The sequence below is a fragment of the Lissotriton helveticus genome, chromosome 2_1, assembly GCF_964261635.1.
Source record: "Lissotriton helveticus chromosome 2_1, aLisHel1.1, whole genome shotgun sequence".
Lineage (NCBI taxonomy): Eukaryota > Metazoa > Chordata > Amphibia > Caudata > Salamandridae > Lissotriton > Lissotriton helveticus.
Window position 1 is genome coordinate 843,990,450 of NC_136059.1, and position 1,153,433 is coordinate 845,143,882.

Genomic DNA, 1,153,433 nt, shown 5'->3' on the forward strand with positions numbered 1-1,153,433 from the left:
GCACTTTACTATTAGTGAATTATATTGTTGATCTTTGTGGGGGTCTAAATCAATTCTTTCAATAAAGTTGAACTTGTAATAGTAGGAGATTCATGTATATGCAGAGACTGTAAAATTAGGGATCCAACATCAGATAAAAATGCTTATTTTTTGTTTGCAACTAAATGTATTATCTCACTTTTAGTGATTTCTCTTTCTCCTGGCCATTCTGCATTAGAGATGATTAAAGACTCAACTTTACTGCAAACGGTTGAATATATAGAATGCTACCTCATTACAGTATTATCCTCCATCAGTTTGATTGGCACACAGCTTCCATTTTAAGCGCTTTACCAATGTACAGGCAGCCCAGGGGTTTGGCCACTCTTTAAAGATGACGTTCTGCCGTTGTATCTGAATTAATCCTGCACACATCAGGCATGTATAGTAGTAGAATCACTTCCTGGGTAGTTTGGTATACTTGAATCATAATTCAGGGAATACGAACATTAAGACATTATAGAATGATAAGGAGGGGAGCTCAGACACCTATTAAGCCACTTTTTCCCCCATGGCTGAGTTGTCTGACCAGAGATCCTTATACGTCAGATTAGACTTAATGTTATCTCATTTTGGGATTTTGACATCTTCTATTCAAGTTTAACACCTACATTCCAAATCTGTTTGGAACAACATACTTCCTTATTCTCCTAGAGAGATCGTATGTTACATATGGCTGTGGAAACTATTGAGTGTGATTAACATTTATGCATTATATGAGTGTTCTGACTCCCGTCACCTGGTATGCTCTTGAATGTTTTAACCATGTATCCAGCACCTCTTCAATTTCGTATTTAGCTTTGCATCTTCTTTCTTGGTCTGTTGCCTACATCCTTGGTGAGCCGAGCTTCAGACACCTCTGCTCTGCTCTCACAGGGATGCATAAATGGAAGACTTCTCAGTCATCACAAACTAACACTAATCAATTGTGAATGAGAAGGTTGGAACTTAAACAATTCAATCAGTAGCCCCATGTATCGCACAATCACACAATCACATCTGATTTAACAACAGAAATGTACACTCCGCAAACAAAACTTTTCCTTATTTACAAAATCCTGTTGTATCTTGAGGGGTTCAGGAGCACATGTTGCTTTGGAGTCAACTAAATGTTATCACTAGGTATGCTGGTTATTTCATTTCTGTTGTTACCTAATATTTATGTAATCTATGTACCTCAATGCTGTTAGATACAATCTCACCAACATTCAGACCCCAAGCATGATCCCAAGCACTCCTAGGACACGCAAGATCATTTTCCCAAGCCAGGTAACACAGAACCACATCCTTGTTCAACTACATATGCATGCTGCAGATTGTAAACAATTTGAACAAGGTAAGAACAGGCATTGTGAGATAGAACTTGCAGTAGATGTGTGCTAAACCAATATCCATGTCAATCCTATAGTAAACCAGGGTCAGCTCTCACTGTTCAATGTCAATATGTGAGTTCTGGAAGACAAAATAAATGATATTAGTGTAATAATTTATCAGTAGGCAGATGATGCCCCCTCTTTCTTCAGGATCTTTAAATAAGGAATGTCATTGACCTGGATAAACTATGCCCTCCCAATTCCTCAATAGTAATTTTCCACAACAGATGTCTTACTTTTCTCTCCGGTATCTTCTCATTCTTACATCTAGGGCTGGGCTGTCCCTTTTCTTACAGCAAATCATCTCCCTTTCTCCTATATAGTACCAATACCACTGGCACCATTTAAAACTCTTCTCTGAATGTCAAAGTCACATTGTCAAAATGTACAAATCTACCTCTTACTATTGCACCATCCGCAGAAAATATTACATTTCACTCTTCCGTTTGACTCCCATGCGATAGTTCAGGCCAAGATTATCTTCAGACTTGACTAAGTCAACTCACTTTTGATAGGTATTCATGGTGGTTCTCTTGCTCTTGTGAAAGTATGTTCCACTCCACTTCACCTTATTGCTGGCCTTAGTGAATTCTGTATATAACTATGGGGGAATAGCCAAATAACCCACTGAGGCCTTGGTTAATTACTATAAGTAACACAAAGAAAGGGGCCCCTGAGGGATGGATTGTCGCTATTATTTAATCAACAACAGTATTTTATTTACTATAGGAATGTTACAGTAACTTCACTAATCAATTCAGAAAATTATGCCAAACGAACTGCTCAAAATAGCTCCAAATCTGGTTCTTATTCATATTTTTATTTTCTCTTATTGCTGAATAATATCAATGTTCACCATACTCCATAATACAGCAAATACAGAAAATATACACTCTTTTTTCAAGACAAATTGACGGCCCACTTCTTTTTTTGTATCTAGGATCCGTCTTAAAATGCGTCCACTTGTGTAAACAAATACCACCCAATCTAATGTCCCAGAAAAATCTAGTGTTATCCTTAGATTGGTGCCTTTTGTGGTTATTCTTTTCCATCTTTGGTGGGCTCCTTATGTAGAAAAAAGTTGACGTGTTTTGGTCTATTGAATTTCTGGCCTCCTTTGGACAATACAACCCGAGTGTTACCTTAAGTAAAACATAAAATACCCACTATTATTATGGGTATTTACTCAACATATATAGAGCCACAGTTACTCATAATTTTTGAAAATACAGTGAAGTGCCCAAAATATGTATTCTTATTAAAAAGGGTTCATCCATCCTGTGAGTGTAAAAAAACAACCATACTCTTATGTGCCCCTCGCAGTGTTAAAGATCCATATAGTTTTGTGCCAGTGATCCTGCTCTATGCGTATGTGGAATGAATCAATGGTTTACCAGACAATCCTTAGCTTGCAAAATGTCCCTCAAAACATGGATACCCTCCATCTTGAAGTGTCTGTACGTTAGAAAGTTGTTCAAATATTTTAGATTTATAACGGGACGCCAACCTTTGTCCTTCTTTTTGACTAGAAAGATGGTACTTGGAAAGCCTTTCGAAATCTCTGAAATAGGGATCTTTTTTAATGGCTCCCTTTTCTAACATTTGGGAAATCTTCAATTTTATTAGTTTTGAATTTTCCGGGTCTAAAGTCAACTCCCTTCGAAATCTTCCTCTGAAATGGTTGTTTCCAAAAATCTATCTTGAACCGCACTACTGTTTCCAAAACCATGGGGTCTTGAGTAATTCTTGACCAATTGTGTGCAAAACATTTCAGTCTTCCTGCCACCTTTAAGGGGAAGGAAGACTTCTGGCTTACCTTGGTAAGTTTGATTGGTGGATCTACCTCCGTGGGATCTTGAAACCCTCCCTCTTTAGGGGTAGAAGTTTGGGTTGGAGAAGTAGCCTCTTTTAAAACGGTGTGAGCCTCTTTCATCTTGGGGATAAAATTGGGACCTGTAGAAGTTTCGCCTGACAGACTGTCCCCTCCTGTCAGCCCTTCCAAAAACTGCACGGCCTACAAAAACTCTGCGCATGCTAGACTGGGCTCTACTGAAGGCGTTAAAGGTGGACACATACTTAACCAAGGAATTGAACAAAATTGTCATTCAATAGTAGACCCTTTGCATCGCACATGTCATCTCTTGTGGAAAGATCAGCGAGCTTAGGGTTCATTCTTAAAAGAACCTCAGTAATGAGGTTGGCATTGGCGTTTCCAACAAAGCAAATAGCTCATTGTGACCAACCTCTTAAAAGTTTAACATCGACTGGGGTATCGTTGATCCTTGCCTCTTCGGTCAGATCGAGAATCTTGGACAATGGCCCAAGAACGTCAAGTAGTTTGTCCTGGCATTGCTTCGGACATTTTTTTTTATCCTTTTTCTGGGATCCCTCCCAGATTTAAAGAGAAAGGTGATCAGTTTGGGATCCAAGTTAGGGCACTCGTTTTGCATAAGGTTGCATGTATCCCTATCTAGAGGTTTCCTCACTCTCTGACAAAGATATTTTCCGACGTGGTCCATTGGCAACCATTTGGGAATGCGAGGGTGGCGAATAGCAGTCGGATTAAACATTTCCCCACCAAGGGGTCTTTAACAATGGAGGATGAGGTGGAAGGCTGATTAAGGTACTCATCAAGATCCTCCAAAAACGAACTCATCCATTACTAAATCCTCATAGTCTGGGTATTCACAATGGGAGTGTAGAGAATCATCATAAAAGTCATTTGTACCGTAAAGGTTACCTTGATTTGTCATGCCGCTGTGGACAACTCTTCTCTCTGTCCCAAGATATTAGGATTTCTCCCTTGTGCTGCCATAGGCACCGCCATCTATTGTAGCGCGAGGGCTACCAATATCAAATGCACGGGTAAGTGCTTCATTCATATGTTTTCTTTCTGAGGAACGTTTTCCCTTTTTTTTTGGGCCTGATGTAGAGGGAGAGTCTCCATCCAAAAGAGAAAAAATAATCTCGACAGGGGATGCCCTCTTTCTTTTAGTTAAAGCGGCATCAACCGCTTCCCTGACGGAAGACTTAAGTTCTTCCCCAATGAGTCTCTTCAGGTTATCACCCAGTAGTTCTTTAGGGGACTGTGGTGGGTTGATAGTGTCAGGATTCATTTTATTCTCAAGATATAAGAGATGTAAATTGCCCTTTGTAAGGAGTACTCACAGTTGGTGGATGAATCACGCTTGAAAACAGCACACTGACTTAAAAACAAATATCCGCTTCCTCACAATAAAGGAGAATCATCCAAAGTTAAGATTTTGTATATTGTATGGCCACTGGGTGGCATTTGTGCTATTTGTATTGAAATAGTGGGAAGGAAAGAGGCTCCGGCTCGAACAGGCAGCGTTACGGACTCAAGAGAAGAGCCGTAACCTGACGCCGAGCCGGAGGGGAGCGATGTGATGTCAAGAAATGCATGAGGAATAATGGGACACTCCTGTGTGTTCTAGCAGGTTGCTGAGAGACGCGGGAGTCAAAGGACGCAAGCGCCGCTGATGGAGCGGTAATTTCTTCTGGTAATTTCTCAATGTAAAACCCTCATGCTACCTCTAATTTACCGCTCAAAAGGTGTTGGGCCCTTCACACCATGTATTACCTTCAGGAGAATTTAAATAAAGATGAACAGTCAAAAATGCAATTTATTATTCAAGCCAATAAAGAGAGTTGTTGAGTATTTTAAAGGGTTTTATTTTCTAGTCAAAAGTTGTTTTTCTCTGACCCTTTATTCATTAGTAAAATATCAATCAGGTTACAGAATTTGGAAAACAGGAAAAATAGTATTAATACAGGACATATTACAGTCTGCATATAAGCATCACACTTAGAAAAGCAAATGTGGCGCAAAATATCAGTCAAAATTCTTAAAGAGTTTCTAAGAAAAATAGTCTTGCAAAGCTAATCAATAATTAAATAGTTAGCAAAAATCTCCCATTAAGAGAAATAAATGCATAAGTCAAATACATCTTTTCAGACCTAATTAATTAGTCAAAGCATAAACTTAAAGTTTAGCATCTAAAGAGCCTTTCTATCTGTTGCTGCTCATGTGCATCTCTGTGTCTAAAGAGCAAAAAGGAGGGAGACAGCCCGCCCTTCACCAGACCTCAAAGGAATGTGGCCTGATGTGCCAAAATATGACGTGGAAGCAAGAAACCTCCCCCTGAATCTCTCGGACGCACCTCCCTTTCAGCAATCTCCGGGGATGTTTCTCGTACCTAACCCATAGAAGCCAGCTGAGCTGAGAAAAAGCCAGCCCCCATCCAGAGAGGACAGTATTTATACTCTAAACCTTGGCAGTCTACACAAAGATGTAGCATCTTAAGGAAAACTTGTACGTGATTGGTCAGTCATGATGGCATGAGTTCTCAATACCCTGACTCATTCTAAAATCCTGACTTTACCAGTTTTAACAAAAGAAGCATACATGAATAACTACATTTATAAACATTTGCAACATTTACTAGGAAAAATGTTTCATTCTAATTCTCCTTCCTTCCTTCCACAGCGTAGTCAGATGGACACTTTTAACTAACACTGGTACATTGGCAGAATCACAATAATGTACAGTTGAAGATGTCCTTCACTTCTTGTCATGAGGAAAGCTGCCACAGTCTGCGCATGCTCCCTTCTCATTAAATTGCAAGCCATAGCCTTGATGGATTCACAGGCAGCCATGTTTTGTGTAGGCCCCAAAAATAAAACAAACACAAAGATAATATTAATTTCATGTAAATCAGCCCATTATGTTTCCCTCCCTCATACTAATACCCCTTATAAATGTTTACCTAGCCGAGCTATTTGTGAAAAGCAGCTTTTCTATTATTTATGCCAACATGCAAAATAAATGTGAAATTTGCAACATAGCATTTTCATGCTTTAGTGTAAAATTTAAAAGCACACACAATTAATATAGTGCACACAGCAACATGCATTAGTGTTTTAGATAGCTTTTCATGCAAAAAGCATTTAGTCACCTGTGTAGTGTTTGTGCATTATTAATTCACACACATTATAAAAAGAGGTGTTATTAACTGAAAATATTTATCAAAATATGCAACAAGTCATAGTCTATTAAGACAGGAATAGTAAATTTAGATTGGCAAGGGATGAGCTGGGAAGAGAGAAACACATTCTATTAATCTTCAAAGCTAAAAAGGCCACTTTTCTCTACATTGCAAAAAAAAACACATGTTAATTCAGCAAAAGCATTTCAGACTGAATAGGCCTCACTTTCATGTTTTTCATGTGCCATGTTTTTAACTTGCACCAAAATGTGCATGGAAATTTAAATGCAGTCTGTCTGAAGCACAAAAAATAAAACAATGCCTGACTGCAGATGGAATCTGCTCCATCAATCCACCCTTCTGATGATTCAAATCATAATAAAATGATTTATAATTCATCACACATATTTCATTTCACAAGTGACAATATATATATATTTTTTTAATTGCAAAAGCTGAGCATATAACAATGTTACTTCTATTTCTAAGGCAAACACAAGTTTGGTCTGTAATCAGATCATATATAGCCAAGCTCAAATGTTTTAGTGCAGAAATCTGTAAGTAGCTTCTTGGAACAGTTAGTCTTCTTTAAAATAAGTAACTGAAATAATAAAAAGGAATTCAAAAGGACAGTTTCAGCATTTCTTTGCTCATTGTCATCAGCTTGGCATCAGTATGGCTCCTACTTTCCAATGCAAATTGGACTACTTAGGTGCTGAGAAACTCTGACAGAGCACCATCAATCCTTTGCACTTTTTCAACCAAGGCCTTTCACTCTTATTTTCACTTTGATCAGATTCAGATGTTTCACCCCAGCATCTCTCAGACCAAAGCTGTTGCACCATCCATTATGCAGATCTTGTGTAGCAGCTGCAATCTGGTGATAAACTGCACACTGTACATCAACCAGACCTACACAGCAATGGCTAGTGTTCTCATCAGTGTTTTCCACAAGTGCATTTGCATATGTCATTTCAAGCCACTTTGGTGATGCTGAAAAACAGTCTTTTGCTAAAGGTAACTCAGTGCTGCCATTGTGTTGCTTTATTATGCTTGACACTTCAGGCAGATAGCTACAATCCATTCCATGTCCAATCTGTTGTTCTGCACTCATTATCTTTAAGTCCACATTATGATCTGATTTCAGAGAAACTGGCAATCTATACCTGGGTATTAGTTTTTGCAATAACACATTTGTCACTTTGCAGTTGTTATTTTTTTCAAAAATAGTTCTGATACAACCCTGTTGTGCTGCTTCAAAAACATTTTCTTGAGCCTCTTTTAATTCAACTGTGAAGATTCCATTGAATGTATATGCTAACAGAACACAAATTTGTGCAACTGAATTAGCATTTCTCTCTCCCATGACAACAGTGACTCTCAATTGAGCAGATATACTGCATGTTAGGGTAAGGGCAATCAATTTCGAATTTTGGGCTGGGGTAACTACTGAAAGCCATAAAGCTTTGACAACATAATGTATAAGGAGCACAGCATGTGCTGCTTTTAATGTGTCACCTTTCAAACATGGGCAGTCCACAAAATGGACATTGTTGGGCTGACTCAGACGTTGATCCTTAAAGTCTGAATTTGGTGTTATGCATATTTTCATGATATTTAGACACTCCTATTCAATTTCATCATAATCCAATTCATTTGCTGACATTTCTGTGAAGTTTGGGTCAAAGGTCATTGGGCAATACATCACAGACCTTTGAATACAGTCATCTTTTTCAATAGGCAATGAAAGAGCGCAGCCCTCCCTCTCAGTGAAATTGGTGTATTTTCTTTCAAATAAACTTTCATTCCTAGTGCTGGGGCGCGACATTCTTTCTCTTTCAACTCTAGGAATGCGTTTGTGCAATTGTTGTCCAATGGAAGCAGATCAGATACACCCTTGTGTGTCAGCCTCAGTAAAGGCTTAGCCACTAGGGAAAGGTGTAGTAACCACTCTCTACAGCAGGTAACCATTCCCAAAAATGTCCTGACTTCTTTCTGAATTTGAGGTGGATTTTTCTTGGAAATCACTTCCTCTGTCTCTGGTGACACCTTTCTACCTCCCTTTCCAATTTTGTGTCCCAGGCATTCAGCTTGCTTTTGACAGTACTCCTGACTATTCTCATGCAATGGCACTGTGACATGAGCTTTGCAAAAATTAATAAGTGTAAGCCATTCTTCAGCACATAGAATGTAAAAAAATATATTGGCTGGATTCGGTACCACAGGACAACATGGAAAAAATATGATTTTAATCTCCTGCACTATTCTGTTCTTTTCATTTATTTTCTGTGTACCTGTGATCAGAAAGTTACACAAACTTCCAATCAATTCCATAAAAAATCCTTTTATTGGTCAAATTCCTGCAACTGATTGTGTTCCTGAATACATGTCATCTGGTTCTAATTTTAATAAGACATGTTCTGCACATTTTATTAATCTGGCATCCTTCTCTGTGAACTCACTTATTTCTGTGTTTATTATTTTTTCCAAAGCAGAAGGTAATTTTTCAACTGTCTTTTCTGAAAATAATGGTACAGCTGTCTCTTGTTGGGCCATCTTAAAATTTACATCCTCATCAGGAATCTGAAAAATAACATTATCTGGTGTACAGTAATCTGTGCTGCTTAATTTGCAAAATAATTGTTTTCCTGGTAGGCCTGAGTCACAGACAACAGTTTTGCAATTTTCCTCAAATGGGCCTAATTTTGGTGCAAATTCTTCTAACACTGGGTTTGTAATTTCTCTGTCTAAAACTCCTGCAACTAAATCTGGACTTTCCACTGCCTTCACAATGGAATTGGTAAATTCAGAATTGTGAGTGTTAAAACTCTCATTTGCAAACAAAGCAACCTGTTTGACTGGGTTCTCATTTTGTCTCTGGAAATAATTCACATTTGCTCTGGACACCTTATTTAAATTAATTTTAGCATTTTCCATATTTTGTGGGACCATCTGTGCTTGAAACATTCCTGCCATTGGTACCTGTTTCTGAACTGACATTTGCATTTGCTTAGCTGGCATATTTTGCACCTGCATTTCTCCATGTTTTTGTGCATCATGTTTAAATTTATTTTTCTTCTTCCAATGCTCAAATCTGTTATAAAGATGGCAAAAGGAAACATTTTCCAGCAGTACAACATTCATACCTGAATTTGCACTAACCAAAACACCTTTACTTCCATCCTGTGTTCTTTTAATCTGTACCCAATCAACATCCTTTGCTAGCACTCTGCCCTTTAGGAAATAAATCACTGCTATATTTTCCGCCATAACAACAGAAAATGATGGTGCATTCATGCAAACCCTTTTCACTGTCTCCTCACCTGGCCCTTGAACAACAACTTTTGGTTTAAACCACAATTTAATCAGCATGGCAATATAAAAGAACATTTCCAAATTAATGCACAACTCTTTCAATATTTCATCAAATCCATCAACTTGTGGGTACCACAGCATAAATGTGTCTCTCAATTGTGGGATTGTATTCAGAAATGCTGCAAGTTCACTTTTATTCTGTGGCATAGGAACATGCACTTCTCCCACCATTTCTCTCAATGAGTAAGCAAAAGCTTCTCCCTCATTCTGCTTATTATTTTCTCAACTAAATCTGGTGGCTTCTTCTCCTTATCCAGTTTCCTTGCTAGGTCTGGTGGTTTCTTTTTCTTCTCATGTTTTCTTGCCCACTTGTCTCCTAATTTCTCAAGCTCATTGCATTTAAAACCATATTTTATTTCTGCAATGTGCAAATGCATTCCTGAAGAACACATTTTCTCATTTGCTTCATCATCCATGTGTACCCTAAAACTTTTCTGAAATGGAAAACTTCCTGAAACATCAGTTTCATATTTTTGAGCCAAATCGGTCAGTCCATTGTGTGTAGTTAATGCACAGCCAGCTGTTTCCTTACTCAGGGAAATTAATTCCTTTTCCTGACACTGGTTCACATTTTCATTATTTAAACAGCAGGGACTGTTAATTTCTTCATGTTTCAATGTTGAATGTAAAACACTAAGCTGTTTCTCTTTTTCAGGGCCTGTGTTAATATGTTCCCCCGTGTTTTCTATCTTTTTAATCACTGCTGCTTCATCAAAGCAGGTTTGAAAAATCCCATTTTCAAATATATTTATTTTATTCTGGGCTGCAGATGTTGTAAATACCATTTTTCCCCTCACCTTTCAGTACTTGGGGTAATTTCTGTTCAATAATCTGTATATTCTGAGTTTCTGAAATAAACCCTGCCATAATCACTGATTCTGCAGCTCTTTGAACCTTTTCAGTAGGGACCATATTAATTGGGACAGTCATCATTTTTCTAGGCATTATCTGTGCATCTGCAGTTTGCAATTTTTGAACTGAATAAGTCATATTTGAAGCAGTAACACCTGGAGGTATCACTGTCAGTACTGAATCAACAGGTAATGGGTCAATATAAAATGTTTGCACAGTTTTCTCAATCTGTATTTCTCTCTGTTCAACAGAAGCAGTAGCCACTGTAGTATTTACTGGTACACTATTTTCAGTATTTTTCATGGGAACCACATAAAGTGGTGGACACTCGGTTAACAATGCATCCATTATTTCATCCCCAGAATTATTATTTATTTGAAGCTCTTTATCATTTATCTTAACCTTTTTATCCTCACTTGCTTTCTCTCTTGCTGTCTTTTCCCACCGGCTTAAAGCCTCAAATTGCGCAACTTTAGATGGTGTCTTTATTTCACATAAGACTTCCCTTAATTTGTCAATAATTTGCAATTCAAAAGTACCATCTTTTGGAAACCTCAAAGCACCCTCTTTTCAGTAATCTTGCACCATTGGTGAACCCACATACATGTATTTTGTCCCAAATTGGTAGACATAAAATGCACAGGTGTTCCTTCAGGAGCATCACCAATAAAAAACGAATGTTTCACTTTACCTCCTAACAGCTTCTTTAAACCTTCAAACATTTTCATTTTTGCAATAGTTCAATGCAATTTCTTTTCTCCAAAGCTGTCAGTCTCAATTTCAGTCAGTTTTACTCCTACCACTGACCCTCCACAAAATCTTACTGCAATATTTCTCTTAATCAATAACTCTGTTAGTAACAACATAAATACATTCGCTACTCTGTCTGTTGTGCTAAATAAAGGATAGATTTATATTCACTGCGAGTAACACATTCCGCTTACCCTTCACAAAGTAAGACTTTCCGTTTACTCTTCAAACACTACAGGTAAATCCCTTCCGCTTACCATTCACTCAAGCTCAGAAGAACCTGCTACTTCTTTGGACTTATCCTTCAGGATATATCTTAGGCCAAAGTTTCACCAGCGAACCCTTTTGCTGTCAATCAAGCTCAGAAGAACCTGCTACTCCTTTGGTGTGACCCTTTCTAGGTGATATCAGACCAAAGTTTCACCAGCGAACTCTTTGCTATCAATCACTCACACAGAAAATAGTTCCTAATTTAACACTGCCAGCCCTACCTAGCTTCTCAGTGTTATTCCAACCGACGAGTAACCTCAGTGCAGTGTGGCTTCCATTTACCACCCGCTATTCCTTCCCGGGATTCCACAGGTGTGCATACCTGCGTGTTCCAGACAACATAGAACAAGGCACTTACTTAACATGAAGAGTTAAAACATGTAATCAATAACCAAAAAATATGTCCTATGAAATTACCAATATAATCAATAACACCATCAATTCAAAATGAGCAAATTTCACAAACAATAAAAAAACTTAATATTTTCAACACTTCAAAAATACATGCTAGCATTTTAACAACATTTCACAACCCTATTGATACTCACACCACTTCTTGCATCACCTGCCAGTACTGCTTTGCCAGTCTTCAGGTTCTGAGCATTGGAGTCAGGAATCAGGACTTGGACATTTATCTAACTTGGGCATTTATTTTACTTCCTCTTAAGGTCAATGATCCATTAGTTGAATAGTTGATGGTGAAATCAATAATCACTAATCACCAAACTAATCAATAATGACCATCCGCTGCTTACCAAAAACTGATGGAGCGGTAATTTCTTCTGATAATTTCTCAATGTAAAACCCTCATGCTACCTCTAATTTACCGCTCAAAAGGTGTTGGGCCCTTCACACCATGTATTACCTTCAGGAGAATTTAAATAAAGATGAACAGTCAAAAATGCAATTTATTATTCAAGCCAATAAAGAGAGTTGTTGAGTATTTTAAAGGGTTTTATTTTCTAGTCAAAAGTTAAGTTTTTCTCTGACCCTTTATTCATTAGTAAAATATCAATCAGGTTACAGAATTTGGAAAACAGAAAAAATAGCATTAATACAGAACATATTACAGTCTGCATATAAGCATCACACTTAGAAAAGCAAATGTGGCGCAAAATATCAGTCAAAATTCTTAGAGTTTCTAAGAAAAATAGTCTTGCAAAGCTAATCAATAATTAAATAGTTAGCAAAAATCTCCCATTAAGAGAAATAAATGCATAAGTCAAATCTTTTCAGACCTAATTAATTAGTCAAAGCATAAACTTAAAGTTTAGCATCTAAATCTAAAGAGCCTTTCTATCTGTTGCTGCTCATGTGCATCTCTGTGTCTAAAGAGCAAAAAGGAGGGAGACAGCCCGCCCTTCACCAGACCTCAAAGGAATGTGGCCTGATGTGCCAAAATATGACGTGGAAGCAAGAAACCTCCCCCTGAATCTCCTCGGACGCACCTCCCCTTCAGCAATCTCCGGGGACGTTTCTCGTACCTAACCCATAGAAGCCAGCTGAGCTGAGGAAAAGCCAGCCCCCATCCAGAGAGGACAGTATTTATACTCTAAACCTTGGCAGTCTACACAAAGATGTAGCATCTTAAGGAAAACTTGTACGTGATTGGTCAGTCATGATGGCATGAGTTCTCAATACCCTGACTCATTCTAAAATCCTGACTTTACCAGTTTTAACAAAAGAAGCATACATGAATAACTACTTTTATAAACATTTGCAACATTTACTAGGAAAAATGTTTCATTCTAATTCTCCTTCCTTCCTTCCACAGCGTAGTCAGATGGAAACTTTTAACTAACCCTGGTACATTGGCAGAATCACAATAATGTACAGTTGAAGATGTCCTTCACTTCTTGTCATGAGGAAAGCTGCCACAGTCTGCGCATGCTCCCTTCTCATTAAATTGCAAGCCATAGCCTTGATGGATTCACAGGCAGCCATGTTTTGTGTAGGCCCCAAAAATAAAACAAACACAAAGATAATATTAATTTCATGTAAATCAGCCCATTATGTTTCCCTCCCTCATACTAATACCCCTTATAAATGTTTACCTAGCCGAGCTATTAGTGAAAAGCAGCTTTTCTATTATTTATGCCAACATGCAAAATAAATGTGAAATTTGCAACATAGCATTTTCATGCTTTAGTGTAAAATTTAAAAGCACACACAATTAATATAGTGCACACAGCAACATGCATTAGTGTTTTAGATAGCTTTTCATGCAAAAAGCATTTAGTCCCCTGTGTAGTGTTTGTGCATTATTAATTCACACACATTATAAAAAGAGGTGTTATTAACTGAAAATATTTATCAAAATATGCAACAAGTCATAGTCTATTAAGACAGGAATAGTAAATTTAGATTGGCAAGGGATGAGCTGGGAAGAGAGAAACACATTCTATTAATCTTCAAAGCTAAAAAGGCCACTTTTCTCTACATTGCAAAAAAACACATGTTAATTCAGCAAAAGCATTTCAGACTGAATAGGCCTCACTTTCATGTTTTTCATGTGCCATGTTTTTAACTTGCACCAAAATGTGCATGGAAATTTAAATGCAGTCTGTCTGAAGCACAAAAAATAAAACAATGCCTGACTGCAGATGAAATCTGCTCCATCAATCCACCCTTCTGATGATTCAAATCATAATAAAATGAATTATAATTCATCACACATATTTCATTTCACAAGTGACAATATATATATATTTTTTTAAATGCAAAAGCTGAGCATATAACAATGTTACTTCTATTTCTAAGGCAAACACAAGTTTGGTCTGTAATCAGACCATATATAGCCAAGCTCAAATGTTTTAGTGCAGAAATCTGTAAGTAGCTTCTTGGAACAGTTAGTCTTCTTTAAAATAGGTAACTGAAATAATAAAAAAGGAATTCAAAAGGACAGTTTCAGCATTTCTTTGCTCATTGTCATCAGCTTGGCATCAGTATGGCTCATACTTTCCATGCAAATTGGACTACTTAGGTGCTGAGAAACTCTGACAGAGCACCATCAATCCTTTGCACTTTTTCAACCAAGGCCTTTCACTCTTATTTTCACTTTGATCAGATTCAGATGTTTCACCACAGCATCTCTCAGACCAAAGCTGTTGCACCATCCATTATGCAGATCTTGTGTAGCAGCTGCAATCTGGTGAGAAACTGCACACTGTACATCAACCAGACCTACACAGCAATGGCTAGTGTTCTCATCAGTGTTTTTCACAAGTGCATTTACATATGTCATTTCAAGCCACTTTGGTGATGCTGAAAAACAGTCTTTTGCTAAAGGTAACTCAGTGCTGCCATTGTGTTGCTTTATTATGCTTGACACTTCAGGCAGATAGCTACAATCCATTCCATGTCCAATCTGTTGTTCTGCACTCATTATCTTTAAGTCCACATTATGATCTGATTTCAGAGAAACTGGCAATCTATACCTGGGCATTAGTTTTTGCAATAACACATTTGTCACTTTGCAGTTGTTATTTTTTTCAAAAATAGTTCTGATACAACCCTGTTGTGCTGCTTCAAAAACATTTTCTTGAGCCTCTTTTAATTCAACTGTGAAGATTCCATTGAATGTATATGCTAACAGAACACAAATTTGTGCAACTGAATTAGCATTTCTCTCTCCCATGACAACAGTGACTCTCAGTTGAGCAGATATACTGCATGTTAGGGTAAGGGCAATCAATTTCGAATTTTGGGCTGGGGTAACTACTGAAAGCCATAAAGCTTTGACAACATAATGTATAAGGAGCACAGCATGTGCTGCTTTTAATGTGTCACCTTTCAAACATGGGCAGTCCACAAAATGGACATTGTTGGGCTGACTCAGACGTTGATCCTTAACGTCTGAATTTGGCGTTATGCATATTTTCATGATATTTAGACACTCCTATTCAATTTCATCATAATCCAATTCATTAGCTGACATTTCTGTGAAGTGTGGGTCAAAGGTCATTGGGCAATACATCACAGACCTTTGAATACAGTCATCTTTTTCAATAGGCAATGAAAGAGCGCAGCCCTCCCTCTCAGTGCAAATTGGTGTATTTTCTTTCAAATAAACTTTCAATCCTAGTGCTGGGGCGCGACATTCTTTCTCTTTCAACTCTAGGAATGCTTTTGTGCAATTGTTGTCCAATGGAAGTGGATCAGATACACCCTTGTGTGTCAGCCTCAGTAAAGGCTTAGCCACTAGGGAAAGGTGCAGTAACCACTCTCTACAGCAGGTAACCATTCCCAAAAACGTCCTGACTTCTTTCTGAATTTGAGGTGGATTTTTCTTGGAAATCATTTCCTCTCTCTCTGGTGACACCTTTCTACCTCCCTTTCCAATTTTGTGTCCCAGACATTCAGCTTGCTTTTGACAGTACTCCTGACTATTCTCATGCAATGGCACTGTGACATGAGCTTTGCAAAAATTAATAAGTGTAAGCCATTCTTCAGCACATAGAATGTAAAAAAATATATTAGCTGGATTCGGTACCACAGGACAACATGGAAAAAATATGATTTTAATCTCCTGCACTATTCTGTTCTTTTCATTTATTTTCTGTGTACCTGTGATCAGAAAGTTACACAAACTTCCAATCAATTCCATAAAAAATCCTTTTATTGGTCAAATTCCTGCAACTGATTGTGTTCCTGAATACATGTCATCTGGTTCTAATTTTAATAAGACATGTTCTGCACATTTTATTAATCTGGCATCCTTCTCTGTGAACTCACTTATTTCTGTGTTTATTATTTTTTCCAAAGCAGAAGGTAATTTTTCAACTGTCTTTTCTGAAAATAATGGTACAGCTGTCTCTTGTTGGGCCATCTTAAAATTTACATCCTCATCAGGAATCTGAAAAATAACATTATCTGGTGTACAGTAATATGTGCTGCTTAATTTGCAAAATAATTGTTTTCCTGGTAGGCCTGAGTCACAGACAACAGTTTTGCAATTTTCCTCAAATGGGCCTAATTTTGGTGCAAATTCTTCTAACACTGGGTTTGTAATTTCTCTGTTTAAAACTCCTGCAACTAAATCTGGACTTTCCACTGCCTTCACAATGGAATTGGTAAATTCAGAGTGTTAAAACTCTCATTTGCAAACAAAGCAACCTGTTTGACTGGGTTCTCATTTTGTCTCTGGAAATAATTCACATTTGCTCTGGACACCATATTTTGTGGGACCATCTGTGCTTGAAACATTCCTTCCATTGGTACCTGTTTCTGAACTGACATTTGCATTTGCTTAGCTGGCATATTTTGCACCTGCATTTCTGTAGTAGGGGATCTCTGTGTATAGTCATAATCTAGTGAATAGTCCCGCCCATATGCGTGGACCCCGGAGCAATCAAAAATAATCTCTTACAGTGTCAAAAAATGCAGAAATGCATAGACACTTAAGAGAGAATTTAAAGACAGATAATGCAGCCAAAAAGGCTACACTGTCCAGTACTTCAACTAGAAATTCCACCACAAAATCCACAAAACAGCAAAGCCTGTACAGATTTCCCTTGCTTAACAGCAAAATCCCTCAGGAATGATAGAGAGAAGAACCTGGACAGACAAGCCCCATAGGCTGCCATTATGTGGCTTAAATAGGATACTGTGCCTTTAAGGAACCTTCCAGAACCTTCTCCCAGTATCCCAGAATGCATAGCAGGTCCAACTTAGTTTCAGTTCTTTTTTCCGGCTCCTGCAAGCAGGACCCTGGAGCATTGAGCTCTCCCTTTTCAAGGGTTTTGTTGGTGTTTTTACACTAAATTCGATTTTTGGTGCTTTCAAAGTACTTTAGTGACTTTCTTCTTGGATTCCTGCACTCTTTTATTGTCCATAATGCCAGCATTATTTGACAAATGCCCGGAGTGCTCCAGGAAGAAGGCCAAGTCAGACCCCCATGAGGTCTGTATCCTCTGCCTTCCCTCTTCCCACATCCCTGAGGAGTGTGTGATCTGTAGAGGCTTCTCTGGAAGGACCCTGAAGGACAGGCGTAAAATCAGACTTCAGGGACTTGAAGAAAGAAGATTGAAGGCACGAGGTGGGTCAGGAGGGGCTCCTTCTGCCCATGCTGAGGCCTCTGGGGGGCTCCCCAGGGGCAGGAAGTCCAGCCCGCGCCCAAGATCTCCGTCTGGGTCAGTTGCGCTGACCACGACGTCGAGGGGAAGGTCCACGGCCAGTTCCCGGTCTCCCCAGGGCTCTGGGTTGAGAAAACGTTGCCCGTCGACGTCGAGGGACGTGTTCCGGCCGCCGTCGAAGCCGGTGTCGATCTCGTCGGCGTCGAGTGGTCGACATCGGAGGACCCGGCGTCGGTGCTCGCCGCTGAGGCGACACCGCCGTTCGCCGTCGAGGACATCGTCGTCGAGGGGATCCTCGTCGTCGAGGCCGCCGTCGAGACGGAAGAAGTCTCCGGCGCGAAAGACGTCGATGTCGAGACATTCTAAGAGATCGACGTCGAAACGTTCCAAGGGGTCGACGTCGAGACGATCCAGGTCGACGTCGAGACGTCCGAAGAGGTCGAGGTCGCCGTCGAGGCACCATCGCCCGTCGTCCAGATTCCGTGGCTCGTCCATCTGGTCGGGGTCGACGTCGAGACGTCGACACCGTTCGACGTCGAGGAGTGAGAGGCGGTCGAGGCCGAAGGGCCGTTCGACGTCTAGGGACCCAGGCTCGCCGTCTGGGCACCGATCTTCGGCGTCAGGAGGTCGAAAAGACAGGCCCAGGACTGTGGGGGGCTCCCCACATTCTGGACAGGATGATGGCTCGCCGGGAACGGCGTATTCCGAGGTATATACCCCGAAGAAGCCTTCAGCGCCTCCTTCACTGCCTCCTTTGCCGAGGGGTCCGCCTCCGAAGGCTCCGACCCCCCCTGCATTGCCTGCTCGACCGGCTCCGCAGGCCCCGCTTCCAGTGACTCCCCCACCCCCGGTTCCACCGCGGGCGGTGTCGATGCCCAAGTTTCCGACGCCGCCGAAGAAGACTCCTAAGTCGAAGCCGAAGCCTCGGACTCCGGAACCGGGGAGGCCGGCGGACCGTCCCAGGCCCAAGAGATCGAGGTCTCGCTCAAGGAGACGGGACAAGTCCAGGAGTGGCCGCGAATCTTCATCAAGATCCAGGCATCGCCATAGGAGGCGTCGGTCCAGGTCACGCTCATCTGGGACCCGTTCTTACTCGCCCACGCTGTCTGATTCGCCGGAGACTAGGGTGTCCCCGATCGACGATATCGGCACATTCCAAGAGGTTCTCCTGCGTGGAGCGGCGAAGTTGGGGATCAAAGTTGAAGCGCCTACGCCTTCGACTTCTGTCATCTTTGAGACGTTACACAAGAAACACCTGTCTCGCCCCCTACTGCCTCTGGTGCCGGGGCTCCTCGAGCCGGCTGAACAGCTTTTCCTGACGCCGGCGGTTGTGAAGTCTGCGCCTTCCAGGCTCCTCAAGAAATACAGAGCTCCGGACTCGGACCCAGCCTTCTTGAGAAAGGACCCGGCGCCGGATTCGGTCATTGTGACGGCGGCCCGGAAGCTTCATGCCACCTCCCCTGCGTCCACGGTGCCTCCGGACAAGGAGAGCCGCTGGATCGACTCTGCTGGGCGAAAAGCGTGTGGTACATCCTCCTCGTCAATGAAGGCTGCCAGTGACTCGGCTTTGTTGGGACGATACGACCGTGCACTGTGGGACTCAATGGAGCAGTTTACGGACCTCGTTCCTCGAGACCGCAAAGAGGACTTCATGGAGATCGTCCAGGAGGGGATGCTGGTCTCTAACCAGGCCATTAGCGCCGCGGCGGATATTTCCTTGCTGTCTGCGCATGGATACTGCCACGGGATTAACCAGAGGCGCCATGCTTGGCTCCGGTTGACGTCTCTTAAGCCAGAAGCACAACAACGTGTGGCGAATCTCCCGTTTTCCGGAGATACCCTCTTCGGGAAACACGCGGATGACGAGATGGCCAGAATGAAGGCCGAGGCGGAGACCCTGACGGCGGTGGGCTTGGAGAAGCCCAAGGAGAAGAAACCCTACCGCCAGTTCCAACGGCGGTTCGGGTCGCAGGGTCGTGGAAGAGGGCAGTCTGCCGGACAACATCAGCAGCAGCAACAGCAGCAGCAGTACAGACGGCCCTTCCAGAAACGCCAGGGGGGTAGAGGTAGACAGCAGTCCTCTACCGCTTCCAAGGGCCCGGCCGGGCCTCGACCCTGAGCTGTTACTTCCCCCTCGTCCGTTACCCGCTCCGGTGGGGGGAAGCGTTAAATTTTTTCTGGCAGAGTGGAGAAAAATTACTCAGGACAAGTGGGTGCTGAATATTGTTTGCAATGGATACAGTCTGCGTTTCACCAGCCCTCCTCCATCGATTCCTCCCGTCAGCTCGCAGTATCAACTGCGCGAGCTTCAGGCGGAGGCAGACATTCTGCTAAGGAAAAGGGCGATAGAAGACGTACCTCTGTCTCAAAGAGGAAGAGGTCTTTACTCTCGGTTCTTTCTTGTCCGCAAGAAGGACAAAAACGAGTTCAGGCCCATTCTGGATTTGCGACAGGCAAACAAGTGGATTCGCAGAGAAAAGTTTCGCATGCTGTCGTTGCATCAAATCTACCCTCAGCTGCAACGAGGAGATTGGATGTGTGCCATAGATCTACAGGACGCATACTTCCACGTGCCCATTGCATGCAAACACAGGAAGTTTCTGCGTTTTCAAGTCGGCACCAATCACTATCAGTACACGGTGCTGCCCTTCGGACTGAAGTCTGCACCCAGGACATTCTCGAAATGCATGGCAGTGGTAGCGGCACACCTGCGGAAGAACAAGGTGTTTGTCTACCCGTACCTGGACGATTGGTTGATCAAGGCCTCCTCCTTCTCGGAAGCCCAAGCACACTTCCAGAAGACGTGCGTTCTCTTGAACAAGCTGGGGTTGCACATCAACATGTCCAAGTCGGTCCCGATTCCGGTCCAGTGCATCCAGTACTTGGGAGCCTCCATCAATACTCTGTCGGCAAGCGTGTCTCCTTCGGAAGAGCGACGTTTATCACTCCTTCGGAAGGCTCAGGCTCTCATGTCTACTCCGTCCACGACGGTGAGGACGGTGTCTTCTCTGCTGGGATCGATGGCCTCGTGTATCTTCCTGACGCCACATGCGCGGCTGCACATGAGACCGCTACAGGAGTGCTTGGAGGATCAATGGGACCAGAGGAGAGGATCTTGGGATGACAAGATACGACTGTCTCTGCATGCTCTTCAGTCTTTGAAGTGGTGGTGCTCGAAGGAGAATCTCCTCAGAGGGGTTCCCTTCCACAAGGACATTCCCACACAGACTATCGTGACGGATGCTTCTCTCCAGGGTTGGGGAGCGCACTCCGGAGACCTAAAAATTCAAGGGACGTGGTCCCAGATGGAGGCCACGTACCACATCAATTTCCTGGAACTTGGCACTGAAGGCTTTTCACCCGTCCTTTCAGACCAGCTCTCTGCTTGTTCAGACGGACAACACGACAACGATGTATTACCTCAACAAGCAGGGGGGCTCGAGATCGCGCACTCTGTCGCAGGAGGCGCAGGCGATCTGGCACTGGCTTCTGGCTCGAGGACTGTCTATAATGGCCACCCATCTGCCAGGTGTGCAGAATGTTCAGGCAGACGAACTGAGCAGACTCATTCAAGAAAACCACGAATGGGTCTTAAACGACGAAGTACTAGGAGAAGTCTTCGCAAGGTGGGGAACTCCAGACGTGGATCTGTTCGCCACCGCCGAAAACAGCAAATGCCGAGGCTTCGCCTCCAGGTACTACCAGCAGGGGACGCTGGGGAACGCGTTATGGATCAACTGGTCGAACAGCTTTCTGTACGCTTTTCCACCAATTCCCCTGATTCCGGCGGTTCTCATCAAGCTGTCCCAGTCCAGGGCGCGGATGATCCTGGTTGCCCCGGAATGGCCCAGACAGTGGTGGTTCACGGACCTGCTTCACCGCTCTCTCCTTCCTCACATGAAGCTGCCGTGCAGGCCGGACCTTCTCACGAAGTTCGGGGGGCGGATGGTACACCCCAACCTCTCGTCTTTGAGTTTGGCGGCATGGCTCCTGAAATAGTGCAATATGGCCATCTGAATCTCCCAGAAGATTGTATGGACATACTGAAGGAGGCTAAGCGACCTTCCACTAGGACTTCTTATGCTTACAAGTGGAAGAGGTTTTGCATCTGGTGCAAGTCTAAGAACTATGACCCTACGACATGCAAGGAAGATGTCATCCTTCCGTATCTGCTGCATCTGGCGCAGTCGGGCCTTAATGTCCATTCCATTAAGGTTCATCTGGCTGCTTTGACTGCCTACAGGAAAGGCCCTTCACAGACTTCCTTCTTCCAGATCCCTGTGATCAAAGATTTTTTGGAAGGCTTGAAGAAAGTGTTCCCTCCTGTCAGGCTTCCTTCGCCTTCGTGGGACTTGAATGTGGTGCTGTCCAGATTGATGAAGGAGCCTTTTGAACCCATTCATAAGGCTTCGTTGCAGCACCTGTCCTGGAAGGCGGCGTTCCTCGTGGCCATTACATCGGCCCGCAGGGTGAGTGAGATTCAGGCATTGTGTTGCCAAGAACCTTATACTGTGTTTCATGCTGCTAAGGTTGTTATGCGTACTCACCCTAAATTTCTTCCCAAGGTTGTTTCTGATTTTCATATCAATCAGACTATCACTTTGCCTACGTTCTTTCAGAATCCGTCATCTCCAGCGGAAAGGTCTTTACATTCCCTGGATGTGAGGAGGGTGCTGAAGTTTTATCTTGATAAGACTAAAGATATTCGTAGGTCAGACCAATTGTTCATTAATTATGGCTCAGTCAGGACAGGTCTTGCTACCTCCAAGCAGTCCATCTCGAGGTGGATTGTGTCCTGCATACAATTGTGTTACTGCAAAGCTAATAAGACCTTAGGGGGTAAGCCTATGGCTCATTCCACCAGAGGCAAAGCTGCTACGACAGCTATGCTTCGTAATGTTCCCTTTGCAGAGATCTGCAAGGCGGCCACTTGGAAGTCGGTCCATACCTTTGCTAAGCATTACTGCCTGGACACTGATGCCAGGGCAGACGCTCAGGTTGGGCAGGCTTCGCTGCGGAATTTGTTCGCACAATAGTGGCGTGATTTTCATATTCTCCACCGCCGCTTGATGTGGGGATGGGCTTGCCATTCTATTCACTAGATTATGACTATACACAGAGATCCCCTACTACAGAAGGAGTAGTTTCTGTCCTGTAACTCCAGTTCTGTAGTAGGGGTATCTCTGTTATAGTCATAAGCGCCCTCCCGCCTCCCCGGTGGAGATTTGTTCAGGTACATAATGCTACAGGTCTGGCGTTGTTTACGCCTTCAAAAAGAACTGAAACTAAGTTGGACCTGCTATGCATTCTGGGATACTGGGAGAAGGTTCTGGAAGGTTCCTTAAAGGCACAGTATCCTATTTAAGCCACATAATGGCAGCCTATGGGGCTTGTCTGTCCAGGTTCTTCTCTCTATCATTCCTGAGGGATTTTGCTGTTAAGCAAGGGAAATCTGTACAGGCTTTGCTGTTTTGTGGATTTTGTGGTGGAATTTCTAGTTGAAGTACTGGACAGTGTAGCCTTTTTGGCTGCATTATCTGTCTTTAAATTCTCTCTTAAGTGTCTATGCATTTCTGCATTTTTTGACACTGTAAGAGATTATTTTTGATTGCTCCGGGGTCCACGCATATGGGTGGGACTATTCACTAGATTATGACTATAACAGAGATACCCCTACTACAGAACTGGAGTTACAGGACAGAAACTACTCCTTCTCCATGTTTTTGTACATCATGTTTAAATTTATTTTTCTTCTTCCAGTGCTCAAATCTGTTATAAAAGATGGCAAAAGGACACATTTTCCAGCAGTACAACATCCATACCTGAATTTGCACTAACCAAAACACCTTTACTTCCATCCTGTGTTCTTTTAATCTGTACCCAATCAACATCCTTTGCTAGCACTCTGCCCTTTAGGAAATAAATCACTGCTATATTTTCCGCCATAACAACAGAAAATGATGGTGCATTCATGCAAACCCTTTTCACTGTCTCCTCACTTGGCCCTTGAACAACAACTTTTGGTTTAAACCACAATTTAATCAGCATGGCAATATAAAAGAACATTTCCAAATTAATGCACAACTCTTTCAATATTTCATCAAATCCTTCAACTTGTGGGTACCACAGCATAAATGTGTCTCTCAATTGTGGGATTGTATTCAGAAATGCTGCAAGTTCACTTTTATTCTGTGGCATAGGAACATGCACTTCTCCCACCATTTCTCTCAATGAGTAAGCAAAAGCTTCTCCCTCATTCTGCTTATTATTTTCTCAACTAAATCTGGTGGCTTCTTCTCCTTATCCAGTTTCCTTGCTAGGTCTGGTGGTTTCTTTTTCTTCTCATGTTTTCTTGCCCACTTGTCTCCTAATTTCTCAAGCTCATTGCATTTAAAACCATATTTTATTTCTGCAATGTGCAAATGCATTCCTGAAGAACACATTTTCTCATTTGCTTCATCATCCATGTGTACCCTAAAACTTTTCTGAAATGGAAAACTTCCTGAAACATCAGTTTCATATTTTTGAGCCAAATCTGTCAGTCCATTGTGTGTAGTTAATGCACAGCCAGCTGTTTCCTTACTCAGGGAAATTAATTCCTTTTCCTGACACTGGTTCACATTTTCATTATTTAAACAGCAGGGACTGTTAATTTCTTCATGTTTCAATGTTGAATGTAAAACACTAAGCTGTTTCTCTTTTTCAGGGCCTGTGTTAATATGTTCCCCCATGTTTTCTATCTTTTTAATCACTGCTGCTTCATCAAAGCAGGTTTGAAAAATCCCATTTTCAAATATATTTATTTTATTCTGGGCTGCAGATGTTGTAAATACCATTTTTCCCCTCACCTTTCAGTACTTTGGGTAATTTCTGTTCAATAATCTGTATATTCTGAGTTTCTGAAATAAACCCTGCCATAATCACTGATTCTGCAGCTCTTTGAACCTTTTCAGTAGGGACCATATTATTTGGGACAGTCATCATTTTTCTAGGCATTATCTGTGCATCTGCAGTTTGCAATTTTTGAACTGAATCAGTCATATTTGAAGCAGTAACACCTGGAGGTATCACTGTCAGTACTGAATCAACAGGTAATGGGTCAATATAAAATGTTTGCACAGTTTTCTCAATCTGTATTTCTCTCTGTTCAACAGAAGCAGTAGCCACTGTAGTATTTACTGGTACACTATTTTCAGTATTTTTCATGGGAACCACATAAAGTGGTGGACACTCGGTTAACAATGCATCCATTATTTCATCCCCTGAATTAGTATTTATTTGAAGCTCTTTATCATTTATCTTTACCTTTTTATCCTCACTTGCTTTCTCTCTTGCTGTCTTTTCCCACAGGCTTAAAGCCTCAAATTGCGCAGCTTTAGATGGTGTCTTTATTTCACATAAGACTTCCCTTAATTTGTCAATAATTTGCAATTCACAAGTACCATCTTTTGGAAACCTCAAAGCACCCTCTTTTTCAGCAATCTTGCACCATTGGTGAACCCACATACATGTATTTTGTCCCAAATTGGTAGACATAAAATGCACAGGTGTTCCTTCAGGAGCATCACCAATAAAAAACGAATGTTTCACTTTACCTCCTAACAGCTTCTTTAAACCTTCAAACATTTTCATTTTTGCAATAGTTCAATGCAATTTCTTTTCTCCAAAGCTGTCAGTCTCAATTTCAGTCAGTTTTACTCCTACCACTGACCCTCCACAAAATCTTACTGCAATATTTCTCTTAATCAATAACTCTGTTAGTAACAACATAAATACATTCGCTACTCTGTCTGTTGTGCTAAATAAAGGATAGATTTATATTCACTGCGAGTAAAACATTCCGCTTACCCTTCACAATGTAAGACTTTCCGTTTACTCTTCAAACACTACAGGTAAATCCCTTCCGCTTACAATTCACTCAAGCTCAGAAGAACCTGCTACTCCTTTGGACTTATCCTTCAGGATATATCTTAGGCCAAAGTTTCACCAGCGAACCCTTTTGCTGTCAATCAAGCTCAGAAGAACCTGCTACTCCTTTGGTGTGACCCTTTCTAGGTGATATCAGACCAAAGTTTCACCAGCGAACTCTTTGCCATAAATCACTCACACAGAAAATAGTCCCTAATTTAACACTGCCAGCCCTACCTAGCTTCTCAGTGTTATTCCAACCGACGAGTAACCTCAGTGCAGTGTGGCTTCCATTTACCACCCACTATTCCTTCCCGGGATTCCACAGGTGTGCATACCTGCGTGTTCCAGACAACATAGAACAAGGCACTTACTTAACATGAAGAGTTAAAACATGTAATCAATAACCAAAAAATATGTCCTATGAAATTACCAATATAATCAATAACACCATCAATTCAAAATGAGCACATTTTACAAACAATAAAAAAACTTAATATTTTCAACACTTCAAAAATACATGCTAGCATTTTAACAACATTTCACAACCCTATTGATACTCACACCACTTCTTGCATCACCTGCCAGTACTGCTTTGCCAGTCTTCAGGTTCTGAGCATTGGAGTCAGGAATCAGGACTTGGACATTTATCTAACTTGGGCATTTATTTTACTTCCTCTTAAGGTCAATGATCCATTAGTTGAATAGTTGATGGTGAAATCAATAATCACTAATCACCAAACTAATCAATAATGACCATCCGCTGCTTACCAAAAACTGATGGAGCGGTAATTTCTTCTGATAATTTCTCAATGTAAAACCCTCATGCTACCTCTAATTTACCGCTCAAAAGGTGTTGGGCCCTTCACACCATGTATTACCTTCAGGAGAATTTAAATAAAGATGAACAGTCAAAAATGCAATTTATTATTCAAGCCAATAAAGAGAGTTGTTGAGTATTTTAAAGGGTTTTATTTTCTAGTCAAAAGTTAAGTTTTTCTCTGACCCTTTATTCATTAGTAAAATATCAATCAGGTTACAGAATTTGGAAAACAGGAAAAATAGCATTAATACAGAACATATTACAGTCTGCATATAAGCATCACACTTAGAAAAGCAAATGTGGCGCAAAATATCAGTCAAAATTCTTAAAGAGTTTCTAAGAAAAATAGTCTTGCAAAGCTAATCAATAATTAAATAGTTAGCAAAAATCTCCCATTAAGAGAAATAAATGCATAAGTCAAATAAATCTTTTCAGACCTAATTAATTAGTCAAAGCATAAACTTAAAGTTTAGCATCTAAATCTAAAGAGCCTTTCTATCTGTTGCTGCTCATGTGCATCTCTGTGTCTAAAGAGCAAAAAGGAGGGAGACAGCCCGCCCTTCACCAGACCTCAAAGGAATGTGGCCTGATGTGCCAAAATATGATGTGGAAGCAAGAAACCTCCCCCTGAATCTCCTCGGACGCACCTCCCCTTCAGCAATCTCCGGGGACGTTTCTCGTACCTAACCCATAGAAGCCAGCTGAGCTGAGGAAAAGCCAGCCCCCAGCCAGAGAGGACAGTATTTATACTCTAAACCTTGGCAGTCTACACAAAGATGTAGCATCTTAAGGAAAACTTGTACGTGATTGGTCAGTCATGATGGCATGAGTTCTCAATACCCTGACTCATTCTAAAATCCTGACTTTACCAGTTTTAACAAAAGAAGCATACATGAATAACTACATTTATAAAAATTTGCAACATTTACTAGGAAAAATTTTTCATTCTAATTCTCCTTCCTTCCTTCCACAGCGTAGTCAGATGGACACTTTTAACTAACACTGGTACATTGGCAGAATCACAAGAATGTACAGTTGAAGATGTCCTTCACTTCTTGTCATGAGGAAAGCTGCCACAGTCTGTGCATGCTCCCTTCTCATTAAATTGCAAGCCATAGCCTTGGCTTCACAGGCAGCCATGTTTTGTGTAGGCCCCAAAAATAAAACAAACACAAAGATAATATTAATTTCATGTAAATCAGCCCATTATGTTTCCCTCCCTCATACTAATATCTCTTATAAATGTTTACCTAGCCGAGCTATTACTGAAAAGCAGCTTTTCTATTATTTATGCCAACATGCAAAATAAATGTGAAATTTGCAACATAGCATTTTCATGCTTTAGTGTAAAATGTAAAAGCACACACAATTAATATAGTGCACACAGCAACATGCATTAGTGTTTTAGATAGCTTTTCATGCAAAAAGCATTTAGTCCCCTGTGTAGTGTTTGTGCATTATTAATTCACATACATTATAAAAAGAGGTGTTATTAACTGAAAATATGTATCAAAATATGCAACAAGTCATAGTCTATTAAGACAGGAATAGTAAATTTAGATTGGCAAGGGATGAGCTGGGAAGAGAGAAACACATTCTATTAATCTTCAAAGCTAAAAAGGCCACTTTTCTCTACAGTGCAAAAAAAACACATGTTAATTCAGCAAAAGCATTTCAGACTGAATAGGCCTCACTTTCATGTTTTTCATGTGCCATGTTTTAACTTGCACCAAAATGTGCATGGAAATTTAAATGCAGTCTGTCTGAAGCACAAAAAATTAAACCATGCCTGACTGCAGATGAAATCTGCTCCATCCCCGCTTCTGTCAGTTTCCGTCAGTGAAAAAACGTACGCAAGGCTCTAAATTTGGTAAAAGAGATATATTCAATTACGTGCCGCAGAGCGGTAGAATTAACTTATTGGCAAACAAAGGCACTTACCTGCTCCTTTCAACGAACGCAGAGCGATCGGAGGGTGGAAGGGATCGAAACCTATTCCCTGCCATAAAATGAATAGGGGAAGAAGGTTGCTGAAAAGAAAAAGTCAGTAATAGAAATAAGGCAAAGTAGGGCGGTAGTCCTGTAGCTTATAGGAAACTAATACATCTGAATGCACAATAAAGTAGTACAAAGAATATTACATTAAAGAACAGTTATAGAAAGTAATGCCACTTAATGAAAAGAGTACTTAGCTGTGTCAGGAGCAGCGAACAAAAGAGGAAAATGGGAGTGTGCACTGTCTCCATATGATGTTGTTAATGTTCTATTTATTGTGATGTATTTAAATTCTTTAAAGGGCTGCGTGTTGGGCATCAAATAAAGTATTTGCATAATGGCAGCCTCCTGTCTTGTAATGAAATTTGAGCACACATGTCTATGTCTTAATAAATTCAACATTATTTTAACATTGAGGCTCCATTGGCTTCCTACTGGAGCATGCATCGCCTTCAGAACTATTAAGGTTCACAAATTGACTTACATACTTTGAAACTAAACTCTCTGCTTTGGGCAGGGCCGTATATAGCAACACCGAAGACATTCCTCATCTCACTGTTACCTTGTATAAGAAATCATTGCCTGACTCAGCATTCACAATCTGGAATCCTCCATTGCCCGTCCCTCAACATGTTCACTTTCAGGTGCTTGCCAGATACTCGCCTCTTCCTGCAGTACTACCCATTGTTGCCACACTGATTCTCCGCTTCATGATATTCACTGTGCATCGTTATCAGTAATACCGATTTACTAAAGTTCTCTCACTCCACTGATGTGTTTACAGCCTCCTTATTTTACCTTTAATGGAATGTGTTACTTATTATATATCACTTGGTTTCTCAAAAGTTAGGTAGCGCTATCAAAACTTTTCATAAAATAAATTGTAAATTACTTGTGTTCAAATCTCAACAATCTAATACAAGTAAGACTGTTCCTGTTTTTAAAACCAAGTCATAATCATATATTGCTGTTGAGTACTATTTTGCATGCTGTCAGTTGAATGTATATAGTTTCCTTCCTAAATGTAATCATCAGTATTTTGCAAATGTTGGACTCTGTTGTCAGTGGAAAGTCTATTTGATAACATTATTAGATTATGTTACATACAGTGAATGTAATTATACAATTTACTGCATAGATGTTTCCATGCCATATTACCGAGCATACTATGCTGTGTAATTTGGTCAAACCTCATTACATACTTTCAGTGGTCCGCTCTACGTACCAGAATTGTACTGTGACTTTATTTATTAGTGATCTTTATCTTAAAGTAAACTTTGGAACCAGGTATTATGTATTTTGCAGTGTAAGCATGTAATCACGATAATTATCTTAGGAAATCTTAGTGTGCACTCTGTAAATCCAGCAAGTAGTTACATGCTTCTTGCATTTTGGCTATGATTTGAATTTGAGGCACACGTCTCTCCATTTGAACAACAAATGAATGTCCTTCCTCATGATAGAGTGATGCCTTTAATCCAATCACCACATCATTGACCTTCCTTTACCTACCAACATACAAGAGTACTAGCTAGCGGGTCCCGTTCAGCTGTTTTTGTGGGGTATTGCAAAACCATTTTTCTTTAATTTTAAGATGTGTCATGGCTGAATGGTTTGCGTCATATTTAATAACACTTTTATTTCCATTTATGTATGCCTTTTATTATCCATATGATTTGGTGTTCTAGCATGAATGCTTTTCAAATGTTGTGTATTGCTTTTCTATTGATCCCAACTGCACCATTTGGATGCCAATCAATAAAGCATGGTTGAATGTGCGGTACTGAAGAAGGCAACGGTTACTAGTGGACGTGCTGAAATGTCAAGCTTGTATCCTAGAGTTTGAAACCATGTATATTGTAAGGCTATCATTTATGCTCTAAGTTAGTTATGTGATTGATAAATGAAATTGCTATTCTTCCTGGAATATTTGTACCCAGATCTCTTCCACATTGGTTCACATCACTGGTTGGAGACAATGAAACTAAATGAGCCCCTTTGTATTAGCTTTGAATACATGAATATAATCGTTTTTTAAATATAACAATTTTTATTAAATTGAAAGTACAGAGCCATCCTGGCAATATCATGTTACGCATCAAACATAATAAACCACAGTACATCAATGGTCATTTGCTACATAAGCCAGACACATAAAGATTATAGGTCAATCCGTCTGTGCATTGCCATATCTTCCATAGGTGACGTACAGATCCCTTCCTCCCCCCCCCCCATTTTTGTCCCACTTTCGTGGGCAGCCCCGCATTTTATAGACCTCCTTTTCTGCTATCATGCAGCGATCCATCTCTGCTACCCACCAAATCGTGGAAGTTTGTTAATCAGATCCCCAAAGCATAGCTACGGCCCTCTTCACTAATACGTACTCCAATGCCACCTATTGTTGCTCGCTGTCTGTTAAATCAGTGGGGTCCCATATATTTAATATTCCTAACTTTGGCGACAGTTGAATCTGTTTTCTCAAGGTATCTTTCATTTTCCGGGTCGAGTTATCCCATATAGGGCAAACTTCAGGGCATTTCCACAATATGTGATAAAAGGTGCCATCTTGTCCACGTCGCCTAAGTCAGAGTGGATCCGCTCGACTTCCTATCCTAGCTAGAAGCACCTCCGAAAGATAGGCCCTGTGCATGATTTTTAATTGGATGAGGCGAAAGCCATGATTTAATCGCTGTTTCCCTGGGGGACATTAATGCAGTTTGCCAGTCGTCTTGGTCCAGCGACCCCACATCTCTTTGCCATTGTTCCCAGAGGGTCATGAAGGAGTCGGGCATGTTGTTACAAAGCTTTTGGTACGTGTAGGAAACTGCCTTAGTCTGGAGTGGTTCTAGGAGTAAGCGGTCTTCCAAAGGGGAAGAGTCAGACAAGGAGGATACATCTCTAATGTTAGTGAGAAGGGCATGTCTAATCTGTAAATATCTAAAAATTTCACCTGGCGCAAGTGCGTGTTTGGCTTGGAGTTCTTTAAAGGTGAGAAGTTTGCCTTTATGTACTAAATCGCCAACTTTAGTGATACCAATAGTGTCCCACTTAACGAACTCTGTGTGATGGCAGGACAGACCCAATCTTTGAGAGGACCAGAGCGGAGTGGCTTTTGTAAGTTAAATATATGAATATAATTAAAGTACAGTGGTGTGGGTAAATTCTTGCAGCTGTTTTTTAGTATAGCAGTAAGTTAAATTGTTTCACTAGTGGTTTTGTTTAAATTGATGTAAAAATGTATAAGGGTGTGGTTGGAAATTCACTTCTTATTATATCTCACCCTTTAATGAGTGCACATTTATAGTGATCTAGTTATGCCACTGCACTTTTTTCAGTATTGTGTGTGATTTATCCTTTGTAGTATTTCTGTTTAGGGGCTTTACCACTTCGATTCAGGTTTAGACCATAAATATTTGTTAAAGTGCTTGTGATCCACGCCAGTATCAGATGACAAGATCGATTTCTCATATGCTCCAGCATCGGCTACCGTATCAACTACTTAACATTCAAAGAAATTCAGAATCCCTATGTGACCTCTAGCTTGTGTGCATATCTTATATACTTACCTTTGCTTAGTAATAGTCTTGTGTTAGGCCTCTTTTACTTCATGTGTTGATGTTCCTCACATTCCAAGTGAATAGTCCTCTCTTACGAGCACTAACATACAACGATGTGCTTATGCGTGCAGCAGAAAAGACAAAATCAGTGACTTCATCTTGCACAAGATCAGAGAAAAGGACAGCAGAGAGCATGACGTGTGCATCTGATGAATGAGATAGCGTTTGCATCTACTTGCTGTGGCTGCATATGGAATACGAAAATTACAATGCCTACAGGTGCAACATAAACACCAAAACATGAACCTTGTGATTGTTTATGTAAGTGTTTGGTATTCCTATTAAATCAGAATTAATAATTGTAGGATGTCTTCTTCGGATGTATTTTATCTATTACAGACATCACAACAATTACAGGCTCTACAGATCAGTCAACTCCTACAAAGTGCCTAGCACACTGAGAGAATGGGAGCATTTGGAGGCCGGGGTTTGTCATTTCCTCTGCTGGAGTTAAATCATAACAGGAACTATTTCAAATTAGAAAAAGAGGATTCGAAGACAGATACTGCAGTTCTTTATCATGAACTGCCATTCCCATTGAAACTGTGCCAACCTCCATTGCTGTCCAGCTGTCCATCGGAACATGCCTATATTTTACTTAAATTAATGAGCGTTCTGTTGTCAAGTTAGTGGAGGTGTATTGGCTGTCAGGTGAGGTTAATCTGTTTATGGACTCTGTTAAGGAATTCACTGTATCACAGTTTCCAGTAAGTCAAAGTCCTTCATAAGAATTATTTTTATTTTTTTATTTTTTTATTTTTTTATAAATACCTTTATTACCGAAAAAGTCATACAAATACAGACCTACAACCCCACAGGGCCGGTCAGCGATATTCCGCAACATAATTGAAAACAATACAAGGCTCAACATCCCCTAGAATCAATCGCAATGTTCACATGCCAAGTTACAGGGTTGGTGGCTGTAGGAGGATAAGAAAAAGGTATCATATTTTATATTTAAACAAACAACACAGAAACAGAGTCCGAGGTAAGATTGTTATCGAAGTGACTATCTCCACCAGCAGGGGGGGGGGAGATGGGGAGGGCCAGCCAATGTGGCTGGCCTAAAGAAGGATAAATCCGAAGGGGGTGGAAAGAAGGGCCAAGAGTGGACAAACAGACTGTGTGGTGTATGGGAAGGGTGCTCGGAATGCGAGGTCATGGAGACAAGGGGACAGCAACGGGGTCTACGGAAGGGGGAGTGCAAATCTCTCCTCGATACGCATTCCACTGACCCCATACCTTTCCCCACTTCCTAGGCCTACCACGGGCGACATATACCGTTTTCTCCCTAAACATACACCAATCCATGCATTCCATCCAAGCCGATGACGAGGGTGCCCTCTGGGACCCCCACAGTTGGGCTATGTCCCGCTTGGCGACCATGTGCATAAGAATTTTTAATATATGTTTTGATGCCTCCAGTTCACCGCACACAAAAACGTTCGGAGGAATCACAGACGCCCATAATATGATATTACTGTAAGAAGCCACCAAACTTAAAGGACACTGGACATTATCATATTCAGGATCATAAGGGTGGAGATGGAGCACTGTTAAGTAGGTTGGGATGATAATTTCTTGCTGATATTTACACTGCTCACATGTAGGCCACATCAGTCCAAAAAGGCAGCCCAGGTAGGACTGCAATAATTGTCAACAAAAAAAATTATCTGTCAATATGGTAGCGGGGCTGATTATGGCACATTTATTTAACAACATGTAGGAACGTGCAATAAAAGTACTCAGTAAAAGACTAAAAGAACAAGGAAATGTATCTGTTATGGTTCGCCCATTCACTTGCTATAATGCACATTTTAAGACTCTTGAAGCCATATGGGGAAAAGGTAGACTCAAGGATAATCATACAGAGCTGCAAAAAACTGGAGAACTTATGAAAAAAATATTCCAGCGAATGACATCTAACCGAATAAATGTAAGACACCAACAATCAGGCTAAACATTGTCCCAGATTCTACGATCATTTGTTACTCCAGGATGCTTGCTTCCTTGTCCATCTTTGGGAATGGTGGAGGCATTTAATACATTTTTCAATGAAAAGAATCAAGGACACTCAAGAATCAATAGGACATAAAAAGAGCTAAAGCACACCCATAGATACTGTGGCGATACTAATGCATCCTGAAAGGTGAGGTTGATGAGCCAGTTGGATAAACATGCTCTCTTTGATTTAGACCAAACACCAACAGAAACTAAGATACTTTTAACAACGATTAAAGCTACTTGCTATGATTATAAAGCAACATGTGTAGCCATTTTGATCAACCACTCCCTAGCGGAGTAATGCACACCACATTAAAACACTGGCTTTGATTCCATAAATAAAGAAGAAATGCTTGGATCCTTACATTTTGCAAAACCATCGTCAGAGAATGACGTCCTTAGGGGTATGTAATCTTTGAAAGAGTGGCCGAATTCCAGATAATGGCCTATCTATCTTGTCTTTGGAAGCTGGAAAGCGACCACATTGTACTGAGACAGTCTGGTCTCCCCTGATGTACTGGTTTCTTTGAATGCCGGAAGCATGGTTTTCTTATACTTATTGATTTGTCCACATCATTTGATACACTACCAGGGGCGGCTCCACCATTTGAGCAGAGGAGTGTCGCCCCACAAGCCCCAGACAAGAAAAATAAAACAGTATTAAAGTTTATTTATTGCTATTTTATTTTTCAGCAACCCGTCCTGAACTAAGTGTCAGGGTGGGGCCAGCGCTGCAGAGTGGCAGCAGCAGGGAGCTATGTGCTTTAAAATGTGCATGCTTCTTTGGGAGTCAGTCTTACGCCAGCCAGCCATGCGCATTTTAATGTTCTCTAACCTAGCTGTCTTAGACAGCTGGGTTACAGAAAGCACCGGCCTCCAGTGCTCTTAGGAGCACTGGGAGAGCCTGCTCTATCCAATCCTGGCACTGCTTTCATGCTGTGTAAGCTGGGCCAGGATTGGGTAGTGCAGTGTCCTGCACCGGGAGCTTCCTGGAAGACACCCGAGGGAGGAGGATGTTGCGCTGCAAGGAGGAAAGTGAATTTTTTTAGTGTGCCTCCTACCCCTCTCCCTCACCACACCACCCTCGGTACAAGCCAGCTGCCAATGCACTGGACTATAACATATTGCTTACCAGTCATAGGATGGAGGCAGCAGTATAGGATTTGGATTAGTTTTAAAACCTTTTTACTAAGGCAAACACAATGTGTTAAGCTATGTCCATTGCAGGGTCGGACTGGCCTATCAGGAGATTAGGCATTGCCTCAAGGGCTGGTCTCACTGGTAAGTGCATGGACTGTTTTCTAGGCTATTCTTGGGCCTGCTTTTGCTGTGGTGAGACAGCTTTTACTGTTGATTTCCCTGATATCACACTGCCTGCAGCAAGCACACATGCATGCCGTCTATATACTTTACAAAACCCTATACAGCGTTTCTTTACAAGTTCAAAACTGGCGCAGTTGCGGGGGAGTGGCCAACAGCATGGCTGGGTAACTGAGTTCTCCGCGATACCCGCCCGCCGTGAATAAAATCCTGACAATATCCTGAACCTCGAAGCCAGAAAATCATCTTCGTGCTGACCGGAAGGTGTGTGCAGGCTGAGGCACGCTGGGCGAGTGCCCCACGGGTGATTTCACACTGAACTGAGCTTTTGCTGTGCCGTGCTCGGGATGGCCTGCGGTGATTGACTGGACCTGAGGCAGCCCTTCGCGGTGAGGAGGAGGAGAAACACACTGCTGGGGTCACATTACAGCAGGGCACTGCACTTTGATCTCCGCTGCCCCCCACCGATACATCATAGCAATGGGCTGCCCTCGGGTCTACAAACACCAACAAAGAACCTCCAGTGCGCTTGGCGGCTGCTGAAACACCCGGCGGTCGAGTTTGCTGCCTGCGAGCAGAGAGGCACAGAGGAACCCTGGACGCCATCGGTGGCTACAACGCAAAATGGCGCCGGTCGGCGTCTCCAGAGGGTCGACGGCCTGAGGCGGCCGGGAGGGCTCGGAGGCGCCCCGGAATGAGAAGAGGGGACATCAGAGGTTGCGGTCTTGAGGGAGATAGGCAAGTGAACTCCTCCCCCAGACTGGCAGCAAGCAGTGGTAAGGCCTGACTGAATCCCTCGCGCAGCGCAGATCCCGCTGGGAGGACTCCCTCGATCCGACTCGCAGCGGCTGGAGTGGTAGCAGGAAGAGCCCTGTTCGTGGTATCCAGCATAGGGGAAGCAGTCTGGTGCGGTGAGGCGCCCAGCTGAGCCCTGATGACCAGTGGGTTCTCAAGGAAGCTCGGCTTTATGTCGGAGGACTTTGAAGGAGGTGGTCTGGAGGGTTGACGATGCCAAAAATAGGCCCCGCGGGAACAATCTGAGATTCATTGGATTTCCGGACCCGGGGTACTTTCTCCAGAAACTTCCGGATGCACAGTTTTCGACCTGTTTTGTCATAGAAAGGGCTTGCAGGATACCTAATGTCCGCCCAACACGGTGGCTCCCCCTTGGCCACTGATAGCCCATTTCATGAACTTTTCAGGACAGGGACCTAATAATCAGGGAGATGCGAGAGAGGGGGAGATCAAATACGAAAACACACAGGTGATGGTGTTCCCGGACTATTCGTGGGAGGTGCAGAAGTTATGATAAACCGTTGACCCTATAAAAGCAAAACTTAGAGCACCCGGGATTCAATGTATGTTGCTATTCCCAGCCAAACGTAGTCATTTTTCAAGGCACTACGCAGTTTTTCCAGACTCCAGACGAGGTGTCGTCATGGTTAGAGGAATGACCTCCACTGAGGCATGGCTCGCCCCGAGCTTCTGTTCTGTCTGCGGAAAAGAGGGTGGGCTCCAGTCAGGAGCAGCCTCAAGGAAAACATCGGAAACGAGTGCTAAAACACCAGATTGTCACTGTGGGAACACCAGGGAGGTCTCTGAGGCCCAGAGAAAGTAAGACCTGTATATCAGACTCAGACGATCACATCGTCCATGTACGCAAAGCACAAACTCTTCCGGGATCGAGCGACAATCCTAACACTGAAGTGTTAGTGAGAGGAGATTCAGCGGATGCGGACAGTGAGCTCCCACTTCTGGAGTATTCAGCGGTTGGAAGCTCCAGATCCAATGCTTCTGGGAGATAGTAGACAGCAACTGCAACCTCCCAGCAACGGCGATGAGGACTGAGAGACAGGGGGGTAGGACATTATTCTCGGTCACTCTTCTTGATAGCCCGCTACAGAAAATTCTGTGTTTTGCACTGTTAAATGCTGCACTGAAATGGCCGAATTTAGTTGAATCTTTTTTATTGAATTTTGGGGCATATTATCAAGGGGGTTTATCTCCACTTTTTTGGCTTTAAAAGCCAAGAAAGCGGAGATAAAATTATCTCCCTATTACCTAGCTGTCGCTAACACCAGTTAGCGACAGCTAGTAGGAGATAGCAACCATCTTGGGCCCCACTTTGCATGTCAGTGATATTTATCACTAATGACATGCAAAGTGGGCGTGCCAAGATGTTAGCGACTGGAAACAGTCGCTAACATCGCTATCTCCTATTACCAACCTATGGAGATATTCGCGCTAAGCGCGAATATCTCCAAAAGCTAACCTGCCCTGAGCAGTTCTTAGCCATGTTATCCAATGGGAGGTGGATAACATGGCTAAGAGCATTAGCTTTTCAGCGATATTCATGCATTGCGGCCGATTTTTATCGCATTTGCGATAAACCTTGGTAATACCAAGGTTTATTTGCGATAAAAATCGCCGCAGCTCAGCGGTAAATTTTTGTCTCTAACCAAGCAATAGCGATAATTATCGCTATTGCTTGGTAATATGCCCCTAAGTTTTTAACTATATCGCGCTAATTTGGCTGTGTTTTAAAACGTTGATCATTTGCACTGTTTTGAATTGTCCACCTCACCTTTCAGCCTGAATCCTCCCAAGTAATTGCTAGCAGCTTAGCTTAGTTTAGCGTTCGGCGCCTGCGGTACCCGGAAGTTAGACGGGACCGCACTGCACTGGGGTTGACGCTCTAGTCTTTCTGCCTACCACCACTATATCAATCACGCTGGTGCGTCCGCGCAGCGGGCTCGCCGCCGGTGCACCAAAGGCAAGCCCGTCTGCGCCCAGAGCACGACCAGCACCAGAACCCCTCGCCAAACTGGACTCCACTTATATATTATAGGCAAAAACTGCTTGACTTACGAGGAAGCACGTGTGCTTCTCACAATACGCTCCCTCAAAATGTTGCCGGGACAGAGGCTCGATGCACAAACTGTTTTTTTAGAATCAATCCCAAATCCTTCTCTGCCCCTACGTCTATAAACAAATCCGGGAACGGGTGAGATGTAAAGGAGCCTGCCACTGATAGAAACGATGAAAATGGAAGTAGAGATAAGGACGCGCACAGGACAAATAAGGACCCTAAGGCAACATCTATGGAGTAAGCCAAGTGCTTGCTGCTTAATGCCCGCTCTGTAGTCAAGCACAAACATAAGCTGGAAGACTTAATCCAACTCTCTACACCAGATCTAATTTTTGTAACTGAAACTTGGACAGATATCACATCAGCGTCAGACTGGAACGTTGCTATACCAGCAGGTTATGCCTTCTTCTCACAGGATAGAGTGATGGGAAAGGGGGGGGGGCAAAGTGATTATTTATCGCGATCATTTTAAAGTGCATGTGGAGATGATCTCTGCTCTGCCTGCAGAAGCATTACGTTTCTGCATAAAGTTAAACAACCTTCAGATTTTTCAGGGGATTCTGATTTATCGCCCAAAGCGGCTTTTTCCCAAGCCCTCCTGATGCTTTTGGAATCATACACTGACTCACTCCCTCACTATTCTTGGGGATTTCAACTACCATCTAGAATCTAAAAACAACACAGATACTACTAGGCTGCTAGACAATTTTGAGGCTTTTAGCCTCAACCAACTTATAACTGAACCCATTCATCAGGCAGGACACACGTTAGATGGGACTTTTACAAGCAACCCCGACATCACCCTGACTAGCCTGTTAGCCCTGCCATGGACAGACCACAAGGCCATATATTTCAACCTTAAAGCCGCGCAGTTGCACCTTAGTGCACAGGCTAAACCATCCAAGTAATTAATCAGGCGATCGGACAAACTCAAGGACGGCGACTTTGAGTCGGCCCTAGACTTTTTCCCTGCTATCCCAGAAATCGACAACTGGGCAGCTCTGCAGTTTAATGACTGGTTATTGTCAGCAGCTGATTGGGCTGCACCCAAGAAATTAGTAACAGTTAAAAGAGTCAAGACATCGTCATAGTGGTATACCCCAGAGCTCAAAAGCTTAAAGATTAGCTGCAGAAGAGCTGAGCGCCTCTGGAGACAAGATTATGATAATCAAAAGAAATCTATATATAATCTTACCATTTCACAATACAAGGACGCAATCACCGCCGCAAAAAAACTGTTTTTTTACAACAAAAATAAAGGAGACAGGCAACTCCACAAAGGAACTGTTTAAAATTGTTAATATACTAGCCAAACCTCAACAGGACCACGCTTTCAAGCCTGATCAAATCCTGTGCAATAGACTGGCCAGGTATTTTCAAGAGAAGGTGCAAGGAATCTATAACGACCTCCTAAGTGCCCCATGACCTCAGGCTACAGCAACATCTATGGCACGCCCCCATTGTAGGCTAACCTGCTTTCAGCCAATAAACAGTGTGGAAGTACAAAAACTTCTTCTTTAAAACTGGTGCACCTACTGATCCCTGTCCCTCTTCCATTATGCATCAAGCTGCCCATAAGATTTGCGAAAATCTCACTCCAACCCTGAACCAAGTCTTCGCTTCTGCCCCATTGCTGGCCTACTAATTGTGGACAAAGGTCTAGAGAAACAACTGAACACAGTGTTGACCGAATACCTGGATGTAAACAACCTGCTGGACACTTCTCAACATGGCTTCCGCTTATGCCATTCCATCGAATCTGCCGTACTCCTTGCCGCTGAAATGATCCGTAGGGTGGTGGATGAGGGAGGGAGGGCGGTCCTCGTGCTCCTTGATCTATCAGCCGCATTCGACACCGTGAACCATACTGTTCTGGTGCAGCGGCTGAGGGACATTGGGGTGGGGGGGGACGCCTGGCCCTCCTGTCCTCCTCCTTGGAGGCAAGAGAGCAGAGGCTGTTCTGGGATGGCATGAAGTCGGACAGTTTCCATCTTCCATGCGTTGTCCCACAGGGGTCCGCCCTTTCCCCGACCATGTTCAATCTTTATGTCACCCCTCTGGCCAATCTCGTCAGGAGGCGTGGCTCTGCTCTGGCGTCTTACCCTGAGGATTATCAACTTGTCATCTCTGTTACCAATCAGCCTGAGACCACAACAGCCAGGTTCCATGCTTGTCTCACTGAGATCATGGCCTGGATGAGTCAGAGTTATCTGAAAATAAACACAGATAAGACAGGTGATGGAGTTTGGGCTGGGCCAGCCCCTGCGGAACTGGTCCGGGTGGCCAACTGAAGCCGGAGAATGTCCCCGCCCAGTAGAGAAGGTCAGGAACTTAGGGATAATCTTTGATGATAAATTGAATTTTTTCCTCTTAAAAATCCTGACAATTTTTTTTCCATACATCTCTCAAGAGCTACAAAAGACAGTGATGGTAGCTCTTTTTTTTATCCAAACTGGATTATTGAAACGCGCTATTTTTGGGAATCGACAAATTCCAACTGCAAAAATTGCAATCCCTACAAAATGCTGCAGCGAGACTTCTACTGGGCATACCCAGAGGACAGCCAACCTCAGCTGGAATTAAATCACTTCATTGGCTGCCCATTAAACAGCATATAGAATTTAAATCCCTAAGCCTTGTGCATAAGGCAATTTATGGTGGCAGTGTGGAGGACTTTCAAAAACTATTTTCTCCGTACGTTCCCTCACGCGTTCTCAGATCGGCCAGTCTAGGTCTCATTAAAACTACAAAGATAAGACGGGCGAGATGGGGGGCAGAGCAATAACACATTGTGCGGCTAAGCTCTGGAACAAACTGCCTCTTCCTATGAAGCTTCAACCCAACCTTCAGCTTTTTAGGAAGAGTCTGAAAACCTGGCTGTTTATAGCCGCATAGGCCTTCAACTGTAGTGCACCCTTCCTGCCCACACGCCCCAGCGCCAAGACGCCACGGCAATCGAGTGCTATATAAGCATACAAACATAAACTTAAACATAAACAGGGGCCGGACGGCCGCCAGAGACAGTAAGAAACTCCCAGGGCCTGGCAGACATTTGGGAACTTAGGCCTGTAAAAGGAAGTTTACTGTGTGTTGATATTGCATTTTTGTTTGATTGATTGATTGAATTGGGGTAGGGAGAGGGTTACAGACCTCTTGGTGGTGTGCCTGTGCCAGAGTTGTCATTTTGACGAATTTGGGGGTACGTGAAGAGTGTAGGGAGGGGGGTACATTGTACACAGTCAAATGTTGTGGACTATGTTCTTTGGGAGGGGGAGGTTCTTTTCAGTTAGTTTACATGTATACCGAGATTGAGATACAATGACAATGTGTGGGCATTGCTCTGGGAGAGGGTAGGGTATGTGATATTTTGATAGTTTTCTTACAATGGCTGAGGGCGGATACACAGTAATGACTTGGAATGTCAACGGGTTAGGCCACAAAATTAAACTGGGTTTGATATCTAATTACCTTAAAGGCTCAAACCCAACATAATATTTTTACAAGAGATGCACCTAATGGGTTTGCACTGTTGTTCTTGGGTAGGGGGGCAATACACTACCTTGGCACACGCTAGCTTTACCAGAGGTTCGAGAGGAGTGGCAATTCTCATTAAAAAGTCACCCCCCTTCCGTGTCCCTCGACAATGGGTGGACCCAGATGGCACATATGTGGCGGTACTGGGCATTTGGAATCATAAACTGTTTTTACTCATTAGTGTCTATGCTCCCCCACGACTGCAGCAACGTACATTGGATAAATTGATGGAACTCCTCTTGCATTCTGGCCCCGCCGTGCACATTATAAGGGGGGACTTTAATGACGTGAGTGAACCCATGTTAGATTGCACTCAAACACGACCTGGGCCGCATGAACACACATCATTGACCAAGTTCCAAGCAACCCTTGGGCTACCTGACCTCTGGAGACGGTACCACCCGAGCGCACGTGCATTCTCTTATTTCTCCGGGGCTCACAGGGTGTTTCCAAGGCTGGACCACCTCTTTGCTCCAGCGGGGGAGATGGAATATTTAGCTAGGGGCATCTCGGATCACTCGCCGCTTCTAATAAAAGTGGAAGGGAGGAGGAGCAGCCAAGTAGCGACTTGGAGCCCAAATGCATAGGCCTTGAAAGATGAAGGGGTTGCTAAGGAACTCAGGGTAGAAACCGAGCTTTATTTTAAAGAAAACTACGGCTCAGTACAGTCGGTAGTCATTTTGTGGGAAGCATTCAAAGTGATGATATGGGATAGTGCCCAAAATATCATCGCCCATAAAAACAGCGAGAAACCCAAGAGATCGTGGCCTTGGAGCGCCGGCTGGTGAGTCTTGAAGGTAGTAGACCCTCCGTATTGAGTGATCATACCCTTTGCCAAATTGAAACAACTAAAAGGAAGTTCCAGGCGCTGGTCACTCAAGAGGCAAAGGCTCACCAATTGGCGGTCCAGCTCCTGCTATACGAGACTGGGGATAGGGCGGGTAAACAACTTGCCTGGATGGGCAGGAAGGAAATGGAGTCGAGATGGGTTATGTCCATTAAAGAACGAGGCCACATCTACACCACACCCCAAGACATTATGGGTGTTTTTACCCATTATTACACAGCACTGGATACAGCTAAACCTCAGGCGAGGTGGGCACAAATAACCAGATATCTAGACGAGATTGATCTTCCTGTACTCTCCCAGGAGGAGAGGAATAGGCCAGAGGAAGACCTAACTCTTGAAGAAGTAACAGAGGCCATTGGCCGCCTGAAGTTGGGGAAAACCCCGGGCCCGAATAGAATCATGGGAGAATTCTTTAAGCTACATTGTAACTTGCTGGCCCCACATTTACTAAAGATGATTAAGACTTCAAAAAAGCGTGGGACTCTCAAAAGACCTCCGACGGCTACTGTGGTGGTAATTCACAAGGCAGGGAAACCCCCGGACGACTGTGGGTCCTATCGACCTATATCGCTGCTTAATATAGAAACAAAGATCCTGGCCACTACCCTTGTGACGCGTCTTCTAACGGTTATCACCCCCTTGATACACAGAGATCAGTCTGGATTTATGCCAAAGCGAGCCACGCGCTACAACCTTCGGCACCTGGCTAATTGGATGAACACTGTTCGGAGCCGAGACAGTCCCCAGCTGCTCCTTTCCCTCGACGCTGAGAAGGCGTTCGATACCATCCGGATGTATGTCAATACATTGCATAGTAATACCACGCATGCCATTACAACACGGGTATTACTACGCAATGTCAATGACATTGCATGCCATTACATCGCAGCCCTGACGAAGCCCTGACAAAGTTCCATTCGGAACGAAATGTGTTGGCTGATGTCCAATTTTAAACTACTGCTACAATAAAGGATATTATTTGGATACATTTGGAGCTTACGGACTTCTTTCTGGTGCACCTTCCTTCTCTTTATGAACTCTCGTAAGTGATGTCTTATGTGAACTTAAGAGGTATAAGTTTCAATTTGCTGCTGATTGCTGCATATTATGGTTTTAGTATTATTGTGGGCCATAACTGTTGCATATGGAAGTGCATAACTGTATCATGCCATAGCGAACCAAAAGCTGTTAGAGTTGTTTGCCATTCGTGGGTTGTAAGATGATTGTGCGTGAGGGTGCAACTGTTTTCTGGCCTTTGTTGTAGGGATATGGATGGTGTGGTTATCTAGGAAAGAATATCCAATCTGTGTTATCCCAGTGCACTCTAAGGTATAATGCTTGCAGTGCAGTTAATTAAATGTTTAGGTTGGCGCTACATCTGTTACACGTCGTCAATCCGTGCCTGGAGACAACAAGAACATGGAGTGAGAAGGACCAATTCTCACAAAGATGTGCGCTCCGTAGCAGGAGGAACCTCTCGTTCCTTCAAGTTTCAAAATCAATAGTAGTCACAAATTAATGTATCACTTTTCCGATGATTCAAATATTTATTTTCATTATTCACATGTTCATAATGTGCATCTTATGATGTCATGATTTTATTTCATCATTGATTATTATTCCCAATCCTTCATAAACCCAATGCATTTCGGGTCAAACTCAAACGACCCTTCTTCAGGGGTCTGTAAAGGAAACATACAGGACCATGTTAATTACCCACATGTATTGTGCTATATCATACATCATAATGTAAAGAAAAACATGACCAAACAAGTCGAAATAATTCCTAGTGTGCTGAATTAGAAATTGTAAAAGACATGCTCTTTACAACCCTCGTGTGGAAACTCAACAAACTAACATTAAACCAAAAAGCGAGCTAAAACATTATCGTGAAGTCGAAGATTTACGAACAGCATGTGTTATGATTTAATCATGCTAGCGCCTTTCCCATTTCGGACCCAATATGTAACAGTAGCATGTAAACGTTTGTTTTCTATCTAGCACTTACCTAAAAGTCCTCTTTGGACTTGGTTCGATTTGATTATCGTATCCTCGCATTCACTGCCTATTTTGAAGCCGTCATACTCAGATCATGTGACTAGCGTCACGTGATGAGGTCCTTGTTTATGATTGGTTAAATGCCCATAGTAACCGTTGAACATGACTTCCTAGTCGTTCACGGAGACGGTTTGTTCCCGACTTTTAGGTAAGTGCTAGATGGAAAACAAACGTTTACATGCTACTGTTACATATTGGGTCCGAAATGGGAAAGGCGCTAGCATGATTAAATCATAACACATGCTGTTCGTAAATCTTCGACTTCACGATAATGTTTTAGCTCGCTTTTTGGTTTAATGTTAGTTTGTTGAGTTTCCACACGAGGGTTGTAAAGAGCATGTCTTTTACAATTTCTAATTCAGCACACTAGGAATTATTTCGACTTGTTTGGTCATGTTTTTCTTTACATTATGATGTATGATATAGCACAATACATGTGGGTAATTAACATGGTCCTGTATGTTTCCTTTACAGACCCCTGAAGAAGGGTCGTTTGATTTTGACCCGAAATGCATTGGGTTTATGAAGGATTGGGAATAATAATCAATGATGAAATAAAATCATGACATCATAAGATGCACATTATGAACATGTGAATAATGAAAATAAATATTTGACTCATCGGAAAAGTGATACATTAATTTGTGACTACTATTGATTTTGAAACTTGAAGGAACGAGAGGTTCCTCCTGCTACGGAGCGCACATCTTTGTGAGAATTGGTCCTTCACACCCCATGTTCTTGTTATCTAGGAAAGAGCCATGTTTCCAACTGTCTTTAAAAGAATTGTATATTCTCCTGGGTGCTTCTAATGTTGACTAGTTGTGATTTCCAAGACTTGGCGGCTTGTAAGGAGTAAGCAGTGCCTCCTGCAGATTTTTTATGGTAAGGTGCCATGATGATAAGTGGTGCAAGACTAGAGTGCAGTGTTCCGTTTTGTTTGTATAGCTTGAATTTAAGTTATAGGTGTAGCTGCCTTTCAAAAGCTCTCTGGGCAATGCAGAGTGCCTTTAACATTGCCCTGTTATGTTATGTTATGTTAAAAGGTTTTCTACGGCGCACGGTCACCAATTGGTTTCATGGCGCTCAGAGACAAAGCAGAAAAGAAAAGCAGAGGGGTTTAATCATGAGCTAGCTGGAAAAGATGGGTTTTAAGAAGTTTACAAAAACAAATGTAGTCTGGACACAGTCGAATAGCGGAGGGAAGGGAATTCCAGATGGAGGGGGCGAGAAAAGAAAAACAAGAGCCGCCATGTTTTTTCCGTTTAAACCTGGGAGTGATTAAAAGGTTGTGAGCAGAGGATCGAAGATTCCTGGAGGGAATGTGGCGCTTAAGGCTGAGTGAGGTGAAGGCTGGAACAAGACCAATGAGTGACTTGAAGACAGTACATCCCAGTTTGAAAATGCATCGTGAGTCTACCGGAAGCCAGTGCAATCTCTTCAGCAGGGGCGAGACATGTTGGTACTTAGGCTGTTGAAAGACCAGTCTGGCCGCCTGATTTTGCACCAGCTGGAGCCGACGAAGATGGTAGGCAGGAATCCCAACATATAGGGAGTTGGCATAGTCGATACGGGAGGTGACAAGGGCCATGATGACAAGTATAAGAGCCTCTGTGGTGAGGAACCTTCGAATTTTGCCAATTCTGCGCAGATGGTAAAAGCATGCAGAAGTGACGGCGTTGATTTGCGGTCTCATGGATAGATCACTTGAGATCATTACGCCGAGGCTCCTCACGGTATCGACGGAACATGGAGGGGGGGATGAGGGATTGGGGCCAGAAACTGGAATCCCAAGGATTGGAGGACCCTCCAGTCAGTACCAGCTCCGTCTTGCTGGGATTGAGCTTCAGCTGGCTGAAGTGCATCCACTCAGAGATGGTAAGCATAGTGGACTGAAAGTTGGTACAAGAGGCAGAAGAGGAATCGATGGGGAAGATTAACTGTAAGTCGTCCGCATAGTTGAAGATGGTTACTGGAGTGTGACGGAGGGAGGCTAGAAGAGGTTGCATATAGAGATTGAATAAGAGGGCCGAAAGAGCAGAACCCTGAGGGACACCACAGGAAAGTGAAGAGTAAGGAGCAGAGAAGGTGGATAGGTGAACCGATTGAGAACGTTGGTGTAAGAAGGAGCTGATCCAAGTTAAGGCCAGGCCCTGGATGCCTGCATTTCTGACACGGTCGATCAAGATAACGTGATCGACCGTGTCAAACGCTGCCGACAGGTCTAATAAGACAAGGGCTTGGGCGAGGTTCCTATCGGCGCCTTGTCTCAGCGCATCCATCACAGCCACGATGACAGCTTCGGTAGAATGGGCCGGTCTAAACCCGGCCTGTTGGTCATCGAGAAAGGAGGATTTTTCAATGAATGCGCTGAGGCATCGGGTGACATAAGTCTCCAAAACTTTCCCCAGATAGGGGAGGAGGGAGATAGGCCGATAGTTGCTCAGAACAGATGGATCAGCACCAGGCTTTTTAAGTATGGGCACAACGACAGCTAGTTTGAAAGCATCGGGGACAGAGCCTGTAGCGAGTGAGTCATTAAGGAGAGCCAGGGGGGGACCTGGACAGGCCAAAAAGGCAGCTTTTAGAATTTGAGGGGGGCAGCAGTCATTAGGGGAGCCAGAGCTGACCGCATGTAATAAGGAAGTGAATTCGGTCAGGGAGATGGGGGGGAATTCAGACAGACAGCAGGGATTCACGGGAGGTAAGGAGCAGACGCTGGAAGGAGAGGGGGAAGGAATATTGTTTTTGATGTTGGAAATTTTCTCGATAAAAAATGAATTAAGCGAATTGCAGAGAACTTGTGAAGGTTGGGGTTGCGCAGTGATACGGTCAGGCAGAGAGAGTTCTCCTACAATTGAAAAGGTATCCTTGGTTTTAGAAGCAGAACTAAATTTTCTGGGAAAAATAAGAGGTTTTAGCAGAGAGGATGGATTTTTTATACAATTTTAGTAGGTCGATGTAGGTGATTTTTAGTAGGGGATCGTAGTTGCGCCTCTAACGACGCTCAGTTTGTCTGAGAGTTCATTTGTTCTGTTTGAGTTGGTGAGTATACCAACGCTGCGCGTCGTGCGGGCGTTTGGTTTTAATGACTTTCATCGGGGCGACCACGTCGCTTGCCTGTGTCAGCCATTTATCGAGAACTGCTGTTTGGGTGCTTATTAGAGGAGGGTCACTGGGGATTGTATTGAGCAGAATAGAATGAAACTGAGCAATATCAGCTTGCTTCCAATTGCGTGCCCTGAAGTTAACAATGGGAGAAGGGCAAGTGGGTAAAGAAAGATTCAGTGAAAAAAAAATGAAAAAGTGGTCCGACCAAGTACAAGGATAAACTGAGGACGGAGAGATGTCAATGTTCGCCGTCCATACTTGGTCGAGAATGTGTCCTTTGATATGGGTAGCAGCTGAGATGTGCTGTTTGCAATTCAGGCCCTTCTAACTATAGGTAGCCAGTGGAGCCAGTGGAGCAATTGCAGAACAAGTGTCATGCGGACTCTAGGGTGAAGTTAGAGAAGCCTTACAACAGCACTTTGAATGAGTTGTATTGTGCATACAATGAATGCGGTGCACCAAAATATAGGCTGTTGGCATAGTCAAGCTTGGAGATTACAAGCGTGAGGATGGATTGCAGTTTGTGCTGGTGTGCAAGGTATGGGAAGATGCGACTTAGCGTTTTCATTGTGTAGAAGGCCCTCTCTGTGACATTTTTAGCTTGTGGTAACAATAAAACCTATGCATCCCAGGTTACTCACAGGTTTCTAAATTCTCTCTTGAAGTTGTTGGAGGGGCTTCAAATTCCTTAGGCCATATGGCAGTAGACTGGTAGTTTCGCCATTGTCTGCCTGCCATAATCTCCGTCACTGCGGTATTGAGCTTCAGATAGTTATTCATCATCCAATTGTTTATGGAGCAAAGGCAATCATCGAGTTGTGAATTTTGGCAGTCTCTGAGGTAATCTATTTTTAAAATGATTTTGGTGCCATCTGCACAGTTGTAAAAGGTGGGGCTGTTTTACCAGAGATGGTAAGGGGCTTAAGTAAATATTGAATCATAGAGGGGATATGATGTACCCCTAAGGATCCTCAGTGTTGTATGTGAGGAGGTGATATGAAAGGTGGTAGGTAGACAACACTGTGTATGTGAGGTAGAAAGCAATCCATTTTAAATAATTTTCACAGATACTGTGAAGTCCTTGCAGTAATGCGTGGTGGTGGAGGTCACTATCAAATGGAGCTGATAGATCAAGAAGTAAAAAGGCAGCTACTCCATTTTTGTCCACTATGTGTTTTCTATCATCCCAAATGGATATGATGCCAGACTATGTGCCTTTGCCTGGAATGAAACGGAACTGTTGGTATGACAGAAAGCCATCATTTTCAGAAAAGTTTGAGAATTGAGTAAACATAGCTCTCTCCGAATATCTTCCTAAGAATGGGGTCCTTTTGATATGGGACTGTAGCTTACTCGGTCAGATGGGTTAAGGTTTTTCTATTCGAGCAAAGGTCTGATGTATGAGGTTTCAAGCCCAGGTGGAAATTAACCTAGTTCCAGGGACATGTTGAGTAGGCATCTGGCTACCTCTCCTGCACAGGTTGAGCAAAGGATATCTTTAAGGTTGTTGGTGGTACTGGGTCTGAAGGTTATGCCGATGGTCTGGCTGCAATGATAATATTGGGGCAATCTTTTTGTGACAGGGTTGTGAAGGTATGCATTGATGGATGATTAGTGGGGTCTCTTTCTGCGGTGGCTAGGTCATGTGGTGTCTGCATTCTCTTTCAGGTAATTTTCAATCTTTGGAATTTTTTAGATCAATTTATTGGAGATTTTGTCACAAAAGTCTTGTGATCATGGTATTTCTGTATTTAGGATTGCAGATTTGTTTGTGGTTCTGATGGCACTTTGTTATTGCGCCTTAGTGTGCTTTTGCCTGCTTCATCTCCTGATTGTCTCAATTTTTGTTGCAGTATATTGAGTTGTGTTTACATTCTGTTGATGTTGTCATTAAACCATGTGGTGTTGTCTTTGCGCAAAACCCTGTATGTGTTTTTTGTTCTTATCGGTATGTGCAGTGCACTGGTAACCCAGTTGTAGAAGGTGTAAACGTTTTTTGGCTGCATGTTTGAGATTTTGCCAAGGTGGCTGTTGAGTTGCTGCATGTTAGGTGTTCTCATTGTCTGTAAGAGCGTTTGTCATAGGTTTTTGTTGTCTTCAAAGGTGATGATGTTTTTGTCTTTCCAGCTTACGGGGTAGCAGTCTGCAACTCTAGCTTTCTTAAGGGGGAAATATGACATCTAGCATGTTTTCTGCGCAAGGAGTTGGGCCAGAAATTATTTGTTGTAGGGTGAAAGATTGGTTGTGACAGCTGTGGTTATATTCTTTTTGTCAACCCAAATGTTGCTATCTCCTAAAATGTATAGGTGAGGGAGGTCCAGATGGATGTTGATTATTGGATCAAGTAGGATATCTTTAAAGTTTGTATTGATGTGTGGTGGTCTAAAGATTAACAGGAATCAATAAGTAATAGCTGGAGTGGGGGGACATCTTATCATCAAGTATTCACAGACGTCTATGGTGAGGTTTTCAGTAATTGTTATTTATGGGTTTTTTTTATGGGTGACAGCCAGGCCTCCTCCAAGGTTGCCAATAAGATTTTTTTGGGTGATGTGAGAATCAGGAGGGATGGAACGCGGGTGCAGATTCTTTGCTGAGCCATGCTTCTGAAATGAAGCTGAAGTCTGGTTGTTGGTTCTGAGAGTAGGTGGAAGAAGTTAGTGACTTGTGTTCATGGATCTTCCATAGAAAATAAGGCATTTTAGTAGTTTTGCTTCTTTCTTATCCCTGTATTAAGGTTAGATGTGGAGGGGCATATGTTATTTTGATGTGGGTGATTTGACTCACATTGGGATAGACTGTTGCTCAATCCATAATGGGGATTTGCTCAGGAACTGCTCCTTCGGGTCAGGTAGGGAATCTCACATAAAGCAAAGCCCTTGATGATTATCCTTTTGAATGCTTTGGTTTGCGTCTCTACCTGGTTAATTCATGCTTTTGTGTAGATACATTTCTTGTTCTTGGGAATATGTCAGTCTGTCCTGCAGTGTCCAACCTATAGAACTAGCAGTTATGTGTACTTAAGGTTGTTTTAAACCTTTTTCCTCCTTACTTTCTAGGCAGCATCTTCAAGAGGGCATCTCCTGTTCCACAGTTGCAGGAAGAAGAAGAATGGCTTTACTCAGTCCCCCTGAGAAAAGAGATGGAGTGATGCTTGGGATGAGGCCTGTTCCTCATTTTGTAGTAACTCTGATCAAAAATGTAATGTTGAACAGAGATTTAACCAGCAATGAAGGAACAAGCTACAGCAAATTGCACATGTGCAATGTGGGAAACTGGGTTACTGGTTGACTGCCCCCTGGCCAACCAGCAACCACAATCCTTGTCAGGTTAACCTGTGCTCAATCCCCTGGTAGCGCGACAGAGCAATCAGGCTTAACTTAGAGGCAATGTGTAAAGTATGTGTGCAACACATCAAACAGTAACACAATAAAAACACCAAACAAAAAGAAAACCACAAGTTAGAAATAATTTTCTTTTAAATGTTATAAATAAAACAAACTAAAATTACAAAAATCCAATCAGTAGAACCGGAGTGATGACTTTTTAAAGAATAAAATGGAAAACGGTGCCTAAAAGCACAAAGCGGGTATGTGGTTTCACTGCACTGGGTCAAATTCAAAAGTTTAGGCCAATCACAATGCAGCACAGGTCGGACACAGTCCCAGGTTAGTCCTACTTAAGGTGTACCTTCTCAGGTTTTGTGCCAAAAGTCCCATTCGCGCTGGAGAGGGTTGGAAGGAGAGCATTGCGGGAGGCAGTTGTGGCCTGAAGAGTAGGCAGGGCATTGCAGGAGGGTGCTTAGCGTAGGCAGCCCTCATGGGCGGCCAATACTGCTGTGCGAAGAGATGGACTGGCGGAGGCTCAAGCTTCCTGGCAGAATATCCACAAGTCCAAAAGTGTACTGAAGATTTGGGGGTCTATTCATCATAAGGTTGTGTCTCTTTGGCACCACGCAACGGTGTCAGTGATTTCATCAATCCAGAGCACGAAGATCGTTGCATTACTCTGTCCCAGGTAGACCCTCCATGGGTAGTGTGTGGGTGTTTCCAAGCAACACCCATGGATTTTGGCACATTCCAGATTTTCCATTACTGGTAGACTTGGGAATGCATAAAAATGCTATGCATCCCCAGGGGAGGCATAACGAGGAGAAATATCTAAATAGAGTAACTAAATAGCTGTAGCACACAGAAAGCGGGACATACCTCAAAGGATTGTTTTTGTGCACACAATCTTGCTTACAATGCAGGCACCCTTCCATCATGGTGCAAGGATGCCTGCATTGGCGCTAGGCACCACATTGTGCGCCAGACCTGGGAAAAGACAGGAAAATGCTGTATTCTGTTAAATACAACACATCCCTGCCCTTTCCCTGTCAGGGAGCACAGCACAGCAAAGTAGCTTGCTGTGCTGCAAGACTTTTTAATAAATACCCCCCTAGTGTCTGAGGTCCTCTTGTTATACCCTGGTTCTGGAAGGTGGGGGAAGATCTTGACAGTATCTTAGAAGTGCATGGAACCTCCTGCCTCCCCTGTCCCCGAACTAGCTGTAGTAACAATGTGGGGTCATTCGGCCCTATGTGTGAAGGCAGGCCACAGGCCAATCAGTTGCAAGTGGAGCTGTGTTTAGCTCCGCCCAGCTTCGCCCCTCCCCCAAAATTTGCCAGCAGGTGGCCCAATCAAGCACACCTAATCTCACTATTGTGTGACTGTGTGGGAGGAATTCACAAATCTGACAATCACACCCATGCATGTGACTCAAGAGAGGCTACAAGGCCAAAAGGGCCAAGGGCAAGAAAATGCCAACTTTCTAAAAGTGTAATTTCAAAATTGGAATGACAAATCCAACCTTAACCATTAAAGAAGGTTTATCATTAGAATTTCACAGACACCAAACATGAGTTAGCCACTAGCTCCAATTTTGGAGATTACAGTTTATTATATGTAATAAGGAATCTCCAATGTTAATCTATGGGATGGGTAGGCCTCACAGTAGTGAAATACGGATCTAGGAGTTTTTCACTACCAGGACGTAGAAAACATTTTAAAAAGTGCATGTCCCCTATGGGCAACTTTAGGGGTGACAGGTGTGATAAAAATAAGGCAGTTAAAGGCTTGGCAAGGATGTTTAAATTGCAAGTCGACATAGCAGTTTAAAACTGCATTCGGGCTTCAGGGGCAGGCCTGGGACATGGTGCAACTTAAGTGGGTAGCACAATAAGTGCAGCAGGCACCATGGTAGCATTTAATTTACAGGCCCTGGGTATATGGTATACCACTCTACAAGGGACTTGCAAGTAAATGAAATATGCCAATTGGGTATAAATCAATTACACCATGTTTAGGGGAGTGAGCACAAGCACTTTAGCAGTGGCAAAGTGCACAAGGCCAACAAAATCAAATTCAGCAAAAAACAGTGGCGGGTAAAAGGGAAGAGGTTTGGGGTTGACCCTGCAGAGAGGGTTAGGTTCAACATGCAACTAGTGCAGGATGCGCCGTCTTGTGTGACTGTCCTTTTCTATACAGTATGAACGCTATTGAATTAGTGGGAGGCACATGAATAGGGACCTTCCATGAGTATTACAGCAAAGAGGAAGAAGATGAATTATACACAAGGGATAGTCTCCAAATTCCTACCCAGCACCAGAGATGATAACCCTTAATGATAATGTTGCATGGAGTTTCATCAGTTGGAATGAAACCAGGTTCCAGCAACAGGTAGTAAACATAGATATCTTAGAACTTCTAAGGGGTTTTCACTCATCCTGTTCTAGAATACTTAGTGTACTGAAGAAAATAATGTTCCTGAATACTTGGTTTACAGTAGAAGTGAAAATTAAGAAGAGAAGGCAAGGGCTATTTGTAGTCTGTTGACTGCCATAAAACTAATATCTAGCCTGCTCACTATAATTAATCTCAGTACAACACAGACTCACCAGAGGTTACAATTGGCTTGGCTAGCCTCTTCCTGACCCACCAAAAATCAGCTTGCGACCCACTATTTTTTATTCCAAGCATATCCAAAAAAACAAAAAAAAACAAATGGCACCACGTAAACATGGTTGGCGTATGCTTGCATTAACATTTTTAAATTAAATTTAAAAATAGCCATCAAAAACCTCATGGGTGCTTGCAAGCGGATAGGTAGATTTGAAACTGTCATTGAAACCCATTTTAGTTTCAAAGCACATCACAGGAAAATAGGATTCTTATTGACACAAAGAAAATGTACTATTGGATTTGCCTTACTGTAACCTGAAGATATAAACCCAACGGGATGACTAAAAATAAAAATGGATAAAGACTGAAAACAATAAGCATTGCCAAAGTGAAGTACATGGCCCATTAGCCCAGCATTAAGGAACACTTTTTAGGCAGATGTGCACATGTGAAACAATTCAGTTACTGACATTGCCAAAGAGCCAATGGATGAGGTAGGCTGGCCCATTGGCCCTTGCTATATACAGTGGTGGGTGGAAGCAAATTTTGGATGACAGTTGAAAAGATCAATAGTTGAAGACACTGAGCCAAAGAGGCTCTAATTATTAATATATGCATGCATATTTTTTTACTACATCAATATAACACATAGATAAAGCTGTCTCTAGGCCAGACTTAAAAAGGGCTAACTCTTTACAATTAGGTTGAGTCTCACTTCATGGCATGACTTATGCTGATACTATGGTAATATTTGTCAGAGCATCAACTGGCCTGCCAAACACTTTAAATAGAGTCTTAGTACATGGAGAGCATAATCATTTCTGGTAAACTAGAGTAAAATGAAATCATAATTTTCTGTAAAGTGCACAACCCTGTAAATGGTATTAGAAAGCAAATAACTTGGCTCAAGAAAAACAAGTATGTAGGTCTCACGGCTGATGATACACTCCCAATGAAAATATGAACATGAAAAAAGTAAAAGAATGCTCTATTGGTGGGAGGAGCTTTATGCCAATCTGATACCCAATATGGAGGATATAACGCCTCCTCTATATTAAAAGCACAAAAAGAAAGGTTGTCCCACTGCTAACGTATGGGGCATTAATCGGCTTCCTTATTGAAGATTTTCTATTGATTCAATAGAAGACATAATCTTGAGCGGATGGTACTACTTAATGAAAGATTATCAAATTAGAATTTAAGAAACTCAGCCTGATGTCCAGCTCAAATACATTAATTTGTCATGTTATTAATGTTTCTCCGGCTGTGGCCGCAGAAGGCACCTTAATGAGTAAGGTTTTGACTAAATTATGTCATCAGGGGTCTGCTTTCAAAGATGTGCATATTCTATTTTCCAGGAAGAGGATTAAAGTATGTCAGTGTGATTTTCAAAAGCTGATAAACAGGCAAGTTCAAATATCTGTACGCCGGTCAGATGAGAACTTGATATTTGGAAAGCATTTTACATTATGTATACCAAAGACTGCATCACAGGTGAAACACCAGTATACGTTTATATTCCCCCACAAACAAATTGTACATCTACATATGAGTACTAAAGCACGCTTAACTTGGAATGGCATACACGGTGTGGAAATCAGTTGTTATACTATTGCTCAAAAGGAAACAAAATAGAGACAATGTTGCATATACTACTGGCATATCCATCTCATAAGAAAATTAGGACTGTTTATTTAGCTAAATGTATGCAATCGACTACTGAATTTGATAACAATATGGTTGCAAAAATATTATTGAATGCTGATGAAAAGGAAAGGATTTACACGTGTTCTTATGATGCTTTTATTTTAGAATGAATCTTCGTATAGAGTCTTCAGGAATTGTAATACTATTTTTTATACTTTTATTTAATACTGCATATCATAAAACATTTTAGTTAACTATTTCCACAACTACTGAAATCTTAGCAAGCTTCATGCATATACATTCACTATAAATGTCAAAGAATTTATCTCCCATTTCCCCACAGAAACTTGTAACACTTTATGATTGTAACGTACTTGTCACTGTATGGTTTATATAAACGTAAAACAAACTAGTATTGAAATAAAAATATTAATCTCAGTGCCCAATAGGTAAGCAAGGTAAATGATCACTTGCATAAATGTTTGGAAATGCTCGTCATTAGTACCATGGGGAAATATTGGGGTGGAGGAGCGGGCTCAATTTAGTAGAACAGTAGACGGATCAGATGCTATGCATCATACCATGTTAGTTAAGTAAAGATGGATTGAAACACCAAATTCATTATAAACCCAAAAAACATTTGCACTAGTACTGCTTTTATTCCTGCATTTTGGGTGCATCTGGGACAGATCTTAAGACTGGGCAAACCCCTTTTCGTTTTGGATAGTTAAAAACAAAGTGACCCTCATTTGCAGATCGTGGAAACCTGGAAATGTTTGACATGCAACCTGCAAGTTCATTGATAGGTAGTGAACCACATGTGCTTGCTCCTTGTATTTTTTATGGTAAACTTTGGGCTAACATAAAGGTAAAAGATAAACACATGAACACCCCTGCTCTACTATTTGCAATGTGTTATTGCTCCTTTGACACTGCTTTCGATGCGATGCCAGCACCAACATGTTGCCTGCATCATTCTCACAATCTTGTCCTCCTCATTTCTTCTCTTGTGGCCTCACATTTCTATCTCACCTATCCTCATCCCAAGCCGTAAAACATTTTAAACAACATTTGCTATATTTGCCTATGTTTCATGGGGCTATAGTTCAGACTGAAGAAAGGGGAGAGGCAGTCCCTTGAGGTACTTGGAAAGTGATACATAGAACTTTGAAAAGGAGATCTTTGAGCCATATGCAATCATGGGACTTAGCTAAAGTTTGCAGAGATGGAGTCATGGCCAGTTTGTAGATGAGAGAATTCAGATCTTCCACAGCTAGGTGGGTAGGAAATCATGATTTTATTAAAGACACGGAGGCTGATATTATGCATATCTCTTTAATTGCCAACTCACAGCAGCAACTACAAAACAATGTAAGAACTTAGAATATGAATTAATAAGAGTTCTAAAGGCTATTTAGTACCCTGTGAGGCAGCCCTCTTCCTTCTTTGTTGATGCAAACAACTTCAATAATGAAAACATGCTGAACTTATTAAAATCCAACAAGGCACTCCAAAGTGCTGCAAACCCAAGAATACTCCAAATTTCTTCCTTATTACTTCTTTTAATCTCCTCCTGAAAGAAAAAACGTAAACAAATTATAGGGCGGGATAATATCAGCCTCCATGTCTTTAAAAAAATCATGATTTTTCTACCCACCTAGCTGTGGAAAATCTGAATTTTATGGCCAGGCACGGAGGCCAATATTATGAATGTTCAAAGCCTTGCCATAATATTCCTAACTGAAGATTCCACAGACTTAAAATAGAACTTTTTAAAAACTGAATCTGAAGACCAATCTGCAGCAGCTAAAATCCCATTTTGCCTACTACCCAGAAGAAGAGCTTTCGACACTATAGCACCCCTTGAGGAATGGGCCCCAAATTTACTCAAATCTATTCTTGGTTTTCCCATAACTTTTCTGACCCAACGAGATAAAGTAAGGGTGGAAACAGCTCTATGTGGATGTCTATAAGAAATTAACAACTGAGAATCCAAATTGTTCCTCACACTCTCAGTCTTCTCTCATACTCACAAATACACCTCACAACACAGATTCATCTAAATTCGGATAGAAAATAGTTCTAGACATAGTCGTAGTTCTGTCATGTATTCCTATAGGTTCTGAATCGATCCCCCTATTCCTGACCATATTCTAGTTAAACAAACCAACAAGTTAACTAGCAGTCAGCCCATGAGGCAGAAAACCCCCATGATGCAGATACCGTTATCTGACGCAGTCACACTACGGCACAGGAACGTGTTATCTGATTAGGTCATAACGCTTGCGATCTAATTAGACAAGCGATATTCCTCCAGCCCCTGATAAGGCATACGGAGTTCTCATAACAAATCAAACCTATGACAACCTGGGCAAAACCCTGCGGCCATTGTTTTGATTTCACCGAGAACTTTAGTAAAAGAATGTGCTAACGAGCAAATCGTATGACATCTTTATTGACGTATCTATGTCCATCCTTACGTCAATCTCGGCACCTTAAAGGTATAAATATTACCGATCTTGCCATATGCAAACACACGCGTGGTGACGAGACGGAGCAGCCATACTTGCCGAAGCCAAGAGCAGAGCAGACCCCGCTGGCAGCAGCCCCGCCTTCCTGACGCGCTGAGAGAAGCTGCTTTCTCCTGCCGAGAATCCAGCACCGGCGTTTCCGGGTAGCCCTCGCAGGCAGCCTGGAATATCGAGACCAGAGAGAGAGATACCATTCCTCATTCATCCTAACTTCCAGGTACAGAACTGAATAACCCCTCACAGAGAATTCTTTAGTTATTCACTTGGCAAAAACAAACTTAACTTAAACTGTAACTATCTATTCCCGCCCTCGTATTAGACTTAGGTCAGGTACACGGGGTAGGCGTATCTAGAAACACCAGTTGAGTACGTTTAGTCAAATGTGTATGTGTATGTAATATATTTTATTCATTTTAAAACATCTTATGGCTTAGAAACCATATCAATGTTTTTACAGTATTATTTTATACTATTGCTCTTAATGTATGCACTTTACTTAACTATAAGTATTGCAACAATATCGATCCATTTCTCTTGTATGAGAAAAGAGACTGATCAATAAATAACACCTTTTTATTGAACACGCCCGTCTCTTCCTTTTCTCTACATTCTGATGAGACTAAGAATGCACGTACTGACTGAGTAAAATAATTTGCCTTTTGTTCACACGACTCTCGAGATTGACTCTTGATTAGGGGAGAGCAAAGTTGTCATGTTCTATGGTTGTCAGAAACTAAATCCCTTCTTGTCTAATCAGGGAAGTTAAGTCCTCCTTGAACATTCGAGAAAGTTTCTAGCGAACTCTGAGCTAAGCTGGCAAACCCAAAACTTTAAGTCTAGTATCGACAGTAGTAGACCTAGTTAACGTCTGGCCTAGGCCTTTACTGCTGTAGGTATTATTCCAATGCGCAGAGCCTATTGGGAAGATAGGAACTACACTACATGGCGCCCAACGCGTTTGGAAAGGGCGATAAAACTAACGTAAGACATTTAGAGTAACTCAGTCGTGCTTTCTCACTCAGACCCCTTTTCCCAAAATACTCCAAAGACGTCTGGAGTGGGTGAAAGGTTATATCCGCCAGACCTCGCAGGAGGGAACTCCTATGTATGGTTCTTGGTATAGTCAACGTTGAAGGATAAACAGTTCCAAAATATTGTGCATCTAATCTTTGTTTCCATAAGAAACCTGATCTGCAAACAAACAAAATAACCATCCTGTCGGTAAAATGGCAGACAGTTATGAAGAAAGAGAGGCAGTTAGATTAGCAGCTGACATAGCAGAAGCTGATACTGCACTACAAAATGCAGACCCGGAGATAATACTCATCCCGGTAATTAAAAGAAAATCAATAACCTTAAAACTTATAGAAAATGGACTGACACCTAGAGGTGGTACAGTCATATTCGTAATTGAAGCACACGAATATCGGCAGACAGAGGTATACTATTCATGGATACATTTTCCAGCAGCAAATGCTGTAACAAAGTACTTCCACTATTACAAAATAGAGGAACCTCCTAATGAGTACACTCCTTTCGAGGAGGTGGAAGTACCACTCAAATTCCAAGAGCATTTGCTCTTATTTGATGGCGCCCTAAAACATAATAATCACATCACCAGGCTCGGTCCTTTAGGTAGACCAGGAGCAACGTGGCCGGTCCTAGCCGGATACACACCACATCCAGACATCGATGGGATGTCTGCACCAAACCTTTTAACACAGCTAAAACAATTAATAAAAATTCATAGACAATTAGTTCAGTATGTGATGCGGACTTCAACAATTCAGCCAGCGATTAAACTTCCACAGCTGACCCCTCACCAGGGGAACACAAATAAAATTACACCACAGAACATCCAATCCTGCCTAGGTAAAGTACCGGCTAAACGGGAACAAATACCATTCTGGTTGGCACAGAAAATTACCCAAATAGAGGCGGTGTTTCCTGACACCACCCCGCTAGAAAAACACAGGATTCTGACTGTCTCCCAATGGGAATCGCACCACACATAGAGGACTGTGACACTTGGGGTACAGTCTTTGCTTCCATCTACACAAAAACGCACGGTGTTCCATCCATTTCGGTGATACCAGATGTGCTAAAACAAATTCAAGACGAATACGGTCCAGAACCTGCTTTAACTCTTGGTATGAAATTAATGAAAGACTTCAAGCAGGTCTCGGCTATATTATTAGCCAACATAAAAGGTGAAGCAGCAAACGTGGCGATCCGCCAGAGGTTAAAAGAGACAGATATAGCAGACGAACCAGCGGAAATTGCCAGAATCATAGAAAAATCCTATGAGGAACTAGGTAGAGATAGTTTAGGTGGAATACCAGTAAAACCACAACTGACTGAAAGTCCAGAAAAAATATTTTTTAATAATAATTCACCAAAAAAGAACTGGGATGGAAACAAACAATCCAATCCAAAAGAAAAGAAATTCCAGTCCCGAGGAAGGTCTCCTAGGCGAAGAGAAAAATCTCCGAACCAAAGACACAGGTCACCCCAGAGTGACCCCTCTGGGAAAAGATATAACCTTAGAAATAGGGATAATATAAAAAACCCTGATAGATATATCAAGACATTGATACACGTCCCTCTCAATCTTTTCAGACTTCCTCGCAGAAATCGGAAAGAAGAGGACGATCAGAACAAAGAGAAGAGCACGGCAAGTCCAAAGACAAGGAACCTGCTCAACTAAAAAAGAAATTACAATTTCCAAAAAAGAAGGTAGCCAGCATCAAGGTAGTTAACAATGCCGAGAATACTGAGGACACAACTGAAAAACGGAGAGTGGGCTCAGACAATGCTAGACAGCGCAGCAGAAGTGAGCATAGCTCGCAAAGTCCTTATGAATCATCTGGAGACAGTGGACACGAATGAATATCTTCAAGTGGAAACTGCAGACACCAGGGTTAGCAAACCTCACAAGATATACGAGATAACATTACGTATAGAGGGAGATAAGACTAGGAAAATAAGGGGACTATTTTGGGATAACCTCTCCAAGGGTTATGACATCCTTCTAGCTGAAAAAGACTGGCCACCAGAGTTTGTCAGGGAGTGCCCTCATGGCGAAGAAGTAATTATGCCTGCCTTCTCAAATCAAATTCCAATTCATAAAAAATACACACTTGCCAGAAAGTGGGCAGTGGCTCTAGCACCTGCTTTATATAAAAATCATGTAGGATGGGATGAGGACTCCCCTCCTCACAAAATCCAGTTAAAATCACAACCTACTGCACAAAGGCAGTACCCAATTAAGCAAGAAGCTAAAAAACAGGTAAATGAAATACTAGATCAGCTAGAATACCAGGGGGTGATTGAAACTTGCACCTCACAAATGAACAACCCTTTGTTTCCGGTCTCCAAACCAGACAATTCTTATCGTCTAGTTTTGGATTACCGACACCTTAACACATGTTGCAAAACTTTTGCAGTGCAAAACTCACACAGTGCTGCACTAATGAATAACATAGTGCGCAAAAAATACAAAACAACCTTAGACATCTCCAATGGATTCTTTTGTCAAAACATAACACCAGAGAGCAGATATTTAACTGCATTCTCAGTAAATGGCACTCAAAAACAATTCTGTCGGTTAGCCCAGGGGTACAAGAACAGTCCGGGGGTATTCTCAGCGAGAGTAACAGAATTACTTCATCTATATGATGATGAAGCATTATCTTATGTCGATGACATTTACTTAACAGATGATGACTTGGAGACTCACTTGAAAAGAGTGAACACCATAATACTTGGGTTCGCTGCAGAGGGTTACAAATTCAACTTTAAAAAATCCAGAATTGCCCATCTGACAGTCCTATTCTTAGGATATGAGTTATCAAGTGAAGGCAAAAGCCTGGCTGACAATTTCCTAGAGAAATGTGCCGTACTCCAAGCACCTAGAACACTAAAAAACTTACAGTCGATTCTAGGCTTCCTAAATTTCGGAAGAACATACATTGCAAATTACGCAGAAAGGGTCAAACCCCTTTATGATCTAATTAAACCAGATTTTAAAAGATCCAATTGGACTCAAATACACACAGAAATTTTGAGATCCTTACAAACAGACATGCTAATTAAAACAAAATTAGAAACACGTGATAACACACGCAATCTTGTGATTCGAGTCATCCCAGGGAGATGTGGATTCACATACCTGACCTCTAATGAGGGAGAAAAGGTACCAATTGCATTCAAATCACACTTGTACACAGAAGCTGAACAGAAATTCAGCAACAAAGAAAAAATTGTTCATGCAGTTCAAACCGCAATAGCTAGAGAAAAAGATCAAGCAGACGGTAGACATATCACAGTCAGAACAGCTGAATCAGCCTTTGAGGCATTAACAACACTGTGTAATTTACCAACAACAACATTGGATCCAGAATGGTTACAATGGGTGAATTCAATCACAACGGACAAAGTATACTACTACTTTGATCCAGAACTAGAAGAATTGAAAAATCTAGCATATGAAGAAACATATCCTCTGCCAATCGACATTCTGCCTTTACGACATTACGCCTGTGTAATCTATACAGACGGACATGCTCAACAGTCCGTTTGGGGAGAACAGGCATACAACCCCACATGTGAGATTACAAAAGAAGTGTGGCGCGGAGGTAAACTAAGACCTCTATTAACAAAAACACACTCAGTAGAAACTAATTCAGAACAACAAACTGAAATAATAGCATTGAAAATGGCGCTAGATAATGCGGATCGCGAATTCCCGACACTTATAGTGTCAGATTCATATTACTGCGTCAAATCATATAACAGCGATTTGCAGACATGGATTCAAAACGGTTACAAAGATGACACAGATGCACCAATAAAGCAGAAACTGCTCTGGGAACAAATAGCTCTTTTACAAAAAGAACTACTAAAGACTCACGTGACTCACTCACTGAGTCATCAGCGTGATGGCGTTCACGTTGTAGGGAATTCATTGGCTGAAACAGCCGCAGCGGCAGCCACTAAATCGGCTCCCGTAGTTCGAAAAAAGCGTACATTAAAATACATTGACGGTGAAACAGTGCTGGCGGTGAAAACGTCATCAAAAGGCGACTGCTCAGCGTTACCGATCAACTATCCACTCAATTATATATACATAATCGATGCAAACTCCGTCCCTTTTGCTCGAATCCCTGGAGTGGGGGATAGAGTGATTCCAAACATGGACAGGAGAAACTTGTTAATCGCAGACGCACACATGGGCGAGGGTCTCAGACACCTTAAACTAAAAGATTCTCTGGAAGAATTACAATCACGGTACTGGTGGCCAGGCATGAGCCTGCGTCATACCATGTTTGTAAAAAACTGCCCAAACTGCAACAGAGATCGCAGTGGGGAGAGAAACAGTTTAATACCTCGTCGTTCTACTCCAGGAAAAATCAGGAGTAAAAAGGAAGGGTTGCGATTAACATATACAGGCTAGTTCCACTTATAATGTAGATCACCAGCACTCGGCTGACGTCCGGACTGTTATACAAAGATTTGCGGGTCTAAATGGCATATACGCTAAGCGCATGCTACGTTTGACTATTGTTTTCACTCAAGCCCTCCAGCCTGGGGGGAAACATGGCCAAATGAGCATAGTCCAGCGGGAATCTTCTCACTTCCTTCCTGAGGGTACGGGACGGTGTAAAGAAAAAACCAAGGCATAAAGCAATCTATAACGGAAAGGATATTAGGTTCGGGAGCTGGGTGGGTCAAACATCTAATAAGTGTCCAACGTAGTCTCAATAACTTGCCAAGAAATTCTCTGAAGGGATTCAGTGCGTACAAATTAATATTTGGAACTAGGATGATGATCTCTGACATTGATAGTCAGACTTCAGTGGTGAAAGAAAAAACCTTTGATATCAAAGACCGTTTGGCTATTTTGCAGGACTTAAACAAAACAAGAAAAGACCTGAGCAACATAAAGTTGAAACAACAGCCAACAACCACTGAAGAACCACCACCTGTCCCAGCAAGACCTGTCTGGATTCCAAAAGTCGGGGATCTAGTCAGGGAAAAGATCGCGGTAAGGAAGGAATTTGGGCCTTCTTACAGAAAAGCAGTTCCTGTCTTGTCTGTCAACGGGACAAGATCAGTTGTACTACCGCCACTTGCTGGAAAAAAGGAGAACCGAGTTGTATCAATCGACCTGGTAAAACCACAACATGTGGCCGATAACAAACAGTAGGCCAAGTGGACTCCCAATAAGTAGCAGAACACCAAGGTTTGCTACCAGTACAGAGGTCCTAACAAAGAGGCTCATCACATTCGAAACGCCTACAGAAGAACAACAAGGACTATGCAGCAATGCAATAGAACTCAGACCTCTGAAAACCCAAATAAAAACATTTAGCAGAGACACACCAATCTATAATGAAGTAACAAGTGAAAATGCAAGAAACAGAAATCCTGAACCAATTGGAACAATTGACAGAACTGCATCCGGCTACTTCATAAACTTCGATGATTCCTCTGAAGGCTTCAGTGAATCAAAGACACAGCCATCATCAAAAACCTTTAAAGATAAAGCTAAGGAACTTTTGAAACAACTGAAAGAAACATATCTGATTTCTCCATGGATTGAATTTTGGGTGGGTTTTGGTGCATTTATCCTCATACTTTGGCTCATCATGGTACTTACTTTGGGACGCTTCATTGAGGGAAAATATGCTAAAATGGACACAGCAAGTCAGAAAATCAACTTGATCCTCAAACCACACACATCCTCACACGTCGAGAAAAGAGAACTTTCTTCAGCCAACTTCACAGCCAATCCGATACCGGGTGGGGTAGCCTGGGACAACACTGACTATGAAATTTATGGTCCGGTCTAGATCCTGAAATATCCACACCAAATTAAGATCTCATTGAGTGACTTTGCAAAACCAAACTCATTTGCTGATGATTGGGACTTCGAAAGCATTAATATTATGATGTCTGACTTAGTAATGTCTGCTAAATTTACCAAACATGATTATTTACAGGGTTCTACAAATTATGATAGTATGTATTGCTATAACCACTATGGTAACCAGTTTTTACATAGATCTGCACAACCTAGAAATGTTTTAAATTATAATCAATGGGAACATTGTGCATCACCTCCAAAAGGGAGCTCAAGAACCGTTTGACAAATATTCATATTTTTCAGGTTTTAACACAAGTAATGCTGAAACATTTTATTTTAAATTGTCAAACAAAACAGGGACCAAGACCATGATAACCAACACAAAATTGTTATATTCAGACTCATTCTTTGAAAAAATGAATACTTTTGGTTTTGAATATTGGGACAAAAATGTTGAATTGAAAAGTGTTTGGGGTACAAAAGAATGGCAAGTACAGGGTATAGAAGCTTTGTTTAGAGCCTGCATGATCCCAGAACAAATGATATTTTTAAATGACACTGTTCAACAAACCACCTGTCTTGGCCTAGCCAAAATCAAAGATTTAAATAAACCGTCTATTCCAAAGCCAACAATGTTTAGCAATAACTCTGATACAGATGAAGAGATAGACGTAAACCATATATTAAACCAAAACAGAACACATCCTGATTGGAAACAGTGGTTGATCTGGCCCACAGATACTAATAACTGTCAAGACAGATTCCTGAACAAAACACAGGGGTTCAAAATGACCAGGCCAGACCCTAGATATCCTCAAAGACATCACCCAGGGATAACAACCTACAGTGTGGGCAAATTATGCCTTCAATGGCTACAAACTTCCACACTGGCAGAAATTAAGCAACACCTAACTTTACTTACTGATGGTGCTGACTTGCGTGATTTCACTTTGGGACCACGCAAACAGCGTCAAAAGCGTTTCATAGCAGCCTCTGTATATGCAGCATACAATGAGGCCTGGAAGGTTACTCAAATTGAAACAGCAGAGAGAATACGGGAAATTGACCGTATTAATTTGGAAAAATCACTTTCTGTAGTGGACAATGGGTTAATGACTCTGTCCTCCAGAATTTTTTCTTTGGACAGCATTGTGTCTTCAGCAATCGACATATTATCGCAAGACTTACTGTTATTACAACACGGTCAGTCACAATTGCGTTCTATTGTACAGCTTGGCTGGACGTTACAAAATCTGCGTTCAGGCTATGTGCCTTGGCGTTTAATCAACACAACGTCACTATTCCAAATCTTTAACCTTACTGATAGACAAATCAGTATGGCACAAAAGGGTGCTGATTATACAATCTTGAGCATTGAAAAACTCGAAAGATTACCAGTGACAATGTCAGAACGACCTGTCAGTGAATGGATAATACATGGGATAATAAATATTCCAATCTCAACCTTCAGGTTTCAATACTGCCAAAAATATATACAGGCTGGCATGTACGAGAAATTGGGAAAGGGGTACCTTAAAACAACATGGAACCTGCCCTATTCACATGCATGTGTCAGTAATAAAGGACAGAAAGTGTTTCTTAGTGGCAACAATTGTGCGATGTCACTAAGTGGCACACTTCTGTGTGACGGAATTAGTTTGCATGGAGCCTGTGAAGGGAATTCATACAACCTTTCATGTCACCAGCAAGGCGCACCTGCAACAGAAATAGACCATTCTTTCAAAGACTCTATAATGGGAGTTACATTCTTTTTGTAGACCGTAGATGTTGTAGTCTTATGCCCGGGACTCCTTATCTAGTAACTACGACTGCGAAGGTCAAGTGCTGTGGACGCTCATTGTTCCCCAGCTCCTTCCCAGACAGGGAGGCAAGGGCATGGCCCGATTTGAAAATTACTTCTATTCGAATAGATACTTTAAGCAGAATGAAAACAGTGCTTCTTCAGACGCCTACCAGGCTCTCGTCATCAAAAGAAACGTATGATCTACAAGTCGCAAGGACGACTGCAGAGATACATACATTATTATCAACTAATTCCCCCGTACATTTAGCGGAAATCCTGAATGAAATCTTAAATATTTCTGATACCAATGGGGTCTCAAAGGTATTTAAGACAGTATTTTCGATGGCATTAACACCATTCAAAGCCATACTGGGTATTTTTCCAGATTTCGTCCATTCGATTTTTGGCGGACTTCCCCTGATCTTGGGACTAATTGCAGGAATCCTATTCTTAGTCCTTATTTTTCGTTATGGCAACCCATGTCACAGACAAAACTCTTGCGACAAGGGAAGAAACAATCCTAGCCATTGGATACCGGGACCGGATATCAAAAATCCTGGGACTCTCCCGGCTTAGAGACCTGAACATGACTTGGTTTCTATCATTTCGACCAATGTGGCAAAGATGTGTTTTACCTGTATTGAGGTGTCTGCTATGCGGAGAAGAATGCGTGTTAGACACCTGTCTGACGCTACAATCGGATGCGCCGATGGATGCAGAAACATTGTTGAGCCCGATCAAGGTTCATGCTTTGTGCTGCCCTCAAAGGCTACCAATCCTGATGACGGCATTCGTGGAAGCTTCACCACTACGATTGATGGGTAGTGAAGTTCAAGATGAAAGCAGCATCGAACAGGTACGACCTTCTGTCAGCAATGCGAATCAGAATGTCAATGGAGACAATCATGCACAAGAATGCATGATTACACCTATTTCCGAGTTAGTGGAACTTTCCCAGGAAGCTGTTGACAGTTTTTACGAAAGCCTAAATGATATGATGTTCTCACCCGAACAGAAATAGAGACTTTTGAACAAGCCCGCACACGGCGTTCCCTGAATTCAGCCTTCAACTTTAAATAATAAAGTCACATGAACTATTTTTCACTCCAGTTCACGGACAGCAACTCTTTCAGAAGCCCCAATTCATTTTTTCGGTTTTTCGGGACACTTATCTTCTGATTAAAGTAAGAAACTATTCCTAAAGAACTAAGATTTCTATTTTTTAGATACTTTATAGACTTTAGCTGCCCCCTGGTATGTTCATAAATATTTTATTCTGTGATGGAATGGTCTCGAATCTTTTTTCTGTATTTAAGAAACCATTTCATGTGTAATTCTCATATACCAAACGAGCAATAATGTATACAAATGCGATTACTTTGGCATTATTCTACAGCTTGAGTGCATACAATATATATGTCTGCAATTTTTCAGTATATTTGAAGAATTTCAAAATGCATTTATGTATTTTGGGGTGGTAAGGTATACACACTACTCTATAGTATGTTGTACTATGTTATACTATGCCTAGATTAGTAAATATGTCCATAGTTAGCGTGGAGTGGGTGTCATGTATTCCTATAGGTTCTGAATCGATCCCCCTATTCCTGACCCTATTCTAGTTAAACAAACCAACAAGTTAACTAGCAGTCAGCCCATGAGGCAGAAAACCCCCATGATGCAGATACCGTTATCTGACGCAGTCACACTTCGGCACAGGAACGTGTTATCTGATTAGGTCATAACGCTTGCGATCTAATTAGACAAGCGATATTCCTCCAGCCCCTGATAAGGCATACGGAGTTCTCATAACAAATCAAACCTATGACAACCTGGGCAAAACCCTGCGGCCATTGTTTTGATTTCACCGAGAACTTTAGTAAAAGAATGTGCTAACGAGCAAATCGTATGACATCTTTATTGACGTATCTATGTCCATCCTTACGTCAATCTCGGCACCTTAAACGTATAAATATTACCGATCTTGCCATATGCAAACACACGCGTGGTGACGAGACGGAGCAGCCATACTTGCCGAAGCCAAGAGCAGAGCAGACCCCGCTGGCAGCAGCCCCGCCTTCCTGACGCGCTGAGAGAAGCTGCTTTCTCCTGCCGAGAATCCAGCACCGGCGTTTCCGGGTAGCCCTCGCAGGCAGCCTGGAATATCGAGACCAGAGAGAGAGATACCATTCCTCATTCATCCTAACTTCCAGGTACAGAACTGAATAACCCCTCACAGAGAATTCTTTAGTTATTCACTTGGCAAAAACAAACTTAACTTAAACTGTAACTATCTATTCCCGCCCTCGTATTAGACTTAGGTCAGGTACATGGGGTAGGCGTATCTAGAAACACCAGTTGAGTACGTTTAGTCAAATGTATATGTGTATGTAATATATTTTATTCATTTTAAAACATCTTATGGCTTAGAAACCATATCAATGTTTTTACAGTATTATTTTATACTATTGCTCTTAATGTATGCACTTTACTTAACTATAAGTATTGCAATAATATCGATCCATTTCTCTTGTATGAGAAAAGAGACTGATCAATAAATAACACCTTTTTATTGAACACGCCCGTCTCTTCCTTTTCTCTACATTCTGATGAGACTAAGAATGCACGTACTGACTGAGTAAAATAATTTGCCTTTTGTTCACACGACTCTCGAGATTGACTCTTGATTAGGGGAGAGAAAAGTTGTCATGTTCTATGGTTGTCAGAAATTAAATCCCTTCTTGTCTAATCAGGGAAGTTAAGTCCTCCTTGAACATTCGAGAAAGTTTCTAGCGAACTCTGAGCTAAGCTGGCAAACCCAAAACTTTAAGTCTAGTATCGACAGTAGTAGACCTAGTTAACGTCTGGCCTAGGCCTTTACTGCTGTAGGTATTATTCCAATGCGCAGAGCCTATTGGGAAGATAGGAACTACACTACAGTTCTTCTGGTGACATAAAAACACACACCTTCAGGAACAAACCTGCCTGAAATATCCAGTGCCCTGACATCAGAAACGCTTCTAAACAAGCCAAGGCATAATAACATAACCAACTTCAAAGAAAGTTGCTTCAGATTCAAGAATTCATTCCCAGACCAACTGGCTAACTCCTTGAGAACAAGATCCAAATCCCACACAAATGAATACCTAGGAGCTGGGGGCACCTTAATTCTAATACTTCTCTAGAGTCTCTTCACAACTTCATGTTGTCCAACTGGCAAACTATCAATCAACTCATGCCCTGCCAAAGTAGCTGTTCTATCAACATTCACAGTACTATAAGATCTACCCTCAAGAAAGATTTCTGTTAAAAAATATTAACACCTCTACCGAAGGAGCTGTTACGGGATCCAGACTGCTCGAAGAACACCAACGAAACCATCTCCCCAGGCCAATTTGTACGCCGTGGACGTTCGTGGAGACCACGACTCCTTAATGAGTTTCAAAGTCTCCAATGATAATCCTGACACCTGCCAGATTCTCCCGAAATCAGCCATGCCATCAGCCTCAAATGCCCTTGCACAACTAACTCGTGATTCCTCCCCGACGCATCTGTTAATATATCTGGGAAGTCTGGAAGAAGAAGGGGGTCAGCAACCAACGTCTCCATCACATCCAGATACCAAACCTGAGCACTCCAAAAATGGAGTTCCCAAAACAATCTCCTATGCTTCCCTTCTCATCTTCAGAAGGACCCTTTGAATTAGCGCAAAAGGCGAGAAAGCATAACCCCTTAAATTGCCCCAAGGTTGCAAGAAAGCAACACTGCCACCGCTTGTGGATCCGGCCTCCAACTGAAGAACCTGAGAAGCTGAGCATTCACTCTGTTAGCAAAGACTGTCCACCTCAATCGAACCCCAAAATGAATCTATCATACATCCCTGTTCAGACCCCAATCGGTGAAACCCCCCAGCTGTCTTGAATCCCAGTCTGCCACAGTATTGCTCAGCCCGGTAAGTACTGAGTCTGAATCATGATATTCCTTCCTAGACAAAAATGCCCAAAATCCCTCGCCAGATCCGCTAGCACCTTTGAACGCGGACCTCCCAACTTGTTTACATCTCACCTTGGACACATTGTCCATTCTCATAAGGACACAACACTTGACATGGCTCTTCACAAAACTTTTCAATGCTAACGAATTTGCCAACAGTTCCAGATAATGTATGTGCATCTCTTTCTCCTGACCTTTCCATCTGACCCCTGTTGTCACCAAACCACACCTTGCTCCCCAACCTCTAAGACTGTCATCCAACTCTATGAACAAATCTGGAATCTCTCCGAAAATGGCCCTTCCATTCCAAGCCTCTAGATTTTCTTGCCACCATCCCAATTCCTCCCTTGTTTCTGAGTCCGTCTGAACTTTGCCTGAGTAACTCAATCCCCTGTTTAAATATATCGTCTTCAACCTCTGCAATGCCCGATAATGTAGGGGAGCAGGGAAGACAGCTTGAATTGAGGCAGAGAAGAGACTTAGGATCCTCGCAATCTGTCTCAGAGTTAACCACTCGCTTACCAAAGCTCTCCGCACTTCCTTGCAGATCTTTTTGACTTTGTCCATTGGCAACCTCAATATACAATCCAAGGTCCAAATCTGAAAACCTAAAACACTGTCTCCTGACTCAGAACCAAACATGACTTTTTCTTGTTCACTACAAATCCTAGGTCCTCTATCATTCGCACAACCAAAGTAGTAAGTTTGAGGGCTAGATCTTTGCTCTCTGCCATAATAAGAAAATTGTCTAGATAAACGATGGGCCTCACGCCTCTTGTGCGTAACCAAGCCACAGTTGGTCTCATTACTTTGGTAAAGCACCATGGTGCCAACGCTAAACCAAAAGGGAGGGTCTTGAATCTCCACATGGAACCCTTCCATTGGAAGTTTAGAAGATCTCTTTGACTCTGTCAAACTGGAACGGTTAGGAAAGCGTCTTTCAAGTCAAAGCTGGTCAACCAATCTCCTTTCCATAGGAGGTCTCTTAACATGTGAATTCCCTCTATTTTGAAATGTTTGTATTCCCCCCTCTCGTTCAATTCTTTTAGGTTTATGACAGGTCTCATACCCTTGTCTTTCTTTTCTGCAAGAAATATGTTGCTTACAAAACCTGCAGACTAATCGTCTGACCTTTCTATTGCACCCTTCTCTGCTAACTCTTGAACCTCCTTTTCTACAATCTCCTCTTACTTTTTAGAGAACCTCAACGGGGTTGGTTTTCTCTTCTGAACTGGAGTACTCACAAAGTCTATCTTGTAACCACTAACCGTCTGTAACACCCAAGGATCTGAAGTTATCTCCTTCCACCGGTCTTAAAAATGTGCGAGTGGTGGCCAAGATGGCGACCTAGTCGGACGTGGGTCTCTGCGGCTCCCCGTCCGAATCCCGCCGAAAGCCCCTATAATCAGCCTACGGCTCTCCAGCCCCCAGATTGTTCCTGGCATTGGTGTCTGGCACCAGCGGTGCTCCTCCGGGTGCCGTTGCGACACTTTCGGAACATGCGGCGGCTCCTTGCGGCGGGGACGCGTAATGGCGGCCATCTGAGGTAGCGGAACACATCGCTGGGCCCTCGCTGCCCCCCCGGCGCTTTGACACCTGACGCCGCTGTTGACACCAACCGGAGGGTCATCGACTAGTGCCCCACCGGGCAGGGAACCCCCCCACCTGCAGGCCCACCCCCCGTGACCCGGCCGGGTGACGCAAAAATCGTGGCCCCGGCTTCCGGGCCTAGGAGCGGCATTCCTGCCGGGGACGGACGCCCCGAGCGCGGCCCCGGTTGCTGGGTGCCGGAGCCTGGCCCCTGCTGATAGCGATCACCGGATGGTACCCCTGGTGGGGATTGGGGCAGCGAGGCCACAACCTCGGGAGGACGAGGCGACCCAGTGGTGAGCACGGGAGGGCCCGAATCTGGGGCCTGGCCGTGGGGAGCGCCGGAGCAGCGACATGGCTCCCTGCCAACGGGACGATCGGCTGGGGTCCATTGCAGCAGCTAAAGAGCACAACAACTCCCGATCCGGAGGCGTGGGACTGCTGCTCCACCGCGGGGCCCACCACCGCCGGCGACAGACAGAGGTGAGGCGGCACGACGGAGGTGGTGGCGATAGTGACTGGCGCTGTGTGTGCCCCAATGACTGAACACTGAGCACAGAGGTGAGGAGAGAAGAGGTGGGTGCTGCGGGGGGAACCCGGGGAGCACACTCGAGCTCCCGGAGCCCGGACCGGGTGGGTCCGGAGACGATGCCCTCTGACCTGAGTGGGGGAGGGGTGGCCCGGCTGTCGTGGGGCCACCTGTGACCCAGCAATCAAAGAGGGTGCCAGGCCTCTGGCCCGCACCACCCCACAAACGAGTCTACCCCCCCCTTTCCCCCCTTCCACAAGAATCCAGAGGCACACAAAGCTTACCAACTGGCTCTGGGGGTGCCTCCTGCTGCCCGCTGTCCTCGGTTGGTCCCGGCCTCCACCGGAGTGCGAGCACCCCCGGCCTGTCAGCGCCCTGAAGGATAGAACGCGGCCTGCAACCTCCTGGGACCCTGCGGGGCTACCGCGCTTCCCCCTGCGATATCCCTCTTTCAACGATGCAGCCTAAACCAGGCCCCTCTGAAGGCATAATATGGCGAGCCTTCGGGGGAAGAAGGTGCCCCAGACGCTCCCGGAGCTATTGGCCAAATCCCAACCCCGGCCCAGCAAGGACCCGCCATCTCCGAAAAACCTGTGGATGCCGCCGGAGCCGGCCAACGATCAAGTGCCCATCACCAGATCCTTTCTGGAATCATTGTTTAATTCCCTCAGGGAAGACTTTAAATCCCTGAAGCAAGATGTGGCGGGGGAGGTCCGAGAAATCCGACGGGAGGTGGAGGGCCTCGGAGAACGTGTGGTGGCCGTGGAGGAAGCCGACCAAACCAGAAGTGCTGAGATCGAGCAGCTTCAACAGGAGATCATACGACTCACCGATCAACAGGTGGATCTCCAGGCTCATGCAGAGGACCTTGAAAACCGCTCCCGTCGCAACAACATACGGGTTCGGGGAGTCCCTCCGAAAAAGGAAGGGTCAGACATCACCGGCTATCTGCAGGACCTTTTCCGCGACATTCTGGGTGTGCCTGCCGACTTCAACATCCGCATTGATCGCGCACATAGGGTAGGGCTTTCTCGGAGAGCATCAGCTCCGCCACCTGACATCCTGGCATTCCTCTGATTTCCCGCTCAAAGTAAGAATTCTCAGAGAAGCTCGACGCGCGCAGCCCCTCTACTTTAAAGGTGATCCTGTCGCCCTATATCAAGACTTATCGGCCATCACTCTGCAAAAACGGAAGGAGTTCAAAATGGCAACGGATTTCCTAAGGCAGCGAGAAATCCCGTACTCCTGGGGTCACCCGTTCAGACTGATCTTTAAATGGAACGGTACCTTGCACCAAATGCGCTCACTAAGAGACACTTGCACTCTTCTTGGCCTAGAACTGGACACGGACGAGACAGTAGTGAAGGAGCCGACGGGCCCGACCAGGGGAGGGTGGCAAACGGTACGCCGCAGGATATCCCCGTCACACCGCTTGAAACCCACCGCCTCGGTTGTCGCCAAGGAGAGAGCGACGGCGGTGGCCGAGGAGGCCCGAGAGACTTCCCCTCCTGAATGAATAAGACAGCCATTGGAGAGCCAGCTCTTGGCACGCACTTTGCTTGAATGGCGGGGGGGTGACGGGCGGGGGCCGCGATGGCCGCTATTGGAGATGACCCCATCTAGTAACTTTACCACAGCCCTGCAAGGACTGGCAGGGCTGGGACTATACTTTGTTCTGATTTGGGGGTTGTGGGGGAGGGAGGGAAAGGAGAGGGGATGCCATCCTGACATACATGTCGGGGCCCGGAGCAGAGGATACAAAGCTGAAGTTTGGGGTGTTGGGAACGGGAGGGGAGGGGCGGGTTCGTGGAGGGGGAGAGGGATGTTGTTTGTTCCGGGGGGGCTCGCCGGCTGGAGGAGGGAGTTCGGATCGGGATTGGGAATGTGGGTGGGACCCAGTGTGCCAGGGGACTGTTTGGGGCAACCTCGCCCCTCGCTTCTTCATGGGCCACACCAGGTGAGAAGGCCTCGCGTACATCAGGGTCTTTGTGCTCTCTCATCATGGAGTCTAGTTTGAAGGTACTCACCCTTAATGTCAAGGGCCTAAACAACCCGATCAAACGCAGGGCCGTGATCTCATACCTAGAGAACTCCGGGCCGACATATGCTTATTGCAAGAAACACACCTCTTACCTAAAGATTGGCATAGGATGCGCTTGCGCGCTTTCCCTCAACAGTTCTTCTCCTCGCTGCCGACAAAGAAAGCGGGGGTGGCTATTCTGGTCCCTAGGGGCTTCCGCGGCAGTGTGGGAGACAGGGTACGAGAGATTAAGGGCAGATTACTGACACACATCTTCCTGGTGGGGGGACAGTGCTTCACCATTGCCTCATTATACGCACCGAATTCCAGCCAGGAACCCTTCTTGAAACAAGCAGCCTCTGAGTCTCTTCAGCCCCTTAATTCGCCTCTGTTAATCGGGGGGGGTCTCAACCTAGTGATGAACTCACACATGGACAGATCAGGCCACCGATATGGGGACAGAGGTGCCATAACACCTGCTCGTAAAACTTGGCTACATGACGAGGGCTTGGTGGACCTATGGAGGTCCCTTCATCCCACCGCATCTCATTACACATTCTACTCCCACGTTCACCACACTTACGCCAGACTGGACCACTTCTTGGGCTCCTCTGAACTGCTCCCCATCCTTAAAGATATAACCATCACACCAGCGGCGCTCTCTGACCACGACGCTGTGGAATTCACCCTACAGGTCCCTAGGTCCACCTGCCCGGCTCATGGCGGCTGCGCGAGACCCTACTACACCGACCGGAGGTCACCACACAGTTGCACGCACGCCTCACCGACTATATAGCCACTAATGACATCCCTGGTACTCATGTGACTGCCCTGTGGGGGGCCTTGAAAGCGGTGGCCAGAGGCGAACTCATAGCCATCGCGGCGGCGGAGGCCAAAGACCGCAAAGAAAAGAGGAACGAGCTCACGGCTCAGGTCTCTGAACTCGAGAGGGTCCACAGCCGCACCGGCGCCCCACGAGTTTGGAGACAACTGAAGTCAGCCAGGGCCCAGCTGGCCAGCCTGGATACTGACCGGGCCGAATTCGCTGCCCTGCGCCTCCGTCACTCTTACGTCGGAGGTGATAAAACAGGCCGCTTGCTCGCCAGCGCCCTGAGAGCGAAAACCCAGCGATCCCAGATCTCTAATCTAACTGATGACTCCGGTCAGGACATCTCCGGCGAGTCCCAAATTGCGGAAGCATTTAGAACATTCTATGCCACTTTGTACAGGGCGGACTCTGTCTCGCCGGACGCGGTTGGTGAATATCTCGAGACCGCGAAGATCACAGAGCTGTCACAAGCCAACGCGGACTCCCTGGATGCCCCCATCCGCCTGGATGAAGTCCTAGCTGCCATCTCTCGCTTACGCCCTCTTAAATCCCCGGGACCAGACGGCTTTTCATCCGGGTTCTATAAAACCTTTAGCCACTTACTAGCCCCAATCCTCACCCGACTCTTCAATTCTTTCGAAGGGCCGAGCTCCATTTCCCCAGACATGCTAGCGGCCAAGATCATTGTGCTACCTAAACCGGGTAAAAAACCTACGAGCTGCTCCACGTTTCGCCCCATATCCCTGCTTAACCTCGATCTGAAGATCTTCACAGGGATCTTGGCCGCGCGCCTGGGCCCATGCCTGCCAGGCATTCTGGAGCCGGAACAGTCCGGCTTTGTCCCTAATCGCCAATGCAGCGACAACACTAAACGCATTCTACACCTCATTGATAAAGCCCACTACCAGAACTCAGACTCCGTATTATTGGCCATAGACGCGGAGAAAGCGTTTGATCGTGTAGACTGGTCCTACCTACAACAAGTCCTGCGGCGCTACCGGGTGGGAGACCGCTTCCAGGCCTGGATCGCGAGTTGTTACTACCGCCCACAGGCCGTGTCCGCATAGGAGGTCTACGCTCTGACCCCTTTGAGATTCAGCGAGGCACGAGGCAGGGGTGCCCCCTTTCGCCCCTCCTATTTGCCCTCTACGTAGAACCTCTAGCGCAAAAAATTTGTGACAACCCCAACATACACGGAATGACCTTTGGTCGGGAGCCCCACACAATAGGTTTATACGCAGACGACATCATTGCTGCCCTAGAGAGTCCGGACCGCTCTGTCCCTGCCTTTTTGACGGAACTGGAGGCCTTTGGAGCCGTCTCTGGCTTCAAAATCAACAGAGGGAAATCCCTCATATTGCCATTAGGCAGGAATGCCCAAGCGCACACTCCTCCGCCTGCGCACGGCGGGGGAATTCAGTCAACGACACAGCTTCCCTACCTAGGCGTCACCCTCACAGCATCCACGACCTCAATGCTGGCCCTCAACTACGTGACTTTGTCCTCTCGGATTCGATCCGACCTTGCACGCTGGGCCAAACAACCCCTTTCCCTACTGGGCCGTATCGCAGCGATTAAGATGACGACCTTGCCTGAAATCCTATACCTTTTTCAGACACTCCCGGTATTTCCCCCCTGCTGGCACCATTCGGGCTCTGCAGTCCGATATCCAACATTTCATTTGGGGGGGGCAAACGAGCGCGCATACACAAACACCTAGCATACAGAAGCCCGGATGAGGGCAGTTTGGGCATCCCCAATCTCTTGCAGTATTTTCAGGCAGCGCAGCTCCGCTATCTGGTGGAATGGTTCCGGCCGGAATCCGAAAAGTGCTGGTTGTTCCAGGACAGAGCCATGGCAGGTACCTCTCTTTGGAAAGTCCCATTTCTTCTTAGACAACACCGGCCACGCTACCTCCTGAAGTCTCCCATTACCCGCACTGTCCTGCAGGTCTGGAACACGGTGGTGGTCAAGAGAGGACTCACCACTTTCCCATCCCCTCTAACGCCTGTCCTGGACAACCCGGAGTTCCCGCCGGGCAACACCCCCGGGGCCTTCCCACAATGGCGCAACATCAGTAACTTCTCAACCGGTCATCTTTTCGACCTGAAAGGCTTTCTCACCCTCACAAACATTACCCTGGGCTATGATGTCGTCTCCCCCCCACTTATTTCAATATTTTCAGCTCCATCACTGGCTCACCCATGCAGAGGCCGCACCCTTGGTCGGCAGACCCATGACTACCTTTGAGAAGTGTCTGGTGACGAAAGACACTGACAAACACCTCATATCAGACCTCTACAAGATGCTCACTCCGTACCTCCCCCAAGGCAAATCGGCGGGCCAAAAGAGGTGGGAGGAAGAACTGGGAAGGGCCTTATCGCCCCAGGAATGGCGATCTGTATACTATAGGGCTGCCCACACCACACGCAACACGGCCTCTAGGGAGGCAGCGACGAAGCTGGCCATATACTGGCATCTCACGCCGGCCCGGCTCCACAAGGGTAACCCCGCGCGAAGCGCGTTGTGCTGGAGGGGGTGCGGAGAACAGGGCACCCTGACACACCTTCTCTGGGATTGTCGTGAGGTCCAGGACTGCTGGAAATCTGTCTTAGACGAGATTAACTCCACATTCGACACAGAAATCCCGAGGTTCCCAGCGTACACCCTCCTGGGCCTACCCAACGCACTCACTTTTCCCCTAAAATCCCAAAGGGGCCGTCAGATGGGGGTCGCCATGCAAGCCGCTACACAACACGTCCTGTCCCTGTGGGGTTCCACCACCAAACCCTCACATACAGGTTGGCTACATAAAATCTGGTTTGTCCTGGGCATGGAGCGCATTCACGCCACACTCACACATTCCACTGCCGCTTATCAGAAAGTGTGGCTTCCGTTACTCTCCCTTTTGTCCAAAGAATTCAATGAGATCACGTGCCCCAAGTACCTGCGCATTCTGCGACTCACTGAGACTGCGAAGGTCCCTGCAAACTCACCTGACTGATGATACCGTTCAACACAGGCCTATGACATTATAGGTCCCTTTGGTTCGGCACACTGGGTGGGGTGGGGGCGGGAAGGGGAGTTGGGGGGAGGGGAGGGGGCTACCGTTGGGGGTTTTTCTTACCATGACTTCCTTTTCAGGCTGATTGGAGTGTTTTAACTCCCTGCACTGCATAACGGACTCACTGCATACAGACAATCACACAAGGGACTGCTGCACACCGCATAACTCCTTGCCTGCTTGCTGCATGCGCCTGACATGTATTTCATGCAATGTTTTGTATATTGTTGCTACTGTAACCAATAAAACAAATTTAAAATTTAAAATGTGCGAGTCTGCCACCCAATTTTACCGAAATAGTAGAATGGTCTTTTTCCTCTTCTATCTCCACTAAGCCGTCCTCTTCCAAGTTGCCTCTGTGGGTAGAAGCTGGGTGTGAAGCCCACGAGGACTGAAAACATCCGGGTCTATATCCATGCGAGAATGAACTATAAGAACACCATAACCTCGGCCGGGGAATCGACCCTGCATTCTCCCAGCCGTTTCAAAAACTTTCTTAATATCATTTTGCACTTTCTGAATTGAATTAAATGCTCCCTTATAACGGGCCATTTCCGTCACAAATTCCTCCTCAAAAAGGAACCCCTTAGCCTCTTTACCTGACTCCTTTCCTGACAACTCTGACAGCTTTGGATCAATTTTCGTCAGTAGGCTCTTCCTACGCTCACAGCAGAGTGATGTGTTTGCATTCCCCAGCAAACACAATGCCGTCTGCACCATTGCCTCAACTCTAAGACATCAACTGATCCCTCTTGAAGATACGCCTCTTCACAGATGTCAAACGTTTTGGTTAGAGGTCCAAAAACATCAAGAAGGCGATTTTGACATCCCTTCAATCCTTTATCAAGACCCCTTCTTGGATCTCTTCCCAGCTTGTTCAGGAAAGACAACATTTTCGCATCCAGTTCTGGCGTGAAAGCCACCTTATTGGCAAGTGATGGCAACCTTGTACAGACCGCTTTTGCATTTCTCTCCTAATCCAAAACTCCACACACTCTGCAACATGCTTAATCGGAACCCATTGTGAAGATAAAGGGTGTTGAATAGTACTTGGGTGGAACATCAGATCGCCCAGGGGGTCCTTTACTTGATCCACATTCTCTCTCTTACCCCTCTCCTTTTTAACCTTTTTAGTCTCAATGACCTCATCATCTGATGAGTCAAACTCGGTAGAGCAAGAGATAACAATGTCCCCACCACTAGAGGACTCATCACAGGCAATCACTCTGTGATCCCCTTTTGTGGCCTTTATATCCTTTCCATACACCTCCTTTGAGGCAAGCCTTTCTTTGCCTTTCTGATGAACTGCCCCTTTTTCTTTGCCTGCTTTATCTTCAGACAAATGCTTTCTTTTCTGTGAAGCCTTTTTACCAATACCACTAACCGTCTGTATTTCCTCCACCGACCAGAATTGTTCCTCATCAACTTTTCTTGCAAATCTTCCTTCTAATCTATCCATACAATGATCTAATTTTTTACCGAACTGTGAAGACAGGACAGAAACAGCCTTATCCACACAGTCCTGGACTTTCCCTTCAACATCACCTTCAATACTCCTCTGTTTATCCATGTTATAAATCATATATTCACCACAAAAAATGACCTGTCAAACAAATTAATTCCTCACCTAAAGTGCCTAAACACAGTTGAAAAAAAAATATATCTGTCAATGTAATCTAATTCTTCACTAAAGTGTCAAAACACAGATAACAGCAGTTAAAATAGAACAAAGATACAAAAGTAACTTCCCTCAGCATAAAAACACAACTACCTTGAACTCTCACACAAAGGTAACTGACTCCCTCAGTGAAAAAACGATTCAGAACACATAAAACAGCCCAAAAGAGGTCTGCCCAAAAGACACCTATAACTCTATTGGATTTTCCCAATCCAATATGGCCGCCGTTTCACATGACGGCCTACGGTGGCCCCTGTGGCTCATTAAGAATGCAGCTAACATCTCTTGTGAGGTGAGTCTCACTTTGTTCACAAATTGCTTCTAATGTTTAAAATTAATAGTTTTAGGATTTAAATTAATCAAAACATGCCCCCAATCGAGAAACTCGAGCAAAAACAGAACAGAAGCGAGTTGCACAGCCCAAGATAGCGCGCAACTCGATCCATACACCAGAAGCGAGTCGCGCGGTTCAGAGGCAATGCGCGACTCTCCCGTATTGATGAAGTGAGTCACGCGACTCTCCACAAATGCCCGAATCGAGCCCTGCGCCTCAGAAACAGCGAGTGACTCGAGAAAATTAAACAACAACACCAACTGTCAGTTTGAGTCCGCACATGAAAACACAGTGGAGTCGAGCCTAATAAACAACAAGATCTAATAATCAGCCCAGCCCGGAATGAAACAAAGCCGGATAGTTAAAGATTATGCCATAAATTTAAATCAAAAACGGGGACAACGCTAAAAATGCCAAAAATAGAAATCGAAGCAGAACAGAAATTCCTCACTCATACAAGGTTTCCAAATCCACACCAGTCTCATTAACCAGCAAAATCCAATCATCGCACAAAACCTTAAACATCCTTTATCATAACAAATAAGATAACCTAAATGAGTGACTTATCTGTAGCTGTGAGCAGCAACAAGGAAGGAAGATGGCTGCATCATAAGGACCAAATACTCTTTAGAACTCTTATTCATTCCTATTCTAAGTTCTTACAATGTTTTGTAGTTGCTGCTGTGAGTTGGGAATTAAAGAGATATGCATAATATTGGCCTCCGTGCCTTGCCATAAAATCAAGTTAGTGAGACCAAAATAAATTGAATTTCGGTAGTCAAGACTTAGAGATGACTAGTAGCCTACAGTTTTCTGAAACCTCTAAACATGCAAAAGGTAAATTGTGACCCTTGTCAGTCTTCATGTTTAAGTCAATAATACTTGGTATTCTGGAATTTGCATTTTCAGACTTCCTAGTGTAGGTTTTGGACCAGAAGCCCCAACACAGATTGTGTTATTAGTTAAAAAGCTAGGACTAGTTAAGCCACGGCAAATTCAACACATCACACAACAAGTCACCAAAGGCCATGGACAGCTCCCCACACCTATGATAAGAGGAGCTTCAATGGGATTGGACCATAATTTGACCTTTCACCCTCTAACTGTGACTGCTATCACGGGGAAAAGCTGAACTCTGCCGTAGCTTGCCTGGATTGTCTGGATTACACGGGGAGAGTTTGAAGTTTGCCCGGTCTGCGAGGGCGGGACTGCGAGTCCCAGCAGGAGTAGCGCTTTGGACATCAGCGCACCTGCGACTCTTCCCGCCCTCTCTCCTCCTGTCTACATAATTCCACCCACATACGCGCACGCGGGACGTGCGCGGGCCGAAGCCAGGGGCGAAGCCCGGGCAAAGGGCGGGCCCTCTGTGGCCCTCCGAGGCCTGAGGAGCCTGGCCTGGGCCATATACCCTGCCCCAATCACACTAACCTACTGACAGTTGGACAACTGGACCCGTAAGCATAGGAGTAATATTTCGAAGTACATGTGTAAAAACCAATAGGGGTGTGTATATCTACCCATTGTTTGTTTCTGTTGGTTGCTTCAATATCTAACGATTTATACCCCATAGCTCTTTTTAGCTCTTTTAGTTTCCAGGGGTAGGTATTGACATGGAATGTCGAGAGACCAGAAGTATGGCTGCAGGGGGGGCAAAAAAGTTGACCGGCACTCTGGATGATTTCATAGTCCGTACCAATGCACTGATTGATGAAGGGATTGTATTAATGGACAGAAGGGTGTCCCAAGATTTGATTAAGGCTAAAAGATCTTCATTAGGCCTTATTGCTCAGGCACGAACGCCTGATATCAGGATTTGCCCTAACACCATTGCAAGGTTAGACAACGATGTGGATCATCATGCATTAAGTCCCTAACAGGGTCATGACGCCCCCCCTGGTTCGAACTCTTTGTCAGAGGGTCGCCTGGACAGTGATCTGGTTCCCACGAATGAGAATAACCGACCGACGACCTCTGATATCAACCAGAGAGGGCTGAAAGAGGGGGCAATTCCCAAACAAAGGGCCAGTAAATCGACCACCCACAAAGCTAGGAAAGCTAAAATTAATTCTAACCAGGTCACTCCCAGCTTACAGCCCGTGACTGTGAGTGGGGATTCGGCTGTAAGCATTGAAGATATAGGGGAAGTACAGCCAGTAACTGTTGCCCTATCATTGAGTCTCCCTGATGACACGATTGTAGATAGCAGTTTGGAGGAAATTTTGGGAGCAAGTGGGGAGGAGGATATATGGGTTGATACTCGTCAGGAAGGAGGTGGGGCAAGTCTGACAAGTAGTAATATCTTAGAAATTCTAAAAACCCTTCTTGAACCCATAGAGGCAAGGCTACGCTGTCTAGAAACAGTGCTGAAAAACATCCATAAGGACATAAGTGCCCCTAGTTTTAACCAGAATAACATGGCCTCCCACGTGACGACCACAGCACGTAAACAACCACCGGCCCCTAAAAATGTCGTCCTAAGTAAAAGCACTGTGTTAAAGAACCCGATTAACACCTCCAACTCAGGAGGAGAAAAAGTCAAGACCCCTGATCCTAATAAAACACCTACTCTTGTTAAGTCTAAAATAACCCCTCAAGTTAAATTTAAGGATTCTGCACCTTTGACTTCAAATCTGGATTCAGCCCCTATAGAAAAGGTGGAGCCTCGAAGAAACATTCACCTCCCCCCAGATGCCTGCCCTTATGTAGTGGTCCTGACTGGGGTAACGGAATTAACACCACCTTATGTGGAACCCTTTCAGGCATTAAAGAACAAGGTGTGCCACTGGTTATCCAACAACTATCCCCCACCCACGAATATGCCTAGTAACATCTTAATGGTGGAGAGAACCCCCTGGGTGGGTGGAAATAGAAAAAACCTACAAGGGGATTGCATTGTGGTAACCTTTGAAAACCCACAGGTGGTAGAGCATATTTGCAGAGGAACATCTCGCTATCAAGCTAACACTGTCACTGCCAGACCACTCTCTTATTTCTATTCGCCTGTGGAGCAAGTGGATAAAAGATGGAGTTGGCTAAGGGATCCGAATGACCAAAAGGGTAGGCGGAGGTTTAACCCCCCATGGGATAAGCAACCCTATGGATGGGGTGAGGGAGGCGAGGTTGGTTGGACCGTGGTCCAGAGAAGAAGAGGTAGATCCACTCAAGGTGGGTTTGGTGCAGGGATGCAAAATGGCCATTTTTACAGTTATCCCCAGACTGTTAATGGTCATGAAAACTATTTTAACATCTCCAAGGCCAATCGCTATGATTGTTTGTCCAACTTAGGCTGGGTTGATTGACAAACACAGGGCCGATCGCCTGGTTCGTTGGAAAACACCCACTCAACCCCTCCACAAAAGGCTAGTAGTCTTCAAAATGCCCAGGAGCCTAATATAGATGCGGGACCGTTAATCCCAATTATTATTCAGGGTGTTGAAGGTGGCGATTCAGTACCTGGAAAAAGGGACAAAGCTACAGGGCAAGGGGAGTTAATTGTGGCTACATGGAACATTGCTGGCCTCAGAAGTAAAGTTGATGACCCTATATGGAGGGACTTTATAGGCACCATGGATATAATATGTATACAGGAGACATGGGACACACAGAATATACTTACTGTAGATGGTTTTACCACTTTTTTCCTGCCCGCTATCGCCTCTGCACGAGGGCGAGCGCGGGGGGGTTTGGTCACCCTGGTATCTGCTAAAATTCCTGGTATGTATAAAGAAATAGTCACTGGTTGCCCCTACTGTCTTGCGGTTCAAATAATTCACAAGGGCCACCATAATGTCCTGGTAGTACATTTTTATAACTCTTTTGATAGGACTCATTCAACTAGTAATTTGATAATGTTAAACTCCTTTCTCCTAAAAATTAAAGAGTCCTTGGAGCCTGAATGTACCGTTATGTTAATGGGGGACTTTAATATTCATGGTTGTCAGGACAAATGCCCACCAAATGTTCTATTTGGTCCTCCTGATCAAGACGACATTCACTTTGAGCCTTCAGACCAGGGCATTTTACTGGAAACCATGTTGGCCGAAAATGGGTTAATGTTACCTACTGGGGGCGGTGAGGACATTCCTACATTTAAAGGACACGGTAGTGGGTCTGTAATAGATTTTATTTTTTTAAGTAGTAGTTGCGGTAGCCATATTATCAGTTATTCCGCTGTGCGGTCTCATTTCAGCGATCACAATCCAGTCCTGTTAAAGGTAAATGATGTAATCATAACTACGGAGAGTAGGCTGAACATGGTGGATAAATGCGACTTGCGGTTGACTGACCAAGCCTGCAGAATCAAATGGTGTAAGCTAGTCCCAGAGGAGTTCTTTTCAAACCTCTGCTGTAGTAGCCGGGAGGAACTCAAGCTCTGTTTGGATGCCCAGGCAGGGGACAAAGAAGTAGTGGAGGCGTACCAAAAGGTTTGCCTCGACATTGTACTTAATCTGACACGTCATGGCAAAGGCAAAGCGCCTGGAAAGGTAGGCTGGTTTGATAGGAATTGTTCAGCGGCTAACCGAAAACTTAAAGTGGCCCTTAAATGCAAACCAGTGGACAGATTGCTCGTGGCTGCCCTCAGGAAAGAATATAAGATAGTCGTTGAAAGGAGGCGGCGAGAGATCAGAGAGGATGCCTGGGCTGAGTTAACGTCAATTGACGTGTTGAAAAGTAGCGCCAAGTTCTGGGCTGTGGTCAACCAACCCTATTTTTCTGACTCCCGTAACAATGAACTGGACTGTGGAATACAAGAAGATAAATGGCACCTGCATTTCAAGTCAGTTTATGAACAAGAGAATTCGGGGACTGAGGCTTCGACCACCTTTTCCAGTCTACCATATACTTTAGTTGTGGATGAGGGCGAGGTGGTAGAAGCTATTGGCAAAATGACCAGCAATAAGGCTCCCGGGCCGGATGGAGTTCCCTCTGACCTTTTTAAAGCTAATACAGCATTTTGGTCCAAAGTATTAGCAAATGTTTTTAATAGAATCTCAAAAACAGGCATCCCGGAGACATGGTCCAAGTCGGTGATTGTCCCTATCTACAAAAAAGGTGATAGGGGTGACCTGGGCAATTACCGCCCAATCTCACTATTGATTCAGCTGTAAAGGTCCTAGGGAGAGTGGTTTTAAGTAAACTTACTGATTGGCTCGAGGACACTAATACCCTCTCGGCTTTACAGTATGGTTTTAGAAAGGGGCGAAGCACCATTGATCAAAGCCTAAATCTGCAATTGCTCATCGGGAAATACACAATAGCGAAGCCAGGAACACTGTACATCGCATTCATGGACCTATCCTCGGCATTTGATCGAGTAAATAGGTCCAAGTTATGGGGCCAGCTTCTTAGAATTGGAATAGATCCCAACATTGTGCATTTCTTAGCAGACCTCCATAGGGATCTTACAGCTACGGTGCGATACGATAGAAAGGGTAATTGCACGGGTGAGATTAGTATCACCAATGGGGTAAGGCAAGGATGTATTTTAGCTCCCTTGTTGTTCACAATATATATTAATGACTTGGGCGGCGTCCTGGGAGCAGCTTGTAAGGACATACCGAGGGCAGGAAAGTTTTCATTGCCTGCTTTATTATATGCGGATGATGCCGCTCTTTTAGCTCGCACCGCAGTGGGTCTCCAATGTCTGTTAAATTCATTTTATGTTTTTATGTCATCCCTTGATCTAAGTGTTAATTATGGTAAATCTCATGTTATGGTGGTGGGCCAGAAAGGCAGGGCCCGGAAAAAAAATGCAATGGCACTAGAATGCAATGGGCATAAACTGACAAGAGTCTCCTGATTTCCCTATTTGGGGGTTGTATTTGATGAATGTTCTACCTGGCACCCCCAATTGCTGGAGAAAAAAAATGCCCTGGCACGTTCTATCTCAGCAGTTTTGGGCTTCTCGCGTAAACTAGGGGTGAAACCCCTGGAGGCGGTATTAAAGGTATATGCTGCAAAATGTATAGCTATCGCCATGTATGGCGCAGACTTGTGGGGTTTCAGGACAGTCAAGATGCTCCAGATAACTGAGGATAATTTTCTCAAAACGATCCTTTCCTTGCCAAGATCTACGGCCGGCTTCATAGCACACCAGGAATGCGGCGTAGCTTATCTGGAGGATCGAATTGCCATGGCCCCCCTACTTAAGTGGATCTCAGTCTGGCTTAACCCGGAATTGGAAGTGAACCACGAAATTTTTAAGGACTGCCTTATCCTAGATCATTGGGACAAGATCCCCTGGTTGAAATACGTCCAACAATTATCTCTAAAGTTAGGCCGGCCAGAACTGTTTAACAAGCCATCCAATTTAGTGAAGGGTGACCTAAAGTGGGTCAAAAATACCTTTCTGTTGAACAGAGGGATGGATAGAGAAGGATGGGAGCTGTCAAAGCCATCCGTGAGAACTCACCAATTGATTGTATCTTCTGGGTGTGAACTGGAACTTTACCTAAAGGTTGTTAATAACACAAATCATAGATACCTTTTAACTAAGTTCCGGTTAGACAAAATCCACCTTCTGATTTCTGACCGCCCTGGTTGGACTAAGCCTCTTGACCTGGATTTGTGTAAATGTGATGGTTGTTCGATTATGGATACTGTTCACTTCCTGTTTTTCTGTGGTTACTTCATAGATATAGGAAAAAAGTTTATTATACCCCTATTAAAGGGGAAAGGATTTAAGCAAGTAAAGCCAGCCTTACTGTACCTCCAATTACTGTCTAACTTATGGGAAATTTGCAATGTAGCCAGATTTTTAACCATAGCAGTGAGACTTAGCAAAACGATTAATTGGACTTAGATGAATAACTATAAATGTTAATTTCTGCCTTTTGACTCAATTTTTAAAATGTTTATAATCCGTTTTAAAATAATGGAATGTTGTATATACCTCCTGTTTTAAAATTTGACACCATATTTCTGCACTTTCAAGTATCTTTTAAACTGGATATTTCCTCCTTTTTAAATTGCATTTCTATGTTATTATGTGGTCTGGTGTCTTTTGGACCTTCTTGCTTGTTTTTGTACTTTTGTGGTTTTTGAAACGAACCGAATAAAGTATTTCTTGACTTGACTTGACCTTTCACCCTTTTTTCCTACTCATCTCGCTATATCACTTTGTAAATGTAGGGGAGTCCTTGGGATGTCAGTGACAAAAGGAGCGTTAATGGCAATTGCGGACAGATACGCTTCTCTGCGTCTGCCATTCTGTCCGCAGGCTCTTAGTGCTTGGGTTGGGACCACTCACAAATGTGTTGTAAAAGGCACAGATGCAGTTCAGGAAATTTTTTTAACACATTGGAGGCTTTGGTCACTTCGTAGCCTAAGAATGCTGCCCACAGCCATTAATGAGAACAGTCTTGTTGTTCCTGACAAACTTAAACAGCAAAAAGATTCCATGTGCTGGGTAAAGGTGCAGTTAGAAATACCAGATTTATTATTTTTGCTTAATTTCCATATAACATGAACATAATACACAACATTTATACACCGAGGATGAAACAGATGGATAAGGAGGCAAATCAAAGACACTCAAGCTACGAAAGGTAATAAGGAAGAGCTTCAGAAAATATCTTTCACTGTTAGAAATAGATGTAATGATGAGACTGAATGGATGAGTACAGTTAGAAGTGCTTGTTAAGAGAGTGGATGAATAGTACAGTCTCCCAGTGGAAATGCATTAAAAAGAGGTGAGACCTGCACTTATGGCCAAAGTACTGGCGAGGCAAGGATGAAGCAGGATAGCCCGTGGAGACTGTACCCAGACTTCTCAAGTTTTCTTATAAGCATGAACAGCACATCTGATCCAGATGCTTTTTCTGAATTTAGACACGTGTTGTCCAAAAACCAGGACACACAGCAGATTGTAAAGAAAATAATCAGGATTGAATGAATTATACTACATTAAATCTGGAATATTTCAAGTTATGTTAGTGTCCCACCCAGTTATCGGATTGACAGAATGGGTGTGATAATCTAACATTCCTGGGTCACATGTAAATAAAATGGATAAGATGTAAGTGACTTATACAGCTTATTGAGGCACCACAATTCTTCCGATTTGGCTTTAACCTTCACCAGTGCACAGCAAGTAAACACTCGAGCCTATGTAAAGGTAAAATGGGATCAGCAAAACCAACAGAAGGCTAGGCAAATCATAGCAGTGTTTAAAGGAACAGAAGTCTTGAGAGGAAACTGGGCAAGCACAAAAACTGAAAAACAATGTGCTTCCCTCTTTTTAAGAATTGTCAGGCAAACTACTTCTAATGAATAAATCTCTCCCCTGAAGCGACACACGATGCTTTAAACATAATTTGCATCTCGATCGGTAGCCAGTGCAGTGTATTGAGGGCCTGTTTGGCAGATGAATATTTGGACAGACCGACGAGCAGTCTAGCAGTGGAATTCTGGAGAGCCTGTAGTTTTGTTATTAATGATTTATTTGCTTCAACTAGAATTCCATTACAATAATCAAGTTTAGACAACACTAAGGCTGCCACCACTGTTTTCTGCAATCCTGTCGGTATAAAGGGCAGTATTTTCTTCAGGATTTTCCAGATGTAATAGATGGAAGCAGTGAGTTTGTTTACGGAGTGATGGAAGGAAAGGGTGGTGTCTATAGTGACTCCGAGATTTTTTGCCTTATTAACTGGTGTTGGAAGGGTCCCCAGCTCTGCTGGCCACCATTCTAAGGACCAGAAGGAGGTAACTTTCCCAAAGAGAAGTACCTCCTTTTTATCCGAGTTCAACTTAAGGCAGTTCTCGGCCATCACATACGCTGACACATCTTATACACTCCTTAAAGTTCTGTGCTATTTTAGGATTGTCGCTTGAGGTTGATACAATAATCTGGGTATCATCCATGTATGACACCAATTCAAACATGTGGGATTTGATCAAACGTGCCAGAGGAGCAACATATAAATTAAAAAGGGTGGGGCTCAATGATGAGCCCTGTGGCACCCCACAAGAAAGCTGAAAACATTTAGATTTGTAGCCGCCTAATTCGACAAATTGTTCTTGGCTGAGCAGAAAGGATCTGAGAACTGCTAGCGTTGAATTTTCTACTCCAGCTTCCTAAAGCCGATGAATCAGAGTGCCGTGGTCCACCGTATCAAAGGCGGCTGATATATCTAATAGTACTAGGGCTGCCGATCCTCTGTTATCAACCGCCCATCTGACTTCCTCCGTTGCAGTGATCAAAGCCTGCTCAATGCTGTGTCAGGCTCTAAAGTCATATTGAGTAGGATCCAAAATGTGATTGTTCTCAATGAAAACTGTCAGTTCCTGATTCATATGTTTCTCTAATAATTTCGCCGGTAAGGGTAGCCAGGTAATAGGGCAATAGTTTCCGGCTTCTGTTTTATCCAGGTTTGATTTCTTTAACAGAGGTAGTATTGATGTTTTCTTCCACATTGAGGGGAAGGAACCTGTTTCTATGGCCAGATTGAGGACCTCCGTGAGTGGCGAAGCAATTGGCACTACTAATAGATGGGTTACTCGAGGAGGGCAGGGATCGAGGAGGGAGCCGGATTTTGTTGCTAATAGAAGCTCTGATGTTTGTTCATTAGAGAGTGGTTTGAAATTAGAGAAACAGGATTCGGTTAATTTGGTTACCGAAGTAGACTGGGCTGGGGTAGAGCATGTGATGACAGATTGGATAACCTGGGGATAAACTGGTCTTAAGACAAAGGTATCATAGATAGTGGAAACATTTGCTAGACCCTTTTGGTTGTGGGGATATATAGGGCTTGTAGGTACTCCAAGAATCTGAGGTACCCAAAGCTGCACCGTACAATGGTTTTTTGTTGTGTACAGAGTAGAGAACAATATATGTGGTGAAATTTGTAGAGTGAAAAAAAGGTATCAAGGTAACCCATGTATTACTGAAATGGGCACAAGATATGGAGTTAAGGATCAGTGGTTTGTTTGTACATCTCTGAATTTGTGGGTACCTGAGGATATGATTTTTGTATGTCTTCTTTCTTACACACTGGCTTACATTTGGAAAATCAATGTAAAAAGAGTTTCTCTTGGGTGATAAACAATATATGTCAAACTCCACTACATACATCTATACACAATCCCTAGAAGCATTCAAATTTACTAAATGTATTTAGAATTTAGGGCCCATAAATCAAGTATAAACACATGAACAAAAACGAATTCAAATATCACAAAAGTTATTTTATTAAAATCACAAATTCATAAAGATTAAAAAACTAATTTAGATAAATTAAAAAATGTGTATCACAAATTCATACATATGACAAACATAATGCTTAAAATATATGAGAGACAAGAAACAAGTGAAACATTAAGAAAACATCATGGCTCGGTTAGTTCGATTGAATTAATTATTTTTATCAGTTCTAATATGATTAGACTCAAATGTTCCACAAATTTGACCATACAAAAGAGGGCATTGACGCGTTTCGGTGGACTCAATCTATTTGTAAACCATCTTCTTCAGGAGATTAATTATTATTGTCTCTCCTAACTTTGGCACAATGTCATATATGCCTATTTAAAAAAAAAAAAGAAAGTAATAAAATATATCAAAAAACATAATACTAATCTATATAACATACATCAAAACAACATATGTGGCATTGAGTAAAAAAAAAACAACATTTTATCACCTGTACATATAAATAATGCTACAAAACATATATTTCTTGGACAATCCCTCTCAATGGTGTGATATTATAACTGTTTTAAGGGCCCAAAAAGATTATTCTTAAACACATTCAAACCACGGGGTATACATAACTACCATTTACTCTGCACACTTTCTTTTAAACAAGCACATTATGTTGGAAGATGTATATAATATATCTTTCCAACTAACATTTGTACAGTAAAAATATATGTACAACATGATCCCCATTTAAGAAATATAATATATTATTATGAGGGAATCAACCTAAACAGCCTTCTAAAAATTATATCCCACCCGACAGTCATCCTCATTCAACAAGGATATAATTATTAGGAGACTGTTTAGTTATAGAATAATATTATGTTGTTTGACATATTTTATTACTTTTTGTTTTTTTAAATAAGCATATATTACATTGTGCCAAAGTTAGGAGAGACAATAATAATTAATGTCCTGAAGAAGGTGGTTTACAAATAGATTAAGCCCACCGAAACGCGTCGATGCCCTCTTTTGTATGGATAAATTCAAGGAACATCTCAGTCTAATCATATTAGAAATGATTGACTCCAACAAAATTGATTCAATCGAACTAACCGAGCCATGGTGTTTTCTTAATGTTTCACTTGTTTCTTGTCTCTCGTATATTGAAAGCAATATGTTAGTCATATGTATGAATTTGTGATACACATTTTTTTAATTTGTCTAAATTTGGTTTTTAATCTTTATGAATTTGTGATTTTAATAAAAGATCTTTTGTGATATTTGAATTCGTTTTTAGGTCGAGCTAAAGCGCGCATGCGTAGCATGCGTCTAGCTCGACAACTATTGTTGTCAGTCTCCTGGGAAACTGAGACAGGGGATGGGCACGTGCGCCAATTTCTCCTCATGGGCACGCACGGCGCCGTGCACATCCCCTGCCTCAGATTCACAGCCTCGCTCAATCACACATAGCCGCACTCACGCATGCGTACACACACATGCGGGCACAATGCCTCGGGACACACGCACACATAGAGACCCCCCCGCCACCCCCCCCACGAGCACACACACACACACACACACACACACACACATACACACACACACACCCCCCCCCCCCCCCCACTCACCGCATCGGCACCTTTCCGGACTCTGCAGCCTCCACGTCACTGCTGCTCCTCTGGCCAGCCACTCCGGGGCGCGGGCTTCAGAAGACGGAAGTCCCGCCCCACAACAGGTTTCGGTTTCTTACACGCTACCATTGCGCGCTTTGCGACAGCTCATGCTCCTTCCAACCTTGTTGCATCTGCAGTTATTATCCTTGGTATTTTTTTCTGCTATTATTACACGCACATGTTTGTTGAACCTCTGATTCCCCCACCCTATTCACATGTAGGAAAATTCTTTAATAAATAATAAAAAAAATTACATCGAAAAAGATTCGGAACCAACGCCAATTTGAATGCATAAGGCCATTTTCGAACAATGCGTCATCTAACCACTTGTTGCAATTGCTCGGACATAGAAAATCGGCCCCATGTCAGAACGGTTTCCGGTAGTTCTACGGTGACCAGATGTTCGCAACTAAATCATCGGCAATGTTAATCGGTTTCGCTTCAGTTGTACATGAAAATACAAACCTGGTCTATTGGCTCTGACTTTGCGTGTCTCTATTCTGGGCTGCTACTGCCGCGTTGTTTAGGGAGACCTGCCAGACCAACTTGCATTCATTCCTACCAAGCCCTTTTAGGTATTTGCTAGAGATCTGGTCTTTGAGAGATGCAGAGTGCGTCAGTAGTATGTGAATGCTGCTCAGTGTGGGATTGTTGTCTGCTAGTATGTGATGAGCGTAAGAATTATTCAGTGCGTGACAGCTAGTCTGTAAGGCGGCTGAGAGTGCTTGTTATTTGAGTCAGGGAAATACATCTGTCTGTAGTTCTAGCCATGAGCCGCATAACTTATGTGGCATTCATGCATGGAATAGTCATGCTGAAAGTGGTGGCAGACCAGAAATCCTAAATCGGGGTACCGATCTATCACCTTTGGGGCCCAGACATCATTAGTATGTGAGCTAAGAGTCTATCAGTGGGGTATTTATTACTGGAGAAGGCTGAGACATTAGCTCAACAGGCCAAAACATGTCAGCCACAGTTTACAAAGCTTATGCACTCTCTTAATAGAGGCACACCCCTTAACACGCCTGAATGCACGTCTTCTTAATGTGAATCAGACACTGTTCTGTGATGGAAATCTCAGAACCAACTAGATAATCATTTCCCCATATAATCGACTGTGCGCTATATAAATAGCTACAAAACCACATCACTAAGAGGACCAGTCAATGAATTCCCACGTGAATAAAATAATTTAACTGTACTCTAAAAGATTTAGGTGTGGTGTTGTATGTAGCACATTATTGTGTGAATCTGACGGGTTCATCACTATTCATTTATTTTAAAACTTTAATTTATTTATTTGAGAGCTGTTATTAGCAGAACATGCAGCCATATAGCTGCATCACCGCATTTAATGTGCCACTCTATGGTGATGTTTTATGCTCTCCCGAGGACCCACGATGAGTTGAATTATAACATAAAAACAAGCAACAAAATAGAAGTTAGTACCCACGTGAATATAGGGCGTGACTATTGACTTTTAAGTTTTGCAACAGAAGTAGACCAGCATTTGCAATGCAATAGGTCTCGCAACTGCGAGTTTTGGAGCTATTGGTATTGTAAATGGCAATGCCTTTTATTTACGTGTTAGTTTTTAAAACATAAATGAAAGGCATTGTCATTTACTATGCCAATAGGTTAAACTCTTGCAAATGCGAGACCTATTGCATTGCAAATGCTTGTTGTTCTTGTGTTTATAATTGATTTATGGGCCCTAAATTCGAAATACATTTAGTAAATGTGAATGCTTCTAGGGATTGTGTATGGTTGTATGTAGTGGAGTTTGACATTTGTTATTTATCACCCGAGAAACTCTTTTTACATTGATTGTATTTGGTACCCTGTCTCTTGGGGAGTGGGGCCACTCCCTTCTTGTTTTACATTTGGAGAACACAAATGCAGAGCGGTCAAAATGGTAATAATAAATAATTACTATTCTATGCTCCCACATGTCTTCTGATAAAAATGGTCGCTGGTGTGGGGTAGGCCTAGTTCCCACGACAGGGAACGTCCCAAATTGCAGCATGGATATATAACATATTTCCACTCAAAAGTGAACCGTTTTTTGCATAGTGGGTAGCTGTGGGTTTTGGGCCCTGCCTCAGCCAGCACCTAGGGAACCCTAGCAAACCTGTACCCTTTATAAAACTAGACACCTAGGAGAATCCAGGATGGAGTGACTTGCGTGGCTATCACCAGATTGTTTTACCAAGAATCCCTCGCAAACTTTTACTAAAATAAACACATTTTCCTTACATTTCTGTGATGGAACGTTCTTGAATCTGCTGGGAGCCACAAACTTTACTCCACCCAGAATTCCTCTAATTCGTCCAATAAAAATGGTTATCTCACCTGTGTGGTAGGCCTAGTGCCAGCGAAAGGAAACCGCTCAAAATGCAACGTGGATACATCACATTTTTCCATTCAAAACTGACCCATTTTTTGTAAAGTGGGTAGCTGTGGATTTTGGGCCCTAGCTCAGCCGGCACCTAGGGAAACCTAGCAAATCTGTAAATTTTTTAAAACTAGACACCTAGGGGAATTAAGGATGGGGTGACTTGCACAGCTCTCACCAGGCTACTTTAGCCATAATCCATTGCCAACCTCAAACTTAGACAACAAAAAAAAGTTTACTCACATTTCGGTGGAGGAAAGTTCTGGAATCTGTGGGGAGCCACAGACTTCCTTCCACCCAGTCTTCCCCTAAGTCTTCTGGTAAAAATGGTACCTCACTTGTGTGGGTAGGCCTAGTGCCCGCGTAAGGAAAGGCCCCAAAATACACTGTGGCAACATAAACATTTCCTGTCACACAAATGATCTGTTTGGCAATGGGAGTAGCAGTGGTTTTTTTTGGCCAGGGATTGACGGCCACTAAGGGAACCCTACCAAACCCAGAAATGTCTGAAAAATAGACACCCAGGGGAGTCCAGGGTGGTATGTCTTGCATGGATCCCACAAGGTTTTCTTACCCATAGCACCTTGCAAACCTCAAATGTTGCCTACAATTGCACATTTTCCTTGCATTTCTGTGACGTAAACTTCCGGAATCCACAGAAACCCACAAACTTCCTACCGCCCAGCGTTCTCCCACTTGTCCCGATAACAATGCTACCTCAGTTGTGTGGCTGGACCCTACTGCACATGACGGGCAAGCAAAAAAAACTAAGTTCAGTGGGAGTTTTGCAGAATGACTCATTGACCGTGGTTTTATTTGATTTGCGCATGCGGCCGCTCTCAGCATGTGGACAGGTACTGAGGATGGCATGGAGCCATCCTCTGCACCGAAGGAGTTAACATGAGATAAGTTGAACCATTTGGTCTTTTGATGCTATGATTGTATTGTGTTTAACTCCATTTAAGTTACACTTCACTGCAGTTAAATATCAATTCAAAAAAATTATTTTACCAGGAGCCTATACAGTGTGAGTACATCAAATGTGCCATGTGAGGAGCACTTTAGGGTGGAGCAATGGATGTGGTAGGTCTAGTGAAGCTGCAATTATGCCATTACACCTTCAGCCTGAATGGAGATTGCCATATCATGTTTTTCCATGCATCATCACATCGGTGTCAACTAGTTTGATTGTAGAACTTTGTAAGAAAGTGAATTAACTTAGGTGGGTGGTATTTCACCACAAGTAATAAAGTCACCACCAACCTGTTTAGGTTAAACATGATACTTTAAAGCTGAGCACACCTCCTAGTAGTTATAGTACAGAGCAGAGAGGCTTAATTTAGAGAAAATGTGTGAAGCATTTAGAAGTACCAAAACAGTTAAAAAACCAAAACCAAACAAAATAAAAATCCAATTCCAATTTATGAACATAAGGAATAATTAAATTAATAAAATGACAACAATTCAGTATGGGGGACGAGAGATATGACTTTTGAGATTCAGGAGACAAAACACCAAGAAAAAGTAAATTGCCAATAGAAAGTATGGCCCATGAAGTGGGGGGCCAGAATCCTCCTGCGGGGCAAGTCAGCAGGCTGTACCCAGCAAAGAGGTCGAGTGAGGTCCCGCTGAAGCACGTGGTTTTGGTGGGAAAAACACTGAGTTTGAAAAGTCAAGTTTCATGCCCAAAGACATTCTGTCGCTGGCCTGATACATTTAGTGGCTTCACCCGATCAAAATTTCCCCTGTGTCTTTTTTGGAGCTCAGATACCTCAAGTGGGGAAAAGCATCAGGCCTTTTCTGGACCGGCTGAACCGGCTTGCCACAAAAGTGCGCAGAACTAAATTTTTTAGACAGCAAAAAGCTCTGAGTGAGACCAAACTGAATTTTTTGCCCAGCAAGGTCCCATCTCGGGCAACTGACTTGGGTGGTTGAACAGTCTTGGCCCTGTGCAGGCCTAGAAGGCCAGATTTTTTTTAAATACACATTTTTCAGAGATTTCACAATCAGCCCTCACTGACACTGCAAAGGCTCCAAAGGAAAGGTTGCCAATACCCTGAGGAAAGGACTTCGGGATCAGAACTCACTCCGAAGAGGCCACCTGCAGTGTTCAGTCCTCTTCAAGTTGCAACTGGTCACATCAGGAAAAATGACTCTTACAATTTTTGATGTGCCTGTAGCCACACATGAGGACAGCCAACTCACCCTTGGAGTACCTCTCTTTATCCTGGGTACAAGTGGGGTCAGGTCCAATGCTTCAGGTCTCTACAAGGATCTCAAGCATCAGGTGCAGTCCTTATGCTCTTCTTCCGCAGGCTCATAAAGTGTTCTCCTGAGCTGTGGGTGAGGTGCCACTTTTGTAGGATTTACTAGCCAGTGGGTTGTGGTGACTCCAGGACACTTCCTAACCAATGAAGAAAACCCTTCCACTTTTGTAGATCATCCTGTTTGCCTTACTGCAACTATCCCAAATTGCACCATTATAAGGGGAATGCAAGATGGTACAGACCTTTTGCCACTAAAGGGAGCCAGTGGACAGCCAGGAGACTGTTTAGGGTAATGAGCAGTCCCATCCCCAGCTACACGGAACTGGTTCTGAGACGCGCGTCACCTGCCACTGAGCTGGTGTTCAATCATTTACTGAGGTCCTAGGGATCAAATGCTTTCCTTCATCAGGTTTACTTTATACATGACTATGGATTAACAGGTCTCATCTTTGTCACTTTTAAGTAAAAAAGTCCTGAACGCCTTCAGGTGCTCTTCCTGGGCCGAAAGGTGTCACATACCTCACACGCAGCCCATCCTGCCTAACAGGCACAAGACACTGTCCTACTCTGGGACCAGGTTTCACATCTCATTAATGTAAAGCACTTGCCGGGACAGATGCTTACAGGCTAATACAAATTAGTCTCCGGGAGCTTCAGACAGGGCAAGGATAACCTTCCCTAAATATTTACTAGATTTCTAACATCACCAATGAATTGGGGTTTTAATAAATGTTAAAAATGAGTGGTTGTACCATTTCTCCTGCTTGCCCTACCCCCGAGGTAGCATAATTAGTATATTAATCTGTACTCTACTTTCCTCATTGGAAAGCCATAGCCTTCAGCAAAGCTTTTTGGAGCCTGTCATAAGTATATTCCAACATTATATTTTTACATGTCCCACTTTTAAATACTAAGCAACTTACCTTTTGGCCTATAATGGCTACTAAGTGGTGACTTACTAATATTTAAATTAAAGGTTTTTCCCCTGTCAAATGTGCTATTTTGACAGATCGGAATGGAGGTTTAAACTGCAGCATTCAGTCTACATTGGTAGGCTTGAAGCCATGTTTTCTTTGTCATACTAGTGAATGGCACAATAAGCGCTTCAGTCCACAGGTGACATTTAAATTTCCATACGACAGATGTGCTTGCTACACCACATACTACGGTCTTACTGGAACCTTAGGTATGCCAGTTAGGAGTCAGAAAGCTGTACCACACTTTAAGGATCACAGCACATACACTGGGCACTAAGCAGCAATGCCCCAGCTTGCAGAGCCTAAACACCAGCATTAAAATTAAGCAAATAAATTGGTGAGACCACAAAAAAGGGCCATTTGCTCACACGCTTTCTGCAAAAGATATGCTTTCTACGGACAGAATTATGTTGTTATAACAGAAAGAGTAGGCAGTGATACGAGAAAAAGCAAGGGAAGAACAAGTTCAAACAAACATGCTCTTAGTCCACACTTAGCCTCACCTGGCTGGTCAGCAGACTACATCCCAACTGCCAGTGTTTTCCGCTGATAGTGTCCAGTTCACCTTCTAAAATGTCTGTGTGAATCACAGCTGCCATTTCAAACTAAGAAAGCAGGACATGTGGTGGGTGGTTCATGCAAGGCAACAAATTCTTCCCCCAAACTCCTTTCACACCCATATGGTAGCTAATTTTAAAAATGGCATCCCAATGGAGGGAGGTTTAGTTGGGAAGACAGCAGTATTCATATTCAGGCCACGAAAAATCATTAAAGATTTTACTAGACCTGCAGACCGAGTAACTTGAATAATCTACTTGACCTAAATGTTGTGTGCACTTGACCCGTAAACTAGTCTCAAATTGTGTGATGATTGGAAAATATTTTATTTTACAGAGGCTTTTTCCTTCATTCTCACATATGAGTGCACCTTCAAATATGTGAGTTCAGCATTTCTGCTGTACAAAACTCTTGTTTGGTTATACAGACTAAAGATTAGCTCCATGCTCCATGTGTAATAAGAATCTAGCCCACATACAGGGTACATATGATCCCCGACTTGCCTCTCAGTTTCCAAGTAGCATTGCCATCAGGGCAGCAGTGTTTCTCAGTTCATGTTGAAACACTCACTTGCAATAAATATATAACTAAATAAGTATGATGATGTAGTGAACCATCATTTACAGATAGTAGATTGCCTAGAAATAGCCCAAAACCTTCCCACTACCTTGCAGCTTTACTGATAAACTATATAGATTATTAACACTGGGTGGAGCCAGCCCCCATCATGGCCGTTCGGAGCTGATGCTCCGTGGTGAACCCTTCTTCCAGTTTCCTGAGTGGCGTTCTGCCACACTGTTCTCCCACCCAAAACAATGATTCCGCCACCGGAATGCAGGTGGATCACCTGGAGAGCATTATCGCCCTTCTCAGATAGAGCATCGCTGAAATATCAGCTGTGACATCCCCGCCTGTGAATATTCTAAGATGGCGCCCAGGGAGCTGTGAGAACACGCCAGGTGCCGAGTGTAGTGCACCGTAATGCTGCCGACCTCCGTTCTTTCCTACAATCAATGCCCCCACCCCTCGGCCCTCATCTCGAAGAGCCTGCTGACCCTTCGCCCCATTGTGTAATTTCGTTTACCCGTTCTGCTTCTGAGGTCTGGTTGCGGCTGCGGAGGAACCATGTTCAGGGATGTGGAATTCCTATAGCCCGACGCCCAGGACATATTGTTTGGGGTCAAGGGCAACAAGTTTTAATGTGCATTTTGTCCTTGGGACAAGCAGGCCCAACCCCCTGCAGCACAAACCCTTTGGCTGCCAGTTTGCAGTACCACATTAAGGATCAGGGAAGGGCACTGCCTGCAGTTAAGTTAATATTTGTGCATATGTTAATGCTGTTTAAACTTGTATTTATGGTTAATTAATTGAGAGCCTTTGTTATTAGGCTGAGCGTTCTCTGTAAATGTAAGTTCTGTCTGCACTACTGACAGTGGTTCCAGTATAAAAATGTGGACACACGATTTCAAAGTTTAGCAATATGAGGCTATGCATAATGCTCCCAAAACGCTCTCTAATTAGATGCAAATATTTGCAGAAGCTTGAAAGCAAGATTAATGATTCTTTGCTTTCTATATAGAATGTTCCAAAAAAATGAAAGTAGGAAAACATTTTTTTTGCTAAACTACTGCAAAATTTCAGGTACCATTTATTTGCAGCATCATTTAGCAACGTGTGTTGATGCATGCTAGTATTTCCCCAAAATATTCATATTAGAATATCAGTGTAACCAGTTTCAATAAGATTTTGGAAAACATACAAATAAACAAGCACTGGCAAATCCAGTAAGTCTGAAATGGTGGTCTGTTTTTTAGTTTTGGGAATGCGTGACATGTTTTGGCATGGTTTTTGTAAAACCTTATTGATGTGAGAGCTTCCGGACCCTCACCATTATAATAAACATTGGCAAAAGCAAAACATGTTTTCGTTTCCAAAATGCACACACTGCCACATTAATTACTGGCACTGAACAAAACGACTGTGTCCCGATATGCTCCTTGTGAAAGAGCAGAATGCTGTCACTCACCATGAAGCCAGCCGATACAGAGAGAGAATTTTAATAAACACAAACGGTCATGGTTAACGCCAGACTAAATCAGGGGCCCAATTGTTAAAGAAAGTCTCAAAAGATCCCCCTTGGTATATGTCCTTGCATTAAAGGCAGCTATATGGCTTTCGTGAATTCACAAGAATTTACAGCAGTAGGGCAAGAAATAGTACTCCTAGAAAATATTTGTGAACTGCATTTTAGCATGAGCAAATATGCATGTGTGGATTTGCTTATGCGAAAACCTGAGTGTTGGCAAGTTTATTATCCCTCCAACCACTTTTTTCCTAACTCTGGAAGAAGGTTTACATCTGCCATTGTCAGGAGTAAATTTCCGACATTTCTCAGTATTGGAAAAGATTAGAGAAAAGTTGTTGAAAACCCTTAAAACATGCAAGTTAGTAGGTGTGCAGAGACTCAAAAGGACATTCCAACCCTGGAACTATTGTTTACCACTACCTTCAGTCCCAGCATGTAGATCTGCGGAAACGCAGCAACAAAAAGGGATTGCTAGTATTCAAACACTACTATGGTATGATCCCTGGCATAATTAGAGAGGCTATATAAGAGCTCTTATATAATGAGATTGCTGCCATAATTTGTCGCCGCACAACATGGCACCAAAGGGACAAGTGGATTTAGGAATCGACCTGCCCCATGGACTAGTAGATATTTTAATAAATTCAACACCCCTGCATGTTGGTACATGGATAGCGCTTGGGGAGAGATGAAATTGTGAGTCAGAAGTGAAGAGAGAACTGATTGTGCCCGATTGCGAAGAAACAGGAGCAGCCTGGTTGAGGCATGGAAAGATTCCCGCGGCTTTGGAGGTTAGACCGGGGCTAAAGAGGAGCCCTGAACAGGGTGAGGAGCCCGGTACGTGGGAGCCTCCACTCCCGCACAAAGTCTAACAGACAATAGTGTGGGCCCATCCCGCGCGGACGAAGGTGAGTGTGAGCCGCATGTTGCACACCATGCAGAGTCCATAAGGCGCCAGCTTAGAGAATAAAGAAGGGGATCCAGGCCCGTTTCAGCCCACACTGAAACGGGCACAAAATACCTGATCGGAGCGAGGGAATCCGGCAGGGGGGCCCAAGTAATAGAGGTCCTAAGTGGAGAAGCCAGTTGCCTCACCCTAAGATGTCACCTGGTCGTTACGCCCCTACAGTTCACAGGCCCAATTACAGCAAGTGAGGGGACAAAGCACTAAATTAAACGTAATGCAGACGCAATCTTAACCTGTCCCCACATGGAATCCAGCAAACCTTGGCACGGCGATAATACACATTAGATGTAGAGTAACTGGAAAAGGAAAAACTGCATGACCAGGGAGGAGTACAGCACTGAAGGGGAATAAACCTCTGATAATCTAAAAGGATGCAAGAGCCTCTCAGAGATACATAGATAGATCTCGTTGAGTGGGCTCAAAATTAAGACTTCAGGAAAACCAGGCCCGGCTTGTCTGACTCTAAAATGGTGCCCAGAACAAATCTACAATGTCGCGTTGGGGGGCTATAAAAGACTAAAGTCAGATGAGGACAAGGTCTTTAGGCACACCCCCTCTTCAGCTCCACATCCGCCAATGAGGTTTGAAGGCAAGAACGATGGGATGTCCCACAACCTGCCGACCCTGGAATCTGTCCCTTCCACCTCTCCTCTCACCATTTTCCTCTAGGGGCCAGCTGGAGAACGTAGCGGACAACACTTCTCACTAACACCAGGACCGGTGCCTTTCGATGGACCTTGGACGATGCCCCCTGGGCGGATACCGTAACTGTGTGTTCTTACCTCAAAGCCCGAGCAACCTTGGCTGATGCCCGGTGGAGCTGTCCCATGCAGCTATAGAGGAGTTTTTGGCTCTGGTTCACCTCTCGGCCAACACCTACCCAGCCGGATATCTGACATTGTTTTCCTCGTCGCCCGTTGTGTTTCCTTCTCTCCCCCGCATCTCATGTTCTTTTATTTTTTTCTATGTCTTTACTTGAAGCCTGCAATTGATGTAACTATGTAACTTCTAAAACTATGATCCTCATGTAAAGCGCTCTGATACCTCCGGGTCTAGCCAGCGCTATATAAAACTTTGCAAATAAAATTTAAATAAAAAATAAACAGTCTGTAAAAATTGGGTTTCAGAAAATATTATTTATCATTTGCACTTCACCAACTAGTGTTCTGAATTGTTTTTTCATCACACAGAAGTACAAAAAATGGGCTTTCACAACTACTGAAAAATATTTTTAATTGTTTGTACGGTTGACTTATTAGGTATTTAAATGTGTTAGGAAAACCCGATAACCTACAGCCTTTCATTTCACATTTTGTACAGCATGTCAGCCAGTTCACTTTACAAAATCCAACTCTATAGTCAGAGAAGGAGAAGAAATAGTAAACTGACTTCTGACGTCTGTCTCTGAACACAGAGTAAATGTGACTAGATAAAAACAAGATTTTAAAGGCATCTTTAGTGCTCCTTCACTTTCTGAATGAACAGAACATCTGTTCTTTGTCAACTCGTCAGAACGGGCGAGTAGATTCTAAAAATAGCTCAACCTGATCAAATCTAACTGGCCATAGAGAGTAGGCGAGTAGATTTTTTTAGGCCTGTACTTGCTGTGGTTTTGGTGAACTCTTCGGACCTTTTCCTGACACACCAGACTCAGAAAAGACTCAATAGTCACAGTCAACAAACAATATCAGAAGGGTGTAAAATCCTGGATATTGGCCCGGCCTGCCTTAATGAGGCTATATTTGTAGTTAGTTGTCCTTGGAAATGGGGAACCCCTCGCCCATTAAGTTCATGACTATGTACAGTGAGCCAAGGCAAGTTCAAAAATGTTTTTATCAATTGGAAAATTCCATTCGATCAGTTGTAGTAATCCATTTATATAACAGAAATCCAAGGTGATTCTTTTGAAATCAGCATCACTAGAACTAAACTTTACATGTTTAAATAGCCAACACATGCTTTCCCCCCTTGAGGCATACAAGCCAGGGGCTTTTTCAAGGCGTAATATTCAAACTGGCAGGTGTCACAGAATTTATAAGGGCGTTTGCGGCTGCTGTGAGTTGATGGCTGAAATATTGCCGGACAGCCTTGTCAGGCACGTTGAGCCTGCGCTCTATATTTCGGTCCCGAATTGCCCTCGGACCGGAATATAGAGAAGAGGCTTGACGTGCCCGACGAGGCTGTCCGGCAATATTTCAGCCATCAACTCACAGGAGCTGCAAACGCTGCTACCGATTCTGCGACACCTGCCAGTTTCTGGAGTCAGTTCAGGAGTCTGCAGAACATCCAGAACTCAGCAGCCAGAATCACTCTTAACCTCCCACTAAACCCACACATCTCACCTCAAGGAGCTGCACTGGCTACCCATTTACATATAAGCACATTTCAAACTCCTCACTCAAACTTTCAAGGCACTCTGGCCCAGGATAACTCAATAATACCATCTGCTATGACAAACCTTCCAGAAACCTCCCCTCAGCAGGAGTCTTATTTCTACACATCCCATGTATACGGAAAACCAGATCTGGTTGTTGAGCTTTCTCCTATATTGCTTCTAAAGCGTAAAATTAGGTGATGTTACACATCCAAGCTTCCACCTTACATCCCGAATTCCACCAGAAGCTGAAGACCTGCCTTATGGAGTAGTCACATTAGACACAGTTAACATCACACCTGCTCAGTGCTAGGATACCCTCCTGTGTGAGAGTGCGCTTCATACATCAAAATAACATGACCTGACCTGAGAGAAGGAAATGCACTTTGTGAAGCATTCAGTTCAGACTGGATCAAAAACCAACCATGGCTGGAGTATTCTGTAAGTCTAGTTGACTGCTTTGGTTTCCCACGTTGTGTGCCTGTTTGCCTCTGCGCCCCCATCCCTAATATGTGGCGGGCTTAGATGCAGTGAGTCTCTCATTTGCGTGGGGTCAATGAGGGAACGCCCTCTGAATATAGCGCTGGCTATATCTGTGTGCCAGCGCTATCAGTATTATAGAAAGAGATAAACAAGCATCTGCAGACTCTTCTGCAGCCAGGGTAGTCAGGGTAGAAGGCTACCTTTTTGACTGCAATTACAGGTTTTACACTTGTCAGGCATGAAAATACTCTTAGTAGTCAACCAATACTGATTTCTTTTTTCCAAATGTGTTGCTGTTTTTTAAAACTTTTATCATCAATTACAGTACACCACAAAAGAATGTCATGAAATTAGTTACAAAGTTCACAGTGTGCAAAGAAACCGGTGTTGGGCAAATTGCAAGGAGGAAGTAGCTAGTCTTCCTAGTGCAAAATGTCGAGGCTTAGGCGTGGTAACAGGGACTTCCTTAAACTAATACTACAATATGCTTGGGATCCACGTGATTGCATTGAAGCCTGGCCTGCTTGAAATTATAAGGGAGAGGCTGATGAGTATAACACTTTTATTATTTTATTTAATGCATTTTTATAAAGCGCAGACTTTACCCGAAGGTGTCAGAGCACTGTACAATAGAACCATGAGCAGAACTGATACAAAAATGGAACACACAAAAATAGCAGGGCATAGAATCAAAACAACTCCGGCAAAAGGAACACAATATCATACACAGCAAGCACAGAATGTACAAACAAAAATATAAATATATATGACAAATTTACAATGACTAAAGAACTTCCTGGCGAAAAATAGCAGGCCATAACTCTCGACGTGCACCATATGCCTGTTCGGAAGAAGATGATTTTAAACTAGGGCTTGCAGGCTACCTCCAGAATTTACGGGGTTAGGCTGAGGACTGGGAAGGGACAATGTAGGCCGTATGCGATAGGAAGTGGAAGCTCAGGACCACGGCTGTTGAGGACCCGCTGAGGAGTAGCACAGAGGGCTCAGTTCTGGAGAGTCTACTACTTGCTGGACCACCAGCAGATCGTGTGCAAAAAAAAAGGGCCTTCCCTCCAAACCCGCGGCTGGGGATTCCAAGACTCTGCCGCCGGTGCCAGTAACAAACATCACAAATCTCCCGCTCCTCCGCTAACAGTACGTGCAGGAAACTCTCCGCAGCGCAGGACGTACATACCTAGGACGTGCCGCCGCGTACTTGTCACGTGGTGTAAACGCAAGCGGCGTTGCTATGGGTCCTTCCTTTAATAGCCACAGTCGCTACCCAAGGTTCCCACAGCCTTGGATGTGTAACTTTCCTTGCACTCTTGCGCCCTCCTACTTGGTGTGGTTTGCAGGCTCAGCAGTGACGTCACTGATGTACGGTTGTTGCTGCTCTTGGTAAATTGTGACGTCAGGTTGTGGGGTGCACGGCGCCCCGCTCGCTGTTCCCATGGAGGTGTTCATTCCTTCCTTTCGGTACGAGGAGAGTGACCTGGAGCCCAAAGGGTACACGGTAAGGAGGAGCGGAGACGGGGTAGGGTTTCAGGGCACAGAAAGACCTTTAAGCGACCACCGTCGTCATTCGTGTGTGCACCACAAGCTCACGTATTGCATCACTACGAGTCTCCGATAGTGCAACTGAATGAAGCTGAAGCAGCATCATTGCATGATGCAGATAGCATCACTTAGAGTTGGGTCATGCAGGTTTGGGAGCATCAGTGCACGAGGCTGTGCTGCAGGATGGGATGAAGCTTTGTAGCATCCAATTATTGGCATGCCTGCGTGATATCTTTGATTGTTCTGTTTTGTGACTTCGCAAGATTTGCTTTACATGTATCCATGGCAGTCTGCCCTTCAAACATCAGCAACGCATGATGACAGTGAGCTTTGGCGCCACCGTGAGTGTGTGGCGACGAGGCTTTGAAACCCTGCATCAGTCATGACGGTATCATCATGATGTGACCATTAGAATTATGGTACGGCAATACAACTTTGACTATATAGCCTTTTATTATGGTAATTTTATACTGGTTTGTCTTTGAGGCTCTGTGTCGTTACACGTGCGACAATTAGGCAGTGAGATATCGTGATTTACTAACGATGAGGCTGACTTCCATCATGAATATTTGATAATGAGGCTTTTAGGGATGTGAACATTGTGTCGTTGGCTACAAATACTTGTTGCTAGGGGCAACACTTTTTAAAGGCGATCAGAGAATGAGAAATGTATTACTTTACTACTGGATTCCCATTCCTCTACCTATTACAACACTTTTTCGTTTACTTACTGCAACACATTTGTTGCTTTTACAAGGAGAAGGTAGAGAGGACGCATGTGAAACAGCTAATAAATCAATCCTCTTTTGTGGTGATGTGTTTATTTTTATCACTTTAGTTGAAGTCGCAGTTTTCAATTTTGTATCTGAAGGAACTTTTTACATTTTTAGTAGATGTGTCCAGTTGTGAACACAGTAAGGTAGGAATAAGTCCCACTGATGTTTTTACAGTAAATACCTCTACCTGTCCTAACATGTATCACATCTACCAGTGATTCGCATAAGCAAAAGATTCTCTCTTTTTCCATTCCACTCTCTTTTCTCTCTTTTTCCCAGACCCGCTTGAGTAGGTCATCCAGCCCAGATTTATTTATTTGCATTCTGGAAGTTATGTACTGATTTTTTAAAGTTATAAACATAGCAGCAAGAATACAAAGAAAACTGTCTTGCTTGTGTGACCTAATTGCGCATGGATTAGAGCTGAGCTACACATCTGCATGTCTCTTAAGCCTAGATCCTCGTTTTGTCCATTTTTCATTAAAACCATGCTTGCTGTTTCGCTGTGAACCATTAGAAACGTGCTTCCCAAACTTTTTTCGGAGCACAACCCTATTTTTAGAACTGCAAATTTTCGCGACCCACCTAGCTTTAATGGACATGAGGTGGGTGCGATTTTTGTATAATGTAATAGTAGACATGCTTTCAAAATGCTGTGAATTACCAATATAATATACTCTTCACAATGATTTGTGTTCCTCTCTAGCAGCAATTGTTTGTAAATCTCACGACGTTGACCATGCCCTTCAATATGTCGTTGATGGTCCATGATCAAGATATTGATCTGCCCATATGAGGGACAGGTGGTTGACTGCACCAGAGCTGGAACACTTTCCATAATGGAGTGCTGCCCTGTGGCATCTGTTCACTAACATCACAAGGCTTCTGAAAAATCTTAGTGTTGATACTAGTGATTTTAGCAAATTTGAAAAAACCTTTCAACGGTGTGTGAGGCCTCATATCCATTTTCGCATTAACCGCTTCCGTGCGGCGCGTTAGCCGCGCCCTGTGCTGGACATCCCAGAACAGGGCGCGGTGATGACGGAACGGTTCCGTCACCAGCATCGAAGGGGTTAAAATGTGGCCCAGTTTTTCATTGTGGCTGTCTGTTGGTCTTTCCCAGTATTTACACAGAATAAATTTAATTTATGTAAATCTTACTACCCCTGCCGAGGCGTTGAAATAGCATTTTAAATACCTCACTTTTTTTCTTTCATAGCACTACTCATCCCAGTACAGGCTGAAAGAGCGCTTTCGGTCACATGTACACATTACATATACAAAAAATCATATGAGTTTGTAAATCTATATACAGGATGTGTTATGTAAAACAGTGAGGGTTGCAGGGTGTAGAAGTTAGGGTTGGGCGGAAAATTCTGCTCTGACAGTGGAGTTTAGCCCACTCCGCGCAATGCGAGTATCGCAGAGTTCTGGCAAAACTCCACCAAGCACCGCGTGCTGCAGTTTTTTCATGCAAGCAAGAATTTGCGTCCCCTAGAGCTAGTTTCAAGTAATAGTACGCCACCTGGAGAGATTTTCTCAACATGGGCGGTCACGGCAGGTCGAGACCATTCGCTTTGAGAAAGTTGCACTTGAGTAGAAAATCTACTTGAGTGGCAGAAAAAAGCAGCACCCTCTGGCACCGTGCGTGGTGCTGCTCGCACTGATTTTAATGTGTAGAACAAGCTCCTGGCTCTAAAAATTAGTACGAGCAGCACAACATGCCAAATTCCGCCATCATTTTTATTCACTCAGATTTACTGGGAACACAAAGATCTCTGCAGAAGGTGCCTTAACCCCATACAATATTTTAAAATTCAGGTTTTGCAATTAATTAAGCAGAACAGATTTACTATCAGTTTTCTCCTTGAGGCAGAGTTAAAAAAAAAAAAATGTATGAGTTGAGGCCCAGATTTTTGCACTGGGGTTGCGTCACTTTTCTGGCACAACCCTGATGTAAAATATATTTTGGAATTTACAGTGCCATACAAATCGCATTTATGTATCTTTGTGAAAAAATAAAATATTAATAACGAACACAGGTAGCATGTTGCTATGCCTTGCATTACCTTATGTTAGGTGGACATTACATGGGTGGTGCTTGGGCGTTCCAGTGCATTCACCTAGGTATTTTAACGCAAACCCATATTTAAAAAAATTGTAAACATAGGTTTGCACCAAACTTGTGATTCTACCAGAGACTGACGTAACAAGGAGAATTAATTTCATTTCTCCTCATTATTACCAATTTGCATGTATGCTGCCTTCTGCAGCACACACACAAAGAGGAAATAGCCTCATAGGATAGTTTTGCATGGCTTTGTAAAACAAACGAAAACAAAATAAATATGCAAGGCAGCCCATTGCGCTGCCTTGCGTTACCATGCATTGGGTAGGCATTAAATGGGTGATCCATTGGCGTTCCCATAAGTCCACCCATGTACTTTGTGGTCAAATAATAAACACAGTCTTCTAAAGGCGGGCACACTAGCTTGCTTTAGATCAGCTCTTGAGTTCCACTTCCCTGTAAAAGGATTAAGGTTATTCCCAATTTATGTGGGGCGGCATTCCAGCTAGGCCCCACCAGTGAGTTCAAGGCTTAGAAGTTCCATGATGGTTTTGAGAAAGTCTAAGTGCCTCTGCACTGCAGTGTGTCAGCGAGAGAAAGCCCAGTATTGGCGGCCCAGTATTCAGTCTTATCCGCGCTCTCTGGAGTGGATGTTCAGAGAGCCCTGACACGCATCTGCGGCCTGGTGGTGAGCAACAGACTGGAGGCTACAGTAGAGGAAACAGGCGTCCACACTCTCTTATACCTACATGGTAAACCTCCCTGAATCTGGAGGCAGGTCTTGGGTCCTCCTGGATTGTTGAATCGTTGCTCTTGCTCCATGGGTAATGGCTTGCTTTTCCTTCAAAGCTGCACGCTGCTCCAAGGCGACAGCCCTCACACTTCACCATGGCCCTTCTCCTAGCATACAGGGTTTGTGACAGTGCACACAGGAAACCGGCCCCTTCAGGCTCACAGTATTGCAACAGGGCAACAACCCTCTTTGTGATAGATCAGTGCACCAGGGCGACAGCCTTCAATCATCACAACAGCCCCAACCAGGCACACGGAGGGCACGGGCAGCACACAGGTTTTCTGCATTTACTTTGTGCAAGTCAGCCACTAAATGGGCATCTCCTTATTTCTCCTCTTTCACATCAAAGGTCAATGTTTTGTCTTTTATTCTTGGCGCATGAGGGTAGAGTGCCACTGGCAGTCAGAAGCCATATGAAGGACAAGTGTTAATTGCATCCTATATATGGCCTAGATTCTTATTACTATATTCCAAGAAGGAGGGAGTGAGAAGTAATACAGGGTTCGCTCACCTTCCCAAACACCTAACCATACAAAAACAACAGGAGGGAACCCCTACTATGCTTAGCCTACCTCTCCATACCACCAGCCCAAGGGGATCAACCCTATGTTGTTAAAAGGACTCTCACCCACTGGAATGCCAAGTGGTATGCTTCATCATAGAATCCTCGTCCAAATACCTAGTGTACCTGGGCAGGCTCAACCTTGGTAGCCAAGGAAGCTCTTTGATTATTGGGTGGGTCCTAGATTTAAAATAGTCAGGGTGTCCTGAGTGTTAATTTTATTTTCAAAGGACACCATTATGGAGTTAACAGGTGGGAATGCACTAAGGAAACTAGTATCCTCTGTATCCCTGGGTCAGCATGTTTCAGTCATCACAACAAAGCTTCACCGGTCTAGTTGGCTTCCGACAGGACCTCACAAGGACCCCATTAGTATTCTATTTGTATGCTTTCAATTGGGAAAATTCCATTCACCATATTTATGCATGCCATGCATACCAACCCATTTAGCCCCGATGTGCGCATTTCTTTAGTAGCGTTCTATTTAGAGCCCCATGAGGGTAAGTAGGCAGGGGGACCTTGTAGTCAAACTTTCATCAAAGGCCTCTTCCTGGCCATGAACCAATTTGGCTATTCCTTCCCATGCATCCAAGATTCATATTATACAAGGTGCAACATCACAGCATATTGAAGCAAACACACAAGAGATTAGCCTAGGATCACAGAATTTGGTCCAGCTGACAAGCTGGTATTGATCCCAGGTTTTCTGCTTACACATCGTTCATTTCAGCCATTAGATAAACATCTCTTTATTTCTCCTGTGTTACTTCAAAGGTTAATGCTTTGTCTTTAAGTCGTGACATATGAGGTTGAAGCGTGGGTGGCAGACAGAAGCCACAACTGTGCACTTTTCACTTCAAATAAGGAATGCCTTGCATAATCCTGCTTGCTCCTCCATAACCCAAATATTTCGGTTTTGTGCAGAAGTAGCTAAATCTGCCACAGTCACATTCCAATAACTAAATATTGAAGAGCTGTTTTCCTTGAAAGGAAGACACATTGCTTTTTTGTAGCTCTGGAAATTTGAGAGCACTAAATATGGTTGTGTTAAATTTGACCAGGTTGTTACCCTGCCAAAGTATGGGTTGGTTTTGTTTTTTGCCCTTCTCACACCTACCTACTGCAGCGATGTTGCAAACTTTGCAGTGTACTGTGTTATAACACAGGGTCGCTTCGTTGTTACAATGTTCTTAGGTCTGAGAGATTGATGTACTTCAGAGTTATGCTATGTATGAAAATAAAGATCATCTGTGCTTAGCTAGGGCTGGCTCATTCAGGAAGAAGCTAAAGAAGTGAATTGGCAAGCCCACAGCAATAGTGTTACTGTAAACAAGTAGGTCAAGTAGGTGCACCATGTTAGCAGTGTAATATGTCTAGGATATGCAAGGGTCTTATTAGCATGCATTGTCTAATGTAGATTCTGATTACAGGCCATAGTTTGTGTTCTCTCTCGCTGTTCCTACATCTCCCCACTTGGATAGTTTTTCTATGCCAGCTAGTAGGAATTTCTTCTGAAAGCCAATATTTTCTTCAGAGTGATAGGTGGGACTGGAGTTGCATGTCCCTTTTTCTTGTGAGTTACCTTTGTCACCATTTCCTTCTCATACTTCGGTACTATATGGCTTACTCTTATTTTCATGTGGAGCTGATTCCTCTTACGTTGAAAATTTATGGTCCATTCTTTGTGTGGGCATTCTGGTGGTACATATTTACAGGGTACATTGTCAGGTTGTGCTGGTGAATTTGAGGGTGGTTTAGAAATAGTTATGCCAACAATAAGAACATGAGAGATTTCTGCCGCTACATGTGGAGGTGGCATTTTAGGTGTAGGTTGTAATTTGTAAAAATATAAACTCGGAGCCCTATTGCTGCCAGGGTTGCCATAAGCTTTTTCTTTCACTACTCTACAATTGCTTATTCTTGCAGGTTCTTTGTTCATCTCTTTTGCTGCATTCATCCTTGTTTTCTTATCTCCCTTTCTTCTTTCTTCCCTTTCTGTCTTTCTATCTGGCTTTGGGTCATGATCTGTTGGTGCCCCAATCTCCTAAAATGAGTGTAGGTGAGTAAGGCTGAGTAAGAATACTTTGCATAGGAGAGCAATCTCACCTCGGGAACGCTCAGGCAGCTAAATCAATCACATCTACATGGAAATTTGCTGCATATGGTATATCATGTCTGGTTGAGTGGCTGTAGGTGGAGTTAGTTGGTTCAACTGGGTAACAGAAGCTTTACACTGACAACAGGAACATTGTTTTATGTGTAGCTTACAAAAGTGAATCTTCTGCCTAAATCAGGAGGGATTGCATGTGTATTCATAATACACTCAAAAGTACTGCTGAAAGACTTGCTAAAGATATATGTGAGGTCTTAAGATGTGATGTCACTTCCTGTAAAGTCATGGCTTGTGATGCAACATGCAGTGTCATGCGCTGTGATGTCATTGTATACTGCCTAACTTGGTTAGTCATGCCACTTCTTTTTACAGGACTTGTGCCCTGTAAAAACTCTGCTTACTTTGCAGTTAGAGAAAGAAAAGTAGACAAGAGTGCTAAAAGATTAAGCAGCAATTTAGGAGAAGGCATATCCTGACATTTGACCTCTGTCTTTGAAGCACAGCAAATGTGACAAGATAAATACAAAATGTAAAGATGTCTTTATTTATTGCTGTTACGTGACCCACCAGTGGGTCGCGACAAGCAGCATGGGAAATGCTGCTCTAAAACATTGTATTAGACCCACCCTCATAGATCAGAAGTGAGGTGGTCTGAAATTCAGATGGTGGCAATGTGTTTACTTGGTCACCCCTCTGTACAAATGCATGCAGTGGGAAGAGATCATGTTTGAATTAAAGACCCATTGATTAATACTACCACCCAAGCTGGGAAACCCACCCTTTTGTACGATCCACCGAGTGCTGCCCTTTGTGCTGTGCCACAAACCCAGTGAACTTCAGTGAAAGGTTCATGCTGGGACAGCATAAATATGCCTGAGGGTCCTCATCACATTTTTATTTCAGGTTTTTCCTAAAGTGCCACAATGTCTTGCTTTGTGTCTTGACTTTGAGATGCTTTGCGCTACAACTCTGCATATTATTATTGTATATCCCTTGAGCCGGTATACAGTATCACGTACGTTAGTATGAATTCAGCACTTGCTTTTAAGACGTTATTTTACCTTCTGATTTAAGTGGTTGTTAGACTCGTTGTCTAATTCGTGAATAAAAAAAGTCCACAGTTTTATTAGGAGTCCACTGCTGAATGACAGGTTGCAAAGTATATCAGCTTCCTGGTCTTGATTCCACTTCATGTTTCTTCCCTACACCACTCTAAACTTCCTGTCTCTCTATCATTCTTGCAAATTCTTTTTTCATCAGGGATTTCTTTACCCCTCTTTCACTCCTTTTTGTATCTTTCTCTTTCTACGTTGTTCCTTTTAAGCTTTTTTTTTTCTTGCTCCAGAACAAAGTCTTGTGATGAAAAATAAGTCTCAGTCTCATTAAATCAGGGCCTGGCCCCACCAACTGCCCCTTCTGAAAGACAATTTAGTACTAGTTAACCAATTTATTGTCATAGGTCACAGTGGTAACCCATGTCAAGAATGTGGGCCATTTTTTGCCAACTGCAAGCAGTTCAGTCCTTCTGCCTTTCCTCTGTCACCACACATCATTCTCAATGTTACTCCTTCCAGTATTGGAACAACGTGCCACTACCTCATACAGGAAGTACAAATACTACAGTAGATTCCCCCCTTTGGTTGTTAACCTTTTGGATGTATAATTGTAACCTATGTACTACCATGAACAGCATCTTTAAAAAATATATATTTTTATGTTTTTTAACCACATCGCTGCTAGAGCGATCTTGCTGCTGTGCTGGACAGCAATAAAAACGGGTGTGGTCATGACGAGCTCAGCTCGTCATGAGCACAGGAGCACTGTACTGCATGACGAGCTGAGCTCGTCATGAGCATGGAAGGGGTTAAAACAATAACAACATCGCAGTAGTGTTTTCTTGTTTCTCTCATCAAGACATATTGTGTGCAATGGTCCATGGCTCTGCCTATTAAGTAGGTCAGCGCCTTTCCCCAAATGATTTCTTGAAGGCTTCCCATAGAGTAATCTTGGAATACACAGTACAAATCTAGTTCCTCTTGCAGGAAATCCTTGAATTTTAATCTAAGAACGACAAGGCGTTCAGATGCTACATGCCTTTAAAACTTAGCCCTGGTTGGTGTAAGTGCAATACCATGGGGGAGTGGTCAGAGAGGCACCTGGGAAGGATATTTACTGCTGCCGCTCACCCCAGTTTGACTGCTGACAGGAAAATATAGTCAGTACTAAAGTGTGTGCAGTAGGGAGTGGAATAATGATCATATGCCTTGTCACTTATATCACATGAATGCCATATGTCGCAGAGGTTCGTCTCTGGGGCTCAGTTTGATAGGCATGGGGCCCTCTGTGGGCTGGTAGAGCTATTTGTATCAAGTTTGGGATACATGTCTGTGTTAAACTCCCTCATTCTTGATCTGAAGGTGGTTAACTGCTCTGTGAAGGCCTGCAGGCTGCCGCCAACTAATTTGGGTGGCTTGTATATGCAAGCAGTCATCCAAGGTCAACCATCAGGTTGTCCTGAGACCATTGCAGATTGCCCTGTAGGATTATTATTTATTTAGGTAACAGACCGTGGGAAAGTTTCATGGCTCAAAAATGGCTACTCACCCAGACCCTTCAGTAAAAGGGAGAGATACACAACTGTGAAGCTGTCTTAACAAAGGTCCACATTTGGTGCTTAGCAGGTGCGTTTCTTGTTGCAGGAGTGTTTTTTTGTATATTGCAGCACTTCCACTTTTTAAAATTTGCCAGTAAGGCCATTTAAGTTTCAGAAAAAGATACCTAAGGACCTTTGTTGTGCCTCCTGCATCATGGAGGTTGTAACATGAGAATCCTACCGCCTGCTGCGTCTAACATTAAAAACGTAACAAATGGATAAAATCACTCTCCCCAACTACCCTCACCCATACCTCGACCCGTGATGTATATGTTGCCTTTTATAAATGTGAAATAACTCTTAGGGAGTTGGAGGGTCCACAAACTGACCTTGGCTCTATATTGTGCCTCTTGAAGAATGTTTGCCCGATCAGGCCAAAGAATAATACCGGTTAGTCAATCAAGTATTCAGGAGGATGTTATCGCCATGCTTCTCCTTCAGTGAAGGTCTTGCAGTTTTTATCCAAATTTTCTAAGCTCCAAGTCCCCTCCTTTAATTGTGCTATATTATGTTTTTTGGGTTTTATCTGGAATGAATTTCAGCCCAGATGATCATTCTTCATCATCTTCACTGCTGCTGATGGAATGGTTGTCAATTCCTTGCTCTTCCTATTATTCTCCTACCGCTCTCCTTTTTTGACACCACCTCCTTTCTCTGCATTGCACTGGTGCCTGCGGACCCAGATCTCCAGGCCTTCAGTGAGAGGGGATCCCCATTTTGGATCTGCTCCAGATACATGTCTTTCCTGTGGCTCAGTCCTTGCCTTCTTCCGGAGTTTCAATAAAAAAGGCATTCCCTGGGTGTTTGTTATCAACTGTAGTGAATAAAGTAACATTGCTCTAAGTTTTTTTGATGTCCATGAACACTTTTCATACCTGTTTTATGAGTGACGTATAGTTTGGTAATCCTTTGAGAACTAATTTGTAATTTACCTCTATTCCTGTGTTTTCTCAGGGTAGCACCCAGATCTAGGTAATTCAGAAATCATGTGGTTAATGTTCTGGAGGAGTGGCCTGAGGGGTTTTCTGAGTCACTGTCCTTTGAGCTCTTTCGATCTTGAATCTGGATGACTATCTCTCATACAGAATCTAGGATTTAAGCTATTTGGTCAAGATTTGTTCTAATCATCTGCCTTCTTCCGATCGATTCCCATTGCATCTGAGGGAAATTCTACATGAGCTTGACGTAGCAGCGAGGCCTTCTCCTCCACTCCTCCTGTCTTGCTTTCTAGTGCAGCATGCAGTGGTCTAAAATAAGCCCCTGTGGTGCTGGGGGGGTGGGGGTGCTGAGCTCCAGAGGGCCCCCTCAGCAAAGGTTTGTGGGCCAGGGACTTTGCAGGGGGGCCCCCTCAAGTTACCCCACTTGCAGCATAAGTATCACTGATAGACTGAAGGATCATTGCTGGGGATATCTCCTGTTCTTTGATGTTATGTGCCTGGTTTTGCTCCGCTAGAGAAGGATTTGAAATTTGTCTGTCATGCCCTGCCGGCTGCCCCTGCGCTCTTGTCCTCGATCTATTTGGCAGAAAAAAGAGGGATGGGGTACTCTCAGGAGGGTCTCAAGTGGGAGTTTTTGGTTAGAAAGGCCTGTCAGGCCATCCCCGGATTGTTTCATTGATTGAAGTGTCCCTGCGGTGCGGGCTCGTATTCCTAGTGGTCCATTCTGGAAGGTGAGGGAGTTTTTCCGCCGTCCTGTCAAAAGTACATGTCAGAAATGGCAGCCCACCCTCTTGTTCATTATCTGTGAATGGAGCTCTGCCTCAAAGGAGTGTGGGGATCGAGAAGGTGGTGGATGTGGGGGTTCGGTTATGGTGTCTGGTCACCCCTGCACTGTAGACAAGCCACAAATCGACTCCCCAAGGACATGACTTCAGTAGGGTTACTAGACCGGGATGGCAGTGAACTGCTCCCTCCACGCCTATGTTTTTGTTCTTGCTGTATGGAGACAGAGCGAAACTGGCTGACAAAATGAGGGCAGTTCTTGGTAATCCCTGTATTGTGTACTGGGATGAGCCACTCGTGCCGGCTGTACTGCTAATTAGGAGCTGGTTTATATTTCAGGTTTTTCCTCCATCCAGAATATATTTACCTGCTTGAAGGCCTGCAGTAAAACATAATATATGTATGTGTAATCAAGGTGCCAAGAAGTGGAATTTAGTACAGTAATCCTATGTTCCTATGTATAGCTACTTTCAGAATAGTTTTATATTTGAGATACTGGCTACGACACTTTTGAGCACGATATTTAATCCTTTCTATTCTGATATTATTTTAGTTAGTACATCATTCAGTATTTTAACTAACCAGAACACAAAAAAGAATGGATTTATTGCTATACATTTGTGATGAAGAAGGTGTCCGGAGGGCACATTATAGCGAGAGTGTTTTTTTACATGCACCTCTACAATCCTTTTGCTCTTTCAGTAAGCACACTGGTTTGCTATTTCACTTGAGGCGCCTTATGGGCTGATTTACAGTTCAGCAGATGGGTTACTCCATCACAAATGCAATGGATATCCCGTCTGCCATATTACAAGGGCTACTGGATATAATGCTCTTGTAGGGCAGAGTACTGGATATCCGTCATGTTTGTAACGGAGTAATCCGTCCACCGAATTCTAAATCAGGCTCTTAGTTCATCAAGTTAACCTTGCTTCCCCAGACTCATTGAAGCTGCCCCATTTACCCTTGCAACTCCTACAGTCTTTACATTCTGAAGCAACTCACTTTTTTGCAAATACACAGCTACTGCAGCTCTTGAGTTTTGGACCTCAACCGTCTAAAATTATACTCTTTTGATGAGCATCCCTTCTCTGCACATTTGAATCGCCCCTAGAAATCTGTCCACTCATATCTCACTTATCTATTTCCGTTAGTAAGGCTATTCACAATATTAACAAGAAACTTGCAAATGGGACACTTTTTGTCATATAGAAGATTAAACTAGTTCAGCCTTTATATACCACTGTACTGTAAATACAAATCACTGCTGAGTGGAGCCCGCTCAGTCTGGGAGGCCGCCAATGCCAAATACGTTGTACAGTTACTTTTTATCAGTTTTGCTGTAATCATCAGTGCTAGCGATGAGTGAGAGGCTGCAGCAAGGATGGAAGGAATGAGCTGTGCTTGTCACATCCACTTGATCGGCGAGACCATTGGCCAGGTACTGCAAGGCTTCATCTGAAACCTGGACTCAAATATAGTCTGAGGAAATTGAGTATGTGGGCTTGACTTTTTGCGCAAACTAAACCTGAGGTAAAGACCTATTGAACTGGGTTGCACTTCTAAACCTGTGAGGCTAACAGTGACATAATCTGTATCTGTCCATAATTCATGCAACTGCCACGGAATATTGGAGACGGTTGCTACTATTGCCAACTGGGTAGGGAGACAATACGAGGAGGGGTGGCTTTAGTGCTGACTGAAATCGCAACCAGGGATGCAACTGTGTGTTCGCTAATCTAATTGATCTGAATAGTATATAGTTCTGCATTGTGAAAAAGTAATTTCTTATATAAAAAGCAAGCACTGGGTTAGACATTTAAGTTATTGTGTGTGTTGGTTGACTGTTGACTTGTAAGCTGTTGCACTCTACACTACCTCTCTGGAAAACGTCTGACTGATTACACTTGTCACCTGAGAGTCTTACAGAAAGAGTTGTACTTGGCATGTATAGCCGAGCCATAACTGGATAGACCCTAGGGCACTAGTGGCAAACTAAATCTACTACCACGGTTGTGGCTCAGTAGCCCCTATCTGCTCTGTGGCACCTCCTACATGAGGTCTGATAACCACACAGTCCTGTCTTGACGACCATTCAGACTTCCCATTCGGTAGCACCTTCTCTGTCCACCCTTGGACCTTACTTATTCAGTCTTTGTGCAGATTCTATTTGGAACATCACCAGGCATTGCTGTAATTGCTGTGGGGATTCCTGCCAGTCCTCTTGTCTTCTACATCTGTTGCAGTCACCCTTTCTGCAACCTTTTCCCTAGTTTGACTTCTTGTTTCCTCCATCCTGACTAAGGCTTTCAGGAGACACATCATTTTCTTCATCAATCCCTTCACACTCTTCAATTCCTTCCGTCTCATATCTAAAGTTTGTCTGTGAGGGTGGCAGGGAACCTACATCCGTCATCCTGACGGACTACAGCCCACCATATTTAAAGATTGGCGATCTATGTGCCTTCAGAGGAACCGCTGTCAATGTCTTACTGAAATAATTGTATATTTGTTTTACATTTGCTATGTTTATTTTTGCATTTAGCCAGTTGCAGGAAAAGGAAGTTGAAGTAGCTGACTGCGTGGTAATAATGATTTTGGCCACACTTCAGGACGTCCAGATGAAATTGCTGAAAAGGCCATAATTGAAAGCAGCGTGTCTGCTTATATCCGGCTCTTGGGCACACTCCAGTCTTATCACTGTACTATATACTGCTTCCATTTCCCCAGCTTTCACTGCAGACTTCTCCCTTCATTACTAACTGGGATTTTTGAATTTCATTGCTGGGTGCTTGTCTTCAAACATAAATCTGTTAGACGAGGTCTTTTCGATTAGGAAATTCTCGCAAACGTTCTCTAGACAACTTTCATGTTCAATTTGATTCTCGCATTTAGAATGTGCCTAGTCCCCGCTTTGGTTTCTGTTCCGATTTCGTGGTGAGACCACATTAGAAGAAAATGGAGTCTGCACCGTTTGCCAAATTAAACTACATGGCAATATATTTAACTAGGCAATTCTATAGAGTACTGCGGCTTGATGACTGAATTGAAGCAAGTCTCTTTTATTACCTTTATTTATTAAGATTTTGTTTTGTGTGTCCCGAAATTAAAGCATTTGTAACAGGAACACTTCACGTAGTGCACAGTAATATAATTTGGCTGATTGCATACGCCATTGAAGATATACTTTAATAAGGGCCTCTAACAGTATTAGAACCTTACAGTGCATCACTCTTGTACCTACACATAAAGGTTGTTAGGCAATCCAAAGACGACTTATTCCCCATTTTAAAACCTCTGATTAGAACTCACCTGAGGATGAAATCGTGGTCAGTTAATCGTGCAGATTTATTGCAAAATAAACACACATATTAGGTACTCCAATTATATGAAGCCCCTAACCTTATTTGTCACTGGTTATCGGTTTAATAGTCCTTCTATATTCTCTTTAGCTCAGACGTATTGAATAGTTATATTTGTGTACACCCATAGTCTGAGTGAGCAAGAGCATCTACTAGAATTTTGCCCATCTGGCGTGACTAGCATCTCTTCAGTTTATGCATATCAGGACTTCTGGATGAACTCTAAGACTGAAATACGTTTCTTGTGTTTAATGTTCATTTTTTAAAACATTGTAAATGTTAACAATAATTTCAAATCATATGTAAATGCAATAGGATGCATGCTGCTCAAAAAGATAGTTTTCATTTTAAAGATTTTAATTAATCATAAAATAAACATTTGATTTCTTAGCATAAATGTTGGCTAACAAGTCAGTTAACAACAAAAACAAGTGAGTTGCATGCTAGCACATAGCTAGAGGATGCTTGATAAGGAAAGGTAAGAGGCTGATGGTGGAGTCAGTGCATCATGTGAAAAGGTACATATGTAGCTTGTGAGTAGTTGTATGGAGACCAGATTTGGGTGGAGCAGCATTAGTGAGTCTCGAGGTTAAGTAAATATTATTTTGGGACTGGCAGCAGTGGGGTTAGCCTGACTTTAGCTGAGAGAGAAGTCTAGAGTAGAGGATAAGGCACTTTTTCGTTCAATTTTGTTGACATAAAGAATGTAAACAGTACGCAGCCAGTAGCACTGTGTAGAAGGCTTGCTTAGTATATGGTGCACACTTATTCAAATTATGCACCTTGAACTAATCCAGACAACCCTTATGGTGATTCTAGTAGTCTTTGATAACCATAGAAAGCTCTCAAAGTGGTAGCCGTGGAGAGCAGCCCTCAGGCTTATCTTGGAGTGTAAAGTAGCTTGTTTTACCTCATTTAATCGACAGTGTCGATTAGATGAAAAAGAACCACACAGTGTGTTATGAAAATAATTCTATTTATTACACAACACAATCACTAACACATTGGTATATCTCCTACCCGGAGATATCAACAATACACACAAGAAGACTTCAAAATAATCAGGTAAGTAGCACAAATATACACTGGTCTCCAGGGGGAGACCAAACAATATACTAGGAAAGGATAATGCGAACTGCAAATGCGAACAGGACTTGGACCAGAAGACTAAGAGAAGCTGGTTACACAAGCAACCACCCATGGTTAGTACCCAGGAACCCCATGGAGGCTTTGTGCAGGGTGGGAAAACAGGGCGTGCTCAATGGAAGTTAATGGAGAGGTTGCAGTTGTAAAGATGAAGGACCCTTACCGGATGACCCTAAAGAAACCCTTTAGAAGACAGAAGGTTGGAGAGCCACCCCACCCCACCCGTAGGTGCCCTAGGAACCAGTTTACCTGCACCAGGGAAGCTGGTTGCATAGGGGTGAAGTGACGTCGGAACCTGCCATAGGCGACAATGGGAGACTTTGAAGAAGATGCCTCTGGAGAAGATTGTGAAGGAGTCCGGTGGAATCCAAGGGTGGATTTTTGAAGAAAGGGACCTGCAAGCAGAGGGGACAGAGTCTATGTCACTTGCAGCTGACCAGGAGGCATGGAAGCACAATGCCCACCGATGTTGGGAGGTTCAGAAGAGACAACGGTGACCTTGTCGCTGCAGCTGTGATGACCAGGCGACACTGAGAAAGAGCAGGAGCCATGCACAAGCTGTCCCATGTCAGATGTCGGTGTCAAGGTGGCCTGTGTCCAGCGGGTGTACCAACAAGTCTTGGTAGCCACAACTGGTGTGGAGAGCGAAAAGATGCTGACGTTGGGAGCAGAAAGGTCCAAAGAACTCCTCAAGTGCAGGAGAGTCGGAGCAGGCCCGAGGAAGCAGGGAAGCCCACTGCAGCAAGAGAAGACCCACAGGCCTAAGGCACAGGAGTCGCAAGAGAACCTCGAGCAGCTCACCAAAGAAGGAGGCCTATGGTTCAGAAGATGCAGTGATGACGTTGATCTTCCAGGGATGAGGTGCTGGAAGCTGAAGCTTCTTGAAGCCCGAAGATCTCTGGAGTGCAAAGCCAACAAGCCTTGGCAATTGCAAGTTGATGCAGTGCACAGGGGTTTGGTCCCAGTGGCTCCGACGAGGGATACTGTACTAAAATTTTGCAAAGAAGACAGGTCAGGCCTCTAGTGAGCTGCAAAACCACAACCTGTGTTGCTGGGTCTCGGGAAGTCCGTGAGACGTCCCGAGCGGCAGAGCGGTCATCTTCGATACGGTGCCTGGCGATTACTTTGGGTGTCCTTGATGCCCTATGGCCTTCTGGTGAACCTGGATGAAGCAAAGGCACAGACAACGCAGAAGACGACTTGAAGAACAGCGAGAACAGGAGCAGCAGTATTCTTCCTTGATGTAGTCTTGGTTACAGTCAAAGTCCAATGAAGTACAAGTGTCCAGAAGGTCGAAGACTGTCTTGGTTTCAGAGGTGAGTCTTGTTCCAATATAATTTTAAGGACCCACCCACAGGGGAGCCCTTAGGTACCCTAAAAAAAGGGTTGGAACGACTCTGAGGTCCCTCCCAGAGGAGGGGCAGGACAGAGGGGAGGATACTCCAGGTTCACGCCAAAGCGGGATCCAAGGGTTCCTGAACCCGCTGAAACCAGAATATGCAAAGAGGGCACCAAATGTGCCCTTCAAAGCCGTCTGGTGGCGCTACAAAGCGCCCCCAACCCATTACATTAAGTCCTGTCTGGGAGCTGGTCACACCTCCCTGTGACAAGAAACGTATTGTTCCATCTTCCCCCACTCTAACTCAACTCTGCGGCAGGAGGGTAGTATCATGTCTGTGGTCGGCAGCAGCACTAGCTTGCTGGCAGACCCTGAAAGGCTGTTACTGGGAGTAGCCCCCCAGTGAATTGGATCTAACTTCCAACTTCAGAATTGGTGTTGGGGCATGATTCCAACATGTTTGATACCATGTCTGCCACTATATAGTTAGACATCTCATAATGATTAATGTCCACTATATACCTTAAAGTGGCTGACTGCACTTTCAGAGCCTGGAGAATCAACTCCGGGGTTTGTAGGGGTGTCCTGCTCATGCAGGGGCACTCTCACACTTGTAACCAAGCACCCAACTCTCAGGACTGAAAAGCCAGCCATGCCATGGTGACGTATAGGTTCTAAATGCAGTGAGTTCCGATATAAGGAATCCTATATCTGTTGTGAGGGGTGCTGGCACCAACTCACATAGGCTACAATGGCAGTCCTGTAGTCACAGTTTAAGTGGACTCCCATGGGTGGCACAATACATGCTGCAGCCCATGGGTGTACCTATCCCAGGGGTACCTCAGTACCATATACTAGGGTCTTATAAGGGTACACCAGTAGCCAATTCTGGAGGTACCAAACTACTTACCGGAGTCAATTTATGGGAGAGAGCACATATGCTAGGGTCCCGGTTAGCAGGAACCAAGCAAACTAATTCAAAAACATACATACACCAGGCAAAAAGTGGGGGTTTCCATGAAAGCGGATCCTACTTTCCTAAACACTTGAATACATGAGTAGACCACATTCTACTTTTATACATCAAGTGGCAGTAACCACCTCAAGTTAAATCTGAGTAGCGTTAAGAAAGTCATTAAAATACAGCTCTGTGTAGGATGTGGGGACACATCATCATACTACAAGTGTATGACCTGAGATAAAACTCAAATAGAAGAACAACAAAAGATGGGGGAGTAGGAGGAGGTTGGGGCACATCATGGTAATAATGAGCAGGAAAGTTTTGCTGTTGGTGCAGACTTTCTTACAGTTCAATCTGCCAATCTGTTTAGCAACAGCCCACAGACCCAGCTACAACTCCAGTACAACACTGTATCTTCTGTCAGGCATTGACTGGACATCTTCATTGTAACAAAACCTCTTCTGGTAAATTTGATGCACTCTTACCTTTTTAGTGAGCATTTGAAATGTCATTTTAAAAAGAGAGTCAAAGTTGCAGTGTTGCACAATCTGGACTTTCATTTTTCAGAAGTCTACCAAACTAGGGATATTACATTCTGCTAAAATATTGTTGCTCCCATGCAGTAAGTCTGCTACATTGTTATCAGATGCAGCTAAGTTACATCTTCTGTAACTAAGCTAGAACAGAGGTCGGTGTGATGTAGAACAGAGTGAAAATTATGCAACCGTTTTTCTTTCCTGGTTAACTATAGCAGCCCCCAATCCCTGCCCAAAGACCAAAACTAACTTCATAAAGCATTTTGTTTAGATTTAGCTATATTCCCCAGGTATACAAATTAGTTATAGGAATGAATTACAAAATGTCTATGCTCCAAAATGTACTATTTTCTTACCCATTACCCCCAAACACCTAATAGGTTGGCGACAATGACTAGTTTTCTAATCACACCTTAGGACGCCTTAGCAAAGATATTGGAATAGTCCCCAGACAGGTCCCTACCGGGAACTGATTTATAATTCCTAGAGTCCACAAATAGACAGCAAGGTGTGTCGTAACATGAAGAAACAAGAACATCCAGAGTACAGGAAAACATGTGGCTGTTATTATAATATCCATATTTCACATGCACCTGTAAAATGTAATCCCGATTTCACTGGTCCCTGAAAAATGTGGATTGTTATACCACTAACTGTTGCAATAGAAGAACCCAAACATATATAACAAGTCAGTAAAATAAGGTGTCCCAATATCACATTATTAAAAGCAACTGTGCCATATAAAGACACAGATATCATTGCTTTGCGAAGGTCAGTTCATCTTATTGCCACAGTACACTGAAACAGACGTGAAAACCCTACTGCCTACATATTACATGTTACAGTGAACTTTGCACAGCTCTGCTCATAGCCAAAATGGGGCCCGTTATACTAACGTTTTTAGTGGTCGCACACCATGAGAATCACTAAATCAGTGAGTGTGCCACTAAAAGTTGTTACCTTTTATACTAAACCGATTTACTGAATCCCAAAAGTGCTTGCTATTCTGTAAATTAGTTTAGAAATCGTATTGCTATTTAGCAGCGCTGTGTTGTGGGCGTTTTTTTTCAAATAGTAATTTGGCAGCTTAATTCTGATCGCAAAACCATTGAAAAGATACTGAATTGTCAAAACAGGTGGTAACTCTTTCCTCTGCTTAATTTGTGCCAGTGGTTTCCAGTGCTCAGCACCTGCACGTATTTTACAGGGCCGGTGCTATAGCTAGCTATCTTTCATGCGGGCAGTGGCAGTGCAGTAATTTTCCAAATCTGAATGCACACCCGAGGTGTGCAGAGGTGACTGCAGTTGCGTGCAAGTCGCTGCCTTGGACAGCCTCTTGGGCACTCTTTTGTTGGTTGCTAAGCTGGATGAGACCGCTCGACTTCAGTGTGAATCTGCCAGTGAGTGCCTCTCTTTCAGCCTCTTCCAGTACCGAGCCTCGTTGGTCATCAAACAAAACATTTTTCTCAAATGCTTATTGTTGTTGACCATTCGAGACGCAGGGCTAGGAAAGAGAACAATTTTGTTTTCTCTACACAGGAGGGCCCCGTTGAAAAAAGGTCTGCACATTAAATGGGTGGTGTGTTTGTCAGCCAGCGCGGACTTTTGAATATTTTATTTTTAGGCCTCGCACCTAGCGTTGCACTGCGCAGCATTGCTCGTGCAGCGCGAGGCATTTAGGAGGTGAAAAACGGGGTTTGGTTAGCTGACTTAGGAATCGCACACGCTCGTGCATGTGCGTTTCCTTTTCAGCTCCTCTATTGGCTTTTGTGTGTGTCTTATTGTAAAAGACTGCACGCAATTGGCCAGCGGCGCGCGCATAGCTCCTCCCACGGCCTATTGGTGTCTATTACGCGCACCAAGCGCATAATAGACGCCAGTGCTGCGATTATACCAAAAGTAAAGGAATAGAAAAAAACATCTATTTCTTTACTTTTGGTATAATCGCGACACCGGCGCTTTACTTTTAACATTAAAAGTAAAGCGCGGGTGCCGGGATTATACCAAAGTTAAAGAAATAGACTTTTTTTCTATTTCTTTTCTTGTGGTATAATGGCGGCACACGCTCTGCAATCGGTCTTGCATTACTAAATGTTTGAGTTATTAGCATTGCATTACTATTAGCAACGCTAACAGCTCAAACTTTTAGTAATGCGAGGCCTATTGCATTGCAAATGCTTGTTTTATAGTGGTGCCGGTAGATATACTTCTATTTATATACAACGTTGTTTTAATAAACGCATTAGAGCAAAAACAAAAACTTTTTTTTCTGAGACGTTTCGTACTTTGCCAGGGAGTGTCTGGTGCCAGATAAATCAAATGTAAACTCCACATTCGGCAGCCTTGGTAGCAAGATTCTGTGATACATATCTGAGCCGCATAACTTATTTTTTCACAAATAAAGTACATGGGGAGGAGGCTCCCCTTCCCCTTTTGTCAATTTTGTGAAAGGTTTCTGGGTGAGTGGGTGGTAGTCCTGTGGTTCACTGCCAACACTCAAAGAAACTAAAAAAAAACATGATTTGTTTTAAGGCACCCCTGTTTAGTTTAAAGAAATCCGGCTCCTTTTTAGGTCGAGACTGGCGTAGGCTGCACGCATGCGCAGTCTCCCCAGCGAGACTTAATGTCTCAAAGTAGCGAGGGTAAACCCCGCCCCTCTTCTCCATTGGCTGGCCTCCTAAACGGTGGCCAGCCATTGGAGAAGAGGTCTCTGTGACGTTCTCTTTTCGCTGTAAGCCCAGTCCTTTTCGGATTGAGGGGTGTGTTTTTTCCGTTTCTTTCTCTCCTCTGCTCCAGCCAATGGAGAAGAGGGGAGAAAGAAAAAGACGCCCCCAGTCTGAAAAGGACGGGGCTTACAGACTCCTGCTGCCTGTCTGCCCGTCTTCCCATTTAAACCATTGCATGCAGTGAACTAAACAGTGCGGTGCTGTAAAACTAACACCTCTGCAAACATTGAGAGTATGAAAACAGACCTGTTGTGTCGTCATGCAGTGCATTTTTGCGTGTCCCTGTTTTGCCGCGTCTGCAACCGAAATATTCAATTTCCTTATTTTGCATTTTCGATGCAACATAATAGCCGTCTGCCGCTCCTGGCACGTTCCTACTGTAATTATATGGGTCACCTTTGCCAACATTTCAAGGAAGAAGGCCCTCCGAGCCGCATGCCTACTGTCGATACTTGCTTTCCATCCAAGCAGACCTTCTTTTCTCGAAGTACGTAGGAGGAGAGGTCTGAAACAGGCCGCGCACCACCATTCTCCTCTGTGCTTCGTGGCACTCCCAAACAAAGGGTTTAATCTCCCGAGCCCCACGTGTTGTTGCCCGTAAACTGTAATGACATGGTACAGTTACATTTCAAAATATCGTCCTCGTGCAAAAACGCAAAACAATAAAATAACAATTGCAAGCGTTAATTCCAGTCGTAGATTTAGGGAAAGTCTGTTTAGAGCGTCCCTAGGTTGCGTCACGTTACATATGCCCCTGGGGTGGTATCGAACGAATACTGGTGTGTGCAGCAATTTTCAGGAACACTTGCGGTAGGCAGCCATGTTAGGTGTACACAAACTGAATTCAACCCTTACTAGCGCGCTCTCAGATGGGAAATCTGGTGTACGCACCTGCTTTGTAACGGGAACTGTTGGGATTTATAGTCCCTAATTGCCTGTGTGACCGGATGCTGTCGTTGAGCTCGTGACGCATCCCTGCAGCGACCTCTGACGACCATCTTGGATTTGGAGCGAATAGGACCTGACCCCAGAGTTTGGACACCTCAGAGTGCGTGAAAAGGTGCGGCACCCGCGTGGACGGGGTCGGCAGAGACCCAACACGGAGGTGGGTGGTTATTTGGCCTATTAAATGCTAATATGCTTCTTCAAAACAGGTAGTACGACTAAACCGTCCCTTGGTTGCAGGGTGTAATCTCCGATGGTCAGTGCCTACTTCCCTGCACTGCCCTCTGACAGTGACCCTGTCATCCTGCGACCCCTCCCACTTTTCACTCGTGCATCATAGCTCCATCATTAAACGTTCATAAAGGAGGCACGTTCCATCTCTCTAGGAACTGAGGGATGTGTACAAGTCAGTGTAATAAACGTATACAAAGACATTTCTTCCAAGGTGCTGGTGGGTGTTTCCTCCACTCTTCAGTACCTTATTACAATTTGGGGACTGACACCGTGTGCAACCCAGTACCTCCTTGAAGTTATGAAAAGTACCACCCGCTAGTAAAACTGCTGTAGTTAAATCTTAGGAGGTGTGCCCGTTCTCTAAGGTTAGTCTTGCTGTTCAAGATATTTGGGCTGATATGTTGAAATGATGTACGTTTCTCCAATATGTCAGTCTCCTTCTGTATAAACTTTTGATCCACCAACCTGTCGAAGAATCCCTTCTGTCCAATAAGATTAAGGTGACCAGATTTTGAGGAGTTAAAACCGGGATTGCCCAGACAATAAAAGTAGGACTAGAGCATTTTAGCTTTGTCAATGTGATTGTTTTAGCCATGTTGTACAGTGTGGCTCTGTGTGTGTGTGTGTGTGTGTGGCTCTGTGTGTGTCTGTGGCTCTGTGTGTGTGTGGCTGTGTGTGTGTGTGTGTGTGGCTCTGTGTGTGTCTGTGGCTCTGTGTGTGTGTGGCTGTGTGTGTGTGTGTGTGGCTCTGTGTGTGTGTGTGTGTGGCTCTGTGTGTGTGTGTGGCTCTCTGTGTGTGTGTGGCTCTGTGTGTGTGTGGCTCTGAGTGTGGCTCTGTGTGAGTGTGGCTCTCTGTGTGTGGCTCTGTGTGTGTGTGTGGCTCTCTGTGTGTGGCTCTGTGTGTGTGTGTGGCTCTGTGTGTGTGTGTGGCTCTGTGTGTGTGTGGCTCTGTGTGTGTGTGGCTCTGTGTGTGTGTGGCACTGTGTGTGTGTGTGGCTCTGTGTGTGTGTGTGGCTCTGTGTGTGTGTGTGGCTCTGTGTGTGTGTGTGTGCGTCGGTGCAAATGCAATAGGTCTCACATTTGCGAGAGATTAAGCAATTGGCATTGTAAATGACAATGCCATTTATTTATCTGTTTTCAAAACCAACACATAAATACAAATTTTGTCATTTACAATGCCAGTAGCTCTAACTTTTCCAAAGGCGAGACCGTTGCATTGTAAATGCTTGTTTTATTATATTTTTTGTATTTAAAGGTAGTTTATTTCAGGTCAATCACAAACATTGTGGTCTGCTGCGCCTAGCTTAGCACCATGAGTGAATTGCAATTTGTAAACTACCATAAACAAAATGGAATCCACAAGGTGGAAGGTGGTTGTTACCACAATGGTGGGGAGCAACCAGTGTTGTTAAAATACCCCTCACACACCAACAGGCCCCTTGGTGTCATGCTTCATCATCGGGGTCTTCGCAAACCTTTACGGGATGCGGCGTGCTACGACTTCACGACTACGCAGGAGCACTTTAATTGTGAACTATGTGTTTGGTGTGTGTGGGTAAATAATGTGAGTGGTGAGGTGAAAATGAAAAAATTAAAAAATACCTGGCACGTGAGTACTGAAAATTTTTTTTATTAAGTCTCCGGCTGGTATTGTTAAAAGAGTGCTGGGATGGTTGTGGTCTACTAATTAGGGTAACCCAACCATGTCAGTGCGTCGACATGTTTCGGAGTTTGAAGAACTCCTTCTTCAGGACGAGGATGTGCACTACTTATCCCCACCTTACTCACATGTGTGTAGATTTTAAAGTGTGCTCTACAAAAATTAGATAAGGTGAAAATGTACCTATCTATGTTTAAAGTAAGGTCCGTTGCGCCCAATTGGCGATTAAAGACACTTATGAAAAGAGGTTACATGGCCTCATGAGCCACAGCGTGTTGGGGGGTCCGTTCTACCCGATATGGCAACGGTTACTCCCAGGGCTGTCTGGCTTCCTACCCCTCCACGCGTAAAGGTTTGCGAAGACCCCGATGATGAAGCATGACACCAAGGGGCCTGTTGGTGTGTGAGGGGTATTTTAACAACACTGGTTGCTCCCCACCATTGTGGTAACAACCACCTTCCACCTTGTGGATTCCATTTTGTTTATGATATTTGCTAGGGGAGACAGAATCCACTATTCCCTCTCCCTCCCTCTTATGTTAAGGATAATTTGTAAACTACTTCATACATTTTAATGAGGTAAGTTAGTTTTTTTGAACAACTATTAGTATGTGGGTCAGATCCTCCAAAACGTTCTCATTGCAAAATTATTTTTGGCAAACTGTGACCAGAAAGTATGTACCTCTGCCTTGTGACTTTGCCTCGCTCTACAAATGCAATCCCTAGCATCCTGGTTTTAAATACATATATATATATATATATATATTTTTTTTCCTTTCAAAGTACATGAGGAAAAAACGCTGCTACATGAGGTGAGACAATTTAAAGATGCTTATTATAAGCAGCATAAGGAAATAAACTCCGAGTTCTAAGAACATGTACACAGATCACTTGCCAAGCAAAAGTAACTTAGACGGAAACAGCAGCTGACTTTAGGGAACTGCTGGCAAGCACACTTTTCAGGTTTTTTTTAGAGAATTGTTGCATAAATGCTAACTGTAGTCCTATACATTGCCAGAGCTTCCTGTATTTTCGTGAATTATTTAAGTGTGAAATTTGTGCAATGCAGATGCCAAATACTATTCTGCTCCTTGTTTTGACACACACGTTTTGCATATTCAGTTGCTTGGAGGACCCAGGAAAATGTAAAGCATGCTGCTCATGCACAAATTAATTCAATCATTGTGCTTTAAGTTGAGTCACTGTTTTGAACATGTTGTAGATAAATATTCCAAGAGGTAGTGTACTACACCTCCTCTCCTGGGTATGAGAACAGGGAACACTTGAAATGATCTAGGTTTTCTGTGACGTGTTGAAGAAATTGAGTCAAAAAACGAAAGCTAACCCTTTTTGCTGGAGCTTGAAACAACAGTGTGAGGACTAAAGAGTCATCTGTTAGTTGATGACAAAGATTTACTGATCCTTGCTCTTTGGTTCCATGTTTTGCTATCAGGGTAAGATAGAAGATCAGTTTATCCTGAATTTATTTTCTTTGTTCTCATTGTGTTTGGCCGTAATGTTTATCAAACCATCACTGCCTGAATTGTTTTGTGAATCCAGTGGTATAGAAGCAGTCTTGCATTATTCCAAAATGGATCACAAATCAGTCAGTGTGAGTAAGAGGTTATTGTAATTAGATTGCCTGTATGGAATGTGTATTATCTTTAGAGGATGTTCTGCTCTAACATTTTCAAAATGTTACTGTCAACAGCCATAGTAGCCCTGGTAAAGCCAAGGTTTTCAGTAATGCATGGTAGCAATATTGATGTCAACATTTTTAATATCTGAACACCATGGTTTAGAATATAACAATGCCAAAACTATGACTCCAACAATAAACAGCAGTGCCATATATCTGATATAAAGTCTACAACATGCAGTTCCCAGCCACCCAAATCTAATGACTATGTAATTACATACCCAAATGTCTCTCGCTCATCCTGTCATCCTACCAACTCCCTACTTGTTGGTACAGCCGGAGCAGGTTCTAAATATAATCCCCGATATTCCGCCCACCTCCTCCAAATCTTGGAGTGTTTCTGGGGGCACTCCCTCGCCTTCAATATTGGTATCTCCATCTCCATACAGAAATTGAGTCCCCTCATCCACACCCCTACTAATGGCAGGAATGCCCTGGCGATATTGCGTTTCGCCAATGTAAGGCCAAGGAGCAGTAGATGGCGTTTGTATATGCTGTTCCCGATACCGTCGGTGATATGTAGCATGACCAGTTGTGGCGAATATGGAATGTCTCGTACCAATACCTCAGAAAGGCACATGACCACCCCCCGCCAGAACTTCGAGAGCGCTGTACATAGCCACATGGTATGTATGAGAGTGCCATCTTAAATTTTGCAGCGCAAGCATTGAGGAGAATCAACCAGTCCAGCCCGCCAGGGCCTGTGTGTAGTGAAATAGAACCTATAGAGGTATTTGAATTGTATGAGTGGTAGGCATGCCGCAATAGCCGCACCACATGGGGACTCCAGCGCATCGGCACAGTCATCATCATGGGGGCCTAGGTCTTTTTTGCCAGGTTTTGCGTGTTGTGTCGAGTGTGGTGGGGCTATTAGTCACGAGTGTTCGGTAAATCTTGGTAATCTTGTGGTTGCCCAGTTCCTCCATGAAATGGCGAAATTGGGGATATTTATAAAACTGCGAGTGAAGCACTGTTCTATTCTTTTTTAAGCTCCTGGAAGAACTTTAGAGTTTGAGCATGAAGAACATCCCCAACCGTATCCATGCCGACTGCTTTCCAGCCCCCAAAGTTAGACAACATTGATAGCTGAGGAAGGAGACCGTTGTGCCAGAGAGGTGTCTCCTTCGTCAGTCTGCCCCACCACCCAATGCGACGCAGTGATTGCCTCCAAGTCACAAACACTGTCCTAGTATCTGGCGGCAACATTTTAAGTGTCTGTCACGAATACACGACTGTGTGGAGTGACATAGTTTTCATCAACCAACGTCCGACCGCATATGCGGGATCTCATCTATCCCTGTACCACCAATCGTTGAGGATTAGACGGTGTGAAGCTGCATGTTCTGCCTGGACGTTGGGAGGTGCCATACCTCCACAATATGTAGACTGAAAGCAAGTTCTCATAGCCACCCAAGCTGAGCTCCCAAACCCAGAGGAATTGGCCAAGAATTGCTTTCATTTGTCGAAACCAGGTGGGCGGAATTGGATAGGGTGATTCTGAAGTTGGTTGTGGAGCAGTGGTGCGGGCGGACCGGAATAACAGGCGGTGAGGCCAGATATAGTGTGCTATGGTCAGCGGCTTTTATTGAAAGTTCAGGACAAAAGTCTTTTTGGATCGAAGTGTTGATGGGTGAGTCCCGGGTGGATGTGCAGGGCTGGGGTAACTGGGATGAGGGTCTGGCGCGGCGGGGTCGTCTGGAGGGGATCCTCTGCAGGGCCGATGTCGTCTTTTCCAAGGTAGGGCACTGGTACTCCTCGGAGGTATAGAAGGGAGAGAAGAGTACAGGGCGGTTAGTCCTGGGCAAAAAGGACCTCTGAGTACTTCCACCTACACCGGGTAGTGAGGGAATCAGAAAGCGAACGTGAGGAAGGGACGGTAGGGTAGGATGGGAAAAGGCAAGCAAGAGAGGGAACGGGAAGAGGGTGTTGCGTGTGGCGGGGCAACGGTGCTCGGGTCTTCTCTACAGTGCCAGTGATATAATTTAATATACAGTGCTTTCGTGCTCGTGAGGCTCTATTTACAGTATTTTACAGCTAAATACAGGGGAACACGGAGAAAGGGTAGAGTGTACTCACGTGCCCCGCCGCAACTCTCCTGCGAGTTGCGGCCGCTCTCCAGCCACCTCCTGAGGACGCCACCAGTCTTCGGTCCAGACGTCCTCCTCCTCGTCTCGGTTCTTCTGCTCCGCTCCGCTCGCTGTCAGTGGTTCTTCGCTTGCCGCTGCCTCCTGCCACGAGTCCGCTGCTTGGAACCCCTCTCCTTCCTTCCTGATGACTTTTCTGTGTTCCGGGCAGGTTTCCGAAAAAGCACTTCCAGGGTCAGAGGCGTTCGTTTCCGGTTCCTCAAAAGGCGCCTCACTTCCGGGGTCAAGGGAGATCGCTTCCGGTCCTTCGGGCTCGGCTGTTGTTGCTGGTTCCTGTAGGGGAAGAGAGAGAGAGGAGGAGTCCTGTTTGATAGGGACGCTGCATGACCGGTCGCGGAGGTCAGGGATCCCAGGCTCGGACGTCTCCCCGGGGAGGTAAGGGCTGCTTCTTCTCCACATTGATATAAAAGGCGAGGAAAGGAATCCATCTTAATTATGGTAACATCTGCAGAACGTGGAAAGTAGTAAGTGTGACCAGGAACGCACCTGTTGGTTGATCTGTACCCATAGCCGGGGCAAATTCTTATCCCATGAAGTGGCCTGGGAGGCCGTCAGAAACACCCCAAGATATTTAAACCTGTCTGGAGCCACCGTCACTTCGCGCGTCCACTCGCCAAATTGGCCTCCACCTCACAGTGGCCACAAAAAGGTCTTACAAGCGTTCATATAAAGACCAGGGGTCTCGCCGAAGACCTGCATAATCCTAAGTAGTCTCAGACCTGTTCTGTTAGGGTGTGTAAGGAAGAACAGGACATCATCTGCATATAGCGCTATGCGGTCCGAGACCTGACATGACCACTCAAAGCCACGGACCTGTGTGTCTGTCCTCACCCAGGCAGCAAGCGGCTCCATAGCCAGAGCAAAGAGGTAGGGAGAAAGGGGACAACCCGGATGGGTACCACGCCCAATAGAGTAGGCCTGCGAGGTCGAATGTGCTACACAGACGGACGCGGTACTGTCAGTGTAGAGAAGGTGGATATAGGTGAGGTGGCGGGGGTCAATGTTCAATCGACTCTAGTGCAAAAAAAAATATATCCAGCTACGCGAGTCGAAGGCCTTGTCAATGTCTGCAAGGAGGAGCACAGCCGATCCCTCTAGAAGGTCTACCATCGCAATGGCGTTATGGGCCCGACGAATATTGTGTCTTTTAGTGCGGCCTTTTTGTACCACTTTGTTCCCCATAAGTTGGCAGGGTATGCTCAGACGTGAGTCCCTTGCTCACTTTGCCACTGGATTCAAGCAAGCCGGGCTGAAGACGGCTGAAATGCCAGAAACCGGTCCTCGGAAGCTTATTTCCGGTCCAGGGAAGGCATGGCTTGGCAGTTCGGGCTGGACTGTTCCCATGAGCCACAGGGTCAGACTGATTTGCATATGGCCATGTCTGAACTGGGGTGGGAGAGTGGGCTAAAGAACGGTGATGGATTAAACCCAGATCTGTTGACTGGGTGTGAGTGTTTGATTGGATCAGATGCTCCGTCCATCACCACCCCTTTTTGTACCACTTTGTTCGCCATAAGTTGGCAGGGTATGCTCAGACGTGAGTCCCTTGCTCACTTTGCCACTGGATTCAAGCAAGCCGGGCTGAATACGGCTGAAATGCCAGAAACCGGTCCTCGGAAGCTTGTTTCCGGTCCAGGGAAGGCATGGCTTGGCAGTTCGGGCTGGACTGTTCCCATGAGGCACAGGGTCAGACTGATTTGCATATGGCTATGTCTGAACTGGGGTGGCAGAGTGGGCTAAAGAACGGTGATGGATTAAACCCAGATCTGTTGACTGGGTGTGAGTGTTTGATTAGTTCAGATGCTCCGTCCATCACCACCCCTTTTTGTACCACTTTTAGTGCGGCCTGGCATGAAGCCAGCTTGATCAGGGAGTATCAGATCCCTGATCTGTGGTACGATTCTGTTGCCGATAGCTTTGGCCTGGAGTTTAGCCTCTAAATTATGAAGAGATTTTGGGCGATATGAGGTGTGGAGTTCAGGGGGTCAGCCTGGCTTTAAAAAGACAACTATTTCTGCGTGTCGCCAATCCTGTGGAAGGCACCCTTTATCTACAGCAGCGTTAAGTGCAGCTAAATAGGGGGCTGTCAGTAAAGATTGGTACATTTTGTGGAATTCGCACGGGAAGTCATTCGGGCCTTGTGGTTTGTCCGAGCGCATGTCAGACAGGGTACTCTGAAGCTCCTTGATCATCAGTGGAGCGTCTAGTTCCTCTTGCACCGAGTCGGTCAGAGCCCACGGAGGCAAATCAATCAAGAACTGGTAGATGGTAGTCTCCGGCAAGGGTCGCCCTAGGAGCATAGAGGTCTGTGAAATAATCGTCGTAGCTCACCCCAATTTGTACAGGGTCCGTGAGTATCTCACCGGTGGGACCACGAATACCTGGGATGGCTACTGGACAAAGTGTCTGTTGGCAAAGTGTTTGTTAGCCTCGTCCAACAGTTCACTTGCATATAGTTGTAGCGCATGAAGCAATTGTTGGCGGGCCGCACTCCCCTCTTCCCCTTGACTCCTGCGGTCAAGGTCTATAAATTGGGCCTCTGTCTGTATCAGCTTCTCGCGGCGCTGTTTATGCTGTGCTGTGCAGTATGCAAAGTCTTCGCCCCTGAGAGTTATTTTCATATCTTCCCATAGGGTTTTGGCGGATTCTACCGTCCGTGTATTATAAGAGAAGTAGTCTGAGATGGCTGTATGAATATGGAGTCTGTATTGCTCATCCTGCAGGTGCCATGACGAGTGCCGCCATTGGAATAGGGAGCGCTTAGGGTTTAATCGCAGCCTCAGCAACACGGGGGAGTGATCGGAGAGGCCGCTAGGCAGAATATCTAATGTTTCAAGACTGTGGATGTGGGTTGCGGACATAAAAATGTAGTCAAGGTGGGAGAATGACTCCTGAACGCTGGAGAAGTATGTGAATTCTTGATCCATTGTGTGGAGTCGCCTCTAAGTGTCTACCCATCCCGTCCCCTGAACCAGTGACTGTAGCCTCGACTCCTGTGTTCCCACCAGCCGCCCTGTGCTGCGCCATCTATCGCTATGGGGGCATATCACATGATTCCAGTCTGTCCCCACGGTCTTCAGATCCGAGGGGATTTCCGTCCACAGTCTACCTATATTTGAACTTTATTTCCTTCGTTGGGGGGGGGGGGAAGTAGAACATCTTTACTGTTTAATAGATATGTCATGTGTAAAATGCTGGATGGGTCAGCGAATTAATCATAAACTGTGGCTCTTAAAAATGTGCCAAGGTCATTGGAACATTTTATGGTTAAAGAGCAGTTGCTGGCTCTCGTATCCCTTGAAACCTGAAATTACTATTGTAAAGCCATTACAGTAGTGGTTGCTTGAGGGTACATTTCCAGAATTAGAAAATATACATTTTGAAAGCATAGGAAAATACCATGTCTTGAGTGAACCCTCTCAGACCAGGAAAGATTGGAGACCGAGTTTGTGAAATAGTTTGGTCACTACCCTCCTTTTATGATTTTGTTTTCAGGGCAATTATATTTGTAGATGAATTGACCAGATCGCTGACTTTTACACTGATGCCTTGTCAGAATGCATGTGGTATGCCGTAGGGGCACAATTGCTGGTTGATGAGGAGAAGTTCAACTACAGATATTTGGAAGGCATAAAGGAAAGACCAGCTCAGCCAAAATCTGACATAGAGATTGTGTGTTAGTGCAGTTGTCCGCTTCATTTGTAACCTAAATGTTCAGTTGTGACAGAGGCAATATTTGGCCTGGAAATGACATACATGCATCATATTACACTTAGTAATAAACAATTACATTATATTAGCTGGTAGTAGTGCTGCTCATTAGCACCCATGCAGTGTACGATCTGCTTACTTGTTAGTATATTCAGGTAGCAAACCCGGGAAGAAGGTCTAGTTGCTTGTTGCCATATTGGCAGAATAATGGACTCCGTCTGAAGCTTGACCAGCACCTTCTTTTAAGACCCAGAGTTTGAGTCAGTGCTATCATTCACATAGTTGAACGGTCAGACCTTGGTGTCTGCTTGCTGCAACTGTCTTTTGTGAACATCCCATTTGATGTGACCAGGTTGCTGCCTACAAGGTAACCCACTGAGCCAAAGATTGTATGAAAGTTGTACTGCTTCAACAGCACGATCCATTACACAAGAAATATTTACTTGTTTATACAATTTAAAGCTCAGTGAAAAATGTCAGTCTTCATGATCAACGCTTATTCTTGAGCAGATCTATGACCGAGCTCTGTTTTCTGGGATGCTAATGATAGGGAATTTGAACCCAGACATTCTCAGGTAGGAGAGCAAGTACCACAAACCACGTGGAGTCTGGGATCATTGATGTCAAAGTATTTGATGGTTTGTGAGAAGGGTAGTATATTTTGAATAAGTGAACAAGTTGTAAAACCACTGAATGGCACAAATACATTTTGCTAGATTCCCTGCAAACTGCACTATGACAAAGAGGCAAACTAAGAAAATGGGATGATTTTATGTTTTCAAACTGCTGCTCCTCAGGCCCAGTTGTTCCTCTAACGAGTTGGGATTTACTGGGGAAGAAAATGCCTTAATGGCATTTCTTGAGTGGCAACTGAATGAGATTGATTATTCTGAACATGCAGTCACCAGAAAGCACGACAAATTACATGCCTTCTCTATGTGGTTTATAAAAGATGTAAACTATGGGCTGGATGACAAAGGTGCTACTCTGGTGAGCTCCATGGGCATGGTTGATGAGGCCAAAGATCATTCTCACAGTTCAAACAGAGTGTCATTGCAAATTTGATAAGGATGAAAGGCATCATCAAGAGGTTTAAGATTCACTGGAGTTTATGCTGATGAGATTTTAGTGGAACGCTTCCTGGAGTCTAATTTGCTTCTAGATGGCTTACAACCAGAAGCTCCCATTGGGCTTCGGGCTTCTGGTGAGGGTGTTTACGGACAAACTAGTGAAGGCTAAACTGGAATGTTTACCACGAGGAAGGACTGGTTGGTATTTATTAGATGGAACAACATTCTGCCTTATTCCTTGACTCAAGTCCAGTAATCCATTTCTATTCTTAGGTAGAAAGGTACTACAGACTTTAAGAATCCATTTAGGGAACCGTACACATGATCGTTTGACATCCAGCTAAACATAGGGAGAAAAAAATTCAAAGTGGAAAACCTATTTACTTACCCAAGCCAATGCTGCCTGTCCAGGCTTTTTTCAGATGAGGATGAGAGTATAGGTCAGAAAGATTTTTGACTCCGCTCTGATAAATAACCTTTTCCTTTTTCTAATAACTTTTTATATTCACTGAAAGAAACAAACGTTTGTGGAGTGATATGCTTGCCAGCACCCAGGTGCTTCACCCAACCCTCCCTAGGGGCCATCCCTGCAAGCTGCCAACTGGCAGCAGTCCCCCACTCCAGATTCTCCTTTTTACAAAACAATTTTGGTCCCCCAGGACTACCGTCCGAGAAAAAGGCCTGTGCTGACTCCTGCGAGAGTCACACAGTGGAACGTTTTTACTTTTTTTTTTTTAGGTCAGGAAGAGAGACCTCCCCCAAATGGTCTGGGGGGAGGGGCTGGGGGCGCTCTGATCGGTTCAACAACAGTAAGACTGCCTATGGGGACAAAAAGCCCTTGCCACTAATCAAAATGCTCTCTTTTTTTTAGTTTTCATTTTTTGATTTTAATTTACATTTTCTTTAATTTGCAGTCTCTAACTTTTTAACCTTAATTTATTATGGTCTAAACAGATTTACACCAAACAACAAAAAGAACACTTTCTGAGTATATGTATATCTTTCTGCTAAATTTGTTGTAATTATGTTCAGTAGTTATTTTTTCTGTCGTTATTTAACATTCCCTATGAAAATTGCCTGGGGGGGGAGAAAGTGTTTTCCCCCCACCCTGTTTTTCAGCCCCTGCTTGATGGACCACCCCCAAAGCTCTCCAGGAAGGAGCTTTTTTGGGAAAGTTTCATGAAGAGTCATCAAACACTGTCAAAAGGCAAAACTAAAACTGTTCTGGCAACTTTTATTTATTTTATTTATTTATTTTGAAGGTTTTATATAGCGCGAACATGACCCTTGCAGGTATCAGAGTGCTTTAAAAGGGAAAAAAGATGAACAAAAGAACACTGTATGTCAAAGTTATGTCCTGCTATACAAGTTATGAGAGTTAGATACATTGTTCATGTGAATTTACTCATGAGAAGAGATTTTACTTCTTTCTTGCAAGAGGCAGTAGAGGGTTTCAGTCTGGTTTCTGGGGGCAGTGCATTCCATATCCTAGGCACGATTCCAGAGAAGGCACGGTTGTATGTTTTTTTTTGTCAAATCATTGTGGTTTCAGAAGAAGATTGCTGGAACTTCTGGAGGATCTGTTGCCACATGAGAGCACCAGCTTCTGGGCCAGATAATAGAGTATTGTGATGTAAGGCTTTGTGAGTCATGCACGCGATTTTTAGTTGAACTCTTGCTTCAAATGGCAGCCAGTTAAGAGCTTTAAGGTCGGGGGAAATGTGGCAGTTTCTTTTTGAGCCCATGATGAGCCTGGCCGCTGAGTCAATTGAGAAGCTATTAGAGGGGCCGTTGTAGATCTGGGACGCCGCAAAGAGTTGCAATCTTATAGTCTTGTTTTGGGATTACTAGTGCTTGAACTGCCAGTTTGAAGTCATTTGCGAGAAGGAAGGGTTTTAATTTTCTCAACGTGTTCATGTGAATGTTTGCTCCTTTTGTTGCAGCACTGATATGTTTCTGCATGTTTAGATTCCTGGCAGGTCTTAATCTCAGCTATTTTCGTCGAGTCGATAATATAAGGTTGGCAGTTGAGCGCTGTTAGTTTTTTAAGCCATTCTTGTATGATGGTAGTTTGGTTGGGTGGAGTGATTAGGAGGAACTCGGTCTTGAAGGGGTTTAGTTTCAGGTGGTTTTCCGCCAGTCAAGTCAGAGTTTTTTTGTCGCGTTAAATTGAGCGATTTGATGTCCTCCAGAGAAGTGATATTTAAGTATAGTTGTGTATCGTCTGCATACATGTGATAGTGGATGTTTGGTGAGCGGTTCCATGAATTGGTTGAAACGGGTAGGTGAGTGGGATGAGCCCTTCGGGATTCCTAATGTGACTGGGACGGCCATGGATAAGGGTTGATTAACCTTAAATCTTTGGGATCTATTTTGGAGGAAAGAGGTGAACCAGTTTAGTACTGATCCTAATAAGCTCATTCTATATTTCAGGAGGTCTAGAAGATAGTCATGTTTGACGGTGTCAAACGCCGAAGATGGGTTGAGCAGGATTATCAGACAAGCTTTGATTTGGTCCAGAATTTTTAGTGCGTCATCTACTATGTGGGTCATGGCCAATTCAGTAATGCGCCCTGCACGAAAGCCGGATTGATATTGGTTGAGCAGGTTGAAATGGTCGATGTGGTTGCCCAGCTGCATGTGTACATATTTTTCTAAGAGTTTAGCCAGAGTTGGGATGTTGGGGATCAGGCGGTAATTTATTTAAGTCTGTGTGGTCAGCGGTTGGTTTCTTTAGGATGGGGGACACCTGCCCAGATTTAAGGTTTTCTGGAGTGATTCCTTGAAACAGACCGGTATTGATAATCTTGGTCCATAGTGTCATTTGCAGCGGTATGAACTCTTTTAGGTAATTTGCGGGAAGAGGATCGGTGAAGTGGGTAGAGAGGTTCAATGACGTGAGCGCTTTTAATATAGCATTGTCACTGTAAATTTTGAAGGAGGACCTTGGTTAACATGTCTGCTATTGTTTTACGCTCAATAAAAAAAAAAGTTTTGAAGGAGGATCAGGCAGCATTATTTTTGAGGGCGAACTTTGGTGTGCATACGTTAGGGGTTGCTAGAGAGGGAGATGAAGTGTCGTGGGTGTCAGTATGAGTGACTAAGGCCTTAAGTAGGTCCATCTTCATGTTTTCTGTCTTCTTAGTGAAGAAGGAGCCAAATTCTTCGCAACTTTGACTTACACTTTGCACTAGATATATTTTTTTACCTATATAATATATTATATAATCACTGACAAAAACAAAGGTTACAGGGACATTATAGTTAGGCTCAGATTTCACTTGTACAAAACCAGTGAAATTCAGCAGTTCTAGTTACCAGAGCTAACTATAACTTAGGCCCACGCAATGCACTGCTTATGACCTCACATATTACATTACTCAGGACATGGTCTGTGACATCTCAAATGGCAACACTGATTACATCATCCACAGTACCACTCACACATCCACTCACACAACTGCTCATTGACCCCCCTCACACCCATACAACCACTCACACACCCACTCACTGATCCATAGTCACTCACACGTCCACTCACACACCCATACAGCCACTCGCTTTCCATACATCTACTCACACAGCCACTCACTCACCCATATAGTCACTCACACAGCGACTCACTCATCCATACAGCTACTCACACACCCACTTATTCACCCATACAACTACTCAGACACCCATACTACCACCCACACATACAGCCACTAACATAGGCACTCACTCTCCAATACAGCCACTCACACAACCAGTCAGTTAACCAAACACCCACTGAAACAGCCACTCAGTCACCCATATAGACAATGGCACATAGTCTTGCACCGATACAGCCACTCAGACACCCACTCACACACCTATACAGCCACCCAGGCATCCACTCACGCACGGATACAGCCACTCACTCACCAATACAGACACTCACACACCCTCCCACTCACTCATTCATAAAGCCAGTCACACACCCATGCACTCACCCATAGAGCCACTCTTACACCCACTCACTCATCAATACTGCCAGTCACACAGTCACTCCCATACAGTTACTCACACAACCACGTATTCACCCATGCAGGCACTCACACGCCCACTTATTCACCCATACACCCACTCTCACACCTATACAGCCACTCGGACATCCACTTACCCACGAATACACACAGTCACACAGCCACTCCCATAAGATATGTTAGAAATAGTATCACTCATTAGTAGTACACAAAGTATAGTAATTTAACTTTTGTAGGACCTCAATATATATGTTTAACGCTCATAAACTTTTAGAAAATACACACAATTACTAGATGATGTCATCAGTGACATCATGAGTGATGTCAATGACCATGTCATGAGTGATGTAATATGCGAGGTCATACCTAGTGCATTGTAGGGGCAGGGGCGTAAGATATAGTTAGCTCAGGTAACTATACTTGCTTAATTTCGCTGGTTTTGTACATGTGAAATCTGACCCTAACTATAACATCCCTGTTGGTTTTTTGAGTGAATTTCAAAGGTTCTTAAAATTCTATTTCCTAACTATAATATCCCTGTATCATTTGTTTTTTTTCTGTAAATTTCTGCGCTCTTTTTATTTTATTTCGTAACTGTAACCAGTAACCTTTGAGAGTGACTGTGTGAGTGAGTGCATGAATGTCTCAATGGTTTTGTGAGTGTCTGGGTAGGCCTGGGAGTGGCTGCAAAAGTGTCTCATTGGGTGTGTGAGTGGGTGCATAACTGTCTAAGTGGGTCTGTGAGTGGATGGGTTTGCTTAAAAAAACAAAAATTAGGACATATTTTCTGAGTTCTCAAATAGCAAATAGTTTCAAAAGTGCTTTGTTGCTATGTCGGTTTTTTGATCACTTGACTGTATGTTACACTTAGGGGAGAGGATGTGGCATTACGGCCAAAGCTGCAGACTTTGCAACTGGGGAACCAGGTTCAAGTTTCAGCGTCAGCTTGACATTCTGTGATTCTGGGCAAATCACTTACTCTCTCGGTGCTTAAAACCAAAATGAATTTGTTCTTGTGTAATGTAACTGATGCTCATGTAAAGCACGCCAATACTTTCAGGTCAACTCTGCGCTATATAAAACTGCAAAAATCGATAGAAATTACGTATTTTGTACACTTCTGACGGTGGGCTATACTTGGGTACATGTGGGTGATATTTGTGCTACATTTGGGCTCTTTTTTCTTTTGCAGCCATCTTGGGAGACTTATTTGTTATGGAGTGCCCTAATTTCCTCATTTACTGCAGTATACTCAGTAGAAAATGCTTTCAGTTTTCCACTTCAGTTCCATCAAGATGGCGTTCAGATGTGCCACACTTTTGTCATCAATTCAGAATATTTTCAGAATGTTAACACTCTAGTTGCTCATTAGAATACTGTAGTAGAGCTGCTGATCTCTGGCAGTCTGCTGCTGGTGTTGAAAGTGCATGTTTCAGTCTGCATGTAAGAATGCTTTAATGAAATAGAAGAGGAAGATATTTAAGAACTCATAAAAAAAACCAGTCCTAATTTTTCTTTCTATAGCACAACCCATACTTTCTATGACAAAATAAATCTCCTCATTTGGTTCTTTTCTAAATTAAAAGTTTTAAGTTTTACTGGTTTGATTCAATCAAGATGGCTCAGGTGTGCCATACTTGAAAGATAGTGTCAATTTACAGAAAATATGCTATCATTTTAGCTTCTGGAGCACATTCCATAACCTCTCAAGGAAAATCATAGGAAAACTGTTTTCTCTCAAACATGATTAATGAACTCCCAGCAAAAGGATTTTTCGAGGGTTAAAATCACCTTAGAACACACCACAATTCCTAAAAGTTGTATGGTACCATCAACAAATGATCTATATGTAACTGAAATCTTTTATCACCCTTTATGCGTTCTCCTTTTTGTGACCCGCAAGACCTGTCATTCACTACAATGCATTTCAATGAGGTTCTATCTTGTATATTGATCCCAAGCTGGCTGCCAGCACTTCCTGGTTGAAGTGCTGACAGCCAATCAGATCTCTGCATGAGAGCTGTGCTTTGGCTCCACCCAGATATACAAATTTGTTTTTCCTTAAATATCTCCAAACTGCTGAACAGATTTACACCAAATTACAAAAATGGATCTTTCAGGACCAAGTTCTAGCTTTCTGCCAAAGTTAGTGTAATCCTGTTCAGCAGTTTAAGCGGTAGTCGTGTCTAAAATCTCTATGGGAATTAACATAGGAAATGCACTTTTTTTGACCCGCCCTTTTTGTCGGTCTCCGCTTAACGGATCACTTGGAAACTTACCATGCACAACTAGAATCGGGTCACTTTAAAAAAAAAAATTTGTGCAGATTCGTCAAACGGCACCAAAGTTATAAGCAAGTCAAAAAATTCTACTCCTATGGAAACTAGATCCTAACTATAACTACCTAATGGCGACCGCCAGTATGTTATTTTTTATATAGATAGATAGATAGATAGAATGATAGATAGATAGATATATAGATAGATAGATAGATTGAGTTTAAGAACTATTTTGTTTTTTGTTACATGGAAGCTTTTGTATTTTGCTAGACCTACTTTCATGTGAGAATACATTTTTAGTTGTTCCTCTTTTTTGAAAGATCAATAATAATATAGCTTGAACTTTACATGAAGCATGCTTTTCTGGAAGAGGTGTTATGACAGAAGGGTGTTCGCTTTAGGCAATAAAATGTAACCAATATGTTTATTCTGAATTACTTAAAACTGGATAAAATATGTTTTACTACCATCAGAAAATTATCTTTATACATTTATTTCATATTATAATTTAATGTTTTCCTATGTCACTTGAGAGAAGAACTGGTCACATATTTGATTTGCTGTTAGTGTAAGTAATGTAATTATTGAAGTTCATTAAAACTGACAAATTTAAACTGTCTCAAATATTGAACATGCTTTCAAAAGCTTTATGGTGTTTGCAGTAATACATGTTTAGTTATTCATTAAAGCCGTTTCTAGAGCACTAGTGTTATTCCTAACATTCGCTTTAAAATGTTAACAGTCCACCAGATGTGTGTGGACTGTGAAAATCAGTACTTCGAATTTGAAAATCAGTCTCAGCAGCAGCTTGTTGTGTTGTGTAGTTTCCACTCTACAGACTGAACTGCACATTTGTGGACAGCATAACTGTTGGGATGGTGCCCAACTGATTTCATGCACCCCATCAGAATATGTTGTCCTATAGGCCAGCTAGCTCACAGTGCCACCATAAGCCCCCCTAACCCTAGGCGAGTAGCAAATGGTTCTGGCAACCACTGAACATAACTACCCTGATCACCTAGAAATTGTGGTACCCGATCTAGAACCCTTTTGCTCAGTCACTCGTGCTTTCTTTCTCTTAGAGCAATATACAAGGAATACACAGTGGGACTTTTTAATATTTTTTGAACCAACGTGATTCTTGTATAAAATATATGTGCTGCAGTGATCATTAGACTTCCACCATCGTGCTAAAACTATGTATATATGCAAACATATAAAACAATATAGAAATCTGGCGTACCCCTGCTACGCGTCCCCTAACCTAAGGGTCAAAGACATGGGGGTGTTTTCTGCCAAGAATCCCAGTGGCGGATGATCTAACATCTGTAATCTGAATGGAAAGAATGTAGATCCCCGTCATGGAGGATGGGCTTGGCTCCCCACTCAGTGATATCAACAGTTTGCTGTGCCTAAGCATCAGCATGTAGAGACCTTGCCAATGACAGCAAAGCACTCATCTGCAAACACCCGGAAACTGATGTTTATTTATAACAAAAGGCATCCTTTGCTAGGGCCGAGATCTTGGTCAGACTACCATTGTTTAGGTGTTATACATAGCTCTGTCGCCATATGTATGAAACAAACTTTGTGCAATTTATGTATTCACCTTGTACATGATGTGGCAAGGAATCATGATCGTATTCTCGCAAAGTTGGTTTGTAAGCACGTATAGTTTCCTAAAAACTAATCTGTATTGTCAAGGTTGCAAATGTGATTGTGTGAGAATGAAGGCAACTTTAGGAAGAAACCAGTGGCCATTGGTCCATGTGGCTACTTTGTCTTGTATTATATATTTTTTTTGTTCTTCGTGGTTATTATTAACCTTTTGGTTTTAGTTAGGTTTTTAGGTGAGAGGAGTGACCCCTATTCGGCGAGGGTATACCACCCATAGGGGTGGTGTTTAAACATTATCTGTATCTGCTACTGCTCTTTTTTTCAGATTTTGCCTTCATGCTTAATCAAACCTTTGACATAGTCTAAAAGGAGATTTTAACCTAATTACCTACAAATTGACAGCCAGAGCACATTTTTTCCAGCCGATAAAATAGCCATTTTGCTAAGTACAATGCACCTAATGCTTATTGTTGCCAAAAATGAGGGTGACCAAAGGACTTCAATATACAATGACACCACTTTCCAGTCCGGGACGTTTCCTTTTACAGATCATTTTTTCAGGCCTACTGGTCCAATTAATCGAATTCAGCTGAACAAAAAGTACAACTCTCAGAATTCACTGATTTGTTACCTGAAGGTATAAATGATACTAGGAGAAAATACAGTGGCATAGGTCTTATGGTAAACCTACTCTTGACAGAATAAAGGATGTAATACAGAGATAAACTAAGTCTCTGAACAGGTGATAAGATAATTAAATTGCTTCTAAAGGCACATGAAGCGAACACAGCATCCTGAAATTTCTCTAGATGCTTGATAGCTGGTATTATTTCACATTTAATGGTTCATCTTCCTCCAAACTTCATACCAATGTTATACACACAAGTCTTTGCAGTATTTACATTTACCTACTGATCAGTGTTACCAGCTGCAAGTTTTCAATTCTGCACTTTTAGGAAATGGGTAAAATAGGGTTCTGTGACCTCAGCTGACATCCCCAGTCAGTCAGCTCGCCTCTAGGTGAATCTGGTAGCATATAACCACCAACTTGTTCCACGAAAACCTTGACAATCTTATTTTACATAAAGTATTGCCGAGACCAGGATATGAATAGGAGAGTGGGTAGGGAACAGCACTAGACACCATTGATCTATTTTAGATCACATATATTTTCAGTTCGTAACACAGACAGAATTACACGATTTATGGTCCGTTGTTGACAGCGGGATTGCAACATAAATCCTTGCCGCACAAGATAAATTCCTAGGACACCCCATATCTGCTACTGGGAGAGGATGTGGGACTATGGTCTGAGCTCCTCAACCCTGTGATCTGTTGCTTTCTGTGCAGGAAGAAGGTCCCCCAATGACTGCTCTACAGGTTTGACCCGGTCGCTTCTAGTGCTCCGCTCGCAGCAGTCCCAGGCCCACCGACACTGCCCCAATATCTTGTTGAAGGGTGGCCTTGGTGTCCGTGATAGCAGCCAACACCCTGTCCAGATGGGAATGTATCAAAGTATCCTCTGCCTCAATTTCCTCTCTGAGCTCAGACGGGGGTAGGGAGCAACCCCCCAGATCCTGGTTGCGCGGCCCCCTGTTTAGGCCTAAGTTTGCCCATGTTGGTGAATGACCGGGGTTGAATGTGCAGGCGTGCGCAGCCAGCTGCCAGTACAGTACCTTCTTGTTGTGGCTCGTTGCCAACAGAGGGGTCCCCAATAGGGCGCAAGGCACCCTGCTGCTCCAAGTCTGCAGGCAGAACTCCACCAAGAATGTAGCGCTGCATCCCCTCCACCAAGGATACTGTCTGGCCCCAAGGCAGCCCTGTCAACCAATGGGTCCACCTCTGTCCACTCAAGACCACAGCCTTCAGCTCTGCGCACTGTCCCTTTCCACTATATATCAGCACCAGGCAATGTATAAGCCACACCATCGAGCAGGCTACGTCCAACAGCTCATGGAGAGGACCCCCACCAGACTGCTCCAGGCTCCACTGGTGGGGATCAGCACCACTGCAGAAGGGTGTTGCAGGTGGCAGGGGCCAATCTCCAATGGCCCCAGGTGGGGACTGCAGACATCAATTATCTGCCAGCTGGCCCACCACAAACTAAATAATGCTTCTCCCAGTTACTGCCTACCACAGGTCGTGCATTGGCCGGGCCCCTGTGTCACTGTGTGGGGCTCCCAATTGAGCACAGCGCAAGGGAACAACCTGTTCGCCCCCGCCACTGTCACAGAGGAGACAGTGCGACCTCCCGGGCTGGAGACCAGCCCCGCAGGGAATCTCTGCACAGCGCCTGCACCCGGCTCCAGGGGTGCAAAACCGAAGCCTCACAGCAACTCCAGGAGGGCTCAGAATGGTGTAGGGCCCCACCCAAGGATGGCACCAGTGTTCGCAATCGGGGGGCCCACAGCGTCACCTCTAGGGTGACCAACTGGCATTGGTGCAAATTCAGGACGTGAGTGCAAAAATTCAGGAAAAGGGTCAAAATTCAGGACACAAATTCAGGACAAGGAGGTCAAAATTCAGGACAAAACTTCAGGACAATTGGATAAGTTTTACAGACACATCAGAGGTCGCGCAATAGTATATAAGTAAGCCCAGCCATATCCAAACATATTCAACCATTTGCAAACCTATCCATCATGTATCCTTCCATCTATCATTTCACTCATCCATCCCTTCATCCATTCTTTCACTCATCCATCCATTATCCATCCATCCACACTTTCACCCTATCAATCTGTACACTCATCCATCCACTCTTCTACCCATCCATCCATTCACTCATCCATCCAGCCATTTACCCTTTCACCCATCCAGCCATCCTTTCACTTACTCATCCATCCACACAGTCACTTATCCTACCCATCCACCCTTTCAGTCATCCATCCATCTTCCCATTCTCTCTCCATCGACCCTTTCACTTAGCAATGCTTCCTTCCATCCACCCACCCATCCACCTACTCATCCACTCATGATTCCATCCATTGACCCTATCACTCATCCATCCTTTCACTCATCCATTTATCCTTTCACTCCTTCACTCCTCTATTCATCCTTTTGTCCATCTACCCTCCCTTTCACTCATTCATCCATCCTTACAGCCACCCTTTCACTCATCCGTCCATCCATTCACCCTAGCACTTATCAATTCATCAATCCATCCATCATTTCACTCCTCCATCCATCCACTCACTCACCGTCCATCTTTTTACTCATCCATCCGTTCATTCATCTATCCACCCTTTTACCCATCTAGCTACACTTCCACCCTTACATCCAGCTATTTACCTTTTCTCTCTTCCATTCTTCCACTCACTCAATCCATCCATCCTCTCTCATTATCCATCTATTCAATCTTCCATTCATCCATTTACCCTTTCACTAATTCATCCAGCCATCCATCCATCCCTTCACTTACTCACTCGCCCACCTTTTCATAATAATTTTGAGCTGAGCCTTTTTGAGAAGAGGCCCATCAAAAACGTCACCCTCGCTGCAGGAGCCATTCCAGGACTGAGACAGGAGCCACCCAGGGCAGAGACAGGATCCACCACAGGAGGGGGACAGGAGCCATCACAGGCTGGGTGGGGGGAAGCAGGAGCCACCACATGGGGCGACAGCAGGGCTCGAGTCGGGGTACCACGTGGGTGGACGCCGCCCCCCCCGCCCTAAAGCTGGACTTCCAATTATGGCATTACTTGCCCGCACGGCCGCCCCGTCGATTTCCCTTTACCCAGTGATTTGCGAGATCCGTGCATTCATGGGTCTTGGGCTGAGGGGTCCCTTCTAAAGGGTGCCTCTCTCGCTTCCTGCGCGCCCCAGGGTCTGCAGTGGCCTGTGCTAGGCCCCTGTTTGTAATGATAACAGTCGGCGGTGGGGGGGGGGGGGGCGCAGTGATCTCCCTATGCGAAGCTGGTTGAGGTGGCTTTTAAAGTTTTCGAGTCAAGTTTGAAAATCAAGAAAACCAGTACTGGCTGACATCGCCCACATAACAGGGGAAAACTTGAGAGCCCAATAACTGGAGCAAATTAAAGCACACATTCACTCTTCGGCCTCTCTGGGGCGAGGGGAGGCAATGAGTCTGATGGTGCAAAGCCACCTTTTTTTACGTCACTTTCTGTTGTGACGTCACTTCCAGTGACACCACCTAACGTATAGCATCCCCCCACTTCTTTTTTTAGGACTTGTGCCCTGGGGGACAGGAGCCATCACTGGAGGGGGCGGGGCGCCAGGAGCCATCACAGGAGGGGGAACAGGATCCACCAGGGTGGGCACAGGGGTGGGCATGCAGTATTCTAGTATCATCTTGGTCTCTTCCAGGGCTCCTCACCCCCTCCTGGACAAGACAAGGAGAAGACAGGCTCTCTTTCCAAAATGTTAGTTTTGCCATCCCCCACTGTGATGTACAGTACTTAAAGGAGATACTCCTAGAGAACTGGTTTAACGGATTGTCCTCCATACTTTGTTAACCAGTGTGGGTGCGATTGTGCCATTTCTTTATTTTATAACATTGTAGACGGCATGTTTGAAGAATCGAGGTTTGTTTACAATGTAGTGACGGCAATCAAGCTCCGTGAAGAGAACCACGTGCTGCCTCGGTGTAATCGGAGCCGGTGCTAGGATGTTTGGGGCCCTGGGCAGAAAGGGAATGTGCAAGGCCCCTCTAAATTGCAGAGACATGATGCATTCAGGGCTGTTTCATCTGAATAGATGTCCCTGCTCCTGAAGCTGCAATCCCTCCCTCTCAGTCACCTTCAAGCACCTCTTAACAGCTCATCAAGGGCTGGAGGTGTGAGGGTTGCCATCCCGTTGTGCCTCTCCGATGCTGCTGGGTATCTGAGCTTTGGTACTGCATCGGAGTCTGTTACACCCGATCTCAACAGCATCGGAGTCAAGAAGGAAGGTGGGTGGAAGCTGTGCCGGCTTTAGGGTGGTGCGACCGGTTAAAATTACGGACAAATGGCATCCTTAAAGAATCCTTCATGGACAACGGACAGACGGACAAAATGACGGGCTGTCCGTGAAATTTACGGAGGGTTGGTCACCCTAGTCCTCTCACAGCGCCCCGGACTGCTACCACAGCCGCCATCCTCCGACCCTGACACGGGACCCGAATCAACTACAGCGGCGCGGGCTGTAAATCGCTCCAACTCTGCCAGCCGCCGCACTGCCTCCGATCAGGGCTGGAGCACGGCCCCTGGGTCCCTCTCGGCCCCTGGGCAGCGATCAAGAAGCCTGGCAGGGTGCCTCGTCCGCCATCTTGGGCTGCAGTCGCAGCTCTGTTCCATCAGACGCAACCGTCTGGCCAGGTAAGTTAGCAAAGGGCAGGCCCGGGTGATCTGCCAGCGCCGGTCTCAGCAGTCACTTATGCCACCATTCACTTGGATCACCGATAGCGCAGGATTTTTTGACGGGCCAGCGCGGAGCTGCGGGTCTAGGCGTCCGCCATTTTCGGCTCGTTATAGCCACGCCACCTGAAGAAGCACAAACTTTGGAATCAAAACATAACACAGTGGTTGGTTTTACTAATATATATTTATTTCTGCCCAAACAAACCCTTTTAAAGCAACATTAGGATAATTAAAGACTGTGAAAAAAACATAAGTTTCTAGTCTGTAGCATAGAGTTTGCGTACAGCTCTTTGATGGTAGTTCATAGCTCACTGAGCTAGATTACAATTGCAATTTATGAACTGCACAATAATGAAAGGATCTCTGTGACAAAAGCTGTAACCCACTGAGCTATGCACATTAAAAGCATTTCTGTGATCTGTGCGATATGTGTGTTTTGTAGCAGGCTTGTTAACCCTCTCGCAAATAGTCCTTCGACAAAACTCCTGATCCTTCTCCAGCAGGAATATTAATCACCAGAGCTATCGTGACACTTTTATTGTGGTTAAAGCAGATAACATTTCAAAACACAGGGAGGCTAGGAACAAAAGTGAATGCAGAGTGGATTATGCTGGCCTGCTGATATTGTTACTGGGGCGATATAACAGCACTGCTGCAAAATCAACCTCCAGTAACAAAACCGGCTCGCCCACTTTTCCAGCCTCCCGGGGAAACGCCCGATACGGCCAGTCCAGCCCTGCCTATTAACGCCCTGTGGTTCATATTGCTTCATAGCTTATTAATAGACTTTGAAGTCTAAGCTGGAACTCTTTTTCTCGAGATTGTGCACATTATGCTACTTTGTGTATCACACCCAGGTGACCACTTCCTGAGAACTCGAGCTTCGTGCTGCGCAGGCCACCGAAGGGTTCTCACACTTGATCTAACTAGAGTCGAGGAGGAGTGAACCAACAAAATAACAGAGGGGGCTGAGCCAAGTGTGTGGCTTGGCTCGAAGAGCCCATGCATAATCCTTTTAAAACGTTTAGCATGTACATCTTGTAACAAACACCAAATAAAAATATAATGAAGACTCCTAAAAAAAATATATATATATATGTTTCATTAACACGTCGTAGCATTTCAAATTTAGTATATCCGATTACAATACATATTGGCATTTATAAAAAGTGGCAGTTTTCAAGCATCAAGCAAACAAAAATATTTATGCCCCTCACGCCCCAACTGCACCTTGACGACAATGCTGTTAGTGAATTGAGAGGCAAGTCAGCTGTCATGTGCACCCTATATGTGCGGCAGGCGGGACCATGTCTCTTATGCGCACATGAATAGCTGGAGCAAGAGCACCTATTCGATGCAGGAGCAGCTGGGGCCGGAGTATGGGCAACACCCAGCCATGGACGGCCCACAGCTACGGCATGGGACGCCAGCCTCTGCTGCATTGAGTACAATTTTCGATTAGCGGCACCAAGCATTTCCATGTAGAGTATCAGAAAGTACACAGTATTACCGACTAGTGCCCATCGGTGGTGTAATGCACCTAGGTACTTACCGCTTGTAGTTGTCGCTCAGGTGCTGGAGGAGTAGTCTCAGACCAGCTGCATGCCTAGGCCTGGCTTTCTGCACCGCAAGGCAATGCCTAATTTGTGCCAGTGGTTTCCGGCGCTCGGCACGGCACTTAATTGTCAGCACCGGCTCTAGTGACCGTCTACCACATGACCACATGGTGGTGCTGTCTTTTCAATTTTGAGATAGACACAACAACCGTATTTATTAAGACCATATATATTGAAATGAATAGTACCAGCCTCTTGTGCCATTATTAAGCTTTGTGTGGCTTGAAATAGTCTGAACTGTCACACTTGTAAGAGTGTGATGGTTAGGTGTTATGTTGATACCATAATTGGCAGCGCTGGCAGGACATGTGTGTTGCAGGCTGCAGTGACCTTCTGAGAACAGCCCTGGTACTTAATTTTGTTACCAAATTAAGCACTGGTCCAAGGAGTAGAGGCCATGCCATGCGACTTGGCGATGAGGTGAGGCACGAGGAACGACTGTTAAGTTGAAAGGGAGTGGAGAGCAGGGCATGCCAATATAAGTTAACCAGGGAAGTCATTGGTAACACTTTTGTGCAATACTACTGATTGATGGCACTGTGAGCCAACACACTGCTGTTTTCCGCTGCTTTGAAAGCGTTATAACATTTGACATCACCCCTTAGGCTAGAGGTGGTGTTACATTTTATAATGTTTAAAAACCGCAGCAGTAGAGCGCACGTGTGAAGCGTTCCGTCAGCATGAGAAAGTAGCTGGTGTGATGGTACAGCTCTTTTGCACCCTCAGAATTGTCCTGCTAATTATGGAGAAGCTGTCTGCTCCTAGCCCAGGGTCTGATGCAGCCCTGTGGCTTGAATTCGAGAGCTGTTAAGCTAAACTTGGAGGACCCAATCAGAAGGAAGAGAGAAACAAGGGAAGATATTGGTGGATGGAAATAGGAACAGATGGAGAGAGACAGCATGGTCTCTAAGGGCTAGACCAGCTTTTAAGCGTGGGGAGTGCATACAGAAGACATTTGGGGACTGTATGAAAAAGAGCGTGACCTCCACTAAGTGGGTGAGAATGGTCACAAACGCAGATGGAGGGGATGGGGTGGAAGGTAATAGAGATGCATCTTTTATGCCCTTAATCATGTGACTTTTAAGGACAATACCTGGTTAGAAAACCAACAGCCTTGCCACCGGGGTGTCAGTATTTATACTCTCTATATACAGGGTCCTATACATAATACTCCGGGACACTGTCTTCTTTCAGGTTTCTCCATACGCCCGACTGAGATCTCACAAACGATTATGCTGCAGTTAGCGTTAAATTCATCCTCAAGCCTGTCAGAAACAGCATTGATGCCTTACCACGTCGCTGTAGGGCATCTGCAGAGTTCCTGCATTCTGTCTCCTTGTAGTGTTCATAAGGCTTAAGTCGGGAAATGGAAGTATATTGTTCCTGTTATGGTGTAGCTCTCTTCTGGTCACGACAGCTATATGAACTCTGTTGCGCAGATCATCCTCACCCAAGGTCACAAGTACCATTCAACCCAATTTACTTCTCTTCTCTTCCTTTTGTGGGTATCTGTATCACCTTGGTGGTGAGAGGACAGCATTCTCTTATGTTAAAACTTCTTGCCCTAAGAATGTTTTTTGAACTGCTCTCAGGTCTATTTCTTCATCTTCCTGATGTCGCCCAAATAACCCTGGCCGTACACACATTTTCGAGTCCCTCTACCTGGTTCTCTAGGCGCACAGTTGATGTTGATGCACAGGATGAAACATGGCGGTTCCTCTCAGGTTTATGTTCATCTGTTGCACCGTTTTGTAAACTTTTCCTATTTGGTACACGGAGGCCCCAGCCCATCACTTAACTTCCACAAGTTGCTGTTTGACAGATATACATTCTAGTCACAAGCAGTATGATTTTGTTCCATTATGGCCAGTTTACAATGTATCCTGCCTATAGAGCCAAAAGGGTCCTTTCAACTTTTGTGTGGGCTGAAAGAGCGAGTCTCCTCCTCCTCTGTCAGACACTTCAGGACTAAAGATGACCTGCCATATAAGAATTGATATACCGGCACATGTTGTTGAAAAGCTTTATTCGATTTTAGTGAGAATATAAAATCATAAAAGTATCAGCATCAATAATCAAACTTGTAAAAAACTGTACAATACAGGATAGGTATCATCGTATATAATGACTTTAAGAACATAGTAAAGTTTTCCTTTTTAAAAAGACACTTTTTAAAAAATTAGTCATAGTTGTCATGCAAAATTCATCATTTAAGAGCTGGAGATACAACAAAGCAATCCGACAATGTCGCCATGAGCCAAATTTTTTCAGAAGTGGTTTGATCCATCGGACTCTTTCATTATAATAAAAACCACAAAAGCAGATCACGTGCAGAGTAGATTGGACATATCTCCCATCGCACGGGCAGTTGATAAGTTTTTTAGACCAATCATTAGTTTGAGGGAAGGACACCAAGCGGAAAAAAATGTTGAATCTGAATCTGGTGAGTAGGTACCTATCGAAGCCCCTAGGGCACCAGATCAGATAAGACTGTATATTTACAGAAGTGAGCAAAGAATGGTGACGAAGAACCGAAACTTTGCTCAGTTCTGCCGCTAGCCTCAGGGATTCTAGATGAGCCCAACATTCTATCTTAAGAGCTGCCCTTTTAATCCTACATAGCCCCCTCGGTTCATTGTAATACTCGGGTGTACCCAAGTCAAGGCAAAACTTACAAATGTAAGTTAGCCAGGGTATTTTGTGAGAATTATCAAGGGCCATGACGTCGAATAAGATTTCTCTGTTTAGAACTAGCTCGTCTGTAGTCCAAACCCTGTGCCAGAGAAGTAATGGCTGCATCGCAATCAGGTCACTGATGTGACGAACCCCCCAGCTCAGCGTGACAATTATACACTGCAGTACTAGGTGGAACAGCTAAAATAAACCTTAAAAAAGCATTTTCTACATATTGTAAATCTCTAGAATCAAGAATGCCCCAGACGCCTGCCCCGTAAATCGCTGTACTTACACATTTGGCAGAATAAATGTTAAGTAAGATAGCTGGAGGTCTTTTACCCATTTTGCGCGAAAAGGCCATAAGAGCTGCAGTGGCCTTTTTAAACGAAAGGGTTCTGCTCTTAAGTGCTGGGCCCCAGTGTCCAGCAGCCTCCAGTACTACTCCCAAGTATGTGAAGGTTTTGGTAGTCAGCACTTTATCCCTACCAGCGAACAATTTGCAGGTTTTAGATCTACCTCTGGTACATACCATTGCAAAAGTTTTCTTTACATTTAGGGACAATCCCCTGTGATCCATAAAATTAATATGAGTCTAAGGCTAGCTGCAAACCCCTCTCAGTTCTTGCCATAATGACGGCGTCGTCCGCGTATAATAGGGACACTACCTGTTTAGAGTTGATTCTAGGAGAATCAATAACTTTAGACGCCAAAACCTCTTCGAGATCATTCGTATAAAGATTAAAAAAGAGGGGCGCAAGGACACACCCTTGTCTCACCCCTCGTTTCACATAAAAAGGTTTAGTACATTCACCATTGACACCGAATCTCACCCTAGCCCTAGCATATAATGGTCTTAAAAATATGATAATAGAGTTGTCTATTTTGAGTTTTTCCAGTACTTCCCACAGCCGATCGTGCCTAACACAATCGAACGCGGCACTGAGATCGACAAATGCCGCATACAGTTTTTCTGCCTTGGCCTGTACATATTTTCCTTGAAGGAGTGTGAAATTTAGAACCTGCTCGATGGTGCCCATCCCCTCTCGAAAACCATATTGGACCTGTGATAGAACTCCCACGTCTTCAACCCAAGATGATAATCGATTGAGGACGACCCTTCCCACAATCTTCATAAAGGAATCGAGAAGGGAGATGGGTCGATAGCACGAGGGACTCTGTCTGTCTCCCTTCTTGAAGATAGGGATGATGATGGAATCGCACCAGGTTTTGGGGAGACCCAGCACACCACTTGCCTCCATAACTCTTTTCAAGATAGGGGACCATAAGTCTACCGAATATTTAAACAGGTCAATAGGTACCCCATCAATTCCCGGGGCCTTACTTCCCTTACTCTGTTTTATAGCGGTGGTCATTTCATCGTTAGAGATTCCCAGATAAACTTGATCGGAGGTCCAAAATGCCTCTTTTTCAGAGCCCTCCAGATCAACTAGTTTTAGGGTCTCCCCTGGGTTGTAGACTTCCGAAAAGAAGTCAATCCAAGAAGATTCGCTAATGGCGACCTCGATCCTCGCGCTATTTATAGTATTAAAAAATGGTGCATTAACTGCACACCAAAATAGGGCGCTGTCCTTAGAATGGGCTGCATGAACCAAATTATTCCAGGCCTCCTGTTTAATGTTTTTCTTGCAGTTACTTCTGGACATTCAATAGTTTTTTCTGCAGATAGCCACCTCTACCGGGTTCCTAATCTTTTTATGTAAGGCTGCCTTCAAAAGGGAATGTGCTTTAGAGCAGGCTGCGTCAAACCATGAATTAGTCGATTTGCTATGAGAAGTATCTCGCCCGCTCCGAGACAAACTTTCTCTGATGTTATGAGAGATAGTGTTAAAAGCTTTCAGCACATCCTCACTAGAAGTCTCTTCATCTAGACACCTCTCAATATGAGCAAGAGAACCCCTGACAATCTTGTTATGCATGGACTCTGCATCATTACAACTCCATTTAATAGAGTACCCATTAGATCTAGGCATTTCGCAAGATTTCAACCATGACAATCTCTCTATCAAGGAATTATGTTGAACCTGTGGGCATCTGATATTAAAGGAAAGGGGAAGATGATCACTGAACCCAACCAAATGAGTGCGAAAATCAAAATACCATGAAGCATAACATTCAGATGCCACAATATAGTCAATGGTGGTACCATGGCCTCTCCCCACAAAGGTTGCACTAAAATCAACACAGGGAGTGCATAATCTGTTAACAAAATTTAAATTAAAAGATGCCAACAGTTCATTCAGTAAGTCCCCCCCATCCCGATGAAGAAAATGAGGGGTCAAGTCATCTACACCTATCCCCATAGGTCCACACCCCCCAGCTACAAAATCACACAAGTTGTGGTTAAGATCCCCCCCGCCAACAATAATACAATCCCTCCCATTTGGGGTAAGAATCCCCTGTAAAGCCTTGCTCAGTAAAAGAACCATATCGGTTAGTGAACATTTAAGTGGGTTGTTATAGATGTTAATCAAAGTAATATCAACCTTAGCACTCATCCGGATTGAAAGAATCTGGAAATAACTACCTTGGGTAACAAGCTTAGTTTTCACAGCACCCAGAAGATTTGAGATGTATATACACAACCCCCCGCAGTTTCTCCCACGTTTAGATGGAAGGGCCGGAACATGAAAAGTGCTGTACCCGTTAAGATGAACTGGTTCAGTTGACCAGGTTTCTTGGAAGCATAGTATACCAAATGCATTTACAAATTCAATCCAGGATAAGTCCAAAACCCTGTCCTTGATGCCCGCAATGTTCCAAAATAAGACGCTATAGTTGGGAGCCAATATTCTGTTACTACATGTTATCAAGGGCACAGTCGACTGCCTATCTGTATTAACTATGGGTACTTCCACTCTTACAGGGCCCAAGTTACACATATTGGCTCCAGTACCGAAATCATGTGTTTCTGGAGCTTCACAATCCAAAACAGTGAGGGGTACAAAGCCAGATACCATGCAAATTCCTGAAACATTCTGAGTGGTTAATTCATTACATTGACCTACTATGACATCAGGACCGTTATCAGAATATGAAGGCTTTGGAAAATGTCTCGGACAGGTCTGTACGAGTGATTTTCCGCTCAGTCAGTCCACACCCTCCAGGTTACACAGGCCATCGTACCGGTTATAGATAGGAATTTGGAACTGGTTCGATGGCCAAGGGACGGGTGGAGCATATGGGCTGTTAAGGAAAAGATTCCGATGATCTGGATAAGGCTGACGGATAGGGTAAACGGGGAATGCTGGCTGTGATGGAATTAGGGGTCTTGAGGCGTTATGAAGACCTTCTGAATGAGGATAACGCGGTCTGCTCGTATAGTTAAATTGTGGATTCCTTGATGGTCTAGTTGGTCTATCCACTTTAGCAAACCAAGAGCTAGGTTTCCTGACCGGACTTACCAACTCTCTAGGGTAGAAATAGGGCAGATCTCTAGGGACGATCGAGCTGCTGCCTGAAGAAGAAGACCAATTCAGGATATAACTAGCCGCCCTTTTGTCCCTAAAGCTGATTATAATAATATCCCCAGAAATATTTTTAATGCTAGGGCCCAGCCACGCAAGACGACGTACCATAAGGATTTTGCCGTTTAAGTGTGGGGGTAGAGGTCGGTTCTGTTTAAGCCAATAAATGGCTTTGTTCTTGAGTTGGGATTGATCTTCTTTCTTTCCCTGTTCTAGGACTGGAACAGCCGTCAGAATCACTACAAATGGGGCAGCCTCTGGGGGAAGATTTACTCTATATCTTTTGGGTATGTGAATCTTTGCTGGATCAGTCACAACCAAAGGCTTAGATGTGGCTCCTCCCAGGACCGAACTCCCCCTTGTTACACCATCTGTTTTGTTAGCTGTTTGACCGGAAGATAAGCCCGCAGATGCCACAATATTACTATGCTGTTTATCCAAGGGCCGAGAAGCAGTAGCCTTGGTGACATTACTATATGTAGGAACAGGGGATCTCACACTAGAACCCTTGGAGGGCATTACGGGCCCCCTAATAGTTTTCTCTATCTCCTCCAATTGCTCTGTTATCCTCTTTAACCTCTCGACCAGGGGCAAAGTGAAAGATCTAAACATTTTCTCGATGCCCCCCATGAAATCTAATCCCTGCTGCTCTATAACGGGGGAGGTATTCACTGTTGGAGGGGATGGAATAGGAAGAACCTGAGCTGACTTCTTAGAACAGAAGGAAAACACAGTTTTTTCCTTGACTTGGACAGAACCCTTTCTGCGCCTTTTATTTGGTGGAGGGCCAGGACGTCGGTGAGTATTCACAACGTCCGGCCAAACGATAGGCTTAAGTGGTGGCTCAGTTATTAATAACAGATCATCTTTCAAAAGTTCCACCTCATCATGGATACTAATTAATGAAGCGGAAAGGTTAGTGATAGGATTTAGGGCAGACAATGATTCCGGGGGAGTATCCCTGGCTTGGAATAGTAGGGGAATACTGGAATCCAACAGGTGCTCAGGACTCGTGGGGCCGTCTGCTTTATCAAAAATCGATGGTGATGTGGGCGTAGCAGAGCCCTGTGTGGATCTGTTATTTTTAATGTATTCAATCGATCGGCGCCTATTGGCGCGTCGCTCAGCTAAAACTAAATCCCTATCAGGGGACAAGGCCGTTCTAAAGACAAAATTATCCAGAGTACTTTGTTTTGCTCCCACCTCCTCAGATGGAATCAGGGCGGCTTGAGACATTTCCCGCGATAAGTTAATCAGAATGGCAGGGAAAACTCAGTGACACACTAACCCCGAATAGCCGATACCCTGACAATCGAAATATAAGATTACTACAAGGAAGGGAAACAAGAAAACAACAATACACCCCACAATACAGAGATGATAATGTGGTGCTAAGCCTCCTCTGGCCTCGGAGAGCCTCAGAGGGCCCGCCCTTTGCCCGCCCTTTGCCCGGGCTTAGCCCCGGGCGCTACCGCGCAGCGGTAACCTCTGACAGTTATGTAGAGCTAAGGCGGGGGGCGTGACCGGCAGGGAGAGCAGCCACAGGTGTACCGAGCAGGGACTCCTGGGAAGTTGAGTCCCTGCTGTACTACTCGCAGCCCTGCTGGTGTCAAAATTACAATGAGCTTCAGTCCCGCAAGCCCCTCTGCCTCACAGTTCCAAGTGGCGAAGCAGGACCCGCGGAGCGGGTCCGGCAAGACGTTAATCAAATCCTGAACACGAGGGCAAGCAGCGCTGTCTGCTTTCCGCTGGGCGTTCCTCTTCAATCGAGTTTCCCGCAGTCAGGTAGGACCAAGGAGATTATAACAGGGCGGGGGGCGTGACCGGCAGGGAGAGCAGCCACAGGTGTACCAAGCAGGGACTCCTGGGAAGTTGAGTCCCTGCTGTACTACTCGCAGCCCTGCCGGTGTTAAAATTACAATGAGCTTCAGTCCCGCAAGCCCCTCTGCCTCACAGTTCCAAGTGGCGAAGCAGGACCCGCGGAGCGAGTCCGGCAAGACGTTAAGCAAATCCTGAACACGAGGGCAAGCAGCGCGGTCCGCTTTCCGCAGGGCGTTCCTCTTCAATCGAGTTTCCCGCAGTCAGGTAGGACCAAGGAGATTATAACAGGGCGGGGGGCGTGACCGGCAGGGAGAGCAGCCACAGGTGTACCGAGCAGGGACTCCTGGCAAGTTGAGTCCCTGCTGTACTACTCGCAGCCCTGCCGGTGTCAAAATTACAATGAGCTTCAGTCCCGCAAGCCCCTCTGCCTCACAGTTCCAAGTGGCGAAGCAGGACCCGCGGAGCGGGTCGGGCAAGACGTTAAGCAAATCCTGAACACGAGGGCAAGCAGCGCGGTCCGCTTTCCGCAGGGCGTTCCTCTTTAATCGAGTTTCCCCGGCACATGAACCCCCTATTCCTCTCTCTGCAGTGCGGGTGGTGCCTCCATACGTGGCCAGCACTTCTTGCCAGTGTCACTGAAGCACAAAATATTGGCCTGGTACCAAGGGTAACCAGGACTCTAACGCGCAACAACAATGATTGAAATTCTCCAATATCAACGATCAGTATTATATTTTAACTCATCATTAAACAGATAGCATCACAAATGTATTTGTAAATTAATCAATATAATGTGAATATTAGACATTCCATCAAAAAACAAGAATTCTTCAATTGTACAATTCATTGATCACATAAAGTATTCATCACAGTTGTTTTAACCCAATGCATTTCGGGGCACGAGCCCCTTCGTCAGGGGTCTGTTAGGGAAACAAAGAAGAGAAAAAAGAAAGAAAGAAAACTAAGTTACTTCTAATGCTTAGGGGACTTTGACATTTCTACATGCCTAGTTACTTGTCCAATCTTACCGCAACTATGAAATCTCGAGTCCAATAGTGGATTGGGTAATTACGTTGCGCACACTTCTGAGTAATCTAAAGGGTAAGTGAATATATTAAAATAAAACATTGCCACTTGCACTATAAATGACACCAATGCCTATGTATATTAATACGGGCATGTTAGTTACCTGAATCCTTATGAGTACCAGCACTATAAATAAATAAAAAGTGTATGATGTTCAGAGTTAGTAAACACCACAAGAAACTAACTCAACCAATTTTTACCGATATAGAACTAAGCTCACCTGAAATACGATCGCTTGAGACAATCTATCCTGTAAAGTTTAAAAAAAGGGGGAGAAACTGAATAAACATTCAGTTGGCACGAAAATAGTTTGCTGACAGCTAGTATTTTGAAACATTTAAGGATGAAGTTTACCTGTAGTTAGTTCGAAAACGGTAAACTTGAATGTTGGGGTGCGAAACTCGGCTCACTGCAAAGAAAAGTAATCGAAACTTTCAAGAGCGGTTCTCGTCTGCTTAGACGTGGTCTAGTGATTCAGGTATACTCTGCACAACGGGGCTTACCGTTAGACCGAGTCGTCTCCCTTCAAATGCGATTCACTGCGGCGGCAACATTAATCGCGACTTGTCCTACTTCCATTATATTACTGCTGGAAGTTTAGAAACCAACGATTAGAGGAAGGACTCCTCTGCGATTAAGAAAAAACGGGCGCCATTGTTAAACGTGTCATTTCCACACTAATTTGGTATTAAAGCTATGCACTCGGGTTTTAGATTATTCGTATGGAGAAACTCTCAGAAATTAAGTTTACGAATATGGCAAATATTTATTTCCTTACCTGCCTATTTAAATTGATGCAAAAAATAAACTTTTGAATCCCTTTTAAGAAAAACAAGACAGGGAGAGTAAGTATAGAAAGATGACCCTCAAACATACAAATTCCAGATGAGGAAAAATTCCAGATGGGAAAAAATAAATAAGAAAAAAGCAAAATATTCGTAATAATTTCCTGCCTGTTTACAATCTTGTGCTAACTCAATTAGGACTCAATGTTTTATAAACATAGTATTGTTGGTGTGTATTCAAAGGTTAAGCTGGGAATACTGTTTATTTCCTGCCTATTTACAATCTTCAACAGTATCGATTTATACTCCGCATTGCATAAACAAAGAGTGTTTAATGTATATTCAAGTGCTGTGTTGGGGTATGTACATGTATACAGAAATAGTATCACCGCGATGTGGAATCCCTTATAGGTCCTATAGTTTAAATGTTTAAAGGAAACAACTCATTTCCATGTTTTCGTTGAGCCCATTCGGGGTCATGGTCTGTAATTTGCGAATCCAAAAGGCCTCCCTCTGGAGGAGGATCCTTGCGTTGTCTTGACCTAGGCGCTGTGGGATCAGTTCAATAATTTGGAATCTCAGTTGAGCCAGAGTATGTCTTGCATCAATCCAGTGCTTGGCCAACGGGGATGTGCAGTTTTTGTTGCGTATTCGACTTTTATGCTCTGATAATCGAACTTTCATTTTTCTGTCGGTTTTTCCGACGTACAGGAGTCCACATGGACATTTGATTGAATAAACTATATGCTCTGAATTGCAATTCGTTGTGTGCCTCAATTGTATTTTTTCACCAGTACGTGGATGTAGTAATGTGCTTCCTAGTATGGCGTTATTACAATTTTTACAATTGAAACATCTGGTTGTACCTTTGTATGCTTCATTTTGCTGTCTCACATCATTCGGAGGTTTGTTCAATAGTTCTTTCAAATTTTGCGCTCGTTTATAGGCAAACAGGGGTTTGTCAACAAACAATGTGCCGAAGTCTTTTTCCACTTGTAGGATTTCCCATCTTTTAAGGATTGCCCTTTTTACGTCCCTAGATGCTGTGGAGTATTTTGATACAAAGACCATCCTTTGTTTGACGTCTTTTGGTTTCTTTTGCAAAAGATCATTTCTTGAAATTGTTTTAATTTTGTCCAGATGGGCTTCCAACAATTTTCTAGGGTATCCCCTATCCAGGTATCTATGCTTTTGCTCTTCGAGACTTTTCACACATTGTGCTTCATCTGATGATATTCGTTTTATCCTCATGAACTGTGAGATGGGAAGGTTATTGATTAAAGAAGCCGGATGAAAGCTGCTATGCAGTAAAGCTGTATTTTTATCAGTCTCTTTTTTGTACAATGTTGTTTGAATGGAACCATCTGATAATTCTACCATCACATCCAGAAAAGGTAAAGATGTAGTGCTGATGTTGTGCGTGAATTGAATCCTCGGGTTAGCTAAGTTCAAACTCTCAATATTGTGCTGTAGTTCCAAAACTGGCCGTCTCCAAATCAAGAAGATGTCGTCAATGTAGCGCTTGTAATATACAAGGCCTTCTTGCCAGGTGCAGTCCTCGAGAACATAGTCCAACTCAAATTTTGCCATGAATATATTAGCATAAATACATGCTCCCGGAAATCCCATTGCTGTCCCTGTTAATTGAATATAGTAGTCATCGAACCATGAGAAATAACTGTTTTCTAGACAGAACTCTAACAGTTGCATGATCAGTAGCTTTTGCTCCTCAGGTTTATCTGTTCTTAACAGGGCCCATTCCATGGCTTCTAATCCTTGTTTATGAGGTATTGACGTATACAATGACGTTACGTCTATAGTACACATTGTCCATTCAGTACAATCATCAGTCGAGATGGTGGAAAGACTCCTAAGGAAGTCAGAAGTATCCTCCAAATATGTTGGCCATTGTTTAATGAATGGCTGCATCTGTGCATCAATGTATATTCCAAGATTTTCAAATATTGACGAGCAATTGGAGAGTTTCAATAATTGTTGTTGCGCGTTAGAGTCCTGGTTACCCTTGGTACCAGGCCAATATTTTGTTATTACGCAGTGAGCAGGCACTAATCTAACGCAGCACACATACCGCACAAATATTCAAACACTGACCAAACGAGTGCAGTCCCCGCACATATCCATTTTTTTAGTGTCACTGAAGCACCTTCATCTTCTTGGAAACATGCTCCTTCTGCTTAAGAGCTGCCCTCAACTGGGCCAGTAAAGGCCAGTGGGGGATCTCGCTCTCTACTATACTTTCATGTTGCGTCAGTGATCTCCACTCATGACGGACTCCACACCTGTATTGTCATCCTCTTGAGGCCCCCTACCACCAAGAGTGTCTGTTGATTCTGCCACTGCCTGTCTACCCCTCCGCCTCCACAGTGTACCAGCCGGGAACCACCACCACCAGTTTGGTAGGAGTTCACTCTCAAACTGTTTCTTCTCTTCCCCACCTAACCATGCCTGAGATTCTCTTAAAGGATGAAATCCTGATAGTTGCTCCTGTAATGGCTGGGTATTGCCATCTGGTTTCCTGAAATTAAGTGGAGAGCTGTGACGTTTTTTGGTCTTCAGAAACCAGAACTTGTTGGGGTTCCACTGCTTCTCAGCTGCTGCGCCCGGTGTTCAGGACACAAACACTAATGGAACACAAGGGGGCCTAATCTCGGCTCCTGGGCAGCTGAAGAGGCCGAAAAGCAGTAGCACCCTAAAGAGCTGGAGAGGCACCACCATCGCCACCTGTACTGCCAGTCATTACTTATTTGGGGATGCACTGTGTAGTGGTACTGTTTAGGTTTTGACTGGCCATGCGCTTTGCGCATGTGCCAAAAAAACCTCTTGAGTTGTGTGTGTGGGTCGGGATACGCCCCCTCCTCCGATTGGCTAGCTCCATAAATGGAGGCTAGCCATTGGACGAGGGGCCTGTCCGTCAATGCCGGACCAGATTCGGGGGCGTTCCCGAGATTCTTTGGCTTTTGCCGACGTCACGCGACGTCAGCCAAAAGCCGGGAACGCCCCCGAATCTGTCCCGGCATTGAGCCGGCACCCGCCTTCCGATGCAGCATTTTCATTGTTACTATAAGCTTGTTTATTTTATACGTTTTAGCGTTGTGGACATTAAAAAGGACTGAAATGATGTACATATATGTGAATATCCGTTTTAGAGTTAGGTCCTTTGCTGGATGTGTTTTATTTCATGGGAGTAAAGTATACCGAATTCACGCTGGTTTCTCTTTATTTTAATGAGGCGAAAACAGACTAATTTGTGCGGTGATAAATGTCCCAGCGGCGAGCATGCTACTTTTTTTTATTTAATGACAGCCTCATTAGATGAAGTTATTTATTTAGAGCTTCCCATGTGTTACCTATTATAGGGCACCGACCCCCACTGTGAAACCACTAACTCCACTTTCCGACCAGAAAAGTGCACCCGGGATCACAGCATCGCCTAATTGTGCACTTCCCGCGGCAGCGAAAGGCCACGAGGCAGCAATATTGTGCTACTGAACACTGCCTGACCCGCTGGGCATTGACAAACATTGCATGCGTATTAACACGAGGAATAAAAAGGTCTGCTTACTACAGAACAAAGGGAATATTTCAAGTAGATAAACTTCCAAATAAGGTAGGAATCGTAAGCTGATAGTTAAAAAAAATGTTTATGCTGTCGCACTTTGAAACTTCCTGCTCACCTTTTAATAAAATTTCGTAACGAACATCAGGCAAACAAAGGAACCGAGAGTGGATTTTAAGGCGTGCAGATTCAGAGTCAGAGTGCAGATTCAGAGTGCAGATTCAAGATTCAGAGTGCAGAGTGCAGATTCAGAGTGCAGAGTGCAGATTCAGAGTGCGAGTGCAGAGTGCGAGTGCAGAGTGCGAGTGCAGAGTGCAGAGTGCGAGTGCAGAGTGCAGACTGATAGTGCAGACTGATAGTGCAGACTGATAGTGCAGACTGAGAGTGCAGACTGAGAGTGCAGACTGAGAGTGCAGACTGAGAGTGCAGATTGAGAGTGCAGATTGCAGATTGAGAGTGCAGATTGAGAGTGCAGATTGCAGATTGAGAGTGCAGATTGAGAGTGCAGATTGCAGATTGCAGATTGAGAGTGCAGAGTGCAGATTGAGAGTGCAGATTGCAGATTGAGAGTGCAGAGTGCAGATTGAGAGTGCAGAGTGCAGATTGAGAGTGCAGAGTGCAGATTGAGAGTGCAGATTGAGAGTGCAGAGTGCAGATTGAGAGTGCAGATTGAGAGTGCAGATTGCAGATTGAGAGTGCAGAGTGCAGATTGAGAGTGCAGAGTGCAGATTGAGAGTGCAGAGTGCAGATTGAGAGTGCAGATTGAGAGTGCAGATTGAGAGTGCAGATTGAGAGTGCAGAGTGCAGATTCAGACTGCAGATTCAGACTGCAGATTCAGACTGCAGATTCAGACTGCAGATTCAGAGTGCAGATTCAGAGTGCAGATTCAGAGTGCAGATTCAGAGTGTAGAGTGCAGATTCAGAGTGCAGATTCAGAGTGCAGATTCAGAGTGCAGATTGAGAGTGCAGAGTGCAGATTGAGAGTGCAGAGTGCAGATTGAGAGTGCAGAGTGCAGATTGAGAGTGCAGAGTGCAGATTGAGAGTGCAGAGTGCAGATTGAGAGTGCAGAGTGCAGATTGAGAGTGCAGATTGAGAGTGCAGAGTGCAGATTGAGAGTGCAGATTGAGAGTGCAGATTGCAGATTGAGAGTGCAGAGTGCAGATTGAGAGTGCAGAGTGCAGATTGAGAGTGCAGAGTGCAGATTGAGAGTGCAGATTGAGAGTGCAGATTGAGAGTGCAGATTGAGAGTGCAGATTGAGAGTGCAGAGTGCAGATTCAGACTGCAGATTCAGACTGCAGATTCAGACTGCAGATTCAGACTGCAGATTCAGACTGCAGATTCAGACTGCAGATTCAGAGTGCAGATTCAGAGTGCAGATTCAGAGTGCAGATTCAGACTGCAGATTCAGAGTGTAGAGTGCAGATTCAGAGTGCAGATTCAGAGTGCAGATTCAGAGTGCAGATTGAGAGTGCAGAGTGCAGATTGAGAGTGCAGAGTGCAGATTGAGAGTGCAGAGTGCAGATTGAGAGTGCAGAGTGCAGATTGAGAGTGCAGAGTGCAGATTGAGAGTGCAGAGTGCAGATTGAGAGTGCAGATTGAGAGGGCAGATTGAGAGGGCAGATTGAGAGTGCAGACTGCAGATTCAGACTGCAGATTCAGAGTGCAGATTCAGAGTGCAGATTCAGAGTGCAGATTCAGAGTGCAGATTCAGAGTGCAGATTCAGAGTGCAGATTCAGAGTGCAGATTCAGAGTGCAGATTGAGAGTGCAGAGTGCAGATTGAGAGTGCAGATTGAGAGTGCAGATTGAGAGTGCAGAGTGCAGATTGAGAGTGCAGAGTGCAGATTGAGAGTGCAGAGTGCAGATTGAGAGTGCAGACTGCAGATTCAGAGTGCAGATTCAGAGTGCAGATTCAGAGTGCAGATTCAGAGTGCAGATTCAGAGTGCAGATTGAGAGTGCAGATTGAGAGTGCAGATTGAGAGTGCAGATTGAGAGTGCAGATTGAGAGTGCAGATTGAGAGTGCAGAGTGCAGATTGAGAGTGCAGAGTGCAGATTGAGAGTGCAGAGTGCAGATTGAGAGTGCAGACTGCAGATTCAGACTGCAGATTCAGAGTGCAGATTCAGAGTGCAGATTCAGAGTGCAGATTCAGAGTGCAGATTGAGAGTGCAGATTGAGAGTGCAGATTCAGAGTGCAGATTCAGAGTGCAGATTGAGAGTGCAGAGTGCAGATTGAGAGTGCAGATTCAGAGTGCAGAGTGCAGATTGAGAGGGCAGAGTGCAGATTGAGAGGGCAGATTGAGAGTGCAGATTGAGAGTGCAGACTGCAGATTCAGACTGCAGATTCAGAGTGCAGATTCAGAGTGCAGATTCAGAGTGCAGATTCAGAGTGCAGAGTGCAGATTCAGAGTGCAGATTCAGAGTGCAGATTCAGAGTGCAGATTGAGAGTGCAGAGTGCAGATTGAGAGTGCAGAGTGCAGATTGAGAGTGCAGATTGAGAGTGCAGAGTGCAGATTGAGAGTGCAGATTGAGAGTGCAGAGTGCAGATTGAGAGTGCAGATTGAGAGTGCAGATTGAGAGTGCAGATTGAGAGTGTAGAGTGAGAGTGTAGAGTGCAGATTCAGAGTGTAGAGTGCAGATTCAGAGTGTAGAGTGCAGATTCAGAGTGCAGATTCAGAGTGCAGATTCAGAGTGCAGAGTGGAGATTCAGAGTGCAGATTCAGAGTGCAGAGTGCAGATTCAGAGTGCAGAGTGCAGATTCAGAGTGCAGAGTGCAGATTCAGAGTGCAGAGTGCAGATTCAGAGTGCAGATTCAGAGTGCAGAGTGCAGATTCAGAGTGCAGATTCAGAGTGCAGATTCAGAGTGCAGATTCAGAGTGCAGAGTGCAGATTCAGAGTGCAGATTCAGAGTGCAGATTCAGAGTGCAGAGTGCAGATTCAGAGTGCAGAGTGCAGATTCAGAGTGCAGAGTGCAGATTCAGAGTGCAGAGTGGAGATTCAGAGTGCAGAGTGGAGATTCAGAGTGCAGAGTGGAGATTCAGAGTGCAGAGTGGAGATTCAGAGTGCAGAGTGCAGATTCAGAGTGCAGATTCAGAGTGCAGATTCAGAGTGCAGATTCAGAGTGCAGATTCAGAGTGCAGAGTGCAGATTCAGAGTGCAGATTCAGAGTGCAGATTCAGAGTGCAGAGTGCAGATTCAGAGTGCAGAGTGCAGATTCAGAGTGCAGAGTGCAGATTCAGAGTGCAGAGTGGAGATTCAGAGTGCAGAGTGGAGATTCAGAGTGCAGAGTGGAGATTCAGAGTGCAGAGTGGAGATTCAGAGTGCAGAGTGGAGATTCAGAGTGCAGATTCAGAGTGCAGATTCAGAGTGCAGATTCAGAGTGCAGATGCAGAGTGCAGATTCAGAGTGTAGAGTGCAGATGCAGAGTGCAGATGCAGAGTGCAGATGCAGAGTGCAGATTCAGAGTGGAGATTCAGAGTGGAGATTCAGAGTGCAGATTCAGAGTGCAGAGTGCAGATTCAGAGTGCAGATTCAGAGTGCAGAGTGCAGATTCAGAGTGCAGATTCAGAGTGCAGATTCAGAGTGCAGATTCAGAGTGCAGATTCAGAGTGCAGATTCAGATTCAGAGTGCAGATTCAGATTCAGAGTGCAGATTCAGAGTGCAGATTCAGAGTGTAGAGTGCAGATTCAGAGTGCAGATTCAGAGTGCAGATTCAGAGTGCAGATTGAGAGTGCAGAGTGCAGATTGAGAGTGCAGAGTGCAGATTGAGAGTGCAGAGTGCAGATTGAGAGTGCAGAGTGCAGATTGAGAGTGCAGAGTGCAGATTGAGAGTGCAGATTGAGAGTGCAGAGTGCAGATTGAGAGTGCAGATTGAGAGTGCAGATTGCAGATTGAGAGTGCAGAGTGCAGATTGAGAGTGCAGAGTGCAGATTGAGAGTGCAGAGTGCAGATTGAGAGTGCAGATTGAGAGTGCAGATTGAGAGTGCAGATTGAGAGTGCAGATTGAGAGTGCAGAGTGCAGATTCAGACTGCAGATTCAGACTGCAGATTCAGACTGCAGATTCAGACTGCAGATTCAGAGTGCAGATTCAGAGTGCAGATTCAGACTGCAGATTCAGAGTGTAGAGTGCAGATTCAGAGTGCAGATTCAGAGTGCAGATTCAGAGTGCAGATTGAGAGTGCAGAGTGCAGATTGAGAGTGCAGAGTGCAGATTGAGAGTGCAGAGTGCAGATTGAGAGTGCAGAGTGCAGATTGAGAGTGCAGAGTGCAGATTGAGAGTGCAGATTGAGAGGGCAGATTGAGAGGGCAGATTGAGAGTGCAGACTGCAGATTCAGACTGCAGATTCAGAGTGCAGATTCAGAGTGCAGATTCAGAGTGCAGATTCAGAGTGCAGATTCAGAGTGCAGATTCAGAGTGCAGATTCAGAGTGCAGATTCAGAGTGCAGATTCAGAGTGCAGATTGAGAGTGCAGAGTGCAGATTGAGAGTGCAGATTGAGAGTGCAGATTGAGAGTGCAGAGTGCAGATTGAGAGTGCAGAGTGCAGATTGAGAGTGCAGAGTGCAGATTGAGAGTGCAGACTGCAGATTCAGACTGCAGATTCAGAGTGCAGATTCAGAGTGCAGATTGAGAGTGCAGATTGAGAGTGCAGATTCAGAGTGCAGATTGAGAGTGCAGATTGAGAGTGCAGATTGAGAGTGCAGATTGAGAGTGCAGATTGAGAGTGCAGAGTGCAGATTGAGAGTGCAGAGTGCAGATTGAGAGTGCAGAGTGCAGATTGAGAGTGCAGACTGCAGATTCAGACTGCAGATTCAGAGTGCAGATTCAGAGTGCAGATTCAGAGTGCAGATTCAGAGTGCAGATTGAGAGTGCAGATTCAGAGTGCAGATTCAGAGTGCAGATTCAGAGTGCAGATTGAGAGTGCAGAGTGCAGATTGAGAGTGCAGATTGAGAGTGCAGAGTGCAGATTGAGAGGGCAGAGTGCAGATTGAGAGGGCAGATTGAGAGTGCAGATTGAGAGTGCAGACTGCAGATTCAGACTGCAGATTCAGAGTGCAGATTCAGAGTGCAGATTCAGAGTGCAGATTCAGAGTGCAGAGTGCAGATTCAGAGTGCAGATTCAGAGTGCAGATTCAGAGTGCAGATTGAGAGTGCAGAGTGCAGATTGAGAGTGCAGAGTGCAGATTGAGAGTGCAGATTGAGAGTGCAGAGTGCAGATTGAGAGTGCAGATTGAGAGTGCAGAGTGCAGATTGAGAGTGCAGATTGAGAGTGCAGATTGAGAGTGCAGATTGAGAGTGCAGATTGAGAGTGTAGAGTGAGAGTGTAGAGTGCAGATTCAGAGTGTAGAGTGCAGATTCAGAGTGTAGAGTGCAGATTCAGAGTGCAGATTCAGAGTGCAGATTCAGAGTGCAGAGTGGAGATTCAGAGTGCAGATTCAGAGTGCAGAGTGCAGATTCAGAGTGCAGAGTGCAGATTCAGAGTGCAGAGTGCAGATTCAGAGTGCAGAGTGCAGATTCAGAGTGCAGATTCAGAGTGCAGAGTGCAGATTCAGAGTGCAGATTCAGAGTGCAGATTCAGAGTGCAGATTCAGAGTGCAGAGTGCAGATTCAGAGTGCAGATTCAGAGTGCAGATTCAGAGTGCAGAGTGCAGATTCAGAGTGCAGAGTGCAGATTCAGAGTGCAGAGTGCAGATTCAGAGTGCAGAGTGGAGATTCAGAGTGCAGAGTGGAGATTCAGAGTGCAGAGTGGAGATTCAGAGTGCAGAGTGGAGATTCAGAGTGCAGAGTGGAGATTCAGAGTGCAGAGTGCAGATTCAGAGTGCAGATTCAGAGTGCAGATTCAGAGTGCAGATTCAGAGTGCAGATTCAGAGTGCAGAGTGCAGATTCAGAGTGCAGATTCAGAGTGCAGATTCAGAGTGCAGAGTGCAGATTCAGAGTGCAGAGTGCAGATTCAGAGTGCAGAGTGCAGATTCAGAGTGCAGAGTGGAGATTCAGAGTGCAGAGTGGAGATTCAGAGTGCAGAGTGGAGATTCAGAGTGCAGAGTGGAGATTCAGAGTGCAGAGTGGAGATTCAGAGTGGAGATTCAGAGTGCAGATTCAGAGTGCAGATTCAGAGTGCAGATGCAGAGTGCAGATTCAGAGTGTAGAGTGCAGATGCAGAGTGCAGATGCAGAGTGCAGATGCAGAGTGCAGATTCAGAGTGGAGATTCAGAGTGGAGATTCAGAGTGCAGATTCAGAGTGCAGAGTGCAGATTCAGAGTGCAGATTCAGAGTGCAGAGTGCAGATTCAGAGTGCAGATTCAGAGTGCAGATTCAGAGTGCAGATTCAGAGTGCAGATTCAGATTCAGAGTGCAGATTCAGATTCAGAGTGCAGATTCAGAGTGCAGATTCAGAGTGCAGATTCAGATTCAGAGTGCAGATTCAGAGTGCAGATTCAGATTCAGAGTGCAGATTCAGAGTGCAGATTCAGAGTGCAGATTCAGATTCAGAGTGCAGATTCAGAGTGCAGATTCAGATTCAGAGTGCAGATTCAGAGTGCAGAGTGCAGATTCAGAGTGCAGATTCAGAGTGCAGATTCAGAGTGCAGATTCAGAGTGCAGATTCAGAGTGCAGATTCAGATTCAGAGTGCAGATTCAGATTCAGAGTGCAGATTCAGATTCAGAGTGCAGATTCAGAGTGCAGATTCAGAGTGCAGATTCAGATTCAGAGTGCAGATTCAGAGTGCAGATTCAGATTCAGAGTGCAGATTCAGAGTGCAGATTCAGATTCAGAGTGCAGATTCAGAGTGCAGATTCAGATTCAGAGTGCAGATTCAGAGTGCAGATTCAGATTCAGAGTGCAGATGCAGAGTGCAGATGCAGAGTGCAGATTCAGAGTGCAGATTCAGAGTGCAGAGTGGAGATTCAGAGTTCAGAGTGCAGAGTGCAGATTCAGAGTGCAGATTCAAGATTCAGAGTGCAGATTCAGAGTGCAGATTCAGAGTGGAGATTCAGAGTGTAGAGTGCAGATGCAGAGTGCAGAGTGGAGATTCAGAGTGCAGAGTGGAGATTCAGAGTGCAGAGTGGAGATTCAGAGTGCAGAGTGGAGATTCAGAGTGCAGATTCAGAGTGCAGATTCAGAGTGCAGATTCAGAGTGCAGATGCAGAGTGCAGATTCAGAGTGTAGAGTGCAGATGCAGAGTGCAGATGCAGAGTGCAGATGCAGAGTGCAGAGGCAGAGTGCAGATTCAGAGTGGAGATTCAGAGTGGAGATTCAGAGTGCAGATTCAGAGTGCAGAGTGCAGATTCAGAGTGCAGATTCAGAGTGCAGAGTGCAGATTCAGAGTGCAGATTCAGAGTGCAGATTCAGAGTGCAGATTCAGAGTGCAGATTCAGAGTGCAGATTCAGATTCAGAGTGCAGATTCAGATTCAGAGTGCAGATTCAGATTCAGAGTGCAGATTCAGAGTGCAGATTCAGATTCAGAGTGCAGATTCAGAGTGCAGATTCAGATTCAGAGTGCAGATTCAGAGTGCAGATTCAGATTCAGAGTGCAGATTCAGAGTGCAGATTCAGATTCAGAGTGCAGATGCAGAGTGCAGATTCAGAGTGCAGATTCAGAGTGCAGAGTGGAGATTCAGAGTTCAGAGTGCAGAGTGCAGATTCAGAGTGCAGATTCAAGATTCAGAGTGCAGATTCAGAGTGCAGATTCAGAGTGCAGATTCAGAGTGTAGAGTGCAGATGCAGAGTGCAGATGCAGAGTGCAGATGCAGAGTGCAGAGGCAGAGTGCAGATTCAGAGTGGAGATTCAGAGTGGAGATTCAGAGTGGAGATTCAGAGTGCAGATTCAGAGTGCAGAGTGGAGATTCAGAGTGCAGATTCAGAGTGCAGAGTGGAGATTCAGAGTGCAGAGTGCAGATTCAGAGTGCAGAGTGGAGATTCAGAGTGGAGATTCAGAGTGGAGATTCAGAGTGGAGATTCAGAGTGGAGATTCAGAGTGGAGATTCAGAGTGCAGATTCAGAGTGCAGAGTGCAGATTCAGAGTGCAGATTCAGAGTGCAGAGTGCAGATTCAGAGTGCAGATTCAGAGTGCAGAGTGCAGATTCAGAGTGCAGAGTGCAGATTCAGAGTGCAGAGTGCAGATTCAGAGTGCAGATTCAGATTCAGAGTGCAGATTCAGATTCAGAGTGCAGATTCAGAGTGCAGATTCAGAGTGCAGATTCAGAGTGCAGATTCAGATTCAGAGTGCAGATTCAGAGTGCAGATGCAGAGTGCAGAGTGCAGATTCAGAGTGCAGATTCAGAGTGCAGATTCAGAGTGCAGATTCAGATTCAGAGTGCAGATTCAGAGTGCAGATTCAGATTCAGAGTGCAGATTCAGAGTGCAGAGTGCAGATTCAGAGTGCAGATTCAGAGTGCAGATTCAAGATTCAGAGTGCAGATTCAGAGTGCAGATTCAAGATTCAGAGTGCAGATTCAGAGTGCAGAGTGGAGATTCAGAGTTCAGAGTGCAGAGTGCAGATTCAGAGTGCAGATTTAAGATTCAGAGTGCAGATTCAGAGTGCAGAGTGGAGATTCAGAGTGCAGATGCAGAGTGGAGATTCAGAGTGCAGATTCAGAGTGCAGAGTGGAGATTCAGAGTTCAGAGTGCAGAGTGCAGATTCAGAGTGCAGATTCAAGATTCAGAGTGCAGATTCAGAGTGCAGAGTGCAGATTCAGAGTGCAGAGTGGAGATTCAGAGTGCAAAGTGCAGATTCAGAGTGCAGAGTGCAGATTCAGAGTGCAGATTCAGAGTGCAGAGTGCAGATTCAGAGTGCAGAGTGCAGATTCAGAGTGCAGAGTGCAGATTCAGAGTGCAGATTCAGCCCTGTGTGTGGTGAGGAGGGCCCCTCAGTGTTTCACATGCTTCTACGGAGGTTTAGGGACCTTGTTGCTTCACTGCTGATTGGGCTCTGAAACGACCATCCTGCCTAGTTACCTGTTGTGAATGGGTATAAACAATAAACGTCCGATTATGGTGCCGGTTGGACCTATCCCCCCCTCAAGAACACAAAGAACCTACTGACATTTTCTACCTGAAATAGACCATCTAATTTGGAAAGACCACCCTGTGTCCTTCCTGATTTTATTTTCACCCAGTCACTAATCTCAAACTTATACTCCTTTCTCTCCATGCTCACATTTGTCCCCTTGCCTCCTACACCATTTCAACCTTTCAGCCATGCATGGACCAATTTAGTACCAGGTAAGCGTCACACATCTATTGAAATGGGGGTCGCAGTGTGTAGGGATTGCAGTGTGTGGGGGGGTCGCAGTGTGTGGGGGGGCTCTGTGTGGGTGTGTGTGGAGGGCTCCGTGTGGGTGTGTGTGTGGGGGGGCTTTGTGTGGCTGTGTGTGTGGGGGGCTCTGTGTGGGTGTGTGTGTGGGGGGCTCTGTGTGTGTGTGTGGGGGGGCTCTGTGTGTGTGTGGGGGGCTCTCTGTGGGTGTTTGTGTGTGTCATTTGCGAGAGATAAAGCTAGTTGCATTGTAAATGACAATGCCATTTATTTATGTTTTAAAAAAACACATAAATAAAAATAATGTCAAGAGCAATGCCAATAGCTCTAACTTTAACAAAGGCAAAACCATTGCATTGTAAATGCTTGTTTTCTCATTACTATGGGATCCCTGAAAATCTCGTCAGAGCAAAAAACATGTTCCCGGACTGAAAAGAAGCTGTGGTACGATACATATGTAGGTGTAATTTCTACTATTGTTGAAATTCTGCTGTTTATATATGAACCGTCTCTTACTAGTGGAAAATAACTAGTAATAACTAAATACAGTCCTCACTTACCATTCCGTCCTTTGGAGTTAGCTCAGTTTAAGCCTTACTGCAATCTTTTTAATTGCCCCCTGATAAAATATCTTCGGTCAGAATCGCATGAATGACAATAATCCAGTTCATTCAGACAAAAATGTAAATTAAAAGAAATGTGTGCCTGAAAGGTCTCTATCATTTAATAACTCTGGACAACTAGACTTCATTGTCAGGTTAAATTGATGACCGTGGCTTGGAAACTATTGAGCCTGCCTTAATAAATGCAACAGTTGTTAATAATTTGGCTGCAAATGACCTTTAAGCGTCGACGTTTACCGAGTTGCTCCTTGGGGAGCAATTTAACTTCAAAGTGACAATCGGGAGCACTTGTTATCATTTAAATATTCTCACAACGTCAATAGCAGAATAACAAATTCCAGTTGGTTTTGTAAGCCCGAGTCACACACTGGAAAACCTGCCGAATAAATTACTTCACATTTGATTTATGTTGAGCAACAATTTTTACATTGGTTTTACAGGTCAAGGTGACATGCATTTCAAATGCATCCGAGAGCAAAGGTCACTCTTGACTGACATATCTGCTTACAACGGTTTTTAATTACCGTTTTAGAACTGCCTTGGAATACAGTCTTAGTCGCAACGAATTCACGAGACATTATCCAGGAAGAGCATATAACCTTAATCAGGGGACTAGAGGTGATCCTCGGGGCGGAGACTGCATTTACATTGTAAGGAGCGCGAGCTGTCGCATAAATACGATTATTGACAAACTGTTACCTGCTGCTCCATTTTGCCCTGCGAGGTATTGAAGAGGGCAGAACCTGCATGTCACAGAGTGTATAAGGCAGAGTGATTATGGATGCTTGGCCTCCTGGTACTATCTTCAGCTGACAATACAAAGAGCGCTAGTCCGCAGGGGCGGCTCCTCTGCTATGGCAGAGGAGCGTCGCCCCACTGCTTTTAACCACTTCTGTGCTCATGACGGCTCCACGCCTTCATGGGCCAAGGGCGGCGTTCGCTCATGACGGCGTGGAGCCGTCATGCAACTGCTGCTCAGCCCACGCGGCACTAATTACCCGCCTGTGCGGGCGACTTAGTGAGTGGGCGGGGTCATGATGGCTCCACGCCGTCATGAACACACGCCGCCCGTAACTCATGGCGGCGTGGGGCCGTCATAAGTAAGGGAGCACCACGCCCACCTCCTAGCCCCTCCCGCGCCGCGGCACAATTTGTGCTGTGGCGAAAAATGAAAAGCAGTGCACTGCAAAGGAAACATAAAATGATAATAACTTTGAGTTGTTATCATGTTATGTTTCCTGTTGCTTCGCAAGCAGGGCTGGGCAGGGGAGGAGTGGATTCCCCACTCCTAAGTGCGCAATGACTGTTTGGCCGACCCTCTCCGGCCGCTCAATCAGTCATGCGCACTTTCCCCATCCCAAATGCAGGCTGCATTACAGGCTGCTTGGAGAACATGCCCAGGCCCCCATTCCAGGGTTGAGCGTTGAACCAGGATGCTCAAAACCAATCACAGCGCTGCATTGTAGTGTTGTGATTGGTCAAGGGTGCCTTTTCTATGCATCCTGTGCCTAGGAGAGCAAAAGCAGAGACACTGGACTGGTGCAGCATGGTAAGTGTTTCTTTTATTATTATTTTTTTTCCGTCCCTTCCCCTCCGAGCGCACCTGGCCCTCCACCTGCGAACCATGCCGGCCACCAATGCTTGGATGAGCAAATGTACAGCTCGCACATAGGCGTTTCTTGGCGCTGTCTCTCTCGGTTTTTCTTAGACCATGTAACCTGTTTCACTTTTAGTTCGTTCATCTCCAACTAGACAGTGAATGTATTTCCACTGTGTTTGGAAATACCTTTATTTCTGGTTATATGTGAGCAGGAATGTGAGGTGTGGTGATCTGGTGAACTCCCTGCCATCGAAGATTCAGTGTCAGGTTCTGGTGTAATGAACCTACACGCTTTTCCTGTTCGTGAAAGTAACGTTGGTTCATCTTTACTGATATAAACCCGCAAAATGAAATGTAGCAAAACTTAAATGGGGTGAGAAGAGTGTGCAAGAGAAAACAAACTAAGAATGCAAAGGAGATGACAACAGATCATTGGGGAAGAATCATCTGTCTGAAACCGCCACAGTGGGAATCTAAGAAGACTTGACTATAGCTCCACACCCGTTCATGACTCAGTTTACCGGTTGCTAATACGATCTATCAGCAACAGGCGTGCGTGTGGGCCTGTACTTAGTTGTTTTATATTTTATACAGTGCGATGAGTTGCTGGGAGAGTCATTTGGTTTCCTTCAACCATTAGCTATAATTTCCCACCTGTTTCTTCTTTCCTGTAATATGATTGGTCAAGGTAAAGATGAGGAGTATCTGGGTGTTGTTCCCCCCCACAGAATTTGTGTGAAAAGCAAGCCTGCTTTTCAGGTCGAAGCCTACCAGACAGCGCTGGGGACATTCAGCAAGCTGACATAGGAATGCATTCCGCCCGTTGCTTACCGTTGTATTGTTTTGTGTAAAACTCCACAAGTATGGGAGAGATACCCTTCTAACAAAAAGGGATGTGGTCACATACCAATAAAAACAAAGAAGGATACCTTTTGTGTTTCACACTCTTACTGTCACCACTGTATATTCAAATACATCATCAAAGAGATAGCCAACACTCATTTCCATACACTCAACTCTCTTCACCCAGAACACTGCTTTGTAAGGGTATATGTCCTTTGTTAGTTCGCCAAAGATTTCATTCTAGGAGAGGGAGGGTATAGTTGTTCAATGGGATAAGTTGTCTTTGTTATTGGCACCAGATCCCTTGGTAGGATCACAAGCTTTCAATAATGTGTTTGAACAGTGCCTGGGAATATGTATTTCATTGACTATTAAGTTGTTTGAAAAGTGAACCTTTTGCCTCTTATTGGGAGATGAATGCCCTTTAAGTGGTAAACCAGCTTGAACACCTACCCCGCATGACCCAACTGCATGTGAAAGTGGTATCTTTACTTTTTGTTGGCCCCACTAACACGGTAATCTCACATGTCCTGAGATGCAGGCCTCTCCATTGCAAAGCTAAGGTCCAGTACCTGTCTGTGACCTGAAGGGGCCCCCAAGTGTGCCCTCTTTCATCAACAGGGGACTGCTGTCCATGTTCTAGGTTGCTGAAATGAAGCAGTGGCAGCAGTGTACCATTTCTGCTAACCTTTTTCCTATATCGTGGTGTGGTTTGATGACACCACTCGTGTTAAGTTCTGCTTAGATGTACCACCCAAACGCTTGTTGTCACATTCCGCATATGTGTCAGTGTGTGCATGCATGATGACCCATATATGGTGGTAAGACTATGGGTATTGAGAGTATGATGACTGGGGCTGTGAGATCGATTTTAGATTGGCCCTGGTTTAGAAAGGTGCAAGATACAGGCTTGCGTCAGCTTTCTCAGACATTAAATCCACATCCACTGTCTGTAAAGTGAGTATGAAGGTGGGGATACTCTGCAGAATACTCCGAGGTCTTTGTCACCAAAACACATACCTTAAAACCACTTTGCATGGTGAATTGTGCTATCAATGCTCTAGGACCGCTCAATGATTAACACCTTCGCTGCGGCGGCTATTCCGCCGCAGCGCTAAGGGGGCGGGGGCCGCGCGGCGCGCCCATGCTGGTGAAGGAACCGCTCCGTCACCAGCCTCGGTTGAGCTGTGCTCATGACGGAGCGGTTCCGTCATGGCCCCGCCCGCTCAATAGAACGCGCCGCGCAGGCGCGTCGGGCGGGCCATGGCGGAACCGCTCCTTCATCAGCACAGCGCCACCGCGGCTGATGACGGGGCGGTTCCTTCATCAGCATGGAAAAGGTTAAAGAAAATGTACTTTGTACATTTCTGCGTGGTCTCAGTACTCTGCCTCTACAGCCTCATTGTTGATCCCCTGTTTCAAACAGCTTGTCTCGGTGGTCACGTTTTTTCCACTGTGCTGCTATCTCCTTGAATGATCCCCTTTTTGAGGTTACGATGCACCATCCATCAATTTTTCCTTTCACAAAGTTTTAACCCATCTCTTTACTCACAAAGTTTAGTCCTTCTTGTGTTTAAGATCTAGTTCCAAGACTCCTGTGGATAACTGTGCGCCTCACAAGCTGGCTAATCAAAAGTTACAGAAAAGGGAGCAAAGTTTGTGAATCCAGAAAAAAGAACAAAGGATTTCTTGGGATGCAGGTATATTGACCATATTTATAATATTGGGAAATAGCGCTAATACTTTGTAATGGATTAACAAAAGCAGCTACATAAGTACAAAGAAGAGGATCGACAGAAGGGATAAGCAATGTCGGCACAGGTAAAGGGGTAGAGATTCAGGTTAAAATACAATTGAATATGTGGCAGAAGATGGTCACTTAGCCAAGGGGGAATTGGGAGCAGTTGATTGAGGAGCAAAAAATCAAAAACATTTTTGTTTTCACAAAATCGTCATCACCAGAGGAATGGAATATAATAAAGAATCAGGAGGTGGTGTGCAGGGCCGGCCTGGCCGTAGCGGGCACCGGGCAATTAGCAGAAAACCGGCACTGGCACAGAGCTCGGCGGCACCCCCCTCCCTGCGGAGGGAGGGGGGTTGGCCGAGCACTTTGCCAGGGCTGGTTTTGGTTCCCAGTCCGGCCCTGGTGGTGTGTGAGATGTCGAATTAGTGGTAAAATGAAACTTTAGGGGTTAAAGGAGACATTTTTTGAAAAGTTCACAAAGAGGCAAGTGCATGGCCGTATTGAGAAGTTTCAAGTTTAGGTAATTTCGTTTTCTACAAGAGATATGTTGCCAGTTGTAGGTGTATCTTATGCTGTTTTGAGGGCATGTTCATCCTGCCATGAAGCAACTTCACACTGATTTGAGTGAGGACTAGAAAAGGGTTTGCCTGCCTTCTTTTATATCTCAAAATGGCATTTTCTGCTTCACTGGTGGCCTTCTCATGCTGCTTTTGGTACAAATTTACAATGCTGCAAGAGTAATTGCTTGTGGTTTGTGTTATTTCATTGTTTCCTGTCACATGTTTTTGCAAACCTAATGTGTTTTAAAAAATATGTCCTTTTATCTGTCTGTGTGCAAAGTATTGGCATGTTCACTCTCTATGCCAGTATATCTAATATAGTCTGCACTCCGATCTCTTTGGAAGTATGGTTTTGTGCCGGTGCGAAAATACCCTGTAGATCAAGATACCTATGTAATTAAAACATGGTAAACAAACATGCTACTGTGCTAAAGAGTTTCTAATATAATTTTATGATTACTTAGATGGAACTGCATTTCAGATTGTAGCCCAGACAACATATTAACCCCTCGCATGCAACAGACGGCCATCGGCCGTCCGACGTCCCAGTGGGCGTGTGCGGAGGACAGCCGAGGGTCGTACGAACCCACCCACTCATTATTTCCCCAGCACCCCTGCCGAATTTGCGCCGCGGTCAAGGGGTTAATCAACAGTGGAAGACAAACACCATAATTTTGTGTCCACCCTGTTTGGGTATAAATCAATATTTTTGTAAAACTGTTTACTGAAATGGAAAGGTTTGTTTTTATCACTGTATGCATGTAATTCACACATTTACCAGCCCCTCCATCTGCATTTCGCATGCACATCTATCCATCCATCCCTCTACTAAGTTTCTCTGTTTCAGCATTGGTTGAGCTAGGTGGTGCTGGGGTGAGCGTGCATGTATGCTTCTAGTTTGGGCAACACACCTCATACAAGTAGGCAATGATATTTCGCAAAGTGTTTAGCACTCAAAAAATAAATACAAAAAGCTCCATTTGGGGTAGCGTTTTTGTGTACTGAACACTTTAAGTAGTATTATTTAGTATAATTTATAAATTGCTGTCCAGACCAGAGGTCTTTTCCATGCGTCATTGGCCCACTATATTGGATTGGTGGATGTTTATAATTGGCAGCATTTAAGTTGAAGTTACCTTAAGAAAACAGTTATGACACACTGGGACGTAAGCGAATGTGTGATTTAAAGATTTTAAGGCTGCTTCTTAGTGTAGAACTTGTGCATCGAAGTCTGCAGGTGTGATGGTCGGCATGTGCATAGGTGTCTAGTATTTTGGTCAGGGTCCATGAATGCCTGCAAATGTGTTGTTGTGGGTACATGCAGGCTGGGGATTGGCTAATTGGAAATAAAGCAAGGCCAGAAGAGCTGACCCTAAAAGTTTCATGAAGGCTTTTTGGGGGGGCGGGGGTTGTATGGGCCAGTTTTGTGACCCCAATGACTGTTTCTTAAAAAAGGCTTGTGCATTATTACTGTAAAAGAAGCTCCTCCAAAATGTTCACTGTACGAGCTGACTAACATGCTTTCCAATGCACAGATTACCACCATTTACCCTAATATTCCTTTGATGGTACCGCTCCGTGCTTTAAAACTAATCACATACGCAAATGTTCTTAAATAATTGTTGAAAAAAAGTCTTGACTCATGATTTGCGTATAGGAGCCACTTTTCCCCCAGTCCCGTCCCACCCTATGTTGAAACATGTCTGCATGTGCATTTCGCTCTATATGTGTTCTTTTGTGTGCCCAAGTTGCCTGTATGGTTTATGGATCAGCGTGCATGCACTATTCAAACTTAGTGGCTTAGTTCATGCTTGTTTCTTTTTACATGTTCTTGTAGCAACCAGAGCTCTTTTTTTCTAAAGATTTCCTGTTTAGTCCATTGTATTTTAATGTTTACTTACAAATATATATATTGTAGAATACATCCACTTTTTTTTCCCTTTTCGATGAGGGTCGTTTTAATCTGTACTCTGAAACTCTAAAGTAAATTGTGTCGGCACAGACAAACTCTTGGATGCTTGTTAGGTTTTATTCATTTGTGCATCACCAGATAAAGTCTAGCTTCCCGAAGTGAAGAAACACTACACCGTTACTAACGCACGAGTTGCTGCTGGGTGGTGTGTTACGGTGGCGTAGCAATACAACATCTAGTCAGTTTTGTCCTGAGTCCACGGAAACCAGACTTGAAATGAGAATTAATACTAGGAATGAAAAAGAACAACACAGTTTTGTTCTTTCAATTTCCTGTTGCAGTTTGATGATGATGGATTGATGTGCAAACCAATGGACACCCTCGTTTAGCACGTGGAGCTGGGAATAAATGGCAAAGTGGGCCCTGTGTTGTTGTGACGGGGTGATGGAGAAATTGTCCTCGCCTCACCTCGTCTAGCCCAGCCTGACATGTTAGATGGCAGCGTGACACCTGCGCAACACACCTCGTCGTCAGCCTGTAATGTTGATAAATGCCCATACTTACAAAATCCCTCAACGGGGCTTGAAGGCCGGCCCTGCCCACGCACATGTAGGTGAAAGACGGTGACACCTGGATGACCAGGGAAGCGCGCGAGGTGCCAAGAGCGTGAATCCGCCGGCCATTGGGAGGGAGTGAGGGGTGGCAAGCACGACCGACTACCATTTTGTGTGTAAAAGGCCGCTTTATTGAAACAGGTGCACATCACATATATATTAAAACTGGCTCACCGCCTTACAAAACTAAACACCTCTCTGAACATCGAGTTACCTGACCCCCTTTTGTTTATCCCCCCCCCACCCCTACGATCCCCACATGTTCAAATCCCCCACCCTATAACATAGCAATATATAAATCATTCCCTCCTTGGTATCCAATTTTCTCCCATCCCTCCTACTCCAAAAACCTCCCAAGACCTCCATTCCTATCTGTTCTTGCAACAGTAACCACTACCCTCTAATGTAACCCCCCAAACTGGTTACCCTTTCCCTGCTCCCGCTCCCCAACTCAACGACAAAATACCGAACTCCAGCCAAACTTGGCCAACATCCAAAACAACTCCGCCTGCACCTGTTCCAAGCGACAAAGTACAAATATCTTCCCCCAGTGCACCTGGCCCAATACCGCCTCCTAACACCCAAAACAAACCCCCCCCCCCAAAAAACGCCTCCCCAAAACTCCAAGAAACAGGGAGGGTGGGCGGGGACAAAAAACCCTAAGCTCTCCCCCCAGCCACCAGGTCGTAATACCTAAAATGGTGGCTGGGGGAGTGTCGCAAGCCCTTAAATACCTGGGCTGCCTTTGGGCTACCTCCTGCCAGATTGGGCTGCCTTTGGGCTATTCCCAGGCAGCCCAAAGTGCCAAAATGGCCGCGTACGGCTAGCCCCCCTCCCCCTCCCAAATTTGCCCGGGGGGCAGACCTCGCGGCTCGGCTGCCCCCCAAACCCCCCTTGGGAGGGAGTGAGGGGTGGCAAGCACGACCGACTACCATTTTGTGTGTAAAAGGCCGCTTTATTGAAACAGGTGCACATCACATATATATTAAAACTGGCTCACCGCCTTACAAAACTAAACACCTCTCTGAACATCGAGTTACCTGACCCCCTTTTGTTTATCCCCCCCCCACCCCTACGATCCCCACATGTTCAAATCCCCCACCCTATAACATAGCAATATATAAATCATTCCCTCCTTGGTATCCAATTTTCTCCCATCCCTCCTACTCCAAAAACCTCCCAAGACCTCCATTCCTATCTGTTCTTGCAACAGTAACCACTACCCTCTAATGTAACCCCCCAAACTGGTTACCCTTTCCCTGCTCCCGCTCCCCAACTCAACGACAAAATACCGAACTCCAGCCAAACTTGGCCAACATCCAAAACAACTCCGCCACCCAGGGGAAGGTGGAGGTTAGGCGATTACGCCGCCTCCCCCTTCCCCTGCCCCCCCCAAGTTACCGCAGGCGGGACCTCCCCCAATGCCTAGTCGCCCAACAAACCGGCCAACACCTCCCGAAGCTCAAACAGATACCAGGCCATCCCTTCCATAGAGAGGAACCCCATCCCCTCGACCCAATTCCAGCGCATCATACCTGAATTCCGTGCACCATGTCCCACGGAAACCCAAATGCCGACAACAAGCGCCCCATTACCCTGCAATGTCTCTGCGCTTTGTCCACCGCCTGCGGCAGAACTGCCCCTCCACACGCCCCCGCGGTACCACTCCGTCTAAACGCCACACATCCTGCCCAGCAACTCCGCCAATTCCCGGCGCATAGCCTGCAGCCCAAACTCCGCCCCTCTTGACCACAAAACCTCCCCCCAATGTAGATGAACCTGTCCCGACCGCAGAACCGACCCAAACTTGAAAGAGAAAAGACCGCTGCACCCCCAGGGGTGTGGAATCCCAAGCCCCCGCCCAGGGCTTATTGTTTGGGGTCAAATGCCCCAAACTTTCATGTGCCTTTGTCCTCGCGACAAGTAGGCCCAACCCCCCCGTGCACCAAACCCGTTACCGCCAGTTTGCAGTACCACATTAAGGATCAGGAAAGGCTACCGCCAGTAGTGTAGTGAATATGCGTGTATGCCTGCGTCAACGCAGTCCAAACTCGTATTTATGGTTCCTTACTTGCCAGCCCGTATTATTCGGGAGAGCGCTCTACGTAAGTGTACGTGCTGACCGCCAAGCTGACCGTGGTTCCAGTATGTATTGCATACGCACAGTTCCAAAGTGTAGCAACATGAGGCTATGCCCGATGCACACCGAATGCTCCCCGATTACATGCAAGTATTCGCCTACGCTTGAAAGCTATATTAATGTTCCTTTGCTTCCCCTATAAATTGTGACTAAAACCTTGAAAATAGGGAAATAACGTTTGCTAAACAACTGTCATTTCAATTACCAGCTCCATGCAGCATCCTCTAGCAAAATGTGATAAATGCAAGCTAGTAATTCCTTAAACATTCGCATTGGAAACATATCTGGACCCGTTCCATAAGACTATGGGCCAGAAAAATACACAGCCATGGCAAAGCCAGGAGGCCTGACAACGGTGGCCAGCTTTCCTGTGCCGACAATGCTATGACTTGTTCCGGCCTGGCTTTTGTCAAATTTTATTGATGAGAGAGCTGCCGGACCCTCCCCCTTACCACAAACTGTGGCAAAGCCAAAGTGTGTTTGATCCCAAAAGAGGCACACCCTGCCATATATGTACTGGCCCCGAACAAAAACACTTTGCGTACCGATATGCCCCTTGTGAAAGACCAAATGCTGTCACTCCATTGAAGCCGGCCGCCCCAGAGAGAGGGAATTTTAATAAACACAAAAGGTCCTGATCAATGCCCGACCGCTTAGGCGCCCAATCGTTAAAGTTTCAAAAATGCCTCTTGGTATATGGCTTTCGTGAATTTACCAGACTTTACATTAGCAGGGCAAGGACTTGTACTACCCCAAAATATACGTGAACTGCCTTTTAGCCTGAACAAAATGCAAGTGTATATGTGCTCATGTGCAAACCTGCATGTGTAAAAGTACCTTGTCCCTCCCCCTACCTTGTACCCTGCGAAAGGTTTACGTATGCCACCCTCCATCGTAAAGTTCCAACATGTCTCCTTATGGAAAAAATAGAGAAGATTTGTTGACAACCCCAAAACCTGCAAGTTAGCCGGTGTGCCCAGACGCAAGAGGGCATTCCCAGCCCGGACTACCGCTCACCAGCATCTTGAGTCCCCCATGTGGAGAAGCGGACGCGAGGCAGCCGAAAATGGTACTATTAGGCAAACCCTACTATGATATGTGCCCTGGCATAATCGGAGCGGCTATAGAAGAGCTCATATATCGAAATCACCATAACACTTAGTGGCAGCACCACATGGCACCAAAAAGTGGCCAGCGGATTTTGAAAACCGGACTAGTATATTCGTGAAGCAACTAGCCCCCTGGGCAAGTAGATATTCTAATAAATTCCACACCCCTGACCCTCACCCCACATCGCGCCTCACACCAGCCCCCAACTGTGCCCATATCGTCGTTAACACCCAGAGGACCATCCTCCCAAGCACCTGACGCCCCCCTGCCCCGTGCGCTTCTGCCCCTATCTGGAACTAGTGCGAGCCAACGTTCGCCGTCCACCACCTCTGCTGCAGTGTTCCCCTGGTAAGCATGCCGCCTTCGTCCGGGTCCCGCTCCATACCCAAAGGCCTCAACCCGCAACTCCAACGTGTCCCAACAGCACCTGAATGCCCAACATTTCCACTGTGTGCATTGCCACCACACCAGCAGCCCCACTCCGCTGCTACCCTTCCCTCAATAAATGGGCCTCCCTCGACCCAGAGTCCCGCTCCGTACCCAACAATTGAACGCGCCAGCCCGGTCCCGCCGTCTTCTCCCTCACCTCAGCAGCCCCCCACATGCTACCTTTCAACTGTGAAAAAGGGGGGCCTCCATCGCCGCCGAGTCCAGCTCAATACCCAAAATGGACAGTGCCGTGCCCGGCCCCACTGTCCTTTCCGGTGCCCATGGCACCCCCAAGGACCTCCATGCTCTCCTGAGACCTGTCCAGCCACCTGGCAGTCCGTGGAGTCAGGGGCCCCGCACCCAACCTCACGCAGCCCATGACCCTATTATCGCAGAGACCTCACAACAACCACCGAAAGATAAAACAGCAACACTCCCGATACCCCCCTGAACGACTGCCGAGCCTACAACCCCACACACTCTACCTGACCTAAGATTATTCCCCTTGACAACAAGTAACGGAAAACCACAACCATGATCTCCTGAGACCTGCCCAGCCGCCTGGCAGCCCGGGGCCCCGCCCCCAACCTCAAGCAGCCCATGACCATGCTTTATCCGCAACCCAGCGGTCGTTAACTGGACTCCCAGTAGGCCCCGTCGTCTGGGTGCACTGTAAGGAGCCGGAATCCGACTCTATGCCACACTTACCATGTGCGCACCCCGTCTTGCCCCGCGCAGGCCATGCAGTCAGGGACCCCGCTCCCCACCTCAAGATGACCATAGTATCGTAGAGACCACGCAACAACCCCCAAAAGGAGAAAACGGTCCACGCTCCCGATACACCCCTGAACGACCGCCGAGCCTACGACCCTAAACAATCCCCCGACCTCAGATAATTCCAAATGACAACAAGCAACGGAATACCCCAACCACGATCACCCAAGACCTGTCCAGCCACCTGGCAGTCCGTGGAGTCTGGGACCCCGCCCCCAACCTCAAGCAGCCCATGACCATGCCTTATCAACAACCCAGCGGCCGTTAACTGGACTCCCAGTAGGCCCCGTCGTCTGGGTGTACCGGACTGAGCCGGAAACCAACTCGATGCCACACTTACCACGTGCGCACCCCGTCTTGCCTTCCACAACCCAGCGGCCGTTAACTGGACTCCCAGTAGGCCCCGTCGTCTGGGTGTACCGGACTGAGCCGGAAACCAACTCGATGCCACGCTTACCACGTGCGCACCCCGTCATGCCTTCACCACCACTCCATGGCCGACCCACATACCGGCCACGCCCATGTTAGAGGATGCGACCCCGCCCTTCCTCCATCATGCAACCACCCCAATGGGGAAACACCATCCACCACACCCCTGGCCAATCCACCAAATGGGCCCGCCATACGGCCCCTCAAACCACCTCCTTGCCTCGTTCGCTCTACACCACGCCATGCGCTCCCAGGCCGACCGGAAAGTGGCCGCCCCCCGAAAACAACCACACCCCCTGGTCTACACTCCCCTCGTAACCCCCTGCAAGCACCCGTGGCCCCGGACTGGCTCCTGCACCGACCCCCCCTTTACAAGTTGCTTCGGTCGTGACTTTGACCGCCGTTATCACCATCTGGTCGTTGCATCTTCATTACCGGCTCATATGTCTCCCCAGAGGTGACCTGCTCAGGGAGTTCAGTTTGTACGACGTCAGTGAGTAGTTCAAAGGCAGTTTGCATATGTCCAGTCAGTCCCACCTGGCCAGCGGGTAAAAATTGATCGACCCCCCATCGTTTCATTTCCCCTACCGGCGTAAACAAAGAGCCGGACCGGCGTTGTCACAGATTAACCCTCTGCCGCCTCCGCGGCCTGGCTACGGTCAAATGTCCATGTAGTGCCTCATCCACCCTACCTCGCACCCAAAACAATACAGTCCTCCGCGCTTGTGCTCCCGTTCCGTTGCTGTTCCCCAAGCCGCAGGGGGCCTGTGGGTGGAGGGGCCAGCGAGCCCGCCCGGGGCCTACGCGAGCCAGCCGTGCCGTGATCCCTCGCCGACTCCGGGCCCGCCGCGGGAGGCACAGCCCTCCCTTCTCCTTGGTGCCGCCGGGCCGTTCCAAGCCCTACCAAGTCCGCCACCCCGCGCTGGCTCTCACCCTGCAAGTAAAAAAGGTACCTCTGGTGTGCTGGTTCCCTGCCACTGAGCACCCTGCACCCCAATATCCCGAGACTCGAACACATCCAACCCCCCCAGCCCTCCGACTCTAAAAAGACCGGGGAAACCCCCCCCCACGGGCCCCTCCTGACCCCCCTGCTAACCCCTACCCCCCCCAACTCCACATGCCTGCCTTCCTACCTGCCCCCCCCTTCAGCCCTGTCCCCCTGCCTGACAGGTGAGGGGCACTAATGCCACCTTCCAGCTTGCTGGCTGCCTTCATCCCCAGACCCCTCCCTACCCCCCACCGTATCTCCAGACGCCCCCTGCTGCCCCCCCCAGAGCCACCGCAGCTCCACATGCTTTCCCCCGTGAAGCTCCGCCCCCTTGCAGGGCCTCCCCATCACTCCCCTACACACACGAGCAGCCACGCGCCGATCCGCGCACCCCAAGCCCGCCTACAGCCTCCTCACTGCCCCAGAGCCCTCCAGAGCCTCCCGCCCCTCCCACTGCTGACACAGGCCCGTGCGGCGAGGCGCCGATGACAGCGCGCCTCGCCCGCTCTAAAAGCTACCCAACCCTGAGGCCCCCACCGGGGCCGCGCTCCTGACATCCGCGCGGCCCCTATCACCCACCTGCAGCTTTGCCGCTTCGCGGGCGAGCTGAAGCGCACCGCGGGGGGCGCGCCGACTCCGACACCCACGGGCTACCTAAGGCAAAAACGCGCAGACTACCACTAACCATGGGATCCATCCGCCCGCTTCAGGCAGCAGGCGGATGGCGCCCACGACAAAAAACCCTAAGCTCTCCCCCCAGCCACCAGGTCGTAATACCTAAAATGGTGGCTGGGGGAGTGTCGCAAGCCCTTAAATACCTGGGCTGCCTTTGGGCTACCTCCTGCCAGATTGGGCTGCCTTTGGGCTATTCCCAGGCAGCCCAAAGTGCCAAAATGGCCGCGTACGGCTAGCCCCCCTCCCCCTCCCAAATTTGCCCGGGGGGCAGACCTCGCGGCTCGGCTGCCCCCCAAACCCCCCTTGCAGGCCATGATAGAGTTGACAGACCCGCTTCTAACACCTGACGTGTAGTTGCCACATACTGTGACAACGTCCGTATTGTTTCTGTTTCAGAAGGGACAGTTAAGTAGTTTTTTTCTGTCATGTAGGCAAATTTAGATATGGGAACAAGTGTAGCACAGAAATGGTACCCTACGCACTTTCCCTCACTAGTGATCCACGGGCTGGTATGTGGCGTGAGGAATGCTGGGTAATCCCGCCACCGTGAGAGGACGTAGGCTGAGCCTGAAAGGGCGGAATAGTTTTGGGAGTTTCAGACCGGTGGCGTTTAGGCTCATAGCAGTCGAACACCCTTAAAGTGTGGAGTTTCCCACACACTGTGAAATAACATTCGACACGTTTGTGGAGCTGTTGGCTGTCGGTCGGTGCTGATTGCCACCCTTACCGTATGTCAATATGAAGAAACGGCTGAATTCCATACTCCCCTTGACCTCACTCATAGTCAATTGACTGTTGAAATGGATAGGTTATTTCAAGCCGTCTTCAGAAGCATTTATGACTTCATTCAGCCGCTTAATGTTGTGGAATAAATACATCTAATGTGTCCCATTTGTCTCATACATCACCACAAAGCGATAATTTTGATTGTGCGGTGAGCCAATCCATTAGCGGGCTGTGAGTGTTATTGAAAACAGAGAAACTGTTTATGGAAAGCAGTCAAGAATATAGCTTGCAACAGTGCTTTACCCGAAGGCTGCTGAAGTGGTGTACATCTTGGAAGGGCTGGCAACCTTTTTTCCCCAGTCTGCGAGTGTACATTGTGCACACGTCCGAATTATCAAAGTAAATGTGCAATGTGCATTTATTTAGTTTACCAGCACATAAAATGAATTGCATATGTACCAACCAGTCGTTTGCAAAATGTCTCTGGAGTGTAGCCTAAGGGTGTGACAGACGCAGACCCCAGCGACATCCTCTTTATATACCTATGCACCTGTAGTCAGGACCTCGCACGGGCGGAGGAGCAACAATGCAATTTATACCCATGTAGTCCTCAGCTAATGCCTTTCATACGTGTTGATCTACCACTGTTCCTTTCGATACTTTTAGACCTAGTGGTGACATGCTTCATCATCGGGGTCCACCCTGGTGACCTAGCGTCACCAGGATGTGCTTCGACACCTGTAATACAGTGGAGCGGGTTGTGACTGTAGGTGCAAAAAAAGTGTTAAAAATTGTCCTGGTTTAACTCAAAACAGAAATTTTATTTTAAAGTAACTGGACAATGTTAAAAAGCAGTGGCGAGATACTGGTAGGGAAGTTACGGCCAGTGTATCTCTATATGTGTATTTGTGGGTTGGTCCAACCACCACTAGGTTGGTGAGTGAGGGGTTTTATACAAAAGGATGATTTCTTTCCTTTTTGCCAACAAACCCACCCTGCAGAAAACCTTCAATTTCTCCTTTGGTGGTACTCCTCTTTTTGTTTGACTCAGTCCTTGACCAGGGGAATAGGAGTATTCTCCGTTCACTTTAGGTGAACACCATCCCTTGCTCTCTCAAAGTATTACATGATACTACATGTTTTATTACCTCAGCTTCATAGTGGTGACCGGTAGATGAACAGATTGAAGGAAAAGTGATCATAGAATCAGGAGGGGTGTGTAACCATGTCCCATTTTCTTCAGCACAACCCTTGTCTGATTCCGAGCTGATTGGGAGACTTTTCCATGGAAGGAATGCTACTTATTCACGCCCTTTACCACAGTGTTTATTTGGAGGGTAAAGGTGATGTTCGTTTAGAAGAGAATCCAATGTTCCTCTTTTGATGAGGTCGGTGGAGCTATTCCAATTGTAGTAAACCAGTCAGATGGTGTTGCATGAACAGGACTTGGGATCTAATATCATTAGAATCAGAAATACTAGTAAGCTGAGATTCTAAGACTCCTTCACCACCATTTGCTAGGCCTACAATTCTCTTGGGAATGTTCTTGAACAGAAAGCTGTCCTTTTGTGTGGTGGAATACATGGTCCAGGCACATGGAGATATTTGTGGTATTATCTGTTCTGTTTTTAAAGTGTAGTCCGATTTGAGTATTGCCAGGTTATATTTACAAGTTTAGCTTGTAATGCTGCCATGCTGCATATCCTGATGTTGAAACAAAGACAAACTAGGGAAGAGCATTGAATTGGGCCCACGTCACTGGGCATGTGGAAGATTTGTTTAATTAAATTCTAACTTTTTGCTGCGACCAGTAGGGAATGATCGATCCCATCGCAGTTCAGATCTGGAAATACCTGTCCAGAGTTCTTGCCTTTCCAAAAGTGTTATGTGGTCCACAATGTCATAGACAGTGAGCAGGTGACATAGAATCTGGTCAGGTTTCTTACCTTCATCCTTTGTTACGGCTAGTATGGTTTTGGCACTGCTTGTGGGACAGAACCCAGATACCTCGTTGTAGAAAAGGGGATTAAGTTCTATGTGCTCCTGAAGTTGCCTTGTTGCTTCCCTTTCATGATTTTGGTGAGGGAACGGCGGTGAAGAAGAGGCTGGCAGTTCTTTTTGGTCATACGGTATTTTTTCAGGAGAGGAGTGATGATGACATATCTCTGAGTGTTGTGATGAGTACCCAAAAGGAATGAGGAGTTGATCAGAGCACCTATCCATTTGCACGGGGTGAGCTGTTTGAGGTATGTGGTTGAGTGTGGAACAGATAGTGTGTCAGAAGCCTTTGGTTTGGGGCAGTTTGAGGATCTACGTAGATTCCAGAAGTTCGATTGAGGTCAAGGTGGATTGTAGGTACCTAGGTGAGATTTTCTAAGACAATCTTGTGATGGAATAAAGGATTTTGGCAATTGTAGATTCAAAGAAGATGAGTTTTTGGGTCTGTTGCTGAGATAATCATGGGTTGATTTTTAAGGCTGAGGTAGTAAATTCCTGGTAGATGTCCAAATTATTGTGGGTGATTGTGTACCTCACACATAAATTTGTCTCATTCTGTGGCTTTTATCTTTTTCAGATTGGGATTTATGATATTGTAGTTCCAGCGTCTGTTTGGTACGCCTCACTTCTGTGAGTTGCTTATCGACCCAGTTGTTGATGGTTTTGATGCCCGCTTTGGATTTTCTGGGTTTAGCAGGAGTTTGAGATCTTAAAGTTGTAGCTACTTTTGTTTGTGCACGGAGATATTCTGCAGACATAATATGAATGTTAGCATGATGCTGAACACCACTGTGTCTAACACATGCCACCGAAAGTCACTGGTATGTTTTATGACCATAATAAACCCAAAATTAGTCTTATATGGCAAATACTTCATAATTTGTTTACATTGTGATGCAGCGCCAGCATGCCATTTATGTGTAACTTGGCATGCGTGAGAGAGTGGACAGCTGTCCAATCCAGCCCATAAAAATGTTGACTGGATACCCAACATGTTATCACTGGCAGGGATTAATTTTCTGCACTGTGAACGAAAACAGATTGCTCCCGGCGTTATGCTTTAGTTGTTTCTAAACTAGTTCACTAGACAAGCAAGACTCAAATTAAAATAATCAGTTTTAGATTGCAGCATATCGCCATAAAAAAGTACATATGTCTAGCAAATGAGACCAAATGGAATTATGACAGGGTCAAATAAAAAAGTTATTAGATAAATGTTTCTTTTCTAAAATCAACACAAATGTTTAGAGAGCTCTTGAGTTCAGCACAGCATGTCCTACAAAGGTTCTCGCACTTGCCAGCTAGGATAGCATACTATCTCAGTTGGGGCAATTGCCTAGTTGTGGATAGCACTTCACGTCGGCCTCATCAGCCACGCTAAATGCAAAGGAAAGTTGCTAATTATTTCGTATTAGAAACTCAATTTTAATAGAAAGCATATATGCAAGTATCAAGCCATGCATTCTTTATCAGAGTCGGCAGTCAAGTAATAAAAGACACATATTACACTATCCACAAATCTGAGAACTCCAAACAAAAATAATAGTTCCAATCTCACCAACTATGATGGAGTGGCTTTATTTATGCTCGCCACTGTTTGCATGAAGGCCTTTTTGATGATGCATCTCCTATAATGTGATACTAAAACAAGCATTTACAATGCAATGGTCTCTGCATTTTTAAAGTTAGAGCTATTGGCATTGCTCATGACATTATTTTTATTTATGTTTTTAAAAAAAAAAACAAATAAATGGCATTGTCATTTACAATGCCAATAGCAGGGCAGGAGAGCAAGCAAAAGCAACGAGGGGGCAGGACAGCAAGCACAAGCAACAAGGGGGGGGAGGACAGCAAGCACGAGTAACGGGGGGCAGGGGAGCAAGCATAAGCAACGGCAGGACAGCAAGGGGAGCAGGACAGCGAGCACAAGCAATGGGGGCAGGGGAGCAAGCACAAGCAATGAGGGGGGGAGGACAGCAAGCACGAGCAACGAGGGGGGTGCAGGACAGCGAGCACAAGCAACGGGGGGCAGGGGAGCAAGCACAAGCAACGAGGGGGGAGGACAGCAAGCACGAGCAACGAGGGGGGGCAGGACAGCAAGCACGAGCAACGGGGAGGTGCAGGGGAGCAAACGCAAGCAACGGCAGGACAGCAAGGGGGCAGGACAGCGGGCATAAGCAACGAGGGCAGGGGAGAAAGCAACGAGGGGGGAGGACAGCAAGGGGGCAGGACAGCGAGCACAAGCATCGGGGGCAGGACAGCAAGCACAAGCAACGAGGGGGGGCAGGACAGCAAGCACAAGCAACGAGGGGGCAGGACAGCAAGCACAAGCAACGAGGGGTGGGCAGGACAGCAAGCACAAGAAACGAGGGGGGGGCAGGACAGCAAGCACAAGCAATGAGGGGGGGAGGACAGCAAGCACGAGCAACGAGGGGGGTAGGGGAGCAAGCACAAGCAACGAGTGCACAAAATAATAATAAAATAGGAAACAGGACATAAAAATACAGCCCATCAGACTTCCTTTATTAGATGTTTTCGTTCTGCTGGAATTTGACTGTCATCCAAAAGAGAGTCAATCCCAGACTTTCCACAAATTAAAAACGTCGATAAACATCCATTACTGGAATGACTCCTTCCGGGACCCGTGGCCTGAGATTAGGAGGCGGAGGCCAGGCCGCGCCTGACAACAATATCCAGCATTAATCCCACAATGGACGTGCCGTGACGTCAGCGCCTCCGCCTGATGCTCAAACGCGAGGCACATCTGGAAAGAAGTATCTCGGGCCTTTTTATTTATCCTTAAATAGGAATCTGTGTCCGACAACGCGGCTCCGACAAACACCCTCGAGCCTGTGAACGTCACCAGCAGATGCGGGCCTTCTTGGCCATAAAACAAGCACTGTGGGCCGAACTCTCAGACAGACCCCGAAGTTTGCAAGAGGAAAGAGTGCAGACGAGAAGTGTGGCTCCTAGAGGCATTACATATTAGACTAGGCCCACAGCATCCCCCGGCCCAGGATACAGGCCTCGGAGAGTCAGAACACTGTATTGTGTCAGTCTGTCAAAGACAGGCATACGATATACAATACTAAACATACACCACGTAATATTTAATGACATACCCCAATAAGAGACAAGCTAAAATTATTCCTAATAAAACTAAAAATAATCCACGCTGTTGACAAGATCGCTCAAGGAGACAAACGGCCTTTGATAAAGTGCTCGGGCTTGGTCCTCGGCCGCTCTAAAGTGCTGGCGCTCACAAGAAATGCATTGGTTGGGCTTGCAGTGAGCACAAGCAACAGGGGGGCAGGGGAGCAAGCACGAGCAACGAGGGGGGGAGGACAGCAAGCACGAGCAACGAGGGGAGGGCAGGACAGCAAGGGGGGCAGGACAGCGAGCACAAGCAACGGGGGGGCAGGGGAGCAAGCACAAGCACACAACGGGCGCTTCTTACCGTATGGGTTCCTGCTTTGCCCTGCTGCAGTCAAGCCTCCTCATCACGTGGACGAGTGACGAGCGACGAGCCAAGGGTCTGGGAGCAGAGTCTGCTCACGCTGCCTGCACGCGCCTGTCGGCCCTCTGATTGGTTAATAAGGAACACCAATCAGAGAGCTGACTTGAGCATGCAGGCAGTGTGATGAGGGGCGTGCTCTCTCCCGATGACTTCAGGGAGAGAAAGAAGAGAAAAAAACGCCCCCAAATCGGGAAAAGACGGAGCTTAAAGGGAGTGACGCCCCTCTCCTCTAATGGCTTGCCAGCATTTAAGAGGCCAGCCAATGGAGAAGAGGGGCGGGTTCAAGCCCCCATACTGGTAAACATTAAATCTCTGACCGAGACTGCGCAAGCGCAGCCAACGGTCCTCGGCCTAAAAAGGACAACAATAGAGCTTCTGAAAAGCTCTGAACAGTCAAACCACTATCTTTGTTCTTTGATCCTCCCAGGATTGCTTTCATTAATCTTGGCACGGGGGCTGAAGCTGAGAAATGAAAAGCATGTCAGGCAAGGCCAGTGAAGTTATGGACCACAGTCATGACAGCAGACAGTAATACCAGTTTCTACATTTTTAATAAAATGGATATATTTCATCTTTGTGTAGTTAGGAAAATCTTCATTTTAGGGCAAGCTCGCAGGCTTGTGGAGTGTCATTTGAAAGAATATTAGGTACCCTCATCCAGGCTTGAACAGTTCTTTTACAATAACATGCGCCAAGCATGTAACATCATTTGACCAATCTGCTGTTCTAAGAAAGTCCCACAATCTGACACCTGCTCAAAATGCCTTGGATGGCATAGGGCTTTTGGAGTAATGGACGCCACACTTGTGTAACCACCCAAATAAGTTGCCTATTGCATTGCTCCCCCCAGGCCAGGGGGGAGATACTAGGCCAAGAGATTTGAGGAATATTTGGTATTGTAATACCCTCAGATCTCTACATGACCTGCTGAGCCAGGCATGGTCTCGGTAATGCCATCTCCTGTTATACCAGAGCATAACTGCCCTAGTTTGGCCTTTGATGTCTGTGCTTTTCTTTGTATTGAAGGAGCTCTTGCCCATAGGTTTCAGCGGTTATAATATCATTTATCTATCATGAAGGCAAATGTAGGTATTAGAAGGAGGGGAACATATAGTGAGGATCTACATGGCAACTGGCTGAAGTAGTAGCAAAAACAAACAAGCATTGGCATAGCCAATAGGTCTCGCCTTTGGGACCTTATAAGTGTTTTGTTATCCAGCACAATATCCTTGGTGCAACGACATCAAGTGTTGTATGGGTAAACACGAAAAGGAACTCAACTAATCTGGGAGAATAAAGAAAGAGAGTCATCAAAAAGAAAACCTAAATTCCTATTGGAGGCCACTCGAGAAAGAGAAGAGACTAGGTCTACAATCCACAATTTTTTAGAGCAAATGCTTGGGCCTTTGCCTATGATCATAATCTCAATTGTATCATTGTTGGTTGTGAGTAAAATAAGTTGCATTCAACGGACCTCTGTAGAGAGGCAGAAAATCCGAATCGCATTAATACTTTCGCAGGTGTTTCAGGTTATTGGGTCTCTCAAGTAAAGCCTCCAACTCCTGCCTGATTCCGCCCAAAAAACTGTAGTCTAGGCAATAGTAATATCCAGATTGGACTACTGTAATGTTCTTTAATTGGGTGTTTCCCAAGCGCGGTTGAACAGGCTTCAGCGGATCTAAAGCGTGGCAGCTAGGATGTTGCTTGTACTTCCTAGACGCACTTCTAATAGCCCCGCATTGAAGAAACTGCATTGGCTGCTGGTGAAACAGAGAATTACCTTTAATGCTCTCTGCTATTTGCATAAGGCTCTTTCTCTTCAGGGTCCGGCCTATCTTTAGTCTTTGATCACTCCTTATCATCCAGAGCCAGAATTGGTGGTTGTGCTTTTAGACAGCTGACATCAAAAATCTGGAACTCGTTACCCTTGGAACTGCGACTAGCCCCCACTGAAAGGATCTTTAGGAAAAAGCTGAAAATGTGTCTTTTCATATCTGTTTAAGCTCCTCCCAGTTTAGTGTGCATCTTTTCTTTCCATAATTAGCATCCTAGCACTGGGACACTTCGTTGAAGTAGCCATTTGCTTTATAAGTGGTATTATTATTATTATACCATCACTGCTGAATTGAGGTGGACCAGAATACTAATGTTGCCGGCATGGTTCATAAAGGTAAGACCGAATGATTGAATGAGATTGGTTGAGGAGAAACATACACATTGAACATTGTGGGACTGAGGGAGTACCCTTGTGGGACGCCATGAGTGATAATCTTGGGTGAAGATCTATAAAGGGGACAAAAAGAAACTTGAGATCGATCTGTCAAATGAGAGGCAAGCACCCCATTGGCAGTATTGATTGTAGAGAGTCAGATAAGCGTAATTTGATGTGCCACTGTTTCATAGGAGGCCAGCAAATCGAGGAGGACCTGACCTGTAGGTCGGTGTCATGAGGATTCTGCGAGCAACTTGTGGCATGGCAGGTTGCATCTGGCTGCGGACTGCCACATATGGGCTTGCCTTTGGCCTGCCTTCAACACCAATGGTGGGTGCTTTGGAAATGTAGTAGTAGGGTGGGAGAAGGGCTCCCCCGTCCTCTTCTCTTCTCCCGTCTGCATGGAAGCACATATGCTCCCCTAGCCAAAAACGACACTGCTGTCACCAGCATGAGAGCAGCGTTGTGATTGGTCTTAGCGCTGTGGTTCGGTGCTCAGACAGGGACTGGGAGCCTGTGCATATTCACCACCTGGATGTGCAATACAGCTGGGTGGAGAACATGCTGAGGGCGCATGATGGTTTGACCAGCCAAAACAATGTGCACACTTAATTGCACATTATACCACTCCTCCTCCCTCTACGTGTGACACAACCCAGCCCCGCCCTGCTCTAACCTGGCTCGGGTTCCTAACAGAAAAATAAAATGATAATAACATAACTTTATTAATGCTATCATTTTATCATTTTAGTTTTCCTTTTACATTCAGTGGGGCAATGCTTCTCCTCCTTAGCGGAGAAGCTGCCGCTGTCGCCTTAGTGGAGAAGCCGCCGCTGTTCAGCAGGCCCACTTTGAAGACGTGCTGAAATGTGCCTTACGTAGCCCTTATGGGCTGACCACATGGCCTCTACACCGCTACCTAGTTCCTCGCAAGATGGAGGCTAAACAAACTAGAAAGTGGCATATGAAACCATGAGTGGTGGAGTAGCACAAATGAATACCCAGGTGATGAGTGCAGAGTTGGAGCTGGAGCTATTGGTCCGGCACTACTTTACAATCACAGAAGGTAGAGAGGAAAAAGAGATTTAAAAAAAAGAAGGTATTGTAATTTTGGAACATAGCTTTAAACTCTACACATAACAAAACCACATAAAAATTAAGAACAGTGGATTTTACACTGAAGTAATGGAAGCAATCGAATGAGCTTTAAAGAATTACGTCCGCTGGTAATTTTAGCACTCTGTTACATCCACACAAATCTTCCAGTTACCCCCGGTGTCCTTAAAACAGAACAGCTGAGAGAGAAAAGGGATCCTCCTGAGTGTTTCTGGAAGAAAAACTCACAAGATTATCAGTTGAGGGGTTCGAATTTTAACCCCTTGCATGCGTCGGACGGCCCCTGAACACAGATGCAGGAGCAAGCCAGTGTCCTGACACACAAAGCCGGTCTACAGACGTGGTCAGAACAGAATACTCTGCTCAAGAGACCTGCAAGTGCTGACAGGAATAATGTAATTGACTCTCAGCTCTGTCTGTAAAACTTAAGAACGGATTGGGTGCGAAGATACAGTGCATTCCAGACCATCTGACGTCAAGAAGGGAAATAAAGACCTAGCTCTTAAAAAACAAGCATTTGCAATGCAATAGGTCTCGCATTTACGCGTCTTAGCTATTGGCATTGTAAATGACAATACCTTTTATTTATGTTTTGAATACCAAAACATAAAAGGCATTGTCATTTACAATGCTAATAGCTGAAACTTGCGTAAATGTGAGACCTATTGCATTGTACAACAAGCATTTCTACTTACCAATAGACGTGAAATCGTACTTCGAATGGGACTGATGGCAACGGAGATGCCTTCTTCCGGTTCCGACGGCTATGGGAGGTTGTTGAAAAAAAGGTGTGGGGCTGCCTTTGGCTGCTTCTCCAGGGGAAAGTAAGGTGTATGGCCACTATGATAAAAGCATGCCGTGCTTGCAAAATAAATAGGCACATAATACATTTTAAAAGGGGCAAGTTCAGAAGAAAATAAAGGTGCATGGCCGCTTGAAAACAGACCGTGCAGTAAACTAAATAAATAGCTATTAAAGGCGCGTGGCCGCTCGAAAGCGGACCGTGTCGTTAATCAAATAAATAAATAAGCGCGACTGCAATAGTTGAAGTGGACCACACTGTAAACTAAATAAATCCATTAATATCATAAAAGCGGGCAGGTGCTGCAATGTCATGGGTGGAATATGGGAAGAGCATTAAAGAAGGATGTCAAGGGTGGAATAGGGGAAGAGCATTAAAGAAAATAGAGCTCACCAACTTATAAAGCAGACCATGTAACAGTACAAGGTCCAGTCGTTATGAACGGCAAATGCAGACAAGGCAAATGCAGACAAGGTAAATGCAGATAAGGAGAGACTAAGAAGCCTATTTACGAATCAGATGTCAGCATTTACAAAGGACAATGATACAACCCAATGACAAATATGGGCGGAGAGCGGGCAGGGCTTCCAGTGCATACAGCATGCCTCACAGAGCGGGCAGTGCATGTGCGCTGCCGCTAGGCTCGATCTAAAAAACTTTGACAAAGTCAATCGATCTCACATACAGAAGACGAATTGGCTTTGCCAATGCTTGCTTTATTTGTTTTTCACTTTGAGCACTGCTGTACACCCGAGCTAAATCAAAACTGACAAAGCCAATAGATCTTACATAAGTGAAACCTATTAGCATTGCCAATGCTTCTTCATCAAGAGTCCATGATGGTGCACATAGTTAAGGATGAGCTGTTGCCTCAGTACAAGTGAAATTCCCTAAAAAAGAGCTTCAAATTCTTTTTAAGGTCTTGTGACAAACCATTTTAATACAGGGACTATCAGCCATCCCCCTTCACCCATGTTTCATAAGGAGCACATCCTCATAAAAAGAAGTTCCCCTCAGAGGCAGGGACTACCATGACAATAGCATAGCTGCAGTTTAAACACTTTTCGTACATAGGATTTGTTTTTCTACAATGAAAAGCGAGTAGCACCAAGGAGAGATTTAAATCAATGTATTTTGCACATGTATGGTTCATTGCAGGAAAGATAGTACCTCTGCAGACGTCACACACATTCTGAGATGCAGACATTTGACATAAAACTGATTCTATTAACGTTTTTGAAACACATTACTGATTTGGGTGTTTCATTTTGCACAACAGACTCAGATTTTATTCTTCATGTCCGCAACCACACTACAAGCTCACAACACAAGCCCACTCAGATGCCAGAGCATCCTTCCATGCAAGCTACCTGCAAATCAGGGACTGCAGCAGGAGGGGCGGCAGTCAGTGCTTCATTTGAGCTGGTGGCTCCTGGTGCTTGACACCGGAACTTTATTGGCCACACCGGCGCTTGTGACAGTCTGCCACAAGGTGGCGCTATCTTGCTAATTTAGAGATGACCACAACAGCAGTTAATTATTAATTCATTATACATTAAAAATTACTGTTACCTACAAACCAAGCCATTCTTATAGCTTTGGGGGTCTGAAATAGTCCGAATTGTCACACTTGTAGGAAAGTGAAGGTTAGTAGTTGTGTGATTACTATTGTTGGTAGCAAAGCAAAGGCAATGTGTGGTGAAAGCTGCAGTGGCCTCCTGACCGAGAGCACTGGCACTTATTCTTTTTACAAACTAAGCACAGGCGGCAGTCCTTAGCAAGGGATATCTGTCGGAAAATATTATATCAAATAATTAAAGATTGAAATGCCAAAACGAGATGTAACTGCGTAAGATGCACTGAACTAAGAAAGCTACCTACCGGATTAATATCTAAGCCTTGATATAGAATGGCACCTGCCCTTATTCCCAATGGTGCTTATTTAATGCAGTCCCTCACTCCTGCCCCCTCCTTTCCTGTAATTTTGGCTGATCAAAAAAGCAAACACCTTGCAAAATGTATTAGAATGATGTGCTAAAATATGTAATATTAGCAGAATTAGGGGAGGAAAATACCCAATTTTTCACCTGCAAACTTAGGATAGGACAACCAACCAGGGCATGGGTATTAAGTTGGTGTGTTAGTACTACACCCCACTCTCCCGAGTTTCACCGAATTCCTAAGCAGGTCCTAATAATTCAAGCGTCAAATAGGTATGTATTCTGAACCCATCTCGAAAAAAGCATTTGCAATGCAATAGGTCTCGCATTTACAAAACTCTTACAACCAACAAACAAATGTTTTTTTTTATTATAAAAGTGCCCCAATGCCGCAATTTCACTTTAATTGCAGCTGCACCCCTTTCCTTAGATGAGGCTCATCAAAGAAAAGGGGCATGGCCGCCATTAAAGTGAAAGTGCGGCATGGGGTAGTTTGAAAACAAAAGTTAATAAAACTAAAAAAAAAACATTTTTAAAAAGCAACATGCGGCCGCATTTGGTGCCGCAAATAAACCAAAGCAAAAGACACACAGATGATGCTGTGCTATAAAAAAAGAAAATTAAAGCAATGGGGCGTGCATGTCCTATTTAAAACCCATTTAAGTAAATAGTGCTCGGGCTGTAATTAAAGCCTACTGAGTAACAACACATTTAACAGGGGGTATCCTCATGAGAGGTTACAAAATGAGACAAGGCAGTACTTAGAAGGGACGACTAAGCCTATTGACCAATGAAAAGCCACAGTTTCCAAAGGACGACACAAGCCAATGAAAAATATGCCAGAGCGTGGGCGGAGTTTCAAGTCCATACCTGAATACAGCATGCCTCGCAGAGCAGCGCATGCGCTGCCCAGGCTCGCTCTAAAAGAATAATCACTAACGTACCAGGAATCCAGTATAATTTTAGAGAGATGTTCTATCCTAGCAATTGCCTATACTAGCTGGTGTCCTAAGCATCACAGACAGTAGCAGATATTAGCTGTGCTATGCAAATGGACAAGCATCAGTAATCCTCACACATTTCAAGCAGGCATGAGACAACCACTTAAGTCGGTCACTAAACTTTCCATTGCGTTTCTACTTTAATTGGTAACAAACACCATCTAATGCATTTGGACTAAAGAAACCACTCAGTCATATATCAATTATATATAAGAATTACACTAGAACTCATCACAATGTAATGAATTGACAAAATAATAAACAGCAATTAAATGAAAAATTATCAGGTGGCAGATCTAAACACCACGTCAACTTATACCTTGAAAATTTTAAATGCATTAAAATGCATCCACATGGTAACTAGTTTAGGGGCATAAAATACACAAAACAAACAAGTCTACCTCCAACATAAATGAGCTTCCAAACGTTGTATCAATTGCGTGCACAACATTTTATCGGAAAAACGCAGTTAAAAACCTTAAACCATCTCATCTATTTCTCTATTGTCTTATCTATTTCTTATCTACTTATCTATTTCTCTTATGTTATCCTGGCACATTCTTCAGTGACTTGCAGAGAAGTGGCATGGAAGCAAAGCTCCAAACAAAAGGTGTTCTAATGAAGTGCATTTTCATTTTAAGGACAGTGCAGAAGGTGAGAAGTACATGAGGGTGACAGCTGAAAACACATGCACTCTTGTGGCTTGCTAAACCTAAAAGAATAAAGTAGTGATTGAAAAGCAAGAAGCGGAGGCATATAAGCCAGCCAATCAAAAGAGATGGTTAAGAAGATAAGCTCCATGAGAGGGACCGACACAAGATTGACAAACTGTGACACGAATAAGGTACCGGCATACGAGAGTCTGGGAAGCCAAATAATGTTTAGCATTGAGCAGCCTCCAAGCACCTGTATATTCTTGGTAAGTCCGCTGCAATATGCCTTTTGAAACCTGACAGACAGCTGTATTTTCTGTAACGCTCGATCTAATAAAAATGAGTTATTCAGGACAGGCTAGCCTTTGACTAGACCACAGAACTGATGGTAGAGAGTAAGAAACATCAGACAGGGGGATCCGGCCGCACATGTGACTTGATTCCTGCTTCACAATTCTGGGTTTTCATTTTTAATTGTGCAGCGCACTGAAGGAAACCGTGAGGCAGCGCATAGCACTATGTATTGAACGTGAAACGGGGACTGTTGGGTTTGAGGGAGATCGTAAAACACCTGAGGCAGAAAAATGTGTCAACAGGACCATTTCGTGGTAGGAAAAGTGAGTAGCGCTTGCATAGTATTATCATGATTTTTAACAGAAATGACAGCACACGATGACAGAATACAAGCAAAAGTCTCTGGGGTTAGGAACACACCTTGTCCCTCGTTTTGATGTACTTGTGCAGCACCCCGCAAAGCTCAGTGTAGCCTCCATACCACTCGAAGGCGCGTGTACCCCGGCGACGGAAAAATCGCTCCCAGTATTGGGCCGAGGCGAACTCCTGCGAGCTCCGTGGCAGCAACTCCATAGCGGGAAACACAGAAACGGGCAAGGGAGGCCAGCGAGTACATTTAATCACAAGCTAGCAACAAACAAGCAAACAAATCCCCCCGGCCCTCACTTACCTACCTCCGGCCGCTGGAACACGCTGTGACGCACACCGCAAGTCGGCCTGGAGCGCGCCTCGGCAGAGACGCGGGAGGACAGGAGCGTGACGCGCGTGAACGTGCACATTGACGTTCCCGCGCGTTCACGGACCTGAGTCGGCTCGTTCACAGGTCTGGAGCTGCTCGTTCACAGCTCTCACTCCCTTGGCAGGGAGGATAGTGACTATAGAACTCGCTGGCGGGAGCGCTTCGCGCTCCAACGCCAGGCGAGCCCTAATAAGGATGTAGGACGAAAGAGGCTTCCTGCTATCACAAATTCAAACAACTTATACAACTAGAACAGAACACTTTGCTTAAGAGTGTTGTAAAGACAAACAGAGCAACTGGGTATGTTCGAAGTTGAAGGAACTGATACAATTAAGCACCATCTCAGCTGACTTCAGTCAGTAGAGTCCTTGGATGTGACTTCTTCTCCTAGCAGGACTGATTGATCGCCTGTACTGGGTGCAGTACCTGTAACCAGGGTAAACAGTGGTTTGCTTCTGTACCCCCTACTGGATACATGGAACTGACATATCATGGCAATCAGCAGTCAACGACAGCCATAGGACACACCTTCATATTCAGAGAGCCACGATAAACACTTGTAGAGCAATACAATGAGGACATGCCACGGCTGAAAAGAAGAGATGTGCCTTCCATCGCTGCAACTGAATGTTGTAAAGCATTCATAATCTTGCCATTATTTAACTTGGTATCTTCGACTCATAATAACTGACTGATGTAAACTGTGCATGATCTGTCTCTTACTTGTCTTCCAACTATCAAACTTTTAAGCTCTGAAAACGAATATATGATAAGAGCGCCCCTCTTGGCATTCACAGACCTAAATGCTTTCCACAATGATATTGTTGCTGTTTAGTGTTCCTTACAACACACTTTCAGCCAATCGTTCCGTCCCGGTGTAGCATGCTACAGTGGCGGCTGCCGCATATCTAAAGTGGAGAGGCGGGGGCGTTAGGGGAATAATAAATAATTTTTTTTAACGTACGTGTCGACGCCGGCCGCCTTGGTGCTCTTCTCTGGCTCTCCTCCAGGCAGTCACTGGGGAACAGGCTCCCCACCCAATCCTGCTGCTGCTCTCATTCTTTCCTAGCACGAGAGCAGCACCAGGATTTGTCTGAGAGGCCTGGTTTGCCTCTCAGACAGTGCCTGGGAGTCTGTGCTGTTTCTCCTACCCGGCTGTGCAACACAGCTAGGTTGAAGACAACCTAAGTGCGCATGTCTGTTTGGCCGGCCCAAGACGGATGGCCAAGCCGACATGTGCACTTTACAGTAGCCATCACTCTTCCCCCTACCATGGTATGGGCTTGGCCTGCCCTACACTGGCTTCGGATCGGTCAGTCAGTCAGTCAGCGGAAAATAGAATTATTTTATTTTCGGTGACTGATTCTGACAAGCGGGGCGACGCTCCTCTGCCATTATGGAGATGCCTCCCCTTTGCGTGCTACACTTCTGATATTGTGCTTCGGGCACCTCATGGTGTGAACTAGTATTCTAATATAATATTCTTAAAATAAATATAAAAATTATATAACTCTAAATAAAGCTCTGTGTCGTACTGGTTGTTATGGAAATCTGGTATAGGTCCAGTCCTGAACATACATTGAACACCCACGCATGGCCTAGGTCCCCCATATCTAGGAAACGCATTTCAGTAATTGTCCTGTTTAATAAATATGTTGGTGGCTTTTTTTTTAAACATCGAATGGCCCCTGTTCTCAAGCAAGTCGTTTTTTAGCCTATTTTAGATAATTGAACGGGTGACAGACCTGCACGAAAAGGGCCTCGTGAAAACAACATTCTTTGCATTTTTTTGTTGAACAAGCGAAGAGAAAGACAAGCTTGGTCGTTATGTCTACTTGGAAGCAGTGAATTCTTCTAGGCTGCTTGAGTGTGGGAGGCGTAGGCACACAGCCTCTCGTACAGAACAGTGCGCAGTATATTCAGCTTGTGGTGAATAAAATGCAAAGTTGCGAGGCGCCACTGACACGGGCAGGTTGAGGCAAATTCAATCTCGGCTACTGGTTATCCAACTCGGCAGAGCTGCTCAATCCCAGCGGCAGAACACTCCCGATTATCGCTTTTAGCAGCAGGACTTGGATGTTAACGTCACATGTCTCAGATGAGTTTTTACAGCAGTTTCTAGATCGCTATATCAGTGACCTAAACTGCAAGGCACATGAACTTGCTGCGATGCCTGATCCCAGTTCAGCTCACCGAAAATCTCAGAAGTTAATTTTTCTCATAAAAGCATAAAGCAGGGCTGATAAAAAAAAAGGTTGCGTGCCCCGGGCCTTCTTTTAGTTATATCACAAAGGGACACTGCTTTGCTTCCGTAGTGTTCACGCCCAAGCAAGCCCCTCTGCCTCTTTGCGGGTGCCCGGACCCTGGAGATAAGGAGTGCAGAATAATCGAGTACAGTGGGGTGAGTGGGCTGCAATTATTCGTGGCTTGTCAGGAGACGCCCTTTAAGACCCCTGGTGATCCCAATCTGGGAGCCCCGCACAGTTCGGCGGAGTAAACCCCGCCACATCTGGCGCCGCGTCCCGAAATTGCATCAGTTTGTCATGGGCGCGGGGCCGGCCAGATCCGCACAATATCATTTGCTTGCAAATGGGCCTGGCCCCCGTAGGCCGCGATACATTCGGCGGTATCTTGCTTCTTGGCCTGTGATTTGTCATGTCGCTGTTGCTATCAGCGGCCAGTAATTTTAATAGATTCTGACGCTTTTCTTAGGGGAAGCCGAGAATGTGAACCGTGTAGATTGTGTGTGGTATCTGTGCCCGTCACCTTGTGTGGCACCGGCGCTGCTGGTGCTAGCCAAACAGCCTGCGCACAAAAGGAATGAATACCTGTGGTGAAACTTCTTCTCTTTCGTGTCCTTGTTTTGCAGCAAACCCATCTTATTTATTCACCCGACCAGGCCGTCTTTTTCAATTAGGCTCTGCTTCAATAAAGAAACAAAAGGAGTGCCTTATGTGTAAGTACTTCTTGCGAAAGAACACTTTTCTAAGTTTGCAGTGGGTAATTTTTGTTACTCGAATTTCGGCGCAATCGTTAGGAGCATTTTCTCTGTGGAGTACTAGAGTTTCTTGTTCGTTGTCTTGTATATTTAGCTGTGGCATGCTGACATCATTAGAACGTTAGACAGGGAAACGTTGGGAAGGAAGATGTGCCAATGAGTTCAGCGTTCATCTGGTATCTAGAGTGAATTGCAGGTGTTGATGCGTTTGAGTTCTAGCAAGGCCAACCCAGCCTTTCACGCTTCCAAGGTCGATACATTGGGTGCCATCCTATTTTGGTACATATTTGCAAAGCAACTGTATCTGAAGCCTTGTACAAACAACACCTTATTGCTATTGGACCCAGGAAGAAAGTTCGTCCCCTACTGTATTATAATGTTTTTTTATATACATGTTAGATGTTACAAAGAAATAAAATAAAGAAAGAAAGAGGGGACCAGTCATACACGCTTGTCACAATGATTACAGCACTTACAGAATAACAGATCACAATACGGTCATGTACACAAATTGGTGATATGGTGACAGCGAAACACAAAAAGTGACTAGAGCATGACATTGCCTCATTAACATGATACCACCATCAGCTCCATATTTGGGCGTGTTTCTTCTGTACCTCGTGAGCTTTTTACGCACGTTTCTCTTTCGCAGAGCAGAAGCCCATACACCGATCTATCCCCCTAACGTGGGATTGACTCTTATTTTCAATGCAGTGCATCGAGCTGAGAGGATTATTTTTTTTTTAAATGGCCAATTCTAGTCAGATTTTCACCTTAAAAGCCGAACTTTCCATATAGTGGGCTTCAAACCCCTTACTCAAAAGAGAATAAACATTTTCAGATGTGTGCCAGTTGCATCCATCTCCCTTGATGTGGTAGCATGTCCGTTGCACGCTCTTTTTTAACCACTACGGGGTAGAGTTAGACTGCCACAGCTCGCATACCAACAGTAGTCTTTTTTTTGTTACAAATAATTATTTCAGTCTGTTCTATAAAACGTAGTAGGTGAACAGTACCAAGTGTGTTACTAGGGTTAAACCATTAATTTCTGTGAAATAAAAAAAATTCAATGGCTGAATACCGAGCTTTCACTTGTCCTAGCGTAATCGTCTCCACACCCTGATTCTGGAAAGCAAACCCTCGATAACAGGATTCACGTAAAGATGGCTAAGGTATATGGAGGGTTTCTGCACCTGGGAGGTAGGCCTTCTTTGTTAGGACAGTGTGGGGGACATCTAGTGGACATGTGACACAGTAGCAGGGTTTTTACAAAGGCCAGATCTCACATATGAATGTATTACCGGCTGCATGATAATTCTCCTCTTTGACACAATTAAACAAAATACATTCAGTTGTTGAAGGAGAAAAAAAATTAGAGGGTTATCAAGGAATCCTAGCTGCATCAGTGGGTATCAATTTCACTGAATAAATCTGCTAAAATACAAATATAATTTATATAAAAGGTTATTCAGAGCAGCAGGATACATCAGTAAAAAGGGCAAATGCAAATTAAGTTTGGGTTAACACTAAATAAACAATAACGTTCTGACAAGCTGGGTATTCAAAAGATTCCACTGATCACTCTCTGCCCCTCTCTTGTGGATACCCATTTCCCACTTTTAATTCTATTCTTACAACACTGCAAATGCCCTAAACCTGAGGGTTTCCGTAGTTGTAGGTGGAATGTAGCATCAGAAAATACCCGAAATCCCGATCCCGTGATTTTGTATTTGGAAACTGTGTCACTAAATCAATTTTCATAAATCATAAACTTAATGTACAATTTCAGAACGTGTTGGTAATGAGCCCCTAAGGGAAATGCAGATTTGAACATGCAGCGCACAGTTTGTAGAAGTCAGTACGTTCCATTACTGATTGCCAGTAACACCAATCAATGAATAGTTATGGAGGGTAAAGAGCTGGTAAGAAAAACAGCACACTGCCTGGTTTAGACATGGGTGGAAAAACTACTCCTGTTAAAAAACGGCCTTTCGTCCCACCTGCCTGCCTTTTGTTTCCTCGGCCGCATTTAGAGGAAGGGTGAGCCCAGTTTTCCTGAGGGTGGCCCAGCTGCTGCAGGTGGAAATACTCTTTGGTGGACCCAGTGCGACTGGGACTGACAGCGGTGTGCCTGACCTATTCAGAGGGTACAGTTTAACGCCATTCCTCCTCGTGCCAATGTATCTAGAACCACCATGTTAAGCGTGGTGGTCTTGGACAGAAGACATCCACAGCCTACCTCACCTCTTCCCTCTCATGTGCTGGCAGAACATTCCCAATGCTTGTGCACATTCATTTTATTTTTTACCTAAGAAGGACCCCCACTTTGGCAGTCTGTCTTTATAAAATAGAAAATGCGAAAAGTTCCTCCTCGGCCATCACTGTTTTACCCCCATTGTAGGCGAGAGATGCATAGTGGAAAAAAGTGTTTAGGGCACTGACTGCGGTGAGAGAGTGCGTGCCCATTCTGCCTCAACTGTACGGTGGGTATGGAGATTAAAACTAAGGGATCACACAGAATACATCTAATTTAAACAATACATAAAGAAAATGGTGTTTTATGATTAGGTCGAAAATCATGAATTCCATCACAAAAAGCTGGGGACATTTAAAACGACCTTTTGGTGGCACTACGCAAACATGCAGACTTTCTTATGGAGTGTAAATGTCTGCTTTAATCAGAACGAGTCACACTCCTTAAACTTTAACCTGGAAAAATGCCTCATAACTATGTGAACTCCTTCCCATTGATACAGTCACTATTCCCCACCCATAAGCCCCCCTTTTCCCCTTGTCAAAACAATGTGCCGAAGCCTGAGTTGTCCTATAATTTTTGCTGTCCCTATCCTATCAGAGCTTCATGGTGCAACATTGGGTGGGGAACAATCTTTCCCCAAGAGCTAGCTCCCCCAACTTAGGAACCTACCAAACCCTTCTCTCACCCTCTACCTGCCCCAAACCGATCCGCCTCTATTCCATTTTAACTGCTATAAACTGGGACCGCGACATGACTGATGGGCACCGGCTTCGAGACCCCGGTTACGCGTACTCTGCACCAACTGCTCTGCAACCGTATACAACTGGTATGAGCATCGCAACATCGATAAACCATGGTAGTGCCACTCTGCTCCTGCTGGTACCTGTCTGGCCCTTCTGAGAGGTACTGGTGCTGCCATTCCAGTCATTGATGGACAGCCATCTCTCACATGAGATCTTTCTCCAAAGTTGCTGTGCCACTGCCTGCCTTTCATATTCCCAGGCAGTATTGGATATCATGCACCCTTCCCTCCCCCCTTCAACAGCACTGCCACCTCGGCTGACTGTTGAAGCCCAGGAAAGAGATTTCAAGCGCCCTTCATCTTGGATTGGGAAAATGTCCGAGGGCTATATGATCCTTCCCTTCTTTCTACGATGCACATAGTCATCGTGGCCTAATCCTTATCATTGCTGCCATCCAGTGGGCACTACTCTCTGTTCCCTATTAGTGTGGTCGACATTGTTGGACCCTAGTCATTACATAGGCGTGCTTTGCTCTCATGTTCTGTACTAAGGCGGTCAGACAATTGACTTTCGCTAAGGCTACAGAAAAAAACCCACTGCCTGCCCCTCCCATAATGGTGACATCAGAAATGACCCTAGATTCCATCATGGCGGAATCAAAAGCCATCCAGGTATTGATAGCCACAGAGGAACATTCCTTGACGGAGAAAAATAACACACTTAAACTGCTGAAGGGAGACGTGACTCTACTGTGGCAGCGGATGGATCCCATGGACAGGATAATAGATGACCTAGATCTGAAGTTGACGGAAACCATGACATGGAATATGGAACTGTGGCACACCCATAAGAAACTTGAGGACTTCTATCGTAGTTGCAGGAATAACATTCATATCTTTGGTGTCCCAGAGACTGTAGACACCGAATATGTTCCACTCTTCCTTCAAACTTTCAATCCAAATTTGGGTTTGTCCTCCCCTACCCATTGGACATCCAATGGGCTGATGGAACCATCACACACTATGTTACCACTTGATAGGCGCCTCACCTGATTATTGTGTCCGGCCTCCAACACCAGCAAGAGAGGGCAGTTCTCTCAGAGACCAGAAAACATGGCCTGTACCAGGTCAAAGGTTACAAAATTACTTTCTCAGCGGACCTTTCATATGAGAAACACATACTTAAGAAACGTTTCCTAGGCCTACGTCCCACACTTACAAAACTGAATTTACACCATAGTTTGTTGGAGCCGGCAATCATGATAGTCACTGTAAATGATATGACCAAAGAATTCCGCAATGTGGCGGAACTAGAACTCCGACTGGAAAGTGTGGAGACCCGACAACGGCACATGGACACTTTCCAACTTCAGTCTGGGACATCACAACCACTCCCTTCAAGTCTACCAATAGGAAAAGAGAGGCTGATGGAAACCACAGGCAGGAGAACCACTCCCCGAACAGAGACAAATCACAGACCTCCATATGCTGTGAACTGTGATTGAAAGGCACGCAATGTTACTTAGCCAGCTCCAGGGTTCATTATTCTACTTGAACTCTTTGGATTGTTGTGGACCTGCTCACTGTAACCTTCTTTTTGGGTGGCACTGTTTATAGGTGACGGTTACTACCCGCACAAAAGTTTACTTTGTTACCTTTTTGAAAGGCTCTTTGGGGCAAACGCTGTCTCGTCTGTATTGACTTGACTCTCTAGGTTATATAGCTCCTCAGCCCTACACTTCCTATATTATTGTTCTCTCTGGGTCAGATTCAGTTCCACCTCATTTGGTCCAGATGGAAAGTACAGCATGGCACAACATCCCACAGTGAACATGGCAAACCAGTCTATTAGATTAAACCTTATGACCCATTACATCAAACGTAAAAAGACTCAAACTTTTTTGGGTTGCAAGAAACCTGATAACGGCCTCATGGAGGAAATATATCGTAACTCTGCAGAATCTGGCAAATTAAAGCGGGACTGGGTCGGCAAGGTCCTGTTCTCCTGAAGTTCGGATGCGTCACCTGTCACAGAATAGAATCCAATGACAACTCCCAGGAAGAATGGAGTAGCCATGTTTCCCAAACAGTTGCCAGTGCAAGTCAAAAAACCTGGTCTCACAGGAATGGTCAATATGTTTTTGCCCGTAAAGGGTCTCTAGTTAGATTCTGATCCTTGGGTCTGTTTATGTCTCCACGGGATCTAAGCGGGCCTGGATTTTGATACTTAGCCGGTTTCTGACAGAATTTGGATCAACTAAAATAATTCAGGGGGTGACTGGAACCTAGTCATGGACTCTGTTGGGGATAAAACTGGACGACCTGATATTATAAGAGAAAATGACAGAGGCATTCTGTGTGATCTTATTATGGATCACTCACTTCATGACGTCTAGCATTTACTCCATCCTACAGATGAAGAGTATGCCTAACTCTCCCCAGCGTATGACTTGAAACCTAACAAATACTGTGGCTCTGTCAGAGATTGAACCCTATGAGATTAGAGTGGGTGCCATATCCGATCATGCTCCTGTTCTGCTTTCCCTGGACCTCCCAACCAACACTCCCCAGGGCCCGCACGTGGAGACTAAATAACATGTGACTCAAAACACCAGAAGGGAAGACTCATAGCCCTTTCTGATGGCCCTCTAGATCTTAATGTGCCTACAACTGAATCTTAAGCAATATGTGTTTATGGGGTGGAAGTCTTACTTGCGTGGGATGCTAATAAGAGATTCCAGCATGGCGATGTCTACCACAGAAACAAAGAAACTGACCTGAAGGCCCTACTGGACAGCTATCCTGTCCATGCTTCCCCAGATCACTTGAGAGCCTTGAGGTCTAAGAAGTTCGAATTCAACTGTGTCTATACTCTGGGGGCAGAGAAAGTTCTCTCTCGCATTAAACAGAACACTTATGAGACGGCGACAAAGTGGGGAAGATGTTGGCGATGCAACTGGAATGGAGAGAAGGCCAGTCCTCTATACCGGCCGTTCGTAAGGCCTCTGGTCAGAGTCTCACCAAACCCTTGGATATTATGTAAGAGTTTACTTCTTTCTACTTGCCGCTCTACACGTTGGAGTATCCCAAGGGCACGGCCCATGAAGATGCATTCATGTCACGAATCTGCTTGCCTACCCTTCCTGACCATTTTCAGGAGGAGCTGGAACAGGACCTAACTGAAGAGGAAGTTACAGAGGTAATAAAAGCTATGGGGAAACCGCCCTCAGAAGACTGTTTTCCTTTATAATTTTATGAAACCACACGGGTGCAAATAGTCCAGATTCTTACTTGGATGTTTCATGAGGACAAAGCCAAGGCTCTTTATGACCTAGATTAAATAGAGTGTATATCTCGCTCATCCTCAAACAGAGTAGAGACACACTATTTTGTGCGAGATAAGATTGTGGCCCTGTGGACTCTTACACAATGTAGTGTTGCTACCTCTAATTTTTGGCCTCTCTGTTCTTCTTTTCTGCCTTTTCCTCCTCTCGGTACTGTTGTACTTTACTGGTTACTTTTTATTCTTTAACCCCTTCGAGGCGGATGACGAGCTCAGCTCGTCATGAGTTACGCCTCTCGTACGCTCATGACGAGCTGAGCTCGTCATGCACCGCGGGTTTTTTACAAATGCAGCGCAGCGCGGAAATCTGCACCGCACGCATGCGGTTAACTCCCACGACTCACTGTTAAAGTAATTGTTTGCTTTACTCTTGTAGACTTGTGAAACTGAACAACTGTTTGCATTATCAGTATTTGGGTGCTCTCTGTGCTGTTATCTTTGATGTTTGATATGCTTCTCAAAATTATTTTTAAAAAAATACTGTCTCTTTCAAAAAGGAAGTAAAAGCGATTCTCATGGCAAGATTTACTTGACTAGTTTCTAAATAAATCTGGAGAGCAATAGTACCCTTACTACTATCCCATTCTTTTGTTAAGGGTCCATCTTATCACCCTAGTCTCTTTATCCTGCCCGGGACTTTATTAAATCGAGACGCTCCTGTTATATACTCGACGACTTTTCCTGTGTTTTTGTTCTGTTATCCCATACTTCTGTACTTTACGACTTTTCCGGTGTATTCGTATTGTTATCCCATGCTTGCTCTTTCCTTCATATTATTGCCTGTATAATGTTTCATGCTATTCGTTATGTATAATCAGCTTTGATCACTGGAAAGCGCTCTGATATCCGCAAGGCTCTTGTTCGCGCTCTATAAAACCTTCAAAATAAATGTAAACACAAAACTCTTCTAAACCCTTCCTGACTCCTACCCAACCAATTGGCTACACCGTTCTCCTACCATCCCATTCCAACTATCAGAAGGGTCTGAAGGTAGAACAGGACAAGCCCATCTCCCCCAAGGCACACCCATGGCAACCTTGAGCAGACACGACTGAGTCTAATAGTGTTTAGAAGGCTGCTTTAATGAGAACAGGTCACACTTCTGAAACTTTACCCTGACATAATGCCTCACAACTAAATTAATCTTGTATCAGCATTACTAATTCCCCCCCCCAATCATCCTTTCTCTTTCCCCTTGTCATGTCTCTGTCGAAACACCTAACAGGTTCCCCATCATCTCTGCCTGTTCCTATTCTCTCCCAAGGACTTTTTCTTCTCTGAACATTTAGAGCCTGACAGCTCAACACTGCATTATCCTTTTTCCAATCACAACTGGTTCACCTTTTTGGACGCCTAGCCAACCCTACCCTTCCATCATCCTTCTTCTTGCCCTAACTGCGCCACCCAGGAAACCCCTTATTAAGGTGTTTTCCTGCCCCACCCCCAGTGCCTTCTACACATCGATCAAGGTAAACCACTAATGCACGCCTTCTCTCTTAACAGTTTCACAACTTGCTCCCAAACATCAAGCATGCACAACTTATTACTTATTTCAGTGACTCCTATTCGCCATAAATATCTCGTAATGTTTGTACTTGATGTCCGTGTGACCCACCCTCTCCAGCACCACCGGCCCTACTGCCCCTTGCCAAGAACTTCATGGTGCCAACTCTGTTCGTACTATGCTGTCCTGAGCCAGTGGTGCCTCATCAGCTCTCTCAAATTTTCGTTCATCGTTTTAATTATCACCACCCCTGGCAGCTGCACCAAATCGTTCTCACCTAAATGCACAACTAGCCAATCTGACAACCCCTCCTATCCGGCAACTGGATCTAAATGGGCAATAACTGGCCCTTTCCTTCCTTTTCCTCACAACCTGCTCTCACCCTCTCCACACTTAACCCCAACTGTCTGCCAAAAGATCACTTCTCTCCTGGACAGGCTGCCCACTTAACGAATGAAAGCCTGGAAATCCACACCGTCATTCTTCTATCCTGTGGAACTGTTGCACAATCAGCATAGCAAACAAAAGAAATACATGTTAAGGCATTGCCCCACAAAGACCAATTTCCTATCCCCAATCCTACCACAGGCACTGGTACACTGGCCACCTCTACCAGTACATCATACTTTACCCTAAACAAAATCCAGGTAACTCGACCTAGGAGGTTCACCTCTTCTAAACAGAGAAATTCCAAACTAATTTAGTTGCAAATCCAGCTTTCCAAAGCCCATCCGCAATTCATTCACCCGCTGAAAACTTCTCAACATTACCGTGTTGCCAGTGTCTAAAAATCTCCACCTTCATCCCACCCCGCATCCTCATAAACTGCTCAAACTAAACGTATTGACGTTAGTCCTGTACTTCTTACATCCTTAAGACAACCTGTTTGCCCTTCCAATGATGAGAATGTGCTCCCTCTGTTGTACCTTCGTCAACAACACCCCTGCCTGCCCTGCCCTCTCTCGCAATTCTGACACCCTACACACACCCTAAACTTCTACACCTTGCACACATTAAACATCACTGCTACTCACTCACTTACTCTCACACACACACACACTCCCAAAACATACACACCTTGCACAAACCACACATCACTCCTACTCACGCACTCACTCACTTACACACACACTCCCAAAACATACACACCTTGCACAAACCACACATAACTGCTACTCAATCACTCACTCACTCGCACACAAACATCCCCAGAGCCCCCAACATATCCAGCAATAATTCAACTTTATGGGATTCCTCACTTTGCTCATCCCTCTTTTTTCACAGCCCTCTACATTCTATGCTCCCAGCTGACAGCTCATAATTCCTGAAAGAATTACCATAAAACGCCACCCTGCCATCTTCTTTTCTATGGTCACCGGTGATAAAACTTTTTGTTCCATAATCTGCCACAGAACATACAGAACATCTTCCCTCCTTCCTGCCCTTTCCCAACACACATTTCTGCTCCGTGATGCTCCATTTCCTAGTACCTCCTACGCCTGCCTGTGCACTCTCCACGTAGGTCTGCTAACAGCCTTTCTATTGGTTCCCGAATCCTCGCTCGCACAGCTCCAGTGATGCAGCTGGCATTCTTGTCTTCATCCGCTCCGCCTCCAGTGCCAGCCCACACAGCCTCTGCCACAGCGCACCCACGGGCTCCTTTTCTATCTCCGGCACACGCTACACTCGAAAAACAATGCTGTGTTAATCACCCAAATAGAAGCAACCTCCATAATCTAAACACCCTCTCATTCCCAGCTCTCTGCCTGCTAACTATCTCTACCACTTCCATGTTAAAATTCTTGCTTGCCAACACTGACCCCCACAGCATTAAAGTTACCTCCGAGGGTAAAAATGCCTGAAAAGTCTATGCTGCAAACCTTCACACTTTTTCCCCGTTACTGCTCCACATACCACCTCTCCTGCCAATGCAAATGAAAACCTCCTGACCCCACAGTGTCTGACTAAATGTGCACTCTCCACCGCACCTCGTCTCCCAGATCGTACATAACATACTTAATTAAAATGCCTAAAAAGTGCTCCCCGCACTTTCAAGTCTACTTTTACTGCAACATTCAACCCTACCATAGGATGTGAGTTTTCTGCGCCGGACATTGCAAGACTGGTTCTCCTGGAAAGTGTCATCCATGCTGTAACCACCCCACATGCAAAATGCAAGTATCCTAACAGACACTGCAAGTTCCTTAGTTCTAAATTTTCTACCGACACTCCATTGTCCATCAACTGAACAAAACCCCCAGTTTCTCGTTGGGCAATGCCACCTCCATTTTTGCTGAATGCAATTAGGGGTCTGGAAAAAAAAGTCCTACAAGTACTGGGCATTACCATTTTTTCGAATATCAGAGCACCCCTAGGTCACCAATCTACTGCAAAACTTCCAGGGTCTCCCCGTACGTTCCCAAAATCAACTTGGCTGTGAAAAAGAAATATAGATATGCGACCTTATCAGAACCTGACGCTTCTGTGAACACCCATTGCAGAAATGTGTTAAGCATCTCAGATTGCACATGACACTGAGCACGCCATCAGCAATTCTCAGGCAGTATGGGCCACTGGTGCTGGCCTCGTAGGCACCTCGTAGGCACCTTCAATTTCAACCACATATACTGATCTAGTTCACCCCATAGCACCTCCTCATCCTCTGACATCCTTGTCTTAAACTCCTCATCATAACTGACCCACGCCAATGTACCAAAATGTGCAAGCGCCTTCTGTATAACATGACATCATATTTTTTTTAAACATGCAGATCTTGATGATTCTCACAGTATGCACTTGCATACATAACAAACACCAGCGTCCAGTTTCTTATGACAATTGGCTTCTTCGGCCGACTTGCCAACTCCCATTTTTCCTCTTTGAACCTACCTTTGCCTTAACCATCCTGCGTAAAAGCCTGAAAACAACCACACACTCTCCTTTCCATATCTTTTCTTTTATAGCTGGTATTAAATGTTCCCACTGGCTTTGCCATTTTCTTCCCATGTCTGCTCACCGCTGGCCTTTTCCTACTCCTGTTTTGTTTCCTGTCCTCCCCTTGTGTCTGCTTTTGCCCCCCTCCCCCCCACGCTCTCCCCAGTCCATCCGTGGCAATCTACTGGCATTTCTATCCCCACATTGAATGTCCTTTCTCCCTCCTCATTCTTCCCTCACTTCCACTTTCTCCATGCCTTTGCCCACCTTGACTCCCTTCTCTGCATTCTAATCATAATCCGTTCTTGTCCCAGTTCTGTTGCCCCACACTGGTTCCTGGCTGCTCACTTTCACCCATACCCCCATTGTATGACTACTCCTGTGCCGCTGTCACAGCCCACCACAGACCCGTCCCTCTCTGCAGACTGATCTCAGTAGCAGCTGCTACTGAGCTGCTTCTTGTGTTCCAGAAATAAGGTCCTTGTGAGTGTGTGCACCCTGACTCGTCTTGGACCATCACAGACCTATAACGCCCTCTTTTAAACTCTACATCCCGCCCCACCCACCACCTCTGCCATTTCCCCCTTTCACTACTATCCCGCAGTCCTTGCACCCCTTCCTAGGCCTCCCCATCCCTGCCTTGCCGCCTCCCTTCTTCCCCCTGCAAACTTTTTTCCTGCCTGTTCAGGGTTTCCTAACCACTTGCCTCTCCTCCTTTACCCAGCAGGCCTTCACTCCTCCTCCTCCCTTACCCAGCAGGCCTTCACTCGTCCCTTACCCAGCAGGCCTTCACTCCTCCCTTACCCTGCATGCCGTCACTCCTCCCTAACCTAGCATGCCTTCACTACTCCCTTACTTCGCAGGCCTTCACTCCTCCCTTACCCTGCATGCCTTCACTCTTCCCTTACCCAGCAGGCCTTCACTCCTCCCTTACCCTGCATGCCGTCACTCCTCCCTAACCTAGCATGCCTTCACTACTCCCTTACTTCGCAGGCCTTCACTCCTCCCTTACCCTGCATGCCTTCACTCCTCCCTTACCCAGCAGGCCTTCACTCCTCCCTTACCCTGCATGCCGTCACTCCTCCCTAACCTAGCATGCCTTCACTACTCCCTTACTTAGCAGCCCTTCACTCCTCCCTTACCCAGCAGGCCTTCACTCCTCCCTTACCCAGCAGGCCTTCACTCCTCCCTTACCCTGCAGGCTTTCACTTCTCCCTTACCCAGCAGGCCTTCACTCCTCCCTTACCCAGCAGGCCTTCACTCCTCCCTTACCCAGCAGGCCTTCACTCCTCCCTTACCCAGCAGGCCTTCACTCCTCCCTTACCCTGCATGCCGTCACTCCTCCCTAACCTAGCATGCCTTCACTACTCCCTTACTTCGCACTTCACTACTCCCTTATCCAGCAGGCCTTCACTCCTCCCTTACCCTGCATGCCGTCACTCCTCCCTAACCTAGCATGCCTTCACTACTCCCTTACTTCGCACTTCACTACTCCCTTATCCAGCAGGCCTTCACTCCTCCCTTACCCTGCATGCCGTCACTCCTCCCTAACCTAGCATGCCTTCACTACTCCCTTACTTCGCAGGCCTTCACTCCTCCCTTACCCTGCATGCCTTCACTCCTCCCTTACCCAGCAGGCCTTCACCCCTCCCTTACCCTGCATGCCGTCACTCCTCCCTAACCTAGCATGCCTTCACTACTCCCTTACTTAGCAGGCCTTCACTCCTCCCTTACCCAGGAGGCCTTCACTCCTCCCTTACCCAGCAGGCCTTCACTCCTCCCTTACCCTGCATGCCGTCACTCCTCCCTAACCTAGCATGCCTTCACTACTCCCTTACTTCGCAGGCCTTCACTCCTCCCTTACCCTGCATGCCTTCACTCCTCCCTTACCCAGCAGGCCTTCACCCCTCCCTTACCCTGCATGCCGTCACTCCTCCCTAACCTAGCATGCCTTCACTACTCCCTTACTTAGCAGGCCTTCACTCCTCCCTTACCCAGGAGGCCTTCACTCCTCCCTTACCCAGCAGGCCTTCACTCCTCCCTTACCCTGCAGGCTTTCACTCCTCCCTTACCCAGCAGGCCTTCACTCCTCCCTTACCCAGCAGGCCTTCACTCCTCCCTTAACCTGCATGCCTTCACTCCTCCCTTACCCAGCAGGCCTTCACTCCTCCCTTACCCTGCATGCCGTCACTCCTCCCTAACCTAGCATGCCTTCACTACTCCCTTACTTCGCAGGCCTTCACTACTCCCTTATCCAGCAGGCCTTCACTCCTCCATCGCCCAGCAGGCCTTCACTCCTCCCTCGCCCAGCAGGCCTTCACTCCTCCCTCGCCCAGCAGGTCTTCACTCCTCCCTCACCCAGCAGGCCTTCTCTCCTTCTCACCCAGCAGACCTTCGCTCCTCCCTCGCCCAGCAGGCCTTCTCTCCTCCCTCACCCAGCAGGCCTTCGCTCCTCCCTCACCCAGCAGGCCTTCACCCCTCCCTCGCCCAGCAGGCCTTCACTCCTCCCTCGCCCAGCAGGCCTTCTCTCCTTCTCACCCAGCAGACCTTCGCTCCTCCCTCGCCCAGCAGGCCTTCTCTCCTCCCTCACCCAGCAGGCCTTCGCTCCTCCCTCGCCCAGCAGGCCTTCTCTCCTCCCTCGCCCAGCAGGCCTTCACTCCTCCCTCACCCAGCAGGCCTTCACTCCTCCCTCGCCCAGCAGTCCTTCACTCCTCCCTCGCCCAGCAGACCTTCTCTCCTCCCTCACCCAGCAGGCCTTCGCTCCTCCCTCACCCAGCAGGCCTTCACTCCTCCCTCGCCCAGCAGGCCTTCTCTCCTCCCTCACCCAGCAGGCCTTCACTCCTCCCTCACCCAGCAGGCCTTCTCTCCTTCTCACCCAGCAGACCTTCGCTCCTCCCTCGCCCAGCAGGCCTTCTCTCCTCCCTCACCCAGCAGGCCTTCGCTCCTCCCTCGCCCAGCAGGCCTTCTCTCCTCCCTCGCCCAGCAGGCCTTCGCTCCTCCCTCACCCAGCAGGCCTTCGCTCCTCCCTCACCCAGCAGGCCTTCACTCCTCCCTCGCCCAGCAGTCCTTCACTCCTCCCTCGCCCAGCAGGCCTTCACTCCTCCCTTGCCCAGCAGGCCTTCACTCCTCCCTTACCCAGCAGGCCTTCGCTCCTCCTACTCCCATTCCCCCTTGCCCCAGCCACCTGCTGCATGCCTGGTAAGGGCACCATCAGCTGGGCTGCCCCACCACTGCGCTCACAGTGCCAAGGCCTCCTATCTCCCCTGTAGCATGCTATGCTCTTGTTCCCTGCCCTCATCTGGCCAGATCTCGGCTAGGAGAGGCCTTCTCAAACCCCCTCTAGCCCCTCTCCTGCCCCAGCCAATCGGCTCCCGTTCTCCACTGCTGAGTCCAACTGCCCGAAGCACCGGGGGGGGGGAGGGGGACAGGACGTGAAGATATTCCCCCAGACACCCCTATTTGCAATCCCTCTTCCGACCTGCACATAAGGATTTCCATATTCAGAAACGTTTTCATCATCCATTTAAGGGCTGAAAATGGGGAAGAGCAAGTAGGCAGAGTGGAAGAATCAATACCTTTAATCAGTAATTACCCAATGGAGTATAGAATAAAAGGAGTTTACGCTTCCCTGCTGGTTTGATTTCGGTATTACGAGAGCAGGCATGACTTTAGGTCAGCGTAGAAGTGCCCTGGCCCTGACAGGGAGAATTAGAAAGCGCATTTTGACACGAGAAGCACACATCCTTCCTGGAAAAACTGGACATTTGTATATCTTGTTCATGCTCTGCTTCTCAGTGGGCGAAATTATTTTGCTGTTGACAACTCTGATCTTTGCATCATTTATTTTTCTCACCTGACTTCCCGCATTGATTAGCTGTGTGGTGTTCGCGCCCGCAGCGCCGCATCCCAGAATTTCTGCTGACATCAATTGATTTCTAAGGCGGTGTTAAAATGCTGATTTCATCCGAGAGACAATCAAAACCGTGTCAAGTAATCTGTTGCCAAAACTGTCAGATCATTGCCTCTTGTTATTTTTAACAGACTGGCTCTGATTAACAAGCATTCCTCTGACAGGAACACACACTTCCGGCCGCTGTCGGGCCGAGGAGCAGGCTTTTCAGCCCCCTCTGCTCTAGTACTAGTCTGGCCTCCATGCGAATGTGTTAATATTTAATTGTTGTTTTTTCCATCCTTGTACCTCTGTGGAATTCACGCGTTGCAAATGTTCAGACACCGACAGTTTATTCTGTTTATTTTTTCACCTCCCCCTGGGGACGGCGCTGGCTGTACATTGTCCCCGGGCTTCCCTACAGCAAGTTTCAGAGTTTGTGTGGTGGCTCCTGGTCCCAGTCTTCCCTTCACAGAAAACAGCTATTTCAAGTAAGTGCAGAAAATCTCAAGGACAATGCAAAACCCAGCCACACGCTACAGAGGCCTTATTCAGCAAGCATTTGCAATGCAATAGGTCTCGCCTTTATGAGAGTTTGAGCTATTGGCGTTGTAAATGACAATGTCTTTTATTAATGTGTTGTTTTTAAAACATTAAATAAAAGGAATTGTCATTTACGATGCCAATAGCTTAAACTCTCACAAATGCGAGACCTATTGCATTGCAAATGCGTGCTATACAATTTTTAAAAAGCGTTGGGAATGAGCATGTTCTACCTGCAAGGCAGTTTGAGAAAATAGTGCTCCGAGGCTGTAATTAAAGCCTACCATGCAACAACCCACGTAACGGGGGTTGCCATGGGAGGTTACAAAATGAGACAAGGCGGTACTAAGGAGGGACTACTAAGCCCTTTGACCAATGAACAGCCATAGTTTACAGTGGACAATGACATAAGCCAATGAAAAATGTGGGCGGAGAGTGGGTGGAGCTTCAAGTCCCTACCTCAATACAGCATGCCTCGACCTAAAAACGTGCTTTACAGTGGTGTAAAAACAGTGTTTTATACTAATGGGATTCATTTGGTGAAGTCACAGGAGTGACATCACAGGAATTTGTCACATATATCCACACACAACATACAATTAGTAGTATAACTTAAAAAAATATCCACGCCTAAATATTTCTGAACTGGTTATATCTTATTTATAATTTCATTGAATTATTACAATTATTTCAAATTTCCCACACAATCAAATTTGCTTCTGGAAACATCTTGTAAGAATGATAAAGGGACACAATTGGTGAAGTTATGGTGGTGCCTTTATCAGATAGCACCTCACCCAGAGTCATCCACATGCAAATGTCCTAAATTATAGTAATTTTTGGAGTGTGCACAGATGATACCACACTACCTTTGATTTTGTATGATGTTTGTTAGAGGTATACGTACGTAATACACATACACTCCAATGTCACAGACTTTGCACCCAAATATTGTCTAAGAAGCCTTTCATGGAAATATTGTGCAAGCACAAAAACACATAATAAACAAATTATTTACTTGAAGAGACAAACCTGAAGGATGATTGTAACTGTGAGTATACTTTAATAGTTTATCACAAGCAGTAGTAATATCCATCACTTCATTATCATGTCATAGGAAGATATTCCATTTGTTATGCACTAACATGCGAGGGGTAGCATAAGAAACGTACCACACTGTTTGAACATGGAGACATTCCATGGTTAGCCCTAAACCACCATATACCTCTGTTTATTATTGAGGAAGTAGGGAGAAGGCGGCAAAGAGTTGAAACTCAAGAGAGAAGACAGAGCTCATGAAGCTGTTCTTATTTACTCTGCACTGCTGCTTTCAAGGCCCCTGAAATTGGTAGCAGGGGAGATCTTGTTCTACAAAAGGGCGAGCAGCGGTAGCAGCTACCACCCCTAACTGACATTCATGTGCACCACAGCCGGCCTTGGCCAAGATAGCTACCTGGGCTTGGGTGGAGAGAGATTTGGTGCCCCAGCTGATGGAAGTGATTTAAAGGAGGCAGCAGGGTATCTCTTTTGTGTTCACTAGTCAGTACCAGGATGAGCAGGCACTAGCCCCTGAACACAAACATCACTGGATCTCGTCCAGTTCACCTAAATCTCCTATCCTTAGCTGTGTCACATAGATGAATGTTTTGTTGATGTGTGATAGCAGGGTCAGAGGGTGAAGGGAGGACAAGGAAGGGGGCTAAAGAGATGTTAAAAACATTGCCCGCGTATGATAATGAAGGACTAAAACCACTTTAACCTGGCAAATCAGACCGAAACAGAATAGGCAGAAACAAGGCTGGGGCGAGATGAGAAGGGCTTTGCAATTGGCAATAACCTTAATGCACACAGCCCCGTACGCCCTTCAGAAAATCGCCACCCTGGGCTTGGGCCCAGCTCACCCATGCTAAAGGCCGGCCCTGATGTATACACACCCTTAGAATGGCAGCAAGGTATTGAAGTACACTTGCTTTACGTTTCACAGTATCTCAGTAGCCCAGTGGATCCCAGGCAAGATGAAGGCCCGGCTGAGCTGTAGGTGTTTTATGTCTACCCTCTTGTACTGCAGTAGGAACTGTGATGCAGTGAAAGAGCTGTAGGCATGGGATTTATGTTTGTGCAAGTCCAGCTTGATGATCACTTGGAAAAGGTGCACTGCGGAGTCCTGGACAGCGATTGTGTTCTGTACTTGAGGCACGGACGAATATGCACTGAGAGAGGTGCAGGTCTGAGTTCAGTTTTGTACTAACCCAATATGTGTTAGGCCTCTACTGTCCAGGTGCACGCTATTGAAATGTTGTGTGCCTAGTATGATTATCAGACGGTTACTTTAAAAATACCTAACTTTGCTGTCAAAGACAGAAAAGTAAACACCATTCTACAGGATAAAATAAGCAGCAATTTGTAGAAAGACATAAGCTCACATTTGAACTCTGTCTTTGAACCCACAACAAATGGGACAATGTAAAGACCAAGAATTAAAGGCGTCGTTATTGCTTGTTCACTTTCTGAAGGAACAGAGCACGAAATAGCTCGCACTGATGTAAGTAAGTAGGTAAGTAGATTTCTTGAGACCTGTGGCAATATATGCAAGTCTCATCAGCTTAAAGATTATTTCCCCTCGAAATGTTGGGTGCCAGAGTCGCTCTCTTTCTGCACCGTTGGAGGCTAATAATATCAGATCGATGGTTGTTGCAAATGATTCAGGTATATAAGGTAGAGTTTTACTCTGATCTAATGCAGTTAATGCCTCCTCGTCAAGTGAGTTTCACTGTTATATAAAATAATTGATAGCTTAAGAAGTTAATGATTTACTTTACAAAGATACAATTTAGAAAGTACTCCTGCACACCTAGGGTTTACTCAGCAATCTCTTAAGTTTGCAAAGCGGACAAATGTTATTGCCCCGTCATAAACCTAAAACTATATTAAACAAGTTTTGTTATTTACATTCCTTTTAAAATGAAATGGATTCTTAAGGGATTCACTGATTAAGTGATTCCCTACAACCGGCAGATTGGTTGGGAAAGATACATTTAAAACATGCGTTTCTGGCAGCCCTAATTCATCCATCTCAAGCACATTTTCTACAATTCATTTTGGATGGAGAGATATTCCAGTCCAAATCACTGCCTTTCAGTCTCTTCTCAGCTCCTTGATATATTACCAAGATTTTCAAACGAATTGTTTTGCTGCCATTATTACATAGAATAAGATTATTGATAGAACTAGATGACATATATATGGCCAATCCCAAGCAGTTGTTACATATGCAAATACAATGGATAGTTTCCCTTCTGCAGGTGCTATGTTTTGTGATAAACCAAAAGAAATTGCCCTTGATTTCTTCCCAAATCATCCGTTTCTAGGTTTTACAATAGAATCCCAGAAGTCGGCTCTTTCTCCCATTCAAGAGAATCAGTTTAATAAAGAAAATGATGCGATCAATCTTAAAATTAAACGGGTTTGAAGGTTATCGAGGATATTTGGCCTTTTGTTGGATCCATTCAAGCAATCTTTTCTTCTCAGCTTTAATACTGAGCAATGCAGTACTGAAAAGCTCTTCATTTTTGCAGAGGTCTACCTTAGTCTGCATTCATTTCCCTATTACTAAAGCAGAGGGAGGAGATGAAGTGGTGTCTCTCCCAGATGGAGGCCTGGAATGGAAAATCAATTTTTGGCTTTGCCCCAGATCTTTTGGTAGAGTCATACACCAGCAAGATAAACTCGGGGGCAAGATGTGGACAGCTTTTCACAGGAAGAATGTGATCTTTAGAAGAAACATTCATTCATTGCTTAGAATTGCTCATTGGTTCCTTCACTGTATAATGTTTAGCTCCTTCCCGCATAAATTGATGCATTCTCATCTATATGGACAACATTTCTGCTGTCTGATATATAAACAAACTAGATTTGGATATGGAATCATATCCAAGGCCTTTAGGACAGTAAGGGCTGGCATCTGTGCGGGTGGGTGGGTGGACACGAGTGAGTCCAAATAAAATAAAAAATAAATAAATGAAACTCCCACCGAGACGCAATGGACATCTTTATCTTCTTTCTTCATCTGCAGCACGGCCACCAGGAAACTTCATTGACCAATCCTGGCACTGCTCTCATAACATGAGATGGCCGCGAATGGAGGAACTTGCCGGAGGAGCTCCAGGTTTGGTGGATTCAAATAGTTATAATAATCCCCGTTTAAACCAGCTCTCCGCACACTCCGAGCACCGGCCATACAATTTGTACAACCTGCACAACTTGCCCCAGGACCTTGATGCGCGCTGCTTCAAATGAAGGGACTCCGGTACGAGACATATCTTACCGGTCAGAGCGGTGTCCTGAGTCCACTCCCGTCATCGGACTCGCAATCGGACCCTCTGGAGGACCGTCGCCCCCGCAACAGAGTGCCGCACACGGACGCTACCGGCATCTCACATCAGAACAACACCGTCCATCGAATCGCCGTGGATCCCACCGCAACATAGAGACCTCCGGCAACCCACGAATACTTGGAGGGCTCCCCGGAGACGTTGGTGCCACAGCGGAATATAATTAAAGGAAACGGCGACGTCTCGGCACCAGCCTGAAGAGAGGGGTAACTCGCCGGGTGCCTAGATAAGAAGTTAAACAACGAAGCTTAATTGCAGCCTGCCTGACCTTAAAATGGCGACCGCTGCCGACGATCTGAACGAACTATGACAGACAGTGTTCAGATCTCAGTGCTCAGATCTCCGACAACAAAGTTGCTTAGCCTTTTTCCCTACAATTGTACAAAGTAATGTTAATGCCAGCTCTTATTGCCCCAGTTTAACCAGGATTGCTCCTTCTCAAATCCCCAACACATCTCCAAAATGGTAGCAATCTGGGAAAGGGCAATAGAAAGAGGACTAAGCAAGTAGAAACTAACAAGGACCTACAGCCATTTGGATCAACTTAGATCACCAAGACGGCAGCCATCTTGGAACGACTCAACATAACTGCAATTTCAAGGCAAAATACCATGGAATAGTACTTTTGCAATTCGCCCAAACCAATAATTTTATAAGTAAATTAAATCTAATCTTGAGGAAGACCGACAGGTAAAACAGCAAAACCTGCACACATCAGGAGACAACTAAGATACACATAAATACTGATTTCTAAAATGGCCGCCAAGTAGGAGCTCAGTCTAGGAGCTCCCGAGTTTGAGGATCACCAACTTGGTGTAAATCCTCTGATAAACCCGCCATCCACCCCACATCATCAGATATCCATGGAAGAACTACTACGACAGCAGATTTGCAGTTTTTGAAAACGCTTACCTGCACTGGGGACCGCCGCTGGAAGACCAGACCTGTGATACCGAATTCCCCCTCCGCTCCTTCAGTCGCCCACGGGAGCTATACCTTGAGGGGGATCGCAGAATTCTTTTTCATCATTCATCGTCAACCTACCGGGGGATCGAGGGTTGCGCTTGCCTGGACCTGCTCCCTAGCTGCCCGTCCTCCGTCTACGATGGATTGCTCTCCAGACACTGGACCCATGATGCGGTCCTCCTCGCCCCGACGCTATCACACATCCGTTCTTGCCGTGGAGGCCTGCACCAGGGGGTGAGTGCACCGGGCGCGGTGGTATTTCCCCGCCTGACAGATGAGCACTTCCCTTGCCGCTCCCTCACTGCCCAACCTCCGACTGTGCTGATTGCTCTCCAGAAGCTCGAGAAACGCGATGCCTGTCCTTGACGAGGTCCTCTCGCCGTGATGCTGCCGCACCTCCGTTTTCGCCGTTCCTGCCTGCCACAGGTGGTGGTATACACCCGCCTATGCTGATGATTGTTTTGGAGGATCTCACACTAAGTCCTGGCTGTTTTGAAAGACCGATATTGCTCCGCGGTCCGGCCCACCCCCATTGCTGACTATACTGTATGAGTGCAGTCTTCCGGTGAGTTTTTGAGCCCCCGACCCCACTCTGTATCTTGACTTTAGCCTCCAGGAGTGGAGTGCTGCTGCTGGAGTCGTGAAGATCCCCTGACCGGCCGGGTCGCTATCTCTTTCCTTGATGCGACGGAGGCTCACGGCTGAATGTCTATTTTGGACCTTCTTCACACATTAATTACAATATTCACTAAATTTTTCGTTTTTATCAACAATTCACCAGCCATTTTGTTCCTCTCCTCCGCCTTCCCGATGCCCTAGTTGATTCAATGGAAAGAAAAATAGGACTCGCTCCTATGCTCCACACAGGTGGCCATCTTGGAAGAGAACTCAGACTCAAATTGGGATTGACGCAGCCTCCCCCCCCCCCTTTCTAATATTGTGTGCAACTTAGTCCACGAACTTCCACTTAAGGTCTAACCTTACCCAGGCCACCGTTACCTTATCAGTTACATACTGTGATCTATGCCCCAGACTCCCACCCCCCTTGTTAACAGTGTGATACTCATTCCTCGAACTTGCACTTAAGGTCTGACCTTAACCAGGACACCGTTTATCTTGTCAGTTACATATTGTGATCGATGTTAATTTATCACTCCCTAATGCTAATTACTCCTAAGCTTCTCTCTGTCTCTTTTAACCTATCTCTTTGAAAGTATTCACTCTGCCACTTTATTTTATTTTATTGTATTGATTTGTATTCTAAGCTTCTCTCTGTCACATTTTATCTTTTCTCTATGATTTTAATCACTCTGCCACTTTATTTTATTTTCGTTTTTGAATGTAGGACTCTTTTTCCGGTTGGAACATCTCTAATGCTCTATGTTCAATCCTTGGAATCTTACACACTTTGAACTACCTCACTTTACCTCTACCTTGTACTACCTCACTTTACCTTCCTGTTTATATATATACCCTAATTAGTTATTCTTTTATTTAATCTCTGAATCCTACTTTTAAACAAACTTATATTAGCACCACAAGTCAGCCCTCTTCCCCTATTGCCCCCGAATTTCCACTATTGCTAATCACTCCTAAGCTTCTCTCTGTCACCCCTAATCTTTCTCTTAGATTCCAATCACTCTGCCACTTTATTTTATTTATTTTGAATTGTGTGACTACTATATCATGTTTGAAATCTACTGTGAACGGCTCTGATTATTATTCACTAATTACCTTGTGTGCTTTTTAGGTCTCGCCTGTCGATGCGCATGCGCATCGAGCAAGGCGAGAGTATTGCGAGTTATCCACTCTTTATCCACACTGCAAGGAATCGTGGCGATTCCTTGCAGTGCCCGTGACTTTTAAGGTCATTGCGCATGCGCATTAAGCTTATGCGCATGCGCATTGACCTTAAAAGTCACGGGCGCGTGCATGTCCGTCTTTGTTTACCCGCTCCGCCCCCTCCCGCCGTGTCGCCTTGCCTACTCTCTTCCACAGCCTCCCCCAGCTCCGCCCCCTCACTACTTGATTGCACGGCCGCTAGGCCGTGCCTCCCCTACTCTCCTCCCCCCTTCTCCTCTCCTCCCCTGCCTGCCTGCCGCTAGAAAGCAAACAAAATGTTAGCGGTAGCAAGCAGCAGTATTGCTCGATACCCCGACCTCTTCCGGTGAGAATATTAATGGTGTTATGCTTTGGCGACTTTAAGAACGGACACATCTTTCTTGTCGGATAATGATTTTGTCCCTTTGTTTATTATATATGTCGGAGTGTTCCCGGCTTCGAGTAAACAGCTGACACCTATCCTGAGCAGGCCCAGCTGTCCCGTCGGTGACCAGCCGTTACCATTCCTCAGTTTAGATTTCAAGTTTATTAAATAGAAGGCGCTCCCGTACTTTCCACCTCTCGAGTCCCAGCGCCGCCGCTGTCGCCGCGCAGCTCGTGTGCTGCCAGGTTCATTATCCCTTCGGCTCGATGCTTCCCACGTTTGATTGCAGCTCCCATGGAACGCGTTGGGCCCACTGGTGAAACCCGATCTCCCGCCTTCTCAGGAGCTTGTGTTCCAGCCGCGTCGTTTGTCCTCCCCTACTCTCCTCCCCCCTCCTCCTCTCCTCCCCTGCCTGCCTGCCGCTAGAAAGCAAACAAAATGTTAGCGGTAGCAAGCAGCAGTATTGCTCGATACCCCGACCTCTTCCGGTGAGAATATTAATGGTGTTATGCTTTGGCGACTTTAAGAACGGACACATCTTTCTTGTCGGATAATGATTTTGTCCCTTTGTTTATTATATATGTCGGAGTGTTCCCGGCTTCGAGTAAACAGCTGACACCTATCCTGAGCAGGCCCAGCTGTCCCGTCGGTGACCAGCCGTTACCATTCCTCAGGTTAGATTTCAAGTTTATTAAATAGAAGGCGCTCCCGTACTTTCCACCTCTCGAGTCCCAGCGCCGCCGCTGTCGCCGCGCAGCTCGTGTGCTGCCAGGTTCATTATCCCTTCGGCTCGATGCTTCCCACGTTTGATTGCAGCTCCCATGGAACGCGTTGGGCCCACTGGTGAAACCCGATCTCCCGCCTTCTCAGGAGCTTGTGTTCCAGCCGCGTCGTTTGTCCTCCCCTACTCTCCTCCCCCCTCCCCCCTCCTCCTCTCCTCCCCTGCCTGCCTGCCGCTAGAAAGCAAACAAAATGTTAGCGGTAGCAAGCAGCAGTATTGCTCGATACCCCGACCTCTTCCGGTGAGAATATTAATGGTGTTATGCTTTGGCGACTTTAAGAACGGACACATCTTTCTTGTCGGATAATGATTTTGTCCCTTTGTTTATTATATATGTCGGAGTGTTCCCGGCTTCGAGTAAACAGCTGACACCTATCCTGAGCAGGCCCAGCTGTCCCGTCGGTGACCAGCCGTTACCATTCCTCAGTTTAGATTTCAAGTTTATTAAATAGAAGGCGCTCCCGTACTTTCCACCTCTCGAGTCCCAGCGCCGCCGCTGTCGCCGCGCAGCTCGTGTGCTGCCAGGTTCATTATCCCTTCGGCTCGATGCTTCCCACGTTTGATTGCAGCTCCCATGGAACGCGTTGGGCCCACTGGTGAAACCCGATCTCCCGCCTTCTCAGGAGCTTGTGTTCCAGCTGCGTCGTTTGTCCTCCCCTACTCTCCTCCCCCCTCCTCCTCTCCTCCCCTGCCTGCCTGCCGCTAGAAAGCAAACAAAATGTTAGCGGTAGCAAGCAGCAGTATTGCTCGATACCCCGACCTCTTCCGGTGAGAATATTAATGGTGTTATGCTTTGGCGACTTTAAGAACGGACACATCTTTCTTGTCGGATAATGATTTTGTCCCTTTGTTTATTATATATGTCGGAGTGTTCCCGGCTTCGAGTAAACAGCTGACACCTATCCTGAGCAGGCCCAGCTGTCCCGTCGGTGACCAGCCGTTACCATTCCTCAGTTTAGATTTCAAGTTTATTAAATAGAAGGCGCTCCCGTACTTTCCACCTCTCGAGTCCCAGCGCCGCCGCTGTCGCCGCGCAGCTCGTGTGCTGCCAGGTTCATTATCCCTTCGGCTCGATGCTTCCCACGTTTGATTGCAGCTCCCATGGAACGCGTTGGGCCCACTGGTGAAACCCGATCTCCCGCCTTCTCAGGAGCTTGTGTTCCAGCCGCGTCGTTTGTCCTCCCCTACTCTCCTCCCCCCTCCTCCTCTCCTCCCCTGCCTGCCTGCCGCTAGAAAGCAAACAAAATGTTAGCGGTAGCAAGCAGCAGTATTGCTCGATACCCCGACCTCTTCCGGTGAGAATATTAATGGTGTTATGCTTTGGCGACTTTAAGAACGGACACATCTTTCTTGTCGGATAATGATTTTGTCCCTTTGTTTATTATATATGTCGGAGTGTTCCCGGCTTCGAGTAAACAGCTGACACCTATCCTGAGCAGGCCCAGCTGTCCCGTCGGTGACCAGCCGTTACCATTCCTCAGTTTAGATTTCAAGTTTATTAAATAGAAGGCGCTCCCGTACTTTCCACCTCTCGAGTCCCAGCGCCGCCGCTGTCGCCGCGCAGCTCGTGTGCTGCCAGGTTCATTATCCCTTCGGCTCGATGCTTCCCACGTTTGATTGCAGCTCCCATGGAACGCGTTGGGCCCACTGGTGAAACCCGATCTCCCGCCTTCTCAGGAGCTTGTGTTCCAGCCGCGTCGTTTGTATGGCCTTTCTCACTTTCACCGGCTAATGCTTTATTTATGTAGCGTGCTGTCAGCACTGGAGGCTGCAGCAGCCGGTTCCACGCGTTCTTGCAGCTTTTGTTAATGCAGGAGAGGTGATCGAGGCGCTGCGCATGTTCACCCTCTCACGTCCCCCTCGCCCCACAGACCCCAGCCAAGGGAGCTCCCAGTATAGAGCGGAGGGGCCCCTCAAATTCATCCTCTCCCCTCCCCCTCGCCTCACAGACCCCGGCCAAGGGAGCTCACATTGTAGAGCGGAGGGGCCCCTCATGTTTATCCTCTCACGTCACCCTCGCCTGTAAGACCCAGGCCAAGGGAGCTCCCAGTATAGAGCGGAGGGGCCCCTCATATTCATCTAATGAGAAATGATGATCGTTGTCTGAGAGAAAGCAATTGTTAAATTGTTGTAGACTCTAATGGCTTACAGCTGGGTATGTTTTCGAATTTGTTCTCGCTAGCCCAGGCTCATTTTTTGCCACCGTTACCAATCACAGTCAGACGGATGTGTTCTTTGTGCAGCCCAGTTACATACATAACAATAAATAATAGAAGGGTGTTGTTTTACATACATTCAGATCTGTGGCACTCACCCTCAACCCCTCACCCTCAAACCCTCACCCTCAAACCCTCACTCACCCTCAACCCCTCACCCTCAACCCCTCACTCACCCTCACTCTCACTCATCCTCACTCACCCTCAACCCCTCACCCACCCTCACCCTCACTCACCCTCAACCCCTCACCCTCACTCACTCACCCTCAACCCCTCACCCTCAACCCCTCACTCACCCTCACCCACCCTCAACCCCTCACTCACCCTCACTCACCCTCAACCCCTCACCCTCACTCACCCTCACTCACCCTCAACCCCTCACCCTCAACCCCTCACCCTCACTCACCCTCACTCACCCTCAACCCCTCACCCTCAACCCCTCACCCTCAAACCCTCACCCTCAAACCCTCACCCTCAACCCCTCACTCACCCTCACTCTCACTCATCCTCACTCACCCTCAACCCCTCACCCACCCTCACCCTCACTCACCCTCAACCCCTCACCCTCACTCACTCACCCTCAACCCCTCACTCACCCTCACTCTCACTCAGCCTCAACTACTCCCCCTCACTCACCCAAAACCCCTCACCCTCACTCACCCTCACCCTCACTCACCCTCAACACCTCACTCACCCTCACTCGCCCTCACCCACCCTCACCCTCACCCTCACTCACCCTCACTCTCAACACCTCACTCACCCTCACTCGCCCTCACCCTCACTCCCCCTCACTCGCCCTCACCCTCACTCACCCTCACTCACCCTCAACACCTCAACCTCACCCTCACTCACCCTCACTCACCCTCACTCACCCTCAACCCCTCACCCTCACTCACCCTCACTCACACTCAACCCCTCACTCACCCTCACCCTCACTCACCCTCACTCACCCTCACCCTCACTCACCCTCACTCGCCCTCACCCTCACTCACCCTCACTCACCCTCACTCACCCTCAACCCCTCACTCACCCTCACTCTCACTCATCCTCACTCACCCTCAACCCCTCACCCTCACTCACCCTCAACCCCTCACCCTAACTCACCCTCACCCTCACTCACCCTCAACCCCTCACTCACCCTCTCACCCTCAACCCCTCAACATCAACCCCTCACCCTCACTCACCCTCACCCTCACTCACCCTCACCCACCCTCACTCACCCTCACCCTCACTCACCCTCACCCACCCTCACCCTCACTCACCCTCACCCTCACTCACCCTCACTCACCCTCACCCTCACTCACTCTCACCCTCACTCACCCTCACTCTCACTCACCCTCACTCACCCTCACTCACCCTCGCTCTCACTCACCCTCAACCCCTCACCCTCACTCACCCTCAACCCCTCACTCACCCTCACTCACCCTCACCCACCCTCACCCTCACTCACCCTCACTCACCCTCAACCCCTCACCCTCACACAGTGCAATAGGTCTCGGAGCATTTGAGTTAGAGCTTTTAGAAATGTTTATGGCTTTTTTTTTTTATTCTTTAGCATTGGCTACAGGAAACAAAAATGCTAAAGATTTACACAAAAACCCATAAACAATTCTAAAAGCACTAACTCTAATGCTGCGAGACCTATTGCATTTCCAATGCTTGTTTAGATATCTACCTCACTTAGCTTTTATGCGGTCTTAAACGGCGGTCTAACAGCTCTAATTATTTACTCAGTAACGCTCTGTGTGCACACCTAGGAATCCTCATCATTTAACCCTTCTGAGGTCTTAATCATACTTTTAATCTTCAAATCACTCTTGCAGTATTATTGTTTTACGAAACGGTATATGCTTACTGAAATGTAAAATTTTGAATTTTGTATGCTATATCTTTTTGACTTTTTACTTCTTCCACTCCTCTCTTCCACTGTCTTCTATCCTTATAATCCCCTTCAATCCTACTCTCTGTCTTCCTCTTCCCCACACCCTTTTTCAATCTCTTTATCCCCAACCTTTCACTCCGCCATCCCCCCAAACGTAATCCCTGTCTACTGCCCTCCCACCTCTCCCATCTTCCCTCCTCTCTTACAGCCTCTCAATCCCACCAAGATTTTTGCTTGACCCTCACCCTCACGTTTTCTAGTCCCTATCTCTTTTGTTCTGTGATCTTTTAAAACTACGTTCTTTCACCTGCACTGTTTTTAAAAATCGATCTTACCTGAACTCAGTAGCGCCTGCCTAACGCGCCGAGCAGCCCTCCTGACTTCCCCTGATACAGCGGAACCTAGCGCTGACACAGGGAAAACACCCAAACCGCCATCGCGGCTCGAAGGCGTAGCCACGCCCATTACGAGGCCACGCCCACCCCCCACGCCACAAAATGTGTCGGCCATACCAGCGCAGCGGACGAGCGCTGCGGGAGCGCCTAAGACAAGCCCGCCTGCGCCCATCCGCGCACGGCCGGGCCCAGGGCCAGAACCCCTACCGTACCAAGCTTCCCCTAAGGTAAGCTATTCGCGCCGGGACCTCCTCAGTCTCAGACCCACTATTGACACCGCATGCAACTATGTTCATGATCTTGAAGGACCATTTACCAGCTGCACACGCTGCCGCCCAGCTCAGCTCAAACTTCCCAGCCGACCCACCATGCCCTCAGCTCTTAAATTGGCCACCTTGAACTGTCGCTCACTCCCTAGGCATGCACTGCTAATTAATCATCTAATAGAAGACCACGAGCTCGACATTCTGTTCCTCTCGGAAACGTGGCTTACTGATCATTCGGATTCAGACGTTGTTCTAGCTATCCCCCCGGGCTTCCTTATTCAGTCCCAACCTCGTCCATCTGGTAGAGGAGGAGGCTTGGCCATCATCCACCGGGACTATCTCCTCTGTAGAACCAACGACGCGCATATCCTGGATTCCGAAAGCCTTCATTTCACCATCCAGTTAGCACCGACTAACTCACTGTCAGGCCTCCTAGTTTATCGCCCCCCTGGCCATTCGGGCCCTTTCTCTAGCGCTCTCCTGGATGTTATAGCTGCTCAGGCCCACTCCACTACCAACTTCTTGATACTAGGGGACCTTAACATTCATTTCGACGACCCCCTAGACACAGGGGCAGCCGACTTGATTGCTGAACTGGCGGCCTACGGTCTCCACCTCTCAAATTCCGGAGCCACACACACTAAAGGTCATTTGCTTGACCCGGTGTTCACCAACATCCCTACCCTTCAAGCCAAAGAGTCCCTCCCCCTCCCATGGACGGACACTTCATGGTCCCTCTCCGCCTACCAGGAGCCTTCAAGAAACTCCACAAACCCACCACCTATACCAGGGACAGGGCATGGTCCAGACTCTCCACAGAGGATTGGACCAGAACCCTGAACTCTGCTACCCCTACCTCCTCGGAAGACCCGGTCACCGCAGACAGTAAATTCAGGGAGTGGATCGCCACGTCATTGGACTCCATCCTCCCTATAAAAACCCGTGAGGATAAAAATGGGAAACTAGCATCTGCCCCATGGTACACCCCGGAACTCCGGACTCTCCTCAAAAACTGCAAAAAAGCAGAGCGGCTATGGAGGAAAGACTGGCAGCACACCAGCAAGGAAGCCTATCAGAGGTCGGTGAGAATCTATAAATCAACCCTGAAACTCACTAAAGCCTCTCACTATGATACGAGAATAAAAAACTCCACCAACTCGGCAAGGGAATCCTTTCTCATTGCCAAAGAGCTATTGAAAATACCAGCTCCACCCTCCTTCAACTCACCCCCGGCAGACAGAAGTAACGAACTGGCTACCTACTTTAACGCTAAAAACGCCCGCATTCTAGTTTCCCTTCCCCCTCCCTGTCTGCCGAACCACATGGACAATGAGGCATCCACCAACCGCACAGGAAGCAGCTTGCTTCCTCAGCTGACTGCTTTTAGGGCAGTAACACGGAACGAGGTTGACACAACCATGGCCAAAATGAAAAGCGGTTCCCCTTTGGATCCCGCCCCCATCAGATTCCTTAAAACAGTAGCCCCTGTCATCGTGCCAACGATTACGGAGCTTATAAACATCTCGCTCTCTCAAGGCTTGGTCCCCCCCAGCTGGAAGAGTGCAGTAGTTAAGGCACTCCTAAAAAAAACCCAGCTGGACCCGGCCGACATGGCGAACTACCGGCCAATTTCACTCCTCCCTTGCATCAGCAAAATGGCCGAGAAACTGGTCAATGGGCAACTGTCACAGTTTCTAGAAGCAAATAACCTCTTACGGCAGTCCCAAACTGGGTTTCGCCCGGGCCATGGCACAGACACCGCCCTTCTCGCCGTCATCGAGGAGGCAAGGTGCATTCTGGATTCAGGAGGGTCAGTGGCAGTGATCCTCCTGGATCTCAGCGCAGCCTTCGACACAGTTAACCATCGTGTCTTACTCCATCGGCTGGCTGCGGCAGGGATCGCAGGTTCGGCGCTCACGTGGATAGAATCCTTCCTCTCAGGGCGCTCGTTCCAGGTATGGGACGGCAACTTCCACTCTGCCACAATCCCCGTCACAAGCGGAGTCCCCCAGGGGTCATCACTAAGCCCCACTCTATTTAATGCTTACATGGCCCCTCTCGAAGACGTGGTCACCCACTTCGGGATCAAAATAGTGAGCTACGCGGACGACACGCAACTGGTCGTCTCACTCTCCCAACTGGACAACTATCCAGACAATTTGCCGAACTGCCTCAAGGAAATTCACAACTGGATGTGCGAGTCATCGCTCAAACTAAACGGGTCAAAGACTGAAGTCATGCTTCTGGGCAAGCAATGGACCACCATCCCCCCATCGGTCTGGCCAGACGTGTTCGGGGAAATTCCCACCCCGAAACAAGAAATTAAGACCTTAGGAGTCTGGCTAGAACCCGAGCTGTCGATGAAAACCCAAGCATCCAAAACAGCAGGTACCTGCTTTGGTCTCATGCGCTCTATCCGCAGGATCCTCCCAATACTTCCGCCCCTATCCAGGAAACTCCTGGTCCAAGGTCTGATCCTTGCGCGGCTGGACTACAGCAACATGGTATATCTGGGAGCTCCAGAAGCTACCATGGCTAAACTCCAGCGCACGCAGAACGCAGCCGCCCGGTTACTTATGAACCTCCCTTCCAGAGTATCAGCCAAACCAGCAATTAAGGCCCTCCACTGGCTTCTAATACGTCAAAGGGTCGAATTCAAGGCCCTGTGCACTGCACACAAACTGTTTAATGGTCTTGGCCCTGCTATTCTGAGAGACCTGGTTACCCCTTACATGGCCCCCAGGTCCCTTCGCTCGGATAATGAGCGTCTGGCCAACGTCCCCAGATACAGGAAGACTCGTACCGGCGGCCGACGCTTTTCTGTTAAAGCATCTTCCGGGTGGAATTCACTTCCCCGCCCCCTGCTGCTGGAACCCAGTCATCTGATTTTCAGGGAAAAACTGAAAACGCTGCTATTCCCAAAATAAAGTCCCCTCCTTTTCTCCTCTGGTCTCCACAAATGTTATAGCGCGGGGATGCCTCCGGGTCACCAGGCGCTCTACAAATCGCTAAAATAAAATAAAAATAAATAAAACATGAGAGCAGCACCCTGATTGGAGGGAGCGGCCTCACTCGGCGCTCTGGAGGGCTGTCTTAAAACAACTGGGTTTGAGAGTGTAAAGTGCACATGTGTGGCTGGCCGTCACAAGACGGCTGGGCAAAAAGACATTCACACTTTAAACAGTGCATAGCAGCCCACCCTCCTTTTTGCTGCTGTCCTTCAGCTTCGGCCCTGCCCCCGTCCAGACGTTCTGTTTTGGGACCGTGGGATGAAAAACAAATGGTAACGATGTACCATTTTATTTTTCATCTCTGGGGTTTTGGAAGTAATTTAAGTGGGCGACGCTCCTCCGCTGCAACAGAGGAGCAGCCTCTGGTCTAGGAGATCTAGCTACAGTAGAGTATCTCCTGGGGCTTTCCAACTTGGTATAAGATTGAGGTTTCAGGTTTCTGCAGGAGAAGAGCAATTGGTCTCTACACCCCAAAATCACCCTTTTGGCTAGCTCCAGTGTAAACTCTTTCTAGATTTTCCAAAGATTCTTTCTTCTTTGCCCTTTTGGTCACAGATCCTCAGGGACAACCTTATGATTTGATTCTCCAAGGCCATCTAGATCTTATGGTATGGAAGATTTCAGGTCAGCTTTTCATGTCCCATGCCTTTCATCGGACGTTGGTTATCTATGATTCCTGGGCTCCTTTAACTCAATCAGCTTATAAATATGCCTGGGCAACTTGGGTTAGCTAGTGTGTGGAACTGGGGATAGATTATCATGATCAAGCCTCCTGTCTTGTAATGGAATGGATGACTTCTCCGTTAAAGTATCAAAAGTTTTGGATTCTATTAAAGACACAGAGGTGAAGATTATATCTCCTACCTCTCCCTTTTTTTTTTTTTTTTGCAAATCTGTTTTTATTCATTTTTTATATTTTTACAACAACATACTGCATATTTATATAGGCATTGCTGGGCATTCTATCTGTTACATGGGGTTCAGTACATATATATTTGTATACTCCTATCGCATTCACAAGGCAGTATGAATGCTGTTAAAACAAGACTTTTAGGTGCAGTTGCAATTCGTGCCCAATAGGTAGGCGAGGGGAAAAAAAAAAACTAAAAAAGGGTAGGCGGGGGGGGGGGGACAGAAGTCATGTCAATTACATATTGGTTTACATTTCTGATTGACCTTTTGGAGTATATATGCTATGACATGCCTACCTTTGCACACCTTTCCTGGAGCTAACCTACAGATAAAGTGGCTGTACCAGTACTCATAGCCGGTTAGGAGGCTGTAATAGATTCAAACAACACAAGATTTGCATAAACTAACAGCAAAAAAGAGAAAAAAGAAAGAAACGCGTGTAGCAATTGCTCTGCCCTCAACCCCTCCCTGTTTCCATGTGTAGCGTTTTATGTTTCTTACAGCCTGTAGCTACTAGCTGTCCCCCAGTTGCTAAAGTGTGCGGTTGTATACAGTCAGCGCGTATTTGCCAGTGAAAAGGTGTCATAGTGTATAAACTATCTCAGTTTGCATGTATGCTAGGTACCTATAGCCTGCGCATCGGAGGAGTCCCCGGTTGTCGTGCCTGTGTTTCATTGTAATTCAGTGTAGAGAGCATCCCAGCATGTTGCGATGGGAACCTTACGCAGCCCCAGGGTTTCTTCACGCCTGATGGCGAGGCTTTCCGCTTTGGCCCACGTGAGCATGGAGTTCCGCCAGGCCTCTATATTGGGAGAGTCTGGCGCTTTCCACCTTTACGTTATCAGCCTCTTGGCTACTATCATTCCCAAGTCTAAAAATCTGGATGTGACCTTCGTGCTGGGTGTCCTACGGAACTTTTGCAATAGATAGATTGGCCAATCGAAAAGCAGCTCCCGACTAGTACAAGTGTCCAGCATTGTGGCCACTTCGCGCCAGTACGTACCCACCCACCCGGGTGCAGCTCCAGAGCATGTGTACTAAATCAGTCTCCTACATCTCCCTTCATCTGCAGAGATGGTTATATTAACGGATCGCTACTGATTGGTGGCTTAGCTGTGAAGTCATCGAAACTATGTACTGCTGACCTTCATTTTGATGTATTGCAGTGAGTTTTCTTTCATCCATATTGTGTGTACTGTGTTTCTTTGCTGCTAGTGATTTACCATTAAAGACCAATTGTCATAATCTTCACTTCACTGTAATCGAATCTTAACTTTCTGTCACTTTCTAACTTTGGTGAGGAAGATTTTCGTTATTGATGCTTTTACTGCAGTACTCACTGCCCACCTAAACTGGGACATCTAAGAGTTCAATTTCTTTCAATATTTTGTAAATAACTCACAATTTGGAGTTGATGACTATTTGTTAACTGAAAGAAATGACTGAGAAGACAGGTTCACAAATCGCTTAAAATCATTATTTCAAATGGTATTAAAGATGCCTTTTTGTTTAAAGACTACTCAGGCAGAACTATTGGTGTGCTTGCACTGCTCCTGCACGCGTAATACTCCGGCGGACACAATAAATGCTACTGTCTCCAGGACAGTACCATCAAACAATTCATGAAAAACGCATTACAAAAGTCAAAGCTTGCAAAAATGGAAAATGCAAGATTGTGTTGAGGGCATGGATGATTCTGTGCTATTGCTGGTCATTCTGTGAGATACGCACAGGGTCTGTATGCAAGGGGTAAAGGCTCTGAGGACTGCAACCTCAGAATAGTTTGGGAGAAGGGCACTATGCTCTGACCAACCCAGTGGCTCTGATTTCTGGTAATACTGTTTTAAGTGTGAGGCAGATTCTGTTTAAAGACAGTGCAGGGAGTTTTGGAGGCAAAACTGGTTAGTGAAAGCAAAATGTATGAAAATCAACAGATCAAATCAATATTCCCTTTTTTCCATTAAATTTCCTAGATTTACCCCTTCTTGCCTAGCACACAGCCAGTTCACCTTGTACTGACGATTTGCTTCATTTTATGTTCTGATAGCTGTCTTTGTTACTAGAGCCCTTTGACTAAGTAGAGGATGCTTTTAAAGGAGCCTTATTTGTTGTACGCGGATCAATACATCTAGCCCTGGAATGTCACAGCAAGGTGTGTCTGTTACTCACCTTGTCATATTTGCAGGTTTTTATTACCGTATATCGCTACTGCTAAATTTGCACGTTACACATATGCTACCCGCATGTTTTTCTATTGTGGTTTATCTTCACAAGCTACACTTTTCACCCCCACCGTCTCCTGCACCCACATCTTTCCGCAGGATCACATTCCAGTCACATTTGCTGTCTTTGAGCTTTCTCTGAGGAGTGCTGTCAGACCTCTTTTGAGGGATCACTGGCCAGACTTGGGCAACGGGCACCAATTCAGAACTCAACAATCACAATAGATTCAAAGTCCAACTTAGTGCTGGTCTTTTATAAAATAAAGGATTTTTTAATTTCACAACAGTACTCAGTATTACACAATTTAATCCAGTCCAAACTAAGTCCACCACACATACATAACACCACACACATAAGACCACACATATCATACACACACCACACACACACACCATACACACACCACACACACACAAACCACACACACCTCACTCTCTTAACACCACAAACTCACCCCCCCAGGCTCACCCCCACAGACTCACCACCACACACTCACCACTACACACAAAACAACACACACAACAACACATCCCCAGCCGTCAATGAATGCTTTCACCAGGCACAACCATCAATGTACGCTTTCATCAAAAACAAACACAACCATGCATCAGTGCCGCTAAACACCCATGCACAAAACAAACAATGTCAGTGCAACTTTCACCAAACACACACACCAACAGCTGACAGTGCACCAGCCACTCTTTCAATTGGCACAATCATCAACAGCTGTCAGTGCACCCTTTCACCAATCACACGCATTACCATCCTGCTCTGTACGCTTGACAGCCACACTCAGTAACAGCTCTTATTGCACGCTACCACCAGTCATACACACCTCAAGCCACCACTACACGCTTCCACCAAACACACACACCAACAGCCATCACTGCACAATTCCTACAGGCACACACATCCACCACCCATCAATGCACACACCAATTGATAACGCATCCACCAATTAATATTGTACCTATCGCACTATGCTGCACTTTACCTTTTAAAGATAATGCGTTAAAGTGCAGCATGCCACCATTGATAACATTCCAATCCAACACACATATCTCCAACACACACCACATGCTTCCACTCCAAAACACATGCCTAAAACACATCGCCATGTACAATGCCATTATCTCTAACTCAAACAAACCCGAGCCCTAATGCATTCCTAATGCTTGTTTAAAAGAGCAATTACAAACATGGTGGTCTGCTGACCCCAGAAGGCCACCATTCCTGTCATTTGAACAGTTACCAATGGGTCACAAGCTGAGACCTGTAGCATTAATATTTATGAGGTAGGTCTACTTGCGACCCACTAGGAACCGCAACATGTGTCAAAGACACATTTGTACATTGGTGTTTGCAATTACCAAATAGCAATTCGCAAAAATGTGCTATTTGGTAATCACAAACTATTACCTCTGTACATGTATCCCCTAGGTCTCTGCCTTTTACTCTCTTTTGGGTTGTCTGTCTCTGTGAAAGTGGGTTAGGATAGATTTTATGTTCATATTAATCTCATCAGTCACAATATTGTTACATCAATCTGTTTTGAAACTGCTGAAATTAGCAGAAAATGTTGCACCTCAAAAAGCTACTAATGAAGCTTGTCAAGGAGGAGGTGCATACCTGCAATTTGGGTGCTAAGGAGGCACTCTCATTTTAAAAACTGCCTGAATTCAGTTCTTCTTCTAGATATATTTAGTATTTTGAAGCAAAAAAATAGATAACATCTGTATTTAATCGATGTCTAAACCTTCCCTAACTGTACCATGGTGGCTAACCATAGGTCACTGGGTTGTTTTAGAACCCACAGATCTGGGCTCTTGATTCTGAATCAGGGGCCTTATTATACATATGGTGCATTTTCCTTGATTGCGCCGGGCGCTCCTTTTAAAACGTGTGCCCTGTGCAATCAAGGAAAATGCGCTGTATTAGGGTGAATGCGCTGCCCTCAGGGCAGCTGCGAACTCACTCAGTCCTAGAGGCAGTGCCTTTATGTGAAAAACGTAACCGCAGCTTTGAAGCCGCTCTATGTTTTCACAGTGCTGGTGGCTACCCACCTGCACTTTTAAAGGGAATTCGAGATCCCCTTGCCTGCGGTGCACCCGCCTGCAAGAGGATGTCTGGAGGTCCTTGGAACCCCCTATTCCCCCACTAGAGGGCTGTAATCAGGGGGTGCACTGACAGTGTGCCACCCTATAGGTGGCACACTGTCATTTTGCCTCCTGACAGCTTCTTTGCCTCTGCGCCCACGTCTGTAATACGTCGCGCGAGCAGAGGAAAAGGGATTCCCTGATTTGCATGGGGCCACGCCCCATGCAAATGAGGAAACATACTTTTGCGGAAGCCCTGGCGCTGTATGTACGCCATCGCTTTCAGTATTACAGGAGGGACGCACAAGCGTCTGCTGCCCCTTCTGTAATACCAAAGTGCTCCGGGGGTATGCGCAAAGCGGGTGCAAACACCCGTTGCGCCCCCTCTGTATTTCTATAATACAGCCTCTGGTGCTTTACGAATCCGTTTATTATTATTATTATTATTATTATTATTATTATTTTAGAGTTTTCTATAGCGCGAACTTGAACCGATTAGGTTATCAGAGCGCTTTACATAGCACCAGTTTCGTTACATGTTAACACAGCAGTTTACATAGAATCAGTTACGTTGCACATTTCAGTAACTTGAACCGATTAGGTTATCAAAGCACTTTAAATAAGACAGCATTCGATGTCCAGTGCCCTCCTCCGCCGTGTAGCGGGGGACCACTTCCAGCCCTCCGAAGTCGTCGAGCTGTCGGGACTAGGCTCCTGGAATGTCCAGTGCCCTCCTCCGCCGTGTAGCGGGGGACCTCTTCCAGCCCTTCGAAATCGTCGAACTGTCGGGACTAGGCTCCTGGAATTTCAGCTGTCTCTTTACAACTACTTTGTTTGAAGTCATGACGGAGGTCTCAATCCCAGCAGCAACCAAGTGAGCTCTCTGTCTCCAAGTTTCTCTCCGCGCTTGATGATAGTCTAGTATTATGGATTTAGGTGGCTCGCACTGGTCATGTCACGTGACAAACTTCAGGAAACCTCGTTGTTTTGAAAATTTTTCTCAAGGCCATAAATTCCCCCAGCACAATTTTTCCATCTTAATTCTAATGCGTGGAAATAGCAGGATTGGTTAACCCTGTAAGTCCTGTGGAGGGAGGATGTGTGCTTTAATCCCCTCTATCTCCAAGGCAGATAGGGAATACAGAGCTGTTTTTTCCGTGCGGTGACCCAACTTGGGCGCCATTTGGGGGTCAGGCAGAATGATGTTCGTCTGGGTCCGTGTTGGTTCGGCTGCTTTTCCCATTTCTGACCTCGTTCTGGTCTTGGTGCTGGGTCCAGGGCGATGCGGGGGCCTCCGCCGTCCTTAGTGGGGATCTCGTAGGGCCCTCAGCAGGAGATTTCGCGCTAAATGGCAAAAGTCCGTCCTGTCCCGGGCGCCGCCATCTTAGGGTCAGGCAGCTGGGGGGAAACAGATGTCGCTGGGTGGCCTCCGCCCGCCGGCATGCGATACCTCCTCACCGCTATCGTGAACGGGAGCAGCCGTCTTTCTTCCGGTCCCAGCGGCTGGGTTCCAGCTTCCCCAGTGCTGCCGCCAGCCTCGAAGGGTCCCCTTACTGCCTGACGCCAGCCTCGACAGTCGCGGGCGCCATCTTGTCGCCTGCAGATCTCACGAGCAGGGAGAGAGGTAAGAACCCCAATTTTCGGCCCTTCTAGGCTCCGTCGACCCTCTTAAAAGGGGCACCGGACCTTCATGCGCAGACTGTGGCGCTGGATTCCAGGATTGCTGGCCAGGATCGATGTTTATGGAGGGCGACCGCGGAGGAGCTCCGGGGCTCGCCTCCCTCTACATGCTTAGCCCCGCCCCAAAAAAAAGGCGGTAATAAACTTAAATTGTTATTCAAGATGATGCCTCCCAACATCTGGAGAGTATTCATCATGTTAAAATGTACTGCTCAGTATAATTACAGGAAGATTAAACCATTAGATTTTTTTTTTTTTTTTTTAAGTAAACAAATATTCTTTAACATCGGTAATAAAAATGTTTCCAGTGCTAAAGTTTCAACGATATTTATTTGCGAAATGTTAAGAAATGTTGTATTAAAACGAAAAAAAAAAATAAGAAAAAAAAAATAGACTCCTTTTATTGTAGTTCCATCGCATATGCTGTGACAGTCCAATAAGGCACGCATTCGCAGTAGAGTTGGGCGACCAGGATGATTGGCTCTGGGTTCAGCTCTAGCGCCTCTTGAGCCCAAAACAAGCCGGGCTTGAACTGCCTGCCAGCCACGCTGGAATGCCATGCATCACGAATTAAAAACAAGCATTAGAAATGCAATCGGGCTCGGATTTATTTGAGTTTGAGCTAATGGCATTGTAAATGGTAATGTATTTTTGCTAAGTGTTATGGAGTGTGTTAATTTATTTTATTTTTTTATTTTAAAAGTTTTATATAGCGCGAACAAGATCTTTGCAGATAACAAGTAGTAGAACTATTACAAATATTACAGGTATGAGGTAGCATGGCATAATTGTACGTAGGTCATCAACAATGTAGATAACACAAAAATAGAACATAATACAGATATGAGTAAACATTTTAGACTAGTACAAATAAGAACCCATGTGCATAGGAATCAGATCGGTAATACTGATCGGATTGTATCTCAGACGTAATTGTTCAAGTGTATTTAGCCATAAGGATATTTTTGACTTCTTTCTTAAAAAGAAGGGAGGAGGAGATGAGCCTGGTTTCCGGAGGAAGTGCGTTCCAGATCCTGGGTGCCATTCCTGAGAAGGAGCGTTTGTATGTTTTTTCCTTCCGGAATCTTCGAGGTTTCAGCAGAAGATTGTTTGTACTTCTGGTGGTTCTGGAGCCGCCGGAGACTGTCAGTTTATGGGTGAGGTAGCTGGGTGATTTCAGGTGTATAGCCTTGTGCGTCATGCAGGCAATTTTCAGGTGTATTCTGGCTTCAAGAGGCAGCCAGTTCAAGGATTTAAAGTCAGGGGAGATATGCAAATGTTTTTTAGATCCAGTGAGGAGTCTTGCTGCTGCGTTTAGTGACGCTCTGAGGGGTGCAGTTGTAGTTAGGGGGAGGCCGCAGAGGGCCACGCTGCCGTAGTCTATGCGAGGGATGACTAGTGCTTGAACTGCTGATTGGAAGTCTTTTGCTGGGAGGAAGGGTTTAAGTTTCCTCAAGGTATTTATTTGGAAGTTCGCCCCTTTAGTTGCCTTGCTGATATGCTGCTGCATGTTGAGGTTGGTGTCAAGTGTTATGCCTAACGATTTTGCTGAGTCCACGATGGTCGGTTGGACATGGAGTGCTGTTAGGTGCTTAAGCCATGTTTGTGCGGAAGATATTTTCGTGGGGGGTGAGATTAGGAGGAACTCTGTTTTCATAGCATTGAGTTTGAGGTGGTTGTCAGCCAGCCAAGCTTGGGTGCTTCTGATCGTTGAGTTCAGACGCAAGATGTCTTTGGGGGATTGTAACTTGAGATATAGTTGAGTATCATCGGCGTACATGTGAACGTGTACATTGGATGATTGTAGCAGGGTGGTGAGAGGTTCCATAACTAGGTTGAACAGAGTAGGGGATAGACAGGAACCTTGTGGGACACCTAGCGATACCGGTACTGGGGAGGACATCATGTTTTTGCTCTTGAATTTCTGAGACCGGTTGTGTAGAAAGGAAGTGAACCAACGAAGAACAGTCCCAGAGAGGCCCATTCTTGTGTTTAAGAGTTCGAGTAGGTTCTCATGTTTCAGTGTGTCAAATGCTGAGGAGAGATCGAGGAGGATGAGGAGGCAGGTATCATTTTGATCTAGCATTTGGAGGGCGTCGTCAATTATGTGAGTCATAGCTGTTTCAGTGCTGTGCCCTGCTCGGAAGCCTGATTGATGAGGGTTGAGGAGATCAAACTGTTCTATGTGCTATGTAAGTTGTAGTTGAACGCATTTTTCTAAAAGTTTGGCGAGAGTGGGAATGTTGGTAATCGGACGGTAGTTGTTTAGATCAGTGGGGTCGGCTGTTGGTTTCTTCAGTAAAGGTGTGACTTGACCAACTTTGAGGGAGTCTGGGATGGTTCCTTGCTGAAGTGAGCTATTGATAATTTTAGTCCACAGTGGGAGGAGCAACGGAAAGAAGTCTTTTACGGCATTAGCAGGAAGAGGGTCATTGAGGTGATTGGATGGTTTTAGGGTGCTAAGTATTCTGTCAATTTCTTCTTCAGAGTAGGTGTCAAAGGATGACCATGTTGCATTGTTTTTTAGTTTATTAGGTGTTATGCAATTGGGTATTGAGTGAAGGCTTGCGTCATTGAGGAGGTCGCTCCTTATATTGTCAGTTTTTTTGTTAAAGAAAGCCGCGAAATCTTCACAGGAAGGAGTAGTGCTCATCATGTCGACGGCTGGGGGTTGTTCCTTAGCTTGAGATCGGATTAGCTCGAACAGTTTACTTGGACGGTTTATAGATTCTCGACTCATCAGTTTATATGTACCTGGAGGTAAGATTTATGGAAAAAGAACTCCAAATGTAGGAGGTACTGCCGCAATTAAAGGTTTGCACTGTTACTTCCCATCACAATGTGTCTGTCACCTGGGCTCATCTGGACTGCACAAACAGTACGGTTTTATGTATAGTGTGGAATGCACTTTGTAGAGCTCCACTCTGCTCTTTGAGTAGACCCATGCTATAGCAATGGCCTGAAATAAAAAAAATGAATACATTTAAAAATATAGTTCCAGTGAGGTGCTGCAAATTTAAGTGGCGATTGTGGCGGTTTCAATTACTAAGGTTTGGCATCATAAAAAGATAAATCTCTGGGAGGCTGCCGTTTGTGACTATATTCGGAAATAAGCGATTTCTATTTTTAACTAGAGCTTGTCAATTGTTAAGTAATTGTATGGCATACAGTCTAGTACTTGTCACTTGTGTTTTTCTGGTAAGTTATCTTTAGTGGGAAGTAGTTGCACAGATCTGTTGTGATAGGCACGAGATAAAAACTTGGGAACACGTGATAATAAAACTGGCCTAGCATGGTTTCTTGGAGGCGGGAGTTCGGGAGGAGGCAAGGGGCATGTTAAGAGGCTGACTGATAACTGAACACAAAGCCGGGACAGCCACTAACAATGAGTGACTGGTACGGAAAACCTCTGTAATAATACAGTTTGCCAAACAAATGCACTACACAACATTGTGTCCAGGCTATAAATTACTATTAAACTATGGTAATTTGACTTCACAGCACCCCCTCCGTGTAACAATAGGGTCAGAAGGCAATCAAATCTCTGCTCAGCTGATGACCTCACTTGACCTCCCCTTTCTCAGCCAGCCAGAGACAAATAATAGCCCTCGGTTACGGCCCGCTGATTTTCGGGGTAGAAAACATAGCCGCCCGTGCAATTTGGAGGCAGTTTATTTTGTTATAGTAGATAAAATGTGAATTAGACCACTAACGAATCATTAAAGGTTGGAGTTCAAGAACACATTGTCCCTGCTAAAACAACAGCTCATCTGTTAAACTCCCTTGTATGGGCGACGCACAGCAGGAAGTCTGTCTGCTCCCAGGTAATCTCTGGGACTGTGAAGGGCTTGTTTGATTTGCACACAGAGCAGCGTTTCATTAATTGAGGAAGTGCGCAGCTCAGTTAATAAAAGGCTACTCAACAGGAAATACTTGGCGCAAAACGTGAGAACCCTACAGCAGCTGTGAAAGAGGACGGAAAAGAGCACAGCTGTGTGACCAGTGTGACTTCACAGAGCACTGCTCATCTGCGCTCCTGTGGGACTGTTAAGTTACCATTCTCATAACAATCCCCTATATCTCCCCTCTACGTTTTCAGGTACTCCATTTTTAATGCACATTATTAAACGTTCTTTCTTGCACAGTTGCTGATACACGCGTATTATAACCCCTTTTGGAGCGTACTTACTCGTTCTCAGTGAACAAGGCAGTGCTTGAAATGGGCCGGTACTGTCCGGTACGGAGTACCAGCTTTTTTTTATTTTGAGAGGGGAAGTACCCGCACTTCTCAAGAGAAATGCTATACTTTTAATTGGAGAGTAGCAGCACTTCTGAGAAGCAAGCAGGTACTCTGGTACAGAGTACCTGCACTTCCATTTTTTTCATTTAAAGCACTGGAACAAGGTCAGCACTGATTTCCATTTGGTGGGTCTCTGACTAGAGTGGCACAGTGGGCGAAAAGCGATGGGTTGGAAAGTTGCCCGAGCAATTGCAGTGGGTAGACTATATACAAGAATTCATCCCGCCACCCCTTTATTTGAAAGGTTTTAAATAGCGCTGGCTAGACGGTTGTATCAGAGCGCTTTACATGTGTACAAACAAGATTACAGGACAGAGAAAGAGTAAGTAAAATCAAACTGTAATTATCCGAGGGTAATATACATGAAAAAGGCAGACATTGAGGTCTATTAAACAAAGTAACAGCAAAAAACAGATACATTTACCTTTGATGCTGGATTGTTAGTAGTGTGCCCAAAAACCGGAGCCTGGCGCAGCTTTCCAAGCCTAATACTGCCAATGCTTTTGAATTAAAAAACATACTTCCATGAGAGCAGAGTTACTATTCTTGTCACTATATTTATATGCTTCCGCTCCCCCAAAAAATAAACATGTTAAAAGCTCATAGTGAAATGGGAACCACAGGAAAAAGGGACACAAGCATAGCACACACGACTCAGGGACCCCAGACCCAACTACCAAGCCAAGAATGGCATACACAAAAATCCCACATGAAGCTACACTCCTGTCCATCCCACCAGGGCATGGTAGTTCTCCCTGTGTACACATGACAACGGTCATGAACAACACATCAGCTGGAGTCCCTGCCTTGAGGTCACTTATTTTAAATGTATTTTCACTGATTGCAATCTTATTTGTATCTGCTGTGAGGAACCTTAATTGTAGAGTTGTGAAATTGGTGCATGTAGCCAGGCCTTGCCTTTTACTGACTATTTTATAAAGTGACTAGTAACTCAGTGTACTAAGCCCAAGTAGCAAGTAGAGGTGCATGTGCCCGCAAATTAATAGGGAGAGCTGAGCCTAGCCATGGGTCAGGCTTGGTTCTAAGAGTCCAAGCACGAGGCAAGCCATAAAAATATTGGCATGTATATCGTGCAAAAATCAATGTAAAAATATGATACAGTCTCTTCAAAATTAAAAGTGTATTTCTTTAACATACTGAAGCATTTCACCTCAGTTCATCAGATTATATTATTGCATTATTGCATAGTAATGACTCGCCAATAATTAATTAAGAGGCAAGTCAGTAGTCATGTAAGCCCTAAATGTGGTCTAGATTCTTATAGATAGAGGAACAATATAGTCTATTAAATCAAACATGATAGGTGCTTAATCCAGCCCTCATTCTGAACTCAAGTATTAAAAATGCTCTCATATGTGATAATAAAAGAAAAGGAGGCTCTGTGAAATAAAATGTTTGCCTAGGATCATATAGTTTGGACAAGTAGGAAAGCCGGTATTGATTCCTAGTTATCTGGTTTAACATCTTGAAATTGAGACAGCACATGCATCTTTCTCTGCTGTTTTTAAATCAAAGGTCACTGTTTTGTTTTTTATTCTTGGTGTTGGATGCAACAATCTGACACAAACATGGCTGACCAGACTCCGACCCCCAGACCCAACTACCAACCCAAGAATGCATTGATTAAGGGTGTGTCACCCCAAATACACGCCCCCTGAAGCTACGGCCCTGGCTGCACTGTACAGCCCCTCTTAAAACAGTAAGTAGGAGAAACGGGCCTTTCCTTCCTGGGCCTCCTCTTAGCACCGCTGCCTGACTCTAGGTAAACTGGCCCATATGGAACTTGGCATACGACTGATATTGCCCAGCCCTTCTGGCCTTTCCTTCGCACCATCCAGTCGAGGAATAGCCTAATTCCTCAATAAGACAGTCTATTCAAGGTATGTTCTCTTCGCTGTATTAAGGGCCAACATATCGTAGATATGTTCCTTATTCCAACGTAACAACTATTTAATTATAATAAATAATTTAGCGCTTACTGCCACCATTGTATAGTTTCAGAAAACCCCAAGTTACTGCCACCTTACTCGGTAAAATTATTTTTAGCAATTTCTTAAGGATGGAAGCAACAGCCAGTCAACCTGCGGTATTGGATTCAACCACATTTACATGATCCCGAGTCCTATCTATCGGTGCACAAAACTACCGTGTCTTGGTGGGAGGAAAGAGCTCCCCAGAATCGTGTAAGACATTTATGACTGGAGTCTGCAACGCAAGAGCCTTTTCATATGCAATGATGGACTCGACATGATATAAATATCGAAGACGATTAACCTGAACGAAAATGCCTATATCTCCGTTTTCGATTCGTGCCTTGCGCGGTGTACGCCAGTAGGGGTCAGTGTGTGCACTTCGTGCTGCACCGGCAAGACTAGCTCCGGGGCTCGCGCGGCAATTCGAAGCCATTTACACCAAGACAAAAAGTGTGTCCTAGAAAGAAAAAAATAATATTAATAACTCAAGATACTTCATGTACACTGAAAGAAAAAATGGGGATATCATTTGAGTCCAGACACTGATCGTAAGTTATAACAAGTATGTTTTATAAACCCATCGCATTTGAAAAAAAGTCAAATTTTATTCCAGAAACACTTCAGATGTTATTTAAAAGAGGAAAAAGCCTGTCTTCTAATAATTATTGCCGTAGTTGGTTTCACTGGAGAGAAAGATTCCATCTAACAAAGGTTGAACCGCCGTATTACTCATTATGGAATTGAAACTTCAACCACCTCATAATTTGCCAGGGACGGTAGAACACAGGCTTTTATTTAAAAGTTCCCCTCTGAATTACTGAAGGCACATTTTCTTTGTGGTAGGAAATTTTAAACTGCTTCAGAAATAAAAAAAATACCACACCAAACTTATAGACGCATTTTGTGCTGGGATAATATTAGGTGCTGTGAAAGTTGTCTATTCCATCCAGGGGCGCAACTAGAACCAAACGCCGGTGGAGGCGGGGTGAAAGGTGGAAATTGGTGGGGCTACCATTTTGCACGCAGGGCACCAAGACCGCATTAGAATACATGTTTGGAAGGCCAATAGGTACGGGTTTAATGCATTAACACATGGAAAAGACATGTCCATGCCTGTTCTTTCCTGCAGTAGCACATTAGAGACAGATCTTTTGTCTCCGCCAATGCATTCTCCTGAGACACCAAGCACTGCTGGACCTCAGAGAGTGTCCATCAGACTCGCGAGCATCAGGTGCCTGCAATATGGTTGGTAGAAAGCGAGTCCTGTGCATGTCAGAAACCAAAGCTGAAGGCTTACTGGAAGAGTGTATTTTCTGATTAAACATAGCATGAACTGCATGGTAACAGCTTGCTTCCAGGGAAAAAGTACATGTGTGTGGGGGAATCTCCGGATGTTCCCAAAAATTACTCCCTCAGGTATTGAGAAGTAGACTTGAGGTGTGAAGAACAAACCTAGATAAAGAAAATCACGGGAGCTTCTTTCTAGCTGTCACAAAATGAGTTGGGCTCACCAACAGCTCAAAAGGAATGGGTATCCACAGAGAATAATCAGCTGGTTACCTGTTCACAATGTAAAAGCGTGCATGTGTTGTTATTTCTATAGCATGGACCTAACCAGAGAGCACCAGAGCGGTGCCCGTTAAGGGATGTGATGGAAAATGAGGCAAGATTGTATTCACCAAGTGGTGGCTTATATCTTTTTGTTACACAAACACCTATACTAGGATCTCACACCTTTACATTTTAGGCACATTGCGATTGTGTTTTCCCAGAACTGCAAGATTTTCAGTCAGTGCCAAGCTGGATTCAAATCAAGGTTGTCAGATTGACAGCTCAGCCTCTAGAACACATCCCCTTCCTTAGTTGATGACTAGAACTTTCAGAAAGCTTCAAACATTCAATTTCAACACTCATTGTGAACACATATCATATGTTGATGTTTTGACATAGTCATTAGGCTACATTCCTCATGCTGTCTTGTGAGTGGACCAAAGGCAAATTATTTTGGTAATTATGTTTTATATATGTGTAGCATCTAAATGAGTTGTCTCTTCTTTAAGGTTGAGGTTGATCTATTTGCATATACACAATTGTTTAAAGTTAAGTACAAACAGAGCATGCATAATGGGTTACTGTGCGTTCTGGTCCAATATTACCATTGAGGGGTTCTGGTGATATCTTTGAGTTTGTAGTTTGTAAATGTCACCAGTCTGAGATGCCAATGACAAGGTACTTGTTATGTGTTTTTTTTATATTAGAAGCTGTTTTACTCAAAGTGCAGCTAACAATGGGCATTGACTGGAATTAAATTGTTGAGGCTTTGTTTACCTGCGGCAAGACATTTGGCAGTGGCGAGGTCAGTGGATTTTTGTGATTCTATTGCTGCAGCGTTTGCAGCATAATTATGGATTTACTGAATTTGCCACATAGTTTCCGGTATATGCAGATTTCACCAAAAGTGTTGTTTCCTTCTCAAACAGATAAAATAATACCACCAGACGAAGTGCCCCATAATTAGCATTTTGTGTCACATGATTTCGATAACCTTGGTTCTCCAGCTGCATAATCCAAGTAGCCTGGACAATGTAAAACCTTTACAGTGGTGACAAAATATGTATTTCACACATATTTGTGAAACATTGTCCATATTTCACAGTTCCTTAAAAATATGCGAGTTTAACATCACTGCTATTTATGCAAAAAAACCACCAACACTTTAGATACTGGCATTTTTACTCGAATAATAATAATAAGTCCTATGTGTAAAGTGCGAACATATCACCCCCTTAAAGGGTTTCAAGGTGTTGGGGGCCCTCTGGAAGATTAAGTGAGCTTTTGCCCAGAGTCACATGATGCTGAGCTGAGCTGCCGCTGGCGCCCGGGGATCATACCATGAACCCAACACTTCTGGGTCAGTCACTCTGGCCGCTGCACTATACCTTACATTGAAGATATAATGACGTCTCAATAATTTCCATTGTACCCATCAGTGTGGAGCAGAGATTGTGGTAGGGATGATAATCTTTTTTAGTGTGTTTTTTTCTGTCGTCTAAGATCGTGATTAAATGGTTGATTAATGTTTTTTCAGTTTTTGGCCATGCAATACTACTTTAAAATGGCTAAACACTGCAGTGAGAGCAATGAGGCTATAATGTAAATTGCAAATATACAGCCAGTTCCCAATTTGTTAGCTCTAACTTAATTCAATAAAATACACACTTACATCTAACTTGCACTAAGCCACTGTTTATTTCTCTCTAAATGCAGGAAGGTTGGAAAACGATGCACAGATTTAAATGTGTGCATGCTGCAACATAAATACATGATGGGAAGTAGTCCTGGCAGCCATATTAGTGAGCTGAATCCGTGTAAAAATTGCAATAATTCTTGCTATGGTGAGCATAAGACACTTCTGCAGGATTACACTGAGATAGCCAGGGCCCAGAGTTAATGAGTGTGTGTAAGTGCGTAAGTAAGTGAGAGTGAGAGTCACTGAGTATTAGTATGTTTGTGTGTGAGTAACAGCAAGTGTAAGTGAGTTTGAGTGAGAATAAGCAAGTGAGAGTATGTGAGTTGTAGTGAATTAAGGAAAAGACACTAAGGCCCAGGTTATCAAAAAGGTTACACAATGCAGCGCAGAACCCAGAGTTGCTGCATTGCGTGAGAGGGAAAGAGCAGGAAAGCACCATAACTACAAAGAAGTGGCACCATCCTGCTCTCTCCCTAGCACTGGCACACAATGAGGCTACTGAGCCCCTTACACACTCCTTTGTGCCATAGTGCAAAGGTGTCTAGCATATGTTTTGTACTGGAAGGATGCCCTTTCCCCAAAATACTATGCTCTGACTAGCTTTTAAATTCTTTGTACTTCGGATTTGTTCTGTACAGTACAGTACGCTTTCAAGTGGCGTTTATTTTTTTACGCAAAGCACTGTATGCTGGTGTTAGTAGATAAGGTTTCATGTAAAAAACCATGGGTGGTTGCATGGGAAAGCCTGATTATGACCCATGGAATGCCCCCTTGACGCAGAGTGACAAAGCAGAGATTTGTACTGTTTTGTGTTACTTTCAGGCAACTTTCTGGTGCAAAACAGGATTTGCACTGGAAAATAAATAAAAAAATAACCTCACCCTTTGTGACGCAAACCCATTGCAAATAGTTTTTTAATCTGGGTCTAAATGTGAGTGGGAGTGAGAATGTTTTAGGCAAATTTTGAAAAAAGCAGGTAAACTCGTGGGCGGTATTGCACCTGACCAGTTTCAAAGATCACCAGCTGGCACCTGCGCCAATACTAACTGACGAGATGTGGCCTAACGGCCCGAACTGCCAACTTTGGAACTGGGGGACAAGGTTTGAATCTCAGCGTCCGCTCAACAATCCTGGGCAAATCACTTATTCTCCCCATGCCTAAAAAACACACTGATTGTGTGTAATGTAATTTGGTGCTCATGTAAAGCCCTCTCATGCCTTTGGTCTGCGTTTGCTATATTTAAAATTGTACAAATAAAAAATGACAGGTAGCCAGGAACATTTTACCCAGACGATTGAGACTGCTATCCACGGGCCCTCTTTGTTATTCATCTACCCCACCCCATCTCTATTTTGCCTACATCATTTTGCATGTTCCTATGTTTTAGTCAGCACTTGGCACTTTTAGAACCCAAACCACAAATTCCCCTATCCCCCTTGCTATTGACAAAAAGTTTGTACTGCTAGATGGTCATTACGTGAAAAAAAATAAAAAAGCATTTTCGTCACTTTTACCATTTATTTAGCACTTATTACCCCTCACAAGAGTAGTAAGCACTATATACATGCAATTACAAATCAACACAATTTGGGATTGCTGCCTTGTTTGCTTGGAAGCACAGGAAGATGGCAGAGATTGCCTTTAAAGTGCAGATGCAATACCGCATACGAGTGTTAATGGGCGGGCATTCTCTCTCTTTAAAACAAAGGGTGATCAGTAAAGCACACGGCCTTGCACAATTAGTACCCATACAGTGGGGTTTTTGTCCTGGATGCTGTGAATCACCTGTGACCCCCGCGCTCACCCCCCCATCGCCTCTTTTGAGCACACTGCAAGCACCAAGTTAAGCTGTCTGTCGGAGAATAAAAAGTTTATTCAGACACACTCTTCTCCAGCTGTACTTCACCTAGGGGGCTTTTCCTGGGACAGATACCCACACAGCTTCAGCCTGGGCTACGAAACATGACGGGGGAGCAGCCCTTTGAGCCTAATGGCCTTTGCATGCCTGCTTCCATCTAATCTGCTTCTTCATTTATTTATTTGTAGAGTTTTATATAGCGCTAGCTAGACCAGGAGGTATCAGAGAGCTTTACATAGATGGGGAGTAAATATACACTTCAACTAGTTGCATCAGTTGCAAGAGAACAAAGAAAACAACACAAGAACACAAGAAAGTGTATACACCGGGTGACTTTTAACATGGTTGAGCTGGGCCCAAGCTCAGGGCGCCAATTTTCTGAAGGGCGCATGGGGCTGTGTGCATTAAGGTTATGCCAACAGCAAAGCCCTTCTCATCTTGATCCAGCCTTGTTCCTGCATATTCTATTTTGGTCTGATTTGCCAGGTTAAAGTGGTTTTAGTCCTTCATCATAATACACGGGCAATGTTTTTAACATCCCTTTAGCCCCCTTCCTTGTCCTCCCTTCACCTTCTGACCCTGCTGGCACACATCAACAAAACAATCATCTACGTGACACAGCTAAGGGTGGGTGATTTGTGGGTGATTTAAGTGAACTGGATGAGATCCAGGGATGTTTGTGTTCAGGGGCTAGTCCCTGCTCATCCTGGTACTGACCAGTGAACACAAAACCGATCCCCTGCTGCCTCCTTTAAATCCCTTCCATCAGCCGGGGAGCCAAATCTCTCTCCACCCAAGCCCAGTCAGGGGCCTTGAAAGCAGCATTGTGAAACAGAATCAGAATCTCTGATTTAGGGCCCGTGGTTTCTTGCTCGTATGTTTTTGTTTGCAGGCTAGCTCCACCCAGGGGAGAACATTTCCCCCACCTCATGCTATTGGCTATTTGGACTATCATTCCACCTTGCAGGAAGTGCTTTCGTTGGAATGCATGAGGTACTTTTTTGGTCACAGAGCATGTGCTATGAGAAGTATTGTTTACAGTTCATTGGGCTTACTACCTGTCTGCAGCACACCATTATTAGTTTTCGTCGTCACCATTATTAGTTTTTTTTATCTCTCTCATTTTAAAACTTACGACTGCTTAGTTCCTGTAGGCTTCCCTTCCTTGCTGGAGCATGGACCGAGTACCTTTGTACTAACTCGTCTTCTGCAACCACGCTATTTTTATTTTATGAGTGTTTCGGTATTATTCCTGGATGTGCAATGTGCTTTCCTACTTTTAACACAGGCATAAAACTTTCTGTTTATGTTGCTTTCACCCTATCTGTTGTTTCTATTGACGCTTTAGTTATTTGCACCCACAACTGTACTACTTTATGCTACGCCACTCTACACCACTCCACTCTACTATTCTACACCACTCCACTGTATGCCACTCTACGCCACTCAACTGAAAGCCACTCTAATGTATTCCACTCCACTTTGCTCTACACCACTTCACTCTACGCCATTCTACTCTATGCCACTCCACCCATTGCCACTCTACACCACTCCACCCTGGGCCACTTAATTCTCTGCCTCCCCACTGCACGGCACCCCCCTCTACACTACTCCATGCTCAGCCACTTCTACACCACTCTACTCTATGCCACTCCACTCTACCTCACTCCATGCCACTGTATACTACTCCATTCTACTCTGATCTACGCCACTCCATACTACGCTACTCTACTCTACTCTACAGCAATCTACTCCAGTCTAAGCTAGTCCATGCCACTCTAGGCCATTCTGCTCTAGGCCACTCCACACAATGCCGCTGTCTGACACTCTGCACCACGCTACTCTATGCCACTCCATTTCACTGTACACCACTTTACGCTAAGCCACTCCACTCTACATCACTTTATGCTCCTCTACTCTTCGCCACTTTAATCTGGACTATACCACTCTATTCTACTTTACTTGGTGCCACTCCACTCTACGTTACTCCATTCTACTCTAACCCACTTCATGCCACTCCACTCAATGCCAAAATAAAGCACTCTATGCCACTCTATGCCACTGCACTCTATACAACTCTATGCCACTCCAATCTATGCCACTCTACTCTACATCTCTCCACTCTATGCCACTCCACTATACATCTCTCAACTCTATGCCATTCTACTCCATGCCATGCCACTCTACTCCTCACCCCCCCTCTCTGTCACCCCACTCAACCACCCCACTCGGCGCCACTCCACTCTACACCACTTTACTCTGTGCCACACCACTTCATTCTATGCCACCACTCCATTCTACTCCTCTTCACTCTACTCTATGCCAGGCCACTCCTCTCCAAGCCACTTTACTTCAAGCCACTATACTCAACACCACAGCACTCTACTCCACTCTACTTCACTCTGTGCCTCTCTACTCTACACACACACAAAAGTGATATAGGAATGTTTTGTTGCACACTTCTCTAATTTTAGCGGCATGTGCTAGATACGTAAAAACTGCCCTCACCCACAATTTGTGACATGCTTCGTCATAGGGCTTGCTGACTAGCACCCCTGCACAGACCAACTCCTTGGGTGGAGCAATGGGAAGGGAAAGGCAATACAAACATAAAGTTAAATTAAATTAAAGGGATCAAAAAATGATTGTGCAGATTGTGAAATCTAAAACTAGCTCAGATATATCCGCCGTTATGCTTTATTCCTGACCTACCCAGCCAGGATTATAATGAAAAAATAGGATGGTGGTATAAGGGATTATTAGTAGCCCTTCGTCCCTCCTAGTTACATGCTCGTCAACATGTTTCAGATGATTTATCGTAGCCCTAACGCAGGTCTATACAGCTTTCGTCAGGACCTATGATGCCATGTATTCTACTTCTTCCCTACCGTGATTCTGTAGGTGCGTGGTGTGTCCCCTAAGGTCTGGGGTTATTCCAGAAACACTGCGGAAATAGCTGTACCTCTCTACCTCTCTACCGTATGCCACTCCATTCTACTATAATGTAAATGTAAATGTCTTGGTATTTATAGAGCGCACTGTCACCAGACGGTCACCTTGCGGTGTCGCCTATTCGGCTTCCTGGCGCTGATACTCATACCGCTGTGGAACCCCTCCTGGCTTTCCCTGTGAAGTGTCCACTCCTGGGCACCCCCAGGGTGAAGCCAGGTATCCTTAGCGCTGTTGGGGCCGGTGTGGAGTAAGCAAGCTATTGCCCAGAGTTGCAGCCTGGGGCCCGTGATTAGAATAGGCACCGAGGCGAGAATTAACAGGTCCGAGGAAATTGAACCCGAGACCCCGCCGAGGCAGTAATCGAACCCTGGTCCCTGGCCAGAGCTCTACATCAGGGTCTGCCGCTCTAACCATTGAGCCACTCCACTCCACTCTACTCTACGCCACTCCACTCTATGTGACTGCAATCTATGCCACTCCACTTCCCTTAATGCCACTCTCCTCCATGCCACTCCACTCTCCCTTTATGCCATTCCACTCTACGCAACTTCGCTCTACCATATGCCACTCTGGCCTACTCCACTGCACTCTACACCACTCTACTCTACTTCACTCTACTCCACTCTTCTCCATATGCATGCCTGGGTTTTCGACGTTGGCACATTAAAGCCAGACTTGTTCGTTTTGCCAATGCTTAGTTATTCTTCTTGTTTCTTCGTGTTTTAAGCCTTTTTTTATTTTAGCAGTACTTTCTCATAATGCCCTGGGTGTCGCAATTAGAGTAAATGTTGTTGAGTTTCTCACAAGAAATCACAGAGTACATTTGCCAATTATACTGTATTTGAATGACTAAAGATAGAGAGCTACATTCTCAGATGATTTTTCGCACCAAAACTCAATTTAGGTATTAATAATTCTCACTTGGCACATGCAGTTATTGGCAGGAGTGGCTCCTCCATTGGGGCGGAGGAGCATCGCCTCACTGCCAAAAATGTCCACCAGGAAATCCCCAGAGATGAAAAATAAACTGGTAATATTACCATTTTATTTTGTAGCCACTCATCCTGAACCGACCGTCAGGACGGGACCAGGCCATTGCTGTAGCAGGGAGGAGTGGTGGGCTGGCTGTACACTTAGGTGTAATGTGTGCATTTCTCTTTGGCCGGCTGTCTTGCGACGGCCAGCCAGACATGTATATTTTAAACCTCTATAACCCAGCTGTCTTAAACATCTGGGTTAGAGAAAGCACAGGCCTCCGATGCTCTTGAGATCACTGAGAGAGGCCTCTCCCTCCAATCCCGTCTCTTCTCTCATGCTGGTTGCCAGCATGAGAGCAGCGACAGGATTGTTTAGGGGGAATTTGCGGGAGCCTGGAGTAGACAGAGCTGAACATGACCGGAGCGAGGAGGGCATCTGACGTCATGCAGCAAGCAAGGTAAGTGGTTATTTATTTTTATTCACACTCACCGCGCATGCGTGCATGCCTTGACCACACATTTGCCCCCCCCCCCCCCCCCCCCCCCCACTCTGCCTACTCGCCAGGCTCTGCTGGTTAACGGCATTGCGCCAACAGTTTGCACATGGGTTCTTATTCTGTAAAAGCATACATACTTACTCCTGTCAAAGGCAGGGGAAAATGTGTTTCAAGAGTGGGAACATTTGTGGTACATTTCCTTTAAATTAAATCCAACCTGCGAAAATGTTATCCATTTGATTGGATAACTACAACTATTGCAGTAAACATAAGACTTTTGAATCAAATATAGGAATAATGCTACAAGATCAAATTCCTAAGTTTGTCACAGAGCCCTTTGTGATTAGGTCCAAGGCGCAAAGTGTGTCGAGGATGAAGGCAGAGCCCAGTATCATTTGCCAACAAATTAATAATACTTCTGGTGGAATGAGCTGCATACAGAGGAGATGGAGCATCAGTAATCCCAGGATGGCACAGACTTACTTATAATAAGCAATTACGATTTGAGAAGGAATGAATAAAGTGGGGTTTCCCTGCAACTACTTCTGTAAATTATTTTGGTGCCACGATTTTGGAACAACATGTTCACACTTATCGCCTTCAACCTTTCAAATGGCATCATGTTGGAAGGCATATGAATTCTTCAAACCTAAATAGATAGAATCCTTTGCTTTCTAAGAATACCCCCGGCTTCGGGGATTCCCTGTGCGCTTTCCGCAGCACTACAGTCTTGGTACAATGTCTAGAGGCAGTGATGCCTGTTGATTATGATGAACCACAAGGGAGTGATGGGGAAATGATACCATGTTCATTGGCGAGTTACCGAGATTTTAGAGTCTGTTTTAAGTGGAAAATTTGGATTCCGTCTCTCTTATTCACTGCAAACTTTCAAAATAGTGAATGTTCGAAGCACTACTAGCCCATGTGTTTTTTAACGTGAAGAGTATTCTCTTGCACAAATGTGATGATAGGAGGGGGGAGATTGTTAGTGGTGATCCCTCCACAGCATATTAAAAAAAATAAAACCCAGTGTGTTGTACAGCACTTCTAGTCCATTATTCAATGAAACATGTCATTAGTAAAACACAGATCAATTGCAAATGGAGTCTAGGTATTTTCAATCTTAATGTTCTATAGCAAAAGGAGGTCAATCGTGCATTTAGGTGCTGTTGTGCTATGTTTTATGGAGTTCTCAGTTGCATACAGGCCTATTGGTGGTAAGACTCATCAGATAAAATATTTCTGTGGCTGTGGTCCAGGGAACAACCACATATTTTTTATTGTTTCAGTAAAATCAAGTTATTTTCCTGTTGTAAATTATGGCGAGGAGCATTCCACAATGTAGGTGCTAATGCGGAGACATTTAAATCTCTAAACCATTAAAAGACCTTCAACTACCAATCTCTCTAATAGCGAACATGGACCAGTGGTGTGAAGGGACTTATGGACTAGGCACAGGCCTTGAAGTTGGTTGGAAGAACGTGCTGCTATGAAAAAAATACTCATGTTTGATCTTCATTGTTGTTTATGATTCAGTATAACGTATTTCTGCTATCACACAGGTTGTCCAACTACCTGTTATGTATTTAATATTTTCCAATTCATTCATTGTTATTTTCAGATTTGTTGAAGTGTAAGCCAATGGAACTGTTGTCAGTGGCGGCTGTCGCCAATCAAAACTGGTAGGGCGGCGTGGGGGGTGTTCGGGAAATAACAAATATAAATAAAATCATTTACCTGCTGCGCCGCTGCTGGCTGCCTCGTTGCTCCTGCTTCTCTCCTTCCTGAAATGGATGGGCCTGAAGCACTGGCTTCCCACCCAATCCAGATGCTGCACAAGGCTATCCCTAGCATGAGAGCAGCGCCAGGATTGGCCTGAGAGGCCTGGTTTGCCGCTCGGACAGTGCCTGGGAGCCTGTGGCGTTTCTCCAACCCTGCTGTGGAACATAGCCGGTTTGGAGAAACATAAGTGCCCATGTCTGTTTGGCCGGCCAAACTGACATGCACACTTATAAGTGCACACTACTCCTCCCTGCAATGGCCCGGCCCGCCCCTCCCACTCCATCTGCTTTGGACTACAAACATAAGTAGCTCAGACAGAAATAAATAAAACAAGAACAATGTTTTATTTATCATCTCCTGGCAGTGGGGTGACGCTCCTCCGCCATTACGGAGGAGCCGCCCCTGACCATTGGTTTATAGATAGTATCTTATAGGGCATAACATTGTCCCATGTGTAAGCATTTTCGTTGTATTTCGGGGGAGCAAGCTTTATCCAGATTGTTGGGCACACTTTGTTGTGCTTTGGCACAATTTGATTGTGAGTACACGCACAGAGTTGTCAACGTGTACCAGAGAAGTGTTAGCATTTCAGAGAGATTTGACACTCCCAGCCATTGTGTTTCCAGAATTCGAGAGCTTCTTCTCCTTTAAGATAGATATTGCCGGAGAGGAAATAGGTATTTTAAATGTGACAGCAGGCCTTGTGCTTCATGCCTTGCACGGTGCAGTTCAGGACACTTGGTTTTGACTAAAGGTCGTTTGATTCACAGTGGTCGACCCAATGGTAACTGTTCCTTTGATTGATGTTTGTTCCAGTAAAAAGTTTTCTCTGTTCAAGTACCTTCTGTTGCACTAGATCAGTGGTTAACTTGTAAAAGAATAAGAGCCAGGGACCAAAGTTTTTCTCAGAATCCTGTCGCGACGCTGCCAAATATCGAGATTGCGGAATACCAAGGCTGCTATTTTTGATTCCACATCATTCCTCTTTCATCGACCACCCTACACTCCCTGCCCCTTTAGCTCACTCGTGCAGATTCTCTTTAACATTCCCTTTCTTTCTTTGTCACTCTTTTCCCTTTTCTCCTTCCTCTTTACTTTTTTCTGCATATCTCTCTATTGTTCTGGGTTGAAGTCTAATGAAACTATGTTCTGTCCGCAGTCAAATTTTGCTGGTCATTGTAATATGAACTAATAACTGAATTATCTAATGAGAGATTCTATAATGAGCACTGGCTAAAGTGTCATATGAAGTTTACAAAGAGCAACCTAACTGTAATAGCACTAAAAAAGGGATGGTCTCCGAGACTGTATTCTGGGTTTTAGGTAGGCAGTCTTCCAATTTATGCTTTTTTGTACTACCTTCTATGGTGCACGGTGGAAATTGTGGGTGCACTTCATTAAGAGTTATGGGTTCAGATACCTCCAGATTGCACACGCTGTCACGACCACTGTACCAGACCTCTCCTCCCTTCCAGAGGCCTCTCCCCTAGAGGATAGGCTACTTTCAGAGCCACTCCAGACAAAGGCAATATCGTGCACGTATCGTAAACTATGTAATAATATGCCTGACTCCTTCCAGACCGTGCGAGACAAGTGGCAGGTGGACGTGGGAGACTTAAATGACGAAGACTGGAGATCGGCACTAATGTCCCCTAGGGAAACGGCGATAAATCACCGCTTCAGATTGATCCAATTGAAAATTCTACACAGAACATACATGTCAGCCCCCCTCCTGGCCAAACCTGGAAGACGCCCTGATGAGATGTGTCTCCGCGGATGTGGCCGCCCTGGCACCTTTTACCACGTCCTCTGGAAATGTCCAAGTATCCAATGGTTCTGGGACAGAGCGGTTCGTAAAATGTCTGAGGCGTTAGGGAAACCTGTTCCTCTTTCCCCTAAGGAAGCGCTTCTTAATATATGGGGTGCTACAGACCTCACTGAGATTAAGCTCCAATGGGTGGCCCTGGGTTTCCTGCTGGTAAAATGTGCTGTGGCAATGCACTGGGGTTGCCCCCCAGAGGCCTCTCCTGGTGGGTTGTGTGGCGGAAATGGACAGGTGCATGTTGGCAGAAAAATCTATATTTAAAGTCAGAGGATGCCCCAAGAAGTGGGATAAAAAATGGGGACACTGGAATGTCTATAGAGGCGAGATCTGTGCCTCCCCCTCGGTTGAAATGGCAATGGACAGAGCTGGATCGAGACGATGTAATGATCTTTGAAGTGATTTTTCTGTGTATACATGATTTATTGATTATTGATTCTGTGTTTTTGCTGCCTAATTTGCTGGATGACGACTCTGATTTGTTTTTGTTTCTTCAATAAAATATTAAAAAAAGAGTTATGGGTGTATCAACCTCACCCATGGTATACAACTATATTACAATAATTACTGATCTACATCACAGTGGCCTCTTATAGCTGACCTGCTTGGATGATTACATAGAAATGCATCTATATGTGAGAGGACGAGGAGGTTTATGTCCCAGTATACAGTGTCCTCTAATCTTGAACCGTAAAACGAGGGGTATACTGTTCCACACGGACTATGGCAGACTTGCAGTGGAGTTTTTATGTAGTCACTGGGAGCATGAGCTCAGATCAGCCAGTGCCCTCACCCATCCATAAGTGGCATGCTTCATCATTGGGCTTGCTCCTTGTTGGGGTGGCACTGCAATGCCCAGTGGGCCCCATGAGAGAGCACTTTATCAGAGCTCTTTGGGTGACTGGGGGTTTGAGTGTGTTTCCTGTCATTGGAGAAGAAGATTGGAGAAATGTGAACAAAAATCAACTATAGACCTCGTGGGGCTATCAATTCAATAGGGTTCCGAGTCTATGTTGAGGTTAAAAGCAGAGTGAGAGACTATAAGACATAATGACCCTAGTCTCTTGAATGTAGAGGTATACTTAGAAATGTAAGATCAGATCAGTATATCTAGATCTTAGTCTGTGGTCGACATGTATCACACCTCAATTGTGTTGAAAAGTGATCACTTGGCATGTCATCAGGACCTATAATTGCTGTGGGGGTGTGACCAAGTACCAAAGATAGCGGACGCGTTTTGATCGAGCTCTGTGTCCCATCCCGCGATTATCCTGACCATCACTGCATCAAACCTGCATTTGCAAAGCTGCAGGGGCAACGAGCACAAAGGGGTACCCGGTGCGTCCAGCGGTGGGCTCCTCGAGGCTGTGGGCACTTCGGCGGCGGAGCTCACAGAGGTGCAGCCTTTCTCGTGCAGGAGCCCGGGAGCCAGCCACGCCTCTTCTGTGCGCTGGCCGGCGCTGCAGGCGTGGCATCTGAGTTTCTTGCTCCTTGGCGGTTGGGGCACGAAGCCTGCTGTAACCTGGGTGGTGCGTCTGTGCCCTGAATGAAGATTGGAGAGGCCTGGCGAACGGTCTTAAGCCTGCGACAGGGCTGCCACGCATCGGATGCCCAGAGTTGTGGCATGAGCGGGAGGACTGAGTTCGGGCTGCTGGTCCCTGGCACGATCGCGGTCCCCCACCGCTCAGAAGTGGAATCGCCCCGGTGGGCCCGCTGCACCCAGCACAACAAAACAGTTGCAGGCGAGCCTGGTGGGCGAGCGAGCGGCAGCCAGCTGGGGGAAGAGGGTCCGGGGTCGAGCGAGCCCAAGTCCCCTGAGCAAGTGCGCCGCAGCTGTGTTGACCTGGTGAGCCCCTAACTGCCTTGGGAGCCAAACGACTACTGGGCACAGCACGGGGATCGTATCGGGACCAAGCTGTCCCTCCCCCTACGGCATGTAAAACCTCTGCAACATCACAGACCTGGACGACCAGGGGTGGGGAGGCCTGGGGGCAATCAGGCCTAGACTCCCTTGGTGGGCACACCCCTGGCACAGCGCAGACGAGAAAGCACAATATCCCCATAACTGGGTCAGCACGGGGTCACATAGGACCCAGGCTGTTCCCTTTCCCCTCATTGACAGCCTTTGTAACACTTGAGGCACTACTGCAGCAGCGGCAAAACCCTGTTCCCTGAGTCCACTTTCCCTTTGTAGACACTCTGTGTGGAGGTTCTAGCCCAGTCTCTCGCGCTGGCTCCACCAATAGCGCCTGTGTCACAGGCCTACATCACAGGGTGTTGGGGCCGGACAGGGTGTTGATCGAGATCCCCTCCCTCTCCCCCCTCATGGAGCCCAGCTGCGGTCCGCGGCCTAGGGGGACAGGGTGGTCTCTGACCTGCTCAGACTCGCCTGCAGATCCGCTGTCCACAAGACGCAACCACTCGGGCCAGCGCGACAGCGCCCAAGGTACATGACTACATTCGCGAGTAACTCACAGGGCTGATAACAACTAAATCGCCTCCCCCTTTTCAGCCGCCACAGACACGAACAGCACACAAACTGCTCCCTATGCCCAATTCACAGAAGTTAGTTATGGGCCGGCTTCGCTCTGCCACTCATCAGGACATGCCGCCTCTTGGCACAAGCGGGGGTCATCCAGGAGTGTAGGAAAATCTCAGAAGCCCGGCCGCCCTGAACTCTCGGCTAAACTGGACTCAGTACTGGCAGCGGTGGAAAAGATTGGCGCGGCACTGGATCAGACCCGCACGTCCCTTGAGAACAGAATAGACAGCATCACATATGACTTTATGTTCTTACGGGCCGACGATCAGAAATTGGCAGAGTGTGTGCATGACACTGAGCTTAAATTTGCGGACCTACAACCCAAATCCCGCAACCACACTGTGACCCTACAGGATTGCAAGACGTATCTGCACCCTCAAAGAAAAGTTAGATGATGCGGAGGGTCATTCTCGCTGCAATAATGTGCGGGTAATTGGCCTGCCTGAGGGAATAGAGGGACAGGACCTGGTAGTTTACACGCATGACCTCAGCAGTGCTGCTCAACCTAATCAAAAACTCTGGGTATCTGAGCCGTACACACTCCGACCATAACCCTCAGGTCATGCTGCTTAGTTGGGAAGCGAGAACCCTACTGATCCCAACCTGGTGGCTCCAAACAGCAGCATTGGAGGATCAGGCTTTCCGCAGCTCCCTGGAAACTGCATTGCTTGATTATTTTGAGCACAATGCTGGCTCCATGGACTCCCCCTTGACAAAGTTGGAGGCCTTTAAGGTCACAACTAGGGGACACTGCCTGAGCCTTACATGGAGCATTTGTAAGCAACTGGACGCCTCTCTGACCGCTATTTAGCAGAAGCTCTTTCACTGGGAATCATTGTCTGGCACCCACTCGGAAGCCAAAAACACATTTAGAGACTATGCAAGCAGACCGGTTAGAACTCCTAGATAAGGTGCGCTGTCACAACTACTTAGCTCACTCAGCACATACCCACACAACGTCCAATAAGGCAGGTAAACTATTTGCATACCTATCTGGGGCAAAAGAGATACACACAACTGGAATTTCACACAGCCATGACTAGACATTACTCTATGCTTTACATTTCCAACTCTCATGGGGACTACCAACAATAGGCGCTGTTGATTTGCCTACTCTATCTCTTGACCAGCACCTAGCATTGGGCTCCCCTTTAACAGTATATGAAGTTCGGGAAGCGCTGTCGTCACTGGCAACGGGGAAAATACCGGGGCCAGACTGAATCCCCACAGAATTTTTAAAGACTTATGCATAAATCCTTGTGCCATGCCTGCATGCACTCTTTACCTCTGCAGTAGACAGCACTGCCCTGCCACCTTCTTTATGCATGGCTAATGTAGTCTCCTTATTGAAACCAGTCAAGGATCCCACAACCCCGGGGTCTTAAAGACCCCTAGCGATCCTAAACGCAGACTACAAAATATTGGCAAAGATCCTCACTAACTGGCCCGCACCCTACATTCCCTCCTTTGTGCACTCGGACCAGAATGGGTTCGGCCCGGCCCGGCCCGGCCCTAAATACAGCTATCTCCAATGGGACTATCTCCTTGTGACTTTACCTTGGTTCGGAATAGGCTCCTTCTTTCTTAGCATGGTCAGGCTGCTGTACAAGCACCCAACGGTCCGTGTTAAAACTGGGCCCTATATCTCGGACTCCATAAGTGTAGGTTGCGGGATCCGACAAGGCTGCCCGTTATCCCCCCTTCTTTTCTCCCTAGCAGTAGAGCCACTGGCGGCTTACATCCGCTCACGTGTGGACATGGATATATCTCTGGGAGACAACACACACACAATCTCTTTATATACTGACAACATTCTGCTGTATGCTAGAGACCTCCACTCCAACCCTCCCTCTTTAGACTTAAGACTTTCATTATTCGCCACGGCGTCAGGGCTACATGTCAATGCAACAAAGTCCATTCTTTTTCCTTTCTCTCTGGCTGCTCTAGTCCCGGGGTAGTGACACCTTCAGATATTTGGGGGATACGTATATACCGGAACAAAACCGACCAATTCGAGGGCAATGTCACCAGAGCCACCTCTGCTATTCAATCGCAGATGACCTTCTGGGAAACTCTCCCATTGGCTGTCTCTGGCAGGGTGGCCCTCCCAAAGATGGTGATCCTTCCTCGCCTTATTTACTATTTCACTACCCTACCTATCTTCATCGCTGGCCTCCTTAATACAACACTGGGAGGACGATCTGGGGTGTGCCCTCTCGGACAAGGAATGGACGGCCGTGTTAGAAGGTCCAACGCGCGTCCCTCGTAATCAGTGCTTTTGCCAGATTCAGTTCTTCATCCTACGCCGGACATACCTCACCCCAGCCCAGATTAATAAGTACTTTTGCCGCACTGACTCAGTCTTCCCCAGGTGCTGTTTACCCAACGCTGAACTACTGCACATGCTATGGCATTGCCCCACCCTGGGAGAGTTCTGGGCTGATATAGCAACCAACCTGGCCCGTTGCACTGGGCATGACCTCCCTTTTCATTGGGCGGTAGATATTTTGCACCTCTTTAAGAGGGGCAAGAAAAACAAGGCCACCTCCAGATTTCTAGACTTGGGCCTAGTTACAGTAAAGCGCCTAATCACCAAATGTTGGAAAAATCCGATGGCCCCACACGCAATAGCCTGACGCCGTTCATTGTTCAACTGGGTCAGGGCGGAAGGGGTGGCCCTGCGGAGGAAGGACCTGCTGGACTTCGCTATTTCCCCTAGCCAGTAGTTGGGGGGGGGCTATTGTGAAAGATCTACAGGGCCTAGATGCACCTGCAGGGGACTCCCGGGGGGATGGAAGACTAGGCGGTACAAATGTTGCAACCTGAAGTCGCTTCCGTGGAGGCACGGGTAGGGCAGAGTTCCACAATTACTGATCAGCCAGTTAATACATACGACTTTCAGCACCTACTATACAGATAGTTCTCCGATGTAATACACCACAGCAACAGCTCACAGTCGGTTATCCCTCCCCTCTATTGACTTATTTTGCCCTCATTTTGTTGAACCCTACTCCCACTGTTCAACTATTTGACATAACACGTATAGACCTTAGGAGCGTTAGATACCACATGGTCAAATCCAGTCATTGCCGTCACCGGCGTGCGACCCTGTGAGATAGGATCCTTGCTTTTCTCATGCACGCCACTGTTAGACCTGTCTGCCTTTGGGTAGTCCCTCCTATTAATTATTTATTTTGTCCCCTTTTTGCCCCTCATTCCCTTTCTATCTTTTTGTGTCCACTGGACTTTTTTTATAGAGTTTGCCTGGGGGATAGATACCCTTTTGCCCTCATAGTTTTTCACCTCAGGCCTAGGTGCCTTTTCTGACTGGGATTCACCCAGATCAACAAAATGGTGGATATTAACTGCCACAACTGTCATCCCCTAGAAAGCCCCATAGGTTAACATAGAGCCTTTCCAGAACCTTCTGGACTTTGCTGGACCTTCAGAGGGAGACCTATATAAGGCAGGATGCAAGGCAGCCATTTGGTGATGACCATAGAACCTGAGGAGTGAGGCTGTGACCTGGGGAGGGTGGCGCACAAGTAGTAATTAGTTACCTTTAAGGCTGACACTTTCCACTTGAGGACGCTCCCCCCTGAGTCCCTTTGACTGAGCCCCGGTGTGGTTCATTACCCCTGAGGGAAGTGGCCCTTCAAGCTCCTGCTGGCCCCCTCAGGTCCTTCCTGAACATTCATCTAACCCCCTTGATAAGGCTCCAAAAGACTGACTTACCAGCCTTGTGAGTAGCGCAGCGCGAATCCACGAGGGGCCCTGAGGAGCTGTAGTCGAGGAGGAGCCCCTGGGACTCCGCGCGGGTCTGAAGAGGTACATCGCCCCTGGAGAAGTGTTGTGAATAGCGCCAGCTGAGGCGGAAGACACCGCTCCCTCACGCATGTCCCAAGGCGCGGAGATCGTTATTAGGCGGCGCCGGGCGGAGACACTGCTCCTTCGTGCCTGTTCTTCAGCGCGGCTGCCCAAGGAGTGAGGTGGGAAGCGCAGGAGAAAGCGTGTGCAGCGGCGCCCAGCGGAGACACTGCTCCGTGACGCCTGTGTGGAGGTGCAGCTACCAAGAGGTGAGGTGGGCGGCGTAGGAGGCAGCGAGGGAGGCGGCGCCCGCGGGGACACCGCCCATCGCGCCTGAGAAGAAGCGCGACCACTCGTGTGGAGGGAGTGGACGCGAGTGGCAATTCCAGGCCACTGGTGCCTCGAGGAGGCCTTCCTTAGTTGTGGGGCTGCTGGGCATGTGGCCTGGCCTATGAAGGAGGCATCGACTTGAAGAGTGAAGCCCTGGCTGCTGTGGTTACCGCTTCTGGTCCCAAGTAAGGTGGAGAAGGGAGGGGCTGTTAATTCACTGGGCAACCCCCGTGTGTCACCAAGGAGGGGTGGTGCTCCATAGTCAGCCAGTATTTGGTTAACTGAGAAACTGAAGGAGAGGAGACTGAGACTAAGGTCTATTGACCCTGCAAAGTGAGGAAACGGTGTGAATAAAGAGGGCAACTGCCCAGTGACGTTTACTTTACTTTAACCCCTGTGTGCCGCCAAGAGTGGGAATTATGCTAAAGATCTGTATTCTCTTTCAGAAGCGGGAGGGGGGAAAGAAGCTCTGGGCTTGCTTGACCAAAAGTATTTAGGCTGTACAAATAAGCTGTGTTGTGCACTGAACCTGTCCATTGGAACCCTAAAATAGTCATCTGTTCTAAGGGAGGGAGTGTCACCCTTTGGGTGCCAAGGTGCCAATTTAAGTGTATAAGCCTGAAGGTTTTCAACTGAAGTGAATGTTTAATGTAACATCAAAAGTACAGTAATACGCTAAGTAAGGAGGAGAGGAAGAGTTTACATGATGAAGAAATGTGACCCTTAATTTGCATTGTAAAAGTGATTTTGAAACAACAAATGAACCTAAGAAAATAAGTAACTGACAACAAGAGAAAATATAAAGCTTTTTCTACTTTTATAAAAATTAAGGTGTAGTGTCATTTTTGGGATGGATGTGCGCTGAGTTACTGCTGGGTGGTGAGCAACCTTTACACATGTGCCTCTAATAACTGATTGTCTTGCCCTAGGCCAGGCTACCCTATGTGACCTGACAAATCTAGGTCCAACATATTGGTGTCTAGCGGTGGGATGTTGACTGTGGTTGCGACTACTCTGCCGTAACTAAGTGTAATCCACTAACCTACACCTGGAGTTTTCTCCTGGCGGACTTCCTAATTTTTTTTACTTTTGCTTTTTCCAAATTTATTCCTGGTGGTGGGGTGGAGGTAGCTTCAGGTTGCCCTTGTAACTCTATTCTTTTTGTGTGCTTGACCTTGAATTGCCTTTAGCAAAATGGAATTTGCACTGGAAGAACTGGACACTTATTCAGTGGCCCAGCTAAAAGACTTCTGTCAACAAATGGGAGTGTTCTTTAAGCGTGGTGCCAAGAAGGGGGAACTCCAGACCAGTTTGAGGGCTTGGGTGGAAGCGCGCAGAGAAGGGAATGAGGAGGATGAGGGGACAGACCGGGACACGGTCATAGAGGTAGAGGGATTATTCCACCCTGAGGTGGGAAACCTACTCCCAGGACCAATGACCTCCTCTAGGGGGGGCAGTAGTGTCTCCGGGGGAAGCTTGACCGAAGCGGAACTCACAGACAGGAGGGAAAAGAAGCAACTGAAATGGGAGTTGGCCAAGTTAGAACAGGGGAGGGAGGAACAGAGGATGACTCATGAGCTTAGACTAAAAGAGCTAGAACTCAAGGCTCTACAGTTAGGACTCGCCAACTCTCCAAATGGTGGCAGCGAAATCAGAGAACCAACCAGGGAGTCCAGACCCTACTTGCCTAAGGATATAGTTGCCAGCTATAGTCAGGGGGATGACATAGCCAAGTGGCTGGCTGCCTATGAGGTCTCCTTTAGAGCCCATGGGATCCAGGAAAAGCACTGGGGGGGTGGGTTGTATAAGTATATGCCTCCTACTGGTCGGGACACTTTGTTAGCCTTAAAACCGAAGGAGCAGACCAACTACCCCACCATGAAGTTAGCATTGATTAGGAAGTTTGGGCTAACCCCGGAAAAGTATCGCCAAAAGTTCAGGGGGAGCCACAAGTTAAGCACCCAGAACTGGGTGGATTTCCTGGATTATGCGAGGAAGGCATTGGAGGGCTGAGTACAGGGCAGTCAGGTGAAGGATTATGAGGGGTTGTATGATCTTTTTCTTAAAGAGCATCTACTCGAGAAATGTTTTCCCGAGCTGCGCCAACACCTGGTGGACACCAAGCTGACCAACTCCCGGAAGCTTGCAGAGGAGGCGGACATCTGGGCAAGTACCCGGGTGTCCTCAAAGGGGACTGGAGGGGATTCCCAAAAGGCCGGACAGGGCGCCCCTCAGAAGAAGGAGGGGGGGAGATAAAAAGCGGGAGTACTCTAAAGGTCCCCAAAACAGTTTCCAGGGAAAGGGAACAGGTTTCACCCCTAAGGCTAACCCGCCCAGAAACCCTCATCCTGGCCAAAGCCAGCAGCCAAGGGTTGTCCACTGTTTTGAGTGTGGTGGTGTTGGACATTATAAGGGAGATGTCAGATGCCCAAAGAGACCACCCCCTCCCACCGGAGGAAAAGCCCCGGGAGTAGCTAGTGTAGCGCTCGGGGAGGAGTTGCCCTAAGATAAGGGGGGTGAGTGGGCGGGTGTCACCTTAGTGTCCCTGGGAGAACGGGAGATGGTTCCTAAGATCCAGGTGCCCCCAAATACTACCAAGTATGGGCAGTGGATCACCATCAATGGCCAGAGAGGGGAGGCTCTGAGAGATACAGGAGCCAGTATGACTATGGTGAGAAGTCATCTGGTGTCTCCAGAGCAGGTGATTCCCAATGTACTCCACCCCGCCGCGATGGCTGACGGCAGAATGGGCCACTACCCCGTGGCCGAGGTTCCCTTTGAGTGGGAAGGGGTTGCAGGTTCACTTCGAGTTGCCGTAAGCCCTGCCGTGCCAGTTGATTGTCTGTTGGGGAATGACATGGAGCACAATGCTTGGAGAGAGGTGGAATACCGGACGCATTCAGAGATGCTAGGTACACCTGACTGGGCCTGTGTAAGCACAAGGTCTGCGACTGCCCGGAGAGGGAGTTCGCCTGGGTTGGAGCCTGGAACAATGGCCCAACCCGCTGCCAAAAAGGGACAGACCCGAAGACAGGAGAAGCCTGCTTTGGCTTCCACACCCCATGTGACAGATCGGCCACCTGCGGTGGTGGACCAGGAGTCCGTGGAGGGGGGAGTAGTTTCTCTGGAGGACCTGCCCATCCCTGCTGAGTGGCATGTGGAGGGAGGGCCTACCAGAGAAGAGTTCTGTAAGGGCCAGAAGGAGTGCCCTACCCTTGAGGGACTGAGGCGACAGGCTGAAGCCCAGGCAGCAGGGGACGTTGCGGGACACTACCACATTTACTGGGAGGATGGACTCCTCTACAGTGAACCCAAGGTACCCTCACCTGGTTCATCAAGGGCCATGGTAGTCCGGCAACGGTACCGAGCCTTTCTGCTGGAATTGGCTCATGAAATTCCCTTGGCAGGACACTTAGGTCAGGACAAGACCTTTGCTCGGCTTGTTCCCCACTTTTACTGGCCTCAGATGAAAGTGGCTTTTAACACCTGCTGTCGGACGTGTGTAACCTGCCAAGCCAGTGGGAAAACAGGGGTGAAGCTGAAAGCTCCCCTGGAACCACTTCCTGTCGTTAGTACCCCCTTTGAAAGGGTGGGCATCGACATTGTAGGGCCATTGGATCCACCAACAACAGCTGGTCACAGGTTCATCCTGGTTCTGGTGGATCATGCCACACGGTATCCAGAGGCAATTCCTCTGAGGACTGTCACTGCACCTGTGGTGGCTAGGGCCCTGATGGGGATCTTTACCCGAGTGGGTTTCCCCAAGGAAGTTATGTCCGACAGGGGGACCAACTTTATGTCAGCATACATGCGGGCAATGTGGAAGGAGTTTGAAGTGACCTACCGGTTCACCACTCCCTATCACCCCCAGTCCAATGGACTGGTAGAAAGGTTCAACAAGACCTTGAAGGGCATGATCAGAAGTCTGCCTGAAAGCCTGCGGAGGAAATGGGACGTCCTCCTACCCTGTTTGCTATTCTCCTACAGGGAAGTGCCACAGAAGGGAGTGGGCTTCAGCCCCTTTGAGCTTCTGTATGGGCACCCTGTACGCGGTCCTCTCAGCCTGGTGAAGGATGGATGGGAAAAGTCTCCCAGGAAACCCCCCCAGGATGTGGTGAGCTACATGCTGGCCTTCAGGAGCCAAATGGCGAAGTTGTGGAAGCAAGCTTCTGACAACTTGGAGGCCAGTCAGGCAGTAATGAAGGAGTGGTATGACCACAACGCTCACTCGGTGGTGATGGAGCCTGGAGAGCTAAGTGCCCTCCAGGATCGCTGGACAGGCCCCTTTGAGGTGTTAGAAAAGAAGGGTAAGGCCACATACCTGGTGGACCTTAAGACCCCTCGACAGCCCCTACGGGTGCTACATGCTAACCGACTCAAACCCCACCATGAGAGGCCCGAGGTCATCTTAATGATGGTGACTGATGGAGGAGAGGAAGCGGAAAGCGAACTTCTCCCAGACTTGTTCTCGTCTCAAGAAAAGGATGGGTCAGTGGAGGGAGTGATTCTCTCCCCATCCCTAACTCCTGAACAGCGGGAGGACTGCCGCCAGATACTGGAGCAGTATTCTACGTTGTTCTCCCTTGTCCCGGGAAGGACCCACCTGTGTACCCATGATGTGGACACAGGAGACAGCCCACCAGTGAAGTCAAAGACCTACCAGCTGTCAGACAAGGTGAAGGCTAGCATCCATGGAGAGGTTACCAAGATGCTGGAGCTAGGAGTTATAGAACCTTCCAGCAGCCCCTGGTCCAGTCCGGTGGTTCTAGTGCCAAAAGCCGCTCCACCAGGCACCACTCCAGAACTGAGGTTCTGTGTGGATTACCAGGGACTGAACTCAGTTACTAAAGCTGATGCTCATCCGATCCCTAGGGCGGATGAATTAATTGACCGGCTAGGAGCTGCCCAATATCTCAGTACCTTTGACCTCACTTCAGGGTACTGGCAGATCTCCTTGACAGATGGAGCAAAGGAAAGGTCAGCCTTCTCCACGCCTGAGGGACACTTCCAATTTTGTGTGATGCCCTTTGGGCTCAAGAATGCCCCTGCTACATTTCAGCGGCTGGTGAACCAAGTCCTCTCCGCAATGGAGGGTTTCTCCGCTGCCTACCTGGATGACATTGCTGTCTTCAGCAGCAGTTGGGAGGACCATTTGCAACATTTGCAAGCAGTTCTCCAGGCCCTGAAACAAGCTGGCTTGACAATCAAAGCCAGCAAATGTCAGATTGGGCAGGGGTCGGTTGTGTACCTTGGACACTTGGTGGGTAGGGGAACAGTGCAGCCCCTCCAGGCAAAGATTGAGGCAATCATGGCCTGTGAACCCCCCAAGACCCAGACTGAGGTCCGAGCTTTTCTGGCCCTCACCGGTTACTACCGTCGCTTTGTGAAGGGATATGGCACTATTGTAGCGCCCCTCACAGAGCTTACCTCAAAGAAACAACCTCGACGGGTAATTTGGACAGAGGCTTGTCAGCAAGCCTTTGAAAGGTTGAAGCAGGCAATGTGTGCATCACCGGTCCTGAGGGCCCCAGACTTCTCCAAGGAGTTCATTGTCCAGACAGATGCATCAGAACATGGCATTGGGGCAGTGTTATCGCAACTTAATGAAGAGGGTCTGGATCAGCCTGTAGTTTTCCTATCCAGGAGACTGCTTCCCCGGGAACAGAAGTGGAGTGCAATTGAGAGGGAGGCTTTTGCGGTGGTGTGGGCTCTGAAGAAGCTGCAGCCATACCTGTTTGGCTCGCACTTCCTGGTTCAGACTGACCACCGCCCCCTTCGTTGGCTGATGCAGATGAAGGGGGAAAATCCCAAGCTGTTGAGATGGTCCATTTTCCTACAGGGAATGGACTTCCGGGTGGAACATCGGCCTGGAGTGGACCACGCCAATGCAGACGGTCTCTCCAGGTATTTCCGCCTTAGTGATGAGGACTCCCAAGGGGTTGGGTAGCTCTCCCCACTTTCAGCTGGGGGGGACGCGTGTTAGACCTGTCTGCCTTTGGGTAGTCCCTCCTATTAATTATTTATTTTGTCCCCTTTTTGCCCCTCATTCCCTTTCTATCTTTTTGTGTCCACTGGACTATTTTTATGGAGTTGGCCTGGGGGATAGATGCCCTTTTGCCCTCATAGTTTTTCACCTCAGGCCTAGGTGCCTTTTCTGACTGGGATTCACCCAGATCAACAAAATGGTGGATATTAACTGCCACAACGGTCATCCCCTAGAAAGCCCCATAGGTTAACATAGAGCCTTTCCAGAACCTTCTGGACTTTGCTGGACCTTCAGAGGGAGACCTATATAAGGCAGGATGCAAGGCAGCCATTTGGTGATGACCATAGAACCTGAGGAGTGAGGCTGTGACCTGGGGAGGGTGGCGCACAAGTAGTAATTAGTTACCTTTAAGGCTGACACTTTCCACTTGAGGACGCTCCCCCCTGAGTCCCTTTGACTGAGCCCCGGTGTGGTTCATTACCCCTGAGGGAAGTGGCCCTTCAAGCTCCTGCTGTCCCCCCTCAGGTCCTTCCTGAACATTCATCTAACCCCCTTGATAAGGCTCCAAAAGACTGACTTACCAGCCTTGTGAGTAGCGCAGCGCGAATCCACGAGGGGCCCTGAGGAGCTGTAGTCGAGGAGGAGCCCCTGGGACTCCGCGCGGGTCTGAAGAGGTACATCGCCCCTGGAGAAGTGTTGTGAATAGCGCCAGCTGAGGCGGAAGACACCTCTCCCTTGCGCATGTCCCAAGGCTCGGAGATCGTGATTATGCGGCGCCGGGCGGAGACACTGCTCCTTCGCGCCTGTTCTCTAGCGCGGCTGCCCAAGGAGTGAGGTGGGAAGCGCTGGAGAAAGTGTGTGCAGCGGCGCCCAGCGGAGACACTGCTCCGTGGCGCCTGTGTGGAGGCGCGGCTACCAAGAGGTGAGGTGGGCGGCGTAGGAGGCAGCGAGGGAGGCGGCGCCCGCGGGGACACCGCCCATCGCGCCTGAGAAGAAGCGCGACCACTCGTGTGGAGGGAGTGGACGCGAGTGGCAATTCCAGGCCACTGGTGCTTCGAGGAGGCCTTCCTTAGTTGTGGGGCTGCTGGGCATGTGGCCTGGCCTATGAAGGAGGCATCAACTTGAAGAGTGAAGCCCTGGCTGCTGTGGTTACCGCTTCTGGTCCCAAGTAAGGTGGAGAAGGGAGGGGCTGTTAATTCACTGGGCAACCCCCGTGTGTCACCAAGGAGGGGTGGTGCTCCATAGTCAGCCAGTATTTGGTTAACTGAGAAACTGAAGGAGAGGAGACTGAGACTAAGGTCTATTGACCCTGCAAAGTGAGGAAACGGTGTGAATAAAGAGGGAAACTGCCCAGTGACGTTTACTTTAACCCCTGTGTGCCGCCAAGAGTGGGAATTATGCTAAAGATCTGTATTCTCTTTCAGAAGCGGGAGGGGGGAAAGAAGCTCTGGGCTTGCTTGACCAAAAGTATTTAGGCTGTACAAATAAGCTGTGTTGTGCACTGAACCTGTCCATTGGAACCCTAAAATAGTCATCTGTTCTAAGGGAGGGAGTGTCACCCTTTGGGTGCCAAGGTGCCAATTTAAGTGTATAAGCCTGAAGGTTTTCAACTGAAGTGAATGTTTAATGTAACATCAAAAGTACAGTAATAAGCTAAGTAAGGAGGAGAGGAAGAGTTTACATGATGAAGAAATGTGACCCTTAATTTGCATTGTAAAAGCGATTTTGAAACAACAAATGAACCTAAGAAAATAAGTAACTGACAACAAGAGAAAATATAAAGCTTTTTCTACTTTTATAAAAATTAAGGTGTAGTGTCATTTTTGGGATGGATGTGCGCTGAGTTACTGCTGGGTGGTGAGCAACCTTTACACATGTGCCTCTAATAACTGATTGTCTTGCCCTAGGCCAGGCTACCCTATGTGACCTGACAAATCTAGGTCCAACAGCCACATTAAACACATGCTAGTGCCACTGTACCAGCATCAGGAGGTCTCAAATGTATTTTAATATGTACGATGTCAAACAAATGTTGTTGCTTAAAATGAAATGGCAATAAAAATATTTAAACAAAATCAGGACCTATAATTGCTGTTCAGGAAGATATCTATCTCAGGGTAACAGCCTCGGAACGGATTGTTGAGACAGACCTCAGGAAAGACGTTCTTCCATCTAAGGCGTGAGTATGCTAAATGGCATTATCCCTAATACAACACTTAGAAGATACTTTATTAGAGTCCCAGCTAAAATAAGCTGTAAGAGGGTTATGGTCACTCAGAGGATACCAGACCACCTTGAAGTCTAGCAAACAATTATTCATAGACGTTGAAACAAAAACCTAATCAATAACACTGGTAGCACATCTACCTATAAAGGTAGGTACAAACACTCCAGTTTGAATCTCGGCCCCAGAATGAGAAAAAAAATATTAAACTCAGCCGTAATCAGGTTCATACGGGTCCCCTCGGAAGTGTGTGAAAAATGTGTAGCCTCCAAAGAAGAACGATCCATGGTACAATGCTGCGAAAAGCACCCTAGAAGACAGTTGCAAATTAAAAACGCCAGCCCAGACAATAAAAACGAATCTTTAAGGGTGACTTGGGCTAATTCACAAAAATGCTTTTAAGGATATGCGCATGATCTTGGCTGCCTAACTCTGGGACAGCATTGTAAATATCAATTACAAGTAAATGACGAAAATTAGGAAATGTCAACAAAAGAAGCTAAATCAGGTGAGCTGGTATGTAGCACTTTAATCTTGCAGCCTAGAGTCTGGGACACCAAAGTAAGAACACCACCTCTGGCCCTCCCATGAAGTGAACGAGTAGCTGAGACAAGACAAGAAGAATAACCATCAAGGGTAAAGTTAGTGTTGGTATCCCAAGTTTCCTGTTGCCGGAAAGGCCAGCAGTGTTCCAACTCTGGAGAGAAATAATGTCCACAGTGCTCGATCACAGCAAAGGATCATTCTGGCAGCCGAGCGCATCCTCACATAAAGTGGAGGGTAGTCAATCATTATCACACAGAGAGCTCAATGGGCCACATCTATTGTAGGTAGGTATACAGCTCTCACGAGTGGGCCTATAACTGGCATTTAAGGGAACAGTAGAGGGAACCTGTGCAGTGTTAGGCCCCAAGAGACAGAAAAGGGGGGTTATAAAAATAGCCCAAAGGAAGATGCCAACAGGAGAGTCAGTTCCAGGGTGAGGGGCGGGGGGTCTGCTCTTGACCCGGTCTTTGCCCAGGCGCGTCCCACACCACGGGATTCAATTTGCGCTTATGAGCACAGGGCTGATGAACTTCCCCTCCTCCTGGGAGCAATAACCTTGGTGGCTTCTGAGGGATGTAGTCCCACCCCAGCAGCAGCGGCAAAGCATCATGTATGTGTTTGCCCTCTTTAAAAAAAATGTAAGTTATGAATTTATTTTAAAGTGTATTGTTAGGACGTAGTGCTGAAAAAAATAGAGCTGATTTAAATAAATTAATGCAATTTAAAAATAATTTCTGTCTTTGTTTCACTATGCTGGCCCTAGACCAATGACAACTCAGCACATATTCAAGAGCTGTCATAACGTTATGTATCTATACATTTCAAATGACAGTGGAAACCATGAACATCAAGTTTATTTCATGTGTTTAATGGAAAGTGGCATCGAGCTAAAACTTAAAGTGGATTGATCCTTCATTTTTATTAATGGGGAACACAGTACAGTACCATTTTTAGGTTGAACTTTCGCGACCTGTTTATGTACTTTTACTATATACTCATTTGTGGGCTTAAAGCCCGTCCACTATGTTTCATTTGTTTGTTTCAGTGTCCTTTAAAAATCCTTGCTTGCTAATGGTCAATCCTTCCTCTTTGTCCCGCCTTTTTGTCTTTCATTTCTTCCCTCCGAGCAGGGGCCAAGTACTGTATCTTTATGGTTTGGTTGTTTATCTGTTTGTTTGGGGGACAATTTTTGTATATCTTTCCTGCTCATGTTACACCGTGGGTGCATGTCCAGCTTCAGCACCTGTATTTTATTGCATCTTCCCTCCCGCCCCTCCCCTGTTGTTGTTGCCAGCCTTCGCCCACCTCCCGCTCTGGTGTTTGTTTTTCAGGCAAGGAGTGATAAGTGACTTGCCCAGAATCACAGAACCTGGCAGCGGCAATGCCGTCCCTGCTTGATTTCCTTTGATGACGTTAGTCATTTATCTAACCTGTTTCATGTTTCATTGCCTCACAGTGAAAGTCATAAATAAAAAAGACGCATGAAAGTATATAGTAAATTAAGATAAAAAACCAGTGTATTTCCCATACCCGAAACGGCTACAAAATTCGCATTTGCAAAGGATCGAATCTCAACCAACCAGCCTGCTGCAGCTCTCCCTTGCTAAGGAGATTTTGCTAATGTTTGCAATGGGACTGTCTCTGCAGCTACCATTCTGAGGTGAGAACAACTTGGGAATTTTCATTTAATTCTGTTGATTTGAGGCCGAAAAGGGTCCTGATAGGGCCCTATAGAGTAATGGCTTGTAATTAACCTCTAAACGACTTCCGAGTCAGCGGCCTCTGTAACGATGCTGGATTATTCATTGTTATTCCTCTCGCCCATTTCTCCTCTGACTTAGATGTGGTTGTTGTTTCCTAGACCCACCTAAAATCGTGCTGGTCCGGGGAGAATTTTTTTTTAACCTTAGACAATTTACGTCAGAAAAAAAGACATGATCAACTGTGATTAGGTATACGTCCAAGCGGTCGTGGTGAAGAGGAGGGTTAGATGTTTGTGGCCTAACCTGCCATCCCTGGGCCCAATTCTTTCCCACTATGACAAGCCTGTTGACTTTTTGCCTTCCTGGTGGTTTTTGGTTTGGTCTGTTTTTTTTATTTTTTGCTATGTAGGTTTGGGTCTTGTTGTGTTTACAGTTTTTGGGCGTTCACCGTGCTGTTTCCTCCAGTACCGGGTAGTGGTTCAGTTTTTGGTACAGTCTATGAGCCACTGACTGACCCTTTCTGTGGCTGTGTAAAGTTGACCGTTTGGCACCACCAGTCCAGTTACTCATCGGTTCCTCATCCCCTACTCAATCTGTGTACCAAAATAATAGTCGTTCCGTGTGCCTAGAGCACCCATGTGCCCTTATCGGGTGACCCTATGCGTTCTAATTGCACCAGTGCAGAATTGTTGTTTATTAATAAAAATATAATGTAAAAATAAAAACATGAGAGCTGACAGTTGCAATAAGAGTCCTGTGGATTTGAAATGCAGATCTAAGCTTGACCTTTCCGCTGGTTTTCTTTGAACTCATGTTACAACATGAATCTCCAATGGGCATTTTTTTTAGGTCAAGCCTAGCGTAAACCGAGATTTCCCCCTTTCTTTGCTGTGAAACCCTTCTCTGCTGTCACTCACGGGCCAAATGCCACTGAGGATATATTTTAGTCATGAAAAATTGTCCCAATGCACCTGGCAATTTTTGGGAGGTTTCGCTGGGAGGTAAATGAAATGCTGGTGGGTTTTTTGGACCCGGCGCCAGGCTCTGAGGAAGCAGAAAGGCAGTTTTTAAGTTTCGCCTGGCGTCCACTGCGCAGCAGTGTTCTCGCAGGCAAAATCTTTTGTTTAGCAGTACGGGGCTTTGTCCCGCCTTTCTCTTCCATTGGCTAGCTCCATAAATGGAGGCTAGCCATTGGAAGACAGATGCGTCAGTTATTGTGGGAGCAGATTCATGGGCGTTCCGGTGATTTTTTCTCTCTCCGCCTCTTTTCGTACGTCTTGCGGTGGTGGGCGGTATGTTTTTTTGTTTTTGGTATTTCTCCGATGATGGTGCCCGGGCGGTAGCTTACTTGCGAAGCTCCGCATTGTTCCGTCTTAGTAAGGTTGTGCGTTTCTCAGCAGTTCCCGGGGGTTGGCGCACTTTGTAGCGCTCTGGTACGCTTGGTGCAGCTTCGAAGACGGGGCCCTACTAAACCTCACGCATCTAGCGTGAGTCGGCGTTCGGTGCGGACACTGTGAGCTCCGTAGTACGATGCTCACCCGGCTCTCGGAAGCAGCAGAACGTTGCGAACCAGCTCACAGCATACAATGAGGCGTACCAGCCTCGGGGCCACAGCAGAACATTGATTACAAAGGCGCTGCAGTCACCATGTGCTTTGAAGTCACGAGGAGACTGGGGGCTCAGGGTTCCACTTCCTCCTTTGGTTTCGGTAAACGCCTCATGAATGCTGTGAGCTGGTCACTTCGTTCCTGCAGCAGGGTTGGGCCAGCGCCGGTGTTTGCCTTCACCAAGTCTGTGTTGTCGTTCACGTTCAGATAGTGTGTTGACATTGCGTGAGCCCTGGGCACTTGCCGGCCCTAGAATACAGCACCGGGGTCAGGTTTTCACACCTCCCCTCCTGCCCCGGCCGAAACCACCAGGGCCGTGGGAGAGCAATGCAACAATTCCTCTAAGCTGGGCAGTCCAATAGATGATCTCAAACCTACAGAGTTTAATGTTCTTTGGCAAGGAAGAGAAATAGCTAGTTTAGGAGAGGATGTGACTTTACGGGCAGAGCTGCCGATTGTGGAGCTGGCTGGGGAACTACGGTAGAGTCTCCGCTTCAGCTCAACACCCTGTAATTCTAGGCGAATCACTTATTCTCCCCTTACCTAAAAAAGAAAACAAAATATTACGCCGTATAATGGAACTGGTGCTCGTGTAAAGCAGTTTTCAAGAGCACCCCTCGCACTCGAGTTAGGTCATGAAAGCATCCGGTCTTTCAATGAATATTGCGAGCTCCTCTTAGCTGATGGTATGCAGTGCCACGTAGCTGCCCTGAGGCTTATTCCTAGGAGTGTCTGTGGGGGCCCACGTGCAGTATGCGCATACTGGAGTAACACTGCGAGGAAGTTGTAGTTTTGTGGAAGCCTGCTCACTTTACAAACCCAAGGGCTGCAGTAGGGTATGGCGTCCATCTTGCTCCTGCTGGGTGTCCTTTCATGTGCCTGCCATACCTTCCAATAGCACTTTCTGCCTCAATATTGCACTTTTGATAGCGTCGCTCATTACAGATGCTGCGTTTTGTGTATTGAGACCTGCATAAATGTCACGATCTTAATCAACCATCCAATTTGATGGTTCTTTAGTTCATTGACCTTATTTAATGGAAAATTCGAGTTCCCCTGCAGTCTCGCCTATGTTAAAAATCGTGATCTGTAAGCTGTGTAAATACCTCTGCTGCAGCGTCATTACACAGTTTTGCTGGGGAAAATGTGACTGTGTTCTGCATTTGTAGTCCTTAACTCGGTTCTTCGAGTCATAATGGTGATATTCCAGTCATGTAAGCTTAAGTGCTTTCACTACATCCGACTGGCGCTATATAAAACTGCCAAAAAATAAATGAAATGTAGAGTATCCAGCACTACTCTTAAGTACGATAGCATAAGCCATAATGCAAGGAAAATGGCCTCCGAGCACCGTGAGTGGGCAGGCAAAACACCCACAATCGGATTGCAGTAGGTCCTCACACGCTCCCAGGCATTGGTGTTACAGCACCTGCTGCATCACCCGGAACCCCCAACCTCTCCTCCGACTGAGTGACCGCCGCAGAGCCTCGCCCCACCTGTGTGGGTGTGGCTGTGTGAGTGTGTGAGTGTGTGGCTCTGTGTGTGTGTGGCTCTGTGTGTGTGTGGCTCTGTGTGTGGGTGTGTGTGTGTGTGTGTGTGCGTGCGCAAATGCAATAGGTCTCACATTTGCGACAGATTAAACTATTGGCATTGTAAATGACAATACCATTTATTTATCTGTTTTCAAAACCAACACATAAATAAAAATGTTGTCATTTACAATGCCAATAGCTCTAACTTTTGCAAAGGCGAGACCGTTGCATTGTAAATGCTTGTTAAGGATATCTTGCCAGTTCACATGGGCGCCTCATACATAAATTCAGCTTTCTTGCGGGAAGGGGCTGCGACGCCACAAATAATTGCACGATGTTCATTTACTTGTTTAACATTATTGCTTCACTATTTAGCACATCTTTTTGACTTTTCTCTTCAGTTCCATGTAATATTCGTGTTTCCATTGACACTGTGTTTGTTCGTTTGCTTGGTGCTCGCTGGCTGCTTCTGTGCATGTGTGTGAACTGTCAAATCACTGTAGGGATGTGTGTCCAGCTTCTAATTGTACGATTGGCCTCATTTAAAGGAGCATGTACTACATACTATTTGCCATTATCAAAGTGCCGCCAATTGTATACTTCTTTAATTTATACTTCTTTAATTTACGACGGTCACTGTGTATGCTTAATTTGCATATCTTAAACTGATTTTCCCCATTGGTTACATACTCCCGCCTTCCGGCAAGTATATTTCGCATAATACCCACCGGTCAAGTGTTGTGTAACTTGCAGAAGCAGCATTTATGGTGCCTGGTGCCTAAGAGGCATCTGAGGTGCATTCTTTGGCTGAGAGGTGTTGATGTGAGAAAGGCTTAACTTCTTTCTCACGCTCCTGTGTGTTTTGTGCCCACACTTGTTTAAGAATTTTTGCTAATAACCGACTATCTCCTTTCCACTCTGGCACCGACAGTGCTACAATGCCAGAAGGCCAGGTTTTTCTCTGGTCTCTGTTATCATGTTTGATTCTTTGCAATGTGTCCCTCTATCCATCTTCTGCCTCACCATGCCTTGAGACAATAGTGATGTGCAGATTTGCAGAGAAGGGACATGTTTTCATTCATTGCCTTTAGTGTGTTTATAGGCTAAGCACCTGGCTCTTAGCCATTTGGCCTCATGAGTGTCTGTTAGCATGCCTTATTAGAGTGTGTTTTGTGGTCCATCACCATCCGAGCACTGTCTGGTAGTTAGTTTCTTTGCTTCTGAAATGAGTGGGCTAGTGTTGTTATGTTTGTTTGCAGGTTGTCCCTCCAACCGTCTCTAACCCCACGTGTGTTCTGATGCACAATACTGATGTGCAGATTTGAAATGAAGGGTATATTTTCACTTCCTTTTATCCATTTTACAGAGAAAGAATATAAAATGTTGGTGAATTGTCAAAGCAATATACTAGACGGTGAATTTTAGATATGTAAAAAGCAAATGATCTAATGTTGTTCACAGCTGCATTTCAAATGGCTAAGTCAAATTATAAAGGTTTTTTAAGATATCGAGCAGGACTGTGTACACCCATGAACCAGACGAGTGTAACGTGGCAAAAGCCTCTAATGAAACATGCGTATCAGAAAACATATCACAAACCCTAGCAACTTCCTTACATGCTAAACACATGGCCTCAATATACATCAATGTACATCTAATACATCCCCCATCCCTTGAATCCTGGAGTATCAGTTGGTAGGAATGTGGTGGGGGTCTTTGGGGGCGGGGGGGCTTGGAATACATCCCACCCAATGCATAATACATTCAAATTCATTACATGGAATGTGAGGGGGATGGGATCCATGGCCAAAAGATATAAGATCTATGCATATCTAAAGAGGAGACACGTACAGGTGGCCTTCTTGCAGGAGACTCACCTGCCTAGTGGCGAAGTGGATAAACTGGCAAGAGGTGGAGTGGCCGGATATATGCTACTACCTACTCTGCTTTTGCTAGGGGGGCATTGATATGGGTGAGACCAGGGGTCCCTTTCGAACACACCCGCACTAAAGTGGACAGCGAGTGTAGGTATGTCCTGGTGGCAGGGAGATTGGCTGGATGGGAGGTGATGTTTGGGAGTGTGTATGTGCCTAATGTAGATCAGGTGATATTCCTAACCGCCCTCTCATCTCTATTGACTAAATAGGGGGACATGCGGTCATTGGGGTGATTTCAATTGTGTGGTGGACACTGTGGCGGATAGGTCCCACTGCCCTCCCCTTCCTCAACCCCCTTGCCCCCCGGGTTCACAGACAAATCAGGTGGCAGCGGGGTTCCGAAATTGGATGGGTCACTGGGGTCTGGAAGATATCTGGAGAGTGCAACACGCGACGGATATGGAATATTAGTACTTCTCCCAAAGCACCAGGTACACACCAGACTAGATGCTTTTTTGTGCACACCAGACTTCAGCACATCTGTTACGCAATCGAAATACCAAGGTAGGACTCTTTCGGACCACAGTCAGTTGCTGCTGTTTTACCAACTGATTGGGAGATGGCCCGGATCCCATTGTGGCGCCTGAATCCACTTGCGCTGGAAGACAGGCCTTTCTGAGAATCTCAGCGAGCCCTTATTGAGACTTATTTCCCGATTAACGCTAAGTCCGCGTCCTCTGTGTTGATTGAATGGGAGGCATTCAAGGTGGTAGTGAGAGGCTACTGCTCTGGCCAATCCATAGGTGCTCAGCGGGAAATTGGGCAGGAACTGTTCGATATGGAGTCCCAGATTAGGTATTTGGACAATGTCCAGGATCAGGGAGTTTCTGTGCTGAGCTTTTACAAAAGGCCCACGCTAGCTATGGCGATGCACTGGAGAGTTTGCGGTGCCATAGTTATAGGGAATACCTAGACAGAGTGCAGAAAGAGAAGGGGAGGGCCGCCCTGTTATTGGCCTGGTTGATTAAACCTGAAGGTAGAGGGGCGCCAATTATGCAGGTCCAATCGGACGCCGGGGAATTGATCTATGACCCTGAGGCCATCAATGGCCTGTTCCGTACCTATTATTAGAAATGATATACCAGTCCTGGGCCAGTCCCGCGTGCGGAGATCCGGGACTTCATTGAAAATTTGCCATTAAAAGTGCTGGATGAGCAGGTGCAGGATGATCTGGGAGGGCCAGTGACTCTGCACGAGGTTCGGACTGCCATTTCAGCCATGGCGAGGGGGAAGACGCCGGGGCCTGCCAGCCTCTTGGTGGAATTCTTCATCGCCTATAAGGACCTTTTGGTGCCAAGACTAGTCAGACCCTTCAGGATTTCGGATTTGCAAAAAAATCGAGAAATCGGCAGCTTTGTAAAAAATGCTGCGATTTTTACAAAACTGCCCGTGAAATTTGGCAAATGTGTCTTTTTTGGTGGGGGGGTATTATTACTGTCATTTCCACCTTGGTAATGATAATGAGAAGAACCCTTAAAGCACCTCAAAAGAATATTTCAAGGCAAGACCTAATAATTGCAAGCAGCAAAGTAATCCTTACAGGAGCAGTGGCATTGTAACAAGGTAAAGGAAAATATGGTATGGTGTTGCTTGATAAATGCCTAAAGAGATAAAACATTTATATGCAAAAGTACAACTAAAACCAGCTAAGGAACAGTTTATTTATTCAACACATAAATGGCACTTGGAACCATGGCTTCTGCAGTGTTGCGTTTGGTGTGGTATAACTAGAATACTTGGCACTTTCCATGTGAGCATAGACCAGCAAAAGGGATCATGATCACATCAGAACCACTGGGCCAGCTGTTCCACCAGCCCTACACTAGGCCAACCAACCAAGTACTTCACCCATCCAAACTTTCCTTACATGTGATCATCCCGTTACATAGCATTCACAAGCAACCACTCCTGCGGCATTACAAATGCTGCTCAGATTTTCTAAATGAGTGACATTCTGAACTCTTCGCAAAAAAAACATGCCCACCCTTCTTTCTCTGACATGCCCAGAATCCCACTAAGTGAGAAAATGTGGAAGCCATGATTCAAACCATGGACTGCTGATTTGAAAGCCTGCAGGGTAGTTGCTAGACAGCAGTGCCACTCAAAAACATTGTAATGTCTACCCCCACAGCCTTCAACATTCATTGTTCAAGTTGGAAATATTGTGAAACTCTTGCTCGTTCTCCCCCTTGCTGTTCCATGTCCATGTTTTCTTACTCTTCTGTTCTCCCTTCCTCTCTCTCTCCCTCACTCACTCCTACTCTTTCTTCTGCTTACCTACCTCTTCTTTGCAGGTCTTGCTCGACAACAGTGCTGTCCCCAGACCTTACGTGATCAACCTAAACAGTTTCCAGGAGTACTACAAGGAGGTGAATCTGGCGTCCTTCATGTTCCACAGAAAAATGCATCTTCTTGTAGCTGCGATTATGTAATTGTTTATCCAGCTGCCTGAGTTTAGCTGCATTATGGCCGCCTAGAGAAGTCTCACGAGCACACTTAACTTTGAGTAGATGAAAAACGAGATGCTTTTCCCTCCTTTAGAACATATCCTCCCCTGAGAGTTTCCCAGCGCCAATGCCAGAGTCACAGTCACCCGAGGTAGTTATCACACAATCTCAATCGCACCAGGAAGTGTGTCTGTGGATGCATGCATGTATGTGAAACGTCACCCCAGTAAGGGGGTTAGGGCTAGGGAGGAGGAAAGTAGGTGACAAGCCTATCCAAAGCGGTGGGGGAGGTGCAGATGGGTGATGATTGAATTTGGGAGTTTTTTTCCATCATGACATGATTTGCTGGAGTGTGTATGGGGGGTGGGGGCTTAAGGGAGGTTATAGTGGCAACTGTCCTGTGATTGGTTGTGGCAAGTGAAGACTGTTTAAAGAGAATACATTTATAATTATTAGAGGCAGTGGTTTGCCTTAAATATTGAAATAAGTCCAACGTTACACTGCTGTTAAAAATGTTGAAAGAAAATGTACATTTTGATGACTGAACATGGATTTATTGGTTTTGTTGTGGGATTAATTGAGGCTGGTTGAACACATTGCTGTTTAGCAGCGAATTGGCTGTCTCCTACCTAAAATCACACATGAGAACAATCTTGAGGCTCGGTAGCTGTTGATGTCTTCTCGACACTGGAACAGGGATAGCTGCTGCTGCCTGCCAGAGACGGGTTTGCTGTTTGCTCGCTGCACACTGAGGTTGGGGACTTCTGTGTTTGCTCTTTCTGGCCTGATTTGGAGGTGATCTTTTTGGCCCCATTACTTAGAGGGCAGGAGTGCTTTCCCTAACTCGGTCTTTGTGTACGTGGCACCATTGCTTTTACCACTTGTATCCATTTGTACACATGGCTTCAAAGCACAGGAGTCCTCTCTGCCTACAGAATTCATTTCAGTTGTGCCTCTCCTGTCACTCTAAACTAGGGCTGCATATGCTGAAGTAACGGCCTGTGATAGAATTTGTTCCCAAAAAAGCTTGAAGGTACTATTATTGAATGTAAGATTGAGAAACATTGTAATATTACTTGGTAAACATGCAGGTTGTGGGTACATATGATAATCCAGTAGAACTTGGTAAATGTGAGTACCGTCTCAGGAACACTACTGGTAGGCAGACAGAGCTCACACAGACTCAGACACATGTCAGACTCCCCTTGACAGATAGGCATGGCAGGGGGCAGAATGGCACGCATGCACCTCTGAGGGCCCAGTAGGGCTGTTTACAAATCACTGGATATCCTTTTGAACAGGTACTTGCACTGCTGATGTCTGTGTGGTACTAATTCTTGTGTGTGGAGGAAGCACGCTCATACAGTACCACTTCTATTTGCGTGGGGAAGGGTGCATACATGGGCACTAGAACATCTGAGGGAGAAATACAGCTCCCTCCTACGAGGTTAGGACTACAGTTGTGCTTCTGTAGAGCTGCAGACACTTTAAACATGCCTATTTCAAAGTGAAATACTCTGCTAAAACCGTTTCCATTGATTTCAGGATGAAAATGAATGATCATGAGTAAAACACACAAAAATGGCACAAAATTTCCATGTTTGTGCTGCTAAACTTGCTAATCCATGCCGCAATATCCTGAGGGGTCTGACTAGTTACTCTCTATGCCGAGTCCCTACACTGTGGGGTCCTCCCCAAGACGACCCAGAATGCGCTGGTGATACCCCTCCCTAAGTCTAAAAAAGTGACCGCTCCAGTAACAGTACAGACCACTCTCCATGCTCAACCTCGATTTTAAAATTCTTAGTAAAATATTAGCACTGCGGCTAATCCCGCATATGCAAGATGTCATCCATGCAGACCAGAATGGGTTCATCTCCTCCCGTAACACCTCCTGTAAGCTGCGTAGGTTATACTATGTCCTGTTCCATGAAGAGTTACGGGCCGGGCCCTCGGTGGCTGCCTTGTCAGTCAATCTAGAAAAGGCCTTCGACACAGTAGGACAGGAGTATCTTTTTGAAACTATGCTACGGTTAGGCCTTGGGGAGAGATGGGTGTAGTGGGTCCGACTGTTGTATACATCGCCGACACCGCAGGTCCGAACCGGGAAGTCTGTGTCCTCTCAATATTGGATACAACGGGGTACTCGGCAGAGATCCCCCTCTCGCCCCTTTTATTTGCCCTGGCAATTGAACCGCTTGTGGTACTGATTTGGCAGGGAGGAGCAGCATGGGGATGACTTGCTGATCTACTTGGTAGAGGCGGTACCTGGCACCTCACCGGCCCCTACATTACTTGAGCGATTCGAGGCACTGTCGGGATTACGGGTGAATAAGAAAAAAGTCTACCTATTCCCCCTGTTGGGACTGGAACCTCAGCCGGGGATATTGCCAATCGACATTAATTGGGCTCCCCATTCCATCAAGTATTTGGGCATCCATCTTTTCCACTCTTTGGAAGGCCTACGGGAAGGGAATCTAGATAGGGCGCTGTGGTCGCTCCGGACCTGCGTACACTTCTGGCGCTCACTGCAATTGCTAGTCATGGCGAGAATCTCCCTCCTTAAGATGGTCATGCTGCCAAGACTACAATATTTTTTTGTTAATTTACCGACCCTGATGCCACGAGGGTGGTTCCGCCCCTTGAATGCCTTAGTGAGGGATCTGATATGGGGAGATGGCAGACGGAGGGTCTCTCTGCAAATGTTGCACCACCCAACGGCAGAAGGAGGCCTGGCCAGACTTTGAATTGTACATGTTGGCTGCCCAGCTGCAGTGGTTGGCACAATGAGTAGAGGGAGTGAATGAAGCAGGCACATGGCTGATAGAACCCAATGGTAAACCGGACGCGTTGTTGGCTAAACTACTGAGACCGGCAATTATTGTCCCGTATAAGTCGGTATTACAGCGTACAGCCATGCATACTTGGCAATGCTGTGTCCGCAAGTAGGGTGGGACTCTGTGGTATTCCGGTGGGATCTGGTGACAGTGTTCACGGCAGAACAATTGGAGTCTTGGACAGAGGTGAGCCTAGACACGGTGGGTGAATGCGGTCAAGACGGCTCAAAAGTCCAGTTTACGGACTTGATGGACAATTATGGCATTTCCCCTGGTCCGTTCCTGTAGTACGAAGCTTTGGTTCGCACCTTTGGACATCTATGGGATAGAAGTCGGGATGAACTAAAGACTCACCCAGTTCTGCACGTGCTGAACACTTTGGGCACTGCGGGTCACCAGGTGAAGTGGCATCATGAGGCCCTGGTCACCGCCTCTGTTCGCCCTATAGGGCTCTTCGAGGCAAATGGGAAAGGGCGAGAGATAGGGAGCTCTCTAATGGCGAATGGAGGAAAGTAATGAGGTCCCATAAGAAAATATCGAGGAATACCATGCTTAAATATACACAGTTCAATTACCTCCATATGGTATACATGACGCCTCACAGGCTCAATGTTGCGTATGGTGGCAAGTCGAGGAAATGCCTGAGGTGTGCTTATGTGGATGCTGGGTTTATACACATGACCTGGAGTTGTGGAGTAGTATAGGGGTACCGGGCGGAACATCCTGGATAAGATAAAGAAAGCACTGGGGAGGGAACTGGCGCTAACTATGGAAGTCTGTTGTTAGGGCTCTTCCTGCGCCCTCCCAAACGGAAGGTGGGCAACCAATTTATTGACCTAACCCTGGGCCTAGCTAAGAGACGGATAGCGCTGATGTGGAAATCCCCCGCTGGGCCACAGATGGCCGATTGGAACAGGGAGGTTATTGGTTGGGCAGGGGCGGAGGGCAGGGCCCTGAGTTGGGAAGAAGCGAGGGGCATCCGGAGATGACCAATAGCAGACTTATGGAAAGAAGTGATGGAGAACTCGGAAAACCCAGAGCGGGAGTGGACGACCGAGGGGGAGTTTGGGAGTGACAGTGAGTGACAAGTAAGTTCCCACGCTTACAATTTTAGACTCACAAGGACGGCGGAGTGCACGGTATATCCACAATGAGAAGGCAAACCAATGGTCCCAGTGAGGGGATGGACAGATGGTACATGTGAGAGTGGAGTGGGTGGATGGGGGAATGACGACTTCTGACTCTTCCCCGCCTCCCCCGGGAGAGCCCACACATTAAGCAGAATACAACATGTAATTGACAGGATCGCCGAATAACTCCTTAGAACCGGATGGTACTCTGCAGGCCAGATTTTATTAAGGTTCCTTTTTCCCCCTTTTTATCGGTTTCTTTCCTTCGTTTTTTTTTCTTAATGGTTGAATTATTAATGGTTATGTATATAAGAATGACATCAATGAGGACATTCCCTGAAGCCTGGGTAGTGACTCGAATTGCCTACTGAGACAAGGCAGGGAAGAGCAGTAGATGGTGGTTACGTAAATTGTAAATGTACTAAGATTGGGTGCTGGTGGACGTATAAAAAGCGGTAGACAGTAATCGAAAGTGCAAGATAAGTGACACAATGCCATACCCCAGAGCAGAGCCATATGTACCACTGTCTAAAAGTTAACAGAGAATAATACTGAAAAGTTTTGCAATATATTGCCTATGTAAATGTAACAAACATATAAAATGTCAATAAAAATGTTTTTTTTTTAAAACCCATCACCCACCCCCACCCCTAATGGCTTCTGACAGCCTCCTTCGTAAAACTCCAACATCTCTGCTCACATTTAATTTCCTATTCTGACCCCGGCTCCCAAGAACAGCTTATAACCAAACTTCATTTAAGCTGACCATTACCGTTTAGCTACTTCCCTCAATTCCCCGCACCCTCCACCATCTCATGACCTGATCTGCCCAACTAGTAACAAGACCAACTATGAATGCATCCCGTACCTAAGACTCCTCCAACCTGCCACCCCGAAAGAATACCCTTCTTCTTTGGGGAGGTTTTTTTGCTACACCCTCCAACTATTCCCCTTCCAACGCTTAACACCCAGCAATGCTGACTGTATCGCAGAATTCGATTAAATTCAGTTTCATACTCATAAAGGGCAAGTGCACTCTTTAATCCCTGAAATAATGCTGCTCTTCTAAACATATCACTGCATGCAGCTCCCTGCCTTCCTACCGTTCCCTCCAAAGGTCCCCATCTCTCTATTGACTTTCTGACATGCTCTATCAATAGCCGCCTGCTTAAATGCTCCTCTTCATACTTGTCTGGGAACCCAACCCAGTGCAAACAACCATAGCGCCAACTCATAAAGCCTTCATTGCATTGATGTCCCGTTTCTTATTCTATAAGACCAGCTCTTTAAGCCACACCAATTCTCTACCAAGTGAACGATCAGAACTTCGGGACAAATTCTTCCTTTAGACAGCTTCACAAGCGTCATCAATAACGCTCTCCCATTAGTAAATACCCTAAGACCAAAGAATTAATAATGCTATCTTTGCACCGCCAATAGTGGTTACAGAATATTGCCAAAGGACCTCCCCTGTGCCACTACACCTGCTGCACCGTTCAAATCCAGACCCTAGTTCCTGCAAGTTTAATTACACTTGTGACTACTTGTTTAGTAGTAAAAGATAGCAATAATTGGTGTTCAGTGGGTTTCCAAGACCTTTAGGCCCCTGTACCACTGCACCTGCTGTACCATTCAAATCATGACCCTAGTGCCTGCAAGGTAACTGCACCTGTGACTGCTTGTTTAGTCGTAAAAGATAGCAAAAAAAGGGCACGCAGGGCCAAGCCTAGCCCCCAGGCGGGCAGGAACAAAAAGTAATCAGGAAGGTAGGAAGACAGAAACTACCCTGCTCCTCCTCACTCATTTTACGTATAACGAAGACACCACTATCTGTGTAAGGACACGTTGCATCCTTGAGTGAATGTAGTGTTGCATAGCCACAAGAAGACGATCCCTCACTCCAAGCGTCTTGCAGGGACACGGTTCATTAAAGTGGGACCTTCGGTGATTCTTGCTCTTCCCAGAGGTGCAAGCAAGGTTGGCCCGCATAATAGGACATGGCCTGCTCCAGAGGCGCGGGTATCAAAGGTAAACGTCGTACTCTGGAAATAATGGTCCTCATTACCTGAAGCCAGTGCGTGAAATTGAAAAATAGAAGTGCAGGTACTCTGTAGCAGAGTACCTGCTTGTTTCTGAGAAATGTTGGTACTCTCCAATTAAAAGTATTACGTCGCTCTTGAGAAGTGCCGGTACTCCTCCTCTCAAAATGAAAAAGTGCCGGTACTCCATACCAGACAGTACCGGCCCATTTAAAGCACTGCCTAAAGCCATGATTGTTTTAAAAAAAAATACTTAACTTACAATTCCCATTTCCAAAACAAATCTTTCAGTTATATTTACAGTGGTATCTTAACCTCCATTTGGCATGGAAGTTACCTTCTGCGGTACACAGAGTGTGACTGAAGAGCCGCACTAAATATCCAGAGTCAAAGATGTATATGTATCAAAAAAATGAACTTCAGCAGTGTTTGAATAACAAATATTAAAGTATTTGAATATGGGGCATTCTTCTAAAACATTTAGTCTTATGTTGAGAAAAAGAATATAATTTATGTGGTTTTCTACTTGTGAACATTAATTAACAAATTGTCAATAACTAGTCTAATGCTGTGGCTGCAGTTGAAAAAAAACGTCACGGATATTCCATATTTTTTAAGAACTGTCTTTTTCTGATAATGTCTTGTTAGGCGCTGATTACAATAAGCAACATTTTAACACGTTCTAGAGGGATTTACGAAAGCACCCTCGATGCCTGTACACAAGGCTTCTCTTAAATAAATGAAAGATAGCATTTTGAGTCGTAATTATACCACTGCGGAGGGTTTCACAATCTAGTAACGACACTTAACTGTAAGGACAAGGTTATAATAATAACGCGTCCTAAGTTTTTACCTAAGATAGTTGCCATTACATATCAAGCAGATCATAACCCTACCAGCTTTCTTTCAGTAGTCTAATGCTGTAGAAAGGGCACTACACACATTAGACTTGACATGAACAGTGTAGTACTATGTACAAAAAAGATAAACTTTTAGAAGCACCACACAGTTAATTCTTTGTTGGACACTGACTGTAGGCTTTAGGCACACCAGTCACAAAGAGAACAATTGCAAGATTCATAGTACAGACCATTGATCACTGGAATGCTAAGGCAAACAAAACTTTGGAAGTGTGGCCCAGAGTTCATTTCACCTGGAAAAAAGGGACTACACTTGTGTTCAGAGCCAAGATATCACAACAGGGCATATGCAGGGAAGCTACTTGGTCTTTTGAATACACCTTTGTGAACCACTTCTGCGTAGACACAGAGACACGTGGCGTTGGGATAATCAATACTGAGACACTTGTTCTCTACTATTCCTTGTTTTAACCCAGCTCCAAAGGGAAGAAAACACCACTATTTAATTTGTGCACAGTGTCAGGGACTGTCCTGGATTGTGTGAGGAACACAGTCAGGGATTTGGGCAAGGACTGGTAACTGGGTAGAAAACGTACACAGAAAGAGGAGTATGGCGCTGCTCAGGATCATACAGGGAGTCAGAGGAGAAAAAGGGATCCAAAGGGGAAGCCTGTAGAAGTGAACAAGATGAGTAACACTCAGAAAGGAAGGTCACTCAAGAGGCAATTTAGCATTCAGACTAACTACACCCAGGACAGACGTGCAAGACATATATATTATACAACATTAACAATAAAGGGGAGGGTGGGGTAAAGCACTCGGGAGCTCCACACGGTAAGACTGAAGCTCAGTACGTTTCTCACCCACAATTGCTGTTACAGATACTGACTGCAAATACCCACATATAGGATTTGCATGCAAAGGCAGGGTCTGTGGAGCTATATACTTATGGTGGTGTTATAAATGCAACTTGAAGATTATACTCACAGCGAACAAGAAATACCACCTAGGTAGTCTGCTGTGCCCACGGATCCTGGCGATCAAACAGGAACACGCAAGGCAGTAACAGCAAGGGGGTAGAACTAAACACAAGCACAATAGACAAGGTGCGAGCAAGGAGGAGTGCTTATCAGGAAAGGAAGAAAATCACAGGGCGCACTTGGCAGAAAGCACGGAAAAGGTTAAATATGCCATTACAGACCAAAGAACAGAATTTTAGAGCAAGACTGAGGCTCTTCTACTAACTAAGGGAATGTTAGAAGGAATCATGGATAGTTTTAACGAAATTTACAGAATATATTTAAGAGTTTCTACTCTAGATCACTAAGCAGGAACATTTCTATTACTACTTTGAGTTAAGTTTTTTTACATCTCCATCGAAGTGGGATTTTATAAAGTATCTTCTTGTCCAATGGGCGGGATACTTCAGATTTCAACTTGTGCTGTAGAAAAAAGTATTTTGGTGCCCTCCAGTAAGGTGACAAATAATAGCAGTGTTCTCTTTATGTCAAAGTTCTGCTATTAAGGTAACGCACATAATATATTAGGTTTGGGGTTCTTGCAAGGCTCTAATTTTGGCTTTTTAAAACGGGTACATAGAGGGGCTGAAAGTAGGAGGTAAGCATTAGTTTCAGGCCTAGAATGCAAAGTGAGTTAGGGCACACCTTCAAACATATATGTTTAAGAGTTTTTGCCAACTTCTCCAGTCTCTACCCACGCCTTAAAAGGATGGTATTTACGCCTCACAAGAGCAGCGGTATAACCTTTTTCAGGGTGAGGAAAAAAGAAGGGCATGTAGGTAATGTAGCGAATGGCAGTAGCAGCAACTACCCAACAGGGTGGGCGGGTGGGAGGACGCAGGGAGCTAGGGGGGGCAATCACTTAGCTTAATACCGCCCGCCGCCGCCTCTGCTTCGCCCTCTCTGCTGCATTGAGATTGGTCTGAGTGCTATGATTCAGTGCTCAGAGAGGGGGTGGGAGGCTGTGCATGTTCTCCACACAGGCTGTAATACAGCCTAAGTGGAGAACATGCAAAGTGAGCATGACGGTTTAGCTGTCCCAAGACGGCCGGCCAAACCATAATGCGCACTTAAGGTGCTGCCCCTACTCCTCCCTATATGACACGGGGAGCTCGGCCCGCCCCACCGCTTCAACTGCAAGCTGAATACAAAAAAACAAAATGATACTCTCAGAACGTTATTATCATTTTGTTTTTTATATTCAGGTTGCAGTTGTAGCAGTGTGGTGACGCTCCTCCGCCTTAGCGGATGAGCCGCCGCTGGGAAATGGGGTTTCTCCATCGGAGAAAATATTTTATCTAGAATGAAAAGAGAAAAATAAAATGTGACTTTGCAATCGCTCAACAAATCTAATTCTGTATATTTGCTCAAGCTACAATGGAATTAATAAATGTTTGCCAGGAGTATGATTTCCAGAACTACTTATGCAAACTCTTGTGAATGATTAAACTGATAGGGAGCGAGGTATCCTCTGCGCACGGTTCTGTGATTAATATTTGAAGCAACAACAATATTGAGACTACATCTAAGGAAACTAAAACGATGACCGCCCCACGTTGTTAATTAACATCTGCACAAGTAAAATTCTAAAATAAAATTCAAAACCAAATCAGTTCCCTGAGCAAAAATATATGATCAGTTTACAAATCATCAGTCCATATACGACAATAATAACAGGTGTTCGTCTTTGGTCTTTTTTATACTTGAAACACAATTCTGTTCTTAGATGACACAGCCAACACGTGTTATGTCTATAGGCTAATACCCAAAGACTTCCTCAAGGTCTGAGCTGCTGTAGTATTCAAATTGCAAATTCACGAACAGTCTTCCATTAAAATTTGTAGACACAATATATCCAAAATCCAAGTATTGTAGCAAATGGTGATAACAAAGTCATTGGTCAGTAATACGGTTCTTGTTTAGAACATATCTAACATGCAGAATCCAGTTTTCACGGCGAGTAGTGCCGACACAGATTTTGTCGTGTAGCTACAAACTGATCATATATTTTTGCTCAGGGAACTGATTTGGTTTTTAACTCTTGTGAATACCTGAAAGTTGTAAATATGCACAACGAAAGATCTTATACCTATGGGTTCACTTTTGTGATATTCTTCTAGAGTAAGCCCATAATTGTTTCATGCTCTACATGGTAAACATAATTGTTTTTCGCTCATTTTTTAATGCTAATCTGTTTTTATAGTAGGGTCATGCGTCAAACTTGTTTTCTTAAATGATGCCTCAGAGAAATGCTAATTAAAGTTTATCAAAACAATTTCAAGTTGTTTTTTCTAGTACATTGTATTTTGAAAGTGGACAACCACCAATCTTTGCTTTGTATATGCTTAGTCAGGTGCATTTTGGAGTATCTTAATTACCAATGGAAGCACTGTCAGAAATGCAAGCTGAGTTTACAGCTCACTGCATTCCTTAGAACACTCACCCTGATATCAAAGGCTTAATTAGTAATGAACCACATATACAATTCAGAATAACCTACATATGGATACACAGCTTGTCTTCGTGTTAGGCAGTCCATGCTGTGATACTGCAAACTAGCAGCCTAAGGATGTGTGCTTCGGAAGTTGGTTCTGGCTTCAATATGTACTTCTGTATTTGCCTCACAATGTGAAATGCATTCAAAAATAACATTACTCAATCTCAGTGAAAAATCGGTTTATGAGTGTGAGTATAAAACTGTGAGTTGCAATTGAAAGGGAATATTCTATGGTGACAGTAGTAGACTTGATGCGGAACAAAGGCAACTTTCTCTACCTGTGCATCGGCATCTATTTTCCCCATTCCAACATCAGATGCTTTACAATCAGTATTTTCTATTTTTGCTAAATCCAGAATTGTAGCATATATGCCCATATTATAACCAGGTAATACTTCTTTTATTTTCCAGAAATATAAAATGGCCAGGGCGGTATGAAATAGTCACCGTTCCCTGCGCATGTGGTTTTCTCTGCAAACACAACACCTTTCCACAGAATGCTCTATTTGTGCCTTCTCTTGTTCTGTGTATTGAGACTTCAGTTTTTCACCTTACTTTGCCTTGGAGACCTTGACTGTAACAAGTAATTGCTTGAGCAAGTGTGCCTACCTGGAGGGAAGGAATCCGTGTGCTACAGGCATGCTGTGAGCAACTGCCCAGGCATTTACCCAGTTCAGAGGCCTGTCAAAAAGCGTCAGTTTCTGTCCGTTTGACGCCTTAACCAGTGAGCTGGGCTCTGTCTTAGTCATTCAGAAAGGGTAAAAGGGCAACTGCCCCCTTGAAAGTTTCAACTTTATGTTTTTTACGAAAGTGAACAACAGTCTGCCAAAAATATTAGGAAAAAGTATATCATCCACTTCTTTTTCTCTCCTTTAGTAAAATGTTAGATTTCATCATCACAAAAACGTAGCAAAGGCATTTGTCAACAAGGTTTATGTTGAAAATAGCTACTTAATGTGTGTAATTCCAAGCAACCTTTGTGTGATTTCTATTTATTTATTGATTTTAGCAACTCATTGACCAGATTCCATTTGAAAATTATTTTCTATGATACATTTGTGCGTTCGTGTTTGTTTGAGAGGCGAAACCCCTGTTTCGTGTTTGCAGGTCATACTGTTTTTATACCGTTTGTTTCTTGACCTTACAAAAGACAAGCAGAAGTATTAATTCGTTAACACAGTTTTTATTTATTTTGTCATTTTAATCATATTCTAATAAATGAATAGGGTCGTTATTTATGTATCTTCTTGTCTATTAAGCAAAAGAAACCAGTAAGAGCTTTGAAAGGTGTAAATCAATTGTATTCGTGGAAATGTCGTAAATTAAGGGTGCAGTTACATGACGACCTATTATGACTGTTTTTCAACCCTCCCCGAATGCTTTAAACGAATATATCCTTCTTGATTTAACAAGGCTGTGTAGGTTTTTTGAAAAAATGCTGCTGACCCTTGCAGAGGTAACAAACATTTGAATTCTTAGTTTGCCACTTTTTATCATCATGGTAAAGGTGTGGCTGCCCATGAACGCATCCAAGTCGATGAGACTTCTCCTAAATATTCTTGATTTTTCTGAAGCATTTATATATCTATCTTTATTCACTGAAAAAATCCCAAAGGTTTCAGGGACATTATTGGTAGGCTAAAATGTAACTTCTATAAAACCAGTGAAACTCAGCAGTTATTGTTAACTGAGCTAACTATAATTTACACCCCTGCAATGCACTGCTTATGACCTCACATATTACATCACTCATGAAATGTCAGTGACCTCAATGATGACAACTCAAATGACATCCCTAGTGATTCTGAGTGTTTCCTAAAAGTTTCTGAGTGTTAAACATATATACCAAGGTACCACAAAAGTTAAATTAGTATACTTTGTCTACTACTGAGTGATACTGTAGTGTAGTTCCTATATTCCCAATAGGCTCTGCGCATTGGAATAATAGATCCTATAGATGTGACGTAGGACTGAGGTCAGTAGGTCTCTATCGAATATACTAAACTTAATTGTGAGTGCCAGCTAGCTCAGAGGTCACTAGAAACGTTCTCGAATACACAAGAAGGGATTAGTTTCTGACAACCGCATAAACATGACAACTTTGTTTCCCTAGGGCTGGAAAATATCTTCAGAGCCGTGGAAACAATAGATTACTATTTTACACAGTCACTCATGCATGCTTTGTTTCTACAGAGTTGCAGAGAAATAGTGAGACGGGCTTTTTCAATAACAGGTTTATTGAACAGTCTTCTTTCTCATGCAAGAGAGGTGAACTGCTACAATCGTTAGACAGAATGCAAAGTATAATGCGTACAGCGAGAACAGTATTATAAAATAATACTGTAATAGCATTGTCTAGTGCTATGACATATAAAAATACATACATAAATAACACAGGCTAAAATACTCAACTGGTGCTTCTAAAATACTCCTATCCCAATGTACCTAACCTAGGTATAGTACGAGGGAAGAAGTAGGTGTTTGTCTTGTAGCATTGGTTTAGTTCTTTTTTTTTTTTTTTAAACTTGTTTTTATTGTTGCATTCGCAAGCATAAAGTTGGAGGAATCATCTGCTGGCGCGGCGTCAACATTCAGCCGTGGTCAGCCAATCACGCAACTTTTCTGCATATAAAACTAGGCAATGTGGCATTTCATCCACTGAACAACACAGGCTTTTCAAACTGGTAAGTGAGCAGGGATGCAGGCAGTGAACCCCACCTGGGGGGACAAAGAGGAACAGTAGTCGTAGAAGTCCCTGCTGTGGGGGTCGTTGGGACAGGGCCTGTGCAGGTCGCATAGTGGTGGTGTCGTGCAACTGGGGGGACAAACTGTGGGGGGAACATTTTGGCAATGGCAGGAGCGTAGCTAGAAGGGACGGGTGTCGGGCGATGGGCTACAGGGGGGATTCACAACATCCATTCACATTGTGGCAGTGCAGTCAGTAGGCGAGGTCGTCCCATGTGTGGGGCAGCATGGCGATCGGCATGGGGGAGGGGGGGGGTCGATGTCTCTAAGAGGGCGCGCGGCGTCGGGACCTGGCGCTGGCAGTACGGGAGTCAGCTAGGAGTCGTGGGTGCGCCCGGACGGGCGGACAATGGGGGGTAGGCGTGGATGGGGCATCAGCGCGCAGGGATTGCCGGAAGCTGTGGAGGAGCATGGCCCAGTCCATCGAAATGGGATGCTTACGCGCGCCCTTAGTTTCTTCCTCTCGGAGGGCATCTTCCTCGGCTGCCGCCCACTTACAAACCGCCCCGACCATGCCGCTATGGGGGGGCCCTCCGGGGATCGCCAATGCATAGCTATGCATCGTTTCGCCAAGAGTAGTGCTAAGGACACAAAGCGCCTGTGTGCTGGGGCCCGTTTGGTAATGTGAAAGATGCCCAGTGCACTAGCCTCCCAAGAGGTCAGGGTCGTGAGGCCTGTGAGTTCCGTCAGTGTGTCATGTACCGTCTGCCACAGGGAGTGGAGGTTGGGGCAGCTCCAAAACATGTGTCGAAAGTCCGCAGTGGAGGAATGACATCTAGGGCACAGGAATGTTGTCGTGGGGTAGAACTGTTGTAGTCGCGCTGGCGTGAGGTATGCCCTGTGTAGTATGTAATATTGAATGTTTTTGAAACGGGCGTTCCTAGAGACTCGTTTTGGGGCCTCGAGCGCCTTGGTCCACTCCGAGTCGTGTAAAGCACGTCCGAAATCTTCCTCCCACTTGGCCCGTAGGGTCGCCAGTGAGGCTTGCGAGAGTTCTTGGATCGATTTATAGAGCCAAGTGACTAAGTGTCGCCCTACACCCATGCGTAGGATAGTGTGTATGACTGGATGCGTGTCAGGTTCGCCGGACTGGAGATTGTGGTAAGGACGAAAGCCCTCAAGTAGCCGTCGGTGATTGAGGAATTGACCTGGGGGGAGTGCATACTCGGCGGCCAGTCGGCCGAACGACTTCAGCTGACCGTCCTCAAAGAGCGACTCCATGTCCGTGATGCCGCAGCGAGTCCACTCGGCTAACATAGGAGCCGAGAAATAGAGTTCCCGTCTGGGGCAGCCAACCAGCGGCAGCGACGGGGAGTACGGAACCCTTCTGGGGGAGATCCGATGGACCCGCATTATGCATTGACGCGCTATCACAACCTGAAGGGGATATGTACGCCGTGGTTTGGTGCCCGGAAGGAGAAGACGGAGAAGCTCCGGGTTTGTAATTCTACCAGTCGGGGTACAGGCTTCCTGGGTGTATCGGTCCGCCGTCCAATATGATAACCATTGGAGCTGCGCCGCTAGGAAATATGACTCGAAGGAGGGAGCCCCTAGCCCCCCTTGCGTCGTAGGGAGTTGGATGGTTTTCAGGGCCACTCTGTGCCGGCCCGAGCCCCAGACCAGGCTGCCCAGGAGGGAGTTGAGGTCTCGGAAGAAGGACTTCGGCGGTACCACCGGTAGGTTGGTGAAATGGTAGAGGAGCCGGGGGAGCATTACCATTTTGGCTAGTGCTATCCGTCCTATCGGGGCGAGCGGGAGCTTGGTCCAGAAGGCAACTGTCGGGTGAAGGTTAGCTAGCATCCTACGGTGATTCCCGTCATAGATGTCGGCCGGGGAGTGATACAGACGGACGCCGAGGTATCGGGGGGCCTCAGCGGACCATGCGAGCCTATGAGTCCCCAGTTGAATGTCTCGGGGTGGCAATTCGGGGTGAAAGGGGTAGATCATGGATTTGTCCCAATTCACTCGGAGTCCCGAGGCATCTGCAAATTCGGTAAGCGCCACTGCTATGGGAGCAAGATCAATATCAATGTCTCGGACATAGATGAGGAGGTCATCCGCGTACATCGAAACGCAGTGCGTGATGTCCGCGAGCGGGATGCCCCAGAGTACTCCCCCCTGCCGCAATCTGATCGCCAGCGGCTCGACGGCCAAGGCAAAGAGAAGAGGCGACAGGGGGCACCCCTGTCTAGTGCCCCGGCGGACCTCGAATGCGGGTGAAATGTATTTCCCAATTTTGACACGCGACGTCAGATCGGTGTACAAAAGGCGTGTATATGCTGTAAGCGTCGGGCCTATGTTGAGTCGGTGTATGACCGAAAAGAGGTATGGCCTGGTGAGGGTGTCGAACGCCTTCTCTAGATCTAAGATGAGGCAGGCGGCGCGAGGGAACTTGTCTCGCACCTGGTCCTGGACATGAAAGACCCGGCGGATGTTCTGTGAGGTATTTTTCCCCGGAACGAAGCCACATTGGTCAGGGTGGACCAGTGGGCATATGACCTGGGCGTACCTGTCAGCCAGGATCTTCCCAAGGATCTTGCAATCCGTAGAAAGAAGCGTGATGGGGCGATATGAACCCATGAGGTGTGGGTCTCTGTGAGGCTTTGGGAAGGTGACAATCACCGACTCTCGCAGTGAACAGGGGAGCACTCCTGCATCGAGTGCAGCTGTGAACACCTGGGCCAGGCGAGGGACCACTAGGGGGGAAAATGTCTGGTAGTATTCTAGTGGGAAGCCGTCCAGGCCCGGCGCCTTGTTGCGAGACAAGGCTCGTAGTGCCTGTGTGATATCTGAGGGTGCTATTTTAGCGTCAAGCGTACGCTTGTCGGCATCCGAGATCGTGGGTAACGACAGCGGGTCAAGGAAGTGGTCCACAAACGACAGAGAGGATTGTGTCGGGGCGCCGTACACCCGTGCATAATAGCAGTGGAACGCCAGGAGGATATCAGCTTGGGACTGTACTAGTATCCCTTCCGGGTTGACGATGTCTGTGATTGGTTTGTTCTCGGTGTCTTGCCTCGCCATCCAGGCCAGCAACGCACCCGTTTTGTCTCTGTCCTTGTGGACCCTGGCGGCATAGGCTCTAAAATTGTATTTCCTAAGATCGGCACAGGCCTCCTGGTATGTGGACTTCGCCTCAGCTATGTGTGCGGCGTGTTCTACCGAATCATCAGTCTGTTTAGTGAGTGTAGCTAGGCGCTGTTCCGTGGCTGTGAGTGTCTGTTCTAACGTGCGGCGGACCCCTGCGATCTGTTTGATGCATTCTCCCCGCTCCACCACCTTGAATGCATCCCATTCCACCAGTGCCGACGTCGCCGTGTTTGCATTGTGCGAAAAATATTCTTGTATACTGCGTTGGTGTGAGTCCCTGAACACCTGATCTGTCAAACAGTCCTTAGGAAGTCGCCAAGAGGGAACGGGTGGGTGCGGGGGACGCCAGGACAGGCGTAGTATGTGGGCGTCATGGTCTGAGACAACCCGACCCAGGTAGTCCAAAAAGATCAGTTTAGGGAGGATCGGTGCAGAGCATAAGAATCTGTCCAGCCGGACTCGGAGGTTGTGGGGTATCGAGTGGAAGGAGTATATGCGAGCCTGGGGATATAAGTGTCGCCAAGCATCAGTGAGTGCCCAGTGTGCCGTCCACGCTCTGAATAGTTCCGCTTGCCGGGGGATTGGAGAACGTGCAGGGGGGAGGTGTGAGCGGTCTAGCAAAGGGTCCATTGTGCAGTTGTAATCCCCCACAAGACCCAGGGGACGTCAGTGAACTGGGCTAACACTCCCGTGAGTTGATCCCAAAACTTATCTTGCTCTGTATTGGGGGCGTAAATGCTTCCTATAAGGATCCCCTGACCGTCCAGGAGACCCTCCAGTAGCGCATATCTGCCGTCTTTGTCCACCACCCGTCTAAGTTCTCGGAAAGGGGTCCCCGGCCTAACCCATATCAAGGCGCCGCGCGCAAACGCTGAATATGTCGTGGCACAAAGGGTCCCCCGCCATTTGGACTGTAACCGGCGTAATTCAGTAGCATTAATGTGAGTCTCTTGTAAGAGAGCAATATTAGTCGACATGCGCTTTATGTAGGAGTAGACAGAATATCGTTTGCTGGGTGTGTGAAGACCTCGTACATTGAGTGTGAGGATGCTAACATCCGGTCCTGGGGTCGTCATGACTATGGGATTGCGTGTGTGAATCTAGCCCCCTTGTAATCCCCAAGGGAGTGTGGTTGTGAGTCTCGTGTGTGCTCCTGCGTGCCTTGCTTCCATAGGTACAATGGGGGAACTGTCGGGAATAAACAGGTAAAACCAAAGATGGGAAACAGTCCCAAGGGACAAGGGATATATCACCGGGGGCGGCATATCCAAACCAAGAGTCCCACTAGGGAAGAGATTAAGCAAAGTTCAGCGGGGGCGGCGGCATGTGTTATCGCTGGGCTGTGCGCCGATCGGGCTTCTGTAGGAGAAGTATCGATCGCACGTGCACACACACATTCAATCAATCATGTAAGCATTGGCTCACAAACAACACAAAGAGCAATCAATGCAAGAGGATACAGCAGTAGGTAGGTCACTGTTCAGGAAGAGGCGCCAGGCTGTTCAATCAGGATAGCGTCCACCTCGTGCGCAACAAGAAGAGGGGAAGAGATCGGGCCAAACCCCGACATCGTTCCGTCGCTGTCTCGGTCCTTCTCAGGGGTGAATAGGTGCGGTTGGCGTTCAAGGTCCGGTGCCAGGGGGGAGAGGTGTAGATCTGTCACCGTCTTCAGTGCGTCTCGTCGCTCCTTCATGATTTGCGTGAGGTCGGGTGAGCCCAATGGGGAGGAGGCTTGACTTTTGGACGAGCCCGTCTGGGTGCGCTTCGTACCTCGTTTCCTCGGTCGACGCTGATCACTAGTATGTTCTCGTGGGGGCCTGGCTCGGGGGATCAGCGGGCAGTGGAATTCAGCCCAGTCCTGTGCCTCATCCGCGTTGGTGAAGAAGAGGGCCTTTCCTTTGTGTAGCACCTTGAGGCGAGCCGGGAACAGCAGGGTGTATTGAACATCGTTCGCATGGAGGCGCCTTTTAACGTCCAGAAAGGTGGATCTCTGTTGTTGGACCTCTCGGGCATAGTCCGGAAACACCATGACTCTCTGGTCTTCCACCTGCAAGGGGCCCGCTGCCCGGGCCGCTCGGAGCACCGCATCTCGGTCTCGGAAGTGTAGGAACTTGGCCAGCATGGGGCGTGGAGGGAGACCTGGTTTAGGCGCCCGGGCGGGGACCCTATGTGCCCTTTCGATGGAGAAGAACGCCAAACGCTCCGACTCGGGGGTGAAAGATCTGGTCCAAGACTCCATATAGGTCAAAGGATCTGAGTTCTCGATTCCCTCCGGTAGCCCCAGGACGCGAATGTTGCATCTCCTCGAGCATCCCTCTAAATCCACTGTACGTTCCTCGAGGGTCGCCACACGGCGCAAGATGTCCTGTATGTCCGTCGCTTGAGTCTTCACCTTGGGCTGCAACTCGGCTACAGCCTGCTCGCCCTCTTTCACTCTGTCCGCCAATTTACGATGGTCATCGCGGATCAGGCTGATGTCAGTCGTCAGGACTCCCAATCGTTCTTCCATCGAGAGTCTGGATAGTTCAATGGCTGCCAACACCTGATCCAGTTTCGCTGACAGCGTGGGGTCGGTGGGTGGGGTATTGATCTGTGTCCAGGCCCTTGTTTGTGGCATGTTCTCAGGGGCCGTTTCAGGGACGGCGGCCGCCTGCTGGCCTCTCGGTTTCCCCATGGGATCGACGGGATGGACCCTGCACCGCTGTGTAGTTAGAGGGGAAAGCCGGCGTCAGATAACAGGTCACTGGGGTGATAGTTGGCCTGTATGGACCAGTTATACAGTCTGCATTGGTGCGGGGGTGAGGCAGAGACTCCTACAGTGCTGTGATCACGGCCCCTCGGCGTGGCGGGCAGCAGAAGAGTCCGTTAGCAGCGGAGGCTGCGGGTACCCCCGGTGTGGTCAGGTGACTACGCAAGTACAACAGAAGACGCCTGGGGGATGAGGACCAGGAGGGCCCGGAACTGGAGCGGGCTGACGGTCTGTGGCGACTGGTGGCTCCGAGGGGGTGGCCAGGGGTGTGTATTTAACAGAAGAGCCGGACGGCGTATCCTCACGGCCAGTCCCGGTCGAGGTAGGGGTCCCCCCTGTGCTGCAGAGTCCCGTCCCCTCCGCAGGGTGAGCAGTGAGTCGATGGCGGGCCAGAGGACACGCTGGAGGGTCCAGGGGGTCCCGATGTGATGGAGGGCCCTTGGTGGTATCGAGGTACCACCCGGCTCGCCGCGGGACCCCGGGGGTCCGGAGACCGCGGTGGTGAGGTGGTGAGGGGGCCCCCGCGGTGGTGTCTGCAGGTGTACAGCGGCCGGCCGGTACACAGGCAGGGGGCCGGTCGCACCTCTCCCCCCCGAGGCAGAGAACAGTACCCGGCAGGGCTTGTGAGCGACGGGTTCCTGTGAGGCTGTGGCGGTGATGAGGAGTCCCTGTCGTGGCACGTCACCGCCGGGGGTTCGCTGCCGCCGTTTTTCTGAGGAGGCCCGCACCGGGCCTGGCATCCGGAAGCTCCACAGGTGCTGGAGAGTCCGGGCGCCGCGCTGGCGGTGCGGCTGGCAATGTCCCTCAGTCCTCGGCGGCCTGGCAGGCACCCGGCCGGGCGGGAGCGCTGGTGGGGTGAGGCTCCGGTTTGGTGGCCGCCATCTTGCGCGCCAAGACGCGCCCGCAGGGGTGAGCCCAGTGGCGAGTGTACCTCCGGGGGTCAGCCGTGTCGTCCGGTCAGGAGCTCCGCCACCCTGGTCTGTGTGGATGGTCCCCGGGTCTCCGATCCAGGAGCGAGGGTGCAACGGTGCCGAATTCAGGGGATCGGAGACGCGGCCGCCATCTTGCGGTTCCTTTCACCGCTCCGATAGAATCAGTGTCTCTCTTCGGTGCCGCGCTGGAGCGGCGGTTGCAATGCTCGAAAAGGATGCCCCCGGTGTGTTTGCAGCCGTCGGTAACTTTCTCCGTTGGCTGAGGCTCCCGGCGATTCCTGGAAACGGGCAGGATGCAAGCACGATCGCGGAGCCTCAGCAACACACAGCCGCCATCGTGGCTTGCTAAGCCACGCCCCCTTGTAGCATTGGTTTAGTTCTTGCCAAGAATTGCCAAAGGTTTCTCTAGGTTATAATCAGCTCCATACCTTAGAATGAAGGAGGTTGGTATCTCTGTCACGGACTCGATTTCCCAACACCCCGCAAGGGGAGTCAGAAACACTGGAGCTGGATTCCTGTCAGAGGAGGACAGCTTCTTGTCAGTGCGTCAGCTGGAGAGTCGGCTTCCTTCGGTACTTGCTGTAGCGAGATGAGTCGGACAAGTAGGTAGTCGAACTGCTCCGAACCACACCGTGCTTTTTTATAGCAAGTGAAGGTATATTTATACCTTGAAGGTGTTTAGGAATTCTAGCTTTGACGTAAAGTCAGGCATATGAACGTCATGGATGAACCCCTAAGGAATAGTTGTTCATGCATACTAATGGGTTTCTTGGAGAAATCAATATCCAGGCTAGGGGAAGTCCCTTCTGCTTAAGAGTCTGGTTTTCCAAGAAATCGTTGTGATGTTGATGGACGGATGGAAGTAGCCATGCCTGTATTTGGATAGCATGGGCTATGCCTAAATAAGGACGCAATTTCTATGCCTATATAAGGGCTATGTGAATTGTACCTATATAAAGACATGAATCGAGAAAATGCATACGGAATCTAAATCGCCACACAACAATACTATTTCTAACATATATAGTATGTGAGTGTGGGTATCTGTGTGTGAGTGGGTGTGTGAGGTATTGTTTGTTGAATAACTGGGAGTGGGAGTAGTTGTATGGATGAATATGTGTGAGTGTGAGTAGCTGTATAGATGAGTTGGGAAAGTGTGAGTCAGTGTATGGGTGAGTGGGTGACTGCTTCAGTAGGTGTATGGGTAAGTGAGTGACTGTGTCTGTGAGCGAGTGGGTGTGTGAGTGGCTCTGTGGACGAGTAAATGGGGGTTTGAGTGCTTATATGAATTGGTCATTTAGTGTATGAGAGGTTGTGTGGGTGTGTGAGTGGTTTTGTGGATGATGTCATCAGTGATGTTACTGACCATATCATGAGTGATGTAATATGTGGGTCATAAACAGTGCATTGCCAGAGCGTAAGTTATAGTTAGCTCAGCAAAGTTTAACTGCTGAATTTCACTTGATTCGTACAAGTGAAATTTGAGCCTGACTATAACAACCCCGTAACCTTTGTTTTTTTTTGTGACTTTCTAAGGTTTTTAAATTCTATTTTTTAACCATAACGTCCCTGTAACCTTTGTTTTTTTGCAGTGAATTTCAGTTTTTTTTATAATATTGTTTCCTAACTATAATGTCCCTGTAACCTTTGGTATTTTTAAGTGAATTTCGCAGGTTTTTTACTAATGTATTCCTAACTGTAACCTGTAAATTTTGAGAGTGGGTGTGTGAGTGAGTGCAGGAGTGTCTCAGTGGGTGTGTGAGTGAGTACGAGAGTTTTTCAATGGGTATGTGTGTCTGCGTGGGTCTGGGAGTGGCTGCATAAGTGTCTCACTTGTGTGAATGGGTATGGGTGTCGGTGTCAGTGGCTGTATGGGTCTGTGAATGGGTGCATGAGTGTCTGATTGGGTCTGTGAGTGGGTGTACATGTCTGGGTGGGTCTCTGAGTGGGTACATGAGTCTCAATGGGTGTGTGAGTGGCTGTATGGGCTACCTCCTTGAGTAAATGTGCAGTATGTATTCGGCACCAGAGCTGTATAATGGAGCATGAGAAAATCTCACCAGTGACCTTGGGTATGTTTTGGCAATGTGATTGTTCCTGGTGTGTCTTTATCCAGAAATATGTGATAACATGAATCCTCCTATAGAGAAGACAACAAGACTACAAAGAGGTCAATCTCCACCAAACCAGGATCTTTACTCTTAACTATATGCCGTAAGTGCTTTTTAGGTTTCGCGCTTGCTGTTGCAAAGCGAGACTATTGTAATCATTTCAGTCTTTTCCGCTTTCAAGGACTAGGAAGAGGAGACAACAGACTGTCACGCACACGCAGCCAGCCGGAATCGGATCAGGTCGCATGCGTGAACAGGCGCTCCGATTCCAGCCGGCTCTTCAGTCACCATGGATCACGCACGCACACAGAGACACACACACACACGAGTGCACACATACAGACACACACCACACCATACCTCCCCAGCCCCCCCCGCCTCCACACACACGAGCGCACACACACAAACAATTCCCCCCCCCGCCCACACACACACACACATACAGAGAGACCCCCCCAACTAACCCCACTCACTGCATCGCCGGACTCTGCATCCTCCGCGGGGCTCTCCCTCGGACATGGGAGCCCCACCTCACCACTCCTCTGGCCAGGCACTCCGTGTGCGCGTGCGCAGGCTTTTGAAGACGGAAGTCCCGCCGCAGACAAGGTTTCAGTTTCGCTCATCATCAAGCGTCTCTGTAGCTGCTGTGGGAGAATGCGGGCTCCGCCGGCGCGGGAAGGGTTAAGCGTGCTATCAGCGGCGCTGCCTGTGAGGCGTGTCTCCCTCACACACAAACACACGTCTCCAGTCTGCACCGAGGCTGGCCGAGCACTGCCCGGCGGCGGCGGGGAGGGAAAGTTCACCAAGGGCAGGAGGGAGAGGAGATACGAGGAGCGGGGCTGACACTGACAGGAGGAACCTCGAGTCCAGCAGCAGGAACAGGAGCAGCAGCAGGGACTGCAGTGCATCCCCCCGCCCCGCAGCAGGAACAAGGGCAGCAGGAGCCCCCACCTCCAAGGATAGCAGGAGTCCCCACCTCCGAGGATCCGGGACTGGAGAGCATCTGCCGCCCCTGCCTCCCGCGGCCTCTGGTAGAGCCCCCCCTCTCAGTGCTGGGGCGGGCAGAGTGGCAGGATGCCTGGAAGCGACACCGACATTGCCGTGGACCGGACCTACTCGGACCCCGAGAGGCACCAGCGCGCCAAAAGCAGGGTAAGCAGAGGAGCCGGGATTCGTGGCACTGAGGCGGGAGAAGTCCAAGCTGGAGCTGGGCGGGGGCTTCAGGGGTAGCCCTGTGTCCTTTGTGTGTGGCGAGGAGGCAGCTGGGTCCCGCCAGCACCGGGGGTCGGGGTAAATGATAAGGTTTTACCCCGGGGGCATTTGCAGTGTTCAGTCAGGGGGTAAGGCGCTCTGTGGAGTTGCGGTGTCCCCCCTGTATAAAGGCATCTCCCTGTGAGGCGCAATGCCCCTTCATACACAGAGCCTGCTGTACTTTGGTGGTATCTGGTTTGTGGGCGGTAGGGGATGTCTGTCAAGACCCTTTCTGAAGTCATGACTTGTTTTACTGAGGCTGGACTTTGTGATGTGCTGTGTCCTTCTAGTGCTCAGGTGTGCATGATGCATCCCTCTTCTTGAGCGGTAACCCACGCTGGCTGAGTGAGATCCGGTGTCCCTCGGTCTCGAACACATTTGTTACTTTCTGAGCGACATCTTTAGAGTAGGCGCTACCCCCACCCCCGTGATGGCATTCGCTGGGTGTGATGTCCTCCGGGGAGTTGCAGTCTCGCCTTCTGGTATCTTGGTGGATGTTACTCTGGGGAGGGCAGCCCCGGGCGAGGCTCTGAGCCCCGACAGGTTACTCTGGCGAGGGCTGGGTAGTGGGAGGGGCCAGTTTCCTCCACCTACCTGAACTCCGTTCTATATCGCCTGCTCTTGGTGTTTCTATGAAATCCATAGAATGGATTCGTCCATATATTGCTTAAAACAAGCCTTGGCCCGTTGTGCATGCTTCCAACTTGGCAGAAAAGTGAAATGAGGCACAGGGAGATACATTAACATGCTCAAGATTACATGTAGTAAAGTGCGTAGCCGGTATTAGAAATCACAAATACTGAGCCCAGATATTAATGCAAACAGGTCAGGTCAGGTCAGGTGGCATTATACTGAGCTGGACTGGACTACTGGGGAGATCAGAGTCTAGAGTAGAATTGACTATATCTAGGTGGGACGGTTATTGTGGCACGTAAGAGAGTATGATGGCGCACCTGCAATTCCATATTCACTGAAGCCATAAGACATTTGGGCCAGTGAAATGTATTCCTCCACGGAGGAGTGTGCAGCATCTCGGAGCAACCACCCCCTCACCCTCACACCTCAAACACCCTCACCTTCACACACCCTCACTCCCTCTCGCACTCACACACCCTCACTCACCCTTACACCCTCGCCCTTACACCCTCACATGCCCACACCCCCCCTCACCCTCACACACCCCCACACCCTCACACACCCTCGCCCCCCACACCCTCACACCCTCCCTCACACCCCCTCTCACCCTCACATACTGTCTCTCACCCTCACACACCGTCTCTCACCCTCACACACCGTCTCTCACCCTCACACACCGTCTCTCACCCTCACACACCCTCTCACCCTCACACACCCTCTCTCACCCTCACACACCCTCTCTCACCCTCACTCACACACCCTCACTCACTCACCCTCACTCACTCACCCTCACTCACTCACCCTCACTCACTCACCCTAACTCACCCTCACCAGCATAGCATCACAAAACATAGCATAGCATAACAAAAAAAAACACAGGATAGCAAAAGATAGCATATCCATTTTATTCCCAACTCTCCTTATTATTAAGCAACATCTGACAGTTTGCAAATCATCTTTATACACTAATTCAGAGTTTTCAAAAAAATGTATGCAACGCATTGTCATACACAATGCCAATAACTCAAACTTTAATGCTGCGAGACCTATTGCATTGTAAATGCTTGTTTGTTTGGTGGACATGTCCTCATATTCCTCGGCATCAAGAACTCCTCTCCAAAAATCGGTGGGAAATGCGCTGGGGGGGGCACCTGTTAAGCTGTTCATCATCCTGACAAAAGGCAGGAAGACCTTTGCATACTACTATGGAGGGCAGGGCCAAACAGGCAAAGTTTCAAAGTGATTAGCACATTTCTATACTTGTAGTCATTAAAAGGGAGAGCCATTGACTCTGCTGTCTCCAGGCAAATTTGTGAATGTTGGTGAAACGTTTTTTGAAAACATACATTCCCAGACCCACTCAGAGACTCATGCACCCACCCACCCACAGACCCACTCAGAGACTTAGACATCCACTCACAGACCCACTCCGAGACTCACACACCTACTCAGAGATCCACTCAGATACTCACACACCCACTCAGGGATGCACTCACATACTCATGCACCTACTCACAGACCCACTAAGAGACTTATGCACCCACTCAGAGACTGACGTACCCTCTCAGAGATCCACTCAGATACTCACGCACCCAATATGTACACTTAGAGATCCGCTCACACACTCAGGCACTCACACACCCACTGACAGACCCACTCACACTCTGATACACCCACTCACAGACACACTCAGTCACTCACTCAGACACTAATGCACCCACTCACAGACCCATACAGCCACTCACACACCCATTGAGACTCATGCACCCACTCACACATACACCCACTCACAGACCCAGGCACATATACCCATTCTCAGACCCATACATCCACTGACAGCCACTCAAAGACCCACGCAGAAGCTCATGCACTCACTCACAGACTCACACAATCACTCATGCACCCAGTCACAGACCCACTCAGACACTCATGCACCGAGTCAGGCTCATGCACTCACTCACCGACCCACTCCGACACTCATGCACCCACTCACACACCCATGCAGAGACTCATGCACCCACTCACACACCCATTCAGAGACTTACGCTCCCACTCACGGACCCACTCAGACTTACACAGACCCTCACAGACCCACTCAAAGACTCACATCCAGTCACAGACCTACTCACAGACTTATGCACACACACAGACCCACTTAGAGACTTACACGCTCACTCACCTACTCAGAGACTTATGCACCCACACACAGACCCACTCAGAGACTCATACACCCACTCGGAGATCCACTCAGAGACTCATGCACACAGTCACAGACCTCAGAGACTCATGCACCCACTCACAGACCCACTCAGACTAACCCTTCCACTCACAGACCTACTCAGAGACTCATGCACCCTTCCCAAATGACATTTAAAATGTATAGATAGAATGTGTAGAAATAGAATAAAGTATAGCATTATCTAGGTACCTTTGTCTTGTTTCCGCACTGCAGTCAAGTAAAGGAATAATGCACAAAGGGAGAAATTAGGGTTGTATATACATTGCTATGCTAAATACTTTATTTCTTCATGCATTACTCCATAATGGTTTTATGTGTTTCGTTTCAGATCCCTACATTAGAACCCATTCTAAAATATGCACCATTTAGTTGTGTACGGTGTTGTTTCATTTCTTAAAATTAGGTGCAGTAATTTCGTGTTTTATAAATTTTTCCGCAAGCAAAGCGTTTTTCTCTTAGTTTATCTTGTTTCACTGGATTTGTGCTTTTAAAACATTGTGATGCAGCTCTTGAAGACTTTTACTGCTTCGGTATCAGGCTGGCTATGCATCCATTTAAAATCACCCTCTAATCTACTTTTGAGACATTGAGATATTAAAACATTTTTCTCCATATTTATTTCCCACCCATTTACTCTTGGGTGCATTAAGTCTCCCTCTCCTTTATTTTTTACTTCATACTTCATGCAGACTACTCTGTTGTCCGTTTACATTGGGTGGTGTTTCCCTGTTATTGCTCTTTGTCTTACCAAATCGAAAGCCTGGAATGGTGTGCAGTATTTATTCACATCTGTCTGTCCTCACTGATTTATCTGTCCCTTCTGGTCGGTCAAGATAAGTCAGCTGGGTGAATCTTCCATAGGTGATGGAAGTCTGCGACCACTGCTGAAGGAGTCATACTTTGCCCTTTTAACTCCAGGTCTTGTTTGCACAAGTTTATTTCAAGAATGGTACATCATGAAGGTGACCATTTCCCTGCTCATATTCTTGCTTGCTGAATGCTTCCAAATGCAAATTAGATTTATTTTGTGTGAATCCTCGCCAGGTTTATAGCTCGAACTGGAGTCTTCCCCGTGGCCTGTTTGGTACACACATCATCAACCTTAGACACCATCCTAATTCCAAATCTTTAAATGCCTTAAAACCCTCTCCTGTGAATACAATTTTGTAATAGCATTGGTCCTTGTTCTCCCTCATATATGTGCCTTGCATAAAATTAACAAGGATTTGATGGTACTGAAATGAAATACCATCATTTTCAGAAATGGTTCCATAATCTTTCAGAATATATTGTTTAATTCCTGTTGCCAGTAGAGTGTAAAATACCTTCTTATTTAAGATACAATACCAGTTTAATTTCCAGTGAAGATAACGTAGGAGAAGGATTACCTGTAAAATCTCAATGTAATTGTATTGCCCATTCCCTGTGAGTGCATATTGTCTCATTGTTTATTGTTCTTTAAACCCCGATCCGGTAAGGAACACGAAGCAGGTGTTCCTGACTATGTTTTTATTTTCACTGACTCATGACTACTTCTATATTAATTCCTTGTTGTAACGAGAGCGAAAGCAGATCGAGCAAAATTCCTCCCCCAGTCAACACTGGCAGCCATTTGAAGTGGAGAAGAAAGTAATTTTTGGCGATCATTTTGAACAGTTCTGTCCTTACGGTGCCTTACGGACAAGATTTATTGATGATTTATTCGTTATCCGACAGGGAGATGTGCAGTCTGTGACTGAATTTGTGTCTAAGATCAATAGCAATAATTTCAACCTGCAATTTACCATGAATTACAGTGCCACTGCCATTGATTTTTGGGGATGTTAAACTGTTCCTGATGGGAGGATCCAGTGATCTATTTGTCAAGCTCCTGGTGTGCAGCAATAAAATGCATGCAGATCAAGGTACCGCTTAAGTCTTTATCTGAGAGATCAGAGGGGTTCCTTTTTTCAGGTTGAATCACATCTGCCCTTAGGAATCAAGTGCTGGATTTCAAGCCACGAAAGTATAAGACAGCCTTTCCTGTGCTTGTGAAGGAATCCATAGGGGAAACAGGTCTAAATTTAAACAATGAGTTGAACAACTCTAAATCCGACTAAAGGTCCATACCATTTATTCAGCTCCCTCAGCGGTGAGCGATAGTACTGGTGGAAGAGGTGTGGCGCCGCGGCCAGGGCGACTGACGCTGGAATCTGGGGACCATGGTTCGATCCCCGGCTCCGGCGGCAGGTAAGCCCAGCACCATGTGACTCTGGGCAATAGCTCGCTTAATCTTCCCGACGGCCCCCCAGCGCCTAGAGACCCTTACGGGTGATTGTGCGCTTTACAAATGTGGACTTTACTTTACTTTACTGCTAGAGAAGTACCATCTTCAAATGTCACATCAATGTGTAACACTGTTTCACTCAGTACACTTTTCATCTGAATTTGAAATAGGGCGTTTATGGCCTGGGCCAATGATATTATCTTATGTCTACTCAAACGTGTGTGCCCACAATACTACGTAGATTACTCTCAAAATAAGTGAAAATATTATTGATTGATTAACCTGTATGATTAAGAGTGAATTCTATAGGTGTAAGTTATTTTTATGTTTGAAGTGCAATGGCCATTCATGGTGAACTCATTGTATTCTATATATACACTAAGCGGCTTTCGGCTATTGGCTTGAGACAATGTCAGTCACATCTTGGATCAGCCCACACAAGTATTTTATACTCCTTTCTTTTGGCTGTTTGGGTGTACACTTCCAGTGCTACTGAATACATGAGGTGCTACTTTACTGCTGAAAATTACACTCTGTCACTCATTAGTTTCTTTATCTCATCCAAGCCTTGTAGAATAAATGTTTTATTGTTTTTGTCTGCACTCAATTTTGAACACTTTTTTTAGGCTTGTTAAGATTGCCACGATAGGGATCACAAAACACTGGCAACGCAAATCATTCATTTTTTATTTATTTTTTTACATTTTATTGGCATTTCACAATGAAGAACAATTAACATATCAGGAAGACATTTGGTAAAATATACATGGTATAGCATATCCTGGTACACATTTGTAGTGCATATTTTACATTCAACAGTAATTATCATCTTTTAATAATTAACTACGCATCTGCAGAGAATCCCACCACCCCCACAGCGTTCCTGTCCCAGCAAGTCAGTCACTATCTTCCGATGTAGATTCTTCCTGAGGGAGTTCGCAGATATTACCTCTGAATGCGTTCCACCTCCCCCACACCCGGGTGTGGGAGAGGTGGAACGCATGAGGGGAGCATTTTTTGGGGCATCCCCAGTGGATAAAAACTGATTTTTCAGTAATCATTGCACCGTCCATATCATGGCACCATTGTAGATAATTAGGGGTCATTCTTGAGCCCCATTTCTTCGCTATGTTGCGCTTCGCCGATGTCATGCCCAATGCTACCCAGTCTTCAGCTGCATGGTTGAGGTCTGTAGGTTCCCAGACGCTGAGCAAACATTTCTTCGGTTCCGGTGGGACCGTGATACCTGTAACCCAAGAGATCATGTGCATGATAGTCTCCCAGTAGGGAGTGATTGCCGGGCATTCCCAAATTATGTGCCAAAAAGTGCCTGGTGCACCACACTGCCGTAGGCAGAGCGGGGTGTCTGACCTACCTAATCTGTGTAGGAGCGGCCGTGTATAGTAAGTGTGATGCAGTATTTTTTTTTTATTAACTTTTTATTGAAAGAAAGAAAAACAAAATACAAGGCAAAAAGAAAACAGTGTACATGGACATGTGTTCACATAGGAGGACACCTAGGCACGATATTACACAACAGATCAATAATACATATTGTGGGGAGGGGGCCAGCGGGGAAACAAATTGAAGGATAACAAAAAAACACACAAGACATGGAATGCCGGATCAGGGGGACAGAGGGACTTCGGGGTTGTCCACAAACGGAGGCGCACATAAATTTCCACGGTACGCGTTCCATTGGCTCCAGATACTATTCCATTTTCTGGGTTTGCCCCGCGCCACATACCACAACCACGCTTACATAACCCGTCCGAGGAATAACCCATGCGAATCAAGTGCGGACCAGTGATATATACACGATGTAAGATCTTGAGCTGAACGAAACGGAGACGGGCAGGGATCGCGACTTCCTTAGGCGAGGATAATGCAGCTTGCCAATCCTCGTCGTCCAGCTCCAAACCATCGCCGGTCCAGACCTCCCTAAGATGCACTAACAGATCCACTCGGGTGTTGATCAACTTCTTATATATCAGGGAAATGGTACTATCGGGGACGTGGCCGTCAAGGAGCCTATCTTCAAGGGGGGAGGACTCGGGGACGACAGTACCTGCAGGGAGAACCGAACTCAAGGCATGGTGAATCTGTGTGTATCGGAAGAATTCCCTGTCACTCAATTCATATTCTGACTATAGTGCCGCAAAGGTCTTGATTTTGCCCTTGACCCAAAGATCGCCCACGCAGCTAATACCAAACATATCCCATTTTTCAAACCCTTTCGTCTTACAGAGACATCCCAACCTTTCAGAAGCATACAAGGGGGTCGCACGAGTCAATCGACCTTCCCAACCCACAGACTCATTCGCAGCATGCTACACTCGTACAGCAACCTTGGTAGGTCCAGATAAATCCTTGCCCGCCGCCTTGGAGTAGAGTGCCCTCCTGTAGTCCCCGCCCGGTAGCAAATGCTTATCCATCTCAAACGCCGGGTTAGGAGCAGGCGCGTATGTCGCGTGATTGATCGCACTCAGTTGCGAGGCCCAGTTGTAACGCCTAATATCCGGCATTGCTATACCCCCATCATACCAGGGAAGAGTGAGTTTAGCGAGGGAAATACGCGAACGTCCATCCCAAATTAACCGTCTCTGCAGGCTTTCAACCTCCCTAAAGTAGCTCGCCGGAATAATATCGAACGTATTCTGCAGCGCGTACAAAAACCTCGGCAGGGCCATCATTTTAAAAAGGGCAGCGCGCCCGAGCGGCGAAAGCGGCAACCCGCGCCAGCGCTCAACGTCAAGTCTCAATCGTTGAAGGGGGGGGGAGCAGATTATGCGCGTAGCGAGCCGCAGGGTCTAAAGTTATAAAGATCCCCAGGTATTTGAAGCCCGTCGTAGAGACCCGAATGGGGCATCTGCGAGGCAGGGGAGGGGGACCGCCCGAGAGCACGTATACACAGGATTTAGCCCAGTTGATAACAAGGCCCGAATTTTCCCCAAACGAAGTGAGCACATCGAACAAAACATTAAGAGACTTTCGAGGGGACGTAAGGTACAATAAAATATCATCCGCATAAAGCGAGACGCGATCCTCAAAGTCCGGGGACAACCGGATCCCCTTAAGCGAGGGCTCCCAGCGCAACCAGGCAGCCAGCGGCTCAAGGGCGAGAGCGAAAAGCAGTGGTGACATAGGGCAGCCCTGTTGCGTGCCCCTCCCGAGAACAAAAGACGCTGAGACCCGACCATTCACAACCACCTGCGCCAGCGGCTCCGCATACAAAAGTTTCACCCAGCCGATGAACCCGGGGCCGAATCCGAATTTCACAAGAGCGGCCCAGAGATAAGGCCACTCAAGAGTATCAAAGGCCATCGTGGCATCCAAAGAAGCCAAGATGGCCGGTTCATGGAGTGACGCCACCCTCGCGAGAACACCGTGCAAGCGCCGCAGGTTAAGCGCCGTATTGCGGTGCGGGATAAAGCCGGACTGATCCGGATGGACCAGGTCGCTGACAACATTCGTCAGGCGGTTAGCTAATACCTTAGCCAGAATTTTCGGTTCAGCGTTTAGAAGCGAGATCGGTCTATAAGAAGAACAGCGATCCCGTGCCTTCCCTTCCTTGTGGATCACTACGATAGTAGCGAGTCGCTGGTCACGTGTAAGGGAGCCAGAGTCACGGAACTCTAGAAACATATCACGAAGATATGGAGCCAGTGTGTCTGGGCACAGTTTATACAGTTCAATGGGCAGACCATTAGGGCCCAAGGCCTTACCAGAGCAGATTGAACGAATGGCAGTAGCCACTTCATCAGCCGACAGCACCGCGTCCATCAGGTCTCTGTCAGCCGCAGACAGGCAGGGCAAAGTAATATCGCGAAGCAACAAATGAGAGTCAGCCTCCGGTCTGTCAGAGACCGGAGCATACACGGTTCGGAAGTGTTCCGCAAAGCATTCAACAATCGCAGCCGGGTCAGTCACGCACACTCCATCAAGGTTCTCAATCACAGGGACTACACGACTCGCCCTCTCTTTCTTGTCCAGCCACGCAATCAATTTACCCGCTTTATCCCCAACATCATACAGTCTGCCCTGCTGTTCCCTGCCCATGACCTTCGCAGCATCATTTACCAGGGCCTTATAATCTAATTGTTTGAGGCTGAGGGAAGGAAGTTTGGCACGGGACACACCGCGCTCCAAGTCACTCTCCAGTGCGGTTATCTCCGCCTCCAGACGGACCACCTCTTCATGCTTACTTTTCTTGGCGGTGGCGATCAAAGATAGGGCCTGCCCACATCTCACAGTCTTAAACGCCTTCCACAACGACACAGAAGATGACACAGATCCCACATTTTCTACAAAATAATGATCAAGGGATTTCACCAATTTGGAACGGGTCTTGGGATTGCGAAGAAACCAGGGGTTGATAGGTGCGACCCGTCCCTCATTACTCAAGGCAGTATCCATGCTAAGCCAGACCGGGGAGTGGTCGGATATGCCCCGGGCGAGGTGCCTCACCTCCCCAACGGAGGAGGACAGCGCCGCCGGCAACAGAATATAGTCGAGTCTGGACATACTGCCATGGGCTCCAGAGTGAAAGGTGTATTGCGCCTGATTCGGGTGCAGCAACCTCCAACAGTCCACCAGACCAAGTGTCTCCAGGAACCCACGTAGCCAGGATTGTGACTTGGGTAGATCCCTGGGGGGGTAGCGATCTATGTCACCGGAAACTACCGAATTGAAGTCTCCGCCTATCACCAAAATACCCTCAGGGAGCCCCAGCACTACACGCCCAAGATCAGCAAAAGTCGAGGCCTGTAGACCCGGTGGAACATAGACAGTGACAAATGAGACCGTCCGCCCCTCCCACCTACCCGTGAGAGCGGCATAGCGCCCCCTATCATCAAGAAGCACAGCATCAATTGCCAAGGGGAGGGAGGACCTGACGGGGATACCCACACCTCTAGAACCAGAGGTGAAACCAGAATGTGCCACCAGACGATACCCTCTCCGATTCATGGCATGGCACGTGTTCCCAACCAGATGCGTTTCCTGCAACAACACAATATCGGGGGAGAGGCGCCGCAGAAGCTGCAACACCACACCCCGTTTTATCCTATCTCCCAACCCATTGACATTCCAACACATTAGTTTCAACCCACTAACCCCCATCCCAAAAAGATGTGCAGAGTCCACCCCACAACGAACAAAATGACCCAATCAAGCAGAAATACGATTCGGTGCCTTGAAAAAAAAACCACAAACACCCAAGAACCCCCCACCACCCCCCAATGAGAACCCGTTACAACGCCCCCCACCCTGCACCCCTGTGTTAGACTCAAAAGCCACCCCAACTTGCAGTGTGCCTGTCGCCCCATTATTAAACTAGTCTACGAAAAGAAACCCCTGAGGAGGAAAGAGTCCCACTCCCCCCGCCACCCCCGGGTACATAGCAATAGGACACAGTAATAGGAGAAACATGGAACCCAGCTGAATAGTACGTGAATGTTCAGAAATCAGGAAACATAATGTCACTCTCGTTCCGATACGCCGCCCTCGGCTCCACCCGGATGCCCGGTTGAGTCAGTCTGTTTGGGGAGGGTATCCAGCCAGTCACTAACTCCGTCAGGACGATCAAAGAAGAAAGTCCGGTCTTCATATTCGACACGCAGCCTGGTTGGAAAAAGCATTGCGTATTTCAGGCCCAAGTCTCTCAGCCTTCGTTTCACTCCCTGAAACTCCATCCTGTGTCTCTGAACAAGCTGCGTGAAGTCAGGGTAGAAACTCACCGTCGTATTCTCAAATTTGACGGGGCCACTTACTCTCGAGGCCTGAAGGATAGTGTCTCTGTCCCTAAAATTGAATATCCTGGCGATGATAGGTCTTGGCGTGGCACCCGACTTCGGCTTTCCGCCCGGCACTCGATGGGCACGCTCCACGGCAAAGAATTTACTCAGGCCTGTGGGGGCCAGATGATTCAAGACGATGTCCTCCACGAGCAGATCAGTTGCCGAGGCACCAGAGGACTCAGGGACCCCGACAAGGCGTATGTTGTTGCGCCAGGCCCTATTTTCAAAATCCTCCAGGCGATGGACCATGAGATCGTTGGAGGAGCGCAAACGTCCAACTTCCGTCTGCAGATCAGAGACATCGGTCGTGAGGCTAGAAGTCTTCAGGTCCAGAGACTTGACCCTTTCATTGGTCTTCGACAAATCAGCTCTGATCAAAGTAACATCAACTGCCACAGTGTCTATTTTGAGAGCGAGAGCCTCATATTGCTGACCAATGGAAGTCTGCATGTTGGCAATGGCGCCCATGACGTCCTGCAAGGTCAATTCGGCCATCGTAGGCGGATCGTCAGTGGGGCCCTCGAAAGCTCGACTGGCACCACCGGGGGACCCCTTGGGTTGGGTATAGCGATCCATGACGTTGTTTGAATCGGTCCCCCGCGTAGAGGCGTTTTAGTCTTCCGCTTCTCGTTGTCAGGCCTGGTGGTCATGTTGAATGGTGAGCCCCGAGGGAGCCCGCGAGACCTGGTGAAAATGGCCGCTCACCCACCGACTACCGCAAATAACGAAAGTGGGCCGAAAGGGCAGAAGCAGCAGCTCAGCCCAACACCCGGACCCTTAGAACAGTTGGCGTATAGCCAGGCAGCAAAGTTAGGCTGGACCCCGATGGAGGAGCGAGGCAGTCACGCAGTCGGAGAAGGCAACGGCTCAAAAACGAAACCGAAAGTCAACTCAGGGCAACAGGGGAAACCCCTCAGGCTGCTGTTGTTCAATTACTCCCCGGCGTCTTGGTGTGCCAGCTCCCGGTGTCGCCGTGGGGCGGGCCTCCAAAACTCCGGTCGGCATATCTGCGGTTCCCGAAGTCCAAATGAAATTTTGAAAACAGCTTAGGTATCAGCTGAGGTACATCTGCAAGAACCCGTAGTCAAAGTCAGGATATCGTTCAGGATATAAGCGGAGGGCAGCGAGGGACTCGGGAGCCCTGTGCCTACGCGGCCATCCTGGATGCGCGCGTAGCTCCTCGATGCAGTATTTTCAATTGAACTAGTTTTAGTCTACAAGGTATTGCCATGTCTCTTCGGGTTGCCAATGCCTCCTTCCAGTCTGCGTCATCTAATTGTCCCACGTCCACCTCCCAGCATTCCTTAAGGGTTGTTGAAGGGTCCGGCTGATTATTGACTATTTTGCTGTATGTTTGAGAGATGGCTTTTTTATGTAGTCGGTCCGTTAGAAGTCTGTCTTCTAATGGTGAGGCCTCTGGCAATTGTGTGCCTGGTGGGATTACTGCCATGAGAGCATGTCTGATCTGCATATATCTATAGGTTTCCAAACGTGCCAAACCATAGGTGACTTCCAGCTGTGCAAATGGGACCACCTCACCTTTTTTCCACAGATCTCCCACCCTTGAAATACCTATAAAATTCCATTGTCTGAGCCCGTTGGTGTTTCGCAGTTTCCTCAGTTTTTGGGTGTCCCATAATGGTGTAGCTTGTGTTAATGTTCCCTCCCAACCCAGTGCTCGCTGTGCCACGTGCCAGACATGGACTGTGTGTGCCGTTGGACCTGTGAGGGTCGTATTTCTGGATCTATTATGTAGTGCCCCCATAACAACCTCTGCTTCCAGGAGGTGCCTATCCATGCGGAAGGCTGGATCTTCCTGCAGTGCAAGAAGCCATTGATTGATCACTATGAGCTGTGATGCCCAATAGTACGTTTGTATATTAGGAAGGGCTATACCGCCATCATACCAGCTCTTCACTAGTTTCTGCATGGCTGTACGGGCAGACCTCCCATCCAATAACACATTGGTTACTTCAGTATTTATCATTGTAAAGCATTCGGGGGACCGGGAACGGAGGGTTTTGTAAGGCGTATAGGAATCTGGGCAGCGCCATCATTTTAAATACAGCTGCTCTGCCCAGCAGCGTAAGCGGCAATGATCGCCAGTGTTTGACATCCCGGCGGAACCGTGCTAGGGGCTTTTCAAGATTTTCTTCGGTGAAGTACGAGTTGTGATGTGTGACATACATGCCTAGGTATTTAAACCCTTTGTCAGCAATCTGGATGTCACATGAAGTATATAGAGAAGTGATTTTGCCCAGTTTATAGTATACCCAAGGCCCGTCCATAGGCAGCGCAAATATCCAGAAGGCAGTTAATAGAGCGTGAAGGGGGTGCCAGATAAAGTAGCACATCGTCTGCATATAGCAAGATGCGGTCTTCCCAGCCCATTGTCCATTTTAGCCCACGAACTACCGGATCCTGCCTTATCCATGCCGTCAATTGTTCCAGCATGATAGCAAATAGGAGTGTTGAGAGGGGACAGCCCTGTCCCGTTCCTTTTCCCAGAGGGAAATCCCCTGAGATGTGGCATTAGCCACAACCTGCGTTAGGGTTTTTCTATATAACAAGTGCACCCAATTGCAGAATTTGGGCCCAAAGCCCATATGGCTGAGGACCGCGAAGAGAAAGAGCCATTCGAACATATCGAATGCCATACTGGATTCTAGGGAGAGAATGACTGCGTCTTCTTCGATAGTAGACCTACTTGCCGGTATTACGGTTTGGCATAAAACCAGACTGGTCCGGGTGGATTACTGTTGTGAGGTATGGCTGCAGTCTCATGGCTAGTGTTTTAGCGAGTATTTTAGCTTCTGCATTTATTAAAGAGATCGGCCTGTAGGACATGCATTCTTCTGCTGGTTTGCTCGCTTATGGATTGCAACTATTGTTGCTAGGCGCTAATCTCTATGCAGCTCCCCGTTTGTAGACTGTCCTTGTACATGTTAAGTAGATGTGGTGTGAGCTGGACCGCTGCTTTTTTGTAGAGTTGAACTGGGATGCCATTATGCCCCAGGGCCTTTCCCGTATGCAGTGCCCCTATCGCTAAGGTGAGCTCATCCGTGGTCAGGTCTGCTTCCAGCACTTGAGCAGCGTCTCTAGATAGTGTAGGCATGTGAATGTGTGTTAGGAAGGCTAAATTGTCCTCTGCTGTATTTGTGGCTGTTCGCGTATAAATGTGCCTGTAATGAGCGGCTTGTGTGTCCACTATTTGCTGAGGATCAGAGGTCAGAGTCCCATTCTCTAATTTGAGTTGGGCCATCCAGCAGCTAAACCTTTCCTTTCTGTCCAGCCAGGCTAGGAGCTTGCCTGCTTTATCCCAGAGTTCATAGATCGTATGCTGCGTGTTGATGAATTTGGATTTAGTTTCCTCCCATGCAAAAGCCCTGTATTCCTGTTGTGCCAGATGTAACCTGTGTGCTTTCATCGTCAGTGTCTCTGGTGTGGTCTGCTTCTGCCTGTGTGACCCTTGTTCTAGACTCTCAATCTGGTGTCCCTTCAGGTTTTTGTGTCTTGCAACTAGTGAGATTGCCTGGCCACGTAATATAGTCTTAGAGGCCTCCCACAGCATCGTCGGAGAGGATACTGAATGCTTGTTCTCGGCAAAATATTGCTTTGTGGACGCCATCAGACCCTTCCCAATCTATCGATTCTTAAGATAACCGGGGGGCAGCGGGAACAGACGGCGTCTTATTGTGGTAGAAGATGTGTACGTGAGGTGCACTGGTGAGTGATCAGAAATGCCCCTGGGTATGTTTGTAATTTCAGATATCCGCTCCAGGCCCACAGCCAGAGCAAATATATAGTCCAGTCTGGAAAGACTGTTGTGGACCCCCGAGTGAAATGTATACTTTCGGTCTTGGGGGTGCTTGGCTCTCCAGACATCAATGAGACCAATAGCTTCGATAAAGTCCACTAATTTGAGATTTGCACTACTTGGCCTCTGGGGGTTGTCTGTCCAAGGATGCGTCTATTGTAGCATTAAAATCCCCTCCCACAATGAGCTCACCCGGCGGGAGCGACACAAAAAATTTCCCCAATGCCGGGTAGGTGGCTTGATGGAGCGTCGGTGGGATACAGACCGACGCTAGATTGTACGATCGCCCCTCCCATTGACAAGACAGTGCTGCAAATCGCCCATGATCATCTGTCCAGGAACCAATGAGTATCAGTGTAAAGCGTTTGTCAACCAATATCCTCACCCTGAGAACCAGAGGTAAACTCTGATTGCACTGCCATTTTATTGCCACATCTATCCAGGGCCTTACAAGCCGAGCCTGTCAAGTGCTATTCTTGTAGCAGTGCAACAGCCGTACCCTTGCGCTTAATATATTGGAGGACCAGTCCCCTCTTTATCATGTCGCCCAGCCCATTTACTTTCCAGGACAGTACCGTAAAAGGCGGCGGCATCCTTGTATCGTTCGGGGGTGGGTGGGTGGAACAACAGTGAGTGCAGTAGTGTGCGTCATATGTAATATTTTCTATGTAAGGGTGTAGAGGGCTCCGCATGAACCAGTATGTGTTGCCACCATGTATGCCATCCATTATAGGTCTGTGTTTCAATTATAAACCAAACAATAACCCCCAACGCAAATCATTCTTCCCTTCTAAACCAATGCTTGTTCCTAGTTACATCTAGGGAGGCATTGGGCAGGAAGCAAGGTGGGGGCCGGTAGGTTAAGAGAGCAAGAGAGAGACCTAGTGGAGAGAGAGAGAGACCAATAGAGAGCTCAAGCAAAGTGGGCATATGGGGAGTTAGAGGCGAGGTGGAGAAAGAAACAGAGACTGAGGGGAGAGTGAAGCAAAAGGAGTTATAACAGGAAAAGACAGGATTGATAGACAGGGTGGGCTATAATGGAGAGAGGGAGAATGAGGGTCCAAGATGTGGGGGAGGGGCAGAGTAGGAGTCAGCTAGAGACAAGCAGGAAAGCAGGGACTACTGACTTTGGAGACTGGGGAAGAGGAAGGGGCTCGAGCAGGGCCCGCAAGAAAGAGAACGAGGAAAGTACACACAGGGGAAAGAGGGAAGGTTGGAATGGAGAAACCAGATGTAAACAATCAAGAGGAAAGAGGAAGGACCATATACTTGCATTAGTGCTAAAAGTCAGATTGTGTAGAAACATACCAAAGGAGAAATATTTCTCTAATGTCAGCTATGGAAGAATACAGTGCCTTCAACCAAAACCTGGTCAGACCAAATACTTCAGGAGCGAGATAAAAATGTTTGGAGGGAAGCCATCAAGTGAGGAGCATGGAACTGAAATAGACAAGAAAGTCACGAGATCATGAGCATGGAGCATACTCGGATCCCATTCTCAGTACATGTAAAGTATGGGTAAATGCGTCTACCACAGACTGCAATAGCTGTCTATAAGGAATAGGCAAAAAGGATCAAATAAGTGTTAAACATCATATTTGTTCCAGGTTTAGTGGGAGAATGACGCTGGTTTAGGAAACACAGTTGAGAGTGCTTGTGTGCTTGCTCTGCTTAACTCCTTCCACACTGATGACGGAACCGCTCCGTCATCAGCCGCGGTAGCGCTGTGCTGATGACTGAGCGGTTCCGTCATGGCCCGCTCGGCGCGCCTGTGCGGCGCGTTCCATTGAGCGGGCGGGGCCATGACGGAACCGCTCCGTCATGAGCACAGCTCATCCGAGGCTGGTGACGGAGCGGTTCCGTCACCAGCATGGGCGCGCTGCGCGGCCCCCGCCCCCTTAGCGCTGCGGCGGAATAGCCGCCACAGCGAAGGTGTTAAACCATATGTTATTAATGAAAAATCTATAGCAATAGGAAATCTTAAGCAACTTCTTTGAGTGAAACAGGCTTCTGCCAATTACTTGCCAGCTTTCAGTGCTACCCTTAGAACTGAATGAGCATGAGTACATATCTTGTAGAAAGCAAATATCATTCATTACTTTATGCTTCTAAGCCAGAACTGCAATATGAATTCAGGAACAAAATGAATAACGTATCCATCATCATTCAAAAAATAGAATTTACATTAGCAGTTGCCCCCAGTTTAAGTGCATAAATGACTGTGTGCTTTCGGTTTCAAAGAACTAAGAAAAACAGAATACAATACACATGCTTGTATGTTCAGAAGTGGACATTAATTGATGTCACAAAAAATGAATCGTTCTTGATTTTTTTTGTATATATTTTTCTTGTCACTTGTAAATAGTCATGTGTGCCCTCACCCCTACACCCCTATTTGCACACGTTTTGAACACTGCGCCTTCATTCACTCAATTTCCTGGTACATTTATTGAAGAGATATTTGTTTAATGCAACAATTTGGTTTGTATTCTGTCTTTTGTAGAGCTTGATTAAGTGTACCACTGTATGTACTCCAGTTGATGATGATTTTTAATGTAAATTGTATTCATTGAATGTATTAATTAAATGATGGTTAATACTTAGGTATCTAAATACACACTGCAATTCTGGCTTTGTACATCAATGGCATACTCAAATTATTTAAAAAGTAACACATTTGTGATGCCCAGACTTATAGATCTTCAAATATCCCTCTCTAATAATTTCTTTATGCAGAAGCAAAATTACTATTATCCAAAATCCATTATACCAAAAACAGTTTTAACAATTTGCCAGTATACACTACCCTTGGTTCTTCAGCTAAACCCGTTTCACTGTTTGGCCCCTTTCACACAGATTTAATGAGATGATGCACAAGGGGGTTTTATAGGTACAAGTGACAAGTCTGTGTGTCCGACTGGTTTCAGGACCAGACCTTGTGTTTCATAAAATATGGTAAAGTCTATAGTTGTGTCTGAATTATGTATTATAAAATTTACAATAAAGGCAGTAGGCCTGACTTATTTATTTTGAGAATCATATGTTCAAGCTACTGGGCATTTAAGGGTAATTGTTATTACATTGTGTTAAAACCATTACACAGGTATTTTGTTAAAAGGAATCCCAATGATTACAGTAGTAGTTAAGTATCTTTTGTTGGTTACTTCCTTCAATAAATCCTGGAGGGAGTGTGACAGTCATCATCAAGAAAGCGTTATTCAATATGTCATTAGTTAAAAATATGCAATGAATTTTTTTTTATAAAAGTACTTTTTTTAGGAGAAATGCGCAGTCAGTGTGACAGTCCTTAGAGGATCTGTGAGGTGTAGTTGTATGCGAGAGCATTCTAATAAAAAACCTACAAAACTTTACATACACACACATATACAGAAGGTTAGTTGGACAGCCTTCTTATGTCTGTTTGAGTGTCATTCACATTATGATTCTCCCCATGACATCGTATTGCACGGGGCAGTGAGTTAGCACATTTCTGCCAATGGCTCTATTGCCCTGTGAGTTAGACTTTATGCCAGATGACGTGTACATCCTCCTGAAAATGAGTGCGTTTCAGTGTCTTGGGTGGTGGACCACTTAGTTTTCCATGCTTTCTCTTTATAGGTCCCCTTTAATGTCTTTCCATTTTCCTTTCCTTTTTTTATCCTTAGAGCGTCCCGCACCTACCCAAACATTCCTACCCGGTCCGCTTGCTTTGTGTTTTATTCTTTTAATTTATGCTGCATATGCTTATTGAGTGTGTGTGTCTGTTTTTTGGAAGTGTGTAAATGCAAGAATGAGTGTAAGTAGTAGTAAGTATTACTTTTATTTGATTTCGTTAAAAATCGTAAAGCATGAGAAAAACACATATTACATAATAATTAGCTAAGGTTAAAATCTATGAAATATAGACGAGTAAAACCAATGTCCTTTCGTAAGCTTTGGTCACTGCAACAGTTAAAACGATAGCAATGTAAGAAGTTCATTGCGGTTCGATATAAAAAGAGCAGTATTTGATACCTGTACAGAAAGGGAGTGACCAGTCAGTCATATGCCTTTGCTGTGTGGACTATTGTCTTTTTTGTCCAGTTCTTTGGCTGCTATTTTCCAAAAGGTGATGGCTCGACATGACAGCTGAATTGACAGTCCACCAAGGCATTGTATCACTGCAGCTCTGCACGATCTCAATTGGTGCTTCCTAAAAATTTCCCGAAGAACTGTTTTTCGATGTTCCAGTAGCGCGGGGCAGATGCATAAAAGGTGTAATAACGACTCTTCTCCTTGATCACACAGGCGACATTCTTTCATAGGCCATGTAGACTTCCATTTCAGGGTTAAATCCTTTATGGGGAACGAACCCAACCGCAACAGCGTCAAATAGTGCTTTTTGTGATGCGAGAAGTGTTCGGACAAGTACGATTGGGGTTTCAAAAACTGGTATGATTGAATCACTGCCCATGCGTGATTTTTCTTAGCAAAGGCAGTTTTGTCCATTAGTAGCGAAGTTCGCTTTATTGCGCTGTTCACCATATTTTTTAACCCGGAGTATGACGTTGTTGTATGCCATGCCTCTTCAAGATGTAAATCAGCGAGTGATTCTTTTAGGACTGCTGCAATGGAATTTTTTTGCCTCGCCTGATTTTCGATTTCTTCCCAACAGCAGTGGGCTAAAATGTCGTCTTCCGCTTGCCTCATCCTCCAATAGTATTTTACCATCGCCCCTTGTCTTGCTATTTTCTGATTTTTCAGCCCAAATTCCGATCGCACGTGTGCCTGAGAAATGTGTCGAGGAATTAAAAAAAGGCGCTTGAAAAAACTCGATTGGGCTAGATTTAAGGCGGCTGCATCTTTGGTATTAATAATTTCCGACCCATATGATATTGTGGGTAAAAATTTGGCTGCGATTATCTTAAGCAACTGGCCTGTTGGGCAACCTTTTAGCTTCTTCTGTAAAATTTTGAAAGCATACAGGAGTTGTTTTGCTTTGGTATTCCCTTGGTCCAAATGTAGCTTGTATTTAAGTGAGTGGTCAAGTTGGAACCCAAGGTATTTGTATGAGTCCACCTGGGATATTGGTTTTTCCTCCAGTTTCCAGGTGAATTTTCCTTTTGACCCTTTTTTGTGGTGACTGCTAAAGCATAATACCTTTGTTTTCTTAAGGTTTATTATTAATTGAGCAGAGGTGATATAAGATCCTAGTTGTGTCATTGAACGCTGCAGGCCTATTGGTGTTTGTGCTAGGAGCACAATATCATCTGCGTATTGAAGGCTCCTGATCGGTGTTTTGCCTAATTTTGGTGGGTCGATTTGCACTTGTTGGAGGCACTTCTCAAGATCAGCTGTGTAGATGTTGAATAAACAGGGGGCCAACACACACCCCTGTTTTAGACCGTTTGATGTTGGGATCTTGTTTGTTATGGTGCGGCCATCTCCTTTCCTTATCTGCACCCACGTATTTGAGTAAAGATTGATTATTGCCTCCAAAAGTTTGGGTGGTGCCCCCCAGGTTTTCATTTTGGCCCACAACTTCTTTCTCGGAACCTTGTCGAACGCTGCTTTAAGGTCGATAAAGCATGCGTACAAGGTTCGAGATTTTGCGTAGGCTTGATTAGCTAGTAATATCACAGCAGAAATATTGGTAAGGGTGCCCATTCCAGCCCGAAATCCAGTTTGGGTGTTCGGTATCAGGTTTATGCGTTTGACCCAATCCTCTAGATCTGCCAAGAGATTTGCAGCATATATCTTGGCCTCCACATCTTTTATTTAATTTTTCTTTATTATGTTTCGGAACTCCGAGGAGGTCCACATAAAGATCATTTACAATACATAATACATTCAATGCAGGACAGACATCTACAATGTTTACAAGACATAAAATACTCTGATTGGCCTCCACATTGATCAGTGCAAACAATCTATAGTTCGCAGGGTCTGCACGTGAACCCATTTTGTATAAAGGATTTAAAATACTTCCTCGCCAAGAGTCGGGGATCGAGCCAGTCGTTAATGCGTACGTAAACAATGGAGTAAGAATGCCAGTCCAAAATGGAGGGTCTTGCTGGAATAGTGCATTTGGCAGGCCATTAGGACCTGGTGCTCCCTCGGATCTTAAATTTTTTATAATTTTAAGAACCTGGTCTTGTGTAATCTGTAATGGAGGGTCTGAAGATTCTGACTTTTGTGTTTTATACATGGTTTCTGAAGTGGGAACTTCCTGCAAGAATGAGCGAGTGTGTGGATGAAAGGATGAGTGACAGTCCAAATGTGATGATTTGCGTGCCTAAACTCATGATTGACTGAAGAGGACGTTTATTAAAAGCCAGACCGGTTTTTGTTGCCAGTGCTTGTTTTACATTAGGTATTGCCTGTAATATGGTTTCCTGGCCTCAATTGCAGCGTTTACCAATCCTTTTTTTCCAGCTTTCAAAATGGCAGCCCCCTATTGCCAGCCTAGCACAGGCTTCGGGAAAAATAGAAGTGCAGGTACCCTGTAGCAGAGTACCTGCTTGTTTCTGAGAAGTGCCGGCACTCTCCAATTAAAGTATTACGTCGCTCTTGTGCGAGTTGGCAGTATAGCGACAGAGCACTGAACTGCGCAAACGAGGCTGCCGGAAGTTTAAACATCTTAGCATGTTGAGTGATACAGACATCCAGAACTCATGTAAAAGCTACTGTGCAAATTACCCCTGAAGTGTTCCCTGTCAGGCGGCAAGTACTTAGCTTAAAAATGGAGAGGAAGAAGGGCAACTCTGAAGGATTCTGTCAAGATTGAGACTTCAGTGTCATGTCTTCCATTTATAAAGACACCTAACCGTGTAGTTTGCAAGCGCCCACGAGCCAATCAGGTTAGTAACACATTGATAATAGTACAAATAGATTGTCTTCATCGGCAGGCAGACAAAGCGGCCCGACGGGTGTGTGCGATGATTTAAGCACTAGTGGCAAGATATAATGAAGTTGTATTCCATTAAGCACTTGTATACAGGAGAGCAAAATGTCATCACCTGAGCGCGGCCGCCTTTCCGCCATTCCGCCTCATCTGCTCCGTCAAACAGTTTTGCTCTGATCAATAAGCAGTTTTCTGTGGCCTTTCACTGCTGTCAGGTGTCATCGAGTGATGGGCGCGCGCGTCAGAAACTAGTAGCTTGACAGCTCTCAAGGGCCGCCCGCTTGAAGGGGTAAAATGGGAGAGTGGGATTGCTGAAAAGGAAGATGACAGGTGACATGTTCTGACTCCATGTGGGGTGCAGGCGCGCTTCTGTCAATATCTATAGACAAGGGGTCCTTCCGAAGGGTGTGTTTGTATCTGTGTTTTACACACACACAATGCTGCTCCTCTAATTGGAATACCCACATCACACAGTGCTTCATGTATGACATCTCTTTAGTTTATATTTTGCGTATTAAAGTAAAAGGGGTTTTATGTACTCCTCCTTTGTGTATTGAAAAAAATCCAAATGAAAGTGTTAAAATGCTGTAAATTTGATGCTGAGTGCTAAAAATTAAATTGGTGCCGTTACCTTGATTTGTGGGAGCAGCAGAAGAACAGCAAACGGAATCTGGTATGTAGGATTGGTGACAGAACTGGGATGTGTTGACAATGAGAGAGCATGCTTTAGTAGCAGAAAAGTCAAATTGATCTGCCACAGTGCAGCATAATGCGTTGTCTTTTATAAAAAACTACATTTTGAAAACATCAAGCATTGCCATTAAAATGTAGATTTTTGTTTGTGAACTAAAATATTTCATAATTTTTGTATTTGTTTGAAGTATACTAGTTTCTGTATTATTTCTGAGGTTCAAATCAAAGTAACTGTTTAGGTAGGGTTCCCCGCATCCAGTTGTGAAAGTCAAAAGGTTAAGAATTGTTGGTCTAAAACACTTATATGGGAACAAGGAAGGAAAGCGATACACGTTATTCTGTTTATAGGTTAACTTGTATATAACACCTTTTACAAACTATCTCGGTTTTGAGAATACAGAAAGTACTTATCTTCATTGTTTCAAAGACATAATTTTTTTTTTTGGAGAGGTTCTTTGCCTCACATGTCAGTAGATGCTCTCAGGTTTTCGTTTGGTGAGCCATCCTTGCTTGCAGTAAAACTGGTCTGTCAGTTCTTCCTTACATCTTAAGGGATCTATCATTTAATCATGAAGTACATGCATTATATTTTGATATTGCTAAACGGACAAAAATGTCACTGAAGCACCCATATCTCTCTCCACTTTCTTGATAACTCTCTAATAAAGGAACTTTTATGTAGACTGCGTGATGGAGCATATTAGCCCTGATGATTCCATACTTTGTGTTATGCTGTTCTCCTCCATCTCACATTTCATTTTTATTTGGTTGTACCTTCTCAGGTTTGTTATGCGCTTGATTTCTCACCAGTAGGACAATCCATCTCTAAATATATTATCCCCCTTGCATGTCACTTTTAAGCGGGTTGCACATCTACCAGGTAGCAGGGTCCATTGAAGCGGTGGAGTGTCGCCCCACTTAACAGCTCCCCAAAACTCCAGGAAAAATAAAATGGTAATGTATTACCGTTTTATTTTTCATCCCCATCCTAAGCCAAGCATTAGGGCGGGGTCTCTGCTGGGTGAAAGCAGCAGAGTCATGGGTAGGCTGTTTATGCACTTATGATTAAAGTGCACTTTAAATATCTCTAACCCAGCTGTTTAAAGACAGCTGGGTTAGAGTCAATGCAGCCTTCCAGGGAGCTGTGGAGAGCTGAGTGAGGCCACCCCCTCCAATCAGGATGCTGCTCTTACAGCATGAGAGCAGCGCCCTGATTTTTCAAGCGAGTTCCAGGCTCCAGCTTCCAGTTCCTGTGGAGTTCTGTAGCGGAGGACGTCACATTTGCCCGGTAAGTTTAAAAAAAAATAATAATTTCGCGCCCTCCCCTCTCCCCCCCCCCATTTCCCTGTAGATACCAGCCACTACTGCCAATAAGACGGAAGACGGTCCAAAAGGGGGTGGTGATGGACAGAGCATCTGAACCAATCAAACACTCACACCCAGTCAAAAGATCTGGGTTTGATCCATCACCGTTCTTTAGCCCACTCTGCCACCCCAGTTCAGACATGGCTATATGCAAATCAGTCTGACCCTGTGCCTCATGGGAGCAGTCCAAGCCATGCCTTGTCTGGACCGGCAACAAGCTTCCGAGGACCGGTTTCTGGCATTGCAGCCTTCTTTAGCCCGGCAGATCTTTTGACTGGGTGTGAGTGTTTGATTGGTTCAGATGCTCCGTCCATCACCACCCCTTTGGTACCGCTTTGGCCGCAATAAGTGTGGCAGGGTATGCTCAGACGTGAGTCCCTTGCTCACTTTGCCACTGGATTCAAGCAAGCCGGGCTGAAGACGGCTGTAATGCTAGAAACCGGTCCTCAGAAGCTTGTTTCCGGTCCAGGGAAGGCATGGCTTGGCAGTTCGGGCTGGACTGTTCCCATGAGGCACAGGGTCAGACTGATTTGCATATAGCCATGTCTGAACTGGGGTGGCAGAGTGGGCTAAAGAACGGTGATGGATCAAACCCAGATCTTTTGACTGGGTGTGAGTGTTTGATTGGTTCAGATGCTCCGTCCATCACCACCCCCTTTTGTACCACTTTGGCCGCCATAAGTGTGGCAGGGTATGCTTAGACGTGAGCCCCTTGCTCACTTTGCCACTGGATTCAAGCAAGCCGGGCTGAAGACGGCTGTAATGCCATAAACCGGTCCTCGGAAGCTTGTTTCCGGTCCAGGGAAGGCATGGCTTGGCAGTTCGGGCTGGACTGTTCCCATGAGGCACAGGGTCAGACTGATTTGCATATAGCCATGTCTGAACTGGGGTGGCAGAGTGGGCTAAAGAACGGTGATGGATCAAACCCAGATCTTTTGACTGGGTGTGAGTGTTTCATTGGTTCAGATGCTCCGTCCATCACCACCCCCTTTTGTACCAATAAGACGGAAGACATCACGTTTTCACAGAGGGAATAACTGTCTTAGCTAGAGTAGTCAGAAATGAATTTTCCCTTTGGGTTTATTAGTCAATATACCTCCTCAAAGTACCTCAGGAGCATATGTATAAAAAAACTATTATGCTTTATTCTTAAAAACTTCTCATCTATTTATACAAATGAATAAATATGTGCAAATAATTGTGTGATGAAACTACCCTCCTTTCAGAGCAGGGAATTTTTTTTGCTCAATGCAATAATCATAAACCTCGTTCTTATACAGTTTGGGCAAAATAACTATTCCCTTAATTTCCTTTTTCCACACAATTAGAAACAACAATTCAAAGTACAGTACACAGACATTCCATAAAAAAGACATAAAAATGGACGCATGAAAAAAACATAACCAGGGAGAATACATTAGTCAATCCTATTCGTCTTATATAGTCACTAATCAATTGTGGCCACTGATCAAGGTGCAAAGTATCATCCAACCATTATTATCTACAATGTCCCTCAATGCCTGATCGATTTAGTACCTACACATTTTTGCATCAACTCGTTTCGGTGGATTCCTGTTGTTCACAACCACCTTCTTCAGGATAAATCTAGGTCTCCCACCATTACAAAGTTAATTTGTTTTCCACTATAGCTGGGGCTCAAGCTTTTCCTATTTCTTAAAGTTTATGTTTTTGTCCCATATTACTGTGGACCTATGTTGTTTCTTTTAAATCCCATCCTTCTGTTGGTGAATTCATTCATAGGTATGCGGGGTTCAAATAGTATCCACTTTTCTTCCTGGTCAAATATTATATCACCCAATCACTTGTATTTACTCTTTATCCTGGCTCTTGGCTGATATCTTAGCTCGGCTTTCTTTTAAACGACAGAGTGGTACCTGACAACTATGGGGACTCGTGAATATTTCTCCTCACAGACGCATATAGGGACTCGTGAACGGCCTGCCACAACTCTCCTGTCTAGCTTTAAGTTCCTTGAGTGAGTTGCAGACTCAAATCTGTGAGGTAGTGAGTACCAGTGAAGAGGACTTAAAAAATGGAGCCATCAGAATAAGGAAGCTGCACAGGGTAATTTAGGTTTGTCATCAATTTCATGAGAACCACGTTTATAGTTGAAATCTATCCAGTTTTCTTTTATTGTTTGCAGTTTTATATAGCGCAAACTCGACCTGTAGGTATTGGAGTGCTTTACATGAGAAGCAGTTACATTGATTTGCCCAGGATGTTGGGACGCCAGACTCTAACCTGATTCCCCATCTCCATGGTTGGCAGCTCTGGCTGGTGGGCCACATCCTCTCCATCGTTGTGACCAGGGCCAACTTTAGTGCTGGTGGCGCCTAGTGCCACAATCTTTGTTGGAGCCCCCCTAAAACCTCCTTCTCCATGAATCCCCTCACTACCACAATCCACTAGTGTCTCCATATCTCCATAACATGGAGATATGGAGACACTAGTGGATGTCTCTCACATGCAGTTAATTTGTTTTATAGCGCTACTCATATCAGTTTAGGGTGTCGGAGCACTTTACCCCACACACACATTGTGCAGAGCAAATGAATCATACGTCTGCAAATCAGTCTATTGGAAATGTTACATAAGACAATGAAGATTACAAGGTGTAGGGGTTTCATATCACCGATACTAGTAGGCAGTATATTTTAAGAGTGTTTGGTCTGGTGAAGCACAGACTCAGGATTTAAAACGTACCACAGTGGTTGGATTTACTAATAAGAATGTATTTCTACCCAAATTAACCCTTTTTTAGCAACATTAGGCTAAAGAAAGACTGGTATAGGTCAGAATTTTATGTTTTTCCCCATTCAGTTTGCATACTGCTCTTTGATTACAATTCATAGCTCACTATACTATATTAGGGTTGTAACTTATGAACTTAACAAAAGGATCTCTGTGGCAAAAACTGTAGTATTCTATTGAGCAATCCACAAAAAAATACAGTTCTGTGATTTATGTGGTACACGTTCCTTCCAGCAGGCATATTAACTTTCTGCTCTACTTTATCATGAGTGGAAACTGCCACTAGCCAAAAGATCTTACTCCAGCAGAAACATTAATCACCAGAGTTATCTTGACATTTTTACTGTTACCTGAAAACTCCTGGACACGCAAGGAACTCTGCAGCAGGTGCTTTTTAAACCTGTGTTATTTCTAAACACGGGTAACCAAGAGGTTAGTGGCAGGTGCGGCTGCACTGGAGGCATCGCCCTAGAGTTTTCCCTGTTTGTGACAAAAGGAATTGCAGCTGGAGTTGATTTGGACTTGATAGAACTGTCTGCATTTTTCAGTTCTATTGACCATGGTCAAATTATAGGTTAGGGGATAATTGCAGGAACTGGAGGAAGAGTGTTGACTTTGATTCCTTTTCTACCTTAATGAAAGGTCTGTTCTTTCGCACTATCCAATTTACATCGAAATATCCATGGAAGTAAATACAGAGTTCCTTGAGGATTCTTTTTACACCCGTATTATTTGACATCCACACCGGGTCTTTAGTAACCCTTAACCAATTATTCACTTTTGAAATTTACACACATGCTAATGATGTACAAATTACCCTTAGACTTGCCTAATAATTCCAAATCAAAACTGGAACAACATTTTAATAATGTCTCTCGTGAATGAACGAGTTTTAATTTCCTGAATGTGATCATGGATAAAACCGAGGTTATAGTAATTGGAAGAAAAAAAAAGTCTTAGGCCTCATTTTGGCCTAAACAAGCGAAATGCAACCTCGGTGAGTAGATCATGACGACATTCTTGGCTTTATATTAATATTGCAAACTCACCAATAGTTAAACAAATCAGTGTCATGGCTGTGGAATTGTCATTGCTTTTCAAAAAGTTTCAAACATTCTCGGTAGTAACCAGGCAAGCATATAATTATTTTAAGATATGTCAATTTCCATATAAAGCAGCCTATTTGTCCAAACCTCTGTCCTTAGCAGAAACGTTGACTACATAAAATAACAGATAGATCTCGTCTCGGTTTAAAAAGAAAACCATGGGTGAAAGTATCTTGGTCTTTCTACTAACCTTGAAAAGTTAACCCCATGATTGCGCTAATTTAAAAAAACCACCTGTTTTACTGATTTGCAGTATGTCCATATGTTCTCCTGAGTAGGAAGATGTTTTCGGGTTTCGGTGCTCTTGATAAATTACCCAAAAATAAACAAATCTTGAGGATGGGGGGAGTATTACATGACACACATGCACCCTCTTAAAATAATTAAAGAACATCACTACTCTCATGTAACCTGTTCCCTGTAAACACTTACCTAGTGGATGATGAGTGTACAGTGTGTGACTTAAAAAGAACATGAATAGCAAAAGTGACCAAAAATTATTTTTAAAAGTTGCCAAAAAAGCCTTAAATGTGCCTGTCACACTAATTATATGTTCTGAAGTACTAAATAGTCTCCTTTTTAGGTCTGACGTTAACCAGGACCTTTTGATTTTACTAGAATTATGTATATTTTATTATTATATGGCTTTAAGCCAGGCCTTCTTCATCCATCAACCAATTATTGTCATTAACATTTGTCTTTTGCCCACTGTATCATAGAGCATGGGGCAGTTTGTCAGCTTGCTTCAGCCCCTGGCTAACTTTACAGTAAGTGACTGCATTCTGCTTTTTCACAAGGAGCACATCAACACACAAAGTAGTTTCCTTCACTGCCAGGGACTACAATTGCAGTGTTTGCTTTTTAAGACCAAAGTATTACTTTCCCTTTGAGCTCTTTTTTAGATAGGCATTGGTTTGGCAACTTCCCTAACAAACTTTTACAGGTGAGTAATCGCGTTTTATAAGAATCGTGATTGATTGATTGGTTGAAAAAACATATCAAAACAAAACCAGCATTGACAAAGCCAAAACACTTGCAGACAGTGCCAAACATATTGGCTTTGCTAATGCTTGATGCAAATTGTTTTTGTTTATAAAGCACTTGTTACCAAGCTTCTTTTTGCCTGCAGTTTCAAAATGCTGTACTTAACATTGGTTGTTGCCCAGCTCAATGATACTCAGTGTAATGGTGTTGATGGACAAAATGCTGAGTTAGTGGTGCCTGGATAGAAATCGCCAACCTGCTGGCCAAGCAGGATCACCACACGAGCGATTAATACACTGAGCTATCTTAAAACGGGTTGTCTTTCAAGGTAGGTCAGGCAAGTTATAGGAAAAAGTTAACAATGTTTGAATGTGATTCCTAAATTGTGGTGATTCATCTTAAAGCTGAGGTATAAAGTTATAATTTTGCAGCATCATACCCCACCCCCACAGGGATCAGCTATTCACCAGAGTGAGATACCACAGCAACATTTAAATTGTGCGTCTCGAAGACTTTCGATTTTGTTCCCCAGTCCCAAGACTCTCTCTCTGCAGCTTCCAAGGGCCATTTTTCTGCGGTCACAACTCCAACACACTCTTTGCTTTCACACAGAGACCGATGTTGCTATGAAGTTTCGGACATGTGCTCAAAATGTCTCTCTTGCTTGTGCTTCCTGAATAACTCCCAGCTCCTCGTCATTTGCTACTTTAACTACTCATGTGGCACCATGAGGATGCCACCTCTGCCGTCTGCGACATTTCTGGCCCTGCAGCTCACCCTCGCTGCACCTTCTTGGGTGCACTGGGGACAGTGCTGCTCCTCTTACCCCTACAGTCTTCACAGGCTTTCTCATTGCTTGTAGCCCAAACTGTAAACCCTACCTCAGATTCACCCCATTATCTCAGGGACATTTGTAAAGCCCACCACTATCACTAAGACCAACACTCCTAAGTCAGTGGAGCACTTGGTATGATCCTGAGGCGTGAAGCACATGACGTGCAGACAACTGCAGCTGAGGGCAAAATTGGCCAGCGAGGTGGTAGGATTCCGCTACTGAAGGTGGGATCTATGTAGATGTAGATTGCCTGCCCCTCGCTGCTGCACTTTTGTAAAGCCGCATGGTCTCAGGACTAACTGGTACATACAAAACTGGCCGTTCTGGAGCTGTAGCAAGGTTATGTATTCTCCGTCATCCTTTTATTATTGTTTATTATTCAAAAAAGGTGAGACGAGTGTTTATTCAAAATGAGGGCAGGTGTATTCGTTCTCGTTTCCAGGCCACCCCTCTTTCCCCTTTTCGTGTGCATTTGTGTAAGGGGCAGCATCTTGTAGCACTTTTGTGGATCATTTGTGGCTCATTCAAATTAGTGATTCTTTGCTGTCACTTCACAAGGCTTTTAAATGTGTTATCTGGAAGCTATTGCTGGGATAACTAGTGTTGATCATCTAGTTAAAAAAATATTTAGATCTCTTCATATTCATTCTTATAATGAAGAACGGTGTGAAACAAAACAAATGTAGGTGCACATGGAAGAAGACCGAGGAGTAAACACATCTCTTTACATTTGTTTAGGTTGTGTGCATTTCGACGACACTTAATAGCTCTCCAAAGTGATGCATTTTATATCCACAAAGTGCTAAATCATTTCCAATTTGGCTTAAGCCTGCTGCATTGTCATGATATAAGACTGATGAGAGCCTCCTCTACGTTAAAATGTTATTGGTAAGTTATATTTTTTAGATGCTGAAATCCAGCAGTGAGTCGTTTTGTTTTAGGTCACATAAGTGGAGCTTATCTGGACTGAAAAATGTAGGCACTTCGTTGCACCATATGATCTTGCTGTTCGACTGAGGTATTTGCTCTTGCAGTTCACTGTATATCACTAAGATGCATCTTTTTGTCAGGGGGGCGTCTGCCTTCCAAGCTTGCACCCCTGTAATATGAAGTTACATGTGCCCATTCACTTCCAATGAAAGACATATCGTTCTGCACATTGCCTGGCTCTTCAAACCCCTGCGGCTTATTAAGACCTCAGAGATACACGCCAGAATGCCAGTAATTGCTTTCTTGAATCTGCCTTTAATAATTACATTTAGTAAAGCTGTACCGAAAATTAGAAAGGCAGAGACTAATGGAAAACTAGATTTTTCACTGAATTAGAAAGCAAGCCAATCCATATATTGACAACATCTCAAGTTGAAAGAGATCAGGAAAACTGTTTTGGACTGTCTGTACAAGAAGGCAAACATATGGCTGATGCGCGGTGGCATCTGCATCGCATGGGGTCTCCTCGCTGGGAGTAGTCCATGTAAACATGTGACTTGAGAAGGAACACTACGAGTTTGGCTTGGCTGCGAACAGAACGAGGTACAACCAAGAGATGGACAATTTTGTCAATGAAGTTGTGAAAATAATTCACCTGATATGTTGGGGCTGAATAGAAACCATGCACTTTTAGTAAACATTTTCTTAGCCTGTCTCAGCATCTGTGTTTTACTCCTGTGAACTCTTCCCCACACTCCTATTCCATCTAGCAAATCCTTGTTTTTTTTAATTGTCCGATACGCCAAAGCATTCCTTCACATTCCTCTGCGTTGAAGGCAGTACAGTAGATCACGAGAAGTAATTTTACAGCATTCCAATGATATTAAGATTTTTTTTTTGCTCTTTAATTGTTTTTCTACAAAAGAAACTGCAACTCTTTTTTTGTTACAGTTCTGTATAGCACAAACTTGACCGAAGGTTTTGGAGCGTTTTACATGAGCACCAGTTGCATTACACAAGGTCACATGCGTTTTTCTTTTTTTAGGCATGGGGAGATTGTGATTTGTCCAGAACCACAGATGTTGAGCGGATGAGACTTAAACCTGGCTCCCCAGTTCCAAAGTCAGAAGCTCTGGCTATAACGCCACATTCTCTCCCCTACTCCTTCTTCCTTTCCCATTAGATACACTGTTCCCAGTTTAAATAGTGGTCATCAAAGTTATTTTTCCTTTTTAGGTCTGTCTTGATAGTAAAGGTGGAGTTATACCTATTGTTACCATTTTTTTTAAAATGTACACCCAGTGGACCTTGTCTCTGCCCAGAGGAGTATTTTTCTCTCACCTCATGCTGTTGGCTGTTTGATGTATCAATCTGTCTTTATCTGTTGCAATGCATGAGGGATTATTTTACACCTTAATGGTCTACAATGAAGAATCACACCATATATATATTTTTTTAATAACCCGTTTAATTAATTTTGTTAGAACAGCGTCATACAGAACCACCCACATCCATTCCCACTGCCAAATAATCCATTATTTTCCTGAAGAACATTCATAACCAGCTCTTGACCATCCGCCCAAGCATTTCCCTCCAAACCAGCTGGTTTGGGCTCCTACTCTCTGTAAGCACATACTTTATCCAGCATCATAATTGAGCATACTTTTGAGGGTACCCCTGCCAGTATTCATTGGTTTCTCCATGCTCATACATTGATCAACATCATGTCACCACTCCTCCAATGAAGCAGGATCTTCATCTTTCCATCTACAGGCCAATTCTCTTTTCGCAATTATCAACCCGAATCGGATTAAAGCCAATTCGTATCTATCAACATCTATGTTTGTTTTCATATATAGTATAATCAATTTGGAGTCCAGCTGTGACTTCCATCCCAGTACTGCCTCCCAATAAGGGACAATTCTACTACAATTCCATACTGTATGTTGTAAGTTATCGTCTTCTGAGGCACAGCAGAGGTAGGAGGGATTAGCCAACATGCCGACTTTCCACAATCTGCATCTTGTGAGGTAGACCCTATGTAGATACTTAAGACCTGATTCCAAATTTGGCTGTCCAACTGCCTGAAAACGGTGTCCGCGGCCTCCAGTAGCCCACAGAGCTGGTAGTCTTTAGACTGCTGTATTATGAGTTGACCGCTGGCCCGCAGTGCATCAAAGGAGTCTGCGTTATTATTTATTAGGGATCGGTATAGCTGAGTCTCTGTATGGTTCCCCAACTCACCCAGCATCAGTTTGGCTTGTAGGGAAGAGATCAGGGAAGGCTCCTCCGTTATAGCGAAGGAGTGTCACCCCACTGAAATGCCCCCAGAGATGAAAAATAAAATGATAATGAAGTTAATTCATTACCATTATATCTTTCGTGACCCTGTCCCGAATGGAGTGTCAGGATGAGGCGGGCCTACTGGTTAGCAGCAGGGAGGAGGGTGGGATGCCTTTGCACTTGTTTAAAGTGTGCATGTCTCTTTCAATCAATCAGGTGTTTGTTAAGCGCGACTACTCACCGGTAAGGGTCTCAAGGCGCTGGGGGAGAGGGTCACAGGTACCAGTCCATCAAGAAGGGGGTCTGTCGAAGAGCCAGGTTCTGAGGTTTCTTGCGAAGATGGGGAGCAATGTTGGCTGTCTGAGGTGGAGCGGAAGGTCGTTCCAGGCTCTGGCAGTGCGGAAAGAGAAGGAGCGGCCTCCAGATCTGGTCTTTCTGGTGCGGGGGACCACGGCGTAGAAGAGCTGGGCTGATTGTTGGGTCATTCGGGGTGCGTGCAATTTGAGTCGGCTGTTCAGGTATGCTGGTCCGATGTCGTGGAGGGCCTTGTGAGCATGGGTTAGCATCTTGACGGTGACTCTAGCTTCGATGGGGAGCCCATGGAGGTGTTGGGAGATGAGGCAGTGTCTTGGCAGGTTGAGGACCAGACTTGCTGCGGCGTTTTGGATGTTCTGTAGCTTGCGGGTGAGGTTTTTGTTTATTCCGACATAGACTGCGTTGCCGTAGTCGAGCCTGCTGGTGACCAGGGCATGAGTGACGGTTTTTCTGTGTTCGAGGAGGATCCATTTGAAGGTCTTACGTGGCGGAGGGTGTGGAAGAAGGAGGATGAGACGGAGTTGATCTGGCGGTCCATTTTGAGCTCTGAGTCCAGGATGTTTCCCAGGTTGCGTGCGTGGTCCGTGAGGGTGAGTAGGCTTCCGAGGGCGGGGGGCCGCCAGATGTCGTTCCAGGCGTCGGGCTTTGGTCCCATTATGAGTACTTCCGTTTTGTTGGTGTTTAGTTGTAGGCAGCTGTTTTTCATCCATTTGGCGACTGCTTCCATGCCTTCTCAAAAGTTGTGTCTGGCAGTGTTGGGTTTGTTGGATAGGGAGAGGATGAGTTGGGTGTCGTCTGCGTATGACACAATCTTGAGACCGTAGGTTCTGACGATGGGGGTGAGCGTAGCCATGTAGACGTTGATTTCAGAGTACAGGTTCCAGGTAGATTAGGCCTAGATGTCACCTTGGAGCATGCTTCCTGAGAACTGAGAACATTTTGTATCTTGATCATGGCTGTCCTCTAGACTATTTTTTCAGGCCTGGTTGTAACCTAATCTCATATCTTGGCCGAACAGTTAAGCAATTTTAAATTCTTTATAATACATTAAATATCTAATTGACAATAAAAAATTATTAACATTCAAGTTAAATTAGTTATAGTTTAATGAACTTCCCGCACTATTCCCCTACAAACCTAACAACCCAATACTTCATTATATATTACTAATACATTTTTAAAGAATTAAACATTTAAAATGACTAACGTTTATAAAACGTAATAACATTAATACTATCAATATTAGCAGTTAAAATGAATATATTAACTATTATATAGTCTTGTAAGGCCCTTGACTCCCACTACCAGAAAAAAAGGAAATGGGCTGTTACCATGCGGAAAGGCAGCCATCCCTCATTGCAAAAGCGTCCCAGGAACCAACTGGTAGGGGGTATGGGCAGGAAATCAGGTAAAGGCTCATTTGCAATGGACATTGATGGGAAGGGTAGTAATCCCCCTCTAGGTACAGTACCAACGGCTGCTAAGCTAATCTCCAATCCCCTAGATACTTCACTAGCTTCTCAGGCTTCTGTCTCCCTCAAACAATTCGAGGACCTGATCAAAGCTTTATTAGTCCCGCTCACCGACCAGGTCAAGGGTCTGGGGGCCAGACTGGATAAATTTGAGCAGTCCACCCTTGATAACTTTTATTCACTCAAAACGCTCATTAAACTTCAATCTAAATTCACCGATGACAACATGGGGGGACTAGGGGAAATCGCGCACCTGTAGATCCAGTGCAGGCCCCACTAATGGTAACATCTGCATTTACTGTTGCAGCACCTAAGGATCCGACTACCACTACTGAGGTCCTTACTACGACCCAACCGGGGCTTATTATACATACTGCCCAGGTTCATGCACGATCCCCTAAGACCTCTAAAGCTTTGAGCAAAAAACAACACAATGCCAAGCAACCAGCAGGTGGGGTTTTGGCTAAGCCTAGACATATGACTCAGGGAATCGACCAGGGCAAGAGAGCAGGGCCTGCTCCCTTAGTAAAACATAGTACGAGCCATCTAGGAGCAGGTCCACTAGCAGTTATTACCGGCCATGGCACTCGGCGGGACCCCAGTTCTACCCCCAGGCAGTACGGCCAGGACCGATCTGGGGTACAACAGGGTATTGACATGAAGATCCCCGTGGGCTGATCCCTGGAGTCTCAAAAGTGAGAGGGGCTACTAATATTATTGAAAAGCTGACTAGCTTGCCACCCCAACCTGCCACACCTACAGTAAATATTGCCAGGAGGGTCTCTGAGGGTGGGCAGCTTACCAACACTGTGGGTGATGGCCCACTTGTCCCGCTTGGGGGTGTTGTCGAATGCGAAGTTGAGTTCAGTCGCACCCCAGCTGTAACGGACCCAGACTTTAGGGTTTTCAGCTGGAATGTGGCTGGACTAGCTAGAAAGCTCGCTCTGCCTGATTGGAATGCCCTCGTGGAGGAGCACTCGATTTGCATCTTCCAGGAGACGTGGAGTAGGGAGCCCATCCACAAGGCTGGTTACTCCTCCCACTTCATTCCAGCTGTCTACCCAGAAGCAGGGAGAGGACGCCCCTCTGGCGGTCTTCTTATCTGGGTGGCTGCCTCACTCAACTGTAGGGTAGAGGTCCACCAGACCAATAGCCCCGACCTCCTTAATATCATACTGAAAGATGTCCGGGGTCGTCCCATCATGAATATTTTCAACATCTATGCACGGGGCACTAAGGGAGGTAGGCAGTCGCCCACAATCACCCTCTTAGAGGGCCTGTTAAGGACAACTCCCTATAAGTCATGCACCTTAGTTGCAGGTGATCTAAATTGTACGTTCAAGCCATTAGGCTCGGACGACACCTTGGATCTCGAGGAGGAGGACCAGAGAAGAGGGATCCCAGCTTTAGAATTAACCCCGATCAAGAGGTGGACCGAAGTGGCGCTTCAGATCAACACCCTTAGTGTGGAGTTCGATCTGAGGGCACTTAATGGGAGGTCGCGATCAGATAGGGTGGGTGTCCACACCTACAACAGGCCCAACCACACGTCGAGAATCGATTACATCTTGCTCGACGTGTGTTTATGGACCTCGGTGAAGGACATGGTAATCATTCCGTCCGTAGAGAGCGATCACAACTTGCTCTCGCTGACCTTAACTCCCTGGTGGTCAGTTAATAGAGGGGGTCCCTTGCCCATTGTCACTACCATCTCTGGGGACTCAACTGTCTCTCATTGCGGCAGGCGGTTGAAGTGGCCAAAGCTTAAGCTCTCCCTCGAGAAGGTCGAGGCAATAACGCTACTCCTGGCTGCAGCCCAATGTGATTTGGTTAATACAGAGGGAGGCCCGGTGGAGGTTTCAGGGAAATTCTGTGCCCTGACCAAGGCCATAAGCAATTTGTTTATTTTACCAACAAGACATAAGGGGGCTAAAACAAGGCCTTTGAGAAGACAGGGATGGTATACCCACAACTGCAGGCTAAGGAAGAAAATGTTGGTGGGTGCAGTCAAGTCAAAATCCCAAACTAGAATTAGGGAGGCCCGGAAGCTCTTCTCCCAGACTCTCCAAATAGCAAAAAAAGAATGGGAGGATAAGTTTTGGGAGGATCTATTAGCTGCCAGCAAAGGAAAAGATGCCAGGGGCTTCTGGAACCTGGTGGGTTCTAGGAGTCGACCCGATGACACACTGAGGACTTGTACCATCCCGTTCCAGACCTGGTCCAGTCATTTTGGGGCTTTATACTCCCCGGTAGAAGGGCCCCTTAATGAACCTTTTGTACCCTCCACCTTAGGTTGGAACGGAATTACTGATCCTTTCACTGTCCGGGAGGTAATACATGTAATAAAGTCCGTGGTACCCCTGAAAGCAGCCGGCCCAGATGGGCTTCCGGGGATTTACTTAGAGCATACCCAACCGAATGGGCCACCCTGATTTCCACCCTTCTGAATGCCATCATGGAAGGCGGACCTGTCCCAGAATCCTGGAAGGGGACGGAGGTGGTACCCATATTCAAAAAGGGATGTCGGGAGAACCCTGGGAACTACAGGCCAATAAGTCTGATTGACTCAACACAAAAAGTGGCCGGGAAGGTGATTCTAGGGAGGATCCTCCACTGGGTGGATGAAAACTACATCCTATCCGACTTTCAAGCAGGATTCCGCTCAGGAACGGGCACCATAGAACAAGTCTTTAGACTTATGCTTCTGCACTGGAAGGTGGTGGAACTGGGTAAGGGCAGTCTCTATTTGGCCTTCATCGATCTAAAGACTGCATTCGACCTTGTACCAAGGGAGGAACTTTGGAGGGTTCTCCAGGGCCTAGGGATCCCTCCCTACATTCTGTCGCTCCTGATACAACTTCACACTGACAACTTTGCCCAGGTGCGGTGGGGCCAGAGTGGGGAAACGACTGAAAGGATCCCGGTGTGTAGGGGTGTCCGCCAGGGTTGTGTGCTGGCCCCCACCCTATTTTCCCTGTATCTAAATGGTGTGGTAGAGCACCTGCTTCAAGAACCTGCGGATGCACCTTCGGATCCCCACATTATTGTTTGCGGACGATACCCTCCTCATCGCCAAGACTCCACAGGGCCTCCAGAAGCTTTTGACCCGATTCCAGGACTTCTGTTTGGCAAGGGGATTGGTGATCCATGTGGACAAAACAAAATATCTGATCATGCACCCACCAAGGAAGCTAGGACGCCCCCCAGCTTTGAACTCTATCCCGCTTGAGAACGTTTCCGAATGTGATTATCTGGGAATACGCCTGTGTGACGCTATGAGCTGGACGTCACACATCAACAAGATGGTTCTCAGCCACAAAAGGGTAGGGGGTGCGCTGCTAAAGGAGTATCATGCCTCATCCAAAGAGTCTGTGGCACCGGCAATAGAGATTTACAAAGCAAAAGGAGTCACCTCCGCACTTTATGGGGCGGAGTTATGGGGCTTTTTCAATCTGGAGTCCCTATCCAAGTCAGAGAGCAAATTTCTGAAAGACTTACTTGCTCTTCCCTTGAGTACTCCCACAGTCCCAGTTTGCTTAGACGTGGGTTGCAAGACAATCAAGGACCAGGCTTGTCTCCGGCCGTTGCTATTATGGGCTCGTTTGTGGAGGGTGCCAGAGTTAAAATCTTATGCTGACGGACTGTCTGAGGTGATGGAAATGGGTGGCTGGCACAAGATCAAGTGGCTGAGGGAGATGAAAAACCTTTTGGGGGAGTTGGGCTTGGGAGACTGTTGGACCACAAAATCTGCCCCACCCAAGGTTATCCTGAAAAAACTGTACTGGGACTGGGTCTCTTCCCAACTCATTGGTAACCCACATCACTGCAATTCGACCACAGCATTTCTTAGAATCAAGGACGTGGTTGCCTATGAACCCTACCTGGATTTGATCACCATGCCAGTTGATAGGGCTCTTTACATCAAGTTCAGAATAGGCACTCTCCCGATTGGGGACCTCATATCCCGATGGAAATCGCCAGTGCAGCTTTCGCCCTTTTGTGCTTACTGCCCTACAAGGCCTGAGACGGTGGCACATATCCTTTTTGAGTGTCCGGACTACATCCGCCCAAGGAGGCGCTGGCTCAAACCTCTATTTAAACGCCTTGGGACACGCGAACACTTGGTAGCGCTACGTATCTTGCTAACAGACACATCTCCTCTTATAGTTTGTGGCGTTTCTAAGTTTTTAAAATGGTCGTGGATACTTCGCAGAAACAGACTGTCTATCTCAATTTAATCTAGTTTTAACTAATTTATTTCATGCGTAAAATAGCATTTTTATCTTTCTTAACCAGTGAGACATTTGTACTGTTTATCTGCAGTTTTCTACTATTTTGTATTGCTTTTAAGATACAATTGTTTATCGAAATAAAGCTTTCCAACATATTAAATTAATATAAACTGATATTTGTTACTAAACTTTATAAAAGTAAACAATGTTAAATACAACAATAATCTTATAAACGATATTACATTCAAAAAAATCATTAGCCCTAATTACGATGGCGGTCGGTCGGATCGCTGACCGCCATCACATCGGGCAGGAGACCGTCCGACAATGAGTCACCCGTCCCACCCACCCTATTATGCTGAGACCACCAGCACGGCCACTGGAAAGTGCTTTTTTCTACTGCGGCTTGTGCTGCGGCCCAGGAAATGGGACCATTTTCATGTCAAATAATATTTTTAAGCGGATATTTTGATCTTTCGCCAATTTTGTTCTAGCTACTGACATGGAGAAGGAAGGGAAGTCCAGAGCCATCAACGACATCATGAGCTATGCACATTGCTCTGAAAGTGATATGTCTATCCATTAGCGAGTATAGAGACCGAAGGGCAGGAGAAATGAAAATCTGGATAATAAGGTTAAGAACTTGCCACACAGCTGCATTATAAATTCTCTGTAGCTATTGGTTCACTTGGAGGGATGCTCCAAAGTACATACAGTTGGCATATTCTATACATCATAGAGTGCTAGGTTGATGGCGGTTTGTCACCTTTAAAGGAAAGCTTGAGAAGGGAAAACTCGATAGAGGCTTTTCATCAATTAAAATGCTCCACAAACAACTTGATTCACTTGGGGAACATTCCTTACTTGGTGTGATCTGTTCTGAAGATGGGCCAAGCTCTTACAGCCAGATGATTGATTGGTATGCCCTTTACCAATCTAGAACCTTGGTTTTTAATGCCTTTCGTTTGAGGCGATTCAGTAGCATCCAGTGATTAACAGCTAGAAATCATAATCCAATGCCACAAGAATCAAGATGTAATGGTGTCTCAAGTCAAATTTACTTGTCATTGGCATAACTGTCGCAGTTGATATTAAAGGAAGCGATGAGTCTGCTGGAATTGACTTTTATGTTGATCAAACTACAATAATTAAAAAAGGTCTACAAAAAAGGAGGATTAGGTTCTTTTTAAATCATACTTTGTCAATTGGCAAAGAATGGGGTGGGAGGTGGATCCTTGGAGAGATCTGACCTTTGATTAGAAAAAGAGAGGATCAGAAATTATGCAATTACAGTATGATTGATCTGTTAGTGAGTCTGCAGGCAATCCACCAACGAACAGTACATTGTATTCCTCTAGAAGTGAGTCTCTGGAGCAAAGTGGAATGATGAATGATACCAGTGGCGGCTGGTGGAATTTGAAACTAGTGAGGCGTAAGAGCAATTAATGAACTTTGGTGCATATGTGAGCAAGCTGGAATTCGTTTTAGGAAAGCTTCACCCCCAGAGAACCTTTTTTTGAAAAATGGTGTAAAAAGGAGCATTTTCAAGCACAATTTCTCTTATAAATTAACCAAACCGCATATTTCTTATATGCATTCTTAATTTTGTTTTTAGTACTAGGTTTCTGGGCATTAAAATACCATCCAGCAAAGTGTCCTTGATTTAGCGTGACGCACATTTCATGAGGCTATTTGGTAGCTGTGTCCCATTTCTTTTACTACTACATATGGGATGACTCTTGCTACTCCAGAAGTGTTGATTTCTGCACCCAATAGTTAAATTTCCTGCCCCTCCAGCTGACGAGTCTTGCCCTCCAGATGTTCTGCTTTTTGCCTTTTGGGTGTAATGCTTTCTTTCTTTCCAGCCTTCTGCCCCTCCAGCTGTGCAGTTTTGGGCTTTTTGTCCATTCATTCGCTCTGACCTTTGACCTCCAAACGTGCTGTTGTCTGTCCCCACCACTGTCCAGATGTGCGGTCTCCCTTCTTCCCAGGTATTCTGCTTTCTACCCCTGCAGGTATCCTCTCTGCCCTCCAGGCGGTGAGTGCTTGTGGTCTGTCCCTTCCGCATTGCTGCAGTTTGAACCTCGAGTGAAATCTGCTCTCTTTACCTCCAACTGTGTCGCTTTATGCCCAAACCAAAGCGATCTAAATGAAGTTCAGGGAGTTCAACGCTCGCTGCTGATATCTGCTTTGCTCTATAGTTCCCCAGATTGCATTCAGGCAAGGCCACCTTAGCGGGATCGGTAATTTGGGTATATTAGCTCGGGCAGTAGTAGAACCTGATACTTAGAACTTTTAGAAACCACAGCAGTGGCGCGCAAAGCGCTAAAACAATGCACCATCTGACAGTGCGGCTTGTGAGCGTATCAATGTATTCAGCTTTAGACCTCTTTAAAATCCTTTCCTTTGGAGTTTTAAGCATGCACGCAAACTCGCAGCTCAACAGACCCATGCATTCTTGCTTGGAGTAAACAAGAATGTACTTTACCTGTGCGAACTTGGCAGCACATGCTATGCTCGCTTCCTGGATCCTTGCAGCTTGTGTACTCACCCGCCCAGCACCGGCTGCAAGTTAAGCTTGTTTGCAAACCTGCCTCGCTGCGAGCTCTGCTGTGTGCACAGGCGTTAAGTCATGTTGAGGACAATCTCTCCGTAATGCATGGTCACCCCGCAAGTCATTATGCACAATGCCAGTGGAAGGATGCACGACGCAAAGCCACGAGACACCTGCGCATGCCACGGTTATTTATCTCTCGTGCTTTGAGCACCGTCGAGCTGTGAAAGGGACAGCAATTGAAGGCATGCTTAAGAAATATTTACAGCAAAATGAGCACGCGCATCTCAGACTAAGTCTTTACATGTGCTGGGTGGGGGTGGTTGGGGGGGGAGGGCAAAGAAATGACAAGACACGAAAGGAATTAAAGGTTTGTTACCTGTGGGTGAAGGGAGGCAAACTGTTCAGAGGAGGAATCTGTTGGTGTTTGCGGTGAGATCCTGCTCATGTCACTGAGCAAAGTGCAGATCTGTTTGTCAGCGCCCGCCTCGACTGTGTTTATACTGGCTTGCATCATAAACAAGCTCATCTCCAGTCTCGGCCGGCATTATGGGCGGGTAAGGGGGTGGAAATGGGGTTGTCGCGCTACGGAGGGGATGGGGGGGAAGGCGGCAGAGGTCCCGCCGTCCTGCGTTTTGAATTCCTGCAGACAATGCTGGTCATCAGGAAGGCAGCCTCCCTGCCCTTCACCAATCACAACGCTGCAATGGCAGCGTTGTGATTGGTGAGGCCGCTGCCCCACCCGGGTCATTTTCTCTATGTATGCTGCAGCATACATAGAGAACAGGGAGAGTGGGCGGTCCTGCTCGAGGGCAGGGGGGAGTGGCTTGTCCACTGTTGTTCATACTGACTGACTGGGCGGCCTCAGGCTGCTCAAACAGTCAGTAAGAACAACAGTGGGCAAGCCACTCCCCCCTGCCCTCGAGCAGGACCGCCCACCCCCAACCAGGAACTTCTGCTTTCTCGCCGTGCGAGAAGGCTGAAACAAATGGTAGTTATTACCATTCATTTTTCTGCCTTCTCGCACGGCGAGAAAGCAGGGGGTCGGCGCCCAAACACCCCTATAGAGGAGCCGCCACTGAATGATACTGAAGAAGGCAAAAAGGTCCAATAGAAGAAATGCTGCTGCCTCATTTGAGTAGGCTGTAATATTCATGCTCCCACCAGGTCGGGGTCCTGTTTGGATGTCTCACAAAAGAGTTGTATTCTATAAACGCTGATAATTGTCTGTATACAGTTGCAGTTTATGCACAGGCAGGTTAATCAACATTCTATTTGTAACCACTGCATGCAAAAACGAATTTCATTTTAACGTGACTGCCAGGTAGAAGCGACATGCCTAGCACAGACTATGGCTGCGTCTTTAGGCTGTGGTGGTACCAGAATTGTGTGTGGTCAGATATCGAAACAAAACACTTTTAGGGCCAGATGTAGGTCGCCCATTACGGGTCGGTTACGGTCGAAATTACCGAATTTCGGCCGTTACCGACCGGTATTGGGCTTTTTAGAAGTAGGTGGCATTTTTGTAGGATTCTGTATTTTACCGAATCGGTAATTTAAGGATTCGGTAAAATACCGAATTCTTAACATACCGATTCGGTAAATTACCGAATCCAGGATGTAGGGAGCACTCAAGTTAGTGCATTCCTCAGTTAAGGATTCGTTATTTACCCCCAACTACAAGTTGGTGGTAAATAATAAAAACCTTTGAAAAAGCATTTTTTTTTGCTTTTCCAACAGTGCCATGTTGCAGACCTACATGCCTTTAGGGCATGTAGGTCTGCAACATGTGCACCCATACACAATTGAGGGGTGCAACAGGGTGTCAAAGTGACACCATTCAATGTTTTCCCCCTTTTACCGAATCGGTATTTACCGATTCGGTAATTGCCATTCATTCCTATGGGCCTGGAGGCCCATAGGAATGAATGGCAATTACCGAATCGGTAAATACCGATTCGGTAAATACCGAATTTTACAGATTCGGTAAAATTTACCGAAAAATTACCTACATACTATTTACCTGTTCTTAAATACCGAATCGGTAAAATTCGGTATTTAAGAATAGGTAAAAATAGGTAAATAGTATTTACCTACATCTGGCCCTAAGTGACTCTTTAAAGTGTAACTATGAATGTGCGCTGAAATGGTGATAGGGTTATTTCAGGGCAAGGTGGAAAGTAGTTCCAAAATTAGTAAGGTGGATACAATGTTCTCAAGTAGCAATTTTCAAGTGGGGATTGTGGTGGGCATGCCTGATACCATACCATCTCTCACTGTAACCTAGTTATAGCAGCCTGAGAAGTTGGTGCAAGAAATTGTTAATGCAGAGTTGAGGTGGTTAGAAGTGGCTGATTAGGGAACATCAAAGGGGTTTGTCATGGGTGAGGCTGCACTACATGGAAGTGTGAAACTAAGTAAATTAAACACTGTTTGTTACCTTTCCCGCCAGAGTCTGGATTGATAACAGCGTGGATCAGTTAGTCGCCCCAGTCAGAGCTAAGGATGAGAGAGGAATACCATACAGAAGAAAAGGAGGGAGCTAGATAATGCATCACTGGCACAAGAGTGAGGCTGCTGGCAGGGCCTACCAGCATAGACCTCTAAAATCACACCTGTGCCTCGATATCCAGCTAGTGGCCGCTACCCGCTCGTCCCCAGTGTAGTGCACTGCACATTTATAAAGTGTTTACATTGAAATATGCTCTCATGAAATAAAATAGTAATATAGCAGGCCTATGATTGTGCGCTTTACAAATGTGGACTTTATTATATGCGACTTCTATTTTATCCACGTGGAAGCACATAGTAGAGCCCCGTGGCCCGTCTCCCGTGTTTCCTTCATCGTTATCTCTGGACGGCCTGACTGCTTCTCACTATTCGTATTTGAATGGTCTTTTAATATTCTCTATTTAATTTTTGCATCTTTTGCCACGTGTGCGGGGAGAACCTTGAGTTTCAATTCAGTGGTGTAAACTCTATTTGCTGAAGACCCATTGGATGTACACGAGTCTAGCAAATCTTACCGTCTCAGGCAGAAAACCTATCACTTGTCTTATTTGTGTCCCCTATTTTTCTCGTTGAAAGTGAATATCTGCTTCAGATATCAATGTAGCGCAGTGAACACATTGTCTAGCAAATCTAACTACAAAACAGAAAGATGACCAGTAGAAACATGATCTCAGGCATGTTCAGAAAGTAAGTATTCGATTGCTGTGACATTCAAGGAAGACAGTCGTTTTAAAGAGTCACTGAATAACTCATAGTCTGTTATTGAAATTTGTGTCATTTACTTTTGAAAAACGATCTGTTATAAAAAGTAAAGCAAGAAAAACTGTGAAGCAAGTTTGAAGTCATCCTTTTGCAAGTCAACACCTTTTCTTGCGGCCATTGTTCCATTCCTAAAGCGCTAGAACAAATCACCTGATTATGATGTATAATGTAACCGAGAAGGGCTCTTTGTTCAGGAGACAAAAATCAATACAAAACCTCTTGAAACGGCTTTTTCCCCATGCCATGTCCGAGTGGAAGGGGTCGGGAAATGCTGATTCCACATTTAGAACGACGTTGATTCATACCGCAGCGCTGTCCGCTCCGGGCCCGTCCACACACCGCAGAGCCTGGCGCTGACACCGCGCGCACCTTTGGAAGAGGTCACAAGGTTATGTGCTTCCGGAGCATCGCTGCGTAATGGGAACTGGATTGAAGAATATATGTACTGCAGTCTCACTGGTGGAAGCATGTCTCGAAGTAAAAATATACTAATTTACCTCAGGAAGATGTCTCCTATTTCGTGCGATATTTGGAATCTTGTTTACCATCAGCGCTAAAGCGAAAACATCCATCTTGAACATGAAATATATTTGTCCGGTAAACTTGTATGATTTAATTATTTGTCCCGTGCAAGTGGTATACTTAATATGCATCGCATATATTGTTCATTTAGGATTACATTTTTTCTGCCTTGAAACAATCCATATTCAATGGTGATTTGTCATGTGCAGATCTGTTCCCGGAGTAGCATGTGCTGCGTGACATAGAAGTGCCGTTCAACATTCTGTAGTGTGTGCCTGGGTGATGTTTTTGTGTGGAGCAGTGGTTGCCTGCTTTTTAAGTCTTTGTCTTTGGTAACCGAAGTATTCCAATCACGTGGCAAGTTATACAAGCGGACCAGTACCTGCCCTTGAAAATAAATTAATGAATTTTTATTTCACTTTATCGTTCTTTCTCCTGGGCTAACAGGCCTTATGGGCAAGTAACCAAGTCATTAAACAGGATGCGGTGGAGAAGGATCTATTTTAATGGTGTGTGCAGTGAAACCTTAATTTCAGAGAGCAACGTGTAAATCAGCAAACAAAGCCCTTCAGTACGAGGATGCTTGAGGTACAGGAGCTCTCCCAGCACCTCTAGTTCCAGCTCCACCACCTGGGAAATAAAACCTGAAATCCTGTTTGTCAACAAAGCATAGTTCTGTCAGGAGCATAACAACTGAATAATGTTTACTCTTCGCTCAATATGTCAAACGATTGCTGCATTGATGGAATCCCTTAAAAATAAATGGAGACAACCGACTACAATTCACCTTGAGTGTCCAGCTTTTCAAGCACAGGGGGAACGAGTTCAGATAAATCTGTGGACAGAAACGGAAGAGGTTGTAGATTTTGAGTTTGACCCATCTATAGAGGATGATTCAGCGTATGCCACATTTAGAGAAGGTTTGTTAAAAGCACAGTTGTGGTTAAAAGACTGCGTGAAAGAGTGGATACGTAAGTGAGGAGTGGTTAGAGAAGACTGTAAGAAGACTATTAGGGGGTCAGAGAAATGACCAGGCATTACATAGATAAGGGTGTCAATGAGACAAGGGCATTGGGGGATGGGGAGTTCGGTTTAGGGAGCCAGTCTTTGAAGTTCAAAACAGAAGTCTGAAAAATAAGGCAACAAAAGTGAGTGCTGCATTATACATGATCCAAACATGTTTGCTTGGGCAGTTAATGAAGAAGTAAAACACTCTCTTCGGTGGATGAACATAGTGTTATGTTGAACAGAAGAGAGGGGCATGGAAGACAAGAATATTTCTGAATAAAGCAAGGCGACAGATCCTCTTTAGCAATGTGACTACAACATAAACATGCAAGGATGGAATTATGAGTTTCATCAGAGGAGTGGGGAAATGGAGAGTCAGGAAAAGCGGAATTGAATTAGTAGTTTTGTTGAGCATCCATAACAGTAAGTAATGACTAAGCTGCATACATACACTGCCATAGAATTAATGGCGGAAAGGGAGAGGGGGGTATTAACACATTTATAAAAGAGAGGGTACTGTGGGAACGTGCATACTCCAAGATGGAGTAGCAGTGGTACCAGATGGGAAAACCATTATTCTTGTTTGCTCAAACTCATAAAGTTTTTCCTTAAAATTGTCCTCACCTGAAATTCCAGCTATAGTTTGTTCTTGTTGCTCAACTGTCTCAAGGTAAGATCAAAGAACCTTTTTAGTCTGCCTTTTTCAAGACATTACCACCTAAGTCTATTCAGCTTTTCATCCTTTTAGGGTCATAAACTAATTACTAATTAGACTGAGGGATAACTTGTTCTCTTACTTAGAACAATTAAGAACCACATTAAGATCTGAAAAGTATATAAAAAGAATTATACCAAATTGGAATCCTCTACAGTATTATTAGAAACACACCGATAGTTGGACTAGTATTTTCCCATTGACAAGCTCTTCACTTTTACTGCTGTTTTGGCCGAACCTCTGCTTCATCTGTTCTAGTAATATACTCAGATCCTGAGATCCTGAAATGTGGTCACTAGTAGATTTTTTTGGGCCTACCAGATTCAATGTTACTGATGTTTAACCCCCCGCACACCTAGAAGGCCATTCAAATTAATTTAATTTTTGGATCCTAAACGGTGCTTTGTCTATGCAGTTGCCTTGCCCGTGCCCCAGTTCCATGGATGTTAAGAAATAAACAACAGCATGTAATAGTTGTTTTATACTAATGCTTATGTTTACATAGGTGTCTTTACAGTAGTGGGGCTGTTATCTGAAAAGAACCATAACAGAACTATGAAGTTACATGCTGAAGAAGAAAGAGGCCACGTGCTAATACCAGCCAGGTTGGCTACAAAGGAGCGAGTCCCCACTTGCCTAATTTACAAAGGAAAGTCATGCCTTCAAAGCTGAAAAGCTGTAGGTCTCCCGCACAGTGAAGGAATAACATCAAATGACAACAAAGAGTAGATTATTTATTTTACTTCTGTTTACAGGAAGGATGCCAATAAGTGCAACACTGTCACTGGCATGGAATGACCACACATGCTGAGCTGGTGACTAGAGCCTCCAGCTCAAGGTTGCCCTTGAATAGTTCTTTTGAGACTCAATGGTTCAAATATTGATTTTGTTGCTGTCAGGGTCACATAATTTTGTTTGTATGAATATCTGCAAGATTGCATAGAGTATATAAACATAGGGTAGATTTTTTGGAGCTAGATATCTAGGAACTGGAAAACGTGGTTGCAGGGAAAGTTCTCCATATCAATATCTCCCTCATTAACGTTTTTTAGTCAGAAAGTTCCCTTAAGCCACTTGACCAGAAGTTTGTCTTGTGAGGACACAAAATAACTAGTTTGCCCCATACTGCATAGCCATATCTTAGTGTCCAGTGTAGACCCAGCTTAATAGGTTTCCTGCGCTTTGGCAAGCCCCATACTACCCTAAAACCTGGGCCCTTTCAAGGTTTTTTCCTGTTTGGAGTCTTCCCATGTCTAAGAGTAGGGATATGTCTTAACTTGGTCTTCGGTTCTGGCTAGTTTTCTTGCTGAGAGTCCTGTCAGTTGCATGTCTGAGGTCAGGCATCCAATGCGGATAAATTAGATGTGCTAATGCATGAAATGCACTGCTATGAAATGATCTCCAAAACTGAAACAGTGACTGTGTGCTCTATTACAAGGCTTCAGGCTACTTAGACAAAGTTAGGTAGTTTTGCATAGGTAAAGTAGATCTTCAGAAAAGTCCTTGGGATCCATCCCTTTCCTGCTATGAGCGAAGTTAAGTTGCTGTGTTCCGAGTCCTAGGTACTGGTTAACTTGTTGGCAACAGACTCTGATCACACTGGCACCTACAATGAGAGCCAAGCCAGATCGTTCTGGTTTAGTCACTCTTGGAAGATTGAGTAAAATGTTAATCAGGAGTCCACTAAACCCTTAACTTTAATCCTGATATTCAAGGCCTATCCCACATAATGATGTCACTAGATATAGTTGCCTGCCAATCACATTACATTCACATTTTTAGGTCGAGCCTGGGCCAGCGCACATGCGCTGTTCTGCTAGACTTATTGTAGACGAGTAGCAAATAGAAGCCTCGCCACTCTCCTCCCATGTTTGCCATTGGCTTGTGTCATTGTCTGTCCTAAATGCTGGCTTCTGATTCATCAATAGGCTTGTTAGTCCGTCCTTTTACCGCCTCCTCTTCATTTGTCTCCTCCCATGGCGACTGGCCCCTTTACTTTGAGTGTTACACAGTACGTTTTATTTAGACTGTGAGCACTATTTACTTTAATGAGGTTCTCCTACTGCCTTGTTTACTTCCCCCTCCCTTAGTCCATGCCTTCTCCCCCGTGCCGTCGCTCGCATTCCCGTTGTCCGTGCCTTCTCACTTCCTAGCTGCCCGTTGTCTGTGCCTCCCCTCCCTTCCGTTGTCCATGAGAAGATTCCTGTCATCTTACAGTAATGGTTTTTGGGAGGAGGTTGAGTTATTCTTTGAACCATCAGGTAAAGTAAAAATGTCATCACTACATGCTAATCAGCTGCACACTTGAGAGGCGCTGCCAGTACACCCTGCGAGTGAGGCACTTCCAGGTACTTGGCTCCTTTAAGGAGTCGTGTCCGAGCAGGCAAGAGAACCGCGTTCTCACCCGCCTACGGACTGCCCTTTCTAGCGCTTAAACTTTAAAGCTCTTGTCAGCCAGGAGCTCTTGCCATCGCGAACATTCCACCAATATTCCTTGCTGTGAGGGAATACTTTGCAGGCTCGCTGCTTGCACGGAGTGTAATTTGTTTTTTTTAAAAAGAGCGCAATATTAATGTCCGGTCTGGCATTTTTCACTAAAGTTTCATCAGCAATTGACTGTTTTCCAGCTGTGATTCTCCAAATTCCAATTTCAACCCAACAGAAACGCGATTCTGGCCATCCCTTTTAAGGAAAAACTCAGATTTAAAGCACTACTCGTGAAAACGCTCTAATGTGACACCCCATGCCAGCACCCTTCTCCATACACAAGACACATTCCTTCCTTTTCATCCAGTGTGTTAGTGATTGTGTTCAGTTAAGGAGTGTGTCCTTTTTGGGGTGACTATGTGACAGGATACAGCACCCCCTTTCATCAGAGATCTGAAGCTAGACCCCAAAAAGCAACAGATGTAAATGCGTTTCAAGATCAAAATGGCATGAGCTCCGACAGAGCACATAGATGGATTTAGCGGATGTAAAGACAGGGAGCAAGTAGCACTAAAGGTGCTATATTAGGAGTGGAAATGTGTAGACTGGTGGGAGTGTGAGTCTCTTCTGCACAGGATGCTTTGCCAAAGGGTGTTTTTTTGTTAGAGATATGAATTATGCACACCTTGATAGCTCCAGGGCATCCTTCGGACATTGGATACACTTAAAATATATGACAGCTTTAAATTCTAGTACTTCTGAGAAGAACCAGTATGCTTCCTGGACCAAGCCCCCCTCCCAATCTCATGGTATGTTTTTGTCATATCCCTAGTGAGATCTGGAAGAGTCGGACCCCCTCATCACATTCTGCAGAGGCCCCATCATTTTCCATTACGTCACTGGAGGTATACTGTGATATCTGCATACAATAAGATGTGACAACAAGTTATCTTGCTTCTTTCTTCATTTTACATTCCTTTCCCCCACATATTGTTGTCACTAAGCGCCCCAAGGTGGATTTAGGACTTATGCACGCTATATTAGGACACCACTTGACGAAACATCATATTGTCCCTTCTCCTCAGTAACTTATTATTGATTTTTTGCTTTCTCTCAGCCTGCGTCCTTCTTTTCCCTGCGCGTTTTGACATGGCCTTATAGTCATATAAGCGCTATACAAGGGTGCGGCATGCTCCGTAGTGGGAGGAAGTTAAACATTAAAGTACATTCTGAGTGTAGTGATGGTAAATAATTTGAAACCCACCATGACTTCTTCAGAGTGGCAGATGCTTGCATGCAGGTCTCAGTACAGAACAAGCATTTGCAATGCAATAGGTCTAGCATTTGCAAGAGTTTTTTGCTATTGGCATTGTAAATGACAATGCCTTTTATTTATATGTTTTGAAAACCTGCAAGCAGTGCATAAACACACACTTTGTACTTGTAGTCGTTGCACACGAGAAGCAAGGCTGACAGTAACTGGGCCTCTTTTACTGCCCCCTTGCTTCTCGTAAGCAACGACTATATGTAGTGCGTGTTTACGTATTGCTTGCTGGTTCTCGAAAGACATAAATAAAATGCATTGTCATTTACAATGCCAATAGCTCAAACACTTGCAAATGCTTGTTTGTTGATTTCCACCTCTTCCACTTTATGATCATCACTTCCAGTTTATTACCAGTACTTCCTGTTTGATATCACCGCTTTTGCTTTGACCAAATACTTAAAAGAAATGTAAGTCCTATGGATGGCGGGATAATAGAAGGGATGTACTTTAGAAAGTCGATCGCTTCTGGGGCCTCCCTGGGGCCTATATTTTTATTAAAATTTGAAGTTCTTGGAGCTCCCATTTGCCTCGTATTGAGAATTGTTTCTCTCTACCTTTGTGCTTGTATATCGATCTATTGCCAAAGATAGACCAAAAAACATAATTGTATTAATGCTGTAAAGCCTATCATGTCTACTCTTTACCAGGGTTCTAATGTGGGGACACATGTTGCTATACTTATTTTTTACTAATAAACATTTACGATGCTAATGTGCTTCAATGTTGGTATCTCTAGTTGGTGGTTAAACAATAATGGGGTAACCCTGTGTCCCTCAGAACCTGGGTATGGGTAAGATGGCAGATATGTCACTTCTGACGTTTGACGTTTAGCTCAATTAACTGATTACAAAATGTCCTTACCACATCACTGTAAGGACATTGGCAGAGTAGGAATGGTATAGATTTTCCGCCAACTCACATAAGAAGTCCGTTGTAACTCAAAGCCGTGAAGTAATAATTCTCCAATGTTCCAGCCATTGTGTTTGGATAGTGACGGAGGGTCGAGAGGCACGGCCTTACCAATGGGAAAGAAATGAGGTAACGACCTCGGAGAATTAATAACCCTATGTGGATCACCTATCAAAGTGATCACGAGAATTTTGAACTTTGATTGCTCTACTGACATTGGAGAATTATTACAACGCAGCTTTGAGTTACTACGGACTTCTTATGTGAGTTGGCGGACGACCTGAAAGGTCTCTTTTAAGAATACTTGTCTTTATGGAATATAATACGCACCATTTTTGAAAGAAGTATTGATCCAGGTACTTCTGAGACCAACATAAGATTGGAGCATTTGACTATTGCCCTGAGGAAGCCCTATTCGGGGCGAAACGCATTGGCTGCACTCTGTGTATACCATTCCAACCATTCCATCACATATGGCCCTGTAGTGTGTTTATCTAGGTACCTATATTGATACTCCTATTTCTGACCCTTGTCCGGTTATTAATTCACTAATGTCCATACACCGGCACAGAAACCCGTTTTCAGATTAGGTCATAGCGCATGCTGTCACATTAAGCAAGCACTATCCCTTCAGCCCCCTAGAAAGCACACCGAGTTCTCAAAAACAAATCAAACCTCCAACAGACCTGGGAAATCCCCCGCAGCTATTGTTTTGATTTCGCTCGAGAACTCCTGCAAAGAATGTAAGAACGACCTCGCGGGTAACTGGGATATCGAGTACTGAGACAGAGATACCAACCCTCCAGCCTTCTAACTCCCAGGTACTGAACTGACTAACCCCTTACAGAGAATTCTTGAGTCAGATTCTTGGCGAAACAAACTTAACTAAAACTGCTACTTACTTACGCCCTCCCACGTATTAGGCTCAGGTCAGGTACACCGGGGTAGGCGTAGTTAGAAGCACCAGTTGAGAACGATTAGTCAATGTATATATGTATGTATATCTTTTATCCATTTTAAGTATCATATGGCTAAGAAACCATATAAATGTTTTTACAGTATTATTTTATAATCCTGTTTTTACTGTATGCACTTTACTTAACTATAAGTATTGCAATAATAGCGATTCATTTCTCTTGTATGAGAAAAGAGACTGATCAATAAATAACATCTTTTTATTGAAACACGCCCATCTCTTATTTCTCTACAAACTGGTAAAACTAAGAATGCACGTACTGACTGAGTAAAATAGTTGTCTTTTGTTTTCACACGACTCTAGAGATATACTCTTGATTAGGGGGGAGCAAAGTTGTCATGTTCTATGGTTGTCAGAAACTAAATCCCTTCTTGTCTATCCAGGGAGGTTAAACTCCTCCTTGCCTATTCGAGAAAGTTTCTAGTGAACTCTGAGCTAGCTGGCACACATAACTTTAAGTCTAATATCGTCAGTAGAAGACCTAGTTAACCACAGTCCTACGTCTATACTATTGAAGATATTATTCCAATGCGCAGAGCCTATTGGGATAATAGGAACTACACTACATGGCGCCCAACGGTTTGGATAGGCGATAAATCTAACGCAAGACATTAGAGTAACTCAGTCGTGCTTTTTCACACAGACCCTTTTTCCCATAAAACTCCAAAGACGTCTGAAGTGGGTGAAAGGTTAAAATCCGCCAAACTTAGTAGGAGGAGACTCCTATGTATGGTTTAGGTTTTTTCAACGTTAAAGGATACAGTGTTCCAAAATATTGTGCATCTAATCTTTGTTTCCGTGGAAACCTGATCTGCAACAAAAACCCTTCTTGACAGTAAAATGTCAGACAATGAAGAAGAAAGGGAGGCAGCTAGAGTAGCAGCTCAACTCCTAGCGGATGACACAAGTCTCCTGCAAACTGACCCGGGTGCAATACTCATCCCGGTCAGCATAAGAAAAACTATAACTTTAAAACTTATAGAAAATGGACTAACACCGAGAGGTGGTACAGTCATATTCGTAATTGAGGCACACGAATATCGGCAGACAGAGGTATTCTATTCATGGATAAATTTTCCAGCAGCAAACGCTGTAACAAAGGAGTTCCATTATTACAAGATAGAGGAACCTCCGGATGAGTACACCCCTTTCGAGGAGGTGGAAATACCACTCAAATACCAAGAGCACCTGCTCTGGTTTAAAGGCGCCCTAAAACATAATGATCACATCACCAGGCTCGGTCCACTAGGTAGACCAGGAGCAACGTGGCCGATTCTAGCCAGCTACACACCACATCCAGACATTGAAAAAATGTCAATACCAGAACTTTTAACGCAGGTAAAACAACTGATTAAAATACACAGACAGCTAGTCGAATATGTAATGCGGACTTCAACAGTCCAACCAGCTATTAAAATTCCACAGCTGACCCCTCATCAGGGGAACACAAATAAAATCACACCACAGAACATACAGTCCTGTCTAGGTAAAGTACCCATTAAAAGGGAACAAATTCCATTCTGGTTAGCACAGAAAATCACTCAAATAGAGGCGGTATTTCCAGATACCACACCTGTTGAGAAACACAGAATTCTGACTATCTGTCTTCCAATGGGGATCGCACCACATGTGGAGGACTGTGACACTTGGGGTACAGTCTTTGCTTCCATTTACACAAAAACACATGGTGTTCCGTCCATGGCGGTAATACCAGAGGTGCTAAAACAGATTCAAAATGAATACGGTCCGGAACCTGCTTTAACTCTGGGTATGAAATTACTGAAAGATTTTAAGCAGGTCTCGGCAATATTACTAGCAAACATAAAAGGGGAAGCATGTGGCGATCCGCCAAAGATTAAAGGAAACAGATATAGCAGGCCAACAATTTGAACTTGCCAGAATCATAGAAAAATCCTATGAAGAACTAGGAAGAGATAGTTTGGGTGGGAAACCAGTGAAACCCCAACTAATAGAAAATCCTGAAAAGGTATTTATTAAAAATAATCTAAACACTTCAAAAAAGAACTGGGATGGAAATAAACAATCCACTCCCAAAGAAAAAAGATTCCAGTCCAGAGGAAGGTCTCCTCGGTGGAGAGAAAGATCTCCGGACCAAGGACACAAGTCTCCCCAGAGGGAGCCCTCTGAGAAAAAAATACAACCTTAGAAATAGGGATAATTTGAAGAAACCTGATAGATATCAAGATATTGATACACGTCCCTCTCGATCTTTTCAGACTTCCTCGCAGAAATCGGAAAGAAGAGGACGGTCAGAACACAGGGAAGAGCACGTCAAGTCCAAAGACAAAGAACCTGCTCATCAAAGTAAAAAGTTACAATTTTCAAAGAAGAAGGTAGCCAGCATTAAAATAATCAAACATCCCGAGGATCCTGAGGACTCAGCTGAAAAACGGAGAGTGGGCCCAGACAAGGTTAGACAGCGCAGCAGAAGTGAGCATAGCTCGCAAGATCCTGATGAATCATCTGGAGACAGTGGACACGAATGAGTACATTCAGGTGGAAACTGCAGATACCAGAGTTAGCAAACCTCATAAAATATATGAAATAACCTTACGTATAGAGGGAGATAAGACTAGGAAAATAAGGGGTCTATTTTGGGATAATCTCTCCAAGGGCTATGACATCCTTCTAGCTGAAAAAGACTGGCCACCAGAGTTTGTCAGGGAGTGCCCTCATGGCGAAGAAATGATTATGCCTGCCTTCTCAAATCATATTCCAATTCATAAAAAATATACACTTGCAAGAAAGTGGGCAGTAGCCCAGGCTCCTGCACTATATAAAAATCATGTGGGATGGGATGAGGACTCTCCTTCTCACAAGATCCAGTTAAAATCTCAACCGACTGCACAGAGGCAGTACCCAATTAAGCAAGAAGCTAAAAAACAGGTCAGGGAGATCTTAGATCAACTTGAATACCAGGGGGTGATTGAAACATACACCTCACAAATGAACAATCCTTTGTTTCCTGTCTCCAAACCAGATGATTCATATCATCGAGGGTAACAGAGTTACTACAAATGTATGATGATGAGGCATTAAATTATGTCGATGACATCTATCTAACAGACGATGACTTGGATACTCACTTGAAAAGAGTGAACACCATAATACTTGGGTTCGCAGCAGAGGGTTACAAGTTCAACTTCAAGAAGTCAAGAATTGCCCATCTGACAGTCCTATTTTTAGGATATGAATTATCAAGTGAAGGCAAAAGCCTGGCTGACAATTTCCTAGAAATATGTGCTGTAATCCAAGCACCTAGGACACTGAGAAACTTGCAATCAATTCTAGGTTTCCTGAATTTCGGAAGAACTTACATTATAAACTATGCAGAGAGGGTTAAACCTCTCTATGATCTAATAAAACCAGATTTTAAAAGAATCAATTGGACTCAAAAACACACAGAAATTCTGAGATCTTTACAAACAGACATGTTAGTTAAAACAAAACTGCAAACATGCGATAACACACGCAACCTTGTGATTCGAGTCATCCCAGGAAGATGCGGATTCACATACCTATCCTCAAATGAGGGAGAAAAGGTACCAATAGCATACAAATCACATTTGTACACAGAAGCTGAAAAAACATTCAGCATTAAGGAAAACATTGTTCACGCGGTTCAAACAGCTGTAGCAAGAGAAAGGTACCATGCTGACGGCAGACAGATTACAGTCAGAACAGCAGAATCGGCCTTTGAGGCATTAACAAGCCCATGTAATTTACCTACAATGGCACTGAATCCAAAATGGATACAATGGGAAGATTCTCTTGCTACAGAGAGAGTGAAATACTATTTTGATCCAGAGATGACGAAATTAAAAAATCTAGAATATGAAAGAGAATATCCTCTGCCAATCGACATTCTGCCCATACAACAGTACGCCTGTGTAATACATACAGACGGACATGTTCAGCCCTCAGTTTGGGGAGAACAAGCTTATAACGCCACATGCGAGATTACAAAAGACGTGTGGCGCGGAGGTAAATTAGAAACAACTGTTTTCAAAAACACACTCAGTGGAAAATAATTCAGAACAACAAACTGAAATAATAGCATTAAAAATGGCGCTAGATAATGCGGATCGCAAATTCCCGACACTAATAGTGTGCGATTCATATTACTGCGTCAAATCGTACAATAACGACTTGCAGAAATGGGTTGAAAACGGGTACAAAGATGACACAGGTGCCACAATAAAGCAAAAATCGCTTTGGTAACAAATAGTTCTTTTAAAGAAAGAACTACCAAAGACTCACGTGATACACTCACTGAGTCATCAGCGTGATGGCGATCACGTTGCAGGGAATTCATTGGCTGAGACAGCCACAGCGGAAACAACCAAATCGGCTTCCGTAGCTACAAAAAAGCGATCAGTAAAATACATTGACGGGGAAACAATGCTGGCGGTAAAAACGTCATCAAAAGGCGACTGCTCAGCGCTACCCCTCATGTATCCACTCAATTATACATACATAATCGATGCAAACTCCGTTCCTTTTGCTCGAATCCCTGGAGTGGGGGATAGAGTGATTCCAAACATGGACAGGAGAGGCTTGTTAATAGCAGACGCACATATGGGTGAGGGTCTTAGGCACCTTACACTTAAGGATTCTCTAGAAGAATTACAATCAACATACAGGTGGCCAGGAATAAGCCTGCAACATCACATATTTGCAAAAAACTGTCCAGACTGCAACAGAGACCGCAGTGGTGACCGAGACGGTGTATTGCCATGGCGTTTCACCCAATAAGGATTAGGCTATCGACAGAAAATACCCAGTATGAATAATGCGTCATATTAACATGTAGAGACTATTTTCACTTATAATGTAGACCCCAGCTCTAAGCTGACGTCTGAACTGTTATAAAAAGATTTGCAAGTCTATAATGGCATATACGCAATTGGCATGCTACATTCTGACCAGGGTCCTGCTTTTAGCTCTCGAGCTTATAAGGCGGACATGGCCGGCATGGGCATAGCATTGCGGTACTCTTGTCACCTCCTTCCTGAGGGAAACGGGATGGTGTAAAGACAAAACCAGGGCATAGAGCAATCTATAACAGCAAAGGTATTCGGTTTGGGAGCTGGGTGGGTCAAACATTTAATAAGTGTCCAACGTAGTCTTAATAATCTGCCAAGAAATTCTCTGAGAGGTCTCAGTCCGTACGAACTATTGTTTGGGACTAGATTGTTAATCCAGGACCTTGATAGTCAAACTTCAGTGGTTAAAGAAAAATGCTTTGATATCAAAGATCGTTTGGCTATTTTACAGGACTTAAACGAAACAAGAAAAGACCTGAGCAACATAAAGTTGAAACAGCAGCCAATAACCACTGAAGAGAAACCACCTGTCCCAGCAAGGCCTGTCTGGATTCCAAAAATCGGGGATCTGGTCAGAGAGAAGATCGCGGTGAAGAAGGAATTTGGGCCTTCTTACAGAAAAGCAGTTCCTGTCTTGTCTGTCAACGGGACAAGATCAGTAGTACTACCGCCCCTTGCTGGTAAAAAGGAGAATCGAGTTGTATCCATCGACCTGGTTAAACCACAATCATGTGGCCGATAACAAGTAGTAGGCCAAGTGGACTCCCAAGAAGTAGTAGAACACCAAAGTTTGCTACAAACACAGAGGTTCAAACTGAAAGACTAATCACAATTGATAAACCTACAGTAAAACAACAAGGACTATGCAACAAAGCCATGGAACTTAAACCTCTTGAAACCCAAATTAAAATCTTAAATCAAGAAACACCAGTCTACAATGATGTAACCACAGACTATGCTAATGAAACGAAGAAAATTCCAAAAACGAAAAGGAATCCAGAAGCAATTGAAACAATTGACAGAACAGCATCAGGCTACTTCATCAACTTCGATGATTTTTCTGAAGATCTGAGTGAACCTGAGGAACAGCGGACAACAAAAACTTTTAGAGATAAAGCAAAGGAACTCTTTCATCAACTAAAAGAAACCTATCTGATTTCTCCATGGATTGAACTTTGGGTGGCACTAGGAGTATTCATCCTCCTACTTTGGCTCATCATGGTACTATGCTTGGGACATTTCATTGAGGGAAAATATGCTACAATGGACACAGCAAGTCAGAAAATCAACTTGGTCCTGAAACCACACAAGTCTTCACACATAGAGAAAAGAGAACTTTCTTCAGTAAACTTCACAGCCAATCCTATACCCGGTGGGGTAGCATGGGACAAAACTGATTACGAAATATATGGTCCGGTTTAAATCCTGAAGTATCCTCATCAATTCAAGATTTCTTTAAGTGACTTTGTAAAACCAAGCACATTTGCTGATGATTGGGACTTTGAAAGTATTAATGATATGATGTCTGATCTAGTAATGTCAGCTAAATTTACAGAACATGATTATTTGCAAGGTTCATCTAATTACGATCAAATGTTTTGTTATAACCATTATGGTAACCATTATCTGCATAAATCTACTCAACCTAGAAATGTTTTAAAATGTAACCAATGGGAACATTGTGCGACTCCACCAAAAGGCAGTTCAAAGACATTTTTTGATAAATATTCATACTTTTCAGGGTTCAACACAAGTAATGCTGAATCATTTTATTTCAAATTGTTAAATAAGACAGGAGTGAAAACCATGCTTACAAACACAAAATTGATATATTCAGACTTATTCTTTGAAAAAATGAATACATTCGGTTTTGATTTCTGGAACAATAACATTGAAACGAAAACGATCTGGGGCACAAAAGATTGGCAAGTGCAAGGTATAGAATCATTATTTAGAGCCTGCATGATCCCAGAACAAATTATATTTTTGAATGATACAATTCAACAGACATCCTGTCTTGGCCTAGCCAAAATTAAAGACTTAAATAAACCGTCTATTCCAAAACCAACACCTAACAGTAATAGCACTACGGAGGTTGGGATAGACGTATCCCATATTTTAAACCAAAACAGAACACATACTGATTGGAAACAATAGTTGATCTGGCCCACAGACACAAATAACTGTCAAGACAGATTCCTAAACAAAATACAGGGGTTCACATTGACCCGGCCAGACCCAAGATACTCCCAGAGACAACATCCAGGGATTGTAACCACTTACAGTGTGGGGAAACTCTGCCTTCAATGGCTACATACATCCACACTGTCAGAAATTAAGCAACACTTAACTTTACTTAAAGAAGGTGCTGACTTGCGTGATTTCATCATGGGACCACGCAAACAGCGTCAAAAACGTTTCATAGCGGCCTCTATATATGCAGCTTACAACGAAGCTTGGAAAGTAACTCAAATTGAGACAGCAGAAAAAATACGCGAAATTGACCGTGTTAATTTGGAAAAGTCACTTTCTGTTGTGGACAATGGGTTAATGACTCTGTCTTCCAGAATATATTCACTGGACAGTATTGTATCTTCTGCAATCGATATAATAGAACAAGACTTACTGATGTTGCAACACGGTCAGTCTCAATTACGTTCTAGTGTACAGCTTGGCTGGACGTTACAAAATCTGCGTTCAGGCTATGTGCCTTGGCGTTTAATCAACACAACGTCACTATTTAATATCTTTAACCTTACTGATAAACAAATCAGTTTGGCACAAAAGGGTGCTGACTATACAATTCTGAGCATTGAAAAACTTAAGAGATTACCATTGACAATGTCAGAACGACCTGTCATTGAATGGATAATACATGGGATAATAAATATACCGATAACAACTTTCCAGTTTTAATACTGCCAAAAATATATACAGGCAGACCAGTATGAAAGGTTGGGTAAAGGATACATTAAGTCCACATGGAACTTGCCCTATACACACACATGTGTCAGTAATAACGGACAGAGTGTATTTCTTAGTGGTAATAATTGTGAAAAATCACTAAGTGGCCTACTTCTGTGTCAGGGTATTAGTTTGCATGGGGCCTGTGAAGGGACTTCAAATAACCTTTCATGTCACCAGTTAGGCACACCTGCAACACAAATAGAACCATTCTTTAGAAGACTTTCGAACGGGAGTTACATTCTAATTGTAGATCACAGATGTTGTGGCTTGCTGCCAGGAAAACCTTATCTTGTAAGCGTGACATCCAGGGTCATGTGCTGTGAAAGAGTATTGTTCCCGAATGATGCTCCAGACAGGGAGGGAAGGTTATGGCCCAGTTTAAAAATCTCTTCTATTCGAATTGATACTTTAAGCAGAATGAAGACTGTGCTCCTACAGACGCCAACCCAGTTGACGTCATCAAAAGAAACGTATGATCTCCAAGTTGCAAGGACAACGGCAGAGATTCATTCAATGTTATCAACAAATTGCCCCCTACACTTCGCAGAAATACTGAACGAAATCTTAAATATTTCTGATACAAGTGGTATCGCAAGTGTATTTAAGACAGTTTTTTCAGGCGCTTTAACCCCATTCAAAGCGATTCTGGGTATCTTTCCAAATTTCGTCCATTCCATCTTTGGCGGACTTCCACTCCTGTTGGGACTCGTAGCAGGCATTTTATTCTTGCTACTCTTGCTTCGTTATGGCAAGCCATGTCACAGACAAGACTCCAGCAACAATGGAAGAAACGATCCTAGCTATCCGCTACCGGGACCGCATAACTAAAGTCCTTGGCTTAGCCCGGCTACGAGATCTAAATATGACCTGGTTTCTTTCATTCAGACCCATCTGGCAGAATTATGTTATGCCTGTATTAAGGTGCATGCTATGCGGCGAAGAATGCGTGTTGGACACCTGTCTTACACTACAATCAGACGTACCATTGGATGCAGATACTTTGTTGGGTCCAGTAAAGGCTCATGCATTGTGCTGTCCCCAGCGGCTACCTATCCTGATGACGGCATTCGTGGAGACTTCACCACTACGATTGAAGGGTAGTGAAGTACAAGATGAAAGCAGCATCAACCAGGTACGACCTTCTGTAAGCAGTTCTGATCAAACCATCATTGAAAGCAATCATGCGCATGACTGCATGGTAGCGACATTTTCGAACCTAGTCGAACTTTCACCAGAAGCTGTAGACTGTTTTTTCGAGAGTGTGTCTGAAATGATGTTTTCACCGGAACAGAGAGAATGATTTTCAACAAACTTGCACACGGCGTTCCCTGAACTCTGAATTTGGCCTTCAGTCTTTTGAAAACAAAGTGACTGTGAACTATTTTTTCTCTTCTCCCCTGAATAGCGAAAACTTTTTTCCAATTCCAAAATATTTACCTTTTTGGCACTTATCTTCTGCTTAAAGTAAAACTATTCTTAGAGAACAGAACTTCTATTCTTAGGAATACTAGAGAGATTACATTACCTCAACCTCTAGTTTATATGCAATTAATTGTGTTTATATGTGATGAGATGGTCTCGCAATTTTTTTCTGTATCAAGAGCCCTTTCATGTGTAATTTCGCAAATCATTCATGCTGATATAAAATATGCATCTCCTTATTGAATGATTATACTGCTTGAATGCATACAGTACCTATACTCATTTCGTGCATTTCGCATACACCATTTTTCAAATACAAAAAAAATAAATATGTTTTTGGGGTGGTTCGGTATACACATGCACTGTTAGTTATGTTTACTATTGCTTAGGTTAGTAAATATGTACATAAAATCGTGGAGTGGGTGTAGTGTGTTTATCTAGGTACCTATATTGATACTCCTATTTCTGACCCTTGTCCGGTTATTAATTCACTAATGTCCATACACCGGCACAGAAACCCGTTTTCAGATTAGGTCATAGCGCATGCTGTCACATTAAGCAAGCACTATCCCTTCAGCCCCCTAGAAAGCACACCGAGTTCTCAAAACAAATCAAACCTCCAACAGACCTGGGAAATCCCCCGCAGCTATTGTTTTGATTTCGCTCGAACTCCTGCAAAGAATGTAAGAACGACCAGTCCTTATGACATTCTTGCTGACGTCTTATGTCCATCCTTGCGTCAAACACTGCACCTTTCAGGTATAAATATACAGACGCTGCCCTAAGCTAAGACACGGTGGTGACGAGCTTGGAGCAGCGCTACTTGCCGGAGAGCCCAGCTGATGCAGAAAAGCCCACGGACGCTGCCCCTCCCTTTTGACGCGCTGAGAGAGACGCTGCCTTTTCTCCTGCCGAGAAATCCAGCCTCCGGTGTTTCCAGCCGCCCTCGCGGGTAACTGGGATATCGAGTCCTGAGACAGAGATACCAACTCTCCAGCCTTCTAAATCCCAGGTACTGAACTGACTAACCCCTTACAGAGAGTTCTTGAGTCAGATTCTTGGCGAAACAAACTTAACTAAAACTGCTACTTACTTACTCCCTCCCACGTATTAGGCTCAGGTCAGGTACACCGGGGTAGGCGTAGTTAGAAGCACCAGTTGAGAACGATTAGTCAATGTATATATGTATGTATATCTTTTATCCATTTTAAGTATCATATGGCTAAGAAACCATATAAATGCTTTTACAGTATTATTTTATAATCCTGTTTTTACTGTATGCACTTTACTTAACTATAAGTATTGCAATAATAGCGATTCATTTCTCTTGTATGAGAAAAGAGACTGATCAATAAATAACATCTTTTTATTGAAACACGCCCATCTCTTATTTCTCTACAAACTGGTGAAACTAAGAATGCACGTACTGACTGAGTAAAATAGTTGTCTTTTGTTTTCACACGACTCTAGAGATATACTCTTGATTAGGGGAGAGCAAAGTTGTCATGTTCTATGGTTGTCAGAAACTAAATCCCTTCTTGTCTATCCAGGGAGGTTAAACTCCTCCTTGCCTATTCGAGAAAGTTTCTAGTGAACTCTGAGCTAGCTGGCACACATAACTTTAAGTCTAATATCGTCAGTAGAAGACCTAGTTAACCACAGTCCTACGTCTATACTATTGAAGATATTATTCCAATGCGCAGAGCCTATTGGGATAATAGGAACAACACTACAGCCCAAGATTCCATTTAAGGATTAAATCTATCATCAGCTGAAGATTCCGGATCAATTTATCTATTGTGCATTTTGAAATCTTTATGTTGCCTCTCTGTGCATTTGGAAATGTTTATGTTGCCTCTCTGTGCTTTTTTAATTATGAAACCTCATTTCATTGACCAGGTAGTCCAATCGTATGTTGTTTCTGGAAATAATCAAATTTATCTTTAAAATCGATAATTGGTAACAAGATCCCCAACTGAAGTTCCATTTTCTATTTTCCTTTCAATGCAATTACAAAGTGTGTATCAGAAGGTAGGAAGATGACTTTTCGTGTGGCACAAAGTGTTAAACAATGAAAACAAACGGAATTGAAAGAAAAATCGGATTGCTATTAATCCTGCAAGAGGCGCAGTGGGACCTCGAAATCACTGTTAGCTCCCATATGTGGTTAGTGAGTTGGTGTGATGTCTTGTCTTGCATCAATAGTGATAGCATTGCACCATTTGAGGCACAGGGGAAAGTGGCAGTAAACTTGGATTGGTACTGTGCTGGCTTGGCACTAGCAGACGTTTAGGGGGCAGTAGTTATCAGCCAAGTCTGAAGGGGTGACCAGGGGGGCTTGCAGATTGCTTTTGTGTATAGGTGGAACATTCTGTCTGACTGTTGTGGTTAGTGCACGCTGTGAAGCGGAATTGCTCACTAGGCGTGCGCGGGCATTAGTGTCTATGGACTGATGGATTGAGTGCATTGGAAGGGACAGTATCTCTGTATTTAGGGCATGTGTTTCACGAAAGGGTCTAAATCGAAAGAACAGGGCCATAGACCCTTCATAGCAGTTCAGGCCTCCTACTCTTATGAGAGTAGTGAGTAAGGAGGTGGGTTTCTCCGAGAAAAAAGTAAAAGTCTATTTGAAAACAGCGCAAACATACATGTGGGAATCCCATGTATTGCTAAATTTGTGATATGGGTGGGTCATTGGTTCCTTAACATGGAAATACGAGAACCCCATGTACTGCAGCACTTAGCTTTAGGGATTATTCTTTATAAAACTTGAGATGTCGTGCTATGAAATCTCACCATGTTTGTCATCTCCTAGATATATACTATATTTTCCAGAATGTCTTACTAACATTCATCTGTTTCTCATTTTTTCAGTGCATGATTCACTTCATCTACACAAGTGTGTCATTTTTATTCCCTGCATCATGTTCTATTCACCAATGTGCCTTTTTCTTCCCCCAACACGTCTATATCAATCACGTGACTATGCCTCTAAACTCTCCAATGGCTGCTTCATATCTGCCTTAGAGTGGTGGCTCTGGGGAAGGACATGGCCTTTAGCCAGGCCCCAGGCTCAGCACCTCTGCAACCTTATTGTGCGCAACGTTTGGCTCTAATTTTTAAAAATACAGATATCTTTGCAGTGGATGTATATATAGAAGCAAGGTTGTATTCACAGTTGAGTTGCGGTGAGCAAATACACAAACAAAAAGCTATCATTTGCAGTTTTTGTGAAGTCATTCATTATGAAAAGGGTCATTTGATATCACCAGTGATCGCATTGATTATGTAGTGTGTGCAATGTACGAGGTCATGAGTGGGGCATTGGAGGGAGCTCGAAGGCGTAGCCCACTATAGGCGGCAAATTCTGGTGTTTTTTAGGGTTTGGCCAATGCCATAACTGTCCTTTATCTGAAGTCTTCCATGGTAATATGTATTGTTTTTAATGGCACACCTTATTTTTTTGATATTAGTGTAAGAAATGGATTATTTGGGGCAGGCGACTGCCCACCTCAAGGAGAAATCACAGCTCTTTTCAGAGAGAACCCTTAATGTAACTAAATTAATCTGAGCTCAACCCCCCGGTAGCAATGGCACAAAGCTGACCGACTCAATTTATGGCAATGTTGAAGGTATTTATGCAGTACTAAAACACTAATTAAGTCAAAATGCAAATCAATAAAAATATCAAACCGAATCAGAAAAGTAAAGTATATTTGAATAATCAACATGGCCCCAAATGACAAAGTCCAATAAGGGAATCCAGAGATATACATTTATAAAGTTTTAAGTAAAAATAGTGGCAAAAAGCACAAAGTGACAGTGATAATCAATGGCCCGGTAAAATGGGACATTGGTGCGATTTGAAGTTGGTCGCAATGGGTCATATTCTCCAATCAGGTTCATCCCTGTCAAAACGTTTACCTTCTGACTTCGGGCCTGATTCTGATAGTGGTGGCCGGAGTGCTGACAGGCCATCCGTGTTGGTCCGACTGCCGTATTTTAATACTGGCGGTTAGATCCACAAGACCGCCTACTCTGACAGGATCATAGATCCCAATGGTGTGGCGGTTGGAGCAGCGTTCCTAAATGGTGGCTGTGCCGAGGCAGGCACCGCCGTTGAGATTATGATATCCCTTTTTTGACAGCCTTTTCATGGCGGGAATCCCTCCATGAAAAGGTTGTCAGAAAGAGTACAAGGGGGCCCCAAAACAGGGCCCCGGCCGTCTTAGGCCAATGCAGAGTGCCCCAGGGGACACATGTAGTGCCCCCACTTACCTCCGTGCACCATGTGCCATGCACAACATGGTGCATGGCACACGGTGCACGGAGGTGCAGAAAGTGCTGCATCGTGGCTGTATCTGTTGCGGCCCATCTTAGTGGCTGAGCCATGCCGCCGCAGTGGAATCGCTGACTTTCTTACTGCCAGCCCGGTGGTCATATCCAAATACGGCGCTTGGATCACGCATGCTCGTCGGACAGTCTTTCTACTGCCGCAATAGCGGCCGGCGGTCTGACCACCTGGCATTGTGATGATTAGTCCCACTCAACGACAGAAGTACACTTCTGAGGCCCCGAGGATCTCAGGGTAGGGCGCTTAGAAACTTTCAGGCATTCGCCAAGGCCAACAGCAAATTCAAGAAAATATCCAGTTGCCACTTGTCAGCTGGGTATTTCCAGGAAACGGCATATTACAGTTTGTTGTTTCCCTGAAGCCAACTGACCCTTGGAATCCACATTTTTGTCCTGGTTACAAGAGGGGACAGGACCAGTCCTTCAGGGTTCATCTCAGGGCACACAAGCCCAAACTGCCATGTGTCAAGGCATTTTCAAGATGGCGAAAATCTTCGGCCGCACTAAAGTTGGGCCCAGCACAGACATTAGAGCAACAAGGTCTACAACTCCAGAGACTTTTATACTTTGACTATTATGTGCATATTTCTAGACCTCATTACTAAACATTATGGTTGCAAGAACAATGTTTTTGTATGAGATGCTTTTGAAAAAGTAATTAAATATTTTTGACATATTTGTAAACTAAATCTGGTATAATTTGTGCTAAACTCTCAAATACATGTTTGAGGTTTGTGGACTAAGCAGCTGGTTGACAGACCTTCTTTCATAAACATATGTATATAGGGCCGTGTGTGGCAGTGCGAGCATAGCAACCCTCACTGGGAATCGTGAAACACGTCTGCAAGTGTAAAATGACAACTCCGTCCCCTTAAAAATAAGTCTAGTTTTTTAGTTGCAAGATTTGTGGTATATGAACCGAATATGTGGATTTTGAGCCCCCGCTAATCATGATGACCAGAGTTCCGCTGACCATAATTTGGGCTCGCAGTAGGTGCAATTTGTAAAAAATGTTCTATTGTGGCACAATTCCCAGTGTGAACTGTGGGCATTGTTACTGGGTACAGGGCGTTGGTTAGGGACATACAGTGCTCCTAGAACTGGCATGGCATGACATGTCTTATGGCCGCTGCAGACATGGGTGCTGGGAATGCCATTGCCTCAGGCCATGATCTGTTCTGATTAACCAGAGGCCATTGTTATTTTTATTTATATAAGCCTCAGTCTTGTATGAATGTGACTTTATAAGGCAATTGTTGTGTGGGGTAACCCTTTCTACTGGCTTTCGAGGCTTCCATTGAAAACAAATAGGAGTTTTTGGTCGAGACATGATGATCTTTGCCTAGGATACTAAAGTGAAAATATGGCACTCCAAACATAAGGTAAATGGTGACATAACAATTTAATGTTTATAATACAGATTTCCAAATATAAAAGATTAATTAGAATATTCAATTACTCATATGTTGTGATGTCAGAATATGCTAACAGTTTTGAGTTTATTGATCAAGTAATCGTGTTCCATTCGGTTCTAGACATGTAACCTAAAAAAATCTTACACGTAAATGTAAAAAGTCACCATTGAATACAGAGAGGCAATATTTTGACCCTTACTTTATTTACCATGGATCTTCATCAGGACATGAAAGAAATGCCAGTGCATACTAAAGAATTAACACCGTTCACCCACATAGTCATACATATTCATAATGTATGTGAATTAGTTAATATCTTAGAAGTCTGTCCTGTAAAATGGAACACTTGGTAAACAGCAGACATACTTTGATTAAAGCAGGGTGAAATTAGTGGTACGGGACTCTACCTGCACAAAGTATTCAGTATTTTTAATCAAAGACAAATAAGGCTAAAAATCTGTCCTTCTTGTGTGTTAAGAAATTATTTTGACCCCAGTTGCTCAGAGCGCAAAACACTTACTAAGACAACGAAAGTATGCCACATACCTTTTCATTATGTGGCATACTTTCGTCACCATCTAGGGGAGTCTGCTTCTGAGCCATCGTCTGTGAAAAAGAGAATTAGTCTTGAAAAGTGATTCAATGCCCATTGGTGTCAGCGTAAGTGCGAGAGAGGGCATGACCATATCTATTGTAGGTAGGGCGATTGTTGCTGCAGAACGCCCGCTCTTGCGGCCTGCAGTGAGAGAGGGTTATGTGAAGCATTTACACCAGTGGTGGGGAGGCGTGCGGAAACGATGGACAGGGAAGTAAGACTCTGATATTACTGATGGTTGGGGGTAATGCAAAAGGGGGGGGAGAACAGAAACGGGGGCATTTTTATTAATTCAGTGATCAATATTAAGAATAGAAATGTGCATAATATTTTGCAGTGTGAATAACAAATTTACCGAGGTTTAAAGAGATTTAAATATGCGTGAGGATATCAAATCGAAAAAAAAACCTGAATCGTCAGACATTGAATTCTCATTAGTGGAGATAATGTTATGAACAGTCTTGTATGTGACTAATAATTTTGGCCACTCCCTTTCAATACTTCAAGCATAGTTTAAAATACCTGGGCATGGTTTGTCTAGCAACAGCAAAGTTTGGCCACGAGCCATAGGTGGGTACTCTGGAATATGCAGTAGACACAGGGCATGTATATACATTTCTTGAAAATACATTTGACTTCAAGTGGTCTTATGGATGTGTTTATTATGAGTCTTTTCGATAGGACATTGAGAATGTAACTGTTGAAATTGTATTTGTTTTAAAGCTGCACAATACCCTGCCAAGGAGTCCAAGTGCCCTTCCATTTGGTGATGAGGGGCCCATGAGTCTTCTTTATATCACAGATATTCATTGTCTTTGGGCTGAATGGAGCCCCCTGAAGAGTTGGGGTCCCTAGGAGGGATGCCCGTTTTGAACACTCCCCCGGGCTTAAGGGGCCTGTGTTACCCCCAGCCCATTTGAATGCGCTACTGGACTGGCACACGTTTCCAGGGGATAATGCTTTCCATACATCTTTTGCTAAAAGCAAAGATTCTGGCGAAGATACAACTGTCTGCCATTCAGGCACTCTGAAGTCTGCAGGCTGCCCACAGAGCCTGTCTGTGTTTCCAAGTATTCCTGGCCCTACAGGTCATTGTTGACTAAATCGTCAGATATAAATATCTCAGCCAATATAAATAACATTTAATATTTCTCTATCTTGGGTGTTTAGGAATGAGCGTTTTCACTATCTAGTTGAATGCTGTCTATTTTTATCAACCTTGAAAGAATGAAAGACTGTGTAAGCCCTACATTTACATGCACCGGTGACCAGTAGGTTCGACATGGGTGTCTGTAAGAGTTGACAATTATACTGGATTATCTCATCTCTTCTTCAGCTATCTTGTTTTTGTACCGGTCACCCGTGCCAGTTTTTCTTTGTATCATCTCTCTCACAAGCCCTCCATCTCTGGTACTGGTGCTTTGGGACAATCAGCTTGGTTTATGCCTCTTCACACATCTGATAGAGGCACGTTTGTTCTGCTATTACATCTTTTTATTGCATGTTCTTTATACTTCATTATGCAATGGTTGTAGTGGGAATACTTTTGCAAGTGGAGTTTTTATGCTCCTGAGTGATGGTGGCCGACTTTGACATTTCCCAAAAGCATTGGAGGTTTTTTTTGTGCTTTATTATCCACAACTCCGAGAGAGAATACAAGAAGAACTTATTGAGCGCATTGTTTATCTGCTGTTCGTTTTATTCTTCTGCATCTGCATTGCTAATTTTTAAAAGAATGCACTTAAAACAAATCTACTTCCAGAAACAACAAGGTGATTACTAAAATTCGCAAAACTGAAACAGAAAAGCCGTAAGATGCAGTTACACACGTGTCGTCTAGCAACAACATATATCTTCCTACTAATTGGTTTTGCACACTGTTCCTTGCTGCCTATTCTAGTTAGCTCTTACACGCTGCGCCTTACAAGCTTACATAATGCATTCCTGCTGTAGATTTCAGTGCTTCATATATACTCACATGCAGCTACGTTCATCAAATGTGTAGAATGTAGTTCACCCAAGGACAGAGCACCATTGCAGTGATAACATTCACTTAGCTGATGGATTGATGGAGACCACTAACCGCCAGAAATAAAAGCAGGACTCCAATAAGCAGCGGCACTGTATGATCAGCATATAGGCCTGAGTTATTAGAATTTTTCAGAAATTCAAGAACCATGTTACAATAGTTTATGTTGAGTTTGTCAACTTAAATGTGGCTCAAGCCACGAGGCAAAGTATCAATCACGGTGAATGACAATGTCAGTACATCATGCTCAAGATGTCGTTAAACCCATTTAGGCCATACTATTATCAAGAATTTGATCAGAAATGCTCTCTTCCTGAGTCTGGCTGTGTGCCACTTGTTACACATCATTACGATCAGCCACAGCATTTGAGATGACCGAAATGGTACCTTTTTGGGTCTTGCTAAATGCATGATGTTTCTGTATGTGCAACCATGCCTTCAATTTGATCTCACCATCTTGTATCCTGCGTTTTAATTCACCTGGGTATAAACCGATAATAAAATGGATTTGCATTAGTCTGCTACTGTGAATTATGAAGCTATGCAAGGTGTATATATATATATATATATATATATATATATATATATATATATATATATATATATATATATTTACCCTGTGTTTGTCTCATCTTTTATCTTCTTATTTGAACAGCCTTAAGAAAGTTCATTGTACATTTTGCTAGAGTGAAAAGTGTTTTGACTTAAAAATTTAATTAACGTGGTGCATGATTTTGAGAAAATCCCATCTGAATCAAAGAAGCAGTTATTTAAAAATACGTTTTTTTTAAATTCTTTTCATTATGTTGTTAAGTGTACTACAAACTCATATATGGGTTGCAGTAATCCTACCAACTTGGACAAAGGGTCACACACAGTGGAGCACCCAGCACCTTCGGGACTTCAGGACAATCATCTACTTGGGAAAAAAAATATTTTGGATAGCATTTGAAATCTTCAAAATAAATCGGCTTACAATAAAACAAATGACGCTGGGCAAGGCATAGAGGGAAAAAAACACAACATGGCAGAAAAAACAGAAATGTAAGGTACATCAGTCCATGGAAACAATAATAGTAGTGTGCATTACAAGGAAGCATCCTCGGGACAAGGAGAATCCTGGGGTCCCAAAGTTAGGAAACCTACTTGACAACAAAGTTACAATACTACATCCCCATTAAACAGAGCCAGGGGTCTCCCCAACAACCACAAGGCCCACAGAAAAGGAGAGACAACACCAAAATACGGCAAGACCCAGGGGCATCTAAGGGGAGATTCCCAAAATCGGCCCCCTCGCTGCACATGCTTCAGAGGCAGGTCAGCATGTGTCCGAAATGGGCTTGTCCACAGCTATAAGGCCACTGCAGTCCACATGGGGACACACCAACAGTATAGCATCCCATGCGGGTAGGATCGGCACTCTCCTCGCTCTCCTAGCCTCTTCTTTATAAATCGGCTCCCTTTCACAACTCCAAACACCATCTCTACACAGCTGGACCCCGGACGAATTTCCAACTCCTAGTCAGTTGTCTGTGGGCCAGGATCAAAGCCAAGTCCAGAAACCTGTCCGTGGTTTTTCTAGACACTGTCTGCTCTTGTAGGCCCAAAAGGCACAACTGGGAACCAAGCATGAAGTCCCTTTCCTTGGCCCCCCGAACCACCTGGAGTACCGCCGTCCAGTAGGGGAGCAAAAGGGAGCATGACCAGACAATGTGGAAGAAGCCAGCAACCTCCACAGCACCTCAAGGACATTCCAAAGACGCAGCAGGGAAGATGGCATGAATGCACCGGGAAGTCAAATAGGCCCGTTGTAAATAGAAAATGTAATACATTCGAAGCAGGTGTTTCTGGATACTTTAGGGCCAGATTGTAAGATCCTCCTCCAGGACTCGTCATTGATAGGCAACCCCTAGGCCCCCCTCCCATCGCAAATGAAGGGCAGTGAGAGCCGTTTGTGCCCCCTCTAACAAGGCCCTATAAAGCGGCATGACCACTTTCAACCACCCCTAAATAAGGAAAAGATGGCACAGACACTCATGCTCTGGGGGTTCCGCAACACCAGCGCCCCACCATTCGTGTACTTTATGAGTCAAGGCAACATGAAGTAAAAAATTACCCAGCAGGAGATCATAAAACTCCTGCAGGTTCGAGGAAGGACACAATTCCTGTCCTGCAAAAAGATCTCCCAGGACAGTGACCCCGGTTGCTGACCACTCGCTGAGTCCCGACCAACCCCTCAGGCGCCCTCAACGTCAAACCACCAGAGTGGTAAGTTCACGGGTATATGGGATCTGAGCCTGGGTCTGCCGCAAGGCACAAGCCCAGACACAGATCGCCGTCTTGATTAAGACATTGAAGATCTGAACACCCCAAGTAGGCGTCGTTTTCAGTCGGATACCAGCTAACAGATCTATAGATAGAGAGCCACCCTCACATATACCCATGACCTCCCACAGCTAGGACCTCCAACGAACAACCGACTGGAGCTGTGCTGCTAAATAATAGAACTCAAAATCGGATGCTGTTAGGCCACCCTCAGTCAATGGTAGGCGCAGTTTCCAAAGTGCTACGCGGCAACAAGACGTGCCCTAGTATAGTGACAGCAATAAGCCAAACTATTTCACCCCGCCCCCCCAAATATTGGCACAGCTCCAATGGAAGGACAACACAATGCCGCAACCCACCAATTCCTCAACAGAAATTCCCCTCATACAACAATCCCGGGGAGCGGTAGACAGCCACCCCAAATACTGAACCGTATGCTGCTCCCACCACAATGTCGGAGCTATGAGAACAGGTCCACTCTCAGGCATTTCACCCCATGGGGACAGACACAGGATTTATCCCAATTGGCCTCCAGTCCTCTGTAACCACCAAACTCTGACAGCGCCGCCACTTGTCCCCCGAGGTCATGGTCTTTTCCCCTCAAGTAAAGCAGCGTGTCATCTGAATACAGAGAAAGTATGTATAATTAGACGTAAGGCACAACCCCTGGTAATGAAGGCCCGACGGTTAACGCGAGCAAACGGCTCCATGGCCAGTGCAAACAGCAGTGGCGATAAGGGGCAAACCTGACGGGTGCCCCGCTCAACCGCAAATGCTTTTGAGATCAGGGAACCAGTACAGATCCTAGCTAAGGGCGCCTGTGTAGAGGAGCTTTGTCCACTTGACAAGGGGTAAACCCAGGACCAAGCCAAACAGGGTATCATAGAGAAACTGCCAACTGAGTGAGTCAAAGGTCTTCCTAATGTCTACCGGAATGACCAGCGCTCCTGCAGACAGCTGTTCCCGCCGGCTTAAGGCCAGAAACAATTTACGAATATTAGTCATAGTATTACATATGGGAATAAAGCCAACCTGGTCAGGATAAACCAGAGAACATATATGGGGGAGCAAACAGTTCGCCAAAATCTTACTCAAAATCTTGTAATGGGCATTGAGGATGGAGTGGGGACGGTAAGAATCAAGAAGGATGGGGTCCTTATCCTTCTTTGGATGCGACTCAACAGCAACCTCCCTCAGTGAGGACGGAAGAAATCCACATTGTGGAGAATCATTGAAAAGGGCCACAATCCCAGGGACGAGGTCAGCAGTGAACGCCACATAAAACTCTGTTTGAAAACCGTTGATGCCGGGCACCTTACCTCTTGCCATTTCCTTAATCACCCCACGTACCTCTGGCTCTGTGACATCCGTACTCCGGTGAGGACCATTAGAAAATGCCGACATGAATGATCAGAGTACGTCTTAGCTAAACACTCCACCCCAACTACACTGCAGTAGATCACCGTGCAAGTATAAAGTCTGTCAAGCCAAACCTCAAGATCATGCCGGCCAGATTGGTATTAGTATACATGTGCCTCCTGGTGTCTCACCCTTCAGCAGTCCAACAGGTCCCACTGTCCAGACCAGGAGCAGACGGACTCTGCCAGCCTGCCCACAGGGGCCGGTGCGATCTATCAAAACCCAAATCCACTATGGAGTTAAAGTCACCCCCACTACTCTCCAATAGGGACCATTAATGACAACAGAGGGGCCAAACAAGTGAGGAACAATGGCTGGTCCATGTTCGGAGCATAAACATTCAATAGCGCAATATCCTCATCATCTAAACATCCCAACACCAAAACAGAGCAACCTTCATGATTAATAACTTCTCTGTGCAACCGTAAGGTAACTCCTGGCCTGATCCAAATAATAGTGCCCTGTGAGAAAGCAAAGTAAGAAGTAACAGAGTTGACCCCACCAACGTCCCGAAGGGTTTGGCCCTCAACCTCTGTAAGATGGGTCTCCTGGAGGAATGTAAAATGCACTCCCCTGCTTTTCAAAAAAGACAGTACATTATAATGCTTTGAAGGGAAAAAGAGGTCTCGCACATTCCTGGCGAGCAATTTAACGTGTGTTATTATGAATAATGGGCCAAGAAAGGGAAGGGACCCCTGCGGAACCCACCATTATTTGCCCCTTACAACACCAGACGTGCCCCACTGAACCAGATACACAGTTCCACAGCTTCATATGCTCCACTGCCAACATCAGAGAAACAAATTGCAAAACAAAACACAATTCCATAAACCAACAAATCCTTCAACATCCCCCCAAGGATTGAGACATACAACCATCCTGTCCAAACAATACACCAGACAGGGCCCATTCAGGAGCCAACTGAGGACCAGAAGGCCAACTAAATCCATTACGAAAATCCCTATGTGGGGAAAGAGCCGCCAGCTAAAGGTGGTAAACCAAAGCTCAAGGAATAAAACAGATTAGTAGGACATTTCTGACAACCCCTCCACCCCCTGCCCAAACCCTCCCCCCCGACCACCTAAACAGGAGGGAAGAAATCTGCACAGGAGAAATAAGCCACTCAAGCAACCCCTCCACATAATACTATAAAGAAAGAATACAACGCATCCACAGGATGCCAGTGAGGTGCCTCAGAGCAAATCGCCCACGGACCCTGGGGTGAGCCCACTGGTAGAGCAGTGAAGTGGCTTTCTGGGAATGGGCATTGAGTGGAGCCTTCGCCAGCCCCCGAGAGAGGCAGCAGTTTCAACCTCCCTAGACTGCTCCAAGGCCACCTGCGTTTTAGTAGGGTGGGATGCCCGCCTGCATCAGGATGGTTGGAGCCTGGGACGCACAGGTTGTTTCAGTTCTGGCATCTCAGGTTGCACAGTGCCCTTGTCAAAAAGTTCCCCAGACTGAGGTCTTTGCACCGGTACCCTAAGTACTCCAAGGAAAAAGTACCTGAGAGGCCCCCTGGGGCTACCACCTCCTTGAACCAAGCTTCCAGAGACGCCAACAGGGAGTGACTCTCAACATGTTTAGGCAGCTTCACAATATAGACGTTTTTGCGATGGGCCCGCCCCTCCTGATTATCCAGACGAGCAATCAGGTGCCAGGTTTGTAACTCCAGAGCTGTGATGCGATGGTCCACAGACTTAACAGCTTGTGACTAAGTCTACACCGTACCTTCTAAGGTAGCAACCCTCATGGAGACCATCCGAGAATCCTCACGAATAAGGCCCAACTCCACAGACACAGAGTCTGTCTTGCCTTCCAGGCATTCCCCAGAGGTGTCAGTGTTTGTCAGAAATGTCTCAAATTCATCATCCTTGTGTGCCATATCCCCACCGCCAGTACCTGCTTGATCCCTTGATGGGGTACTCGTGGTTGGGTCATCTTAAGTTCTCTGTGTCCGCACCAAGATCACTCTAATTCAGGCCCAGGAAGTGCCGGAAAGCAGTGCAACTATACACCAGCACTCAGCCACAGGTCCAACCAGATGCACTCCAAGTGAGGACACCACCCCTATGGGCTAGTTATCCAGTGATGAAGCAGGCCAGGAAGACGCCAAAAGGGCCACAAATGGCAGCAGATATCACAGCTCCAGCCCCCAAGGTTACAAATGCAACCGGGCAACAGAAGCCTTCGTACAAGGTACCGTAAGGAATGAGCTGAAATTAGCAATGCTCTCCCAGCCAAGAGCAAGTCAATGAAGGGTGCACTCTATGGCTACACAAGCGACAGCACCCCTGATAACCCTTCACAGTCAGCGAGTCCCATAAGGGATGGGGAAGTGTGGCCTCCAGGTGACTAATAAGGCTACAACACCACTGTAGCAGTTGCCGCTCCTTCTTTCAGTGCGGCCGTCATGGGGCCCAGGTGCCCCTGACACAACTCACCTATACTTCCACGAGGGGTGAGGGGGAACCAACAGTACCCTGCTGAGCAGGAATACCAGGGCGTTCGCAGCCATGGCAATCACTGCAGGACCACCATGTTACCTGCAAAGGGCGGGCGCGAGCAAACACCTCAGCGTACCTGGCACTCCGAGGCTCCTGCAGGCAATGTTGTGGGGTCGCCAAATCCAGTAGTCCGCAAAGAGAACCAACCTCGGAAAGATCACCGCCACGGCGGTGTTTTTTTTATTTTTTATGCCCAATGTGGCTGCCGCTAACAAAGCGGGACCGCCATTTTGATAAAGTTCCCGACGTCACTGCCAATGTTTTGCTTCAGTCTTTTGCCTCGCTTCCTCAGTCCCGGCAGTGCCAGAGTTCTAGCCCAGGGCTCCGGCAGCCCGATAGAGCCTTCCGCAGTGGAGCGGGGAGAACATGGCAGACAGTCGTCACAGGCGGAACGTGGGTGGCGAGGAGCTCAGCTGTCTGTGAGCTTAGGTCATGGCAGCTCACTCCGCTTCCCAGGACAACCATCTGCTTCATGTATCTAGCTAATAAATGGGCAGTTTCTGCAACTGATTCGATGATATGCTTTTACTCTAAGGAAATAGTTGTGAAAGTATTGTATTCACATCTACTAATCATGTCATCAAAAAACTTTGCATCTCTTGCAGACATGGTACATGCAAAAAAAGTCTCCACTGTCAGGGCAGCCACATTACCAGGAATTTCAAGGCTCTAAACATAGATTTTTTGTGCTTTGCTCCAAGATTGTAGAATTTCGACGCAGCACTGACTATTTCATCTCATAATTTTGCTTCCTTGTGCCTTACAGTTGTGTGGCTGTGATATTAAGTGTTTCTTTCTAGTTTTGGTTAGCTAAAAAACATGAGTGACTGGAAGCGTATAACACAACAAGAAACCACCCTTGCTTTGCCAAATGGTGAACATGCAAAAAGCCAATCCTTCCTGGCCTTGCTGAAGGGCAGGAAGAAACGTGTCCGGTTCCCCACTTTTTCCCTGATTTTACTATGTTTCTAGTTAGGGTCAGATTTCACTCATACAAAACCAGTGAAAATCAGCAGTTATAGTTACCTGAGCTTACTATAACTTATGCCCCTGCAATGCACTGCTTATGACCTCACATATTACATCACTCATGACATGGTCAGTGACCTCACTGATGACATCTCAAATGACATCACTGATGACGCCATCCAATGAGAGTAAGTATTTTGTAAGTGTTTATGATTGTTAAACATATATCCTAATGCACTATTAAACTTAAAGTAGTATACTAGGTGTGCTACTAGGGAGTGATACTACTTTTTATATATATCATGTGAGTGGCTATGTGACTATATATCCTTGTGGATATGGTTGTGTGCGTGGCTGTATAAGTGGTTTTGTAAGTAGCAGTGTGGGTGAGTGGGATGCTATGTGAGTGGCTGTATTGGCGAGTGAGTAGATGTGTCCCTGGATGTATTGGTTGGTGAGTGATGGTGTAAGTGGCTCTATCAGTGTGTAAGTGGGTGTGCAGTGACTATCTGGGTGAGTGGATGTCTGAATTGCTACATGTTACTGAATGGGTGGGTTAGTGGCTGTTTGAGTAGGTGTTTAGTTTATGGACTTCATGTTTGAGTGACTGTATTGGACAGTGAGCGTCTGTGTGAATGGCTGTATGGGTGAGTACAGGAATGTGTAAGTGCTTGTATTGATATGTCAATGGGTATATACGTTGTTGTGTGAGTGAGTGTATGAGTGCTTCTATGGGTGAGTGAGTGGCTGCGTTGAGAGGCTGATTAGGTAAATATGTGGGTGTGTGAGTAGCTCTGTAGGTGAGTGTGGTTATGTGGCTGGCTGTTTTAGGTGAGTAACTGGTTGTATGAGTGGCTGTATGGGTAAGTGGTTGTGTGGGTGGTTGTACGAGTGAGTGAGTGGTTGTGTAAGTGACTCTATCGAGGAGTGAGTGGATGTGTGAGTACCGGTATAGGTCTGTGAATGGGTATGTCAGTTGATGTATGGCTGTGTGAGTGGGTGTGGAAGAGGTTGTATGGGGTGTGAGTAGGCGTGTGAGTGTTTCTGTGGACTGAAGAAACTACAGTTATCTAGTTGTCCTTCCTTAAGTGTAGGGGGGCAAAGCAATTAAAATAAATACATGCATGATAACGATTGGTGTCACTGAAAGCATTTGAAAAAGGCTTGGTAGGCGAAGCGCGTCATGCTGAGTGAAATACTTGCATTTTTAATCGTACAGAGAGGAATAAATGCAGTTTTTACCCCATGGAGTGCTCCGGTCTGTTCCTGGTGGAAGGAACTTTTGTTGCCTAATTAATTAGTGCAAGCCACATGCATGCCGGTGGCACCCGTATTTTAATAGTTCGGCAGGCATTGTGGCAATAATATGGATGATATATATACAGATATATTTACTAAAAAAACAAATACTACAGGGACCTTATTGTTTGGAAATAGAATTTTAAAACCTTAGAAAATTCACTGAAAAAAACAAAGGTTATAGTTAGGCTCACATCTCAGTCGTACAAAATCAGTGAAATTCAGCGGTTATACCTGAGCTAACTATAACTTATGCCCCTGCAATGAACTGGTTATGACTTCACATATTCCAGCACTTCGTGACATGGTCAGTGACATCATTGATGACATCACTAATGACATTTCAAATGACAGGAGTTTTAGCAGGAAAGAGAGAAAATGGTTTTGGCCAAAAGTGGAATAAGTCATTTCTCACTGTATTTTCTTTGCTTCATAACGAGAAGAGGGAGTGGAGAAATACGTGTTCTTAACTGTTCTTTAGAGTGAAAGAAGTGATTATGTTTGTCAAAATCCATTTATAGGAATGTTTATTACATAAGCAGGAAACAATGTGCAAAATCAGTGTCCTTTGTGTTTTGAAAGGCTGTGGATTAGCTGGGATTTAATATTAAATCATTGCTAATCCGAAATTATTCACAGGCTATATATATGTTCTACACATGATTTCACCTTCCATATTTCACAAATGCAAAAGCTTTCTTGAAACTGGATCAAAATATGATTGCTGGTATTACACAGTGCTTAAGGGTTGTTCCGGTGCTTGTTTCTTGTTTTTTTCTTTCACAAAGGAAGGTTTCCGTATTGTAGAGCACAATGCCTTTGTTAGTTACATTTTTTAAACATTAGTACATTTGCATGTATATACACCTGTCACTGTGGTGTAACTAAATAAAATATCTCTTACCAAAATAGCTGTGGTTACATATATATATATATGTGTGTGTGTGTGTATGTATAAATGTATGTATGTGTATGTGAACAAAGGGGTGCCCCTTGCTTGGAATGCACTCAATGACAGGCCGGACTTCTGTGTGTTGTAACAGTGTCCTTTATTTGCAGCAGGTCAGCATCTCAGTATGCATGTATATGTATTACCTACTGGCGGTCGCCAGTAGGTATATATAGTTAAGACCTAGTTACCATAGGAAATTCCGAACATTCTATTGGGTATAACTTTAGCGCCGATTGAGGGATCTGCCTGTAATTTTCCTTAAATTTGCCTCGCTCCGCTCCGCTCCTTCCCTGTAAGTTTCGGGGGGATTCGTTAAGCGGGGGCCGAGAAAAAAGGGGGGTCCCAAAACGTGTTTTCCCCATGTTAATTTCCATAAGGACATTCTGACAAGGCTACAGCTCGAACGGCTGAACGGAATTACACCAGATTTGGCAAAATGGTAGGGACTGGTATGCAGCAGTGCCTTTTGTATGTTTGGTGTAAATCCCTCAAGTAGTTCTTGAGAAAATAGAATTTGAAATTTTTCAAATGGCATTTTCTATGGGACCTTTAGACACGGCTACAGCTCGAACGGCTGAACGGAATTACACCAAACTTGGCAAAATGGTAGGGACAGGTATGCAGTAGTGCCTTTTCTATATTTGGTGAAAATCCCTCCAGTAGTTGTTGAGAATTTGAATTTGAGGAAATTATATATCTATATGCGCTCAACATTCTATTGGGAATAACTTTGGCGCCGATTGAGGAATCTGTATGTAATTTTCCAGAATTTTGGCCAGCTCCGCTCCTTCCCTGAAAGTTTCAGGGGGATTCGTCAAGCGGGGGCCGAAAGGGGGTACCAAAACGTGTTTTCCCCATGTTAATTTCCATAGGGACCTTTAGACACGGCTACAGCCCGAATGGCTGAATGGAATTACACCAAACTTGGCAAAATGGTAGGGCCTGGTATGCAGATGTGCCTTTGCTATGTTTGGTGAAAATCCCTCCAGTAGTTCTTGAGAAAATTGATTTTGAAATTTTTCAAAAGGCATTTTCTATGGGACCTTTAGACACTGCTACAGCCCGAACGGCTGAACGGAATTACACCAAACTTGGCAAAATGGTAGGGACAGGTATGCAGTAGTGCCTTTTCTATATTTGGTGAAAATCCCTCCTGTAGTTGTTGAGAAAATTGAATGTGAGCAAATTATATATCTATATGCGCTCACCGTACGCGTACCGTATGCGCGCGTACCCTTTCGTGCGCGAGTGAGTTTCTGATTGGCTGGCAGTCGACTGTCAACATTCCAAACTGTCCAAACCAGGAAGTGTTGGCCACCATCTTGTTTTTCAAGAGAACGGAGGCACAAGAGAGCCCAAAACAAGAGCGGAAAACACGAAAAGGGGGCAGGGTAGAGACCCCCCCATCCCTCTAGCCCTTCTCAGTGGGTCCAATAAGGACCCCCAAGGGCAAAAAAAAATAAAATTCAAAAAAATCACGGGGTACGCGTACGGTACCCGTACCGTGCGCGTTCCCCACGATTTAAAAAAATATATATATTTTTTTGCACTTGGTGGTCTTTCTGGGACCCCCTGAGAAGGGCTAGTGGGGTCAGGGGTCTCAACCCGCCCCCTTTTCGCGTTTTCAACTCTTGTTTTGTGCTCTCTTGTGCCTCACTTCTCCTGAGAAACAAGATGGCTGCTCAGGTGGTAACAGAAGGATAATAACATATATAAACGTTATCCGCTAATAGAATTAGCATTTACAAAACCTTTGAAATTTATTGAAAAAAAATATAGGTTTCACGCCTGATATAGTTAGGAAATAGCATTTAAAAAACCTTGCAAATTCACTTAAAAAACCATAGGTTTCAGGCCTTGTATAGTTAGGAATTAGCATTTGAAAAACCATTGAAATTGCTCCTATATGGTTAGTTGTACTAACTATATTTCGCGCACCCGCAATCCACTGCTGATGATGTCACATATTACATCATTCATGACATGGTCAGTGACATCACTGATGACATCACTGATGACATCTCAAATGACATTACTGATGACATCACTGATGACATCTCATTTGACATCACTGATCACATCACTGATGATATCATTCATGTGATAATACGATGCACCTCCTCACACTCTAATATAACCTTTGATACCCCCAGTGTTAAATACAGACTACCATTCTTGAAACCATTGACACACCAATACCAGTTACTACATACGCGCTCACTGATTCCTAGGTCTACACACACATTCACTCATTCACCCATAGAATCACTCATACATACAGTCACTCATCAATACAACACTATCATATGCACTCATACACCTATACAGAAACTCACACACTGCCACTCATCCATGGAGTTACTCACACACCTAGTCAGTCATGCAAAGAATCAATCACACTTCCATTTCCTCAACTATACAGTTATACACACAACACCTTACTTATTCAAACATATACTAACACATACTTACTCTCTTATACAATCACTGATACAAGTACACAATGATCCATACAGCCACTCGCACATTCACTGGCTCTCATGTATAGTCATTTATATATGCCAACTCTCACATGCACTGTGTTTTACATATGTACTTACTTGGACATGTAGCACTGAGATATCGATTGACTCACCAACACACCCATGCACACAGTCAACCGCCCATATAGCTGTTTCCACATGCACTCTTGAACTCATACACCTAGTGAATCAACTGCTCACACATCTATGCACAGAGTCACACACCTCCCAGCCAACCACACACACACTCAGTCTCCCATTCAAATACTTGGGCAACCAATCAATAACCCATATAGCCACTCATATAGCTACTGATCAACACATGCAGCAGCTTACACAACAACAGACATACTGATGCACACATTCAGACAGTTTAGTCACTAACCCATGCATTTAGTAAGACACATTTAATCACTCACTCATACAGTCAGTCACGCACCTACTAAATCCTTCATCCAGACACTTATACATCCACTCATTCTTCAATATGTAAAACATATTTAAACTTTACAGAAACACACAGTCACTGGATGATGTCATCAGTGATGTCATCAGTGATGTCAAATGAGATGGCATCAGTGATGTCATCAGTGATGTCATTTGAGATGTCATCAGTGATGTCATCAGTGATGTCACTGACCATGTCATGAATGATCCCCGATCGGCTTGGATGCCGAGTGGTGAAGTACCGACGGACAGAGCAGTGCTTCCCCTTTTCCTGAGCCGTGGCCAGGTGGGGTGAGGTTTTGTCCTCTTACGAGTACGTAATTTCATACGACTTGGAAGAGTGAAAAGAAACGACGTGGACCCCTAGTCAATTCAGGTGATGTCCGTATCAGTTCTGATTTTGAGCACTGATTTTGGTTTCTTTAATTATCATTTGCAGTAGCCATTACTAGACACGGTCCTGAAGAAAGCAATGACAACTTTGTCAAGAATTGCTGAAACATGTTGACCATATAAACCATCCAGACAGTCCTTATTATAGCGACTGGCAGTAACTACTTTTTAATAGTGGAGGCTTGGGTAGCACCAGAATAAAGTTATTAGTACCCTCTCATTCATTTTTAATCATAGTTTTCTTATTTTTCTCACACATATTTTTGAGCACTGCAACATCAGTCCCACATATCACATATGTGCTACGATTTTCTCAATTGAGTAAACAAGACCACAATACGACCTACTTGACCGGTTAAGGGTACCTTTATGTACATCTGGACCCTCCATCGCGATAGTATTGTGGCACTCCTGTTTTTGGTCTTGTTCGGAATCCCAAATGATGAAGGGCGGTTCCGTATGGTGACTGATGGGCATCCTTGGTTGACCACTACAGGTATGACCTTAGTCTGCCAACTCACATTCTTGAATGAACATCTGGAGTAGAAAGCGTGCACTGTTTTAGTTCTTTTTCTGGACCCTCTGACATATTTGTTGTTGAATGTACCTGGGGAACCTGTCAGAGCCTGGTCTTATAAAATCCCTTTTGGTCCATACTAACTGTGTTTACTTGATGTAATATGTGACATCATCAGCAGTGGATTGCGGGTGCGCGAAATATAGTTAGTACAACTAACTATATAGGAGCAATTTCAATGGTTTTTTAAATGCTAATTCCTAACTATATAAGGCCTGAAACCTATGGGTTTTTAAGTGAATATATATATATGTGTGTATATATATATTCACTGAAAAAACCATAGGTTTTACACACGTTATAGTTAGGAAATAGCATTTACAAAACCTATGAAATTCACTGAAAAAACCATAGGTTTGACACCAGTTATAGTTATCTGGAAATTTTACTCGCATAAAACCAATGAAATTCCCACGTTATAGTTAGTTGGACTCACTATAACTTGCGCGTGCAATGCACTGCTGATGACGTCACATATTACATCACTCATGACATGGTCAGTGACATCAGTCATGACATCACTGATGACACTATCCAGTGAATGTGTGTCTTTTTAAAAAATAAATATGTGTTATATATGTATATGTAAAAGTTGATGGAAGAATAAATGTTTAAATAAGTGATTACTTGGATGTTTAAAAAAAAAAATTTGATTGGTTAACTGGTTTATTAAGTGTATCTTAGTGAATACATATATTAGAGAGTAATGTTTAAATATTTAAATATATGTATTAGTGTTTCGCTTTGTGTATAAGTGGTTGCATGGGTTGGTGAGTAGCTACATGTGTATGTATATGGGTTATTACATGTTTTTCTTAGTATCAGTATGAGTGTTTGTATGGTTTGGTGGGGGTATTACCTAGCACATAGATGCATGAATGACTGACTCTCTCTTTGTATGTGTTTTGAAGACAGCATATGTGCAGGACTGTATGGGTGGAAGAGTGTGTATATGTGTGTGTTAGTGAGTGAATGACTGTCTCACTAGTGTCTTTATCAGTAACTACATATGTTTTAATCTAATATATGTGAATATTGATGTATATAAGTGAGTATATGTGAGAGAAAGAGATTGTAAGAGTTCCTGTTTAGATAAGTATGTGTTTCTATAAGTGATTGTTTAAGAGAGTAAGTATGTGTAAGTTTCCATAGAAGTAAGGTGGTTGTGTGTGTATAGCTGTATATGCAAATAAATGGATGTTCAATTGTTTATTTTCATGTGTGAATATGTGTGAGAGTATCTTTTGTATGACTGTCGGTGTGTAACAGGATGAATAGGTGTATCACTACATATCATGAGTGAGTATATGTACGAGTGACTATATAGAACTGTTGATCAATGAGTGGATGTGTATATAGATGGTGGAATTATTGAATTGGTTGTTGTAACTGGTATGGGTATCTCCATTTTTTTGAAAATTTTAGTTTCTATTTTTGAATATGTGTTTCAAGGGTTACATTACAGTGAAAAGAGGTCTGTCACTCTGTCACAAGGATGGTGTCATCAGTGATGTCATGACTGATGTCACTGACCATGTCATGAGTGATGTAATATGTGACGTCATCAGCAGTGCATTGCACACGCAAGTTATAGTGAGTCCAACTAACTATAACGTGGGAATTTCATTGGTTTTATGCGAGTAAAATTTCCAGATAACTATAACTGGTGTCAAACCTATGGTTTTTTCAGTGAATTTCATAGGTTTTGTAAATGCTATTTCCTAACTATAACGTGTGTAAAACCTATGGTTTTTTCAGTGAATTTCATAGGTTTTTTAAATGCTACTTCCTAACTAACGTGTTTAAAACCTATGGTTTTTTCAGTGAATATATATACATATATATATATATATATATATATAAAATTTCTATGGCAAAATGAAACCCCTCATTTTGTTCCTTTTCAAATTAAATGTATTAAGTGTTACCACGTTATTACAATCAAGATGACTTCAGGTGTGCCATACTTTTGTCATAAGTAAGACTGTTAGCGTTCTAGTTGTTCTTTAGAACACTCTGGGACATTCTGTCATTGGGCTATAGTTAGGCTACATCTGGCTGATATTTGGGCTACATTTGGGCTCTTTTGTCTCTGGTGGCCATCTTTGGGCTACATTGGGCTACATTTGGGCTCTAACATATATATAGCCCAATGTAGCCCAATATATATTTTTTCAAAGTTAATTTTCTCAGCAACTACTGAACAGATTTACACCATTCAAAGAAAAGCGTAATCTGCGACCCGGACTCTACCTTTCTACCAAATTTCTTATAAATCCATTCAGCCGTTCGAGCTGTAGCCGTGTCTAAACGTCCTATGGAAAATAACATGGGGAAAACACGTTTTGGGACCCCCCTTTTATCTCAGCCCCCACTTGACGAATCCCCCCCAAACTTTTAGGGAAGGAGCGGAGCGGAGCAGGCCATCTTCTTTGAGAAATTCGCAAAGATTCGTCCACCGGCGCCAACGTTATTCTCAATAGAATGTTGCGGATTTCCTATGGAAACTAGGTCCTAACTACTGTCATTGGGCTATAGTTGGGCTACATCTGGCTGATATTTCGGCTACATTTGGGCTCCTTTGTCTCTGATGGCCATCTTGGGAGACTGCATATCAGAATTTTTTTAATGAAATATAAGAGGATTTGAGAAGTCACTCAAAATGTGCCCTAATTTTTCCTTCTTCAGCACTAATCATCATTTCTATGGCAAAATGAACCCCCTCATTTTGTTCCTTTGCAAATTAAATGTTTTAAGTGTTAACACTTTATTCCAATCAAGATGACTTCAGGTGTGCCATACTTTTGTCATAAGTAAGACTGTTAGCGCTCTAGTTGTTCTTTAGAACACTCTGGGACATTCTGTCATTGGGCTATAGTTGGGCTACATCTGGCTGATATTTGGGCTACATTTGTTTTTTTTGTCTCTGGTGGCCATCTTTGGGCTACATTGGGCTACATTGGGCTACATTTGGGCTCTAACATATATATAGCCCAATGTAGCCCAATATATATTTTTTCAAAGTTAATTTTCGTAAAAACCACTGGAGCACATATCTGAGACATAGCAAAGGCACATCGGGCTACCAGTCCCTACAATTTTGCCAAGTTTGGTGGAAAACCATTCAGCCGTTCGGGCTAAAAGTGAGTCCAACCACCCTATGGAAATTAACATGGGGAAAACACGTTTTGGGACCCCCCTTTTATCTCCGCCCCCACTTGATGAATCCCCCCCAAACTTTCAGGGAAAGAGCAGAGCGGAGCAGGCCATCTTCTTTGAGAAATTCGCAAAGATTCGTCCACCAGCGCCAAAGTTATTCTCAATAGAATGTTGCGGATTTCCTATTGAAACTAGGTCCTAACTATAACTACCTACTGGCGACCGCCAGTAGGTAATATATATATATATGTGTGTGTATATATATATATATATATATATATATATATATATATGTGTATATATATATATGTGTGTATATGTATATGTGTATATATATATATATATATATATATATATATATATATATACATATACATATACATACATACTGAGATGCTGACCTGCTGCAAATAAAGGACACTGTTACAACACACAGAAGTCCGGCCTGTCATGAGTGCATTCCAAGCAAGTGGCACCCCTTTGTTCACATGCACATACATACATATATATATATATATATATATATATATATATATATATATATATATATATATGTGTTTAAATCAGTATTACGTGTAGCTTGTTCTTCCATAATCGTTTGCGATGCTCTGGGAACCAGCACGGCATTCTACTGTGTGCAATGGTCATGGCTGCACTCGACAAACTTTGACTGTTTAAAAATGTTAATGCAGTATTACTGCCTGTTTAGTTGTGAATTTTGCCCACTTAATCTCTCGCGCTCAGGAAACCAGAAGCAGGCGTTCTCCCGGCCTGTAGCACTAGGTAAGAGCGCGCCCCCTGTGTATTCAGTGATGACCCCTTCGAGAGCATGAGCAGGTCAGCGCAGTGGGTAGAATATCACGCACACCCTGGCATCATTGTAGCCAGTGGTAAGGGGGCACTGAAGCCCAGTGGCATTACCTGATTCTGATAAGTATACTGCAAAACACAAGTATGCGATAAAATATGTGTTTAGCTACATAATGCTTAAGAATGCAGTGCAAAAAAAGCTTTCCCTTTATCAGCAAGTCAAAAATATATGATAAAATATGTGTTTAGTACCATTGTTTTACTTTGTGCGGAAGGGTGACAAGATTTGGCAACCACAGACTATTGTCAAATTGAACCACATAGAACAAGCACGTTGTTCTTTAGACAGAAAGTGACACCGGTGAACAAGATAAGGGTGCTACTCCTGCCACAAAAATGTGAAATGTTTGAAAGGCCACAGTGACATCTAAAGGAACATTTCAGTATTTCTGAAGCGTAAACAGACCAACTGCTGGTAACTTTTCATTCAAGCTTTACTTCACCACTTTACCAGGGGAATGGTCCCCAGGGTACAAAATAGCCATAGGAGGGGGGCCCCGTGAACCTCCCTCCACCATTAACAACAGGGGGCTAAAAATTAGAGTAGCGCGGGAGCCCATGCATCTTTTTTTTCCAGCAGGAGCTGCTGATCCAGCCCGAATCACACTGGAAAAAAAATACTTTTTTGTCCCCCGCCTCACCCCCTCAAGAGGCTTCGAGGGTCAAGGTATCCCTACCCTGCCCCCCCCCCTTTTTTTTGTTGTTGTTAAATTTTGTTTTGGTGGACCTGGCTGAAGGCGAGTCCCAAGATGGCTGCTAACACTTCCTGGTTCTCTGAAGGAAAAAAAGGTTAAAGTGATGTTATAGTTAGGTATAGTAATAATATATTACTTTACAACAAGGGTGTGGAATTTAATAAAATATCTACTTGTTCATTGGGCAGGTTGCCTCATAAATCTACTCGCTTGTAACAAAATCCACTTGTCCCTTTTGTGCCATGTAATGCGGCGAAAAATTATGGCAGCAATCTCATTATATAAGAGCTCTGAAATAGCTTCTCTGATTAGCAATTCCCTTATGTTGCCACGTTTCCGCAGATCTGCATACTGGAGCCGAAGGTAGAGGTAAGCAATAGTTCCAGGATTAGAATGCCCTTTTGAGTCTGTGCAAACCTACTAACTTGCATGTTTTAAGGGTTTTCACCAACTTATCTCTAATCTTTTCCCAAAGAAAGGTTGGAAATTTACTCCTGACATTGGCAGACATAAAACTTCTTCCTGGGTTGGGGAAAAAAGTGGTTGGAGGGAAAGTGAACTTGCAAAACCTCAGATTTGCGTATGAGCAAATCTACACCTGCATATTTGCTCATGCAAAAATGCAGTTTACAAATATTTTCTAGGAGTACTATTTCGTGGCCTATTTCTGTAAAGTCCTGTAAATTCTTGAAAGTCGTATATCTGCACTTAATCCAAGGACATGGGTACACTTTATTTAATATTTGGGCCTCTAATTAGATCTGGTGTTAACCATGACCTTTTGTATTTATCGAAATGTTGTCTCTCTCTTTCTATCGGCTAGCTTCACTGTGAGTGACAACATTCTGTTCTTTCACAAGGAGCATATCGACACACAGTTGTTTTGTTCAGTGGCAGGAACTACTGTACTATGTGTGCTTTTTGAGACTAAAACAATTTTTGTTTTTGCCGATGTTTGGAATAATGGTGAGGGCCCGGCAGCTCCCACTCTAATAAGGTTTTACAAAAACCATGCCAAAACAAGTCAACCATTGACAAAACCAAAAGGCTGACCAACAATATCAGACCTACTGGCTTTACCAATGCTTGTTTCTTTTTATGTTTCCCATGATCTTATTAAAACTAGTTACACTGATTTTCCATTAAGAACATTTTTGGGAAATACTAGCGCAAATCAACACATTTTACTAAATGATGCTGCAAAGAAGTGGTACCTGCATTTTTTGAGTAGTTTAACACCTTCCACGCTGATGACGAGCTCAGCTCGTCATGAGCGTAACCTGCCGTGCGCTCATGACGAGCTGAGCTCGTCATGTAACGTGGTAATTTCAAAATTGCCGCGTACAGCCGGAAAAGCCGCCGCATCGATGCGGTTAACAAAATGTTTTTGCATTTTTTTTGTGAACATTTTATTTTGAAAGCAAAGAATCATCAGTCTTGCTTTCAGGCTTCTGCAAATATTTGCATCTAATCAGATCGCATTCTGAGAGCAGTATACATAGCCTCATATTGCTAAACATTGAAAATGTTTGTACACATTTTTATACTCTAAGCACTGTCAGTAGTGCAGTCTGAGCTTATATTTACATAGAGCGCTCAACCTAATAATAAAGCCTTTGCATTAATGAACCATAAATACAAGTTTGAACGGCATTAACACATGGCCGCAAATATTACATTAACTGCAGGCAATGCCTTTCCCTTATCCATATTGTGGTACTGTAAACTGGCAGCCAAAGGGTTTGTGCTTTAGGGGGTGGGGCCTACGTGTCCCAAGGACAAAATACACATGAAAACTGGTTGCCCCACATTCCTGTTACAATAAAGAAAACCTCAGAAATTCACAGAAAAAATAAATAAAGGTTAAAGAGACACAATAGTTAGATGAAAATGTCAGTTAACACATAACATTTTAAACAAAAAAAGCACTGAAATTCATCAGTTCTAATTTACTGAGCTAACTAGAATTGTGCCCCCACCATGCCCAGTGTTGTAATCAATGATGTATTTTGAAATTTTTTCAGTTATGTCATCAATGATGTAATTGAACTTGTCGTGAGTGATGCAATCTGTGAGGTCATAAGCAGAGCCAATTATAATTTACTGAGCGAACTCTAACGTGTGGCCCTGCTGTGCACTGCATATGACCTCACATACTACATCACTCATGACATTTTCAGTGGCATCATTAATTACATCAATCACTGGTGACATCATTCAGTGAATTTGACATAAGCTTACTCTGGTTTTTCTTTTTTTTTTGACAGTTCTGATTTGCATTAGCAAACGCAAAATGTTTTCTTTTGTTTTGCCAATGTGGTAGCAAAGCCAAATGATTAAACCTGTTGTTTTTGTCTGCTTATTATGTTCAGGAGGCGATTAGTTTATATTCACAAATTTCAGAGTATGTCTAGAAGAGTAACAATTACATGCAAAACTGCGGAGTACCTCCAGTGAAATGACTATAAAAGAATTGTCCTCTCTGACCTTTCTCTATCTCCCGACATATCTTCACCCTAACTCGCTATAGAATACCTGGTGGTAATACTGTCTTGTTCAAGATATTTTGGAAAAACTAATTCAATCCTTTCACAAGGCAACCTATTTTTTTTTTGCCTTGACTTGTCCTATATCTGTTAACTACATAAAAATATAAAAATGTTACTATTTTCCGTAAAATTTTACGACGTTACCAAATGTTTTTCAAGCTATGTTGGTGGCATTTGAAACGTGCACAATCTGCCATATGTATGGCTTCATGGCGCTATTGGCAGTCGTGCAGCTTTCAAACTTGGCTCTGAGGTTTCCATGCATTAGACATTTAATTTAATTTACGTAACGTGGATGAAACTGACACTGACGTGCAACTGATAAAATTGCCGAAAGGCCCACCATTACAGAGGAGCCATCTTTATCTTCCCTTGAGCATATTAAAAGCCACTTAAAGGCTCCATCCTCTGTTCAAGCTGCACTGGTCGCGAAAGGTGTTACCCCTCGTTGTTTCTGCTTGCTTAAATAATATTTGGACATCACGTAGCTTAGAGCAGCATATATAGACGTTTGGAGAATGTGAGGGGAGTTACAGTGCCCCGTTTCCTGCAATGGGAAGCTTGTTTTTTGTGAAATCAGAGCAAACATTTGAGTATGTAGCTAACTTGTTCATCTATGAAACAACTGCCCAAGGAAGAGGCGGGGGGGGGGGGGCTCAGCCTTATGTCATAGTTTCTATCATATCTACGGATTCAGATGTTTCATTAACTATGACAATATTAATTTAGTAAGCACGCTTTTTAGCGCCACTGATTTACACACATATATGTTTTAGTATTATCTGTTAAGGACAGGCTAGATAGTATTGTTACACGGGAGCACAATTCCCCTGCTCATTCTCATTTTTATTCTCCTTTCTTTCCTCTTTACTTTGGCAGTTTTGTCGAGGTGAACCAATTTCCTGCTATTGTTGTTGTTTCGGTGCCTGCAGTAGCTCAGTTTAATTAGTGCGGAACTGAACCCAATTTTGTAAATGCAAATGCGTGTCTGTGGGGAAGGCCCGTCACTCAGTCGCCTCACCCTGTGACACCAGGGCCCACGCCGACATCTTGAGTGCTGGGATCTCGGTAACTGGCCCTGCAATCAATGTCGAAATCTGAACCAGTGGACATGGTTTTTGAATGAAAAGGGCTGGTTGTACAATGCACCGCCTTCGAGGCACATGCTATTTACATGTCCGACGCCAGGGCTTGAGGCCAAATCAGATAATAAGCTACAAGCCTAAATAAAATCCTGTGTTAGATAGGATTAAAGATTGCCAACGCAATAGACTAGATGCTTCTTTGAACACTCCTGGGAGCAGATAATATGTCCTAATATACAGAATGATCCTACAGCGGAAATAACTTAAAGAGTGTGTGATTTTCGTTATGGAACATTGTTTTCCTGCTTCAGTAATATGTATGGGTATATGCACTGTAAACTTTGAAATCAGGAAAGCAAAAAGAAAGTATGCTTTTGTTTCCACCAAGGTGTGTGTCTGTGTTAGCCGCTTACACAGTGAGGGTAACACAATATGTTAATTTTTGATGCATCAGACACATGCATTCTGAAGGAAGCTAATGCAGCACACTGACCCCTGCCAGTATCTGTCTTGCTTGTCACTTCACTGGCTGTGGCCCACATACCACACCCAAGTGCCAGAGGGCATGCAGCTTTTCCAAAGAGTCTTGGATCAGGTTTTCATTGGCTGTTCTAATTCATGTAAAAGTAATTCCTTTGGGATCCTGGAAACATTTTGAAGAATCAGGATGACTCTTCCTAAGTGGCAGAGCTTTACAGGTGTAGACCTCCATCTTTATGCTTCTGGGGAAAGTGGTTTTGGTGTACAACAGCAGTGTCTCAGTTTCATTAGAGTTGCTAAATGGCTGTGTGTCCTGTCTTTAGAGATTTCAGAATGTGTACCGGACCACAGAAACTCCAATTTACCCATCTACTTTTTGGAGGGTAAATACTGTGGCTCAGAGACCATTATGTGCAATGCGAGTGGTAGGAAATATACATCAGTTTCACATGGCTCTTCAGTACTTGAAGGATGTGTTTCAAGTTGACTTCCCTGACACCTAGATCATGCTTCCCCATAGATGTCTTCCTTGTCGCGTAATCAAGGCAGATCCTGTGTTCGATTCTGCCTTCCCAAAGATCCAGAGTTATGCAGAGGTGTTGGCACTGGCAGTACCAAGCCTGTGTCCTTGCTCAGACTGCCCATCTAGCCATGGCCTAGGCTTTTCAAACCTAAAACTGATTACAGCATATTAAACTTATCACAAGAGCCCAATCAAACTTGTACTAAATGGCCCCCAACTCGGGGGGAAATTGCTCACATCAACGGTTTCCTCATTTACACCTGCCCTCCTCAGACAGGCAGTATAATTGACACTGTCAAGAGTTTTTGCCAATCATTGGGGCGTCAGACACTTTTGATGAATTATTTTGTGTGAGTAATGTATTCCAGTGGTTACACAGTTTGTGGTGGAACCAGGAGACCTGATTTCTAATCCCACCCCATCCATTTGACCACATTATGTGAATGTGGAAAATCACTCCATCTCCTCTTTCACCTTAAGTGAAATAGATATAAAATAGGTTGTATTAAAAAGCTGGTCAGTTATGTTTCTATTTAATCCAGTATATGCATACAGGTGAATTCTACCGGTATTCCCCCTGCAGAGAATAAATCCTAAATAGAACATGCTCTGTGGGTCGGTTATTTTCCCTTTTCAACCTTTATTCACTAAGGTTTGTATCTAATGATGGTTGTGGCAGGCTGGTGCACAGATACTATAATTTGCGAGTGCAGAGTCACACCAGTGATTAACAAGGTGTGGATTTGAACTTGTGAATGGATTCATTGCTAGGGTGGCACAATTTTCTATGAGAGTAAATCTGCTCGCAGTGGTTGATTGTGGCATTCTGGTGCTGGGCACATGACTAATCATCTGGACATCCACAAACTCTCATGATTGTGAGTAGTTCCACAGAGAAACAAAAATGAAAACTTTTTTTACACTTTATTTATTGTGGGCAGCATAAGAAAGTCATACGATTACACAGTGTTATCAGTCTATCGCAGTGGACAATTTCGGAGTACATTTGAAAACATTCAATATTTGTATGGGTAATTTCATGACAAGTTACAATGAGATTGCCCCAAATCGGTACAGCCATGTATCGTATGCAAACCAGATTGTTTCACTATTTAACCACCATTTTATTCAACACAGAGCATCGCCTTATCCCCGACAACGCAATGTAGCCACGTCCTTCATTCTGAACAAAAATAATAACTTAAACCATGTTTTTCTCTGCAGCGCTACCTTTGGTGAGACTCCAAATACTTTATCAATGCTGATTTATATGGTCCTGCTTTTTTCGCTGTCATTCCACATTTGCCCCGCGAGAAGTCCCTAGTTTACTGTCATTTTTTCCTAACTGTTCTTTACTTGAAGCTAATTTCTTTGTAGTTTATGTATTGGAGAGATTTTAAAATACTTAGCTGGCCGGATTGTGAATATCAATTAGATCACAGGGGGAATTCACATGTACAGCAAACGAAGTATCTATCACGCCTTTTTTTTTTTTTTACACAATTAACGATGCAACAGCCAATTTCATTTCACATTTACCTTCTGTCTGGCCATAGGAGCTCTTTGCTGTTTTGTTGCACACCTGTTTTTTGGCACTGACCCGGTGACCTTGGAGTCAAGGAAGTGTCACGTTAGAGGCCACTAATGAGAGCGTGCTGGTAGTTTCCCTGCTCTGGCCTTTCAACCTCGAGCAGGCTGCTGGCCGGAGCAGCAGCGCGAGCTGTCATACGCGTCATGCTAAGAAAACGGCCCTGCGCCACTTCCTCCCCCTAGTGACGAGGGAGCGCGCGCCCAGCTGAGGCTGGAGATGAATATGCAGGTTAGAGGGAAATTAACCTGCACTTGCACCCTTTGCATTCATTGCCTCGCAGAAGACACCCTGTACATCTTCCTGTTTTACCGCCTACGCCGTTTGAATAACTTTTTATGAAAAGAACTATAATAAAATGAGGACATATTGTGGTGGTTCAAAAGCAAAGGTCGTGCCCTGAGAGCAACCCCTTATTCCCATATTTGCTGAACATACTTGTTAAGCCAGAGTTTAGTCAGTCATCATTAATCAATGCTGTTCTCCTGGGCCTCCGGAGCCACTGTGGTTTTTCTGCATCATACGCCATTATTAAAGGGTCGAGAAACATGGTCACAAATGTAACATGGCAAAAAACGGAGGTTTGTGAATGAATGCTGAGGATAACTGTTGTTTTCTTCTTTTATGTTTCAGGTGTTTAAAATTGAGGTTCTTGTAAGTGGAAGGAAACATTTCGTCGAAAAAAGATACAGTGAATTTCACGCTCTTCATAAAAAGGTATGTTCGCCACAATCCGACGCCTGCCTTTGCATAGTCGTGTTGTTGTTTTTCACAACTTTTGTTTTTTTGTTTAAATTTCTTTTATTAGTTTTCAACATAGAGAAAGTGCGAACACGCCATTGTGCTCTGCAATCATCGGGGTGCAACCCAGCAGTCGTAGTGCTATTTTCGGCAATCAAGAACAGGATGAAAGAAAAAAGAAACATCCCCCCCTCCTCCCTGAAAAAAAATAAAATGCCCACCCCTATTAGATGGAAAGACAAGGAACAATCTAGGAAAGGATCGTAAATGGTGGAAGTGTTGGGGACATTATGTTTGGGGGGGTCTGCAAGTCTCAGTAGTCGTAGGTATTTGGGGCAGGTGAGGTCCATGAACTCAGATGTCAATAGCGTAAGAAAGGGAGCCCACAGGTCGTGAAAGGAGGCTACTGGATGAGTCAAAGAGAGAGAAATCTTTTCCATCCCCAAAATGGCCCACAACCTATGAAGCCATCCTAGGAGTAAAGCGAATTTGTATAAGTCTGATGTCAAGCTTGTGTCACTGTGTCGTGTGAGTAACCACTTCTCTAACGGGCTGAGATGCCACTCCGCACCCCCTCTCACATCACTATGGAGAACCCAATTTCGGGCCTAAAAATATTGATACCGCTCTGTTTCCGGGATGCCGTGTTCAGTACGGAGAGCAGTAAAGGAGCGGGGTCCCGAAAGATCAAAGAGATGACCTATGGAGCGACAGGCCTCTTTAGTCCAATGGTCAAACTCCCCAGGGTCAAGGCCTGGGGTGAAATCAGGATTTTGTTCTGTAGGCGTAATTGGGGACGGGAACGTTGGATGCCCCCTAGAAACTGCAGTCTTGTCCCAAGCTAACAAAGTAGGAGGTGTCACCACCAAGAGGCATAAAATGTGGGGTGGCCCCGTCCGAGAAAGGGAACCCCCCATAAAGGCTGGCCAGCAAGGGACCTATCCATAAACAACCAGTGCTTCTCAGATTCCAGGCGTGATCACTCCACCAGCGCCCTGCCAGTAAGCTAGAAGCTCAGGGAGTCCCAGGCCCCCCTTCAGTGGGTCCCGATAGGTAAGTTCCCGACGCAACCGAGCTCTCTGATCCCGCCAGATGAAGCTCTCAATTTCTCGTTGCAAGGAAAGCATGACTCCTGGTGGCGGATTCAGGGGGAGCATATAAAACAGGTAGAGAATTTGGGGCAGTATCACCATTTTCACCGCTGCTATACGGCCCAACCAGGAGAGAGAATGTGGTCTCCATTTTTTTGAGAGAGTCGCGGACGTGTCGCAGAATTATCGTGTAGTTCAACGTTCTGGTGGATTTAATAGTAGGGAATATCTGCAGCCCTAGATAGGAAATGGAGTCGTGGGCCCACTGGATCGGGTAGGAACACTGCAATAACCCCAGAATCTCAGACCCTAAGGACAGGTCTAGGGTTTGTGATTTCTGCACATTTATCTTAAAACCCGAGGCAAGTGCAAACCTGTCCAGTTCATCTAAGAAAGCTGGTAGAGATTCCCTAGGGTGCTCCAGCGCAGCCACCAAGTCATCTGCATATAAACAGAGCTTATGTTCCTACTCCCCCAAAACGTGCTCCCCTACTGGTGGGGTCATCTTGAACCCTTTGAGCCATGGGCTCCATATAGAGGGCGAACAGGAGCGTCGACAACGGGCACCCCTGCCTGGTCCCTCTACGTATGGGAAAGGCTGAAGAAGCCTTCCCATTCACCTGCACCATAGCCGTAGGAATCACGTAACTACCAAAAACCCAACCGATAAAGCGATCTAGGAGGCGGAAGTGGACTATAGTCGCCCAGAGATACGGCCAATGGACCCTATCAAACGCTTTTTCAGCGTCGACAGAGAAGATCATTCACTCCACTGGGAAGCGTTCCGGCCTATTCACCAAATGGAGAAGTCATTTGGTATTGTCGGAGCATTGGCATCCGGGGACAAACCCATACTGATCTGGGTCGATCAGCCTGAGAAGATGACGAGAAAGTCTGTCCGCCAGGATTCCGGTAAAAATCTTTAAGTCCACATTAAGAAGAGAAATAGGGCGGTAAGAACTGCAAAGGCGTTTATCCTTATCAGGTTTAGGGATGACCGTTATTAACGCTTCTATCATAGAGGGCGGAAAGGAGGAAGTCTGGGTAGACCCAATCATGTTAAAAACCTGTACTAGGAGTGGGGCTAATACCACACAAAACTTTTTATAAAAAAGGGAGGAGAACCCATCCGGGCCTGGCAACTTGTGTTTCAAATGGGAGATTGCTGAAATGACCTCCTCCAGTTGTATGGGGGCCTCAAGCTCTGCCGCCTGATTTGGTAAAAGTTTAGCTGTGGCAACACTGTGAAGGTAATGGGTTGGTCCGCTCTCAGGCAAGAATTGAGCCTCATATAAGGTCTTATAGAATTGTCGGAACGCATCTACGATCTCCAGGTCATCATCACAGTCCCTCCCTCGCTGATCCCGTATCTCAGTGACTCTGGACGCTTGTCATTGCGCCCGAAGCCGATTCGCGAGAAGACGCCCGCACCGATCACCAGGCGGAGGGCTGCGTACTCAGCCCGGTCAACATCTAGCCCTGCTAGCTGTTCCCTGGCTGCTTTAAGATTCTTCCAGACCCTGGGCGCCCCCGGTCCTTTGATGTATGCGCTCCAGCTCTGTCACTTCCCCCGTCAAGGGTTCTCTCTCCTGTCTTTGTAATCAGCCACCGCGAAGCCAAGAAGTTTTTCACAACTTTGAGGTGGAATATGCTTCTCTGAAGAAACTTTGTCAACTCAGGGCCAGATTCATCAAGCTTAAATCCGCTTGCAAAGGGCCAGATTCTGAGAATCTGGCCCTTTGCGAGCGGTATTTTTGCATTTGGGATGCATCATCCCAAATGCAAAAATCGCTAATTAAGAATTCGCTAAATTGCGATTATTTGCATTTAAGTAATCTCAAATTGAGATTCCTTAAATGCAATGCATGAAAGTGAAAAAAATAGCGAATTCGCTATTAGGGCACACAAATTACCATGAAGTACATCTTCGTGGTAATTTGCAAAAACTTTGAAAAATGCACTAAAGTGCATTTTTCAAAGTTTCATGTTGCGCACACACATGCCTAAGGGCATGTGTGTGCGCAACATATGTGCACACATCAATTTGAGGGGTGCAACAGGGTGTCCTTTGGACACCCCTGCACCCTTGAAATCGCAATCTCAATTTGCGAATCGCTAATTGCGATTAGCAAATTGAGATTGAGATTGAGATTCCTATGGGCCTCTAGGCCTATAGGAATGAATGGGGAGATATTCCTTAATTGCGACTCGCAATTTGCGAGTCGCAATTAAGGAATTATTAGAAATCGCTATTTTTGTAGTGATTTCTTGATGCATAGCATTTTGCTATTCCTTAATAGCGAATCGGTATTTTTCACTATTAAGGAATAGCAAAATGTGTTCTTGATGAATATGGGGGTAAATGCTAATGAATGTGCTCTGCCGCCAAGGTTATAACTTCACACAAATAGCACCAAAGTAGTTGATGTTTGCTAATGAATTTCAGATAACCGTTTCCCCCTTTAAATAACCAAGAGCCATTGCCTAGTAACTGTAGTCCCAATGTGGCCCACAGACACCCTACGCCCGATATCATTCATCCCTGTTAATCGATTATGTGAATGTAGTCTCATCGGATACTTGCAGAAGACTGCCTCTGCAACGCGTCATCAAATAATATTGGTCTGCGGAGTACCAGTTTGGCTCCGACTCTGCCCTTACTGGGCAGCTAAGCCCTGTTCCACTGCTGACACCGCTCCCTGTCTTATGATCCAGCGGCCTATAGAAAATATATCATAAACAACGCTACCCAACTTCATAACCTATAAACAAAATTCTATACCAAATATGGACCCATTTATAAACCTGACATATTTTGGGCCTACTGAATCAGGTGGTCAAATTAAATCTATATACAAATTATCTACATACTATATACATTTTATACATCTGCGGAAAGAATATTGTCATTAGAATAAAACTATACCATTTAAATGACCACCATTGGCGATGTGATCTAGCTAATAGTAACCTACACTCCTGAATAACCAAGACCAGCTTGTTTGTCAAAAGTAAGATTTTATTTACTAAATTATGGTATATAAGTTGATAATTTTATAAATGAATTTTATTTGTAATAAAGCAATCATGATTGTAAAGAAATATGAGAAAATACAATTTAAGCAAGTAAATCAAATTTAAAGTGAATATATAAAGTTTAGCATTTCTAAACCTAATTCCCTAACTGAGCTAAATAGATAGAAATTAAAGTAAAGTTCTTTGAGGATTCTTACGTGCTCCAAGTAAAGTCCATCAGCACTTCACCCTCATCGGAAAGTCAGAAAGCAGCAGCCAGCCCATCCCTAAGGGCATGACTTTTTATACCTTTCTATGCTAACTAAACTACGCAAAGGAAAGTTTTCAGAAATCTTCGACGTCCCATTGGCTGAGAGTGACAAGTGACATGTCACCCAGTTTTCAAAAAGTTCCATTAAATCACGTTTCATAGAGACCATTGTCTCTTCCACGTGAAGCCAGAAGCTTCCTGAGTTTGCAACAAATGTATTAAGTCATTCTCGCAGCGTCCATTGACTTTCATTATACTTCCGCGGATGCCAAGTTAAGGACTGACAAAATGTTCACTTTCGACCTTGGCCATGTCCGACAGAATGATGACAGCATTAGTTTTTGCTTTGTGAACGTAGCTTTTGACGAATTATTTATTTCAGAATGGGCGTCTCGTGACTTTCTGCAGAATAACATGTCAGCTCTTTTTCTGCGGCTCAAGTGACTAGGCCCAAAAGCAGGCAACTTATGATTTCTAATATAAAACAAACACAAGAAAAGTATTAATGTAAGAAATAATGTAGATTCTGTATCCACCCCAAGTTTTACTAATTAATTAACCCACCCGATTAATCAAAATGTTACCTAGCCATTGTAAACAAATAAAGCAGCGTTTATATCTACCAGTCTCCGTTTTTCCATGAGACCCATATGCACCTAGAATAGTAGAAATGACATCACACAGACAAGGAAAAGCAAAACAAGCACATGCTTCTTTTAAGTTTGCAGCAGTTAGTAATGACAAAAACGAAAACAATAAATTATTTTATTATTTTGCACGAACAAAAGATGCAACATTTATGCACGTTTATGAGCACACATGTTAGTCCCCCCACGTGTAAAGTTTAATCTAAGTTGTATTAGCACAACATATCACAAATCATTAATATTATTATTCATGTTATGGAAATGTGACTTCGCGAGTTTAAACAAAATTTTGTTTTCTATCTCGCTCCATCAACTCCCTCATCTGGTGATTAACAAATCACCACACCAGCACTCAAAATTTTGGTAAATTAAATTTCTAAGAAATCGATTCAAATTCATTTGTATCAGTAAACCTAAAAGTCTGTTTCTGCATAATCTTTGCAATTAACATGACGCTCTCTATGTAACTCCTGCAATTCGATCTCCCTTTCTTCTTCTTTTCTGAGTTTATAGATTCTTTTCTTTTCTTTCAACTGTTTCTTTCTTTTATGTAACAAACAACCTAATTTGGTCAAAATAAAAATGAATACTATTATAATCAAAGGTGCCAGAATCTTGCCAAGAATTGAACTTCCGATATTATGAAACCAGTTTTTAATTGCTTGAAACCTTTTTGAAAGTTTCCCTGTAAATTCTTCTTCTTCTAATGGAATTATCTCTGAATGCATTTGTGTAATATTCTTAATATACATTTCAATATTCTTACTCTCATCAGGTATATATGTACAGCAATGTTGAACATGTAAAATGCCACAGACTCCTCCCTCTTTTGCTAAGAGTATGTCCAAAGCAAGACGGTCTTGAATTACCATAGATCTAATTGCAATAACTTCAACATTCACTAATTGAAATCCATCAGCTGTGTCAGTTGATAATCTATCAACTATAGTGGACAATTTTCTGATTCTCCCTGCATTTAGGGTTATACCAACAAAAGGAATTACAGCTTGAAAAATATCTCCCAGAACTTCAGTAAAAGTTTCTCTTTTAGCTCTATTTACATAATTATGAATTTTAAACAATCCTTCTGAATCTCTGTCAACATGAAACACTTTAGGAAAAACAATTCCCACATAACAAGTTCCATACCAGTGGTCTGGAAGGTTGTAGTAGGCTTTGTCACCACAAACAAAATAAATCCCAGGAAAGATAGGATCCTTTCCACCTTTAAATCCCCAACCTCCCAAAATCTGATAAGTATCTTCACAGTTACTTGCACCTACAAAGTAATTATCAAAAAGTGTGTTATCTCTTCTAATGCAAAGTTTTCCACTAACAGGTTTGTCTATGTGAATTGCAATATTTTCAAGCATTTTGCCATTTAATTTCTCATCCTCTTTTTGCCAGAAGGCTGACTTAGTCTGCTTAACTAATTCATTTCTCTTAAAAATAACTCTTCTCTCCTCAACCATGTTCAAAAATTTCTTTCCTTCAGCACTTAATTTACATGTTAGATTATTCTTGTAAGCATACTCGTAAGTGAGTTCATTAGTAACAAGGAAAAATTCTCTCATTTGTTTTGCTTTCTTATGCTTATTTAAAGCGTTATCAATCTTAATATTAGCAAAAATTTCATCATAATTTGAATAATAATACTCTAAACGTCCAGTTTGATAAAATAAACTAGTTAATACACTACATGTTACAGCATAAGTGAGAGGAAGCATATTATATGTTACTCCCTCAGAAACAGAAGCAGGTAATTTAACACAGACATAGCAGTCTTTTGCATCCATTACCTTAACATATTCACTCAATAGCTTTGTGAAAGTATTACTTGAAAAATCTCCTATTGATTTATCTTGATGAAAGTTAGGCTGATGATCAATAACTTTTGTAGACGCACTATGTTTAGTTTGACTAACCAGAGCTTTGCTTGTTAAATTAACTTTGTGTAATTCTCTATTCATCTCTAAAGGAATAATCACAGCTAGAACCAACCAGAGCAGAACTAAAATGAGCAGACATACCAGAGTCATCTTACAGCATCTTTTAAAAACAGAACACTTTGAAGTACTCTCCTTAACATAAGGCATTCTTGGTTAATTTTAGCCTCAAAATTTAAAATAAATTTTAAAATTCTATATAAATTCTAAATTTATATACACCCCCCTTTTAAAATTTCTTTTTCTTTTTCTTTTTAAAATTCTAAACAAGATTTCTTCGACCTTATGTCATACATAAGTTTTCTTCAACTAAACAGTTTTTCTTCGACCTTGTGTCAACTAACAAATTTTCTTCAGCCTTTTGCCAATTAATATTTCTGTACTTCAATCATTGTCACTAATTTCTTGGATTTCGTTTTCTTCTTCACTACTATCATATATGTCAATAACAGGTGGAATTACTAAGTAAGTCCACTCAGGAGACTTGTATTTTTGATTTGGTCTTATTATTCTCTTCCCTTTTCTCGATATCACTTCAATTTTTCTTCCAACTCCAACTTCTTTTCCAGGACTCTTTTGACTACTGATTTCTTCAACTTGTTCTATTGGTTTCTTGATCAATCTGACTCTCAATCTTCCACCAGGCCAGTAGTCTGCTTTTCTCACGTACTTCTTCTTTGGTTCAGAATTATTTGATTCTGACTTCCAAGTCCTTTTCTTTCTGTTTTCACTTTCACCTTCCACGTCACTTTCTTCAGTTTCGTAGTCTGAAATTTCAATTGACTCAGGAACTTTTCTATTCGGCAATTTCACTCCTTCAGGAACTTCACTTTGTCTTCCATCACTGGTACTTGGTAATTCGTTCTCCTCCTCTTCCTCAATTACCTCTAACTTCCCAGATTTCGGATATTTGTTCCTTACTTCAGAGCTTGTTCTCTGCTTTTCGATACTCTCCTGGTCTGAAACTTCTTTTTGTTCAGCTTCTCTGTCTTCAATGGAGACAACCGAATCCTCAGTTATCTTTCCTTTTAACAGATTCTCTTCACCTTCAGAATCTATTTCAATTATTTCTAAGTCCTTTCTTGTTACATTTCCATTCACAGGCACAGTTTCCAGATGTCGACTTTCTTGTCGATCTTCAGAATCTGGAATTATTTCACTTTCTGTTTTGTCTTCTGCCTCAGAATCAGAATCTTCTGTGGTATCACTTTCAACATCAGAACTCTCAGGTGTTGGTACTGGAATAGTATGACTAGGATGTATCCAACGTTTCAATCCTCTGCACTTTACAGCATTAGTAGTAATCAAGATTATCTGCCTAGGTTTTTGCCATCTAGGAGCTAGACAATTCCTCCTCCGATGTACTTTCGTTCTGACCCAATCGCCAGGTCTCAGATCATGAGTCAAAACCTTTTCATTTGATTGTGCTTCAGTTCCCACCTGATTAGACACAGAAGTTACCATATCAGATAACCTTTTACAATAATCCAAAATTGCACTGTCATTTATGCTCAACAGTTTACCTACAGGTACAAATGCTTGCCTCATAACTCTTCCCATTAATATTTCATGAGGACTCAAACCTGTCTTTTTATCTGGTGTACTTCTTAATGACATCAAAACAAGTGGAAGAGCATCGGTCCACTTTATACCTGTCTCAAGACACATTTTTCCAATTCTGTTTTTGATTGTTCCATTTATTTGTTCAACTACTCCTGATGCCTCTGGTCTGTATGCACAGTGTATTTTCTGCTCAATGCTCAAAGCTTCGCAAATTAACTTCATCAGTTTGTTATCGAAATGGCTTCCTCCATCACTCTCAATAGTGACTGGAAAACCGTACCTTGGGATGATTTCTCTGAGCATTAGTTTTGCTACTGTAATTGAATCACAATGTCGTGTAGGGAAAGCCTCTACCCATCTTGAGAATAAGCATACAATTACAAGTACATATTTCAAACAATTGTGTAAGGGCATTTCGATGAAATCCATTTGTAACCTGGTAAAGGGACCACCTTCTCGACCAATTATTCCTGTCCCCACCACTGATTTTCTGTTTGGATTCATTTGTTGGCATGACAAACACCTTTGACAAAAAGATTCAGCAATAGTTCTAAACTTGGTATTGAACCATGTTTCTCTGAAAAGTCTGACCATCGAATCTCTTCCTAGATGTGCTGGACCGTGATATAATCTGGCCATGTCAGCAATCAAACAATTTGGTAAAACTACTCTGCCATCTTTGTAAACCCACACTCCATCTTCTTCACGTGGTCTACAATCTGATCTTAACCACAAGTCTTTTTCATCATCTTCTGCTTCGTTTTGTAAATCTCTAATCTCATGCCATGTCTCTACAACAGTTGTTAGCATTAATGAATTTGAATCAGTTTCTTTACTCCTCTCCCGATTGTATGAATAATTTTTCCTTGCGCAGTACTTTGCTGTTTCATCTGCGAAGGCATTTCCCTTGGAAATATAATCAGTTCCTCTAGTGTGCGCTGCACATTTAACAATGGCAATTTCTTTTGGTAATTGTATTGCTTCAATTAATCTCCTAATGAAAACTGCATTTTTAATTGGTGATCCTGTTGATGTCATGTATCCTCTCTGTGACCAGAGTTGTCCATAATCATACACAACTCCGTACCCATACTGACTATCAGTAATGATGGTAACTCTTATATCCTTTGATATTTCACATGCACGAATTAAAGCAATCAATTCAGCCACTTGTGCTGAACGAACTCCTTCAAGACATGATGCTTCTTCAACATCTACAACTGTACAAACTGAGTATGAAGCTTTCAAGACACCTCCTTCGGATCTTAGGCATGAGCCATCTACAAAGTAGACAAAATCCGATTCAGACAAAGGTCTGTCTTTGATGTCTTTTCTTGGTTTAGTGCAGAATTCCATGACATCTAAACATTCATGTTCTGTCTCAATGTCATCAACAATTTCAGAATCAGGCAGTAATGTAGAAGGATTCAGATTCAAACATCTTGAAATCGAAACATTATCTGCTCCCAGTATGATTTTCTCATACTTTGTCAATCTGCTGCTTGTTAAATGTTGAGTCTTACCTCTTGTCAGTAATATTTCAACTGAATGAGGCACAAAAACTTTTACAGGAAATCCCATTATAATCCCCTCGCTTTGTTCGAGACTGATACTTGTAGCTGCAACTGCTTTTAAGCAACCTGGTAATGCTTTTGCAATTGGATCAAGAACTGCAGAGAAGTATGCAATAGGTTTCTTTAAATTTCCATGTCTCTGAATTAACACAGATAATGCACATCCTTCTCTCTCACTGCAATACAGTTCAAAATCTTTCTCATAATTTGGCATACCTAAAGCAGGAGCTTGGCATAAGCTCTTTTTCAGGTTCTCAAAACATTCCATCTCAGCATCATTGAGAATAATTGGATCTTTTACATCTGACTTTGTCAGTCTTTGTAGTGGTTTTGCAATTACTGAAAATCCACTTATCCATTGTCGACAGTAACCTACCATTCCCAAGAACATTCTGACCTGTCTTTGTGTTCTAGGTGGTAACATTGCTTGAATCATTTTTATTCTCTCTATTGTTACTTGTCTTTTTCCCTTTGCAATTCTGTGACCAAGATATTTTACTTCTTGTTTGCAAAACTGTAGTTTTGCTGGGGACACTTTATGTCCTTCTTCTGCAAGGCGATTTAACAGGATTATTGTGTCTGTTACACAATTTTCTCTTGTCTTTGCAGCTATTAACAAATCATCAATATACTGCACTAGTGTAGACCTACCTGGTAAATCTAGGTCTTCTAATGATCTTTTTAACAGTTCGTTAAAGATTGAAGGACTTTCTGTATAGCCCTGAGGGATTCTTGACCATCCGAGGGTCTTACCTTGGAATCTGAAAGCAAATATTTCATAACTGTCTGGATGTAAGGGAACAGTAAAGAATGCATTGCAAAGGTCGATGACTGTATACCATTCAGCATCATGTGGAATCTGGAATAGAATTACTGCTGGATTTGGAACCACAGGACAACATGGAACGACAATTTGATTAACTTTTCTCAAATCTTGTACGATTCTAAATGTTCCGTTAGACTTTTTAACTCCCATAATCGGTGAATTACAAGAGCTACTCTTCATTTCCTTTAATACACCTTGCTTGATTAATTTTTCAATTATAGGTGTAATACCTTCAATTGTTTCTGTTTTCATCTTATATTGTGGAGTATTTGGAAATTCTATTCCCTGTTTCAATGTAATTTTTACTGGATCCACGTTTTTCATCAGACCCATTTCATTTCCAGTAAAATCCCATATTTCAGATTTCACTGTTTCTTTTAATTCTTCAGGTAAGTCTTTTTCTTCAAATGCAGGAAACAATTTTGTTTCTTCTGCTTCCATCATCATCATTGTCATTCTGTATAAACCATCTTCCTCCATAGTTTGTAATTCAACTCCATCAGGAGAACAATATATTCTACAATTCATTTTACATAGGATGTCTCTGCCTAATAGATTTACTGGACTACTATTACAAACCACAAATCTGTGTTTATCTCTGTAATTTCCAATTTCAACTGGTACTGGATCAGTTAAGTCTGTTTTAATTTGTTGATTACTTACTCCGACAACTTGGATGGTATCCCCAGAGAGAGGTAGGTTTTCAATTTCCACTGATCTAACAGTAGAACGGGTAGCACCAGTGTCCACTAGAAAAGTGATGTCTACATCATTAACTTTCCCGTTTACATAAGGACCAGACTGGTCAACCTCAAGAGTGGCTCCAACGACACACTCTTCCTCCTCTCTCGGGCACCGTCAGCAATAATCATCAGAATCACTGTCTTGACTTTCTGTTAATAAAAATTGTTGTGAAGCATTTTGTATTTGAACCCTTTGCTGTTTTTGCTGTTTTTGTGGTTTTATTACCTGTTCACTTCCCTGAAATCCCACGTTTGGATTATATTTTTGAACTCCCCCACAATTCGGAAAAGGTGGTAGTGGCAATTGGTCTTGACGATTATTCACCTGTTGTTGTTGCTGTTGCTGTAACTGTCGTTGAATATTAAATTCGTTTAACCCCTGTTGCATCTGTAGCTGTCGCTGCAGGTCAACACCATTCTGCATCTGTGGATTCAATAAGGGATTCTTTAAGTTTTTAGGAGGATGAGGACACTCGTCCCTCCAATGTCCAATTTCGCCACAATTAAAACAAGGTAATCTTTGCTTCAGCTCCTCAATCTTTGGGCTAAATTTCTTTGGGAAATTATTACCTTTAAACTTTCCTTGTATCTGGTTTGTATTTCCAGTTTGAACAAAATTAGTGTTCTTATTACCCATGCTGGCAATCTGTTGCTCAGCCACTTTTACCTGAGCCCACATTGCTTTCTCCTTCAGCTTCTTCTGTTTTACTTCTATTTCATCACTGCAATATTTTGCTTTTCTTAGAATATCATCTACAGATAGTGATTGCCATCCGACAATACTAGTTCTGATCATTTCTCCAATTTCAGGTTTTAGTCCATAAACAAATCTATAGACAAAATGACTCATGTCTTTTTCATCTAATTTTTCATAACCACTGTATTGTTTAAAGATTAACAGTAGTCTTTCATAAAAAGAATGAACTGATTCTTTTGTTTCCTGTTCTGTTCTTTCTATTTTAACCCAATCGACTTCTTTGGGTGGAATTTTGTTTTTCATCCAAACAATTACTTTCTCATAGAAATCCATTACAAGTGGATTTGGAGCACCTGTTTCTTTAATTCGTTCAGGTTCTGCTTTTGGCCAACTAATCGATATTTTGCATTCTGTCCAAAGATCAGATGGAACGACAATGTCAAAAAATCCATCTAAATCAATCCACAGAACTTTTGACACTTTGATAAACCTATCAACTTGCCTGTACCACTCAACTGGTTTTTCCCTCAGTTTTGGAAAGTCATTTGTGAATAATAGAATGTCCTGTCTCGACCACGGGATATGAACATATCCTCCACCTGCAACTTCTCTCATTGGAAATTGTTTTGACAATTTATCCAATCTTTCATCTTCCTTCTTTTTCGTCCATTTTACTCTCCATTTATTCAGTTCTCCTAGCTTTTTGATATAGACAATCAAATCTTTAATGTGAACTATTCTTCCCATTGAGTTCAAACTCTCAATGTCACTTTCTGAAAAGTCTAATCTGTAATGTTTTGCAAAATTCTTTTGTTTACTCACATCGATTTCAAGTTCTGCTGCTAGATCCTCTAGTTGATCATATTTATTTTTCGTTTTCCACTGTATGCTTTTACAAATGAACAGTAGTTCATCATCTCGATAGTAATTTAAACTATCTGGACCAATTGTTCCAATTATCAATTCTTCGATATTCGCTTTTAATTTGGCCACATCAAGTTTTGGTGTGGTTACCCTGACTTCAGGACTCCCTATATCTGATACAGCACCCATTGGTGTTTTTGGAGATAAGTCCTCATTAAAGGTTAAATCAGGCATTCTCGATTTAGAAGTGTTTATTTCAGATAAATCTGAATAAAATCTTTCAGCAGCCTTTTGAATTTCTGTATTTAAAGGAATAGTTAATCCAGTTTTGTTTGTTTCTCTTGGTTCAAATACGGGCTGAACAGGACCAATTGTTACTGGAACTGTCACAGCTTCCATGCCTTTTGTCATTCTTTTTATTAATTCTTCTTTTGATCTTATATATTCATTATAATCAACATCTTCAACATTTCTTGCCTCTCTTGTATAATCTTTTGGAGGTTCCCTTGCTCTTGGAGTCATTGTAAAATGTCTACCTTCATTTCGAACATTCTCGAATTCTGGTCTTCTAGGAGTTTCAGTGATTTCACAATTATTTGGATAAAGTTTAGGAGCTTCACTAATTGGAGGTGCACTCGGTGAAGTTTCAGTAGAAACCACCGGAGTAGACCATGATCTAGGAGGTCTCAAAGGCTGATTAGGCTGATTCTTTCTAGCAGTTGTATATATTTCTTCCATAACTGCATCCTCAGATTCACTTTCCATAGATTTCCCTGTAGGAGTACCCATTACCATTTCATGAATTAAATATAATCCTTCATTCATGTTTCCCTGTCTCCACATTCGCAATCTATCTTCATGAGTTTCTCTTTTCCAAGATGGATTTTTAGAAGGTCTTTTAATTCCACTAGCTTCTCTTTGTAACTGATACATCTCGTCTTCCCACTCAACTAAAGCTTCAAATTGAGTTGGTCTCGGTTTTGGAACGAGAGCATTCATTTTCTCGCGTAAGTTTCTTAAGACTCTTACATTAAATGAACCTTCATCAGGCCAAGTTAAAACGCCGTCGTTTTTAGTATAACGTTTCCAACTGTCGAACCATAAGACAGTATGATATCCATATTCACCTTCCATATACGCTGCAGGTGTTTTATATTTATGAAGTAGTTTACCACCTCGCGTTTCGATTTTCTTGTCAGGTGAAAATAAATTCTTGAACTTCTGAAATAATGTTGACTTTTTCTCAACATGTTTAAAATGATAACTCATTTTTAAGAGTTAAATCTAATTCACAAAATCGTTCGTAAAATATTTCCGGGATGTTCCGTAAAACAACCAATCCGTGCGCGAAACACACCAACAAGCCAATGACAGTTGAGCTACGTCACTTTTCTGCTCAACCAATAAATTTAGAGTTTTTCCGAACTACCAATCAGCTCACAGGCCGTCAGAGACTCAAGAGCCAATCAGAATATAGCTTGTGACGTAGGTCACCCAATCCCAGCGCGGCTCTGTGACGTACACAGCAGCTGCGGTTTCTCGTTTCTCACTCCTGGCGCTTACCCCTCCTTCACAAAATCTTTTCACAGCGCCATTTTAAGAACACTTTTCAGTGTAAATTAATTCTTAACAATGACTATAAAGACAACATCTGTTCGTTTCACTATTTAGGATAGTATACATACATTCAAGTATCCACACTTCGGAATAGACGGCGCTATTCACACTAAGGATAATATTCAATTGTCAGTAGAGTAACCTTACCCCACCCTTCTAACACGTATAATTATGAACTCGCTTTGCTCTGAACCCACCGCGAAGTGAAAGTTCTAAGAGTTCCACTTGAACATAAAATACAATTCAAACTCGCACTTTCACACTGAAATTTCCCTAATTTCAAGCACACATGAAATCCGTACAGGACTCTCACCTGTTTATAGAAATCATGCACCGTTAGCAAAATAACGACTTTATCCGTACAGGGCTCTCACCTGTTTATAGATATGAAGCATGTACCCGTACAGGACTCTAACCTGTTTATAGATAATCATGCACCGACGCTAATTTACCCTTCACTCGAGCTCGGATATAACTAATACTTTTATCACAGTGAGTTTTATGGAAGGCGCTTTGTCCCTATTCTCATGCTGCTCTAATTTCTTAGAAAACCCTTACTATACAAGATTCAGACCTAGCCCTAAAACTGTGCTGCTCGGCGACAACACTATGGTACACGGCGATACCTCTTGTGATACTCGGCGATATCACTACAAACAGAACAGATGGCTTGCGTGACTAATTTCTCGCCACACAATCTATACCGGTATAGCTTACAGATAGCACGAAAAACGAATTCAACATGTGTTAAAACATCGATCCTATTTCCATACCATAACGCTTTAGTAACCCTTAGCAACCAACATATTACCTTGGTTACCCCTTAGCAACCATCAATTTCTGCTACCAGAGAATTGATCCAGCGGCCTATAGAAAATATATCATAAACAACGCTACCCAACTTCATAACCTATAAACAAAATTCTATACCAAATATGGACCCATTTATAAACCTGACATATTTTGGGCCTACTGAATCAGGTGGTCAAATTAAATCTATATACAAATTATCTACATACTATATACATTTTATACATCTGCGGAAAGAATATTGTCATTAGAATAAAACTATACCATTTAAATGACCACCATTGGCGATGTGATCTAGCTAATAGTAACCTACACTCCTGAATAACCAAGACCAGCTTGTTTGTCAAAAGTAAGATTTTATTTACTAAATTATGGTATATAAGTTGATAATTTTATAAATGAATTTTATTTGTAATAAAGCAATCATGATTGTAAAGAAATATGAGAAAATACAATTTAAGCAAGTAAATCAAATTTAAAGTGAATATATAAAGTTTAGCATTTCTAAACCTAATTCCCTAACTGAGCTAAATAGATAGAAATTAAAGTAAAGTTCTTTGAGGATTCTTACGTGCTCCAAGTAAAGTCCATCAGCACTTCACCCTCATCGGAAAGTCAGAAAGCAGCAGCCAGCCCATCCCTAAGGGCATGACTTTTTATACCTTTCTATGCTAACTAAACTACGCAAAGGAAAGTTTTCAGAAATCTTCGACGTCCCATTGGCTGAGAGTGACAAGTGACATGTCACCCAGTTTTCAAAAAGTTCCATTAAATCACGTTTCATAGAGACCATTGTCTCTTCCACGTGAAGCCAGAAGCTTCCTGAGTTTGCAACAAATGTATTAAGTCATTCTCGCAGCGTCCATTGACTTTCATTATACTTCCGCGGATGCCAAGTTAAGGACTGACAAAATGTTCACTTTCGACCTTGGCCATGTCCGACAGAATGATGACAGCATTAGTTTTTGCTTTGTGAACGTAGCTTTTGACGAATTATTTATTTCAGAATGGGCGTCTCGTGACTTTCTGCAGAATAACATGTCAGCTCTTTTTCTGCGGCTCAAGTGACTAGGCCCAAAAGCAGGCAACTTATGATTTCTAATATAAAACAAACACAAGAAAAGTATTAATGTAAGAAATAATGTAGATTCTGTATCCACCCCAAGTTTTACTAATTAATTAACCCACCCGATTAATCAAAATGTTACCTAGCCATTGTAAACAAATAAAGCAGCGTTTATATCTACCAGTCTCCGTTTTTCCATGAGACCCATATGCACCTAGAATAGTAGAAATGACATCACACAGACAAGGAAAAGCAAAACAAGCACATGCTTCTTTTAAGTTTGCAGCAGTTAGTAATGACAAAAACGAAAACAATAAATTATTTTATTATTTTGCACGAACAAAAGATGCAACATTTATGCACGTTTATGAGCACACATGTTAGTCCCCCCACGTGTAAAGTTTAATCTAAGTTGTATTAGCACAACATATCACAAATCATTAATATTATTATTCATGTTATGGAAATGTGACTTCGCGAGTTTAAACAAAATTTTGTTTTCTATCTCGCTCCATCACTTATATGTCCAAAGATGAATCCTCCTGAATGCAGGACTTCTGTTTTCTGAGAGGCAGTGCTGTAGAACAAGATGGGTCAGTTTTGATTAATGGTGGGGTTTGGAAGGTGTCCATCTTTGTGTCACTACAATTTCACGAAAAAGAGGTTATGTGTTCATTGTTATGATTTGAGTTCATCATTTAGATTTGTCATATGGTTTTCATCCTTTTATCACTGTCATCGTTTCTGCTGTAGACTGAAAAATTAGCTATTGTATAAACTGTGCTTTTAGGGCAGATAAAACCTTAACTCTTACTTGCAGTATTAAAACCTTTACCCCTGAAACTATTGTTTGGCTAAGGTTCCTGTTCGCCTTCCAGTCATGAGTAGCGGTTCCTGCCTTCTGACAGACAGTACCATTAGAGAAGTGATTTACATCTCTGCACCTCTACAGGCTATTTAGTTGGATCTAGTGGCTCAGTGTACTAATATTTACACTCCAGGAATCTGTATTTCACCTTGTAGTCTCAGATTCGATTCCTGGTACGTCCAATCGGCTTTGCATTGCTCTGGAAGTTAATAAAAAGAGTACAATTTTTGTAGGTAGAAATAAATGTCCATTATCTGTCACTATCACCAAGAGGCCCCCTTGAAGGTCAAAGTGCAGAACAAATGTGCAGGTAAAATGGAATATATTCATTAATTTGGATGTTCTAGGAAGAAAAATCCCATCAAAGTGCTTTTATTGCATAACTATGTTCACTTCCCTTCGTCAGTGATTCCATCCTCTCCTGCTGCCCCTGCACAGTCATGGAAACAAATGCACATTCATCAGGTGGAATCCATCGCATGTAGAGAATATAGATATCTGTCTACTTCCTTGCTAGATGAAGCAAATTCCACCATGCTACTATATAGATGTCAAAACCAGTTCCCAAGAAGCACAACACCCAACCTTTCCCCAATTTTCTAAACAACCCCTGAAAGGTATGCATCCTCTAAAATATTACTCTGGATCTTTTGCCATATGTATTTAGAAATTGCACATGAAGCAAGTAAATAATTATTAAACATCAAGGACATAATCTCAGCAGATTATGCTTAGTTCTACAATAAAATCTTGAGCCACAAAACGTTGTTATAAACAAAAAAGACAACATTGTTTTCTAAAACATTAAAATAGTCGTCATTATGATTCTGCAAATTTCAAAATTCATTTTTATATGGGGAAGGCCCCTTTTACACCACACCTTTTTATATGTGGTAGTCTCAAACATGTTATCTGTCCACCTTTTTGGGTTTCGCCTGCCGAAAGGCTGCGCTCTGCGCAGCCTTTCAGCGCAGGTGAAATCCTATGTCGACACTAAGCAGTTCGGGAACGTCCCACGGCTCTCATTGGCTAGCTCCATAAATGGAGGCTAGCCATTGGGTGCCGGATCTGTCCGTCAAGGCCGGACCAGATTCGGGGGCGTTCCCGAGATTTTTTCCCAGGGCGGAGTTACGTTTTTTCCCGTTCCCTCCCCTTTCACTGAAAGTGAATTCAGATGCGCTGTCCATTCCCGCCCCCTCCGTGTGCCTTTCCGCCCCCCTCGCTGTCCTGTGCACGTTTCCCGCCGTCCGTGTCCTCTCCCGCCCCCTCCCGCCGTCCGTGTCCTCTCCCGCCCCCTCCCGCCGTCCGTGTCCTCTCCCGCCCCCTCCCGCCGTCCGTGTCCTCTCCCGCCCCCCTCCCGCCGTTCGTGTCCTCTCCCGCCCTCCTCCCGCCGCCCGTGTCCTCTCCCGCCCCCTGTGTCCTCGTAGGTGCTTGTTCTTTAGTGCCTACGAAGACACCCATCGTTGAAATGCTGGTGCGGTTTAGAAAACATGTTGATGAATGAATGATTGCAGAATGTACAAAGGCCGCAGGAAATCGGCAGACTTTCCTCGAGCTAGTCCAATAGGAGAGAGGGCACACACGTTAGAGGAAGATGGAAGATGGAAGAGACGTGTTTGCATTAAATGTCGACATTCTGGTGCAAAATTGACATCTTATGAAGTGCTGGGCCTGTGTACTTTTTATCATGCATATTCGTGATATTTGTATGGTTCGTGTTTCTTAAGATGTATATTTGTTTTTCCTTCGCGCTTGACTGCAGTGACGTCAGCCGGCTCTGATTCGCTGACCATATCACCTGATTTCCTGTAACCGTGACTACGGATTTCTCTCCTCCCCCGGCCCCCTCCCTATTCACCCCGCCCTGCCATGGCCTCATTCTGTGAGACAAAGGGAGGGGAGAGGTGGGGCCAGGAAAGAGCTTTAACGAAAACAAACCCCATGAAGGGAAAAAAAACACATAGCTGACACCGTGCAGCTGGCCCATCTGACCTTCCGTGGATTGCTTATTGTGCTAAACCTTCCCCTCGCCCCCTCTCATCCCTCCCCAGGGAAGGTGCCGCTGCCTGCCAGCAGCCTGGGAATAGCGCCCTTCGTGTGGGCTGGTCCTGATTGCGTTTCAAGGAGAGTGCGGCATGCGTCTGCATTTTTGTTGTATTTTAAGCAATACTAGGCAGCGGTCGAGGTGCATTTCATTTTGCAACACACTCAAGTCCCGTATAAGCACACATATGTGCCAGATAGTGGCGTGTGCTGCAGTGCACCCCCCCCCCCTGTTTTTTCTTATCGCACATACCACGCCCTGAGCACGCACTATGCCGTAGCTTTACAAATGGAGAATTATGTGTATGAAGAACGATTGATCGAGCGTTGGGGACCCTCGGCAGCGGATGTATATATGATCACACATTTTATATCATGGTTGCAAACATGCTATTAAACCCGAGTCGGGAGGGATACGACCGATTTTTGAAGCCAAACGTCTGTATTTTGGTGTCTCCCTCCTCAGATTGCTGCTGCTTCCATACAAGTCAATAAGGAAAATACATTCTCCCGATTATTGCGTTTCTTACTACGCTTTTCCTCTTCTAAAATGTTGGCATGTATGTGGTTTCATTCCTTGCTCGTTCAGTGTTTCGACCACTCTCATTGACATGGCCGAACAGGAGGTGATTAGATACACGTCGTTTCCTTTGAGGTTCACATTACAGCGACAGCGCGGCAGCTGCTGCTAATGCAACAAAGTGAAATGAATAAAGTCACTTACATCCTTTGCTTACTTTAGGCGTCCGTGTGCGCTGCTTTCTTTCTGTTAATTTAATGGTTTTATTTTTCTTTGCACGTGCAGTTTCAATGAGAGGTTTTTCCATTATGCAGCTGGTCCCCTGATTCTGGACTGAGGAGTAAATCGAGGCTTTGGACATCAAAGGTGCTAATTGGTGGATGGGTCAGTGATATTCTAGTTCCTAATCCTGCGTTCCTCCTGGGCAAGGTTAAGCTAATGGCAATGTAAATGACAATGCCCATTTATTTATCTGTTTTCAAAACCAACACATAAATACAAATTTTGTCATTTACAATGCCAATAGCTCAAACTTTTCCAAAGGCGAAACCATTGCATTGTAAATGCTTGTTTATACTTTTCCTGCTCTAGTTTGACCTACCTGGCTCATAAACCAACTGTTTCTTATTGGCACCTACTCCTTCCATTTGCTTGTCCTCCTATTCTTATGCCTGTACTGCACTAGTACTCCTGGTATTGTGCTCTTCACCTCTTCCTCCTCTTTTGCCCCCCCTCTCCCCTTCTCTTGCTGCACCACACAACCTCATATTTATCTTCCGGCTCCTCTTTTCTCGGTGCTGGTGGTGACCAAAATAACCATAAAGTAGTATTTCAAGGGATGTTTTTTTCCATTCGATTGCCAAATGCAATTTGCATTTAAATGTAAAAAATTAAATTTTCTGATCAAACAATGCTCTTGGTAAATATCAGACCTGTAACATCAAAGTTTTTTTACATGTATAGTTTGTTTCTTATGTTATTATTTCGATGTACCTTGAGTAGTGTGTGGAGTGTGTGGAGTATTGTAGGTCATGACTAATTATCAAACTCACTCATGGCTCATCGCTCTTACTCCCTCAACCATGGTAATTCTATCTTGTGCCTCCAGAAGTTTGAACTTTCAGGGTTCTAAACCTCTTCAGAGACACAATCCAAATGCATTGATGGTGTCAGTAAACTTGAACCAGGGACACTGCATTGCTTTAATCTTATTGAGTACCTGCTTTTTGATACACAGTCCTCGAACATTAATCGAGTCTAATAATCATTATCAGCCGATCCACCACCACAATACTGTGCTTTTAATTAATTTGAAAGCCTGTGCCCTTGCCTACAATATCTTTCTCTTTGAAACACCGAATGAGAGGTAGTTCGACTATACAGTAACTGCTTTGCCAACAAGGGCTTAATCCGCTGAGTCTTTAGACCCATTCCCTTAAATGGATGCTCAGTTTTAATTATAATGTATCCTAACATCCATGTTTGATATGTCTTGGACAGACCCTTCCTTGTTAAAATTTAAAAGTAACCTACACAATAAGTTACACCGTAAATCTGCATCCCAGTTTCAGTGCCCCCAACACTGCAATCATCACATCTCTCCATATCTATACAAGAAGGGAACACCAACATTGTCAGATATCTGGTTGGACATCATGGCCTCTGCTCTAAAACAGCAAGTCAGATAGCTAAAGAGACCATTGACAAAAACAAAAGGACCCATTGCCTAATGATTGTGAAAAAGACAGCACAGGGAACAAAAAGCAGATATCCTTTGCTAAAAAAAAATAGATTTAGCATGGTAAAATAGTAATTACCTACCTTAAGGTATCAGAAAGTTTGGACTCTATTAAAGGCACATAGGTAAGTATCAGGCTCATCTTTCTTCAATAAAAAACTTAAAAGCAGACTTGGGAACTATAAGGGTGTATATGTCACATGAACCACAGCAGTTTCCATAGTATTTTAAAAGCAAAACATCTGACTTGATACACCACTGTCCAGGCAAGTCCCATGCTTATTCTCACATCCTGTCCCTTGCCTCTCCTCTTTCGGCAGCTGTCAATTACTCAACCGTTTCCCATAAATACATCCTATCAATAATTTTAACTAACACTACGGCAACCAACTTGTGAAGGGGTACAGACACAACCACAAATTCCTTCATTGTAACTAAGGCGACAAGTTTTATGGCATTTATTTTTAAGGTCTTTCTGTCTGTAATGTATGCATATTTATATTTAGTAATGTTATCTGCCTTTGTTCACGGTTATTTTGTTTGCAGGGAAAAGAAGATGCTGCAGGTGATGTTTTTCCACATTGCATACTCAGTCCTGTCAAGCGTCACGCAATACGCGTGACGCCCACGCATTTCAGTGCGGTGATCCGCATCACCGCACTGAAATGAAATGTCACGCATTTACCGTGACCTGCCAGGCGAGCCAACCGGCACCTGTCACTGTGCCCGTGAACCGTGGCTCTCTGCTGCTCGAGGTACCGCCTGTGTCCCAAACAGTATTACAGCAGAGAGACTGCGCCGCAGCTCCCTGAGAGCCGGCGCTACAAATGTATCGAGTTGCACCACTGTCTGCCAGGAGAGCTGGGATCATTAAATCCGGATGTGCGCTACTCCCGCGTCACGTCCGGCCGCCAACAGGAAGTTGGTTGGCGCGCATCATGGCACGCACAGGCAGCAGCAGGCCGGGCTGGCAGCAGGAGCGGGGTCCCGACCCGTCCGGCCCCACCATGGAGGCTGGCTGGTTTTGAGTAAATCTGGGCGCAGCGCTGCCTGCAGTGTTCACACACAGAGATGTGTGGCTCAGCTGCAGTATATTTAAAATCAGTCACAACTGACCCCGGACTGTTCGGAGTTCGGCAGCGGAGACTTTTGTCATTGGACTGGTGGCGGGCGGCAAACATGAATTCCCGTGGCTCTCACGGCGGGCCTGATGCCGCAAGTTGAAGTAAGTGACTGTACTTTCTTGAGCGAAGTATTGTGCGTGTGAATTAAAAATGTTCATGAAAAAATTCATTTTCAGCAGCGTAAGATAATCAGGCATTTCTTCCTGCAGTCAGTAGCTGCTGCCGCCCGGCGGTCGTGTTAAAAGGTTGGCAGGTATAGAGACGTGTGAGTCTATATTTCCAGTTCAAGCACGAGTTAAAAACATTACATACTTGGGAAATGGCACTTGCAACATACTGGTTCGGTGACACTGCTTGTGGTCATGAAAAGGCTATATTAGTAGCATGGGCTTTGTACTTCCGTCCTCCCAATAGAAAATATGTCACGCAGAACCAGGGGCGGCTGGTGACATTTGAAAGTGGTGGGGCGTAAACTAATTTGCATATTGCACCGCAGCGAGCACAGCGAGCGAGCGCAGCGAGCGAGCCCGAACCACCTTGCATCCATCCATACATCATTCATGCATCCACCCATCCATCCACCCACCCATCCTGCATCCATACATCATTCATTCATCCACCCATCCATCCATCAATTCTGCATCCATCATTCATTCATGCATCCACCCATCCATCCATCCATCCTGCATCCATCATTCATTCATGCATCCACCCATCCATCCTGCATCCATTCCTGCATCCATTCACGCATCCATTCACCCATCCATTCATCCATCCATCCATCCTGCATCCATCATTCATGCATCCATCCTGCATCCATCATTCATTCATGCATCCACCCATCCACCATCCATCCTGCATCCATTCATCCATTCACCCATCCATTCATCCATCCATCCATCCTGCATCCATCATTCATTCATGCATCCACCCATCCATCCACCCATCCATCATCCACCATTCATTCATGCATCCACCCATCCACCCATCCTGCATCCATCATCCATCCATCCACCCATCCATCCTGCATCCTTTCCTGCATCCATTCACCCATCCATCCATCCATCCTGCATCCATCATTCATGCATCCACCCATCCATCCACCCATCCATCATCCACCATTCATTCATGCATCCACCCATCCTGCATCCATCATCCATCCATCCACCCATCCTGCATCCTTTCCTGCATCCATTCACCCATCCATCCATCCTGCATCCATCATTCATTCATGCATCCACCCATCTGTATGCGTGTAGTTACACGCATACAGATGGGTGACGTAAATGCTACTATTTCCTCAGAAACCCACATTCTTTTTCTGTTTTATTTTAAGTTCCGTGATTTATTGAAGCGTAAATCTTTGCTCAAACGGAGCCCTGTTTGTCTTGGTAAATCGGGCAGACTCCTGCTTATAAAGTCCAATAAGAGTAACAAGGTGAATGAATAAAATGGCTTTGACAAGAGTGTGAACATCCTTCCGACTACAGCGTGACAGTGATAACCGGCCTCAATTCATACGTCTGATTTCCACCTGAACTTCTTTTCTTGCTTTGCTCTCTGAAGCAGTTCACTGCCGACCACATTTTTAATCCCATTGAATGCTACTTTTCACGATGAAACAATAAGACTTCGAGTTTAAATATGTGCCAATTCTTCTGACACAAATCTATACATTCCCCTCCCATTTCACGATTATTTACAATAAGAGGCTCGAACCTGGTTTCCCAGCACCAAAGTCGGCCGCGCTAACCGTCAGGATTGGCTGGGGGGGCACCATGACTCCTCGCCCAGTCCCCCTGTGTAACCCCGGGGGCTGCGGCCCGCCCCCAGGTCCTCTCTCTAAGGGGAAATGCACAGGGAATCAATCTGCGCATGCGCGAACATGATTCTGCCCATGAATCAACTTGCGCAGATGCAGCAGGCCCATCCGCCCCCCCCCCCCCCGCACGGAAAAGTCGGGTGTCTCCCGGATTCCCGGGCGGCAGGTAGCGAGCAAGATTATTTCAGTATTTGTTGTATTTGTATTTTCGTGACGACGCGGTGGGTCCATGGGGCTTAGTGGGGCTACGCCCCAACGCCCCAATGGACGCACCGCGCCTGCGCAGAACATGTGAGAGTACGAGAGCATGACACAAGTGACCCGAGGCGAGGTTCCACGTGCTCCCTGGCGAATCTAGGTCAAGGGTCAAGGCTGGTGACGTGCCTTGCTTCCTTGTCACCCAGGGACCCACCTTGTACTGTCTAGGCTTAGCAGCCTTTTCATCGCTAGTTTCTCAAGGTTCAGGCATGCCTCTCCCGGGGCAATCACGCCCGCATAGTGTTACAATCTCGTAAAGTGCCACGGCGTGACGCAGCAAAAACAAGAAGATGCCCGCCGAGCTGTAAAGGTGAATCAGCAAAATAGTACGGAGATTCCTTTCTCTAAAAGGTCCAGGGAAGGAGCTGGTGCCGATTGCCACTAGATCCTGTCTAGTGGGTTTTGAAGAATCAGAAGTTTCCTTAATAATACATTAGGTGGTTAGTGACCATTTCATTTCAGATGTTTTTGAGCAAAGAGGCAAGTTTGAGAAGTTTTTCTCTCTACATGAAAGTCATTGCTTGGTTTAAAGTGTCGCACAGTCGGACTCTGGTTAGTGCCCTTCCATTTCTGGTGCTTTGCAGCAGCAGTGTTAAGCTAGAGTTTCTCATTGCTCAAATGGGTGTAATTTCTGATATGTAGATGTTTGCCTCGTCTTTATTGCTTTATTTGCTCACGAGAAAGTGTCACTCATAGTCTTTGAAATGTCACTCATAATTACACTCAAATTATGAAAATGTCACACATAGCAATCTGGAACCTTGGCAGCTATGCATACTTGCACTTGATTGTTAGATAGTTAAACATATTTTTAAGGGCATAAAATGAAGAAACACCATACTCGTACTCATCCGAAAACTCTAAAATATTAGTATATGTAATTGAAAAGTTTTTACAGTAATTGATGCTCTTTGTGATTTGTTCACGGAATGAAGACAACGGAAAATCTGCATTTCCAGATGATGGTAGTACATCAATGTGATTCAAGCAAAATTATACAATGTTGGCCATTCCTACTTCTGAGAAAGCCAGTATGTCATATCACTGGTCTTTCTTTGTGAAATATTGCACATTGTGTATTTGTTGAACTCTTCTTCAACAACATTCATGATGTCAGTGTTTAGCTTGAAAAAATCTGCACATTCCGTAGGGCATACGTATATATTATCACTGAACTGAATTGCACCAGATAACTTTGTATACATACATTTAAATGTACACCCTACTAGGCATTCCATACTAAAGTAAATTTGACTGATCATTTTAAAAAAAACTTTCATTTATGTTCCTTATAAACACACCCGAGCAAAGAACAACTTTCAATGAAGAGTTTGAAGTAATTGTGACATTTCATAACATTGAAAATAACAGGTGTTTGTTTCTATTACGTACCTCAGTGGTTCTTGTTGCATCTACCTAGTCAAGAATGAAATGCCAACTTTGCCATACTTGATTTAAATTGAATCTATCAGTTACATAAAGACGTTAAGAGCAAGTGCTTAACTTACACGTCCATTTGTCCGTGTGCGCGCTGCGTGTGCGCCGAAGTGACGCCGAAGTCACGCCAGAGTCCAGCCCGTCTGCGCCCGTCCGCGCTGAGGACGGGCTGGACGGCTGGTCATCGGGTCGCCCCGTAGAAAACTCTACGGTAGTCAGGTACTCAAGTTGTGAGCTGCTTAATTTAAAACCAGCTTGGCTCCCCTGTCATTTTAAAACGTCCCCGGAAGACCTCTGTTACCCTCTATGTTGCGGGTGTTCGCTTGAGGGCCCTGGAGGCCCCAGCCTTCTTTCGTTATCCCATCCATCGGGAGACTATATTAACAAAAGAGGCAGTATTGTGAGAGAAGACGGCTTCCTTATTAATGCCCGCTCGCTAATCAAGCATAATTTCGCTTTTAAAGAGTTTGTGCTGGACACAAAGCCCTCGTGGGTATTTGTCACCGAAACGTGGGCAAAGGATTCTTCTGGCCCAGATCTTATTGAGGCAGTTCCAGAGGGCTATATTTTGGCGCAGCTGGATAGAATAGGCAGGGTCGGAGGAGGGCTGGCTATCCTCTATAAAGATAGCCTTCACTGTCACAACTTACCTTTATCGGATCCTCAGGATAACTTCCAGGCCCTGTACTTCTCTCTAAAGGGCGTCTCTAACATCCCATTCAATGGGATCCTGATATATCGCCCCCCTGGCCCCAGAGCTGATTTTGGACAACAACTGCTGCACATCCTTGAACCCTATTTTGGCCGCGACCATCTAACGATCTTGGGTGATTTGAACTATCACTTAGAGAAGTTGGAGGCTAGTGACACTCTCTCCCTGCTGGATGCCTTGTCCGCCTGTGGGCTGAGTCAGCTTGTGAGAGGTGCCACCCATCAAGCGGGTCATACGCTTGATGGGATCTTCTCTAACGACGGCAGGTTGGTGGTAAAGGATCCCCTTCCCCTCTCGTGGTCGGATCACTTTGCTGTACCGATTGAGGTTACCGGTCTGACTGCTGTCAGGAATGAAAAGATCGAGAGCAAAATGGAATCACGGAGGAATTTTAAAAATATTTCTAATAGCTCCCTTGCCCCTTGGGTCTCTAGTATGTCCATCCCTCAAGAAGAAGACGTTCATCTGGCGGTTTCGCAGTTCGAAAAGGCCGTTATTAGGGCATTTGACGAACTGGCTCCTGCCCGGTTGCGTTACTCGGCGAGAAAAAAACCTTCGGCTCCGTGGTTCTCTGAACACCTAAGATCTCTTAGGCAGGGGGTCAGGAGACAGGAGCGTCTCTGGCATACCAGCTGGGATCTAAGGACAAAGAGGTGCATAAGGTCTTATTGAGGGGCTATAAGGCGGAGGTAATAAGGGTGAAACAGGAATATTTTACGGCTCTCACTGTTTCTCTCTCCTCCCCGAAAGAGCTCTTCAAGATTGTTGACTCTCTCACATCCCTTCAGATCCCGGACCCCGTCATTACTTCTCAGCATCTCTGCGACAGCATAGCTCTTTTCTTTCAGACCATGATCGCTGATATTTATTCAGCTTTAGAGCTGCAAAGGACCCTTATCACTGAGCCTTCTGTCCCCTTTGTCTCTGCGCCTGGTCCTGCTGAGAATTCCTCCTTGGGGCGCCTGGCCTTCTTTCCTCCTCTTTCTCTTCAGGAATTAGACAATCTACTGAATAAAACTAGGTCTGGCTCCCCATTAGATGCCTGTCCACTTAAGATCCTCAAGCAGTGCAGGGAATCTCTCCTGCCTCCTCTTCTTGAGATTATGAACAGGGCTATGAGGGACGGCATCTTTCCTCAGCAATGGAAGAGGGCAGTGGTAAAGCCACTGCTCAAGAAACCATCTCTCGACCCTGGGGTATTAAAGAACTTCCGCCCTATCTCACTGCTCCCTGCTCCTGCGAAGATGCTGGAAATCCATCTGAATAAGCATCTCGCAGGCTTCGTGGAAAGTTCAGGTCAGCTGAATTACTCGCAGCATGGTTTCAGGAGGGAACATAGCACCGAGTCTGCCGTCACCATAGTGCTGGACAATATCCGCACATGTGCTGATAAGGGCCTGACCACCGTCCTGATCCTGCTAGACCTCACGGCTGCCTTCGACACCCTTTCTCCCTCGGTTTTAACATCTCGCCTGAGGGAGATTGGGGTTGAGGGGCCTGCCCTGCGTTTGCTGACCTCCTTCCTCGACCAGAGAGAGCAGAGGGTGAAGTTGGGGGACTTCCTTTCTCCATCCCTGTCTGTGCATTGTGGGGTCCCTCAGGGGTCAGCATTAAGTCCGACCCTCTTTAACATCTATGTGACCCCACTTGCCAGACTGATAAGATCTTTCGGGATGGAGGTAGTCTCCTATGCCGACGACACCCAGATCCTCGTCTCTATCTCCCAGCCTGCCAGCTCGGCTGCCTCCAATTTTAGATCTTGTATGGAGGCAGTCGCTCAATGGATGATCTGCAATTCATTGAAACTAAATGGGGAGAAGACTGAGGTCATGGTGTTCGGAGGAAAGGAAGAGATATGGTCGGCGAGCTGGTGGCCGGACTCACTGGGAGCCTGTCCTGTTCCTGCCACATTGGCCAAAAATCTAGGTGTGCTGATTGACTCTACCCTCAGCATGCGTCAACAGGTTAATAGAACAGTCTCAACCTGCTGGGGCATAATCTATGTGCTGAGGACAATTAGACACTATCTCTCTCAGCAGGCGAGAAAACAAGTTGTGGTCGCACTTATTGGCTCCCGTCTGGACTACTGCAATGCGCTGTATGCGGGACTAAATAAGGGTCTGCTGCAGCGCTTGCAGGTGGTCCAGAACGCTGCGGCCAAATTTGTATTAGATCTGCCCAGACGTGCCTCGCCACCTCCGCCAGAAAATCGCTACACTGGCTTCCCATTGAAGATCGGATTCTTTTTAAAACTTTGTGTATGACCTACGGGGCCTTTGCTAGAGGCAGCTCTACTGGGATTGGATCTATCCTGTCCCTCTATAGCCCCTCTAGGAACCTGCGCTCTACCAACAAATTTTTGTTAACAGTTCCACGCATTCGTAGAGCTAAATGGGGCGGTAAAGCCTTTTCTACTTTGGCATCTAAGTGGTGGAATTCTCTTCCAGTGGAGCTCAAGTTCCTCCCCACCATGCAGTCATTTAGAAAGGCTCTAAAAACTCGGCTTTTCGCGAAGGCATATTTGTAGTTGTGTTCTGCCTTTATGTTTTGATCTGTTGTTAGGCGCCTTGATGCCTTCGGGTTTTGGTTGCGCTGTATAAATTTTATTTAATTTCCATTGTTAAAGATCTTGGACAATTTGGAAAGAGAGCCCAATCGGCTTAGTACACTCCCTGGATCAGAGCCTGTTCTGCTAATACCAGAGCCTCACCTTCAAGAGATAGATTTGAATCCCAGCAAGGCTGACTGCACATTTAAATATTTAAGTTTTATAAAAATGAGTAGCGTTCTTTTATATGGAGTGAAACAAGTTGCCACAAAAACCTTGATATGCATGTAAAATCAGCATCCTTTTTGTTATTTTTTAATGACAATTATGATTGTCATTTGTAAATATTATATGTAGATAGATCTTGCTCTCACCATCCATTCTGCGGTGAATGGTTGAGAGCTGTGACACATGCCGACTCAGCCCTTCCAGGCCGCCCTAAAATAATGTGCAGTAATGTAAGTTTAGACAAACCCACACCAACTTCCTACAAACCTTTGCAGTAGACATTCAAAGGCAGCAGAAAGGCCAGAGGGGCTGGGGCAGCGAGCATTGCAAAGGGTCCATGGCAATTTAGTTGCAACAATTTAAAACACGTCTTTTCTTTCAAAACTGGATGCTCTGAGGCCACTCAAAACACATCTTTTCATACAGCTTCACTCCATTTTAGGACTTGTCCTTTCAAGAAATGGATGCCACCTAGGGAAAAGAAATGCAGATGAACTCCATTACAAACATTAGGCTGAAATTACTTCCATTAACTTACCTTAGAGTGGTCCTCACACTTGTACAGATAATTCTTCCAATACTTTTTTTGAGTGCCTGCTGCTCATAATTAAGGGGCGTGTTTTAGAACAAGTCTGGGAAGCACATGCGCTGCTCTGCGAGGCATGGTGTATTCATATAGGGTCTTGAAGCTCCGCCCATATTTTTTATTGGCTTGTGTCATTGTCCACTGTAAACTGTGGCTGTTCATTGGCCAATAGGCGGAGTAGTCCCTCCTTAGTACCGCTTTGTCTCATATTGTAACCTCCCATGGCGACACCCCCTGTTATGTGTGTTGTTACTCAATAGGCATTAATTGCAGCCTCCGAGCACTAGTTTCTCAAATGTCGTTGTCCTGCCTGCTATGCAGGCAGGACACAATCTCTCCTAACGCTTTGTGTTTTATTTTTATAGCACAAGCACATTTGCAATGCAATAGGTCTCTCATTTGGGAGAGTTTAAGCTATTGGCATTGTAAATGATAATGCCTTTATTTATCTGTTTTTAAAAACAACACATAAATAAAAGGCATTGTCATTTACAATGCCAATAGCTCACACTCTCGTAACTGCGAGACGTATAGCATTGCAAATGCTTGTTTCAATATTTTTCTGTTTCTATACATAAATACACGCAGAGAAACAAATTGTTTTCCATCTGTATTTATGTGTAAAAATCTGTATAACCGAGAACCCGGGAGCCTTAATTGTTAGTGTGTCTCAGCAAGTTCTGGTTACCCTGTAACCCCGTAGTCAGCCACTTCATTGGCCAGTACCAGAAGATAATGCATCTAAATAATAAGCTCCCTAATGAGGCAGTACTTCCATGAATCCTTCAACAGATCCAGAAAAGTTTTGGATTGCCTATTACCCAAATAATATATGTACTGGACTGGAACACATTGTCCCTTCTCGATAGGAGACTACAACAGATTATGCCCCTTAACAGACATTTGAGAACCGCAGTTTGATACTATTTATAATTTACATTCCTCTTTGGCCCACTTGCCCACATTAACATTAGCTCAACAAAAAATTCTGTAGATTGTTCTGCTGGCATCATATTCTATCAGGTCTGATAGACCTGCTCCATGCCTCTTTGTGATTCAGTCACACTCAGAGTTAGCTTGTGGATCAGGTATTTTTTTTGTATGACTGCTATTCACCACTTCTTCTTTATAGATTCAGTGTATTGAAAAGGAGGCATATGATAGATGATGGTATGGCTACTGTGAATCCCTGCAAGTCCATATGCTAGGTTGGGCTCACACATGACTTCTTCCAGTTAATCAGAACTTCAGAACCTGAAAAAGGACAGGGGTCATGAGCACCTCTGTGCTCTGCAGCATGAAAATCATGTCTTCCAAATGATCAGGTACATGTCTCTGCCTTCAAACTCACCATTAGAAGATTCAGTAACTCGTTATAAAGCACTAAAGGATGGAGGGCAAACTGAAGTGCAGAGCTGGAAAGTTCCAGATTTGCTCTCTCTAGCAGAACTGTAGAAATCAACTGTGTAGAAAAAATGGGGTTGAACAGATACCTGTATATCTAATTTCTCCAACCAGTACTCAGATAAGAAGAGATTCTAAAGGGGGCGGTTCTGTATCTTAAAAGGTCCGAATAGAAACTATGCATTAAATTGTCTTAGGTTGATGACTAACCAGAGATCACAAGCCGTTGTGGAAGGAATAGGAGTTGGTAAAAAAAGGTCCTGTACACAAAGAACTGCAAAGCAATCAATAAGCCCTTCTTCACAATACTCAAGAAGCTTCATGAGCAAACCTTTTCTTGTCAAAAAGAGAGAAATCGAAAATGTTCAGGGAAAGTGGCAGAACTGACAAGGGGTTCAAAAAATCTGTTTGTTTGGAAGCATTCTATTGTCTTCAGCATTCACCCATAGTTGAGAATGTTATATCAGGTGTGTACAAATCATACCATCCTTCCATTGTTAGAGGGATTTGATCAAGTCATTACCTAAATTACTAAAAAGGGAGACCTTCCTGGCAGAATTGAGTAGAGTGGCATAGAGTGGAGTATGCATGGTGTGGTAGTGCATTGCCATTAAGATAACACATTTTCAATTGAACTGACCATTGTATTTGCACATTTTCAATTGAGATATTGCAGAAAAGTCTCATATCTTTGCTTCTCCTCGAAAACAACTCAGCCAGGCTGGGGAAATGTATTGATACCATTCGGACCAAATTTTCAAATACAACAAAAGCACCAATATTAATTATCAAGCCGTAGATCTTGGTCGGCAGAAGCACCCCTAAACATAAGAAATTACCATCACCCCACATCAATGTTAAATGAACAGAGTAGAAGCTTATAGACAGCCTCAAGTTACGTAACAAAAAATCTACCTCCCAGAAAGATCCAAAGGAAGTTGCTGTCCCTGAAGTTAACCTGTCACATTAAACCAGTAAGTTGCAAATCCTATTTCCGTACCCCACAAAGTCCCTCCCTGGTCCCAGTCACCCAACCGCCCCGGAAGTTTAAGCTTGAAAATAAAAAATCAGAAGTAGACTTTACAACGGAAAAGTTGGAAGGAACATTAAAGCTCCATATCAATTTTGTTCTATGATTGAAAGTTATCATTTTAAGTGATTTTATTATGTGATACATTCCTAAGTTTGATTTTAGGTTTCTCCATGTAATGCTTTTAAGTAATCGATCATGATTAAGGAACTAATTGCAGTGACCATTACATTTGAACAATGCTTGTTCCAATGACTGGTAATGAAATTTGATAGCGTTTGCTAGAGCAATAGGCTTTAAACTGGCAGTCTGCTTTAACAGGAAGCTATTACCAGCATCAAAGCCTATATTGACTTTAAATCTGGTCATAACGGGGCCTCCCTTTACTATTTCTTTTTACATTCTATTCTTGTTTCTCAGAGTCTTGAAGCCACTGTTGAAAATGATCACACCCCCTCCAAATTTATTGCAAATTTGCTTTTTCTGTGTGCGATATCGTTGTTTTCTCTGTTGTTGATCAGATGTTCTGAGATATTTTGATGGCTAGTCTATATGTTTGTTTCTTTCTAATTCTCTTTTGAAAATGTCTGGGTTTCAGCTTAGCTCTCATGCTCTCAGCCTGCTTATCTCCTTCCACCAACACAATATGGTCGCTCTTTTATGTTAGTGAGTCACATAATGCAGTGCCAGCCAGTGTAGATCAAAGTCATCTTCACATAATTTCCCCCCAAGGTGTCTCCCTTTCACCATGATGATGTGACGTACCCATGCAGTAATGAGACCCAAACATGGCTAATGTTCGAGCCTCTAGTCCTCTAATGCACCCTTGTGAACTGCTGGGCCTCTAGTTCATTCCGTGCCTTGGGTCTGGTCAGCACTTCCAACTTCTGACCGTCTGTCTGCCGCTTTCAACAGTTGCTGCCACCCCCGCCCACTCCCTTTTTGTTGTTAAACATACATCCCAACTGCACAAAGGCGTGGGTAATCACCTGTTTTACAAATTAATTTGCTTCCTTTACTAGATTTACTAACTGATTATGAAATTTGCATTTTTGTTACTGTTTGATTTTAAAGGGAATGCTCTGCACTTGCACTTTCATACGCTGATGCAAATTGTCTAAAAATATGTATGATGCTCTTTTGTTAGATCCACTTCTCTTTAAAATTATTGGGCACTATAAAAGGATGTAGCTCCGGATATTGCAATGTGCCGCTAATAGGGTAGAAAATCACCTATTTTCATATGAATTTGTCCCGTTTATAAATTTTAGAAATTGAATGATCTCAGAAGAAACTGTTTTAAATAGTTTATTTTAATTAATTGTAAGATTTTAATTAACTGTACAATGATAAAAAGAACTCAGTAACCCATGCACAGAGGCCTCCTGTCATATACTAGACATGCTCAGTGTGTGCAAGATTTTGAGCAGAGGGCATGGTTATATGCCAGAAATCATCCAGAATGTCTCTGTTATAAAAGTCTTACCCCTACATCATTTTACAGCTCTAATTCTGCAGTTCAGACGTAAAGCTAGGCTCAGCTACCATCTGAAAAGAGCAGATAGATGTAATGCTTGAATTAATCTCAGCCCCCCATAATTGCGTGGGGCTGCATCCCAGTCCATTGTTATTTTGCACACCATGCCACCTCAGTTTGGACCCAGCCATATGCAAATTAGTATCAACTCTGCTCCAAGGGGAATTGTACAGGCCGCCCTGCCAGGCCAGGTCCTTCCTGAACCGTAATACAAGCAAGCCAGGACCAATTTTGTATTTTAGAGCTCATAGGACTGGTATAGTTTGGTTCCGGTGACAGTGTGTCACCCTAACTGGGACGGGTATAACCAAACATGGGGACCATGCACACTGTGTCATTGGAAGCAAGCTATATCACTTTAGTTCACCTTAGAGACATACTCTAATGATATTGCTCAGCTGTATTTCAGACATAGCGTTCCTCACAATTACCATCTGTTATGCAGACCTATAATAAGATACGGTTATTGGTAAGGAAAATGCTTTCAAGTAAGCATGATGTGTAAAAAACAATATTTTTGTACGCAATAACCATTGCCTCAAACTGTACTGCCACTCTAGTAGCTTTCCTCTTGCTCATCGAGGGGATTCTTATGTTCTCCAGAGTTTCGTGTCAGCTGTCCAGGCTGACTAGCTTCATTTATCCATCCTTCAATTGAGTGTTACAGTAACCAGCAACTACTTAGAGGGCATTCCGGGGGAATTGGTCCAACATAAGTTGGAGTTGGTCCACTGTGGAAGACTACCTTTGTGGCAACAAATTTTATGTAGATATTAGCGATATATATATATATATATATATATATCGAATTTAAGACCATCCGTATTCAAACAATAATCATCCGGCACTCCAGGTAGAGTTTCAGACACTCTCACGCTTTTATTTTATATCGAGGTTAACATCAACGCGTTTCAACAGCCACTGCTGCCTTGTTCACGATGTTTGTAACACCATTTTTTCACATTAAAATACCAGACAGGTAACATCGAGAGGGGACAGTGTATGTCATGGAGAAAGGACTGAATTTTCACATTTGTGGCTGCCATGTTGGAACATGTTTTCTTACATTTATTTCAAAGACATAGCAGCCCATTATTTCAACATATTATGCTTTTACATTGATGTTTAAAGTGCATACTTCATAGCGGGAAGACTCATTCCTCACATTTTCAAAGCACTAATTCACATCTAAAAAGCCACATAAGCAAAGTTATTTACAATCAGCGCTCATCAGAAATATAAAGTGCAAGTGCATAATCACAATTCAGAAATTAGCAGCAATATATTATTTAGGCAAGTGCCTAATCAAATTGGGTTTGAATTTCTAAAAAAATAAGTGCAAGTGCTTTAGTGCAATGGTAAACATATTCTTTCCTCTTTTCATAATTATAATATTTCAATAGTTACTTCACTATAAAATTCGAATGGTAAATGAATACAATATTTCATATTTCATAAAAAATTACAATCATTTAAGAAAAAAGTATTTTCTCGAACTCATCATTTCATGTATTCATTAAAAAATAACATATAAACATTAAAAGAGGAATCTCAGTTTAAAGTGCACAATGTATGTATACTTTACCAAAATCCATTCTAAAGTGCAAGGGCTGATAAAAATTTAAACCCGAATCAATTCCTTAACGTCAGTCCTTACAATTCATAAGTCCCTCATCATTACTGTCTGTAAATTTTACATAAAAAATTATGGCTTTCATGGATTTTAAACTTCTGCAGATTTCAATTACTACTCTTCATTTCAATTTTCAAGACAGACATGTATATAAATCTTCCTCAACATTGAGTCCATATGGCTCCTTGCAGTTGAACTCCAGAATAAAATATGTTTCCAATTTCCGGAGCTCCCTTTCCCTGTCTCCACCTCTCTTTTTCTTCGGGACCTCTGCTATACAGGTATACTGTAAGCTCGTAGGGTTACTTTGATGATGGATCTCAAAATGTCGTGCAATAGGGTACGTCCTGTCTAGATTCACAATCGCACGCCTATGCTGGAGAATTCTTTGAGATACAGGGAGAATTGTGCTCCCTATATAAATTTTGGGACATGGGCATTAAATAAGCAACAAAATTAGACTTACAAGTTAAAGAGCTTCTAATGGTCACAGTCTTTTTAAAAAAGGTTTTAAATTCAGTGCGATTCATGCCATGCTGGCAAGCTTTACATTTCAAGCACTTTCTAAAACCCGGTTTCTGTGCCAACCAATTCGGGTGTCCCCCCTTCCTTTTTTCCTGAAATTCACTTTTTACAATAAAATCCTTCAAGGACTTAGATCTCTTATAGGTGATTTCAGGATGCCTCTTAAACTTAGGACCTAACACAGGATCACTTTTCACCAAGTGCCAATGACGATTCAGAATGGACCTGATCTCTTTATGTTTTACATTAAAGGTGGTTATGAATCTAGAAGAATCCAACTCATTCATGTCATTTTTCTGCTGTTGGCGTTTTTTTGTTTTAGATGGTTCGGCCAATATTTTTTGTCTTTCTAGACCTCTTGCCTTGGTTGATGCACCATTCAAAATTTCAGGCAAATAACCACTCTGTGTAAACCTTTCTGTCATTTCATTTTCTACTCTCTCGTAATCACCCTCATCGCTGCATGCTCGTTTTGCTCTGTAGTATTCACCAAACGGTATACTCCTTATTAACGCAGCCGGGTGAGCACTTGCCGCATGGAGAACTGAGTTCCCTGCTGTAGCTTTACCAAAGACAGATGTTTCAAGTTTACCATTGCAGGGCCTAATTCTGATGTCAAGAAAATCTATGGAGGTTTTACTGTAATGGCCCACAAATTCCAAATTCAGGGAATTATTGCTTAAATGTTTAATAAACAACTTGATCTCCGTCTCCGTGCCCTGCCACAGCACGAAGACATCATTGATGAAACAGACCCATAACAGGACATGTTCTGCCCATTGTTCCAGAGGACTGCCTCTGAGCACCTGTTCCTCCCATCTGCCAAGATGTAGATTGGCGTAACTTGGGGCGAAACAGGTGCCCATCGCAGTCCCCTGTTCCTGCAAATAGTAATCGTCACCAAAAAGAAAAATATTCTTAGTCAGGCACCATTCCATTAATTCTAGAATCATTTTGTTCTGGTTACTGAATCGTATTGGTCTTCTATTTAAAAAATATTCTGATGCTCTAAGGCCATCTCCATGTCTTATACTGGTATAAAGTGTAGATATATCAAGTGTCAACATTATCATACTTTCTTCATGCCAGCAAGTGTCAAAAATACATTTTAAAAAGTCAGTGGAGTTCTTAATGTACGATGGAAGTGTTTTCACGATTGGATTAAGGAAATAATCAATAAATCTCGATGCATTCTCGAAGAGGCTATCACAAGACGAGATAATCGGTCTCCCTGGTGGACTAGTGATGCTTTTATGCACCTTCGGGAGCATGTAGAAGACTGGGATTATCGGTTTTTCCTTCTTAATAAACTTGAATTCATTCCAGTTTAGTAAGCCTTCTTCTTTCCATGCTTCCAATCTTTTAAAGAATAGTTCCTTCACTTTTTCATACTCATTGATACTGATCTTGCTATACATTCACGATTGTTCAACTGGCTGAGGGCTTCTTTTTTGTATTGCTCCCTCCCCCATAGTACAATATTACCCCCCTTATCCGAGGGTTTAATTAATACTCCTTCCTCATCTTGTAATTTTTTCACGGTTTGATGAAAAAGAGCTCTTTTTGGGTCCATTTTATATTTATGTATGTATATATATATATATATATATATATATATATATATATATATATATATATATGAATTTTGATCTTAATTTCAAGGCCTATAAGATCCCTATTAGTGGATGGTATCAGTTTAACCGAGGAGAACAGATCCAACCTCAGCAATACCAACAATCTGCCCGAGGCTCTTCCTGCCAGAGACTGGATGGCATTAGTATGGAAAGTAAGGACGCCTGATCTAAATACTGGTTCAGTGCCCATGTTTCATGGCATACTACACACCCCCACTCGGGGTCAGTATGTTTTGCTTCAATTCCTGCAATATTCCATGAAAGCAATATTATAAACTCGTCCTGATGCCCTTTTATCTCAGTTTTATCTAATTATACGATGGAGTTTGAAATATCAGATAGATTTTTCCTCATTTTCTGTGATTTAGAAAAAATATACTCAGACGGAATAATCAATCAATCAATCAAAGTACTTTATTCGGTTATACATATAACCATAAAAGCGTATAACATAACATTTCATATACATCAACATTTTTACAAAAGATTTCTTAAATGAGACATGTTTTCCTTCTGAACAAACTGTTACAAAACATCCAAGATGATTGACTTGCGAAGTATAAAAATAAAAAACAAGCTAAAAACTGTTACAGCGAATAAAATTATATCTAAACTCTTTGGGTCTAAGAGGACTGGGTGATATAGGTTATAGTTCATTACATGTTAGGCACAAAATAGAGGGGTTCCTAAGGAGTAATGTCCATATCCATTCAATCCTACAAATCTAAACCAGAAAGTAAATCAAATCAGTTGGAAGTGGGAATGTTATAGCCACTCGATGCAAGGCCTCTACTGCCCATCGAGTAGTTACTCTCTGCATTTGATCTTAATGGGGGGGAAGTATGATGTACTAGGATAAAAGTCACGCAGTTCCCATATTACAATAGGGCCGTCTCCTATTTGTGGCTGCCAGGCTTGAAGATATGGGAGGACATGTTCATCCCTGAAATTTACTAATACCAAGTCTCCGGCTATATCCTTTGGGAGGGGTCCTAGCTAACCCACCCTTCTGACATTTAGTATTCTTCCATCGATGTTAGGTGGCAGGGATCTATTTTTTGTTAACCAGAACGATACCTTATTTTTTAGATCCTGTTGCCTTTCGGTTTTTCCATTTGTAAGTACAGGCACTCCCGAGAGGATGCACACAAATGGAGCGGCCTCCGGTGGTAAGTGTATATGGTTAATTTTTCTTGGTATATTGCCTTGGTTAGCAACTGTCCCCTCATGAAATGTAGGTTCTTTGTTCTGCCCATCTCTAGGAGCAGGGCTCGGTACTATTGCAGGTTTTAAGGTTGCTTTCTGAGTATTTCAAGATGACGTATGTAGGACTAGTGGTTGATTTTGGACAGTAATACTATGTGCAGTAGCTTTGGACGCTTCGGTGGCAGCTAGCGACTGTAATTGCTTGGATCCTACCATGAGTAGCGAGTTTGCCCTAGTCATTTCCTCTATACCCGTGAGCCTTTCCCCTAGGCTGTTTATTCTTTCTATCAGCGGGGATATTATAGATTTAACCAGGTGTTCGATCTGGACTAATAGAGTTGCCTGTGGAGAAAGTGCAGGAGTTTCCAATATTGATTGTGCCTTGGATGCTTTAGGGGTGGTGGTAATAGTCAAAGGGGGGCTTGAGTACAATTTTTGATGTTTTGCTGAACCCTCCGTATGTTTAGGCCCAATTCGCTTTCTTTTGTCAGAAGGGACCTGAGGGAGCACTATCGGTTGCGAGTTATCTTTAGCTGATAGTAAGAGGGGAGTACCCGGGAGTCTTTCGTTTAATTGGGATGGTGTACTAGACTGAGTAATTGTGTTTGCTGTAGGGCAGGTAGGAACGCTAAGTTGCCCACTTCCCGGTCCCACAGGAGCATACATGGTGTTACACATTTTGTTATTTCATGATCAATAGACGATGTTGCCCTATTGAAGTAGTGGTCCAATGTCTCCTTAAGCGAGTCCCTCTGGGAGGTAGTATTTTTGGGAACCCCTTTACAAGTCATGGTGTATCTGGCTTTTATATATTTAGTAGAAATGCAGCAACAAACACCTAAGATGTTCTTACTAGACAATGTAGAGTCCCTTAGGGAAGACCCGGACGAACATATAGATGGTCTCCGGTAGTTGATTTATTCTCCTTACCGTATTTTTTGGCAATGACAAGGGGGGTGGCCCGGCCTCCTCTGGCCCCTGACGGCCACAGACGGCCCGCCCTCTGCCCGGGCTCAGCCCGGCGCCGCCCGAGACAGGGCGTGCGCGACTTCCGGTCGTGTGGGCCGCTGGGAAATGTAGTCCGCCGTGCCACGATGTCCAGATGGTGGCAGGCGGCAGGAAAGCAGGAAGGCTGGTGGTCCCCGTAGAATCAGCGCGAAAAGGCTGCGGCGCTCCTAGCGCCCTCCGGCACTCCCAGGTCAGTGACGGTGTGTCCCCCGCTCCCCCGGGGCTCTCGCTGGACTTAAGAGCACCTCCGGGGGCGGGACAGGGCATGCGCGACTTCCGGTCGCGTGGGCCGCTGGGAAATGTAGTCCGCCGTGCCATGATGTCCAGATGGTGGCAGGCGGCAGGAAAGCAGGAAGGCTGGTGGTCCCCGTAGAATCAGTGCGGAAAGGTTGCGGCGCTCCTAGCGCCCTCCGGCACTCCTGGGTCAGTGACGGTGTGTCCCCCGCCCCCCCAGGGCTCTCGCTGGACTTAAGAGCACCTCCGGGGCGGGACAGAGTGTGCGCGACTTCCGGTCGCGTGGGCCGCTGGGAAATGTAGTCCGCCGTGCCACGATGTCCACATGGTGGCAGGCGGCAGGAAAGCAGGAAGGCTGGTGGTCCCCGTAGAATCAGCTTGGAAAGGCTGCAGCGCTCCTAGCGCCCTCCGGCACTCCCAGGTCAGTGACGGAATAATACTATCTTGACAATGTAGGTGCATTGGATCTAGGGTGGCAAATAATTCCCCCTGGATGTCTTCCAGCGGGGCCAAAGTTCTTTCAGTCAGTCAATATCTGATAAAGTAGCTGTTGTCCCTTGGGGCTAATGATTCAAGGGAGGTCCATTACAGGCTAGCAAAATCTTAGAGTTTTGATGTTCCTTTTATACATCTGGATTATTCAGCTTAAGGAGGATCTGCGGGCTGGTTGGGGGCGTGAACCTTAATTCGAATGAAATTAGCCCCTCTACTAAGCCATGATATATCAATTTCAAACCTATTGTATCACTTGATGATCAGGGGTGCCCAGTCGGGTAGCATGCACTATATCATCTCTAATAATAGATCTGCAGCTCCTAGTATGCCTCAGCCAATGAATGACTTTGTTACTCAGCGAATCATCCGACTCCCTTACTCCCGTGGGCAATTTTGTGACATTAAGCATAAATATATCATGATGTTTGGTATGGGGCCCATATTGCTCTCTAGAAGAAGTCTTCCTTTAATTATTTTGTAATGATGAGTTGCTTTGCTTTTGTTGTATATTTAAGTGTGCTACCCGCCTTGTATGTGCAGTAATCCCAATACTATCCTGAGAGCTCTTTCCAGGCATTGGGGTTTGTGTCTCTATGGTTCCCCTGATATTACAACTATTTAGGTGGGCCACATTTGCCTTGTAATATCCTGCTCTTCTGTAGTTTACTTATTTAAGGTTTCCAGGGGAGTTCTTCTCTTTATTCTATACAATATTTTATTTGACTGAAATAACACAATCTCACCGTTAGGAAATGTGTAATGACAATATAGAAAACATGGCTGTTTACCAGTATTTGAGGTAATTAGAAACAGATGTGTTTCTTTTTGAACGGGACAAGAAAAAAACAATGCACTCCAAGGAATTATTTTCCTTTGATTGCCTGGACGGTATCTAAGCTAGACTTGCAAAGACTACACTGGTTTGAGAGTGGATTCTTTTCCTTATCTGTTTGACCATTCTAGCTTGATTTATTCTCTCCTGTCAACAAATGTATATAAAAGCTTACTCCACTCATTCTTGTCATCTCACATAAGCCAAAACCTATTCATCCTAGAGAGGAAATCCCTGGAGAACTAAACAAAATAAGCCACAAACAATGAGTAATAGCCCTAAAGGAAAATAGGTATTGAAAATTGTACAGCTACAGATGATGGAACAAGTATGTTGATAATTCCAACCTAAAGAAAATAGAACATACAACAGAAAACAAGATATGCATAGCAAATAAAAAAAGATTGTGACGTTGTAAGAAAAGTGAAATAGCTATGCAGGGCTGTTTTGCTTACTCTGTAAGTGTGATAGTAATATCCTAAGAAAAATTGCAGCAGGTGCAGTATTCAGAAGAGCTCTGGGCAAACAACATTTGGGAGAACCTGGAAGAAGCGCAACAATGTTTCTTAAGACTGTATGTCTAGCTGTTATGCTAGAGATAAACTGCAGAATGAGTTGTGTTCCAAATGGTGCTTTTTGTAGATCCTCCCAGATAAGATGGGAAGAATGTCTTTGGGGGAGGCTGCCTGCAGGGCAACCCTAAAGGTCCTTTCCCCAACAAGCCAGACTGTGGTGGCAGAGTGTCAAGATGATCTGCCTTAACGAGATCTCAGACTGTAACAGGCCCCTTTCTGGAGGATGAACCAAACCCTTTTTGGTAAAAGGACTGGATGGTCAGGCACTAATCTGACCAACCTGTGGGCAGATGTCCTGGGGGCTATCTATGTTGGAACACTTCTTGGGCAGATACAGGACGCAGAGGAGTTGCTGAAACCCAGATCTGCTGATTTTCTCTTCTACCAGAAAGTGGCCAGTGTCTTGGGGTGGTCAACACTGTAAGGCAATCAACTCCGGTTCAACAGTAGTTAAGGTAAAAGGTTATTCAATATACAACCACTGAAATCTTACGCTTTCCAGGAGGGATTTCAAGAAATGGCCAAATTTTCATTAGGACGAGCCAAGATTGCATCCCATCCCCATTTATACTTATTTATGACAAAAGACATTCTGCTCTTCCACTGTTATACTAAGATTATTTCCGATTATGATTTTGTTTAATGATGCATGCTATATCCAGGCAAAGTTTTTGGAATAGTGGAAATCTCTATTAAAGGACGCTGTACTTTCAGTTACTGTTAGGTGGCATTCTTCATCATTGAGTTTGCTCCTAACCAACGGCACCTATCCTGGGTGAGCTCTTATGTTCGATTGCAAGAGCAGTTATGAACATATGGAAGTAATTTAGACTATGTGCACTGGTTAAAATTCTGTAATGGAAGGAGTATCAGAAAGATCTACTGTTGGATATTAGTGCCCTATGTGGTCTAAACTACAGTGACAACATGTTTCTGCCATGTAACATATGGCCAGGCACTGGACTTCGGAATTCATCAGGAAACAACGGTATTGGACCCCTAGGTCATCAAATTTACAGCCCTTATCTGTGGTCATGCCAAATTTTGACTGTACATCTTAGGTGATATTCTATGCTACTTGCTTTATGGGTACAGCAGGAAGGGGATTCTTCAGATCTACCATGTATTTAATGGTCAATCACTGTTGAACATTGTACTTATGCTCGGGAGACAGCGAGTGAGAGAATGCGAGGGAATGGTTATGTGGAGAGGAGATTGAGGGCTTTGAGTGTGTGTGTGTGTGTGAGGGGGTGGGGTGAGGAAGCCACATTGGCTTGAATTTGAGAGAAGAAGGTGAATATATTTTTTGTTGAATGACCAGGTGTTACTCCGCTTTTCACAAAGCCGACACCTGTTTGCAATTATCCTTATGTGACAGGTGATTAAACGTACAGGGTACGCATCCCAGCCTACCATGTATGTGTTGTCAATTTGCCAGGGTAATACTCACTTGGAGAATTTCCTGGACTTTGATGACCAGGATGGAGGCATTTTGTATGGCTATGTAAGATGGTTTAGGTTCCTGAAATAAACATTGCATATCAAACTAGGACAGAAGCCCAGCAATGTAAAGGTTAGCAGCAAACCCTTGCATACACTTCGGAATGGGTTAGTTAGCACATATATTACGTAAGCAGAAGTACAACAAGGCCACATAGAATAAAAGACAGAATGTTAGACCTGGACTCTTTTGGAGTGATTTCCCTTTTGCTTTTGCTTCAGACCTCCTGTTTAGGTCTCGCGACCTATCGATGCGCGCATGCGCATCGAGCGGAGCGAGAATTCAAGTAGCGAAAATCCTCATGAAACCACCAGCTTTTTGCTGGCGGTTTTCATCAAGTTCACGTGAACCACGTGATCAAACACGAACGCGCATCAGCCTCCCTCCCTCCTATCGGCCATACTTTCAGCTCCAGCACCTCCCCTCTCTCCTCCCCTCTCTCCCCGCACACAGCCTTCCTTGTATTTCTCCTCCCCCTCCCCAGCCAGCTTCCCCCAGGCCGTGTTCCCTCCCCTGCTACCCCATCCTCACTCATCCCTCGCACCCCCTCCTCCTTCAGGCCCCCACCATTTGCTTTTGCTTAAGGGAATCGCTTGTATCCCATCAATCACCCTCCCACGCCAGCAGCTCTTCCCGCTCCGCCCCCTGCTCTCCGCCCCCTGCTGCATCAAAGGCTTTTTTTTCCTACCGCCTCCGTCAGGCTTCATTCGCATAAAACATATGTCCGGGAGGTTTTGCGTGTGTTTACCATTGAATCCCAGCACTACACTCGCCAGGCACTGTCCTCGTATAATCAAACAACATTCGCACTGATACCCTGTCCTAAAACAGAAACAAAAGACTTCTGAAGCTACGATTCTGTGCCCCAGGGAAGCTGTAAAATCTGTAATGGGTGTCAATTGTGCATTGTTTCTACACGCAAGCTGGAAAACCTCGTGTAGGGCTTTCAGCTCGTCCGTGGTAATTGTGTAATATCGGCTCTTCGTCTGGAGACTGCTGGTATCGCGTCAATGCTGGGCTCACGTCAAAGGCGCTCAGAGCTCATTATGCTTGCAGAAGCGAATGGGTTAATTTTCTGAATATCGGCATTACGTCTATTTTCTCTTATGTGCACTCAATGCCGAACTGCTTAAGTGTCCGAAAGGTTATAAGCAGCACATTCCTAAATACATATGAAAATATTTAAATAGCATCACCTGTACGATAATTTATTAATTTTATTTTTAAAGTTTTTATATAGCGCTAGCTTGACCCGTAGGTATCAGAGCGCTTTACATACACACAATAAAAAAACGGAAGTCCTTTTTTTACCGTCTATTGTACCTGCACCCATTGTGTACTGAAACTTCTATCCCAAAATCTCTCCTACTCTGAAGGGGGTAAACCATGAGGTCAGAGCACACATTGTCATTTATTTGATTTTTTTTCTATCGTGCCTTCCTAGCTTCTATTTATGTCACCCCCCACTCTTTGTTGTTCCCCCTTAACGTTGTTGCCTTTAGTTGTTTTGTAGTTACCTGTAAAAATAAACAAGCATTGCCATTGCCAATAGGTCTCGCTTGTGGGACCTTATAAGTATTTAGTTTTGCAGCACAATGTCCTTGTTGCAACAAGGATATTGTGCTGCAAAACTAAATACTTATAAGGTCCCACAAGCGAGACCTATTGGCAATGCCAATGTTTGTTTTGACTATGTGCTGAACTTCGTTTTTGCTGGGTTTACAACTGGGCACTTTTCCACTGCTGACCAGTGCTAAAGTGCAAATGCTCCGTGTCTAAAATGTAATGCCGTTTGGTTTCTCAATGATTAGCATATTTGATTTACTAATAAGTACCTAGTACAATATACTACATGTGCCCAGGGATTGTAAATCTAATGCTACAAGTGGGCCCGCAGCTCTGATTGTGTCACCCACATGAGTAGCCTATAAAACATGTCTCAGGCCTGCCACTGCAGAGCCTCTTTTTGCAGTTGTAAAACTGCCATGTGGACCTGGCAAGTTCACCTACTTGCCAGGGGAAACAACCTTTACAACGCAACTTTTACAACGAACTACCATTACAACGAATTTTTTACAACGCAAAAAACATTACAACGCATGTATTTACAACGCATTTTTTTACAACGCAGGTACCTTTACAACGCATACCATTACAACGTAAGTATTGGTAAGTATATAATTATATTTTAAATTTTATATGTTTGGGTTTTTTTAAGGGGTATTTTTAGGGTTCAGGGTCAGTTTTCAGTTTTTGGGTAAAAGGGTATTTTTAGGGTTAAGGGTCAGTTTTCAGTTTTTGGGTAAAGGGGTATTTTTAGGGTTCAGGGTCAGTTTTCAGTTTTTGGGTAAAGGGGTATTTTTAGGGTTCAGGGTCAGTTTTCAGTTTTTGGGTAAAGGGGTATTTTTAGGGTTCAGGGTCAGTTTTCAGTTTTTGGGTAAAAGGGTATTTTTAGGGTTCAGGGTCAGTTTTCAGTTTTTGGGTAAAGGGGTATTTTTAAGGGTTCAGGGTCAGTTTTCAGTTTTTGGGTAAAGGGGTATTTTTAGGGTTCAGGGTCAGTTTTCAGTTTTTGTGTAAAGGGGTATTTTTAGGGTTCAGGGTCAGTTTTCAGTTTTTGGGTAAAGGGTTATTTTTAGGGTTCAGGGTCAGTTTTCAGTTTTTGGGTAAAGGGGTATTTTTAGAGTTTAGGGTCAGTTTTCAGTTTTTGGGTAAAAGGGTATTATTAGGGTTCAAGTTGTTTTCAGTTTTTGGGTAAAGGGGTATTTTTAGGGTTCAGGGTCAGTTTTCAGTTTTTGGGTAAAGGGTTATTTTTAGGGTTCAGGGTCAGTTTTCAGTTTTTGGGTAAAGGGGTATTTTTAGAGTTTAGGGTCAGTTTTCAGTTTTTGGGTAAAGGGGTATTTTTAGGGTTCAGGGTAAGTTTTGGGTTTTTGGGTAAAGGGGTATTTTTAGGGTTCAGGGTCAGTTTGGGGTTTTTGGGGTACAGGGGTATTTTTAGGGTTCAGGGTCAGTTTTGGGATACAGGGGTACAGGGTAAAAATAAAATAAAATTAAATTTAAATTAAATCAATTAAATGAAATTAAATGAAATTAAATAAAATTACATTAAATTAAATTAAAATAGATTATTTTTAATTATTTTAAATTAAAAAAATTAATATATACTTACCAATGCTTACGTTGTAATGGTATGCGTTGTAAAGGTACCTGCGTTGTAAATACATGCGTTGTAAATACATGCGTTGTAATAGTTTTTACGTTGTAAAAACTTCGTTGTAATGGTATGCGTTGTAAAAGTATGAGTTGTAACGTCATACATCCCCTGCCCAAACCTTCCCTTTTATTACATGTAAGGCACCCCTAAGGTAAGACCTAGGTTGCCCCATGGGCAGGATGCAGTGTATTTAAAAGGTAAGGCATATGCTCTTAAATTGTATATGTCCTTGTAGTGAAAAACTGCTAAATTCTTTTTCACTACAGCAAGGCCTATCTCTCCTGTAGGTTTGCATTGCAGCTGCCTTGTAACACTTTACACTAATGTAACTTCCAATTTGGAGCAGATAGAAAATTGGAGTTTGGTGTCTCTGGCCCCACAATTTAAAAACTCATCTTATAGTGAAGTTGGTTTTTAAATTGCAGGTCTGAAAATGCTACTTTTAGAATTTGGCATGTTCTTACTTAACCATTCGGTGCCTCTGCCTGTCCCTAGAATACACATCTGGGTTGGATGACAGTTGGGCTTTGTGAAAACCCTCTAGACAGAAAACAAAGGGAGCTGAGGTGTGCCCTGCATATCCTGATGACCCATCACCAGGCTGGTAAGCCTTCCTCAGCTAGAGTGGTGGAAGGAGTTGGCAATTGCACCTTGATAGGGCTGTGCCTATCCCGCACAAAGAGCTGCATACACCCCCAGTAGTGTGCTTGGAGCCAGGTGGGCAGGGTCATGTGCACTACAAAAACCTTTGTTTGAAGCCTCCCTACTTCAAAGGCTAAAATGGGTATAAGTACTCGACCCCTGAACACATCTGAACTGAGGACATTCTGCCAGGAAGAAGAGCTGTTGTTCTGCCAGGAGGGACTGCAACTTTGGTGTGTTGGCCTGCTGCTACTTGCCTCTGAGTGAGAGCACTGGACTTTACTATCTGCATCCTGCTCTCTAAGGTTCTCCAAGGGATTGACTGAGCTTTCCTCCTGTTGCTGAAGTCTCTGGGACATCAAAGACTTCACCTGCGTATTGCTACCAGCATCTGGGCTCCTCTGCTGTGAGCCCTGCCCTGCCAAGAGGTGCCAAATGCAGTTCTGGGCCCTTAGAGGTGAATTTGGTGCTGCAACCAAGAAACCGAAGCATCGACTCCAAAGCTTCATGTCGGAACCAGTGCATCGCTGCAAAACCGCTGCATCGCCGCTGCAAAACCGAAGCTGTGGACACCGCTTCCCAAGTGCGTGATTCAACAACCTAGACTTTCAACGCAGCCCTGACTTTGCTGCCACTTTATTTATTTAAGTCTGTTACACATTGCTGCGACTCCAACACAGCCACTGCCCTAAGTGGCTTTGACCGACACATCGCCTTCAGCCCAGCGGTTCATCGTCTTTGAATCGACGTATCACACTGTTGACATCAACACATCCTCGACACCGCACCTCTTTTAGGAACCGAGGCCTTGCACCAGCAACCGATACATCACCGCCTCTGCGCAACGCATCGTCTCTGGGCGTTAAAGCTTCAATGACCGCGCACCGCCTCAAGGAACCAACGCTTCAGCTGCATCGGCAATAGCTCACCACTTTTGCACCACGCACCATCTTAGATTTTCGACTCATCCAGGGTACTTTACGGGGTCTGCTTGATCCCTGTATCCGGCCCATGCTTTATTGCGGTCAGACTGAACATTTGGATGTGTCCTGGTCAATTTATGTTTTTTTTTTTTATTTATGCATTTTTATATAGCGCGGACTTTACCCGAAGGCGTCAGAGCGCTTCACAATTTGGAACAGAAATGAAACATAATGAGAAACATTACACAAGAACAGATTACAAAAGCATACGTTACGTTACATAAGGTAATAGTGACAATTGTGAGCAATCAAAATACATGAGGTAGTAAAAATTGTGAGCAACCAAAATACATGAGGTAGTAAAAAGTGCACAAGAGGAAAAAGTGACAGGTGTGCAGTTACAAGAGAAAACGAAGTATAATTTGAGGTATAATACTGCAATAGGTGCTAGACACACAGGCACAAAAACAAGCGTTACGTAGGCAAAGGTGGCACTTGTGCAAGTATCAAAGGTAAAAACATGTGAGAGGTAGACATGTGAGAGGTCAAGCACAACCAGATAGCTACATTTGGAGCTATGGACTTCTAAGCACTACATTTTGATTTAATCTTAACAATTGATATCTTGAGTTGTGTATGTTACATTTTTGTTGTTTTGGTTGTGTTTTAATCAGATACATATTGGCTACTTTCCAAAACTGGACAAATACTTAACAGATGTCCTCCTTAGTTTAGCCTGACTGCTCTGAGCCAAGCTACTAGAGGGTAAGCGCAGGTAAACGTTTAGTGTGTGCTGCACTTTACCTGCCTAGAGTGTGGATCCTTCTTAGACAGGGTGCATACCTCTGCCAACTAGCCCCAGAATATTTTTTTGTTTGTTGCTAAAGTAAAGATATAGCTACTTGAAATAAGGGTAAAAATAGAACCCCCAAAACGTTTGGGACCATGAAGCTGGAGATCTCTTCATAAACAATTTTCTACAGCTTAAACCTAAATACAAAACTACAGAAACTTGCATGCGCTAAACAAGTACACATATTAGTATTGTATTCAATTCGGAAACAAAAATTACAAAACTCAAAATGCAGAAATAGAAATTGTAATGGGAACGTCAAAGGTTTTCAAAGTTTGCTCTTATTTCTAAAAGATGAAGCAACATGCTAGATTGTACCATATTACTTTTTTTTGTTGCTTCTAATGAATATTCTCTTTTTGTCAGCTCCTACGAGTGTTTCATTTAGGGCCATCAATCATCCGCACTAGGTTCTCTTTGCTGTACTTGTTCTGTCTCCACAAATCAAGGTGAAGATGCCAACATCGTTTTTTTCCTCCATTTTTCAAATTCCTTCAAATTCACAGGCCATTAAAAATATTAAAGTTAACATTTAGCTTTTTTATGCATAGATACTTTAACAATCTGCTAATATTATTTAATTTTCAAACATTTGCTAATCCACTGAGTAGGCATTGCGGACCCCTAAACTACAGTAAAATGTGAAATAGAATTACAGCAATAATTAGCTGAACTGTTCTATGAAATATATCCATATACAAGCAATACAGACCTTAATCAGGCATAATTGATAGGAACTTGGATATTATAGTAGCTTAACACACTGTAAATTGTGAAACCCTACAAGAAGCCACAAATTATAGGAATTTTAATAAATAGCATGATTACCTAAGGTAATACCTTCAGTCACTACACAAAGTCACACAAAGGTAACTTAATTCCTGGTGTTTTTATTGGACTTTGACACCTTCTTTCTTGTCCTTAGTTCTCACAGGAACTATAACCCTTCAAAATAACTGAAAATTGTGCATCTGTCACTTAAGCGGAATTCGGTGTAGTATTTATTACCTCCTGGTGTCCTTTTGAAGTGATGCCACATTCTCTACACTTGGAGACACTTGCATTGCTTGTTGACATCCAGGCTGGGGGTGGGGGAGACATGTCACATGTGGCTGAGAAACAATAGACAGTGGGGATTTAGGAAGGAGGCAATGCTTAAATTAAGGGACATCACAGATGCTGCCTTTCCATAAGTACCAACATTTGTTCTCTTGGAAGCAGTTCGCGATGATTGTGCGCTCTGAAATTACTTGTTGAAGACGACTGTCCTGATTTGATAAGATTATTACAGCACGCAATTGGAATAATACTAAATTTACTTAAAGAATGGAAACGTGAGCTAGCAATTATCACATTTTACATGATAGTAAAAGCATGCTTTTTATTTTGGTAATGGAAAATGCACATTTATTTTCTGATTGCATATCCTGAACCTATTGTGATTTAAATATGAAGAGAAATTACCAGCTGTTCACAAATGTTTTCCAGTCTCATATCAGTTTTAGGAGTTTGTGTTAAAGGAACTTTTTGTTCAATGTTCTTCTCTTAGACATAGTTAAAAACGGAGTAGTGTGAATTGTACCTTCCCCTTTTCAGTTTTTAACCATATTTTTATTGCCATTTGACAATAATACATAAATGTGCATAGGAGCAATCCTGTACAGAGTGCAGTTAAGTACATGAATTCACCATTCATTAAACAGCTGTGTTGGTGCAGGAAAGAAACTATAATTAGTACAGTCGTAATACAGCGTGTTTGATAGCACTAATCATAATATAGAATCATTATATGGTAAGCAGTACATTGCTGGTGTTATCCACTATCATGTAGCTCATATTTAACCTATGTTAATGAACATCAGCATGATTAGTTAGTGTCCTGTCCACTTTTCTGTCCACTATCATGGACCGCTCTCTCTATGGATTCCCCAATGGGAGTTGTGGGACCTATTATAGAAACGCCATATTACATAAAAGGTGAATAACCTAAACTAGGTTAAAACCAAACAAAATAAAAAGTCCTAAATGCCTGAACCTTAATTAAGTATGCAATACCCCACAGTGGGCTCCCATCTCTGTGGTATCTAGGTCTTATGAACTAGTATACCGGTGGGGTCACAGGTCAATTCACACACCTGGTAGTTTGATCCTACCTTAAAGTTAATCAGCAGGGTAGGGCCTACCCTTAGGGGGAACAATCAGCCCTTTCCATTCTGGATCTTTGCATCCCAAATGGAAGGGGGATTCACCGTGCAACATCGAAGCCTCCAACGTTGTCTCTCTCTGATAAAAAAGATGATGTATTATTCCCCCCAAACCTCTTGAGGGCTGCCCTTGGGTCCACCACCCTGTGCGGTCTGGCTCCCTCCGTCTTCTCCAGGGTACTCTTCCCAGTAGTCCCAGGCCTACATAACTTCTGTCCAAAGACCCACCAGTGGGCGTCGTCTGATTCCTTGTTTATCATCTCTGATTAGAGCCCGAATCTCCTCCCTGGCCCACATGGCGACATCCCTCTCCCACATCACAACTGTTGGGCCATTCCTGGAATACCATTGTATTACTATCCAACTGTCGCCGATTGAAATGACCAGGCAAGAATGGTAAAGAACTCTCAATTGTATTTATTATTATTAATTTTCTTTTAGTCCATTCTGTTTCTTTCTCTCGTTTCCCTTTGGTTCTACACGTCCCGTTAGTCTTCCGGTTTGACTGCCCGTCTTCCTCCGTCCAGGGAATACAGACGTCCGTCGATGCCCCTGTGTGAGCCAATCTCTTTCCTGAGCGTGGCGGGATGATTCGCTGATTCGTTTGTCTCTTTGCTTCTCCTCGGACACTTCTTCTCGTCTTGGGACTTCTCGCTTTTCCAGGGGGTTGCTCCGCTTTTTTTCGCAGTCCTTTTCCTCTTTCTTTATCGTCTCTACTGTCTCGGGCATCCACACTCCTGCGTCTCTCTCCACCTCTCGACTCTCCTCCATGTGGGAAATGACGGCCTTCTCGTGGGTGGGGCCTGATAGAATCTGAGTCCCTTTAAAGGGGACCCGCTGATGCACCACAGGCTGATGTCTCCACTGGTGTTTTGATCCTCTGTCCAGTCTCTAGCATTCGCGGGCTGTGAAAACAGAAGATGGTCTACATGATGTGGAACAAACCGCCCCATGTCATCCTCTTTTGATTCCAAGTCAGAGGTACTCTCTCCGTGACACCATGTCCTTGACAACACCAAAGCCAGGTCCACAAATCTGGTGCTGTTTCCACATGCCTTTGGTCTGGGGAACAACCCTAAGCGGCACACCTCTGATGTGCACAAAAATATATGGTCTAACACCCTGTTGAGTGTGGTATGTACAGCGTCCCAGAATGGGTGTAAACCTGGGCAACTCCATTTCATATATCCAAAATCCGACCGGTGTCCTGTATCTGGGGCAAGCCCTGACTCTCCCCGTACACAAACTGTAATCTATGAGAGGTCAAGTGTGTTGTGTGTATGTAGTTAAACTGGACATGTTTTAGCCTTGTGCTTCTGGAAATACGCTTGGGATACGCCAAAACCTTTTCATTGTCTCCTGGTCCCCTATGCATATGTGGGCGTGTCAATCGAGTGGTAATGGAAAGGCACAGCACTTTGTACACTCCAATTCACTGCACTGCCAGTTTGTACTTTTACAGTAAACTAACACATTACACAATCTCAATATAGTCTCAGTTTTCCAAATCGTAGTTTTTGATAAAGTACTCTTAGGACCTCTAGGAAGTCCATATGCAGTTTCACAATACCTCCTCTGCAGGCGCAGTTTTCAGAATCTCTCCGCACTCCCAGTTTCACAATTCTAGTATATTCCTTGTTTGACAATCCTAGAATACCGCGACTGCCCCAAAAGCCAAAGGAGTGCAAGTTTCATATACTCTTTAAAATGGCCAATTCCTGGAGAGGCTTCTTAACTCTGAGCTGCTGACCAAACTCATTCTCCTTCGTGTGTTTATTTTCTTCTTCACGTGGACGTTCTCTCACTCACTGGACCATTCTTTCTATTACGAGGCTGTCCGACAACAGTAGTTGAGCCTCTGTGGGTGCTTATGATGCTGTTTCTCTGCACAGTGCTAGTGATCTTTTGGTGAGTAGACTACTGGACACCCATCTACCTGGGATTAGGTCTCCAGGACCATAAACATTGAATGGAAACTCACGAACAATAACATTTGTTAATATATTTTACAAGCAGTGATTGTTGTATTTCTCCATGAAAAACACAAATTACTATTTCTCATGATTAACTGTGGGGTGAAGGGGGAAAAGAGGACATAGCAGCTGTATAAAGGTGAAAAGAATTGTGAATGTTAGGCTTCAGAACCCCACTTTCACAAAAGGCCAAAGGAATAAACTATAAAGCGCCATCCTGTTACTCCAGAAAATACGAATTCCAGTGCAGTAGAAACCATTTGGTATTTTTATTTGCGGATTTGCATACATATCAGTTTAAGGCACATAGTGCACGAAATCTATGCCTATTTTGGAGAATAATGGCTAAATCTACATATTTCAAGAGCACTCGAGTATGAGGGGGTGTTGAAGAGGATATGTTCTTTAAAAAAAAAAAATAGTCATATCACCTCAAGCAAACACCCTCCTGATCTCAGATGCCCCTCGTGCTTGTATCGGAGTCTGTTTTGAATCAATGTCTGGGGCAAGATACCACCCGGCACCAGACATCAAGAGCTGACCAACAGGTATAATCATTGGACATCATGGTCTTCTGTTAGACACCAACAGATCCCAGAACTATCCAGACTCCGCCTGCCACTTATTCCAATTACTCTTATTGTCCAGCTACCTGAAGTATCTCACTGAGTTCCACTATTCCCTCCAAGTTGGGGATAGGGGCTGACACCACACTTTACATATCTCCCTCCTAGCCAAGAGGATCAAATAAAATATCACCGGTCTTAGAAGGTTCAAAGGCCCCCAAATACAGATCGATGCTGTACAGTACCGAACATATTTTAAGATGGATCTTAACTCCCCTTTCCATATCAATATGTCAGAAATTGGCTTACCCACATTCCTCCAGAAGCTTTCCAGGGCAGGAGAAGAGCTGGCAGACATATGAATATCATCCACCTCTCGAGCTTCACACCTCTTACATTTGGACTCATCATCTCCTCTTATCTTAGATAGCTTCGCCGGGGTCCAATAGACTCTATGTAGGGTAAAGAAGAGGTTTCTCCATAATGCAGCGGATTTAATCACAGAATTAAGCATGCTTATAGATACTTACCATGACTCTTCCAACTCCGCACTTGGCAAGCATCCTTCCGAGACCAGATGAGGGGGTCTCGTGCTTTCTTCTGCAGCTGCCACCAGACATCCATACCAACATGATACCTCCTTCCTTCTTGGTTTCGGACCCTGACGATCCATCTCCACAGAAATGGCTCCAGCATCTGACCACCCCTGATTTCTGAGCCACGCAGATATCTGATAGAACTTAAACCTGGGCGCAATGACCATATGTTCTTTTGTTTCAATGAATACTTTATGTTGATTGAATGGTGGATACTGTGGGCCTGCCCCTGGGGTTGAGTAGGTGCCACGCTCCGTGGATTCACATTGTAGTGACTGATGCCAATTCCAGGTAATTTATGAGAAAGAGATCAACTTCTCCCAGATAACTAGATGTTAGTTGTCCGAGTTGTGAATGAGATCTCTCAAGAAGTTTTCATCACCTAGTTGGAATTGATTATTCTGCTTAAATATATCAACTTTTATATATTTTGTTATATCCATATATTATACCTTTTTGTTTGTTGTGGATGGCCTACTCTGCAACCATTATTGTCTGCAGGCTGGGAGAGCGAACTGCAGTCATTTGTTTGGTACAGCGCCTTAAATTGTTTCTGTTTCAATCTGATTTTTATTGCTAATGCTGTGTTAGACATTGACATTACTTAAGAGATTTTTCATATATTTTGCTTTAAAGGTGGAAAGGGCCGCCCACGATCTAGATATTTGGAATGCCCCACTATTATTTTGTGCTTAGGAGAATGTTTTGTTCCTCTGACAAACTCTTTGCTCACCTGGGTTTGTAAGGGAGGTTTGCAGTGTATTCAGTGCCCTTTAGTATTGTTCTGCATCCGTGAAGTCTAGGCTGGGCAAGGAATGCTCGTCTGCAGCTGCGTCATAGTTACCTGTTTAGTGCCTTGTCCTGTGTCGATGTTGAGCCGGTGTTGTGCGCCAAACGTTAGTTGATATTTCATCGTAATAATAAATAAGCTGCATGAAAGCACACCTGCATGGAGGCAATATTCTCCTTTGAGGAATGCATGAAATAAATGTGTCGGATTTCGAGCAGGATTGCGCTAGTTTTTGACTGTAAATGTAACTGAAATGAGAGAAAGTTGAATTGTCGCTAGAGTAATAAAGTATTCTGGGTGGACAGGTGCAACATGTGAAATTTTGAACAAAATCTCGTGACACGTTGAAGGTGCTTGACACTGACCCTTTTTATAATTTATTATGGACTGTAGACATAACAGAAACGCTTCTGGATTCCCATAGGATCTGTTCAGGGTCCACTTTCATTGGTGACGTGTATGGTTTACACCTCCTAGAGTAGTTGAGTTATTCCCTCAGGCGATGCTTGGAAAAACCTTAAAGCAGTGTTGTGCGGAAGGAGAGGTAGGCATGCGCAACAGCACCAAACTTTACATAACACAGAGTATATCAAACTATTATTTCTTGTGAGTGGTTCGAACATTGACCATAACAACATTATCATAGGTTATGTGGGAGGGACTATTCACAAAACTGCCGATCCGCAGCTAAGCCGTTTATAAACAGTCTGAAACCTGCTCTCTCAAAATGTTCTTGATGACAGATTTATGGTACAAAGAGACAAAGAGAGTTCTGGCTTGTAATATATTTTTCTGTACATTTTTGTTTCTGTCTAAACGCTTTAAATCCGTAGCATACCAAGGTGTAGTGTTGTAGAGATGACAAGATACAGGTACGTAGTAAATTCTTTATTAAGTGTGAAACACCTGACACCAAAGGTACGTCTGACCGCAGTGCCAGAGGCGAGCAACTGTCATACCCAACTGTCAGCCTGCCGGTGATCAGGTAGAACACCCTGACGTCATAGTGCACCGGCAGGCAGCGCGTGCAGAGAACATGCTGCGCGTGCAATAAGAACAAAGCAACAGTTATATAAACACTACACATCTCCCTTCCTAAACAACTAGGAAGCCTATGGATAACATGAGTGGTTGCAGATGGGAAAAGAAGAACCCGCAGCTAATCACACACGTAATCTTGTAATTTAGCTGGAGGCTTAACTACTCTTCCATATCGGCTTACACTGGGTTCATCCTCACAACTGTCGTCCTGTGACGAGACATCTTCATAAACAGAATCTTCGGAATCTGACCCAATATCACTGTTGGTCAGACACCTGTACTTCTCTACTGTTACCTTGCTCTGCCCACTACTGCCGTCTTCCAACCGTGATGTACCTGAATTGTCCTCACTCTCAGAGAACACCTCGTATGTACCTAAAGATACAACGTTGGTACCCTCTGGTCGAGACTCCTCAGCTCCAACACGGTCCAGAATCCAATCGTAGTCCTGAGAACAGGAAACTTCATTTTCTTCCATAACAGATTCGTAATCACACTCTCCACCTCACTCCTTGCATAAGGACAAAGCAGAAAAATGCCATGACTTTCCATCGCTTAAGAGGGCTGAATTACAAAACACTTTTTTCACTTCCATTGGTTGAGAGTATTGATTTTTTCCCTTTCTGGTGATCTTTGCACTTTTAACCCTCACATAGTCGCCTTCCTTGATGTTAATTCTCTTACTAGCATGTTTACTGTCATAGTACTTTTTGCTAATTGCTTGCGACCTCTTTACATTCTCCTGTATTTCCTCCGGAGACCACATGACTCTTTCTGTTTTGGCCCAACTTATATTATCCTTTGTGATTGGTGTCCTTCCTCTCAAAAGTACAAAAGGACTGGTGCCAGTTGATACACAAGGTGTAACTCGGAATGACCAAAGATTCTTTATTATTTGCTTCCTCCATGACATCTTATTCTGGTTTGCCAGTTGGATTATTCCTTTAATTACCCGATTAAATCTTTCTACAGCACCATTACCAGCCGGATGGTACACAGATGTAGTGTTGTGCTCAATACCATGTTTCTTCAGAAACTCCTTGAATTCTTTAGAAATGAACTGTGGGCCGTTGTCCGATACAATGCATTTTGGCAGTCCCTCCCTTAGGAAAAGTTTGCGCAAAAACCCTATGACACTTCTTGCATCAGCTTCCTGCACCACTTCTACCTCTGGCCACTTTGAGAAATGGTCTACAAGAACAATCAGATACAACAGTTCATTTCTTTCTCTAATTGGACCACACAAATCTATACCCAGTCTGACCCATGGCATGTTAGAACAAGATAGTGGTTGAAGAGGTGGTCTCAAAGTTTGTTTTGTCTTATCAGAATTTTCACAGGCCGTACAATTTCTTACACTTCTTTCAATATCCAAGTCATACCCTGGCCACCAGTAAGAATTTCTTACTCTACTCTTGGTCTTACCAATTCCCAGGTGTCCTTCATGGCAAATGTCTAGGAGTTTTGGACGTAAATCCCTAGGCGGAATCATCTTCCCACTCCTTAAAATCAGATCACCTTCCACTGACAATTCATTCCTGAGCTCCCAAAAAGGACGTAATTGAGCTGGTATTTTCCTCCTGTCCGGCCAGCCCGCCCTTATGTATTCTTTCACCTCCAGTAAAGTTTCATCTTTTTCCATCATTTCTGCCTATTCCCCAACCGAAATACACAGCACCTCTTCCAGAATGTTTGCTATACAGAAAGTGTCTATACCTGAAACCTGTTCTTCATCATACGGTAGGGGCAAACGGCTTAGACAGTCCGCCACTTTGTTTCTCACCCCAGGAAGGTATTCAACCTCATAGTTATACTCTAACATTTTCATGGAAATCCTAGACAATCTGGGGGAAGCAACCTGGAGACCCTTTGTGGACAGCACCTTTACCAAAGGTTTGTGATCGCTTCTAAGGGTGATGTTATACCCCCAAATGTATTGTCTGAAATGGTTAAGTGCCCACGCACACGCTAGTGCCTCCCTCTCAATCACGGAATACCTCACCTCCGTAGGTGTGATTGACCGAGAGGCAAAAGCAACGGTAACTTCTTTACCTTCTCCATTGACCTGCGAGAGAACTGCACCCAACCCCTTGTTGCTAGCGTCAGTGGTAACAATGCTCTTCAGGGAGGGGTTAAACCCTTGAAGGGGTGGAGCACCACAAATGTCTTCCTTTATCTTTCTGAACGCCTCTTCACAAACTGCATTCCATTCAAATTTTATTCTTTTGCTTAATGAGTTCCCTTAAATGTAAGGTTTTTGAAGAAAAGTTCCTTACGAACTTAGCATAGAATTCAGATAAACCTAAGAAAGCTCTAACCTCATCTTTATTCTTGGGTGAAGGTGCATCCCTAATTGCTGCCAGCAGCTCTTCTTTTGGTCTTATACCATACCCATCAATTTCATGCCCTAAATAGGTGACCTTATTGGCAGCAAATTTGCATTTACGTAGATCTGCTGTTAGCCCATGATGTTCAAGCAACCCTAGGACCCTGTTTAGTTTTGCATCATGTTCACCTCTGCTTTTGCCTGTTACCATGATGTCGTCTTGGAAAATCAATAGATCTTTTTCACCTTTAAAGAGTTCACTCATCAATCTCTGAAACATGGCCGCAGCAGAGGACAGCCCAAAAGGTACTCTCTTGAATCTATAACACCCCAGCGGAGTCACAAATGTCGTAAGACTTCTGCTATCAGGATGCAATGCCACCTGGTGGTAAGCAGAGCTCAGGTCAATTGTAGAAAACCATTTAGCTCCATTTGTAAGGGACAGCATCTCGCTAATCTTTGGCAAAGGAAATTGATCTACCAAAATGTTTTTATTTAAATCGCGAAGATCAATGCATAGACGAAGCTTGCCATTAGACTTCCTCGTGACCACCAAAGGCGAAACCCACTCTGCCGATTCCACCGGTTCAATAATTCCCTCCCTCTGCAACTTTTTAAGTTCATTCTCCACCTCACCAATGATGGAAAATGGTATGTTCCTAGACTTGTGTATGCAGGGTATGGCGTCCTTCTTAAGTTTTATTTCATGGACGAAACCTCTAAGCTTTCCAATGTTCTCTGAAAATACCCCAGGAAACCTTTTCTTATAGAAATTGTTACAATCTTCTTCAGTATGTAAAATGAGGACGGGATCTGGACTGTTGGGATCTAGAATAATACCTAATTCTCCCTGATCCATCCAACCTAACACGGATGGACCCACCTTGGAGACATACAGTTTGCGAAATGCTTGACGAGATTTAAATATGAACTCGAGTTCCCTAAAACCTAACATTCCAATGGGTTGATAATTGAATGATTTGGGAAAAACATCTGGTTTCATCAATTTTTTCCCTATTACCGGTACAAATTTCTCCATCCATACTTCCTCATTCACTATGGTATATGGCGAGCCCGAATCTGCCACAATGGACACATCAACCCCCCCAATATTCATGTCACAGATAGGTTTCTTTTTTTTGTTTTGCTTGTCATCTACAATTAACACAAATAAGTTCATATCATCTTCATCTGAAGATGTAAATCTTTCTTCTTCCTCTGAAATTATCGCTTTTACATTTCTATTGTCCTTTAGTTTCTTAGGACACATTACACCAAAATGTCCTACCATACTGCAATTAGAACATTTTTGTCTCACTGCTGGGCAAGACCTGTCATTGGCTAGATGGTTTCTACTGCCGCATCTATAACATCTTCTCTCATCTGATAGTTTACTTTTATGGATAGTATCTTTACCTTTTTCGTATCCAGAACTAGGTTTTACATAGCTTTTCTTGGAACTTATGACTTTTGCTACAGTAGATTTATCCTCAACAGAGGACTTTTCCTCTAGTAATACTGCTCTTGCACATCTCCCTGTTAACTCTGTACACTTTACAATATCAACTACTTCTTCCAATGGCAATTCACCTTTAGCCCACAATTTTTCCTGTACATGTTTATTTGAGGATCTCATAACGACCTGGTCACGAATAAGTTCGTCATGTAATGCCCCAAATCTACAGGTAAGTGCCAAGTTTTTCAATGCAGCAACATAATCTTCAAAAGATTCTTCTTGTGTTTGCTTGCGTTGAAAAAATTTGAATCTGTTAACAGAAATGGAGATAGTAGGCTTGAAATACAAGGTCAAATCTTCTAATGCATTAACATAAACATCTCCAGGCCTAGCTTTTTTGTTAATCTTATTATATATTTTCATTGCTTTTGCTCCTAAACAGTGAAGTAGGATTCTCTTTTTCTTCTCCGGGGTTAAATCCTCTTCCCCCTCAAAAGTGGATAAATAATTTTCAAAATACTCCCTCCACTCCTCCCATTTGAGTGCATCATCCCCAGTAGATGGTATGAAAGGTTGTGGGGGTGATAGATTCCAAACATTACCTGTAGCCATTATATACGTCAAATACTCTTCAAAATAATAGATGAATAATATATATTAACAATTTTTTCAAACTGCACCAAACCTCAGGACACTTTAAAAATTAGAAGAGTGTATTTTCCATTCCACTTTTTTTAGAAAACCATACAGAGTTATTAAACAGTATTTTGTTGTCTGTTTATTTCCTTAAAAACAGAGTAAAGTCGATTTGTTATCCTCAAACTTAGATGTGCGTATCATCGGTAATGATAATACGCCACTAATCTTTGTGAAAGTAAATTTAATTCCTAAGAGAGTAATTCTCCTTTGAATCCGCTCCTCGACGCAAAGAAAACCTCTTCCTTATTCAATTAATAGGTGTGCGTATCACCAGCAGATGACACACACGATAACTTTTTTTTTTTTTAAATGGCCGCCGACGTAACCTCACGCTGCGTTCCATTGACGTCACAAACCAACCTGACAGGAATTCTCCTCAGGCTTTCCGTGTAGACGCGCAGGAGGGCGGAACTCGAATAGATTTCCACACACTGAGGCACTCCAAAACTCAAGCGTTATCTTCTGCCCCTCTTCCACGCCGACTCAGACTGTGTCACGCCGTTTAAGCAAGCGAAGGCAAACCATCTCCTCTCAAACCCTGCCCTTCAGTCTCAACAAATGGCATACGGCAAGCGGGTGTGGAACAAACAGGATCTTATCTCGCAGGCAGTGTACAACGGAAGCCACCGAGACACTCTCCAGTCCTTCAAACTTCCTCATTCACGCACAGGAAAAAACATCCAAAGGGTAATTTCGGCTCACCCATTAATATCCGCTGTGCTTCATCTTTCCATAGTCGGTGATTAGAATGAGGGAAAACAGATGTTGCTCTCGAGGACAGTAACGCTGCTATGCGTTTTACTACCCCTCATCAGTCTCACACGTCGGAAGATCAACAGCTCAATCTTCTTTTCCGCAAAGAAATACTTCCAAGGATGGAATTCCAACGATGAGATTGCAGACCAGAACGTACCCAACGCCGACTTCAAGTATTTTTCCTCGTGGGTTCCTTGTGGTGTCAGGCTCTCCGCCTCGTCGCCACTTGTAGAGATGACAAGATACAGGTACGTAGTAAATTCTTTATTAAGTGTGAAACACCTGACACCAAAGGTACGTCTGACCGCAGTGCTAGAGGCGAGCAACTGTCATACCCAACTGTCAGCCTGCCGGTGATCAGGTAGAACACCCTGACGTCATAGTGCACCGGCAGGCAGCGCGTGCAGAGAACATGCTGCGCGTGCAATAAGAACAAAGCAACAGTTATATAAATACTACAAGTGTGTGCCTGGAAAGCAAAGTATGTATATCGACTCGCACATTTCAAGCCCTTTAGCTACTCAAGCATCTAAGTTGTAGTTTATAGGAGTCCCCTTACCTAATGTGAAAGTAATCTCCGGGCCGCGGTTTTCACATTATTTTAAAAATTCTTGTACGCTTATTTAAAAATAACTATTTCACATTAATGTGCTGAATGTGTCGCCAATGTTGATGTTTTTGTATTTCATATGTTTTAAAAATTTTCATAGAGATTTTAGTCAGTTGGGTTAATATTTTGTATTCGTGCATACATGTTTGATATTTTGGATTAGACGTTTATAGTCTTTCAGTTTTCCTTTTTTTTATCCAATTTCTTCGACTAAATAGCATGACTGGATTTAAAATGTCATCTGGAATTGTTAGTCTATGTTATAAGCACGAAATTGGATTTAAGAGTGCCAGGTGTTTACAATTGCATATATGGAAGTTGTAAATTGTTTTACGTTTGTGTAGTTTGCCCATTGCCAACCCCACAGATACACGTGAGTTTGTGGGGATTCACAAACGTTTTCTCCAACCTAGAAATGCTAAGAGATTTTATCCAGGAGGGAACTGGACTAAATCCCTAAACCGGAATGGAAAGGGAGACGGAACACCTGCAAAATTCGCAGGGAATGAGTTTTCTTCATGAGAAAAACATGTTCTCGTGGAGAAAGTAAAAGAAAAAGAAAAACAATGTTAAGTTTAATCAGGAGAGCTGTCATAAATTTCACAGTATGGAAACACCAATATTTCATAAATTCATGAGACTTTTTAGTTAGTACTTATGGAAAGTTGTGACTGGTGCTAGTTCCCGTGTTTAATCCTATAAAGATTTGTGAATACCGAAAAAAGTATAACTTTGGACCTGCTGGAGCAGAACTCTCCACTTGTTAAAAAAATTTGTGTACTAGGATATATCCTCCGACCTTATGAAGACCAAGCATTGGCAAAGCCAATAGGTCTTGTAACAAGCAACATGGACAACGAGGGTTGTGAGGGTTACAAGCAACACAGACAACAGGGCATGGGAGGTTCAGAAGCAATACAGATGATGGGGAGCTGGGAGAGAAGAAGCAGCGTAGACAATAGGAAGGCGTAAAGTGGATGTGGAATGGAAGTTGCAACATGACAACTGGAGATGGAAGGGGTGAAGCAACATAGAGAAGTGGAGGTGGAAGGAAAGAAGCAACACAGACAACGGGATGGGAGATAAAAAGCAATGCAGACAGTGGGGGTGGATGGCAAGAAGCAAAACGACAGGGGAAGAAGAAAGAAAAATAGTACCTTAGTCGCAGCGTGAGCAGAGGAAAGACACAAATCTAATTGAAGTAAGCATTACTTGGTTAATGCTTCACACAAAAGAAAGGGAAGTGAAACTAGCACGCACCAAAATTATATCAGAACTGACCTGCAGATGCAGAAGGTAAACAAACCAGATTATTGCAAATTGCTGTTCTGTTTGTTCTCATGTTGTTGTTACAATGGAAGTGACTCATTAATGTTTTACATCCTATGATAAATGCCTATAATCTCACATTCTATTTATTACTTATTTAGCTGACTATAGACAGCTTCGCTCCAAAAGGTTCCGGCTCAATGCAGTTAGGAAGACTGATAGGGAAGTTGAGAACCAATGGTAAATTCAGAGAAGCGTTTTAGTGGAACATTCAGACTTTACCTGATGCAGCATAAGAATTGAGATAGAGCATGATTGCTTTACCGGATGAAGGAGGTGAGTTTTGCATCTTTGGCCATCAGTAGTCAGGCTTGAGTCAGACTAATGACTACAAAACGCTTGACAACACATCAAGAAGTTATGATACTAAGAACTAGGATTTTAGTGTAAAGGAACTAATGGCGCTCTGCAAAGTTTACGGAGGTCAATTGGACACATATCTTTTTGCTATGGTGCTAACAGGAAAGGGGCGACCCTACTAACCCCTTACTTTGTGGTGGACAACCAATCACATATAACAATTGCAACAGTCCCGTGCACACAAAGTCAAAAAATTGAACAGTGTATGTTTGTATTCAACACATAAAGATAATATTCGCTGTGATTTTTCTTGCTTCTTTTTAATGCGTGTTGGCACAGAGAGCAGCCAGCCGACACGTGTTTCGTCAGAGAAACATTGATCTCCGACTCTTCAGGGCCAGGTCGTGATAGACGGTATGTACAATCCCTGCACCGGTGATAATTCCAACCCGGTCGGGTTCAAAAGAAAATGAGGTAGTGGTCAAGAATAAAAACTCAGGCAATGTATTCAAAACTGTGTATGGATGTGCTATGTGGACTCAGGATAGCAGCGAAAATTGCAATCGGCATCCACGTCTACAAAGTAAAAGGAAAGGATAGTATTCGCTTAAATATATGCTGTGAAGCCCATGCGCCAATATAGGGTCATAAGGAACGGATAATTCCATACACAGGGCATTGTATGAGACCAAAGAAATCCAACATCGGTCCTCTCTGACACAAGTAAGTGTCAATCGAGTTATTATTCAGGCGTGGACCCCATGTCTTGGTGGTTGCAGAATCATGAATGAAACAGTGCAGAATGTAGTCAATTTACCACACTCTAAAGATAGCCCTATAATAGTGTTCAGTGTTAGCCATTTAATAACTATTTTCCTCTTTAAAAAATATATGTTACCATGCCAAATAAACGTTGCAAAAAATAAATTAAATAGAAAATACATCACTGGTATGTGCACAATGCTTAACTAATGGCATCTCTGGGTTCTGGTGACATTTACAAACTGTTTGGCCTTGTATTTTACTATCATTCCCAAGAGCCCCTTGATATGCGTTCTGGGACCATTATGTTGATAATAATTCACAGAAATTGAAGTATCCTTGTGAGGTTCATACTGCATAGTCATAGACTATACCATATTTGATGTTGGCCCCTCTATACAGTGGGCACGAAGCATTGCAGAAATATAGCAGGAGTCAAAGGAAGTGTTGGCGCTTTATACTCAAAAGGCCAATAAGACGACTCTGTCCATGTGATTCACAAAAGAAAACCTACACAAGATAAGAGTCAAAGTCCAAACCATGAACGTTTATTTAAAATTAAAAATCTTTATAGAAAGCAAAAAGAATAGTTAGGCAACTTAGTAAAGCAAGAGGATAACATAAGGTCAACCCCATATACGTATAGACTCAAATCACAAAGTGTCATAGGGACTGCACCGTGTAAAGGCAGGAAAAGTCTATAAAACATCTAAATACAAAGTCAGCAAGAGGACCAACAGGAAGTATGCCTCCAAAAGACACAAAACCAATCTGCATTCCAGAAATTGTTACATATTACAGGCTGCTTCAGAGACCTTCCAAAATCCTCTTTGCCCTACATATGAGGTGAAATGATATTACATGATTGAACAATGATCATATTAAAATGAATAGGCAAAAGGTTTTATCTAAAAGCAGGAACAACCTTGAATTCTGCAACATGTAAAATATCTCCGGTAGACAACCACTGAAGCACATTATTCGATACATTGGAAATAAACGACAGCATTGAACAGATACATTTTTTGTCTATTTTATTAAAAAGTAAGAACCAGAATGAGAGAGAAGTCATGCACTTAGTCTGCCGTTTCAAAAGCCATATTTCTTTAGCTGTCAGTGCAGCCAGACGAGTCCCAGTAAATTATTTTGGCGGCCTACTGATGCTAATTTAAATAAACGTAAGTGAACTTTAATCTTTATTGTTACATCGGATCTTACAGAAGTAATGGTACTCACTAACCCTGCACTACTTCATCAGCCTATCAAGTGCTAGCCCTTCCTCATTTTGAAAAATAAAATTTTTAAAGAAGAGCAAACCTCAAGCAACACTACACAAGACCAACATCAAATAGTATACCATGTGACCATTCTCAGTCTGTCACTTGAGAGCCCTCCATTGCACCTTTTCTTCTGCCTACCTACAATTAAACCCCAGGGGCTTAGATCAAACAAAACGAAGACTAACAAAGGCATTGAAGGCGAGAAGAAAAGGAGAGACAAATCACCTCAGTGTGGAAATAAAGTGCTACGAAGTGAACATAGGAAAAAAATATGGGAACTTCGGAGAAAGAAAATTGAGGCGGAGTGGTTGAAAATATTTAACATGCTCAAAGAAAAAGGCCAGTCTCGACTTTGGAGATACATCAGTAAACTAAGCCACAATGGCCAAAGTAAAGAAAATGGGGTGGCAGCAGCGGAGTGGGTCAAGTATGCACTACAATTGTACACAACAGATCTGGAAAGGAAGGTTAAGCAAGAACAACAAAATCTACTAGACAAAGAAGAAGAAGACACGTGCTCGATTATTAACACAAAAGAGATAATCATCCTGATCAAGAAAATGAGGTCAGACGGTGCACCGGGCCCCAATGGAGTGCCAGGGGCAGTATTCAAAGTGGCATACAGATTCTGGGCAGATCAGCTAACCCCCCTCTTCAAGCATGCCTTTGAAACGGCCCCCATTCCATCATCGTGGAAAGGTTCAATTCTATTTCCAATATACAAAAAAGGAGACCGCACAAAACCTGAAAATTATCGGCTAGTGGCCCTGTTAGATATCGAGGCAAAGGCATATGCTAGAGTGTTGCTGAAGGAACTGGAAAGCTGGGCAGAAGAGAACAACATGCTTCCTTTTTTCCAAACAGGATTCAGACCACAATGTTCCACAGTAGACCACATCATAGCACTGGGATACCTGTCCAGACGGGCGATCCAGCCCGCTCAACCTCCTTTGTTTTGCTGTTTTGTAGATTACAGTGCAGCATTCGACCGGGTAGACCGTGGCACACTATGGAGAAAACTTACCAACTGGGGTATACCCCAAAAGCTGCTAAAGGCAATAAGATCTCTATATGAAGGGACCTGGGTAAGGATCAAGACTAGTCAAACGTCACTGACCAACAAGGTCCACACCAACAGCGGCCTTAAACAAGGGTGCGTTCTTGCACCTCTCCTTTTCAACATCTATACATCCGACCTGGGTCAAGCACTGCAGGGGGCAAACTTAGTCATCCCGAAGATGGGGAACGTGAGGCTGCAAATTCTTAAATATGCCGACAACCTTGTAATCTTGGATCATACCAGGATTGGCTTGCAGAAAGCCTTAGATGCGCTATACAGCTTCAATCAAAAGAACAACCCACTGGTAAACCAGGACAAGACCAAAATCCTCATCTTTGGAAAGTACCATCGAAAAAAGACAGCTCAATGGCGCCTAGGATATCAGCAAATTAGATCTTGCAAAAATTACAACTACTTGGGTCTCAGGCTCACGGAAGGGGCAAAATCAACTGCTCATTTGAAATATCTAAGAAATAAAGGTGCTGAGATCATTTGCAGCTTGAGAAATCTCAATCGAAAATTACATAGCCCATTCACGGAACCCATCCTGAAAGTTTTAAAAGCAAAAACAGTGCCCTCAATTAATTACGGCCACCTAACCTTTCCCGGCGCCTTTGACAATTTCTACATGAGCTTTCAATGTTCCATATACAAGAAAGTGCTGGCAATCCCACGACAGGCCAGGAGAGCCAGAGTAAGGCTGGAGCTGGGACTTTCTCGCCCAGACATCTCTTGCCTGGGGGACACAATAAAATACTACATCAGCACTTTGAGAGCTCCAGCAACAGCCTTGAAAGCTCAAATTAAATCAATCTTTGAAGAAAATGGTTCACCATGGCAAGCACAATTGACAGGAGCCATTCAATCGCTAGAAATAGAGGAGCAAAGCCTGGTCAATATTAATATTTCAATTGCCGCATGGGAAAAAGCAGTGAACAGACAGGTGAAGCACATTTCATTTGCGAGAGATCTGGAAAGCCTGCATCACCATCCAAATCTTTCCACACCGGATGCCTCTTACAAAGTGGGAAAAGCACAGCCTTATTTTGAGCAAGCACTATCAGTTCAAGTTCGAAAAAAGATCACTTATATGAGGCTCTTGGCATTACCCATTGTGGAGTTCAATCAAAGTTGGGCCAGTGTGGACAAATTAATAGCATGCAGACTTTGTGACTACCATTATGAATCCTGGTATCATTTGCTGTGTTGCTGCCCAAAGCTAGCCAGGGAGAGGCATCGCTTGGTCATCCCAATCTGCAGAGCTCAGGGCCTCAAGCGATGCAGCGAAATCTCGGACTTGTGCTTTTCGTCCACAGAAAGTCAAACAGCAGCACGGCTGGGGAAATTTACAGACCTAATCCGTGCAGGACTGACCGCAAAGGCTGAGCCGCAGAAATAAATCTGTAGGACTGGAAGCAGGGGAGAGGTGGACAAACCTCTGTCTTAAAAATGAACGCTATTTGCACTAAAACAGTATTACTAGAACATGATACTGTAACAAATGTTTTAGGTCAAATTAGACTGTGGCAATAATCAGGGGTTTTAATCTATTTGGTTTTTAGATAATTATTTTAGAATGTTAGCATATTCTAATGATTTTAATTAATCGAACAATAAAAGCTTTTTTCACGTTTTTTCTTCTGCCTACACAAGGTATGTTCAACCAAGGGGGAAGAGTCAAAGCATGGTTTTCATCTGTTTGGTCTTATTAGTATGTAAGAGGTGGTCGCATGCCTTTATCACCAACCACTTCCCATCACAATAACAGCTAAACAACATTCAGAACCCTACCAACATCTCTATTAAACATACAGACCATTTCACGCTCTCACACTCAACTAACTTAAACTATCTGATAATAATTCCATTTATCACTTCATTCAAGGTACTCATTGAGTGCACCCTGTACTTCATGTTGATTATGCACACCTGCAGTCTGGAACACTACGACAGCTGCCAGAACCATTGCCACAAGCAACTGCAAAACCGTATTCATTCCAGAATCCTGGCTCATCCCTACCTTCTATGAATCTAACAAAACACAAAGTCGCATTGCTGTCATTCACATTTGGTCATTGTCCTGCTCACTAGTCAGCATATGGCTTTCAGCTTGTGTGAGCACCTTTCCTGTCACTTCCCACTATCATCAGCCAAACCATAACAAGAAGAAGAAAGAACTCATTAGCCAGAATATACAAAAACATACAATCTAAATATTGCAGGGTTGTGATTGAGATAACATAGGTGGTAACAAGCAAACCTGAGTGCAGGAGGACTTTTCTATACAATATTAATGTGCTGGAAACATCAGTAATTTGTTAATTAATCTCATATGATCACATATAATTGTGAAAACACTCTATACAAATATGGTAATTTCACACTCACTCACACCAACATAAACATAAGTTTACAAACAAGTGCTCCAAACGGCTATTTGACCTAAAACAGTGAATACTATACTATTTGTGAAGGATTATTCTGCTTCTCCTAGGGGTGAGATAATATAGTTGTGAATAGCCATAGAGCAGTATTATCCATTGAATAACGGTGGAAGGATAGAATCAGCAATCCTAGTTAAATAAATACATTCCTCTAATGCTCTGGTGGGTAGCACCGTGCAGCTTCACATTGACTTCGTCCCACCTTGGAAGTGATCTTGAAGGCATCACTCAGGTCACCATCACGTCACCGTCAATTCCTTTCTATCTGTGCCTTTGCACACAGATCTGGCGCTTGCAGCAGCTCTTTTCCTCACCAGTTGAGTTTTTTCTACAAATTCTACTTTTTACCAGTTGTCCAAGGAACTGTGTCCCCTCCTAAAAGTGGGAGGATTAAGCCTTGTGGAGACTGTTGCAGACAAATGTCTGTGATGGATCCCCATGATGTGTGCCTCTGATGTTTGCGTTTAGGGCATGACTCCAAGTCCTGGGAGGAGTGTTCCCATATGAATCTGAAGCAAAGCAAAGCTGTACATTGCCGAACATTGAAAGAAGTTATGCAAGTCCTGCTGCTGCTTGAAGTTGAGGGCGCGGGCCTGTTCCTTTTCTTGGGGCATTTCAGTAACCGGTCATGTTCCAAGTCTTCCAGTAAGTCAAAGATAAAGTGAAAGCACAAGAAGGCTAAGTGGAATTCATCCCAGTACTGCCATTATCAGTTTGAAAAGTCCCAAAGTTGGCAGGGGCCCTCTCTGTCTCGCTTCTGGTCCCCATCCAAGAGCCAATTCTGCAACTGATCCCCCATGAGCCCTGAGTTTCCAGGCCATCAACAACTTCACAATAGATTGATGGCATTATAGAGGCCATGTTGCGAATCTTTGGCATTCTTCCTGCTTCCTTTGATGCAGTTTGTGACCCCAAGGATCTGTGGATATCTCACGTTAGTTACTGCCGGTGGGGCCACCCTCTGTGCCGTCTGTACAGTCCAGCACCAAAATACACACTGGTCCCTTTGACATTGTTTCAGGTCCAAGGTTTCCGGAGCTGGAGGAAGTCCTTGTTGCTATAAACCTATCTAACGCTGAGCTGAATTCATCCCAGCCTGACTGTGATTGCGTCCAGATGCTGTACCGATGACCTGGTTCCAGTGTATTCCGACTCAGGCAGAATTGTGTGATGATGACAATTTGTGCTTGGACTTACAGGAGGCCAGTGGGCTGGACAATTCCCCAGAAATAAGGTTGTGTTCTCGCCCAGGCAATCAACAATATAACAGCCTTCTTTGCTGTCTTGATGAGCGGGGCAGCAGAGGTATTAGATCTACAGCTGCCAACTGAAGAAGTCAAACTAGTGTCATAAAAAAGTTTTACAACCAAGACAAACTTCCTTTGAGCCGTTACTTCCATTTAATGAAGCCCTTACTGATATCTTAATGGGGATGTGGTCTAAACCCTCTTCCTACCCGTTGGTAAGCAAGCAGGTGCCATGTGCCACAGGACAGTACCAGGCTACCATGACTTGTTGACACAGCACAGCCGCTGTAATCCTTACTCATTCCCGATGACTCCCACAGATACTCAAAACAAATAGAAACATTTGGGAAACTGATGTTTTCCTGGGGCAGCCTAGTGTGCTCAGTCAATGCCACCTGCTTGCTGGCGAGATATTCCCATGCTTTACGGGACTTGGTTGGAGAGATCTGGCTAGCAGCCCCCAAGAAATTTCAAACCAACCTGGTTCAAAATATACAGGATGTTCAAGATGTGACCAAATACACCATACTTTCAGGACTGGACACCACTGACTGTTTGGACAAAGCAATCCACTCTAGAATGGTATTGCGGCATCGCGCTTGGTTGAGATTCAAGGGCATTTTTGGTGATGTGTAGGTGTTGGACCTGGCATCATTGGGGTGAGTCTCCCTTCCAATTTGATGGATTGCCTCCACTGTTTTGATATGTTTTTGCTGGATTTATGCTGGATTTATGCTTTGGGCACTGTGCCACTGCTAATCAGTGCCACAGTGCAAGTGCTCCCTATGTTAATTTAATTTACTAGTTGGTTATTCCATGATTGGGTTATTTGATTTACCTGTCAGTCCCTAGTACAGTGCACCATGTGTGCCCAGGGCTTGTAAATCAAGTGCTGCTGGTGGGCTTGCAGCACTGGTTGTGCCACCCACAGAAGCAGCGGGTAAAATGTGTCTCAGGCCTGCCATTGCAAGGCCTGTGTGCAGTCTAGCACTGCCATGTCGACTTGGCCAAGTGCACCCACTTGCCAGTCCCTAAACCTTCCCTTTGCTTCATATTAGACCCCCCTATGATAGGCCCTAGGGCAGGGTGCATTGTAAGTATAAGGTAGGACATGCTCTGATGTGTGTAGCATGTTCTACTAATGAATTACAGCCATTTTAGTTTTTCACTATTGAAGGCTACCTGTTCTCATAGGCCAGAATGGGTAGTTAGATTATTACATCCTTATAATCCTAATTGATTCCGGGAACACAGTACAAATTTGAATTTAGTTTGCTTGAACTCAGAATAATAAAATACATATTTTAGTAAAGTTTATTTTAATATTCTGTGTTTGCAAATACCACTTTTAGAAAGTAGGTATTTGCTTGCCTAACCATTTGAGCCTGCCTCTGCTGGGGTGTGTATTCCTTGTCTGGGTTTGTGAGTGATAGGGCTGGGGGATTCCAGGAGACAGGCTGGGGCAGCCCAGTGGTGAATAAAGAGATCTGCATCTAGATAGGAAGGAGGATTTGCACCTGGGGCCTGAATAGGGCTGGGCCTTCCCTCTACAATGCTGGCTCCACCTCCTGTGGCTTGTCTTTTTTTTAAACATATTTTTATTGAATTTTCAGGTCCACACGTTCCATACATCGGCCTGCGGTTGCATAACAATTCCACCAATCGTCATGCAGTATTACTTATAACATGATTCAACAATTCCTATTCGTTGCTCTAGAAGAACATGCATGGGTTTCCACAGTAGTATACACAATTCACTTCCCGTACAACGTGAATGTTGGCATCTCAGACCATCTGTGAAATAACAAAATGAGTACATTCCACTTCTGTCCGCATCCCTGTATGTGGTTAAAACATTTCTCATCCTAACAATTAATATACAAACCCTCAACTATACTGTACCCTCCCCCTCCCTCACGTCCTGAGTCCATAGGAAGGCTCTCGTATCTGTCGGCAGCACTTACATAATCACATTCTACATCATACACATTTCGTATTGCCCTCTCTCCTGTACGTGTTCATCCAAGTCCCGGACTCATTCACTCCTTTGCGTGGTGTTAATAGTAGGAGTGAAATCTACAGCCAAGGACCTACACGCCTCCAGCATGACATCCCATTCCATCGCAATCGGGGTCTTTCTGAGCCCCCTTGCCTCCTCTCGTCGCAACGCAGCGCTCTCCGCACCTCCCGAGCGCACTAATTCAGTATGCCACGCATATGCTGTGGGCGGGGTTTTAGATTTCCACCGCATGGTAAAAGCTCGCACCGCCAATAGGAGCGCCAAGTTTATAAACCTATGTTGCACTTTATACTTAGAAGTGCCTGTTCTCAACCCCAGGATACATCCCTCGACTGTATTAGGTATTTCCCTGTGTGTGACTTTCGCTTTGTGGTGTCTGACCGAGTCCCAATACTCTACAATTCGTTGGCATGACCATATAGTGTGCACTAGGTCCGTACCCTCTAGCCTGCATCTGGGGCAGTGGTGTCGTGTGGTGGGGTATATCTTGTCCAGTTTGCTGGGTGTTAGGTACACCCTGTGTAAAATCGTAGTTTGAATATACTTGAACCGTGCGTTCCAAGGGGAAGGAGAAGGAACTTTGTAAGGACTTTCATCTACAGAATATTCTCCAAGGGCTTGAACTGTGCTTGCCTCCTGCTGAAGTCTCAGGGATAAAAGACTTCACCTCCAGCTCCCTCCTGAATTTCCATGCTGGGAATTCTGACTCCAGTCACTTGCGTGTCGCTGGGAGCTGGAAGCGCGACGCATCGAGAAGAAGCGTGTTGCCGCCGCAGCTGAAATCATCGCAACGCCGGAGAAGCGAGCCTTCGTTGCATCTCCCTGGAAGCGTGTGTTCATCGAAGCTGCCTGCTGTCGCATCACCGGAGAAGCGTGACGCCATCGAGAGAGTCGAGGCCTTTCTTGTTTGACACACAGGCCATGGCTTTCACTAATGCCTTGTGTGCTGTACATAGTGTAGTGTAGTTCCTATACCCCTTATAGGCTCTGCGCATTGGAATAATTTACACTATAGTTTTGACATAGGACTGAGGTCAATATGTCACTATCGAGTACATTAAACTTAATTACTTGTGTGTGCCACCTAGCTCAGAGTTCACTAGAAACTTCTCGAATGAACAAGAAGGGATTAGTCTCTGACAAATGCATAAACATGAAACTTTGTTTCCCTTTAGAATCGGAACAGTCTCAGAATCGTGGAAACAATAGATGACAGTTTCACTCAGTCAATCGGGCATGCTTAGTTTCTGCAGAGTTACACAGAAATAGATAGACAGGCGTTTCAATAAAGAGGGTTTATTGAACAGTCTTATTTCTCGTGCAAGAGATATGAACTGCTACAATTGTAAGACAGAATGCGAAGTATAATACGTACAGCGTTAGCAATAACATAAAATTATACTGCAATATCATGGTTTGTAGCTATGACATATATTCATAAAATACATACATAAATAAGACAGGCTAAAATCTGAATACTCGTCCGGTGCTTCTAGCTAGTTCTACCCCAGTGTACCTAACCTAAGTGTAGTACGGGGTAAGAAGTAGGTTCTGTTTTTCTATAGTATATATACGTATAGTTAGGATTGGTGTTGCCAAGATTTGCCTAAAGTCCCTCTAGGTTCTAGTCTGCTCCATACCTTAGAATGAGAGAGGTTGGAATCTCTTTCCGGGTCTCGATCTCTGACACCTTGCAAAGGGGAGTCAGAAACACTGGAGCTGGATTCTCTGCGAGGAGGTTGCCAGTTTCTGGTCAGTGCGTCAGGTGGGGACTCGAATTCCTTCCGAACTTGCCATGGCAAGCTGTGTAGCCGAGCCGTGCACGTATGCAGCCGTGACTTGCCATGGCAAGTGAAGGTATATTTATACCTTGAAGCTGTTTAGGAATGCCAGTATTGACGTAAAAGTCGGGCAGAGGAACGTCATGAGTGAACCCCTAAGGAATAGATGTTCATGCATAATAAATGAGTACTTGGAGAAATCAATAATCCAAGCAGGGGAAGTCCTAAAGGCTTAAGAGTCTGGTTTTCCAAGAACTCGTTGTGAAGTGGAGGGACGGATGTAGATGCCTGTATTTGGTTAGCATGGGTAATGCCTAAATAAGGGTTGGTATTCTGTGCCTAAATAAGGGCAATGTGAATTGTGCCTATATAAGGGCATACATCGGGAAACCTATATACAGCATCTAAATCGACACACAACAATAGAGGTACATTGGGCATTCAAGAAAGTATGTGCCCCCAGTATTGCACATAGGGAGTCCAACACACACTTCCATTTAGCCAGGTGTCATTGGCCACATAAAACATGGACAGTTAATGTCATAATTGTCATATCTGATAGCATATGATGTCATTGGTAGTGTTGTTTGTGATGTGATCCGTCAGAAAGGATAAGACCATTAGCAGTGCACTGTATGAGAATGCGGATTCTCAAAGCTTTAGTGGATAGATAATCATGATTTTATTAAAGACAAGGAGGCCAGCATTATTATGCTTAATGTCTTTTATTCACAACCTCTAAGAAGCAAAAAAAATGTGAAAATTGTTTGACTCGTAAAGTAAATCAGAACATTCAATCCATAAAAGACCACAACTTTCCGTCTTCTCCCTCTTTTGAGGCTGCTGTCTTTTCATTTAGTACACTCTTGTCTCTTGCTAAGTTGTTCCTAGGTTTTCTGCGAAAAAGGACAACGTTATATCTTTGATTTAGAAACTCTACTCATAGAAAATAATAAGAAAATATATATTTTTCCTTAATATTTTCCATATTAACATCCTCCATAGGAACCATTATACTCTAAGTGGAATTCTCATTCTTTTTTCCTTAAAATAGCTAATACCTTTCCTTCATCTGTTCAATCACTTCCTTAAATACCTGGGAAGAGTCGGAGGGATGATGCTAGCCTCTTTGTCTTTATTAAAATCACCATTTTCTATCTACTAAAACTTTGAGAATCATCATTTTGTGGCAAGACAGAAGGATACCATTATGCATGTTCAAAGCCTCTAAAAGCTAAACTTGCAACTTGCTAAATGGGATTAAAATAGAATTGCCTGAAAACCCCAGCATTCGACTAATCTGCTGCCTACGTTACTTCTTCCAAATGTGCCCCTGCTATAAAAACCCTTGAAACCTTTGCTCCTCTTACAGAATGAGATTTAAATCTATCAATGTCCACTCCAGACTCCTTCATAACTTCGTTCACCCATCTAGCTATAGTAACCTCTGATACCGCTTTAAAAGGTTTCAAATATGAAATGAATAACTGATTCACACCTTCCGTCCTAAACTTCTGCATCCTTGATTCATACTCCTTCACACAACCTACCACACAAAACTTTGGATAATTGTCAAATCTCAGATTAAAATGAACTCTGTCAGCGACCCTTCTGTTGAAGGCAGGTCACTCCCCATGCCGCACAGCTTCACCTGTTATGCCATGTCCCTTGCTCCTGACCCTCCCTTCTGCCACAAGTTAGAGGCCCTCCTCCACCTGCAGGCTGCCACCTGCGCCTCATCCCTGGTGGCCCAGTGGTGAGCCCTAGGTTCTGTCTGCTTGCTCTGTCCCTTTTCCTTTCCGTCTGTTTTTTTTACTTCTGTCAGCTGTTTTTAATCCTTTTTTGTGCTCCATTTTTCTTGCATTTGGTACTGTACTCTGTGCCCTTTTGTATTCTGTACTCCCGCCCGTTGTGCCCTTGTATTTTGTATTTTATTCCAGCCGTCCCACTTTCCACTTTCCCTTTCCCGCCGCTGTGTCCCCTGCGGCACCACTCCGCGCGCCCATTCGTCCCACTCCTGCCTCCCAGCTGCTCCTACTCCCACCTCCCCTTCTTATGGCGGCCGCTGCACGGTGAGGAGAGCGACCTTGACCCTGTTGAAGGCAGGTCGCTCCCCATGCCACACAGCTCCACCTGTTGTGCCGTGTCCCGTGCTCCTGACCCTCGCTGCTACCGCGAGTTTGAGGCCCTCCTCCACCCGCAGACTGCCGCCTGAGCCTCATCCCTGGTGGCCCAGTGGTGAGCCCTGAGTTCTGTCTGCTCGCTCTGTCCCTTTTGTCTGCTGTCTGTTTTTTACTTCTGTCAGCTGTTTTTATTCCTTTGTGCTCCGTTTTTCTTGTCTTTGGTACTGTACTCTGTGCCCTTTTATATTCTGTACTCCCGCCCGTTGGGCCCTTGTATTTTGTATTTTTATACCCACTTTCCGCTTTCCCTTTCCCGCCGCTGCGTCCTCTGCGGCCCTGCCCCCATGCGTCCATTCGTCCCGCCTCCCAGCTGCTCCTCTCTCCCACCTCCCCTTCTTATGTCGGCCGCTGAAGACGCGCCAAAGGCAAGCCCGTCTGCACCTGCACCTGGACCGCGCCCAGTGCCAGACCCCCTTTCCCCTGCGAACGCCACGACACCCGACGCTGCTACACCCTCCACGCACTCAACACCGGCCGATCGCACACCTGCATTCGGGCTACCCCAAAGCCGACCCATGGGCCCTTCTCCTGACGGAACTGCAGCTACACCAGCCTCCAAACCACCACCACGCCCACCGGGGTAGGCCGCAACAGCCTCTGATACCTTCGACTCAACACCCGCTCCGCCCGCAAACACGCCATCGAACTCTGGGACCTACTCGACTCCACCTCCCCAGAGGTCGTCTTCCTGACGGAGACCTGAATGAACCCTTCCTCGGCACCCGACATTGCCATAGCCATCCCTGACGGCTACAAGATCACCTGCAGGGATCGCACCAACAGAACAGGAGGAGGAATCGCCACCGTCCACAGAAACACCCTCAGGATCTCGACCAGCACTGACTACATGTTCTTCACCGCCGAACACCGACCCCAACACCACCCTCTGAGGAACCCTCAGAGGAACCCTCATCTACAGACCCCCCGGCCGCAGTACAGCAACTCCATCGCCGACCTCGTCAGCATACGTGCTCTCGCGTCCACGGACTACATCCTCCTCGGAGACCTAAACTTCAACCTCGAGAACAACGACAGCAACTCCAACACCCTGCTCAACAACCTCGCCAAACTCAGACTCCAACAGCTTGTCATGACCCCCACCCACTCAGCCGGACACCCACTCGACTCCATCTTCTCCGCCAGCAACCACGTCACCTTCAGCCACACCACCGAACACCACTGGACTGACCACCGCTGCGGCCACTTCACCTCCGAGAAGCCCACCACGCACCACCGCACACAACGGGCCCCCCACCGCAGCTAGAGCAAAGTCACCGAACACCAGCTAGTCACCACCCTCGCCCGAAACCCACCAACGAACACTACCGACACTGACTCCGCCGTCCTTATCCTCAGGCAATGGACCAACGACTGCGCCAACACTCTCACCCTGATCAAGAAACCCTCGAACAGACGCACCGACAGAAGAGCCATCTGGTTCACCGCTGACCTCCAGGTATCCAAGCAGGCCTGCTGTAGACTCAAGAAGAAATGGCACCACGAACAGACACTGGACAGCAACACAGCCTACAAAAGCACCATCCGCAGACGCCACCAACTCATCCGAACCGCCAAAAGGACCTCCTTCAAAGAGCGCATTAACAACAACACACACAACAGCAAAGAGCTCTTCATGAAGGAACTCTCCAACCCCAGCTCCAACAACATCCTGCCATCACAAGATCTCTGCGACTCTCTTGCCACCTTCTTCCACCGCAAGATCGCAGACATCCACGACAGCTTCAGCAACCAGGCCCCCCCGACAGACACAGACACAGACACCTCAGACTCACCGCTCCCCAGCCACATCGACACCCTGCTCTCCTGGACCCACGTCAACGACGAAGACACCATCAAAATCATGAACACCATCCACTCCGGTTCACCATCCACCCCCTGCCCGCACCACATCTTCAACAAAGCAAGCTCCACCATCGCACCCCATCTCAGCAATATCATCAACAGCTCCTTTGAGACCGCCACCTTCCCGGAGAGCTGGAAGCACGCCGAGATCAACGCCCTACTCAAGAACCCCAAAGCTGACCCCAAGGACCTTATGAACTTCCGGCCTATCTTCCTTCTCCCATTCCCGCCGAAAGTAATTGAGAAGATCGTCAACAGGCAACTGACCTCCTTCCTCAAAATTAACAACATCCGTCCCAATCCGGATTCCGCAGCAACCACAGCACCGAAACAGCCCTCATTGCTGCAACTGACGACATCAGGACCATGATGGATAATGGAGAAACCACGGCCCTCATCCGCCTGGACCTCTCGGCCGCCTTCGACACCTCTGTCACCACACCTTCCGCACACACCTCCACAATGCAGGGATCCGCCACAAAGCTCTGGACTGGACCGGACCACCTCCTTCCTCACCGGCAGAACCCAGAGTGTCCGCCTCCCCCCATTTTGCTCTAAAGACACCAACATCATCTACGTCGTACCCCAAGGATCGTCCCTCAGCGTGACACTCTTTAACATCTACATGACACCGCTCGCCAACATCGTCAGATCGCACGACCTCAACAACGTCTCATACGCCAACGACACCCAGCTGATCCTCTCCCTTACTAAGGCCCCCACCACCGCCAAATCCAACATCCATGAAGGAATGAAGGCCATCGCCAAATGGATGACGATCAGCCTCCTGACACTGAACTCAGACAAGAAGGTGGTCCTCATTATTGGATCCACCCCCTCCGCCTGGGATGACTTATGGTGGCTGGCCTCGCTACAAGCTGCACCAATGCCCACTAACCACGCATTCAACCTGGGAATCATCCTGGTCTCCGCATTGTCAATAACCCAGCAAGTGAACGCCGTCTCCTCCTCCTGCTTCAACACCCTCCGCATGCTCCGCAAGATCTACAGATGGATCCCCACCGGTACCAGAAGGACAGTCACCCAGGCCCTCGTCAGCAGCAGACTAGACTACGGAAAGGCCCCATATGCAGGAACCTCAGCCAAACTCCAGAAATGACTACAACGCATACTGAACGCCTCTGCACGCCTCATCCTCGACATCCACAGCCACATCGCAGCCCACCTGAGAGACCTACACTGGCTCCCCGTCAACAAGACGAATACCTTCAAACTCCTCACCCACGCTCACAAAGTTCTCCACAACACAGGACCAGCATACCTCAATGAACGACTCACCCCCTACACCCCGAACTGCCAGCTTCGCTCGCTGACCTCGCCCTCGCCACCGTCCCACGCATCCGCCTAGTGACCGCCGGCGGCAGATCGTTCTCTCACCTCACCGCTAAAACCTGGATCACCCGCCCCATCTGTCTACGACAGACCCAGGACCTGCTGGCCTTCAGGAGACTCCTCTAGACCTAACTGTTCAAGCAGTAGCAGCACCCTCCCACACAGCGCCTTGAAACCCTCATGGATAAGTAGTGCGCTTTACAAATGTACTGATTGATTAACTAATAGTCTTGGTACTTATTCATATTTCAAAAACACTCCATCAAAACACTCCATCTGGTTGTTAAAACCTACTTGTAATATATAATGCCTGAACACCTGACACCGTTCTAAAAGAAATTAAGCAAAGCAGAGTTGCTAACTTCCACGTCAACTCCTTTAAAGGTAAATACTTATTCATAGGCCATATTTCAGACAACTGTAAACCATACTTACATTCCAAACACTCCCATAACCTGATTTTGGAGGCATCTGCAAATGACTCCCTTTCAAAACTCTACAAACCAAATGGCTTTTCCTAATAGCCATACCATTCAACAAGCTAATTTTCTGAATATTTGTCATTATGCACTTCAAAACTGTATTCATTCCATTCTTTGTTACTCAGTCCAGGATTGGTATGTCCTAATACCCAATCATTCACAGGGACATCCTGCGTTCCAGTAATGCTACTGTGGGCACCTTTTCCCTGCGAGCCACTTTGGACTCCATACCCAGAAGCACCAGACCTCCACTTATATAGGTCTTTTCTTTCTAGGACACTTACCACCAGGGCTCCTATTTGCACTACTCTTCATCAGATAAGGACCACACTCCTCCTTTTCTTTACCCAAAACTCTTCTCTTCATAACATTTTTCAAGATAGATTTTACAGTTTCCTGACAGTTTTCTTAATTTCTTTCCTCAAAATTTTCCTCACTCAGTTCTCCTCATTATCGTCCAGCTCCTTGGCATTACCACTGGCAAATAATGTGCTGGCTAAAATACTTTGAAAAGAACTGATAAATTCCTTAAAACGAATCAAATTCCTCACCAACTCTCAGGTTCTGTAATGTAGAAGCTTTTCCCACTGAAATACACCTCAACTGTCACCTGAGGAAAAAAATGCGCTCATTGGCGCATTCCAACCGCTGTCAGAATAGCCCTTGTACTGAAAAAACAACTTGTGCAACAAATGGAAGGTATTTCCTCTAATTTCCCTGGCACTTCTTAAAACAAGCCCAATCTCCTCAAGAAACACACTCTATTGTGGTGCGTGCCCATTGCAAAGATTGCCACCCGCTCTTCTCTAACAGCTGAAGAATGTTCCTATTAAAATATGCCCTTATTTGTCAACGTGTTTATTTGAAGCGATTTGAAGCGCAAGACCTGCATTTTAAACACCACCCTCCTCTATCGTTCCCATAACAGAAAAATTAATATATCATCTCCAAAGGTATTTTGTTAACTTAATTTAATGTATACATATTTCTAAATCCCAACTATTTCTTACCTTTTATCGGAAATAACATGGCGAGAATAAAATTCGTTATTCTAAAAAATGTTCTCTTACCAAACTAGACACTTGAGTAATACCCAAACATACTCTCTCTCAAAGAACCCATAAATTGGATTGCTTGTCATATTTACTACCTTAAACACTCTCAATATAACACTCCTACTCTAAATAAATCAGGATATACTTACCTGCTCAGAAGAAGCAAACAAAAAGTAGAGAAGACTTATGGACTGAATTTTCTGATTTACTTTGATTGATACAATGTTCTTGTTTTGGAACTTTGAAGTTTTTTGCTGCTTGGAGGTAGTGAGTAAAATATATTTTGCATATGGTAGCTTCCTCTCTTGCCATAAAATGATGGTTGCGTATCTAACCATAACTGCTTTTTGCCATGCCTTTGCCTAAGGCACTTAAAAGCTTAACCTCACTATTGAGAGGAGGCGATAGCTGTTGACTATGCCCTTTGCACAGTATGTAGCCCTATGTAGGTATGCATTGGTCCAATGAGCAGGAAGTGCCTCATGAAGCAATTTTGGTGGCAAAAAATATGAAAACATATGAATTTTGCGAAATGTGATTCGTAAACTTTATTTCACAACTGTGACCATGAACTGGCTCTTGGTTCACAATCCCATCATAGTTACTTACCTTAAGGACCATTTGTTTGTAGCAATGCATTTTGCTTATACTGTACAGGACCAATAAAATTCAAAATGCTCTTTGGTGTATATGTGCAGCATTGGCAATAACAAAAAGAAAAAAGGTGTGATAATACAGCCACTTGTCATTTTACAGGTGCGTATATATGTCACAACATACTTGTCTATAAGCATGCATGCACATACAGAATGATGTAAACGGATATTCCTTAGAACAGTATTGCAGTGGAGCACCCGGAAGCCAGTGGCAGTTGACAAGCCCTACAAAAAATGCAACACTTATTAGTGCCTTTTTTTTAATGCCCATTAAGTTTTGGGAGTAACAGAGGAGTGGAAGGGGGAAGCAACGGAAGCAGGGTTGGAGTGCATAAAATAAAGTCAAATGGGGGAGGAGAGGAAAAACAATGGGAGAGAGCAACATGAAGCCTGGAGGTAGGATGTAGAAGCTCACCAGAGAGAGAGTAGAACATGAGTAAGAGAGCAATACAGAGCCTCCGGTGGGTATTTGGCAGGGGAGAAGCCCACAAGGAAGCCAGCTAAAAGTCACATGCACTGTTATGGAGTGCTTAGTGAAAAAGAAAAAAAATGCTCCAGGAGAGAGACATACACAATAAGATGAAGGAAAGCCATTGAATAAGAAACAAACAAGAGTGACAACAAAGCCAACTAGTTGAAGCAGTGGATACACTCTAAGTCCACTGTAATAGCCCACTAAAGGTCTTTTGTGTCACGATAACTGTCTCTGTCTGGTAGCCAAGACCTAAAAAAGGTATGCTTCCTGATAAAGTAGCTTGCTCAGATTCAGAGGTTGATCTGTGAACCAGTATGTGAATCCAATTGCCATATATCAAGTTTTCAAAAATCAGTACCCAGATTTTTGCCAAGTAAAAAATGACACAACAGTGGTTTCTGTTTTCATACGCGTTAAGTGTTGAACCATCCAGTTTTTTATTAATTGTCCTTTGCTAAATGTCTCCTTTCAGAATTTGAATGAGAAACGTATTTTACACACCGTCCTGGGGTGTCAAAACCGCCCACCCCTCACGCCCCCAATTTTAACAGCTATATTCTCCTCTTCTGTCAAAAGCTTATAATTAACATTATATGTGAATACAGTGTGGAAAAACAAACAGGAGCAAAGAGGACGAAAGATGGGTAAATAACAAAGGGAAATAAGGAGGGAGTATTTAACGGAAGGAATGGTCAAGGAAAGGAATGAATGAAGGAAGGACGGATGGTTGTATGAGTGGGTGGGTGGATGAATGAGTCAGTAGTTGTATGAGTGTGCGAAAAAATGAATGAATGGATAGGTGGATGGACACATGTGAGCCCTTATGCTCCTGAATGAGATCCAGGACCAGGACTTGAAGATTTATATCACTGAACACGAGAAGATTTCACAACCATCTTCAATTCGCAGAACCGGTCTTGGTAACAAGACTATTCCTGCAAACAATCCAATTTCTGCTCAAAGTCTTCTGCAAAGTCAAAGTCCAAATGAAAAATATAAAAAGTTGAAGATTGACTCCTCTTCAACCCGCCACTCTAGCTTGAACGAGGAGGCACAAGGGTGTCAAGATAAACATTGGGCTCCCTCGAAGTCCCTGATTTCTAAACTGATTCCTCAGCTGGTCCTGATGTGCTCTTGAGCAATGTTCCAAGTATCGCAGCATCGCAAAGCAGCCATCAAGAATTCAAGGAGCCATGCTGCAAATCTTTGGTGTGATTATGCCTCCCTTGAGTGGCTTTTGGCCCCACAAAGTTGCAAGGGACCCTATCAATACAATCAGCCACCTTGGTACAAGTTACTAGGCCTGTATCAACTCTGGTGCAGACTTCCACACCAATTCAAAGATCCATGCCAGTTCCCCCTAAAATGCCACCAGCATCAACTCCACCAGCACTGATGTATGGTCTGTTGCGCATGTGAAACATTGAACTAATTCTGGCCCAAGCCCAACCAATGTTACTCCGCAAGATCACTAACTAACTAATCATTATGCTGCCTGGCTGAAACGTAGTGCCTCTGGCACAGTGCAGATATCAGCAGAGGCTCCATTCTCTTTTTGATTTGACCAACCCTATACAAGAGAGACATTAGGTCCCCCAAGGCACTGGTGATGAGTAGTAGGAGGGTGATTGTTTTCCCCCCATTCCCCACTCCAATTTACTGATGATGCAAGTGAGCTAACCAACGGAAGAAAGTGCCTCATTTGCAATGGTGGCTGTTCTGAGAGAAGTCCTCTAAACAGGGCCTATGTTTTTGTAGCCCTTGCTACCTTGCTTACTGACACCTTGATGGTTACATAGTCCAAGCCTGGTTCTGGCCCTCATTTCAGTCATCTGATATCTCGCTTACATAGGGATGTACCTGGGGATTTGGACCTTGTAACACCCTACATTGAGGAGTCTAATTATGCGGAGCTCAACTAGTAAGGTTAGTTCTATTTTGTTCCCAACGTCTCTTCCAGCTGGGGAATTCAAAAGAACTGATGTTTCTGGCAAGCAAATGTTTTCTTCTGCAAGCCTAATACTTAAGTCCATAAATGAGATATGTTTACTGGGCAACTACATGCATGCTGAGATCTTGCCAGCTGTCCTGGAGGACCTCGGAGCTTCTCTGGCTCAGACAATACATGATGGATAGGATGTGATAAAGTACTTAATTCGTACTGGCCTGGACACTACTGACTTCTTTGGTAGGGCGGTTGACATCAGTGTCGCGCTTAGGGAGGGACGCATGGATGAAGTCGACCAGATTTTCTGCTGATGGGTAAACAGGGCAATAGAGCAGTGCAAAGCCTACGGCAAACCACACTGCGCCACCTGTCGATGGGCAGGAGAATTGCTGTTGATCTGGAGAATTTCCAGACTGGTGACCAGGGATATTTTAAATGTGAGGGATCTGCTGTTAGAGCATCCACCAGAAAGATTTACTGAAAGTAAGTATCCTGTTAGTCTCAAAAAAATTGTGCCGTCACACCGGGTCTAAAAACGAATCAACAGCAGCTAATATTAATACCTAGACAAAGTAATATAACTCCTGACGCGGGCAGTAGTATCATCCAAGAGTTTCCTTGTGTAAATACATGCACAGTTACTGCCAGCGAGGATCCTTCGGTATTTTGTTTAAGACATTGGCCCAATAGACCCCATATGCTCAGGGACTAACTGACATGTTCAAACGAATAGGACACTTTACTCCGCACGCTTTAACAACTTTTATAACGCAGGGCTTTACAACGCAATCCATTACAACACATTCCCCATCACCATGGTCGTAGGAAGTATGGGGGTCACGGGGGATATATCGCCCCCAGATTTTGGAGTGGGCGGGACAAGGGTGGGGGGGGACGAGGGGACAAACAAATGTCCCTATCACTTCCATGATTCGCAGGGCCATTAGCGTACAAAAACGCTACTTATTATGGCCCTGCCCTTGACCTGCTGACCTGCCTCCATTTATCAGTGTCCAATTTGCTGGTCACAGAATGAAGATAAGTCAGGAGGCCATCCACACCTTGAGCCCTTTTGTTTGTGCTAATTACTGCTGCTCTCGTTTTGCGTGTGGCAGGACAAAGTTAGAGTGGAGTTGAAAGCAGTGTTTGCTTGATTGCTGTCTGCATCCTGCCACCCTCAGCACACCCCCACCTGCAGCTTTGAACACTAGCCCTGAAGGGCATTGAGAAGGATCTAAAGAGGGAAGAGTCCCGTTCAGCCTGACACCTGCAGTCTAAAAAGTAGGCTCCCTGAAATACAACACTATCTAGGATCACACCTTTTGGTGAAACAGGGAAGCCGAGATTGGGCCCAAATTTGACATTTTTACTCGCACAATTCAGCTTCTAGAATTCGGCTTCGTGCAAAACTGGAGCCATATCATCTCCCAGCCATGATTCAGTTATGAAGAGTATAAGGTGTTGTGTCAGTGAGAAGGTCGTAGATATTACACGTAGGGCGATCCAGCATTTATTAGTAGGCAGTTTAGAGAATGTGCTATGGTGATAGTGTGACTGTTTTGTGGAAGAGTGAGTAGTATTTTGTAGGCTTGTAACAGGTGTGTCCTTAGTGCTGATATTAGCTGTTTGAGAAGAGCAATAGTGTAGCTGCTCTGTTTCGTGTTCCTCGTCCAGCGGGCTAAGAAGCTATTTTGATGGGTCTGCGTGTGTAGGTGGTGGAGATGGTGATTGAGAGTGAGTTGGTGAGCTGTGTTGTTTTTGTAGTGTAGTCTTGTTGTGCAGTAGACATGGAGAAGTAAAGTTGTGAGGGGTGGCATGTTGCTTGTTTTGTTTGCGTCTGTTTAGGGTGGAAGGTGTAGGAGTTAGAGGTGATGGTGCAGCATCCGGGTCATGTTGTAAGGTTCTAAATTGCCCAATGGATGAGAGGCAGTTAAAAGAGTTGCTGTGTGGGTGTTAGGTGTTGGGGAGGAGAGAAAGCTTGGCATTTGTGTTTGTTCATGGTGTGTATCATTTGTGTAATCAGGAAGGTGGGAATGGGTGAATGTTTGTAGTTTGTGATGGAAAATATTATGAAGTGTGTGTGAGAGATTTTGTTGTGCTGGTGTGTGTTATGTTTTGGTTTTGAGGAGTTGTGAAAGGAGGTGCTAATGTATCTGTTTTCTAAGAAGGATTTGTATATAAAGTATCTTTGGTGCGTGGAAGTTGTAAGGTAAAGGGGAAGTGATGTGTTTGTGAATACAGTATGTGGTGTGTAAGAGGGGATGAACTAGAGTTAAGAGTCTTTGATTTGATTGCTGAAAGGTAATAAGTGTGGTGCAGTGGTTGTGTTATTGTGGTAAAAAGAAAAGGAGGGTGTTGGTAGATGAAAAGCTGGAAGACTGAGTATAGGTGTGCTGGTGACAAAGAGGGGTCTGTTAGGAGTAATTAGAGCAGGGAGTGTGTGTCTGGATGGAATATTAATTACGTATGGCATTGATTTGGGTTGTGTTTGTGATGAGTGGATTGGTTAGTGGTATGGGATAGAGTGGTGTATTGTTTGTAAGTGATGGTGTAAATGTGTGGTAGCTGGAGTAGATGGTTGTATAGGTGTGGTTTATGGGGTTATGTTTTGGATGTTGAGACATTGAACTTTGTGTAGGGTTAGCTTGTAAATGGGTGGAGTACATTTGTTGTAAGTGTGTTAATCTGGTTGTGGATGGGGTAGGATGGGTGCGGGTGCATGTAAATATTGCATTTCTGGCCCTAAACCCGACCAGTCTTGAACAGGCTAAAACAGGCAGCTGCCCTTGTCCTCTTCACCCTTAGCCTTGACGCCTGGTTTGAGATTCCCTGAACCCTAAGCTTAAATTGCCCTAGTAATCAGGTGACCCCTTTGGCCAATGGGAACCCTTGTTCTAACCAGTCACAACACTAGCACTAAGCCCTAGAACTAATAGGGCACCAGCCTCTTACAATCAATCACATCCCTAGTCCCAGCAGCTAATCAGACTGAAACTCTTAAGTCCTACATCCAATAGAAACCCCAGTCCCAGCCCTGGAACCAGGAGTCAATCAGGAATGAAACCCTAAGACGTACATCCAACAGAAACTCTAGCCCCAGTCCTAGTACCGGCAGTCAATCAGGCACAAAACTCTAAGCCCTCTGTCCGATAGAAACCCTAATTCCAGCCCTAGTCCCAGCCTTAGTCCCAGCAGCCAGTCAGGCATGATATCCTAAGCCCTACGTGCAATAGAAAACCTAGCTCCAGGAACAATTACAAACCCTAAACCAACCCACCAATCAGAACACTAAGCCCTATGTCCTTTAAAAACAATGACCCAGGGTCCCATCAGAACCTTAGACCTATCAGGCAATCAGAACACTAACCCTAAGCCCAATAGAAACAACAGCCACAGCCACCAATCAGTGCACAAATGGGACATTCAGTAGTATCTTATATGAGGGGCATGTGACCTCAAACATAGGCGGCTGAGCAGAGGGCTGAGAGCTACTCCTCTATTTAGAATCTGCTTGGCGACAGACAGGCTCAACCCACGTTCTTCAGTGCTGCAGGTAAGGACCTAAACCAGGCCTCTAACAATAATGCTTTCCCCACACTTAAACAACGTACTCTCCTCGCCAAAAAATGAGAGTTACATGCACTTTCGCAAACACAGTTTAAACACTTGAGAACAGATTAGTGCTATCTCAGAGCAAGATGATACTCGAGCAAGGAATCAAAAATGCAGGATTCGTATCAATGCATCTGCATAAATCTGCACACATTTCACAATGTTACAGGGAAATACAGTGAGTGCAGTGCCAGCCCATAAGAGCGAGTGCAAAAGGTCCTAAATATCAAGATACAGTTTGACCATCACAGTGGTTAGATTGCATATTGTATTGTAGTCTATCAGATGTTTGTACTGGCAGCACATATATCGCAGACATAGAGTGCTTACTCTGATGTGTGAGTTTGGTTAGGGGAGGTCGATGGTTCAACATCGTCAACTTAAGCAGCATGGAATAAAAAGGTATATAGTGGGCCCCAGATATATTTGGGTCTCAAAGGGGGTTGTAGCTCCACATATATTCAACTTCTTGTGTTGCAGAGGGCAAAATCTCTTAGCTAATCTTTCGCCTTGAATCATAACTGATTCATCATAAACAGGAAGTCAATGAATATTCCAATTCACACACGCCCCTCCACGTGATATAGGAGTGGTAGATGTGCACCGGCCAGGGAAATGGGGTATGGCAGCTCAATGTGCAGGTTCACCCAGCTTTGCAAAGGGTTAAAAGCAGGGCCACTGGAATTATGCAGCAGGAAGGGGCCACATTATACGTCGGGGTTGAGTAAATTATTCGGCAAGAAAATGCAAATTATGCAGCATAATGCAGCACATTTTGTAATAGCATTACTTCATTATTTCCAAAATGTTTTAAACTTGGTAACAATATCTGGACATTAGTTGCATCTCTGTAGTACCAGTTTAGTACCCAAATATAGCACTAAGCAACAGAAAGGTGTCCCGTCCAGCTTTGCAAAGGTCCTTCCACTGCGTAGCAACACGTGTCACTGCATTTTTACTAACTTTTGAACCACTTGAGTTAGGAACAAATTGTTTTGGGTTAAAATTTGCAGATTTTACAGCAGATGATGGATTATGTGGCAAATCTATTAATCTGCAGCAGATGATGGATTGTGCGCCAAGTCTATAGTTATGCAAAAATTGCTGCAACCGCACAATCGCCTAATTTTAGTTGCCCTGGTTATAATGCTGTCCCCCCCAGAAATGTATTGTCTCCTATGCCCCTGCCCAGTACAACAACATTTACTATTCTAACTCCACCGGGGTGTTACTTTGGGGAATGGGTTGTAATGGTTTGCAGTGTAAAGCCCTGCATTGTAAAAGATTTTAAGGAGTGAAAAATGTGGGGTAATGGCATGCGTTGTAACGCATTCGTCATAAAGGCTGTTTACTGTTCAAACCAGAATCCTCAATCGCCTTCTCAATTTATTCCTTGGCTGACGTCCTGAGTTAGCCTGGTTACAACTTGTCCCAGTTCCCTTTCAAAGTCAGTGCCTTTCTTTGAGTCTATCCTTTTCTCTGTAATCCAGCCCACAATTTCCTAGCTGGCCTAATGAACCTTGCTGTCCTGATTGGATAAAGTTATCCTTATATTAAGAGCTTTACTAACCTATTTTGCCATTTGTGATTGTGGTTTATGATTATGATTGACCATCTTCTGCTGACCAACATTCCATAACTGTAGCTTTCTCTTTGCAATTATGAACATTGGTCACAATGGTACATTTGGATTGGCAATGTATGTTCTAAAGGGCCTCACCCAGACAATGTTAAAGGAACACTTCTCACTTTCTCAGAAGAAATACTAGTTTCTAGCCCGAAAGTGCTGCTTCAGTGAATAGAGTGGAAGGTTAGCTTTCCGTGAGTCTGGCCATGCTATGACAAAATATGCCAGATTTTACAGTCTTTTTCCAAGTCAGTTAGTCACTGCTTCCTACATGTATTTGCTAAATAAGCACATAATTAAAAAGCAGAGCACTCGTTAGTCATACTTGTGGAAGAGGATTTTGAGTGAGATTTTTTTAAGTATATCAACTATTTGGTGCTGTAGGTAATAAGAGAGCGAGATTGATTGTGTACGAGAGAGATATCTAGGTAACACCAGATTAGGTTTCTGAAACTAAAATAGTAAAGGGAGTTGATATTTAAATGGAGCAAAACCAGATAACACTGCCCTTTTTGCATCACATAAACACATCCCTTTTTGCATCACATGTATGTAATTACATTATATTACATTTTTTTTAATAATAGACACACAGAAGAAATGGTTTACCCAGAATCATGATTTTTTTTGTCAGGTGCGAAAAACTGGCACTAGTACCCAAGTCCCTGTAATGAAAAGTATGCAATAAAGTGATAGATTATTATCATCCCTAATTTTGAAGTTAGTATAAGTAAAGAGAAAGAGAAGGTAGGTCAGCTATTTGGGTGTATGGTACAGAATGGCTAAGCAAATGCCAACACTTTTTGGTCTACAGAAGAGAACACATTTGGAAAGAGTCATAATTGCAACAATAGTCTGAAAGATAGGCATTGGCTGTTACTCTTAAGAGGTTTGGGGTAGGAGCAACATTCAGTAAAATATATATATTTAAAATGGAGTAAATTAAATAGCTAACGGAATGAAGTATGGTGACTTTTGTTCTCTACATTTAATGGCCAAACAGGCAATGCTGTGCCCCGCTTGCTGTTCTCAGCTGTGGCTTCCCCTGGGCTAGACAGGTTTTAAAAGTTTGTAGGTGAAAGCCTCTTGTGGAGCATACCAAAAACTTACAGTGGGCTTAGAGCCCGCCCATTGCTTACCACTGGTTGGTTTTACTGTCACTCTCTTTTACGTGCTTCTTATCTGGTGCTTCCCTTCCTGCTTTCGTTAATTTCCCTCCCCTGGAACATATCCTCTTTGCCATCCTTTTGACTGGATTGCATGTATTCTTCTGCTGCTCACATTGAGGGAACTTCTTTTTTCTTCAGCACTCACTGAGTGGTCATGTTTTATAGCTCTCTCTTTCACATATTCTGCTTACATTCCAAACGTTCGCACTTCATAGGTGCTCCTTGTTGCTCCCTCAACCCCCCCACCCCCCACCCCCTTCCGAGCTCGTCCATTTCTTTCCCCACCCCCTCCCTGGCTTTTCTGTAATTGTTTCGTTCCTCTCTCTCGTGCCCAGCCACAAGAGGCTCCATTGCTCCCTCAACTCCTCACACTGCCTGTTGCTTCCTCCCCCTCGCCTCCTGTTCACATCCCCTGCAGTCCTTTAAGTTTTTTATTACATTTTTTTGTAGGACTCCGGCCACTACGCCTTACCAAAGTGTTTTCATTTAAGTCATATTTAATTTAGTATTTACTGATCTAAGTGTAACCACATTCTTGCAATTGCTAAATAAAACAAGCATTTGCAATGCAATCAGTCTCGCGTTTGGAACCTTATGTCTATTTAGCTATGCAGCACATTAGCCTGGGTTCTGAAACGTCTACTGTTCTTAACATGGAGGGAAAGTATGCACCAAACTGCGTGACACTCCAGGAATGGGAACACATGGTGAGAAATGTTGCCTTTCAGTGGGAAATTGTATAGTACAAAGCTCTATTTTTAATATAAAATCAGGGCCTTCGGTGGTCATATCACTTAAAAGACAAGATTTGAAAAAAATATTATTATCTACGGGTGCTCGTGGAAGACAATATCTATATACTGGAATCTAGAGAATGCTAAAGTGATTCTGGTATTTTACTGACCTCTGCTGGTCGTTTTCTATCAAGAAAGTTGAATAGAGGCAGTGGCCAGAAAAATTTAAAAAAGAAAGTCCCTCAGCAGAAAGTAATTCTGGTGTTTTACTGACCTCTACTGGTCGCTCTCTATCAAGACAGTTAATTAGAGGCAGTTGAACAGAAAGAAAAGTCCTTAAGTGGAAGCAGACATGTCCTAGGGCTGAACTCCAGAGCCCACAAAGTACATACACATATAAGTATATTGTAAGTATATACAAGAGGTCTCGAATGCTCGACCTAAAAAATGGTGCCTGTGTCATTTCGTAGGTGCATGCATGCATTGCAATACATTCTCTGCATGCGTCATCACTCAAGTGCAAGCCTGCGAAATGATGCAAGTGCGCCATTGTGTCTTTTTTTTCTTTACTTTTGGACGATGCTGTACAACATTGGCTTTGCCAATAGGTTGAAAAGACGAGATATTTCGGCGGTGCTAATACTTGCTAATATATTAAGTTTTAAGAAGGATGTTTGATGGCAGCAATAAGGATGTCTAGTATCGTAACAGAACACCGCAGAAAATGACACCAGCTTGTATGATATGACATCTTATATATCAACGTTGATGCTGCCACCATGTATTATAAGGATATTATATATTGTGCCTTTTCGGGGGAAAAACATGAAATTGTATTTGCAAAGTAACCAAAATAATATGTTAGAGAAAAATAAAGTAGAATAGGAAGGGGAAAACGGGGTCCCTGCGTGCGTGAATGTTTCGAGATGTGGGACAACATAAATATATATATAAACAAGGAATCTACTATGACACATTATGGCGCTAGTCCTGGGCACATTGGAGAGTCCCGCTTCGTCTAGGGTAAGAGCCACAAGGACAGCTACGGCAACTTTTTCCACATTCCAAGGTATTGGACAGGCTCTTTACCCATCGCATCCAGTCTCAGTAAGGTGCCGCTGCACAATTGGCAGTTCGTGACTTCACGGAGGGATTTGGGATCACTGTATCTTCTGCCTCAGGCTGAAACTGAGTTTGGACTCAATGCGGTTGGAGCGTTGGGGACCCAGGGGGGTTATTCATCTCACCAGCACCTGCCTGCCTAGAACCGCAACCCACGCTCCAACACTGTTCAGGGCCCTCAGAAGGACACAGGGTCTGGAAGGAAGGAATTTACCTGCAAGTCGTGAGAGGTGCATGCTGGTACTTGCAGTTTGCCGACGCAACTGCAGTGCCGTTCGTGACTTTACTCCACCCACCTGAGCACCCACCTATGGGAGAACGATTAGGATATTTTTTGCGGTGCTTGTCGGGAGCTGCTGCAAAGGAGTTGGCATCTGATGAAGGCACAGTCCGAAACGCGTCATGCCCTTGCTCCTGTGAAAATAAATTTCCTCCTGGTATTCCCCGCTGTGGCTCTCCGGTTCTTTCTAAACAAGGAATCTACTATGACACATTATGGCGCAAGTCCTGGGCGCATTGGAGAGTCCCGCTTCGTCTAGGGTAAGAGCCACAAGGACAGCTACGGCAACTTTTTCCACATTCCAAGGTATTGGACAGGCTCTTTACCCACCGCATCCAGTCTCAGTAAGGTGCCGCTGCACAATTGGCAGTTCGTGACTTCACGGAGGGATTTGGGATCACTGTATCTTCTGCCTCAGGCTGAAACTGAGTTTGGACTCAATGCGGTTGGAGCGTTGGGGACCCAGGGGGGTTATTCATCTCACCAGCACCTGCCTGCCTAGAACCGCAACCCATGCTCCAACACTGTTCAGGGCCCTCAGAAGGACACAGGGTCTGGAAGGAAGGAACTTACCTGCAAGCCGTGAGAGGTGCATGCTGGTACTTGCAGTTTGCCGACGCAACTGCAGTGCCGTTCGTGACTTTACTCCACCCACCTGAGCACCCACCTATGGGAGAACGATTGGGATTATTTTTGCGGTGCTTGTCGGGTGGTGCTGCAAAGGAGTTGGCATCTGATGAAGGCACAGTCCGAAACGCGTCATGCCCTTGCTCCTGTGAAAATAAATTTCCTCCTGGTATTCCCCGCTGTGGCTCTCCGGTTCTTTCTAAACAAGGAATCTACTATGACACATTATGGCGCTAGTCCTGGGCGCATTGGAGAGTCCCGCTTCGTCTAAGGTAAGAGCCACAAGGACAGCTACGGCAACTTTTTCCACATTCCAAGGTATTGGACAGGCTCTTTACCCACTGCATCCAGTCTCAGTAAGGTGCCGCTGCACAATTGGCAGTTCGTGACTTCACGGAGGGATTTGGGATCACTGTATCTTCTGCCTCAGGCTGAAACTGAGTTTGGACTCAATGCGGTTGGAGCGTTGGGGACCCAGGGGGGTTATTCATCTCACCAGCACCTGCCTGCCTAGAACCGCAACCCACGCTCCAACACTGTTCAGGGCCCTCAGAAGGACACAGGGTCTGGAAGGAAGGAACTTACCTGCAAGCCGTGAGAGGTGCATGCTGGTACTTGCAGTTTGCCGACGCAACTGCAGGGCCGTTCGTGACTTTACTCCACCCACCTGAGCACCCACCTATGGGAGAACGATTGGGATTATTTTTGCGGTGCTTGTCGGGAGGTGCTGCAAAGGAGTTGGCATCTGATGAAGGCACAGTCCGAAACGCGTCATGCCCTTGCTCCTGTGAAAATAAATTTCCTCTTGGTATTCCCTGCTGTGGCTCTCCGGTTCTTTCTAAACAAGGAATCTACTATAACAGATATATATCTATATATATATATATGTAAATGTAAATGTAGTATACTTGTAAAGCGCACAGCTGCCCCAGCAACGGGGCGTCCCGGCGCTGTATAACTCTGGGGAACCCGTCCTGGCTTTCCCTGTGGGATGGTCCCTTGCTGGGAGTCCCCAAGGTGGAACCCGTCCTGGCTTTCCCTGTGGGATGGTCCCTTGCTGGGAGTCCCCAAGGTGGAGCCAGGCATCCCCGGAATTGATGGGGCCGTTGTGGAGATTAGGCAAGCTAATGCCCAGAGTTGCCGAGTGGAACCCCTGATTAGAGTAAGCACCGAAGCGAGAATTATCGAGTCCGCTGACCAAGGTCCACAAACCTGCCGCGTCGGGAATTGAACCCTGGTCCCGGGCTGACTTCTGCTCTCAGGCCTGCTGCCTCTAACCAGTGAGCCACACTACTCCACTCCACACATATATATATATATATATATATATATATCTATATATATATATAGATATATATATATATATATATATATATATTCACTGAAAAAACCATAGGTTTCAGGCCTTATATAGTTAGGAATCAGCTTTTAAAAAACCTTTGAAATTCACTGAAAAAACCATAGGTTTCAGGCCTTATATAGTTAGGAATTAGCATTTAAAAAAACCTTTGAAATTCACTGAAAAAAACATAGGTTTCAGGAGTTATATAGTTAGGAATTAGTTTTTTAAAAACCTTTGAAATTCATTTTAAAAACTATAAGTTTTAGTGGTGTTATAGTTAGCTGGACATTTTACTCATACAAAACCAATGAAATTGCTCCTATATAGTTAGTTGTACTAACTATATTTCGCGCACCCGCAATCCACTGCTGATGATGTCACATATTAGATCATTCATGACATGGTCAGTGACATCACTGATGACATCTCAAATGACATCACTGATGACATCACTGATGACATCATCCAGTGAATGTGGTTTGCTTCGTTATTTAAATATGCATTATATATATAGCAATTTACATTGAAGAATGAGTGGATATATATAAATAAATATTTGGATGGAGGATTTAGTAGCAGTGTAATTGACTGTTTACTTGTCCAATTTATAATGTCTCACTAAATATAGTGGATAGTGACTAAACTGTGTGAATATCTGTATCACTTTGTCAGTTGTTGTGTAAACTGATTCTACAGTTGGTTACTAGCTATGTGAAAGTATATATTAGTTATTGATTAGTTAACTGAGTATGTATGGGAGTGTGAAAGTGTGTGTGGTTCGGTGGGGGGTGTGTGACTGTCCAAAGATGTGTGAATAGTTGATTCAGTAGATATATGAAGTTAAAACTACATGTTCTAACAGTTTGGGTGAGGGAATCTCTTTATGGGTGTGGTGATGAGCAAATATATTTCTCAAAGGTACAGGTCCAACAAACTAGAAAAATAAAAGACAGTGTATGTGTCAGTTGTTGTATATAAATAAGTATACATAAGACACAATGATTGTGTGAGTGACTGTATGGATAACTGTATACTTGTAATAATGATTTTATAATTCACTAAGTATGACTTACTATCTAAACGAATAGAAGAAGTGGTGTTTGTATAAGTGTTTTGCTAAGTAAATATGTAAGTATGATCCATTGTTTGCATAAGTGAGTAGGATGACTTCATATGTGAATAGGATGCGTGCTGTTGTTTAATCTCGATATAGATGTATAAGTATTTTTGATAGTGTTCTATTGTTCATTGACAGCATGTATGAGTGAATCTATAGGTAAGTGATTAGATGTGTGTATACATCTATGAATCACTGAGTGGATTTTTAGATACTTGTATTGCTGTGACAATGGATTTAAATATGATACTCTGTATTTTACAAACAGTGATGAAAAATTGTAATAGTGTATGAAAAGGTGTATGTGATTGTCACGTGGATGATGTCATCAGTGATGTCATCAGTGATGTCATTTGAGATGTCATCAGTGATGTCACTGACCATGTCATGAATGATCTAATATGTGACATCATCAGCAGTGGATTGCGGGTGCGCAAAATATAGTTAGTACAACTAACTATATAGGAGCAATTTCATTGGTTTTGTATGAGTAAAATGTCCAGCTAACTATAACACCACTAAAACTTATAGTTTTTTTAATGAATTTCAAAGGTTTTTTAAAAACGAATTCCTAACTATATAACTCCTGAAACCTATGGTTTTTTCAGTGAATTTCAAAGGTTTTTTTAAATGCTAATTCCTAACTATATAAGGCCTGAAACCTATGGTTTTTTCAGTGAATTTCAAAGGTTTTTTAAATGCTGATTCCTAACTATATAAGGCCTGAAACCTATGGTTTTTTCAGTGAATTTCAAAGGTTTTTTAAATGCTAATTCCTAACTATAACTGGTGTGTAACCTATGGTTTTTTCAGTGAATATATATATATAAAATTTCTATGGCAAATTGAAACCCCTCATTTTGTTCCTTTTCAAATTAAATGTATTAAGTGTTACCACTTTATTCCAATCAAGATGACTTCAGGTGTGCCATACTTTTGTCATAAGTAAGACTGTTAGCGTTCTAGTTGTTCTTTAGAACACTCTGGGACATTCTGTCATTGGGCTATAGTTGGGCTACATCTGGCTGATATTTGGGCTACATTTGGGCTCTTTTGTCTCTAGTGGCCATCTTGGGAGACTGCATATCAGAATTTTTTTAATGAAATATAAGAGGATTTGAGAAGTCACTCAAAATGTGCCCTAATTTTTCTTTCTTCAGCACTAATCATAATTTCTACGGCAAAATGAACCCCCTCATTTTGTTCCTTTGCAAATTAAATGTTTTAAGTGTTAACACTTTACTCCAATCAAGATGACTTCAGGTGTGCCATACTTTTGTCATAAGTAAGACTGTTAGCGCTCTAGTTGTTCTTTAGAACACTCCGGGACATTCTGTCATTGGGCTATAGTTGGGCTACATCTGGCTGATATTTGGGCTACATTTGTTTTTTTTGTCTCTGGTGGCCATGTTTGGGCTACATTGGGCTACATTTGGGCTCTAACATATATATATAGCCCAATGTAGCCCAATATATATTTTTTCAAAGTTAATTTTCGTAAAAACCACTGGAGCACATATCTTAAGACATAGCAAAGGCACATCGAGCTACCAGTCCCTACAATTTTGCCAAGTTTGGTGGAAAACCATTCAGCCGTTCGGGCTAAAAGTGAGTCCAACCACCCTATGGAAATTAACATGGGGAAAACACGTTTTGGGACCCCCCTTTTATCTCGGCCCCCGCTTGACGAATCCCCCCCAAACTTTCAGGGAAGGAGCAGAGCGCCGCTAGGCAAAGTTAAGGAAAATTTCAGGAATATTCCTCAACCGGCGCAAAAGTTATTCCCAATAGAATGTTGCGATTTCCCTATGGAAAACAATCCTACCTATATATACCTACTGGCTATCGCCAGTAGGTCATAAAATTTCTATGGCAAAATGAAACCCCTCATTTTGTTCCTTTTCAAATTAAATGTATTAAGTGTTACCACTTTATTCCAATCAAGATGACTTCAGCTGTGCCATACTTTTGTCATAAGTAAGACTGTTAGCGTTCTAGTTGTTCTTTAGAACATTCTGGGACATTATGTCATTGGGCTATAGTTGGGCTACATCTGGCTGATATTTGGGCTACATTTGGGCTCTTTTGTCTCTGGTGGCCATCTTGGGAGACTGCATATCAGAATATTTTTAATGAAATATAAGAGGATTTGAGAAGTCACTCAAAATGTTCCCCAATTTTTCTTTCTTCAGCACTAATCATAATTTCTATGGCAAAATGAACCCCCTCATTCTGTTCCTTTGCAAATTAAATGTTTTAAGTGTTAACACTTTATTCCAATCAAGATGACTTCAGGTGTGCCATACTTTTGTCATAAGTAAGACTGTTAGCGCTCTAGTTGTTCTTTAGAACACTCTGGGACATTCTGTCATTGGGCTATAGTTGGGCTACATCTGGCTGATATTTGGGCTACATTTGTTTTTTTTTGTCTCTGGTGGCCATCTTTGGGCTACATTGGGCTACATTTGGGCTCTAACCTATATATAGCCCAATGTAGCCCAATATATATTTTTTCAAAGTTAATTTTCGTAAAAACCACTGGAGCACATATCTTGAGACATAGCAAAGGCACATCGGGCTACCAGTCCCTACAATTTTGCCAAGTTTGGTGGAAAACCATTCAGCCGTTCGGGCTAAAAGTGAGTCCATCCGCCCTATGGAAATTAACATGGGGAAAACACGTTTTGGGACCCCCCTTTTATCTCGGCCCCCGCTTGACGAATCCCCCCCAAACTTTAAGGGAAGGAGCGGAGCGCCGCGAGGCAAAGTTAAGAAAAATTTCAGGAAGGTTCCTCAACCGGCGCCAAAGTTATTCCCAATAGAATGTTGCACTTTCCCTATGGAAAACAATCCTAACTATATATACCTACTGGCTATCGCCAGTAGGTAATATATATATATATATATATATATATATATATATATATATATATATATATATATATCTAATATGAACGCTTAGGGCAGAAGGTTACCCCTTAACCAGGTTTAGAATTCAGTGAAATTAAAGTTAGGTTGAATAATCAAGTGCAGTTCTGTAAATCCTTATGTTGTATATTTAGTTTTGTAAGTTTACCTCCTATTATTTCTTTTAAATCGTGAAGGGACTCAAAAAATAAGCAAGGCAATTTGAAAAATAAAATATCTCCTTCGTTAGTAATTTCAGCCCCTATTCCGATTGATGTCTATTTAAATGTTCTTGGGTTTAGAACATAATCCTCCTGCGCTCTAGCTGAGAATATTTGATATATTATCTGATATATATATATATATATATACACACACACACACACACACACACATATATATATATATATATATAAGTTTCAGCATCTATCTCTAAACTGCCTTTTCCAATTGAGGGGGTGTTGCACAGGGCTAGGAGCAGACAGGATAGTTAATCATCGGTTAAAGTGGCAGCAGTGGGGAATTTATCTTGTGAGCCGCTGAACCCTACTCGAAACTTGTATTGTCTCAGATTTGTCTTCGTGCATCGAGAGTAATTCATTACTCACCTGCAAGGGCTGTCACGAACCCCAGCCGCTGCAATCATAGCTTCTTCAGTACTCTTGACAAGTCTGTGGGGAAACTGCTATTTTATTATTGTTCTCTCTTACCTGAAAATAGAGGTGCTTTGTTTAATACATAATTTCTTGTAATTTAACACTTGAACCATTGGAACCTAGATTGATTATTTGGGAATTCCTTCTGGGGAAGTGTACATCAATCTGAATAGGACATTGTTACGTTCATGTGTTTTTCTGCTCAAAGATGAAATATAAAATCTTTAAAACCCCGTAGGCAAATTCAAAGTCATTTGGGAGTTGAAATCCCGCGCATTAATCTCTTCACAGTCACCAGGAGCCAGTATCAGTCAGACTGGATATCTAGTGCCACCGCCGACCGTGGCACCAGAATCTTTATCATCCTCTGCTTCCGCACAGTTTATGTTGCTGTTCAAATTGTTTATTTGTTCTCTTTTGCTCCAGCGCCGTTGGCTGGCTAAACATAAAGCCTTATTATAAGCTAATAAATACATGTTGTGACCTGAGGCATAATGCATAGGATAATGTCTTAAATGAACACTCTTCTGATAGTGTTTTATTCATGTGAAGTCAGTGATTCTGGAAGCCTATATTGAAGGTGTGTCTGCCTTACAGATTCGTTCTTGTTAATCCGGACTTGTTTTCCGGAAGTGTATGGTCTCCGGGTGGAGCAGTCTCAGTGTCTGAGAGGAAAGCTGGGCGAGTGTGACTGAATGGAATACCAGGAGCTGCACAGGGGCACTGTAATGTTTCCAAGTCATGGAACATTCAATTGTCTCGGATCGCATAGGGGGTGGCGACCACTAACCTCCATGTGCCTAACATTAGTGGGAGTGCCTGGCGTATGCCTGTATTGAAAGGAATAAAGAGCCCGGGGTTACAGGCGTGGTTAGTTGTCTGGCCACTAAAATACTGGAGACTCTGTGTGGTCATTTGAATGCATGCTGGGGGGGGGGCTTATCACCAACACCACATTGGTTACAAGAGTGGCCATAGTACCCACAGTGTGCCTGCCCATCCCCAAACCCAGCGGCACCCGTGAGGCCCCAGCTCACTGCCCGCTGTCGCCCGCTGCCTCTGTCGCTGCCCGCACGTTGAGCGAAAGGTCACGGCTCACTGCCTGCTGCCTCCGACGTGCGCAGGACAGCGAGAGTGGTGTATTCTCCACTCCTGCCACGTCTCCTCCCGCTCCCCTTGTCTCGAGGGGCCTCACCTTTGCAGCAAGATGTGGGGAGGCGGCCCGACCACCCGTAGCTCGGCTGAGCTACTGCCTTTCCGCTCTGCCGGTCAGGACCACACTGGAAAAACAAAACAAAAGGAGGAACAGTAAAGAATAAATAAAACAAGATACTCTGCATACACACTTCAAAGAGGTTTATAACGCTCCAGAAACAGACCGGAAAAGGCCAAGGTGCACTACAAGCCTTCTGCAGGAGGCCTGCCACCGCTGCTGAGCACCCAGGTCAGTGAAACCTCCTGCCCATCGCTTCCACATTAAGACACTCAGCACCACAGGCTTTTTACTCTGAACTGTAGTTTGGGTGGACCTCCTATCTACCGCCGCGGCACGCCACCTCCATCCTCATGGCGTCAGTTCCCCAACTAGAGCCCTTCACTATCACAGGGCTGCCACCCTCCCAAGCTGCGCAATGGAAGGCGTGGGTCGAACGCCTAGAAACATACTTTGAAGCCGTTAGGATCCCTGCTGCACGCAGACACCCCATGCTTCTTGACTTAGGAGGGGCTAACATTCACAACATTTCAAAGACCGTAGCTGAAGCAGGTCCCCTGCGGAACTACGCCACCCTTAGGGACGCCATCACAGCGCACTTTGAGCTGTACGCCAACCCTGACTATGAGCGGTTTCTCCTACACTAAGCGCGACAGACAGCTGCCAGATGAATCAGTAGATGGCTTCTATGGGCGGTTCAGAGAGCTGGCCAGCACCTGCATCCTTCCAGATTAAGACGACTAAGTCAGAGCCCAGTTCTTTCAAGGGTGTACCTCCTCCAAATTGCGTGAGCGCATCCTGCAAGGACACATCATGTCAATGAGAGACATCTTGACGCTAGGGCGTTCATAAGAGCTATTCAAAGCCCGGGCGGCTCACATGGACCCACACTCCTCAACTCCCATCAAGGAAGAACCAGTCAATGCCATCCAAACTGAGACGCGCGGAGGAAAGCCAAAGTCAACCAAACCGCCTTTGAACCCTACGAAACAAGGACCACAGAGTTGCAGGTGCAGATGGTGTGGAGGCCGGTACCCCCACAACAGAACCTGCCCCACTAATGGCAAAACATGCAGTGCGTACGGTAAGCAAAACCACTTCTCCAAAGTATGGGCTCTTTGCAAGGACGACGGTTCAGAGGCCCGCAGAAAATGGTGCGCACAGTAGAGCCACATCCGGAATATATGTTGGACATCGACATGGACGAAGATAAAGCAGCCGTCGTCCATGTGGTGAGAACACTAGATACTCTCAAGGCCGCCCGCCAGACCACCCGATGTGCAAAATCGGACTCCAAGACCACCCAGTCGCAGCTCTCATAAACACAGGAGCCACAATCAATCTCATGGCCGCGAACAGTCTACCTAACCCGCCAGCACTTCGAAACACCAGCATGCAAGTGTACACTTTTGCCAGCAGCTCACCACTGAGGCTTTGTGGCGTGTTTCAGGCAGACCTATCTCATGACTCTACACATCAAAGAGCAAAAGTCTATTATCACAAGAAGGATCCGGGTTCCTGCTCAGCTCAAGATCTCAACCTCATACAATTTGCAATTGACGTGCATGCACATGATCTAGACCGCCTGTTGCAGGACTTCACACCAATGTTCAATGGAATTGGGTGCTTTAAAGGTTTAGCCATCCATCTGCACATTGACAGGTCATTGCCCCGATAGTCCTCAGGCATCGAATTATCGCTTTTCATTTCCGAGCAAAGGTGGAAGGTGAGCTCAGACTTCTAGAGAAAGCTGGCATCATTGAACGTGTACACGGATCCACACCATGGGTATCCCCCATCGTGGTGGCGAAGAAGCCCAAACAGCCAGACGCCGTGAGCATATGTGTTGACATAAGAGTCCCGAATTTAGTGATCAAGCGGGAATGCCACCTCACACCGACCGTAGATGACATAATTGGCGAGCTGGCAGGCTCTAAATGGTTCTCCAAAATGGACCTCCGGTCCGGCTACCATCCAATACCGCTACACCTGGATTCCTGCCGTACTGTGGAGAATGGGCTTTGATAGCATACGCCAGCCACACGCTCACACCAACAGAGCAGCAATACTCACAGAGCGTCAGGCGATTGCGATCCTATGGGGCTGTTGACACTTCTACATCTACTTATATGGTCACCCATTCGCTGTTATCACAGACCACAAGCCATTTGCTACCCTATTTCAAGGATCTTCATCACAACGCCCCCCCGCCACAAGGATTGAGAAATAGATACTGCAACTGCAAGAATTCCAGTTCACTGTGGAATACTGACCCGTTGTCCGAAACATTGCTGATTTCCTATCCAGGCATGCCCGGCCAACCACGCCTCCTGAAGCCACGGAAGCAGCAGCAACTGAAGACTACATGATGGTCGTGGATAGATCCAGACCCCTTCCGATATCCCTGGAAGATGTCGTAGCAGCAACTCCGAGCGATGACTGCCTACAGATCACCATCAAAGCTGTCACCACTTTATACTTGCGAACGCTGCAAAATCCAACATCTCTCCACACAGAGATGGGCCAGTTGATTCTGAAAGCCCTGTATCAAGTCTGCCAGGAACTGTCCGTGACCAGCGATGGATGTCTCCTCAGAGGCCCACCCCTCATATTGCCCGAAGACCTTGCATAGAAGGATGCACTCCTAGCGCATGAAGCCCACCAAGAAATCGTTCAATCTAAAACCGGCTCAGGAGCAATGTCTGGATCCCGGGTTTAGACCAGAAGGTAGAAGCGGTTGTGCGCAACTGCCCCGTCTGCCTTGCCACAGGCCCACCAGACCTGCCAGCGCCAGTCATCACTGAGGCAGACCCCAGTGTCCCATGGCAGAGCGTGAGCGTCGACTTTGGTAGCCTCCCCGGAGGAAGACGCATGCTGGTCGTCGTGGACGACTACTCTCGCTACCCGGAGATGGGAATAGTAACAACAAGGTCCGCAGCAGAGGTGGCCCTGAAGCTAGAGAAGCTCATGGCAACCCATGGACTGTTCAGAGAAATTTGCACCGACAACGGACCTCCTTTCAACAGCTCCGAGCTGACGGACTACCTACCATCCCACAACATCAAGCACCGCCAGATAACCCCTCGATGGCCTCAAGCCAATGGAGAAGGAGACGGCCTGATGAGAACCCTTACCAAAGTGATCCAAATTGCAATGGTTGAGAGTCGCAACACGGAACAAGCGTACCAGTTCTTAAGAGAGTACCGGCTCACACCCCACTGCACTACATTCATATCCCCAGGCAAGCTATGTTTTGACTGGTCAGTGACTGATACCATTCCACACCACCCCGCGTGGGAAGAAGCAACCAATCTTCCTAATCAGTCAGATGCTGAAGGGCCTGTACCAATGAAGACACCTCCCGGAAACGACGCGCTTGAAAGCGCCCTGTCCTAGAGGGCGACCAAGTGCTAGTGCAAGGCCGACATCCTGGAAAAAAGTTCTGACTGCTGTTCGAACTGGAACTGTGGGTAGTCGTTGAAGTCAAAGGCACAAAGGTGACAGCAAGGAGAGGCCAAGAGCGTGTGACACGGAATATCTCCCAATTCAAAAAAATCCCAAAGGAAACCCCTCACAGGTTCTCGGTGGCCGGCTGGCCAGATGTTACTGCTGCAATGAACCCTCAAGATACCGACAGTCAGTGCTACCAAGAGCCTGATCCAGGGGCCTTCTCGGAGGACCTGTTTGCAGCACCCCCACTCAGTACCCCCCAAGACTCTGAACTCGTGCCCTTTGCTACCAGCTCCGGGAGTCCAGGAGCAAGAGATGCAGGGAAACAAGGGGAGCCCTCACCAAGATCCCTGGTGAGGGATGGTCAAGGACGCTATTAGCTACGATCACACCCTAAGCCATCTCAGAGAATTAAGACTTTGTGTCCGGCTGACCAGATGGTGACCGACAAGCATGCAGCGGTAACCAGGTATCGGCGTACCCCGAAATCAAGTAAGAGTATGTTGTAACTGTCATATCAGAATCGGGACTACTGTGTGAACTTTGAGTTTTGTTTAATATTTGGGGTTCTACATGTTGGCCTTGTTTGACATTTCCTGGTAAAGGAGGAGTGTAATGTTGCCGAGTCATGAAACATTCCATTGTCTCGAACTGCACAGGGGAAGGCGACCGCTAACCCCTATGTGCGTAACATTAGTGTGACTGACTGGCGTATGCCAGTATTGAAAGTAATAAAGAGCCTGGGCCTCCGGGCGTGGTTAGCTGTCTGGCCACTACAATACTGGAGACTCTGTGTGGTCATGTAAATGCATGCTGGGATGCTTTATCACCAACACCATAGGCACCTTGGGGGTAAATCTGTGCATTTGTTTTAGTGTTTTGGAGGGCCTGTCTACACGTTGTATTCCCTGCACGTGCATATTCTGCGGTGCGAGTTCAGTTTTTATAAACGACAATGCTTTATTCTAACATTGACCCCTAATTTGAATAGGATCCCATCCAGAGCTATCCATAGGTTATATGACACGAGTGACGGCTTAGGCCGGTGCAAACGTTTTGATAACTGCGTTTTGCCTCATGGAACTTGTATTTTTGGATTCCCAACTAGAGGTACTGGTGTACAAGACCTAGTATGCAAAGTTCTGTTAGCCAAACGGCCTGACCAAGCAACAGCGGTGCACACGTCATAGGGTCATTTGGCAGAATCTTTTTTCCTTTTCAAGAGACTGCTCTTTCAGTATTTTGTTCGCTATTGCTGGGGGGAGTTGGTGCGGTGTAAGGGGCGGGGAAGGGACTCCTATACTCTTTCATGTGCACCAGATATCGTTCTCCCAGTCTGTCTGCTATGTCTATCACACAGATTGTATTGCTCTGGAAAGCACACACGAGAACAGGACTCCTGCCACCAAATACATGACTTTTATATGTATCAGAACCTGGACCTGCACCCTGTAAGTCGAGGAGGAGTTGCTGTATCCAAGAGAGTTGGAGAGCCGCCAGAGTCACTTTCCAAGGCTAGCCGGGCCCGTGTAAACTCAGTGTAGGACTTGGACTCAAAGGAGCCAATAAAGCCCCAAATGCAACAACAAAGTATCCCTCTTGGTTTGCGACCTGCTGGGAGGTTTTCCTCCACAGGTCTCAATCTAGACAGCTCAGCACTGAGAAGAGACAATGATTGCTAACTGGTGGAACAAAGTATTATTCATGCATTTAGAGAACTGAGGACCCAATGCATAGGCAAGCCTGGGTAGTGAGTGCTTACGCTCGCCAGCTGTCTTTGAACTGTATTGAGGGTCTCCTCTCTAATCACATTATCACCTATTCTCTTTTCTACATATTTGTACTGTCTGTGCTTACTATCTCTAGTGTTTATAAGGTATGCACAATATAAACTTGCCGATTTGTCAAGGTAAGCACAGGTTTCCTTTTAGAGATTTGTATCAGTGCTCTTTACTTTGAGTAGGAATGCAATGAGACAGCTTCAATTTTTAAAAACATGTACAATTATTTTAAACACATCTCATATGTAAGTAAAACATACATATTTGCCCTAACACCTGGAACATTCTTCCTTGCTTACACGTGTAACTGCGAGCAGTATTTTATATATAATCTAAAATTACGCAAACATAGGTGTTGTCACCCCCAAAGCATTAAAGGGCGGCACAGTTAGTCTAACTGTTTAAATTACCTTTCGAGTTTAAGGCATACCATGTTCCTGTTAGTAAGATATTCTGCACCAAAGGTCATGTGTTATGATGGGTTCTAAATGTGAATAATGCTCTAGAGTAACTAGCACTCGCAGAAGCATAGTATGTACAATGATCTGAAGTAGCAGCTCTGTTTTTCATGAAAAAGTATTCTGTGTTTTTGTTCTCTTCTACAATGTTAACAGTCGTGATACCAACCTTAATCCATTGTTGTACAACCTGCGTGGCTATCTGAAACATATTCTTTCATAAACGTAAGCACTAACTCCTTCTCCTGGCACCCCTGCTTGACACTGCCCAAGATTTAGACCCCACATCCGATCATCTCTAAATGTTTGTTTGAGTCTGTGTTCTTGATAATGCCCAAACATGTTACTTCTAAATGCTCTCTGATTGTTTTTGATAAGTCACAGTGTGAATTCTGTAGTATGTCGAGAATTGTGTTTGCAGCTCCTTTCAAAACCATAGGGATTGAACATGTAAAATAAAGTTCACATGTATTAATACCTTATGTGAGTACATTTAGAATATTTAATTGATACCAAATGGAGCTCCTTTTCAGTTCACTCATTCTCATCATGTTGTGTTAAAAATATGCAACAGTTTGACATCATTGCATACTGGAATGACCCTGAGTAGCTGATACAGATTTAGTTAAATCAAATTTCATTTTGAAAATATATTTTATATATTAAATATATTGTGTAAGCAGTGTGTGATATGTGAAACACATTAACAGATATATTTTACGGTATTCAATGTACACTTATCAGCTATACTGAAGGAGACCTTCTTGTGCCTACAATCCTAGCCGCATGAGTTGGCAAGTAGAGTGTTGACTACAGTGAGCAGTGATAGATACAGATGGTTTCCACTCTGCTGATTTAATGTAGTCTACACTTGACAGGATTATGCCAATACCAATACCCTCTTGCATGAAGTTCTTCAAGGTATTCCCAGAGTTATCAATTCCCAATGTATATGCTGTCACATTTACTGATGTATGTGTATATGGTGCAGTGGCAAGTTTTCAACAATATAATACTGATCATGTTTGGTTGTCAATCTCTTTTGAGTAGCTTTAATTATATCAGAGGCGACATTGTATGCTTGTTCGCTCCCTAGTTGGGTAATTCTTAGCTACTGCTATATAAACCTACTCAGTGTTAGCTTGATGCTGTGAAGATAAACATCGGTTTTAGCTAAACTGATGAGAAGAAAAGACAAGAGAGATGAGCACCTGGCCATTTTCTTTTTATAGAACACAGAATATCTTTCTGTGTGAATAGTTCAATCACCTGAAGACTCTACTACTCTGTTTCACTTCCCCCAAAATAGCATCCTTGTTCTCAGAGGTGCAGTTATCTCTACTTGGGGACACATTGGATTTTGTTTGAATTAAGATTACAACAGGTGAAGTAATACCGCTAATTTTCCTAGTATTTTTGATAGGTACACACTAGCAGAATTTGTGTGAAGAAAATACCACAACCTCCACGTTTCGCAGCACAAAACGATCATTATTATGAGGTGTGGAACTTGCTCACTCTGAGAATGCAGTTACCTCTAGAAATTCTGAAGGAGAAACAAGGAATCCGTTTGTTAAATATTTTCAGCATCCAAGAAAGACTCTCTTCTTTCGGTTGATTTTTGGTGGCTTTATGTCTGGTTGGTGCAATCCATTTTGTTCTGCAAATCACCATTTCCTTATATCCACATGATACTATTATGTAGTTGCACTCATACCCTAAATGTAGTTTTTTTCTCTCCGTATTTTTCATGTTATAGATCTATTTGACTGCTTATTTTGTTAAATAAAATTAAATGTTCTCTTAACTTTTTAGCTGAAGAAATTTATCAGAACGCCAGAAATCCCATCAAAACATGTGAGAAACTGGGTTCCGAAGGTACTGGATCAGCGACGGCAAGGCTTGGAGCAATACTTGCAGGTCAGTCTTTTGTGTGTTGATAAGATACAGAAGATGGCCTCATGCTGGAAATGTTTTCTTTCCGCAGTCCACATACGTATGTTAAGAGTTGGCTATCCGAATGACAGAGCGAGATATCTGAGACCTAATAGATGTTGACCTGGCAGAGGGTGGCTTCGGCTTCTGTACACACCAGATACAAGGTGAATGCTTATAAAATAATAATATGATGGTATCTGATACCTGTAAGATTAAGAGCAGTATGTGGGGATCAAGTATTTGTTGAGAGGATGTGGTGAGCAAAGCACACGCATTTATATGTGATTGTCTTCTCAGTATATTCATGACTTCTGGAATGAAGTTCTGTTACATGTTGAAGAAGTAGCCATTATCCAGTTGTCACTAGATCCCCAGGTAACATTACTGGGAGTGGATGATGAAGAGGGGTTATTCTCGTTATCGTCCACCACGAGCAATCTCATCTTGAAATGGTTACTGGTGGCCAGACTAACAATCGTATACAAATTGAAAGCCCCAGACTTAGTTTTATGGTGGACCAATGTTTGTACAACTAATGGCAACAGTGGAAGACCGAATGTACCTCTTCGAAAAGATATGGATTCCCTTCCAGATATACATTAAAAGACAGTCAAGATCAATACTCTCACACCAACCATCACAGCTACTGATGACAGCAGGTATCACACAATCATTACGACGGCCCTCTCTTCAGACTTGAAAGGAAGGTATATACCAGAACAAGAACAAAAACCCTGCCGCCTTAAGGAGACATGGTCCCGTAGAGGGATCCTATTTATTTACAAAAAGCAACATTGGGTATGATCAAAGTCACACGAAGTATTTATCTTCTGACTACATCAATATTTAGAGTTTTGATCATTTTTATTTTCATAGTTATTTTTTTCACAAGTTCTTATAAAAAAGAGAGATTTAATACATACTAACATTCACATATAAATTGATAACATGTGGAGCGAATAACAAAACAAGGAAGTCCCATACATCATAACATTCATAAGACATTCATGGCCACAATCATATCCCAAACAGCTGTGATTTCATAAAGCATTCACTCAGACATTCATACCACACTGTAAACATTCCATTACATCAGTGGGAAACATCAGGTCACAGTATTCAATCAATTATTGACAAGGGTGAGCAAAGGGCACAACAGATGATATTTGGGTCATAGATGGTAATGTTGATCCGGCCCGATGGGAAATTAACGCCAACGCGCGTTTCGGTGTTCCGGCCTATTTAGGCCACACCTTCGTCAGGGCGATGAGTGACCAACCAGTATGGGACAGAGACAGCCAACACATGTGAGATGGTATCGGTTTTCCTAGTAAGCAAGGTCCCGGGAACTAACATCCAATCCGTGGGAGGGTTACAGGAAAAATAGATAGGCCCGATGGAAATCTTAAACGGGAACTACATAGTCTCCTGCATAGTGGTACAGGGACTGGACAGGGCTGCAGTGCCAAATCCTGGGATGATTCCAGTACAGCCTGCGCATAGAACGACGTCCAGATGACTCGTGGACCAATAGTTCCACGTTATCTGTATGCGCAGATGGGTTCAAATAGCTACCCGGCATCAAAATGAAAGCCGAGCGCGGAGGAGAGCCCGACAGTCCGCAGGACTGGACACCTTCGTGGGCAGGGTCTTGTCAGCAAAGGAAGGTATGCATGCATGTAAAGCGTAATTCATAATGGCACTGCTAAAACTAGGTCAATCGGAGCTTTTGGGCAAGCAGGAAATCTAGTTTTCTATTGTCACTTGCAATCAGCTAATTTAGAGGCGTGAAAAGAAATAAGTAAACTGATGTCTGCTATGGCTGCTATAATTATGCAGTTATGGAAAACAAAAGGATCTCTGAACCCCTGGAAAATGATCATAGTGTACATTGATCAAATGTGATTCCTGGTGAAAGTTAAATAAATACAGATTGTCTAATGCTATCTCGTTGTTCATGGAACGAGTTTTAAATATGGCAGGAAATCTCTGTTACCTTTGAGCTTCAGTATCTTTGTATATCAAGGGTAGTGATGTAGAATAGGAGGCTAGAAAGAATGGGTTCTCGTCGACTTTGGATGCAACCTTTCCCATCTATACGTTATGGTTAAATACATAGCTTTTATGTCCAATTTAAAGCATGCTCACATCTATTGATCTGTATGTCGTGCTCACTTTAACTTACTACACAAATACCCTGCTGCAAAAAGTCCTTGACTAAGAGAAAACACTTAAGTGTACATATTGACAGCAACTAGCGTACCAGTTCCCCTGCTACTTGCAAAAAAGGTGCGTTGTTCCAAAATGTTGGCCTAGAGCGGTCTGACACTGAACAATGATTTTTGTTGCCGTGTAGTGACTCCACCCCAATGTTTGCTCGAAAATGGCCATGAGAAACTTAGTTTGTTCACTTTTGTTTATAGTTCATGATAATAAATTAAAGAAAACTGCAAAATAGAGTACCACATGAGTCTTTGTGAGACATATTGAGACCTATACGTTTTCCCCTTAACCTTACCAGATCTGTCGTTTTAAGTTCCTTCCCCTTGGTCTGTTGCCCGTGGGTTGTTTAACAGCAATGTTAACTGTCTGTCATGGGACATCCTAAAGATGGTTCATATTAATAATACTTGCTGGGATTTGTGTTTGCTACTGTACGCTTTAAAGCCAACTGACTTCTTTTTTTGTATTTCTCTTCTCTGATCAGACATCCACAACAGATTATTACAGTCAGCCTGTGTAGTTTAGTTAACATTCAGAAAGATTCTAGTCTTTTTTTAAAAACCTTTCTGAATACTCATGTCGCTCACTTTCAGTGCGTTGTTATTAAAACATAATCGTCGTTAAAAAGCAATCCGAACTATATAATGTAATTCCTGCTGTTACTGGAGATTCACTCCTTGCAACGAATGTTGGCTGAAATTTACCTCCACCCTCAAGGTGGTCTTTCTGGTGTATTGCTGCTGCCGTGTGCTGAGATCTTACTGTAACGTGAATGGAGTAGGAGTTGCAGTTATTTGTAAATCAGAGATAAAATGTGCACTGCCCACAGTTTAATCGGATTCTGTTGGTGTTATCCTGACCCCTACCATAACCATGTACTCCCACGTAACCTGTAATTCCATCCCTTTTTAACCTGAGCAATTATATTTCTCATGTAGCTACTTATACTTTGCACCTAAGATATATCAAGTGTTTTTCTATAGGATTAATATCTGGATTGCAGCCACGCCGCCAGAATAGTAGGGTAATCACTTTGCCTGAATGTGTTTTTTCTGTCTTGGTTTTTGAAGAAACTTCCTCAGTGGTGGCTGGTGGGGTTTGAAAGCGGGAGGGGGCTTAGACCAAGTCATATATCCGTAAGAGAGCCCGACGTTTCATAGTCCCCCCCTTACCTCCAGAAGATTTGTAAACATTGTCATATGTAGATTCAAGTTTCAGTACTATTTCTTTGATAAATGGTCCAAAAATACTGTTCTTATATTCATTAATAAAGGAAAACTCATAGAACTTTGTTTTTTTGCTCGTTGTTTGTTTAGCATATTACTCTTGTACAATGTATGCGTTGACCCGAATCACTTACATACCACAATTGAGAGCTGAGCCCTGGAGTTCAGGCTGAGGGCGGTGCCTGTCAGTGAGTCAAAAAGGCGTTCAGAATACATGGTCATCCAATTGTTGGCCTCTCTGCAGAGGCACAGAGCAATGATCACGCATTCTAGTGTGTTTCTGTGACAATGCACATGATGGAAGTATAATGTTGCCAAGTTATTAGTGCCAATATCTGCCCCTCCTGCGCACCTCCACTTGACCTGCTTGTCATTACTACGTGGCCTGACCTGCAATTTATCACAGACATAGCATTGTTTTCTATTTGACAGAGAACCCATACTGGTGCCATGTTAGTATCATGTATGTTTGCTGCGGTTTCAATTCTTTGCCACTAAGCAGTTAAATAACCCCGCAGCGTTGATGTCTTCTTCTATAAAAGAACGAGCCTGGCCTGCATTCACTTCTACTAAGCCATACTGCCTTTTTCGACTCTTTCGCTCCTCCCCTGCCACACTTGATTTTGTCACCTGAGCACCGTGAAACAATGGTACTCTCGTCAGCTATACATTAATTAAACAATATCACCATTTCACAAATAACATTAAATTGCACAGTGTGACACACATAACAGAGCAGGCAACAATCCACCACATCTCTTTAGAGCAGTACTTCACAACGTGGCCAAACTTTAACCGTGAGCACTGCGTTTTATTTTCTATACCTGACATACGCTGGTTGTTTCTTGGCAGTGTGGTAGCTAACGATGATTCGGGTTAGGCCGCATAAAACTCTGACTGTCTGTTGTAAAGTATGCAGCTAAGAAGTTTAAATCTGACTTGCATATGGAATCTCAGTCTGGATTTGCTATTGCGGGGACCGTGCTCTGGTGATGGAAACTAGCCAACGTGAATCTAAGCAATTCTGAAGCATCTCTCGTGTTGTTTTCAGTATGAGAGAAGCTGCAGGATTGGTTTGAGCAGGCTAACCCAGCACTCATTTTGAGGCTGGTGGCATGTACCTGCAATCCCCCGGCAGTTTAACATCGCTGGGATTGATGTGTCTGAAGTGCGCATGTCCGGCTGGCCGAGCAACACAGCCGGCAAAATCCGACATGCACACTCTGCACTGGCAGGCTTGGCAAGTCATCCTGCTGCAACCGCCAATCAGCAAGATTCAGCCCCGCCCTGACACTCTCATTAGAACAGCGCGAACTGCGGCACCCCTGCACATGGTAATGACTAGACATCCATTTTACCACCTCCGCCCTTTTGGAGGAAGTGCCACCGACTTGATATGTTATTTTCTTCTGCTCAGCTCTCATGTCTTTTAACTTTCTGGACAGGTGGCTGACAGTACTTTAGGTAGCCTAAAACTGCTGCGCCCTAACCTGAATAAGATGTTTCGAGAATCTCTCTCCAGAGCATATTGCTCGCATATTTTCTGTTATTAATTGTTATTTTCAGATGTTCCTAGTTCTTATATTCACATAGCAGAAAAAGACAGAAATTAATCTCGCTTCAAATGGTGTCAAGGTGATCAATGCAAGAGGAAGGCGGTGGATTTTTACCCTGTTGACTCTGATTAAAGTTTGATGCCCACATGGTTGATGCAGCTGAACTTAGACATTTTCCTAGCTACTAGTATATGTTTGAGACACTTTTTATGGTCGATTTTTTTTAGATGTTGGATTGTTTTTCTCTCACAGTATACGAGTTTTGCACTGTATTCTCATCACTTGACTGTGCATATTCGACTGAACATTTGTGATTCTGCCCTGATGAGAGGATCATATTGAGAGACGGTAGAGGAATTTTGGAGGAAAAAGAAAATCAAGTGGTGAAAGATGGGTCTTAAATCCAGTCCAGTGCTCTGGGATTTGAATACTTCCATATTCTTATTGCTGTGAATGGGGAGGTGTCTGCAAACTTCAGAGGACAAAACACATTAACCCCTCTGTCAAAACAGGACATTCACATTGTGAAATAATTCATCCATAACAGCAGTAGTTAGGCTCCTCATTATCAATATACAGTTCTCAAATTCCCTATGAAATGCAAAAGACATAACTCTCTTTCAGGAGATCAACTAGTTAACTAAAGATACCCCACGATTGAGGTTTAGGGGCTTTCTGCAATAGTTTTCATAGCTGCTGTTCGTTGATGCTGAGGAGTGGCCTTGCTGGCCAAAACATGTTTAATGTGCATAGATTCTGTAAGGATACTGAAGTAAGTGAGTTTTCTGGTTGTCCATGCATTAGTGAATTCTGTGGCGGTCTTGTTTAAAGCACTGTATGCACGAATAAAACTCCAGACCAGTTTTTGAGTCGATCTTCCCAGACTGACTGTTTTTACCACAGTAATCTGATAGTGCATAGGGATTTAACTCGGTCCTGAACTAACAGCTGGAAAAGAGAATAACCGGGGGCACTGAAATTTTCGGGCCACTGTAGATCCAACTTTCTCTCTTGGTCCTGACGAAGCGCCCTGGATCTTCCCCTGGGATCATTAAAGCACGAAACATGTTGACCAGAACATATGCCCACTAGGGACATATAGTTACCCAGCTACCAAGGGACATAATACCCCTTAAAGCAGTACCATACACTTTGTTTAATAATGACAGAGAGATCGACCTTAATACAAATTAATCACTCTCCCTCCAGCCATTTTTTTTTCACAACAAATTTTATTGGTAGGATCAAGCAAGAAATACGCGTGGTTCCCCACAGTCAGGAGAACACCACCAAGCATCATGTCACTATTTCAGTACAGGACCAAGTGTCTAACCAAGCAGTCAAGAAAAGACAGATATATAGGAACAGCACTATGCCTTCTCCCACCCTTATAAACCCCAACTACCCACTCCTCCCAACTCCATCCCAATGTCCCACCCCACCCCTTTGCACGTGTGTATAAATCGCCGCTGTGTCTCATCATGATAGAAGATTCGTAGCACAATGCAAGAACTAGCCAATAACATAATTCTAGAGGTCTTCCTCCAGTTCCGCTGGAGGGTCAAGAGTCAGCCCCCTATACTCAGCCCACCTCTTCCATATCCTGAAATGTTTGCGGGGGCAACCGCGTGCTTCAAAGATCGGCCGTTCCAGGCCCATGCAAAAGTCTAGTTCGGCCTTCCAAGCACACAGGGGGGGGCCCTCACATCTTTCCAAGCCCGGGCCAGGTCTCTTTTGGCCACCACCAGGCCCAGGAGCAGCAGGTGTCGTTTATACATGTTTCCACCAACCCCCTCTAAGATGTGGAGCAGGCCTAGCCGATGGGTGCGAGGAAGAGTCCAACGCAGTACTTCCGACAGGCAGCCCCACACACTCCTCCAGAAACCTACCAGCCTCGGGCACGACCATAACGTATGAAGCAAACCGCCCACTGCATTCCCACAGCGCAAACATTCCGGGGACTCAATCAAGCCAGCCTTCCACAGTCGTTCACGGGTGAAGTAGGCCCTATGGTGAATTTTGAACTGGATTAGCCTAAACCGCATAGCAATAGCTGCTCCCCTAGGGGACTCCAGAGCCTCCCTCCAGTCATCTTCGTCAAGGGGGCCAACATCAGCTTCCCAAGTCGCCTTTAACGGAAGAAGGGTGGAGGAGCAATGAGTGACCAAAGTCTGATAGATGCGAGAGACTTTCTTATCTCCCAGATCCCCCATAAAGACTTTCGCCTCAATGGGACTAAAATCGGGAAGGGAATCCAAGTTGACAATGCTGGGCATCAGTGCGTGGCGAAGTTGTAAATACCGAAAAAATTGGGACTGGGGCATATCGAACTCAACTCTAAGTGCCTGAAAGGACTTGAGCGTCGTTCCGGACATCACATTGCCCAGTCGCGAAATCCCAATCGCATCCCAGCCGTCGAATCCTGTTAAGGCCGACAACTCAGGTAAGAGACCATTATGCCACAGCGGTGTCTCCGCGGTCAAGCGACCCCACCAGCCCATACGGCGCAAGGCCTGTCTCCATATGGCAAAAACGAGGCAAGTTACCCTCGGCAGACCCCGCCGCAAGCGGGCCGAGTAAAGGACTGTGTGGAGCGTGTTGTCGCCCATCAATGAGCGTTCCAAGGCATAGGCCGGATCCCCTCCGTCGCTATACCACCAGTCGTTTAGGATGAGCAGGTGAGCGGCCTGGTAATAGGATAACAGGTCTGAAGTTGCCAGGCCTCCGCAGTAAGTGGACAAGAAGCACGTACGAAGTGCCACTCTGGCCGTCCCCCCAGCCCATAGAAAACGGCCTAAGATCGAATTAACCTGCCGGAACCACTGGGGTGCAATCGGATAGGGATGATTCTGCAACTGGTACAGGAGACGTGGGAGTGCCACCATCTTAAAAATTGCGGACCTGCCAAATATAGAGAGGGGCATTCGAGACCAAGTCTTGACATCTGACTGTACTCGATCCCAAACTGGCACGGCATTGCGCTCCCAAGCAACGTCCGCCGATCTCGACAGGAACACCCCCAAATATTTCAGGCCGTGCGTAACCACCTGTAGCCCCAGCGTCCAGGGATCTGTCACATCGCACCCATCCAGCACCCAGAGGGTGGATTTACGCAGATTCAAATAGAGACCTGAGACTTCCCCAAATATTTGCATAATTTCCAGTACGCGCGGTCCCGAGCGTTGCAGATCGGTAAGAAAGAAGAGGACATCATCCGCGTAAAGCGCTATCCTATCAGTTAAGCTGTCATTCCATACAAACCCCCGCATTTGCGCATCTATACGTACCCAGGCAGCCAGCGGCTCCATAAGTAGAGCAAAGAGATAGGGGGAGAGCGGGCATCCCTGTCGAGTCCCTCGACCAATTGGGAACGTCTCCGATACCGCCCCCGCAACCCGCACCGAGGCCGTATTGTCAGTGTATAGTAGCCTGATATAGGACAGGAAAACCGGGCCTAGATTTAGTCGGGGCAATAGTGCAAAGAGATATGTCCAGCTGACAGAGTCAAAGGCTTTATTAATGTCCGCTAGCAACAAAGCCGCCCGCTCCCCTGTGGCTCCCATTGCGTCAATCGCCGCCTGTGCGCGTCTGATGTTGTGTCGCGTCGCTCTATGAGGCATGAACCCGGCCTGATCCGGATGCACTAGTTCTGTTATATGCGGGGACAAACGATTCGCTAGAGCTTTAGCCAGAACTTTGGCCTCAAAATTGAGTAAGGAAATGGGGCGATATGAGTCATGCCTCTCCGGGGGTCTACCTGGCTTCTGAAAGACCACGATTTCGGCATTCCCTCCAGCCATTTTTAATACACCTTCTAGGACTTCACTGCCACTTACACCCATGCATCCATACGGCTTCATCAAAAGATCTCCGAAAGAGAGACCCTTCGGGTGACCCATTGGGCATTGCCGCGCCGGCCTGGCGAGGAGCAAAAGCCCAAAGATGATGGTTGACATCCTTCAGGGTGTGTGAGGGCATCAAGATGAGGTTCCAACAGAAAACTGGGCTGTTCCTGGATAGTGTGCGTATGGATCAGTCACTGGGGTGTGATATGGAGGTAGATGGAGACCTACCAAAGGGTATCCATTTTGTTGGATATAGAGGCCTCACACACCTTTGCAGGTGTCATGCTTCATCATAGGCAATGCTCCTCATTGGGTAGGCGGTGCAATCCCCAACGGGCAACGCCTCAAAGAGGGGCTCTTTAGCGGAGATCTTTTTATCCAACTGCCTATTGGTGAAGTGTGGGTGAGGGGCCAGGGAGTTGTAGACACGATGGTGCGTTAAAATGAGGCAAAGGGTACCGGAGAGCAATTTTATTCTGGTGGTCCCTTGCTCCAATTAAAACCAGACAACCAGTCTGTATTAGCTGGGTAATTAGGTTTCCCAGCTCGAGACTGGACTAGAAAGTGAAAGATGTGGTCGACATGTTTCTCGCTATTGGTCCATTGACCCGCGATTCACCAGGACCTATGGTAGTGGTAAAAACTGTCTACAACACTTGATCTGCCAAAGTATCAGTGATTCATTACAATTTGTGTAGGAAAATACCTGTCTTATAATGTTCCTTGCCTATTGGTCAGGATTTATATGCATCGACAGTAACCAGCGGGCCGTCCGCCGGGAGGGAAGCCTCTGTATCTAAGGTTCTCTGCCCCCGTGGTCGGTCGTCTTTGCCTACCCCTCTCCGCTGGTACCGGGTAGTGAATCGGCATCAAGATGAGGACCTTCTGCCCGCCACAATTAGAGTAGCACACAACAAGAGTACATCTTACTTCCCTTCTTTTTCTCTCTCTACTTAGGAACAGTGACTCCCTTTTGGGATAAGTTTAACTTCGGGAGCACGGGTCACCGGACCTTTTGAATAGATCCTAGAGTCCCCCTCTTTTGATAAATAGGAAAAGAGAACAACCCACACCACAGTCCGATAGATGTCACGAGAAGCCCTAATGACTAAGATACCCAGCTCTGTCAATTCTGTGGAAAAGCAGCAACTTAGCAAGGAGAGGTATCACAAACATTATTCCATTTTACTTGAGTGATACTCTTTAATATTTTTTCCCAGTCATTCAAGGAATGGCTGATACCCATGCATTTGTAGTAATAGGTCACTGGGTGCTTTCTACTCATTTCCCAGTTATAATGAAATGAAACCTCATCCCACACACATTAAGCTGTTGACTGACTCACTATTGTAATTGAAGAACGCAGACATGATTACAGAATATTTCACGATTAATAAACCTCAGAACACACAATAGGAGACCCTGTGGGAGGCCTCGAAGGTTGTGATCTGGGGCAAGTTCATAGCTCTTTCCTCTCCATTTTAGGAGGACACTCCTTTCAGGTGGTTGAAAGTAGAGCAAAACCTCTAGCTGCGTGATCAAGAGCGCAACCAGACCTTCCTTCCACATACTCTGACTCTTTCGACAGGTCAGAGGCCACCTGTCATGTGTTACTTGAAATGTGGAATGCTGCCTCTTGTATAGCAAACATAGGTACTGTGCTAAAATGAATACGTTCTGTAGATTGTTGGACTACAGTCTTTTTAAAACATAAGCTTGGAATTATAGTGGTAAGTTTCAGGGCTTGAGAGGGAAACTACAGATCTCTGAATCTCAAGATTGTTTCATGTGCAGATTTTTATAGTGTTTTTTTTTTAATCAAACTATTGTTATTGATTTTGCATGAATGAGCAACAAATGCGTGAACAAAGACCAAATAAACAAAACATTCCACTCGGCTGTGACATCTGGATAAAGGAGCAAATGAACATATGCACTTACATGCCCTGAAGCCCAAAATGCTTCCAGCAAGGACCCCCTATCTTGTGATGCTCTTGAGGGCAACCCCTCGCTTTGCACACCGGTTCCTCCAATTGGGAACACCAATCCATTGCTCTCTGCCAAGCCAACAAGCCTGGGGCGGTGTTCGACTTGCAGTTCTGAGCAATGTCTCTTTTCCCTAGTGGGAAACCCAGCCCCAAAAGATATCTTTCTCAGCCCCTCCCCACAAAGTCTTCCGAAATACCCAGAAGTCCAATCTGTAGTAATCATTCGATAGGTTTTCCCTGCGCATAAATTGCCACTCCATTGATATTAGCTGCTGAAAGGAATGCAACGCTAGGGGTGATGAGCTCCATTGGTCTGGTGGCTCATTGGAGTCATGCATCGTCTTTAGCGATCTGTGTTTGACAATATGACCACAAGTCTGAATTCCAGTGGGTCCACTCAAGCTGTCATCCTTCCAATGACTAGAAATAAGCACCATTGTATGAGGTAACAATAAATATATGTTATTTCTGCCCTAAGATGCCAGAGGAGTGAACATTACAAATGCACTTGTCATGTTACGTTGTGTTGTCCTTGATAAAGGACATCGAACATGTACACCACACACTCTTCATGCAGCAATGTGATCACCCATTGCCTCCCGGTGGCTAGCAAAACTATTTTTAAACATTAAATGGAAGTGCCAGGATACACCCTACCTGGGCCTATGCTGGCCTAAGATGTGGTATATTCTCATTACAGAGAAGATGACCCTGTTAGTCTAAGGCACATACCATAAGTATGTGGCTGTATGGTCTCCATTTGTGGACTGTGTTAGCAGGCACCCAGGTCCTCTGCCAAGACCAATGAGGCTTTGGGGTTTTCAGTTATTATGAGTTGAAACGTCATCCTTGATTCTGCGCTTGATCTGAAAACTCACATTTCCAAATGTATTCCTCTTTTTTGCTACATTTACACCAACTGCATTTTCGTTTCTGATTTCAGTTCCAACATACAAGCCCTGGTAATTTTCAAGTTAGGTGGGGTGAATACCCTCTCTGTGGGCTTACTCACTGCCAAGCAAGCATTGGTGAAGCCTTTGTTTAATGCTGCATGCTTGTTTGGCAGTGAATGCTAAAAGCCTGTCTGACTGCACTCTCAATAGGATTTCTCTGCAATGGCTTGCTTTGCACTATTGGTTTATTTCCATATCGGACAGCAATACTTACATGGAGAAAACCTACTCAGTAGCGGATGGCATGGATCGCAGGTGTCGGGGCAAGCACAGGGGGGTTCGCGGGAGAGGGGTCGCAGGGGAGGGGTAGCGTGGGGGGGGGATTTAAAAAAACATACCTTGAGGTTGGGTCCCCCGTCCCTGCTCCTGCTCTCCTGCCTCTGACTCCAGGAACAGGAAGCAGGCTGCCAGGCTTCCTCCCCTAAGCCAATCACAACGCTGCACTGCAGCATTGTGATTGGTCTGAGCGCCGTGACACGGCGCTCAGCACCGGGGCTGGAGGGGTGGGCTTGTTCTCTATGCAGGCTGTAATGCAACCTGCAAGGAGAACGGGGAAAGTGTGCATGACTGGTTTGGGCGGCCCGAGAGGGCCGACCAGTCATTGCGCACTTAGCGGTGGGCAAACCACTCCTCCCCTGCTCCGAGAGCAAAGCAGCCCTGCCCACCCACCCGCCTGCGAAGCAGCAGAACACAAAGAATAAAAGATAGTAACTATGTTATTATCATTTTATGTTTTTCCCCAGCACTGCTTAAAAGCAGTGAGGCGAAGCTCCTCCGCCATAGCGGAGGAGCTGCCACTGAACCTGACAAAGAAACTCCGGCTTTCAGGAATCGAGAAAAATGCAGCAAGTTTTATGTGCAACTAGAAGTTCTCTGGATCGTTATGTATTTTCATTTGACGTTCTCTACTGCGGTCCCATTTCATATTCACAGTGCTCCCTTTTTATAAACTTTTCCAATGTACTTGTCTTCACTGGATTCTCCTTTCTTTGGCACAAGTTAATTGGTTGATGGAGTGATCCAACTTTGATTCCAAATTCTCTAAATACTATTTTAATGTTTATTGCATTGTTATTCATGTTTTTATTTGAACTGTGTTGTGATTGATATTATGTTCCTTGCTTTTCAATATACATCAGCCACTTCCTCTTTATGGAAGAAACTAAGTTTTATTAAACGTATAAATAAACACAGAATGTACAAACGAAGCATTCCTATATCCCAAAATATTTACAATGCAACAGTCAAATTATAAATAATATATTACTTTTATCCATCCTAATTTGTCGTGGAATATATTTGGACCTAATGAAATGTTTTATTATCCATTCTGTTCATCTATATAGTGCTAATATGAATCATCAAAAAATGGGTCATCTAAAAACAAAACTATCATTTGTTAACATCGTAGTAAGGATTTAATAGGAGGCCTTCAAAAATGTGTATCTGATTTTCTGATCCTCCATCCCACTCCACACCCTCACCTTCACTTTCCCTTCCGCCCCCTTTGAGACTTTGGATTAGCGAGAATCCCAACCCCTTCTAGCAAGAGACTGAAATGTGTGCATTTGTACAAGAGGAGTAACTCAGCACCATCTTGGATTTTTACTAGGCATGAAAAGCTTTGCCTCCTCCGGTTGGTGATGATGTCCGCTCCATAGGACTCATTACGCTCTAAAGGTTTTCAACCACGACTTTTCCTCAAAATATCCTGAAATGGCTGCGTAATAACCTTGTATCCGCCTCCTGTGAAATATCTCAAAATGCTATCAAAAGGTAGCTGTGCTGCTGATTTCTCGGCGTAAGGAGACAGAACGTGTGTTGCCCTGGTTATGGATTGGGAAGAGTGTGTTAAATAATATTAATGGCCCGGAATGCGCGCGCCTAACAGTGCCTTCCCAGTACAAGTGATTGTATTGATTGATACCGACTCGGTGTAATGGTGCAGATTATTCTGCTGATGTTATCGAAGCCTTTAACTAAGTTTGTTAGTGCACAAAGTATCTTTAAATAGATCTAGATGATGATGTAGATTAAGGAAAGCAGAGCGCCATCCATCTCTTTTTGATCTGTTAATAACTTAAATCCATCATGGCTTCTATCTGCAGCGCTCAGGCCCTCCCAGCACACGTGTATTTGTTGGATAGCCTAAATTCTACGGTTGAGCAGAGAGAATGGAACTCAGACGGGTGTACCTAGCCCTCCTAAAATGTATTCATTTACTGTTTTGCTTTAAATTATTTAATTCAAGGTGTTAGTGAGATATTTAAGCTTTTAACGTACTTCTTTACACCATTGTATTTTTTTTGTTTTGCAAAGGAGGAAACATCTTCTCCAAGCATGGATGTATTAGCCAAATGGGTAATTGCTATGTTCAAAACTGGTTTGCATTTCGTTTTCTTCTGATTTTAAAACCACTTTGTCATGCTTGTCTGCATGTAGATTGAAAATATTGCCTCATATTTTACATGGACCTATCCAGCTGCTTGAATGTCACCGAACACGTTTACTCCATTTGTCCATCGAATGCAGATTACTACTTTGAGATATTTGTGCACATTTTTTCCTTTTGTGTGCATTCACAGTTTTAAATGTTTGCGAACCTAGGTCCATTGGCGTAAGGCAAAGTAATGGGGCCCCTGAGTCTCCCACATCTCACTGGTATTCATTGATCTTGGGCTGAATGGGGGCCCGCCCCATAAGCGTTCGGGGCCCTCCTCTACCGCAGGGCCTGGCTTACGCCCCTAGCAAGGTCATTCTAAAGCTCCATTCTGCCTGGAGCCTGCTGGCCTGGGAGGGTGGTACCGCAGCATGCAGCTGAGCGCTTCTCCCACCCCCTCCCCAAGGATGCGGTAACAGAGGGTGCCGCTGGGAAGGAGGTATTCCAAGCTGTAGGCATGCAAGAACCAACCTGAGTAGCTATCCTGGCAGTATGAGAAAACCCGTGTATACAACAGATCTGGGGTTAAATCAAAGAGGTAAAAGAGGTAAAAGGTTTGATTTGGAGCCATGGGGCTTAATTCAAGGATATCCTAGGTGCACAGATGAGACCGCCTGTGGCTGTCTTTGCAAGCTCTGGTTGCTCAAGATGGAATACTGGCAGTTTTGAAGGTATCCTGTTTGCATGAATGCTTGGAATCTTTTTTTTTCTTGTTCAGTAACTTTTTATTTAGACAAAAATACAAACAACGAGCAATCAGGGAGTCAATGCACATTCAGTATCATATTACATGTTGCTACTTTAGCACCAAGCTGCGGAGTGTTCGTCAGCATACTCATACATTTCCAGAATATCATTGATCACAATCCCAACCCCACCATACCTCAATCCATTAATAACTGAATTCCCTGCCCTTTGCTGGTATTGGTGCACATATCAATCCTAGGCATTTGTTCCACCTCGGGATCTGGTATGGTTGATTATTTGCCCCAGCTTCTACCTGTAGATAGTTTCCCCTAGCCTCTAAGCAGCCTTCTGTTGACTGCACAGGAGACTGAGAGACTAGGCCAGTGTTAGAACTGCTTGTCTCTTTCATGCTAGGGCAGAAGCATAACTGGAGTAGCAAAGGCGAGAGCTGGCCAAGAGCCAGAGAAGAGTAGATGGTGGCTTTCTCTGCCCTACACATACTGGAGGTCCCACACGAGAGCCTCCAGTCTCACTGGTCGCAATTTAGAGAGTGTAACAGCAGCAGGGGCTGTCTTTTCTCACGTTGGGGCAAGGAGGGAGGGGGGGGGCAAGCACAAGATTTTGGAATGATAGCCCAGCCACTGCTATATTATGCAGCACAGCTAGTGTATTGGATAACACCCTTGGCAGACAGGGCACCACTTTCAGGTTACTGGGTTTAGAATGAGGTTTTTTAAAACCCTAAAATTTGCCTTGAATTGATCATTTTATCCAGTGATCTCAGTTAATTCTCATTTTCGCACGAGGAGCCAGTGTTGGTTACCATGTTTACAAAAGGAAAGCCCAGAATGCTTCTTGACATTCATGCATAATGCTCCTGTTCTTGTCCTTAGTTGATGTCAACAAGACAGCGGAGTGGGCTGGTGACAGGGTCCAAAACTTAGGTTACGTGACTAATTATCATATGAAGTGATTTGAGATTTCTGATAATTTAGTGACCAGTATGTTTATTATCCTTGTCTGTTGATAACATTGTTTGTGTTTATTGCAGTGTATGTGGAATAATAAAAAAATAAACATAAAAAGAAAGTTATTGCCACAGGAGTATGGCCAGACAGAACAACTCTGACATTGAGCGCAGACACTGGTACATGGGTACAAGAAGATACAGACTTAGATTCCAGGACAAGAAGACACTAAAACTGGATCAAGAAGACATAGGAACTGAAGAGAAGTAGGTGACATGGACAGACAGAAAATCGTAAACATTGCCACACTGCCGAGGCAGCCATGACAGCAACAGCAGGGCCGCACTAATATTGCAACAGGAAGATGAGCACATGGATGTGTGGCCAAGACATCCACAACAGCATTGTGAATAGATGTGCATAATCTGGCACTGAGTTAATCAAATCTTGGCACTGGTGTTGGCCACAAATTTTGGCAAAGCAGAAACACCTTCACATGGACACAGAGCTACAGGCCCGACACTGAATGGCACGCGCAACCATCACTATAAAGTAAAACCCTTACGCTGGGACCACACATCAGTATTGCACACACATGTTGGTAAAGGTAGCAAACCTGCCTAGCTCATAACAGTTAACTGAGACAACTGACAGCACCAAGAGCTTTGTAAATGAAAAATATGTACAATAGAAACTATGTAATATAGTGTGATGCTATTTTTGTGTGATTATACCGGTCACTATGCTATGCTTAGTACTAGGTGTGATTTTTGGCCATACCTTCCTCGCCTGCGGGCGGATTTCTTGCTGTTTGTTCCCGACCTGCAGCCACTGTTCGCGACACCCGCTCCGCGGGTGCCGCTCACCTTCAGCCTGACCCCGTCCTCCCTGGTGTGAGCGTCCACAGTCGGTGGAAGGGCAATCTCGCTCCCAGGTCGAGTCCGGCGGGTCTTTACAGCGCGGCGAGCCTACCGTGGGACTGCGAGGACCAGCAGCCTCAGTTCCACACAGCTGGTGCCTCTTCCCCCGGCGGCCACGCCCCCAACCTTCGGCGATTTTAACGCCGTGCCTGCCAGCCTGAGTGGGTGATTTTTGGCCATACCTTCCTCGCCTGCGGGCGGATTTCTTGCTGTTTGTTCCCGACCTGCAGCCACTGTTCGCGACACCCGCTCCGCGGGTGCCGCTCACCTTCAGCCTGACCCCGTCCTCCCTGGTGTGAGCGTCCACAGTCGGTGGAAGGGCAATCTCGCTCCCAGGTCGAGTCCGGCGGGTCTTTACAGCGCGGCGAGCCTACCGGGGGACTGCGAGGACCAGCAGCCTCAGTTCCACACAGCTGGTGCCTCTTCCCCCGGCGGCCACGCCCCCAACCTTCGGCGATTTTAACGCCGTGCCTGCCAGCCTGAGTGGGTGATTTTTGGCCATACCTTCCTCGCCTGCGGGCGGATTTCTTGCTGTTTGTTCCCGACCTGCAGCTACTGTTCGCGACACCCGCTCCGCGGGTGCCGCTCACCTTCAGCCTGACCCCGTCCTCCCTGGTGTGAGCGTCCACAGTCGGTGGAAGGGCAATCTCGCTCCCAGGTCGAGTCCGGCGGGTCTTTACAGCGCGGCGAGCCTACCGGGGGACTGCGAGGACCAGCAGCCTCAGTTCCACACAGCTGGTGCCTCTTCCCCCGGCGGCCACGCCCCCAACCTTCGGCGATTTTAACGCCGTGCCTGCCAGCCTGAGTGGGTGATTTTTGGCCATACCTTCCTCGCCTGCGGGCGGATTTCTTGCTGTTTGTTCCCGACCTGCAGCTACTGTTCGCGACACCCGCTCCGCGGGTGCCGCTCACCTTCAGCCTGACCCGGTCCTCCCTGGTGTGAGGGTCCACAGTCGGTGGAAGGGCAATCTCGCTCCCAGGTCGAGTCCGGCGGGTCTTTACAGCGCGGCGAGCCTACCGGGGGACTGCGAGGACCAGCAGCCTCAGTTCCACACAGCTGGTGCCTCTTCCCCCGGCGGCCACGCCCCCAACCTTCGGCGATTTTAACGCCGTGCCTGCCAGCCTGAGTGGGTGATTTTTGGCCATACCTTCCTCGCCTGCGGGCGGATTTCTTGCTGTTTGTTCCCGACCTGCAGCTACTGTTCGCGACACCCGCTCCGCGGGTGCCGCTCACCTTCAGCCTGACCCCGTCCTCCCTGGTGTGAGCGTCCACAGTCGGTGGAAGGGCAATCTCGCTCCCAGGTCGAGTCCGGCGGGTCTTTACAGCGCGGCGAGCCTACCGGGGGACTGCGAGGACCAGCAGCCTCAGTTCCACACAGCTGGTGCCTCTTCCCCCGGCGGCCACGCCCCCAACCTTCGGCGATTTTAACGCCGTGCCTGCCAGCCTGAGTGGGTGATTTTTGGCCATACCTTCCTCGCCTGCGGGCGGATTTCTTGCTGTTTGTTCCCGACCTGCAGCCACTGTTCGCGACACCCGCTCCGCGGGTGCCGCTCACCTTCAGCCTGACCCCGTCCTCCCTGGTGTGAGCGTCCACAGTCGGTGGAAGGGCAATCTCGCTCCCAGGTCGAGTCCGGCGGGTCTTTACAGCGCGGCGAGCCTACCGGGGGACTGCGAGGACCAGCAGCCTCAGTTCCACACAGCTGGTGCCTCTTCCCCCGGCGGCCACGGCCCCAACCTTCGGCGATTTTAACGCCGTGCCTGCCAGCCTGAGTGGGTGATTTTTGGCCATACCTTCCTCGCCTGCGGGCGGATTTCTTGCTGTTTGTTCCCGACCTGCAGCCACTGTTCGCGACACCCGCTCCGCGGGTGCCGCTCACCTTCAGCCTGACCCCGTCCTCCCTGGTGTGAGCGTCCACAGTCGGTGGAAGGGCAATCTCGCTCCCAGGTCGAGTCCGGCGGGTCTTTACAGCGCGGCGAGCCTACCGGGGGACTGCGAGGACCAGCAGCCTCAGTTCCACACAGCTGGTGCCTCTTCCCCCGGCGGCCACGCCCCCAACCTTCGGCGATTTTAACGCCGTGCCTGCCAGCCTGAGTGGGTGATTTTTGGCCATATCTTCCTCGCCTGCGGGCGGATTTCTTGCTGTTTGTTCCCGACCTGCAGCTACTGTTCGCGACACCCGCTCCGCGGGTGCCGCTCACCTTCAGCCTGACCCCGTCCTCCCTGGTGTGAGCGTCCACAGTCGGTGGAAGGGCAATCTCGCTCCCAGGTCGAGTCCGGCGGGTCTTTACAGCGCGGCGAGCCTACCGGGGGACTGCGAGGACCAGCAGCCTCCGTTCCACACAGCTGGTGCCTCTTCCCCCGGCGGCCACGACCCCAACCTTCGGCGATTTTAACGCCGTGCCTGCCAGCCTGAGTGGGTGATTTTTGGCCATACCTTCCTCGCCTGCGGGTGGATTTCTTGCTGTTTGTTCCCGACCTGCAGCCACTGTTCGCGACACCCGCTCCGCGGGTGCCGCTCACCTTCAGCCTGACCCCGTCCTCCCTGGTGTGAGCGTCCACAGTCGGTGGAAGGGCAATCTCGCTCCCAGGTCGAGTCCGGCGGGTCTTTACAGCGCGGCGAGCCTACCGGGGGACTGCGAGGACCAGCAGCCTCAGTTCCACACAGCTGGTGCCTCTTCCCCCGGCGGCCACGCCCCCAACCTTCGGCGATTTTAACGCCGTGCCTGCCAGCCTGAGTGGGTGATTTTTGGCCATACCTTCCTCGCCTGCGGGCTGATTTCTTGCTGTTTGTTCCCGACCTGCAGCCACTGTTCGCGACACCCGCTCCGCGGGTGCCGCTCACCTTCAGCCTGACCCCGTCCTCCCTGGTGTGAGCGTCCACAGTCGGTGGAAGGGCAATCTCGCTCCCAGGTCGAGTCCGGCGGGTCTTTACAGCGCGGCGAGCCTACCGGGGGACTGCGAGGACCAGCAGCCTCAGTTCCACACAGCTGGTGCCTCTTCCCCCGGCGGCCACGCCCCCAACCTTCGGCGATTTTAACGCCGTGCCTGCCAGCCTGAGTGGGTGATTTTTGGCCATACCTTCCTCGCCTGCGGGCGGATTTCTTGCTGTTTGTTCCCGACCTGCAGCTACTGTTCGCGACACCCGCTCCGCGGGTGCCGCTCACCTTCAGCCTGACCCCGTCCTCCCTGGTGTGAGGGTCCACAGTCGGTGGAAGGGCAATCTCGCTCCCAGGTCGAGTCCGGCGGGTCTTTACAGCGCGGCGAGCCTACCGGGGGACTGCGAGGACCAGCAGCCTCAGTTCCACACAGCTGGTGCCTCTTCCCCCGGCGGCCACGCCCCCAACCTTCGGCGATTTTAACGCCGTGCCTGCCAGCCTGAGTGGGTGATTTTTGGCCATACCTTCCTCGCCTGCGGGCGGATTTCTTGCTGTTTGTTCCCGACCTGCAGCTACTGTTCGCGACACCCGCTCCGCGGGTGCCGCTCACCTTCAGCCTGACCCCGTCCTCCCTGGTGTGAGCGTCCACAGTCGGTGGAAGGGCAATCTCGCTCCCAGGTCGAGTCCGGCGGGTCTTTACAGCGCGGCGAGCCTACCGGGGGACTGCGAGGACCAGCAGCCTCAGTTCCACACAGCTGGTGCCTCTTCCCCCGGCGGCCACGACCCCAACCTTCGGCGATTTTAACGCCGTGCCTGCCAGCCTGAGTGGGTGATTTTTGGCCATACCTTCCTCGCCTGCGGGCGGATTTCTTGCTGTTTGTTCCCGACCTGCAGCCACTGTTCGCGACACCCGCTCCGCGGGTGCCGCTCACCTTCATCCTGACCCCGTCCTCCCTGGTGTGAGCGTCCACAGTCGGTGGAAGGGCAATCTCGCTCCCAGGTCGAGTCCGGCGGGTCTTTACAGCGCGGCGAGCCTACCGGGGGACTGCGAGGACCAGCAGCCTCAGTTCCACACAGCTGGTGCCTCTTCCCCCGGCGGCCACGCCCCCAACCTTCTACTATAAAGTAAGAGTGGCCCTTACCGCACCGCGGGACGCATGCGGGACGCAGCTCGGGGCGAAGCCCGGGCAAAGGGCGGGCCCTCTGTGGCCCTCCGGGGACCGAGGGAGCAGGGCCGGGGCCATACCCCCTATTTCATCATTGCTCCAGCTCATTACATATGTGAGTTAGATTCTACTGCCAATATAACACATTTGCTACTATTATTACTGGAACTTTCCCTACTATGCCTCCCAAACCTGTAACTATGGACAACTTCCTAATTAAAAAGGTTGCACTAATTAACAGCAACAGAAGGGCGTTCTTGGGATTGGAGCTTCCTCTGATGTTGGAGGAGCCGCCTGCCCCTATACGTAAAACTACTACGGTAGTGGCTCTGATCCATGCGGGTCAGAATGATGAGGCCTCCAACACCCAGGGGACAGGTATAGGCTCTTCCGAAATACAGGAGCCTGTAGCAAAGGATCCCCCACGAATATTTAGGAAAGCCCGAGTGAGACACAGGGGAAAGCAAAGGAAAAGTAACCATAAAACCAAACAAGGAGGGGGGGGGAGTGTTTGGTTCTCCATCAGTATTTTTTGAAACTAGAATAGGTAAAACAGGAGAAAAAGGGGATGTTATTGTGCCCGAATGCCCTAGAGATTCTTTGCTCCTTATTGATCTGTCATCTTCGGGGGTCATCGATAATATAGAAAAGTCTTCCTATGACCCCACCATGATTAATAAGCTCCCTTTGTCCAGCACACCTACTAGTCCATCTGTATTGGACTTACTTACTGGGAACGATACTGTTAGGCTATCGGGTTCCCCTAGACTCCCTATTGAGCCATCTCCCACGTTCCCAACATCCCCCCCTACTACGACAAATAGTTTAAAAAGGGGAGGCGAGCCACTGGGAAATCGAGCACTTAAAATAAGAAAAGGGGTTGTCTGTGTGCCCCTGACACAAACTGGCCAAATTCTAGGAGGTGAGGTGGCCATGATGGCCAAAATTGCAGAACTTATCAAGGGTGCGATGCAACCACTCCTAGACAAGACAACTATGATGTGTGCTCATCTAGATCAAATAGAGAAGAAGGTTGAACATAATTCCCTTCTCCTACTTGACCTGGTAAAGGGGCTAGGAAAACCTAAGGCGAATCCACCTGTAAAACCCAAGGCCAATCCACCTGTAAAACCCATTGTAATAGGGCCCCCTACGTCACTAGTACCCATAACACCTACAGTAATAATGCCGGTATCCCTGCAAAAACAGAGATCCGTGCAAAAGGGGGTAAGAGCAGGTAGCCCTGCAATTACGTTAATTACTTCAGCCCCAGAGACGGTTACACCCCAATTGGTGGCTCCGGTAATTAATGAGCAATCATCTAAACCAGGGGACACCCAAAATCAAGGTGGTAATAAGGATCCGCAAACGACCAAGTTAAGTAAAGAGAATGCTTTGACAACCGCCCCCAAAAAAACTAAAATTAATTGTGTCGTGGACTTAACCCCTGACTCTGCCCCTTTTGTCATTGTAATGGCAGGGGTCCCAGAACTTCCCGCAGGTAAACGGGAAGATCACGGAGCATTACGAAATAAGGTGGTTTTTTGGCTCCGTGATAATAGACCGTTACCTGCTTCAATAAATGGCGAAATTATAAGTCTAAGGCGTGCTAATTGGGTGGGAGTTAGGCCAAAGGACAAAAATGGTGATGTTATAATCATAAATTTTAAGGATCATAGGGCCGTGAGGCATATTGGGGATTGGTTCGATGTTAGTAGCAGCGATTCTATCTCCACGCATCTTCTTTCCTACTTCTATCCCTACGCACCCCCAAAAAGTCTCAACAACTGGGGCTGGGACAGGCAGCCTATTAAGAAGCCAGTCCGTCAACGCTGGGGGTTTGAAAATGTAAGATCATGGGATAGGGATGGGCCTGGGGGGGAAACAGCCTATGCAGGCTAGTTCTGGTTACGCAAGTGGTCAAGGCCCCCCTCTTTATACTGAGAGCCCGGAGGACTTTTATTCCAGGAATGATTACCAGGTTTATCAATATCCACCTACCATCAATCACTATCCACCTTATTTTGGACCTAACATTACTCAAGGGAGACCATGGAATAATAGAGGACCGCTGCCACCTATGTATAATCTACCGATCCAAAACCGCTATCAGATTTTTTCTGGTTTGGATGGTGTAGATTGACAGCAAGCTCAGACTCTCACAGAATCTGTGGCTGGGGAACGGTCCCCACCCCCAGCTCTTCAAGTTTCCATTAGGGGCAGGGTACTCTCAAGTATCATTGAGGTCCCCACTAATCCACCCCATGAATCTCCCATATTAAATAAGACCTGCATCCCCGATGGGCTGACACCTTGTGACAGTGTTTCTCTGGAGCAGATGCAGCCTATCGGAGATGACAATAATGGGTGTAGAGACCAAATAGGGAATGGTCCGATACAGGCGAAGAGTGATCTTTGCCAACTGCTTTTCTGGAATGTAGCTGGGTTGAGGCAAAAAATTAGTAACCCAGCTTGGGATTCTCTAATAAGCGGTCAGGATATAGTGGCCCTCCAAGAAACATGGACCCAGGACCCAATCCACGTAAATGGCTATAGGACCTTTTTCACCCCAGCAATTGGAGGACATTTTGGAAGGGCAAAAGGAGGTTTGATTACGTTTATTTCAAACAACCTTAAAATTAAACAGGCCCATTGTCACTTATACTCCAAATACTTTCAGCTTATAGTTTTAAGAGACTTAAAAGGAGCAAAGGTGATTATTATTAATTTCTATAATAATATCCCGAGGGAAGAAATTGCGGTCGCAATGAAGCAACTCAAGGAGGAAGTTCAGATAGAGGTAGATAAAAATGATAGAGAAATTGTAATTTTATGGGGGGGAGATTTTAACGGTTCACTCTGTTCAAAAGGGAGTCAGAGACTATGTGGTCTAATGACAGATAGAGATACGAATCTGACCCACTTTGATCACAACTTAATGGGGGATCTGCTTAACGAACTACTATTCACGTTTGACTTGGGGTTTGTTAATGAAACAGCGCTAAAACCCGCACCCTTTGTCCCCACTTTTGTTGGTAGAGGTTTGACGTCAACTATTGATTTCATTATCGCCTCCAGTAATCTTAATCATAGAGCGGTGGAGGTCACAAATATTCCATTGCCCATAAGTGATCATTTCCCGCAATGCCTTAAGGTAGTAGATCTATTCCCAGACCCATCTACGGCCGCGCCTTCTGTTGAGGCAGCGGTTGATGTGGTTCTTGGGAGACAAAATGGGTATTCACTTAATTGGAGCAAAATAGTCCCCGTAATGTTTTTTAAGAAACTCTGGGAGGCGTGCTCTACTAGCTTTTTGACCTGTTTGGGACACGATGCGAGTAGTGATCAAATAATTGAGCATTTTGGCATCATTGCCACAAATATAAAAAGTAGCTTAAGGGTGGAGTGGTAAGGGATCTAAGAGCTGGTTCAATAATGCATGTACTAGGGCGCTGAAAAATTTAAAACATGCAGTTCACAGAAGCCCCAGAGACCCAGGTGAAATAAGAACATGTAGGTCAGTATACAACCAGGCTCTTAAAGAAAGGAAAACTGCGCTAAATAAGGAGGCATTAGATTCACTCTGTTAGGCTTCACAATCCAAAAATCCTGCTGCATTTTGGAAAGTAATTAACACCCCTTTTCCTTATGAAACCCACACTGCGCGAATTGAGATTGCAATAAATGAGGATAATTGGGTGGATCATTTTTCCAATCTCTATAAGGCTCAGGATGACAACCGAGGTGGAGGTCTTCAGACCAGTTTGGACTTACAACCAGGTCCAAATCTGATCGTTACACTCGATGAGGTATTGCTTGCCTTAAGAGCTACTAAGGGAGGAAAGGCAGCTGGGCCCGATGGGATCCCCGCGGACCTATTCAAAGCAAACTCTGAAATCTGGGCCCCTATGTTGGTACAACTTTTTAATGCAGCTCTGTCAAGGGGCTTAAAAGATTCCTGGTTCACCTCCGTCATTGTCCCTATTTACAAGAAGGGGGACAGAAACAGCTGTGCCTGTTACAGGCCAATCTCCCTTCTTGATTCCTCAATACAAATTTTGGGTCGAATAGTGTTGGCAAGACTCCAAAGTTGGGCGGAAGAAAATGATGTCATGAGTGACTTGCAATTTGGTTTTCAAAAAGGGATTGGCACAATTGAGCAAGGCCTAAACTTAATGTTATTGCAGCACAAGTATATAAGGATTAAGTCGGAACGCTTGTATTTTACCTTTGTGGATCTTTCATCTGCGTTCGACTGCGTGTCGCATGCCAAATTATGGGCAGTAATGAAAAGCATGGGAGTGGATAATACCATTATTTCTTTTCTGAGGGAACTTTATAGTGGAGCCACAGCTTCTGTTCGCTACGGTAGAGGGGGGGAATGCTCCAGAAAATTTAGTGTGGGTCGTGGAGTACGTCAAGGTTGTGTGTTGGCACCTTTTCTCTTCCTCCTCTACATTAATGGGCTTGAGCATCATCTGCTGCATGAGTGCAGGGATATGCCCAGGGTTGGGAGGAGGGCAATCCCCGCGCTCATGTATGCGGATGATGCTGTGCTTATGGCACGTACACCCCAGGCTCTGCAAAAGCTAGTAGTAAGCTTTGAGAATTTTATGCTGAATCTAGATCTGCTAGTCAATTGTAGCAAAACATTTACAATGAACTGTGGCCCTAAATCAAGTAAACCAATGAAAAGAATGTTTTTAAATAATGTTCCACTAGACAATACCCCAACCTTTTCTTATTTGTGCATTTTATTTCATGAGTCAGGTTCTTGGACAAGTGCAATTAAGGCCAGAACTCTTTTATTTATGAAAACGATCATGGCCTTAAAGAACTTTGTCAGAAAATTGGGCAGGAAGCCAATAAAAGAACTGTTAATTATATATAAAGCAACATGCTTATCTGTGGCTATGTACGGCTCAGGCTTGTGGGGGTACGCAAATGTGGATCCTATCCAGGTTGTGGAAAATAAGTTTATGAGGGAAGTCCTTGCAGTTCCACAGTGCGTTGCCACATTTAATTGTCATGCTGAACTGGGTCAATCCCATATAACAGATATTATCAAAATTCAACCCATCCTGTTGTGGCACAGGGTTTGGACTACAAATGAATGTACCATGAATCGGGCTCTTTTACAGGACACCCTCCGCCTGGACCATGTGGAGAGATCACAGTGGTTGGGATATGTTAAGTGCTTCCTGACTGATTTGGGGTGCTATTCTTATTTTTCGGATCCATCTACAATGGACAGCATCTCAAGGAGCACATTGAAAGCCCTCTGCCTGGACCATCCTGAGGACAAGAGGAGGAGAGTTGAAACTCTGAAACATTCTGTAAAATCCCACCACCCTACTTTATGTGAGACTAAGACTGTACAGCCATACCTTTCCCTGCCCATGTTAAACTATGATCGTTTTCTTTTAACTCGATTTAGATTCTGTATATATTTTAGATTGGTGTCCTTCCCTAGTATGAATCTATGGACACGTACCTTGCCCACTTGCCCATGCGATGGCATTTCACAACAATCGGATATCCATATCCTTTTCTTTTGCAGATTTTATAGTGCCTCTCGTATTGAAATTATCGTCCCTTTTTTAAAAGAAATGAATTTAACCAGATGCCGCCCAGCTTTTTTAGAGGTCTAGAGAATGGATACGGTTTTAACTGTAACTGTGGTTTTAAAATTTTTTAAAACTGTGTTTCATTTACGGAAACAAATGATTAGAGAAATGGTTTAAACTTTTGTATCTTTTTACCATTGAATAACTATCTATTGATCTCCCTCACTAAACACCTATTTTTAGAGTTGTAATCATTGTAGCCTGTTGTATATGTTTGTTACTTTCATGGTTATTTGTATTTTAACCAAATAAAGTTTTTGAATTTTGAAAAAAAAATTTAGTACTAGGTGAATTTTTTTTTTTCTATTTCGTGTAGGGTTTACCTGGATCCAGACTAATAGTGTTCTGTCTCTATAAATAGCAAGTACTAACATTCACAAGCATGACATTTTGTAGAAAACAGAAATTTGAAATATCTGATATCCTGTGAAAGTTTCAATCCTTCGATGACATTGATACTTGATTATTTGCCGTATCTCTGTCATTTTCTGGTGTACAGTTACTATTGCTTAAAACTTTCCACACAATTGATAACAATGGCATGTTTGTCCCTGTAGAGGTAGTTTGAAAATTTAAATCTGTTATTCGGTAGAATCACCTATGTGCAAACAATGAACTGATAAAGAGGCCTAGAAGAAGAAAGCAAAAGAAAGAACAAGCTGTGTAGCATCAACAAAACAAGGAGGGAAAAAGAGTGTGATGACATGAACTCATAGGCATGCTTCATGACCTGACCTCAATTTTGTTTTATTTTTTTGCATTTACTGTTCAAAGATGGCGCCACTATTTGGAGTGGTGAATAAACAACATTAATTTAGATAAGTGCCAAAGTGCTTTTTAAAAATAGAGCAGACAGTCAGGAAATGGGGGCTGATGAGCACGCCAACAAATCAAAAACATTAACTTTTTTTGAAGAACCACTACAAAAGCTAGTAGGGGAGTAGCCTTTGCAGGTCTGAGGAAATAAAAAATAAAAAGTCAGAAAAGCAGGGGTGCTAACATTAATAGGCTAGTTGGGGAGTCAGGGAGGGAGCAACTCGGAGGGAACTGTGGGGCAAGTATTTAAGAAAGGATGGCAGTACACTACGTAGCGAGCAAGAAAACACATTGTCATGGACTGCTGGGAGAAAAATAAAAACGTGGTTCCCTTAACGTGAGCAGTGGAAGGAACAAAGTCATCCAATCAAAAGGAGGGTAACGAAGCTGTACGCCAGACGAGGCCCAAAGACAGGAAGAGTAAGGAATACTGTTGAATAAGATGCAAGCAAATGAGAGTGACAAGAAACCTAACCAGTAATAAGCAATTGGCTGGCCCAAAGCCCACTCACTGTAGGTTTTGGTATGGTCCATAATAGGTCTTTCGACAATAGACAGCTGTCTGTAGGTGAGTCCTACAAAAAATTTCATTTTTCCAGGTCAGGCCTCTCTTTCAACCTGTGTGGCAAAGGCTGCTGCCCGATGTGGTAGGGTGGAATGCCAACAGTTACTGAGGCCACCACTTGGCTGAAGCCCGAAGTGACATGACCACACGCTCTGTGAAAGCACTTTGAGCTCTTACACTGCTGGTGGCGGAAATCACCACATTGTCCAGCCTATATTCTCTTTCATTTTTGTGATGCCAGTCTGTGTGACTAGATAATTATTAGTGTGACGGGAACCAATCATTTGTGTGCAATGAAAAATTTAAATTTTGAGTATGCCCGTGAAATATCTGAGATCAGGTTAGAATGGAAAGAGGAAAGGGGTAGGACTTATGGTGTGATGCATTTCTTTAAAAACATGTCTGTAAAACGGTGTCTAACAAAGCTCCATATATTCAAAGTTGTTCCTAGAGCGAGTAATATTCTCATTTTTTTTCATAGCCTTCTTTCTTGTGAAATGTAAAATGTTTTAGTTACTGGAAAGCTTTATAAAGTGCTACAGGTCTCCTTTCAGTTACATTAGAGCCCTTGAGGGGAGAATACAACGGTATGGCAGAGTCCAGACCACTTCCCAAAGTTATTTGATTGGTGATAGAGTTAATTTATAAACCAGTCTGAATATTCCGGTTCTCAAAAGTTGGGTTCAGAGGCCGCCAATGTACGTGCTGTGATTGTTAGGTAGTTTACTTTGTTTTGTTTGACGTCCAGTGTTTTGGCCTTTTTTCCTCGGCGTTTTAACATGTGGAATTAAAGTTCTGCGGAAGGGCAGCCAAGCATGAAGCATTGCTCTGAGCTTAATTTCATTAAACCCTTTGTAACCGGTAAAGATTAATGTACATATACCTCTTGCTAATTCTTTCCAATTACTCGGCTGATGTAAATTCGCCGGTCTTGTTAATTATGCCGAGGTCCAGTAGTAATTTTTAACAATCGCGGGGCCTCGGCGGGGGAGTTCAGCCGTGTAACCTTGCCCTCCCGCGCAAAGTCTCAGCAGATTAGGCCCTCTGACTGGAGTCCATTCATTTTCACCTCAAGCCTAATTGCTGCCGACTGCCTGCCACGGGCGCCCTGGCCATCTCCCGCTTAAGGAAAGCGGGTCCTTCGGAGAACAAATAAGGGAAGATTAATTGTTTGTTTTGCTCCCTCCCAAGGGAAATGTGGGAGCTTAATCAAGAAAAATAATTTCTTCTTCTGTTGATTTGGCTTATTTGGAGAAGGGATAATTGTATTCGGGACAGGGCCAGAGCGATGCCTTTGGTAAGAAATATTGCCATTTACCTCCACAAGAGACAGGGCTACAGTGAAATAAATGTTACAAAACACTGGAATTGATGGGAGTTGTTCACATTTCTCATGGTAAGTAATTCGGCTGCTGGGTTTGTGCCTGGGCCGATACTGTTAGTAGTATTGTCATTTGTTTTGTCTGCTTTACGGAAATTTAATCAAGGAGACAATAGTAAAAAAAACACCCTTCCAAATTGTTCCTAATTGCCAGAGCACGCAGTGAGCTAAACACTGCCATGTTTCCAATTAAGGAACCTGCTTGGACTGAGCGCCATTAATTCTCCCACTCCTGATCTGATAAATAAGCTATCAAAGTGAAGTGGATTAAGTGAGAGCAATTAGTTCCAGGTTTAGCATAAAATTCAGAAGACAGACATCCATATCGATGAATGCAAATGATATGCAACAGCATGCATTTCCCACATCGCAAAGGTTTGCCAGCCGTGGAACACTGCATCCCTGAACTCAAGAACCCAAACACATTCACAAAGCGCAGCTCTGGAGCAGGTCCCTTCTTGAAACTGGTTGACAATAAGTTGTAAAGCTAAAGTGACTTTCACCGCAGGAACACTAGAAAGCAGTTGTAAATTTGCCAAATTCATAGGACGTCTTGTGTATCCTGTGTAGCTGGACTCAGTATTTGACTTAATACCATTGGTTATATGTCACAGCACAGAGTACAACTACAGCCATCTTCCATTACGCAGTAGTCACTGACACTGATGGAAACGGTCTCTACATCAAGCAAATGTGTATAGGTTTTAATTAGGTCCTATAACAAAAGTACATTTATGCCCACCCTAACAACACCATAATCCGACTTTAACCGACACCTGGCTCTCACTGTTCCTATGCCCCCACCCTAATCTTACGCTTAACACTAGGCTTTACCCTAACACCAAAACTAATATTAATCCCAGCACTCATTTTAAACCTGTGCCCCACCCTAAATTTTAACCTTGCTCTACCCTCTGAATCTAACCATTTGTCTAACCCATTGTGTTCCTCTTGCCTTAATTCTAACTCTGAGTCTAACTTTAAGCATAGCCTACATGTTTATTCTAATTGTGTAAGGGGGTCTAAAGAACTGTTGAATAAACAGGCAAGCATTTATTTGCAGGTTAAGAAATGCGTGTCTGTTTATTAAAAAAAAAACGTAATATTAGAGCTCAGTGACTAAACAGCAGCTAATGCTGCTGCTCCCCAGGGGGGTCAAGAGGACCACAAGCAGCCCCTGGGCTGTACTTTGAGTATAATGCTTTAGGTAATGAGCAAAGAACAGTCTCCCTGAAACTGAAAGTTTGTTAAAAAAAACATACTGTGGATAGAGTAGATGATCGGCTTGAGGATTAAATCAATCAATCAATCTTTTCTCCTGAGAAGTGCAGGTACTCTCCCTCTCAAAATAAAAAAGTGCCGGTATTCAGTACCGGGCAATGCTGACCCATTTAAAGTACTAGGAAAGTACACCAGAGGGGATTACAGAAGTCTCCTAGGATCGAAGAAAGGTAGAGGTGTGTGGCATACAAAACACATCCCTGCAACCTGATATCTCATCTCATCATTTTTTGATGGGACATTGTGAATTTCACTACCTGTGTGGGGCAAACTTAAGGAACTTTGCACTTCTATAGAAAGTGTCATATTCTGTGAATTTGTCCACTTAAAAGGATAAAATTAAGCATTCTCCCAGGCCTAATCAAAGCTGAATACATTAAATGCTAGTGAAACAGATCGGATATTGAATAGCCAGTTCAGATTTCTGCTCAAAGTGCATGTTACAAAAATGTTCTCTGTCTCACAAGGTCAGGGAATATCCTAGAACCGATGACCAGTAGGCAAACATTTTTCTGAAATGCTCAATGAGTGGAACCTGTCCTTTTTAGCAGTTCCCCAGCAGTACAAATTAAGTGTTTTTCCAATTAAAATTTGTAATGCATTAATTTGTGTTCCACCATTTTTGGTTTGCTGCCTTTTGACCATTCAGAATTAGTAGTTGTGTTCAGCCAATCAGAATGGTTTGCTCACACCCCATCTTCTAGGGCCAAGCTGAGGCCCAAGAAGGCTCAGTATGTCACACGTTGGCTGTGCTCAGCAGAAGGACTCAAGGGATCCTACTACAGTCTGTAGTATCTAGCACCATGCTTCCTACTGACACTTCCACACATTTGGATTCTAGAAATTGCATCTCTCTTCAGTGGTGTGCATTCACCAACTATGAATACCAAAATTATGTTTCTGCCAGTACCTACTTGTAACAAAAGCCTTGAAAAACAAAAAAATCACAAAGACGCCTGGGCTTAGTGTAAAATAACTGTGTAGAGATACACGTTTGTGTTGCTCATTCATGGATTGCTGCATTTCGTAACTTTGTTAGTTGAATTGATATACTCATCTATTCATGTTCATATTTAGAGAGCTACATTTGTCCCCCTACACTTTTTCCGCCCCTTTTTGATGAGACTTGAACTTTACTGTTGTACAACAGGCCTGTTAAATGTATAATGGCATTTGTACAAAGTAAAACAAATTAATGTTGAAAAATAGATTGAAGTTTAAGTTATGTAACAGGTAAACAACTTTAACAATCAAATTCACAGGCAGTGAGATCATAATGTGCAGTGGACCTTTTGGCCTTACAAATTCAAGAAGGTGCCTTTTCAGCTGAAAATCATTCACCTCATGTCCTCATGTCTTTTTCCCAAGTGCCCTGGTGCATCGCAGATACGTGTTCTGTACTTGTTCATTTTAGAGTACCTTCAGACTGATCGTGGGTCGAAAGGAGGTGGGGGGCGGGGGTAGGGAGCAAGGCTCAATAGGAGGAAAAGCAGATGGAGGCATGTGCCAAGAAAATGCAGTACCTGATACTTTGCAAGAGGGGCCAGAGTTTCCCCTCTATGGTACTTGCAAATGTAGATTCACTCTGGCGGTTGCACAAAAGAGTCTGTTGAGAATACAGAATCAAAATTTGCAAAATTACCTCCTCGCACCTAGGCAATTGTATTTGCGAATACTGATACCCTGCCTATACGATCAAACTTTTACATTTGCAAATTTTGGTTTGGGGCGATGTTTGGCTAGTTCTACCTGTAAAAGAAGGCAAACAACCACAAGTCCTTAAGATTGTAGGCATTGTTATGTGCCATGCATGAGTACCCCCCCCCTTCCAGAAACGCTTATAAAAAGGACACCTGTCATGTTTTGAAGTAAATGTGTTTCACGTGCTTGAAGGATAACGGAGCCCCCTCCCCACCTCTCTATTACAGTCGACAAATAAAAGGTGAATTTCCAAACGCCCGTTTATATTACATGTTAGCATGCAGAAAGTTCTACATGGTGGTAATTCTGCATCAGTTAACGTGATGCATGTGTATACCTCTGTAAATCTGCGGATGGTTTTAGAATGCCATAAAGGTTAGAAATGTTCTTCTCACACAGTGGTAAATTCTGCACAAGTAAATTTCAGACTTTGGTTTAAACCTTATCTTTGCGAATTAGTTCGTGTGTGCCCGAGAGGAAACACAGATGCAGAATCAAAAGGCAAGAGAGTCACACATAATCTGTCTGGGCGACTCTGTGAGTGCAGTTCACTGCCCTACACCTAGCCCCAGAGCAAGGGATGGTACAGCCACTTTCAGCAACAGCCTGCGGACGACATTCGAAAAAACCCACAATGCATTTGGAACGGATGTATGACATTACAACGCATTCTATTACATCGCATGCTTTTACAACGCGGTTTTTACAACGCATACCATTGCAACGCATAGTGCTTTGGGGCGCTGGATAGTGAATAGTTTAATTTACTATTCCAACTCCAGTCCCCGTGGATAGTAGGGAAGGTGTTGGACAGTAAATTAAACCTATTCCCTATCCTAGAGCGCCCCCCCAGCGCAAAGCGTTGTAATGGTTTGCGTTGTAAAAGTTGCGTCGTAAAGGCACTGCGTGGTAAAAGTTGCGTTTTAAAGGATGTTTCCCATTTGGAGCTGATGCATTAGGAGTGAAGGCGGAGTGGGTGCTGCTGAGCAAACCTTCCCGCATTTCAAAACTTACAGCCTCAGCACTGCACTTTTCCCTCAGCCGGCAAACTTTTTACCCCATCCTGCTATCACTTATGGGATGAAAAGGTGTAATTTACACCCTTTACAAACTGTTGTATATCACATTCTGCTATATGGTCGGATTCCTGTAACTCACCTAAAAAATGCAATTCAAACATGAACCATTCCTGAGACTCGTTTTAAAATTCACTCAAAATAGATTTGACTTAAAATTCGATAATTGATCTAATTGGTATCAGTACTAATAAAATTCAGCTGAAATTATGAACACTTATTTTATGACTCTCATTAATTTGCACACTTTTCTTACATACTTGGTTTACATACCAATGATCAGAAACGTTGTTTTTGAATTGGGTTATTCTCATTAGAGATCTTTTGAAAGTAAGGTGACTGAATTTAGTTAGGAGTCATTTAGGAATTGTTAATGGGAAGCTGGGGGTGCAGCAGAGGAGAGACCTAATGAAGGAAGCCAATAACAATGAATATGCAGGTTTTGAAAGTTCCTGTTTTCTTGTCTAGATCCTCATGAACATATTTGTGTCTGTTATTACACTGTGGACTACAATGCCCAAATGTACTAAATAATGTCATTATTAATTTAATTGTCATAGGTCTTCTCAAATTGTTTATGTCCAGTAGAGCTAAACTGATTTCTTATGTTCTGAAAGTAGGAGAAACATATCCCCAGCAGATTTAGCTTTATATATTTTATTGTTTTATGGAGGAATCCCAAAGGGTTTGTCTTTTTACTTTTAATTTCAAGGTCAAATTTGCCCTGTGTCAGAATTACTGGCAATGACTCTGTAGGAATGTTAAACATATAGCGCACACAGAATGAGAATATAAGCCAATGAAATGTGGAGAAGAGTTGCCCATCCGTGGTCATTTATTCTTTAGAGTCCTCAAGATAGGGCCATTATCCCAGCAATTGATGCTTCAGCTGTACATGGTAGAGAGTTTCTATGATTCATTTGTTATCCAAATACGAAAGTCTGTCAATGAACGCAATACCACTTTGCAGTGTAAGGTTGGGTGGAGATGCGCCTGAATGTATTATCATCACTGGTACTGTATGTCAGTATTTGTTTTACTCTGACACAGTTAAAAAATTTGTTTTCTAAAACATCTCATAATAAAAAAATTCTTTTACATAGCCTATTATTTTGACTAAATTATTTAATTACAGGCCTTTCTCAAACAGGTGTAAGTATGGGGGCCATTTTGGTGACATATATCTTTCCCTATCGATATACAATACAGACAAAGTCTCTAAACTCATGTAATAACGAAACAAAATTGTATTAAGAACAACACTGACAAAAAATGAGTAGAACGTATTACCACTTTTACAGGTTAGAATGGCTAATGTGGCATCACAACAACAACAATAACTAAATATATGCTGCAAAATACCCTCCTTGCAGTGGTAAGCAGATGTGAATAGCAATACCAGAGGCCTGAGAATATTTTAATACCCAATTATGAAAGCACACCCACCAAGTAATAGAGAGTGTGTGAGCAGCACAAATGACTTTACGACTTTGATAAATATGTAAAGATTAATAAATAATAGATTGCTCAGTTGCTGGTAGTGCTGAAAGAGGAAGAGGAGTCATAAATGAAGGATCTTAAAAAAAAGTGATGAAAATTAGTTTGGAAAAATATGATGCTGAAATCAAAGAAAATAAAATAGTTTGTTAGTGACAGGCAAGATTACATCTATGGTAAGGTGTACACATTTATGTAGTGATGTGAGAATATGATAAAGGAAATGGCAAAAGATTATGAAATAAAAATACCAGAATCAGTGTCAATAGAATAGAAGTATGCAAAGCAATTTGAACTAAAGAGTGTCAAGTATACAAGATGCATCCAGAGAAGTTAAGATGGTTGTTGAGTTGTGTTACATAATTAATATAGTGAGTGTTAGTTATTGCTCAAGGATATTAAAAATGCAGAAAGTAATCATTTGAACCCTAAATATATAAGCGTTGTTTGAGTGTAATAAATGTCTTAGAAACTAAATTGCTGGACCGTACCTAAGGCCTCAATACAGAAACTGACAAGTGATGATTTTATGGAAATAATACAGGATGAAAATGTTTGCAGGGGTACTTTTTGGACAAATTTTGCTTCCTCAAACATGATCAAATGCCAGAAAGGAGGAAACATGGGCCTCGCCACGTGCAAGGAAAATAAAATGAAGCAAAAGGAAGGCCAGAAGGAGTAAAAAAAACAAAAACAACATCTCCACCTCCTGCTTCAGACCAGGGGAGGGAACTGAAATAAACCCCCTGATGAAAGGGATACTCAAGATTTCACAGTTAATAATCTGTCTGATCATAAATCGACCCCACAGGAATTTAACATACAAAATTTGGGATTACGCTACAGTCACTGAAAAGCATCACACTTTGACTACGCACAAACAAGAGTGGGTATATTTAAGTACTCTAGAAAACTCAAATTGGTAAAAACCCAAGCACAGAGATACTCATAATAAAAATCTAAAATCAGACTTCATACTACATTACAAGTCATTGACACCGGGGAATTACACAGCTTTTACCATCTGACAGTGAAAACTAGTATGGTGACATCAGAAATTTGGATGGATGAAATCGAAATTTATGTCCACTAAATTTAATCTTCGGGACTTGAAAGCAAATCCAAACATGTGCCAAGAACCAGCTTTGATGCAATAGATATTGTACAGGAATCAGTGGAAAAGATTTGCTAAAACGGAGATGGGAAATATACATAAAAAGATCACAACCAGAAAAGTAACACTACATGCCTATTGAAGTTTGCGCAAAGATGCTAATGTGTTAATCAAGCCATCACATCTGCTGAAGGTGCTCCGAGTTGTGTTGGTCCTGTTTTCTACTTCGAGAGCAAGTGTTGGAGGAATATATATCTGTATGTGTGTATATATATATATATATATATATCAGCAATCGCGCCTCCCGCTTCAGAAGGACAGCAAAGGACCGCACACAGTGCTTATCTTTCAAACAATGTATTGCAGCAACGCGCTTCAACCTGAGAAGGTCTTCGTCTCAGGCAGTTTACAAATTGTGCCCAATCAACCATAAAAAATATTACCAACAGGTTGATTAACATTCAAAACATACTGTCGCAGATTTAGAGGAAATGCAAAGACAGACTTTAGCAATGAGAATTCATAGTATTCTAGACCAAATATTTGTCTAAATTCAAATTGAAAATAAAAATATAAATTGATAAAGAAATGTGCAATCTGCGTCAAGGTAAAAACCAAGTATTATATATCACAGATGTGAAAAGGATCCCACATATAACATGTGAAGCTCCTTGAGATGTAATACTCAGACAAGCAAATGGCATCACATAATAGAACATGTTCCAGCAACAGATGTATCAGCGATGTGGCGCTCCTAAACAATTTTGAATAATCACTTACCGAAAATATAATATGATGATAATATCACTAATGGTCAAATGGCTCCAGCAGTGAAAATGAACAAAGCAGAGTCTAACCAGATACCGGCCAAGTGGCCTGATGGACACATATTATAATTCTAGTTAGGACCTTTTTCTATTCAAAAAGCATTTTTTCTTTTGCCAATATCTTTGGCGCCGTTTGACGAATCTTCACGAAATATTCAAAACTAATTATAGTTACCTCAGCTAACTATAACAGCTAACTTTCTCTGGTTTTGTACGAGTGAAATGTCAGCTAACTATAACGTCCCTCTAACCTTTGTTTTTTTCTGTGAATAATGTTTTTTAAAAGCTGATTTCTAACTATAACTTCCCTGAAACCTGTGTTTTTTCAGTGAATAAATAAATAAATACGCACACACACACATATATATACATATATATACATATATATAAGGATATATTTAAGTATATATATATACACATACATATATATATAGAAACGCGTCATGGCGGCAGCGCTGGCTTTACAGGAATAAACTTTACTTTGCACCAGCACCTTTTGGGTCGGCTCTTTGTTGCGGAATACTGGAGGTGCACGTTTGTCCACCGGAAGCAACAACTTGTGGGATATATATATATATATATATATATATATATATATATATAGTCACTTCATATGGCAGATACTCCAGAATATGGCGAACAATTTATGTGCAGGTGCACAGCCTATGTGTTTCTAAAAGTTGTTTTAGTAAGTTTTGAATTTTTCTGGGTGCTCCACGGGTGGCGTCTTCCATCCTCAGACGTCCAAATATAACTGAAAGAAAGTGCTTCTAATCTACATTAGTCGCATCCCCCTGGGCACACCTTGGTTCCTTCCATAGAAATCGGACTCCAAAATTATTCATATAATTACTGAAATGTTCTTTATTGATCATTTTTTTTTTTAAATGTTCATGAAATTATCATCATTCCATTTTTTGATCACGTTTTGTCCTGTTGTGACATTTAGAGCGAAGGTTTCGTGCAGAGTCCACTGAAAGTTAGTTTTTTCGTTTTTTGTCTCACCTTTCAGATGAACGGGATTAAAGTCGAAGCATGTAAGTTTCGATTTGATTATTTTGAAGGTTCACTTTGAACGTTCACTTTTAAAACGTATGGATAGCACAGTGGCAGCACACATTAACGCTCATGGTTTTCACAATGAGGCACACAGACATCATAGGTTTACAACACTGTACACCACGGTATATAAGGTTTCACAGTATTATTGACAGTAATGTAAATGGAGTTTGTATGATGGATAAAAGTTTGTGCTATGATTTTCTAGTGATGCTCCCTGAAGAAGGGCTTTCAGCCCGAAATGCATAGGAGCGGAGCAATTTAACAATGCTATATGAGAAGAATATGATTCTTTGAGGACATTTTTGAATAAAAAAATGGTATGATAATTTCATGAATAACTAAAGAAAAAAAATTGAATCCATAAAGAACATTTCAGTAATTATATGAATAATTTTGGAAGGAACCAAGGTGTGCCCAGGGGGATGCGGCTAATGTAGATTAGAAGCACTTTCTTTCAGATACTCCAGAATGCCACCATGCACCGATGCCTGGCCATTGGTGGTACTGCCACACTAGCCAATTAATGCTTCACCTCTTTCCATCCGATCCAGGAGCCGGCACTCAAAGAAAGGTGTAATGGTGCTCAAATGTTTATTTGGACAGCAGGTGTGGACCGATCAACGTGTTTCGGTCTCTGTTACATTACAATACAGTTTGAAATACACCCATAATGTGAAAAAAAGTGGGAGGTTCAACATAAACAATATACTATCGCTTCGCCACTTGATTCAAATCTTAAGAAGACAGACAAATACAAAATCTTCAGAAAAGAATGTGAGCGATAGAGTTTAAAAACAAATTATGATTAAATTCCTACCCTAATCAACATATTCAGGTATTCTCATATATCTATAACTATACTTCTATTACAGTTCAATGTATATTTCTTTAACCACAATTTTGCCCAAGTGGGCTAGGTTTCCCAATACTTTCTGCAACAGAACATTAAATATTTCAATGAATCATAACTCAGCTTCTTCAAAAATTACACATTATTTCAACAAATTTGTTATCATTTATGTCCATGATAAATTCATATTCCCATATCTAAAAGAGAGGGAGAAAAATACAAAAGGACAGAAAATATAAACGTTACATATATTTAAAAACATTTCATCGCAAAGGCAGCTTATCAAAACTAGAGAACATAGCAATCCGCCCAGAAATTCTACAGATGAACATGCATCTCTTCGTCAACGGTCAGACCCCAAGGTTTCTTGCTATTAAAAGACAGAATGGACTTGGATTCCAGTCTATGCAGGAAGATCTCCCTTCCTATTTTTCTTTTTTTTTCTAATTGTTTTTATTGATTTTATAGAGTGCAGTGCACAACAGTTAACAATAGAACCCATATCATGTAATTTATACGTTGAATAATGTATAATGGTACATATTTAGCATTGTAAAGCAAGGTGCGTGTACATTAAATTGTAAGGATACACTTTAAGCAGTACAATAACAGGCACTTTTCGCAGGTTGCAGAAATGAAGGTAGGATGGAACAAGTGGACTCCTACTGTGCAGGGAGAAAAGGGAGGGAGTAAGGGGAAGGGGAAGCTCGGAGAATGATAGGGGATAGAGAGAACAGCAATCCAACAACGTGAAAGCTCTACAGACCGTGTTATACAAATTATGGCGTACTAAAGCCGTTCGTGTTCATGTCACATGTGCATTGATGAACAGTGCCATAAGACAATGCGAGTGTGCGTCCCTACTGATTGAGGACAGGTATGTGGCCCCATTGGGCAGTGGGCGCGCTACGGGGAGGACGGCAGCAGGCTGTGAGGGGCCACTGATGGAGGTTTGCATTGTCAGGCGGCTGCGTGTGGGAAGCTGGAACGTCCCGGGTGGGGGGAGGGGATACATGTTGAGCAATGTTAGGAATAATTCCCCTCGTATTTTTCTTAACTTAATCTATCACACTGAACCTCATTTTACCCTCCATTGTTCAGATGGAAGTGTCTAGCAATAGGGTAAGTGGAGTCCTTCTTTTTGATAGCCCTTATATGTTGTAAAACACATTTATGTTGGTACTTCCTGCATACAACTTAGTGCAAGTTCAAGATATAAACAGTATATTCAATCTTACAATTTGGGTGACCCCTGATTTTGTACTGCTTTCCATTGAAGGGATTCTGAATGGAGGAAAGACTCTCTCAATGTCTACAGTCTTACACGAGGAGCACTTAATGAAACCCTCTCGTGGTTTTAGCCAAGGTTTTTTTGTTCGTGGTCAGCATGCTCCTCATCATTTCATGCTTCATTGATTCTGCTCTTTTATATGTGATCTGAATTTTTCTAGGGGTCATTTTGCCAAGCACAGGATCATTTCAAGTTAAATGCAATTTCTATTCAAGCTTGCTGTGACTGCATTGTGTGCAGAATTATAGTTTGTTATAAACCTCCCAACCTCTTCACCTTTGTTTGTCTTTTCCATGTGGTTTAAACAGGGAATCCTCTTTCAATATCTTGGCTACTCTATTCCTTGCCATTTGAGATGTCATTCTAGGGACCTGGACACCTAGATTGCCACTTGCCGGTGGCCTCCAGTTACTGCCTGTTCCAGACTGATCCAGTGGCACCACAGTTGCCCGGGTTTTCTCGCTGGGGTTTTCACAACTGGGTTTTCATACTCACTTTTCTTCCCACTAACAGAAGCCAAACCCATCCCAACACCTAATTAGTGCAGGTCGCAGTGTGACTGTGCTGCTGGCATGCCGAAGGCATTTCAAAGGCAAGCCCGTTGGCGAATAGACCATCACCAAGCTCCTCACCCTTGATGCCGCAACAAACACTACTACTGGGCTGACCCACGCTCCAAGGAAGGACCTTTCACTTGCACCCACTGCCACCTCACATGTTACTGCACACACACTAGGCTACGGACCAGCCCCACCCAAACACACCGCCTGAACAAAAACACCTACCGCGCATGTACCCTTCTCAACACACGCTTAGTATGCAAGCATTCCACTGAATTATGGAACCACATCACCACCCTTGCACCCAACATTGTCTTCCTTACTGAGACCTGGCTCAACCCCACATCAGCCCTAGACATTGCCACATTGATCCCCGACGGATATAAAATTACTCACTAGGACTGCACCGACAAGCGCCATCATCCACAAAGACCCCATACAGTGTACCACTACCACCGACAACACCACCACCCCAATGGAACATCTCAACTTCAGGCTCCAAATGGACAAGACAACCATCAGAGGCACCTTTGCATACCGACCCCCAGGCCCACGCTCCAGCTTCTGCAACATCATCGCTGACTTCATTGCACCCCTAGCCCTAGACTCCAAGGACTACTTTTTCCTCAGCTACCTAAATTTCAACATTGATGACCCCCAATGACAAAAACATTGCACACCTCCTCGGCAGTACTAGCAGCCTTGGATTGACCCACATCATGCACAACCCTACACACACCGCAGGACACGTGCTGGACCCAATTTCCACCTTTAACCGTGTCAAATACAGCTATGTCACAGAACTCACATGGACTGATCACTCCATTATTCACTTGAGCATCTCCAGCCCCTGCACTGCCACCCCCAAGATGACCAACGCCCCCCACTGGAGATAGATCAACATCTCAGAGACCAGCTGGGCGAACACCCTCAACACCTCCTACCCTGCTACTGCCACCAGCCTCTAAAAGGGAGTGAAAAACTTCAGCACTGTGATCATCAATTGTGCAGACAGCATCGTCCCCATCAAAAGCAACATCCAGAGAAAATCCTCCAAAAAGACCAGCTGGTACACCAAGAACTCAGAATAGTGAACCAAGACAGCAAACAGTTGGAGAGCAGATGGCGCGTCAGCAAGGACACCTTCGACAGGGCAGCCTTCAAGACCTTCCTCACCCTCTACCACCCTCTTCTGAGGGCAAAAAAAGACAGCTCCTGCTGCACACATCAAAATCAATGCTAACAACACTAAGGAACTTTTCAACATTGTTAAGGAATTCTCCAACCCGACTACCAGCGAAAACAACATTACAGCCATACAGCAGCTGTAAGATTGCAAATATACATAGAAATTTCGAACCGCAACCCACACCTACAGACTTCCTCAACAGATACCCCACCACTGTGACCAACATGAACCACACAATGACCACCTGGAGCATCCTCTCCACCCAGGACACCGCCTCCACCATGAAATCGATTCACTCAGGAGCTCCCACAGACCCATGCCTGCACCACACCTTAAACCTCGGAAACCAAAGGATCGGACAGAAACTCACACCCTACTCAACACCTCTATTACCACTGCAATATTTCCCGACATCTGGAAACATGCCAAAATCAAATCACTACTCAAAAAACCCAAGCAAACTCAAAAACTAACTGCCAGTCTCCCTTCTTCTATTCCCAGCAAAGGTACTGGAAAAGATTATCAGCTATCAATTCATAACACACCTAGAGCAGAACCAGCTACTCGACGCCTCCCAATTTGTCTTCCATAGCAATCACAGCATCGAAGCCTCCCTGATCATAAACATCAACGACATCTGAGAAACAGCTGCTTTGATCCTCCTCCTTCTCTCGGCAGCCTTTGACATCATTTCCCACCACACTCTGATCGAAAGACTCCTCCACATTGGCATCCAAGGGGACGCGCTCAGATGGATCACCTCCTTCCTGACCACAAGAACTCAGGAGATCTATCTCACACCTTTCACTTCTGAACCCAAGGAAATCACCTGCGGTGTCTCCAGGGCTAATCCCTCAGCCCCACGCTCTTCATCACATACATGACTCCGCTGGCCAACATCATCAGATCCCATAATCTCAACATAATTTCCTACGCAGACGACACCCAACGTATCCTTTCACTTACCGACGACCCCACCACCACCAGAACCAACTTCCACAGATGCATTACAAACGTCGCTGACTGGATGAAGAACAACTGCCTGCAGCTGAACACAGGCAAGATGGAAGTACTTCTCTGTGGCAACAGCAGCAACATCTGGAACGACTCCTGGTGGCCATCCGACCTAGCACTCGCACCCACTCCCTCCGACCATGCCAGAAACTTTGGAATCATCATTGACAACAAGCTCACTATGCAATCTCAGATCAACACTATCTCCTCCTCCTGCTTCCTCACTCTGTGCATTCTAGTAAGATCTTCAGTTGACTACCCCTACACACAAGATGCACCGTGACACAGGCCCTCATCACCAGCCGACTGAACTACGGCAACACCCTCTATGTAGAAATCGTCACACACCTCCTACAGAGACTTCAGACCATACAGAACGCCACAGCCAGACATCCTCGCCTTCTCCGACTAACCCACATCACATCCCACCTCAGGTACCTTCACTGGCTTCCTATACAGAAGAGATGCCAATTCAAACTGCTGATCCATGCACACAAGGCTCTACACAACCAAGGACCCGCCTACATTACCCTGCTTGAGCTTCCACCAACCGTTGAGAAGACTATTCTCTGCCTCTTTTTCACTTGCTTGTACTCCCCGCATTTACCGAACCAGAAGTGGAGGACGCTCATTCTCCCAGATCGCAGTAAAGACCTGGAACAGCCTCCCCACCTCAAGACCTGGCTGTTCAAATAAGCCTCCAGGACCTGCAAGCGCCTGAATACCCTATCGAGTGATTAGCCGCGCTTTATAAATCCTGATTGATTGATTGATTAATTATTGATGTCATAAATGGAGTGACTGAAAAAGTGATTAATGGCCAATTAACTGCCTTCGTAGAAGATACGAATTTACTCCATCCACGGCAGTCCAGTTTTTGCCTAGGACACTCCACTGAATCAGGCCTGTTGGAAGTCGCAGACACCTTGAAATTGCCTCTGTATGTGGGAAATAATGTAGTATTGATCTTATTGAACTTATCTGTGGCATTCGATTTCATCTCACACAGTTTCCTGCTCCAACGTATCGAGGACTGTGGGATCTCTTAATTCGCCTTGTCCTGGATTAAATCTTTTAGAACAGACCGCAGACAAACGGTCTTGTTGGGCTCTTTATTATGCTCCAAAAGAACAGTGACATCATGTGTTCCACAGAACTTATCTCTTAGACCTGCATTATTTAAAATTTATAGGACCCCCTAGATTTCTTTGATTACTTCCTTTGGAATCAAAACCACCCCTTATGCGGATGATACGCAGCGGGACAGAGCAGCTATTGGTTCCGAGTTGAATTTTAAAAACTGCCTTCATGAAGTAATCCGGTGGAGGCAATCCAATCATTTAAAATGTAATACTGATAAAATTTAGATCATGCTGCTTAGAAAGTCAAACTCTTTTGCTCCGGCCCAATGGTGGCCTCATTCGGTGCCTCCCGCTTGCCAATTTATAGGGTTTATTAAAAAAAAGAAAAATAGATATTTTTATCACACCTAACTAAAACGTTACTTTAACCTATGGTTTTGTCTAGTACATATTCTACTCTCCAGCTGCATAAAGGACAACAAAGTTATAACTCATGTGTATGTGTAATTTTGGCAAATTGATTGTTCCTTGAGTGTCTTCACAGAGAAATAAGTGACAACTTGAATCCTTGTATAGAGAAGATGTCAAGACTATAGACAAAGAGTTACAGCTCGAGCAAACAAAGGTGCCTCCTCTTAATTATATGAAGTAAGTGCTCCTTTGTTTGGTGGAGATGTTCTCACATTCCTCTGCATCAAGAATACACCATGAAAGTTAGCAGGAAACACGGTTGTATCCCTTTGGTAAGTTCAGCTGATTATCAGCATGGAAAATGGTGGGAACACTGTTTATTTCAAGGGCCCTCATCAAGCCTATTATTGCCCTGGGGACCCCAGACTCCAGGGCTGAAATTTAAATAAAAGGGGAGGGGCCACATCCCAGTTATGCATTGGGGACCCCATTGGGGACATTTTGAAGAGGATGGGGGCTGCGTTGCCCCACTCCCCGAACCACATTAGGCCCTGGGACTCCATCTCCCAGGGCTGTTCATTTGTTTTATAAAAGTAAAGGGGGCCATCATCAGTGATGCCTTTTGAGAGGTAATCAGTGATGTCACTGACCATGTCATGAGTGATGTAATATGTGAGGTCATAAGCAGTGCATTGCGGGGGCGTAAGTTATACTTAGCTCAGATAACCATAACTGTTGAATTTCTATGGTTTTGTACACGTAAAATGTGAGACTTATTATAACCCTTGTAACTTTTGGTTTTTCAGTGAATTTCTATAGTTTTTATTATTCTATTTCCTAACTATAACGTCCCTGTCACCTTTTGTTTTTTTATGTGAATTTCTTTTTTTTTTAAATACTAAGTGCGTTTGCTGAGTGGTGGAGAAAGGGGATGGAACCTCCAACCAACTTTCAGCAATCCCGCTGTTTGGGACTTACTGGTAGTAATAGGAGGGCTTCTTGGCCCCAAAGGGACTTTATCGCCCAACAAGTAGTCTGCCAGGTGGTGCATTTGCAGACTGGTAGAGAAAGGGGGTGGGCCTCCAACGATCTCTCAGTAATCCCGCTGTGTGGGACTTACTGGGGGTAACAGGAGAGGTTGTTGGCCCCCAGGACCCTAAGCAGCAAAGGGGACTTCATCCTTTAACCAGTAGAGCATCAGGAGGCACGTTTGCAGAGTGGTGGAGAAAGGGGGCGGACCTCCCACAAGCTCTCAGCAATCCCTCTGTGTGGGGCTTACTGGAGGTAACAGTAGGGGTTGTTGGCCAACAAGGACCATCAGCATCTCAGGGGACTTCATCCCCCAAACAGTAGTGCACCACGAGGCGCGTTTGGATAGTGGTGGAGAAAGGGGGTGGGGCTTTGGATCACCTCTCGGCAATCCCGCTGTGTGGAACTTACTGGAGGTAACAGGAGAGGTTTTTGTCCCCCAAGGGACCCACCAGCCAATGGGACTTTATCCCCCAACAAATTATGCGCCAGGTTGCCCCTTTGCAGAGTGGTTGGGATAGGGGGCGGGGCCTCCGACAACTTCCCCTGGGGGCCAGCAGTTTTTTAAAGGTTTTATTAGTGGAGCGAGACAGATATCAGCCTGGGTACCCCGTTCCCTAGGGCCCAGCATTTGTAAGAACTATTTTTTTTATTATGTTAATGTTAATGTTAATGTTATGGGTGTCTTATATAGCGCTCGGCTACTCCATGGAGTGTCCCGGCGTTTTTACTAACCCACAACAGACTATAGAGAGCAGGCAAAAAGGAGAAGAAAAAGACCGGTTACTGTCCATACAGCCATGTCTTCAAACCCTTTCTAGAGGCCAGCAGACTTGAAGTACAGCGGAGTAACAGAGGGAGGCTATTCCATAGCTGGGGAGCCAAGCGTTTAAAAGAGCATCCCCCAATCCTAGCTTTCTTGACAGTAGGGACAGTGGCAAGACAAAGGGATTCCGACCTAAGGGATCTAGTAGGTCTGTAGAAGGCCAGACGTTTCTGAATATATTCAGCTCCCGTAGCATTGAGTGCCTTATGTGCCAGTGTCAATGTTTTAAAAACAATCTGCTTGCGAATAGGCAACCAATGTAAGGAGTGTAAAAGATCCGAAGCTCTAGCTCGGCGAGGGAGGCAAAAAATCGCCCGTGCTGCCGAGTTTTGGACCACCTGAAGTCTTTGAAGTAAATAGTCTGGGAGACCTAGATATAAAACATTTGAGTAGTCCAGCCTAGAACAAATAAGAGCCTGGACAGTAGTTTTCCTATGCACAATTGGGAGCAAGGGGAGAAACTTTCGTAGCATTTTGAGCAGGCCATAGCAAGTGCCAGTCAGACCCAGGATCTGGGACTTAAGTGACAGGCCATTGTCAATTTTGACCCCCAGGTTCTTAGCAACTAGGGAAGAAGATGCAGGAGGGACATGTTTATAGACCACCAATCCTGCCAACTCGGATCAGCCTGACACCCGAAGAAAAGCACCTCTGACTTATCAGGGTTGCACTTGAGGCTGCTTCGTTGAAACCATTCGAAAACAGCCCCAAGACAACCCCGAATGCTCTCTCCGTCGAACTCTGCCCCCTTATGACATGTAAAAAGGAGTTGGGTATCATCGGCGTATGAAATGATCTGAGCCCCAAAAGACTCAGCCAGCACCGCCAGAGGGGTCATAAAGATATTAAAAAGAGTCGGGCTCAACACCGAGCCCTGAGGGACTCTGACCTCCAGTGGTGGTACTACGGCTGAGTAAGGGGGGGCCCAGACCACCTGTCGGCGACCCGCTAAATAGGATCGAAACCAACTCAACACCGTCCCTCTCAGACCGATCTCATGGAGTCTGCTGAGGAGACCCTCATGAGGGACGGTGTCGAAGGCCGCCGACAGATCTAACATAACCAACATGGCCCTTCCTCCTGCGTCCAACACTTCCTTAATGGCCTCATTGACCTCCAAAAGAGCTGTCTCGGTACTTAGATTGGATCGAAAACCCGACTGGGTGGAGTGCAGCAGACTATGGGTTTCGAGATAGGCGGAAAGCACAGTATGAACATGTTTTTCTGCAATTTTAGCGAGAGCAGGCAGGAGGGAAATCGGCCTATAATTGGCATGGAGCTCGGGGTCAAAGCCTGACTTTTTAAGGAGTGGCACCACCATAGCTTGTTTCCAAACCGCAGGGACCACACCACTAGTCAGAGACATATTAAGAATGGGATTGATCAGCGGATTTATAGACTCCGATACCCTGGCCAAAAATTTAGCAGGACAAGGGTCAGAAGGTGAGCCAGACTTGAGTTTAGCCAGGAGGTCCTGAGAGGCGGAGATAGAAATGGATGGAAACTCCGAGAGAGAGGGTCCAAAACCCGTTGTCCTATTCCACTGGTCCCTCGAGGTGGTGACACAGCTCGGCCCTATGGAAGAGAAAGAATCTTGAATCAACTTGATCTTAGTGGTGAAAAAACTAGCCAGCGAGATCACCCATGGCTCAGAAAACTCATAATGCAACGCATTTGCCTTAGGAGCAATAAACTCCTTCACAATAGTGAAAATTTCCCTGCAGGAGCTTGAAGCAGTCTCAATTCTTGCAGAAAAATAGTTCTTCTTTTCGGTCAAAATGTCCGCATGATAGACCTTGATTAAAGCTCTATACGTAGCCTTGGCCTCGGGATCATACTATATACTATAATATTATGGTAGGGGGTGATGTGGCCCCCATCCATACACCCCCAATTTTAGCACCTGGAACCCCATTCCCCAGGGCCCGGCCTCTTTTTAAAATAATTTTTAATACGGGAGGGGGGCACCCCCCTCTACGGGCCGATTGTGGCCCCAGGAACCCCATCCCTGTGGGCGAGTGTGCTACTGGACTGTGGGGGAGCCTGAAGGCCCCCGCAGTCCCTGCGGGCTCCCTGCCTCCTACAGGAGTCAGCTTTGCTTTTAGACACAGGGAGCTGCTAAACATGCAGATTCCTGTATCTGATAGCAATTAGTCTGTATCCCTGCTCTCTTGTCAGAAGGCAGGGAAACAAAAGAATGCTCCACTTCTAGCAAGCGAGAGCCTTTCTCCTCTCTCGTTGGCTGGAAGTGGGCTGTTTGCTGTGGCTTGGTGGGAGCTCTTAAAGCCCCCACCAAGCCACACAAAACAGTTATGTGCCGGGTATGGGCATTCTGGGACAAAGCAGGAGTCGGCCCTGAGCTATTATTGGCTCTAGGAGGGGGTCCGCCACCCCCTTCTTTTATTCAGAAGGGCCTGTCCCGGGAGGTGGTGGTCCCTTGGACCTCCTTCCTAAAACTACATTTGGCCCTGGGGAGGTGGTGGTCCTCTGGTCCGTGAGGCCCCCCCCATAACAAATAAATGAGGTCTAGGGAGGTGGTGGTCCCCTGATCACTGCGGATTTGCTGGGCCCCCTATTTCTTTTATATTAGCCCCGGGGATGTGTTGGTCCTCAGGGCACGGGGGTCCGCGAGACCCCCCATCTCTTTACTCCATTTACTACGGCATGCCCCTGGCCCACCCAGGGGCTTAATAATATAGAAGCGCGGAAGCGCGCTTTTTTTCTTTTTTTTTGCGGCGGGAGCCGTGGATTCAGCCCAGCTCCCATTTAATTTTTTTGTAATTCTTTTTTTTGCCCTGCAGTGTCCCTGTGCGCCCCTCCCCCTCCCCCCTCCCCCCCCCCACACACACACACACTCAAGAGACCTAGGAGAACAGGGTATTCCTACCCTGCCCCCTTCTCTTTTCTTGTATATATATTTTTTCTGCCAGAAAATAAACACTTTCTATGCTGATCAGAGCGGCTCGTGCATCATCTGTAACTTGGAGAAGATTTGACTTGTCAAATATCTATTTATATATATATATATTCAATGAAAAAACCATAGGTTTCAGGCCTTATATAGTTAGGAATTAGCATTTAAAAAACCTTTGAAATTCACTCAATAAACTATACGTTTTAGGGGTGTTATAGTTAGCTGGACATTTCACTCATACAAAACCATTGAAATTGCTCCGATATAGTTAGTTGGACTAACTATATTTCGCGCACCCGCAATCCACTGCTGATGATGTCACATATTACATCATTCATGACATGGTCAGTGACATCACTGATGACATCTCAAATGACATCACTGATGACATCATCCAGTGAATGTGGTTTGCTTCGTTATTTAAATATGCATTATATATAGCATTTTGCATTGAAGAATGAGTGGATATATAAAAATAAATATTTGGATGGAGGATTTAGTAGCAATGTAATTGACTGTTTACTTTAAAAATGTATAGTGTCTCACTAAATATAGTGGATAGTGACGAAACTGTGTGAATATCTGTATCACTTTGTCAGTTGTTGTGTAAACTGGTTCTCCAGTTGGTTACTAGCTATGTGAAAGTCTATATTACTTATTAATTAGTTAACTGAGTATTTGTATTGGAGAGTGAATGTGTGTGTGGTTCGGTGGGGGGTGTGTTAGTGCCCAAAGATGTGTGAATAGTTGATTCAGTAGATATATGAAGTTAAAACTACATGTTATAATAGTTGTTTGGGTGAGTGAATATCTTTATGGGAGTGGTGATGAGCAAATATATTTCTCTTTGGTGCATGTCCAACAAAGTAGAAAAAAAAAAGGCAGCGTATATGTCAGTTTATATGTCAGTTTTTGTATATAAATAAATATTCATAACACTCAATGATTCTGTAAGTGACTATATGGATGACTGTATACTTGTAATAATGATTTTATAATACAGTAAGTATGACTTACTATGTAAATGAATAGATGACGTGGTGTTTGTATAAGTGTGTAGCTAAGTAAGTATGTAAGTATGATCCATTGTTTGCTTAAGTGAGTAGGATAACTTCCTATTCTAATAGGTTGTGTGCTGTGTGTAATGACGATATAGGTGTATAAGTATTTTTGATAGTGTTCTATTTTTCATTGACAGCATGTATGATTGAATCTACAGGTAAGTGATTAGATGTGTGTATACATCTAGGAATCACTGAGTGGGTTTTTTAGATACTTGTATTGCTGTGTCAATGAATTCAAATATGATACTCTGTATTTTACAAAGAGTGATGAAAGATTTTACTAGTGTATGAAAAGGTGTATGTGATTGTCACGTGGATGATGTCATCAGTGATGTCATCAGTGATGTCATTTGAAATGTCATCAGTGATGTCACTGACCATGTCATGAATGGTGTAATATGTGACATCATCAGCAGTGGATTGCGGGTGCGCGAAATATAGTTAGTCCAACTAACTATATAGGAGCAATTTCAATGGTTTTGTATGAGTGAAATGTCCAGCTAACTATAACACTCCTAAAACCTATAGTTTATTGAGTGAATTTCAAAGGTTTTTTAAATGCTAATTCCTAACTATATAAGGCCTGAAACCTATGGTTTTTTCAGTGAATTTGCAAGGGTTTTTTAATGCTAATTCCTAACTATATAAGGCCTGAAACCTATGCTTTTTTCATTGAATTCGCAAGGTTTTTTAAATGCTAATTCTATTAGCGGATAACGTTTATATATTCAAACGTTTTTTTAATGCTAATTCCTAACTATATAAGGCCTGAAACCTATGGTTTTTTCAGTGAATTTCAAAGGTTTTTTAAATGCTAATTCATAACTATATAAGGCCTGAAACCTATGGTTTTTTCATTGAATTCGCAAGGTTTTTTAAATGCTAATTCTATTAGCGGATAACGTTTTTATATATTCAAAAGTTTTTTTAATGCTAATTCCTAACTATATAAGGCCTGAAACCTATGTTTTTTTCAGTGAATTTCAAAGGTTTTTAAAATGCTAATTTCTAACTATATAAGGCCTTAAACCTATAGTTTTTTCAGTGAATTTGCAAGGTTTTTTAAATGCTAATTCTATTAGCGGATAACGTTTAAATATATTAATATCCTAGTGGGACCACCTGAGCAGCCCTAGGGGGTCAGGGTGTTTCTACCCTGCCCCCTTTTTGTGTTCTACATGTTTGTTTTTCTGCTTTCTTGTTCCTCAGTCTACTGAGACCCAAGATGGATGCCAACACTTCCTGGTTAGAAGTGTTGACAGCAATGAGCATGCAGCTTTCTCGGGAAGGCATGCTGATTGGCTGTCACTGTCTGTCAACACTAGCACAAGATGGATGCCAACACTTCCTGGTTAGAAGTGTTGACAGTCAATGACCATGCAGCTTTCTCGGGAAGGCATGCTGATTGGCTGCCACTGTCTGTCAACACTCCAAACCAGGAAGTGTTGGCAGCCATCTTGTGCCTTGTTAGAACCAAGGCACAAGAAAGCAGTGAAACAAAGGTGTGAAACTCGCAAAGGGGCCAGGGTAGAAGCACCCTGACCCCGTAGGCCTGCTCAGGGGGTCCCACAAGGACCCCCAAGGCAAAAACATTTTTTTTTTAAAGTCGCGGGGTATGCGTACCGTACGCGTACGGTGCGCGTACCCCGCGATTAAAAAAAAAATCTGGAAAATGTGGGACCCCCTGAGAAGGCCTAGGGGGTCAGGGTGCTTCTACCCTGCCCCCTTTTTGAGTTCTACACATTTGTTTTTCTGCTTTCCTGTACCTCACTCTACCGAGGCACAAGATGGCTGCCCACAATTTCTATTTTAGAGTGTTGACAGACAGTGGCAGCCAATCAGCATGTAGCTCGTGCATGTAGGGGTACGCGCACGTACGTGTACCGTACGCGTACCGTACGCGTACGGGTAAGCTTACGAGTAAGCTTAGGGTGAGCTCATATAGATATATGTGTGTTTTTGAAGTTAATTTTCATAAAAACCACTGGAGCAATTTTCACCAAATATAGCAAAGGCACTTCTGCGTACCAGTCCCTACAATTTTGCCAAGTTTGGCGTAATTCTGTTCAGCGGTTCGGGCTGTAGACTTGTCAGAACGTCCTATGGAAATTAACATGGGGAAAACACGTTTTGGGACCCCCCTTTTTTCTCAGCCCCCACTTCATGAATCCCCCCGAAACTTTCAGGGAAGGAGCGCAGCGGAGCTGGCCAAAATTTTGGAAAATTACACAACCGGCGCCAAAGTTATTCCCAATAGAATGTTGCGGATTTCCTACGGTAGCTAGGTCCTAACTATATATACCTACTGGCTATCGCTGCACATAGCGACTAGCCAAGGACATCTGCGATAGGATGTAACCTGTATGGGTGGAGCAGCGCTTAACTAATCAGGTGGAGCATGACATTACAGCAGTGAGCAATGCCGCCACCCGACTAACATTCACCCGTGGCGCTGATGAAGGCTATGAGAAGCCGAAATGCATTCGCCTAATGGCGGGTGATGGGGATTATCCTTACCTGTTGCAAATGGAATAAATGTTGTTTCCACTGGTTCCTCTGGTGTGGCCTCTTCACTTTCGTCGATTGAGGAGGTGATTGGTTTCCTATCGCAGCGCGGTTTCCAGTGCCGCACATAAGAGGCCCCCCTTTTCTGTAAGTTGGCTCTGGTCTGCTGGAAACTACTTCGGTGGTGTTTGTTTGGAGTCCGGGGTACCGGAATTTCCAGAGCCCACCTTCTGTTCTGGATGAGGTTGCGGCGGTGTTGGGGTCACTTGACTCTGCATTGGGCTTGGTATGATTTTCATCCTCGCCCCCGCCCAGAAGACACCAGAATGTTGGAGGTTGAAACGGTTCAGGGGACTGGAGGAGATGGCGTATTCCTGAGGCAGCAGGTTGCTAGGATCCCTTACCAACACAGCGCTAATCCACCCTTCGCAGCATTAACCAAGCAAGACTCCAAGACATTGCATCCTGGGGCTGGTAGTCACGCTGCACATAGCGACTAGCCAAGGACATCTGCGATAGGATGTAACCTGTATGGGTGGAGCAGCGCTTAACTAATCAGGTGGAGCATGACCTTACATCAGTGAGCAATGCCACCACCCGACTAACATTCACCCGTGGCGCTGATGAAGGCTATGAGAAGCCGAAATGCATTCGCCTAATGGCGGGTGATGTGGATTATCCTTACCTGTTGCAAATGGAATAAATGTTGTTTCCACTGGTTCCTCTGGTGTGGCCTCTTCACTTTCGTCGATGGAGGAGGTGATTGGTTTCATATATATATACATATACATATATAAAAATCCAAAGCTAGTGCTCGCACACCAGCAACTCCTTTTCCTTGCCGCTCATGACGGCAGTCCGCGGTGAGCCAGGCAGCCTCACTAAATCCAGAAAAATGCTGTTTAACGTTTTCGCCAAAACACAGCAGCCGCGGACACAATAAAGGACTTTGTAGCAGTAAAAATTTATTGCATAATGCACACAATGGCTATCTGGCAACACTCAACGCGTTTCGGGACTCTCTCCCTTGCTCACGAGTGCTGCAAGGGAGAGAGTCCCTAGCGGATACGTGGAATTGCTTGTTCGCAATGCTTTTTTCCTGTTCGCGTGCTTGGGGGAAAATATCTCACGAACAGGCATTTTGAGAACACAAACAAGCAAAAAATTTCGCAAAGTCGCGGAACGCAGAATTTTGGTCAATTTTGCGTTCTCCGCAAAATTATCCAAATTCCGCAAGCAGAACGTAATTTACCGCCCAGGCCTACTTTAGACCCATGAGATTCTGCTTGAAACTAAAAAATGTAATCCCATCTTCTTGAAAGGAATGCTGTTTGGAACCTCCGTGTCTGAGGGCATGGGTGTCACCTAAAATGACTGCGGTTCAAGCCATAAGTTAAGGAAACTGTAAAATGAGCAAATGGTCTTGCCAAATTTCCTTTGAGTCATGTTTAAATATAGTGACTAATTCCAGTTTTGTTCCAAGATGGTCTCAATGACCGTAATGAATTACAACCTTAGTTTTCCAGACATGCAGCACAGTGGGATAGCACCACTTTTCTTGCAGTTTTGCACTTTCCCAAACATCTATGAATAGAATAGACTGTAGGTTAAAATTTAATTACATTTCGTATTTTCCAAACGGAAGGCTCATTCATATCTTCTGGTGATAATGTTGCTCTGCTACCTCTTTTGAATGTTGCTAGTACGGAAACTCTCAGACTTTGAATAAGTTAAGCCAGCAAAAGGGGAATCTTGACAGTGTTTTGAAGGTACTGTGTATGAGGGTGATTAAGTACTGTGTACGAGGATGATTAAAATAAGCAATCTACATTGTTATCATTGTAGTTAATTCACTAATGTTTATTAAAGTGAAACAGTTATCCAGGCAACTGACTGGGTTGGAGAAAAGGACGAATATGGTATGAAATGATTCCAGTGCCAGTAGTTCGAGGCGCAGGCGTAGTTGTGCAGCCTTAGCTGCATTTCACGTTATGTTTTGGTGAGCTCTGCAGATTATCATTGTATAAGTAGTCGGTTGTAGAGTAACCTTTTCTGCTCTTTGTTTTTTTCCAAGACCTAAACAATATTTTGTTTTGGAGGAATCCCAATCGGTGCTGGTGCTTAATTTGTGCTGGTGATTGGTGGTGTGCACTGACACCGATTTTATGGACTAGGATTATTTTTCCTCATAAAGCCTTGTCCCAGAGCAAGAGAAAGATTGGAAAACAGTGACAAGGGAGAAAACAGAAATGAAAAATAACCTTCAAAAGAAAGATAAAGAGAAGAAAGTATAGGGTTGTGGAAGAAAGAGATACAAGATACATTCAGCAGTACCAGCTGCATGCTCTTAAGAAAAAAGTATTTCTTAGCAAATTAACTCCTGGGAAGTGGTGCTTTTATAACCTCAAATAATATAATATTTGTGCCTTGCCTACAAATTATTGATAGGACATTGATGTTGTGTATTCATCGTTTCTGTCCAACTATCATACTGGCTACTTCACCTTCTTTACCTGGACCTTTTGCATTTTTGAACTCCTGTCAATCTGCAGCATGTACTGCCTGCCCACTTATCTCTTTCTCTAAGGTCATGAAGGATTACTGAAGAGATGGTGAGGGATTTCTGAGGAGTTAGAAATGTTTCTAAACTTGTGTTAATCCATGGTAAAAACTGCTCCAAACTCTGGTGTTGGTGTGTATGATCTGTGCATCTGGAGAGCATGCCCCTGAGAATAGAATTCAGTGTCTCAGCTCCCATTTGTATTAATGGACATAGAAGGACTTTATGCTTAGAAGGTCTATCACCACTTATACCTTTTAAAGTCCTTTAGAGCGAACTCTGACTCCACGATCTCACCAAGCCATCAGGTGTATCTCTTTCAGTCTGAAAGAGCCACATGAAACATTATTTGTATGCCATGTCGTGTGATTTACCAGAATAAAGTCTAAGAAGACCTTATTGTTACCATGCTTTTGGCAGCTATAGTGCAGCAACTTAAAATCAATGGCAGTGGAAATGAATGCTGTTGCTAAATCTGCCTTTCAGATTCCCTGACCATAACAATAAACTACTTTGTCTTTAACTGTTATTAGAAAGGGATTAAAAACCGGAGTGAAACAGAAGTCTAAAGAGAGGTTTGTTACCATGTTAGTTCAGTCTCAGAATGCAAACACCTCGTGCTCATATTGGACTGACAGAGTATTCAGTTAAGGTGTAATGCATACACGGCACAAGTGATTGAATTCACACTTATATGTGAAGATTTTGTAAGGGAAACTGGCATCAAAAGAACTAAGGGGCTGCTGGGAGATACTGCCTTGCACATGGCACTTTACTCAACGGTACTACTGAAAGAGCTGCCGCCTGCCTAATTCCTACCTAGAAATCTGCACTCCGCCAGATGGGTTGGTGGGGAGGCTCACCAGTGAAACTCCACTATGGGATAATGGGCAATTGCCAGAACTGGCATGGCTGACAGATTTTCAGGGTCCGGGGGGGGCATAGGATTAGACACAGTGGGGGCGATTGTGCATGCCTGTACCCTCAAATCCTTCCTTGATCTGCAAACAGAATATGATATGCCCCGCAAACAATTCTATCACTATTTACAATTCAGGCATGCCTTTACCCCTTATATCTCCCACTTTACGGAAATACCTGAATTCAACACTGTAGAGGCTAAGGTCTTTATGGGGTAATTGGGAGACCACAAGATCACAAAAATATACTGTACGATCATTAACAATACACCTACAACCCTGCATAAACTCAGAGAGGTGTGGCAGTAAGATTTGGGCCCCTTGGAGGAAGATGACTGGGTGGAGGCCCGGTGGAGGCCCGGGAAGCCCACGTAGTGCGGCTATCGCGGCCCACCTGCGTCTTATTCAGTTTAAATATCTCCATAGAGTTTACGTTACAAGACCCAGATTATGGCATGCTGGGCAGATTGCATCTCTACATTTTCTGCCCTTTGGGTCGTTGGAGGGTACCTTCCTACACACTGTGTGGTACTGCCCTACTTTGTCGAGGTTCTAGAGGGGGATACTTACATGTCTGTCTGAAGTACCGGGGTGGGATGTTCCCTCCTCCCCGAAGCTGGCCATGCTCCATGTTACAGAGGACCTGGGTGGCAACAGGTACAAGCGTCACCTTCTATTTTTAGGTCTAACATTGGCAAAAAGAAACATTGCCCGAGCCTGGAAGGAGGAATCCCCTCCCTTGCTTGGGGTCTGGACACGGTGTTTGGACTTCTGTATGGGCCTAGAAATTCCTGTCTTTGTAACGAGGGGGTGCCCCAAGAAACACTATAAGATCTGGAAGAAGTGAGCCGGCTATTGAGGTCTCTATTCGGAGCCTCCTCCCTCCCGCCTGACATTGCGGACTTACAGCTGTAAATCTAGCGCACTGGACTATGTGCTATATATTTGTTAGATGTGACTCCAAATTGCACGGACTTTTCATGTGTATGCGGAAATTCTCTCTGTTTGACGGAAGTAACGTGGTGCAGATCTTTGTTTTCTTTGGTATTATTTCTCTTTGTAACTAGTTCCTTGTGTGAAATTTCTCATGATCACACTGAAAATGTTGATGGCCATCTTTGTCACTGCATATGTGTATTATGGGTGCCCTGTGAGGTATTCCTTTTGCTTTGGCTGTCAACAATAACATTTTGTTGTGAAAAAAAAAGAACTAAGGGGCTTTCAAATCTTATGCATTATGTAGCCAAATACTAAGCCATATTCTGTTGTATCAGTAAACATCGAAAATACCTGCCTGCTACAAACTTAAAGTGGCGTGGTGGATGTCTTATGCTTATGGAAATTCCAATGGCGACGCTCTTCGTCATCTGCCATTCCTCGTGATATGCCAACATTTGTTTATCATGGCGGATCTAGGATCTTCTATTGAGCTGTTCTTTCAAAAGAACAAGGCACAGGATTTCAGTAATGAGAGTGTGGAGTGTTGTATCAAGTAAAACTCTGCTGTAGAACGGCTCTGTGATAAATGTGATCCGCCCGCTTGATGCTGTTCATTTGTCATCATGCGCACACGCACTCGAAAGGTTAATAAGTACTCACCGGTCAAGTTGTGTTGGCCCTCTTCACAGTAATTGCATTGTTCTCTGTATTTCCCAAGGACTCCAATGTTAAGATTGTTTTGGGAGGGACAAGTGTCAGGTACTTGGAAATGGTAACGAAGTGAATGGCCATTGAGACTGAGTTAGTGCCCATAATTTATTATCTGAAATCATGTCAGGCTCTGGAGCCTAAATAAATGCCTTGAGTGCGTAAAACACAGAGGCTGGTGACCCCCGGCAGGAAAAATCTAGCGCCATTCATATTTTATATGTCTGTAATTGTCTGTGAGAGCGCTTGCTGTTTTGTCTTTTTTTCTGTTTTCCTTTTTTTCTGCTTGTCTTGGCCATGTCTATTGCACTGAATGCTGTATGTTTCAATCGAAGTATATGGCAATTTATGTCGAGGCACAGTAACAAAAATGATGCTCTCAACGTCATTTGTTAGAATGTAGAGCAAGCAGCACCAATAAAGACGTAGAACTTCTAAAAACTCCGACACTTTCAATATATGGGCAGGACCTTCATCCAGTTTCTTAATTTTTTTGCTGCTCACTTATAGCAGAAGTTTCTCCAAATAAATAGGCGTTAGCTAGATTGATGTAGGCTGGCAGTGAGTGTAATATTGTTACTTTTAGCTGTTGTCTCTAGTCTGTTTCATAAAATCACGAATTTCACTCATCTGATACTTAAAACCAACATTTCCTCGTTTTTCTTTAACCCCATGTGTGAACACTGTTGGGTATTTTAGCAGCACGGGTGGGCTCGTGAAGTCACTGAATAGTGGAATCTAGTCACGTTTCCTTAATATCCGAAGTTCATGTACAAGAGTCCAAATTACACCTATATATTTTTCAGTGGAAATTATTTACAGGATTATTAGCCATTTCAAACCTGACTGTGTGATAGCTGGAGGAGCACAGAGAGTGCAGTTTACCAGTCCATTGGACTGAGAAAAGTATCTATTTTTGTATGAAGAAATAACATTCTCTTCTCTTGCAAAATTAAAAAAAATATTTTCACTTTAGTTGGGATTTAATATTCATGTACATATCAATTTCCAAGGTCTTTCACCTTTTCGTTGCATTCTTTTTAGCATCTCCCATGTTAGAGAAGGTTCGTTTTAGGTTGATATTTAGTGGAATGTTTTCACTTCTATGTAGAAGAGTCTGGTTTGCTCTTCCCACTGTGGACTGAGTTGTCACAGGCATGGATAAAATGCTTTGACTTTATGGATTACAGTTAGGTCAACAAAACTTTGGCAGCATTGATTAACTTGACAGTGAGTACAGCAGTACATTTATCACTTATGGCTGCGCGGTAGAAAATCTAATGCGAGCCAAACAATTCCCTTCTGAGCTGTAACAGGTTCGGCGTGGTTAACGGTGCATGCTCTGGAAATTTCAGTCTTCAAATTATACCCCTGCCGCCGTAGGGTCATTGACTCCAAGCTACTGCAGATCCCCGACCGCGCACGGGCAAAGAATACCATCGATTTGATTAGAACCATTCAAGTTACATTAGCGTGTGGGTATTTCTGCACTCTTTAAAAAGTTTGTTTCCTGAGGCCGGTTCAATAAGCTTTACCGTACATGGAAGTAAGGCTCCTTTAAATTAAAAAAAATAAAAAAAATGGAAAAACAAGTTGTGGATGTTGGTATTTTGTTCCAAGACACCTGGACACCTGGACGTCACAAAGACACACAAGTAACCAGAGTAAACCTTCATAGTATTTATCACACAAGAAAAAACACTGAAACTCGGAGAAATAATCTAATTCAAAAGGAGTCATTACGAATATTTCTATCTGCATATTGATTGTTAGGTATTTCAATATCAGATTTGTTTATTTTCGCTTTGATCAGAGAAACTATGTAGAGCAGTGCTGCAGTTTTCTATACAATGTTTTTCTTAAAATAATATTAAAAAAATGAAAATTGGAATTTATACTTTGATTAAAAGCGTAATGAAAAACTAGTGTATATTTTATGGTTTAAATCTTTTTATTAAAACATTTTCAAAACATATTCAGCATTTCGGGGGTATCACCAAAGCCGTGCACCCACGGCCAAAGTATGCCGCAGCGCAGTAACACACTAAAGGCAATCGAATAAAACATAACATGTCTCATAGATGAGTGTGAGTGTGAATCCCACCGTCCCTCCCATCCCACCTTCCTCGCCCCTTGTCCACTAAGAAAGCAAACTAAAAAGAGCATGGCCTGGTGTCAGTCAAGCAAAATAGTGCATCAAGACCCCTCTGGCTACTGGTCCGATAGACGCAAAAGGCGGCGATACCTAGGACAGGTGACTTCCCTAAATTCAGTAGAAAGGAGGGACAGGAACGGTTGCCATAGAATGTTGAATGCGGAACCTTTTCCTGCTAAGGTCAGAGTTAGTTCTCCATGCCTAACACATGGCAAAGGCGTTATAGCCAACCGGTAAAGTTAGGGATCTGGGGGGTCGCCAGTGTGTCAGAATGTTTTGGACTGCTGATCCCAGCGCTATTTCAATAAGGCAGCCTCTGCATGATTTTAATGGATAGGTTAACGGATTCGGGAGGCCCAGAAGGACATACGCAGGAAAGCGTGGTATTTGCGTATCCAAGTGCTTATCTTCCTCGTTGAGCACTTGGGTCCAGTAAGGTTTGAGATGAGCGCACACCCACAATAGATGCACAAGAGTGCCCCGGCTCACGCAGCCCCGCCAGCATTTCGCCCCCTTCGAGGAATCCATTGAGTGTAGACGCTCCGAGGTATAATACCAATAGGTGGCCAGTTTGGCAAGGATTTCAGTCAGTCCCATTTGGTATGCCGAGTGATGGGCTCTGTGATATATCCCCTCCCATTCCTTATAGCGAAGTGTTCTGCATAGGTCCCGTTCCCAGCGCTCGCGGTTAGCATTGTACATGTGTGTGTTCCTTTGTAACAGCATCTTGTAAAGATCTGAAATGAGATTTTTGTCCGAAGTGCGTGTGACCAGCCACTTTTCGTATGTGGTCAGGTGTCTGCTGGCAGAGGGTCTGACCTGATTGTGTAGGGCCCAATGCCTAATCTGGAGGTATCATAGCCTTTCAGCTTCAGACAACCCATATTCCAATTTAAACTGCTGGAATGATATGATCCCGTCCACGTCAAACAAGTGGCCTAGGGAACGACACCTTGTGGACCTCCACTGTGCGGAGGCGGCTGCGTCTAGGCCTGGATGGAAGTCATCAGCGAGGGAAAGGTGGTTAAATTGTGCTTGACATTGGTACGGTCCCACGTTTCAAGGGTGGCTTGGGTGATAGAAGATGCGTATAGATTAGGCGGCCTATGTGTCTTCCGGAGGAAGGGAACCCCCTGCAGGGGCCTACCAGCTACTGCTTGGTCTTGAAACAACCAATGTTTCTCGGACTCCAGCCGGCTACATTCCACTAAATGACGCAGTTGAGCCGCCTGGAAATATAGCTGAAGCTCGGGGATACCGAGGCCTCCCTCTTCAGGGGGAAGCGCCGTCAGACGTTTCTTCATCCTTGGCTTGCGACCGTTCCAGATGAAATGAGCCAGTTCAGACTGGGTGTGCTGTAGCCACCTCTGTGGGGGTCGAAGAGGCAAAGTCTGGAACAGACACAGTAGCTGGGGCAATATAGTAATTTTGAATGCCGCTATTCTACCAAGCCAGGAGAGTGGGTAGTGCTTCCATTGACCCAATTATTTGCGTATGTTCACCCGTAGTTGCGCATAATTAAGGGCCACCATAATCGGCAGGGAGGGAGCAAGCTGAATCCCAAGGTAGGGAACTGAGTTTGCCACCCATTGTATGGGGCGGTGGTCCTGGAGATGTGTCGGGGTGGAAGACGACAAGGAGAGGTCGAGTGCCACCGACCTATCCATGTTCACCCTAAACCCCAAAAATTGTGCAAATGTCTTCAGTTCTGTGAGACATGCTAGAAGTGCGAGAGTCGGATTTGACAGCGAGATCAGGACATCGTCTGCGTATAAACTAATCGTGTGGATGTCTCCCCCAAATTTAATCCCCGTTATCTCTGTGTTGTGCCGAAAGTGAGAACACAAAGAGAAGTGGTGACAAGGGGCACCACTATCTTGTGCCTCTCTCCACAGGGGCTGTTTACACGCACTGTGGCCGTTAGAAACTGGTAGCAGTTAAAAATGTGCATATGGAACTTCTCCCCCATCCCCACCCGTTCGAGGACCCGTTCCAGGTATGGCAAGTGAACCCTGTCAAAGGCCTTTTCGGCGTCTACGGTGAGTAACATGTATTCCCCTGGTAGCTTAGACACTTTCTCGATATGGTGGCTTGCCCATTTTGTATTATCACTTGTTTGGCGCTGGGGGATAAAGCCCACTTGATCCAGGGCTATCAGAGCTGGCACATATGGTGCGAGGCGATCAGCCAAAATCCCGGTATACAGCGTGATATCTACGTTAAGGAGAGATATGGGGTGGTAAGCCCCGCATGTGGTTCTATCTTTGCCCGGTTTCAGGATGACCACTAGGAGGCTTCCAGCATATCTCCTGGTATCTGTCACGATAGCTCCTCCTCGGGATCAGGGTGATGCTGAAAGGGGTCCACCTCCTGATTTCCCCACACTCTGGTTTGAAATACACACAGAGCGTAAAGGTAATCAAGCGAGGGAAAGGTAGGGAAGGGACTGGAACGGAAGGGATAGCTTTAAGACAAAAGGAAAGGATTAAAACATATATCCTGACTACTCTCGTTTCATTCTCGCTAATGAACCTCTACATACCACATAAACAGGAGGTGAGCCCTTCCTCTGTGTCTTCAAATCTCCCAATATGGTTACTTCCTGAAAACAAACCAAAGATTACTATCGGTGCCCATGCACTCAGGAGTTGTTATCAAATAGGCAGACAACAAGTACACACCTTTTGCCCTTCCCTTGTAACATAAAATATGACTCTCTCCAGTAACCCCAGCCGTTTTTGAGACTGAGTAAACAATTACCACCTCGGGTTTATGGAGCTGAAGGATTCAATATTGTTGGTTGCACAATACTATTTCATCCCAAAAGGGGAAACCAAAAGAAAAGGCACAAAATGCATTCCTAGATGGGCCCAACTAAAACTGAATACAATAGTCAAAAAATAAGTTTGTATCCGGAACAAGTTCCTCCTCTTCCGAGGCTTACCACCATGAAGGCTTGAGTCCAAACGAAGCAAAACCTTGCGAGCTCTATGAAAGTTCAAAGACAATGGAGCTCGAGTCCATCGCCTTCAGTTTGCACAGTTTCCAGATACCATAACAGACTAATGCACTATCCAAATGGAAAGCGCGCAGTAACAACCGCTCTCCAAACTTTCTTACACACGAGTCAACAGCTCCTCCCTTCCTCGCTGCAGCCGCTAGCGAGAATGGCGTGTAAGCTACAAAGTATCCTGTTGCAATAGTCTCCGGAAATGGTTCGTAGGTTTTAAGCGCGTCTCAGCCTGAACACGCCACCAAAATCCCTTCCTCTCGGCAGCCGCAATCGAAGAAAGGCAATAACAATGGGGGAAGGGGGAATATCAGTAGTTTTGAGTCTCTGATTGATTACTTCCCCGCTTCTAACTTATCACAGGCGATGACACGCTTCTTCACGCCGGCACTCTCTCTCCGGTAACAAAATCCAAGGGTATTCCAAATTCCAAACAAGGAGGCTCCTACACAAGGAACCAGTACGATAACGAACAAGGTTCAGAATTACAATCACGTACAGTGCGCCCCGGTGTTTGGCGGTGGGATATATTCTAAACTCCTCCCTCTCCGTTTGCATTCTGGGAGATGTAGTTTAGCAGGCGCCCTGTGGCAGATCATGACAGTATCGCCCCGGGTTCTGAGAATGTGTTAAAGAGCTTAGTGAGGATCGGGGCCACCAGCGCGCAGAAGGTTTTATAGAATGTTGCAGAAAAGCCGTCCGGCCCAGGGCAGGCTTAAGGCGTGAGATGGCCGCTACCACCTCTTCTATCCGTATGTTTTAATCCAATAAATCAGCCTGCGTTTTAGTCAAAGTAGACAGGTCGGCGGCTGCTAGGTACTCTGCCCCGTCTGTAGAGGATGAGGGTGTGCTAGCGTACAAGTAGGCATAGGAATTGCGGAATGTCTCAGCGATGTCAGAGTCTTCGGTGACCCAGCGACCATCTCCGACATGAATCTCCTGAACCCCTTGTCTCTGTCGGGTCTCTCATAGTTTATGTGCAAGGAGCCGACCGCTTCTGTCGCCCCCGGTGTAGTAAGTATGTCGCAGCCGGAGGGCTGCGTATTTTTCCCTGTCCTGATCTAGGGCTGCTAACTGTTGCCGCATGGCTTTCAGGTGACGCCAAATCCGTGGCACTCCTGTTCGCTGATGCATCTGCTCGAGCTCCTTCTTTTTTTGGGAGGGATCTGCTCTCATACGCTCGCGGTCTGAGTTTTCTGCAGCTGAAATAGACAATATTTCTTCGGAGGACTGTCTTGAGCACCTCCCATTGTGTGGCCCGGGACGTGTCGTTGTTATCGTTACGTTTATTGTGCATTGTAGCTATTCTACCACTGTGGCTCGGTGCAAGAGAGTGTTGCGAAGGCACCAGTGTCACAGGATTGCTGCGTGGGAGGGAGAGTAAAGGTGGCTTGTACTGGTGCATGGTCCACAAGGAAGCTACTCCTATTTCTACGGTCATTGCTAGCTCATGCATAGGGGCTGAAGTTAGCAGGTACTCTAGTCTAGCATACGTTTTGTGCGCTTTAGAATAGGAAGAGTTCCCTAGAGCTGGGATGGAAACTGCGCCATAAATCCTTAAGGCCTAGGTCTCACAAGGGCGCCAGTCCCATGGTCGAAAGCGCCCCAGTCTGCCCTGCGCGCTGGCATGATCTGTCTGCCACATTATCAAAAACCAGATTCAAGTCACCCCCCAGCAGGATTCGTCTTTCCGTTGTGGCTGTCGCTTTAGTGAGTGCTGTGTGTAAGAACTGTTCTTGTCCCTCGTTGGGGGCGTACACTGAGCCTACTGTGAATGTGAGGCCACCTAAGGTAAAGCGATATGTAAGTAGTCTCCCCTTAATCTCCGCCTCTTTGTGAAGGACCTTCCCTCGAAACCCCTGAGCGACTAGTATGGCGACTCCTGCTGTTTTGGTGGGGCTAGAGGAAAACAGCTGGGTAGGGAATTTACGTGACCTAAGACGGTAACAGTCCTTGGGTAGGAGATGTGTTTCCTTCAGGAAACAAATGTCAGCATGAGTATTCTCAAGACAGGACAATACTGATTTGCGTTTAACGGGATTGTTAAGCCCCCTCACATTCAGGTAAAGTATCTTAAGTATGGTGAGGGCCATTCATTCAGGTGGGAGTGACAAGGGCCATGAGCGGAACCTGGTGCCTGTGGCTGTGCTCTCAGGGAGCGGGTTATGGTGCTGAGGGGTTCTACCTGTACCAAGCTGTAGTATTGATAAAAAAGGGTGGACAAGGGGCCCCAATCCCTCAAAAATAAAAACCCAATCAACTAACAAAGTGAAACTCCTCTGCATAGAGCCGGGGTGGAGAAGAAAAACAGTGTACCCAATTAAAATAAAAAATTGTGAACTAATGAATTTATGAAAAACATGTTGAGGTCCATCATCTTGTGATGATCAGGGAAATCTTTCCATGGGGAATTGTTCGTGACTAGGGACAGTCCTCTCATCCCCCGCCGGCCGGATCTGGCACACGTGGACAGGTTCAAGCGCGTCATTTTGCTGTAGGGACGTCAACCCGGCTGTGTCTTTGTAATCTCTGCTGGCAGGGACTCCAGCGCAGCCTTCTGACCTCTGGAGATCTCCGTAGGGTTTGGTCTCTTGATTCGGCGGCGACTGCCTTGTTGCCTCCAGCTGGGATAGGCGTTGTCTGTGCTGGGCACAGAGACATCATCACTGCTGTCTTCCATCGGGGGCTCTATACCCAAGAGACGACAGGACTCCGTAAGGGAGCATATTTGGAACAGCTTTCCGTCCATGCGAAAGATCAAACGAAACTGGTGCCCCCAGCTGTATGGGATGTCACGTTGGCGAAGGTAGGAGGTGACCGGTCTGAAGGTCCTTTGTTTGTGTGAGGTCAGAGCAGCTAGGTCCTAGAATAAGACCGGGGACTGTCCGGGGAAAGATATTGGGTGCATCTGTCTACTCTTTGGTACGGAAATCTTGCACACCGAACAAAATGTCGGAAGGCGGAGCTGCATCTGGGCGTGGAGGTCCCACTCTGTGCGCTCAATCCAGGTTAATGTCCGTACCCGGCGGATCTCTTAGGATGAGGTAAAAAAGTTCCCTGGTATATTCAAAGATGTCATCCGCTTCCTCCTTGCATTTGATCCCCCGAATCCGGATGTTATGACGTCGTGATCTGTTCTCCAGGTACTCAAGATGGGACTGGAGAATTGACCTAAAACTCCGCAGGCAGACGCCGGGAGAATTTTATGCCACATTTAAAAAAAAAAAAAACGACTTTGTTTTCTCTGTTTAAATTGCATACCTGTGTTATCTGGGCCACACACAAACAGCTGACAGCGTTCCGAACGCCGGCTGCAACGATTCCTTGGACGCCATTCCGGCGAGATCTTTGGCCACGCCCACCTCTTAGGCCACGCCCCCCGCAGGCATCATATATAAGCGCTGAAATCGAGCGCCTCTTCAGAATTGACCTAAAACTCCGCAGGCAGACGCCGGGAGCATTTTATGCCACATTTTTTTTAAAAAACGACTTTGTTTTCTCTGTTTAAATTGCATACCTGTGTTATCTGGGCCACACACAAACAGCTGACAGCGTTCCGAACGCCGGCTGCAACGATTCCTTGGACGCCATTCCGGCGAGATCTTTGGCCACGCCCACCTCTTAGGCCACGCCCCCCGCAGGCATCATATATAAGCGCTGAAATCGAGCACCTCTTCAGAATTGACCTAAAACTCCGCAGGCAGACGCCGGGAGCATTTTATGCCACATTTAAAAAAAAAAACGACTTTGTTTTCTCTGTTTAAATTGCATACCTGTGTTATCTGGGCCACACACAAACAGCTGACAGCGTTCCGAACGCCGGCTGCAACGATTCCTTGGACGCCATTCCGGCGAGATCTTTGGCCACGCCCACCTCTTAGGCCACACTCCCCTACACCACCCATAATATGTGTTGCCACCGGAAGCGCAGCGGACGAGCGCAGCGGGAGCGCCTAAGGCAAGCCCGTCTGCGCCCGTCCGCGGCCGGACGGGGCTAGGGGCACGTCTCCATGCAAAATTGACTTCATACTCTGCTGAGGAGCTTACTACTCTTCAGGGCCATTGGCCACTCTCAGAGTCAGCCCGCTGCCACATTGATTTTTTAGGGCTCGCCCCTTCATCCTCGCCAGCATCGGCCCTTCCGCCGATGCGGTCGCCGGTGCCCTCCTTCTTGCCTGACCCCCCCCTTCCCACTCCTTCATTATCCGTCCTTCTGCTCAACACCAGGTCAGCGGTCAAACACCATCATGAGTTGTTTGTCCTGCTTGATTCCGAGAAGCCCGACTTACTGCTCTTGACCGAAACCTGGTTTTGTGACTCTTCTTTACCCGCTCTTTTAGCTGCCTTCCCCCCTTCCTACGTCGCTCTACGCGCCGACCGCCCCGCGGGTAGGATGGGTGGTGGAGTAGCTTTAATCGCTCGGTCTAATTTTAACTTTCAACTCCTTTCCTTCCCTTCCATTCCCCCTACCGAATTTATTGTAGTCCGCTCCCTTTCCTTTTCCCCTCCAATCACATGCCTTTTAATGTACCGCCCACCCCAGCCTTCATCGTCGTTCTTGCCAGCATTTCAAGACCTACTGGCCACCTTGGCAGTTAACTATGCCTCGGTCCTGGTGCTAGGTGACTTTAATTACTGGCCCTCGGACCCTTTAGAGTGCACCTCCTCCAAACAATTTACTGAATCACTCCTCTCCCTGAACTTTGTCCCTCACATATCTGTCCCCACCCATTCTCATGGTCATATACTTGACCAGGTTTGGTCCCTTAACCTTTCTGTTTCCCCGGTGTCTGTTTCCCCCTGTCCCTGGTCTGACCATGCCCTTATTTCTTTTTCTCTCATTCTCAACTCCGTCTCCAAGGCTCCGCTTGCCAAGAATATCTGGGCGCGGAACTGGAGTCGAGTTGATCTTCCCTCTCTGACTTCCTTGCTTCAGAATTCATCTCCGACCCTTACCGGTCTATCATCCAACTCACAAGCCATCGCGATTAACACCTGGCTGGCTGGAGGTTGCGATTCGGTTGCTCCACTACGTCGAATCTCCACTCGGCGACCTAAAGACTCTAATAGGTGGTTCAACGATGACCTAAAGAAGCATAAACTAGCCGTACGGCAAGCGGAGAGGCAGTGGAGAAGAAACTACTGCCCCTTATTAAAAGTTCACTACTCAGCATTATTAACTGAGTATAAAAAAGCCATCCTAGCTGCCAAAACCATCTATTTCTCCACTAAAATTCTGACAGCAGAAAATAAATCCAGGGAGATTTTCGGTATAGTTAACAATCTTGCTTATTCTGATAGGGCCTCACCTCAAATCCCTCCGACCCAGTCCTTGTGTGACCAACTAAACTCTTATTTTCTGGACAAGATTGCAACCATCAAGGCTAACATCCCCCCTCCTTCCTCTACTTTTGTTGACCCTTCCCCCCCCCTGTCCAGTGTCATCTTACCTCAATCCCTCCCCTTACTGAGGAAGTATTCCTGGCGATTCTTCCCAAGGTCAAGTCCGGTTCACCGGCAGACATTTGCCCACCACGAATCCTACAACATATCTATTCTACTTGCCCTCAGCCCCCTATCACCTTTCTTAATAGTTCCCTCACACAAGGAGTGGTGATCCCCGCTCTTAAATCAGCCTCAATAGTGCCCATCTTAAAGAAGTCCGGCGCTGACCCATCCATCTCAGCCAACTACCGCCCCATCTCTCTGCTGCTCTATCTGGGTAAGGTGCTTGAGCGCCATGTCACCTCGGTACTCAGCACCTATGTAGAAGCAAACGGGGGTCTAGCAGCTCGTCAGGCCGGCTTCCGTCCCAGGCATTCTACCGAATCCGTAGTGGTGTCGGTCCTGGACAACCTCAGGGAGGGCATGGATTACAACAAACATCAGGCTCTGGTGCTCCTCGACCTCTCAGCCGCCTTTGACACGGTGGACCATACCATCTTGCTTTCACGTGTCAGGGCGGTGGGAATCGAGGGCTCAGCCCTGGTCTGGTTATCCTCTTTCCTGAGGGACCGCACCCAGGCGGTTCGGTTGGGGGATTTTACAACTACCCCACTTCAAGTCACTTGTGGCGTCCCCCAGGGCTCCTCTCTTTCTCCCTTACTATTCAATCTTTATATCTTTCCTTTAATCTTTGCACTCCAGCAGCTGGAGGTCACCGTATATAACTATGCGGATGACCTCCAGCTCATCTTTAACCTCTCCTCCTCTTCTCTCTCTGTTTCAAGTTTTCACTCTACTATGATTTTTATCAGGGACTGGATGAACCACAACCATCTTAAGCTGAACCCGGACAAAACCGAGTTGGTCCTCACAGGTGGTTCGTCCAGTCCCTGGAACTCTTTTTTCTGGCCCCCTTCTTTTGGTCCCCCCCCCACTCCCTCCTCCACAGTTAAAACTTTGGGTGTTAAATTGAACAACCAGCTCACTTTGCACTCACAAATCAGTTCTGTTGTTTCCTCTTGTTTCCTCACTCTCCGCACTATTCGCACTATTTCTCGTTTTTTTCCCCCCAAGCACTTAAATTGATCTTGTCCGCACTGGTGATTTCGCGGCTAGATTATGCCAATGCCCTATACAACGGCATTCCTGCATACAGCCTGCGGAAACTCCAGATGGTTCAGAACCAAGCGGCCCGTTTGGTGTATGGTCTCCCACGCTTTCATCACTCCACACCTCTCCTTAAAGAGCTTCATTGGCTCCCTATCAAGGAACGCTCTCTTTTTAAAACCGGCTGTATGGTTTTCCAGGCCCGCCAGGGCACTGCCCCTGCTTTTATTTCCTCTCTGATCAACGAATATGTTCCGGTCAGAGAGCTCCGCTCTTCTTCCAAGTCCCTTCTGCAAATCCCACGTTACAAGCGGAAAAAGTGGGGAGGAGCCAATTTTTCAACTCTGGCTCCCACCTTTTGGAACTCACTACCTGACCATCTACGATCTGCTACCCACTATTCTTCCTTCCGCAAAGACCTAAAAACTTTTTTGTTTAAGCAGGCTTTTTCACTGTAATCCTATCCCCACTTTCTCTGCACCAGGTTGCCTTGCCCGGAGTTGCTGGACTCTTCTATATAGCGCCATGAAACCGTAGGGTGAACGCTGCACTTTACAAATGCTTTTTAAATTAAATTAAATTAAAACTTGTTGATCATGTATGCGGATAACTTATTTTTGCAAAGTGGCCATCTCCCCGTGCCGCTTGTCAGATTTGTCCTTCAACTCCACGACCCGTTCGCCAATGTTATCCACGTCTCTGCGGACTTCTTTGTTGTCTGCCGTGAGGTCATGTCAAAGCGTTTGTATGTCCTCCCGAAGGGCCCAAACCGGGATTCAAGGAATGCTTTGGTGATCATTTCTCCCTCTTCGGTATTCATGGGACAAGCCGTCTCTGAGGTCGCTGGGTTGCTCCCCGGTTGCTGACAGTTTTGGGCCTTAACAAAAAGGTCTTTGAGGGTCTTGTCTTTCCGCACCCGGGAGGAGGACATGATAGGTGCAAGCTAGGTGCCATGGCCGGGCAGAGAGCCCCGGGTGTATTAGGCAGAAGAAGGGGGTTGGAGCGAGCCCCGCTGGATGTGGTGAGCAGAGCGCTAGTGGCGGCCGTTCCTGGTCCTTTAGCGTACTCCTTGTCTGCTGGGCTGTCCCCGGCCCCCTCCGCTATCCCCGCTATTTTTTTTTTTTTTTTTTTTAGTCCTCATTAGTGCAATTTTATTAGTACGGAGTTGTCGGGGCCCCAAACTCTCTTTGATTTTAGCCTTCACCGTCATATATCCGAGTGTATGTATCTAGACAGTTCCCCTGGAGCGTTTGAAAGAGAGGAGGATTCCCCTATTTCCATTACTTTGTAGAAGGATTTAGTGTAGGGGGGAGAGCTAGCCATTTTGGCTACTCAAACAGGCCTTCTTCCTGATTTTCTATTGCTTACACATAATCATTGGACTTTTGTATTGGTCTCTATGCGCCGTATCAGCCTTAGAAGCAATATCAAAACAAATACAAGAACAGTTAATCAAAAAATTATCTTAGGCTTATCTGGTAATTTTCCCAGATGTCCCAAAATTTAAGCTTTTTACTTGGGGCTTTTCTTTTATCAAATTTATATATTCTTAAAATCGATGTTAACCAATCACTATGGGATGGAGGGACTGGGTTTACCCAATTCACACAGATTTCTCTCCTTGCCAGCAGTATTAACATGAAAAGTAAATTTTCCTGTGCTATAGAGAGTTTTTCTAAGACATTTGGGTTCCTTACCCCAAATATAATTAAGTCAATACTTACATTTAGATGTCTTCCTAGGACCCCCTCAAGTGTCTTACCCACATCACTCCAGAATCCGTCGAGAAGGGGGCACTGCCGAAACATATGTAAGTCGTTGGCCCTTTCCAATCCACATTTTGGGCAGACTTTCACTACTGTCCCAGCAAATTTCGACAGTTTTTTCGGGGTCCAGTAGGCTCTATGAGAAGTGAACAGATGGTTTCTCTTTAATGCAGCTGATGTTACAATTGTCCAGCATTTATTCATAGATACTTGCCATTGATTGTTTAACTCCAGCGTCGGCAGATCTTTCCCCCATACTCTCTCCGGAATCCGAAATTCTTCTTCCCCTGCCAGAATCAAGGCCCAGTACCAAAGCGAAATTTCTTTTTTTATAGTCTCATTTTTCTGCATTTCTTTTTCCAAGGTTAGATTGCCCGCTCTAACTTCTTTAAGAGATTTAGCCCAGCTAGATAGTTGATAAAACTTAAATTTTGCTAATAGGCCATTAGTTTTTGAATACAAGGTGTTCCAGTCCAGAAGGATGTTTTCAGACATTAGATGACCCCACTTGGTTATTCCTGCTGATTTTATCGGGAGTGCTAGTTTGTCTTTAAGACACTCTGGGGTGCCAGGGGAGTCCCATATGGGGGCCAAGTCACTGTGGTAAGGAATGTTCAATGTGCATCTTATACCGAACCAAGATTTGGCCGCAAACTTCAGCGTCTTAAGTTTAATTTTTTTGAAAAATTTGGGATGTCCAAATTTATATAGGAAGTGGCTGGTTTTGTTAGTCATTGTTTGGAGGTACGACGGATAAGTTTCAAATGTATTGAGGAGCTTTCTGGTTGACTTAAATTGAAAAGCTCTGCAGTACTCAAAGAGATCCGGGCTTGCGATCCCCCCCTGCACTTTTTTCCTTCTTAGTTTGCTCCAGGCAATTCTGGGGGTTTTTGAAGACCAAATAAAACTTGCGATTTCGCTCTGGATTCTTTTTATTACTTCTTTTTTGAATTCCAGCGGGATGGCACCAAAAGCAAAAGTAAATTTTGGTAGAATTGACATCTTTATTAAGTTCGATTTACCTAGTAGGGTCAAGGGGAGTCCCTCCCATACCTTTAGTAACTTTTTCACTTCCTTTTCTATTCTTTGTATGTTAATGAGGGTCACCCTGTCTAAGTCTTTTACTAAATCTATACCAAGATATCTGATTTTAACCTTATTATAAGGGCTAATTGAACTATCATTCCAACTCATAGTTTCCGTTTTATCTTGGTTGATTTGATAACCAGAAATACTTCCAAAGCTGGTTAAGGCCTCTTCGACTGTTGTTATTGATCCACTGAGGTTGCTTGTGAAAATCATCAAGTCGTCTGCATATAGGGCAATCTTCTTAGTCCAGTTTTGGAAGGAAAAAGGAGATATAGAGGGATCAATTCTGAGATGTTCCGCCATAGGCTCAATATAAAAGTTGAAGAGCAGGGGGGAGAGGGGGCATCCCTGCCTCGTTCCTCTCTTTATCTGTATATTAGAGGTAAGGCTTCCATTAATTAAGATTTGAGCTCTAGGAGAGGAGTATATTTTTGTGACCATGTTCAGGATATTTACCCCTAGATTAAATTTTTTCAGAGCTTCGCATAGATATACCCAGTTAACTCTATCGAACGCTTTGGCGGCGTCGATGGTGATTATTGATAGAGGGATTTTCTCGATGGTGGCGAGATCTATAACTGCGAATAGTTCTTGCGTTAGATCTTGTAATTGTCTTCCGGGTATAAAGCCCTTCTGGTTGTTGTTTATTAGAAGTCCCGCTATTTTTCCGAGTCTCTTTGCCATAATCTGTGTGTAGATCTTGTAGTCACAATTCAAGATCGAGATTGGACGGTAGGATTCGCATTTTTTGGGGCTTTTCCCCTGTTTTAGAAGGATGGTAATTGTCGCTTCATTCCATGAGTCTGGAAGATCCTCTTTTCCTATAAATATTTTGTTCAATAGTGTGGTTAGGGGTAAAAGTAATGCTTCTTTTAGTTTTGTATAAAATTCGTTAGGTAGAGCATCTGGACCTGCCGCTTTGCCTTTCTTAAGGTTTTTTAATATCTCTTCTACTTCCTGGGACGAGATTTCTGCGTTTAGTTCTTCTCTCAACTCTATTGATAAGGTTGGAAGAATTAGGGGATCCAAAAAATGTTTTATTTCTTCCAATTTGGGATTACAGTCCTCGTTGTAAAGATCTGAGAAAAAAGTGTGGAATTCTTGTTTTATTACGGCTTCTTCAGACCCATTCTCCGCTGGGTTTTTGGGGTCGATACAAACAACCTTATTCTTAGCTTGCTCTGTCTTAGTTTTCCAGGCGAGCATCTTGCCACAACCTTCACCATATTCATAGTGGGCGAATTTGCTGGCTTCCCATTTCTCTCGCACTTTGTTTTCTAATATTTCTGTTAAACTATCTTTTTGACTCATCCGGTCCACCTCTAGTTGTTCTTTGTGGGAGGGAGAAGTTGCTGCGGCTATTTGTATATCTAGGATTTTGATTTTTTCTTCCAACGTTAATATTGACTGTTTCATGCTCTTTGATTTATGGGCTGCTAGGCTTAGGATGTGTCCCCTGATCACCGCTTTATAAGCGTCCCAGGTAGTCTGTATCGAAGTACCTTCTTTATTATCCTCAAAGAAAGACTCGGTCCTTACTTTTAGCTGGTCAATGATCTGGGGGTCTAGGAGGATTGTACGGTCCAAAGTCCATCTTGTACTTTCCTTAATAGAGTCTAGTTTCAAGGTGATCAAGACTGCAGAGTGATCCGAAAGGTGGGCAGAGATATGTTCTACTTTAACTGTTTTTTCAACTAGACCACGCTCCAGCAAAAAGAAGTCGATTCTTGATTGGGTTCCGAGTCTTTTGTTTTTGAAAGTGAAATTGTTCTGTTTTTCCCCCTTTAGTTTCCATATATCCACTAGGCCCAGATCTCTTTTGTATACCCCCAACCAATCTCTCATTTTTGGCAAAGTAATTTGTTTTCTAATGGGGAGGCGGTCTGTTTTTGGGTCGAGTATTATGTTGAAGTCTCCACCTAAAATTATTGGGGAAGAAGCCGAGAGTAAATGAGAATACAAGGTCTGCAGCGGAACCGGGTCATCCATGTTTGGACCATAGTAACCTACCACGGTTAACGGATTGTTCCGTATCCTTACTCTAGCCAGGGCCCATCTCCCCTTTGGGTCAATTTCTGAAAATTCCACTTTTACCCTCAGAGATTTTTTAAAGAGAATGGCAATGCCTTTAACAACGCACTCTTGATCAGTGCAGATATATGAGTCTACCCAATGCAATTTTTTCATGATGTCATCCCACTCTTTTTTTTGTAAGTGAGTTTCTTGGAGGATTATGATCTCGCTATCTATTGTTTTTAAATATTCTAATATTCTCCTTCTTCTACTCTTAATTCTTAAACCATTCACGTTCCAGGATATTATTTTGACATGAGTTGTAATTTTATTCATTTTTGAGATTAGTTCGTTCTGTTTTTACGGGGCTCCAAGTACTCCTTCTATTTCTGATTGTTGCTGAGGACGTTTTTTCCTTTTTTTTCCCTATTTTGCTCCCATTTCCCGTGTGTAATTTTTGTTTCATTTTATCTTTTCTATAGTGCAAAAATAAAGTAATACGTTAAAAAATTCCCCCCTTCCCTGGAGAAACCTCCCTTTTACCTTGGGCTTGTTATGGCCCTCTTTTGAGCTCTGTGCTTTATTAACATTTGGGCAAGGCATGTAAAGGTGCAATCTACTTTTTCGTCTGATCACGTAATTGTTCCAGAAAATTTTCGGCTTCTTTGGGGTCTTTTATATTGTGCATTTTATTTCTCCACATTATCCGGAGAGAAGCCGGAAATTTCATCTGAACAGTAGCGCCCAGCGCTTTCAATTCCGGCATCATCTGGCCCAACTCCCACTGCCTGTCTTGCGTAGCTTTTGAGATGTCTGAACGGATCCTGAATGACCAATCATCTTTATTGTATGATCCCGTTTTTATTGCTTCGCTTAGTAGTCTCTCTTTGATTGAGTATGTGCGAAAATTCACCAGGATCTTCCTCGGATTCTTTCTTTCCTTATTTCTTCCAAACGGGTCTCTGTGCACCCTCTGAATATCATCTTCCAGCCCGAGCTCTTTGCACCATGGGAAGAATTCCTCCAGAAGCGCAATGGTGAACCTTTTAATGTCTGTACCTTCTCTGCCTTCCGGAACATTTAAGACTCTGAAGTTGTTTCGTCTGGAGTTATTCTCTAATGATTCCAGCTTATCAGCGAAGGTTTTATCCGCATCTCTCAACGATCTAATTTCTTTTAAGTTGGATTCCACTCTTCTGTTTATAGAGACTACCTCAGCTTCTACTGCAGTTACTCTGTCTCCTAAGGCATTTAGCTTGGAGTCTAAGAGATCACATGCTTCCTGGATCTTATTTTGATTTCCTTCTGAGATCATGAATCTGGATTTCATCTCTTCCATCATTTTTTCTAGGAATAGGTCGGTGGGAGTGGGAGCGGGAATGAGAGTTTTCATCTGACAAGGAGTTTGGGCTACTACTACTGTTTGAGGTACTGTTGAGGTATGAGTCTCTGTTTGGGTTTCTGTTTGAGCTGAGCATTGGTCTAGGTCTTGAGTAAGATGGTCTACATCCCTTGCTAGTGACGTATTTGACATGGTTAAGCTGATTGGGGGCCCTGGTGGATTCCGGGTGTAATTAGTGGAGACTCCTACTTTATTCTGGACTACAGTTTTAGGTTTTTGCTCAGAGTCTCGAGTCTTCTCTCCCTCTTTTTCCTTGTCCAATTTTTGTTCTTGTAATTTGAAGAAGGATCTCAATGAGGGAGTAATTTTGATCCTTGCACAGTCCGGACCCTCCCGTGTATCTGTAGACCCCCCTGTTTTTTTAGTGGTCTTTCCTGCCTTTGTTTGCACTTTAGCGGATTTCTTGGATTTTCTTTTGGTGCTTCTGGGGAGGACAGGGAGTTTGGTGCTCGTGCTCGTGTCTGGGTTAGTATTGAGAAACAGCCTATTTCTTAGGCAATAAGTTGATCTCCCTTTACTCTCTATGATCTGACCCGGCAACTCCAGAATTTCAGCACCCTCTGATCCCCCTTTCTCAATTTGTATACCAGGGCTTGCTCTAGCAGTTTGTTCCTGATTAGCCTTTTCCCAACCCTCTTCGTCCGCCCTCCTCGTGCCCCCCCCCCACCTTCTGGACTTCTTTCTGGCTTACCCGATTCATATACTGAGAGCACGGCCCCCCGGAGCCCTTCCTCACCGTGTTCACCTCCAGGTAGAATCGCGGGGAGTCCTCTGTTGGTTCCTCCTGTTCCCATTCACTTTTTTCAGCCTCTAACCTGCTCCGTGGTTTTACTGCATTCCCAGCACTGTATGCGCTGTATGTGCTGCCTCTACCTCCCTTGCCCCGGAAGAAGACGGCAACTCTCTGAGCAGCCCTCCGGCAGTTCCTGGTTGCCTCTGATGCCGCCTCCCACCGACCGATGAGTGTATGGAGCAAAGAGCTGGGTTGCTGTAACGGAGATATGCTTTTCCAAGGGATTGAAGCGACAGGAGGTGAGCCTCGTGTGTTTTTTACTAGCATCTCTTCCGTCTCTCCGTCTCTCCACAATCCAAGCACCCTGACCGGCCGTTGCTAAGGAGGGAAATTCAGTGGGGGGTATGAGTCAGAGTCAGAATGCCGCCGGCAGGAAGGTCCGAAAAAAGTCCATGGAAGAACCAAACTCTTGCCTGTCTGCTCTAGAAACCGGGATTGGATGTTTCTTTTCTTTTTTACCGTTCCATACCGAAGCCGACTGATGAATTATATGAAAAAAAGCTCACCGCTGGCAGACTGCACCATTTTCCAGCGTGAGAGTAGCACAGAGCTCACGACCGGGCTCACTGACCGGCCGCCATCTTTCTCCTTCGCCCATGCTCCGCTATCCCCGCTATACCCCAAGGCAGCCGGCCGGCCTCCTGAGGAAGCCACTAGGCCAGCCCCGGTTACACCACTGACACAGACCCTTAGTGCTGGAGTCCATGAGACACAGCCAACCATGCGGTGAGGTCAGGGTCCCAAAGGTGAGGTCTCTGTAGCGGGGCGAGGTACAAGGTGCGCCGGGACTCACAACCACCACTGTCCCACCATCGATGGACCCCTCAAGCCCCGGGCCCTACCCGGCCCTCTCAGGGCGAGGTCCGCTTTCACCCAGAACTCCCAGTTTTCGAGCTTTCTCATTGAAATTAAATTAACACAACTATAACTTTTTAATCAATCAGTATAGAAAATAGTTTATCCCATATTCTGCCTAACAAGACAGAACACACAATTGGCTCGATACACAACAAAACTTTGTACTTCTAAGTTATCCTGAGTGGTGCAAAAGGTGACATATGCAAGGGCAAATTTTAAACCTTGGTGTCTAGAATTGGGCTCATGGACATTTATGCTCATATGAAACTAGTGAGAGTATAGAAATATGGCAAACTTGCAATTCTTGCAAGTGTAGGGTAAGGGTTATACACATGAGTGATCCCAGGGGAGCGAGTTTGGGGAAAGCGATTTTTATCAACAAAGTTTTAACTTTGGTAGTATTCACAGACGTTCCCAATAGTTTTCCCACCCAAAGCACATACTTCACTCCAGTGGTAGCTATCAGGGATCAGGGGCAGGGAGAGGGGTGGGCGGAATCAGGAAGCACCCAGGTGCCCCAAAGCCAATCACAATGCTGCAATGCAGCACTGTGATTGGTCTGAACATTGTGGTTCGGTGCTCAGACAGGCAGTGGGAAGCCTGGTCATGTTCGAGAACATGCAAAGTGTACATGACAGGCCGGCCCGAGATGGCCGGCCAAACATTCATGCGCACTTGGAGTGGGCAAACTAATCCTCCCCCTGCTCCTGTGTGAGCAGCCCATCCCCGCCCCTCCCGCAAAGGTCCCACAGCAGGAAAACATAAAATGATAATAACATTGAGTTATTATCATTTTATGTTTACTTTATTTCTCTTCTGCCAAGTAGTGGGGCAACGCTCCTCCACCTTAGCGGAGGAGCTGCCAATGCTTAACTCTAGTGCTGAAGTGCTAGAGTGCATCTGTAAAATGAGTGTTCAAAAACTCCCAGTGTCTCTGTATTTTCATGGGGTTTAGGGAAAGGTTTTCCCAAAACGGAAAACACATTTCTGATTAGGGGGGACAAAAATAAAATATGAAATGTTTAAATACACATTTCCATAATCATTATTCCTGTGGACATTTCACCATGTTGATAATTTCCTGTAGTAAATATAAGCGGAGAAATATGCCTGTAAATGTATGATTTGTATAGATATCCTCGGGTTTGTGAATCCTCTAAATCCTCAGAAATGTATGAATGTATAAATAATTGTAGGAAACTCTGTGATGGAGAGATGTGTCAATTATATGTGAAGCAAGCCTATTGTAGGTCATTCATTATTTTATATAATTTTTAAATGGCGCGTGGAAATTGAATGGTCTGATAAATCAAATGAAGTCATGCGACCATGTGTCAAATATTCTTGGCACACTGTTTCTTAAATGAACTTTGGAAATAATTTTCCAACTTTAGTAACAGACTCTGCTGCATGTTGCATTGAATGTTGATGCTCATACCAGGCACTGAAGACTTGCTCTTCAGTTAAGTCGTGTCAAAATCCTTCACAAATATTACTGTTTGCTAATGTTACTTTTATTTTAATACACTTTTAGGCAATTTACTTTGCAGAGTAGCACCACATTAATAAATATATTTATTAGCTCTAGTAAGTTAAACCTGTGCCACCTATTGCTAGTGCACTGAAGGCAGTACATTTCTGAACATAAACTGTATAACATTTGAAATAACATGCAGGGTCTTCTCAAGGAGTATGATGAGATACATAAAATTCTGTCAGTTGCAAAGGGAACCCTATGAGCAGTTTCATTATATGTTCTATACTATCTTGGTTGAGCTACTGGAGGACGTATATTCACAATATGCGGTATCACTGTATCAGTATGCTACATCTCTGTACCTGAAAATATTGTCTCATTACATTGTTCCCAGTTTGAGGCTCTGACTCGACAGGATGGAATACTGGATAAAGTAGAACTGTCTTAACCTCCACCATTTTGGAGAAGTCTTGAATAACTGACTGCAATTCAAGACTAGTTACCTGGAGTGATTACATGCCTTCTGAAAGTATCAAATGATTCAGTTCTACTGGAAATTTGCACACATATGGTTCTCCTTTGTTTGAAGCAATTTCTGACTTTCTTGGAAATTACAAAGAATTCTGGGAGTATCTATATGTGTAAGCATATATGCTTTCTGAGACATAACAGGAGTACATTTCTGAACTGAAAAATGTAATTAATAATTGTACATTTTCATTTGCAGAAAATACGCATTTTCCCATGCAAAAAACATTTTCTTGTATTCCACCAATTTCGGAGGTGTTACCTCCTCGTTTCCACCTTAAACAAGCATTGGCATAGCCAATAGATCTCTCCTTTGGGACCTTATGTGTTTAGCCAGAACTTTTGGCTATTTTGTAGAGCATTGTGGCTGCTGTGCATTATGTTGAAAAGATATAATAAAAAGTGTTAGCATTTTGGTTACCTTTATACAAACCAATACAACATTATATACAACAGAACATCCTGACTAAAAATTTTTGGGGGGATTAAACAAAATCATTTAAAATAGGGTTAAAGGGATATATATTTTAAAGACCCACACCTGATTTTATCCCCAGCACCAACTAAATGTATAACACACGAAACACAGGGGGTCTAACAGCCAAATTGAGAGGCTACACTGTCGATACTGAGTCAACAAGATCTCAAAATATCTTTATCGCACACACATAACGTATTAATAAGGATAAAGAAGGAAAAAAGGCTAACACTACATGCATAGAGGAGACCGGTACATCATCGATTATTCGTAAAATGGCTGATTAATCCTAAACAGATTGTAAAGGGTTTCCATCAAATTAGACTCAATGATCAGTCCTATCATTTGGCCAAACCCATGTGCAAGTGAGGCTGGTCCCCTGATCAGTGGGTCAATCAGCTCCGCACCTTATTGTTGTATCAGGATTTGGTCCACCAAATACACAAACCGTCCATGATGACTGATCTTTTGATGGTAAAGTAAGAAGAAATAGTGCAACGAACAAGAAAGTGATTTAAAATAGGATGGAATGTCCTCCTTCTAAATACTTTATTCTGCGGACTGGACACGCCTCCTAATTAAAAAATAGAACAGTGCAAGAGAAGACAGTGACAATTATCTGTCTACATAAGGGCCAACATGTTTCTGCCTAACTGGTATTTAATCCCTTGGCATTCATCAGGGCCTCTGCTCGTATAATAGTTGCACTCCTAATAGTGAAATATAGAATTCACCACCATCACCAAAACAAATTGTAGTAAAACTGGTTAGAAACGGTACAACCTGTAACAACCTGTAACAACCATGGACATTAACCCTCCGATTCACAATGGTTACTGTGAATTCTGTGAAGGAAAACGTTATATCATTAGTACAGTATTCGATGCATCAGTCTCATGTGCATAGTGTGTCACCAAGCCAACCAATAATGTGTGTCAGAAAATTAATTTTTATGCTTACCCTTTGTGGTAGGGCAATAGACCTCACCTCACCTGGACACTGCTCAGGTACTAAGAGGCCCCGCACTACAAAGATATAGGGAAAACAAAAGAATGTGGCAAAGTACTGTAAAGAAATGTTTTCGCTTTACACCCTGCCTATAATCATTCCTATAACCAAATGCCCTATATCTAGAGGCAAAACATGTGAGGTAGATAAACACCCCAAACTCAGTGTACTAAGCCTCAAAATGACCCAGAAACTCGACTAAGACACCAAACTTTAAAGAAGATTAAAACTCCTTTGTATGCCTATTCAGGAATTTTACAACATTCTGATCTTCAAAACCTGTGATTAGCTAAAGTTTACAACATAGTATAGCTAAAAGTATTCTGTGGTAGATGCTCACCTTTCCGTCGGTACCTCAAGCTCCCATCTGAGACTTGGGGGAGGCACCGATCTGTAGGAGATGCTAGTATAAGTAGTCTAGTGAGGGTTTGTTAGTGAAGTATCCCTCCACCTTTAAGATGTATACTAGGTAGTGGCAATCTTATCATGTGTCCCTTCAATTGGTATATATTAGTGGCAAGGACACTATTATCAGACATTTATTGTGAAGTAAGCCTTATTGGTCTTTATTTTCATAAGAAAAATAAGCGCACTACTTTACGTTCGAAATCTCGTGAGATCTCGCGAGAGGACGTGCTCAGAACTACCATATGATGTCATATCGGCCATCTTTGTAGTTCCTAACACTAGAATCTGGTAATCATTAGACCATGATTATTCCTCACGTGCATATGATGTTAGAATGCCCCCAGTGTTGTGAGTCACTGCCTATTTTTCTACAAAGTAAGCCTAGTTGAGCTTGTTTTCTTAGGAACAAGAGCGCACTACTTAGCGCTCGAAATCACGCGGGAAGATGCGCTCAGAACTACCTGATGACATCATATCGGCCATCTTTGTAGTTCTGAAGGCTCCAACCTGTATCTCATAGAATCACGATTGACCATGTGTTGTTTTTGAAAAAAGTACCAGTCATTGGGCAATCACAGCTGCCCAATGATGTCATTTCGGACATCTTTGTAGTGCGATGACTGCAACCTATTGGTCCGTGATATTCCAATGTTGTGTTTGGGAACGCAAGTGCTCTGAGTAGTGTGCCATGAGTGGCCTCAGAGTATATTCAATGGGCATAACTATGCAGATGCTCCAAAATCTTACAATGTGGGAACCATCCTAATGATTGTGCATAGCTATATGTCACCCTCCAGTGTATGTCAGAAAACTCCCATAATCAACCCTATTTGTGATATTATGAGAAGAGTGTGAGCAAAGTAATTCAGGCATGAATCAATATGTACAACATGTTTATATAGACACACCCTATTACAGTCAGTATATCCCAGTTATTGCTCACTAGTGCCAAGGCTACAGGGAGGTCCAAGGAATATCCTCATTTAATCCTCCTGTATCAGTCCGAAGTTTATAAATCCATTTTTGCTCTTTTCTAAAAAGGTAACCCGACACATCACTTATGTGACTGGGTATATATGGCTTCTCCAGGACAGTCCATTGGAAGTCCGTTTCTAGATGTGCACGCTCCAGGAAATGTCTCGTACGTTTAGTGCTGTTTTTCTTACAACGAAAAGAACTCTTGTGTTCCAACATCCTGGTGCGGACTTTGCGGGTCGTCATACCCACATATCGTGTGGAGCAAGGACATGTCAGCATATAAATCAGATTGATACTATTGCAATTGCTATAGTTACTCTGCAACCAAGGTCTTGTGGTGCCTATATTTATCTCCATCGTGTGTTTGGTCTGAGGGCAGACTGAGCAAGTGCCGCAAGGGTGATGCCCGACGGCTGGTGGAAGGTTCCACAGTGTTTCACCAAGTTTCCTAGGGAGCTCTTTTGGGCGTGTGTGAACAAGTCGATCCCGAATGCTGCTTGCCCTTTTGAACGCAAACAAGGGTTGCGCGATTTTCTCTCTCCCATGGTTCAGAAGGCGCCAGTGTCTTTTGACAATCTTCTGGATGGCATTGCTTCTAGTATTGAAGGTGCTCACGAAAGTGAGTCTAGTCAGAGGTGGTTTAGGGATTGGAGCTTCCAGGAGGGCCTCCCTATTGTTGTTAACCGCTCTCTTTTTTGATCTTTTTATGAGTGAATTTGGATAGTGTCTGTCCCGTAATTGTCCACAGAGATTCCTAGCATGCACCTCAAAGTCCTCTCTATTGGAGCAGTTCCTGTGAACCCGTAGGAACTGGCCATATGGTAGATTCTGGCGCAGGGACTTCGGGTGGTAACTCTCGTAAAGGAGGAGTGAGTTCCGCGCCATAGGTTTCTTATACAGTTCACTCTGCAATCCTGCAGTATTGACATAGATCGACAGATCTAGGAATGCAATTCTTTCCTTATTTGTTTCCATGGTGAATTTAAGAAACTGGTTTCTACTGTTTAGCCATTGGTGGAATTCATTGACGGAATCCACCGTGACTCTCCACACCACCAACACGTCGTCAATATAACGCTTCCACCACCTAATAGAGGTGTGGAAGGGGTTGGTGGGTGTCAGTACGTGTTGTTGTTCGAACTGATGCACGTATAAATTCGCCAGGCTCGGCGCGAAAACGCTGCTCATACTCGTGCCCGAGATCTGGAGAAACAGCTTGTCCTCATACTTGAAGAAATTCATTTTCATGGCTATAGTTGCCAAAGCCATTATAAATGGTACAGGGGTGATAGTTTCACATATACTATCCCTCAGGATGGATGTTACGACTTCCAAAGTCTCATCCTGAGGGATAGAAGTATACAGTGATTCTACATCGAAAGAGACCAGGAGGTCTCTTTCAATATCATAATCAATTTCTGGAAGGACACGCAAGACATCTTTAGTGTCCTGCAAATATGTAGGCATTTTCTGTACAATTGGCCGCAGAAAATAATCGACAAAAGTTGACGACGGCTCCAGGAGAGACCCTATTCCTGAAATAATAGGCCTACCAGGCGGTGGCCTCTGAAGTTTGTGTACCTTTGGTAAAAGGTAGAAATAAGGAGTGGTTGGGTGTTTAGCAACCAGATAAGTCGCCTCACTTTGAGTGATCCAACCCTCAGATAAAGCTTCTTCAACCATATCCTGTATCTGTTTAGTCACCTCTTCTGTAGGATCTGTAGACAAGGGAGAGTATGCCTGTCTATTGTTTAGTTGTCTTTAGCACTCAGTCTGGTAATCCGTGGTGTTTAAAATAACTATAGAGTCGCCCTTATCTGCAGGCTTTATAGTTATTAAATGATCCTCTGAAAGTGATTCAAGTGTCATTTGTTCTGATTTGGTAAGGTTGTTAAATGACCTGACTATTGTGCTCCACAGTGAAGCAATATCACCCGCAACAGCTTGCTCAAAGGCTAAGACCTGTGGAGGAACCGTGTGAATAGGTGGCTGGAATTTAGATTTTGGTCTAAGACCGGTGTTTGTGTCGCAATCAGCATTGATCTGATCCTTGAAGAGATAGTGTAATCTAAGTTTCCTGAAAAACTGACTCAATTAACATTGGAAAGTGAATGGGTCCCCATGATTCGTCATGACGAAACCCAAGCCTTTATTCAGTACTTGTTCTTCAAGTGGAGTTAGTATCTTGTTAGATAAGTTGACTACGAGGGATTGTTCGATGGGCCTGCTTTCTGGTTCTTGGCAGTTTGGCTCCGTGTACCTGCATGTGGGACTGTCTGGTCTTCCCATTGTACAACTGTGTTTTGTGCTGCTCGCCTTTTGCCTCTTGGTCGGCGTGGGCCAAACCCTAAAAAATTTTGAGAATTGTAGGCATTTGGAAACCCTTGGAAATTTGGCGGAGGTGGAGGTACAGGGTAAGGCTGTTGGTTCGGTGGAAAACCCCAAGGGGTGGGTGGCCACCATTGCTGGTATGGGTCAATATGTTGATTGCCATATGAGTAGGGTCTGTTCCCCCTACCTCTCCCACGTTGTGGAAAGCTAGGAGCGCCCGTGTTGGTGTTGTCTGGATCACTACTGTCAGACCCTGAACTAGAGTAGTTAGACCCATAATGTTTTCCATTGTTTCTGTATACAGGTGGTGTGTACGTATCGCTCATATAGGGGTACACACGTTCATGCTTCCATTTACTCAAATCTTTTTTGAATTTATCTAATTTTGTTTGCAGAATAGTCTCCTTGAATTCACCTGAGTTTTTGTTCGATTCGTCCTGCTGTTTTTTAAACAGAATCGGTGTTACTGTTGTTCTTATTGCTGCCTCTAAAACCTGTATTTCAACCAAGATGGTATCGGCTATTCTTTTTGCTGTGCTAATGATCAATATTAGCCAGTCTATAGTACATCTCCATGCTATAAGCGACCAATCCTTCAGGAAGATCTTATCTTGTAAGAATAGTCGAGGAGCATTGGAGACCACTAGACCAGGCGGGGCGCAACTAGCCCTCAGATATTCTGCCATGGTTATTCCATGGACCAAGGTTCGGGCATGTGTCTTTTTTAAAACCATAACTTTGGCCCAATCATCTCCTGTACTAGGAATGGCTGTTGAAGGTATGTTCAAGACACTGGGCATACTATCCAATATAGAATGATATATGGCATCATCATACGCAATACCACTAATTTCTGCCATGTTAGTGTTGGTAAAACTAGTTTGTGAAAAAGGTGTCAAAAGCGAACAACTGAGAAATCGAGTCTCAATCACCACTAAGGTCGGGGGTCGACCGACTCTCAATGCTATGTAACAGTTCTACAACTGGTAACTGTCAAAGAACCATCTAATCGTATGGTTATATAGTCGGACCCGCAGCCAGACAGCTGCTCCAAAACAGATTAAACAAAACCATTTAAAATAGGGTCCAAGGGATATATATTTTAAAGACCCACACCTGATTTTATCCCCAGCACCAACTGAATGTATAACACACGAAACACAGGGGGTCTAACAGCCAAATTGAGAGGCTACACTGTCGATACTGAGTCAACAAGATCTCAAAATATCTTTATCGCACACACATAACGTATTAATAAGGATAAAGAAGGAAAAAAGGCTAACACTACATGCATAGAGGAGACCGGTACATCATCGATTATTCGTAAAATGGCTGATTAATCCACAACAGATTGTAAAGGGTTTCCATCAAATTAGACTCAATGATCAGTCCTATCATTTGGCCAAACCCATGTGCAAGTGAGGCTGGTCCCCTGATCAGTGGGACAATCAGCTCCGCACCTTATTGTTGTATCAGGATTTGGTCCACCAAATACACAAACCGTCCATGATGACTGATCTTTTGATGGTAAAGCAAGAAGAAATAGTGCAACGAACAAGAAAGTGATTTAAAATAGGATGGAATGTCCTCCTTCTAAATACTTTATTCTGCGGACTGGACACGCCTCCTAATTAAAAAATAGAACAGTGTAAGAGAAGACAGTGACAATTATCTGTCTACATAAGGGCCAACATGTTTCTGCCTAACGGGTATTTAATCCCTTGGCATTCGTCAGGGCCTCTGCTCGTATAATAGTTGCACTCCTAATAGTGAAATATAGAATTCACCACCATCACCAAAACAAATTGTAGTAAAACTGGTTAGAAACGGTATAACCTGTAACAACCATGGACATTAACCCTCCGATTCACAATGGTTACTGTGAATTCTGTGAAGGAAAACGTTATATCATTAGTACTGTATTCGATGCATCAGTCTCATGTGCATAGTGTGTCACCAAGCCAACCAATAATGTGTGTCAGAAAATTAATTTTTATGCTTACCCTTTGTGGTAGGGCAATAGACCTCACCTCACCTGGACACTGCTCAGGTACTAAGAGGCCCCGCACTACAAAGATATAGGGAAAACAAAAGAATGTGGCAAAGTACTGTAAAGAAATGTTTTCGCTTTACACCCTGCCTATAATTATTCCTATAACAAAATGCCCTATATCTAGAGGCAAAACATGTGAGGTAGATAAACACCCCAAACTCAGTGTACTAAGCCTCAAAATGACCCAGAAACTCGACTAAGACACCAAACTTTAAGGAAGATTAAAACTCCTTTGTATGCTTATTCAGGAATTTTACAACATTCTGATCTTCAAAACCTGTGATTAGCTAAAGTTTACAACATAGTATAGCTAAAAGTATTCTGTGGTAGATGCTCACCTTTCCGTCGGTACCTCAAGCTCCCATCTGAGACTTGGGGGAGGCACCGATCTGTAGGAGATGCTAGTATAAGTAGTCTAGTGAGGGTTTGTTAGTGAAGTATCCCTCCACCTTTAAGATGTATACTAGGTAGTGGCAATCTTATCATGTGTCCCTTCAATTGGTATATATTAGTGGCAAGGACACTATTATCAGACATTTATTGTGAAGTAAGCCTTATTGGTCTTTATTTTCATAAGAAAAATAAGCGCACTACTTTACGTTCGAAATCTCGCGAGATCTCGCGAGAGGACGTGCTCAGAACTACCATATGATGTCATATCGGCCATCTTTGTAGTTCCTAACACTATAATCTGGTAATCATTAGACCATGATTATTCCTCACGTGCATATGATGTTAGAATGCCCCCAGTGTTGTGAGTCACTGCCTATTTTTCTACAAAGTAAGCCTAGTTGAGCTTGTTTTCTTAGGAACAAGAGCGCACTACTTAGCGCTCGAAATCACGCGGGAAGATGCGCTCAGAACTACCTGATGACATCATATCGGCCATATTTGTAGTTCTGAAGGCTCTAACCTGTATCTCATAGAATCACGATTGACCATGTGTTGTTTTTGAAAAAAGTACCAGTCATTGGGCAATCACAGCTGCCCAATGATGTCATTTCGGACATCTTTGTAGTGCAATGACTGCAACCTATTGGTCCGTGATATTCCAATGTTGTGTTTGGGAACGCAAGTGCTCTGAGTAGTGTGCCATGAGTGGCCTCAGAGTATATTCAATGGACATAACTATGCAGATGCTCCAAAATCTTACAATGTGGGAACCATCCTAATGATTGTACATAGCTATATGTCACCCTCCAGTGTATGTCAGAAAACTCCCATAATCAAACCTATTTGTGATATTATGAGAAGAGTGTGAGCAAAGTAATTCAGGCATGAATCAATATGTACAACATGTTTATATAGACACACCCTATTACAGTCAGTATATCCCAGTTATTGCTCACTAGTGCCAAGGCTACAGGGAGGTCCAAGGAATATCATCATAAAATCCTCCTGTATCAGTCCGAAGTTTATAAATCCATTTTTGCTCTTTTCTAAAAAGGTAACCCGACACATCACTTATGTGACTGGGTATATATGGCTTCTCCAGGACAGTCCATTGGAAGTCCGTTTCTAGATGTGCACGCTCCAGGAAATGTCTCGTAAGTTTAGTGTTGTTTTTCTTACAACGAAAAGAACTCTTGTGTTCCAACATCCTGGTGCGGACTTTGCGGGTCGTCATACCCACATATCGTGTGGAGCAAGGACATGTCAGCATATAAATCAGATTGATACTATTGCAATTGCTATAGTTACTCTGCAACCAAGGTCTTGTGGTGCCTATATTTATCTCCTTCGTGTGTTTGGTCTGAGGGCAGACTGAGCAAGTGCCGCAAGGGTGATGCCCGACGGCTGGTGGAAGGTTCCACAGTGTTTCACCAAGTTTCCTAGGGAGCTCTTTTGGGCGTGTGTGAACAAGTCGATCCCGAATGCTGCTTGCCCTTTTGAACGCAAACAAGGGTTGCGCGATTTTCTCTCTCCCATGGTTCAGAAGGCGCCAGTGTCTTTTGACAATCTTCTGGATGGCATTGCTTCTAGTATTGAAGGTGCTCACGAAAGTGAGTCTAGTCAGAGGTGGTTTAGGGATTGGAGCTTCCAGGAGGGCCTCCCTATTGTTGTTAACCGCTCTCTTTTTTGATCTTTTTATGAGTGAATTTGGATAGTGTCTGTCCCGTAATTGTCCACAGAGATTCCTAGCATGCACCTCAAAGTCCTCTCTATTGGAGCAGTTCCTGCGAACCCGTAGGAACTGGCCATATGGTAGATTCTGGCGCAGGGACTTCGGGTGGTAACTCTCGTAAAGGAGGAGTGAGTTCCGCGCCATAGGTTTCTTATACAGTTCACTCTGCAATCCTGCAGTATTGACATAGATCGACAGATCTAGGAATGCAATTCTTTCCTTATTTGTTTCCATGGTGAATTTAAGAAACTGGTTTCTACTGTTTAGCCATTGGTGGAATTCATTGACGGAATCCACCGTGACTCTCCACACCACCAACACGTCGTCAATATAACGCTTCCACCACCTAATAGAGGTGTGGAAGGGGTTGGTGGGTGTCAGTACGTGTTGTTGTTCGAACTGATGCACGTATAAATTCGCCAGGCTCGGTGCGAAAACGCTGCTCATACTCGTGCCCGAGATCTGGAGAAACAGCTTGTCCTCATACTTGAAGAAATTCATTTTCATGGCTATAGTTGCCAAAGCCATTATAAATGGTACAGGGGTGATAGTTTCACATATACTATCCCTCAGGATGGATGTTACGACTTCCAAAGTCTCATCCTGAGGGATAGAAGTATACAGTGATTCTACATCGAAAGAGACCAGGAGGTCTCTTTCAATATCATAATCAATTTCTGGAAGGACACGCAAGACATCTTTAGTGTCCTGCAAATATGTAGGCATTTTCTGTACAATTGGCCGCAGAAAATAATCGACAAAAGTTGACAACGGCTCCAGGAGAGACCCTATTCCTGAAATAATAGGCCTACCAGGCGGTGGCCTCTGAGGTTTGTGTACCTTTGGTAAAAGGTAGAAATAAGGAGTGGTTGGGTGTTTAGCAACCAGATAAGTCGCCTCACTTTGAGTGATCCAACCCTCAGATAAAGCTTCTTCAACCATATCCTGTATCTGTTTAGTCACCTCTTCTGTAGGATCTGTAGACAAGGGAGAGTATGCCTGTCTATTGTTTAGTTGTCTATAGCACTCAGTCTGGTAATCCGTGGTGTTTAAAATAACTATAGAGTCGCCCTTATCTGCAGGCTTTATAGTTATTAAATGATCCTCTGAAAGTGATTCAAGTGTCATTTGTTCTGATTTGGTAAGGTTGTTAAATGACCTGACTGTTGTGCTCCACAGTGAAGCAATATCACCCGCAACAGCTTGCTCAAAGGCTAAGACCTGTGGAGGAACCGTGTGAATAGGTGGCTGGAATTTAGATTTTGGTCTAAGACCGGTGTTTGTGTCGCAATCAGCATTGATCTGATCCTTGAAGAGATAGTGTAATCTAAGTTTCCTGAAAAACTGACTCAATTAACATTGGAAAGTGAATGGGTCCCCATGATTCGTCATGACGAAACCCAAGCCTTTATTCAGTACTTGTTCTTCAAGTGGAGTTAGTATCTTGTTAGATAAGTTGACTACGAGGGATTGTTCGATGGGCCTGCTTTCTGGTTCTTGGCAGTTTGGCTCCGTGTACCTGCATGTGGGCCTGTCTGGTCTTCCCATTGTACCACTGTGTTTTGTGCTGCTCGCCTTTTGCCTCTTGGTCGGCGTGGGCCAAACCCTAAAAAATTTTGAGAATTGTAGGCATTTGGAAACCCTTGGAAATTCGGCGGAGGTGGAGGTACAGGGTAAGGCTGTTGGTTCGGTGGAAAACCCCAAGGGGTGGGTGGCCACCATTGCTGGTATGGGTCAATATGTTGATTGCCATATGAGTAGGGTCTGTTCCCCCTACCTCTCCCACGTTGTGGAAAGCTAGGAGCGCCCGTGTTGGTGTTGTCTGGATCACTACTGTCAGACCCTGAACTAGAGTAGTTAGACCCATAATGTTTTCCATTGTTTCTGTATACAGGTGGTGTGTACGTATCGCTCATATAGGGGTACACACGTTCATGCTTCCATTTACTCAAATCTTTTTTGAATTTATCTAATTTTGTTTGCAGAATAGTCTCCTTGAATTCACCTGAGTTTTTGTTCGATTCGTCCTGCTGTTTTTTAAACAGAATCGGTGTTACTGTTGTTCTTATTGCTGCCTCTAAAACCTGTATTTCAACCAAGATGGTATCGGCTATTCTTTTTGCTGTGCTAATGATCAATATTAGCCAGTCTATAGTACATCTCCATGCTATAAGCGACCAATCCTTCAGGAAGATCTTATCTTGTAAGAATAGTCGAGGAGCATTGGAGACCACTAGACCAGGCGGGGCGCAACTAGCCCTCAGATATTCTGCCATGGTTATTCCATGGACCAAGGTTCACATGTGTCTTTTTTAAAACCATAACTTTGGCCCAATCATCTCCTGTACTAGGAATGGCTGTTGAAGGTATGTTCAAGACACTGGGCATACTATCCAATATAGAATGATATATGGCATCATCATACGCAATACCACTAATTTCTGCCATGTTAGTGTTGGTAAAACTAGTTTGTGAAAAAGGTGTCAAAAGCGAACAACTGAGAAATCGAGTCTCAATCACCACTAAGGTCGGGGGTCGACCGACTCTCAATGCTATGTAACAGTTCTACAACTGGTAACTGTCAAAGAACCATCTAATCGTATGGTTATATAGTCGGACCCGCAGCCAGACAGCTGCTCCAAAACAGATTAAACAAAACCATTTAAAATAGGGTCCAAGGGATATATATTTTAAAGACCCACACCTGATTTTATCCCCAGCACCAACTGAATGTATAACACACGAAACACAGGGGGTCTAACAGCCAAATTTAGAGGCTACACTGTCGATACTGAGTCAACAAGATCTCAAAATATCTTTATCGCACACACATAACGTATTAATAAGGATAAAGAAGGAAAAAAGGCTAACACTACATGCATAGAGGAGACCGGTACATCATCGATTATTCGTAAAATGGCTGATTAATCCACAACAGATTGTAAAGGGTTTCCATCAAATTAGACTCAATGATCAGTCCTATCATTTGGCCAAACCCATGTGCAAGTGAGGCTGGTCCCCTGATCAGTGGGACAATCAGCTCCGCACCTTATTGTTGTATCAGGATTTGGTCCACCAAATACACAAACCGTCCATGATGACTGATCTTTTGATGGTAAAGTAAGAAGAAATAGTGCAACGAACAAGAAAGTGATTTAAAATAGGATGGAATGTCCTCCTTCTAAATACTTTATTCTGCGGACTGGACACGCCTCCTAATTAAAAAATAGAACAGTGCAAGAGAAGACAGTGACAATTATCTGTCTACATAAGGGCCAACATGTTTCTGCCTAACGGGTATTTAATCCCTTGGCATTCGTCAGGGCCTCTGCTCGTATAATAGTTGCACTCCTAATAGTGAAATATAGAATTCACCACCATCACCAAAACAAATTGTAGTAAAACTGGTTAGAAACGGTACAACCTGTAACAACCATGGACATTAACCCTCCGATTCACAATGGTTACTGTGAATTCTGTGAAGGAAAACGTTATATCATTAGTACTGTATTCGATGCATCAGTCTCATGTGCATAGTGTGTCACCAAGCCAACCAATAATGTGTGTCAGAAAATTAATTTTTATGCTTACCCTTTGTGGTAGGGCAATAGACCTCACCTCACCTGGACACTGCTCAGGTACTAAGAGGCCCCGCACTACAAAGATATAGGGAAAACAAAAGAATGTGGCAAAGTACTGTAAAGAATTTTTTTCGCTTTACACCCTGCCTATAATCATTCCTATAACCAAATGCCCTATATCTAGAGGCAAAACATGTGAGGTAGATAAACACCCCAAACTCAGTGTACTAAGCCTCAAAATGACCCAGAAACTCGACTAAGACACCAAACTTTAAGGAAGATTAAAACTCCTTTGTATGCTTATTCAGGAATTTTACAACATTCTGATCTTCAAAACCTGTGATTAGCTAAAGTTTACAACATAGTATAGCTAAAAGTATTCTGTGGTAGCTGCTCACCTTTCCGTCGGTACCTCAAGCTCCCATCTGAGACTTGGGGGAGGCACCGATCTGTAGGAGATGCTAGTATAAGTAGTCTAGTGAGGGTTTGTTAGTGAAGTATCCCTCCACCTTTAAGATGTATACTAGGTAGTGGCAATCTTATCATGTGTCCCTTCAATTGGTATATATTAGTGGCAAGGACACTATTATCAGACATTTATTGTGAAGTAAGCCTTATTGGTCTTTATTTTCATAAGAAAACTAAGCGCACTACTTTACGTTCGAAATCTCGCGAGATCTCGCGAGAGGACGTGCTCAGAACTACCATATGATGTCATATCGGCCATCTTTGAAGTTCCTAACACTATAATCTGGTAATCATTAGACCATGATTATTCCTCACGTGCATATGATGTTAGAATGCCCCCAGTGTTGTGAGTCACTGCCTATTTTTCTACAAAGTAAGCCTAGTTGAGCTTGTTTTCTTAGGAACAAGCTGGCCTAAAAAAAGATTTTAACATAAAAAATGTCTTTTAGGTTTTTAGGTCTCGCTTGAGACAGCGCATGCGCTGTCTCTTCGAGACATTTAGTAAGTGGCTTTTAAAAGGTGCCACCAGAGGCTTTTGCTGGCCTACAGCTTGCGTTCATGATCTCGTGCATGTGCACAGCTGCCTTCTGTGTTTTTATTGCTGTAATCAGGCTCCTCTGCTTGCACTACCCCCTTCCCTTTCCCCCCTCCCTCCTGGTCAGCTTCATTTGTGTCTTCTAGCTGTGAATCATGCTCCTCCGCTCGCATTCCCCCTCCCTTCTCCCCTCCTCTTCGTCAGTTTCATATGTGTCTTCTATCACTGTGAATGCTCCTGCTTTCACCAGGCACACACACCATCAGTCGTCAGGCATGCTTTCACCAGGTACACACACCACCAGCCGACAGTGCACGCTTCCACCAGGCACACACACTCAGCCGTCAGTGCATGCTTCCACCAGACACACACACACAACCAGCCGTCAGTGCACGCTTCCACCAGGCACACACACCACCAGCCGTCAGCGCACGCTTCCACCAGGCACACACACCACCAGCCGTCAGTGCACGCTTACACTAAGTGCATGCTTTCATCATGCAAACACACCACCAGTCGTCAGTGCACGCTTCCATCAGGCACACACACCACCAGCCGTCAGTGCACGCTTCCACCAGGTACACACACCACCAGCCGTCAGTGCATGCTTTCACTAGGCACACACACCACTAGCCGTAAGTGCACGCTTCCACCAGGCATACACACCACCAGCCGTCAGTGCACGCTTCTTTCAGGCACTCACACCACCAGCTGTCAGTGCATGCTTCCACTAGGTGCACGCTTTCACCATGCACACACACCACCAGCCGTCAGTGCATTCTTCCACCAGGCACACACACACCACCAGCAGTCACTGCATGCTTCCACCAGTCATACAGACCACCAGCCGTCAGTGCACGCTTCCACCAGGCACACACACCACCAGCCGTCAGTGCACGCTTCCACCAGGCACACACACTCAGCCGTCAGTGCATGCTTCCACCAGACACACACACACAACCAGCCGTCAGTGCACGCTTCCACCAGGCACACACACCACCAGCCGTCAGCGCACGCTTCCACCAGGCACACACACCACCAGCCGTCAGTGCACGCTTACACTAAGTGCATGCTTTCATCATGCAAACACACCACCAGTCGTCAGTGCACGCTTCCATCAGGCACACACACCACCAGCCGTCAGTGCACGCTTCCACCAGGTACACACACCACCAGCCGTCAGTGCATGCTTTCACTAGGCACACACACCACCAGCCGTAAGTGCACGCTTCCACCAGGCATACACACCACCAGCCGTCAGTGCACGCTTCTTTCAGGCACTCACACCACCAGCTGTCAGTGCATGCTTCCACTAGGTGCACGCTTTCACCATGCACACACACCACCAGCCGTCAGTGCATTCTTCCACCAGGCACACACACACCACCAGCAGTCACTGCATGCTTCCACCAGTCATACAGACCACCAGCCGTCAGTGCACGCTTCCACCAGGCACACACACCACCAGCCGTCAGTGCACGCTTCCACCAGGCACACACACCACCAGCCGTCAGTGCACGCTTCCACCAGGCACACACACCCCCAGCCGTCAGTGCACGCTTCCACTAGGCACACACACCACCAGCCGTCAGTGCACGCTTCCACCAGGCACACACACCACCAGCCGTCAGTGCACGCTTCCACCAGGCACATACACCACCAGCCGTCAGTGCACCCTTTCACTGGGCACACACACTACCAGCCGTCACACACTACCAGCCGTCGGTGCACGCTTCCACCAGGCACACACCATCAGCCGTCAGTGCACGCTTTCACCAGGCACACACACGCCACCAGCCATCAGTGCACGCTTCCATCAGGCACACACACCACCAGCCGTCAGTGCACGCTTCCACCAGGTACACACACCACCAGCCGTCAGTTCATGCTTTCACTAGGCACACACACCACCAGCCGTAAGTGCACGCTTCCACCAGCCGTCAGTGCACGCTTCTTCCAGGCACTCACACCACCAGCTGTCAGTGCATGCTCCCACTAGGTGCACGCTTTCACCATGCACACACACCACCAGCCGTCAGTGCATTCTTCCACCAGGCACACACACACCACCAGCAGTGACTGCACGCTTCCACCAGTCATACAGACCACCAGCCGTCAGTGCACGCTTCCACCAGGCACACACACCACCAGCCGTCAGTGCACGCTTCCACCAGGCACACACACCCCCAGCCGTCAGTGCACGCTTCCACCAGGCACACACACCCCCAGCGCACGCTTCCACTAGGCACACACACCACCAGCCGTCAGTGCACGCTTTCACCAGGCACACACACCACCAGCCGTCAGTGCATGCTTCCACCAGGCACATACACCACCAGCCGTCAGTGCACACTTTCACCGGGCACACACACTACCAGCCGTCACACACTACCAGCCGTCGGTGCACGCTTCCACCAGGCACACACCATCAGCCGTCAGTGCACGCTTTCACCAGGCACACACACGCCATCAGTGCACGCTTCCACCAGGCATACACACCACCAGCCATCAGTGCACGCTTCTACCAGGCACTCACACCACCAGCTGTCAGTGCATGCTTCCACCAGGCACACACACCACCTGCCGTCAGTGCACGCTTCCACCAGGCACAAACACCACCAGCCATCAATGCACGCTTTCCACCAGGCACACACACCACCAGTTGTTAGTGCACGCTTTCACCGGGCACACACACCACCACCCGTCAGAGCACATTTTCACCAGGCACACACACCACCCGTCGTCAGTGCACGCTTTCACCAGGCACACACACCACCAGCCGTCAGTGCAGCAGGGAGGCTCTTCTCAGAGTTTCTTGGTAAATATGTGTTCGATGCCTGGGAGGGAGTGGATCAAGTTTGCTTAAACCATGCTGCGTATGCAGGTGCAGTGCATGAATTCCTGTATGAGTGCGTCAGCTCCCTGGGGCTCACTCACTTCCACCAGGCACTCACCACCAGCCGTCAGTGCACACTTTCACCAGGCACACACACACCACCAGCCGTCGGTGCATGCTTTCACCGGGCACACACACCACCAGCCGTTAAGGCACGCTTTCACCAGGCACACACACCACCACCCGTCAGTGCACGCTTCCACCAGGCACACACACCACCAGCCGTCAGTTCACGCTTCCACCAGGCACACACACCACCAGCCATCAGTGCACGCTTCCACCGGGCACACACACCAGCAGCCGGCAGTGCACGCTTTCACCGGGCACACACACCACTAGCCGTCAGTGCACGCTTTCACCGGGTACACACACCACCAGCTGTCAGTGCACACTTTCACTGGGCACACACACCACCAGCCGCCAGTGCACACTTTCACCGGGCACACACACCACCAGCCGTCAGTGCACGCTTTCACCGGGCACACACACCACCAGCCGTCAGTGCATGCTTCCACCAGGCACAAACACCTCCAGCTGTCAGTGCATGCTTCCACTAGGTGCACTATTTCACCATGCACACACACCACCAGCCGTCAGTGCATGCTTCCACCAGGCACACACACACCACCAGCAGTCAGTGCACGCTTCCATCAGGCACAAACACCACCAGTCTTCAGTGCATGCTTCCACCAGGCATACACACCACCAGCCGTCAGTGCACGCTTCCACCAGGCACACACACCACCAGCCGTCAGTGCACGCTTCCACCAGGCACACACACCACCAGACATCAGTGCACGCTTCCACCAGGCATACACATCACCAGCCATCAGTGCACGCTTCCCCCAGGCACACCCACCACCAGCCGTCAGTGCACGCTTCCACCAGGCACATACACCACAGCCGTCAGTGCATGCTTCCACTAGGCACACACACCACCAGCCGTCAGTGCACGCTTCCACCAGGCACACACACTACCAGCCGTCACACAGTACCAGCCGTCAGTGTACGCTTCCACTAGGCACACACACCACCAGCCATCAGTGCACGCTTCCACCAGGCACACACACTACCAGCCGTCACACACTAACAGCCGTCGGTGCACGCTACCACCAGGCTCACACCACCAGCCGTCAGTGCACACTTTCACCAGGCACACACACATCACCAGGCGCTGGTGCATGCTTTCACCGGGCACACGCACCACCAGCTGCCAGTGCACGCTTCCACCAGGCACACACACCACCAGCCGTCAGTGCACGCTTTCACTGGGCACACACACCACCAACTGTCTGTGCACGCTTTCACCAGGCACACACACCACCCGTCATCAGTGCAGCAGGCAGGCTCTTCTCAGAGTTTCTTGGTTAATATGTGTTCGATGCCTGGGCGGGAGTGGGTCGAGTTTCCTTAAACCATGCTGAGTATGCAGGTGCAGTGCATGAATTCCCCAGTGAGTGAGTCATGCTGCCTGGGGCTCACTCACTCCACACTTGTAAATTGCACCTGCACCAGGCTTTTTCTCATTTTCAAAGTTTGGCGCATGCGCACAGCTAGGCAGCCCCCACAGCCCCGGGAATGACTGCTTCCTACAACCAGAATTGAAACAACATTCAGAGCAATGAAAACAAGTTCATGTGATGCAAAGAACTGTTAACAAAAACCATGTTCAGCTATTGTGGATCTGGCAACTTAAACAAAACAGCAACAAAAACAACCAAGCATTGGCATAGCCAATAGGTCTTTCTTTTTGGACCCTATAAGTATTTAGTTATGCAGCAGAATATCCTGGTGCAACAAAAACAACTGTTGCATGGCTAAAAACTTATAAGGTCCCAAATGTGAGACCTATTGGCTATGGCAATGCTTGTTTGTACTTGCACTGCTGGCAACTTCCTCCTGCCTGTTCTCATGCTTGTTTGTTATAATTTAATTTGTCACGGGGGAGCGGGACATAATTAACTGGGGAGTGGAGGTTGGAAAACAGTAAATTAATTAAAACATGAGCAGCGACAGACACTCGGGGAGAATCAACAGATGTCAGATTCCGAGGGCAGACTGACGTGATGATTAGGTGATGTTTAGGTGATGCTTAGGTGGTGTGCTGACGCAACATGGTGGTGGTGAATGATGTTTGGTACTCAGGTGGTGCCACTAAATGGTGTGGATTGGGGGTACGTTGTGTATTGTGGCGTGAAAATATGTTCTTTGGTGTGAAATTATGTGGTGTGTATTGGAAATGTGTGGTGTTGAATTGTGTGGCCTGGAACAGTGGTGTTGAGTGAAATTATGCTTAGTGAAGTTGTGTCATGGTGTGGAGTGCATTTATGTTGATTGGTGGTATGTGGCTTGGAGTGCATTTATGTAGAGTGTATTTGTTGCATTGAGTAGAGTGCAATTATGTGGCAAGGAATTATGTGGCACTGAGTGGTATTATGTGGAGTGTATTTATGTTGCATTGAGTAGAGTGTAATTATGTAGCGTGTAATTACGTGGTACAAAGTGGTATTAGGTGGAGTGTATTTATGTTGCAATGAAGGTGTGAAGGCAATGGTCAAAGATGGGCTAGAGCGACTGCCTGGATGGAAAGTGCAGAACGGGACTGGGACAAGGATGTTGCTGGGCAAAGAGTAACAAGAAGTGGTTTGGCAAGAGTGTGACAGGAAGTGGTTTGGGAAGAGAGTAACAGAGGCTGTGACAAGAAATTGGTAGAAGTGACTGCAAGAGGTTTGCAGGGAACGGACATGGAGAGACTGGGCAAATAGGGACAGAGAGAGTTGAGTAGTTAACAGAAACAGGGGAAACTGCTTAAAGTAGAACAGAGATGTCTTCTAAGAAAGGAACACGAGTTGGCAAGATAGGCATGGGGCAGCCTGACAACGTTTTGAGGATTAGATTTGGGCAAATCCTGGGCCTTGGAGTTGATCCGACCAGATAGGATTGACGGTGTGTGATCACAGGTGCATGGGCAGTACCTTGACTGAGCAATGAGGGTCTGCATTATTATATTATTTGCACATGCACTCAAACCCTCTGTTAGAAAATACAAGGACTTGTTTCTGAATATGACAGAGCTCAAAATACAAAAACGTGTTGTTTAGGGTGAAAAGTGCATTTTTTAACTGAGCTCTTCACTTCTCCAATCAACAGTAATATGCCATCTTCAGCCATATATGAAAAGCAGAAGGCTCAATACACAGTAACTTGCAAGCCCGTACTAGACACCATGGCAAAAACAAAAGAATTACTACACTGCTACGGCAGTCCCCACAAGGTCCTAATGTAGCCAGTCACCCTCCCGTACTGCGAGGCAGGCGGAGAGCACTTGTTTGCGCCCATGGGGAGCTCAGCGAAGCAATATGGGCAGGGAATGCCTACCAGAAATTGAGAAAAAAAGCAAGTTGTATGGCCTTCTGCTGGTTCTGGCACAGCAGGCAGTGAGAGCAGAATCTTTGTTTGCTGACTGAGTCCTCAAGAGTAGATGTAAGGGGTCACAAGGAATGACAGCCAGCACTGAAGGTGTGGGGTGCCAGCAGTGGAGCAATATGACTAATCACTTACTGCTACGGAGATTCAAGTGGTTTGGACACAGATGACCGCATCACCAGAACCGAGTAACCAAGCTGACGGGTGAGGCAAGGTAGAGGTGGAGCAACGTGAGTCATGAGGCTTGCTGCTGAGTCAACAACTTGTGGGAGCCATGGACACAAGCATTCTTTGGCCACTTCTATGAAACTCTGGGTGAGCACACAGCGCATCAGTGCACAAGCAAAACAAGCGGGGTTTATAGCCATTGTTGCCAGCCTGGAAAACCACCCTGACTTTTGAGGGAGGGGAGGTCATTTTCATAGAGATAGACAGCAGTCTTTTTCCATCCCCTGTATTAGAATGCTGCGTTTGTGCTCGGAGGGTGGAGGGAGGTTTCATAATGCGAAGCAGGAGGGAGGAAAGTAAAATAAATAAGCAGCGACGAGCAGGTTAGTGTTGGGTGGGGAGGGCACAGAGAGGAAGCCCCCTAAAAAACATACAGCTTGGGTGCTAGCCCGGTCAAGTAGCGATAGCACAGGAGTAATAAATGGAACTGACGGCGGCGCAAAACTGAGTGTCTGAGCACAAAGGGAACAAGCCCGCAAGTGGTGCGCAGGCGCGCTGTAAGGAATGCAGCTGCCATCGTGCCTGCCGCTGCACACAAAAGTGAAACCTGATCCAAAACAGATGGCACCCTGCGCACTCCCGAGACCCCTAGGTCATGGTAGTGAATGTTTTGAGGAAAGGCAGGACGTGCACCCGTCTTTGGCCATTTGCTTGCTTTCAATTATTGAAAGCCACACGCACAGGCCAATGGGATGTGTGGGAGGAGGTACACCCACCCGGAGAAGGCTTTTGGAAGTCTGAAGTGATTCCAAGAGACCTCTCCTAGAGCAGCCTATGTGCGCCACGCTCTAGGCTAGACCTAAAAAGGATGGACTCCTGTCTTTATCATAAGGAATTTTCTTGCAGTTGCCAACTGGGGCACTACATGCACATATTTTGTGCATAGCCACATGTTTGTGGGTGCGCACTGCAAAATATTTCTTTGTAAATAACAATGTTGGATTTTAATGTGTAATACTGTAATATGCATCCCAACAATTTGGTGTGCAAGTAGCCTTGTGAATGTGATCCTAAGCTTTGTAAATTTAATGTCTTTAGCTGAAAATGCTCTTCTAGAAATGTTACAACAGAAAGGTGTCTTTTAAGTTGTGTTCACAGTGGGAGTTAACAAGTTATACTTCCAAGAAGGGAAATGTTGTTTCAGTTCATAATCTACCCTTGAATATCATTCCTTCCCGTCCATGTACCAGGCTCTTTGTGTGTTAATGCATAAATACAATAATTTCATAACCAAAAAAGTCAATTATATATTTCAGAGATATAATTACTTACATTGAGAAAAAAACTCCTTAAACATAATTTCTTTGTAATATGAAAGGTTGTTGTAAAACCCAAACCAACATTGCACTGTGTGCAACATATAGACTAGAGAAATCTGTGTAAACAAAGCAATGTGTACATTTGCCGAGAGTGTTATCAGAAACAAAAATGCAAGCAGTAAATAAATTATGGCTTCCACATCTTGATTACTGCAAAGTAAAGCCATATCAGGAAACAAATGTCGATGTGTCGGTCCTATATATGCACATAATGCTCAGTCGATCCTCAGGACAATGTGGATGATGCAATTATAACTAATGTTGTAAACTCTTGTGCAGCTACACTATTACATTATTTGCTTACTTTTACAGTTAGTCTCAGTCTGACATATGCTTTCACCACAACCATACATTCATGTCTTGGAGAGCATCAGAAAACTTTGTTATGCTAATTTACATAATTACATAATTTACAAACTCAAGTCTGTTCTTGATTTTTTTTTTTTCCAGAACAAGTGTTCTTGATTTATTTGATGAAATTATTTGAATAAAATAAATTATGTCTCTAGGAATATGTCTTTGGATAATATTCCTAATTGGGACGCAAACAGGAGTTTGGGCTTTAATCAGAATTAACACCTGCATAGAATGATGGCCCAAACGGAGAAATTGTGTTAGTTAATATGTTATAACTACATGATTTATGTGTGAAAATGGTGTAGTGGCTGTGCGCGTGCGTGTATGTGTGTGTTTTATGTTATTACTTCTACATTGCAAAAACAGGCCAATGCCCCTAGTGACGTAGTTGGAAAAATGTCATGTGACTGTCAGTAGACTACAAAAATCTAAAAACAAATTCTTGGAAATAAAATAAGTGCTGTCATGATTATGATCTAAAACATTCTAACACTGAAATTCATCAGTTGGGTGAGCTATACATTCATCATTTCCACCAGTGCATCACTCACACACTTACACAGTGCCAGATAACATCGAAAATGATGACATTGAGCACATTTCATATTACAATTGATATCAATGATGATATCGCTGAAGCCACGTTTTTTTTATTCTTTTCCTCATTTGTTTACTAACTGGAACTACTGCATTGTTGTTTTAAGATACACACTGTAATGACATCTGTATTTAGTGAAGGGACAGCTGTCTTCCGGCTGCAATTACTGTCTAGAAGGATTTGGCTTGCTTTATTTTTTTTCAAACATATTGTTTATTAACATTTAGGTTAATCCACTTCACATATGGCAGCTCATAATTTTACATGAGTTACAAGTTATATCAACGTTGCACTGCGTATTACACCAACCTATTCAGTGTACATTTCACAGTATGCTTCCCCTTTTTACGTTTTAATATTTCAGGTGGGGGTGCTGCCGTAAGGCTAGGCCCTATTGTGTATTTTCGGTGAGGTGTGGTGCACCAGAGTGTTCAGCGGTGCAGTGCCCAGTAAGCTATCTACTAGTGCTATCTACTGGTCTTTCCTGAGAAAGGGAGCTGCTAGATATCTGTCCTGAGAAAGGGAGCTGCTAGATAGTCACGCCACAGGCGGTACAATTCAGTGAAGTGAAATGGAATTAAACATAAACTAATAACTGTGCAGTGTAGTGCTCTAATGTAGTTTTTTTCGTTAGGGGTGGAGAAAAGGACAGTTAAGGGCGTTAGGTAAGGGGTGGGGTGATACCAATGCGCTGCATATTGGGCTTGTGCACACAAGTAGTAGAGTCTAAAATCTGGCACACAAAAACCGCCCTTGTCGTAGGATAACTTGAGTGTATGTAGGTCAATGCGTGCTTGTTTGCCCGCCCAGATCAGTGTCAGTACCAGTGATGTTATATTTTTAAAGACTGCCCTGGGTGGTGTAATTGGTATGTTATTAAATAAATAGAGGAACTTGGGCAGGACATTCATTTTGACTATGGCTATCCTGTCCGCCAGGGATAGCGGTAGTTGTATCCACCTAGCCACTTTCCCTTCAAGTTCTGTAAGCACCCTGCCATAATTTGTCCTTATCACTTCCTCAGGATTTCGACTGTACCAGATTCCCAAGTATCTCGTAGGGTCAGATTGCCAGTCTAAGGGAAAATCAGGGTCAAATGGGACGGTGGAGTCGGTAAGTGGTATGATTAGGGATTTCTCCCAATTGATTTGCAACCCGGAGTGGCGACCAAATCTCACATATTCCCGCAACAACGGGCTAAGGTTTTGTTCAGGATCTCGCCCATACAGGAGCATATCGTCAGCATATAACGAAATGTGTAAAGGTCTCCCAGGGAAGTGCAGGGCCGAATGGTTATGTGTCTGCCTGATAATGCATGCAAGGGGTTCCAAGACCAGTGCAAATATCAATGGCGACAGTGGGCACCCCTGTCTTGTTCCCCTGGCTATATGGAAGGGCTCAGAAATGTACCCATTCACCCTCACTCTTGCCTGTGGGTTCGTGTATAGCAGTGTCACCCAGGTTATGAACCTCACCGGGAATCCCATTCTCTGCAAGATCGTTAGAATATAGGACCATTCAATGGAGTCGAAGGCTTTGGCCGCGTCTAGCATCACCGCCACCGCTTTGGTCTGGGGAGTTAAGTAGTGGGACAATGCAAATAATGTTCTCGTGTTGTGGGAAGTGTCTCTAGTAGGGATCAATCCAGCTTGGTCCGGTAGGACCAGATTAGTCATCAGGGGTTGCAGGCGGTCCGCTAACAATTTGGCCAGGATCTTTGTGTCCACATTTAAAAGGGATAGTGGACGATATGAATCGCAGAGGTCCGGTTGCTTACCCGGTTTTAGAAGGGTGATAATCACCACCTCCCGTAGTGACGGGGGCAACGTCGCCTGGTCAAAGGCAGCGCCGTACATTGCGACCATATGGGGGGCTAGCAGGTCTACAAATTTCTTGTAAAATTCGCAGGTGTAGCCGTCAGGCCCTGGTGCCTTCCCATTGGGGAGCGCAAGAATTATTGCGGTCACCTTCTCAACAGTTATGGGTTGCGCCAGATATTCTCTTTGATGATCTGACAGCCATGCAATTGCTATCTCCTGCAGGTAACGCAGCGTTTCCTGAGTTGGAGCTGGTTTCTGGGAAGTGTAGAGGTCTGAGCATGTATGAACAAAGCTACGAAGTATGTCTGCAGTTTGTGTGTGCAATTGACCGTTTTTGTCACTAATCTGTGTAATTGTTTGCGCCCCTCTTTCCCCACAAATTTTCCTCGCTAGAACTCTGCCGGGCCGCCCCCCCTCCCCAAACTGTCGAGCCTGCGGGCGTTTGGTAATGTATTTCAGTTCATCATCAGCAAATTGTTGGTGTTCAGTAAGTGTCTGTTTAATCTCGCCTAGCAATTCCGCTCTGCCTGTGCGTGCATATTCCTGTTCCAGGGCCGTCAATTTGTGTTCAAGTCTGGTGATCTGCGTTCTAATATCTTTTAGTATCCCAGCAGAGGTGCTGATGCACACCCCTCGAAGAGTTGCCTTAAATGCTTCCCATAGGACACAGGGGTCCTCAACTGTACCTGTGTTTAAGTGGAAGTACTCTTTAATGGCAGCAGTCACAGCAGTGACATATGTGGGGTCTAATAACGTGTGTGCGTTAAAGCGCCAACTGAAGGGTGGAGGTGTATGGTGAGGTATTCGTAGTGAGAGCACCACGGGATTGTGGTCAGACAGTGTGCGAGGGAGTGTTGTGATCTTCGTTGTCCATAGTACCGCTGTATCTGTCCCCAGCCAAAAATCGATCCTGGACCAACTACCGTGTGCCATGTTGACGTGTGTTTCACCCGGTGTAGTTGGATGGTTCACCCTCCAGAGGTCCCTGAGTGCCCTGTCTTCCATAATGTCCCCCAGTTTTTCCCTGGCCTTCTTATGAGGTTCTGTGGACGTTGCTGAACGATCCTCTGCGTTACTCAAGGTCACATTGAAATCACCCCCCCAGACCAGGGTAGTATCACTGAATTCTAGCAAGTGGTCCCAGAGTTCTTGGAAGAACTCCGGGGAGTCAGTATTCGGGCCATATACATTCACTATTGTGATCATTTGCCCCCTCAGCTTCCCGGATACAATCACATATCTACCATTTTTATCTACAATTGTGCGTTCAATCCTGTAATCAGTGCCTTTCTTAACCAATGTCATGACCCCCCTAGAGTACGAGGAGTATGCCACCGATGTGCACGACTCTGCCCAACGTGTTCCAATAGTTCTGCGCAATGTAGGATCCAGATGGGTTTCCTGTAGTAGCGCTATATCAATATGTTGTCTGTCTAGACATGCAAAAATCTGACGCACCTTCTTAGGATTTGTGAGGCCTCGTACATTCCATGTTAATAGATTCAAATTATCTCTATTCACGATGTCTGTTTGATTATCTTCACATAGAACCCAGCATATTTTGACCTACCCACACTTAGCACAGTATAGCATAACAATATGGCATTTGATTCCGACCTATGAATATACACCCGTTGCATTACGGTTCCCTCTGTCGAGGAGGAGTGACCGGGCATCTCCTCAAGTAGACAAATAACCCCAATCTGCAGCAGGTTAGCCACACAGCACTGCGCCATAGTGTCCCCCTGTCACTGCATCAGAAGATGTCACAAGGCCATGTTGGCAAAGTCTGGGCGTAGGATATCAGTCTTCTACAAACAGAGTTTTTTGTGACAGCAGTCGGTTAATGCTAGAAAACAGTATATCCCATAAGCTTACCGTTATTCTGAGTCTGTGTGCCTGTCCCTACGGTTCGCCCGTTTACCTTTGGTTACCGTTGTCTTGATGAAGTCCATTGCAGTCTTGGGCGTTGACAGGAAGACCGGTTTGCCATCCCATGTAATTTTCAGTTGTGCGGGATACAGCATAGCATAGGGGATCTGAAGGTCACGAAGTTTAGCTTTGACATCATTGAATTCCTAGCCAATATCAAGAGCCAAAAAGGAAACAGGTTAAGCAAGCACTCATACATTTAAAAACAGGTATTATGTTTTCCAGCATACACCGCCGACAACTAGTAGCAGTGGAGGCTTCGTATGGGTGGTGCGTTTCCCGCAGACTTATCATGGTCGAGCAACTAAATATACATGATGTTGTTAACCTCCATGAAGCAAGATAACGGAATTATTGAAGACAACTCTCGCCGTTTCGGACAACCCAGGTGATTTCCATCAGATATTCCACTCCAAAACGTCATGAAAATAAGCGTACGGATTTCAAATCGCGCCCTTTGGTCTTACCGTCTTAGGAAGCAGACATTGTCTGAGACCATCTATTTCTCTCATATACGGACCACGACACAGGATACATCCTATTGTGATCAATTATTAGGACTAGCGTTTGCCTTGAAAAAGTCTTGTAAAAAGACGAAACACGTGTCGGCGGTGTATGCTGGAAAACATAATACCTGTTTTTAAATTTATGAAATAAATTGTTTGGAATAATAACAACAGCCTTTGGATCCATATTTTGAGAATATAATATTTTCAACTTTCTTCGAATGATTTGTGTACTGATTTATCTATTCAAAAATATACACCATGAAAATTAGCTTTTCCAAGTTTATCATGATTTAAATATGATGATTAATATATGGTGTATCTACAATTAATCTAGAGTGCTTGCTTAACCTGTTTCCTTTTTGGCTCTTGATATTGGCTTGAAAGTTCTTTCTCGCAATTTTTGACACCTGTGGTGGTGGGTGTGAATTAGGAAAGCAGTGCACCTTGTTAGCCTTATACTAAGATCATTACAACAGTAAATTAACACGTTGAATTGTTTTCAGTTGGAGTTAAATTTGCTTTATGTGCGGACGATCTCTCCTAGGAGAGACACTACCACCATTTTTTGTCCATAATCATTGAATTCCTTACGTGCTTGTTGTACTGCAAACGTGAAGTCAGGATAAAATTCCAATTTGTTACCCTGGTGCTGGATTTCGCCTTTTTCCCGCACCATCCTCAATATAGCATCTCTATCCCGGTAGTTTAGGACTCGTGCTATTATAGGTCTGGGTGGCGCCAAACAGGTCCTTGCATAGTTGCTCCACATACGGCTCCATACGGCCCGTGTTGGTTGATTCCGGCAGTCCTGCTATTCGTCTGTTGTTGCGCCTCGATCTGGCTTCCTACTCCTCCGACTTGGCCTTTATTACTTCGAGGACCTTCTCCATGCCCGCGCATTTAGTTGTCGTGGAGCGCGATTCATCCTCTACCGTTGAAATTCTGGTCTCCGCTGTATCTAGTCTCTCACCCTGTTTGTCGAGTTTCGACGCCATGCTGTCGACTCTACCCGTTAAATGGTCCAGCTTGCCATTAATGTCCTGCAGGTTCGTTTGTATGGCTTTCAGGATATTTTCCATAGCGCTTCCTTCTTGAGGGTCTGTGTCCTGGTCCTCTTCTGTTGCTCCATTTTGGCCCCGCGGCGTTTTCCGCGACTCAAAGGTGAGTTTCGGTTGCTTGTTATCAGGTTTTCCCATGATGTAGGGCACAGTGTACTCTATAGTCACTTCGGGTTGGTACCCACCGTTGTCGCGGTCCCGCCGTAAAAGTGAGCCTCGTGTGGGTTCAGTCAGCAGAATGGCGCAAGCACTGTTCTACAAGGCGTCAATGCCTGCACAAAAATAGTGTGCGACGTTTGAGTGGTGTCCTCCTCCGTTAGGAAACCCGTGCAGGTCCGATTGCAATGAACAGGTCGGATGCACGCACTGCCTCCTCCCTAACTAGTGATGCAATCCAGTGGCTGCCTCATTGCCCTTCTTGTGGAGCCTCGTTGTATGCCTTAACGCTCAGCGGGATGTTGTCCTGTTGCCCCCAGTGAACGGATCCGTTCCCCGCTGTCATCGCCCCCACCAGGTACACAGCGCCAGCAACAATGGTGCGTTAATAGATTTGCCCAGCTGCCCAATATACCAGAAATGTAGTCCGGGGACACCTGAAGCGCGGTCGCCGCAGCGGGGACCAGTAGTACTGAGCGGGTTTCGCGCCTTCACTTCTACATACGGTTATATGGCGGCGTGCGTTGTTTAGAGGCAGAATTCACCGTGGGTCACACATGTGTCGCCATTTCCTGCAGCGGAGTTATTGAATGACCAGTTAGGAAGTGCTGATCGACCTCGCATGTCAGTCCATAGTCGTTTGCCTTATGTTGCAACCCCCAGCGCGGTGTGTCGGTTCATGCATGGGCGCCGCCATCTTGCGCCTGTCATGGTTGCAGCATACCGATAGTGATTTACGCAGTACCGGAGGGCAGATGACCTTGCAACCTGTGCAGAACGTGGTAGGGAGCTTCCAGAGGCTTATCGGACATGTGGCGGTCCGAACGCTACCCAGCGGGGATGGCTTGTTATTGTACCTGTTCAGCCGCCATGTTGTCAGAGGGGGTTCCGCTCGTAGACGGTCATTCCTCCGGCACAGAGTCCGCTCGGTCGCCGCGAGTACAGCACCCTCCAGTTTCAATCCCTGTGTCCGCAGAGCCAGGGCAGCGTCGCTAGTCTTTATTTACAGCGTGATCGGGGCTCGCCGCATCTTTTCTAGGCTGACTTAGTACCGTCCGCCATGTTGAATCGCGCAGCCGGTGGAGACATCAAGCTGCATCGGGGGTATCCGTGTCTCAGGCGTCCTCTGCCATCACTCCGATTGTGCACTGCACTCTCCCATCCACGGTGGTATGTACGGTGTCACGCTGTGATCTGTTTCAGCATGGTTATTCGGCGATAACTCGATCCGCCCGGCGGAGCTGCAAAGCTAGGCAGCCATTCCGCTGTGCGCCCCCTAGCGCCTCCCAACCCTAGAGTACAGTTAATGGCAAACCTTGTAACCCAAGAAAGCATAATTTGCCTGCGGACCAACAGAGTTTGTGATGCACCAACCCTGATTTGGGACCTCATCTTGGAAACGTTTAAATTTGTTTTAGTTCAGTGTATTGCTCCTCTAGTGGACAGATTACAGTATTTGGAGACCCCAGTTTCAACTTTAATCAAGCCATCTTTTAGTACCATTGGGTACCCTCACTTAGGATAAGCCTCTTCAGTTCCATCAGTCCCACTAATCTCTTCTGATACCGTGGATGGGAGTAAGGCGTCCTCCCCAAACAATGTTAGACTAATTCATCGCACTCCACAAGAAGATGTTGACAGCTATCTACCCCATTTGCTGGAGACAATGTGGCCCTTTCAAATGGAGGGGGGCATCCTCCGGGGGACTATAATTACTTGTTTTCAAAAGTTTCTGCCCAGGGGATATGGGGGGTATGCCCAGGCAGATAAAGAGCCTTCCATGCCTTAATCTTCCCCCAGACTGTTGGTCCTATGTTGGTATAATGGAGGGGTCTCACACTTAACCTCCAACACCGAGGAGACCACCCTTCAGTTATAAAACAAAGTATGTCACTGGTTGTGCCGTAACTCTAGACTTAACATTAACCTATATAATGATATACTATTTGTGAGGAGGTTGGATGGGTGGTCCCTGCAGAAAAACACTTGAGGGGAGACTGCGTGGTAATTAACTGCAAGTACCCTGGCCTGGCGACTGATACAAAGCACTAACAAGCAGCACCCTTTAGAGGAGGTCATAAATATTCTCCCACTTGGCTTCTTTTATAGGCATTTACAACCAGGACCCATGACATGGCTCCCTCAAACAGTGCGGGTCGCTAAGAAATCTTCTTTTGCCATCTCGGATTGATTTCTTCCCGGGTCGGATCTGGGCCATAATAACTGACTTCCAAACTCCCCACCTTCTATTTATTTATTTATTTTGAAAGTTTTATATAGCGCGAACATGACCAACGAGGGTATCAGATCGCTTTACAAATTATGCATCACGATGCTTATAAGCAAAGAATAAACAAGGCAACAAAATCAAAGTCTAATTGACAAACCTTATCCTGAGGGAAAAACAGACACAACAGAATTGACAGCGCAATAAGGTCACAATCTAGAATTGTCCAAGAAACTTGCAAACCAGGTGGCTGGGCCAGAGTCAATGGGTATTGACCCAGAACCAAATGAAGGAGCCATGCTAAGGAAGACATTTCTTCATCAAGAGTCCTTTGACTTCTTTTTTGAAGAAGACAGTGGAAGTGTTCACCCTGACTTCGGGTGGAAGGGAGTTCCAGATCCTCTGAGCCATCCCTGAGAAGGTTCGGTTATAGGTCTTTTTTTCCTTGAATTTTTGTGGTTTTAGCAAAAGGGTGCTGGCACTTCTGGAGGCTCTAGAACCGCAGGAGAGTTCCATTTTCTGAGCGAGGTACAGCTGGGTCTTGAAGTGGATGGCCTTGTGAGCCATGCATGCTATTTTTAACTATATCCGACCTTCATATAGAAGCAAATTCAGGTCCTGCAAGTCCGGAGAGATGTGGTGGTATTTATTGTGCCAGTTAAGAGCCTAGCAGCGGAGTTGAGGGTAGCCCTAAGAGACGCCATCCTCGCTCTAGGCTGGCCGCAAAGTGTTGCGCTACCATGGTCCAGCTTTGAGATCACTAATGCTTTACTGCAACCTTTAGGTCATGAGCAGGGAGAAAGGGTTTGAGTTTCCTGAATAGGCTGAGTTGGAAGTTCGCTCCTTTGGTGGGGGAACTGATGTGCTTCTGCATGGTCAGGCTTTTGTCCAGAATGATACCCAGAGAAGGTGCAGAGTCCATGAGGTGCGTTCTACAGTTAAGAGCAGTCAGCTGATTCAGCCATTGCTCCATGACAGGGAATTGGTTGTGGGGTGAGATCAGCAAGAATTCCGTTTTAAGAGCATTTACCTTCAGGTGATTACTTGTCTACCAGCTTTGTGTTTCCCGCAGGACTGAGCTGAGGGACTGAATGTCTTCGGGGGAGGCGATCTTCAGGTATAGTTGGGTATCATCCGCGTACATATGATAATGAATGCTGGATGACTTTAGAATTCCTGTAAGAGGCTCCATGAACAGGTTAAAGAGCGTGGGGGACAGTGCTGAACCTTAGGGAACACCCAAGGTGACCGGTGCAGGATGTGACAAGGAGTGGTTCATTTTGAAGCTTTGTGATCTGTTGTGAAGGAACAGAGAGAACCAGTTTAGAAATGGCCCAGACAGCCCCATCCTATGTGCCAGGGGGTCAATTTGGAGATCGTGTTTGACAGTATCAAATGCTGACGAGAGGTCAAGAAAGACCAATGGGCACGCTTCATTGTGATCCAGCATTCTAAGCGCAACATCCACGATGTGTTTTAGCGCCGACTCCGTACTATGACCTGGGCGAAAACCAGATTGGCATTGGTCCAGGAGCTGGAAGTGGTCGATGTGATGACAGAGTTGGGCGAGCACACATTTCTTCAGGAGTTTTGCTAAGGTGGGGATGTTGGTGATTGGGCGAAAGTTGAGAAGGTCCGTGGAATCAGCATTTGGTTCCTTTATGATCTGGGTTACTTGACCTGATTTAAGGCAATCCAGAGTAGCACCTTGCATAAGAGAAGCATTGATGATCGTCGTCCAGAGTGTTAGTAAGGAGGATCTCACTTCCGGGAACAGGTTCAATGGCAAAGGGTTGTTGTAGTGATTGGAAGGTTTCAACATCAACAGCATTTTGCGTATAGTGGGTTCATCCAAGATTTGGAACAGACTCCAAAATGCATTGTTTTTGGGGAGGAAGGGCTGTGAAGGGTCAGTGCTAGTTGACTTTGAAGGGCGTAGAGTGTTCAGAGGACCACTCGGGAGGAGATAACCCGCCAAGCTTAGTTTCATCACAATCTTAGTAGACTTTTCAGTGAAGAAAACAGCAAATTCTTTGCAGTTCGGGAATGTCCCTTGACCCGGAGAGGAGAGGTTAGGATGATTGTTAGCTTGGGACTTGATGAGTTTAAACTGTTTTTTGGACGTTTTTTTGCTTGATCGAGTTGAGTTCTGAAGAAGGTGCCCTTCGAGCATCTGATGCGTTTATTGTATGTGCTTTGCAAAGATCGCAAGTGACAAAGATGTCCAAGGGAGGTATGCGATCGCCATTTCCTTTCTGCAAGTCTTACATTTCTTTTTCCGGTATTAAGACTGTCATTGAAACACGGTTTGGAGCATTTAGAGGACACTCATTTAAGCTGAAGTGGTGCTACTGAGTCAAGTACGTTAAGCATTGCGTGGATATAGTGGGCCGTCAGGTCATGGACAGCCGACATGTTCAAAAGGGGTGGCAAGATGCTATCACAGAGTGCCGTCAGGTCTTGTGAGTTGATATTCCGTAAACATCTTTTCAACTGTTTTGGGTTCTTAGGTTGGGATCTGCTTGCTCTTAACGATTCAAGTACGGTGATGCAGTAGTGGTCCGTCCAGTCACATGGAAGGATCGACTCCAGGAGGAGTGAATTGAGCTTACCAATGACCAGATCTAGCGTGGCTCCTTTGTTATGCGTAGAGCTGTCACATATTTGGGTACGGTTAAGGTCAAGTTGGAAGGATTTGAGGCTGTTGACAATCACATCGTTCATATCATTCCAGTGGAGGTTGAAGTCTCCCAGGAAGATCTGAGTGCTCTGGAAATCCATGTTAGATTACATACTATCCATGATTTGTTCTTTGAAGGCAAGGTTGTTGTGAGGAGGGTCATAAACCTATACAGTTTGCATGTGTGATTGTTGCCCCCAGTCACTTCAATGCTTAGATATTCACAAGACGGCAGGAGGTCGGCATGAATGACTTTCACTGTTAGATTACTACGATGTAGGTGTGCAATGCCTCCCCCTTGACCACTAGTTCTATCCAACCTAATGATATCAAAGTTGGGAGGCATTAAAAGGTCCAGGATAGGAGCAGCAGAGTCATTTTGCCAAGTTTCCGTCAGCATTAAAAGGTCAACGTCTTGGACAAGGATGAGATCGGCAATATCTGCAGCGTGTTTAACAGCTCATCTGCAGTTTAGGAGCGCACATTTGAGACTAACGGGGGTGTCTGTTGATGGGGGTAGCATGGCGGTGACTATTGTGAGGTTGTCCATATTTAAAGTTCTTGTATTTGGCTTAGGTTCCCTGAAGGGATCAGTGGGGATTGATTCAATTAGATGCGAGTTAGATGGGGTGGAAGGAAGTAGCAGATCATAAGACAGTAGGAGAGATTGAATATCACTCGCAGACAGGGAGGATCTACATCTGGGGGGCGAGAGGGGTCTTTAGGGTGCGGAGCGGAGGCCCAACTATGGGTTTTGTGGGTGGAGTGGGATGTAATTTGCCTAGGATAGGGGGGAAGGCGCCAGGTACAACCGCAGTCAGTGAGCGAGCGTAGATGGAGATTGGTCCTAAGGGAGCAGCTTAATCTGGAATTAACTGATAGAGCCTCAGTGATGTGAGATAGGCTACGAATATCAGCCTTAAGTTGTGGAAGTCAGAGTGCAATCTCGTTAAGTCGGTCTTCCAATGACGTGTGTGAATAGGGATGTGAGGTTAGGTCCCGGGGACCTTGCGGCTGAGGATAGCTAGTGGGGGAAGGGACAAGAAGGGCCGGTGATGAGTGAATGGGCCCCGGGGCAAGGGATTCTGGGAAATGGAACTGCGTGCTTGGAGGGAAGTGTGGGATAGGGGAGGAGGGGACTGACAGGTGGTGACCCTTGCTAGCTTGTGTGGCCAGGTCGGGATTTCGGGTAGAACTGGGGGAAGGGATCATGGTGAGAATCCGGGCAGCGTTCTGAGTAGTGGAAATAGGGGAGTTAGAGCCAGCTAACTGTGTAGGGGCAGTGATGGCTGTGCTTTCGTGGCTCGTTAACAACAGGCGGTGCTGTGGAATTGTTATTTAGAATAGCGGTAGCTAGAGGGGAGATCTTCGGAACAGATGTCAGGTTGGCAGTTGGTGGTGGAGAGGCAGGAGATAGAATTTGCACCGTATGGGGAACCCTAGCATTCACAACATGCAGTGCGGTAGAATTGTTATTCTGAAAAGAGGTAGCTAGAGGGGAGCCCTGTCTAGTCCACACATGGAGAGAACACCAATATTAACTGTACTTTCTTCCCCTAGTATTGTAATGTCCAAACAGGACTGTACCCTAAGGTTCCTTTGTTGGAATATTGCTGGCATCAGATCCAAGTTACTGGATTCTGATTGGCTTTAAAATACTGATGGCATTGAATGTGATTATGTTCCAAGAAACCTGGGTCAATGAGCCCAATATATGGGACGGCTTTGAGTGCTTTTTCGTCCCAGCCACTATTTCACAAGGCCAGATAGCTTGAGGCGGATTAGCTACCATGATCCGTATCTCTAAGAAACTCAAGGTTATTCCAGTTCCTACAAATAATAGTGGAATCCAGATCCTGTGGGTTGTTTGGTCTAGTGAGTAACTTTTTTTCCTGTTAAATTTTACAATTCAGTCTATGACCCTGCGGTTCAGATTGAGATCTTATTCCAGGCGTTTTCTGTTCTTGAGCCCAGGTCCCTCTCTAAACTCAATTGTTCTAATGTGATACTGGGAGGAGATTTTAATGCCAAATTGGGTTCGAACCCTGTTGTGCCTGACCCATTTGTGACCAGTGACCTACCCAGGTGTTCCATAACATCAGACGACAGGGGGAGAAGATTGTATAAAACCCTTGGCCAGGCAAGTCTTTTAAATGTGATGGATATTGTGGGGAATCACTCTAGTTAATGACCCACCTTTGTCGTCTGGGTCAACTATCGTTGCTTTATCCGTGCTTTATGTTTTTATATCCAACGCTTTTGAAAAATTGGTAGGAGGTTTCATGATACTTGCTATAATGATCATAACCCAATCGAGGTTGTGATGTTATCAGCTAGTAGTTGTTTAGTTGCTACTCCCAGGCTAACTGGTCTGTCTTCTAAAGACAAGGGACTTAGGATCAAATGGCGCAGTATATTAATCCCCATCTTATTAAATACCTTATTTGTTCAAATTTGAGTTTGATCATGGACTCGTTACTCGCCACTCTAGCTGCCTTTCAGTTCCTCAACCACTCTATAAAAGCAACTATGTTCGATCTATGTGGGCCCAGGAGTACTCACAAAGCTGGGTGGTTTGATAAATGGTGCAGGGATGCTAACTGGCGACTCCATGAAGTTCTTATCACCAGGCCGCGAAACCCACAAAGCATCTCAAGAGCAGCCTACAAGCTATAAATCAGAAGAAGTAAGCAGGCCATAATGGAGTCACTCCAGAGTGCCTGGTCTCTACATGCAACTCTGGAGACGCTAAGGGCTTTTGGGAGATAGTAAATGGGAAGCAATTCTCTTTGACTCAGTGAGATGGCCTTGCTTTAATATCTCCCCCAAAAAATGGGTGGTACATTTTAAATCAATGTTTTCATTAGGACTAGGAGGGCCAGTGTCCCCTGTAGAGGAGGCACCACTGTTGGCTTTGGCAATTACTTTCAAGAAGAGGAAGTACGTTCTGCTATTTTTTGCAATATGATCTAAGTACCATAATGATTTGTCCTTGCGGTGACAGCTCATCCCAGACCCTGGTGCACCTGGTTTTATTTTGTAGGCATTATGATCCCAGCATGCGTACGTTTCTGGTGCTTATTCTTAAATCTAGGGGCTTTTATAAGTATAGACCAGCCTTTTCATACCTCCAAATGTTATCTGAACCCCTGTGTGATACCTGCAGTATGGTCCTCCCTAAATAAAATAAAATCTACATTTTTATGTTTCCTCTGAATGAATTTGTTTTTATATCTCATACACGTTTTCAATGTATTCTTTTTTTTGTCATCGGCATTAGTCTCGTTGTCATCGGCACTAAGCTCGTTGTCATCGGCACTAGTCTTGTCATTGGCACTAGTCTCATTGTTACCATCAGCGCTATTTTCCTTGTTGTCATTAGTGTTGCCATCAGCACTAGTCTCATTGTTGTCTTCAGCGCTATTCTCACTGTTCTTGTTAGCACTAGTCCCACTGTTATCATCAGAGCTATAATCATTGTTCTCATCAGTGCTATTCTCATTTTTGTCATGAACACTAGTCCCATTGTTATCATCAGAGCTATTTTCATTGTTATCATCACCACTAGTCCCGTTGTTATCATCAGGGCTGTGCTCATTGTTGTCATGGGCACTAGTCCCTTGGTTATCAGTGCTATTCTCATTGCTGTCATGAGCAATAGTCCCATTGTTATCATCAGTTCTATTGTCATTGTTGGCATCGGCACTAGTCCCATTGTTATCATCAGTGCTATTCTCATTGTTGGCATCGGCACTAGTCCCACTGGTATCATCAGCGCTAATCTCATTGTTGGCATCGGCACTAGTCCCATGGTTATCAGTGCTATTCTCATTGTTGTCATGGCCCCTAGTCCCATTGTTATCATCAGTGCTATTCCCATTGTTGGCCTCGGCACTAGTCCCATTGTTATCATCAGTGCTATTCTCATTTTTGGCATCTGCACTAGTTCCATTGTTATCATCAGTGCTATTCTCATTCTTCGCATCGGCACTAGTCCCATTGGTATCAGCAGCGCTATTCTCATTGTTGTCATGGGCCCTAGTCCCATTGGTTTCATCAGTGCAACTCATTTTTGGCATCTGCACTAGTCCCATTGGTATCATCAGCGCTATTCTCATTGTTGTCGTGAGCACTAGTCCCATGGTTATCAGTGCTATTCTCATTGTTCTCATGGGCACTAGTCCCATTGTTATCATCAGTGCTATTCTCATTGTTGGCATCGGCACTAGTCCCATGGTTTTCAGTGCTATTCTCATTGTTGGCATCAGCACTAGTCCCATTGTTATCAGTGCTATTCTCATTGTTGGCATCAGCACTAGTCCCATTGTTATCAGTGCTATTCTCATTGTTGGCATCGACACTAGTCTCATGGTTATCAGTGCTATTCTCATTGTTGCAATCGGCACTAGTCACATGGTTATCATCAGTGCTATCCTCATTGTTGTCATGAGCACTAGCCCCATTGTTTTCATCAGTGCTTTTCTCATTGTTGTCAAGAGCACTAGTCCCATTGGTATCATCAGAGCTATTCTCATTGTTGGCATCAGCACTAGTCCCATTGTTATCATCAGTGCTATTCTCATTGGCATCAGCACTAGTCCCATTGTTATCATCAGTGCTATTCTCATTGTTGGCATCGGCACTAGTCCCATTGTTATCATCAGTGCTATTCTCATTGTTGGCATCCGCACTATCCCATCGGTATCATCAGTGCTATTCTCATTGTTGTCATGGGCACTAGTCCCATTGGTAACATCAGCGCTATACTCATTGTTGTCATGAGCACTAGTCTCATTGTTATCATCAGTGCTATTCTCATTGTTTGCATCAGCACTAGTTTCATTGTTATCATCAGTGCTATTCTAATTGTTGTCATGGGCACTAGTCCCATTGGTAACATCAGCGCTATTCTCATTGTTGTCATGAGCACGAGTCTCATTGTTATCATCAGTGCTATTCTCATTGTTTGCATCAGCACTAGTCTCATTGTTATCATCAGTGCTATTCTCATTGTTGGCATCGGCACTAGTCCCATTGTTATCATCAGTGCTATTCTCATTGTTGTCAGGAGCACTAGTCCCATTGGAATCATCAGCGCTATTTTAATTCTCATCAGCACTGGTCCCATTGCTGTCATCAAGGTTACCACCATTCACTTAGAACAGGTCTTGGAAAACACTGAAATGTGGTGCCTGTTGCGGTTGCTGTTGTCTTCCTTCAGATTTTGAAAAGCCCTTGCTGTTGACTTTACTTAAAGAGCAGATCTGCCTTCCGAAGAATCGGACACAGTCTGGGTATCTGCTACAGGTGATTCTGGAAGGAAGCCAGGCGCTGACCAAAGCAACCTCCATGGGTGAAAATGTATATGCTACAAATGTCTGCTGTGAAGCTTAACGATTTCACCGTCTGCCAACCACATAAAAATAGGTAGACTTTGTTTTATAAACATCGCTATCCTGGGAGGCGTGAAAGTGGCGCAGAACAAAACACAGCTTCTTTCATTTAGTTGCTTCCTTGAGAAATGAAAAAAAAAAAAAACAAGCCTGCGAGTGGTGCGCGCGCGCGCCACTGTGAGCCATGTGGTTTCAATTATCGCCCTCGTGCGTGTGCCATTCCTAGGTCAGCTTCTGTAACCCCATTTGTACCTACTAAATAACTTGCGCTGCGCGGACAGTGCTGCGCCCTGCAACACTAGGCGCAAGACCTAAAAATGTAGTGCCCCTGGGGAATCCAGTGTGATGTTTCTTGTATGAATCCGAGCACGTGTTGGACCTCAGGGTCTGGCCTCCAGGCCCAATACCCCAAAGTTAGCTGGCCTTTGACCAGCCCTTCCTCCTAAATAATTGCAGGTAGCCAACACCCACAGCGCATGGCTTTTGACATTGCACAAGGGGGTGGTCAAAAGGCCTGGCATATGGTCAGTCCCTGTGCCCAACCCTTTATGGATGGCCCACCTCTACGTTGCATGGTGTTTGTCCATGTGAGCAGAGGTTTGGCTTGTGGACCTGGCCTATGGCCATTTCCTATACACAACGTTTCACGCACCAGTACCCGCAGTGTATAGCCTTCAACCAGACACAGAGGGGTTGGCCACAGCCCTATGCCCAAAGTTCCTTGGGTGGCCAACCCTGCTACACCTGGCCATGTGCAGCGAGGTTGCCTGCAGTGACTGACCTCCAGGCCTTTGGCCATGTGCTGTGGGGTTGCACTGCATCCTACAGTTGGCCATCCCCAGAGTGCACGCCCTTTAGCCATGCCCAGTCGGGCTAGAGGCAGGGACTGACTTCTGACCAGGCCCTCTGCCCAACACTCTGCTGGCAAGTAAACCCCATAGAGCATGGCATTTAGCCATGTGCAGCATGTGTTGGCTGCATGTGTGGCCTCTGTCCAGCATATACTCCCAAATCTTTGCTGGCGGTCAACACCTGCATCCCATGGCCTTCATGCATGCTCATGCAGCTGGAGTCGGCCTACTTCCACCTCTCTGTGGCCAGCCGGGCTCTGCTGAGCATGGCTGCATTTGTCAGGCATGCCAGTTGTAAATGTGATTATATGCAAAAGTATATGATGGGGGTACACAGCTGTCCAGATATTTGTAGGAAAGTAGGATCTGCTTCTTATGGTTACCCCCACTTTTTGCTTGATGTCTCACTTTTTGACTATTCTGGCTGGAATCCTGCTAATCAGGAACCCTGCTTTCTCCCTTAAATTGACATACATGTACTTTGGTACACTCCAGATTGGATACTGGGGTACCCTTATAAGCCCCTAGTATATTGTACACCATGTACCCATGGCATAGGTATTCCATAGGCCTCCCATGGGCTGAAGCATGTATTATGCCACCCTTGAGAGGCCGTGTAAAATGAAACTCTAGATCTGCTACTGTGTAGACTGGTGCTTGCACCACTTACCTTAGATATAGGTTCACTATATCTAATAGTCACTACACTTAAAACTTATAAGTCACCCCTATAGCAGGCCTTATCAATCCTGAAGGCAGGGATCTGGATTTTATGTTAGAGGGTGCCCCTGCATGAGCAGAGCCTCTCTGCAGTCTTCGGAAACCATTCTCCTGGGTTGTCTGTGCATCAGCTGGACATATAGCTAGAGGTGCATTATAAACTAGCGGTAAATGCTATCTCGAAAACAGCTGCATAGAAACAGATAATGTGTGGTATCCAACACCTTGGAATCATACCTCCACACCAGTAACTGGTGTGGGAGGTTTGATTCCACCCTTCTGAAGCAAGCTTTGTGGAGTCACTGGTCTACCCGGTGCCAGCCTTCTCGACACGGACAGCACAAAAAGGATGCTGCCAGCCAGATACACATTTCTGCCCTCCTGCTGCTGAGTCACACTCGAGCAGAGGAAGGCAGCACAATAGGCATCCTATCACAGGGAGGGTAAATAGCGTTTACCACGAATCATTTTCCCACAGGGAATCACAACGCGGTTGTTACAACGACCGCGTTGTGATTCCGCATACCATTACTCCGCAAGTCGGAACATCGACATGCGGAGGGGGGGAGGTGTTGGATTTATAATCCAACACCTTCCCTTGTGTCCGCACTTACTGGAGTTGGAATAGTAAATTATACTATTCCAACATCCAGCAGCCCCCCTCCGCAAGTCGTTGTTCCGACTTGCGGAGGAAAGGTATGCGGAATCACAACGCGGTCGTTGTGACGACCGCGTTGTGATTCCCCTGCGGGGAAAATGAATGCGGGAAAGGAACATATATTCCTCAGGGAGGTGTGACCACCCCCCAGACAGGGTTTAGTGTATTGGGGCTGGGTGGGTGCACTCTGAGAGTGCCTAAAAGTCTACACCTGGGGCACATTTGGTGTCCCTGTGCATAGTCCTGCTCAAACCGGATTCAGGGAGTCATTGGCTCCTGTTCTGGCGCGAAACTGGACAAAGGACATGGGTGTAGCCACCCCTCTGTCCTGCCCCTCTAGGAGGGTCCCCTGAATCTGTCCAACCCTCCCTGTGGGAATAAAATGGGTTACCCGGCTACAGGACATTAGATTTTACGTGGACAAGATTCTACAAAGGAGAAACCACTGACCTTCAACCGTCTGGACCCCTTGAACTTTGCTGGACCTCGACTGGGCTGACTTCGTCCCCCTTTCCGTCCAAAGCCGAGTTGGTGCTGTGATTCCATACAGACTCCATGCAGCATTTAAGACAACAGAAGAATCCCCCTTGGAGTGCAGGAGTCACTTCCCTGCTTCACAGGCACCTTAAGCGCAACTGACCGGTAGCTGCTCCAGAGCTCCTGCGGACTCCGAAGATTTCAGCAACACAGGAGGTGGGTTCCTGCTGTCTCTGCTGCAGGCGACCCAGCTGCCGCTGAGCCGCCCGGTTGCCCGCTCCTGAGTTTCCCGTCGCTGCCTCCCTGCGGCCCCGCCCCCCGCCAGCCGATTGGCTGCCCCGCTCCCGCCACCCAGCGCACCCTCCTTCCCGGCTCCCTTCTTAAGGGGACCTCTGCCTGCACACGGGAGCGACCACTGTGGCCTGGTCGCCCCCACGCTCCTCCTGACGCTGTCTCTGCTGCAGGCGACCCAGCCGCCGCTGAGCCGCCCGATTGCCCGCTCCTGAGTTTCCTGCCGCTGCCTCCCTGCCGCCCCGCCCCCCGCCAGCCGATTGGCTGCCCCGCTCCCGCCACCCAGCGCACCCTCCCTCCCGCGCACAATCGGCTTGCCCGCTGCATGTCCCCCCTCGCACGCGCAGCGTTGACGCGCAGCGGGCAAGCCGATTGTGCGCAGAAGGAGCGCCAAAGGCAAGCCCGTCTGCGCCCGTCCGTGCCTGGACCGCGCCCAGCGCCAGGACCCCTGGCCCCCGCAGACGCCAGCCCACCCGCCGGACCTACGACGCCGCCACCCTCAACGCACTCAACACTGGCCGGATCCCCGGATGCTACCGAGCCACCCCGCGTCGCACCCACGGACCCTTCTGCTGCCATTCCTGCAACTTCGCCTGCATCCGGACCGGCACCACCCCCGCCAAGTCGAGCACCAGCAGCAACCACCTGATGTGCATCCTGCTCAACACCCGCTCCGTCCACAGGCACGCCGTCGAACTCGGGGACCTGTTCGACGCGACAGCACGGGACGTCGCCTTCCTCACCGAAACCTGGATGAACGCCTCCTCAGCGCCCGACATCGCTATAGCCATCCCGGACGGATACAAAATCACCCGGAAGGACCGCGTCAACCAGACGGGAGGAGGCATTGCCATCGTAAACAAGAACACCATCCGCATCTCGACTAACTTCCACGAAACCTTCACCGCCGCCGAACACCTGCACTTCCAGATACACACTGACCCCAAGACCACCCTCCGAGGCACCCTCAACTACCGACCACCGGGACCACGCACGCAATTCAGCGAAGACATCGCAGACTTCATCAGCACGCACGCCCTTCCCTCCGCCGACTACATCCTCCTAGGGGACCTCAACTTCCACCTGGAGAACAACAACGACCGAAACACCACCGCCCTGCTGGACAACCTCGGACTCAAGCAACTGGTGAACACCCCCACCCACTACGCCGGCCACACGCTTGACCCCGTCTTCTCATCCAGCAAGCACATCTCCTTCAGCCACGCCACCGGACTCCACTGGACCGACCACAGCTGCGTCCACTTCAGTTTCGGAAGAACTACGACCCACCACCACCCGCAACAGGTTCCCCGCCGAAGATGGAGCAAGATCACCGCCGAACAGCTCACCGCCTCCCTCAACCAGAACACTCTCACCAGCACAACGGACCCCAACGAAGCAGCCAGCAACCTCACCAAGTGGCTGACCGCCTGCGCCGATGACCTCGCACCACTAAAGAACCCTCCCAGCAGACCCAGCAGCAAGAAAACCCCCTGGTTCACCGACGAACTCAAGGACTCCAAGAAGAACTGCCGCACCCTCGAGAAAGCCTGGCGGCTCGACCAGACCACAGACAACAAGACCACCCTCAAGCACGCCAACCCGCAAACACCATCAGCTGATCCGCGCCACCAAGAAGACGGCACTCAAAGAACGACTGGACAACAACGCCCACGACAGCAAGGAACTCTTCAGCATCGTCAAAGAGTTCTCCAACCCCAGCGCCGGAAGCAACGACATCACTCCCTCGCAAGACCTCTGCAACTCACTCGCCTCGTTCTTCCACCGCAAGATCGCCGACATACACAACAGCTTCGACGCACAGACCACGCACCCTACCACCGAACCAACGCCTGCCACCACCACCCTCTGCAACTGGACCCCGATCAGCACCGAAGACACCACCCGCACGATGAACTCCATCCACTCCGGATCACCAACCGACCCATGCCCACACCACGTCTTCAACAAAGCGGACGCCATCATCGCACCCCATCTCCGAGACATCATCAACTCATCCTTCCACACCGCCACTTTCCCGGAGAGCTGGAAGCACGCCGAGCTGACCGCCCTCCTGAAGAAACCAACGGCGGACCCCACCGACCTCAAGAACTACCGTCCCATCTCGCTCCTTCCTTTTCCGGCCAAAGTCATCGAGAAGACCGTCAACAGACAGCTTGCCGCCTTCCTCGAGACGAACGGATCCCTCGACCCCTCGCAGTCCGGGTTCCGGGCCAACCACAGCACCGAGACCGCCCTAATCGCAGCCACCGACGACATCAGAACCCTGATCGACAACGGAGAAACAGCGGCCCTCATCCTCCTGGACCTCTCTGCGGCGTTTGACACTGTCTGCCACCGCACCCTAGTGAAGCGCCTCAGCAACATCGGAATCCGAGAGAAAGCACTGGAGTGGATCATCTCGTTCCTCGACGGAAGAACCCAGAGAGTCCACCTCCCTCTGTTCAGATCCGAGGCCACCGAAGTCATCTGCGGCGTACCACAAGGATCCTCACTCAGTCAAACCCTCTTCAACGTCTACATGAGCCCTCTCGCAGCCATCGCACGCCAACACAACCTCAACATCATCTACGCCGACGACACCCAGCTGATCCTCTCCCTCACCAATGACCCCACCACCGCCAGAGCCAACCTACACGAAGGGATGAAAGACGTCGCCGACTGGATGAGGAACAGCCGCCTTAAACTGAACTCAGACAAGACGGAAGTCCTCATCCTGGGATCATCACCCTCTGCCTGGGACGACTCCTGATGGCCCCCGGCCCTGGGCACCGCTCCCAAACCAACGGACCACGCACGCAACCTGGGCTTCATCCTGGACTCCTCCCTGTCGATGACCAGACAAGCCAACGCCGTCTCATCTTCATGCTTCAACACCCTGCGCATGCTCCGCAAGATCTTCAGATGGATCCCCACTGAAACCAGGAAGACCGTCACCCAGGCACTCGTCACCAGCCGACTGGACTACGGGAACACCCTCTACGCTGGAACCACAGCCAAACTTCAAAAAAGACTCCAACGCATCCAGAACGCCTCCGCACGACTCATCCTGGACATCCCCCGACACAGCCACATCACCGGACACCTGAGAGACCTGCACTGGCTCCCCGTCAGCAAGAGAATCACGTTCACACTCCTCACCCACGCACACAAGGCTCTCCACGACCTGGGCCCCACGTACCTCAACGACCGCCTGACCTTCTACACGCCCACCCGCCAGCTACGATCGATCAGCCACGCCCTCGCCACCGTACCACGCATCCGCAGAGCCACCGCCGGAGGAAGATCCTTCTCCTACCTGGCGGCCAAGACATGGAACTCCCTCCCCACCCACCTACGGCTGACCCAGGACCACCTCTCCTTCAGGAAGCAACTCAAGACCTGGCTGTTCGAGCAGTAACTTACCCCCCTCCCCCAGCGCCTTGAGACCCTCCCGGGTGAGTAGCGCGCTTTACAAATGCCGTGATTGATTGATTGATTCCTGAAGGTCCGTGTGGTCGATCTGCCCTCTCACCGAGTTTGAGGCCAGTATCCCTCGTGGGGGCTGTGTGACCCGAACCCCTGTGCACCTCGTCCATTTGCAAGTGCTTATGCTTGTTCGCGATTCCTGAGCTAGTGCATCAGACTCTGTGTAGTCCTGACCCTGAGCAGTATTTGCACCAAAGAACTCAGACCTTCTCGCAACGAGTGCTCTGTGGGCTGGTGCTTTGCAATCGTGCTCGAGGTCCCCTCATGACTCCTGGTCCTTCGGCTTGTGGGTCCCCCTGAGGGTCATCTTGATTGTTCTTGGGCTTTCCGGTTTGCTCCCAATGTGCCCTGACTCCTCATTGCTTGGTGAGTCCCCTGGACGTTACTGGTCCACACTGTAACCTGTTTGTCCTTCCTGCGTGGGTTGCTGTTGCCAAGGCTTGTTGGTGCTCCCACCGGACACTGACCCCTCAGCACTCGACATCCTTCATGGAACAGCTCACCTCCGGCTCCTAGTCATCCTCAATGCCTTTGGGACCTTGTGGCTGCAGAGTCCAGCATCCTTTCTTCGCACCTGAAGCACCCAACATCGGTGGGCATTTGTCTACCGAGGCCCTGGTCACTCTGAAGTGACCCAGACTCTGTCCCCTCTGCTTTCAGGTTCCTCTCATCCAGAATCGAGGCTTGGATTCCACCGGAACATTTTCACCTTCACGGCAGCTGTACTTCTTCACCAGCTTCCATTGAGAACTACAAGAGTTTCCAACACCACCTTCTGACCATGTCATGAGTGATGTAATATGTGACATCATCAGCAGTGCATTGCGGGCGCGCGAGTTATAGTTAGCTCAACTAACTATAACAGGCGAATTTCTCTGGTGTTATATGAGTCAAATGTTCAACTAACTATAACGTCCCTGACACCCATGTTTTTTTAGTGAATTTCTAAGGTATTTTAAATGCTTATTCCTATCTATAACTTGCCTGAAACCTATGGTTTTTTTCAGTGAATTTCTAAGGTTTTTTTAAATGTTAATTTCATATTTTAATGTTTCTAAAACCTATATTTTTTCAAATATTCTTTTAAATATTTTGGAACTCTATTATACTTCTTTTTTAACTTTAAAAAGTATGTAATGTTTTATATCTTCCGCCAAAAAATATGTATATTTTTTTGGGGGGCGAGAAAACTCCACTCCCATACCGGTAGCGTACCAAGCTCCATCACCACTCGAATCCTATCCGCCATATTGCTAAACTCGTAAATGATGTGCATTTTGTATCGTGGCACCGCGTCCCGTGTAAAATCATATACGCATGAAGTCACGCCAGCTGTTACTTTGGTATCCAACGGGTTCTCAGTACCAAGCCACGTATTACGTCATGTACATATGGGGTTGCGCCCGCTGCGCGTTGCTTATGCGAGGAGTACACGCTGCTAGGTCCTGTGTTACGTCACAGACGTATAGTGTTGCACTGGGTACGCCATTCCCTCACTTTTTTTATTGTCTCAAAAGTATATCCAAATAACTTTCAACAGTATATGAGAGCAAGCTAACTGTAATAGACTTATATTATGATAAATATTTTTTGTCAAAATCGCATGGGTGCGGCCTCCTTGTGCACTCGGAGCGCGATTGCCATGTGACCTTAAAAAAAACATTTGATTGCTTCATAACATTTCCCATTGTAACAGTTGGATGACCCCACCCATTTTACTCATTCTCTCTACAGGGTTTGATGAGAGACACCTCTACGGCGTAGAAAGCTTTTTTGAAAAGTGTTTTCCTGTATACACATAACTTATACTACACAACATGCAACGATCATCTTGATCAATATTCATGGTCTGTACATTAGCCTTCCACGTGTGATTGCCATAAATCTCAAACGTTCCATCAAAAAATAAATGTGCGTTACACGATACCCCTGGTGCGTGTGTGCACATTATTGTGCTCCCTTTCGGCCTGGGTATTCATGGCTCTAAGAAGTATCAGGAGCCACGGGCAGAGTGCACATCCTAGATCACATGTGATAAACAGTAAACAGCAATGTGCAGATTTATTTTGCTGTACGCTCTACACTCTTGGCCTTGATCTCCAATTCCCTCAATACTCTCTCATGTTCAAACTTCATCTTCATCATTTCAAATTCTAACTTCTTGTTCTCTAGGTCCCTCTGACCTTCCATCTTGAGCCTAGCCATCTCCATAGTATGCCTCATATATTTCTCCCTGTCCTCCATCACCTCCGGATACAGACCGCTTGAGGACACACTTGTGCCCAGGCTAGACATCGCTTTTTCACCAACCAAATCTACCACTTCCACCTGCTGCTCTCCCACATTCTCTCCCTCCTCCCCAGGCCCTTCCACATTCTTAGGAGCATCCCTGGCTTCTAGCCAGGCCTTCAGGGCTTTGTAAAACTCCTCTCTCTTAGTGAGGCCTGTGATAGGGACTGTGAACTTTTTACAAAAGAACTTGAGCTGCTTGGCGTTGTAGGTATCTATTCTCTCTTCTTCCCAAGAGAGATCCTCCGAGGCATTGGATCTGGGCTTGCCCATTGTAGAAATAAATAGCGATATCAAGCAAAAATAGAATCAAAAATCTCAAAAATGTATGCGGTTGCGTTATGGTCTGCACTCACCAGTAGTGTACACTATAATTACTGTATGCGATCACAAATGCAAGTTCAGATCCTCACTTCTGACTACCAATGTTAGAAATGGGGGTCTCTAGTTGGCAGTGGCTGGCCACAGTCCAAGTAGGGACCCTTCTTCCTAAATCAGAGTAAGGGGGCTGCACCCTTTGATAACCCCTGCTCAACCCTGTGGTAACGTAGCACGAGCCGTTAGGCTTATCTCAGAGGCAGTGTGTAAATCATTTATGATCATACACAGTAACACAGTGAAGGACACTACAAAGGGACACCACACAAGTATCTATCTTTATATATAGACTTAATACAAGACCAATAACGGTAAAAAGCCACAATACTGAAAAAGGGGGTTACTCTTGAAGTGTTCAAATAGAGGTTCAGTTCAAAGGAGTGATCTCTGTGACCCTTTTACTTACAAAGTACCTGGATTTCGTATGAAAACCAACAAAATGTCGCAAAGGAGCTGTAACGATGATTTTCCCCATGCTAGGCTGGCAATGCGTTAAATCCTTGCCGCAAGGGAGGATGATGCGCCGGGCTGCGGGTGCATGCGGGACAAAGCGACAGATTTCCTCACGCTAGGCCAGCGATGCGTTGGATCCTTGCCGCGAGGGATGATGATGCGCTGATCCTGTTGCGTGTGCGATCTTGTTGCGATGAAAGAAAATGGCGCTCCGCGAGGGAGCGACGATCCGGGTGCGATGCGAGGAAAATGGTGGGCGCACGGCGTCCGCACTGCGATGATTCAGGGTCAGTGAGCCTTCGAAAAACCCGCAAACATGCGATGCGATGATCTCTGGGGTTAACGAGTACTTTGGGGCCCGCAAGCGTGCGATGCGATCTTTGGTTTGCGAACGCTCGGCGGCAGCAGCGCATGGATTTTTCTTACGTTCTTCAGCTGCAGCGGCTCGCAAACCGTGTTAGCAGCGATTTTCAGCTCTCTTTTCTCTGTTGTAGAACTAGAGGCCCTGAAACTCACAGTGGCCTCACCTGCAGATAAAAATCCTCGCTGGGAGGAATCTGGAGGCCGGTGGAGGAGTCAGATGTGCCTGTGACTCCAGCAGGAGGCTAGCTCTCTCCTAGCCCTTGGGCGATTGCTTAGCAAAAATAAAAGTCTCTCAAAAGTCCTTTTCCCTCTTCTTCCAAGTCCAAGGGGAATTACTGCAGGCCAATCCAAGAAACAGTATACGGTAGGGATTGTCTACAAGGGATTTAATTTAAATACTAGTTCAATTTATTTGTTGACATTTATCGTAGAGTTTGTTGTCAGCAATCTAACTCTGATGTATCCATAGGATAACAATAGTAATTTTTGATCTTAATCACAAAGGAAAAAGAAGAAGCACACGGGAGAAACTTAGACCAATTACTCTCTTTCATTAATAGGATCTGATGTTTTGTTATGAACTGCTTTGTTGATTTGTTTTAAACATCTGTTCATGACTTCTTGCTCACAATTAATTATTTGATGTATCCCCTTGAATTGATTTTTTTTATATATAAAATTTAAGATACTTTCATACAATTAGGATCTCCCGTGTGCTTCTTCTTTTTCCTTTGTGATTAAGATCAACAATTACTATTGTTATCGTATGGATACATCAGAGTTAGATTGCTGACAACAAACTCTACGATAAATGTCAACAAATAAATTGAACTAGTATTCAAATTAAATCCCTTGTAGACAATCCCTACCCTGTACTATATACTGCCCAAGCCTACAAGGGTCGATTGGGTCACCCAAACTCTTTTACAATCCAAGAAACAGCACACAAGCACAAGGACAGTCCTCTTCTGCAGATTCCTTTAGTAACACGGACAGAGGTTCCTCTTGACATCCAGGAGCAACACCATTTGTGGGGGTTTGGGCACCAATATTTTTACCCAAAAAAGTCTTTGTTCTCAAAAGTCTCTAGTCACTGAACCCAGCCAGAACCAGTTCTGCTCAGGCCTGGAGCACTTTGTTTACCAGACAGCAGTCTTCCTTTCAGAAAGAGGGGGTCTGCCATCAGACGCACAGTAGGAGGTGGAGTCAGCATTCACCTTGCCAGGCACAGCCCTATTCAGAACAAGAAGCTAACCCTCCCCAGTACTCAATGCAGATCTCTCTATTCAAACCAGGTCTGACTCAGCCTGCCTCCCCCTCTAAACCCATACAGCCAATACACATAACAGCAGAGCACACTGGAGGCTTAAGCAAGAAAATACCTACTTTCTAAAAGTGGTATTTTCAAACACAGAATATTAAAACCAACTTCACTAAAAGATGCATTTTATTATTCTGAGCTCAAGCATACTAAATTCGAATTTCTACCATGTTCCCTGAGTCAGATAGGACTATAAGATGTAATAGCCAGTCTGCCCATTCTAGCCTATGGAGAATAGGTAGCCTTGCAGCAGTGAAAAACAAAATGGAGGGGGATTCACTACCAGGACATGCTATAAATATCAAGCCATGTCCTACCTTACGCACACAATGCACCTACCATAGGGGTGACTGACATGAGGCTAAGGGCAGGGGCAGGGGCTGGGAAGTGTGGGCACTTCACAGCCAAGATGGCAGTTCTGGACTGCGCGCAGACACTGCAGTGGCAGGTCTGAGGTACACTTTACAAGCTACTTTTGTGGGTGGCGCAAACCAGCGCTGCAGGCCCACCAGCATCATTTGGGTTACCAGCCCTGGGCACATACTGGCCACACTACTAGGGATTAACAGGTAAACCAAATAAGCCAATCCGGGATATACCAATTCACAATCATATTTACACAGGGAGCATTTGCGCTGTGGCACTGAATGGCAGTGGCACAGTGCCCAGAGCATCTAATACCAGCAAAAACAGAGGAGACAACAGCGAAAAATGGAAGGGAGACCCACGCCAATGGTGCCAGGTCTAACATGTGTCCCCCCCCCCACCCCCCCCCCAGCTGAAATGTGGGGAGAATTACCCATCTCCTTGAGGGTTCTCTTTACTAAGGCGGAAAAATCTGGACAAACCATCAGCATTGGCGTGTTCTGTACCAGGGCGATGTTCCACCGTGAATTCCATACCCTGGAGGGAAATGGAACACCTCAACAACTTGGGATTCTCACCTCTCATCTGCATCAACCATCTGAGGGGCCTGTGGTCTATCTGAACCCGGAAGTGAGTCCCAAACAGGTATGGTCTCAGCTTCTTCAGCGCCCAGACCACAGCAAATGCCTCACGCTCAATTGCACTCCACCTCTGTTCCCGGGGAAGTAACCTCCTACTGATGAAGGCTACAGGTTGGTCCAAGCCCTCCTCATTGATCTGTGACAGAACAGCCCCCCCCACCCAATGCTCTGAAGCGTCTGCCTGGACAAGAAATTCTTTAGCAAAATTGGGTGCCTGGAGGACGGGTGCTGTACACATGGCAGTCTTGAGGGCATCAAAAGCTTTCTGACAGGTGTCAGTCCAATTCACAATCTTTGGCTGCTTCTTGGAAGTCAGCTCAGTCAAGGGGGCAACGATATTGCCATACCCCTTGACAAACCTCCTGTAATAATCCGTGAGACCTAGGAAGGCTCTCACCTGGGTCTGGGTCCTGGGGGGCTCCCATGCCAGGATGGTTTCAATCTTAGGCTGTAGGGGTGCCACCTGGCCACTCCCCACCTGGTGTCCCAAATACACCACAGAACCCTCCACAATCTGGCACTTACTGGCCTTGATTGTGAGGCCTGCTCTGCGCAGTGCCATCAACACTTCCCAGAGGTGGCGCAAGTGGTCCTCCCTGGAGGAACTAAACACTGCAATGTCATCCAGGTAGGTGGCACTGAAATCCTCCATCCCAGCCAAAACCTGGTTGACCAACCCCTGAAAGGTGGCAGGGACATTCTTCATTCCAAAGGGCATCACACGGAACTGGTAGTGCCCATCTGGTGTGGAGAATGCTGACCTCTCCTTGGCCCCATCAGTTAAGGCGATCTGCCAATACCCAGGCGTTAGATCAAACGTGCTGCGGTACTGGGCAGCCCCCAACCGATCTATGAGCTCATCAGCTCTGGGGATGGGGTGCGCGTCAGTCTTCGTGACCGAATTGAGACCTCGGTAGTCCACACAGAATCTGAATTCAGGGGTGGCACCAGGCGCGGCAGCTTTTGGCACCAAGACCACAGGGCTGGACGATGGGCTGCTAGAGGACTCAATCACCCCTAAGGCAAACATTTTGGAGACCTTCTCCTTAATGTAGGCCCTCACCCGGTCAGTCACTCGGTAAGCATTGTGCTTGACAGGAGGACTGTCCCCAGTGTCCACGTCATGGACGCACCATTCAGTGACACCAGCCACCAGGGAAAACAATTCAGAAAATTGCCCCAACAGCTGGTGACAATCTCTCTGCTGCTCAGGGGTCAGTGTGGTGGAGAGGACAATACCCTCCACTGACCCATCCTTCTCTCCTGCACACAGGAGGTCAGGAAGAGGCTCACTCTCCTCCTCCATTCCAGCATCTGTGGCAAGAAGCATGCCCACTTCAGACCTCGCAAAGTGGGGCTTCAGGCGGTTCACATGCAGGACCCGCAAGGGGTTACTGGGAGACTGAAAGTCCACCAAGTAGGTAACTGGACTTTTGCGCTCCACCACCTCAAAGGGACCGGTCCACTTATCTTGGAGAGCACCAGGCTCCACTGGGGCTAGAACCCAAACCTTTTGACCAGGTTGAAACTCAACCAGAGTGGTGTTCTGGTCGTGCCAGTGTTTCATTTCCTCCTGGCTGGCTTCCAGATTTGCCTCAGCAATTTTTCTGAAACGCCGAGTCTGATTCCTGAAGGCCAAGATGTAGTTGAATACATCTTGGGGAGGTTTCCTGGGATATTGCTCCCAGCCTTCCTTGCCCAGACTCGGAGGCCCTCTTACCGGATGGCCATAGAGCAGTTCAAAGGGACTGAACCCTAAGGACTTCTGTGGCACCTCACGGTAGGCAAACAACAAGCATGGCAAGAGCACGTCCCACTTACGCCTCAGGGGCTCCTCTAGGCCCATAATCATGCCCTTCAAGGTCCGGTTAAACCTTTCAACCAGACCATTTCCTTGGGGGTGGTAGGGAGTGGTAAACTTATAAGTTACCCCACACTCCTTCCACAGGGACTTCATGTACTGGGAGATAAAATTGGTCCTCCTGTCAGACACCACCTCTCTGGGGAGCCCCACGCGGGAGAAAATCCCCATCAGGGCACGCTCCACCACAGGGGCATCACCGTCCTGAGTGGGATGGCTTCAGGGTACCGGGTGGCATGGTCCACCAGGACCAGGATAAACCTGTTGCCCATGGCTGTCCTGGGGTCCAGAGGCCCCACAATGTCAATGCCCACTCGCTCGAATGGGGTACTAACAACTGGAAAGGGCTGGTGTGGGGCCTTGATCTTCCCCCCACTCTTCCCACTTGCCTGGCAAGTCTCACATGTCCTGCAATGAGTGTCTGAACTCTTGCGCATCTGGGGCCAATAAAAGTGGGTGACAAGCCTTTCAAAGGTCTTAGTTTGCCCCAGATGTCCTGCCAATGGTATGTCATGAGCCAACCCCAGTAGGAACGCTCTGAAGCATGCGGGCACCACCAGCACACGGGCTGACCCCAGCTCAGCAGCCTTAGGCTCGCTATACAGGAGACCGTTCTCCCAATAAATCAGATGTGAACCAGACTGGTCACCTGCTGCCTGGGCTGCAGCCTGTTGCCGCATACCCTCAAGAGAAGGGCAAACTCTTTGCTGCTCACAAAATTCTTTTCTGGTGGGCCCTCCTTCCTTCTGCCAGTGGGTCAGCTCAGGTAGGTCTCCCAGGCTGGTGCTCTGCTCCCTGGTAGGCTCCAGGGTATCCCCCTCGGGGTCTGCTCCCTCCTGGGCCGTGGGAACCAAGGGGGCCGGCTCCCGTGCCCCCTGCCCCTTCTCTCTGAGGCAGGGACCTGGGCCATACTCTCAGGCTCCAAATCCTTCTCGACACCCTCCTTAGCTGCCATGGACCTGGTGGTAGCCCACTCAGGCAAACCCAACATTTGCAAATGAGCTCTCCTCTCCACCGTAGCCCACGGGGAGCTCTCCAAATCATTGCCCAACAGACAGTCTACAGGCATGGCGGGCCTCACAGCCACCTGAAGAGTTCCTGAGATCCCCCCCCACTCAAAGGGAACCTGCGCCACCTCACATTGGCTCTCTGATTTGTCTGCTGACACTACAGGGTAGAATGCATGAGGGACAACCTGCTCTTTGGACACCAACCGGGAGCGGACAGCATTACACTGGCTCCTGTGTCCCTTAGAGCCTCCACTCTCTGGCCATTGATGGTCACCCACTGCCTGTACTGCTTAGTGTTCTCAGGCAGTGCGGGTTTAGGGACCGTCTCAAAGTCTCCTAATGAAACAAGGGTCAATTCTATGGGATCCCATTCTTCTGGGGCACCCATCTCTTTCTCTCCCAGGGCTACACTAGTAAGCTGGCGGGGGGTGCACAGGTTGGTGCAGGTTGGTCCCTCAGGGGACACTGGGGATCAAAATACAGGTGGCCCGCTTGACCACACTTGAAACAAGAAAAGGGCCCCCTCTGAACAGGCCTACCTGTCGGGGGCACTGACCTCTGCTCTTGGGGAGGCTGGGATACCACTGCTTGGTTCCCTTGGGAAATACTTTGGGGCCTTCTTTGAAAACCCCTTGGTTTACCCCTGTCCTCCCCACTTCTCTGCTGGGGACCCTGCCCACCTTTGGCGAAGTCTCCCACCGGACCCTTGCGAACCCTGGTGCTCACCCAGCGGTCCGCCTCCTCAGCAAGCTTCCTAGGGTTAGTTAGCTTGCAATCGATCAGGTGCTGGCGTAGCTCAGGAAAACAGTTACTAGATAAATGCTCCCATGCAATTAAATCATACAGTTGCTCAAAACTTTCTACCTTGCTACCTTTTACCCGGCGCTCCATTGCTCTGCAAAAAAAGACACATATTCAACCCACGTGGTACCCTCTAACTTCTTGCAGGTCCTAAATCTATGCCTATACATTTCAGGGGTTAAACCATAGCGGGTCATCAAAGCCTCCTTCATGTGGGCATAAACCATTCTGATTTCTTGGGGTAGGTCCAACAAGGTATCCCTCCCCTCACTAACAAAGCGCCCCCACAACCCAGCTCCCCAATCCTTCTCAGGGACCCGGTAGGACACCATAGCTAACTCATATGCTGCAAACCATTGTCCAATATCTTCACTTTTGTGGAAATCCTTAATAACTTCTTTGGGGATGTACACTCTACTCTCATTATGTACTACCGGTATGCTGTCACCAGAGGGGGCGAACTCTACAATCTTGGCCTTGATCTCCAATTCCCTCAATACTCTCTCATGTTCAAACTTCATCTTCATCATTTCAAATTCTAACTTCTTGTTCTCTAGGTCCCTCTGATCTTCCATCTTGAGCCTAGCCACCTCCATATTATGCCTCCTATCTCTCTCTCTGTCCTCCATCACCTCTGGAGACAGACCCCTTGAGGACACACTTGTGCCCGGGCTAGACATCGCTTTTTCACCAACCAAATCTACCACTTCCACCTGCTGCTCTCTCACATTCTCTCCCTCCTCCCCAGGCCCTTCCACATTCTTAGGAGCATCCCTGGCTTCTAGCCAGGCCTTCAGGGCTTTGTAAAATGCCTCTCTCTTAGTGAGGCCTGTGATAGGGACTGTGAACTTTTTGCAAAAGAACTTGAGCTGCTTGGCGTTGTAGGAATCTATTCTCTCTTCTTCCTAGGAGAGATCCTCCGAGGCATTGGATCTGGGCTTGCCCATTGTAGAAATAATTAGCGATATCAATCAAAAATAGAATCAAAAATCTCAAAAATGTATGCGGTTGCGCTAGATTGACTGCCTGGCTGAGCGAGTGATCCAAAGTGCGCGAGTGCTCCATAGTGCGCTTTAATAATTGTTTGCATAGCGCTGTTGTTACCATTGTGCTCGACTGTAGCGCTGCCACGTGTTTAGACATTGCTGTGTTGATACCCCAATCCAGGTTTCGTTTCACGTCCTGCGGCCATTTTGGTGTTATTATTGTGCCTCCCTGACCCAATCCCCGACCCGCTACCGCCTCCCAGCTGACCCGCCCTCCCACTGATACTATCGTCCGCCCTACCGCTCAGTGCGCTGTGACCGCCCTGATTCCATCAGCGGTGGACGCTCCTCACACAGCTCCCTGCTCTACAGCACGCCTGGCTCCTTAGCGCTTCTACGCCTCCCGGTATCGTAGCGCTTCAAAACCAGAGGGGTCTCTGCTTGCCCAGATTATAAACATCGCTAGATTGACTGCCTGGCTGAGCGAGTGATCCAAAGTGCGCGAGTGCTCCATAGTGCGCTTTAATAATTGTTTGCATAGCGCTGTTGTTACCATTGTGCTCGACTGTAGCGCTGCCACGTGTTTAGACATTGCTGTGTTGATACCCCAATCCAGGTTTCGTTTCACGTCCTGCGGCCATTTTGGTGTTATTATTGTGCCTCCCTGACCCAATCCCCGACCCGCTACCGCCTCCCAGCTGACCCGCCCTCGCCCCTCCCCTACCACATATGACAGATGCATTTCCGCGCAGCGTTCGCGCCCCATGCGCGCCGAAGGTGCGCCAAAGGTAAGCCCGTCTACGCCCGTCCGCGCCTGGACCGCACCCAGCGCCAGACCCCCTGGCCCCCGCGGCACCCAGCACACTAGACACACATACGATTCCGCTACTCTCCTCGCCCTCAATGCCGGACGCACACCACAATGCTGCGAAGCCACCCCCGGACGTACCCACGGCCCATTCGCCTGCCTCTCCTGCAAGTTCAACTGCTTCAGAACCCTCACCAAATCCACCTCCTCCATACACAGCTCCGATTCTAACCGCCTGAAGTGCATCCTGCTTAACACCCGCTCGGTCCACAAACACGCTACCGAACTCTGGGACCTACTCGACACTACGTCACCGGACATCGCCTTCCTTACAGAAACATGGATGAACACATCATCAGCACCCGACATCGCCATAGCCATACCGGACGCTTACAAGATTATCCGCAAAGACCGCCCTATCCAAACAGGAGGAGGCATCGCCATCATCCATAGGAACACCATCAAAATCACGACCAGCTCCGACGACAATCTTGCAACCGCCGAACATCTCCACTTCCAGATCCACACCGACCCCAGGACCACACTTAGAGGCACCCTCATCTACAGGCCTCCAGGACCCCGCACTCAATTCAGCGATGACATCTCCGACTTCGTCAGCCCACATGCCCTCGCCTCCGAGAACTACATTCTGTTGGGTGACCTCAACTTCCACCTTGAAAACAAACACGACTGCAACACCTCCACCCTTCTGGATAACCTGGCCAATCTCGGACTCAAACAACTTGTTGACACCCCCACTCATGTAGCCGGACACACGCTCGACCCTATCTTCACCTCCAGCAAGCACATCTCCTTCGATCGCACCACAGCTCTCCATTGGACGGACCACAGCTGTGTTCACTTCAGCTACAAAACCACCCTGAACCACAATCGCCCACAACCCATTCCTCGGAGAAACTGGAACAAAATCACCTCCGACCAACTCCTCTCATCACTCAACCAAAATCCTCCCACCCTCTCATTAGACCCTAACCAAGCGGCCAATGATCTCAAGCAATGGATCACCCACAGTGCGGACGAATTAGCACCCCTGAAAAAACACCAGATCAAATCAGCCAGCAAAAAGGCTTCATGGTTCAATGATGACCTCAAAAAATCCAAGAAACTATGCCGCACCCTGGAGAAAACTTGGAGAAAAAACACAACCACCGACAACGTGGCCACCCTCAAAGCAGCCACCCGCAACCACCACCAACTGATTCGATCCGCCAAGAAATCAGCATTCAAGGATCGTCTCGACAACAACACCCACAACAGCAAGGAACTTTTCAACATCGTCAAAGAATTCACCAACCCCACCGCAGCATCTAACGACATCACCCCTTCCCAAATCCTCTGCGACGCGTTATCCTCCTTCTTCTACAACAAAATCGCCGACATCCACAACAGCTTCGAGAACACTCCCAACGACCAACCCTCCCCACACCCCTCAGATCCCACTCCGCCAACCAACTTCCTTAGCGCCTGGAACACAATAACCACTGAAGACACCATCCGCATAATGAACTCCATCCACTCTGGCTCGCCAACCAACCCCTGCCCCCACTACATCTTCAACAAAGCTGACTCCATCATCGCACCCCATCTTCGTGATGTCATCAACTGCTCGTTCAACTCTGCCACCTTTCCAGAAAGCTGGAAACACGCCGAACTCAGCGCCCTCTTGAAGAAACCCACAGCAGACCCCTCTGAACTTAAAAACTACCGACCCATATCCCTCCTCCCATTCCCCGCCAAAGTCATTGAAAAAGCCGTCAACAGCCAGCTCGCCGCCTTCCTTGAATCCAACAACTCCCTCGACCCATCTCAATCAGGATTTCGAGCCAAACACAGCACCGAAACCGCCCTCATCGCAGCGACTGACGACATCCGAACACTACTGGATAACGGAGAAACCGTGGCCCTCATTCTAATCGACCTCTCCGCCGCTTTCGACACGGTCTGCCACAGCACCCTCATACAACGCCTCAGCAACATCGGCATACAAGGAAAAGCCTTGGACTGGATCATCTCGTTCCTCGCCGGGAGAACTCAAAGAGTCCGACTTCCCCCATTCAACTCAGAAGCCACAGAAGTCATATGCGGAGTACAACAAGGGTCATCACTCAGTCCCACCCTCTTCAATGTTTACATGAGCCCACTCGCATCCATCGCACGCCAACACAACCTCAACATCATCTCTTATGCCGACGACACCCAATTAATCCTATCCCTCACCAAAGACCCGAACACCGCCAAAACCAATCTTCACGAAGGCATGAAAGAAGTAGCCGAATGGATGAAACAGAGCCGCCTAAAACTCAATTCAGACAAAACTGAAGTGCTCATCCTAGGATCCTCACCCTCTGCCTGGGACGACTCTTGGTGGCCCTCCGCTCTGGGCACAGCACCCACTCCCACAGACCACGCTCGTAACCTTGGCTTCATCCTAGACTCCTCTCTCTCGATGTACAGACAAGTTAATGCAGTCTCATCCTCCTGCTTCAACGTACTTCGCATCCTCAAAAAGATCTTCCGCTGGATCCCCCTCGAAACAAGAAAGACTGTGACCCACGCACTGGTCACGAGTCGGCTGGATTATGGTAACACTCTATACGCCGGAATCACAGCAAAATTACAGAAAAAACTCCAACGCATCCAAAATGCATCAGCGAGACTCATATTAGACGTCCCTCGCCGAGACCACATCACCGGACACCTAAAAGACCTCCACTGGCTTCCCGTCAACAAAAGAATCACGTTCCGTCTTCTCACCCACGCACACAAGGCCCTCTACAACCTAGGACCCGAATGCCTCAACACTCGACTATCCTTCTACAAACCCACCCGCCAACTAAGATCGTCCAATCAAGCCCTCGCCACAGTCCCGCGCATCCGAAAATCCACCATGGGTGGCAGATCCTTCTCCTTCCTGGCCGCCAAGACCTGGAACTCACTCCCCTCTCACCTCCGCCTTACTCAAAACCACATCTCATTCAGAAAAGAACTTAAAACTTGGCTATTCGACAAATAATGAACCCCTCCCCAAGCGCCTTGAGACCCTCTGGGTGAGTAGTGCGCTATATAAATGCTTGAACTTGAACTTGAACTTGACCCTTCTTCCTAAGTCAGAGTAAGGGGGCTACACCCTTTGATAACCCCTGCTGAACCCTGTGGTAACGTAGCCCGAGCCGTTAGGCTTATCTCAGAGGCAGTGTGTAAAGCATTTATGATCATACACGGTAACACAGTAAAGGACACTACAAAGGGACACCACACAAGTAGTTATAAAAAATAAGTATCTTTATATATAGACTTAAAACAAGACCAATACGGTAAAAAGCCACAATACTGAAAAAGGGGGTTACTCTTGAAGGGATGGAAAAAGAGTTCAAAGCGTTCAAATAGGGGTTCAGTTGAAAGCAGTGGTCTCTGCGACCCTTTTACTTACAAAGTACCAGGATTTTGTAGCAAAACCATCAAAATGTTGCAAAGGAGCTGTAGCGATGATTTTCACCACGCTAGGCCGGCGATGCGTTGAATCCTTGCCGCATGGAGGATGATGCGCCAGGCTGCGGGTGCGTGCGGGACAAAGCGACAGATTTCCTCATGCTAGGCCAACGATGCGTTGGATCCTTGCCGCGAGGGAGGATGATGCGCTGATCCTGTTGCATGTGCAATCTTGTTGCGATGAAAGAAAATGGCGCTCCGCGAGGGAGCGACGATCCGGGTGCGATACGAGGAAAATGGCGGACGCACGGTGTCCGCGTTGCGATGATCCGGGGTCAGCGAGCCTTCGAAAAGCCCGCAAACGTGCGATGAGAAGATCTCTGGGGTTAGCGAGCACTTTGGGGCCCGCAAGCGTGCGATGCGATGATCTTTGGTTTGCGAGCGCTCGGCGGCAGCAGCGCGTGGATTTTTCTTACGCTCTTCAGCTGCAGCGGCTCGCAAACGGCGTTAGCGACGAGTTTCAGCTCTCTTTTCTCTGTAGTAGAACTAGAGGCCCTGGAACTCACAGGGGCCTCCCCTGCACATAGAAATCCTCGCTGGGAGGAATCAGGAGGCTGGTGGAGGAGTCAGATGTGCCTGTGACTCCAGCAGGAGGCTAGCTCTCTCCTAGTCCTTGGGTGATTGCTTAGCAAAAATAAAAGTTTCTCAAAAGTCATTTTCCCTCTTCTTTCAAGTCCAAGGGGAATTACTGCATTCCAATCCAAGAAACAGCACACAAGGACAGTCCTCTCCTGCAGATTCCTTCAGTAACACGGACAGAGGTTCTTCTTGACATCCAGGAGCAATACCATTTGTAGGGGTTTGGGCACCGATATTTATACCCCAAAAGTCTTTGTTCTCAAAAGTCTCTAGTCACTGAACCCAGCCAGAACCAGTTCTGCTCAGGCCTGGAGCACTTTGTTTTCCAGGCAGCAGTCTTCCTTTCAGAAAGAGGGGGTCTGCCATCAGACGCACAGTAGGAGGTGGAGCCAGCATTTACCTTGCCAGGCACAGCCCTATTCAGGACCCTCACCAGTACTCAATGCAGATCTCTCTATTCAACCCAGGTCTGACTCAGCCTGCCTTGCCCCTCTAAACCTAGACAGCCAATACACATAACAGCACACTGGAGGCTTAGGCAAGAAAATACCTACTTTCTAAAAGTGGTATTGTCAAACACAGAATATTAAAACCAACTTCACTAAAAGATGGATTTTCTTATTCTGAGCTCAGGCATACTAAATTCGAATTTCTACAATGTTCCCTGAGTCAGATATGACTATAAGATGTAATAGCCAGTCTGCCCATTCAAGCCTATGGAGAACAGGTAGCCTTGCAGCAGTGAAAAACAAAATGGAGGGGGATTCACTACCAGGACATGCTATAAATATCAAGCCAAGTCCTACCTCACGCACACAATGCACCTACCATAGGGGTGACTGACATGAGGCTAAGGGCAGGGTCAGAGACTGGAAAGTGTAGGCACTTCACAGCCAAGATGGCAGTTCTGGACTGCGCGCAGACACTGCAGTGGCAGGTCTGAGGTACACTTTACAAGCTACTTCTGTGGGTGGCGCAAACCAGCGCTGCAGGCCCACCAGCAGCGTTTGGGTTACCAGCCCTGGGCACACACAGGCCACACTACTAGGGACTAACAGGTAAACCAAATAAGCCAATCAGGGATATACCAATTCACAATCATATTTACACAGGGAGCATTTGCGCTGTGGCACCGAATGGCAGTGGCACAGTGCCCAGAGCATCTAATACCAGCAAAAACAGAGGAGACAACAGCGAAAAATGGAAGGGAGACCCACGCCAATGGTGCCAGGTCTAACACTATATTATGAAAGAACGGCGATAACATTATCGCCGCTTTAGTGGCAGGAAACTACCGCTAAAGCGGCGATAATGGGCTTGATAATATGCCCCTGTGAATTCCCATAGAAGCCCAGGTTCACACCAGAACTTAGGCTTCTATGGGAATTCACAAGGGCATATTATCAAGCCCCTTAAAGCCGCTTTAGCGGCATTTTCCTGCCACTAAAGCGGCGATAATGTTATTGTGTTCCTTGATAATATGGCACCTAATCTCAGGCCTCATATGTTTCATTTTAAGGACTTGCTGGGCCACACTCTTTCTCGCAGACCCCAGCGTCCTAGACAAACGGGTGACAGGAGGGTAAACACTAAGGGCTGTGTGCAGTAGGCCGCCGCTCTGTCTCCTCCTCCCTCTCTTCTTTTGACTCTCCCCCCCTTCTCCCTTCCACCCACTCCCCCTCCCTCCCATTCTCACTATCGTCCTTTCATTCTGACTACCTTTCTGTACCTCTTCCACATAGCACACATACGTATGTTTCAATTTTGTTTTGCAGGTTTTCTACGCTGCTTCCACTGGAGTCCAACCCACAATTTTTATATTGTTCTATTAAACTTACGTTTCTATTTATTTGTGTTTTAATAAAGGTTACTTTTTTTTCCAAATAAATAACTGAGTGTATAGGTCTTCTTTTTTTGACAACACTTGTCTATAGTTTATTGTGAAAATCATCTGTTTATAGGAGATTATGATGGCAAACCTTTGTAATATTACAGTGCACCTACCAAACATAATCTAACTGACTATTACACAAATGAAGCCTGGGTAATTCTACGACTGCAAGAGTTCTATGAGTGTATCACTTTATAACACCATGAGTACTGCCCGTGTGATTACAGAACCAATTAGGCACTGCCTAGGACCACCAAGGCTTCAGGGACTACCGAGGCCCACCCTGAATATTTAAGTAAAGCCCTGGAGTGTGGTGATCCTCGGACTTCAGTTGGCCTCGAACCCCCCGAACAATTAGTAAACAATACCCGGGAAGGTAGCGTCCCCTAGGCTGCGAAACGTCTCTGTGCCCTTCCGCGCCAAATTTACATGTGACATTAAGATCCCCAGTCCTACAGAGACCCTGCAATATAATAATTGGATTGGCCATGGAACATTACCCACCAGGGGCCTCATTTAAATGAACGGGTAAGACCCCGCTTATTTTGTTTTTGTTTTTTTTTTCTCCATTTTTACCATCCTCATCCCCTCTATTAAAGCGATACAAGGTTTTCTTCCTCTCGCTCAAACAAGGTTTTGCTATCACAGGGTGGAAGCCATGCACCCGCCCTCTAATAGCAAACACAAATGTCCCGCGAATGCACACCCCGGGACATTGTATGAGCTGCGCCCGAGAGGTCGCCTTCCCTACGCATACTAACACTTGTAGTACAGCGACCGGAATGTAGTGAAGAAGCAGAGGAAGCGCAAAATCAAAAAATATAAGTCCTACCAGAAGTCGGATGACTTTGTTCAATGAGCCGACGACCCTGGCATAAGTAGAAACAACTACACGAAGAAAACGGGTCTTCAGCACAACGCAAGCAACTTTGAAATATTGGTGAGTGCTGCCTTCTTTTTACCTTCTCCCGCTCTTCACCAAATGTATGTAGTGAAGAGGCAGACAGCAGTGGATCTGATAAGTAGATTTATTACAGGAAAATAAGACACCTGAAACAGCCACCAACAGGCGCAACCGTCTTCTCCAGTACCGTGTACAAACTCCGCAAGGTTCCCTTCATGACAGCCCTACATTCTAACATTACATACTTAGATTGTAGTAGAATTGCATACTAACATTCTGCTATGACTGACATTGGAATACTACACAGAGCACATGACTTCACAGCAATGAGCTCATGGTTTCATCCCCAAGTCTTAACACCGGTAGGGGTGAGTAGTTTGCTTCCCACTCCCTGTATTGTATAAACGCAAACTAACACTACTTCCACAGGTATGCTACAGCGCCCAGAGCACATTACTTTACAGCAATGAGCTCACAATTTAGGCTCACGGTTTAATCCCAGAATCTTCACACCAGTAGGGGTAAGTAGTTTGCATCCCACTCCCTATATACTGTAAACGCATACTAACACTACTTCAACACTTATACAACAGCGGCTAGTATCCTACAGCGCCCAGAGCCCATCAATTTACACCAATCAGCTCAGTTTGATCCCCGACTCTTCACACCGTTAGCCATGAGTTCTTCGCTTCCCACTTCTGGTATAGTATAAACGCACTGTACCGGTCAGTAGTTCGCTTCCCACTCACTGTATGGTATAAACGCCTACTAACACTACTTGCACACGTATACTATAGTGCTCAGAGCCCATCCCTTTACAGCAATCACCTTGGTTTTCTCCCCAAATCTTCACACCGGTAGGTGTGAGTACTTTGCTTCTCGCTTCCGGTATAGAATAAATGCACAGTAGCGGTCAGTAGTTCGTTTCCCACTCCCTGTATGGTATAAACGCCTACTAACACTACTTGCACACGTATGCTACAAAGACCAGACCACATCACTTTACAGCAATGACCTCGCGGTTTAGGCTCTCGGTTTCATTCCCGAATGTAATACCATATTATATCAGCACCATGTCACTCTGAGCAACACCACATTTTCAGACCGGTAACAGTGACTACTACGCTTCGCACTCCCCCACAGAGGTTACAGTGCTCCTACCCTCCTTTCCAACATTTTTCGCCCTTTTGTCCCCTTACTCGCGTCAACTGGATCACAACAGTTCCTAGTTGCAACCGCTCGCAGCCAATAAGCAGCAAGCTCGTGCTCGTAACGCCTCAGCCAATCAGATGGCAGAATTCCCAAATATCGATATCTGTAAATTTCGATATTTCTCAAGATCTACTGAACGGATTTACACCAAATAAACAAAAGCGTGCTTTCTAGACCAAAGCCATTCTCCCTGCCAAATATGGGGTAAATCTGTTCACCTATGCGACCTATAGCCTTGTCTAAAGTTTCCTATGGAAATTAACATGGAGAAAACACACACTTTCTAGAACATTCTAAAACACGTGCAGGTTAAAAGTTCATCAATTTTTTTAAACGTAACGATATTTTTTTGCAACATTTTCTCGAACATTTAATGGCACGTGGAGGTTAAAAGTTCACGATTTTTTTAAGTTTGAACACTTCATTCCAAATGCAAGTAGCAGGTGTGTTGAGTTGATCAAATTTTATCCTATATGTACTCAACGTTCAAACTGCTTTTTCTTAACGAATCACAAAGATGCTTTTCCACAAAACGAATGTGCACCCTACTTTTAAAAAACAATGCTTTTCATCTCCCAATCAGGTACCGTTTTGTATGTGAAAAGAAACTAGTTCCCCATCTTTAAACATATCTCTTATTCTACGAAGGAACTGCATGAGCTATAGACATCTTTTCATACCTTCCAGCCATACCTTCAAAATGCTAGTGTGGATCGTAGGACATAGCTATGTTTTCTGGTGCAAGAGGTATGCAGAACAGAGACGTATTGACTTAGACCTCAGTTTACAAAATGTGGACATTACATGGTTTGGACAGAGAGGATTGAAGTGGCACCAATTGTTGTCTTTGGTTAAAACCTGTTTGCATCTCCAACGCCCTGACCTTGTGATTGTGCACTGTGGTGGAAACGACCTAGGCACATTGACTGGGGTAGGTTTGGAAATGCTTGTGAAGGACACCTTTGGAAAATTGATGTTACTTTTGCCTCAAACTGTATTTGCATATTCCAATATATGCCAAAGACAGAAATGGTCCAAACAATGTTGTCCTCAGATTGAAAAATCTCGGAAGAAAGTCAACAAAGCTGTGTCTGCATACCTCAGAGACAACAAAATGGGGTTCATCTACATAAACAACATACGTTTTGATATGGCAGATATCTACAGAAGTGATGGAGTACACTTCACAGATCAGGGAAACCAAGTTATCCTGAATAACTTGAAGCTGTGCATCCGCACTTATATGTAGCTCCAACTAATGAACACAAGGGCTCTTTTTAGAGCCACACTATAATTTACAACTTAGGCACGATATTTTAAGGCCAGATAGCGGCAACTCCCAGACCCTCGCCAAAATGTATTCTCCACACAGCTGTGGCGCAGCGGCCAGACCATCTCACTTTGCAGCACAGAGCTCTCGCTTTGATCCGCTGCTCTACTCACGCATAGGGGTGAGTAGTTTGCGCTTTACAAATACTGTATTGATTTACCTTCGCACTCCCTATACAACACCACCTAAGCACCATATACACGTTGGACAGGTGTGGCACAGCGCCCAGAGCACATGACTTCACAGCATAGCACACACAGTTTAGGCTCACGGTTTCATCCCCGAGTCCACCAGCACCTCAATTTAACAGCATGACACTCTAGGCAATACCTCACTTAATTTCTGTACCCCACACTTTCAGCAGCTCAGCTTACGCCCCCAGCGCCATCAGACCCGTAGGAGTGAGTAGTTAGCACCTCACAAATACCGAATTGATTTGATACGCCCAAATTTACCTTCACACTCCCTCTATAACACCCCCTAAGCACCATACACAAGCTACAATGTTCGAAACAAAAGTTCATCCAAGTATCTATAACTACATGCTCACACTACTTGGACAGGTGTGGCACAGCGCCTAGAGCACATGACTTCACAGCATATGACACACAGTTTGGGCTCACGCTATCATCCCAGAGTCTGCCAGCAGCTCAGCTTAGCAGCATGAGACTCTAGACAGGACCTCACATGTATTCCATACCCCAGGACTTTCAGACCAGTACGAGTCAGTAGTTCATCCTACTAGATATAAACACATGCTGACACTACTTCCACAGGTGTACTGCAGCAGCCACGGCACATAACTTCACAGCATAACACACACAATTTGCGCTCACGTTTTAATCCCCGAGTCACGCACCAGCTCACCTTAGCAGCATCAGACTCTAGGCAATACCTCACTTAATTTCCGTAGCCCAGCACTTTCACACCGTTATGTATGAGTAGTTCTGTAGTAGGGGATCTCTGTGTATAGTCATAATCTAGTGAATAGTCCCGCCCATGTGCGTGGACCCCGGAGCAATCAAAAATACTCTCTTAAGTTGTCAAAACATTCAGAACTGCACAGACACTTAAGAGAGAATTTAAAGACAGATAATGCAGCCTACATCCACAGGCTACACTGTTCAGTACTTCAACTAGAAATTCCACCCAAAAACCACAAACAGCACAGCCTGTCCAGATTTCTCCACAGAGAAAAACCTTGCCTTTACCAGCAAAACCCTCTGGAATGATAGAGAGGAAGAAGTGGACAGACAAGCCCCATAGGCTGCCATTATGTGGCTCAGAACAGGATACTGTGCCTTTAAGAGAACTTTCAGAACTCTCACAGTATTCCACAATGCACTGCAGGTCCCTTTTACTTTCAGTTCTTTTTTCCGGCTCCTGCTAGCAGGACCCTGGAGCATTGAGCTCTCCCTTTCTAAGGGTTTATTTAGTGATTTGTGCACTTTTTCAAGTGTTTGAGTGTATTTCATTTGAAGTACTGATTGCTCTCTTCCTTGTGCGTGTTTCTGGGCACCCTTTTATTGTCAAAATGCCTGCTTTGTTTGACAAATGCCCAGAGTGTTCGAGGAAGAAGGCCAGGTCTGACCCACACGAGGTGTGCATCATCTGCCTTCCCTCATCTCATGTCCCAGAGGAGTGTGACATTTGCCAGGGCTTCTCCAGCAGGACCCTGAGAGATACGATGAAGATCAGGCTCCAAGGCCTGGAAGACAGAAGACTGAAGGCACAAGGTGGGTCTGGGCAGACTTCCTCTGCCCATGCTGAGGCCTCTGGGGGGCTCCCCAGGGGCAGGAAGGCCAGCAAACGTCCCCATTCTCCATCGGCGTCGATTGCACCGACGACGGCGTCGAGAGGGATGACTGCAGTCTGTTCCCCGTCTCCCCAGGGCTCTGGGTCGAAGCAGTGTCGACGCTCGGCGTCGAGGGAACTGAATAGACCGCCGTCGAGATCACCGGTGACGATTTCTTCGTCGTCGTCGAGTTATCGACGTAGAGAGGTGGCCCGGCGTCGGCGCTCGCCGTCAAGGCGACACCGCCATTCGGCGTCGGCGAAGAAGAGGAGGTCGGCGTCTAGGGGATCCTTGACGTCGAAGTCTCGCAGGCGGTCGGCGTCAAGGAGACGCTCGGCGTCGAGGCGACGGTCGCCGTCGAGGCGAAGGTCGCCGTCGAGACGAAGGACGCCGTCGAGGCAAAGGTTACCGTCGAGGCGAAGGCGTTCGCCATCGAGGAGGAGGCGCTCGCCGTCGAGGGGCCGTCGGGACGACGTTCTTCGACGCCAAAGAGGCGCAGAAGGAGTTCTGGCGCCAGGAGTCATTCTAGTCGGTGGCATGTGCCGATAGGGGATTCTCCATCTCCTCAGCCTGGGAAGGAAGGAAAGTCACCGGGATCGGTGTACTCTGAGGTGTATACACCTCCTAAGCCGAGGGCGACTCCACCTCCACCTCCCTTGCCCAAGGAGTCTCCGCCGCGGACTCCCACCCCGCTGCCGCTCCCACCTCATCCTCAACCTCATCCTCAGCCTCAGCCTCAACCTCAGCCTCATCCTCACCCTGTCCCTCGACTCCCAGCTGGTGGACCGCCTCCGAGGACAGCTTCACTGCCACGATATCTGACACCTCCTAAGGGGACCCCTCGGCCGAGGCCCCCAGTCAGGCCAAAGTCGCCTACTCCTGTGAGGCCTGTGGAGCATCCGAAGCCGAGGAGATCGCGTTCTCGCTCTGGTCGGAGGGGTAGATCGCGGAGTCGTCACAGGTCGTCGAAGAGATCAAGACGCGCAGATCACGGTCCCGCACGGACTCTTCTGGTACCAGGGACTATTCACCGACTCTGTCGGAATCCCCTGGGACGAGGGTGTCGCCCGTAGACGACATCGTCACGTTACAAGATGTTCTGCTGAGGGGGGCAGCGAAATTGGGCATCACGGTGACGGTGCCTACGCCCACGATGTCCGTGATTTTCGAGACGCTCCATAAAAAGCACCTGTCTCGACCATTGCTGCCTCTAGTACCAGGATTGGTAGAGCCCGCAGAGGAGTTGTTTCTCACTCCCGCGGTGACGAAGGCTGCTCCCTCCAGGCTCCTTAAGAAGTACCGGGCCCCGGATTCTGACCCGGCTTTCCTTCGGATGGATCCGACACCGGACTCTGTCATAGTGATGGCGGCTAGGAAGCAGCATGCCACCACCCCATCTTCCACGGTCCCTCCTGATAAGGAGAGCCGCTGGATGGACTCGGCAGGCAGAAAGGTCTGTGGGACGGCATCTACTGCAATGAAGGCGGCTAATGCCACGGCTTTACTAGGGCGGTACGATCGTGCCCTATGGGAGTCCCTCCAGCAATTCACCGAGCTCCTTCCTCGAGAGAAGAAAGAGGACTTTCAAGAGATTCTGAAGGAGGGGATGCTGGTGTCTAACCAACTCATCAGCGCGGCGGCTGATGTGTCTCTTCTGGCGGCACATGGATACTGTCATGGGGTCAACCAGCGGCGCCACACTTGGCTTCGCCTTACATCGCTCAAGCCAGAGGCTCAGCAGCGGGTGGCCAATCTGCCTTTCTCGGGGGAAACCCTGTTTGGCAAGCATGCGGATGAAGAGATGACCCGCATGAAGGCGGAGGCCGAGACCCTGACGGCTGTTGGGTTGGAGAAGCCCAAGGAGAAGAAGACCTACCGCCCATTCCAGAGACGGTTTGGGGCGCAAGGCAGAGGGCGTGGGCAGGCGTCTGGGCAGCAGCAACAACAGCAGCAGCAGTTCCGAAGGCCCTTCCAGAAGCGCCAGAAGGGCAGAGGCGGCCAGCCGTCTGCCGCAGCGAACAAAGGCCCGGCTGGGTCTCGGCCCTGAGCGGTTACTTCCCCTACATCCGTTACCCGCTCTGTTTGGGGAAAGCATTCAATTTTTTCAGGCAGAGTGGAGAAAAATTACTCAGGGCAAGTGGGTGCTGAATATTGTTTGCAATGGATACAGTCTTCGATTCACCAGCCCGCCTCCAGCAATTCCTCTGGTCAGCTCGCAGTTTCAGCTGCGCGAGCTCCAGGCGGAGGCCGATATCCTGTTAAGGAAAAGGGCGATAGAAGACGTACCTCTGTCTCAAAGGGGAAGAGGTCTGTACTCCCGGTTCTTTCTGGTTCGCAAGAAGGACAAGAACGAGTTCAGGCCCATTCTGGATTTGCGACAAGCAAACAAGTGGATTCGCAGAGAGAAATTTCGCATGCTGTCGTTGCATCAGATTTATCCTCAGCTGCAACAGGGAGACTGGCTCTGTGCTATAGATCTACAGGATGCGTACTTCCATGTGCCCATTGCACACAAACACAGGAAGTTCCTGCGATTCCAAGTCGGCGCCAATCATTATCAGTACACATTACTGCCATTCGGGCTGAAGTCTGCACCCAGAACATTCTCGAAGTGCATGGCAGTGGTAGCCGCACACCTAAGGAAGAACAAGGTGTTTGTCTACCCGTACCTGGACGATTGGTTGATCAAGGCCTCCTCCTTCTCGGAAGCTCATGCACACTTCCAGAAGACGTGTGTTCTCTTGAACAAGTTGGGGTTGCACATCAACATGTCCAAGTCTGTCCCGACTCCGGTCCAGTGCATCCAGTACTTGGGAGCCTCCATCAATACGCTGTCAGCAAGCGTGTCTCCTTCGGAGGAGAGACGATTATCACTCCTTCGGAAGGCTCAGGCTCTTATGACCGCTCCATCTACAACAGTGAGGACGGTGTCTTCTCTACTGGGGTCGATGGCCTCTTGTATCTTCCTCACGCCACACGCACGGCTGCACATGAGACCATTGCAGGAGTGCTTGGAGGATCAGTGGGATCAGAGGAAAGGATCTTGGGATGACAAGATACGACTGTCTCTGCATGCTCTTCAGTCTCTGAAGTGGTGGTGTTCAGCAGAGAATCTCCTCAGAGGGGTTCCCTTCCACAAGGACATTCCCACACAGACTATCGTGACGGATGCGTCTCTCCATGGCTGGGGGGCGCACTCCGGAGACTTACAGATACAAGGAACGTGGTCCCCGACGGAGTCCACGTATCACATCAATTTCCTGGAACTCAGAGCTGTTCACTTGGCACTGAAGGCCTTTCATCCGTCCTTCCAGACCAACTCTTTGCTTGTACAGACAGACAATACGACCACGATGTATTACCTCAACAAGCAGGAGGGTTCGAGATCGCGCACTCTGTCGCAGGAGGCGCAGGCGATCTGCACTGGCTTCTAGCCAGAGGACTGACGATAACGGCTACCCATCTACCAGGTGTGCAGAATGTTCAGGCCGACGCACTGAGCAGACTGATTCAGGAAAACCACCAATTGGTCATTATCGACAAAGTACTAGGAGAAGTCTTCGCAAGATGGGGGACTCCAGACGTAGATCTGTTCGCCACCGCCGAAAACAGCAAATGCCGAGACTTCGCCTCCAGGTACTACCAGCAGGGGACGCTGGGGAATGCGTTATGGATCAACTGGTCGAACAGCTTTCTGTACGCTTTTCCACCCATTCCCCTGATTCCGGCGGTACTCATCAAGCTGTCCCAGTCCAGGGCGCGGATGATCCTGATTGCCCCGGAATGGCCCAGGCAGTGGTGGTTCACGGACCTGCTTCACCGATCTCTCCGTCCTCACATACGGCTGCCATGCCGGCCGGACCTTCTCACGAAGTTCGGGGGGCAGATGGTGCACCCCAACCTCTCGTCTTTGAGTTTGGCGGCATGGCTCCTCAGATAGTGCAATATGGCCATTTGAATCTACCAGAAGATTGTATGGACATACTGCAGGAGGCTAAGCGACCTTCCACTAGGACTTCCTATGCTTACAAGTGGAAGAGATTTTGCATCTGGTGCAAGTCCAAGACCTATGACCCAATGACGTGTAAGGAAGATGTTATCCTTCCGTATCTTCTACATTTGGCGTAGTCTGGCCTTAATGTCCATTCCATTAAGGTTCGTCTCGCTGCGCTGACTGCCTACAGGAAATGCCCTTCACAGACTTCCTTCTTCCAGATCCCTGTGATCAAAGATTTTTTGGAAGGCTTGAAGAAAGTGTTCCCTCCTGTCCGGCTTCCTTCGCCTTCATGGGAATTGAACGTGGTGCTGTCCAGATTGATGAAGGAGCCTTTTGAACCTATTCATAAGGCTTCGTTGCAGCACCTATCCTGGAAGGCGGCGTTCCTCGTGGCCATTACATCGGCCCGCAGGGTGAGTGAAATTCAGGCGTTGTGTTGCCAAGAACCGTATAATGTCTTTCATGCTGCTAAGGTTGTTATGCGTACTCACCCTAAATTTCTTCCAAAGGTTATATCTGATTTCCATGTTAACCAGACCATAACTTTACCTAAGTTTTTTCAGAATCCTTCATCTCCAGCAGAAAGGTCCCTGCATTCCCTGGATGTTAGGAGGGTGTTGAAATTCTATCTGGATAAAACCAAGGATATTCGTAGGTCAGACCAATTGTTTATCAATTATGGATCAGTCAGGACCCGCCTTGCTACCTCAAAACAGTCCATCTCGAGGTGGATTGTGTCCTGTATACAATTGTGTTGCCAGAAGGCTAATAAGACCTTAGGGGGTAAACCTAAGGCTCATTCGACCAGGGGCAAAGCTGCCACGACTGCTTTGCTACGTAATGTTCCAATTGCAGAAATCTGCAAGGCGGCCACTTGGAAGTCGGTCCATACCTTTGCTAAGCATTACTGTCTGGACACTGATGCCAGAACAGACGCTCAGGTTGGGCAGGCTTTGCTGCGAAATCTGTTCGCACAGTAGTGGTATTTCCTTTTTCTCCACCGCCGCTATGGTGTGGGGATTGGCTTGCCATTCTATTCACTAGATTATGACTATACACAGAGATCCCCTACTACAGAAGGAGTAGTTTCTGTCTTGTAACTCCAGTTCTGTAGTAGGGGTATCTCTGTTATAGTCATAAGCGCCCGCCCTCCTCCCCGGTGGATGGAGATATTCATGTAGGAATGCTACAGGTCTGGCGTGTTACGCCTTCAAAAAGAACTGAAAGTAAAAGGGACCTGCAGTGCAATCTGGGATACTGTGAGAGTTCTGGAAAGTTCTCTTAAAGGCACATTATCCTGTTCTGATCCACATAATGGCAGCCTATGGGCTTGTCTGTCCACTTCTTCCTCTCTATCATTCCAGAGGGTTTTGCTGGTAAAGGCAAGGTTTTTCTCTGTGGAGAAATCTGGACAGGCTGTGCTGTTTGTGGTTTTTTGGTGGAATTTCTAGTTGAAGTGCTGGACAGTGTAGCCTGTGGATATAGGCTGCATTATCTGTCTTTAAATTCTCTCTTAAGTGTCTGTGCAGTTCTGCATGTTTTGACAACTTAAGAGAGTATTTTTGATTGCTCCGGGGTCCATGCTCATGGGCGGGACTATTCACTAGATTATGACTATAACAGTTACAGGACAGAAACTACTCCTTCGCTTCGCACCCCCTGTATAGCACACCCTAAACACCTCACAGAGGTTACAGTGCTCCTATCCCCCTCTTTCCTACGTTTTTCGCCCTTTTTTCCCTTACGCGCTTCAACGGAATCACAAAATGGCGGCCAACACTGCCTAGTTCCACGAGACTCTAGACAATACCTCACATATTTTCCGTACCACAGGACTTTCAGACCAGTATGGTTCAGTAGTTCATCCTAGTAGGTATAAACACATGCTGACACTACTTCCACAGACAGCTGTACTGCAGCGGCCAAGGCATATGACTTCACAGCATAAGACACACAGTTTGGGCTCACGCTTTAATCCCGGAGTCCAGCACCACCTCACCTTACCAGCATCACACTCTAGGCAATACCTCGCTTAATTTCCGTAGCCCAGCACTTTCACACCGGTAGCGGTGAATACTTCCCTTCGCACCCCCTCTATAGCACACCCTAAACACCCCACAGAGGTTACAGTGCTCATACCCTGCTCTTTCCCACTTTTTTCATCCTTTTTTCCCCTTACTCGCTGCAACGGAATCACAAAATGGCGGCCAACACTTCCTAGTTGCAACAGCTTGCACCGCTCGCAGCCAATCAGCAGCAAGCTTGTGCTCGTAACGCCTCAGCCAATAAGATGGCAGAATTCCCAAATATCGAGATCTGTAAATTTAGATATTTCTCAAAAACTACTAAGCAGATTTACACCAAATAAACAAAAGGGTGCTTTCTAGACCAAGGCCCTTTTCCCTGCCAAATTTGGGGTAATTCTGTTCACCCGTTTGACCTGTAGCCTTGTCTAAAGTTTCCTATGGAAATTAGCATGGAGAAAACATGTTTTGGGACCCCCCTTTTTCTCAAACCCCCCACCCCCCTTGACCAATCAGCCCCAAACTTTCAACATAGGAGCTGATATGAACAAAGAATTTGTTTTGAAAATTTCATGAAGATTCATCAAACAACGCCAAAGTTATAAGCAAAACAAAAAATGTGGCCTCTGAATTTAACATGGGTCTGAAAGCTAACGTTAAACAGCAATGCCAATGCTCGTAGAAAATACTGGGAACCATTGTAAAACCGGGAGCATTGCAGGCTACATTTCAAAGCACAAATTTCAAAAAGTGACTCTCTGGGATTATGCAGGAGAAACTAGAATTTTCGCAATCCAGCAGTGTGCTGTAAAAAATACAAATGCAATTTACCCACTGAAGTCATATCAATCTTTTTGGAAGTGCAAGCTGTGTATTTAAAAGGCACTGACTCTCAGGTAGGATAATGAAGGGGCTACATATCGCAGCATGCCTGTCATCTGTACAAAAGTAAAGGCGATATTTACCAATTATTGCAAATAGATGAATACCACCATGAAGAAGACTGTTTGTTGAAACACGTGGTATCTGATGCAACTAGAACTGGCTAATAAAAGGAGTTACTTCCAGCAGCTTTTGGGAGTGCGGCGTTTTTCTTTTTTTCTGGCAATAAATTACGAGGGTTTTTAGTCTCAACCCTAACTCTGGCACAAGCAGCTGAGTGCACCGTCTCAAGACTGCTTTGTTATGGTATGGACATGATCTTGTCATGCATTTGCACTTTAACGTATTTGTACAAACATGCAACAATGTATAAATGTTATAATGTGCAAACGTTGGCGATACAACAAACCAAAGTATGTTGTCTATTTCCATTGAGGTGTATGTCACGTGAGGGTTTTGAATTGTGCACTTTTCACTTTAAATATGCCTTCCATTGGTCATTCATTGTCGAGTGAACAAGCGGCGGGAGCCGCGAAACGCGTCTTTGACTTTGGGCGATTAAAACAACTTAAAGAAGGAATTTGGGTCCGTGTCCTGCTTTGCTGGTGAATGCGCGAGTAAGGCGTGTATGCTAGACTTTTCAGGATTCTTGAATATATATATTCCATTTTATTACAGCGTGGTGGTAGGCATCTATAGTTATAGTTAGTTACCAAAGTTTGGAAGTCCTCAGATTTTTCACCATATATAAATATGCGTCCATTTGACGAATCTCCATGAAACTTTCCAGACCTATTGCTTTTTCCACGTTGGCAGCAAATGGAAAGTTTCACAGTGATCCATCACGGGGGAGCAAAGATAAAAGGGGGGGAGGGTCCTAAAATGTGTTTGGATACCAATGAATTTTTCCACCGAGATTATACTCGCACGTAGTGGCAAAACGCCCAGTCGAATTTCCGTGAAATTTGGCAGGATTATACATAATGGTGTGCAGATTATCCTTTTGGGCACTAAAGGTAAGTATGTTAAGTATTATGTAAGTTATAAGCCATTTAAACTTAGTGGTATTAGTTGTCGTCATGGTTTCGTGAAAATTTGCGGTATTTCGGGAAATTACCATGGTATATTGAGATGACAAGGCATTATGTGATTGGTAAGGACTGCCTTTACAAAGATTAAAGGCAGCCATGTTGTTTTCAGGACACTTTGGATGGGTTCTGTGTTCTGCCCTTAGATATAGGTAAGTATTAGTTTGGGTATTTTTCCCTACCTATTACCACTTAACTAAAGTGGTAGTAGGTAGGGGAAATTATTTATAAATTCTATATATTTTATAAAAATGTACAGAGTACTGCCTTGGAAGTACTGCAGTATTTAAAAAAAAGAATTAATATGTTAAAATTGAAATGCACTGTACTACACTAGATTTCTAAATATAGTGTGCTAAAGTTTATTTAAAATGTTTTACATATTTAATTCTATAGAAATTAATAATACCTAATACCAAAATTGTACATTTAACGCCATAATCTATATTTCTGTCACATTACATCTACATCGGTTCACCCACTTTCATACTACGTTTGTTTCAAGTACCACACTCCACTCTATGCCACTCCACTGTCACCACTCCATCGTATGCTATTACACTCTACGCCACTCATTCTACCACACTCCAGCTATGCCACTGCACTGTTAGCCCCTCAAATGTACTCTACTCTACAGTATTCGATCTACTCTATGCATGTCCACTCTGACACTACACTGTATATTCCACTCTATACCACTCCACTGAACGCCACTCCAATCTACGCCACTCCACTGTATGTTGTTCCATTGTACGCCACTATAGTGACCCTTACTCCAGTCTACACCACTGCACTGTACACCACTCGAATGTACGCTATTCCAGTCTATGCCACTCCCCTCTACGCCTCTCCACATCACCCACTCTATGCCACACCACTCCACTATTTCACTCGATGCCACTACCTCACCTCAATCTACGCCCCTCCACTCTACACCACTCCACTCTGACTCTGTAGTCTACTAGTACACTCCCTCTGCGCCATTCCACTGTATACTATTCTACGCCACTGTATGCCCCTGCACTACACTACTTCTCGGTATGCTATTCCACTGTATGCCATTCCCCTAGGACGCCACTCCACTGTGTGCCAGTACACTCTACTCTATTCCACTGTTGTCACTACACTCTACCTTGCCCTACTGTGCACCGCTTCACTCTATGCCACTCCATCTACACTACTCCACTTTATGCTATTAAACCCTACCCTACTACACTCCACGCTTTGACACTCCACGATACTCTATTTCACTATGTCACTCCACTCTACGCCACTCTACTCTACAACACTCCACTGTACGCTACTCCACTCTACAACACTCCACTGTACACCACTCCACTATACCCACTCCACGCTATTCTGCTTTAAACTCTAGTGTACTGTAAGATAGTCCACTGTACTCCACTCCACCCTACCACACTTCATTCTACACCACAACATAGCATTCTACTACACTGTACGCTACTCTAGTCTATGCTATTCCACTGTATGAAAATCTACTGTACGCCACTCCATCCTATGCTATTCCACACTACGCCACTCCACTCTGTCACATCACTGTACGTTACTCCAGTCTATGTTATCCACTGTGTGCTACTCCACCCTACACCACTACTCTCTACCCAACTCCACTCTTCGCTATTCCACTGTCCCCTACTCCACTGTGTGCCGCTCCATTCTACGCTGTTGCACTCTATACGGCTCAACTGTACGTTGCTCCACTATATGCTATTCCTCTCTATGCCACTCCACTCTATGCTATTGCACTGTGTGCCACTACACCCTATGTCACTCAACTGTACACCAATCCACCTCACTGTACGCTACTACACTGCACACTATTACGCACTACTCGACTCTACTCTATGCCAGTCCACTCTTCGCCACTCCACTGTATGCTGTTCCACTGTACACCACTCCACTGTACCATAGTCTATTCTAGAACATTGCTCTGTATGCTATTCCATCTAAGCCACTCCACTGTACCCCGCTCCACGCCACTTCACTATTCCACTGTACATAGCTACACTTTATGCCACTCAACTTTACACTAGTAAACGCCAAGCCACTCCAATCTACGGAACTCCACTGTACGCCGCCCCACTGTATGCACATCCACTCTACCCCACTCAAGTATACGCTATTCCACTGTACGCGACTTCACTCCACGTCTCCCTACCCGACTCCACTCTACACTATTCCACTGTACGGCGTGTACGCCACTACAGTGTACCTCACTCTAATCTACAGTGCTCCACACTACACACCTCTACACTACTCTCATCACACTACATTAACTATTACTCACCCTTTCTCCATGCATTCGTCATACCCTTGCATATTACATGACTTACAGGATTTGAAATTATAGTGTTCATTACAATACGTATGTCATCTGAAATTACATCATTTCAGAGAACACAGCGCATGGTAGATTTGCGAGTTATAGTAAATGTAGGGTAGTGAGTGAGGTGACAAGACTGTGTACGAGGTGCACAACTTGTAGTAAATTGAAGGTGGTGTGTAAATAAGACATTTAAGTTGTAATTATAACTTTAGAATTTCTAAAGTTTGTATAGTTTAAGTTGGGTTTATATAGAAAGAATAAATAACGTTTTCATAATTATAACTTAGCCCTAACCTTTTTTTTTGGGGGGGGGGGGTGCGCGCGTACTGTAGGTATAGCCCTGCCAGTTTTATCTCTGCCCTCCTATACTCCACCATGTCCCTTAAAAATCACATCTACAAACGTCACTGTCAGAAACACTAAAAAGGGAAGACATTTGTTATATAACTTTTGTTTGCATTCTGGAAAGGGTTGTAAGGCAAAATAACAGACGCAGTCAGGTAAAAGAAAATGCCAACGGCATACAGGCTCGCAATATAAAATCAAAAATGAGTCTTGTGCAGGGCTGCTGCCCAAGATCCGATATGTGAAGTGCTCCTTACCCCCATGTGATTACAGCGGTACAGTTTCCTACTAAATGCAGAATATAATACTAGTTGAACAGTCGTTTCGTGATATTTTATCTCTTGTTCTACGCTTCCCGTGAACCCTCTACTTGTCTTCATAAAACCTTAATGCATTTTCTGTAACTGGCGAAATTGCTGCCGATCATGAGCCTTAAATCAGGAAAGCTGCCGTTTTATCCTACACTGGCTTTGAAAGGAGACATTTTTCCCCTTGAATTGAAGCTCTAACAGCGACACTGTTTCTGAATTGTGTGGAAAGGTCGCTACCTCAGTAGGGCAGATTGTGGTCTGAATCATGGCAGGTTGGGCATAGAAAATTCCCATGGCTCCGTACGTTTTTTAAAAGTTTTTTTAACGCAAGTATCTGCAAGCAGGACCAAATAAATGAGTTAAAACACCCCTGGGAAAGAGGTAGTCATACACAAAGTTTGACTACAAAACAGGTTTCTGTGCATTCCGTTTTTATGTAGCTATTGTAAAATTACATTTCTCCTTATAGATTTGTGGCAGAAAAAAATCGACAAAACCTTTCGCGTGCAGGCTGTTTTTGTCCTTTGCAATTTGTTCTGCTTTACTTATTCCAGCTAGCATTATCATGTCTTTAAGGAACAGGAGTCTTTAAAAACTGTCCAGCCTAGGAGGCTTGACGCGCGGCTCCACAGACTTCATGGGCCTTCCACTGAGATCACCCCCGCTGCTCGCCTTCCTGAACGGAGACCTGCTATTGATTACCTATCACCCCGGCATCACAACTACTCTTAGGGTTCAATTTTTTTGTTTTGCATATTTTATTGATCCCAAGTGGTAAATGAGCATCAAGCGTGCAAGGGGGCGATGAATTGTTTACTTGCATAAAAATAACCTTTCAATAAGAGAAGATGCATGGCTTACACTTTTGGTGCTGTTCTGCTGCCCGAAGCAGATGGCATTCAGCTGCTATTGATCCGCTCCCCACAGTGGCGGAGCGTCGTTTCAAGCGGATCTTTCCTTTTGGGGCGGGGGTGCCGGGCCCCATGGACAGGATGCTGACTCAAACCCCTGCCTCCCGGAGGAGGGCGCAGCCTGCCACAGGGAATCTTGGCTGTGACCGCAGAAAAACTTCTAAATGCGGTAGGGGCTTGGTTGTGTTTCTAATGCGCTGCGGCCTAGTAATTGACAAGGAGGTGTTTGTTAATGCAAGTTATGCGTGACCGTGGATGGCTCCGTGATAGCCATACAGCCCAGTTGTGCATGGCTGTTGATGCTTTAGACACACGAGGCGTTGTGGTCGTTCTCGCGCTAGATTGTGTTGTGTTTGTTTAGGGTTGGTGAAGAGGCACGTCTTTAGCAGCAGACTGTTCTGTCTTCTCCTGAATTGTCCAGTAGACACGTTACTTATATATGGATTAGAGATAAAGTCTCCGTGAAAACAATGACCAGCAAGGGTCTGACAAGTTGAAGCAGAAGGACTGACTGACTGCAGCATGTCCCCTGCTGTCTCCCAGGCGATTCAGTGTTTTATTTTGGGAAATCTATGTTCATGTTTGATGGATATAGTGATATAAAACTATAAGGGGCCCAGTCACAAAGGAAGTTTGGAGTATGTAAGTTAATTCTACCGTCTCACTCGTTAACTCTTTTATGTACTCCTAATTGCCTTTTGTGTTTCCCCCCCGAAAATATCTAAAATGAGAATATCATTTTAATATTCATATACATTTAGTGCAAACAGAAAGGACTGTGCACTCTGTGCACTTTTACATGTAGGGAAATGGACATTTTGTGGCCTATGCACAACATTTAAGAGTATGACAAAGATTACTCCTGTAGTACTGCTTCTCTTACTCATAAATGCTTTTCTGAACTAGCCTCAGTTTCTGCTAAAACCCTCTAATTTGGAGAATTTTTTTTTCAGAATTTTTTGGGGGAAGGCCAAGAATTAGATGTACTGTTTACTAAATGTGCATTGCCTTAAGTTTTTGATGTGCATAAGGGAAAACTCAGATCCTGTGTCCATACCATCGAAGCTGGTTTCAGCCTGACCTCAATGCTATTCATTTTATCAAGATCAGAATGATGAAAGGTAGCGTGGTCCCGCCAGGATTGGAGCCTTTGGCCAAGGGGCCAAGCACCGATCCCTGTCATGCAATAGAAGTTACTGCTACCCAACACAGTGGTATTGTATTAAATGCTCATCAGACCCCTGACAGGGCTGCATAGCATTTCAATTTTCATTGGATTGGTTCATAGGTTCCTTTCGGAGGTGTATGGTTGGAAGGGTGTTGGATATAGTAAGTCTTGTATGTGAGGTGTTGGTTGAGGTTTGATGAGGAACTGTTCCTACAGACACCGCGCACGGACCGACCGGATTGATTCCGTTTCAATGCCTATGATTGATTCAGGCTTTGTTGGATTCACTTTTAATTTTGGGGATCATTTTGCCCACCTGTGAAGGAAACCTTGTCGGCAGATTGGAACTCTGTGCGCCGTACACACACATGCAGTGACGTCTCACTCCTACCAATTCTGTATACCCTGGAGAGCCATGGAGCCCCCTTTCTCAACAACTGATCCTTGAGATAATCCTTTCCCTCCTGCTGCTGCACTCATGGTGTTCCTAGTCCTTCTCACGCCACAACTGTCCTGAGGAAGACCCCGGTAGTAAGGTTCAAGATACCTATGAATATAGGGGTCGAAACGTCGACTTTACAGCATCTGCCAATACCGAATCGACAGTGATAAATAAAACTGTGATTTCATATGCTATATGGCAAATATGTGTATAATATGTGGACTTTGACTATCCGGTATATGACTAGTATATACCAAAACTGTATGTGATATGTTTGTCACCATCACCAAACTCTCTTTCCCATCACTTACCATCTAACACCCCTCCTTCCCCCTTGGACACCACACTTATTAATGTGATATCTTGTAAGGTTTTTACTTGCAACTGTTCATAAAATGCACGCCCAATGTGATTAAATAACATTGGTTGAACATTATTGTTTCCTCTCTCATACTTTTCCATGATCTATATGTCTTTGTTTTTCAAAAAACATTTATTTCTCCCCTTTTTGTGAGAGCCAGTAATAAAATGAGACCACTCTAATATATACTGAGGTATCAAATATGGCGCCATTGCCAGCTAAATTTCGAGTTAATGTGCCAAACTAAATGTATTTGTGAGACTCAAACACTATCAATTTGTTTCCCAACATATTCATATTTTTATTGGTGTTGTAGCTACACATAATATGATATACTTATTAGTATATGATATTAACAAAAATGCATGCCTTACTCCTTCATGGCTTACTGACTGATGAAAATATGGTCTAGTTTACTATCACATAGATGATGTTTGTTTTCTCAAAACACAGCTGTCATATTAAATCGCATGCTACCACTAGCATTCAAGGTACTCTAGTTGTCAGGGGAGAAGGTGAGGGGATTACCATAATGTACTCCACTAGATTTCCCTACACTATACTTTGTCATATGTATTGTTCCTCTTTCAACAGCTCACATTAAAATGCACTGCAGGGACTGACATTTAATTTCATGCATTATAGCTCTTGTATACTGTACCCTCATTACTATAATAGGTTTCCAGCAGCCTTTTAAGTGTTCTATGCAGAATTTCAGACCTGAACCAGAAAATATACATTTCATACGATTTTAATGTTCAGTTGGATGAAGAATTATGCATTAGCTTATAAATTGCATGTATTTTGTATATATTGTTTTTTACCCAACATTCTCTGAGGTCAACGCTGGACAAGACATTTGCTGGCCCGGATACTTGATTTTAACCTCCACTGTCTACAGTGTGATCACAGCAGTATCCTGGACAGATCGAACTATAAACTCATTTTAAATCTGTACCCCACGTGGCTATCAAGAGGTCTACTATTGTAGAAAGAATAACTGTATACCTTAACTAGCAAACTAAGATTAAGTAAACATTTGTTCATGACAAATTCTTCGGTATCCATTCACATTGATCTGAATATTACTCAATCTGAGATCTTACATCAATTCCAGAATAAAAGTAAAGTGAGCTTATATATTGGTCCAATTAAAAAGAAAAATAATTGTTTCACATCAACCCCTTGTTTGTGCCAGGAACTTTACCATCTGAAACAAAGAAGTTGCCAATTGAAGCACACATTATGAAAGCGTATATTTTTTAGTTTTAAACAAAATTGAGGGGCTCATAATTGCATATGCAAAAAATCGATTGTTGCTACTAATCACACTTTCTGTAAGTAACGTATCAAAGAAGAGCAAAACTGCACACAAGAGCTAACCAAGATCTAAAAAGAGTTTGCCACACCCTCTGGAGAGGATCCCTCAGTGAAGCTGTTTCAAGATGTATGCAGTTGCCTAGGCAACTTCACCTGCCAAGTGATAAAAGATCTTTGAGTCAGTCAAAATTAAAAGGGAGCTCTTATATAGAACAGCATGATCTACATTGTCAAGCTTTTGCCAACATCAGAGTTTAAACAATTTGAACATGTGTTACCTATTGATGTTATTAATCTTCTAAGCTACATCCATTGGACTCCAGCATTTTATTTTGGAATTAGAAGCCAATGGAGATGGGTTAGAGGAATTAGAAAAGAGAAATGTGTAATGATTTAATTCATTTTTTGGGCAAGGGTATAGCCGTATTGTCAAATAGTACTTGCTAGGGGCCACTTTGGTTGGTATTACTGAAGGTTTCCAGTCAATATTCACCATCTTGAATAGTTTGCATGCCGAGTTGGTAGAAACATTTATCTGACTCTTGAGAGAATCAGTGCTGGTTTTGGTGATGAGGATTTTCTTGGCCATGGTTACAGCATCAGTGTAAGAGCAACCCTAAGACTACATACAAGTTGAAGGGTATGGCAATTTTTCCACCAGCATTGCTCCTGTGTTTTTGTTTAGGGCTGATGAATTTAAATTGAATCATCTTGTTTAAAAACGAGATCAGCTGGGAATTTAGATTGTTATGAAGGATTGTGAGGTCAATTTCATCAGAGGGCGTTGACACACTCACTGAGTTCACCAGGAATTTAGAGCTCACCACACATTTTGATATATTCCCAACACATTCTGGAATGAAATGAGTGGTTGAGTAACTTGAGGGGAATGTTATTGGAGGTAGCAGCTTCTTTTGTGGTTGATCTTGATCTTCATGGGTTCCATTGAAGCTGAGAATCCCACATCATTGGCCCCTGTGGACCATAATGTGAGAAGGTACTTTGGAAATTAAATCTGTTAGATCAGGGAACAACTTGTTGTTATTCACTGCAGGTGGGCACTTTGTGTTCTGGCAGAGTAGGACGAGGACCTCATTGTCATGGTGCTCGGTATATTGCGATAGACACCATCAGAACTCTGTGCAGCCTAGCTTGCGTAAGATATCTTTCCCTAACAGATTAGTTGGTTAGGTGAGACTGAGTAAAGAGGTGCGCTTTTCCATAATGGATCCGAGGCATATAGAGACGGGGTTAGACATTTGATGGGAAATATGTTGGTTAGAAATACCGACTGCTTCTATAGACATGGCCAAGAGAGTAAATTAAGAGAACTCAGATTTTCAAAGCAGAGCTGCTCGTACTGGTGTCAATAAGACAAATGGTCTGTTTACCATTTATGATACAATATTCCTCAGATAATTTGAAGGGTAAAACATTCATAAGTACATAAACATAACTTTTTGAAGCCCACACAACATTTATAAAACTCCTGAACAAGTTCACACAAAATGTCAAGGGCCTAGTCTGAGTAAAGTTCTTTCTTCAGGCACTTTCTGTACAATGGTGTTTGCTGTAGGGAGAGAGCAACATTTTAAAATGCTACTTTTTCATTAACCAAATTAACTCTGCCCTCGCCACCCCGCCTCTTGATTGATTTACATATCAGTTGAAATGAAATAACATAGTCAGACAGGTTGTGGAGTCCATCAAACAGAACAGGTTGTGCACTCCATCATACAGAACCAAAAATATTATCAAACGAAAAAACGATTCCTCCTGGAAAACGTAACTTAACCAGAATGCAGAGTTTCTTCTATCACTGCATTGTATGCAGCTATAGCGACTGGGTAGGTGTGGTTACATCGTACCTTTTATTTGAAAGCCTTTTCTTGCTATTAATTTTGGCACAATTTGATGAATCTACAAAAAATGTGTGCGCTTAGTAGTAGTGCAAGTGGCTGATTTTCAGCATGCAATGTTTCATGCTGATACGTTCAGTAGGAAAAGTTAAAACAAGCATTTGCAATGCAATCGGTCTCGCATTCGCAAGAGTTAGAGCTATTGTATTTGTAAATGACAATGTCTTTTACCCAAGTGTCTTGGTTTGGATGTATGTGGTTTGGAGTGAAATTATGTGGGTTGAATTGGAATTTTTAGTTGTGGAATTGGGTGGGGTGGAGTTGGGTGGTGTGTAGTGTATTTGTATGGTGGAATTGTGTGGCATTGTGAATAGACAGGGGTGAGATCTGCAGAGAATAGATAGGCAGATATAGAGTGATAGGTAGTTTGTGCACAACGTGGTGAATGAACTCCAGACAGAAGAATAGAAAGATTATGTGAGAAAGAGAGAAAGAAGGGGACGACAGGCCATAGACACATAAACACTTACGTTCAGGCCAGTACTTAAAACCAATAGTGACACTGAATAACAGCTAAAGGCCTGCTTAATTACTTTTCTTCTACACTTGGGGAGCGAGTGTGTGACAAAATGACATTTTGCTTGCGGCACTCAGGCACTAAAATTACGGTGTTACCAGCCTGCTTAGAAATCTTCTAACTAAGGAATAAGCAACAGGGCGGGCCAGGCTAGGTGGTCATTTTAATATTGTTTTGATCCGCATCTCTGTCCTGTCTGTGCCAAAATCCTGTTTTAAATGACTTGTAAATGCGAGTTCTGAAGTGATAGATACCCGCAGATGACATGCAGACCATCACTGCTAGCGCTGGCAGAGCACGACATGGTATTGCAATGAGGTAAAGGGATTTGTCCAGGATCACATCATGCGTTCAGGACAGAAAGGCAGCAGCAGCGGTTCACCAGTAAGCAGTTTAGCGCTAGGTAAGTTGTAATTATGTCCCTCGGTGCCGGGGGTCAAATCCCACGTTGGCGGAGCCATTAGTTTATTTTTTTTTTAAATAGCCTCCGTTTTGAGAGTTTGTTTAAAAAAAAGAAATAGCGAGTGAACACATTCAGCTAACCAGCAGAGGCGTACAGGGTCTTCAGCAGAGCCATTATGGCTGCTCTGAAGGGAAAAGAGATTTGGCCAGGCAGCCAGAGCTCTCTAAATCCGCCAAATCCTAAATAATCCCCTAGAGTCCGAGCAAAGTCCCAGGATCTCCCCTGAAGAACCAGGCCCGGCTGATGAACCGGGCTCTCCCCTGGTGTTGAGTAAAGCTGAGGGCCCCAGTGTGCCTTAGCTTCCGTAGCTGGCACGGTAGAAGTCCAGGGAGAAACCGAAGTAGCTGCTCTGAGTATACCTGGCATGTTCCACAGATGCAGAGAAGGAGCGGATGGAAAGGCGCGGACCTCCCGGTGGCAGCAGCCATGCTTGTCCGTGCACTGCCAAGCGCAGATCTGAGGGCTCTCTTGCCAAGCGGTGACTGAAGTACCGTGGCTCGGTGGGCTTGCTGCGTGCACCGGAGCACACATGGCGGAGGTACGGCGCATACAGAGCGGTGCACAAGTGCTGCCGTTCACAAGGGCTGCACATTATTTTGCTGCTTAAGGACGGGCGGGCTCGGCGTGTGCACCGGAGCACACATGGTAGCATGTACATTGCTCGCAGAACGGGTGACTGCTCCAGTTCACACGGGCTGTGCGTTATTTTATTGTTTATGGACGGGGTGGGCTTGGTGTCTGCACTGGAGCACACATAGTGGCAAATGCGGTGCCCCCATAGCGGTGCACGACTGCTCCCACGATCACTGTTATAGTGAAGGCGAAGCTTTTTTCAGCGCCGCGAACAAGAACAAAACAGAGCTGCTCCAGCAACAGGAAGGAGGGGGCCGCTCAGCGAAGCTTTTATCAGCGTCGCGCGCCTCTCTGCAGACTCCCCTGCATTCCAGAGAGGCGCGCGACGCGATCCGATCCTTTCCTGCCATGCTGTGGAGACAAGACCTGGCCGCGCGCACAACGTTATCCTATGGGGAAACGCTGCGCGCGGCCAGGTCTTGTCTCCCTTCGTCAGTCTCAGACAGCTGAGACGACGACTATAGTTCTCGCTTGCGAGAACGCGCTTTCAGCGCGTTCGTCGTAGGCGAGACCTAACGAGGGTCAAAATATGCACTGTTTTTCTATTTTATATTCCAAGGGATTTTAGTTTTTTGCCCCACTAAAAACTACTCAATTGAACTAGTCTAAACTTGGCATTAAGCTAGAACATTAGTCAGAATAATGCCGTGTGTGGTTTGGCATTAAGCGTTTCAGTAGTTTTTGATATGTTTATATTACAAGGTGGTGTTAGATATACTTCAAAGGCTTCATTTTTTGTACATATTGACTATTAATTGTTCCACATTTCACAAGCTTTGATTTGGAGCCCAACGTTTGAAATACAGATTAGTTCCATTGTACAGTGGAATATTTTCTCCAGTCGCCCAGTTAGTGTCTAGGCATACGGACCAGAGCAATGTAATTAGCTGGCCACAACAGAAAAAAAATCTATTGCAACCACCATTAGGAAACGCGGAGCTTGGAACCTGTATCATTAACAAGCATTTGGAAACATATTTAAGGGTCCCAGGGAAGCAGCAAACGTCTCCAGGCAATGTTGGGGGGTTCTCCAAAGGGGTGAAATAGGGCTCAGCTATTAAATAAAAAGAAAAAGTAAAAAAATGTTCTTGGTGTCTACAAAGAAGGGGCTTGTGGACCTAAAGATCGACTAGTTGGCTGCGGAAGGGAGATTGGGTATTGGGAAAAGCCCTAATGCTTATGGCCAAAGCAGAGTGCAATGGGTGTTGGGCACACTGCAGGTTTAGCACAGGAGTTAGCCATGTGGGAGGTCAGATAGAAGGTTCGAAGGAGGGCCTGATACATTGCTGTTGAGGTGCTTGATCATTGTGGAAGGGAGAAAACTGTATTTTTCAGTTGTGCTTCAACTCAGGGTTTGGCCTCCAGTAAACAAGTGGCATGCCTGACATTACGCTTCTTCACACCCTCTAGGGTTGAAAACAAATTCCAAATGAAGTGGATTTTTCAGCGACATCTACTCCCTATTGCACTAACCCCACATCGGAATCATTCTTCTCCACATCATGTACTTCAAAGATGTTGGAACTTATTTCTCCTGATGAAGCCATTGTGTTAATAGTTTAAAATCTACTACAGAAATGAAATAAATCTGCATCAGTAGATGAAGGACCTTCCCACAGTGCTACCACTGAGAGACAATGGGCTCTGCAGTGGTTTACGATAACAACAAGGGGACTCTTGTGTTGGAAATTTGTACTGACCAATAAAATGTACTGGTTAATCAATGATGGTGTGCTCTTGAGAAGAAGTCGTCCTTTTTAGCCGAAAAACACTTTAGAACAGGTCTAGGACCCTTCCACAGTGAACAGCTAAAATGTGATGGGTCAGTGTTCTTAAGGCATGGGTGGGGAAGGTAACAATCACCTGGGATAAGGTAAGGAGAAAATAAGCCAAGCACCTCAAACCTCCAGCATCAAACTCCAATGGTGCGTCATGTAATTACATTTTTTTTCAAAGAACATGACTCTTAAGTATTGTTCTAGAATGAATGCTATCATTTATAAACCAAGGATGATGTACTCCAAATACTGCATTCAGTTTTATTCATTTTATTCCATTCAATCAAAATCTTAAAACTATAACACAGCCAACACGTGTTTCGAGGTAAAAACCTTTTTTAAAGGCATCATTATATCTGGATGTATGATTTGCAAATTGCAGGCACCAGTTATGTTCACCAAAATATAGTTGTCTTCTTCTCCATATTCGTTAGTAAGACTTCTACATGAATAGTTTGGACAACTCTTTTTTTATTGTACTTTTTTAGATGAGAGTTACACTTAACATCACCTAAAACTCACTGGCTTGCTAAGAGATAGATAGGCTAATGTACATATATGTTAAACAGCTCAATCAATCATAAAAAGAATTAAAAGGTATTACACAAATGAACAACACCCATCCTCCATCCCCCACCCAGCCCTCTAGTAGTTGCCGCCGTTCTAAATGTAAACTTATGATTATGTGTGTGCTCTCCTGGGATGAGTCGGAAAGCACAGAGGTACCTTGGACCAGCCAAAGCCCTGGAATCCAGGGAAAGTAAATCTATCAATGGTGTCCAGTCATTTTCATATGCTGTGTCCATGTTCTCTAACATCAAAGTGATTCATCCCATTGCTACAATATCCCATTGTCTTAGCAACCAGTTCTCTACTGCTGGGACCTTTTTGGAACCCCTGTGCAGTAGGATCACATGCATGGCCTGCAACAATGTTATCATGATCTGCTTACTTCTCTGGGACATATGTGAAATGCTTCCCATGTATTTGCAGTGTCAGCTTGACTAATCCCAGATTTCTTGGTATGTGTGTTCCCAATGCATGATGTATGTTTTCTATTAGCCTTCTCAAGTAGTGCCCACAATGAAATATTGAAAGCATCCCCCGGCGCACTTCTCAATTAATCTCCTGGTTAGCCCAGGATTACTTCTATTTAATGATGCAGTCCAATCAATGGTTTCTATTCATCCATAGATTTCATTTTATTCATAAATCCATGAGATATCATTTCATATGTTATTTTCAACTTTATGTGTTATTCATTTCAATTCAATTAGCTTGCTCTAAGTCCAATGCATTTCGGGCTACCATGCCCTTCATCGGGGACCGTTAAATAATGAAGACGTTAACTGTTTTAAATCATGACTCGATACGTTTTCCATGTAATTTCAGTAATTTAGACGCAAAGCGTCTCTTTCGATATTTCATCCACGGTGTATACCACGTATTGAGGCTGATTGGACTGCATCATTAAATAGAAGGAATCCTGGGCTAACCAGGAGATTAATTGAGAAGTGCGCCGGGGGATGCTTTCAATATTTCATTGTGGGCACTACTTGAGATTTACTTTTTAGGACGCCGTTGACAAGAGACGCCGCCCTGGCAGTCACTCTCGAACTTTAAAAGAACTGAGTAACATTGTTTAATTTTTGATTACAAATCCAGCGGTATCTCTTTATCTCTTCTTGTTCATCTATTAGCCTTCCACAGTGTGCATGTAGTTTAGAGCAGTGCCATAGTAAATTAACTATTGTGACGGCTGCCCCACAACGTCTCCAGCACAATCCCATCTTCACTTTTTCCCATAGACTATTTATCTGAAGTGAGGTATCAGTAGGTGAGATTTTTATAGTAGGTTTCGCATAGCTTCACACTTCATAATATCATCTGGGTCCTATGATATAGTCTTTCCCAGTAATTAAGTGTGAGTTTCTGACCCAGCCCTTTCGCACAACATTTCTAACTCTGCAATTGCTCGAACACAAGCACTTGCTGTAGAAGTTTGTATATTTAAGATATAGTGTGTCAATCCTGAGGGATGTTCTTCATCCATTTCTCAAAAACTGTGCGTGGTCGTTCCATCTTTAATTGATGGCTACATGACCCAATGCACTTATTTTTTATTTTTTATTTATTTTTTTACATTTTTTTATTGAAATCTTTTGGGTCATGATGTACGAATAAATACAGAAACAATATAACAATCAGAGGATACAAAAACAGATGAATTCAAAGTATCTACCAAGAGGCTACAAAGGGGGTTATTAGCATTAATACAAAAATCCATAATTACTCAAAATAAGATCTCCAAACTTTATCAAACTTCCTCATTTTTCCAATTCGATATGCATATACTGATTCACTCTTTCTTACATTCTTCATTTTTTGAAGCCAAGCATGGAAAACGGGAACCTGTATTGTTTTCCAATTCTGTAAGATCAAAGACCTTGCCACTGCCATTGCAATAAACAACAATTTAACCATCTGATCTGTCAATTCAAGATCGGAATCGTAACCATACAACATTAATCTAACGTTGTAAGTGACCTGGATCTCACAATAGGTTTGTAAAAATAAAAAGATCTCATTCCAAAAAGGGACAATTTTAGAACAGTGAACAATAATGTGAGACCAGTTAGCTAAAGAACATTGCTGACATCTAAAACCGTTGGCAGAAGTGTTAATGTACATTTTAGCAATGGCGGCTGGAGTATAGTATAAAAGCCATTTACTAAAGAATATCATTCTTCTCCAGTTTGAACCACGCAATGCTTCGAAATTAAGTCTATTTAGTTTCTTCCAAGTAATAACAGAAAGAACGTGGTTTTCTTGTTCCTGCCATTTTTTAATGGCGTTCAAGCTCCAGTCCTGCTCAATTTGACCAATTAAACAACGTTTCCATTCCCCTGGCTTCCTTGTTCCGTACAACCAAAAACAAATCATCTCATAATTGGTTAGAAGAACAGGTATCTTGAGGGTCTAATTGTCTCAACAGCTTATAAATCAAGCTATACGAACCCAATAACAGAAAGTTTCCCTGAATTAAATATTGCATCTCTTCATTAGTTATCCAATTTCCCTCCTTTAAAAAATCCGATAAGGTATTAAACCCAGCTCGGGTCCAGAGCATTACGATATCTGATCCAATATTGGTCCCTGTATACCTAAAAACTTACATTATGGGAGTTCTAGAGTTAAACTGTGGGAGAGAGTATCTTTTAATAATACTATCTCGTCGTTTAAAAAACCAGTTCATAATCTTATATCGAGCAAGTTTTGGGGATTTAGGAATTTGTAATGGAGAGGGGATTTGAGCCTCAAGACATATTTGGTCAGTGAAAAAATTAATAAATAGATTTGGGCTAAACATTCTAATTTTAAATCGGTCTAAATATTGGGCGAAATATGCACAATAATAATCTTTGATATGAGGTAATGAAAGACCGCCCAAGTCAATATCTGCATATAATGTCCGTATTGCTAGCCGTGATTTTTTTTTTTGCCCATATAAATCCAGAGAACAGAGTTTCAACTTTTGAGAAAAAAGCACCAGGCAAAAAGCATGGAACAGTTGAAAATAAGAAATTAAAAAGCGGGAGCACGGACATTTTAATCAGGGCAACACGGCCTAAGATAGAAAGTGGCAGCGTATTCCATCTATCCAACATTAAGTGTACCTTCCGAAGAAGAGGTTCAAAATTAAGTTATATAAATCCGTGACTAAAGCAGAAAAAAAAAAACTAAATATTTTTTAGGTCTCGAATTAATACAGCCAGCCAATTCTGAATGTAACTCTAAGTCCGCTCCTCCGCATACCAAAATTTCAGTCATTTTTCTATTAATCCGATAGCCGCCTAAAGCTTCGAATTCTTCAAAAAGTTGTAAAACGGAAGTCTGAGATTGATTATCCGGTTTAATTAATAGCATAATATCGTCAGCATAAAGTTACATTTTATCCATAGAGATAATCGGAGGGGCAATATTCTCAGAGCTACGAATAGCTGCAGCTAACGGCTCAATAAAAAAAGCAAAAAGAAAGGGGGACAAGGGGCAGCCTTGCCTGGTGCCTCGTTGAACCGTCACTGTACCTACCATTACTGAATTAATAATTATATTGGCTTTAGCACCGGTGTATACATTTTGGATTAAGCTAATTATTTGTAACGGAATTCCAAAATGTGTTAAAATAACAAATAATGTTATCCAGACCACCAAATCAAAAGCTTTTTCTGCGTCCCCCAAAAAATTAAGATTATATTACCCAAGAGGCAGTCTTGAATGAGGAGAAATGCACCTCACGTCTGGAGCCCAAAGAAGGGCTGTGAAATGGATTCAAAAAGCAGGAATAGTTGCTGGTGATTTACACGGACCCTAATGGAGGGGATGAATTGGCCACATCTACCAGCATGCATCACCAGGGATTAGCATGCATTGATGGAAATTAAATAGATGTGACTCTGTGTTTCACCGGATGCTGCCCCCTGAGGAAGAAGCTTGTTAGCTTTGAAACGCGTTGGGGAAAGGTTTAAACAGACGTAATGTACAGTCTTCGTTAATAAAGGGTTTGTTAACCTACCTGCCTGTGGAGTGGCGTCCCTAACTGGAGAGGCATTTTGGGTAATATAATCGCGGCACTCTCAGCCGCGGGGGATGCTCCGCCTGTGAGCAACGTGGAGGCAGGTCTGCACGGCGGCACATTTGCAGTTCGTGAAAACAGCGGAGGCAGTCTTGAATGGGGAGAACTGCACCTCACGTCTGGAGCCCAATGAAGGGCTGTGAAATGGATTCAAAAAGCAGGAATAGTTGCTGGTGATTTACACGGACACTAATGGAGGGGATGAATTGGCCACATCTACCAGCATGCATCACCAGGGATTAGCATGCATTGATGGAAATTAAATAGATGTGACTCTGTGTTTCACCGGATGCTGCCCCCTGAGGAAGAAGCTTGTTAGCTTTGAAACGCGTTGGGGAAAGGTTTAAACAGACGTAATGTACAGTCTTCGTTAATAAAGGGTTTGTTAACCTACCTGCCTGTGGAGTGGCGTCCCTAACTGGAGAGGCATTTTGGGTAATATAATCGCGGCACTCTCAGCCGCGGGGGATGCACCGCCTGTGAGCAACGTGGAGGCAGGTCTGCACGGCGGCACATTTGCAGTTCGTGAAAACAGCGGAGGCAGTCTTGAATGGGGAGAACTGCACCTCACGTCTGGAGCCCAATGAAGGGCTGTGAAATGGATTCAAAAAGCAGGAATAGTTGCTGGTGATTTACACGGACACTAATGGAGGGGATGAATTGGCCACATCTACCAGCATGCATCACCAGGGATTAGCATGCATTGATGGAAATTAAATAGATGTGACTCTGTGTTTCACCGGATGCTGCCCCCTGAGGAAGAAGCTTGTTAGCTTTGAAACGCGTTGGGGAAAGGTTTAAACAGACGTAATGTACAGTCTTCATTAATAAAGGGTTTGTTAACCTACCTTCCTGTGGAGTGGCGTCCCTAACTGGAGAGGCATTTTGGGTAATATATATATATATATATATATATATATATATATATATATATATATATATATATATATTACCTACTGGCGGTCGCCAGTAGGTATATATAGTTAGGATTTTTTCCCTATGGGATTTTTGAAAATTCTATGTCTAATAACTTTGGCGTTTTTGGACGGAATTGGCTGAAATTTTCTGGAAAATGGAACATTTTGTTTCTGAGCAGCCCCTGGAAATTTGGGGGGGGTTCGTCCAGGGGGGGCCGAGAAAAAAGGGGGGTCCCAAAACGTGTTTTTAACATTGAGTTTTCCATAGGGCGGTTGGCCTCACTTTTAGCCCGAACGGCTGAATGGATTTGCACGAAACTTGGCAAAATTGTAGGGACTGGTAGCCCGATGTGCCTTTTCTAGGTCTCAATATATGTGCTCCAGTGGATTTTGAGAAATGAACGTTTAAAAAAAGATATATATCTGTAAGCGCGCTCTGGGCAGCGCTCCGGTCCGCGGACCTTAAGCGTACCGGAACTTCGCGTAGCTAAGCTGATTGGCTCTCCGGTGTCTGTCAACATTCTAAACAGTCCGGAGCGGCCGCCATCTTGTCTCTCGGTAGGATTGAGAGACAAGAGGAGGCCAAAACAAAGGCGAAAATGACCATAAGGGGGCATACTAGATCCTCCCTGACCCCCTAGGTTTAATGTGGAGGTTTTAAAAGGGCCCCGCGGGGCAAAAAAAACAAAAAAAAAAATTTTTTTTTTTTGCGTGGGGAGCGCCCGGTCCGCGAACCGGGAAGCGTTCTGGGCAGCGTACTGCAATGAAAAATGAATGATAAACTTTTCAAATGCTGTATGTTAATTGATTGTTGTTTTTGTTGATTATTTTTTATTTTCTTTATTTTTTAAGCATTTTTTTTTAATGTGATTGTGTTTCATAATTTATTAAACTTTCTAACATTTCATTGTCAGAAATTTCATAATTATCATGGAATATACATTGTAGTCTCTGAGGGTGTAAAATGTCCTCATTTGCAAGGAGGTTATCTACTGCTTGTACACATTGCAGTAGTTCATTGTCCCAAGTTTCATCGAAAAATTCAATGTCAATTTGATCAATTGTATCAATCAATTCTTGGCTGCTGTCTTGCAGGTCCATTTCAAAAGAAACTTGGTTTTCGCCTTCCATTTTGCCTGAAATTTGAATTAAAAAAATATATATTAGTAGAGATAGGGCAATGTTGGGAATAATTTTAGATAGGCATTTTTTTTCAGTGAATTTATCTTTGGGCAGTGTATAGTATCAGAGTGGAAGTAGGAATATAAAAATGTGTATGTGATTTAACGTAAGTAAATTCATAATTATACAAGAGAAGCCTAACTCCATCCTTAACTATAACAGAGAAGTCTCTCTAAATCTATAACTACTACAGAGGGATAGTATATATCTATCAGAAAAAGTTTACCATATTAACTTATAGTGCACAATATACTTCAGTTTTAAAAATAAAAACTTACCTTTAGAAAGAAGTTGAAGGAATTAGTGAAAATACTATTGAAATGTACAGCAAGAAGTAGTAGTCAAAATGGCTGTGTTTTCTTCTCTTCCTTTATATATATTCAGGTATATAACCAATGAAATGTCAGGTAAAAAAAATAGAAAATGAAAGTAACATTTTCATTGGTTGTCAATTCCAACACTTCAGATGTGTTTTGTGAAGTAATTTACCTCAGGGTATTTAGAGAGGTCTACAGGCTAAATGACTAAATGGAATTCCAATCAAATTTGTGAAAATGGTAGGGATTGGTATGTAGTATGAGCTAATCTATATTTGGTGAAATTGTCTCCAGTGGCTTTTCTGTGAACTACTTTCCCACCTTTTTTGATGGTGCGCTTCCCAGGGAGCGACCCGGTACGCGAACCGTTGAGCGCCCCGGTTCGCGAACTTTAAGCGTTCCGGGAGTCCACCATTTTGTGTTTCGGTCGATTTTAGATACAAGATGGAGGGCAAATAATGTTCAGAATGGGTAGAAGGGGGCACGGTAGACTTATCTTGACCCCCTAGGTTTTGTGAGGGTGGCTGAGGAGGCCCATATGTGCAAAAAAAAAAAAATGTTAAAAAAATTTCGCGAGGTTAGCTCCCGGTTCGCGTACCGGGTAGCGCCCCGGGGAGCGTACTTTGTTGAAAATTAGTGAAAATGTTAGAGTAAAATAATAATTGTGAGTGATTAGATGTAGGGTAGCTCTGAGAAGAGCTTTTGGTTTTATGGTACATTTAGGTACTTATAAGTAGGTACCAATGCACATTCTTAAATTCAGAGTGAAAACTCTGTTGCCCTCATCTGAGAAGTGAACTCCATCTCCTCTGTAGATATCTTGCATGTAGTATCGCAAGTTATTGTTGTACAGGGAGCCCATTCCATGGTCTCTCATGTAAGCTGAAACAGATTTGTTTACATGCTTCCTCGACTTCTCAATTTGTGGACAAAATTGGTTTGACCACCTCCATTTCTGTCTTTGGCATATATTTGAATATACCAAGGCAGTCTGAGGAAAAAGTGCCATTAATTGCTCAAAGGTGTCCTTTAAAAGCATTTCCAGACCTACACCAGTCAAAGTGCCCAAGTCATTACCTCCACAGTGCACAATTAACAGGTCAGGTTTGGGCAAATGCATAAAGGTTTTCACCAATGGTATCAATTGGTGACATTTTAATCCTCTGTGGCCAAACCACTTAATTTCCACATCTTGTAAATTGAGGTTAGGTAATTTCCTGTTTTCAACGTACCTTTGAGCCCAGTGAATATAACTATGTCCAACAATCCAGACAGAAAACATGGTGAGAGAAGGTTCTCCTGCAGTCAGATGAAGTGTGGCAATGAAATGGCAGTTGAAAAAATGAGAGTTTAAAATGAAAAAAACTGTGGAGTTTCTGTGTTCATGAAGCAGTAACAGTGATTGGTGGATTTTGATTGCTGAAAACAGAAAGTTAGGGTGCACGGATGTGTTCTTTGAAAGATGTATTTTGAATGGTCAATAAAAAATCATTAAATGAAAGAATGCACTGGATATGCAGGTGCACTGAGAGTTCAGAGTTCAATTGCAACAAAGTTGTGTGAACTTGCAAACACCAGAAGTCTTCCAATGAGGTGGTTGCCATGCAGAAAAGACAGAAAGGGCAGAGGGGGGAAGGGTTTTCATTTGAAAAAAGGTGAGGGAAGAGTTTTGATTGGGTGACATGAGAAATATGTGTGAAGAATTACAGCATTTCTGTGCTTTTGATAGCTGCAGACTCTGGAGTGCATACCTTTTGCTCTGCTGAAGACAAATTGGTGTGTTTCTGAGACTGTTTTCAAACTCAAAGTATTTGCTAAGGTGAGAGAATATTTCTTTAAGTTAGATAGAGAATAGTGTGCTTTAAGGAGAAAATTATGAATTATGTGGCGCAAATTGCTTGTAAATATGCTCACACCTGTGCATGGAAAATTTAGATTTTGAATGTTTGTGTTACATAGCCATGTTAAAAGTGACCCAACCATGCAGGAAAGGCAATCAAAAAACGCTTTCATGTGTCTTAATGACATTTTAAGTCATTTTCCCATGTGCAGTGTTTTGAAATTATGATTTGAAAATCGTTTTTGGGGTAAAGGAATTGTTTTTAAATTCATGACAAGGACATAATGGTGTATGCTTCTTTATAAGGCAATTGACTGTCCCTGATGTTATTTTTCTCATTTTAGTGTAAGACCTTTCTCTGTGGCGCAAATTGCTTGTAAACATGCTCCCACATGTGAATGGAAAATTTAGACTTTGAATGTTTGTGTTACATAGCCATGTTAAAGGTGACCCAACCATGCAGGAAAGGCAATCAAAAAACGCTTTTATGTGTCTTAAGGACATTTTAAGTAATTTTCCCATGTGTAGTGTTTTGAAATTATGATTTGAAAATCGTTTTTGAGGTAAAGGAATGTTGTTAAAATTTATGTGCGCCATATGCCCCCAAATTTCTTTTTCAGGGGTGCAGCAGGGTGTTATTGAGACACCCCTGCAGCTTTGGAAAAATTCCTAATTTGTGATGAGCACATTGTTAATCGCAAATTGCACCTTCATTTATATGAGCCTCCTAGCCCATGGAAATGAATGGGTAATTTGCAATTAGCAATTTTCTCATCGCAAATTTGGAATGGTAAAGAATCGCTATTTATTCCTTAAAATTCGCTTTTTTGGAAATGCAATATAGTTATATGATACATATGGCGGTTGATGTCTAACAAGATAAGAAGCTTAGGCATACATTTATGATGACTGGCGCAATGAAGTAGAAATCACTTACTTCATTGGTAGAGCTTTACATGTATTATCTCCTCTTTATTCTTCATCAAGCGTAACTTTAATCTGCAATCCTGAGTAGGCCTCACTTTAAACAAACCTCTGGATAGGCCACATCTTGTTGTTATCTTGATTTAATCATTTAAAATGCTAGGGACAGATTTATGATAGGTGTATGCCTCTTTTGCGCCACTTAGAAAACATTGTCCATGGGGAAATGACTTAAAATGTCCTTAAGACACATGAATGTGTTTTTTTAAAACGTTTGCAATTTTTTTGGGTCACTTTTAACATGGCTATGTGACTCAAACAGTCAAAATCTAAATTCGCCATGCACAGGTGGGAGCATATTTACAAGGAATGTGCTCCATGGGGAAAGGTCTTATAATGTAATATGGGAAAAATGACATCAGAGACAGTGAAATGCCTTATAGAGAAGCATACACCATTATGTCCTTGTCATAAATTTGCAAACCATTCCTTTTCCCCAAAAACGATTTTCAAATCATAATTTGAAAACACTGCACATGTGGAAATGACTTAAAATGTCCTTAATTCAAAATTTGCTATTCCTTATTTTGCGATTGCACTGAAGGATTTGCAAATTTTGCGATTCTTTGAATGCAATGTATCAAACAAAAAATATGTAAAAAATGACATTAAGGATTTGGAAACTACCACCAACTTCTAGTTTGTGGTAATTTGCGAATTCTTTTCAAAAAGCTTTTTTTCCAAAAAACAAAAGGTGCCATATGACGCCCATACATGCCCTTAGGGCATGTATGTGCGCCATATGCCCCCAAATTTCTTTTTCAGGGGTGCAGCAGGGTGTTCTTGAGACACCCCTGCACCCTTGGAAAAATTCCTAATTTGCGATGAGCAAATTGCTAATCGCAAATTGCACCTTCATTCCTATGAGCCTCCTGGCCCATGGAAATGAATGGGTAATTTGCAATTAGCAATTTGCTCATCGCAAATTAGGAATGGTAAAGAATCGCTATTTATTCCTTAAAATTCGCTATTTAGGAAATGCAAAATAGTTTGATGATACATATGGTGGTTCATCTGTAACAAGATAAGAAGCTTAGGGATACATTTATGATGACTGGCGCAATAAAGTGGACATTACTTACTTCATTGGTAGGCCTTTACATGTATTATCTCCTCTGTATTCTTCATCAAGCGTAACTTTATTCTGCAATCCTGAGTAGGCCTCACCTTAAACAAACCTCTGGATAGGCCACACCTTATCGTCATCCTGGATTAATCATTTAAAATGCTAGGGACAGATTTATGATAGGTGTATGCCTCTTTTGTGCCACTGTGCGTCACTTTTATGATGCAACGGCGGTGCTAATTTGCAATTAGCAATTTGCTCATTGCAAATTATGAATGGTAAAGAATTGCTATTTATTCCTTAAAATTTGCTATTTAGGAAATGCAAAATAGTTTGATGGTACATATGGTGGTTCATCTGTAACAAGATAAGAAGCTTAGGGATACATTTATGATGACTGGCGCAATAAAGTGCACATTACTTACTTCATTGGTAGGCCTTTACATGTATTATCTCCTCTGTATTCTTCATCAAGCGTAACTTTAATCTGCAATCCTGAGTAGGCCTCACCTTAAACAAACCTCTGGATAGGCCACACTTTATCGTCATCCTGGATTAATCATTTAAAATGCTAGGGACAGATTTATGATAGGTGTATGCCTCTTTTGTGCCACTGTGCGTCACTTTTATGATGCAGCGGTGGTGCAAAAGATTTGCTATGAGGCGACAACATTACAAATTGATGCATTTAGGCAGATATGTCATGGTGTAAAAAAAACGTACCACATGAAACCGATGCAGCAGTGATGCAAAAGATGCACCATGTCGTAAGACAGGCCTCACTTGGGGCCATATGTATCAAGCTAATTAGCATTCGCAAAGATCAAAATTCTACGAATTTTGGCCTTTGCGAATGTTAATTAGACAAATGGTATGTATCAAACAAGTTTGATGCAAAATAAGGAGTAGCAAAATTTGCTATTCCTTATTTTGCAATTGCACTGAAGGATTTGCAAATTTTGTGACTACTTAAATGCAATGTATCAAACAAAAAATATGTAAAAAATGACATTAAGGATTTGGAAACTATTGTGGTAAATTGGTGGTAATTTGTGAATTCTTTTCAAAAAGCTTTTTTTAAAAAAAACAAAAGGTCCCATATGACGCCAACACATGCCCTTAGGGCATGTATGTGTGCCATATGCCCCCAAATTTCTTTTTCAGGGGTGCAGCAGGGTGTTCTTGAGACACCCCTGCACCCTTGGAAAAATTCCTAATTTGTGATGAGCAAATTGCTAATCGCAAATTAAACCTTCATTCCTATGAGCCTCCTAGCCCATGGAAATGAATGGGTAACTTGCAATTAGCAATTTGCTCATCGCAAATTAGGAATGGTAAAGAATCGCTATTTATTCCTTAAAATTCGCTATTTAGGAAATGCAAAATATTTTGATGATACATATGGCAGTTCATCTCTAACAAGATAAGAAGCTTAGGGATAGATTTATGATGACTGGCGCATCACCAGGGATGTGCCAGTCATCTTGCGCCGCTGTTCCGCCACCCATGGTGTGCTGCATTTACAATGCGGCGCAGCATGGGGCAAAAACGGCACAGATGCTTGACGCATCTGTGCCGTTAAGGTGGCGCATTGCTGGAGTTGTATCGCAAGTGCGATGCAGCTCCAGCAAGGCTCAGGGGTGCACCATCTCCACAATGTTGCGTCAAGACCTATGCCTGCTTCAAGCAGGTGCAGGGTTTTGACACAGTTTTCTCCTATCTGATTGTAAATGCGGCACACCATGGGTGGCAGAGCAGTGGTGCACGTTAACTGGTGCATGCCTGGGGATGTGCCATTTAACATAAATCTGCCCCTTTACATTTAAGTATGTGCAGGGAACACAGAGTTGGTGAGGCTTATCCAAGGTTAAGAACAGATGAGTCCTGTTCAGTGAAAAATTAGACATAGGCTTCACCTGCTCAGCATCGCTGGACATGGCTAAATAATAGCTGCAAAATGTTACTCTTGTTAAACAATTTTACTATTATAATCTGTGAGATTTGTCTCTTACTCTGCAACATCTCATTGTTGTTATCTTTCTTTAAAGATAAAGACAACCTCAACATGAGCGACAATCTGCAATCAGTTGATTTTGACCTCATCATTGAACTTGTAATTGAAACATCAGTGGATGTTGATCCATTGGATGATTTAAATCCTGAGGATGAAGAAGAGCGTGATGAGGATGCAGATTTGTCCGAATTATATGACATAGGATGGGAAGCTGACCTGCTTGAGCCTATGGAAATATAAACATTTATTTTTAAAATTTATAATTAATAAAAAGTAAAAAGGAAACCGTTTAATTTAAAAATAAAGACACCTTCAAAAACAGGTTATGTGTAGTGTCTTCAATAAAATATTAAAATATGCTCATAAAATTAGATCAGATTCACATATAAAATAGCATAGGTAACATAAATATAAATGTCATTTCTTTTCTGGTATTTCTGTATTGTAATTTTGCCAACGACTAAAAAATCTTCTAATTAAAATGTCAAGTAGTGTGTTAAGTTTTTTATCACTGTTACTGATTTACTGTTTGGTAATAATGGTTAATAACATTATTTATTATATTTTTCCACAGATTCAACTGCAGATCATTTCAAGATTTCACCATGCCTACAATAGAAAGACAGAGAAAGGCTGCAAAACGTCAAAGACAGCAGGTGAAAAATAATACGCAGCAGTCCTCTAACAAAAATATTTGTCAAGTCACGAAGAAAGCACCGGGTAAGAGCACAAAACACTTTATAAGAAATATGTGTAATAAAAAAAATATTACTACAGAAAATGTTTCAGTCCATAAAACGAGAAGGAAATCAAATGGAAAAGAAAGGCCAATGAAAAATGTTACTGCTAGAGCAAGAGATAACTCTGTGCATGATAGTAGAAGGAAACAACAGTTTAGGGAGATTCGTAAACGAATGTTCCGGAACAGGATAATTGGCAATTTGTTAAAAAATATTAAGAAAGGTCAACATAAACTAGTTTTTTATAAGACAAAAAAAAAAGTTGAGAAAGTTATTGATCAGGCATTTGAAATTAAACGTAAGTTATTTATTTTGATAATCAATAGAATTAGGAAGCTAAACAAGGCAATTTTTGATTTCAAAAGAAATAGTAGATGGAAGAGAATAGTTAATCGTAGTAATTTTTGTGAAGTTTTTTCTGGAGAATGGATGCATAGTTCAAGCTGTGAGGCATTTTTTAATGAGGAGAGTTATTTCCAGGATAATGATTTGTTGCATGCAGTTGACACCAGTGGTCGTGCTTATGAAGTGAAAGATGGTTGTCCAGTTGAAAAAGAAAAACTTGTGACAACAGAGGCAGAAGAGGTGTTAGGTAATGAGGTTTTAGGAAGACGTGCTAAGGGTCCTGTGTACACCTGGAAGTGTAGTAGTATTTGCAGTGTGCGACAGGATTCCATCAATTTGCTTTGTGATTTTGTACGGTCATTTAATAAGAAAAGTTTGAAGCAGAAAATGATGTTGTTGCAAGAATTAGATCCTTGCAGAGTAAGAGAAGTGACAGGTTTGCATGGACATTCACTGGCTTGTCTTTCCAGGAGAGTATGCCAGAGTGTTTTTCATCATTTCAGGATGCTAGCAGTGCATCATAACAAAGTGAGGAAATTAGTTAGAATGTTGTATTATGCTAAGAGTCCAGCAATTATGCTTAAACAATTATGCGCTGCTCTTTTGCATGGTTCTGAAATAGATGTGAAGAATATATGTGAAGAAATTGAGTTTTGTTACTTTGGAAGTAAAGAGGAGAATGTTGAAATTGACCAAGAAGAAGAGGGTCTTGTGGAAGATAGTGTACATGTTTCCAGTACAGATAATTTCCAGAGGGAAATTGCGACGTTTGAGGTGAAATCAAGTGAGAGGCCGAATTTCACTTGTGTGTGTTGTCGACGCACTTATTATAAGAATCAGACTAAGTTAGTGGATTTATATGCAAAAAGTGAAAGGGAAAATAATAGTGAATGGAAGGATTTTGCAACATACTTGATGGTAGAAAATTGTTTTGATTTGGGATTGGATCAACGTGTGTGTACTTATTGTTCTTGCAAATTAAATCAAAACCAGATGCCTGCTAGAGCAGTTCATAATAATCTGGAATTGGTTGAGATTCCTTCTGAATTGAAGGATTTAAATACTTATGAATCTATTTTGATTCAAAGTATCCATCCCTTTCAGGCTATTGTAAGAATGGAGCCAAAGACAGTGAAATTGCCTCCATCAGATTTACAGAGAGGATTAAAGGGAAGAGTTGTTTATTTGCCTCTAGATTTGAAGAAAAACATTAACACAATTGGAGTAGAAAAAGTGGAAGAGGAACCTCTGGTTATCTTAGTTAATGGGGTTCCGACAAAGAATAAGAAAATATGGCAAGATTTAGTAGATGTTAGGAAAGTTAAAAAGGCAACATTGTATTTGAAAAAAAATAATAAATACTATAAGAATGTATATGTTGCAGAAGAGGAAGTAAGTGAGGAAGAGGATAGCGATTTGTGTGCTGGTCAAATTGAGAAAGTAGAACCCTCTACTAGTGAAGAAATATATGAACATTATAGTGTTCATCCTTTGCATTCCAAGGAAGTCATGGGGAATGCTATTGAGTTGTTTCAAATGAAACAAGCCAAAGGGAGTCCCATTAGTGTTTGGGAGGAAAGTTTGGAAGCTCGGTGTTTCCCACAGCTTTTTCCAACAGGTCAGGGAGGAAGATATGATGAGCGACCTCATCAAATTCCTGCTTCTGAATACCGGACTTTGCGATTGTATGCAGGAGATGCTAGGTTTCGACAATGCATTCCTTATTTGTTTCATCTCCTGTTTGAAAGCGATCTGTCTGGACTGTCATATGCAGTGAACCACATCTTGAAAAGTGGTATACACATGCAAAACATCTCGGCAAGTGACTTTATGGATAAAGTCAATGTCCAAGACAGTATTTTGGATTCTCACCTGATTAATCTCATGGCGTGTCAGCGTGGTACTAATGAGTAATGGTACCGTCGTCATGGTGATTTAAAATGTATGCTGAGGAACTTAGGTACTCCCACATGGTTCCTCACTCTGAGCTGTGCCGAGTATGGCTGGGAAGACTTACTTGAATTTCTACGAGAGGCAAATGCTAACGTAGATAACATCGAATTCAAGACACCCGGAGAACTGTGCTCTTTGGATCCAGTCAATGTATGTAGGTACTTCAATCATAGATTTGAAGCTATGATGTCTTTCATCATGAATAAGAAGAATCCACCTCTTGGAGAGGTGTTGGATTTCTTCTGGAGAAAAGAGTACCAAGCAAGAGGTGCTCCTCATATACATATGTTGCTGTGGATCAAGGATGCACCTAAATTTGGAACGGATCCAGAAGACTCAGTGATGAGTTTCATCCAACAGTATTCTACGTGTGCTGTTCCAAATGCAAAGGAGAAGAAAAGCCTAAGAGAAAAAGTTCTGCGTTTCCAAAGCCATCGATGTGGAAAGTACTGCCGTCGTAAATTCCGAAACAAGGACAAGTTCTACACTAAATGTCGTTTCGGCTTTCCACGACCGGTGATTTATAAAGGAAGAGTAAACAGTTTGATGTCTTCGCTGCGACACAATGTCATGAAGAAATCACCTAAAAACACTTACAATTTGAAGAGGAACGAAGAGTCCAAGTACATCAACGACTACAACCCGGTGATTTTGTCCATGTGGAATGCTAACATGGATATACAGTTTGTGGCTGATAACTGTATGGCTGTGGCTCGGTATGTGACGTCTTACATCACCAAAAAAGAGAAGACAGAATTGAAGGATATGTGGGAGGACATTTCCCATGAAAAGAGCCTCAGCAAGAAGTTGTACAGTTTCAGTCTGAAGATGTTGTCGCATCGAGAAATCGGAGCGTACGAATGTTCTGACCGGTTGTCTTCAGCAAGTCTCTATGCCAAGTCCAGGAGTATCGTTTGGGCGAGTCTTGGTCTTGCTGCAACGCGTAATCGAGTTCTCAAACCTGTGCGGGAAATTGAGTATTTGGCGGAAAAGGAGCCAAACAGTACCGACATTTTGAAGACAAACATGTTGGATACATATTATCCAAATCGAAGCAGTCACCTCGAGAATGTTTGTCTGTATGAGGTTCTGCAAAATTACATATTCAAGAGGAACATCAAAGAAGATACTGAGAAAGGAGTGTATGCTGTAATAGGAAGTGAGGGATGTCTGGTCAAGCAAAGAAAATGCCACTTGGTAAACCATCGAAAATTGAGTGGCGAATCTCCTGAAAAAAAGGAGTTTTTCTATTTAGCACTTTTGCAACTTTTCAAGCCTTGGCGTGCAGAAGAGGAACTGCTTGGAGATTTCCTCTGTTACGAAGACTCTTTCAATGCCGCCAAGGAGACCATAGAATGTCCTGCTTTTCCCATATATGTAGAAATGTTGAATGCGGAAATTGAGCAGGAAGCAACGATTGCAGCCGAGATTGCCAGAGACAGTTCTCAGGACAGTCAGAGTTCTGCTTCATTGAGTCAGGATCCACTAGGAGGACCTGTTATTGAAAATGAAGCTGCCACTGCTATGAATGAAGTGGAAAGAGCCATGGCACATGCTCAGGAGGATGCGGTTAACTTAGAAGAGTTGGAAAGACAACTTAACGTTGAGCAGAGGAAAATATATGACGAAGTTACCATGCAAATTGATCATGGATTAAGTCATGATAAGAAAGAGTGCTCATGTACGTCGTTGAAGCCTGTCCGACTGTACGTGAGTGGAGAAGCGGGAACTGGAAAAAGTTTCCTCATTAAAGCAATTTCATGCTATTTGCAGGAAAGGACAGAGTCATCGCTGTCTTGTGTTGTCACTGCTCCAACTGGACTGGCAGCACATAATATTAAAGGGATTACTTTACATCGTTTACTGATGCTGCCAGTGGAGCATGACAACAAATTACAATATCACAAGCTATCTGGAGATGCTTGTTTTGAAGTTTCAAGAATCTTGAGGAAAATGAAACTTCTTATCATTGACGAAGTAAGCATGGTTTCCAATGTCATGCTTGCTTTTGTGCATTTGAGGATGCAAGAAGTTCTCAAAACAGAGTATGATGTGTTATTTGGTGGCAAACACATCATTGTTTTCGGAGATCTTTTGCAGCTGACACCAGTGAAAGGGCAACCTGTGTTCAAAATGCTCACGCATGAAGATACCAGGAAGTGCCTAGGCAGCATTGGCAACGTCAATATATGGTTAAACTTCAATTATGCTGAACTGCATGAAAATATGCGTCAGGCGAAGGATGAAGTTTACAAGACTATTCTACAAGATGTTAGAATTGGAAAAGTGACCGAGCATGGGAAAGAAGCTTTACATGCACGATTACTGTCAAATTTATATCCAGAACAAGATGTTGTGCCTGAGAATATTTTTCAGAAAATTACTGAGAAGAAATCTGGAATATGTTTGATGCCAACTCTTGCAGAATGTGCCAAATTTAACAACAAAATGTTGCATTTAGAAAAGCAAGAGATTGTGAAACTGGAAGCTATTGATAGAGTAGAGCATATGGGATCAACAATTATTTTGTCTGAGAATCTGAAAACAAAATTGGATTCATTAGAGAAGAGTATATCTAAAACTGCAGGTTTTGAAAAGACTCTGAATGTGTGCTTGAACTGCCGTATAATTTTAAGAAGGAATTTACATGTTGAAAGAGGTCTGGTAAATGGATCAATGGGTAATGTTGTTGATTTTGTGAAATACAGAAATAGAGATGGAATTGAATTTTTAAAAATTAAATTTGATGGCATTGAGGAAGTACAGCTAATTGCTCGTTGTTCTGCTAGATTTTTGCTTGTAAAAGACTTATATGTTCGCCGTAAGCAGTTTCCTGTTTGCTTGGCATATGCGGTGACAATTCATAAATCGCAAGGTTTAAGCGTAGACAGTGCATTGGTGAATATTGGCAGTTCTGTGTTCAAGGAGGGTATGGCATATGTGGCATTGTCACGAGTTAGAACTTTATCGGGATTGTACTTGATTGAGTGTGATGTCACAAACATTTGTGCGGATCTAGATTGTGTTAAGGAATACAATAGGTTAAGAAGAGAGTATGCGCCACATTTGCCTCAGTATCCTTTGTTTGAGAAACGTGTGGTAGGCCGGAAACGAAGAAATGAGAACAATACTGGGGAGGTTGTAGCAAAAAGACAAAAAGTCAATGAACCTAAAATTACAAGCAGAAACAAAAAGGATTCTGTTGAAGATGTTGTTGGTTTTCAGTTTGAAAACAGTTCTGGTGTCAACTGCTATGCTAATGTAGTGGTAAATGTTTTATTTTCTCTAAAAAATGTAAAAGAAGAGATTGTGGTCAATTCTGATCAAAGATTTTGCAGTTTGTTAAATTCTGTGTTAGAGAAATGTACCACTGATAGAAGAAACATAGAAAGTGTGTCTGAAATTCGAAATCTGTTAGACAGATGTTCAGGCCAAACACAATTCTCTCAAAATATTCAGCAAGATTGTCAGGAGTTTTTAATGTATATGCTTGATGTATTACATGCTGAAGGTGTAGATGTAGATCAGCTGTTTGGGCTTTCTTATCAATGGCAGCATGACTGCGAGAACTGTATGGTATCAAGTACTACTAGTGTAGACTCAGAAAGATTTATATATTTAACTTTGCCAGACAGTAAATCAGTCTCTTTTAATAAGCTAGTAAAAGCAGCTGATCACAACATGGAGTGTAGCCAATGTAAATCTGAAATGATGTCCACATTATTTATACGAACATATGGCCAGTATGTCATTTTAATGTTCCAACGATGTAGGCCTGATGGAACAAAATTGACAACTTTAATAAAAAATTTTGTGGCTTCACAGTTGTCAATATCAGGAAGGACTTTTGTAACTGCAGCAATTATATATCATGACGGTCCTTCAACAACATCAGGACATTACACAGCTTATTTAAAGTCTAGAAACGGCTGGTCATTCTGCAATGATTCTGTTTTAATTTTCAAAAAAAAATTGCCGTATGACCTTAAAAACTCTTACCTGGTGTTTTTAAAACCAAAATTTTAGGGAAAGAATCTCGGGATGTGCTCTGTGGAATTTCAAGAAGTTCTAATGGCTCCTACACAATTTGGCCTTGAGGATAAGTGTAGTTCAGAGACATAACTTCTAACCATAGGACTGGACATTATGGAGAAATACGTGCACTTTGAATGAGTTCAGAAAAACTGTTTCTTTTTATAAACTAATTGAAGCAGCCAATCAAAACATGGAGTAGAGGGAATGTAAGTCTACAATGCTGTCTACTGTTTTACATTGCTTTGTGATTAAAAGTGATGTAGAGAATTAAATAATTGTAGTAGTCATAGGGGTAGTGTAAGTCTGCTTGTATCAGTGTCATAGGAAAAGTAGAACATGACTGAGCAAGAAGGGGAAGATATTACTATTCCAGGATTGTGAAAATGATCTTCAACATTTTAATTCTGAAAGTTGCGGAAATGCCAAATGACGGGATTGGCTTACAAGAAATCCAAGAGTTATCAATGGCTCTGACAAGATTTGGCCTTGTGGAAAATTGTGGTAGAGAGCAAGAAGTCATTTATTGCATGTAACGTGTTTTTAAAAACGATGGAGATTTTCTTTCAGAAAGTGGCGGGCTGAAAGTAATAACAGCACAAAAGAGTGTAAGCTGTTCATAGGACATCCTTGGACGTCATGGAAAGTAAGTTAACTTTAAGGAATTCTGAATTTTGATTTCTGATGTTGTATGGGTTTTTTAAACACAATCATTTTGATTGTGTTTTTTTTCCCCCGCTGTTACATGATGAATACCTTCAAGTCACTGTATTTAGTGAATTTTGATACATTCTGAGAACAGCAAAAATAAACCATTTAACATGTATAATTAATTCTGTACTGTTTGCATTTATGATGTATATGTAGAACTGAGTAGGAGGCATGGAGAAGGTGAGGCTTCTGTAAGTGTCAAAGTTGTTGCATTCAGTGCTGCACTTCTGCGTATTCTTTCATATGCTAGACTACATCTGCACAATGAGATACCTAAGCAAAGGAAACGCAAGTGATGTGATTGAGAAATGAGCAAAATAAATTGCACGTATTTCAATTACATCACCTGTGTTTCCTATCATTACGAATCACATTGTGCAGATCAAGTTTAGGTCTGTCCAGGGAAACAGAGGAGGTTTGGCCTTTGTTCAAGAGTGCAGTGGACATGACTAACTTCATTGGTAGACCTTCACATGTATTATGTCCTCTATTCTCTTCAACAACTCGAAATTTCATCTGCAACCCTGAGTAGGCCTCACCTCAAACAAACCTCTGGATAGGACACATCTTATTGGCATCCTGAAACAAACATTTAAAATGTTAGTGTCTTGCGACACTTTTGTGAAACAACAGCAGTGCAAAAGATGCACCATTTTTTAAGATAGGCCTCACTTCATCTGCATCACGATACTGTTAGTTTAACATGTATATCTTTAGGACTGTGTAGGGGACCTGGAGAAGCAGAAGCTTCTGTCAGTGTCAAAGTTGTTGAAAAACTATTTGTCCTTCAATCTTTTCCCTTGTCTTTTGTAATTTTTAAATACATGTTTTAATATTTTTCAAATGTTTGTTCTCTCTTTCACAGATTGAAAGTATAAAAATAAAAAGTGAGTAATTTAACGGCAATTATAAGGTAAATAGTTGTACTCTTTTCGTTACATTTCTATCACATTCACCTACTTTTAGATCCACTGCTTCACTTCTTTAACCCTCAGTTTCCTGCCTTTGCTACTTTCCTCATTCCTTTCTCTATTACCTACTTACTCAACTCCTTCCACTCTTTTTCTCAGTCCCTCTGTTCTCATAGTTCCTCAGTCTTGTTCACTCACTCCGTCTCTATTACTCTTAGTGTCTGTGAATTACTTTCCCACCTTTTTTTTTGGACCGCTTCCCGGGAAGTGGCCCGGTTCGCAAACCAGCAGCGTAACGGGAGTCCACCATTTTGTGTTTCGGTCGAATTAAGATACAAGATGGAGGACAAATAATGTTCAGAATGGGTAGAAGGGGGCACGGTAGATGTATCTTGACCCCCTTGGTTTTCTGAGGGTGGCTGAGGAGGACCATAGTTCTTCACTCTTGTTCACTCTCTCTGTTTCTATTAATGTCACTGTTTCTGACTGATCAAAAATTTTTTTTAAAAAAAGGAACAGTAACTATAAGGGAAGGAAACAGACAGTTATGTTAAAAGAAAGACAGCTATAGGGAGTAAACTAAGGATACTGTTACCCGCAATCCACTGCTGATGATGTTACTGACCATGTCATGAATGATGTAATATGTGACATCATCAGCAGTGGATTGTAGGTAACAGTATCTCTTGTTTACTCCCTAGAGCTGTCTTTCTTTTCACATAACTGTCTGTTTGCTTACCTTATACTTACTGTTCTTTTTTTTTTAAAATATTTTTTTTGGTTAGCTTCCGGTACGCGTACCGGGTAGCGCTCCGGGGAGCGAACTAAGAGAAATAGAGGTTGGCAGAGTTCCAAATATTCTACCAATTTTTTTATAACGGGGAGGTAGTTCTGAAAAGAACTTTATTTTTTATGTTTTTGTTGTTTTATATTTTTTTTAGTATTTTTTGAACATTTTTTTACTTTTTTTGTATTTTCTGAACGTTTTTATATTTTTTTTGGTTTTTTTTTGGGGGGGGAAACAAAAACGATCCATTGTAAAGGGCTCAACAGGAGCAACAAAAAAAAAAGAATTTATTTTTTGGGGCGTCTCGGACAAACATTAACATGATTCTGAATAGCTCTCATAATCAAAATGATGCTACTTTCCCTGTAGCAGATGAAATCGCCGCAGTGCACGCACACTTGCTTCACGTGCCCAAACAACATTTGAATGTTTGGGATCATCTCCCTCGCCTCTGGTCCCGACACCTCTGGAACAACCGATCTTCTTGCCATTGGGAGGGGATTTTGTTGCTCATCACGTAGCTGGGCAGCACTATAATTATTTGGGTGCCACCTACTCATATGCCGATGCATAGTGTGATTGCCGTAACTGTATTTTTTTTCAGTTCCCCTTGACAATCTATCACCGCATATACGGCAAAACACGTAGCGTGCATTCACTTTTTTTTGCCCCTCAGGAAATCTATAGAATTGCCAAATGTAATTCTCTTTTCGATTGTACCTCCTGGGCTCCTCTGGCAAAAACCTTGGCTCTTCCTCCTCTTCCTCCTCTTCCTGTTCTTCCTCTTCTTGCAAAATTACTTCAGCAGGTGGTCCTCTCTTATTTGGATTTGGTGGAGGTGGTGGGTTAGAACCAGCTGAAGCTACTAATGAAGCCATGTCAAAGTGTAAATAAAGGGTCTTTCTCTCACCAAGATGAAAGTCAGAGTGAGGAAAGAAGGAGGGGTTTTCATCATTTGGGAAAAGCAAAAGTTCTAAACCAATGAAAAGTGTTCATTTTAGATCACATTACCTAGTATTACATCATTAGGAAACCAAAAGTGAAATGAACCAATGAAAAGTGTTATTACCGAGTCACATGACCTGCTGTGTTTACGTTACGCGGTCGGCGCCGCGCCGCGGATCGCTTCCGGTTCGCGTACCGCTACGCTTCCGGGTACGCGAACGTAGCACGTCATATGACGTATCACGCGAGAACGCGAAACGTCATGCTGACGCGACGCGTCACGATGTTGTTTTCTAACGCGAGAGGTGCGCAAACGGAACGTTTACCGGTTCGCGGACCGGGTCGCGGCTCCGAATTGAGCTAACGGGAAGCTAACCGGTTCGCGTACCGGGAGCGAAACAATAAAAATAATTAAAAAAAATTGTATTAAAAACATGTAAAAAATATTTTTCGATTTAAAGAAGAATACATTGTAAAGGTTTTGATATTTGCTATTAAAAAACCATTGAAATTCACTGAAAAAACCATAGGTTATAGACCATATATAGTTAGGAATTAGCATTTACAAAACCTTGAAAATTCACTGAAAAAACCATAGGTTATAGACCATATATAGTTAGGAATTAGCATTTAAAAAACCTTATTTTACTCACACAAAACCATTGAAATTCCATATATAGTTAGTTGCACTAACTATATATCGCGCACCCGCAATCCACTGCTGATGATGTCACATATTACATCATTCATGACATGGTCAGTGACATCACTGATGACATCACTGATGACATCTCAAATGACATCACTGATGACATCACTGATGACATCTCATTTGACATCAATGACCACATCACTGATGATATCATTCATGTGACAATACAATGCATCTCCTCACATTTTAATATAACCTCTGTTTCACCCAGTGTTAAATACAGAGTATAATTTTTGAAACCATTGACACACCAATACTAGTTACTACATACGTACTCACTGATTCCTACGTCTACACACACATTCACTCATTCACCCATACAATCATTCATACATACAATCACTCATCTTTACAACACTATCATATGCACTCATACACCTATGCAGACACTCACACACTGCCACTCATCCATGGAGTTACTCACACACCTAGTCAGTCCTGTAAAGAATCAATCACACTTCCATTTCCTCATCTATACAGTTAAACACAGAACACCATACTTCAGTGACATCACTGATGACATCACTGATGACATCTCAAATGACATCACTGATGACATCTCAAATGACATCACTGATGACATCATGACACACCAATACCAGTTACTACATGTTCGAGGCATGTGGGCTGCTAAATTCATATCTTAGCATTAGATCGCCGCCTAGTGTTGGGCTCGGATGATTGCACATTGTTGTCCTGGAAGAGTCTTCGAAGTATCCTGAGATAGGTGGCTCCTCCCCTGGACTACAGTGCGCATGGGCATCGGCTCCATCCCCAGATTGTTTTTTTTCCGCCATTGGGTTCGGATGTGGTCTCGACGTCTTACTGTCGGAACCAAGTACCACTATCTTTTACCGGCCAAAAGGCCTCGATTTTCTTGCGTCGGTATTGTCTGCGCTCGGTCTCGAGTCTTCCGTCTCTTGAAGCCGGAATAAGCGGAGTTTTCTTCGCTTTCTAAACTTTGAGGCCTTCTCATCGCGACACGACAGCAAGCCTTTACGGACATGGAGCGGAGCCCGTTTAAGTACTGCCCGCTCTGTGGGTCCAAGTACCCACACATCGATCTACACCCCGTGTGTAACAAGTGCCTTTCACCGGACCACGACGACGGCAAGTGCAAGGCCTGTGCACAGTTCCGCTCCAAGAAAACTCTCAAGCTTCGGCGCGCGGTGCGCTTGGAAGCTAGGCAAGCGGCCCCAGATCCGGAGAACATCTTCGGCGACCCGGAAGAAGAGGTCCAGGGTCACCTTCTACAAATCTCCCCATCACAGACGGAGGTCGAGGCGGATCCGGGAGACGACGACGGAGTCGCGGGTCAGGTCCTCGAATACGTCGAAGAGGTAGGAGACGACGATGAGATTTATGGGGCCGCGGCGGATAGCTCTGCGGACGAGCTCTGCCCCGAAGGTTACGAGGATACCGACCGGGACACGGGATCGCCTGTCGGCCTTACCCAGGACCCGTTGCCGCAAGCCACAGCCCCGCCTTCGGGCCCGGCTACGGACTCACTTGCTGGGCACGCTGTTTCGAAACCGAAACTGAAACCGTCGGGGTCGTCAACACCTAAAATGGCCGACCCGAAATCGAAACTGAAACCAAAGGACTCGAGTGTCCCTAAGATGGCTGCCGTGCCTGTGAAGAAGTCGGTGCCCGTCACCCCGTCGGCTCCGTCGACCTCCGGTCCGCAGAAGCCGAGGAAGTCTGTCGATTCCGATGCTCCGAAATCGAAACCGACGCCCGAGGAAGGGGCCCCCAAGAAAGATGGTCGGCACGGATCAGCGGCTCCGGCGCCGTCCAAGCCCGCCAAGGTCGGCTCCAAAGAGGCTACGCCCAAGAAGTCTGCGCCCCGGCCTCAAGATTCGGAGGTGCCGAAGACGGTTTCCGCGCCCAAAACGCACAAGGCCCGCGAGGACGTCGGATCCGAGGGACCGCTCAAAGCATCCTTGTCGGCGACGAAACCCACTGGCAGTGTACCGTCCCCAATTGCGGAGTCACTGCAGAGAATCAGGGAGAAAGCCTTTGCTCCATCGGCTCCGATGCCATCACCGCAGCCGCAAAAGGACGCTCCGGCTAAGCCTTCTGGGAAACTCCTTTTTCTCTTGCCACCTAAGGAGGCGCCGAAAGCGTTTTCGACGAAATCGGCTCCGAAACAGGGTTCCTCGCTGCCTGACCCTCTTCCACGTCGTGTACTCGAATCGGAAGACGATTCAGAGCATTTCATCGATGCTGCCACCGGCAAGCTGACACTCTATAAACGGAAGATCACTTCGGAGCCGGTGGACCCCTACGTCATCCCGTTGAAAAAGAAGAGGGTGCCCCTTGACGCCTCAGGCCTCACGGAACCGATTCAGCCTCCTCCAAGACGGAGCCCTACTCCCTCCCCAGAACACTCTGTGGGTGAGGAATATGATGAGGATGAACAGTACAATTTCCCTATCGATGAACCTGATGTACAACCAGATTCTTACGACGACACTGGTGACCAGAACACCCAAGGTGTGGGCCAAGACCCGCAGACCTTTAATGCACGTGCATCCCCGACTGAGGACTCAGCAGGATTTCATGCACTAATTGAACGGGCGGCAGCCAATCATGATGTGGACATGCATGCCGACCCGGTTGAGGAAGACTTCCTTTTTGACACCTTTGCCATATCTGAAAGGACAGTAAAGACACTTCCTATGCTGAAAGGTGTTCTCAAACATGCTGGGGACATTTTTAAGGAGCCTACGAGGGCGAGAGTGGTCAACCCTCGCATTGAAAAGAAGTACAGGCCTGCACCTGCGGACCCCGTCTACATCCGGGGACAATTGCCACTGGACTCTCTTGTGGTTGCCAATGCCAGGAAACGTGCCAACTCCCAGACAACGGGTGAAGCTCCTCCCCCGGATAAGGAGTCCAAAGTGCTTGAGGCAGGAGGCAAAAGAGTGGCTGCACAGGCGGCAAACTTTTGGCGCATCGCAAATACACAGGCGCTCCTGGCGCGTTATGATAGGGCGCACTACGACACCCTAGAACAGGTTATACAACACCTGCCCCCACAGTTCCAAGAAGGCACCAAAATGCTTATTGAGGAAGGAAAGCTAATATCAAACGCAGCCATCAAGTGTGCACTTGACGCTGCGGACACAGCTGCTAGGGCTATCAACACTAGCGTTATGCTGAGAAGACAAGCCTGGCTCCGCATCTCAGGGTTTAAGCAGGATATTCAGACAACAATTCTGAATCAGCCAGTCAATCCTGATAGTCTGTTTGGTCCGGATGTTGACACCACCCTAGAGAAAATAAAGAAGGACACGGAAACTGCTAAGTCTATGGGGGCCCTGCAGTCCCAACAGTTTCGTGGCAGCAATTTTCGTCGCTCAGGTGCACGTGGAGTCACCAGAGGACAGATGGGTCAACAATCCCAGTTCTCCAAAGGTGGGACGCAATCCTCGTTCACTAAACAGAACAAGGGAGGTTATAGGAATAACAGCAACAGAGGTCGCGGCAGAGGAAACAACAGCTCCTGCACCTCTACTCCAAGCAAACAGTGACTTTCTGTCACTGCCCCCCGACCACCTAACACCTGTCGGGGGGAGACTGCAGCAGTTCCTGCCCGTCTGGAGAAACATCACCACAGACAGGTGGGTGCGACAACTAATCCAGTATGGTTATTGCCTAGAGCTGAAATCCACTCCACCCAACATCCCACCGAGGCAAAGGCCTATGTCCGCAGAGCACTTGCACTTATTGCAGCAGGAAGTGGTGGCGATGCTGCAAAAAGGCGCAATCGAGCTCGTGCCGGTGGGGGAGGAAGGCACAGGGGTATATTCCCTGTACTTCCTTATTCCAAAGAAGGACGGTTCTCTCAGGCCCATTCTCGATCTACGTCCCCTCAACCTGTACATACTGTCAGAGCATTTCCATATGCTTACACTGCAGCAGATTCTTCCCTTGCTAAACCAGGGAGATTTCTTAGCGACCTTAGATCTCAAGGATGCTTATTTCCACATTCCACTACACCCGTCACACAGGAAATACCTGAGGTTCACTATTCAAGGCAGGCACTACCAGTTCAAAGTCCTACCCTTCGGAGTCACTACGGCCCCGAGGGTGTTCACCAAGTGTCTAGCGACAGTGGCGGCGCACCTCAGGAGGCAGAATATCCATGTCTACCCCTACCTAGACGACTGGCTCGTACAAGCCAAGTCAGAGCAACAGTGCGCCACAGACATGTCGACTACAATTCACCTTCTTCACGATCTGGGTTTCTCCCTAAATTACCCAAAATCGCATCTTCAGCCGGCACATGTCCGGCAGTTCCTGGGTGCTACGATCAACACCCTGACAGCCATGGCTCAGCCAAACCAAGTCAGAATCGACAGCATTCAGTCACTGATCCAACGATTCCGACCAAGACACTCCCTGCCAGCGAGAGTGTTCATGCAGTTGATTGGCATGATGGCCTCCTGCATCTTCATAGTCCCTCACGCACGGTTACATATGCGCCCGCTCCAGGAGTGCTTAGCGAATCAGTGGACACAGGCTCGTGGGCAATTGACAGACCTAGTGTTGGTTACCAGTCGGGCATACGACTCTCTGCATTGGTGGACTCCACACAACCTTTGCAAGGGCCGACTGTTCCACGAGCCCGTGCCGCAGATTGTCCTGACGACGGACGCATCTCTCCAGGGCTGGGGAGCACATGTGCTCACTTACACAGTGCAGGGACTATGGACGACGCAGCAACAGAAGATGCACATCAACTATCTGGAACTGATGGCAATCTTCATGGCGCTCAAGTCCTTCATTGTACATCTGAGCAACAAGGTCGTGCTAGTCCGGACGGACAACATGACCGCGATGTACTACATTCAGAAACAGGGGGGCACCCACTCGCCACAGCTGTCTCATCTGGCTCAGAGCATGTGGAAGTGGGCCATTCAGAGGAACATTTTCCTCATGGCAGAACACCTCCCGGGCAAGGACAATCAGATGGCGGATCTGCTCAGCAGATACAGCCATCAGATGCACGAGTGGGAGATACACCCTTCTGTTCTCCACCCGTTCTTCCAGCAGTGGGGTCATCCGGAGATAGACCTGTTCGCAACAAAGGAGAACGCAAAATGCCGACTCTTTGCCGCCAGGTTCCCTCACCCACAGTCGCAGGGGAATGCGATATGGATGAACTGGTCAGGCAAATTTGCATACGCTTTTCCGCCAGCCCCTCTAATACCGCTGGTCGCAAGAAAGCTAAGGCAGCACTCCATGACTCTCGTCCTGGTTGCTCCAACGTGGGCACGACAAGCTTGGTACACCACGTTCCTCGAACTCTCAGTGGTGCCGCATCAAAGACTGCGCCTCACGCCCAGTCTTTTGACGCAGAACCATGGAGACATTCAGCATCCAGATCCACGACAGCTCAACCTGGCGATCTGGCTCCTGAAGTCCTAGAGTTTGGATACCTTAACCTACCTCCAGAATGCATGAGTATCATCAAGGAGGCGAGGAAACCAACTACTAGAGCATGCTATGCTGCTAAGTGGAAGCGTTTTGTCATCTACTGTACAACCAATGACATCAACCCACTAGATGCATCTATTCCCAACATCATCTGCTATCTGTTACATCTCTACAAGTGCAATCTGGCGTACACTTCCATTAGGATACATCTCTCAGCCATAGCGGCTTATCTTCAGAACAGGCAGCACCTCTCTGTCTTCAGAGTGCCCGCCATTAAAGCCTTCCTTGAAGGTCTGAAGAGAGTCATTCCCCCAAGAACACCACCAGCTCCGGTGTGGAACCTCAACGTCGTTCTCACCAGACTGATGGGGCCACCATTTGAGCCACTGCACTCGTGTGAGCTCCAATTCCTTACGTGGAAAGTGGCCTTTCTGATAGCTATTACGTCTCTGAGGCGTGTCAGTGAGCTGCAAGCGCTCACCATACAAGAGCCGTTCATTCAAATTCACCCAAATAGGGTAGTGCTACGCACTAACCCTAAATTCCTTCCTAAGGTGGTGTCACAGTTTCATCTTAACCAAACTATTGACTTACCAGCATTCTTTCAAAACCCGCAAACGGTGGCGGAAAGAATGCTCCATACCTTAGATGTACGGAGGGCGTTGATGTACTACATAGACAGAACACAACCCTTTAGAAAGACAAAACAACTCTTTGTTGCCTTCGCACCACAACACAAAGGCAACCCAATTTCCAAAGCAGGGATAGCCAGGTGGATTGTTAAGTGCATCCAGATATGTTATCAAAAAGCCAAGCGCACTTTAACAATACCCCCCAGAGCGCACTCCACACGCAAACTGGGGGCATCCATGGCTTTCCTAGGGAACATTCCTTTAGAGGATATTTGCAGAGCAGCCACGTGGGTCACACCACATACCTTCACAAAACACTACTGTGTTGATGTGCATTCCAAGCAGCAAGCAGCTGTAGGACAGGCTGTTCTCAAGACACTTTTTCAGGTTTCTGCAGCTGGCACGGGCAACCGCCGCTGATGGAGGGACTGCTATGTATTCTATGCTAAGATATGAATTTAGCAGCCCACATGCCTCGAACTGAATATGCTACTTACCAGTATGCATCTGTTCTTGGCATGTAGGGCTGCTAACATTCATATCGCCCGCCCTCCTCCCCGGTGCCTGTCGCAGCTGCAGATATACTATTGTATTTATTCGTTAGCATGGACATCCTTTACACTTTCACTCCATCTCCTGCCACAATGGCGAAAAACAATCTGGGGATGGAGCCGATGCCCATGCGCACTGTAGTCCAGGGGAGGAGCCACCTATCTCAGGATACTTCGAAGACTCTTCCAGGACAACAATGTGCAATCATCCGAGCCCAACACTAGGCGGCGATCTAATGCTAAGATATGAATGTTAGCAGCCCTACATGCCAAGAACAGATGCATACTGGTAAGTAGCATATTCAACGCACTCACTGATTCCTACGTCTACACACACATTCACTCATTCACCCATGCAATCACTCATACATACAGTCACTCATTATTACAACACTATCATATGCACTCATACACCTAGTCAGTCCTGTGAAGAATCAATCACACTTCGATTTCCTCATCTATACAGTTAAACACAGAACACCATACTTTTCACACATATACTAACACATACTTACTCTCTTATACAATCACTGATACAAGTACACATTGATATGCACAGAGTCACACACCTCCCAGCCAGCCACACACACACTCAGTCTTCCATACATCCACTCATTCTTCAATATGTAAAACATATTTAAACTTTACAAAAACACACAGACACTAGATGATCTCATCAGTGATGTCATTTGAGATGTCATCAGTGATGTCATCAGTGATGTCATTTGAGATGTCATCAGTGATGTCACTGACCATGTCATGAATGATGTAATATGTGACATCATCAGCAGTGGATTGCGGGTGCGCGATATATAGTTAGTGCAACTAACTATATATGGAATTTCAATGGTTTTGTGTGAGTAAAATAAGGTTTTTTAAATGCTAATTCCTAACTATATATGGTCTATAACCTATGGTTTTTTCAGTGAATTTTCAAGGTTTTGTAAATGCTAATTCCTAACTATATATGGTCTATAACCTATGGTTTTTTCAGTGAATATATATATATATATATATATATATATATATATATATATATATATATATATATATAAATATTTAATATATATGTTTAAAAAATGGTATTGTTTATTTAACAAAGGGGAAGATGTAGTGTCTTGTGAGTTAGCGATGACGGGACCTTTTTGGTTTGTGGAAAAGTAAATTTTGTCATGTTCTGTGTCCCTACGTGTCATCCATCATATGTTATGTGTGCATGACCAATATGCATATGTTATTCCCCATGTCCGATTAATGACGCAATTATAGTTGTGTCCACCTCTGGTATGCCATTTTCCAGTCCTCATGAGTAATATGAGTATCAGGCTTATGTAAAGTAATGTTGCCACGCTTCTCAGTGTGCACGTTATTTCATTATAAAGTCCCCGTTTCCAGGCCTCAACAGGGCCCGGACATCAGATTCAGCTCCTGTCTCCTGAAGCCTCGCTGAGGAGCGATTCAGCCCCCACCTGTATCCTCGACCTTTCACTTACTTCCTGCCTCGCAGTGCCCGGTGCAGCTTGGCTCTGCCTCTGAGTCTGCCAAGACTATGTTATGATTCCAGCTATCAGTTTAGTCCTCCTTCTCTGCATTCCTAAGCTACTGAACTGCATCAATAGTTTCCGTCATTGTCTAGCCTATGCGGCTCCATGTTAAGAGAAATACTGTATTTAATGGTCATTTAATATTCTTCATCACGCACTATATGTAGAATAAATGTATGCTCTAGTCTTAGAGTCAATTAGCTTTTCCCCTCATGACTTCTAGTTTATATCAACATGTTCCCTAAACATCAGATACTAGATAGGGTTTAGGTACATGTCGCTCCGACCCTCCAGACTTTAGTCTCTGCTCCTAGCACAGAGTTCATAGCCCCCAGCTTCTCCTAGTAACACGTCATTGCCAGTTTGCGCGCACCATCAGGTTAGAGGTCCCGGCTCCTTAGGTAGCCCCCTCCTATGTTTCCGCCCATTCATGACATATTCTGTTACGTTTGCATCACATGTCTGAGTTACACCTTCTTTTTACTCTTATCTTTCGCGACTGCTACGCGTCACGCCTTCTGCTCCACCCACTGCTACGCCTACTGCAATGTAATGCTATGTGTTTGCGCTATGTATATATGCTCATGTATTGTTATTAAAAGTCAGCGCGCTCATCCCAGACCCAGCCCCAGCAGCTGCTGGGCCCTGTCATCCTATTCCTATGCAGGTTGTCCTGTTCCTGTCCTTATGCTGTATTAAACCTGCAAAAACTCCCACTACCTCGAATCTTGACTCTTATTTATTGAGCTATCTGTTATTCATTCATTCATTCAAAAATAGATCCGGTATTATTTATTTATATACCACATAATGGCGCCCGAACAGGGACTTGCCCTTTCCCCACGCGTCGGTGAAGCCACGCCGACCCCCTGACCCTCTGCAGTCGTGACGGAACTCTTCTGCGCAGTGGCAGATATTTCTGCTCAAGTATCCCTCAGGCCCACGGAGGAGACGGAGGAGGCGGTCCAGCATCCAGACGAGACGGTGGAGGAACGCGGCGAGTCCCGACCAGAGCCCAAGCCAAGAGTCCAAGGTCCGAGGTATCCGGAGGTCCACCCGTAACTGAAGTCCGAAGTTCGTCGTCGTAGCAGTCCAGTCCAGTCCGAGGCCTTCCGTTCTTGCTGCCCGGTGAGTACCGTTACTGGGGTGGTATCTAGACAGGGTCAATTTGATTGACTCTGGTCTGTGGGTTGGTGGTACACAGTCCCACAAACGAAGTGTTCACTTCGGTGGATGCGGGTCCTGACGTGTCTCTTTATGAGACCGGTAAGTTTCGTACTGTTTCAGCAGTGCATCTAGTTTCTGTTCTAGTCAGTTTCTGTTCTCGAGAAAATTCACGTGTTCTGTTCTCAGTATTTCCAGGTAGTATTCTGTCCGAACTGTTATTTTAAATGTTTTTCATGTATTCTAATGTCGTGGTATGAATGGGAAATAAGTATCGTGTTTATTGTGTATTGTATTATGTCTAGATTACAGTTCAGTCATGCCCATATTTTCCAAGTTACGTCAGTTAAAAACTAGAAAGGGTCTGCTGGAAGCAGCAGTTCCCGTCCCGCCCAGGGACAGTCCAGGTCACTTTATGTATCAGAAACATGGCATAAGTGCCATATTGTATCTAGATTTATGGGTAGAGTATACCAAACAGTTAGAAGAAAAGTATAGATGGCCCGTATCGGGTACATGGGATGCCGAGTGCATCATGCGAGTAGAAGAAGCATTATGGAAAAAGAAAGCCAGACAATCACAGAAAGACGCCATCGAGTTATGGCGCAAAGAAGCTCATAAAAGAACCGAAAAAGAAATCAGAAAGTCAGAATTAAGTAGAGAATCCCAAGAACGAGCCCAAGAAAGAGAATTAATCGAGATAGGTGAACGAGTCAAAGCTGAACAATCAGACAGACAGAGGAATGCCCTCATTAAGGGTATGTATCCTCTTCTTGCTGAGGGCTTGCCAAAAGCGACCCCGGAGGCATCCAGTAATTTCCCGCCACCGTTAGTTCCGACCAAGCTACGTCACAAACCGACCGCAGCTGATATTTTTATTTCGTCCTATCTGGACGACACAGTCCCCGAATATGCAAATCCTGTTCGCGCTCCGCCAGCCCCTGTAAATCAGGTAATTCCTGCTCCTCCAGACACCGGGGTGCCCTTAACAGCCCCCCTGGGTCAGCCCGCCATACAAGTCCAGCCCACGTTACAATTACCCACCCTGCCAGGACGAAAAGCATCAGTTGATGATTCTAGTTTAGGGGCCGCAGGAGGAGGTCTTCCTCAAACTCCGCCGCCATACAAGCGTTTATCAGCACTCGAATTACATGCTCAAGCATCACAGCGTACTCCTAAGAGTAATAAGTCTGTTGCAGAGATCAGGCAAACCCTTGGCGAATGTGTCTATGACCCAGTTCCAGGCGAGTTTAATATGGTTTTATATTCCGTACGCGTAAGGAGAGTGACCGAGTATCTAGTCACCCTGCCGAATATGAAAGAAGATCTAGACAGGATATATCGGTTCATCCGTACAGGGGATGACCCACAAAGTATTAGTGATGCCATGTCTCAAAGGAAAGCCGAGATTCAGCGCATGATATTAAAGTTCTTAATTAACTGTCTAATAAGAGAACAAGATTACCCGTCTAAAGACCCGGAAGAAATGAAAACTCTGACAAAATGGAGTGATAATATAGCCGAAGGAAAGCACAATACCATTGGTGCCATGGAAAGTATGTACAAGAAAATCCGTAGAGAGATAATAAAGATACACGAACAGCGTAAAGCAGCACAAGTAAGCGAGAAAGAAAGTACCTCTGATCCTGAAGAGGAAGACGACGAGAATACTGCCAGAATAGCGTATGTAGGAAAACCCAGATTTCCAGATCGCCATTTACGTCTAGAACACAAGTCTATTTTCCATCATCCAGCACCAGAACAAGGTTCCCTAGAACAAGTATTTTAAGCTTTTATCGGCCTTACTTCTTACTGCAGACAATGGATTCCCCAGTATGCATTTCTAGCCAAGCCACTGATACAGTTAACGACACAGGAGGCAGCCGTATCGACTGTCCTCCCTTGGACATCTGAACATACACTTAGTTTCAACGAGTTAAAGAAAGCTTTATGTCAAGCTCCAGTTCTAGCTACACCGAACTACAGTAAGCCTTTTACACTTTTCGTTACTGAACGTGAAGGTACAGCATTATCTGTTCTCACACAAGATCAAGCAGGACAATACAAGCCCTGTGCTTATTTTTCGAGCACACTAGATCCAGTCGCCCAGGCGTTGCCTGCGTGCCTCAAGTCAGTTGCAGCCACAGCACTAGCTATCAGACAAAGTGATTCCATAGTTTTAGGACATACCTTGACAGTACAAGTCCCACACTCCGTGGAAGTTCTTTTAAACCGAACACAAACACAGCACTTGACAATTGCACGTTTAACAGGTTATGAATTGACATTGTTTCAGCCACACATAGAAATTAGACGCTGCAACATCCTGAATCCTGCTACACTGTTACCATCAGTTAATTCAAATCCAGCCACACATGATTGCGTGGAAGTAGTTAACATTACGACAAAGCCAAGACAAGATCTGACAGATACTCCGTTACCAGACCCCGACCTGACACTTTATGTGGATGGTTCATGTATGAGAACTAGTACAGGAGAACTAGTCGCCGCGTATGCAGTGACCACTGACACCGAAGTTATTGAAACACACCGTATTGATACCCTGTCCGCTCAAGCAACAGAGCTAGTTGCTCTGACACAAGCCTGTATACACGCCAAGAACCTGAAAGTTAATGTTTACACAGATTCACGTTACGCATTTGGAGTTGTACACGACTTTGGAGTGCTCTGGCAGGAGAGAGGTTTCATGACTTCTCATGGAACCAAGATTCAGCATGGTATCCTTATCCAAGCTCTGTTAGATGCAATACATTTACCGACATCTATCGCTATCATGAAATGCAAAGCACATACGAAAGTTACTGACATTATTTCCCAAGGTAATGATCTAGCAGATCGCACAGCCAAGCTTACAGCACAGACTCCAGACATTCAAGTTAATCCGACACAGACACATACTCCAGATCCGACTACATGTATGACAGTTAAAGACCCTACTCAAGATGTCATAGATATCCAGTTACATGCTACTCCCGATGAAATCAAGAAATGGTCTGAACAAGGAGGGGTCCAGACAGATCAAGGATGGTTAACGAAGGGTAGAACCGCATGGTTTCTCCCCGACTCTATGGTTCAAGTCCTCATTAATACCGCACATAGTCCAGCACATTTAGGAGAAAAAGCAATGTTAGATAGTATCCAGAACATTTGGTTCAACAAGCATTTACGAGCTGCAGCCAAGCAGAAAGTCCGTACCTGTATGATATGTTGTCAGTTTAATCCAGGTAAAAGTGTCCCGGTGGAACAAGGGGGATTCCAGCCTCCTGACCACCCTTTTGAGGTCCTCCAGATGGATTATATTCAGATGGAGCGATGTCGAGGTTTCAAGTATGTCCTTGTAGTTGTATGCGCTTTGTCCAGATGGACAGAAGCATATCCAGTCCCAGATTACACAGCCGCGACCACTGCCAAGCAGTTGGTTCGTGAATTCTTCCCTCGATATGGACTCCCTAGAGTCGTATATTCTGATAACGGTCAGCCATTCTCATCTGAACTGATGAAGCACGTTTCCCTGTTGTTGGGGTACCAGTGGAAGTTTCATTGTGTACGCCATCCTGAAGCAGCCGGTCTAGTCGAGAGACATAATCAGACTCTGAAAATTCGAATTGCCAAAATATGTAAAGATAAGGGTGTGGACTGGCTAGTAGCTCTGCCAGTTGCTTTGTTTTATATGCGCATGGTCGCACATTCCAGATCAGGTCTGTCCCCGTATGAGGTCGTTTTCGGCCGCCCTCCTAACATGTGGGGTACTCCTAGACCCCGAAGTATTACTGATGTTTCATGTAATATGCTGACAGATTACCTAGCTTCCTTGATGTCTGCCCTCAACTCATGTCGTTCACAGGTTGCCGCCGCATTTCCAGACAATACCGAGGTGGCACCGCATGAGATTGTTCCAGGTTCGATGGTGCTCGTCCGGAACTTCGACAGATCAAGTCCGCTGGAGCCACGTTGGAAGGAGCCCCGTCAGGTCCTCCTCACCACCCGTACAGCCGTGAAATTGGAAGGACGCCGCGGCTGGGTGCACCTTTCGCACGTCAAGAAATTCTACGGATTAAAGCCGGTCTTTAAAAACATTTCCCAGGATATCAAGACTTGTCAAAACATTGTTCCTAAGGACTGTCCCGCAAATGACATTGACACAACCCCTCCCCTGTTAGAGAAAACTCCGCAGCAGGAGTATAAGCAAAAGCTAAGGTCTAGTAAAATAAGTCAGTCAGTTTGATTGTATAAGTCCTCCCCTAGGTGAAACGGTTAGACTGTTTCTGACATGTATAAAATAGACCCCCATAGTGAGAGAGTTAGTCAAAACTCAAACCGATGTATCGTTTTTCTGAGTTTCATATTATTCATCAGCATAATGATTTCCTGCACCAGTTACGCATTTTTCCTGTGTTTTCCAGTTCCTCATGTAAATAAGCATTCTAATGTTACAGTAGAGCACACGTTTAGTGATCTGCCTCCTCACGAATATTCATACCGCCTCGCTATGCGTAACAATACCTTCATCCGTATGTTGCATTATTCACACCAGACCAGCAATGCCACTAATTGTTGGGTGTGTGGTCGACTCCCCCCTTTCCAGACGTCGAAGGGAGTTCTGCCACTGTTTCCTTATCCATTTTTACATAATGGTTCGTGTGGAGCATGGTCCACGTTAACGTCATCCTCAACAGATATGTCTTTTCTTAACAGCACATGTTTCCCAGACAAGCAAGGTTTCCCCCACAGAACAGGTTTAGATCTAGAAAATGAAGTGTATAATTTAGGTAACTATTCTTCGAATTTCATGGTCCTGAATGTCCAGTCTGATTCTACTCCAGACCTACCTGCTATTTCAGTACTACCAGTCAAATGCGAATTATGTGTCCGTAATTATGGTTCTGTACACGTAGGACATAGTGATTGTACTACTATTATCCAGTATAGTGACAGTGGGAAATCTATTTTTAAAGCTTCACGTCATTCTTATTTTGTTTGTGGTCAAACTGCATATGTTCGTCTGCCCCTCGATTGGGAGGGAACCTGTTACATTGCCTTCCTACTGCCACCTGTTTTCCTAGCCCCACCTGACTACCATAGGAATTCCTTCCTAGTACATACTAGACACAAGAGAAACCTCCCGATTGTCGATTATACTGAAACTGCTGCAGAGCAATTCATTGATATTGATAAAGGTGTGTTCCCTTATTTAGGTACAGTTGTAAACAGTAAGCTAATCCGTAGGTTAACAAGAACCCTTGAAGCAGTAGTAGATGAGACTGCCTCCGCTCTAGGTAACTTAACCGAAGAGCAATCCTTTATGAGAATTGTTGTGCTCCAGAATCGTCTCGTCCTTGACGTCATACTGGCCGATAGGGGCGGGGCCTGTAGAGTCATCGGATCCAGTTGTTGCATTTTCATTCCAAATAACGCGCCGTCTGTTTATTCAGCTATAACCAGACTTCATAAAATTGCCCATCTGTTACACCAAGATCCAGGCACCTGGACATGGTCCGGTTGGTTCTGGAATATAATTTCCGCCTGGGGATGGAAAGTCCTGTCCTTTCTAGGTATCGCAGTAGCGATCATATTCAGCTGCTGCCTCTGTATACAATGTGGCCCTGCGATTTACGGCATTTGTGCTACCTCTTGTATTCCTAGTCCCAAGCCCCGTTCTAAATCTCGTTCCAAGACAATTCGAGATGAACAAATGGTACTGTATGAAATGATAGATGGTATCATGAATATTAATGTTTCCTGATGGAAACGTAGTGACAAGGAGGGAATGTGGAAAAGTAAATTTTGTCATGTTCTGTGTCCCTACGTGTCATCCATCATATGTTATGTGTGCATGACCAATATGCATATGTTATTCCCCATGTCCGATTAATGACGCAATTATAGTTGTGTCCACCTCTGGTATGCCATTTTCCAGTCCTCATGAGTAATATGAGTATCAGGCTTATGTAAAGTAATGTTGCCACGCTTCTCAGTGTGCACGTTATTTCATTATAAAGTCCCCGTTTCCAGGCCTCAACAGGGCCCGGACATCAGATTCAGCTCCTGTCTCCTGAAGCCTCGCTGAGGAGCGATTCAGCCCCCACCTGTATCCTCGACCTTTCACTTACTTCCTGCCTCGCAGTGCCCGGTGCAGCTTGGCTCTGCCTCTGAGTCTGCCAAGACTATGTTATGATTCCAGCTATCAGTTTAGTCCTCCTTCTCTGCATTCCTAAGCTACTGAACTGCATCAATAGTTTCCGTCATTGTCTAGCCTATGCGGCTCCATGTTAAGAGAAATACTGTATTTAATGGTCATTTAATATTCTTCATCACGCACTATATGTAGAATAAATGTATGCTCTAGTCTTAGAGTCAATTAGCTTTTCCCCTCATGACTTCTAGTTTATATCAACATGTTCCCTAAACATCAGATACTAGATAGGGTTTAGGTACATGTCGCTCCGACCCTCCAGACTTTAGTCTCTGCTCCTAGCACAGAGTTCATAGCCCCCAGCTTCTCCTAGTAACACGTCATTGCCAGTTTGCGCGCACCATCAGGTTAGAGGTCCCGGCTCCTTAGGTAGCCCCCTCCTATGTTTCCGCCCATTCATGACATATTCTGTTACGTTTGCATCACATGTCTGAGTTACACCTTCTTTTTACTCTTATCTTTCGCGACTGCTACGCGTCACGCCTTCTGCTCCACCCACTGCTACGCCTACTGCAATGTAATGCTATGTGTTTGCGCTATGTATATATGCTCATGTATTGTTATTAAAAGTCAGCGCGCTCATCCCAGACCCAGCCCCAGCAGCTGCTGGGCCCTGTCATCCTATTCCTATGCAGGTTGTCCTGTTCCTGTCCTTATGCTGTATTAAACCTGCAAAAACTCCCACTACCTCGAATCTTGACTCTTATTTATTGAGCTATCTGTTATTCATTCATTCATTCAAAAATAGATCCGGTATTATTTATTTATATACCACAGGTTCCTGATGGACTCCGTAGAACTATGATGTAAGTGTTTGGGTGTGGTGAATAGAGTTTATGTTTAGAACGTTAAATTTTCAGTTACACGCACAGGAATAAAGACGTGTACTACTGAGCTCCGTGTGTGGTATATTCATTTACGAGTACCTGGGCTTGGCAGGACACTACACTGTGCACGAAGATGTTCTGTGATGTGACAAAGATCTCTTCTCCTCCTGACAGTAGAAGGAGCCAGGACCTGGTAGAGCCTGAGTTTGTGACCATCATATTGATCATGGTCTAGGTGCTGTGTGAGCAACATGATTTCCTGTTTTTCGTCAAAATGGTGGATCCCTGTGAGAATATCTGGTGGGACCTCACGCCTGTTGTCAAACCCCATTATTCTTTGTGTTCTATCCAATCGGATAGGAGGGCCTTCAGGCTGGTTGTAAATTGATAGAGGAGATTTTGGATGTAGGTTTCAAAGTTTAGGCCTTCCACCTCTTTTGGTAGGCCTTGAATCCTGATGTTGTGTATGCAAGACCTATTTTCAAAGTCTTCCTTCTTAAGTTGGTCCTCTATTAGCTGATGTTCGAGTACTGCTACTGCATTGTTCACATGCTGCAGTTCCTTTGTGTGTTCATCAAGGATGCATTCAATGTCATCCACTCTTCTTTCCAGTTCTCTGACATCATTTTGTTTGTCAGGTATTCCTTCTGGCCACCTCAAATTGTACTCACCTCAATTTTAATTACTTTGAGAAACTACTCTATGAACTCCTGGGATATTTTAGGGGCATCTCCCGGTCCCCCCCTCTCTCCTCTGTGAGGTTCTGGTTGATCTTGAGGTTCTGTCAGATTGGTTATCTTTAGATGCTTTTATTGTCAGCATGCCCTTGATGAAGTGTTTTTTGTGGTGTCTGTTCCATGCCATTTCAGTTGGTGGCTTTTCCCTAGTGAGTTGACTTTCAATTGATCTTGATGGCTTGGTGTCATTGTTCACCGGGCAGGGAGCTCAACAGTGTTTGCGAGAGGGGTTCATTCGGCTCGCTTGCGGCTAGTAGATGAGAGTAGTTCGCTGGCTGTCAGAATGTCTACAGGAATCTCGCCTGTTCCCTATTGTAGTCATGGGCCTCCAGGGACTCGAGCTAGCAACAGTGTGCTTTTGTACCCATGTGAGTATCTGACGCCATCCATGTCTATTACTATTTATCACATGGGTTCACCCTCGTGATAACCTTCGTTGCGCATGTATCTGGATGGGTTATGTACGGGGCAGTGTTTGTTGGACCTGGTCCTTTTTACTGGGTTATCCACAATTATTTTGCCTTCTTCCACCTATTGTTTCTGACCTGTTTTTATTGACTGTAGGACTCTGGGTACTTTACCACTGCTGATCAGTGCTAATGTGCATATGCTCTCTGTCTAAATTGTATTGGTAATTGGTTATCCATGATTGGCATATTTGATTACCTGGTCAATCCTTAGTTTAGTGCGCTGTGTGTGCCCAAGGCCTTTAAATCAAATGCTACTAGTGGGTCTGCAGCACTGATTGTACCACCCGCATGAGTAGCCTGGCAAACATGTCTCAGGCCTACCACTGCAGTATCTGCAAGTGCAGTTTTAAACTGCCATGTAGACCTGGCAAGTGCACCCACTTGCCAGGCTTAAACGTTTTGTTTGTTACAGATAAGGCACCCCTAAGGTAGGTCCAAGGTAGCCACTTGGGCAGGGTGCCGTGTAAGTGAAAGGTAGGACTTGTATTGGTGTGTTTTACATGTCCTGATAGTGAAATACTACTAATTTTCTTTTCGCTATTGCAAGGACTATCTCTCCGATAGGTTATCATTGGATCTGCCTTGTAACACCTTATAAGTGTAACTTTCAATTGGGTAGAGATAGAGGTTTGGAGTTTGGGTTCTCTGAATTCAGGATTTAAAACACATCTTTCTGTGAAGGTGGTTTTTAAATTATGTGGTTGAAAATGCTAATTTTAGAAAGTGGACATTTTCTTGCTTTACCATCCTGTGCCTCTGCCTGCCTGTGGAATCCACGTCTTCGTTAGACTGACAGTTGGGATGTTTGTGCATTCACTCTACAAAGGGAGCTGAGGTGTGCCCTGCATATCCTGATTGCCCCTCACTAGGATGATGGGCCTTATTGCGCTAGAGTGGTAGGAGGAATGGTCACTGACACCTGAATAGGGCTGTGCCTGTCCTTTCACAATGCTGTCTCCACCCCACTGTAGTGTGTCTGGAGGCAGGACAGGCAAGACAGGATCTGTGCACTACAAATACTATCCTTTGAAGTATGGCTACTTCAAAGGTAGAAAGGGTATAAGTATTGGACCTATAACCCCACATTTTTAGAACACTTCTGGATCAAGAGGAGACTCTGCCACGAGGAAGAGCTGGGGAGCTGTTGGGAGGAGTACTGCCCATTTGCGGTATTGCTTTGATGAATTGGCCTGGACTGGACTTTGCTTTATATCCTGCTTGAGAAGATTCTCCAAGGGCTTGTGTCTGATTGCCTCCTGTTATGAAGTCTCACTGTAAACAAAGACTACACCTACATCCCCATGACTCCTATGCTGGGAGTTCTGACCTGCCAAGTGGTGCCTATTCCAGTTCTGGGCCTTTGGGTGTAGCTTTGCTGCAGAAAGAAGAAAGTTCACACGTCGACCCTCCATTCCCAGTTTTCCCAGCGCAAGCTTGCCGTGCTGTTGAAAAACCAACGCATTGCCGCACTACGAACGAAAGTTCGACACATCGCCTGTTTACGGCTGGGAAAATAAACGGCACACCGGTTGGTGTGGCTCCAAGTTCACCGAAGCCCGAGTACTGTGTCTCTGACTTCCGAGACACCTGCTCCGATTCCAACGCAGGCCAAGCTGTGCAGCCGAAAAAACATTGCATTGCTGCCCTGCAGGCGAAGACCCTGTTCACGGCTGGAAGCATTGACCCGAGCGTGTCTAGATTTTCCACGCATCGCACCTGTGCACTAAGTTTCCAATGCATTGCCCTGCAGAAAGGACCCGCTTTCAGATTTTGACGCATCACTTCTCCTCGAAGTAAGGAATCTACTCAACACTTCTGCATGCAGCTGAACTGATGCCTCCATTGTCCTGGGACTCAAGAATTGACTCATTGTGGTGTTTTCCTAAGCTTCTCACCTTTGCGCCTGGTTTTCTTCTTGGATTTTGACTCATCGAAGGTACTTTGTGCTAAAATCACCTAATCCATAGAGTTCTATGGACAGAATTGCTTAAACCTTTAAAAGTGATATCCTGAGTTCTGTATTTGGATTTTTGTTGTTTTGGTCTTGTTTGGTTTAGATAAAGAGTGTTTATTTTTCTAAACTGGTGTGGTGCCCATTTGTAGTGTTTTGACTGTGTTACTGTATTCAGTTTTGTATAAATGCTTTGCACATTGCCTCTGAGATAAGCCTGACTGCTTGTGCCAAGCTACCAAGGGGGTGAGCAGGGGTTATCTGGGTGTGTAATCCCCTTACCCTGAGTAGAAGGATGGGTCCCTACTTGGATAGGGTGCAAACCACCACCAATTAGAACCCCCCCATTTCAAACAGTGGCCCCAACCAATAAGCTTCTTTGAGGAATGCTTTGTAAGGCTGCTAGTGTTTATAGTGCATTGCTTGGCTTTTATGCTTCCTCGTCGTTCAATGCCTTTATGTGCAAAAAACCTCTAATTATGCCCAAGGGTGGTCTTCCCTGTTATGGTCTTTGCTCAAGGTGCAGTATGTCCGGCTCCTTCTGTTTCACGTCTGGCTAGATAAAACTGTAAGTTTGCTGTAACGGGGAATCAGCTAGTGGCTATCGTACTCAGGCTGCACGTCCCTGGGCCTCTGCTCCTCTCTTCCCCAGCTGAGGTGTGTATTCGGTTTCTAATAATCTCCTGCACCTAAAACCTTCTTTAGTGCCTCATTTTACTGCAATCATGGTGGATCACAATCAGTTGCTGCCACTGTTGTTCGGGCTAATGGTTGCTGGGAAGGGGCAGAGCTATACAAGATGGATTGTGCAAACCCTGCTCAAGGCCCGCTCTTGCTCTACCCGTGGTCAAACTCCTCCACTCTGCTCCATCTGCATTTAAGGGTTGTAAACAGGCAGGATCACGATCAGCTCTGCAGCTACAGCTTGAGCCACCAGAGCATATCATGTGATATGGAGTGGACAGGGTGCACCTGCCCAATGTATTCACCTGGGTTTGTAGCTGGTGATGGTGTAATAGGTGTAATGGCTGGCACTCAAGGCCCAATCTCACTCTCCACTGCGGTCCCACCCAGCTGTTCGACTAACTCAGTCCCTTTGGCAGCTATCTCACAGGGAAGCAAGGTGCTGCTATAGTTGCAGTTCGGGCCTTAATGAACTCATATGGGTGTATTACTTGGTATGAGAAGTGTGGCTCACTGGTTAGAGGAGGCAGACCCGGATGCTGAGATCAGACCCGGGACCAGGGTTCAATTCCCGACGCGGCAGGGTCTTGAGCCCAAAATGTCCACGGACTCGGTAATTCTCGCTTCGGTGCCTACTCGAATCACAGGTTCACACTCTGCAACTCTGGGCAATAGCTTGCTTAATCTCCACTACGGCCCCCCGCGGCGGTATGCCTGGCTTTCACCTTGGGGATACTCAGTAGGGGCTATCTCACAGGGAAAAACCAGGACGGGTTCCCAATGCAAAGCGCTTTGAGACCTGGCGGTGATATTGCGCTATATAAAAACCTATCCATCCATCCCATATGAGGTGTACTGCAGTCGCATGCTCAAGACCAAGTCCTAGTTTCTTTCGAGGCCGCACTCAACCAAAGGGAGAAACATGATGGTGGCCAGACATGAAGTGTTGATTGGGACTGCCTTCAATTGTGTTTCAGATCATTATTTGGCCTTCTAGAATTTATCATCTGTGACCGCAATGATCACCACATCAAGTCTGTCAGTATGCTCACCCAGGGGGGGTTGCAACCCTATAATCGCTAATTACTGCAGGGAAGGAGTGGCGCTACAGACTCTCGCCTGCGCTATTCTGTAATTGGCCAGTTTTATTTTAAGTCTCTACCTCCATTATTTTCTGTGGGAGGGTATTTCAATACCAGTGGTTGGCCCTTTGTGGTGCTGAATTTCCTCAAAATCTGAGGTGGAGTACATTTTCAACTTTTTTAAGTCCTATTCTGCTGTAGTAAATTTAGAAGTGCAGTTTGTGAATAGGAATGGCCTTACTCTTTTGTTGGTGGGTGCGTGTTCCTTCTTAAACGTTTCCCTAGCCTTCCTGTATGTGGAAATCTCTTCAGTCAAGGTAGAGAGCTACACATATAAAAGATCAGAAAGGCCACGGTGTAGACCTCCAGACATCGATTCATGCTCTCCTTTTGACCTCACATATTACCTTGGGGAACACATTACTGATTAGTAATGTAAACAATATTGTTCTTAAAATCTAATGAATTATATCATCAATGATATTCTGTAGTAGGGGATCTCTGTGTATAGTCATAATCTAGTGAATAGTCCCGCCCATGTGCGCGGACCCCGGAGCAATCAAAAATAATCTCTTAAGTTGTCAAAACATGCAGAACTGCACAGACACTTAAGAGAGAATTTAAAGACAGATAATGCAGCCTATATCCACAGGCTACACTGTCCAGTACTTCGACTAGAAATTCCACCAAAAATCCACAAACAGCACAGCCTGCCCAGGGTTTTCTTACAGGGAAAACCTTGCCTGTAACAGCAAAACCCTCTGGAATGATAGAGAGGAAGAAGAGGACAGACAAGCCCCATAGGCTGCCATTATGTGGCTCAAAACAGGATACTGTGCCTTTAAGAGAACTTTCCAGAAGCCCCACAGTATTCTAGAATGCACTGCAGGTCCCCTTCACCTTCAGTTCTTTTTTCCGGCTCCTGCTAGCAGGACCCTGGAGCATTAGCTCTTCTTTTTTGAGCGTTTTTATATTATTTTTGTGATAAATTTGGATTTTTACAGCTTCACTCGACGTCTTTGGCCTTTATCTACATTCTGCTGTGTCTTTTTGGCAGAATTTCTGCAGTATTCTTGTCTTACTACTTCTAGTCTGACATGTGCTTTGTCTGCAGCTGTACTAAAGACCAAAGCTGAAGCTCACAGGTTTGTATTTGTGTTTGCCTGTGTCTTTTGACACCTGTCTTCTCTGTAACTTCTTTTCTGGGAAGCTTCGGCTCCCAGGTTTAGAACAGAGGAGTTTGAAGGCATCTTCAGCCTCTGGGTAAGGAGAGGGTGGGTCCTCTACCGAGTCCCATGCTGTAACCTCTGGGGTTCTCCCCAGTAAGGGCACGTCTGAGCTATGACGCGGTTCCGGTCGGCCTCGACGTCGTGGAGAGGCCTCGACGTCATGGAGTGCCTCGACGTCATGGAGTGCCTCGACGTCATGGAGCAGTGATGCTCGACGTCATGGGTACAGTGACATTTTGACGTCGGAGTGTTGGTGTCGTAGAGACAGTCACTGTCTTAGTGATGGTGACGTCGTAGTGAGGTCGACGTCATGGGTACAGCCGCAGTATACTTGCCGGTGCTTGCGGCCTGGGTCTTGTTCCAGGCCTCGCTCCGTGGTGAGCCCCCTCTGCGTAGGAGGGGACTTTGTGTTCCCGGCACCGTCCATCCACGATGCCGAGCAGTTGATCAGCGTCGAGGAACCCTTCTGATGGGGAGTTTGTGGCTACTCACCACGTGTAAGCGAGGGACGTTGGTTTTTTGCTTAGTTTTGAGTTTTCGCATACCTACTCATCGGCTAGGTCGCCTCCTGCTCTGCCACTACTGGTGAGACCACCGGGGATGTTTCGGCTTCTCTAGGTTCCCTCTCCCATCCACCACCCCAGGGGTCTTTGGCCCCTCAGTCTGCGATTCTCCGTGCCTTGTTGCCAGGGATGCGTCTTCCATGAGTACGGGGAGTCTCTCTCCGACTCTTTACTGGTTGGCGGTACTTGGCTTTGGTCAGCTACCACCTGCCAGGAGGTTCTGGCTTCGAACGTACTCCTGACTTGGTCGCAGGGGTGGCGGCATATAGGCGTCATGCGGTGGCCCGCTGTAGCTGGGCCGTTGTGGTAAGATCCCTGTGTGGGGGTGTTTTCTTCATGAATTAATGGTTCCCCTGCCGAGAGACAGGAGGGAAACCTTACAAGAGATAGTCTATGGGCCTGATAGTTTCAGGTCTAAGCATCAGTGTCGGAGCGGAGTTTTTTCTCTCCTGCCGACCCCCAGGTATTGTGGCTTTGTCCTACGTTGCCATACTTGTATTCGTCGGGCGTCTCTGCAGCCTACGGCTCAGCAGTGTACATCTACTCTCCCGTTCTTTGGGCAACCCTTGGGTTACCATGAGGGTAGTGAGTGGTCCGCATAAGTCTGACTCGGAGACTTTTGGAAGGCTGTAGGTTTGGGGCGTGGAGAACGGCTTGAGGCCTTCTTCCCTTTCTAGCGGCGTTTTTTCCTCCCAAGGTTTGTCTGTGGTCCCGGGCCGCCTTTAATACTTCACAAGTATATTGTGCGCATACACGGGAGAGCTTGATGCTCCTCAGCGAACAAAGGCCGGCCGGGTCTAAGTCAGTCTTCGGTTCATCAGTCCTTCTCCAGCAATTCCTCCGGTCAGCTCGCGGTTTCAGCTGCGCGAGCTCCAGGCGGAGGCCGATACCCTGTTAAGGAAAAGGGCGATAGGTGACGTACCTCTGTTTCAAAGGGGAAGAGGTCTGTACTCCCGGTTCTTTCTGTTTGCAAGAAGGACAAAAACGAGTTCAGGCCCATTCTGGATTTGCGACAAGCAAACGAGTGGATTCGCAGAGAGAGGAATTTCGCATGCTATCGTTGCATCAGGTTTTTTCCTCAGCTGCAACAGGGAGTTTGGCTCTGTGCCATAGATATACAGGATGAGTACTTCCATGTGCCCTTTGCACACATACACAGGAAGTTCCTGCGATTCCAAGTCGGCGTCAATCATTATCAGTACACAGTACTGCCAGTCGGGCTGACGTCGGCGCCCAGAACATTCTCGAAGTGCATGGCAGTGGTAGCTGCACACCTGAGGATAAACGAGGTGTTTGTCTACCCGTACCTGGACGATTGGTTGATCAAGGCCTCCTCTTTCTCAGAAGCTCAAGCACACTTCCAGAAGACGTGCGTTCTTTTGAACGTGCTGGGGTTGCACATCAACTTGTCCAAGGCTGTCCCGGTTCCGGTCCAGTGCATACAGTACTTGGGAAGTCTCCGTCAATACGCTGTCAGCAAGCGTGTCTCCTTCGGAGGGGAGATGATTATCGCTCCTTCGGAAGGCTCAGGCTCTTATGATCCCTCCATCTACAACAGTGGGGACGGTGTCTGCTCTACTGGGGTCGATGGCCTCTTGTATCTTCCTCACTCCACACGCACGGCTGCCCATGGGACCTTTGCAGGAGTGCGTGGAGGATCACTGGGATCAGAGGAATGGATCTTGGGACGACAAGATACGACTGTCTCTGCATGCTCTTCAGTCTCTGAAGTGGTGGTGTTCGGCGGAGAATCTCCTCGGAGGGGTTCCCTTTCACGAGGGCATTCCCGCACAGACTATCGTGACGGATGTGTCTCTCCACGGCTGGGGGGGGGCGCATTCCGGAGACTGACAGATACAAGGAACGTGGTCTCCGATGGAGTCCACGTATCACATCAATTTCCTGGAACTCAGAGCTGTTCACTTGGCACTGTATGCGTTTGTTACGTCCTTCCAGACCAACTCTCTGCTTGTACAGATGGACAATACGACCACGATGTCTTGCCTCAACAAGCAGGGGGGTTCGAGATCGTGCACTCTGTCGCAGGAGGCGCAGGCAATCTGGCGCTGGCTTCTAGCCAGAGGACTGATGATCACGGCTATCCATCTGCCAGGTGTGCAGAATGTTTAGACAGACGCACTGAGCAGTCTGATTCAGGAAAGCCACGAATGGGTCATAAACGACGAAGTACTAGGTGAAGTCTTCGCAAGGTGGGGGACTCCAGACGTAGATCTGTTCATCACCGCCGAAAACAGCAGATGCTGAGACTTCGCCTCCAGGTACTACCAGCAGGGGACGCTGGGGTATGCGTTATGGATTAACTGGTCTAACAGCTTTCTGTACGCCTTTCCACCCATTCCCCTGATTCCGGCGGTTCTCATTAAGCTGTCCCAGTGCAGGGCGCGGATGATCCTGATTGCCCTGGAATGGCCCAGGCAGTGGTGGTTCACGGACCTGCTTCAGCGGTCTCTCCTTCCTCACATACGGCTGCCGTGCAGGCCGGACCTTTTCACGAAGTTCGGGGGGGGGCAGATGTTGCACCCCAACCTCTTGTCTTTGAGTTTGGCGACATGGCTCCTGCGTTAGTGCAATTTGGCCATTTGAATCTATCAGAAGTTTGTACGGACATACTGAAGGAGGTTAGGCGACCTTCCACTGGGACTTCTTATGCTTACAAGTGGAAGAGGTTTTGCATCTGGTGCAAGTTCAAGGACTATGACCTAACGACGTGTAAGGAAGATGTCATCCTTCCGTATCTTCTACACCTGGCGCAGTCTGGCCTTAATGTCCATTTCATTAAGGTTCATCTTACTTCACCGACTGCCTACAGGAAATGGCCTTCACAGACTTCCTTCTTTCGGATCCCTGTGATCAAAAGTTTTTTTTTGGAAGGCTCGAAGAAAGTGTTCCCTCATGTCCGGCTTCCTTCGCCTTCATGGGAATTGAACGTGGTGCTGTCCGGATTGATGAAGGAGTTTTTTTAACCTATTCATAAGGCTTCATTGCAGTACCTGTCCTGGGAGACTGCGTTCCTCGTGGCCATTGCATCGGCCCGCAGGGTGAGGAAATTCAGGCGTGGTGTTGCCAAGAACCTTAGACTGTATTTCATGCTGCTAAGGTTGTTATGCGTACTCGCCCTAAAGTTCTTCCAACAGTTATATTTGACTTCCATGTTAACCAGACTATAACTTTGACTACGATATTTCAGAATCCTTCATCTCCAGCGGAAAGGTTTTTGCATTCCCTGGATGTTAGGAGGGTGTTGACATTTTTATCTGGATAAAACCGTAGATATTCGTAGGTCAGACCAATTGTTTATCAATTGTGGGTCATTCAGGACCGGTCTTGCTACCTCTAAACAGTACATCTCGAGGTGGATTGTGTCCTGTATACAATTGTGTTAACAAAAGGCTGATAAGACCTTAGAGGGTAAACCTAAGGCTCATTCCACCGGGGGCAAAGCTGCCACGACTGCTTTGCTCCATAGTGTTCCAATTGCAGAAATCTGCAAGGCAGCCACTTGGAAGTCGGTCCATACCTTGTTAAGCATTACTGTCTGGACACTGAGACCAGGGCAGATGCTTGGGTTGGGCAGGCTTCGCTGCGAAATGTGTTCGCACAGTAGTGGTGTTATTTCTCTTTTCTCCACCGCCGCTTTGGTGTGGGGATGGGCTTGCGATTCTATTCACTGGATTATGACTATACACAGAGATCCCCTACTACAGAAGGAGTAGTTTCTGTCCTGTTACTCCAGTTCTGTAGTAGGGGTATCTCTGTTATAGTCATAAGCGCCCGCCCTCCTCCCCGGTGGAGAGAGATATTCATGTAAGAAATACTACAGGTCTGGCGTGTTACGCCTTCAAAAAGAACTGAAGGTAAAGGGGACCTGCAGTGCATTCTGGGATACTGTGAGGCTTATGGAAAGTTCTCTTAAAGGCACAGTATCCTGTTTTGAGCCACATAATGGCAGCCTATGGGGCTTGTCTGTCCACTTCTTCCTCTCTATCATTCCAGAGGGTTTTGCTGTTACAGGCAAGGTTTTCTCTGTAAGAAAACCCTGGGCAGGCTGTGCGGTTTGTGGATTTTTGGTGGAATTTCTAGTCGAAGTACTGGACAGTGTAGCCTGTGGGTATAGGCTGCATTATCTGTCTCTTAAGTGTCTGTGCAGTGCTGCATGTTTTGACAACTTAAGAGATTATTTTTGATTGCTCCGGGGTCTGCGCACATGGGCGGGACTATTCACTAGATTATGACTATAACAGAGATACCCCTACTACAGAACTGGAGTTACAGGACAGAAACTACTCCTTACATGTCATGAGTGATCCAGTATGTGAGGACAGAAGCGGTATATGATTCGAACGCAAGTTAAGGTTAGTTGACAAAACTATAACTGCAATATTTCAATGCTTGTTATTTTTTTTAACATTGGTTCTTTTCAGTTAATTTCAGTTTTTTTTAATCATATTCTAAATTGGCCTAGTGCCCAAACCTTTGGGAATGCCCAACATCATCTGCGCAAAGCCTTAAGCTGTGCGCAGCAGGTGTTGGCCCTAGGCCTTAGCGTCACAGTGAGGCCCTGTTCCCAACCCTCCACTGGCACCCAACCCATGCTGCGCATAGCCAAAGGCTGTGCGCAGTGTGGGTTGGCTGCAGAGCCTTGCCTCAACTTCGAGGTCCTGCACTCAACTCTTAACAGTTGGCCAATCCTCCACATGCTTTCCTCGTGGGCGCCCAATCTCTGCTGTGCACACAGTTTGTCTACCAAATGTTTTACTATTTTAATATTAGGGAGCTGTTAAGTGGCTGGGAAGATGGGAGGGTGTGTAAACGTGTGGAAATGGGGATACTGTATGATTGCTGACATTTCCATTTTAAAATATTTTTAGCCCCATTAAAAATAGATAATGCTTTAAAATACTAAAACCCCATACTTCACATTTGTAACCCGCTGGTTTCATCTCTGTTTTAACATATCCATGCTTATTTATTTCAGTAGTCTGCTCTTCAGGAGGGGTTTTAATTCAACAACTCCTATTCAAACAAAATGATGTTCAGGAGTTCATCACTTTTTTCTTGAATGGAAAATGTTATTGCTCTAGTTGTTCTTTAGAGCTATGTGGTGAAGCTGCATTTGATCTCTGTGGAGTTCGCTGGTGTTGGAAGCACATGTTTCACTCAAGATGTTTTAGTCACATAAATGAGGAAGATATTTGAGAACTAGTAGGAAAGATTTCCTGGTTTTAGCTTTATAGAGCACTAACAATAATTTTTAGGACAAAGAAACCCTTTGTTTCTTCATTGACTGCAGTATTCTTTGTAAGAATTGCTTTCAGTTTTACAGCTTTGATTCCATCAAGATGGCATCCAGGAAGGAATTGCACACGATTATCATAAATACAGAATTTTAGCACTCTAGTTGTTCATTAGAACACTGTGGTAGAACAGTGGGAAATCAACGGAGAGGCTGTCTTTTGTTTTGGAAGTATGTTTCACTCAGCATACCAGAATATATTTTCTGACATTGATAAGGAAAATAAGTGAGAGTTTATGGACAATGTCTCCTCATTTTACCTTTTTAACCATACTTTATTTGACAAAATGAACAACCACATTTCATTCATTTCTAAAGGAAATTCTTTTAGTTGTACAGCTTTGATTCCATTATGATGGTGTTTAGGTGTGCTACACTTTAATCACAAATACAGAATGTTAGCGCTCTAGTTGTTCATTAGAACACTGGTAAAGCTGCAGTTGAACAATGAAGAATTAAATGACAGACTGCTGCTTATGTGTTTTGTTAATTCATTTCAGGATGCAGAAACCATGCCACTGAGTCCTGTAATGGCTTCCGTAACATATTGTTCATGTTGTGGCCACCCAATCAAGATTGACCAGTTCCCTTTAAATTGACCTACCAGAGCCTACCTGGACAGCAACTGTCCAGATATCACTACTTTTTTCTGATGGTTAACTCCTTCATGCCAACCGAGTACCATTTTTAATGCTACTTTCTCAAACTGCTAAAAGGATTTGCACCAAATAACTAAAATCGTGCTTTCTGAGTAAAGCTCTAACTGTGAAATTTGGTGCATTTCTGTTCAGCTGTATTTTTTTGTATAAATTTTCTATGAAAATTAAAATTGGAAATCAAGGTTTTGGGTCTCCTGTCCCCTTTGTCTTGCTCCTCACTTGATGGATCAGAATGAAACTTACCATGAAGGAGCCAAAGTGGATGAACATTTGTTAGAAAATTTAATGCAGGTTTGTCAAACGCTGCCAAATTTATTAAAGAAACATAAAATGCTCTTCCTATGGCGACTGCAACAGTGCTGTACACACACACATGTATATGTATAAACACACAATAGAACAGATGTGCAGTGTGTAAATTGCTATTTATTACTGTGTTGAGTGTGGAAAATTCGAGGCTATCATGATACCCGTCAGCCCGCCCAAAAAACAATGGTAACAAATAGCATATTATATTCTGCGCATCTTCTTATGAGATATATGCCAAGGTATTTTTCAAGTGTACTTATTTTAACAAAAGGCACCTATCTAGTCCAGTGCTTCTAGTACCAAAGAGAGGGCCTACTGACTTGTGGTTAAGAGAGTTGATTCTCTGTTTAAAGTAATTGTTATATGCAATCTGTCAGGCAGTAAAAGGTGTGTTTCCAAAGTCTGGTCTGTATTGAGACAATAGACTCGAATTGGACCTTTGCACTGTAATGATTAGTGGGTGAATCTTTTATTAGAACAGTTGCTCTAAATAGCGAGTTATTGGCCCCCTATAGAACATGTAATTAGGAGTAAGTATAACAATAAAGGCAGATTCAGATATCTATTGTATAAATTACAACATAGAAGGAGCATGAAAAATACAATTTAAATTATTCTGATTTCAATTTCTCATTTTCTTTGAGCAAACAGTTCCAAAAAGCAATCCTCCAAGCGAAAGTTTGTAAAGTTCGTTTTCTTTATTCTGAAACATATGTCATTGTCAGTCAGCTTCCAGAAGGAGCATAATTATTTCCTATACAAAAGTTAACAGCTAACAGCCAACGCATTTCGTCCCCATCCGGGACATCATCAGGGCTCTGAATAAGGAAACAACACATAAAGTCACCATATAATCATCAATTTGAGTACACTATACACTAAAAACCATAAATCATTTAACATTATTTAAAAATCAAAATGTTCCAAATATACATTGTACAGATACCACTCTGCCTATTGAACAATCTAAGGATATTGTTAGCCAATAACTTGTATCCCTGAAAACTTATAATCATGATTTTGACATGGAGAAACCATCAATGTTTCCATTAAAAAATATATTAAAACATTAACACTTCAAATAGTTCTGGTATTGAAACATTAACACATCAATAGTTCTAGTATTGCAAGTCATATGTCCCATTCAACAACATAATCATGTGACCATTTAACCTTCATATAGAAAGAAGGAGTAGTTGAACCCACTTTACAAAAGATGAAAAATGCCTAAATTCTAAGCTCACCTTAATCTATATTAATTCTCATGTGAATTAACCATGGGTTTTCTTGAGGCCTTCAATGAATCCAGTTCCATCCACTTCAACCCCAATTCCAGACTGTAAAAAACATTTATACACATCTTTTAAGTCACCAACCTATAACCGTAACCTAGTGCCTGCACCCTAGTCCCCTCTTTACGCATCTACAGTAGTCTTACCGATCACAATCCTGAATCCAAAAACATTCATCCCAATTTTCGTAGTTGTTGTCCTTTTCAACCTGCCAACCCAGCAATATACTTCAGAAAAAGTCCAAACGCTGCTAATTCTATATATCGTCACACAGTTTCACTCCAAAAACGAACCAGAAAAAAGGACAGGGGGGCGGGGGGGATCATTTAACAGTCCTTTCTATAAACCGCAAAACTGCATCACAAATCACCCATTAGCTGTCCTCCTTAATCTTACCGATGCTGTGCGTCAGAGTCTGCGACGCACTCCTGGCTCCCGGCCTGATAAATCCGGAATGCGAAGGTATATCGTTAGACCTTCCTATTTAAACCCTACGCTCACCAATCCTGTTACTGGTTACATAATCTTCCACCACTTACAATATATCCATATGCTCCCCATCACGTTCCGCCACCATTCTCCCTTCCGGTCTGTTTATGTAACTTCCTTTTTATAAAACTGAAGCAGCGGTCACACTAATATTAAAACCATTCTATTGGTCAATTTACTCGACCAATCTCAGAGGCTAATCCTCAGTTCCCAGCCACATCCGCCGCCAGTACTCCTATCCGGTCTCTTTACGTGGATTCACGTTTATGAAACCGAGACCGCGGTTCCCTCTCTTGTCCGCATATTGTATTAGCGATCATCTCATGCTGCGTCTTTTACTGCTGTTTACCTATTAGTGTAAAATGTCCCACCAAATTATATCATGAGTTCAAGGTTCAGCCCGCAACCATTCCCAGCACCTATACGTCTGATCGTAATGGTGTTTATTACAATCCATCTAAATTTCACCGGAAGCGGCACCTGTAAACGTAAACATCCAATCCGAGTTAACTGGGTCCGATTGTCCTGGTTTCGACCAATCATCCCTCGGCAATACTTCCTGCCAGTTGACCGATAAGTATTAAGTCATCTCCGAATATAATTTAGTTTACTACGTCTGTGTGCGTGCTACCTAGATTTCCACAGACAAAACCAATTTCAACCAGGTTACTAAAAAGCTTCCAATATCTTATCATCTTCCGAATATAATTTACCCGACGTCTATGTGCGTGCTGCCTAGATTTACACAGAAAAAAACAATTTCAACCAAATTACTGAATATTTTTTTCCATAGTTACCTTAGTTACCGTCCTGCACTTACAAATCTTACAAAGGTGGATTTGTAAGTGCAGGATGGTAACTAAGGGGCTCAATACAGATTCAGAACTGCACTACTTTTTGGTATAATGACTCGGCTTCGAAAGTGGAAAACAACAGTAATCATATTCCAGTCGTGATACATGTAATATTTCATGTAGTTATAGAGGATCGAGGAACCTTCGACTAAAGATGGTTTCATAATAATGGGGTAATTGTACGGAACAGTGTTTTCAGGTAGTCGTGAGAAATTTTAGGAGGATGGTCCCGTGTTCGCGGTTGGTAGAGGTGACTGAATGAGGTTTGTTACATGGAGACACCATTCTATATATATTTTTTAAGAAATACAACACAAAAGGCTCACGTGTAGAAATTATGGAACATATATTGATGAGCTTTAGTTCAGGTTATTGGTCCAGTTCGTATGCTATATTGTTATATCAGGAGACTTATCATTTACATGGAGAAGCTAATTAGGTGTCTATATATATATATATATATATATATATGGAAAAAAATATTCAGTAATTTGGTTGAAATTGTTTTTTTCTGTGGAAATCTAGGCAGCACGCACATAGACGTCGGGTAAATTATATTCGGAAGATGATAAGATACTGGAAGCTTTTTAGTAACCTGGTTGAAATTGGTTTTGTCTGTGGAAATCTAGGTAGCACGCACACAGACGTAGGGTAAACTAAATTATATTCGGAGATGACTTAATACTGATCGGGCAACGGGCAGGAAGTATTGCCGGGGGATGATTGGTCGAAACCAGGACAATCGAACCCGGTTAACTCGGATTGGATGTTCACGTTTACAGATGCCGCTTCCGGTGAAATTTAGATGGATTGTAGTAAACACCATTACGATCAGACGTATAGATGCTGAGAATGGTTGCAGGCTGAACCTTGAACTCATGATATAAATTGGTGGGACATTTTACACTAATAGGTAAACAGCAGTAAAAGACGCAGCATGAGATGATCGCTAATACAATATGCGGACAAGAGAGGAAACCGTGGTCTCGGTTTCATAAACGTGAATCCACGTAAAGAGACCAGATAGGAGTAGTGGCGGCGGACGTTACAGGCAACTGAGGAGTAGCCTCTGTGATTGGTCGAGTAAATTGACCAATAGAATGGTTTTTATGTTAGTGTTACCGCCGCTTGAGTTTTATAAAAATGAAGTTACGTAAACAGACCGGAAGGGAGAATGGTGGCGGACGTGATGGGGAGCATACGCATACATTGTAAGTGGACGAGCACGATGAGTGGTGGAAGATTATGTAACCAGTAACAGGATTGGTGAGCGTAGGGTTTAAATAGGAAGGTCTAACGATATACCTTCGCATTCCGGATTTATCGGGCCGGGAGCCAGGAGTGCGTCGCGGACTCTGACGCACAGCATCGGTAAGATTAAGGAGGATAGCTAAGGGGTGATTTGTGATGCAGTTTTGCGGTTTATAGAAAGGACTGTTAAATGATTCCCGCACCTCCTTTTTTCTGGTTCGTTTTTGCAGTGAAACTGTGTGACGATATATAGAATTAGGAGCGTTTGGACTTCTCCTGAAGTATATTGCTGTGTTGGCAGGTTGGAAAGGACAACAACCACAAAAATTGGGATGTATGCTTTTGGATTCAAGATTGTGATCGGTAAGAGTACTGTAGATACGTAATGAGGGGACTAGGGTGCAGGCACTAAGTTAAGGTTATAGGTTGGTCACTTAAAAGATGTGTATAAATGTTTTTTACAGTCTGGAATTGGGGTTGAAATGGATGGAACTGGATTCATTGAAGGTCTCAAGAAAACCCGAGGTTGATTCACTTGAGAATTAATATAGATTAAGGTGAGTTTAGGATTTAGGCATTTTTCATCTTTATATAAAGTGGGTTCAAATACTCCTTCTTTCTAACTGAAGGTTAAATGGTCACAGGATTATGTTATTGAATGGGATATATGACTTGCAATACTAGAACTATGGATTTGTTAATGTTTCAATACCAGAACTATTTTAAGTGTTAATGTTTTAATATATTTTTAATGGAAACATTGATGGTTTCTCCATGTCAAAATCGTGATTATAATTTTTCAGGGATACAAGAGTTTGGCTAACAATATCCTTAGATTGTTCAATAGGCACAGTGGTATCTGTACAATGTATATTTGGAACATTTTGATTTGTAAATAATGTTAAATGATTTATGATTTTTTAGTGTATAGTGTACTCAAATTGATGATTATATGGTGACTTTGTGTTGTTTCCTTATTCAGAGCCCTGATGATGTCCCGGATGGGGACGAAATGCGTTGGCTGTTAGCTGTTAACTTTTGTATAGGAAATAATTATGCTCCTTCTGGAAGCTGACTGACAATGACATATGTTTCAGAATAAAGAAAACGAACTTTACAAACTTTCGCTTGGAGGATTGCTTTTTGGAACTGTTTGCTCAATGAAAATGAGAAATTGAAATCAGAATAATTTAAGTTGTATTTTTCACGCTCCTTCTATGTTGTAATGTATACAAAGTTTACATGGGGTTTGGACGGTGTGCCTTTAAAGAGGTTGAGTGTGTCCCTATAGCATTTAATTTTTGAACACGTTATTTAATTGAATAGCCTTTTAGTGCGCACAGTAGTAGACCCTACATCATCTAGGTGTAGAGTAATTAGATTCAGATATCTATAACAAGTCAAGGCTTATGTTATTATAAAAGTCAGTCAAATAGATTTATAACAGCAAAAAATAGTTTTTTAAAAGATGGTTACATCTAAACTGAGGGTGTAGTATTGTGTACCTTTCTAACCCGCGTGACTTGTTTCTAATTATATGCACTTATGCATTCAAAAGTAAAATTACTTAAAACTCTCAATTCAAAATATGCAACTCTGTGTTTCTCACAAGTCTGCTTGGAAATGCGGAGTTGTTAGAAAACTGCCATATTTTATAGAGCCCTGTTTTCAATCTCAGATATTAGTTAGGGTTCCTCTACCGATTGCTGCGTTATGCGTGAGAGTGACGTATAACGGACCTTTGACGTCTTTGGTACCTCACATTAATTAGCCTTGGAAGTTTGTATGGAGTGTAAAGGTTCTCCTGCTTAATAAGTGCCAGCTGAAACCGGCAAATACCAATAAACCTATGTGAGATGTAACTGGAAGCAGGTGAAATCTTATGAGATGAGTTAAAAAAATGTCCAAAAGCGCATATGTTAACAACTGGATGTAGTATAAAGTTATTTGGATCCTGGCTTTGAATTAGTGTCACTTTTCTATTCCCCTCAGTGGCTGCTGTTTGAAGGATCAAAGCAATTGATGTACAGCGCCTCGGCACCCAGGCCTGTGATGCATGCCAAGGCTGCTTACAGCAGTGAGCATTTTCTACTTTTCATAATGCTCCTATTTGGCTTCCATTATCGGTGCACAAGTGACACAATTAGTGGCGCTCCAGACATCCAAGCTGGGAGAAGAGTCTGAGAAACGAGCGCATTAACCCCCGGTGCACCGAATTCCCTGTGTGTTCCCTGCTCTCATGCTCGCAGTTGGAGGCGGCACCTGCTGTTTAAGGTAATTAGTTTCCCAGGGAATGTCAGGTCAGGTCTCAGGAGTTTACTTCAGCACTCATGGGTTGTGAGGAGCAGATATAAATGAGGCGCCAAGAAAAGTTATTGTAGAGTTGCGTACAAGCCTTTTGTTTAGAACTGCTAAAAAAGTGGATTACACTGAAGACGGTCTTAATGGTTTGGAGAGTTCCTTTCTGTCCCTTCAGCAGCTGGCACTGTCAGATGTCAGATCAGAGCTAACATAGTTTCTTTTATACTGCCCTGCAAAGGTCTCGATACACACTTGCCTCATTTTCACTAGCAGTTTCTGTAAAGCTCCTCCCACACCTCATTCCTGTCTGCAGTGAGAACAAATCCACAAACGTCTTAGAATTCAAAATTATTCTTTCTATTATCAATCGTAATCAGTCAATTTTTGTTAAAAACGAACCCCACCGATGAACGTGCAGGAAAAATACACTACACAAAATATGTAAATATTGTGCAATACAGCTTAAAAAATGAAATCATTTACCAAGTTAGCTCTACTTAAGGTCTGTGGCCACAAATTGCTAACCTCCAATTAATTCATATTTTAGTTGTAAAAAAAAATCCTATTTTCCTACTTCGCATTAGGAAGGAAAGTAGGGGTTAGGCCTCTTTACTTGTGAGCTCACACGTGTGGAATCATGCACCTCCATTGCTCTTCTTGGTCACGTTTCTTTCCAGAGGGGTTTGGTCATGCTTGACAAAATTGATTACACAGCTGAAAAATTCAAGTTACGGAAGAGGGTAGCATACCACTGGATAGTAATTCCACTTACCAAGTGGCGATTTTCTACCACTCATTACATTAGGGTGGCCATTAACCTGTGCTGCACTGGTGGTAACCTTATGCCAATGGGCATTCTGTCAGGATTCGGTGTGTGCCATCTTCAAATTATACCCTGTTTTTAGGTCTCGCGTCAGCGAAAGACCTTATGTCGCCCGTTTGCGGGAATGTGGACAGGAGATATGCACGCGCTTTCCCTCGGCGGATTTCACCTCGTGGGCGCGCACGTGCACATCTCCTGTTCAACATTCAGCAGCCTCTCGCCTCTCTCATTCTCGCGCGCGCACACACACAGCCACAGTCACGCTAGCGCACACACATTCCCACGCGCACACACTCACCCCCCCCCGCACACGCAGGGCTTCCATCACTGGGGGGGGCGGGCACCGTCAATCTGCCCCGACGCCCCCTCTCGATTTTTCCCTCTTACTTGTTTTGTATGCATTTCCCATACTAAATAAAAAGTATCAAAATGGTCTGCAAGAATTAATCTCAGCCTGAGATGTCAACATCAGATACGACATAACAATTAAATGACCGTGAAAAGCAAGTGAAATTAAATATATTCAGGGTTTTTTAATTGTTGCTTATTGCGTGCGGCATCCGTTACACTACACAAGGTCACATTAATATTTTTTAAGCGCGGGGAGATTAAGTGATTTGCCCAGACTCACCGGATGTTGATTCGACGCCGAGCCTTGAAACTCGCTCTCCGTTCCAAAGTCAGCAGCTCTGGTCAAGCGCCACATCCTATCAATCTTGTTATTGGCATCACAGTAGAAAGAAAATAAAGTCTAAAATAGAATGTGCTCCTAGAGGGCGTCTTTAAATACATGTTAAAAACTATTCAAACATCTATTTTAATTAATTAGTTTGAAACCAGAAAAAACATTTTAAAGTGTAACATTTACTTTTGAAAAATGTCTACCACGCAATAAAACGAAGATGTGAAATAAATCACAAAGGCGATGCTTTAAGAAAATAAAGGGCCAACGTTACGTGCCCGTTTTGTCCCGGAAATCCACAAGAGATAGATGCTTCTGGTATGTCCTAATGTGTGCTACTGCCTCAACCAACAATGATGCTGCACACATGTCCATCTAGGGCAGCTGTGCAGTAAGCAACAGTGAAAGAAAACACACTGCTTCTATAAACAAATCAGCAAAAGAGGCAGTCTGAGACACGAGCAGCCATATTGCAGTCTGTTAGGAGCTACTGGCTTGTGCCAAAAAATAACAAGCATTTACAATGCAATAGGTCTCGCATTATTAAAGTTTGAGCTATTGGCATTGTAAATGCCTTTTATTCATTTGTTTTTAAAACCTGCAATCGGTGCATCAGCACGCACTTTGAATGTATAGTCCTTGCTTACGATGAGCAAGGCTGGCAGTAAAAGAGACTGCCACCCTTGCTTTTCATAAGCATGGACTATAAGTACAAAGTGCTTTTTTAGGCACCGATGCAAAGGAATAAAAGGCATTTTCATTTACAAGGCCATTAGCTCAAACTTTAATAATGCGAGACCTATTGCATTGTAAATGCTTGTTATATTTAGGAGCAAACCATTGTATGTGATTTATCAGTCACTTACCATGGATGGCCATGTTTTCACCTTACTTTTGGCTAATTAGTTGACCTGGTTACTCCTTTCAAAGCTGTTCTTATGAAACTTTTACTATCAATTACACTGCAGGTGGTGGAAAAGATAATGCCATTGTCTTTCAGATCATATTTTGTATGGGTGGTCTCTCAAAGATCTGCCTAGAGAAGGCTCTCCTCATTATGGTGGGGAAGCTTAACATTGCCCCCTCCACCCTCACCAGGCGGAGACAGTTCAGGGTCTTCAGTGACAGCGTGCTCTTCTTCACTATGACAAGTAGCCATGCCTTCTTTTTAATTTCAAGGATACGACTGGTCCATTCTGGACCTGTGGCCCATATGTTTTTTTAGGACAAGAAAGGCTGCATTCAATTGCCTTCTGAAGAGTTGTCTGGTTCTTAAATATCTCCCTCTGTTGGTCAACATGAGTTACTACTGTCTTATAATTGATTAATGTACCGTATTGTGTTTTCTCAGTGAGTAAGGATACACTTATTAGTTATCTAGTTATTTTCACTGTTGTTTCATGAGCCCACTTTTGTTTTGGTTGCTCGTATGGTTTGAAATAAATATGAGTACACCTTTAAAACCAATAACTGTCTCTCCTCCTTGCTAATATCTTTTCATCCAAGGCTGTTTTGTAGGCAAAGATGCTTGCTGTCATTTCCTGCCACGCACATAATGGCATCTTTTCTGTACTGTTCTGTACAGTAGTTTTGAATGCCAGACTTTGTGTTCTCAAATTTTAAGACTCAGCATGTATTAGTGATTTAGTGAAAAGCACTAACAATGAGGTTGTAAACAATTGTAACCATTAGTTCTACCTTCCTGCCGCAGACAGTCAACCAGTTGTCCTGAAATGCATTTCTTGTCTCCTGCTATGGTGATGACAGCAGCCCAACTGTTCTTACCATGTACAACCTTGCTAGGAGCTTCAGCTGTCAGAATCATTTGAGTATAAAATTCTCCAGGACATTGGTGGTAATGAGGGTAGGGATGTTGGTTCCTCACCACAAGGAAGTGATGTTCAGTTGCTTATGTACAACGACGAAAAAGCAGCAAGGCTGCTGGTAGTACTTGCCTAGCATAAGTTAGAGAAGTGATGAGTTGTCGGCAACGTGAATTTTTCTCCATAACCTGGGTAACTACTACCAATGCAATTTCTCAGCCTGCTTAACACAAAGCCAGATCAACAAAGACAGCACCTACCCCTCAAAAAGAAGAAATGAGGTATTGTTCACCCTCAATCATTTTCACTATGTTCTCCTTTTTGTCCTCAATGGGTTGTTTTATCATGTGTTCCATGCTTTGTTTTGTGTTTGAAGATGATCAAAACTCTATGAACATTTAACAAAAAATTAGTTATCCAATATTGGGGTATCTTTCATAGATTCACATGCCTGAATCATTCCCCGTCGCCGTGGCAGGAGTCCCACGGTAAATACAAAAGTAGTGCCAAATGTAAAATTATAGTAGTTGGCCCCAAAGAAAAGGCCTGAGGCCTTGATCTTAGTAGCCTATCTACATCATTATGCGAAAAGAACCAAAAGATTGATTCCAACTAATCAGCTATCAGCACCCTCAAGAGCACTCTCGGCAGAGCCAGTTCTCCTCAGATTTTCACCGCACGTCTTGTGGAAGGGAGTCTCCCTGAGTGCCACTCAGTTTTCTTCTATTTTCCATGATGTCTGACAAGAAGGCCTTGTTCAGGCCCTGCAAACCTGCAACAAGACAAGGGTCCATGTTGGTGACCCACATAAGGACTGCATCTACTGCCTCTACCTTAAGCATGAGGCAAAAGATTGCAAAATTTGCCGTACCTTCCCTTCTAAAACCCTTATGGATAGGGAGGCAAGAGTCCTGTTGTGGCTTAAATCTTCTTCAGCTGAAGAGGATGATAGAGACTCAACTTCCAACAAGAGAGCCAGATCTCAGGACAGTTTTTCAAGCGAGGGGAGTTATGACCATAAATCCTCCCACTCTACTTCTGGCCCTTCTTAGAGGTCTCCTTTAATTTTCTCTGGGCCCGCGCAGTCTCCTCAGACTTCTGCTCTCAAGGATTCTAAGAAGCCATCTTCTAAAACTGTGAGTAAAAGCCTCTCAAAATCTCTGGCTTTCCCTCCGTCGACGATTTCTGTCACTTTTTCTGCACCGTCGTCGATGGAGACTATCTCAACGACGTCTATCATCTCTCCTATATTGTCTACGAGGATTACTATCCTGTCAAAAAAGACCATTGTCGAAGAATCATCGACGAAGACCTTGTCGACGAAGTCAGCGTCGAAGTCCACGTTGACGACAGTTTCGTCGGCGATGCCTCCACCGTCGACCAGAGTAGTATCGTGGATGAAGACGCCGGTGTCTACTGCACCGTCAACGAAGATCCCATTCAACGAAGCCTTCATCAACGCCGAGCCCGTCGACGATGATCCCGTTGACATCGAGCCCGTCGACCACATTGACAATGAGCCCGTCTACGACATTGACAAAGAGCCCGTCGACGACATTGACAAAGAGCCCGTCGACGATATTGACAAAGAACCCATCGACAACAAGTCCATCGACGAAGAGCCCGTCAACGACCATTCCATTGACTGGGGACTTATCTGTTCCATCTACGGCATTGACTGTCATACAACTTATTCAACGCCTGTTCCATCTAGGAGCTTTCAACTCAAGACGTTTCATAGACATGCATACTGCAATATTTCCCCTTTTACTCCGTCACATCTCCTCGAAACATGTGCAGGAAGAGGATGATGATTACGACGATGAGGACGAAGGACCATTTGGGATAGCTCATCATCCTTCTGAGCTACACATCAAATGTCAGGATGATGAGGAAGAGGAGGAGGATTACCACGAACAATACTATCAAGAGGACATTTCCGTCCCGCATCATAAAGTGTATCATAGGCAGTCTCGCCAGAGTGACACCAGCCACCTGCCTCCAACTCTTATACAGGACTTGCCAGCTATGCTAGCAGACTACAGACAGCGGTTTCCCCTGCAGCAAGTTATTCCACAAGTCCCACCTACACCTGTGGCAGTTCCGGCCCCTTTGCCTCCACCTGATGCTCCGGGTCCAACGCCTCCACTTCCAGAACCTCCTCAGGAGCACCAACTTCCAGACCCTTATCAAGGTCAAGACACATCCTCTGATGAGGAAGTTGAAGAAGGTGAATTGCCAGAGAATCCTCATGTAGATCATTGGGATTCTTATCATTATTCATTCCTATGCCTTCTCCACCGACTCCTCTTCCATCTGATTCGCCACCAGAGGATATAAGAGGATTTCATAATCTCATGCAGCGAGCTGCTGCTAGATTTCAACTGCCTGTCACCATTGAACAAACAGAATGTTTTCTTCACGACTTTAAAGAGGAATCCAGAAAAATTACCAGGGCAGTTCCTATAATTGATTATATATGGAATGAAGGTATCAAAATCATGAAAACTCCTGCTTCTGTGCCAGCAGTGCTTCCGCGGATAGATAAGACGTATTGTGCTCTGGCCAACAGTCCATCCTGTCTCATTGGGCATCCTCGGCCAGATTCGGTCATCTCCCAGGCTGCCCAACAAAGATCTAAGAACCCGGCAACACCCATTACTACACCGCCGGACAAGGAGGGACGTCGTCTTGATCTGATTGGCAAGAAGTTTTCAACTATGGCAGCTGCTTCCATCAGGGCAGCTAACTCCCTAGGGATCATAGGGTGTTATGATCGCCAAATGTGGTCAGATATGGCTGGGTTGATTGAGCTCATTCCTGAGGACAGAAGACAGGAAGCACGGAAGATCTTACTGGAGGGAGAACGTGCGGCATCTGAAACAAAAGATTGCGCACTAGACATTGTAAATACCAATTTTAGACAATTGGCTGGGGCGGCAGTACTCAGATGCCAGAGTTGGCTTAAAGCCACCACTTTCAGACCTGAAGTCCAGACAAAAATATTGGACATGGCCTATGATGGCGAATCGTTGTTCGGGAAACACATTGATGAAGCCCTCCAGGAAATAAAAACGGATACAGACACTGCAAGATCCTTGGGTTCATTGCAATACAAGTGCGAACCTTCAGAGGCACAAGGGTGCGTGGGTTTTCTTCTAGAGGAGGATATCAAAACCAGCAGAACAGACAATACCAGCCCCAATATAGGGAGAATTACCAATCTTCTTACCAGCAATCCAATACAACTGGTTTCTCTCGTCAGGGCGGTCGAAAACGATCGCAGAATCAAGGGCGAGATGCTAACAGAAAGCAGTGATCTCCGCAGGGCGCCAATCACTCCTTTTCCCATCCCCGTGGGTGCTAACATTTCAACATTTGTGGACAAGTGGCGAGAAATTACCTCCAATCGATGGGTTCTAGACCTGGTGAACAATGGACATACCCTAGAATTTGTCACCAAGCCACTTACCACTCTGCCCAAGGGACCCCCTCCCCCTCGTCTTCACTTACTATTCAAAGAAGCTTTTACAATGCCCCTCAAAAATGCTATAGAGAAGGCCCCATCACATCAGAAACAGACAGGTTTCTATTCTCGTTTTTTCCTGATCAAAAAGATATCAGGGAATGGCGACCGATCCTAGACCTTCGCAACCTGAACAGATTCCTCAAAAAACAAGGATTTCGCATGGTCACACTTTTAGAAAGACGCTGTCAGGCTCCTTCTTCTGGTCTCCTCGGGGCTGTGCTGAATGGCCTATAACTTTCCCTACACAACTCCCCCAGAGTCTGAAGCATAAACACAGACTACTAGGTTAGTCCCACAGAGGAAGGAAAGGAAGGGGGAGATCTGAAACGAGAGTAGCAGAGGATTAGTATCAAAAGCCCCCCCCCTTCACTTCCAGTAGAGAACCACCCCTTAACTTAGCTGTCTTAGGTTCTATGTGATAGAAACACCCCTTCCTGTAAAGGAAAATATAGCGGACCTTAAACCTAGGAGAAGAGATGTGGGGTGGTATCAGGGCTTGTAACCACACTGCAGAGGAAGACACAATACATACAATGTAATTGACATCACAATGTTAGCTGGACTACATTACAGGCATTCCGTCAACATACAAACATACCAATCAAACCACGAATATTCTCAATATCTGTGGGTTATTCCTTTCCCTCTGATATGCTACCCCACGATCGTCTCTCCTGTGTTAGGGTGAAAAGAGAAACAAAACGTTGTGGAGACAAATCATACAAGTACAGCAGACCGGGTTAATATCCACTTAACGACGTCTGCAAAACCAGCACGGTTTCTGCATTCCCCAAGTGTCTAGCACCTCTAGACAGACTCGGGAGCAATGTATTTAGGATAAGAACATGTGAACTGTTTGAGCCCAAACTGTAGCGTTCACTGTTCTTAAGGTCTTGTGATAAAGTATACAGGGCTTTGAACAGTTTTGAGTTGCTCAGAATGTACTTCCTTCCTGCAATGAGACGGCGAACGCGTGTCTCGTCCAACAGGAAGAAAGCGTCCTGCAAAGAAGATAGCCTTCGATAGGATCCGGTACACACACCGACCGCGTGAATGTTTTCCGAAGGCTTAATGGATTTGTACCCGACCCAGAGCGGGGTACCAGAGTTCAACAACGAGCAACAAACAGGGTGGGTCTTACCGGAGTTCCGGATACCAGCTCTCTCCGTCTTGTGGCAAGAATAATCGGCAACGCCCGTGTCCGCTGAAGTCTCTTTATTTCCGGGTAAGGCGTCGCGTGCGTCATGCACGTAGCGTCCCGTACGGAACGTCGGGATTTGTAGTACCGATAGCGCTGTGGTCTGTCTCATAGCGCTGCCTGGACCCACGGGTGATAGAAACCTTGACAGACGCTTACTTCCACATCCCAATCCATCCCAAACATCGCAAATATCTCCGCTTCACTTTGTCTGGCGCCCATTATCTGTTCAAAGTTCTCCCGTTTGGGCTAAAATCGGTATCAAGGATTTTCACGAAGTGCCTAGCTCTGGTAGCGACAGCGTTAAGATCCCAGGGAATCCAAGTATTCCCGTATTTGGACGATTGGTTAATCAAAGGTCCTTCAGAACAAGCAGTCAAGATTGCCACTGCAACGTCTCTTCATCTTTTCAACTCTCTGGGACTAACTGTGAACAAAAAACAAATCCCAATTATGTCCAATGCAAGTCCTTCCATTTCTTGGAGCCCTTCTGGACACGATCCAGTGCAAGGCATTCTTATCTCACGAACGACAGGTTTGTCTACAAAAGCTGGCAACTCAGATTTCAAGAAAAAAGTCAGTTTCTGTCTGCATGTTCGCTCCGCTCCTGGGAATGTGCTCTTTGGCCATAAATCTCATCCCTTTGGCACGACTCAGAATGAGACCTCTACCAGAAGATCTGCATCTTCAGTGGCAGCAAGCCGTGGGTTCCTTCAACGACACCATCAAGGTCACGCCACACATGGTGAATGCTCTACATTGGTGGTCGCAGATAGCCAATTTAGCAGAAGGACTCACTTTCATACAGGATATTCCGGATTTTGTTCTGACAACAGATGCCTCAGTGGAAGGATGGGGAGGTCATCTCCAGGATTTACAGATACAAGGCAAGTGGTCTCAAGAGTACAGACAACAACACATCAACAGACTGGAATTAAGAGCGATTTTACTATCCCTGCATGCTTTCCTTCCAAGGATTGCAGGTTTATCAGTACTGGTTCAGACCGACAATACCACCAGCATGTTTTATGTGAACAAGCAAGGAGGAGCAAGATCGGCAACTTTGTCAAGAGAAGCTCAAGAGTTGTGGGAATGGGTCACAACCCACAATATAACCCTCAAAGCGGAACATGTCAGAGGCAATACCCTGGCAGACACGCTCAGCAGGTCCCTATCGGACTGCTACGAGTGGGAGCTAGAGCGCACTCAAGTGAACAGGGTGTTCCAGACTTGGGGTAAGCCAACATTGGATTTCTTCGCAATGAAGCACAACAAGAAATGCCGATATTACGCCAGCAGATATCCTCAGCAGGGACCAAGGAGGAATGCCCTGTCCATGCGCTGGTCAGGGATTTGTGCTTACGCTTTTCCCCCAATACCTCTGATCCCGAGGGTGTTACGCAAGATGAAGCTGGAGGACTGCCGTCTCATCCTGATTGCACCCCGGTGGCCACGCCAGTACTGGTTGCAAGAACTGCTGTTACTATCCCAGGACCGGCCGATCTGTCTTCCTCCGACACCCACCATGTTGTCAAGGAACAGAGGGCAGGTGGTTCACCCGGACCCTCAGTCTCTACATTTACATGCATGGCTCCTGATTTCTTAGAATTCAAGGACCTTGACATTCCTCAGGACTGTCGTGACATCTGAACCAAATCATGAGCTCAGAGCACGATTAAGAGTTATCGTCTGAAATGGAAGAGATTTTGTTATTGGTGTAAGACTAACAAGGTTTACCAGGTAGAAGCTCCTGCTGTGGAGCAAATTCTCTCTTATTTGCTGCATCTGGCGAGGTCTGGACTCTCCTTTTCATCAGTTAAGATCCATTTAGCCGCACTTTCAAGATTAAGGAAAGGTGCTAAGCTTCAATCTTTATGTTCATCCTCATTAATCAAACAATTCATGAAAGGTCTTTTCCGAGCGTTTCCTCCGGTGCGGCCTCCACCGGAGTGGGAACTTAACACTGTCCTAACACAGTTAATGAAGCACCCATTCGAGCCGATCCACAAGGCCGAGCATTAGTTTCTCGTGTGGAAATTTGCTTTACTTCTAGCTCTAACATCTGCTAGGAGAGTAAGCAAAATTCAAGCCTTCGCTATAAAGGAACCATTTCTACATTTCTCTCAGGATTATGTGACCCACCGGACTAATCCTACATTTGTACCTAAAGTACAGTCACAATTTCAGCTCAATGAGCCAGTGAGGTTACGCACTTTCTTTCCAAATCCGTCTACACCAGCGGAAAGAACATTACATTCCCTTGCCATCAAAAGATGTTTAAAGTTCTACCCACAAAGGACAAGGAGCTTTAGAAAATCCGACCAGTTGTTCGTAGCTTACGGACAAGCTAGTCTGGGAACTGCAGTCACAAAGGCCACAATATGCAAGATGGATAGCATCTACGATCCATCTCTGCCATGACAAGACTAACAGGCCATTGCTAAGGATAGTCAAGGCTCACTCCACAAGAACTATGGCAGCATCTACAGCGTTGTTTGCTGGAGTGACTCTAGAAAATATCTGTCGTGCTGCGACATGGAAAAATGTCCACACTTTCACAAGGCATTATTGCCTTCAATCTACACATCAAGAGGATGCAGCGTTTGGACAGGCTGTCCTGCGCCATCTTTTTCTTTGAGGCTAGTTTTTCAGGTACCTTTTGGTCTTTTACATACTACCTATGGTTGTCATTGTTCACGATGCAAACACATTTCTGCAATTAGAATATGTTTATTGTATACAATATGTGCAAAATGACTTACATATGCATAGAAGATATATTACTATGCATGTTTAATTTTCCTATTTATAGGTCATGCTTTTAAATTGTTAGGTTTGGTTTATTATACCTTTTGATGACGATTTATGGATGTTATTGGGAGTTTATCAGCACAAGTCTCCCACCATCCGCAACTGACTGTATACTTGGTGTACTGCTCACTACTCTGATTCAGGCATGTGAATCTATGAAAGATACCCCATTACTGGATAAGAAAACAAGTTACCCACCTGTAACTACAGTTATCAAGTATTGGTATCTTTCATAGATTCACATGCACCCACCCTCCTCCCCGGAGAGTCAGTTCTTTATAGTTTTGGGATACTTATTTCCCACTTGTGCTAACGAAAATCTGAGAACTGGCTCTGCTGAGAGTATTCTAGAGGGTGCTGATAGCTGATTGGTTGGGACCAATCTTTTGGTTCTTATAGCATAATGATGTAGATAGGATACTAAGATCTAGGCCTCAGGCCTTTTTTTGGGGGCCTACTACTATTATTTACCTTTGGCACTACTTTTGTATATACCGTGGGACTCCCGCCTCGGCGACAGGGAATGATTCAGGCATGTGAATCTATGAAAGATACCAATACTGGATAACTGTAGTTACAGGTAAGTAACTTGTTTTCTTCTCCTATCATCATTATTCTGTTTAGAAGGTTAAAATATAATTATCAGGCTACTGGAATAGTGTGTAATTATATTTAGTGGTAATTGTGTCAAAAAAATGAGTGTTCAAAATACCGTAGCTCCTCCATTGTTAACCCCAGAGAAGTAGAAAGTAAATTTCACCTACTCTGATATCAGTACAAGGCCTGGGTGGAGTTTGCGGAGTTCTGCATACGCCGAACTCTGCAATATGACAAAAAACTCTGCAGAGTTCTGCAAGCGGTGGAGTGTAGTTCGCGCCGATCTTTCTGTCGCTCGGGTAGAAATTCTACCCGAGCGGCAGCTCGCGCTGGACAACTTACTGTTGGCAAGCATTAGAGGGGAAAACAATCAGCTGCGCTATGCGGAGCGGAGCTTTCTGCACTCCACATGCTCTGCGGAGCACGGTGTACAGAAAACTCCACGAACGGAGCAATGGCCAGAGCTTCTTTGAACAAAAGGTTGCGACACTCGAAAGGAAAATCCATTAGTTTTAGTTCATCTTTAGTTAATCATTGAAAGACAATAAGAAAGAACATTTGACTCTAAAGATATTTTAATATTTTGTTGTTTGAGAAACAGCCCACTTTAATGTATTTTTTCAGGCAATTGAACCATTCTTTGGCAGAGCCCAATTGCGCTACTTGGGCCTGACTGACCTAATGTTCCATACATTAGCCCTTCGTAATGACCTACAGATGGGGGCAAAACATACACCAAGAGCTTCTTGTATATTAGAGCAGTGAATGTGCATGTGTTCTAGTAGACATTGGCTTTCATGAGCCACATGGATGTAGGTAAGGGATCTACTAATGTTCACAGGCTCTCACAACCAGACTCACACCAGACATGGGCGTGAAATTGTTATGTTATGGTGTTTATAAAGCGCAAAGCTGCCTCAACAACGGAGCTTCCCAGCACTAGACGAGAAGATAGTTGTACTGCATCTACCGGCTGACAGACGGAAGAAGAATGAGGGAATACAAGATGGAAAAAAAGGTTTTCCTGAAATGCAGGGTATTTTCAGTGTTCCTGATGCGAAGGGCGAAGGGGTAGCGAGTTCTAGAGAACAGGGGCCTTGGCACGAAAAGAGCGGCCTCCTACTCTTGCACTCCTAAGTCGAGGGACAATGGCCAAATTAAGATCCGGGGAACATATGGAGTGGGTGGGACAGTAAGGGAATATAAGATTGAACAAGATATGGGCCATCCTGAGTGGACGCTCTTCTTCACCGGGAGCCAATGCTGTTTATGAAAACCTAGCAAAATTTCGGGAGGGAGAATAGCAGCCTGTTCGCAGCATTTTGGGCCAGCTGGAGTCTTCTAATAGCTGTCCTGTTGGTTCCCAAATACAGGATATTACAGTAATCTAACTGGGACATAATTGCTGCCTTAACCCCTTCAGTGCTAATGACAAGGGTAACTCGTCATGGAGTTTCCATTGATTTCAATGGAAATTACATGGAAGATCTAAAATAGCCTTAGCATCCAAGTGGTTAATGATGGTATGGCGGGTGCTATGCTCGAAAAGACAGAGGATGGGTTTGAGGATTCTCAAGAGCCCGAAACAAGTGCCCACACCCAATTTGGCTTGAGCCTCAAAGGCCAGGGTGCTGTTCAAGAAGACACCTGCATTTTAATGGAGGTTTTAGATATAGGAGGGGACCCAAGGGAACAGGGCCACCAGTGGTCACCCCAAGAGTGTATATCTTTTCTCAGTAAAAGTACCGCTGTTTTATTCGTATTCAAGCAAAGGCAATTGTCATTCATCCCCTCCGCAATAGCTAGCAATCTTCTTTGGAAGTTAATCCTGTTGAGTGTGGGATTATCTGTGAAGAAGAGCCCGAGCTGAGTGTCATTGGCATTAGATATCAGCACAATCCATGTAGATTTGATAACCTGTGCCAATGGTTGAATATAAACGTTGAACAAGGTAGGGCTCAGTGGGAAAGTATAGGCATCGGGTACGGTGACAAAATCTCTTGGTTTTTGTAGTTCCACTCTAGATCATCCATGCCATTTTTGGTATGGAATAGTTCTGTAAAGTCTAGAAATGACTACTGATAATAAAATTAAACATGAAAGTACTTTCTTAAAGTTATATTTCTGTAAGCAATCCTACGAAACAACTGTTTTGTTGTACTGAACCTGGTCTTTCTTTTATCAAGGGTTGTTAGAAGGTTTCAAAAAAGTGGTTAAAGTAAGGAACGTTTTTATTTACCCTAGGGAAGAGCTACAAAAATGTTATTAAAGAATGTTCCTAGCCAGGAAGTTCCAAGATATTTGTCATAATCAATTCCTTGCCTACTAAACGGTTTAATAGATGATTTATCATGTTTTTATCATCGAACATGGGGTCATAGTCAAGTGATATACAGCTTAAGTAATGAGTATTCTAGCTATGTATCAATGTAGCAGCAACACCTCACGGAAGATGGAATGCTTCCATAACATATTCATCAATTAATTTATTTTAACAAATGAATGTTATCATCTCAAAGTAATTGGAAGATCATTGCTCAGATGCGGACAAATGACTGAAAATACTTCTATAACTTTTCTCGTGGAGAGGCATCCTCAAATGAAAAACATCATTTGGTGCCAAAGTTATTGTTGATGTGTACTTTTTAATTTGCCTTGTTCAGTGTTAAAGAATTTATGAATATATGGCCACTGAGATGAAAAGCCTTGGAATTATTCCAATTCCTGGCTGGGCACCAGTGGATAGATTTTGAGGCTGTTGATATATATACGATAGGCACATTCTTGAGAAAAAAGGAAGCTAAGTGGTTGGCCGCTCAATTGGAAGCTTAGCTGGTTATCCTGGGATGTAATGTCAAAGGATATTGCCTGTGGAAAAGAATGTGGCAATGAAAGCAGCGAACTGGTGAAGGAAAAGCAGGAAACAAAGTTGGTTTGGAAGGCAGAGTTGATTAAATCAAGGTCTACCTCTGATTTCACAAGAGCTCAATACCCCCACATTTCTTTCAAAATAGTGCTATATATTTTCAAGTTTTTTATGTTTATATTTTAGCCATTTAATATACTCGATTGGCACAAATCCAAACTTTGACTTCTCGACTGTATTACCCAAAGTCCACCTTCAAATTGAAAGGCTGTTTGTGACGTACTCAAACACATATGGCTTATCATTTCTAGTGGACAGTGAATATAAATAAGGAAAGGTGAAAAAAGGGCAAAACCCAAGCAACTCCATACAACTACTTCCAGTGATATACGATGAAGAAGCCCAGTCTCACCCTCTACCTGCTAAGGTGTGACATAATCACAAATTCATACATCATTTACAGATGTACCTACAACTAGTGAATGATTTCCAACAGTATCTTGTGCTTGTTTGTACAGAACAATGATCTCATTTGTGTTAATAGTGCAAATGAGGATTGGCGCTGACCTACCTCTTCTCACTGTGCAAGGGCTAATTTGATTGCATACAACCACTGACATAGGAGGTTATGTGGTTTTATTGATTATTTTGGGTGGAACTGATCTAAAGAGTTTGAAACAAACTCTTCTGGTGGGGCAGCAGAAGTGCCTTCTGGGCAGCTGCCTAGTCACCACAGCAGCAAACTGAAGAAAAAAAAGAAGGAACCATTAGACAAAGAGAACAGACATAGAAAGAGGACAAGCAAGAGAGCGCACAAGGAAACAAAAGGGACACGATTCCCACATGCAAGATTTCTTCAACCACAGAATGTGGAAATCAGAAGGTGTCCCTGGAATCAAGAAGGAAGCAGGAGAAGTGCAATGCTGGAAGAAGAGGACGCCCCCAAAGATGCCGACTGCAGCACGAAGAGGGACTAAACCTGATATAACGAAAAGAGACTGGAGGCCTCTGAACCAGCAGTGCTCAACCAAGATGAGGAGCAGGCCAGGAGGACCCACTTCCTCGCCCGGAGAAGTACTGTGGCTCTACAGGTGGGTCTCGCCCTGGTGACGTGTCAGTTTATTTCATTTACTCCTCTCCGTGTCAATTTTTTTCTCTTTCTTCTTTCATTTGTTTGTTAACGGGCCTATAAAAGGAGGGACTGGGTGACATGAAGGCAAAATGGAAAGAGGGTGCAAAAGGAGGCACTTACGCGCACAGTAAATAATACACACACCCATAAGTATTACTATGAAGTCTGATTTGGTAATGGGTGGCAATAACTCTCACACTATGTGTATTTTTTTTATTGGTTTGTTTTCTATATAGCAGTATTTAGATTGTTGTACAAAGAAAGAGAAGCAACCTCAAAGGAGGGCTGTGAGTGAGAAGTTTTAGCGGAGAGGAGAACCCAAATAATGTGAGGAAGAGAGAGGTGAGTACAACGGAGCATAAACACCCGAAGCCTACGATACGCGTAGCAAACCAGAAAGTAGAAACACAAAAGTTAAAGGCAAAAGACTTGGGAAAATAAAACAATCAAAAAACAAAGTGGAGGACTACTTTTGAGTTTTTTTTCTACATTTCTTTCCCTTCCTCACTGATACGTACCATTTTGATTTTCTGAGGGTTCGGTGAGATGGGGAGGTCTCCTGGCACTGCAAAGCTGTAACCTGCAAAAGTATGGCCCTGGGAGAACAGAGCCTAATAAGAAGCTGAGACCTTCTTTAAGGACTTATAGCAATTATTGCTATATGATATAGCTTATATGGTCTGAATAGATTTCTGAATAAAATCAGTGAAAAGACCACTGAAACAGTATCATGGGTTATCTGTTTTTAAATGGATTCCACACCCACGTATCCAAGGAGGACAGGTTGTCCTAGGGCAAGAATATATTTTGGGTAGGTTAGTATTTCCTTGGGGGTAATCCTGGGATGCTTGTCCTTTGGGTCAGGTTTCTTTCTTGGCAAGGGGGCTGTCCTGCAAGGCCACCTCATTTAATTATTTAATTGTGTGAAAGTATGTGGAAGGGTGCGTAGGATAAAGAAAAGTGGGGATCATTCTTTCTAAGTTGGCTCTAAGGGTTCTCTCCATGAAGGAAGGAGGAGGAATTATGTTATGTATGATGAACATAGAAAGGTGTAATGTAAGCTACGGTTGTTGTTAACTCTAATATCTTGACTTAAGAAAACTTTTCTGGAGGCCATGTCCTTGAAAGGGCTCTACCAGTCGGCATCAGGAGTGAAAATAGATGGTAAGCAGGAGGAGGTCATTTGAGCTAAGTCATAGATGATGGTGCTCTTCTATAGGCGGAGCATAAGGTGAAGGAAGGATGCAAATGAATTGGGGATGAGTTGAGAACCTGTCTGGGGGCATAGCCCTTGTGTCAGTGAGAAATATTAGGCTGTTCTGCTGTATGTTATAAATTGGACCAATATATATATCACTGTGGAAATGGGGCAAATATGTGCTGCAGAGTTGTGGAAACTGCACAAACATGTATTAGTGCACCATTTTGGAAACTGGGTAAATATCTGTGCCGCTGATATATTCATTCAGCTACATTACTGTGGCTTCGTACAGACTGATCAAATTTCTATATTGTTATGAGATCGTGGAAGCTGAAACATTTGTATGCATAACAGTGGAACTAGGGTAATAGGACAAATATGGCAATTACTGGGGCATACAAATTATAATTCTACTTTAAATGGGCATTGTGAAAACTTGCAACTTGTGCTAGAGGGCATTACGCAGACTTGATCTGTAATTTGTTGTTATGGTCATATTGAGCTAATGTGCTGTGAGCACTAATATATTGGGGAAAATAATGTCCTGGAATTTAGACTTGTTATAATTGACCGATCACATAGGCCAAATTATTAGCTGTTATTGAAGAAATGTGATAGGATCATGTACACATTTGAGTGTAAATGCATTGATATAGAATCACTGATGAGCACTCTGTCAACTTCTCTGATTCACTAGACTGCAATTTCAAGCAATGCCTACTACACATCTTTGACCAGTTCCTGCCAATGAGGAAACCAAACATTAGATCCCATCAGCCTAAGAGCCCCTGATTTACCTCCAGACAAACTGGAGAGGCTTATGGTACAGCAATCGGGACGGGGTGGCATTAATCTTACTCTGACATCTCCTGTGTAGCCTTTTGGAACTGGTTCAGGCACCACAAACGATGTTCCATTGTTGCATGAACCAAGTTTTAGTGATTCTATTTCACAAGCTGTTAGCTTTTCTAGACCTCTTCTTGAGATTGGCTCAGAGTTTGCATGTCCAGACAGTGGTTAAAAAGCAAATCCCTCTTCACATGCCTTGTGTGACTGTTGGACATATGTTATTTTCATGACATTTGTCTATGAGCCATTCTAAAAACAATAACTTCTGTGATTACCCCTGTAATAGCCTCCTTTTCCTGTGTTAATGTCCCTAAAGGGTAGAAAGATCTGATTATTAAATCCCTGTTGAAGAACCCAAATTTAGAATGCCAATTATAGACCAATGTAATTGCTTCCTGTAGCTATCAAGATCTGTGAGAAACCCTTGCTGTTTTTTCACCTTTTCTTATATTTGTAAGAGCACCCCTATGTAGATTCCAATTAGATAGCTTTTTTTGACCCGGAACAGGGATTGAAACCACATTAGTTGCAAACTTAGAGGAGACTTTAGATTGTGTTTGGATCAGGGTTTCCTTACCCTGCCTCATCCTGCTCGAGCTATCTACCACCTCGGATAAGACAACAATTCCGCTTTTAGCATATTGTGGTGTTGGGTCTTCAAGGAGCATCCATAGCTTAGTTTGACACATTTCTTTCTGACAGATTTAATACCTTGAATTAATACCCTACGGGTCAGACATGTTAGGACTCACTTGTGGAGTCCCGCACGGTTTATTGCAATCCCCAATACTTTTTAGCACCTACATGAGTGGTGTTGTAACTACATTGGGCTTTGCAAAGTGAAGGAAGTCTCATGCCAGTGATGGTTAATTCCAGTGACAGTAATTTCTGATATTCAGCAAACGTGCCTCCAAAATTCAGGAAACTGTCAGCGTCTGTCTCTCTGCCAACCTACGCTACATGAAGCATAATGCTTCCAGGACAGAAGTTCAGTTTCTATGTCAGGAGTACATATAGACATCTTGTCTTTGGCCCACTGGCCTGGGAATGACTCCTACCCCTTCAAATACTGTGAAGAGCATCAGCATCCTCTTTGATAAAGTGCTTCGGGGCTGATTTCGAGTTTGGTGGAAGAGTTACTCTGTAATAAGATGACACATATCCCATCTGTCATGTTTCAAGTGCTGTTGGATATAATACATGTGTAATAAGGGGTACGCAATATGTGTCACATTTGTGAAAGAGCAACCCACCCGCCAAATTCCAAATGCAGTCCTTAGTCTCCCTACACAGGTAAATACAGTTTATACAGACTTTATTAAGCTAATGCTTGTTATCTTGGTCTTACTGTCTGCTTGCTCCAAAAGCTTCTGGGAGTGCAGAATATGGTGGTATGCATTGTTGACAATTGTAGGACATTTCACAGGATTTATGAGGCTCCATTGGCTTCTGGGTTCCCAGTGTACCCACTTTTCAATGGGTCTGGCCATATACAATTCCAAACACTCTCTCTATTCAAGTTATTTACTTTTCCTTACTGCTCTGTTATTCTCGCTAGCTGAGTGTGGAAGTTTCTTTTTATTCGCTATTAATTGTTTTCTCTGTTACTAACTGCCCCTCCATCTACACCAGACTGATAACCACACAGCCTTTCAGGAATGCACTTTAGACTCACCTGTTGTGCCAATAATGAGCCTTCATTCCTCATTGCCATTCTAACGTTGAGCGTATGTTTACGTTTGCTACTATTTCATTCAGTTAATGCCACCGATTCTAGGGTGACTGGAGGACTTTTACTGTTTGAATAGTGTGTTTCTGGCCGACGTATTAGTGATCGATAGCACTCATTGTGAGACCCACTGTAGAATCTGACCATGATGTTTACTAATTAAGGCAAAGCCTCCTTTAGAACTACCTTAATACTGTAGTGTAGTTCCTATATTCCCAATAGGCTTTGCGCATTGTAATAATATAAACAGCAGTTTAGACGTAGGACTGAGGTCATCTAGGTCTCTACTGACTATATTAGACTTAATTAGGTTTGCCAGCTAGCTCAGAGGTCACTAGAAACGTTCTCGAGTAAACAAGGAGGTGTTAACATCCTTGAATAGAAAAGAAGGGATTACCTTCTGACAACCGCATAAACATGACAACTTTGCTCCCTCAGAATAAAGAGTGTATCTCTAGAGTTGTGTGAAAACAATAGACAGCTATTTCACTCAGTCAATCGTGCATACTTAGTTTCACCAGAGTGCAGAGAAATAGAGAGACGGGCGTTTTCAATAAAAGGTGTTATTTATTGAGCAGTCCTCTTTCTCATGCAAGAGAAATGAGTTGCCACAATTGCAATACTTATCATGAAGTAAAGTGCGTACAGTAAAAGGAGTATTATGTAATAATACTGTAAAAGCATTGATATGGTTTCTTAGCCATATGATACTTTAAAACGGATAAAATATATACATACATAAAAACATTGACTAACGTACTCAACTGGTGCTTCTAATATACGCCTACCCCGGTGTACCTGACCTAAGCCTAATACGTGGGAAGGAGTAAGTAAGTTGTAGTTTAAGTTAAGTTGGTTTTTGCCAAGAATCTGAATCAAGAATTCTCTTAAGGATTTAATCAGTTCCGTACCTTGGTAATAGAATGAAGGAGGTCTTGTATCTCGTGTCTCAGGACTCGATCTCCCAGCAACCCACAAGGGTGACTGGAAACACCGGAGCTGGATTTCTCGGCAGGAAACAAAAGCAGGGGGAATTCCCGGGCTGCTGGAGGCTTGGTTTGTTTAAAGAACACGTTGTGCTTTCTAAGAGTCTATGGGAGTAGCCTTGCCGTATTTGGACTGCATCGGCTATGCCTAAATATGGACAGGATTCTTATGCCTTTCTAAGGATATGTTTTGTTATAACCACATAAGGGCATGAATCGGGGATATCTAATTAGGGTCCTAGATAGATTCACAACACCCACTCCACGTATTATGTCAATCATTACTAAATAGTAAGCAATACTAAACATATAACGATGCATGTGTTTTCCAACCCACCCCAAAATAAATAGATTGCATTTGAAATGGTGTACGGTATATTCACGAAAATGAGTATTATACTGTACGTCTTTCAAGCAGTTGTATCATTCAGATAATGCATATAAAAATATCGGCTGAATGAATTGCGAAAATTACATTTATGCAATGGCTCTAAATACAGAAAAGAAGGTCGAGACCATTTCATCACATATTTATACAATACTGTACATGTGCTAGAGGCTAAGTCAAAATATTGTCTCTAGTGTCTCTAAGAGTAGAAGCTCTGTTCTCTAAGAATAGTTCTACTTTAAGCAGATTACCTTGTGCCCAAAAAAGTTAATATTTTGGAAATGGAAAAATAATTTCGCTTTCAGGGAAAAAAATTGTTCCAATTGTTTTCAGTAGTGTTGTTTATCAAAAACTGAAGGCCGAATTCAGAGTTCAGGGAACGCTGTGTGCTCGTTGTTTTAAAAGTTATTATCGTTGTTAGGAGAGAACATCATATCAGACAGAGTTGCGAAAAATTGGTCTACAACAGTAGGTGAGAGTTCGACCAAGTTCGAAAAAGCTAAAAAAGCTAAAATTGTGCAAATGTGAGAATCATTGCTATCATCGATGTCTGGATCAGCAATACTCACAGAAGGTTGTACCTGTGTGGTGCTGCTTTCATCTCGTACTTCGCCGCCACCTAATCGTAATGGTGAAGTCTCAACGAATGCCGTCATCAGAATAGGTAGCCGCTGGGGACAACACGTTGCATGAGCCGTTACCGAACCAAGCAAAGTATCAATATCCATATGTACTGCTGATGGTAGTGTAAGACAGACGTCCAACACGCATTCTTCTCCACATAGCAGACATCGAAGCACAGGTAAGATGCAATCTTGCCAGATTGGTCTGAATGAAAGAAACCAGGTTGTACTCAGATCTCTTAGCCGGGCCAATCCGAGGACTCTAGTGATTCGGTCTCGGTAGCGTATTGCTAGGATTGTTTCTTCCATTGTAGCTGGAGTTTTGTCTGTGGCTTGGCTTGCCATATCGAAGCAGAAGGATCAAAAATAAAATTCTTGCTACGAGTCCCAAAAGAAGAGGCAGGCCGCCGAATAACGAATGCACAAAATTCGGGAAAATGCCCAGAACTGTTTCAAAGGGTGCTAACAGTCCCGAAAAAATTGTCTTAAGTACATGTGCGATGCCATTGGTATCAGACATGTTCAAAATTTGACCTAACATTTCTACGAAATGTACGGGGCAATTAGTTGATAATAGGGAATGTATCTCTGCTGCTGTCCTTGCAACTTGCAGATCATACGTCTCTTTGGACGAGGTTAAAGGCACAGTTGTCTGTAAAAGAATAGACTTCATTCTGCTTAAAGTATCAATTCGAATAGAAGAGATATTCAAAGAAGGCCATATTTCCACCTCCGTGTCTGGATTGCCGTTTGGATACAATACTTCCATACAGCAAATGACCCTGGAAGTGACGGTTACGAGATAGGCTTTTCCTGCCACCATGCCACAACAGCTGTGGTCACTTATTAGAACGTAGCTGCCGTTGGAAAGCTGTCTGAAAAAAAGGCTCTATCTGTGTTGCAGGAGTGCCGTGCAGGTGACATGAAAGGTTATTTGATGAACCTTCGCAGGCTCCATGCAAGTTAATACCTTGACACAGAAGTGTACCGCTTAGTGATTTTTTACAATTGTTGCCACTAAGGAATACCTCTTTTTTCCCTTCACTATAACATTTATGTGTATAAGGTAATTTCCAGGTTGAGTTGATGTATCCTTTACCCAACCTTTCATACAGGCCTGCTGGTATATACTTTTGGCAATATTTAAACTGGAAAGTTGTTATTGGGATTGCAATCGTTTCATGTATTATCCATTCAATGACAGGTCTCTCTGACATTGTCAATGGTAATCTCTCAAGTTTTTCAGTGCTCAGAATCGTATAGTCTGCTCCTTTTTGTGCCAAACTGATTTGTTTATCAGTAAGGTTAAAGATGGAAAATAATGACGTTGTGTTGATTAGACGCCATGGCACGTAGCCTGAACGCAGGTTTTGCAACGTCCAGCCTAGCTGTACAATAGAACGTAATTGGGACTGGCCATGTTGTAACATTAGCAAATCCTGCTCTATTATATCAATAGCAGATGATACAATGCTGTCCAGTGAATAGATTCTGGAGGACAGAGTCGTTAACCCATTGTCCACTACAGAAAGGGATTTTTCCAAATTTATACGATCAATTTCTCGTATTTTTTCAGCAGTTTCAATTTGAATTACTTTCCAAGCTTTGTTGTAAGCTGCGTATATACCGGCGTATATGAAACGTTTTTGACGCTGTTTGCGAGGTCCCAGTATGAAATCTCGCAAGTCAGCACCTTCTTTAACTAAAGTTAAGTGTTGCTTAATTTCTGGCAGTGTGGATTTCTGTAGCCATTCGAGGCAGAGTTTTCCTACACTATATGTTGTAACTATCCCTGGATGTTGTCTCTGGGAATATCTTGGGTCTGGCCTGTTCTGTTTGAACCCCTGTGTTTTGTTCAGGAATCTATCTTGACAGTTATTAATGTCTGTGGGCCAGATCACCCATTTTTTCCAATCAGGATTTGTTCTGTTTTGGTGTAAAATATGGGATACGTCTATCTCCACATCTGTAGTGCTATTACTATCGGGTATGGGCTTCAGAATATACGGTTTGTTTAAGTCTTTTATCTTGGCTAGACCAAGACAGGTTGTCTGTTGAATGGTGTCATTCAGGAATATTATCTGTTCTGGGATCATGCAGGCTCTAAATAATGCTTCTAGACCTTGTGCCTGCCAGTCTTTTGAACCCCAGATGGTTTTTGTTTCAATGTTGTTTTTCCAAAATTCAAAACCAAATGTAGACATTTTCATCATAAAATTTTTCAGAATAAATCAATTTAGTATTTGTCAACATTGTTTTCATTCCTGTCTTATTTAACATTTTAAAATAATACGTTTCTGGATCACTGGTGTTAAACCCTGAGAAGTATGTGAATATCTCATAAAATGTTTTTGAGCTGCATTTTGGCGGTGTTGGACAATGTTCCCATTGATTATATTTTAAAACATTTCTAGATTGAGCAGATTCATGCAAATAGTGATGACCATAGTGGTTAAAACAGTACATTTCTTCATAGTTCGATGAACCCTGTAAATAATCATGTTCTGTGAATTTTGCTGACATTACTAAATCTGAGATCATATTATTAATATTTTCAAAGTCCCAATCATCAGAGAAAGTACTTGGTGTCACAAAGTCACTTAAGGAAACCTTAAATTGGTGTGGATATTTCAAGAGCTCAATCGGGCCATAGATTTCATAATCCGTTTTGTCCCATGCTACCCCACCGGGTATAGGATTGGCTGTGATGTTCACTGATGACAGTTCTCTTTTTTCGATGTGTGAGGATGTGTGAGGCTTTAGGAGCAAGTTGATGTTCTGACTTGCTGTGTCCATTGTACTATATTTTCCATCAATAAATCTACCCAAACTTAAAACCATGATGAGCCAAAGCAGGAGAAAAAGTACACCTAACAGAATCCAAAATTCAATCCATGGTGAAATCAGATATTTTTCTTTTAGTTGATGAAAGAGTTCAGTCATTTTTTCGTTGAAAGTTTTTGTTGCTGGCGTTTCTTCATGCTCACTTGGATCATCAGAAAAGTAACCGAAATTGATGAAGTAGCCAGATGCAGTTCTGTCAATTGTTGGAATTGCTTCCGGATTTCCATTTGTCTTTGCATTTTTCTTTGTTTCATTAGCATAGTCTGAGGCTACATCGTTGTAGACAGGCATTTCTTGACGAACTGTTACAATTTGGGTTTCAAGAGGCACAAGTTCCATGGCTTTGTTGCATAGTCCTTTTTCATTCACTGCAGGTTTATCAAATGTGATTAGTCTCTCAGTTTAAACCTCTTGGATTGTAGCGAGATTTGGTCTTCTGCTATTTCTTGGGAGTCCACTGGGCCTACTACTTATTATTGGCCCCATGATTGTGGTTTTACCAGGTCGATGGATACAACTCTGTTCTCCTTTTTACCAGCAAGGGGCGGTAGTATTACTGATCTTGTTCCGCTGACAGCTAAGACAGGTACTGCTTTTCTGTAAGAAGGCCCAAATTCCTTCTTCACCGCAATCTTTTCTCTGACTAGATCCCCAATCTTTGGAATCCAGACAGGTCTTGCTGGTACAGGTGGTTTCTCTTCAGTGGCTGTTGGCTTTAACTTTGTGTTATTAAGACTTCTTCTTGTTTCATTTAAGTCCTGTAAGACAGCCAAACGATCTTTGATATCAAAGGCTTTTTCTTTTACCACTGAAGTCTGACAATCTAAGTCCTTGATTTTCATTCTAGTGCCGAACAATAGTTCATAAGGAGTGATACCTTTTAGAGAATTTCTTGGCAGATTGTTAAGACTACGTTGGACACTTGTTAAATGTTTGACCCACCCATCACCCGAACCTAATACCCTCGCCGTTATAAATTGCTTTATGTCACGGTTTTTTCTTTCCACTACCGCATTTCCCTCAGGATGGAAGGGAGAAGAGTACCGCAATGCAATGCCCATGCTGGTCATGGCCTCTTTGTAAGCTCGAGAGCTAAACACAGGACCCTGGTCAGAATGTAGCATGCCAATTGCTATGTCCCGATAAAGACTCGCAAATCTTTTATAACAGTTCTGGCGTCAGCCGAGCACTGGGGCCTACATTTTTAAGTGAATCTAGTCTTATTAATTATGGGATGCATTTCTCCGACTGGATTTCTGTGTATAGATAGCCTGATGCTTTCTAATAAAGGTGTCCTGGCTGTAGTCTGGTCCGGTTCACAACTGCGATCTCTGTTGCAGTCTGAACAATCCATTGCAAATTTGTAATTTTGCAGGCTCATCCCCGGCCACCAGTATTCTGATTGTAATTCTTTTAGAGATTTCACGATCTCTTGGTGCCTTAGACCCTGTCCCATGTGTGCTTCTTGAATCAAGTAAGCCCTCCGGTTCGTGTTTGGAATTACTCTATCCCCCACTTCAGGGATTTGAGCAAAAGGAACAGAGTTTGCATCAATTATGTATATATTACTGAGTGGATATTCGAGAGGTAATGCTGCATATTCGCCTTTTAATGACATTTTTACTGCCAGCATGGTTTCTCCATCTATGTGTTTTTTGGAATGCTTTTTTGTGGCTACGGAAGTCGGTTGAACTGCTGCCGCTGTGGCTCTATTAGCCAATGAATTCCCTGCAACGTGAACGCCATCACGTTGATGACTCAGTGTATGTATCACGTGAGTCTTTTGTAGTTCTTTCTATAAAAGAACTACTTGTTCCCAGAGCTTTTTATGCTTTATTGTGGCACCTGTGTCATCTTTGTAACCGTTTTTGATCCATGTCTGCATGTATTCATTGTAAGACTGAACGCAGTAATATGAATCGCACACTATTAGTGTGGGGAATTCGCGATCTGTATTTTCAAGCGCCATCTTAAAAGCCAGTAGTTCAGCTCGCTGAGCTGTACAATCTCCTAGAGATTGAGTTTTAGTGACCAGTGATCTAAATTTTCCTTCGTGCCAACGACCTTTAACAATCGCGCACACAGCACTGTATGCTTGTTTACCCCAAACTGCGGGTTGTGCTGAACCGTCTGTATATATTATACAGCCGTAATGTTCCAGAGGCAGGATTTCGGTCGGCAGAGGACATTCATATTCATATTGGAGAAATTCTTGTGTTTTTAAATTAGGATCAAATTTGTATGCTACGTCTGATGCAGTAAGAGAATTAACCCATTGTATCCATCTCGGATGTAGAGCTTTAGCATTTGGAATGCTTGCTCTTGTTACTGCTTCTAGGGCAGGTACTGGTGTAACGATTATTATTCGTTTACCTTGTGCGAGGGCTCTTTCTTTTGCTACAGCAGTTTGAACCGCAGTTAGAATTTTTTCAGTTGAACTGAATTTCATTTCATCTTGTGTGTACAAATGTGATTTGTAAGCTTTTGGTACTGTTTCTCCCTCATTAGAGGTCAGGTACGTGAATCCGCATCTTCCTGGGATGACTCGGATTACAAGGTTGCGTTCATTTACGCGTGTTTGAAATTTTGTTTTAATTAACATGTCTGCTTGTAATGATCTTAAAATTTCTGTGTGTTTCTGAGTCCAATTAATTGGTTTGAAATCAGGTTTTATTAATTCATAGAGCGGTTTAACCCTCTCTGCATAATTCAGAATGTATGTTCTTCCGAAATTCAGGAAACCTAGAATTGATTGTAAGTTTTTCAGCGTTTTTGGAGCTTGGAGTACCGCACATTTCTCTAAGAAATTGTCTGCTAGGCTTTTGCCTTTACTTGATAATTCATATCCTAAAAACAGGACAGTAAGATGGGCAATTCGTGACTTCTTAAAGTTGAATTTATAGCCTTCAGCTGCGAACCCAAGTATTATGGTGTTCACTCTTTTCAAGTGTGTCTCCAGGTCGTCGTCTGTAAGATAGATGTCATCGACATATGATAATGCCTCATCATCATACATTTGTAGTAACTCTGTTACCCTTGCTGAGAATAATCCTGGGCTATTCTTGAATCCCTGTGGGAGTCGACAGAATTGTTTTTGCAACCCCATTGTTGAGAAAGCGGACAAATACCTGCTGTAAGGTGCAATGTTTTGACAAAAGAAGCCATTTGAGATATCTAATGTCGTTTTATATTTTTTGCGCACGATGTTATTCATTAGTGCTGCACTGTGTGAGATTTGTACTGCAAAAGTTTTGCAGCAGGAGTTTAGGTGTCTGTAGTCCAAAACTAGACGATATGAATCGTCTGGCTTGGAGACAGGAAACAAAGGATTATTCATTTGTGAGGTGCATCTTTCAATCACCCCATGGTATTCAAGTTGATCTAGGATCTCCCTGACTTGTGTTTTAGCTTCTTGCTTAACAGGATACTGCCATCCTACATGATTTTTATATAATGCAGGAGCTTGGGCCACTGCCCATTTTCTAGCAAATGTGTATTTTTTATGAATTGGAATGTGATTTGAGAAGGCAGGCATAATCATTTCTTCGCCATGAGGGCACTCCCTGACAAACTCTGGTGGCCAGTCTTTCTCAGCTAACAGGATGTCATAGCCTTTCGAAAGGTTATCCCAAAAGAGACCCCTTACTTTCCTAGTTTTGTCCCCCTCTATACGCAATGTTATTTCATATAGTTTATGGGGTTTGCTAACTCTGGTGTCTGCAGTTTCCACTTGAATGTATTCATTCGTGTCCACTGTCTCCAGAAGATTCATCAAGATCTTGCGAGCTATGGTTACTTCTGCTGCGCTGTCTAGCACTGTCTGGGCCCACTCTCCGTTTTTCAGTTGTGTCCTCCGAATCCTCGGCATGTTTTATTTTAATACTAGCTACCTTCTTCTTTGGAAATGGTAATTTTTTACTTTGATGAGCATGTTCCTTGTCTTTGGACTTGACGTGCTCTTGCTTGTGTTCTGACCGTCCTCTTCTTTCCGATTTCTGTGAGGAAGTCTGAAAAGATCGAGAGGGACGTGTATCAATATCTTGATATCTGTCAGGTTTTCTCAATTTATCCCTATCTCTAAGGTTGTATCTTTTCTCAGAGGGCTCCCTCTGGGGAGACTTGCCTCCTCGTTCTGGAGATCTATCTCTTCGTTGAGGAGACCTTCCTCTGGACTTAAACCGTTTTTCTCTGGGAGTGGATTGTTTATTACCCTCCCAACTCTTTTTTGGAGTGTTGAGATTATTTTTAATAAAGGTTTTTTCAGGATTTTCAATTAATTGGGGTTTTGCTGGTTTCCCATCCAAACTATCTCTACCTAGTTCTTCATAGGATTTTTCTATGATTCTGGCAAGTTCAAAAGGTTGTTCTGCTATATCTGTTTCTTTCAATTTCTGGCGGATTGCCACAGATGCTGCTTCTCCTTTTATGTTGGCTAGTAATATAGCCAAGATTTGCTTAAAGTCTTTTAGTAATTTCATACCTAGAGTTAAAGCAGGTTCTGGACCGTATTCATTTTGAATCTGTCTTAGTACGTCTGGTATAACCGCCATGGACAGAACACGATGTGTTTTTGTGTAAATCGAAGCAAAGACTGTGCCCCAAGTGTCACAGTCCTCCACATGTGGTGCGATCCCCATTGGAAGACAGATAGTCAGAATTCTGTGTTTCTCATGAGGTGTAGTATCAGGAAATACCGCCTCTATTTGAGTAATTTTTCGGGCTAACCAGAATGGAATCTGTTCCCGTTTTGCGGGAATTTTGCCAATGGCTGATTGTATATTCTGTGGTGTGATTTTATTTGTGTTCCCCTGGTGAGGGGTGGTGTGTGGAATTTTTATTGCTGGTTGGACTGTTGAAGTCCGCATGACATATTGGACCAATTGTCTGTGTATTTTAATTAATAGTTTTAGCTGAGCTAAGAGTTCTCGGTCTGACATCTTTTCAATGTCAGGATGTGGTGTGTAGCTGGCTAGAACCGGCCACATGGCTCCTGGTCTACCTAGTGGACCGAGCCTGGTGATGTGATTTTGATGTTTTAGGGCGCCATTAAACCAGAGCAGGTGCTCTTGGTATGTTAGTGGGATTTCAACGTCCTCGAAAGGAGCGTATTTATCCGGAGGTTCCTCTATTTTGTAATAGTGGAAATCTTGTGTCACAGTGTGTGCTGCTGGAAAATGTATCCATGAATAGAATACCTCTGTCGGCCTCTACCACAAATATGACTGTACCACCTCTTGGTGATAGTCCATTTTCTATAAGTTTAAGAGTTATAGTTCTTCTTACATTTACCGGAACGATTATAGCATTCGGGTCTTCTTCTCGGAGACTTGTGTCATCCGCTAGGAGTTGAGATGCTATTCTAGCTCTCTCTCTTTCGTCGTCACTTTCTCCCATTTTACTGACAGAAAGTTTTGTTGCAGATCAAGTTTCAAGGGAAATAAAGATTAGGTGCACAATATTTTGGAACACTGTATCCTTCAACGTTGACTAAACCAAAAACTAATACATAGGAATCTCTTCCTACTAAGTTCCGGCGGATATTAACCTTTTACCCACTCCAGACGTCTTTTGGAGTATTTACGGGAAAAAGGGTCTGTGTGAAAAAGCACAACTGAGTTACTCTAGAGTCTTGCGTTAGATTATCGCCTTACCAAACATTGGGCGCCATGTAGTGTAGTTCCTATATTCCCAATAGGCTCTGCGCATTGGAATAATATAAACAGCAGTTTAGACGTAGGACTGAGGTCATCTAGGTCTCTACTGACTATATTAGACTTAAATAGGTTTGCCAGCTAGCTCAGAGGTTACTAGAAACCTTCTCGAGTAAACAAGGAGGTGTTAACTTCCTTGAATAGATAAGAAGGGATTAGCTTCTGACAACCGCATAAACAAGACAACTTTGCCCCCTCAGAATAAAGAGTGTATCTCTAGAGTTGTGTGAAAACAATAGACAGCTATTTCACTCAGTCAATCGTGCATACTTAGTTTCACCAGAGTGCAGAGAAATAGAGAGACGGGCGTTTTCAATAAAAGGTGTTATTTATTGAGCAGTCCTCTTTCTCATGCAAGAGAAATGAGTTGCCACAATTGCAATACTTATCATGAAGTAAAGTGCGTACAGTAAAAGGAGTATTATGTAATAATACTGTAAAAGCATTGATATGGTTTCTTAGCCATATGATACTTTAAAACGGATAAAATATATACATACATAAAAACATTGACTAACATACTCAACTGGTGCTTCTAATATAGGCCTACCCCGGTGTACCTGACCTAAGCCTAATACGTGGGAAGGAGTAAGTAAGTTGTAGTTTAAGTTAAGTTGTTTTTTGCCAGGAATCTGAATCAAGAATTCTCTTAAGGATTTAGTCAGCTCCGTACCTTGGTAAGAGAATGAAGGAGGTCTTGTATCTCGTGTCTCAGGACTCGATCTCCCAGCAACCCGCAAGGGTGACTGGAATCACCGGAGCTGGATTTCTCAGCAGGAGAAAAGACAGCGTCTCTCTTAGTGCGTCAAATGGGAGGGTCGGCTTCCTTCGGCTCTCGCATCAGCTGGGCGTCGGGCAAGTAGATAGCCGCTCTGCTCCAAACCATCGTGTGTTTGCTTAAGGCAACGTTGGTATATTTATACCTTAAAGGTGCCGTGTTTGATGTAAGGTTGGACATAAGACGTCACTAAGAACTAACAGTTATTTCTGGACTCCAGGAGTTCTTGTGCAAATCAAAACAAAAGCAGGGGGAATTCCCGGGCTGCTGGAGGCTTGGTTTGTGCTTTCTAGGAGTCTATGGGAGTAGCCTTGCCGTATTTGGACTGCATTGGCTATGCCTAAATATGGACATGATTCTTATACCTTTATAAGGATATGTTTTGTTATAACCACATAAGGGCATGAATCAGGGATATCTAATTAGGGTCCTAGATAGATTCACAACAATACCAAATCTAGTTCATATATTCTTGTGGCCTAAAGACTTTCTCAATTCTCAAACCATCAGCCACAAATATTCGAAAAAAATCACGTGGGCATGGGATACTCCAAACACATTTGTTCAGGTACTTTTAAATCTTAGCCATTTCTACCCAGTGTTAGTACCTCAATATTTGATACAATGCACCAATTTACAATGTTTCCCAAAAGATCTTGGGGATCCCCTATTCCCAATAAAATAGTTCATGTGTTCTTCTCACTTTATAAAGTTGATTTTACTCCAGTATGCTTTAAAATACACCATCAACCACAGCATTTCCCCAAAAAAGCACTCCATTAAATAGAATCCTTCATCTCTCTGTAATAAGAATAGGGATGAAATTTGATTGTATTAGAAATTAAAAGCAAACATTTGGAAACAGCAATAATGTATTTTCAGAAAATTTCAAAATAAAGTTTGGGAATAAAATTAGTTTTTCACCAAAATAAACATTGTTTTGTGGGGAAAAAATATAATTTTTATTGACGTAATGATCCTGACAGACCTAGACCTGAAAGAAGAAAGTGGTATCCTCAGCTTGTTCTACATATCTGTCAATGAATATTTAATCGATGAAATACCGCTAGCCCTTAGGTATATGTATAGCTATGTTTATAGATTAAATCAGTGTAAGCTTTTTGGTGTGTTACCAATAATATACAGTTGAAGACTCACTGAATTTGTTTCGAAGATCGGCGTGCAAAGAGCCAGAGAAATGTATATGAAGGAATACAGTTCGAAGAAACCACCAGGTATATTTGGTATTTAATAACACTTCATGCGAAAAGAAAATAGAAAACACATCTGTGCAACAATCACAAGGCATAAAAACACATCCCTGGATGAGGTATTTGTGTCCAGCCACTTGAAAGGAAAAAGTGTCATGTGATAATAAAAAGAACTTGTGACTAAAGATTCTGTCTATGTGGATCAAGTTGAATATTTATTCCATCAGATTCTGCCAGCAGTCAATCATCAAGATAAGACTTTTGCATGCAAAATTGCACGACGATATAAGAGAATGTTATGGAACTGCAGAACTGATTCTTGAGGCTCTAATCTATTTCTCATGGGGTATTGTTTGCCTTTGGACTCACTCACTCTGTTATAAGAACTGAGTCTGGTGTTTGTTTTATCTGCTTGTTAATTGTTGCCCGAGGATAAGAACATGTATCATGAATCTCATATGAATCTATGTATTGAATGCTGTTGGACTTGCATTTCTCTCTGTCGTTGCTTGCCTACTGTATTCTTTTCTGGCTTGTCATCTGCATGAAAATGGCAAAATAGCAAACTTTTTTAACCCTGATTTTAAAAACATATTCACATGTGATCCAGATATTTCTTGACGTCCTTTGAGTCATTGAATAAAATATAAACAATTCCGAGGGAACTATGGGGTCATTAGGATAGCGGGCGGACTGTAGTCCGCCCGCCACCCTGGCGGTAACGGGACGGCCCGCCTGCAATGTGGCGGTCCCGCCACCCCTGTTATGATGCCACCACCACCGCGGCTGTCACATCTGGCATCTTAACATTGCCGGCAGGTGCTGCTGGCTACAGCACCCGCCGCAATGGTAAAATGCCATGTTGTGCATTGCCATGCACAACGTGGCAGGCACTGCGTGGTGCCTGCCACCTTATGCATGACAATGTAGGGGGGTACCATAGGTACCCCCAAGTGCAGCCCCCCACAGCACCCTGGGGCCCTGCAACGGGTCCCCAAAGCAAATCCCGCCAGCCCTTCTATGGCGGTATCGCCGCCATGGAAAGGCCTGCAAATGCTCTACCTCCTAATATGGATTGCGATGCCTACTAGGCACCGCCACCATACTTGTGCCCCTGCTCCGTCCTTCCAGCAATCGTAACGATTGTCAACCAGCGGAAAAGGGGCGGACGGGCTTTCTATCCGCCCGATACCCATCGCCATCGTACTATGTCGGTGGGTCATTCAGTTTACGATGGAGTGACGGTCGGCACTGCCGTCACAGCGGTGGCAAACGTTACACCATCGTAATCAGCCCCTAAGTTCTTCTTTCAATTCTGCTGTAATATACTACCCTTTCAGGACTAGAGGGTAGTCATACTTTTGTTCAACACTGACAGAACAAATGTATTTACAAAATATTATAAGGTGTTATATCAGTGGCAATTCATGTCATTTTGGAGGCGATTATTGCTGATTTTATGTCATCATTTGCTTGATGTTAGAGAGCACTTACAGCTGTAGAAGATAATTTGTGATGCCACTTTTACAGTTTTTAATAAATGTCCCTTTAGAACCTCATGGAAAAGAGAGGGTTTTAATCAATTTCTTTTTAACACTTGTGTAAAACGGTACATTTTCACTTATCTTTTTCTATGCTTTGTTTAGGGTAGAGAGCCCTACCAAACCCACCACCATGTGTGGTACCTCATAGTGGGTTTTTACAGCCAGTCAATATTAAAAGTCATCAGGCACCACTGAATATGGGATCCACTTAATGATTGTTTTGTTCCCATGCACTGAAAACTGCCCCCTGCCACTGAACCCCTCATTAAAGCGGACAAAGGAAATATATTTTTGAAAGCTGCAAAGTCTCCTCTGGAAGGGGGCTTTGATGTTGCCTCATAGAAGCTGACATTGGCAGTAGTATCTTGTAACGCCCATGCATGCACGCAGTATTATCATTTGTTTGTTAACTGTTTCACTTCCTTGCAATTTCTCGCCTATATTCGCAGATAGTCTTAACTGTAGAAGGTAGTTTAGCTGTTTTTTGCTTCATGAATTCCTGCTGTCCGTGGCCTAAGAGTTACCAAGCTGTGAGGCCTCCTTTTGAAGGTTAGAGCATACAAAAGAGCCTTTAAAGGCCTTGTGTATGCAGCAGTGAGAGAATGTGTTCAAGCAGAATAAAAATGTTTGTTTCCAAAGACCTTTACTCAGTCATTGATACTTATATTCTTTTGTGTGCCCTAGAGGAAACAGGCTTTTCTGAATTTAAATAGTAGACACATTTCGTTTTAGGTTGTGTTAAGGTGCTTAGCTGTAGATACACAGAGAGAACTATCTGTGCCCAAGATAAAGCTTTCCTTGTGTTGACTGTGAATGTCATCAGCGGTGGGGTTATGTTATACTTTAGTTTTATTTATAACCAGTGAAGCTAGGTGTACATGTAGAGATAATTGATTCAGGGCAATTCTAATAGTATCCATTTTGATGAACAGCATAATGGTTGGTATGAAACAGCTTGTCAAAAAAAGAGGGAGAAGGAGGATCAGGCTAGGTTCATCCTCCTGTATGTTCAAAGTACACCAAATAAATCCATCGATGATGGTGCATGAGAACCTAGCCAAAGCGAAAAACAGTGGGTTCACCAATTTTGGTGAGCCTCAACAATCAGAAAAGAAAAAGAAATTCTAGAGTCCCCTCACTCACCCAGGGAATTGCCGCTAGGTGACATGCTTCATCATTGGGGCCATCCCAAGCATCTACTGCTTGGGGTGTGCTGCGACTTGCGAAAAGTATGTAGGAGCACTAGTTGTGTGAATCTATGTGTTGTTCAGTGTTGGGGGAGTGGTGTTTGTGCTGGTTTAAAAATACCTAACTAGTGAGCTAACATTTTATTCCTGCTCCTAGTTGGTGTCCTGAAGAAGAGGTTTAGGGGACACCTCAAAACATGTCGATGAAATACTAGGGAATATAACCACATAACAGTTATATTTTTCCTTTTATTTTACCCCCCTGTTTATCCTTACCAACTAGGAGCAGGAATAAAATGTTAGCTCACTAGTTAGCTATTTTTAAACCAGCACAAACACCACTACCCCAACACTGGACAACACATAGATTCACACAACTAGTGCTCCTACGTATTTTTCGCAAGTCACAGCACGCCCCAAGAAGTAGATGCTTGGGATGGCCCCAATGATGAAGCATGTCACCTAGGGGCAATTCTTTGGGTGAGTAAGGGACTCTAGAAAAGTATTTTTCCTTTTCTGATTGTTGAGGCTCACCAAAATTGGTGAACCTACTGTTTTTCGCTTTGGCTAGGTTCTCATGATCCATCATCAATGGATTTATTTGGTGGTATTAAACAGCAACACTGCTAGAACTGTCTTGTTATCTGAAGGTATCAGAGATGTGTCCTAATGGCCAGATCTGCTGGCTTTGGAGCTGGGAAGCCGGGTATAAATTAGTATCATCTCAACATTCTGTGATTCTGGACAATTTACTTATTCTCTCCCTGCCCAAAATTAAAAAAAAAAAATATATATATATTCTGACCTTGTGTAATGTAATCTGGTGCTCATGTAAATGGCCCTAATGCCCTTGGGCCATGTTTTCGCTATAAAACTGCAAAAATAATAATAATAAAACTATCATGGAACTTTCCACATTGGTCTTTGGAGCCTTAGTCTAATAGCCCAGAAGTACGGCCAGTGGATTCGGGGTTATTTCATCTATTCTTTTTATTTGTTCCAAATTTACCCTCGTTCCCTTTTATCGTTTTCTGTAGTTATAGAAGTAGATACATTTAAGAGTGGTAGCCTCGAGCAGCCTGTTAGTGTCAGTCCCAGTAGAGACGTGACACTCCAGCTTACATAGCTAGAGAATATTGATTTTTTTTCTCCCCGTTTTTAGTTGCACCCGTGAACTAGCATACTGTTCGTGCAGGAGACAGGAAACTGTCATGAACTTTTACACCCTTGCAATAGGCCACTTTCAGACCAAATTGAGCATTAAGTGGTTTGGAGGTCTTTAACAGAGTACATATTTTCAGCGTTTGGCTCTATATTTAAAATAATTATGGTTGTAAGAGGTGATTGGAATAGAGTAATTTACAAAAAACGAATCTAAATGTATTTTGTACGAAATACCCTTTTCTCGTATTTTGAAAACAATGCAGTTCTGTGTTAGCAGCCTCCGAAGGTTAGCCAAGTGGCCCTGTCTAAGTTTTCAGCAGGATGTTCTGCTGCTGTTATAATTGGCTGATGAGTAGGTTTGGCCCTAACGAGAATGCCAGCGTTCGATTTCCCTGTGTCCTCTGCGAAGAGATGTCACCATTTATGCTGGCTTTAGTGACAATTTTCTAAAAAGGAAACTCGAGGGAAATCATTAGAGTGTTTATACGTCTCCCTTGTCGGACAGCATTATCCTGTGATATTTTAACACTGTTTTCTGCTGCATGATGGCATCTCGCTAAGGTTAAGGAAGAACAAGTCCCTCTGTAATGTTGTGACTGTATTTTACTTACTGAAGGAGGAAAGATAACTGACAATTAAATATTTGGAATGTCACCTGAAGGAACATGCGCCACTAATCAATAAGCTCTCTGGGAACATAATTTGATGGAGCTGATAAGGTAGAAAAATCGGGTCTTTTCACAATTCCCGCAACATGAAAATAATAATAAAGAGCTGCTGCACACAGGGACTTCACTGGTTCAGCAAAAACAAAGTTCTTAAATGGTATATTATTCTGCTACTTTCAGCTCCTCTTTTCTATCTCCTGGAGCTCGGGGATTGCTTATTAAAACCCAAAAAAGTATCTGTAAGTCCAACAATTATTTATCAAACTGCAGGGTTTGCACTTTGACCAGGACATCAAAAACTTATTTTTTGTACTGCAAGTTTAGTAATACATTAGAATCACCTCCAAATGTGTAACTAATATTTTGGGTATCGCTGTGGTTGTAAATTAGCAAGTCAGATGGTGAATACATGCTGTAGAAAGTAGATACTTTACAGCGACACTGGAAATTGCATTCTGTATGGAAAAACCAGGTAGGCAAAGGCTCATTTCATCAAAGAGGCTATATGCTTCATTTTGAAAGGGTGAAAGTGCGTACATTTATGGCGTTCTAAAGCTCTTTTTATTAGTCTTAAATTTGATCATGCTTGTGTGAAGCTTTTTTTCTCTCATATTTATATTTTAGTAACCAAAGACAAAACCTGTTTTTTGATAATGGAAGCATCATGCACTTTATTTAAAGGCTATAAAAATATATGCGAACATTTGTATGTGTTTTCTGTTGCAGCACCCTATATTCCCAGCTGCCCTAAACTTCTGTTATTTCTGACATCAGTTGGTACTTCCTAGATAGAGGATCATTACTTTGTACGTAATGTTAATGTTGCGTTGTTTTGCATGTGCACATTATGCACCCTCAAGTTCCATCGAGGTGCGGGTGGCACTCTAGAGGTTATTTAGATAGTTGTTTGTCATAATCATGGTTCTCATAGATGTGACCGGTGCATTGTAAACTCATCACTCATTCAACCTACCTTGTTAACACCCACAGCTCTTGCATTCATGCATCCAAACGAGGCTGAGGAACACACAGGAGAGTTCCTCCTCCTGACTGCAGTGATGGATGGCTTCCTTCAAGTCCTGGAAAAGAAGTGACTTTGGCCTATGAAAAAGCTTTTGCGCAGGTTTTTCAATATTTCACAAAGGATAGCAAACATCACGTTTTTCACTTTTATTTATTATAGGCTTCATTTTTATTAGACAATATGTTTGCTTTTATCAGTAAAGAGTGTTTACAAAGCGAAACATTAATATGTTGCTGTAGGTTTTAAAATTCAAAGTGCTACAAATAGTTTACAGTATGATGGTACTCACTATATTCGTATTTGTAGAATAAAAGGTTGCCTCTGTCTTGCCGAGATTTAAAGGTGTGTTCTGCAGGACACAGACCGCTGAACTCTCTGAAGCAAAGGTCGGTTCTGCACTTTGTTAGGGCAGGGGTTAATTTATATGTACTTATTTGTAGACAGCTTTCCTCTTAGGCAAAACTTAACAAACTCAAAGTATGCCCGAAATAAATAAAATAGTATGACAATTTCAAACATGCTATCTCAACACAGGTTGTCATCGTGTCTTTTGTTTTCGTTTACAGAAATCCACATTCCTGCATAAAATAGACCAGTTCCCTTGACAATGGGCTTATTACACAACCCATGTGTTGCACACCCTACCATCAGTTTGTTTTCTTACCCTGTCACTGGTGATTTCATATTTTGGAATGTGGCATGTTTATAATGGGGAGAGGCTTTCTTGACTTATTTTTTGGAGGATACCAAACGGTTTTTAAATAGTCATCACTTTGATTTTCAGATATACTTTGAGCAATTTCCCTCAAATATATGTCTTGGTTACATTTTAGCGATCTCTTTTTGCCATTGAGAGGGTATTGTGAATTTTTGTCACTTTTTTCATGCCTGTATGATATACAGCTGATTGTGTGACATAATATCGAGAACAACAATTTCGTGACACAGAAATATCATGTAAAAAAATAATGAATTTACATACTTTGTCCGTAATCTCTCAAAATATCAAATCAAAAATATTGTGGCATGGATATCTTAAAAAAGGCAAGTACATTGAAACTTTCTCTCTCTCTCTCTCTCTCTCTCTTTCTCTCTCTCTCTCTCTCTCTCTCTCTCTCTATATATATATATATATATATATATATATATATATATTTATACATATATATATATATATATATATATATATATATATATATATATATTTATAAATATATTTATAAATATATATAAATATATATCCATTAAACGAAAGCTCCTTCCGGAGATCCCTCGCCTTTGCAGGGGTGGCTCGATGCCGGTGGAGCAGCCGGTAAAATCAATGAAAGTAACACCAGGGTCCGTTCTTATGCCAAAACAAAGAGGTTTATTAAGGTGAACAGGCGCTTTGTAAGTGCCAAACTCGTCACAACAGGTTTATGACCTTAATAAACCTCTTTGTTTTAGCATAAGAACGGACCCTGGTGTTTCTTTGCCGGACCCAAGTGCCTGTTGGAACGCCGTTTCTACTTTCATAAATATATATATATATATATATATTTTAACCAAAGCGATCCTTCAGCAATAGGAGCGCTCGACAGTGTGTGCTTGCCCCAGGGCTGGATCAAAGCCCGAATTTTCAATTATCACCACAAAAATGGGCAGCACAACCGGATACTTCAAGAAGCTTTATTTTTCTTTACAACACCCCACCGACGCTTTTCAGCCTCACGGCTTTTCTCACGGTCAGCAAGTCCCTTCTTACTTTTCAGTTATATACTGCCCCACCTTAGCCTTAAGGTGGCATTGTGGGATACGTAGTTCTTGTTACATTAAAAAGAATTTATCATTTCAACAAACAAAGGACTGGTGCGTTCACCTATGTCCATGTATAGTACATAGCGTCTGATGTGCAAATCACTTCGGGCAGTAAATTTCAGTGATATATTCAAAGGTATGAATTTATATATTTTAGTTGCTATTTAGGGTATAGTACCCATGATCACACTGTTTCTGGTCAGTTATGTTCATTTTTACTCCAGGTGTATGCCACAGCCAAACATCTGAATACCTGCCAAAATGGGGACTGGCGATCAATGAGTTACTATGGACTAAAAATGCTCACGAGACTGGAGAGAGGAGGAGACACAACTCGTCTTCTTCGACAAATGGAATCGCGCCTCATTGTTCGGTTCCGCACAAATCATCCGAAAGGGATGAACTTTGGAGAAGATCTCCACATACACCTGGAGTAAAAATGAACATAACTGACCAGAAACAGTGTGATCATGGGTACTATACCCTAAATAGCAACTAAAATATATAAATTCATACCTTTGAATATATCACTGAAATTTACTGCCCGAAGTGATTTGCACATCAGACGCTATGTACTATACATGGACATAGGTGAACACACCAGTCCTTTGTTTGTTGAAATGATGAATTCTTTTTAATGTAACAAGAACTACATATCCCACAATGCCACCTTAAGGCTAAGGTGGGGCAGTATATAACTGAAAAGTAAGAAGGGACTTGCTGACCGTGAGAAAAGCCGTGAGGCTGAAACGCGTCGGTGGGGTGTTGTAAAGAAAAATAAAGCTTCTTGAAGTATCCGGTTGTGCTGCCCATTTTTGTGGTGATAATATATATATATATATATATATATATATATATATATGAATAAAAGAAAATATTTTAAAGACATGGAAACAAAACAGAACCCACTGGAGGGTAAGAATCAGCTTAATAAATACTATAAGTCCCAGCATATGCACCAATAGTCGAACTCATCTAAGAGGTCCATTGGGGGCGAATAGTAATCAACATCATGCAGATGATGGTGCAATATAGAGCTTCTGTTGAGTTTTCACAAGTTGCCTATGAGTAAGAGGCTGGTGCCTCGAGTTCTCCTTCTTTTGGGCAACATGGATTATATATATATTACCTACTGGCGGTCGCCAGTAGGTATATATAGTTAGGACTTTTTCTCTATGGGATTTTTGAAAATTCTATGTCTAATAACTTTGGCGTTTGTGGACGGAATTGGCTGAAATTTTCAGGAAAATGGCACATTTTGTTTCTGAGCAGCCCTTAAAAATTTGGGGGGGGTTCGTCAAGGGGGGGCCGAGAAAAAAGGGGGGTCCCAAAACGTGTTTTTAACATTGAGTTTTCCATAGGGCGGTTGGCCTCACTTTTAGCCCGAACGGCTGAATGGATTTGCACGAAACTTGGCAAAATTGTAGGGACTGGTAGCCCGATGTGCCTTTGCTAGGTCTCAATATATGTGCTCCAGTGGATTTTGAGAAATTAACGTTCAAAAAAAGATATATATCTGTAACAGCGGACCGGGCAGCGCTCCGGTTCGCGGACTTTTCGCGGTACGGAACTTTGTGAAGCGAAGCTGATTGGTTCTCCGGCGTCTGTGAACATTCCAAACAGTCCATAGCGGCCGCCATCTTGTCTCTCGGTAGGATCGAGAGACAAGAGGAGGCCAAAGCGAAGGGGCAAATGACCATAAGGGGGTATAGTAGATCCTCGCTGACCCCCTAGGTTTGATGTGGAGGTTTTAAAAGGGCCCCGCGGGGCAAAAAAAATAAATAATAATAATAATCGAACGGCTGAATGGATTTGCACGAAACTTAGTAAAATATTAGGGACTGGTAGCCCGATGTGCCTTTGCTAGGTCTCAATATATGTGCTCCAGTGGATTTTGAGAAATTAACGTTCAAAAAAAGATATATATCTGTAACAGCGCTCCGCTTCGCGTAACGGAGGTTTGCGAAGCTGATTGGTTCTCCGGCGTCTGTAAACATTCCAAACAGTCCGTAGCGGCCGCCATCTTGTCTCTCGGTAGGATCGAGAGACAAGAGGAGGCCAAAGCGAAGGGGCAAATGACCATAAGGGGGCATAGTAGATCCTCCCTGACCTCTTAGGTTTGATGTACCTAAGAAGGTAAATATCGCTTAACTTTGGTAATATGCCCCAACGTCTGTTAACGTTCGATTCGAAGGAAATCAGGAAGTGTTGAAAAACATTGTCTGCGCCATCTTGCCTTTTTTCAAATGCCACACTTTTGTCGTGCACGGCAGTCATTTTAGATGCCTTGACCAGACCCACTCTCTGCACGCTGTCGATCCTTAGCATGGCTCCCCACCCTCGCAAGCATCTTCCCCAGGCACTGGTCACCCCCGCTCTCTGTCTTATGCATGGGCAATAAACCTCCCCCCATCTGCGCTGCTCTTCCCTGAGAATCACACTCTGTGCCCGCCCGACACCTCCCTTTCGCCCTATTCACTACCGCACCCTCTGACACTCCTCTTCCTCTGTGTCCGATTGTCCAGGCTATCAGCTAGCCCTGCAGATGTAGTTTATGGCTCCAGCTGTAAAGAATCACCCCTCTTCAAAGGAGTTATAGTAGATCAAGGCCCACACCCGATGAGATCCGTCACACCACACGTGTTCCTACTATCTGAAAACCATCCTGTATTGTGATTGGGGAGGGGACCGAGCCTGAAGCGGAAGATTCCAGGAATGACTCTTTGTACATCAAAGTTTTTACAATTATGTGTCACATTAAAAATATATAGCACTCCAACAAAGTAGTAGGAATATAAAACTTTAATAACATATAAATATATACAACAAAACAAAAACAGTAAAAACATTTAAACAACGAAGAGACCGTGGCAATTTCTTTTGAATTCCTGATGAGGACATGTTACTAGTTCTTTCAAATTATGAAAATTCAGAAGATGTTGCCTGGGGGGTAGGTATATATAGTTAGGATTTTTTCTCTATGGGATTTTTGAAAATTCTATGTCTAATAACTTTGGCGTTTGTGGACGGAATTGGCTGAAATATTCAGGAAAATGGCACATTTTGTTTCTGAGCAGCCCTTGAAAATTTGGGGGGGGTTCGTCAAGGGGGGGCCGAGAAAAAAGGGGGGTCCCAAAACGTGTTTTTAACATTGAGTTTTCCATAGGGCGGTTGGCCTCACTTTTAGCCCGAACGGCTGAATGGATTTGCACGAAACTTGGCAAAATTGTAGGGACTGGTAGCCCGATGTGCCTTTGCTAGGTCTCAATATATGTGCTCCAGTGGATTTTGAGAAATTAACGTTCAAAAAAAGATATATATCTGTAACAGCGGACCGGGCAGCGCTCCGGTTCGCGGACTTTTCGCGGTACGGAACTTTGTGAAGCGAAGCTGATTGGTTCTCCGGCGTCTGTGAACATTCCAAACAGTCCATAGCGGCCGCCATCTTGTCTCTCGGTAGGATCGAGAGACAAGAGGAGGCCAAAGCGAAGGGGCAAATGACCATAAGGGGGCATAGTAGATCCTCGCTGACCCCCTAGGTTTGATGTGGAGGTTTTAAAAGGGCCCCGCGGGGCAAAAAAAATAATAATATTAATAATCGAACGGCTGAATGGATTTGCACGAAACTTGGTAAAATATTAGGGACTGGTAGCCCAATGTGCCTTTGCTAGGTCTCAATATATGTGCTCCAGTGGATTTTGAGAAATTAACGTTCAAAAAAAGATATATATCTGTAACAGCGCTCCGCTTCGCGTAACGGAGGTTTGCGAAGCTGATTGATTCTCCGGCGTCTGTAAACATTCCAAACAGTCCGTAGCGGCCGCCATCTTGTCTCTCGGTAGGATCGAGAGACAAGAGGAGGCCAAAGCGAAGGGGCAAATGACCATAAGGGGGCATAGTAGATCCTCCCTGACCTCTTAGGTTTGATGTACCTAAGAAGGTAAATATCGCTTAACTTTGGTAATATGCCCCAACGTCTGTTAACGTTCGATTCGAAGGAAATCAGGAAGTGTTGAAAAACATTGTCTGCGCCATCTTGCCTTTTTTCAAATGCCACACTTTTGTCGTGCACGGCAGTCATTTTAGATGCCTTGACCAGACCCACTCTCTGCACGCTGTCGATCCTTAGCATGGCTCCCCACCCTCGCAAGCATCTTCCCCAGGCACTGGTCACCCCGCTCTCTGTCTTATGCATGGGCAATAAACCTCCCCCCATCTGCGCTGCTCTTCCCTGAGAATCACACTCTGTGCCCGCCCGACACCTCCCTTTCGCCCTATTCACTACCGCACCCTCTGACACTCCTCTTCCTCTGTGTCCGATTGTCCAGGCTATCAGCTAGCCCTGCAGATGTAGTTTATGGCTCCAGCTGTAAAGAATCACCCCTCTTCAAAGGAGTTATAGTAGATCAAGGCCCACACCCGATGAGATCCGTCACACCACACGTGTTCCTACTATCTGAAAACCATCCTGTATTGTGATTGGGGAGGGGACCGAGCCTGAAGCGGAAGATTCCAGGAATGACTCTTTGTACATCAAAGTTTTTACAATTATGTGTCACATTAAAAATATATAGCACTCCAACAAAGTAGTAGGAATATAAAACTTTAATAACATATAAATATATACAACAAAACAAAAACAGTAAAAACATTTAAACAACGAAGAGACCGTGGCAATTTCTTTTGAATTCCTGATGAGGACATGTTACTAGTTCTTTCAAATTATGAAAATTCAGAAGATGTTGCCTGGGGGTGGGTCGTCAGTAGCAGTCTGTTGTGCGAATAGTTCCAAGGCAGCAGAACGCGCTGAAATCTAGATGGCACGAAAGTGATGTCTAGTAAGTTGCCGCCCAGCAAATAACGGCGTGGGGCGCCGCGGGGTGAGTGAGTCCAGTAGGCACCACAGCTATTCTTACCGGCATTGCAGAATTACTGCTGGGGACAATGCCTGTGCTGTAGCAGGGTCACAGCAGAAACAAAAAGGATTCTGTTGAAGATGTTGTTGGTTTTCAATTTGAAAACAGTTCTGGTGTCAACTGCTATGGTAATGTAGTGGTTAATGTTTTGTTTTCTCTAGAAAATGTAAAAGAGGGGGAGGCAGTCCAAAGTTCCGTTAAAAGGGCAAAGGAAAGGATCGGTGGTTTGAACTATCACTCAAAAAGGGGAGGGGGTGCAACAATTTTTCCTACCGGGTCACACTGTGCTTTCACCGGAACTGAGGTCTGCAGGATTCTAGTAATTCAAAGTGAGGCTGGCGCCAGCATGGGAGCGCCGACGTCCCGTGGATACAGTTTCGTCACTCCACGGGCGATCATGGCAGTCATTCCCCATCGGGGGTCGGAGACTCCTGCGGCTCCTCTAGAATCTTCAAGGTCATGGAGGACTACGGTGGTGGAGTCAACCAGTGACCGGGCCATTTCTTCATGCTGGGCCCGCTCTTGCCAGGTCGATCGCCATTTTGAGAGTTCGGCAGCTACCGGCGATCGCGGGGTCACATGAGCGGACGGGCTCCACCCTGCCGGGCGAGACGTTGCAGCATCGCCACAGTGGACGAACCCTTTTCGGGGCGCCTGGAGCGCTGAGGGTGCAGCTGGGAAGCCTTCACCTGAGGAGGCGGGAGAGGCCTGTTCGCACCGTCTCTCCCTCCCAGTGCACCCCACGGCGCCCCGCTTGACATTTGTTATGGCCGGTGGCGATGAGGACGGGGGGGGGTCGGAGGCATGTGCAAGACATCCCCCCCAGTGTTGTCAAAGCCATTTTTGAAGAAAGAAGTGGTGCCTGGCGTGTTGCCGCTGCTATTACGAAGGAGAAAAGAAAAAATGTCCCGTCCGTCTTTGGGCCGGGCTTCCGGTGGATGTCGGCCGGACGCCCCTGGCTCTGGCCCCATGAACGGGTTCCTTGGTTTATCGGCTGCAGCCGGATCCCGTCGGCCTCGGCCCCCCGACCGTTGGTGGCCGGACCGGAAGAGCATGTGGCGGGACTACCTGAAACTCTCAAGGGCCACCGCGGCCGGACTGGGAGAGAGAGGGGGGGGGTCGAGGAGACATTCCCCCCCCTGCAACTCTTCAGCGTTGTAAAGGCAATCCCCTGGCCGGGTCCCGCTGGCCTCGGCCTCTCCTCCGGCTACACCCTACGTTAGGATCTCCTGGCCGAGGCGTGGCAGCAGGACCCGCCTTATATGGGCTGCTCCCGGCTGGGCGTAGCCGCAACTCTGCCCCACCTTGGAAGTTTCCAGAGTGGGGGCGGATGTTCTACTGACTTGCATTTTCCCTAGTCTATCGATTTTTTTGGCGTGGCAGGCGGTGGGACAGCGAGGGGTGATTTGGTTTCTCTTACTGTTTTTCTGGTCTCTCACCACTGGCATATTTCTAACGTTTTCTTGTTTCTAGGACATTAATAGGTTTTATCATTACGTTATGTTATCGTTTCTTTGTTCGTTGTTTAATAAAAGTTCATGTTCATCAGTGGCCTACTGATTTTCGTTTTCCTATTCTTTTCTTTCCAGGTTGTTTCATGCTAAAGTTTCTGTTAACAGGATACAGTGATCACTTCGTTATTATTGCATATGTCCTTTTCACTAGGGGTGCTCTCTGGTCGGGCCAGATGACGTATCTCTAGTAAATGGTCCGGGTGAAACAGGTGCATCAATCAGTGGGGAGTAGATAGGCATGACAGATTACAACGGGGGAGAAAGGTCCGCATTACGTACCCTTTCACTATTTGCAAAGATTTTCCTACGTATATTTGCAAACAGGGAATACCTCCAAAAAGAACCAATTCCCAAACAGTCAATGTTTGGGGAAACAATCAATCAATGAGGAACGAAATAGGCACGACGTGTTAAAGGTTTGCGTTACCTACCCTTCACTATCTGCAAAGGGAGAGAGAATATTCCTATTCTTCCTCGTTTGCAGGCAGAGAAGATTCTTAAGAGAACCAACTTCGAACAATTCAATGCTCGATTCAAACAATCAACAAGGGGTACTGTGAACACAAATGAACGCCGCTTATGTACATACACATTGGTATTATCAACAGGTTGTTCCTAATGTTTCTATTTTAGGGAGGTCAAAAAGAGATCCCATTAGTGGCCTACTGATTTTGCTCGATTCCTTTTGTTTTTTTACACGATTTTTCGCTATCTGCAAAGACTAAACAGAGTATTGCGACTCTGTGCTTGTTTGTAAATAGAGAATGAACCAAAGAGAACAATCAATCAAATGGAGAGAGAAGCAGGCACGACGGATTACAACGGGGGCAAAGGCCTGCGTTAACTACCCTTCACTATCTGCAAAGAGAGAGTACTCCTAATAGAAATGAGGGGTGGGGGGCAGCATTCAAAGCAGATCAGTGTGCATAAACACGAAAATGTTTTTACTTACCACGTACTTGACATTCGACAGCTTATGATATTTGCTATTAAAAAACCATTGAAATTCACTGAAAAAACCATAGGTTATAGACCATATATAGTTAGGAATTAGCATTTACAAAACCTTGAAAATTCACTGAAAAAACCATAGGTTATAGACCACATATAGTTAGGAATTAGCATTTAAAAAACCTTATTTTACTCACACAAAACCATTGAAATTCCATATATAGTTAGTTGCACTAACTATATATCGCGCACCCGCAATCCACTGCTGATCATGTCACATATTACATCATTCATGACATGGTCAGTGACATCACTGATGACATCACTGATGACATCTCAAATGACATCACTGATGACATCACTGATGACATCTCATTTGACATCATTCTTGTGCTAATACGATAAACCTCTTCAGACTCTAATATAACCTTAGATACACTCAGTGTATACAGACACTCACACACTGCCACTCATCCATGGAGTTACTCACACACCCAGTCAGTCATGCAAAGAAACAATCTCACCTCCATTTCTTCAACTATACAGTTATACACACCTTACTTATTGAAACATATACTAACACATATTTACTCTCTTATACAATCCCTGATACAAGTTCACAATGATCGATACAACCACTCACTCATTCAGTGGCTCTCATGCACAGTTATTTATATATGCCAACTCTCACATGTACTGTGTTTTACATATGTACTTACTATGACATGTAGCATTGAGATATCCATTCACTTATCAATACACTCATGCACACAGTCAACTGCCCATGTAGCTGTTTCCACATGCACTCTTGAACTCATACACCTAGTGAATAAACTGCTCACACATCTATGCACAGAGTCACACACCTTCCAGCCACCCCCACACAAACTCAATCTCCCATAGAAATACTTGGGCAACCAATTAATAACACATATAGCCTCTCGTATAGCTAATGATCAACACATGCAGCAGTTTACATCACAACAGACATAATGATGCACAAATTAAGACAGTTTAGTCACTAACCCATGCATTCAGTGAGACACATTTAATCACTCACTCATACAGTCAGTCACGCACCTACTAAATCCTTCATCCAGACACTTATACATCCACTCATTCTTCAATATGTAAGACATATTTTAACTTTACAGAAACATACAGTCACTGGATGTTGTCATCAGTGATGTCATCAGTGATGTCATTTGAGATGTCATCAGTGATGTCATCAGTGATGTCACTGACCATGTCATGAATGATGTAATATGTGACATGATCAGCAGTGGATTGCGGGTGCGCGATATATAGTTAGTGCAACTAACTATATATGGAATTTCAATGGTTTTGTGTGAGTAAAATAAGGTTTTTTAAATGCTAATTCCTAACTATATATGGTCTATAACCTATGGTTTTTTCAGTGAATTTTCAAGGTTTTGTAAATGCTAATTCCTAACTATATATGGTCTATAACCTATGGTTTTTTCAGTGAATATATATATATATATATATATCAAATCAACACAAGCACCAATCGCTTGCAGCGCCTCTCCCCAGCCACTTTAAGACAGCGGTCCGCGACGAGGCAGGCAGCCTCAATTATCCAACAACACGGCCGTCTTGCGATATCTCGAAACAGCAGTCACGGACACAACGGAGCTCTTAGCAGCAATCAAGATTTATTGCACAAATGACTGGCAACAACACTCAACGCGTTTCAGGATACACTCCCTTGTTCACGAGTGTCGGAATCTATGTTTGCTTCATTTTTAAATAAACATGTGATATCCTTTCACCATAAGAAGTGAAGACAGACTTTCATTTACGATCAAAATCATAAGTGTAAACAAATTATATCGTAATTCTTAAGGGTCTCTCTTAGATGGAAATGTTAGTCTAAACATAAATAATAATTTCGTAAATAAACGACTGCGTAACCACATTTTGATAATTGTGCAGAAGGTAAATCTGTGCTGTTTAAATAAAGTTGCAGTTCATTTGACATATTTTACAACCTTAAGATCAGGCAGAATAACACGTCATACTCTGGAAGACATTTAAATTAACTTTAGCTTACTGCCGTAAGACAGATGAATTCCTCGTCCTCTGAAAGGCCATTTCTCTTTCACAAACTGCCTTCCCATGAACAATTTAACTTTATAAATTATTTGACTATAGTGCATCGTGTTGCCCCAGTGGGCTCTGTACACAAATTAGGCGTGATTAACCAACAGTTATTCGGCCCCTACTGACGGTCGCCAGTAGGTAGTTATAGTTATGACCTAGTTTCCAATGGAAATCCGCAACATTCTATCTGGAATAACTTTGGCACCGGTCAACGAATCTTCGCGAAATTCTCCAAGAAGATGGCCCGCTCCGACCCTGAAAGTTTCGGGGTGATTCGTCAAGCGGGTGCCAAGAAAAAAGGGGGGGTCCCAAAACGTGTTTTCCCCATGCAATTTTCAATAGGGACATTTAGCCGCGGCTACAGCCCGAACTGCTGAACGGAATTACACCAAATTTGGCAAAAAGGTAGAGTTTGGTTCACAGATCACACTTTTTGTTAAATGGTGTAAATCCGTGCAGTAGTTCCTGAGAAAATCAAAAGTAAAATCATAGATATATCTATGGGCGCGTAGGGTACGCGTACCCTTACGAGCACGAGCTGCATGCTAATTGGCTGTCAACTGTCTGTCAACACTCCAAAAACCAAAGACTATTGCTTTTCTACATGGGGAGCAGCATGTTAGCTGCTCCACATGTAGAAAAGCAATGCCGGCTCCCGCACGACGCGGGGAGCCGGCAGGGACCGTTGGGGGATTGGGGCCCCCCACGGTCCCCAACGAAGAGGGCCAGCACCTGGGGGATGGGGTCCCTGGGGCTAGAAGTGGCCCGGGAGGGGGCCCCCCTCCCCAAATAATAAAAAAAAATAATAACATAAAAAAAAGGAGGCAGAACGGCCCCGTGGGATGGGGTCCCTGGGACCAGAAGTGGCCCAGGAGGGGGGCCACGTGGCCCCCCTCCCCTTCAAATATATAAAAAAAAAGAGGCAGAGCCCTGGGGGATGGGGTCCCCAGGGCAAACAAAATAGAAAAAGAAGGGTGGCTACATAGCCCTCATTCTTAAAAAAAGAAAAACACCGGCATCGCGCCGGAGGCCACGCCCCCTACATGCAGCACTCTGCAAACGTGTCCCCTGGCGCGTTTGCAGAGGGAGAACAAATTCCCCTTAAATACTGGGGGTGCCTGGGGGCCAACTAGCCCACCAGGAACCTCCAGTATGCGCCAGGGGGCTGCATTGCAGATTGGTGCTCTGAGGCCACGCCGTTTTTTACACCTCTTTGCAACACAGCTCTGTGGCGCTTACTAGAGGTAGCTGGTGGGCTAGTTGCACCCCAGGCACCCTCAGGATTCAAGGGGAGTTAATCCCCCAACTTAAAGCGCGCCACGGGGCATGTTTGCACAGTGGTGAAGGTAGGGGGCGGGGCCTGAGTTCACCTGTGTGCAAACACGCCCTGTGGCGCGGTTTAAGTTGGGGAATGAATTCCTTGTCAATCCTGAGGGTCCCTGGGGGCCTACTAGCCCACCAGGTACCTGCAGTAAGCACCACGGAGCTGCGTTGCAGAGTGTTGTAAAAAGGGGCAGGGCCTCTGAACACCTCTCTGCAATGCAGCCCCCTGGCGCATACTAGAGGGATCTTGTGGGCTAGTTGGCCCCTAGGGACCCACAGGATTAAGGAGGAATTAATTCTCTAACTTAAAACGCGCCACAGGGCGTGTTTGCAGACATGTCACCTCAGGCCATGCCCCCTTCCTTTATCAGGGTGCGTTTAAAGTTGGTGAATTAATTATCTTTCAATACTGAAGGTCCCGGAAGGCCAAATAGCCCAACAGGTATCTCCAGTATGCACCAGGGAGCTGCGTTGCAGTCAGATGTTTAGAGGCCACGCCCCTTTTTACACCTCTCTGCAACGCAGCTCTGTGGTGCTTACTGGAGGTACCTAGTGGGCTACTTTGACCCTAGGGATCCTTAGGATTGAAGGGGACTTAATCTCTTAGCTTAGAACGGTGACAGAGCGCATTTACACAGTGGTGAAGGGAGGGGACTGGGCCTGACGTGATGTGTGCAAACACGCCCTGTTGCGCGTTTTAAGTTTGGGAAAAAATTCAACTTCAAACCTAAGGGACCATGGAGGTCAAGTAGTCCACCAGGTGCTTCCGGAAGCGCCACTGCGCTGCGTTGCAGAGAGGTGGTGCATGCCGTGCCCCTTTTTACATCTCTCTGCTACGCAGCTCTGTGGCGCTTACTGGATGTACTACGAATTCCAATTTACTCACCTGTTATCAAGAGAGACCTCAGTGCTGCATCTTTGAGCCCAGTACTGATCCTCAAAAGTAATTCTAACCATACTTACTAGTAACTTGAATTTCCTTCCATGGGCTAACATTGACTGGTTTCACTTGGAAATTCTTCTAAGTGTGGAGATTTGGAACTTTAAAATATTCACCTAAAATCATCCGAACAACGAATTCCGATTTACTCACCTGTTATCAGAAGAGAACCCAGTGCTGCATCTTTTAGCCCAGCACTGACCCTGAAAACTAATTCTAGCCGTACTTACCAGGAACTTATATTTCCTTCCATAGGAATCCATTGTCTGGTTTTCACCAGAAAAGTTTCTGTCTATTTTCACAAACTAAAAATATTCCTTAAAAATCGCATGTATGACTTAGACACATTCTTTCAACTGTTTACAGGAGATGCACCAGTGCTGGATCCAGGATCCACCACTGAGTAAGAAAAAGTAATGATAACACTCCTTACCTGCTAAGTGAATTTCCTTCCATAGGATAACATTGAGTGGTTTTACTTGGAAATTCTTTTAAGTGTGGAGTTTTGGAACTTATTCCGATTTACTCACCTGTTATCAGGAGAGACCTCAGTGCTGCATCTTTCAGCCCTGTACTGATCCTGAAAAGTAATTTTACCCGTACTTACCAGTAACTTGAATTACCTTTAATAGGATGTCATTGCCTGGTATATAAAATATTTATAAATAAAAATATATATAAAATGAAAAAAACAAATATTTCAATATTTTTAGAAACTTTTTTTCCAATTTATATTAAAAAAAGTAATGTAATTTAAAAAATAAAATATCTAAAAATAGTTTAAAACGATGTAGTAAATCAGTATTAAAAAAATGACAAACGATTAAGGAAGAAAAGAGCGGCTGACTTAAAGTTATGCACACAGTATTTCAGAGTATGAAATCAAAGTCAGAGAGTTGTGCACTAAACGTCCAGAGTATGCCACACCAATACTCTCTTGCAAAGCAGATCCCAGAGTTCATGTATATAGGGACGGTGCACCAAAGGGAGTACTCGAAAGCTCCAGATCTTATTTCAAAAATTCTTTTATTTTGTTTAATTCTCTTAAAAACAGACTCATCAGCCAACTCGTTTCACTCACATTGAGCTTCGTCAGGGCTGAAACAATTAAAAATGTGCAATCAATACACAGCTTGAAAAATGCCCGATAAACAATCACCAACTTACAAAACATTCCATTAAAAACAAATATTTACATGTGCATTAGTCACATAATGTAACAGTGGTTCATAGTTTGGAAGGGAGAACTAAGAAAATACAATACATATTGAGAAAGGACCGTTTTATAATCAATTACTCTAATTCTTGAACATATACATCATCACATAAAACAGAAACCTGAGGTGTGTACTTTCATGATTTCAAAATGGCAATAAGTATGTGCATATATTCAAGAAGAAACATAGTATATTCATTGCTTCCTAGAATGTTGGATTAATCTCCAATTCCCAATCATCAAAAACAATAACATTACCTATACCAAGAAGTGAAGAAGAAAAGAGGAAAAGCAAAGTCAGATGAATTTAGGAGATTGCGGTTGCATCTAAAAAAGACAGACAGGTCCCCACCCGATCATGCCCTATTAGGCGTATATTCCTCACCTATTAAATTCCGCTGTATTTAGCTTGTCATAAGGCTGTTATGGTAATTTCCACATACGGGAATTCCAATTGTGACCATACAGTGGTTGGGCACTTTGTTGGCAATTAAGTAGGCTTCCGTTCTGTAAAAAAACGAAGCTAATTATAGAAGAGTTTCTTTATACTCCTATTGTTAAGGGTCCAAGCCAATAAGTTGACCAATAGTCGTACCTATTACATGTCCATTAAGGATGTTTTTAGTAAGGGTTTAGGATCTATAATGTCTCCTCTATGTAAGAAACAAAATGATCTTACCTCACTGAAACAAGGTAACTTGCTTGTTCGCAGTAGCTTGATAACTTTAAGGAGGGTCCGACCAAAATTCTTGGCCGCCCGTTCTACCGCAGACCGAGAAAAAATACAAAAAAAGAGAAAGAAAACACCATTTAGAATCTATGAGTGCAACCCACCGGAGGAAAAAGAAAACAACGGAAACACATGTCTCACTATGACAGTTTTAAAAATTAGTGGGACAGCCTGCATTAGTCTCAATATCCAACTGTCTCGAAAAAGACGTAGATAAATGAGTGTGGCAATATTTATCAAAAACGGGCCAAAACCTTAGTTTGTCAGAGCCCGTATGGTCATGCATAACGGGAGGACCAGCAAAGTAAGTAACAATACTTCCAAAGGTATTGACAAGAAACCAGCCGAGTAACGCATATCAAAAACTAACAAAAATAGACATAAACAATATTATGTCCACCCTTTTTCCCATAAGACCCCGAAGACTGAAACCCCCTTCTTTATGCTCACCGAAAGATTCGCCGTATCACGAGTATAGCAGGTCGCAAGCCGAACCGCAGTTGTTACTGGGTTTAAATATCCCGGCAAGCTTCAACAGAAGCACAACTTCCGGCATATTGCGCCTGGATAGAATGTCTCTCGTCAATCACTATGTATTACCATCAGCGCCATATTGGAATGTATACCCTTGTATACCGGCACTATGATGTAGGTATGTATTCAAAACCCAGACTAGCTATAATGTTATGTTGATTCCAAGGAAATATACCAACGTCCGTACGAACGCTCTGTTTACGTAATCCGTGTTTTAGGGGCATAAACATCTTGAAGGACGAAGTCCATATTTTAAGTCTCAATATATATTAAAAAAAACGCGGGAAACGTGTGAAATATATCTATTGCCCGTGTGCAACTTAACGGCAAACATACGTATTGTATCGATAGTGGAGTCATAAGAGCGGAGGTTGTTAAATACTAGTCATCCGAGGTCGCGAAAATGAAAACTGACTAACCGAGTGATAGGTTGGACACCATCTTAAAACGGTCAGATCCTTTATGTCGTATCTCCAATTCTTGACAGTACCTATAAATGAACAAGAATCAAAACAGGTCCAGTCCCAGGCAAGAATGACTTTGATCAAACCCAACGTGGAAACGTCAGTTTGATTAAGGGGACGGGGCGGGGGGGCGGGAAAAAGAAATATAATTGGGATCCCAGTAAGTGTGTATTGATATGATCTCTTCGTTATACAAACAGGTTATATATTGAAATTATGATCAATTTCAATATATAACCCGTTTGTATAACGAAGAGATCATATCAATACACACTTGCTGGGATCCCAATTATATTTCTTTTTCCCGCACCCCCCCCCCCCCTGTCCCCTTAATCAAACTGACGTTTACACGTTGGGTTTGATCAAAGTCATTCTTGCCTGGGACTGGACCTGTTTTGATTCTTGTTCATTTATAGGTACTGTCAAGAATTGGAGATACGACATAAAGGATCTGACCGTTTTAAGATGGTGTCCAACCTATCACTCTGTTAGTCCGTTTTCATTTTCTCGACCTCTGATGACTAGTATTTAACAACCTCCGCCCTTATGACTCCACTATTGATACAATACGTATGTTTGCCGTTACGTTGCAGACGGACAATAGATATATTTCACACTTTTCCCACGTTTTTTTTAATATATATTGAGACTTTAAATATGGACATCGTCCTTAGAGATGTTTATGCCCCTAAAACCCGGATTACGTAAACAGAGCGTTCGTACGGACGTTGGTATATTTCCTTGGAATCAACATAACATTATAGTTAGTCTGGGTTTTGAATACATACCCACATCATAGTGCCGGTATAAAAGGGTATACATTCCAATATGGCGCTGATGGTAATACATAGTGATTGACGAGAGACATTCTATCCAGGCGCAATACGCCGGAAGTTGTGCTTCTGTTGAAGCTTGCCGGGATATTTAAACCCAGTAACAACTGCGGTTCGGCTTGCGACCTGCTTTACTCGTGATACGGCGAATCTTTCGGTGAGCATAAAGAAGGGGGTTTCAGTCTTCGGGGTCTTATGGGAAAAAGGGTGGACATAATATTGTTTATGTCTATTTTTGTTAGTTTTTGATATGCGTTACTCGGCTCGTTTCTTGTCAATACCTTTGGAAGTATTGTTACTTACTTTGCTGGTCCTCCCGTTATGCATGACCATACGGGCTCTGACAAACTAAGGTTTTGGCCCGTTTTTGATAAATATTGCCACAATCACTCTATGGTCACAATTGGAATTCCTGTATGTGGAAATTACCATAACAGCCTTACGACAAGCTAAATACAGCGGAATTTAATAGGTGAGGAATATACGCCTAATAGGGCATGATCGGGTGGGGACTTATCTGTCTTTTTTAGTTGCAACCGAAATCTCCTAAATTCATCTGACTTTGCTTTTCCTCTTTTCTTCTTCACTTCTTGGTATAGGTAATGTTATTGTTTTTGATGATTGGGAATTGGAGATTAATCCAACATTCTAGGAAGCAATGAATATACTATGTTTCTTCTTGAATATATGCACATACTTATTGCCATTTTGAAATCATGAAAGTACACACCTCAGGTTTCTGTTTTATGTGATGATGTATATGTTCAAGAATTAGAGTAATTGATTATAAAACGGTCCTTTCTCAATATGTACTGTATTTTCTTGGTTCTCCCTTCCAAACTATGAACCACTGTTACATTATGTGACTAATGCACATGTAAATATTTGTTTTTAATGGAATGTTTTGTAAGTTGGTGATTGTTTATCAGGCATTTTTCAAGCTGTGTATTGATTGCACATTTTTAATTGTTTCAGCCCTGACGAAGCTCAATGTGAGTGAAACGCGTTGGCAGAGGAGTCTGTTTTTAAGAGAATTAAACAAAATAAAATAATTTTTGGAATAAGATCTGGAGCTTTCGAGTTTCCCTTTGGTGCACCGTCCCCATATACATAAAAAAATATGACAATTAATACATTTAAAAATTATCATTTACAAAACCTTTGAAATTCACTGAAAAAACCATAGGTTTTAGCCACGTTATATTTAGGAATTAGCATTTAAAAAACCTTAGAAATTCACTGAAAAAACCATAGGTTTCAGCCACGTTATAGTTCGGAATTAGCATTTAAAAAACCTTAGAAATTCACTGAAAAAACCATAGGTTTCACATATGTTATAGTTAGCTGGACATTTCACTCATACAAAACCATTGAAATTCCCCCGTTATAGTTAGTTCAGGGGATGACGTCACATATTACATCACTCATTACATGGTCAGTGACATCACTCACGACAACACTGATGACATCTCAAATGACACTGATGACATCATCCTTGTGAAAGAGTGGCAGAACTCCTCTCACCGTAATATAACCTTTGATACATACATTCAAAAATATAAACTAAAATTTTCAAAACAATGGAGATACCAATACCAGTTACAACAACCTATTCAGTAATTCCAAAATCTACACACACATCCACTCATTCACCAATAGTTCTATATAGTCACACATACATGTACTCACTCATCATATGTACTCATAGACCTATACATCCTGTTATACACCGACACTCATCCATAGTTACTCACACACATACTCACACATGCAAATAAACTATCAAACATCCATTTACTTGCATATACAGCTATACACACACCACTACACTTACATCTACAGAAACGTACACATACTTACTCTCTTAAACAATCACTTATAGAAACACATACTTATTTATACAGGAGCTCCTCCAATCTCTCACTCTCACATATACTCACTTATAGACATCAATACTCACATATATTAGTTTAAAACATATTTAGTTACTCATAAAGATACTATTGAGACAGTCATTCACTCACTAACACACCCATACACACACTCATCCACCCATACAGTCCTTCACACATGCTGTCTTCAAAACACATACAGTGAGTCAGTCATTCATGCATCTATGCACTAAGTAATATTCCCCACCGAACCATACAGACACTCATACTGATACTCAAAAAACCAACTAATAACCCGTATACACACTTATGTAGCTACTCACCAACCCATGCAGCCACTTATACACAAAGTGAGACACTGATACAGATATTTACATTTTTAAACATTACTCGTTAATACATTTATTTACTAAGATATACTTAATAAGTCAGTTATACAATCAATTTTACAAAACAAAACATCCATTTAGACACTTATTTACCCATTTTTTCTTCCATCGACCTTTAGATATACAAATATAAAAAATATTTATTTTTCAGAAAGACACATTCACTGGATGATGTCGTCAGTGATGTCATGAGTGATGTCACTGACCATGTCATGAGTGATGTAATGTGTGACGTCACAGCAGTGCATTGCAGGCGCACGAGTTATAGCTAGCTGAACTAACTTTAACGGGGGAATTTCAATGGTTTTGTATGAGTGAAATGTCCAGCTAACTATAACATGTGTGAAACCTATGTTTTTTTCAGTGAATTTCTAAGGTTTTTTAAATGCTAATTCCTAACTATAACGTGGATGAAACCTATGGTTTTTTCAGTGAATATATATATATATATATATATATATATAGAGAGAGAGAGAGAGAGGGAGAGAGAGATATGCTTGTGTGTATACATGTATACTGTTATATGTAATTTATTTAAAATATTGAAATGCAAAATAATAATTTACCTAAACATAGTGTTAATTAGCAATGTAAATTAGTTAAATATGCATATTTGTTAAAGAATAACAGTAATTTGAAATTAAAAAAAATTACATTAAGAATATAGCAATAGCTTAAAAGTATAAATAAACACACACAATATATATGAAAAATATATAAACTTAATGAAAAATATACAATTAATAATAAAACATATTTTAATATGGACTGAGTATATTAAAATACACATGCTTTCATAAAATAAAGACAATATTTAAACAATTAAAAATAACATTAAAAATATTATCAATATTTTAAACATTAGGAAAAACATACATCACACGTAATCAAAAATAATATTTATACAAAAAATAGAAATGGCTTTTAAATAAAAAAATAAGATTCTTATTTTATAAATAATATAAACATTAAAAAACAACAATTAAAAATAACACTAGCAAAAGTTTGGACTTCTGAGGAATAAAATATACTATTCTAACTCCAGTTTAAGCAAACACAGGGAAAGTGTTGGACTTTGGAGGGGTTAAATTAATCCTACTCCACCACAAAGCAGAATCAGGTAACATGTTGGACTTTGGACGGTTAGATTTACTATCCTCACTCCAATCTAAGCAACTGTAGGGTAAGTGTTGGAATTTAGAGGGATTACATTTACTGTTTTCACTCCATCGTAAGCAAAATCGAGAAAGTATTGGAGTTTGGAAGGGATAGCTATACCATTCCAATTCCTAATCATTTTTAAGTAAACATTTGAATACTTCACAACATAAAAATATTAATACATATTTTGTTTGAAATCTGTTTTTATTTTCTAGAAAAAGAATAGAACGAAGATCCAGATATACACAGCGTCAGGCCCACAACCCTATTCAGGGCCGTCCGCGTAATGTAAAAGGTCTCCAAGATTTCGAAGAAGCATTGGCGAAGTATTTTAAACACAGCATGTCGCCTACAACCCTTGTTGGTCCGGCCGCGTGATGTATTAGATATAGCAGTACTGATCTATTGTGGGAAGTCTCAGGACCCATTAAAAACAACAACACTGGCAACGTGGGCAAGAGGCCCATATAAAGCGAGTAGTGGGGAGTGAACAGAAAGGTGTCGAAAGAGAGAAAAGGTAGTAGGAAAGAAAGGTAGATAGCAGCAGAATAGGTTGTGCAGGAGGACAGGGAGAGGGGTTCAGCGAAGCCATTTATACATATTTTAAAAATAAAATAAATATGCATTATAAATCAAAAGAATTAAATGTAATAGGAAAAAAAACATTTAATAATACAAAAATAATATACCTAAATAAATAGATTTAAAATAGATACACTTCCATCCATATGACTCAGATAAAACCACTAAGAAAAACCTGCAAATGTAAAATAAATGATAGCTGAAACTTTAATAAAATAAAAATAGTAAAAAAAAAACTTAAAACAAATTACAATTTCAAAAAGTTTACATTAAAATATACTTATCAATTAACAATTAAATAAAACGCAGCAAATAATTAGCATAAGTAATCAAATAATCAATAAAAAATGTATGTAATCAACTATCAAGTAATCTTTCAATTAACCTGAAAAACTAATAAAAAAATGAAGAAATATTTTCAATAACGTTCCACAGTAATCCCCTACAAATCTAACATTCCACTACCAAACTATGAATTAGTAATTAAACTGGTGAAAATGTAAGGTATTTGTTTATTTATTTATAAAGTTATATATACCGCGGACTAGACACGATGAGGGTATCAGAGCGCTTTACAAAAGTTACATCAAAAGAGAAGTTGAGCGCTAGTCACATAGAAATGAGAACACATTAAAAAGCACAAACACGCAAATAATTAAAATAACCATAACCAATGAAATTAAGATTAATTGGCAATTAAATATTTAATTAACATAAATTAATTTACAATAAAAAACAATTATTTATCATCTAAATACCTTAACACTATTCCCCTACAAACCCAACAACGCGCGACCAAATTATAAATCAGCAATTAAACTATAGAACATTTATAATGGACCTTAAAATCACAAAGTACGGGGGGCGTGGCCTCACCGGGAATTAAGTGAGACGCAACTCATCTGAGCTCCATGTTCCTGTTCTCCTTAATGCATCTAAAGGCTGTTATTGCGAGGCCCGTCTTCGTTCGGTGAAACCTTTCAGGGTGTGGAATTGGGCTCGGCTGCGAATGACCATCCAGGATGCCCGCAGCACCACCTAGGGATACGTGACCCTTTGCGCATCCCTGCTATGAAGGGGAGGTGTTATGTTTTGTTAGCGCATGGCTGCCCCTGCATCAAGGCGTCCCAGACTATATCTAGCATAGCGGATAAATAAGGAAGCTAGTGACTGGAGAATAGCCACGTCTTGATAATTTTTCTAAAGATCCAGTGGTTTTGCGTGCTGTGGGCACCAAGAGGGATGGAGTTCCAGAGGGCAGGTGCCAGTGCTCTGACAGAGAGCCCCCCCTGCTCTTGTCCTGCGCACCTGTGGTAAACGAGCCAGATGCAAATCCGAAGAATGCAAGGCCCAAGCAGGGACATACAAAGAGCACAATATGCTCAAGATTTGACAACCAAGGTCATAGAGGATCTTGTGAGTCGTACATAGGGCTTTAATGTAGACTCTTTGCTCTATCGGTAGCCAGTGTAGCCGGCGAAGAAGGTCTGAGACATGGCAGTGCTAAGGTAAGACAGTGTGCGGGCAGCCAAGTTTTGTGCCTGTTAAAGCCTTTTAGTCACAGACTTATTAACGCCCAAAAGCAACCTATTGCAGTAGTCTAGCCTTGACAGCACGGTGGATTGGACATCATCTGTCGAGTAGGTGCGTCAAAAAGTCCCAAAATGGGCTTCAGGCCGCATAGAAGACCAAAGCAAGTACCTGCCACTGTCCACTGGAGAGTGCACCATCCACCAGCACTCCCAGGTTCTTGACCACAGATGTGGGTTGAGGAGAGATTCAGAGGGCCACCATTGACTACCCCACAGATGAGTATCTCGGCCCACCAGGAGCACCTCTGAGTTGGTGGAATTCAGTTGTAAATAGTTATCCGCCATCCGTTCAGAGATGGCAGTGAGGTTGTCTTGGAATTTCACATGATCCTCATTGGGGTTGCCGGAGATGGTGAACACCAGCTGAGTATCATCAGTGTATGATACCAGGGTGATGTTCTGGGCTTTGGCCATAAGGGCCAGAGGGTGGATGTAAATATTAAATAGAGTGGGGCTCAGGGCAGGGCCCTGGGGCACGCCACAGCAGAGAGCGTGGGCACAGGTAAAAGGGGGAGCAGAGACCTGGAAAGACCGATCAGCCAAAAAGGACGAGAACCAGCCGAGGGCCTTGCCATTGACACTCATCTCCTCTAGCCGGTGTAGCAGGATCTTATGGGAGACCATGCCGAAGGCCACGCTCAGATCCAGCAGAATCAGTGCCGAGGTTCTGCCCTCATTCAAGTTGGACTGTAGCTGCTCCGTGACCATGAGTAATGCAGATTTGGTGCTATGTCTGGGACGGAAACCATTTTGTGACATATCTAGGATTGAATTTACTTCCAGATATTGAATCAGGATGGTGTTGACACAGGACTCCATGATTTTAGCAAGATGCGGGAGCAGCGATATTGGGCGAAATGTTTTCCGGCTGAGACGCATCTAGCGTTGGTTTTTTTAAGAGGGGAATCACTTTAGCATGTTTCCAGGACTTGGGGATTGCCGCCAATAATAGTGACTTGTTGATCAGCTCCCGGCCCTCCGGTAGGAGGCAGTTATGGAATTTTCTGAAGAGGTCTGGTTTCAAAGGGTCGTCGGGGGATCCTGACTTTTCCTTGGCCGACAGGGTCTCCATGTCTTTTAAGGGCATAGGCAGGAGGATGTGGAGGGAGTATGCTATAGCATCCGGTAGTGACTCTCCCAAATGCCGGAGGAAGCCTTCCGCGGGCAGAATGTGCTATAGATTCGTTCCACCTTGCTGATAAGGATTTTGGCCAATGTCTCACATTGGGAGTTGGAGGATATGGTGCTTTTAGCAGCCAACGGGGGTTTTAGCATTTCTTTCAAGAGTGCGAAGATGGTTTTGGTTGGGTTGCTGCTAGTAGTGATCATAGAACACCGCCTTGGTCTTCCGGTCCGATTTATGGTATGCTTTGACTGCGGTCCTGTAGATTGTCTTTGCTATGGGACCATAAGATCTTCTCCAGGCCCATTCTAGAATCTTACATCTTTTCTTTTCCTCAATTAGAGACTCGTTATACCATGCATTGGTTTGTATTTGCTTGGCCTGGGTAACTTTTTCTGGAATGCAGCTATCTAGTGCTTTGTTGACCCATCCCCTGAAGGCCGCATCAGCTGCTTCTATGTAGGTTGGCTATTGTGTCCAGTGTGAGTTTAGCGTAGCTGTAAAGGTGGTCGGGTCTATTTTGTGCCAAACAAAGTCGTAGGGAGATGAGTAAATGATCCGTACATAGCATAGGAGGGGGGGCATGGCCTCCAAGATCTGGAGATTCGGAAATACAGGATCAAGGAGGTGACCAGCTACATGTGTTGGTCCCATGACCAACTGAATCAGCTAGCAGGCTGCCATATCCCCCATGAAATTGGTGACATCAAGGGACTCTTGGGGGGTCATTAGGATGACGGGCGCACTTAGTCCGCCCGCCATCCTATTGGAATTCGGGATCCCACGCCATAAGGGCTGGGGTCCCGTGGGGGGTATTAGGATGCGCCCGCCACAGTGGCGGCCGCATCCTGCATTTATAACATTGTGGCGGGCGGTGCTGTCAGCACCGCCCGCCACAATGCTATAAATGCATGTATGCATTTGCATACACAAAGCGGCAGGCACCGCGCGGTGCCTACCGCATTGTATAGGCAAATGCTGGGGGGTACCACAGGTACCCCCCATGTGCACCCCCCACCTTGCCTTCACTTCGGGGGCCCACAGGGGGCCCGAAGTGAAGACCGCATGCCTTTCCGTGGCGGCATCTGTTCGGGCCCATTGTAATATGGCTGGCGGTTTCTGATAGACACCACCACCATATTAAACCTTTTCCGCCCCGGCCGCAATGCGACCGGGGCGGAAAAGCGGCGGACGGTCTTTCCGTCCGCCGCGGTCCCCCCGCCATACTAATATGGCGGTGGGGCATTTAGCTGAGGATGGCGGGCGGATTGCCCCCGCCAGGCCGACGGTGGCTACCGCCAGCCTGGCGGGGGCCATCCTAATGACCCCCTTGGAGTTCCAGATGTAAATGAAGGTCCCCTGTGATGCTAAATTGGCTGCCTCTAAAATTCACATGGATGCAATGTTAGCTAAGGCTACTTGAAAGGCTTTCGGAGGGCCCGGTGGGCAATAGATAAGTAGCCCAGATAGTATAAAATTGTATGTCAGTGCAATTTTAAAAATAGTGCTTTCACAGTCTGGGATATCCTTCAGGATGAGGCTGCAGGTGCACGCTGATTTAAATATAATAGCTACCCCCCCCCCCAACTGTTCTGTTCTTAGTGCACATCGTGTAGCCCACAGGTAGGTCCAGGGCCTAAATGTCCCTGAATCAGCGGTGAGCTATGTCTCCGTAAGAAATAGAATGCCCGGGGCAGTCTCTTACAAGAGGTCCAATACCTCTGCATGATGTTTGCCTAGGGATCTGCAGTTTAGGCTCCCAGAGGCTGGAGGCGCCGTTTGGGAGCACGGGCTCACCCTGAAGCCGCATATATTGCACTGCGGGGGACAGGAATCAGGGTGCCAACTGTAGGTTGCAGGGCGATCAGGGATTCCAGTGTAAAGTCTAACCTGCTGGGTAATCAGTGGAAAGTTTCACTAGCAGCCTAGAAGCCTCACGTCCACCTCTCTCACAGGATCCTGTCATAGCTGAAGCAGACCTCTGTAGGTGGATTTCTAACACTTTAGACGCTGTCCTCCCTATAAGATCGACAGGCATAAAGGAGAAAAGACTTCACACCGCTCCATGGTATACATCTGAGCTAAGGGCCATGCGGAGGGCATGCAAAAAATTGGAGCGCTCCTGGAGAAAAAACTGGGAGGTAGCCAGTAAGATGGAATATCGAACTGCAATGAGGAGGTATAAAACCGCCATCCGGCTGGCTAAAACTCAATTTTTCGAGGAGAGAATTAACAATGCCTCTAACTCCTCAAGGGAAACTTTCCTGGTGGTTAAAGAACTCTTGAAAGTTCCAATACCCTCTGCCCCTACGGAGAACTTGGAGGTCAAATGCAATAACCTGGCAGAATTTTTTCATACAAAAATCGAAAAAATCCTTAGTTCTTTACCCCCGCCCAAGATAGGACCCGAGCGGTGGGAGGAGGAGGGATGTCCTCAGATAACTCTGGAATCCTTCGGGCCAGTAACTAAGGATGAAGTCCTTAAAGCCCTATGCTCAATTAAGAGTGGCTCCCCTCGGGATGTTGCCCCTATGAGAATTCTCAAACAGATTGCCCCCTCCATTGCGGAGCCCATTACTGAAGTCATCAACGCCTCTTTAGGCACTGGCATTGTTCCACCTAATTGGAAGAGCGCAATAGTGAAAGCCCTCCTGAAAAAACCCTCTCTGGATCCTCTAGACATGGCCAATTACAGACCCATTTCGCTCCTCCCAGGGCTGAGTAAAATCTCAGAAAAGTTGGTTAACTCTCGATTGTCCAACTTTGTGGAGTCCAACGGCATGCTTAAAAGCTCTCAAACAGGTTTTCGCCCGGGCCAAGGCACTGACACCGCCTTGTTGGCAGTCATGGAGGAGGCACGCTGCATTCTAGACTCGGGGGGATCAGTGGCAGTGATCCTCCTGGACCTGAGTGCAGCGTTCGACACTGTGAACCACCAAGTGTTACTCCAGAGACTATCGGACGTCGGAGTGAGAGGGACAGCCCTAAACTGGCTTAGGTCATTCCTTAGTGAAAGATCTTTCCAAGTATGGGAAGGGGGCGCACGATCGGTATCCACTCACCTCCATTGTGGCGTGCCTCAGGGCTCCTCCCTGAGTCCCACACTATTTAACGTGTATATGGCCCTCTTGGAGGATGTGGTGGCTCCATTTAACATCAAGATCGTGAGATACGCCGACGACACCCAACTGGTGTTCGCCCTCTCCCAATCCTCGGAGAACTCCCAGACACTCCATGCCTGCCTCTCTCAGGTCCATTCCTGGATGGGGGATTCAGCACTTAAACTGAATGGGTCCAAGACGGAGATTATGGTGATGGGACCTAAAAATCCTTCCCTTTCCTGCTTAGCCTGGCCCAGCTGCCTAGGGTCTCTTCCCGAACCCAAGGATGAGATCAAGAGCCTGGGCATCTGGATGGAACGAGATCTCTCCCTCAGAACCCAGGCAGCCAAACTAGCGGGTGTCTGTTTTGGTCTCCTCAGATCAGTACGTAAGATATTGCCCCTCATCCCTTTTCTATTGAGAAAGCTCCTGATTCAGGGTCTGATTATGTCCAGGTTGGACTTCAGCAATGCGATCTACCTTGGGGCTCCTGAGAGCACTCTGAACAGACTCCAACAGGTTCAAAATGCGGCAGCACGAACGCTCTATAACATCCCCATGTCTCGCTCTGCTAAACCAGCACTGAGGGCACTACACTGGCTGCCAATACGGGAAAGAGTGAAATTCAAATCCCTATGCCTTGCACACAAAATCTTGCAAGGCAAAGGCCCTCCCGTCCTTCAGAAGATGGTGATCCCGTACAAAGCGAGCAGACCCTTACGTTCAGACCAGCAACATCTGACTGTCGTCCCTAGGGTAAATAAAGCTTGATCAGGAGGAAGGAGATTGTCAGTCAATGTTTCCACCCTTTGGAATTCCCTCCCCCTAGGTTTACGCGCGGAACCATGTCTCCTGCGCTTCCGAAAACAACTTAAAACTCTCCTCTTCTGTTAATCCTTCTCCCTTTCTGCTATTTCTGATACTGGCTGTTGGCAAAAGCGCAGGGATGCTCTAGGGTAACCGGGCGCTATACAAAACCGATTTAATAATAATAATAATAATAATAAACCACAACCAGGGTTCCTGGCGTCTGGCGACGTCCAGACACAGATGTGCGCAGACAGGCTTGCATTTGGTGCTCCAGTCCGCGCTATGGTGTGCATTTAGTACCTGGGGGTCACAACTGGCTCCTCTCAGACTTGACCGGATTAGATAAGACTAGCCAATCTGGTCACGTCAAACTGTAAGTAAAAAAAACAGGCAAACTGCGTTTAACATCAAATCTGAGCAATATTGAGCAGTAGTACATGTCAAACCACCCAGCAGTTCCCTCTATGAACCACTCTTGCTAGATGCGCGTACGCGCAGCGGCGTGCATTTTGTATCTGGGGGTCACAACTGGCTCCTCCAAGGCTTGATTGGATTGGATGAGACTGGCCAATCGGGTCGCAGCAAACCGCAAGTAAAAAAATCAGGAAGATAAACTTTAAAAACACAGGCGAACAGCGTTTAACATCAAATCTGTGCAATATTGAGCAGTAGTACACGTTAAACCACCCAGCAGTTCCCTCTATGAACCGCTCTTGCTAGCCTCTTGGTGCCATCTTGCTTGGTTGCTGCGGAGCTGCTGCTTGACGGGTCTAGGCGGAAAAAGCTTCCCTCACAGCATCCACAATCGGGGAGGAAAATCATGTACCGGGCTGAGCAGCCTCCGCAAGCACCACTTGGCCGTGGTGAGGTCTTTGGTGGGCCCCTCTCGGAGGCGACTGGCTCCTCCCCAGGCTTGACCGGATTGGATGAGACTAGCCAATCAGGTCGCGGCAAACCCTAAGTAAAAAAATCTGGAAGATACACCTTAAAAACACAGGCGAACAGCGTTTTAACATCAAATCTGTGCAATATTGAACAGTAGTACACATCAAACCACCGAGCAGTTCCCTCTATGAACCGCTCTTCCTAGCCTCTTGGCGCCATCTTGCTTGGTTGCTGCGGGGCTGCTGCTTGATGGCTCCAGGTGGAAAAAGCTTTCCTCACCGCATCCACGATCGTGGAGGAAAATCATGGACCGGGCTACACGGCCTCTGTGAGCACCACCTGGCCGGTGTGGGGTCTTTGGTGGGGCCCCTCTGGGAGGCGACTGCTGCCGATTACTGGGCCGTGGGGTCCAGGTGAGACCCAGGCCTGTTTGCCTCCCCTCTCGGCATGAAGTCGGATTGATGGCACGGCCATTCCTTCGCACCTGAAACCCGCCATGCAGCTGCCCTAGCCTGGAGAAACTTGAGACAGTGCAGTGCCATGCTTAATGGAGTACAGAAGGGGCATGAGTCACTGGTGAAGAGGCGCAGCCTTCCACTCTGCCTGGAGCGTTTGCCTGGGGCCCTGCCACTGAATGACCCTGCTCCGTGCCTTGGCCTGGTGGATACTGATGTGATTCACCTCTACTGGCTCTGCTAGAGGGGGCCCCTGACAGCTCATACCTGTCTAAGGGTGCTGTCGGACCCCGAGGACTCTTGATGACCAGGTAGGCCCGGTTCCATCAGTGCCTGTGGAGAGGAAGCTGTGGGGCTACAGCGACAGAGTGGCGTAAGGGTGAACACATAATACTGATTTTGTGGGGCCTAGGGGGTATGCAGGGCCCTAGGGTCTCTCGGACTGTCCTGCTTACCCCCCTGTACTCTTAGGGAGTGGCTAGGTGATTTGCCCCCCTGCCCTCTCCCTGTGGCTTGGGTGGAATCGCTTCATGATCCCGGACCAACAGGAAAACAGGAAAATTGACTGAACTCGCTGGCTCTGGTGCTGTGGCTGCCCCAGGCATTGCGGGCTACCTTTGCCACCCTACACCGCCTAGTGCAGCCACCATGTACGCCAGTGGGGTCTGGTTGGCCCTTGAGCTATGCTGTTGGAGAAACCTCGAGCATAGTGCATAAAGAGCCCCGCCTTCCCTGCCATGCCTGGGGGCTTCTCCCTCCTCAACGTTTGTGAGTGTGCGGCGGCCCATTGCATCCCATTTGCGTGACCCACCGAAGACTTTCCTGAACAAACTGGGCAGTGGGTTCCACTCCAAGAAGCTTTAGGCTGAAATCTCCAGGTGGCGCTTGTCTTCCTTGGGTGATCTCCTCTGGGTCGCACCTTAGACCGGCCGCTGCGGCGAACCTTTTCTTAACGGACTGGGCCAACTGGATTGACCGAGGCTCACCTTCTTCCTACTATGCCCTGGGGCAAGACCGCCAAATCTCTCTCTGGTCCAATCCAGCTGCATCCACCATTAGTGAAAAACCAGAGCACCCCCCCCAGGCCACTGCTTCGTCCCTCAGCCCTACTATCACTCAGGACGACAGGGAACGATTCCTCAGCGAAATTTGCCAAGAAATGACCTCACAAAAGCCGGCTTCAAAAGTTGTCTCAACGACCTGCAAAGTGAAATCCCGGCGGTAGGTGGTTGGTTGGATAACCTAGAGCGCACCAATGACTCTCGAGCAGAAGACCAGGAAGCGCTGTGGAAACGGGTAAATGCTCTAGACCTTCAGGCTTACCAGGAGGACTTAGAAAATCGCAGACACCGCAATAATATTCACATAAGGGGAATTCCATGCGGCGCTGAGGGAGGAGTCATTCTGACATTCACCAGAGACCTCCTCACTGCCATCTGGGTGTCGAAGAAGGCCAACCCTTGATCCTGGACAGAGCTCATAGGGTGGTGCAATCAGCCATCTGCCTGGACGCCCTCCCCCGATATCCTGCGCCAAATCCACTTCTTTCCGGAAAAGGAGGCCATGCTCTGGGCTGTGCTGAGTAATATGGACCTTGTCTTCTGCGGCCAAGCAATGCAAGTGTATCAAGCTCTTTCCCCACTGACACTCAAGAAACAGTGAGAGTTCAAATGAATCACCCAAAAACTGTGGGAACAAGGCATCAAATATCAGTGGACTTACCCCTTTGGCTTACTCTGCCAATGGAATGATAAGATGCAGACTAGAAGCAGACATTTTGCTCCCTATAGGAAGCAAGGCGCCTGCTCAACCTGCCAGATGATATTCCTGAAGAGGGTCTCACTCCTTCTCAATCCAGTGACTCCAGCAATTGGAGGCACACCTGGAGGACTGTTAGGGGGAAATCCACGAGTCTTGGCACTGCTGCCACATCCTCATACCTTGCCAAAGAAGACATCATCGCCAATCTCGACAACATGAAACAGGAATTCTCTAACTCAACTGATGACCAATGATCCCACTAAGCTCCTCCACAGACTCGTCTCATCCAGACTGACGGGCCTTACAAATTACACAGTGCCCTTTCCACTTCACGGCTGGGGCCAGGGACAGGGGCAGCCACCGTGATGCGGGGGGCCCCGAACTGCAGGGGGTCCCCTCAGTACAACACTCAGGCCTGAAAGCTCTGGATTAAATCGGACTGGGGGCTCTTCCGTGTACCTAGGAGGGGGGGCCCCCCTCAACTTTTGTTACACCATTGGCCAGGGACAGGAGCTGGACTGACCCTGTGTGGAATATTGTTTGCTCTAACTAACCACTCCTTATTACTAGTGAACTTACTGGCCCACTACCACCTTTACTGGATCATTTTCTGTTGAGTGTTACACCTCTCTACCGTTAAACTCCTCCTTAGCATCCGTGGACTCAATTCTCCTAATAAGCCCCCCAGGTATGGAGATAATTGATACAGTAGAACCCCCGAAGTAATCTATTTGCAGGAGAGGCATCTTCTCAGGAAAGACTGTTGGCGCATGCTTCAACCTAGATATCCCTGTCAACACTGGGCTTACACAAACACTAAGACATTGGGAGCTGCTGTCCTCTTCAAACGGGGCTTTTAGTCCAGAGTAGTGATACTCTCTAGGGACCCAGATGGGCGATACCAAGTAGTAACGGTTGAGAGGAACAGAAACACCTTGACATTTTTAAATATCTACGCCTCTAACCAAGCAAAAGATGCCTTCCTCCGACAAGTACCCAAGAACCATTTAGACAATTTGGGAGGGGGCCTAGTGGTGCGGGGTGATTTTAATCTGATCTGGGATCCTGACCTCGACAGAAGCACTGCACATTTTCAAGGCGCAGGAGCCATGTCGGGGCTCTCATAAAAGAGTTAACTGAAGCAGGACTGGTTGACACTTGTCGCTACCTCCATCCTGACGTGAGAGACTATGCTTTTTACTCGCATGTACATCTCTCTTATTCCTGCAGTGACTACCTTTTAGTTTCCCACTCCCTCCTGAGAAGTTTGAAATCTAACATCTCTATATCGGAGCTCACGCACACATTGAACTCAGTTGGGTGTAACGTCCAGACGGTCCCTGTGATCCACCACGTTGGCACCTCCCTCCCCATCCTCTTTGGGATCCAGTAGACAGGGCTCCCATTAAAGAGGCCATCAATAAACATTTCACACTTAATATGCTCCCTGGCATTCCCCTTCACACCCTATGGGACGGCTTTAAAGCCACCATCCGTGGAGGTATATCCTCCATTTCCATAGCCAGGGCCTGCGAAACTCGCTCAATAGAAACAAATCTAATGAAGGAAATCAGTTTTCTGAAGAAACAGACAAGCAATTCTCCACCAAAAGCACTAAGCGGCAATTAGCCATTCCGAGGGGCCAACTCCGGGTACTACGAACCAACAAGGCTGAAAAGTCACTTCTGCACTCAACCAAAACTTTTATGAAGGGGGCGACAAGGTAGGTACTCTCTTAGCATGCAGATTGAGACAACAACAAGCCCGATCTCGCATCTCCAAGATTCGACTGTAGAATTCGGGCTATGCTGTGAGGGATCCTGATAGGCAGGAGGCCTTCTGAACGTGCTACCAAACCCTATATACAGAGGGTGGGAAAGATCAAACCGCCATTGATTCTTACTTGGAAGAATGCCTGGTTCCCCCTTTGCCCCCGATATCAGTCGCGTTCTGGAGGAACAGATTGGACGAAATCCAGAGAGACCTCAAAGAACTCCCGAAAGGAAAGACGGCCTGACCCCTGTTTTTTATTCAATTTTCTCGCCCCAGGTTTGAGGCCATCTCCTCAAGCTTTACAGTTCTTTGTCTCAAACCTCAGACCTCACGTCCACGATGTCTGCTGCTGAAAATGTCCTCATCCCGAAAACCTGGTAGAGATCAGACTCTCTGTTCCTTCTTCCGCCTGATAGCGTTCCTTAACACAGATGCAAAGATTTTTTTCCAACTGTCTCGAGGCACTCATGCCCAGCCTGTTTGATTCGAACCAGGTGGGCTCCATTAAACCTAGACAAGGTCCAGACAACATTTGTCGACTTGCACATCTGGTTGAAAAGGCACAGAAGCACAATTTTCGAGCTCTGCTGCTGTTCCTAGATGCCAAGATGGCTTTTGACAAGGTGAGGTGAAATTTCCTCCAAGCGGTCCTGCACAAACTTGGACTAGGCCCCAACATGATGTCTAAGATAATGGACTCCTACACATCACCGACTGCAACCGTTAGACTAAATGGCCAATCAACGCTTCCCTTCCCCATTTCTCGAGGCGCTAGGTTGCCCCCTGTTCTCCTTACATTTTGCCCAGGCCTATAAGCCTCTAGCCATTCATCGCCGGCAAACTAGCTATATCATGGGCATCCCTATAGAGGGGCAGGACCACAAACTCCTATTGTTCGCTAATGATTTACTCCTTGCCTTGTCCAGGCCCTAGTCCTACAGTGGTACGGACCCTTCAAGCCTTTGAATCAGTATCTAGCTACAAAGTCAATATGTCCAATGCCTAGGCACTCATGCTCTCAGTTCCGCAGGAATGTCTTCCACACCTCCAGACCCTCACCCCATTCCAGTGGACCACACACTCCATTCAATACCTAGGCCTTACCATTACCAGCTCCCTTAACACATGGACAAAGGCCAATTGGCCTCGCTGCCGCTAGGACACCTCAATATGGTTAAAATGACTATTCTTCCCCTACATTTATATTTATTTCAGTCCCTCGCCCACACCAATTCCCGCAGATGATATTAAGGCATTACATGGGGACATGCGCACATTCATTTGGAGGGGGAAACAACCTTGCATCTCTCATGACCTTCTTATGTGCCCCAGACCCCGGGCAGCTTGGTGTGCCCCAACCTCCAAGATTATTATTGGGCTGCCCACCTTTGCTTTATTTTCGAATATGTGGTGAGAGAGAGTGAAATGCATTGGGTGCACATGGACAGATCAGTGGCGTGTAGATCACTGTGGGACCTGGCTTGGCTCCCAAAGCACTTCCTCGGAATGCATATATTGCTACTCTGGCATGAACAGTCTTGGAGCTGTAAGATAGAGTCGCACTGCAAAGAAACTTCCCCACTTTCACCTTCCCCATCTCGCGCAACCCGGATTTTATACTTGCACCCTCTCGAGATTCCTTCCCAGCATGGGTCAAGGGTGAATGCAGAACACTGTAAGATCTTATCATGGCAAATCCATCAACCTTGTTAAGCATTGCATGCCTGAGTTCCGCCTCCCTGACACCACGAGACACCAATATTTCCAGATACGCCACTGGGCCCTACACCCTCCCAATGTTTTAGCTGCTACACAACCCTTCACTCCCTTTGAATCTTTGTCCGCAACTTTGAGGGTACCCACGGGAAACCTATGCATTACTACAACAGTCCCGACTCGTACCTAGCCATTTATACCAGCGGAAGTGGGAATCCGACTGTGCCAAGACATAATGAGTAAACATTGGGAAACCATATGGCGTGACTACCAAAGATTTTTAGGAGCATCCCCAAACAAGAAACGGCCTATAAGGTCATGGTCCAGTGGTACTATACCCCGGACCCCTTGCACTCTATCTATCCAAATGCATCTCAAGCCTGTTGGCGTAGTGAGAAACAGAATGGAGACTTTCAACACACAGGCTGGACATGCCTGTCCATCTCTCTTTTTTGGAAGGAAATCGTAAGCCACATCAAAAACACTTTGGGCTATCCAATCTAAGATGACTACAGCACTGTTATTCTAGGGCTACGTCCCTCAGCACTCAAAGCAATGACATAGAGAGACTGGTCCCTGACCCAACATATGATGGGCGCAGCCAAACAGCTGATTGCGCTTGCCTGGAAGTCCCCCAAAGCCCCTCCAATAGCCTCCTGGTACATGAAGCTCTGGCACACCCTAGCATTGGAGCAATTGACCCCAAAATGTGCTAATGCTGACAAGAAACTTAACGCCTCTGGCAGCCTCTTATTAATTACATGTCTAGGCTTGAACATCAATGCTTCCAACCGCCCCGACTTCGTGCTTTCCACCTATTTGACTAGGCGACTGAATGGAAGGAGACTTTACTCTTCCTTCTGTGCTGATCAAAAGTGATAGTGAGTATCTCCCACTTTTGGAGTGGATCCCTCTTCTCAATGCCTCCCTTCCCCCACACTGCGATTCGATGACCTGCTACTCACAGTTCCCCTTACCGTCCCTTGCCCCTCCAATAGACTTCAATGTTAGGTTTAGGGTCTACTCCCCCCTCCTTCATCTTTCCCGCTCCCCTTGCCCCCCAGTTTTGGAGGTCTATTGCCCCCTCCCCATCCCTTTTTCTTCCCTGGGTTCATTTGCTTTCCTCCTTAGCCGAGGGCAGCAATGGAGGCTCCCCCTTCTCCTCCCTGGGGAGAGAACACTTTTTGAAGGGCAGCATCTCACAATCCTCCTCCTAGTCCCAAGGGCAGTAAGTGGAAACGTGCACCATGTTCTTGCCTTCCAGACAACTGCTCATGTTACATGATAATGCTGTTGATTCTCATGCTGAATGTTTTTTTCTTGCACTACTATTCTTGTAATGCTTCTTACCTTATCTGCATGTACTGCAATATGATCCTTTGCCATATTTATTTTTCTGTTATTGTAACAATTAATGGAAAACTCAGTAAAACTGATTTTGAGTAAAAATCCCAAAGTACATTTGAAAACAAAATAATAATTCAAATATTTTGCAAAATTGAATTGCTCACAAAATGTTTAGCATTCAGTATTAATTTAAAAGGCGTGGCTGGCCGAGCTGCGAAATGGCTGCTTCTTAAGCGAGCTCCGCCGGCCGGGAAGAAATCCTAAATGAAATCCTGCACACGGTGAGGCTACAGCACTGCCAACAAACCTCCATGGGCTGGGGGAACACGGTGCCTGCGGTGGAACCAATTTTGCGAGCACCGCAATTGGATAGCTGAAGTTACGGGCGGCTGAGCTACAAGGCGGATGAAGCGCTGGAGCAAGGTCCAGGCGAGGGCCGGGCCATCGTAGAAATCGAGCCCGTGGATGTGTGGGCCTACCATACTAGGAGTGCTCGAGTAGGTGGAAGGCGGTGCTGGATGCCAGAGGAGGTGGCTGCTCGTGTGAAGATCCCCACAGTAGTGGGTAGAGCTGAGGTGCCACCAGAAGCCGGCGGATAACCGGGACACCACAGAGAAGCGAGGCACGGAGAATGGCCGGCGCCATCTTAGAGTCACTCACCTGATCCCTGTGAGGTGGCGCCCTGAGGAGACGGCGGAGGTCGTAAGGCCGAACAGCGAGCTAAATTGAATGCCCTCCCCGGATGTCGGGAAAATGAGATCATGAGGCGAGCTATGCCAGTGAACGAAGCGCGCCGCTTGTGGCAGTGGCGGCTGGCGGGTGCCGTGAGGCTACAGACCCGTTGCGGCTTGGCTGGAGAGGAGACAGGAGTGTGCGGCGCATTGACCCGGGACCGTGAGGACCGGCTGCATCGGAGGCGAGCTGTGAGACGGTGAGGAGCATAGCTGCAGGCTGGGAGCTGCGACGGATTCTGCATCTTCCCCTAGCGGGTGTGACGCACCAGGAGGCACCTGCTGGTTTGAGAGGATTCGGAGGAGTTTACTTTGAAGAGCAGCGGCCGCCATTTTGGCGGATTGGAGCCTGAGCCCGGCATATAGTGACTCTGAGGTGGCTGGAATTGCACAAGGACCCTCAACCACGTGGAAACACAGGTCAGATGAAACTATATTGGTGGGTTACTTATGCCATTTATTGCTGTGCCTTAAAGACTGTGATCACGCTGCCTGCATAGACTGAGGGCCAGGGAACCTCCTTGTACTACAGATGGGACGGAGAAAACGGTTCCAGATCTGAGGGCAGAAACACAGGATATAGAGCTCTGAATGGATAAGAAGCGTGGAGAAGGTAGAGTCTGAGCTATATTTGCGCGCCCCTGCTTGCTGCGGTTGTGGTGCCCGGACGGATAAAAGCAGACATCGGGTGGGAGCCCTGTCTTTCCCTGCTTGCGGATTGATCCCTGACTCGCAGGGTGACCCAAGCCAAGGCCAGGCGGAGGACCGGGGAAAAGATCTGCGCACATTAATGCTAGAAATGCGCTCCAGTCTGCGCAACATCGACACAAAGCTAGATAATTTGACCACGCAGCTGGACTCTGTGAGAAACCAGGAGACCAATCACAAGACTATATTGGACAGTTTGGAAAACACTGAATTCCATGAGTTTCAAACTGATTTGGAGGCGTGCTCCAGAAGGAACAACCTCCAAATTACTGGTATTCCAGAGACCACCGCTATTTAAAAAATGGAAGTATTCATGTCTGATCTCCTGCATGAGTTGTTTGACCCACACTTGTCCCCAGTATTCGTGACTGAAAGGGCTCACAGATCTCTGGGCCCAAAACCCCCTGTCGGCGGAACGCCACGAACAATACTTGCCAAACTTCTAAACTACCAGGACAGAGACCTTATCCTGCGTTTGGCATGGGAAAAGGTACAAATAAATCACAAAGGAAATAACATATCCTTTTACCTGGATTTCACCCCGGCGGTGCAGGCAGCACGCAGAGAATTTCTCCCAGCTAAGCATAGCCTCCTGCAGGCGCAAATCCCTTACTCCCTGCTCTACTCAGCTAAACTAAAGGTCTCACACGATGGTACTGTCCACTATTTCACGGATGCTAAATCTGCACTGAAATTCGCCAAACATGTTGGCGGTAAAAAATCTAAAGATGCCAAAGCTGGGGAAGGACACTCCGATGGCCGGCTAAGTGACAATGATTGATATGTTGCCAGTCTGATGCTTAGCCTAGTTGTAGTATTTTAAATGTGGTATGCATGTTTTCATTTTTTGTCCAGGAAGGTTGGTCCCTTGTGGTCCATTGTAATCACATGGCTCCATATTGCGTGGTGCTGGACCCTAGCGGCCCAGGGGCGCTAATATAAATGATCCTTCATTTCCACGAGATGATGCTAATTGCCTACCCACATTACTCCCGGCCACCCTGTGAATACAGGGGAGTCCGCCGGCTTAACCTCGCACTCATGGAAAGTCTCCCTATATTCTGTTTGCAAGTTTCCAAAGTTGGAATTGGGAAGGGTATGCTACAACCTGATTGGGGGGTTGGAGTGGGTGGACGGTGGAGGCAGGGGTTTGATTGTTTGGTTTTATGCCAGTATGCCGATGTCGGACACTTTGGAGTTGTACACTGGAAATTCAATCAATTGCGGGGGTCAGGCATAAAAGTTGGTTGTGGGCGTCTCTTGTGGGAACACACACTGACACACTGAATGTTCTTACATGGAACGTTAGGGGGTTGAACGATGGAAGGAAGGCCAGTGTATGCCTATCTAATAAGACACAACATTGACATCTGCTTTATGCAGGAACCACACCTTAATGTAAAGCCGTCGCATCGGCTACGCCACAGCAGATGGGGAGAAACACACTCAGCTATTTATTCCAACTACTCATGTGGAGTGGCAATACTTATTCGAAAAGGGGTAGACTGGTGGGGAGACACTGCATATATTGATCCTGAGGGGAGATGTGTGATTTTGAGTGGGCGGCTTGGCGGTAGATCTATAATACTAGCTGCTGTGTACGGCCCGAATGTCGACTCCCCTGATTTTTTTCGTGACATCTGGTCACGGATTAGAGCAAATGGCTGCCATACAATAATATGGGGCGGTGACTTCAATGCCATACTGAATGATGATTCCGACAGACTTGGCTCGGCTTGTCCCCTACATCCTCAGGCTAGAAATGAAATGGTTGGTGTCACGGGATGTTGCCACCTGAACACTTGAAGTGATCCACCTGGCACGCCCGCTCGCTATCAGACCAAGCCCCCTGTATGCTTAAATTATATTTGCCAGACACACCCCCATGCGCTTTCTCTTGGCGACTACCCACACATGCACTACTAGACGAGATCTGATGTTGCAGAATATTTTTCTCTCAATTCCGGATCGGTGGACACCGAAGCCTCGCTATGGGAGGCATTTAAGGTCGTGATTAGAGGGCAATGTATAGCACGGCAGGTGGGTGTGCTTAAAGCCATCAGGGGCACTATAGCTGACCTAGAGGGACAGATAAGGGAACTTGAGGGACAATTCTATTCTATGACTGACCCCGCTACGGCTGCACTTCTGAAGGCAAAACTGTATGCTGAGGAATCGCAAAGGGAGGTCAAGTTTTTAGACAAATATGCTGAGGCAAGGCGATATGGCGAAGGTGACAGACCAGGCCGCACGTTGCCGGGTATGGTTCGTCAATCCAGATCCGCTGCCTTTGTGCACAAGATAAACAGTGCTTGTGGAGCCACCATTAGGGGCCAGTCAGAGGTTCTCAACGAGTTCTACACATTTTATTCTCCCCTATATACAGCCACCCAGACATCAAACCCAGAAGGCATGCAGGATTTTTAGACTCTATTGCCCCGGTGTGGTTTAACAATACACACAGAGTCATCATCGGTTGCTTTCTCTCTTCTTCAGAGAGAAAGCAACCGATGATGATAAGTGGACCTGCTGGCGAGTACCAGCCAGCGGCCCCCTTGGTGTTGCTACCGTGAGGTACTTTCTCTCTGTTCCACACCTTTTTTGCTTGTGCATGGGTGGGTGTATGATGGTATGGTATTTTTTATTAAGATACACCACAACACCTTGACATAAGAAGTCAGTGAGGGAGTTATAAAAATGTATGAGACCCCTCGAGTGTTGGACTTGCAGGTCTGGGAGTAATCCTGGTGGGACAGGCCTTGTGTTGATTTATAGTGCGTTGAGTGGGCTGTCTTCTTTATCCCGGTATAGCTCCTAGTGTGTTGAGGAAACTCATTAACACAAAAGTTTCTATGAGAGTCTCAGCGACGCTGTATGCATGTGCTTTTTACAGCGTGAGCCCCATGTAAGGAGTGCCCTGTGATCTTGGGCACCTGGAGTCCGAGCGAGGCTCAGCGGCGCTGTGTGCGTGTGCTTTTTCGAGCCTGAACCCTTCATGGGGATCGTCCTGTTATTGTATGCACCGAAATCCTAGTGAGTCTCCGCAACGCTGTGTGAGTGTGCTTGGTGCAGCCTGAGACCTTCATGAGAATTGCCTTGTTATCGTGCACCCGGGGTTAAAGTGAGTCTCAGCGATGCTGTGTGCGTGTTCTTCGTGCAGCCTGAGACCTTTCGTGAGGAGTGCCCAGTGATCGTGCACCCAAAGCTCAAGGGAGTCTCAGCGACGCTGTGTGCGTGTGCCCTGTGGCAGCCTGAGATCTTCGTAGCAGTAGCGGCACGGACCGGCAGCCCGGGAGGAGCTGAGCCGCCGGCCCGAGCCCGCCGTTGCCAATTCACAAAGATTACATCGGAGGCCCAAGTCGCTGGAAGAAGAGAGTGAGGCCGCACCCTCAGGTAACGTGTGTCGATGCCTGGGGCGAGGTGCGGGCTCGGAGGGAGACCCTCTCGGCCTGTCTCTCCTTCTGGCAGCGCTAGCCTCTGCTTCGTCTCTTATCGCGGCCCGAACTGGCCAAGGGAGTGGCAGTACCAGGGCCGGAGTAGGGAGCTGCACGTTTTGTTATACCATACCAATGTTGGGGGCAACTGTTGACAGAGGCTAACTGTGAGTCAGCAGAGTGACGGAGAGACCGCCTAAGACACCGTGATCGGTGCTGGAGTGTATTACGCATTGCATTAGTCCTGCATAATGAACTACCTGATTAGTGTATTACGCATGGCATTATTTCTGCATAACAAACTACCTGATTGTCGTATGACGCATTGCATTGTTTCTGCATAACGAAATACCTGATTAGCGTATTACACATTGCATTATTCCTCCATTACGAACTACCTGATTAGTGTATTACGCATTACATTATTTCGGCATAACGAAGTACCTGGTTGTTGCATTACGCATTGCATTACTTTTCCATTGCAAAGTGCCTGAATCTAGCATTACGAACTGCATAACATGGTATTAGGACTACAGTGGAATATTTAGAAGTGCTCATTAATAACACCAAAACTTACAAGGGCTGGCTGGCCCGACAACCAGCCAGGAGGAATATTACACATACTCATATGTTGGGTTTATATTGTGGGGTCTTATCGTATATCTTTTTCTATAAAATGTATACTCGTTTTTATAAAACTCATGTGGAGTCTATTTGTGGTGTCATCATTGGGTTGCTGTGAGCGTGGTTGCAAATACTTTACACATTTGCCTTGAAGATAAGCCTGGCTGCTCGTGCCAAGCTACCAAGTGGGTGAGCGGGGGCTATCTCAGAAGGTGTCCTTCCTTTCCATGACATGGAAACCTGGGCCCCTATTTGGCCTAAGGTACCTACCTCGGCAACCAGGGATCCCGGGTCTAACACCCTTTATATTAATGTTGCTATTCACATATACAATTGATGAACACAAACTGTTGAATACATTTCAAATGCATTCATGCTCAAACATTTGCTAGTTCATATTAATATTTACATATAGATCTTTGATAAATAGGTTGCTTATTTGCATGACCCGTATGCCTGGTTTGTAATTAATACACACACACACACACACACCCTCCTCCCCCATTCTTACCATCTATATATAATTGCCACCAATTCAACACTTTTGGCACAATACAGTGTAACCCCAATATTTTTTATCATTGACTAAAAGGCCATTTTACACTGACAATTTGTTACTATGTTGGGTTCAAATCTGAGGTTATACTGAGTTATAGTGATTCCAAATCAAATTTTAAAGGTGTGAAAGTCAAGAAGGAATTCATGGATTCATGATTATATGATAAATTTGGTGTTACTATAAATCGTTGTAATGTAAGAAGAAAGTGATTTAGTGATTGTTTGGTGAAATAAGTCCTTCATTTATTGAACTGTGTGAGTGACTGTAGCTTTGATGCTCACAACCTTTTCCCTATTACTTCCCTATGTATGTTTTCCTATTGCCTTTGTAATGGTAGGTATTGATAGGTTAGCAGTTACTATCCTGTTGAGACTATTATTTTATACACAAGCTTTTTCATGGATATGCAAGTATAATATATACATTTTGAATCACTTTGATTTTTTTCTCAAAGTATTATTTCCCATTTCTTCTATATTGTTGTCGTAATGTGTTACTGTTGGTAGTGTTCCAATATTATGCAAATTTCAGTAAAATATAAATCCACAAAAATACGTTATAATATCTTAAATGTTGAATAGGAGGTGAGCATTATCTAGTAAAATGAGGCTCTGGAATGAGGGGTATTGAACAAAAGACTTTTCAGGAGAGGGCTCAGGGATTAGAGAGAGATGTTCTTATTGAAAATGTGCTGGATGCATTTGATAGGAAAAAGTATCATCCTCTGGTAAGGGAAAGACAGAGCTTGAGACTAAGCAGAATCTGTGCTGTTATATTTCCTTATTTTAGACAATACTCATAAATAAAACAGTGTGAATAAAGTGAGCAGTCCTTCATTTAGCTACATGATAATCAAGGAAAAGAAAATTATATAAAATATTATTATAAGAACCGGAGAATTAAAAAAACGAGATTTAACACCAACCTGCGTCATATACAGACTCTACAAGCAAGCGTCTTAAAGGCTGTGTCTGCATAAAATAATTTCAGTTAATACCTTGCTTAAGAACTCTGGACCAACCTCAACTGCATAAAATAAAAACAAAATTGATCACGGCCTGGATTTTAGATTAATAATTAAATGTAAAAATTTGACTTTTATTTATAGTATTGGAATAACAGCTGCATGTGACTCATGCTATGAGTCATTTCTCCGCTCTGTGAAGGCCTTACAGTGAAATTCATACCAATGTGAATTAATCCTAGTATGACCATGGAGTGTTAGTTATGAGAAAACAGCCTTGTTAATAAAATTAGTGTACTAATTGACTAGCTAGATTTTGGGAAAATACATTTGTATTTATAAAAAAACACTAATTAATGCGAGGCGCCGAAATAGGTTTATACGCAATGCAGTCTCCAACTCAGTCAAACGTTTCTCTAACTGTTCTAGCCTACTTCTGATTGCACAAAGCACCCCAGAGTGTTTAGATATAGCTACCCCTCTAATATATATACCTTGAATGTTTCCCAAACTGTAGAAAACCGTGACACTGAACTTATATTGTTCGCAAAAAAGTCCTTAATCGCCTCAGCCTTATCAGATTTGAATGCAGTGTCAAGCAGCGAATATGGGGGAAATCTCCAAGTAAATGGGGTGGGACTCCTCTGAGGCTTGTGCAGGACCAAGAGGATAGGCGCGTGATCCGACAGAGTGCGAGGGTGGACGCTACAATCCCTTACTTCCGAATACATGTCACGTGACATAAGCCAATAGTCTATTCTCTTATGAAGCCGGTGTGGAGCAGAATAGTGTGTGTAACCTCCTTGCCCTGGGAATCTTGCCCTCCAAACTACCACCATATCTAATCGTAGTGTTATGTCCGTAATAAATTTCACTGAGACCGAAGTTCGACGCTCTGGGCCCCCGGAGCAGTCTAGCGTTGGATCCTGAACACAGTTAAAATCCCCTCCTACTAACAGTGGAAGAGCTACGTCAACACTGAGGGAAGCAAAAAGGGCTTTGCAGAAGTGAGGCTTATCGTAATTGGAACCATACACATTGATTACCCGTAAATCTAGCCCTTTCCGCTACACCTGGAGATTGTGAACCTCCCTTCGACATCTGCAACTTCCGGATCAATTTTGAATCCTGATTTTGGGTTTACCCATGTGAGCACCCCTCTGGCGTGATAGGTAAACCCTGAGGCATAAAATGAGCCCTGCAGCACTTTTTGTGATAACATCGGGATGTCCATGGACTAAGGAGTTTTTTGTAGTAGGGCTATGTCTACAGAGTGACATTTGAGGTACGCAATTACATTCCGCACCTTGCGATGGGTATTAAGGCCCTGGACATTCCATGTTAAGAATATGATTAGTAGACCATCCTGGTGTATCATTGTTTAGGGTAACAGGTAGTTATAAGCAACAAAAACAGTCCCGCTATGTCCAACTCTATCAAATGCGGTAAATATCTAGAAAATATGGTTTGTTCCCTTCTGTGCTGTGGCTCCAACAAAAGATTTCCCGTAAACACCCCCTCTCCCAAGTTGCGTCAACCCCAACTGGACACAGTCGGTTATCTTCCCCCCCCATTCCTCAAACAAGAGTGGCAAAGTACCATCAGGTGGTGCACACAGGGGCAGATGTTTCCTCTCCGCTCGTGCACTTCTGGCAGCTGCCAAAAGTAACAAACACCATGTCTATACTATTGCGGCAGGTTGCCTGCCTTGCCTTAATCAAGTATATTCGCGCCAACCACTTAGAGGTTAAAGGCCCAATAGACACCATCCTTTTGAAGCTATTTGCTCATCCAGCAGTCTATGGCTGCACTATCTAGGTCCCATCCACCTGCGGGTAGGGTATTGCAGTTTTCTCTTAAATTCAAAGTGGCGACATGATTCCCTAAATGGTTGACGAGCTCACTCCCTCATTTGGATACTCTAAATAGCGGGCTCCGTTGATCTAGCCCCTACGCTGTTCTATCCACTATATGCCTATATTAAGGGGAGCGCTGTAGCAAAGCACCAATTCCTGAATGGTGATGTAGTGATACATTTTACATAGGTAACTACTCATACAGCGACAGACCACTTAACGCGCGCCAATCCGTCTCTTAGACATCTAACTAAGTAACCTCATGTCTTAGGCATCTTAAGCATCAATCAAAACCTCCCTCCCTCCCCCTCCTACTCCCAAACAGACTAGTCCCACTGTTAGCAAAGCGTGCAGTACAGTTCTAGTAATTTTCAGCCATAGTGCCACCCTCAGCACCCTGCGACTGTTGCACTGTAGGTGTGTGTTGTTGCTCCTTAAGCGCTTTCTGTAAGGCCTTGGGATCCAGGAAAATCTTTGAAACTCCGTTCATTGTAACTCGCAGGCGTGCATGGGTAAAGCATGGCGTAGTCAAGATCCTGAGCCCGCAGTCCAAGCTTCAGTGGAGTGAACTTTCTTTGAGCCTCATGAACTTTAGCCGTGAAGTCAGGGTACAATGATAATTTGGAGCCCTCATACTGTAAAGACCCGAAGTCTCTGGCCTTTCTCAGGGACGCGTCCCTGTCTCTGTAGTTTAAAAACTTGGCAATAATCGGGCACAGGGAGCACCTGGGGGAGTTTGTGGGCCCAGCGAGCGATGCGCCCGCTAAATTACTAACATGGTGGAGAAGGTGTCTCGGCCCAGAAGTGAGACTAACAGGGTTTCCATGAATAATTCCATATTCCCGGTGGAAGGAAACTCTGCCAGGCCCGTGAGACGTATATTGCTCCTCCGAGACCTGGCCTCGAGGTCTTCAGCTTTGTCCTGCAGCTGCATAAGGGCCTTGCCAATCTGCTTTTGCGTTGCACCAGACTCCATGTGTGTCTCCTCGAGCTCGGTAATTCGCCTCTCTGTTATATCAATCCTTTCAGTATGCTAATTAAGGCGTTTGGAAATACGATCAATGCGATAGACCAGCAAGTCTATCTTGCCATCAATAGAGCTGAGGCTGGATTGGATTGTGGCTTGGATTTGTCGGAAAGCTGCAGGGGACGTTTCGCTCACATCGCCCTGCTCCGGAAGGGGTTGAGGATCGCCAGTCTCTCGGGTCCTAGTCTAGCGCTGTTCGAACGACAGTTTGGACTGGACTTTGTCTACCTTCCCTATCTTCGCCAGATCAGGTTCCAAGGGGAACAAAACAGAAATTTGCCATTATGGGATCGCCGTGCAGCTAGTGGAGCAAGTTTGTGTTGCACTATGGGCACGCTCAGGGGACCCCCAGCGCCGATGTCATTGCAAAAGAGGAAGTGAGGGGAGGCCTAACAAGCCCAGCTCCACCCTGCCAAAACTCGCAAATGTCAACCAGGTTTGGCTTATTTATATAGTTTTGCCCCGTTTGCACCCTGGGGGCCATCAACTGCATAAGTGAATGTGCAGAGGAATCAGCTTCTAGACTACACTTGTTGCTCCGCTGCTACCGCCGTGGACTCTGGGCACTAGGCTAGTTCAATATGGTTCAGTCAATTAGGTGCCCCCCATCTGCTCACAGTCATGCCAGGAGTCCTTCAAGAAACCAGCTGCGAAGGGCCAGATCAGGCAGAGAGTCCCAAGCCTTGTGCAGCGCCGCAGCAATCACCCCACACATGTCAGTGTTATGCCCTGTAGTGCACCAGGGGTTTTTGGTTGTGCCGCAGTCTCTAACGGCAATGGTCGAATGGAAAGGCTCCACCCAGGGACAGCTCCGGGCTTCCCGCTCCTCACCGTATCAGTTGGAAGAGCTCCGAGCCTCTGATTTCAGGGTACACTGCAGCGAAATCCCAACCCACCACATTCCACTTCGAGTTGCCGGGCCGGGACCGCAGGCCCACCTCCTCTGGCACGTCAGCGCTGCAACACCGGCCCATTGGGCCGCCCAAACACAGCGGGAGAAATCGATCAGGGCTGGCCGCCCAACTGCACCCTTCCAGCCAGCAATTATCAGCAGAGGCAGCAGGGCGCTCAGGAGACCAAGGACCTCACCGTTCACCGGGTCACCCCTCGGAGGGTCGTTTCGTCCCACGGCGGGGCTCCGGAAGACTGTGTACGCGCGTCTCCCTCCACCCCTGAGCATAGCCTTTTCACTTCTTTTTTGACTGACTGGAATCCTTCCACTGCTCACTTTTAGAAAACGATTTCTTTCTTTTTTTAAACACGCCATGAGGATGCATGTGTTGAATATCTCTCTCCTGCATGTGCTTCTTTCTCCCCATTATATACCCACCCCTCTCTCCTTGTTACTCTCTCTTTTGGGTGCTGCTTTACCCCCTTCACCCACCACCCCCTATCCCTTCATCCTCAACCAGCTCCCCCACCTGCTGCTCTGTTGCTGTCCATTGTCCCCTGCCACATGCAATCCTTCTTTTTAAATTAGAAAAGCGCTTTCACTTGTGGAATATGATTTTTTTTGTATTTACTGATCCATTTTGGATTATTACATTTTAAAAAAGGTACCCGCTTCATATCGTAAGCAAAGCGAATGCATGGTTAGCTTACAAAATGAAATGTCATCTAGCCTTTTTTTTTTTGGCGTACAAAGCATTGGTAAAGAATGTTTTTTGTCAAGACAACACAGCACCAGCAAACAGTCTTGGCAAAGTAAATGGGCCCAACAGGAGAGACCTGGATTCGCCATCGCTTGTTAGTATTTAGCCATTTGTTGTAATAGGTTTCTTTTTTTATTTACAAATGTAATGTTATCTGGTAGAGATTTCTGTTGGATACTTTTTTTTCTATTCATGGGCTTTCACCACTTTGCTTCAAATATATAAATGTTCCTATATTTGTAGGTTTCATTTGTAGTGACACCTTGAAACTGAGAAAATCTATTTCTAATCCAGTGATTAGGTTAAAAATTGCTCTGAGTCCTGACAAAAAGATATATCATCTATATATATATGTATCAATTTTTTACATCATTTATCTTAATGCTAATATCTTTCCTGGCTTAATAATACCTAGAGACTTATCCAAAATCAGTTTGTTGACTTTAACTATAAGTTGGGTATAGAGAATGTCTTCCGGTCTCCTTGACTAACATGGTATTTACTAGACAGTACATTTAAAAAGCAGATGAAAAAATTGATTACTCTTTGGTTATCTTAGCAGGATCTATTACATATGTATATCAAGAAGTAACATAAAATGTATGAGTGTATCTGTGAATAAGTAGGATCCAGCCAAACATATTTCCTTGATGGTAATTCATTCAAAAGTGATAGAACCATTATGCTGTTTTGATATTGGCAATTTTTATTTAGAGGGCTAGAAACTGAGTGTCCTCACCACATGCATTTTATTTGTGACTATGTACATATCTTGGTTGAAGGATATATTACTATTTTCTTTAAAACACAGAAAATGTATACTGGACCATAGGCAATTCATTATTAAATGAATTGTGACATTCATTGAATACAGAAAAGAGTTTAACAGTATTTTTCCAAAGTCTTTACAATTGTGAAGGAAATGAATGCGATTTTGATGTTGTTTTCTCTGCCTATCATTTGGATATTCTCCAACCATAAGCCAGAAAGAAAATGGTAAAATAGAAAGAGTGAGGGTGGAGATACCACGTGTATTTTTAAGATATTTATGTTCTAATATGTTATACATAGAGCTCACTCTTTTACCTTCTGATTGGAAATTAATATTGGCATATTGCTCCTCTCATGATAATATAGACCATGACTGTGCTATGCCTGCCATCAATTACACATGTGGCATGTTACACATTAGGTTGAATATGTTGTTAGAAAGGAACAAGAGTGTGTAGTTTTCAAAAGGGTACTATATTTTGCTGGATTCGAAACCATTTGTGAGAATTTTTTGTTATATTAAAGAGATTTTTAATATACTTCAGTGAGTTACAACTAGTGCAAAATTACAGAGTGGTTAGACTCCACACCTCAAAACAGTTCCAACCTGATATCCACTTCTGAATGTAAGAAAACTCAATGAAAAATCAAACAACAATAGCAAATGTACTACCATTTTGCATTTCCACTCTTCTCCTGATAAAAATGGTATTCCATAGGTATATCAAATGGGACAGTGAAGGCAAGTACCCTGGCGTTACCTAGTGTAATTTTCAGGAGCAGAAATAGTACCAAATTTCCATGGGTGATGACTGCAGTGTTTATACCTGGTTTCAGCTGGCATCCAGGTCCATACCAACTCCAACCATTTTTGAGGAGGTCTGAATTCAAGGAGGTATAATTTCAAGGAGGAGTGACTTCAGGTAGGTATATTTCCTGAAGTCATACTTCACTGCAAGGGAGTCATACTTCCCTCAATTCAAGGAGAATTCTGGGAGATATTTACATGGACCCCACAATGTCTTCTTATCCAAAATGTGATGTAGATGGGCCTAACATATGTGACGGGAAAAGATCAAAAGCATGATCAAGCCAAGCGTACTTTTGAAGAGGAGAAATGGTAGAAATTATTTCTTTGCTAACCATTTTTATGTGCGCCAGAGTTGGGCGTATTTCTACTACATATAGTTATTCTTTTCACAGTACATGCAGAGATTTAAGATTTGGTCTCATCCCGTAATCCGAGTAAAAAGTTTGTAAACAGAGATCGATGAAGTCGAAAACAAGAATGGAATCTATGCTTAAATGCTGGCAACCAATTTTATACACTCTTAATAATCATCAGTCAAGGGCCATAAATGATTATGAATTTTAAATGAATGAAGGAAATGTGTAGATTTATTAGTTGAGAAAATATTTAATTTGACCGATTGCTTTCATATATGTTTCAGAGCATCATCACAGAAAACGAAGAACTTCCTAAGATTTTCCTCGATTTCCTTAATATTCGACATTTGCCATCACTTCCAAAAACAGAAAGTTATGGGTAAGCATGCTTCTTGTGTTTGATGATACAATTTACAATACATTTACGGGATACACATTTTTGGACTCTTATATCATTGATGATGGCTACAATATTCAAAGTTGTAAGGGTACTAACCTTTTTGAAGCATGCCTTTATAAGACTAGTGTTTTTCATTACATTGTTTCGCATGCGCTTTCCTGGTAATATTTGTGCTTTTACAGTAAAATATTGGTTCGTTTAGTCCCAAGTTTGCTGATTTTACAGGCTCTTTTGTTCATGCTTTTTTGCTTCCTTTAATCAGCGCTATTCTTCCATTCCCCTTTCAACAAACTTCTTTTCATTTCACAGTTAACACTTTGTTTGTGTAACTACTTTGTTTTTCTCCCATTCTCTTCCTTTACAATTTCTCTTGACATTCTGTGCAATGCTACCTAACACATTTGATACTTTTTATTCTCTTCAGAAAAAGTCTTTTAATTTTGAAGTTGCAGTAGTCCGTTCCAGAAATATTGAGAGCTTGGACATTAACAAACCGTGCTCCGATGGTAGAAATAGGGTGTGCTAATTTTGGCCAATATGAACTGAAAATTGAAGGTCTTCACTAGTTATGCTGCCTGTGGTGTGCAGGAAATATCCTCATCAAATTACCCAGTTCCGAGATCAAACCAAGGTTTCTTTAGATGGTGTGTGTGTGTGTGTGTTTGTGTGTGTAGGGGGGGTCATATATAGTTGGGTGTTCCGTGATAGACAAAGAATTTGAATAACAGCATAAAATAAATGATGATGGGGTCATTAAAAAAGTGGATTTAAAAAGGGTATTGCTATCAGTTACCACAGGTTGTCAGGTCAGGAGTCTCTTTAAAAAAAATGTGTTTTCCAAATATAATGTAGGCCTTGAGAGTTAGTTGTGGGGCAGTACCAGAGACAGCCAAACTATTGGATTGGTGTTGGTTTTATATTTATGCTTGTTTAATTGTCCTGTATAGTTATTCAGACATACTCATGAAAGGGGTTTCCACGCCAGGACCTTTGTAATTGTATGAACCTTCTCTTTCGTTTTACAGCCATACAACCAAATGAAATTATGTTAGAAAAATGTACCCTCAGTAAAGCCTTTGGGGTAGTATTTTCACATCAAAAACATACAAAAAAGGTAACAGATCACAGATTAAATGTGTATTTATGCTGAAAATCACAGAATAATAGCACTGTGACGCTAGAAAAAAAGGCAAACTGCATTTCTATCCTAGAAAAACTATTGGAGACTTTTTCACTCTTTTTGTCCTAAGTGTTTATAAGCAACAGGATGGCCTAAAGGTTGTGAGAACAATTTCTGTAATTGTGCATTTTGTCACGGTCACACAACCTGAAATTTTTGCTTGTTTTTTTTGTGTTACTTTTGGAACAGGAAGATTGAGCGATAGCTAAGTACTTCTTAGTGGAGTACAAACCGGGCGCACCTTGGCCATGATCCATAATTGGCTTAGAGAGCATAGATAGAACAATGCCTGTTCACCTTATAGCCCCCCTTGAAGGTCAAAGAGAGAGTCTTGCCAAAATTAGCAGATTTGAAATGGAGGTGAAAACTTTAGAACTCCGTTTTCTGAATTGATGTGCCTAAATATGTACACTCAGGCTTTTCATTACATTAATCCTAAAATATCAAACAAAGATCTAGCTACCTAACTTCCATATCTTGTGTGCCAGTTACCTTATGTCAATCTGATTGCACATTGGTATCTAAGAAATGATTACATTTTGTATTTATTTATATTGTATAAGTAGACCGATCTAGTTTCGGGGAGCAGTGAAGTGAGATTTAGAAGAGTCAGGCAGAGAGACAATGACTGTATATTAAGAGTGTTATTCAAGAAGAATAGAAAACTAGATGTTTCAAAAAAAGATGTTAAGAAAATAGAAAGAAATATTTAAAAAAAAGCTAGCAATTCCACAGGAGGAAGGATGAGGAAATCATCTTGATGAAGACCTGAACCTCAACCAGGATAATCACACATTTGTGCATAGAGTTATGTAAACTAGCCTTTGCCACAATCCTCCATTTACTAGGATATTACAGATGTCATAGATAATCATTTGTAGCAAGATTACACATTTAAACTGGTGATGATAACAATAATAATGTGCATAGAAATAATCGTAGTGCTGTTGACGAGTCCTGATCATGGAAGTAAGCTCTTAATGCAACAGTAGAAACAAATAGAGAGGATCAAATGTCCTGACTACTTATGACACTGTGTAGCCGTAGCTGGGCTGTTTATTGAAACCTACAGTGCTCAAATATACAACTGTGTCCGTTTTGCATGTCATGAAGGTTTTACACATTCCACTGATTCCATGCATGTACTATACAAACTGGTATTATGCCAAATCTAGAACAGAGAGATGTCTGCTAGGATACTAAGGATTTCTACATTGTCTGAAGACCCATGCAGGAACACATTACATTAATTTTCCACCAACGGAAACAGTTTAATTTGGAAAAACATAATTGCATTTAGAAGGTACTGTGCATGCAGAAGTGGAACACTATTTAATATCTATGTTGCACATGTTAAGTTATCTTTGTACTCAGATTGGGGCTAGTGATTATAAATCTATAGTGTACATAATTCCAATTTATGGCATTTACGTGGAAACATAATTTCGCCAGTATTGAATCTTTCATAGATTCACATCTTTGAATCATCCTGGTCGTTGAACTAGGAGTCCTAAGGGAACATTATATTAGTAACCCATGTTAAACATAACCTAGGGGCTGTAAAAATGGCTCTTGAGTAGCTTAGTCACATCATTTGAAAAGAACCAAACTTTAGCCAGTTCAGAGACAATTAAATGGAAAACCATATCCTGAAAGGCCACCATCCTTCAGATTTGTACCGCATGTTGTGTATGAAAAGAGTCCTTTTAAGCTTTAATAAATTAAGAAGGACTATTACTGTATGGAATAATATTATTTATATTTATTTACATTAATATTATTTGTACAAAATATGTTGGGTATGCTCTAATCTATGTTCGGTTTTAATATAAGTATATTTATTGATTTTTTACAAATTATTCAGAATGATGTGATACAATGGTACAATAAAGGTAATTTAGGTGTACTAACAGATAATGTTAATTCTAGTAGTGAGCAACACTGCTATTGTTCAACCCCTTCTGAGGTATATTGAAACGTTCCCTATAAGAGCACCTGGTATGATTTTTTTGTTTTTCTTACTCCCAGGGTCAAAAAGGTTTATTCAGGCTCCCTCCCTTCTCTTATAGGACCATTCAGACTAACATCAGCCACAAGGAAATCTAAAAAATGCATATCCCCAGTTGCGGCACACTTAAGGAAACAAGGTCATCCAGTGGTCCACCTGTTTGGACTTCGGGCAGATAAAAGATCAAACATCCAGTTCGGTCAATAATTGAAACCAGGCATGCCTGAATCTGTTCTGGGGTTGATCCTAGACACAAGACATGTAAAACATTTCCTTCCAAGGAGAGATTGCACAAATTGCAAGATCAAGATTTAGCAGCTCAGATTTGATCAAAACAGTGGATCACCATAGTATGTGAATTCAAATGCCTTTTAGGAATGATTTCCGTACATATGCTATTGAGTCTGTTGATGAGGCTGATTCAAGAGATCTGGACTGTCAAAGGGCTAAGTAAACAGATTCTTCAAAGAATTGAGACGGGTTGTCATTTTGGATGAACATGTCCAATAGAGCAAAGAGCCTCAGGTTTCTTAATTGAACCTGCTGGGTTGGTCCCTTGATTACATTTATAGGAGGCAATTGTATAGTTGTGAACTTCAGGCATCCAACCATTGTCCTCAACCTCCTTGCCAATTTTGTACAATCTGAATTGACAGGCTGTAACATCTCTCTCTTGCCATTGGGTTTCTTTTACTGCCACTTAAGAGACAGACGTGGGCTGCACCTCAGCATCTATTGGCGTGCCAGCAAGAACGTAGCCAGAGAGCAAATGCTAGTTATCAGCCCCTTTCTACTCCAGTAGATATCCCTTCTCCCTCTCTCAGATTGATTGACTGGCTAGTGGCTTTAACCCGCCCCCAACTGAGAAAATGGTCCTCCACCGGGAGAGGATCAAGTGTCACGTCAAGTTCAATTTTAAAGATTCTGCAGTTATAGCTTAACAGTCCAGACTTCCCATTGATGGCTCTAATGACATCGTAGATATTGATATAACGAATGTGGAGTGTGCAAATAGAGAAATGCCAGCATCCAATGCGTTACAGTGCACTCTACTCCCTCCACAGCACTCTACACCACTCCATGACACTCCACTCTACTCAAGTCCCCTATACACCACTCCACACCACTCCATAACACTCTACTCCACTGTATGACACTCCACTCCATGCCAGTCTCCTTTACCCCACTAACTTTTAGCCATGCTGAACAGCAGTCAAGCTGGTGTACAACATGGCAAAAACATATTGGCAAAGCGAATAGCTCTTGCATAGGCGAGACCTGTTGGTTATGCTAATACTTGTTATTACACATGTCACTCCTAGGGTAAGCCCTGAACGGGAGCAGTGTATTTAAAAAGTTGGACATGTACATTTTAGTTTTACATATCCTGGTAGTGAAAAACTCCTACATTCTTTTTTCACTACTGTAAGGCCTACCTCCCCCATAGGATAACATTGAAGTTACCGTATAACATTTAGTAAGTTGTAACTTTCAATTGGGAGCAGGTGAACCGGGTTAGTTTGGTGTCTAAATAATTGTAATTAAAAGCCCTTGTTAATGGTAAAGTCAGATTTTTCATATCTGAAAATGCCCATTTAGAAAGTTGCCATTTTGTGTTCCTAACCATTTGGTGCCTGCTGCATATTCCTGAGTCACATGACTGGGTGTAGCTGGCACTTGGTCTTTTGTATTTCTTTCATACAGGGAGAAAAAGGGAAGATACATGTTGGAAGGATGGACCACTCTGGGTTTATGAGGGGGCGGAGTTATCACCTACCACTCTTGCACATCACAAAGACTCTGCCTGAGCACTCTCACAAAGGGGTTGACACTCGCTGTTTGTGACCCCAGACTAGCTGGGGCCAGGACAGGGAGAAAGGGAATGCCTGACACCTCAGGCGATGGAAACCTCTAGAAGATTCCTCTACTTTAAAGTGGGCACCAGGTATACAAATTGAACTCTTAGACACAGCTCTTCAGTACACTTCCGGACCTGTGGACTCTGCCAGGAAGAAGTACTGCTGTGCTGCTGAAAGGACTGCCAACCTGCTGGACTGCTGTCCTGCTGTGGTGACCTGTTGCCCTCTTGCCTGGGTGAGGACTGGACCTGCATTTTTAAACCTAGGACCCCAGAGTGACTCCTTGGACTAGTTGACTGGCCTCCTGATCAGATGCCTCAGGAACAGAGCAGGCTTCCAACAACCATTAGCTCAACATCTGGATTCTGCCATCAATGAGTCCTGTCCTCCCAAGAGTCCTGGAGTTTTGGAAGTGGGCGTGAAGGTGTTCTGCCAGTCAATCTGTGGATTCAGTAGAAGCAACACAACTCCTGTGAGGTGCATCTTCCGCAGAACCAGGTCATTGCCTCTGCTGCTCGATGTATCGCCCTTGGAACTGACGCATCGCCTCTGCTACACGTACATCCTCGACACAAGGATTCCACATCACCTACCGCAGCCAATCGGATTCTCCACACAAGGACATCTCACCTTTCCCATCTCAGCCGATCAGAACAGCTGTGGTGCGACACATCTCCATGCAAGGACATCGCATTTCGCAGCTCCCTGGAACTGCAACTGTGCAACGCATCTCCTCGCTGGGACCTTGCTTTGCCTCTGCTGCGTGACACATCCTCTCCGCAACCAGGATTAAGGTACTGTGTTCTGCAGACCATAAGTGGATCCCTGTTCTCCATCGCAGTCGGCATGAACTTGTGACTTTATCCTGGTCTAGAACGGTCAAATAACCACAGTTGCTGCTTGGTGCTTTTTGGTGCTGTTTTCACTGAAATCTTTAAACTTGCATATCTCCTGTTTTGCGGATTGGATTTTAATTTTTTTCGTTTTTGATTAATTTTTTTTAATGTACTTTATTGTTTTAATCTTTGCTGTCTTCTGGTTTCACTTTACTGCTGTTTGAAGTGTTGCATAAGTACTTTACAAATTGCCTGTAATTTAAGCGTGACTGCTCTGTGCCAAACCAAAGTGCATCATGGGCCGAGGCCTAAGAAGTATCATCCATGTTCTTGCTTAAACAACGAATGATAACCAGACTGGGTTTTGTTGTGCCAGATGAGTGCATGTACAGATGGAGGCCTGTTACTAAAACTACATGTATTCTTTTTTATTTTTTTTTAATTTTATATACATATTACAACACTTGTTATATGGGTTTCCCGCAGCCAATGAACAGTGAAAATAATTGCACCATCAAAGATACATTGACAGACATAAACTAAACTGGCTGCCTCATATTTTGTAGTAAGCTGGTTATAATTCACAGAAAGGGTCTAGGTTTGAAACATCAGCCAATTAGGGGGACTAAATAACAGTGTACTAGAAAGGCCTATAATAAACAACACCCAGGAACATCAAGGCATAGACTTGTTTTATGTTAGTAAGGTAAGATAAAATACGATAAGATAAACCCATCTGGAAGTAGCACAGGTCAGATCAACTGATCAAACTTTTTTCCACCTCACAGACTGTGCACATAGATTCACAACTCTAAAGCACAATACACAAATGCAAGAAAAAGTAAGAGTAGCCGCTAGCATTTTATGGATACTGAACAAATAATTAAGGTAAAATAATTATTTATGCAGCTTACTGTACAGCTTTCCCTGGAAAGCAAACAAAGCACGTTACATTGTAAGAATAATTAATTCATGCACCTCAAGGAGAATTCCCCAATAATTAAATAAAAAGAAAACAGAACCCCATTTTCTAGTACAACTCATGGTTCTAAAGATGAGCAGGTACCATAAGAAATATGCCAGACCGGGAACATCTCTGTGCCCCGTTATTACCGGCATCTGTTAATCCTTCACCACACATCTCCATCAGACACGACCGTGAGGTACCTCTAATCAGTCACTCTGGTTTTTATTAGGCCTGGGCGGTAAATTCCATTCCGCTCACGGAATTTGGGTAATTTCGCGTTCCGCGGAGAATGCGAAATTGCCCAAAATTCTGCGTTCCGGGACTTTGCGAAATTTTTGCTTGTTCACGTTCTAAAAATGCGTCTTCACGAGATATTTCCCCCCGAGCACGCAAACAGCAATTGCGAACAGGAAAAAGCATCGCAAACAAGCAATTCCACGTGTTCGCGGAATTTCTGCGTGTTCGCGGAATTTTTACCGTTTCGCAGAGATTTGCGTAACGCGATTATGCAAATTCTGCCCATCCCTAATTTTTATTACAACATTTTCTTCTGCGCCAACCCCAAAATCCTCATTTTCTTGTACACTCACATAGCCAATCACACCCTCAGCATTTCCCTTTGCATGCATCTTTCTGCACCCACAAATGAATACTTTTGTTATTGAGACATCTAAGCAATTCGAACCGACCTTTTGTCAACATAACCACATCACGTTAAGACCACCAACACCAGTCCTCCAAGTTTACCGTACACACTTTAGCAGGCACTTCTCTCTATAGCCCCATAAAGGAGAATTTACCCTTCTTTTTCATGAATTTTAGTTTCTGGCAAAAAAGACACCCTCTTCACGCCATGCCTTTGTTCAAATTCTTCTTCACTTTGAACTGTTTCTCATTCTTCTCCTACCTACAGCAGAGGATTCTATGCAGTGTTCAGAATTAGACAATTCCTGCAACGAATCTGGCACAAGCTTGGTCTCATTCTTTCTATATCTCAACATTTCAAACAATGTATCACCACTAGTATTGAGTGGTGAATTTTGCTAATCTGCTTGCACAAAAAGGGGTACCCCTAATAACGTTTCCTAAATTAGGGTCTACATAACATATGCAAAAAAACACTTAGGAAACATAATAAATAGTGGACTAACAAATTTACATTGAAGCGTATGCAAACACCCAAAAAGTATTTCGTGTCCAAAATCACTTTTTATTATTTTTTTTTATTAGTTCATTCTTGTCATCTTTTAATTTACTATAGTTTATATATATGAAAAGGTCAATGTTATTTTCAAAAAAATCAAAGTTGTACTTTCATTAGTATGTCCATCACATGATTTTTTTGAACAGATGCTAATCTATGTATTTCAGACATATTTGTGCCCTCATACTTGTCTATCTAATGTCACTAATTTGATCAAAATAGTAATTCTTCAATATATACACTGTTAAAGGTAAAACATGATCAGTCAATTAGATCAAAACAGTTAGATCAGTCTGTTGGATACAGGTTCGTTCGATTCTTTTCTCTATACAGACAGTATAATTTATTCAAAAAATGATCACACTTTTTTTTAGGTCGAGCTGGCGTTGGAGCGCGAAGCGCTCCCGCCAGCGAGACTATAGTCACCTTCCTCCCTGCCAAGGGAGTCAGAGCTGTGAACGAGCAGCTCCAAACCTGGGCACGAGCCGACTCAGGTCCGTGAACGCGCGGGAACGTCAACGTGCACGTTCACGCGCGTCACGCTCCTGTCCTCCCGCGTCTCTTCTGAGGCGCGCTCGAGGCCGACTTGCAGTGTGCTGTTCCAGCGTTAGGTAAGTGAGGGCCGGGGGGGGATTTGTTTGCTTGTTTTGCCATGCCGTCTGGTTCATGCATATGTTTAATGTGAACGGCCAAATCCCTCGGTGTTGCACGGCCGCTATCCTCGGTGTTGTCACCCCCACCACCTCCCGCCCCTCGCTCATTGTTTGCCATGGCTCCTGGTTCGCCCATACGTTTAATATGCACTGCCGCTTTCCTCTGTGTTGTCACCCCCTACCACCACCCTCCCCTTGCTCCTTGATTGTTCTTTCCTCATTTATTTCCGACCAAGCTTAATTTTGCCGCTTTCACTTTTTCGGTGCTGGGAAACCAATGTTATTGGAGGAAAAGTTCAAAGATCCGTTTTGGAAATAGATAGGAGGGTGAGAGAAAGATGGAGAATGAGAGAGAGAGAGAGAGAGCGAGAGAGAGAGAGAGCGAGAGCGAAAGAGAGAGAGAGAGCGAGCGCGCGCGCCAGGGACATCAGCAAAAAGAAGGGCAGCGCCCACATGTCTAGTGCAGGCTGCCGTGCGCACACATGTGCTGTATTAATATTTATATAGCGCCTACATAGCTTTGAAAGTGCGAAAACCCTTTTTAGATCTGCACTGGCCCTCATTTAGAGCTACCTGAGATTAAACACCATACCATATCGCATCATACCTAGCATACCACGTCCTTCCGACATGTTCTGACGTTAGCATACCATACAGTGACGTAACATAACATAACCAGAGACTAGTATCACATGCCATAGTATGACATGCCAAATTAACACGTCACAACACAGCTTAGTATACCATAACCTGATATGACATAACATGGCGGCATAGTACAGCTTCCCCGTACAACATGGCATATCTGACATGACATCGCATTCCATTTTTGGGCAGACGTGTTGCCTCGCCAAGTGTGCATGTTTGGGCTTTATGTTAAAAACAGTGAATGTTGTTCTAGTGCACCGGGCACTTACCCTAGCTATGCTACCATCTACATCATCATATTACAGCAGCGAATCTATTTTACGTCTTTGGCTGATGTTGTTGCACAGATATTGGTTTCAAATACATAATTCACGGAAGCTGTCTTACTCAGCAGAGGGAGGCTGAACGAGCGAGCGTCATAGGTTGCTCTTCACACACAGGACAGCACCTACCATACAGAGCACAGAAGCTGTTTCACAGTGACACTGAGCGCTACACGAATATATAAATATGCAAGAGCAGTAAAATGTGCATAATTCCCCTGAAAAAAATCATTTTAACTAATGTTTTCTTGAGAAATCCACACATATTTCATATGTAATTTTTTCATGTATAAAAAAAATATATACGCGAGTGGAATGCGTTTTAGCGTCCAGTAATGCTGTTTTGGGGTTTAGGTGACAGGTATAAGTCACGTGTCCTTCCGCGTGGTTTATGTCCTCAGCGCCTGTATGTATCATATTGATTATGTAAATAAGAACCACCTAAAACTAATTGCGCATGACGTCACACATCAGGCTTTCATAATACTGTGCTTTGCATAGCTCAACGGCACTCTTGGACGTGTATCTAACCTGTTTCACCAGAAAAAAATGCTATTTAAATAAAACGCTTGTATCGCTCCACCTGGGTACACACTATTAAGCATTCGGAACAATAGCACAGTGGGTAATGTTCTTGCTGCTAGTCTCTTCGTGTAACCTAACAGTGACAACATCATCTAGTATCAAAGCGCTGTAACAATTTTTAGTGAGTAGGTTTTTTTTAGACATGATCAAAGACATATTTTAATTATATCATAATCTTAACCCCTTCGACGCTGATGACGAGCTGGGCTCGTCATGAGGTAGCCTCCTCGCACGCTCATGACGAGCCTAGCTCGTCATGTAAAGTGCGAATCCCTAAAACCCAGCGTACGGGCGGAAATCCTACCGCACGCATGCGGTTAAACACATCTAACAGTTTTGGAACCCAGGAGCAAAGCTGAAACAAGCACTTGCAATGCAATAGGTCTCGCTTTTGTGAGAGTTTAAGCTATTAGCATTGTAAATGAAGATGCCTTTTATTTATGTTTTGAAAACCAAAACATAATAAAAAGACATTGTCATTTACAATGCCAATAGCTCAAACTCAAGTAAATGCGAGACCTATTGCATTGCAAATGCTTGTTATATATCTGGAAATACATAGGATGAACAAGGGCATTCATATGTGCAATGGATAAAAATGGGGTCTTACGCGCGTTTCTGCATTACGCCTTCATCAAGTAGCCATGTACGATAAAACCTGAAAGAGAGGCTTTGAAAATATCGGGGTGACCTAATATCAGCCCTACTTAAACTCATACATCATACACACTAGTATTTATTCTTGGTGATTCCATTGTCACAGGAAAAGATTAGCCCAAGATTTAAAAGAAAAGGTAAAGATTTTGTTTAAGATTAGAAGAAAAGAGTTATGATCCGAAAAATAGTTTTGATAATGCCACATTTTTTATTTACTCATAGACTCACTTTCCCTGCTAGAAGTAGTAGCCAATTGGGTGCCATCTTTGATAATTGTTTGCACATTCCACTAACCCTTTGGATTGGGGTCTGAATAACACAAGAGTGTAACGCTGAACGTCATATCTCTAAAAATATTCTCCATTCCTTCTGAAATAAATTGAACACCATTATCCGATATCAACTCACAAGGCGGTCATTCAGACTGAAAACTTTTTCTAAAAACAGCAGAGTCATATCTGTATCGGCACGTCCCATATATTTATGGTAAATCCATTCCATTTGGAATAATAGTCAATATGTACAATGATATACTGTTTTTATTCAGTTATTGAATTGATGGGCCCAACAAAATCCACAGCAGCCTTCTCCCACAGCCTACTTGGAAGTGGAACAGTGATCAAGGGTGCATTTGTTATCTTTCATCGTGTATCCGACCAAATACACATACTAGCATACTCATCACTGGCCTATCCATTCCAGGTCTCTGGATTTTTTTCCACATAATCTTCTTATTAGAAGTGCACCCCAGGTCCCCCTCATTGGCTATAATTCGTTTACAATTGTTAGCAGGCTGGTGGAATACATTTATCACTCTGTACAAAACACTGAAACCATACTTAATTTTGTAGAAACGTGCACAATACTTTGCAACTTTCCTTTTATGTCCTTAAACTTTTGTAGGACTGGGTCATTCTCCATGTTTTCCCTCCATTAGTCTTCTAAGATAATACCAAGACATTACTACAAAACATCAACTGTTGTCACGTGATGTTCCTTATTCATCAACTCATCATTGAAGTCCTTGGTCTTAGTCCATAATCTTGACAGGCTGCCCTTGAATTAAGTTTACCTACAAAGTGTCCTACATAAAAGTTGTATTCTTGTAGCTTGGAAATCAGGTGCACCAAACCTGCACGACCTGATCCATGCTCACCCATCATAAAAATGAAGTACTTACGATCAGTTCGCAGTTGAAAATGCGCTCCCCAAAAGTATATCTCAAATGTATCAACTGCCCAAGAACATGCTACTGCTTTCATTTGTACTATACCTTTTTCGGTCTCACTAATGGCTTTGTTGCGAATGCAGTGTGTTGTTTCCCACCATTCACTCATTGACTCAAAATTACCCCCGACACCAACACTACTAGCATCTCCTGTCACCATGCATACATATCCTGGTATGTAAGATTTCAACGCAGAGGCTTGCACAGTTTGTTCTTTTGCTAAATTGAATGCCTTTTCATCGCCTTCATCTCATTCAAATGTCACATTGTCCTTTAACATTTTTGAAGGTTCCATTTTTGTGGCATAACTCTTAATGAAGCAGGACTAATAGTCACAAAGACCAATAAATGATCTCAGTTGAACTTTGTCAAGTGGTCTGGGTAGGTTTCAGCACTGCTTCCCCAAGTTCTTTGTTTGGGGTCATTCATTATGGTGTGACTAGATGTCGACTGGTTGAATCAGGAATTTACGTTTGTCCTTTGCCACGGTCATACCTTTGCCTATGAAGGTTGTAAGGGTGGTCTACCAATTTTTTTTGTGCTTTTCAGCTCTCCTGTATAAATGAAAATGTCGTCTTGAAATGCTCGGACACATCTGTTTCTTTAAACAATGAGTTCTCCGTTTATGGATTGATAAAGATTGGCCAGCAGAACATGCTAATACGAGACATTTTAAGAGAGCGCAGATCGGCACACATTCTTCTCATCTGGCCACATATCTTTCTTGCAATCCCTATTGCAGCAATCCACACAGCAGCATCTACAGACGGTTGATACCCTGCACACACAGTCCATCCAACACAACCCTCAATTAAATTCTCATGCTTAATGGAACATTCTGGATTTCATGAGCTTTCTTCCAAATAATTCTGTGCTCATATCCTTTGACTTTGCTAATCCTATCAGAAAAAACATAACCAAACGTTTCAAGAACGCCTGTTATATCCTCATTCATACGTTCAACTAACAATGCAGGTTTCTCCGACCAGGTCTTAGTGTGATATCAAGCCTGCCCTGATCTACCAACCTCATTATCATTATATCTCTTTCTTTTATAGGAATGGGAATTTTAGTGAAGATGCTTCTGTCTTTGAAATGCAGATTGTGCTCAAAGATACTCATCGTGTTTATACTGTGAGCCCCGTATTCCACAGCTTTTGTATCTGATATTTTTCCTTTCATTTGTCCATCTTTTGTTAAAGGTTTGCTCATCTCAAATGATTCTAAGAGATCCACATTCATTCTTAAACTCGACATACTGATTACCAATCATCACTTGGCACTATGGCTTCAATTTCCTGGCAATAGCTCCAGCATTCTTATCCACTTTCACCATAAAGACAAGACTACCTATGCTCTCCTGCACATCACTCACCTCATTTACACATTTGACTTCAACCATCTTCTCAGTAGCCTTTCAGACCTTGTTAAAATGCCCGTTTTTTGCATCTCATGCCTTTTTTTTTACTATTCCTTGGCACTCAGGATTATTACTCAAATGCACACATGATTCATGCCTGTGACGCTGTTTATTGCCTCTCTTTAGTTCTGCCTACATCTTGTTTTTCCTTAAGCGCAGCACTAACAAGAGTAGACCCACAATTTTCCTCATTACCAGATAAATGTTTAGAAGATACTTGTGATCTCTGCATACCGTTTGCTATACTAGTAGTTTCTTTCAGGGTAGGATTACTACAGAAAAATGGGTTTTCATGGATTGTTTTTAATAAGATCACATAAATTCGATCACATATGTTCTGATATATAGAATTTTCGAATTCACATGTTGCTGACAAAATCCTCAACTCTGCAACGTTATCTATTGTCTCATTTGAGCCTTGTTTCCTGGAATACAAATTGTGTTGTTGCACCACACCACTAGGCTCCTCTGAAAATTGTTGTTCAAACCTCTTGATAGCCTCCTTGTAAACATTCCACATCCTAAATTCATCCAGTTTTGGTTCAGTCGTAATCAAACACCTTTATCCCTCTGCCCCAAATGCATTGAACTAAAGTGCAAATGTATTTCCACTATCCAATTGGCTGACATCAGTGACCACTATGTAGTTTTCAAAAGTCGTCAGCCACTGTATCCATCTGATTAGTAACTTACCCAGGCACTGTAATAACATAGAGGAGGTCATAGCACTGTGTGAAGTAGCCATGCTTAAAATTTCCATGTTAAGTGTCAAAATGCGTAGGTACTTAAAAAAGCAGAAGTAATCTTCCTCATTGTGCCTTTTATTCTTCAAGATGCTTTACATGTGTTGTAGTAATACGTCTCACTCTGCCCAAATTGTTACCTTAAAATTAGGCATGTGATGCTCAAACATGACAGTTCTGCTCCCGGTCTCTTTTTTTAGTAATGCACTGTTCTTTTTCTTAACGATGATGCATAGGTATACAGCTTATTACAAGGTCACCTATCCCACTAATGTTTGTGTTATTGAAAGGAGATAGTGTTTTTCCCACATGAATATGTCCACCTTTCCCAAAGGTGTATTCATCGTTGAGGAGGGTTCCTTGAAAATATCCTCAGCGCGTTGTTAAATATTTACAGCACTGCCCGACAAGGCTTATTGGCCCAGATGGCATACCCCTCAAGGAAATAAGTCATCTGCTCTTGAGGTGAGAATATAATTGAATTATGCCAATTGTTGAGAAGAAACATTGAAATGATTTCAGTGGAAACAAACAAGAGGAACTTGCAGGTCTAGTTCTTGACTGTCGTGAGAACTAGAATAACTGGTGAAAAAGAAGCTCTCGGAGCAGCAAATATAAGGCACGGTCATGCACACAACTTGTGTTGCTCTTGTCCAGCACTCAACAGTAAAAACAACAGTTGATGGACAGAATGCAGAACAATGTCATACATTCACCCTAGTACAGAGATCTGGGCCTAAATCCATCATATCATTTTTTTGCTCACCATGCCATTCCAGTTTGAACCCAGCCATATGCAAATCAGTCTTGACCCTGTGCCTCATGGGAACAGTCCAGCCCGAACTGCCAACCCGGTCCATGGAGGACCTGGCTTGGCAGTTCGGGCTTGACTGTTCCCATGAGGCAGAGAGCCAAGACTGATTTGCATATGGCCAGGTCTAAACTGGGGTGGCATGCTGAGCAAAAGAATGATGGATTTAACCTAGATCTCTTGACAGAGGGGGAATGTTATGATTTGGTCAGCATTCCGTCCATCAATTGTGTGTATATTTAGCACTCAACAGTGGCATTGCCTCATGTTTGCGGATTCTAAATAGCAAGCTCACAATCAGAGTCCTCAGCAGTGGAATGTAAAAAGTGATGGTCTTAAACAGTAAAAAGCTGTATCTGCCAAGTATAAGACTCCCAGAAAAAAAATGTCTGTCAAAAAGCGGTGTCCTTCCATATCTACTACCAACTAAATATTTATTTTCTGCTTGTTCCGAGAGGGAGGAGGAGAGGGTGAAACTATAGGCCAAAAGAAGGACCATGGAGGTACAATGGTTATGCAGGATGCTTCAAGATTTAAAAAAATAATTTGCTAGGAGGTTGAAAGTAAAAAATCAAATAACAGCTAGGCACGTTGAGGAGATTGGTATCAAGGTTTATGGGACCTCTCCCATTTAATAATAATAATAAACAATAAATACAGTATGGGGGAAGGATACGTTGAATTGTGCTTCCATGCACTGAAAAGGAGGCATGGTTGTAGGCTGTGTGCAAAAGAAAGGGTGTAAAAAGTAACAGAGAGGAATGTGTTTGCTCTAGGCTCAAAAAGTCCACCTACAGCTTCGCTGAAGGAAGAAGGAGATTGTTAAGACGTCCTATATGTATCGAACAAAGCTTCATGTTTCAGTGGAAAATCACTTTCTTTTTTTGTTTTTTCTTGTTAGTTCCTTTGATGAAATGGAGTCGGAAGAATCAAGGTGAGAAGCGAACGAATAGGCAACTGCCTGTCGATTTATCTATGCCTGGTTCACATAAAACTCTTGTCCATGAAGTGTTTACAGCTAACAGATAAATTAAAAGCACACAATAATACACAGGCACACCACCAACTGGAGCTTACGTATGCATACTTTATAGTACCATTGCTTCATACCTACTGAGCACCATATGTATGACTCATTAAATCAATGGACCTTGCACAAATTGATTCACTGTTTCTTTGTAGGTCACTGTCTTATAAACACTAGAAGAGTGGTTTCTTTTGGGGGAGGTGGGGGTTGAAGGGTTCTGTTTAACGTATTCGGGTGCAAATTGTTGAGACAGTCTACGCCCGGACTACAGGCTCTGTCTGGCCCTTCTGGTTGCTTTCTTTTCTTGACCAGCAATGGCTCTAGTGGTATGTGAGTCGTTGTAATAATGGGCATGGGTTTCTGGAGTTCCTGGTCAGAAGAGAGGAAAGAAAATTACATCTATCAGTTTGCTCTTGGGTTTTTAACCCCAAGCTCCACCCTCCTCTAAGATCCACGTCTGCTCCTCAAACTTACTGGTAACTCTGCCCTTTTGCATTTGCCTCTCTTCTTATTCTCCTCACTGTGTCCTATCCCTGAGCTGGTCAAGGCTGACTGGGAAATGCCCAAGAATGTTTTTAATAAAAACACGGTGTCTATGTATGTCCTCTTTCTCCTCCTACTGAGACTGGTCAATCCCTTTTGGCCACTGAAGGGCCAATAGAACACCCATGACACCAAAATACTGCAGCTCTGACCTGTTTTGTATCCTTCCTTTGTCTCCTTGCTTGTTCTTCATTATCGACCCGAGATAAGACAGAAACAGCATTTCAGATAAGAGCATAGAAATCCCTACTACCATGCCTGCTAATAATTGTTAATGTTGTTGGGTGTGTGCTCCTTTTCTAGATTCCTGTGACAAGTCCTTGGTCTTCTGTGATAGCCAAGCAAGTGATCTTCTCTTGCGTCTCATTTACTTGTTCTTTTTGAGATGTCTGTTTACTTTTATTATTCCACAAGTGGAGCACTTTTGAGGTCTTCCTGCTCATGTACGTTGTGTTGTATCTTTTTTTATTAGGGCGTCATCTACAAGGAAGTAGAAAGTTGGGTTATGTTTGCTTAGCCCATGTTTTGAAATGATAACTCTTCTACCAATGCCGTCTAGACCATCTTTTTGGCAGTACTGGCCGAGGTGCATTGCTTACTCTTATTGTTACTGACCAAGGTTGTTGGAACCTCAGGTGAAATAAAGCGTTATTACTCACCTAGTGCCTAATAAGAGCCTGTGGTTAAAGGTGGGGCTCGCTAACACTCATTTTTAGAGACCGACACTTATTTTTCCTCAACAATCTTTGAGCAAGAGAGAGAAAAACATGAAAGGGGAAAGAAGTGGGATGAGAAAGACGAAGCAACAGAGACAAAGGGAAAAAGCAGGGATAAAAAGAACCTGCAAGAGTGGGACAAAGACATGTAGCGGCATGGAAAGTCAGTGTGACCCTGGGCGTAAACTAATGCACAAGAAAGGCGGTACTGAGCAGGCATAAATCCACAAAACCAACATTCAGTCTACAATAATACAATTAATTATTATTGGACGAGTCGATACCTTTGTCCAAGCCGATTGTGCTTGCCAATTAAAACTTAGATTAAAAAAACTTTGGCCTTGCTTACAAAGGAGCTCGACACCAGAGTGTTGATACTTACTATGAATAGTGGTTAGGGCGATATTACACATATTGCTACCTTTAGGCGGACCACAAACTGTTTACGCATGGTGGACATCTTTATCTAAGTATTCATTGGCAAGGTCAATGTGTGCTTAAATAGTTCGCACATCAATAAAGTAGTAATTGGTGTAATACAAATTTTGCTATAGAGAACCGGAATAACTGCGATGGTTACTGATAGTTTTGAGAATGGGCTGCACTTGCATGCATTTTCAAAATTTGTAAGTGGATCTATGTAAATTATGCAAAATCATGTAAAACGTAGTGTAAAAGGCATCAGCTCGTTCAATAATAATTCATTGTTTTCGTTAAACTGAATGTTGATTTTGAGATTTTATCCCTGCTGAAAAGCCTTTACTTTGTGCAAGAGTGAGACCAAGAGGCAGGCAGTGTCTGGTGGTGGATTAAAGAGGCATGAGGTGGAATCAAGGCTATGTAGGCTTGGCATTCGACACTGTGGCCCTCAATTGCACCAGCTGCGGGATTTGAACAAAACTTTGGGCCCCATCACGTATCCTTTTTTTTAAATTTTTCATCTTCAAATGAAGCACTGTTTAACACACCCATTTATCAACATTGTGAGTACTTTGCTGGACATGGCCACACAAGCAGGTCTGTGACCTACTACTGACTATTTAGGTTTCATCCATGGCCCACCTAGGCATTGAGTATGTTGTATTCTCTTATATGATTTATGCTTGTATGTCACTTTAATGGTGTACATTCTATCTGTGCTGATGTCATGATGCTCCTTGTATCTTAAACATTCTCTACTTGCCAGTTGCTCCAAAGCCTGGACAGGGAACACCAGCTTAACCTCTGTATCTCCATTAAACTACCTATCATTCAATATTGCTTCTATGACTGATATCTCCAGTTACATCAGAGTACTTAAAGATGATTTACATGTAGGTCCAGTAACTTTGCTTTGATGGTGGTATCATAATGTTTCTGAGCTTTAACGCTCATTGCTCGAGGGTGTAGCACTACCTAATCTTCATAAACAGTACTTTGCAAGATCATGCAGTCGGTGGCTACATTTTGCAGCAGGTACCTCTGACCTAGTCTCTTGTATCAACTCCTCACAGGGCCCCAGACAGTTTACCACACCCGTTAACGATCAGGTATAGCTTGCTTACACCAGCAATAGGATTCTTCCAGATAAACTGTGTACTTCAGTGAAAAGTTCTGGGGTCTTAGTTACATGATTCTTGTTTCTGCCATTTACCATATCTCTGAAATCGAGGACTGCACGTAAAGACCTAATTTCCCATCACAGATGATCTCAGATACAGGCTCGACATTATAGAGAGTCAAATCAAGACCTTACAAGTCCCAGAGAATTCCATCCTTGCTACTGGGAACTTTCTACAGTTACTTTGGTCACAACCACTATCCGTCTGTTGCCTTACATTTATAGATTTGTGAGGTTCCTTTTGGGCTTAAATTAATGGTTTTGGTTGCTGGTTGCAGGTGCGGCAGCCCTTCTCTTTCAAATGGTACCACTTAAAACCACGCTGTACGCCCTGCAGGCTTTTGCTCACATATGGGAATGAAAATATCCCATTGCTATGCAGAAGTCATCGGCACCAGGACTGTTTGTTAGTCATTAAAATGGTTCTTGTACCAAAGAGATACAAAATGGTTTCAAGGAGATTGTAGGTCACGGGAGACTTGCATACCTTAGGGATGGCAAGCATCCTCCTCTGGGAGACATCAAAACCTTATGTCACCGGTATTTTGGGGAACAGGTTTTTGGAGGTGATGGCTTTATTAAAATCCGGTATTTCTGGGTCGCCAAGCGTATCACAGCCATTGGATGCTCTTGCTTGCGATATTAGTAGATATATGTATATGTAAATTGAAAAGTGGACAAATGGATAAGTATGCCTCTCTCTAGAGTCCTGAAATCAACAAATTCCATATGAGATTAAATCTAAGCCTCCATACTAGGGACCGACCCAACAGAGTTATCATTTGATGCCTACAGAACATCTCTGATCTTTGATAACCTGCTTTCCATTTCCCGATGCCAGTGATAGAATCATTTTCTTTTTGGCCCAGATGGGTCAACACCAACGCCTTATTAATGTTAAGACTGAATAAAGAAAAGTGGGATTAGTGCCACTGTCACTGAAATCATAGTAGAGGAAGTGCCATCACATACCAATTTAAAATGAAGATGCCACAAGCAGTTACATCACAATCCGCTTTTAAGGAGTTAGATCTCATAACTTTTGTTGACCCTCTAGTACATTCCATAATGTAAATAAACACTCCTACATCAGGTTTACAATGAATAGACATATTTCCAATCTCACTGAAGGTAATAAGAATACCTCAAATGGATGCTTTTATCGTAAACCCCTTTGAAGGTTTCCTTTCCTCATAGACAGATTAATAGATTAGGAGCCCCAAAAAACAGTAGTAACTTAAGTACACATGTCAAGATTGTTGGGCTCCAGTACTTTCCTACTGCAGCAGTAAACTTGTGAAGGGTGTTACTTGGTATATCTGGGTGTCCTACTTGGCCACACATGTTGCCCCATTTGCCCAATTCACCACTGTACTGCTTTGTTTTCCAGTCAACTTCCATGACTCCTTAATTCCATCCAGTTAGCACTGTATGTATTCTCCTTTGTGTGAAATGCAATAGGTATGTTCCAATGCTCTCTGCAGTTGTGAGTGTGTGCTGCATGGCGTGCATGCTTCAGTGCATCCAGAGCAATCTGAGACAGTGGGAGCATGTCTGTTTGTTTTCAATTGTGCAGTTCTCTGCCTAACGTTATTTGTGACTTCAGTTTATTGAGTGGTTATTGCTTTACTGGATAAAACACTTTGAGCCGTACCATGCCTCCTCGCAAACCCTTTGTCTCCACCTCAGCTGCCTTGCCCCATATGCACCCTAGCCTGCCAGGTCGCATATGCATTCCTCTTCATTAGTTCCAGTCCCACATGTATCTCCAGCAGTCTAAATGTCCTTCCACTGGCTTCTTTTCCCCATCATCCCTATCTATCCAGTTGGTCTCCCCATATTAACCTTTGTCTCCCACAATCTCACCCATTTCTCAGCATCAAACCAATGCCTCCAAATCAGTTCATTGTGTGCCTCACATAACTACCCATGCCTCACGATCAGTTTCATATTCCTCACAGCTCCAATGTATTATTGTTTCTCTCACATAGCTACCATATCTATCACTCAGTTCTCGTGTTTCCAACAGTATCTATTTACGTGGGTCCACATGACGTACATTCCGCACCTTCAAACTCCACGCCTCCCCGCCTGATCCAAATGACTCCCTTAATGCACAAGTGCCGCCCAAGGTGCTGCCCAGGCCTCCCTTTCCACTTCCATGCCTACCACCTAACCCCAAGGTCCCAAATTCATGCTCCGATTTTGTTTTCCTCCCACATCTCCTTGAGCCGTCATGGGTCTTCTCCTTGTCCACTCCACGTTTCATCTTTAGGTCGGTCAGGATAGCAGTTCCATCGCTTTGCAATACTGAAACTCTAAACAGAGAAACATGGTGAAATTAATAGAAATGTGAATATATATATATAGTGTATGAGGTAACAGCGAGTTAATTTGGTAAAGTTTCTGGGAAGTCGGTGTAACCAAAGGAAGACAAAAAATTGAGTGTTAATGCGAGCGGCTGAGTGAATGCATTTTATCAGCACCAATAAAGCCAGCGGAAAGGTAAGTCCAGAACTGTGCTGCAAATAGTTTTAAAACAGTTTGTTATTATAAAGTAAGCCATTCTGCATTGAAAAACATCCCACAACTCACACCGAGTTATTTATTTTTTGAGTGAGATGTTTCTTCAGACCCACACAAACAGGCAGCACAGGAGAATGTTGTGTGCTCTGGGTAGCCGTCCTTTATGCTCTTAAACCTGTGACAGTGACCAGAGTGAAGAGTGTTTTACTGTGAGCACCATGACAAAAGCCTATTTATTGCCACCTGTCTGGATTGAATTACACGAATGTCAACTTTTTCTTCACATAGTTTGACCGCCTCTCTTTATCAAAGCTAGTTTGTTGGATTTCCTGTGCCTACCATCCCTTGATACTAATACAACTGTCTTGACCTTTACAGCAAACTGTCCCACCAGCCTGTGCTGCTGTTCCTGAGGGATCCATATGTCTTGCCTACGGCCAACGGTAATCAAACTTGTCATCTGTTAACAGCATCCACTGGTCCCACCCTCCCCGCATCCGCCAGGTTATCATTATTACAAGACGCGTCTGCAGAGCGGCGCGGGCCGCTTCAGCCTGACCTGCTACGGTGCAGCAGCAAATCCTGCTCACAGATATTTGAATTACAATTTACAGTCTATGTTAGCCACTCTATGTTTGAATTGTATTTTATAATCACCTCCTGATACTGCTTCATGCTGGTCCTATTACAATATGTTCTGTTGTAGTAATATTAAGGTACGGTGTATTTGGACATCTTCCCTTCCCTTGCCCCTTGGCATATGGTATTGTATAGATTATAATGTATATTGTCATGGTGAGGATGAAGAGTTGTGTATTTTTACGAAGAGGCGTAACGTAGGCTCCTGCGGTGCAGAAGGGTCCCCAACAATCCAGGGGGCTCCATTCAGCCTAAGGCAGATGAATATCTGTGGGATATATATATATATATATCTGCAAAACCTCGCAGCGCTCCACCATTCCAGTGAATTACAAGGCATGGACCAACTTTTTTCGCAATATACTGTTTATTCACCCAACAAACAGCTCAGTCATGACGCGTTTCGGCCGTCCCTGCGGCCTTGGTCACATGACGATACAATATACTCAGCCCATTTTAAAGTGCTAGTGCATCACATGTCAAAAATAGACATAGAAGAAGATATATATATAATATGTCCATTGAAGAAGGGCACTCCCCGAAATGCATTAAAGCAATGGGGAAAAGCTTTTTCAAACATGATGTATTGGATTTTAAGAAATGAAAATCAAGTAACACACTTACATGAGTACAGCGTGGTCGAACTGTGACAGAAATCAAGCCCGGGCACCAAAATAAAAGTTGTCCCCGTTAACGAATCAGATAGCTAAAAAGTGTCCTACATTTGCACATGTGATTTGCAACGTATGCATGCATTTGTGCTTGTTACATGCAATGTTTGTGATAATATCAGGAAACCAACAGTAGAAACCGGACCACCAGACCATATACAGGCCCAAAAACCTCTAAAAAAAATCCAGCCCACTCAGTGATCTATCAGACCAGCTCCTCGGGCACTGCCTGATTTTCCTATAGGCCAGCTTGACACTGGTGGACAGATTAATTGAACAATGATTTGAGGCATGTATATAGCTGTGCAAAGATAGAAATATGCTTTTTTGTGTCTTACTACATTACAAAATGAGACTTACATATCTCATAACCTCATGCTCTAAATGGCAGGCATGTCCCCATGTTAGACAATCCAACAAGATGTTGAGTCATCCTTTCATCTTTCCGAGGTCAGTAAATTGAGTACCAGTAAATATTACCACTGATTATTTATAACACTTAGAAATTGTAGAAAAAGTATATAACAAAAACAAATAATTACAGACCGTGCAGATTTAGTCAAAAACACTGGATTACATTGGCTTCATTTAGAGGTTCTAGGTTGTAATAATCTTGAAAAAAGATTGGTATGCATCACTTAATTGATAAGTAACGAAACAGCCATAAAGGTAGATAGGTAGTGGCCTCTTTGACAAGAAAAGCGTGCGGTAAGACAAGCATAATATGCTCCACAGACAGCAGTTATTTTCTGGAAATATATCGGCTTTCATTTATAGCAAATAAACCTAATTGTCCACAAAAACTAGCCTACAATTTATTTGAAAAGGCACTACTCTAATCCCCAGATTTCAACCTTTTATTTTCTTCATGTATCATTGGTTCCTACTGTCCAGCATGGATGATACCTCTCTATTCTTCTCCATGGCGTTTTGTATTTCCAGGTTCACCGTCCCATGCCCTGATGCTACTTTGATATGCCGCGAATGCCAGTCATATAGGTTATCATGCTGGCCTTCGCCAAGCAAAGCCGTGAATTACAAAAATGCTCAGCATTGACATTCTGCCCAGCAGCCCATATACTCATGCTGACTTTCACCCACAACGGCACATACACACAGACACAGAAAAACACACACAAACCCCTATAACTTAGTGCACACACCCACAAACGAACAAAGGACCCTGATTCACCTGTTACATAGTCATACACATTGCTAGTTCTCTTTTCTCATTCTGGGGTGCTGTTCAGTGAAGTCTTTGAGTGGTGGGAGCTGAAAGCAGCAGTCCTACACAGTATAGCATTATAGCTTATGTACACAGATATCTCTATAAACATTATATGGACTTAAATTTCCATTAGTAACTCAGGATAACGTTTCTTCTGAAATCTGTTTTCCATGATTCATATTACTGTCCGCATATTAACATTGTCCACATGTTAACTAAGGTCATCTAAGAAGAAGGACCCACAAAAACTATCACAAATTTGGGAAATGCACTCTAAACTCCAAATGATCAAATTATGCCTAGTCCCACCTTATATCCGAGCATTGCAGGAAGCTTAAGCTATGCTGTAGGTGATATGACATTGTTTTCACTTTTTTCATTGTTGCACCTCATAAACAATCACGTATGGCTTGTTCAGCCATTTAGTCTACAATTAACCACCTGTACTGCAGAGGGATCCCCTGTGTGGTATGGAGCACTTCAAAATGTCAATCATGAGTTAAATGAATCATTTGTTTATGCACTTTAGGAGACATAGTTACATTTTACTCACACTCAAGTAGTCCTTTTGTACGGTTAAATACGTCAGGAAACAGCCATTACAACAAGGCTGTTACCACGCATAGCTTTTACAACGCGGTTGTTGCAGTACGTCTACTGTTACCACGCATAGCCTTTACCACACATGATTTCACAAAGCATATGCCTTTTCCACAAATTGCGTTGTAAAGGTATGAATGGTAAGGGCATATGCGTGGCAAAGCGGTGTCGTTTGAGGAGACTAAGAGCGGCGTCCCCTTTAGGGGGGAAAAAGCAACATGCGTGTCGGCCTTGAAGAGCTGGCTCGTCTTGAAGTGAGGGAAGCTGCACAGGAAGGTGGGGGAGGGTTTCAGGGTCGGATCCGGGTTTAAGGCTTTGGACTAGGGGTGTTTATTTTTAAGGGGCGGGGGGAGGGGTTGCACCATGGGCCTGTTTTAGTGCTTTGGGCTGGGACTGTTATTTTCTTAAGGGCAAGGAGCTGGGGTGGGGAGGGGTTTGGGAGTGGGGGTGTTGTGCTAGGGGGCCGGTTTTAGGGCTCAGGGCTGGGGGCCAGGGAAGTTTGTGGCAGCAGTCCAATTTTAGGGCTCAAGGCTGGGGACGGGTATTTTCTAAAGCGCTGCATGCCTGTTGCTCCGGCAGCCAGTTTTAGGGCTCAGGGTTGGGGCTGGGTATTTTTTATCTGGGCTGGGGGTCAGGGTGCGTTGCGCTGAAGAACCGGGTTTTAGAATCCAGCGGCGCCACGGGCACGCCCAAAGTCTTCAGGTTCACCTGTCTTAGAATACAGAGACACGGGATACTTCTGAGTGGCGTCAAAGATCAAATTTATTGGCTGCAGCCAGTAACAGAAGTCCTAGAAATCATCACGGTATGAGTTCTCAGGAGACTGCTCAACTTTACAAAGCAAGTCATCCCTTTTTATGCCAAACATTATGCTTCAGGCAAACATTCCTTGTTTACAGTTTAACCAATCACATGTTTCTACAACAGAAGTATTGCATGACGACAAACCCATTTTTCAGTTGCCCAGCCCATGATCAATCATCGGTCAAACCCAACATTCTTCTTTAGACAGGTCGAACGAACCCATAATAAAAAAGGCCACAACCCAATCATAAATAGACCATAAAGAAAGGAGCAGAAACAGGTGAGAGTAGGATAAGGCATATTTGTGTGTAGTAAAACTTTACGACGTCCTGTGCTCTGATCCTTAATCTTGATCAGCTAACGGGCAGGAACTGGTTTAACAAGGTCAGCTTCAGGCAACAGGGTCAGTTCACTCAGGTCAAACAGGAGTCAGCACGAACTGGAGCTAAGGTGTACATGTCCTTAAAAAGACTAGTTCAGCCATAGTCATCGACCTATGTGAGGGCAACCACAAAATGGCTGCCATACACAAAATGGAACCCAAGGGTTTAGAACGAAATCCCTAAATACGTAGTGAATCCATCGGTCTAACATGACGAAAACACTCATACTTGCCGCATTAACTAGTTACGGTTCGCTAATATCAAATTCGTAACGAAACCATGCCATTTATAAAACGGGTTCAGAATTCACGGAACCTCAGACCCTCCTTTTGCCCTTACGTAGGCAATGACCTAAACTCACGTCAATCTGAGTCCAGGTCTATATTCATCAGATCATCAAGATGCTGCTGGAGCATCATCCTATTACTTAGTACCTCTCTTGGGATAGGTCTCCTTGCACACGTAGTAGCACAGAGGCCACATATAGCAGGAGCGCACTGCACACAAAGACAGAACAGGAAAAGAATCGCTAAAGCCATCCCAATGATCATCAGAATCTTCCATCCCCAAGTGGATAACAGTCCCCAAAACCATCCAGTCAACGACCAATCTCCTTTGTCCACATGTATAGACCCGGAGATCTTATGCAGTCTGGAAATAGCCTCGTATACTGTAGGAGCATTATCTGGAATGAAAACGCAGCAACTTGATTGGATCACTTTACATACTCCACCTCGATCTGCAAGTATGACATCCAAAACCATTCGATTCTGTAATGTCATAAGGCGATCCGCTTGAAGCTCAGCGGTCAGATTACTAAGGGCACCAGCAGTTTCATTTATGGTGGATTCAACCATTCTCGTTAATTGCCGTAGGTTTCTACTGTTTGCCATAGGTCCCCAAAACGGTAGGAAACCCTTGAAAAAGTCTCCCACTTCTTGTCCCGTAGTATCTTCCTTACTAAAGACACCTCTAACTACTCTAGTTCTGTGGTACTCTACAGCAGCAGTATACGTAGGAGGCAACAAATATGCAACATAACATGTTCCCAAAAAATCAGGGGGCAACCATGTATATGCTCTATCATAGCAGACAAAATACGTGCCCTTAGCTGCTAAAAACGGTGGGGAAGTTTGGGACGCAAAAACATACGTCTGAGTACAAACACTCTTCCCTAACTGAGCTCTCGGATTCTTGCCTTTCCCTTGCAGACAAAAATTACCACAATGGGGTACCATCCAAATCGGAGGTGACCTTTTTCGTCTCTGCTTCTCACCCAGACTAATACTATATCCGGTTGCATTCCAACCAACATATGCTAGTAAGTCATCCTTGGGAATAGTCTTATACGTTTCGATATCTCTACTCATATCTGTAATTCCCTTCACCAAGGCTTTATTACTTGAGTTATTGCTCATGGAACGCAGGGGATAGACTTCGATGGCATAAATAAACATCGTCTGATATGCCCATACGGACCCATTGTAACTGAAAATATTTATTTGTCCATATGTACAATCTTTCTTTTTCTCAAATCGTAGCGTTCTTTGTCTGGCACAGTCTGATCTTTGAATAGAAGATCCGGATTGGTGGTGTCAATCTTCAGATGAGGAGGCACAGCAGCTTGTAGAACATCTTCATTCTCACGCTCAGACCGTGTCCATGTCAAATGAGCATCACTAAATGGAACGAATCTAGGGACCTTCTCACAATCCTAATCGGCGATACCATCCCTTACCCACTGATCATATGGTAAAGGCAAAGGAACTTTTTTACAGTGGATGGCATGCACCCAGTTCTTTTTGCCTGCTACTCTGACAGCGGTTCTAGTAACCAACAAAATCAGATAGGGGCCGGTCCATCTAGGTTGCAAGTTCTTGGTACGCTGAAAATTCTTTACAAGAACGTACTGTCCAGGTTCAAGTACGTGGCCTGGATCTGTAGTAGCTGTCGGCAAACTGTCATAGACCTGTTGGTGGAGAACACGTAATTTAGCAGTCAAGTCATGTAAGTAATCCACCAACATAGGGTATTCAATACTGCTGTATTCTTTCGGACGAGGCACTCCCCAAACATTCGCTGGACGACCAAACACAATCTCATACGGACTAAGTCCCACTCGAGAATGCACAGTCGTCCTTGTTGACAATAGAGCCAACGGCAAAGCATCTGGCCATGTAAGACCAGTGCTCGCTTGTACCTTAGCTAGTTTCAGCTTAAGCGTACCATTGTAACATTCAACAAGTCCAGCAGACCGGGGGTGATTCGCTGCGTGGAACTTCTGACTGATTCCCAATCCAGAGAATACTTTCTTCATGATTTGACCCACAAATTCACTCCCATTGTCTGACCATACAATTCTCGGCAATCCATACCTATGGAAATACTCTCTCAACAAAACCTTGGCTGTAGACAAGGCAGTATTATCTTTTAGGGGGTAAGCCTCTATCCATCTAGAAAAGGCGCAAACAACCACAAGAACATATTTCAGATTGTTGCATCTCTCCATGTGAATATAGTCTAACTGTATCACCTCAAACGGATACGTCGGAGGAGCAAAATGACCAGCTGGAGTTGGAGTTCCCTTACCAGGATTATATTGCAGACAAATCATACAATGTTTCACCACGTTCTCTGCACATTTCGGTATTCCAGCATTCTGCCAAACTGGAGCCAACAACTTACATATCCCTTTCGAACTTATCTGAGCCAATCCATGAGCCATTGTAACCACTGGGAGCACATACGCATCTGGCAACAACCATCGCTGGTGTTCTGACAACTCAATCCAACAACCTGTAGAATCCAACATACCCGTACTCTCTCTCCAAACATTCATTTCCTTTTCTGTAGCTTCAGCCTGAATCATCTTCACACTTTCTATTGTGTCTTCACACATTCCACCAGCCATAACCCATCTTGCTGGTCCTGCAACATACATACGGCTCATCATGTCGCTGTTTCCTTCGCAACTTCATCCGCAAACGCATTCCCTCGCCCAACATCATCCACAACTTTCTTTTGCGCAATACATTTCACAATTGCAATCTGCTTTGGGAGAGTGAGAGATTCCAAAAGTTCATTCACTAACTGTCCATGCTGAATTTTAGGTCCATGAGAAGTAAGGAACCCACCCTCTCTCCACAAACGTCCAAAACTGTGCGCAACACCAAACGCATACTGACTATCGGTATAAACATTCACTCGCTTTCCTTCCGACAACACACACGCTCTAGTCAGTGCAATCAACTCTGCTGCTTGCGCAGAATTCTGTGGTATGCGTGCTGTCTCAACAACTGTATTTAAAGTTGTGATAGCATATGCTGCAGTCGTTTCACCATTCGGAAGCTTAAAACACGAACCATCAAGCCACAGCGTACCATCAACATTTTCAAAAGGAGTGTCCTTAAGATCCACTCTAGCCTTTGTTTCTTCCCCTGTACGAAGAAAACAATCATGCTGTTCTTGAGCATTTGTCTCTGTAGAGATTGGCAACAACGTAGCTGGATTCAACACATTACATCTTTTAATGTGAACATGGCTAGCCAACAGTGTCAACTCGTAGCCTGAAAGACGTGCACTAGTAAGGTGCTGTGTCTTAGTCCTGTTTAACAAGGTATCCACTGCATGCGGAACCATCACAATCAGCGTATTATCCAATACCAAACCAGAAGACTGTCGAACAGAAACGGCAGCTGCCGCTGTAGCTCTCAAACAACTCGGCAATGCTTTAGCAACTGGGTCTCATGTTGCTGAGAAATACGCACATGGACGCTGCTGGTCCCCAAAAGATTGTGTCAACACTGACTACGCACATCCTTCTCTCTCGTGCACATACAACGTAAAAGGCTTGCTATAGTCTGGAGTACCCAACACAGGAGCCGAACACAATGCATCACGTAATTCAGAAAAACTTTTCTGGCATTCATCAGACCAAGAAAGAGGATACGGAGTATCTTTCAGAGTCAATGCTAACAGAGGTTTTGCCAACAGTGAAAAATTGGGGATCCACTGTCTACAATATGACGTAATACCCAAAAAGGCACGAACTTCTCTCTGTGTCGATGGCACACTCATTTGCGCAATCGCTTGAATTCTTTCTGGGGTCAATTTCCTTCACTCCTTCGACAAGAGATGACCTAAGTAGGTTACCTCTTGGCGGCAATATTGCAACTTCGAAGGCGACACTTTATGATGAAGGTCAGACAAATATCGCAACAACGAAAGAGTAGCCTCTTTACAAATCTCTTCGTCATCAGCAGTAATCAACAAATCATCAACATACTGAATAAGAGTAGAACCAACTGGTAACACAAACCCGTCAAGCTGAGTTTTCAACGCTTGACTATAAATTGAGGGACTTTCACAATAACCTTGGGGAGCTCTCTTAATTCGGAAGCTTCGTCCTCCTAATGAGAAGCCAAAAATATCCCTACTCTCCTCAGCAATAGGAATACTGAAGAAAGCATTCTTCAAGTCGATGACAGAAAACCAAACTGCCGAAGCAGGAATCAGAGTCAATAATGCAGTAATATCAGGTACCACGGGAAACTGTGGCAAGACAATCTTGTTGACCTCTCGAAGGTCAATCACAAACCGGTACACAGGTGGCTGAGAAGCATCTGTACGCTTAAAAACAGGCAAAACCGGGCTATTGCACACGTTACCTCTCGTTTCCTCAACCACACCCTTCTCAACCAGATCATAGACAATCGTTAAAAGAGCTCTCTCACCATCACTCGAGATCTTATATTGTGGTATACGAGGCAACTTAACATTCGACTTTAGCGTAACAACATACGGTGGAATCTGCAAAAGACCAACATCACTTGGACCTGTAGCCCAAAGCGTTTCAGGAAGCGAACGCAATTCCAGTGGCAAACAATCTTTAGACAAATACATTGGAGAAATCACTTTCTAACCAAGAGTAAGTTGTACTCCCGAAGGAGAACCATGCAATGTCGCATACAAACTTTTCAGCAAGTCCAATCCAAACAAATCCTCACCACAACCAGTCGTTCGAATAAGTGGAGCTTCCAATTCACAAGGGCCAATAGAAAGGGACAAAGGACTAGAAACCGGATTACGAACTGGGGCGCCTGAAAATCCTACGGAAACATTGGTCAAGCCAGACAAAGGTGCGCCAGGGAGTTTATAATGCATAATAGAACTCTTTGTCGCACCAGTATCCAAAAGAAAAGGTTCTACTACACCTGATGTAATCACTTCAACATACGGTCCACTCTGATCTACTGGAACTGACACTACTCCCTTACTTTGTCCATGGCTGTCCTAGTTATCATTATAACCAACACTCTCACCTTCAACATAGTAATCCTCAACATAGTACTGAGGAGACTGACCACTCGGAACACTCTGTCTATCAAAATAATTCGCAGAATTCTGTAGGGAAGAGGAACGCTCATTCTGGGGGATCACACCACGACCTCTTCTTCTAGGCGCTTGCTGAAAACCACCACGACCTCTCTGACCAGGTGCACCATTCGCACGCTGTAACAAAGTCGGACAATTATTCTTGAAATGACCTTCCTCTCTACAGTAAGCACACTGATTCGGGCCAGGAAAAAATCGCTGAACATAAGGCTCAGGCTTCTGTAACAATCTCTGAAATTGTGGAGGTTGCTGAAACTGAGGCTGATTCTGACGAGGCGGATAAGCTTGCTGCAAAAGAACTTTCGTCTTTAAATCCTTTGTTTTCTTCTCTACTTTATCCTTCTCATCTTTCTCCCTATTCTCGTAATATTGAGCAGCAGCCAATATCTGGGTCGACGAAGAAACGGCCCATGAACTCTGAGTCCTTCAACTTATTAGAAAGTTCGGGAAGCAAATTAAAGACAAATTTATCCACGAACAACCTTTGACCACCTTCCGTACTCATATCCTGACCACTGTGATCAATAAACGTCTCTTCAAACCTAGTGAAGAAGTCAGACACACTCTCATCTTTCTTCTGCTTGCATGCTGCTAACTTATCCCAATTCACTCGTAAAGCAGGCATCCTCGTCTTCATCAAAGTAATAATTCTACCAGGTAATTCTGCAACTAAGGGTTCAGGTTTAGCACCTCCTACTTGTCTACCATCTGCAGCAACAATATTCGCCCAGGTATCACCTAACTCTGCTGCATGATTCTCATGACGAATCTTCGCCCACAAAGGTTGCGGAACTACATTACCCATCAACATGTAAACGTCGGCTAAATTCATTATACACGCATCTATTGTCTGAGACAACTCTTTGTAGTAACCAGCAGGATTCTTACGAGGATCAGGTAAGGTCTGCTTAAGAGCCAAGACCTCTGCTCTCTTCCAAGGGACATGTACCCATATTCGCTGAAAATGAGGCAAAACAGGCGGATTAGCAGTTGCGTCTCCTTCTTTCCAAAGTGGAGGAACCTCTCTCATTGGATACTGTCTCACTTTCCTCCTAACAGAGGGATCAGGTTCATACAACGTCTGAGACGGAAGTCTAGATCTAAAAGCCAATATCGTCTCTACAGCATCTGTAACATCAGTGTCCACTATCATCCCTTTAGCAAAATCTGACTGAACATCAAGCACATCCTGCGGAATCGGACTCAACTCATTATCTTCCCATTCCTGACACAGGAAAGTACACATCACATCGAAAACACACCTTTGCTTAGGCGGTTCCCACTGAAAGAAAACATCCATAACCGCTGGCAAATTATACCTTGAAGCATTCAAAATCCATCTACGAGCCAAAAAATCCAACACTGTCCGTTCCTCGGAACTAGGAAGCTGACTACGACTCTGCTTACGTTCCGAAACAGGGGTCATATTCAATGACCCAAACAATGGAGACAGCAGACTAACAACAGTCTCGGTCATTCGTTTTCGAGCAGAAGGAGAAGAAGCAGACATAAGAACAGGAGAATAAGTATTCTGAGGCAAAGAAGGTGTAGGCATAAGAACAGTCGGAGGCGAAGAAACAGAAGTAGAAGGCAAAGGAGCTTGAGGCAAAGCTGGTAGCAAAGATTGCGACCCTAGAGCGGGTTGCGCAGGAGGAGGTAAAGCCATCTGTGGAGTACCGGGTGGCTGAGCAACAGCAGGAGGTTGAACAACAAAGGGTGGAACAACCGGTGGTAATGGAGGCGCAGTAGCACCCTGCACATAAGGAAGTGGCAATCTCAGTAAATGAGAGATCAAAGAATCTTTTTCAAGATCTTCAATCGCTTTCGGAGGAGAAGACGGCAAGGCCGGATAACATTTATCTATGGCCATACAACATTGCCTATCTGACACCTCAATTGCTTTATCTTCTTTGTTTTCTTTAAACTGCCTAGCAGCTTGCATTATTGATACATCCTTTTCTCTTTTATCTCTTTTAGCTTGTTTAATTTCTCGTTGTCTGGCTTCTTTACGCCAAAGGCGAAAGGAGTCAAACATTGCCGGCCGGGCGTTCTTCCTGAATAATGCAGCTTCCAAATTATTTAAAATCTCAGTATTGAAACTACCGTGTTGGGGCCATCGTAAGACACCATCTTTCCTAGTGTAGCGGATCCATACCTCATTATACGTAATGGGACCCTCGCCGTGTTTAGAATAGAGCTCATAAGTCGGAGTTCCAACCGGAGGTATCGGACACGAATCCTCCAATCGGGAATCCCTGTTGCAACCACAACCAAACCAAGTACCAAATTTGCTACGATTAGGCATCTTCGCTCACTAATCGAGCTTCAAACTTCAAGGGATTATCTCTACCGATACACTCGTAAATATACAAGACCCTCGGCTTTGGAAATTGCAATTTTCAAATCAAAACTAAGGACCAAACAAACTAAGAACCAAAGAACCAAAAACTAAGGACTGGGAGCGACCCACTTATACTTAACTGAGGTATCAGTCACGCCACCAGAAGACCCGCCTATCGTCTCGCCGTACAAAGCATCACAAATGGGTCCAAGACAGGGCGACAGTCAGGGCAGCAGTCCTTCGTAGCCGTCAGGAAAGCGGGAAGCCTCGCAGCAAAGACCTTCAGTCCACATTCGACATGCCGGGGTTGATGAAGTGGTGGCCGTCCTCCAGAATTTCCTCACGAAGCTCCTCACGATCTTCAGGCTTGGACCGGTACCGCTGAAGTCGCCCCACGTTGGAAGGGCCAACTGAAGAACCGGGTTTTAGAACCCAGCGGCACCAGGGGCACGCCCAAAGTCTTCGGGTTCACCTGTCTTAGAATACAGAGACACGGGATACTTCTGAGTGGCGTCAAAGATGCAATTTATTGGCTGCAGCCAGTAACAGAAGTCCTAGAAATCATCACGGTATGAGTTCTCAGGAGACTGTTCAACTTTACAAAGCAAGTCATCCCTTTTTATGCCAAACATTATGCTTCAGGCAAACATTCCTTGTTTACAGTTTAACCAATCACATGTTTCTACAACAGAAGTATTGCATGACGACAAACCCATTTTTCAGTTGCCCAGCCCATGATCAATCATCGGTCAAACCCAACATTCTTCTTTAGACAGGTCGAACGAACCCATAATAAAAAAGGCCACAACCCAATCATAAATAGACCATAAAGAAAGGAGCAGAAACAGGTGAGAGTAGGATAAGGCATATTTGTGTGTAGTAAAACTTTACGATGTCCTGTGCTCTGATCCTTAATCTTGATCAGCTAAAGGGCAGGAACTGGTTTAACAAGGTCAGCTTCAGGCAACAGGGTCAGTTCACTCAGGTCAAACAGGAGTCAGCACGAACTGGAGCTAAGGTGTACATGTCCTTAAAAAGACTAGTTCAGCCACAGTCATCGGCCTATGTGAGGGCAACCACAAAATGGCTGCCATACACAAAATGGAACCCAAGGGTTCAGAACGAAATCCCTAAATACGTAGTGAATCCATCGGTCTAACATGACGAAAACACTCATACTTGCCGCATTAACTAGTTACGGTTCGCTAATATCCAATTCGTAACGAAACCATGCCATTTATAAAACGGGTTCAGAATTCACGGAACCTCAGCGCCAGGGGACAGTATTAGGCACAGGGCTGGGATCTAGAGAGGTGCTTTTAGATTTTCAGGGGAAACCTTTACCACGGATATGCTTTAACATTCATGCTTTTAGAACGTAATTCGTTTTAAAGGCATGCATGGTAAAGGCATAATCGTTGTAAACATATCCATTGTAAAGTTTATGCGTGGTAATGGCATTCATGTTGCAATGGCTGCGTTGTAACGTCATGCATTACAATGGAATGCGTTGTTCCATCATACATCTGATGTGTTAATATATCTACTAACTAGGTATTCTTTCTTAATTAATTGTTTCTCTTCCTGCTATCTGTACAGAATTTTTTGTCCCCATCTTTTGTCAGTGGTATTTATTTTTGTTTCCTCTTCTGCCTAACTCTTTAAAGTAACGACATAAATAACTTACAGCTTTATTATCATCTTCGATACCACTAAACTGGCCAAACAATTCACTATTACTATATAGCTCCTGAAGTCATATTCTTGAAAGCTGGTCACCCATTTTAGAATTCTGGAGACAGTTGCATCTATTTTATTTCCATAAACATATACCATAAAGGTTTATAGTCACATCTTAACCCCTTCCACGCTCATGACGAGCTGGGCTCGTCATGAGGTAGCCTCCTCGCACGCTCATGACGAGCCCAGCTCGTCATGAAACATGGGAATGAGAAAGATCTTACCTTTTATAATCTCCTAGCTACAGCTATGTGCTGCTTTTTTTATAGCAGAACGGGAAGTCCCACAAAAAACACCTAAGCACTCAATGAACAGGTTGTTACTTAAGCCTTAGATTCTGAGCGCCCCAAAGCAGCACACATTCAAACTTTGTAAGATCAAGTGCTGGTACAGAAGTCTGGAAGGAAAATGGAGAAAATCAGACCTACCGGCAGTCAGTAGCAGCTGCTACCGGACCCGGGTAGTGTGGCAGGGCAAGGGAACGATAAAAGTAAAAGAAAACAAACGGACAACTACCTGTGATGGCCGGACAGCCGGCCCCTGCCTCTCTTCCGTCCTCTTCTTCCTGACTCTGGTCCTGCAGAAGGATGCAGGAAGCAGCAGGAAGCTCACAGGCTCCCAGCCTCCCAATAGCCAATCACAACGCTGCAATGTAGTGTGGTGATTGGTCTCAGCACCGTGGATCAGCTCTCAGCCACGAATTGGGGGGCATGGGCATGTTATCCACACAGGCTGTGATGCAGCCTGCATGGAGAAGATGTGAAGTGCGCATGAATGTTTGGCCGGCCCAAGTGGGCTGGCCAAACATTCATGTGCACTTAGGAGTGGGCAAACAACTCCTCCTCTGTCATCAGAACAGCCCCGCCACAAACGCAAAGCTTCAGCAGAAGCAGAAGGAAACATAAAAACGCAAGTTATCATTTTATGTTTCCTTTACTTCACTGCTGCAAAGAATCAAAGTAAGATTAATCTAATCTGGCTTTAGAATCAAAGTAAGCACCATTGACCAATCCTTCAGGCTCTCTTTATTTTGTTGGAAATGTATCGAATTAAAGAAAGATCATTTATAAGTTGCGTTTGTGGACCTAAGGGCAGCATTCGATCTAGTTGCTAGACATCTTCTCTGGAAATCTGTCAGGTCGATGGATAAATATTACTGGCAATCGCAATTAACTTGCACTGAAATAACTAGGCTCATATGTGCTGGGATAGCTAGAGGGAGCTTACAAACACATCCCTATCCACAGAGGTGTGAGAAAAGGATGCATCCTAGCCCCTATCCTCTTCTCTATTTACATTAATAATGTCACTGAGACTTTGCTGGATTGTACAAATGACTCCCTAAAACTAAAAGGTTCGCCTGTTCCGACCCTACTTTTTACAAATTATAATGTATTATCAAGAAACCCATAGGTTTACAGAACCTGTTGGCCAAGTGTAAAGCTTTTGCAATTTTAAGAGCATTAAAATGAATTTACAAAAAAACTAAGTATATGGCCATTAGCCCTCATACATCTTTTAGAGGGGGGAATATTAGTATAGGGTCTACCTTTCTGGAAAGGGTGTAAATGTGTGACTATTTGGGAATTAAAGTCTATAGCAGATTATCCTGGATACCTCACATTGGGAAGGGCAGGGCCAAACTCCAGCACGGGGATGTAGCACGGCTAAAAATACAACACGCAACAATTTCAATATCTGTATCTCCGACCCTGGAGGTTTACAAAGCTGAGGCGCAAGCTGCTGCTCTGTGCAAAGCAGAGACACGAGCTTTGAAAATGCTAAGGCATTAACTGTAAGAGAGAATGATTTTGTCAAATCTCTCCTTCGTTTACCTCAACTACCATCTTTACATTTTTACAGTACGCTCGAGAAACTGTAACACCTTGAAGCTCTGAGACCCTTAATGCTTTTGCTCAGAGTAGACTATGGAAAATTGCGAATCTTCCGATCACTTCCTGTGGGTATATCACCTGGCCTGTTCTGTACAGCCTGTGTTACAGCCTGTGTGTACGTACAACACACACTCAAACACCTTTCTTTACACTGTTTGAATGCTGAAAAGTAAACGAACGCCTGTGTTTCTCAAGCTTCTATCGGCACCACAGCACCACTGAGCAGCCCATCGTTTCTCAGAGGTATAATTTGGTCTTTCCCCACAAAGCTCATATGTTTTCCCTCAAGTATGTTTTTAGCCCTCGTCTGCAGGGAAGGACGGAGGCAGAGACTTGTCTGTTAAAACATGTTTCTTCAAAGGGGGCTTGGAGACCAGTCTGCAGCGACAGGAGGGCCGTCTGGCCTAAAGTATTCCCGGTAGGAAACCCTTACAAGTGTATTGAGATTTGGTTAGAAATTGAATTGCCGGAGTAATCCATCTTCCTTGCGAGAACAGATTCAGATAAAGAGAGGGAGGCCAGCGGCATTAAGTGTGAGGACAGCCCTCTGAATCAATACCCTGCAAACCTGGCGGCTCCACCGCGGCGTGGAGCGCGAGGCTACAGCCCACCTCCGCCGTGGATAAACCACGCAATGACGCAGCGGCCAACATGACAGCAGCCCCTGATTTGTTCAATCCCTCAAAATCATTTTCATGCTATTGACGCCGCATAATCCGCCGTTTTTTTCTCTTTTTTTCCAGATGATTTTCCAGATGTAATTATTGAAGGCGTTCTTCACGGAATATTTTACCCTCATCTGCAGCCCAGCTAGAGGCTGCGAGCCCCGTGGACAGAAGCGAGTAGGAGTCCGAAGATGGAATAAACACTATTGACAAATGTAAAAAATACTAAACCAGCGCTCAGGCTGTCTCTGGCGGCAGCTGCCCTGCCCGGTTACATCCTGCGCACGCCGTACTTTACATGAGCCTCGAACAATGGTGCGGACACGGAGGAGAGCGAACAAACGGTTATTTAACCTGTAACTTACTGTTTACCATTATGCACATTATTTAAAAACCGGGAAAAAATGGAAGGCAAAAGCACCCATCCACCACACTACCCTTTAACGACAAATGTGTTTTTTTTATTATGCTATGTGGTTGTGTTTTTGGACAAACTTAAAAAAGAGTTGCAAGTGGACATTGTACAAACAGACCCGTGTAATGTCCTACATAGTGCTTGCTTTGCTAGTGGCCACGTGGGTGTTATACTCCTGTCTTTACTTTCTGTTACAGAGACGTTCCAGTTTGCACATGTTCTGACACATCATGTAATTTCCACTATTCATCTTTTTTCCATCTGAAAAAAATATATTGGACAGATATTTTGGGGTCACTTAGGGACAGAGGCATTTTGTGGAAAACCATACACTGTTGTTCTGATGAAAATATGCGCTCCACCTATTGTCAACTAAACTGAAGGTTGTGGTTTGAGTTAAAAAAAAGATCAAGAACTGTGAATTCTTCAAAAGAAACAAAACCTACATTCTGAAGAGATGGTTTGACTTTGCTGCTTAATGAAGTGCTTTAATTGGAAATTACATCACCCTGGTGTAATTTTCAGCTGTCCAGTTACATTTAGCTTCGACTAGATTCGGTTGCAACAAATGGGTTTTTGGCCATTGGATCACCCACGCCGAAAATTCTATTGCTTAAAGAAAATACCTTCAGAAAACAGTAGATTACGCTATAAACCAATAACCGGGTTCATGGCATAAATTAGAAGGCTCTCCTTAACATCTCAATAGATGTTAAAAAAAGGAGTCATTTGCACAAAGCCGGATTCATTATAGACTATTTGTAGCTGATTAGCGGAAGTTTCAGCTAGGACAAAGTTTATTATAGTACAGGTGTTTCAAAATGTGACAGATTGATTAATATATTAGCTGGACAGTGTCTGGTGGAATACATGCACTGAGTGGATTTGCTAGGGGTTGGCCCTCAGTGGCTGGTGAGATCACAAGACTTGACCAGCAAGGTCAAAGTGTAACACATCTGTATTTAGTAAAACTCTTTCCGTGGCACTGTTTCACCAGTATGGTTAGCACGGAAGTTTATAAACCTCACTCAACCATTCCATTTGAAATGGTGTATTTGTAAAGTTTACATATTTAGTAAGTGTAACCGTGCTGCCTATTTGCACACACTTTGCATTTTAAAGATTTACATATATTGTGAAACATAATTTTGGGGTTGAAACCAACACCTATACGACCATGTAATAAAGCCGAATTTCTGGAAATTATAATAAAAATAACCGTTCTTATAATTTGCAATAAAGTACTTCCGCATGATTTTTATTGAACTTTTAACATTTTGCTAGAAATGTCGTGTTAACCTAATGTGCAGAACATAAAGGTTAAGATTGTTTGTTTGTAAATCTGCTGTTGTTTGTTCTTCATAATGTGAGCCATGTCCTACTCCTCACACTTTATCCTGTCCTTCGGTAATGGACCTGGGAAAATGGTTGGAATTAGGTGAAGCACATCTTATTTTTCATACTTGAACTGTGGAGCAATATTGGGCTCCCTTTAGATTCTTGATGGATAATCTTCATCCCAAGTGCCCTGCTCTTCATCATCGCCTCTTTAACGTAACCCCTTCGCTGCGGGGGTTATTCACCCGCTGTGCTGGGGGGGAGGAGGGTGCGCACAGCGCCCCCATGCTCATGACAAGCTCAGCTCGTCATGAGCTAAGGGGCTCCGGTGCTCATGACGAGCTGAGCTCGTCACAGGTGTATTGACTCCCGTGGAACGCTCAGCACAGCGGGGGAATTCTTTCGCACCTGAGCGTTCCATGGGCCATGACGAGCTGAGCTCGTCATGAGCACCAGAGCGCCGTGGCTCATGACGAGCTCAGCTCGTCATGAGCGTCGGAAGAGGTTAAGGGTAAGTGCATAGGAGGAGGGGTTGCATCTTCTCTTATCTCAGATATTACATGCTTCCTCTCCAACTCAACAGGAATACTGTAATGCCATCAAAGTCTCAGGCGTAGGTTTGGACAAATTGTTTGTACACAAACACACCTTTACATGGCAGGAGTCTTTAGTGAACATGGCGTGCAGTTGCTGACTTATATACGTCAACTATAGGGTTCTTGTATCCCAGTACCTTGAACCAAAACACCCTGAAAAGCTTCCTAGTAGAAAAAAGGGTGTTTCTTGGGTACACAATGAGGCGGTTTGCCATGCTATGGATAAGGGAGCTTTCTTCGGAGTCGAGGATCTTGAATAGAGAACTGAATCCCACTTTAGGGTTTGCAATACTTTCTTATGGAATCAAAGAGATAGTCTTAATAACTGTGATGTAAAACGACTGGGCTCATGTAATGGGGATTACAAGTAACTAACCAAAATACTGCTGCATTGACCTCTCCTTAACATAGTCCCTTTTCCTTGAGGGTATACTGAAGCATATTGTGAGTCATAACACTCTATAATGTAAAACAAATATATTCCAGCAAAACTACTGCACCCATAACTAATGGATATTTGAAAGAATGGATTTATAAAACATCATAGGTAGAAACATTGCAGCACCCGTCTACCAATCTATCACTCCTTTTAGATACTGACTTCAGCTTCTTAGTGGTAGATAAATGTTTATACTGTCTGGACTTTCCAGCACTGCCATTTTGGCCACAATGCCGTTAGTCTCAGAGTAAACCCCCCTGAACGATAAGGCACAATCCATTGCATGTCTACTGAAAAATCTATTGTGATTGGCATATGTAATAATGGGTGCCATATAGTGGCCAGTGGGTGGTTCCATTCCTTATAACTTCAGAGGGTAACAATGAATTAACCTAATTCCCTGACCACTAATGCCAATATGCCTTCTTATTTCTATTGTAAGAATGGGTTAACACTTAGGGCCTGATTACAATGTCGGTCGTATGGCCTCCAACCTTAGGACGGAGGCCTTACCACCGACATCATCTGTTTCAATTGTTACTGGCTGATTGATACAGCCAGTCGGAATTGAAATCGGCTGGTCATTCAGGTTCGCTTCCGATGGGCTCCAGGAGCCCGTCTGTCAGTCGTAGACCGGCCTATAATACAAATAGAAGGTGTTTCCGCTTTCTGAATTACGATGCATGGTTTCCAGTGGGGTTTCCATGCCGGCCGCCTTCTGTATTCGGACTCCCGTTGGGGGCCAAGGGGGCACCTATTGTGCACCCCTGTTGACCACTGCACCTTGTGGCCACGGGGTGCAGGGATCAACAGAGACTTCAATTTCTCAATGGGAGCTTGTGTAACACAAGCTTCCATTGAGAAATGGGAGAATGCGACCGCACCATGTGTGGTGGCATTGTAATTTGGTGGTCAGGACCGCCGACCAGAGGTCAGTTGGTCACGTTTCCGCAACGGTGTCGAGCAGACGCAAGTCCGCCCGACATCATAAGGCCCATACTATGATTTATACACATAAAAGATAAAAAACTTAGCATGACAGATTGACCGTCTCTCATTTAACTAACTACATTTACAAATGTGCACTTCTAAATACCACCAAGAAATAGTTTAACTACCCAAACTATGTACAATTTGACATATCTTCAAAGATGTAATTACACTCCCAGATCGTTGATGTATTTCAGACACATGTTGAACTCCTGATCTCTTTCTATCTTGTGAGGAAAGCTCTCTCATTTTCAAGCATTTTCTCACAGCATTCTAGCTGGCAGTGACGATGATGCTTGCCTCATGGTATGTACAGCGAACATCATGTAGGTTGACTCAATTCTGAGACACTACAGGTACCAGCTCTCCTCGGTCCTAACCAGATTTGTGAGAAAACAGTCTTGGTCATTGAATTTTCACACAGATTATCAAACAGAGAGGAATTGATGGGAAGGAATATATAAAACCCCTGTCTTTACGCAATGTATTTGTCTTGCTTGAGGTCCCGGCTCCCCAGAGCACAAACAGGTTAACTGAGAATTAATTAAGTCGGTTATCATAATAGCATAAAAAAGATTGAACCATTTTGATATTTGAACGTTGATCCAGAGACGTTTAAAGATCTTGGGAGTTCTTTTCCTCCCTCAAACCAACGTAGTTTGTTTTTCAACATAAGTATGTCTCAGAACACTATTACTGTTATTTTTGACCTACTTCGCATTTTTAGGGACCTTTCCCTCGTTAGTAGCTTTTAAATTCTGTGCCCGTTTTTTGCTTGTCAGCCATGATGGCCTGCCCTCCATTACATTGGTGATAATAATAATAATACTGAAGTTTATATAGCGCAAACAGCTACCTCACAAGGAGGTTTCCCGGCGCTTTGTAAGCATCAAGATAAACTGGGCAGTAAAAGAAAAAGCAGCATAAAAAACAAATTACTGATTGAAAAGCCATATCTTTAGCTGTTTCCTGAAGACGGGCTGAGTTTGCATTACGAATGAAGAGTGGTAGGGCGTTCCACAATTTAGCAGTTCTCGCCGAAAAAGCTCTACCTCCGAGACGAGACTTCGCAAATTGGGGGACAGAGAGCAAGTTCAGAGTATTCGAGCACAGTGACCGTACCTGCCTATAACGGGGAAATCTTAATTTAAGATAGTTAGGGCACTTACCCTGTAATGCCCGATAGGCCAAAGTCAGGGCCTTAAATTCAATCCTGCTTGTCACAGGTAACCAGTGCAGACTGCTCAGATGCGGAGAGACATGATGTCTGAAAGGAATATGTTTGATCAGCCTCGCAGCCTCATTCTGCACAATCTGTAGTCGCTGAGTTGCATTCTTAGGCAGACCAAGCTAGAGACCATTAGCGTAGTCCAGCCTGGATGTTACGGTGGCATAGACTACTAATTTACGGCAATCTTCTGGGAGTAGGTCCTTAAACTTTCAAAGATTTCTAAGTTTAGTAAAGCACCCCGCCGCTACCTGTTGGATATGAGCAGAAAAGGAGAGGTCGTCATCCCATCTCACCCCCAGATTTTTGGCACTGGTGCTGGGGAAGGGGGGGGCATTTCGGTAGGCCACCAAAGGTTAGACGAGGGCACAGGCCCCTTTCCAAAGAAGATAACTTCCGTTTTCCCTGCATTTAGTTTTAATTCATTTGTGTTCATCCAAATGATGATTTTTTTTGTCCTCATTTTGCGATTTGTATGTATAAGGTTTAAATCGGGAGCCCATTCCATCAAAACTTTTGTGCCTTCACAGCCCCTTTTTGGCCAATCTGAGGAGGGGAGTTTCCCGTTACCGGTTGTTTTGGGTTTGGGGTCTCCTGTGACCTTTATCATAATCAATAATTCTGTTCTTGTGGGGTGAGCTAGCCTTCCTGGCCACTCAATGGGAATTATTCCTGTCTGAATTATTGTCTCCGCTTTAATCATTGGACTTTGTATTTCACTGCCACATTCTCACGTTCAGTTATCTATTTGAATTTTTTTTTCCCAGATTTCCCAAAAATTAAACTTTTTACTTGGTTTCTCTTGTCTATCATTTCTGTTGGTTTTTATTACTGAGTTTAGCCAGTCCCCATGCTGTGGTGGTGTTGGTTTAACCCAGTTTATGCATATTTGTCATCTAGCTAGAAGTATCAGTACAAACAGTAAGTTTTCCTGGTTTTTTGTTAACTTACCCCGATCAATATTAGTGTCAATCCCGAAGATAACAAGAATTATACTTACATCTACTTGTTTTCCCAGAACTAGTGTTATCATCTTACCGACTTCTTTCCAGAAAGTGTCGATAGTGGGGCATTCTTTGAACATATGTAGGTCATTTGCCCTTTCCAGTCCGCATTTTAGGCAAGTCTTTATGCTAGCTCCTTTGAATTTTGATAATATTTTCGGGGTCCAATAAGCCCTGTGTATTGTTAAGAGATGATTTCTCTTCAGCGCAGCTGGTTTTATGGAAATCCAGCACTTTTCCAATGATTTCGTCCAAATGTTTTGTAGATCTAGGTCTGGTATGTCTTTCCTCCAAACTGCCTCTGGGATCAGTACATCTTCTTCTCCTGCTGTGATTAGAGCCCAATACCACCTAGCTATTTCTTTTTTTATTGGGGTGGTTTTCAGCATTTCTTTCTCTAAGTCTTCATTTCCCTCTTTCTTCTCTGTAAGCGATTTCGCCCAACTTATCATTTGATAATATTTAAATTTGGACACTGATGCGTTTGTATTTGCAACCAGTTGGTTCCAGGGAATTATGTAGTTTCCTGTCATCAATTGGCCCCTCTTTTCGATACCAGTTTCCTTTAGAGGTAGGGCCAAAGAGTCTTTTAAACATTCTGGAGTGCCTGGGGAATCCCAGATGGGGGCCTGTGCACTATAATATGGTATGTTTAGAGTGCTTCTAACTTGATACCATAATTTTACTGCATTGATTAGGATCTTTAGCTTTATCTTTTTGAAAAATTTTGAGTGTCCAAATTTATATAAGAAGTGATCAATTCTGCCTGTCATATTTTGCAGGAAATCAGGGTAAAACTGGAAATTCTTAAGAAGTGGTCTCATATTTTTAAATTGGAAAGCCTTACAATATTCGATAAGATCAGGACTTGCGATTCCCCCTTCATATTTCCCTCTCCTTAATTTTTTCCATGCTATTCTTGTTCCTTTGGATGACCATATGAAGCTTGTGATTTCTCCTTGAATCTTCTTTAAGGCGTCTCTCTTGAATTCCAATGGAATAGTGTTAAAGAGGTAGGTGAATATGGGCACAATGGACATTTTTAGTATATTAGATCTTCCCAAGAAACTAAGAGGAAGCCCATCCCATACTATGAGTAGTTTCCTAGTATCAATGGCGATTCTATTCAGGTTTAGCTGGGGATTTTTTTCTATATCTTTCATCAGCATAATACCTAAGTATCTTATTTTATCTTTAGAGTATGGATTGTTGTAAGGCGTGTTCCAGCTCATAGCCTCGGTTTTTTCTTGGTTTGTCAGGTACCCTGATACTCTTCCAAAGTTGGCTATTGTAGATTCTATTGCAGCAGAAGAGCTCTGATAGTCATTTGTAAAAATCATCAGATCGTCGGCATACAGTGCCACCTTTTTGGACCAATCCTGATATTGGAAGGGGGTTATTGAGGTGTGATTTCTCAGCGAGGCTGCAAGGGCTTCAATATATAGATTGAAAAGTAGGGGTGATAACGGTCACCCTTGCCTTGTCCCTCTTTGTATATCAATTGTACTTGTGAGACTCCCGTTGACAAGTATCTTAGCCCTTGGTTTTTTGTATATCTCTGCCACCATGTGGCCAAAATTCTCCCCTAGATTATATTTACTAATGACTTTGTTCAGGAATGTCCAGTTGACCCTGTCAAATGCTTTGGCAGCATCGAAAGTGATTATGGTTAATGGTACTTTTTCTGAGATGGCTATGTCTATTGCAGCAAAGAGTTTGTGTGTTATTTCTTGTATTTGTCTTCCTTTTACAAAGCCTTTTTGGTCAGGATTAATCAATTTTGTCATTATCAAGGCTAGTCTCTTCGCCATGACCTGCATATAGATTTTATAATCGCAGTTAAGTAAGGAAATGGGTCTATATGACTCACATAATGCTGGGTTTTTTCCTGGTTTTAAGATTATGCTGATGGTCGCGTCGTTCCAGGAGTCTGGAATTTTATCCCGTTTTTTGTAAATTAAATTTAGCAGCTCTGTTAACGGTGGAGCCAAGGAATCTCTAAGAATTAAATAGAGCTCGTTTGGTAAGGTATCTGGGCCTGCTGCTTTCCCTTTTTTCAGTTCTTTTATAATTGTTCTTACCTCTTCAATTGTGATATCAGCGTTTAGTTCCTCTTTTTCCAATTCCGTTAGTTGAGGAAGTGGTATGGGGTGTAGATACTTCCGGATCTGTTCCTCTGTGGGATTTAGATCCTCCTTGTATAAATTGGAGAAGAATTTCATGAATTCCTGCATTATTATAGAGTCCTCACTTTCATTTCGATTGTTTTGTTGAATGCAGATTTTTTTATTTCTAGTTTGGTCTTTCTTCGTTTTCCAAGCCAGCAATTTTCCGCATCCTTCTCCGTGATTGTGCGCTATACAAATGTGGATTATTATTATTATTATTATTATATTCATGATTTGATAATTTGCTGGCCTCCCATCTTGTCCTTACTTTATTTTCCAGAAGATCAACTAGTCTCTCCTTTAGTTGTATCCTTTCTTTCTCTAAAGTTTCTTTCACATCTGGAGTATTCTCCGCCATTATTTGAAGATCAAGCGCTTTAATATCCTTTTCCATACCTCCAATTTCTAATTTTGCACATCTAGATCTATAGGATCCCATGCTTAATAGCTTTCCCCTAATGACCGCTTTATATGTGTCCCAGGTGTTTTGGTTTGATGTGCCAATTTGATTCTCCTCAAAAAAATTGGCTGTTGCTGTCCCTAATTCTTCTGCTGCCTTGGGGTCTAGTAGTATTGTACGGTCAACCGTCCATCTCGGTTGTAAGTTGTTTTTCGTTATTTGTATGGTTAGTTGGACTGCCGAATGGTCGGATAGATGTTCTGGTAGATGTTCTATATTCTTGACATTATCTCATAGACTCCCATTTATTAAGAAGTAATCAATTCTTGATCTATGGCCAAGTTTTTTATTGTGGAAGGTATACGGATATTTTTTATCACCTTTTTCTCTCCATAGGTCTAACAGTCCCAGGTCATTTTTATAGTTACATAGCCATTCCCCCATTTTGGGTAGGTTTGATTGTTTTCCTGGGGGAGATCTATCCTGGCTTGGATCTATCAAAATATTATAGTCGCCCCTAATATTATCGGTGCGGTTGTTGATAGTAATTCTGTATAAAGTTTTTGCAGGGGGGTTGGGTCGTCTACATTTGGGCCGTAGTATCCTGCTAGAGTGAATGAGTTATCATGTATTCTTATTTTGAATACAGGCCCATCTTCCTTTGTTGTCAACTACTTTGTGTTCGATTTTGGCTTTGATTGTTTTTTTGAGGATTATTATTATACCTTTGATATTGCAGTCCTGGTTTGTGCAGACATAAGTGTCAACCCATTTAAGATTTTCCATTATTTGATCCCATTCTGCACTTAGGAGATGCGTCTCCTGTAATATGATTATCTCACTGTCTACTTCCTGCAGGTATTCAAGAATCCTTTTCCTTCTGCTGGGTGTTCTTAGTCCATTGACATTCCAAGAGAGTACTCTGAATTGTTTAAAGCTTGTCACCATTCCTATTAGGAGTATCTTTGCTTTTTTCGTGTTTTATGGGTCCCGAAAATTCCTTTTACCATAATTTTTGAGGACACTTTTTCTGTTTTTTTCCCTATTTTGCTCCCCACCCGTGCTCTCTTTTTATAAGGTATTTGTGTTTTTTTGTGAGGTTCATTGTTTCCCACCCTGAGGAAGCCTCCCTTCTTCTTTTTGGGCGGTATTATTCGCCCTATTTGAGCTCGTTCCATCGCCTAGGATTTACGATTTTCACCTTGCTCGCGTTTCTGTTTCAGACCGCAGTTGATCTTTTATTTGTTCTATGAAAGTTTCTGCTTCTCTGGGATCCCTGATGTTGTGCATTTTGTTTCTCCACATGATCCTCAGTGCAGCGGGGAATCTCATCTGGACAGTGGCGCCAAGAGATTTTAATTCTTGCATATGTTGCCCTAGCTCCCACTCTCTGTCTTGGGTTGCTTTGGACATATCTGAGCGAATCCTGAAGGACCAATTGTCTTGTTTCAAGGTGCCACATTTTAGACCTTCACTTAGCAGTCTTTCTTTGAGTGTATAGGATTTAAAATTTATCAGGATTTTCCTCGGTGTCTTCCTATCTTTGTTTTTCCTGAAAGGGTCTCGGTGTACCCTCTGTATGTCGTCAGTAAGATTGGCTTCTTTGGCCCATGAGAAATGTTCTTCAAAAAGAGAAATGATAAACTTTTTAATGTCCGTTCCCTCCAAGTTCTCAGGAACATTCAAAACCCGCAGGTTATTTCTTCTCGCCTGGTTTTCTAGCGATTCTAACTTCTCACTCATGCTTCTTTCATTCTCTCTGAGCTTCCTTATTTCTTTCTGGTTTATATAAATTTTCTTACTGAGATCTTCCACAACTGATTCGACTGCAGTCACTCTTTCTCCAAGAGTGTTCAATTTATGATCCAATGTCTCACACACCTCCTGTATCTTACTTTGATTAGCCTCTGAGACTGAGAATTTCTCTCTCATTTCCCCTAACACTTTGTCCATGAATTTTTCCAAAAGCTTCTCTGTTTGTTCTACCATGGTGGGGGACTCTGTTGCTAATAAGTCTGCCGGGTATGGCATACTGGTGCCTCCCGATGCCTCCATTTGCGGGTCTGTGAGGATTATTGTTTCTTGAGTCTTTTCCCGAGATTCTCTAGCCCCTTTTATTCCGTTGGTTGTTACGGGGGTTTTGGGGGTTGTGGCGGGGGTTGTGGCGGTTGTGTTAAGATTTATGTTTAGGCCTGTGTTTGTGACTGGGGAGTTGGCTTTGTGAGTTTGGGTGATTAAGAAGATTAGGGTGCTTATACCCTATCTGGGTTTGCTGCTGTACTTTGAAGAAGGATCTGAGAGAGGGGGTTACTTTGATTTTCTGCACTGTTTGGTCTTTTCCCTTTACAGTTCTGTCCTTTTTCTGCTGTGGTTTGGGGGTTAGCTTTCTTTTTGTATTCCTTGGTATAACCGTTTGTTTAGTTGGGAGGACTTGTTTGGAGAATTGCCTATTCCTCAGGCAGTAGCTGGACCTTCGCTTGCTCCCTACTCCGTCTTTTATTCCTTCTGAGGTATTTCCTCTGCCCCTAGCCCCTAAATCTGTTTGGGGGATTTTGTTTCTATTGCAGAAGCAGATGCAACTGGGGTATTTGTGACAGCTCCCACCTCAGGCTCCCTCTCCTTCTCCCTCCCCCTCTCCCTCTCCTTTTTCCTTTTTTCCGGTGTTACCCCTTGTTTGCTTCTTCTCTCCACGTCCAACAAGTAAATCTAATGCAGATACACCCTCACCACCAACTCCCCCCTGTACCTTGCTCATGGGTTCCAGTTCCAGTTGTGTCGAATTCCTTGTAGTCGGGCTTTCCACGACCTTCCCCTCTATGAGGATCGTTAGCCTGCACTCCTCTCTGCAGCGTATAGCCTCAGTCTGTCTTCGTCGGTTTCAGCCCAGTATCGCTTCCACTTTTCACCCGGAAGCGTGTCTGCGGAAATGCTGAGGAGACCGCTTTGTCTGTGCCGCCACTGCCGCTTATGCCCCGGAAGAGAAAGGAGACCTTAACTATCGCGCTCCGGCAACCTCTGCTGGCGCCAGAAGCAGCTGCCCACAGCCCGGCGTACGCCGTGCGGGTGCCACCAGTCACTTCATCCGCCCGGAGGACTTGAAATCCCATCCCCAGGTCGTCGAGGCAAAACAACTGACCCCAGAGAGGCGAGTCCACACACCACAGTACCCTTCTGTATTTGCGAGTGATCCGCGGCGGTAGGTGAAAATGTTACGATTAATTCTTCATGTTTTGAGATCGGCGAGCACGGAGCTCCCGGCCGAACCTCCCACCCGCCATCTTCCTCGACCAGTTCATCCAAATGATGATGTCACAGAGACATCCCTTAAAATTGCCAAAGGCCTCCACTGTCGATTCTTGGTAAGAGAAGACCAGCTGTGTGTCATCAGCGTATGAAATCGCTTTGACACTCCAGTTGGCTATTACAGTAAAAATAGGGGCTAGATAAACATTAAAGAGTAGAGGGCTTAGGGCTGAGCCCTGGGGAACACCACACCAAAGAGGTTTAGGTTTGGACGAAAAAGGGCGTAGAGTGACTTTCTGAGATCGGGCGCTCAGATAGGACTGCACCCAAGCTCGCACCTTCTCGCCCAGGCCAATATTTTCCAATCTCTGAAGCAGCCTGACGTGGTCGACCGTGTCAAAAGCTGCAGAAAGATCCAGGAGCACCAGCATTGCTGATGCCCCTGAATCTAGTGCCCATCTAACCGATTCTGCCACCTCTATGAGGGCGTTTCGGTGCTGAAACCGGGCCGAAAGCCTGACTGTGTTTCATGCAAGATATCATTGCTCTCAATAAAGCAATTCAATTGGCGTTGTACTAGCTTCCCTAGCATTTTCCCAGGCGAAGGTAAGAGCAAAAGTGGCCTGAGATTGCTAAGATCATCTGTGGCTAAAAATGCTTCTGTCGTTTGCAGAAGCACCTTACTCATAAAGCTCCACCAGATCATCGGGGAATTAAAATATAGTGGACGGTCTGCCATGGTGAAGATTGTTTTAAACCAAGGGGGGAAATTAGGTTATTGGAAGTACAAAAGGGGAGCTAGAAGTTTATAGTACAATGAATACATTTTTTTTTAGCATTTTAGAAGGTCTCCCTTTATGAAGTCGACGACGTTTCGACCCTCTCTCGATACGGGGTCTCTTCAGGACAACAGTGCTGGAGTCATTGGTTGAATTGAAAGAGTGATATGGGTTTTCTGGTGCATGGAGATAATTCCCACAGTTCACGATGAGGAATGATGGACCCGGGGACTTTTTCTGGTAATTAATGGTGTGCCAGGTCCAAATTAAAACAGGCTGTTTTAAAGTCTTGGCAAATCCCTCCACGTAGTTCACGGGACTGCCAGACTGCAGGGCTTGTAATTCCACTTTAACTTGCTTCCGTGATCCATTTTTTTTTATTTCAAAAGATTTTATTAAGAAATTTTAAGATACAGTACAGAGAGTATCGCAGAGGTGTTGCCGTTGTTCTCGGCGCTTTCTAGTTACAATAGGCTTACTTTGCATATGCTATGTTGGAGGTGTTCTGTTACGACCTCTGTGGATAGAAGAGGGGAAAGATAGAGAAAAGAGAAGAAGGGAAAAAAGAAGGGGGGGGGTTCCTCAGCAGCTTAATGTCTGCCGTCAGCCGTGCTTGTGCTCCTGGGCTGTAGGTGGGACCTGTTTGGTCATGCGCCTATGGGGTTTTGTGTGACTCTAGATGTGCGTCTAAGGCTGCCCACATCCCATTCTTTGCTGTGTGGTCGGGTGAAAACCTCCCCATGATGTTGTCGGCTCCTCTAAGGAAGCTTACCCAGTTGACCCAGCTTCTGAATGTGGCCTTGGCTGTATTCTTCCGGTTAGTTAGGATGGTTTTACCTGCCACGGTTAGTAGCAGGTCTACCAGGTCTCTGTCTTCCCTGCTTCCTAGGTCTAGTGCCATGAATGCTGTTGATAGTCCTATAAACCCTGGTTGTATGTTCCTGCCTATTACTGTGTTTATGAGGTCCTTCACTTTGTCCCAGAATGTTTTCACTTTGGGGCAATCGAAGATGAGGTGTTGTAAGTCCCCTTTTGTTCTGTGGCAGTTCCAGCATGTATCGGCTTCCCTCATGCCCATATCTTCTAGTCTAGCTGGAATTTGGTCTGTGCCAGCTGCGGTGTTATCTTGTTTTTTGTGGCTGAACCCCATAGTGTCTTCTTCTCGTCTTCACTAAGGTGTCTGTTATACAGTGTTTCCCAGAATCCCATTGTTTTGGCGTTTAGGTTAGACGTTTTAGGGCGGAGAAGTTTGTATATGTGCGATGTCTGGTGTCCGATCTTGTTTAGGTTGCTCATGTATTGTGCGATGGTGGGCGTTGCTTGCGTGAGGTTCGCCTTCGTTATGGCTGTCTTGATTTTAAGGAACGTGTTTTGGTCTATGTCTGGGAGGTCGTGTGCCTGTTTGAGGGTGTGGAATGTAAGTGGGGTGTTGCTCTTTTCTAGTTGTGCGGGATGTGTAATCCCTTTCCTGCTCCAGACCAAGTCACTCAGCGTTCGCCCTCTGTATTGTATTCTGGTGTTAAGCCATATTGACTCCCACTTGGTGCCTTTGACGCTTTGTCCCATCTGCTTGTCTACTCTTAGCAGTGCTTGTTTAGTGTATTTGATGATGGGGTTGTTCGCTGCCGGGTGTTTGTTCGCTGTGAGCATGGCTGTGGGGTTCATTCCTTCTAGGATATCCCTTTCTAGTTCTAGCCATACCGGTAATCCAGAAGATTCCTAGTTTTGCTAGGCAGGCAGTTTGGAATATTTTGAAATTCGTGATGTTTAGTCCGCCTATGTCCTTGTTTAGTCGCAGTTTCTGTAGGCTAATCCTGGGTCTCTTTCCCTTCCATAAGAATTTGTTTATCATTTTGTCAAGTTTTTTGTGAAAGTCGTCTGTGGTTATTAGTGGGAGCATGCTTAGGGTGTAGTTGACCACTGGTGTTACCATCATCTTAATGGTCTCTACTCTGCCCCACCAGCTTATGAATTTGGGGGACCACGATTCAAGCCTCTCCTTCACTTTCTTAAGGGTGGCCTCCTCGTTGGGTTCTTAGGTCGTTTTCAGGTCTCTGCTGAAGAGGATGCCTAGGTATTTAAGGGGTTTGGTTTGCCAGGCTAGGCCAGAGAGACCTAGGACTGCTTTTTATTTATGTATTTTTTTTTTTTTTATTATTTTATTTATAGAACTTTCAGATACAAGGTACAGTCTTACTAACATACCCCTCCCCCACCCGCCAATTGTGCAGTGCATCCACTTAGCATCAGACACCTGTCCTCACAGTTTCCAATGATTACACAGCCATTTAGCCAACAACCCATTCATTAGGGCAGGCGGCGTTGAAGGTACGCATGTTTGTAGACTTACATTATCCAGGTAGCGCCAGGAAACTCCAGTGTCAAAACTCACAGCGCCAGGTCCCTAAATCAAAAGAGTGCTCAACGTTCCAGGTATGTCAGACATAGCGTCCAGCTTTCTTAGGTCCCCTGAGGCCCCGCCGCAGCAGACGCCAAATAAGTGTGGTAAAGCCCCCAGAAGTTCTTGGGTGTACTGGTTGGGGGAAGGAGTTCACTATAGTTCTCGGATTGTGTACAGCAGTACAACATGTCATGTGCCCATCTCTTAGGTGTCGGCATTGGTCCTCTCATCCAGCAGCATGCTACTACTCTGCGCGCAATTAAAAACCCCATGTCAGCTAGCCTGCGGACTGCTCTCGGAAGTTGTTTGGTGTAACCTAATAATGCTATCATAGGGTCTGGGGGAATGACAACTTCTGTGACGGTGCTAATTTCCTCAAAAATCTTGATCCAGAAATCACTTATCCCCGGGCATAGCCACGCTAGGTGCAAAAAATCAGCGTCCGGAGCATGACACCTCTCACAGTCCGCTGTGGCACGGAGACCATATCTGAAAAGCCTAGCCGGTGTGTAATATATCCTATTTAGGAATTTGAAGTGTACCAATCTGTCGGCCATTCAGCGAAATTTTCCTGGTGTTGGTGCAGCAATATGCCCAAGTGTCATCATCTAATACCGTTTGTAAGTCTAACTGCCAAGCCAATCGCGCTTTGGTGTATGTATGTTCCCTGTGGGATTTTGATAGATTGTATAAGTGAGATAGCAGCTTCTGCGGTGACGTCGCCTTTATGACATACGTGAGTTCTTGAACTTCTGGCGGTTCTACCATGTGGCCCCCTAGAAGGTCCGAAAGAGCATGTCGAACCCTGAAGTATTGGAAACGCATCAAGAGTGATGGCGCATCAATACCAGCTACCACCTGCTCCCAAGTCTTAACCACTCCATCCTGGAACAGGTCTCCAGCCGTCACTATTTTGAGTTTCAGCATGTCGACTATCACTCCCTTCTCTCGTAGCGGAGGCAACCATCTAGTCCAGTCAATGGGCATAATAGGGGAGTACAGCAGAACTCCGTTCTGCCGCTGAAGGAGACTATGCCACGCGTGATTCGTAGCCGCTAGTGAGTCTAGATTCCCTGTCCTATGATCAGTTGGTTCAAAAATCGTGTGCGGGAGGGAGAGCGGGCTAGCGAACAGGTATTCCATTTTAACGTGCGGTATGTCTCGGTTCCCATGCACCCATGTGTGTAAATGAGCGGCCTGTGCCACTCGGTAATATAGCTCCAGGTCTGGTGCACCCAGACCCCCCATTCTGTACGGCAGTGTGGTAAGTGACCATTTCGCACAAGGTTGACCGCCCGCCCACGCAAGCTTCGTCATCACCTGTTGCAGCCGCTGGAAAAATATCTTGGGAGGCACCATCGGGATGGTCATAAATAAAAATAAAAATCTGGGGAGCACTACCATTTTCATTATGGCAATCCGCCCCAAAAGAGAGAGCGGAAGTTTGCACCAGGCAGTTACATCATCCTCCAGCTTACTGAAAGCAGTTCCGTAGTTTACTCTAAATATAGTCTCTGGGTCCGTATGCAGGTGAACCCCCAGGTATCTAATTGGGTCCGTGGTCCAAGCAAGTGGGTACTCCATGTCGGTAGGCTGCGTGATAGGGGTCAAGGGAAATGCAAGCGACTTCGACCAATTGACTCGTAGTCCAGATAACGCGCCAAATCGGACCACTTCTCTTAGGACCGAAGACAGGTTGTTATCAGGGTCTCGGACGTATAGCAATGTATCGTCCGCGTACATTGACACCACTATCTTGTAGTTCGGAAAGCACACGCCTTCCTTGCCATGGTATTCCCTTAGGGCACAAGCCAAAGGCTCTGCCACCAGTGCATACAGGAGAGGCGAGAGTGGGCACCCCTGCCTGGTGCCTCTAGTGATCGGAAATGAGTCCATCACTAGATAATTTATTCGAACTCGAGCCCGTGGTCTGCAGTATAGAGCCCCTATCATCTGTAGAAAAGGCTGTCCGAGTCCCATGCGCCATAAGACCATCCTCATAAATGTCCACTCCACCGAATCGAAGGCCTTTTCAATATCTAGGAAAACTGCTAGCGCCTTCCTGTCTTGTCGTACGTGTTGCATCGTGCCCAATACCGTTCGGATGTTATAGGTCAGGTTCCTGCTCGGAATGAAGCCAGCTTGTTCCGGAGCTACCAGTCTAGGCGCCAAGAGATCCAGTCGAGTGGCCAAAACCTTAGCAAACAGTTTTGCATCTACATTCAGCAAAGACAGGGGTCTATATGAGCTACATTCCTCCCTGGGCTTACCCGGCTTGGGGATAGTAACTATGAGAGCCTCCCTCATTGATTCCGGCATGCATCCCTCAACACATATATCATCAAAGAGAGCTGACAAATGAGGTATCAGCTGATCTTTAAATGTTTTGTAGAAGCCTGCCGTCAGACCGTCCGCACCCGGGGCGCTTCCAGACTTCATGCTCGCCAGAGCGTCAGTTATTTCATCTTTTTCAATTGGGAGCATGAGGAATTCCCTGTGTGCGTTCGTTAGCACGGGGATGTCAATATGGCCTAGGTAATCCTCAATGTCATCCTTAAGGTGTCCCCCCCCCCCCTTAGTCGTGTACAGTGTCTCATAGTAGGTTTTAAAGGCGGTAGCTATGTCAACCGGATCAGTTAGTGTTTCCCCAGTGTCAGATTTTAACTCTGTTATTTGTTGACGTTTTCTCCCTCCCCTATGACCCTGGCTAACAGCGTACTAGGCCGATCACGTTCTCCATACACCCTAGCCGTGGCATACTTTCCCATATGTTTGACTTCCCTGTCCGCTTCGTCGTGGAATTCCGCCAGAAGTGGTTTTATTTCCTCGCCCACCCCACTATCAGTACTCTCTCCGTTCCTCTTCTCCAGGGCTTCCAGCTGCTTCTCAATGTCTGCCAATCGTGCCCGAATGGCTTTCAGTACGCCTGAGTGCTTGGAGATCACCACTCTTCGTATATATACCTTGAAAGTCTCCCAGACAGTCTGAAAACTCTCAACCGAGCCTATGTTAGTTTAAAAGAATACCTCAATTGCCTCCGCGATTTCCCCCCTGAACACCGGATCTAGTAAAGAATATGGCGGGAACCGCCAAGTGAATGGCGGGATGGACTTGCCCCTAGTTATCAGCTCCAAGAGTACAAGCGAGTGGTCTGAGAGCGTCCTAGGGAGTACACTACACTTACCTATCATGTCTAGTTTGAAGGCAGGGACTAGCCAATAGTCAATCCTGGTGTGTATGTCATGGTACGCAGAGTAGTGGGTGTAGCGCCCCTGTAGTGGATTGCGGGATCGCCAAGCGTCCTCCAGGCCCAGGCACGTCATCGCACCCTGCAATTCGACGGCAGCAGCCGCAGGTTTGCGATGTGGGCCCGCGGATTTATCAAGGGCAGGGTCAAGAGTGGGGTTCATGTCCCCCCCACACCTAAGGTCGCTAGAGTTGTAACGTCGAATTTTGCTCGCCAGGGCCTGATAAAATTCGAGGGAGTCGAAATTGGGACCATATGTGTTAACGATTACCAGTGACATGCCTAGGCCAGTACATCTAGTGATTACATATCTACCTTCCGAGTCTGCTTCTAAGGTTTGTTGTGTTAATTTAGACTTTGGGTTAACCCATGTCATAGCCCCCCTGGCATGTGTTGTGAATCCCGCTACTGCCACATTGCCCTCCAAGCCTCTGCATTTCAGCATCGTACTATTATTAGGTAGGTGCGTCTCCTGAATCAAGGCTAGGTCTACATGATGTCGCTGCAGGTAGCTGAGCACTTTACGTACCTTCCTGTGGTCATTGAGACCCTGCACATTCCACGTGAGCGCTCTAAGCCTAACAGGATTCGTGTTCCCTATGCAGTCAGCCATAGCCCTAACATAGCAGCAATAGCGCGCGCAGTGAGGGTGTGTGGCATCTGGTCACGCAGTGTGGCGCGTTCGCCGCAAACTTGAGCTGTAGTGCGATAAGCTGTGCCTAAACCTGGTTTCGAGGAACTCAGTGTATCTGCACTAGTACAATAACATTTCCCCATTCTCAGGAACCTTCCCTCCCCCACCCACAGCAGACCAACCCCAACTCGGCCTAGCATGACAAAACATCCCCCCACAAACAGTCCCAGATACCCCAAACAGGCCCCATTTGGAACCATTAGTGCTTACAGCGCTAGGGCAGAGGTCGCCAAGAAAGCAAATAACAACACTACACCAAAGTGTACCTCAGTGTACCTCAATATCGCCCCTAGCGCCGTCACCCCATTCGTATCAGCAACGTGAGCCTAAAGCGTACCACAGTGTGTCTTCGAATACCCTCCCATCACAATCCTTTCACTCCCCCATATAGCGTTCGGGCAGATCATCAATATAGATTGTACTAAATGTGGGAGCCACCACAGCACCCGGCAGGTTGAAGTCTCTGGCTGGCAAACTGGCGAATATGTAATGGAAAGATCTCACCCAGTCTTAGGTCGGCGGTCCGTTCATAGGCCCCTTTAGTCTTCGTAGTCCGTTGCTGTACGGCAAGCAAAGGTCTCTGTTGAATGGGCTCCAGCCCCTGCGCAAATATCCAGCTTCATCACAGTTCCACCAGTGGAAAGACCCACAATTGAAACGGCCAGCCTATTCCTGTTCGTCCAGATGGCTGTTATTGTCTTGCTCACCATTTTGGCTCCTGGGGCTACGCCTTTCTTCCTTAGTCCATACCTTCAGAGACTTTTGGAGCTCTCTAGGGTCAGTGAAGAAGTGTGAATGTCCTTGTCTGTTGATCCGCAGCTTTGCCGGGTACAGCATGGCGTAATCAAGCCCCGGGTCGCCCAGTTGCTGCTTATACGGAGCGAAGTGCCGCCGTTCCTCCTGTACTTTTCGCAGTAAAGTCAGGGTATAGGGAGATATCTGTACCTTCGAACTGCAGCTTCCCTTTCTCTCGGGCAACCCGCAACGCAGTGTCTCTGTCCCTATAATTCAAAAGTTTTGCAATGATTGCTCTCGGGGGAGCCCCCGGGCGCGGGCTAGGACCTAACGTACGATGTGCTCTCTCCACAATGAACATAGGTGAGAAGATGTCGTCTCCCAGCAGGGTGGTCGGCCATTTTTCCACAAAATGCTCCATTTTCCCGGTGTGCGTCGTCTCTGCAACCCCCGTGATGCGTATGTTCGAGCGTCTCGAGTGGGCTTCCAAGTCTTCTGACTTATCTTGTATGACCTGGAGAAGTCTCCCGATCTGCTTGCGATCTTTATCCAGTTCCATCGGCGCATCTTCGACTTTGGTCAGACGCCTCTCCGACATGTCGAGACGTTCCGCATGCTTGTCCACCCTCTCTGACATACGATCCATGCGGTATGTGAGGGCGTCAATCTTAGTCCCTATCGACGCCATGCTGTCCTGGAGGCCCTTCTCCATTGTCACCAGCAGATCTTTAATATCTGAATATATTGAGCCCTCCAGGCTTTTATTCTGCTGCGTTGGCTCAGGCTCTTCAGATGCCGGAGTTCTTGATTGCCGCTGTTCGAAAGCTAGCTTTGTCTGAGTCTTGTCGCCTTTTCCCATGTTGGCCAGCTAGGCCGCCGAGACGTCAGGCCTCACAGCACGTGTTCATGAGCAGACTGCGGTGTTGTAATCCAGCCACCGGTCCCGTGTCAGACTGCTCTGGCGATTCTAATCCCACTCCTTTATCCCCTCAGAATCTAGTGCCCCACCTCATAGAGCGGCGTAGATGGCAGTGTGCGTCTACTCAGCCCGGCTCTCTCCTCAGCCGCTGTGTGCTGCCTTTCCACACTTCGCTTCTCAAAGGAGAAAGCTAAGAAAGGGGGATAATCAGTCTTCAGTTCCTTCCCAGTGGGCGCCTAAAATACCCTTATGGTATGCAGGGGCCACGGTGGTGTGTTTCGGGTGTGCCAGGCCTTACTACTTCATGCAGCCCTCTGTCGTGCCCACCTCCATGTGTCCTGAGCAGGCTGGCGATGAGGCACGCTGAATGTCAGCAGCAGTTTGGAGCTTCGTTGCAGGCGCAGCCCCTTGTGTCGGTGACTTCGGGGCCAGGGGCTAGAAGTTCCGAGGCCCACAGATGTTCCCCGCAGGATTGACCGCAGCCACAGTGCAAGCGCCAGGCATATGGGTCCCAGCCGGCACTCTGGACCCCAATCGCTAATTGGCAGTCCAAGTCCCCACTTTAGCGTATTTTTCCCCTCGGGGCAATTTCCGTCCGCCGGGTCCAAGGCCTCAGTTCCGGACGCATGTCGGATGACGCACGCCGGGGAGCGACTTAGGCCAGCCCGCGGCTTCACGGCCTAGTCCGCCGGAGCGTCTATGTGCTTGCAAGCTTCGTTCTGGCAGTCCGGTGTCACCCCGCTCCCCACACTGGTATCGGCTGTCGCAGGGGCGCTCGAGACACCTTTCACAACGCCAAGGCTCCGCTGATGTCAGGATTATTAGCAAGGATCGTGGGTGACGGCGCGGAGCTCTTCTCTTAGGCGTCCGCCATCGGTGCTGGCAAGCTCCGCCCCCCCTCCCCCCAGGACTGCTTTTGTTGTGTGGACATTCATGGGCTTGCACTCTGATTTGTCTCTTGTTTCGTTTGTAGCCTGAGGCGTGCGCGTATTCGTCTATGGTTTCCATTAGTGCTGCTATAGAGGTTGTTGGTTCTTTTGTCGTTATCAGTACATCATCCGCGTATGCTGCTAGTTTTACTGTCTTGTCATTGATTCGGACTCCCCTTATGTCTGGGTTGTTCCTTATCATTGCCAGCAGTGGTTCTAGCGCCAGCAGGAAGAGGGCTGGAGATAGTGGGCAACCCTGCCTGGTTCCCCTTTCTTGTGTTAGTGTTTCCGACGAGCCCCCGTTCACGACCGCCTTTGCTTTGGGTCGATTGTACAGAGCCATCACCATGTCTTTGTATTTGGTGCCTAAGCCAAATTTCTCCAAGCACTGGTCTAGGAAGGGCCAGGAGACTCTGTCGAATGCCTTCTCTGCATCTAGTGCTATCATGACTGCCTGATCTGCGCTGTGTGTTGTCTGGTTGATGAGGTGGCATAGGAGTCTGGTGTTGTCTTGTGAAAGTCTGTTCTTGAGGTAGCCTACTTGTGAGTTATGTATGAGGTGAGGCAGGAGCCCGTTTAGTCTGTTTGCTAGGATTTTAGCGTAGATTTTGCAGTCTACGTTGATGAGCGATATTGGTCGATAGCTCTGAGGGTATTGAGGGTCTTTGCCTTCTTTGGGGATCACAATGATGTTTTCCTCGGCCATGGAGTCTGTCATTCGCCCTGCGCGGATGCAATGGGTGAAGACCTCAACCAGGGTGGGTTTTAGCTGTCCTAGGAATTTCTTGTAGAACAGCGCTGTGTATCCATCGGGCCCTGGTGCCTTGTTGATTTTGAGCGCTGTGATCGCGGTTTCTATTCCTGCCTCTGTGATGTCACCTCCTAATGTTTCTCTCTGTTCTGATGTTAGAGTCGGAAGGGTGAGCTGGCTGAGTAGTTCCGCCCCTCCGTCCGCTGCTAGGTTCCCGTCTGCCCTGTATAGCTCCTCATAAAACTGTTTGAATACCTCTAGGATTGCCTTGTTGGTTGTTTTTGATTTGTTTGCTTTATCTGTTATGGCCGCGATCGAGTGCTGTCGCTGTTTTGCTTTCAGGTATGACGCTAGCGCCTTCCCTGTTTTGTTGGCTGAGCATAAGTTTATGGATTTATAGTTATTGATCCATGTTCCCGCTCTTTCACTTAGTATTCTGTTGAGCTCATACTTTTTCTTTGTTAGATCTGTTAGTGTGTTCCTATCTATGAGGTTTGCGCAGTGACCTGTTTCTAGATCCCTGATCTGTTCTTCTAGTTCAGTTATGTTCTTGTCGTTGGCCTTGTTCATTCTGGCTTTGATGTTCATTAGTTTGCCTCTTATTGTGGCTTTTGGGGCGTCCCAGAGGATACCCTTGTCTACCTCCGTGTTGTCGTTGAATGTTAGGTATTCCTTAATGGCCTCCCCAATTTCTGTTATGTTCCCTGGGTGTTGCAGGATGTCGCTGTTGAGTCTCCATCTGCGGCTTGGCGTGTCGTTGTGTCTCCCACTTATTGAGAGGGATATGTGTGCGTGATCCGATATGGTGATTGGGGCTATTTCTGTTTGGTCAATCAGGTGTGTGTGTGAGGCTGACATTAGGATGTAGTCGATTCTGCTGTATGAATTGTGTGGGTTCGAGTAGAAGGTGTATTCCCTTGCTGCTGGGTGTTGGAGCCTCCAGGGATCCTTAAGTTGAAGTTTTGTGCAAATGTTCTTGAGTATGTTATGGTTCTGTGTGTCGTGACTCGGTCTGTGTGGGTGCCTGTCCGTTGCCTGATCTAATACTTGGTTCATGTCTCCTGCTATCAGGAGGAGCTCCCCTTGTGGGAGATCTCCTAGTTTGGATCCTACACTATCCCAGAAGACCTCAACTTCAGCGTTTGGTCCGTATACGTTGGCAATGTGGAGGGTCTCCTCCCCCCTCTTTAAGCTTATCACCAGTAGTCTCCCTTCGCTGTCAGCATAGCTACCCTGCAGGGTTAGGTTCGTTCTTTTGCTTATCAAGGTGATGACCCCTCTTTTCTTCTGTACGGCTGGTGAGCAAAAGACTTCGCCTATCCATTTCGCTCGTAGGCGTTTGTCATGGTGGGTTCGTGTTGTCGCTGTCTATTCTGGCGTGCTCTGGTCGCTCTCTTGTTGCCTTCTGCGGTTGGTCTGGCCCTACGGTTTTACGTGCGCTGTTGTGACGTCTAGGAGGACTGGCCTTTTTTACTCTTGCTAAGGTATCATCCCCCGATGATAGGTGGTTGGGAAAAGAAAAGTAGAGATAGAGAAAGCATGGAAATAAGAAAATGCGTACCCCTGTACTGCTGGCGACCCCCTCCCTCTCCTCCCCCCTCATTTAGAACTGTAGACGTGCGACAGCAAGGGCCCTCCCTCCCCCCCCCCAAGTTCGGTGTCATTAAGCCCAATTGTTCATTCAGTGTTCCATTTCGCTGGTTAGCTAGTTCCCGCAGTCCTGCTATCATGCTATCAAGAAGAGAGGGACTCAAACGTTAAAGGATATGTTTATGTAATCCTACATCTACTTGGGTGCTGCCAGTCTGTCAGCGAGGTAGGTCGTTGTCCATGACGTGGGGCGGTTGTGGTTGTTACCTGTGCGAGATGGCCGTATGTAGGCTGGCCTGAGGTAGATCGTGGGTTTAATAACACTTGCGGCATTGTCCATCGTCCTTTGTTTAACCCTTTGACTTTGTTAGGTCGTCATTCCTCCGTTCCTCCCTCCGCCGCATCCGATGATGCTCTTCTTTTGGCGGCTCCTGGGCTCTGCGCCTCCATTTCCCCTGGTTCTGGGCCTTTCAGATATCTCCTTAGCTCATCGGGTTCATCGAAAGTCAGGGTTCCTCGTCTGTCGGTTATTTTCATTCTCGCACTCGCAGGCCCAGCAAAGCTGAAGGTGATATTTTCTTTCCGCAGTTTGTCTCTCATGGCTAGGAAACCTTTCCTGGTTTTGACTGTATGTTTGGAGAAGTCTTGTGTTATGATGACCTTCTGTCCATTAACTTTGATATTCTGCCCTTTTCTCGCAAAGGCGAAGATTGCCTCTGTGTGGTTGGCGCGGAGCGGCTTACATATGATTGGCCTTGGCCATCTCCCCTGTGGCGGTTTGTTTGCTGGGACCCTGTAGGCTTTGTCCACTTCAAAGGATCTGTCTAACTTCAGCCCTGTCAGCTTGGGCAGGAGGTTTTCAAGTAGGGCTGCGCATGAGCCCAGAGTGTCCTCGTCCCCTTCTGGTATGCCCAGGAGCCTTATATTCCCTTTCCTGCTCCGGTCATCTTGTTCCGCCAACAGCTTCTGTAGGCTGTGTGTTGTCTTTATGACTAGACCCAGGTCTTTGTGAGCAATGCGCGTTGTGTCCTCTAGGTCGCTAATTCTTTTTTCCGCTGCGTCGATTCTGCAGTTGGTTTTGCATTGGTCCGCCCTTATGGCCGCCAGCTCCAGTTGCATATTGTCTATTGTCTTTTTCGTGGCTTTGGCTAGCTCATTGCCTTCGTTAATTTTCTTTAGGAGTGTGTCCAGTGTGTTTTCGCTTTTTAGGTCGTTTTTTAGCTTTGAAGGCGAGTGATCCATTTATGATTCTTGGTAAGCCGTAATTCAATTACACCGCAAGCAATCACGGGTTAGTACTCGTGTGTCGCTTGAAGTTCGCGCCGGTTCCATAATCGGATCAACAGATGCACCAGAAAACCCGTATCACTCTTTCAATTCAACCAATTACCCCAGCACTCTTGTTCTGAAGCCCCGTATTGAGAGAGGGTCGAAACGTCGTCAACTTCATAAAGGGAGAGCTTCTAAAATGCTAAAAAATGTATTCATTGTACTATAAACATCTAGCTCCCCTTTTGACTTCGAATAACCTAATTTCCCCCCTTCGTTTAAGTCACCTTTGAAACACTTCGTATACCACTGTTAGGTTATGGTCACTGTAAGAAGTTGGCCTGGCATATGCTGTCCACTATTCTAGGATATCCTTCCAGTACAACATTCTATGCTTAGACTAATTTTAAAAATGTTCGCAGTTTCTATATGTGCTGTACAGTGCAGCACACAGGCGAAGTCGGAACATAAAGGAAAACAAAATAATTTCTCCTTCATAGTGCCGAGTTGAAGGGTGTTCTATTTTCTGATGCTAAACCCCGTCTATTTAGTAAATTGGGTTTAGCGTGAGAAACTTTGGATGGTTGTATAGGAATGCTAATGCCCCCCCTGTGGTATGCCCCCTTGACGCTAAGTAATGCAAAGCAACGTTATATGCTGCTTTTCATTACTTTCACAATATTTCCAGCGCTAGACAAGTTTCACATTGGACAAAAAATATTTTTTGCCGATTTGTGTCACTTTTATAATGCAATCAAGGCGTAAAATAACGCTGCCCCTTGGTGGCTAACTAGTTGTCCTAAACCTGCGTTTTAAAACTGAGTCAATACCATTAAAGTGTAATGTTAGATAGGAGTATGATTTCCTAAAGAAGCCTGCTCATGCGCACAAAGAGGTCATGCAAACAAATCCTCGAGAACTCAGGGTAAATGTGTGCAGAGGATGATCCTTTAGTAATGTCTTTTTAATGGTCATCAGACTTTGTGATTCCTTGGCTAAGCCCATGATTTCATCTCTGTAAGATACTCAGTTCCAACAATATGAACCCTTCAGGGTTTCTAAAATTCATATTTACTAAACTTCTTGCAAGACTGGAGGTATTGGTGCAGTTTTAAAATTCCCTGATCCAATATATATCTTGTAATCAATGAACATAGGCTTTGTGTGTGCTGAAGAAGGATTCCTTAGAAAGAGAACAATGGTCTATAATACCAGAGAATGGCATGGAAATCAAGTAGTTATTATTTTTTAAGATTAAATAATTGTATATATGCACAAACATACGGTTATTTTATCATAATAAATAATGCCCGTTTGATTTCCATGACATTCCGATGGTATTAGGGACCAGTTTTTTCAGATACCACAGGTCCTAATGGTCAACTGGTTTCCCTTGTTTTTTTTAGTATAGAGTCATTCCTTTCAGGTATCATAGAATGATGCTCCTTGAAATAAAATTGATGACATTGGAAGGCATATCTCGCGATGGAGTTTACACCTAGGTCAGAGACATACTTGACATAGTATTGCTTGATGAATAGTATATCTTTGTGTGATTGGTCAGGATGGCGTTGCGTTTTAGAGCTTATGTAAAAGCACAGTTATCTGAATTGCATTCGATGGTTATGCATAGTGCTGACTCACCTCAGATTCTTTAATGGAGCTAGAAGGCAATGTAGGCTTAACTTAAAATACACGTTCTTTCTTGAGAGTTTTGCTTCTATAGTTTCCAGTCCTGAGGCAGAAATTGTTGAGGTACAATCTTGAAACATTCTGGAAAAATACTTTGATGTCACACCTTATCCGCGACCACTATCAAATAAAATGTAGACTAGACTTTTCTGACACATTTCAGTGCAGAAGTCTGTTGCCACTGCTGAGAAATGACAGGCCTATCTTTTCTGCGCCTCACCTGCATAACCATCAGCTGTCTGGGCTATACCAATTCATTTCACCGCGGAGCTCTTTAGGAAGTTGGTGGTCACGTTCAGTAGTATATCAATATGTAGGCGTGTTCCGTTTCCGGTTGGTGGTTTCTTGATGTTTTAAAAGAAGAATACTGCGCCCCCAACTATAGGAAGGCCTCAGATCCAAGAAAAGTTTTATTTCAGGGGGAAAAAGGGCTATAGAAAACTCTAAAAATAAATAAATAAAATAAATTGGTCCTGACATATAAGTTCCCAATCTGGTGTTTGTTTTTGAACACCGACTGGTATATGACGCATTATTTATTTACCGATTTGAAGGATAAACGAATCAGTTGCATCACGAAGGTCGTACAAATGTGTGCCTCATTAAATTGAATGACTAGATGGTATTTTGCAATCCCTGTGAATGGCTTTGAATGGAGGACTGAGATGTACAGTAGACCTTCATTCCAGTAATCATATTATCGCGTAGAGCGAGAGAGGCTGCTTTTAAAACTGCAAGTTGGCAGACAGGGAAAGCCACCAGGAGAGTGATCCCACGAACCACTGTCTGCTCTCTCCCGAGGCCAGCAGCCAGCATTCACATGGTGTGAGCTGCCCCACAGGGACAGCTCACACTTTACAAATCAGATGTTGGTATCTCTTCAGTGGTATTCGATTGCAATTGTAAATCATTGATATGTTTAATTCAGAATCACAATAAGGAAGATGTCCCTTTCATACCACCTCCTCTTTGAGATTCGTAATGAGTCGCAAAAATAACTTTGCGAGTTTGAAAGTGAATCTTTGGTTGTTGTAGCAAATCCTGGGGCATATTTACAAGGGAAGTGGCGGAGTGAGGCGTTCGCCTTCCTGGCTTCACGCCTCACTTCGCCACTTCAGAAACGCAGGGCTGCCCCATATTTACAAGAATATGGTGCAGGCCTGCGTTGGCGCTGGATTTAGCAGCATAGCGCCAACGCAGGCACTTGTGCAATTGTGTCTGCGTGCAGGGGAAGATTGTTTATGTGCAGGAAGGTCCCCCTTCCTGCACATAAACAATCTTTAAATACCGTTTTGCAACTTCTATGTGTGCTGCTTAATGCAGCACACATAGAAGTTGCAAAACAGTATTTAATAAAAATTATTGTTTATGTGCAGGAAGGGGAACCTTCTTGTACATCAACAATCATTGGCCTTTTGCTGTTTTCATGTGTGCTGCACAACGCAGCACACACGAAAACCGCAAAAACGAGGACAAATTTAACATTTCTCCTCCTTGCGCCAGGGTAAGACCAGGTTTTCCCTGGTCTTAATTCTGGCACTGCCTCCTATTAACGCCTCCCTTGTAAATTGAAGGCAGCGTCAGAATCAATGGGTGTTGTGGTAGAACGCTCAGAGCAACACCCATTGCCCTCCCCTTTCACGCTAAGGATAGCGTGAAAGGGGGCCTTTTTTACAAGGCAGCGTTAAGCCACGTTAAGTGGCTAAAAAGCTGCCTTGTAAATAAGGCAGTTAAGTGGCTTAACGTGGCTTTGTAAATAAGGCAAAGCCCCTATCGCCACAGAAATTTTGTAAAAAGTGACGTTTGCGTGGCGATAGGGCCTTGTAAATATACCCCCTGTGTTTTTGTGAAGCAGAGGCTTTGTGTTTGAAGAGTTTTGTCCATCAGGACCCCTGTGAAAAGACATGCCTAGTTATTCCAGTTCCTTCGGTAGGAAGAAGCTATGACCAATCCTTTGTTCATTAAGATGTCAATCCACACTGCCCTCTAATGTCCATTATTGCCAGTTTTGTCATCCTTATTGCTTAGTAATATCATCACCCATTGTTGGCAGGTGTTTTTTGAAGGAAGTTGTATTTTGGGGATATAAGGGCCCACAATTTATTCCTCACTGGATTGGTGTTCTGCTTCCCTGTGCTGATCCTTATGCTACTTGACACGTTAGAGTTTTGAGCTTTTCCACCGTCCCGATAGATCCCAGGTCCCTCACAGGGATTTACCTTTCATTTTTATAAGCACTGCAAGGCATCTCTTCCAACAATTGGAGAAGACTGCATTTATCATTGGTTTCACCATTAGTGGCAGACAATTTGGGGGCGTTTGGGGATCTGGAAACACCTTAGCCTAGGAAATCTTTTATTGAGGTTTCTTTCATGAAACTTGGTCTTGCATCCATTTCCTGTTTTTGTTTGCGGTTCCCTGTAGCGCCCAAACCAAAGCCGCTTACCCTGCAGTGAAGGCCAATGGTACCATTCATCCACATTTGCCTGGTTCTGGTCACAGTGTCACTCGCCTCAGGTGCATTCATTTTATTTATTTATTTATTTTTAGAGTTTTCTATGGCGCGAACCAGACCCAAGGTAGGGTATCAGAGCGCTTTACATAGTGAGCAAGGTGTTAGTTATCTTGGCTACTTACAGAGGGCACCAATTCTCTCACCTGTTTCACGACATCAGGAATGACAGTATTCAGATGAGAAAAGCAGCGAGGTTGCTCGTGGATATTACGGTACTAATTCTGAGCAAGCCATCCGTTCTCCACAAGGCTCACCTTTACGGGAGGAAGCCGCATACGGTGTCACTTCCAGATTTATGATAAGTTTTTATCACACCAACTCAATTCCCACATTTTGTGATATGCAATTTTTGTCTGTGCAGAAAGGGGCGCGCAGAGAGACGTTTGCTTCTTGAACCAGCCTCCTGCTAATAGGTCAAAAGACTTTCTTTATGCAAAGTGCTAGTGAGAAAAAATATCCTGCATGCCAGTAAATCACAGTTCGTGCTCAAAGACTACTTCCATCAATATTTCATGAAATTATCACGTTTTGAAAAACAAAATACACAATTGTGTACATCACTTTGTAAATATGTTCCTGTGCAATACTTAACAACACGTACAAGGGACAACTGCAGATTTATATGCAGTGGTAGGCTGCTGGAGTTTTAGTACATTCAGGGCCAGGTTGGGTAGAAACCGGTCTAAATGTAGAAGGTGAAAACATTCTATCTGAAGAGGAGAAAGGTGAATTAAATAAAGAAATCACAATCACCGAGGTAAAGGACGTAATAAGAACCCTGAAGAAAGGTAAGGCCGCAGGACCAGATGCTTTACCAAATGAGCTCTACATGACTTTAATGGAAACTCTATCCCCATATATAACGGAGATGGTAAATCTGTCTTTCAAACATCAGGACAAACTGCCCGACTCTTGGAACGATGCGGTAATAACTATCATCCTAAAACCAGGGAAAGACCCTACAAAATGCGAATCCTACCGCCCGATATCTCTGCTCAACGCAGACTATAAAATATTTACAAAAATAATGGCAGCTAGACTGGGAAGACTCATGCCACAGCTTATACACCCAGACCAGAAAGGCTTCACAAAAGGAAGACAATTACATGAACTTACACACGAACTACTGAGTGCTATAGATGTCGCCATATTAAAAAAGATCCCTCTTACGATACTGACTGTCGATGCCGCTAAGGCATTTGAGAGAGTAAACTGGGCATTTCTGAATAGAATAATGAACAAAAATAATCTAGGTAACTCTTTTTTACATGCTGTAGGAAAAATCTATAAAACTCCAAGATCCAAAATTCTGGTGAATGGAAACCTCACAAATGACATCAGAATAGAAAGAGGCACCAGACAAGGATGTCCCCTTTCCCCTCTGCTTTTTAATCTATACATAGAGCCACTAGCAAACAAACTCAGAAACAGCAAGGAAATAACCCCCTTTAAACATCAAGGATGGGAAAAAAAGATCGCACCTTATGCAGATGATCTGATGCTATTCACAGATAACTATGCCAGCTCTAAGCTAGCCATAGAAAATATTTTAAGCAAATTTGGAGAGGTCTCAGGATATTTAGTTAATCACACCAAAACAGAAATCATGACATGGAACACACATTTCACCAGCCCAAATGTCAGACAAGAGATAAGATATCTGGGTATTCTAGTGAGTCAGGACCTAGACAAAATTCCACAGAATAATCTAAATAGAGTGGCACGCGAGGTAAGGAAACTACTCAAAGTCTGGTCCAGCCTAACCTTAAACTTTATAGGAAGGTCTAACATCATAAAAATGACTGTGCTCCCAAAATATACATACCTCTTTAATACCATTCCGCTAGAATTAAAAAAAAACGCATTAAAAAAGTTGCAGGGGGAAATCACCAGCTTTATATGGGCCTTTAAAGATACAAGAATATCATGGAAGAAACTCAGGAGGAAAAAAGAAAACGGAGGGATAGCAAGCCCAGACTTGGTGGAATACCACAGAACATTTCACTTTAAAAACATGCGAACCCTTTTAAAAATTCATCAATACTACCCGGAACACTTACAGGCAATGACAGAAGCTGAGGATCATTTTCTTTTCAAGTTCGGACACCAAAAGTACTTTAAAAAAATCTAACTAAAGATACTAAAGGAGGCAGCCAAACTATGGATCCAAATTAGAACAATCCTAAGGATTCCCTACTACAGCTCAATAGCACCGGTATGGGACTCACCAGGAACCCCGGACTGCTTAAAAGACGCTATGGCTAAACCACTTAAACAAGCTGATATTAAACACTGAGGCCAACTCTTAAACGAATCAACACTAATCTCCTGGGAAGAACTGTACACGATTTCCAACGGGACGGTCTCTAAATTTAAGTTCTATCAACTAAACAGTTGGGCAAAAACAATTCCGACATATGACAAAGATAGTAAAAATCTTGAAAAAGAAATGATAAAAATCTTACCCATAAATAAGGAAATCGCAAAGTGGTACTGGACCTTTATAATGGCAGGAGACGAAAGTATTCAGACTGAAGATCAAATCTGGAGGAAAGATCTGCCAATGGTAGACCTAGGCAGATTTTGGGAAGAGTATCTAAAGAAATGTTGGTCAACACTAAAATCAGCAGCCTTGAAAAGAAATCATTTGTACACACTACACAGGGCATACTGGACACCGAAAAGACTATCGAAATTTAAAAATGCAGGAGTGAAAAAATGCCCTAAATGTGGAGAAGAGAGGGCAGATGATGTCCACATGTTCCGGAATTGCCCATCCCTGGAAAAGTTCTGGGAAGAAGTTGGTAAGACTCTAAGCTCGATTTTCCAAAGACAACTAAACGTAAGTACAAGTCTTATTCTCTTTGGGATTGGTAATACAGCAGAAGGGCATAAATTAACAGTAAATTAGGCAAATCTACTCTTTGTATTAATGGTGATAGCAAGGAGGGAAATATGTATTAAGTGGATTGGGCCATCACCTCCAACACATGGAGAGTGGATGAATTCAGTTCTCAGGATAAACAGACTAGACAGAAGAGAGAAAGGTAACAAGAGATATAAATACTGGGAAATCATGGAAAAACACCTGACCTCCAATGTAAGGGCAGAACACACGGTCCTATGATTAATGCGAAAACAGCATCTGGTTGATGAGTACAATACTCATAGAGTAGCCAAGGTGGCTAGCTCCCTCCTCCTGACAACAGAAATGTTAATATGTAAATGGCATAAAGGGACTCCTCTGTCACAGTGAAATAAGGGAAACTCCCCAACCAAGAGAGACCAAGGGGCAGTGACGGTACAAAAGTCCAGAGGCAGAGACCTGAAATTCGATACACATAGAACTCTCGCAATACGAGGACAAAAAAAAAAAAGATAACATTCGGGTGCTTCTGTCTGTGGCTGACCACAAGGGAGGTCATGGTGGCGAACAACACCACAGCTGTACAGTGCAGTTACTTTTGTTTTGAGGTGTGAGCAGCTGATGGCACCTACAAGGACACATTTCACTTTACATTAACATCTTATGTGACAATCAGTAACTGTAAGAACATAATTGTGCCTAGTCAGTGCACTCAGTGAGGTACAAGTATTGCCTAGCACTTGTGTTTGCCTTGTGTAAGTGATGTAACAAACCCTAAGGGGACTTCCCTTGCAAAGTACATGGGGGCTCTCTCCCCGGACCCAGTTGGGAGCTCTCAGGCCAGGGGCCCGCCGGCCGTCCATGCACAGCGCCAGAGGAGGCCCCTGGAGCTGCGCCAATGCACTGTGTTCAGTGGGACGCATGGTGCGCTCCGCATGTGCATGCAAGCTAGTGTTTAGCATCTTGGGTCACTGCTGTTTCTGAAGATCTGGGACCTGATCAAAAACATTTTTGACTGCTGCTGTTACATGTTCTTGCTGGTTAAGGCAGTGCTTCGTGCAAACACCTATTACCATCGTATTGTGAAATCGGGTTTGTAGTGGTAGTAATCTGTAAATAGAATATTCATGCATATTTGTGGTGTTGAGTTCTGTTGTGGTGATGTGCTCTTTTGTATTTTGTACTGTATTTATTGTGTTCTTTTTTCGACTCTTGTTGTGCCCAGTTACATTTTTGTTGTGTTATTTTCTTTTGAGTTTTTATTTATTTATTGTAAATATGTCAACAAATGCTGTTGAACTTCCATCCAAAAGTAGCACATTCTTGCCAACTCCCTGTGACAAACCATTGACCACTGTCTATGATGGTAAAATGCAGCTGCTCCAGCATGTCACCAATTGAAGGCACCAGTCATCCTAAACCTGTGGCAGTGAGCTGCCTTAAATTAGCATTTCTAGTTCAAAGATTTGTGTATTGGCAAAGACAAGTATTAGTAACTATGTATATGTACTAGATTCCCATATACCTTACACTTGGTGCCCCTCAACAAATGAATTTGCTTAGCATGCTTTACCAGACTTAAGCCATTGCAGATGGAACTTCACTTTTCCCCGGATGTTAAGTTCGTCTTCCAAATTCCTCATCTTCAATTTGCTTATTCCTTTAAGACTCGCCCCTGTTACTATAGTTTTTATAGTGTCTCATTCCTGTATTATGCAAACCTTTTTTTCACCAGGTTTTTTTTAAATCTTCAACAAATGTCTTGCAATTCATTAAAAATAGGACTGACAAATTATCCCACCCTGGTCACCCAAACCCTACATCCATTAAAGTAGACCCTTTCAAAAAGTGCATTCATTTTAGCCATCATTACGGCCTGCCCCTGTGATTGAGCCTTTCTGTGGCCCATTAAAGTAAAATATTACGTGACTTTCTCCTCGTATTCTATGTTTGGCTTAAGGATTTATAAACCACAGTTTGTGTTAGCCTCATGTGATAAAGATACTCACTTATATGAAGTCTAGTCATCCTCTTAAGTAGCTTCTTCATAAAAGGCAGCATCTGGGGACAGTGATGCTTTTATTGCCTGATTTCGGTAGATGAAGGGGAAGAATTACACTAAACCAATTCTGTTCCAACTGTCCTCCCACTATGCTATACTGCCTTATTCTTTGTATCTACCAATCCCACTTACTCATCACTGTGTTTTGCCCATTAAACCATTCCATGCCATTTCCACTGGCATTCAGACACACACAACAAATTATTTTGGTCTTGAATCCCTTTAACCAGAAACGCCCACTTATTTTTCTCTCTGCTGCATATTGCCTTTGTTTCCTTGAATCATGGCAGAAGTGCATTCAAACAAAAAATATATGCCTTTAGGGGTCGGCCCCCAGCTTGAGGCAAAATCACGTTCTCGACACAAGATCAAAACCCTGCCTCCATAAATCCCCTCAGATTGACTAAACCTATCCCTTGATTAATGAGCCAGTTGAGCAAGGTTCGTCTTCCATACCTCCAAACGCTGGAATCAGTTCCCTCTAAAATAAGAGTCCTCAAAGACAGAAACATCCTAAAGCTCTAAAAAGAACTTTATACCATAGATGGCTGATGTATACTGCTCACTTCTCTAGATCCGAATGTGCCTTGAAACTTTTATTTACATAGTAAGCGCTGTAATATATATATATATAAAAGAAAACATAAGGAACATGTTGGTTTAGCAGCAATCAAAAAACTGTAAGGGGGAGAGAATAATCATTCAGAATTGACACAGCAGCTAACCGTGCAGGTGGGGGCGGTGGGTCCAGGTGGGATTTCGATGGGCGATACCGAAGGAAAATTAAATAAAAAAATATATTTTTACATTTTCCCCTCGTCGTCGTCTGTCGAAACCCACGCCATCCGGCCCCACCCCTCTTACCTGCACAAGTCGCAGCTGAATTTACACCCAATATTACCGGTGTCACAAAACAGAAAAGCTTGCATCTACCAAAGTCTCTTTCCAATTGAACCGTTTTATAACATTTTGTTGCTTTTTTATCATGGGATCCACATGTTTGGGAACTTGAGGATGTATGCACATTACAAAAGCAACAATTAGTTCTGCCACCAGAAGAGGAGCTCCTTGTCTTCCTGCCTGCTAGTGCTGCCATTCGTCAATTTCGACAACGAAAGGTTCTCTCACATTGATTTTCCCGCTGTTAGCAATGACGCAGTCTTGCAAGGGGTGATCCTTTTCATCTGTCGGTTGAAATTCTATTGCATGCACCACGGACTTATCGAAAATAAAAAGAAAACTACGTTAGTCTCTTTTAATCAAAATACAACAAAGGGAAAACAAATTAATCACACAGTTTAGTCTTATTAAAACATAAATTTCATCTAACAGGCTGGTTCAGGTCAGAAGTGTGTTTACTCATACAGGGAACCGCTTATTAATCCTCGTATATCAGGGCTCAAAGTGTGACCTAATATTCAAACTTTACTATTTTCTCTCTATGGTATTCTCACCCCAACTGAAAGCAATACAGTAAGCCAAGGTCAGCTATGTCGGACATCGCCAGTTAGTAAATATAAAACATAGGAACCGCTTTGTAGAAGGCTTTTTATTACATTGTTATATAGACGTTAATGGGATCTTATTGATACTTTATATACAAATGTTTCCTTCTATTTCATACTTAATTGAACTATTTTTTATCCACCACTAAGTTATGTTACACCATTTCAAACAGCTTAGACATTGAAATATTGAAGTTTATACAATTAAGGAGGAAGTAGAATACCCCAACCCAATGTAAAACCAATCAACAGTAGAAAAAGTGCGGTATCTGATAGATAGTTGGGCTTGCATATACATAATCTGTGTTATCAAAGATGCAAAAACATTGATAGTCTTGTGAAACGTGAAGAGGCAGGCAAAGCTGCTTATATATTTGCTGGATTCAGATAGCCACTTTCAGATTGGCTAGGTGGAATAACTAATGATCCGTTTAAAATCAACCCCAGTGGCAAGTTAATTCTTTAGGTGGAGCACTTTCTGTGACTATTCCTACGAGACTTTATAGTGGTAAGAAATACTGCTTACCTTCCACTCAACCCTTTTCCCTCAATTGATAAAATACATTAAAAAACATTAACATAATCTAACATTCAGACTGATAGGAATTAAATTGTGCGTCCACCTTTTGCGGTTGAAGAGGTTGGGCGCACAATTTAATCTTCCACAGAAGGAGATGATCAGACTAATTTGAAGTAGTAAAAAGTGAGTTCATAGAGCGGCTCTAAGATTGTTGTAATCGTCACAAGGAATAATCGTTTTGGCCCTGCTCCCCACAAAATATTATCTGAAAGAGGTTTTGTTACAATGTCCTTATCCCAGCTGAATTGTGGGAATGGAGGAGGCCAATGGAAATGTACGTTTTAACCAAGATAGCTTTCGCGGGTGCTGCTGCGCGTCTGGGGTCTCTGGTGGGTCTGGAGGGCCGCTGTTGGGGCCGCTGAGCCCGGGACCGAGGGGGTGAGTGTGCAGGCTGCTTGAGCATCGCGGGGACTCAGTCATCCAGGAGTCCCTGCGCGAGCCTGCACACCTGGGCGAACTTGATCGATTGGCCCCGCCTATATTAACGACCTGTCAGCGCTGTGCGGGAGCGCGCCGGGCTAAGCATGGGCAAAGGGCGGGCCCTCTGTGGCCCTCAGAGGCCCAAGGAGACTGGACTGGGCCATAGCCCCTGGTCGTCAACTGATCGTTATTCATCAGACCTGTAAGCCCGCTTTGTCTATACTATTGTCCACCTGTAGCTTCTGTATGCGACTCCCATTGTTGTCTTCTACTAATGCAATAGGGTATGTAAAGTGGATCCTGTCTTTGTTGTTTCTTAGCTTTACCCTTTTTTGTACATTGCATACTCAATGGAATGCCGTGAAACTAGAAGTATGGCTGCGGCGGGAGTTAAAAAACTGACTGGAACTCTTGACGATTTTATCGTTCGCACTAACTCCTTAATAGATCAAGGAATTGTACTAATGGAAAGAAGGGTTTCCCAAGATCTTGCTGCAGCAAAAAGGTCATCTTTGGGCCATATTGGTTTTGCGCGCACCCCGACACCTCTTTATGCACTATCAATACTGCGTTGACCCAAGCAGAGATTCATAATGTTACCTGTAGTCAGCCTGCAGCACCAGACCTTACTTCTACCGATGCCCAGCTCCAAACCCAATCTGATTCTAGCCCAATAGCTACCCTGGCCGATTCCAAAGCCGAGAAATTCATTACTCGAAAGAGGGGGAAGCGGGAGGGGGCTATTCCCAAGCGTAGGCAGTCCAATACCACCACCCCCAAAGCCAAGAATGCCAGTGTAGTAAAACCCGGAAGCACCAATATTAACACTAGAGAGAGGGACAGCATAGAAGAGGTGAGGGAATCCGGTGATTCTGCTAGGAGTAACACTGGGAGAGGTCCGACCTGAGACTATACGATTACCCTTGATAATCCTTGATGACACCATTCTGGATGACACCCTGGCTGGTATCCTTGAAGATAGCCCTATAGTTGATAGGTCGGGGGCCGGTAGTCTAGGTGGTCCAGCTGGTGAGGATGAACCCTTAGTCCACGCCCTGACAAGTGTTATCAAAACCTTACTTGCTCCCCTAGAAGATAGGCTTCATGGAATAGAAAAAAAGCTCCAGGAACTACATAAGGACCTAAGACCCCAGGAAAACTACGTAGCTAATAGGGCAACACATGCAACAGCCCCAGCTAGTAACTCCCAGCATGTGAACAAACGCTTAGCAGTGGTAAAAAATAATACACCCAAGACTCCACCTCCGAACCGCCCCACTCCTGAGTGCAAAAAAGGGAGTGTTCAGCCCCACGCATTAGCTGAGTCTACTAACCAAACCAAGTCGATTAGACTCGCTGCCCCCACCCCAAACCAGGATCTAACTCACCCTGCAAAGAGCCAGAAACGTCGAAATATTAACCTACCACCAGATGCCTGTCGCTATGTGATCATTCTGACAGGGGTACCGGAATTGGCCCCGTCATCTGTAGAACCTTTCCGGGCGCTTAACTACAAGGTAAAGTAAAGTCCACATTTGTAAAGCGCACAATCACCCGTAAGGGTCTCTAGGCGCTGGGGGCCGTCGGGAAGATTAAGCGAGCTATTGCCCAGAGTCACATGGTGCTGGGCTAACCTGCCGCCGGAGCCGGGGATCGAACCGTGGTCCCCAGATTCCAGCGTCAGTCGCCCTGGCCGCGGCGCCACACCTCTCCCCTGGTATGTTACTGGCTAGCTAATAACCATCCACTACCACCCAGCACCTGTAGTAACATTCTAATGGTCGAGAGAGCACCTTGGGTGGGTCCCAATAGAAAAACATTGCAGGGGGACTGTGTTGTAGTGACATTTGAGGATCCCCGAACTGTGGAGTACATTTGCATGGGGAAACCTGGGATTAACGGCACTTCAGTGGTGGCTAGACCATTGTCCTATTTTTATATCCCCGAGGAGCACCCTAATAATGGTTGGAGTTGGATGAGGGGCACCAACCATGTCCGGGGAGGGAGGAGGCATGAGGTGCGCAAGGTCTTGAACTGCTTTACCCAAGGTGGTGGTGGAGCGGAAGGATGGAACTTGATACAGCGCAGAGGAGGGAGGCCTAAGTACGGTGGTAATCAGTATAGTGGCGAATGGTATGGCCCCCAATTTATCCCACCCCTTATCCCTTGTTACAATCGGTATAGTGCACTGGAGGATGTCGATTGACTCCTGGAACCCCCAGAAGTCTACCGGCCTCCCATAGTTCCAACCCCGATTACGGAAATCATAGCCAGCAGTCCACATAGGCCAAATGTGGACTGTGGTAACCCACTACCAGTGCCCTCCTCTTTGGTAAGCAGGGGTGAGAATCCAAAGGCCCAGGGTATTGACCACACCTCGTGTGTGAGAACTGAGGTGGACCACTTTGCCCTGCTGGATACTAGCAATTTCGGGCACAAGGAACTGATAGCCTTTGTTAACCCCAGCTCTCCGACCCCCTTCGATGGTCACGGCAATGAACCTGTTACACCATATACCAATGGCCAGAGTAGCCATTTGAGTGTCATCTCCTGGAATGTCGGTCTTGGGAATAAAACAGCACTTTCCGATTGGAACAAACGAATTGGAAGGTATGACCTGTGTATCTTCCAAGAAACATGGTGTCTGGAACCGGTGTATAAGCCTGGATATTCTACTTTCCATGTTTCAGCTATTTCCTCTGGACGGGGTCGCCCGTCTGGCGGCTTGCTCGTTTGGGTTAAAATCTCTTTAAACTGTAAGATCACATACTCTCCCACTACCTCCAATGATATGATGAGGTTAACGATCCGGGTTCCCCAAGCCCCAGTGACTCTGGAAGTCTTTAATATCTATGCTAGAGGTATACCAGGGGGCGGTAAATTCCCAACCATTGCCATACTCGCAGACTCTCTTTGTAACTGTTCCCCAAATACTTTACCGCTAATTGCTGGCGATTTCAATTGCACCTTCGAACCGCTGGCCGTTGATGGTCCGATAGGTTTATCTGAGGAAGATGCGAGATGGGGAATCCCGCAATTGACGACTGCGCCAATTAAAAAATGGACACCTGTCATTATCCAAATGAACGCCTTGGTGTTGGAGCACGCTCTGGTAGCAGTGAATGGGCGCACGCCTTCTGACTTTTCTGGTGCTTGTACCTATAATAGGGTTAGTTGCCCCAGTAGAATAGATTATATTTTGGTTGATAAGAGACTGTGGAGATATGCGTCAGATATGGCAGTTATTCCATCTATCCATAGTGACCATAATCCACTATCCCTTAGCTTGTGCAACCTGAAAACTGTGGGGAATTCCCTGTTGAGTAACGGATTAACAATGGCAACCAGAGAATTAGTACCCTCGAACTGTAAAAGATTCATCAAATGGCATAAACTTGCCATTAACGAGCAAAAGACTTATGCCCTGGGGGAGATCGTAAGAGATCAGACAGAGAAGCTTTTTGCACTCTGTACTGACGATCCGGGTTCTGTCCAGGTTAACACGGTCTACATGGATACAATTGACAGGTTGGCCGCTCTCTTCCTTGACGTACGTGGGGCAAGTCAATTGAAGCGCAGGAAGCCCACAGCTAGGTGGTATAACCATGAATGCAGAGGGGCTAAGTCCAAACTGATTTGTGCCATCAAAACCCGAGATCCCACCAAGGTTCGTTTGGCCCGAGCTGTGTATAGGCGCGCACTATTAGTGGCAAAGAGGGCTTGGGATGATTCCCACTGGGAAGAGCTAAAACTGGCTAGCCAGAATAGGAACGGCGAACAATTCTGGGCCTTAGTAAGAAAAAGCAACGATGATGGCTTAGATCCATTACCAATCATATCACGGACAGGGAATGGTTCGACCACTTTAGGAGACTGTACGCCGGGGCAGGGGCTCCGGAGAAGAGCGAACCTTTAGTAGAATGTATATTACCCCTGTACGATACAACCTTATTTACTGACCCTATTGGGCAGACTGAGGTTGAGTGTGCGGTCAGCAAAATCGTCCCAGGCAAGGCACCGGGCCAGGATGGCATTCCCGGTGACCTGTTCCGTGCCAGCCCCAAGCAATGGGCCAAGTTCTTTTCCCTCTTGACTAATGCCCTCCTCCTTGGGTCTCCAGTCCCAAGCTCATGGAAGGGGGCTGAAGTGATACCTATTTACAAGAAGGGGCCAAGGGGCGACCCGGCCAACTATCGTCCGATCAGCTTGATCGATGCTGGTCAGAAGGTGGTTGGCAGAGTCCTCCTGGAAAGGATTCTCTCTTGGGCAGATGAGAATAACATCATCTCCCCCTTCCAGGCAGGTTTTAGGGCCTGTACAAGCACTGTAGATCAGGCTTTCAGGCTGCTATTACTCCACTGGAAGACAGTATCGATCGGTAAGGGCAGTTTGTACTTGGCCTTTATCGACTTGAAGACCGCGTTCGACCTGGTTCCTCGAGGGCGCCGGTGGGCGGTTCTTTATGAGATGGGGTTTCCTTTGCCCATTCTGAAACTGTTGGCCCGCATGCATGATGGAACGTATGCATGCATCCAGTGGGGCACACAGGAGCAGAAAACTGCAAAAATCACGGTGAATAGAGGTGTCCGCCAAGGATGCGTCTTGGCACCGACCCTCTTCTCTTTATTTGTTAATGGGGTGGTTTCTTTTTTAACTGATATTGATGCTGATGCCCCTAGCTTGGCCGGTGTGAAAGTTCCAGCCATGCTTTTTGCTGATGACATGCTACTAGTCTCCAAAACGCCCATGGGGCTTCAAAAATTGCTGGATTGGTTTTGTGTTTTTTGTAATTTAAGGGGCTTGGTTATCAACACCTCTAAAACCAAGCTCCTCTATTTTAATCACTGTAGGAAAGCCAATGCCCGCTCACACTTAATGAAGAGCAATTGGAGCGGGTTAAAATGTTTGACTACCTTGGGATCAGGATATCCGACCAACTCAAATGGAACCCCCACATTGAAAAAAAGGCCTTAAACCACAAACGGGTTGTGGGTGTCATAGGCAGGGAGCATAGATCTTCAGTATCAAGACCCATAGCTCCCGCTTTGGAGATTTATTCTGCAAAAGCAGTAGGTAGTTGTGACCTGGGGGCGGGGTCCCTGTCCCGAGGGCGACTACCCTCTGTCGCTTCATCCGTGCTCACCTCTTTGTCATCCCTACAGCAGCCTGTGGACTGGACTGGGGCAGCGCCTAGGGAGGCGGTCAGCTCGAGAGAAGAGGACGGTTACTGTTTCTTTAATTGGACTGAGGACTTTGAGGACCATGCCCCCAGGCCGGCTGTGGACCCGGAAATAAAAGTTGAGACGCCGGAGGCAGGGGTGTGTTCATCACCCGGAGGAGTTGGAGATTGGAGGAAGAAGAACGAGGAAGACGCGAGCCAAGAGTACAGACCCGGTGACGAGAGCGAAGAAGAAGCGAGGACGGAGGAAGAGGCGAGCCCAGCGGTAGCTGCGCCAGGAGGCCAACGACACGGCGCTTCGCCCAGCCACACTTCAAGGGAAGTGTGGCTAACCCAGGTACGGGATCGTATCGTGGGCTGGGCGGGTAGACGAGGCTTAAAACCTCCGTAGTGCACCCGTTAATCGTTCTCCCTTCACTGTACCCCTTCCCTACTGCACGCCGCCACTTCGCTTTTTGCTGTGCTGCACGTGTGTGTCCCCTCACAAACCCTTCCCAAACAAGCTCGGCACTCCTGAACGTCTGCCTGAGACGTATTTCTCTTTTGCTTTCCATATCTCCTGCACCCGGACACCGCCTGGCAAGATGGACGGGACTACAGGACCCAGAGTTCCAAACAAGGGCGGAAGACCCGGGAGTGAGAACAGGAAGGAGAAGAGCTCGCCTGTACGAAGAAGCACGAAGCGCCCCTGCCGTACTATCGCAATCCCCCCCAGCAGCGCAGGCGTTTGTTTAAAGCAATAAAACCAGCGTTACCTGCACGTCCCGAGTATTCGTTTCCTTTGGTCCCGCCACAAGTGGTGGAGAATGCGGGCAGCCAACTAGCCATCTGTCAACCCAAGATGGAAGAATTGTTGCAGACTCTGGTAAAAGGTCAAGAACAATTGGGATGGGCCGTAGAACAACAACTCACAGCCGCCCAGGCTGACAGAGAGACCTTTAGGAACACGGTAGCCACACAGATGGAGGGACTACAGAAGATCATAGGTGACACCGCTAGTCCCGCCCATAGAGAGCCCAGAACAATCCAGCCCACGCCGTCAGGTATATCCCTGCAAAAGTATATCCCAGGGGATGATCCGGATGCGTTCCTGACCAATTTTGAGAGGGTGGCGTTGGCCTGTGGGTGGCCGATTGAGAAATGGCCGTTCTTCCTTGCTCCTCTCCTGACCAATGAAGCACAGGCGGCCTATCAGGTGGCCAACCCCGGGGGACAGACCCCCTACGGCCAGATCAAAGCCATCATATTGGACCACCTTGGAATGGATAGCGAAGCGTACAGGGTTCGCTTCAGGAAGGAAAGGGGGACACCTGGAGATAATCCAAAGACTCTGTTTTTCAGAATGAAGATGGCGGCCGACAAGTGGCTGACTCCCCTAACAAGTACCAAAGAGGAAATAATGGACAAAATATATCTAGAGCAGTATCTAGAAGCCCTCCCCTACGCCACCCAAAAATGGCTGAGGCAGCATTCAAATTTGACTACCGTCCAGGCGATGGAGATGGCGACTACTTTTTCCAGGGCCCAACCCAAGACCCTTCCGATAGAACCTGAAAAACCGAATAGGCCATCACCCCGGTTTGTAAAGAACACCCGACCACCACCTGGGGTCCAGCCGTTCAGACCCCTTCTTAGCGTCCAGCCAACAAGATCTCTAAAACCCGAGGGACAGCTATTTAAGGGGCCGCAGTGCTTCGAGTGTGGGTTGTGGGGCCACATAGCCCGGATGTGTCCCCAGCGCAGAGTCCCTCCCGAAGAGCCGATGGAAGTCGGTTACCTACCAAAACCGATCATGTATTCAGCGGAATTAGGAGGTGCCTTTTATGTAAGTGTATGGGTGAACGGGACAAGGGCTAAAGCACTATTAGACTCCGGCTGTAAACAGTCGGTAGTACAGGGGTCCCTGGTGAGAGAGGGACAAGTCGTCCCCGATACTCTGGTACATATCAAATGTGTCCATGGGGACGTAAAATCTTATCCGGTTGCATACATTCCCCTTCTAATGCCCGACGCAAAGACGATAGTGGTTAAAGTGGGGGTGTTGGAGACTCTACCTGAGGAAATCATCATAGGGACGGACAATCCCCATTTTTTAGAGACATTTGGGAAGACATTAAAAAGAGAGGCCTATGCCGTGCCTGCAACCGCAATGGTAACCGCCGATCCATGGGTTACGGATAGGAGCTTTAAGTTTGCGCAGGCGAATGACGCTAGTCTATACAATGCCTGGGAACAAGCCCATCACACCCAGGACGACAACCCTGCCAGGTATCCCCGTTTCATGATCCAAAACGACCTGCTGTATAGACAGGGGAACCCCACAGACGCTCCGCAGTTGCTGGTCCCTCAAGATTTCAGGGAACAAATAATGTACTATTCCCATACTCACTTATTAGCAGGACACTCCGGAACGGAGAAGACAACCCAGAACGTGCTACGCTACTTTTACTGGCCAGGAGTGTACAAAGACCTCAAAAACCATTGTCAGGCATGCAACATATGCCAGAAGAGGAATACCACCCGTCCTCCTGCCGTACCCCTGCAGCCGCTGCCCATATTAGGGGTACCATTTGAGCGGGTCGCCATGGACCTGATTGGTCCACTCCCAAAGACGAAGAGGGGCAACAGGTACGCTCTTGTCATAGTGGACTATGCGACAAGGTTTCCGGAGGCATTTCCACTCCGAGCCCCAACCACCAAGGCCATAGCGGATCGTTTTCTTGAGCTGTTTTCACGGGTCGGTTTTCCGAAGGAAGTGATCACCGACCAGGGCACCCCTTTCATGTCCAGACTCATGAAGGAGGTTTGTGCTCTGTTGAATCTCCACCAGATCCGGACCTCGGTGTATCACCCCCAAACGGACGGACTGGTGGAACGATACAACGGTACCCTCAAGACCACCATGAAGAAAATGCTGTCAGTAAACGGAAGCGAATGGGACCGAATCCTCCCCTTGGCCTTATACGTAATAAGAGGACAACGACAGAGCAGCCTCGGATGCTCGTCGTTTGAGATGTTATATGGCGACAACCTCGGAGTCTGCTAGAAATGACTAAAGAAGCATGGGAGACGGAACAACAAGGCGAAGCCAGGAGTCTTCTCGATTATAGCCAGGAATTGAAGAATTCCCTGGGAAAAATCCGAGAGCTGGCCTACTCCCAGCTAGAGAAAAGTCAGGTCAAACAGAAGACATGCTACGACAAAGGGAAGAGATGGAGGAGATTGGTTGTGGGGGATTGGGCTCTGGTCCTCCTACCATCTACCACAAAAAAATTCCAGACCGAATGGCAGGGTCCCTTTCAGGTGCTAGAAACCATTGGGAAAACGACCTATAAATTGAGGATAACAGCCAGAAAAACACAGATATACCACATCAATATCCTGAAGAAATGGATAGGACCACCCCCTCTTGCCCATCATTTCACCCTGCCCACAGGGTCAGGGTCCGAGACAACGTTGGAACATCTCGTCATCAATGAGGACCTCCGTAAAGGCCAACGGCAGGAGTTAGATGAGACGCTACGACCCTTTTCCCATCTGTTTTCGGATCGACCAGGAAAAACGACATACATAGAACACAGGATAACAACACCAAAGGGAACCATAGTGAAACAGAGACCCTACCGCATTCCAGCGGCGCGAAGACACGCCATCCAAAAGGAGGTACAAGAGATGCTACGCATGGGAGTCATCTGACCCTCACGGAGTGAGTGGTCATCCCCGATAGTGATGGTCCCGAAACCCGACGGTAGTACGCGCTTTTGTATGGACTTCCGCGCACTGAACGCCGTATCGTCCTTCGATGCATATCCCATACCACGCATCGACGAATTAATCGAGAAACTGGGTCAGGCGAAGTACATAAGCACGATAGACCTGACCAAGGGATATTGGCAGGTACCCCTCAACGAAGAAGACAGAAAGAAAACCGCGTTTGCCACACCAGACGGATTGTACGAATTTAATGTGTTGCCCTTCGGCCTACACGGAGCACCAGCGACGTTCCAGCGCTTAATGAATAACGTCCTGCGAGAACATCAGGCTTTTAGCTCCGCGTATTTGGATGATATCATCGTGTTCAGCGCCTCCTGGGAGGAACATCAGCAACATCTAACCGCCATTCTGAACCAACTCCAAAAGGCAGGACTACACATAAATTCCAAAAAGACCAGGATGGGTTTCCAGAAGGTTAAATACCTGGGATATCTACTGGGACACGGTCTAATCGAGCCGCAAATCGAGAAAATCAGAGCCATTGCTGAGACATCGTTTCCGCAGAACAAGAAAGAGATGAGGGCCTTTCTCGGGTTGATAGGATACTATCGCCGGTTCATCCCATCCTTCTCCGACCTAGCAAGTCCCCTCACCGACACCCTGAAGAACGATTACAAGCCCGCGGGTTTCAGGACTCCCACGACTGCCATGTGGGCCGCCTTTGACACGTTAAAGAAATCCATCACCACGAGTCCCGTGTTGCGGTCCCCTGATTTCACAAAACCGTTCATTCTCCACACTGACGCATCCGACTATGGGGTGGGGGCGGTGCTGTCACAACTGTCTGAAGAGGGCACTGAGCATCCGATACTTTATATCAGTCAGAAACTGTTTCCCCGGGAGGTCAAATACCCCACCATCGAGAAGGAATGCCTGGCCATTAAGTGGGCGGTGGATAAACTACGATATTATCTGGAAGGGCACCCCTTTACCCTTTATACCGACCATGCCCCTTTGACTTGGATGAGCAGGAATAAGTCCAACAACCCAAGGGTCCTTCGCTGGTTTCTGACGCTACAGCCATTCGCATTCACGGTATGTCACCGGAAGGGCAGGGACAATGGCAGCGCTGACTACCTCTCACGCTACCCTCTCCCCGATCGGGAGATTCCTGGGGGGGAGGTGTGTGACCTGGGGGCGGGGTCCCTGTCCCGAGGGCGACTACCCTCTGTCGCTTCATCCGTGCTCACCTCTTTGTCATCCCTACAGCAGCCTGTGGACTGGACTGGGGCAGCGCCTAGGGAGGCGGTCAGCTCGAGAGAAGAGGACGGTTACTGTTTCTTTAATTGGACTGAGGACTTTGAGGACCACGCCCCCAGGCCGGCTGTGGACCCGGAAATAAAAGTTGAGACGCCGGAGGCAGGGGTGTGTTCATCACCCGGAGGAGTTGGAGATTGGAGGAAGAAGAACGAGGAAGACGCGAGCCAAGAGTACAGACCCGGTGACGAGAGCGAAGAAGAAGCGAGGACGGAGGAAGAGGCGAGCCCAGCGGTAGCTGCGCCAGGAGGCCAACGACACGGCGCTTCGCCCAGCCACACTTCAAGGGAAGTGTGGCTAACCCAGGTACGGGATCGTATCGTGGGCTGGGCGGGTAGACGAGGCTTAAAACCTCCGTAGTGCACCCGTTAATCGTTCTCCCTTCACTGTACCCCTTCCCCACTGCACACCGCCACTTCGCTGTTTGCTGTGCTGCACGTGTGTGTCCCCTCACAAACCCTTCCCAAACAAGCTCGGCACTCCTGAACGTCTGCCTGAGACGTATTTCTCTTTTGCTTTCCATATCTCCTGCACCCGGACACCGCCTGGCAAGACGGACGGGACTACAGGACCCAGAGTTCCAAACAAGGGCGGAAGACCCGGGAGTGAGAACAGGAAGGAGAAGAGCTCGCCTGTACGAAGAAGCACGAAGCGCCCCTGCCGTACTATCGCAATCCCCCCCAGCAGCGCAGGCGTTTGTTTAAAGCAATAAAACCAGCGTTACCTGCACGTCCCGAGTATTCGTTTCCTTTGGTCCCGCCACAGTAGTGCACTGTACGGAGCAGAGCTCTGGGGCTTCAATAACGTTGATTCCCTCGTAATGGCCGAGAATACATTTTATAAGGAGCTTTTGTCTGTCCCTAAGAGTACCCCAAGCAAACCCATTCAATACGATCTTGGACGCAGATCTATCAAAGATCTTATAACTCTGCGTCCGCTTCTTTATTGGGCCCGCCTGTGGCGTACACCAGAGCTAAAGAGCTACGCAGACGGCCTTAAAGAAGTCATGAATTTGCAGGGGTCTCACAAAATTGCTTGGCTTTTCAAAGTGAAGGAGCTCTTAATGGCCATTGGCCTGTGGGCTATATGGGAATCCAGTGCTTTAATATCTAAACTGGAGGTTAAGCGGGCATACTGGTTGTGGGTCGATGCCCAAGAATCTAGAGCGGATAACCTAGGTAGACTCACAGACGAGTTTCGTCTGCACAAGACAGTACCCTTGCTTGAACCCTACATGGACTTCATTAGAAAACCCAAAGATAGGGCCCTATATATCCAGTTTAGAATGGGAACTCTATCAGTCCGCGAACGCACCTCTAAATGGAACCCCCCCATCAGACACCCGCCACCTGCCCACACTGCAGCACTGAAATGGAAACCATCGCACATGTCTTTTTTGTCTGCAGTGCCTATAACAGGCCTAGATCCAAATGGCTAAAACCAGTCTGTTGACTACTTGAGACTAGAGGCTATGCCCCAGCGTTAAGAATCTTACAATCCGATCCCAATACAGTACTGGCCTGTGGGGTAGCAAAATTCATTAGCTGGGCGTGGGCGATTAGATTCAAAGCTATATGATGAATTTTTCTCTGACAATCCCCTGTTATATATTTTTTAACTATTCCAAAACTGTAAATTGTTTAATGCTGTTTTATCTTGCCTTTTAATTATTTATTAAGTGTTTTAATTAATAACATGAATTGTATTTTTATTGTTCTGTGCTTTTAAGATATTTCAATATCGAATAAAGCTTTGATGAAGCACCATCTGGGCAGACCCAGTTTAAGCGCATAGGTCTACTTTGTGGTCTAAGATGCTTGACTTGAAATATTAACGGGGCTTCTTTACCTACACCCAGATAATTACGCTCAGGTCCATCCTAGCTTGGAGCAAGTGCACTAAACAATATTATAATTAGCAATTACATAAAGCAGGTGTGTGATCATCTCCACCGCTCTTTCATGTACATTTAGTGAATCTCCCAGCAAACATAGCCAGGATTGAATAATTCCTGGCTCTTTCAAGCAGCCTTCCAATTTACCACCTAATGTTCAAGGATAATATGGTGTTAAGGGCCAGATGATAACTCATCTCCAACGTACACTGATCACGCTTGGGTGCTGTACAAAAAGTCCAAAATTAAATTTGTACAAAAATGTTAACATTATACAAATTGCAAATTAAAAACATTTCAAAGAGGGAAAAAAACAATGTAAATACACAGAAGCAGATTTAACAACAAGATCTACTGACATTATAATTATTCCGTACTGCAAGGTGTATGGCAATCCTGCTGGGAGTAAATATTATTAGGTGTACAAAATACAGACATTAGGAGACATCAGAGCAGATTTACCAGCATTTTGCGCTGTTTGCACATCACAAAAGTGATGCACACCAGCACAAAATATTTTTTTTATGATTTACTTTCCATCGTAAAACTCTTTTGTGCTGGAAATTGCCTAAAAGTAACGCAAAGTAGCATCAAGCACAGCTTTGCATTACTTAATGTCACAGGGCATTCCCTTGCAAACACCCTTGCTTTTCAACGCAACCCCTGTCTATCAAAGATTTGAGACCTGCTTTTGTGTAAAAAATTCAAAAGCAGGTGTTTAAAAGAAAACATTTGTATTTCTCCTTTCCATGTGTGCTGCAATGTACAGCAGACATACAAAGTGGGAAAAGTGTTAAATGTTGTCTTGGCGTGGTATGGTATTTTGTACTGGAAAGGTACCCTTCCAGTGTATAACCTATGCTAGACTCATGCACACACCCTAGCACTATGGGGCAAAGTCGTGTGTTTGGTGCTCAGCAGCAAAATTCCTACACCGGTTCTAGGTAGAGGGGAGCAGAGAGCCATTTCGCTGTAGACATGGTGCTTTCCTGTTCTGTCCTTTTCACGCAGCATAGCATTTTTGGGTACTGCACTGTGTTGAGTGAGAATTTAAAAAATGTGGCCCATCGTTCCAAACTTTTACAGCATGAAAGATACCACTGCCACAAAATTAGCCAACCAGCGATTACAGAACTGCCAGCCGAAGAACTGATATCCATTTCAGGGATATTTAGCCATTGTTGGCTAAAACACTCCTGCATCTTTTCAGTGGTACGTAAGATAACAAATAATCAACACTTCACACTACTAACGTTGGTCTACTCATTCTAAGGTCAGGGCACATTAGCCTTATGGTTGGCATGTAAAGTCAATTTTTTGGCTAATATGTTCTTCTGTAGTGGGGAATGTTGGAAGCAATGTATTTACCACAGACTTAGTTTTGCTCTGACGGGGTGCAGATTACCACTAGACAATCTCTCCTCCTTCCATAAAAGAAGTATTTACCAGTTACTGTGGATGGTTTTACTACCACTCGTTCTGTAACAGAGCCTTTGGTCATGTAGCCTTTTATGAGGATCTTTCTCAAGTCGAGAATAAAGAATTCCTAACCAATGCTACAGTACTTGAGTAAGGACAGTTTAAGGGAACATGTTTGCAAGCTCTACGGACTTTTACACTTCATATCTCTCTGCTAGTCAGGAAATATTAAGAGCCAGATTTATCAAAATGTCACGCAATGCAGCAAGACACCTTGTTGCTCTGCATTGCGTGACAGGGAGAGGGCAGGAATGCACCATATTCAACATTCTACGGCACATCAATGTCCTTTCCTTGAGGACTATGTGCTGCCTAGTGCCAACGGAGGCACTCTTGCTCCATGGTACAAGGGTGCCTGCATTGCAAGTAAGATTGTTTTCGTGCAGGAAGGAGCACCTTCCTGCCCAAAAGCAATCCTCCAAGACTTTTTCCTCTTTCTGTGTGTGCTCCATAATGCAGCACAAGAAGAAAGAAGAACAAGCGAGGAGAAATAAACATTTTCCTAATTTCTCCGCCCCTGGGAAGGCGTAGCATTTTGACGCATTCCCAGGTCTACCATTCATGATAAATCTGGAAATTGACCAAAATCCATGTGTGGATGTATGCAAACACTCACGCTCTACCCATGGAAATCATCCCTGGGACAGAGGAATGCATCGCAGCGACTTACTCTAACTTCCGTTACTCCAGCTTTAGCAAGCCAGGCTAGGTGGCCTTGCATGGCTTAGAAAATCTCAATCTATGTTTTGCACCACCCTGCGTCTCGCAAGGGCGATACAACACCTTTGATAAATCTTGCCCTGAATTTCTGAACAAGGTAACTAAAAGCATTGGTCTGAGTAGATTTAGAAGCAACACAAGCAACTGTAATTTGGCTTCCTTCAGGCAGTGGAAGCCAGTGAAGTGTTTGTAAGTTTCAGCATCCTGAGCCAATTGTGGGAAGGTTTGGCAAGCCAGATTTAAGTCTTCCAATGCAGTCCACAGGCCAGAAGCCTGCTCAAGTTCTACTATTGAAATTTTATTACAGCAAACGCTTGAGTAGCCCAGTCTTCTTCCAGGGTGGAAAGGATCACCCCCAAACTTAGTAGGGGTACAGGGAAATGGGTTTCGGCATACGAAAAATATTCCTCCAAAGAGAACAAAAGAAACCACAGGAGAAAAAGGGAACAAGTTTCTAGGCACCAAAAACCCACATCAGGCAGCCTAACTTACAAGACACATGCAACAATGCATAATAAAATAATATTGTCTGAACCCCTTTCAGAGTGGCATGGGGCATGTAGAGGTTGAGGTTCCCAACCGTGGGGTTTGAGGTCTTATACTCCTGATGTCCGGGCCCCGACTTACAATGGATTATGAGTATCTGTGCCAAGTACCCATTCTGCCCTTAACTCTCAGGGTTGCGTGCTCCAATCAGTCAAAGGCTCCCTCGCAGGGGGGTATACAGGATAGTAGACTCCGTCTCTGTGGGGACAGAAAAGTCCTCTGCATTGTAATGGACGTACACTCCTGCCAGAGTGCCCACGTGTACTGATCTCTAGGTGCCTGATGTGTATTGTTATAGACAAACACTGATCAAGTGTGTGCACCATGGCATAGGTCTGTCTCACGGATTACGGTCTTGTTAGACAGGGAGTGGCACCCAAAGTGTTGTTATCATAGTGGTTGAAGTCTAGTTCCTATGCCTGGAGTTAAACAGAACGAGCGCAGTGGAGGCAGCATACCGTGTAGTGATCAGTTGGAGTGAGCAGGTCCTTTTTAGCCTACAGACTCAGTTTTAAAAGTTCAGCTGCTGTGTGCTTAACTTTCCCATGGCTACACCAGAATGGTGTGTAGTGCTGCACGTATGTGTGCCTGTAAATGGTGCAATACAGGGACAATGGAATATTGATTAGTGCATGCATGTGTAAGCATGTGCGGGAGGTGCATGTGACTGACTGGTACAGTACATGAAGGATGTAGTGCTGTGCGCAGCATAAGTGCATGTGCTGGGTTTATGTGTACTTTATGAGTACAATACATGAAGAATATATTGTGTGCATGAGTGATGTAATATGTGATGTCATCAGCAAAGCATTGCGGGGGCGCGAGTTATAGTTAGCTCAACTAACTATAATGGCTGGATTTTTCTAGTTTTGTATGAGTATAATGTCCATCTAACTATAACGTCCCTGAAATCTGTGTTTTTTCATTGAATTTCTATGGTTTATTAAATGCTAATTTCTAACTATAACGTCCCTTAAACCTATGTTTTTTTCAGTGATTTTCTACGGTGTTTTAAATGCTAATTACTAACTATAATGTCCCTGAAACCTATGTTTTTGTTTGTGAATTTCGAAGGTTTTTTAAATGCTAATTTAGAACTATAACATTGTCGTTACGTTTGCAGAGTGGTGCAGAAAGGGGGCTGGGCCTCGGACCAGCGTTCAGAAATTCTGCTGCGTAACACTTACAGGAGGTACCAGGAGGGTTTCTTTGCCCCCAAAGTCCCTCAGGAGAAAAGTGAACTTCATCCCCCAACTCGTAATGTGCCAGGAGGCGCGATTGAAGAGTGTGGAGAAAGGGGTGTGTGGCCTCCTAAGACCTCTTAGCAATCCCACTGTGTGGGACTTACCGGAGGTAACAGGAGGGATAGTCGACCCCCAAGGATATCTTTGGGGCCAACTACCCCTCCTATAATCTCCAGTAAGTCCCACACAACAGGATTGCTATGTTCTCATAGCAGGCCACGCCCCCTTTGCCCACCACTCTGCAAATGCGCCTCCTGGCACGCTCTTGGTTAGGGGATAAAATCCCTTTCGCTTGTTGGGGTCCTCAGGGGCCCAACTAGCCTACCTGTTACGTCCAGTAAGCCCCACACGGTGGGATTGCTGAGAGGTGGTCCGAGGCCACACCTCCTTTCTATACCACTTTGCAAATGCACCTTCTGGCCACAAGCAAAGTAAAGTAAACGGACATCCCGTACCTGGCCAACAAGCCAGGGAACAACATGAATGAGGCTCCCGATGTCACCCAAGATCATACTTTGTATGCTTATTATTACAAGGGAGTTTGAACCCCCAAAGGGGTTAGATCTGCAGCCACAATCACAAGCAATGGAGGAAATTCCCGGGAAAGAATACTAAAGAATCACAAACCTCCGCACGATCCAACCCAGAGTGGACAGGTAAGGAGCCATTGTCAGAGAAGAATGGAAGGTGACTATTTGCCATAACCCTCAAAAGGGTAGAAGGCACACATGAAGAACCGTCAGGCCAGCAATGAAATGTTGGGGTTGGTATCGAAGGTATCATGGAAATGGCCCTGATCAAAATGTGAAAGCAACTGCAGCTGCGTGCAAGGCAGAAACGGAAGTAAAAAATGCCATGCAGAGGTGTAGAAGAGGTAGGGCAGCCAAGATGTCTACACATACCAAGATACAGACATGGGATGGCCACAAGGTACCTAAGAAAGAAATGGAGAGAGAGGGGCCGTCGCGCCCGTTTAAGCAAGAACTAGCACAAGAAGTGCTAATGTCTGAAGAGAGAAAGAAGGAACACCAGTCAGGGCAGAACCAGACAAAAAACCGTAGGCCAAGAACCATGCCCCTTCCCTTGCATTCACTCGGAAAGAACGGTACCAGACAGAGTGGAAGGAGAGAACCCTCCCCCCGGCCAGTGCAGAAAACGCAACAAAACAGGGGGACAGAGAGAACTTCTGTGTACCATGTTCCTACTTGCACAGGTGCCCCAAACACATGTGGAGTCCCCTATATTGAAGCATACAGACAAATTACCCTGTAGGACAGCGAACGAGGCAACAATGCATCTACACAATACCATGAAAGCACCCCAATCAGAACTTGGATAGAAAGCAAAGAACACCGTGCAGCCCCTGGCGTAGAAATCAAACAGGGCCAGAAATTAAGATGTGCCCCAGAAACAACTAGCGACCACAACCTGTCCTCAACAAGGTAAGAATGCAAGAAAAGAAAATACCTGCTGGGGCAGGGTACCACACTGGACAGCACATGTGAAAAGAGGAAGTCAACTCATGCTGCCCTATAATGGCTCACAGAGAAAATAATGAAGGAGACCATATCCAGCCAGACTGAGTACGGGGGGGGGGGAGAGGTCAGTATTGCTGTGAGGGATTAATATTTCGCCCCACTCATTCTATCCCAGAAATGGCGTAACGCAGAGTCAGCTTGTGAGCTGAACAAATATTGACCATCGAAAGGCATGTCCACCAAGGTGGGCTAAACAGCCTCAGAAAAGTCGGAGGTACGTAGGTAGGCAAGCCGGCGAAGAGCCACTGAAAAGGCTGTGGCCCGTCCAACAGAATCTGTGGCATCAGTACCACAAAGAAGCAGTAATGTAGCCGCCTGACGGCCATCCTGGTTCAGCTTATAGAGTCATCAGGAAAGGAGGGAAGAAGGCGCAAGACGTATCACACAGCACATGAGAAAAACATCTCAAGACACAAGCCATATTAAGAGACCGTAAAGCGGAGCTGGAAGAAGAAAACATATCGACCAAAAGCCTCCGCAGCGAGGTGAAGAGGAGAAAACAGGCCCTAGGATGGGGAAGAATCAAGGCCACTACTGTGACCAAGAGCAGAAACCAAATGAAACTCTGGAGGAGGCTCAGGCATGGGTCACCCATATCACCAAAATACCGGTGTGCCAAGGAGAAAATAGCAGGGGGCTCCTCCAGAAGCGGAGAAAGGTAGCCCGAAGTGGACTGTTTCACCCATGCTATTCTCAACATCGGGAAGGTGACACCTTGGAGTCAGGGGAGGAGAGGAAAAGTAGGGGCTATTGTGCTGCCAACGCCGAAGTCGGCGGAACCAACACAGGCATCACAGGTAGCACCGGAGCGGAGAAGGAGTGTATCACAGATTCAGAGGGCCCAGCTGACACCAAGGGAGGTCCCACCAGTTTGTAGTCAGTCGAGGCCATACCAACCTCCTTTGGGCTGAGAAGCACACCAGAGGGAGGCTGAGAGATAAAAATGGCATGGAGGGATAGTATATTCTCATCTGAACCAGAGTTGCCTTGGTGCTGATAAACACCGGAAGGCGAGACCCAGATTCTTGCTCTGACTCAGAGATCGGTGGTATAGGAGGCGAGTCACGGACACCACATGAACAACGTAAAGTTGGGGAAGGCCATGACACCAACAGCCTACGGTGTGACTTACCAGGTGACAGCGAGGACGAATGACTTTGGGTGCTGTCCCTCAAGCGGTATTCGGAATAAGAGGAATGTGACCAACGAGGAGCAGTCGACCACCACGCCGCTAACTGTCATGTGTTGCTCTTGCAATGCCAACGACCGAAGATGAAGACACGAGCCACACCGTTCGGGTGCGTGTCTCGACACTACATGCAAATAGGATGAGGGTGCGGGGTCAACATCGTAGATCTCGAAGATATCTAGAAAAGGTCGTGGTAGGCCAAAAATGGCCAGATGTCTAACTCACCGAATCAGCGAGGAAGGGGAAGAAACTGACGTCAGCGCTTTGGGGGAGGGCTGATATGGACTCTGACAACGTCACATCTGGTAGATGTTGTCATTACCGAGTCGCTCGACGCCCTCTACGGACGTGCAGAGGTACTGATGTGGAAACATTCTGGATCCTGTCTGGTGCCTTGGGATAATTGTAAAGTAAGGAATCTGCGGCTAGACATCGCTATCAGATTTTCTTATATTTGCAAACCAGTAATGTCATGGGTGGCGTTGGTACAAAAAAAGCACATTTAGAGGGGAAACATCCTTTACAACGCAACTTTTACCACGCAGTGCTATTACAACGCAGGTTTTACAACGAAAACCATTACAACGCATTGCGCTGGGGGGGCGCTCTAGGATTGGGAATAGATTTAATTTACTATCCAACACCTTCCCTAGTGTCCACGGGGACTGGAGTTGGAATAGTAAATTAAACTATTCACTATCCAGCACCCCAAAGCGCTATGCGTTGCAATGGTATGCATAGTAAAACCTGCGTTGTAACAGCATGCGTGGTAAAAGCATGCGTTGTAACGTCATACATCCCATTTACAGTGATACTAAGCATTGCTCTGAGGTGGAGTAAGCCTGCCTTACAAATTTCATTGAAAGGGGTAAAATATGTTATTTGCATAAAAATTACACTGATGAGGAGTGGCACCCAATGCGATGTTGAGCTTGCCTCTTATTTGCTGCTGATTTAGTTTGGTGTTAGGATTTGATACACAGCCAGGTAATGCTAGCTAAGTAGGCCTGGCTTTGTGTCGACTCGTAGGGGTTTTTCCAAGGTTGCTACCCACCTACATTCCCTTTCTATAGGTTAACCGGAGGAATGGTTTTCAGTGACTCCGTATTTTGTGCTGAGCTTGGATCAACTTTTGGTGCTATAACAGTGTTCTTCCATTAAGTTTGTGCCGCTTTGCGTAATGAGGTGGCGTTTAGTGTTTTTCGACCTGCTCAAAAGAATAGAAAATATTTGCCCACATGAGAATACTGAGTTTGAGCCCAGATATGACATTACTACCATAGATTGCTCTGAGGAACCCTTCAGTTCTGTAAGGTGTGGTATCTTGAATTTGTTGGTCAAGTAACCCATCTCAAGATATAGAGAATAAGTAAAGTTTGTATATGTACTATTCCCATGGGTTTATCTTAATCGAGGTAACCTCGTTATCTACAGGTCTGTTGGAGTTGGACTTAACCAACTTCCAACTGTGGGGGATGATCACATCAAATAATGTATCCCAATTCATTTAAGGCCTTTCTGGTGTCTTACGCTGAATAAAGTTCTCGTATTACTGTTTCAAAAGTTCCAGTTTATGGCTATTCTGTTGATAGGACCACACGCTCACTCCCTTACCTTTAAAGTTTCATCACATTACTCATCAGAATTTTTAGCAGTAGCGGCTCACATTGACCTCACAGGGTAGGCGAGCCAATTACAACACTCTGGGGCTGATTTACGTTAACTGGCGCATCACCAGGGATGCGCCAGTTAATGTGCGCCACAGCTCCGCCACCCATGGTGCGCCACATTTACAATGCAATTCGGTTCAAAGACAAATCAACAATGTTACCACACTAACATGATGATGAAAAGAAATACAAAACCAGGTGATTTATTTCAAAGGGTTATTATTTTCTTTGAAGGAATTCAGTTCGAAAAGTAAAAACAGGGTACAAAACGATGCATTTGAGACAAAGAAGAAGAAATTAGGTTGCTCCAAACTAAAGTCACAAAAAGAGTCTAAACTGCTAATCAATAATACTACATTAATTACACTTCAGTCTGAGGAAATCAACGATGACTGATGAGTAGTAAGCAGAATTAGGCTTAGCGGTCGACGTTTCGGTCTTTTAAGAAATGGATTCATAAGACCATCATCAGGACAAAAACTTTCTGCATTGCAGTTGATGACCCTGGGAGAAGATCGATGAAGATGACCCAACGTGCACCTCCGCAGTTGGTCTGGGATGCTTGAGAAAATTGAGACGAGGCAATGAGAGAACTTTTGTCAATTGGCTGATCAGACGTCAACAACAGCAATATTGCTTATTTGTTTGGTGTCTGCAGCGTAATCAGGTTTAAAATAACTGAAAGTCTTGCTTGATACGTCAGACTTAGGGTTCTTAATCAGTATGCATTTTTCGGCAAACGGGCAGAGCGTCAAAAGTACGTCCTCGGCAGCAGCACTTCTTTAGAAAATCAGCTGTTTTTCTAAAGAAGTGCTGCTGCCGAGGACGTACTTTTGACGCTCTGCCCGTTTGCCGAAAAATGCATACTGATTAAGAACCCTAAGTCTGACGTATCAAGCAAGACTTTCAGTTATTTTAAACCTGATTACGCTGCAGACACCAAACAAATAAGCAATATTGCTGTTGACGTCTGAGCGTCAAAAGTACGTCCTCGGCAGCAGCACTTCTTTAGAAAATCAGCTGTTTTTCTAAAGAAGTGCTGCTGCCGAGGACGTACTTTTGACGCTCTGCCCGTTTGCCGAAAAATGCATACTGATTAAGAACCCTAAGTCTGACGTATCAAGCAAGACTTTCAGTTATTTTAAACCTGATTACGCTGCAGACACCAAACAAATAAGCAATATTGCTGTTGTTGACGTCTGATCAGCCAATTGACAAAAGTTCTCTCATTGCCTCGTCTCAATTTTCTCAAGCATCCCAGACCAACTGCGGAGGTGCACGTTGGGTCATCTTCATCGATCTTCTCCCAGGGTCATCAACTGCAATGCAGAAAGTTTTTGTCCTGATGATGGTCTTATGAATCCATTTCTTAAAAGACCGAAACGTCGACCGCTAAGCCTAATTCCGCTTACTACTCATCAGTCTTCGTTGATTTCCTCAGACTGAAGTGTAATTAATGTAGTATTATTAATTAGCAGTTTAGACTCTTTTTGTGACTTTAGTTTGGAGCAACCGAATTTCTCCTTCTTTGTCTCAAATGCATCGTTTTGTACCCTGTTTTTACTTTTCGAACTGAATTCCTTCAAAGAAAATAATAACCCTTTGAAATAAATCACCTGGTTTTGTATTTCTTTTCATCATCATGTTAGTGTGGTAACATTGTTGATTTGTCTTTGAACCGAATTACACTCAGCCACTAACCAATGGTAATTGGGTACTCTATTTAAGTTGAGTCCCTTTGTGCTGACACTGTGAATGTTGAATGAATTCCCTTGCTGGCCCGTTATTTCACTAATATCAATTGCCCAAGCCCGCAAGGGTTTATTGGGTTGCTCACCTCCTAAAAAAAACAACATTTACAATGCGGCGCACCATGGTGTAAGGCAGGGAAGATGCGTGACGCATCTTTCGGCGTACGGGCGGCGCATTGCTGGAGTCATGTCGCACTGTCGCAAGTGCGACATGACTCCTGCAATGCACAGGAGCCACCCCTACATTGCATTGTGCATCACCCATACGCCTGCTTCAAGCAGGCGTAAGGATCTGACGTAGAAAGTGACTCAGTGAAATCTTGTAGATTTCACTGAGTCACTTTCCAGGGGCGTTCCTGCGACGGAACGCCCACCCCTGCACCGTAACGCCTACATGAAACCTGACGCAGGTTTCATGTGGCGCAGGGCCTTACACCGTGAAGCATCTCCATAGATGCGTCACGTTGTAAATGCCTCGTAGGGATGCGCCACGTTTACGCCGCCTTGCGTGACGTAACAGCGGCGTAAACGTGGCGCAAGGGCCTCATAAATCTGCCCCTCTGTGTTTTCAAGGTCTGAAAATTCCAAATTTGTCACAAGCATCCTAATTTCCCCAGGCACCAAAAGCAGCTTTCATCCAGTGGAGGCTGGACTATGCCAGCTCGTGTTATATGGCCTTCCTTAAAAAGTTAATCTGAAGGTTACAGTTGATCCAAAATGCAGCTGCCCACATTATTGCCAGGACTACTCCTCAAGAGAATAGGACCTCTGTACTGAACAGCTCCATTGGCCCAGAGAATTCAAATTAAATCACGCAATTCTTCATAGGGTCATCCATGGTGGTGCTCCCTTATTTTATCCAATAAATTCAACATTCACTCCCCGTCCACTCTTTGCATTCTGAAAGCAAATTCTTGTTAGATGTGCGGCTTCTTATGGAAAAATAAAATGTTAATGTCCAGCAGCTAATGAATGGATCTCTCTGCCCACCGTGGTGAGTCCAGTTTTTGTTTGTTTGAATTAGAAATGCTTTTAATTTATCATAATCTCGGTTTAGTTATTCATGCGACTAAAAAGTGCCAAAAAGCTCCCGTGACCGTGCTCTCTAAAATACAGTAAACATTCATAAACATTTGAATTAACCCACGCTGCATTCAGTGCATCGTACAATATTCTCTGCAGCAGCTACCCATGGTTGGCCTTTCTTATCCCCAGAAGAACACACAGGGGTGGAATGCTTGCAAAATCTCAGACACTGGCAATCACTCAGGCCTGTGCAAAGCCTGGGAACGAATAGGTCAGGCTTGTAAGTGTAATTAGACTGATGGCAGCATGACCTGGTAGTAAGATAACAAGGAACTGAGGGAAAACCTTTTTAAATTTTAACATATTTGTGTGCAACAGATTTTGAACCTTTTTAATTATAATTTTTAGTGAGTCATACAGCGACTTTTCATCTTCCAGTCATATTCAGATATCAACATACACGAAGTTGAGAATAAATATTGCAAAATGAAGGATCCAATTTATATCAGTTTCCAGAAGAACACCTGTAGAGGTACTTTGTTACAGTTTGTTATACAAGTCCTGAGTGGTGTCGCATTTTAGATTATCCAATCTCTCTGTCCAAAATCTAATTGTAACTTCCCTCTTCTAATTTACAAGGACTATTTTAAGGTATCAAAAACCCGCCTCGTCTGCATTCTTTTACATAACGCTGCTCCCACAACGGATAACGGGATTTATTGTCATAGTGCCGCACCTTCTGGCCTGCTTGACTGAACATCTGGGAATATTCCGGATGTAGAAAGTGGAGGCTTCTGAACCCGGTCTAGTTGGAAGTGAGCGTAGATTGTATCTGGATTAAAATTAGATTGAACACACAGTTTACTGTTATGATGGATTGATACATCATGAAAATGTAAAGCCATCTCTGGCAACATGTGATGAAAGGTTGGGCTACTTGAGTCAATTAAGCAATCGCATTTTTAAAAGTAGAACATTGGTTTTGGGATCCCCACATCCCTACGGGCAGTCAGCACTGCCACAATGTCCTGATCGAGAAAGGTAGGGAGGCGTAGTATGCAGGAACTAGTGTTGGTGACAAATATGTATGTTCGAATTTGTATGCTTGCATCTCTTATTCAATGGAAAAAAAATACAGTAGTTGGGGGTACGTTTTGACCTTCGTTTGATGCATATAATGGATGCCATTTGACGCCAAGTGCCAATATATGGACTATATAATAAGTAGGAAGTATGGGGGGGAATTCTTAATTTATTACATAACACAACCAGATTAATAAACTTGACAGAGTGAAATCATGGCAATCTTTAAGTGTTTTATTTATATTGAGTGTACCAAAGAATCTGACTGACCTCTTATGTGTTAAGTAGTGAGGAAACCATCAGGAACACAAAGTTTACCTACTCAATACAATTTCAATTTATGATGTATTAACTTGGTACCTGGTGAGCATGACTGGGGCCATCTCCTTTCTGTGCCCAATAGTGGCACCAGACACTAGGTTAGGAGAAGCTCATGTCTATTAGAGTACCAGGAACCAGACACCAGGAAAAAGGAACTGGCTACTGGTAGAAACAGGAGAGAGAACCACAAGTGTGGGGAGCCTAGCTGTAGAATACAATGAGTGCCCATCTCACACGATAAACCTAAAACAACAACTCTCTGATCCCTATTTCTGCATAAACAAGGGTACTCTGTTTAATGACCTCATCTTCTATACTCGAAAAAGGGCGTGCTGGCAAGCCGTGCTATACGCCATGCTGTGAATAACAGGATCTAAGAAAACACCGCATGGTCTTAAGCTAACAACGTCTCCCTCGCCATCCTTCAAGGCCACCACCACTATCACTCTCTACAACAATGGGATCATCTTAATACATACTTTTTGCACCCTGCATTAGGAACAGTGTCCCCCTTTTTGGTAATCAGTTTAATATAGGAGCATGGACACTGGACCTCATAATAGCTCCTTGGTCCCCCACCTCTCTCTTTTGTATAGTAATTTAAGCACGGCTTCCCGGCCGAGGGACCATTCTATCCCCTTTGTCTAGTTTTTCCTTTCTACAGGCGCATGGGACACACCCCCCAATTTTCAGCCAGCATGGATTGCCAATGTAAACTGTATGTGTGTTCACTTGGCAACCTTTTTGGGTATCTAATTCGCAAATTATATGGGTGAGGCAGGAGGTATTAAGACAATTATACCGTGAGTGACATTCTCACTCTAGCCCTTTGTACCCAATTACGTTGACACGATGTAGTGTATAGTATTAATTTTCTTATTCCCTTTTGCAGGCATTAACAATTGGGACCCCCACCAGACTCACGGAGTAGACGCACAGTAAAGCGGGACTTGCACCCATTTGAGCAGCTCTTACTTTTGCACCTTTGGTTTTTAACACGAGTAACATTTTAGGTTAATTTTTACCTGGAACCATTGGTTTGCGATTACCGGGTTGAGCTTCCACATTATTTATGAGTGTACGGCTTGCTTATGTATTTTTGCAAGAGTACACGACCAAAAAGAGCATATAAACTACACATGCGTGGGGGATTAGTTAACTCGAGTTTGTGCACATGCGCGGTACGCCTGAGCTTCCAAGCTTGCGCATTGACGTAACTTACCGAATAGGATGTCCTGGATAGGGTAGACGCCCAGCACACCTGACCCTTGTGATCTGGTTATAAGGTTACTGGGGAGCGCCACGACTTTCCCTGGCCGACGCAATGATGGGGTAGGTGAGGAGGAGGTAACACCCAAACTAAGATGTGAGTAAATCCCTTTCGTAGGGACTCTGGTACCGTGACTTTTTGAGCGCTCGATATTGGGCGCCCCTTGTCTGTTTGTTAACTCCCGTTGGTTGTTATTTCCACAGCCCGGGTTTGTGGGTGAGTCCATTGCTTGGCGCCAACCGATCGTTCTCCTCAATATAACGAGGTGAGCTTGTTTCAAGGGAATACATCTCTAGGGCACTGACTCCTTGATAAGATTTGTAGAGCACTATGACATAGAGTGGTTGAGACATTTTGTTACAGAATATAGGGATACAAGTGGGTCCCACAACATCCCCACACCCCAATATTTTCCTGGTGTGAATTTGTGTCTCATGCGCCTGTTATCTTTGATAATTTCATGTTTTTGCATGTGCACACAGTGGTGGCACATGATGTGGCATCAAGTAAATTGTAAATTGTAAATGTAAATTGATACTTGTATAGCGCACTACTCACCCGCAAGGGTCTCAAGGCGCTTGTACGAATACCGCTGTGGAACCCTTCCTGGCTTTCCCTGTGAGGTGTCCACTCCTGGGCACCCCCAAGGTGGAGGCCAGGCATCCTTAGCGTTGTGGGGGCCGTTGTGGAGATTAAGCAAGCTATTGCCCAGAGTTGCAGAGTGGGACTCCATGATTGGAATAGGCACCGAGGTGAGAATTATCAGGTCCGTGGAATATTTTGAGCTCAAGACCCGCCGAGGCTGGGAATTGAACCCTGGTCCCGGGCTAGATCTCTGCATCAGGGTCTGCCGCTCTAACCATTGAGCCACACTTCTCCACTCAAGGTGTTCCTGGTGCTCAAATTTGGATTTGATTTGAATTCAAATTTAATTTAAATGTATATTCTATTTTGTTCTTCCTAGGTACTGACCAGGAGCGGTTACAAACATGCAGCTGTAGCCAGATGTTGGGCATACAGGTTACTGCCCGCCCTGATCGATTATGAGGGTATTTTTAATCCATTTATCACGTGCACTTCAATATAATTTTTAATTCTGGTCCTGACGAAGCGCCAACGACCCTTAAGGCGACGCAGGCGCGAAACATGTTGACATATGTCTCTCTATACCCAGGCATAGTATGCCACTGGGGCTAGATTTTATTTAGCAGTTAAGTCTGCTCAGGGTACATGATTAGAACAATCGCTACATGGTTACTCATTATGATTTTCACTTTACACTAGCACGCATTTTATTACCCTATTGACCCACCACACACAACCCCCCCCGCACACCCGCATGCACCATCCGGCAGTCCTACAAAAGATCTCCGATAAAGAGACCCTTCAGAGGGCCCCCAGGGGATTGCAGCGCCGGCCCTACGAGGAGCAACTGCCCGATGATGAAGCATGACACCTTTCGAGGTGTGTGAGGGCAACAGAGGACACAAAATGTTTTCCCTGTTTTCTGGGGGTCCCCTTACCTAGGGACTCTATTCCTTCTCCCCTTTTCTATTCCTTTCTTGTTTTCATATATGGGTGACATTAGCACCCTCATGCATTGGTGACTTTTTGCACGCTGCATTAGGAACAGTGTCCCCCTTTTTGGTAATCATCCTAATACAAGCATCTAATGAAAATCTAGCTAAAATGGCCAATATCTACCCCACCCTTAAAAAGCAGTTTATGGCAAGGCCACTGATCCCTACCCTAGCACTACCTCCTTGATGAGTTTATCTAGTAATCCAGCTCTAATAGTTGTGAGTTCTCCACTCTCCCTAAATTCCTCCCCATCTGGTGACCCCAGTACCGCATCGCCCAGGGTAGGAATATGCCTATCCTCTAGTACTCACAGCCGCCTGACATGAATCCTGATGCAATCTCCTCACCAACTATCCGTCTGATACAGGATGACTCTCAGGCTGGGTGGACTCCTCAAGCACCACAGTCTCGTAGACTATATGACGATGCCCCATCACCTATCCCTTTAACCTTGCCCCCAGTTAGGTTAGAATCTGGGTAACGTTCCCCCTCGACCCCTGTGCTACCCAAACCTCAGCTAAATGACCTCCCCCATCTCGAGAAGACTACAACCTCAATGTCAAACGGTCCTCTAGTACCCACTGATCAGCTGCCTACCCAGGAATTATACACCACCACCACAAACCTCACAGGCTCTCACCAAGTCCCCCCGAATCTTCGTCACAATCTACACCCCCGCCCACTACTCAGATTTGACGAAGCGCTTAGAGGACATTTCTCGACAATTGCTCCTTCTCGCAACGGAGTTACACGACTTGAAAGTCCTATCAAAAGATATTTTCCCCATGATCAGCTCTCTTTTCAGTTCTACGTACCGGCCCAGAGCCTCCACTATGGATAGTGAGCACATAGGCCAGCTGTTAGCCCCCTCCATTATGAACCCTATTCTCTCCCCATACTCCCGACCCTGCCCAATGAAAAGTGAGTACCACCCTGCGCCCACTGCCAATTCTAACATGACTCCGCCGAGGCAAATTCACCCCATCCTTTCAAACTCTGACAGAGAACCTCCTCGCAATCTGAGATGCAGCAACTCACAACAACCTCACCAGGGTGAACATCTCCCAGACTCTCGCCCCCCCTCAACCACTACGTCTCAAATGTGTATTACTAAACTGCAGATCAGTCAATAAACACACATCAGACATCTTTGACCTCATCCAACACAATGACTTAGATATTATCTTAGTCACTGAAACTTGGTTAAATTCCGCCTCCACTCCTATCTTGGACCTCCTAGTTCCTCCCACTCATGATATTATCAGGCTCGACAGAGAGCTAAAGATGGGTGGGGGGATAGCTTGTATCCACAGGAACACTATCTCGATCTCTCATGTGGAGTCCTCTTCCCCTTCCTCTTATGAATACCTAGGTCTTAGTATCTTGAGGAAGAACCTACTGATCTGCAAACTATACACCTTCTACCACCCCCCCCTGGGGATAACCTCTCTTTCATTTAACAATTAATGAAAATCCTCTCTAGCAATATCGACTCTGCTGTTTCACAAATCTTCCTGGGTGATTTCAACCTGCATTGGTCTAACCCTAACAATCCGGCGGTAGCATGCCTTAAATCATTTCTAAATACTCATGAATTGACTCAGCACTGTGACAAACCAACCCAGACTAAAGATGAAACTCTTGACCTCATCATCTCTAAGGAACAAACTATCACCTTAGACTCCATAACCCGCGTGACTGGTCGGATCACCACAGCATCCTTTTCTTTATCAAAAGGGTGGTAGTGATGAGGAAGGTTCAATCTCTGAAATCAAAGGTATGGAAAAGGAACCTCAGATCAGTAAACCTCAGCAATCTCGCTGACCACTGTATATCTGTCTTCTCCTCTCAAGCCGTCCGGGACGAAGTTCAAACACTCACTGACGCCTACAATGCGACCATTACCAACATCATGGATGACATTGCCCCACTCCAGCTTAAAAATGTCTCATCCAAATTATCAAAACCGTGGTATAACGACAACTTAAACACAGAACCTCGCAACCTTAGAGCAGCTGAAGGCTCTTGGCGATCCAATCCCTCCTCGGACCAACTAAAACTTCTGAGAGAGGTCCGGAACCTCTACAACAAATTGATCACGAGAGCTAATGCTCACTATTTCAGACAACAATTAGACCAAGCAGCTAACCGCCCCAATAAACTTTTCGAACTGGTCAAACAGCAATCGGGTTCTACTCCAATCCTCACAGATCCAGATGGCAACCATCCCTCCTGGGAAGATGTTGATGCCTTCTTCACGGAGAAATCACGGCTCATTTCTATTGACCTCACCTCTAAGAAGGCCCTATTACCCTCTTTTATTGCCGCCTCACCCCCTTACCTCTTTGAAAAATATAACTCGCCCCTCCTGATTGCTAAGAACAATGCATCATGGGGCACCTTTTCCCCATTTACTGAAAAAAGACAGACAAAATTCTCCAGACTATCAACCCCTCCAACCACTTCGGTGACCCGTTGCCCACAACCATATTCAAAGAGATCAAGTTCGCTCTCATCCCTACCTGGAAGAAAATTGTAAATGCAGGGCATGGTCCCGGACTGCTTAAAAGCAGCTCAGGTCTCACCTATTCTAAAAACAAAACAAACGCTGACAAATCTGATCTCAATAAATTCCGTCCCATCTCCAACATCCCTACTCTAGCGAAGCTCCTAGAAAAATTTGTTCAATCCCAACTTTGTACTCACATAGAGAAGTATTAACTGTTAGACCAGCATCAATCCAGTTTTGGAGGGGGCACAGCACCGAATCGGACCTCACACACGTTATAGATGACATTTTGTAAATGCTTAATCATAATGAATCTTGCCTACTGATACTCTTGGACCTTTCCTCAGTTTTCACAGTTAATCATGACAACCTCCTATCCATCTTGCAATATAGAATGAGTTTCTTGGATTTGGTGCTTCAATGGTTCTCATCCTTCCTCCAGCACAGATCACAAAGACTCAAGTCAAACCACTCCAGCTCCCAGCCTTCTCCAGCAATCATGGGGGTCCTCCCAAGGGTCTGCCTTTTCCCCCATCCTCTTCAACCTCTTCTTGGAACCTCTAGCTAACGCACTAAATTCAACGAACATGTATGCTGACGACTCACAACTCTACCTGAAAATTTCATCCCCGAAAAATAAAATCTCACTCAATACTATCATAACGTCTACTCAAAATTGGTTAACCAAGAACCATCTCCTGCTTAACACCGCCAAAACCAAGTTCCTGCTCATCTCCCCTCCGAAACACATCCCCAATCTAGATCTCTGGTTGACTCATTTCAATTCTTTCAACTGCACTCCGATTATCATAGACTCAGCCAAATCGCCGGAATCACCATGGACAAGTACCTGAATATGAACAATCACATCAGCAATGTTAGTAAAGGGACAAACCACTTGACAAGGACTCTAAGAAATATCAAACCTTTCCTGTCACAAAATGATTTCAAGCATGTGGTACAAGCACTTGTCCTGCCGAGGCTAGACTATGGCAGTGCTACTCTCTGTGGCCTTCCCAAATACGCCTTGACGCCACTAAGGGCCTCACTGAACTCCGCGGCAAGACTAGTTACTGGCGACAAACGAAACAAGCACATTTCACCAGTCTTTAAATCTCTCAACTGGCTACCCTATGAAGCACGAATTCAGCTGAAGATTGCAGTTCTAGCACACAAAGCCCTTCACTTCAATACTCCCAGGTACCTGGAACAAAAACTTGAACTATCCTGTGGGGAGAGAGCATCAAGAAGCGCCTCTACTTTCCTCTTGAAACCTTGCATCCTTAGCAAAAAGAGAACTTGTCACCGAGCTTTCACAGGTGCTGCCCCAAAGATTTGGAACTCTCTACCACCGGAAGTACGCAAACTCATGTCAACGACGGCGTTCAAACTGGAAACCAAAAGATTCCTAATGAGCAAATTCTTACCCTAGTCGGTTAGGCTCTCTTGATCGGGTGGCTTTCATTTTCTTATTACCATGGAACCTTCATTTGATATGGATCTGCTACTATGCATATTACTGCCCCCCCTATGGCCCACTTACTTCTGTTTATAAAATGATCCTGTTGTTTACTATGCTTATTTTTGCCACCATTATGGCCCGCTTGCCTCTGTTTTACTGTATGATCCCCATCTTTACTAATTTGTTGTTGTCATTACACTCCTGGCCTCTCTTGTAAAGCGCTCTGATATCCTTCGGGATCTAGTTTGCGCTACATAAAACTTCATAAATAAATAAAATAAAATAAATAAATAAATACAGGAGAAATCATCCATACAAGTGTGGCAGGCAAACAAATTGGCTTCATGAAGTTATAAGCACTTTGCACCTCTGAACACCTCTGTTTTGAAAGCCCTAAAAAATATTGATTATTTTACAAAATATAGTGTTTCTCTCAGTTTAGTACTCCAACCAATCGGCATTCCTGTTCCTTTCCACTGCCTCTTAAGCGCCTTTCATCCACCCTGCTTCTCCTATAATGTAATTTGACATTACATGCCAGCATGATTGTTGGGAAAGCTGAAGCTCAGCCCCACCCAATTTCACTGACCAAGCTACACCCCTGACCCTACCCTCAGAGGGCTTTGGCTCAAAAGGAGATCACCACTAGAAAGGAATTGTGATCAGGTGATCACTAAGATGCATAGGGACGAGGAAGACATCAGAGGTACAATGAGAGCAAGTGGCTCCGCCAATATGGGAGAAGGAGAAGCAGAACTTGTGTAAGCCTTAAATTCCAGCCATACATCTGATAGGAGGGAAACAGGTCCTCTTGCCTGGAACACCGAGCCTTTCAAAGGCTACCTATCTCAGTCCTGGGCAAAGCAACTGAAGTGCTCTGAATGTGGGATGTAATTTCTATAAGGGAGGGATGAACACTGGTTTTTCTTTCTATGAGAGGGAAAATACTGAGGTCTTGCAGGGCCCCACAGCAGTAAACTAGTGCCACCCACCATAAACTTCATTGGAACGGTATAATGCCTGGTTACAGGTCAGCCTGTACACCTTTAATAAAAACAAGTATCTGCATTGCAACAGGTATCACATTTAGTGAGTTTGAGCTATTGGCATTATAAATGACAATGCCTTTTATTTATGTTTTAGTTTTTAAAACATAAATAAAAGGCATTGTCGTATACAATGCCAATAGCTCAAAATCTTGCAAATGTGAGACCTATTGCATTCCAAATGCTTGAAGGCATCGCTGAGTTGCTTTCTTCAGTCTCCCATGGCCACTGAAGAGCTCCCCGTTTGCTACGAGTGAAATAAAAAAGCCGGTGGTCACAACTGCGCAAGAGAGACCCTCCTGCAGTTAGGGAAATTAAAGAAAATAGTGCTTACAGACTAAAGAAGACGTTCTGTGTAACAACTGTAAGTAAAAGGGCCAGTCCTCATGGGAGGTTACAAATGAAGGCAAGGTGGTACCAAGCAGGGACTAGCATGCCTTACAGCGAATCAGAAGCCAGCATTTACAAAGGACAATGACACAAGCCAATGACAAATATGGGTGGAGAGTGAGCAGGGCTTCAAGAACATATTCCAATACAGCATGGCTCGCAGAACAGCACATGCGCTGCCCAGGCTTGACCTAAAAACTTTCTCTAGCAGAAAGCAGACCAGAGTCCAAGATGTGTGGCCAGTTTTCCTCTATGAAGAAGCATCTGCTTGAAGACTGACAGGAAAATTATTTTATGAGGAATAAACTTCTTGTGGCCCCACCTGGGAGCAGATGCACTGTAGGATCATGACGCTTCATCCCATCTCTTGCTTCAGACCATCACATCGAGTAAATGTTCTGTTAAAAATTGCATGGCTTTTGGGCATTGTACCAACTTAAAAGTGTAAGAGGAATCGTCCATAGACTTGTCATGGCTACCTGGAGCAAGGATTGGAGAGGTTGTATGCAGGTTAGGGAGTGAGTAGGGCAGCAAAGCTAGACAGATAATGGTTTAAAAAAAAAACTAAGCTGTTTTAGGATGATAAAACGCGAGTGCCCCAAGCATTTTTTTCATTTTTAGAGTAGGTTGTACAAGCACTACCCCCAGTGCATTTGTTGGGGTCAAGGAGAAGGCCTACACACACATGCACACACTTCAGCCTCCAAATGAGCTCTACAAAAAGGGACACCAGTGTATATATTGGCCAGTATTTGCACCCATCATTGATGGGGGAATTCTGCATGGAATAGGTCATCGGACCACTGTGGACAACGTTGACAAAGTGAGTGAGAGTCCAGGAAATGAACATTAGCATCCTGGATGCAATGACCTAAAAACTTCATGTCGCCTTATATAATATAGAAGAATAAAGAGAGGTACATTGAGCTGTCTCAAAGCTAGACAATATGGGACCCAATAACCAGGGAAGGGCAAAATCTAAATCTGTAGGAGACCTGCCAGAAGCAATTCTTCTAGATGCAGGTAAGTTAGAGCTTTTGTGGGACACTTCCACCGTAACCAACAGCCCAGTGGCTGCCTCATATGCAGTTCAAAAGAGAACCACTCTTGACATCCCTTGTCTAGATAGTACACCCTAATGTTCTACAGAGAAGTGGAAAGTGATGTGCTCATGCCTCTGAATAAGGTTACCTATGCTTAACAGGATACTTTTTATACAAAAAAGTACCTGACTACAAATCTATGAGGCTGTTTACTGATTAAACAGACTTAGACCATTTTGTTACTTCATTTGGTCTAAAGTCATTTATTTACTTCTATTTTCATCTATTTCTTAGCATATTCAAGCATTATTAGAACATGTCCCTTAAAAAGACAGACTCCCTACAACATTTAACATTTACACACAAAATTACTCAATTATTAGAGCAAACATGTATTACATAACATACATTAAGTACCGAAAGCAACATAAGACAATTTGGATTCTTATATCACAGCCAGTCAGAAATAAACAACAGCAGCCATGGAAATGGTCCTTTCCACATCATTAGTATTGGAAACCTATGGAGGCTGTTGTCCACTGGGTACACATATTCGAGGGTCTAACAGGGCAAACACATTTTTAAACAAATGCTCCAGATAGACAAGTGAAAGTCATTGATGTGTTATCCCAGGGAAAGTCAACGCCAACGCGTTTCGAGCCCCTCAATCACTCACAGGGTTCTCTTTAGGGCATGTGACTGGATCAAATCTGGGGCTCGAAACACATTGGTGTTGACTTTTCCTGGGATACCACACCAATTTTATTTATTTATTTATTTATAAAGTTTTATATAGTGACTTTCACTTGACTATCTGGAGCATGTGCTTAAAAATGTATTTGCACCATTAGACCCTCAAATGTGTGTACCAAGTGGCCAACAGCCTTCATAGGTATCCAATACTAATGATGTGGAAATAACCATTTTCATGGCTGTAGTTGTTTATGTCTGACTGGCTGTAATAAGAATCCAAATTGTTGTATGTTGCATTCGGTATTTAATGAATGTGTTGTAATATAGGTTTGCTCTAATAATTGAGTAATTTTGTGTGTAACTGTTAAATTTTGTAGACAGTCTGGCTTTTTGAAGACATGTTCTAATAATGCTTGAATATGCTTAAAAAGTTGAAAATAGAAGTAAATAAATGACTTTAGACCAAGTGCAGTAACCAAATGGTCTAAGTCTGTTTAATCAGGAAACAGCCTCATAGATTGGTCGTCAGGTACTTTTTTGTATGAAAATTTGTATAGGCCCGACCTGACCACCAGCACGGCCAAACCCCTTGTTTGCACAAAACCATCAGGATACTTTGGAATCAGCTGTTGGAAAGACTCTTGGTGATGAAGGTCTTTGGGGACACCCCAGTAGTTCTTACACGACTAGGAAGTACTAGGCCACAAAGAAGCACACTATAAAAACTACGGTAGGGGGTTATTCTCAAGCACACCTCTTAAGATTGCCCAGTGCCTCTTCTGCATTGCTAGCGAGGGGAAAAACAGGTGTTGCCCATGTAAAGTAAGCAGTGTAAGGCCAAAAAGCAGGGCCGATTCATAAGGCCAGAGGAAATTCCACCAACCAAAGGTATCCTCAGACTAAACATGTAAACGTGACAAAGGATTAAATAATATGGATTTCTATGTGGTCTTGTACTTAATCTGTAAAAGCATAAATATATAGTAAAGTTTAATTATAAATAGCCAATTTTGCGGATTATAAGGAAAGCTTATTTTCCTTAGCAAGAGTCTCACAATAGCTATTATCATTGCTGGGCCATTACACCCAGGTGGAGTTGAATGTTACAACATGGAAGGGTAAAATTTGTGAACTAATGCCGAGATACAGCATGCATGCATAATCCTGAAATAAGGTATTTTTTCTTGATACACCACATTGCATTCTACAGAGAAGATCGACAGTGGTACTAAATGAGACAGTGGAACCATTGCAACTTTAACCTTCCCTTGACTTCATACTTTGTATAGTTCGGTATTTATGACACGTAAATAACCACAACACAATACAATGCACCACATACCGCTTTCCAGACCAGCACAACCACACTCCAGTACACCACAAATTTCCCTTTCGTGACAATTTCACAAACCCTCCTCCATGTGCACACACACACCAAGACAAACCCAAATGTATAAAATCAGCCCCATCTTAATTTTCATAGTTACCATCCTATTTAATAATGTAGCTGTAATCCATTTCCACCACCTTTAAACCAATCTTGGATGCTACAGCAATTCATCCTCTGTGCTGCAGATCCTTGAATCTCATTGTTCATGACGAGCTCAGCTCGTCATGAGCACACAAGCAGTGTACTGCATGACGAGCTGAGCTCGTCATGAGCCTGGAAGGGGTTAATAATTTCATATGGATCCAAACATTTTGACTCACGTTTCCACTAAAAATCAGTTTTCTTGGCACACATCTGAAAATGTACCCATCTCTTTACCTTCTCACCATCATACAACTCTTTATACTTGAATCAGCTGTAACACACATTGTTCTTTCTTGCATCTGTGGTAACCCCATTTATTAAAAAGCTGACATTTGATCCAGAAAATCTCTCAAACTACTGCAACAGTTGGGTGCTGTTCTGGCAATCTAGGATTTTGAAGACGATAGTGCAGTCTAGGTACAGGACCTTTTGGAATGCTATCATGCATGTACGTCAAAATCCACTGTAAACCACATGTAATACATTGGTACTATTTAGACTATCTGCATGAAACTGCTGTATCTCTTATAGGGCGAAAAAGATAAAACGACAATGACAAATGTGTCAAAACAAATTTTAAGGATATGCATATTTCAAGATATTACCCACCATGCCCTCCAGGATTTTGCCAAAAACCACGTGTTTCCCATCCAGCCAAGAAGGTTTAGTTGTAGTTATAAAGAACTGTGACCCATTGGTATCAGGCCCGGCATTAGCCATGCTGATCCAGCCAATCCCGTAGTGTTTCAGCTTGAAGTTCTCATCTGGGAATGTTTTTCCATATATGCTGCTACCTGGGGGAAGAAAAGCAGTTCAAGCTGCATAAATCCTTTTTAGACCTTGAAATTGTGTTTTATTCAACAACAAAAAAACACATTAGTTTGAAATGTACTCCGATATCATCATTACAGATAATAGACAGTATCCTAATAGTTGATAAACTGAACCTTTTGACAAAAGTGGAATGCATCTGCATGCGAAATATATTTTCAATATTATATGTATAATTAATGTGTTTCCTTGACTATTTACAGGGAAATCCCGAAGAAATTAGGATTGAGTATCTGTACCTACTTATTTGTTGCTTGTTTGTATTGCATTTACTGCCAAACCAGGAAATAACTAAGAAGTGAGATACAGTATACCACAGGGCTCTTACAGGCCTAACGAAAGCCTCATAACCCACAGTGACTACCAGAGTAGACTAAAACACTTCGATTGAAACTTTAAGGATAAAAAGACAATTTTCTTTGGCCACCCACAATTTATTTTTGCCCTTGGCAGCTTACCCAATAGAAAATAAGCCATTTACAGTTCATATAAAATTTTTGATTTTTTCATATATATACAACTCTGATCCCCAAATATAAGATTTAGAGCTCTCATATCAGCTTGGTGAGTCTTTCCTGACATGATAATAGTCAGCATGAACTCAGGCAGGATGATGAAGCATCCCACAATCTGTGGGTGGGGGCTGTTTTAACATCCCAGAAAGATCTGGATATGCACCTTATACAACCAAAGAACGCGTTTCTTTAGCCTTGCCATACTTTTGTGTGACAGTCATAGAATTTGAATTTGAATTTAAAAGAATTTATAAAGCGCACGTATACCATGCGGTTTCTTGGCGCTGGAGGAAGCTAATACAAAGGGCAGGAAGGCGGGTGCCTAGGACGAAAAGGCTTGCCGGAAAAGGAAGACTCTACGAAACTCCATGTAGGAGGTAGCCGATCTCATGGCGAGCGGGAGTGTGTTCCAGAATGATGGGGCCAGGACGGAAAATTTCAAGCTTTCCATTCTGCGTTTCTTAAAGCGAGGAACTGAGAGAAGGCATTTGGAAGAGGAGCGCAGCTCTCTAGTAGGGTGATAGGCCTGGATTGCAGAGGAGATGAAAGCGGGGGCCGTCCCTGCACGGGCTTGAAAAGTCAAACAGCCCATCTTAAAAAGAGCCCGCTCTTTAATAGGCAGCCAGTGTAGTGCTTTAAGTAAAGGGGTGGCATGGTGAAATTTAGGTAAGCCATGGATCAGGCCGCCTGATTCTGCACTAACTGAAGGCGTTGAAGGGCATAAGCGGGAACACCGTTATACACGATGTTTCCGTAGTCCAGCCGAGATAGAACCATCGCCATAAGGATCAACTTAAGAGCCGGGAGAGAAAAAAACCTGGAGATCTTCCGGATAGTGCGAAGAATGAAGAAACAAGAAGAAACAACAGAACTGATCTGGGAGTGAAGTGTGAGATGTTGGTTTAATGTGATACCTAGTGTTTTGACTGAGACTGAGGAAGAAGGAGGGGGACCAAGAGAGGAGGGACAAAAAGTGGAGGACCAGGGGCTGCCGCTGCCACCGGTCAAGACTAACTCAGTCTTATCCGGGTTGAGTTTGAGTTGGTTACAATTCATCCAATCCCGGATAAACAGCATGACTGATTGAAAGCTATGGATACTGGCTGATGAGGAGGAAAGATTAAAAATGAGCTGGAGGTCATCGGCGTAGTTATACACCGTGACCTCCATCATAGGGAGGAAGCTTTAGCAAGGTCTCTTTCTCATCTCACTCCTTCTGTTTGTGGTTTGTTTTTAATGTACAAGATTTGCCATAGAGGCAACACGTGCATCTGTAAGGTGTGCTTGATTGATAAAGGCTCCTGATAATGTCAATAGCATCCCCGATATGGTCATGCAATCAGTCCTCCATGCACATTAAAATCAGATTTCCTAGTGCCAAACAACAAGATTAAAACACCTGCTGCTCCTCTGATGTATTGTTCATCCACCTGTGGTGACAAAGTACTGGGACTGTAATTGTACAAAGGATGCAGGTTCACTGCTGTCAGGAAGAGGTTTGTAATATGGGCTCCAATTTGAGAAACCTGTTGTCATTTTCAATTTGAATTTTCGGTTCCGTTTGTGGGTTGTTCTCTCATCTCATGTTGCCTAGGGAGTGACAGGAGCTCAAATTTAAAGAACTTATGTATTTGGATGGAAATTGTGCACTCTTATAGCGGACTACTTTTCTTTCCGACCACCATACATCATGTTTCTAATTTTCTAAGCACTGACTACCCCCTTTGCAGCACCGTAATGAACACATGTTTGGCCCATTACTTGTGACCAAGAAAGGGAAGCCATGCCTTTTGACGCTTGTTGAATGCCAACGGAAATGGGTTTCTAAGCCACACAACTGAAAGAGAAGAGTTACAGTAAATTAATAACATATATACATTTGGGATGTTACTCAGTTTATTTTTGACAGAATCAACTTCTTCCCTAAAAGTGAGGAACGGTCAATTATTGGCCAACTGCAAACATGTGGTGTTGGCCAGCAGCTTGGAAATTAAGAAAAACATCTGAAATTCTGCCCTTCTTCCTATGTATCAGTCTACTGGGAAACCAGAACAAAAAGAGGGAAGGTGTTCATGATGTTGACAGAGCAACTAGTTTTTGTTAAGGTTGGCAGAAGTAAATAAGAACTGCACACAGAGAAATGATGCATCTGAATGATAGGCTTTTCAGGTCATCTTACTTGGTGAAAATCGATGGCTCCCTCTTTAAATTGCTAAGACTGAAGTGAGTTGAAGTGGAGAAAGGAAATTAAACCTCCATGCTAGAACCTCCCCTACTTTGGCTACATACCCTTAAGCCCTGTCCTTATTAAGAACAAAGAGAAGAGAACCGTATTAATCCAATCCAAAATGGAAAAGAGACTGGTGTGTTTCTGGATTCTTCACTATGTCATCTTTCCGAATTAACAGTCGATTCATTTCTGGATAAAAGTCTGCCAATAGACACTAGTGTGAGAACAGTGTATTTTTAGTGCAAGAAGGCATCTGTCGATCTTTTGCAAAAGCCAAAAATTAAAGAATCCTTAGGAACATGGCCGTGATGGGTTGCACTCCCTCTCCTATGTCACGACCCTACAGACAAAAGCATATTGGAATGCAATTCTCTGTATCGAGGCCTCTTCTGCTGACCGAAAGAGAAATGCCTGATATGAACACGTCCTCCTTCTGTTAGTTACTCCACAGCAGAGGTGGTGAACCAACAGTTAAAAATGCAATGCTTGGCCTTTGGTGTACTGAATCTGGTAACAGCACAAGTGCCTTAAATCATGTGTGTCATTTGTGTGTTCTTCATAAAGTTTCGAAAATTAATAAAAATCTGTCGGACTTAGGGCTAATAATTTGGATGTGGTTTGCCCCTATTAACTTAATAAACACAATCTGGTTAGGTCACATGACATTTCCCAAACAATCTTGGCATTGGTAAAAGCAGGAGGTAATTCTCCAGAGAAATGTGTTACAAGTTCAATCTCAACGTCAAGAAACCAACGCAATAAAATTCCCAAACCAATCTAGAAAAATCAAAGCAAACAGTACCCAAAAAATCAAAATTGAATACAGGGGTTAAGAAATATCCGTTTTTAAAAAAGTGAGGCAAAAAAAACACAGAGCAACAAAGTAGAGTCACAGTTGACTTGGACCTAGGTGTCATTTCAGGCTGACTGCAATGGAGCAGAGGTCAGGTAGGCCAAGTAGATCACTTTGATCACCTTCTCACTATTCTCTGGAGCACCAAGTCCGCCAGTGGGGCTACGCAAGAAGGCCAAGCAAGCAAGGGTCCATCGATGTTGTATATATTTTCGTTGATCCCCCCCTCTCAAACCTGTAGTTCTGGCCCCAAAAGCTCCGACCTGGATAACACAAGTTCCTAGTTGCTAAGGTTGCTTCACTGCTGAGGTGGATTTGCCGCTTGACTTGAAGCTGTCGTGTTTTGTTAATAATTGGTTATGGCGGATTGTTAGACCCACCCAATCGTGCACTGTTCACGTGGTGCTCCGCACCTTAATTACTCATTACACTTTTACTCTTGTAGTATTAGTAATCTTTTTATTTCTCTTTGTTATTTTGATTATTGTATTCTTTATGTCAATGAATGTGCTCATATGTTATTTACAAACTTCATAACACAAGCATATGATTCGTTTCCTTAATCACATTAACATTGATGCTTTTTACAATTTTGACATTTACAATACTTTGGCATTGCTTAAATTTATCCACATAAATTTATAAGTGAGCCCAATGCATTTCGGCACCCCTACTGTGCCTTCGTCAGGGGCGGCTCTGTAATAAAAACATATAGAAATGTATAAGATTCATTTCTGTGGTAGTTCATGGGGGAATGTAAATAGATAATGTGTGCTAGTCCTACCTTATCTCTGTAGTTGTGGATATGCGTATGTGTTCGCCACTCTCTTTTACTCAAAAATGAGCACTGTAAATAATGGTAAACCACCTTAGTAGGTTAGACGCTAGACATCAACTGTCAACTAATTTAACAGTGAAGAATCTCATTAAACATACCTGGTGAGCATGTTCAGTATTCTCTGAAATGACAAGAATGTAAAACCTATCAGGACCAAAAAATGGACCACTCGAGAATTAGGTAACTCTAACTGTTAATCTAAACCCCTTACCTTGTCTTCACCATTGATAGTAATCTATATGGTGGAAAAAAAGAGATATTCTTACTTTATCACGTTAAGTAGCTGATGGAAGACTAGAGGGTGTTCCTCATACTATCTATTTCGTACCTGATATGCCAAAGGTTTTCTCCGTATTTAGATTCCTGCTCCTATTGCTGTCGCCAAGTAACTCTCAGTGTTTTTGGTCGCCATTAAAACTCCGTGGACTCCGCCGGAAAGTGGAGTTGAAAACATAGAAAACGGACTATCTATCAAGCCTCAAACCGAAATGTTTACTTCTCTGACCGCCATATTGGTATCGCTCATGTATCATGCTGTTTGATGCACAGAAAGTAATTCTTCTCATCAGATTGGTCCCATTTTAATTAGCTTAATATTATATGTTTATATTTCAGAAGCCTAATGATTTACGCAATCAAAACCGATTGTCGTTATATGAATGAAGTGCTCCGTGAGAATTAAGTGCGCCATGAGAATTATCACAATACTCACATATATATTCTGAAAAAATAAAATCAAGTGCTTTTACTTGATTTAATAAATGCTAATTCAAATGAGAAAAAATAAATAAAAATGTAACGCGACCTGTTTCGAGAATTATCATGTGACGCTATTGAATGCTCTAAACTACGGTAGTTCTTTGGTTAATCGTCCAAGTATATGGCACTCTAAGCTATTCAAATCCTAATGTTGGTAATAAAGATGTTCTCAGGTTAAATGGAATGTTGATGAGATTAGTGAGGTAGCCTTCGGTGATATCACAGGTAATTCAAACATTAAACAGTCATAGTTATTAATGCTATGCTCAGTAATAAACAATTATGTAGCAATGGTGCAGAAGCTGAAACTATTGGCATATACATCAATAAATTATAAGAAAAATACAAAACTTATATAACTCCATGTGATGTTCTCATGTGATAGTGGATAGTATCACTGGTAATTCAAACATTAAACAGTCATAGTTATTAATGCTATGCTCAATAATAAACAGTTTTGTAGCCATGGTGCAGAACTTTTGGCATATACATCAATAAATCCTGAGAAAACTTCAAAACTTATATAACCCCATGTGATGTTCCACTGTAATAGTGTATGGTATCAAGACTGGTGATATTATGAGGGTTATCATATCTCGGAGTGATTCATATAAAATGGGCACTCAAAGGTTATTTAAAGATAACATGAAAAGTCATATTTGTCATTGAGCCCTGTCGGGGCTAATGTTCTGAAGTGTCTAATCCAAAATAGTTCTCTTTGCATTAGTCTCTGGTGATTGTCAATCCCTTGCTTTACAGAAACTTTTTCAATGATGAAGAATCTCAGCTGCGAAATAGAATGTTTCTCATCTCTCCAATGGAGAACTAACGGAGAGGTTAAGTTCTGGTTGCGGATTCTGCTCTTATGTTCCGTTATGCGAGTTTTGACCTTTCGTTCCGTTTTGCCTATATACATTTTCCCGCATGGGCATTTAATCGCGTATACCACATTGGTAGTATTGCAGTCACTGGTGTGTTTTAACTGAATAAGTTTCCCTGTGGTTGGATGTCTACAGGTACTCCCAATGATCACATTGTTGCAGTTGATGCAATTTAAGCATCTTGTAGTGCCCTTGTATGTTGCTGGGTTCTCAGGCGGTTGTTTGTATTTAAGCCTTGTTCTCAGGTTTGGTCCTCTAGTGTATGCATGTACTGGAGGTACTTTGAAAATGCCATGAAAGTCTGGTTCCTCTGATAATAATTCCCATCTTTTGTTAATTATAGCTCTGATCTTTGTCGATAAAGTTGTGTACTTCGTGACAAATACCATTTTATCATGTGTTTTCTTCACGCTTGGTTTCAATAGATCCAGTCTGTTCATCGATTGTACTTTGTTTAATTGAGATTCCAATGCTTCCGCTGGATAGCCTCTTTCCATATATTTGTGAACCTGTTTCTCCAGTGTGTTTTGACACTCTTGAGGGTCTGAGCATATGCGTTTGATCCTAATGAATTGGGATACTGGTAAATTCTTTATGAGACCCCTGGGATGGAAACTCGTGTAATCAAGAGCGCTGTTGCGGTCAGTTGGTTTCGAGTATAGTGCTGTTACAAAGCCATGTTGTGTTTTAGTGATTCTAACGTCTAAGTAGTCTATTGATGTGTTACTGATTTTATGAGTGAATTGAATCCTGTTGTCCACTTGATTCAAAGTCATTATCAATTGTTCAAGGGTTTCTTGTGTGTCATCCCAAATTAAAAACACATCGTCAATAAATCGACTATACATTTTCACGTGTGACCACTCTCTTACTGCCATCAAATGGTGCGCCTCATACTGTGCCATGAAGGTATTGGCATACGCAGGAGCCCCTGCAAAACCCATAGATGTCCCGTTCAATTGTGCAAAATACTCATTCTTCCATGTGAAATAGCTGTTATGAAGACAAAATTTTAGTAACTGTATCAAAAAATCTTTTTGGTTCATTGATACATTTTCCATTTTGAGCAATGCCCATTCGATGGATTCTAATCCTGCATGGTGTGGTATGGAGGTGTATAGTGCCACCACATCTATGGTGCACATTATCCAATGTGGTTGGAACCCTTCCTCGATCCATTTCAGTTTATTTAAAAAGTCTGTCGTATCCCGTATGTATGATCCCCAGCCTTGAACAAACTGCTGTAGATGATGATCAATGTAGCGACCAAGGGGGTCAAAGATAGACCCGCACCCTGATACTATCGGTCTAAATGGGGGGTTTGTTGGGTGTTTATGAATCTTTGGGATCATATAAAGATTTGGACGTCTGGGATTCTTTTGCGTGAGGTATGCTGAAGTTTGCTCATCAATCCATTCATTGTCTGTGGCTGTTTTAAGTATGTCACTCAGCATATGCTGTAATGTCCCTGTAGGATCTGATGGTAATTTGGGATATGTATTCAGATCTGCAACATGTTCATTAACTTTTTGATCATAAAACGCCGTATCCATCAGTACTAATGCGCCGCCCTTGTCTGCTGGTTGTATGGTTAAGGACGCATCTTTAGCCAAATTGTTTATGGTGTGTTGTTCTTGTTTGGTTAAATTGTTTGGTCGTTTTCTGTTGTAATCCAATGTCTGGAGGTCTTTCCTGACCATTATTTCAAATGTATCAAGCATCTTGTGCGATACCGGTGCCTGGAATGTACTTTTAGGTCTGAATTTCTTAATGGTGTAGGGATCTCTGTTTTCTGTGGGTTCTGCCACATTTTCAAAATAATGTCTCAGTTTCAAGGTTCTCATGAATCTGAAATGTTTTTTCTCATTTGAATTAGCATTTCAAGGGGTCACCACACCCGCCGACAATATCAACCAGGCAACTACAAGCAGAGAAACATCTTTTTTGTCACAGGCACAAGAGTCAGGACAACCGCCAACGGTAACATCGGAGCCAGCAGTAACAAGCGGAAAACAAGGCGAGGAAACGGCCGGAAAAGCATTGATTAAATCAAGTAAAAGCACTTGATTTTATTTTTTCAGAATATATATGTGAGTATTGTGATAATTCTCACGGCGCACTTAATTCTCACGGAGCACTTCATTCATATAACGACAATCGGTTTTGATTGCGTAAATCATTAGGCTTCTGAAATATAAACATATAATATTAAGCTAATTAAAATGGGACCAATCTGATGAGAAGAATTACTTTCTGTGCATCAAACAGCATGATACATGAGCGATACCAATATGGCGGTCAGAGAAGTAAACATTTCGGTTTGAGGCTTGATAGATAGTCCGTTTTCTATGTTTTCAACTCCACTTTCCGGCGGAGTCCACGGAGTTTTAATGGCGACCAAAAACACTGAGAGTTACTTGGCGACAGCAATAGGAGCAGGAATCTAAATACGGAGAAAACCTTTGGCATATCAGGTACGAGATAGATAGTATGAGGAACACCCTCTAGTCTTCCATCAGCTACTTAACGTGATAAAGTAAGAATATCTCTTTTTTTCCACCATATAGATTACTATCAATGGTGAAGACAAGGTAAGGGGTTTAGATTAACAGTTAGAGTTACCTAATTCTCGAGTGGTCCATTTTTTGGTCCTGATAGGTTTTACATTCTTGTCATTTCAGAGAATACTGAACATGCTCACCAGGTATGTTTAATGAGATTCTTCACTGTTAAATTAGTTGACAGTTGATGTCTAGCGTCTAACCTACTAAGGTGGTTTACCATTATTTACAGTGCTCATTTTTGAGTAAAAGAGAGTGGCGAACACATACGCATATCCACAACTACAGAGATAAGGTAGGACTAGCACACATTATCTATTTACATTCCCCCATGAACTACCACAGAAATGAATCTTATACATTTCTATATGTTTTTATTACAGAGCCGCCCCTGACGAAGGCACAGTAGGGGTGCCGAAATGCATTGGGCTCACTTATAAATTTATGTGGATAAATTTAAGCAATGCCAAAGTATTGTAAATGTCAAAATTGTAAAAAGCATCAATGTTAATGTGATTAAGGAAACGAATCATATGCTTGTGTTATGAAGTTTGTAAATAACATATGAGCACATTCATTGACATAAAGAATACAATAATCAAAATAACAAAGAGAAATAAAAAGATTACTAATACTACAAGAGTAAAAGTGTAATGAGTAATTAAGGTGCGGAGCACCACGTGAACAGTGCACGATTGGGTGGGTCTAACAATCCGCCATAACCAATTCAGATACCACAGGACTGACTACCCTGATCAATCGCAGCACCATTGGAAAACACTGAAAATTTTTATAAAATACGGAGTGCTCCTCACGCGCTTCATTCTTTCGTGTTTTGTTAATATACATTTATAGCGTGAACTATCAATAATGGTCACTGGGTGCTTCCCATATGTGAAGAATAAGTCAAAGACCGAGAACAATTGCCTATAAAACTGTGAAAGATTGTTTAAATAGTTTTCAGCTAATGTGTAAATCTGCTTAATGATTTTTCCAGGTGTACGCCATCAGGAAAGTAATTCGAAAGCTTCATTGTACAAGCCAAGAACATATGACCACCTATTTTGTGCCTGGGAAATTTTGAAACAATTACTAAATTAGCTGACGAACAGGGCAAGGTCCTCCTGTGAAGATAGCTTAGCATCATCTGATAATGACTTGTGCACAGCATCTTGAAATGAATACATTGTTTCATTGGAGGCTAGTGTAACTTCTGCAAAATTGGACTTGTGCGAGCAAAACAAGTTGCTTCCTACTACTTGCCTGGAGTCTGTATTTTGCACCATTTGTAACTTGTGGAGCAAATATTGGAGTAGCTCCAAATAAAGAGAGTTTGCATAGTCCAGGTGAGATTCGAATAAGGCATGCTTGCCTTCAAAACAGAAGTAAGGCAGGCTCTTCTTTAGGATTTTTTTCACAACAAATTTTATTGATTGATTTGAGCAGTATGAGAGAAGCGGTTCCCCACAATCAGGAGATCACCGCCAAGCATCGTGTTACAGTTTACATTATAATAACCATGACCAATCAAGAATAGGAGGAAAACCAAGAAAATCAACCCCCTCCCCCACCCCTACCCCCATCACCCAACAACCCTACTACCCCCCCTTATCCCTCCCTAACCCTATGCACGTGCATACAGAAAACCGTCGGTGCTCGGTCGTAGTGTGAGGCATGACACAATTTACAGGCCCGCATGGTACCCACCTCCTACACATCTTCCTCATGTTCCACAGGGGGATCCAATGGCAATTCCCTATAGTCTGCCCACCTCTTCCAGATCTTGAAGTGTTTACGGGGGCATCCTCTCGCCTCAAACACCGGCCGTTCCAGCCCCATGTAGTAGTCTAGTCCGGCCTTCCATGCACACAGGGGGGGGCTCGTTCTCCCTTCCACGCTCGGGCCAGGTCTCTTTTGGCAACTACCAGCCCCAGCAATAATAGATGGCGTTTATATATGTTCCCGCCCACCCCCTCAAGTATGTGGAGCAACCCCAATCGATGAGTGCGTGGGAGGTCCCATCCCAAAACTTCAGACAGGCAGCCCCATACACAACTCTAGAAGCCAATCAGTCCAGGACACGACCACACCGTATGCAGCAGCGTGCCCGCTGCAGCCCCACACCTCAGACATTCCGGCGAACCAATCAGTCCTGCCTTCCAAAGTCGCTCTCGGGTATAATAGGCCCTATGGAGATACTTAAACTGAATTAATCTAAGTCGCATTGCTATCGCGGTCCCCCGCGGAGATTCCAGGGCTTCCCTCCAGTCGTCTTCGTCGATGGGTCCAACATCAGCCTCCCAAGCCGCCCTCAGGGGAAGCAGGGTGGAGGAGCAATGAGTGACCAACGTTTGGTAGATACGGGAGACCTTCTTATCTCCGAGGTCTCCCATGAATACTTTCGACTCGACAGGGCTGAATTCAGGGAGCGATTCCAGGTTAGCAACACTGGGCGTAATCGCGTGACGAAATTGTAAATAGCGAAAGAATTGGGTTTGGGGCATGTGGAACTCAGTACTGAGTTCTTGGAACGATTTAAGAGTGACCCCGGACATTACATGTCCCAGCGTCGAAATCCCAATCGCCTCCCAGCCGTCGAATCCCGGCAGCGTGGAGAGTTCGGGGAGTCGTCCATTGTGCCACAACGGCGTTTCCGCAGTTAGTCTACCCCACCAGCCCATGCGACGCAACGCCTGCCGCCACACAGCAAAGACAATTTTCGTGACGCATGGCAATGTCCGCCGCAGCCGGGCTGAATAAAGAATCGTGTGTAGTGTACTATCCCCCATCAGTGAGCGCTCTAGGGCGTACGCCGGATCCCCCCTGTCACCGTACCACCATACATTGAGTATTAGCAGTTGGGAGGCTTGGTAATAGGATAGTAGATCCGGGGTGGCCAAGCCACCACAATACGTGGAGAGGAAACATGTCCGTAGTGCCACTCTGACCACTCCCCCAGCCCACAAGAAACGACCCAAGGCGGAGTTGACCTGCCGAAACCACTGGGGAGGGATGGGGTGAGGATAGTTCTGCAGCTGGTATAAGAGACGCGGAAGCGCCACCATCTTGAAAATCGCAGACCTACCGAAAATAGTGAGGGGCATCCGGGACCACGTCTTAATATCTGCCTGAACTCTCTCCCACACAGGCACTATGTTGCGGTCCCATGCGGTGTGCATTGACTCGGACAGGAACACCCCCAGGTATTTCAATCCTCCGGTTGCCAACTGTAAGCCTGTCGCCCAGGGGTCCATCACCACTCCGCCCCCCAGGACCCAAAGGGTGGATTTGCCTAAATTTAAAAAAAGGCCCGAGACCTCCCCAAATATTCGCATAATTTCTAAGACTCGGGGCCCCGAGCGGCACAAGTCGGTAAGGAAGAAGAGGACATCGTCCGCATATAGGGCAATTCTATCTACAAGGGTCTCGGTCCACACGAAGCCCCGCATCTGTGCGTCTATGCGCACCCAAGAGGCCAGAGGCTCCATGGCCAAGGCGAAGAGGTATGAGGACAATGGGCACCCCTGACGGGTCCCCCGTCCGATGGAAAATGTCTCCGACACCGCCCCGGCGACCCGCACTGACACCGTGATATCCGTGTACAACAGCGAGATATATGACAGAAACACTGGGCCCAGGTTGAGACGAGGCAGGAGCGCAAAGAGGTACGTCCAGCTAACTGAATCAAAGGCTTTATGAATATCAGCCAGTAACAGAGCCGCCTGTTCCCCGGTGGCCCCCATGGCGTCCACCGCCGCCTGCGCACGCCTGATGTTGTGTCGTGTCGCCCTATGAGGCATAAAGCCGGCCTGGTCAGGATGGACCAGGTCCGTCATATATGGGAGTAAACGGTTTGCTAGAGCCTTTGCTAGTATTTTAGCCTCTATATTTAGCAATGAGATGGGGCGATATGAGTCATGTCTGTCAGGGGGTCTACCCGGCTTTTGGAAAACCACAATTTCAGCATGGCGCCAGTCAGGAGGCAACCTACCCCGCACCCGTGCCGCCTCCAGTGCACAGCGATAATGGGAACCCAGCTGGAGTTGGAATTTCTTAAAAAATTCACAGAGATAGCCGCTCGGTCCAGGCGCCTTCCCTACATTAAGTTGACCCAGCGCCTCCCCCAGTTCATCGGCCGTAAGGGGAGCATCAAGCGTTTTCCTGGTCTCATCGGAGACCGCCCTAGGCGGCAAGTCGTCTATGAATTTAGCTACGTGTTCTACGGAGAGGCAGTCTCGCGGGGCATATTGTACTTTGAAATAAGTGGCAAAACTCGCCGCCAGCTCGGTCGGGTCTGTAATCACCACTCCGTCTTCAGCAGTGAGACCCAGCAGCGTGATCGGTTGAAGACTGCGCTGACATAGCCTATGGAGCAGGGTACAGGACTTATCTCCCCACTGGTATATTCTGCTCGGTGTGGCCAACCAAGCCTGCTTGGCGTCATCCATCAATATAGATGCGTAGGACTGCTGTGCCTGGAGAAGCAATCGTATCGCGACCTCGTCTCCCCCTCCCCGGCTCCGCCGCTCCAAGTCTTCCACCAGCGTGGCCGCTGTAGTGGCTGACTCCCGATGTCTGCGACGGGCCGCAGCACACCACGCGATATCTACTCCCCGTATAGTGGGCTTCATTGCCTCCCAAACCACTGCTGCGTCTATATCACCTATAACGTTCTCCCGCCAGTAATGGGCGATCGCCTCTCGCAGGTGTTGGACATAGCTGGGTTGCTGAAGATGCCACGAGGACATCCTCCACCGGAACGGTTGTCGTGACCTAAGGAGTTCTACCCTGACCGATACTGGGGAATGATCTGACAGCCCTCTTGGTAATATCACGGCTTTTCGTATCCTGCTCAGGCAGACCGCAGGCACAAACACATAATCCAGTCTCGAGAAGGAGCCATGTACTGCAGAAACATATGTGTATTCGCGCGCGGCGGGGTGCATATGTCGCCACACATCCACCCATCCCAATCCCTCAGCCATAGCGTGCAACCGGGTAGGGGAGGTGGGGAGAGAGCTTGCAAGTACCCCTAGTTGCCTCTGACGATCTATACACACATCCATCACCTCACTCCAATCGCCCCCAAGCACAGCCAAGGAGTCCGGGATATCATCCCACACCGTAAACAACTTCTCGGACAGGGCCCACTGCAGGGGGGGAGGGGCATAGACACTCCCAAAGATCACCGGCTCAGCACCCACCATTCCCTTGACAAAAATATAGCGGCCTTGTGGGTCCGCCCATTGCTTCTCATGAACATAGGCCACTCTGCGATGCACCAAGATAGCAACACCTCTGGATCCCCTAGCCAAACCAGCATGAAAGACCTGTTGATAGCCAAATCTCTGTAAGCTAAGTACCTTAGATCCCATCATGTGTGTTTCTTGGAGCAAGAGCATGTCAGCAGTCTCCCTCTTCCCCCAGCGCAAGACAGCTCCCCGTTTAATCTTATCAAGCATCCCCCTGACATTCCAGGTGATCACCCGTAGGGACTCTCCGGGGAGTCCATGAGACATTTCAGCCATAGTCAAGTGAGACCCACCAAGGAGGCCCTCTGCGCCACCCCCACACACTTCGCACCTTCCTCAGGACATCAGCAAACAGCACGTGCATTTCCCCCCACCCGTCCCAAAGCCCCCAAACATAAACGATAGCAATCCCCGCCCAACCCCCACCCCAAGCCATCTTCATCCCCACACCTCCCTCCCCTCTCCCCTTCCCCCCACACCCTCCACCCCTATACCTCATAGAACGCTGAAGTACCTGTCGCGGCATGGGCAGCCCCGGGCCTAAAACAGAGGGTCCAAGACCAACCATACCAATGGATCCCAACCCCCCTTAGGAACAGTAAAGCCCGCCTCTCCCCCAGTCAACACCTACCGCGTGCGGTAGTGGGAGGCCCCAATCAAGTTGCCCCCAAACCTCCATCCGCAATACCACTCATAGCTAAATCGTTCTTAAGAACTGGCAATGTAGGCAGTGTCAATGCTTCCAAGAGATGAAACCTGACCGTGGGACTCTCGGCAGTCCGAGTCCACCGCATCTGCAGAGAAATGCATCCCTCCCCAGGGTCTCAAGAATTATCTTCGGAGTGATCAGATGCAACAGCTCCACTATCTTGAGTTGCGCTGGCGGAAGCGGATCTCTTCCGCGACCGGGACCTCCGATGGCGTCCGCTCCGAGCCGGCTGGCCTCTCTGCTCCTGCGCAGAACCTCCAGGGTCTCCAGAATTCAGTCCCGGCTGAGCATGCGGCCTGTTCGGCACAGATTCGTCAGTCCATTTGAAGACATCTTCAGGGGAATCAAAAAAGTGAGTCCGGGACTGATAAACAACCCGCAGGCGAGCCGGGTACAGTAAAGAATATTATTATTATTATTAAGCTGTTTTATAGCGCGCTCAATTACTGCCGGAATATCCTGGCGCGGATGAACAAAAAAGAATTTTTAACAGCAGACCCAGATCCGACCGAAAGGACTAGACAGCCAATCTAAACAAATGAGTTTTTAGCGCTTTCTTAAAAGCCATAAAGTCAACAATACCACGCAAAGAAGCCGGGAGCGCATTCCAAGCTCGCGCGGCCTTCACTGCCACTGAATGTCCTCCCAACCGGACACGCCGGAAACGCGGAACCTGCAACAGATGTTGGGCCGCTGAACGCAATTCTCGGTTGGGGGAATACCGAATGAATCGCTTCTTCAGATAGGCGGGACCCAGCCCGTTGATGGCCTTATGAGCCAGAGTCAGAATTTTAAAAGTGATCCTATGCGGCACCGGCAACCAATGCAGGCTCTCCAGGTAACTCCTAACGCTGATCCGCCTGGAGATATTCCCCAATAATCTGGCGGTAGCGTTCTGAATAATCTGGAGCCGCTTTACCAAGTAGGCCGGAGAGCCACTAAGCAAAGCATTGGCATAGTCCAGTCGCGAGAGGATTAAAGCTCTCGCGACTGACTCGCGTGCCGAGGCGGGCAAATAAGGAAAAAACTTTCTGAGAGACTTCAGGGTCCCAAAGCAGCCTCCAGTAAGCTTCTTAATATGCCCCTCAAATCGAAGGTCTTCCCCAAACCAGACCCCAAGGTTCTTGGCCAGTGTGTTCGAGGCACATGGCATGGGGAAGCCGTCCGGCCACAATAGGATCCTAAACTCAGGGGGGAAGTGGCCATAGAGCAGGATTTCGGTCTTGTCCTCATTGCATTTCAATTGAGAAGACGCTAACCAATTGAAAACTGAGGACAGACAGTTCTGAATCTGCTCTGTCTCCAGAGCCTCTCCCGGCCAGGTGAACAACAGCTGCGTGTCATCCGCGTATGCTATAATTTTGGCTCCCAAATGTTCGGCTAAGTCAATCAGGGGGGTCAGATATATATTAAAAAGCAGAGGGCTCAAAGTCGAGCCCTGAGGGACCCCTGTCATGAGAGGTCTATCCGATGATGAAAAAGGAGGGAGCCATACCTGCTGAGATCTTGCCATCAGAAATGAGCTCAGCCAGTCTAATGCGAGATCAGTAATTCCAATGTCTGCGAGCCGGGCCAGGAGACGTTGGTGGGGTACCGTGTCGAACGCGGCAGAGAGGTCCAATAAAATTAGAGCCGCTCTGCCGCCACCATCCAGACACTCCCTAACTGCTTCCGAGATTTCCACCAGGGCCGACTCCGTGCTGTGAGCAGCGCGGAACCCGGATTGGGCCTCGTGAAGAGCTCCGGATCTTTCCACAAACTCATTGAGCTGCTGGAAAGCCAATTTCTCGCCAATTTTAGCCAGAGCAGGAAGCAATGATATAGGCCGATAGTTAGTCAGCACAGCAGGGTCCGCCCCGGCCTTTTTAAGCAAAGGCAGGAGCTTAGCTTGTTTCCACTCTGGAGGCACAGTGGCTGATTTAAAGGAAAGGCCGACTAAGTGTGTTACCTCCTGAACAACCACATCGGCAACCGCAGCCAACACTCTTGCTGGACATGGGTCGGACGGTGACCCAGATTTCAAAGATTTGATCACGGCAAGAGTGTCAATAGTTGTAGGAGGAACAAACTCCGTCATCCAGGCCGATGGAACCCTCAGAGGAAGAAAAGACTCCAACGTGTCATTTACTAAACTGGTGGCAGCAAAATTTAACTGAATAGCGGCTATTTTATCCTCAAAAAACCTGGACAAACTCTCACACCAGGCCTTTGAAGCTGGAACTATCCGCTGCTCCGCGCAAGGGGCAAGAAAGCTATTCACAATCGAAAAGATCTCTCGGCTGCTATTGTTGGCTTTAGCAATTCGATTGGCATAATAAATACCTTTGGCCCTTTTAATACTAGCATAGTAATTTCTCTGTTCTTTACGTAGTATTTCCTTGGCCAAAGGGCAATAGAATTGACGCCAAGCCCGCTCTAGTTTTTTACAGGTCTGCTAGTGAACGCGCAACTCCGGGGAAAACCAAGGTTTAGAGGGAGTGGAGCGCAATCTGCCACAGCTCCCTTTAGAAGAGACCGAAACCCCCGTCACCATCCAATCATTGAAGGACGACACCGCTGTGGTAAGATCACTACCCAGCTCAGGCCGACACTCAATCAAGGTGGCTGCCAGAGTCGCATTGTTGATTTTACTAACACAGAGTGATTTGACCCTCTCAGTGGGAACACCCAAAGTTGACCATGCAAATCTGATCAGCTGATGGTCTGACCACGTCAGAATTTGAGGGGCATCAACCTGGAGAGAAAAGTTGGAGCAGATCACATCCAGGGTGTGCCCTCCCGAGTGCGTGGGTAGGGAGACCCACTGAGACAAGTGCGCAAGGTCCAGAAAATCAAGCAGGCTTTTGCTTTCTGGAAGATCGACTTCCTCAACATGAATGTTGAAATCACCCAGAAGTAGAAAGTGGGGGAATCTAAGGGCTCGTGGGGCAATAAAATCCATCAAAGCCGTAAGAAACGACCCAGCTGATCCCGGAGGCCTATATATTAGGGTGCCCCCAAGAGTAAAGTGAGGGGAGAGAACCACAGAAAAATTCATCGCTTTGCCACCATCTAAAATTACCGGGGGGTCTACCTGAAGAGTCAATGAATCTCTTAAAATAATTGCAACACCCCCTCCTCTTCCTAGAGCTCGATCCCTCCTGTATATTTTATAGCCCCGGGGGACAGCTAACTCGACATCTGGAGCACTGGCCGCAGTGAGCCAGGTTTCCGTCACAAACAAAAACTCGAGCGAGCTGTCAGCAAGAAGCTCAAAAATATCCGCAGCATGTTTGCACATCGAGCGCGCATTGACTAAGGCAGCGGAAAAAACGTGAGAGGCCGGCTCCTGGGGTGAGGGGGCAGGGGGTTTTTCCACACAGCGGAAACCACAGATCGAGCAAGGGGAAAGCCATGGACACTTCCCCACATCACCACCGACATTCAGACACCCTGCAGAGCGCAGAGATAGCAGCTGCTCACTCGTGTACATAAACGTGGAACTAGCCACAGTCCGAGGCTGTAAGGCGCGGACGGGCGCAGACGGGCGCAGACGGGCGCAGACGGGCTGACCTTTGGCTTACCTTCGGCGCGCCTAAGGCGCGCCCGCCACGCGTGACCGCTGCGCGTCAGAAAAGGCATGGTGATTTTATAGGAGCGCGTCACTCCCCCAGCTAGACCGCTGCCACAGGTTCTGCCGGGGAGAGGACTCCTAGTAAGATGGCCGCCCGCCCTCCACACAAACGGCACAGCAGCCGCGATGGAACGGGGCCGGGTAGGCTCACCTCACCACACAACAGAAGTCAGACAAGTCTGAAAACGAGCCCCAAATGTTTTACAGTTTTTTAAGCTGCCCCCAGCAATGATACAAACTGATTTGAGGAGCGAGTCCAAAATATGAAAAATAAAAAACCAAATGTCGCAATCACAGTTGGTTCATGAGCTGGTTAAAATTCTTAAAATAATCACACATGCGTGCACAAACGAGAAGCGGTTCAGCATGAGCGCTGCCACCACCCACTCTCACCGCCCAGCGCTTAGTCCAGCAGCTGATTTTATAGGAGCGCGTCACTCCCCCAGCTAGACCGCTGCCACAGGTTCTGCCGGGGAGAGGACTCCTAGTAAGATGGCCGCCCGCCCTCCACACAAACGGCACAGCAGCCGCGATGGAACGGGGCCGGGTAGGCTCACCTCACCACACAACAGAAGTCAGACAAGTCTGAAAACGAGCCCCAAACGTTTTACAGTTTTTTAAGCTGCCCCCAGCAATGATACAAACTGACTCGAGGAGCGAGTCCAAAATATGAAAAATAAAAAACCAAATGTCGCAATCACAGTTGGTTCAGGAGCTGGTTAAAATTCTTAAAATAATCACACATGCGTACACAAACGAGAAGCGGTTCAGCATGAGCGCTGCCACCACCCACTCTCACCGATCTTCAGACCCCGTAACTTGGCTTTGGCTTCCACGAAAGAACGGCGTTGCTGCTGCACCAGTTTGGTGTAGTCGGGGAAGATCATGATCTTTCGATTTTCGTATGTAATGGAGTCCCTGGTTCTCGCTTCCCGCAGGATAACGTCCCTGTCATGGTAATTCAAAATTTTGGCAATTACAGGCCTGGGACGCTCACCTTCCGGCGGCCTCTGTGTTAGGGCCCGATGTGCACGTTCAATTATAAAGCAATTGGAAAGGACCCCCGAGGGGAGCCAGCTCTCTAGCCATTGGGTTAGGAACAGTTCCATATTGTCCTCCTCACACCTCTCCGGAAAGCCAACGAAGCGAAGGTTGTTCCTGCGTGCGCGTCCTTCAGCATCCTCCACCCGGGTCGCAAGGTTTCTTTGGATGTGTTCCATCGCAGCCATCTTGCGTTTCAGGGACCCAACATCATCTTCCACCACCGAAATACTTGATTCTGCCTCCGTAATCCGTGCCACGGCATTTCGCAGGTCTTGGCGCAACAGAGTCACATCCGCGCCCACTGCCCCAATCTTTGCGTCCAGCATGTCCCTGGACTGGGTGATCGCCGCCATGAGCGCCGCGTTGTCCGGCCCCGCTCCACTGCTAACACAAGCCGCACCGGACCCTCCACTGGGCCCCGTAAATTTGTCGATGGGCCCCTGCTTGGGCGGGCCACCACCTCCACTGGTCATGGCTACGTGTAGTCTCAGGGCCACACTATGGGAAGGATTCGTACAAGCAGAACAGCGCTGCAAGTCCTCCACCGTCGGGTAGAAGCGTCCGAGGCACCTCGGCTACTGGTGTTGAGTCGGCCCTCAGCCAGGCCAGGGCCAGCGTCGCAAATCAGTTGCAGGCCAGGCGCCGGACCACCTCCACTGTACCGGTCGCCCCGTGGACCACTCCGGGCGCTGCGGGCTCACGTGAGTCTCTGGACGTCCCTCACAGCGCTACAGCCGACCACACCAAACAATGGACTCAGGGGAGTCACCGACTATCAGCAGGCCGCCCCGAGCCGATCAAGCACACCAACTTCCACAGGGGCCCAATAGTCCACTTCCAGGGGCAGCACCGCAGCGTTACTCACAGTTTGTCCCTGCCGCATATGAGGGCCACAGTCACCCAGGCACCTCCACCGATCAGCCTCAGCCCAGGTCAGGGCCGGCTCCGGGAGCACGAAACTCGAGGCCCCGGCTGTTCGACGTCCACGTAGGCCTCCGTTTCCACCAGGGGGTCCGATGTACTCCAAGCACCTCCCCCGTGTTCAGCAATGCAGTCCAGCGCGCATTCACGGCGCCTCAGAGTCGCCGCGGCCCAAGGTCCGGCAGCCGGCCGGCCCGCCCGTCAGTTCACCCCCACGGCTGCTCCAAAATCGAGGCCCCGGTCTCGGTGTCAGAGACCAGGCCGCAAGCCTCCGCCGACAACGCAGCCGCACCGGACCGCTCAGGAATATCGTCCGCGGCACCAGAGGATTCCCAGCGCTGCCATACACACTCGCCCCGTGTATTTATTGCTGGATGGGTTCAGGGGCCAGGATAATTGGTCGGATGTCGTCCGGGCCGGCGGGAGCTCTACGAAGCTGCGACCGCCATCTTCGCCCGCTAAGCCGCGCCCCCCTCTTCTTTAGGATTTTAATGTGAAAGTTATATACAGGAACAACTTTGAAAACGTTAGCAGACATAGATCGTTGACTATCTATCTTTACTCCCAGACTTATTACATATTTAGCCAGTGATGGTATACTTCCCGACTCAGTTGGACAATAAGAGTCTATTATGTATGTATGTATGTATTCCAGTCTTGTATAGCGCAAAACACTGCCACCCAGAGGGTGCGCCTACTTACAGTAAGGAATTTTGTCTTTTCAGCATTCAACTTAAGCTTACCCTTAGACTCTTTACACATTTAGGCAGTGATGGTTGTTCTCTGCATGGATCAAGCAGTCATCCTTGTGGTCCCCCGGTGCTGCTCTATCTATTTTTCTCCACGTCAGCTGGCCTCGGATGGACCAGCTCAGCAAAGACAACACCAGCAAATGTGGTGGGGAATCTGTTCTTTTCAGTTCAGGCTTTGAAATGCGGTTCTTGGGTATAGAGAAAGACGCACAGGCTCTCTGTTTTCCTGTTTGGCAGTCTCAAAAGTAGGTATTTAGGTCCATCTTGGCTAAAAAAAACAAGTGCTTTGGTTAAATAAGACGGTTGGGAGCCCCTCGGTTTACTTAGGTAAGCTCCAGTACACCCCATAGGGCAAGCTAGTTCTCTTGGGCCACTGCTCTCCCATACTTTGTGACTGACCTCCTTCTTCTAAGGGCTTGTGTGGGACAAGGGGCTCTTCTTTTCTCTGAAGAAAGGCTGGAACCCAGTTCTATGCAGACCAACAGCTTATTTAACGAGATGTGTAGGTTCAGGAAGTGTTCCCTCCCCTCTGAAAGACTGGTTGTCGGGATACTAGCCATGGACCCCAGCAGCTCCTCAAGTTATCTGTGGAGGTCCCATGTCCTTGTTCAGTGAAGCAGCTTGAACAAAATGGGGAGGTTTGGGTCCCACTTTGAGTTTCCAGTTGTGGGTCAACCGTCTACAGTTCAGGAACTAGCTGGGGTGCTTCCTTTTTATGTAGTGATGTTGGCCACTAAGGAAGCGATCCCATAAAATAAGCATAATAACTGTTAAACTCTGCACCTGTCTGTCATCAGCCTTCCAGGATGGGCCACTCCAAGGACGACAAAAGACCAAGGCGCTGACATTTCTTAAGAGCAGCAGTGGCCCTGAGATTGCTAAAGAAGGACTAATAAGCATGCCCTTGCTAAATAGCTCACATTGAATTTCTAAGGACAGTCTTGTCTCCATGCCTCCACACTTCAGTGTCTGAGGCTGCACCGTCCTCTGAGGGCAATCCAAAATGGATCACACTGGCTTATAGCATACATAAACGTCTAACCAAACGTACAATACACACCTAAATTACAACACACATTACATGCACACACACGTCAGGGGAGAGGCTCGGCTTCACAGAGAAGCAGAGATTTACACAAATGGGCTGGTATGCATCAAGCTCAGGTCTGAAATAAGGAAAAAATCCTATCCCAATACTAAGGATTTGAAAAATGTACACTGCTTAATACACCTGTCCCAAGGACAGAAACAGTGGTCTTGTGTCACTAACGGGCTACAGTTCTGTTGTTCTCTAATTAACCTCTGAGCCAAACCCTGGGTTCCAGGATCAATATCAGCCCTAAATCTCACTATACACACAGGATTTCAGGGGTGATGGGCCAAAATAAAGGCAGGATACTAGACTCAATTGCTGTAATGTAGTGTTGGGCAGGGGTGCACATGCACACCTATTTATCATGCAGGGGACAGTCGCATCGCAAGAGAATCCTTTCCCAGACCGGGCACCAACGGAGTTGGATCTTCAAAACCTTAGTGAAAGTCCATCTGTATTCCCATGTTGTAATCTAGCTTTCAGTTCCATTTTTAAATCTAGACCTTGCTTCGAGACAGACCATATAAGCAACTTGGAATATTCACATTTCATTGACACTTGAATGGTTTGTGATCCATCTGGACCACATATCTGTTACCTAACAAGTAAGGCCAGAAGCTCCTCAAGCCTAATACATAGCATAGCACTGTTTTTCTAAGGCAACCGAGTTCTGTTCCCTTGGAAACAGTCTGTGGCTGATAAAGGCCCCTGGATGCTCTCTGCCCTTGCCCTACACCTGCGTCAACTCTCTTGTCTGAGACATCCATCTGTACAATAAAGGTCTGACAATAGACAGGTGCCTTCAGTTCACATGCATTGCATAGCACATACTTTAGGTCCTTTAAGGCATTCCGACAATCCACAGTCTACATTATTTTCTAATGCTATTTCTTGGACATCAGTGTTGTCAAGGGTGCACTTGTGGTCCCACAGATGGCCACAAAGTTCTGTAGTATGGAAAAACTCTCACCTCAGTCTGGGTAGTGTGGACCTCCCACTCCAGCACAGACAGATGAAAAAGATATATGGCAGGAGAAGATCCCACTTCCTCTTGAGGTTCTCCGGCAGAGTTTCGATCATTCTCTTAAGGGTCTTCTTAAAGCATTCCACTAACCCACTGATCTGTGCATTATATGCTATGGAGATGTGGCAAATCACACATGCTTGCTATTACATCTCTTTCATACAGGAAGAAATAAAACCCGTCATAAATCACCACCTTCAAGAATCTGACTCAAGGCCTGGAAAAGATTCCCAGGAGTGCCCTTGCTACTACCCTAGTGGTGGTGATCCTCAGAGGTTTTGCCGCTGGATACCTGGTACCGGTCCCACCACAACTAAGATGTACTTGCTGCCTGACATTGAAGGGGGACCAAAGGGTTAAATAATGTCATAAAATAATGTCAATAACCCCCTGCTCGAATGGCACACTTACTCAGGCAGTGGTATCACTGGTCTTACCTCCTGATTTAACACTGTTGGTAAGTAGTATAGATTCTACAGAACCACTCTGTCCCAGCACATAAGTCTAAGCGAACGTGGGTCTTTCTAATGCCCAACTGGCACTTCATTGACCAGTGACAACAGAAGTTCCTATGCACTAGAGTAGCCACTACCCTCTTGCTAGCTCCTGGCTTGAGATTCACAGGCTCACTGTATAGCTGTTAGACCTGGCATCTTTGGCGTGGTTTTCCCCTATCTTTTTGCCTCTACCTCCTGTATTTTTGATGCTGTGCTGAATTTCGTTTTTGCTGGTTTAGATGCTTTGGACACTCTGCCACTGCTGATCAGTGCCAGAGTGTAAGTGCTCCCTATGTAAATTGTTATTCTGATTGGATATACATGTTTGGCATATTTGTATCACCATGAAGCCCCTAGTAAAGTGCACTGGGTGTGCCAGGGCTAGTGATGACAAATGCTACTAGTGGGCCTGCAGCACTGATTGTGCCACCCACAGGAGTAGCTCTAAAATAGTGTCTAAGGCCTGCCACTGCAATGCCTGTGTGCAGTTTAGAAACTGCCATGTCCTCCTGGTCAGTGTCCCCACTGACCAGGCCTAACCCTTCCCTTTTTGTGCGCATCAGTCACCCCTATGGAAGGCCCAAGGTACCCCCCTGGGCAGGGTACAGTGAATGTAAAAGGTAGAGCATGTACTAGTGCAGGTGACATGCTCTGATAGTGAATGGCAGCCATTTTCGTTTTCACTATTGTACGGCTATCTTGCTCCATAGATTAACATGGGGGATGCTGGCTACAGTAGTTAACAGCATTTCTTTCCATAGGAACAAGATGGGACATAAGTATATAGTATCCCTGAACTCAGAATTTTAGGAAAGGTTGTTTTTAAATTCCGTGTTTGAGAACAGCACTTTTAGAAAGTTGCTGTTCTCTTGTCTGACCTTTCTATGTGCCTTGGCCTGTTTGTAGATTGACTGTCTGGTTTGAGAGTGACAGAGGCTGGGGATGCCCCAGGAGGCTGGCTGAGTCAGCCCTAGGCTGAATGACTGCATTTGCACCTGGAGTGGTGGGAGGAGTTAGCACCTGGGCCTGAATAGGGCTGTGCCTGCCTTCCACAATGCTGGCTTCACCTCCTGCTGGGCGGCTGACGACCCTGCCCCTCACTCTGAAAGTAAAGAAGAAGCCAGCAAAACAAAGTACTCGGAAGACACCCAGAACTGGTTCAGACCGGGCTCAGGGCCCACATGCACAAAGAGAACAAAGACTTTTAGGGATATAAGTACAGGACCCCTGACAACAGAAAGTTAGATCATCCTGGAACCAAGAAGGAACCTCTGCCAAGGAGAAAGCTGAAACTGAAGAAGGAAGACTGTCCTGCTGTTGCTCTGCTGGACTGACCTGCTGTTGCTTTGCTGCCAAGGAGAGGGGGGGGACTTTGCTAGTGTGCTGTGTCCCCTGTCTTGAAGGAATCTCCAAGGGCCTGAGAAGAGCTGGCTCCCTGTTCTGAAGTCCCAGGAACAAAAGGACTTCACCCCCAGCTTCCCTGAACTCTGCTGAGAGAGCTCTGTCCTTCCTAGAGTGCTTGACCCAGTTGTGGGTCTCTGGAAGTTGTAGCTGCGCTGGGAAGCTTGAAACTAAGCTTGAGAGACTTTTGCAATTGAAAAGTGTCGCATCGCTCGCTTGCGGAGCGCATCCCCGACAGTGCGAGAAGTTTCCCGCCGCTACGAAGGCCGAGATCATCGCAGCGCCTGACGCCGCTGCCAGAACCATCGCATCCTTCGTTTGCGGGACGCACCAGACCGTTGCCGGAAAGTCGAACATCGCTGCGAGTGTCGTCGTAGAGCCTGTCGTTGCTGGGTGAGATAGCCGCACCGCTTGCTTGCGGACCGCATCATGTCGCTGCGAGCATCGTCGCAGAACCATCGCATCGAGGAGCCTCGAGAGAGAGGATCACCGCTGGACCGCGCATCGTTGCCCCGGAGATCGTCGCAGCCCCTACGAGATAGTCGCATCGTGCCTTTGCGAGAACAAACTTCCTACGGAACCTACGCACCGGAATCCATACAAGTGGCCTTCCTCCCCATACAGACCGGATTCTTCGCAACATGCCCGCTGCTGCAGCGGGGTTGTCGCATCGCCTCCCCAGGATCTCAGGAGCAACGCATCGCTTGTTTTCCACCGCACCAGCTTCTGCTTTTGGAACTTTGTTGCAACTAAAAGGTACTGTGAGTAAACGTGACGCAACTGTGAACTGTTCACGCATCTGTGGATTATTCTATAGCAACCTAAAGGATTTTAACGCAAACCTTAAGAACTCTTTTGAAACCATATTCTTGAACTGTGTATGTTGGATTTTTGTCGTTTTGGTCTTGTGTAGTTTAGATTAAAATACCTTTATTTTTCTAAACTGTTGTGGAGTCAGTTTGTGGTGTTTTCACTGTGTTACTGTGCGTGTTGGTACAAATACTTTACACATTGCCTCTGGTTAGCCTAGACTGCTCGTGCCAAGCTACCTAGAGGGTGAGCAGGGGTTATCTCAGAGGGCTTCCTCCTTACCCTGAATAGAAGCAAGGGTCCCTATTTGGACAGTGGTACCTACCTCTGCCAACTAGAGACCCCCAGTTCTAACATTGGTGGCAGCGGTGGGATTGAACTTGTATTTGTACTAGACCCACAGTAATTGGTGTACATCACTAGTGAGTGCAGACCACTACGCCACCACATACTACTGGTTTTTGATTTTTGATTCGATTTTTGAGTAACTCTTCTAAAACATCATGTCTTTGAATGGGAAAGCACCTAGTAAGGAAGCAGAATTAGAGTTTCGCATTGAGGATCTATATTCTTACAAAGTTACACAGCTTCAGGAATTCTGCAAACCAGTTTGAGTGCCCCATAAAGAGCAACTACAGGAAGGATGAGCTGCAAAGAATCTTGAAGGCCCATTGGGAGGCACAAGAGGGAAATGATGATGTGGATGCAGGGAATGCTTTTCAAGTCACAGATCTGCCAGTGGGCAGAGTAGGTGCAGGAGCTGGCAGCAACCATTCCAGCAGGGGCCTCACCCCAGAAGAGTTACAAGAAAATCAGAGAGTGAGAGAATATGACTTGGAAGTCATGAAAATGAAAATGAAGCAATTAGAAGTAGAAAAGGCGGCGGAGGAGAGCAAAAATGCCCGTGCCTTAGCAGAGAAGAAATTGCTTTTGGCTCATGAGTTGAGCATGAGAGAACTGGATCTTAAAGCCAAGGAGGTGGATGCCAGTTCAAATGGTGGCAGCGCACAGCCAGCGCAGGGGGGTAAAGTATATATTCCCAAAGACCTGGTACAGAATTACCATAGGAGTGAGGATATGTATGCCTGGTTCACTTCGTATGAAATTGCATTGAAGATGAATGGTGTGCCTGATCAGCATTGGGGGGCGGGCCTGTGTAAACATTTTGAGGCTTCTGGGAGGAGTCCTCTAGAGCCCTAAGAGATGGCAGGTGCCATGACCTACCCCAATATGAAGGTGGCCTTATGTCTCAGGTATGGCCTTACTCCAGAGCAGTATAGACTGCAGTTTAGAAACTCCAAGAAGAGAGAGTCTGAGACTTGGATGGAATGTGTGAATCAGTACTCGCGTGCACTGGAAGGTTGGATGAAGGGCAGTAAAGTAACTGATTTTAAGGGGTTGTTGCATTTAATCAGTTGGGAGCACTTGAGTAGTCTTTGTGTTCCAGAGCTGCGCCAGCATCTTTTAGACAGCAAGCTGACAGACCCCATTGAGCTTGCTAAGGAGGCGGACCGCTGGACCAGTACCAGGGTCCACAGAGGAAGGAAGGGTACCACAGCCAAAGGTGGACAGTGTCCCCAGCAGAAGAGTGGGGGGGACAAGGGTAACCAAAAGGAGTTCTCACAAGGGCCTCAAAATAGTTCCCAGGGAAAGGAATCCCAACCCCCCAAACCTAGACAGCCATGGCCCCCTAAGGGCAGGCGGGACAATAGAGACAGAAGAGATAACCAAGGTCCCCCTAACTGCTATCAATGCAATGAGGTGGGCCACATTGCTCCAAAATGTCCCAAGAAGAAGCCAGCACCCACTGGTGCTCCCGCCCCAGCGTTAGCTAGTGTAGCTTTGGGAAGGGATTTGGTTTCTAGTGAATGGGGGGAGCTAGCAGTTATGACCCTTGTCTCTCTAGGAGACCAAGAGATGGTCCAGGAAACCTTACTGCCCTCTAACACTAAGAAGTATGGGCAGAAGGTGACCATCAATGGGAGGGAGGTTGAGGCTCTGAGAGACACAGGAGACAGCTTGACATCCGTGAGGTGTCAGTGGGTGTCTGAAGAGCAAATCATCCCTGATGTACTCCGCCCTGTAGTGGCAGTTGACAGCTCAGTGCACCTCTGCAAGCTGGCGCGTGTTCCCTTTGAATGGGGGGGGGGGGTCTCTCTGGTCTTTTAGAAGTAGTTGTCAGTGATGCCTTGCCTGTAGACTGTCTGTTAGGTAACGACCTGGAGAGTTCTCCATGGAAGGATGTAGAACACAGAACTCATTTGGAGATGTTGGGTTTGCCTGCGTGGATCTGTGTGACCACGCGTGCAATGGCAGCCAGTAAGGGTAACTCAGCAGAACTGGAGCCTGAAACAGTGGCCCAGAGACCTGCCAGGAGAAGAAGAGGCAAGCGGCGCGGGAAACCCGCTCCAGCAGTTCCCACGGTCCAGGAAGGAGCAGAACCTGAGGGGGATGCCCTGGAACCTACAGGGGAACAGGTGGCCGAACTGGGAGACCTCCCCGAGCTGACCCATTGGCAGCAGGAAGGTGGTCCCTCCAGGGAGGAGTTCTGCCAGACGCAGAAGGAATGCCCTTCCCTCGATGGTCTGCGGCAACAGGCTGTAGATCAGGCAGCAGGTGGAGCAGCCAGAGACCACTTTATCTACTGGGAAGATGACCTACTATATAGCGAGCCTAAGTTTGCTGAGCCCGGTGCAGCCTGTGTGCTAATGGTACCCGAGCGTTTCAGAAACTTCCTAATGGGTCTGGCTCATGACGTGCCTCTTGCAGGACATCTGGGGCAAGACAAGACCCTGAACCGGCTTGTCACCCACTTCCACTGGCCCCAGATGAGAGAGCATGTTGGTTCCTTTTGCAGATCTTGCCAAACCTGTCAAGCCAGTGGCAAGACTGGAATAAAGTTGAAGGCATCCCTTCAACCCTTCCCAGTGGTGAGCACCCCTTTCGAGCGGCCGGGCATAGACATAGTAGGGCCCCTGTACCCCAAGACAGCCTTAGGCAACAGGTTCATCCTGGTCTTGGTGGACCATGCCACCCGGTACCCGGAAGCAGTCCCTCTCAGGACAATCACAGCACCCGTGGTGGGCCGTGCATTGATGGGGATCTTTTCCAGTGTGGGGTTCCCCAGAGAGGTGGTCTCCGACCGGGGTACCAACTTCATCTCTAAGTACATGAGGTCTCTGTGGGAGGAGTGTGGGGTAACTTATAAGTTCACCACTCCTTACCACCCTCAAGGAAATGGGTTGGTTGAAAGGTTCAACCGGACCCTGAAAGGTATGATTATGGGCCTAGCGGACCCCATGAGACGGAAGTGGGACGTCTTGTTACCATGCCTGTTGTTTGCCTACAGGAAGGTGCCTCAGAAGTCCTTTGGGTTCAGTCCCTTTGAACTCCTGTATGGCCACCCTGTTAGAGGACCTCTCTCACTGGTGATGGAGGGTTGGGAAAAGTCCAGTGGGAAGACCCCCCAGGATGTGTTCAGCTATGTGCTGGCCATCCGCAACCAGACAAAATGCTTCAGGAAGCTCGCTCAGGCGAACCTGGAAGCAAGCCAGGAAGAAATGAAAAGATGGTACGACCAGAATACCACTCTGGTCGAATTTCAACCTGGGCAGAAAGTGTGGGTGATGGCGCCAGTGGAGCCTTGCGCGCTCCAAGACAAGTGGACTGGGCCATATGAGTTGGTAGAAAGGAAAAGTGAAGTAACCTACCTGGTTAACCTGAAGACTCCCAGGCAGCCCCTGAGAGTTTTGCATGTGAACCGCCTCAAACCACACTTTGAGAGGTCTGAAGTGACTATGCTTATGGCTACAGATGCAGGAATGGAAGAGGATAGTGATCCTCTCCCTGACCTCCTGGCAGTTAAGGAGAAAGATGGGTCAGTGGATGGTGTGGTCCTCTCGCCCACCCTGACTCAGCAGAGGGACTGTCGCCAAGTGTTGGGTCAGTTCTCCTCCCTGTCCTCCCTGACCCCATGTGTCACCAACTGGTGCGTCCATGATGTGGACACTGGAGACAGTCTGCCTGTGAAACACAAATTTTACAGGGTAGCTGACAAAGTCAGGGCCAGCATCAAGGAAGAGGTTTCTAAGATGTTGGCGCTAGGGATGATTGAGCCCTCCAGCAGCCCCTGGGCTAGCCCAGTGGTCTTAGTGACCAAGAAAGCTGCTACGCCTGGTGGCCCTCCAGAACTCCGGTTTTGCGTGGACTACCGTGGGCTCAATGCGGTCACGAAGACTGACGTACACCCCATCCCCAGAGCTGATGAGCTTGTGGATCGGTTGGGAGCTGCCCAGTACCTCAGTACATTTGATTTGACTTCTGGGTACTGGCAGATTGCCTTAACTGAGGGGGCCAAAGAGAGGTCAGCATTTTCAACGCCAGAGGGGCACTTCCAGTTCTGAGTCATGCCCTTTGGGTTGAAGAATGCCCCTGCCACATTCCAGAGACTGGTTAACCAGGTACTGTCCGGGCTGGAGGAATTCAGCGCCGCATACCTGGATGACATTGCTGTGTTCAGCTCCACGTGGGAGGAACACTTGCAACACCTCTGTGAAGTGTTGAAGGCTCTGCAAAGGGCAGGCCTTACTATCAAGGCCAGCAAGTGCCAGATAGGGCAGGGATCTGTGGTGTATTTGGGACACCAGGTGGGGAGCGGCCAGGTGGCGCCCCTACAGGCAAAGATTGATACCATTCTGACTTGGGAGCCCCCAAAGACCCAGACAGAGGTGAGAGCCTTCTTAGGACTCACCGGGTATTACAGACGGTTTGTCAAGGGATATGGCACCATTGTCGCCCCCTTGACAGAACTCACTTCTAAGAAGTTGCCCAAAAGAGTGGACTGGACTGAAGCCTGCCAGACTGCTTTTAAAACCTTGAAAACTGCCATGTGCACAGCACCGGTGCTCAAGGCACCTGACTTTTCCAGTGAGTTCATAGTACAGACAGACGCTTCAGAGCATGGTGTGGGAGCAGTACTCTCACAAACCACTGAGGAGGGAGGAGACCAGCCAGTAGCCTTCATTAATAGGAGACTACTCCCCAGGGAACAGAGGTGGAGTGCGATTGAGAGAGAAGCATTTGCTGTGGTCTGGGCTCTGAAGAAGTTGAGGCCCTACCTGTTTGGGACTCACTTCCGTGTTCAGACCGACCACAGGCCCCTCAGATAGTTAATGCAAATGAGGGGTGAGAACCCAAAACTGTTCATGTGGTCCATCTCCCTACAGGGAATGGACTTCACGGTGGAACACCGCCCTGGCACAGAACACGCTAATGCTGATGGTCTGTCCAGGTTTTTCCGCCTTAGTGAAGAGAACTCCCAAGCGGGTGGGTAGTTCTCCCCACTTTCAGCTGGAGGGGACACGTGTTAGACCTGGCATCTTTGGCGTGGTTTTCCCCTATCTTTTTGTCTCTACCTCCTGTATTTTTGATGCTGTGCTGGATTTCGTTTTTGCTGGTTTAGATGCTTTGGACACTCTGCCACTGCTGATCAGTGCCAGAGTGTAAATGCTCCCTATGTAAATTGTTATTCTGATTGGATATACATGTTTGGCATATTTGAATCACCATGAAGTCCCTAGTAAAGTGCACTGGGTGTGCCAGGGCTGGTGATGACAAATGCTACTAGTGGGCCTGCAGCACTGATTGTGCCACCCACAGGAGTAGCTCTAAAATAGTGTCTAAGGCCTGCCACTGCAGTGCCTGTGTGCAGTTTAGAAACTGCCATGTCCTCCCGGTCAGTGTCCCCACTGACCAGGCCTAACCCTTCCCTTTTTGTGCGCATCAGTCACCCCTATGGAAGGCCCAAGATACCCCCCTGGGCAGGGTAGAGTGTATGTAAAAGGTAGAGCATGTACTAGTGCAGGTGACATGCTCTGATAGTGAATGGCCGCCATTTTCGTTTTCACTATTGTAAGGCTATCTTGCTCCATAGATTAACATGGGGGATGCTGGCTATAGTGGTTAACAGCATTTCTTCCCATAGGAACAAGATGGGACATAAGTATATAGTATCCCTGAACTCAGAATTTAATAACACATCTTTTAGGAAAGGTTGTTTTTAAATCCTGTGTTTGAGAACAGCACTTTTAGAAAGTTGCTGTTATCTTGTCTGACCTTTCTGTGTGCCTTGGCCTGTTTGTGGATTGACTGTCTGGTTTGAGAGTGACAGGGGCTGGGGATGCCCCAGGAGGCTAGCTGAGTCAGCCTTAGGCTGAATGACTGCATTTGCAACTGGAGTGGTGGGAGGAGTTAGCACCTGGGCCTGAATAGGGCTGTGCCTGCCTTCCACAATGCTGGCTCCACCTCCTGCTGGGTGGCTGACAACCCTGCCTCTCACTCTGAAAGGAAAGAAGAAGCCATCAAAACAAAGTACTCAGGAGACACCCAGAACTGGTTCAGACCGGGCTCAGGGCCCACATGCACAAAGAGAACAAAGACTTTTAGGGGTATAAGTACAGGACCCCTGACAACAGAAAATTAGATCATCCTGTAACCAAGAAGGAACCTCTGCCAAGGAGAAAGCTGAAACTGAAGAAGGAAGACTGTCCTGCTGTTGCTCTGCTGGACTGACCTGCTGTTGCTTTGCTGCAAAGGAGAGGGGAAGGACTTTGCTAGTGTGCTGTGTCCCCTGTCTTGAAGGAATCTCCAAGGGCCTGAGAAGAGCTGGCTCCCTGTTCTGAAGTCCCAGGAACAAAAGGACTTCACCCTCAGCTTCCCTGAACTCTGCTGAGAGAGTTCTGTCCTTCCTAGAGTGCTTGATCCAGTTGTGGGGCCTCTGGAAGTTGTACCTGTGCTGGGAAGCTTGAAACTGAGCTTGAGAGACTTTTGCAATTGAAAAGTGTTGCATCGCTCGCTTGCGGAACGCATCCCCGACAGTGCGAGAAGTTTCCCGCTGCTACAAAGGCCGAGATCGTCGCAGCGCCTGACGCCGCTGCCAGAACCGTCGCATCCTTCGTTTGCGGGACGCACCAGACCGGTGCAGGAAAGTCAAACATCGCTGCGAGTGTCGTCGCAGAGCCTGTCGTCGCTGGGTGAGATCGCCGCACCGCTTGCTTGAGGACCGCATCACGTCGCTGCGAGCATCGTCGCAGAACCATCGCATCGAGGAGCCGCGAGAGAGAGGATCACCGCTGGACCGCGCATCGTCGCAGCCCCTATGAGATCGTCGCATCGTGCCTTTGCGAGAACAAACTTCCTAAGGAACCTACGCACCGGAATCCTTAGAAGTGGCCTTCCTCACCATACAGACCGGATTAGTCGCAACACGCCCGCTGCTGCAGCGGGGTTGTCGCATCGCCTCCCCAGGGTCTCAGGAGCAACGCATCGCTTGTTTTTCACCGCACCAGCTTCTGCTTTTGGAACTTTGTTGCAACTAAAAGGTACTGTGAGTAAACGTGACGCAACTGTGAACTTTTTACACATCTGTGGATTATTGTATCGCAACCTAAAGAATTTTAACGCAACCTTAAGAACTCTTTTGAAACCATATTCTTGAACTGTGTATGGTGGATTTTTGTCGTTTTGGTCTTGTGTAGTTTAGATTAAAATACCTTTATTTTTCTAAACTGTTGTGGAGTCAGTTTGTGGTGTTTTCACTGTGTTACTGTGCGTGTTGGTACAAGTACTTTACACATTGCCTCTGGTTAGCCTAGACTGCTCGTGCCAAGCTACCTAGAGGGTGAGCAGGGGTTATCTCAGAGGGTTTCCTCCTTATCCTGACTAGAAGCAAGGGTCCCTATTTGGACAGTGGTACCTACCTCTGCCAACTAGAGACCCCCAGTTCAAACAATACCAATCTGTCCTCCCAGCCAACATAATGCCTTCCAACCACTCCATTGCTGACCTGTTCTTGGGATTCCTCCGCAGTCCGACAAGTGTAGGGCACTCATCTTGTGTCAAGTGGAATTCCTCCTGGGTAGGCCTCCAGCAGCTAATAAACCCTGCAGCTCTGGCAGTAACTCAGATTCAAAAATGCAGTCTGCTTCAGGCACCTCATTTCCCACTCCCATCCCGAGCAGGGCCAATGGGCGACACTGATGGTACCTTCACAGAATTCATTTGATCCACTCACTACCCTTGTGTGGTCCTAACAAATTTGGGATGGTCATAATTTCCTCCTGAAACTGGCACAGGTCAACACAGCTGACATGGTCCAAGCGATGTAGGCCACAGACCTTGCTTCTAACCAAACCATTATCAAGTAATTCCCTAAAAGGCATCAAGCACCCTGTCACTCTATTACCCCTACATCCACCATTGCCGTCTTGCCATTGACTTCTACTCTGCAAGTGGGTACTCCACGTCGTCCCCTGGCTACCATGTCTATGCTATTGGCTCAAGGGAGAATCTCTATTTTTTTATTTTATTTTTTATTATTGAGCGGAAAACAGCAGACATTATAATCATGGTACATAAAAAAGAAAACATTTCATAATACCCAATCTCATAATTCATTAGACAATAAATAGCATGAATTTATATTCTATTTTACAAAATATATAACCAGCATTCTATATGTCAAAACATGAATTACCTAGAATACTGATATTGCTACAAACAGGCATTGATCTATTGAATAAAAAATACTTTATAGATTAAAACACCTCATATTTCGTTACATAGGGGATAGATAGCCTGCTTTACAAATACAAATTCTCATTTGCATGTGTGACCAGAACACAGCCATCCCATGTCACCCTAAACCTACAAAGCCCCCCCACCCTTTTTGACTAAGCCTCTTCAAATTGGTAGGTCCGGGGCAACTTAGGGAGCCACTGCCCCATTGTAGGTTCCCTAGGTGATCTCCTGTTTTGCAACACCAAGGATCTGGCTATAGCTATGAAAACAAAGTATTGCTTATGTTTTGGAAGCTGAGTGCCTGTGCGACAAAAAAATAATAATGCCAATGATGTAGAGGGTAGGATAACCAAAGACATACGACAGCTAATAAACCTAAACTCCTCCTGCCAAAAGTGTTGCAGTCTTGGACATATGTATCCAGTCTCCTGCTCCAGCCAGGTTGCATCTAACACAATCATTCGGGATTGATGGGAACCATTTATGTAGCCTGAGGGGAGTATAATAGACCAACCATCTAGAAAGTAAAGACATTCTTTTGAAGTTGGCCGCCCTCAGAGCTTTATTCCCGAGATCACACACTCGCTGCCATTCCTGGATGTTAAACTGACAATTAGTTTCTGGAGCAATTTTAAGAAGCATTTCTTCAACGAGTCTCTTATTCGTGCCCTGGCGCAGTAGTTGATACCAATTTCCAACACCACTTTAATTCAACTAAAAGGTTTCTTTTAAAATTCATGCCCTCTCATTAATTATTGTATTATTTTTTATAAGAAAGCATGTTATTTGCCTATTGCTTAACCACAGATCTCGACTTTGGGTTTCAAATTGCAATACAAATGATTCTCATGCTAACAAGTTGGTACAGTTATAGAAGTCACCTAGCTTACGAAAGCCTAGATTGTTATAGGACTGCATTCCCATTTGCCAAAGCTGGAGACCCTATAACTCACAGTCTTGAAGAGAGGTGTATGATTGACATGTTTGAACATTGTACGTTTTATAAAACCACTGCGTATGATTTGCAATTATATTCACAACCTCATGTCTTGTTTTCTTAGGTAATTTTGTGGTGCGCAAGAATACTGGTAACTTGATTGAGCTTTCTGTTAACATAAGACAACAACAAATGATCACATTTCGAGGAAGGGGCTGCTAGCTGTGTTGGTAAACTAACTTACGCAGCTAGATAATAAGTGGAAAAGTGAGGAAGTGCAAGCCCCCCCTGTTCTACATCTAATTGTAGAATGGATAGTTTGATCAGAGTTTTTTTTGATTCCCAATACAAACTCACAAATGACTTTATCCACTTCATTAAAGTATGAGATAGGTATTTTTAAAGGAAGATTTAGAAACAGAAATATCAGCAAGGGAAGTATAGACATTTTTACTAGGGAAACTCTGTCTACTATAGACAGAGGTAAAAGCAACCCTCTTTCTAAAAGGATTTTTATTTTATGAAGAGTATTTACACAATTTAGTTAAAACATTTGAGAAAAATCAGCAGTAACGTTTAAGCCCTATTAACTTATAGGTCGTAAAGGCAGACATTTTAGCCCTGCTGTAAGATCAGCCTCCCACCAAATTAAACAAAAGGAGCTCTGTCTGGCCTGATTAACCTATATCCCCCCGCACCACCCCCACCCCCCCATCCCAAAGGCTATAAATGCCTGGATTTCCCCTACTGCTGACTGGATGTTTGCCTTATCTGGATTCAGATATAAAATCACATCATCGGCAAACAGCTTAATTTTTGCCATTCCTGTTAGCGGAGCCAGAATTGATGTGTTAGAGCCGATCTTTATCGCCAGTGGCTCAATAAAAAGAGGAAATAGAAGGGAAGAAAGGTTTGCACCTCATAGCTGGTACAGGATCATTATCTATGCAGTATTTCTAGTAATGCCCATCAATGTGGCGCTTATAACAAGTCACCACTTTCGTTCTGAAGTAAACTTCCTTCCATTCCTTCTTATTTTGTTTCTGATTCGGAACCATAGTCCTTTTGCTTGTGTTCCAATTTGGACTCTTGGGAATTACGCTGGCCTTTACCTTCCAGCTTGGAACCAGTCTGTTGAGATATCCTCTCTCCCTTAAATTTAGACCTATGATACTCTATCCCGTTTGTTATCCGGCTAGCTAACCACTGAAAGTTTTTGTGGATCCTCTTCTGCCAGTTCTAACAAGTACTGCCTAAGTGATGTTGAGCGATTTTCTTTGAGTCTCCCTGTGAATATTAATTGGTAAACCCCTTCCATGCTCATGACGAGCTGAGCTCGTCATGACCACACCCGTTTCTATTGACCTTCAGCACAGAGGGCGAATTCATAGAGCAGTGATGTGGTTAATGTACTTAAAATCCTATGCCACCATTACTCTCACGTACTCATCCAATCATTAAACACATGGAAAGAGGTTTCTAACTGGAAACTATCCTCTCTGACATTCTGAAGGTACTCATCTGGCTTCAGAGCAAACCATGATCAGAGCTTATGCCAATCATTCAGCTACTTTAGACACATTATTCAAAGCCAGTGCTCTACAAGTGATCTCAAAGCTCACACACCATTCCAAAGTAGTCTTGCCTTCCACATACATGAAGGCAAGCTCTTTCTGCAAAATTGGAGAAGTAGCTTTCTCTGCCTCAATCCTGAGTTTCTCTTGTTCTAAGGCTCTCCTCTCAATCTCTCAAATTATCTGTCCTTTTATTTTTCTTGCGTTTATCTCTCATCTCTCTTTTCTTGTCTTCTTAACCCCATTCCTCTGGTCTCTTCTGCTCTGGAGAGCTAACCTCAGCTTCTTAAACTACCTGGCCTTCTCATTGTTTTCACCTTTAGCCCTCTGAAGGGTCAATTGCAAGTTTAAGGTCTCTCGTAGGCTTAGTTACCTCAAAGCAACAGCTCCTGGAGTTGGAGAGACTGACACTCTGGAAATCATAGGTTGAGACAATTTTGGGGAAACCACAGAAAGCAAATTTGAAGACATACTTGCACCGTATCTAAGGAAAACCTGTCCTATGGGGTTGAGTGAGCCAGCACTACATTTCTGGGTTCCAAAGGAGATATCTTGTCCACAGCCCGTTACCACTTCTTGCTTACCACCTACCACCCAGTTTCTCTATCTGGACTCCAACATAACTCACAATCACCTACCTGTTATGTTATGATATGTTACTATAGTTTTGTTTAGCGCAAATCACCACTGGTCTCTAAGCGCTTTTGAAGAAAAGGAACACAACAAACAGCCACCGGTAGACCACCCGCGACCACACTGCCGATTTAAAGTAAAGATGTTGTCTTTTTGAACAAGTGGGTCTTTAACGCCTTTCTGAAGGGCAATAGCACTGGCTCCCCTTGCAAAGTTGCAGGTAACTCATTCCAGATTTGAGGAAGGAGGACCGACAGAGCTGTACCACCCTTTGATTTATGGTTAAATCTCAGTGGGGTTAGTTTACAGGCTTTAAAGAAGTGCAAGGCTCTGCCCGGGATGTACTTACTCAGACGGTCTTTAATATATTTGGGGGCCTCTCCATAGATGGCTGTATGGGCTATACAGAGACACTTGAATTGCACTCGGTGTTCGATGGGCAGCCAGTGCAATTTCTGTAGAAGGGGCGTCGCTCGTGTTCTCCTCGGTAGGGAGAAAATCAGCCTGGCCGCATCATTCTGAACCACCTGCAATTTCCTAAGGAGCTTCCGAGGGAGACCCAAATAAAGAGCGTTTCCATAGTCCAGCCGCGAGATGACTGTGGCGGACACAATGGATTGCAATGTCGGAACAGAGAGAATAGGAACAGGTTTCCGAAGTTGCCTAAGTAGGCCTATACAGGAGCCCACCACCGCAGAGACTTGGGGGGCCATGGACAGATCTGCATCAATTTTTAGTCCTAAAGTTTTTTTTACTACTTTCCCCGGAGTTGGTACCTCCCCTAATTCGGGGGGCCAGAAAATCTCACACCAGGGGCTGTCTTGTGTTGCGATGATGAGCACCTCAGTTTTGTCCGGGTTAACCTTCAGGAGATTATTTGCCATCCAGTTGACCGTAAATCTAAGAAGATTCTTTACTGAGTCTTGCGCCTGACTGATGTTATCAAGTTGGACCAACAATTGAGCATCATCCGCATAGTTAAAAACTTGACAGTTTCTATGCGTTAGTTCTTCCACTAAAGGTTGCAGATAAATATTAAAATAGAAGAGGGGACAGTGCAGATCCCTGGGGTACGCCACAGGTCACAGAGCTAGCAGCGGAAAGATGATCTCCCATTTGCACTCTCTGAGTTCGGCCAGTGAAAAAGGATTGAAGCCATTTAAATGCTTGCCCCATTATTCCCAGTTTCGATACCCGGTTCAGCAGGATGACATGGCTGACCGTGTCGAATGCTGCTGACAGATCTAAGAGAATCAGGCACAAAGCTGTTTATTGTCGGCCCGTATTCTCAGATCGTCAACAACAGAGGCCATCACCAGCTCAGTGCTCTGCTGTGATCTAATGCCTGCCTGTCTGGGATGGAGAAGTCCATGTTCCTCCAAGTAGCTGGCCAGAGTATTCAGAACCTGCTTTTCCAGGATATTTGCCAGAAAAGGGAGTTGGGAGATGGGCCTGTAGTTTTTTTAAGCTTTTGTATCCGCCCCTACTTTTTTCAGGAGGGGATAACCCTAGCTTCCTTCAGATTCACTGGCAGGTACCCTGAGTCTAATGACTCATTTAGTAGATCCAGCAACTGCTTTTCACATGCGTAGTCGATCCCTGTTATTGCGCTTGCGCGCAATCTATGTATCAGTGAGGACCAACCCGGATAGGGTTACCACCCACACCTGACCCCGCGACTTTACTTCATTAGAAATGCGCCCTGCCATCATTTAGCAGACCACCGGCAGACGCATGGAGGGGGTAGGTGCAGAGGAGTCGGCACCCCGGTAAAATTGTAAGTAGTTTTGTGTGGCATGGATTGGGATATGGCAAACGAAATGTGCATCCCGACCAGCTCCATGTTCTTGCTCCTACATTTTTCGTTTCATTTTACTTCTCTTGTATTTACAGCCCGGTAATGTGCGGGCATCACTTGCTCTCGCCGGTGGAGGTTTCTTCACAACTTGGCGAGGTAAGCATCATTTCTGAACTAATCACCGCTGGCTACTGCTACAGGTCGGGACTAGACTTGTATAAAATCGCCATCAGTTATGTCTTGCTTGGGCACTCCCTGCAATTGGGTCATTTGGAGGTTGTGAGTGCCACCACAAACACAATGAATAATTGGCCCCACGTGTTTACAACATTGCACTGAGATAGGCCACTTTGAAAATACTAATATGCCTCGTGTACCTGTTCTTCTCTTTTCACATATTGGTTGATATAAATTGATGTGCACGCAGATGTGGCACGTTATGAGACATCAAGTTGTTACTGATGCTCTGATCTGTTGTTTATTTTGCTTATGTTTCCTAGGTTTCCATCAGGAGCGTTCTTTCATCATGCCGCTGTAGCCATACTATAGGTATACAGGGTACTGCACCACCCTGCTTGTTTTAAAGGGTCTTAGTAATATTTTAACACGTGCACTTCACATATCTTTGTTCTGGTCCTGAAGAAGCGCCAACGATCTATATGGCAATACAGGCGCGAAACATGTTGACCTATGACCTTAAACACCTGGGCATAGTTTGCCTCTGGGATAAGATTTTATTTAGCAGTTTATCTGCCAAGGGTTACAATCTATACATTCATTGCATGTTTACCCTTATTAAAAAAGATTTTCACAATTTTGCACGCACTTTTTTACCCTTGAGAGACCCACAGCCCACACACCCACATGCACCATCCGGCAGTCCTCAAAAGATCTCCGACAGAGAGACCCTTCGGGGGACCCGTAGGGAATTGCAACGCCGGCCCTACGAGGAGCAACTGCCCGATGATGAAGCATGACACCCCCTGGGGTGTGTGAGGGCAACAGAGGACAAGTTGTTGTTCCCCTTTACCAGTGGGTCATAATTACCTAGGATATCTTTTTTCTTCTTTATCTTCTCACTTTTCTATCTTTATTGCACGGGTGACTATTTGCACCCTGATGCGTGGGTGACTTTTTGGACCCCGCAATAGGAACAGTGTCCCTTTGTGAAAACAAATGTAAACATGAGGAGCGCAGACACTGGACCTTAATAGCTCCTGGGCCCCCCTCTCTTTTTTGTGTTAAATTATGTACGGCGGCTCAGCCGAGGGCCATTACTATGTTTTTCTTTCTTATGCTTTCTCTTATGGGCACACGAGGCATCATTACACTGATTTGGGCCTTAATGTTGGACCCTACATCAGTACCTTACGTTGTGGTATTGTAGTATGAGGTTCAGATTGGAATCCACCACCCTATTAAGTTTGTTGAATATGAGCTTGGGGAGGCAATAATGTTTGAGGGTATGCCATGGGTACCTCCCCGTTGACATCCCTCCATCCACCCCTCGGACCCCCTTCCTTTTGAATGGGTTTCGTAGAAGTAATCCCACAGGAACAGTCACTAGCAACACTGACTGACTACTTATTATGTTTAGTATGGGGTTTTGGTCCCGGCACCACCATATGGGAATAGCGTACATGCGGCAGGGTATTTAACGTGAGGGAGCTTAGCATTGGTTTGTCGGTGTTTCAATGCTGTGGATAATGTATTTGTTGTTGTCGAAACAACACGGTACAATTGAGGATTACTCACTTCCGTATTTAGTCATCCTACTCAGCCTTCACACACGCACTGGGGAATAGTTTCTCTATCATTGCACATGTGTAGTCGATCCCTGTTATTGCGCTTGAGCGCAATCTATGTATCAGTGAGGACCAACCCGGATAGGGTTACCACCCACACCTGACCCCGCGACTTTACTTCATTAGAAATGCGCCCTGCCATCATTTAGCAGACCACCGGCAGACGCATGGAGGGGGTAGGTGCAGAGGAGTCGGCACCCCGGTAAAATTGTAAGTAGTTTTGTGTGGCATGGATTGGGATATGGCAAACGAAATGTGCATCCCGGCCAGCTCCATGTTCTTGCTCCTACATTTTTCTTTCATTTTACTTCTCTTGTATTTACAGCCTGGTAATGTGCGGGCATCACTTGCTCTCGCCGGTGGAGGTTTCTTCACAACTTGGCGAGGTAAGCATAATTTCTGAACTAATCACCGCTGGCTACTGTTACAGAGCGGGACTAGACTTGTATAAAATCGCCATCAGTTATGTCTTGCTTGGGCACTCCCTGCAATTGGGTCATTTGGAGGTTGTGAGTGCCACCACAAACACAATGAATAATTGACCCCACGTGTTTACAACATTGCACTGAGATAGGCCACTTTGAAAATACTCATATGCCTCGTGTACCTGTTCTTCTCTTTTCACATATTGGTTGATATAAATTGATGTGCACGCAGATGTGGCACGTTATGAGACATCAAGTTGTTACTGATGCTCCGATCTGTTGTTTATTTTGCTTATGTTTCCTAGGTTTCCATCAGGAGCGTTCTTTCATCATGCCGCTGTAGCCATACTATAGGTATACAGGGTACTGCACCGCCCTGCTTGTTTTAAAGGGTCTTAGTAATATTTTAACACGTGCACTTCACATATCTTTGTTCTGGTCCTGAAGAAGCGCCAACGATCTATATGGCAATACAGGCGCGAAACATGTTGACCTATGACCTTAAACACCTGGGCATAGTTTGCCTCTGGGATAAGATTTTATTTAGCAGTTTATCTGCCACGGGTTACAATCTATACATTCATTGCATGTTTACCCTTATTAAAAAAGATTTTCACAATTTTGCACGCACTTTTTTACCCTTGAGAGACCCACACCCCACACACCCACATGCACCATCCGGCAGTCCTCAAAAGATCTCCGACAGAGAGACCCTTCGGGGGACCCGTAGGGAATTGCAACGCCGGCCCTACGAGGAGCAACTGCCCGATGATGAAGCATGACACCCCCTGGGGTGTGTGAGGGCAACAGAGGACAAGTTGTTGTTCCCCTTTACCAGTGGGTCATAATTACCTAGGATATCTTTTTTCTTCTTTATCTTCTCACTCTTCTATCTTTATTGCACGGGTGACTATTTGCACCCTGATGCGTGGGTGACTTTTTGGACCCCGCAATAGGAACAGTGTCCCTTTGTGAAAACAAATGTAAACATGAGGAGCGCAGACACTGGACCTTAATAGCTCCTGGGCCCCCCTCTCTTTTTTGTGTTAAATTATGTACGGCGGCTCAGCCGAGGGCCATTACTATGTTTTTCTTTCTTATGCTTTCTCTTATGGGCACACGAGGCATCATTACACTGATTTGGGCCTTAATGTTGGACCCTACATCAGTACCTTACGTTGTGGTATTGTAGTATGAGGTTCAGATTGGAATCCACCACCCTATTAAGTTCGTTGAATATGAGCTTGGGGAGGCAATAATGTTTGAGGGTATGCCATGGGTACCTCCCCGTTGACATCCCTCCATCCACCCCTCGGACCCCCTTCCTTTTGAATGGGTTTCGTAGAAGTAATCCCACAGGAACAGTCACTAGCAACACTGACTGACTACTTATTATGTTTAGTATGGGGTTTTGGTCCCGGCACCACCATATGGGAATAGCGTACATGCGGCAGGGTATTTAACGTGAGGGAGCTTAGCATTGGTTTGTCGGTGTTTCAATGCTGTGGATAATGTATTTGTTGTTGTCGAAACAACACGGTACAATTGAGGATTACTCACTTCCGTATTTAGTCATCCTACTCAGCCTTCACGCACGCACTGGGGAATAGTTTCTCTATCATTGCACATGCGTAGTCGATCCCTGTTATTGCGCTTGCGCGCAATCTATGTATCAGTGAGGACCAACCCGGATAGGGTTACCACCCACACCTGACCCCGCGACTTTACTTCATTAGAAATGCGCCCTGCCATCATTTAGCAGACCACCGGCAGACGCATGGAGGGGGTAGGTGCAGAGGAGTCGGCACCCCGGTAAAATTGTAAGTAGTTTTGTGTGGCATGGATTGGGATATGGCAAACGAAATGTGCATCCCGGCCAGCTCCATGTTCTTGCTCCTACATTTTTCTTTCATTTTACTTCTCTTGTATTTACAGCCCGGTAATGTGCGGGCATCACTTGCTCTCGCCGGTGGAGGTTTCTTCACAACTTGGCGAGGTAAGCGTAATTTCTGAACTAATCACCGCTGGCTACTGTTACAGAGCGGGACTAGACTTGTATAAAACCGCCATCAGTTATGTCTTGCTTGGGCACTCCCTGCAATTGGGTCATTTGGAGGTTGTGAGTGCCACCACAAACACAATGAATAATTGACCCCACGTATTTACAACATTGCACTGAGATAGGCCACTTTGAAAATACTCATATGCCTCGTGTACCTGTTCTTCTCTTTTCACATATTGGTTGATATAAATTGATGTGCACGCAGATGTGGCACGTTATGAGACATCAAGTTGTTACTGATGCTCTGATCTGTTGTTTATTTTGCTTATGTTTCCTAGGTTTCCATCAGGAGCGTTCTTTCATCATGCCGCTGTAGCCATACTATAGGTATACAAGGTACTGCACCGCCCTGCTTGTTTTAAAGGGTCTTAGTAATATTTTAACACGTGCACTTCACATATCTTTGTTCTGGTCCTGAAGAAGCGCCAACGATCTATATGGCAATACAGGCGCGAAACATGTTGACCTATGACCTTAAACACCTGGGCATAGTGTGCCTCTGGGATAAGATTTTATTTAGCAGTTTATCTGCCAAGGGTTACAATCTATACATTCGTTGCATGTTTACCCTTTATTAAAAAAGATTTTCACAATTTTGCACGCACTTTTTTACCCTTGAGAGACCCACACCCCACACACCCACATGCACCATCCGGCAGTCCTCAAAAGATCTCCGACAAAAAGACCCTTTGGGGGACCCGTAGGGAATTGCAACGCCGGCCCTACGAGGAGCAACTGCCCGATGATGAAGCATGACACCCCCTGGGGTGTGTGAGGGCAACACAGGACAAGTTGTTGTTCCCCTTTACCAGTGGGTCATAATTACCTAGGATATCTTTTTTCTTCTTTATCTTCTTACTTTTCTATCTTTATTGCACGGGTGACTATTTGCACCCTGATGCGTATGTGACTTTTTGGACCCCGCAATAGGAACATGGTCCCTTTGTGATAACAACTGCTTTTCCAAGCCCAGCAAGGCCATTTGAAATATTCTCGTCCTTGAATTTGGAAGCCTTCTACCCTCTCTCCAAACACAGGTCCCTTAACTGTTCTAAGACAGGGTATCAAAGTCCACTTCCACAAACCTCAAACCTAGTATCAACCAATCGTGTGCTCAGGTAATAATGTGTTCTAGTCAACCTATTGCTTTTTGTAGAAAGTTAGAACTAGAATCTACCAATCCTACACCACTGCCACCAAATGTCAGAACCGGTGTGGGGGCCACAGGGTACGCAGAAATTACTGGGCCCCAATCCTGGTGGTTGGGATAGTTTACCACTGATGTCCAGAGATCCTTCCTACTACGACACTCCAAACTGGGCCACATGCACTCCACCATACTTATCTCTAAGAGTAGTAGGCCTACCAATGTACATTTGGTTTTAATATGTGCAGGTGATGCAATACAGACCAAATACCAAACATCATCTTTTTATCTACTGATTGGTAGGAAGTACTGATGACATGGCAATGGCTGAATTCCCTTTTCTTCTCTTTCACATAGATATACAGTGATAAGTACAGATCCAGCAGTAGGCTTGCTTTCATTCCCCTAATATCTTGAAGTATAAGTAGTGTAAGGCTAAACACTATACTGCCTTGCTTGACACGGCTTCCCTTACATATGGAGGGAGTATCAATGATGAGCCTACTTGGACAAAGTAACCAATGTGTCTGTGGTGCCTGTTGCCACTCTTGTGAGGTCTCTCCTCTTATCAGCTTGTGGACAGAGTTACACTACTTAATGTTATTGGTTGCCATTGACTAAACCTGATGCTTTACAGCATTGAGTAGATCTTGATGAGAATTCGACTCACCAGACAATACACATTAATCAGACTCCATGTAGGGTCGAAATCTATATGTGCAAGGCTCTCTACAATCGAAATCCATATCACCACGTTTCCGACTCAAATCGGACTGCAAGATACTTGAAGGACCTGGAAAATGCCAATTACAACAGACATATGGACTGTATGCCGGCAACCCGCCTCCTTACTTTTTTGCAGCTAGGTTTTTATTCCATGGTTGATAACCATTTCCCTCTCCGTTGTAATCTCCTAACCATTGTGCCCTACCTCAAAAGTTGCTCTGAAGTCACAGGAAGGCAGCATGAGCACCAAACAGAAACAGTTGTTATATATAATAAAAGATCTATTACTTTATTTGCATCACTGTTAATATCCTTCCTAATCCCGTCTGACTGTAAACAATATGCACACTTCAATGTAATGAAAGGAGATTAAAGAATCTATCTCATAAAAACATGTGTTTTTAGCCCTTAATATACAACATTGTCTTTCAACATGTACTTTAGTGCAGTATTTAAATACCCACAGTAATATTTGTATATTTAGCAGGCATAATGTGAAGAAAGCAGAACTCTGGTGGAGGTAGGAATATCTTCCCAAGCTGAAGAAACGTTATTGAACATCACACAAGGTGTACAAGAAACTTACTTGACAAGGATTACTACTGCATCTAATATTTTGAAGCTCATTGTTATCCTACTATTAAAGACCTTTTTTCACCTTAAGGGCACCCAGACTAAATGCATGTCTTTTTTCTGAACTCTACAAAGCTCTCTGACTACAATCGGCTTATTTGGTCTGATTACAGTACACCAAATATACTGTGAGGGATTGTGCTACTCTTGACTAGTGTAACATTAACTGGGTTATATCCCATGTGACCTGTTTATTGCCCATTTTCTCTTTCAGTTTGTTTGGCTTAGTGACCTGTTAACAGTGAGATTCGAAAACAGTATGTCATACTCTTTTCCCTACCCTTCTACATGTGTTATTCTTACTATATGTGATCACTAATTGCCTGTCACTAGCTCCTTTCTTGGATCTATTGTCCAAATAAATACCTTCCAAAAGATGTGGTTCCTAACATGTCTTGACCAATAACCTCATTTCAGGAATCACCCAGCAAACTTTTAAACAGCAACATTATCTCCCTTGCTTACGATGAGACAAATAACTCAACTGAAACAAGCCTAACATTGTGATTCTGGAAAGTCCATCCTCTAACCATACCCTAATTCTGACCTCATTCATTGAGAACACTACATACTCAAGTTTCATCTATTTTTTATTTGGGTTTTAAATATTAAATCTTTACTATTTCCCACTTTGAAAGGGAATGGCAGGCATGTTTTTAACTGTTAGGCTGATGTAGTAACACCTTCATCTTCTCCTTCATGACAGACAACTGTACCAAATGCAGTAATAACTCTCTTAACTATGAAATCCAATGTATCCAGGCCACCTTAAATGTAGGACTCAGATGGTCATTCTGGGATTGAACCAACACATCTCTTTATTTACTGCAAGAGGTCCCGCTTTAAAGTCATCTGCATTACCTTTCAGAATTCAAGACTCAGATCTGGAGTACCTATAAATAGATTAGAAGGACCTTCTGGTAAGTAACTCATGAATAACTAGAGTTTTTTTTCATAAAGGTTTGGTTGTTGACAGCCAGTTCCACTTTCCTTACCACTTAGTGGACTTCTGTGCACAATCTTGTTGCAGTGCCTGTCTTGCCAATGCCAGACAGCCCTGAGATGTGCTCAAGAAGAAATTAAAATTGTAAAGGATGCAGAAGGTAATCAGATAAAAACTGCAAAACAGTAGAAATAATTTACCTCCAGTTCCATCTCCAGCTTCATAGTCTCCTCCTTGGATCATAAAATCTTTGATAACTCTGTGAAATTTAGATCCCTTGTAGCCATATCCTTTCTGAAAAGATGCAAAAATGGCAAATATGTTTTGCTTTTGAATATGAAACATTTGTAAGTCATATTTTAACGTAGCATATCTCATTTGATATGTCAGGAATGCCCACCATGGGTCTATTTGTACTGGATCCATGCCAGATGTTCAAGAGCTCACCCTGGGATCAATTTTACATAAAATCTAACTGCAAACCCTTTATATAATCAGACATTAATTAGTCTGTATATCTGTTCTGGATCTGGCCATTGTTGGACACATATGTATTAGAGCACAAAGTATACATACTTGTCTGATCATATGTTATTATACACAACCGTTTTATTGTAGTGATCCCTATAAAACACAGTGAAATTAGGTTCCGGGGCTTATTTTCGCAAAAAGTAAAACTCCAGGTTTACATATGTAGATCTATAAGCTATTTAAAAATATGATTGAGAGTTTCAGTATTTGAGTTGGTATTTGTACTCACTTAACATCCCAAACAGGCAAGAGATTTAAAAAATATTCTTTTGGAACATCGCGGTCCTATAATGTTGCTTAATTTTAAATGAACTAACATGGGCTATTTTAATTTGTAGTGTGACGATCTGCAGGACAAGATTGCACTAGTGTTAGTGAGCACCTTAGAAAACCATTTAAACAAGCATCTCCCTTTGCCACTCATTTGAAAGGACATATTTTGTACTTGGTACTCAGAAGGGAGGGTGAAGTCAGCCATGTTTCATGTACACCAGAAGACTGGTCGGACTCCTCCTAGGAGAAGCTGGCACAGACCAATTCTAAGTAACATCCTATATGGACCTATGAAGGTAATTCCCCTGACATGATTGACTCGTATAATACAGTGTCAACTTTTGTTTACTCGTATTGTACTCTAAGAAACTTACTAATACCAGTACACGCAACATATTGATTTTTCAAAGGAATCATAGTACCTAACATTAATTTACTAGCTCTGTGGAAGTTGTAAAGATATATGTTTTATATGATTAAAAGGTACATTAATGCCTTTGTCATGGGATACCCACTTGTCTTCCGTCACCCTCATGCTTTCACTCTCCCCTTAGTTACAGGAGAGAGACTCCTTTTCTCCAGGCACCTATGAGAATGATGGAAGTCATACACAAGACGAATGGGAGAATTCAACAACAACATTAAGTATGTGAGTTAGGAAGAGGATCCTTTCAAGAAGCTGGGGAAAGTATCACAAGAGTTCAGAGTGGGACTGGAGCCAGAAGATGATGTGGATCGACACAGAATTGAGGAGGAGGAGTGGGAGGACCAGGGAGAAGAGGTGAGGGAATTAAAGGCATACAAATCAAGATACACCAAGCCCATGACTCAGAGGGACTACAACACAGAATATCAAGATTCAACATCTTCAGGACTCGGAAGCATTCTAGTCACACTACCCAACCCAGTCGCCAAGAAGTACTGGGAGCTGTGTCCCCTCTTGCCACGACCCTAGGGTCACATGTCCAGAAAATAAAGGATTTTACATCCCCTACAATATTAAATGAGGCTCTCAATCGCTCACAGGCATTCATTTAGATATTGCAACTTTGAAACAAACTTCAGAAGACTCTGTGACCCTAACTTAGCCTTGCCTCAGTTAAAGGACAAGACTTTAGTTGTATATCTTTTGTGCCAGCCAGGCAAAGCCTGGTACAATAATGCTTTAGGTTGATGACACTTAAAAAAACATGAAAAAGAGTATTCAGAAAATGTTGTAGTTGGAGCATACCGCTATGAAGAATTTAAAATATCCTTTGTTGCAATAAAATATGGAGTTATTACTTTGCAGGATATACAAATACAGCTTACCTCTCCAGCTGCCAGTGCGAGGAAGTTCTCTACTGTTTTAGGTACAACTTTTCCAAACAAACCAATTACAATTCTGCCAATTTCTTTGTCTCCAATGTTAATGTCAAAAAACACCTGTAACCAGATAAAAAATCACAATGGTAGTAAAGAAGGTTTAAAAGGAGAATGCATAACTGTTTTCTTTGCTAATACTTCCCCTAATGCAGAAAGGGAGTGAAAAGCCTTCCAAAAAGCCCCTAAAATAAATGTAGAATTGTTTATTACCAAACACGAAGACATCTAAACAGAGAAATCAGATGTAGAGATAATGTTCTGTATTTGAGAAAAAAAAAAGTCTTTCCAGCAAGTTTAATATTTCGAGTGCTGGTCAAACTACTCTATAAACACAATATTAACTTTAATCTGATACAAAAACAAAATCAAGAATATTCAACCATTTATGAGGTTGTAAAACAACATTTGGATACATAAAACAAATATAGATATTTTTCACATCCTCACCAAACAAATTAGAACAGGACGTACAGGTAGCATTTTTAACAGTTACTGCTCAATTCCCACTCCATGGTTAGGTCCTTCACAAACTAGTTGGCATTCTTACTGGCCCCATTCCCCGTATCACTCCTGGGTGGCACACAACACCCCACCACCCTCAACCTACAGAAGCTACCCATGATGGAGTACAGAATCAAGGCAATTGTGCAGCCACCCTGGTGATGAATGCATCCAAAGATCAATATTTACCCATACCCCCCTTCCATGAGCCATTACCTCTTTAATTCACCCACTGTTCGTATTCCAAATTAAGAGCTTCGGCTTGTGCTGTGGACTGACATTAATTAAACCAGTGTAACTAGTGTGATGTTTCCTGGTGCCTGAAAGTACACAGCATCTCCCAGAGCTTCAAATGCATAAATGAGCTCAAGCGTCACTCAGGCTTGTATGTCAAAAAAGAAGAAAACACAAAAATTAACATTCTTGTGGAAGTGTGGGGAAATTCAAAAATATAACTTCTCTTGCAATAGGACGTGCCCCACATATACTGAAAACATGCAAGGGTAAGGAGGTGAGGCTGGTGAACTTTTTTATTCAAATAGCAAAATTGAAAGTTAGGAAAATATCCTGAATTAACTGTACAATAAAACTCTGGCAATCTGATCGGATATAGTTACTATTCTGAATTCTATTCTTAATATCTTCTATTATTCTATCCAGCATAGTAGTATTTTTTTTTCCAATAGTGCCTTAGTTGTTAACATGCTCCAGTGACCCTAGCCCCTCTTGTAGGTTCCCTTCTCTTATATTGCATACTCTGGACAAATTCAAGTTTGCCCATAATCTACATCTTACAATATGCGTGTTCTGCTTATGTGCGATTGCGTGCTTGAGAGCTGGGGTAGAAGAAAAAATCAGAAAATGTGTGGGTTCATGGTCAGTTCCACTTGAGTGTGAACCCAGAAACATGGTACCTAAATATAACATTTTTAGTAATGTGGGGCAATTAAATTGTGATCAAAATATTGTGATGACAAACGTTTTGTGAGTCACAGTGTCATGGGTTAGTATATAGCTTTTTTACTTTAGTAAATACTATTGTTTGTCAAACTATAGTATACAATTCTATTATTGTAGTGAATATATATTTGTGCATGATCTCCTAAATTATATTACCTACTGGCGGTCGCCAGTAGGTAGTTATAGTTAGGGCCTAGTATGCATAGGAAAACCGCAACATTCTATTACCAATAACTTTGGCGTCGATTGATGAACCTTCTTGAAATTTTCCGAACGTTTGGCCAGCTCAGTTCTGCTCCTTCCCTGAAAGTTTGGAGGTGATTGGTGAAACGGGGGCCGAGAAAAAAGGGGGGTTTCCCCCTGCAATTTCTCATAGGACCGTTCCGATCACACGCTGAATTCTAATTGGCTGTCAAGCGGTTGAAAACATTCAAAACCAGGAACTGTTGGCAGCCATTTTGTGATTGGGTAGAAGCGAGGGTGAAGAAGTCTGTGAAATATGTTGGCAAAACGTAAACAGGGGCAGGTTAGACACACTCTGACCCCTAGGCCTGCTCAGAGGGTGACATAGGGGCCCATAGGGCATAAAAAGAACATTTCTTTACAAAAAAAGTCTCGAGATGCGCGTAGGATCTGCGCATTTGGTTGCTGAAAAAAACAAAGCATGTATTTTTGAGATATATATCAAGCTTATGTGTATAGATGTTGGGTGGTTCTACAAAGAGCCCTTGTGTTTATTGAGAGATTTTAGTAATTACAAGTAAGTATCGATGCAGAGTCTAAAGTTCATGAGGAAGACTCGGTTTCCTTCATCTGTAAAATGTACACTATCTCTTTAATAGATTCATGCATATTGAAACGCAGATTGTTGTGGTATATGGACAATATTCTATAGTCTCGGAGAAAAGTAGAAAGATTTATTCACATGTTTATTCACTTATCTGCGCCGATCAGGTGTTCCAGTCTTCCTCTATCTTGACAACTGGTTGTTGAAGGCGGGCACGCCCCAGACAGTCGTCTCCCACATCCAGACTACGGTCGACCTCTTGCACCTCCTGAGGTTGTCCATCAACGTTTGCGGAAGTCGCACCTGTGCCCCGTCAGAAGCTCCTCTTCATTGGAGCGGTTCTGGACTCGGCATAGTTTCGGGTTTTTCACTCCGAACAGCAGGTTCGGGATATTTAAGCTCTGATTCTGATCTTTCAGCTTTTATCCCGGGTCTCGGTCAGGTTGATGCTGCGGCTCCTGGGGCTGAAGGCCTCCTGCATCCTAGTGGTGCATCACGCAAGGTGGCATGTGAATAAATATAAACATAGGCCACGCAGTTTGCCTCCCGTAATACACACATTTCAGGTGGTGGTGGTTTCCGGGGCTTGAGGGGGTCGTTGTAGCCCACATACTTGTAATGTTGTAGGGGGGGTTGGACGCGAAAGTGGTGCAAGGGGGTTGTATATCTGGTACAGTGTTTTGTTTTACTTTGCTTTCCTTTCTGTGATGTAGAAGATCCTGGGTAAATATAACGGTTTTTGTACAGCCAGTAACTTTTAACCCTACCCCCAAACGGCTTTCTGTCTGTTACCATAGTAATAGTTCATGGAACACTTACGTGAGCACAGAGGTTAAACGTTCACCACACTATGCTACTAATGAGTTAGCCTCACCAGGGAAGTCTGTTGTTGGTATTGAAAGTACATGTTTCAGTCTGCATGTCAGAATTTGTTAAGTGAAATAGAAGAGGATTTGAGAAGTCACTCAAAATGTGCCCTCATTTTTCTTTCTACAGCACTAATCATACTTTCTATGGCAAAATGAACCCCCTCATGTTGTTCCTTTTTAAATTAAATGTTTTAAGAGTTACCACTTTATTCAAATCAAGATGGCTTCAGGTGTGCTATACTTTTGTCATAAGTAAGGCTGTTAGTGCTCTAGTTGTTCTTTAGAACACTCTGTGAAGCTGCAGTAGAACACAAAGGAATCAACTGACAGTCTCTGCCCTTGTTGGATGTACATATTTTACTGAGAATGTCAGACTTCATTCTCACATGACTGAGAGAGATAATGTGAATTTACAGAAAATATGCTCTGTTTAAATTATAGTTCACCTTCCAAACCTCTGTGGAAAAAGCCAGAGAAAATGATATCCCAGCAGAAGGCTTTTTAACAGAATATGCTCTTTACCCCGCAGTCTTTCTTCCCGCAGGGAATCACAACGCGGTTGTTACCACGACCGCGTTGTGATTCCGCATACCATTACTCCGCAAGTCGGAACAACGACTTGCGGAGGGGGGGCACTGGATGTTGGAATAGTATAATTTACTATTCCAACTCCAGTCAGTGCGGACCTAGGGAAGGTGTTGGATTTTAAATCCAACACCTCCCCCCCCCGCTCCGCAAGTCGTTGTTCCGACTTGCGGAGTAATGGTATGCGGAATCACAACGCGGTCGTGGTAATGACCGCGTTATGTTTCCATGCGGGGAGATAGTTTCGGGGTAAAGTGGTTTATCTTTTTAACATGATAAAATCACCTTAAAACACACCACAATTCCTAAAATGAGTATAGTACCATCAACAAATGATTTATAATGTAACTGAAGTCTTAAAACCTTCTATTAACTGCAATGCTTTTTAATGAGGTGCTATCATGTAAATTGATCCCAAGATGGCTGCCACCACTTCTGGGATGAAGTGCTGACAGCCAATCAGATCTCACAATGAGATGTCATTAGGCTCCTCCCAGATATATATGTATTTTTTTTCTTTAATATCTAAAAAACTACTGAACAGATTTACATAATTTAACCAAAAGGCACAAGTCTGAACCAAGGACTACCTCTTGGCCAAATATGGTGTAATTCCGTTCAGCAGTTCGGGCTGTAGCCACGATTAACGGTTCCTATGGAAAATTGCATGGGGAAAACACGTTTTGGGACCCCCCTTTTTTTCGGCCCCCGCTTGACGAATAACCCCAAGACTTTCAGGATAGGAGCGGGACACCAGTTTAGAAAATTTTGAGAAGATTCGTCAACTGCCGCTAAAGTTATTCCAAATAGAATGTTGTGGATTTCCTATTATGGGTGAATAAAATATACGATGGAATGTTGAAACCTGCCTACGTACCTCTTTGGATGTCTTCTCTGCTGTGGTCTGTACCTGTTCGCTGTCCCTCCTCTGATTTGGAGGGTCATGACTTTTGTTATATATATATATATATATATATATATATTCACTGAAAAAACCATAGGTTTCACACCAGTTATAGTTAGGAATTAGCATTTAAAAAACCTATTAAATTCACTGAAAAAACCATAGGTTTCACACCAGTTATAGTTAGCTGGAAATTTTACTCGCATAAAACCATTGCAATTCCAAGTTATGTCATGAGTGATGTCACTGACCATGTCATGAGTGATGTAATATGTGACGTCATCAGCAGTGCATTGCACGCGCAAGTTATAGTGAGTCCAACTAACTATAACGTGGGAATTTCAATGGTTTTATGCGAGTAAAATTTCCAGCTAACTATAACTGGTGTGAAACCTATGTTTTTTTCAGTGAATATATATGTATATATATATATATATATATATATATATATATATATATATATATATATATATACACATATATATATATATATATATATATATACATATACATATACATATATATATATATATATATATACTTGGTGCCAAAAACTTTAACAACATACAACACCTTACCCGAGCTTCTCTAATGCCACAGGAGCACCAGTCCCTGGGGCTGAATCAATCAATACGGTGATGGGGATGTGCAGATTCCCCCCAATGGCTGGTTGAGGTGCCAGGGACCCCATGCCCAGGGGCCTATATATATTTAAAGGGGAAAGGGGCATGCGGCCCCCTCGCTGAGCCTCTTCAGGCCGAAGACCTCCTCTGCCGAGGCTGATATTTTAAATAAGGGGAGGAGGCTTGCGCCCCCTCCCTGAGACAACATCGGTCCTGGTGTTTCCATCTCTCAGGGCCCTTTACTTTGCAGTGTCCTGGGAGCCCACCCAGGGCACTGTGGTTCTCTGCCCGGGAGAGTGGGGGCATTCCTTGCCCACACTCACTCTGGTAGGGAACAGATGTTTGCTCCAGTCCCATTAGGATAGAAAAAAATGCTGCTTCACCCCGGTCAGGAGCAAAGTTACTGAGCCGACTCCTGCCAGCACTCAGTACGGTGCTGGACTTGGGGAGAAGGTATGGCCTACAACTCGCCTGCATTGTGGGTGCCTTGAGAGGGCACCGGGGTACCCATTTACAAATAAAAAACATGGCCGGCTCCCGTAAGTGGTTGGAGGTTGGGGTTGTGGGGTCCTGGGGTTCCTCCCTCAGCTCCCAACAAAAATGTTGCTGTGGATGCCACAGGTTGGCACTAGGACACTCACCAAAAATGTAATCGAAAGAAAAAGTGAATAATAAATGAGCATCCAGAACAGCTCATGTAATATTCACTGCTTGGGCAAGGTGCGACCGATAATACCAGAGGGCTTTTTTTCTTGCTGGTGGTTACTTTAGAAGAGGCAGAGCTGCCACCACGCATTTTTTTAATGTTGTGGTGGCTACAGAGAGTGTAGCAACCACCTAGCAACATTAAAAAGACAGTAAATCTCGTGGGCCATTTAAACCATGACTCTAGGAGAGCTTTCAATTTTTTTAAGAACCCCTAGTTGAACCTCTGTGCTCTTCTGCTGGAGTTCACAGCCCCCTTGTGGTGGATGTTATGGCTGCATTTCTTACCTTTAAAAATGTTAAAAAAAGACAAAGGCATGTTGATTTTTTTCAAATTAAACTTTATTATATTTTTTATGAAAATCACTTTTAATACACATTGCACTGTGCTAAATGCTGAAATATATATTTATATGTCCCTCTCCATGCACTGCTAATTACCTCCCATATTACATCACGTGACATGTTCTATAACATCATTGATAACAAGACTGTAACATCTGAAATTACATCATTGATGACCACACTGTGCATGGTGAGGGTGTGAGTTATCGTTACTTTAGGGTTCGAGTTACACTTACTTGGGACAACTATTACTGGTGAATTTCTGTGGTTTGTTAGTTTAAAATGGCATGTTTTAAGTGCCATATTCACCTAACTATAATGTCCCAATAACTTTAGTTTTTTTCAGTGAATTTCTAAAGTTTCTTTTATGCAAATACATATATATATGTATATATATATATATATATATATATATATATATATATTCACTGAAAAAAACATAGGTTTCAGGAGTTATATAGTTAGGAATTATGTTTCAAAAAATCTTTGACATTCACTCAAAAAACTATAGGTTTTAGTGGTGTTATAGTTAGCTGGACATTTTACTCATACAAAACCATTGAAATTGCTCCTATATAGTTAGTTGTACTAACTATATTTCGCGCACCCGCAATCCACTGCTGATGATGTCACATATTAGATCATTCATGACATGGTCAGTGACATCACTGATGACATCTCAAATGACATCACTGATGACATCATCCAGTGAATGTGGTTTGCTTCGTTATTTAAATATGCATTATATATATAGCAATTTGCATTGAAGAACAAGTGGATATATATAAATAAATATTTGGATGGAGGATTTAGTAGCAGTGTAATTGACTGTTTACTTGACCAATTTATAATGTCTCACTAAATATAGTGGATAGTGACTAAACTGTGTGAATATCTGTATCACTTTGTCAGTTGTTGTATAAACTGATTCTACAGTTGGTTACTAGCTATGTGAAAGTCTATATTAGTTATTGATTAGTTAACTGAGTATTTGTATGGGAGTGTGAAAGTGTGTGTGGTTCGGTGGGGGGTGTGTGACTGACTGTCCAAAGATGTGTGAATAGTTGATTCAGTAGATATATGAAGTTAAAACTACATGTTCTAACAGTTGTTTGGGTGAGTGAATATCTTTATGGGTGTGGTGATGAGCAAATATCTTTCTCAATGGTACAGGTCCAACAAACTAGAAAAATAAAAGGCAGTGTATGTGTCAGTTGTTGTTTATAAATAAGTATACATAAGACACAATGATTGTGTGAGTGACTGTATGGATAACTGTATACTTGTAATAATGATTTTATAATTCACTAAGTATGACTTACTATCTAAATGAATAGAAGAAGTGGTGTTTGTATAAGTGTTTTGCTAAGTAAATATGTAAGTATGATCCATTGTTTGCATAAGTGAGTAGGATGACTTCATATGTGAATAGGATGCGTGCTGTTGTTTAATGTCGATATAGATGTATAAGTATTTTTGATAGTGTTCTATTGTTCATTGACAGCATGTATGAGTGAATCCATAGGTAAGTGATTAGATCTGTGTATACATCTATGAATCACTGAGTGGATTTTTAGATACTTGTATTGCTGTGACAATGGATTTAAATATGATACTCTGTATTTTACAAAGAGTGATGAAAAATTGTAATAGTGTATGAAAATGAAAAGGTGTATGTGATTGTCACGTGGATGATGTCATCAGTGATGTCATGTGAGATGTCATCAGTGATGTCACTGACCATGTCATGAATGATCTAATATGTGACATCATCAGCAGTGGATTGCGGGTGCGCGAAATATAGTTAGTACAACTAACTATATAGGAGCAATTTCAATGGTTTTGTATGAGTAAAATGTCAAGCTAACTATAACACCACTAAAACCTATAGTTTTTTGAGTGAATTTCAAAGGTTTTTTAAAAGCTAATTCCTAACTATATAACTCCTGAAACCTATGGTTTTTTCAGTGAATTTCAAAGGTTTTTTAAATGCTAATTCCTAACTATATAAGGCCTGAAACCTATGGTTTTTCAGTGAATTTGCAAGGTTTTTTAAATGCTAATTCCTAACTATATAAGGCCTGAAACCTATGGTTTTTTCAGTGAATTTCAAAGGTTTTTTAAATGCTAATTCCTAACTATATAAGGCCTGAAACCTATGGTTTTTTCAGTGAATTTGCAAGGTTTTTTTAAATGCTAATTCCTAACTATATAAGGCCTGAAACCTATGGTTTTTTCAGTGAATTTCAAAGGTTTTTTAAATGCTAATTCCTAACTATATAAGGCCTGAAACCTATGGTATTTTCATTGAATTCGCAAGGTTTTTTAAATGCTAATTCTATTAGCGGATAACGTTTTTATATATTAAAACGTTTTTTAAATCTCAAATGCCTGCTTTGCTAACAGAGTTTTTAAGCACAGGCTCTTTTGTCTCTGGTGGCCATCTTGGGAGACTGCATATCAGAATTTTTTTAATGAAATATAAGAGGATTTGAGAAGTCACTCAAAATGTGCCCTAATTTTTCTTTCTTCAGCACTAATCATAATTTCTATGGCAAAATGAACCCTCTCATTTTGTTCCTTTGCAAATTAAATGTTTTAAGTGTTAACACTTTATTCCAATCAAGATGACTTCAGGCGTGCCATACTTTTGTCATAAGTAAGACTGTTAGCACTCTAGTTGTTCTTTAGAACACTCTGGGATATTCTGTCATTGGGCTATAGTTGGGCTACATCTGGCTGATATTTGGGCTACATTTGTTTTTTTTGTCTCTGGTGGCCATCTTTGGGCTACATTGGGCTACATTTGGGCTCCAACATATATATAGCCCAATGTAGCCCAATATATATTTTTTCAAAGTTAATTTTCGTAAAAACCACTGGAGCACATATCTTGAGACATAGCAAAGGCACATCGGGCTACCAGTCCCTACAATTTTGCCAAGTTTGGTGGAAAACCATTCAGCCGTTCGGGCTAAAAGTGAGTCCAACCGCCCTATGGAAATTAACATGGGGAAAACACGTTTTGGGACCCCCTTTTATCTCGGCCCCCGCTTGACGAATCCCCCCCAAACTTTCAGGGAAGGACCGGAGCGCCGCGAGGCAAAGCTAAGGAACATTTCAGGAAGATTCCTCAACCGGCGCCAAAGTTATTCCCAATAGAATGTTGCGATTTCCCTATGGAAAACAATCCTAACTATATATACCTACTGGCTATCGCCAGTAGGTAATATATATATATATATATATATATATATATATATATATATATATATATATATATATATATATATATATATATATATATATATATATATATATATATATATATATATATATATATATATATATATATACGGCCCCCCTTTGCGAGGCAAATCTCGGCGCTCATGCGAGCAACATCGGATCCAGCTGCCAGATGGATTAGAACTGATGCATGCTGGGAGCTGTAGTTGTTTACTGCACTGCAGCATTCCCAGGCTGCAGGATCAGCTGAGCTCTCACCAATGGGAGTGCCCTGGCAATTACAAAGGAGGGAGGAGGTGACACCCACGAACGATTCAGCATCTGAGGAAGGCGTAATGGCCGAAATGCATCATGCTGTTTGGTTTGGTGATTAAAAGCTCCCAACAAGTACCCCGCTGTGTCCTTGTGAGAAGGTGATCATGTGGAATATATATATATATATATATATATATATATTACCTACTGGCGGTCGCCAGTAGGTATATATAGTTAGGATTTTTTCTCTATGGGATTTTTGAAAATTCTATGTCAAATAACTTTGGCGTTTGTGGACGGAATTGGCTGAAATTTTCAGGAAAATGGCACATTTTGTTTCTGAGCAGCCCCTGAAAATTGGGGGGGGGTTCGTCCAGGGGGGGGTCGAGAAAAAAGGGGGGTCCCAAAACGTGTTTTTAACATTGAGTTTTCCATAGGGCGGTTGGCCTCACTTTTAGCCCGAACGGCTGAATGGATTTGCACGAAACTTGGCAAAATTGTAGGGACTGGTAGCCCGATGTGCCTTTTGTAGGTCTCAATATATGTGCTACAGTGGATTTTGAGAAATTAACGTTTAAAAAAAGATATATATCTGTAACAGCGGACCGGGCAGCGCTCCAGTACGCGTACTTTTCGCGCAACGGAGCTTTGTGAAGCGAAGCTGATTGGTTCTCCGGCGTCAGAGACAAGAGGAGGCCAAAGCGAAGGGGCAAATGACCATAAGGGGGCATAGTAGATCCTCGCTGACCCCCTAGGTTTGATGTGGAGGTTTTAAAAGGGCCCCGCGGGGCAAAAAAAAAAAATAATAATAATAATCGAACGGCTGAATGGATTTGCACGAAACTTGGTAAAATATTAGGGACTGGTAGCCCGATGTGCCTTTGCTAGGTCTCAATATGTGTGCTCCAGTGGATTTTGAGAAATTAACGTTCAAAAAAAGATATATATCTGTAACAGCGCTCCGCTTCGCGTAACGGAGGTTTGCGAAGCTGATTGGTCATTCTGTCACTGGGCTATAGTTGGGCTACATCTGGCTGATATTTGGGCTACATTTGTTTTTTTTGTCTCTGGCGGCCATCTTTGGGCTACATTGGGCTACATTGGGCTACATTGGGCTTCATTGGGCTACATTTGGGCTCCAACATATATATAGGCCAATGTAGCCCAATATATATTTTTCAAAGTTAATTTTCGTAAAAACCACTGGAGCATATATCTTGAGACATAGCAAAGGCACATCGGGCTACCAGTCCCTACAATTTTGCCAAGTTTCGTGGAAATCCATTCAGCCGTTCGAGCTAAAAGTGAGTCCAACCGCCCTATGGAAATGAAGGAAATGAATGGGTAATTTGTAATTAGCAAATAGCTCATCGCAAACTAGGAATGGTAAAGAATCGCTATTTATTCCTTAAAGTACGCTATTTAGGAAATGCAAAAAACTTTGATGATACATATGGCGGTTCATCTCTAACAAGATAAGAAGCATAGGGATAGATTTATGATGACTGGCGCATCACCAGGGATGTGTTAGTCATTCTGTGCCGCTGTTCCGTCACCTATGGTGTGCTGCATTTACAATGCGGCGCATCATGGGGCAAAAACAGCACAGATGCGTGATGTATCTGTGCCGTAAAGGTGGCGCATTGCTGGAGTTGTATCGCAAGTGTGATGAAGCTCCAGCAAGGGTCGGGGGTGCCCCTGTCGCAGGGTTTCTGTTCTCACACAGAACTGTGGACAGAGGATTGGAACCTCGGCGAATTAGGGTGCCCCAAAACTCACCTTAGTAATCAAAAACCCCTTAGCAAGCTAGGTACAGTGTCACATTGGATATAACAAACTCTCAATGTTTAGACAATCCAGAATATGAACTTATAGTACCTCAGGATACGTGGAACTCATGAACAGTCGGTCGTTATATATTTCTTAGAAACCAGAACATGGAGTTAAGAAGAACACATGTGTATTTGAAATGTTTATTTACTAATGCCGTCTTCTCAGGCGTAGTATCTTAGATAATACAAGTACACATATTATCAGTAGCAAAATTACCAGCATAGTTACTAGTACATAAAAAGCGAATGGTGACAGTATGTTAACATGCTGTAAATGAATAAGAGTTAGCAACACTTATAAGCAGCCACGGGCCGTGGAGGGAGTTACGGTGGGGCAGGGAGGCGGGGAGGGGGAGGGGCAGGGTGGAGAGGGCTCCACCCTGCCCCTCCCCCTCCCCGCCTCCCTGCCCCACCGTAACTCCCTCCACGGCCCGCGGCTGCTTATATCTCACCCTCCCTAATACACATATTATATTATTTGCTAAGAAGGTCTCTTTGTGTTGGTTTAGGGCGTGCCCATACTTTAGTGTCTTAGATTTGAAGGAATCACATCAGCGTACACCAGCTCTCTCTTCATGTGAACCGCATCAACTGTTGTGTATGTGTGTTCGGCAAAGCAATATAAAACCCGCCTCATGCCCAGAATTGGCAGAAGCTGCACTTATGTTATGAGTATGAAGTCGTGGAGATCAGACCTCATAACAATTCTGTATCGTGTTGTTCTTGAAACTTCAGCACTCGCTGTACAGATATAGTTTAACAAGCAAAGCAGATAGTAGAGCAATAACATATTATTCTCATGTAAACCACGATGAACTACTAGGTTGAAAGCTAAAGCAACAACTAAGTGTCGTGTTCAGAAGTTGCAAAAAAGGAAAAATGGCGTTTAAACCGGTAATGAGCCCATGCTAACTTAACACGGTGTAAAGATATCCAGGACCTAGATGACACCTCCCCATGATCCGGAAACGAACTGAATAAGATAATAGAAGTGCCATCTCATGAGAGCAGATTGCAACTTTATATGTGGACGGTCCGCAAGGTAAAACATTAAAAACTAGGAAAACTTAATGCTAAAGAAAAATAAAACAGCCAAGTACTTTATCGAGTCTTAAGCCAATAGGCAAGCTAAATAATAAAAACTTGACAAATAAGTCAATGAATTGTCAATGAAATGCTAGTACTCAGCATATCAAACATGAAAAAGGTCTATGACATAACTGTGTATGCAAAATAAGCTGCAACAGCCTCCAATAGGAAGTCACCGTCTTCATCCGAAAAGAGTTCAGCCATCCAATTTAAAAGCGGAAAAGAACATACGTGCTCTCCCAGCACCGGATCCTCTATCACCATCAGAGGACAGCTCGGTGGGTTTTCAAGAAAGCTCTGTTCCAAGAAAGACTGTGTTGCCGCCAGTAAATTCCAGGGACCAATTAGTCCATGCATCAATGCCACAGCCATAATCCTTTCGCCAGGACAAACCAACTCGTGAGTAATGATAGGAGTCATCAGCTGATTAAAGTCGACGTCAGGAGAAACCGGTCCGCAGAGACACAAATCAATGGCCCAATCGAAATCACAGGTCAGGCAGTGAAATACAGGCTGGACACAGGTGAAGTAGGAGAATCGAAAAGATAATCCATATGCCGTGCTTAATATCGCCAACGGCATTGTGCCATAATATTCTAGCATGCGATTGCGGAACAGTGTCAGCAGCTGCAGGGCGGGAGCTTGCACAGGAGGGACATCCATATTTAAAAATGTAAAAAAGCACAAGAGCGTCCGCTGGTAATGCAAGTAAAAATGGGAATCCACGAAGCACAGTGGAAAAAAATAGAATGAAAGAAAGCAGGGATGACTCCAAAGATTTTCTCAAATGAAGTCACGAGACCACTGGTAACAACTTTAAAAAAGTGCGCCAGGGCCTTTGTGGAGGACGCGTTAAAGATAGTCCGAACCATCTTGCTGAAATGGAAAGGCGAATCAGTATTGAAAAGGGTCTGCACCTCTGTACGGGTGTTCGCTATGTGAAGCACGAAAGTTTCACGGGCCGAACTCAAGGCCACCTCTCTCTGAGACAAAAGAGCTCTTATTCTTGCCATGCCGTTGAAATCTGCTCCCAAGGTTGGTATTTGTGGCCAGATTGAAAACTCCCTATGTTCATGTGTGGGAGGAAATAGAACATTTCTGCAGCAAATAACCCGTTCACTTACTGTTACGATAAAAGGAATACTTTTAATTAACCCAGAACAATCTTCATTATTTAGCATCAAATAACTACCATTTTCCAACAACTTGAACGTGGGGATGATAGCAGGAACTGGCGTGCCTTGCAACACGCAAGCCATATTTGGTCGGTGTTTGTTGCATGAACCGTGTAACTGTATGTGCCTACACATTAGTGAATGATCTGGCGTCTCAGTGCATTCCTCTCCATTCAGATAAACTTCTTGATCATCTTTGAAACATCTGTATGTGTATGGAAGCGACCAGACCTCATGAAGAAAAGCACTACCTAAAGGTTCATAACGACCTATTGGTATATATTTCATACAATTTGAAAACTTATATAAAGCAAAAGGCAGCGTTATTAAACCGTGGATAAGGCACGTTGCCAAAAAACCCGCAATCCTCTGCTGATGATGTCACTGAGCATGTCATGAATGATGTAATATGTGACATCATCAGCAGTGGATTACGGGTAATAGTATCTCTAGTTTACTCCCCTATAGCTGTCTTTCTTTTAACATAACTGTCTGTTTCCTTCCCTTATACTTACTGTTCTTTTTTTTAAAAAAAATTTTTGGTTCACTTCCGGTTCGCGTACCGGCGAGCGAACTGGGAAGCGAACTACGAGAAATAGAGGTTGGCACAGTTCCAAATATTGTACCAATTTTTTAATAACGGGGAGGTAGTTCTGAAAAGAACTTTTTTTTAAATTGTTTTTGTTGTTTTATATTTTTTTTATTATTTTTCTGAACATTTTTTGAATTTTTCTGAACAGTTTTATATTTTTTTGGGTTTTTCTTGCAGGGGGCAATGAAAACGATTCATTGTAAAGGGCTCAACAGGAGCAACAAAACAAAAAAAAAGTATTTATTATTTGGGGCGTTTCGTACAAACTTGCATATGATAGTCAATAGCTCTGTTGATCAGAGTGATGCTTCTTTCTCCGTAGCAAATGAATCCATTGCAATGTACGCAGACGTGTTTTACTTCATGAAATCTCGTTTGAATATTTGGCACCATCTCCCTGCCCTCTGGTCCCGTTACTTCCGGTACAACAGATCTTCTGGCCATAATAGGGAGATTATCTAGGTCGTTACGAAACTGTGCAGCACTGTAGTTGTTAGGATGCCACCTAGTCATATGGCGATGCATTGTGTAGTTTCCGAAACTGTATTTTTTGTCGGTCCCTCTGGACAGTCTATCTTGACATATAAGGCAAGTTACGTATCTTGCATTTACTTTTTTCTGACCTTTGGGAATTTAAAAAAATTGCCAAATGAAGTTTTCTTTCCGGTGAGACGTCCTGGGCTCCTCAGGCAAAAAGTGCCTCTCTTCGTGCTCGTCGTCCTGTTCCTCTTCTTCCTCTTCTTCCTCTTCTTGCTGAATTATAACTTGAGCAGGTGGTCCACTCTTCCTTGGATGTGGTGGAGGTGGTGGGGAAGCACCAGCTGAAGCTACTAAAGAAGCCATTGCTCACTGGTAACAAAGGGTCTTTCTCTCACAATGATGAAAGTCAGAGTGAGGAAAGAAGGAGGGATTTTCATCATTTGGGAAAAACAATAGTTCTCAACCAATGAAAAGTGTTCATTTTAGATTATATGACCTAGTCTTACATCATTAGGAAACCAAAAGTGAAATGAACCAATGAAAAGTGTTATTACCAATTCACATGACCTGCTGTGTTTACGTTAAGCGCTTTGCAGGGCCTCCCGGTTTGCTTCCAGAAACCTGTGCTTTGCGACTCGGTAAGCGTACCAGTTCGCTAACGTAGCACGTCATATGACGTATCACGCGACAACGCGAAACGTCATGCGGACGGGAGGCGTCACGATGTTGTTTTCTAACGCGGCAGTTGCGGTAAAGAAACGTTTACCGGCTCGCGGTCTATTTCGCGGCATCAAGGTCAGCTAACGGGAAGCTTCCCGATTCGCGAAGCGGGAACGAAGAAAAAAAAATATTTAAAAAAAAAATTATTAATAAACATATAAAATATATTTTTGGATTTAAAGAAGAATACATTTTACAGCTACAGATATTAGCTGTTAAAAAACCAATGAAATTCACTGAAAAAACCATAGGTTATAGACCATATATGGTTAGGAATTAGCATTTACAAAACCTTGAAAATTCACTGAAAAAACCATAGGTTATAGACCATATATAGTTAGGAATTAGCATTTAGAAAACCTTATTTTACTCACACAAAACCATTGAAATTCCATATATAGTTAGTTGCACTAACTATATATCGCGCACCCGCAATCCACTGCTGATGATGTCACATATTACATCATTCATGACATGGTCAGTGACATCACTGATGACATCACTGATGACATCTCAAATGACATCACTGATGACATCACTGATGACATCTCAAATGACATCACTGATGACATCATGACACACCAATACCAGTTACTACATACGCACTCACTGATTCCTACGTCTACACACACATTCACTCATTCACCCATACAATCACTCATACATACAGTCACTCATTATTACAACACTATCATATGCACTCATACACCTATGCAGACAGTCACACACTGCCACTCATCCATGGAGTTACTCACACACCAAGTCAGTCCTGTAAAGAATCAATCACACTTCCATTTCTTCATCTATACAGTTAAACACAGAACACCATACTTCAGTGACATCACTGATGACATCACTAATGACATCTGAAATGACATCACTGATGACATCTCAAATGACATCACTGATGACATCATGACACACCAATACCAGTTACTACATACGCACTCACTGATTCGTACGTCTACACACACATTCACTCATTCACCCATACAATTACTCATACATACAGTCAGTTATTATTAGAACACTATCATATGCACTCATACACCTAGTCAGTCCTGTGAAGAATCAATCACACTTCGATTTCCTCATCTATAGTTAAACACAGAACACCATACTTTTCACACACATACTAACACATACTTACTCTCTTATACAATCACTGATACAAGTACACATTGATATGCACAGCGTCACACACCTCCCAGCCAGCCACACACACACTCAGTCTTCCATCCATCCAGTCATTCTTCAATATGTAAAACGTATTTAAACTTTACAAAAACACACAGACACTAGATGATGTCATCAGTGATGTCACTGACCATGTCATGAATGATGTAATATGTGACATCATCAGCAGTGGATTGCGGGTGCGCGATATATAGTTAGTGCACTAACTATATATGGAATTTCAATGGATTTGTGTGAGTTAAATAAGGTTTTCTAAATGCTAATTCCTAACTATATATGGTCTATAACCTATGGTTTTTTCAGTGAATTTTCAAGGTTTTGTAAATGCTAATTCCTAACTATATATGGTCTATAACCTATGGTTTTTTCAGTGAATATATATATATATATATATATATATATATATATATATCCAAACGAAAAAGGTTGCCCTTGAGGAAACGCCAACACAGTGGATGAATATCTCCATAATTTATTTTAGGCAGCAGGCACAGCATAGCACCTCTCCCCCACAAAGATTGCCAAATGCATTTCGAGCTCCCGCCCTTGCTCACTGGCTGTTCACAGAAACATCGACAGCTGTGTGGACTCAATATCCATACACCCCGCCCCAGTGGGACTTCTTGCCTCAATGCTTGTTGGGTGTTGTAGTCCAAAGAAACCAAAGTTGGCGCTGATAGACATTCTTGTGAAGTTCAACTTTTTTTCCCAAGTGGGTTCCATGGGGGAGATGCACCTCCGTACTTGCAAGTGTTCAGTCCCAAAATATCGGAATCACCCACTCCTTATGGCACCCGACTGTTCAAGTGCCAATGGACCGCTGTTCTGGCGGCGGAGCGTTTCCGCGACGAGGCGCGCCGCATTGTATCCAAACGAAAAAGGTTGCCCTTGAGGAAACGCCAACACAGTGGATGAATATCTCCATAATTTATTTTAGGCAGCAGGCACAGCATAGCACCTCTCCCCCACAAAGATTGCCAAATGCATTTCGAGCTCCCGCCCTTGCTCACTGGCTGTTCACAGAAACATCGACAGCTGTGTGGACTCAATATCCATACACCCCGCCCCAGTGGGACTTCTTGCCTCAATGCTTGTTGGGTGTTGTAGTCCAAAGAAACCAAAGTTGGCGCTGATAGACATTCTTGTGAAGTTCAACTTTTTTTCCCAAGTGGGTTCCATGGGGGAGATGCACCTCCGTACTTGCAAGTGTTCAGTCCCAAAATATCGGAATCACCCACTCCTTATGGCACCCGACTGTTCAAGTGCCAATGGACCGCTGTTCTGGCGGCGGAGCGTTTCCGCGACGAGGCGCGCCGCATTGTATCCAAACGAAAAAGGTTGCCCTTGAGGAAACGCCAACACAGTGGATGAATATCTCCATAATTTATTTTAGGCAGCAGGCACAGCATAGCACCTCTCCCCCACAAAGATTGCCAAATGCATTTCGAGCTCCCGCCCTTGCTCACTGGCTGTTCACAGAAACATCGACAGCTGTGTGGACTCAATATCCATACACCCCGCCCCAGTGGGACTTCTTGCCTCAATGCTTGTTGGGTGTTGTAGTCCAAAGAAACCAAAGTTGGCGCTGATAGACATTCTTGTGAAGTTCAACTTTTTTTCCCAAGTGGGTTCCATGGGGGAGATGCACCTCCGTACTTGCAAGTGTTCAGTCCCAAAATATCGGAATCACCCACTCCTTATGGCACCCGACTGTTCAAGTGCCAATGGACCGCTGTTCTGGCGGCGGAGCGTTTCCGCGACGAGGCCCGCCGCATTGTATCCAAACGAAAAAGGTTGCCCTTGAGGAAACGCCAACACAGTGGATGAATATCTCCATAATTTATTTTAGGCAGCAGGCACAGCATAGCACCTCTCCCCCACAAAGATTGCCAAATGCATTTCGAGCTCCCGCCCTTGCTCACTGGCTGTTCACAGAAACATCGACAGCTGTGTGGACTCAATATCCATACACCCCGCCCCAGTGGGACTTCTTGCCTCAAAGCTTGTTGGGTGTTGTAGTCCAAAGAAACCAAAGTTGGCGCTGATAGACATTCTTGTGAAGTTCAACTTTTTTTCCCAAGTGGGTTCCATGGGGGAGATGCACCTCCGTACTTGCAAGTGTTCAGTCCCAAAATATCGGAATCACCCACTCCTTATGGCACCCGACTGTTCAAGTGCCAATGGACCGCTGTTCTGGCGGCGGAGCGTTTCCGCGACGAGGCGCGCCGCATTGTATCCAAACGAAAAAGGTTGCCCTTGAGGAAACGCCAACACAGTGGTTGAATATCTCCATAATTTATTTTAGGCAGCAGGCACAGCATAGCACCTCTCCCCCACAAAGATTGCCAAATGCATTTCGAGCTCCCGCCCTTGCTCACTGGCTGTTCACAGAAACATCGACAGCTGTGTGGACTCAATATCCATACACCCCGCCCCAGTGGGACTTCTTGCCTCAATGCTTGTTGGGTGTTGTAGTCCAAAGAAACCAAAGTTGGCGCTGATAGACATTCTTGTGAAGTTCAACTTTTTTTCCCAAGTGGGTTCCATGGGGGAGATGCACCTCCGTACTTGCAAGTGTTCAGTCCCAAAATATCGGAATCACCCACTCCTTATGGCACCCGACTGTTCAAGTGCCAATGGACCGCTGTTCTGGCGGCGGAGCGTTTCCGCGACGAGGCGCGCCGCATTGTATCCAAACGAAAAAGGTTGCCCTTGAGGAAACGCCAACACAGTGGATGAATATCTCCATAATTTATTTTAGGCAGCAGGCACAGCATAGCACCTCTCCCCCACAAAGATTGCCAAATGCATTTCGAGCTCCCGCCCTTGCTCACTGGCTGTTCACAGAAACATCGACAGCTGTGTGGACTCAATATCCATACACCCCGCCCCAGTGGGACTTCTTGCCTCAATGCTTGTTGGGTGTTGTAGTCCAAAGAAACCAAAGTTGGCGCTGATAGACATTCTTGTGAAGTTCAACTTTTTTTCCCAAGTGGGTTCCATGGGGGAGATGCACCTCCGTACTTGCAAGTGTTCAGTCCCAAAATATCGGAATCACCCACTCCTTATGGCACCCGACTGTTCAAGTGCCAATGGACCGCTGTTCTGGCGGCGGAGCGTTTCCGCGACGAGGCGCGCCGCATTGTATCCAAACGAAAAAGGTTGCCCTTGAGGAAACGCCAACACAGTGGATGAATATCTCCATAATTTATTTTAGGCAGCAGGCACAGCATAGCACCTCTCCCCCACAAAGATTGCCAAATGCATTTCGAGCTCCCGCCCTTGCTCACTGGCTGTTCACAGAAACATCGACAGCTGTGTGGACTCAATATCCATACACCCCGCCCCAGTGGGACTTCTTGCCTCAATGCTTGTTGGGTGTTGTAGTCCAAAGAAACCAAAGTTGGCGCTGATAGACATTCTTGTGAAGTTCAACTTTTTTTCCCAAGTGGGTTCCATGGGGGAGATGCACCTCCGTACTTGCAAGTGTTCAGTCCCAAAATATCGGAATCACCCACTCCTTATGGCACCCGACTGTTCAAGTGCCAATGGACCGCTGTTCTGGCGGCGGAGCGTTTCCGCGACGAGGCGCGCCGCATTGTATCCAAACGAAAAAGGTTGCCCTTGAGGAAACGCCAACACAGTGGATGAATATCTCCATAATTTATTTTAGGCAGCAGGCACAGCATAGCACCTCTCCCCCACAAAGATTGCCAAATGCATTTCGAGCTCCCGCCCTTGCTCACTGGCTGTTCACAGAAACATCGACAGCTGTGTGGACTCAATATCCATACACCCCGCCCCAGTGGGACTTCTTGCCTCAATGCTTGTTGGGTGTTGTAGTCCAAAGAAACCAAAGTTGGCGCTGATAGACATTCTTGTGAAGTTCAACTTTTTTTCCCAAGTGGGTTCCATGGGGGAGATGCACCTCCGTACTTGCAAGTGTTCAGTCCCAAAATATCGGAATCACCCACTCCTTATGGCACCCGACTGTTCAAGTGCCAATGGACCGCTGTTCTGGCGGCGGAGCGTTTCCGCGACGAGGCGCGCCGCATTGTATCCAAACGAAAAAGGTTGCCCTTGAGGAAACGCCAACACAGTGGATGAATATCTCCATAATTTATTTTAGGCAGCAGGCACAGCATAGCACCTCTCCCCCACAAAGATTGCCAAATGCATTTCGAGCTCCCGCCCTTGCTCACTGGCTGTTCACAGAAACATCGACAGCTGTGTGGACTCAATATCCATACACCCCGCCCCAGTGGGACTTCTTGCCTCAATGCTTGTTGGGTGTTGTAGTCCAAAGAAACCAAAGTTGGCGCTGATAGACATTCTTGTGAAGTTCAACTTTTTTTCCCAAGTGGGTTCCATGGGGGAGATGCACCTCCGTACTTGCAAGTGTTCAGTCCCAAAATATCGGAATCACCCACTCCTTATGGCACCCGACTGTTCAAGTGCCAATGGACCGCTGTTCTGGCGGCGGAGCGTTTCCGCGACGAGGCGCGCCGCATTGTATCCAAACGAAAAAGGTTGCCCTTGAGGAAACGCCAACACAGTGGATGAATATCTCCATAATTTATTTTAGGCAGCAGGCACAGCATAGCACCTCTCCCCCACAAAGATTGCCAAATGCATTTCGAGCTCCCGCCCTTGCTCACTGGCTGTTCACAGAAACATCGACAGCTGTGTGGACTCAATATCCATACACCCCGCCCCAGTGGGACTTCTTGCCTCAATGCTTGTTGGGTGTTGTAGTCCAAAGAAACCAAAGTTGGCGCTGATAGACATTCTTGTGAAGTTCAACTTTTTTTCCCAAGTGGGTTCCATGGGGGAGATGCACCTCCGTACTTGCAAGTGTTCAGTCCCAAAATATCGGAATCACCCACTCCTTATGGCACCCGACTGTTCAAGTGCCAATGGACCGCTGTTCTGGCGGCGGAGCGTTTCCGCGACGAGGCGCGCCGCATTGTATCCAAACGAAAAAGGTTGCCCTTGAGGAAACGCCAACACAGTGGATGAATATCTCCATTGGCACTTGAACAGTCGGGTGCCATAAGGAGTGGGTGATTCCGATATTTTGGGACTGAACACTTGCAAGTACGGAGGTGCATCTCCCCCATGGAACCCACTTGGGAAAAAAAGTTGAACTTCACAAGAATGTCTATCAGCGCCAACTTTGGTTTCTTTGGACTACAACACCCAACAAGCATTGAGGCAAGAAGTCCCACTGGGGCGGGGTGTATGGATATTGAGTCCACACAGCTGTCGATGTTTCTGTGAACAGCCAGTGAGCAAGGGCGGGAGCTCGAAATGCATTTGGCAATCTTTGTGGGGGAGAGGTGCTATGCTGTGCCTGCTGCCTAAAATAAATTATGGAGATATTCATCCACTGTGTTGGCGTTTCCTCAAGGGCAACCTTTTTCGTTTGGATATATATATATATATATATATATATGGCGGACACTTGTCTGTACTATTATGGGTGAATAAAATATACGATGGAACTTTGAAACCTGCCTACGTACCTCTTTGGATGTCTTCTCTGCTGTGGTCTGTACCTGCTTGCAGTCCCTCCTCTGATTTTGGAGGGTCAGGACTTTTGTGTATATATATATATATATATATATATATATATATACACATATATATATACACATACACACACACACACACACTTTACACAGTATATTATATATTTACACAAACATATACATATATAAAAAACACCACGGCGGTCCTCACTGTGTAGTTAGATGTACCATAGGAAAAGAGAGTATTGTTTTGCGAATAACTTTGGTGCTGTTTCATGAATCTTCATGAAGCTTTCTGAAAAGATTATTTCATTCACCTCAGCAACACTCCTGGAAAGGTTTGCACCAATCAGTCAAGGAGCGGCTAACAAAAAGGGGGGATTACAAAACATTGCTTTCCTATGTTAATTCCCAAAGGAAATTTGTCTCGCAGTTATAGAAAAAAAAAACAGATGAACGGAATTGCAACAAATTTGGCAAAAAGCGACAGCTTAACTTAGAAATCATGTTTTTGTGATTTGGTGCAACTCCCTTAAGCCGTTTGAGAAATTTTCACCCATAACAGGGGTGCAATTCTCGATGCCATCATTGCCCATGAAGACACAATCACGATAGACCACATCCTCCCTGTTGACTGGTCAGACCATCATATTATCCTATTCCACATCAATCAATCATGCCAACACCTACCCCGTACACAGGAATCCTTCCACTGGGTGAGGATTCTTAGACAAATCTCCCACACCGACCTGGAAGAAAGGGTAAGCCCACTCCTTCCCATCACTGCAGATGAACCTACGACAACAGAACTCACCTGGCATTACAACTCAACAATGACCTCCATTCTCGCCCAGATTGCCCCCATGAAACTAAAAAAATCCAGGACCACTCCTTCAAGATCCTGGTTCAACACAGATCTAAACTTGAAAAGAAGACAACAAAGAGCTTCAGAAAGACTCTGGAGAAACAACCCGTCAATAACCCACCTAGACCTACTCAAATCCGAATGCAGGGAATATAAAAAAAACTCATCAAGAATGAGAAAACCTCTTTCTTCTGTGATGCACTAAACAATGCCAAAAATCAACCCAAAGAACTCTTCAATATCATCAGACAACAAACCTCCAAGTCCCCCTCTTCCGCAGTGACAGCCTCCACAGAACTATGCAACAACTTTGCCACCTTCTTCAATGAGAAGATCAACAAGATTGAGCTCTCCTTGGACAACAACCTCCAAGCATCCAACGTAAGCCCTCCACCCTGTGAAGAAGACCTCAACCCTCCCAACCACCACCCCCCCATCAACTGGAAATCCTTCGCCCCCATCTCACAAGCAGGGATCTCTAAATTGATTGCCAGCTCCAAACCCTCGTCTCACTTCTCAGACCCTATCAATGTGCAACTAGCTAAGAAACTCAATCTCACCCTAGCCCCACTGTGGACCAAGATTATAAACAGCTCTCTAAGAACTGGAATCATGCCAGACTGTCTCAAAATGTGTCAAGTCACACCACTTCTAAAAAAAACAGGCTCCGACCCCAATGATTTCAACAACTTCAGGCCTGTATCTAATCTCCCTTTTCTAGCAAAAAACTTAGAAAGATGTGTCCTCCTGCAATTAACACAACACATCGAAAGCAACAACTTCCTAGATCCTCACCAATCAGGCTTCAGAAAAGGTTGCAGCACTGAGACAGCGATCCTGACTGTCATAGATGATGTCCACAACTCACTTGACAATGATCGATGCTGCCTACTCATCCTCCTGGACCTATCAGCAGCCTTCGACACGGTTGATCACAAACCGCTCATTAATGTTCTACTGGGAAGGGTTGGAGCAGATGAGGTGGTAATACAGTGGTTCTCCTCATTCCTGCAGAACCGTACCCAAAGAATAAAGATTAAAAACAACACGTCAGACTTACTCCCCGTAAACAGGGGGGTTCCGCAAGGATCAGTTCTTTCCCCGGCACTATTCAATATCTACATTGAGCCACTCACCAAGATACTCAACAACACCAACATCCCCTTCCACCTATATGCAGACGATACCCAGATTTACCTTGAAACTTCCTCTATTGAAGACATACAAAGACTAAACCTCACCCTGAAAGAAATACAACACTGGTTATCCCTCAACCACCTGAAAATAAACCAGGACAAAACAGAAATACTCATCATAGCCAACAAAGCACAGACCCCCAAGTCACAGAATGGCTAAAAACCATTGATGCTCTAAACTGTAGCCTCATCCCAGCAGACTCTGTAAAATCACTGGGAATCACTCTGGACCCTAATTTAGACATGGTCAAATACATCAAAAATACTGCCAAGAGCACGTTCATCAACCTAAAACTGCTCAACAAAATAAAGCCATTTATCCCCCCCAATGACCTCAAACAAGCCACCCAATCCTTGGTTCTGTCCAGATTGGAATACGGAAAAGCAACCCTCACAGGCAGAACAACTTTAAATGTAGCAACCTGGATGGTCACTAGAGTAAAATATATGAACACATCACTCCTGCCCTCAGAGAGCTAAATTGGATACCGACCGAAATGCGCGCCAGCTTCAGAACAGCATGTATCACTCACAAAGCCCTGCATACCGGCAAACCCGCATACCTGGCCGTCAAACTAAACAAAGCTGGTCAGTCAAGGAACCTAAGGAGTACCAACACTCTACTTCTCATCCCGCCAAAAACTCACAAACATAAAGCCTCATCGCGCTCCTTCCCTGTAAATGCGCCCAAAATTTGCAACACCATCCCAGTTCATATCAGGACTAACCCCTCCTTTCCAAAATTCAAAAGCCCGCTCAAAGACCTTTTCCTCAACCGATCTCTTCCAAATGTATAGCTGACGCTCCACATTGAATCCTGCGCACTGCAGTATAAATGCACTCTGTTTAGGGCACCAATACCTCGCTCACCTCTCGTCTCGCTCTGGTGCTCCCTCTTGCCGATCTGAAGTTGTCGCAAGTCATTGAGTCTATCGGTTACTCTTTATGTTTGAACTGTGCACGTCACGGATCATTAAGTCTGATTTACCACTCTATGTGTTTGAACTCTACTAATCACGAATCACTATGCTCTACTATGGTCACTTCTTATGTTTGATTGCTTCTCTGTTACATGTTGTAAAGCGCTCTGATACCCTCGGGTCTTGCCAGCGCTATATAAAACTCTAAATAAATAAATCAATAAAATAGAATCTCAGTTGGGCATGAATAGATTAAAAAGTTAGGCATATCTGGACTATTGGCATCCAGGTATGCTCTGATTGGTATATTCAAAGGGAGCTAGTCAATCCTGATTAGTTGCGCACAGGCTAACCAATATGTTGTGGTAGCCACTACAAGATTCGAAGACCTGGTCCCTGTGTCCTGAAAATTAATAAAAAAATAAAATAAGGTGGCAGGGAGGCCTCTCTTAATTGTCTGGCCATAGCATGTTGTGACAACTGTTACAGGACTTGGGGACATGGTCCCCGCTGAACTGTATGTGGTGAAAGCCTGTTTGAGAGTAATAAAAAGGATCACATATAAATGGTGATACCAGATTCTAGACACATTTGTCAGTGGTGCCATATTAATTTTAGGCATTATGATGTGTTTTAAGGCGATCTTACTCTTTAAAAAATGTTGATCCTCGGCTGGGATTTGATGAGCCATATTTGAGAGATACCATTTTTCTTATCAAAGTTATGTAAGGTGTTCCAGAAGCTAAAAGAAATTCACATTTTCTTCCTCAGATATGCGAGTATACAGTCTGATATTCTTAGTAAAATGTACTTCAAACAGCAGCAGCAGTACGTCAGTTTATTCCCCATTGCTCTAATGAAGCTTCCCACTGTGAGTTGATGAACAACTAGAGCAGTGAGATTCTGTATTTATGACAAAACCGTGGCACACCCAAAGCCATCTTGATAGAATCAAACCTTTAAAACTTCAATCATTTCCTTTAGAAATGAGCAAAATTAGGGGGTTCATTTTGTCATAGAAATTAGGGTTAGTGCTCTAGAAAGCTAAAATAAGGACACATTTTCTATGAGTCTTCAAATATCTTTCTCACCCACGTCTTGCATTTGTGGCACAAGCCACAAATTGCAAGAGAAGTGCACCTCCCATGTTTGGATAAGGGCTGAATAAACTTAGCAAAACATAGGAAGTTACAGAGTCGATGGATAAATCAAAATGACCACTAGCAATTTTGCTCAAGATGGCATAGAGTTAAAAGGACATCAATGGCAGGCTGTCATCTTAAGCATAACAAATTAATATATAGATGATGACAAATATACATATCTATACGCTTGATGTCCATAGGCAGCAGTAAACACCCTTAACCTCCCAAAAATAAGACAATTCTTTAGAACTGTTCATTTTCTGGTTTGTCCCACCTATGGCACATTTCTTCTAGATCATGTTTGATTGTATCACTTTTTTATACCCCTCCTCTCTGTCACTCCCAGGATCCTCTCTGCTTGCCGGTGGCAGTGACATTGCTCCCCAAATCCCTCCACTCCTCTATTGGTCTCCTCCCATTTTTTGATTTGATTTTATTTTACTGCTAGGAGGGGGGTGGGAATTTCGCAGCTGTAAGTAAGTTGCTGCCGTGCCACTGCTTTATATTAAAAAAGGCATTTTGGAATAGTACATTTTAAAAAATGGCCTCTGTGTCACGGCATATGTGTGCCCATGCATGAATGGTGATGTATGCATATACCTCATCCTGTAGCAGCTACCCTGGCGTAATAACATATGTTGGTGTGTACACAGAATTACACTTATTTATTTTTTCTTACGTTGTTCGTTATTGATAATTTTTTCTCTTTTAGAGGATAGTGGACAAAATTGGCAAAACCCATTGGTAAAGTCAAAAGATCAAAAGGTCTGCTTTAGTAAACCCAAACAGTGACACCGATTGGGTTCACTAGTTCTTGTTTTTATTTTAGTCAAGAACTAACAATTTCGAAGGAGGAGAGAAATGAGGGAATTTTAAACGTTAGATTTGCACTGGCAGTATCTGCAATCAGATGGGCAGGCGGGCCTGGGTCCAAAACAGATCTGAAGTACTAAACAAAATCTTTCCTACATACGAAACGACGAAACGACGAAACGAACTGCTCCGCTTCCCAAGCTAAGGAACTGATATTGCATCCATGTGATGGGAAATAAATTGTGCCATAAGGACAAAAGGCATATTCAGGCTGAGGAATAAGGTTGAACTATCTAGCCTTAGTTTTATTTTTTTCACTTCTAGTATACAACGTATTTGTATTATTATTCACAATTTGTGCAAACTAAAAATTTCTGCAAAATAAAATCTTTTTTTGCTTCCTTGTAAACACCTTTATATCAGAAACCATTGTCATGCATACGTTCTCTAGATCAGAAATATCAGGGAGCCACCAAAAATACATTAATTTTGTAATAGAGGGAAAAGACGAGAAATAGACGTTGACCTGAATGTATGAAACAAAAAATGTTTATAGGTTAGCAAGATCAAAGGAAGGCTAAATCCTACATAGAAAATAACCCACTGTTGCATAGGTAGTACATGTACTCACCAAAATGTAAATCAATCAGCATTTCTATGGCGCATGTCTGTCATTATTATGGCCTGATGGGCCTGATAGAGCTCTCGATATCAAAGCTATGTAAAGAAATGTGTGTACACTGTGCAGGACAGGAAAATGTAACTAGCTGCCACCCACTGAAACGTCTTTGCTTAAAGAGTCATTATGAAAAACCATTCATGTTACTCCAGGAAATGACACTGGAATTGTTGTAAACAAGACCAATGCCATCACTTTCAACTGCATGGTTAGAGCTACTGTAGATCCATCAGTGCTTGTCAAATTCCGATAAGATATGTAATGTTTAACATCAATTTTTACAAAATGTTACACGCCTGTCAGAGCTCTACAGGAATGAATCTTGTAAACATCTGAGCGGAGACCGAAGGGAGAAGGCTTTCTTGTATACCAACTGGCGTGTTGCAGTCGGGCAGTGGTTCTGGGCAGGTAATTGGAGGCACAGGGCACCCTGATATTTTGTAGGGTAAGTGGAGGGAAAGGTGGCCGTCGAGGAAGTGTACTCAGAGAATCTGTTTTAATGAAAGTCTGTGCAAAATAAAAATATGAAAATCTGTTCATTAAGGTGCACATGTAAGGCAATGGAATGCTGACTGGATTCAGGTGTATGTGCCATGAAAAATGCAGATCCTCTTCTTATCGTGCTTGTACCGTTGGCCACAAGGAGTCTTCAAGACCATAGAACTGGAAAACATTTGGGACATCTTAACCAGGTAATTTTCAAGTATGTGTGGGTGCAGATTTACTGTTTTGGGTATTCACCATTACTCCCAATAGTACACAAAGATGCTGGTTTCCAAGGCCACTACTAGGAAAGTCAACGGACTCTTCCTGCTGGGTCCTAATCCTAATGTGCAAAATTCTCCATACTAGAGAAGTAAGCTAAGGAAGAATAGAGCCCCCCTGTGCAAATGAATAATTCTCATCTCAGGCAAAACATTCTTCCTACAGGAGAAAGCCGCACTACATCCCCATCAAACGCAATGGCGATCTGGTCCTCTTCCCATCCTCGGACAGGAGGTGCTCTAGCTCATGTCTGGAGTAAATCTGCGACCATTTTGAGGGTGGGAAAGAGCTGGATCAGAGTTTAGGAATACCCACAAAAGAACATGTTGGCATACATTTCCAAACTTCCAAGGCAAAACACACACTGAATGCCTATGTTCATATCTTGAGTGGGATTTAAGAGTGTGAATTTCTCTGCACTCATGGTGGTGATATTTGCACTTATAAACCCATCCACGCCTAACAGCTATCCATTTGTACATCACTGGCATTTGTAACTGAATTTTCTTTGTTGGCTGTACGAGTTGGTCACAGAGCTGTCGGTATTGTTTATGTATTTTGGCTGCATGCAGGGGTGCTTCAGAACATTTTACAAAGGAGGCACCTTCTGAAGACACTTGCTGCCAATGTCTGCCAATAGGACTTTCCCGAATGGGGCTTTTCCCGAATGGGGTTTTTCCCCCGCAGTCTTTCATTGGTTTGGTAAATCTCGATGGAGATTACAATGCTCCACTGCATGTGCCAGGGGAGCTACTGAGACATTATGTTTGCAGCACTGACTGACCTGACTGTAGCAGGTGCCCAACCTTTTGGTGCGATCCTGGGGCCTGACCCAGCCTCTAGCTTTTCACCCATTCCTGTATTTCTGGCTGCGAAGCCTCCTTCACACGCTGCCTCAAAAATCTAGTTGATTAGCATAATTGTGACTGTAAATAAAGCAAAAACCACATGTTGACATTGTGTGCACAAGAACCATCCTGCAGGGAAGTGAAGCAATGCGTGTTATGCACTCAGGAGCGAGGTGTAAAACATGGGTCTTCTTGTGTCTGAGAGAGCGCCATTTACAGTGAAATTTGTAGGGGTGCATCATATGTACAAGTAGTCAGCACCCGCATATACATAGAGGATTTAATCATGCTTAGATGCAATATGGGATAAGAGTACTAGAGAAAGTGGTATTAGCAGATGTGCAGAACCAATGTTACCAAGTGCAAATCCATATTTGCTGCAAAATATAGAGATGTTGTTGAAATGAAATCTTCTGCTAATTAGAAATGTGTTTAAACTGATTCACTAATGTGTCTTCAGATTGATTAATTGAAACGTATAATCATGCTTTATGTACTCGATAATTAGCTTGAGTTAAGAAAATGCATTTGCTTAAAGGAAGAGGCCTAGAGAATTAAAGTGAAGTGTTCGTGTAAACGTCAGGCCTAGAACCAAGCAGAGGCCTAGTTCATGGAAATTGTGCAGGCCTGATCGAAAATTGTCTTGCTTAGCATTTGACTGTAGAAATGTTTGGTAAAAGAAGATGTTTTTAGAAAATATTGCAACATTGATAGAATGTGAGCCGAATAGTATGTATTCCTTTGCAGGTGCATCACCAAGTAGACTGTAGGGTAGAAAGGCCCATTGTGTATGACTGTTAGAAATGTTAGACTCAGACATGGAGGAGTAGACCAGGAATTTGAAAGAGCAACTTGAAAGGATGAAGAGTCTGGGACCCAAGGACGTCTGCACGGACAAGGATGGACAAATGCCATGGTGGAAAATTTCAGAAGTTAATACCTTCGAGAGGGGCGTACCTCAGGGCGTGTCGCTCACATTGTGGGGTTTCGTATTAGGGACAGTACCCCGAGGGAGGAGAGAGAGCAGAGGGGCTGAGGAGTTCGAGAGAGTGGTTGTGTTGGGCAGGGAGTTTTAGTGTGGTTGAGAAACTCTAGTCTAAGAGAGGAGTGGGCGAACTTCATTGGGAAGTTACCACGGCTGACACCTTTTGGTTAGGATGGTCGTTGTTGAGTAGGGATGTCACTTAGTAGAGAGTAGGGACAGATTAACTTGGTTTTTCTTTCTAATGCATACTAGAACCCAAGTTACAGCAATTTTTGTTAGCCTGATGGTTCTGGAACTGATTCTTGTATTATTCATAAGTCGCTTAAGACTTTTCCGTAGGATCATGTTTGTATTAGTGCCCGTTTATCTTCTGAACCTCGTGTTGAGGTGCCTGTATCTTCAGATGTTTTCTTTTCTGTAATAAATCTTTAAACTCGATTCTTGGTCAGTGGTCCTTTGGGGAGAGGTAAATGGGAATAAGTTGTAAGAGCCGATTGCTGGTAAATAGGTTGCCTAATTCACTCTATGACAGGTAAAAAGGTTCAGTCGACCTGTGACGGGATTTTGGAGAATGGTAAGCAGACTCTAGAGATAAAATCCCGCCTTTCCAGTTGGTAGCAGAGTAGGATGGTTTATCTTCTGGAGTGAGGGTAATCTAGAAGTAGGTTGAGATTTCCCCGAGGCCCATAGAGAACCAAGGATGAGTGTCCAGAGAATCGCGGACGGAGGATGGCATTCCACGGAAACTGACGAAGAGTGACAGTGCGGCAGAAAAGCAGCAGGTCGGAGGAGAGTGAGTATGAAAAGGGTCATGCGTTGCTAGATTGCGGTGTTATGTTGTATTGTGTGTTGTATTGTCTTGCGGAGTTGAATGCCTGTAGTGTGAAAGAGGAACAGGTTGTGAGCGCGCGCAACCAGTGAAAATCTTAGGCTCAAGGGGAGTCTAAGTGGTTCGGGTGTATCGAACACCCATAGTAATTGTCGACCATTGTTAAGGGGGTCATGAGGTACCATTGATCGCCCGAAGGACCGCGATAGGGGGAACGAATGTGTGAGTGCGTGGGTAACGGACGCTGGTCGGAAGTTGCCGTGAGTTGTAACCTATCAGTTGAGGCGATTGTCTAGCCGTTAGCGGACAGACATTTGCCGGTTGAGGCGACAATTACAGTCAGACTGTGGACGTACAGTCGAGGAAGTGGTTGCTTGGGCGGAAGTAATCAATTCCAGTGTATGATTGGGACGCATGCGAGACCGCGAGACGAGCGGCGAAAGGAGGGGAACTGCTGCGAAACGGAGGCGAGTGACGTCAGAAAGAGCCGCGCTGGGATTGGTCGGTTGGCGTGGAACCGCGCTGGGATAGGGCGGTTAGTGTGAAGCCGCACTGAGATTGGCGGATTGTCGTCAGGAAGTAAACGAGCGCTGTAGAACAAGGAAACGTTGTGATTTTCAACATGAAATGTTTTAAAGTGTTGCGAAAATGTTTCAAGGGGGAAGACAAGATAGAACCTCGGGGTGGGGAGGAGTCTCCACCCGAGGATACCCCAGCTTATTACATGACAACGAACGTTGGGTTACATAACATATTGTGGCTTGACAATTGGTGTAAGATGACAGACGGAAAGGAAGAATTGACATTCCCTAAATATGGAACATTTAGATTAGAGGTGTTTTATCAGCTGAAAGTGATTATGGCTGCGTTGCGACCCTTGCCCAGACCAACACAGTTTGAAGCGTTAAATGCATGGATCAGGGCAGCCCATGAAAAGAACAGAGATAGGAGACAAGAAAGAGTGAAACGATCGGTAAGGGCGGTTCAAGACGCGAAATGGGATGCCATGGCCAAGAGATGGAGGGTACAGACCATAGAGGGGGATAGGTTGTACCCGCTGCTGGAAAAGACAGGGGATGCACAGAGGAAAAGTACGGAAGATGAGGAAAGTGAGACAGATGATAACCTGATAGAGAGGATGTTGTCAGAAAGACCACCCCCGTACCATCCCGAGTTGGGGGGCACGCCAACATCAGCCAAGAACTGGGAAGCCTCAGAAGGGGACGGTGGGGTCAAAATGACGAGTGATGTGAGCACCTCAGAGGACATGTTTTGCCCAGTGAAGGGAGAAAAGGCACCTCCACCTTCACCAGTGACGAGAGTAGTGGGACGATTTACAATACAAAAGGTGCGGGCGGAAGAGCGTGTCCACTCACAGAAATTGCCAGATGCTCTTACGGTACCTGTTACCATAGGTCCCATAGTATCAGTGTACAACCCAGAACAGAAACAAGACGAGAGTCCGCTGCAAATGGGGAGTGAGAGATGTGCCAGTGAGGACAGGAGTAATGGGACAGAAGGGTGGAGGCAGTTGCCAAAACCAGTAGAAAGAAGCACTCCTTTGGTAGCATCGGCAGACTCCTCGGAACAGCAGGAGGGTTGGAGGGGACCAATGGATCTGAGGGGACCAAGACCGAGGTCGATGAGAGAATTAAGGCCAGACTTGAGAACTTGGGAAACAATTGTGGACACTCCGAGTGATAGATCCAGGAATGTCTTTGGGTCTGAGAACCAGGAAGGTAGGATGGAGTCTCACTGTGTGCCTAGTGAAAGCAGGCAGGAATGGGAACGTGAAGGGGTGGGGAGTAGTGGGGCGTCCCACCACACCTCTGGAGACAGTAGACAGGAGTGGGTTCGAGATGGCTGGGAAAACAGAAGAGTTCCCCCCAACACGCCTGAAGAGAACAGACGAGAGAGTCAGGACAGTGGCGGGAGGGGCTCTAATGGAATTACTAGCCAAGGTACATTGAGGGCAGTGATCAAAGCAAGAAGGATAGATGTGCTGAGACTAAAAACAGAAGTGGAGGAGATAGTGGAAGGTACATTGCCACTAGAAAGGATCGAACTCTACGAACCAGATGAGCTATTGTTTGTGGCGAATGATGTTACAAGGAGGGCTAGGACAGCTCATGAGAAACTCTCAGAATTAGCGAATAAGTATAATGTAGACTTAACAAAGACAAAAGCACTGCAGAGTGGCCACCGGTTACAGTATTCAGATCAAGATCTAGAAGAAAAAAGGGTGTGGGAATCGGCTGGTTGTGTCAAAGGAGATTTGGACATGTGGGTTTCGGTTGACGGAAGAGCTGTGTTGCCGAATGAACTGGTGAGTGCAATGGCACGACAGATACATGGTCCTGTGCATCTGGGAAGGGATGCGATGATGCGTGTGTTCAGGCAAACGTGGTACAATCCGAAATTTAGGCAGGCTGCGGAAGCAGTATGTCAGAGATGTGTAACCTGTCAACAGCTGAATGTTGGGAAAAGGACACCAGTTACATTGAGTCATATTGGGAGGTCCGGTGGACCCTTCTATAGGATGCAAATAGATTTCATTGAGATGCCGAGGTGCAATCGCCTCAGGTATGTCTTGGTGATTGTGTGTGTGTTCTGTAGATGGGTTGAGGCATATCCCACTCGTAGGTGCGATACACTCACAGTAGCAAAACTGTTGTTGAGGGAATTGCGTAGTACACCAGACAGGAGGACAGGGCTCTCACCTCATGAAGTACTGATGGGGAGGGCTATGAGACTGCCATCTATTCCTACAACTGCCTTGCTGAATATCACAGATGATGTGATTCTTGATTACTGCAGGGGACTTTCTGATGTCATACGTTCTGTGTCTCTTCAGGTGCAGACTGCTGAAATCCCGGCTTCTAGCGACCTTTGTCATGACCTGTGCCCTGGTGACTGGGTCCTGGTGTGGAAGCACGTGCGGAAGAGCTGCCTGGATGTGCGTTGGAGAGGACCTTTCCAGGTGATTCTAGTCACAACTACTGCTGTAAAGTGTGGTGGATTGCCAAATTGGATCCATGCTTCTCACACTCGCGGAGTCCCAGCACCCCTAGAAGGAACAGCTCCTCTAGAAGAGAGAAATTCTGAAGAGGAAGAGGACCCACAGGAGGGGTCGAGTCACGCTGAGGGGGTGCCAGTGGAAGTTGGGGACTCCCCTAATCAAGCTGAAAGTGACCACGACGACAGTGACACCGAGTCTGCCTCAGAAAGGGGAAGTGGTGACGAAGGTGATCAGAGCGCAGGAGAGGCTGACAGTGGGGACGAACAGGGTGTGCAAACGAGAAGCAGAAGAGCAAGAAGTGCAGAGGATCATTGGCCTGAGAGACGGAGGCGAATGAATGTGAGATTGGCTTCCGAAAGAGATCTTGCTCCTGTGTCCGAAGAATCAGATCCGGAGGAGGGAGAACAAGAATCAGAGCAAAGGGGCCTGAGAAGGTCAAGAAGGGTGAGAGTACCTTGCCGAAGATACGCCACTCCTGAGTGGACCTACCCTTTCACAAATGCCAGGTGTACTGAGGTCCGGGAGGGTGAGGTCAGTGGCTGTGACCAGTACGATCCCAAACGTTAAGTTGGAAGTGATACTGTTGGTACCTGGACTTGAAATCGAAGGCGTACTGACACTCACAATTCCTAATCCCCCTTACCTAAGCAAGATACGTGATTTACTCCTGGATAGATTGATTTTTCCTACATTTGGTCCGGATATACCATCTTACGACTCAGTTGTGCTCCGCATGGAACTTTTGGACTATGTGTTGCAGGCAATCGGAGCAAGTATAATCATAGATTATTAAGAACTTTGTAGGGACTTTGAAAAGACTTTGAAAGAACTTTGAAAATACTTTGTATATAGCTGTTGAACTTAACCTAGAGCCGAGTGGAAGAAGAACAAATTTAGGGACTTTCCACAGAGGACAGAGAAGGGTTAGGGTTGCCTGCTGTTGAAACGAAAGAAGAACTGAAAAGGGGATTTCTGCTTTCCGAGGTGGTTCAAAAGACTCAAGTAACAAAGAGAGAGACTTTTGGGTACTTTCCGAGAACGAACTACCTTGTGCTGAGACCATGGCGCCTGGAAACCCGAATCGTAGAGCCAAGTGCATAGTAGGCACTCTTTTAGGAGGAGTGATACTCCTTATAGCTATAGTAGTTTTAGTTTCCTATTTTGCACCACACGAACAGGTAGAAAAGGCTGAGGGGACACCGAAACCTACCACCCCTAGCCAGAAAGAAGACAGAGAGCGAAGAGAGAAAGCCTTGCTGGCTGCGGAAAGTCGTAGGTTACATACTGATCTGTCTAAAGGAAATTTTGGACAGAATGCGTATGCCAAGTTGTTGTATGAATACATTGAGGCGATGGATGCGAAGGACTGTTATGTGTGTATGCAATTGCCAGCTTCAGTAGATGAGGGTATTAGATACCATCACCTTCCATTGACATATGGAATATCCTGTAGTTTGTTGATTAGTATACTATATGGGCGAAATCATTTTGAGTATTTCTTTTCGAATTATGATGCTGTGTTACCAGAAGTCCCGAATTATAAGCATTTGAACAAGTGGGATTATTATAAGTCAGAGGACAGACTCGGATACTTTTTCATTCCCACACAAGAGTTAGACACTCCGTATGCACACCGACACAACTTGACGTGCTTATTATCAGAGACAGAGAAGAAGTTCATTGAGCAGGTGGAAGATAGGTACACAAAGCAAAAACGGTTGAGAGATTCAGGGCAAGGCAAGGTAGATTGGACCGAAGAAGAGAAGCAGCATAAGTCAAGAGGGAGTTACGGTCCAATAGCTCTAGATGAAGTACAGAAAGGGAAGTTGTGCCTTCACCGACCACAGACGTATTATGAAAATGTGTATGTGGGTCATACTACATGTGAACACACCTTCACATTAGAGTACTACACGAAAGACTTTTTGAAGAACGTGGTCCGGGTGATCCCTACTGTGTATTTTGTCTGCGGAAGGAATGCGTATGTGAGATTACCTGAGAAGTGGTATGGAACTTGCTATCTAGCTATTATTTTTCCCAAGATTTATCATACAGAGGATTTTGAACTCTTAGAGGGAGGGCCTCAAAGGAGGGTAAAGCGAGGGGAAAGTGCTGGAGCAATTGTGGGAGATGTGTCTGGAGCAGCGATACCTATGTTGGGTGTCATTTTGAATGAAATAAAGATACGGCGGTTGGCAACTGTAGTGGATGAATTGTCAATGAATACGGCCAAGTCATTGGTGTTGGTTGAGGGTTAGATGTTGTCGATCAGGACAATGGTTTTACAGAACCGTCTTGCTCTTGACGTCATTCTCGCTAAGGAGGGCGGAGTCTGTAAACGTTTGAAGGTCCAGGAATGTTGTACTTACATTCCAGATGAATCTAAGGATTTGGAGAAATGCGTGGGAGACGGTTGGCAAGGGATTTGGGAAAGTTGGAAGCTGGTTTGCCAATTTAGGGAAGGGTTTCCTTGGGTTTGTACTGAAACCTCTTCTCATAGCAGTGGCTTGTGTGATTGGATTGTGGGGTCTGGTGAGATTATACAAGTGGTACAGATCCACTAGATTGGCAAGATCCATGAGAGCGCAGGAGATGCGAATGGAGAGGCTGCAGGACAGTCAATACCGCAGCTTGAGAGCGTTGGATATGCTGAAGCGAGGAAAAATGGCCACAAGCACGGTTTAGGGCGGTTCTTACCCTGAGGATGGTGTGGTGGTGATGACACAGGTCATCAAAGGGGGGAACTGAGAGAGCGCCATTTACAGTGAAATTTGTAGGGGTGCATCATATGTACAAGTAGTCAGCACCCGCATATACATAGAGGATTTAATCATGCTTAGATGCAATATGGGATAGGAGTACTAGAGAAAGTGGTATTAGCAGATGTGCAGAACCAATGTTACCAAGTGCAAATCCATATTTGCTGCAAAATATAGAGATGTTGTTGAAATGAAATCTTCTGCTAATTAGAAATGTGTTTAAACTGATTCACTAATGTGTCTTCAGATTGATTAATTGAAACGTATAATCATGCTTTATGTACTCGATAATTAGCGTGAGTTAAGAAAATGCATTTGCTTAAAGGAAGAGGCCTAGAGAATTAAAGTGAAGTGTTCGTGTAAACGTCAGGCCTAGAACCAAGCAGAGGCCTAGTTCATGGAAATTGTGCAGGCCTGATCGAAAATTGTCTTGCTTAGCATTTGACTGTAGAAATGTTTGGTAAAAGAAGATGTTTTTAGAAAATATTGCAACATTGATAGAATGTGAGCCGAATAGTATGTATTCCTTTGCAGGTGCATCACCAAGTAGACTGTAGGGTAGAAAGGCCCATTGTGTATGACTGTTAGAAATGTTAGACTCAGACATGGAGGAGTAGACCAGGAATTTGAAAGAGCAACTTGAAAGGATGAAGAGTCTGGGACCCAAGGACGTCTGCACGGACAAGGATGGGCAAATGCCATGGTGGAAAATTTCAGAAGTTAACACCTTCGAGAGGGGCGTACCTGGGGCGTGTCGCTCACATTGTGGGGTTTCGTATTAGGGACAGTACCCCGAGGGAGGAGAGAGAGCAGATGGGCTGAGGAGTTAGAGAGAGTGGTTGTGTTGGGCAGGGAGTTTTAGTGTGGTTGAGAAACTCTAGTCTAAGAGAGGAGTGGGCGAACTTCATTGGGAAGTTACCACGGCTGACACCTTTTGGTTAGGATGGTCGTTGTTGAGTAGGGATGTCACTTAGTAGAGAGTAGGGACAGATTAACTTGGTTTTTCTTTCTAATGCATACTAGAACCCAAGTTACAGCAATTTTTGTTAGCCTGATGGTTCTGGAACTGATTCTCGTATTATTCATAAGTCGCTTAAGACTTTTCCGTAGGATCATGTTTGTATTAGTGCCCGTTTATCTTCTGAACCTCGTGTTGAGGTGCCTGTATCTTCAGATGTTTTCTTTTCTGTAATAAATCTTTAAACTCGATTCTTGGTCAGTGGTCCTTTGGGGAGAGGTAAATGGGTATAAGTTGTAAGAGTCGATTGTTGGTAAATAGGTTGCCTAATTCACTCTATGACAGGTAAAAACGTTCAGTCGACCTGTGACGGGATTTTGGAGAATGGTAAGCAGACTCTAGAGATAAAATCCCACCTTCCCATGTCACTGGTAGACATGAGCAGCAGGGGAGGGGACCGAGGTAGCTGACACGAAGCACCTGGAGAGGGGATGGCCATGTGAAGGTACAACAACAGTAAGGTGGCAGAATATTCTCAATTTCCTGTGGTACAGTGTCAAGCCAGAGCATTCACGAATTGAATTGTTTCAGCCTTGAAAATGTCATACAGAGCTGAAGTGTGGAGAAGAAACAGGCAAAGCACAGTTTTCAGAGGTGAAAAACGTTCTATATTAGTTACCGAAGTAGGAATCCGCGAGGTACTCTACTTCCATTGGGGGGTTTCGATTCGGAGGAGAGGCGTGTGTTTTTCTACTATCTCATCTCTGACCACATTGGGAAATGAGTGGCCTTGAAGGTCAGTGCATCATTGCAATAACTTATGGTAACTGTGAGAGAAATGGAGGGAGAAGTGTATGACTTTTTAAAGGGTAGTGATGGTAAAACATTTAATTGGGAAGGACGTAGAATGTACTTTTACATTCTATTCTTTAAGAAGCCCAACATATTTTCATGGGTTTACCAGCTATTCTAGGATAAGGTGCGACGTTTTAAGATGAAGTGATGAAACCAGAGAAGAATTTGGCTAACAAAAGACTATATACGAGTTAAAATGTTATATTAAAGGCATCAAGGTAAGAACAATATTGAAGGGAATGTTGCTTTATATTCCTATGGTTGGGTTGTGTGTATTCCATCAGAGAAGCAGAATGTGGAGCATAAAATACCATCTTCTCTTCTCCAAGAGACACTCAATTTTTAACTCGCCTACTGCTTTAATAAAGTTCATAGATCCTTGCCACAACCTATGCTCCTCAAATGCTCTCTTTCTTGGGAACCCAAAAGGCCAAATGTGTTGGTGAAGCCATCCCTGTGCTTGGAACCTTTCTCAGAAACTCACATTGGCACTTTTTATCAACACTCAATATGTACGTGCAGCCACATCTCAACATTGCTGCTAAATATTCAACAGGCTAGCAGTAATATATTTAATTAGAACCAGCAGTCTTATATTGGACGGACTCCGCATTTCTAGTTGGGCTCTCTTTACTTGGATAGCGCAGCTACTAGTAATTCTCATTGGGGTTGTTGTACATTAGAAGGGCTGTGGTTGCAATACTTTCCAGAACCTCCTCAGTCGAGGAGAACAGATAAACATTAACAGGGCAACCAGCCACTCCCCATACAATGGTTATAAAGAAGTGTACAGGGTCCCAACCCCAGATACATATAAATTCCTTTCTTATAGTCGCCTCCCTAATGAATTATGTTTTGGGAAGACAGCAGAGAACCTCACTGCCAGGGCAGAGCTGGAATGCACAGCAACAATTCATTTGTGCTTCATAACCACCTCTCTGCTCTTACTACCTCCTCACTGTCCAGAATGCAATGTCCCATCACTCAGTATTCCCTCCTTACCTACTCTGCAGACGACAGAGAGCAGCTGGGTAAATCCTGCATAAGAGAATGTCTGGTTTTTGACTTATTTATACTCCACGTGGTACTACGATAATGGCTTCTACAGTTCAAAACTCCACATCTAACAATTCTAGTGTACATATAGTTCATAGTCCAAAACTGTATATAAATCTAATATCAAAACACACCATCTCCTCATTGTCTGCAACTGATTGGCTCATCATTTCACCTTCCAGATTTACCAGCACGGTCCGTGTCCTCCACCACCACTAACCATCCACTCCACTTGGTTTAGCTGGTCTCTCAACACCTGCAATGGTTCACGAGCACTCAGGACTCGCCTATCCACCCACACGGTCTTCGAATGAGCTTGGTACAGATTAAAGCACTCTGTATTATAGATAACGCTGTCCAGTTACTGCAAGCTAGGTTCAATCTATGATCTTTGAACCATCGTGCATGGGATGGAAACTATCACCGATGCCGTTGAGGATATTTAATGTATTTATTTACAGAAGAATATTTGACAATATACCCTTAAAAATGCAATTCTCTTTTCGGCAGCCCTGATGGACATCCTGGATCCTCATCTTCCAAAGCCACTATTCACGTTCCATTATCAATACAAATTAAAGCCAATGAATTGACATTGCTGTCTAACTTCACCTGAGACACATTTTAAACTGCCATGACTCGCGTATTAAACTTCTATCAGGCAGCTCAAACTCTTGACACAATTGTAGCAGTTTGTAATTGGTGAAATCAAAATTTAACTTTTCACCTCTCAACCCTCACTAGTTACCTCAGGATCATCATTTCATTCTAGGTGCCTACAGTTGTACCAGCTACTAACAAAATATGTTTTCTTAGCACTCAAAATCCTCAAACCAACAACAAAACATACCATGCTAAATCCCACAGGTGCTTAGTAAACACAGACTCACGTCTTCCAGCTCCCACTTCCTCGCGGCCCATATAGTCAAATACACTTCCATAACTAGCCAACAGACACAACTTAAGTCTGTTTTCATACCTAATATGTTGTCCTTGGTAATAAAGCAAAGCTTATTTTTAGTCCAATACCCAACCAGCTAATGATTTACAGTATTGCATAATGTCACTGCACACTTGTTCAGTTAATTTGACAGAACATTATTTTTGTTTTCAAGTTTTGTTGGCCTCATAACTTGGGGGTGATCAACCACACAATGGTGACTAGTGTAGCTCCCCAGTAGCGACTGGGCCCCTTGCCATCACAAGAGAGGTGGCTTCTAGTGTGTGCATAACAGGGGATACCACATTGCTTATAATTAGCTATACTGATGTGAAATTCAGAATACAAAGCTCACCTCATTCAGATCCATAATGCCAGCCCTCCCAATTTATTTGAAATTGGGATATTGGGATATTTTGCAAGGTACAAAGAAACAGAAATTGAGCTTGATCAAAGTTAAAATAAATTGCAGCCTAACAGGAACAACAAACATTTAAGAAATGAAGGAGTGGATAAACTGTCACATCATCAGTGTAAATCTGCATTCAAAGTGTGATATAATTGACACCAAAACCAACCATCCTGAAGATTTCCTTGCCATGACCTGCATTGTAGTGCAAGAGCCAATTCAGTCAATTCAGATCTAGTCTTCTTCACAAGGTTTACATTAGACATACTACACACTTTGAAGGCAGGGTGCTTTGCTCAGTAGATCCATCAGCCCCTGATGTATATCAATATAATTCCTTTTTTTTTTTTTACTCTTTTACCGCTTTATGAAGTCAGTTGAGGGCTTTGGCCCTCCATTCACCTATACCCTTGAGTATTCAGTGATTCAACAGTATATATATAACCCCAAACCTTCTTCTGATTTAGGAGCCTGCACTCGTAGTTGAGGGTATTTCTACCGTTTATTGCATCATTTGCAGCTGACACAGGTTGGAACAGAAGAGGGAGGCGTTTTGGCAGTCATCCTGCCTTTTTCGACCTAACATGAGCCATATTGGATGCTTCCTTTTAAAGCCTCTATACAATAAGAATAGAAGACGCACTCCACTTCACAGTTATTGGCAAGACACAGGCTTGTGGGCAGATTTGATTAACAATATATAGCTTTGCACAAACAGGTTTGCATTGCATGAAAACACAACAGAGTAAGCCCTAAAGATTACATTCCTGGATGGTATCTTACTAACTGTGTTCTTTAATGCTTTACAATTCGTTTTAGTGCAAAAAGGTCACATCATGCCTCGTAATGTTGTGTCAAAAACCATCGCAGGATTAAAGCTCTTTGTGTGTCCGTAGAGGTATCACAATAAAGTTACGCATGTTTGCCAATTTGTGTAACATTTTTGAAGGCACAGTCAACCACTTGGTTATTCAAAACACTCCTTGTAGGCACACATGTTTCCGGGGGCAGCTGGCTCTACTCGAAAACAACTTATTTCAGGGACACAATTATCCAAGTTCAAAAGGAGGTTAAAACTGACAGTGGCGACTAGATGTCCTTAAAATTCCAATTCCTGTATCTGATGCAAAACAATCCCAGCAAACAGTATTAGGGTCCCACATCACCACCGCTATTTCGGCCAGTGCCACTGTCGGTGTCCAGCTTCATCGCATGGGTGGTAATACCAGGGTGACGAAGTCCTCTTCATGCAGGTATCCCAGTCCCCGCCATGGGAAACTCCTCTCCCAGCGTATCAACTTCCACCTCCACATGTGCATTCTCCTCCTCTCCACTGCCACACCCTAGCATGGGAGCATGCCTGCCTCAAAATTCCAAACAAACTTGCGGTAATACTGGCGTGCTGCCAGATCGCTGGTGGTGCATAGGCAAAAAGCGCTACCGATAGCGCTTTGAAATGTAAAGAAAATCCCCCAAACCATCTTCTGATTTAGGAGCCAGAAGCTGTTGACCCTCTCCCGCAACCGTGTAATCGCATGTTCAATTCCTATATTAAATTTAATTTGCTTCTCATCATGTTTGCACCTCATACCACTATACTTAAAGTTCCCACCTCACTTGAGCTTTTGACTCGCTTCAATGTAACTCAATTTTGCTTGAGCTCATCTGCCTAAAAATGTAGTCCACTTCAGAGTCAGTGCTGGTACCCCAATTTCCACTTTTATCTGTTTTAATTTCATGTTTATCTAAATGTATTTTTGAGGTTTGCCTTTTTTTTCTTCAAACAAATGCATCGCATCATTACACTACAGCATTTTTTTAAAACGTTTTTATTCCTTCTGCGCCTTTAATGCTTCTGGCATATTTTGCAAAACATAACAAAAAAAATAAAACAAAGGTGGGCTTACCAAGAGCAAACCTATTTATTACCTTTGCCAATGCATGTTTCTCTTTTGCCTTGATCTGTCTCTAAACTACAACAGCTAGTACATGTAGCACAGTGGGTTTACAGACACTTGTTGGGATACTCCATGTTGAGAAACTCCTTAAATACAATCTCCTTGCCTAAGTCAGCTAATGAGGCCTTGTTGGTTCCACGGTGTGGTCCCAACTACAGTTTGATCCATGGTGCAGGCTTCATATACGGCTGTTGTGTGAGTTTTATAAATTGAACCATTCACAAAGTGAGGATGGGTGCTAGAGTAGTAACTTATACTAGAATTGGCTGGGTGATCTTTTGTCGACAGCTTGCATGTGGGTTTAAATTCTAAACAAAAGGGGTAACAAGGTTTTCCATGTGTATCGATCCCCCCCGCTGTTGCTCTGTGAGGCTTTCGCACATGATACTAGAGAGGAATTGATATCTAAAGTTATGCCTTGAAACAGGTGATACAAAGATCTGTGAAAAGGCTTCTACCACAGAGAGAGCACCAAGACAGGGATTGGGATTTAGGAAAGCTTGAAAAGTGGCCAAGGAAGCTTGAGAGTTAAAACATCTAACAGCAAGATCATATACAAGGAGCACAAGAGCAGCACAACATGGAAGTTGAGGCATTGGGAGCAAAAGAGGATTTTCAGTTTACTTCACTGGATGACTTAAGCGGTCAAACAATACATGATATTGTTAGAACGTACAATAGAAAGCTGGCAGGCTTAGAAGATGCATAGACAGCAAAACAATGGAGGCTGTTAGTTGTGTATTATGCATTCCTAAGAACGCCTGAAATGCAACATTGAACCCAGTGTAGGAGGCTATGTAAAATGCACAAAGAAAGGTTGGAGATAGCCCAGAATGATGAAGTCCAGCAGGTGGACGGTTTCAAATCGCGCTTGGTATAAATGAAGAGTTAGTGCAAAGCAGGAACCTGCAGGCGCATTGATTTCACAAGCCCAGTACGCAGCACCAGTGGCACACATTTTATTTTAGAATTCTAGGAACTAAGTGTCACAATATTTTAATTGAAGGGGTTGATGAGGTCAAGTTTAAGAAAAGCACATGTTTTTCACGGACCATGTCGCTACAAGAGACAGCATTGAAACTGGCAGTGTTGGCCTTTGCTCAGTGTGTGCCCTGGGTGGAAGGCGGCAGATGGTCACTTTTCACAGGTCAGTCCATGACTGGCTACATCAAAGCACATATCTGATTACGAACATCTTGTACCTTCCCCAACTCACCTGAATCATCCACACTTAGCTCTGTAAGGCTTATGCCAAGTTGTTCATTGGAGTGAGGAGGGGTTGTTAGAGTATAACAGCAGGGAGTGAAAGGTAAATGGGAGGGCACAGAAGGAGGCTGATAGGGTGTGAAATAAAGAGATTGTGACACATTAAAAATCATTAGAACTTTAAATCGTAGGAGTTAAGGTAGAGGGACGCTGCAGTGTGCAGGACCTTCGTGCAGAGAGCTCCGAAAGCCCCTATAACGATTGGCAGCTCGTCCATAACAAAAGCTGGCCCTACAAACAGGGTCAGCTATGACAGAAAATAGGCCTTTGCACCAAAATAAACGTGCCCCCCATTAGTGAAATAGATTGCTAAAAATGTGGCCCATGTTTGCAAATTGTGGCAGTTTTGAACATGTATAAATGATTTACAAGGTATGGAAGACTGAATGCATTTGAGCTAACTGCAGACCATGTTTGTTTTAATATCAATTAAATAAACAGTAAAAACCGGTCCAGCAGACCATGAAACATTCCCACAAACAGCCCAAAAACATCCCAAATACTGACCTGTCATGCCAGCCCATCGGACACTGCCTTATGGACCAGTCAACCCCTGCATCCAAACACTAGGTGCAGAAAAAGCAGGGCAATGGCTGCATTCAGTGCAGGGTAGGCTGCAACAACCCACCCTTGCCCCCATTTTATTCGCGATCACCTACTGTGTGGGTGCTGGTTTGAAAATGTTTCGGTCGGGCTGATGTTGGTTTCCAGTCCAGGCCTGCAAGGTCCTGTGACTGGACAAAAAGCAATCATTCTGACCTTACAGCATAAATGTGACCCCATCCCAAAAACTATCTTCTTCGTTCAAATCAATTACCACAAATCAGAATTTCTAGAGAGCCAAAAGGCGGACAGTGTATGTCTAAGTGCGGCGCAAATAAAGAAAATAAGGGGAAATGGGGTGACAGTTTCAATCTACAAGCATGACCCGGATTTATGGAGTTAAATACTCTGTTAATTAATCAGCTACTGCCTCCGTGAAAATGCAATACCATAGTCAATCCCCAGACAACTATCGCATGATTGCATTATTTGCTACTTATACAAGGATCTTAGCCGGCATCCCACTGCAGGAATTGGAAAACTTGGTGGAGGAATCAGATCGGCTCTCACTCAATCAAACAGTTTTCCGTTCTAATTTGAGCACGGCAGACAATCGCCACCTTTTTATGCTAATATTGAAACATAATGAGAAATCTCCCCTACACATGCCTTATTAATTTTTCAACGACCTTGGACCACGTTGACAGGAATTTGATGTGGTTTGATGTGTTATAAATTGGCAACATGGAACATCCCAGCCAGCCTCCTCGAGCACTACAGCTATTGTACTCAAACTTGGGCAAAGATTAGCCTCTGCACGAATAAGGGTCTAACTACCACAATACTAACAAAACATAGCCTAAAACAAGGCTGTATCCTTGCCACAACACTATTTAGTCTTTTTATTTCAGATCTGAACATAGCTCTGAATGAGGCACACTCACGTCCCCCAAAACTGGGACAACAAACATTGACTTCACTTCAATATGCAGATGATATAATCCTCATGAATTTAGCCCTCATTGGCCTGCAAAACATGCTTAACACTCGAACTCATTACTGCGCAACAAATTGGATGACAATTTAGAGAAAACTAAAATATTCATCTTCGGAAACTGCCACAAAAAGAAGGGCAAATAGTACCTGGAAAGCAGCAAAGCAGAAAGGAGTCCCAGCTATAAATACCTAGGGGTTTGGCTACACTTCTTCCAGGCTTCGTCTAAACTCATTAAAGCCTTGCTTTGCCTCGAAAACTTACACAGTAAATTTACCATGCCAACTTGGACACCAACTCTGGCAGCAATCAAAGCAAAACTAATCCCAATGCTTTCTTATGGATCAGTAGCTTTCCCGGGACAGCTAAGTCCATTTCTGAACGATGGTCCAAGTAAAGTCTGCCAACCACTATTCCATCTCCCACAATACATGTCACCTGCACAAATATGGTTCGAATGTGGGCTCCACGAGCAAGGTCTAGTACAGCAAAGCATCCTTCTCAAGTACCTGTGCACCCTAAAATCGGGCCCTCCGAACACTCTAAAAGCACTAATCTGGAAAGAAATTCAGGATAATAGTCAAACGAACCGTTGGGCCCAGGCGAGAAGTGATGCTTTATAAGCAGTGGCCTTGCAACATCTGTGGGAAGCAAACTTACCACATCATACTTTCAAACTCATAGGGAACAAACAAACGAGGCGATTATCCTGGGTGCCTGACAAGGAACGCTTCCACAAGCGTGGACACTCGTGGCTGTGTATCAACACATACAAATCACCAACGCCACAGGGCTAGCTCTTCGAAACCATCAAAGGCTTTTACAAATCTAGATTTTTTGTCTTAAGACACTGCCTGTTACCAACAAAGGATGTGATGTCTCCGGGCGCCCCAGAACAGACTTCACTTTCATGCAGGCTGTGTCAGGGGCCGGACAGATCTTTTTTGCACATATGCATATACCACATTTTGCAACAGTCACGCAGAAAGCTTTTATGCAACCTCTTTAATACTAATAAAGTAAGAACATGCCGCCAAGCCTTGCTGTTCTGCCCGCAAGGCTTCATTCCACAAGTAATAGCTTGCCTGGTAAAATTTACTATAACTGTGGAACAACAATTTAAGTGGCTGTACAATCAAATGGAGGAACTATGTACTAAAGGCTTTCCCCTTCTCATTTGCACTTTCTATGCGCCAGCACTTTACCAACTGTTTGTCGGTCTCAACTAGGGAGACTTAATGAAGAGTTTGTTAGTGATTAGCCCGCAACTGCACTTTTTAAAGCGTTTTACTCTGGTAGGATGCGTCCATTCTTCAGTTTTATCTGTTGTGCATCAGCTTTTTAGGTAGCATTAGGGACATTTACTGAAGAGTCCATGCATCCACACTTTACCCTGTGTAGACTTGTATTAATTAGGACATTTACAGAAGTGATTCAAGGTTTTGTCAGGACAGGTTAGGATTGTCACTTTTTTCGGGGGTAAAATTCCAATACAAGGTTATGTTATGAGGTATTTATGAGGTTTGACTCTTTTTCAGAACTCAGTCGGGTGCAAAGGGGCATACAGAATCAATGTTTCACAAATCTAAGAGTGAGGGTTACAGCCAACACGTGTTTCGCCCCCTTCAAGCCCCCTGGGGATTCCTCAGGGCATTGTAGTACGGACAGAACCTTATATCATCCTGTGTTACACACCGCAATAAGAGGGGTATTTGGAGTTAGAAGACGTCTCGCCATTTGAGTCTGTTCTGTGTCAGTGGACATCAGCAAATCTGGTTCCCATGTAATGTCTTTGACTTTATGTAAAATGTATTTAGTGTCCTGTACAAAGGAGGGGATGTCTTTCATCAGTACTTAAAGTTTCCTGTCCATGAACTCCCCGATTCTGTAGCAAGGTGAATTTATGCCTGCTATAAACGGTCTTCCAGGAGGCAGGTAGGTGCCGGATTTGTGGGAGCAGGTAGAATGTGGGCATAGTGGGATGTTCGATGTAAATAAATTCCTTTTCTTCAGGATATAAGCTCAGATCCATACCATTTATCTAATTTCTCCCTTATCGTGTGCTGGATGTCTTTTGTTGGGTCCTGTGCAAGGGGTTGGTAGCATGCAATGTCTGATAGTTGACGATTTGCTTCATGGATGTAGTCATCAACATGTAAGGCCACTGGGTTACCCCCTTTGTCTGCTTCCTTGAGGATCAATTCCTTCCTCCCTTGTAGTGTTCTGTCTGGTGACCGCCCGGACTCGCTCCTGACCGGTTGCTCCTTCCTTGCTCCTCTCCCTGTGCTGCTATCTTGCTGGGGATCGCACTGCTACTTGCACGGTATCGCCTGCATTATTTATTTATCTCAGTGGTATCGCCTGCATTAGAGTAAATAGCGCCGTGTTTAAAATCGGCTCGCCTGCTTTTATCACATTTGCGCAGTGTTTTGTGTAATCTCATTGCTATCAGCGCTTGTGACTATAGCGCCGCCCGCCCTGCACTGCATTTCACCTGGCAGCAACGTGCATTATTAGAGTAATTTTATTCGCTGGCGACCTACTGCCCCTGCCTCGCCTCCCCTCTGACCTCCATCTTGTCTGCTGTTGTTGTTTTCCCTGCCCCTCCTCCCCGCTACCGCCTCCCAGCTGCTGACCCTCCCACCCACGTTCACAGAGCCTACCTCGTCCTCACAGCCCCTGTGACCGCCCGGACTCGCTCCTGACCGGTTGCTCCTTCCTTGCTCCTCTCCCTGTGCTGCTATCTTGCTGGGGATCGCACTGCTACTTGCACGGTATCGCCTGCATTATTTATTTATCTCAGTGGTATCGCCTGCATTAGAGTAAATAGCGCCGTGTTTAAAATCGGCTCGCCTGCTTTTATCACATTTGCGCAGTGTTTTGTGTAATCTCATTGCTATCAGCGCTTGTGACTATAGCGCCGCCCGCCCTGCACTGCATTTCACCTGGCAGCAACGTGCATTATTAGAGTAATTTTATTCGCTGGCGACCTACTGCCCCTGCCTCGCCTCCCCTCTGACCTCCATCTTGTCTGCTGTTGTTGTTTTCCCTGCCCCTCCTCCCCGCTACCGCCTCCCAGCTGCTGACCCTCCCACGCTCCGCCCCCTCCACCCTCCATTTATGGCCAATGCCTCCACGCGCAGCGTCCACGCGCTACGGACACGCCGAAGGTGCGCCAAAGGTAAGCCCGTCTACGCCCGTCCGCGCCTGGACCGCGCCCAGCGCCAGACCCCCTGCCCCTCGCTCTGCCCACCCCCGCATTACCTACGATGCAGCCACCCTCCTAGCCCTTAACCCCGGCCGCGCCCCCAACTGCGTCCAAGCCGCCCCTGGCCACACCCATGGACCTTTCTCTTGCTACTCCTGCAAATTCAGCGGCACCGTCAACATCTCCGCTCCGACCACACCACAGATTCCCGACCCCAACCACCTAGAATGCATCCTTCTCAACACCCGCTCGGTCCACAGGCACGCCATTGACCTTTGGAACCTACTAGACACCATCTCTCCAGACGTCGCCTTCCTAACGGAAACATGGATGAACGCCTCCTCCGCTCCTGACATCGCCATCGCTATCCCCGACGACTATAAGATTACACGCAAAGACCGCACCGACCAAACAGGAGGAGGAATCGCTATCGTCCACAAGAAATCAATCCGCATCTCAACCAGCTCTGACGCCAACCTCGCCAACTCCGAACACCTTCACTTCCAGATCCACATCGACCCCAAGACCACTCTCAGAGGCACCCTCCTCTACAGACCACCAGGACCCCGCGCAAAATTCAGTGAAGACATCACGGACTTCATCACCCCACACGCGCTCCCCTCCAAAGACTACATCCTCCTGGGAGACCTCAACTTCCACCTTGAGAAGATCAACGACCGCAACACCGCCACCCTCTTAGACAACCTCGCCAACCTCGGACTTAAACAACTGGTCACTTCCCCCACCCACATCGCAGGTCACACACTCGATCCCATCTTCACCTCTAGCAACCATGTCTCTTTCAACCACACTACGGAGCTCCTCTGGACTGACCACAGCTGCGTCCACTTCACCTACAACAAGCCGAAACCCATCATCCACCTCCAACCAACTCTACAAAGAAACTGGAACAAAATCACCACGGAACAGATCTCCTCATCGCTCCTTCAAACCTCCCCAGCCCTCTCTTCTGACGCCAACGAAGCCGCCTCCAACCTCACCCTTTGGCTATCCAACACCGCAGACACCTTAGCACCACTGAAAAAACGCCTACACAAAATCAAGAAGGCCTCATGGTTCAACGAGGACCTCAAGAAATCCAAGAAACTATGCCGCTCCCTTGAAAAGGCCTGGAAAAAAGACTCATCCACCAGCAACAAGGACGCCTTCAAAAACGCCATCCGTACTCACCACCAACTGATCCGAAAAGCCAAAAAAACAGCATTCAAGGATCGACTCGACAACAACGCCCACAACAGCAAGGAACTTTTCAACATCGTCAAGGAATTTTCCAACCCCTCGGCCAACTCCAACGACATCACCCCCTCTCAAACTCTCTGCGACTCCCTAGCCTCTTTTTTCCACAACAAGATTGCTGACATCCACAACAGCTTTGACAACCAACCCGGAAGCCAACCCACCCTACCATCAGCTGACTATCTTCCCCCCGTTAACACCCTCAACGCCTGGAACCCAATCACCACTGAGGACACCATCCGCCTGATGAATTCCATCCACTCTGGATCCCCCACAGACCCATGCCCTCACCACATCTTCAACAAAGCAGACTCCGTCATAGCTCCGCACCTCCGAGACGTCATCAACTGCTCCTTCAACTCCGCTACCTTCCCAGAAGACTGGAAACACGCTGAACTCACCGCTCTTCTGAAAAAACCAACAGCAGACCCCACCGAACTCAAAAACTACCGCCCCATCTCACTTCTTCCATTCCCGGCCAAAGTCATCGAGAAAGCTGTCAACAACCAGCTCGCCACCTTCCTCGAAGCCAACAAATCCCTCGACTCCTCACAATCTGGATTCCGAGCCAAACACAGCACTGAGACCGCCCTCATCGCAGCAACAGACGACATTCGAACTCTACTGGACAATGGAGACACAGTCGCCCTCATCCTCCTCGACCTCTCTGCAGCCTTCGACACAGTCTGCCACAGCACCCTTTTACAGCGCCTCAAAAACATCGGAATCCAAGGAAAGGCACTGGAATGGATCACCTCGTTCCTCTCCGGAAGAACCCAGAGAGTCCGCCTCCCACCATTCAAGTCCGAGGCCTCTGAAATCATCTGCGGCGTACCACAAGGATCCTCACTCAGCCCCACCCTCTTCAACGTATACATGAGCCCCCTCGCGACCATCGCCCGCCAACACAACCTCAACATCATCTCTTACGCGGATGACACTCAACTGATCCTTTCTCTCACCAAGGACCCCAGCACCGCCAAAACTAACCTACACGAAGGAATGAAAGAAGTCGCCGAATGGATGAAACAAAGCCGTCTGAAACTGAACTCAGACAAAACAGAAGTCCTCATCTTAGGTAAATCCCCCTCTGCTTGGGACGACTCCTGGTGGCCGGAAGCCCTCGGAAAAGCACCCATCCCGACAGACCACGCACGGAACCTTGGCGTCATCCTGGACTCTTCACTTTCAATGAACAGACAAGTCAGCGCCGTATCCTCATCCTGCTTCAACATCCTTCGCATGCTCAGGAAAACATTTCGCTGGATCCCCACCGAAACAAGGAAAACAGTCACCCATGCTCTGGTCACGAGCCGACTGGACTACGGAAACACCCTCTACGCAGGTACCACCGCCAAACTACAGAAGAAACTACAACGAATCCAAAACGCCTCAGCCAGGCTCATATTAGACATCCCACGCAACGAACACATCTCTGGTCACCTTAAAGACCTCCACTGGCTACCCGTCAATAAGAGGATCACTTTCCGACTGCTTACCCACGCACACAAATCACTCTACGACATCGGACCAGATTGCCTCAACTCTCGACTGTCCTTCTACACCCCCTCCCGCCAACTTCGATCTTCCAGCCAAGCATTCGCCACTGTCCCTCGCATCAACAAAACCACCATGGGAGGCAGATCCTTCTCATACCTGGCTGCCAAAACATGGAACTCACTCCCCGCTTACCTTCGCCTCACCCAGAATCACCTAGCGTTCAGAAAACAACTTAAAACGTGGATATTTGACAAATAACCCCCCTCCCCTCCCCAAGCGCCTTGAAACCCTCTGGGTATGTAGTGCGCTATATAAATTTTATGACTTGACTTGACTTGACTTTGCCATTCTCTCTTCCTTGGTGATATTTAGTGGTAGAAATTTGAGTTTCTTCTGATACTTAGAATGTTCTTTTTCGAGATGTTAGAACTGGCTATTTATGGTAGGCTAAGGCTGACGCCAAAGCCAGGCAGAAACCACCATTCTAGTCAGGGCAAGGGAGTCACACGCCAAGATAACCCCTGCTCACCCCCTTGGTAGCTTGGCACGAGCAGTAAGGCTAAACTCGGAGGCAATGTGTAAAGCATTTGCACACGCACACAACAGCAACAACATCCTAGGCACACCACAAAAGGAACTCCACATAAGGTTATATAAAAATAACTTCTGTATTGTCAAAACACATCAGATAGAAATCACACATGTACATTGTGCCAACTGGCACGGGCAATATTCACAAGGGATTATGTACAAGACAGGGCCACATGGGACACTGTCAGAATCAGCACTTAGTAGAAATAGCACTTTTAGATCATAGAATATAGGATAAAAAAAATCACTGTAGCACAAATTAGCAAGTATAGCACACAACCAGTAACTACTGGTAACAGGTAAGTACCACCTACGCAACCCTAACCACCTTAGGAGAATGTCACACAGGGAACCAGGACCTCACTAGGACCACCTGTACTGGAAAGAACATCCACCTAAGAATAAAATACATTTAGGGGCGTAAGCAAGAACACATTACACATGATGCATCAAAACACATTCAGAGGTGCAGGGAAGGAAAACACATGATGCCTAAAACATTCAGGTCTGGGACATAATGGGGGCGAGGGAGCCATCTAGTTCCTTAAGGCAAACATGCCCTGGAGTCTCACAGGCTCCTTAAAACAAATATGGCCCCCTTAGAGCTTTGTGGCTCTGACCAACATGCCCCCAGGACGTTGGAGCCAACTGGCTCTATCAAAATGGTGGGGCGGCCCACTGCCATCTGGGGCCGCCTTAAGGCACAATCACACGGGGCTCTCAGGTACAACTATGCCCCTCTGGAGCCTTCTCAGGGCTCTACAACGTTGTGGCGACCCACTGCCAACTGGGGTCGCCCTGCTTGCACCAACAGCATACGGGGCCTCGCGCTGGCCTTAACACCCGCCCGGAGCTTCCCCCTGGCCCGACAACACTCACCGGGCTGTTTGCTGGGTTGGGCTCCTCCGGGCGGCAACTCCCTCCATGGCTGCAGCAAGCGGGGCTCTCTCACTCATGAGAGCCCCGCCGACGTCGGCGGCCGCATCACCAGCGTCCTTTGGGCAGCGCGGGGCTATACTCCACCATAGGAGCCCCGCCTGCACCCTCGGCCGCCATGCTCCTCTCCTCGGGCTACCCCTGTGAGGGCGGGACTTCCGGCCCGGCCACGCTTGCAATTGGCCGGCCGGCCAACCACTTCCGGGTCGTCGCGGGCAGCGCGGCGGCCAGGCACTCTAGGCGGGGGCTGAATTCACGGAGGGGTAGGCTCCCTCTTCAATTTCAATATAAAGCGGGCGGAGCACCCACTAGGGCAACCATAAGCAGGGTGGCACCTGCAATTTAAAATATACCAAATAAAAGCGCTACTAAGCGCTTGGGGGTAAAATAAAGCGCTCCCAGCGCTATGAGTAAAATACAGCGCTCTCAAGCGCTATACGGGCACAGGCAGCACAAGAAGCGCTCCCCAAGCGCTAGAAGCATAAATAAAGCGCTTCCAAGCGCTGTGGCATCAGGCAGACCCACAAGAAGTGCTCCCAGCGCTAGGGCAACAAAGATCCATCAAAAAGTCCTTCAGGGGTCCAGAACAAGTCCATCAGGGGTCCAGGACAAGTCCATCAGGTATCCAGGGGCTGGGCAGGGCCCAGGGGGGGCAAGCCTTCCCCTGAGCCCAAGCAATTAGCACGCCCCTGGAAGGATTCAAGTTAGAAACAAGAACATTTTGGAAGGGGACACAGCCCCTTTTTATACAGAGAAATCCTTTGTCTATCAAGGTGCATGCAGTGTGAGAACCAGCTAGAACTGGTTATAGGGAATTCCTTTCACTGGCCAGGCTAGGGACATCAGACGCACCCCAGGGGGTGGAGCCAGCATTGTGTGGGGAAAACCCAGCCTCACTCAGGACCCTCAAACCAGACAGTCAATCCACAAGCAGGCCCAGGCTCACTCCTCCCCTCACATCAGCATGCTAAACACTCTATTCACCACCGGGGCAGACCCTCCCAGACTCTTGGAGCCAGGCTCACCAGCCAGCCTCAGCCAATCACACGCCAGACACAAATTACACAAATATGCCAACTTCTAAAAGTGGCACTTCTACACTAGACACAATCATGCCGCATATACCATTGCGCAGCATTCAACCTCACGAGTTTGCACATACCAAACTCGACCCTGCACTCCCCACACATCAGGAACTACCATGGGCAAACATATTCCCCATGCATTCCTATGGGAGGGTAGGTCACTCACCACACTTACCCAGAGAGCTCACGCACTTTACACTGTACCACAGTGAAAAAGTGCGCAGAGGCCTAAAATCACCAACACCAGGTTCCAGAAACAGGCTAGGAAACAGCAAAAAGTTTCGGGGTGAACCTGCCAAAAAGGGCCAGGTCCAACAGTTCCTGTGCAAGGGGTTGGTAGCATGCAATGTCTGATAGTTGACGATTTGCTTCATGGATGTAGTCATCAACATGTAAGGCCACTGGGTTACCCCCTTTGTCTGCTTCCTTGAGGATCAATTCCTTCCTCCCTTGTAGTGTTCTGTTTGCCATTCTCTCTTCCTTGGTGATATTTTGTGGTAGAAATTTGAGTTTCTTCTGATACTTAGAATGTTCTTTTTCGAGATCATGGGCCACCGCAAGATGAAAAGCATCAATGCTGTTGCCAGCTGGTAACTGCAGGCTAAAGGAGGATTTTGTTGTCAAAGAGTGTCCATGGCCAGGTCTGTACTAATTCCATTGCGGTTCTAGTTAGTGAGTTTGGATCCGTCCCTTGTTCGCATAGCTTGGTAAGGAGATCTATGTTTTTTATATCTTGGATAGAAAGATTTGAGATGGCAGTAAATTGTGGTTCACACTGTTGGTTAGCTCTGTCTGCAAAGAATACTTTGAGTTTGAGCTTTCTGGAAAATTTAAAGACATCTATCTGTGTTTGTACTAGATTCTAGGAGGCCGTAGGGCAAAACGACAGTCCTTTGTTAAGGATATTTAATTCATGACCTGAGAGTGTAATATTCAAGAGGTTCTTGACTAGATTTGCATTTACAGAAGTGACCTCATGTTTTAGGATGTCCTTGTTATTTTTTTAACTGATTGTATACTGGTTAGCACTGTGTTTGTACATCATGTAAAGGTTTTAATTAACTATAACATGATTAATACACTTTAAACTAAGCGAGTTACGAGTTCAAACCGATGAAAGCTTTTAAAATGTGATGGATGCCTTCGCGCACGACGTAAAAAGAGTATCCACTGTTGTTAAGCAAACTCATGCAATAAAACTCAAGAACAAAGCCTGGAAGCTGAAATCAAGATGGAGGTTAAGATGCAGAATAAATAAAACAAGCATTTGCAATGCAATAGGTCTCGCATTAGGAAAGTTTGAGTTATTTGTCCTGTACATGACAAATTTGTTATTTATGTGTCATTTTTGAAAATTGTGAAATTAATAGCCTTGTCATTTACAATGGTAATACTTTTATTTTGACAATGTGACACCTGTAGCATTTTTAATGCAACATGTTTTGTATTTACGTGACTTAGAAGTATTGATTTTACAAATAACAATGTTTAAAAAAAAAAATAATAATATTTAAATAAAAGTTATTGTAATTTATAATGGCAATAGCTTACATTTTTGTGAATAACTTTTGTGAAGATTATGTTCAGTGTATTTTATCGTGACTAAAATATAAGAACAGAAGTGAAATATCAACATTTTTTGGTGACATTTGTAATAAAGCTTGAAACATTGAGAGACATATTTGAACCAGTTGTTGTTGAATGTTTGCACAGATTGATACTGTGGTGGCGCTGAGTGATGTTGTGGTGGCGACAAGTGATGCTGTGGCGTTCAGTGATGCTGTGACAGAGCATAGTGATGTTGTGGTGCCCCTAAGTGATGCTGTTTTTGTGCGATAGATGGAGTGAGGGCGATAGATAGATAGAGTGAGGGCGATAGATAGATAGAGTGAGGGCGATAGATAGATAGAGTGAGGGCGATAGATAGATAGAGTGAAGGCGATAGATAGATAGAGTGAGGGCGATAGATAGATAGAGTGAGGGCGATAGATAGATAGAGTGAGGGCGATAGATAGAGTGAGGGCGATAGATAGATAGAGTGAGGGCGATAGATAGAGTGAAGGCGATAGATAGATAGAGTGAGGGCGATAGATAGAGTGAGGGCGATAGATAGAGTGAGGGCGATAGATAGAGTGAGGGCGATAGATAGAGTGAGGGCGATAGATAGAGTGAGGGCGATAGATAGAGTGAGGGCGATAGATAGAGTGAGGGCGATAGATAGAGTGAGGGCGATAGATAGAGTGAGGGCGATAGATAGAGTGAGGGCGATAGATAGAGTGAGGGCGATAGATAGAGTGAGGGCGATAGATAGAGTGAGGGCGATAGATAGAGTGAGGGCGATAGATAGAGTGAGGGCGATAGATAGAGTGAGGGCGATAGATCTGTGTGGTAGTGTGTGTGTGGTTGTATGTGTGTTGTATGTGTGTGCGTGCATGGTTGTATGTATGTGAGTGAGCGGTTACAGAAGGATGTATGTGGAAGAGAGAAGCAGATCAGCATATTATAAGAGAACAGGGAGTTAAAGAAGGATGCGTGTTGAAGAGAAAAGCAGATCAGCACAGGAGAAGAGAACAGGGAGTTAGAGAAGTAGGCGGTGGAAGGGAACAGCAGATCAGCACAGGAGAAGAGAACAGGGTTTTGGAATAGGGGGGCGGGTGGAAGAAAGCAGCAGATCAGGATGGGAGTACAGAACATGGAGTTTAAGAAGGAGGCTTGTGGAAGAGAGCAGCAGATCAGCACAGGAGAAGAGAAGAGAAGAGAACAGGAAGTTAGAGAAGTAGGCGGTGGAAGGGAACAGCAGATCAGCACGGGGGAAGAGAACAGGGCTTTAGAGAAGGGGGCGGGGTGGAAGAGAGCAGCAAATCAGGATGGGAGAACAGAATAGGGAGTTAAAGAAGGAGGCGGGTGGAAGAGAACAGCAGATTAGCACAGGAGAAAATAAGAGAGTTAAAGAAAAAGGTGCGGTTGTTTGAGAGCAGCAGATCAGCTCAGGTGAAGAGAACATGGAGTTAAATAAAGAGGCGGGTTTTAGAGAACAGCAGATCAGCGCAGGAGAAGAGAACATGGAGTTAAAGAAGGAGGCGGTGTGGAAGAGAGCAGCAGATCAGCACAGGAGAAGAGAAAATGGAGTTTAAGAAAGAGGCTGGGTGGAAGAGAGCAGCAGATCAGCATGAGAGAAGAGAAAAAGGAGTTAGAGAAGGAGGCGGGTGAAAGAACAGCAGATCAGCACAAGAGAAGAGAAAAGGTAGCTAGAGAAGGAGGCAGAGTGGAAGAGAGCAGCAGATCAGCATGGGAGAAGACAAGAAAACAGGGAGTTAGAGAAGGAGGTGGGTGGAAAATAGGAGCAGATCAACACAGCAGAAGAGAACAGGGAGTTAAAGAAGGATTTGGGGTGGAGGAGAGCAGCAGATCCGCACAGGATAAGAGAACAGGGAAAGGATGCGGAGTGGAAGAGAACAGCAGATCGGCACAGGAGAAGAGAACAGGGAGTTAGAGAAAGAGGCGGGTGGAAGAGAACAGCAGTTTAGCACAGGAAAAGAGAACAGTGAGTTAGAGAAGGAGGCAGAGTGGAAGAGAGCAGCAGATCAGCACGGGAGAAGAGAAGAGAACAGGGAGTTAGAGAAGGAGGTGGGTGGAAGAGATAAGCAAATCAGCACATCAGAAGAGAACAGGGAGTTAAAGAAGGAGGTGGGGTGGAAGACAGCAGCAGATTAGCACAGGAGAAGAGAACAGTGAGTTAGAGAAGGATGCGATGTGGAAGAGAGCAGCAGATCAGCATAAGAGAACAGAGAGTTAAAGAAGGAAGCGGGGTGGAAGAGAGCCGCAGGTCAGCAGAGGGCTAAAAGAAGAGAACAGGTAGTTAGAGAAAGAGTCGGTGTAATAGAGCAGTAGATTAGTATGTGAGAATAGAAGAGAACAGGGAATTAAAGAAGGAGGTGGGTGGAAGAGAGCATCAGATCAGCACAGCAAAAGAGAACAGGGAGTTAAAGAAGGAGGTGGGGTGGAAGAGAGCAGCAGATTAGCACAGGAGAAGAGAACAGTGAGTTAGAGAAGGATGCGATGTGGAAGAGAGCAGCAGATCAGCATAAGAGAACAGGGAGTTAAAGAAGGAGGTGGGGTGGAAGAGAGCAGCAGGTCAGCAGAGGGCTAAAAGAAGAGAACAGGGAGTTAGAGAAGGAGGTGGGTGGAAGAGAGCAGCAGATCAACACACCAGAAGAGAACAGGGAGTTACAGAAGTAGGTGGGTGGAAGAGAGCATCAGATCAGCACAGCATAAGAGAACCGGGAGTTACAGAAGGAGGTGGGTGAAAGAGAGCAGCAGATTAGCACAGGCTAAGATAACATGGAGTTAAAGAAGGAGGTGGTGTTGAAGAGAGCAGCAGAACAGGACGGGAGAAGAGAACAGGAAGGTAGAGAAGTAGGCGGGTTGAGGAGAGCTGCAGATCAGCTCTGGAGAAGAGAAGTGACCAGGGAGTTAGAGAAGTAGGTGGGTGGAAGAGAGCAGCAGATCAGCACAGGAGAATAGAACAGGGAGTTTGAGAAAGAGGGGAGAGGAAGAGAACAGCAGATTAGCATAGGAAAAGAAAACGCAGTTAAAGAAGGAGGCGGGTTGGAAGAGAGCAGCAGATCAGCACATGAGAAGAGAAGAGAACATGGAGTTAGAGAAGGAGGCAGGGTGGAAGAGATAAGCAAATCAGCACATCAGAAGAGAACAGGGAGTTAAAGAAGGAGGTGGGGTGGAAGAGAGCAGCAGATTAGCACAGGAGAAGAGAACAGTGAGTTAGAGAAGGATGCGATGTGGAAGAGAGCAGCAGATCAGCATAAGAGAACAGAGAGTTAAAGAAGGAAGCAGGGTGGAAGAGAGCCGCAGGTCAGCAGAGGGCTAAAAGAAGAGAACAGGTAGTTAGAGAAAGAGTCGGTGTAATAGAGCAGTAGATTAGTATGTGAGAATAGAAGAGAACAGGGAATTAGAGAAGGAGGTGGGTGGAAGAGAGCATCAGATCAGCACAGCAAAAGAGAACAGGGAGTTAAAGAAGGAGGTGGGGTGGAAGAGAGCAGCAGATTAGCACAGGAGAAGAGAACAGTGAGTTAGAGAAGGATGCGATGTGGAAGAGAGCAGCAGATCAGCATAAGAGAACAGGGAGTTAAAGAAGGAGGTGGGGTGGAAGAGAGCAGCAGGTCAGCAGAGGGCTAAAAGAAGAGAACAGGGAGTTAGAGAAGGAGGTGGGTGGAAGAGAGCAGCAGATGAACACACCAGAAGAGAACAGGGAGTTACAGAAGGAGGTGGGTGGAGGAGAGCATCAGATCAGCACAGCATAAGAGAACAGGGAGTTACAGAAGGAGGTGGGTGAAAGAGAGCAGCAGATTAGCACAGGCGAAGATAACATGGAGTTAAAGAAGGAGGTGGTGTTGAAGAGAGCAGCAGAACAGGACGGGAGAAGAGAACAGGAAGGTAGAGAAGTAGGCGGGTTGAGGAGAGCTGCAGATCAGCTCTGGAGAAGAGAAGTGACCAGGGAGTTAGAGAAGTAGGTGGGTGGAAGAGAGCAGCAGATCAGCACAGGAGAATAGAACAGGGAGTTTGAGAAAGAGGGGAGAGGAAGAGAACAGCAGATTAGCATAGGAAAAGAAAACGCAGTTAAAGAAGGAGGCGGGTTGGAAGAGAGCAGCAGATCAGCACATGAGAAGAGAAGAGAACATGGAGTTAGAGAAGGAGGCAGGGTGGAAGAGATCAGCAGTTCTGCATGGGAGAAAAGAAGAGAACAGGGAGTTAGAGAAGGAGTTTGTTAGAAGAGAGGAACAGATCCGCACAGAAGAGAACAGGGAGTTAAAGAAGGAGGTGTGGAAGAGAGCAGCAGATCAGCACAGGAGAAGAGAATAGAATAGGGAGTTAGAGAAGGAGGTGTGGTGAAAGTGAGCATCAGATCAGCAGAAGTTAACAGGGAGTTAAAATACAATGCAATATGTTTCTCATTTGGAAAGTTTGAGCTATTGCTATTGTAAATGACCAATTTTATTTTAACGTTTTGTTGTGGAAAATAGTGAAAAAATTGCTTTGTCATTTACAACGATAATAGTTATAACTTTTGCAAATGTGACACCTAAAGCATTTGTAATGCAATATGTGTTGTATTTATGTGACTTACATGTATTGATATTACAAACACTGGTTTTGATTTGGAGGGTGGAGTTGGAGTTGAAGGGTGGAGTTGGCTTTTGATTTGGAGGGTGGAGTTGGAGGGTGGAGTTGGAGGGTGGAGTTTGCTTTTGATTTGGAGGGTGGAGTTGGCTTTTGATTTGGAGGGTGGAGTTGGAGGGTAGAGTTGGAGGGTGGATTTGGATGTAGGGTTTTTATTTGGATGGTGGAGTTGGATGGTGGAGTTGGAGGGTGGAGTTGGAGGGTGGAGTTGGAGGGTGGAGTTGGAGGGTGGAGTTGGAGGGTAGAGTTGGAGGGTAGAGTTGGAGGGTAGAGTTGGAGGGTAGAGTTGGAGGGTAGAGTTGGAGGGTAGAGTTGGAGGGTGGATTTGGATGTAGGATTTTGATTTGGATGGTGGAGTTGGAGGGTGGATTTGGGAGGTGGATTTGGAGGGTGGATTTGCATTTTCAGTTTGAGGGTGGAGTTAGAGTTTGAGGGTGGAGTTAGAGTTTGAGGGTGGAGTTAGAGTTTGAGGGTGGATTTGGATTTGGAGGGTGGAGTTGGAGGGTGGATTTTATTTGGAGGGTGGAGTTGGAGGGTGGAGTTGGAATTGAAGGGTGGATTTGGAGGGTGGAGTTGGAGGGTGGAGTTGGAGGGTGGAGTTGGAATTGAAGGGTGGATTTGGAGGGTGGAGTTGGAGGGTGGATTTGGAGGGTGGATTTTATTTGGAGGGTGGAGTTGGAGGGTGGAGTTGGAGGTTGGATTTTATTTGGAGGGTGGAGTTGGAGGGTGGAGTTGGAATTGAAGGGTGGATTTGGAGGGTGGAGTTGGAGGGTAGAGTTGGAATTGAAGGGTGGATTTGGAGGATGGAGTTGGAGGGTGGAGTTGGAGGGTGGATTTGTATTTGGATGTGGGATTTGGAGTTGGAGGGTGGAGTTAGATTTGGAGGGTGGAGTTGGATTTGGAGGGTGAAGTTGGATTTGGAGGGTGGAGTTGGATTTGGAGGGTGGAGTTGGATTTTGTTTTTGAGGGTGGAGTTGGAGGGTAGAGTTGGAGGGTAGAGTTGGAGGGTAGAGTTGGAGGGTAGAGTTGGAGGGTAGAGTTGGAGGGTGGAGTTGGAGGGTGGAGTTGGAGGGTGGAGCTGGAGTTGGAGTGTGGAGTTGGAGGGTGGAGTTGGAGGGTGGAGTTGGAGGGTGGAGTTGGAGGGTGGATTTGGAGGGTGGATTTGGAGTTGGAGGGTGGAGTTGGATTTGGAGGGGGAGTTAGAGGGTGGAGTTAGAGGGTGGAGTTAGAGGGTGGAGTTAGAGGGTGGAGTTAGAGGGTGGAGTTAGAGGGTGGAGTTAGAGGGTGGATTTGGAGTTGAAGGGTGGATTTGGAGTTGAAGGGTGGATTTGGAGTTGAAGGGTGAAGTTGGAGGGTGGAGTTGGAATTGGAGGGTGGAGTTGGGAGTTGGAGAGTGGAGTTGGAGGGTGGAGTTGGATTTTGAGGGTGGAGTGGGAGTCTGTAGTTGTAGTTTGCAGGTGGATTTGGAGGGTGGATTTGGAGGGTTGATTTGGAGGCTGGAGTTGTAGTTGGAGGGTGGATTTGTAGGGTGGAGTTGTAGTTGGAGGGTGGATTTGTAGGGTGGAGTTGTAGGGTGGAGTTGGAGGGTGGATTTGTAGTTGGAGGGTGGAGTTGGAGGGTGTAGTTGGATGGTGGAATTAGAGGGTGTAGTCGGAGGGTGGATTTGGAGGGTGTAGTAGTACTTGGATTGTGGTTTTGGATGGTTGATTTGGAGGGTGGAGTTGGAGTGTGAAGTTGGAGGGTCGTTTTGGAGAGTGGGGTAATGAGATAGTGAGATAGAGAGAGAGTGAGGTAGTGATATAGAGAGAGAGTGAGGTAGTGAGAGAGAGAGAGAGTGAGGTAGTGAGAGAGTGAGGTAGTGAGAGAGAGAGAGAGGTAGTGATAGAGTGAGGTAGTGAGGGAGAGTGATGTTGTGAGGGCGTGTGAAGGTGAGAGGGTGTGATGGTGTGAGGGTGAGAGGGGGGTGAGCGTGTGTGAGGGTGTGTGAGGGGGTGTGAGGGTGAGAGGGTGTGTGAGGTTGAGGAGGGTGAGTGAGGGTGAGGGTGTGAGGGTGAGTGAGGGTGAGGGTGTGAGGGTGTGTGAGGGTGAGGGTGTGAGGGTGTGTGAGGGTGAGCGGGTGTGTGTGTGAGGGTGTGTGAGGGTGAGGGAGGGTGAGGGTGTGTGAGGGTGAGAGGGTGTGAGGGTGAGTGAGGGAGGGTGAGGGTGTGAGGTTGTGTGAGGGTGAGAGGGTATGAGGGTGTGTGAGAGAGAGTGTGAGGGTCCGATGTAAATGGTGGCAGGACAGGCATCATAAGACAGAGAGAAACACAAAAGTTAAAATAACAGTGCTTGAAGGGGTTGTGAGAAGGTGGAGATGGGATTAAAAGGTTTCAGAGGGGCTGGGGCCATGCAGTGGTGGTAAAGAGAGCTCCGGTCATGGGACAGGACGATACATGTGAGGAGCGTAGAACTGGGGTGCGATATTGGCAATGGTTGAAGCTTAGCAGCAAATTTGACACAAAAGAATGCATGTGCCACGACGCTGGGAGGGGGCTGGGCAAGCATGCCAGCATTCACGAGCAGATGGTCCTGTTTATGACCTGCGGAACGCATGAAGTGGCTGCTGGCAAATGGACTCAAAGCGGCCGGTCGCTTTGAACTGCATGGGATCCGCAGAGTTTAGAGTTTTGAAAGTGGCTTACTATAATCTCGCCGAACAATGCTTACGCATTGCTTCAACGAGACCTAAAAAGGGCACGTCGTTTATTCCGGAGCAATGCCTGTAGAAGCTGAAAAAGAAAGATGATTTCAGAACAAAAATAGCTGTTTGAGGTTTTTATGCCACTTGTGGTGGGATGGAGGAGGGGCTGTTCTCTCTCAACTGCTGTTGCAACGGAGCAATCTATGTAGAAAATGCCATGTTACTCTCCTGGCCCATTGGGGTCGTTTTGCGGTACGGACAGCGGATTGCGGGATGAAGCAGCCCATTTCCGGGACTTTCACGTGCGAGCGCTCGCATCCACCGACACAGCAAGCTGTCCGGCCACATCAGCAGTTGTCAGTGGCGAGCGAGACACCTTGGAAGCAGATATTTCCGTCTGAGACAGCCCTCTGAACACGCAGGCAGCTGGACTCAAACCTCTGCTTCAGGCATTATCATAAACGGGCTTTTTTGGTACGCAGAATGCCGGCACATATCAGAAAGTCCTAAAAATTAATCTGTATTGCTTTATTGCACATTTTATAATTCAAAACAGTGCGTTATGATGATCAGCTGTGCGCTGAACGGGGCTTGGGGAGCTGGGAGGGTCTCTGCACACAAAGCGCACCTGGCTGTGTCGGCGATTTGCGAACCTAAAAACATGTAGCCCGGGGATTCCTTGCCTCCAGGGCAAGCAGTCAACCACAGGATGATAAAAATACAGAGGGCCAGGCTCCCACTACCAACATATGCAGTGTTGGAATCGATAATATAAATAAAAACAAAACAGTAGAAAACTGTGCGTAGGAGCCACTGAAAGTTGCAATAGCGTAGATTTAATAAAAAAAAATACTAATATAAACAATACAACAAACAATACCACAATGAAAGTACAACTTTCAAACTATAAATCTGAAAGTTCAATGGAACGAGCAGGGCGGAGGAATGCCCCGTCAGTAGTAGTCACCTTGTTCGTGACGGTGGGACCCCGCTTCTTCAGGCCGCACGCCCCCGGTGGATGCTGCAGGAAGAGCGGCAGGAGAAGCAGCAGCACAGAGGCCCTGTTGCTCCTGGGGCGGAGAGAACCCATTCCCGCGGGAGCCGGAGGAAGCGGCAGCGACCAGCACTGCCGGAGCAAGGATACAGGACAAGGAGGAGGCGAACCTCCGAGAGCAACACCCCGCGCATGCGCTCTGCAGACGCGCCAACTAATGCCACATCCTCTACCAGTCCACGTAGCAGTGCTGCTCGTGTAGCTGTGCACTTGCGAGAGTGTTAGAAGTACTAAAACTAACTGCCCTATTGTAATGGGACTGGTGCGCACGGAAAGCGCTCCAGTACCTTCGGGTCGAGTTCGTGCTATAAAAAACTGTAAACAAAAGTTCTAGACTAGACTTACAACAACAGTTGTTGTGGGGGCCATAGGGCTCCAGGAGACAGGGTGCGAATGCTCACTAATTTTAAACTGCATTAGGGTAAATGGCAGCATTGAAACTGCGCTGTAAACACCTGAAGAATTGTACAAATAAGGTTTATCTTGTTTTTAAGGCCAAGCCTACTAGACACTTCTGGTTGCAAAGATCTATTGTGAGATGTCAGTGGCTTACAGGCTGCCCATTGCTTATCATTAGTTTGACTTAATATCACTCTTTTGTGTTTGATTGCTTCTTAATCAGTGGCCTGCCTTCCTCCTCTTGTGTTTGTCCCTTACCTGGAGCAGCCCTTCTTTACAGCCTTTCTGATTAGCTGACTTGATTCCGTACGCTGTACATATTTAAAGAACCACGTTTTTAGATCTAGCCTATCCTGTGCATGTGCTGTGCTGCAAGGCGTATTGTTTACAATTCAGTAGTCTTGCAGCCAGGCTCAACATATCAATAGTTGTTTTAGTTGTCACTCTCATTTGCAATCTTTACATTTGTTTGCACCTGTAGGTTTCATTTCCTTTCTTGAGTTAGCTCTTCCCTGAAGCATGGACCAAGTATACATGTGTTGCTCATTTTCTTTGTTTTCCTCGTCTTTTTGCAGTGCACTATATATTTTATTTAATAAGCATTTCGGTATTATTCCTGGACCTGCAATGTGCGTTCCTACTTTTAACATAGGTATACAACTTCTTATTTATGTTGCTTGCACCATATCTGTTGTCTCTATCAATGCTTTTGTTACCTACGCCCACAACTGTAGTTCTCTATTCCAATTTACTCTACACTTTTCCATTGTAGGCCACTCTGCACCACTCCACTCTACACTCCACGGCACTCTATGCCACTCTGCTCTACATTACACTACTCCACTCTATGCCACGCCACTCTACTCTATGCCACTCCACTCTACTCTATGCCACTTTACTCTTCATCACTCTATTCTACACCACTCTATTTTAATCTCCGTCCTTTCATTCTACTCTATGCCATTCTTCTCTTCGCAACTCTGCTCCACATGATGCCACTCTACTGCACTCTATGCCACTCTACTCTACCCCACTCTATTCTGCACAACTCCACATCACTGTACTCTACGGCAGTGTACTCTATTGCACTCTACTCTACCTTACTTGGCTCCAAACCCCTCTGTTCTTCTCTATTCTCCTCTATGCCACTCCACATCACTGAACTTTATGCCACCCCACTATCTGCCACCCCATTCTACACCACTCTACTCTGTCATTTTATTCTATGCCACTCTACTCTTTGCTTGCTATGCCACTCTGCTCCACTCTATTAAACTCGGCACCACTCTACCCACTCCACACAATGCCAATCTACTCAATGCCACTCCATTCAACACCACTCTACTCTACACCACTCCACTTTACCCTATCTATTACATACCTATCTTGAATCTCGGTAAATGATTTAACTCCGATTGTACTAAAAAAATCCCCAATCGTCTCCACCCCTAAGTCCCTCCACCTTTTCATTGTGCTATCATAAAAAACTACTGAAAGGGATGGATTCGTAAAAAGAGGGGTGTAGTAATTTATTCTTCCTATTCATATCTTTCTCTTTAACATCCCCCATACCCACCATACCTTCTTATAATAGCCAGGATCAGTAAATCTTAAAAAAGGTTTTTAGCATATTTCCCTACCAATAGCTCAAAGATATCCGGTACCCTCCCGAGATTCCAAGGATCCAAGGGGTTTCCTCAACTAGACCACACATATATTGCAGGGCTGATGCTAGGTGGTATAATCTAAAATCCGGAACATCCAATCCTGATCTCTCCCTACTGGTTGTTTTCATTGTCACTCTCATTTGAAATCGTTTACTGCTTAGCTCCTATAGGCTTCCTTTCTTTTCTTTTTGTAGCTCCTCCACGGAGCATCGACCAAGTACATGTGTTCTTCCTTGTCTTTGTTCTTCCTAATCATTTTAAAAATCACTTAAATTTTTTTTATATATGTTTCAGTATAATTCCTGGACCTTCACCATTCCACTCTACGCCACTGTACTCTGCTCCACGCCACTCCACTCTACTCTACGACACTCTGTGCCACTCTACACCACTCTACTCTACTCCATTCCACTCTATTCTCCACCACTCCGCTCCATTATGCTATATCACTCTATGCCACTCCACTCAACTCTGCACCACTCTACTCCACTCCACACAATGCCACTCTACTTGACACCACTCCTCTCTATACCACTCTTCTCTACACCACTCCACTTTACCCCACATTGTGACACTCCACTATACTCTACTTCGACTCTACTCCATTATTTGCCACTCCATTCTGCTCTGAGCTACTGCACTCCAAGCCACTCCATTATATGCCACTGTAGTCTACGCCACTCTACACCACTCTACTCCACTCCACTCTAATCCACACCACTCTACTCCACTAGTTGTTTTCACTGTCACTCTCATTTGAAATCTTTTACTGCTTAGCTCCCACAGGCTTTTTTCCCTTTCTTGGGCTAGCTCCTGCATCAATCATGGACCAAGTATATGTGTTCTTTCTTGTCTTTGTTCTTCCTCATTGTTTTGAAAATCACTTTTCAAAATTTGTTTCAGTATTATTCCTGGACCTGCAATGTGCTTTCCTACTTTTATCACAGGCATACAGCTAATATATGTTGATTTCATCCTGTCCTCCGTCTCTATTGACGCTTTAATTACTTACACCCACAACGGTACTAGTCTACACTACTTTACTCTATGCTACTACACTCTTTACTATTCCACTTCACTCTACTCCACTGTACACTCCACTCTACTCCATTACACTCCACTCACCACCACTCCACTAAATGCCACTCTACTCTATGCCACGCTACTCTACACCATTCCACTCTACTCTATGCCAATCCACTCTATGCCACTCTACTCCACTTTAGTCTTTGTCACTCTACTCTTCGCCACCCTTCACAACGCCACTCCACTCTTCCCCACTCCACACCACTCCACTTCAGTCTACACTAGTCCACTCTGCACCTCGCCACTCTACGCCACTTGAATCTATGCCACTTCACTCTATGCCATTCCACTCTACTGTACGGCACCCCACTCTATGCCACTTCACTCTACTCTATGCCACTTTACTCTTCGCCACTCTATCCAATTCTACTCTATGCCTCTCCACTCAATGCCACTTTACAACACTCTATAACACTGTACTGTATGCCACTCTACTCTGCGTGACTCCAATCTTCTTGATGGTACAACACTCCACTCTACTCTAACCACTCAACTCTCCTCTATGCCACTCTACCTCATTCCACTCTACACTACGGGAGCTTCAGGTTTTCCAAGAATCATACTGTCATATATTGTTAAAATACACTATAAGACAAGTAGAGTACAAGAGAGTGGTTAAGGGGGCAGTGGACAGTGAGACAAATGCGGAGTGAGAGAAATCACAATATTTAGTAAAACCAACATTTTTAAGACTTTGAAAGGAGAGAGTTTATGTGCATTCTTGTCAGTGTTTATGGAAACATTCCTGATGAAGTCTGGAAGACACCTTACCATACACGACTGAAACCACTTTTATCCAACTATTTACCAGAAATTACTTTATTAGGGGGTATGACACCTCAAACACCACCCCCTAAAGGTACATCCCTGTACTCCAAGACACTACACTACACTCCATGCCATTTCATGCCACCCCACTTTACGCTACCTCACTCTGCTCCACTCTACTCTATGCCTGTTCACTCCACATCACTCCACATCACTCCATTTCAATCTACATCACTGTATGCAACTTTATTCCACTCTTACCACTCCATGTTATGCCACTCTACTCTACGCCACACCCCTCTATGCCACTCATCTCCATGCCACTCTATGTCTATGCCCTCTACTCCACACCACTCTACTTTATGCCACTCTACTCTACTCCCCCACACTCCACGCCACTCTGCTTTGTGCCACTCTATTCTATACTATGCCACCCTACTCCACTCTAAGCCACTCCACACAAAGCCACTCTACACTGGTCTACTGTTTGTCACTCTACAGCACTCTACTCTACTCTGCGATCGTCTACTCTACATCATTCCACTCTAATCTATGACACTTTAAGCCACTCTTTTCGACCCTACTCTACACCACCCCATTCCACTCTGTGCCACTCCACCCATGTAATTAGGTTGTGTTATGTGACTCTCTTCCCATTGTGCATGCAGGATGCGAGGATCCAGAAGTGGGGCATTGTGTTAGGAGTGTGTTTTTCAGGTACGAAGAGCTGGTGGCCAAGTGAATTGCCTGAACGGTTGATGAGAAATTGAATGTGATGATCTGATTGTTTGGCAGTTATTCAGAAGGTCTTTCAAGGAACTGCAACTAAGTGGCACGCATTAAGGAGTACGCAAGATACATTTTTACTTAAAAAGTGATAACAGGTGTGCATTCCTCACACCCCCTATAGAGTTTACTTTCAAGGAATTAGCCACATGAGGCCTAGCTCCAGATGAAGCAAAAAAGGCCAAGATTCATCAAGTGCTTCAAGTGCCACAGTGGAGCTGTGCTCATGACGAGCTGAGCTCGTCATAACTGCCGTGGAACACCCACGCGGGGATAATTCCCCTCCTGTGCGGGGCGTTCCATTGTGTGGGCGGAGTCATGACGAGCTCAGCTCATCATGAGCACAGCTCTACTGTGCCTCATGACGAGCTGAGTTTGTCATGATTACCACGGCGCCCCGCAGCCTGCACCGCGGGGGAATTAGCCCTGCGGCGAAGGGGTTAAATAAAGCAGTTTTTTTTAATGCAGCCCATTTTCCTTTAAGGAAAACTAGATGCATTTAAATAAACTAAGTAACTCATTGTCATGGTATTTCGTTAACCTTCCTGGACTAATAGTTCCCAATATCAGCTCTTCTAGTTCTACTTTTAACTTACCTCTATCTAAAGTATTGTCTGTACTAACATTCATTTGTTTACAATTTTTCCCTGCAGTATTTTTTGCAATAGTCATTGGCGCTATATCCCTAATCCAATCATCAAGTTCTTCTGGGGTGGGCCCTATGGATTTACTCTGATCTCATTCTCATGGTTCCCTACCAATTTCTACTGAACGTGGTGCCTCAGGTGTCATCAGTCTTTGAGTCCCCATTTGTAATACCTTCTCTGTCATAACCTGCGGGCCTCTATTTGGTGTTTCAGAAATGTTTTTTGAAGTATCAGTCAAAGAGTCTGATCTTCCTTCCATCTTAGATATTGTCCTCTCACTGGTTCCCATCCCATTTCCTCGTGTCGCAGTATTCTTTACGGCATATGCTGCATTCTGATTTATTTGCTTCCTATTCAGTTCTCGTGTAATGATATTCATTCCTGACAATCCAGTAGGTATTGTCATTGTATGTACGTGCAAAGGGCTCTTTCTGAATGATATAAAGAAACAACTGGACCTATAATAACAGGGACAGACAAAGCATCTGGACCAGTAGTCATAGCAGAATTAAATTCTACTTCACCAGGGGTCTGTCCACTGGACAAAAAGGGATTTCCAGGACCTGAACCACTGGGTAAAGGTGGTGCATCTGGTGTCCCCACAAACGGATTGGTTCCTGAATTTGTCTGCTCTTCATTATAAGGTGGTGGTCAATTTATTAACAACTCATCCACTAACACATCATTTATTTCATCAGTGTTCTCTTCAGTTAATGTAAGAACTTGGGCTTGTGCGTCCTCTGAATGTTTCTTTTTCTCTTGACATTTTTTAACTTCCATATCCTCGACTTCTCTGACAGGATACATTCCAGCACCCTCCGCAACATCCTGTTTCCACATTTTCTTCTGGGAATCCCATTTAACTTCTACATACCGATTTAAGGTATTTTTATATCTATTCTGATATTTCTCCTTGTCTTTCTGATGAGCTACATGTTCCCATTCTTCAAGGGCCTCAAATTGCATAGGTCTAGGCAATGGTTTCATGTCATTAGTTTGTCTCTAGTGACATATATAATGCTAGCATTCCTTTCGGAGCCACAGGAACTCCCTCCCTAGTAGGAATAGGCTCACCTCTACGTATCAAAGCTCTTAATCACTTAAATAATTTCATAATATCTCATTTTCAATTGAAATCAATCTTATTTCAGGAAAGCTTACTTCTGTATTATAATTTCAACGTCCATCTCTGCGCGATCTTGACGACAAATCTCAGCGCAGCTCTACACCAACTGCCCTATCGCAGCACAGCACTTTTATGACGTCAATTCAACTCTGACCCTCCATTTACAATTTCAGTTTTCATCTTTTTCCACATGTTTTAACCCAACACATGCATAAAACATAAAACAACTCTTGTCTGCTCCACTAAAAGAAATTACAGATTTTCATACACTCAGAAATTTTCCATTCGTCCAGCGCAATTTTACTTAAGGAAAATCTTTAGGATTCCGCCGATGTACTCTAGGAAAAATCCCAACAATCTTAATTTGTCACACTCTTACAACGTTTCCTTTCACTGGTGGTACTGGTGATGACGTCTCACGCACAGCACCCTAGAAACAGAAGACAAACTTATTCAGTGTATGCCACACTGAGACCCACCCATAGGTGTATATCCCGGTATCTTAAGCCACGTCGGAGCCATTCTCAGCTCCAAGACAACACATCTATACTAATTCTCACAAAACAAAGGACATTGCACTTCTGTGATCACAATTCCACAATCCTATCTATACTTTCTTACCTGGTCATATAGTCTGAGAAAATTACTGAACCTTAAACTAACGGGTATCTATAAATCAATATCTCCCTTTCATCCCAGTTTTATTAGTCCAAACTAAACCTTCCAACAAGCTACCAGAAAAGTGATCCAGTGGAAGCGGGGAGTGGTCATCTGGGCAACAAAAACTATTTTTTTACTACTTATTCTTTCCAGTATAGCTTCAACTCAAATCATTAGGTCCATTTCTCAATATCTATCACTCTTGTCAGTTAGAAAACAAACTACTACCAACTGCTCCCAACGTCACTTAGGTCCTCTGATGGATCTTGCATTGAGCTAAAAGGGACTAAAATATTCGGGGAATGAACAATTATCCTATGAGGACCTGGAATAGATAATTGTTATCTCAAACTAATGTTTCATTACAACTTAGCACCTTTATCAGCCATAAGTATAGATTCCTAGAGACACAGAATATCACCAAAAGAATGAGACAGAATGGATAAAGGTAATTTAGTAAAAACATTTATTGAATGCCTCAAGAATGCGGGATGCACAGAAACACATTAAAGATCAGATTTTTAATAACACGCTGAAATTGCTCAGGAAACCCACACAGCACATGAGAAATTACAGGTTCAGTGATGCTCATACAAGCCGCTCAATGTCGTTTCAGGTTCCGTCCTCAAGAAATCAGTTTGTGACCATTATGAAGCTCCGATTGCCACATTAGGAGTCAGAATAACCCCTCATCCGAGAAAGGTTATCTCCCTGCGCCCGATTGCCACCCAGCAGTAGCACAGGATAAGTCTCAGTTCACTTAAGGTTCAGGTTGTTAGTGTCTCTGTCACTCAGAATGAGTGATTTGGGGGAAAAAAAAGAATAAAGTTTAGGATAGGTAACATGCTTGGATCTAAGAAAAACCCAACAGCCTGACGGGCAGGGAATGGTCAGACAGCCAGCCAGTTTTACTTAACTCCTCCTTAATCTGGCAAGTATACTCCAATCTATTCAAGTTTACACCCCTCAAAAGTATCGATTCCAACAGTCCATGGGGCTTTCATTGTTCACTCACGATGGGCGGTTATATGGTGATCGGTAAAATATACAAATCAGGAAGAATTAAGTAATCCTTTTCTCATGTTTTTTCTAGGATCATTATATTCCACTTAGTTAATATCTAGTAACATCCTCAGTAGTAGGCAGTACATTTTGTCATCTGTGAGCTGTCCGTTCCCAGATGCTTTTTGGCTGGGATGCAACAAAGTTGTTGAAATTTCCTTCATGTGAGAAGCGAGTCCATTGTAAACGAAAATACAAATGGAAAACTTTATAGATATTTCTCATAGAGCTGGGGTGACAGTTTTCACATGACTTAACGTTGGCTAAGGAACAAAAACCCTTTGAGGCTTATACAGAATTCTGCTAAATCACAAAATATTAATATTATTAATATGCACACATTTCTAAAGGCATTTAATCTTTTCTTATTAATTACAAATATGATTATATCATGAGGTAAACGTCAGTATTAAGCGCACTACTTAAATCTTTTCTCTCTCTCAGGTCATTATTCGTATTGTACCATGCAAGTTTAAATTTCAACGTTTCACTTTTAAAAGCGTGTAATTATATATATTACATTACAGAAATCTTATAATATTTTATGTATGTTTCTCTCTGTTAAATCATTCTTTACAACCAATTAGTGTAAATCCACAAGTTTTCTGGTGCAGTTAAAGGAAATACATTATTCAATGCACATTGTTATTCGTCTATTGAAGTTTTCTAGGGGCTACAGTTTGTTTTTTATTTTTTCTTCTAAAACACGTAAATGCTTCAGCATAACTTTATTATTTATCTTAGCATAGTTTCTTATTGCTATATACATCATATATTCTACCATTCTGCATGCTGTTACGATGCAGTATTTAAGTATGAGGGCGCAAATGAAATTTCTTTTGGTAAGCAAACATATCTTTATTTGGTCTCATCCATTAACAAGCATTTACAATGCAACGGTTTCGCCTTTGAAAAAGTTAGAGCTATTGGCATTGTAAATGACACATTTTGTATTTATGTGATGGTTTTGAAAACAGATAAATAAATGGCATTGTCATTTAAAATGCCAATAGCTTAATCTCTCACAAATGCGAGACCTATTGCATTTGCACACACACACAGAGCACCATCACACACACAGAAATGGGGGGGGGACGAGGAGCAAAACCAAGGCCCAAGTGATTGGTTCTTTCTGAAATGATAGTGATGACCTAAAACAATAGCATGGAATGCACTGCTAGTGATTTAGAGTAATTCAAGCATTTCCACGTGTCACTTTTATTCTCTCCCAGAAATGTGCTGCCATCATTCTCACCTAAGATCCCATTACTTGTTAGACATGAGGGCTGATAATCGAAAAAACAGGTGTAAGAGCTCATATGTTGAGTAGTTCTTCTTTTTCAATATGCATTGCTGTGAGTGTATGCGTGTTTGTGCTCACATCAATAAAGAAGGGAGAATTTCGAATATATTTGTAAATTAATCCACCTGCTCTGGCCACTCCTCTCCCATCCTGCATTGTTATGGTGGGCGAGAGGGTTTAGTATTTAACTGACAGGGGAAAACTTGGTCAGCAGACGCCATGAGAGTCAAAGTAGATGCAATGCCCCCATGAGTCTCCAGCCGCACTCTGGGACTGCATACCTTTGCTTCGCCAACTCGGGCGACCTCATAGACAGTGGTCATTAGTAACAATACTGTTTGCCAGAAATATCATGACCAAATTATCATTTATAAAGGAATTGTCAGGCTGCCTGACAAGAGGGTCAACTCCCCCCCCTCTGCAGCACTGGCCTTTAAGAGCCAACATAACTTTCCCAGAAGTACTCCTATAAGTGTCTGACTTTGCCCCAGCAAAATTAGCTTTTGAAAATATATGGCATGTCAGCAATACTCCTGACTTCATAATGCAGAGCACATCCATGACAACTATGCCACCAGCCTAACCAAAGATTCTGTGTCTTGAGGTGTTTAGAAAGAATCCAGAAGTTAGCCCCTACAACAGTTCCTGCACATAAACCTATAAGAGAACATCTTGCTGCTTTGAAGGCCTTTCACTGGTTGCCCATTACAAAGGGATCCACCTTCAAAACCCTGTTTATGCCACACAAAGCCATGAATAGAACAGCACCAACCTTCCATCAAAATATCAACACACACTACCTGAAAAGATTACCTCGCTGTAGATTGACACCACAACTGGTTTTTCTGACTTACAAAAAGAAAACCATTGGTTGCACATCTTTCTCTGTGCAAGCAGCAAAACGATGGTGCTCACTCCCAGTGGATGAAGGGTGCGTTGAAACTCACCTGACATTTAGGAAAGCAGAAAAGACCTGGTTCTTCCTCTCTGGAATCAACTGACTGTACAAATCACGCCACAGAGCACCAGAATCAGAAATAAACTCATACAAGATCAACCAACCAAACCTTCCCCAACCACGTCCGGGTTATTTCAGAGGCACCACCACCAACATGCATCTTAAACAAGCGCCGCATTCACTCAAGCAAAGGTGTAACAAACAAACTAAAAGCACATATTAGCCGGTTGCATAAACCCAACCTAATAGTCCGCGCACAGCCAATACTGTAAGCAGCTCGCTCTTCTAATTTCTACCAAACATAACTAATCACTAAACAAAAACAAAACACTAATCACTCCCCCCTAACAGTGAAACTGACTGAGGCAATACACCATTAACTACTAAACACCTTTTCCTAATAACACTGAGTCCCAGTGGAGTAGCATGCTGTCTGTCTGTGGTTGTGTTATAATATAAACAAAAGGCATTGTGATGTACCAGTAAACACAATTCATTCAACATGGGGTATAAAATAAGGGTACTGCGATGTACTAGAGAACAATGCACCCAGATTGTGGTATACTTCATACAAAGACAATGGGAATTGCTCTAAACACATTGCTTTGCGATATACTAAAGAACATTGTACAGTTTGATGTGGAGCAAAATAAATCAAGACTAGTCTGATGTACTACCATTCACAAGGCAACGTCATTGAGTTATACTAAGAATAAAGGGTATTGTGAGGACCTGCAGACTCAATGTACCTTGCTTGATACTGTAAGGAAAAAATCACAATGATGTACCAGCGTAGACAATGCACCCTGATTCTGGTATCCAAGGGGCGAACTGAAGAGACCCGTCTGTGAGGGAAGACAGAGTGGGACACGAGACGGCAGGCAGAAAGAGAGTGGAGATAGGCAGAGAATCAGAGGAGGGTAGAGTAGGATTGAGGTAAAAAGCACCTGAGAGAGGTGTGAACCCCTAAAGAAGAGGAAAAACAAAAGAAGGGGCTAGGGCTGCAGAGTGTTCTCCTGCTATACGGGGGTGGGTGGGGAGGAATCCCGTGGGCGCAAAGTTTAAACTGCATAGCTGTGTGTGTGCAGGGGGAGGGTAAAGTATGGAGTAAAGGGGGGGTGCCAGATCCATGTAATAGTGGAGAAGGGAGCGTGAGAACAAAGACCCAATAAGATAAGGGGTGAGAAGCTTTGCTGGTGAGAAGTTATGGGAAACACAGAAGGGGTAGGGAAGTAAACAGTAATGCCCTGAGAGTGCAAGAGGGGTCACTCACACAAGTGTGAGAAACAAAAGGAAAGCTAGAGATAATCCAGTGTGTGTGAGAGGGGCTGGGTGTAGTGAGTCGTCCACAAACGAGAAGCAGAAAGGAGAGAGTAAATCGGAGAGAGAAACAGATGGTCGAGAGGAGAGAGAACCCGAAGAGAGATGAACTCTACACAGAAGGTAGAGGCTTAAGAGAGAGATTTCATTACAACATTGGAGGAGAGAGAAACAGGAGACGAGGTTACAGAAACAGAGGGGGGATCTGTAGGGGAGAGAGAAAGACGAGAGAAGCAGGAACGCGAAGCAGATTGTAGAGAACAGGTGACACAATGAGAGGGACTGGAGAGAAACACATGGAAAGTGCAACGTGTCAGGGGTGGCGAGGTAGACAGCGGGAGGAATTTTAATAAGCCTCTAACTTTTTACCCCCACAGTGAAATAAACCGGACTGCGTGGAGAAATGCCAGAAGGCATGGTTCACAGAGAAAGCGGCAGACTTGACAAGGGAAAAAACAAGCACATGCAAAGCAATGGAGGGGGGGTGGGAACGGAGACACGGACAGCGGGAGGGGGGCGGGTGAAGGCAGGACAGCAAGACAGCCACGAGCCACGCAAAGACGGAAAACAAAGACGACAGACACGAAAACGCACAACAATACAAGGAGACAACAGAACACCAGAACACGGAGGCAAAGACGAAGACGGAAACGGAAAACAACATATACACACACACATAAATATATAAATAAATAAATATATATATATATATATATATATATATATATATTTTGTTTTGCAGTTTTATATAGCGCCCACTCGACCCGAAGGTATTGCTATGGGCGGGGTGTTTCCTTCCATGTAGTCAGCTTCAAGCACGACTTGCTTGGAGTGCACACACTTAATACGCGCTGTACCAACCGGACATCATAAAACTGGAACGTGAGCAACAACAGTAAGACCAAGTGTTCCTATTTAACCAGCACGTTCATTAGAAGGGCACGTCAGACCTACACTGAAAGATCCAAAACAGCGCAAAAGGTTACAGGAAGGACAATTAAAAACAAGGCCAGCGGGCTGTTTTCACTTACAGCTGCCCAACATAAAAACTCGGTCGCGTCAAGGCGCTTTAGAAAGGAAGCAGCAAACGAAGTACTGGAAAGAGGGAAGCTTGCCCTCTTCCCGACACTTACTCCTTTCTAAGTGCGCGCGCGTTGAGGATTTCCCATTCACAGTCCTTTCCACACACTGAGCAGAGAGTCGCCCTCTTGTTGCCCTGCTCAAGTCGGTAGTGCCTTGTGCCCTTACTTCCAGCGTGAGGATAAGGATCTCAAGCTCCCCCGAACTGAGGCTTTTAGTGTGTGCGTGCATGGGATCTACTTTCTTCCTTCTGCCCCTTCTTCCCAAAAATGCGTGCAGGAGGGGCGCCTTACCCTAAGAAGGTCAGTCTTCCCAAGCGACTTCCGATTTGTGTTCCCTTACACCCCCATCACCTTCCACACCGAGTCAGGGAAAAAGGTGAGTGAAGTAGAGGGAGCCCAACAAGGGAAAAACAAGCACATACAAAGCAATGGATGGGGGGTGGGAACGGAGACACGGACAGCGGGAGGAGGGGCGGGAGAAGGCAGGACAGTAAGACAGCCACGAGCCACGCAAAGACGGAAAACAAAGACAACAGACATGAAAACGCACAACAATACAAGGAGACAACAGAACAACTTCCTGGCAACTTAAATCTCGCAGCCCACTCCGGCAAAAGACACTTCGAAAAAGACCAAAACATGACGGGAAAAAAAACCATCCGCCCACCGCCGCAATGACGTTGTTAAAGGGACGGAGAGCGAAAAAATCGCCGGAACGCCCACGATTCTGCTCGGACAATGACTGACGCCTCTCTGTTCCAATGGCTAGCCTCCATTTATGGAGCTAGCCAATGGAACAGAGAGGCGGGTTAAAGCCCCATACTGAAGCTCAAAAGATTTCGCCTGCGCGAAAACTGCTGCGCAGTGGACGCCCGGCGAAACCTAAAAAGGTGTCGTAAATCGGTTGTACAGGTAGGAATTGGTAAAGATGGCTGCATGATAACATATACGCTCCATCATAATCAACGCAGTATTGCAGAAAAAGTGTTATGACATTTGTACCAGAAACAAGAATAAGCAATCAGCAAAATTGTCCTATTCATCCGTTGGTGAACAAGGAAGAAGTCATGCAACAATTTCCACATCAACAGATGACAGGAAGCAATATGCTCTCATGACAAATACAAGACGGAGGCCAGCTGTCACCAGAAGTACTGAAGATAATGTAAATACAGGACCATCAACTGGTAAATCCACTGCTCTTTATTAAACAGGCATTACATATCACATGACAAAGCACGACTGCCTTAAATGCATTAATAAACTATAATACAGGGGTTTGTTCCAATAAAAAAGTGACTGATATATTTTTTAAACAAACCTCTTACTCATGAGGACATGCAAAATGACAACTGGAAATCATTTCCTAACAATTTTTTGTGAAATATTTGTCATTACATTACCATGACAATATGAAATTTTTTGTACAGAGTTTTTTTTTTTTTTTTTAAAACCTTTATTGAAACTTGCAAAGTATTACATGCGCATGCCCACAACCACAGGGGCCGGCCGCAAGCGTATCAAATGAATCAGGATGTAGAAACAAGAACACGACCGAAAAAAGCAATATCATAGATACGTCATGTGTGAGTGCGCACTGCAAAGCATAAGGGTATATGAGTTTTTCGTTTTTTTAAAGTTATGTAGAGTAGGAACGGCTGCAGGAGCAATGGCGTCACACCACATAATAAAATAAGAAGAGGTAAGGGGGGGGGCGTACCCCACAGAGCAAACAGAATCAGTTGATGAACCACACAGCTGTCAAAACAATACAGTCGCCGAGGCGGACCTAGAGCAAAAACAATACGACAGCAAACAATAAAGCAGAGCACCATTCTGAAAACTCGCCCCCCAGTAACCTAAAGGCATAGTTGAGTGTAGAAGCCTCATAAGAAAGGAAAAGGGAAAAGAAAGACAGCCAACCCTACTAAAGAGGTAAAGAACCCTCCCAGAGACAGACGGAAAAGGAAGAAAGGGACCATAGAACAAAACAAACTAAAATAACAAACCCCCCCCACATCCGCCACCCTACACCACTGTAATGGCTACGGCCTACCCCACTAACAGCGTGCCTGTCGCCCAGGAACTGCCCCAAAGGAGAGGGAAAGAAAAGAGAAAGCGGAGGAGGAGAAAGCAGACACTCTCCCGGACTCCCGTGCCCACCGCCAACAGCAACCACCCGGAGACACAATAAAACCAATATTCAGCAATTATACAGACCAGTCACGGTAGGATAAAGAACAGCCACCCAATTCCCATCACAATATAGGCACAACCCCGGCATTAAGAAAAGCTATTATAGCGGAACCCAGCGATAAAGTTCAGCCCTGGCCAGTACGGTCCGTCCCAAGAGTCCTTGCCACTCGAGCCGCCATTTTGATGGAAAAGGCAGAGCGTCCATAAAAGTTCTTTGCAGCAGAAGAGGATCGAAAACAAGATAAAAGTACATGGCTCGAACTAGGAAAGATGTCCGAGAACAGCGAGCATCCGAAACCATCAGCAAGTAACTCGTGGCCACATGGAAGTTTGTCCATAGAAGTGCTGGGTGGCAGCAGGGTCAGGCAAAAGACACTAGTGAGAAGCACGGGCTGGCCAGCGGGCAATAGGGGACCGTCGAGAATCATAAAGTCCGGGCGATGCACAGGGACCCCGACCTCTGAGATGCCATGCATCGCTGGTATCATCTCCAGCTGGAGACCAAACGAGGTGTCGTCCTCAGGTGCCAGGATACCGTCCACTTTCACCATCAGTGTCCGGAACACAGCGACTGTGTGCGAATGGAGCGCCCCAATGGCGGCCACAACGGCCCGCAGTGATGGCGTGCCCTCCGTCCGCTCCATCTCCTCTCGGTAGGTGACAGAGCCGGGTTCGGACCCCGGAGGCCGGCTGCTCCGGAGTCACAGGCCACGTAAATCTGATCACAAATAATGGGCGCTCCTCGTCTTATAGAATACACCTTCGCCGTCAGGGAGGACCCAGCCCGTCGACCCCCACGGGGCAGAAAGGGCTCCGGGCACCGGGCCTCCACCACAGCAGCCGGCGTGGCACGCTGGCGTGTCCCGGGTGTGGATCGTTCAAAGGATCGTCAGAAAAATCAACAATTCAGGCACTCTTCGGGAGACCGGGCTCAGTCCAGGTCTCACGGCCGATGTTGTTCAACTCCGACTCGGGTAGTCTAGAAATCGAGGCCCCGGCTTCAACACGATGTTAGGCCGAGAATAGAAACACGGCGTATCTTCGACAGCCGATAAGGTAGAAATCTCGGGATCGCACCTCTGGAAGCAGTAGACCTTCATAGACAAGAAAATCAGGTGGGCAGACAGGATGAAAGACAGGATAATCGAGCTGTTGGCGGAGGTCGACGGAGCCGGGAGCTTATGCGGCCATCTTGATTCGTAGCGTAGCTCCTCCTCCTTTTTGTACAGAGTTGATGTACATTTCTCACCTTCCATTGATGAGGAAGAGGTTGATTGTATGAACATTGACAAAATAACACCTGCAGAACAATAAAATGAGGAGTCCAATATGACTTATTCACAGCGACCATAAGGCCAGCAAAGGACCCAAAAGGCTAAGTTGTATGTCACAAACAAGTTTGGTAGGAGAATAAGTATTATGGAACACAGTGTGACCTTTGTCGTAACATTTATGAATGACTCAACTGGGCAACTTAACCATACTGTAGGCTTTGTAGCTAAGGCAGAGAAGTCCCTTGTTCAAACAGAGGTTAAGGGTCCTTCAAACAGGAGACCCAAGAGACCGGAAGGCTCACTTAGTCGAGCAGTGGGGCAACTTGAAAAGTGACTGCTGTATTCACCAAACGTGTGTAGGCCACACAATGACAGATAAGAAGGTCCTCGGGTGACAAATGAAGTGTGACTATTCATGCAGGGAACTTAAACATGTCAACTTGAGCAAGGTAGTTGAAAAAACAGTATGCACCATCTATGCTCTCTTGCATACAGTCAGGTTGAATGATGCTACAGGTATATTATTTGATGAGTGGAAGTACTTTGCACTATTCATGTTAGGTACAGATACTGCCAACAAGTATTAACGGATGTATGACATTACAACGCATGCTTTTACATCGCATGCCTTTACAACGCAAGTATTACAACGCAGTCCATTACAACGCATAGTGCTTTGGGGTGCTGGATAGTGAATAGTTTAATTTACTATTCCAACTCCAGTCCCCGTGGACACTAGGGAAGATTATTGGATAGTAAATTAACCTATTCCCTATCCTAGAGCGCCCCCCAGAGCAATGCGTTGTAATAGTTTGCGGTGTAATGGTTGTGGTGTAAAGGCTCTGCGATGTAAAAGTTGCGTTGTAAAGGTTGTTTACCTTTATTAACATACCTTTAGCCATTTATATGTTTTGTAGTTGTAAATTTAGTTTATAGATATTGTATTCAATGCACACAGATAGATATTTGACATTGTAATGAGAACTAGTTTTGTACCTGCGACCCAAATATGCAAACACACTGATGTTTCAGTAGGATAACATATATCTTTGTTGTTCAATAACCTTGTTATATCAAACACACAAAAGGCGATATGGGGATGCTTGCAATAAGTCTAACCACTGACAGTGACTCAGAGTAGTATTCAACCAATCGTTTTTTTTACCCACCCTGCTACATGAGATTAGACCCAGCTCTATGGAAATCAGTCTTGACCCTGCTCCATGAGGAACAGTCCAGCCCATACTGCCAAGCCAGGACTGCTCCGAACCGGAACGCTGTGATTAGGGCTCTTCAGTCAGGTGCAGCATGATTCCAGTGGTACTGTGAGCAAGGTATCCACGTGTGGGCATAATCTTCGCCACTTACAGAGTTACATCAAATGCAGAAAGGGTGATGTGAGGATGTTTACAATACGTCTAACCATTGGCAATCACTTCGGGTAGCATTCTATTCCATTGTTCTTTTGCCCAACATGCCACATCAGAATAGACCTGGCTGTAAACAAATCAGTAAATCCAATTGTTATATCATAATAATAAACACTTTGTTTGTGTATATTTTCTTCAATGTTGTTTATCCCCACACAGGGGCTCTTTTATTGAAATTATCCTGTATACCTATCTACCTTTACAGTGCAAAATGACAGTACCCACTGCAATGAAAGTCACATTATTCATTGAAATGGAAAGATATGGAAAAATCATTGCACCTCATTTATAAAAAAATAAATGATAATGTAGTTGTTTTGTATTGCATGGCATTCTTTGAATAGTGCTTCATAATACGTAAAAACACTTTCCATGGTGTACTCTCATGTGAAGTCACATTTAAATCAATGGGTCATGATTATGCAGGGCACACTTCAAACGCCTGCCTGACATCCTTTATGCATTGTATTGTGTACTTAGCATTCAAAGCTCCTTTGGAATGTATTACATGGTAATGTGTTTATGCTTCTCCCTTTTCATTCCCTTTTCCAGAGGGACTCCTTGTGTAGGGGGTTTTGATGGAAGGATGATATTGAAGATGACATATTGCTGTATGCTGATGATCTGATGATTTTTTTTTGCTCATTGTAAATCCCTGGTTCATAGTGCCCAGACTATTGTCTATAGTGTGTGAGCTCAGACTGTAATCCAACTTCAGTATTCTTAATTCCCAGTGTGCCACTGATCCGGCGGTCCTTTCCCATGATATAACCTACACAAAACCAAGAATGGGTTTTGTTGCATTGCTAATGATTTTTTAGGATTCAGGAACAATACAGGAAACACAATCTTTCTGCAGTCTTGGGGAACTTTTGGCAATATGCTGATACTGAAAGAGCCCCCCACCAATACATGCTCGGTAAAGCTTCCTTGCTCAACTTGACATCACTCCCTTGATTTTTATGCATCCTACAAAATACCCTGTAGTGGATCTCCAAATCTTACTTTAAGGAAATGGATACCCTGCTTCGGACCCTACTAAGGGGATCCAAAACCATACAAATGTTTGTGCTCAAACTTTACTGATTGGTGCACTTGGGGAAAGAGGACATCTCCCTACCATATATACAGGGATAAACCTGGCCTGACCATTTGATGTGACAGTGAATCCCTGTACATAATAAGCCCAGACTAGCCGTCTGTTGCTTGGATTGGTTAGCCAGGAGTATATACACATATCTGTCCTTCCTTTTTTGTAGAAGTGCAATTGAGAGATGGTGATGGCTATGCTAATAAGGTTGTTTAGATTTGCAATGGACCTAGTGGAAAGGATCGATAAAATACCAAAGGAAATACTCCTTTTTAGATGGTACCATACATAGGAAAGTCTCTGGACTGAAGGAAGTGTGATGTGATTAATATTTCCGAGTTGGGAGGAGGAGCTTGGCGGGCATCCGAGATGGCCGCGTGAGCACAGCGCTCTCCGGACCCCCGCCGCTCCCGGCTTAATATCCTGCTTTAATCCTGATTTTTTGCGAGGATTCATATAGAGGACGTTGGGCTGATCTACCTGGACCTTTCAGAAACTGATTTGGACATCGGGTGCCTGAATTATGTTCAATTGAACTTTTGGGCTCCACCCTCGAAGTACGCCCGGGACTGGGTGAGGTTCAGTGGCCGTCTTGGAGTTGAACAACAACGGCAGGGGGATTGGTCTTGCGGGTCCCCCTCTTAAGTTTCGGTTTCGTTTCTGCCTCAGACTGGGACACTGGTGAGAGGGTCGGGCCAGAGCTGCGGCCGGGACACGAGTGGGTTGTCTGGCCCTTGGCTGCACTGTTCCTGGAGTGGGCTGCCTCTATCCTGGTGATATCCCTCTTGTAGTCCTTTGGTCCCGGGGCCTCCATTTCTGGTGCCCGGTCCGTCGACCCTGGTGACTTTACTCGTGACGCATCTTCAAAATGGCGGGCAGAGGGGACCGAGAGACGCGCAAGACGAAGACACCTCTGCGCGGGGGTCCGGTTCAATCCAATGTTATGGATCGTTATACCCACTCTAAAGGGTCCCCCGGAGCTGCCCTGCCCGGTCCCATCGCGTCCGATCAAGTAGTGGATGCGTCGACGGAGCCCTCCTTGCAGGACATCATGGGCGCCATTTCTGGCATGAGGGAATCCATAGGCCAACAGTACGAAACCTTGGCCCACAAACTTGACACTGTGGCAATTGAGGTGAATTTGATTCGAGCCGATCTCTCCAAGACGAACGAAAAGGTGAAGTCGTTGGATATCAAATCATCCAGCCTCACGACGGACGTCTCTGATATTCAGACGGAGATTGGCAATCTCCGTAGGGTGAACGATTTCATGACCCGGCGCTTGGAGGATTTTGAGAACAGGGCACGTCGCTGTAATGTTCGCGTGGTGGGTGTGCCGGAGAATCCAGAACCCCACTCGGTTGATCTCCTGGTTGAAGACCTCATCCAGAACCACCTTTCTCCGTCTGGCCTTAGTAAATTTTTCGCAGTGGAGCGCGCACATCGTGTTCCAGGAGGCCAGGGCAAGCCAGGCGCCCCGCCGAGACCTATTATTGCAAAGCTTTTCCACTATAGAGATCGGGACGCTATCCTGCAGGCCTCGCGGGTGAAGGGCCCGGTGGCCTTTGAGAATGCCACGGTGAACTTTTATCCGGACTTTTCCCAACAGGTCCAGAAGCAGCGTATGGGATTTCGTGGTGCCAAGAAGCGTCTTAGGGACATGGGGATGCGTTACGCAATGCTCTTTCCGACTAGGTTGCGGGTGGAGTATAATGATCGTACTTTCTTCTTTGATCGGCCAGATGCTGTGAATGACTGGCTAGACTCCCTGCCTCATCGACCTCCTGAGACTGAGTCCGACGCCCACCCGGGCGGTGCTGAGGGTGGCGTAGAGAGCTGAACATTTTATCTTTGACTGATGCCTTGTTTTGTATACCTTCTCCAGGGATGTAAGCCTATGTTCCTCTACCTCACATGTGTTTTGATGTATGATCTTTTTCTCGTCATTGGTTTGATCGGGAGGCGGGTGGGACAGAGCCTTTCCTCCTCCGGGGTCTTTGTGTAGAATAGGGGTTCTTGGGCGACAGGCACACTGCAGGTTGGGGTGGCTTTTTAGCTTTTTGCAGGGGTGCAGGGTGGGGGGTGTTTCCTTGTTACTTGGGGGGTGGGTGGTTGGGAAGTTTGTTGTTTGTGTGTTCTGGGTTCAAGGCGACTTTATTCTGTATCTGGACTGCTTTTTATGGTCGTGCTCATTGGTGGGGGGTTTGGGCTTTTTCGGGTGGGATGGGGGGTAGCGGGTTGAGATTTGTTTCGTTGAACGTTAATGGTCTGGGAGATCGTATCAAGCGAAGTGTGGTGTTGAAATGTATACGACGTTTATCTCCTGACATTGTTTTCCTGCAGGAGACTCATTTGATAGGCAATGTTTGTCATGCAATGAATAGGTGGGGCTATCGCCTCGTAGCGCATTCGGGGTTTACCTCGGGTTCCAGGGGTGTGGGTATCCTTGTCCGGGCTTCCCTCCCCCTGGCTATTGATGATGTTATTCAGGATGATCGGGGGCGGTATGCTGTTCTTGTGGGTCGATATGAAGGCCGTGCCCTCTCCTTGTTAACTGTTTATGTGCCCCCCGGCTTGCAGACTTCTACCTTTTCAGATTTGGGCCGTGTCTTGTTGGACCTCCCTGATAGTACTCTCTTTCTGGCTGGTGATTTTAATTCAGTAGTCTCCAGTCTCCACGATCGCCACCCCCCTAGGGATACCCCTGCGGCTCAGCAGTGGTTGGGTGGATTTTTGGATACCTTTGGCCTGGTGGATTGCTGGAGGCTTTTGCATCCTACGCAGCTTCAGTACACCTTTCACTCTGGGGCCCATGGGAGTCTGTCTCGGCTGGATTATTTCCTGATGCCTGCGGCTCAGTCCCCAGCGGTGCGTGAGATAGTGCACCTGCCCAGGGGTGTCTCTGACCACTCTCCGCTCTGGCTTCGTTTTGAGGTTGGAGTGGAGGCAGTGGGCCGGGTGGCCCCCATTAATCCGTGGTACCTCACCTCCCCCGAGACCCGCACCCTTTTGCTTAAGTCCTTTGACTCGTATTTTCTGGATAACGAGGGGTCGGTTTCCTCTGCTGTGTCCCTATGGGAGGCCTTTAAGACCGTGATTCGTGGGCAGGCCCTCTCCCTTATTGTTGAGGCCAAGAGAGCGAGAAATAGAGAGGTGGTTGATCTTGAGGGGGAGATTTCTGCATTGGAGGAGGGTTTGGAATCTGGTGTCACGCCTGAGAAGCTCCATGCCCTGGGTCTGAAACGATTTGCTTATAAGTCCATGGTCACAGATGCCGCCAAAGTGATGTTTCGGGAGCAACAGGGTCGTTTGTATGATGTGGGTGACAAAGCGGGTAAATTGCTGGCATGGCTGGATAAGAAGGAGAGAGCTAATCGTGTGGTACCCGTGATTCAGTCTGCGAGTGGTGTGAGTGTAACGGACCCGATTGGAATAGTTGACCGGTTTGCCGATTACTTCCGTGTGGTGTATACCCCTGTGTCTGAGAGGGATGTGGTTGACTCTCGCCTTTTGTTGCGTGATATAGCCCTGCCCATTGTTTCCGATTTAGACCGTGTGGCGTTGGACTCCCCCTTTACGGTTGATGAGATAGCTACTGCCATCCGTTCCCTCCGTTCGGGCAAAGCATTGGGCCCGAACGGGTTGCCGATCGAATTGTACAAGTTGCGTCCCGATAGGGTGGCTCCGTATCTTCGCGCCATGTTTCTGGAGTCCCGGGAACGGGGTATTCTCCCTTATGATCAGAGACTGGCCACAATAGTTGTCATCCCCAAGGAGGGTAAACCACGTGATCTTTGTTCCTCCTACAGGCCCATATCCCTGCTAAATGTTGAACCCAAGGTATTGGCGAAACTCCTGGCATCCCGTCTCTTGACGGTCATTAGTGACTTGGTCCATCCGGATCAATCTGGATTTATCCCGCATCGCAACACGGCTCTGAACCTGCGACGTCTTCACGGTGCGATTGCGGGGGCGGGGCTTCTGGCGGAGCCGGCCATTTTGGCATCATTGGATGCTTCCATGGCCTTCGACACGGTGGAGTGGCCTTATCTCTGGGCGGCTCTTGAGAAATTTGGTTTTGGGCCTGAGTTTATTGGTTGGGTCCAGTTATTGTACGCGGAACCTCTGGCGCAAGTAGTGGTGAACGGTAGGGTCTCGGCTCCTTTCACCCTTGGTAGGGGTACCCGTCAGGGATGCCCCTTGTCTCCGTTACTGTTTGCGCTCGCCATGGAACCATTGGCTGCTTGGCTTGGGGAACCTTCCCTCAAGGGGATCCGCTGGTCTCCGGACTTTGAGGACCGCGTGTCGCTTTACGCGGACGATATCCTTTTATATCTCACCTCCCCGCGTAAATCTCTGTCTGTTCTGTTCGACGTTCTTGCTTCCTTTGGGGCCAATTCGGGCCTTGTTATTAACTGGACCAAGTCCTGTGTATATGTTCTTTCCGGGGTTTTGCCCCCCTTGCCGAGCAGACTTCCGATTCAGGTGGTCCACTCGGGTTTCAAGTATTTAGGGATTTTTATTACGTTGGACCCGACGCTCCGCTTTGAGCGTAATCTCCTCCCACCATTGCTTAGATTGCGCCTGGATGTGGCCCGTTGGCGTAAGCTTCCTTTGTCTCCTCTGGGCAGGGCGGCTCTGTTTAAAATGATGTCCTTGCCGCGATTCCTTTACGCGCTCCAAAACTCCTATGACGCTATTCCTAAGACCTATTTCCAAGAGATTGAGAGTCTTCAGCGGCAATTGATATGGGATGGGCGTCCGCGTATCGCACTCGCAAAGCTCACCATCCCTTGGTATGACGGGGGCATGGCGCTCCCCGATATCAAGCGATATTACTGGGCTTCCCAGTTGTCTGCCATTAATCACGTGATGTTTTCCCCGGGTCGTAATCCTGCGTTCGAGATGGACAGATTCCAGCTCCCGGGTGGGGACTTTACTAGAGTACTTTATTCTCGATCGGCCGGGCGCCATCTTGTGGGCCCATCCAAGATCGCAGTAACTGTATGGCGAGCTGCGAATGTGAGTTTGGGGTGGGAGGATCGCTTGACGTTGGCGACGCCGCTTTACGCCTCGGAACGTTTGGGCGGACTTTGGTCTACCAAGGGTTTCGACCGCTGGGATATGATAGGGATTTGTAAGGTGGGTGATGTGTGCTCGAACGGTAGTGTGAAGTCGTTCCAGGCCCTCCAGGCGGAATATGGTTTGAGTGGTAGGGAATTTTTTCGCTACCTGCAGGTCCGGCATGCCCTCGCCTCAGTTTTGGTTCCTAATGAGGCCCTGCCTGACTCTTCCCCCCTCGAGGACCGCGTCCTTGATGGGCATCTTCCCGATAGTACTATTTCTCTGATTTACAAGAAATTGATCAATAATCGGGCGGACTTATTGGTCCGACTTCGGGAGGCTTGGGTTGGCGATGGGTTGGAGCTGGACGACGAGGATTGGCAGTCGGCACTCTCTTCTCCCAAGGAGGTGGCCATTCCTGCCCGTCTCCGTTTGGTTCAACTTAAGATTCTTCATCGAGTTTATATCACGGGTCCGCGTCTGGTGACGATGGGCTTTTCTTCGGATGGGCTATGCAAGCGTGGTTGTGGTTTGATTGCGACCTTTTTACATATCCTTTGGGAATGCCCGGCTGTAGCGGCTTACTGGACTGCTGTGCTTGAGGTGATGACTGCTGTGACTGGTGTTGCCCTGCGGCCGGAGCCGCGACGGTGTCTGTTGAATGTGTGGGAGCCCACTGACTACTCTGTGGCCCAGACCAGATGGGCTACCCTGGGATACATGATTGCGAAGCGGGATGTTGCGCAACTCTGGGGCGCTTCCAGGCCCCCTGAGGTCTCGAAGTGGGAAGACAACATGGACTGGTCCATGTTTCGTGAGAAGACGGTTTATGTGGCCAGGGGCAGACCCAGGGCGTGGACGAAGGTTTGGGGCCAGTGGAATGAATATCGTGGGGATATTTGCACCCCTCCCCTTGTAGGCACTGCTGAGATTGTCCTGTCTCCCTAGACGTGCGTTCCCGGAACCTCCCCATACGGGTTTTTTCTATATTTCCGGTTCTCCCCGCTGCTCCCCTCCCCCCCCCCCCCGACTCGATTGGAGCCTCCGGGCTCTGGGTGTGTTCTCCTGATCGTGGACCGTCCCCTCCTTTCTTTGGGCTGACCTTAATTATCGTACATTCGCCTTTTAGTGTTTGTTTTTCTTTTGTAAAATAAAAAATTCGAGTTGCTCTGTTATATATGTAGAGTGATGCTTTGTGCTCGAGCTGTACCCGACCACGGGTGTACATTTCTGTTTCATGCATTGTGCCTTGTTGTTAGCGGCCAGCCCGTGCGGTTGTAGGCCCATCCTTGTACTTTTCTATGCTTGCTCCAATAAAGGTTTTTGAAAAAGAAAAAAAAAAAATATATTTCCGAGTTGGGCGACTTTATAGAATAGGGTCAGGTCCTTTAACATTATGCAACCCAATTTTGAATTGACACAGACAGAACTCAATAATTATATTTGTAAGCAACATACTCTCTTTGCCCACAAGACTAAAGGTGAAGATATACAGGATCATACGCCTTTTGAAGTTAGGGTGCTAATAGATGAATTATCCAAGCGGGCTATCTCTAAAATGTATGGTATGCTCTTCTTTAATATGACAACCTTAGCAGGCATTTCATCTGCAAGTGGATCATGGATTTGGGCCCAGATGAAGACAAACACTAGGACGAGACTCAGTGTGCACACCTTCAGGTTCAATCGAAACAAGGGTGCTGAAGACTGCCTTTTTAAAGTTAATAAACACATCTTGCGTTCAGGAGCTGTACTGCAGTGTATAACCTATGTGTTGTATGGTATCATTTGCATCAGTTGCACAGCCAGCTTCTTATAATAGATTTGGGGCAGATGTACGACCATTTGGATTTGCGAATCGCAAATTGTGTAAAATAGCCAGTTGCAATTCCAAATGTACAACTGTGTCAGAGACACTGTTAGTGATTCGGGGTCTCAAAATGCGAGGCTCATCAATATTCATGAGGCACTTGCATTTTGCGACCCCATTAAGAATGGCTGGCCCTCCCAGGGATGGTGGCCTGCTGGACTCAGAAGACCACCATGTCTGGTACTGCTTTTCGTTTAATTTTTTAAGAGCAGGCTGTGGTCCCTGGGACCACTGCCTGCCCTTAAAAAATATTTTTGCATACATTTGCAAAGGGGAAGGGGTCCCCTGGAGACCCCTTCCTATTTGCGACTGCATTATCACCTACTTCAAGTGGGTGGTAAATTGCGACTGTTTTGCAGTCGCAAAACAGTCATACAGAGGGCTCAGAGTCGCAATTAGGAAGGGACGCCCTTGAAACACCCCTGCCTATTTGCGATTCGCAAATGCTATTTAGCAAGTCCCAAATAGATTGCTACTCGCTAAATGGCATTTGTATATGACCGTGTAGGGTTTTTGCATGCGCAAACAGGTCATAGTCCCATTTGCGCATGCAAAAACAGGTCATACATCTGGACCGTAGATATTACTTGCAATGTTGTAAATCTGAAGCATCTGGTCGTGAATGGCACACCTACTCATGCGTTTAATAAAGTTCAAAGCACAATTAGACTTCCTGGGCTTTGGTCATCCAAACATACATGGACACTGGTGATGTTGTCTCATCATTTATTTTGGTCAAAACATGCACTTTCCTGTGGGCTTGGCTCTTGATGACTAGCAGTTCTTTATAACACTGTCCTCCCCCTCTTGTCAACTTCTGATTGTACCACAAGCAGGATTTGCTATAGAAAAAAACTCCCTGAAAAGTGAAATTGCATTTTTATAAATTATCTATGTACTAGTGGTATCCTTTGTTCAATGGAGGACACACAAGATCACAAGCACGTTTTCCACTGGTATTGAAAGACTAATTGCAACCAGATAGTGAAATGCTAGAGTCCTTCCCAATGTAAACTCATAGGTTGTAAGTGTTACCAGTAGAAACTTTCACAGCAGTGGCGTAACAATAGCCCTTGCAGCCCACACGGTGTGGGAGAGGCCCCTGGGCTCCAGGGGCCCCCTTCTGGCATTGTGCACTGGCCCCTGACTTGAGAGCTCCTGACTGGGTCCGGAGTTTTGGGGGCTCCCTCCATGTACGTTGCAGGGGAGCCCCCTCAAGATTCGTTATGCTACTGTCACAAAGGAGGTAAAATTTGATACCATACCAAATCCTCTTGCGTTTGATGTAGTGCATAAACAGCAACTGGAGTCAAGCTATCCAGGTTGATGATGGCTGATAGCCAGAAACCGGTCCTTGGATGCTTGATTCCGGTCCAGGAAAGACATGGCTTGGCAGTTCGGGCTGGACTGTTTCCATGAGGCACAGGGTCAAGGCTGATTTGCATATGGCCATGTCTGACCTGGGGTGGTGTGGAGTGCAAAAAAACGATGGATTTAGGCCCAGATCTCTGTACTGGGGTGAATGTATGACTTTGTTCTGCATTCTGTCCATCATTTGTTGTTTTGGCCTTTGTCACCCCGAGTGGGATGGGTATGCTCAGACGTGAGTCCGATGCTCTCCACACCACTGGAGTCAAGCTATCCAGGCTGATGACGGCTGATAGCCAGAAACAGGTCCTTGGATGCTTGATTCAGGTCCAGGAAAGACATGGCTTGGCAGTTCGAGCTGGACTGTTCCCACGAGGCACAGGGTCAGGCTTATTTGCATATGGCCATGTCTGACCTGGGGTGGTGTGGAGTGCAAAAAAACGATGGATTTAGGCCCAGATCCCTGTACTGGGGTGAATGTATGACATTGTTCTGCATTCTGTCCATCTTTTGTTGGTTTTGCCATAAACAGCATCCATTCATTGTATAACACCAATGACTCACCCACAGCTATTTTCTTTACAGTAGTATACATTTCTAGAAAAAACCCCAGCTAAGTGATCCAGTACTGGACAAACTTTGAACAGATGAGCACAGTCTGTATGACCTCCGAGAAGAGCCTGTACATTATCATTCAAATGCATCATGCACTGCTGAAGCAAAACATGATCTCTACTCATAGCAGCAGAGAACAATGGAGAGCACTACAACGGGTCACAAGATGAAGAAGAGGACATGGATGGCTTGGACAAAATCACCATCAGAAGTGTAAGACCCTAAAACTTCTTCGCCTTGCCCACACCGGTGGAGTTCACCAGGGCATCGGTCAATTGGGCAGCAACCTGTCCCTATACTCCCACAAACACTGCCCGGCATAAAGATTAGTGTGAAAAAACACCTAGTTGAGAAACTCATACTCCACAAATAGATTGGAAAGATCAATGGAAATGTAATTGTCTGTGTTCACAGAACAATCAGCAACTCCGGTAAAAAAAGGCGGAAGAACAGGCTGGACTCTATCCTTAGTAACCCACTTTAGCTGATCGGTCACCTAAGCTGTAGCAGAAACAAGTTTGGCAGGTTGTGGGTAAGCTCAAGGTACCCTTACCCTTGTAACTTACACTTCCTGTTCAACAGAAAAAGAATGCAGGCTTGGTTCGCTATCATTAAAGGAATCAGAATCTAATGAGGATTCCTCTGTCACAGAGAAATCACTGCCAGAGCCCTCTCCACCCTCAGTGTCAGTTTCTGAATACTCCTTCTACTCCTCTTCTGAAATGGTTTCCATGATCCGCCCCAATTCTGCAGCAGAAGACATCCTATGTGAAACCTAGTCTATAGATGGAAAACCTGAAAAGAAGAACAAAAAAATCCAAATCAAATGCCTGAATAAAAAAAACTGAAAACTATCTACTGAAGTGAAGGACTGATGTTGTTTGAAAAAAATGAGAGGTCATTATGTAGTAGAATTTTTTTTTTAAATTATTCTCATTGTACAAAAAAACCCACTAAAACAATAAAGAAAAAAGCAATAATATATATCCAAAATATATATTATGAATGAATATAAAATGAAACAAAGTAAACATTAACAAAATCTAATTAAAAATGCAGAAATTATAGCTAACACTTTACTCCCATTTATCAAATAAACAAACAAATCACAAAGAAACAACAACCAATTACAAAACAGTTACAAATGAAAATCTCGAACTAAATTCACACATTACCTGAAGTAACTATAACTTGCGTACTTGCCATGCATTGTGGTGTCATTAATTATGTAATTTCAAGCGTAATCAGTGAGGTTATCAATGGTTTATAGAACATGTCATGAGTGGTGCAATATGTGAGAACATATGCGAGGTCATAAGAAGTGCATGGCGACTGCGTAAGTTGTAATTACTTTGTTTAACCTAACTACAACATCACTTGAAGCTTTGTTTTTCAGTGAATTTCTGAGGTTCTTTTTAATGTAAAGTAAGATATTGGTACTGTATCTATTTATTTATTTTTTATTTATTTGAAATCTTATATAGCGCGTGGTTACCCTTGGGCATCCCAGCGCTTAACCAGACAGCAACGATAACCAGGAACCAGATCAATTACATCACATGGGGAATAAATGTGTTTTCAAAAGCTTCCGAAATTTAACTATAATACTTTAACAGTTGCTTTTTTCAATGCATCTCTAGAGTTTTTTTAACTTAATGTAAAATGTTGTCAGTCAGTCAGTCAATTAGCTTTATTTCGATAAAAAAGGTATCTTAAAAGCATTACAAAAACAGTAAGCAAGAAAACTAGTACATTAAAAAAACCATTGGCTAAACAGTTAGGATCAAATATTTTCCAATAAATTAAGTAAAAAAGGTCCTAATACATGATCACAATTAAACAATAATTTTTAGCCGTTTAAGTCTAATTGACCACGCCCAGCCTAAATATTTTGCCATGCCACATACAATCAACGGATAGGTATCTGACATTGAGATACGCAGAGCGACTATATAGTGTCTGGTCGCCAACCCCCTACATAGTGGTTTTAGCCACCTAGATCTCGGGGATTTGTATGCCGGGCATTCAAATAAAAAGTGGGGAACAGACTCCACTCTAGATGTACAAAATATACAAAAAGAGCCAGTTTGCCTCGGAATTTTCCAGCGGGCCGTCAATTCTCTCAGGGGGAGGAGGCCCACCCTGAATCTAAAATACAAGGCTCTATCAAGAGGCTTTGAAATCAAGTCCAGGTAGGGATCATATTGCGGCAAATCCTTAATCTTGAGGAACTCCGTGGTTGTTCTACATTCCTTAGGGTTGGAATTTAGCTTGTTGACTACCCACTGCCAGTAAATAGTCTTGAGGGCAGCTTTCGGAGGGGCACTTCTGGAAGTCCATGCGTCCCCAAGTCCCATATCTTCAAGCAGGAATTTAACATTACTAAGCCACCCTATTTTAGACCAGCCCGGCATCGACAGCACCTCTGACAGTCCTTCAGCGTAACTTGCTAGTTCGGGAACCCTCCAAAGGCGGGTCCTTAGAAGTAGCGGTCGGAGGCGGACCTGGTCTCCAATTGGGCGGCAACCCATGTCCAGCTGCAGGGGTAGCGTTGTTGTGCTCTGAGGGAGAGACATCAGATCCTTCAGGAATTTGTTCTCTGATCTGGAGAGGAGATCGATCTTATTTGCACCCCAGAGTTCTGCCCCGTATAATGCTGCACTTACTCCTCTTGCTTTATAGATGTCCAGCACAGGGGCAATAAGTTGGAATGAAGAAGAGCGCTGCTCATTGAGAAGTGCCCCAACGACCCTTTTGTGGCCCAACAGCAGTTTTTGGAGATGGGAGCTCCACTGCATGGAGTCAGACAGGTGAATACCCAAATAATCAAATTCCTTGACTCTTTCCAGGGACACACAATTCAGTACTGGGGGACGGCCAAGCTTCCTCGGTGGATTCAATACCAAGTACTTAGTTTTATCGGTATTGATTTTTAGCCCCCTACTGGAGCAAAAGGTCTGGAAGTTATCTAAGAGGATCTGTAGGCCCATGGGTGACTTTGAGATGAGGAGGGTATCGTCTGCGAACAGAAGGGTGGGTATTTTCTTACCCGCCAGGGACGGAGCGTCAGATGGTTTGTTCAAAAAATGCTCCATCACTCCGTTCACGTACAAGGAGAACAGAGTGGGGGCAAGAACGCATCCCTGGTGGACCCCCCTATTCACCGTAATTTTGGCGGTCTTTTGGCCCTGAATACCCAACCTCACCTTGGCAAAGTTCCTCATATGCAAGTTCATCAATGGGGACAAGATGTAATCCGGGATCCCCAGGTCAGCGAGTACCCCCATAAGCGGTCTTGCGGCACCAGGTCAAAGGCAGTCTTTAAATCGATAAAGGCAAGATAAAGACTGCCCTTGCCTAAGAGTACCACCTTCCAATAAATAAGCATTAGTCTAAAGACCTGCTCAATGGTGCCCGTACCTGACCTAAAGCCTGCTTGGAACGCGGAGAGGATATTATTCTCGGCTTCCCATTGGAGGACTCTCCCTAAAATCACCTTACCGGCAACCTTCTGTGATGAATCTATGAGCTTTATGGGGCAATAGTTGGCTGGGTCATCCCGACAGCCCTTTTTAAAAATCGGGACGACCTCGGCCCCCTTCCAGGAATCTGGAATCGCTGTACCGTGAAGGTTAGCGTTAAGCAAGGATGAGATAAGCCTCCCCCATTCTTTGGGATTAAGGCAAAGCAAATCCCCAGGTATCCCGTCTGGGCCAGCTGACTTGTTGGGGACTAGAGATTTGATCACATCCTCCACCTCCCTGGAAGTAAAGTGACGATCCAAGCTCTCCTCCAAGGTACCCGAAAAAGGTGGCTTAAACAGCTCAGGCCCCTCAGCAGTGTTAGTGGAATAGAGGAGGGAGAAGTGATCAAACCACGTTTGCCCTGTGATGTTACACGTAATAAGGCTGCTATCAGGCCTATTCCTAGTCCTTATTAAATTCCAGAAGCCACAAGAGTCCCTCCCCATGCTGGCTTTCAATAGGTCACACCAGAATTTGTCGTCCCAATCCCTCTTTGCCTCTTGAATAGCAAGCCTATAGTCCTTCCTGGCAGCCCGGATTAGTTCTTGATTTTTCAGTTTAACTGCCTTCACCAGGGCTGTTTTCATCATGCGGCACTTTTTAGTGAACCAGTCTGAGGTGCCCTTCGGTTTCAGGGGGGCCCTATCTTGGGTAGCGCCACATGGTTTTATAAATACGTTTCCCAAGGCTTTGGTCGTGTTACAAAAATGCCCAAGAACCTCTGGGGGATCCAGGATAAGGGTGTCCAGCTTAGTCACGGCTACTGCCATCGTGGCCTCTATATTCTGGATCTTTCCTTCATCTAAGGCAACCATGCGCCTGTTGAGGCACCTCCCTCCTTTAGCTAGACAAACTTCTGAGGTTATTTTTGGTGGTGGTTCAGGTGAGTCGTCTAGGGACGGCCACAAGGAGTCTAGACTTAATGATAGCGGATTGTGGTCGCTATCTGTCGTAGACAAAACTTCCATGTCACGTAAGTGAGTCCATAGCCTAAAATCAAGTAGGATGTAATCTATCCTTAAGGAGTGATCTACCCTGTTGAATGTGTGGGCACCTGAAGGGTCCGATAGCGTTCTGCCGTTCGCTGCCCTCAAGCCAAATTCCAGAGTTAGGGTGTTCAACTGTATAGACTTCTGAGACCATCTCTTTATGGGTGGGATGGTCAGGGCAGGAATACCCCTTCTTGCATCCTCTTCGGAGATGCCCAAGATGTCCTCAGCTGCAAGGGGCACATAGGTGCAATTGAGGTCCCCTGCGACCAGGACATACAGGCTCCTAATGCACTTACCGAGTTCCTCTTCGAGCATAGAGATTGTTGGAGATTGGGAAACGCCTTTTGTGCCTCTAGCGTAGATGTTGAATATCTCCAAAGACCGTCCTCTCCGAGGACCCCTAACAGACAGTAGATCAGGTGAGTTGGATACTAAATGTCTAATGTGGCAGCCCAGGGAGATGCTAAACCAAATGAGAAGGCCTCCATAAGGGAGACCCTTTCCAAGATGGGCAGGCGTTGCTGGTACATAATAAGTAGAATATCCAACCTTATGGCGGGGTTCCACACTCCATGTCTCTTGGAAAAATGCATATCCCAAAGGACTCAATGAATACATTCCAGTCAGGGACATCAAGTTTCTTAGAGATCCCTGCTATATTCCAGCTGAGGATCCTCACTGCATTATTCGTATTCGCTTCCTCAAGAGGAAACGGTATATCGGATGATCTAGGCCCAGCACCAATCTCTCTAAAATTGTCTGCCCTTTCCCCTGACCAGTGGATGATCTCAAGGTCAGATGCTCCGGGAAAAAGGTGGGATTGATCTAGTACTCCACCCTCCAGCACCTCAGTTGTCACTCTATTCCCAGACAAAACTATATCCTTTTGCGGGCTCTTAACGGGGGAGAGAGTGCCATGTCACCAACCGTAGCCCAGCCTGTTTACACGGCCTCCCCTTGTCATATGCCATTGGTAGGAGTCTTGGACGTCTTGGGAATAGAACCTGTTATCCCTCCAGCCCTCGGTCGAGGGTTAGCATTAGGGTGAGACCCAGGGAAACTTTGGAAGTGGCTGATTTCGTATGTACCAATTCCCAAGTTCCCTGGGCCGTGCTGTAGATTGCAGATATAGCTGGCAACCCTAGTATCCCTAAAATTAACCAGGATGCAATCACCTGTCTGGTCCTTTGGCCTGTTCCCTACCCCGCCAACTCTTCTCACATGGAGAATCTCATCATCCAAAGAGCTAGGTACGGGTCTGTTCTCGTTTAGCCAAAACATCGTTTTGTTTTTTAATTCATAGTATGATTCATGGATGCCAGGCCTACAGGGCGGTACCCCAGTGAGCACGACTACATACGGCTGGCTATCAGGGAGTAAATTAATGTTGGGGAGATCAGGGGTACCCTTATTTACTTCAATTGACATGCGAGTAGATTCAGCTAGTTTGCCTTTTGAGCCCACACTCTTTCCCATAGCAATATTAGAGGTCTTGTTCTGGGCAGGCGGACTTTGTCTGCGACTTTTAAGCCCTTTATCCAGGTTGGAAGGTTTACAAGTCTGGACATTAATGTGGGTATTTCCACCTTAGGTAGCAGTGTTAGCACACATTGTGGGCCCTATCACTTCCTTGGATACTATTTGCCTCCTAGTCTCTAAGGATGTTAAGTCCGACTGGGAATCCTTAGATGTTTCTATAGCTCCCTTCCTGGTCTTAGTATGTAATTTTATTAAGGATTTTAGAGAAAAGAAGTTGTCAAGAGTAACTTGCTCGAAACAATCAAGTCTCTCGGTTAAAAGCTTCACCCTCTCTAAGACTGGGAGTATTAAGGATTTCATCAGTTTCTCAATCTGAGCTAGGGGGGCATTTGATCCTGATTGGCCAGGAATGGATTAGACGGCTGCTTATTGTTCCCTAGGTCACTCGGTGTACCTATAACCTGAGGGTCGATCAGCGAAATCCCTTGTTTGGGAGCATTAGTGTTGTTGGTTCGGGTCATCCCCGACCCTGTTTGATTCAAACAACCCCTGGTGCATTTTCCCTTAAATTTCTTTGAAGGTTTTAAGTAGCCAGTCCTTTGATAATCCATGATTCTTTTCCGTTTAGTAGGTGCTGGTCTATGTATGCTACTAGTCACTACCTCCGGTAGCACAGAAGGTGCCTCTGATGTTTTGGGATTACTGATGGGATCTAAGTTTACTACAGATGAAGACAAAGAGGGAACCATAGACGTCTGTGACGTCAAGATTATGCTAGAATTGAGGGCATTAAGCCTATCCAAACTAGCCCTTATAGCTCCTATTCTTGACAAATCGGGGCCAGATGGAAACAGAATAATCGACTCAGATGCTTGTTCCGGGGATAAGACCACCCCCAAGGAGCCTAAGGAAGAGCGTTTCAGGAACTCCTGTGACAAACGACCCTCTGTCATGGCGATCTCTTTCTCAATTACCGAAAAGGCACGGGTAATAAACTGGTCCATTGCGCCAATGACAGAGCCACCCCCAGCCCCCCTTCCCTTGCCTGAGCGAGTTGACATTGGCATGGGCACGCACACTAACCTTTGTAGACAATTTCAACAGGAGCAACAAGGCTACAGTATGTAACAACGAGTAAGAGGAATGGGAAACAAATATTATATTAGTGGGGCATAAGGGGGATGGCCCAGCCCAGCCTCTTCCAGCCCCTAATGGCCACAGACGGCCCGCACTTTGCCCGGGCTTAGCCCGGCGCCGCCCGCGCGCATCCTGTGACGCGAAGGGGAAGTTCGTATTTAAAGCGCCTCCTGGCGCGTACTCCGCCGGAAACGGCTCTCTGGCCGCAAGGGCACCTGGGAGGTGTTGTCTTTTGTGCCCCTCGGTCCCCCCCCCACTGCGGCCACGCAAGAGTTGGAGTTGCTGCGACGGCAGGGAGAGACCGGGTGCGGCGTTGAGCTGGGCAGAGCAAGTCGCGTCCCAAAGAAATCCCAGCTGCAGGTCCAAAGAGGTGAGTCAGCGTATGACAAACAGAGTCCACTCTCCACCAAGGGGAAGTTCGTATTTGAAGCGCCTCCTGGCGCGTACTCCGCCGGAAACGGCTCTCTGGCCGCAAGGGCACCTGGGAGGTGTGGTCTTTTGTGCCCCTCGGCCCCCCCCCACTGCGGCCGCGCAAGAGTTGGAGTTGCTGCGGCGGCAGGGAAAGACCGGGTGCGGCGTTGAGCTGGGCAGAGCAAGTCGCGTCCCAAAGAAATCCCAGCTGCAGGTCAAAAGAGGTGAGTCAGCGTATGACAAATAGAGTCCCTTACCTGAAGTAACTATAACTTGCTTACTTGTCATGCATTGTGGTGTCATCATTGATGTAATTTCAAGTGTAATCAGTGAGGTTATCAATGGTTTATAGAACATGTCATGAGTGGTGCAATATGTGAGAACATATGCGAGGTCATAAGCAGTGCATGGCGACTGCGTAAGTTGTAATTACTTTGTTTAACCTAACTACAACATCACTTGAAGCTTTGTTTTTTCAGTGAATTTCTGAGGTTCTTTTTAATGTAAAGTAAGATATTGGTACTGTATCTAACTATAATACTTTAACAGTTGCTTTTTTCAATGCATCTCTAGAGTTTTTTTTAACTTAATGTAATATGTTGTCACCTTTCCATTCCTCCGTGGGTGGCGGTACTTAGGGGCCGATTATGATGGCGGACGGACCTGAGTCCGTCCGCCACCATAGAGTAGGAGGGACCGTCCGCAGGGGCTGCTGCGGTCCCTCCGTGCAGATTAGGATGTGACCGCCAGGGTGGCGGTCACATCCTCAATCTTTAACATTGCGGCGGGTGCAGCTTCAAGCTGCACCCGCCGCAATGTTAAAAATGCATACATTGCATTTGTCTGAGAGACACCGTCACCATATTAGTGCTTTTTAGCCGCGGTTGTAAGCCAACCGCGGCGGAAAAGCTGCGGACGGAAACCAGGACCCACCAGCCATCCTAATGTGGCGGTGGGTCTTTGGTGGGTCCGCAGAGGATTTTCCGCATCCTCCGGGCCGGCGGTGGCTTCCGCCGGCCCGGAGGATGCGGAAAATCCTCCATCATAATCGGCCCCATGGTGTGGGGTTGGCCGTAGGGCCTGGACTGCCCCAAGGGACACCCACCCCACGTACTTTTTTTTCATAAATTCAGCAGAATTAAGGGAATGGTGTTAGTTTCGGAGAGAGTGAGAGTCCCATGGGATCGTAGCAACCCCAAATTGTAGTAGTGAGAATGGATGTATGCTGTGCATTTCTCATTGGATTGGTTTTAAATACGGAGTCAATTGATGTGAATGTTAAATTGTATCTCATCTTATTGATTATCACACTGATCACATAAGCAGTACTCCCTACACATATTCACATGCCATTTGTGTAATAGAAGACCACACACAGAGGAGCCAGACGCTGCAAGGCGAGGTACCTACCGCACTGGACCCTGTACCTCTTCCAGTTCTGCAAATCACACCATGAAAGGATATTGCACACATTTGAGCTTTGGTATATTTTACAGGAGTTCTTTGCAGAGTTGCTTTCAAAAGAAGATAAACATTTGTTTAGCTTTGTGGTGAGAGCAGAATATCTGATGTCCAATATCTGAGGATGGGCAGTTCGGTGAAAAAACACGTTCCTACGTTTCCGAAGACCCCACCTGAGGCAAAGATTTTGAAACATGAAACTCAGTCAGATGTATGCCAACGTCTGGTCTGTTATTATAAAAAAATCTAGCTCCATGAGAAAACTAACCCACTGAAGAACATGCTAAACTTTGATGGGGCAAGATATATTATTGATTCATAAACACTGGTCAATATCATTACGACTGATAAGAAATATATCGATCACAGAACATGACTGGAAAAGAATGCTCATCTACTTCCTATGCAGGTTGCACTGTCCCAGCTGATATGCAGATAATCAGCTGTGGCATATCTAAACTTCTAATATGTGCCAGCTCGTACAGACACTTTCTTGCATTTTATCTGACTGAATTTCTTCGAACTGAGCAAGGTCTCACGTCACTGCATTCTAATTTCAATTACACCAATAGATGATATTGAAGCCTACAGTAGTGCTTGTATTTCTGTACTGGACTACAAGGTTTTAAACCTTTTTAACTTTATCGTTCAGAGGGAATAAGCCTCACTATTTTCCTTTTTAGGTTGCAGCCTACCAGACAGTGCAGCAGCCTGGTTTGCTAAAGACATTTTGGGGACTTTCAGAAAGTTGACCTAGGAATGCATTTTGCCCGTTGATTACCATTGGCTTTGTGGCTTCTAACTAACATTTTCTAGCTTTCTATTTGCTGAATGTATTTGCTTAAGGCTCTCCAGGTTCAGTTCATCCCTCCTGTTGCCTAAAGTGTGTTTACTGTATTCTTTCACAAACTCTCCTTCAGTAAACAGGCCTTTAAATCTTGTTCTTATCTTGTCACATTTGCTGTGCATACAAAGACCGAGGTAAAATGTCATGTGCTGTTTTCTCAGTACGCATGTTTAGTTTTATCTTTCTGACTTGTGAGAGGATTTTTGTGACCATCCTGCTGGATACTGGAGGTAGGATAGAGGATCTTTTATAGCACACAACAACATTTAAATGAACTGGTAAGAATTTCAGAATATATCAGAATTAGGAACACAAATGAAGTAAATGTTTTGTTATTTCTGAAGTGTATTGGAAACAAATACTTTAATGTGAAAACAAATCATCACACTAGGGGGTCGATTCCAATCTCGGTCGGTCAGCCCTCCGAGACATGTCAATAGCCTTACCTTACGGCCAGACCATACCAGGAGCGGGACCTTCTGGGCGAGGAAGTACAATGCGGAAAAGTGCCAAATTCCCGACTGATCCGCACGCTCCGACTCCATCATCAATTTCCGTCCGCGCCTGACCCGGAAACACCCAATCCGCGTCGCACGGCAACATAAACACTGCTACTTCCAGCCGGTCAAGTATGTTGCGCAGTTCCTACATTCAGGACGAGTCGCCTCGTACAGGACGTCTCAGCACCCGCAAGAGCTGCATATCAACTCCGATTCGCACCATTAACCCATTCCACGGATTCGAACTGGAGCAGCCAACAACGGAACGAGACAGAGCATGAATCCAATCGTGCAGATCATACCAGTCCTGTACATATATGACCGGATCAGGAACAGATGCGGACGGCGCAGACGGTAAGTCGGACACCCACCCTACAAACAAACCCAGGGGGTCCACACCCTGTCCACCAGTACCATGACTCCTCAGGAAACCCATGGCCACCACTACTGCCACCCCACCCATAGGGGCATGTTACCTATCACTGATGCCACCCCACCCATAGGGCCATGTTACCTATCACTGATGCCACCCCACCCATATGTGTCATGTTGCCTATCACTGATGCCACCCCACCCATAAATCCATGTTACCTATCACTGATGCCATCCCACCCATATGTGTCATGTTGCCTATCACTGATGCCATCCCATCCATATGTGTCATGTGCTCTATCACTGATGCCACCCCACCCATATGTTTAATGTTGCCTATCACTGATGCTACCCCACCCATATGTGTCATGTTGCCCCCCACTGATGTCACCCCACCCAAAGGGCCATGTTACCTATCACTGATGCCACCCCACCCATATGTGTCATGTTGCCTATCACTGATGCAATCCCACTCATATGTGTCATGTTGCCTATCTCTGATGCCACCCCACCCATAGGGCCATGTTACCTATCACTGATGCCACCCCATCCCTATGTGTCATGTTTCCTATCACTGATGCCACCCCACCCATAGGGGCATGTTACCCACCCCACCCATATGTGTCATGTTGCTTTTCACTGATGCCACCCCACCCATAGGGGCATGTTACCCACTACCACTGCCATCCCACCCATAGGGGCATGTTGCCTATCACTGATGCCACCCCACCCATAGGGCCATGTTACCTATCACTGATGACACCCCACCCATATGAGTCATGTTACCTATCACTTATGCCACCCCACCCATAGGGGCATGTTACCCACCCCCACTGCCACCCCACCCATATGTGCATTGTTGCCTATCACTGATGCCACCCCACCCATGTGTGGCATGTGCTCTATCACTGATGCCACCCCACCCATAGAGGCATGTTACCCACCGCCGCTGCCATCCCACCCATAGGGGCATGTTGCCTATCACTGATGCCACCCCACCCATAGGGGCATGTTACCCACACCTACTGCCACCCCACCCATATGTGTCATGTGCTCTATCACTGCTGCCACCCCACCCATATGTGTCATGGTGCCTATCACTGATGCCACCCCACCCATATGTGTCATGTGCTCTATCACTGATGCCACCCCACCCATAGGGGCATGTTACCCACCACCACTGCCATCCCACCCATAGGGGCATGTTGCCTATCACTGATGCCACCCCACCCATAGGGGCATGTTACCCACACCTACTGCCACCCCACCCATATGTGTCATGTTGCCTATCACTGATGCCACCCCACCCATAGTGGCATGTTACCCACCCCCACTGCCACTCCACCCATATGTGCATTGTTGCCTATCACTGATGCCATCCCACCCATATGTGTCATGTGCTCTATCACTGATGCCACCCCACCCATATGTGTCATGGTGCCTATCACTGATGCCACCCCACCCATATGTGTCATGTTGCCTATCACTGATGCCACCCACCCATAGGGGCATGTTACCCACCCCCACTGCCACCCCACGCATATGTGTCATGTTGCCTATCACTGATGCAACCCCACCCATATGTGTCATGTTGCCTATCACTGATGCCACCCCACCCATAGGGTCATGTTACCCACCCCCACTGCCACCCCACCCATATGTGTCATGTTGCCTATCACTGATGCCACCCCACCCATATGTGTCATGTTTCCTATCACTGATGCCACCCCACCCATAGTGGCATGTTACCCACCCCCACTGCCACCCCACCCATATGTGTCATGTTGCCTATCACTGATGCCACCGCACCCATATGTGTCATGTTGCCTATCACTGATGCCACCCCACCCATAGGGACATGTTACGTATCAATACTGCCTCACCCACCCATAGGGGTCAGTGTGGCAGACAATATTGGCATCCCTACCCATAGGGAGGATGATGCGACACACATCATCATACATCAACCAGAGGCATGCCAGCCAAATACATTTCACAAAAACATCATGCCAACAGTGTAGTACCTTACAAATACCCCCAACTGTGATTTTGACGCATGACACACAAAGTAACTACCATCACATGTGTGAACAACACCAGAGTGTGGGCTACACAAGTCAAGCTTTGAAATAGCACTGGACCAATGTGTGAAAGCCTCCCATCAGTGTGTACATCCAATGTAAAATGTGTGGACACAAACCGCAGCTAAAGTTGAGCATTGTGGCAAAGGGTGAAAATCACCCATCATCACAGTGACCACAAGGTAGGTGTCATCATGGAAATAGCAGCACGTGCCAAACAGTATGTACGATTCCTGGGCATGTCAGCACAACACCTGTACAGTCAACCTTCATCTACCACCCAACGTAGGCACTGGTGACATACGCCTGGGTACGGTATTGCCCTTTAAGTCACCTGCACATAGACAATGCATATGTCTACCAAGTTGCACAGAGGACACAGTTGAATTACACCAATGATGCCCACACCTGCATGTACAGTGAAGATGGCACAACAGTCAGGGAAACTCCTGAGGCGGAAGCCGGGAGTAGGCCTGTCTGTTCGCTGTTTTTAATATTTGAGTGTCACAGTAACTTGTTGCTTTTACCTGCTCACTTCTCACCTGCTTAGGGTGCCTTCTGACTCCTGAATTTCCTAGCGCAGCGGAGCCTAACGCTGACGCGGGATCTTGCCAGTGACGCCACTCCCCGTCGCCCACACAGGCCACGCCCCCTTTTTGTCGAGGCCACGCCCCCTACCGGACTACTTAAGGCGCTGAGTACAAGCCCCTGACGATAGTGATTTCTCCTGAGGCGAAAGCCGGGAGTAGGCCTGTCTGTTCGCTGTTTTTAATATTTGAGTGTCACAGTAACTTGTTGCTTTTACCTGCTCACTTCTCACCTGCTTAGGGTGCCTTCTGACTCCTGAATTTCCTAGCGCAGCGGAGCCTAACGCTGACGCGGGATCTTGCCAGTGACGCCATTCCCCGCCACCCACACAGGCCACGCCCCTTTTTGCCGAGGCCACGCCCCCTACCGCACATTTTTTTTCTTCTATAAAATACGTGCATATTCCGGTCGCGCAGCGGGCGAGCGCAGCGGGCGCGACGAATGCGCGCCGAAGGCGCACCTAAGGCAAGCCCGTCTGCGCCCGTCCGCGACCAACCGGGACACGGGGCACCACACTCTGTGCATTTTTATGCATATACCTCTGAACAACTGTGCTCCTGCAGAGCCAACTGGCACCTGAATCCCGCCACGCTGTCCTATGTTCAAAAACTTGGCATTGCTTCCCCCTCGCCCATTGCGACTGCCCCCTCTTCCACTTCTGCTCTTCTTCTTAATACGAGATCAGCCGTCAAGCACCAGACCGAAATATATGATCTTTTGGATTCTAATTCCCCGGACCTTTTGTTTCTAACTGAAACCTGGTACAGACCTGATTCCCTGCCAAGCATCTTAGCCTCCCTCCCGGCCCACTATTCCATGCTCCGTGCCGATCGACCTGAGAGCAAAACAGGAGGCGGTGTAGCCCTGATTACCCGCATGAACTTTCACTTTCAGACTCTGACCTCGCCCACACTACCAGCAGCCGACTGCCTTGTAGTGCGATTCACTTCTCACAAGACTCCACTCACGTGTGTGCTTATCTATCGACCACCTCAGTCATCCCCTGATTTCCTCCCTGCTTTCCAGAACTTATTGGCTACCCTGGTAATAAACAACGCTTCTTTCCTCGTTCTGGGCGATTTTAATTATTGGCCTACCGATCCTGCTGAGGATTCCACCTCCAAAGACTTTACCCAACTGCTCCTAAGTCTTAATTTTACCCAGCACATCCATGGCCCCACTCACATCCGGGGCCATACCTTAGATCAAATTTGGACACTTAACATTCCTATGACCACCCCTACGATTTCGCCCTGTCCCTGGTCGGACCACTCCTTGCTCCCTTTTTCCTTGGACCTGAGCCATACCATATCTCCCCCTCATCCCAAAATCACCTGGGGTAGGAGCTGGCATAAAGTCGATATTCCTTCTCTTTGCAACTTGCTGGCTGCCACCTCCCCAGTTTCTCTGGGCTCGGACCCTTGCTCCCAGGCCGCCACCTTAGATCAGTGGCTCATTAATGCCTGCGATCCGGTGGCCCCTCTGAAGCGTACTACCATCAACCGCACCCATAATGCCAACAAATGGTTCAACGCCGCGCTCAAAGCTAAGAAATTGGAGCTAAGGCCGGCCGAACGAGCTTGGAAAAGAGCATACTGCCCCGTCCACAGACAATATTTTATCACCATGCTCAAGGAATACAAAGCTGCCATTTTGACAGCCAAGACCGAGTATTTCTCTGGGCGCATCTTAGCGGCCGAATGCCAATCTCGCGAGATATTCTCCACCGTCCACGAACTGGCATCCTCGGACAGAACCTCACCCAAGATCCCCCCCTCCCAGGTCTTATGTGACTCGCTCAACGAGTTCTTCATTGATAAAATTACCTTGATCAAAGCCAACATTCCTCCTCCCCCACCTACCTTCTCTCCCCCTCAACCCCCCGATAACAATCACTCGCTCACCACTATCCCTCCACTCACTAGAGAATCCCTGCTTTTGCTGCTCAGGCGTGTTAAGTCGGGCTCCCGGTTGATATCGGCCCGGCTCGCATCCTCTGTCAGCTTTTCTCTGCGTGCCCTTCCCCTGCCATAGCTCTCTTGAACAACTGTTTCACCTCTGGCATCATTCCAGCCCCCTTTAAGACTGCCATAATTCTCCCAATATTAAAAAAATCAGGAGCCGACCCTTCTCTTCCAGCAAACTACCGCCCCATATCTCTCCTTCCTTATCTGGGGAAAGTCGCAGAGTCCCACGTCACCCAGGTACTTAGCTCCTTTATAGAGAGCAGCAACTACCTCGCACCCTGCCAGGCGGGCTTCCGTCCCCGACATTCCACTGAGAAGGTGGTCCTCTCAGTTATGGACCAACTCAGGGAGGGACTCAACACCAACATCCCCCAGGCTCTGATCCTCCTCGACCTGCCCGCCGCCTTTGACACGGTTGACCATTCCATTCTTCTGTCCCGTGTCAGGGCGGCGGGCATAGGGGACCAGGCTCTAACCTGGATAGGATCCTTCCTGGAGGGGCGCACTCAGGCGGTCCATCTTGCCGAATTCTCGGCCCCACCTAGCAGGGTGAAATGCGGGGTCCCCCAGGGCTCTTCTCTCTCCCCTCTTTTATTCAACCTTTATATTTTTCCTCTGATTTTTGCACTTCAACAAATGGAGGTCACAGTCTACAATTATGCTGACGACCTCCAACTCGTTTTTAATTTTTCCTCCCCTCTACCAGGAGCCTCCCGCTTCCAGTCAACCATGCTGTTTATCCGGGCTTGGATGAATGCAAACCATCTCAAACTCAACCCGGATAAAACGGAGCTGATTCTGACTGGAGGCAGCGGCAATCCCTGGTCTCCCTCCTTCTGGCCCCCTTCCTTTGGTCCCCCCCACCCCCTCCCACTCTGTTAAGAGCCTTGGAATTATGCTCAATCACCACTTGACACTTCACACCCACATTAGCTCAGTTGTTTCTTCCTGTTTTTTTACTTTACGTATCATCAGGAAAGTATCCCGGTTCTTTTCCCCCTCAGCACTTAAACTGATTGTTATGGCCATGGTCTTATCTAAGATCGACTACGGGAACATCATTTATAATGGGGCCCCCGCTTATGCACTCCAACGTCTTCAGACGGTGCAGAACCAGGCAGCTCGCCTGGTGCATGGCCTACCGAAATACCACCACTCCTCCCCCCTTCTCACTGCCCTTCATTGGCTACCGATCAAACAAAGAGCCCTTTTCAAACTTGTCTGCCTCATTTTTCAAGCCCGGGCGGGCACGCCCCCTGCTTTCATCAATTCCGCCATTATCAATTACTGCCCTGCTAGAGACCTACGTTCTTCTACCAAGTCTCTGCTCGTCATCCCCCGGTTCAAGAAAAAGCAATCCGGTGGCCAGAAATTCTCAGTACTCGCACCCATTTTCTGGAATTCCCTTCCCCCCTCTCTTAGATCCTCTTCCTCCTATTTGGATTTTCGTAAGGCCCTTAAGACCTTTCTTTTCTGGCAAGCCTTCAGCCCTTACCCCCTGATGCGTCCCTCGGCTTGAAATCCTATAGCGCCAAGAAACTGCTCAGTGAATGTGCGCTCTATAAATAACTAAAAAATTCAACAAAAACAATTTCAAAACTGTCAAATTGGACATTGTGAAGTACATCATATGTGCATGAGTGCAAGCCACAGATGTGGCCATGCCAATCAAATGTTACCATCCCTGTGCTAAATTAGTTAATCATGACACTCCCACTCAGCTGCAAAGGATGACATGGATACCAACCTGAACAGGAAACACATCTCTTGGGCCACATGGAGTACACCACATCAACACCTCAGTAACAGAAATTTGTAAATCCTGCATTATCACACCAGGGTCAGGCTAAACAGCATCAACAAAATCTACAGCTCAATCAAATGCACAAGGAGAACAAAAAATGCTTTAATCAGCAATCTGACATCTGGAAGGGAAAATCAACAATGAAATGTAGTCCAATGTCCCTTTGAAAATCCGAAGTCCAATAATGGTGCGAGTGACACCTGTCACCCATTGCTTGCCTGCACTGATAAGGACTGGGGAAATCCACTCTGAGGGGCATACATGAAGCAGGCCAGGCACCGCAGGGACAGGATCAGGGCTCAGCAGAAGGAGGTTGTGAAGGGGTGCTGGGTGCAGGAGAGTCAGTGGCAATTGCAGTGGAGGGGTCTGACATGGGTTGTGCCGTCACAACTGTGGGGCACAAGTCTGATGGGGTGGGTGCTGGAACCACTGCAGTGGGCAGGTCAGGTGTAGTGGACATGGCCCCCACTGCAATGCCCATGTCAGACTGGGTGGGAGTGGACTCCACTGCAGTGCCTAACACCATGGGAGTGGAAAGGGGTGCAGGTGAGGTTGGCAGGACAGCTGGGGGGACACGCTCCCCACAGTAGTTGCAGCAACAGACAGACTGGTGGTGGTGTCAGTGGAAGAGCAAGTGGGAGTTGGGGAGGGCCTAAGCATTTTGGGGATGATGTATCTGTGGGTGGGGGAACCTGGGACAGGGAGTGGCGGGGCAACCTGTGGTGTGCTAACCTGGGGGATGGAGGAAGGGGACTATGCAGTGGAGCTGGGGGGTGGGGTCTTACTCTTCCATGTACAGGGTGACTTGCGGGTGGGGGCCTCAGTCTGCTTGCGCTTGGGGGAGGGTCTCCGGGTTTGAGGGGCACTCTTCTCTGTATGTGGGGACTTCTCCTTCCCCCTGTAGTCAGGATCTGCTGGATCTGAGGGGAAGAGGCCCAGGTCACACAGGAAGAGCTTCTTAGGAGATGGGGTTGCAGGTGAGGCAAGGGAAGGGATCTTGGAGGGATAGGGATCTGAGGACTGCAGAGTGGTTGTGGATGCCTGTGTGTGTGTGTGTGTATGCGATTCATCCCCTGTGTGTGTGGTATCAGTCCCCTGACTTCCCTTGCGTGCGCGTTTAGATTTATGTTTGGGTGATTGTGTGCTGTCTGGGTCTGTGTGTTTGGGTGACCGTGCAGGTGTGTGTGCTGGGAACAGGTAGGGTGCTAGGAGTAGTTGTTTGGGCTGAGGCTGAAGGGGTCAGGGACTGCTGTAGGAGGGATACTGCTGCTGTCAGTGAGGAGGCCAAGGACTGATTGGTCCTCTGTAGGGCAGACATGCCAGATGAGATGCCCTCCATGAATGACACCAGTTGCGTCAACAGACCGGTGTGTGCATGGAGGACACTCAGCATTGATGTCTGCCCTACATGAATCTGTTTAAGTAGGTCCACAGATGCCACACTCAGGGCAGCAGGGGACACAGGGACAGGGGGTGTGGTGCCTGGCAGGAAGGAGACATGCTCCCTAACACGGGAACTGCCACGGACCTCTGGGATGGGAGCCGAGGGGAGGATGGTGGTGGTGGCGGGGAGAGCCTCACTATCCATTGTTTCCTGGCTGCTGACACCCGCCCCCACAAGGGAGTCATCCTCCGAGCTGCTGTGGTCCTCAGCTGAGGTGGATGGTGCCGAGGACTCCTCGGTGTTACTCCCTTCATCCTCCATACCACTGGGTCCCTCAGACTCCTCAATAGCTGGCTCAGGCTGGCTCTGCAGCTCCTCCTGTTCCGTGGCGCTGTCTCCTGTGCCCGTGGATGTATCTGCATATAAGTAGGAAAAGAAGGACCACATTGGTTGCCTGCACTGACTGCACACAACACTGTAAATACACCAAATCACAGGCCATGCACTGGCATCCTTAGCTGATATGTGCTCAAAATGCACACACAGGAGTACAATAGCCAGTCTGAACATCAACCATGGCACACAAATCCCTCCTGGACCTGTACCCATATGTCTGTTGCATGCTGGCTGATGATACCCAAAAGTGCACACATGCACCATATACACAGTTGTTGACCATGCAAATGACCATGTAGAAGTACAGTACTATTGACATATAACACATCGCATGCCAATCACTCAGTACAGGGGTCTGGATGAATGTATGCCCAGACTCACATTTCACAATCTTGTTTATGCTAGGACTGTATTGGATTTTAATGCTCTTTTGAATAAATTGTATACTTTTTTATGAATTTTGTTTTTACTATTCCTCTTTGTTCATCCCTGTATGTTGTGATTTTGGTGCACCCCCACTACCTGGCTGAATCCTCCGGTGCTATCCTGGTACGCATCTATGATGCTTACCAGTTGGGGCTCATCAGGCAGTCCAGGCCCCTCTGCAGACCGTGACCTCTACCTAACACCACTCCCACCACCCCTAGACACACGGGCTGTACCTGTGGTGGCAGGCACAGATGACCCGGGCCCCCTTGGGTGTTGCTACTGGTGTCATTGTTCGTAGCATCCTGGGTGGCAGGGGCCCCTGTGCTGTTTGAACTTGGTCTCCTAGGTCTGTCCGTGTTGGTGGGGGTGTTAGATCTGTGGGCAGATGGTGTTGACATGGCTACAGGGGGGTGCAGGTGTTTCTGATGGTGGGGCTGCCTGATGACTCACACCGGAGGTGCCAGGTTGATCATCGTCATCCGAAGGGGACAGAGACAGATCGACACCAGAGAGCTCATACTCCACCAGAGTCTGGGCCAGAGACTCATCTTCACTTGCTGCTGAATCCCCAGTGGCACCTGTGTTTGGAAGAGACAGACATTGCCAGTTATGTTACTACAGACATCAATGGTTGAACTATGTATATTGGAACAGGGAAGGGGGAAGAGGTGATGATACATTCATCTTGCAATGGGTAGTTCTAACAATGAAGGAGGGGGCATTGGATCACTCATCCTGTGCAGCCATGCTATGTACATGATTTCATTCCTTAGTAAATTCCCTCCTATACGTATACAGGAATGGGGCCGTGCTACTTGGATTGCTGCCTCAGTGTACTGTAGCTGCATTTACTTTGGTTCAACTTTACTGCAAATATGACATGCCTCGACCTGGAGGTAGACTGGCTGCTTTCCCAGTAGTGTCGAGAGGAGATATTAGGTCTAGGATCACATGGGGCTGCTACATGTTGACCAACAGTGACCAACCCTGGTGCGGTGGATCAGTAGCTGGATCCACACACAACACCTTTGTTTGTAACTTCATACATCACAATGTTCAACATTTTTCCTTTGCCTTTGGGTGTTGTGTGTGTTTTTGACTCGCAGTACTTGAGCACAAACACACACTCTGAGTTTTCTCCTCTGGGCACTACTGGGGAACCAGCCAGGTTACCTCCAGGTGGAGGCACAGCATATTTGCAGCAAGGGAGCATCATCGGCAAGGGAGAGCCAATGATGCTGCTGCTACAGTACACTGATGCTGAAAAACATGATGTCACGAACTACGCATGTGTACATATGTGTGACTTTCAATGGAGGCAACACAATCAGTTATGAACCAGGTTGCACAGGAGGAGTAGACCATTCACCCCTCCTTGATCTTTGTAACAAAGTTTGATATACATGACATTTACAACATGATGTCAGGATGCATGCCTGAACACTGCATTGTCTTCAGTTGTCACAGACAGAGATTGATGTTGTGGTAGCACATTGTCCTGCCAACATTAAGCCTTTCAATGTGCATGTTGATGTGTGCACAAACCCAGCTCATGTATGGATTTCCATGTACATGGTCATTGTTACTCAAGGACCATCAGGTGGCTGACACAGGAGTGTGATCCCTGTTAACATTTGACTCTGCTTCCCTGTGAGGGTGTGTGCCTGTGCTGACAAGATGACTGACAGTGGAGTTCTGTTGTTTGGTGGTGGCCAATTCCCAGCAGGGCCTTGTGCTGCCCACAACAGAGCCCAGTCCCAGAGTACTTGCCAGCCCATTTCCAACCCCGCATGGTTCATTGTGAGCTTGCTGGGCCATTTGGGTGGGTGGGTATTGTGAGTGACTGCAAGTCCCAGCATACTCTTGGCTCCTTCTGACTCTGCTTCCCTGTGAGTGGGTGTGCCTGTGCTGACAAGATGGCTGACAGTGGAGTCCTAGTGTTTGTTGGTGGATGATTCCCAGTGGAGCTTTGTACTCCCCACAACAGTGCCCAGTCACAGAGTTCTTATCAGTCCCCCCCCTGTGAGGTGAGCATGGTTCAGTGTGAGCTTGCTGGGCCATTTGGGTGGGTGGGTATTGTGAGTGACTGCAAATCCCAGCATGCTCTTGGCTACACCCCCTTCCCAGCATGCTCTCACTTCCCTCCTTCTGACTTCCCTGTGAGGGGATGTGCCTGTGCTGACAAGATGACTGACAGTGGAGTTCTGTTGTTTGGTGGTGGCCAATTACCAGCAGGGCCGTGTGCTGCCCACAACAGAGCCCACTCCCAGAGTACTTGCCAGCCCATTTCTAGCCCCTCCAAGGTGAGCATTGTTCAGAGAGGTGTTGATGGTGCAATTGTGAGGGGGTGCATTATCTGTGACAACAACACCATCATGCTTTGGTATACACTCACTTCACAAGCATATCCACTATTCCTTCCTGTCAGTCAGCTTCACTGTGAGATATTGGTTGTGGTGGCAGGGATGTCTGACAGTGTTAACTCAGATTAGTGCCACTGCCTTGCCCTATTTGTTGGTAGGTTTGTACATGTCATGACACAGTTATAAATCACTATGATGTGGCCATTATTGTTTGTCTGACTAGCATACACTTCTTGGGCTGATTGACTTTTGTTTACTGGGCCTTTGCTATTTATGTATTTATTAAGCTTATAGAGCGCGACAGCTACCCAAAAAGGGTTTCCCGGTGCTGAAAAAGGCAGTGTGCTTGAGGCCGGAAAGAATTCTACGTACTGGAAAATTATTGATTGAACAGCCAGGTCTTGATGGCTCTGCGAAATCGGACATAGCTGGTTTCTGTACGGATATTCATGCGGAGAGAATTCCACAGTTTAGGGCCTAAAAGAGAAAAGGACCTACCACCCATTCTAGCAAGTCTGAATTTGGGCACGGTGAAGTAGCCTTGGGTTGAAGATCGGAGGCAGCGTACAGGAGTGTAGGTGTGGACAAGGGATTGCAGGTAGCGGGGGTGCAGTACCCCATTTTATTTTATACATGTAGCTCAGGGTTTTATTTTTGACCCGGTTCACCACTCTAAGCCAATGTAAGTCACGGAGGTGCCCCGTAATGTGATCAGTTCTGTGACATAGCAGTCTAGCAGCGGCATTTTGAACCAGCTGTAGGCGTCTTGTTACTGCCTCAGTTGCCCCTAGGTAAAGGACATTGCCATAGTCCAACCAAGAGGTTATCAGGGCATTGACCACAGACTTCTGGGTATCGCAAGGCAGCATCCAAATAATTTTCTTTAGCCATCGCAGAATGGTCAAGCAGATGGCTGTCACCTTATTTACCTGATGCTGCATAGTTAAAACGTTGTCCATGATAACCCCCAAGTTACGCACATGGTCAGATGGAAGAGGAAGGGCACCCCTCTCTGATGGCCAATGCTTAGAACTCCAAAGGTCATGCTTTTGACCTAGAACTAAGACTTCGGTTTTTCCTCCATTCATTTTAAACAAATTGTCGTTCATCCAGTTTGAAATTTTCTTTAGGCCTGACTGGAGGAGGGAGGTGGAGGCTTGGTCCGAATTAGAGAGTGAAAAAGCGATCTGGGAGTCGTCGGCATATGTGAACAGAGTAAGACCTTCTTGTTCAGCAATGTGGGCCAGTGGTGTTACATATAGGTTGAATAGAAGAGGGCTGAGTACCGAGCCCTGGGGTACTCCATAGGGGGATGCATGGATATTGGAGGTAGCAGTGTTTGAGAAGATTTGGAAAGTACGGTGAGTAAGAAAGGATGCCAGCCAGGCCAAAGCCTGGCCCCCGATGCCCATCGACGTAAGGGACTTTATGGGTATGGTGTGAGAAATGGTATCAAATGCTGTGCTGAGATCAAGCAGAATCAGCGCAGCTGTGTCTCCTCTGTCCAAAAGATGACAAAGGTTTTCTGTCACACTCAGCAAGGTTGCTATCAGTGCCTAGTTTCACTGTCCCCTTAATGGTGAATTGTGTGCATTGCGACACAATATTGGGAATATTGGTTGTGTACTCACCAGGCTCTGTTATGTCAGGTAGGCCATGGATGCCCTCTGGTGGTAGGATGTCCCACTTCTTTTCCTCCCAGGACCTGAAGTAGACTGGTTTGGCAGGAGGGCCACTGCCAGTAACCTGGCTCAAGGCGTGTTCCTTCTGGTCGAGCTTCTTGACCCTCCTGCGCATGTCATACCACCTGTTCTGGATGTCGGTCTTTGTGCGGTATGCTGGTGCTCACCTTGTCCACGATCCTGTCCCACATCTTGGTTTTCTGTGACATGGGGGTCCTTTGTACCAATGTGCCAAACAAATGTGGCTCCACTCTGAGGATCTCATCTACCAATATTTCTAACTCTGTCTCTGTGAACGGTGGATTCTTCTTAGGGGGCATGGTGATGGGTAGGTGGGTATGTGGGTGCAAGTGAGGGTGGGTGTTTTGGGTGTCTGTTTTTGTAGGGATATGTGTGAGAGCTTTTGGAGGGGTGCTGATGGTGTGTAGGTTGTGTGATGGGTGAGTTGTGTGTGTGTCTGTGGTTGGTGTCTCAAGTTATTCTGTGCTGGCTGCTCTGTTGTATTTGCAAAGGATCATGGTAGTGTAGCTTTGCCTTTTTATAGGTGGAGTTGTGGGTGTGTCTTTGTGTTTTTTTTGGTGTATTTATTGACTTTGTCATGGCTTGACTGGTCCTTTTTTGTGTTTTTGGCATTGTTTTTGGTGGGCATGTAGGAGACGTTCTTCTGACCAAGTCGGACGCTCTTGTTGGCTTCTGCGCGCTGCTCCGTGTCTTTCACGCTGATTGTTTTCTGTCTTGAATGCTAGTCTATCACGGAGGTCTCTCTCGCTTCAGGTACGTTTTTGATCCGGGTCGGTCGTGCGGCTTGGGCTCCGTGCGATTCGGTCGGATTTCATGCGTTTGGCATCGTACTGTGCGGCTCGGACGTCGCGGGTACGTATCGGTCGGGTTCATTCCGGGTTCGGTTCGGTCAGTGCGGCCCGTGTCCATTTTCCGGCCGGATGGCTGAATTTTGTACGGCTCGGACATACAGCTTGGTTTCCGTACGGCTCGGTTGTAAATCGCGGGCTTTACATCGTACTGCAAGGCTCGCACAGTGCATGTAGGTGTCGGTTGGACTCCGGTCCCGGTACGAGTAGGTCAGGCCGATTTCCGACCTGAATCGGAATCGGCCACTAGGTGATGCAATTTACATAAATCTTTGTTTGTGCACTGTATACTTTATTAGTAAAATTGAATGTCTGTGTAAATGTAATGGTCATTTCAATTGAAAATGTGTTGTCTGTAATGGCAGTGCACTACCATACCATGCATACTCCGCACTACGCTTCTCCACTCTACTCTGCACCACTCCACACCACTGCACTCTACTCTGCACCACTCCACTTTACAACACTCCACGCCACTGCACTCTACACCACTCACTCTATGTCACTACACTTTATGTCTCTTAATGTTACGCCTCTCTACTCTACCCTGTACCACTCTACTCTACGCAAATGCACTCTTTGCCACTCTACTCTACGCCAATGTAATCTTCACCACTGAACTCTATACCACTCCAGTCTAGGCCCCACCAATCTACTCTGCACAACTCCACTCTATGCCACTCTGCAACACTGCACACTCTGCCAGTACACTTAAAGCCAATACTCTCTATGCCAATGAACTTTACTCTGTAACACTCACCTCTATGCCCCTGCACTCTATGCCAATCCACTGTACGTCACTCTAATCTACTCTGCCCCACTACTCTGCCACTGCACTCTACACCACTTCACTCTACGCCATTACACTCTATGCAACTCTACGCAACTGCACTCTACCCTGCACCATTCCACTCTATGCCACTTTTCTCTACTCTGAAACAATTTACTCTACGCCACTGCCCTCCACACCACTCTACTCCACCCTGCACCACTCCACTCCACCCTATGCTACTGCACTCTGCGACACTCTACTCTTAACTGCAGCACTCTACACAACTTCACTATTTCATTGCACTATATGACACTGCACTCTACCCTGCATCACTGTACTCTATCTACTACTCTCTACACCACTCTACTACACTCTATGCCACTGCACTCTGAGACTCTACTATTCAACACTGCACTTTCAACTACTGAACTCTACACCACTCTACTCTGCGCTACTCCACTCTACTGCACTTTATACCACTGCACTCTATGCCACTCTACTCTACTCTGTACCACTCTATGCTACTCTACTCTGCACCACCCTGTGCTACTGAAATCTATGGCACTTGACTCTACTCTGTGCCACTGTCCTCAACTCTATGCTGTTCCATTCTGCACACTCTACGCCACTGCACTCTATGCCACTACAGTCTGCACCACTTTACTTTGTGCCACTCTACTCTGTGCCATTCCACTCTGCACCACTGCACTTTACTATGCACCACTCAAATCTACACCACTGCCTTCTATGACGCTGCATTTTATGCCGCTGAATTCAATGCCATTGAACTCAATTCCACTGCAATCTATGCCGCTATACTGAGCAATACTTTACACCGATAAACTCTAAACGCAGCCCACTGTACTCTACACCACTCCTATGTATGCCACTTTAAGCGACCCCACACTATGCCGCTTCAATACACGACACTCTCTGCCACTCCACTCTACAACACTACACAGCTCTTCCCAATTCCACTCTAAGACACTCCACACCACTCTCCTTTATGCCATTATTGTTTAGCCATGCTGAACAGCAGCCACGATGGTGTACAACATGGCTAAAACACATTGGCATAGCTAATAGCACTTGCATTGGTGAGACCTATTGTCTTTGCCAATGTTTGTTATACGACTTGGAGTTGCCACTACTAAAGAAGAAGGCATTCCTCTGCTATCCCTTTGTGAGTCTTGACTTCACATCTGCGTTTTAGCGGCATCATCGTCTTCCTCTTACCTCACATCCAGGGTCTATGCTGCTATAGGGCGATTCCAGGCAGTTAGTTACCCAGGGCTCCACTACCCAAGGTGGTCTTGATTGCCCCTTGAAGCATCAAAAAGGCCCCATTTCCATGGGATAGGGAATGACAACAATCCATAGCAAACTCTGAAACGCATTGAATTTTTTTTATTTATCTGTTTAAATTGAGGTGATGAATATATCAAACAGTGGCGGGTGCCACCCGGTAATATGGGTGGACGGGGGCGTGGAAGGTAGATAAATAACTAAAACTAACTTACCTGGCTGCTGGTCACTGCCTCGCCTCCGTCCTCTTCTGTTCCTGCTGGAAGCAGGAAGCACACACAGGCTCCCCTAAGCCAATCACGACGCTGCTGTCCCCATGACCATAACATCAGCGTCCTGATTGGTCTGAGTGTCATGGTTTGGCGCTCAGACGGGGACTATGAGATTATGTACAATACAACCGGTGGAGAACATGCAAAGTGCGCATGACTGTTTGCATGGCCGGCCAAACCGTCATGCAAACTTAAGTGCCCCAACCACTCCTCCCCTGCTGGCTGTGACGACAGCCCCGCCCAACCCGTAAACCTGCCTAAGTATGGAAAAATAAAATTATAATAGTGTTATCATTTTATTTTTCCTTTTCCCACTGCTGAAAGAGCAGTGGGGCAGCGCTCCTCCGCATTGCTGCCACATACAATCATTACCATGAATAACCTTGTTTTGTGTGTGGGGTGGGAGGATTTGGGGCGCCACCTGACTGAAGAAATTGTAATTGAAAGAACCAAACTGATACTGTGCACAGCATGACGGCACAGACTTAGTTCTCTCTGAGACTGAAGTGCTCTTTTGCGGCTCCAGAGGTATTTGTTTTAACCCACGGTCCAGTGCTGCACTTTTACCACGCCATGCATCATCCATCTAAGCACAAACCTTTCCGAGGCCTGCAAGCTTCGTGTCAAAGTAACAATAACATCTATTTGTTAAAAAGACAATATTAGAAACCACCTGGGCTGAGCTGTGTAACTTGTTATTTTACAGCCCTCGTCCACAATGAAGAGGGCAGCACGGCATGTTTCCATTTTTGCCTTTCAAGCAACTTTGAAGAGATATATCTTATTTAGTGTCTGTTCCAGTAAAGCCCTTTGAAGTTGGCCTGCGCTTCTCCTGTCAGGCAGCGGAGTTTTACTAAAACAAATGGACTCTCTGGGGTACAAAGCAGGCCCGGACGACCGGCTGATATTTATTAATTGGCTTAAAGTAAGCCTTGGTAATCTCACATTTCTATGCACAGCAGGAAGAATTTCTCGAGGAGATAGGAGTAATGTGCAGTTCCAGAAAGAATGTCCGCTGGACGTTGGCTGAAACTTTCTCAATTCTGACTCAGTTGAAAGATTTATTCAAAATGAGTTTTATGACTTGAATTAACCTACAGGCCGCTGTTGTAGGCTAATTCTACAATAATATGATGATTCATACAGTTGACTTACATCAGTGCATCTTTACCTCATCATACTTTTTCTAATGTGTTACCCAATCCTGCTGCAAAGTAAATAATTGGTGAGAAAGAGATTTTGCACCCGTTGTTTGCCCTCCGCCCATTAGAAGTTAAGCACAAATGCTGCCCACTCCTGTGTTTTACATGGACATTTACTATCAGGTCCTACGCAGTGGTAATTGCCCATGAGAAACTTTGAGCTCAGCTAAATAATGTTTGTGTTACGCGTGAATCACGATTTTATGCACACATGTAATATTGGGGTGAAATAAGCACACCTGATTACGATATGTGCAGTAACAGTGGGTGCAAAACATTCCTGGCGGAAATACATATTACACTTACATGTAGGTCTGAATAAAGGTTTATAATGGGCCAGCAGCGGCTCCTCCGCTATGGCGGAGGAGCGTTGCCTCCCCAAAAACGTCAGGAAAGGAAAAATAAAAAAACACTTTTTGTATTACTCCTCTCCTGCTTAGTCTTGGGGATGTGGGCTTGGGGGATGGCAGCTCTGAGGGGAGTGGTAGTGCACTCCCTTCAATTCCCACGAGATGGTTTGGCCGGTCGTCTCAGGCCGGCCAAACCGTCATGGGAAGTGAAGCTTTCTCCGAACCAAGGAGGCACAGACTCACAGTCTGTCCTGGAGCACTAATCAAGGCTGCTCAGGCCAATCCTGAAGCTGCTCTCATTTGAGAGCAGCATCAGGATTGGCCGCAGGGCATTTTGGTAGCCTGTGATGAAGAGGAGGAGTAGAGGAGCGCAATGCGTGACACGGCCGGCTGAACTCCTGTGCCACCCTCTCACCCCTGCTCGGCCGCTCTTCACAAACACTGGCCACTACTGATGATGGCTGGAACCACATAATGCAAATGGGTCATGTTAGTCCCAAGGACAAATCCACTCCATAGAGTGGCAGTGCATTCCCTGGTTTGCATGGGACACTTTTTTGTAAATAAGGAAAGAATCGTCATGCACATACTTTTCTCATCACAGAATAAGATGTGGTTGGTGTTAAACCTACATGAACATTTTCTTCAGAATTATATTCATTTGCATTTGTTCATTTAGATTTGATTTATAGGGCTTCACTACATAGCCTTGTCATGGCATTACCAACACCAGCTGTTCTTATAATGTCCTAAAAATTCACCACAGGCAAACTGCGGATTAGGATCCCCCCCGACACTTAGCACGACTTCACATTTATCACTTTTAATACAAAATAACAGCATCATATCCTTCACATACACCAAATATGGACACGGATTTACCATTTTAGTACATCGTCAATAAAAATATGCATTTCTTTCCCAGAAAGTTGTTTATGATCAGACTAAATATTTAAGTGATGCTCCCTTCTTTTCGAATTTCTTGAACAGTTTCATTGATGTTGCTATACTTGTAATTATTCATATGCTTAACTTTTCATAAATAATAATTTTAATGACAATTTTTATTCTTTTTATATCCGATTATTTCAGCTTCCTTAATATTTTATCATTCACTCAATTCTCCAGATTGTCATCCAGTATGCCTGCCATTTTGCAAAGGACCCTACTTAATTTGATGATTTATGAAAACCTAGATCTCCCTGTGTTATTAATTTGCTTGGTGAATATAATTTACTGCAGGGTTGGTAACCTTTTAACTGCAGTGGATCCCCACTTAATCATTACTGGAATCTGGGACTCCCACTGAATCATTACTAGAAGCTGGGGGCCTCAGCCTAATCAATTTCGATGATTTGAACCTTAAAACAATACACAAAATACAGAAACAAGAATTCATCAAACAGCTGCCCACATGGCAAAATATTGTATTCAATTTACACAGAAATATAAAAAAAATCGAAATTTTAATTTTAATGTGAAAATAGGAGCTTTTCTAAATTCAATGAGGCCACCCATTTGCCATATTATACTCTGTTTGATGCATTTGAACTGCTCCCATGAATTAATCTGAGGGTACCAACTTAATTTTCCACCTCCCATTTCCAATTCTCAGACATTTAAAAAACATTAAAAAATATTCCATTTTCATTTTTGCTTCTTTATTTATATATACTTTATTTATCTGTTAATATTATTTAATTTTCTAAGTAGTCGTGGATCCCCTAAGTAAACGTAACAGACCCCCAGATGTCCGTGGACCATAGGTTAAAAAAACACTTCTTATAGGTTTTAGTTTTAAAAAAATTAGCTTAGGGTTTTGCTATGCTGTCAATACATGACCTTCTTCATTATATTCTTATTGGCCACTCACGCATCCTTCTCTTCCTGCCCATTTCGGGAAAACTTAAGTATTTGAATTTCTGTCTCTTGAAACTACAAACAGCACCTATCCATATTTACATCAGGTGCCAGTCCGCAGGCTTCAATTTATAGTACTCTTCTGATCTTTGCTATATGTTAACATTTTCAATAACACATAGAATATTGGAATGTTTAGAGCTCCACTGAAAACAATGGAGTGACTCAGGGACAACAATGGCTGGTATAGACCTTCTGCTCCAATAATTAAATTCAGGGGTAGACTAATAGCATTATAGCTCTTCGTTCTTGGCCTGTACTGATTGTTTAAGACCCTCTCACACGTTCTAGGCTCTTACCTGCTGCTTGGGAATATAATTTGGGTCCAGGTCTATTAAAAACCAGTAGAGCCCCCGGCAGCAAGCTATAAAGCTTTATTAGCATATTGACGTTGGGAGCAACGGCATGGCTTAGAGCCAATAATGTCTGGTATAGACCATCTGCTCCAACATACCAACTTGTGTCTTTCTTCTCTGTTTCTAATTTAGAACATTCTGCCCTCAGTGGGTAGAATGTTCTAATAGCATTATAGCCCTTCTGGCTTGCTCTACAGTGGTTGTTAAAGGTTGTCTACTGTGTTATAGTATTTATTCCGTCACTTGAGCCTACTCCTTCTAAGTGGCTGCTTACATTATTAGACACAAACAATCTACCAAATAATTTTTCACTCACAACACATACTCAATTTTAAATTAGAAAACTTTTATGCATATAGTACAACTAATTATTCCAGGAGATATTTTCACAATCATCTCCTATGCAAATTGCACCTTAAATGGATATGATCGCAACTTCATCAAGAAGCGCCGCATAATCAATCAATCAATTAATCAATCAAAGCATTTGTAGAGCGCACTACTTACCCGTGAGGGTCTCAAGGCGTTGAGGGGTGGGGAACGCTGCTACTGTTCGAAGAGCCAGGTCTTGAGGAGTCTTCTGAAGGTCAGTAGGTCCTGGGTCTGCCGTAGGTGGATGAGGAGGGTGTTCCATGTCTTGGCGGCGAGGTGGGAGAATGATCTGCTGCCGGCGGTCACTCTTCGGATGCAGGGAATAGTGGCGAGGGCATGGTCGGCGGTGCGGAGCTGCAGGGTGGGGGTGTAGAAGCTGAGTCGGCTGTTGAGGTACGCTGGTCCGGTGTTGTGGAGTGCTTTGTGTGCGTGGGTGAGGAGTTTGAAGGTTATCCTCTTGTTGACGGGAAGCCAGTGCAGGTCTCTCAGGTGGGTGTGATGTGGCTGCGGCTAGGGATGTCGAGGAACAGGCGTGCGGAGCCCTTCTGGATGCGTTGGAGCCATTTCAGGAGTTTGACCGAGGCTCCTGCGTAGAGGGCGTTTCCGTAGTCCAGTCTGCTGCTGAAGAAGGCCTGGGTGACCATTCTTCTTGTTTTGGTGGGGATCCACTTGTAGATCCTGCGGAGCATGTGGAGGGTGTTGAAGCAGGAGTAAGAGACGGTGTTGGCCTGCTTCGTCATGGAGAGGGTGGAGTCGAGGATGATCCTTAGGTTGCGTGCGTGGGCTTTGGAGCTGTTTCTAGTGTGGTTGGCCACCAGGAGTCGTCCTAGGTCGACGGCGGTGGTTCCGAGGATGAGGACCTCCGTCTTGTCCGAGTTCAGCTTCAATCGGCTGTTTCTTATCCAGTCGGCGACAGTCTTCATTCCCACATGGAGGTTGGTTTTGGCGGTGTGGGGGTCTTTAGTGAGGGAGAGGATCAGCTGGGTGTCATCGGCATAAGAGATGATGTTGAGGTCGTGCAGTCAGGCGACGTGGGCGAGCGTTGCCATGTAGATGTTGAACAGCGTTGGGCTGAGGGATGATCCCTGGAGTATGCCGCAGATGATCTCGGTGGCTTCGGAGCGGAAGGGGGGGGTGTATGCTCTGTGTTCTGCCGGAGAGGTAGGAGGAGGTCCAGTCCAGTGCCTTCTCTTGCATCCCAGCGTCGTGGAGGCATGTTCGTAGTATGCAGTGGCAGACCGTGTCAGAGGTGGCTGACAGGTCCAGGAGGATGAGGGCTGCGGTTTCTTTCTCCGTTGTCTAGCAGAGTCCTGATGTCGTCGGTGGAGGCAATGAGGGCAGTTTTGGTGCTGTGGTTGCTGCGGAACCCGGCCTGGGACGGGTCCAGGATGCTGTTCTCCTCGAGGAATCTGGTCAGCTGTTTGTTGACAGCCTTCTCGATGACCTTTGCCGGGAACGGGAGCAGGGAGATGGGTCGGAAGTTCTTGAGGTCCTTGGGGTCGGCCTTAGGTTTCTTGAGTAAAGCGTTGATCTTGGCGTGCTTCCAGCTCTCTGGAAAGGTTGCTGTCTCGAAGGAGATATTGATGGCTTTCCGGAGATGGGGTGTGATGGTGGTGTCGGCTTTGTTGAAGATGTGGTGTGGGCATGAGTCTGACGAGGAACCGGAGGGAATGGAGGTCATGATCTTGATGGTGTCATCGTTGTTGATGTTGGTCCAGGAGATCAGGCGGTTGGTGCGGTGGTGGTCGTGGGGGTGGACGTCTCGGTGGTTGCTGGGGCAGCCGTGCGTTGAAGCTGCTGTGGATGTCTACGATCTTGCTGTGGAAGAAGGTGGCCATTGAGTCGGACAAGTCTTGCGAGGGTGGGATGTCATTGGTGTTGGAGCTGGGGTTGGAGAGTTCCTTACACGATATTAAAGAGCTCTTTGCTGTTGTGTGCATTGTTGTCTAGTCGGTCTTTGAAGGAGGTCCTTTTGGCGGATCTGATGAGGTGGTGGTATATGCGGGTGGCGTTCCTGTGGGCTGCATAGCTTTCCGGTGTTCGTTCGCTGATCCAGTTCTTCTCTGGCTTTCAGCAGGTTTGCTTGGAGGCCTGGAGGTCTTCGGAGAACCAACTCGCTTTCTTTCTGGTGTGACTGTTGGAGGGTTTCTTGAGCGGGGCTAGGGTGTTGGCGCCATCGTCGATCCACTGTCTGAGGTTGCGGGCTGCTGTGTCTGGGTCTGTCGGGTCTGTGGGTGGGCTTCGGGTGAGAGCGGTGGCTAGCTGGTCTTCAGTGACTTTGCTCCAGCAGCGGCGAGGCATCTGCTGGGTGCGATGGTGTGTGGTGGGTTTCTGGAAGGTGAAGTGGATGCAACAGTGGTCGGTCCAGTGGAGTTAGGTGGAGTGGTTGAAGAAGACGTGGGAGCTTGCTGAGAAAATGGGGTCCAGCGTGTGGCCGGCGGAGTGGGTGGGTGTTGTGTGACGAGTTGTTTGAGTCCGAGGTTGGCGAGGTTGTCCATCAGGGTGGAAGAGGTGGAGTCATTGTTGTTCTCGAGGTGGAGGCTCAAGTCCCCGAGGAGGATGTAGCCCATGGAGGCGAGGGCGTGTGTGCTGATGAAGTTGGCAATGGAGTCGCAGCGCTGTGGTCGGAGTCCGGGGGGTCTGTAGAAGAGGGTTCCCCTAGGGTGGTGTTGTGGTCGGTATGGATCTGGAAGTGCAGGTGTTCGGCAGTGTTGAGGGTGTCATCGGTGTATGTCGAGATTTTGAGAGTGTTCCTGTGGACAATGGCAATTCCTCCTCCCACTCCATTGGTTCGGTCGTTGCGGGTGATCTTACAGCCGTCTGGGAGGGCTATGGCGATGTCGGGTGCCGAGGAGGGGTTCAGCCAGTTCTCTGTCAGGAAGGCGACGTCTGGGGTGTTGGTGTTGTGTAGGTCTCAGAGTTCAACTGCGTGTTTGCCGGCGGAGCGGGTGCATCTGAGGTAGTTGGGTTCTTTGGTAGGTGGGTTGGCAGGCCCGATGCTGGTGTAGCTGCAGTTCCAGCAGGAGAAGGGTCCTTGGGTGCACTTCGAGGCAGCCAAGCTGCAGGTGCGTGATCGTCCGGCGTTGAGTGCGTGGAGGGTGCTGGAGCTGTAGCGGAGATTGGCATTGTGGTGTTCACAGGGACCTGGGGTTCTGGCGCTGGGCGCGGTCCAGGCACGGACGGGTGCAGACAAGCTTGCCTTAGGCACGGCTTCGGCGGCCAGCCGCGTGCCCTCTGCGCATGTCCACTGCATGGCAGCTGCGCGGCCTCCATATGAGGGGAGGTGGGAGGGAGGAGCAGCTTGGAGGCGGGAGCGGGGCGGCGAATGGGTGAACAGGGGGCGGGGCCGCAGGGATACAGCGGCGGGAAAAAAACTGTGGAGTACGGCGGGGAAAACAGAGGCAAAACAGGGCACAGAAGGAAATGGCTGGGGGAAAAACAATTAGATTAGACATAAAAGTCTTGAATGCATGCAATACCAATAAATAGCCCATGCCTTATTTGTCTTAACTCTGGCCACCTTAGCATTATATACAATACAATAATTAGTCTTTTCCTTCTTGTAATTTGTTAAAGACACAACACTCCATACACACTTCATTGTAGTGATAGTGAGTGGACACATTTTTAAACTATCTAATGTGTGGCATGAAGCTATAGCTCCTCTATTCTTAAGTGGTGTTTTTCATTCTTCTGTCAAGGCAGATCGTGCTAACTTCTTGCACAAAAGCCAGCACACCTTGGTCACCATTGGAGCATTTTTCACAAGTTATGAATAACTTTAAGTCAATCCTAAACATGACCACAGTTGTCATTTTTCAATAGGTTTTTGAGCGACTGTTGGCTAAACAGTGTTTGGCTTTAAGCTGTTGCTCAATATCCCACAACATAGTTGTGTGATTTTGCTGATATTATTTTTCATTTTCTCCCATCCAATGACAAAATATTTGCAGTATTGCAACTCTTGATAAAGTCTGATATTGTGGTGTAGATCATCTGATCCATGTACCAAAATATATTTTTTTGAATGTGTGGGTTCATTGACTCTGTAAACGATATGATCAAATATGGACATTGCTGCTGTACTCCATGCTCACCTGCATCATGCAGTACTACTAGTCCTTTCCAGAAGTTTAAAGGCTTTATTGTATACGGCTTCCACAGGAAGTCATTATTGCGAATAATCTGGTTATTCCCTGCAGTGACGTCATAACAGTGGTTATCTAAAGTGCTTAATCACTGTTGTGGAATCACCCCCCTTGCTTCCCCTTTGTTCTGTCGCTTTACCTGGGTCTCAAGACACTTGACCTTGGCAGTGCATTTGCAGTTTCACTGCTTCAGGGCTAGTGCCCAGTAACGCCAATAATTAATGCATTATCTGTTTTGGTATCTGCAGTTTGAAACATGTGTAAGTCTCCACACCGGCACTCGAAATACCTGTATGAATAATCTGGCGATATCCCCCACAAAATGTTTTTGGTCCCAAAGACAAAGTTGTTTTTTTGTGTGTTTGTGAAAAGGTTTGAGGAAGCCTGGAAATGACTGCATCATATTCTATTGAGGGACTAAGGGGCATATTAACAAGGGCTTTATCTCTGCTTTTTTGGCTATGAAAGCCAAAAAAGCAGAGATAAAAGTAGCTCCCAATCAGCAACATAGTGCTAACACGCAAATTCGCATGTTAGCACCCTTTTACTCTACACTTCCCCTTGCATCTCTAATGAGATGCAAAGGGGGAATTCCAGAGTAAAATAATAGGAGAAATGTTGCTCGCTCCTAACTACTAGTGCGTGTATACAATGGCCATTCCGCAGTAGCAGGGGCCTGTGGCAGCCATGTTATTGGGAGAGAGCACCTACACCTCAGCACTGTTTGGCAGTGGTAAGGCACCCAGAGACCTAGGTCCAACAAAAGACGGTGGCAAAAATAAGGCGAACGGGCAAAAAAAAAACGGGGTAAGACTACCCTAGGGCTGACAGGTCTAACAGCCATTATATCCTTTGTAAGGTGGATATCATGGCTAAGTATATCTATCCCTATCAGCAAGCTATCTCCAAACCTTGTGGGATTATCGCTGTATTTCCAGCGATAATCTCACAATTGGCAGCTTGCGCTCTGAATTTTATCACTTTGGAGATAAGCGTTGCTGATAGCAAGCTATCTCCACGATAAAATTCAGAGTTGGCCGGCGATAATTATCCTACCGCTAAGTGCGCTTAGCGATAATTATCGCCTGGCCTTGTTAATATGCCCCAAAGGGTGGAGACAGATGTCAAACTTACAATGCCCTTGGAGATAAAAGAGCGTGTCATGTTGAGTCTGATACCTCTTGCGCTTTGGTGAAATAGCATTAATGGGTGAATGGTTTGCTTGATTTCAAGGTTCCCTTTCATTGTTGTGGGGGCAGGTTTCCCCCAGCCCACAACTTGACCAGGAGACATATATAGAGCAGAATCTATGTTGATGTACAATGTGTGTGCACCGTTGCACCTGTCCTAACCTCGGGTTGGTGTGCATTTGCAGACAGCAGTAAAGGTAAGGCCACTGTTGTGATGTTAAGCTCAATAAAGTTTCCACTTACCTTATGACCTCATGTTAGAATTACCTTGATTGTCCATTCGTTAGAATGTAAGACAGACGACACCAATCGAGTGTCGGTTACCTTCGGAAGAAACCTCTCTTCAAATCTGCTCTTGGTGTTCTTGGATTTTCTCCGAAACCCGTAAAAAATGTTGTGGTGCTGGCACTACATAAATGCAAAAACAACAGTTGATGGACAGAATGCAGAACAATGTCATACATTCACCCCATTACAGAGATCTGGGCCTAAATCCATCGTTTTTTTGCTCACCACACCACCCCTGTTCAGACATGGCCATATGCAAATCAGCCTTGACCCAGTGCCTCATGGGAACAGTCCAGCCCGAACTGCCAAGCCATGTCTTCCCTGGACCGGAGCCAAGCATCCTAGGACCGGTTTCTGGCTATCAGCCGTCTTCTGCCAGGATAGCTTGACTCCAGTGATGTGGAGAGCATGGGACTCAAGTCTGAGCATACCCGTCCCACTCGGGGTGACACATGCAAAAACAACAGTTGATGGACAGAATGCAGAATAATGTCATACATTCACCCCAGTACAGAGATCTGGGCCTAAATACGTCGTTTTTTTGCTCACCACACCACCCCATTTCAGACATGGCCATATGCAAATCAGCTTTGACCCTGTGCCTCATGGTAACAGTCCAGCCCGAACTGCCAAGCCATGTCTTCCCTGGACCGGAACCAAGCATCCTAGGACCGGTTTCTGGCTATCAATCGTCTTCAGCCAGGATAGCTTGACTCCAGTGGCGTGGAGAGCACGGAACTCACGTCTGATCATACCCGTCCCACTCGGGGTGACAAATGCTGAAACAACAGTTGATGGACAGAATGCATAACAATGTCATACATTCACCCCAGTACAGAGAACTGGGCCTAAATCCATCGTTTTTTTGCTCACCACACCACCCCAGTTCAGACATGGCCATAGGCAAATCAGCCTTGACCCTGTGCCTCATGGGAACAGTCCAGCCCGAACAGCTGATGAGGGCTGAAAGCCCGAAACTGGTCCTTTGCATATTGTCTTTCCACAAAACACTGCTCCGGCGAAATTTTATTTAAAAGAAAAGGGGGGGGGGAGTTAAAAAATGCACTGATTAGTTTACACTGGTGAAAGACAACTGAAAACAAGTGAGGTCACTTTTTCTCAGGCTCCCTTCCCCCGCTCAGTATGCAATCAATCAATCAGTGCATTTATATAGCGCGCTACTCACCCGGGGGGTCTCAAGGCGCTAGGGGAGGGGGGTCCGCTACTGCTCGAACAGCCAGGTCTTGAGCTGCTTCCTGAAGGCGAGGTGGTCCTGGGTCAGGCGGAGGTGGGTCGGGAGGGAGTTCCAAGTCTTGGCGGCCAGGTAGGAGAAGGACCTTCCTCCTGCGGTGGCTCTTCGGATGCGGGGGACGGCGGCGAGGGCGTGGCTGCTCGATCGGAGCTGGCGTGTGGGGGTGTAGAATTTGAGGCGGCTGTTGAGGTATCTTGGGCCTTGGTTGTGTAGGGCTTTGTGTGCGTGGGTGAGGAGACGGAAGGTGATTCTCTTGTTGACCGGGAGCCAGTGCAGGTCTCTCAGGTGTCCGGAGATGTGGCTGTGTCGGGGGGTGTCGAGGATAAGTCTTGCTGAGGCGTTCTGGATCCGTTGGAGTCTTTTCTGGAGCTTGGCGGCGGTTCCGGCGTAGAGGGCGTTTCCGTAGTCTAGTCGGCTGGTGACGAGGGCCTGGGTGACCGTCTTCCTGGTCTCGGTGGGGATCCACCGGAAGATCTTACGTAGCATGCGCAGGATGTTGAAGCACGACGAGGAGACGGCGTTGACTTGCCTGGTCATGGAGAGGGAGGAGTCCAGGACGAAGCCCAGGTTGCGTGCGTGGTCTGTTGGTTTGGGTGCGCTGCCCAGGGCGGGGGGCCACCAGGAGTCATTCCAGGCGGAGGGTGATGATCCCAGGATGAGGACTTCCGTCTTGTCTGAGTTCAGTTTCAGGCGGCTGTTCATCATCCACTCGGCTACGTCTTTCATCCCTTCGTGTAGGTTGGCTCTGGCGGTGGCGGGGTCGTTGGTGAGGGAGAGGATCAGCTGGGTGTCGTCGGCGTAGGAGAAGATGTTGAGGTTGTGTTGGCATGCGATGGCCGCAAGGGGGCTCATGTAGACGTTGAAGAGGGTGGTGCTGAGCAAGGAGCCTTGAGGGACGCCGCAGATGACTTCGGTGGCTTCTGATCTGAACGCGGGGAGGCTGACTCTCTGTGTCCTTCCGGCGAGGAAGGAGATGATCCATTCTAGTGCCTTCTCCTGGATTCCGATGTTGCTGAGGCGCTGCACTAGGGTGCGGTGGCAGACAGTGTCGAATGCCGCGGAGAGGTCCAGGAGGATGAGGGCTGCTGTTTCTCCGTTGTCGAGCAGGGCTCGGATGTCATCGGTGGCTGCGATGAGGGCGGTCTCGGTGCTGTGGTTGGCCTGGAAGCCAGACTGCGAGAGGTCGAGGGATCCGTTCGTCTCGAGGAAGGCTGCCAGCTGCTTGTTGACGGTCTTCTCGATGACTTTGGCCGGAAACGGGAGGAGCGAGATGGGGCGGTAATTTTTGAGTTCGGTGGGGTCCGCTGAAGGTTTCTTCAGTAGGGCGCTGAGTTCGGCGTGCTTCCAGCTCTCCGGGAAGGTAGCGGTGTCGAAGGAGGTGTTGATGATGTCCCGCAGGTGGGGTGCGATGACGGCGTCGGCCTTGTTGAAGACGTGGTGGGGGCAGGGGTCGGTAGGGGATCCGGAGTGGATGGAGTTCATCGTGCGCATGGTGTCTTCGGTGCAGATCGGGGTCCAGGCCCGGAGGGCGGTGGTGGGGGGCTTTGGTGCGTTCGTGGGGTGCGTCGGTTGTGTGCTGAAGATGTTGTGAATGTCCGCAATCTTGTTGTGGAAGTAGGAGGCGAGGGAGTTGCAGAGGTCTTGCGAAGGGGTGATGTCGTTGGTTCCGGCGTTGGGGTTGGAGAGCTCTTTGACGATGTTGAAGAGTTCCTTGCTGTTGTGTGCGTTGTTGTCCAGTCGTTCCTTAAATGCAGTTTTCTTGGTGGTGTGAATCAGTTGGTGGTGTTTTCGGGTGGCGAGCTTCAGGGTGGGCATGTTGTCTGGTGTTGGGTCTCAGCGCCAGACTTTCTCGAGGGCTCGGCAGTTCTTCTTGGAGATCTTGAGTTCGTCGGTGAACCATGGGGCTTTCTTGCTGCCGGGTCTGCTAGGCGGGGTCCTCAGCGGGGCGAGGTCGTCTGCGCAGTTGCTGATCCACTTCGTGAGGTTGTTGGCGGCCTGGCTGGCATTCGCTGAGCTGGCGGGGGGGTAAAACTTATAAGCACATACTGATGCTGAATCTTCTTGCTATGTATTCGGAGGGGTTTGAGTCTGGTGCACTCCTGCCAACGTTGTGGGAGACTGTGAGTACCCTTCTTCCTAAACCTGGGAAGGACCCCTATGCATGCGGTTCTTATCAACATCTGTCCTTACTCAATATTGACAGTAAGATATTATTCAACTTATTAGCTATGTGCTTATCCCTCTTGATAGACCAACTAATTTCCTCTGCCCAGTCGGGATTCATCCCTCACCACTCTACTTCCTTGAACCTTCACACAGTCTTTGCAGTACTAAATATGATATCTCCATGCACTCCCACTGAGGTGACCCTTCTGGATGCAGAGGAAGTATTCAACCCTTTCTACATGCCATACGCCGCAAACTAGGGTTCCCGCGTGACTTCACCCCGCTGATTATGCTTTTATATTTGCAACCGACCACCAGGATAAAGGCGAATGGCACATTGTCCCCTTCCTTCGCTGCCACAAGAGTACGAGACAAGGGCGCCCATTGGGTCTAGTGTGCCATCTCAAAGAGAGACATGTTCAAAGAGGATTGCAGTTCAGCACTGGTCCATTGTTAATTTCACTATATGTGACTGATATCCTGCTGTTTGTGTGCCACACTACAGACAATCTAGCACTGGTTCTCCATGAAAAAACCCAATATGGTGAATTCTCTGGATTACAGATAAATTGTGCGAAGTCTAAAGCTGTTTCCCCTCACAGATGTGAGAGTTCCCCTTACAGGGTGCAGTGACCTAGTCTGATACCTTGGTATACAGATACACCATGATAGAGAACAAGTCATGTGGTTAAACTAAAACCCAGCAGTGGACAGACTGCGCAGGTGGACCTTTTGATTCTCCTCTCTTTTTGCATGGCAGGCTGTATCGCCATCATGGGTGTCCACAGGGGGGGGGGCAAAGGGGGGCACTTGACCCCCCTGGATCGCCAGTGCGTCCAGTGTGGGCCCAGTCAGGGCCAGCCCTAGTCCATCATGCTTTTTAAATGGTGCCACTGTTCCACGTGGCAGCCCCCTCCATTTGGGTTCGTAGACTTGGTGAACTGTGAAAGACACAAGGTGGAGGGGGGTCAGGGAGAGGGTTCTCCTGGGCCTGGATGCCATGAGCTGAAACAGCTACATGACACCGCATCCCTTTGAGGTGCTACAGACTGGGCAGAGCAGGGTTTGTGGCAGTGATTAGCTTTCCCTGCATCTCTTTCTCTTAGCTTAATCGCTGCAGCTAACAGTGTTAGGCAGACACTTGAACTGGTGTGAGGTGTTAAGTGAGCCCTGCCCCTGCATGAATGAAACGCAGAGCATCCTGCAGGGCTCACAACAAAAAACAAGCATTGGCATAGCCAATAGGTCTCGCTTTTGGGACCTTATAAGTATTTAGTTATGCAGCACAATATCTTTGGTGCAACATCAACTGTTGCATGGCTAAACACTTATAAGGTCCCAAAGGCAAGACCTATTGGCTATGACAAAGCTTGGATGCAAGGCAGAGGGAAGAAGGGTGCTAGGCAGAGGGGAGAAGGGTGCAAGGCAAAGGGGAAAATGGCGCAAGGTAGAAAAGGGTGCAAGGCGGAGGTGGAGAAGGGTACAAAGCGGAGGGGGGAAAGGGTGCAAGGGGGAGAAGGGTGCAAGGGGGAGGCCGAGAAGGCTGCAAGGCAGAGGGCAAGAAGGGTGCAAGACAGAGGGCGAGAAGGGTGCAAGGCAGAGGGGAGAAGGATGCAAGGCGGAGGGGAGAAGGGTGCAAGGCAGAGGGGAGAAGGGTGCAAGGCAGATGGGAGAAGACTACAAGGCAGAGGGGAGAAGGCTGCAAGGCAGGGGGGAGAATGGAGAAAGGCAGAGGGGAGAATGGTGCAAGGTAGAAAAGGGTGCAAGGTGGAGGTGGAGAAGAGTACAAGGGGAGGCGGAGAAGGGTGCAAGGGGGAGGGGGAGAAGGGTGCAAGGGAGAGGGTGAGAAGGGTGCAAAGCAGAGGGGAGAAGTGTGCAAGGGGGAGGGGAGAAGGGTGCAAGACAAAAAAGGGTGCAAGGCAAAGGGGTATATGGGTTCAAGGTGGAGAAGGGTGCAAGGCGGAGGGGGAGAAGGGTGCAAGGCAGAGGGGGAGAAGGGTGCAAGGTAGAGAGGGAGAAGGGTGCAAGGCAGATGGGAAGAAGGGTGCAAGGCGGAGAAGGGTGCAAGGTGGAAAGGGAGAAGGGTGCGAGGCGGAGGGGGAGAACAGTGCAAGGTGGAGGGGAGAAGGGTGCAAGGTGGAGGGGGAGAAGGGTGCAAGGTAGAGAGCGAGAAGGGTGCAAGGCAGATGGGGAGAAGGGTGCAAGGCAGAGAAGGTTGCAAGGTGGAAGGGGAGAAGGGTGCAAGGCGGAGGGCGAGAAGAGTGCAAGGCGGAGGGGGAGAAGGGTGCAAGCGGAATGGGGAGAAGGTGCAAGGCAGAGTGGAGAAGGGTGCAAGGCAGAGGGGCGAAGGGTGCAAGGCAGAGGGGAGAAGGGTGCAAGGCTGAGGGGAGAAGGGTGCAAGGCAGAGGGGAGAATGGTGCAAGGTAGAAAAGGGTGCAAGGCAGAAGTGGAGAAGGGTACAAGGGGAGGGGGAGAAGGGTGCAAGGGGGAGGGAGTGAAGGGTGCAAGGGGGAGGGTGATAAGGGTGCAAGGCAGAGGGGAGAAGGGTGCAGGGGCGAGGGGGAGAAGGGTGCAAGGCAGAGAAGGTTGCAAGGCAAAGGGGATATGGGTTCAAGGTGGAGAAGGGTGCAAGGTGGAAGGGGAGAGGGCTGCAAGGCAGAGGGGGAGAAGGGTGCAAGGCAGAGGGGGAGAAGGGTGCAAGGCAAAGGGTGAGAAGGGTGCAAGTTGGAAGGGGTGAAGGGTGCAAGGCAGAGCATGAGGATCGTCTAGCAGCACCAGGCCTGCCAGCAGTTTTCACGGACCCCTATATAAACAACTGCTGCGTAGGCCTGATGTGTATTAAAAGAAAATCACTTTATAACAAATAAGTATGGGGCATTCCTACCGAGCGGAATCTGTCCATGTTGCCTGTTCACCTTGCCAAGACCAGCATGCAGAAACTTCAGGAAGCACCGGCTGCTTAGGAGAAGAAGAAATCTTTGCGTGTTTGTGCTCCTTTTCAGTCTGACAATACAAATCGTGAACGACTCCTGTGTGTGGCATATGTGGTCTTTTTACCTTCAGGTTGGACCGTCGCCTCCGATTAATTCTTTGAGAGGCGGACAGTTTGAGGTGACAGGATTCCTATAGCTCCCACCTGTTTCGTTCAACAATCAAGGCACCCGTGGCGCTGTTAGTGACACACAGCAAGTCGCCCATAACCGACCTGGTTTCACGTCAGTTCAGTAAATAAACCCACTCCTCCCCACACCCAATCTCCATTCAGTTTTTAAATTAATCTCCACCAAAGTTTCACACTCGCTTGTCATCACAGACTTGTGCACGCCCCTTGCTCATGCCTTGAATTTCCCTTCATTCAGAAAAGGGGTAAAAGAAGTCACGGAGAGATAAAGGGGGAGGAGGCTGGAGGGAGGGAGTGGCCCAGGCTGACACAGAGAGAAAGCGAGTCCAGGGAGGACATGAACCACTGGCTGGAGGTGGAGTGAGTGACCCCCGGCATGCTCCTCAGTTGCTAGAGCATTCTCTACTGGAAATTAAAGCTAGGCAGGCCGGCAAAAGGGTTGGAATGAAAGGTAGGTGGGAGGTTTGGAAGTAAAGGTGAGTTTGCGAGGCCAATGGGGAGGGAGAGGAGAAAGCCGGAAATAGGAAGTGGAGAAGGGAAGGACAGGTATGGAAGAACAATTACAAGAAGGAATTTGAGGCAGAGTCCCAGCTACAGAAACTTGAATGGAGTTAACTTTTGGGCAAGGAACGGATCATTGTTCCATTTTATGTCTGAGATTATTCAGACAAGTGGCTTGATAGAGGGACAACGGGGGTAGTACACCAGTGCTGTAAAGAGCTAAAAGTGAAGAACACTTCCTTCCATATAGCTGGGGAGTTTTGAGCACAAAAAGTCAGCGGTTAGATAGGGACAGAGTATGAGAGAACAGTAGGTAAGACCTAAAAAGCTGACGAGAAGGGCGGGGGAGAAAGGAGGGGGTAGTGAGGGGGTAGTGCAAGCAGAGGTGACAAGAAGGGCGGAAGTAGAGCAAAGCAATGGAGCCTGAATAAAGCTGACAAGGAGGGGGGAGAAGGGAGGGTGGAGTGCGAGCAGAGGAGCCATTTAGAACAAGGCTTAATGAGATAAGAAAGGCAGATGGCGGCTGCACGCGTGAATGCGCACATGCACGCAAGCTTTAGGCCAGGAAAAGCTTGTGGGTAGCACTTTGAAAAGCCCCTTACTAAAAGTCGAGCAGCAACGCATGCGCTGCTCTAGGCTCGACCTAAACAGAGTGCCTTCACATACCATTGGGCTCTGCTCACTTGCAAAGAAGGGAAAGGGGTTGAAGAGCAGAAAACAGAGAGAAAGAGAGGTGGTTATTATTTTTTTTTTTTACAACTCTGTTTTGTTTTATTTCACAAACAAGCATGTGCATCCAAAGTAACATGAACAGGGTCAAACATAAATAGTAACGACAGTCGAGTATAATCGCTTACTGTTTTTTATTTTCATGTAATTTACATGAAACAATGGAATAGTGAACAATTGGGTCTGTAAAAGAATAGTAGAGATGACAACATTGAGTTGGTAGGAGTGAAGGAGGGGTGACCCCACATCCATCCTTACCACCCTGAGGTGAGTGCAAAGAATCATCTAAGATACACCCTAGCTATTTAACCCATCAAACCACACACCATTCCTTATTTTGCACATCTGAAAAGGTAGCACTACTCCCCGGCATCATGTTTGATTACACCTGAAATCTTAATTCCTGTGTTCCTGGGTACTTCTAAGGTGGTCTGGTGTTGGTTTTAGGTTTTAATAGAAGTATTGAGGAACAAGCTTATCTAAAAGGGGTTAGACAAACAAGCAGAGAGCTGAACATAAGGAGCAAAACAGCTAAATAGAACAAGACACTTAAGGAAAGGAAGATGGGGAAGTAGTGATGTGTACGTAATGGCAGAATCAATGAAAGAAGGTAAGAATGTTGGTTAGGCAAAAGGAATAGCATGCAAAAAAAGAAATGTAACCGGCTTGGGGAGAGTGAGAGGGTGGAAGAGGAGAAAATGTTGTAACTTACATAAGAGCAGGGGTGTAACTCAAAATGATGGGGTCCCTCTCTGCAGAATATGATAATGGGCCCCTGAGTCTCCCACATCTCACAGATATTCATTGGCCCTGGGCTGAACGGGAGCCCCCTGATGGGTTGGGGGCCCTCTGAAGTTTTGTGGGCCCATCTGTGCTGCAGGGGCCTTTATTGCATCCTGGCACAAGAGGTGAAGCAAGGTAAGAGGCCGAGGAGAAGAGTGGTGAATAGCAGCGCATGTAGGAGGAAGCGGAAGCTACAGGTGCAGAAACAGCGAATGGAGATAAGAGGTGAGAGAGAGATAAAACATGGAGAGTTGAGCATGGAGGGGAGAGGTGGACATGAAGGGGGCAGAATCAGTGAATAAAGTTAATGCTGGATAGAAAGATGAAAGGTGAAAGGCAGTGCTTGGACAGGAGAGGTAGATATAAGAGAAGCGGAACCATTAGGATAACTTGAGTGTTATAAAGGAGAGTGAATGCTGTGTGTTAAATGTAACAGGCAACACAACAAAGATCGGGTACGAGGCTGGGAGAGAGAGGCAGGGGAGAGGTAGATTTCAGACAATCGTCCACTGTACCATCATTGAAAGGTTTGCTGATGTGGATCTCTCTAGAACCACATCAACCTGATTTAGAATTTTTGTGTTTTTTACCAGCCATTTTTAGTTTTTCCCTCTGTTTCATTGTAGTTGCCAGGTTGTTTGCTGTGGCGCCTCACAAGATTCTTCTCTTCCCCCTATGGGTTTCTTTGTTTATTTAAGCTCTTTGTCTTATTAGATTTTTTTTAAATGTATTTAATACTTGTGTTCAATCATGTTGGAGGATGGTGATGAAGTTAAAAATTTGCCCCCCGGAAACATTTCTGCGGACGCCCATGATCGCCATAATTAAAATCGTGGTCCTGCCCAAATTTTTATATCTATTTTAAAATGTGCCCATACCACTCCTGAATTCCTTTTTTACTACTCTCCCAGTCTGCTACTGCGGCTTATATGGGCAGATAAACAGCCACGAATCTGTTTGAATGTCTTAAAACTACAAAACGACCAAGGTGGATTTGGCGTCCCACATTTTCATTGTATTATCTATCCGCATAATGCCAGTTGACCATCACTGATACCACCCTGACACACGTCTCCCTTACGCCAATCCTGAAAAAGACCTAGGGTCTGACACCATTGCGGGTGCTTCACCCATCGGGCCTAACATTAGACCTTAAGGATATACAAACTCTCTCCACCACAAGCTGGGCATGATGTAAACTTGCTTGACTCTTCAACAGAGACATACTCTATTTTCCTGCAATACCGCTGGCCAAAAACCCATGGCTTCCCATTATCCAAGAAAAACTAGTCCAACTCACATTAGCTGATCTTTCACTCCACCTGTTCAGAGTCTAGTTTCCGGACGCTCATGTATTTTCCTGTACTGAGGATGCATGGTTTTCCAATGCAACCTACATTGATCACGTCATGCTCAGGCGCCTTCAAAGTGCCCTGTGTGCCTGGATTCCATCATATCAACTAGCCCCAGAAGAATTCATGCCACTAGTTATCCCTGACACTGCAGGTACCAGACTCACTTCCAGACTCTATCACACTTGCTTGGACCTACTACCAATACGAGATTCACTGCTTAGAGACACCTGGGATGTGGATCTGGGTCGCTCCCTGCCTGACAAGATTCATTTCTCCTGCTGTGCGCAAACACACTTAGTGTCCCCTTACCACCGTCATAAGCTCATACATTTTAAGTTCTTACATAGAGCCTATGTCACACCTATTACATTGGCACATATTTACCCTTCCCGCTCCTCTAACTGCTCTAAATGCCACGCTCTGGCAGCAGACTTCCCACACTTCACATGGACATGTAGCAGTATTGCACCCTACTGGGGAAATGTATTTTCTCGCCTCTCATTAATGATTGGAACCACGCTCTAATCCAGCCCTCTCCTTGCCCTGCTGGGTTATGTAGACGATGTTCCTAAAAGTGTGCGACACTTCGCTGCCATAACATTGCTCCTAGCCAAACGCGAGATAGCCTTATACTGGGGCAGCAAGATCCCGCCCACGATGAATATTTGGCTGAAGAGTCGTATATATTACGACAACATCAGTGAACTGTATGCTACCCTCCAGCCTCCCACCTCCAGACCAAAAGACATTAGGCGCCCGATGTAGGTCGCCAAATACCGGTCGGTAACTGCCGATTTCGGCCGTTACCGACCGGTATTTGAAGATGGAGATGTAGGGGCATGTTAAAATACAGATTCGGTATTTTTACCGAATCGGTCATTTTACCGAATCGGTAAAATTACCGATTCTGTATTTTGATATGTAGGTAGCACTGCAATCAGTGCTACAGGGGTCTAAGAATTTGGTATTTGCCGCCAACTAGAAGTTGGTGGTAAATAATGAAAACCCCTTAAAAAGCATTTTTTGCTTATTAAACAGTGCCATGTTGCAGACATACATGCCCAAGGCGCTTGTACGAATACCGCTGTGGAACCCATCCTGGCTTTCCCTGTGAGGTGTCCACTCCTGGGCACCCCCAAGGTGGAGGACAGGCATCCTCTTAGCGTTGTGGAGATTAAGCAAGCTATTTCCCAGAGTTGGACTCCATGATTGGTATAGGCACCGAGGCGAGAATTATCAGGTCCGTGGAATTTTCAGCCCAAGACCCGCCGAGGCGGGGAATTGAACCCTGGTCCCGGGCTAGACCTATGCATCAGGGTCTGCCGCTCTAACAATTGAGCCACACTTCTCCACATGTGTAGTTCCATGCATGAACTTCCTTTCTCTGTGCCAGAATTACCAATGTTGTTTCTGTATTGCTTGCTGTCATTGGATTCCTGGCAATTAATACTCCACTCTTGCAGTTTCTTTTGCTCCTTGATTTCAGGAGCCTGAATGTGTTTGAGTACGGTATGATGAGAATCTATAAATAAAGTTTAAAAAATAAAGAATATCACTTTGAATGTATGCCTGAAATACGATTTCCTCGGTCCAGTGTCCATTTCCAGGATCACTAAACTTCTTAATGATTACCCATATATTTGAATACTTACCACCATATTTTAGCTGTTGTGATATATAAACTATTCATTTTGTTTGATTGAGGAGTTTTGGTCCAATGTCCAATATGATGTGTACCCCATCTCAGTTTATTTTCTGATTTCCATGAGAACGAAGTGTAATTTGGCTATTGTCTACAATCTACCATTCTTAATACTGCTACTAAAAAAAATATATATATATATATATTCACAGAAAAAACCATAGGTTATAGACCATATATAGTTAGGAATTAGCATTTACAAAACCTTGAAAATTCACTGAAAAAACCATAGGTTATAGACCATATATAGTTAGGAATTAGCATTTAAAAAACCTTATTTTACTCACACAAAACCATTGAAATTCCATATATAGTTAGTTGCACTAACTATATATCGCGCACCCGCAATCCACTGCTGATGATGTCACATATTACATCATTCATGACATGGTCAGTGACATCACTGATGACATCACTGATGACATCTCAAATGACATCACTGATGACATCACTGATGACAACATCCAGTGACTGTATGTTTCTGTAAAGTTAAAATGTGTCTTACATATTGAAGAATGAGTGGAAGTATAAGTGTCTGGACAAAGGATTTAGTAGGTGCATGACTGAATGTATGAGTGAGTGATTAAATGTGTCTCACTGAGTGCATGGGTTAGTGACTAAAGTGTCTTAATTTGTGCATCATTATGTCTGTTGTTCTGTAAACTGCTGCATGTGTTGATCAGTAGCTATATGATTAACTATATGGGTTACTGATTGATTGTCCAAGTATTTGTATGGGAGACTGAGTGTGTGTGTGGCTGGCTGGGAGGTGTGTGACTCTGTGCAGATCAATGTGTACTTATATCAATGATTGTATAACAAGGTAAGTATGTGTTAGTATATGTTTGAAAATGTAAGGTGCTCTATGTTTAACTGTATAGACAAGAAAATGGAAGTGTGATTGATTCTTTACAGGACTGACTAGGTGTGTGAGTAACTCCATGGATGAGTGGCAGAGTGTGAGTGTCTGTATAGGTGTATGAGTGCATATGATAGTGTTGTAAAGATGAGTGATTGTATGTATGAATGATTGTATGGGTGAATGAGTGAATGTGTGTGTAGACGTAGGAATCAGTGAGTACATATGTAGTAACTAGTATTGGTGTGTCAATGGTTTCAAAAATTATACTCTGTATTTAACACTGGGTGAAACAGAGGTTATATTAAAATGTGAGGAGATGCATTGTATTGTCACATGAATGATATCATCAGTGATGTGGTCATTGATGTCAAATGAGATGTCATCAGTGATGTCATCAGTGATGTCATTTGAGATGTCATCAGTGATGTCATCAGTGATGTCACTGACCATGTCATGAATGATGTAATATGTGACATCATCAGCAGTGGATTGCGGGTGCGCGATATATAGTTAGTGCAACTAACTATATATGGAATTTCAATGGTTTTGTGTGAGTAAAATAAGGTTTTTTAAATGCTAATTCCTAACTATATATGGTCTATAACCTATGGTTTTTTCAGTGAATTTTCAAGGTTTTGTAAATGCTAATTCCTAACTATATATGGTCTATAACCTATGGTTTTTTCAGTGAATTTCAATGGTTTTTTAATAGCAAATATCATAAGCTGTCGAATGTCAAGTACGTGGTAAGTGAAAACATTTTCGTGTTTATGCACACTGATCTGCTTTGAATGGTGCCCCCCCCCTCATTTCTATTAGGAGTACTCTCTCTTTGCACATAGTGAAGGGTAGTTAACGCAGGCCTTTGCCCCCGTTGTAATACGTCGTGCCTGCTTCTCTCTCCATTTGATTGATTGTTATCCAAGTATTTACTGTTTTAGAATTGGTTCTCTTTGGTTCATTCTCTATTTACAAACAAACACAGAGTCGCAATACTCTGTTTAGTCTTTGCAGATAACGAAAAATCGTGTAAAAAAAAAAGAAAAGGAATCGAGCAAAATCAGTAGGCCACTAATGGGATCTCTTTTTGACCTCGCTAAAATAGAAACATTAGGAACAACCCCTCATGACAAATACAAAACTAGTGAAATGAACTGAACTCCACACAATGATGGCTGCAAAACAGCTCGGCTCCGCCACCCACCCCGCCCAAAATAACGATAAAGAGCGGCTGCCATGGTTGGTTGCGGAATGGCCACGACGGAGCTACGAAATGGTGCTGCTCTCATGCTAACCCCAGCTTCAGTCTGAAACATCCAGAAACACTGTAGACTACCAATTCGATCAGTTCCGGTAGCGCCCCAATGTAACCCGGTAGAGAAGAACTAGCCCTCCCCTCTTTGACTAATGGTTCTTGTTGCCTGTCCCTTCTGTTGTCATTTAACAGAACTATTTAGCCTGCTGAAAGGGGTTGTGTTCCGACCGCTGGTTGGTGGAGACATTTTGACTATATTCTGGACCTGCGTTGTCGCGTAATGCGTCATATGACGCGCCGCGTTAGCGCATCCGGAAGTCATCCGGGGCGCGCAGCGCGTAACGTAAGCATAACAAGTCATGTGACTTGTTAATAAAACTTTTCATTGGTTCATTTTACTTTTCTTATTCTAATGATGAAAGGCTTGGTCATATGACCTAAAAATTACGCTTTTTATTACTTCCGAACATTATTTTTTCTTAAATATATGTTATAATGTTCCAGGCTAATGTACTTTCCCGGAAAATTTACAACTGTCCTGCAAGTAAAATATATTCTTTTTTCGAGAAAAAGAGCGTTTCTTCGTCCCATGACGGAGCCGTTGAGCAAAAGAGGGTCGACCTGCTGTCTTAGTCGCCGATACGCCTGAATATGAGATTCTTATCGATCACTTTATGTTGCAGGAATAGAAAACACAACAGCCCTTGACCATTTATCTTTACTGCGTTCCTTCGTATTATACCTTTTACCCTTCATGTAATTGGTCTGCTTTATTTCACTTGCCTTTTAAGGATTCTAAAACAGTGACTATTATTAAAAACTTTACCAATGTATATACTACTACCATGTTTTCTTTTAAAAACCTTTATTGTGAAAATTTCATTATACAAATACGAGCCTATAACCACGTGGGCCGGCCACGGAGCAAACTGTAATCGTATATGATGAGTAGACATTTACACTGTAGAGGAACGGAACGGGCGGGCCATTAGGTTGCAAGAACTAAGGTGTCTAACAGTTACGGAATCGGTGGACGTACATTTTATAATTAAAATACGACAGGGCCAGTTACAATAAAATTATCTAGATATACATTTGCGGGCAAGTACCATGGGTGACGTTAATTCAAACTTTCAATAGTACAGTAATCAATAACACATCAGAACTTAATATCAATAGGGATGTCGAAATATTCAATCAATTCTCTTCCCCGCCCGCCATGTGCTTCAAAACTGCATACGTATCTCGTGATTTCAAGGTTCTGCAACCAGTACACAACAAGGAGTTACGAGTCCCATTTATTCCGGCGCCATTTTGGGCGAGGACGGGCAGGTCCAGGATATAGTCAAAATGTCTCTACCAACCATCGACTATGATGATGTTCATATGCTGTATTTATTAGAGTAACACTCATCTGTCCACATGAAATTAATTTGCCACAATCTAAACATGTCATTTTAATCTTTCCAAAGTTCTTCTAAATATTTGGGACCGTTTCCCTTGCCTCTGATGCTGTCAGTGCCACTTCTTTGATGAATGTACTAGCAGGTCAGGGGTTCTCCTCCAAATCTCTCTTTTATGCAGCACTATAATTAATTGGTGCCACCTCTCCATATCACGATGCATGGTATAGTTACCATAACTATATTTTTTTTCGGTTCCTCTGGAGAGTTCATCGTGGCAGATGAAGCGTGTAATGTACCGGGCATTTACCTTTTTTTGCATGTACAGGAAAGGAAAAAAAAATCGAGCGTCCGAGTTCTAAGGTGTCCCAGGGCCATTTTAGTGGACCAGGCCCAAATCCAAAGAACAGGCCGCCATTTTGAGAGTCCTGTTGCAGCTGCCTGTCGCTGTAGCATCAAGAGCAGCCGAAACTCAGCTGAATGGCAACTGAAACGGTAAAGGGGTGCCCCACTACAGCAGACGAGCCTCCACCTAGGAAGGCCCGTTCACGCCGCCTCCCCCCCCCCCCTTCGGGCACCCCACGCCGTTATTCGGAGCAGTATTGTAGGATGGCCACACCAGTGCGGCAACTTGCTAGACATCACCTCGGTGGTAACCGAATCTCAACGCCTTGTGGTGTCTTCTATTCAGAAAACATTGTTATGCTGCCTTCGACCTATTCGCCGCAAGTGCGCACGCAACTCAGCTGCATAGCTTGCTAGACACCACCTCGGTGCTAACCGAATCTCAGCGCCTTGTGGTCTCTTCTATTCCCAAAAAATTGTTGCGCTGCCTTTGGCCCCATTCGCACATCGGTCCGCTACTGACGCCATCTCACAGGCTAATGGGGCGCCCCACGCCGAGTTTCAGCATTGTAGGATGACCACACCAGTACAGCAACTTGCTAGACATCACCTCGGTGCCATCCGGATCTCGGCGCCCCACTGCAGATGAAGTGCCTCTCAACTATGAAACCACCACGGTGACATCCGGATCTTGGCGCGTTGTGCTGCCTTCGGCCTATTCGCACATCGGTCCGCTACTGACGCCATCTCACAGGCTAATGGGGCGCCCCACGCCGAGTTTCAGCATTGTAGGATGACCACACCAGTACAGCAACTTGCTAGACATCACCTCGGTGCCATCCGGATCTCGGCGCCCCACTGCAGATGAAGTGCCTCTCAACTATGAAACCACCACGGTGACATCCGGATCTTGGCGCGTTGTGCTGCCTTCGGCCTATTCGCACATCGGTCCGCTACTGACGCCATCTCACAGACTAATGGGGCGCCCCACGCCGAGTTTCAGCATTGTAGGATGACCACACCAGTACAGCAACTTGCTAGACATCACCTCGGTGTCATCCGGATCTCGGCGCCCCACTGCAGATGAAGTGCCTCTCAACTATGAAACCACCACGGTGACATCCGGATCTTGGCGCCTTGTGCTGGTTCCGGCCTATTCACACATCGGTCCGCTACTGACGCCATCTCACAGGCTAATGGGGCGCCCCACGCCGAGTTTCAGCATTGTAGGATGACCACACCAGTACAGCAACTTGCTAGACATCACCTCGGTGCCATCCGGATCTTGGCATCTCAACGCCTAGTGGTATCTTCCATACAGAAAATATTGTTGCGCTGCCTTTGGCCCCATTCGCACATCGGTCCGCAACTGACACCATCTCACAGGCCAACAGGGCGCCCCACGCCGACTTTTACCATTGTAGGATGGCCACACCAGTACAGCAACTTCCTAGACATCACCTCGGTGCCATCCGGATCTTGGCATCTCAGCGCCTTGTGGTGTCAGTCAGAAAATATTGTTGCGCTGCCTTTGGCCCCATTCGCACATCAGTCCGCTACTGACACCATCTCACAGGCCAACAGGGCGCCCCACGCCGACTTTTACCATTGTAGGATGGCCACACCAGTGCCACAACTTGCTAGACACCACCTCGGTGCCATCCGGATCTTGGCATCTCAGCGCCTTGTGGTGTCTTCTATTCCGAAAATATTGTTGCGCTGCCTTTGGCCCCATTCGCACATCGGTCCGCTACTGACGCCATCTCACAGGCCAACGGGGCGCCCCACGCCGACTTTCAACATTGTAGGATGGCCACACCAGTGCGGCAACTTACTAGACACCACCTCGGTGCCATCCGCATCTTGGCGCGTTGTGCTGCCTTCGGCCTATTCGCACATCGGTCCGCTACTGACGCAAACTCACAGGCCAAAGGGGCGCCCCACGCCGACTTTCAGCATTGTAGGATGGCCACACCAGTGCTGCAACTTGCTGGACACCACCTCGGTGCCATCCGGATCTTGGCGCGTTGTGTTGCCTTCGGCCTATTCGCACATCGGTCCGCTACTGACGCCGCCTCACGTGCCAACGTATTTTCTCCGCATTTTATACCCTATGCCGCATAACAGGTCATGTGACTTGTTTATAAAACTTTTCATTGGTTCATTTTACTTTTGGTTTCCTAATGATGGAAGGCTTGATCATATGACCTAAAAACAACACTTTTCATTCGATGCAAACTTTTTTTTTTCCCCAAACGATGAAAGCCCCACCTTGTTTCTGGATGTTTCAGACTGAAGCTGGTGTCAGCATGAGAGCACCACCATCTCGTAGCTCCGTCGTGGTCATTCCGCGAACAATCATGGCAGCCGCTCCCCACCAGAAGCCTACAGGAGTCGGGGGCCCCCAAAACTTTTGATGAATCCTCAAGGCGGAGGGGAAGCTTTCGAGAATGGGGTCCAAGACCTAGCAGACAAGCGTCCGATTTCCAAGGTGTCCCAGGGCCATTTCAGTGGACCAGGCCCAAAAAGGAAACAGCCTGCCGCCATTTTGAGAGTCCTGTGACAGCCGCCTATTGCTGCACCGCAAGAGTGGGCGCAACTCAGCTGAATTGCGGCTTTTGACACAGTGGACCAAAAACGGACGGAATGGCAACTGAAACGGTAAAGGGGCGCCCCACTACAACAGATCAGACTCCACCTGGAGAGGCCCGTTCACGCCGCCTCCCCCGGGGCGCCCCACGCCGTTATTCGGAGCAGCATTGTAGGATACCAAAACCAGTGCGGCAACTTACTGGACATCACCTGGGTGCCATCCACATCTCAGCGCGTTCTGCTGCCTTGGGACTATTCGCACAACAGTTTGCTACTGATGACCCATCCCCCGCGACGCCCCACGCCAGCAATCTGGACGTTGTGCTGCGTTGGGACTATTCGCACAGCCGACCGCTACTTCGTTGTTTTTCCCTAAAAATGTTTATATGTTATTACTGTTTTTGTTTTCTTGTATATATTTATAAGTTATTAAAGTTTTATAATCTTACTACTTTGTCGGAGTGCTATATATTTTTAATGTGACACATAATTGTAAAAACTTTGATGTACAAAGAGTCATCCCTGGAATCTTCCGCTTCAGGCTCGGTCCCCTCCCCAATCACAATACAGGATGGTTTTCAGATAATAGGAACGCGTCTGCTGTGACGGATCTCATCGAGTGTGGGCCTTGATCTACTATAACTCCTTTGAAGAGGGGTGATTCTTTACAGCTGGGGCCATAAACTACATCTGCAGGGCTAGCTGATACCCTAGGACCGGCCTGGACAATCGGACACAGAGGAAAAGGAGTGTCAGAGGGTGCGGTAGTGAATAGGGCGAAAGGGAGGTGTCGGGCGGGCACAGGGTGTGATTCTCAGGGAAGAGCAGCGCAGATGGGGGGAGGTTTATTACCCATGCATAAGACAGAGAGCGGGGGTGACCACTGCCTGGGGGAGATGCTTGCGAGGGTGGGGAGCCATGCTAAGGATCGACAGCGTGCACAGAGTGGGTCTGGTCAAGGCATCTAAAATGACTGCCGTGCACGACAAAAGTGTGGCATTTGAAAAAAGACAAGATGGCGCAGACAATGTTTTTCAACACTTCCTGATTTCCTTCGAATCGAACGTTAACAGACGTTGGGGCATATTACCAAAGTTAAGCGATATTTATCCCTAACGATGCTTAGCAACGATTTTTTTACCGCTAAGCATCGTCAGAAATTATCGCAGATAAACCTTGCTATTATCAAGGTTTATCGCAAATACGATAAAAAACGACCGCAATGCATTAATATCGCTGAAAACTCAGCGATATTCATGCATTACCGAGCTAATGCTCTTAGCCATGTTATCCACCTCCCATTGGATAACATGGCTAAGAACCGCTCAGGGCAGGTGCTAGCTTTTGGAGATATTCGCGCTTATCGCGAATATTTCCAAAAGTTGATAATAGGAGATAGCGATGTTAGCGACTGTTTCCAGTCGCTAACATCTTGGCATGCCCACTTTGCATGTCATTAGTGATAAATATCACTCACATGCAAAGTGGGGCCCAAGATGGTCGCTATCTCCTACTAGCCGTCGCTAACTGGTGTTAGCAACAGCTAGGTAATACAGATATAATTTTATCTCCGCGAAGCGAAGCGCTGTTACAGATATATATCTTGTTTTTGAACGTTAATTTCTCAAAATCCACTGAAGCACATATATTGAGACCTAGCAAAGGCACATCGAGCTACCAGTCCCTACAATTTTGCCAAGTTTCGTGCAAATCCATTCAGCCGTTCGATTATTATTATTATTTATTTTTTTGCCCCGCGGGGCCCTTTTAAAACCTCCACATCAAACCTAAGAGGTCAAGGAGGATCTACTATGCCCCCTTATGGTCATTTGCCCCTTCGCTTTGGCCTCCTCTTGTCTCTCGATCCTACCGAGAGACAAGATGGCGGCCGCTACGGACTGTTTGCAATGTTTACAGACGCCGGAGAACCAATCAGCTTCGCAAACCTCCGTTACGCGAAGCGGAGCGCTGTTACAGATATATATCTTTTTTTGAACGTTAATTTCTCAAAATACACTGGAGCACATATATTGAGACCTAGCAAAGGCACATCGGGCTACCAGTCCCTAATATTTTACCAAGTTTCGTGCAAATCCATTCAGCCGTTCGATTATTATTATTATTATTATTTTTTGCCCCACGGGACCCTTTTAAAACCTCCACATCAAACCTAGGGGGTCAGCGAGGATCTACTATGCCCCCTTATGGTCATTTGCCCCTTCGCTTTGGCCTCCTCTTGTCTCTCGATCCTACCGAGAGACAAGATGGCGGCCGCTACGGACTGTTTGGAATGTTCACAGACGCCGGAGAACCAATCAGCTTCGCTTCACAAAGCTCCGTACCGCGAAAAGTCCGCGAACCGGAGCGCTGCCCGGTCCGCTGTTACAGATATATATCTTTTTTTGAACATTAATTTCTCAAAATCCACTGGAGCACATATATTGAGACCTAGCAAAGGCACATCGGGCTACCAGTCCCTACAATTTTGCCAAGTTTCGTGCAAATCCATTCAGCCGTTCGGGCTAAAAGTGAGGCCAACCGCCCTATGGAAAACTCAATGTTAAAAACACGTTTTGGGACCCCCCTTTTTTCTCGGCCCCCCCTTGACGAACCCCCCCCAAATTTTCAAGGGCTGCTCAGAAACAAAATGTGCCATTTTCCTGAAAATTTCAGCCAATTCCGTCCACAAACGCCAAAGTTATTAGACATAGAATTTTCAAAAATCCCATAGAGAAAAAATCCTAACTATATATACCTACTGGCGACCGCCAGTAGGTAATATATATATATATATATATATATATACATATATTTTTCTTTTCAAAGTACTTTACATGGAAGATTGGTTTGTGACTGTACAGTGACTCTATCTAGATTGGTATCGAAATGTACACATGCCTCATTTATTTCAGTTACAGGACTCTTTCACACATAAGCTTCTGTTGTGACACAGCGCTATTTACAGATACAAAGGAACTTCATTCTTAACACTTTTGCCACTGCTTCGCCTTCAACACGGACTGCATGGAAATCAGCCTTTTTTCGTCCTCAATACAAATAGAGCCTTTGTATCTGGAATAAAGTCCGAGAAGCACTATCCAGGACTCACCTACTCCCTTTGATCGAAAAAGTTCTTATAGTGATCAAAATAAAAAAAAACTCTGAAGTTCCTTATGAAAACTAATATTTTGAAACCACAGATAGTAAAATACAGAAAAAGAATGAGTACCGGTGCCCAAAGCTCTGCTCAAAAGCAATCCTCATGTGCAATTATGTGTTTTCTTGCCCAATACCAAGACTCTGTAGTCTTGAATCCACCTAATGCCTTTTTAATCCATTGCCAACCACTCCTGCCTCTTTTTCTCACTCTTGAAGGTACCTCCTTTCTCACTTTATGACGTTTTTTCTTATTTCTCTTCATCCTTGTTTCCGCATTGTTTGTTTTATTTCGCTTGGTTCTCAGTAAATCTCTCATGCAGAAAAATAATTGCATGTCCCCAAAAATTAGTACCGGTAGTCCCTACTGGCAACCACTGGCTCAAATTAAGCACTGCTTCTACTCTAATACTGGATACATAGTGGTGGGCTCTTGTTAAGACTACTGCAACTGTGTTTGTGCAGAACCTCCAGCCAACGGAATGACTCCAACAAGTAGTGCAGAATATATTTGTAGGTCTTAGCTTGTTTTAATATCTTTCATATCGTGAGATTTTTCCATTGACTCCTTTGAAGTGGCATGTTATGGTTATAAAACCTTCATACAGTGGCACTAGATTCTCGGGAAACAACCAGTTCAGCGCATGCGTTACAGCGCATGCGTTTACATTGCGTGCACCGTTGTCTACGCACGCCATTACGTCGCATGCGCATTTAGAACGCATGCATTCACAACTGGATGTAATGGCGGCCTCCGGGGAACACAGACGACAGACAACGCGGGAACAACGACGACATAGGTAAGGAGGTGCTGTTTTGGGGTTGCGTTAGGGCTACTAGGGCTACTTAGAAAATGGGTGCTGTTTTGGGGTGGCGTTAGGGCTACTAGGGCTACTTAGAACATGGGTTCTGTTTTGGGGTGGCGTTAGGGCTGCTAGGGCTACTTTGAAAATGGGTGCTGATTTGGGGTGGCATTAGGGCTACTAGGGCTACTTAGAAAATGGGTGCTCGATTGGGGTTGCATTAGGGCTTAGGGCTTCGTTTACTATTTGTGCTGTTTTTGAAGTTTCGGTAGGGCTTAGGGCTACTTTCAGTATAGGGGCTGTTTTGACCTTTGGGGATTAGGCTTTAGGGTTGAGGTCGGAGTGTAGGCTTGTTTTACTGTTTAGGGCTTGGGGGTTAGGGAAGGGTTAGCGTGCCATATTGTAGGGTACAAGGTTTAAGGTTTAGGGTTTACGGTCGGGTGAATGGAAATGCGCATAAATTGCTTTGTAATACCATGCGGGGTGTCTTAGCGTGCCATATTGTAGGGTACTAGGTTTAAGGTTTAGGGTCGGGTGAAGGGAAATGCGCATAAATTGCTATGTAATACCATGCGGGGTGTCTGTATGCGATGTTACGGTCTTTCACATGCATGCCTATACCAATGCGACGTAATGGTATGCGATGTGATTACTCACGATGTAAGGGCACATGTGGTGTATTAGTTGCGTTGTAAGGGCATGCGATGCGAGTGTTTGCGATGGATCGTCATTCAACCTAGATTCTCTCCACTGAACACATCGCCTACGCTCAGCAGAGCAGAGCCTGCGACCTGAACCCAGGATTACATTACAATCCAAATGGGAAAATGGTTTCTCTTACCAATCCATCTAAATTCTGGAATGGACTTGCCAGTTGGCAATCCTTTCCACTGCCTACTTCTGCCCCAGCCCAGTGTACTTCCTGTCGGGTCTTTTGTTTCCCTTGCTAATGTGCCCAGTGGTTGTGTGTTTGTCCACATAGGCATTTCTAGCCAACCTGGCTGTGGTGACTCCTACCTCTACGTGCAGGTGGCAAGTCCTTGGTGTAGTGGGTGGGAGACATGGCACTGGCATTACAGTAGTTCGACGTGGGAGACCTGGCTCACGGAAGAAAACATAACCATAGCACTGATGTGTGGAACGTGTTTCCTTCGTTCTCCACAGTGAGTTCTTGGTGCAGTTGCAGTTAAGGTTTATCCTCCCAATACAGAGGTTTATGCATTTTCCCAGCAGTGTCCACAGTGTCAAGTGTAGTCAGGGTTGGCCTTGGGACATTTGCTTCCAGTGATACTCTATCAATATTCCTCTGTGTGGGGGCACAGGAATTGCTAAATCATGGGATCAGAGCTAATAACTGATTTTGGTATTTGGCTTTTACAGGCAAGTGACCACATTACTGGGCTGGTAGGATGCTGACATTTTGTAGCATGTTAGAGGCATCCTGGAATGCACCATGATTTCTTATTGAAGTATTTAATAACAATAGGCAAAGGCAGTAACAGCTTTGTTTTCTTCGTGTTTGCCCACAAACTACATTTTGATTAGGACTAAGCGAAGTTTTTTTTATTTGAGCAAATCTCATATTAATCCCGTTTTTTAGATGTCCTGTGTTTTTTATAACTTTCTGTGCTTTTCTCCCTTTTATGCTTTTTCGTGTATTTTGAGCCTGCATGAGACTGGTTCCAGCAGAAGATGTCTATTGTGGGCTCTGTACTGCGCAAGCAACATTCACCTTTTGACTTTAGAATCTGTATCGAAAATGCAGTGAGCAGGTATCTGATGTCACTTTTGTAACCGAGGGCATACCTTGTGGGCTGTGTTCACCGGTCAAACGTATTTCAAGTAACAAGGGTGCATAAAAAATAGCAATTTAGTCTAATTGTACATTCTTTCTAATGCTTACATGACAATGTGTTTGCTTTTTCTCCACAGCAAGTGTATCGAACCTGTTACACTATTGCTTACTTCTGGAAGGCTTTTTGATGCATTTTACCCAGCCATTTGAGTGACTATCTGATCAGGAGAAAGTAGTTGTTTCTGTGTGAGTCTCTAGACATATTCAGCCTTCTGTGTTATCTGCTAAGATTGGTTTCTGAATAACCGTATAGTACCAGTACTCAAGAAACTCCTTTGAGATGCTGATGGGACTTCAACCCATCAGCACCATGCCCACACCCATTCTGAATGCCTCCACGTCTTCTGAGAACTTCCAAGATGCTTGGAAATAGGCAACTGTCCTCCCATTGCAGCAGAAAACCTTTGCCGATCCTTCAAAACTCACCAATTACAGACCGATGTCCATGCTACCATTCCCAGTCAAGGTCTTGGAAAAAATCATCAACAGTAACCTCACCAAATACCTCAATGACCACTAACTCTTAAACACCACTCAGTCTGGTTTCAGACTCAACCCCAGCACAGAAACTGACATCATCGGCACCACGGATGACATCCGCATGACTCGGTGCAGAGGAGACACTGTGGCCTCATACTCCTGGACAGCCGCGGGCCGTGGAGGGAGTTACGGTGGGGCAGGGAGGCGGGGAGGGGGAGGAGCGGGGTAGAGGGTGCTAAAAGCAGGCATATGGATCATTGCAGGTAAGTACACAATTTAATTAATAAAACGAAATTCGTAGCGCGCACTGCATGGCAAAAAGCAATGCTGTGCGCGCTACCAATTTCGTTTTATTAATTAAATTGTGTACTTACCTGCAATGATCCTCATGCCTGTTTTTAGCACCCTCCACCCCGCCCCTCCCCCTCCCCGCCTCCCTGCCCCACCGTAACTCCCTCCACGGCCCGCGGCTGCTCCTGGACCTCTCTGCAGCATTTGGTACAGTCTCCCACCCTATCCTCATCCAATGCCTATGCAAAATCAGAATCCAAAAACACGTGCTCCAATGGAACTGCTCCTTCCTAACTAGAAGGACCCAGTCAGTCAGCCTGGAACAATACACCTCATATGCCCGCTACGTATCTAAGGAGTTCCGCAAGTATCCTTCTTGAGCCTGACTCTCTTCAAATCATACATTATTCTTCTAGCCAGCATCATCCGCTTTCCCAACATCTATGTCCTCCCTTACGCTGACGACATGCAACTCATTCTTTCCTTCACAGACAAGACATCCAGTACCCAGATCAAGTTCCATGCCTGCATGACTGAAATCTCCCATTGGATGAAGCCCAGCTGTCGAAGCTGAACTCCGACAAGACCAAAGTCGGGATCTTTGGGAAGACCGTATCACAGTGGGACTCCACCTGGTGACCAACAAAGCTAGGACCGACACCGCCCCCCACCACCCAAACCCAGAACTGCAGGATCATCATCAACAGCAATCTCGACATGACCGTCCATGTAAGTGCTGTCACCATCTCATGCTTCTATACCCTGAAGATGCTGAGGAAGATTTTCATATGGCTCCCAATCAGCACCCTGAAAACTGTCACACATGCCCTGGTCACAAGCAAGTCGAACTACGGGAACAAACTCTATGCCGGGATCGACAAAAAACTCACAAAAAGACTGCAGACCTTCGGAACTCAGCAGCTGGAATCACTCTTAATCTCCCACGCCGCACTCACATCACACCACACATGAAGAAGCTCCACTGGCTCCCCATTCACAAACAAGCATAATTTAAACACCTTACTCACCCTTTCAAGGCACTACATAGCACTGGCCCAGCATACCTTGCTTCTCTTTCACAAACCTTCCAGACACCCCTGCTCGTCCAATCTCCTACTTGCATAAATCCCATGCATATGGAACACAAGATCTGGTGGTCGAGCCTTCTCCTACATTGCTCCTAAAGTGTGGAACAACTTGCCGCTACATATAATTCCCTTCTTGAATTCTGCAAGAAGCTGAAGACCTGGCTTTTCGAGTAGTCCTACAAGGTCCTAGGTGTGGTAAGACGCATACCTGCTCAGTGCCAGGATAACCTCACAGGTGAGCGTGCATTCTACAAATCAGCATAACATAAAACGAAACAAAGCATAGCATAACAAAACATAACATAACAAGGGCTCAAATGAAACAGTTTCGCTATCAATATTATGATATAAGTATTAAATCTGCATCGACTCTCATGACTTTTAGGAAATCTTTAAAGACAAGGCTTTATAGCAATTAACAAGGACCCCACTTAGTGTCAGTAGCTAGCGCCAAGACTCCGCCGGGAATACGAGTTCTTTACAAAGTTTGAAATCCAATCAAATTTGTAGTTAAACGTTTACTTCCTTATGATGCAATTCTCACAGTTTCTATGACATAAAATTTGTTTTTAACCAGTTCTATTAATGCTGATTTAAACATTTTATCTGTGGAGATGTGTGGCTAAGTGAGAAGTTAAGAGGAGGCACAGAAATATGTTAGGAGAAATACGTGTCTTGCCAGAGTGAGTTGTGTATTTCCTGGTATGATATGAAAGTATGTATGGTATGCCTGATACATTTTTTTCCCGTGGAACTTGGAAGCTCATTTTTTTCTGAAACGACTGATAAAGACTTATGAGCTTTTTAAACTAAATATTTATACAAGAATGTGAATAGGTTAAGGATCCCTTTGAGGAGACAAATCGTGTGCAGTGTTCTTGAGTACAGGAATCCCGACGTAATGGTGCCGCAGGAAATGGAATAAGTAATCTTTGCAATTCATATGAATATACCCCGCCCTCATCATCTCTCACTGCAACGAAGCTTGGCTTCGTTATGAGAAATAGACACCTTACATAGTCATCACCTATTGTGGGTGGACACACCACACACTGTAGTCCTGCTGTACGGATTTAACATTTTTCGGTGTTGTGTCTTATGGCCATCCAGTGGTCAAGCTGAAGCTATCAACAGTATTGGTAGGGATTTTAAGTTCATATTTGTTCCAATAAATTCGGTAATTTAAAGTGTCAAAAAGAAACTTTAGCACAAAGCACCACCTTGTGCTGTAAAGGTTCCTCTCCTAGTAAAACAAAGTAGTGGTTCTTCTGTTAGTGATCTCAGAGGTGTGTCTATGCCTAATCCTTTTGGTTCGAGTACATTAAACAATATGGATTCCAACTAAATGTTCCTTAGAAAGATACACATAACACAATCAATCAATCAATTAATCAATCAATCAAGGCACTTGCAAAGCGCACTACATACCTGTGAGGGACTCAAGGCGCTGGGGGAGGGGGGTGCTGCTATTGATCGAAGAGCCAGGTCTTGAGGAGTCTTCTGAAGGCCAGTAGGTCTTGGGTCTGCCGTAGGTTGGTGGGAGGGTGTTCCAGGTCTTGGTGGCGAGGTGGGAGAACGATCTGCAGCCGGTGGTAATTCGTCCGATGCGGGGGACTGTGGCGAGGGTGAGGCCGGCGGAGCGGAGCTGGCGGGTGGGGGCGTAGAAGCTGAGTCGTCTGTTGAGATATGCTGGGTCAGTGTTGTGGAGAGCTTTGTGTGCGTGGATGAGGAGCTTGAAGGTTACCCTCTTGTTGACGGGGAGCCAGTGCAGGTGTCTCAGGCGGGGTGTGATGTGGCAGCGGCGGGGGATGTCGAGGATCAGACGTGCCGAGGCGTTCTGGATGCGTAGCAGTCTTTTCAGGAGTTTGGCCGATGTTCCTGCGTAGAGGGCATTTCCGTAGTCCAGCCTGCTGGTGACGAGGGCCTGGGTGTCTGTTTTTCTCGTTTCGGTGGGGATCCACTTGAAGATCCTGCGTAGCATTCGGAGGGTGTTGAAGCAGGATGAGGAGACGGCGTTGACCTGCTTGGTCATGGAGAGGGTGGAGTTGAGGACAACCCCTAGGTTGCGTGCGTGGTCGGTGGGTGTCGGGGCCGTTCCTAGCGTTGTTGGCCACCAGGAGGTGTCAATTGTTTACAAACTTATCAGTCAGTATATTTGAAAAGAATGCCAAAACGTGAGATATCAAAAATGTGTAGACTAAGCATGGGCCAAAAATCTGTTCCGCTCGCGAAATTTGCGGATTTTCGGCAATTTCGCGATCCGCGAATCTCGCGAAATTGCCCAAAAATTCGCTAATTCGCTCGTGGGTGGATTTTTTTTTTGATGGCCAGCTCACTCAAGGGTCCCCTGCGCCCTTTGGCGCGATGGCATAGTAACACACACATGGTCACTGGAGACAAGAGACAACTCCTCTGGCACTTTACGCAGCTGTACTGTAGAAAAGCACTATACATTTACCCAACGAGGTAGCACTTACTGGATTAGCCAGTAGAAAATACTCCAGTTGAGTAGAGGTATCGCACAAAATGATGGCGTCTTCTTGGATAAATATGAAGGGCAGGGTTCATTCTGGCACAATGCTCCTGTCACAAAAATTAAACCTCAACAGGAAGCACTTACTGATATAAATGAAGCAGGTGCCCGAGTTGAAGCTCAAATTCAGTAACGCATTCATCAGCCCAAAAACAATTGTGAGCTTTGTTGAGGCTGGGCAGGTGTGCTTTCTGCCCATATCTACCGTGTGTGGGCGGGGCCAAATGGGGGGGCTTCTATGCGAGTTCACATGCCTCTTGTGTGTATAAAAGGTCAGATACCGATCAGAGCAGCAGACGAGGAGAAAGAAGCTCCTGGTCACAGGAACTGCATAGGGATTGCGCTTATGAAAGTGAAGGATGCAAAGTGCATCCTTCACTTTCACAAGCGCAATCCCGCTGCAGTTCCTGTGACCAGGAGCTTATTTCTCCTCGTCTGCTGCTCTGATCTGTCTCTGACCTTTTATACACACAAGAGGCATGTGAACTCACATAGAAGCCCCCCCGTTTGGCCCCGCCCACACACTAGCGGTGTGCACCGTCTTTCCACCATTTACCCACTTTGATGGACAGCTCACTCAAGGGACCCATGCGCCCTCCGGCGCGATGACATAGTAACACACACATGGTCACTGGAGACAACTCTTCTGGCCCTTTACGCAGCTGCAGTGTAAGAAAAGCACTATACATTTACCCAACGAGCTAGCACTTACTGTGATTAGCCAGTAGAAAGTACTCCAGTAATATTTCTGCAAATTGCAAAAATATCTGCGAGTTCGCAGGAAAATCCGCGAACTCGCTGATTTTTTCGCAATTTCGCGCAAATTCACGGACTGCAGATCCACAAAATTCGCCCATACTTAGTGTAGAAAATCTGGTAGCCCTTTATGTTTTGTCATGTTTTTGATCCTTAGAACCAAGCACTTGATCATTACTAAGGCTTCTAAAAAATTTCGGCCATCTGGAGCAATTGTGTTAGGCTCAAGTCAGGGCCATAGCCCTTAATGGCAACGGTAAATAGGCTCCTCGATATTCAATGGAGGTAAAGGTCAAATTATGACATCTTAGAAAACAAGTTGAAAGCTCCACCTGAACGTCAAGTCTGAGTGGAATACTGATGCTCAGGCCGAGCAAGAATGGTGGTAACAACAGTTACTGTCCTCTGTCTGTTAGAGAATTGCGCCCCTGTCACATTACTAGCAGAGGAAGCACTTCTCTGTTTTTCTGCATGTCATAAGTTGGTTACTGAACACCATTGGGTGGTCCTTTTTCTCAATACTTAGCCAGTCTGATCGAGTCTGTCCTCTTGTCTGGGCGTGTATGATAGGTGCCCTGAAGCAGTCAGTCTTATACATGCAGGTTATGGATCAGAATATAGCATAGCATAACAAGCTGACCCCGCTACATCAGTTAGTTTGTAACTCTCTCAAAGAGGGAAATCTAGCAATAACCCGCAGCACACCATCCATTTTAATTATGTAAGATGAATTATAAAAACATGCTTACAAATACTATTATGGTGCTTATAGAAATGCATCTGATGGATGATCTCCTACCAACAAGTGATAAAAGACATGTAAATCTTAAATCTGTTTTAGAGTAAGCAACATCAGTCAGTCAGTCAAATCACTTTATTCGGCTAAATAAAACCATAAAAGTACAGAACATTCAAATATAGACCCCCACAAAATACATTTAACCAGAATATTTCATAAAATTCATCGTGTAATACAGAAACATGCATTACTCTGTTAAAAACATAAATATATATAAAAACCTAGTAAAACAGTCAATTACGTCGATTCCTAATTCTCACAGCTGCCACCAAAAAACTTGCTATAGAAAAAAATTCACAGGGCTCATTTAGGAGTTGGAGGTACATTAGAGTAAGCAACATAAATACTATCAATCTGTAAAAGGTGATTGGTTACCCTAAATTGGCTTATTTAATCAAACCTCACAAGAAATATGGGATATGGGAAGACAGATATTTGACCAGAGATTGCTCCTCCGCTAAGGTAGAGGAGCATTGCCCCACAGGAAAAATGAAATGGTTTTTAACACCATTATATTATCATTTTGTTTTTCAGTACTGGCGTTGAAGGTGAGGGGTGGGGCTGCCCACACAGCAGGGGGAGGAGTAGTGAGCACTTTCTAAGTGCACATGACTTTTTGGTCGTCCGTCTTGGGTGGCCAAACTGAAATGCGCACATGTTCTCAACCTGGCTGTATTGCACAGCCTGGTGATGAACATGTACAGGCTCCCACTGTCTGTCTGACCGCCAAACAACGGTGCTCAGAACAATCATGACATTGCGGTCATACTGGTGACAGCAGAGTTGTGATTAGCTTAGGGGAGTCTGCTACCTGCACGCACCGAAGAGGTTGGAGGAGAAGCGGCAGCATAAGAACCGGCTGCCACCACCAGGAAGGCCTATTGTGTCGGGCATAGGCTCCTTATTAGAGCCCCTATCGCGCTTCTGCGACCACTATCTGAAGCCGATAGTTCAAAGCACCCCGACTTATCTTAAAGACACCAAGAGCCTCCTCCAGCTGCTCCTAGATCTAGACCTCACAGGAGACACAGTGACATTGGTGACGCTAGATATTGAGAGTCTATACACCAGTATTCCCCAGGACGACACCATCAAGGTCCTGGGGACGGCCCTAGACTCAATAACCTGGAACTATCAGGCATCTAAAAGTTTCATCTTGGATTGCGCTACAATAGCGCTGAAGGAGAACTTTTTTTCCTATAAGGGCAACCTCTACCTACAAACCACTGGGACATCAATGGGCAGCACATTTGCCCCAAGTGTGGCGGGCCTGTACATCGCGGATTTCGAGGCGAAATACATCTTACAACCTAACGGCCCCCACACAACATCCCTTAAAATCTGGAGACACTACATTGACGACGTCCTGGTAGTATGGACAGGCAATGACGAACAGTTACAGGCCTTCCTCAGCTGGATCAACACACTTGACCCTAA

The 1,153,433-nt window shown here is 44.9% G+C and overlaps 2 protein-coding genes across 2 annotated transcripts; one reads left to right on the forward strand and one right to left on the reverse strand.

Moving 5' to 3' along the window:
• The first annotated feature begins 105,855 nt into the window (after positions 1-105,855).
• Positions 105,856-871,902, forward strand: SNX24 (sorting nexin 24). Its single transcript, XM_078675572.1, has 7 exons — positions 105,856-106,094; positions 408,900-408,983; positions 518,030-518,134; positions 832,237-832,331; positions 848,376-848,408; positions 854,265-854,329; positions 870,325-871,902. Exons 1-7 carry the CDS (start codon positions 106,032-106,034, stop codon positions 870,393-870,395), a joined length of 516 nt encoding a protein of 171 aa, XP_078531698.1. The 5' UTR covers positions 105,856-106,031; the 3' UTR covers positions 870,396-871,902.
• Positions 871,903-905,097: 33,195 nt separating this feature from the next.
• On the reverse strand, positions 905,098-1,058,044 carry PPIC (peptidylprolyl isomerase C). The gene is made up of 5 exons (XM_078675574.1): positions 1,057,851-1,058,044; positions 993,180-993,293; positions 991,265-991,358; positions 943,830-944,014; positions 905,098-905,734 (listed from the first exon to the last, which is right to left on the reverse strand). The coding sequence occupies exons 1-5, from the start codon at positions 1,057,971-1,057,973 to the stop codon at positions 905,600-905,602; spliced, it is 651 nt and encodes a 216-aa protein (XP_078531700.1). The 5' UTR covers positions 1,057,974-1,058,044; the 3' UTR covers positions 905,098-905,599.
• Between the last annotated feature and the right edge of the window lie 95,389 nt (positions 1,058,045-1,153,433).

Excerpts from the sequence above, each read along its gene's own strand:
- SNX24 (XM_078675572.1), top strand. The coding sequence starts at position 106,032 with ATGGAGGTGTTCATTCCTTCCTTTCGGTACGAGGAGAGTGACCTGGAG. Across the intron at positions 408,984-518,029 it reads TTCACGCTCTTCATAAAAAG|CTGAAGAAATTTATCAGAAC; the intron begins GTATGTTCGCCA and ends TTAACTTTTTAG. Across the intron at positions 854,330-870,324 it reads TGTCTTGCCTACGGCCAACG|ATGATTTTCCAGATGTAATT; the intron begins GTAATCAAACTT and ends CTTTTTTTCCAG.
- PPIC (XM_078675574.1), bottom strand. The coding sequence starts at position 1,057,973 with ATGGGTTCTCTCCGCCCCAGGAGCAACAGGGCCTCTGTGCTGCTGCTT. Across the intron at positions 993,294-1,057,850 it reads GTCCCACCGTCACGAACAAG|GTGTTTTTTGACATTAACAT; the intron begins GTGACTACTACT and ends ATCTGGTTACAG. Across the intron at positions 991,359-993,179 it reads TCGCACTGGCAGCTGGAGAG|AAAGGATATGGCTACAAGGG; the intron begins GTAAGCTGTATT and ends GCATCTTTTCAG.